The sequence below is a fragment of the Amblyomma mixtum genome, chromosome 1, assembly GCF_055824585.1.
Source record: "Amblyomma mixtum isolate Tamu chromosome 1, ASM5582458v1, whole genome shotgun sequence".
Taxonomy (NCBI): Eukaryota; Metazoa; Arthropoda; class Arachnida; order Ixodida; family Ixodidae; genus Amblyomma; species Amblyomma mixtum.
In genome coordinates, this window is record NC_143012.1 from 85,267,123 (window position 1) to 86,331,808 (window position 1,064,686).

Consider the following 1,064,686-nt stretch of genomic DNA (forward strand, 5'->3'; position numbering starts at 1 on the left):
AATTAGTGAACAGTAACAACATATATCTTTTTTTACTGTACTAACTCAGCCTGCTGTTATGCCTTCCCTCTTGACGTGATATGTTTGATGGTTATGTGTTTTTTGATGCCCTGAACGTGTTTATTTTCGATGCAATGTGCTTTTGTTTTAAATATGTCACAGGCATACATATACTGTACCGTTGTGTGATTGTGGGTTTTTGTGCACAATGTAGTTGCTGTAGGGGGCGGAGACCTCCGTCAAGCCTCTATAGGCTTTTTGTCCCCGCTCCTCAAATCCTTGATGTGAAAATAAACTTGATTGATTGATTGATTGATTGCTTGATTGATTGATTGATTGATTGATTGATTGATTGATTGATTGATTGATTGATTGATTGATTGATTGATTGATTGATTGATTGAAGTCGTGGCAGCCGAGCCTCCCGGGTTGCGGATGTGCGGATTAGCCGGGTTGGAGGGGCAGGCCCACACCATGTGATAGGTTTCAGAAGACACCACTCTAGAGTGCGGGCAGCTGCCGGTAAAGGAAGGGTCAAAATGTTTTAGTGCTGGCGGGCACAGCAATGCCTTGGTTAGAAGGTGGAGAAGGAGCCGCTCAAAGGAGCCCCTCATCCGCCTTCTCGAGGCCTTTACATGGGCGAGAATAAAGGAGCACTGGCGGCAGCGGAAGCCACTGGGGTCCCGTATAGATACTCCACCTAGTGTTTGTGAGGGGAAGAGCACTAAGCTTGACCACAGAGCAACCTCCACATAACCCTCTCTTTTCAGCGGAAATAAACGCTTTTACCACAACCACCACCAACGCCACGTGATAGCCTGTTCTCTGCTGAGCCAATCGTGCGGAGGAGGCAGACTCACTCGTCGCTCTCTGTAGTATTGCGTTATGGCCTGATACAAGTCCAGGACCTCACTTCAGGGCGCTCCCGTGTGGAAGCCTCCCCATCTGCTCGGCAGACAAAACCTCGAGCATATCGGTGAGCGGCTTCACTGCCCGGATCGCCCACGTGACCCGGGACCCAGACCAGGTCCACTTCGTTCCTGTCTTTAGGTATACGTGCTTAGAACACTGCAAATCGTTGTTGGGCCAAGGAAGCGGTGGCTCTGTACGCGACAATTATGACCTGCTCTATGTTTTCGATATTGGATTAAATTACACTAATCCTCTATTGATACTTCTGAACACACTGCAAACAGAAATGACTGAAAATTCGTTTTCTCACAGCGCAAACTACATACGAAGCGAATAGCGCTTGGATGCAGTTTAGATTTCAGCTGGATGATGCTAGGCTACGGTCACAGCGCAGAGAGATCGACATGTGGCTGAAAATACCGATCATGGTGTATTTTGTCTCTTGTCTCTTGCTATATTTGTTTAAGCACCGCCGGGCACAGTACAGTGTTAGTGAGAATTTTGATCGCGATCCAGACCCTTACAAGGGGCAGGGTATCGCCGGTGCTCCTCCTTGTAGTAATCGGTGATTTGTTTGAATGTAATGGCCAGATTGTCTGATTGGGAGTACCCTTCCAAGGACAGGGAGATAGCCCGAGGAGAGAGTGCGCGGGCGGCCTGATCGGCCTGTTCGTTTCCCTGGAGTCCCTGGTGACCGGGGACCCAAATCAGGTTGCGTGGAGTTGGATCTTCAGATCGACAGCTATATTCCAGTATGCGCCAGGCAAGCGGGGGAGCCCAGCCCAACCGGTAGTTCCGACAGGCCCCTCGCGAGTCGGTGATGATGTGTTTTGACTTGGGATTCGTGAGAGCCAGAGCAATGGTAATCTCCTCCGCGTGTGTTGCGTTGTAGGCTTTGAAAGTGAGCCCGTTAACTGTGTTTGTGTTGTGTACGACTGCGGCCGTATACCACCCCCCGTGGTGTGAGCCGGCAACGTCTACGTAATACACATGTTGTTGGTTACCATAGTATCGCGCCAACGCTTCCGCGCGCGCCTGGCGACGACCGCTATGGTCTTGTCTGGACATGTTGCGGGGAAGGGGTCGGACCCGGAGGGCGCGTCTCCAGGGTTCTGGCACTCTCTCCCTTTCCTCAACGGGGTAGTCGTGTTTGATGTGTAGCCGGTCCAAGAGGCGGCGACCGGACGTGGTCTGTGCAAGACGCGTGTATTGGTTGACTAAGTGGGCTTCTCGAACATCCTTTGATGGCGCGTGCCAGTTCTGTGGGGAGGTGGCTGACACCTTCCACATGGTTTGGGCGTGTCAATGTGCGGGGAAAGGGCCAATAGGGTCCTACCCCAATCACCTTTCTGTAAAAAAATTTAATTGCTCATAAATGTTTTTCACCACCACCACCACCTATTTGTCTCTTGTATTTGTATTTTGTCTCTTGTCAGCGCTTGTCTCTTGTCCCAGTGTTTTGCGCTGTTCCGTCACAAATGACCTTTCCCTCTGCCCGGCGGACCCTCCCCCGCGGGACCTAGAGAACCTCAAGACCTGGGAGGACTGGGAGACCCTGCTGCGCTCGGAGGACCCGGCCAGACCATCGCCACCGGCCGTGCTGCCAGTGTTATGGACCTTCGGAACATAAACACTTGAGTGCAGTGGGGTCGTGCGGGGACCCTGGGGCGTGCCCCGAATTCCTGTTAAATTAAAGTTTATCTCTCTCTCTCTCTCTCTCACAAATGAATAACCAACATGCCCAAGCTGCTGCCCTGGCGGGTGTCAAATTGGTTGGTCGGTTTTTGAGGAAAGGAATTGGCGCCTTATCTGTCTCATATCTCGGTGGACATCTGAACCGCGCCGTAAGGGAAGAGGGGAAGGTGGAGTGAAAGAAGGGAGAGATAAAGAGCTAGGTGCCGTAGTGGAGGTCTCCGGAATAATTTCGACCCCCGGGGATCTTTAACGTGCACTCAGACCGAACTGCACACGGGCGCATTTTGCGTTCCGCCTCCATCGAAACGCGACCGCCGCGGTCGGGTTCGAACCCGGGTACACCGGCTCTGTAGATGAGCGCCTTAACCACTGAGCCACCGCGGCAGGATTTTAAAAAATCGCACACTACTTTTCCAAGACGTCATAGAAATCCAGTTTCAGTGACGCAACAATTTCTCGTAGTGTTCCGGGTAGTGTCACACAATTTCTAGTCGCATACAGCTTACATGAGCTAGTCAAGATGGAGGCTATAGCTTGCGACAGGGATTTAAACCGACGACATATGCGCCTTCAATTGTATGCCTTCCCAGACACTATACCTCTTCCCTTAAAGCGAGTTTGAGGTGTTCACAGAGATGTGAGACAGTTACTGCGCCATTTCCTTTCCTCAAAAACCAATTTTCTTGTCAAAATTGTTTGGTTTGGTTTGGTTTATGGGGTTTAACGTCAGAAAGCGACTAAGGCTATGAGAGACGCCGTAGTGGAGGGCTCCGGAAATTTCGACCACCTGGGGTTCTTTAACGTGCACTGACATCGTACAGTACACGGGCCTCGAATTTCTCCTCCAAAGAAATTCAACCGCCGCGGCCGGGATCGAACCCGCGTCTTTCGGGCCAGCAGCCGAGCACCATAGCCACTGAGCCACCGCGGCGGGGGCTACCGAAACGCAAAAGGCACCCGTGTGCTGTGCGATGTCAGTGCAGGTTAAAGATCCCCAGGTAGTCGAAATTATTCCGGAACCCTCCACTACGGCACCTCTTTCTTCCTTTCTTCTTTCACACCCTCCTTTATCCCCTCACTTACGGCGCGGTTTGAGGGTCCACAGAGATTTGTGAGACGTTACAGCGTCATTTCCTTTCCTCAAAACTAATTTTCATTTTTCGGCCGCATGAGGTATAGTATGAGGTATAGGTATAGTATGAGGTATAGTATACCTCATGCGGCCGCATGAGGTATAGGCCGCATGAGGCGCGTCAGATGCTGGCCAGGATCACTTGTATCCCGGCGGCCTCTTCAGCCAGTCGGACGGCGGTGAGCTGGAGTTCAGGGTCCGAGCTCCGGAGCAAGGTCTCCCAGGCGTCTCTACTATTAATTTTGTTTGCCCTGCCTGGGGATTGGCTACACTCCCATATAATGTGGTCGAGGGACCCTCTCGCTTGCACTATCGTCCTCTATTTCTGGAATGATAAGCTAGAGAGACTCAGCATAACACATGCGGGAAGAGCCACACTAGCCAAAGTCGGACTCAAAACAGAGAGGGGAGCTAGACAGAGGGAGGATATCGACATGGAGATTAGGAGCAATCTCAGGATTATCCCCTTATCCAAGAACATGCACCCAGAAATAAACAAGGAAAGAAGACAAAAACGGGCAGAGGGGATAGAACGCATCTACGGTGACAAGCCTCAGGAGGAGGTCGCCTACGTAGACGCAGCGGGCGATAGACGTAGTCAGTACACGACCGTCGCGGTAGTGAACGGAGCGAGTAGCCCCATCACGGCCGCAACTATGTTGTTGGTGTTGCGACTGAGAGAAGGATGAAAAGGAAAGTGCACGGGCCTGCCGACTGGCTCCAGCCGAGCCACCACCGCTGCCACGTGCAGATAGAGGAGAGTTAAAAGATCAGAGGAAAGAGAAAACAAAGGAAAGAAAAGACGCGCGTCGCAGCAACAACCGCGTTCGCCGAAGCGGACGCTATCCTAGGGACAAACACTGAGACGGCAGAGGAGGTCGCAATAGCACTAGCTTGCGTCGGTTCCAAAGCTAAATACGTCATAAGCGACAGCAAAGCTGCAGCCCAAAATTTTAGTCGAGGGAGAGTCTCTCCCCTCGCCGCCAAAATTTTAAGACAAGAGACATTGAATAGAACAATCAATATAATCTGCCCGTGGCAACGAGGCGGCCCACGAGGTGGCTCGAGATCTCTACCACCGAGCTGCACAAGACGGGCCACCGCTCGCAGATCACGGGAGAGAAGGGCGACTAATGTCCTGTCAGGAAGTTACAGAACATTACAGACAGCATCGCAGGCACTTTCCCCTGCCTAGCATAACACTCAACAAGCAACAGGCGGTGGCGTGGAGGCGTCTACAAACAGATGTCTACACACGCCCAATTCTAAGCACGCAGGGACACTAATTATTCCGCATTTCGACACGTAAGCAGTCTATCTCTGCCGATTTTTTTTTTACCTTAAAAGCGCAAGATTTATCTGCAAAATTATTTTAAAGGCTTCAGCAAAGCGAGGGAAGACTTAACAGAATGAAACAAAAAAGAGAAAGCCGATGGCTGTTAAAACCAATTTTCTGTTTAAGGCGAACACAAAGCCAGTCAATGTTCTCGTCTTCAGGAGGGTAGGATGCAGGTTTTGAGACCAAGGAGTGGGTGAATTCGTATGCAGTGCCATTGTGCGGGTACTTCTGAATTGATGGATGTTGGTAAACTGCTATTTATGGTCTGAAAGGAACCGCCAAATGCGCTCCACCCCATTCTTATTCTTCTAGTTATTTCCCTGTCAGGATCAGGATCAGTGGTCACTACCTGCCCTGAATGTAGACAAATTGTATACGTCTGTATGCGTGCACATTCATAAATTCTGATCTGCCTAAGCACATTTTGCTTGTTGGCAGATCAGGCAGGTGGTCGAGAAATACCTCCATATGCATACATTTCTTGTCTAAACACACATGCTAACATGGAAAAAACAAAAACGAAAAAAATGAACACAAAGTTGCACATACGAAAGAACTTAAGCTATACATAAAATAGCACATACGAAAGAACTCAAGCTATACACAGGGCAATACATTTCCGCACCAATTTCTCATGTCAGTCATCATCCTACGTTCGTTACTTGCAATACATAGATCATCGGTAATTTCATTAAATACAGTCGGTACAGAATAACTGCGCATCTTTTTACCATAGTTTGCGTAAACCCATGGCTTAAAAAAACGTTCCGTTTTTCTCAAGGTGACATCTTTTTTTACGGGAGTCTTATATTCATTTGAATAATAATACCGTGTACGTATTCCCTTACCACTTCCAGCACCTCGCTGCCAATTGTGAACTGCTGTTCCCTTGCGAGACTGTTGGACATTACTTTGGTTTTATGCATGTTAATTTTAAGACCTAACGTTCCGCTCTGCTTGCCTGACTCCCAATGGATAAAGCTTGCATCGATGGCCCGTCTCCGGGCAGCCAACCAGGTTGTTCATAGCCCCATCTCAGCAAACTAGCTCGGGCCGTGGTTCGGGTAGACACTGGCCTTGAACAAGCCGATCACAGCGCTTGCCGACGCCGGGCCATGCTCAGCCGCCCTAGGACGGCCTAACGATAAATTACCTTTTATACTGGAGAGTACACTAGAATCCCAGCTGAACAAAATACATTAAAAACATTCGCAAAGATAAATTTGCGTTTTCTGTAATTTATGAAAAGAAAAGGTCTGCACCTTACACAATGGAGTAGTCGTTTGGCCCAGCATTCTCATATTTACTGGTGAAATATGAACAGTTACATTATCAAGCTGTAATGAAGACCGATGCCTAACGACAAGCAGATGTGACAAGATACAAACCAGAAAAGGTCATGTAGCACCAACATGCTGAGAATACATCCACAGAACGAAGAATATTCACGAGCTTTGTGGGGTTTTAAATTGCGGAGATAAATACGTTTTCCCCGTTTAACCGCGGCTGACACAGTTCAAAACCGCCGGACCCCACCCCGTGGTCGCGTACGTGCTACCGAGCCCACGCTGACCACAGCGGGCCTTGCTCCCAGGGAACAAAGGAACGACACTGGCTGACACAAACAAGGCATTTATTGCTACAACAAAAATAACGCCAGCTAGCAACAAATTACGCTGAGGAATCGAGGACGTCCGACTCACCAGAACGGTTACGAGCGAACGTTTGCCCACGCCAGGGCGAGGGGGAAACTCCGAGGCCGGACGGGACGAGCTGGCGGGAGCATGTTCCCACCACGAGGCCGACCCCAAAATTGATGGGCGCTGCCCTCACTGTGGGGAAGTATCCGATACCTTCCACATGGTTTGGGCCTGTCAAAAGAATCCTTCCCTTCCCCCCAATCCTTCCCCTTCCCGAGAGGCAGGGGAGGCAGCCCTGCTCAACTGCTCGGGGCTGGAGTCTCAAAGGGCTCTAGTCCAACGGGCGCGAGTAGCGGCCTCGTCCAGCGGGGTCCCGGACTAAGGACTCCACCTATGTAAAGGGCCATTTTTGGCCTGAAAACTCTCCTTTTGTTTATTAAAAAGTTTTCACCACCACCACCGCCGGCGTAGAGCGGAGCGCCGCGCGACACGTTCGAACGCGGCCAAATCCCGAGCCCAAGAGGGCCGTCTCGCCCCCGCGCGCGCGCAGCAAACACGCCATCCGTGGCGCTGCGACGCCGGCGTCCTCCCTTGTTAGTTACCGTAATTAACACGGCTAAAGAAAGAGAAGTTTATTGTGTGCAGTCAGAGCGCCCCCCTTGGAAGGGGTTGATACAACCACGCTGATAAAATTTCCAGACGCAGAAAGGAAGGTAAAAACGTTGCGCAAAGAGAAAAAGACAGACAACACACGGCGCGGTCTTTCTGGGTCCTTGTCTCTTTGCACAACGTTTTTACCTTTCAAATATGAAGCAACAAGCCCAAGCATATACCCTGCAGAAAGGAACTGCAGATACACAATTCTGGCCACTGAAGGCATTCATAAAAGGGTAGAACGCAAAGGCAAACAAAACAAGGCAAACCTGCTAAAACAAAAACAAAAAAAAGGGAATGCGGCGCTCAAAGGCGTAGTTCAAGCGGCCTTACACAAACTTCAAAATAAAAACACTTCAAAGGCACTCAAAGGAGGCTAATACTGCAAGGCCGGCACTCCCAGCCCGATGACTCAAACGAGAAATGCAGATGAACGTACTACATTGCAGTACCTTCTATCAAAAAAAAAAAACTTAATCCACTCTGCAATCTTTGTTGCGAACATTATGCAAACGTAATATGACGAGATTTTCTCAGGCAGCACCACTGCGTGACATGCGCTTGTCACGGTCATACTTTGGCGTATATTTGAAAAAATGGCTGAGGCTTAGCTAAGGTTAAGCCTAGTCAGATGCGAAGCATATTGATGGCTAGGCTTGGTAATACATGGCTTTCCTTGGTTGACGTTCATCCCGCTCTTCATCGGTCTCTGTGGCACGCTGAAGCTTTCGCTTCTCGTTCAAATCAGCCCTGCTTCTAGGCGGCATCCCAACACCTGGCCGCCTCGTTAAGTGCCCAGAGAGCGCGGCAAGCTCAGCTTTATACCGCTGCTGTAGCGTCATGTGGTCAGCTGCAGCGCCTCTGGTGTGGAGCCTCCACCACCGCGGCCGACCGCGCGAGCCGGCAGCCCATCTCTCCTCTGCTGTGACGTCATGTTCTCACGTGGTGTCACGTGGTCACGCTAAAGGTCAATGGTAGCTCCACCGCCGCGCTCGACGGGCTGTAGTGTAGTAATATGCTTCGCATAAAAAGCGGTGGGCTCGGCAGCATCACATCGAGCACAATGCTCGATCAGCAACCCATTTTGCTTCATTGCGCAGGTTTTGGACGTCTTGCTGCGCGTACAACCATTATGCCTCGGTTATGAATCCTTCCAACTGCCTTCATATCAAGCAGGTGACCTTTGCTTCGAGACTCCAGCACGTGTCGCCCTTTGCTTAACTACCTGAGCGTGCCTATCACCATCGTTTCTGCGACTGCGCCATCGCTGGGAACGTCACATCACGAGGACATCACCGCTTGCATCTAGTGGGCTCGGCAGCAGCACACCGAGCACAATGCTCAGGAACCCATTTTGCCTCATTGCGCAGGTTGGCAACTTATCTGCCTGTTGCTATCGTAGCGACAACCGCTTTCTGTTGCTGCTGCCCTGCCCACTGTTTATAAGAAATGCTTTGTCGTACGTTTATTCTTTCCAAGACGATCCTTTAAAATGTCGTGACGTAGAATCAAACCCAGGCCCAGATGTGACGGAAAAGGAAATACTACAGCAGCTACTCTTGTTCCAAAGCACCCTGGCGTCGTCTGTTAACGACATTCTGGTGAAACCGGGTTCTTTTGAAGGAAGGATAGATAGCTTGACAGATAGAATTAAAAGTCTTGAAAATGAGGCAACAACGATCAGTACTTCAAAAACGTAACTGCAGGATATGAAGTCAAGTGCCTTGAAAACAGGGGCCTGAGGAACAACCTACTCATTTATGGAATTAAAGAAGAGAATGAAGAATCAGAAGCAGAGCTTAGGGACAAAATAACAAAAAAATATTTGACGAGAAGTTAGAAGTGGCAATAAACAGCATAGAAAGGTGTCACAGAATACATATGAAATCAACAAAGAATCGCCCTGTCATCATAAAATTGAATGACTACCGAGAAAAGGCTTCAGTAATGAAGGCATGTCCAAAGTTGAAAGGCACAGATTTTCCGGTTAGTGAAGACTTCTCAAAAAGGACTGGCGACGTCAGAAAAAAGTTGTGGGAAGGCGCATTTCGGGGAAAGAGCATGCCAAGGTTAAGCTGGTGTATGACAAGCTTAACATTAACGGTAACATGTTCGGATGGGATAATGTAAGAAACACTCCGTATAAAATCACGACGACTCAAAAGTGACACCAGAAAGGGCAGAGTCCGGTTTTCGAAATTCTTAGCATAAATTAGAGAGTTTTAGGATTGCGCCGCCGCGGTGGCTCAGTGGTTATGGTTCTCGGCTGCTGACCCGAAAGACGCGGGTTCGATCTCGGCCGCGGCGGTTGAATTTCTTTGGAGGAGGAATTCTAGAGGCCCGTGTACTGTGCGATGTCATGCACGTTAAAGAACCCCAGGTGGTCGAAATTTCCGGAGCCCTTCACTACGACGTCTCTCATAGCCTGAAGTCGCTTTGGAACGTTAAATCCCCATAAACCAAACCAAACCAAAGGATTGCGGGCTTTGCGCAATTGCGTACATAGAGTAATAGCGGGTCCAGAGTGCGCATGCGCAAAACGCTAGCGGGGAAACATCGTTAGCGTACGCACGCAATTTTCAGGAGTTTGCGCCGCGGCAGTTGCGGCTTTTGCGCCCTTAATGTGAAAACATGGCGGCATGCCTCCAAGCGAGAGCCGCCCGTTGCAGCCGATCCAGCAGTCTTTATGATTCCGTTCGGCACGTTTACCGGCAACTGCTGGTGTTGTTGCTTTTCGCTATGGCTTACTTTGCTCCGACAATAAAGATTAAGCTGCAATTCAGCCCAATTTTTGAGATACGCTCTCGATTCTGGAGCGCTCAAGCCTAATGGGACCTCAAGCTGCACTGACCGTCTGCAATTACTCTTAATGTAACACAAACGTCTGGAAAGAAAAAAATAGATTTGGAGCTTGGTCGCAGTGCTTTATGTACTGAAATGATGTAACACAGGAGTTTATATCAAATTTACAAAAGTTTTTTTTAACATTAGACGTCATGTGATGGAAAATATTCTTATTCGACAGGTTTGTTGTTAACATTGCCTTGACTAGATGGCGCCATTGTTCTACGATTCTTATTTCATTTTATTTCAATTTCCAGGTCATTCTGCAGGCGAATATAAGCGCTGCTGTAATAATTGGCTTAAAAGACTCCGAAATGTTATACTTTGGCAAGTTAGCGGCAGTGACCATTTTAGAAGGACCTTTCACCTCCATGTCAAGCAGATCGCGTTTAACGTTTACAGAACACTAGCTATACTACTTTTAACACGTACACCGTCAGAACGGTGATAAAATGTAATGATCACCTGCGTACTTGTATGACCCAGAACTTCGCAGACTATTCCTTAAGCCATTCAAATATCATACGAACCATTTTTGCGAGTGGACGCGCGGTGCGCGCATGCGCTCTGCAGTTGCAATTGGGTACATGCAATAGACGATATGCGAAATGCGCAGCGCCATCTCTCGGTGCTCCGAGAACTAAGTCCTCCATGTTGGTACGGTACAGAAAACGAAACCGCTGCCCAGCGTTGGGTTAAAACAGCTGCGCTTCGTTTGAAAAGTAAAATGCCGATGCAGTGTTGCGCTACCCTCTCCACTGTGAAAAGACACTGCGATGCGTGCCACAACTAGGTGCGCTCCAGCTTTTCGCTTTTCTATTTTTTTACTCCGTCCCAACGTTTTAGTAACACAAAACGCCATGCGAGGTATCATGTGTCAGCACGCGGATTAGTGCGCAGCTTTCGCTTTCTGCGCTGATTTTTGACAAATCTCTCGAGGTGATTTGCGTTTAAATTAAGATACAGACCACAGCCTTTGTTGTCTCTGATCAAAATTATAAGCCGATTTCGTGCATTTATCAACTCTCCGGTCGGGCGTGAATATATATAGACGCATACTTGAACAACGTAATAGAGAAGGAAATTTTTTTGAGCGGGCCAATCGCTCCTGCCGTGGAGAAATAAGTTCACTCGAAGAACCATATGCCGATTACTGCTTAGTTTGCTACGTGTTCAGTTAAGTTTTTCCCGTGTTCAATTAGTTTTAGAAGGGCAAGCAAACTCTCTGGACCATACGCATATGTTATGCGCGTTAAGGAGTCCTTGTGAAGCAATACACCCTACGTATAAAAACTGAGGTGCGAATGCTTTATTTCTTGAGGATTCCTATACCTTCGATATCTGCAGCGACGAAAATCTAAAAAAAAAAGAAGCGAATAATATAGCTACTTTATTATGAAGGAGGGACGCATTTCTAAGCTAGAAAGTACATGCAACAGTGTTCTGAAAACGCTTCAGGCCATCAGATTTTATTATCGTTGGGGCAAGCTCCAACAGCTTGCTTCGCAACAAAGCCATTTGTCCAAGTTTGGGAGTAAGCTAATTACGTTTCGGAAGCAACCGAACATGCTAATTTCGTCCCTGCACACACAGCTTGACCAGCGTATCGAGTCCGTGCATGTACCTACAGCTGTAGCATCTTTCTCTAATCAAACCGCCGCGGTGGCTAAGTGCTTATCTGAAAAAAAAAAAAAATGCATCTTTGCTTACAATATTTTGAATTATATGTGCATGCCTACTTTCCTCTTGTTAATGTCGACTGACTGCGTCTTAAGCAGGACGCGGTTTCAACGAATTGTGGCGAAAATCAACCGACGCCAGGCTCTGAAACGGTGACGTTGAAAACCGCGGATGCGCATTGCACATTACAGTAAAGGAATCGAATTACGCAGCTGGTCGAGGGTCTTGTGTGATTATACTGCAATGCACGAAGCTCCTGGCGTCGGCGCGAACGAAAGTTCGCACTGTCACAAAAGTTTGTCAACACACGTGCGCACTCAGCGCAAAATAACCGCTCGCTACCCTACCAGATGAATTCGTGTCCACTTGGGAATAAAACAGCCATGATAATGCGTGATGCTTGAACTGGTGCTTTAATGCGAGCATTAAAACGACAACAGCACACGGTCACGGTTCGACTTTCCAACCCACTTTCGAGTGCCGATTATTGCGATCATCAGCGCCAGACTTCAAGCGAAGCTGAGGACGCGGTAGGAGTGAGCTGGCGCTTATTGAAAGCACCTACATTTGGTCAAAGATCAGCTGTGAAAACAACGCAGCAGCTGAAGCTTGCCTGTTGAAATTCCACTCGCAAGAAGAAAGTAGTACGCATAGCAAACGATGCACCAGCTCGACGAGCTCGACCGCGCCAAGATGGAAACCGGAAGTTGTGGGCGCGGTGTTGCCAGACTGCCAAGCAATTTCGCATATCGTCCATTGTAGCACCGGCAATTAGTAACACCGGCCCAGTGCTACCGGCTAGCATAACCACCCATCCCTGTTTGTGCCGTCACCAATATGAGTTTCAGCCGCCCACTCTGTGACCAGCATGCATCCAACAAGCCTAGCTCTGCCACCGTCGTCACCAACGTGAGTTTCCACCGCCTCCACCGCGTCTGGCATGTGCACAACAATCTCTCCGGTACCGCCGCCATGACTTCTAGTCACCACCACCGTACCCAAAATCCGTCCAGCAAGCCCGGTATTATTTCCAACGTAACCAACATGCTCCCAGCGCACCCATTGTGGTTTCCAATGTGTTCATCAAGAGTTCCAACAGAAATCATGTTGGAATTTTCAACAGGGCGTAAACTGCCGTTCCCTTCCCAGCATGGAGGAAAAAAAAATGAGGAAGCGTCTGGCGGAAAAATAGTAAATATGGTGCGGTAAAAGCGCTCGCGCATGCGCTGATTAGTGCGGCAAACTGACTAGATCAACCTCCTTGCTGTAGACGCCCCGCGACACAAGCCGCGCATACGCAAGGACCGGTGGCTTATCCGCTTGTGATTTATTATTTTTCACCAGAATCTCCACTGGTCCGCTGACGGCTGTCGATTCTTTTAACAGAAGGAACAAGGCTGCTGCAATGTAGCACATTTGAACTCTGAATGCGCATTAGAATGGCAGGGCAGCTGCAACCGCGGTACTCGTTGACCGAGAAGGTGCAAATGGTTGTAGGCTGTGTAAAAACGAATGGCAACGCTCGCCTCGCCTCATGACTCTACACCGCTTCTGAGAATCCTGGCTGCCTGGCTCCGTCACATATATGTTCTCTAAAATTCACAAATTGTTCTGGACCACAGGATCTGTGCTTCATTCAAGGAAGGCAAAGGGATCCAGTTATCCTTATTGAAGAATTCAAGATAAATGTTCTCACCTACGTTCATGCATACCCCAAAAATATCCGTGAAATCGTCGATGCCGTTGGATCCTTCCGCTATTCAGTCTGGAGAGTGCTCAAGAAGCGTAGTTTTTATCGTTGTCTCATATCGCTACATCAGGATCTCAGTAAAGACGATTATAAAACAGTATGAATTCAGCAACTGGTGGTCGATTAAATGTGACTAAGAAGGAAAGTTCTGTGGACGGACGAGGCCGACTTTTGCCGTAATGGGGAAGTCAGTGTACACGCCTACTACTGGTCTGATCAGAACCCGCGCACTGGCTCCGGGGACACCACCACCAAATCCGGTGGTCAGTGAATGTCTGGTGTGGCATTTACTCTAATCGAGTGGTGGGGCCGAATAAATCAAATCATGGGGCCGTACTTTCTGGAAGAAAATCTAACAGCGAAGTCATACACAGCGAGCGTTCTATGTGGTGCTGTCAGCGATTTCATGTCGGAGATCCCATGGCTCGTGGTTTCAGCACGACGGGGCGCCCGCGCACTTGTCGCCGCGTGCAAGGGATTGGCTCGACAGCAACTTCCCCGGTCAGTGGATAGGGCGCGGTGGAATCATGTTCTGATCACCTATGTCACTCTACCTAACCAGTGCTGCAGTCCATGAAGGAGAGATTCAAGGCAATCGTGGCGGTTGAAGGCATGCAAACACTGAACATTACTGATGCATAAAACCTAGCCACCGAGATACGATGGGGCAACAGTCATCAGTTCACGTTTTAGAGCGCAGCTCTTTGGCGTCCGTTCCTGGGTTTCGCGTCGTCGTCGGCGTTGTCGTCGGCCTCGTAACCAGCTCCGCCCCCCTTTCATCCCCCCAGCGCTAGCAGCGACCGACTGATACCGCTGGATGCCGCTGACGCCGCTAGAGAGTCAAGATAACGTGACTGCATAGAACACCGTCGCCGCCATGCAGAAAGAGGAGGAAAGGGTCCCCCCCCCCCGTTCTTGTGTGGCGGATAGGGTGCTCTTCAGTTGCCGACGCGCCGGTTATTTCACGTAGGCCCCGGCACGTCGACGAATACGTGACCACCTTCCCACGGCTAGACCTGGTTCTTAGCGCTGCGGAAGCGAGGGTATCATATTGTTTGTGTCGGCATCGGCGGCGTTGTCCCTGAAACCAACTCCGCAGCTGGGGTTGACTCACTATCGAAAAGGTGAAACAGCTTATTTGCTGCGCTCAAATTTCGCATTAGGAAGTAACGTAATCGTCGGTATTTTTAGAGCGCAGCTCTTTGGCGTCCGTTCCTGGGTTTCGCGTCGTCGTCGGCCTCGTAACCAGCTCCGCCCCCCTTTCATCCCCCCAGCGCTATCGGCGTCAGCGGCATCAGTCAGTCGCTGCTATCTCTTCCCTCCTCCCTTTATCGTGTTGTCCGCTTGCTGCGCGCGCTTCTGCCCCCATCGTTTGCCGCTGGGTGTACACGCCGCCCCCCTCCCCCATCTTCCTGCGAGTCTCTGGTTGTCAAAGCGCCGGCTCGAACTTAATTCCTTTCTTCGCTCCTCCTCCAATGCAACCCCTGTGCGGTGGCAATCAGAGAGCCAGATCGGTGGCGGCGGATCTATATATGTGCACCGCCCGAGCCGAAATTGCGAATACGTGTGAAAAATAAAAAAAAATTCTGTGATAGCGCATACATGTGTTGCTCGATTTCTTTGCCTCAATCTATCGAAAAGGTGAAACAGCTTATTTGCTGCGCTCAAATTTCGCATTAGGAAGTAACGTAATCGTCGGTAATTTTTTTTGAAATTACTTTGGATGAAAAAAAAATTGGCTGAAGGCTTAGCTTGGTTAAGCCTGGCGGCCCGCCTCACGCGGCCGAGGAGGCCGTCACGTGGTAGTCGCCGCGCCGAGCGAAGGAACGACTACGGCCGAAGAGACGAGTTGGGGCCCCTGCTCTCCTCTGGTCGTGACGTCACGCTGTCATGCGCCGCAGCTGCGCCGGAACGAAGGCACGACCTCCACCGACGGCAGATAAGTGCTAGCAATATTGCTTTCGCAATAATAACAAAGCGAAAGCAAACAACTTGCACGCCGTTCCTTTCTTGGCCGAGCCAGAGCGGAAAGGAAAATTTTGCACGTTATCACCGTGCTGCTTTTTCGAAGCCGCTGTCGGCTGGAAACGCGCCTCTAAGTTTAATGCCAATGACGAAAAAAGAGCGCTTGCTGCTCACAGAAGCAGTGACTATGCGCTCTTCTCGAGCGCCTGCCTGCCGCAGCTATAGCCTTGGTGCCGTCGGCTGTCATAATTTCGTCAGTCTCTTATGTAGTATCGTGGGCGCGATTTCCGGCGCAGTCTGAGCGTTCAGTTCCCGATTCGGTTCTGAGAAGGCTGAAAATTCAATCGTGAAAATCTCTATCTGTTGCACTTAGGGACATATGCTGCAAATTGTATTAGCTTTTAATCTTTAGTCTTCCATATTGCCATTGCAATATGCAGCGTAAAGTGAACAGGTAAAAAGATAACGAAATTTGACTAAATAATTCAATAAATTTGACCGCTATGTCCTTATCTTGTGTCCTTCGAGCCGAATATAAATTCCGTAAAGGCGTCCGCCGCCTTTACGGGGGTCCGCGCACCGCCGCTGAACACGCGCTGATTCGTCCCGATGGTGCAGGTGCGCGCCCAGCAGCCGGGTACGTGGCGCCATCTGGCGCCGTCAAGGCGATTTGCGCATGCGCATTGGCTGCGCGCGGGCTCCCGGTACTCCGGTACCGGTAACAGGTATGCTAAAGGAGTCTAGAGTGATCCGCGATTCACTACCGTGATCCGCATGCGCGGGGCACCACCGCTTACGCGGAGGCCGTTTTTAATCGCCGATATATCTGGTGCTAATATGCAAGATAAAAAATTCTGCGCGAAAAATGATAGGCGATGCAATATATATCCGTGTTACGGCTTTTTTTTTAGCCTAGGTGGACACCGTTTCAGTGCTCCTTGAAAGTACTCCAAAAAGCAAAATAGAAAAAAGGTATTTAACGCTAAGGACGAGGGTTCTCCTTGCCGTATACGATAGCGCTTGACGGAAGCCGTAAGTGCTCCACTGCAAGGCCGAGGAGCAAACCCTGCAGCCTAGTTACCAGGACCATTTTTTTTTTACCTACATTTGTTACACTAGTGTAGCTAATGTATCATGGTTTTATGATACGCTTGCTACACCAGTGTAGCCAGTGTAGGTAAAAAAAAAATGGCCCTTTTGGTAGGGTGTACTAGAAGAATACACGCTACTTTTAGCAAAGATGGTACATCAATATGGCGGCCACTCTCCGTAGGCACGGTGCAAACTGCGCTATGAATTAAAATACATGGCAGGAACCCATCTTTTATCACGTCCGATTCTCAAGACTGTGCCCACTCTATTTCGAATGCTGTCAAGAAAACGTACACAGGAAACTGCTGCGCCAGGGGGTAAACCGAACCAAACATCGTTGAAGAAGCAACGCGCTCCCTCCGTTGTGGTCAGACGAGAACAGCATTTGACTCATGCTCTTCTCGTAACAGAGAGCAGCGCTAAACGCGACTAGCCATGCGCGACTTCCGAGATGAAAGAAATAAAAAGCGGCCTTCGAGAAGGCGCAGTCGTTTAGACAGGTTTTTTAACTACCGTGCCCTCAAGGAAACAACCATGGCGCTGGGCAGCACCAGCCTCTGGCCCATACACAGTTTATATTACTCCACTTTGTGCCCTCTCCTCAATCTTTCCCCTCGCCTTTCTCTCTCGTCAATGGCGCCGCCCTCTCCCCAGCCATCCGGAGCGCGCCGCCGCTGGCCCCGCCTGCCTCCGCCAGCGCAGAGAGCGTCTGGAGCGTCTGCCTCCGTCTGGCGTCGGGACCATCTGTCGGCGCATCTGTGTTGTGTTTTGGTTGTGCTTGTCACTCGGCTGGCGAAGAGCGCGTTCCCACGTGTGCTTTCGCGCTGGTGCGGCGGCAGTTTTCACCCACGCTCCCGTGTCGTCCGGCTGTGGGCATGATGCGTGCGGCCGCGGGGTTCGGCTGGAGCGCGGCCGACGCCGAAGCGGCGACGACGACGTCGCTGCAGTGCTCCGGCGGCCGTCGCGGCGGTGGCGGCGGCGCTGGGTCGTCGGCGTCGACGGCCTCTTCGCAGCAGCAGCAGCGAGACGCCGACCAGCGGGCCAAGGCGATGCTTCGCGAGGCCGTCGACGCCGTGGTGGAGAGCTTCGCCCGGGGCCCCCAGGGCTGCAGCCGAGGTAGGCCAACGCGATCACGCCGCCGCCGCCCCTGACCCACTCGCCATAAAGGGGTCGTTCGTCTCGGCCGGCGGCCCAGGGTCGTCGGCCGTCGCGCGGGCCGAGACCGGTTATTCGGGTGGCGGCGCGCGCACGTGCTGAGACGCGTTCTTCAGCTGAGTTCGCCAACAAGAGCGACGGCCGACGATCCGTTTCTGTCCCATCCGCCGCCGCATCGCTGTGTGGAGAACACTGCCCGTGGGTTCCGATCGGCTCACGCAAAGAATTCGCTCCTCTCGAACCTGGCTGGTGTTGCACACGGTCGCGAGGCTGGAATCCCGTCGTCCGATCCATGACATTCCCGAAGCTGAATTTCTTGACAGAATAGCTTTGAAAAACAATGCACGCCATAGGTTTCGCTTTTCATCAGTGCAACTGGCAGCGTCGGGTGCGCGAGCGCGTGGATATATCGGTTACAGCCACACAATGTATTGCTGTGGTCAGTAGACCTTTAAATTCTCCACTTTTCCGCCCATGGCACTAGGGGATTAAAGGAATTTCACTTCTAAAGGGCTGAATTTTCTTTTTAAAAGCTCTCGGCATGCTGATGCGACAAGTGAGACGACATTTGTGCAATCTCTTCGTGCCTGCCTACACCGTGTCCTCAGTACATTACCTAGTCAGATGGCCGCATACCTTGTCTGCCAGGCCTAAAATAGTTGGACCGTCATGTACTTGCAAGCTATGTGCCCTGTGGCCCGAGCATGCTGAATAGAAACCAACCCATTTAAATCAAGTGTTACCCACACAGTGTAGCATCACGCTGCTAAGCACACCGTTTGTGCACTCGAGGGAACTGTGATCAACAGCGGTGATCCACAAATACGTTTCGCTTACAGTACTATCGGACAACACACCTGGTGGACACTGACCGCACAACCCTGTTGTGACTTCGTAATTGCTGTTTTATTTTGCCATGATAAATCTAGGTTATCTGTACAATGGCTTAAAAGAAATAATATAGGCTGTGATCCTGCCAGCCGTAGAGCGCATAGAAGGAAGCCTGTGTAGACATCACTGCAAATCGGGAGAACACATATGGCACAGCACCATAGAGCTGATGTGTGACCTATAGGCATTGGCATGAAATAAGCACGTTTGGCCAGTTTTGCATTCATATCTGTGCACATGTGTGAGTGTCTGACTAGTAGTAAATTGGTTTTTGAAGGAAGGAAGTGGCGCAGTATTTGTCTCACATATCTGGGTGGACACCTGAACAGCGCCACATATCTCAGTGGACACCTGAACCGTGCAGTAAGGGAAGGGAGGAAGGTGGGAGGGAAAAAAAGAAAGGTGCCATAGACGACCACCACTTACATCACACAGCATAGGGGTGCCTTTTGCATTCCGCCTGCATCGAAACATAGCCACCACGGTTGGGTTCGAACCCGGGTACTCTGGCTTGGTAGACGAGCCCCAGTTCATAGTTCAGACAGCAGCTAGATGATACCACTAGGAATGTAGCCCATGGCTTTTTTTTACTTCTGTTTTCCATTAGAGTGTGGGCAGAGAATGAGCTCCAGCAAGGTCAGAACTGGGGCTGATTAGTTAAATGTCCAAATTATTTACATGTTGCTCAAATGGAAAGACAACAAAAGTGGTGCGCGAACTAGTAAGTGATCTATAAAATGTGCAATGACAGATTTATCACGTGTGCAAAGTAATCGCACAGATGCAGTAAAGGCGAGAACTGCTTAGGATACGAGCTTACACTGAGTGAAAAGAGCGGTCTGGCTTCGCAACCTTTGTCACAAATTTGTGCAATTGGTTTGAAATGTGTGTAATTAATTTGTTCCTAAATCATATGCATTATTTGTGTTGTTTTTGTTAATCCTCATGAGCAGCAGGTGAAGAATTAAAATGGATTTTGGCTACGTGGATAGGCTTGGCAGTGACAGGATACAAATTTTGTTACTTGTTCCTTAACCCTTCCCTCTCTCATGCTTGGCTTTATGCATATTCGGGGTGTAAATGAAATGAAGTTTCGATGGAGGCGAAATTCTAGAGGCCCGTGTACTGTGCGATGTTGGTGCTCAGTAAGGAACCTCAGGCGGTCAAAATTTCTAGAGCCCATCACTACGGTGCCCCTCATGGCCTGAGTTGCTTTGTGACGCTAAAATCCCATAAATCATAATCTGGAGTTGTAGTTCTGGCTGCTAGACCTGTCTGTACGTGACATCCCACTTTAGGGCTGGTTGAAGATATATATGTTGTCTAAAGTTTTGGCTCATTTAAATGTTTCTTATTGTGGGGTATAAATGTCATGCCCTGTGTAATGCCCATATAGGCCTTTAGTGTAAATAAAAGTACTGTGTTATCTTGCATGTTATCTGGCACTAAGAATTTGACTGATACGGAGTTTGAACTAACAAGAGCCTTTTTAATGCATTTGATGATGGCGAGGCTAAATGACTTTTTGAATTGGCAGAAGCACTCTGCAAATTGATCTGCTGTCGTAAGGAATGTCCGCAAAACTGGCCACTTTCACGAGAATTTATGTGAGCCAAGGGAAAGTTAGTCGTTCGTGTTAGTAATTGCACGTGTGACTCGCGAGCTTGAAGATCCAACTCGGCAGTTTCAGAAAGGATGGACCAAATGCACGGCATTGTGATGAGTAACGGAGTGGATTCCAAGAGAAGGCAAGTGTAGCAGGGGGCGGCAGAAACTTAGGTGGGTGGATGAGATCAAGATGTTTGCGGGAATACGGTGGCCGCAGCAGCTCGCAAAGGACAGGGTTAATTGGAGAGACATGGGAGAGTCTTTTGCCGTGCAGTGGGTGTTGTCAGGCTGATGATGATAAGGAGGATTATATGAAACAGTGGACCTAAAACAAAATACTGTTGATTACTTTGGCTGCTTGCTGTGTTTGGAAAGGCACAATTTGTGTGTCCCCAGATGAGTGTTGTGGGAACAGTAAAGGCGTTTGGCAGTTGGTTCATTTCAAGCCTTCAGTTCAAGCTTCAGCAAGGTTCAGTTCAAGCAGTCTCCTTACACTGTAGTTGAGACAAGTTGAAGGCAAAGCTTTTGCAGGGCTCCTTTCCTTCTGCTAACCACATGGATTAAAGGGCACCGCTTGTAAGAGCAGAAGAAAAATTTTGTTATCGGTGTTCGAGCAGTACGGTGAACTTGACTTCCGCAGCTCTCATTTGTAATATAGTCAGACTGTAAGAGCTGTATTGCAAGGTGAATATGGCTGCATAATCACTGTACAGTGGTGAGCAGCCTTGTCTGGAGCGCTTGAGCAGTGCGCACTTGGTAACAAAAACCGAAATTAGAGAGCAGCCCCTCATTACAGGGCAAAGTTTTCGTGCCTGCTTTGTTTACGAGGCTATCTGGCGCTACTTCCGTGCAAGCGTTGCAGCTGGACCCTAGAGGCTGCCACAAAATCTGGATTTGTTTGCAAGGAAGTGCACCGCCCGAGCGCTCTAGACAAGGCTGCTCGCCACTGTACATACTATGTTAAGAAATCATGAACCCATTGTTTGAAAGAATGAAGTGATTTCTGGATTGGCACAGCACCCGTGAATAGGATGCATTGGTATAGTACAGCCAATTTCAAAAGTGTGTGTCTAGGTATTAGAGAAATGTGCATCAATGATGCGACACTGTCAGGCATTAAACAATGCAGAATTTGTGTACGAGTAGGCATTGTTTTCTGGCATAGGTCTGCAAAAAGGGATGGCATAGGGGTGTATTTATTCACTGTCACCAATGGTCCAATGAACGTGCTCAGCACTGTTCTGCTGTGCACTTGTAATGGGAGCAGAAACTGTAATGCGTGTGAACTAATTTTCTCAGGTTCACACACTGAGGCTGTTGTTGACCTCATGGCATAATGCCAGTTGCGATTACTTTAGCAGTTCAACCTTGGGCCTAGGACATTGCATGTCCCTGTGAACAGAACTGGACACTGGAGTATGGCAGTTAGTGTGGGAGAATTTATGTATTGTACCCTCAAGTGCCATCGCTTTACAGAGAGGAGTTGGTGATACGAACAAAAGTTAAATTAATGTGGCAAAAAGCCGGGCATCAAGATAACTACAGTCGTGTGCAATATAAGAGGGAACAAACTTTATGCACAAAATTGCAAGTTTTCTAGTTAGTTGTGCTCTAAATTTGAAAATGACTTTTGCGTATCATACGCCAAGAGGAAAACTAGGTAGGTTTGGTTTGGTTTTGTGGGGTTTAACGTCCCAAAGCAACTAAAGCTATGAGAGATGCCGTAGTGGAGGGCTCCGGAAATTTCGACCACCTGGGGTTCTTTAACATGCACTGACATCGCACAGCACACGGGCCTCTAGAATTTCTCCTCCAAAGAAATTCTAGCCGCTGCGGCTGGGATCGAACCCGCGTCTTTTGGGCCAGCAGCCGAGCACCATAGCCACTGAGCCACCGCGGCGGCAAAAAACTAGGTAGAAAACAGAAAAAACTATGCTTGTCACACATAATTACAGAGTAAACAATAAAGGAAGGAGTGTACGATGGGGGGCTAGTTGGTACACTTCTTCCCTGTGTATCGTCCTTTGCGTGGTTTTCGTTCTTAGTTCAATAAAGGAACACTCAAGCTTTGTTTCCTTACACATTACTCACAACTGTATGTACAGAAAAAAAAGTTAAACGGAATGCAGTAAGGCAGAATTGCTTTTCAGTGGATTCTCCTGATAAGTGACAGCAGTGACGAGGTTTAGAGCAGTTGTGTGGGGCCACCAAAAATTGACCCTCAAAATGCACCACATACAAAATGGCAATATTATATTGTGTCCACAAAGGTATTGCTTTCAGGCGGTAAACAAACATCTTTTGTCAGTGTTCTTCAGTAATTTCGTTTCTGAATGCCTATTTTTAGATTGCAACGAGCATTAGTTGGGTACATGTGCCTTAGGCAGAAAATAAATCTGTACAGAAAGCCAAGCAATACTCTGAAAGAATCTAAAGCCATTGGGTTACACTGTGAGAATTGGTACACCAAAGCCTTGCACCATGTCATGCACTACATTTGTGTCACTGTACTTGAACAGAAGTTAGACTAGTTTTGTGGACAGTTATCGGGTTATGTTTTCGGTTTTATGTGGCTAGAACGATAAATGTTCTTGCCTTAAAGGGGCCCAGAAACACAATCTTAGTTAACTGTTTTGGCTGTTGATTGCATACAGTGAGTTATAATGGTGCTATTAGCGTCGGTAATACCGCATACATTCCGTTTTTTAATATTTTAATGTCCTCCCAAAAACAACTTCATGGCTCTGATGGTGTCGCCACACAGTGGCGGGTTTTTAGCAGTGGATATGACATCACCTGGCGCGAGCTTGATGATTGGACAAACAGTAAATATACTGCAAATTGTGTGAATAAATAGAGACACATATTGTCACCTGTCTGCGTTTCATATTAGATCAACAAAAACAACTTGTTTGTCTTAGATAAAAGCCCTGCAAAGCAAGTAAAATAAAAATACACCATCAGGGGCGCTCTGGCATGGAAACAACGCTGCCAGTCTCAGCAAGAACGAGTTACAGAGAGCAGGCAACCATGGAGCACAAACTTCTGCGACGTGCTCTGGCTGGCTGTTTTGATTGGTTGCGCCAGGTGCCGTCATTGGGAGAGTGAAATAGGAGTGGGAAGCCCCGCCAAAATCGAGTTGAGGGCAGCGTTTTGTTTGCTTGTATTTTGAAATTTCTTCACTGAATAACTCCCGTTCCTGTGCATCGATTCCTGTAATTCTTTTTAAGTCAGCATCTGTGTGACATGAACCCACCTGAAGTATAGCCGGTATTCCTCCAGGCAGTGTTTCGCAGCCCCTTTAATACTCTCATTAAACGCCACTCCTTAGGCAGATGGAATCCATTTTTGTTTTCTGCCTTTCTTTGCTGTTTAGAATTTGTTCGAAAGGAAAGGGATCATCACGATTGATGTCTGGTTAATCGAAGTGTCAGAGCAGCAGTCGTTACAAAGGGTGGCCATATGGACAGGGCAGGTCCACTGAAATGATGTTGATTGTTGATTAAGCCCCTCAGCGAGTGAAATATTTTTGGTTTGCTGAGAATTGTCAAAACTGTGAGGCTTTCCAGTAGATTCTGGTCATTTGCTCCATACAAGGAATGACTCCGTTTCAGACAGGAGGTTTCCTGAAAGCAACTGACAGTAGAGGCTTTTGCCTATCTCATTTGACGCAAGCAGCTCTGGAAGATGGCACTCGGTGTGCTTGAAGTGAAGCAGCTCAATTTGATACTTCGAGCAACGTGGAGCAGTTTGCGCTATTAGGAAACGAGACACACAAAAAAAGGGCGTTGCCTCGGCCAAGCAGTGGCTGTCCAAATTGGAGAGTTTCTCTGTTTATGAAGTCCTGTCCCACTTTGTATTCGGAGCATGTATGTGATTGTTGACCGCTGACACTTGCTGGGGTGAGCCTACTGAATCTTGCAAGCCAAAATCCACCGCACGAGATTCCATCTTGAGCACTGAATAGTACCTGTCCATAACCAACGCTCTTATGAAATGTAAAACGGTGCAGTTGTCCCATGAGTATCTGTTCTCGCTTCGGCGAGCGCGGCTTCGGCCGCTTATCTGTTTTTGTGCAGCGTCCGCTCCGGCGGACGCAGTTGTTGCTGCGACGCGCGTCTTTTCTTTCCTTTTCTCTTTCCTCTGATCTTTGACTCTCCTCTATCTGCACGTGGCAGCGGTGGTGGCTCGCTGGAGCCAGTAGGCAGGCCCGTGCAATTTCCTTTTCATCCTTCTCTCAGTCACAACAACAACAACAACTGTTGTGCTCAATATGACTTGCAAGTCGACCAAAGCGAGCCAACTAAGGTTCGCGTTATAGTAAATCAATGCACTTTCACACAGAGCATCCCAGCTTGCACAGTCATTCAGTCTATCTTTTTCTTTGCATCGACGGCTAAATGCATCAATTTTCAGTGCCATACGGCTCGCAGTGCTTCGTGAGCTCAGCTCCTGCCACAGGTCGTGCGTTGCAGCTCATATTGGACGTGATAGCACATATCACGGAGGTGCCTTTGAGAAGCTGGCAACACAGTAAGCTAGGTGTTTCGAATTAGTTTAGTAGGAGGAGGCATTTGAAACGCATCCTGGGAGACATCAGGGTCAGGCTGTGACCTGTCTTTCTCATTTTTAAGGTACACTGTTGTCTCTGGTGCGACTTGTGTGGCACTCTGGTGTAACTTGTGTGACACTCCGGTGTAACTTGTGTGACACTCCGGTGTAACTTGTGTGACACTGGTGTGACTTGTGTGACACTCTGGTGTGACTTGTGTGACACTCCGGTGTGACTTTGGTGACTTTGGTCTCGTTGTGGCCTTCTTGTGGTTGCACTGTGCTCTGCTGCCTGGCCATGTTTTTTTGAACAGCCTATGTGCACACACCCCGTCCCCCCTTGCACTGCCCGCAGTGAATGTGGTGGAGGCCCTGCAGGAGTTCTGGCAGATGAAGCGCCCCGGTGAACCTGTGACGTACGAGCTGGTTCCTGCATGCAGCCCGCCCTACGTGTGCTACGTCACGCTGCCTGGTGGCAGCTGCTTCGGAAGCTTCCAGGTGAGTTTGCCCGGCAGATTACGGCCTTTTTCTGTGGTGGTTCATCACGTTTCACAGCTTCCAGTGTACTGCATACCTTGACTGGCGGCAGTGTGGGTGTGTTGCGTGCACAGTGTTGCGCCATAGAGGTGGTCCCGTAGTGCTTGCCACCTGTTTCGTGACTGAGCACTGCCAGCTTTCTTGGCGGTAGTGAAGACTCCGAGTCAGGCGTCGGTGAGATCAAAAGTACATTTTATACATTATGTACAAGGTAAAGTACAGAACAACATCGGCACGGGGGCCGAGAGCTAACACAACGCGACTGTTTTCGCACAGCGACGACCAGCGTGTTTCCCGGCATAACAACAGTGGTGTTCACTGATCAGTGTCTGTGAAAGGTGGTGAATACCAACACATATTCAAAAAAAAAAAAAAATGGAAATATACTTCGGCAGATTTCCCAATTTCTCAAAATGCATCTGGTATTAGATTAAATTCAATTCATCTGTCCTTTACAGTAAACTACCCAGATTAGTTGTTTCTGCGGAGGGATGCAAGTAAGCTAGTAATGATTGTATGGCTTCTTCCGGTTTTGTTAACATTTATTCGCCACCAAAAGACTCCGTTATTGCTGAGAAAATTGGATTTAAAAATGGAACAATCTTTTTCCTGTCACTCGGTTCAAACTTGCGACGTCAGGAGCGAGAAGGACTCTGCGATTTCCCGTTAGGATGTGAATGACGGTGTAGTCTAGCATTGGGGGGGGGGGGGGGGGGGGGGGGTTTGTGTGTGAGAAGCTGCCGCGACATCACCACAGTTTGCCCGTGAAAACAACCGGCGGTGGCAATACCTGTACATTTCACTTTTACCGTATTTTCCGGTGTATAAGACGTGGTTTTTTTCCAAAAATCTTGCTGGTGCGTCCTATACAAGGGTGCGTCTTATACGCGAATTTTCCGTTTTTTTTTTTTGCGAGTTCAGAAATTACTCAGGTTCATGTTCAAGCTTTTTTCACCGAAAAAATATTACTACCAATAACGCGGTTGTAACATGGTTAATACTTCAATACGGGGACCGCCGTGCGCTACTTTTTTAGGTGAACTTTATCATGAAACGGCGGGGTTGACCACTTCTGGGATCTTAAACACGCGGCCGTTTCGGAGAGCCCAAGCAAAGGTAATGTGAAATGCCAAAAGATGGCGACAGTCGCGCTTCTCGCCATTGTCAAGACAAGCCAAGAGAAGCCGATATTTTTTTTTTAGTCACCCTTTGCAAGTACGTGGTGCAAAGAGAATGCTTCAGCCGCGTTGCCTTTTCGATAGCGCATCCGAAGATGAAGACTTTGAAGGTTTTATGTAAAAATAAATTGTTGTGGACATAAAGAGAGTTCTTTTGCTTTTTTTTCTTTTGTGCTACAACGTGGGCGGGTATGGCGTGAGTGTTGCCTTTTTCGATCAATTAGCGTTGCTTAAGAACTTCTCACACGTACGGTGCATTTTACGATGGTCGCATAAGCATGCTTAATTAAGCCTCACTAGCCTAACTGGGTAAATTGGGGTGCGTCTTATACACGGGTGCATCTTATATACCAATTTTTTCAATGACACCCTGCATATATGGGGGGTGCGTCTTATACAAGGGTGGGTCTTGTACACCGGAAAATACGGTATGCTCTTTTCTGTCTTATAAAAGCTCCATTTTCATGGGAATTGGTCTTTATGTGATTAGAATGTGGTAATCTGTCGATACAGGCGCTCATCAGTATGCCCCAGTGTTGCTTTAAGGAGCTTGTCGCTGAAATAAGACTGTTTATATCTATCGCAGATATCTGCATCCATTTCTGCCCAGTAGAGATGCTGCCATTGGCAGTGTTGCTATCGGTGCAGTGTCTCTGTTGATTAGCGCCAGTGGCAGTGGCACCGTGAGCATGATGGCAGTCTGCCCATTCAGGATATTTGAGAGTAGGTGATAAAAAAAAAAAACAGTTAACCGCACAAGAAAAGGTGACCAACATCAAACAATGAAATGAAAAGGTGTCTAATGCTGCTTTCTGCTAGAGATAACTCTAATGTGCTCAGTCCTCTCTATAAAAATACAGTATGTTCACTCCTGATGATGCAGCCTACTTAGTAGAACAGCATCAGTTTGGACACTATGTCACCATTGTAGGGTCTGACCCTGCTGTCTCAATCAATTTACAACGTAAATTACTGGCAATGCCACCAGTTTAGCTCTTGTTTCTACCACCGTTGAACAGGACTTAGCAGAATATACCAATATTTTTTTACTCGTCTCTGATGATAGATTGTTAAGGCAGGCAGTGGGGAGCACATAGATAGCCTTAGAACATGTTATGCAGTGCTCAGTGTGATATGCATCACAGTATCGTTGCTAGTGCTAGGGCCAGTTTATAGAATGCAATGTGCAAGTACTACCAGGCAAGAAAGAACGAATCGCAGGTCATGCCATCTGTGACTGGGCATATGCAAAAGGAAAGTAACAGGTCAGCAGTTCAATTTCAGAAAAAAATTCGGCAGTGGCTTAGCTCTGGTTAAGCCTGGATATACAAGCGAAAAGCTTCAGTTATGCTTGGCTTGACGTCATGGCTGTCACAGTTCGCTCACAATGCACTGGGACCACCACGATAACGGTGGAGGCATTCGGCCGTCCACACACTGCCTGTACGGAGGCGGAGGAGGAGACGGAAATCGGCGCGGTTAAACCTGCCCGCAGGAATGCAGTGAGGAGGGTTGCCGGCTGCGATACGGGCAACACGCAGCTGCAAAGAAAGGTCGAACGGCAGGGAGGAGAGGAGCGCGTGCAGTAGTAGCGGCGGTTTTCATGTTTTCACACTAAGGGCGCAAAAGCCACAACTGCCGTGGCGCAAACTCCTGAAAATTGTGTGCGTACGCTAACGCTGTTTCCCCGCTAGCGTTTTGCGCATTCGCACTCTGGACCCGCTATTACTCTATGTACGCAATTGCGCAAAGCCCGCAATCCTTTGGTTTGGTTTGGTTTGTTTATGGGGTTTAACGTCCCAAAGCGACTAAGGCTATGAGAGACGCCGTAGTGGAGGGCTCCGGGAATTTCGACCACCTGGGGTTCTTTAACGTGCACTGACATCACACAGTACACAGGCCTCTAGAATTTCTCCTCCAAAGAAGTTCCAGTCGCTGCGGCCGGGATCGAACCCGCGTCTTTCGGGTCAGCAGCCGAGCACCATAACCGCTGAGCCACCGCGGCTCGGCTCCGACCCTCGTAGTGAAGCTTCAAAAGATTTGCATCTGTTGAATGCTGTTACTGTATGCATTTCTGGATGCAAAATTAAAATGAACCTTTGACCACATGCATGGTAGAAAGTGGTCCCTCTCTTTCTTGTGGGCGTCTGTTTCCTGCTCAGCCAACAGCTCCGAAGCTGTAGACAAGCACCTGTCACCCACAAACGTTTCGAAAGGTTTTCAGCATGTTTACACTGCTCATCGGTGTACAGCATACATATGGTGTTCAAGGGCACTGCACATAGGGGTGCAGGGTACACATTTGGGAAGGAGTACGTGGCTCCAAGTGGTTTCACATCCCGCTATCTTTTTTTCTTTCTTTCTGCAGAACTGCCCAACCAAGGCAGAGGCGCGTCGCAGTGCGGCCAAAATTGCCCTGGTCAACTCGGTCTTCAACGAACACCCGAGCCGGCGCATTTCGGACGAGTTTGTCGCCCAAGCAGTGCACGATGCCAAGGCCTCCTTTGGGGTGAGTACTGGCTCCCCGGTGTTAGTCGTGGCCATTGTAACTGTGTGAAAGTTTACACTCAGCATGACTGAGGGAGGGCATAGTGACATATATTAGAAAGGACGAGAAAAAGAAAGAAAAAAGTACCCTGCTCGCACCGCCGGTTGGCACAACGTGTTGGGCATGGTGACAGTAGCCACACCTTGAAATCGTTCTTATGGCTTACTATACACCAGTTTTTCGGTGCCTGTTGAAAGCATTTAGGTCGCTCTTACGGCAAGCTCAGTAAGTAGACAGTTTTAGCTGTGCGTCCGCAAAAGCTGTGCGTATGCTACGGGCGGACCTTACGCGCAGTGCCACCCGTCCTGGCAACGACAGTTTTAGTTGGGAGTGGCTAGCGTAGCGCCCGGGAAGCGTAGGATACAGTGGCGCCATCTAGCGACAGCAAGTCAAAGCTCCTAAACTGTGTGCTACGGAAACTTTTTCCTCTTTTATTAATGGCAGTGGTGGTTGCATTCAAAGGCTTTGTTTCTTTTTTAATGTAAATCAATTGAATCAAATGAAAATATAAATTCTAGCGCACAGTTGGTGAAGTACTTTACCGGAGGTCGTTGCTATGACGACAGTGTACGCCGTAGATAGGCTTAGCACCAAGAAATTCTTGGATTTATCTAAAAAACGATGACTATTTGTCACATATATCGTTATGGAGCGGTGAGAATGCACAAAATAAAAGTGAATACAACCGTTTAGACCGAGCTATCGTGTCGAAAAATGCAGCGGCGATGCGGTATTTGGTCCGAAGCGGGCGTGCAGGGCGCCGCCATGTTGCTAACGTTAACCACGCAAGCCACGCAAGCAACGCAACGCAAAGTCCGCTGGCTTGCGTACGTACGCAAGACACAGGGCTAGCGCTTGCGTTCTGCGCATGCGCACTACGGTCCCCGCAAGCTCCTTGCATACGCTAAGCCCTTGCGGACGCACAGCTAAAACTGTCTAGTGTGGTTCATGAGGTGCGGGACTGGTGAGTCCGTCACTCCGTGACAGGTGCTACAGAGAAGCTTTTCACCGAGTTTTGAACACATGCTTTTGTTTTGTTTAGGTGTGTTATTAGTGTTATGGTGATGTGGTGCATGTTAAAGCTGTTTTGACATGAACTCATATGAGCCAAATGTTTGGACACTGAACAATATGGGAACGTTTGGAAGGTTTTCCGCAGACTTAGTTTAAAATGGTCAGCTTAATGTGAACTGCATTGATTACGCTTGTGGGTTAATTCCTTTTCTTGCCGGGGAAAAACAGGAAATTTTATGATGGTGTACATAAAAAAAAATTTGTTTGCTAATAAATTTAATCTTTTCACTTTATTGCAGCGAATTATAGTGTAGCCAATAGAAACCTCTTTTTAATGACAGACAAAAAAAAGCAGATTTTACTGCTTATGAAGAAAAAAGTTTTTTATTGATAAAATTTGATAGACTCTAACGAAAATTCACAGAAATAATACATATATTCAGCCAGAAAATTGCAAAATAAAAAGTCTAGAATGTAGGTTTTATGTGCTATTATGTCAGAAACCAGAATACAGAATTACAGAACTCTTCATGGTAAATTTTTGGATCTGTAAAAAAAGAAATCTATTGCTCATGTGAAGAACCAGAACTTTTGGCTACTTCGCAGTGTAGTGCTTAGGTCTACCCCAGGTTTTCTTGGAGAAAACTCTATCCGCTACATTGCTAGTGTCCCGGAATCAGAACATGCGCGGTGCCTTCAGAGAGGCTTGGAATGCAGCGAATCTCTTGGCGATAGTCCAGGCTGGATGGAGCAGCCATCTCTTCCAAACTAAGATCAGACAAATGGACATCGTTTATTTGCACCGAAGTGTCGCTTGCATCTGGAATGTCAGTGTTGCGGAATCCTGAGAACACCGCAGTTGCTGAGCAGTATCAGTACAAGACGAGGACACCACATTGGATGCCATGCTCACCATGACCACACCGCATTGATAGGTTTCGAGGGAAATTTAAAAATACTCGTTTGTGCAAGTGACAAAGAAACACAACCTGAAACTGAAGTACATTTCTTTTGCAACACGCTAGATGACGTTACTTGTCCAGAAACGGTCCGGATCACACAGAATAGGCCATTTCATGCTTTTTTTCAAATTGAATGATTTCATAGGCGTGGTAAGAAAGCGTAAAGATAAACCTTAACAGTGAGCACCAGCCGTGGCAGCTCCACACCATGTACTTGGGGCGTTCACACTTTTCAAGCACGAAAGAGAGAAAAATTGGCGGGGGCTTAGCTTTGGTTAAGCCTGGTAGGTTGCGAAAGCGAGTGCAGCACCTCTAACGGAAGGAACGCGGCGTGCTGCGTCTAAAGAAGGAACGCAGTGTGCCGCGTCTACTGCCTACAGGACGAATCGGGTTGGGTAGCCTATCTTTTTCCTCGCTTATGACGTCACACCACCTGTTAGACTACAGCGCACCTAGTGGGAGAAGCGCGAAACGCCCGGCGTGGCTACGAGCCATGCTACGCTGAAGAGGCAAGTTGATAGCCCATCTTTCGCCTCGCTTATGACATCACACCACCTGTTCTATCACAGCGCACCTAGTGGTAGAAGCGTGAAACACCCGGCGTGGCTACGAGCCACGCAACGCTGAAGAGCCAACTTGGTAGCCCAGCTCTCGCGCTGGTATGACATCAGTAGTCACGTGATGTAAAGCGTAACTACCGGACCATGCTGCACTGAAGTCTCGAAACCTGGCGTAGTATTGCTTTCGCAATAAAAGCTTCTTGGCACAGTGGTGGCATCTAAGGGCCCAGCACTACAAGCACCTAAAACAAGCACCTACCTTCGCTTCTTGCCAATATCTCACCACTGTCCTAGCGTCACCTATAATGCGTTGCTTCTGGCAGACAAAAGTGCACCTAGGCTTGGGCTGCATTGAGGCTGCATGTGTATGCAAATGTGCGACTGAACAGAATAGCTTCGGCTCTGCTGTGAAAGGAGAGGAGGAAGATGGAAAGGCTACATTCTTATGATCTCAGAGCCTCTGCCATATAGCTAGCCAGCGGGACACCGTCATTGCACTGGGAGCACTAGGAACTGTAAGGAAGGCTGAAAATGGAAAGAAGGCGTTGAGCATTCTTTGCTATCAAAGAAAGGGAGGAGGAAGAAGAAATGGTAGGAAAAAAAAGCTGCCCCCCCCCCCCCCCCCCCCCCTTTCCCCCCGTCAGTTTGGCCTGGTTAAGCTAAATGTGACTTATGTGTGCTAGCATGTTTGCCCTTGTTTAGCTTTGTTTATCTTTGTTTTACATTTTTTTAAGCTTGACTATTCGAGTTGCACTGAAATGTCCTTGCAGTCGTTCCTCAGCTTTCCTCTTGTGATAAGCCTCCTGAGCTGCTTGTTGTAATTCGAGTCGCCGTTCCCTCTGTTCAGTGATCTCTGAAGCCACTTGTACACGCACCTCTTAACTGCACGCTCCTCTGGGAACTTCATCATTCGCCTTTTCTTTCTCACTCTTCACCTTCGACATCCCGTTTAGCAAGTTTACACTATCTTCGCCGCTCTGCTTTGGCTTGACACCTCACTTTATTCACTGGATTGGTTGGCTCATGTTTGTGCATTCTTTTTTTTTTTGTTGCTGTTCAGCTTTCTGTGCCCATCATTCGGCTTCATAATCTGTCGAAGGACCAGCTTCGTCCATAATTTACCGTTTGCTGCCCTGCGTGTTCCTCCGCTGACTTCATCCTTTCTGGCATCCGCATGTGCACACGACCGTGTTCCTCCCTCTTCACCATTGCACTCCTTGCCCACTCGCATGCAGCTAACGCAATGTTCCTCCGAGCTTACCTGAGTTACTCTGAGGCTTCAACATAATGAGTCACTGCTTTTTTTGCTATTGACTCATCTAGTGCGAGCACACTAAAAAAAAGGTCAGTGTCTTTTCCTATCGTGATCACATGAACTTACGTTGTCATGCCACTGCTCCTGACTTCTGACCATGCCTGTCAAGCCGTAATTCCGTCTTGGCCAGGAGGTTGTGTTGGTCGTGTATGGGATGCGTTCCTCGTGCTGCAATCCTGATGGTCAGCTGTGTGCACATAGAAAGCTAGAAGGCCTAGTTGTTATCCGAAGTAAGTAGTTGGCAATCTGTGAAATACGGAAATACCTTGGAAGTTCAGGGTCACAAAAAGAGTTTGGGCAGATATTATAAAAGATGAAGTATTGATTATATACATTTTTGAAAATGGCAATAATGCACAGACATGGAAGGAGATGCACACATCTTTGCGCGGAGAGCTGGAAGATATTCTCAGCTGGTTTCAGAGAGCGTGTGGGACTAATCTTATAGTCAGCAGAGTCATTTGGAAAGTCAAGCTGACGGAATTCTGCTTGAGGTTGAAGTCGAGTTTTATACAGTGGTCGGTGGCTGGGCTGTTACTGCAGAAGGCTTGAACTGGTCTTTCATTGTTTCTGATGAGACCGCTTCCATAAACAAAGTGGTCTGCAGCAGTTTGAAGGAGAAGAAGCTGAAGGATCTCATTAGGAAACATGAGCTGACTGACAAATTTGATGTTGGGACTGCGTGTTTTCTTTATCAGCTGCTTTCCCAGAAAATTCTCACATGTGCTGATGACAGCAGCATAGGAGGTAAGCGCAGCGAACTTTGGATCATGGGCATAAACATGACCAGAACATTGGAGAAATCTAGAAAGTCATGCTGCTTCAAAAACATGAAAACTCTGCTGGGTACTTGAATGGCCAATGCTCCAGCATGGGTTGAGCCAGTCAATTTTTATGCAGTGGCTATGGGACGTGTGTAGCTCCCCGCAGTCACTACACCCTCTGGCCTTGAGTCAGAATCATTTGAGATACTGGGAGTGGTAGTGATTTTGCTCCAAGAATTGGGCGTGGGTGTATATTTTCTGTCCTTGAGAGGAATGACTGCAAATGAAATGTATTGCTATACTTGAGTATGACAAGCAGTGATAGCATCATGAATGTGAAAAATTTGTGATTACGGGTGTGACAGATCAAACCCTGAGCATAATGTTCCATCCACTCAAAGGACATGACTCTTGAAGTGGAAGGAGGGTTAGAGGAAGTGCTGACTGATGAATCTTGAAGTGGAAGAAAGGGTTAAGAGGAAGCACTGACTGATGATTCTTAAAGTGGAAGAAAGGGTTAAGAGGAAGTGCTGACTGATGATTCTTGAAGTGGAAGAAAGGGTTAAGAGGAAGCGCTGACTTGATGATTCTTGAAGTGCAAGAAAGGGTTAAGAGGAAGTGCTGACTGATATCAGAGTCTCGAAGTGGAAGAAAGGGTTAAGAGGAAGCGCTGACTTGATGATTCTTGAAGTGCAAGAAAGGGTTAAGAGGAAGTGCTGACTGATGATTCTTGAAGTGCAAGAAAGGGTTAAGAGGAAGCGCTGACTGATGATTCTTGAAGTGGAAGAAAGGGTTAAGAGGAAGCACTGACTGATGATTCTTCAAGCGGAAGAAAGGGTTAAGAGGAAGCACTGACTGATGATTCTTGAAGTGGAAGAAAGGGTTAAGAGGAAGCACTGACTGATGATTCTTGAAGTGGAAGAAAGGGTTAAGAGGAAGCGCTGACTTGATGATTCTTGAAGTGCAAGAAAGGGTTAAGAGGAAGTGCTGACTGATATCAGAGTCTCGAAGTGGAAGAAAGGGTTAAGAGGAAGCGCTGACTTGATGATTCTTGAAGTGCAAGAAAGGGTTAAGAGGAAGTGCTGACTGATGATTCTTGAAGTGCAAGAAAGGGTTAAGAGGAAGCGCTGACTGATGATTCTTGAAGTGGAAGAAAGGGTTAAGAGGAAGCACTGACTGATGATTCTCGAAGTGGAAGAAAGGGTTAAGAGGAAGCGCTGACTGATGATTCTTCAAGCGGAAGAAAGGGTTAAGAGGAAGCACTGACTGATGATTCTTGAAGTGGAAGAAAGGGTTAAGAGGAAGCACTGACTGATGATTCTTGAAGTGGAAGAAAGGGTTAAGAGGAAGCGCTGACTGATGATTCTTCAAGCGGAAGAAAGGGTTAAGAGGAAGCACTGACTGATGATTCTTGAAGTGGAAGAAAGGGTTAAGAGGAAGTGCTGACTGATGATTCTTGAAGTGGAAGAAACGGTTAAGAGGAAGTGCTGACTGATGATTCTTGAAGTGGAAGAAAGGGTTAACAGGAAGCGCTGACTGACTACAGAAGAGATAGCTGTTGACGTTGGCATCTCTGTAAGATCTGTGCACATCGCTCTCCATGAAGTTGTGAAAATGTGCAAAGTTCCATCGAGATGACTTCCATAAATTTTGTCTGGTGAATGTTGGGCCTCAGGCCTTACAGTGTGTCGGGCAGTGCTAACACATGATGATGGTAGGATATCAGTTGCTGTAGCAGATGAAAGGTAGATTCTTTTTTCACTTCAGACACTGAGCAGTGATCAGATTAAAGGTGCACTGAAGAGGATTCTGAACTTGTCTTTTTGCCGCGGGAACTCGATCTACACGTTCCTAGCATTCTTAGAAACTGCAACTTATTGCCCTGTATGGCCGATTTCCCTAATTAAATCGAATTAACGTCCGGCTCCCGCCCTTTTTTTTAAATTCTGCCTCATACGATGGGCGGAGTCGACCAACGCGTGAAGTTCCTTTCAGCCAGCTCCGTGGAGGCTTTGCTTTCGCTTTATTTTGTTTTTTAGGTTTCCATGAATAAATAGTTTCATTCACAGATAATATAGCCGCAAAATAAGCCCGCAGAAATAAAAATACGCGCGGACTATTTGCTACTACGGACTACTACGTATTACTCCGCCGATGGCAGAGCGGCAAGCCGCCGCGGGACTGGGTGAAAGGCACTCCACGTGTTGGTCGACTCCGCCCACCGTACGAGGCAGAATTAAAAAAAAAGGGCGGGAGCCGGCCGTTAATTCCATTTAATTTGGGAAATCGGCCATACAGGGCAATAAGTCGCAGTTTCTAAGAATGCTAGGAACATGTAGATTGAGTTCCCGCGGCAAAAAGACAAGTTCAGATTCCTCTTCAGTGCACCTTTAATGATAGCGCACGAGCTCAGTACTGCTGAACAAATTCTGGGAATGAATTTACTCCCATGTTGAACAACCAACTAGCCCGAGCACAAACTGTATATTTAAAGGTGGAAGGGGGCCTTAAAAATAAATTTTTATAATGAAGTCACAACTATGAAATCTTCAGGGAAGATGCATTTTTGCATGCTGATTCCAAATATGTAATGTAATTTTATGCTCAGCAAGTCCTTGTGCACTTATGCAATATGTTAGGTAGCTTTTGCCAAGAGTTTGAAAGAAATTATGCTGCAGGGAACTTGTTAGACTGCACGCCATTGGTTTCTCTTGACATCAAGCTATGCAATAAGGGTAAAATTATCATCCTGCCTGTTATGGAAGGTGAGTTATAGGATTTTGAAATTATCAATTTCATCCTGTTTGCAAAGTGGCAAATTCAAAACCCTGTAACTCTACTTCTGTTGTAGGCAGGATAATAATTTTGCCCTTATTGCATAGTTTGATGTCGTGACAAGCCAATGGCATGCGTCCTAGCATGTTTCCTGCTGCAAAATTTATTGAAGGCTCTCGGCAAAAAGTTACATAACATATTATATAAATGCAGAAGGAGTTGTTTTACATAAAATTAAAGTACATATTTGGAATCAGCATGCAAAAATACATGTTTCTTGAAGATTGCATTATTGTGACTTAGCAAAAATTTCTTTTTCTAAGACCAGCTTCCCCCCTTAAATGCTAGAATATGGCCAGTGCTATGAAGATAATGGCAGCCATTTTTTGGCACATTGAAAATGGCACATTGAAAATGTTACACACACTCATTACAATGTGAAGGGGACAATAGCAGTGGCTGAAGTCTGTGAAGTTTCTGCATGCGTTTGCAGAGAAACAGCCAGTACCTGTAACAGCACTTGCAAGCTTCAGTGAATACAATGCTCTGGATTATTGGATAGCTTGTATTTAAAAGTTTCTTCGCAGTAGCATATTTGAAGGTGTTCTTTGCACTTTGTAGCCACTTGGCCTTGCTCGCACTTGGAAATTTTTAGTTTCTTCCAGTGCTCAAATGCCCTCCCTGCAGTGGCACATTTTCAAGCCATTGCACTCTTGTGTCAGCTGTTTTCCAGTAGGCAAAACAGGTTTTCAAAAAAGAAGTGTTTACAGTAGCCAAGCTATAATGTTGTAATTGCCGTGAAAAGTGTGCGACTGCAAGCAATTTATGTTGAAACATGAAGGCAGTTTAAGATTTATGGAGTCACGGGCTTATCTAGGGAATCACCACAATGCTCTGCTCTTTCTTCTTGGCTGTATACTGCACTCTTCTTTTAGCAGGCCGCTCTTCTTTCTGTTCCGGCGTTTCTTCCGCACGGCGTTTTCTTCTCTTGTGATTATATCGCTCCGCACTACTCATAGATTCTTCTTCGGCATTAAGTGAAATTAATTAAGCCAATTAATTGAACAGATTAATTAAACTGATTTAACTAATTAATTGAAATAATTGAACTAGTGAATTAATCGAATTAATTGATTAATTTAATTGGTTGATTGGTTAATTAATCCTTGGCCCGCCTCACGCGGCGGGCCGAGGAGGCCGTCACGTGGTAGCCGCCGCGCCAAGCGAAGGAACGACTACGGCCGAAGAGACGAGTTGGGGCCCCTGCTCTCCTCTGGTCGTGACGTCATGCTGTCACGTGGCACGACCACGTGACAGCGAAAGAACGACCTCCGCCGACGGCAGAAAAGTGCTAGCAATATTGCTTTCGCAATAAAAATGCACAAAACACTGGTAAATTGAGGTTTGTGAATCTCATGCTGTTGAAATCAGCTTGGTACCCTCCACTACAGTGGACTTCAAAACACAGGTGTAGCTCTTGCACATCAGTGGCTTGTTCACCTTTCTGTGAGCTGTCCTGCACATGTGAGAATCTAGGCTGAAAGTTCTCCCCGGCAGATATGGGTGAAAGGTGAGGAGATCAAGGCGGGTGGTTGATGACGTGTGCCACGAGAGTGATTCCCATGGCATATAGAGTACACGAGAGGCTGCAGCTTAGAAGACCGAGCTGAGGGCAGTTTTGTCTTACTTTTGGAACTTCAGGCTGTAGTACAGTCATACCTCTTTAACATATACACTTTGGTCTCTGAGTGAAACTGTCTATAAAGCAAGCCATCCGTAATAACGAATCATGAAGGAAAAACACAAAATGTGCTAAAAAATAACACGTTATGCTAAACATATGCTTGCATTTAAGGCAGAAAGCATCTAATGCTATTTATGGCAATCCACATGTCAAAACTACAGCAAGCTAAGCATCTCCCTTATAATCATCAGCTGTAGTTCTCACATGCCAAAGTCATTTATTTTTGCTTCATATTCATATTACAGAAGGTACAAGTGAGGCCATGCTAACATTCTCCTCATATGTGTGTGTGTTTTGGGAACTGCTGTTCCAGTTCCTGTGTGAAAAGCTATGTAAAATGCTTGTAGGATGTCTGCAAGTTAATGTAGTGATATTCTGCGGATGTCTACAGTGAGGTAAAAGCGATATGCACTATGTAGTCAATCTCTGCAAACAATCATGAGTGCCACTCACGTTTCCTCCACAATGAAAAAGTTACCTGAGCAAGAAGCTAATCGCAACACAAAATTAAAAGCTCAAAAATTTTGATGCCTCTGGTTTACCTGACAGAGTCATGCATTAAAAACTGATTTCGTTCACTGTTGAGATTGGTCATTGGAGTAATACAGGATGCTGTGGGCCATGGCTCATTGTTGCTGACTGCTGTTTTCTGAAGTTGTACCCTACTGTAGTCATTGAGTAGTCAAATTCTGGATGTGCATAGACATTGTCTCCAGGATGTGTGAGTGGCTATTTCAGTCGATAGCTCTATTAGATGATGGTTTGAGACTTTACTTGTAGAGGTGAAAGTTGGACTTGCGTGCTCTAATCTGCGGTAATCAAATGAGGCCTTAGCAGACATGCAATCTATGCGCCTAGATTGCTTTTCACGCATCCTGGAGACTGTTGTCCCAAAGTAGCATGGTTATCTCGGTTGAATGTCTGCTTTCCAAAGCATGCAGCATGCTTACTCTACATTGGGAGAGTAGCTGTAGGTGCTCATGTGGTCGACGTGGAATGGTATGCCTCCACTTGGTCTCTTTCGTATATTTAATGCATAAAATGCATTAAACGGTTTCATTCTGATTGTTATGTGTCTGTTCTTCCTTGTGCGCTTGTTTTTAGAGCGCTGCTCTTTGGCGTCCGTTCCTGGGTTTCGCGTCGTCGTCGGCGTCGGCCTCGTAACCAGCTCCGCCCCCCTTTCATCCCCCCAGCGCTATCGGCGTCAGCGGCATCAGTCAGTCGCTGCTATCTCTTCCCTCCTCCCTTTATCGTGTTGTCCGCTTGCTGCGCGCGCTTCTGCCCCCATCGTTTGCCGCTGGGTGTACACGCCGCCCCCCTCCCCCCTCTTCCTGCGAGTCTCCGGTTGTCAAAGCGCCGGCTCGAGCTTAATTCCTTTCTTCGCTCCTACTCCAATGCAACCCCTGTGTGGTGGCAATCAGAGAGCCAGATCGGTGGCGGCGGATCTGTATATGTGCACCGCCCGAGCCGAAATTGCGAATACGTGTGAAAAAAAAAATTCTGTGATAGCGCATACATGTGTTGCTCGATTTCTTTGCCTCAATCTATCGAAAAGGTGAAACAGCTTATTTGCTGCGCTCAAATTTCGCATTAGGAAGTAACGTAATCGTCGGTAATTTTTTTTTGTCAATCTGTTTGCACGTGTAGACCTGCACAAAGGTGGTACAGTCTACCCCTGCTCTGCACCTGTGCTTATTATCCTGTGCACAGACTGGAAAGCAAATGGCCTAATGCGAGAAGGCCAAAATTTAGCTGTAGAATGCATTTCATGCATTGAAAACATGGGAGAGAACAAGCACAGGAGCAATCGCCACAGTTGCACCTGTGTACATACTGAACTTTGTAAGATGGGCTAATGCCCCTTCCCTATATAGACCTTTCTGAAAGGCGCTCCATGGGCATTGGCATGTTGCTGGCTGGACTGTTGTGTGCACCCGGCTCAAACGCAGTGGAAGGGGCAGTTTCTGCGCCTGTTTGCCACGCTCCAAAAAGCTGGTGTTGTTACATCTGCATGTAGCCAATAGCAGTGTCTATAGTTGACGCTGTTATGCCAGGGAGCTCACCAATACTATACCTTGGAGCTCACCAGGTCAAATCTGCGCTTGTCTTCGTAGCATGTGAGCGTACTTTTGTTCACAAGTGTAAATGATGGCATAGAAGAATACATGCGCCTCTATGGGAGCTCCATTAAGTGAAATGTAACGAGAAGCTACCTGCTGCATAAAGCAATATTGTGCTTTTGCGAAATGTGGTGCCTGCTTTTGGGTAGTTAGCCTAATTTTATAGTGACGTGGTGAAGGCATGAGCAGTTCTTTTTCTATGTTCTGCCGCCACGATCAGGAGTCATGCATGCTTGCATGATCTACCACCAGGGAAACAACTGGCCATTAAGAATGGAAAAAGAGAGATATGCCTTGGGATAGTTAAGGGCGGTACTTCCGAAGCGCTCATTCCTCGAGGGCGTTCTTCAGAGTCTGCTCTTTAATACCTTGGCACAGGGCAGCCAAGGCGTCGAGGCGTTCCGCTTCATGCTGGAGGCGAACCGGGGCCGCACCATGCTTGAGTTCCAGGAGCTGATGAGCGTCTTCCAGCTGCTGCACTGGAACGGCTCGCTGAAGGCGATGCGCGAACGCCAGTGCTCGCGCCAGGAGGTGTTGGCGCACTACTCGCGCCGGCCGCTGGACGACGAGCTCCGCTCCCAAATGGCCCTGGACTGGGCGGCGCGCGAGCGCCAGCTGGGTCCAGGCCGGGTGGCCGCCGAGGCTGCGGCCGCCAGGGCCGAGCTCGAAGCGGCACGCCTCGCGGGCCGCGAGCTGCGTTTTCCCCTGGAGAAGCAGCGCATCCTGGCACTCGCTGCCCGCATGAGCGCTGACGGCCCGACCGCGAGTCCCTGACTGCTCCCTGGCCGCTTTCAGCAGTGTAGGCCAGCTGCCCGCTTCTGAACAGAGCGAGGGCTTCGCCAGGTCGACATAGCAGAAGCCTTTCTCCCGCTGCAGTGCCGTCCATGCATGCAGGCTGTTCAAATGCAGCCATCCAGGTCTTTCAAGTGCCTTTTCTGCTTGTATTGTGTGCACTGGCTGCTCTGCTGTCAACGCAGTGAGGTTGTGATGGGATTGCATTTGAGCACGAATGCTTCACTTGCACAGTAGACAGTTCAAGTACAACTGAAATGTCTATATTCAGAAAGCTGTTGGTGCTGCCAACATGCTGAAAAGGCAATAGTTTTGTCGTTGCCTATATGTATGTTCAACCTGTATGGGAGTCGGTGCTTAGACTGCGATACGTAGCAGTGCTTAGCCAGTCAAGTGCTTCGTCTTCTTTGAACTCTATTGGCAACAAACTGTACTGTTGCCCTGTCAGCTGGAGGCAATAGTTTTGTCGTTGCCTATATGTATGTTCAACCTGTATGGGAGTCAGTGCTTAGACTGCGATACGTAGCAGTGCTTAGCCAGTCAAGTGCTTCGTCTACTTTAAGCTTTGTTGGCAACTCACTGTAGTGTTGACCTGTCAGCTGGGCTTCCAGATTGGCGACTGCAGCCACTAAGTGGTTGTTCTTGTTTGTTGCTAGGGAAGCATATGTTTTTCGATTTTTGAGATGGCCACACTCAGACAGCTGTTGGCTACACATGGGACCAAAAGCGGGCTTCTCCTGCCTTTTTTATTTACTTGGTACAGTGGTTGTGTTGAACCACTCGGCTCTCCTGTGCTAAGCATGTGTTGGGGCTTGCTTCCCATGATTGAGACTTTTTAAAAAGCAGAGACAGACTTTTCATTTGGCAGCAGATTAAGCCGAGCCCAGCAGTATGGCAGTATTGAGTTGTTTAAAGACCAGCTTTGCAAATGCGCTGACACTGAAATCTCGTTGACATTTTGAGTATTTAGATAAATGAACCATTTAGCCAGCCTGTAAATGCTGGCTTGCTGCCTTGTGCCAAACTGTTTATTTGCCTGTTGCATCTGAGTGCCATGACAGTTGCAGTGGTCTTGCCAAGGAAAAGAATACTCATGTGAGACTCTTCTTTTTACCATACTATTTTTAGTGTGTTTAGGCCAGATAAACACTGAACTCATGCAGTAGTGTACAACTGCAACCAGTGTGTTATTCTAGCCTATTTAGGCTTTGATCCCAGTGTCGATTGATTAGCAAGCTGCTGTTTCTAGCAGACCTTAGAAATTACCACGTAGGCATAGGCACTTCATTGTAGAGCTTGCTTTGGGCTATATTTCTGTGTCAGCTTTTTATTGCTTTGGACCATTTTGCTACTGCTTTTGGATTTTGTGCGTTCATGTTCAGCTGTACGCATCTGGCGGTTGATTAACGCATCCATAAATGCCTGGCTTTGTGAAGCAAAATGCTCATTGAAACTGGCAAGGAGAAAAATTGCGCACATTACAAAAAGGTAATACTCACTTCTTAAGAAGAGGAAGATAGGCATGAAAGAGAGAATACTCGTAAGTGTTGGAGCTGGATCCTCATTTGCTGCATCTGTGCAGGCTGGCCACTCCCTGTGCGAGTTGGAATCCCACTGCCTATTGGATCTGTTTCACGCAGCACTTTGCTGCAGATTGGAAAGGGGTGTACCAGTGTTATTGCGGTCCGTGTCGTACTGTTTGGATTTGGCTGATTCATGTGTAGGACCTTTGGGCCTGTGCAACCTTAGAAGAGTACTGCCACAAAATGTTACGAACAGGATATCGGTGGGACCTGGTTACCAAGCATCTGTGAAGACTCTTTAATAAGGAAGCTAGCTTGGAACGTTTCTTAATATGTTTACTGCATCGTTGGTCACCGGTGGATGATCGCCAATGGATGCATGCTCTGCGGCACGAATACTAAGTGGCAAGATGAAGCTGCGGGACGGATAAGGTTTTTCAAAGAGCCTGCGAAAAACAAAAGTGCCAAGTTGCTTTTGCAGTCTGTTATCGGTTCCAATAAGTTGTCTTTGCTGGAGGCTCACTGGGGGGTCAAGCTGCACCCAAGAAAATATAAAGGTGCCCCATCAGTGAGTCACGACGCACAGAGATTAGGGCTCCAAAAATCGCAGCCGCAGTGAACATGTTAACTCAATATTGGAGTACTAGGCAATTGACTCAAAAGGGCTACACTCTAGGCTATTTGAGTTTACTGTATACCCGGTGTACGACCTTCTGTCACATTCAAGAACGATTAGTCGCATCTGATTTTGGTGGCTTTTGGTGGCGTATCCAAGGCACTGGTAGTTCAGTGGAGTGGCAAAGGTTTGTGAGCTTGTTTGATTACCAGCTGTGTTTTTTGTGGTGCTTGGTATTATGCTAAATGTGCATTGCACCTGAAGCTACAACTAGATGTAAACGATTCTACAGGGTCTTGAATATTTGGGGGCGGGGTTTTAAAAAATGCCTATGTAAAATCTACTACCCCATTCGAGCTGAAATAATGTTCACAAAGTAGCAAAATGTGGTCTACGTTATCTGATAAGTGATTCAACATTGGTAGTTGCCTAGATTTTTCGGAATGGACGGAAAACTGCTCTCGGCGGCGTGCAGAATTTTCGCAGAAGCGAGTCGAGAAGCTGTGTTGACATGGTGCGCCATCTGTCGAGCGGCGAGGCAACCGCCATCTCCGGCAAGGCCGTTGGCGCGCTTGCTTCGAAGGTGCAGATCGTCTGCTCGACAGATGGCGTACCATGTCAACACAGCTTCTCGACTCGCTTCTGCGAAAATTCTGCACGCCGCCGAGAGCAGTTTTCCGTCCATTCCAGAAAATCTAGACAAATACCGATGTTGAATCACTTATCAGATAGCGTAGACCACATTTTGCTACTTTGTGAACGTTATTTCAGTTCGAATGGGGTAGTAGATTTTGCATAGGAATTTTTTAAAACCCGGCCCCCAAATATTCAAGACCCTGTATATAATAGTCATGTGTAGGAGTGATTGCAGTTTTATACAGTTATTTGATGAATTGCTATGGGAGAAAAAGTGAGTTGAAAATTTTGTGTCTGTGCTCCTCTAAGGTACAGTGTCCGGTAGGTGATGTTCTGATGGAGACGGTTCAAGTGCAGAAATATTTATTGTGTTCACTTGTATTTAAGTTTTTGCTTGTCTTCAGCCATTCTTGAGCTATCATTTTGGCGTTGCTTATGACAGAACCTTGACGCTAAAACACTGTTTGCAGATTTAGCAGTTTCTGCATGGGCACAGATGTATTAGTTCTGCTTGCCGAAGGTGTTCTTGAAATGCTGGAACGAGACGCTTTGGCGAAACTGTACAAAATATCCGAAAGCTCAGAATGCTGGAAATGCTGCCTGCTTTTGAGACATTCCATCGACTCGAAGCCATTGAGAAAAGCCTGAAAGGTCCAACTTCTCGTTGGATGACTGGCTTCCCTGCTTACTTGGGATGAGTTGACAAAGTACCTACCTAATGTGAAGACCGAAGGCTGCTAATAATGCAGCAGCAGAACAATGGCATTGTGAAAAATGCTCATTTTATGCGAGATGGATTGCAGTGTGGGCTGAATGTCCACTTGCCAGTGAGACCTCATGTTGATGGACATTTGTGATGTGTAGAACACTGGTCATTGAATGGAAATAATTTTGTGTATATGGTGATGATGAAGTCTCAAAGTGTGTCTTGAGCTTCCCCTGAAGGGAAGCTGGCTGATATTTTTTACTTTTTTGTTCTTTACTGCTGTATTTGACTGCCATATTTATTTGTATTCTTTTTTTATGGTTGTTTGATAACTGGAGTCTGAATCGTGCTGTTACTTTTGTACAGACAGAGGAAAGTTGACCTGTAGCATTGAGGAAGTGCAAATGAATTTTGAAGAAATGTGTGGTTCTGTCACACCGGACACAGTTCTCTCTATGCCAGGCATGCTGAACAGTGTGGAAATTTTTGAGAAGAGAGGCTTATACTTCGTTGCATACATAGCAGGAAACGCTGCGGAGGTTGCTGAAGTAGTGCGTCTGCAAAACCATATTACTCCGCCACGTATCATTTGTTCTTCTCGAAACTCCGGTCATTGTTTGGACGAATACAAAGAGCGGTATAAAAAGATGTGGTAGCATGGAAACTCACGGTTGAAGCTGTGAGGCACTTAGTGTTCGGGCTCTCTGGCCATAATTTTCACATAGAGTGAACTACTTTTTGGGTGCGGATTTAGCAGAAGCGATTCACCCTGCCAACCGCGTATCATACTGCCGCGTGTACTTTTTGCTTCTCAAAATCTCGGCGAGTCGCAGGACGAAAATGTGGCAAGAGGTAAAACGAAGTCCAGGAGGTGGCAGTCACAACACTTAAGATGTGTCGCTATGAAATATTCTTGTGTTCGCTTTGGTTGTATGGTGAACTACTTTTTGCATGCGGACTTAGCCTGCGCGAACAGACGCGCTAGCTTTGGCAGTGTTGCCTGCTATGTATGAAACGGAGTATAAAGTGTTCATTTCAGATGACAGGAACCCAGTTGCAGCTATTAAGAGAGTTGCCTTTTTGAAATCTCTGCTCCTGTGCGATTTGCTAAACTGCAGTTGCTTTAGCATGCCTGGCTGTGTTCAAGCGTACCTGTGCTCCTTCCGAGTATAGCGTTGCTGTCCCATTTGTACGTCGGTTGTATTTGCTTGTTTGTGAAAGACACGTATGCTAATTTTATCAGCCATCTCATGCTAGCCAGGCATGTGGTTGTCATTTGAGAAACGAAGACTTTTATCTATGCTTGTAATTTTATCTTTGCACTCTAATGCAGCATTTGCTTTATATATATATATATATTATACACATATTTTTTTTTTTCTGTGGAGAGGGGACTTATTGAAAACCAGCTGGAATGCTGTTGGCTCAGCGCTGAGTGAGATGGATGTGTGCAGTTGTGGCCGTGCCTTCGGTGCCAGATTGCGCCTTCAATGCACGGCGTTCATGCTGTGGTAATCTAGTCTGTGATGCGATTCATGTGCTCATGAAGCGCTGGTCAAGTGGGTGGTGTGTGCCACAAAGAGGGCTGGGGAGGAGGGAATCGTCAAGCCACTTGTGATTGCTGCCACGTGCTTCTCTGTTCTTCCTAGTCTGTGATTCCTCTCTTCGTGCTGTCTTGATTTACACCGAAACAATATGTGGTCAGCACTCTTGGCATTTGGTCGCAATGCAATGCCACCTTTTGAGGCGCAGAAGCCGAGAGTTGTTTTGTGAAGTGAGGATGAGCCATGATAGCGAACTAATATACGGAGTGTAATTTTGTACCTTTTCCTAAGCTTTCTGGTGAAATATTTGTGCACTTCATAATGAAATAGAGAAGATGAGGAAAGTGCTGTAATTTATTCTCAGATCACGGTAAGTGTATGCAGTGTAAGGAACCAACAGTTGCATTCCTCTGCTTTGCTTACTGCGATACTAAAAGAATTAGCTTTAGTACCTGCTGCGTATTGGGCTTGCAGCACTAATGCCTTGGGTGAGGGTTAGATAGTGGGTGGTCCTCTGAACTTATCTTAATTAGCAACTCATTTCTTATGATGTGGCTCAGTGGCTATGGTGCTCGGCTGCTGGCCCGAAAGACGCGGGTTCGATCCCGGCCGCAGCGGCTGAATTTCTTTGGAGGAGAAATTCGAGGCCCGTGTACTGTGCGATGTCAGTGCACGTTAAAGAACCCCAAGTGGTCGAAATTTCCGGAGCCCTCCACTACGGCGTCTCTCATAGCCTTAGTCGCTTTGGGACGTTAAACCCCATAAACCAACCAAACCAACCATCTTATGATGTTGTCATCAAGGGAGGGATAAAGGAGGCAGTGAAAGAAGAAAGAGAGAGGTGCTGTAGTGGAATAATTTTGATCACCTGGAGATCTTAAACCTGCACTGTCATTGCACAGCATCTGGGCACCTTTTATGTTTCGCCTCCATCGAAACGCGGCCGCCATGGTCAGATTCAAACCCGGGTACTCCGGTTTGATAGACGAGTGCCTTAACCACTGAGCCACCGCGGCACGTAGAGAATTCATTCCTTGTCTTGTAAATTCTGTTGAAGTGCACAAGCACAGTGGTTATCTTAAGTGCCTTTCAAAGTTAAGCCTGAAAGGGCCTTGAAGTGTACAGGCTGCTCTTAAACATAGCCTCTATCACAGCCCGTGTACTGTGCGATGTCAGTGCACGTTAAAGAACCCCAGGTGGTCGAAATTTCCGGAGCCCTCCACTACGGCGTCTCTCATAGCCTTAGTCGCTTTGGGACGTTAAACCCCATAAACCAACCAAACCAACCATCTTATGATGTTGTCATCAAGGGAGGGATAAAGGAGGCAGTGAAAGAAGAAAGAGAGAGGTGCTGTAGTGGAATAATTTTGATCACCTGGAGATCTTAAACCTGCACTGTCATTGCACAGCATCTGGGCACCTTTTATATAAGTTTCGCCTCCATCGAAACGCGGCCGCCATGGTCAGATTCTAACCCGGGTACTCCGGTTTGATAGACGAGTGCCTTAACCACTGAGCCACCGCGGCACGTAGAGAATTCATTCCTTGTCTTGTAAATTCTGTTGAAGTGCGCAAGCACAGTGATTATCTTAAGTGCCTTTCAAAGTTAAGCCTGAAAGGGCCTTGAAGTGTACAGGCTGCTCTTAAACATAGCCTCTATCACAGCCCGTGTACTGTGCGATGTCAGTGCACGTTAAAGAACCCCAGGTGGTCGAAATTTCCGGAGCCCTCCACTACGGCGTCTCTCATAGCCTTAGTCGCTTTGGGACGTTAAACCCAATAAACCAACCAAACCAACCATCTTATGATGTTGTCATCATGGGTGAAATATGTAAAAAAGTGAAAATGAAAATTTTGTTTTGAGGAAAGGAAATTACATAGTAACTGTGTCACATATTCAGTGGACACCTGAACCACGCCCTAAAGGGAGGGATAAAGGAGGCAGTGAAAGAAGAAAGAGAGAGGTGCTGTAGTGGAATAATTTTGATCACCTGGAGATCTTAAACCTGCACTGTCATTGCACAGCATCTGGGCACCTTTTATGTTTCGCCTCCATCGAAACGCGGCCACCATGGTCAGATTCAAACCCGGGTACTCCGGTTTGATAGACGAGTGCCTTAACCACTGAGCCACCGCGGCACGTAGAGAATTCATTCCTTGTCTTGTAAATTCTGTTGAAGTGCACAAGCACAGTGATTATCTTAAGTGCCTTTCAAAGTTAAGCCTGAAAGGGCCTTGAAGTGTACAGGCTGCTCTTAAACATAGCCTCTATCACAGCCCGTGTACTGTGCGATGTCAGTGCACGTTAAAGAACCCCAGGTGGTCGAAATTTCCGGAGCCCTCCACTACGACGTCCCTTATAGCCTGAGTTGCTTTGGGACGTTAAACTCCATAAACCAAACCAACCAACCAGCATTAGGTGAAAAGCAAACATTGTCCATGGGCAGAAATGTACATGCGCCAGACTATTTAGCTAGTATTGGCTGAAATAACTCACACAAAGCTTTGCACAAACACTACCTGTACGTTAATTTGATACGTCATTGTGTAGAATTTAAATCCGGCTTGCATTACTAGCTGTTTCCTTCCACTGTTTTGAACTGTGCACTTTTGCTAATAACAGGCTGAAAGCTCAAGCTTCGTTCGACTCCGCTGAAGGGAGCTGTGGCTTACATAGATTCGCATGAAATGTGCGTGTGAATTAGAGGTGAAATGCAAGCTAATGACGCTCTAGCTGAAAGCAGAGAATAAAACGTATATTCTTTGTTGGAAGTGGTGGCCAGAGTGGGAGTGCTGGAGAGCCGCTGCGCTGTTATCGGCTTGCCGTAGTGTAGAATATGCTGGGTGAAGAGGCTTGCGAGTTCTCGCGAAGGCGATATCTTACTGTCAGCGAGGTAGCGAGAGGGACATGCCTTCTCTCCTGGCAACCCTCGGTACCAGCAAGCGCCGCCGGTAACAGCATCGCAGCTTGGCCATGATCGCGATGGGTTTCAAACTTTAGATAAGAACTCGGGCAGGAAGTGCAATGCAGAGAACAGATAATCAGTAGTTTGTTAGGGTAACATACTGAATACCATACGAAGAGAAACGAAGTTATTGGCAGGAAATAGAGTAAACGGGGAGATAAAACAAGGAAACCTGCTTGGACAGGGCAGCTGTGGCCGGTGCAAGGCACAAATAAATTAGATGTAATCGGGAGAGATCTGTGTGCTGCAGTAGGCCCAGCCTAATGTGTGATAATTGTTCACATAGCAAATGCTGCCAGCTGGCAAAAGGGCTGTTTGCATCATGGCTCCTCTGATCATTCACCAAGCCTGCACCCCCTGTCACTCTTTTGTAAAAAGCCAGCTTCTGCAGTTGGCGTGTAAGCTTTCTGTGCTCAATGTTCTGTCCTCTGGTAGTGGTGCACCAGTCCTATGTGTGTGGCAAGGCAGGCCTGTGTTTTTGTGGCTTTCCATTTATATAAGCAAGTGCACTGTGTAGCTTCCGCATGTACGCGCGTTTAGGAAGCTGCAAGAAATGGGCTGATAATTTTAGGCACAGTCATCATTGCAGAATAAAATGCTTTTATGGTATATACAAGCCTCATTGTCCAGTTTTGTTACAAACATCAATGGTACCTTTCTCTAAGCGGCATATATGCTTCTTTATGGAAGTCAGATAGAACGTTGCCTGTAGACTGCAAAGAGAAAAATACTTTAATGCAAATGGTTTGTCAGGCGTTGCAAAGCATCTGTGAGCTAGACTAGAGCTGTGCGTCTAAGCCGTTAGGTTTACCTAAACTTTAGAAAGTCGACACACGCTGCGTCTGGAGCATGGGTTCCACCTGAGTGCATGCCGAGGACAGACGTGTGAAACGAGCGGTTCGTCGCACTGCGAAACGCCATATTTCTCCGCCGGGCACTCTTTGGCCTGCTGCTTTCCACTACCCTCGAAAGCCGACGGTGTCGGCTGCCACCTGTGATGGGGCTACCGGCGCGGCCAACGCCGCGCATGTGATGGGCCTCCCGCCACCCAGAATGGAAACTGAGGTGTGCAACCCAAAGATGAGCCTTCGGCTTCCACCACCCGGACATGTCATGGAAGACCACTCAAAATTTCAAGCATGGCACTAAGCCTCGCACCATTGTCATCAGCCTGGGTACCAAAATTCACCTTGCTACGTACTACCCACATTTCTCAGTGGTCACTGCCATTTTACGTGCTGCCGACCTGTCCCCATCGGAAGAGGAAGACGTTTGCATCCGCGTCCGCGCACGCGTCGAAATCTTGTGGCTGCGTAAAGCAGACGTAAACCCGCCACCGAGAGGATATCAGTACTCCAGACAGTCCCGTATGCCGGCGAAAATCTTCAAGTGCGCGCTTGCGAGGTGCACGACGCAGGTGGGGGGTCCTTACTGGCATAACAGCCGACTTCACGGATGCCGTGCTGCCGGCCATGATCCAGCTACCGCCTGGATTCACGCTTCTCTCTGCTCATTGCATTGGGACTTCTGCCACCACCCTATTGATAGTACCTAATTCATGGCCCACCTTTTCTGCGAGATGCCTGTTTGGCCTCATCGCGCAGATCCAGCCACAACGTACACGAGCTGTTTGTTATGTGCGCCAACTGCCTGTAAAATCACCGGTCATTGCATGGACGGTGTCTCTATGCAAGCAATTTGCCTGTTGTGAGGACTGCGGACAGCAGTTTCCTACCGGAGAGAACCCTTTCGAAACCCTTCATGAATGCGAGCTTCGCTGCATCTACTGTGGTGACGCCCATAGAGCTTGTTACTTGACTTGCCCGGTCAATTACTATTGCAGCCAACAGACGACGCCGTGAAGCTTTCTGTTTCAAACAGCTATAGCCACTCGCCGCTTTACAGCTCACCCCCCCCCCCCCCCCCCCCATTTCGCCTGGACCCTGGAGAATCGGCCTGGCCTGTGCTCTCCTCCCTTCGGGACCATGCCTCTGCTAGACAACTATTGCCGATGGAAACACCTCACTTGCACAGTTCTGCATCGCCCGACCAACGCCCGCCGCCCGTCGAAGACATTGTAAACAAAAATAAACCTTAAATGGGAGTTCAAATGGTGTGTGTCCACCTTTAAACTCCATATGCAGAAACATTTACTCCATCAATATTGCTACGACGAAGAGAAAGTGGAAGTCGAAGTGGCCTCCCGCGTGAAAGGGTCGCACGAAGAAGAAGAGGTTGTTGGTGCTTCCTGCTGGCGTTGGTGCTTCCTGATGCTCGCCGCTAGGAACTATTATCCTACCGCTTGTAAATAAATGTGGAGGAGGTGCGGCAAGACGGTGGAGGTGCGGCAAGACGGAACTACTTGGTGGAGGTGCGGCAAGACGGAACTACGCAGCGGGCGCTACCTTCCACCCCCGACGTACCTTTCACGCCGCCGCTGCCTTCCACGGCTTACAATGACGGAACCCGCTCCACCGGATTCGGCAGCATCAGTGTCCTCGGTGGTCCTCACTCACCCTCGGGATCCTGGACCCTTCTCTGGGGACGACGACGCTGACGTTGAGACCTGGCTTCGCAAGTATGAACGGTGCAGCGCTAACAACCGGTGGGACCAAACTTTCATGCTTGCGAACGTGGTTTTTTACCTTAAGGGCACGGCGCTGAAGTGGTACGACAGTAACGAAGAGACATTAACCAGTTGGGATGACTGTAAGCAGAAACTTATTGACCTTTTCGGCAAACCACTCGGCCGGCAGCTTGCCGCTAAAAGAGATCTTGCCAGTCGCGCCCAGTCATCCACGGAGTCCTACGTGTCCTATATTCAGGATGTGTTGGCTTTGTGCTACCTTGACGATGTTGTTGTCTTCTCGCCCACATTTGCCTCGCACCTTGAACGTCTCAGGAGTATCCTGACTGTCTTTCGTACGGCTGGGCTCCAGCTCAACTCGTCCAAATGCCAATTCGGCCGCCGGCAACTCACCATTCTGGGACATCTCGTCGATGCCTCCGGTGTACGTCCTGATCCAGCTAAAATTGCAGCGGTGCAACAGTTCCCTCGCCCAAATTCTCAGAAAGACGTGCGCAGTTTTCTTGGGCTGTGCTCCTACTTTCGCCGTTTTATTCAAGATTTTGCCCTTATCGCTCGTCCCCTCACTGACCTCCTGAAGACGGACACAGACTTTACCTGGGGCTCTGATCAACAAAATGCGTTTTACACGCTTGTCCGCCTGCTGACATCATCCCCGATTCTGGCACATTTTGATCCCGCGGCCCCTACTGAACTCCGCACGGACGCCTGTGGCTACGGGATCGGAGCCGTGCTGGCTCAACGCTCCCGGGGCCCACACCACGTGGTTGCGTATGCTAGCCGCCTGCTTTCACCTGCCGAGCGAAATTACTCCATTACGGAACGTGAGTGCCTCGCTCTGGTTTGGGCTGTAGCTAAATTCCGGCCATACTTGTTCGGGCGTGTTTTTTCTGTTGTCACGGACCACCACGCCCTATGCTGGCTGTCCTCGCTGAAAGACCCTTCTGGGCGTCTTGGCCGCTGGGCGCTACGCCTTCAGGAATATTCGTACACTGTCATGTACAAGTGTGGACGTCTCCATCAAGACGCTGATTGCCTGTCTCGGTACCCTGTCGAGCCACCTGCTCTCAGTGACCCTGACGATATCCCTTCCCTGTTTGGCATTTCTGATCTACAACACATCGCCGAGGAGCAGCGCAAAGACCCATATTTGCAAACCATCATCGAGGGCCTCAGCTCTGGAAGCTTGAAGCGCTCCCTGCAGCTCTTCGTTACTAAAAATGACATTCTCTATCGCCGCAACTTCCGTCCTGACGGGCCCTCACTTCTCCTTGTCATTCCCCAGCAGCTGCGGTCTTCTATAATTGCAGAACTCCATGACCTGCCTGCAGCTGGCCACCTTGGTGTGGCACGAACTTACGACCGCATACGGCGCCGTTTCTTTTGGCCTGGATTATACCGTACAGTCCTGCATTACGTCACCAATTGCGACCTTTGTCAGCGCAGAAAGAAGCCTTCGGCACCACCTCCTGGTCTTCTGCATCCTATAGACGTGCCTGTGGAGCCGTTCCACCGTGTAGGGCTCGATCTCCTCGGACCATTCCCGACCTCGGATTCCGGAAATAGGTGGATCGCAGTAGCCACGGACTATGCCACTCGGTATGCGATCACCCGTGCGCTGCCTACGAGCTGCGCGACCGATGTCGCTGACTTTCTTTTGCACAGTCTTATTCTACAACATGGTGCCCCTCGTCAATTACTCACAGACCGCGGACGCTATTTCCTGTCCAGAGTTGTCAACGACATCCTGCGTTCGTGTTCTACCAAGCATAAGATTGCCACAGCATACCACCCACAGACAAACGGGCTAACCGAGCGTTTGAATCGAACATTAACAGACATGATGTCTATGTACGTCTCCCCCGACCACAAAGACTGGGATCTCGCCTTGCCCTATGTGACGTTCGCTTACAACACCTCCAGGCATGACACAACTGGTTACTCTCCGTTCTATCTCTTATACGGCAGACACGCCGTCCTGCCATTGGACACACTCGTGCCATCCGCTGACCGTCCCGTCACCGCCTTCGCCCGGGACGCCATTGCTCAAGCTGAAGACGCTCGCCAAATCGCCCGAACTCGGCTCCAAGCGTCCCAACAAGCGCAGAAGTCATTGTACGATAATCGCCATCGTCATGTCACCTACGAACCGGGGTCGCTCGTTCTTCTGTGGTCCCCTTCCCGTCGCGTCGGTCTCTCTGAAAAACTTTTGTCTCCCTACCATGGTCCTTATCGTGTTGTGCGTCAGGTCACCGATGTCACGTATGAAGTTGCTCCTCATACACCTGCCTCCTCTTCATGTACACCACCCACCGACATTGTTCACGTTATGCGCCTCAAGCCCTACCACGCCGCTCCTCTATCACCGGCCTAACGCCGGGACGGCGCTCATGCCGCCGGGGGTCATGCTACGACGAAGAGAAAGTGGAAGTCGAAGTGGCCTCCCGCGTGAAAGGGTCGCACGAAGAAGAAGAGGTTGTTGGTGCTTCCTGCTGGTGTTGGTGCTTCCTGATGCTCGCCGCTAGGAACTATTATCCTACCGCTTGTAAATAAATGTAAATAGTATTTCCCCGTAACAATATGGAGTAAAAATTTGATAAATGACCCTTTTGACTCTCTGCACTCAGTAATGAGGTATAAATGAGGTATGAGGTATGGCAGCCTCTGTCCTTGTCACAGAACTAACTACCCTTTTTTATATGGAGTTCCTTGGTCCTAATGCACCCAAAGTCCTCAATGGAGTAATAAAAAACCATTTTATGCAATCCGCCCCGCCACCTAGCGTCTCGTCTGCTTGTGGTCAGCCGTCTGATAATGGCGGTGAGTGATGACCGCTTGGTTACCGTCGTCGCTGGATCTCTGCTCACTTCTGCTCCTTCACGGGCGCCTGCCGCGGTGTAAGGTATCGGCTCGTCGCCATTTTTTACAACAGTAAGCTATATAAATGAACTGCTCCTGTGAAGCCTCCAGCGCTCTAACCATACCTGGCCTTCCTTTGTTAGTGTCGCCACCCCGTTACAGCCCCGCTAGGTCTAATTCTCACAGCTTTTTTCAGTGTGGTTCCTGTGGTGCAGCAGACATGTGTTGCGTTGCATGAACATGGAACTGTGGTAGAATATAGTTTCAACGCTGAGCTCTTGATTGAGTTGATGATGCTACATTTTTCCCAAGTCATATTGAGAAGCCAAGCCTTAAAGAAGTGAATATGAAAGCAAATACTGCCATACCGAACTACGCTCAGGGGTGTTTTCACTTTCAACTTATTCCCAACAAACACAAAACCTCCTCAAAATCTCCCAAAAATGACCCATCGGGACATTTGGAATCTCCCCAGGAGGTGCTCATTTTTCCTGAACACATCTAAAAAACGTCCCCACAACCAGCAATGTCCAAAAAGTTGTGCGTCCCATGGAAAGCCCCAAAAGGTTAATGCTCGATTTCTCGGCTCTAGGTTCAATAAAATTATTCCTCCTTTTTCGTGCAGCCTGCAGGCATCCAAGCGCACATATGTGCCAACTTTCAGGTGCATACTTAAGTTACAGGTGGTGTAATCCACCTTTCCACTCGTCTGAATGCGTGCTGGCTCGGCCTATCCGTTTACGTGAAATGTCCTAGCATTTTGCACACAAAGGAAATATGAACTCAAAAAGTCACCCGATTTGGCCCATATTAGAGCAAATAGCAGCGCCATACAGAAGTAATTTCAGTTTACTAGCTGTGCTCTTAATTAGCACGAATTGCATCCTGTCGTCCATGCCGGCGACCGCACCATACACCACGACAATCAAAATGCATTCATGTTTCAGTCAAAGAAAAACAATACAGACCCAATTGAAAGTCCGTGCCGAAAAAAACTTACGTTCAACGGCGCAAATCTGAATGAATACAAACAGCAGACGCAAACGTACCATTTAATACACAGTGTACACAACACTACGGCGCCATGCATATAATGATGGCCACTTTTATCTCCAGCCCTGAGAAATCTGCAATATGAAGCAAGTAAAACAGAATACAAGCTGAAAGTTGATGCACCTTAAAAGAGCATTCTAAGGGCTTCAAAAGCAGATATGCACACGCAAAAGCAAACGTATGTAAAGAGCAACTTGGGTGACAAAAGAAAAGACGAGATGGGCGTACGCTGCAGTAAGCAGTTTCAGGTCACGGATTTTCTTCAAGTTGAAACCCCTCTCACGCTTAGAGACTCGGAGCAAGCTTCAGCGACGTGTTATCAAAACAGAAAAAAAAAATATTAGTTCTACTAGGCGAAAATAAAAAAAGTGCGAAAAGGGCCTGCAGTATGCTTAAATAAATAAATAAATAATGAATTAAAATAAACCAACATACCTTGACGACGTTGCCTACGGAAACCCAGGGATGAAATACAAGGCTGCAACAGCTGAGACCATAAATTAAACGCAGGCTTCTGTCCAGCGCCTTCTCACAGCACAGTGAGCGCTCAAGCATACGCGTTACACCCTCGTAACGATCCTGGGAGTTTTATTTTCTTGTGATTAAGTGTGGGGATAAGACTGCTTGGAGCCAGGCGGGAAGGTGAACGTGCTCAGGTACGTGCGGTGGCGCGCTGCATCCATGGTGCGGCAGACCGCGCATGCGGCACAGTCCAGCGTGGGAGTCGAGATCAAGGCACGATTAATCCAGTGAGAGAGAGTCAATATAACCACGCGAACACTGCACAAACTATACCGCTGCGGCAGGATGGCTGCGCGGTGGCGAAGTATAGTAGAGCAGGCTAATCCATGGGCACTCGCAGAAAGAGAGTGGTGGGTCTCCGAAGGTCCTTCCCGCCTCAGACCGTAGTAGACGGCCACGCTGCCACCACCAACGTGCTGAAGTCGTTGGAGGCGCTGAGGAATGCAGGGTGCGTGCGAGGAGTCACCTATTGCCACGAACTCCGCTGCCGCGAACGCCGTCTCGAACAGCGGCATCAGTAGGGCCGTGGAGCTGCGCAAAGGACTTGCGATGCGCCGCCGCGGCGTCAGTTCCAAAAGGAATGGTGTGGGCACGCCGAGGTGCGCGGGAAAGCTTCCGTGAATCCGTAGCTACGAAGTCCACGACAGCCCAGTTGGCGCAGTGACGAGAGCAAGAACTGCCGTGCGCTGGGCCTTGCGCTTGAACGTCTGGGGCAGCGCGAATATGCGCGCGCAAAATGGCGTCCGTCCAGTGAGAAAGCCGGGCGAGCGACGGGAGGCCATTACCGCACTTCTGCTAGACAGCGGCGCAGCGAGGAGTGCCGATAGTCGGAGACGCCTGGAGGGACCACCACACAATGTTGAAGTTGGGCGCAAGCTGGGAAAACGCTAGAAGACGGGAAAGCTGGTGACCGCCGCTGCCGGCGGCGCGATGAAAATGCAGACCGCCGCCGCCTGCCTGCAGCATGCAGCCGACGGCCCACGTGCGAGAAACGCATGCGCCGAGAGAGATGCGGGGTTTACCGTTTCCTTCGGCTGTTCGAATGAAACTTCTGTTTCATCTCTCAAAACGGCGAGTGCAAGAGGAAAACTTTCTCTCACCGCAGCTTGTGGCGCGAGGGAGAGAGAAAAAGAGAGCGAGCTGTCAATTTTTATTTATTGTCTTGCCTGTACGGTCTGGAAACGTTTGAAAAATGCTGTACTGGGACTGGAACATTCCATCCTTTTTTGGAGTTTGTGAGGAGGTTTTGTGTTTGTTGGGTTCTTCTGTGGTTTTTAGTCAAATATAGCGTGTTGCATGACCATGAAAACTACCCCACAACTCTTTTTTCGGTTTTAAACTATTGATTCTAATGTTACATTTGTTTATCTGCGAACACAGCCAACCAAACGAGATCGTACAGCAAGTGCAGACGGCTCCTACCGCCTACGCCGTGGCTGTGCTTGCCGACGGCGAAAACGCGTGACGCGGGGTCACATTAGGGTGGTGCAGTTTCCCTAGTTGGGTTGCCGGCGGCCTCGAAGCTACTGCCCGTTTCCGCCGCTGGCACTGCTTTAAGAATGAACCCGAATGAGGATAAATAAACATGACGCCATTTTTGGGATCTGTTTGTAGTAAATATTTACTCCCTTGTATGAAGGAGTAAATGAAATACTCCATTATATGGAGTATATAAAGCACCTCTTTGGGTGTGCATTAGACGACCAGCCATTAACTTTTTCTTGGGTGTTTTTTTCTTAACAGTGTACGCAGCTGCCCTCCGTGCTGGCCTGCCTCGATTACACCCAGATGACTTGGTCTCTGCACCAACCACTATGCCCGCCCACAGACATTCGCATGTGTTGCCATAGACAGCACAAACATTCCACTTACGTCAGCCTCTGTCCTTGCCACAGAATTAACCTCCTCTGAAGCGATCGCCCTCGCCATGAAAAATGCAACAGCGCTCATATATTCACATACTCTCAAGCCACCTGCCGAGCGTATACAAGCGGCCGTGTCGCACGACAGGCGCTACGCATTCTGGGACACGCTCTCCATCAAAAACCACTTCATCACCTGTGTCCCCGGCCACGAGGGCCTTGATGGAAACGTCACGGCGGGCACCTTAGCTCGAGAATATACTCACCTATACCATTTACATCGCCCAGATCCAACACTTTACGAAGAGAAATGTCCATGGTGTGGCGACACCCCGACCTTAACACATATAGTATGAACATGTCCCCAAAAACCCCACCTTCTAAATCCGCGTAGTGCGGCCCTGGAGCTGTGGCAGATGAAGCTGACCAGCGCACGCCTCGACGACCAGGTAGCGCTCCTTCTCATCGCCATATCCTGGTCGAAATCAAGAGGAAGAAGTGGGCTTGGGCAGGGCATGTAATGCGAAGGCAAGATAACCGCTGGTCCTTAAGAGCAACGGAGTGGATTCCAAGAGAAGGCAAGGGTAGCAGGGTGCGGCAGAAAGTTAGGTGGGCGGATAAGATCAAGAAGTTTTCGAGCACACGGTGGCCGCAGCAGGCAAAGGACAGCGTTAATTGCAGAGGCATGGGAGAGGCCTTGCCCCGCAGCGGGCGTAGTCAGGCTGATGACTGATTTCGAACCATATTCCTGATTGAGAAAATTTAAAAACAAGTGTTCACCTTTCATATTGATGGCCTTCAATTGTGCCAGCTTCGTCGACAGCTCTCTAGACCTATTCTCTTGCTCAAATAAAATAAAAGGTTGAGGTGAACGGCCAAGTCTGAGTTCCCCGAGACTAGCTCATGCACTAAAGTCGCGATCGTTTAACAAAGGCAGCTAGCAACCTTCTGACACGTTCGCATTCGCATCTTCGTGGCAGTGCTCCCTATGCTTGATGTTCGCGATTGACAAACTGCAGAGCAACGTGTCACAGAAGGACACGATAGCTCGTCAGTCGTGCTGTTTCTTTTTATACAGATTGTGTAGTGCTTACAAAAGCGTACTGCGCACTAAGGGATGAGGACACAAGGAAGTGACACACATATGGGACACACGAGGGTGAAATGACCCGCTCTTACCTGCCGGTGCTCCCCAACGCTTCTGCTCCGCCTGTATACTAATACTTTGCTGTGCCCGGCAGCTCTGAAACACTTTGTTGTGTCCCCTTATTGCTTTTGTGTGTGTGCGCCCCCTCCTAACGACCACTCGCATTCTCCTCCTAACGACCACTCAATCCTCCTCCTAACGACACTTGCCCCTCGTCGCACGCTGTCACCAGATGCCCCCCCACGGTGCGCCCCCGCACCCTCCTCCTGTTCTGGGAAGCCACTCCCTCCCGTGGACGCTTCTTCGCTCCCTCCTTTCTTCGGGCGGCCAGTTCGGCTGCTGCCTCGGTCGACGCTGGTCGCACCCTCATCGGCTCTAAATAAACGAAGTCTAAAAGTACCGTGTGCGTCTTTCGCTGCATTCAACACAGCGACCGGACACGACAGTGGCGACGAGAAAGTGGATTCGACCCGCGCTACGCAACGCTATTGACAAGCCATGGCTACGCGAGGGTTTCCCAATCAGATACCAGAATTCAACGGCTCATCGTGGTCATCGTGGGTTGGACGCCTTCAGTTCTACTTTGAAGCTAATGAAGAGGGGTTTATTGGCAAGTTCGAAGGACTGGCAGCGAAACGATGGCACAGGCTGTTCGAGTAGCGGCGGCACCAGAACAGAACCAAGAGCGAGCTCGAGCTCTCCACGCGCGCGGCCGTCGGAATCGGAGGACGCACAAATCGCTTCGTCGTCGTTGGTGCTGGCGCTCTGCCTTCTTCATTGCACTAACAACATCACAGACCCAGCCTTGAAGAGGGCCAACCTGCTGACGCTGTGCGGGGAGCAGACCTACGATACTGTCTGCGCCCTTATTCAGCCAAGCACACCAGCGGCAGTGTCTTACGACGACATCGTAAAAGCGCTGCAAAAGCACTACGACCCAAGGCCATCCGAGGTCTACAGCCGGGCTCGCTTCCAACGACGAGATCAACTGGAAGGAGAAACAGTGAGCGCCTACGTAGCAGCGCTCAAGAAGCTCGCTGCCGACTGCAATTTTGGAACGCTGTCGACAACAGCTACCGGGCAGGAAATGGACGCAGCTTCTTCTGCTAACACCACCATGCTTCCCTTGGACGTGATGTTACGCGACAGATTTGTGTGCGGACTGAGTGACGAGTCACTGCAGCAGCGCCTGTTCGCTGAGAAGGACCTCACATTCAGCAAAGCTTACGACATCGCCGTTCGAGCGGAGAGCGCCGGTCACCAGCAGAGAGGGATTCGCCGGAACACCGAGCCGGTACACCAGACAAGCAACAAGGTGCGCAAGCCTTCTGTTGTTGTAAAATCGGTCAAAAAGGCACAACGCTGCTGGCGGTGTGACGACCAACACAACCCCCAGGGATGTCGATTCCAGTCAGCCACGTGTAATTTTTGCCACAAGCGAGGGCATATCGAAAGAGCATGCATTACGAAACGGAGACTTGCCAAGATAAAGTCACCTTCCCAGCCTAATCACAGCGTCAACGCCTCAGAGAATACGCCGCTATCTGATCTCCATTGAACAACATCAGCAACACCATCTGTGTTGTACGACCTGAACACCATGAATCTCGGCACGCGACCGAAGATTTTTACAGAAGTAAGCGTACATCACCAGCTGATTAAGTTCGAGGTGGACTCCGGCGCAGCCTGTACTCTGATCAGTGAGGACACGTTCCGAACTTCATGGCCATCTGACGCACCCGCCCTGCAACAAGACGACACGCACCTGCGAACGTGGTCAGGACAGAATCTGCCACTATTGGGCTCTGCCAACGTGCAGGTTAACTACAACGGCCAGACCCATACGCTACCTCTGCTTGTTGTGAAGGGCACAGGATCAAGCCTTCTAGGGAGAAACTGGTTTTCTCCACTAGGCGTGATGATATGCGGCATACACCAGACGCCGAGCCAGAACATGGTTGAGCAACTGCAAGAGAAATACGAGAGAGTATTCTCGGAAGAGATTCCAGGAAACGAAGGGCCCCCGGTCACACTGGAGTTGTTGGACAACGCGCAACCCAAATTTCTGAAGGCCAGGCCGGTGCCGTTTGCTCTCCGAGATTCAGTTGAAAAAGAGTTGGACAAACTGGAGCAGCAAGGTGTCATCGAGCCGACGCAGCATTCCATCAAACTCTCAGCGTACGACTACGCTCTGGTCTACCGCAATGGGAGTAAACATCAAAACGCCGATGCGCTAAGCCGTCTGCCACTAGACGCAACTGTTGACGAACCATTTCCACCAGGAGACGTTCTGATGTTCGAAGCACTGCCAGAACCTCCGCTTACAGCAGGCACAGTTGCAGCATCTACGCAGAAGTGCGCAGCTCTCCGGCTAGTTTACACAGCTGTTCAACAAGGCAACGTGCATAAACTCAAAGGGGACAACTTCGACGCTTACCGCAGGCGAGCTACAGAGTTGAGCACCCATCGCGGCTGCATCATATTTGGGTCCCGAGTTGTGATGCCGAGAGAACTACGCGCACAAGCTATGTCTCTCATCCACGCCGGACATCGGGGCATCGTTGCAATGAAAAAGTGTGCCAGAAGCTACATGTGGTGGCCTGGCATTGACAACGACATCGAAACAGTGGTGCGAGAATGCAAGCCTTGCCAGAGCAGCCGGAGCGCCCCGCCGAAAGCTCCTGTCCCAGAATGGGAAAAGCCAGACACACCATGGCACACACTGCACATTGATTTTGCAGGACCAATTGAGGGCTGCACTTTCCTTGTGGTCGTAGATGCCTACACAAAGTGGCTTGAGATAAGGCAAATGGGACAGACGACTTCGGCAGCAGTCATTGACAACCTCCGATCACTATTTGCAACGTTCGGCCTGCCGCGCAAGGTAGTGTCGGACAACGGAACACCGTTTGTGTCTGCGGAGATCCTCAAGTTTTATCGCGACAACGGGATCTCATCAGTTACATCGGCCCCCTACCACCCAGCGACAAACGGACAAGCCGAGCGCTACGTAGCCGAGCTAAAACGCGCCCTTGAAAGAGATCAGACAGGCTCGCTGCAGCGCCGCCTTGCGCGCTTTCTCTTCAAGCAGCACACGACGGTTCAGAGCACAACAGGCGAGACCCCCTCGAAAATGATGTTCGAGTGTGAAATGCGAACCCAGCTCACAGCCATCCTCCCCGAGCCAAAGGCAGAGACGTTCCGGGAAGAAAAAGCAATTCCGCGCTGCGGCACGCTTAATGAGGGGCAGCGCGTCCTCGCCCGACAGTTTCTGAAAAAGCCACGCTGGGAGGAAGCTACAATTGTCAGACGCATAGGCCTGCGCTCTTGGCTCGTCAACATACATGGCACAGTAGCACGCCGACATCTCAACCAGCTGCGTAGATTTACGACGCCGTCTGAGAGCTGTCCGCCAGCGGAGAGAACACGTGCACCATTTTCCCACATAGCCTGGCACCTCTTCCCGGAAGAAGAGACTTCGCCCAGGACAGACCCAGGAGACACAGCGAACAACAGCCAGCCTACAAGTGTTTCTCCCCCGAGCGCACAAAGCCAGCGCGCCTCCACGCGTGAGCGCCGACCCCCTGCACGATACCAGGCAACTTTCTAAGGGGGAAGGAAGTGTTGTGTCCCCTTATTGCTTTTGTGTGTGTGCGCCCCCTCCTAACGACCACTCGCATTCTCCTCCTAACGACCACTCAATCCTCCTCCTAACGACACTTGCCCCTCGTCGCACGCTGTCACCAGATGCCCCCCCACGGTGCGCCCCCGCACCCTCCTCCTGTTCTGGGAAGCCACTCCCTCCCGTGGACGCTTCTTCGCTCCCTCCTTTCTTCGGGCGGCCAGTTCGGCTGCTGCCTCGGTCGACGCTGGTCGCACCCTCATCGGCTCTAAATAAACGAAGTCTAAAAGTACCGTGTGCGTCTTTCGCTGCATTCAACACAGCGACCGGACACGACACACTTCGACCCTTCTTTCTCGGGCAGCTGTCCGCACTGTGCGGAGAAGTCTTCGGACATCTACCACATGGTGTGGGCCTGCCCCTCCAACCCTGCTATCCCCCCTCACCCCAACCCAACCCGGGAGGACTGGGAGGCGACCCTGCTCGGCTGCTCTGACCTGCAGGCCCAACGGGCCTTGGTCGCGCGAGCCTGGGCGGCGGCCGATGCCACTGGGGTCCCGAACTAGGGACCTCCACCTAGTATTTGTAAGGGCTGGCCCCCTCTGGGTCAGCTCATGCATAACCTCCTGTATTATACCTGTACATAAATGTTTTCCACCACCACCACCCCAACATCGGAGCTTTTGCACTCAGACCAACTGACCACACCTGCTGCCTATTGCGTCGTGCGACGGCCGGTATAACAGTCGGCTGGTCAAGGGCCACTTCCCCAGGAGATCGGTACTACGGTAGCGGAGACGACGGCCGTGCTATATCTTCCGCCCATATTTTGCAGCATCTCTTTCTACCGGACGTTTCTGCAGCTCCCGCGGCCAGACTTTGTTGCCGAGTGCAGCTCCACGTGGCTGCACCATCACTGTCATTCCGGAAAGGAGGCCATCAACCATTGGATGTCCCGGCGTGACGTCACATCGACTGAGGCTACATAATCTGCGAGAGCTTCATCAAGCATCACTTGGCAGCTGCGGTAGCGGAGACGACGGCCGTGCTATATCTTCCGCCCATATTTTGCAGCATCGCTTTCTACCGGACGTTTCTGCAGCTCCCGCGGCCAGACTTTGTTGCCGAGTGCAGCTCCACGTGGCTGCACCATCACTGTCATTCCGGAAAGGAGGCCATCAGCCATTGGATGTCCCGGCGTGACGTCACATCGACTGAGGCTACATAATCTGCGAGAGCTTCATCAAGCATCACTTGGCAGCTACGGGAGCGGAGACGACGGCCGTGCTATATCTTCCGCCCATATTTTGCAGGTTGGCTACCAAACATTTTCATTTATTGCATGTAAAACTATTCAGCGTGAATCCGCTGCCATATTGCTGCCAAGCACTTTGATGCGCGTCTCGTTTTAGAACTAGTGTGCCTTTTTGGGTTGTAAAACGTCTGAGAAATGACGAAAGAACTTCAGAAAATGTTTGAAGACTTGAAGCGTGAAATAAAACAAGAGTTTCGCGACATGAGAGAAAGTATCGAGCGAGACCTCAGGAAAGATATAAGAGAAATTAAGACTAGCATGGGCTTTATTAACCAAAGCTATGAAGAAATAAAAGATTCCGTGAAAAGAGTTGAAACAGAGAACAAGGATCTGAAAGAAACAATCAGAACGCTGCAGGAGGAACGTCAAACTCTGTGTGCACAAGTAAAGGAACAAGAGTCTAGACTCATGCAGAACGAACAGCACTCACGGTGCTTCAACATCGAAATCAAAGGAGTGCCACAGATAGACAACGAAAATTTACAAGAACTGTCCAAAAAACTGGCTCAAGAAATTGACATGCCTCTGGAGGACTGTGACATTGAGGCTTGTCATCGTGTTCAAACTGTTGGAAACACTGCCTCCCCTAACATAATTTTGCAGTTTACACGCAGAGCTCGGCGAAACTCTTTCCTGGAAAAAGCTAAAAAGTGCAGACTTACGGCAAATGACCTGGGGCTAGAACCAAACAACGAAATCTTTGTAAACGAACACCTGTGCCCAGCCATGAAGCGCCTGTTCGGTGCTGCAAATGCAGCGAAAAAAGCGCAGGGCTGGAAGTACGCGTGGGTCAAGAACGGAAAAATTTATGTTCGCAAATCAGATACCACACCTGTCATCCCTATCACCTGCGTGGATGACATGACCAAGATGGTGTAAATTTCTTGAACCTATATAACTTGTTGTCCAGCCAATATGGGCTTCCTACCACAGAAAATTCAGAAATTGGTTCTGACCAAAAAACCAGCCCTATCCTTTTTTCACCAAAACGTTCGCTCTTTAAGAAACAAAGAAAGTGAAATGAATGCCTTGTTAGATCTTTTCGGAGTGTCATTCACGGTGCTAATGCTTACAGAAACGTGGTATGAAGAAGAATCGGCTGTATTTCACTTACCAGGTTATCAGTGTTTCTTTCGCAATCGTCAGGACAAGAAAGGGAGTGGTGTTTCTATTCTTGTAAAAGCGAATATTATCTGTGATACCGAAGAACGATTCTGTGCTATCACACCTGACTTTGAAGTGCTCACCTTGCGCCATCTTGATAATCTGTTTTGCGTGGTGTACAGATCACCATCGGGTACATTTAGCAACTTTCTGACCTTTTTAGACGAAGTTTTTGAGTATGCTGTGGAACAGAAAGTGAATATATTTTTGGGTGGAGACCTGAACGTCAACATGCTCATACCTACGCCAAACCAGAATGAACTGAGCCTTACTATTTCAGCATATGGGCTATCAAATGTTATCACTCATCCAACACGGATCACAGAGCAAAGCTCTACTTTATTAGATGTGTTTATTACTAAAGTTGACACTGACACAATATTCGCTGGAACTATTTATACTAGCATGAGCGACCATCTGGGAATATTTCTATTAGTGAATAAGCCCTTTCCGATCAAATGGAATACAGAGCAAACTACTTATCGCCAAGTAATTAATCCTTCTCGCCTTGAGTCATTCCGCTGCGCAATCGAACACCAAACATGGGAGTCCGTCTACACACACAGTGATAGTAATACTGCATATTCAAAATTTATAAGCATATTTAAAGATATTTACCACCTACATTTTCCGTTAGTGCAAGTAAAGAAACCGAAGAAAGCGCGAAAACCTTGGTTAACGCGAGAATTACTGAATATGATTAAGCATAAACATGCGTTGTTTGCCAAATTTGTAAAAACAAAAGATTTAACAATACTTGAACAATTTAGGACCTATCGAAATAAAGTTACATCTAAACTGAAGCAGGCTAAAGATTCTTTCTTAATAAACATGTGCCGGGGTGAATGCGCACAACGTCCAGATGCTGTTTGGCGCAATTTGAACCTATTATTACATCCCGGCATCAATGCATCTACGCTTGACTCCCTTACACATGAGGGAAAGCTACTCACCGGCACTTTGTTGGCAGATGGTTTTAACCGCTTCTTTATTGAACAAACTAAACACTTTAACCAGGACGTGAGTATCTGCCGCAATTACGCTGAGTACGTGAAAGGTAACGACAGTACGCAATCTCTTTTTTTTGCCCCAACTGATTCAATTGAAGTTTTCGCCTGCATAAATAATATCAAAAATAGCAAATCACAGGACTCGAATGGTATGCAAATATTGCCTGTCAAGCATGTTCTTGACGTCATTTGCCCTGTTCTTACCTACATATATATAACCTAATTTTATCCACTGGCGTGTTCCCTAAAGAAATGCAGATTGCCCGAGTGGTACCAGTATTTAAGCATGGAGATAAAAAATTACTCAATAACTATCGACCGATTTCCATACTACCTGTGCTTTCTAAAGGTATTGAGAAAATAATCCACACCAGAATTACCTCATATTTTGATGACAATCGCTTATTACTCGACTTCCAGCATGGCTTTAGGAAGCACAGGTCTACTGAAACGGCGCTTCTAACACAGAAAGAAATTATAATAAAGTCTTTCACAGAAAATAAACTCGCCATTGGTATTTATATCGATTTTTCTAAGGCATTTGACCTCATTAATCATAATATTCTTCTTTTTAAATTAAATAGGTATGGTGTACGTGGCGTAGCGCTAAATTTATTAGAATCCTACTTATCATACAGAGCTCAGTACGTAGATGTAAACAGAGCAACTTCTTCTACCCTCTCTATAACATGCGGAGTGCCCCAAGGCAGCATACTTGGGCCATTACTGTTTTTAATTTACATAAATGATATTTTCCACTGCACAAGTAGCGCTCATATAGTATCATATGCTGATGACACATCTTTTTTTATCACAGGTACTTCCGAAACAGACATTGAAAAAAAAACAAACAGTGCACTTACTTAACTCGGCTTATGGGCAGAAGCAAATTATCTGCGAATAAATCCGATAAAGACAAAAATTATGTTATTCCGTCCTAAGGGAAAGAAAATATCACATCCTATCAAAGCCGTATTCGATAATCAGCCTATTGAACTCGTTGAGTCTGTAAAAACACTGGGAGTAACCTTTTCAAGCAATTTATCTGGGAATGCACACAAAGAATACATTCGTTCTAAAGTTGCCTCAGCCCTGGGTATACTTGCGCGTTTTAGACACATCTTTCCAACAAAGGTAAAAATCATGCTTTACAATGCGTTAGTACTTTCTCATCTTCAATATTGTAACGTAGTTTGGGGCACAACAGGCATAACTAATCTTCGAAAGATACATCTGCTTCAGAAAAAAGCAGTGCGATGTATTGCCAATGTACCATTATTTTCTTCTACCACTAGTCTTTTTGCAAAGTATGAAATTCTTCCCATATTCGCATTTTATACTTACAGACTACTATTAAATTATAAATCTCAATTAAAACACCCCAATAATCTCATCATTTTGCTTGCACAACTCAGAGAAACACCAGCTGCCGTGACACGAGACATGGAGAAACCTGGTTTGCCCCAACACCAGAGAGAGAGAGAGAGACTCTTTAATGAAATGCAGAGAATTTAGCCGGCGTTTAAAAATCGCTGGCATGCTACTCTGCGTAGGAAGGGGAATTTGGGAGAAAAAGACAGTAGGAGAGCAGCGTGGAAAAGGTAAAAGAAAAAAAAAACGAAGATAAAATGCGGCCATGAAATGGGTACTAAGGATGCAATGGCGAGTATTGATGTAACCTATGGAATGATGGAGCGCATAGTCCGACAAATGGGCTGACGAAGTTCACTGCATGAAGAATGCATGAAGGTAACGTGCAAGTGAATTTAGAGCTTATCTAGATGTCCAATGTCTTTTAAATATGAAAAAAGAAAGTTCATTGCAAGTCTCTGTTGCCTGAAGCAGGCTAAGGGACCTAAAACTTTGTCCATTGTTAGGGGCACTGGGCAGAGCTTCTGCATGCAATGTTCATAGTACGCACGCTCGTTAGCATACGCAGGGCACACAAGTAGGATATGTTTCACAGTTTCTACCGCGGCACAATTGTCACAATGCGGACTGTTCGTTTGTCCAAAACGGTATCGCAAGCGGTTTGTATATGCAGAATTCAGACGAAGTCGGTGATAAAGTGTTTCCAGTTGTCGAGGAAGTCTGGGTGAGAGTCTTGATCTAAGATGTGGGTCGATTGAGTGAAGAAATTGGTACTGATGTGTCGGCAAACTCCAAAGCCGATACGTTTCTTCGTAAGCAAAACTTTTAGCCATTTGGGACGCATCCGATTTCGTGAAAAAAGTTCGAATGTATCTCCGATGTTGATGGCCCTTACGGGCCGCTTCATCTGCTTTTTCATTAGCCAGAATGCCACAGTGAGCAGGTACCCACTGAAATGTTATGCAGTGGCCTGCGGCAACTGCATAACCCATAGCCCTGTAAGCAGCCAACAAGCTACGCATCATTCCGGCCCATTGCCCTACTGAGCTGCGTAGGTAAGCTCATGGAGCGCATGATCTCCAAGCGCATAATTTGGTTCCTAGAAAGCCGAAATGAGTTCCCCCAAGAAATGAACGGGTTCCGTCAAAACAGGTCGGCGACTGACAATATCATCGCCCTCGTCTCATCACTTGAGGAGTACCTTCATGCTGGGTACATCCCGACAGCCGTTTTCCTAGACATCAAGGCCGCCTTTGACTCTGTCTTTCACCATGCGATTCTCGCAGCCTTTGGCAGTCTTGGCCTTGGAGGAAGGCTATACAAGTGGATTGGGCATTATTTAAAAGAACGGCAAATTTTTATGACCACTCCAGACGGTCCAACTCGCTTTCACGCAGTGGAGAGGGGCGTACCACAGGGAGCGGTGCTCAGCCCTCTCTTGTTCAATATTGTCCTTATTCACATAACAAGAAACCTTCCGCGAGGGGTCCGCATAACAATTTATGCTGATGATATCTGCATCTGGACCGCATCACGTTCGCGCTATATTACCCAGCAACGTCTTCAGCGAACGCTATTGCACGTTTCGATGTACCTGGCTTCCAGAGGTCTCCGTCTATCGCCAGAAAAGAGTGTTGCAATGGCGTTTACAAGAAAAACGATGACCCGATATCCGCTGCTCCTAGGCGGACGATCGCTGCCATATGTACGATCTCAGCGATTCCTGGGTGTTGTAATCGACTACAATCTGTCATGGTCACCTCAGATAAAAAAACTCCGCCAGAGGATTACTGCAGCATCGCCAGTGTTCAGGTTCATGGCGGGAACAAGGTGGGGTAGCAACTGCCGATCAATGCTTCTGCTTGAAAAAGCCTACGTTGAAGGAACCTTGCGCTACTGTCTACCAGTGCTTCAAAGATTATCTACATCAAGCAATAAGACTCTCAATGCCGCACGGAACAACTGCCTGCGAATATGTCTTGGCCTACCAAAAGGTTCCTCTGCGTCAGGAACAGTAGCGGAGGCAGGATGTCTCCCACTAGAGGTGATTGCCGCCCAGGAAACTATGCGTACCCATCTCCGCCATGTCCTGCAAGGGAAGAAGCACTTCCTACACCGCGTCCATCTAACTCACAGCAACTCTAGCTTTGGCCAGGCAGTACAGCTCCTGCCCCTTCCTACTATTAATCAGCCGCAGAAGCTACTACCTCTGGCCTTTCCTCCATGGACACTCTCTCCTCTAAAGGTGAAGAAGTCTGTTCCAGGTGTGAATGCAAAGAGCCGCATGCCACAGGCAGCGCTTCTGCAAACTACTCTCGCCTACTTAACGGAGGAATATACGCAGCACATCCATATCTTCACCGATGGTTCAACTACTAAAGAAACCTCTTCTTGTGGCCTTTATGTGCCCTCAACAGACCATGCCCTTTCTTACCGGCTGCAGCGGAGGACATCCTCTACGACAGCTGAGCTTCACGGCATTAAGGAAGCTGTTTCTTACATCCTGCGCCGAGCCGCCGGCCGTTGGGTTATCTTCACCGATTCAAAAGCATCGCTGCAGATCCTCGCCAACCTGCTGAAGAAAACGAATCACCAGCCAGTTTCCCTCGACATCGGGTATATACATCATTTAGCCCCAACACCAAGAGCCCACTATGTGAATGAATCCGTATGTTATAACCTTCCAACTCTGCTGAAAAAATTAATCCAAGAAAATTTTGATATAACCAACAAATCAAAACTTGGAATTCTGGAATATTGCCGGACAAACTGTTTTCCTTGAATTTCAGGTGCCGTTTATTATTTTTATTTAATTTTATTTGCGGTGTTCTTTTGTGATGATTTATGACATTACCTTTTTTGTGTGTTCGTTAGTGCATGATGTGCATAAGTGGTCTGTAAAATGCTGATTTATTTATTTTTTTCAGCAGTGAGTGATGCATTCATCTTGCTGATATATTTTTTATGTATGTATGTACGTATGTATGAGTATAGCCATCGTCTTCCTCCTGTACTGTCGGGAATGTAAAGGAGCCGGGACCCTTTGTCAAGCTGTCACCACAGCTTTTAGTCCCAGCTCCTCCTTCGTAACAAAGGAAATAAACTTCAACTTCAACTTCAGTTTTAGAGGCCGGCTACAGGGAACCCTCCACGAGGTCTCGGTTTCCCTGTAGGCAGAAACCGCCGCGCCGCTAGCTGGACGGCACACCCTCATTTGCAGGAGGCAGATCGCAATCTACCTAAAAACATTTTGAATGTTTATACGGCGACTTCAGAGCAGGATTTCATGGATTCAACCTGAGTACGAACCCAGGCCTGCCTCAGCCAGGCATCGGGCTTCATGAGCGCAACTGGCCCTCAGAGTTGCATGAAAATCGCTGCTGCCTCTCATATGGGTCCCAGCCATATCCATCTCCACCACCCGCGTTGGAAATCTACTACGCCCGGCAGCCCAAACCCCCATTGGCACGTCCAGCTGCCGGGACGGACGTCATGCCTGTGCCAAATCGGATTTTCCCCCCATAGCAGTAAATAAACGCGCGCTAAAAAGAAAAAAGAAAGAGACAACAAAAAATCAGGATGCACGCGACATGAGCCATGATAGAAAGAAGTTGACCACGTCAGTTGAAGAAGAGGAGGAAGAAGGGCACGTTTAATCCTGTGAAAATTTTCTTATGTATACCACTACACCTTGGCCAATCCCCCCACGTGGGTATGTGCCATTATAAAGAGGTGAAGAAGAAGAAGATCTGAAGGGTCGAAAATAGGCCAGTGGGGCATTTTCGCACGTTTCCACGAACAACTGATCGCCGTCGAAGCTGCAGCTGGATCATCATCGCTAGAAGTAGGCGAGCGCAAAGAAGCGACAAACATCTCACAGAAGGCTGCCACCGGCATGTAGTCCAGTCAAGCCATTATGACGCCCGATTACTACATCGCTTCTACCTACGGCCGCGGCGCGCAGCTGCTGCTCGGCGCACCGTGGTTACGCTGGGACGACTGCGACGAGACAAGTTGGGGCTCTGTCTCTCTCCGTCTGGCGTGACGTCACAGCGGAGGTGATGCTAAAGGTCAAACGTGGTTACACCGCCCGGACGACGCTGAAGGGCTTAAACTGCGAGCAGTATTTTTTTTGCAATAAAAAATTGGCTGTGGCTTAGCTAAGGTTAAGCCTGGATATCTCGAAGCGAAAAGCTGCGGTGAGGCGGAGGAGGAGCCGCGGATGTAGTGAATACGGTGCAGTCTAGTACTGTGGTGTGCATTCCTTTCGGGTGTACCCCAAGATATGAGAGACAGCCATTTGCTTTCCTTAAAAGTAATTTTCATTTCATTTCATTTTCCTTGAGACCCTTACGGCGCGGTTCGGGTATCCACCGAGATATGAGAGAGTAAGGCGTCGTTTCCTTTCCTTAGAACCATTTTTTTTTCATTTTCCTTCCCTTACGGTGCGGTTCGGGTGTCCACCGTGATACGAGAGAGACAAGCGTCGTTTGCTTTTCCTAAAACCAATTTTCTTTTAATTTTTCTTCCCTTAAGGCGCGGTTCGTGTGTCCACCTGTTTCCTGGCGCAGTCTGTTGCTTCTTGTTCTCCTTCCATGGTTGGTTGGTTGGTAAATATTTATTAAAACAATCAAGAGGCCGAAGGCCCAGATCTGGGGGTCGGCCAAGACTCCTTGGAATCTGGCAGCCTCTAGAGCGAGACCGATGAGCGCTGGTTGGTCGTCGTAGACGAGCCTCCCAGGTATGTTGTGTGGGTGTTGGCATGTGTTGTCGTGGACAAGCCCAGACCATATGAAGGAGGTCTGCTGGGATATTGCAGTGTTTACACATCGGCATATACCGTTCAGGAAATATATTATGGAATCTTTTGGGATTGGGGAAAGTGTCCGTCTGGATTTGGCGCCATATGACAGCCTCTGTCTTTGTAAGTTCTTGGTGCGGACCTGAATAGAGTTGGAGAGAAAGACGATAGTGCTGGAGCAGGTCGCGTGAAGTGATTATGGTGTCCTTTCTGACCAAGGCGGGCATGTTGGGGGCGGGATGATAAGCTGCTCGAAAAGTGAGCCCTCGAGCTAGATCATGTGCTCCCTCATTACCTTGCAGACCCATGTGGGCTGGAGCCCATAACAGGAGGGTGAGGTGTTTAGGAGGATTTGATATGAGTACGCGAAACGCTTCGACTGAAATACGGCCATGAGTAAAATTAAGAATGGTGCGCTGTGAGTCAATTATGACTACTTTAGCTTTAGAAGCGGAGAGCGCGAGAGCAATAGCTACTTCCTCCGCTGTAGTGATATGTGAAGTGCGTACGGAGCAGGAGGCATGAAGAGTCATGTTCTCATCTGTGGCAACCCCTGTTGCAGCAGTCCGGGTAGGATGGTCTGCCGCGTCTGTGTAAAGCACGTCAAGTCGGCCAGCATGTCGCCGCTGGAGTGACGCGGCCCGAGCTTCCCTGCGATCTTGATGAGTTGGATGCATGTTGCGGGGGAGAAGGAGAGTCTTGATGTCGAGTGTCTGCGCCTGTTCTGTTGTTGTTGTTGTGACTGAGAGAAGAATGAAAAGGAAAGTGCACGGGCGTGCCAACTTGCTCCAGCCGAGAGGACGCCGCGTTTGAGCGCGGAGCGATCGGACGCGTGGTGCATCGGCTCCGTCGATTTCTCGGCTGGAACCGCGGCAACCTGATGTAACGCCTATCAAACCTGTGCGACTGCAACCGTGAAGTCAGCAGGATCATGAAGAACCCGATCAGACCCAGGTACGCCCAATTTTCGGCTATTTCGAGCAACCCTCCGCCTCACCACGTAGCGGTCGAGCTAAGCCTAACGGCTCCGGCTCCCCCGCCGCTGGCTGCGGAGACGCCTGCCGGCCAACCTCTCAACGTGGCTCTGCCTGAACAAAGCGGATACGACCCCACGACTCTGTCGTGGTCATCTATCTCTGTAAGCCAGCCAGAGGACGGCCCATCCCCCATTTGGGCGCAAGCTGCCCTTTTCCAAGTCGTTGAGAGCCGGCGCCGGCAGAACGCACGAGGAGCGGCAATGCCCAAGACTCCTGTCAACAATTCAACAACGGAGACGCTCGCGCTCCGTCTTCTAAACCTCCACAGAAGACTTCTTCACCAGTCTCGAAGTGGACTCCCAAGCCAACGGTCAGGATGAACCCTGACGACTACGTGGTCGTGCTGCATGCGGACACGCAGTACGGTCGCCCTCAAGACGGCCTTCCAGCAAGGTGAGCTCGGCGCTGCCATTTCGCAACTCATCGGTAGGCAGCACATGAACACCATCACCATTACACCAAATTGGGAACAAAACATCATCGTCTGTGGCACGCAGAACCCAGAGCTGGTTAAAAAGCTGCTCACGGACATTCAACTCAACACCAGCAGAGGATCGCTCGCATTTCACGGCCACCTTAAGCAAACCGGTGATGTGTGTCGCGGTGTGATTTCTGTACATAACCTTGAAACCAGCGAATCCTTGAAACATAGTGTGCAGTGGCGCGGTGGTGAATTAGTCCATGTGCGCAAGCTGGGAACATCGAATGTAGCTGTGCTGACTTTCGAGGGACGCAGCGTTCCGCGTTACGTCCACTACAATGCAGAACTGACTCCCGGCAAGGAGTATCAGAAAACGGTGCCAGCGTGCTACCGTTGCGGCACGTTTGCAATCCCATGTGCATAATATGCGGGGGCCCGCACCTCACCAGCTCCCGCGAATGCACCAGCAAATTCATCCGGCTTCCGCAGCCAGGGCCCAGGCCGCCATCCAAGGGAGCCAATTCCGGCGCTACAGGGTAGGGCGGCAGCAAAACAACCAGAAAACGCCACGGCGTGGCACGCGGTGATGCCTCCCCGTGGCAAGACAGCAACGGTAACGCCACCACCCGGAGCAGCGGAGTTCTCAGCTCTCAGCGCTCTATCTGGCGGCGCCGCCTGCAACCAACCCAAGGTAGGCAGCTGGGCGAGGGTCGCTTCCTCTCCTTCCCCTTCTCCGTCCTCCCCTACCAGTACCGTCGAGACACAGGAACTCAAGCGCGAGCTCGCCCTCTTGCGAGCTCAAAACGACAAACTAGCCAGCGAGCTTAACTCGCTCAAAGCCCAATTCCCTACTCCTCTCGCGTCGAGCGACGAGGCAGAAAACATAATCTGAACGAACAAACGTAGTGTTTAAACAGGACACAGAAAGATGAGGACAGGACGGGGCTACAACTTACAACTGAATGAAATCGATAAACAAAAGACACATCCCTTCTCGAGCAAAGACACGCATGCGCAAACTTGAAAGAATGGCAAAACTGTGATAATCTAGAAAAATCCGGTAAAAGAAAAAGAGACGAAAAGGGGAGGAAAAAAAGAAAACATAACAGACAGGGAGATCCCTCCTCCTCTGGAGAGTCGCGCCGCGGCCCTGGAGACCCGGGTGACCGCAATCGAAACACATTTGGCTGACCTCCCCAAAATTATCCACGATGCCATCGCGCGTCAGATGGAGAGTGTCATCGCACAGGTGACACAAGCCGTAACGCACATTATCCAAAAATGTATAAAAGACAATCCGCGCGTCCTTAAACGCATAGGACCCATCAGGGACGCTAACCGCCCTTCAAAATTCAGTAGAGCTATTCCCGATGAGTTTGACTTTTCGGAAGACTCCTCCACGTCTGCGCAGGGCACTAGCGGACTGGGGAGTCTTAACAACGTGACCCCACCCTCCGCCTCCGACCATGGTCCCCAACCCTAAGTCGCGAGCAAGAACAACTCAGCCGCTTACACTAACGCAGTGGAACTGCGGAGGTCTCAAGAACCACAAGAAGCGGACTCATCTCCGCCTCTATCTTGAGAACCTTGAGTTCCTCGTCGCCGTGGTTGCCCTTCAGGAACCCGGCGCCGGTGCCAAACTCACAAACTACACTACATTTCAACACAACCCGCAGACATGTATACTTGTTCACAAGCGATACACTGCGCAGGAGGTCACACTTCCCACAACACCGCCTTTCCCATACACGATGGTTTCAGTGCTTCCCCTAAAGCGGTCTGACCCACCTGTACACATTTTAAATATTTACTGCCCACCGAAACTTGAGAACGTCACGTTCAATTAAATTTTCACTCAAGCTATGCAGGTGGCGGGTAGGGATCGCCTCCTAATCGTCGGCGATTTCAACGCCCCGAGCAGGCTATGAGGATACCCCCGGGAGGACAGGTGTGGGAGAAAGCTTGCGGAACTTCTTTCCACACTTGGACTCACCCTGCACACTGACCCCGCCAACCCAACACGTGTCGGCAATTCCATTCAACGAGATACTTGCCCGGACCTCACATTTACACGCAACATACGCCATGCCGACTGGCTAAATGCAGAGGACACTCTGGGTAGTGATCACTGTATAATCAACACAACCATATACATGCGTCCCCTGAAACGCCCACTAACACAAGCTCGTATCCCTGACTGGACGACTTTCCGCACCTCTCTACCTATCGTAGTCCCCCTCCAGTCGGGATACGACGCCTGGTCCAGATCGCTCACGTCTACACTCACACAACACGAACAGCAGATACAGCTCACAGAAACACAAACAGACGTGGACAACCACCTTCTCCACCTTTGGGAGGCCCGTCGCAGCCTCACGAAGCGATGGAAGAAACAGAAACATAACAGACGCCTAAAGAACCGCATCCTCGAACTCACACAACAGGCAGCGGAATATGCTACTCAGCTAGCCGACACTAACTGGGTGGACCGGTGCAACGCGGTGCTCGCCAGATGTCTGGCCGCAACATGTGGCGCCTGTTCCGCGCTCTCATCGATCCAATACAAACACGCACGGAAACCCAACGCCAATCGCATAGGGCCTTGCACAACTTTACAGCATTAACACTTCTTTTTGGGCGAGTTGGTGCATACTTGATTTGAAGAAAATAGCGCCAGAGCATGCAAACCACGAAAAGACAAGGACGAGACACAAAGCGCTAACTCGCAACTAATTTTATTGAAACCAGGCAGCGCCTTTATATGGCAAAATTTCACTGAAAAAGAAGGAGGAGGGCAGGAAAGGTAAAGATATCGAAGCGACCATCACAGCGAGCGCACATGAGCAAGCGGTAACCAAAACAAAAACAAAAAAGTTAACAAAGATTATTTAAAGGCGGCATCTAAAAATTCGAACTCGGACGAAAAAAGTGAAATAGATGTGGTGCTGACACACCTATTTCCATGTTTCCTTATGTGAAAAGCCTCCAGACATTCACGTGCCTTCTTATCTGCGCTTTTGCCAAGAATCTTAGTCTGACTCAATCGTGCCTCGCATCCGTCGCAACCCATAATATGCGCTACCAGATGTGCACAATTTCGGGCATGTTCCCCCAAGCGCTCGTTGATGCAGCGTCCAGTCTGGCCAACATAGGTCTTCCCACACGTTAAGGGGATAGCATAGACCACTCCTGCGGAACTCATGATGAATGGAGAGTCGTGCCTTATCTGGCAACACCGCTTCTTGAGCTGCAAATAGGGCACAGCTTTTTTAGCTTGTTGGGGGCGGAAAAAACGACACTCACCTCATGCCTGTTGGCCACTTTCTTCAAGTTGTGAGCAGTTTTGTGCAAGTAAGGCACCACCAACGGCTTCTGTGACCTGCAACGATCCTCTCCGGGGTTTCTTCGTGTTCCTTGCTTAAGTTTTTTTAGAAGGGTCTCGCAGACAGCAGTCAACACTGAGCAGGGGAACCCAGCCGCCGAAAGCCGGCTCACCTGATTCTGGAAGCTAGCCTGCAACCGATGCGGGCACGATTTTTCAAAGAAGACTCCAAGCAATGCGACGCTATTGCTCTTTTCACCGTCTTTGAGTGCATAGAATCATAAGGCAAAAGATCTTTCTTCGCGCGCGGGTAATAGCCCCAACAAACATGTCTCTCAAGAAAGGTTAGTTTTAGATCTAAAAATTGTACGACGTTAGTGTCAGGAAGTTCATGGGTGAACGTGAGCCGAAGTCCATGTTTGTTAAAAGCATTTAGAGCTTCACCTACTGTAGAGGGGTAGGTGAAGGAAGTCTGCTTTTTTAAAAGCACTAAAAAATCGTCCACGTACCTAAAAACCTTTAACCCCCCCCCCCCCCCCCATTAAGACTGTCTAAAGACTGGTCAACTTTCCCTAAAAAAATATCGCAAAGGATGGGAGCCACACACGAACCTATGCACACACCCTAGCGCTGCAAAAAAAGGCAGGTTGTCAAAACTTATAAAAGTAGAACTAAGATAAAACTGCAATAATGCGATAAAGTTGTCAACCGACAAACCTGAAGAATTTTGAAAAGACACGTCACCGTTTGCTTCTATGCATTCCTTTACTGCCGCCAAGAGCTGGTCTTGAGGAATCGAGTAAAACAATCTTGTACATCTATGCAAAAACCAAAGCCAATATCCTCGGTACTCTGTAAGTACTCAACTACAGCTGTCGAATTTTTTGTGAAGAAGGGATCGTCCATATCCATAGTAATTTAAGTTGCTTTTGCAAGAAAGTACTGACGTTCTTTTGCCAAGATCCTTCTTCACTCTCGATAGTCCGGAAAGGTACATCAGGTTTGTGAGTCTTGGCTGTAAAGAAAACATTTAGGCTATTACCTCGGCAGTTTTTTATATCTTTAGCGAGAGAATCTAAATTTAAACCCTTTCAGAAGTTGCTGAATTTTGTTTTAACTCTGACAGCACTTTTTTTCACCTGTACAAAGTTCTTATTGATTGCCGCGTACGCCTTCTGATCGTACAGATCCTCTGGCAGAACAACAAAACCAGTCTCCTTGTCAGCTTGAACCAGCTTTAGGCGGTTCTGCCCAAAGAAGGTCACTACGCCGTTTAACATTCTGTCACCCTGTGCTCTAGCGCAGTCTGAAGCACTGTTTTTTAAGCAGTCCACACCCTCTAGGAGGCACCGGTCTTGGTGTTCAGTGACGTCTACTTTAAGGGCCATCTTCCTGTTCGCAGCGATCAGCTCGTGCGCCGAAACACCAGGCTCTAAACTATATTTTGGCCCTTTCTGAAGAAGCCGCTGGACTTTGTCGGGAAAAGAGACGTCCCCCAGGACTGTTACGTTACTCTTCTTTTCCGGTGTCGACTTCTTCCCCAGGCACAAAAGTAGCTGGTTCACCATGCCTCTCCAATGAACTTCTGTGAGTTGAGCTGCTGTTCTCCTCAAAACAGAGAGCTTCCTCGCGGCCAGCCACTCGGGGTGATCAAGGTAGCACTTCATGCGAAGCCAGTCTTGGTACAGACGAACTTGTCACCAAAGTTCTGACAGGAACAACTTTGCAGGAACGACAAAATAGCTAGCGCACACGCTCAGGGATCGATACCTGTGCACCACTAAGGACCCCCGGCAGGCGGCGTACTCGTATGCAGGCGAAGAGAACACGGAGCTGGACAAGCCTTTCCAACTCCACGACCTCCGGGCAGCCTTAAGAAAAATGAAGCGGGGCACTGCACCCGGGCACGACAAGGTTACGGTCAAGCTCTTGGCCAACCTTCCCGACGCAGCCTACGCCGCGCTCCTCAAATACATCAATAGCATTTGGGACGGAGAGACTCCTCTCCCTCTCGATTGGAAATCGGCTCTCGTGACCTTCATTCCGAAGGCCGGCAAACCTATTGATGTGGAGAACCTTCGCCCCATCTCCCTCACGTGGCAAGCTGATGGAGACGATGGTGCGCGACAGACACTCCGATTTTCTCGAAACAAAGCACACTTTCGCGGACACCATGTTCGGTTTTCGCCCTCACAAGTCAGTAGAGGATATACTTCTGCAGCTTCACCACGACATCTTAGACCCTGTCGAACGTCCCCACAACGACAAAGTGGTCCTGGCCTTGGATCTTAAAGGCGCATTCGACAACGTCAAACACGAAGTAATCCTGGACCACCTCAGTAACACCGACTGTGGCCACAAAACATTCAACTACATAAAACAATTTCTCACAGACCGTCAAGCCTACATACGCATACAAGATGCGGAACACGGGCCATACACCATCGGCTCGAGGGGAACACCACAAGGCGCGGTCCTACCTCCCCTCCTCTTCAATTTGGCAATGCTTCATCTTCCCTCCAAATTGTCTTCTTTGCCCGGGATACATCACGCTCTTTATGCGGATGACATTACGATCTGGGTCACTCAAGGTAACCTGGACCACATGGAATCCTGCTGCAAGCAGCGGCGACCCTAGTCGACGACTACGCGGCCTACTGCAGACTCCAGTTCGCCCCATCTAAACCAGAATTTGTGCACATACGTCCCTCCCCTCGGGTCACAACTCGGCTTTGCATCAGTCTCCCATCGGGACCGATCCGGGAGTCCAAGGAGATCCGCGTCCTTGGTCTCTTCATACACCATCAACGCAGGGTCGACACTACCCTAGCGAAACTTCGCACGGTGGGAGACCACGTGGGCCGCATGGTCCGCCGGGTCTCCAACAAGCGGGGCGGATTACGAAGCAAGGATGCACTGCGGCTTTCCCATGCTTTCGTAACGAGTAGAATCCTCTACTCAACCCCCTACTTGCACCTGCGCAAACATGATGATGACCAACTGGAGGTCATCCACCGGAAAGTCATCAAGCGGGCTCTCGACCTCCCGGTCACCACGTCCAACCAGCGACTTCTGGCCTTGGGCGTGGTAAACACATTCCGGGAGATTCGAGAAGCCCACTTAGTCAACAAATACACGCGTCTTGCACAGACCACATCCGGTCGCCGCCTCTCGGACCGGCTACACAACAAACATGACTACCATATTGAGGAAAGGGAGAGAGTGCCAGAACCCTGCAGACGCGCCCTCCGGGTCCGACCCCTTCCCCGCAACATGTCCAAAGAAGACCATAGCGGTCGTCGCCAGGCGCGCGCGGAAGCGTTGGCGCGATACTATAACCAACAACATGTGTATTACGTGGACGTTGCCGGCCCACACCACGGGGGGTGGTACACGGGCGCAGTCGTACACAACATAAACACAGTTAACGGGCTCACTTTGAAAGCCTACAGCGCAACACACGCGGAGGAGATTGCCATTGCTCTGGCTCTCACTACTCCCAAGTCGAAACACATCATCACCGACTCGCGAGGGGCCTGTCGGAACTATGAGTTGGGCTGGGCTCCCCCGCTTGCCTGGCGCATACTAGAATATAGCTGCCGATGCGAAGATCCAACTCCACGTAACCTTATTTGGGCCCCCGGTCATCAGGGACTCCAAGGAAACGATCAGGCCGCCCACGCACTCTCTCCCCGGGCTATCTCCCTGTCCTTGGAAGCCTACTCCCAATCAATCTGGCCCTTACATTCAAACACATCACCGATTACTACAAGGAGGAGCACCGGCGCTACGTGGCCTCTTGTAAGGGACTGGATTGCGCTGACAAGCGCCTCCTCATCAAAATTCTAACACTGTACTGTGCCCGGCGGTACTTAAACATTTCAACACATCCTTTGGTGGCACGTGCCAGTTCTGTGGGGCGGTGGCTGACACCTTTCACATGGTTTGGGCGTGTCAATCAAACCCATCTATCTCCCCCAACCTCAACCACACTAGAGAGGACTGGGAGGTGGCCCTGCTCGGCTGTCAGGACCTAAAGACCCAAAAGGCCTTGGTTCACCGGACGCGGGCGGCGTTGCTTGTCAATGGGGCCCCGGAATAGGGGCTCCACCAAGTATTGTTAGGGGAAAGGGCCAATAGGGCCTACCCCAATCACCTCTCTGTAAAAACTTATTGCACAATAAACGTTTTTCACCACCACCAGCACCCTTTGAACGCAACGCTTTTTGAGGACAGGAAATGTCGCAGTAATTATCTTTCATCTCGGCGGACACCCGAAACACACCATACAGGAAGGGAGGAAGTGGGAGTGAAAGAAGAAAGAGAAAGAGGGGTCGTATTGAAGAAACTGAAAATTGCATTTGAGGAAAGGAAATTACGCAGTAACTGTCGCACATATCTCGTTGGACCCCCAATCCGTTTGATGACGTCACCTTCTGGCAGATGCACTTGTCGATGAGTCACCCCAGGCGCTGGATGTAACGCCCGACGGACAGGATAATGAGCCTTTAATATACGTAGATGCAGCAGGCATCGTAAACTTGGTAGCCGCATTATAGATGACAGTTGAAGAGGATGAAGAAGGGATCAGAAGGGTCGAAAATAGCGCAGTGGGGCAATCCCGCACGGCTCCACGAACTGATCGCCTTCGAAGCGACAGCTGAACCATCATCGCTAGCAGTTGACAAGCGCAAAGAAGCGACAAACATCTTATAGAACACTGCAGTGTAAACAAAAATATACCCAAAAGGGAGTAAAAAGGGTGGCGGCCACCCTTTTTACGCCATTTGTGAAAACATTTACTCCATGAGTGGGGAGTAAAAAGGAGGACTGTCCTCCATTTCACTCCCATGAGGGAATAAGGGAGTAAAAATGAGGATTTACCAGAATTTACTCCAGTCTAGAAAGGGTGTTAATTGTGCCAAATACACCACCAGTGCCGAAATGGTGTAAAAAAAACACCAATTTGCGCAATCCGCCCCGCCACCTAGCGTCTCGTCTGCTTCTGGTCAGTCGTCTGATAACGGCGGTGAGTGAAGACCGCTTGGTTACCATCGTCGCCGGATCTCTGCTGACTTCTGCTCCTTCACGGGCGCCTGCCGCGGTACAAGATATCGGCTTGTCACCGTTTTCCGCTACAGTACAGTACATAACTGAATTGCTCCTGTGAAGCCTCCAGTGCTCTAACCATACCTAACTTTCCTTGGTTTGTGTCGCCACCCCGTTACAGCCCCCGTTTAGGCCTAATTCTCACAGGCTTTTTTCAGTGTGGTCCTCGCAATGTGTTGCATGACCATGGAACTGTGATAGAACATAGTGTCAACGCTGAGCTCTTGATTGAGCTCATGAGGCCACATTTTTCCTAAGCCATGTTTAAAATCCAAGCCTTAATGACGCGAATATGAAAGCAAGCACTGCCATTCCAAACTACCATCAGGTGTATTTTGATCTTTTCTGCTCTGGTTTTGGGTCAAATATAGCGTGGTGCATGACCGTGAAAACTACCCAGCGTCTCCTTTTCAGTTTTGAACTACTGATTATAAGGTTACATCCCTTTATCTACGAACATGGCCAACGAAACGAGCTCGTACAGCAAAAGGAGACGACAAGCAGACGACTCCTGCCGCGTACGCCGCCGCTGGGCTAGCAGACGGCGGAAAGAATGCGTGACGCGGGGTCTAGGGCAGCGCAGTTTCCCAAGTTGGGTTAGCGGCGGCCCGCAGAGCTACTGCCCGTTTCCGCCGCTGTCACTGCTGTAAGAGTGAGCCTGAATGAGGATAAATAAACATGACGCCATTTTTGGGCTTCAGTTCTGTGGGTAGCGAAAAATTTCCTCCTTTTTCACTCCAAAATAACTCCCTTTATACTCCACAATAACTCCCTTATTTAAGGGAGTAAATAAACACCATACGTATGGAGTAAAAAAAACCTCTTTTTGGGTGTGCGTTAGAGGACAAGCCATTTACTCCCTTTTGGGAGTTTTTTTGCTAACAGTGTGTCACCGGCATTTAGTCTAGACAAGTTATTACGACGCCCATGGACACTCAAGCCTCGGAGTAATCTTAGCCGGAGAATGTGGTTTCGTTTGAAGTTGACGTTGGCCACTGGTTGCCGTCTTGGTCGACGGAACAGAAAAAAGTTAGCGAAACAAGTGCATAAATGTATTTAATGTCAACAACATGCACACAAAAGACACATACACACGCACAACAAACAAGACCACAGTGGTCAATGTCCCTGCAATCGGTCATCAAACCACATCACTCAGTTTCAGGTACTGCGCTATGGAGCGCCAGCAGTCAACATTGAGTTCATCGAACTGCGTGCTGCCATCGCCGGCCTCGCAGAGAACCGTCGCGCGCACAACACCAGCATAGATCAGGTAGTTGTCGTGCAGATGGCACCTTGCCTTCTTCACGTCCAGGGACACCTGGAGCTCGGATTTTCCGGACAGCGTCACTAGGTGATCCAGCAACGATGCGGTGCCGCACAGTTCGTCGAAGGCAGTTGCCCAGGGATCTTTGGCCGAATCTGAAGGCCTTGCGTCAATGCTCATCACGAATTTCGCAGCCTTGTTGAGCAGGCCCCGGTTCTGCTCTTTAGCATCGTCGATGCGTGCACAATCCCACACTACGTCCTTGCAGGCAGAGTAACTTAAAGCAATCTTCGACAGGAATGCATTCTTGGTGATCATCTCTTGAAGTACACGAACCGCGTCAGACATGTTGCCGGAGCTCCCGATGCGCAGCTCAACCAGGCTTCTCCTTAATTGGCCAACCAGGACCGACAGCAGCTGAGCAGTTTTCAAGGTCAGTCGTGAGGTTACCAACGTAAATTTCCTTAGGCGTTGGTTGCATATAAGGGCATCAAAGATCTTGGCCATTTGTGGGGCCGTCTCCTCACTTCCATTGTAAGCCCCGTGCACGTCTAAATGAAAGCTCCGTAGGCAACCACATGCCTTGAGTGTCGCACAGAGCGGAGTGGTGAGAGCTCCTTCTGGTGTGCCAGTGCCGCCCTGGTAGTCGACGTGTAGTGAGCGCAGTGAGTGGTTCAAGGCCAGCGAGGCATACACGGAGCACAGGACGCTGCTGTCAAACCCCAGGGGGCATATCTTCACCTTTGCAGCGCATCCAAGGGCTTGTGCCAGGGTTTTAGACACCAACGTAGGCTGCTCTACAAGCAGGCAAAGTTGGACGCGGCCAGGACTCTCCATTCTGAGAAGCTCAAGAGTGGAATTTTTCTCCTCTAGAATTGGCGATGAGCAGCTGATCTCCGGCAGAACGAGGCTTCTTAAGTTAGTGTTGAAAGGAAGTGCCGCGCACAACTTGCTGACAGTTCCTGCTTCGACGGAACAGTGGCGCAAATTAATGTGCTCCAAAGCGCAGTTCGCAGATAATGCCTCCGCAATGCATGTAGCACCTATGCTGTCAAAGCTGCAATTTAGTAGCGACAGAGTTTGAAGTGAGTGATGGAAAATCAAGAACGTTGCCAATGCCTCTCCCACTGTGTCACTAATATATGTCTTTTCCAGAGCTAGGTGCTGAAGTGATGGAAGGCCTTCTAACGCACCAAAAAGACTTGTCAGGCAGTAGAAACAATCTCGCCCTCCACTTAAATGCTCGCAGCTCATTTCTGCTTCGCACAGACCCACCAAGGAAAGCTTCTGCAGAAACCTGCTGCTCCTGAAGACCCCAGCAATGGCGTCGCAGGCGGAAGACTCTGTGCTGTCCTGGAAGGCCAATTCCTCTAGCCGTTCACACGCGACTAGGGCGAGGAGCAGGGTGCTTGCAGATTCCCGAGACAGAAGGTTGCCGATCAGCTTGACGCTGCAGAGAGTCTGCCAGTTTCCCCTCAGCACATCAGCCACCTCGGGCGCCAGGGCGTCGCTGACGTGAATGTTGGTGAGGCCAAGCTCACGGAGGCACTTCGGAGGGCCAAAGGCTTGGAGAAATCCGCAATCAGGAAAAAGGCTACAGGTGGTATGAAGCTCAACGCTTTGCAGGTTATTCGCCGGTACAGCGATGGCAGACGAGATGAAGGAGAGCCGGTGAATATGTGCTTGGTCGTGCACACGGACCTTGCGGATGCAGGGGTGTTGTCTAGGAAGCCAGGCGATGAGGAAGGCGCCATCGTTTTCTTTGCCGGAACTATCATACCTCAGCCACTTGTCAAATCGGTCGTCGTAAGAGCGCAGGCAGAGCTTGCCCGGTTCAGACTCTGTCAACGCAAGCCTTGTCGGCCGCAACGCCTTGTTCCACGAGGCTATATCTTCAATTAACCAGCATCCTCTGGGGTCGTCGGCGCCGCAGGAACGCTCGCTACGAAGCCCGCGTAGCAAGTGTTGGATCCTCCAACGCCAAGGGTACTGGATACCTGCACCGTCCATGCTAGCAGCACCGCTTCAACAAAAGTTCCGTCAGTGCCGTAATTTCCAAATGAAGTAGGTGCAATTCTTCCACAGCGGCCTAAGCTGCGCTTGGACCAAGCGTTGGTACTCACTCTCCGATGCGCAAAGCGTGCCAGGTCATTTTCGGAACACGAGTTGTTGCTCTCTGCCAGGATCTCCGGATCTTCAGATGCGGCTGTGTGGTTTTCACCGGTAGCTCACTACGTGATCGATCCTGGGGGCGTGCTCCGAGGCCACAGTATTTGGGATTCAGCCAAGAGAACGAAGCCCAGCACGGCTTCGAACACGAGGGCGCACGAGAATCTCCAACTCCCACGCGCTACGGCTTCGTCTTGTTGATGATGATGATGATGTAGCAAAAATGCAAATGGCGCCATCTATTGTCACTCCTGATCCCGGATGCCACGCCTGGATGCCAGGGGGCTGCAGCTGCAATAATATTGAAAAATGCTCTTTGGCATTGTTGCGTGTGGGGGATCTCGACAAAGAGCTAACGAGCGTTAGCGTATAAGCTGGTTACGTGACATTTAGAGTTACCTCCTTAGTGGTGGCGGTGAAACTTTATTACCAGCGGATATGGAGGAGCGACCCGAAGTCGCCTCCCGCTTAAACGGCGGCCGCTATCCTTGGGCAGCGGCGGCGTCTTCAGCCAGCTGGAGGAGCTTGATCTGTGTGCCCGGGTCGGGGCTGAGTTTTAGAGTCTCCCAGTGATCGGAGTCGGTAATGAAGTGACTCGCGGGTAGGGACTGCGGGCAGTTCCAGATCATATGATTTAGATCGGGTTTCATATCACAATTTTTGCATTTGTCTGAGTAGAGTCTTCCCGAATAGAAGTTACATAAACTTTGATCCCACAGTGTATTTAGAGGTTTGTATAGCTCACTACCCTTAATTAATCATCTGAGAGACATGGTAGAGGTCTTTGCCTGGCATTGGGTGTAGTCAGGCTGGTAATAATGATGATAGCTCGCTGTCAGTCATAGCCATATCGTAGTCTAGATTTTCGAGGAGGTGATTCACGTAGGCGCTGCAACGCAACGAATTCTAGCACTCCAGAAGCGCCACGTAAAAATGGCGGGTCTGAGTAGCGCACGCAAGGCACCCTGCGTCCGCCAGGCGCCTCCACCGTCGGCGCTGCGTTCAGCGCCCCTAGTGGCGAGCTTTGCGTCTCGAGGGGGACAGTATCCCCTGTAGGAATATATTGTCAAAAAATTGGCTGTGGCTCAACTCAGTTGAGCTACAATATACGGAACGAAAGGTTAGACACGGCTTAGCTTTGGTTCACCTTTATTGCTTAAAGACCTCACCGAGAGTTGATTGTTTCAGCGAGAGCAATTCACGTGGTGCATCACGTGCCACAAGTGCAAGAGCGAGCGTCCAGAGTGTTGCAGCCGACTGGCAAGCGCGCAGTTATGGCGTCGATGAAGAAGAGTGTAGAGGCACCTGCCACGCGCGATTTTGCCACATGTGGCGTGCCTCCCGTTCAAGGTCAAATCTATAGATTTATATACTCAAGTGTACAGTGAAGCTGCGCCCACACTGAGCCTTCGCGCATGGAATTCCTGCTCGTAGAAAAAGTAGTCCGCCGCTTCAACATTTCTTGTTACCTAAGCAAGAACCTTATCACAAGAAATTATGAGCTCTAGAATATTGATACGCGGATTGCTTGATGTTGTCAAACATTAAACAGCTGATTTCGTTTACTGTTGCGATCCGCGGCGCGCCGCACCCACGGTGCAGCAGACCGCGCGTGCGGCACAGCCCGGCGTGGGAGGCGAGATCAACGCGCAAGTAATCCGTTGTGGGGGGGGGGGGGGGGGGGGAGCAGCCACTAGCGACGCGAACACAACACAGACTATACCGCTGCAACAGGATGGCCGGGCGAGTGCGAAATAGGTAGAGCACGCTAACCCATGGCCACTCGCAACAAGAGGGTCGTGGATCTCCGAAGGTCCATCCCGCCTCAGACTGCAGTGACGGCCACGCTCCAGTCGTCGGAGGTGCTGAGGGATCTCTGGCGACAGGGCAGAGTGGTCTTGGCCATCAGCTGCCCAGTTGCAGCCTCGCACCGATTCCGAAAAACGTGGTCGCGTCCACAATTCTAATGCAATGGCTCTCAAGAGAACGCCAACGTAGGAGGGGGTTGGAGAGAGTGAGGTAGGGCTACGAGAACAGGGAGTCTTCCGAGACACGTGGTCACATCTGGTACCGGACAGGAGTAATCGGAGAGAATTGGTAGTTGCCTTTCTCCTTCGTTCGGAAGATGATGCATTGTTCGCCTGTCATCATGTCCAGCGTGGCGGCAAACTTCCAGAGGTGGCTCCCGCGCTTATCGTTTACTCCATGAGGTGCGGCCACGTCTCTAAAAGGAACTGTTTTGACAACCGATGATGGAGCCGAGAAGAGTAGGTCTTTGCCAAAAGTAACCAGGCTGGCTGGTTTGCATCTCCGTCGTGTATTGAAGCTGTTATGCCAGCCGTCAAACTCTGAACGTCTGTATTGTAAGGAGAACCCCTGTCCTCACCTTCCAAAAACATTTTTACTTTTAGGGAAGCCGTAATGGCTCTACTATACGGATTAGAAGCAAACCATGCAGCCTGGTTACTTTTGACAAAGGCGTACGTACACTTTGCGAAAACCGCTACGCTCTTCTGCTCGTAAAAATGGTGGCGCAAGCCTCGTTTGCTTTTTTCACGCCGCTTTGTGGTCGCAGTCGATGTAGGTGTCACGCAGAGAGGGATGGCACCTTTGACATGGCGGAGGATGATTTTCGGTGTCACTTTAGGCCGATGAAGGCGCTGGCACGGAGGCTGCCCGCCAATCTTGAAAAGGAGGTCGGGATGGTCAATGGGGCTGCCAGACTGTTCCACGTGCATCGCTTCTTTGCGATCGGGAGCTTCCGAATTCCTGCCGGTGGCCATTCGGCTCCCGCAATCCTCGGCGGGCCGGAAAAGGAAAAAGGGAAGGCCTCCGCAGCAGCGTGGCGAAAGGCAGCGGGGTAGCGTGTGTACCCTTTCCTGGAAAACGTCCCTAACAGGGCGCGTTTCCGTCGCGTGATAATTACGCGCTGGCGTTTCAACAGGAAAAGGCGTACGCGTGTATTCGCAAAACATTTAGGGGAATCCTCCAGCGAAATTTGGCCAGGGTGTCTTATTCTTTTTTTCACTTTCGTTCTTTAAGCTGCACTTGTTCCAATATTCTAAAAAGTAGAAGAAAAGGACGTAAGGTCGTCATGCGCGCTTGTTGTTCTATTTCCCGCCTTTGTAGCTGCGCATTGCTGCTACTGTTATAAAGTTATGCCAACTAATCAACAGTGGCACCTTTTTTACGTTTTTTTTCAACGCGATGGTGATTGCCTCAGGGCATAAAACGGTATGTAATGATAGATGAGGATGCCTAAATAAATGAGTAAAGGTTCGCTGATCTAATGGAATCGAGCAGTGCACACATCCCGCAGCCAATCCGAATTGAGTGGGTCCCACGAGACCGCCTGAGTTCGCAAAGCCGTGCAGATTCTGCGACCCACCTTGTGACCCCAACTTCGTCTTCGCCTCGAGTCCTATCACTGGATGACAGAACCCTCCTTTTAACAAAAAAAGGAACACCTCTGGCGCCGCACACGTGCTATAATCCCCCCGTGTGCGGTAAACCTCCCCCATGGTCTTACCCGTGCGGAGGAGGTTGCGCTTCGGAGGATCCGGGTCGGGGTTGCCCTAACTCCGGCCGTTACATGAAAGTGGCCGTAATTCGACGGTTAATTTATATCCCCGCCGCGGGTGTCCAGTCTGCAAGAACCGAAATCTTGAGGCCGACATTCACCACCTGCTGTGGGCTTGCCCGGCGTTGAAGCCGACAATAATTCGGCACCTGGCGGCAGCGGGTCTTTCGCCCGACAATAGTGCTGCATACACCGCTGGGACCTTTGTACGTTTCTTCGCCGCAGTCGTCGTGATGTGGAGAAAGAATAGCGCGAGCAATATCTGAAAGGAAGAAGGAGAAGAAGACGACCCCACCAAGCGCTTCACCCGGGAGAGACCTCACTCAGCGATCTGCTTGGCAAGTACGGAACATGCAATTTTTTTGTTCCGTATTTAACTCCTGCGGTGTTTTCGAACAAGCCTTGTTCTCGGCGGCGTGCGCGGGGCTTGTGCAGAGCGCAGTTTTCAGGGGACACGCAGGGAGAAAACATTGAGGGACACTCAAGCTCAACCTTAAGGGTGTTACGCGAGTGCGTTAATGGATCCCTTCGGCCGCCCGGAATCCTCTTTGCGTATCACTTCGTAGGCATAGATACAATTCTTTCTTTCACCCCCCCTATCGCTTAACCTACCCGTAAGAGTACAATGCTTTAGCGCTATAGAGATTCCTCCCGAGCAAGCACCTTCACTGACGCCTAGATTCTGCCTACGTGCCCATATATGTGGAATTGGTCACTCTCTACTTTACATCCATAGATCGCGGGCAGTCCTCATACCCCTCCTGGCGCAGCGGTGTAGCGGTTAAGCGAAGCGTCACTGCCACGATAGGTCGCTGTTTCAAACATAGCCACCTTAAGGGACATCTTGTGAAAAACAGCGCTTGCAGAGAAAGGACCAGAACGAGAAGGAGACACAACTGCACTGACTCCCCTCCGAAATAAAGTTGTTAGTCAGCGCAGTTGTGTTTTCTTCTCGTTCTGGTGCTTTGTCTGCAAGCGCTGTTTTTCACAAGATGTACCTCAACCTAGTTGCCCAGCAACACTCCTCACCTGTAGGGCTTTGTCCGACCTAGGATGCTCTTCCCGAGGAACCTCTCGTGACTCTGTCTAAAAAACTTTATTACAGGTACATTACAGGGAGGAGGCCCCTCACGATCGCTAGGTTGGCCCTTCATTACAGGAGCCCATTGGCGACCGCTTGGGTTTTGGCGACCGCTGAGTTGGGGCTTGGCTTTTGGGGCGAGGTTCGGGGTAGACTGACATGCCCACATCCTGTGGGAAGTGTTCGAAGACTTCTCCGCACCTTGCGGACAGTTTCCCATACATGCAGATCCAAGTGCTTCAAAACTGCCAGGCACAGCAGTGTTTTCGTGTAAAGACGGAGGAGTGACTACATGTCCACCTCTCGCAACCGATCAATAATTTAACTGCTATCTCTCACGGTGGGCAGTTTGCTCGTGCACAGTCCGGTGGGTAGTTTGTGATTATGTCACAAGGTCACGTGACTATGCGGCAGGTGGTGCACTTTAATTCTCTGGGGATTTTTCACTCACGCCGCCGCCGCCAAACACGATGACGCCCCGTCTTGCGCTGAACGGGACTCTTAACGTACAATTAACGCACGCCTTGCTAAGAGGTCCGGCTTCCAGGATCTTCATGATCACTCTGCGTCCTAACATTTGCTTTTCTTTCGGTCGCTTCACTTAAGTCAGAATATTATCTGCGCTGCTAGGACCTCAGCTGCGATATTTATACTGGCTGAATGAGTGTCATTTTTTTTTAAATGGAGAGCGAAATGACACGATATAAAAATACACACAACCTGCTCTGAGTGTACAGAGCTCTTAAATTTTGGCCAATGTTGATCGATGAGCATTGCATAATCATTATCGAGGACAGTGGTTATTACAATGAAGGAGGCAGGCTACTGCGAAGAGATCAGTTTTTTAAGCCATAGTCAAGTAGAATGTGGAGGAGCGTTTGACGGGAACTAATCGGGTTATGCAGGCCGTGTAGTTTGGTTGTGGTGGTCGTCACGATTTTTGAGCACCTATATGTTGCAAGCGGAGCAGAGCATGCAACAGAAGCGTAACACTTTAGGAACGCACGCAACAGAGCGACAGCTTTACTCCTTGCTGATATCTACCCCAATCGTACAGAGTTACGAGTGATCGAATGAACGTTTATTTAGGAAACTCAGGACGAGTGATCGAATAAACGTTTATTTAGGAAACTCAGGACTTCTCTGGGTGGAGTCCAGGGCGGATTGGGCAGGCCGCCCTGTCGACCAGCCATTGTGGTGTGTAATGGCAAACTGGCCACCCACTCTTAGAGGCTTGGGTGGGGTGAGAGATGGGTGCGACAGTAAGAATGGCGTAGAATTGCTGCTCTGTATGTAAGAGGGAATTGCGATACCCACAGAAAGACAAGAATGAGGACTAAGGTATGAGTTTGCAGGATCCTCATGGAGAGACTACTGTGATATGAGTGAAAACAGCCCGAAAGAAGAAGCCCGAAGGCGAAATGAAGAAGGGACAGGAAAGAGCGCTCTTTCCGCGCTCAGCGCTCTTTCCTGTCCCTTCTTCATTTCGCCTTCGGGCTTCTTTCGCGCTGTTTTCACTCATATCACAATGAACCAAATAGCCCAGCAAAAAGTTCTGCTAGACTACTGTGAGGCAGTACAAACGCATATTCACCACAGAAAAGTGACTGGAACGCACCCATGGCTCAAAATACACGTTTTCCTCTCCTCGATGCCCGCCACGAAACACAGCCAACCTGCTCATTAACATGTCTTGTTTAATACATCCGGAACAGGGCGCAGCTTGTGTTCACCTAAGCTACAGCTGCGTCACCTCGATGAGCTGCCTCATCGGCTTCCTGGGCATCGCTTTATCTCTGGGTGCCTGCGATGGCTCCGCGACAGGGCTGATGACAACCCAGCCTCACCGGACCAAACGTGAGTGCCGTCGCATCCGGCATTAGATGTTCACACCAAGTCGCATTCTAGGGCACAGTGTGTGCCCATGCGGTTCATGTGGGCCTTGGTATCTTTGCATGAGGTACTGTTATTGTGGCCACCTACTATTCCACTATTGTGGCCACTTTTCGCCAGAAAAGGGCGAGAAATTATAGAAGTTTTTACACCGATAACTTTATTAGGAAACTGCGCATGTAAACGACGTCGGCGTCGGTGTCCCGTAGTGTGGCGTAGCCAGAAATTTGGAACGCCATCTGGCGTCCAGACAGGTGTCCAGTATGTGAGCCTGAAGCGCAATGGTGCCACAAAATTCTGCTCGCATTTAATAGGCCGTCGCGGGGCGAACGAAAACTCACTCATGCAGGCCGCTGAACATGCAAGGGCAGCGGAGAAAAATACACTGCTGAGCGACGCAGAGTGCCTAGACTGGCCTATACTGAGTCACGCCCTGAAGCCTTCGCTCGAAAGCGCCGGCGCCCAGCCGGAGAGGAAACGACTCGAACAGTCTGGGGAACACCTCGCTGCGTATCCAATGGTGACGCACGCCCAGGCGATAGAGCGCTTGTACCGTACATAACACGCGTGCGTGTGTGTGTGTGCGCGCGTGCGTGCGCGCGTGTGTGTGTGTGTGTGTGTGTGTGTGTGTGTGTGTGTGTGTGGTGTGTGCGTGCGTGTGTGTGTGTGTGCGTGCGCGCGCGCCTTTGGACGAAGTAACTAAAAGAGGCTGTACACTCTATAAACTTTATCGCCCGCGGCTAGCTCGCGCCGTGGTTTAACCTAAAGAAGCGCTACCGTATACAACTCCGTGGGATCTCTGCTGTCACCCAGCGTCGATTCTGCGAGGAAGCGCGTGCCAATTTTTAGCACGGCCGCATCGTGATACTCCGGTATAACGTGTGTCCCGGTAGTCGTGATACTCCGGTATACTGTCGCGGTTGCTGGTGAAAAATTTGTGCTTCTTTGATTAGGATACCAATGCTGCAAGCATTCTTTTCTGTATTGTAGCCTCGGTAAAGTATTGCTTTGCTTAGGTTGCCTTGTTCTGTAAAACACAATGAAACTATAAAACTCCTCTATGTTGCCAGATATATCCTGATTGATGAGGAATCCTACACCTAGTTCTCGTCTGTCTGCTAATCCACGATATCACAATGTACATGCCCGACCTTTAGTACTCACTAAGCCCTATACATCCCATTCAATAGCTGTTAGTTCCTCGAACAGCGCAGCTAAAGGCCGATTCACACGACGGACCGTTCGCCCGCGGCCCGCGCACTACGTGTGCACACGTCAGCACTTTGAGGGGCGCGCTGTCGGCCGCCATCCATCCATGCATCCAGCGCGCCTCTCAAAGTGCTGACGTATGCACACGTAGTGCGCGGGCCGCGGGCGAACGGTCCGTCGTGTGAATCGGCCTTAAGTAAGCCTCACTAGATAAGGTTCTAGCATTAAACGTTGCCAGGTTAGTTTCCAACGGCGGCCTGTCCCGGAGCCAGAGATTCTTAACACCCTCCGCTAGGTCTGACCACAGCCTTGGCCAGTTGCTTCGCAGCCGCTGAGGACTGAAGGCCTAGGGTTAATGGGTTTGTTCATAGAATGTAAAACGCTAGCATGTGGTCTTATGAGTTTCTTATTCAGTTAACATTTGACTCCGACCAATTCTTTGACCAGCGAAAGCTGAGCACCAAACAAACAATCCCTTTGTCACTTTGTTGTTGGATTCCGGCTGACCTTTTCCCACTAACTCGGGGGCATCTCCTGGTAGGAACAGCTATAGCCACACACTGTAAGCGTGTAGGTATATACACCACTAGTGCTTATATTACATATGGACCGAGGTCGTAGGTCGGGAAAGAGGTCTTGACAGTGTCCTGAACATGGCATTGCGGTTTACATAGGCCTCGCGACTGATGCATTCACGATAGCCGGTAGTTCTGCACTCTACAGCACTCTACGCCACTACGGTACTCTACATCAGGAGGACGAAGAGTCTGCTGGGATTTTTTTGCCGAAATATTATGCAGCAAGAGGCAAACCGTAGTTGGCACAGTGAACACGCAGTGCATTTTGTTAGAAATCACCAAAAGTACCTTCGAGGAAGTCCGCAGTGATGTTACCAGGCATGAACGCATCTGTTCCAGACGAAAGCGGCTGCGACGTGGTCCTCTTCACGCGCCAACGCCAGTTCTGCGACGCCGCTTTCAGACACGATGCTCTCAACGCCAGTGGGGACGCCAGGACTGCTTGCTCGTGAGTGACGGAAGGAGGTCTTAATCATCTGCGTTGGCTGAAAGCCCCATCATAATGATCATCATCATCAGTTCAACCAGGCCCACTGCAGGACAAACCTCCTTCCCATAGACTTCCAATTAACTCTGCCCTGGGCCAGTTTCAGTCAACCTGTCCCCGCAAACATGATTTAATCCGCAACACCTGAATCTCGTCGACGACTTCAATATAAGTGATAACACAGAGCTGAGATAAAAAGGAAATGGACATGGGCGTCACATGCGATGGGCATAACAGATGACCAGTGGAGGACGCAGAGATAACGGAGTGGATTCCAGGGGAAGGCGAACTCAGCTGGTGAGGTACAAAACCGGTTAGACAGGTAATATGAAGTGATCCCCTGAGACATCGTGGTCGTGGCTCACTTAGGCGAGTGTTAATCGTAGGTTAGTGGGAGGGGCCGTAGTCCTGCAGGAAAGGCAACAGGGCTTATGATGGTGATGATGATGATGATGAACCGTGCTTTGAGGAGTTCTGAAAGCCGCAAATGGCCCGAGAGTCAGCTAACCTCAGAGTCCTTAATTAAACTGGTCAGAGCGCCAAATTTAAAACGCGGGTATGAGGATGCTTCGCAAACCATGTAATCAAAGACCTACGTGTCACTGTTGCCAGCGAATGCTGATTAACAAGCTGGAGATAAGAGCGTCTGCACGTTCCTTCTTTGTACCAGATCACAATGTGAGGCGATTTTGCAGCGAAGAAAGTCGAAAACCGCACAAGAGCTAGGTGAAGAAATATCGCGATAACATTTGGAAGCTCTTACCTCTCACGAGTACCATTTACATATCTGTTATCCTGACGAAAACGCGAAACGATTTGGCTTTTCAAGTTACTCAGTTCACTGGTGCGAACGGCAACCAGCTATACTGCTGTCGGCACCGCTTAGCAACCAAATGACGAAAGCAAAAGTTTAGATCCTTTACGTGTATCACAAACTACAGGAACAAAACTTGTCGGCTCACGCGTCCAAGAGAAGGCAAACGTAGCAGGGGGCGGCAAAACGGTGGGCGGATGAGATTCAGAAGTTTGCGGGAATACAGTGGCCGCAACTGGCAAAGAACAGGGTTAATTGGAGAGACATGGGAGAGGCCTTTGTCCAGCGGTGGGCGCAGTCAGGGTGATGATGATGATGTTTTTAATTGCGAGCATGCGTCAACAACATGCAGTAGTAGTACTTATGAAACCGTCACTTCGGTGCCCAGAGTTTATTACCTGTGTTAAACTGACTTCATTTTTTCAGAGGGGCCCCGGCCCATTGACGCGCATTACATTCCCTCAACAACCATGCAGGATTATCCGCAAGTACCAAATGTGCCTGGAAAACCTGGCACAAGGAACTGCGTGCGGCAGGAAGGAGTTCCTCTCGGAACATTTGAAAGCGATGCAGCGTCACATCCGGGAGAGCCGCGTCCGATGCATTCAACAGCAGACAGGTATGCTGTGCTAACGCATTCGAACAACACGGCGCTTGCTGAGATAGAGCACCAAAATGCCCACTTCACGGGGACTTCATTTTGTAATGCTCAATATTCTTATTAATTTTTTCATCTCATATCAGTTCTGTGTTTAGTACTGGAGGCTAGATCGGCCCTTGCGTCACAAGCGTCACCTGCCAAGAGTAGAGGAGGAGTTTAGATGACTGTGTACAAGTGCAAAATGAAGCATGCGCAAAATCTCAGTAAAAAATTCTCGCGATCTAATTAACAAATAATAAGTTCGTGCCAATTTAGAGCACATTTGCATAATTTGCGCTTTCCAATGCATGTCTGAATCAAAATAAACACCCAGATATTTATAGCAGTAGCAGTGAGAATGGTCTAGTCTGGTACCACTTAGAAAAGTGTCCAATTCATCAAGATTTATTACTCGAGCCAAAGACGGTATATCTTATTCTAGTAAGGTTCAAAGTTAGTTGATTAGCAATGAACCATGTAGTAAAACTCGTAAGTTCTACATTAATGCTAGCCGTTATTTCTCTTATATAGAGTCCGACAAAGACTAGGACCGTGTCATCGGTATATATACATGAAACCATTAGAACGCTTTAGCAGAGAAGGAAAATAACTTGTGTAAAGGGTGAATAAGATTGGCCCGAGGACTCAGCCCCACGGTGCACCTGTTAAAAGCTATTTGTGAACTAGACAGAAAATCATTCAGCGTCGTCGGCTGCTTCCGGTCTGAAAGTAACTTTTGAGCAGCTTATATATTTGACCTCTGAAACCATATCTTTAGGAATTATCAAGTAGAAGTGCAAGGTTGACAATATTAAAGGCTTTTTTGATGTCTAAGTATAGCACTATGGCAATATAATTTTCATGAAGAGCTGTATTGTGGACTTGTGCGATAGGCTAAGAACTGCGGACGATGTTGATTTGTTATTTCTGAAACCATGTTGGTTAGGGCACAGAAGATTGTACCTAGATATAAATTTATTAATACGTGAAGAGAGGACTTTTTCAAAAATCGTGTTCAGTGCACTTAAAATACATATATAGGCCTGTAACTACTCGGACTGCAATGGTCACCTTCTCTGTATATAGGTACTATTGTAGCTTTTTTCAGTTCGTCAGGATGAGTTTCACATATTAATGAATGATTGAAAAGATGCAAAAGATGAACGCCGGCCAATTCGATGACCTTGGACTGAATGTCCTGGTCATCGCTGGAACTTAGCTTTTCTCAAACTTCTTTAGAGGGATCAGGCAGGAGTTCTGAGGGAGGATTACGGACTTTTCGCGCCCAGACGACATGGTCGAAGTTATCTTTCTCACCACAAAAGGGGCGGGAAAGATTGATATCATTATTTATGAATTTGGAGACAAAGTTTTGGAAAGGAGGAACCGCCGACGTAGGAACTCTTACACCCTCTCCTAATCACGTGGAATCACACCGGCGAAGCCGGTTAGCGCGCGTTGCTGCGCCTCTTCCACCCTGCCCTTTCCTAATCACGTGGTATCACAACGGCGAAGCCGGCAAGCGCGCGCAGGTGCGCCTCTGCTCGGCCAGTCACGTGGTTTTCCTACGCTCCGGGGCATCAAGGTCAAACGCGCATCAAGATTGACCTTGAGAGACATGCTGTAATAGAGCTTTCGCTCTAAAAACGACGTATCAGCGGTTATATTGCAGTTTTTTATTGGCCTCGCGTGACCTAAACAGTCGTTACGCGTCACTGATATCGTTCGGTTGATGAAACCAAGACCGAAAGAAATTGCTAGAAGGAATTTCGTTATAAACTATTTAGCAGTTGTAGCCAAATACCACGCGGTGGTCCATGTATTGTAATGTTTTATGCATAATTACAGAGAAGAAAACGACGAACTAAAAAAATTGCGAGGGCACTTTGACAACTAAAGAGCGGAGAGGTGAAAGTGGAGGACACTATGCCGTGACGACTTTCGGTGAATGTGACGTCACACCGTTCCCGTGGCTATATTGTTACCCATATTGTACATCTTTCGGGTACCTTAAGTGTTAAGTACGCTTAATTGCACATTTCTCCATCTAATTTGACACAAACCGGACGTTTTTCGACCACTCTGACAATTTTCACTATGCCGTGACGACTTCCGGTGAATGTGACGTCACATTGTTCCCGTGGCTATATCGACGTCTGCGCTATTTCGACGGAATTTCGACATTTTTGCCTATAATTATTTAACTAATTAATCAGCAGTCATCGAACTTGCCTTCTAGGTTCATTTTATCCTCCTCTATGTGAAGCGACCATTCGTTTCTTCTATCTTTTTTAGTTCCCGACTTAAACGCGTGTGACACGCTTTGTTAACAGACGACAGTATGAGCGATTAAAGGCTTTCGCCTTAAAGTGAGGTGGCTGCAGTCCTTTAACGCGACCGATCTTCCTGCCAGCTTCAGCAGAGCCGGACGCATCCAACAGATTTCGAGCGACGTTGGGAGCGGAGGCCTGGCAGGCGCAGTTCCTGTGTGCCAGGGAGCTGCTAACTCATCCCAAAATACAGCGCGACAACGGCGGCAGCGTAGCCGAGGCACGAAAGGCCTGCAGGTGAGGATGATGACGTAACTATTTGGCATCTGTTATTTTTATTTATTGATTCATTGAAGCCTAGAGGCCTCAAAGAGTATTGCGTAAGGGATGCTACAATCTCCGAGTGAATATAAATAAATAAAGGGCAAAACACTAGTCCATGAGTGATTTTAAAAAGAAACAACAGAATCCCTTAGAACTAAAACTATACATGGCCAGTACGGAATACAGCACATGCAGATGCATACAAAATACAAAAGAATGTGTAAAAAAGCAATGGTAACATAAATTAGTATAGCTAAGCTTACCGCTCGGCCGGTGCCATAGCAACCGGCGGCTCTCGTTCCCGGCTTGCGTTCTTTCGCGTCGACGGGAGGAGAGTGAACGCGATATGCGTTACACGGCTGGCGTCGTACAGTCTTTGCCAAAAGTAACCAGGCTGCACGGTTTGCTTCTCAGTGGTATGCGAGTCCTCAAGCTCTAAATCTCTGTACGGTAAGGAGAACCCCTGTCCTCACCTTCAAAGAACTTTTTGACCTTTAGGGAAGCCGTGAGGGCTCTACTGTACTAATGAGAAGCAACCCATGAGGCCCCGTTACTTTTGGCAAAGACCGCCAAATGGCTTATACAAAACTACTACAGCTCTTGCTGTGTAACAATATACAGGGCGTCCCAGCTAACTTGGACCAAGATTTTAAAAACACCGAACACAACAAGCGCAGACTCGCGCCCAACAACGTACAGTCTTTGTCAAAAGTAACCAGGCTGCACCCTTTTCTTCTCAGTCGTATGTTAAAGCTATTATCTCAGACCTCAAGCTCTAAATCTCTCTATGGTAAGAAGAACCCCTGTTCTCACCTTCAAAGAACTTTTTGTTCTTTGGGGAAGCCGTAAAGGCTCTGCAATGTGAATGAGAAGCAAACCATGGAGCCTGGTTACTTTTGACAAAGACTGTACGCTCTTAAACTTTTACCGTGTCATGCGACTTTGTGCTCCAAATGAATTAGTTGTTACCGTGATCCGCACATTCCGGGGCTGTGCTTAGCGTCGTGCCGCCGTTGTCTTATCGTTGCAGGCATCTTAGGAAATATGAAAGCTGCGCAAACACGGGACTTCGCCGCCAGGCCCGCAGAGAATCCGCAGAACTTGTCGGCCACGTGCAGTACTTTGCCAGAGTGCTGACGCGGAAGCACCGATCGAAGTGCTTCGCTGCGTTGGAGGCCCCTGCTGCCAAATCAGGCAAACGGCCGCAGAGTAAGTGGTCTTGCTTATTTGTCGGTGTAAGCGAACCGAACGTCTTACTATGCGCTGGCTGGTGGGAAGTTGGGTCATTTGGTTTCGATACATTATGTTATGTCATTTCTCCCCGGATCTTTATCAACACCATTTGCTAAACATCTTGTTAGGTGCACTGACTTAGTCAGGTCCAAGACACACACTGCGAATATAGGTTCCTCGGAGCCCCGATAGAGTGCGCTGTGAGTACACGAGTCCACGAGCTCCCTTGTTCCCGCTAACCATGTTCGAGATAGTGCGCTTTGAATTCCGGAATAGTTATCGCGCCAACGTTTGGACGCCTGCGAATCGTCCCTTCATCGGGGCCGGTGAAACGAACAAACCCCTCGCGGCAACTCAGCACTCATACGGTGACTTACGTGGCTTACGTGGTCTAGCTTCCGAGAATTCACAATAGTGTGAAGAGGGAATTTCAAAGTTTCATTTTAAAAAGACAGCGTTCTAAAGAACGATATTTAAAGTCAAGCTTGCCGTTGGAACATTTGGTTTAAAACTGATACGGAGATATCTGCACATAGAAGAAGAAACAGGTCACAGTTGTTAGCCAGCGCTTCGTCGTTCAGCCAGAGTTAGCGTTAAGGCAAGCCAGCTCTGGTTGACACCGAAGCAATACATTTCAGCGCGAAAGCCAACACAGTGCTTATCCGCTTGATTAACTGATAACTGGTCAAACAACAGCGATGCAACAGCGATGGCGTAGAGTTAGAGCATCCGTATCGCGTGTAAGAGGACCAAGGTTCGAATCTCGGTACCATGGAAATCTCCATCGTATTAAAAAAAACCTCCGCGTGTGGATGTAACTGCGTAACCAATGCTTGGGATGCGGCCTGACCTGAGTAACGGGAACCGACAACGCACTTCCTCATCAGAACACGATTTGGCCACCCTGGTGTAGTACTTCGCCGCAACCACCTGCAAACCAATCAACCCTCAGCCCACTGTCCCCAGTGGCTGCGGAGCAACTGACCAAGGCTACTGTCAGACCTGTGACTTAGCGGAGGGTACTAAGAATCTCTGGCTCCGGACAGGCCGCCATTTGAAACCGGAGTAATGGGTAGAGTTCGCATAGAGCAAAAATTTACGGATCATGAATTACTTCCGCAAAGAAGAAAGCAGGAAATGGACGTGGAAGAGCCCCAATGGTAAGATTAAAACGAAATAGACTTCATACTATGAGCTTACCCTGGCATCGTGCAGGATGTTGAGGTCCTGGGAAGGGTGCGTTGTAGCTACAACAGGATGGAAAGGTCTCGAATTAGCCTCGACTTAAAGAGGGAACGGAAGAGAACAGTCAAACGGAAGCCCATTGAATAGTTAGCTGTAAGAGGGAAAGTAGAGGGATTCAGGATATCGCTTCCGAACAGATATTCGGCTTCGCCTGAGGACTACAACCTTAGTACTCAAGCTATGAACGGTAATCAGCTATCATTACGGAGTACGCAGCAGCGGTAGGTGATAGGATGGTTCGGCAAGATACCGGAAAGCGCTTTCAGGTGACGAAAGATCTGATTAAGAAACGCCAAAGTTCGGATGTATGCCTTAAGAGACAGAGAGGGCAGTGTGATTAGCAAAAGGAATAAGATAGTTAAAATAGACAGAGTTCTACACAACTCTACACAGTAGCAAATGGAATTAGAGCGTTAACAATAGAGGCAGTAGCGTACAGCAATGGGACATCCCGCCAGTATTAAAAGAGGAAGTAAAGAAAGCCTTAGGAGCAATGCAAAGAGGGAAAGCAGCTGGTGAGGGTCAGGTAACAGCAGATTTGTTGAAGGACGGAGGAGATATTGTGCTAGAAAAACTAACCACCCTGTATACGCAACGCCTTGTGACCTCAAGCGAACTAGAAGCTTGGAAGAACGCTAGCATTATCTTAATTCATAATAAAGGAGACGTCAAGAACTTGAAAAATTGCGCAACTATCAGCTTACTGTCGTTGCCTACAAGGTATTTACTGAGGTAATCGCTAATAGAGTCCGGACAACCTTAGACTACAATCAACCAAATGATCAGGCAGGCTTTCGTAAAGGATACTCGACAATAGACCACATTCACACTATCAGTCAGGTGATAGAGAAATGCGGAGAATACAACCAGCCCCTATATACAGCCTTCATTGATTACGAGAAAGTATTCGACTCAGTGGAAACCTCAGCAGTCATGCAGACACTGTGGGATCAGGGTATGGAAGAGCCTTATGTGAAAATACTGGAAGATATTTATAAGGACTGCAGAGCTATCGTAGTCCTCCATAAAGTCAGCAATAAAATTCCAGTAAGAAAGGATGCCAGGCAGGGAGACACGATCTCGCCAATGCTATTCACCTCCTATTTACATGAGGTATTCAGATGTAGAGCAGAACGTTGGGCCAGTTGATGTAGCGACATATTCAAGAAAACTTTGCGCACATTAACACAAGACGGAAGGCAGAAACGCGCACACACACACGAGCGCAAAGTTGCAACTGTATTCTCAGAAACAAGGCCTGGGGCCCTTTTCAGAGGCCTTGTTTGGGACAGTTGCTTCGTCGCCCTCTCACACTCTGTCTTCTGTTCAGTTCAGTTTATTTTCCTTAAATACCTCATTGGTATTGCACTAGGGGTGGGGCTACGGATATCTGTGCATTCTTCATCGTTTGCAAAAGAAAGTTTTGCGCTACATTGGCAATCTCCCACGACTACATGCAACCGGCCAGTTATTTACAGATTTTGGCATTATCAATGTGATGACTGTCTTTGAATTCCGCTTAGTCTACTCGTTGTTCCTTTCAAGTGAAGATTTTAAAGCATTTTTAACCGCTTCCTCTTGCTTAACTAGTCAAAGAAGTGATCCCCGAACCCGTGCTTCAGACATGTGGTTTCTACCGCATCGTCGCACGGGATACTTACTGCAATCACTTACATACCAGGTTCCCTTTGTGCTGAATAAACATGAAAAACTGCGTGCTGATTTCACTACTTTTACTCGGAGACAAGTTCGCGAATATTTCGTGAAACGATGACACAATCCTTTTTATGCTTTGATTGTATTCCTCTGGTAATACCATGAGATTGCACTGTTATTTCGGTAACCACATATCTATTCTTTATACCTGTGTTTATACCTGTGTTTATACCTGTGTTTATACCTGTGTTTATACCTGCGTTTATACCGTGTGTTTATACCGTGTTTATATTGCGTTTCTACCTGTGTTTATCCCTGTGTTTATCCCTGTGTTTATGCCTGTGTTTATGCCTGTGTTTATGCCTGTGTTTATGCCTGTGTTTATGCCTGTGTTTATGCCTGTGTTTATGCCTGTAATATGTTCCATGTAAAGCAGCTTCCTGCTAAAACTGTCGCCTGCTGATGTATGCGAGGGCCCTCGGCCCTCTCAAGCAGTGAGAAACTGCTTTTTCGCTGAGGTGCCCCCCAACCTAAAGTTGGAAAATAAACATTGAATTGAATTGATATAACATAGGTTCAATCTAACATCAGCTGCGTTATTTCTTGGTAAAATCTTGAAGGACAGGTGATGGTTGTGACTTTGTGAGGAAGGCCGTTCCAGTCAGATGCTGCTCGACGTTTCTCTCTCTCCAAGAGGCTGGTTTGAGAGTAGGCTGCTCCCGTCGGACAAGTCGGATTCAGTGACGTCACCTCAGTCGGCGCTCTGTCCGCGGACGGAATTCGCGGTTTCGTCCTTCGTGTAATTGGGTCTTAAGTGATTGTGTCGACGTTTTTTCAGCAGCTAATACGTATTTACTGCTGACAAAATTCGATTTAAGGATGACGCATTTATTTTACTCCGCACTCGATTCAAACTTGCGTCACCGGGACTAAAAATGACTCCGTAATTACTGCTTAGAAGAGACACGATGACACAGCGGATCTTCGGGGTCCCACACAAAAAGAAACTGTCATGACGTCACCTCTGTTTGAGAAAACGGCTGGTGGGGGACGATGGATGTACCTGATCTATTTAACTATTTTAGCTAATAGACCATGGCTTTAGTGAAACTCAGGTGGCACATAGTATTAGAATAATGTCAAAAAGTTCTTACATAAATTGCATTAATGCCAGAAATTGTATTGAAATGTTACGTTAATGTTCAAAAGTAAAAATGTGTTATCATAACGTCAGTCTTACATTGAAAGTAAACATTGCGATAATGTCTATTTATAGAGGTCATAGTAATGTTAAAAATTCACAAATAACGTTATATTCGTATCATAACGTTAGTCTTACATTCAAAATAAACATTGTGATAATGTCTATTTATAAAGGTAATAGTAAGGCTAGAAATTCGCAATCAACGTTATATGCCTTGCCATAGACATTGTTTTAAAGTCCTAAATAAACTTCACTCAAAGATTGTGTTCGGAAGGTTCTTAACATGCCCAAATAATAACTATAAAAAATATTACAATATATATTTCGAGCACTCTGTTCTAAATCTTTCTGCATTGTTCTTACAGCAAAGATGTTTTTGAACTAGCAATACTTTGCAATGAATCTCTCAGAGTGTGCAAGCCATACATCTCGTGCGCAACCCTATTATGTTTGTTCGATGACTACATTCGCCACTGTTACTTGCGAGACACCTCTCAATTACGGGTATATAAGCTTGACTCCACGATATACGCTCGGAGGCGAGCGTACAAGTTCCATGCAGTTCTGTATTATCGAACTAAAGCGTCGCCCTCGTTGTTGATCCTTGGAAGGTGCCGATGAAGGATATCGAATTGTCCTCGGTTTAAAATCAAAGTAAGAATTTGAATGAAATTATTTGCGGAGTTGCAAAAGAAATTGTTGCATTCCTACTGAAAATGCTGAGCTAGGTTCGGGAACTGCCATGTTGTATCTATATCTCTTCCACTCGCCGGGCAAAGGTGCTTGTTGCATTAATTTTTCCAGTATCTCAAACATCTAATGGCAGGCCCACATGCTTTTTCAGGGTTACTTTACAATTTTCAAGAATCATAGTTCAAAATTTGTCTGTAATATTTTAGTAGACTTAGAAAGAAGGGACATTAAGAACAGTGAATTGATGATTGACCGAAACAAAAAGTATCATTGTTGTAATGTTTCGGTCCTATGTCAGAAGTATCCTCCTCTTTGACACTATAGAAGGAGTTAATTTGTCGGTGCAGGCCAGCTTGAGTTTTTCTTCCAGGTTTTTTAACGCCGCAGCCTTCCTATGGATCTCAGCGAATCTAATAGACACCTTTAACATAGCGTGTGCAGTGTTACCGCGTTAGCGTTACGGGACAACAAAAACATGCCTTGAAAAATCTGTCAATGATTACTTATTAAAACTTTCCAGGTGGCTACAAGCCAATCGCATTACTCTAAATACAACAAAATCTAAATACGTAATTTTTAAACCCACAAGCGTTAGGGACCAGAACCCTATTAGCATCAGATATGAAGGTAGCCTGTTGGAGGAGGTCACTGAGCAAAAATTCTTGGGTGTATGGTTCAGCAGTGATCTGTCCTGGAACGCCCATGTTAGTTGCCTTAAGTCCGATTTATCACGGGTCATTGGTTGTCACACTATATTATTCTCTATTCTATTCTAGAATAAGTTATGGTATTTTAGTTTGGGGTACGACAACTGATTCTAATTACAAAAAATTAATTACTTTACAGAAGAAGGTGTTACGCATATGCGAAAATTATCATGGCGAGAAAAGGGAACTAAGAACGCATCCACTTTTTTTAAAGTACAATTTGCTGAGGGCAGATAAGGTATACTACTTTAAGTTGCTACAATGGATACATAAAAATCGTTTGTACGTCACATCCACCGACAGAGTAAACTTGTACGCTATCAGAGACCCGAAAATAGAGATACCGAGGATAAGGACAAATTATGGTCGTCAAGCATTGTCTTTTCAGGTTATCGGAATTCTCAATAGAAGAGATATAAATATTAATTACAGTAAACCCTTCTCCACTTTCAAAAATGAATGCAAAGGAGCTCTTCTATGTAGCGATGTCACCTATAGCAATCGTTAAAATTTCTCATGCAAACATGTTGTAATCCAATCTTTTTTTCACAGTTACTGATTCTGTGTTCGCATCTATGTACTCTTGTTTGTGCTTATATGTCCATAATGCCTTGTTTTTCACTAGGCTAGAATAAGCCTTAAATAGAACTTTGTTATTTGATGTAGTGTTTCATGTATGTCTTGGACTTTGTTTCTGATCTATATACTCATCGTACATTTATGATGCAAATTTTTGTCAAGCGCTTTTGTCTTTTTTTGCTGAGTGTGTATGTATTTTCCTGTGTATGTTCTTCCGTATGTATTTTCCTCTGCATAACGCTTACTTTTGTGCCTACTTTTCTTTGTTTTTTTTTTCTCCATATCAACAATACTATTTTGTACCGGCCCGCCGGACTTTTGTAATTTTTATGTTCGTTTGTCATGTAGTAGGGGGCTGAGGCCCCGTCAGGCAACATTGTGCCTTTAGCCTCAGCCCCTTCTTAGGCAAATGTCTAAGCAACAAATAAAAAGAAAAAAAAAGAAAAAAAGAGTTCCAGTTGCCCGCCCACCACCAGAGCGGACGCGCTTTTTGGTCCCGATGCGGCAGGCGTACCCGCGGCTGCCTGGTACGTGGCGCCACCTGGTGTCCTCAAGATGATCTGCGCATGCGCACTGATGGCGCGCTGGCTCCTCTGGTAACGGTAATGATAACACGGTATGCTAAAGGTGTCTACTAAAGCGCAGAATAGCGCCATTCTGTCACTAGACGCGAAGTGCGTGAGTGTGGTCATTGACCTCTGGTCATTGACACGGTCGTGCCCTTTACAGTTCTCCGCGCAGTCATCTCCGGCTTCCAAGCCAACGGCAGCGCTGGCAACCAGGAGTGCGACGTGTACAACAGCACGGCCGAGTTCTTCGCCTGCGGCCTCCGGTTCACCGAAATCGTCAGCTACAACCCGCCCAAGGAGAAGATGTGCACGTGAGTGCCCCCCCAGCTCCCTTCGCTGCGTCTCTGTCCCTCACCGAGGAAGACGCCGTCACGTACAAAGGACGAAGAGGCGAACGTATTTATTTATTTATTTATTCAAATACCCTAAAGGCCCGAGCGGGCATTACATAGGGGGGAACAACAGTAAAACAAAGCAAGAAAAATTTCCGATGAGTACAAAATTCGTTGGCCGAGAACACAATGTTGAAAAGCCTCAAACACTCAAAATATAAAGGCACATGACAAAGAACACTCAGGTTTCCTTCAAAAGCAGTGCTTCAACAAGAATGCAAAAAGTATGAAGGTTACAGCTCGAAGTGACGCTTTAGAGCGGTTACAAACGCTTCGTAATCATTGGCAGACGCAATGGTGCCAGGGAGTAGATTCCATTGACGGATGGCGATGAGGAGAGGCGAATGAAAGAAGAGATTAGTTCTAGCAAAAATGGGTCCTACTTTCAGTTGGTGACCAATGCGTGGGAATATCCGATGAGCCGGCTTGATATGGTACGAAGCAAAGGAAGAATGACTGTGATATAATTTGTAGAAAAATGACAGTATGGAAACCATTCTCCGTTTTTCGAGAAGAGGTAAATTTAGAGCTTTTTTTTTATTTCAGTTACACTCGCTGATCGCGAGTAGTTCTTCGAAATGAACCGGGCGGCTTTATTTTGCAGGGACTCCAATTTTGTTACCAGGTATGCTTGATGGGGGTTCCAGATCAAAGAGGCGTAATCCAATTTCGAGCGAACTAATGTAGTGTATGCTAATAGCTTTGTGTCTGGATTAGCTAAACGCAGCTAAACGTAGCAGGAAGAACCGCACAATCTTCCCTCAACCGCACCTGTCACTCAACGCTGAACAGGCACACGATGTTCTGCAGAATCGGATAGCATGACACGGCTCTCTGTCTCAACCGTCCGAAGATGGGGGCAGATACAGAACACATTCTATATTCATGTAACGCTGCCATTACCTCCTCCTATTTCCCTTACCCTCCCCGTTCCTCCTATAGAATGTTTGGCTTCACACGGCCTCGGTGGATGGCCAACGAGGCTTAGCGAAACAAGCGCTCCTTTCCACTGGGCTTTAGTGCAGGCACCGAGTAAACTTTTTCCTCCTCCTCCTCTTCCCTCGGGGCACACTGAACTTGCATGTTTGTTTTGTCGGGAGCCGATTGGGCAGGCCGAACGTTTTACGTGTGGATGCAGCTACTGTTATGCGCCTTCTTCCATGTCGACAGCGTTTGTTTGAGGGCTAGTTGGTTCATGCTTTCAAGGCGGAATACTCTTTAGCTCAACACAAAAGGGACAGGACAGGCGTCTTTATGTGTTGCGCTTAAAAGTGTTCCGCCTTGACTGCATGTCGCCATGGTGCAAACTAAAACAAGCAGTTCAGATTGCATCAGAACGGTTTGGTTTGGTTTATGGGGTTTAACGTTGCAAAGCGACTCAGGCTATGAGAGACGCCGTTGTGAAGGGCTCCGGAAATTTCCACCACCTGGGGTTCTTTAACGTGCGCTGACATCGCACAGTACACGGGCCTCTAGAATTATGCCTCTATTGAAATTTGACAACCGCGGCCGGGATCAAACCCCCGTCTTTTGGGTCAGCAGCCGAGCACCATAACCACTAAGCCACCGCGGCGGCCCGCATAGGAACGATGGATGGCACACAGGCGTTGTAATAATTTCCTCTGCTTTTGTTGCCCTGGTGCTTATATTCTGCCACAACGGGCTATGTTCTGAACAAGTTTTTTGCTTGAGTGGGCTGCGTAACTTAAAGCAAACAATGTGCAAATACTTGATAGCAGGCAAATGTATAGTTCAGCAATAAATACCCAAACCAAACCAAACCTAATGAACAAAAAAACACGGTTAAAAAGTGTGCATTTACGTTTTACTTCATGACCAACCCGATAAACATGCTCTCTAAGAACTGGCTTGATGGCCCCCGTTCGCCATTACCACACCAAATCCGAAGGCTACTGAAGCCACTGCCTATTTACAATAGTGCAAACCTGGACCCAAATCATATTTTACGGGATGGCTAGATGGCATAGTATTGCGGGCTATTTGCGGGAGCCGGGGGTACAGGTCCCATCGGTTTCACGCAGTTGTGTTCTCTTCGGCTTTCTGCAGTGTTCTACTAGATAATATTAATACAATTCGATTGCGGAACAAATACGCACATCCAGTGATTACGCAACTAATTTCCCACTGCAACCAACATTACCATAAAAAATTTCAGCTATGGTTTGGTTTTGGTTTTATTGGGGTTTAACGTCCCAAAGCAACTCAGGCTATGAGGGACGCCGTAGTGAAGGGCTCCGGAAATTTAGACCACCAGGGGATCTTTAACGTGCACTGACATCGCACAGCACACGGGCCTCTAGAATTTCGCCTGCATCGAAATTCGACCGCCCCGGCCTTGATCGAACCCGCGTCTTTCGGGTCAGCAGTCTTGCGCCATAACCACTGAGCCACCGCGGCGGCTGTTCAAAAACAACAAAAGACGTACCAAAGATAAACCATGTTTAATCATGCTTATGTAACTTTCGCTACCTAAAAGTCGGTTCGACAGAGTTGAACCACTGCCTTTTTCATATCCGTTCTCTTGCTGCTTGGAGCCCACAATCCGCTACTCTTTGCCTCTGTCAAGACCTTTGTCAATACCCCGCCCACTACTTGGCGACGTCACACCGTGCGAAATTCCTAGCGTACTGCCTCTGCTAATGCTTTAAGTTGGGCTAGTTGGTGGTCGGTAACACGCATATTGACTAGCGAAATCTAAAAATACGCCAGAAGGAAACACAGGGCCCATTGTACGAGAAATAGTAACTGCTAATGCTTTAGCGTGTATTCTGTCGCGTTCTCTGTCCTGTGTGTGAATTTCGCTAGTCAATATGTGTGTTACGTACTGCCTCGTCGTGGACGATGACGTCGCTCACCCTCTTCGTCCTTTCCTTGCAGGGCGTACTTGAACTTCGAAGACTGCGCCACTGCAACGCAGTGCCGCGCGTCCCTGTCCGAGTTCAACACGCACTCAATGCACGTGCTGAGCGTGGTACTGAGCCCGTACGAGCCCTACTGCCGCGGATTCGTGCCACCCGAGGTGAACGAAAACATCGAGGTTATCACATTCGCGACCCGAGAACCAGGCACGGGGCCCCCTGGACCACCGCCACCCGTCACGGTGCCCCCCTGGACTCCGGTACCACCGGGGCCACCGGGGCCACCGGTACCACCAGGGCCAACGGTACCACCGGGGCCACCGGGGCCACCGGGGCCACCGGGGCCAACGATGCCACCGGGACCGACGGTGCCGCCAAGCTGCAACCAGGACATGTACCTGGAGAAGTACTTCGGATGCGGCGTCAAGTTCGTCATCAATGTGGACGCCGTCATGACGGAACGCAAAAAGAACCACGAGTGCAACCTGTGCAGGTGAGGGTGGTGAAATAGAGTTTGGGAGCCACAGAGTGGCCCCGCTACATTGTCGGCGTCCCTAGTCAGGGACACCGCATGACGAGGCCCCGTCTCTCGCCCGTTTCACCAGAGCCCTTTGGGACTCAAGCGAGGAGCAGTCGAGGAGGGCAGTCTCCCATGCCTCTCTGGAAGGGGTAGGGGAAGGGGGGAGGTGAGGATTTTGAGTATATGCCCACACCATGTGGAAGATATCACAGGTCTCCCCACAGTGCGGGCATCGCCTATCCGTGTTAGGATCGTAATGTTTTATGATTGCAGGACAGAGTAGAGTGAGGGCGCGTCACTGCGTGGCACCCACCCCTCCACCTCTACTACCGCCCCTTTAACGCGTCTATCTGCGGCCGCTAATATGGGATGACGTTGCTAACGAGTGGCACTTTCTCGTGCTGTGCTAATTATGCTCTTCAAGTAGGACGTAAAAGAGGAGGAGGAGGAAATGCCATTTGAAGCTAGCACTAAGGCACAATGAATAAGTGCGCTTGCTCCGCCAAGGCCCGCTGATGATCTCACAAGCCGATTGGAGCCAAGCACTCCAGAAAGAAGGGGGAGGGGGAGGGAAATAAACAGAGGTAATGGCAGTGTTACAAGAGTAGAGAATGTGTTCTGTGTATGCCCTGATCCGTGGAAAGTTGGGAGAGTGAGCTTTGTCACGCCATCCGAAGTTCTAGGGCATAAATGGAGTGAGGACAGTGTTAGTCTGAACTTTGCGAAGGATGCGTCTGTCCGTTCAGTGACGAGTGTTCAGTGTTCAGGGTGTTCTGTTGCTCCGTGTTCAGTGACGGGTGAGCTTAGGGTAAAATACATACTACTATCTTCCCTGGTTTTCTGGTAGTGTTCAGCTATGTGGTCTTTGTATATTGCGGCATCTTTAACTGGCGTTGGATTCGGCCAAGGGATCGAAGGTGCCCGGATGTTGATTTCGCTGGACCGTTGACGAACCAACTCACTTCCCTCGATCCCAGCATGACCAGGTATGCAACACAGGGCGATTTTAATGTTTGGATTGCTCGTATTGGGTTCTACTAGAATGTCATGTAGATAGCCTCTCTACATGATACATACCGTCCTTCCTGGCCCGAGTCGCTTTGGGACGTTAAACCCCATAAACCAAACCAAACCAGATAGGTTTCATGTACAAGAAACGCGCAATCTGACGAAACAGCGTGTGGGGCACTACAAATTCGGTTCCCTTCGGCTGCCTTGTTACACCTGCACATGCCTTGTGTTCATCATCATCAGCAGCAGCCGTTCTGCGGCCACTGCGTCGAAAAGGCCTCTCGCTGATTTCCAGTAATCCCTATCCTGCAGTAGCAGCGGCCACCCTATCCCCCGCAAATTTTCGTTCACATCGGCTTACCTCAGTCCCTGACGCCACGTTTAGCTTCTCATTGAAGCCACTTCGTTACCCTCCTCAGGTAACCTTTACCTTACCCCTCATAAAGGTGCCATGAACAAGTCCCCTTTCCCTGCTTCCTTTCAGCTTCTTCAACTCGGTGCGCTCTTTCCCTGTCCCTTACGAACGCGCTTTAATAACGGAATGGTGCTAACCATAACCAGCATTTGGCAACCCATAGGAACTATGCTTACCATAGGTCGCCGCCGTGCATACATATTTGAAAATTGAAAATTGTTTTTAGAGCGATAACTCTACTCTTATCGTGACCCCACTCCGGCGAGTTCCAGCGTATGACCTCCGACTCCACTGTTTTGGCTGCACAAGGTACGACCGAAGCTAGTGGGCAGTAATTGTGCTTTCACAGATAATTCCTTGGAGTATCTCAAACGTTGTGAGTGTGTTATGTTGCTGCACAACTTGTGATAGAAGATGGGATTTACCGTTGGACACCATCGTTCGAGCTGTGCTTCTACAACGGGCGCAGACTCAGGGGCACGGAGTAGCACAGCTGTTTCTGAGGTTTTTAGGGAATACTGAGCTTCAGTGGCAGTGGTAGTCAATGCAGTTCCTTTTTTTTCCCTGTGGAGCACAGGCGTAGCAATTTAAGACACATTAGAGGAAATCCCGCCCGCATCATCACATCGCCACCTATGACTTCCACGACTACCAGGGCACGGTATAGTGGTTACTTAAAAAGACGTAGTACAAACTGAAGTTGGTCTGTATCTACATATTGCCGCGTTAAAACGACGAAGAGGTCACTCGCACTCAAGACGCTGCTTTTGCGAACGAGAGAAAGCAAAATAAATAAATATATACAGGCGGCAGTACCAGAGAAAAAAAGAACTGGCCTGGTGTCGCCATTTTGTTTTTTGCCCGGATCCCGGAGGGTACGCTACACCTCCCCTCACTTCTAAACGGTAATCATTGATTCTTGCTCGGTCTTGAAGGCACAAGTTCAAATTCAGTGGCGGGATAAAGAAATGTTGCATTTACAAACCCAATTTTTTTCGTCAAATGCAAAGAACGAAAATTTGTCCTTGAAGTGCCTTTAAAGAGCCCTTCATCTGTGCCCGTCTCACAAGGCCTCAACGTCTTTTCCACCTTTATCAGTCTTCAGCAACTGCTTTCCTCATGTCGTCAGGATACGAGGGCTCTCGATGGGAGCATTGAATAAAGCGCACTACCACACCTTTCCCTACCCGTGCACGTCTGCGCGGTTCATGCTTTCTCCACGATTGTAAAAACTGGGAGGGGAGTTTCCCATATTTCTTCCATCCCTTGTGCACTGCTGCCTAGTTTTTATTTTTCTCTGTCTCAGGTTAATCTAGTACAGGAGCTATACAGGCGCCGGCTGTTAATCTGTATCGGCTAGGTGCGCCAAGTACGCGTACCTAAATCTCGCTGAGTAAGACGAGACATTCTTCAGTGATCACTGCGGATATTGTCTTGGTAATCTATCTGGCAGGCTGCTGTATTCCTATGAAGAATATAGAGGATGTTTCACCCAGGACTTTACACAATTTTTAAAAATAGGCTTTGTGAATTAGAAGAGCGCTTTTTTTCGACATATCATTGCCAGCGCAGTACTTCAGAGTGCAGCTGAGACATGCTAACTAGCAGCCTGGTTAACTAATATTTAAGTTAACTTTTACGTGCAGTGACCGAACGCTCCGCGTGTGCTACCTTGGACGATGAACAGCTGGACGCCCCACTCCGGCTGTTTTGTGCTTTGTGTCGTGCGCGTGTGTTTGTACTGTCCTCAACCTGATCTCCACTCGCGTGCGAACTGTACATATGTTACTGTGTTAATATGTGAATAGACTTATTGCCCAGTGTACCTCTCCCCCGTATCCTTTCTAACTGTCCCCTCACCCCATTCATTTCACTTCTACACACTGCCTGCTATCCCTCTGTTTGCGCTGCCCCAGCTCAGGCGCTTTCAGCAGCGATAGCAGATGCCGGGGCTAGCAACAATCTTTTCGTTCCATTTATCATGTTTTATTAAAATCACTTACTACTACTACTACTTAACTTTCAACTATCACTGCTATGCTCCTTAATTGCTGAGATCTCAGCGTAAGCAATATCTATATATTAGTTCTTAGAATTTCGGAAACACGGTTCCCCTCGGCGCTGTGGCCCGACTAATTCTGGCTACATCGCGCAAAAATGCATGCGCTTTAGAGAAGCTTGCGGGTAAAGCAACCTCTCCAGTGCACCTAACTCGTCAAAACATCCAAAGTTTGTTGGGCCACGACACCGAGGGTTACCGCGTTTCCGAAATTCTAAAAATCGATATATGGTTATTACTTGCGGTGGACTACACGCCTTTAAGTAATTAAGGAGCCTAACAGTGATAGTTAAAAAGTTAGCCCTCAATATTAGTTAAGGAGCTTGCTAGTTAACATGTCTTAGCTGTATTTTGAAGTATTACACTGCTGACAGTGTTACGCCGAAAAAAAGCGCTCTCCTAACTCAAAAAGCCTATGTTCAAAAATTGTGTAAAATCTTAGGTGAAACACCCTGTATAAATCTAGTATACCCATGATTTTCGCAGGACGCGTAAAAGAGCCTTGTCCCAGCTGAACGGCAACAGTGCTTTCGTTGCACGCAACACCGGAGCTGCGTCACACAAGGGCCCAAGCACAATCTCCAGGGAGCACTCATGCAGTAGCGCCATGGATGTGGTCAAGGGCGTAGCCAGTGGGAGGGGGTTCCGGTGTCAGAACACCCCCCTCCCCCCCCCCCCCCGAAATTTTATGAGCGCTGAATCCTCCCCTCCCTCTTCCCTTAGGTATTTTTTTCGCCCATGCTATTCACACACTTGTGTTTGGCGCATGATAGCCAAAGTTGCTTATGCGCCATAAAACTCCATATAACTAACTAAGCTATTCACACACCGCACCAATATATTAAAATGTGAAAAGAAAAATAAGAGGAGTGTCGGTTTTTTCACAAATATGGTTCCTGTTCTAAAAAAATCCAGTGGCTTAGCTCAGCTAGGCCAGGATATGCGTAGCGACAGCACGGTTAAACTTTATTACAGCTTGTCGTTTAGCTTGGTTTCTCTCCGGCTGCGTCCGATGTTCTGCTTCGGTTGTTATCCCCCCGTTGCGTCTAATTGCGGCTACATTAAATGCGGGACGTTTGTTATGCAGCAAAGTGTGAAGCATTTATTTTATTTCCTTTTCTTCGTCTTGTAGTTGAAGCCTGGCTTCTTTCAGTCTCTCCGATTCACTATCCATATCTACCGACGGCTCCACCGAGCCGCCTTCTAAATATATATACAGTGGCACCAACCCCCCCCCCCCCCTTCCTCCTACGGTGCATGCGCACAGCTGTTGCGACTCTGTTTCGCCGGCACGCCGCGGCACCGGCTCCTCATGTGACGTCACGCCAGATGGCGCGGCGAGCGGCGGCTGCCTAGAGTCACTGGAACGGCTGCCAGCTGCGGCGGTTTCTAGGCAACGGCTCAAGGTCACGGTGCGGCTACGGCGATATGGCGAGACTTGCGCGTAATGTAGCTCTCGCTACAAAACCAGATGGCGCCACTAAGCTCTTTATTTTTTTTTCTTACCGGTGGCGTACAACACCCCCTGAAAAATATATCTGGCTATGCCAGTGGATGTGATGGCATGCGGAGGCACAGTTCTTGTGCTCCTCATTGCTCTCTCTTTTCGCTCGCCACTTGCAGCGTCGTCGCCGACCACAAGGCTTGCGTGGGTGCGATCAGCAAGGACACACGCTGCTCGGACGAGGAAATCGGCATTAAGAAAGACCTCAACTACATCGACAACGAAACGTGGTCTGCTGTCGGAGTCACGTGCCCCAGGGACAACTGCCACAAGAGAGCAGGTAAAATCGATGCCACTGTATTCCCAAGAGAATGGCTTTGTTATTTATTTTATTTACAGAAGACTGCTGGCTTTACTGCAAAACCTTAAGCAGGAGTGGGTTTTAAAATACACTTCGTCAAAAAGAAAACCTCCTTGTAGTGCACGCAACTCAGCACACCATACCGAAGCAATGAGCAAGGAAAAGAAACAACATTATTCAATATTAGACGACACCTCGCGTCAAAATGAGCACTGGGGGACAGGAAGAGAAAAATAAAATGTTGAATGCTGCAAAATTGTTATGAATTCCTAAGCGACGCCGTAAACGACTCCACAGTAGAAGCCTTGCAATATTTGCTTTCAGGACATTCCATTCCCGCACAGTACGGGGGAAGAAAGAATTAACGCTGATTAGTCGGTGCCAATTCCCTTCTTGTACGAGGAGAAGCCTGGTGTCACAAACACGTCGTAAGAAAATTTCCCGAGGTTCAACCTAGATGAGCCTAGCAGACGAGCGAAAGCAGATCCGGCGGTATTTATAGCGAAGAATGTTATGACGTCAGTGCTGCGTCATCCCATGACGTCACGTCAGGCGATATGAATCACAGCTCGAAAAGTCGAGGTCAAAGATCAAATGCCACATGACCACTGGTCACGTTAGTTGGGCATTAGATATACCTCCGTGCCACACTTTGTATATCATGGCTATGCAGAATGACTGAGTCCTAGTTTGACCTTGCTAGGCTTTGAAGGTCAAAGCGACGAGATGTTGTCGTTGATTTTGATAGAAAGATAGATACTTATATAACAATATCTTACAATTTTGCAATTTTCGAAATTTTTGTCCGAGAAAGTTGGACATGGGACGGTCACTCCTGGCGTTACCATGTTCAGACCGCTGAGCGTGGCGCGACACCAGTCAGCGAGCTACATTGCTGTGACGTCGTTCGTGACGCCACTGTATACTGACCAATCAGCGTGGTGCGTTGTTAAGCCGGGAAACGAACTGGGAAGATGTGAAGAAGTCAGCGCGAAAACTAGACTATGGACAAAAGACATATAAGACAAACAGGAAACATGTCCTTAACAGCAGTCGGGTTTTTTATGACAGTTATCGCTGCAAAAGAAACCACATGTTGTCCGTCCGTGTGTCGGACAGCAGCATCGGAGAAATTAGAGGGACACTAGCCAAGGCGACAGCTTTAATGGTTATTTGCGAGTTTCTTTCTAATTAGTGCCTATTTCTAATTAAACACCCATTAGCATACAACAGTAGGCGTACTGGATCATATGTTACACCACAAGACACACAGTCTCCCTTTAACCAAACTGAATCAAGGTGCCTCAGTGGCCTAGGGTAGCGTTTCCGACTCGTTACCCGAGGGTCATGGGTTCGATTCCCAACTATCCAAATTTTCTTTTCATAGTCAATAATATCCTTTACATCCTTAGGCATGCTATAATGACATTTCAGCTATGCTACGAACTCATTATCAAGGTTTAACAAAAGGCTTAATCATATTCGTCACTCATCTCAACGAGTGAGGTCACAACTTTCGCGACCAGTCGGATTTCTCTCGATATGCTAACGTCATCATCCACTCAACGGCAGCCTAACGATGTCACGTAAAAATACAGCCTCAAAGAAGAATTTACATGTTTGGTACGGGCGTAAGGTTAATGGAATTCGAGGAATCGAACACTGACTGGTATCTATTGCATGACAAGGGTGTCTACCGCCAATGACACTTGTTTTGTTTACGTATTTATCTCAGTAGCGGTAGCTACAACCACAGCACCTGCATCCCACTTAACCGAGCATGCATTTGGAGCGCCACCTAACTGAGCGTAACGTTAAAGGCCCCCTGCCCACCCGCGGCCAGCAGACACTCTCTACCTCACTTTGAGCGAGCCTCCTCTCCTTCCATTCCCTCCTCGAAATTTTTCTCTCCCGCTCCTCGTCGAGTAGGCTCGGCAAGGCAAAATCACCCCTTCCTTCTCCGGTGTAAGCCGGAGGCGTGGTGTCTGTGGAGTGCGTCACAGGGCGACGTCATGGCCCCGCCTTCAATAGAATTCTTTTCTTGGTTTTTGCATTTTCTCCGCACACTGAACGATCGAGAGGCGCGATCGGCTCGACCACCTAGACTTGTTAGCGAGCGCATCCTTTCATACATCTGTTTGTCATTCCCAGTTAACGAGCCACCTTTTCTTTTTCTTTTAGGCCTCCCCACCGTTTCACGAGCGGAGGGGCGGAAGTCGGTTGTGTTCGAAACACACGGCGAAGCGCGGACCCGGCAACCGCCCGTTTGCTTTTCTCCATGCGTGTTTGTGTTCTGTGTGTTTGTGTCTTTTCTCCGCTCCAAAGCATATGTCATTCATTGGAGTCAAGGCGTACGCAAGATGCACGAAAGATAAGCGGTATGTGTGCGGAGCGGTAAAGTGGGCGAGCGAGGGAAAGGCTCTGCTGCACTACTAATTAAAACCTTGTTTTGGGGGGCTCGCATAGACGAAAAGAAACTGAGAAGGGAGCGCGCACGCAGAGCGTCTCGTGACGGGATCACGGCGGGGGGGGGGGGGGGGGGGGGGCGAGCCAACTCCCTCAGTTTTACTGTTTTTTTACTTTTTATGGCTAGGGTTCAAGGCTGTCGCCGCACGCTCCCTCCGCAGTTTTTTTTTTTTGTTCCTTCATGCGGGTTTGTAGGCATGAGCCAGAACAGAAGGCGCTGCGGAAAGCGTTGTGCAGACGACGCGACGCCAAGGCTACGCCCAACCTTCTCCCGTCAGTCAGAACGATGCACCAATGGAGTGCCTTTAGCGAAAGTAGCCCCCCCTTGACGTCAGCGGGGTGCAGAGTAGTGGGCCGGGCCCGTTTTTGAAGGAAGGAAAGAACGAACGGGCTTTGATTTGAATTTTCGCAGCTTTTCGGGGCGGGCATGGCTCTAGTATTTTGCAGAGGTTATCTTCGATGCCTCATCTATGCAGTGGGCTTGTTTTTCAAAAATGTCCGGACCCTGGTCAGTGGCCCTTTAAAAGTAGCCAATCCTGAATTAACGTAAGGTTGTTTCATGACGAAAAATGCAAGGCGTTGCCAATATGACAGCATATGTCTTAAATGAGGCATGTCTGATTTATCATATCACCCAATCGAACGACTGACCTAATCTCAAATGTGATTAATGCTAACCTAACGGTGATGGTGTGATATTGAGCAAAGAACCGGCACTGACCGATTAATTTCTTTCTCGTGCTTGTCTCGTTCACGCTGCTTCTGTGAGAAGTATCTCGCCGAAGCAAGTTTAGTTTAGTTTAGTTCATTGGGGTTTAACTTCCCAAAGCGACTCAGGCTATGAGGGACGCCGTAGTGAAGGGCTCCGGACATTTCGACCATCTGTGGTTCTTTAACGTGCACTGACATCGCACAGTACACGGGCCTCTAGAATTACGCCTCCATCGAAAGCTAGTGTCGTCGTCCCGTAACAGCGATGGACATGTTCTTTCTTTTTGCAGGGAGGATACGGTTCCACTCCGCGTCCGAACAGTGCCAGGTTCGCGAGTACGCCGGGATGTACTTCGAGTGCGGCACGATTTTTCTGAAGGGCACGTCTCACAGTCGCCTGTCCGATGAGGAACGTTGCAGGTGATGCACACTGGGTGTGGAACGATAAGAAAAAATTTGCAAACTCCTAGCCAACCTTTAAGAAGCAGAACGCGAGAGCTTTAGAAGTCTCTCAGCCCTCCTTCGAAACTCCATAAGCCCCATTACGGTACGCACTCACCCGTCTTGGAGAACTACTCTGGGTTTCTGCTCGTATTCCCCAACAAAGCGAATGGCGGAGGCAGTATTGTGTGCCCTAGAATGGCAGCCATGCTTTAGGATTTTCTCTGACACCTCAGAGCACATAGAGGGCATTCATCGGATCCTGCGGTTCTAGGCGCGTTTTTAGAACAAGAACTCTAGTCCTCGCGGTACATGTTCCGATTTCGATGTGAATGAGACAATGACCTTCAATGCCTCACAAGGTCAGTCCGAACTTAACTGGGTTGTGTCATGACCCAAGCTAGGTAGTATGACCGCGTGATTATATGACAATGTCCATTGGGTGCCTGACCTTGACCTTGCCATTTGATTGGAGAGATGGTCACCACATCGACAATGACCTTCAATGAATCACAAGGTCGAACCGAACTTGACTGCGTGGTGGTATGGCCCCATGCTATGATAGTATGACCACGTGGTCATATAACTGCGACCGTTGGGTACCTGACCTTTACATTTGATTTGAGACAGTGGGCACCACGTCGACAGTGGCCTTCAATGCGTCACAAGGTCGAACCAAACTTGACTACGTGGTGGTACGGCCCAAGCTATGGTACTGTGGCCGCGTGATCATATGACTACGGCCACTGGGTACCTGACCTTCACCTTTGACCTTGAAATTTGATTTGACACATTGGAGACCATGCTTAACAGAGCTTTCGCTCGTATAACTAGGTTCAAGTCACGTTAAATCCCAGCCAGTTTTATACACTCCAGTGAAGCAGAGTTCAGAGCTTCCTGCTAATATCTGCTGTACTGTCTTCGCGTGAAACTAGAGTTTGTTTTTTGGCTGTCGCAATATATCACAACCATCCATTCAATCCGTACAGCTGATGAAACAAAACCGTGGGCTTTGAACTGCTATAAATGACGAAAATTGATGCGTGCTGTCGGCGTGTGTTCTGACTGCGGTGTTGTCTTTGCCCACAGGCTATACAAGAATTTCCTAGCGTGCATCGACGTCCTGTGCAGTTCCCGGAGCGACATCGGAGCGAGCCTGAACCACTTCACGGTAGTACTCACGGAAGGGTACGAAGACACATGCAAGAACGGCCCCAACGTGACCGGTAAACGGCGCCACGTATTCGGCTACCGGGGAACGAGGTTGCAGAATTGAATGCCCTGCCGTGGCGGCCATGTTTCGATGGAGGCGGCATACTAGTCGCACCCGTATAGTGTCCTATGTCACCGTCGTCAGCCTAAATACGTCTACTGTAGGATAAATGCCTCCCATATATCCCTCCAATCAACCCCCTGCTATGCTAGCTGCAGCCATATTATCCCCATAAACCCCAAAGGCCAATCAGCAATCTTGCCTTCGCATTACATGCTCTGCCCACGCCCATTTCCTCTTCATGATTTCGACTAGGACATCATTAACCCATGTACCCATGTTAGTTCTTTGAGCCACTCTGCCGCCTTCCTGTCCATTAACGTTACACCTATCATTTTACTTTCCATAGCTCGCTGCGTGGTCCTAAAGTTAAATTCAGTCCTTTTCGTTAGCCATTCACTCTTCTGACCCATAGGTCAGTACCGGTAAGGTACAGCTGCTATATACTTAAAATAAATAAATTAACATGCAGAAAACCAAAGTAATGTTCAAAGGTCTTACAAGGGAACAGCAGTTCACAACTGGTAGCGAGGTGCTGGAAGTGGCAAGGGAATACGTCTACTTAGGGCAGGCCGCTGATCCGGATCATGAGAGGGAAATAACTAGAAGAACAAGAATGGGGTGGAGCGCACTTGGCAGGTTTTCTCATATCATGAATGGCAGTTTACCAGTATCCCTCAAGAGAAAAGTATACAACAGCTGTATCTTACCGGTACTCACCTATATGGGGCAGAAACGTGGAGGCTAACAAAGAGGGTTCAACTTAATTAAGGACAGCATAGTGAGTTATGGAAATAAAAATAATAGGAGTAACGTTAAGAGATCGGAAGCGGGCGGAGTGGGAGAGGTAACAAAGGCGGTTTAATGACATCCTAGTCGAAATCAAGAGGAAGAAATGGGCTTTGGCAGGGCATATAATGCGAAGGCGAGATAACCGCTGGTCCTTAAGGGTAACGGAGTGGATTCCAAGAGAAGGCAAGCGTAGCAGGGGGGCGGCAGAAAGTTAGGTGGCCGGATAAGATAAATAAATTTGCGGGAATACGGTGGCCGCAACTGGCGAACGACAGGGTTAATTGGAGAGACATGGGAGCGGCCTTTGCCCTGCAGTGGGCATAGTCAGGCTGATGATGATGATTATGATACTTCAACAGGATATGTTGTTGGTCAATCAGACCCCACGAAATCTAGAAACGTGATGAGTAGTTGCTGGCACAGATGGCACTGTGACCTCAGGGTGGTAGCAGACCCCACGAAATCTAGAAACGTGATGAGTAGTTGCGGCCCCAGATGGCGCTGTGATCTCAGGGTGGTAGCAGACCCCACGAAATCTAGAAACGTGATGAGTAGTTGCTGCCACAGATGACGCTTTGATATCAGGGTGGTAGCAGACCCCACGAAATCTAGAAACGTGATGAGTAGTTGCTGCCACAGATCGCGCTGTGATCTCAGGGTGGTAGCAGACCCCACGAAATATCGACACGTGATGAGTTAGAGCTAGCGCCCTTAAAACCTGTTTCGAGTCACCGTGGCGGCTACAGCGGCCAGAGCGACGAGGTCCTATTAAGTTTGAAAGTTTTCGCTGAGACGCGGCGCTCGATCTTTCAGTTCGCTGTGTCGCTTGCAAGTGAACCAGCCTTTAGTACATTAGTTTGGATAAGCTGTCACAAGGGGGATGGATGAGCAAAGATGTCAAAGAGCTGTTGTGCCCGAGGCTGACGGGATTTTTGTGGACGGAGGGAGGGAAACGGAGGACTTAAAAGTGCACGTTAAGAGCATTCCTGATTTTAAAAAAAAGCCAGCAAGAAAAAGCGAAGCACCGCTAATGTACTAATGGTACGGCAGTCGTACGAGGCAGGGAACATTAAGGAGAAAGTGAAATGAAAGGAAGTGAAAGGGCATTGACTTGGATACAGACTAAAGGTGGCGGCTCCCCAGTTAGAGCATGCTCCATGAAAAAAAAAATAGGCCGATCAATTGGACTGACCGAAAGGAACTGCGATAAAATTGTTCGTTCACTCGCCAATTTACCCCCATTTTGATTCGATTATCTTTCCCTCACTAAGCTACTCGAGTTCTGATTATATCCCAATTGTTATTTCACTATTATTTCACCTTCCTTTTTCGACGGCCACCATAACCGAACCTCAGTTATTAAAGAATGTCATAGCTAACATTGTGTAACTAGGATTCATTTTATACTGTGTTATAGTTTTTTTTTCCTTTTTTCTATTTCCTGAACGCCTTAGCTAATAATGTATGTGTAGATGTCATGTTTGTACCTTGTCTGTTTCATTAACTCCTGTTTGTTGATTACATTTTTTTGTTCTGTAACCACTCCCCTCTGTCCTGAGGGTATAATAATTAAATAAATGAATAAATTAATAAACAAATAAATTTGTATTCACAATAGATTCTTTTATTATCTTTGGCTTGGCCATTCTTAGAATAGTTGTTTTCAGTTCTGCTGTGTCATCCCTACTCCGACCTCCCCCTCCTCTCCCCTAAAATTTGAGAGGGGGATTTGCTTCTCTCCACCTGCCAGGGTTGGCAGCTGGCCCTCCTAATGAAATCGGAGCGGACACTTAAACTCCGCTTTAGGGTATGACGGGATAGCTTCAGTGGGTTAACGCCCATATACAGGGAGTTCCGTATTTATCTGTCCGGATTGTAAAAAATTCTCCTGCGCAAGCTGCTGGACTACTTGGGCTCAACCCCCGACCACAACGTAGCTTATGATAGTCTGTGTTTTTTTTTGTAGTAATTTAACATTCGAACTCGCCTGGACTGTCCGGAATCAGCGAATAACTGCAGTCGTCTGCGCGCAGAATTTTCGTCGAGGCGAGCAGAGCTGCAGATTTGACAGGCTACGCCATCTGGGGTACCGCAAGCCATGCCTAGTTCCACACATGTCCATTGATTGCCTCGCAGTTCGCCAGATGGCGCAGCCTCTCAAATCGGCTATTGCTCGCCTCGACGAAAATTCTCTGCGCAGACGACTGCAAGTTTCCGCCGATTCCTGTCAATCCAGGTAAGTTCCGATGTTAAATTGCTTATCTGCCAACGCAGACTATCATAAACCGCCCTTCGGTCTGTGCGCGAGACCAAGTAATACAGTAAGTAGCTTGCCTAGGATAAATTTTTACAACCAGGACAGATAAATACGAAACACTCTCTATGGTCATTCTCAACTTTACAGTCATTTGTCCGTGGGAGTCCTCAGACCACTCCTGGCGCCGTGGTGAAGCAGTTAAGGGATGCGCCCCTGCCCTGCGATGGCAGGTGCTGCCATCGGTGGGGCTTGTGAGACACAGGATGCTCTTCTAGAGCAATTAACCCCTCGTGACCAGTCAACTGCCACCTATCACTGTGGTCAGTTTGCTCACAATCCGGTGGGCAGGTTGTGATGACGCCACAAGGTCACGTGACCTAGGTGGCCCAACTAAGTTGCCTCACCGGGCATTTTTCGCTCACAACGCCGACTACGACGCCGGATTTTATGCAGAACGGAACTCTTAACGCTTTCGCGTTAAAACTGCTGGGAGGGTCCCGGCCAGGGGCACGAAACTTTCATATACACCACCGTCCAGCAAATACAGACGTCAGCACCAAGTCCTTCCATGGCGGCCGGAGGGAAGCCAACTAGAGCGTCGAATTGTTGTCATGACAACAGTATCCAGTACACAAAAAACGACATCCCCGAGCCGGATTCGAACCATCACCGTCGAAAAAAAAAAGGACCGCTTCGTATCCCGGTCACTCAGACAATTCGCCCACGAAGATGTGCGTGGGCAGTAATCATTCAGTTGTGAGGGTCAGTTCACCTTCCAGTCGCTAGGTGCGCTGAAGTAGTTGAAACCGAAACTAGCCCGAGAGTCCTACCCCTGGCCCGGCCTGCAAACTCTGCATGATACGAGGCAGGGTGGCACTAATATTGCTCTCCGGGCCAAATCTGCACCGTGTCCATCAGCGCCCTTTCTGTGATATAACAAAAGAAGAGTTGCTTTTCTTAGCTTCTGTCTGCACAGAAAATGGCACATAAGCTTCGATTTTGAAAATGGGTGTTTCGTTTACTTACGCCTAAAACTCGCGAAGTACTTATGACAGCGTTCACAGTAAGCCATCCTGTAAACTGAACTCGTAGTGCCGTTCTAAGCGCTTGTCCTTTCCCTACCCTCTTTCCAGGGCCCTGCACCAAGCTGCGTCTGCTCAGGGACTTCTTCTATTGCGGCATGCACTTCTACAAGTCGTACAGCCAGGTCAGCCTGTGGTTCCGCTTCGCACAGGCCGGCGCCTGCGAGTACGTATACTGCGCGCTGTGTTTCACTGCTCGAACGATGTCGGCACTGCTATTCTCCACAGCTCTGCATTCAATTCCACGGCACATTCTTGCTGCGATAGAAAAGTCCAACCTGGATGTAAAAGGGGTTGGATATACGATAGTTCGATATACCGAGAATTCGATGTTTCCTGCCAAGCGCGCAAAATAAAGTGCACTTACGAAGAGTGCCACTTTCTAATAGAGCACTCTAGCACAGCTAAACGGCGTAATGGAATTGCACTCGCCAAAGTGCGCACTCAGGTCGGAGTGCGTTCACAGAACACACTTTGAGGGCTGAGTGCGTTGCCCCGCCAGCAGAGACTTCGAAGGCACAATATGTGTAGCTCATAAAAAGTACTTGCAACTTTATTTTACATGCTATTAGTATGATTTTAGAAAAAAATTCCTTCGTTATAGCTACAAGCGAAGCAACAAAACAAAGGAACGTGATCATAGATGCAACATCGCTGTCCGCCGCCATCTTGTTTGTCGGCGCAATTCTGGATAGTCTTGGCTTGTCTTGTCTTGTCTTTTTTTCTATTTTTTCATCGTTAAACACAGTTGAACTTCGTTTTATTTGAGCTATTACATTAAGCAATCAATTACTATGAGTCCATTCTCCTTTTCATCGGCCTCTTCATAAATTCCGCTCATTTTCTGACGCCAAATTTTTTTTTTACTACGAGTGCACTTTGCTTCCCCGTTTAGCACCGCGTAGCCCAAAGTGTCACTCGGGATGCCGAAGCGCACTCCCCGTAAGTGCACTTAACTTGCGCGCTAGACAGGGACATCAGTCAAATGTTGCAAGAGGCGGCAGAAAGTCAGCTGTACGGATGAGATTAAGAAATGTGCGGGGATACGGTGGCCGCAGCTGGCACAGGACTTGGTTGATTGGAGGTACATGAGAGAGGCCTTTGCCCTGCAGTGGGCGTAGTCAGGCTGCTGATGATGATCTCAGAGGACCTTACGGCTTAGATGTTACACAAACAATATGCGACATTCAGGGCAATTTTTTGCTGTGTACAGTGAGCAGCAAACTTTTACAGGATGCGGGTGAGCGAAAAAAAATTCTGCGACTGCAGTCATGCCAGTTACTAGAGAATAGTATGACTAGAATGCTGGCATGAATAGCATGACAGGACCTGTATTTTCTGCTTCTTGGTATCAATACCAGGAATATCGGTCTCGAGTGGCTCTACAAACACGTCCCGTTTACTTCTGCTGCCGACTACACGCACATAAACAACAGGTAGCTTACATCATTATTAAGACAATAATTAGGAAAACTAAAACTAGTGCGCTTAACAATGACGATTGGCATTTGTTTGTGTTAAGTTCCTTGCGTGCAGCCTAGCTTTCAACGCAGGAAGCTTTCATGAGGCGATGCCGCAGATGTCACTGACCACACGGTGTTGAGTCTATTCTCCAAGTTGAAAGACCGTACTTTGAGGGTATAGTAAACCATTCTTGCTGGGAGGAAACCGCAGTGAGCAAGCAGGGACGGTTCCCTGTTTGGCCACCAGGTGTCTGCAGCGTGCAAGTTGCTGTGAGCTGCCTGTGAGATGAACTTCTGGGCCGCGACAAAGCGCGTAGCTCTCATTCTTTGATAACGGAGTAATTACTTATTGACATCCATTCGAGTGCAGCTTTCTCCGAAACTTCGTAGTTAAAGAAAAATTCGGCCTGATCCGGGGTTCGAACTAGGGACCACCGCTTCACCGGAGCATTCGCTCTACCAACTGAGCTAACCGGGACGGCAAGCTTATGGTAGGGCGAGAGAGAATTGATCAAAAACTCGAAGTGAGAACTGTGTTGGTCAAATGTTTTGGGGAATCCCCAAGGTGGAGTAGATTTGTAATAAGGGAGTAATTACCCATTGACATCCACCCGAGCGCAGCCATACGGATAAAAAGGAAAGCTGTACAGCTTTCTCCCTACCATGAGCTTGGTGTAATCCTTTGCAAATTGTCTTATATGCAGTACTGGTTCCAGTAATGCGGGTGCAATGCTAGTGATGCAGCGCTGATTACTTTTGGTGATATGCTGGTATGTTCCAGCACAGTAGGGATTGTGGGTGGCGCTGCAGTCACCAAGTCCACAACGTCGCGTGGCGAGCTGTGAGACCTCGCTTAAGGCCTTTGGGGCTAAATTGTATTTCTTCGCCAGTGTTTGTCTTCATCTCTTACTGCAGGCTTATGGAGAACTTCCGCGGCTGCCTCAAGAACGCCAGCAACGGATGCGAGGAGTTTTCCCAGCTGATCGCTAAGATGGAAGTGGTTCAGAAGTACATGGCCACCAAGTACAGTTCCGCTTGTACCGCTTCACAAGGCCCAACAGGTGAAGTATCTCGTCGTCTTATACGTTAATTCTTAGGTGCGTCAGTTCCTTACGTCATGGGGAGAGATGGAGCAACACGTAGCAACCATTGTGTCTTGTCCATTGATTCTTTATGTCTTGTCCATCTTGTTGTCCAATACTCCAGCTCACCGCCGCTCCTTGAGGACGAAGTTTAAGCCCCCGGTGAACCAGAGCATCGCTCTCTCGCGCTGACGGGGTCCGTATCGCAATGCTCTTGGCGTCCTCATGTATGCAGATGAGGGTACTTGCATGAGTCACGTGCGGCAAAGAGTATACAGAATGACAAGCGGAATGCTACCTGAAGCAGATATCAGCAGTTGGGCCTGCTCTCAAAATATGTCCAGCCCGCTGGATGGATGCGCAAATGGTGTGGCTTATTGGTTTGTGGGGGTTTAATGTCCCAAAGCCACTCAGGCTATGAGAGATGCCGTAGTGGAGGGCTCCGGAAATTTCGACCACCTGGGGTTCTCTAACGTGCACTCACATCGCACAGTACACGGGCCTCTAGAATTTCGCATTCATCGAAATTCAGCCGCTGCGGCCGGGATTGAACCCGCGTCTTTCGGGTCAGCAGCCGAGAGCCATAACCAGATGGCCGGATTTTTCAATAGATTGAGTTCGTATACGGCCTCTGAATCACGAGTATTGAGATTACTAGGAGTAGGTCAAGCTGCACGGAAGTAACTTTCTTCTTTGCTATAGTACCTTTGGCTCACAGTTTGATGAATAATGTAAAAAAAAAACTCATACATTAGATTCAGGGAACTTAGTGACAAAAACCAGGGCAGGGCAAGTGGCACTGCCGTTCTAGAGCATAGCCTTTCTATTAGATATGGCAACGTGGTCCGGAATAGCGACCGTTACAAACTCAGTTCCATCGCTCATGCTCAACACCGTAGGCGCGAGCAATTTGCGCGGGTGTTGTTTTCGATTGTGCGCAATAGTTACCGCTTAGAAATCAGGTAACACGCCTGTCTTAACTGTCCTTTCTGGTGGTGGTGGTGGTGAAAACATTTATTCAGAACAGGAGGTGTTTGGATCGGCCCGTAAGGGACCGATCCTTACAAACACTAGGTGGAGGTCCCTAGTTTGGGACCCCAGTGGCGGTAGCCGCCGCCCGGGCGCGCCCGACTAAGGCTTGTTGGGCCTGTAAGTCGTGGCAGCCGAGCAGGGTCGCCTCCCAGTCCTCCCGGGTTGGGTTGGGGATAGGGGGAACGGCCGGGTTGGAGGGGCAGGCCCACACCATGTGATAGGTGTCCGAAGACACCGCACCACAGTGCGGGCAGTTGCCGCTAAAGGAGGGGTCAAAATGTTTTAGTGCTGCCGGGCACAGCAATGTATTGGTGAAGAGGCGGAGAAGAAGCCGCTCATCCGCCTTCTTGAGGCCTTTACATGGGCTAGGGTAAAGGCGATGGCTATCTTGAAAGTAGGTTGCGATATTTTTGAACGTATAAACCGGATTAAAATCGGGTTCCTGATCAGGTGGGGAGGAGAAAACAGCCCGGTGAGAGAGCGCGCGGGCGGCTGCGTCTGCTGCCTCGTTTCCTGCCAACCCCTGATGAGCAGGGGCCCATATGAGGTGACGGTGTGCGGGGTCCGTATCCCGTATGCAATTTTGGTATATTCGATAGGCTAGGAAGGGAGTGCTGCCTTGTTCGACGTTCCGACAGGCCCCTCGCGAGTCGGTAATTATGTATTTTGAATTGGAATGTGAGGCCGCGAGAGCAATCGCGACCTCTTCTGCTTGTGTTGCACTGCGGGCTCTGAAAGTGAGGCCGTTAACTGTGTTGCTGTTGTGAACTACCGCGGCCGTGTACCATCCCCCGTGGTGAGGGCCGGAGGCGTCCACGTAGTATACACCTGTTTTGTTGCCATAATATCGGGCTAGCGCTTCCGCTCGTGCCAGGCGCCGACCATTATGGTCTTCATGTGACATGTTTGCTGGAAGAGGCCGCACGTGGAGGGCACGTCTCCACAGTTCCGGGATGCGAAACCTGTCTTCCATTGGAGGGGTGTGTTGTATATGGAGTCGAGCAAGAAGGCGGCGATCCGACTCCGTTAGCGACAATCGCGTGTACTGGTTTGTAAGGTGCGCCTCCCGGAGCTCCCGGAAAGTATTCACCACCCCAAGGGCCATAAGCCGGCTGTTCGAAGTAGTGATGGGGAGGTCAAGGGCACGTTTAACAATTTTGCGAAGGATGACATCAAGGGCATCCTCCTCTTGTTTCCGTAGGTGGAGATAAGGAGTCGAATAGAGAATTCGACTAGTTACGAAGGCGTTTGCCAGCCGCAAGGCATCCTTACTTCGTAACCCTCCGCGTTTGTTGGAAACCCGGCGGACCATGCGGCCCACCTGGTCCCCCACCTTACGGAGTTTGGCCAATGTAGTGTCTGGCCGCCTGTGTTTGTGGATGTAGAGTCCGAGTACCCGTATCTCATCACTTTTGCGTATGGGACCACTCTCGAGAGAAAGATATATTTTAGTTGTGCACTTCTGTGAGGGGCGGAGGTGCACAAATTCCGATTTTTGAGGGGAACATTGAAGACCGCAGCGGCGGGCGTAGCGGTCTACTATCGTCGCCGCTGTTTGCAGGCTGGTTTCAATATCCCCTGTGCTGCCCTGCGTGGCCCACAGAGTGATGTCATCGGCGTACAGGGCGTGCTGCACGCCGGCGACACCACTCAGCTGGGCCGGCAGGTGCATCATGGCCGGATTGAAGAGCAGCGGGGAAAGTACCGCGCCTTGAGGGGTTCCCCGCGTGCCGAGTAGGTAAGGACCATGGTCTCTATCTTGAATTCGAATGTAGGATTGACGATCCATTAAAAATTGGCTTATGTATCGGAATGTGTTGAGGCCACAGTCGGTGTGACTTAGGTTAGTGAGTATGATCTCATGTGTTACATTGTCAAATGCCCCTTTAAGATCCAAGGCGAGTACGACCCGGTCATTATGGGGGCATTCGAGGGGGTCAAGGACTTCCCGATTGAGTTGCAGGAGGACATCCTGTGCGGATCTGTGTGGGCGGAATCCGAACATGGTGCTCGCAAAGACTTGTTTGTTTTCAAGATATGTAGATAACCGATCCCGCACCATCGTCTCCATTAGTTTGCCCACACATGAGGTGAGAGAGATGGGGCGGAGGTTATCTGTGTCAATTGGTTTGCCAGCTTTAGGAATAAAAGTGACCAAAGCCGTTTTCCATTCGATTGGCAGGGGGGTGTCCCCGCGCCAAATCGCATTGACGTATTCCAGGAGGGACTGGTATGCCAAGTCGGGCAGGTTCGTCAAAAGCTTGACGGTGACCTTATCCCGTCCTGGCGCAGTGCCCCGTTTCATTTTGGCGAGAGCCGCCCGCAGATCATGGAGCTGGAAAGGTTGATCCAGCTCCGTGTTCTCTCTGCCTGCATAAGAGTACGCAGATCCACGGGGGTCTTGGGCTGTACACAGATACTGGTCCCGAAGTTTCTGTGCCAGTTGAGTCGTGTTGCCAGGAAAAGCGTGCATGGCTCGCTGCAAATGTTTTTGTGTTTCGGTTCGTGTTTGGGTTGGGTCGATTAGGGCTCGAAAGAGACGCCACGTGTTTCGGCTGGACATTTGTCGCGCGGCCGTGTTGCATCTATCTACCCAGTTGGAGTCGGCGAGTTGGGCCGCGTACTCTGCCGCTTTCTGGGTAAGCTCGGCAATTCGAGCTTTAAGCTTTCTATTGTGTTTCTGGCGTCGCCAACGGCGGACGAGGCTGCGACGGGCTTCCCAGAGGTGTAGAAGGTGGTTATCCACGTCCGTGACCGCCTCTGAGAGCTGGATGTGTGTTTCGTGCGAGGAAAGGTGTGCCAGCAGCTGTTGGGACCATGCTGTGTAGCCTTGCGCGGAAATGGGTGTATTATCAAGTGAGTTAAAATTTTGCCTGAATTTCGTCCAATCTGGGATACGGGCTTGTGTTCTAGGACGCTTGAGAGGGCGTGTGCGTAGTGTAATGTTAATGATGCAGTGGTCGCTACCGAGGGTCTCCTCGGTGTTGAGCCAGTCTGCGTGTTGTATGTTGCGAGTGAAGGTTAAGTCCGGGCACGTATCCCGTGTCACGGAGTTTCCTAGCCGTGTTGGGTGGACGGGGTCCGTGTGGAGGGTGAGGCCCAACGTGGACGCAAGCTCCGCCAGCCTACGTCCGCGCGACTCCTCCTTGCGATACCCCCACAGCTGACTGGGAGCATTAAAGTCGCCCACAATCAGCAGGGGATCGCGGCCCGCTACTCTTAGCGCGCGGCTAAAGAGGTCCGCAAAAGTCACTCGCTTGAGTTTGGGAGCGCAGTACACGTTGAGTATATGCAACGGCGGGTCCCTGCGGCGGAGTGGTAGGATAGTCACCATTACATAGGAATACTCGAGCTTGAGGTCGAGATCCACTAGGTTGGCTGTGTAGTCTTTGTGAACGAGAAGACAAGACGCGGGGTCCTGTTGGAACGTCGTGTAATTTGAAATTGTGGCGCCCAGGCCTGGCTCTTGGAGGGCAACCACGGCTGGTAAGGACCCGAAAGTTTCAAGGTAGAGGCGGAAATTGGCCCGCTTAGTGCGGTCCTTAAAGCCTCTACAGTTCCACTGTGTTATTGAAGTTGACATGGCCGAATTGGAGATGGCGGAACTCCTTTGATTAAGGTGTCTCGCCATGATTTAAAATTCTTGGGGGGGAGGAGGAGGGATTGGCTGCCTCAGAGCCAGCTACTTGCGCCATCAAGGGGGTGATGATGGAAGGAGCGGGGCAGCTGTCCTCATTGTCCGAATCAATTATCAGACGGTTGAATTTTGAAGGACGGGATACGTCCCTAATGGGCCCCGTCCGACGGAGGAGGCGGGGGTTGTCCAAGATGTGTTTTGATACTACCGCGGGGACGGCAGATTTGACCTTGGTCAAGATTTGGTCCATGGCGGTCTCGATCATAGATCGTAATTTAGAGGTTAAGCGCTCCTCCATCGCGGAGATGGCTGTCACGAGGGCAGGCGAGATCTCCGCGTCGCTCTCCATTGCGTCCGAGTTCTGCGGGCTCGGAGCGGCGGACGCCAATTTTGATTCTAAATTTTGAATTTTGTTGAGCAAAAGCTCATTCTGTGCCCGGAGCACGTCGATCTGTTTTTTGTATTCCGCGTCGAGTGCGGAGACGGTAACTGGGGAGGCGGGGGAGTGGGAGGAGGAGGAGGCGATCTCAGCCCAGCTGCTCACCTGTTGTTTGCCGTGTTGAGACGCTGATGCCCGGGCGCCGGCAGCGCCATTTGTCTTGAGCGCAGGGAAGTGGCCAGCGTCCCTGCCGCTGGGCGGTGGCGGTGGGGGCGTAGTCTTGTTCCCGGGCGGTGACTTCACCGAGGATGATGATGATGACGTTTTGTTTTCGATGCCGTCAGCCCCACGCGGCGTTCCGCCACCGGCACCTGAATTGGGATGACTGGGCTGCCGGCCAGGTCGCTGTTTTCCAGGGAACTCGGAGCGCCTAGCCTTGCGGCCGGGCACCTTGAGCTGCCTGAATTTCCCCGTGCATTCCCGGGAGTTGGTGGCGTGGGCTTGCCCACAGACTGCACAGGACGGAGTGCACTCATGCGGTGTCTCCACCCCGTCGACGGTCGACACCGCACTGCCACAAAGACCACACTTTTGATCCGGGCAGGGGCATGTGTCCGCTCGGTGTCCCACGGTACCGCATCGCACGCAGGCCGGGACCGTTTTCTTATAGGCACGCACAAGGGTGACTTCTGAGTTGTAATGAACGTATCGCGGCACCACTTTGCCCACAAAGGTGAGCGCCGCGACGTCTGATTTTCCAAGCTTGCGGATATCGGCAAGCTCTCCAGCACGCCACTGGATCTTGTTTTGCAGAGACTCACTGGTCTCGTGCTTGGCCACGGTGATGACGCCGCGGCACACGTCACCAGTGAGCTTCAACTGGCCGTACATAGAGAGCTGGCCTTTCGGTGTTGTTAGTTCGAAGTCCCGCAATAGCTTGTCTGCGACGTGCGGCTCTCGGGTGCCTGCCACGATCAGGTTTTGCTCCCATGTGGGGAGCAGGCTGAGCGATGCTGCGGCCTTGGTGCCCAGGTAGGCCGCGAACGCTGCTCCCAGCTCACCATGTTGAAAGACATCCTTCAGAGCGACGGTCACCCGGGGCTTCAGGATGATAACGATGTCTTCGGGATGAAGCCGCGGAAGCCGCTTTGGTTTCCAAGCAGGTCCCTGGGGCCCACCGTGAAGCGCTGCAGCGCGCGCAGCAGCGCTGTGCCGTGTTGAGCGGCCTGGCGACGTGGCGTCCGCTTTCTTGGAGTTAGCGTTCCGCTTGCGGGAGCGGCGTTCCACTAGCTTGAATAACTTCAAGTTCTCGATGGGCGCAGAGTCCGGGCTATCAGGCGCTGGATTTTCTGGAACCTCGGACCAGGCCATGGCGTCCGGGTCGTAGCCACGTTGTAAGCTTGGCGAAGCCATCTTGCCGCGGGTGGGCGACTCCGTCCTTTCTGCGCTGGTGGACCTCGCAGTGAAAAATTGATTTCAAATATTTTGAATCGGTTCGACATGTTCTGAATTGATTGGAATACTGGGCCATTTTGCTTTACTCAAAAACCAATTTTAAATTATTTATTTACCGTTGGAAAGTTTATGTACACTGCGCTAGTTAGCGAGCCTAATTAATTAGCGTTGATCAGGTAATTGTAATGTAGTCAAGAGTTTGACGAAACATCGTCTGGTCAGGTAGAGGCATAATAAAAACATAGGGTCATTGACCAAGTCAAAATTTTAATGAAACGTATTGACGTTGAACAAGGAAGCCGTAAGGCTTCCGAAACGTCAATACGTTTCATTAAAATTTTGACTTGGTCAGTGACCCTATGTTTTTATTAGGTAATTCTAATTAATACGAAACCCAATCATAACCACAGAGCTAACGTCTACTAACTATGTTTAACAGTTCAACCGTTTTGTTTTTAAAGAAATAAACGTCAGTTGTCTGACTGCATTTTTCGACCTCCGTAGGGAAAGTTAACTTACTACGAACTTCGAATACAACCAACGCAATCCGCGTGACCGTCAGGATCGTTATCAAATGGTTCGGCTGTATTCAGATTAGTCAAGGATGTTGCATCTAGTTATCGCCTCTCTGGTAACCCACGATAGCGCAATACGTGCCGCATCCTTTTCATCACATATGGCTTCCAAGTTTTATAGCCTATAGCTGGGCTCTGTGGAATTCTATTGAATGCTCCGATAGCCCCTCGAACAGCGCAGCCTCACTACATCACCGATGAATGAGGTTCTTGCATTGAACGTTATCAGGTTCAGTCTTCTCGCCACTGCCTTTTGTAGCGATAGCTACACTACACCAGCCGCTTCGCCTCTTCAGCGTGGTCGCACTTTCGCCGCAGTTGCACCTCGGTGGACACCCGAACCGCACCGTACAGGAAGGGAGGAAGTCGGAGTGAAAGAAGAAAAAGAAAGAGGGGCCGTAATGAAGAAAATGAGAATTGTATTTGAGGAAAGGAAATCACGCAGTAACTGTCTCACATATCTCGGTGGACACCGTCGCACGTTTGTAGAGGAAGGGAGGAAGTGGGAGTGAAAGAGGAAAGGGAAAGAGGGGCCGTACTGAAGAAAATTGTATTTGAGGAAAGCAAATTACGCAGTAACTGTTTCACATATCTCGATGAACATCGTCGCACGTTTGTAGAGGAAGGGAGGAAGTGGGAGTGAAAGAAGAAAGAGGGGCCGTAATGAAGAAAATTGTATTTGAGGAAAGGAAATTACGCAGTAACTGTTGCACATATCTCGGTGGACACCCGTCATCAGTTTGATGATGTCAGATATTAGCCAAGTAAATCATCAGTAGCATTACATCACTTAACCGGAGCCTAAGCGTAGTCATTGCCTCCAGCTCTCGCTACCTACTAGGTTTAACCAGAGCTAAACCACAGCAATTTTTTCAGATGCTCCTCAACCGCTGGGCACTGAGGGCCACTGGTAATTGATAGATATTCATGTAGAGATTGCATTTCACGCCTCGTTCATGGTTTTGCTCATTAATCAAGCCAGGTGCTCGTTGATCTTTGGACTGATTTGTCGTCTGCTTTGCCTAGGAGTGAGGGACCAGCGCGGTTTCCTGCGTCTCGACTGGCAGACCCTGTGCGACCAGAAGCGGGCTGTGAAGGACCTTGTTCTCTGCGGCGCCGCCTTCGACCGAATGCTGCGCTTCGCCCAGAACGGCTCAGCGCATGCGCCGGCCAGAGGGCTTGACGCCGTGTGTCCGTAAGTTCTGCCGCCATCTCGCAGATTGGAGATTTGGCACAGTCTTCGGAGGTACGGTCCTGCGATGGCTGCGCCGTCGTTCGGGTGATGACACCCACTGTTCAGTCATGAGGTGTTAGTTTTGGTCAGAATTACTGAGGTCGACAAGAAGCTTCTAAGATAGATTTAGATGCTTGGCAGCAGTGTCTGAAGGCCTTGAGACCCAAAGAGCCGGAGATCCCTTACAAAAATGTCTATAGGCAGTCTACAGATTTCTTATTCATTCTGTTGACTTCCTATACATATTGATTTTTGTCTATTCATAGTCTATAGACAGTCTATAGACAAAAGTCTACTATAAGTGTATGACCATAAATCTATAGATCGTCTATAGACCGTCTATGGCATTTTTATTGCCTATAAACTGTTCTCTAGCATTTGTCTATAGACAATCTATAGACTTTGTAGACAGAAGTCTATAGACTCTCTATTGACTGTCTAAAACTTTTTTGTAAGGGACATTGCTGTCTTTCGGGATTATAATAAATGAATAAATAAATAATGTTTTGCGCAAAGTTCAGTCTTTCCTTCCGGTGGCGTCGATGGCACCACATTGAACAGGACATTGGACATCGTATTCAGCATCGTGGTTTCTAGATGCCAGCACCGCCATCTGCTTTCAAAATAGGACATCTGCGCCATTCCTGTGTCCAGGCGGTATTTGGCGCCTCCGCACTGTGTTAGCAAAAGGGATCATTTTGGGCTTCCTGAACAAGGACGACAAACCAGGGGCGTTCACCCCTGTCCAAGCGAGGAATTTCGCCCAGAAAGATATAAATAACTCGAAATAAACAACTCCCTTTTTGACCGCCATATCGGCGTATTCGTGTTTGGAGTCTACGCATCATAATGTGTTATCGCTTCTTCGTCTTCCTTTCTTCTTAGACTCGTGCAGGAAATGTCCCTGTGCATGAGTTCGTCTGCTCAACGCACAGGCTGCGCGGACTCCCCTTTCGTCAGCTCTCAGATATCGGTGCTGAAGAAGACTCTGCTCACGGAATTTCAAAGCCCGTGCAGCGCATCATCGAATAATACACAGTCTGGCTTGTATTCAAAAGGTATATGCATGCACGTTCGGATGCATAATAAGGTTCCCGGTGACGCAACGCTATCTCGCGATGCACGAATGGACATTGTAACCCTTGTGAACTGTTAATACCATCTGCTCTTGATACGTTACATTTACATTATGTAAGGGCGTACCAATGGTATTTTCACAGTGACAGCTAAGCCTTTTGCGGGCTAAAAGGTGTCAGGTAGCGCAACGCGTAGGCAAATTAAAGTAGCTTGCTGTATAGAAATTCTAAGTGAGGTCACTAAATACTATTACTAAGACGATGTCTTTGTGTTATGGATTATTGTGACTGAAACGTACGCTTGGCTGTACTATCTTCTCCTTCTTCTTCCTGTTTTGTGTTCGCGATGCTGATGCATATGGTTTTTTTTTTCTTGGTTATTGTGAAATGAGTTGGCTTTAAGCATTGCTTTATTTGCCAAAACTCACACCATTTTTGTGCAGAGCCCTTTGTTTTATCGAAGGTTGCATGACCATTTCTGTGAGATATTTTGCCACATAATCGTCGCAGTTTTTCTTTTGTGTCCTTGCAATCGTCTGCAGAAAAGCTTATTTTCAGTAGATGCTCCAGAGCGCATCAATAATATAGGTCAAGTATAGAACAGGACCCAAGACGCGTTCCTGTAATGCGCCTGATCTGACGGCTGCATGCCAGGCATGAAGTTGCTTGAATTTGCTCAAAATGTGGATTGTCAGTCAAGTCTGCTATGCATATCCGTTTCCTCGCATTTGACTCTTCATTAGGTTCTATCATAAGACTTAGTCAAAGTTCAGATACGTTTGAATAATTCCTGCGTAAACAATACAGTTATAACTCCTTTCTTTTCTACTGACTTTTCCAGCGTGCAAGCTTAGGGAATTCACCCAGGAATGGGAAAAGTGTGACGCGGAAATGAGCGACCACGCAGTTCCCTTCTACCGGGGTGGCTCTTTGCTTGCGACCACCGCGATCGAGAGGCCTGCGCAACACAAACTCTGTGTGTGAGTGCCATTCGCAAAGGAACCCAAACGCCTTTTCCCTATTATTATTATTGCACCAGTTAGGGGTTTTCCGATTTGAAAATGTTCTGCCCTTGTATATCGCCACCACAAACGCACGCGCTTAACGGCTGGGCAACGAGAATTTTATCCAGAGGGGTCTGTGCTTTTAGAGTCACGTGGGGTGGAGGGTTCGCGTTCTTGACAATGCTGCACCGCGTTCGTGTGATCCTGGTTATAATGAAGGCAGGTGAGCTTAGGGGGGTTATCGCTGACACTAATACCCGTGCCACACGGACAGACTTAATGCCATTAAGTGCTTACTGCCTTAAGTTTTAATGGCATTCGTGCGGTGCCACACGCATAAATTTAATGGCATTAGCCTTACTGCCATTCGCGACCTACTGAGCTCGCCACAACTCATTCGCCCGTGCAATGCGTACTCTCGTTCCCATTCCACACGCAGAAAAGCATGCAGCTTTGTCAGTTACAACTGCCTAGCCCACTATAAAATGGTTAATTCTTAACTTCCAGCCAGATGAGGCACGTAAACCGCATTTTCGATGCGAAGAGCGCCATTTTAACCAGCCTTATTGACTGGTACTCTCGACTTGTTTGCTGACATGCGAGTTTATGGCTACTTTTTCGACTTGTAAAGCAGGAACAGCCGTATTTTCTGGAAAATCGTTTTTACATTACATTTGAACATCATTCCCGATATATTCTGCTCATTAGGAATGTTTATATTAAGATGAAACTTTTGACTACCTTGCAAGCGTTATCGTCATCGTCACTTTCGATAATGGCATTAAAAGTGGACGTGTAGCACCAACTCCGAAAATAATGGCATTAACAAACTTAAGGCCTTAAGCATTTACTGCCATTTCTTGTGCGCGTGTGGCACGGGTATTAGTTGCAGCAGAGAGAAGCGCAAATTGTTTTATGTGTTGCGTTTACACTCACAAATATTGTTGTTTCTTTAGGTCCTTGTCATTACCACCGGAGGTGGTCTTTTCCCGAATACACACTGTAGAAGGGAAGCACGAATAGTACTTCTTCGAAACCGAATTGAAGACAGTTAGTGTAGCCTTGCTGCCGTATTGAATGTATATAGTGTTAAGAACCGAACGGAAGAGGTATCGAATATTTTTATGAATTATGAATATTCGACATCACTGGAGTCGGAAATGTCGGTTCACATGTAAGATACCTAAAGACCCGTATTCGTTTGCAAGATTTCGTGTGATGTTTATTCGGCAAATGTCGAAACTCTCAACCAGTTAAACGAAGAGTCGGCTAAGCAGTCTTCCAGTGGTACATGCACTAACTTGCATTTTCGGAGCAGAACCCCATCATACGCTACACCTCCGAATCACTGCAATAGTGCTCAGTTTCTGTGTCTGGTGAATTTGCTGCCCGCCCTTGCATTGTCTAACACCCCTATAAGCCAAAAAATTCAGGGGGCACTTTGGCTCTCTAAAGTGCTGCAAGGCGAAAGCCTCTTCTGGCGCACGGCTTGGAATTGACTGCGAGACTGTTTATGCTGTACTAGTGCTTTATTTAACTACGCATTACAACTCCACACTCTGACGGCTTCTTTAGCACGACACTCTATCTCTGCTTCGATGAGTTCGGTGGTATCCATGGCTCTGTTCGCAGTAATGAGGTATGTAATGTGGCCACCCACGGACGCCTTCCGCCCCCTGTCGGAGCGGACGGCTACTATTTTTAATTAGTTGTCGTCTGCTCCAAAAGGGGGCGTAGGCATCCGTGGGTGACCTCATTACTTCGAATCCGCGCACTCTGACGTCATGACCATTTCGACTAACCGATAAGTGTGACACCTCTGCTGGCAACCTTCTGTCGACAACGATGAGGCACTAAAGGCTTTCGTCTTAATAAGCCTAAGATAAACGGTGTCGTTTTCTGCAGTGAACTGGCCGATCACCGAAGGTGCCTCGCCGACTCGGCGGACAGGCGCCACTGTTCGCAGCTGGCGCCCCAAGCGGTGAAAATAAGCGGCGGCATTTTCGACCGCTTGCGGCTCGCCTACTGCTCGGGCTGCGGCCGCGGTGACCGTCGAAAGCTGCTCGTCGTCGTCCTGACTACAAGCGTACTGCTCATAAGGCAGTCCGCGGACCTATCCGTACCGAGCATCGGCGTGCCGTGCTAGGGAAGATATGAGCGAAGACAAGACGTTAGAACGCACTCTCGCGACAACGTTCTTCTTACGGGAGTGCGACGTATCGCGAAGTGCGCGTGTAGTAACGTTGCGCACTTTTATAACCACGCACATAAGAAATGAACACGTAATTCGTAAAAATTTGGCTAAAGTCATTACACTTCATGTTGATGAGAAGCGCGAGAGTGCGACGTATTGCAAAATTTGCACATAGTCTATAGACTTTTATTGACTCTATTGACTTCCTATGGATATTGCTTTTTGTCTATTCATGGTCTATAGACTGTCTATAGACAAAAGCCTACTAAACCTGTATGGCCATAAATCTATAGATTGTCTATGGCATTTGTATTGCCTATAGACTGTTCCCTAGGACTTGCCTATAGACAGTCTATAGACTTTATAGACAGAAGTCTATAGACACTCTATAGACCGTCTAAAACATTTTTGTAAGGGTAAAGTTGCGCGCTTTTCTAATCACGGACGTAAGAAACGAATACGTAATTCGTACACCTCTGGCTAAAGTCATTAGAGTTCACGTTAAGAAGCGCGTAAGCTAAAGCTTACGAACACCAAAAATTGCGTGGACATCGTATTCTAGTATTGTTTTCAAGCCGTCACTCTTAAGCTAAAATGCACAGTGACGTCACAGATAAACTCACCTACGTATTTGGAGATGTATTCCTTATTTTTTTTTATTGTACATACTTTGAAGTTCGTCATGACAACCCTCCCAGTTTTGAACACTGAAGAGGAATCTGAACTCGTATTTTTTACCGCTGGAACTCAATCTACACGTTCCGAGCGTGCTTTGAAATGTTGAATTATTGTCCTGTGCGGCCGATTTCCCTAATTTAAATCTAATTAAATGTCCGGCTCCCCCTTTTATTTTTATTTTTTGAATTCTCCGCAGAGGGTGGGAGGAATCGACCAACCTTTCAGCCAGTCCCGTGGCGGCTTGCCGCTCTGCCATCGGCAGAGTGATACGTAGTGATCGACGAAAGCAACGAGTCCACGCGTATTTTTGTTTCCGTGGGCCTAATTTGCAGCTTAGTCTCTGACTAGATCTATTTATTCACGGAAACCTAAAAAAAGGCAAAATAAAAGCGAAAGCAAAGCCGCCGCGCGACTGCCTGAAAGGCACTCCATGCGTTGGTCGACTCTTTCCATCGTCTGCGGGGAATTTTAAAAAGAAAGGCGGGAGCCGGACGTTAATTCGATTTAAATTGGGGAAATCTGCCGCACAGGGCAGTAATTCGAAGGTTAAGCTTAACTATAGTTAGGCTGCCCGTGTAAAGAGGATATAAGAATGCTCGGAACGCGTAGATCGAGCTCCCGCGGCAAAAAGACGAGTTCAGATTCCTCTTCAGTACACCTTTAGTGGTTGAAAATGATTATAGATCGAGATCTCTACAGCAAAATACTAAACTTCACTGCAGTACGAGCCAGCCATGGAAGCTGCATTAGCTAGGCCGATCACGGTGCTTCTGTCGACCTTGGTACGTTGACAAGAACACGCCTCCGTGAAGACGGCATTGCAACAAAACCACTTGTATAGCTTACAAATAGTAACAGCTGACGTCATCGGGGGAGCGAATCAGGAGGCGCTAAAAAAGTTTGCTATTTTTCAAATATCCTTCATTTGGAAGCTCTTGCAACACAGATTTTAACCGAATGTTTTTAGCCTATCAACGAACATCCTAGAGGTATTGTAAAGTTGTAGAGACGCGCGGTGGCCCGCGTGTTTGTCTTATTCAAGGATTGCATTGTCGGATGCCAGTTCGTGATTTCATGGCTCTGGTATGGGTCCTGTCTTACTGTGACACTTAGCTGGCGAGGACAAGGCAAGGGAATTTGTGTTACATGAACACTCGTGAGTAATATTAGACGGAACAAACTTTTTGCACAAATTTGTGCACTGTCTCGTTATTCATCCACTAAGGTTCTGGTTTGGTTTGGTTTATGGGGGCTCAACGTCCCAAAGCGACTCAGGCTATGATAGGACTGATGCCTGGGCGAATTGGTATGCCATTTTCAAGAGGAACAGCGCGAAGTAGAACAGCGCTGTTCAGGCTTTGAGGGACGCCGCAGGGAAGGGCTCCGGAAATTTCCACCACCTGGGGTTCTTTAACGTGCACAGACATCGCACAGTACACGGGCCTCTAGAATTTCGCCTCCATCGAAATTCAGCCGCCGCGGCCTGGATCGAACCCGCGTCTTTGGGGTCAGCAGCCGGGCACCTTAACCACTGAGCTACCATGGCGACACTAACCTTCTTAATGACGATTGGATAGCATACGACAATATGAAAAACTGTGCGATGTCAGTGCACGTTAAAGAACCCCAGGTGGTCGAAATTTCCGGAGCCCTCCACTACGGCATCTCATAGCCTGAGTCGCTTTGGGACGTTAAACCCCATAAACCAAACCAAACCTATAAAATTAAAAAAAATGTGCATGCAGCCATATTTACGGAGAAATAAATCTATGAATGCTCAAACTTGTTTCCTCTCATATTGCGCACGACTGTACCTTTAAGCATTGTTTCCATGGAAATATGACACCTTTCACCGTAGACGCCCGGAATTCAATTGATATGCTATAGCATTTCCTTGACGTACTACAATCTGCCTGCCTTGAAACTCGTTTGAAACGATGTGGTGGCTGATAAGGCGAAGAATGGTGTTTGGGCGCGCTAACGTTAACGTGGAGCTGCGCATGCCCAGACTGTACATGAGGGAGGCACCGGCGACATCCTTGTATTATATTAATGCGAAAGCTTGTGCTCATACTGCCGTCCGTTAGCAGAGGGTGTCACACCTTTGGCAGCGTGTTAGCTCGGGAACTAAAAAAGATAGGAGAAAACGAATGATGCTTCAGACAGAGGAAAAAAAATTAACCTAGAAGCCAAATTTGATGACTGCAACGTAATTAGTTAATTCATTACAGTCAAAAATGTAAAAATTGCGTCGAAATAGCGCGGACGTCGATATATGTACGGGAACGGTGTGACGTCACATCCACCGGAAGTGTCGTCACACCGAATGGTTGCTTCAAACAGAGGAGGAAAAGAATGAACCTAGAAGCCAAATTTGACGACTGTAAAGTAATTGATTAATTACAGTCAAAAATGTAAAAATTGCGTCGAAATATAGCAGACGTCGATATAGCCACGGGAACGGTATGACGTCACATCCACCGGAAGTCGTCCCGGCATAGTGAAAGTTGCCACAGAATGGTCGGAAAAACGATGAATTTGTGTCAAATGAGATGGAAAAATGTGTAATTAAGCGTGATTGACACTTAGGATCCCCGAAAGATGTATAATTTGGGTATCGATATAGCCTCGCGAACGATGTGACGTCACATCCACCGGAAGTGGTCACGGCATAGTGTCCGCGGCTTTCGCCTCTCAACACTTTAGTTGCCGAAGTGTCCTCGCAATTTTTTAAATTCTTGTTCAGTCGTTCCACCACAGTATTTATCACTTTCATGCTCCTGGAGTGGCCCATCGTCCGATAGTGCTGTAATAAGGCTGGTACATGGCGCACTGTTTTGATAGATTGATTGAAAAAATGCGTTTTAGTCACTTCAGTTCGAGAGCTTTATGTGCAGGAGATACATATTAGCCGGCTTTTTTTTTGTGATACTGGCATTACTAAGTTTCGCTGTCATATACACAAGATTTCATCAGGTTTACAATTTTTCTAGTGGAATAAAATTCCGCATTTACTCTTTTAATGCCTATCATTCAGGAGAACATTGGTGTTGGTAGATATGTGCTTGTATTTTCCAGTATTTTCCCGATCAAAATTTTTGGAGTAGAAATGGCTTTTGTGGCAGCTCCAAATACCAGCTGCTTTCTACGACCGAGGCAGCAAACACCTTTTTGTAGTGCGAGGTATTTGTTCGTCAAAGCATTGAAACTTTTAGGCACTTGATGCAATAAAAAAGGAAACGTTCTGAAACTTTAAAGTTCTGAAATATTTCAGAACTTTCAAGTTCTGAAATATTTTTCATTTTTTTCCGTTAGGAGCCTAAACTCAGAAAAATCTGTCTTGCTTCGCATAACCAGGAAAAAATACCCGCTTCAGTACACTTACTCTGTCCAGGACCGCGGTTTAACCGAAGTGAAGGAATATAAATATCTCGGCATTACACTAAGTAACCGCCTCAGCTGGAACACACATATTCTTAACATCTCCTCTTCAGCCTTTCGCAAACTATGCCTGCTCAGACAAAAGCTTAAAGATTCTCCCGCTCATGTTAAACTTCTCGCATACACAACTCTTATAAGGCCTAGGCTTGAATATGCTTGCACAGTGTGGGACCCCCATACGATGTGCTATATTAATGCTCTTGAAAAAAATTCAGAGACGGGCAGTGCGTTTTATTCATTCCAAATTCGGTCGCACCGATTCGGTATCTGATTTAATGGCAGAAAATGGTATTGTCACTCTCCAAGCAAGAAGAAAATTCCTCCGTCTTAAATTTTTATTTCTTTTACTTAATCACAAACTCGCACTTGATCCTAGCCCTTACGTTTGCCCTCTTACCACTAGGCAGACACGCCACTCTCATGCCCTCTCTTTAACGCCTCACTTTGCAAGGACAAATTCTCCTTTTTCCCTAATACTATTGCAGATTGGAATAGTTTGCCTGCTTCTTCCCTCTAATCTTTAGATATGCTGGAATTAAGTATTTAATAGCTATGAAATGTTGCCTCCTGTCAGTTCCTTGGTGTCGGTTTTGACTGTGTCAGTTTTTTTGTGCTTATTTTATGTGCAGCGTTTCAACTGAACTACGCAATGTGTTGATGTGTTTTGTAACTTGTGCTGTCATGCTTTTTTTATTTTATTTTTTATTATTTTTTAATTTTAATGTAAACATATGCCACTCCTGCTTGGGCGCTCAGCCTGCAGTATGTTCAAAAAATAAATAAATAAAACATTAAAAAATTTTACTGCCTCTGCTTGACTGCTCACAAAGGTCAAGTAGCTTGATCGGGGGTTGGGTCAGGGCCGGAGACCACATGGTGGCGGGCAGCTTCTGTGAGCGGCTTTCCTGTGCCGCTTAAACCCAGTGGGCACTGAAACTCTCTTAGAAGTCCTGTGGACGTCGAGGACGTCCATGGGACGTCCAAGGGACTTTCAGTGTCCATTGGGAAGATTCCATTCTGGTGCCGAGGTATCGACTGGCAGCGATGGTTTGGAAAGACCGTGGTCGCCCACTTGTGATCTTGTTTTCGCGTTCACACAAAATGACTTAGGAACGCAGGCCCACAATAAAAATTGCGAGGACACTTTGGCAACTAAAGTGTTGAGAGGCGAAAGCCGAGGACACTACGCCGTGGCGACTCCGGTGGATGTGACGTCACACTGTTCCTGTGGCTATAGCGATACCCAAATTATGCATCTTTCGGGGATTTCATGAGTTAATTATGCTTAATTACATATTTTCCATCTAATCTGACAGAAATCCGACGTTTTCCGGGCCATTCTGTGACAATTTTCACTATGCCGTGAAGACTTCCGGTGGTTGTGACGTCACACCATTCCCGTGGCTATATCGACGTGCGTGCTATTCCAACGCAATGTCAACCTTTTCGCCTATAATTAATTAACTAATTAACCTACTGTCATCAAACGTGGCTTCTAGGTTCATTTTCTCCTCCTCTATTTGAAGCAACCATTGGTTTTCTTCCATCTTTTTTAGTTCCCGAGTTAAACGCGTGTAACACGCTTTGTTAACGGACGACCGTATGAGCCATTAAAGGCTTTCACCTTAAAAAGCGCAGGGAGCTGGGTCAGGGCCGCGGAGACCACACGGTGGCTGGCAACTTCTGTCAGCGGCTCGCCTGCTGCCGCCGCTTAAAGATTCCATTCTGGTGCCGAGGTATCGACTGGCAGCGATGGTTTGGGAAGACCGTGGTCGCCAACTTGTGGTCATGTGGTTTTCGCGTTCACACAAAATGACTCAGGAACGCAGGCCTGCAAATAAAAAGGTTTATATTGACTTAGAAAGGTAGCGAGACGACAATAGCCGACATCGCCTGAATCGAACTCTGTCACCAGAACCGGCGTGCAGCAGGCAGTTGCTGAGCCACGACGGCGAGAAAGAGAGAAAAAAACGTTCAATGCGTAGAATAGTTGGGTCCAGGCGAAAATCGTAACTGGTCAAAGTGGTTTAAGGAACAATTTCTCAGTGGATTCCAGTTGTTTCCAGTTGGCTCCCAGCTGAATTCCAGTTGCATCCAACTGGTATCCAACTGGAATCGACTGGGAAATTGTTCCTTAAACCAGTTAGACCAGTTTACAGGAGCCCATTGGCTTTTGTTGCTGCTGTCCTCAAGGGAGAATTGGCCAAGATACAGGCGGCGGCTGACAGGTGCCCAAATTGTTTAAAAATGAAATAAAATGAAATGAGCAATTAAAAAGCCGCCGCTCTTGCCCAGTTTCACGACGCTTCGCCAACTTTTAGCTGCACGGGTGACGCTGGCGATTGTGCTGCTACAGACTCTTTTTCCCGGAAGCTAAGTTTTAGCTTTAGGTCCATATTAGAGTTCGCTTCGGTATTATAGAATCCATTCATAAAGAAAAACATATACAAGATAGAGAAGGTGCAAAGGAAAGCGGTTAGGTTTATTTATAACGAATACAGACTCACTTCTAACACTTGTCGCGCCGAACACACCATTCAGGAATTCATTTGCTCGAACCCATTCTGTTTCCAACTGGAACTTTCTTCCCGAGGCCATTTTGCAGTCCTCCAATTTCTGTAAAGCTCTTCAGAAGCATTTTCTTGAGTGAATGAGCGTTATTTCGTTATTCTGCTCATTGATTGCTACCCCATGTATATCATTTGGTATTTGTCATTTTAAATTCCTTGTATAGCCCCTCCTGCATGGGCCAACATATTTGCCTGCATTATTTTGAAATAAAAAATAAAAGTAAAATAAACAAGATGGCTATTTTATCCGATCTGAGTGAACGCGCGGAGAAAAAAAAATGCCTTAAAAACCCTGATGGCTTGAGACTTCTTTTCGACGAAAAAAAATTATAAATGCGACATGAAGCGTTGCCGTATTACAAGAAAAATTACCACGAAACGCTAGTGCTGGGCCTTGCAGGAAAGACCAGGTCGATATAACTGGCATGTTTTCTTCGCATGCTTTCGTCGGAATTAAAAAAAAAAGGTAGGCAGCGGTTCAACTCTGTCGAACCGGGTTTCTCTTAGCGAAAGTTCGAAGATGTAGCTCACTCTACGTACGCTCCTCGACAGCGTCTAAGCCAAGCGCACAGCTTGACGTCACAGCTGTCGTTTGAATCATGTGACACAACGTGATTACCACGTGGCCTTCTTACTACCTCTGCCGACAGCTTGCCAGGTCAAAATTCAATGTCGAAGTTCAAGATCAAATGTCAAGGTCAAAGGTCAACACTCCAAGTCAAGGTTCAAGGTCAAATTTCATTTTTTATTTCATTTATTTTCTCCTTAAAGGCCCGAGGGCATTACATAAGGGGAGGCGAATTGACATGATATATATTTCTTGAGCGTGGAAAAAGGTGAAGAGAAAGATATAAAAAACAACGAAGGCAAGCAAAAACAAAAACAAGAAAAGATACAGTAAAAAATGCAGAAATACATCTAAGTGAAATAACAGCAAGCAAGCAAAAGAAACATCAAGCAAGCAAGAGAAACAAAAATTACACTAAGGCGCAGAAATGCAACTAAACGTAGTAACAAAAGAATATTAAGCGGACAGTCTATTCAGGATGGCTGAAGTTTTAGCTTATTACGGAATTGATTTGTGTCTGTGCATTCGGCTATGGTTTCGGGTAAGGAATTCCATAAGACTACTGCATGATGATGAAATGAGCTACTCATTGCAAGGGTGCAGGTGGAAATTCGTGCTAGACACTGGCAGTGGCTTAAACGGGATGATGATCTTGGTCAAATGTTTAGGGGAATCCCCCAAGGTGGAGCAAATTTGTAATAAGGGAGTAATTACTCACTGGCATCCACCCAAGTTTCTGAGAAAGCTGTATAGCTTTCCTTTGTAGCCGGATGGCTGCGGTTGGGTGGATGCCAATGAGTAATTACTCCCTTATTACAAGATCTTCTTAGTGGTGTTGTTAGTAGCTCATGTCTGGACCGACGGTCCACTAATTCGATTGCACATGGTTGGGTTATATACCCATAGCAACGCTAGCCATGACTTATCTCAAGGTCATTTCAAGGTCATTTGGAGGCTCACGGCAAAATGCGTAGTCTAGCTGTCGCTACAAAAGAAGTGTGCGACTTCTGCTATTGGCTGGGAGTTCGCGGTGGCGCCAACACACCGACACCAACGGCGGCTAACCGAAGTGCTCCTGCGAGATGCCTTTCCACTCAACACCGAAACAGAACAAGTTCAGCTCGGATAACCACGGTGTCGCAACTCACCGTACAGCCGTGGCGTGCCACTCTGCTGCTCCTGTGGGTGCGCGCCCACAGCCTGAGCCCCGAGGGGCCCAGGGGCGGCGGCGCCCTGGCGGCCCAGGCACCGACGTATAGAATCGGGTACTGTTTCGCGAATGCCATGCCATCGCAGTCCGCGAAACACCCCTGGTTTGGCTGGATTCCCCCACGGTGGCGCCACTCACCGGCATCCGCTGCATACAGCTACCATGCTCCTGTAGGGTGGGCCCCCCGGGGCTCAGGCTGGAGACGCGCAGGCGCACGGGCCAAGTTTGCCGGGCCAACGAAGCTCAGGCGCCGCTTCGGAGTCCGCGGTGTCGCCACACACCGACACCCAAGGGCCTTCTAAGGTGCTCCTGCGGGATCCTGGTTCGACGTTTTGAAGTGGAGGGCATTCGGCTCGGAAACCCACAGTGTCGCCACTCACCGACACGTCGCATAAATGAGACGTGCTCCTGTGGGAGGATGAAGGGCAGGAAATCAGGTTCGGCCCACCTGGGCTACCTCTCTCTCCTGGCCGGCGTCAACCTCACAACTCCTCCAGTGTCTTCGCCACTGACGAGCCATGTCATCCGGACCATAGAAGGCTAGTTCCCTCTCTTATGTCTGAATGGTTCACACGTTCAGTGATGCCAAGGTGCGCAACCCATCGTGTCGCCCTGAGAGCCACACGCAATGGAATGCTCGAACTTCTGGCGTCAACATACCCAGCCATTGTGGACAAAATCGTTTTTGAGCGGAAAACCCTTTATGCACGCAATTTTTTCATATAAGGTATCCGCAGAACACCCGACCGCGGTTTTGTATTTTTTTTCTATTAACTTCCTTTATATCGTCAGAAGCGGTCAGGGTGTCGAACCGGCATTTTTTCGGGTTCGGTTCGGGTTCGGGTTCACGCCTTTCGGTTTCAGTTCCGGGTTCGGCTCCAGACGGCCATTCCGTTCCGGTTCGAACCGGTTCGGACCGTCTCGAACCGGTTCAAACGGGTTCAAACGGGTTCAGGACAAAAAAAAATTAGAACGGAGATGGGTTTCCGTCAACAGTGCTATGCGTTTTCTTTTTTCTGGCACATCGGTATACAAAATAAAAAAATGCAAAAATTTGTTTACTAGAACATAAAACTGGACTAGTTGGTAAGGGTTCATGCTTAAGCAGCGCAGTAAACAGGACAAAAGGAAGTCTGGAGACGACACAGACGCTGACGAACAACTGGTTATTACATTCTCGGAAAATTATATGAAGGCGCAGGCCACAGTGAACAATCCCAAAAACAGAAGAACGAAGAACTCTTTGGAGGAGCGCCGTTTACGAATAAAATTAAAATTCCTTTACCGCATTTATTTAAAAAAAACTGCTATTAACCCCGAAACTTATCTGCTGCCCCCTCATTTTTTATCCAGAAGGCGCGACCACGACTGAAAAATACGTGAAATAAAATGCCGTACTGTAAAGAGGAAGACGCTTAGTAGACGGAGCAACAGAACCGATGCGCGGCGCGAGGCGAGAAGAAGACGATCGGCAGCTGAAGCAGCAGAACCGACGCGCGGCAAAAGAATCAACTGTTCCGGGACCGGACCTGCCCTTGCCCGCTCTAACCGGCCTTAACAACCAGTCATCTCTTGCCAATAAAGGCCGCTACATCTTGGTGGAGGCTGCGGGATTCCGTCCTGGAGCTACGTAACCGTACCATCACTACCCCCATGCCTGCCAACGCCAACCAGCCAGCCAGCTCCTCGCCGGCACCCGTTGCTTGCCATGGTGCGCTCCGCCAGCGCGACCCTGCCGTCTTCAGCGGCACGGACGATCACGACGTGGAGGATTGGTTGTCCTCTTACGACAGGGTGAGCGCTCATAACCGTTGGGACGACACTATGAAACTCACCAACGTCATCTTCTACCTAACCGGCGTCGCCCACCTTTGGTTCCAAAACCACGAATCGGACTTCACCACCTGGACCGAATTTAAAACCAGCTTCGCCGACATCTTCGGCCGTCCGGCAGTACGCAAACTTCGCGCCGAGCAGCGTCTTCGCGTTCGCGCACAGCAGAGTGGTGAATCATACACCAGCTACATAGAAGATGTCATCAATCTCTGCAAGCGCGTCAATGCGTCCATGGCGGAGGCCGAAAAAGTTAAACACGTCCTGAAAGGAATCGAAGACGACGCTTTCAATATGCTTGTGGGCAAAAACGTCACATCTGTAACCGATATATTCGACCACTGCCAGAGCTACGACGAGCTCCGCCGACAGCGCGTTTTCACTCGGCAGCCTTCTGCACAGACAGACACAGTAACTAGCCTGAGCATGACGACTGAGGACAGCTCGCTACTGCTCCAGATCAAGCAGTTTGTCCGTGAGGAGGTTGCGCGGCAGCTTTCGCTTCTTCCTACCGTTCCGAGTCCATCTAACCTAACTCCGACACTCCAGCACGTGATCCGGGAGCAAGTGTCCGAGGCCCTGCCGCCGGTTTCCTCCCAGTCTCCCGTCGCTGCGCCACTAACCTACGCCGAAGCAGTCAGGCGTCCCCGCCCAGACACATTCGTGTCGTACCAACATCCACCGCAGTCGACCCCATTTCGTCCTGCCCGGCCACCTCTGCAACGTTTCCGTCCATGGCGCACACCAGACAACCTACCCATTTGTTATGCCTGCGGCATTCCTGGCCACGTGATGCGTCACTGCCGCCGCCAAGTTTCGTCCCCTGCTGCGGATACCGACCCTCGAGGTTACGCCTACGCCCCTCCCCAGCCTTTTCACCGCACTTCGCCTTCTGAGCCCACTGGTTCCTCCGATTACAGCCCCTCTATTCGCCGCCGTTCTCCATCTCCGCGTCGCCGCTCGGTTTCCCCGATGCGCCGTCGTCCCTCTTCCCCTTCGGAAAACTAGTGCCCGCAGTTCCGGAGGCAAGAACTGCGTGCTCGTCGCCAAGCTCAAGACCTCACTTTCTCCGGCCAATCTGATCACCGTTTCTGTGGAGGGCACCGATGCTTTCGCGCTTGTTGACACCGGTGCTGCTGTATCTGTACTCAGTGCAAAATGTAAAGAGGAAGACGCTTAGCAGACGGAGCAACAGAACCGATGCGCGGCGCGAGGCGAGAAGAAAATGATCGGCAGCTGAAGCAGCAGAACCGACGCGCGGCAAAAGCATCAACTGTTCCGGGACCGGACCTGCCCTTGCCCGCTCTAACCGGCCTTAACAACCAGTCATCTCTTGCCAATAAAGGCCGCTACAGTACTAACATCTTCAAACACTCTTTCTTTCCGCACGCCATAAATGAATGGAATAAGTTGCCTCATAGCATTGTTCAGTGCCAGTCCGAAGAAAAGTTCCGAGCACTGTTGTCGGAACTGTGATGTACACCCATGTTCATCTGCTGTTTTCCTGCTTTTCCTCTTCCTGTCCTTTCCCAACCAATTGACTGATGTGAATGCTCTGTTGACTATCTTTTTCATCCTCTGCCATCCATTCTTTCCTATCCTGTACAAAAAGTTGGCACATGCTGTACGATTGATTGTTTATGTATGTATCCCCCAGCAATTATGCCTTCATGGCGCTGCAGAAATGTAAATAAATAAATAAAAAACAAATAAGTAAATAAAACTACAAAACCATACTGCGCATGCACATCATAGTCGAGTCATGACATCTTTTTCAACAAATTTCGAAGACTATATTCCATAGTAGACGGCACTCCTCTATCTCCTGGACCTCACACAGATGCCAGGAAAGCCTGATTCCTTATCTACGAAATTGATGGATGGTAATGCAACACGCTCATCTCCTTCCTTCCTGATCATAAAAGCTTCCACCATCTCCCAAAAATTTCCATCAGGGTGATTAAGCAGGAGACTAGTCTTTCTAAGTGGGGAAGCAGTGGGCATTTGTTCGAGCATCACAGATGAGCGAAAAAAGTAGCGGTGTCGTCCAACTTGGCTTTGCATTGCCGCGAGTGCCACAATTGCTTCTATCAGTAAAGAAGACAAGTGTCCTGTTTAATAACCCTGTTTGCATTTGTAGGGAGTTGGTCGAGGCATTTATGATCAGGAAGGAAGCAGATGAGTGTGTTGCTTCATCATCTGTAAATTTTGTAGATAAGGAGTCAGGCTTTCTTGGCAATTGTGTGAGGTTCAGGAGATAGGAGAGTGCCGTCTATTATGGAAGACAGTCTTGGAATTTCGTTGTAAAAAGACATCATGACTCGACTGTAATGTGCATGCGCAGTATGGTTTTTGAATTTTAACCTTTGTTCTTTTGTTTTTTGGGGTTGTTTCCTGTGTCCTGCGCCTTTATATACTTTTCCCAGAAAAAAGAACCAGTTGTTAGTCAGCGCTCGTGTCGTCTCCCGTCTTCCTTTTGTCGTGTTTAGCGCGTTACTTAAGCATGAATAAATTGTTTAATGCGAGATGTTCTCAATTTACCCATTTTATTTTATTGTCCGCAGCAAAGGGATGAATTTACGGCAACAACCGCAAAATGAAATGAACTCGAAATTAATGAAAATCGGCTACGTATACGCTATAATCCACCTTATGAGGTGCAAGGCGAAAAGCCGGTGGATTTTGCATCTACAAAGCCCTCCTGCTTGAGCAGTTTGGGAGACCCCGTCGCGCGAGTAATAGGTTTCCCCTGAAGCTTGAGTCAGTTGGGACATTATTGTTCGCAGTGTACTTTCAGGGCCCCAAAATTGCCACCGCACGCGCCCTGTTTGTTCCCGCGCACTACTGAGAAACGAAACTGTCATGTAGAGGCACCTACATACAGACAGAGACCTTTCCGTCGCCCCGACACCGACTTGCCAGTCCCCCCCCCCCCCCCCTTCACTATAGCATAGTAAAAAAATGTGCGAGAGTCCCTCCACCGCCCATCCGCCGCACAACGAGAGCCTCATGGGAGCACTGGCTCTCCCTAACATCCAGAACTTAGGAAATATATTTTATTTAAATCACCTATTCGACATCACCTTTGTGACTCACGTTACATATCCCGAGCCCCTATGGCTCAGTATCTTCAAAAACACAGCTAATCGTGGCTTCTCACTGTATTCCAATAAGAAAATTACAACATTGGCTAAATATGGTGACGTCAACTTCTTTTTTTTTTTTTTGATGAAAAGAGTATGATAAAAAAACACATGCTTGGATGGGTAGAGAAAGCTTCGTTTTTGCACGGACACAAATTTCCCAACATCTTCATTTCGGCGTTGAGCTGCAACATTCTTGCAAGTGCAGCATTGTGCGAGGAAGTAGACATACTTGCACTACATAGAATGTTTGTGACTTTTCCTGGGCGCTACCAAAGGCAACCTTTGTGCCAACAGAATTTGTGGCGCCCTTAACGGAGTAATAAAGAGTGGTTAATCTGGCCTGCACCATATTTCCACCAACTTGTTTCAGCCATTTGTTTTCTAAGCTACAAACAACCCCTTTCTGGCAGCTGTGCTTAATAGGAGACTAAGTGCTCGCCTGTATTTTCTGGACATGCTCGCGAGAAAGCTTTGTGCTGATTCATTCGCTTTTCTCACTCTTCGCATTTACTTACCTGTACGGCGTCTCCACAAAGCAGATGGCAAATGTTGCGATCGGTCATTACTTCCTCTACCCTTAGATATACAGCCTTACCTAGACTTTCTTGATACTAGTGTATCATCAGCGGATGTACTGTGCAGCCCACTTTAATGGTCGCACATATAACGAACGCTCGCTTATTACGAGCGGGTGTGGTGCTCCTGTGAAAATATGCATAAGGGCAACGCAAATTCGTCGCAGATCCAGAGAACAACTCTGGCCACACCACTGGGTTACAGCGAACGAGGTGGCGCGGTGAATTACCACGAAGTTGTGAGGTGGTTCTTCCGCTAAGCACGCAGATGAAATAGCGCCTCTCAACCTTCACGACACTTCACCGGAAAAAACATGTCAACCCATAAATGGAATTAAAAGGCGGCACTGGCATGCGCAGCGCTAACCGTAAAGTCCGGCATCCGGTAACCCTGTAAATGGTGAAGTAAACACGGCAACGATATGCTATAACTCTCTATTGAAATAGTAAGTAACCGCCGGCCAAACCCGCGTCGATGGCCTACGAGGGCAATCATTGCCTACGCGTTCGCCGGCTGGGCAAAGCATCCCGAATGGTAGAAGCGCGGTGCGCGTGAGAAAGGGGCATCGTTGAAAGCGAAGCTACTGACCATGGTCGCGGATCAACTAACAGCAACGATTTCACAATTCTGAAATCCATGCTGGTCACGCCGGTCACGTGGTATGCATAGCCTGCCCAGTCGTCTCCATCTTTAGCGCCGCTACTATGTGCAGGCATTGTCATACAGCGGACAGTGCAACGGATGCATTCTGCGCCACAAGCGCTGCGCTACTTCGTCGCTGCATCAACCCAGGTACGATAGAAGAAGCTCGAAAACACGCGTGACCAGGAACATGCCGATTTGTGGCAACGCGCTTCGTGGATACATAGCCGACCAGATGTTTCCTCGGATAACTACGTTCCTGCGGACCACAAAATCGCAGAAGCTCCTGCTCTGACGGAGACGTTGAACACCAAGCGCGAGCTCTCCCTACTGCCAGGAATCTCAATTATGTGGCCGACCTGTCACCAGTTTCCATGCACACTTCATCCATGATTAGTGATACCCCGTCCCTGAATTTGATTGTTGGCAGCAAGGTCTCGACGAGGATTAAATGACCGCCCTAGAGAGCCTGGAAAGAGCTGCGACAGGCTCTGCTTTGCACAAGTAGGCCGCAGTTTTATAAAAAAATAAACGCCACTTTTAGCGGCCTTAGTGTTTTTGGCTGTTGTAAGAAGAATCCACTTGTTAAGAACATCAGATATAACGAACTGAACTTGCGTGACCGTCAGGTTCTTTAGAAGTGGGCTCGACTGTAGATTCAATCGGCCACAAAAACCTTTTTCACACTTCAGACATGGGCCTTACATGTTAGGACGTACCGTCTGTTGCAAAAGTTTGCAGCCCACCGCGCCGTTTATTTCAATCGTGTGGTGGGCTGTAAACTTTTGCAACAGACAGTACCTTCACGCCAAATGGACGTTTGTGCCGTGGTCAGTGCATTTCTACCTTTGCGAGCAACGAGAATCAATTTGAGCAATAAAATGATATTTTTGTCGCGATGCTGTGTTCTTTTGGGACATACTTAAGCAGTCGCTAAAAAAACCCATTGACATCATACATTTCATTATAACATTTATTGCTGCGATGAAAAAGTTCGGAATTCCGTGCGAACTCTTCGTGTTCATAGGACTGTTTAGCGTGTGGAAAACCCGCATGATGGATGAACACGCAGAACCGCCGCGTTCAACGAGGTCTCTGTTCAGATAACAGTGCACTCGAATGCAGGAGGAATATGCTGCGCAAGTTCAACCTCCTGATGGTTCCCCTTTCTTGACGTGTGCACCGTCTTGAATTTCCATATGCGGGCGGAGAAAGGGGGTTATGCTGGCATGAGGCTTTGAGCCGCGCGCTGGCGACTGGCAGATATTTTTTCTTAGAAGCAGAACGATTTCAGCAAATCGGCATAACGAAATCACTTCATCGCAGCATCTTTCTGGGCGTAATCACTATCGCATGCCAGCGAGCGCATGTATTTCCGCATTGCCCTTTTGTGCAATCGGTATTTAATTTTTTTCTTTTTAGTACATCTCCACCGTTGCCAAGGGCCCGCCTTTCGTTGCATATTTCCGTCGCGCACAAACAAGAATAAGCGGATTCTAAAAAAAAAAAGAAACTGCACCAATTTATACATTGTTCTTTTGTTAACACTAGTAGCAATATTTCGGGTTTAACGTGTCGAGTAGACATTGGGGCCATAGGATAGACGGTGTTATGGCGGGCTCCAGATTGACGACACCAGCTGGGCATTTGCAACGTGCGACAGAACACATTGGTTTTTGTATTTTTTGGAATCAGCAGCCGAGCTCCATAGCCATTGAGCCATTTTTTTCCCCTTTATTGCCCTACAGACCCATCGTGAGAGGTTTTATTTAGAACCTGCTGTCGGAGACAATGAGCGCCTACAAAAGTAAATGTTGCACTACCAACGGCGCTGGCTCAGTGGTTACTTATTCGGTGTACCCGGGTTCGAACCCGGACCCGGGGGCCACGTTTCGATGGAGGCGAAACGCAAAAGGTGCCGTGTGCTGTGCGATGTCAGTACACGTTAAGGATCCCCAGCTGTTAGAAATTATTGCTGAGCCCTCCTCTACTGCACCTGTTTCTATTTATTCTTTCACTCTCACCCATGGGTCAGCTGTCCATCAAGAAGTGAGACAGTTACTGCGCCATTTCCTTTCCTCAAAAACCACCATCACAACGTTGTTGGGTCCTCGCGCTAATATTTCATCTATTTGTGGGAAATGACGCAAAGAAAAGGAAAGCATTCTCACTCGGTGCTGAAATGACTATAGACACCCAGTTTTGTTGGGTGTTTTCTCCTTTCAAATGCGCCATAGTTTTTAGAGTACATGGTTCACCATGTGGTATTCCCCTACTGCCAATAAATAATTTAGAAATTAATTTTTTATCCCATGCTGTTTCGGTTTTATCAACCGAATGATGGCTGTGACGTGAGTTCAACATTAGGTCACGAGAGGCACGGGAAAACTAACACAAACGCTGATACGTTGTTTAGACTCACTATAGCACTTTAATCAGCCGGCGGCTCCAAGACCTATAATTGCAACGAACGACGTATCAGTAGTAATATGGCCGGTTTATTGTACCTCACACGACCTAATTTCCACTACACGTCATAGCCTCCGTTATGTTGGTGAAACCGAAACAGGGTCAAGAAGAAATTCAAATATAAATTATTTATTATGTTTTGGTGAATAAAACGGGGTGCTCCATGTACCCCAATGTGTAACGCATCGTTTGAAAGAAGAAATCACGCAAGCAAAAATTTGGTGTCTTTAGTATACTTTATTGAGTTCGAGCAGTTTTAACAATCTGATTAAATATTTACGCAAATATGTACAAGGGGAGGAGTAATAACTCAAGATTTCACATAAACCTGACATACAAGTCTTTAGAATTGGCGGCAGTACATTACAGAAACGTCAATTAGGCTTCTTCCCAGGCACCAGACTTCCTGTAAGTTTGCTGTCGCATATACTGGGTACCATTCTCGCACTTCCCAGTGCAGAGAGCTACGAATGGGTAAATCTATGCGCTAGATCATCTCGTTTTGTGTGTAAACATGAGGTATGCCGGGATGCAAAAAAGTGGGGCTGAACCGGCTCCCGAACCGGTTCGGAACGGTTCCTTTGAATCGTTCCGGTTCGGGTTCAGTTCCAAGATGGCGAAAAAAATATGGGTTCGGTTCGGTTCCGGTTCCGGGCGAAAATTCGGGTTCGGTTCCGGTTTCGGGTTCGGGTTCGGTTCCGGTTCGACACCCTGGAAGCGGTGACTAATTTTATAAGAGAGTCTTTACTGCTCGATGCGATCGGTGGAAACATTTTAAAAGAAAGATTTTGCTACATATGAGAATAATAAGTCATTACCTTCAATATTTCCATAACAGTATCTTACAATTTTCCATTTTTCAAAATTTTCCCCCAGAAAGCTGGACATGACTGTAGCAAATAGGAGACAGCACTGAAGGGAGACGAAGGAAGGCTCGTGAAGCGTACGAAAGGGCCTCCCAAGCCATAGAGACTGATGCGACAACACGACGCCTTGCCAGTTTAGGAGGCGATTACCGGCTAGGCTCTTTGGAACTCTCTCTCGGGATGCGCTTGCCACTTCTGTTTCCACTTTTCCTCTTTCATTTTATAAGTTTTCCTTTCCTCCTCATCAGACTCTTGTAAATAAACCAATCTACAAGCAGAATCGAGCAGTTACGTATACGAGCACTTCACTACGGAAACAATAGGGCTTCGAACGGTTTTCCCATACAGAAGTCCTGGCATGTGCGGAGGGGAGGAGGATCACAGCCGCCCTTCACACCTCTGAAAATCCCCCACTGCTGAGACGTTTAGAATGCAGCTCTTCACTGACAGCCAGCTAGGGAGATCAACTAATCGACTTGTTACTCAAGGCGATAATAAAAGCCTTCCAATAAAAGAAAAAAAATGTCACTGCGCGGTTTCCACCAACAAAAGAAACTGGTTAATAACGTTAGACTGGGAACTAGACGTTACGCGAAGTATGCATGGCACGCGGTCGAACCGAGACCGCAAGCGGAATAATGGCGAGTATATAGACGTGTTCGTGAAGGCAACCAACCGGACAATGGCCTGTGGAACGTCAAAACGGACCTGCCGCTCCAGACATCTCGGTCGCCTATGCCGGTCAGCTTTCTCTGATTAATGCGATGAGCCGGGAACCTTAGGTTCATATTTTTTTAAAGGCGAAAGCCTTTAATGGCTCCTGCTCGCGGTGTCCGTCCATGCGCTGGTGTTGACATCTCGAGTACCCTTAACTGGTCTATCCATATAACGCGGATAATTAACAATGCTCATAAAACTCTCGGCTACCTTCGTCGTAATTTACGTCTAGCTTCACGAGCAGTTAAATTACTAGCTTATAAAACATTAATTCGGCCAAAGTTAGAATACGCATCTGCCATCTGGGACCCCGCTCAACTTAACCTAACTAACTGTATTGAACTTGCCCAAAATCGCGCCGTTCGATTCATCTACTCAAACTACTCATACTCCACCAGTGTTACTTCCCTCAAAAATAATGCATGCTTACCTAACCTCAAGCAACGTCGCACAGGTGCAAGGCTGCGCTTGTACCACAAAATGTATCATAACTTTTCTTCCAACCGTCCTATTCAGCCTGCTCATCGTTCTTCAGCCCGCACAAGCCACCAAAATGCCGTTTACCCACCCCCTGCTCGCACCGTGACCAATCTCCATTCCTTCTTCATCCAAACAGCGCGTGACTGGAACAGTCTTCCCACAAGTACCATCCTTCGTACAAACCCGGACCATTTTAAGAAAGCCATCGAAAAAATGTTATTAACACCAGGTTGCTAGCCCACCCCTCATGTAAAGCCATCATACGAGGGCCCTTGAGGTATGTGTAATAAATAGATAAATAAATAAACTTTGGCCTCTCCTCCGCGCAGCGGCGCAACCTCCTTTCCTCCTTAGCAACCGGCGCGCCGGTGAGAGGCGCAGCTGCGCATAGCAACCATGACGTCACACAGTAGCGGTAGTATGGTGGCTAGACTATGGCGGTAGAACGAGCGCGCGCGCGTCGGCGGTGGCAGCTGCACTGCCGCTCCTTCGCCAGACGTCTCGTTGCAGTCGAGTGAGTGAGACGCATGGCTCCGGAGCGGCCCAGTGATTCCGCGCCAAGCGGTTCGGGGAAGCGACAGTGGGTTGACCACAGGGCTTTCGCCAAGCACACTTTAGAATTTCCAAAGTGTCTTCGGTAATTTTTTTTTTTTTCAAAGACGGTTAGTTCTGCGGGCATGTGCGCCACAGCTTCTCCGGTGCATCATTCAAGGTTATACCGCTCCTTGTTTTCGTCCACACACTCATCGAGGCTTCGAGATGAACGAATGATTTATTTATTTATTTATTTATTTATTTATTTATTTACATATACTGCAGCCCCGATGGGGCTATTGCAGGAGTGGGGGGAAGAGAAAAAAAAAGACAGAGAGGGACAACATATTCAGAAGTGAACACCATTAAAATACAGAACAGAAATGGAACAGACTAATCACAGATTTGCAACAACATTGAAAAATAGGTTTGGTTCCAGGGAGCGTATATCACCGGGTAAAGAATTCCATCGTTCAATAACACGAGGAAAAAAACTAAATTTGTACATATCAGTGCGCGCGTGAATGGGTGTTACATTCAAAGGGTGTAGCTCCTTGTAGATGAAGATGCTGAAAAATGCAAATACTCAGACAGTGAAGCAAAGCGGGATGAATTAACAATACCATGAAAATATTTTAAACACTCATTGTCGCGGCGGGTACAAAGGAGGGAAAGGCCTATGGCAGGAAGAGTGGATGAAGGTGAAAAATGTCTGTCATACCGTCGGCAAATAAACCGTACTGCTTTCCTTTGGACGGATTCCAGCTTACTGATATCGGACTGTTTATGAGGATTCCAGATTATTGACCCATACTCCAAAAGTGGACGGATTAAAGCTTTGTATGTTACCAGTTTAGTTTCTTGTGGGGCAACACTTAGTGTACGTTTTAGATAACCGAGCCTCCGCATTGTATTATTGGATATTGTGTTAATATGCTTTGACCAGGACAAGTTAGAAGAAAAAAGAAGACCTAAATATTTGTACTCGGACACTTGATTCAGAGAGTTATCTTTGAATGAGTAGGTGTAAGAAGATGGTATTGTGCGATTACAGAATGACATGTATACAGATTTACGAAAGTTTATTTGCATTTGCCATGTTTCACACCATGAGCAGAATGACACGAATGACTGATTTAGTTGCGCGTGATCCTCAGGGGTGTTAATTGAACTGTATATGACACAATCGTCTGCATACAACCGAATTTTAGAAATAATATTTTCTGGCAAATCATTAATGTATAATAAGAACAACAGTGGCCCGAGCACGGATCCTTGCGGTACACCGGATGATACATTAACAGTTTCAGATGAACAGGAGTTGAAAGAAACATACTGTGTACGATTAGAAAGAAAGCTTGATATCCAGTCTACCAGTAACGGGTTTTTGAGTATTGCATTAAGTTTACAAAGAAGTTTGCTGTGGAGAACGGTGTCGAAAGCTTTAGAAAGGTCGATAAATAAAGCGTCGATTTGTGAGCCGGTGTCGAGGGAATTAGCAATGTCGTGCGTGAATTCTACAAGTTGTGAAATGGTACTGAGCCCGCGCCGAAACCCATGCTGAAATTTGCACAAGATATTGTTAGCTTCAAGAAATTCTGTAATGTGCTTATGAATGATATGTTCTAGTAATTTGCATGAGTGTGAAGTTAACGAAATGGGGCGATAGTTGGACAAGATTTGGGTGCTGCCAGCTTTAAACAGGGGAATAACTTTTGCAAGCTTCCAGGCTACGGGGACGGTTGCGGATGATAGCGATTTCTGGAAGATGGTAGTCAAATAGCGGCTGGTCCAAAGAGAGTAACGATGCAGAAATACATTACGTATTTCATATAGAAATACATACGTGGCGGAGTAATACGGTTATGCGGGCGCATACTTCCGCAGCCTCTGCTGCGTTGCGATAGAAAGCTCGGAAAGTACCACGAAAGGGCCTGCCTTGAAGAAGCCGACGTGCATAAGTGCGCTGTTTTTAACGATATTAGTTTCACCTCTGTATGAATTTGTATTCGCTGCAGTAATATGGGTCGTCCACGCACAGGAAACGTAGGAAAACGACTGCAACCTGTGTGGCCATGAGGTTCGCTGAAATGGACCGGCTGTTGTCACGGACCAAATACTGCTTCAAACAAGCAGGCTTAGCAGAGGACGTATACCAGAAAGACTGAGCTAACTCAATGAAGATAAACTGCTGGAGTGGCGTGATCAGACCACGCAGGACGTTCGCGTATCGGCTATTTTATGCCGAATAAATCATGCATTCAGTATTTTATCCCACCAGTTCAGATGAACTATTCGTGTGCAAGCTTGTTTATATGCTTCATTAGTTGAGCGTGATAATTAAGAAGCTCATATTCCCTTAATATTCGTTTGCAACTCAGCGAGCTAGAATCTTTAAAGCACGCCTATTGTTTGTGATCGTGTAAATAAGCTGAATATTGTAAATGGCAACAGGTTCACACAGCGCGACAGTGAGAATTATATATTATTTAACTGTTGCTGTTTTTTATGTATACCAATGATATTTTTCATGATCTGTCATGCAAAATGCGTCTGCATGCAGATGATTGCGTCATTTATCACAGCGTCAAGTGTTCCTCTGACCATGATTATCTCCAGAGCAATTGGACTGTATAGAGCTCTGGTGTATTAAGTTCCAGATGTCTCTTAACCCCACTAAGTGCCAATTTGTCTCGTTTACATGTAAACGCAACCCACCCTTGTTCAATTATTCTTTAGACGCTGTACAGCTGTCGCGAGTGAGCGAATACGAATATCTAGGGGTTTATTTTTCACCTAAACTAACCTGGAATAAACATGTAGAATACACATCAGCAAGGGCTTGCAAGATGCTAAACTTCATCAAACGTAATTTCAGAAAAGCGCCTGCCAAAATTAGAGAAATACGTTACTTCAATAACGTAAGATCTATTTTGGAGTACGCCTGTACGTTTTGGGAACCCCACACTAAACTTCTTTCCGACATGCTTGAAAGGACACAAAACCGTGCAGCTCGATTTGTCTACAATAATTACAACTTCACGTATAGCGTTACATTACTTAGGGACGGGTTGGAATGGGAAATACTAAGCAGGCGCAGAAAAAACATGCGGTTAGTATGCTCTACAGAATGTATTCCGGAACAGTTAAAGTACACAGAGAAGCTTACTTTTTGCCTCCTCATTTTGTTTCTGAGATGTGCGATCACCAACTAAAAATAAAAGAATTTAATTGTCGGACCAATGTCTTTCGTTATTCATTTTTTCCACACCCCGCCAGCGAATGAATTCGACTTCCACAGAAAATTGCTGAACGTCACAGTAAAGCATTGTTTCGGGGCTTTGTTGTCAGATGTGTAGCTGCTTGCATGGGGTCTTCGTTTAATTTGCTCGTTCATTCCTTCCAATTTCTGTTGCGTTAGCAACACTACGCCAGGTTTTCGCCTCATCGCGTAGCCGGTGGCCGGTAGGCACAAATGGCCTTGAACAGCCGTTGCCTAGCAACCGTATCAGCCGAGCTCCGCCAGGTGGCGTCGCCGTCGTCGGCGCCGTAATGTAGTTCACATAATGTGAACTACACTACGTCATTTATAGCTTCGTCTTTTAGCAACGACATTAGGGTAATTTCCCTAAGTGAGGCGGCAACACGGGACAGCACAATAGAGAACAGCTTAGAACTGACTAGTCTTAACTGGAAAAAGGCGGAAGCAAACATTCCTAAAACCACATCCGCAGGGATAGACGAAATTCCAATTAAGCTGATTAATGAACTTGGCCCAAGAAGCAAGGAAGCGCTGATAAAAGCATTGGAGACAGTCATAACAAATAAGCAAATTCCGCACAGCTGTAGACAGAGTAAAATGAATTTGATTTATAAAGGGAAAGGAGATAAGATGAACATAAAATCCTTCCGTTCGATTACGATAACATCTGTTATGTACAAGCTGGCAATGCAGGCGGTAAAATTAAAAATGCAGTCATGGGTAGAAGGCAATCGGATACTCGGAGAACTTCAGAATGGGTTCAGAAGGGGTAAGCACTTAGATGATAGCCTCTTCGTGCTTACCCAATTCATAAAAATAGCTAAGGCGGAAAACAGACCTCTGTATTTAGCCTTTCTGAACATAAGCGGTGCATACGATAACGTGAACAGGGAACTCCTGAGGAGCATATTAAAAGATTTAGGTATCGGTTATGAGGTAATTATTTTCTACAAGAAATCTACCGAGATAATGAAGTTGAAATTACATGGGAAGGGAAAAAAGTACCACAACTGTGGAGGTGCAGAAAGGATTAAGGCAAGGGTGTCCTCTATCACCGCTGCTGTTCATGTTTTATGTTATAAACATGGAAAGAAGGCTAGAATAAAGTAATCTAGGTTATAATCTGTCGTACAGATTAGGCGGATATGTAGTTGAGCAGCGACTCCCGGGTTTAATGTATGCGGACGATATTGTACTGTTAGCACATAGCTAGGAAGATTTACAAACTTTGGTTAATTGTTGTGGAGACCAAGGAGACGCTCTAAGATTCAGTTTTAGCGCAACTAAATCAGGTGTGATGACTTTCAACGATACAACTGATCAGGTGCTTACAATACAAGGCCACGAAATACCCAAAGTGGCCGAATACAAATACCTCGGGATATGGCTAAACGAAGGGCAGATATACACGGAAAAGCACGAACAGGCTCTTAGGGCAAGAGGAAGAAAAGACGCCGGGATAATGAAACATAGGGCATTATGGGGTTACAACAAATATGAAGTACTAATAGGTATTTGGAAAGGAATAATGGTGCCGGGGCTTACTTTCCGCAATGCGGTTCTGTGCTTAAGAGCAGAAGGTCAGTCGAAATCGGAGAGCTGTTGGAAGATTAGCACTAGGTGCCCACGGCAAAACCACAAATGAGGCAATACAAGGGGATATGGGCTGGGCACCGTTCGAAGCACGCGAAGCTAAGAGTAAAATACTATATGAAGAACGCCTGAGGAAATTGGACGATAACAGGTGGGCAGCTAAGGTATTTAAAAATCTCTGCCTCTCCCGTAACCGAGAGTAGAGTAAGCATGAAAAGTTTACGGGCATAACACATTGGTTGTAGATGGTACTAGTCAAAATCTTGAAACGGGTCTAGTGTTCAACACACCACACCACTCTCTTCTTGTTGCGTCGAAGCGATCGCCTGCAGTAGGCAGCCGCGAACCGTGGCGGCCTTGTCGCTTTCGGGAGCGGCCGCATAATCATGGCGTTGTCGGCAGGGGCGAGCAGTCTTCTGCTGTGTCGTATCACTCGAAAAGCGATCGCTTTCCGCAAGACGTTTCCTACCTCTCCTTTCATCAGGCTCCATTGCTCCGCTTAAGCAAGCAGCTGTGACGGTGGTGGCATTGAAGTGCAGGACGATGCAGAAGCGTACGCGGACACGATGAGATGCAGGGCTGATAAGAATGTATATGCAGCGCGTCTGAAGGCCAAGCGGCCGGTCTTTTACATGCGTGAGTGTGGGACCGCAGCGCCATGCTTGGGGACGGCGCGGAAGCAGTTTTTCAGCCAAAAACCCTTCTCGCCCTGGAGCTCCCCTCTTGCTCTCGTCTTGTCTCGTTAAATCTCGTACGGTGCCCGGATGTTCGCGTTTCAGTGCCCGGATGAGTGAAATTCAGTGCCCGGATGTTGGCGTGACGTGACGTCACCACACTGCCGACAACGGGAGCTAAAAGCATTTCATGCTTAATACTTATTCAGAAAGAGCGTTGACTCCCAGGGGCGGAAAAGAACTATAAAACTAACCAGTAAGTATGCCGGTCATGAGGACGGAGAAAGAAAGAGCATTAAACGACAGGTTAAGAACTCTAAAGTTAAAAATTGGATTAATTCAATGGTAAAGAAACATAGTGTAGAAATATATCGAAACTGGAATATCGAAACTGGAAAAGGCAGACCAGGAAAGAATTCTTCTATGATAACTCAAGAAGCAGTGCCCTACTTTTTGAAGCTAGGTCACGGTGTCTTAGAACGCGCAGCTACAAAAAGAAATTTAACGAAGAAGATGACACATGTGTAGTGTGTGGTAGATCTGTGGAAACAATTGAGCACCTCATACTCAGATGTGATGGTATCCATCCGGATGTCGATGCAGGCCCAGTCACTCTTCCGGAGGCCCTTGGGTTTAAAGATAACAATGGTCATGTAAATAAATCTGCAGTGAAAGTTTGCAAAAAGCGATTGGAGGATTGGTGGCTGAAAAGCAGAGATGTGACATAAGGTTACAAGTGTAGGAAACCGTTGGTAAAGAAGATGGCGAATATTAATGAGAATTGACAACACAGTTGAAAAAAGAATAAAGAAAGAAAAGGTGAGCATGGTGGCAATTGCCACCATCCGTTTCAAAGAGGGCGCTCCTATCCATCCATCCAAGGGGCTTTATCCATCCATCCATCCATCCATCCATCCGCGCCGCTGCCGCGCGCGCAGTCGCTCGCTCCCGCCAGATGCGTGCTCTCCGCCGAGGTAGAGGGTGAGGAGGTGGTGCTTCGCCTCGGTGGAATCTTGTTATGGAGAGCACTAAAGAGAAGCAACGGCGACAGGACCAAGCTAGAAAGAGACAACACGCTCGAGAGACAGCAGAAGAACGCGCTGCACGCCTCGAAAAGCGTCGCAGCTAACGCAACTTACCAGGCTTAGCCAGAGCTAAACCACGCACAATTTTTTTTCTTTTCTCGTTGTTTTTTTTCACACAACGGCCTCTCACAAACAATATGTATTTCCCCCCTTCAATAATGTCTTCGGGCGCTGCAGGTGTTTTAAATAAATAAATAAAAACCACCTCCCACTCGCAATTCGCTTCACAAAATTATGACAGATACAGACTGATTTTATGCGAAGCATACTGGCCGCACAACCGAGCTCTTCCTTGCTGCGCCGCGCGCGGCCGCGTAGCTACCACTTGACCTACATCGGCGCACCACGTGATATGACGTCACAACAGCTGTGAAAGTTGGTGGTGGTGAAAAACTTTAATATGCAAAGAGAGTTTGAGGGTCAAAAAACCCCGCTACATGGTCGGTATCCTTAGTCCGGGACACCGCACGACGAGGCCCCGTCTCGCGCTCGCTTTACTAGAGCCCTTTGAAAAGACTCCAGTGTGGAGCAGTTGATGAGGGCAGTCTCCCATGCCTCTCGGGTGGGGGTGGGGGAAGGGGGAAGGTGAGGATTCTGAGTACATACCCACACCATGTGAAAGATATCGCAGATCTCTGCACAGTGCGGGCAGCGCCCATCTGTGTTCGGATCGAAGTGTTTTGCTATGGCAGGACAGAGAAGAGTTCCTGTCTGCAGGCGCCGCAGAGTTCGCTCCTCCGCCTTACTCAGCCCCTTGGCAGGTGCTGGGTAGAGACGGTGGCTGTCGCAATAATGAATTAGGATTTCGCGGAACCGCAGAAGCGGTTTATGAGCTTCTGAGCCAGGAAAGCTAGGATGAGGAGCCCGGTGTGTGAGCGCTCGGGCGGCCGCATCAGTGGCCTCATTGCCTCGTAGACCCTGGTGGCCAGGAGCCCAGGTCACTTTTGTGCGAGTTGGATCGGCGGGAGCGCGTCTGAAAATTTGGGAGGCAAGAGGGGATATTTCGCCTGCAAGATAATGTTCACAGGCCCGGCGAGAGCCTGTGATAACTGTTCTCGATTTTGGATCGGCGGCAGCGAGAGCTATTGCGACTTCCTCCGCTCGTGTTGAATTTGGGGCCCGAAAAGATAGCCCATCGACATTCATTCCCCGGTGGACTACGGCAGCCGTGAAGAATCCCGTGGGCGACGGCCCTATGATGTCCACGTAGTAGACGCCCTCTTTATATCCATACTGCCTCTCAAGCGTGCGAACCCGCGCTTGTCGTCTGCCTTCATGTGCAGCCATGTCCATGTTACGCAGGAGCGGAGCGACCAAGAGCATGTGGCGCCACAGCACCGGCATGTTCTCCGTCCCCTCTGGTATGCATGTGTGTTGGATGTGTAAGCGGTTTAGCAGGCGGCGCCCAGGAACCGTCTGCGATAGCCGCGTATATTGGTTCACGAGATGGGCCTCCCGCAACTCCTGATAGGAGTTTCCCACTCCCAGCGCCTTCAGTTTGGCGTTGGAGGTAGCCACCGGGAGGTCCAATGCTCGCTTTGTTGCCTTCCTGATGATGGCGTCAATGCGCTCGTCTTGTTGTTTGGTGGTGCGTAGGTACGGCACGGCGTAGAGGATCCGACTGGTCACGAAGGCATGGGCAAGCCGTAGCGCGTCCCTGCCCCGCAGACCACCCCGCTTGTTGGAAACACGGTGGATCATGCGCCCTACCTGTTCACCTATGCTCTTGAGTTTCGCTATAGTAGAGTCCGGCTTAAGTTTGTTATTGATGAACAGACCCAGGATCCGGAGCTCTGTGAAAGCTGGGGCTCAACTCGTGCGCTCGCTTGCGGACGCGCAGCCTCCGCCGGCGGCCTAACTCCCGCTCCTTCCGCTAGGGGCGCTAACGTCACAACAGCTGTGAAAGCTGGGGCTCAACTCGTGCGCGACGCGCAGCCTCCGCCGGCGGCCTAACTCCCGCTCCTTCCGCTAGGGGCGCTAACGTCACAACAGCTGTGAAAGCTGGGGCTCAGCTCGTGCGCTCGCTTGCGGACGCGCAGCCTCCGCCGGCGGCCTAACTCCCGCTCCTTCCGCTAGGGGCGCTAACGTCACAACAGCTGTGAAAGCTGGGGCTCAACTCGTGCGCTCGCTTGCGGACGCGCAGCCTCCACCGGCGGCCTAACTCCCGCTCCTTCCGCTAGGGGCGCTGACGTCACAACAGCTGTGAAAGCTGGGGCTCAACTCGTGCGCTCGTTTGCGGACGCACAGCCTCCGCCGGCGGTATGCTTCGCATCCTAGGCTTAACCATAAGCTAAGCCAGGCAATTTTTTTTCTCATAGAAGTCAAAATTTAAACATCGTCGTAGCCTGAGCATATTGTGGGTAAGACGAGGCAAATATTATAACACTACTTCATGCCTGACAGTGGCGATCACGAAACCAATTTCACTGAGCCTAATCATAATTTTTCCCGCACAGCAGAACATAGTCAATTAACGGCGCCCAAATTTTTTGGCATGAATATTTCATTTTCTAAGCAGAGTTTCATAGCCACATACAGCATCAGCTGCCGGCGGTCTCTACAGACATTTCCGGTCGACTAGCCTTTACATCTTGAAACTTGGAAAAAACCACCCAGGGAACAAATAATTTCACAAGGACAAAAAAAGTTGGAGGCTTATCAAGGTTAAGCCCAGTGGATGCGAAGCAGCCTTCGTTTTGCATTCTTATTATTAACGTCCTTAGCGTTTGGAGGCATCTTGACCGCATACACGCCCGGCGCAAAGACGCTGGCGCGGTTGCGGGCACAGAGACTGACGCGACGGCGGGCGCGCGCCGCTTCATCCCTGGCGTGACGTCACATATCACGTGATGCAGCGATGGTGGCGCCGCCGCCGCGTTGCGCGCGACGGCGCGAACCGAAGCGTGGAGGCCTCCGCCGGGCGACGTCCGACGGCGCGATATGAGGCACCATCTGCAGCCGGTGTGACGTCATCACGTGACGTCACATGATGTGATCTCACTTCAAGGTCAATGGTGGCCACCGCCGGGCGTCGCGCGAAGGCCCGAAACCTACGTTAATATGCTTCGCATAAAAGAGACGAGGAGGCAACGGACAGGCGCCAGGCATTTGGCAGGCACTTGGCGCCTGTCCGTTGTCTCCTCGTCTCTTTTTGTCCTTGTGAAATTATTTGCGCCTAGGTGGTTTTTTCCAAGTTTCAAGATGTAGAACCCACTAGCCCGTCAACATGCCACCGAATTAGCCTCTACAACTTCTGCACTTGAGGCGCCATGACTGCTTCTCTATTCAGCTTGACTCAACTAACTCTGTCTATCCTCCTTTTTGTGTAAATATACGCTTGTCAGACTGACATAAAGCTGTGTGCTTTCCTGAGTGAATTGTCGCAGAGATATTTCGCATTACAGCCTGGGGGCACAGAACCGAGCGGACGAAATGTGTGCATTCGAAAGGCTACATATCGTTTCAAATACGTCCAAAGAAAAAAAAATCCCACAGTTTATAAAGTCTCCTAAAGGCTGCAGTTACATTTAGTATTTTTAGCACGTTGCTAGCACTTTGGCCAGATCCTCTCCTAAGCCTTCCAGAAAAGCTTGCGAGGTATTCTGTTCTCCTGGCAAAAACGATCAAATTTGATCCATGTTATTTTTCCTAGGGGCCAAATGGAACTAATCTTGGTATTCAGATGATCACCACTTAATTCAGCGAATGTGACGCATGTAAGTATAAGCGGTCATTATCCCGCCGTCGTTAAAATTGTCAGTATGAGAATGGCCCTTTTTTGTGTTTTAGCTATTCACAAGGCTAGCAATAGCTGCATGAGTGCGACGACGCCGACCATAAGCTTGAGACAAATGCAGTATGCGCCATGAAAATGCGAAAAGAATACTGCTCTACAGTACTATTTTTGCTGCCTTGTATAACTTCAAGGGAGAGTAAAGAGAAAATGAACTCAAGCAAAGAGTTACGCTAGGCTGGTAATTTGGCTTTGGGAACACTACAAGTGTTTGTTTCCCAGCAGAAAGGCGACGGGTTTGCTGAAAACTGTGCTACGAAAACTCGCGCGTTCCTCCCCTATTGTTGCCCAACAGGGCGGGCATCGTTACGTTGCCTTTATGACGTGTACGAGGGGGTACCCAAAAGAAACCGGACTAAATTTTTTGGTCGGCAAGGCTTCTGTGGTACCGCGTTTTGCCACTAGGAGCGCATAGAACGAACATTCCAGAGTCAGTAAGCCGAGTGCCGTCGTTGAAGGAGGTCAGACTAGTCTAGGCAGAGTTTTAGAGTGACGAATGTTTTGTGTGAATGTCGTTTTTCCAATGGCTGATTTTCGTGAACAGCGTGCGCCGGTGAAATTCTGATTTTTGCTCGGAAAAAGTTGAATGGAAACTCTTGAAATATTAAGTAAGACGTACAAGGACGATGCTATGGGGACAACTCAAGTGTTCCTGAATCGAATCCTGAATCAAAGCAACAATCATGCCAATGGAAAACTTCAAATTCACCTCGCCTTAAGAAAGCTCGTCAGGTGAAACCAAACCTCAAAACAATGCTGATTTGTTTTTTCGACGTGAGAGGAGTCGTCCATTGAGAATTTGTTCCGCAGGGTCAGATAGTTAGCCAGGCTTTCTACTTGGATGTTTTGAAAAGATTGGGCAACAGTGTGCGCTGGAAGCGGCCAGATTTGTGGCGGTCGGGTAACTGGTTTTTCCATCATGGCAATGCCCCTGCTCACACAGCCCTGTCTCTACGACAATTTTGGACCAAAAATGGCACGACCCCTGTTCCTCAACCCTCATACTCTCCCGACCTTGCCCCGTGCTACTTTCTTTGTTTCCTAGAATGAAAAAATAGGTGAATGGAAAGCGTTTCGCTGATGTTGCTGAGGTGAAGAAAAAACGACGGAGGCACTGTCAAGCTACACAAAAGATGAATTTAAACAATGTTTTCAAAAATGGAATGAAAGATTTGACAAGCGTATCATTGCATGTGGGTAATACTTTGAAGGAGATTGAATGTCTGTGCTTAAAATGTGAACAAATAAGTTCAAACAAAAATAAGTCCGGTTTCTTTTGGGTACCCCCTCGTACGTCCTCGTGAAGTGAGAAAAATCGGCACGGAATGATATTCAAGGAGCTAAAGCAAAACAGGGTTTTCAGCCAACCCGATGGGGTTATACTTCATGTTTGCATGCTTCATGTTGCTTCATGTTTTCCCTCTATTTCCACTATTTCGCTTCCCTAATTACGTGCCATCCTGAAATTTACCCTCCTTCAAGCAAAAAATCTCAACAATTTAAAGGAATTGTGAACTTTCATCCATGAGCCACTTCTTTAAAGCCAGCAATCACTGAAAACTTTCTTGGTGTGCCTAGCACGAATCCATGGGCCTTCAATTTGTTATCGCTGAACTCAAGGGTCTCAGCGTTGCTTATTGCAACTGAAGCGACATCTGAACTATGCTGCTACATTTTACGAGAATATGCTGAACTGTTAGTGGATATTTTTTTTTTATTAATCTTAATTTCAGGTGGCCTAAAGCGCTTTAGTGCGTTGCATAAGTAGGAGTGAACAAAAAAAAAAACAACGTATTCGCGCTGAAGCACAAAATGCTATAAATAGGAGCAAGCAAACAAAGAAGCGAGCGACATTTTAATAAATATACAGCCGCATAAATCATCGGCTTATAAATATTTATTTTTATTGCTGTACGTTCCAATGTAGCCTTTTCGTGCTGGAAGCAATACGGCTCTGGTACTTAAAATATGAAAGACGATTCCTATATAATAAAAAACTAAAATAATAATAAAATTAAAAAAGACTAAATCAACAAAACACTTCCGATTTATACCTTTCTTATTCGCGTGGCACTCGTTTAAAGCTCTTGACAAAACGACTGACGGAGCTCCTGTCCTGATAAAATTAAAAAAAGTGATTAGAAAAACTGTTCATGTATTTCTATTGTCAAAGGCACCTGTAGATACTTATAAATTAGGAATATGAAGAAGAAAATTTGAGTATAATTTGTCATTTTTCAAAGACATTTACTGTTAGCGAACATTTCTTCAACAGGTTAACCAAGAACCATGGAACGAGGACGACAAAGATAACACACAAGACAGGTCAGCGCCCGTCTTGTGCTGTGTGATCTCTTTCGCGTATTCCCTTCTTCGCACTCGTTTAAAGCTCTTGACGAAATATACCAACGAGCCCACACCAAAATATCGTGCGTTATAATTTTGTTTGTACAGGTGCTGGTCCCGTTTGCGTATTCGCCAACTGCAGCCTGTACAGCCACAAGGATTGAAACCACGGTGGATCTGTATAAAAGTATGCAGAAAATCTTTTGAAAATCTTAAACAGCGTCATATGCCACTAAGCATCACGATTTGCGACCTAAAAGGTAAAAAATATAGAAATTAAATAAAAAAAACAATAAAATTACATAACACAGAGTGGAGTCGAACGGCCGACCTTCCATACAAAACACGTGCCTCTAATCTACAGCGCCATAGCGGCGATGTCAAGCCGTCGTTCTGAATGAATATTTATAACCAGCCTTAATGGTGGCTGCTACCTGCCGGTGGGCGGCGCTGTCATCGCTGGCTGTACCGGCTGCATTTGGCGAACAGGCGTCCCGTTTCCAGTAATGAAATCTCTCGTCATCCGCTACTACTTTTAGGTATTTACCGGTAGAACCAGCTGCGCAAAATGTACCGGTTCGTTTGTTCGAATATTTTATTCGCACTAATACAAACTTTTCATTTTTCTGCCCGTAAACCTCGCCCACGAGGAAACTAAAAATAAAGTGCTGTAGCAGACGCAGTGGGCTGGAATTCGTGAGGAAGTTTTTCACTAAGTATCATTCCACGCTTTACTCTTTGCTTCCATGGATTACTTCCGCTAATATTCTTGTTAGATTTCCTAACACATAGATAACAGAACCTCATACAGAGACGGAGTATGCTGCATTCTGTAGGTTCAAAATACTTATCGGTCTTTATTTTGCGTTGTTACCTTACTATATACAGTTACAATAAAGTATAGAATATATGCTCAAATTTCTTCACCATTTATTCTACAACGACCCTCGCTGCCTCCCTTCGAGGAAAGGGCATATCATTGTTGCACCGAGCAATTACATTTTTGTATTTTTTCTTTCTTTTGACATTCTCCAGTCTTCCTTCCGCACTGCCTTTTCGCTCAGATCTGTTGAAGCACGGAGCGGAGATTATGCTATAAAAACTACCCCCCCCCCCCCCCCCCCCCTGTATACGCAATGCCTTGTGACCTCGAACATACCAGCAGCCTGGAAGAACGTCAACATTATCGTAATTCACAAGAAAGGAGACGTCAGGGATTTGAAAAGTTACAGACCGATCAGCTTACTGTCCGTTGCCTGCAAGGAATTTACTAAGGCAATCGCAAATAGGGTCAGGACAACCTTACACTTCAACCAACCAAATGATCAGGCAAGCTTTCGTAAAGGATACTCGACAATGGACTATATTCACGCTATCAGTCAGGTGATAGAGAAATGCGCAGAATATAACCAGCCCCTACGATTACGATTACGATTGATTACGAGAAAGCATTTGACTCAGTGGAAACCTGAGCATACAAGCAGGCTTTGCGCAATCAGGGTGTAGAAGTGCCTTATATAAATATACTGGACGACACCTATAACGACTGCACAGCTACCATAGTCCTCCATAAAGTCAGGAATTAAATTCCAATAAAACAGGGTGTCAGGTAGGGAGGCACGATCTCGCCAACGCTGTTCACCGCAGCCTCTTTACAGGGGGTGTTCCGAGGCGCCGATTGGGTGCATTTGGGGATAAGAGTAAATCAAGAATCCCTAAATAATTTGTGAACCGTTGATGAGATTGCCTTGCTAAGTCACTCAGGAGATGAGCTTCAAAACATGGTCAATAAGTTAGGCAGAGCAGAATGGTGGGGTTAAAAATTAGCATGCAGAAAACCAAAGTAATATTCAACAGTCTAGCAAGAGAACAGCAGTTCGCAATTGGTAGCTAGGTGCTGGAAGTAGTAAGAGAATATATCTATTTAGGGCAGGTAGTGACAGCTGATCCGGATCATGAGAGGGAAATAACTAGAAGAATCAGAATGGGGTGGAGCGCATATGGCAGTAGTAAAATGGCAGTTTGGGCGAGTTGGTTAAGCATCTTGTAATAAAAACAGCGCAAGGACACAGGACGAGAACGGAGAGTAGACGCATATGGCAGATTCTCTCAGAATATGAGTGGCAGTTTGCCAATATCCCTCAAGAGAAAAGTATACAACAGCTGTGTCTTACCAGTACTCACCTATGGGGCAGAAACGTGGAGGCTAACAAAGAGAGTCCAGCTTGAGCTACGGACAACGCAGCGAGATATGGAAAGAAAAAAAAAATGATAGGTGTAACGTTGAGAGATCGGAAGCGGGCAGCGTGGGTGAGGGAACAAATGTGGGTTAATGACATCCTAGTCGAAATCAAGAGGAAGGAGTGGGCTTGGGCAGGGCATGTAATGCGAAGGCAAGATAACCGGCAAGGCAAGATAATCATAATCATAATCAGCTATGGCCTTTTTCTGTGGTGCTTCACCACGTTGCACAGCTTCCAGTGTACTGCGTGCCTTGACTGGCGGCAGTGTGGGTGTGTTTGTGTGCACAGTGGTTCTCACTAATCATTGTGTGTGATAGGCGATGAATGCCAGCACATCTGCTGAAAAAAAAAAAAAATGGAAATGTATTTTGGAAGATTTCCCAATTTCTCAAAATGCTTCCAACACTGGATTAAATTCATTGCTTCCGTCGTTTGCAGTAAACTACCCAGTCTGTTAGTTGTTTCTGCAGAGGGATGCAAGTAAGCTAGTAATGATTGTATGGCTTCTTCCGGTTTTGTTAACATTTATTCGCCACCAAAAGACTCCGTTATTGCTGAGAAAATTGGATTTAAAAATGGAACAATCTTTTTCCTGTCACTCGGTTCAAACTTGCGACGTCAGGAGCAAGAAGGACTCTGCGGTTTTCCGTTAGGATGTGAATGACGGTGTAGTCCAGCATTGGGGGGGGGGGGGGGGGGGGGGGGGGGTTTGTGTGTGAGAAGCTGCAGCGACGTCACCACAGTTTGCTCGTGAAAACAACCGGCGGTGGCAATACCTGTATGTTTCACTTTTATCTTCTTTTCTAGCTTAAAGCTCCATTTTCATGGGAATTTGTCTTTATGTGATTAGAATGTGGTAATCTATTGATACAGGCGCTCATCAGTATGCCCCCAGTGTTGCTTTAAGGAACTTGTATCTGAAATAAGACTGTTTATATCTATCGCAGATATCTGCATCCATTTCTGCCTAGTAGAGATGCTGCCATTGGCAGTGTTGCTATTGGTGAAATGTCTCTGCGGATTAGTGGATTAGGCAGCGGCACCGTGAGCATGGTGGCAGTCTGCCCATTCAGGATATTTGAGAGTAGGTGATAAAAAAAAAAACAACAGTTAACCGCACAAGAAAAGGTGACCAACATCAAAAGCAATGAAATGAAAAGGTGTCTAATGCTGCTTTCTGCTAGAGATAACTCTAATGTGCTCAGTCCTCTCTATAAAAATACAGTGTGTTCACTCCTGATGATGCAGCCTACTTAGTAGAACAGCATCAGTTTGGACACTACGTCACCATTGTAGGGTCTGACCTTGCTGTCTCAATCAATTTACAACGTAAATTACTGGCAATGCCACCAGTTTAGCTCTTGTTTCTACCACCGTTGAACAGGACTTAGCAGAATGTACCAATATTTTTTTACTCGTCTCCGATGATAGATTGTTAAGGCAGGCAGCGGGGAGCACATAGATAGCCTTAGAACATGTTATGCAGTGCTCAGTGTGATATGCATCACAGTATCGTTGCTAGTGCTAGGGCCAGTTTATAGAATGCAATGTGCAAGTACTACCAGGTAAGAAAGAACGAATCGCAGGTCATGCCATCTGTGACCGGGCATATGCAAAAGGAAAGTAACAGGTCAGCAGATCATTAGGCTATACAATGTGCCGAATATTTAAGAAAAAAAATTAGACAGTGGCTTAGCTCTGGTTAAGCCTGGATGTACAAGCGAAAAGCTTCAGTTATGCTTGGTTTGACGTCATGGCTGTCACAGTTTGCGCACAATGCACTGGGAGCACCACGATAACGGTGGAGGCGTTCGGCCATCCACACATTGCCTGTATGGAGGCGGAGAAGGAGACGGAAATCGGCGTGGTTAAAATTGCCCGCATGAATGCAGTGAGGAGGGTTGCCGGCTGCGACGCGGGCAACACGCGGCTGCAACAAAAGGTCAAGCGGCAGGGCGGAGAGGCGAGCGCACAGTAGTAGCGGCGGTGAGGAGGCGGCGCACATGCGCAGTAGCGCGCGGCTGCATTGCCACCTGCGCTGCACGGGATGTCACTCGGTCGCGGCATACGGCATACACGAAGCTCGGCTCCGACCCTCGTAGTGAAGCTTCAAAAGATTTGCATCTGTTGAATGCTGTTACTGTATGCATTTTTGGATGCAAAATTAAAATGAACCTTTGACCACATGCATGGTAGAAAGTTGTCCCACTCTTTCATGTGGGTGTATGTTTCCTGTTCAACCAACAGCTCCGAAGCTGCAGACAAGCACCTGTCACCCGCAAAAGTTTTCAAATGTTTTCATCTTGTTTACACTGCTTATCGCTGTACAGCATACATGTCTGTTCAAAGGTACTGCACATAAGTGTGCAGGGTACACATTTGGGAAGGGGTACGTGGCTCCAAGTGGTTTCACATCCCGCTATCTTTTTTTCTTTCTTCTGCAGAACTGCCCAACCAAGGCAGAGGCGCGTCGCAGTGCGGCCAAAATTGCCCTGGTCAACTCGGTCTTCAACGAACACCCGAGCCGGCGCATTTCGGACGAGTTTGTCGCCCAAGCAGTGCATGATGCCAAGGCCTCGTTTGGGGTGAATACTGGCTCCCCGCTATTAGTCGTGGCCATTGTAACTGTGTGAAAGTTTACACTCAGCATGACTGAGGGAGGGCATAGTGACATATATTAGAAAGGACGAGAAAAAGAAAGAAAAAAGTACCCTGCTCGTACCGCCGGTTGGCACGTGTTGGGCATAGTGACAGTAGCCACACCTTGAAATCGTTCTTGTGGCTTACTATACACCAGTTTTTCAGTGCCTGTTGAAAGCATTTAGGTCGCTCTTACGGCAAGCTCAGTAAGTAGACAGTTTTAGCTGTGCGTCCGCAAAAGTTGTGCGTACGCTACGGGCGGACCTTACGCGCAGTGCCACCCGTCCTGGCAACGATAGTTTTAGTTGGGAGTGGCTAGCGTAGCGGCCGGGAAGCGTAGGATACAGTGGCGCCATCTAGTGACAGCAAGTCAAAGCTCCTAAACTGTGTGCTACGGAAACTTTTTCCTCTTTTATTAATGGCAGTGGTGGTTGCATTCAAATGCTTTGTTTCTTTTTTAATGTAAATCAATTGAATCAAATGAAAATATAAATTCTAGCGCACAGTCTGTGAAGTACTTTACCGGAGGTCGTTGCTATGACGACAGTGTACGCCGTAGATAGGCTTAGCACCAAGAAATTCTTGGATTTATCTAAAAAACGATGACTATTTGTTACATATATCGTTATGGAGGGGTGAGAATGCACAAAATAAAAGTGAATACAACCGTTTAGACCGAGCTATCACGTCGAAAAATGCAGCGGCGATGCGGTATTTGGTCCGAAGCAGGCGTGCAGGGCGCCGCCATGTTGCCAACGTTAACCACGCAAGCAGCGCAACGCAAAGTCCGCTGGCTTGCGTACGTACGCAAGACGCAGGGCTAGCGCTTGCGTTCTGCGCATGCGCACTATGGTCCCCGCAAGCTCCTTGCGTACGCTAAGCCCTTGCGGACGCACAGCTAAAACTGTCTAGTGTGGTTCATGAGGTGCGGGACTGGTGAGTCCGTCACTCCATGACAGGTGCTACAGAGAAGCTCTGCACCGAGTTTCGAACGCATGCTTTTGTTTTGTTTAGGTGTGTTATTATGGTGATGTGGTGCATGTTAAAGCTGTTTTGACATGAACTCGTTTGAGCTAAATTTTTGGACACTGAACAATATGAGAACGTTTGGAAGGTTTTCCGCAGACTTAGTTTAAAATGGTCAGCTTAATGTGAACTGCGTTGATTACGTTTGTGGGTTAATTCTTTTTCTTGCCGGGGAAAAACAGAAAATTTTATGATGGTGACATGAAAAATTCATCTGCTAATAAATTTAAACTTTTCGCTTTATTGCAGCACATTATAGTGTAGCCAATAGAATCCTCTTTTTAATGACTAACAAAAAAGTAGATATTTATTGCTTATGAAGAAAAAAATTTTTGATTGGCAAAATTTCATAGACTCTTACGAAAATTCACGAAAGTAATACATATATTCACACAGAAAATCAGAGAAATAAATAGTCTAGAATGTACGTTTTATGTGCTACAATGTCAGAAACCAGAATTCAGAATTACAGAACTCTTCATGCTAAATTTTTAAATCATTAAAAAAAAAATCAATTGCTTATGCGAAGAGGTAGAAGTTTGTCTACCCCAGGTTGTCTTGGAGAAAACTCTATCCGCTACACTGCTAGTGTCCCGGAATCATTCAGAACATGCGCGGTGCCTTCAGAGAGGCTTGGAATGCAGCGAATCTCTTGGTGATTGTCTGGGCTGTGTGGAGCAGTCATCTCTAGAGGTCCATACTAAGATCAAATAAATGGGCGTCATTTTTTGCACCACAGTGTTACTTTCATCAGCAATGTCAAGTGTCGGCGCTGTGGAATCCCAAGTACACCGCATTTGCTGAGTAGTGTCAGTACAAGACGAGGACACCATATTGGATGCCATGCTTACTATGACCGCAGCGCATTGACAGGTTTCGTGGGGAGTTTAAAAATACTCTCTCATGGGACTGACGAGGAAACCTAGTCTGAAACCAAAGTACAGTTCTTTTGCAACTCACTGGGTGGTGTTGCTTGTCCAGAAGCAGCCCGGATGACATAGGATGGGCCAGTTCGTGCTTTTGTTCAAATTGAATGATTTGATAGGTGTGGTAAGGGAAGAGTAAAGATACACCTTAGCAGGGAGTGCCAGCTGTGGCGGCTCTGCATCGCCTACTTCGGGCGTCCGAGCCGAACCTTCGAAGCACGAAAGAGAGAAAAAGTTTCTCGGCACAGAGGTGGCAGCTAAGGATCAAGCACTGCGAGCAGCTGAAACATGCATCTACTTTTGCACCTTACTGATACCTCTCCACTGTCCTAGTGTCACCTGTCATGCACTGCTTCTGGCAGACAAAAATGCACCTAGGCCTGGACTGCATTCAGGCCGATGCAAATAAGCGACTGAACAGGACAGCTTTGGCTGTGCTCTGGAAGGAGAGAAGGAAGATGAAAAGGCTATGGTCATGTGATCTCGGAGCCTGTGCCATATAGCTAGCCAGCGGGACACCCTCAGTACACTGGGGAAGGAAGGCTGAGGATAGAAAGAAGGTGTGCAGCATTGTTTGCTGTCAAAGAAAGAGAAGAAAAAGAAAAAATGCTAGGAAAAAACAATTGCCCCCCCCCCCCCCCCCCCCCCTTCGCCCTCATGTTTAACCTGGTTAAGCTAAATGTGACTGATGTGCGCTAGCACATTTGCCCTTGTTTAGCTTTGTTTATATTTTTTTTATGAACTTTTTTAGCCTTGACAATTCAAGTTGCACTCAAGTGACCTTGCTGTCGTTCGTCGGCGTGATAAGCCGCCTGAGCTGCTTGTTGCGATTCGAGTCGCCGTTCCCTCTGTTCAGCTGTCTCTGAAGCCACTTGTACAGGGTCAGTCACATTTAGAGGGAACATGGCTCCGCGTGGCTGCCCACACACAGAGTGCTATTGCGAGCAAGCCGGTGGCAAACCCGTGCAAAGGGGCAGATGGCACAAAGCACCACGTCGAGGTCCCTCTTCTCGTGCGCCACTCTGCATTGAGTCACGAACGGATTAGATTCGATGGCACTCTGCAGGTGCGTGGCCACGCGGAGCTGTGTTCCCTCTAAATGTGATTAGCCTACATGCCTCCTGACTGCACGTTCTTCCGGCGACTTCATCATTCGCCTCTTTTTTTCTCTCTGTTCTTCGCATTTCTTGCTGTTCATCTGTTTCCGCATCTCGTTTAGCAAGGTTGCACTGTCTTCACCACTCTGGTCCAGCTTGCCACCTCGCTATATCCACTGGATCGGTTGGCTCATGTTGGCACTCTCTTTTTTTTCCGTTGCTGTTCAGCTCGCTGCGCACATCTTTCGGCTTCTGCCAAAGGACCGGCTTCATCCATGATTTGCCATTTGCTGCACTGCCTGTTTCTCCGGCAGCTTCATCCTTCGCCCCTTCTTTCTAGCATCTGCATGTGCATGCAACTGCGTTTCTCACTCTTGACCTTCACATCCTCTCTTCACTTGGCTGCAGCTGGCGCACCGCTCCTCCGAGCTTACCTGAGTTATTCTGGGGCTTCAACGGGACCAGTCGCAGCTTTTTCGCTACTGACCCACTTGGTGTTAGCACACAAAATAAAAAAAATTGAAGGACGCTTAAGCTTTGCCTTTAAGAGACGGGCGCGACAGCCTGTTGCAGCGATGCCAGGGAGTCCGTGGAACGGCATCGCCTGTTTGGTGCGACATCTTGCCCATGAGACAAGTTGTTCGGAGTCTCTAGGAGGCCTCTCAAAATATCTGCAGTTGCAACACAGTCGCTGCTCCACACTAGCACTCATAGACGGCTGTGGTTCCATCCATCATCAGACCTGTTCAGAAACGAACGACACTACTTCGACGCAGGAAGGTCGCCTACGTGCACGCCATCTGCTGGGCCATAGCGAAAGGGGGTTTCAATGGGTGCCACACGATGGCGGTACGACTGCACGCGAAGCACGGAGGAAATTTGCCGGAAACGTATGGAACTCGCTTAATTCCGACATCTGTACTTTGCATGCTGATAGTTACTGTGTACGCCTCAGTACAGATCTCGAAGATACATTTCTAAGAAACCCATGTATTCGCTAGATGCACCTTTATTCATGTTCAAGTGTTGAGCTGTCGTGGCAGAGTGGAAGCGTTCCCGTCTCGAACGCCTAAGGCCCTGCAGCTGGTTCGATTCCTGGCCTAGACCCCGGTTTTTTTATTCATTGAGTGTGCGTGCCCTCTGATTTTTACGCAGCTCCGGAATATTTCCGATGCGCGGTGCGCGCAACTACAACTACTACTTCTACGATGGCGATGGCTTTTTGACTGAACAAGCTATGTATGCTATCGCATGAAAGTTTAATATCGTTTCCAGTCGGGATCACATTAACTTACGTTGTCATTCTGCTGCTACTGTCCTCTGACCTTGCCCTGACCTTGCCATCATTCCTTTTCGTAAGGAGCTTGTGTTGGTTGTTTGTGCAATGAGTTCATTGTGTTGCCATCCTGACTAGTCAGCTGTGTGCACTGAGAAAGCTAGATCTAGTTATTGTTCAAAGTAAGTACAGTTGAGCATCGTTATAACAAAGTTGAAAGGGTCCAGCAATTACTTCGCTATAGCCCATGTTGACCGAGCTTCCAAGGGGAATGCTAGTTATTTCTTCGTTATGTCAATTATTTTGTTATAATGAGGTTCAACTGTAGTTGATAATCTGTGAAATACAGAAATAGCTCACAGAGTTAGTGTCGCAAAAAGAATTTTAACAGATATGTTATAAAAAATGACTTATTGATTGTGTGCATTTTTGAAAAATGGCTATAATACACGGACGTGGAAGGAGATGCAAACGTCTTTGTGCATAGGGCTGGAAGGTGTTCTGAGCTGGTTTCAGAGAGCGTGTGGAGCTACCGTATTTTCCGGTGTATAAGACGCACCCTTGTATAAGACGCACCTGCCATATATGCAGACTGTTATTGAAAAAGTTGGCGTATAAGACACATCCGTGTATAAGACGCACCCCAATTTACCCAGTTAGGCAAGTGATGCTTAATTAAACATGCTTGTGTGTGACCATCGTGAAATGCACCGTACCTGTGAGTTCTTAAGCAACGCTAAGTGATCAATAAGGCAACACTCGTGCCGTACCCGCCCACGTTTTAGCAAAAAAAAAAAAAAAAAAACGAAAGAACTCTCCTTATGTCCATAACAACATTTTATTTTCACTTAAAACCTTCGAAGTCTTCATCTTCGGATGCGCTATCAAAAAGTTTGCCCCTTTCTGGAGGCAGTGCAGCTGAAACATTCTCTTGGCACAATGCACGTACTACGTACACAGAGCAAATAAAGTTGCAAAGGGAGACTAAAAAAATGCCGGCTTGTCTTGACAATGGCGAAAAGCGCGATTGTCGCCATCTTTTTGGAATTTCACATTACTTTTGCTTGGGGCCTCCGAAACGGTCGTGTGTTTATGATCCTGGAAGTCATCATGCCTGCCGTTTCATTATAAAGTTAATTTAAAAAAGTTGCGCATGGCGGTCCCCGTATTATAGCCGTGTTACAACCGCGTTATTGGTAGCGATATTTTTCCGGTGAAAAAAGCTTGAACGTGAACCTGAGTAATTTCTGAACTCACAAAAAAAGCCGAAAAATTCACATATAAGACGCACCTTTGTATAGGACGCACCAGCAAGATTTTGGAAAAAAGGCCGCGTCTTATGCACCGGAAAATACGGTATTCTGATAGTCTGCAGAGTCATCTCGGAAGTCAAGCTGAAGAAATTGTGCTTTAGGTTTGAGGTTGCGTTTTTAGGCAGTGGTGGGTAGCTGGGCTCGACATTAGACCATATTCACACTATCAATCAGGTGATAGAGAAGTGCGCAGAATATAACCAGCCCCTATATATAGCCTTCATTGATTACGAGAAAGCATTTGACTCGCTGAAAACCTCAGAAGTCATGCAGGCATTGCGGAATTAGGGTGTAGAAGAGTGTTATGTGAAAATACTGGAAGATATTTATAACGATTGCACAGCTACCATAGTCCTCCATAAAGTCAGCAATAAAACCCCTGTAAGGAAAGGTGTCCGGCAGGGAGGCGCGATCTCGCCAATGCTCTTCACTGCCTGTTTACAGGAGGTATTCCGGGGCCTTAATGGGAACAGTTGGGGATAAAAGATAATAGAGAATACCGAAGTAATTTGCGATTCGCTGATGACATTGCCTTGCTAAGTCACTCAGGAGATGAACTGCAAGGCATGATCAATGAGTTAGACAGGCAGAGCAGAACGGTGATGCTAAAAATTAACATGCAGAAAACCAAAGTAATGTTCTACAGTCTAGCAAGAGAACAGCAGTTCCAAATTGATGGCGATGTGCTGGAACTAGTAAGAGATTGTTTATTTAGGGCAGGTAGTGACTGCTGATCCAAGTCATGAGGGGGAAATAACTAGAAGAACAAGAATGGGGTGGAGTCATAAGACAAGTTCTCTCAGATCATGAATGGCAGTTTACCAATATCCCTCACCAGAAGAGTATACAACAGCTGTATCTTACCTGTACTCACCTATGGGGCAGAAATCGTGGAGGCTGACAAAGAGGGTTCAGCTTGAGTTAAGGACAACGCAGTGAGCTATGGAAAGGAAAATAATAGGTGTAACGTTAAGAGATCGGAAGAGGGCGGAGTGGATGAGGGAACAAACATGAGTTAATGACATCCTAGTCGAAATCAAGAGGAAGAAATGGACTTGGGCAGGGCATGTAATGCGAAGGCAAGATAACTGCTGGTCTTTAAGGGTAAAGGAGTAGATTCCAAGGGAAGGCTAACGTAGCAGGGGGCGTCAGAAAGTTAGGTGGGTGGATGAGATTAAGAAGTTTGCGGGGATATGGTGGCCACAGCCGGCCAAAGGCAGGGTTTGGATGTGGGAGAGGCCTTTGCCCTGCAGTGGGCATAGTCGGGGTGATGATGATGATGATGGTGGTGGGGGCTGGGGTGTTAATGCAAAAGGCATGACCTGATCTTTTATTAATTTTATTGTGTTTCTGGTGGGACCACTGCCATAAACAAAGTGGTCTGCAGCAGTTTGAAGGAAAAGAAGCTAAAGGATTACACTAGGAAGCATTAGCTGACTGACAAGTATGACATTACTTTAACCAGCATAAGGTACCATCCAGTCAAGCGACATGATTCTTGAAGAGAAAGAAATGGAAAGAAAGAAAGGAATTGTAGTGTGGCTTTGTGCGCTTGTTGGCTCATAGTCTTTAAAAACACTGTACTTTTATTCTTCACGAGGAGCGTATTTATATGCCAGAAAAAAAAAATGCAATCATTTGTGCGAACAGTGTCGATTACTTAGAAATGCTAGTTCTTTGTCGCAGAGGAAAATGGAAGGTGTGCTTACACACGTGCAACCTGAACTATTTATCTTTACAGCTTTAGTGATTTCACACGTTATCCTTTCCCTGCTCTTTGCTGTAACAGCACATTTTTCAAAAAGGGGCTTGTATAATTTTTTACTCTCGCGAGATAACGTGGTCAACTAGTGTGCCTCCTCATTCGTTTCTGAAGTTGCGAGCATATTCCATGAGGCGCTCGTTTAAGCATCTTCCTGTGTGGCCAGTATACTTGTTCCTGCATGACAGGGGAGTCTGATAGATGGCACCTTCCTCACATGTGACCTACGGATTCTGATGTTTAGTTGTGCATCCGCGTGCTTTGCTGTTGCTAGTTTTTCCTCATTTGCACAACGTAGCAAGTTTTGTTGCAAAAGCAACACTCCGCGAGTCGCCGAGCCATTTCGCGGAGCTGACGAAAGGACATACTGCGCATGCACGAGGAGCAGTGACGTCGCACGGTGCACAGCTGGCGCGCCGTTGCTGCGCGGGTGACTCAGAGGTGCCGCCGCTGCGCTCGCCAGTTGTGCATGCGTAGTAGCGGCACATACCTAGTGTGCCGGGGCCGCCGCCGCTGCTGTGCACTCTCCACCACCTCTATTTCCTTGTTGCTTTCGCAGTCCTCCAGGTTTAGCCAGACCTAAACCACTGCCATTTTTTTCTTTGGGGCAGAGAACACGACACTTGTATTTGCCCCTTGACCAATTTTTCTTTAGATTTTGGGAAATCTTGCGTAGATACGGAAGTATAACAAAGTGCTTCCGTTCACAAGGAACCTGATGTGGGTGACATTGTTTTTCCGGTTTGAACTTCTTGAGCAGCTTTTCCGCAACAGACACAGATGCAACAGAGAGCAGATGCAGGGCATTATTTGTACCATAGCAACATGTGGTGTGCCCCCCGTTATGCCAGTTTTCTAAAGCCCCCACACTAGTGGTCACAAGGTGTTAGTGTAATACATGGAGTGACTCACAAGGAAATCTCCACCCAGTTAAGGGAGGTAGGTGGAGGATGGTTAATTCCTATCATGTGTGATATTCATTGAGCATAGCACATTATAGAACTACAGTGATGTGAAATATCTTAAATCGTATTGGAAGAAGAACATTTTGTTGGATGTTAGGGGTGTTATGAGCTGGACCGTATATCCAGAGACCTTGTTCCATAGTTCTTAGGCTTGGTGTATAGTTGCACTGACTGCTGCAGTTGACTAAAATTACCTGTGAAGAGTATGTCTATACGACAGATATATTTAAATGGCTGTCAGACATCTTCCCATGTTTTTAAGATGATTATTATGATTCAAATAGCACAGGTATATAATTCAGCTGTATGCAGCTTGTTTGTAAAGAGTGTGTGTGGCTATAAATGGGCCTCTGAAGAGGAATCTGAACTCGCCTTTTTGCCGCGGGAACTCAATCTACACGTTCCAAGCATTCTTAGAAACTTCGACTTATTGCCCTGTGTGGCCGATTTCTCTAATTAAATCGAATTAACGTCTGGCTCCCGCCTTTATTTTTTAATTCTCCCTCGTACGGTGGGCGGAGTCGACCAACGCGTGGAGTGCCTTTCAGCCAGCTCCGTGGAGGCTTTGCTTTCGCTTTCTGTTGTTTTTTAGCTCTCCGTGAATAAATAGTTTCATTCGCTGATAATATAGCCGCAAAATAAGCCCGCAGAAATAAAAATACGCGCGGACTATTTGCTTCTGCGGATTACTACGTATTACTCTGCCGATGGCAGAGCGGCAAGCCACCACGGGACTGGGTGAAAGGCACTCCGCGCGTTGGCCGACTCCGCCCACCGTACGAGGGAGAATTAAAAAAAAAGGCGGGAGCCGGACATTAATTCGATTTAATTAGGGAAATCGGCCACACAGGTTAATAAATCGAAGTTTCTAAGAATGCTCAGAGCGTGTAGATTGAGCTCCCGCGGCAAAAAGACGAGTTCAGATTCCTCTTCAGTGCACCTTTAAGCGCTTTAGTTGATGCCTAATACATTTGCATAATGTCCTTTACAAAGGAGGCATAGTTTGCTAATGTGGTTTTTCTACTAAAATATTACACCAGTGTGAAGCGCTCTCTTATGTCACTTCGCTTAATTTGCTCAAAGTACCACCGGTTCTACTTGGAGGGTCTCAGAATTGGAGTAGTATGTCAGATTGGGGAAGGTCTCTGTTCTGAGGGCATATACTGAGCATGTTGATGTTTGCTTGGCCCATTCCAATTCATTATGTTTCTGTGGCTTTGTACATTGCATATGATTGACCTTTAGCTTGATTGTCATGAAAGCATCTAATGCCATTTATGCCAATCCACATGTAAAACGACAGCAGGCTAATTTGCCTCATATTCATATTGCAGAAGATACAAATGAGGCCATGCAAACATTTCCCACATATATGTGTGTGATCTAGCTACTGCCATTCCAGTTCCTGTGTGAAAACCTCTGTAAAATGTCTGTAGGATGTCTACAAGCTAATGTAGTGATATTCTGCGGATGTCTATAGTGAGGCAGAAGGAACATGCACTATGTAGTGAAGCTCCACAAACAGTCATGACTGCCGCTCACTATTCCTCCACAATGGAAAAGTGCTCCATTGTTGAAGCGTTTCTTGTTACCTGAACAAGAAGCTAATCTCAAGACAAAATTAAAAGCTCAAAAATTTTGATACCTGTTTATTTATTTATTTATTCATTTTATTCAAATACCTCACGGGCTCCGACTGGAGTATTATGTGAGGGGGGTTACATAACTGGGGTGGGAAAAAGAAGCAAGTAGAACATGGTTATTTTAACATCGTTATACAAGTACCAAACAACCGACCAGAAAATAGAACTAATTTGAAAAACTAAATTGAAAAACACACTGCAGAACACACTTCAGGAAAAAGCACACTTCAGAACAAAATGCTACTTATTTTTTCTTTGAAGATAACATATAATCTGAGATGTGAACAATGTTGTCAGGAAGACTATTCCAATAAATGATTGCACGGCGCAGGGCTGATGAGTTGAATGCAGTGGTCCTTCCCGAAAGGCGTTTAAAACTGACGTGATTATGCAATCGGTGAGATGTGCGGGCCGGTTCTGAAAGGGGTAGTGTGAAGGTATGATGGCTGTAAACAATTTTATGGAAGAGGCAGATAAGTGCTATTGTTCTGCGAAATTCTAAGGATGGAAGGGATAACGAAGCCTTAATGTTAGTTATACTGGAATGTCGGCAATAGTTGCGAGAAATGAAGCGAGCGGTAACTTACTTGATCGAGTCATGCATTAAAAACTGATTTCGTTCACTGTTGATATTAGTAATTGGAGTAATACAGGATGCTGTGGACCATGGCCAATTGTTGCCGACTGCTGTTTTCTGAAGTATCCTACTACAGTCATTGGGTGGACATATTCTGGATGTGCATAGACATCCTCTCCAGGATGTGTGAGTGGCTGTTGCAGTCGATAGCTCTATTAGATGATAGTTTGAGACTTTACCTATAGAGGTGAAAGTTGTACTTGAATGCTCTAATCTGCAGTAATCAAATGAGGAATTAGCAGACGTGGCATCTACACGCCTAGATTGCTTTTCGCGCATCCTGGAGACTGTTGTCCCAAAGTAACATGGTTATCTTGGTTGGATGTCTGCTTTCCAAAGCATGTGGCATGCATACTCTCCATCGGGAGAGTAGCCCCAGGTGGTCAAGTGGTTGACGTGGGATAGTATGGTATGCCTTCACTTGGTCTCTTTCGTATATTTAATGCATAAAATGCGTTAAACGGTTTAATTCTGATTGTCGTGTGTCTGTTCTTCCTTGTGCGCTTGCTTTTGTCCATCTGTGTGCACATGTAGACATGTACAGCCTTTGTCAAAAGTTTAGATCCCAGGGGGTTTGCTTCTGGGCCACCCTGCTTTGCTCGTAATGCGTCCTCAGCGCCCGGAATCTCCTGAAGGTAAGCAGATTTTTGGTCCTGCTCCCTCCGATGCGTAGGACTTGCATGAGTGCTACAGGAGCGTCACAATAGTGCTCAGAAGCAAACCCCCTGGGCTCTATACTTTTGACAAAGACTGTACAATGGCGGTCATACAGTCTACCCCTGCTTTGCACTTGTGCTTATTATCCTGTGCACAGACTGGAAAGCTGAACGTGGGAAGGCAAAAGTTTAGCTGTAGAATGCATTTCATGCATTGAAAATATGGGAGAGAACAAGCACAGGTGGTGGTGGTGGTAAAAACATTTATTTCCTCTGAAAAGAGGGAGTTACATGGAGGTTGCTCTGGAGTCAGGCTTAGTGCCCTTCCGCTCACAAACACTAGGTGGAGTCCCTAGTACGGGACCCCAGTGGCTTCCGCTGCCGCCATAGCTCGTTCGACCATCGCCTTTTGGGCTTTGAGGTAGCAACAGGCGAGTAGGGTCGCCTCCCAGTCCTCCCGGGTGGGGTTTGGGTTGGGAGTAAAAGCAGGGTTGGAGGGGAACGCCCACACCATGTGGTAGAGGTCCGAGGACCTTTCCCCACAGTGCGGGCACTCCCCGTAGAAGGCAGGGTCAAAGTGTTTTAGCGAGGCCGGGCACATCATGGTGTTCGTGACAAGGCGGAGGAACAGGCGTTCTTCTGCTCTCGTTAATCCTTTACACGGGTGGGGGTACAGTTTAGCAATCCCCACGGTTGCACCTGTGTACATGCTGAACTTTGTCAGATGGGCTCATGTCCATTCCTTATATTGACCTTTCTGAAAGGTGCTCCGTGTGCTTTGCCGTGTTGCCGGCTCAGACAGGGGAAGCAGCAGCGTGATCTTTCCGCACCTTTTTGGCACACTTCAAAAAGCTGGTGTTTTGACATCACCATGTACCTGATAGCAATGTCCATAGCTAGCATGGTAATAGATGGGGGCCTCAGTGAAGCGTGCCTCACCAATACAGGTCTGAGCTTGTCTGGGTAACATGTGAGTGTTCTTATGTTCACAAGGGTAAATGATTGTGCGGATTGAGGTCGCTTGGGAGGCGACTGTGGTCACATATATTAAGACTCGCCGAAGTAGAGATCGGTGGAATGGTGGCGGCAGCTTCAGGCTGAAACTATGGTCTCAAGCGTTCTCTACTTTGTGAGCCTAGACACGGGCCCACCGCTCCGTATTCCTTGCGCGTGCTTCATTGGTGGCGTTAGAGTAGTATAGAAAAATACATGGGTCTCTATGGGAGCTCTGTTTAGAGAAGTGCTATAAGAAGCTACCGGCTCCATAAAGCAATATTGTGCCTTTGTGGAATAGGGTGTTTTCCTTTGAGCAGTGAGCCCAATTTCATGATGACGTGATGAAGGCATGGGCAGTCGTTTTTCTTTATTATGCTGCCAACGATCAAGCTTCATGCATGATTGCATACTCTGCTACTAGGGAAACAACTGGTCATTACGATTGCCATTACGAATGGAATTTCATGATGACGTGATGAAGGCATGGGCAGTCGTTTTTCTTTATTATGCTGCCAACGATCAAGCTTCATGCATGATTGCATACTCTGCTACTAGGGAAACAACTGGTCATTACGATTGCCATTACGAATGGAAAAAAAAAAGACTTGTGCCTTGGGATAGTTAAGGACGGTACTTGTGTAGTGTTCATTCCTGGAGGGCGTTCTTCAAAGTCTGCTTTCTAATACCGTGGCACAGGGCAGCCAAGGCGTCGAGGCGTTCCGCTTCATGCTGGAGGCGAACCGGGGCCGCACTATGCTTGAGTTCCAGGAGCTGATGAGCGTCTTCCAGCTGCTGCACTGGAACGGCTCGCTGAAGGCGATGCGCGAACGCCAGTGCTCGCGCCAGGAGGTGTTGGCGCACTACTCGCGCCGGCCGCTGGACGACGAGCTCCGCTCCCAAATGGCCCTGGACTGGGCGGCGCGCGAACGCCAGCTGGGTCCGGGCCGGGTGGCCGCCGAGGCTGCGGCCGCCAGGGCCGAGCTCGAAGCGGCACGCCTCGCGGGCCGCGAGTTGCGTTTTCCCCTGGAGAAGCAGCGCATCCTGGCACTCGCTGCCCGCATGAGCGCTGACAGCCCGACCGCGAGTCCCTGACTGCTCCCTGGCCGCTCTCAGCAGTGTAGGCCAGCTGCCCGCTTCTGAACAGAGCGAGGGCTTCGCCAGGTCGACATAGCAGAAGCCTTTCTCCCGCTGCAGTGCCGTCCATGCATGCAGGCTGTTCAAATGCAGCCATCCAGGTCTTTCAAGTGCCTTTTCTGCTTGTATTGCATGCACTGGCTGCTCTGCTGCCAATGCAGTGATGTTGTGATGGGATTGCATTTGAGCACGAATGCTTCGCTTGCGCAGTAGACAGTTCATGTACAACTGGAATGTCTATATTCAGAAAGCTGTTGGTGCTGCCAACATGCTGAAAAGGCAATAGTTTTGCCGTTGCCTATATGTATGTTCAACCTGTATGGGAGTCGGTGCTTAGACTGCGATACGTAGCAGTGCTTAGCCAGTCAAGTGCTTTGTCTTCTTTGAACTCTGTTGGCAACAAACTGTACTGTTGCCCTGTCAGCTGGAGGCAATAGTTTTGTCGTTGCCTATATGTATGTTCAACCTGTATGGGAGTCGGTGCTTAGACTGCGATACGTAGCAGTGCTTAGTCAAGTGCTTCGTCTTCTTTGAACTCTGTTGGCAACAAACTGTACTGTTGCCCTGTCAGCTGGAGGCAATAGTTTTGTCGCTGCCTATATGTATGTTCAACCTGTATGGGAGTCAGTGCTTAGACTGCGATACGTAGCAGTGCTTAGCCAGTCAAGTGCTTCGTCTACTTTAAGCTTTGTTGGCAACTCACTGTAGTGTTGACCTGTCAGCTGGGCTTCCAGATTGGCGACTGCAGCCACTAAGTGGTTGTCCTTGTTTGTTGCTAGGGCAGCATATGTTTTTCGATTTTTGAGATGGCCACACTCAGACAGCTGTTGGCTACACATGGGACCAAAAGCGGGCTTCTCCTGCCTTTTTTATTTATTTGGTACAGTGGTTGTGTTGAACCACTTGGCTCTCCTGTGCTAAGCATGTGTTGGGGCTTGCTTCCTATGGTTGAGACTTTTTAAAAAGCAGAGACAGACTTTTCATTTGGCAGCAGATTAAGCCGAGCCCAGCAGTATGGCAGTATTGAGTTGTTTAAAGACCAGCTTTGCAAATGCGCTGACACTGAAATCTCATTGACATTTTGAGTATTTAGATAAATGAACCATTTAGCCAGCCTGTAAATGCTGGCTTGCTGCCTTGTGCCAAATTGTTTATTTGCCTGTTGCATCTGAGTGCCATGACAGTTGCAGTGGTCTTGCCAATGAAAAGAATACTCATGTGAGACTCTTCTTTTTACTATAATATTTTTAGTGTGTTTAGGCCAGATAAACACTGAACTCATGCAGTAGTGTACAACTGCAGCCAGTGTGTTATTCTAGCCTATTTCGGCTTTGATCCCGGTGTCGATTGATTAGCAAGCTGCTGTCTCTACCAGACCTTAGAAATTACCACGTAGGCATAGGCACTTCATTGTAGAGCTTGCTTTGGGCTATATTTCTGTGTCAGCTTTTTATTGCTTTGGACCATTTTGCTACTGCTTTTGGATTTTGTGCGTTCATGTTCAGCTGTACGCATCTGGCGGTTGATTAATGCATCCATAAATGCCTGGCTTTGTGAAGCAAAATGCTCATTGAAACTGGCAAGCAGAAAAATTACAAAAAGGTAATACTCACTACTTAAGAAGAGGAAGATAGGCATGAAAGAGAGAATACTCGTTAGTGTTGGAGCTGGATCCACATTTGCTGCATCTGCGCAGGCTGGCCACTCCCTGTGCGAGTTAGAATTCTGCTGCCTATTGGATCTGTTTCAGGCAGCACTGTGCTGCAGATTGGAAAGGGGTGTGCTAGTGTTATTGCGGTCCATGTTGTACTGTTTGGATTTGGCTGATTCATGTGTAGGACCTTTGGGCCTGTGCAACCTTAGAAGAGTACTGCCACAAAATGTTGCGAACAGGATATCGGTGGGGCCTGGTTACCAAGCATCTGTGAAGACTCTTTAATAAGGAAGCTAGCTTGGAACGTTTCTTAAAGGGGCCCAGAAACACAATCTTAGTTAACTGTTTTGCCTGTTGATTGCATACAGTGAGTTATAATGGTGCTATTAGTGTCGGTTACACCACGTATATTCCGTTTTTTAATACTTTAATGTCCCCCAAAAAACAACTTCATGGCTCTGATGGTGTCGCCACACAGTGGCGGGTTTTTAGCAGCGGATATGACATCACCTGGCGCGAGCTTGATGATCGGACAAACAGTAAATATACTGCAAATTGTGTGAATAAATAGACACATTTTGTCACCTGTCTGCGTTTTATATTAGATCAACAAAAACAACTTGTTTGTCTTAGATAAAAGCCCTGCAAAGCAAGTAAAATAAAAATACACCACCAGGGGCGCTCTGGCATGGAAACGACGCTGCCAGTCTCAGCAAGAACGAGTTACAGCGAGCAGGCAACCATGGAGTACAAACTTCCGTGACGTGCTCTGGCTGGCTGTTCTGATTGGTTGCGCCAAGTGCCGTCACTGGGAGAGCGAAATAGGAGTGGGAAGCCCCGCCAAAATCGAGTTGAGGGCAGCGTTTTGTTTGCTTGTATTTTGAAATTTCTTCTCTGAATAACTTCCATTCCTGTGCATCGATTCATGTAATTCTTTTTAAGTCAGCATCTGTGTGACATAAAGAACCCACCTGAAGTATAGCCGGTATCCCCCCAGGCAGTGTTTCGCAGCCCCTTTAATATGTTTACTGCATCGTTGGTCCCCGGTGGATGATCACCAGTGGATGCATGCTCTGCGGCACGAATACTAAGTGGCAAGATGAAGCTGCGGGACGCATAAGGTTTTTTTCAAAGAGCCTGCGAAAAACAAAAGTGCCAAGTTGCTTTTGCAGTCTGTTGTCGGTACCGATAAGTTGTCTTTGCTGGAGGCTCACTGGGGGGTCACGCTGCACCCAAGAAAATATAAAGGTGCCCCATCAGTGAGTCACGACGCACAGAGATTAGGGCTCCAAAAATCGCAGCCGCAGTGAACATGTTAACTCAATATTGGAGTACTAGGCAATTGACTCAAAAGGGCTACACTCTAGGCTATTTGAGTTTACTGTATACCCGGTGTACGACCTTCTGTCACATTCAAGAACGATTAGTCGCATCTGATTTTGGCGGCTTTTGGTGGCGTATCCAAGGCACTGGTAGTTCAGTGGAGTGACAAAGGTTTGTGAGCTTGTTTGATTACCAGCTGTGTTTTTTGTGGTGCTTGCTAATATGCTAAACGTGCACTGCACCTGAAGCTACAACTAGATGTTGTAAACGATTCTATATAATAGTCATGTGTAGGAGTGATTGCAGTTTTATACAGTTATTTGATGAATTGCTATGGGAGAAAAGTGAGTTGAAAATTTTGTGTCTGTACTCCGCTAAGGTACAGTGTCCGGTAGGTGATGTTCTGATGGAGACGGTTCAAGTGCAGAAATATTTATGGTGTTCACTTGTATTTAAGTTTTTGTTTGTCTTCAGCCATTCTTGAGCTATCATTTTGGCGTTGCTTATGGCGGAACCTTGACGCTAAAACACCGTTTGCAGATTTAGCAGTTTCTGCATGGGCACAGATGTATTAGTTCTGCTTGCCGAAGGTGTTCTTGAAATGCTGGAACGAGACGCTTCGGCGAAACTGTACAAAATATCCGAAAGCTCAGAATGCTGGAAATGCTGCCTGCTTTTGAGACATTCCATCGACTCGAAGCCGTTGAGAAAAGCCTGAAAGGTCCAACTTCTCGTTGGATGACTGGCTTCCCTGCTTACTTGTGATGAGTTGACAAAGTACCTACCTAATGTGAAGACCGAAGGCTGCTAATAATGCAGCAGCAGAACAATGGCATTGTGAAAAATGCTCATTTTATGCGAGATGGATTGCAGTGTGGGCTGAATGTCCACTTGCCAGTGAGACCTCATGTTGATGGACATTTGTGATGTGTAGAACACTGGTCATTGAATGGAAATAATTTTGTGTATATGGTGATGATGAAGTCTCAAAGTGTGTCTTGAGCTTCCCCTGAAGGGAAGCTGGCTGCTATTTTTTTACTTTTTTGTTCTTGACTGCTGTATTTGACTGCCATATTTATTTGTATTCTTTTTTTATGGTTGTTTGATAACTGAAGTCTGAATCGTGCTGTTACTTTTGTACAGACAGAGGAAAGTTGACGAAGTGCAAAGGGTTTTGAAGAAATGTGTGGTTCTGTCACACCGGACACAGTTCTCTCTGTGCCAGGCATGCTGAACAGTGTGGAAATTTTTGAGAAGAGAGGCTTATACTTCGTTTCATACATAGCAGGAAACGCTGCGGAGGTTGCTAAAGTAGTGCGTCTGCAAAACCATATTACTCCGCCACGTATCATTTGTTCTTCTCGAAACTCCGGTCATTGTTTGGACGAATACAAAGAGCGGTATAAAAAGATGTGGTAACATGGAAACTCACGGTTGAAGCTGTGAGGCACTTAGTGTTCGGGCTCTCTGGCCATAATTTTCACATAGAGTGAACTACTTTTTGGGTGCGGATTTAGTAGAAGCGATTCACCCTGCCAACCGCGTATCATACTGCCGCGTGTACTTTTTGCTTCTCAAAATCTCGGCGAGTCGCAGGACGAAAATGTGGCAAGAGGTAAAACGAAGTCCAGGAGGTGGCAGTCACAACACTTAAGATGTGTCGCTATGAAATATGCTTGTGTTCGCTTTGGTTGTATGGTGAACTACTTTTTGCATGCGGACTTAGCCTGCGCGAACAGACGCGCTAGCTTTGGCAGTGTTGCCTGCTATGTATGAAACGGAGTATAAAGTGTTCATTTCAGATGACAGGAACCCAGTTGCAGCTATTAAGAGAGTTGCCTTTTTGAAATCTCTGCTCCTGTGCGATTTGCTAAACTGCAGTTGCTTTAGCATGCCTGGCTGTGTTCAAGCGTACCTGTGCTCCTTCCGAGTATAGCGTTGCTGTCCCATTTGTACGTCGGTTGTATTTGCTTGTTTGTGAAAGACACGTATGCTAATTTTATCAGCCATCTCATGCTAGCCAGGCATGTGGTTGTCATTTGAGAAACGAAGACTTTTATCTATGCTTGTAATTTTATCTTTGCACTCTAATGCAGCATTTGCTTTATATATATATATATATATTATACACATATTTTTTTTTTCTGTGGAGAGGGGACTTATTGAAAACCAGCTGGAATGCTGTTGGCTCAGCGCTGAGTGAGATGGATGTGTGCAGTTGTGGCCGTGCCTTCGGTGCCAGATTGCGCCTTCAATGCACGGCGTTCATGCTGTGGTAATCTAGTCTGTGATGCGATTCATGTGCTCATGAAGCGCTGGTCAAGTGGGTGGTGTGTGCCACAAAGAGGGCTGGGGAGGAGGGAATCGTCAAGCCACTTGTGATTGCTGCCACGTGCTTCTCTGTTCTTCCTAGTCTGTGATTCCTCTCTTCGTGCTGTCTTGATTTACACCGAAACAATATGTGGTCAGCACTCTTGGCATTTGGTCGCAATGCAATGCCACCTTTTGAGGCGCAGAAGCCGAGAGTTGTTTTGTGAAGTGAGGATGAGCCATGATAGCGAACTAATATACGGAGTGTAATTTTGTACCTTTTCCTAAGCTTTCTGGTGAAATATTTGTGCACTTCATAATGAAATAGAGAAGATGAGGAAAGTGCTGTAATTTATTCTCAGATCACGGTAAGTGTATGCAGTGTAAGGAACCAACAGTTGCATTCCTCTGCTTTGCTTACTGCGATACTAAAAGAATTAGCTTTAGTACCTGCTGCGTATTGGGCTTGCAGCACTAATGCCTTGGGTGAGGGTTAGATAGTGGGTGGTCCTTTGAACTTATCTTAATTAGCAACTCATTTCTTATGATGTGGCTCAGTGGCTATGGTGCTCGGCTGCTGGCCCGAAAGACGCGGGTTCGATCCCGGCCGCAGCGGCTGAATTTCTTTGGAGGAGAAATTCGAGGCCTGTGTACTGTGCGATGTCAGTGCACGTTAAAGAACCCCAAGTGGTCGAAATTTCCGGAGCCCTCTACTACGGCGCCTCTCATAGCCTTAGTCGCTTTGGGACATTAAACCCCATAAACCAACCAAACCAACCATCTTATGATGTTGTCATCATGGGTGAATTATGTAAAAAAGTGAAAATGAAAATTTTGTTTTGAGGAAAGGAAATTACATAGTAACTGTGTCACATATTCAGTGGACACCTGAACCACGCCCTAAAGGGAGGGATAAAGGAGGCAGTGAAAGAAGAAAGAGAGAGGTGCTGTAGTGGAATAATTTTGATCACCTGGAGATCTTAAACCTGCACTGTCATTGCACAGCATCTGGGCACCTTTTATGTTTCGCCTCCATCGAAACGCGGCCGCCATGGTCAGATTCAAACCCGGGTACTCCGGTTTGATAGACAAGTGCCTTAACCACTGAGCCACCGCGGCACGTAGAGAATTCATTCCTTGTCTTGTAAATTCTGTTGAAGTGCACAAGCACAGTGATTATCTTAAGTGCCTTTCAAAGTTAAGCCTGAAAGGGCCTTGAAGTGTACAGGCTGCTCTTAAACATAGCCTCTATCACAGCCCGTGTACTGTACGATGTCAGTGCACGTTAAAGAACCCCAGGTGGTCGAAATTTCCGGAGCCCTCCACTACGACATCCCTTATAGCCTGAGTTGCTTTGGGACGTTAAACTCCATAAACCAAACCAACCAACCAGCATGAGGTGAAAAGCAAACATTGTCCATGGGCAGAAATGTACATGCGCCAGACTATTTAGCTAGTATTGGCTGAAATAACTCACACAAAGCTTTGCACAAACACTACCTGTACGTTAATTTGATACGTCATTGTGTAGAATTTAAATCCGGCTTGCATTACTAGCTGTTTCCTTCCACTGTTTAGAACTGTGCACTTTTGCTAATAACAGGCTGAAAGCTCAAGCTTCGTTCGACTCCGCTGAAGGGAGCTGTGGCTTACATAGATTCGCATGAAATGTGCGTGTGAATTAGAGGTGAAATGCAAGCTAATGACGCTCTAGGTGAAAGCAGAGAATAAAACGTACATTCTTTGTTGGAAGTGGTGGCCAGAGTGGGAGTGCTGGAGAGCCGCTGCGCTGTTATCGGCTTGCCGTAGCGTAGAATATGCTGGGTGAAGAGGCTTGCGAGTTCTCGCGAAGGCGATACCTTACTGTCAGCGAGGTAGCGAGAGGGACATGCCTTCTCTCCTGGCAACCCTCGGTACCAGCAAGCGCCGCCGGTAACAGCATCGCAGCTTGGCCATGATCGCGATGGGTTTCAAACTTTAGATAAGAACTCGGGCAGGAAGTGCAATGCAGAGAACAGATAATCAGTAGTTTGTTAGGGTAACATACTGAATACCATACGAAGAGAAACGAAGTTATTGGCAGGAAATAGAGTAAACGGGGAGATAAAACAAGGAAACCTGCTTGGACAGGGCAGCTGTGGCCGGTGCAAGGCACAAATAAATTAGATGTAATCGGGAGAGATCTGTGTGCTGCAATAGGCCCAGCCTAATGTGTGATAATTGTTCACATAGCAAATGCTGCCAGCTAGCAAAAGGGCTGTTTGCATCATGGCTCCTCTGATCATTCACCAAGCCTGCACCCCCTGTCACTCTTTTGTAAAAAGCCAGCTTCTGCAGTTGGCGTGTAAGCTTTCTGTGCTCAATGTTCTGTCCTCTGGTAGTGGTGCACCAGTCCTATGTGTGTGGCAAGGCAGGCCTGTGTTTTTGTGGCTTTCCATTTATATAAGCAAGTGCACTGTGTAGCTTCCGCATGTACGCGCGTTTAGGAAGCTGCAAGAAATGGGCTGATAATTTTAGGCACAGTCATCATTGCAGAATAAAATGCTTTTATGGTATATACAAGCCTCATTGTCCAGTTTTGTTACAAACATCAATGGTACCTTTCTCTAAGCGGCATATATGCTTCTTTATGGAAGAGTCAGATAGAACGTTGCCTGTAGACTGCAAAGAGAAAAATACTTTAATGCAAATGGTTTGTCAGGCGTTGCAAAGCATCTGTGAGCTAGGCTAGAGCTGTGCGTCTAAGCCGTTAGGTTTACCTAAACTTTAGAAAGTCGACACACGCTGCGTCTGGAGCATGGGTTCCACCTGAGTGCATGCCGAGGACAGACGTGTGAAACGAGCGTTTCGTCGCACTGCGAAACACCACATTTCTTCGCCGGGCACTCTTTGGCCTGCTGCTTTCCACTACCCTCGAAAGCCGACGGTGTCTGCTGCCACCTGTGTTGGGCCTACCGGCGCGGCCAACGCCGCACATGTGATGGGCCTCCCACCTCGCAGAATGGAAACTGAGGTGTGCAACCCAAAGATGAGCCTTCGGCTTCCACCGCCCGGGACACGTCATGGAAGACCACTCAAAATTTCAAGCATGGCACCAAGCCTCGCACCATTGTCATCAGCCTGGGTACCAAAATTCACCTTGCTACATACTAGCCACATTTCTCAGTGGTCACCGCCATTTTACATGCCGCCGACCTGTCCCCATCGGAAGAGGATGACGTTTGCATCCGCGTCCGCGCCCGTCGAAATCTTGTGGCTGCGTAAAGCAGACGTAAACCCGCCACCGAGAGGATATCAGTACTCCAGACAGTCCCGTATGCCGGCGAAAATTTCCAAGTGCGCGCTTGCGAGGTGCACGACGCAGGTGGGGGGTCCTTACTGGCATAACAGCCGACTTCACGGATGCCGTGCTGCCGGCCATGATCCAGCTACCGCCAATTATTAGGCTTCAAGCAGTATCTTCATCAAATATCATGCTCGTACAATGTCAGTGTGAGTTGGCGTACACGCCTTGAGTTTTTCTTTGAAAACTGCAGAGATCTACAGGGTTCATTTCCCGCCATTTTTATAAACCAGCACAACATTTTCATCCATGTATTGGAATGCTTTGCCTGTTCGCGCCCATTTCCCGGAGGTTCGTTTACGCAGTATGCAAGCTCTTTGCAGGAATGGGTATTCCTACGAATGGCGCAGAAAAACAAGACTAAGAAAATAAAGATTTGCTTGGGTGACACCAACGGAAAAAAAAAGTCAGTCTTAAATATTTCCCCAATCCTTACCAGTTTTGAAAGAAATAGAAAACGTAACTGAAGCCCTACATTCCAGCCTTCTATGGCTAAAACACATACAGGGTATGCTTTGTAAAAAGAAATGTAACGCATTCGACTCGGCTCACATCGAGCTAAATAAAGCCAATGACTAACTCTGAATAATCTCACTAGACATCCTTATTTAAATTATGTGCTCTAAGTGAAATTCATGAGTTAAGCCCATTCCGAGCTACTTTGCGGCACAGAAACGGAGAAGATGGGGGAAATAGGTTTTTACGGCATCCAACGAGTTCTCCGAATTCGACTCTTTCAAAGAAATTCAGTGTATTCTAGCGTTTCATGTTGCGTGCAGTTCTTTTTCAACCTCGACCATATGACAAGGTTCCGTTTTGATGGAAGTATGTATCAGGCTGGAGTTGGTCCTCACACAGTTGTCTGTCTTTCTGACGTTTCTCCACGAATTCAGAGTTTAAGTTTTTGGTAAGAAAGAATGAAATGCGTATTCAACAAACGTCACTCTGCGAAATGACGTGCTTGTGAGCACCACTTTTCCGTTCACTTCTCTGCTGAGTGGTTTAACGAGGGCCTCGAATCTGGCCGCTTTGATGCCGTAGGTCGCATAAGTGGGTTCTTGCACAGCTTCCGCCCTCACCGTTCGACCATTTTCCTACGTGGCACTCGCTGTAATACAGGACGCACTACGTCCGCCGCTATGGACTAGGGGGGCGCTGGTGAACACTCTGAAACTTCGGTTACACTACACCTACAATATCCTCGCAAGCAGAAGACTGGATAGCCGCGCCGTCGCCGTAGCTCACTTGCTTGGTTGAGCACCCGAAACAAAATTCGGAGGTCGTGGGTTCGGATCCTATTGGTGCCTTGTGATTGTTATTCTTCTGCTTTTTATCAGGTCTATTTTAGCGATGAAATAATTACAGCATCCATCTACAATTAAAAACACAAATTGAAAGCAAGGAACATCCCTTATGCTCCTTGGTTTCGATAACTGCTGGCGTCCGTCACGTTGTCAAAACGAGCATCTCTTTTTCCTTTTCTTGTCTTCTTAATTGCTTACCGAAGGAGTTAACTTGGCCAGGGCGGTTGGCTATTTCAATAATATGCTAGGAACGCCACTACAACGAAGACTGTTACAACAAATTTGACTCTTCAGCAAGGGCGTCCGCAGAATTTTTTGCAGGGGGGGCCCCGTTGGTGCCCCGGGGGGGGGGGGGGGGGGGGTATGTTCGTAGCAAAAAGGCGCTATTTGCGGAGTAAATTTATTTATTTATATATAAATAAAAATTAAACAAAATGCACACATGAAAGAAAAATTACAAACAGCAAATTAAAGCGCGGCTAGGAGAGGTACATTGGAGTTTATCAACGAAGAAACAACTAAAATTAATAAAAAATGCAAAAAGATGCTATATCACTTCGTGGAGAAGAGTGCTCAGTCTTCCTGCATACGGGTTCTCGACTCACCCGGATTGATGACCAGCACACAGCACAATATGTTCGCAAACACGCAACTACAGTCACTCAGTCAGTCTTCCTTGAACAGCAACTGTAGGCGCCTCGGATTTTTCTGGGCGAATTGCGTAATTACACGTGTGATAAATTCACTTCTGTGCTTCATTACACGCTCTCGGTGCACACTCATCATACACATTGATTGGAAAAACTGTTGAACGCGTACGTTGAAAACAAAAGATGACTATATATACAACGAAAACTTATTTACAAGATAAATGCACGCTCGCAGCTTCATACACCTCGCTCCATCTTGCTTGCGCATCCGCACAGTCGAGCAACCCCACACACACTGCTCGCCGCTCGTCGTTTTCTCGTCCGCTGTCTTGGTTGTTCTCAGCTTCGCTGACAACCGGCCACTAAAAACACCCAAGCACAAACACAGAGGCGCGCACACGTGCGAGGGCTTACTTGCCGCAGTATCCCCGAATGCGCACTTTGGGGGTGAAAGGAACGCCGCTCAACTTCCGAGGGGAAGGGACACTCGCCACTCCGGTCGGAAAATTTGTTTTTGTGTTTTTATGGGGTTCAGAGCCCCAAAACGACTCAGGCTATGAGGGATGGAGTAGTACAGAGTTCCGGGTAATGTCGACCACCTGGGTCTCTTTACCATGCACTGACACGCACAGTACATGGGCGCTGTTGTGATTTGAGGCCCAGCCAGAGGTGACAGGCGAGCCAGGCAGGCGCCATCGGGCTGCGTTGACCAAAGGCGCTGGTTTTCACAGAAGACGCAAAGAACGCTGGTGTGGGGGCGCCTCGGGAGACTGCGTCGCCGTGAACAAAAGCAGCTAATCCCCTTTGCCGGAGATTCTGAAAGCGGCGCTTCTACCGAACTGCGCTACACGTGGATCGGAGGAGACAGCGAGCGACGGCGGCGCCAACTCATCGCCCGCTTGCCCCTGAGCAGCCCGACAAAGCGGGGGTGGACACGGCTGATTTGTCCTTCCCTCCTTAAGAATTCATCGGTGACCGGCGTAACGACATAGGCGAAAACAAGATGCCCCGTGCACTGTCTGCCTCCGTGTCGCTATCTCTCTAGAGATCAAAGAAACAGACACCCATCTCAAGGCGGCTCGAAACACATGCTCGCCGGTGCCGCTGTATGTCTGGAACAGGTCGCCCTTCAGTAGAGCTAACAATGGCGTGGTTTGAAAACGGCGGAACGACGCACGCCCGGACGCGGCATTTCGCAGATGTGACCATGCGGGGCTGCTTTTACCCTTTTGACTGAGCGCACCACCGCCCCTGGTGTGCGGCCATCACTCACGGTTCGAGTGAGTGATTTTCCAGGGGGGTGCAACCGCCCCCCCTTGCCCCCCCCCTCCGGACGCCCATGCTCTTCAGCAAAATGTTTACACATTCCAGACACCGTACTTGTCAGCTTATCACGGGCTTGCTTGGGAAGGCGTGGTGGTTCCTTTGGTAATGAGTTCACGCTAGCAATTCGCGGCTATTCAAGTGCCAGGATATCCGGCAGTGTCACAAAGTAAAAACAGTCCGCGCTGACACTAACCCCAAAAGCCTCGCTCTTCTCCATGTGCGAAGCGGAAACCACATCCTGCAATCAGGGTTGCGGTCAGTGACATCATGTGGCGCCGTGACGAGCAGGCTGTGTTCGAGCATGTTCGCGAGCATGCGCACAGCCAGTGAATCCTAATTTCAGTGCTTGCCAGAACATGCCTATCCGGTCTCGGCGATTCTGCTACCAATCAGCGCTGGTAATGGGCCCGATACTGTAAATGTATTAGCCAATGCCGGTCCTACAAAGGACCACAGTGAAACCATCCATTTCCATTATTGGGCCAATTACCTGTGATGCTTGGGTATAGCCCTCCTCACTGACCTCGCAAGCGGACAGTGAGGATGAGCCGGCCATAGATCCGAGATTGGTAACGGCCCGTAGAGTCACATATGCATACGATGCACTCTGCAATCGTTTCTTGCGTCACTCCCCGATCTTCCGCCACCGTACACGGTCCGGTTTGACAAGATTACGTCAGTGGTGTTTGCGTGTTCTGTGAGGCACACCTTTCAAAAAAATAATTGCCGGCTTCTTCAACTAATGATATGCGTTTGCCGCCCTGATTAAACCTTGATTTCTGTCAAACTGCTAAGCCCAGTTTATTGGAGGCCGTAGGGGCGCGCGGTCGTTACAATGAACCAACCTCTATAGCGAAGCGATTTCGCTGTCACTTCTATTTTGTTATAGAGGCGTTTTACTGTAAATACCGCAATGTTTGCGCATACAACAGTCGATTGTTTAAGTGATATTGTCGGAATAGGCAGCATCTCCCCAGTCGATACTAGCAGCGCGCGGCGAATGCCGCAGAAATACATTTTTCAAAGAATGAACGCGTGTCTGGCAGCAGTCTTCTTCTTGCGAATGACATGATTACATTTCATTTCCAGAAGCATGTTCCAGCATAAACGTTGTCGGACAGTTACGCGAGAGTAGCCTTGCACGGAAAGAAGTGCGATAAAATCAGTGCGTCTTTGAATCACGCATAGTAGCAGAAATATTTTCCTGTTTATCAATTATACCTCAGAAAGTTGTCATGCATAGAATAATTTGCTTACTCTGGTAAGGTGCAATCATTCATGCATATGAGGTTTATTCAAGAAATTGAGGTTGATGACACAATAAAGCAAAGCTTGGAGCAGTTGACCCTATGCGAAGTCAAACAGTTCGTGTCTCTCCCATTGCGTACATTATATATTAGAGTTCTTTAAAGGTGGCTTAGGATATTGATTACTCCTTTTATGAAATATTTTTCGATACCATTCACCATATCGTCTGTTCCCAACTACGTAGCAAAATTCAAACTACAAGATTTCTACTGCAGCCTTTCACTCCCTTATTTATCTCCTTCCTCACGACGTGGTTGAGGCAACCGATAATGAAACATTTACTTGCCCTTTCCTTTCCTCAAAACGATTTTACATTCTTTCCTGACACTACGACGCCGGTGTTCTGGCAGAATAGCACTGGCACTGCTCTTCCAGTAAAACCAAAGCAATAATATTCCACGGTTGAGGCAAGTGATACTCAGCGAGAACTTTTTCTGGCAATGTAGCAGAAGCTACGCAGCCTAAACACGCCCTCTCTTTCTATGCAGTGGGACATATTCCTCAATTGCAGTTGTTAATTTTTCTTTAAAAGCTCCGCCGCGGTGGCTCAGTGGTTACGGCGCTCGGCTGCTGACCCTAAAGACGCGGGTTCGATCCCGGCCGCGGCGGCTGAATTTCGATGAAGGTGAAATTCCAGAGGCCCGTGTACCCAGGTGGTCGAAATTTCCGGAGCCCCTCACATCGGCGTCCCTCATAGTCTGAGTTGCTTTGGGACGTTAAACCCCAATAAACCAATAAACCAATAAACCAAACCAAAGAATTGGATGGGTACAATTGTCATTGGATGCTAACACAGCCATGTGATATGTTTTCACAAGTTCACGGGTTTGCTGATAACGGTTGCGGAATAAGACAGTAGTGTTCTTAAAATAAGAAGTACGCTTATCACACAAGACAGTGAGCTGCTAAATGCGTTAACCGCCTTATGTTAAGAAAGTGCCAGTGCTCCCTTAATTGTGTGTTCATATCTACTTTTCCCCGTACGGCAGATATAACACATGCCCAAAGAAAACGGAATGCAATTCGCCGCTCCCACGGCGAACTAGAATTTATCCATGTTTAGCAGTGCGAGCGGGTTGAGCAGCTTTTTCGTGCCTTTCTATGCCCACTTCTGCTTTTCATCCAGCCCACGTACAAATGTCAGCGAGCTTATAGCAGGCACTGAAAATACAACTTTTACGCCAAATCGTGATCCTACGTTTTTCAGCACGTGAGCCATCTTATCAACTTATCGGAAGGCGGCGAAGTTGCGTCGGTCGCTTAGCGTTTGCTTGTCATGCTGCTCTCTTAGTTTTCTTTTTTTACACACTTAACCAATGCTTCGCATATGAACCAAAGCGCGGAGGTAGAAAAATTTGCTTCTTTTAGATAGGACATCTGAGAAAGGCAACTGCAAGAAAAGGTCCCAACTGGCATTGCCAGTTGGATCCAACGGTTCTCTTTTTTGACTTGCTAAACAGTGCCATATTGCAACCGAAAATCTGAAAATAAAAGAAAAACCAAGCAAGCTTACTTTGTTGTACTTTCATTCTTGTTTGTAGACCCACCCAAAGGCGAAGCAAAGACTGCTAGACGGCCTAAAGTCAATGAACAATTTTCAGTGACTCTTGGACGACCCAGCTGCAAACTCTGGTTGCGCCTAGGAAGTTCAAAAATACATTTTTCAGTCTGCCACAAAAAATTCTTCAGCGGGAGATGACCGAAACAGTGCGTTTCCTCAGGTTACTGGGGAAGAGGTACTATCGGCAACAAATGTTTACGCGTGTTCTCGGGAAAAAAAAAAAGATTATTTGCGTTGTCGCACTACCCAGCCTTCTGGAAACGTTACCCGCTGATGGAGTATGCTAGGTCCCGCACATCTGCAGGCACTTCGGGTGATTCGCTTGCGTAGCTGCTTCGAAAGAAATGCTTTTCCGGATCTCGCAAACTTTTCAGGCCGATAGTACACAGACGCCTGTGCCATAAACTACTGTGAGCGACAAAGATGTTCGCATTGTTCTGGCAGTACCCACGAGGCCCACAAGGCTATAACAGTTGTTTAGTTTCTGAAGTTTGCGCTACGCCGAGCACTGTGTTCGCGGGGCGCCGCTCCCACACATACAAGGAAACGGTGGATGACGTTTGATTCTTCGGAAAGAATAAACATGCAAAAGAAAATAAGATGCAAATAGTAGTAGAAGACCTTTATTCGGACAAAAATTACAGGCCGAGCATGTCGACCGCCTGGGCAACCAGAAGTCGCTGTTCTTCCTCCCCTTCAGCGCCAAGCCAGTCGAGCCAGGTGGTGATGGATAAAGAAGGTGGGGGAAGGAACCCGACTGCTGAGCAGCCGGGCAATAGAAGAGGCAATGGGCCAGATCCGCATAGATACAGGGGCAGTTGGGGCAGGAAGGGTCCGATCGATAGCGATAGAGAAAGAGGCGAGACGGGGTGATAACTACATTCATTTGAATGTGCCGAAAGATGCAAATATATACAAACGAAATGTATAAGTTTTTGATAAACTGGATAAAACAGCGCAAATGAAGACGAGACAAGAAAAGGACAACCACTTTTCCCTTGTCTCGTCTTCCGTTGCGCTGTTTTATCCAGTTCTTCAAAAATGTACGAACCTGCCCCCATTTGCCCTCTTCTGAAGTGCATACTGTAGTGCCGGCGCCCACATTTCGCTGGCTGGCCTCTCTGGAAACAAGCGCTGCGCGCCCGGCGTCGCTCAAAGCAGGCCCAGACTCTCTCGGGCATGTCGCGGCGTGCAGCGTGACTCATGCCGTCTCGCCGGCGCCGACGCGGACCCTTCCTCCTTCCCTCCTCTCCGTCGGTGCGAACTCTTCCGACGCTCGCCGGCTCTCGACCATTGGTCTAATTTGAACGGTGGCCAGTGCCGTGACCTGATTGGAGGATTTGAACTGCTGGTGGCCGCAACCGTCACCGGTGGCTTTAAAAGCGGAGCCGCGCTGAACCCGCGCAGCAGACGGGCAGCAGAAGAGCCATCACGCCGGAGCTACGCTCGCCGCCGGGGCCGCCCTTCATCTTTGTGCTAGCCCGTGATGCTCTTGGCCGTGTATCATGTAAAAGCCCTTGTACATACTGTACATAAAAGTCATTTTACTCACCGTCGCCTCGACCGTTTCCTGGCTCGGACTCCCAGTCCCAACAATACGTACGGAGAAGTGCATGCTTCTATGTCATACGGCAACGCTGACCGCGGATGCACGTGGCCTGGGAAGTTTGCTTCGAAGCGCGCTTTGCACGTGTTCTAATGAACAAAGAACTTGCGATAGAATTGCCCTGCTGGCACGGCCCTGCTGGCACCCTCGCGTGTTGTTTTGTTTCCCGCTTTTCATTCACGATGGCATTGCACCTTGGTCCATAAAGGTCATATAATTCTTGCGTCATCAGGTAAAATTTCTAAAGGCATGCGCCTCCAGCATTCCGCCTCATTCCACGGCGCAACCGCGCGCGCCTGTCACTTTTCCCCTAGCATGCGCAGCGAACAGTGTGGGTAGAAGGCACTGAGGTAGAAGGACCGTCATCTTCACCACCTTCAAGTTTTCGCTCAACAGTATCGTTGGCAGCATAGCCATGGCTGGTCCCGACCAGGACGTTTCAGACCCGTGCTTTATCGTGAGCGAAAAAGTTGATCCTTCCAACCGCGAGTACCCCAACTTCAGCGAGCCTCGGGAGATCGGCAACTTCTCATTAGGTGCAGAGCGTGAGTACATCGACGGACCCGAGAAGTTGAAGTTCCTGAGGAAACCGGACGCCGAGGACTACCTTGTTAGGAGAAGGTAAGTGACGCCAACCAAGTAAAATACAGGAAAAACACGACGTTTCGGGACCGGCTCGGCCCCTTCTTCACGGTGTGACTACGGGCGAGCGCAGCTTGGCTTTTTAAGCCCCTGTGTGGAGGACCTGCGGGTCAATGGCCGCAGCCCATGGACGTAGGATGAGGGGAGAGTCCCCAGGGAACGATTAACATTCTCTCGTGTTTGCTGTATGTGCCACGACTCGAGTAGAAGCCTCCTGCGTGGGTTAGCTTCCGTTTCCAATACAATGGTGCTGTCGAAGTCAATTGGGTGGTCACACCCTTCACAGTGTTCGGCCACGGCGCTGCGTTGACGATTCATGTGACGGACGTCCGCTTTGTGTTGGTTCATCCTTTCCGCGAAGTTCTTCGTTTCCCCTATGTACGACGCCGGGCAGACGGAACACGGAATTTTGTACACGACGCCCTGGGCCTTTTCTCTGGGCTGCCGGTTTTTTGGGCGGGGGAGAAGGCGACCGATAGTGCTGGTCGGTTTGTGCGTTGTCAGCACCCCTTCTTTTCCGAGAATGCGACCGAGCGTCTCGCTCACGCCTCTCACGTAGGGGATGCAAACACGTTTCCGCTTCTGGTCCGTCACATGAATCGTCAACGCAGCGCCGTGGCCGAACACTGTGAAGGGTGTGACCACCCAATTGACTTCGACAGCACCATTGTATTGGAAACGGAAGCTAACCCACGCAGGAGGCTTCTACTCGAGTCGTGGCACATACAGCAAACACGAGAGAATGTTAATCGTTCCCTGGGGACTCTCCCCTCATCCTACGTCCATGGGCTGCGGCCATTGACCCGCAGGTCCTCCACACAGGGGCTTAAAAAGCCAAGCTGCGCTTGCCCGTAGTCACACCGTGAAGAAGGGGCCGAGCCGGTCCCGAAACGTCGTGTTTTTCCTGTATTTTACTTGGTTGGCGTCACTTACCTTCTCCTAACATTAAATTTCCCAACCAGACAGACTTCTGTCGAATGTTTTCTTTTGAGGACTACCTTGGGTGGGACCTGAACCGCGGCTACGATGCGGCAGTTCGTCGGGATCGCTCGATACACGAGAAGCTGGACAACCTGCTTCACTGGATCGTCCGTAACATGGACAAGTTTCCTCAGGACCCGGCCGCGCAGCCCTCGAGCGAGCTTCCGCGCGCCGAACCTAAAAGGCAAGTATTAGCTTATGTCCTACGGTTGTCCTCGGCCTCTGCAGAGCTAGAAACTGTAGCGGACATTACTGGCGCGTTCGAGCAGCCCGAGTCGATTGGGTGTGCCAGCGTTTTTGCTACTGTTTTGTGGTACTAGCTGTTACGGCGAAGCTTCCCGGCAAACACGCAGTAGTGTGTGTTGCCAAAAGAACGATGCTTTAAGCTCGACTTCGCGCGGCTCGACAGAAGTCTCTCACAGCGTGGCACCTCGGTCGTGCAGTTCGGTCACGCCGTACCCTTGGTGACGGCTCAATTTTGAGCTTTATTATTTTGGTTGTTTTTCGTCCCACTTTGTTCTCTGCGCGAGCATGCAGCGTTTCTTCGAAGCTCCGCGTAACGTCGTAGAAAGGTGATGTTAATCTCTGTTTCGTTGCCTTTCCAGCTAGCGAGATTGAATGATATTGATGCGGGTAGACGACGACGACAAAGAGCGATGGCACGAGTGGGAAGAGTAGAAGACGACAACGAAGTTCGGACTGTGTTCTCGGTGCCGCTCGCAGCTGCCCACGAAACACAAAACGTCTTACGAACGTCTCGGAACAGCTTCAAATGACTACAAACGTCTTGCGCTGTGTTCAAACGTCTCATAGATGTCGACAAGAAGAAGTTTCCTCTGCGACGTCTCTTAAACATCTGCAGTCAGACGTTTGCTGTGAAACTTCTGTGAAACATCTGTAGTCAGATGTTTTCTAGACTTGATTCTAACACGTGGAACTTGGGACCACGTCAAGGAGATGCGCCAGCAATCAGCAGAGAGTTGCCACCGTGGATTAAACATGCTGTAAAATCACGGCACATAAATTAGATGGCTCTCCTGCTTGACGTTTCGAAGAGCAGGCGCGCCGGTGCAAATACCGCTCTTTGTATTCGAACACAGAAAGCGCGTTTTCTCCTACAGAGCCCGAATCACGTTCCACATCGAGTGCAGCTAACCCGCCACTCGTAAGACTGGATTTAGGTAACATATAATGGCCCTGAAAGCCGACGGTAGTTACGCGAGTGAAAAAATTTGCTGCATGTTGCGAACGCCTCTGTTACGCCTCGGCTAGCTGGCGGCAGCATGCGGATTGACAGGCGCAGCGCACGCTGCCTTCGCCGCCTTCCCGCCGCCTTCGCCGAGCTCGCTCGCGCGGTTTATCGCGCAGATCACCCGCGCGCTATCTTCTCGTGGCGGCGTATCTTGGAGGCAATCTTTCTTGAGTCACGCCGCAGCTTGCTGCTTGTGTCGCTCCGCACGGTGGCGATGCAGGATAGTTTGCGAAAGTGGTTTTAACCGTTTAAAGGAGAAAAAAATGGAAGCTTCAAGTGCTTAGTTTTACATGAAAGTATTAGATTCAATTTGTTTTTTTGGTTCTTTGATGATATGTTCATTTTTACGTTTAGAAATTTAGTACTTCATTTGGTCATTTGGCGTTGCAGAGGCTAGCGATAGCTACGCGCGCGAAGCGGATGCTGCGCACGTTGTAGTACGTTTCGCTGCGCACTTTTTTCCGCGCTGGTTGGCATGCCGCTGCAGTTCGCATTTTCCCCTTTTTCTGCGGTATCGTTTACTACCAGTGTTGCACTGAGATGTGAGCCTGGTTTTCCGCAAATGTAAGTAACCTTCCATTTCTCTTCTGTGGTGGAAGCGTCGGCTTTGCCGGCTAAGCCACTAACGCGCCTGATTTAACCTTTGGTTTACAAAACACAAAACAGTATCAGCCAGTGTTTTACATACCAAAGTGCAGCGTTGAATATATTAAAACAGGGCATTTGCATGTATTTGAGCTTTTGTTAAGTGGATACAGCTAGGCTGCTCTCGCATGCGAGTTGCTTTCTTTACCAAGGCGATGACAAGGCAAGGGCGTCCGCAGAATTTTTTGCAGGGGGGGGGGGGCCATTGGTTGTTGGCGCCAGAGGGGGGGGGGGGGGCATGTTCGTAGCAAAAAGGCACTATTTGCGGTATGAATTTATTTATTTATATATAAATAAAAAATAAGTGAAATACACACATGAAATAAAAATTACAAACAGCAAATTAAAGTGTGGCTAGGAGAGATACATTGCAGTTTATCAACGAAGAAACAATTAAAATTAATAAAAAATCCAAAAATATACTGTCACTTCGTGGAGAAGAGTGCTCAGTATTGCTGCATACGGGTTCTCGACTCACCCGGGTTGATGACCAGCACATAGCACAATATGGTCACAAACACGCAACTACAGTCACTCAGTCAGTCTTCCTTGAACAGCAACTGTAGACTCCACGGATTTTTCTGGGCGAATTGCGTGATTACACGGGTGATAAATTCATTTCTGTGCTTCATTACACGCTCTCGGTGCACACTCGTCACACACATTGATTGGAAAAACGGTTGAACGCGCACGTTGAAAACAAAAGATGTCTATACATACAACGAAAGCTTATTTACAAGATAAATGCACGCTCGCAGCTTCATACACCTCGCTCCATCTTGCTCGCGCATCCGCACAGTCGAGCAACCGCACGCACACTGCTCGCCGCTCGTAGTTTTCTCGTCCACTGTCTTGGTTGTTCTCAGCTTCGTTGACAAACGGCCACTAAAAACACCGAAGCACAAATACAGAGGCGCGCACACGTGCAAGGGCTTACTTCCGTGCGACTTCCAAGGGGAAGGAACACTCGCCACTCCGGTAGGAAAATTTGTTTTGTGTGTTTTTATGGGGTTCAGAGCCCCAAAACGACTCAGGTTATGAGGAACGGAGTAGTACAGAGCTCCGGATAATGTCGACCACCTGGGTCTCTTTTCCGGGCACTGACCTCGCACAGTACACGGGCGCTGTTGTCATTTGAGGCCCAGCCAGAGGTGACAGGCGAGCCAGGCAGGCGCCATCGGGCTGCGTTGACCAAAGGCGCTGGTTTTCGGAGAAGACGCAAGGGACGCTGGTGTGGGGGCGCCTCTGGAGACTGCGTCGCCGTGAACAAAAGATGCTAATCTCCTTTGCCGAAGATTCTGATAGCGGCGCTTCTACCGCACTGCGCTCTCCCGTGGATCGGAGGCACAGCGAGCGGCGGCGGCGCCAACTGATCGGCCGCTTGCCCATGAGCAGCCCGACAAAGCGGGGGTGGACACGGCTGATTTGTCTTTCCCTCCTGAAGAATTCATCGGTGGCCGGCATAACGAAGGCGAAAACAAGATGCACTGTGCACTGTCTGCCTCCGTGTCGCTATCTGTCTAGAGATCAAAGAAACAGGCACCCATTTCAAGACGGCTTGAAACACATGCTCGCCAGTGCCGCTGTATGTCTGCAACAGGTCGGCCTTCAACAGAGCTAACGATGGCGTGGTTTGAAAACGGCATAAAGACGCGTGCCCGGACGCGGCATTTCGCAGATGTGACCCAAAGCGTGGAAGCGGAGCTGCTTTTACCCTTTTGGCTGAGCCCACCACGGCCCCTGGCGTGCGGCCATCACTCACGGTTCGAGGGAGTGATTTTCCAGGGGGGTGCAGCCGCCCCCCCTTGCCCCCCCCTCCGGACGCCCATGTGACAAGGTGAACGTGACAAAGCTTCAAACCAACCAGCTTTGTTTAAGCGTACGTTGGTAAGGCGCGAATTTTTTCCTACACGGTTTTATTCTTGCCAAGGACTCTCATCTGGCCACCTGTGTGCTCCAATTCTCCTTGCTGTGATTGCCGTCAGTGAAACTCGCGTTAAAAAGGCGTTGGTTATCTTAACTGCGTCAAGCTTTTATTTCATTGCGATTGAGAGCCCCGGCACAAAGGTAGTTTACTCGGTGGTGCTGCTCTGTATGTGTGCAGGCTGTTTGACAGTGCAGTGAAGTACTACGGCTCTTTGCAGGCATGGCAGCTTTTATTTTTTGGAAAACCATTGCACCGTGCACAGCTGGCGTTGTCCCTACTTCACTGTGTACATTTCGTTTTGGGTACAGGCTGTTCAACAGTGGTTTTCAGGGGACCTCCTTGCCTGCTCAACTTCTCAAGTTTTGGTAAGCACACTTCGCAGCTGACACCCTTTCTTTCACTTCATGATTTCTTGTATAGGTCTAGGCTCTTTGCTAATGTTCATTCCACAAGCCCCATTATTTGTTTGTCCTTTAGAACTACGACTGTTGGCCGGAGGAGCAAGGACCTGGTCTAGTTTCACGCAAATTAATAGCAGCACCTTGTACTTGGTTGTTCAGACGACTTGGCCTGGAGATTGTTTCAGTTCTGAGGTGGGAACCTGGACTAATGCTTCTTGTGCAGTGGTGTAAGTAATCTCTTGCCCACTGTTTGAGCTTCATCGTACAGATTAGAAAGGGCTTCTTTGGCAATGCAGTGTTAGGAACCTTATACACATGCACTTTTATTTGTCTTATCTTTCAGATGTGCCCTGTGTGGCTGTCAAGTTAAGGTCCAAGATTTAACACATCTCTGGTGTATACTGAAGTGAAGCAGGCATTACCAGGACAGCAGCATCTCTGCTATGTTTTCATGCGACGGTACAAGATGTCAAACATCAACCACTTTTGATTCAGCCACATCTTGCAGGTAAGAGAAAGCCTGTTTGCAAGATGCAGCTTACGAGGTTCTATGGGTACAGTGTGCATCACAGTAAGGCAGTACACTTGCTATTGACTGCTTGGCTTTCAGTGTCCATGCACGCTGTTTGAATTTTGCTTCTGTTAAAGGCCTCCACAGTGATTGACTTCTTGAGTTTATGGTGAGCCGTAGCACTCTGCTGAACTGCCGCTTGCAGTGACATCATATGCATCTATGTTTTTAATTAGCTTATTTTATTGCCTGTGCTGTCACTCCTTGCCATTTCCTGGTCTTATTTGCTTCCGACTCCTCATTGGCCATTCTACATGCACCTGACTGACTGTGCTTTTGGTTACTCTAATATTTTTCACTTCTGCAGGCTGCTGAGCAGAGCTGGATTTGACTTCCCCTTGTTACCGTCTAGTTGGTATCCTCCTTGCAAGAAAAGCGATGTTTGGAACCCCTAGCGAGCTCTTCATTGCCATCCACATCACAGCAACTTGATCGTCAACGCATCAGTTGTGAACAAGGCCTGGGGCCAAATGAATTTTTGATTTAACAATTGGTTGCTGCTCGGCACTTTCCCGCCATCCAAGTGCTTACCATTGTAATGTCAGCCAAACCAGTGAAGCTACATTCTCCATGGCTTCTAACATTAATTTCCTGGTCTTTCTTTCTTTTATTGTGTGGTTGTATGCACTGGATTCAATAAAGAGTAACGCAGTGACTGAAAAGTGTGCTAGCACATGCATTTATGGCTCATTACTACAGCCATACATCCCTTGTAACGTGGGCTTATTGTTCGGGTCATTGCAAATCAGCTTTGAGTTCATTTTTGAGTGTATACCAGAAAAATGAACTGTAACATTTTTAAAGATTTAGAGGGTTTAAAGGCAGCACTAAAAATCAGTCTTGAAATGCGTAAGATATTAAAGGCACCCATTTCGGAAAAAAAAAGGAACGTCTAAAAAAATTCTAGAAAAGATCTACCTCAGAAGTTTTCTAGCCGTGTACAAGCGTAGCGTTAGCAGAGCTAATAGAGGGCTAGTAAACGTCTAAGTCTAAAACACTGCTTAGATGAAACTTCTTCTAGATGTCAAGCTTTTTTTTCCGAGACCTTTTTTAGACGTCTATTAGCGCTTTTTGTGTTTCGTGGGTGTTCTTGTCTATTTGTAAATATCTGTAAATATATTCTTTCCCGCAACATATTTGGTGGAGGTGCGGATTTCCCCTACGTCTACCGACGACGGAGCTCCGCAGCGGCCGCCAGTTGCCTGCACTCATCATGACCCAAGACGCCGCCCAGCAAACCTCAGCCCCGGCCATGACATCACTCGTTCTTTCTCCCCCTCGTGACCCTGGGACATTTTCTGGTACCGACAACACTGACGTCGACGACTGGATCAACATGTACGAGCGAGTGAGCACCTACAACCGCTGGGATCCGACCCTTATGCTCGCAAATGTAATATTCTATCTAAAACACACCGCCCGGGTCTGGTATGAGACGCACGAAGACCATCTGACCAGCTGGGACGTGTGCAAAGAGAAACTCCGCGAATTGTTTGGACGGCCGCTCGGCCGAACGCTTGCCGCTAAGAAGGACCTCGCCTCCCGAGCTCAAACATCTACGGAGTCCTATGTGCCGTATATTCAAGATGTGCTGGCCCTCTGTCACAAAGTTGACGCCAACATGCCCGAGTCTGACAAAGTCAGCCACGTGTTGAAGGGAATCGCCGACGATGCCTTCAACTTGCTCATATACAAGAACTGCACTACAGTCGACGGAATTATTAAGGAATGTCGACGCTTCGAGGAAGCCAAAAGCAGGCGTATTAGCCAGCCGTACACACGCCTCCCCAACACGGCTGCGACTTCTTCATGTGAAGACCTGCGACACCGGGAAACTCCAGCGCCCCCAGAAAATGTGACCCGCATCATCCGACGCGAGCTCGAAGCTGTGTCCCCTGACCCCCTGCATCTACATGATGGCGACAACCGCTTGCCTACCATCTCTCTGGTACAAGCTGTCGTCCGCCAAGAGCTTGCAAACCTTGGTTTCCAGCCCGTCAGCCCTGTACGGTCTTCACCACCACCCGAAATCACTGCGATTGCTCCTGGACGACCTTCGTACTTCTCTCCACGTCGCCGAAACCCTAACGATTGGCGGACAACCGACGACAGGCCCATTTGTTTCCATTGCCACCGCATTGGCCACATCTCCCGCCACTGTCGAAATTATTGGTCCCGTCGCAGCACATACCGTCCTCTCAGCTCCCACCGCGACGACGAACAGCCCAGCCACTACACGCCCCCTCCAGACCAGCACAGTCCTACAGTCGACGGCCAGATTCCCCGCTCCAGCCGCTCCCCGTCCCCCCTGCGTCGACAGTCTCGTTCATCCCAACGCCGTCGCTCCTCTCCTGGCCCCTACGGACGCTCGCAAGCGGAAAACTAGACGCTGCAGTGTCTGGAGGTGATACTGCAGTACAGCCCCAGTCCCAAAATCCTCGATTAGCCCTTCGCGCACACCATAATTTGCTCGCCCTTCATGTCGATGGAGTGCCTGTGCGAGCCCTGATCGATACAGGCGTGCACGTATCCGTCATGAGTTCAGCCCTACGACGCCGCCTCCGAAAAGTACTGACCCCTGCACCCAAAGCCGTTCTCCGCGTTGCCGACGGCGGAACGCCTCATGTTGTTGGACTATGCACAGCCCGTGTGACCATATCCGGCCGCCATACATCCGTTCTGTTCTCTGTTCTGGACCAGTGCCCTCATGAAGTCATTCTTGGCCTCGACTTCCTGTCTGAGCATTCAGCCCTCATTGACTGCGCCACTAATGTTGTTCAGCTTGACCTTCCTTTTTCTGCTGAGTCGCCGTCCCCAGTTATACACCCTCTTTGTGCTGTCGACTTTGTCCGTCTACCGCCTCAAGCTGCAACTTACATTTCTTTCTCATCTGTTCCCCCTGTACCTGATGGTCACTACGTAGTCACTCCGGAACTTGACGTCGCCCTGACGCGCAGCATTGCGCTTCTACACATTGTATTTACAATGTCGGCCAACCGAGCGTACCTTCCGGTCCTGAACTTTGGTTCATCCATCCAACCGCTCCCACAAGGCATCTCACTCGCCACGCTGTGCCCTGCTGCCGAATGTGTGATATCAGTGGTGGACAGCTGCTTACCTTCCACTCAGCAATGCCGGCTGCCTGCGGCCCCATCAACAGTGAACCCAACGGACGACCACGCCGACATGATCGCTTCTGACCTACCGCCGATGCAAGCTCGCGATCTTAGGTGCCTCTTATCATCTTTCCGCGACATCTTCGACTTTGATAGCCGTGTTTTGGCTCGGACCTCTGTGGTGACGCATCACGTAAACACCGGTGATTCCGCTCCTCTCCGCAGACGTCCGTACCGAGTGTCCAGCGCCGAACGCACCGTCATAAATCAAGAGGTGGACAAGATGCTCGCAAAAGACAAAGGTTGAAAGCTGAATGCCCTTCAACATTTGGCATAGTTGCGCAACGACAACGGCTCAACGACACGTGGTTACCGCTTTAGTGTGACGCAACCATTGCGTAGATATTGTTGCGGGAAAGAATATATTTACAGATATTTACAAATAGACAAGAACAGCTGCGAGCGGCACCGAGAACACAGTCCGAACTTCGTTGTCGTCTTCTACTCTTCCCACTCGTGCCATCGCTCTTTGTCGTCGTCGTCTACCCGCATCAGGACCCCCGGCTGCTGAAACGCCGTCTCGGCGTTAGGGCGGCGACGTATGAGCGTCATGATAAGGTTTAAGGCGACAGACGTGGACGATGTCGGTGGTGGCGCCAGAGGACGATGGCGAGGTTTCAAGGGGAGCAATTTCATAGTTCACGTCGGTAACACGGCGCACGACACGGTAAGGGCCACGGTAGTGCGAAAGGAGCTTCTCGAAGAGACCGACGCTGCGAGAGGGCGTCCAGAGAAGGACGAGTGATTCCGGGGTAAATTCGACGGCCTGGTGACGGCGGTCGTAGGCTGACTTCTGGGAAACTTGAGAGGCTTGGAGCCTACTACGTGCTATTTGGCGCGCCAGCGTGGCCTGGGAGATGGCGTCCCGAGCGTAAGCAGTGGTGGGGGCTGAAGAAGGCGGCAAGAGTGTGTCTAAAGGCAAGGTGGGATGCCTACCAAACAAAAGGTAGAAAGGAGAATAGCCTGTTCTGTCATGAAGGGAAGAGTTATATGCAAATGTCACATAAGGCAAGGCTGCGTCCCAATCTCGGTGGTCTGGCGATACGTACATGGCTAACATTTCGGTGAGCGTGCGGTTGAACCTTTCCGTAAGCCCATTGGTTTGTGGGTGGTAAGCTGTCGTGAGCTGGTGCTGCGTGTCACACGAACGAAGAATGTCGTGAACTACTCTGGATAGAAAATAACGGCCGCGGTCGGTGAGCAGTTGACGAGGGGTGCCGTGGTGAAGGATGACGTCTTGCAGAAGAAAATCGGCAACATCGGTAGCGCAGCTGGACGGCAAAGCACGCGTGATGGCGTACCGAGTCGTATAATAAGTTGCGCGACAGCGATCCACTTGTTGCCGGAGAGGGACGTCGGAAAAGAGCCAAGAAGGTCGAGGCCAACACGGTGAAAAGGTTCCGGAGGTATGTCGATGGGTTGCAGAAGACCGGCAGGCAAAGTGGAGGGCCTTTTCCGACGTTGACACAGGTTGCAAGCGGCCACGTAACGCTTGACGGAACGATAGAGACCAGGCCAAAAGAAGCGATGCCGCACCCGAGCGTACGTGCGGGACACGCCAAGGTGACCGGCTGTCGGCAGATCGTGCAGTTCTTCAAGGACAGAAGAGCGTAGACGTTGGGGTATCACGAGCAGGAGCGGAGGGCCATCGGAGCGTAGGTTTCGGCGACACAAAATGCCGTTCTGGAGCACACAAAGGTTCAGAGACGGAGATCGGTTTGCAGAACGGATGCCATCAAAGATAGGACGTAAAGATGAGTCGTGGCGCTGTTCGTTGGCAATATCGGCAAGATCGGAGATAGCTAAGAGGCAGGGCAGGGTCTCAGCGTCCTCTAGGTCAGGTGGTTCCACAGGGTATCGGGATAAACAGTCAGCGTCCTGGTGATGGCACCCTGACTTGTACACGACGGAGTATGAGTATTCTTGGAGGCGCAATGCCCAGCGACCAAGGCGACCGGTGGGATCTTTTAGTGAAGACAGCCAACAGAGAGCGTGGTGATCAGTGACAACAGCGAATGAACGGCCGAACAGGTAGGGTCTGAATTTAGCTACTGCCCAGACAAGGGCAAGACACTCGCGCTCAGTAATGGTGTAATTTTGCTCTGCGGCTGAAAGTAGGCGGCTGGCATAAGCGATGACTCGATCTTGACCCTGTTGACGTTGGGCTAGGAAGGCGCCGATGCCATATCCGGAGGCGTCCGTGCGAACCTCTGTAGGAGACGACGGGTCAAAATGTGCTAAGATGGGCGGAGTGGTCAGCAAATGGACGAGGGATGAAAATGAGTTCTCTTGAGCAGGGCCCCAGGTAAAGGGGGTGTCGTTCTTCAGAAGATCGGTGAGGGGACGAGCGATGCCGGCGAAATCTTTGATAAAACGGCGAAAATACGAGCACAAGCCGACAAAGCTGCGCACATCTTTCGACGACCTTGGAAGAGGAAAGTCCTTCACAGCTTGAATTTTGATGGGATCTGGGCGTACACCAGAAGCGTCAACGAGGTGTCCGAGAATAGTGAGTTGGCGACGACCGAACTTGCATTTCGATGAGTTCAGCTGAAGTCCGGCGTTACGAAACACTCTCAGAATATTGGAGAGGCGCTCGAGGTGCGTGGCAAAAGTAGGCGAGAAAATCACAACATCGTCTAGGTAACAGAGGCAAGTGGACCATTTAAAGCCACGAAGAAGGGAGTCCATCATTCGTTCGAAGGTAGCCGGGGCGTTACAGAGGCCGAACGGCATGACTTTAAACTGGTATAACTCATCAGGCGTCACGAAGGCGGTCTTCTCGCGGTCCTTTTCATCAACGGCAATTTGCCAGTACCCCGATCGAAGATCAATTGAAGAGAAATATTTGGCGCCGTGGAGGCAATCTAATGCATCATCGATCCTTGGGAGTGGATATACGTCTTCTTTTGTGATGCGGTTGAGGTGCCGATAATCAACGCAGAAGCCCCAGCTGCCGTCCTTCTTTTTCACCAGGAGGACTGGTGAAGCCCTCAAAAGATAACCATCTCGCCCACCAGTTCGCGCTGTGCGACCAGAAAAGTCATCTCAGGATGCAGCATGATAGTTCTGAACAAGGCAGAAATCATGAGTACTCACCCCCACAGCAAGGAGCACCTTCACTGTACAAATACTTCAATCGATCCTATATCGACATACTCTAGAAGAATTTCCGGTTAAAATTTTTTAGCCGGCGCACTAAGCTATATGTTGTGAGCTTGAGGTTGCAAATCTGGATGCTGGTAGTGTGGTCGCCCTGCCTCTTACACGGCACCCCTCAAAGTAACCATGCTTGCCTTCAAAAACACATTAAATCATTCCGCTTGCATAGGATTCTACAGCACGCTGGCCCGCAAACAATAAAAAATGAGGGGGGCAAGTTGTTTGTCCTGTCATTCTCGCGAGTTCTTAGAACTGTGGCACCCTCTAAGGCTTTAGGAGAGACGAGGGTAGTTTCAATGCTGTTCGTTTAAATGCAGCAAATTGCAAAACTAAGCGTTTCGCGCCGACAAAACCCACTGATTTTATTTGGAATCATGCTTATGGAGGACCGCCGGAAATTGTCTTCTAATCTTTTAGAATGATCCTCCTTCTGCAATGGTAGTCTCTGGATATCAGTTTGTTACATTTAACTGTTTTAATTAGGGCCGGAAAGGGTTAAACAAGCCCCTCTGCTGCAGAGTGACGTCGCTTCGTGAGGGGCAGGGTAGCCTTCCAGAAGAGCCCGTTGTGCGGACCTCCGGTGGTTGCCTAGCGACGGAGGCGCGTTGCCCTCTTTATGTTTCTGTGCTCGTGATGCTCTGGGCATTGCCAGCTCTGTCGTCTACGAAGTGCGTGCCTTGGCTGTGCGCGACGATGTGGTGTAAAAATCATAGCGCTACCTCGCTTCATCGTGATGGCACACGCAACACGATAACCTTCAATGGCCTTCCGTAAGTGTAGATGCGGAATTTCAATGTGGCCCGTATGGTTGCGAGACGCTCATTTCTGTTGTTTAATAGTGAATAGCCTGACAGCGAGTGACTTGCGCAGGCCATGGCTTGCTCTGTTCCGTTTTTCCTTTGAACGAGCACAGTGCCGAGGCTCAAGCTGCATGCCTCACAGTGCATCTCTGTTCGGGCTATTTTTTGGAAGTGGGCGAGGACCAGTTTCTGGAAAGCTTCGTTCTGTAACGTTTCCCATTTCTGACAGGTGTGTCAGGGGCTTCATCATTATCATCATCATCATCATCAGCCTGACTACACCCACTGCAGGGCAAAGGCCTCTCCCATGTCTCTCCAATTAACCCTGTCCTTTGCTAGTTGCCGCCACTGTATCCCCGCAAACTTCTTAATCTCATCCGCCCACCTAACTTTCTGCCGTCCCCTGCTACGTTTGCTTTCTCTTGGAATCCACTCCGTTACCCTTAAGGACCAGCGGTTATCTTGCCTTCGCATTACATGCCCTGCCCAAGCCCACTTCTTCCTCTTGATTTCAACTAGGATGTCATTAACCCGCGTTTGTTCCCTCACCCACTCCGCCCGCTTTCGATCTCTTAACGTTACACCTATCATTTTCCTTTCCATAGCTCGCTGCGTTGTTCTTAACTTAAGCTGAACCCTCTTTGTTAGCCTCCACGTTTCTGCCCCATAGGTGAGTACCGGTAGGATACAGCTGTTATATACTTTTCGCTTCATGGATATTGGTAAGCTACCATTCATGACCTGAGAGAACCTGCCATACGCGCTCCACCCCATTCTTATTCTTCTAGTTATTTCCCTCTCATGATCCGGATCTGCGGTCACTACCTGCCCTAAGTAGACATATTCTCTTACTACTTCTAGCACCTCGCTACCAATTGCGAACTGCTGTTCCCTTGCAAGGCTATTGAACATTACTTTGGTTTTATGCATGTTAATTCTTAGCCCCACCGTTCTACTCTGCCTGTCTAGCTGATTGATCATGCTTTGCAGTTCTTGTCCTGAGTGGCTTAGCAAGGCAATGTCATCAGCAAATCGCAAATTACTCAGGTATTCTCCATTAACTCTTATCCCCAACTCTTCCCATTCCAGTCCCCGGAATACCTCTTGTAAGCAGGCAGTGAAGAGCATTGGCGAGATCGTGTCTCCCTGCCTGACACCTTTCCGTATTGGAATTTTATTGCTGACTTTATGGAGAACTATAGTAGCTGTGCAATCGTTATAAATATCTTCCAATATTTTCACATAGCACTCTTCCACACCCTGATTCCGCAATGCCTGCATGACAGCTGAGGTTTCCACTGAGTCGAATGCTTTCTCGTAATCAATGAAGGCTATATATAGGGGTTGGTTATATTCTGCGCATTTCTCTATCACCTGATTGATAGTGTGAATGTGGTCTATTGTCGAGTATCCTTTACGAAAGCCTGCCTGATCATTTGGTTGACTAAAGTCCAAGGTTGTCCTGATTCTATTAGCGATTACCTTAGTAAATACCTTGTAGGCAACGGACAATAAGCTGATCGGTCTGTAATTCTTCAAGTCCTTGACGTCTCCTTTTTTATGAATTAAGATAATGTTAGCGTTCTTCCAAGCTTCTGGTACTCTCGAGGTCACAAGGCATTGCGTATACAGGGTGGCTAGTTTTTGTAGCACAATCTCTCCTCCGTCCTTCAGCAAATCTGCTGTTACCTGATCCCCACCAGCTGCTTTCCCTCTTTGCATTGCTCCTAAGGCTTTCTTTACTTCCTCCTTCGTTACTGGCGGGATGTCCCATTGCTGTGCTCGACTGCCTCCCTCAGTAACTTGATGATTACATTCGCTGCTGTATAGATTTGTGTAGAACTCTTCGGCTAATTCAACTATCTTATCCATATTGCTGATGACATTGCCCTGTTTGTCTTTTAGCGCATACATCTGGTTTTTACGTATGCCCAGTTTTCTCCTCACTGATTTTAGGCTACCTCCATTCCTTAGAGCATGCTCGATTTTCTCCATGTTAAACTTTCTTATGTCGGCTACCTTGCGCTTATTTATCAACTTAGATAGCTCTGCTAGTTCTATCCTGTCTGTGGAGTTAGACGTCCTCATGCTTTGACGTTTCTTAATCAGATCTTTAGTGTCAGGGGCTTCACAGTCCTTCAAATAGCGGGTAATAAATCATTGCGGCTGGTTCGTCCGCGGACTGCGGGATTTATACTATAGCGGCTCTTCTCAGTGGGTCTGTACTCACTCAGCACTTGCTAACATCGCCTACGTACTACAGCTCCTCGTAGGTGAAGCAGCAATATTTTTCCTTCACGGTGAGCCCAGAAGACTTTATTGAGTCAGGCATTTTCTTTAGCCTCTTTAGGTGTTGTCGAAGCTTGACGCGAAGACCACGATGTGATCAGGGAGGTTGATTTGTCGCTCGAAGCTTGCAAATCCCGTGACCATGGCACGCAGAAAAGTTGCAGGTGTGGAGGAAAGTCCACATGGCATCACCTTGACAAAGAAAAACAGCGCAAACTTCACACGGACACAGAGAGTGAAGGCGAGACACGGGCACTAACAACTTACGCCGTTTTCCTTTGTGATAAACAGCAAACTAGTTCAAGATGTGTTATTCAAGTTGATCACCCTGAACTGAAAGAGGCCGTCCGGCGTGATAAAGGCTCTCTTCTTTCGATCGCTTTCGTCGACTTCGATCTGCTAGTTGCCACTCTTGAGATCCATCGACAAAAAGTACTCGGCTTTGCTGAGTCGGTCCAGCGTGTCTTTGGTACGAGGGAACGATGGCACATCTTTCTTCTTTATCTTGTTCAAAGGACGGTAATCGTCACACAACCGGAGTGTACCATCTTTCTTCTTCACCACAACAGCTGACGCCCATATGCTGGCTGATGGCTGGCTGACGTCTACTCGCAATATTTCTTCGATTTAATTCCCAATGACATCACGTTCTTGTGCAGACACTTGATAGCAACTTTGAAGTACAAGTCATCCATCTGAGCTGACAGGGATTTCTGCGGAAATTTAAAAACATTATGGTCTAATCCATGCTACGCGTAGATTACCCCACAGAGGGAATGCATGCGTATGGTTCAATTGTTTCATCTTATCAAACTGAAGAGGCGCCCTCATGCTTTGCGATGCCATCGCACTGTAAAGAAATCCAGATGGTCAATATAGATCCGGAGCCCTCTACTGCGGCGTTCCTCATAGCTTATGTATCGCTTCGGGACGTCAAACCCTACATTCAACAGTTCGCATACAAAAGGAAAAACGTAAGGAATCTTGTCAGTGATGACAGTTTTCTGTATGCTGTTTTCGCTACGTCTGTAAGCACCGGAATGGCAGCAGCGACGGCGTAGCGTGTAGGACTTGTCTACTTAGGATCCTGGTCTGTTAACGGCTGGAGCATTTGTTTTCAATTTCACTTCCTTTTGAATAGTGTCACGCGTTCCAGGTTAGGTCGGTCTGGCGAACGCGAAGAATGATGACGCCAGAATTGGTACAAGCATGTTTACATATATTTCTGCACGTGACGAGCCAACAAGGCATAAAAAGCTAACACACACGCAGCGAACAAGCGTGGATCAAGATCATGCAAACGTGGACAAAACCGCAAGAAGGAAACAACGAATGCGTACTCGAAGGCAACAGAGAATGCATCACAAACAAAGCCAATGTGTGCGTTCCAAAAGGATAAAACGCTGAGACGTTTTCAAGTAGTCTCTTGGCCACTTCATCAGGATACGGCGCAATAATGGTGCAACCACAAGTTTTATTAGTGTTAGCTCGACTGGTCGCATTTCGAGTCTCCGAGTTATTCTGATTCCACGGGTAGAATCCAAGATGGCGGCCTCCGTAGCAACGACATTTATTAGAGTATTATGCGTAATAACTCAAGCACCATAACCACTGAGCCACCGCGGCGGCTTGCGTTATAACGCAAGCCGCCGCGGTGGCTCAGTGGTTATGGTGCTCGGCTGCTGGCCCAAAAGACGCGGGTTCGATCCCGGCCGCGGCGGCTATAATTTCTTTGGAGGAGAAATTCTAGAGGCCCGTATACTCTGCGATGTCAGTGCACGTTAAAGAACCCCAGGTGGTCGAAGTTACCGGAGCCCTTCACTACGGCGTCTCTCATAGCCTGAGTCGCTTTGGGACGTTAAACTCCATAAACCAAACCGTTATAACGCAAATTGTAACTCAGTGGTTGCCATAGAAACCAAGGTGGCTATGCAACAGAATTGAATAACAGGCGACTGCGTGATGTCCGAGCTCCCCGACTCGAAGCTAAGTTATGTTGATCCAGTATATATATCCCTGTTTAACAGGCGTCAAAGTCGGACCCATTATTGCCGATATTCGGGAAAAATTTGCGTGCCAACCATTTGCCGCGGAAGTTCCAGACGGTGTTATACGATTCAGCGTTTTGTACAGCATAAACTTACTACTTAAGTTAGAGCCTAGCTTTTGTCTATAGATAGTGTATAGAATATGAATAGAAAGAATTATCTATAGGAAGGTAATTATCTACAAGAACTCTATCAACTGTCTACAGACCATTTTTATAAGCTTGGTTTGGTTTATTCCGTAGCAACTCAGGCTGAGGGACGCCGTAGTGAAGGGCTCTGGAAATTTCGACCACCTGAGGTTTACTTTGTGTGGCATCTTCACGTGTGTTTCCGATGTGCGCGCACCTTTTATCGCCTTATCTGGCGATCCTTCATAGCTTCGAGCTATCACTATGTACACGTGCTCCTTCCTATCTTCCGGCCACTCGGCTGCTTATAAATACGTCCTACACTTTTGAATAAACGTTCATTTTTCTGGTTCTACTGGCTGTGCGGCTGCTTCCCTGGTTCGGCGTTCTGCGGGCATGCTATGGATATGCAACAGTGGCGACGAGGATGAACACTGCCCATGCAGTGAAAGTCGACATTGAACAGGAACCCACAGAGAACCGAGAAACCAAGGCCAGCATGGCTCACCACCTTCCGGACTTCGAAGAAGGCAAAGATAAGTGGCAACCGTACCTTGTTAAAGTGGAAGCATACTTCGAAGCGAATGTGATTGAAGACGGGTCTAAGAAAAGAGCATTGCTGGTTGCCGCGTTAAATACGCATACGATTCAAGTGCTGGCAGGAAAGGTTGCCCCGCGAAAACCAAATGCGTTGACGTATGCAGAAGTCGTCGAAGTACTAAGTGAGCACTACAGTCCGAAGAGACACGAAATCACCGAAAGCTTCAAGTTCTTCAGTCGTTATCAAGCGGAGGGAGAGCCGATTAATGAATTCCTGGTAGAGATTCGCCGAATAGCTGACAATTGCAATTTTGGCAGTGCTTTGGATCGCATGCTACGAGATCGCATTGTGTGTGGTATACGGTCAAGTGCCCTACAGAAGCAGCTACTGGCAAAGCAGGACTTAACGCTTCAAGACGCTGAGACGATGGTCCTTGCAGCTGAGGCTGCGGATAGTGGCGTGGAACGCATGTTTAGACCGACAACGACACCCGGTACAACGACACCTGTGTTAAAAGTACGGGCGTATCAGACGGGAATTCGGCCAGATGAGAGGAGGGCTGCTGAGCATCAAGAATGCGCAAGGTGTGGTAGTACAAAACATAATGACGCAGGTTTCTCCTGGTCTAACGCCCGTTGTTACCGCTGTGGACGACGTGGTCACCTCGCAAGGAAATGTCGAAGCCACGGCGCTCGGGGACAATGCACGGCAAGGACGGCGCAAACTAACGCCCTTTCAGGGACGGAAAACTCAGTAGACGAGGAACACGATGCCGCCCACATTTAAACTTTGGTATCTCAACGAAAAAACTGTCTGGAACCACCGATCCGCCGAACATTTGCCTGGGGAGGCGTGCAGCTTAGCATGGAAGTCGATACTGGGTCGCCCGTTTGTGTCATTCCGCGTCAGCTGTACGATAAGCATCGCGAGCAATGGCCGAAACTCAAACCGTCCAGCCTGAATTTATCGTCCTACACAGGACGCCTTCCAATAGTTGGGGAGCTTGCGCTCCAGGTTTCCCATAAAGGGGCGACAGTAAAGTGTGCGCTGACCGTGTTGGACTGTGCGGGACCAAGCCTCTGTGGTCGTGATTTAATCCAGCAGCAGAGCAGGCGTTCCGGTGGTTCGGTTTGTCGAGGACTCCGTGTCAACAAAAGAAGCAAGCGAAGCCAGCGTGAACAACATATTCCATGACTACCACGACGTGTTCTCCGAGGAACTGGGGCTAATCAAGGGTCCTCCAGCCAGCTTGCACCTGAAGGAAGGCGCCGTACCCAAGTTCTGTAAGGCCAGACCCATTCCATACGCGTTACGCGAGCGAGTGTCACTTGAACTAGACCGTTTAGTTTCTCTGGGCGTACTGTCCCCGGTGGCTCATTCTGAATGGGCAACGCCCATAGTCACAGTGCTTAAGAAAGACGGTGCAGTAAGAATCTGCGGAGATTTCAAGGCCACGGTAAATCCAGCGTGTGCAACAGAGCAATACCCATTGCCAATCATTGAGGATATGTTTGCCCAACTTCACGATGGGGACTATTTCAGCACTCTGGATTTACGGGATGCATACAGTCAAGTGGCTTTAGACGATAACGCGAAGAAAGTTTGCGTCATTAATACGCCAAAAGGGCTATTTTGCTACAATAGGCTTCCTTTCGGGATAGCCTCTGCACCCGCAATATTCCAAAGAAAAATGGATGAGGTTTTGGCTGGCCTTCCAGGAGCGCAGGCTTATCTTGATGATGTGCTCATTTCCGAGAGAGCGAGTGACAGCGGTGAGAGGCTCAAAAACGTCTTAGAGCGCTTCTGAGAGTGCGGTGTAAAGCTAAGGATCGATAAGTGCAAGTTGCGTAGCCCAGCGGTAACTTATCTTGGTCATCGCATCGATCGTGATGGGCTTCATCCGACAGAGAAAAACCTTGACGCTATCATGCAGGCGCCGAGCCCCTGTAATGTCAGCGAGCTACGTGCGTTTTTGGGTATGGTTACGTTTTACGCGAGGTTTCTGCCGAACATGTCAACCACACTTGGTCCATTGTATCAGCTGCTTGAAAAAAATGCACGTTGGCAATGGAAACAGCCTCAAGAGCTCGCGTTTGAATGTGCCAAGGAAAGCCTTAAAACAGCCAAGGTTCTCGTTCATTTCGACCCTTCGAAGGAACTTAAGCTTGAATGTGATGCATCTCCGTACGGTGTGGGAGCTGTCTTGTTTCACACGACTGGTAACATTCACAGGCCAATCGGGTTCCGCTCGCGAACATTGACCCAGGCGGAGCGCAAGTATTCACAGCTCGAGCGAGAGGCACTGGCTCTGGTATTCGGCGTCACGAAATTCCGTGACTACCTTCTAGGTCGGGAATTTACCTTGGTGACTGACCATCAGCCACTGCTCGGCCTGCTGAGATCAGACAAGCAAACGCCCACAATGGCCGCCGCACGGATACAACGGTGGGCGCTTCACCTGGGGGCCTACCGATACCGGTTACAGTACGCACCAGGACGACAGATGCTGAATGCGGACGCCCTGAGCCGACTTCCGCAGCGGTCTCCGGAATCTGGCGACGACGGTGAGCCGCCCGAATATGTGCTGTCGCTGAACCAGCTGAACAATGGCGCCGTAACAACGCGTGAGCTGAAGGCATTGACCTCTTCTGACCCTGTCCTGGTCGAGGTCAAACGGTACATACTACATGGGTGGCCCAGGAACACAAACGGAATGACCCGGGCTGTGCTGCCGTTTTTTGACCGTAAACTAGAACTATCCGTAGCACATGAACTGGTGTACTGGGGTAATAGGGTCATAATACCGACCGAAGCTAGGGAGCGTGTGCTGCATATCCTACACGAAACGCACCAGGGTTCACCGGCAATGAAATCCGTCGCACGTTCTCTGTTCTGGTGGCCAGGCCTCGACAGAAACATTGAAGAGGTGTCTGCTCAGTGCCAGCACTGTGTGCAAAATCTGCCGATGCCAGCCGCGGCCCCCGTCGTTAACTGGCCTGAAACAGGCGAAAGGTGGTCCCGTATTCACATTGACTACGCGGGTCCGATCTGCGGAAAAATGATACTCGTAGTAGTCGACGCACATACCAAGTGGCTCGAAGCACTGCCTTTGGCGCATGCTTCAACGCAGACTACAATTAACGGTCTGCGTGACATTTTCAGCAGGTTTGCAATACCTCGCACAGTCGTTTCTGACAACGGTACCCAGTTTACCAGTGAAGACTTCGCGTCGTTCATGGCAAACAACAACATTGTGCACCTTCGATGCGCTCCATACCATCCCCAGTCTAATGGTGCGGCGGAAAGGGCCGTGCGAACTGTGAAAAATGGCCTCCGAAAGATGAGTAAAGGGAACCTGGAAGAGAACCTAGCACGGTTGCTTTTTAACTACCGGAGGACTCCGCAAAAGTCGGGTAAATCCCCAGCAGAGCTGCTTTTGGGCTATCAAACACGCTCACGCTTGGACACATGTTTTCCTCCAGCCCTTGCGGGACCAAAGGAGAGCAACGATGACTGGCTGCCACTACCTGGAAGTGAGGTATATGCCCGCAATTACGGTGCGGGGAGCAAGTGGACACCCGGCCATGTGAAGGCGACGTCTGGATCGAGAATGGTGACAGTGGAAACATCGGACGGAGTCGTCCAGCGGCACGTAGACCAGGTCCGCCCGCGGCAAGAAGCACCAGGGGTTACCCCGGCAGTAACCACAACCACCACACATCCCAGTGAGCCAGACGAAGCAACACAACTACAGCATCCAGAGACTGTGAGCCCGGATGAAGACACCAATGCGCGGCGCATCCCAAATGGCAACGATTCTCCACATTTTCCAGCACCAGATATTCCGGTGGCCTCGTTGAATACGGGTTTCGCCCAGCAAGCGCTAAGACGCTCGACAAGAGAACGCAAGCCAGTGCAGCGCTTTCATTTCTGAGGAGGAAGGAATGTGGCATCTTCACGTGTGTTTCCGATGTGCGCGCACCTTTTATCGCCTTATCTGGCGATCCTTCATAGCTTCGAGCTATCACTATGTACACGTGCTCCTTCCTATCTTCCGGCCACTCGGCTGCTTATATATACGTCCTACACTTTTGAATAAACGTTCATTTTTCTGGTTCTACTGGCTGTGCGGCTGCTTCCCTGGTTCGGCGTTCTGCGGGCATGCTATGGATATGCAACACTTTGTATAGTGCACTTTCTTGTTAATTAACCAAGCAAACGTCATGCAGCCTATCCACCCGTGTGCCTACGAGACGAAGGATGAGAAACAGCAGCGCACCAGGGAGAAGGATGACAGGAAGAGCAACCTCATGCTCTTCGCGGGGTACAAGTTTCAGCAGCTCATGGTCAGCGGTGAGTGAAGCGCCCATGTCCTCCGAAAAGACTACGAAAAGATTTCGAGCTTAAAAAGGATGCCCAGGCTTAGCTTGGTTAAGCCAAGAATGCCTTGCATATTGCGCGGTCTTTTTGCGCGAGACGTATTGCTTGGCGGCACTCGATTTTCTCAGCACCTTTTCCTCCATGACGTATGGATGGATGGATGGATGGATGGATGGATGGATGGATAGGAGCGCCCCCTTTGAAACGGGGCGGTGGCAACCGCCACCATGCTCAGCCGTCTTTTTTTCTTTCTTTTTCTTTTTTTTGTTTTGGTTTTCTTTTTCTTTTTACTGTGTTTGCAATTCTCACCAAGAATCGCCATCATCTTTACCTACGGTTTTTCCTCCGGCTGTCGTGACGTCACGCCACGTGGTTTGGTGGCTGCCCGGCCGCGCCCAAGGGCTGAACTGAGTGATTGCAATATGCTACGCATAAAAGGCTCACGCATCTGCGCACTACAGACAGAAAGCCATAACAACCACGTGCCAAGGAACACCAGAAACATCTTAACATATGAAGCTTTTAAAATGAACCCTCACTTCATTCTCCATATCATTGTGAACAAGGCTCCCGTAGGGGAGCCAAAACGTCTCTTTTTGTTCTTGTTCGTGTTTAACTATTGGTCGGCGCTTGTTATTTCCCGCCATCTTAACATATAGCCACAAAAAGGTCGAATTCAGACGCGTACAAAAAAACGGAAGCATTACTGATGCAGCAATCTGCTCTTTTCTTTCCTGGAGGCCTTTCACAAAGAAAAGACCAGATTGCTGCATTAGTGATGCTTCCTTTTTTTTTTTGTACGCTTCGGAATTCAACCTTTTTGCGGCTATATGATAAGATGTTTCTGATGTTCCTTCGCACGTGGTTGTTATGGTTTTCTTTCTGTAGTGCGCAGATGCGTGAGCCTTTTTAAGCTCGAAATGTTTTCGTAGTAAACCAGTTGTGAGTGCAGCGTTTGTTCGTGTTTTTTGCGCGTTCCTTCTCTGTGTGTGTGTGTGTGTTTCTTCGCTGCAATATGAATCAAGAACGTTACCAACTTGCCCAAAAATGTGTTTTACCCCTTTTCTTGCCCCTCACCTTTGAGTTCAGGTGACGCTGGTGAGGCAGTGTCACCCAACACGATTTTATAAGTGCGTGCAATGTGTGATCTGCAGAGCGAAAGCTCTACTACGCGAAGTATAACTTCTTATTTAGCTCTGGTTCGTCGCTGTGACCTTCAAAGCCTAGCAAGGACAAACTAGGAGTCCTATATAAGTATTTCATGGGGTATTGTCATGGGGTATATCTAAAGACCAACTAGCATGACCACTGGCCAGTGGTAATGGGATCTTTGACCTTGATCTTTAATGCTGAGATTCGCATCGTAGCAATGACGTCATTCCATTCAGTATAAATACCGCCACCTTTGCTTTAGCTCGTCTACTAGGTTGAGCCGGATTGAACCTCGGCAATTTGTTAGCTATTGCACTGTTCCAGCAAGACTGGCGCCCATCTTCTCGCGTGTTCTCGTATTTTGTTTTCGTGCGCCGACGTTTTCCTTTAGATATATTGCACTGTGTTTAGTTGAAAGCTGGGGTAGGAGGGGGGACGGGGAGGAGGATATGTCTAGCCGCTCTGGCATATGTCTAGCCGCGCTGGCATATGTCTAGCTGCGGTGGCTCAGTGGTAATGGCGTTCGGCTGCTGACCCATAGGATGCGGGTTCGATCCCGGCCGCGGCGGTCTCATTTCGATGGAGGCGAAATTCTAGGGGTCCTTCTGATGCGCGATTTTAGTGCACATTAAAGAACCCAAAGTGGTCGAAATTTCTGGAGCCCTTCACTACGGCTTCTCTCATAGCCTGTGTAACTTTTGGACGCTAAACCCCCAAAAAAAGCCTAAACCAAAAACCAAACCAAACATAAGTCTCAACCTACGTTTGCAGCCTTAGCACATGCCATAGTTGACGGCTATTGACTAATTTATAAATTTAAACTGTAAATTATGGTATTTAGCCTTCTGAAGCAGGGCATGGACTGTGAGGGACGCCGTAGTGAAGGGCTCCGGATTAATTTAGACCACCTTAGGTTCTTCAACGCGCGCCGCATTGCACATCCCACGGGCATTTTTTCATTTCGCCTCTCTCAAAATACGGACGCCGTGGCCGGGATCAAACCCGTGACCTTGGGTTCTGCAGCCGAACGCCAAAGATACTGAGCCACTATATCAGGTAAATTAATTTTTCTGTCCTTGGATTCAGGTGTTTCTGCATTTTGCCTACATCCCAGTGCGGCAGCTGCAGCTACGGACCCACCCGTAAAGTCGGTCTGGGCAGCCCTACTGAAAGTGTCCATATGACTACTTCCATAATTCCATTCGTTTCCATGGAGTCAGTATGGAGCATATGGAGTCGGTATGGACTACATCAAAGCACAAATGGACACTTACAAACTGCATATATAAAGTCATGTCGACTGTGTGGAACTCGTATAGATGTTACGTGGAATGTTTGTGGACTCCGTAAAAGACAGGATATGGATCACCATACGTACTTCTCTATCTTATGGACTCCATATTGCCATAATTCCATACGAGCGGCTCATATAGAACGTTTCATTAGGGAGCCGAATGCCACGGTTATGAGCTAACGTTGTTGTGACTGTACTTCGGACCACGTGGGCCCGATCAAGCAGCTACTGTGAACATTCATCGAGGCCGACAACCCCGCGACGGCGGTGGGAAGTGGGATGCTTGGAATGCCCCTCCGAGCCTCAGCGCATTAGTGTAGCAGGAATTTCAAGGGCCATTGTCAGCAGTAACCACAGCGAAATTCCTTGAGCGGATTAGTGTAGCAGGAATGCCGGAGGTATTGTCCGAGCGACCACAGAGGAGGCGACGGGCCGGCGCCGGTCACGCTGGCGGATAATTGAAGAATTCTGTGTCTCCGACTCGCGTTCTGGGCAATCGGCGGGGAAGCAAGTTCATTCACCTGCTGGAAGACTTCGGGAGATTCCTTTCCCGCAGGGCTGGATGAGGCGGCAACTCCCCCTCTCATCGACCCAGCTGCGAGAGAGAGTGGAAAAGCTCGCACCTGCCCAGCCGTGGGCGGTAACAAGAAGGTCTCCTTCGGTCCATCCGATTGGACAGTGCTCGTCGACCATTATTTCCCCAGCCAGGGATCTGGGGAAACCGAACGATATTTAACTCGGCCGTGAGTGTGGCCGAGAGAAGCCTGCTAGCTCCAGTCGACTACGGTTGACGAAGACGTTCCGCTTCCACTGAGAGCCATTCTCAGTCCCGCTCTATGTAAATAATGTAAATAATCATGTAATAATGTAAATACAGTTTTTTCCCTTCACTTCCCCTACTCCCCGTCTCCGGCCCACGTTTCCTTCCTCCTGCGGCACAGCGGCGGTGCTCATGGACCCGATGCCTGGTGGGACACGCTTCTAGCATCGACAAATATATCAACTGGTGGCAGCGGTGGGATCTTCCACGCTTGGTCCTGGCTTCAGCAGTGGTGAGCGCTTGACTTTCTTTAAGAATCTGCCAGGCTTGATAACTCTGGAAATTTATCACTACCTGTAGATTGTTTTTCTGCACGTGCTCGCTTAAGCATTTCACGTAGCAGCTTATTTTATGAAAGTCCTCGTTCGGAAGTTGCCATGGATTTGGGCAAACTAAAGAAGCCAGAGTTGATGTTGCTGTGTGAAAGGCTGGGTATTGAGGCCAGGAAGAGTCACAGAAAGCCGCAGCTGATTGAGGCTATTAGGGAATGTGGTGCTAAGGAGGAGGGTGACAAAATTTGGGAGACCTGGGAAGTCATTCAGAAGGGAATCAGGAACGCTAAGGAGGAGGCCGACAGGGTTGAAAAAGAACGCAAGGAGGAGGCCGACAGGATTGAAAAAGAACGCCTTTACCGCAAGGAAGCCGCTAAAAAGGAGGCTGACAGGTTGGATAAAGAAATTGCTCTAAAGCGCTTGGAGTTGCAACAAATTTTAGAGGCGAAGCGCGCCGACAGGAATTCGACATTAAATCAGGAGGTTTCGGCGCGAAAAGAAATTAAAGTCGGCAATGAAAACTGCGTGTCTTTGCCCATTGCCCGCGTCGCGATCGAGAGCCCGCTCGGGGTGCGTCTGACCGAGGCAGCCATCTCCCAAAACCTGCCTAAGCAGTATCCCTCCATTTGCAATAATCGCTTGGATATGCTGCCCAAAGAAAAAGGCCTTTGTTTTGGAGATAACGCTGCGCAGGTCCTTACCATTTCGAAGGCTCGTGAGATCGCAGCGCCAGCAGAGCACACAGTTGAACAGGGCAAACCTGAACCTCTAAGCCTGATAAATTGTCACGGTGATGAGCTAGAGCAGGCTTTATTGCAAACTGTTGATGAGGCGAACGCCGGCGACTTAAGCCGTGACGGCTCCGCGTTACCAAATGACGAGCCAGCCCAGGACTTACTCACTGGTAGCACAGGGGTAAAGAGTACCGACAGTAGTGCAGGCTATAGTGAGTCTTCCGAATCAGGCGCAAGTGATGAGCTGGGGCTAGGTGAGGAATTGAATTCCAATCTTGTGTTAGCCCACTCGGATGGCTTTCTCGAACTCCTTCGTGTGGACAGAGAAACGTTCACCGCTGAGCAAGAGAAAGACCAATCTCTACGCAACTTGAGTCACCAAAGTGACATAGGTGTGTCACGGAAGAACATACCTTTCCAACTCCGTTCTGGCCTGCTGTACCGCCAGTATAAGGATAGGAAAGGTATCCAACACGACCAACTTACTGCCCGCGTCGCGAACGCGAGCCCGCTCGAGCTGCGTCTGACCAAGGCAGCCGTCTCCCAAAACCTGCCTATGCAGTATCCCTCGATTTTATCAAATCGCTTGGATATGCTGCCCAAAGAAAAGGGCCTTACTTTTGGAGATAACGCTGCGCAGGTCCTCACCAGTTCGAAGGCTCCAGGATTCGCAGCGCCAGCAGAGCACGCGGGTGAAGAGGGCAAACGTGGTCCTGTAAGCCTTATAAATTCTCACGGTGGTGAGCTAGAACAGGCAATTTTACAAACTGATGATGAGGCGAACGCCAGCGACTTTACCTGTGACGGTTCAGCGATTGCTAGTGACGCGCCACGCAAACCAACTGCGAGGGGTTCCACGGAGCGGCAGCGCACAGAGGTGGCCAAACGGGAAGAGTTAATTAAGGGGAAAGTGCGGCTCTTGTTGACTGCTCGACTGAGATCCGAACCGCGTGGCCGCCCCAATTTGGCACCTCGGTGCTCAAGAGTTCGCACCCGCCCCGTGGGAACACAAGCCAAGAGAACGCAACGCGCGAACCCGATCCGAGAGAGACGGATACGCTGGCACGGCATTCGCACTCGTCCGTTCCCTTCTCGCGTTCTGCTTTCTGAGCGTCAGTCAAACTTCAGAACCACGAGACTTGGACGAGGAACAGTTAAGGGTCCTAAGCTGAAATTCCTAGCCTTGTGTCCGGTTGCACCTGCTAGAGCAGCTATCGGACCGCGGCCGCGCAGGGGGCGGCTGAAGAATAGGAACCAGTAAATTCCTCTAATCGTAACGCTGTTTCTGGACGGTTTCGAGGAATAATCCTATTCAGTCTATTGCTTGTTTCTTTTTGTTCATTTAACTCTCCTGTACAGAAATGCAAGCTGAAATTCCTAGCATTATGTAATGTCTCATCTGCTAAAGCAGCTGTCGGACCACGGCCGCGCAAGGGGCGGATATGACGCATAATCTCATATTGAGTTTAATGCTTGTTTTTTGTCTTTTGTTCATCTTACTCTCCTATGCGAAATGAGAGCGAAATTTCGGAGCCTGGCATTGCGGGACTCAGTTCACATGCGTTGCCGAAAGGTGCGAGTAATGGCAACGCTGATGGCCTCAGCCGAAGCTTTCCCGTGTAATGCCCTTTCCTGACTCCCCGGACGATAATCCGCTATGCAAATTTGTATTTTGTTTTTTTGCTTTAGCGGGAATTATTTTTTTTGTATGTTTTGTATGTGTGTTCAGCAGCTCCACCTTCCCTTTGTGCTCTCACGGGCGGTGGCTTTCTGTGACATACACCGTGCTACGGCACCACCCCCCAAAATTTTAGGAATTTTTTCCCTTTTGGCTAAACAAGCTCTCTGTATTCTGGTTTGGTCAGGCTTGGAAACTTTCGGAGGAGGACGTAAATTTCACGCGACAGCTCATTTTCTCTAAACAGACTTTGTCGACCGAAAACAGCTTGGCAGTTCTTGAAGTCGGTTTGGCGCTTTCTGCTTGTTGGGCTGTGTACCTTGCTGGTTGAGACCGTTACAGTTGTCAACGAAGCAAGAAGAACCTTTGGGCCCAGCTGTGACCAAAAGCCGAACGGACACAACTCCAGGTCTCTGCGCGCAGCAGCGTTGGCTGCAACCACTACGAGACCTCTTCGGGCGGCGGACGTGCTGTTGTGACTGTACTTCGGACCACGTGGGCCCGATCAAGCAGCTACCGTGAACATTCATCGAGGCCGACAACCCCGCGACGGCGGTGGGAAGTGGGATGCTTAGAATGCCCCTCCGAGCCTCAGCGGATTAGTGTAGCAGTAATTTCAATGGCCATTGTCAGCAGTAGCCCCTGCTGTTGTGACTGTACTTCGGACCACGTGGGCCCGATCAAGCAGCTACCGTGAACATTCATCGAGGCCGACAACCCCGCGACGGCGGTGGGAAGTGGGATGCTTGGAATGCCCCTCCGAGCCTCAGCGGATTAGTGTAGCAGGAATTTCAAGGGCCATTGTCAGCAGTAACCACAGCGAAATTCCTTGAGCGGATTAGTGTAGCAGGAATGCCGGAGGTATTGTCCGAGCGACCACAGAGGAGGCGACGGGCCGGCGCCGGTCACGCTGGCGGATAATTGAAGAATTCTGTCTCCGACTCGCGTTCTGGGCAATCGGCAGGGAAGCAAGTTCTATTCATTCACCTGCTGGAAGACTTCGGGAGATTCCTTTCCCGCAGGGCTGGACCAGCGGCAACTCCCCCTCTCATCGACCCAGCTGCGAGAGAGAGTGGAAAAGCTCGCACCTGCCCAGCCGTGGGCGGTAACAAGAAGGTCCCCTTCGGTCCATCCGATTGGACAGTGCTCGTCGACCATTATTTCCCCAGCCAGGGATCTGGGGAAACCGAACGATATTTAACTCGGCCGTGAGTGTGGCCGAGAGAAGCCTGCTAGCTCCAGTCGACTACGGTTGACGAAGACGTTCCCCTTCCACTGAGAGCCATTCTCAGTCCCGCTCTATGTAAATAATGTAAATAATCATGTAATAATGTAAATACAGTTTTTTCCCTTCACTTCCCCTACTCCCCGTCTCCGGCCCACGTTTCCTTCCTCCTGCGGCACAGCGGCGGTGCTCATGGACCCGATGCCTGGTGGGACACGCTTCTAGCATCGACAAATATATCAACTTGTGCTACAAGTGAGTGAGTCCTGTGCTGACTCGTCATTAGGGCGTGAGTTCGAATCCCACCGCTGCCACCAGTTGTTGTATTTTGCCGTGCTAGTAGCGTGTCCCACCAGGCATCGGGTCCAGGAGCACCGCCGCAGTGCCGAAGGAGGAAGGAACGTGGGCCGGAGACGGGGAGTAAGGGAAGTGAAGGAAAAAACTGTATTTACATGGTTACATGATTAATTACATTATTTACAAGCGCGGGACTGAGAATGGATCTCAGTGGAAGGGGAACGTCTTCGTCAACCGTAGTCGACTGGAGCTAGCAGGCTTCTCTCGGCCACACTCACGGCCGAGTTAAATATCGTTCGGTTTGCCCAGATTCCTGGCTGGGGAAAAATGGTCGACGAGCACTGTCCAATCGGATGGACCGAAGGGGACCTTCTTGTTACCGCCCACGGCTGGGCAGGTGCGAGCTTTTCCACTCTCTCTCGCAGCTGGGTCGATGAGAGGGGGAGTTGCCGCCTCATCCAGCCCTGCGGGAAAGGAATCTCCCGAAGTCTTCCAGCAGGTGAATGAACTTGCTTCCCCGCCGATTGCCCAGAACGCGAGTCGGAGACACAGAATTCTTCAATTAACCGCCAGCGTGACCGGCGCCGGCCCGTCGCCTCCTCTGTGGTCGCTCGGACAATACCTCCGGCATTCCTGCTACACTAATCCGCTCAAGGAATTTCGCTGTGGTTACTGCTGACAATGGCCCTTGAAATTCCTGCTACACTAATCCGCTGAGGCTCGGAGGGGCATTCCAAGCATCCCACTTCCCACCGCCGTCGCGGGGTTGTCGGCCTCGATGAATGTTCACGGTAGCTGCTTGATCGGGCCCACGTGGTCCGAAGTACAGTCACAACAACGTCTTCATGGTTCCACGTGCGTGACGCAGAGGAGCCTGGCGTTGCGCCAAACGTGGAAGCCGTGGTGAACGAGCGTGAAGCGTTCTGCGTGGTGGTGCGGAGACAGCTGGAATCTCACTCGCTCGTCTTCGACTCCGAGGTGGACGCCATCGTCCCCGAAAAGCCTCATCCAGAGGGCTCCACGGCCTCCTACGTCCAGCTCAAAAGCGCCCGACAAAACTTCACCTGGAGCCAGAAGGAGAACTTTCGCAGGTCCGTGCTAGCTGAGTGTTCTCCACTGTTTTTCCGCTCATTATTGTGCCGGGCTAGTTTATATTTGTTCGCGGATATACTCTTCTGGCACTGCCACGTTTCTAGGGACTAGTTTGATGGACGGCGCAAAACTGCCCATAGGGTAAATCATGGCCTTGTTCTTCGGAGGCATCGCCATAAACTTTCTTCTTAAGGAAATGGTACCCGCTCCCTACTCAATCAACAAAATTTTCAAAGCTCCGTTAGGTCATTTGAGGCATGTTATAAAGGAAACAAACTGCCGCGGTAGCTGAGTGTTTTTGGCGCTCGGCTCCTGACTCAAAAGACGCGGGTTCGATCTCGGCCGTGGCGGTCGCATTTCGATAGAGGCGAAATGCTGGATGCCCGTGTACTGTGCGATGTCAGTGCATGTTAAAGAACCTCAGGTGGTCGAAATTTCTGAAGCCCTTGACTATACGGCGCCCCTCACAGCTTGAGTCGCTTTGGGACGTTAATCCCCCTTAAGCCATAAACTATAAACTGTCAACAATCTGAGTCTCCATTTCGCCCATTCAATGCAAGGGGGAGTGTTTTTATTATAATGTTTGCAATATCGTCGCTGCATCAAATGAGGCAGCACCGCTGGCAGCGCATACGAGTTTGTTTTGATTGTACCTTTGTAATCCGAACTATATAAACATGTGAAGAGCAAGAAGTTATACAAAACATTTCTGCGCTCAAAGTGAGGTAAAAAGCATCAACATCAGCTTGCTACGCATATGCTACTGACCTCCACAAATTAGTCCTATATAGCTTAATAACAGAATAATTCGTCTTAGATCTAAACATCCCATGCTGATATTGTTCTTCTTGTAGGTTTGAATTCCCCTCGATTTTTCATAGCAACCGAAGCGCACACAACGGGTACTTGCAAATCTATAGATTTCCTTGACGTTCGTGCATGCTTTCAACTACATGAATTAGAATCCGAACCAACACGTCTCATTCGTGGTGGTTCGAATGCTCTAGATTTGGTACTACCACTTATCCTGGAAGCCTACCCTCCGTATGCAATTTAATTCACATTTATAATCGCAAAGTTATTCAATTTTTTTGGTGTGTCCTCGAATTGCGGCACAGATTTATCAATGCTTCAGAACATCAGGGTGGGATGGATAAGGCTAATTTTCGACCAATAGCTGAACAAATGCTAGAAAACACGGACAACCCACTCTCAGCACCCGTTTCAAAAATAAAAAATTGACCAGGTGAGAGTCGGCGCTTGTGCTTACTGCACGTTGCATTGGTCTATCGTTCCGTTTATGCTCTTTATCGGAGCAAATATCAAAGCTATGCGCCTTCTGAGCGAAGCGACTGCGGTGCGGTTAGCACCTGTATGGGAGGTTTCCTGCCTGAGTTTTCACCGCCGTTCTGTTAATGGCAGTAGGCTATTTGCTAACAAGGTCACAGAGCTAGCTAATAGACCGAGCTAGCTATCCACCAAAAGCCGTGGTTCACGAACAGGCTGAACAAGATAGAAAGCATTCTTCGAATTTCGAAATTCACTCAAAGCCCTTGAGCGTGGAACGGTAATTTTGCTATAAAAAATCGCGAGTGCTGCGCGCTGCAAAGCCCACGTTAAAAAGACCCCAAGAACAATTATATTCGAAGTTTCTTTCTAAGTAAAAATCAATACTATACGCTTTGCTGGTATGGTGAGGTCTGTACGGCTGTCGAATACTCGGTTATCGCTGAGAAAACTGCATTTAAAAATTTCTCTCGCCCCTCATTTCAAATCTTGATTCTTACAACAATAAGGACTTGGTCACCACCATTTTGAAGTAAATTGTGACATAGCATAGCCTCAGGGATCCTCGTCGTAAGTTTTTTGTCTGCGAACGCGCTTTACTTGCGAAATTGGCCGTTGGTAGCGACACCTGTATTTTTGGTCTTTTCTGGCTTATAATAGGTGTTTTAGACTAGTCGTCTTTTTGACTGGATCACGGCGATTCATGCATAGGTTTGATTTGGTTTATGGGGTTTAACGTCCCAAAGCGACTGAGGCTATGAGAGACGCCGTAGTGGAGGGCTCCGGTAATTTCGACCACCTGGGGTTCTTTAACGTGCACTGACATCGCACAGTACACGGGCGTCTAGAATTTCTCCTCCAAAAAAGTTCTAGCCGCCGCGGCCGGGATCGAACCCGCGTCTTTTGGGTCAGCAGCCGAGCACCATAACCAGTGAGCCACCGCGGCGGCTGATTCATGCATAGACTCTAAACTTCAGTTTGTACTCAGTGTCACTTTAAAGAATGGCAGAGGTCTGAAGACCTCCTGACGTTCACACTAGCGGAAAAACGCGCGCAGACCGCTGGCGGCAAAACGAGCGGCACAAAAGGTGCGGCCATACTGGCGGCGAAGAGCACGCGAAAGCTCTGCATGCCAAACCCGTCGAGGTCTCTGCTTCTGGAGGAGTGTGCGCAGCTCTTCCGTCACCTTTGGAAAGTAGTTTTGATAGGAGCCAAGAGGTGGCGGCACTGACGCTCCCCACGTGACTAAGTCCGGCGCTCCTCATTGGTCTCCTCGCTTCGCGGCACCCGACAAGCCACCGAAAATGGCTCCTCCACCCCTTCGCTGCGCGGCCGAACAACCTGCCGACGGCTGCGGTCTTCGGGCCGTTTTCCGCCAGTGTATCCATATCTTTAACCCTGGGGCCTCTACTATGGCGCCCCTTATAGCGCATGTGTCGCATAATTCACAATCCGCAGGCATACGGCGCCCAGGTGGTGGGCACAGTCGTTCCTGGTCGGCATCCCGCGGGTGATTTGCGGTTTGCGCAATAACGATGGCTGCGTGATCAAACTGAAGGACTTCAACGTCAGCAAGATTCCACGCAAAGCCATGGTTAAGGTTGGTGGTGCGCCACTAGCTGGTGTGCCGCTTTTCATTGACCCTCTCAGAATCATGACCCTGTGTACTGCCTGCATTTCTCTCCCTGGTTCTTTTCTTCACTTATAACACCAAGAGCCAGGTAAGCTCCATTACGGGAAAGGCCTCACTTTCACTCTCTCACTAGATCCAAAAATCGCGTACACAACTAGGCTACGGCTTAGTCAATACATTCGGCGAGAGCCTTCATGTTCATTTCTCTCTCCAAGACATCGTCCTCTCATTTCCTTTCTTCCGTTCTTCTTTCCCTCGTCGTCTTTTCTTCTGTCTTCGCCCCTTGGATTTGGCTTGGAGCAGTGCGAAAAGCCACAACGGCTTTAACCACACGGAAGATCAATTTGGTATTTTTAAAACTGCTCTCGCCATAGAAGTTTGAACCACGGGGATAGAACTCATGCAGTTCGTGGAATTCACCAGGCACGCACACACCCGTTTAAGGGAACCTTCCAGCAAGCGCTGTCTCGGCGTCGCCATTGCCCTCGCTCGCCGCGTCGCGTTTATGGCGGTGAGGGAAGTGCGACAACCCAGAACTGATTTGCAACAGTCCAGAGAGGAGGATTTTTCGGCATCCGTGTGTACACGGTGGAGAGGTCTACAGTTTCCTGCAGCCTGTGCGAACGCCACATATTGGCACTGGAAGCTGTAAGGACAGACAAGCTCGACGAGTGTAGCTAGTGCAAGGCTGTTTAACTTGAACCAGAACCACCATCCAAAAGTAACGTGTAAAGTTCGGACGAAAAAAAAACTGCTTTGCCATGCAGAGGAAAATTTCAGTTCAGTACTTCAGACTTTGGGGCCAGTCATGAAGGGCCAATGGGGCTTGCAAATTATGGCTAATGTCAGTTATTCGCACGCCAGTGCGTTTAACAATCAGGCTTACATTCCATTTGTTATTTGTACTTTAGTACCCACTGTCTTTTCTCGTACTAACGCCCCTAGTTCGTGTTACTACTGGAAGCAATTACCCGTTGTTTAAAGCCTTTGTTGGGGCTTCAACCACAGCAGAACCTTGGTGATTCGAAGTGCTTCGAACCTTGCAAAACATTCAAATTGGGCAGACTTCTTTAATTAGCCGAAGCTGAAGCAAGACGAAAAGTAAGGTATGAAATGTTCAATCGCTTGTTCTACTTGAGTTGATACTATTGCACTCAACAAAGCGGCGTTTGACGTTTAGCAGCTAACTCCTCTTGTGATCTAAGCACGAATTAGCCACTCTAGCTGTAAAAAAAGGAATACGCCGTTTTCTAGCGCCTTACCTTTAAGGGGCAAGGTATGTTGCCCATGTCCCGAGGTAGACTTCGATCACTCAATATGCGGAATGCTTACCATTGGCAGCGGAGGCATATTATCGCCGCAAAACTTAGTAGTCTGATGCAGTTATCAATGGGAAGAGACTTCTAAACGCGTAACTCGTGGCCGTGAGGTTAGCAAATAGATGAGATTGAAACCTGGTTTAAAATATTCTTAACTGCTAGAACTTGGCATAATTTGAGGCGGGACTTTATTTGCGTCGTGAACCTCAAGTATTCTGTGCTTTTAGTGGTGGAACTCTACCTCGAGGTTTGGGCAGAATACCCTCCCTCAAAAAAGGAGCGTTCTAGAGGACAGCCGACTCTTTTTCAATTCATATAGGCTGATTCGTGTTTAAAGTGCACAGGAGGAGATCTCGTTGTGGTCGCCGCGTCAGTGTCGCTTGCTCAGAAACCAATCACCCCGTTTTTGACACCTGCAGAATATAGCTGCGCACTCGTTCAATGTAACTTAGTTACTAGGATAGCTTTTTGTTTTCGCTGGCATTTTTCTAGCGGCCCGTGTACTGTGCGATGTCAGTGCACGTTAAAAAACACCAGGTGGTCGAAATTTCCGGAGCCCTCCACTACCGCGTCCTGCATAGCCTGAGTTGATTTGGGACGTTAAACCTCATGAAACCAAGCCAAGTCAACTTTTTTTGTTCAGTGCACGCCACAGCCGGAGCTAAAACCAAATACGTTACGTTAGGGGTGTGATGTTCACGAGGAGTGATGACACGAATGTATTAGAGGACGTATGAGTTGGTTCAGCTGACAGTACACGTGCACTGCATCATATGGCCTGTCAGGGAAAGATAATCCCTGCCACGGAAATGTTTTGCTCTAAGCGATCATAGATGACGAAATATATAGAAGAAATAAAGTTTGATGCCGCAGACTTTTTTTGTCTTCTTAATAATTGGACATTAGGTCATGTAGAACATTTTTTCCTGTCCTGCGAAATCTGAACTGACAATTTTATTGCATCCCCCCCCCCCTCCCCCCCTGCAGGGAGCGTGGTTTGGATCAGTGTGCGTGAACACCTGTGACCAGTTGTTGTCCTTCATCAAGGAGAACGTCAAAGAGGACGACCCACGGTCAGTCCGCTCTTGCTGTTTTTCTCATTCTTGCTCACACTTGGCACTGTTGCAGCTTGCATGTGCATGCAATCTTCCGCAGCATTCCATACATAAAATTCCAGGGGTGCATTCTAGTCTTCTTAGGTGCAGTAATGCGCAAGCATTTCTCTTACTGTTGCCGATTATGTTGCTGCGTGTTCGCTTCTTTATGCCTTCGCCGTTTCTATGTCGTGTTTTCGCTCTAACTTCGGTCCCACCACATCCGAAGACGTGGGTCCCGTTGATAGAGCGTCTAGTAAGCACACCAAAGTATTAATTAATTGAGATAAGATTTAGCTCAACCTTGAATTAGTCAATTAGTTCACAAATTGATCGATAATTTAGCCGAATTGATGACTTTTTGGTTACTGAATCAGGTAAACAATTGAAGGTAAAATTATTAATCAATTCTATGTAAACTACTGTTGAATCTATGAAGTAATTTACTAATTTCATCACTCAATTTGGCTAAGTAGTTATTTGTCTAATTCGCCATTTTGGTCACTTAACTGAATATTCGATTAACTGCCGATGAATCAGAGAAGTAATTGACGAATTCCACTATTTTATTACTTCGTCCAATTAATTATTACTCATTTAAATAATCATTTCGTAACTTATCTGTTCATGCTAATTATATAATTATTTAATCAACTATTTTAACCATTACCCCCACAGTGGATTACTGACAATTCGTGAAGACGCGCTGTGCCGACAGGTCTCGTACATGCCACTCATAAGACAAGAAATGCTGTCACATCAAAATGCATCGCTGACACTCCGGCGGTGCAGGTTAGAGCGCTGAACCACGTATCACGTGTAGCTCTCAGCATGTGGTCGAGGCTGTACACTAATGGCAAGCATTAGCTTTCACATTCAAGGCGAGAGAAATGAGTGCAGTGACTCGCGTCGTTGCTGCGTAAAGAAAGAGGCAGAAACGGAGCATAGGAAGGAGATGCACCGACACAGCCTTTCATGACTAGATCTTCATGCTTCACCCTTTATGTTTCTGTATGTTGCTTTTTTTTAAAGGGCTCAGATCGTGGAGCCGCCTAAACTACTACTAACTTAGAGAGACATACTTCGACATTTAGCCGCCGCGCTGGCTCAATGGTTATGGTGCTCGGCTGCTTACTCAAAAGGCACGGGTTCGATACCGGCAGCGGAGGTCGAATTTCGATGGACGCAACATTCTAGAGGCCCGTGTACTACAAGATGTCAGTGCAAGTTAAACCACCAGTTGTCGAAATCATCAGGAGCCCTCCACTACGGCGCGCCTCATAACCTGAGTCGCTTTAAGACGTTGAACCCCCATAAACAAACCAACCGTGTTTATTAATGGTGTCGTTTTCATCATCATCAGCAGCAGCCGAACTACACCCACTGCTGGGCAAATTCCCCTCCTATATCTCGCCAGTTAATCCTGTCCTGTACCAGCTGTGGCCAACCTACCCCTGCAAATTCTTAATCACATCCCCTAACCTAACTTTAACTTTCACAGAATTTATCAGCCTCAGTTGACGCCTTCCTCAAGGGGTTATGACAGTTGCTGGCTGCCGAGTACCTTAAGGGAAGCTGAAGTGGTTTTTGAGAATTCGACGAAACTCAAATATTCGAATATATTAAGCCGGCAGGTCAACATGGTAAGTTATTTTTACGCTAGTGTTTAAAATTATGACGTAGTCACCTATTAAAATTTGGGCTTCCATTAGCCAGGCCGGTGAAGTGTGGACAAGCTCGGTGATGGCGTCAGGGAATGGGAGATTTCAATTTGCTACTGCCTTCGTTTGCACCCTGGTGAGCGTCGTGAGACGCCGCTAAACAACGCGTATGGGTTTTACCTTCGTGAGCTTTGGTTTCTTCGGTTCAAAGCTAGCGTTTCTGCGTTAGCAATTGACCACCGCTGTAGATGACGTCATCGTGCACCCAGCACCCCCCCCCCCCCCCCCCCCCCCTCGGCCAAGCCCCGTGCTCTGCGGAGAAATCTGAATGCAGTAGCGGCTTTATTCGGCCATTACGTCACCCTCAAATAAATGCACGAAAAAAACTTCCCGTGCTTTGCCTGCTAGTTTCACTCATTCTACCCTTTGACCCTTGTCGTATTCTAAAATCTGCAGTAGCGTTTTATTTTTACTTTGCCAAACCATCTTCAAAAGCCGCTTGTAACCTTGACATGGGCTTGTAACAGCCCACTGATAAGTAGCAGATAATAGAGCAAGATAGATTCCATGCAGAAACAGATGGTTAGAATTTTATGAGATCACGTTGTTGTGGACTGTGTTATTGTTTTGATGCAACATCAAGCTTCACTGTGTTTTGGGGGATATTTACATCGGCAGCAGATTGCTGCAAAGCAGTGGCACCATTAATGCTCGTACTCTTGCGGCAATGTGAGTTTAAGGTAAATGTGCATCTCTAAAAACGGAAAAGAAGATACTCCTGGACTGTGTTTCACCCTGGGGTCAAAAGAGACAGCAGCAGCTGAAAGCCCTCCCTAGCCGCATGTCTCGTGCAGTTTGGTGAAGGCAGCAGCACTAAAGCGGACGCAGGCTCAGCTGGTGCCAAGCCAGCGATCAGCTTTCAGAACACGGGAGTTTTAGTTTTTATGTACTACTAAGGGCCTGCTTCCTCAGAGAAAGTCGCTTATTTCGATTCTAGCTGTGAGAAGCGCCCACAAGACAGACTGCTCCGAGTGAGTGTCAGGTGCTATCGGAAGCTCTTCGTCTGCTCATACCAACTGACTGTCGTTGGTCACATCTGGCTCTTGCAATGTGGTCTACGTTTTCCAGTACGAAAACGATCCGGAGTGCAAGGTAGTCTGCAAGCGCCTCGCGAATCCCGGAAGGTTTAACGTGCTGCCCGAGTGGCACCTGCAGAATTTCGATTGCATGTGACAACACCTCTTAATGTGATACATGACACATGTGACGCATGTGACATTTCATGTGACACTCTTGCATACCTGCTTTTAAAGGGAGGAGGATTTTAAAACGAGCGCTCTTTTTTAGTTATGTCTTGGCAGTGGCGACGGCAACTACGAACATCGTGAAATCGTCTCTGCCTTTTGTGCAGTTCACCCACTGCGCAGGCGCACGGCTCGCCGATCACCGCTCGTGCCCATATGTCATATCATCGAGCCTCGGACCAGGAAGGAGTGGCCGTGGGTGACGCCCGGATATCCGACATCAGCCCCAGCGCCGCCATCAGCGTCAGCGGTTCTGTCGCGGGCTATAAAAGAAGATCCCTCGGCTGGATCGTCACTTGGCGGTGTCGACGGCAACTACGAACATCGTGAAACCGTCTCTGCCTTTTGTGCAGTTCACCCACTGCGCAGGCGCACGGCTCGCCGATCACCGCTCGTGCCACACATGTGATAGCATCGAGCCTCGGACCAGGAAGGAGTGGCCGTGGGTGACGCCCGGATATCCGACATCAGCCCCAGCGCCCCCATCAGCGTCAGCGGTTCCGTCGCGGGCTATAAAAGAAGATCCCTCGGCTGGATCGTCACTTGGCGGTGTCGACGGCAACTACGAACATCGTGAAATCGTCTCTGCCTTTTGTGCAGTTCACCCACTGCGCAGGCGCACGGCTCGCCGATCACCGCTCGTGCCACACATGTGATAGCATCGAGCCTCGGACCAGGAAGGAGTGGCCGTGGGTGACGCCCGGATATCCGACATCAGCCCCAGCGCCGCCATCAGCGTCAGCGGCTCCATCGCGGGCTATAAAAGAAGATCCCTCGGCTGGATCGTACCATGGCGGTGTCGACGGCAACTACGAACATCGTGAAATCGTCTCTGCCTTTTGTGCAGTTCATCCACTGCGCAGGCGCACGGCTCGCCGATCACCGCTCGTGCCACACATGTGATAGCATCGAGCCTCGGACCAGGAAGGAGTGGCCGTGGGTGACGCCCGGATATCCGACATCAGCCCCAGCGCCGCCATCAGCGTCAGCGGTTCCATCGCGGGCTATAACAGAAGATCCCTCGGCTGGATCGTCACTTGGCGGTGTCGACGGCAACTACGAACATCGTGAAATCGTCTCTGCCTTTTGTGCAGTTCATCCACTGCGCAGGCGCACGGCTCGCCGATCACCGCTCGTGCCACACATGTGATAGCATCGAGCCTCGGACCAGGAAGGAGTGGCCGTGGGTGACGCCCGGATATCCGACATCAGCCCCAGCGCCGCCATCAGCGGTTCCGTCGCGGGCTATAAAAGAAGATTCCTCGGCTGGATCGTCACTTGGCGGTGTCGACGGCAACTACAAACATCGTGAAATCGTCTCTGCCTTTTGTGCAGTTCACCCACTGCGCAGGCGCACGGCTCGCCGATCACCGCTCGTGCCACACATGTGATAGCATCGAGCCTCGGACCAGGAAGGAGTGGCCGTGGGTGACGCCCGGATATCCGACATCAGCCCCAGCGCCGCCGTCAGCGTCAGCGGTTCCATCGCGGGCTATAAAAGAAGATCCCTCGGCTGGATCGTCACTTGGCGGTGTCGACGGCAACTACGAACATCGTGAAATCGTCTCTGCCTTTTGTGCAGTTCACCCACTGGGCAGGCGCACGGCTCGCCGATCACCGCTCGTGCCACACATGTGATAGCATCGAGCCTCGGACCAGGAAGACGTGGCCGTGGGTGACGCCCGGATATCCGACATCAGCCCCAGTGCCGCCATCAGCGGTTCCGTCGCGGGCTATAAAAGAAGATTCCTCGGCTGGATCGTCACTTGGCGGTGTCGACGGCAACTACGAACATCGTGAAATCGTCTCTGCCTTTTGTGCAGTTCACCAACTGCGCAGGCGCACGGCTCGCCGATCACCGCTCGTGCCACACATGTGATAGCATCGAGCCTCGGACCAGGAAGGAGTGGCCGTGGGTGCCTCCCGGATATCCGACATCAGCCCCAGCGCCGCCATCAGCGTCAGCGGTTCCATCGCGGGCTATAAAAGAAGATCCCTCGGCTGGATCGTCACTTGGCGGTGTCGACGGCAACTACGAACATCGTGAAACCGTCTCTGCCTTTTGTGCAGTTCACCCACTGCGCAGGCGCACGGCTCGCCGATCACCGCTCGTGCCACACATTGTGGGGACGCCTTCGTCCCCTGCGTTCGCTTTCCCGCATTGCACACCCCACTGTTGTTAGCTCCTCCGAAACGCGCTCTTCTGTTTTGGTTACTTTAACTAACAGGGGAGGGCGCTCGCGTCGTAGCGACACCAGCGCCACGGATGGCGTTTTGCTGCGCGCGCGCGGGGGATAGCTGGCTCTCTTCTCCCTGGGACAGGGAAGCATGTTGGACGTTCACGCGCAAAGCTCCGCTCTGTGCCGCGGGCGTCCTCGTGTGGAAACTTGTTCCCCTCAGCTCGTCCCGTCTGGCCTCGGAGATATTCCCTCTGCCCTACCGTGGGCGAACATTCGCTCGTAGCCGTACTGGTGAGTCGGACATCTTCGATTCCTCAGTGTATTTTGTTGCTAGCTGGCGTTATTGTTGTTATAGCAATAAATGCCTTGTTTGTGTCAGCCAGTGTGTCGTTCCTTTGTTCCCGCAGAGCAAGGCCCGCCGTGGTCGGCGTGCGCTCGGTAGCGTACGCGACCACGGGGTGGGGTCCGCGCGGTTTTGAACTGAGTCAGCCGCGCTTAAAAGGGGAGAACGTGTTTATCTCCCCGATTTAAACCCCATAACACGTGATAGCATCGAGCCTCGGACCAGGAAGGAGTGGCCGTGGGTGAGCCCGGATATCCGACATCAGCCCCAGCGCTGCCATCAGCGTCAGCGGTTCCATGGCGGGCTATAAAAAAAGACCCCTCGGCTGGATCGTCACTTGGCGGTGTCGACGGCAACTACGAACATCGTGAGATCGTCTCTGCCTTTTGTGCAGTTCATCCACTGCGCAGGCGCACGGCTCGCCGATCACCGCTCGTGCCACACATATGATAGCATCGAGCCTCGGACCAGGAAGGAGTGGCCGTGGGTGAGCCCGGATATCAGACATCAGCCCCAGCGCCGCCATCAGCGTCAGCGGTTCCGTCGCGGGCTATAAAAGAAGATCCCTCGGCTGGATCGTCACTTGGCGGTGTCGACGGCAACTACGAACATCGTGAAATCGTCTCTGCCTTTTGTGCAGTTCACCCACTGCGCAGGCGCACGGCTCGCCGATCACCGCTCGTGCCACACATGTGATAGCATCGAGCCTCGGACCAGGAAGGAGTGGCCGTGGGTGACGCCCTGATATCCGACATCAGCCCCCGCGCCGCCATCAGCGTCAGCGGTTCCGTCGCGGGCTATAAAAGAAGATCCCTCGGCTGGATCGTCACTTGACGGTGTCGACGGCAACTACGAACATCGTGAGATCGTCTCTGCCTTTTGTGCAGTTCACCCACTGCACAGGCGCACGGCTCGCCGATCACCGCTCGTGCCACACATGTGATAGCATCGAGCCTCGGACCAGGAAGGAGTGGCCGTGGGTGACGCCCGGATATCCGACATCAGCCCCAGCGCCGCCATCAGCGTCAGCGGTTCCGTCGCGGGCTATAAAAGAAGATCCCTCGGCTGGATCGTCACTTGGCGGTGTCGACGGCAACTACGAACATCGTGAAATCGTCTCTGCCTTTTGTGCAGTTCATCCACTGCGCAGGCGCACGGCTCGCCGATCACCGCTCGTGCCACACATGTGACAGCATCGAGCCTCGGACCAGGAAGGAGTGGCCGTGGGTGACGCCCTGATATCCGACATCAGCCCCAGCGCCGCCATCAGCGTCAGCGGTTCCGTCGCGGGCTATAAAAGAAGATCCCTCGGCTGGATCGTCACTTGGCGGTGTCGACGGCAACTACGAACATCGTGAAATCGTCTCTCTGCCTTTTGTGCAGGTTAGTGTTCAAATATTTTGTGTGGAGGATGATTTTCTTTCTTTTTTTGTTTTTCCGTCGTCGCTGTTGCCAAGTTTCGTTTGAGTGCTTTGAAAGAAATCTGTAGTTGCTATGGCTCGGTGTTTGCCGCGTTCCAGTTGCGGATAGCCCCTCTATCACATGCTCAGAGTGCAGATTTATCTTTCATCTTGGCCAATGTGCGGGCATAACCGAGGAAACGTTCAGTTCAAAGCGCGAAAATCAAAAGAAAGCTTGGAAATGCGACACTTGTCGAAACGGCCCCAAAGAAACAGGCGCTACGGAAAATTTCAAGATTCCAGCCTTTTAGCCAGTATAGTGCAGATTGAAACCAAACTAGATGCTCTCCTGTCACTACCCGGAAAGATCGATTCCTTCGAGTCGCAAATGCAGCTGTTGTCTGATAAGTTCGATGATTTCCAAAACCGCGTCACGGCTCAAGAAAAAGCAACTAAACTGCTAACAAAGCGAGTTGAACGGTTGGAAGCCGCCAACGTGGACAATAATGTGGAGCAACTGAGACAGGACTTGACGATTTAGAATGGCGCAGTCGTCGTCTAAACTTAGAGCTGCACGGGTTGGCTGAAAGGCGGGGCGAAAATTTGATAAGCAAAGTGTATGAGATTGCTGAAAAACTGGAAGTTCGAGCTATCACAAATGACGACGTTACCGCCATACATAATTGCCTGCCAAGCAAGGGAAGATACGACCCGTGATCATTCGCTTCGTGCAGCAATCCTTCCGTGATGCATGGCTGCCAAAAAAGAAGGTTCTAAATGACAACAGTAACCAGTTCATCTGTGAAAGCATGACTCGACTCACACGGGGTCTGTTAACGGCTACAAAAGAATGGGCTAAGAAATCTGGTTACGCCTACGTGTGGCATGCAAACGGCAAGGTGCTCATTCGTAAGAAAACGGGAGACTCTGCTATCGTCGTTCGCCGGCAAGATGACCTCGCTCAACTAGTATAAAGGAAAGATGCCTTAGGTTTCATGAAAAAACAAAATGACCGCGCAATTTTTTCGTGATATCAAACGAGCGAAACGCCAACAGTTCTGTGTTTCATCTGAATGCCAGAAGCCTAAGAAATAAGTTTGATGAATTAACTTTGTTCCTGTCCGATTTAAACCACGATTTTGACTTGATCACTTTTAGCGAGACATGGTTTACATCACATGAGGAATGTCCCCTGCTCCCCGGGTATGACTGTCTGCCTGCTTTTCGAAAGGAAAAACGAGGCGGTGGCATCCTTATGTATGTACGCTCCAGTCATCAATATAAAACAATACCTGAATATAGTGTTATAAATGGAAACATTGAGTGCTTAACTCTGCAGTGTTATGGCACATTGTTTACTCTTGTATATCGGCCACCTTCGGGATCGGTGTTTGAGTTTTTTCATTTTACGGAACAGCTGCTTGATTTTAGTGTTCAAATTGTAATGCAAACCGTGCTTATTGGAGATTTCAATATGAATGCCTCACTGGACAATGCAATTTACATCAAGTTCCAAGAAATCTTCCAATCCTATGCATGCACGAACACTATACATTCACCCACAAGGATAACAGCTGAAACTGAAACCACCATTGACCTCTGCATTACAAGCTTTCCTCCAGAACAAGTTCAATCCGGGACGATAATGTGTGCCGTGGGTGACCATTTACCAATATTTTCCATACTTCCTTGTAAAGTGCCACATACCCCGCCACATGTTTTTCTATCGCGGAATGCAGAAAAATATAAGCGTTTTCATAGAGCAGCTTTCTGCCTGTGATTGGGATTTAGTGAAAAAAGAACTGGACCCAAACAAAGCATACAACATTTTTCTTTCCATTTTTATAACTGCGTATAACAATAGCTTTCCACTTAAAAGCCAGAAGGAAAATAGAAAGATCAGAAAGCCGTGGATAACTTATGATCTGTATGAAGGAATCAAAGAGAAAAACAAGCTCTTTCATGTATTTTTAAGTACAAGGGATCCAAATGACTTTACGATATTCAAAAAAAAGCGTAACAAACTAAATGCCGATATCAAGAAAGCTAGATGCGAATACTATGAAAACAAATTCTCAAGTATTGTTGGCAATACGCAGTTGATCTGGAAAACCATAAGGGAAATGATTTCACCAGCCAGTCCTGAAAGAAAAGTTTTGTTCCCCACAAAAGGATTAACTGACCAGAATGTTGCAAATCTTTTCAATGCCCACTTTCTAGAAGCTGGAGCCCCAAATGTTTCTCCTACTACAACTCCATGTGAACAATACATAACATTACAATGCCCTCAAACAATATTTCTCGCCCCAACTTCCCCAGAAGTTTTTAACATAATCATGTCCTTGAAGGAAAAGTGCGCAGCAGGCCCTGGCGATATGAAAGTTGCCCCCCTCAAAGCCGTAGCTACTCTGATAACTCCTGTTATCACGCATATATGCAATTGTATACTTCAAACAGGGATATTCCCCGACCAAATGAAGATCGCACGCGTTTCAGCTATTCACAAAGGTGGCTCTGTCGATGACTTGAACAACTATAGGCCAATTTCAGTTCTCTCGGTGTTTTCCAAAATCCCCGAGCACATAATAAACAAAAGATTAACCGCTTTCCTTTCCCTACATAACTTAATTACAAGCGAGCAGTTCGGTTTTAGGAAGAACAAAACAACAGAAACTGCATTACTCTACATCAAAGAAAGAATCCTTGAAAACATGGAAAAACGAAAGCTTACCTTGGGGGTATTTCTGGACTTCAAGAAAGCCTTCGATTCTGTCCAACATGACATACTACTAACAAAGCTCCCGTTTTACGGAATCCGAGGTACTTACACATGCTCATAAAAAGTTATTTATCTTGCAGGGAACAATGCACAAAAATGATACCAGATCTAACCAAGATGCTATCAAATACGGAGTTCCGCAGGGATCTATTCTAGGCCCAACATTATTTTTACTTTATATAAATGACATTGTAAACATCCCAGGCTGCTCTGAAATCGTATTCTATGCAGATGACACAAACGTATTTTTTTCAGGTTACGACGAAAGCTCAGTTTTTAAAACAGCAAATGAATAGCTTCGCCATTTAGAATAGTGGTTAAGTTCATGTAAGTTAGACCTAAACATAAATAAAACAAAATACCTGGTTTTCAAACCTAAAGGCAGCAAAAGAGAAAATGACTTCAATTTAAAATTCCGAAATAGTGCCATAAACCAAGCCGCGACAACTCGCTTTCTGGGTGTTACCTTTCATGAAAACCTACTCTGGGACAAGCACATAATGCTCTCAGAATTGAACTCTCTCGCGTTGTTGGAATATTAAATAGGTTACGATACTATTTGCCAATATCGGTAAAAAAAAAACAAATTTACCAAGCCCTCTTCCATTCGCGCTTTACATACTGCTTTCTTGTATGGTCAAGTACAACGCAAAGAAACTTGACTTATCTACAGTCTCTCCAAAACCGTTCAATACGTGCTATTGGAATTATTCCGAAAATGGAAAATTGCTCTCCACATTTGAATACTTACGGTATACCGGATATTAGTAAGCTAATGAAATATAAAATATCCCTCGAAATAATGCGCCAGTATAAGTTGGATAGGTCAACATTTGAAGCTAAATACTGTAACAAATCTACCCCCTATGAACTTAGACAGGATACAGTGCAAATACCCAGATCACGTACGAACTATGGAGACCACAGGTTGAGTACACAAAATTCCAAGACTTTTGAATCAATATCCTGCCATTTCTGAAATACTGCCTGCCAATCCATCACAACACAAAATAAAGAAAACAATGAAACTTATGTACCTTATGGAGGTATAGGTGAAATCAGGGTGTCGAACCGGAATTTTTTCGGGTTCGGTTCGGGTTCGGGTTCACGCCTTTCGGGTTCAGTTCCGGGTTCGGCTCCAGAGGGCCATTCCGTTCCGGTTCGAACCGGTTCGGACCGTCTCGAACCGGTTCTAACGGGTTCAAACGGGTTCAGGACAAAAAAAAATTAGAACTCAGATGGGTTTCAGTGAGCCTTGCTATGCGTTTTCTTTTTTCTTGCACATCGCTATACAAAACGAAAAAATGGAAATATTTGTTTATGAGAACATAAAACTGGGCCAATTGGCTAGGGTTCCCAAGCAGCAGCACGTGCAATTGGCCCAATATTGCAAATGGATGGTTTCACTCGAGTCCCTTGTAGGAACGACCTTTGCCAATACATTTCCAACATCGGGCCAATTAGCTGTGCTGCTGGGGTTCATGCTTAAGCAGCCCAGTAAACAGGACAAAAGGAAGTCTGTAGACGACACAGACGCTGACTAACAACTGGTTGTTACATTCTCGAAAAAGTGTATGAAGGCGCAGGACACAGGGAACAACCGCAAAAAAACAGAAGAACAAAGGTTAAAACTATAAAACCATACTGCGCATGCTCATCATACTGGAGTCATGACATCTTTTTCAACGAAATTCGAAGACTATATTCCATAGTAGATGGCACTCCCCTATCTCCTGGACCGCACACAGTTGCCAAGAAAGCCTAAATCCTTATCTACGGAATTTGAAGGATGGTGAAGCAACACGCTCATCTGCTTCCTTCCTGATCATAAAGGCCTCCACCATCTCCCTGCAAATTGGATCAGGGTGATTAAACGGAGACCTGTCTTTCAAAGTGGGGAAGCAATGAGCATTTGTTCGAACATCACAGATGGTTGAAATGTCGTATAACTTGGCTTTGTGTTGCAGCGAGTGCAACGATTGCTTCCCCCAGTAGATAAGACAAGTGTCCCGTTTAATAACCCTGTTTGCATTTGTAGGGAGTTGGTCGAGGCCACGGTGGTCGAGGCCAATGGGATCAGGAAGGAAGCAGATGAGTGTGTTGCTTCACCATCTATCAATTGGTAGAGAGAGGATGTGGTAGATGATCCTTTGCGATCACAAAAATGAACAAGGGAGGGGAAAACCTCAGGTTGCTTGAGCCAACGTTTCGACAAGGGGACTTGTCTTCGTCTGGGCAAAGCGTTCATCATTTGCAGGGATTAAATAGGGCCCTCGCTCGGAGGAGGAAGGCCCCGGGGGTGGGGAAGGAAAGTGGTGTGAGAGGGGATGCGTGTCAGGAAGGGGAGGGAGGTGAATCTTGATTCTATCAATTTGTCAGATAAGGAGTCAGGCTTTCTTGGCAACTGTGTGAGGTCCAGGAGATAGGGGAGTGCCGTCTACTACGGAAGATACTCTTCGAATTTCGTTGAAAAAGACGTCACGACTCGACTGTTATGTGCATGCTCAGTGTTATTTTTATATGTTTAAACCTTTGTTCTGTTTTTTGGGCTGTTCCCTGTGTCCTGCGCCTTTATATACTTTTCCCAGAATAAAATAACCAGTTGTTAGTTAGCGCTCGTGTCGTCTCCCGTCTTCCTTTTGTCGTGTTTACTGCGTTACTTGAGCATGAAAAAATTGTTTAAAGATGTTCTCACTTTACCCATTTTATTTATTGTCCGCAGCAAAACGACGAATTTACGCCAAGGGCCGCAAAATCAAATGATCTCGAAATTAATGAAAATCGGCTATGTATATACGCTATAATCCACCTTATGAGGTGTAAGATGAAAATCCGAAAGATTTTGCATCTACAAGACCCTCCTGCTTGAGCTGTTTGGGGACCCCGTAGCGCGAGTAATAGGTCTCCCTTGAAGCTTTAGTCAGTTGGGACTTTCTCGTACGCAGTGTACTTACGGGGCGCCAAAATTGCTGGTTTTTGTATTTTTGGAATCAGCAGCCGAGCTCCCCAGCCATTGAGCCATTTTTTTTCTTTATTGCCCTACAGGCCCATCGTGAGGGGTTTTATTTAGAACTTGCTGTCTAAGGCAATGAGCGCCTACAAAAGTAAATGTTGTACTACCCACTGCGGTTGCTCAGTGGTTAGGGCGCTCGGTTACTTATTCGGTGTACCCGGGTTCGAACTCGGCCCCGGCGGCCACGTTTCGATGGAGGCGGAATGCAAAATGCACCGTGTGCTGCGCGATGTCAGTGCACGTTAAAGGGCAACTGCGCCACTTTTTGAGAATTTCGCGATACTCAAGGATTCAAATCTATACAAGCTGCAGGTAAAGCATGCCAAGGGTTTTTGCAATACCATTTAAAATAGTAACGTAATCGACGATTCAATTTTTCACTTTTCAAGGCAACGAAGGAGTGCAGGGAAGTTTTGTGTGACGTCATGGAATGTATGATTTCAATTTACCGCTGTCGTCAGCCACGCCCTGTCGTGCCTCATTGAACGCTGCCAAACAACATTCGGCGGGCTTTACCTTCGGCGGCGTTGGCTTTTTTCTTCAAAGCAGGCGTTTATGCGTCGGAAAAGTACTGATACCTTCGATGACATCATCATGCGTCCCCCACATAGTGTTGTGCGCTGCGGAGAAGCTTGAAGGCCGTCGCAATTTTAATTGGTGATTACATCACCGTTTCCAATTATAGGCCCAAAGGACTTCGCATACTTTACCTGGAAGTTTCACACATTCGACCCTTTTAAGCTCGTCGATTTCTAAAACCTATGCAGTTGCCCTTTAAGGAACGCCAGCTGGTAGAAATTATTCCGGAGCCCACCCCTACTGCGCCTGTTTCTCTTTTTTCTTTCACTCCCACAGTAAAGTTTCGCTCTTGCTTCCTTCTGATAGCAAAAAGCGAATAGGTTCTTTTCTCTTCTTTCTTCTGCACCAGGGGTGCCCCGTCGGAGACGGCTTGTTATTACTTGAAGGCTGAAGGTCTATAGGAGATGATACTTGCAAACAACAGAGAACTTGCAGGGGATATAACTTGAAGCTTTATGTACAATAGTTTACATATATATACAAGTTGAGCAGTGAGAACAACAACAACATGGAACTGGCTAACATTTAGGGGAGGCCCCTACTCGGCATAGCCGAAGATGCGTTACATCTAACTCCGTAGCCCAGAACCCCTTTTCCGGGCTCCGGGACCCAGTTTTAAAGACACATGGGCCCGACCCACATTCATCAGCATCCAATCGCGTCAAACTCTTAACACGATTGGTTATTAGCCGTGTGGCCCGCCCTCCAACTTCCTTAAGGCACATAACTCTCTCCCAAATGTACATACTGTAAAAAGGGCATCTTTTTCACTTAAAACATAGTACATTCCGAGAATTCACACACATACGGATTGGCCCCCTGGGTTACGTGCCCCGCCCCACACTTCCACCGTATTAAACAAACTCTCTCCCCTATGGAAAGAACAGCAAAATACTTACAAACCACATAGAAAAACACTCCCACTATATCAGACCAACTCTCTCCCCTAAGGAGGAAGAAGCAAAACACACAAACCAACATAGCAAGACACTCCCACGTCTGTCTCCCCAGTACCCGTGACCTTGACGCTTCCCGGCACTAGGGCAATTGTCGGCCCCAACCCAGCTGCGACTGTCGCAAACATCGCCCGGGAGCGCAGATCCACTTTCCGATAAGAGTCGGATCACAATGGACTGCCGAAGCCACCAGTTGTACTCCGGGGTCGGGGCGGCGACATAAGTCAAGCGGCCGCCACTGTCCCCAATTAAGCAGGTGGCAGTGCCCGTCCTGTGCAGCGGCGTCTTCTGCGCGCGGCCCGTTTCTTGAGCCCGCGTTGTCGTCGAGCCTCGGGGCTATCCCGGACGCCAGCCAGCTGCACCGCCGCCCACAGCTCCCATTCATCCGGACGCACCGGACCCCGCTTCGTTCGGCAGTGTTCTCTTCTCAAAAGAAAAGCGGTCGAACCTCCGAACGAAGCGTCCGTAACTTAATTGGGCCGCAAGTGGTGTTTGTGACGCCGCGGTGAGCTGTCGGCGTAAGATGAAACGGCGGCTTGCCCTTTTTATGCTCTTGGTTCTTTGTGCACTGGCACAAAGCGGCCCCGGCGAGAAACATGCGTCCTTCCCCAAAAGGGGACAATGGGAGGCTTGGGTGAGCCCGCTTTGCTGCTCTCCTCGCAGCCCCCCCCCCCCCACCCCCCCCCCCCCCCCCCCCCGCCGGGGGCTCTCCGGGTTCTGCAGCGGCGACACCAAAGGCGACAGAAAGATGGGCGCTCCTAATGAGACCGCGCGCATCCCCATATCTCCCTGGGGCCCGCTCAACGACGAAGCCCCCCTTCCTCAGCCGCGAAGAAAGGAGGGGGGAGGGGGGGGGGGAATAAACACACATGGCGCATGCTAGCCCTCTACACCCACCTTCCTCCCTCTCTTACGGTGCGGTTCAGGTCTTCATCAAGAAGTGAGGCAGACTGCGCCATTTCCTTTCCACAAAAACCACCATCACTACACTGTTGGGTCCTCGCGCTAATATTTCTTCCATTTGCGCGAAATGACGCAAAGAAAAGGAAGGCATTCTCAATCGGTACTAAAATGACTACACACACCCAGTTTTAATGCGTGTTTTCTCCTTTCAAATGACGCCATGGTATTCGCTTATTGCCACTGAATAATTTAGAAAATAATTTTCTCCCATACTGTTTCGGTTTCATCAGCCGAATGTTGGCTGCGACGTGAGTTAAACATTAGGTCACGTGAGGCACGGGAAAACTAATACAAACGCTGAAACGTTGTTTTGACTCACTGTAGCACTTAAATCAGCCGACTTCAAGACGTATAATTACAACGAACGACGTATCAGCAGTTATATTGCCGTTCTATAGCACCTCACGCGACCTAATTTCCACTACACGTCACAGCCATCGTTATGTTGGTGAAACCGAAACAGGGTCAGGAAGAAATTCAAATATAAATTATTTATTACGTGTCGGTGAATACCATGCGGTGCTCCATGTATACCAACGTCTAAAGCCCGGGATACATGCGACGTTTTTTTCGACGGCATTCGCGCGGCAGGAAGCGTCGCGTCGACGCGACTCCCGGCTGGAGATACACGGAGCGTAGAAGCGGCGGCGCGCCGCCGCGTATCCTTCGACGCGAAAAAAAATGTGATCAACAAGTGGCTAATACCACTGAGCAAGGAGGTCTGTGAGAGCAGCGACGCTGACAAATCTGCGAATATCATGGAAGTGTTCACTTCGACGCCATTTTACGAATCTTAGCACGCGTGCATAAGTATCTATAAAGATTTGGATGCTCGAATGCATGCCGTCGCGTACCTTTGCACGCCCGCTCAGCCGCGTACACCAGCGGCTGCGGTTTTCTTGAACACATTCGCTTCAGGAAGGAAACGCAGGCATTCCGGTCCAAGATTCGGCCATGTTCTCCAAAAAAAAGCGACATTACATGTCTGATAAAGCGGCTATTTCAACTACAATAACATTTCCGTGCAAAAATCACAGCGTAGCTCGTCGGCCATGGCGGCCATGTTGGCGGCAGCCGGCAGATGCAACGATGTGCTCCAGCTGCTTTCGCAATCCGCTAGGCTTAACCAAGCTAAGCCTCTGCCAATTTTTCTCAATGCCGGTCGTCGAGTGCGCGCCGTAAGGTGATAATCGCCGACTTGCCGCGGTAAAAACGCTCCATGTATCCCGGCCTTAACGCATCGTTTGAAAGAAGAAAGCACGCAAGCAAAATCTTGGTCTATAGTACCTGATTGAGTAAGAGCAGTCCTAACATTTTGATTACAGATTTACGCAAATATGTAAAAGGGGAGGAGTAATAACTCAAGATTTCACATAAACCTGACGTACAAGTGTTTAGAATTGGCGGTAGTACAATACAGAAGCGTCAATTAGGCTTCTTCCTATGCACCAGACCTCCTGTAAGTTTGCTGTCGCATATACTGGGTACCATTTTCGCACTTCCCAGCGCAGACAGCTACGGGTGGGTAAATCTATGTGATAGATCATCTCATTTTGTCGGAAAACAAGACGCATGCCGGGATGCAAAAAAAGTGGGGCCGAACCGGGTCCCGAACCGGTTCGGAACGGCTCCTTTGAATCGTTCGGTTCGGGTTCAGTTCCAAGATGGCGAAAAAAATATGGGTTCGGTTCGGTTCCGGTTCCGGGCGAAAATTCGGTTTCCATTCCGGTTTTGGGTTCGGGTTCAGTTCCGGTTCGACACCCTGGGTGAAATTTCCATGCATTCATATGTATCCTGCTTTTTTTTTGTCGAAATGTATTATTTTTAAATGTGTAAATGTAATTACGCTATTTCCTATTTTGTCTGATTTATTTTATTTCTGATGTACATAAGCTGGCATTTTCTTTGTATTTCAACCTATTGTATCTTTTTTTGTCTCTTGCAAATATGTTGTGCATACATGGTTTAAAAGCATTGTCTATAATTACACTGTTCTAATCTGTTTGTATGTACTTTTTACTCGCGTCTTCAAACCCTGTAAATAGTTGCCTCTGCTGTCAAGGGTGGGATGGCCTCGTCAGGCGGGAAACCGCCTTTAGCCTACTCACCCAGGACAGAATGTTTTGTAAATTATGTCCCAAATAAGAAACTTACAACTAGGAATTTTTAGGGAGCATGTATTTTTGTGCGCTGATTGCCGACATGCCCTTTTAAATTTTTCAGTCACTCCATTCTTTATGTCAGCTTATAAACAATTCTGGTGGAGGGAACTTGCTAAAATGCATGCATAAGGGTTTCCTGATATCGTCACGTGGTGGTGCAAATGGGGTAGCATTATATTCCTGCTATCATAAAGCATGAGTTGAAGAGGAATGAAGTTCCCACTTCAGAAATGGTTCAAAAAGTTTGTTTCGTGTTTCCCAAATAGCAGCTTCAAGATCCTGCAACTCAAGTTCTGTTTTAAGCAGGTTCGTACTGCAACACACAAAGGCCATAGATAAATGGTGTATACCACAGCTAGTCACCCAGTCCGGGCTACTCCGCAGCTGGCAGTTTTACGCCAGGAGCACTTCAGGGCAGTCTTGCGCAGTGGTCAATAAAATGCCTAAAGATTGGTGCGAAATACGTGAGCCGTGATAGAATTTACTTGATACACGCCTCTAGATTCCAAATTGTTTGCATTCACATACGTGCTGGTGTCGCTACAGATCATTTGTATGCATGAAGTCACCTAGTTCTTCTCCTATTTACACCCCCTCAAAGAGTCGGTGTTGTGACGTCATTTTTGTGACGCCATAACTCCTGGCAAATTAACCAAATGGTGAATCTCTGGGGCGAAAATCTCTCGATCACAGAAAGCAATCGAAAATTGAAACGAAATGAAATGAAATTTTTTTCTACGATCACATGGACCGTTGGTTGAATATTTATCTGCAGTCAGCGGTGCCACTGAAAACTACTGCTGTACGAAGCTGAATGAAATAACCTCTTATTCAAGAACAACTTCGCACTCTGCAGCGCTCAATGTTTTATTCCATCTGTATTTGTGCTTTTTAACTGTAATAAATGCCGCATTAAAGCATAAAGTTGCCTGCTGTTTCATGTAGCGAAGAGCGCACCAGACTTGTCAAGGGCGTGCATTAGCAGATGTGGTGTGATCGGTGAATAGTGATAAGTCTTAGTCACGTTGACCAGTGTTCAACCATTTCACACTGCAATTGCTTTGGCAACTCACAGGGACTGCACAAAGGACACATTTAGTCTCTGGGGTGAATGCTCAAAGCCGCCATGGTGGCTGAGTGGTTAAGGTTCTCTGCTGCTAACCCGAAAGACGCGTGTTCGTTCAAGGCCATGGCGGTCGTATTTCGATGGAGGCGAAATGTTCGAGGCCCGTATACTGTGCGTTGTCAGGGCACGTTAATGAACCCCAGGTGGTCGAAATTATCCGGAGCCCTCCACTATGGCGTCCCTCATAGCCCGAGTCTCTCTAGGATCTTAAACCCCATAAACCAAATGCTAACTAAATTAAATGTGAACTCAGTATTGTCTTTTTTGCAGCAAGTAAGAGCCTCTTCAATGAGCAGTGGCCGGATAGTGAACAAGCTTGACTGTACAGTTGCATCTTCGCAACAGATGCCAGCTTAGACTGAGCACTATCTAGTCCACACCCCACCCCCTCACCCAAGTATATATTATAATTTCATTCGATTTGCATCTCGCTGTAGGAACAAGGCTTCCGAAAAAAATAGTGCTATGCCCATTTTGTTCCTGTCGTGTCCGGTCGCTGTGTTGAATGCAACGAAAGACGCACACGGTACTTTTAGACTTCGTTTATTTAAAGCCGATGAGGGTGCGACCAGCGTCGACCGAGGCAGGAGCCGAACTGGCCGCCCGAAGAAAGGAGGGAGTGGAGAAGCGTCCACGGCAGGGAGTGGCTTCCCAGAACAGGAGGAGGGTGCGGGGGCGCACCGTGGGGGGGCATCCGGCGACAGCGTGCGACGAGGGGCAAGCGGTCGTTAGGAGGGGATGCGAGTGGTCGTTAGGAGGAGGATTGAGTGGTCGTTAGGAGGAGGATCGAGTGGTCGTTAGGAGGGGAATGCGAGTGGTCGTTAGGAGGAGGATGCGAACTGTCGTTAGGAGGGGGCGCACACACACAAAAGCAATATGGGGACACAACACTTCCTTCCCCCTTAGAAAGTTGCCTGGTATCGTGCAGGGGGTCGGCGCTCACGCGTGGAGGCGCGCTGGCTTTGTGCGCTCGGGGGAGAAACACTTGTAGGCTGGCTGTTGTTCGCTGTGTCTCCTAGGTCTGTCCTGGGCGAAGTCTCTTCTTCCGGGAAGAGGTGCCAGGCTATGTGGGAAAATGGTGCACGTGTTCTCTCCGCTGGCGGACAGCTCTCAGACGGCGTCGTAAATCTACGCAGCTGGTTGAGATGTCGGCGTGCTACTGTGCCATGTATGTTGACGAGCCAAGAGCGCAGGCCTATGCGTCTGACAATTGTAGCTTCCTCCCAGCGTGGCTTTTTCAGAAACTGTCGGGCGAGGACGCGCTGCCCCTCATTAAGCGTGCCGCAGCGCGGAATTGCTTTTTCTTCCCGGAACGTCTCTGCTTTTGGCTCGGGGAGGATGGCTGTGAGCTGGGTTCGCATTTCACGCTCGAACATCATTTTCGAGGGGGTCTCGCCTGTTGTGCTCTGAACCGTCGTGTGCTGCTTGAAGAGAAAGCGCGCAAGGCGGCGCTGCAGCGAGCCTGTCTGATCTCTTTCAAGGGCGCGTTTTAGCTCGGCTACGTAGCGCTCGGCTTGTCCGTTTGTCGCTGGGTGGTAGGGGGCCGATGTAACTGATGAGATCCCGTTGTCGCGATAAAACTTGAGGATCTCCGCAGACACAAACGGTGTTCCGTTGTCCGACACTACCTTGCGCGGCAGGCCGAACGTTGCAAATAGTGATCGGAGGTTGTCAATGACTGCTGCCGAAGTCGTCTGTCCCATTTGCCTTATCTCAAGCCACTTTGTGTAGGCATCTACGACCACAAGGAAAGTGCAGCCCTCAATTGGTCCTGCAAAATCAATGTGCAGTGTGTGCCATGGTGCGTCTGGCTTTTCCCATTCTGGGACAGGAGCTTTCGGCGGGGCGCTCCGGCTGCTCTGGCAAGGCTTGCATTCTCGCACCACTGTTTCGATGTCGTTGTCAATGCCAGGCCACCACATGTAGCTTCTGGCACACTTTTTCATTGCAACGATGCCCCGATGTCCGGCGTGGATGAGAGACATAGCTTGTGCGCGTAGTTCTCTCGGCATCACAACTCGGGACCCAAATATGATGCAGCCGCGATGGGTGCTCAACTCTGTAGCTCGCCTGCGGTAAGCGTCGAAGTTGTCCCCTTTGAGTTTATGCACGTTGCCTTGTTGAACAGCTGTGTAAACTAGCCGGAGAGCTGCGCACTTCTGCGTAGATGCTGCAACTGTGCCTGCTGTAAGCGGAGGTTCTGGCAGTGCTTCGAACATCAGAACGTCTCCTGGTGGAAATGGTTCGTCAACAGTTGCGTCTAGTGGCAGACGGCTTAGCGAATCGGCGTTTTGATGTTTACTCCCATTGCGGTAGACCAGAGCGTAGTCGTACGCTGAGAGTTTGATGGAATGCTGCGTCGGCTCGATGACACCTTGCTGCTCCAGTTTGTCCAACTCTTTTTCAACTGAATCTCGGAGAGCAAACGGCACCGGCCTGGCCTTCAGAAATTTGGGTTGCGCGTTGTCCAACAACTCCAGTGTGACCGGGGGCCCTTCGTTTCCTGGAATCTCTTCCGAGAATACTCTTTCGTATTTCTCTTGGAGTTGCTCAACCATGTTCTGGCTCGGCGTCTGGTGTATGCCGCATATCATGACGCCTAGTGGAGAAAACCAATTTCTCCCTAGAAGGCTTGATCCTGTGCCCTTCACAACAAGCAGAGGTAGCGTATGGGTCTGGCCGTTGTAGTTAACCTGCACGTTGGCAGAGCCCAATAGTGGCAGATTCTGTCCTGACCACGTTCGCAGGTGCGTGTCGTCTTGTTGCAGGGCGGGTGCGTCAGATGGCCATGAAGTTCGGAACGTGTCCTCACTGATCAGAGTACAGGCTGCGCCGGAGTCCACCTCGAACTTAATCAGCTGGTGATGTACGCTTACTTCTGTAAAAATCTTCGGTCGCGTGCCGAGATTCATGGTGTTCAGGTCGTACAACACAGATGGTGTTGCTGATGTTGTTCCATGGAGATCAGATAGCGGCGTATTCTCTGAGGCGTTGACGCTGTGATTAGGCTGGGAAGGTGACTTTATCTTGGCAAGTCTCCGTTTCGTAATGCATGCTCTTTCGATATGCCCTCGCTTGTGGCAAAAATTACACGTGGCTGACTGGAATCGACATCCCTGGGGGTTGTGTTGGTCGTCACACCGCCAGCAGCGTTGTGCCTTTTTGACCGATTTTACAACAACAGAAGGCTTGCGCACCTGGTTGCTTGTCTGGTGTACCGGCTCGGTGTTCCGGCGAATCCCTCTCTGCTGGTGACCGGCGCTCTCCGCTCGAACGGCGATGTCGTAAGCTTTGCTGAATGTGAGGTCCTTCTCAGCGAACAGGCGCTGCTGCAGTGACTCGTCACTCAGTCCGCACACAAATCTGTCGCGTAACATCACGTCCAAGGGAAGCATGGTGGTGTTAGCAGAAGAAGCTGCGTCTCCCTCCTGCCCGGTAGCTGTTGTCGACAGCGTTCCAAAATTGCAGTCGGCAGCGAGCTTCTTGAGCGCGGCTACGTAGGCGCTCACAGTTTCTCCTCCCAGTTGATCTCGTCGTTGGAAGCGAGCCCGGCTGTAGACCTCGGATGGCCTTGGGTCGTAGTGCTTTTGCAGCGCTTTTACGATGTCGTCGTAAGACACTGCCGCTGGTGTGCTTGGCTGAATAAGGGCGCAGACAGTATCGTAGGTCTGCTCCCCGAACAGCGTCAGCAGGTTGGCCCTCTTCAAGGCTGGGTCTGTGATGTTGTTAGCTTCAAAGTAGAACTGAAGGCGTCCAACCCACGATGACCACGATGAGCCGTTGAACTCTGGTATCTGATTGGGAAACCCTCGCGTAGCCATGGCTTGTCAATAGCGTTGCGTAGCGCGGGTCGAATCCACTTTCTCGTCGGCACTGTCGTGTCCGGTCGCTGTGTTGAATGCAACGAAAGACGCACACGGTACTTTTAGACTTCGTTTATTTAAAGCCGATGAGGGTGCGACCAGCGTCGACCGAGGCAGGAGCCGAACTGGCCGCCCGAAGAAAGGAGGGAGTGGAGAAGCGTCCACGGCAGGGAGTGGCTTCCCAGAACAGGAGGAGGGTGCGGGGGCGCACCGTGGGGGGGGGCATCCGGCGACAGCGTGCGACGAGGGGCAAGCGGTCGTTAGGAGGGGATGCGAGTGGTCGTTAGGAGGAGGATTGAGTGGTCGTTAGGAGGAGGATCGAGTGGTCGTTAGGAGGGGAATGCGAGTGGTCGTTAGGAGGAGGATGCGAACTGTCGTTAGGAGGGGGCGCACACACACAAAAGCAATATGGGGACACAACAGTTCCCTTACTGAACCATTGATGCATCATATGGAATAAATGCTATGGGCAGCCGACGAGAAACCGGCACCTGGCGGATGCGGATCTTTCGCCGAGCAATACATCGTGATGTGGGTAGATAAAAGCATTGAGACCTAAAAAATCGCAGCTGCAGCTAACTGCCCTTGCAAGCCTTCTCTTAATAAGGCGTCCGCGTTTCGACTCCAGAAGCCTCCATCCATTTCATGTGCTGAGCTGACTACTGTTCACGAGGCGCTTTGCTCTGTGGCCGCCATTCCTATGCTCCGTATACGGCCTGGATAGTCAACCGCACCTTGGCCCTTCACGTAACGGGCCTACTCCGACGCGCCAGTCGTAGTCCGCAAATGGGCAAAAAAATCCATAGTCTGGAAACACGAATCCCACTGCCAATTCGTATCGAATGAATCCTATGTGATCTCCTGAGCTTCCAAAGCAGTGCATGTTCTGTGACACGCCAATCGACACCAGCCACGTCATTCCCTCGCGTTGGAAGCGTAGTGTCACTGTTCCACATAGTCCCTACTAAGCACAAGTCACGTTGATAAAAGTCCACGAGCAAGAAATCTCTTAGGCGCTCCAGGTCGAGGAGAAAGGGTGGCAGCTCTAGGGAGGTCTCACCTTCCAGAGTGGCGCCTGTTGTCGCGGATGCTTGACTTAACTGCTATTTGGGGGCCATGGTGAACGTCCAGCAGTTGATCGTCATAACACTCAACATCTGTGGGCTCTTTTCTTGGCAGAAACAGGTACAGTTGCACCGATTGTCTTTCAGCAGTCGGCTAGATATTGGGGCTGTTCAAGAGACTACGATAGAAAGCGAATTCGATACAGAGGCACCTTACGGCCCTTTTTAACGGATTACAATGTATGTGTGTCGCACTCAGTGGGCCTTTGGGGGATTGCTTTCTGTACTTCAAAAAGACCATCTCTCTTTCTGACGTTATGTAACAAGTTGGTACAGAAGGGCGTCTGATATGTTGTGAATTTTGGCTGCATAGCGAATCGTGGAGGTTCATCAAAGTATATGCGTCCAGTAATCTAGTACAACGAGCAGATTTCTTTCAAGGTGTGACAACTCTTCTAGACTGTGGTCGGTATGTAGTACTCATGGCCGACTTTAACTGCTTGTGCGCCCACGCGACCGTACGGGGCCTAGCGAAAACGCTGATAAAAGCTCAGGTATTCGATCAGCTATCACTGTAAGCGCGGGCTTAACTCACGCTGGACTGCCATCCACGTTCACATATATTAGAGGAGCCTCACATTCGCGTCTGGATCGGATTTACGTTTCCGCAGACCTCCTTAAACGGCGAATTTCAAGTGATGTCCTGCCTATTTCTTTCTCCGATCATGCCATGGTCACTGCGCGGATTGGAGACTGTGGCCGTCCCAAGCTTCAGCCGCAGTGGGCACTGTGGAAGCTCAATTCTTTGTTGCTAAACGAGGAGGACTTCATGCAGACGAGTCAGGACAGCTTTGGAGTCATACTTTACCATGAGAGTCCCATTATTTGCAGCATGGGAGACGTGCGTAAAATTCCCCTCTTGCCGTGCACCTAGACATTTCTTTGTAAGATACGTAGCGAGACATTGCACGTTAAAACACGTTTAGAAAAAAAGGAACCGCCGCGGTGGATCAGTGGTTACGGCGCTCGGCTGCTGACCCGAAAGACGCGGGTTCGATCCCGGCCGCGGTGGTCGAATTTCGATGGAGGCGAAATTCTAGAGGCCTGTGTACTGATTTCAGTGCACGTTAAAGAACCCCTGGTGGTCGACATTTCCGGAGCCATTAACTACGGCACCCCTTATAGCCTGAGTCGTTTTGGGATGTTAAACCCCCATAAACCATAAACCGACCAGAAAAAAGGTTCCAAGGGTGGAAGAGCGGGCTAGTTAGTAGTTCATCTTGAGAAAAAACACAGCGCACTCCTAAGACACGGACAAAGAAAGGCATGACGATACAGCGCTGAACTAGAAATGTAGCTTGCAAGGGTGGAAGAGCGGGCTAGTTGGTAGTTCATCTTGAGGAAAAACACAGCGCACTCCTAAGACACGGACAAAGAAAGGCAAGACGATACAGCGCTGACTTCAACTGATTATTTTATTGTGGAGAAGCATATATATACGTTCGAAAAGTTGGCGGGAAGACATGGGTAACAGCTGTTGTGTTTGCACGCAGCTGTTACCCATGGGGCAAACTGTTACGTGGGGCAAACCGGACGTTGCCTCAATGAGCGTCTTATGGAGCACTCAAATAACGTTTCTAACACCGTCAAGAAAAACCTGGGTGTTCACTTTTTAAAGTGTCCCTCCGGTTCCTGCGAGCCTTTCCTTCATGACTGCTCGGTCATCGCGAGAAACGCGCATCAAACCCCACGCTAAATTATAGAAGCCGTCCACATTTTAAAGCTAGGGGAAGATTGTGTTAGCACACCCTCGCTAGCGCTAACGAAACGTGAGTTAATTTATTTGAGCCAGGCATAGAGCAACTTTAATGTGTAGGATTCCGAAATACGTCTTTTAGCCTTTTTTACCTTTTGGACAAGGTTGTTTTCTGTCTTCTGCTTTTAACGCCCCTTTTGGTTCTTTTATGGGTTTTAAAATTTTTTTTAATGGTATTTTTGGCCTTTTAGTGCATTTTGTTCACTTGTTGTCATCTCCGAGTGTTTTTTTGTCTCTTGTACTGCCTTCTCGCGTCATCCTTTTAAGCGTGATTCGTTTAATCACCCCTCCACTTGTCTGTTTATCTTGTCCAGTTTTCATTTTTTGTTGCCTCCAAGGGTCACCCTTGCCCTCATGTTGTTTTCAATTTTAGTATGTGATCTTTCGGTCGCGTGCTAACACAGCAGCTGTTACCCATGTCTTCCCGCCCACTTTTCGAACGTATATATATGCTTCTCTACAATAAAATAATCGGTTGAAGTCAGCGCTGTATCGTCTTGCCTTTCTTTGTCCGTGTCTTAGGAGTGCGCTGTATTTTTCCTCAAAACAGAAAAAAGGGGCATTTTTGTGTCCACGGTAAATTGCCGCCTTTGTCATGCTCCAGAAACGATAGGGTACTGTTTCATCGATTGCAAAAACGCAGAGACTTGAGATATTTTGCAACGGCCATTGAAGAAAAGACTTAATTTGACAACGCATTCTATGCGGTATTTCACTGCACTGCAATTTTTTGGTGAACCTTTGGACAAGTTCTTTTTGATTGGACTACACAGCCTCGGGAAAACGCCCACGATGGGCCAACATTGTGGATTTATTGTTTCTAGAAAGAACCACTTCGGCAGAATGATTGTTCATCCATAGGAATTGTATGCCCAGACTGAATCTGAACCAGATTGACAAGCACTCCAAGTTCTGCGCTCTTCATTGCCCTTTTTCTATTGCGTTGTTGCTTAAGTGTGTCGTATTATGATGTAGTAGGGATGTGCTCTGCCTTACGTTTTTTCTCATGCTTGGTTTGGACCTGTCGTATTATGCATTGCGTTGATTTACTATTTTTTCTTCATGGCTTGTACATACTTCGTGTACACAGAACATTGCTTCACTGTAATAGATACCATGTAAAAAAAAAGCGGCGACAGCGTAGTGCTCTGGTGTTCGCGCCGCCGCGGGTGCAAAACCCAGTCACGGCAACATTTGTTTTATTTGCCCAGGTTGGCCAAGGGCACCCTTAAGATCACCCTCCCATTGCCTACAGCTGGCGCGACGCTCTTCCGAATTTACCCGAGATCCCTCTCATTGGCTACAGCTTGCGCGGCGCCCTTCCGTACAAACCCGAGCTTACCTGAGTTACTCCTAGGCTTCACACAATTTTTTTATGAAACGGCGTGAAGTGTTTTTGCACTAAAATTGCTTGTTCATTCTTCAGCTAACAGCCGCCGTGGTGGCTCAGTGGTTACGGTGCTCGTATGATGACTCGAAAGACGAGTTTGATTCTGACCACGCGGTTGCATTTCGACGGAGGGTAAATGCTGGAGGCCCGTCTACTTTGCGATCCCAATGATCGCTGAAGAACCCCAGGTGATCGTAATTTTCCGAAGCCTTCCACTACAGCGTCGCTAATAGCCTCAGTCGCATCGGGAAGTTGAACCCCATTAATCAAACCATTTTTTTCAGCAAAGGAGCAACAAGCAGCACAAGAAATATTTTTCAGCGAACTGCATTACTCACCTTGTTTCATCGAGACGTAGTCTTCTGATTTGCTTCACTTATAAATGTTTTCGGCATAACACTACAGGTTTTTAATAGACAAGCATGTTTCTTCTGCCTTACGACGGCAAAAACAAGACAGTTGTTCAACTCCGTTACACCAATGGCCGAGCAATAGCTTTGTCTTGCTATACTATGATTTCGCTGTTTCTTGTTTCTTGGCTTGACTTCTTTGCGGTTGTTACAATTACTCGGAATAAGTACTCAACTGCAAGTTTTAGCCATTTAGCTCGGGTCAAATTTGGAGGACACCATCGTGTTGGCCATAGTCAAATTAGCCTGCATATCGATTTTCGTAGAAATACATCAAATTTAGGGGGTGAGGTGGACCAAATTTGAAATTGGCCAAGGCCAAATTGGAGGACACTATCACATTGCCCGTATTCAAATTAGCCTGCACATCGATTTCGATCAAAATCGATAAAGGGCAAATTTCGTGTGGTGGGACGGGCCAAATTTGGAAATGGCGGAGGCCAAATTGGAAGGTCAGCATCGTGTTGGCCATAAGGCCTGTTTACATGAACTCGATAGAGTCGAGTCGAGTTTGCTTGTCGGGTAAAAAACCAGTTGTCGGTTCATGTAAACGCTGTCGGGTCGAGTAAAATAAGCGGCAGAGCGAGTCGAGTTAACTGCCTACAGGGGGTAGGTTAAATTGCTTGACCCGCCTTTCTAAAAGCATCGAGACGGGTTAGCGGGAGGCGTGAGTGTACATGCGAATGTGTTTTCGCTTGCGCACTCGCGCCTGCGAGTCAGCGGTGCGGTGCCCCAGTCTTGAAGGCTGTCACTGCTTTTCCTCGTTGCGCTGCACGACACTTCGTGTCGCTTCAGTTGAACCGGTCTCTATTCGCTAAAATCGAAGTCACGACTCGCTAAAATCGAATTCATGTAAACATGCAGTCGTCGAGTTAGGCTGACCTTGCTCAACTCAATCCCCTGACTCGACCCGCCGCTGTCGGGTTCATGTAAACGAGGCTATAGTCGAATTAGGCTGAACATTAATTTTGGTTCAAATCCGACAGCAGATATGGGGGTGGTCCAAATTTGGAGGTCTCCATCGGGTGTTGGTACAAATAAATCCAGGTTAAACTTTCCGGGGTTGGGGTCGGCCAGATTTTGTGAGTAGGATGGGCCATTGTTGGTAATGACCAGACCGAAATTTGGGGGCACCATCGCGTTGGCGATACTGAAAGTATGCTTAAGGCTGTTGCTATGAAATCGCCAAGTCAGAAGGTCATTTTAATGTCAGATCAACTACCGAACTGGAACTGGAGTTTCGCAATTATTAGAGCTATGGCTCTAAAAAGGTCGCGCATGGTGCCAGCAGGACGGGATGTTTCAAATGAACTCAGAGCTACGTTTCCTAGAGAAGAGAAGGGTTAGGCTGTATGAAGCGCAAGTTGTAAGCAAAAATTAATAGGAGGTTGCTAGTTTACCTATCATGCTCACATTTATTTTTCCGTCGACATGCACGAGTCCTTTCTTACTGTTTTGCTCTACAACTGTGAAGCAGCCAGGCAGACAAATTATTTCTTGGTTATTAGAAGAACGGGAGAAAGCAAGCAGCATTGTCATGCTTTCTTGGAATGCAGAGCAGAGTATCATGTCGCGACAGTTTATAAAAGATTTATCAAACTTGTTTGAAGCTGCCGGGACGCGCCTTATCATTTTGTTTCCACCGCAGAGGTGACTAGATAATCCTGGAATGACTGTAGCTGTGCGGAACTACTTTTTCGGTGCTCAGATGTCTTTATTGTACAAGCTTTTCTTCAAAGATCACCCAGCGACAAGCTTCCAACACTACCGCCGAGTTCACTTCATTAAAGGGTACAGGTTCGGCACAATGAACTTTTTTTTCAAGCTCACACACGTCTGCCTTTTCGCATCAGGACTCCCTGTCGTCACCCACTACGTGACAGTATTTCGCCTACATCACTTTTGTAATAAAGATTATAAGCCAAATAATAAGTCGATATAAGAAATCAACCCTGAGTGCTCTTTTCTTTATAGTGCGACGGCCGGGACGAGGATATATGTCAAAAGGAAGTGTGTCTCCAACAGAGATGACAGTTGTATGACCCCTTCGCACAATAGCTTTGAAAGAAGCGTGGAGGAATCACTTGAATAAACAGTAGCTGTTAGAGATCTACACAAACCAGGGAGAAGCATGTAATGGATGCAATAAAACAGCGTTGAGTATTTCAAACGGAAATAGAGGATAATTCTGCATCCCGAATTGCAATATGTGATTTTAAAAAAAACAAACCACGATGGATGTAGCGCCATTTTTGTGAACGGCCCTCAAGTGCAGTAAGGAGGGACCGGTAATAATACACAGATTAGGAAAGTCAACAGTCACTAAAACTAAGATAGCCATAGACGATGCTTTCTTTTCAATTTATTTAGCGACGATCAAATTACGAGTTTATTAGCGCAGAGGATGCAAAATATGCATCTACTGCATCTTTTAGTACCCTTTTAGCTGACGTTACGCGCTTACATCTTTCGATGACAGATAATTTACTAAATCATCGGAAAAGACGACGTGCCGCCCTTAGAATCCGATGCCATGACACCTCCATGTCGCGTATGGTTCTCTACGTACTAAGGTACGGCTACTGTCGAACACTCTACTATCGGCGCTACAAGTGTTGCTCATAACCTAACTTGCAGTGTTCACAAACACCGTCTCTAACTATATGGTGAACTTAGAACAACCTACTGTACCGCTGAGGGTGACAGCTGTGCGTGAACCCATTTGTGCTAACTAGCCTCAACACTGGCGGGACAAAGACACTTGTTATGCTATTTAGCAGACAATATGGTAAAGAAACGAGGGGCTCGTTATGATGCGCACATAAAAGACTTAATGGTGTAGGCAGCATAAGAGAGCTCTCGTGCAGCTTCCACCAACCTGCCTTCGTTTATTTCATTTAATATTTCCTTTTTTTTACCTTAAAGGCCCCAAGGAAGGGGGGTCACTTAGAGGGTGGAAAGTATTGGGTTAAATTTTTATAACAGTACATATTTTTTTTTACACTTTCGATGAAATTGATGAGCAGGTGATTACAGCTATATCGCTTGGAAGGCAGTCCCAGTCTGCAGTTGTTCGGGGAAATAACAAACTGGAAAAAGTGACAGTGCGTGAGAGCAGGAGGGCAACATGTAGCTTATGACTGGCGCGGAGTGGCATGCGTTTTGGAGAAGAATATAAGGTGGGGCGCACATTGGGCTGTTAAAAAAATTTGATGGAATAAAGATACGCTGGAAGTGCGAGGACGGAGTGATAGGAGTGATAGATCGGAAGCTGTTTTTAAGGCAAACGCTGACGTGGTAAGAATATGATGCATGAATGAACCCGGCAGCACGATTTTGAATAGATTCGAAAGCATTAATAAGATAAGCCTGAGGAGGACTCCAAATGGGTGATGTGAATTCTAATTCTGACCTTATGATTGACTTATAGGCTAATAACGTGTTGATGCGCTTGGTATAGATGACGTTTTAAGAATCTAATGATCTGTTGGCTGATGATGTCTTGTTAGTGGCATGCAAGCTCCAGGAAAGATCACTAGAAAGTGCTACTCCTAAGTACTTATATGACTGAACTGGTTATATGGGAACGTCAGAGATTACATAGGAAAAGGTACTAGGATTACGACAACAATGGAAGGATACGAGCTTACATTTATTTCGGTTGTTTCATTAGCCACTTGTTACACCAGTTCTGGACAGCATTAATATCGCTTAGAAGTGACGTTTGCTAGGTGGGGCAGTAATGACGCGATAAATAACTCAATCGTCAGGAAACATGCGCATGTTAGCGGTTACATTTGTCGGCAAGTTATTAATCTACATTAAAATAAGTAGCGGGCCGAGTATAGATCCTTGAGAAACGCCTGAAGTTTTTGGAGGGGATTCGAGCTTTTGTCGTTAACAGAAACTTACTGGAAGCGGTTAGTTAGGACCTCTTCAATTCACTTCAAGATGTTGAGATTCAAATTTAATCGTGAAAGATAAATGAGTAAGCATTTATGGGGTACCTTGTCGAAGGCTTTAGAGAAATTTAAAAATATGACGTCGGTCTGGCGATTATCATCAAAGCTCATGTGAAGATTCTTTAAGAAAGTAGCCAGTGTTCATTCACGTTCGTTAATGTTCAAGCGGTATTTGGTGTAAAATAGGACATTCCCAAGTCCGTCATTAAAACTGGAGTTGCGCTGGTGAACGCTATGAAGTTTAGGTTACGCAGTACACAAACACCCCCCAAAGTAGGAAGTCAGAAATCCGTCATAGCATGCGGACATTTGGAGGTTGTGTATTCAAACCCCACCTGTGGAATGTGTTGCGAATAATTACGCTGATAGCCAGCACGACCAATAATAAAAAATAATTCATGAGTGCATTCCAATTATTCAGTGACTGTTGCTCTGGCTTCAGGCTATTCTTGCGAAAAGTGCTAAAAGAATTGAAGTTATGTCACGTGACAGGACGGGAATTACAGGCTCAAACAACATATCTTGAACTAGTTAAGCGTAGTATAAAACCAGCCAGTTCTGATCGCAATATTTTGTAGTCTAGAGTGTAGTCATAATTATGACTACACTCTAATTAATTATTAGTGCACTCATAAGAGTATAGTCATAATTGGAGTGTAAGAATGATAAGAAAACTTCGCGAATGGCGTCATGAAACTTGATGAGAATATAGGTTAGGTTGACACAATCTGGAGCATATTACGTTGTATAAACACATATGAGATCCTGTCTGAAGGATGTCAGAGTTAGTCACGATGTGCTAGTCATGAAATTCCGCCTGTGAGTGCGTCATGTACGATGAGTAAGATCGCAGGGTGAGAGTTTATATTGTAGTTCTCTACTGTTGGATAGTATATGTCATGCAGGAATATAATTCTTTACGCTCGATTGGATAGACGGACACGATTAAGAGCTCATTTGATGGATATTGTCATCTTGCTGGAGGCAATGAGAATACGGTTGTGAAGCCACCAATGAGGAGATACTTGTCCCTTTACTACATTTGTGTTCACTATAAGATTAACTGAACACCTAAGATGAAACTGAAACCATAATGCCATGCAGGATATTTCGCTCCCCCGTCCGTGGGATACCCGATGCTCTGTTGTATGTAAATGGCACAGAAGTCCTTAGAGAAAGTTTTTTCTGAGGTGACACTGCTCTCCTCCAATGTCGATGTCGCAACCATACGCCGCCTTAAAGGACTCCTTGAGTTAAATATGAAATAATGCGCGTTGGGATGCGGTACTGCAGCGACATAAGAGTCATTTGAGTTAGTGATTAATGAGGTGACGGTTGAAGTCACAAATCATAGGAAAGCTGAGATTACACTGTCTTCTGCTATGCAAATTATGCATAACGAAGCTGCGGATCAGGCATAAATGTAAAATAGTGCCTATAGGGAGTAGAAAGTAAGCACAGTTTTCCTCAAAGTAACAATGAAATCCATATAATTACGGTAATCAGGGAAGCTGACCCTGTGTACTGCTATTCATCCTGGGACCAGAAGAAGTATTGGGCAAGTTGAATAGGAAAGACCTGGGAAATACAGTCAACACGAAACATCTTAGTAACCTTTGAATAGGTTAGGGGACAAACACGAGAGAATGATCTGACACATAAAATCGAGAGGAGGAAATGAACATCAGTGGTGAACACCATTTCATTTAAAGGTGTCATTCAAAGAGGAAATAAACATGTGGCCCATCCGAGGGTTAGCTCTGTAAATGAGAATATGGAGTTTATGAGTAGAAAGATTAGAATCGGAAGCTTTTTTTTAGATTCCGTAGTTGTTCACAATGATTTCACTCGGAGTTTGCGGCTAACCTAGAACACTCAGGTGCAACCGGTTTGATATCCATGAGAAAGAGAATTGATTGCAGCTGTGATGTAGAGCGAGGACATCCGGTTGTGTGCAAAACGCTCCTGGTAGAAATTTTTATTTCACCGTAATTCCCCACTGAAAAAAAAAATAAACCCCGGGTATTCACGGAGTCGAACAACTAGGTCTAGGGTGCTGCCTTATCGGGAAACAGAGGCAAGCACAACACTACAAGGTCTCACAGAGGGAAGACTAAAAATTTGACTGGTCGTATACCCTTGCGGTAATGCCAATTTCAGCGACACCTGGAATGGTGTGAAATGTCGGTGTCAGTAATCTCTTGCTAAGGGCGCCTTTTACCGGTTCGACGTGTTTTAACCAGTCAATAATATTCTAATGTTAGGAGAAGGTAAATGACGCCAACCAAGTAAAATACAGGAAAAACACGACGTTTGCGGACCGTTGGCGTCACTTACCTTCTCCTAACATTAAACTTCCCAACCAGACAGACTTCTGTCGAATGTTTTCTTTTGAATAATATTCTAGCCAGTCAGCGCGGAGCAAGACGCCTTGCACCTGGTGTGTTAAGTCGATACCATATAAATGGGAGACGTGGAGATAACAACTGTCGCTGTAAAACGCGCCTTGCCACCGGAACATATTTTCTCACTCCGATGCATAACTTGGCCAAGGCCTACTGCATTCACCAATAGACTCCCACTTGTAAGTCACTAGTGAGTGCACAATAACTGACCAAGGTGGTGGTCAGACCGTAGTTGCCGCGTAGATGTCTCAGGCTCCCGAGGACTGTCATTGGGAATTGATAGCCTACAGGGCTGCTCATGGTGATATCAAGTAATAAATAGCAGGTGATAATGATGTTTACGAGGAGAAAAGAGGCACGTCCAGTGTAAAAGGGTGGACACATATTGTGCTGTCTCGGTTTACTGCAAAGGCGAGAACAAGGCAGAGGTTTTCTAATGCGATAACACTTAGGTTGCTGTCTTGCAAAAACCACCCAATTTCTCGGTAACAAAATTTCCTGACTCGTGAGCTGTGTGATGACGTCACAGAGTGAGGTGAACTGAACCCACACGGACAAATCACATAGCATCTTCAAAAAATAAAATTCCGAAGGACCCACAAAATTTGCCTCTTGCACTACCCCAAAAAATTAGCAGATCACCCACCCCTAGAAGTTGGCGGTTGGCCCACCGCTCAAATTTCGCAGTTGGATTTTCCAAAAAATTTTGCACTTTGCCCAAGCCCGATATGTGGAAGCTGCCCACCTCCAGAACATTTCTCACTTGGCCCGGCCCCGAAGTTTGGCACTTGGCCCATCCCAAGATTCAGTTGTTTGCTCACCTCCAAATAAAGAAGAGAGGAGAGTGGGCCAGGGCACAAACGTGGGCTAATGTTATCAGAGCAGAAACCAAGACCAAGAAACCGATATCAGCACGACCTGATAAGCATATATGTGAAGGAAAAAGGGGCGCTTGTTAGGGCATACATGCCAGAAGTCAACAGCCACCGAAACCAGGGAGAATAGGAGGTGTCTTTTATAATTTTACTTTCTTATCAATGGGATATTGTTACGTCGCGGCCAGCCGAAGAATGAGGCGTGGTGAACGATGGATAAGAGATGATTTAATGGCCGCTCGCCTAGCGCGAGCGCTCCGTCCCGCGCCACTGCCAGCTTCGTCTTCTTCATAACAATATTAATAAAAGCAGAAGAAAAAAAACAACCACATACCCCCGGTGCCGTCCAAACAAAACACATCCGAATTTCGCGCCGGTTTTCTACCAAATGAGCTACGGCGACGGCTATCCAATCTGCTGCTTTCGGGGATATTTATGAGTAGTGTAAGCGAACCTTGAGAGTAGCGTGCCTTGATGCCTGCTCGCCTCCGCGTTCAGGGTGAGGACACCCACCCTTTGTACCACCTTGAGCCGCTGTTTCCCCCTCGCAACGGCATATTCGGTCCCATGCGCAGGTCGTGTACAGTGCGCTATGCGTGTGGCGTGGTTTGTATGCTGTTTTGTGGCGGCTGTAATAACGCGAGTGAACTGTAAATAGGCAGTGCATAGTTTTCTCTCTCGTGGCAGCAACATTCTGGCACTTCTGAGAGTGCTTATGCACGGTGGAATCGCTCAGACTACACGGCCATCGAAAAGTTATGATGGACTGCTGTGTTCCGCATCCGCTATCTGCACTGAAACAAGACAGCGGTTATTTGGTCATCCTTGATAGTGATAACATAGGCTATGTCAGCCTCGCCGAATTCCACAGAATTATGCTACTTTTGTTGTTTTGAACGTAAGGACTGTTCACAAGGCCCAAAGTTTTTTGGGCATGCAAGCAGCGCGCAGGATGACCTGCCAAAGATATTTTTTGCGTGATTAGCACCCACTTCTTCAAGATTCTCTGAGGTGCCTTTGCCTTATTACTGCACCCTATGTGAAAATGTGCATGTAGTAATGGCAATTTTTTTTCCGAAGTGGTCCGTTGTCTAACTGCTCTGGAGTGAAAAGCTCACGACACGACTGAAACCAAATGGTCATATTTTCTGAACTGTTTCCCTTAGTGGATTGTACCACACCAAAATAATGCAGATGGTTGCCTTTCCCTCTGGATGGTGTTGACTGCACGTAGATTGATGACGCGATGCGACGACGTCTTGCTAATTCGAAGTGGCAAAGTAGCTTTATTCGAGGGCAGATTTAACGAAATAATTTATTTTTTTCTTTTAGAAACATGAAAAAATATTAAAAGTGAATGATTCACGAAGAGACCTCACAAAATGAGCCCCTGATAAATACTTCTTTTGAAGCGCATTGTCCCCTCCAGGCTAAATTAACAAAGAGGTGTCGGGGCAACTCAGGCCGCCTTACTCGCTTCCGCGGAACCATCTGGTCCAGTTGCCAAGAGACGCTGGCTTGCTGCCTCGCAGGATTGTCGTCGGGCAGGGCAATTATTATCTCATTAAGGTATGGGTCTGGGCTAGTTGGAGGATCACATTCGAGGTAAAGCGCGCCGAAAGACGCAGACTAGTGAACATGACAGACAAGCACTCATCCCCGTTGCTGTCATCAAAAGAGGCAAAAAAAAAGTAATCTCTAGGGCATGGTTGCCCGGAAACACGCGTGACGAATTTTACTGATGTGGCTCCGTGACGGAAACGAAAAGAGCCTTTTCCCCCTAGAGGTGGTTTCATTAAAAGCAACACGAAAACAAAGGAAAATTAACCATTACTGGTGAAAAAGGCCGCCTTTCGTTGGTGTCACGCAGCCACGACCTCTGTGCTTACAGATGAACAGCAGATAGGTTTCGCGCCCGGATATTCGTAGTGAGCTGCGCAAACAAGTAGAGATGGGAGGAGTTATAATGTCTTCGTGGCATTAAGGTAAAGCAAATAATAAACATGCTGTGACGTGAGCTTCACGAGCTCGCTTACCCGCAAGAGCGCTTAAATTATACGGCTGCCTTACTGGGAAATGCCTTTGTCATCAGGCTGTGAAGAAGGCGCTCGGCACATTTTGATGTGGCCCAGCAGGTTTTAACACTGGCCTTTCAGCTTTCCTGGCGTGCGTCATCGGCGCGCAAATGCTTCTGGACTGGTGGACAAAACATGCGACTCCTGACAGCGTGGAGCAGAAGGTGCGATGTGTACCGAGGCTCCTTAAATCGGGAGAAGAAAGGCATCGGAGAAAGCTCGAAACACGCAAAACTGAAAATAAAACAGGCAGTTCCCCCATCGGGCCGCGTTCCTTTGCTTGAAGTGATCCCGTGTTGTTTGTGTGATTCAGTAGTCAGAGATCAAGCTACGAGGGCTGTTGTGCTCCCGGGTGTTCTGTACACATTAGAAAAGGGCGCCGGCTATTTTGCTTTGCTTGCGACAGCGCACGCAGAAAAAAAAAAGTAGCAATCGGAGGTCTAGCGAGACGACTAGACCAAAAGTAATCTTCTAAGTATGCTGGGTAAGGCATGCGAAACGCTTGCTTTCCAGAACAATTTCTGCTGGGGATGGAGGAAAAACTTGAAAAAGACATTTAATCTTCGCCTCAAGGGTATTACGCGATAGCGTAGAGGGTTAGGCTTTCGATTCTTAGCAGTTTGACACCTTTTAACGCAGTTTTCATTTTTTTCAATCGTTTAAATTTAATTCATCAATTACACACTCTAAATTTTCTTAATTAGCATAATCAAGCATTGGCTTTTCAGTTTGAGCATTCTGACCCCCTTTGAACATCTTTTACATTTTTTATTTCTTGAATTACTGAAATAATTACAATGGTTTCATTAGCTTGTCATCACTTATCACACAACAATCAATCATCAATGACTGAAACCACAAATTATCATGATACGATTTTTTTTACGCAGCCTCCGATTATTTCCGACACGCAGTGCCAACTGCGCTGACGGCTTTTCGGATGAACAAGCTGTATTCGCTATCGCGTAAAAATGCACAACTTAACTTTGCATCCCCATAATTACTGAAAATAGCAGTAATAAAAGGCGCCTTTTCGCACTTGATTTCAAGGCGAACTAGGCGCTGTTTAATGGCTGTCTTTGGCGTATATACAACTGCAGCTGGAAATAAGTAATCCTGATTGTTGGAAAGTAATCGAAAAGTAGGGTATCTGGGTCAGAAGATTGCACTGGAATATACTGCGCACGTTATATGAATGGTATTGTGAAGGAACGCAGCGCAAAAGAAACAGGACAGAAGAGAACCAGCACACATGAGCGCTCCGACTGTTCACAAGACGCCGACTTTCTCGGCAGATTAGCTGCGAAAGGTTGTATACTTTAGCGTAACTAACTACTATTCACTGTTTAAACAATCTCTGGTACCACCCGGTCGTGGTAGAGCACCAAATTTTCTGAATTCGACGTAGCAGCTGCGCTTTTCTCTTCGAAACAGCCCGCCGCCGCATTGCGCTGAACGGGAGAGTGGGACCCAACAGGTCCGCGCGAGAGAGGCGTCCTCACCCTGAAAGCGGCGCTGGGCATCGGAGCACCCTACTTTAGAGTGTTCACCAGCGCCATCCACGCCCATAGCGGTGGATGGGGTACGTCCTGTATTAGCGCGAGTGCCACGTAGGAACGTGGTCGAATGGTGAGGGTGGAAGCTGTGGAAGAACCCTCTTATGCTACCTATGGCATCCAGGCTGCCAGTTTTGAGGCGCTCTTTAAACTATTAAGCATGCAAGTTAAAGGAAAAGAGGTACTCGTTATACCGTACACGACGGCAGACAACTACCTCCGAAACCAGGAGCATAGAGAATTGTTTTTTTTTTAGTTCGTAGATTTTCGTCAACGGGAGATTAAAGCAGAAAAAACAACCACATGCCGCCAGTAGGATCCGAACCTCCAAATTTCACGTCCGGTGCTGACCTGCATAGTAACGGAAAGATAACCGGTGCTGCCTCGGGGTAACGCAATATATTCCAAGAGAAAGGAAAAACATGAGTGGGTGGCGCATAAAGTTGTGTAGGCGAGTTCGGTTAGGAAGTATATGCAGGGAACAAGACAGCAGCTGGCGCCGAAAACGATTATTTGACGTCATCTGGCGGCTCATTTCTTCAAGTGACGCAGTTAGGCTGCTTTTGCTTATGACGAGGACCTCACTTGCGCGACGCAATGGTAACGGGAAGGTTCAGGATAAGCTCAAGAGGGAAGTAAATGAAGATTCAGAAAACCCTCGTACTGGTCAGCACCCAAAGGTTAATAGTATTTTATACTGGCGTGCTCTCTTCTTGTGATGGGGTGAAACGTAAATCTTTAGTTCTTCGCTCTTTGTAGAATGTGTATAAAAAGTATGTTTTGTGCTCCACGAGCTTATATACGAATGCTGATACGAGAATATCAGAAACACATCATTCGAAGTTTCCGTGGAGATATATACCATCTGTTGTCATAGGCACTGAGATAAAACGTTACTGGAAAGTTGGCGGTAGCCCTCATGTTCTGACTTTCGTTTGCATCCGCACCTCACATCACAGGTTGTGTCCAGGTATGAAGAAAACAAGCTGTAAATCAAACTGACCAACTGGTAATATTTAAGTTTATGACGCGATAGTGTAGTAGGCTAATTCCCACATATGCAGAAGGTTATTCTCTACTTTACATTCATAGATCTCTGGGAGTCCTCATACCCCTCCTGGCGCAGTTGTGCAGTGGTTTGGCGATGCTCCACTGCCCTAAGATGGCAGGTGCTCCCAGCGGTGGGCCTTGTGCGACGTGGGTTGCTCTTCCCGAGCGACCAATTATTAATTTAACTGCCACGTAACACGATGGGCAGTTTGCTTACAATCCGTTGGGCATGTTGTGATGACACCGCAAAGTCACAAAACCTATAGTAGCCCGCCTGTTTCCTCGTATGCGCCAAAGCCAGGCCCTTGATTTCGCGCTCACAGCGCGGACAGCGACAAAGCAGACACCGGATTTTCTGGAGGACGAGGCCTTTAACGCTGTCACGTTAAAATATAGAGGTTGTGTGCTGCGCTCATATTTTCATTAATGACTTTGTAGGTTTTTCCCCAGGCTCATCAAAGATGCCGCTGTTCATACTGACATTATAAGAAACATAAATAACTGCGTAGAAAGGACGGGACAAGAGAAAAGAAGCACACTGGACGAGCGCATACTCTCTCTCTTGTTCCATCTTTTTGGCGCAGTTATTTATTGCTCTTACAATGCCGTACCGACTAGCCCCTCACCGAACTCATCTAGATTGCATATTGACTCCCTCTTGTAAAAGCTCCGTTTGGTATGGCGTGGCTTATTGGAAGAAAGGATACTCCACATTGCCCTGAAAACGACTCTCAAAGTGCTCCCTTGTTCATTTATTGTTTCAACACCTTCAGCCGAGGTAGGATAAGAACCATGGCTAACTGTTAGCTGACATTGCCTCTATCCTAAATCGCACGTGGTTAACCGAACCTTCGTTTCTTAGCGGCGTCTATAACAAGGATACTGTTAACATGTTTCCTTCATTCGATAGTTGTAGCACGACGGCTCAACTTTTTCCTACACAAAGCAGCAGAAAACGAACTGATACTGGCAATTTTAATTAGAGATTGGCGAAATGCAGTGTATCAAGCATTTGTTTCAAAGTAACTGGATTTTTGTTTCGGTCACGTGGTTGCGACGACAGGCACGGATGATGTCGTAGAGAGGGCGCGGCACTGAAATGAAATCTTTATTCGACGAATTTTTGTCAAAGAAAGACAGAGCAACTCTGTCGGAGATGGCAGCAAGTGCACTCAGAGGTCATCGAAGTTCAAAATCTCGATTGCTTAGGTCGCGTTCAGTTTCCGGGGGACGACAAACTGAAATAAAGATCCTGAAACGTGGAAAACAATCAAAAAGGGCGCAAAACTATCACTCAGCTGCAAAGCTACCTAGGTTAGGAATGCAGCCATCAGTCACAAAGGAACATCTTGCCGACGCAGCTGCTTTCTCCAAACTATCGCAAACGACTGAATCCCTCAAGGACGCACGAACCCAGTGATACCGGAATTTAGAAATGAGATACCCATGACTACGTGCAAAAAAAAACTTTCAATTAATCCACTGTAGAGAATCTAGTTGTGCGATCTTTAAAGATATGATGACCAATTAATAAAATTTCGTTGATGTTTTTTGTAATAACTTCACCAAATTGACTAATGTAGGAAACAGCTTGTGTTGGCATATCCAAACAGCGCTTTCTATCCCAAATAAAGAATTAAAAAAAGCAGGTGCACTTCACCACAATGCAATAGCTGCCAAGACAGTGTCTGGATTCACTGGGCAGATCACTGCAAACGAATAGCACTCAAAAGAATGCAGAAACGGAGCTAATTTTTCATATTTCTTTGTTTCTCTGTGCCTTCGCACTCTTTACGTAATAATTCATCAATTTTTCTACTATTGCAGAGCTGCTAAAATGTTGTGCTTTTGTTGGTTCATTGCCTTCACTGTATTTGCTTCCGCGCATAGCTGTTGGGTGGAATCACCTTCCCACATCAACCGCTACAATTCTTTATAACCAATATTTCAAGACGGCATTAGATAACATTGTATAAGTAGGAGCATCAATTTCTTTTTTTGTGCTACCAATTTTTCCACTGTATCACTGCACTCTATACACTGTAATACATTATATTAACCAAGAAGCCGCCGCGGTGGCTCAGTGGTTATGGTGCTCGGCTGCTGACCCGAAAGACGCGGGTTCGATCCCGGCCGCAGCTGTTGAATTTCTTTGGAGGAGAAATTCTAGAGGCCCGTGTACCGTGCGATGTCAGTGCACGTTAAAGAACCCCAGGTGGTCGGAATTTCCGGAGCCATCCACTACGGCGTCTCTCATAGCCTTAGTCGCTTTGAGACGTTGAACCCCATAAACCAAACCAAACCTATATTAACCAGAGCATCGAGAACCCATCATATAATATCGTATAACTAGAACCCACCATTTCTGTATTACTTTGCTGCACTGTATGTGCAGCACTTTGCTGCACTGTATGTTGTTCTTTTTTTAAGTTAAGTAAACACTCCCCTCTATAATGCCACTGGCCCTGAGGGTACACGCTATAAGTAAATAAATAAATAACGACGTGGGCCGGTCAACTCCATCTGACATCGCCTTTTTTGTGCCCATGTACGAGAAGGAAGAGGTCACAATGTTTTTGACCCCAAGCACTGGTTTATTTTACTCTGGCTGAGGAGAGATATTAATCTCATCTGTCAGTCTATATTCTCTTAACTTGTTCTCTTAACCAAGAACTTGATAAGTTCTTGACCCCACATCAGCGGGTGTCAACGGACAGCTTATGTCGAGGAGCGGTCTACGAGTGGTGTTGACTCAGACATACGCCAACATGTCAAATTTCAAAGCAATGAAAAGCGTATATATTGTCCCAGAACCTATGAGAGAAAGGCGCATATTTCACTTGTGCCAGCGCTGCGGCTGACACAATGGCAAACACGGACTCCTTCAGAGCCTTTTTCATCGTTATGACATTCTTGAGCACCGCTACTATGCTGAGCCATGCGATTTCGTGCAAAAATGAAGCGGGAAAAGATGTTGATTGGTGAGTACATTAACCGCTCATTTGGTTCGAACATTACTTGTAGGGTTTGCATCCAGAGTGTTGTTTTCAAGTAATGTTTGCAACCATAGTTTTGTCTATCATGAGTTCGGCTTTCAGCGCTAAAGGGAGACAGCTGGGCGAGTTGGTGGTTTGTAAATCTATGACTCATATTTCCAGCACACATAAAACACATGGGACAGAGGGAGAGTAGATATCACGGCCGCTGCTCTCAGCGCCCTAAGTGCTTGCTTATAAAACGCTTTGATAAACCGCAGAGGACGCGCTTCAGGGCACTTTTCCGGTTCTGTTCCACTACCGTAGAGTTTCATGTTGATGCCGTTCCCAGGATTATCACTTTCCTTACAAACGGCACCCAATCCACTTTACTTGGACAATGTGTTGGAGTTCTGAAATTGCAGCTTCTACCTATTTGAATTCCGTAACTGGAGATTTCACTCTGGGAAAAGGTATTAACCTGTGTGCAGCGATCGCTGACAGCAAGAGCAACCTCATCACATGCAAGAGTTTCGTGGTTCAAATCACGATGAGGCAGCAGATTTTCACCGGATACCAAAAATAAAGGTTTGATAGAATTCAATACGAGTGCTGCGGTGCGGCATCATGCTCTAGAACAGAGCCGACAACGCACTCCGCTCACCAGAACAGCCTTTGCTGAATACTTGGCCACAGCCTCTTATGTCGCCATCATCATCAGCTTGACTATTTCCTCAGTGAGACATGGGGCATTACCATAGCGCTCAACTACTCATTCCTCTTATTCGCCTTGTTATTTCATTCTCCTAGTCCGGGCCAGCGATTACCACCAGTCCTAAGAAGATATGGCTCATGGCAACTTTCACTGCTTCGCTGCCTACCACAAACTTTTGTGAACATCTGAGAAGGAGCATTAGTTCAGATTTCTTCGCATCAATTTTAAGGCAACTGTTCTCCAAAACCTGGCTAGGTCCTCCACGGATCTTCACTAGCTGGTTTCCCTCTTTGCCTTTCTTGTGAGGCCGTTCGTAATCTATTTCGTTACAGGAGGCATATCGTATTCTTTCATCTAACTGCCTTCGTCATTAGCGTCGTGAGGTCTGTGCAGAATTCCTCGGTAGCTTTACCAACCTTATCCACAACGGAAAAAATTTTTTCCCTCCTTGTCTCTCATTGAGTTTCTGCTTGACCGGTTTCACGGTACTTCAGTTCTTTTTTCAAAACATCCTGAGTTCTCCGCATATTGCACTTACTTACCTCGGTTACTTTAAGGTTAATGATTAGCATGACCTTTTTGCCACTTTTAACAATAAGCTTAGATGCAGTCGTGATTTGGCGTATTTTAATCATACAGTCTACTGAGAGAACTTTCCAAGATCCTATGTAGCTACCGTACCCCTACTCCTGTTGCCGGCATGGTGGAGTGGATAGCGTGCTCGTCTCGCACTCCGGAGACCTTGGTTCGATTTCCCAACTCGACCAATTTCTTACTCGATTTTATTTATGTTTCTGCTCTGACTAAATAGGTTAATTAGGCTAATTGGTTAATTAACTAATTAACTAAACTAAGTTCCACTTGATTGGAGCATCACTATACCATCCCGTTAAATCGTTGCATGGTTACCAGCCAAAGTACAATTTGCCCCGTTTGAGATTCGCGCACTGTGACGTCACGACCGTTTCGACCAATTGAAAAGCGTGACATTTCTGTCGACAACTCTGCATACAATGATTAGGCATTAAAGGCTTCCGCCTTAATAATTTCTTCATGCAGTGGAGATTGTATGGCACCGGAATCCGAAGTGAGGCCCTCGGCCACGAGAGGCAAGCGCTGTACCTATGTGTCAGTGCTGCCTCAATTAATACTTCTTACATTAATACACTAGTTACTCCCCGGCCCAGGATTTAAGATTCTAAGATTCTAAAAGGAGTTATAAGATTAACTGAGGCCGGTGTGTATGCCGTTATAAACTGCAGAGTGCAAAGCTAAGGAAAAAAATGGCTGAGGCTTAGCTAAGGTTAAGCCTTGTCAGATGCGAAGCATATTGATGGCTAGGCTTGGTAATACATGGCTTTCGACCCGGTGTATATTATGTAGACGTAGCAGGGCCATCGCCCACGGGATTTTACTCGGCCGCTGTCGTTCACCAGGAAATGCACGTTGATGGACTCTCCTTTCGAGCCCCGAATTCAATGCGGGCCGAGGAAGTAGCGATAGCGCTTGCTGCCGCCCACGCCAATTCGAGAATAATCATCACGGACTCCCGAAAAGCATGTGAACATTACTTGGCAGGGGAGATCTCCCCCTTAGCTGCTTGTATTCTACGACGGACTGCCACTGATCCAACACCCAAACGAATCATTTGGGCTCCTGGCCACCAGGGCTTACGAGGTAATGAGGCCGCTGACGCGGCTGCCCGAGCGCTTACTCACCGGGCTCCTCATCCCAGCTCTTCTGGCTCGGAGACTAACCAGCCGCTGCTGCGATTCAGGGAAATATTAACACATTATAGCGACAACCACCGCCTTTTCCCGGCCCCTGCAAAAGGGCTGAGTAAGACGGAGGAGCGAACTTTAAGGCGCCTGCAGACAGGTACTCTACTCTGTCCTGCAATAATAAAACATTACGATCCTAACACGGATGGGCGATGCCCACACTGTGGGGAGACCTGTGATATCTTCCACATGGTGTGGGCATGTACTCAAAATCCCCACCTCCCCCCTTCCCCTACCCCTTCCAGAGAGGCATGGGAGACTGCCCTCCTCAACTGCTCCTCGCTTGAGTCCCAAAGGGCTCTGGTGAAACGGGCGAGAGACGGGGCCTCGTCGTGCGGTGTCCCGGACTAGGGACGCCGACCATGTAGCGGGGCCACTCTGTGGCTCCCAAACTCTTTTTTTTTTTACAATATAAAAGTTTTCACCACCACCTTGGTTGAATACTTGGTCATCGCGTCCGCCTGCCCGGTGGAGCGAGCGTTTCACCTACACCGAGTGTGAACGCGCGTTCGAAATGCGCGGGAATGCCGCTCGAGGACATTCCGGCGTCTGTGCAATGGCATCGTTCTCCCTCTCCCAGCGCGTGACGGCGATCTGTCGTGATGTCATCGTGTCACGTGGTTGGTCGCGTACAGCTCCGAGCGACGGCGCGAGGTGGGGGACCTGTTTCTCATCTCTCATGACGTCACCGTGTCACGTGGTGTGACGTCATCGTGTCACGTGGTTGGTCGCGTACAGCTCCGAGCGACGGCGCGAGGTGGGGGACCTGTTTCTCATCTGTCATGACGTCATCGTGTCACGTGGTTGGACGCGTACAGCCACGGTGACGGCGTGAGGCATAGCTCTAGCAATATGCTTCGCATAAAAAGGTTGACGGCCACTGCTTTTCGAGGAACTACATGAATAGTAAAGGAGATATCAAAGGGTTAGTGAGGTTAGGGGGAGAACAAGGCATCCGAGACGCCTGAAGAGCGCGATGAACGGCTAGCCAAGCGGAGACGCCAAACTGCGGACCGCAAGAAGCGCCTAGCAACTGTGCCGGAGCCTGCGATGTTCGATAACAGCAGCCAAACGCAGGAAAAAGTGAAGGCCCATTTAGTTGTTGAGTTCAGTCGTTGTATTCTACTGGTGGGATTAGCCTGATTGGATTGGATTGGAGCAAACTTTATTTGTGCCTGCAGTTGGGCGCTCGCGCGCCCCGACGAGGCAGGGACCCGCTCGCCGTTGCCGGCTCGCTGGGTCCCTGCCTTTCGAGCGCCCCGAGGACCTGCTGGACGGCCCATAGCTGTTGGTCATGGTCGTTGCTCTTAGCGGCTGCCTCCAGCCGCGGCGGGATTGTTCCTGATCTTGCTTCCTTTGGATTTCTGATGCAGTCCCACAAGATGTGCGTGTGATCTGCCGGCTCCCTCCGGCAGACTCTACACGTATCGGTCGGGTAGGTCTCGGGGTACATGCGATGCATCAGTACCGGGCTCGGTAGCGATCCGGTCTGGAGCTGTCTCAGTAGTACCGTCTCCGCTCGACTCAGCCTCGGGTGCGGAGGTGGGAGAGTCCTGCGAGCCAGGCGGTAGGCCTTCGTGATTTCGCTGTAGTCGGTCATGCGGTCCTTGGCTTCGAACCACGTCGGACGGTGTGTTGCCGGGGCGCGGTTGGTTAACGCTCGCGTCGCTGCGTTGCCGTCTCATTGTGGTTCGCACTGCGTTCCGACGCGTCGCCCGCGTGCGCCGGAAACCACTTACTCTTCTGTCTTGCAGTTTAGTCGCTCGTAGTACGCGCTCGGCCTCCCTGCAGACTTGGCCTTTGGCGAAGTTTCGCACCGCCTGTCTCGAGTCACTCAGCACCGTGTAGCAGTCTGCGTCGGCGATGGCCAGGGCGATGGCCACCTCCTCCGCTTGTTCCACTCCGGCGATTCTCACGCTCGCTGCCGTCCTCGTGGCGCCGGTCGACGCCTCTATGACGACCGTTGCGAAGGCGTTCCGTTGGTATTCGGCCGCGTCCACGTACCGCGCGTGCTCGTCGTTGGCGTGCAGGTCGATGAGAGCCTTGGCCCTCGCCGCTCTTCTTACCTTGTTATACTCGGGGTTCATGTTCTTGGGTATGGGGTCAATTTTGGTCTGGCGTCGGACCTCTTCGGGGACGGGGAGCTTCGTCTCCGCCTCGTTCGAGTGTCCTGTTCCCAGGTCGTCCAGTATCTTCCTCCCGGCTTTGGTCGTGGACAGCCGCTCCAGTTGAGAGGTCCGTTGCGCTTCGGCTATTTCTTCTAGCGTGTTGTGCATCCCGAGTTCTAAGAGGCGGGTCGTGCTCGTGGACTCGAACAGGCCCAGCGCCGCCTTGTACGCTCTCCTGATTATTACATTAATTTTGTTGCGTTCGTGTTGTTGCAGCCATCTGTGGTAGGCTGCAACGTACGCGACGTGGCTGATGATGAAGGATTGGACGAGCCTGATTAGGCTCTCCTCTCTCATGCCAGCCTTCCGGGAAGTGACTCTTTTGAGGAGTCGCATAGCGTTGGCCGTTTTTGCCGTGAGACGGGCGATGGTTTCGCCGTTTCTTCCATGATTTTCGATGACCATGCCTAGGATCCTGATTTTGCTGACCTCGGGGATCACGTTGCCGGATTTGGTTACGATTCTGATTTTTTCGCATTCGCGTTGTCTGGTCTTGCATCTGCCATTGTTGGTAGGTGGGAGTATGAGGAGCTCCGATTTGTTCGGCGAACATCTCAAGCCGGTGCCTTCCAGGTGGTCTTCTATCGCGTCGACGGCGGCTTGCAGAGCGCCCTCGATGTGGGCGTCGCTGCCGCCGGTCACCCACAGTGTGATATCGTCCGCGTAGATGGTGTGCCTGACGTCTTCGATGTCCGCGAGCTTCTCGGCCACTCCGATCATTACCAGGTTGAACAGCATCGGCGAAATGACCGATCCCTGCGGTGTGCCGGTGCTCCCGAGCTTCTTCTCTTGCGTTTGTAGGTCGCCTGCTCGTAGCTCGGTGGTCCTGTCCGTGAGGAAGTCCTTGATGTAGTTGTAGGATCTTTCGCCCATGTTGAGCTCCGAGACTTGGGACAGAATCGCCGAGTGTTTCACATTATCAAAGGCGCTCTTTAGGTCGAGACCCAGGATTGCCTTGTTGTCGCGGGCGCTGCCGCCATTGTCTATGATTTGGTATTTGAGCTGCAGCATCGCGTCCTGCGTGCTGAGGTGCTGTCTGAAGCCGATCACCGTGGCCGGATAGAGCCCTTCTCGTTCCAGGTAGTCTTGCCACCTGTTGAGCAGGACGTGCTCCAGCACCTTGCCCAGGTAGTCTTGCCACCTGTTGAGCAGGACGTGCTCCAGCACCTTGCCCACGCAGGACGTGAGCGAGATGGGCCGAAGGTTGTCCGTGTCCGGTGGCTTCCCCGGCTTGGGTATCAGGATAGTCTTGGCTGTCTTCCACTGCTTTGGAAGCGCGGCCGCTCTCCAGCACTTGTTGAAGTATTTTGCGAGGTGTTCAATCGAGCCGTCGTCGAGGTTCTTGAGCGCCTTGTTCGTGACGAGGTCCGGGCCAGCTGCCGACCGGCTGTTGAGGGCGTGCAGGGCCGCGCGGACCTCCTCGACGTCGATGTCACGATCGAGCTTCGCGTTGGGTAGGCCGCCGTACGGCGCGTGTTGTTCGGTGGGTGTAGTGGGCAGGTATTTGTCATTGATGCGCCTGGTGATTTCATCGGCGCCGTGTACCGAGACCACCCGATGTATGAGCTTGGCGAGTCTGTCCCTTTGGTGCGACTTGGTCTTGGTTTCGTCGAGCAGGTGCCGCAGCAGGTTCCACGTCTTCCCGCTATGCATCTGCCCGTCTGCCGCGTTGCAGATCTCGATCCACTGTTGCGTGCATAGAGCGCGGCAGTGCTCCTCGATCGCTCGGTTGACCTTCGCCACCTTCTTTCTGAGTCTGCGGTTGAGCCGTTGGTTCTTCCAGCGACTTAGTATTGACTGCTTGGCTTCGATGAGATGCGCTAGCCGGCTGTCTACTTTATCAATCGCAGCGTCCGTTTCAATTTCTTTGGTCGCGTCGCGTACGCTCTTGGTGATTTCAGCCGTCCACGTCTCTATGTCTTCGATCTCGCCGTCAGCGTCTGTCTTCTGGCTTCTGGCGTCTCGGAAGGCATCCCAGTCTACCTATCTGTGTGTTTTGATGCTGTGTCGTTGTGTTCTGGTATGCTGATTTCCACGATGGTGTGGTCGCTGCCGAGGTCGGTTCCCGTGTTTCGCCAGGAGATCGCGCCCCGGACGTCGTTCTTGACGAACGTGAGGTCCGGAGTGGTGTCCCGGGACACAGAGTTACCGATTCTCGTCGGATGCGCCGGCTCCGTGATGAGGGTGAAGTCGAGTTCCATGGCGTCTTGGTACAGGTCGCGGCCCTTTGCTGTGTACTTGTTGTAGCCCCAGGCTGGGTTCATCGCGTTGAAGTCGCCGCAGACGATTAGCGTGTTGCGGCCTGCCGCGGTGCTGGCTCTGTGTAGTATCGTTTTGAATCTCTGTTTTCTCTGTGATGGGTTGCTGTATATGTTGAGCAGAAAAATGCTTCCTTTTCTCTTCTTGCCCGGGATGATTTCGGTGAGTGTGTGCTCGATCTTGATATTGCTTTGCAGCTCGTGCTCAACGAACGTGAGTCCTTTCCTGACCAGGGTGCACAGGCCTCTCCCGTCGGGCTGGCCCTTGTGCACTCTGTAGCCGGGCAGGGACGGTGCGTCGGTGAGTGTTTCTTGTAATAGGATCACGTCTGGTTTGCGCGCGGCATGTGCGATGTGCTGTTGGATGACTGCCTTCTTCCTTGCGAGGCCGCGATAGTTCCACTGCCACGCTGTTACGGCTGCTGCTGTTGTTGCGTTGGCAGCCATGGTTGCGTTGGTGTGTACGCGGTTCCCTGGTTGGGTGGATGTTGCGCGAAGAGGGGCGCAAACGTCGGGTGGCTCACTATCGGCTGTAGGGTCCTTTCGATGTAGGCGAATCTGTTCGTGTTCTCGGCTTGGTAGGTCTCCATTGTTTGTTTCATTGCTGTCACTGCTGCGATGTTCTCCGTGATTAATTGTTCGAGTTTGGTGAACGTCGCTTCGAATTTGGCCTCGGGGTTGTCGATTCGATTGTTCTCTGTTTGCTTGCGCGTGGCCTCGACGGCTCGCTTCTTAGGTGCCGGTTCCTCTACAGCTGTCTCCTGGGTGTTCATGGTTGTTTCGTCGGTCGTGCTTGTGCTTGGCGTGAGTCTCTGTGGAGGCTCGTTGTTGCATAGCAGCAACTTACGGATATCGGCGATCTCTCTCGTGAGGCTGTTGATGGTCGTGCGCAGCGCCGCGTTCTCTTGTCTTAATGTCTCGTTGGCTTCTCGCATCTTGTTTATATCGTCTTTCCTCGTGGCTTCGGTGTTTTTATGCGCGTTCCTTATATTGTTCCCTTTAGCTGCGTCAGCCCAGCTGACTCGCTCACGTGATGGTGACCTTTTCCTACTGAGGCTTCTCTTGCAGCTGCTGTCTCTGGAATTTGGCGCGCGGTTGTCTGATGGAGTCCTTGACTTTCCCGCAGCTGGCGGCTTGTCGAGTGGCGGGAAATCGCTCTCCGACAGCAGCTGGCGTTCGGCCTGTCGGCGCTCCCATTGTCGCTTGCGCACTACGTAGGGGATCTTGTATTTCGCCTTGCACGTTCGGTCTCCGGTCGGGTGTTCGTCCCCGCACAGCTTACATTTAGGGGTACAGGGATGGTCTTCTTTGGGGTTGGCGAGTCCGCAGGCCAGGCACGTCTGGATTTTCGGGGTCGGGCACACGTCCTTTCGGTGTCCCACTCAGCCGTACTGCTTGCAAACGTCGATCTGTTTCCTGTAGAGGCGGCACGGTATCAGGGTGACTCCGTATCGGACGAAGTTCGGTACCTTGGGTCCCTGGAACACCACGATCGCGGTGGTCGTGCTGCCGATCCTCTTTGCGCCCACTGCTAGCGGGTTTCTCTCGTTGACGATGTTCCTATCTATCTCGTCGGCGCTCGCATCGATGGGGATGCCTCTGATGACGCCCTTTACGGTGTCGTGAGGAGCCGTGCGATATGCGCTGACTTCGTAGGAGTTGTCTTGAATATAGATTTCCTGGATTTTAGCGTACCTAGCCGCGTTGTCTTCGTTCGGTGTACTGACGACCATGATGTTCTGTTGCGTGTTGGGGCAGATGGTGTCCGCGGCGCTTTCCTCGCTCGTGATCTTGGCCGCGGCGAGTATGGCCGCAGCGACGGTGGTGGTGCCGGTCTTGACGTTGTCCAGTCCCCCTCTGGGTCTGACGACTATCTTGCTCTCTTCCAGTGGCATGGCTGGCATGCGTGCTGCCTTGATGGCCGAGGCTCTGACGTTCTTGTGGAATTTCGTTTTCGGGCTTGTTTGACTCCCGCCGGGTCCGTCAGGCTTGCCGCCGTCGGGGGTCCGCTGGCGCAGCCTCGACATGTGTTCCCCCGCGAGCGTCCATCCGGCGTCGTTGTGGTATTCCTCTGGTGATATCTCTTTTCCTTGAACTTGAACGCACATTTGGTTGTCCACGATCATTGTAGACGTAGCGGACGTCTCCCTCGTAACGGACGCCTCCATCTCGGCCGCCGCCGAGGAGTACGGCAGGCGGCGACCGGTGCGACGGTGCCGGGCCTAGCGTCCGCGGGACAAGCTTAGGCCTAGCACTCCTTCACACGGCGGCGGTAGAAAAAGTCACAAAATTTGGCAAAGAAAAACGCACCTCTAGGGTCAGCTGGTATCGGTCGATGCCGCTCGCCTTCACGGACACATTGGTGCAAGGAAAACTTTGTTTCGAGGTAATTAGCACTGCGTAATTGGTTAGCAGTGACAGAGCCGATGTGAACACGTCTGCTCCGGCGGCATCGATTAGCCTGAAGGCCTATCGGCTGACCGTTGTTCGCTACATATATATATCCTAGCAAAGCCGAGGTAAGCCACGACCAATTTATGAAACTTGTGTTTCCTGCATGTAAGGATGTCATAGATGCCATGTAGATTAAAAAAAAGTTGGAGGCTTATCAAGGTTAAGCCCAGTGGATGCGAAGCAGCCTTCGTTTTGCATTCTTATTATTAACGTCCTTAGCGTTTGGAGGCATCTTGACCGCATACACGCCCGGCGCAAAGACGCTGGCGCGGTTGCGGGCACAGAGACTGACGCGACGGCGGGCACGCGCCGCCTCATCCTTGGCGTGACGTCCCATATCACGTGATGCAGCGATGGTGGCGCCGCCGCCGCGTCGCGCGCGACGGCGCGAACCGAAGCGTGGAGGCCTCCGCCGGGCGACGTCCGACGGCGCGATATGAGGCCCCATCTGCAGCCGGTGTGACGTTATCACGTGACGTCACATCATGTGATCTCACTTGAAGGTCAATGGTGGCCACCGCCGGGCGTCGCGCGAAGGCCCGAAACCTACGTTAATATGCTTCGCATAAAAAAAATCAGCCGTCTGCCGGCGCAGTCATACCATATCGAAGTTTGAAATAAAACAACAGAATTGGCCATGAACGGAATTCAAACTCGCAGCGGCGCGAATAGATCCACTTCTCTCGCTGCTGCAATGGACCACTACGCAATCGCCGCATCCGTTTTTTCTTGATTTCTCATTTCGACAGATTACAACAAAAGGGCACAAAACAGATTAGGTTACTTCATCGCCGCACCCTAACATCTGGCGTGTCACAGTTTCAAACTCTAGCGGTGTGTTCTGGATGTCGTCGTTTCTGTGAACTTCCATGTTGTTGTTGTGAGCCTTTGAAAAGATGGCACATGCCCACAGGGGAATCGGCCAAGAATCGGAAGGAAAAGGTCGCTATTCACCTGTACACACTAAAGGCGAAAGAAAAGCACACGGGAGAGCCACAATTCTATCCGTGCCTTTTGCGCTATGCTTGGGATACCGTCCTCTTCATCAACTTTCATTCGCTTCCAAACGCAATGTGCAAGAAAGGTCCAATAAAGAGCCACGTGACATGCATGGAGCGCAACGGAACGGCCGAAGATTTAAACCACCGCAACAGAGTCGCCTGAATCAAGGAACGCTCTTGCCACAAAGTGCATGCTATAACATTTTCTCGCATCAGCTATATTGTAATCTTCCTTTTTCGTTCTTTCTTTCGTTCCAGGTTTGTCGTCTACAAGGTTCCATACATAAAGAACCAATGCACCGGATATGAAATGTTGTACTATGACAGTGATTCAAAGGACGATACCTGGACAATGTTGGGTGCAAGTATCGATAAAGCGCACAAGAATAACCCGGTTTACACTACGACGGCCCCCATATACGCTGGTACTCGTGATCAGGTCAGCATCTGTAATGCACAACTTTGTACAGACGAAGAATAAGCATTATTTAATGAAGGCAAAGAAATTATTCATGTTATCTGAGGCGTGAAACGATAGAAACTATATTGACGATGGATGTGCTCTATTCACAACGAGGGTATTTGAGTATAAGTGTCGAACACAAGGAAAATTAATACTTTACCGTACAGAAAACGAAAAACGTTGTCTAAATACAGCAATATAAAGCTCTAAACAGTACAGAACTTGTTGCCCTACACCATCTAAAGCGCCAATTTCAGCATTCGACAGTGATAAAGGAAAGCTGGCACGGGAACTGCCAGACTGTAGTGTCGAACATTTCAGACAAATATCATGAGGACTTTTCATAGTTTCTAGGAAAAGTGCATGTGCGGTGAACACATAGGGGGGGGGGGGGGGGGCATTGTAAGTCACTTAATGCGCTTAGAGGTAAAAGACGGGTCACAGCAATGAACATTTTAGGCTCTCATAGGCTCGCACTTACTGTCTTCCGGTCTGCAAGAATATTTTAATAATTAGGACCCTTCATTTTATACGCCCAACCCGATTGTCCCCGAAATTTTCTCACCAAAGACCGCCCAGGGATTCAAATTAACCAGTTGAGGCGCCGCTCGCCATTTCCGCGAGAAAAAAAAATGGCTTCGATAATTAGGGCCGCCTTACGGATATGACGTAACAGCACAGTAAGGTAATTTCCATATATATTTACATTCATAGGCCCCCGGGAGTCCTCACACCCCTCCTTGCGTCGGGGCGCAGTGGTTAAGAGGTGCCTCACTGCCTTATGTTAGCCGGTGCTCCAAGCGGTGGGCCTTGTGAAGCCAAGGTTGCTCTTCCCGAGCGACCAATCATTGATTTAACTGCCACCTGCCCCACTGGGCAGTTTCGTCACTCTCCGGAGGGCAGGTTGTGATGACGCCACAAGGTCACGTGACCTAGGTGTCCCACCTGCCTCCTGTACGTTGCTCTCTGGGCACCGCCTTCCAGAGTCATGCCCGTGATTTTTCGTTCACAACGCCGACTGCGACAACGCAGACGTCGGATTTTCTGCGTAGCGGGGCCTTTAAGGCTATCGCGGTACAAACGTTATTGGAGATCTAAATAGAGCAAACTGACTTGTTTTGTCGAGAGAAGCATTTTCTTTTGAGCAGGAATCAGCACAATTGCGTACAACGCGTCATGGTGATCTCGTAGCAAATCATGTACAAATCTTTGCATTCAACTCTACCTTATTATTGTCACATAGTGGTGACTGCCGTCAGGAGAGCAGGAAGACGGGGAAAATGGCTTGTAAGCAAAACACTTTATTTGGGCTGACTTGCGTCCGTAAAGAAGTGAATGACGTGGCGGCGGCGTAGTAACAAGCGTGCTCGGCGGTCGTCGTACCGAATGCCCGCCGCTCTCGGCCGTGCTCAATTTAAAGCTGATAGCGAACTTTCGAGATAAAGCGTGCAAAGTTACTGGAACATTCTGGAAAAACGTAGAAGCGGCTCCGCCTGGATGCGATCAGCCGAGATAAATCTGGGGCGCGATTACGAGTCGCTCAAAATCGTCTCAATCGGAAAGTGTCTCAAAAAGTGTCTCATTTGCCCCGTTCCTATTGGTCGGTCGTGACCAGCGGCCATATTGGTTTTTTGCGTCACCGGCCGACGTCATAAGTGTGCCAAAAGTGTTGACGTTGCTCACCTAATTATGCGAGCCGATTGAGACGATTTCTTGCGACTAGAACGAGTGGTCTCAAACCGCTCGAGACAGAAAATGGCGGTTGTTTACATGGCCGGTGGCCGCGCGAGCAGCGGTGTAAGAGGGTGCATGAAGACGGTTTTGACGTGCCGGACGAGTTGTTTCGACGTTTTGACATAGGAAGGAGCATAATGGTTGTGCGACGAACTCGCCGTTGAACTTGGAGGTGTGCGGGTGAGTGCGCGGTCAGTGGAGCGGCAAGTGCCTGTGCGCGCCTTCGCCGCCGGTGGGTTTCAAGACACCGTAGAAAATGAAGTAAACGTCGGCGTAGCCCAACCGACTGTGCAAGTGTTTGCGGTGAGTTGCGGAGAGCACTGTCAAAGTTAAGTCGCAGAAGGTGCGCGCTTTTCGGCGAGACCCCTCAAGACAATGCGGCGGCGAAGGTGGACTTCCTTCGCATAAACTTTCGCCACCGCAGTATCCCCGGCGGCGTCATCCGAGCATCATCCGAACGGAACGGCACCACCAACACGAATATCAAGTGCTTAACCCGAAGCGGGCGGCATGAGTTGGTTACGAGGCGGAAGAGTGATTGTTGCCGCAGTGACCGGGCGTGCCGGCTCTTAATTCCCGCAGTGAGATTGCAAGCTCCCATCAGCAGCTGCACCGGTCTGCTTCCGTATGTCGGCAGTTGCTGCAGTGTGATTATTCATGGTCGCCGGGTATTTTCTGAACAAAAATAAATATAATCACGCATCGCCCTTGGAGCACATTTGCCATCGATAGCAGCAAGGTGAGTTCACACTGGCGAGTCGCGGAGGTCGCGCGACAGGCTTAAATCGATTTATTACGCTCCCTCCCCGCTTTACATGTGCTTCGCAAACCGTAACTAGTTGACCGAAATCGGTCGCCTAGAATACTAGCGCGACGATTGCAACTCGCCAGTGTGAACTTGCCTTGAAGCTGCCTTCGCCGGTTTTCGAGCCAAGCGCTCCTTCCAAATTGATCTCGGCAGACTCGTAGCAATCACTGCCTTTAAACAGATTTTTCCGCGCACTTAAGACGTCTGCGCAGTACTTTGATTCTGCGTAATGTGTAAAAAAAAGAGGACAGCCGTCGAATCAGCAGATTTTTTTTCTGGCTGCCATGTTTACGATGGCTGAATATGTGCGTGGAGGGATAAGGCTGAATCGGTTGATTGGTTGGTTGGTTTATGGGGTTTAACGTCCCAAAGCGACTAAGGCTATGAGAGACGCCGTAGTGGAGGGCTCCGGAAATTTCGACCAGCTGGGGTTCTTTAACGTGCACTGACATCGCACAGTACACGGGCCTCGAATTTCTCCTCCAAAGAAATTCAACCGCCGCGGCCGGGATCGAACCCGCGTCTTTCGGGCCAGCAGCCGAGCACCATAGCCACTGAGCCACCGCGGCGGCTCAGCGGAATCGGTTGAATCAGGCGGCAGCTCACGCCGCCTAGCCGCCGCTACCGACGCTTTTCCAGCGTCAGCGCACCCTCGCGGCAGCAAAAGTGACTGAAGAGCAAATTTAGTTGCAAAATTGAGGACGCTTCTTCTTTTGCTTCATGTCGTTGAGTTTGAAACATAGTTTGTTAGCGAAATAAAACATTCTTCAAATTATTAACGGCGTGTTTACAGAAAAACTTTAGCATACGGTCCCTTATTGCGCAACTAAATGCTTCCTGGGTGGAACCCTACTATTAGACACCACAAACTCGCTGCTAATTGGTTGATTCCGCAGTCAACAACTCGCGGTGTCGTCATTTTGACGTCAGAGTCTCAAAATTGAGACAAAAACTCGTAATCGCGCCCCTGGACACGTCTTGCATCGCAGACAAAGCAATAAAGCGGCGTGTCGGCAGCTTTGAAGAATGAACAAACACTACTAAGATTCGCGGCAAAGAAGCATCCTCCCCATGCTTTAAAACATAAGGCGACAAGGAACAAAAAAAAAAAAGAACGGACTGGACGGAAACGGAAAAGTCGAGTGCGGAAACACAGTGTCCTTTAGCGCGCATATAGGGCTTTAGACGGACAGCATGGACAACTTCTGGTGATACGCGGCGTCGCTGGGATGCAGTCATTTGGTCAGGGACGACTTCATAGTCCAATTCACGTACCAAGCAGCAGAGCTGCTCGGCTCAATACTGGAAATATATTGCAAAGGCTGGTCTTACAAAGGACCACAGTGAAACCATCCACATGCAATATTGGGCAGATTAACTGTGCTGCTTGGCGTAGCTTCCCTTCTGGGTGGAGTGTAGAGCAGTGACACTGTAATCGTAAACAGAGGTGCGGGTGTCTTTCGCACGCATCCCGTCATTAAGGCACTCTTGTTGGTCTGCTGCATAATCGCATCATCTGTTACCTCTGCTTTGATATCGGCGAAGGTCTTTAGAATCTTTGGATATAGTATCGCGATAACAGCGAAGAAAACGGCGAGTGTTTATGGTATTGGTGACCGCTACTATACGCCAAAGGATATCTATATTTACGCAGGACAGGAGCTAGGCTATGGGTCAAAGCCAGCCTACTGTATCCAATAGCTTAGAACTTGGGTCTTTTAAAGCGTGAAAGGCTTTCAAATTTCATTCTCGCAAAACTCACGCGGATATCGTCCTAAATTATTTTAAAAGGTTCAGCCACAAAGGTTCAGATAAAACAGGTGGATTTTATTATTTGTTTCCACAGTACGGGAAAATGCGGTGCCTTAGTTTCCAAAGAGACCATCGAAAGCGTAATTTTTTAATTTTAATATTGTTACGTGACGGCCAGCCGAGGAATGATGCGCGATGAACGATGGACGAGACAAAGCGCGAGCGTTCCGTCCCGCGCCACTGCCAGCTTCGTCGTCTTCATCACAATATGCTTAAATGTTTGTTATCCTTTTAATATTTCAAATGGTGTGTGAACGTAGTCAACTTTCGGCAGGGTACATTAAGTGACAACAAGATTTGGCGCTGGTTTTTCGATTGGCTGGGAGTCCATTATGGTGTCTCGTAGTGTCGTAAGCTTTTCAGATGGAGAAAAAACGAAAGCAGCAGTGAAAGCAAGCAAAACTAATTAGAATAACGCAAGGACCGGCAGTTTTCATTTCGCTTTAAATTGTCGTGGAGCCTAGTGGTGTTGTTCAAGCTGCCGACACCGAAGAATCAACCACAACAAGAAATAAAAACCGCCAGCACACCATGCTGAAAATGTTAAAAGAAAATCCGAGCAGAATCCGGGGCTTGGGGGAGAAGCCGGTGCTGACGTTCCAATGCTGCCAGCGACAAAGTGATTACATCAAACTTCAAGGAGCTCTTTTTGTTGTGTTAGCCACCCCTACTATGTCCGTGACGTAGACACGGAACAAAGACACCATCGAAATTTGTGGCTGGGGCTGCTCTGACAAGGCAAGAATCCCATGGAATTTTCCGCTACCTATGAGCAAGGCACAGACCTGGTTTGTGCTGTCCAATCTAGGTACCGCATGTATCAAATAAGTTTTCTCCTTACTGAGTAGAGTATCTTCGGTTCGCGTGCGCCGACTACAATAATTCTCTTTGTGCTGGTGTCTGGAATTCATGACAGATCCCTTTACCCAAAATGATGAAAAAAAAAAAAACCATAGCACCTTAATAAAGACTAAAACTTTCTGTAAGGCCGTTGAAGGTAAAAAAACATTTAATATAGCTTCAAACCCAGCAAGATACGAATCAAGACATGCGCAAAAAAAGTAGCTTCGCTTTCCGATTCCTCAGATCTCTCGGCCCCCGCCGCAGCTTTACGCACTGTGCTCTAGCTGGTCTCCTGCCGAGCTGCGCGTTACATGCTGTTGTCTTCGTCATCTACGATCTGTTCTATCAGCGCACCAAACTGCTCTTTGCTATAGTGCAGCCGTGGCCGTGGTACTGAGAAGGTTGAGGCATTAGACAGAAAGGTCGCTTTCGCCAAGAACAATGAAGCGACTGGGAGTGCTACGCCGCTTCAAACAGCTGAAGCAACGAGAGACGCTCAGAACTTTGTACAGATCGCACAGCATAAGCGCCTCAAAGGGACGGCAGGTAAAGCAGCAAACGCGGCAGAGGAAAACAAGCCCTGGAAACCTTCACTCAGCGGTGCACGGACGCACAAACATCGTTGTCTACAGAGGCGCTGTGAATCCCTCTAACACCTGCGCTAGCCACGCTGGCCGTTCGAGCTATGCGGTCTACATTCCCTGAGCACCGCCGACACGCTTCCCCTCTTCGACGAGCAGCAGAGGGAACCGAAAGACGCCAAGCCACATCAGGACGCCAATCTCCGGTTGCCTCGGCCCCGCTCAACATCCGGTCGCAGAGAAACAGACATTGCCGTTTGAACTCTTGAGGTGTTCATGCTTCAATTGGAGGGGACACTTCAGCTCCACCTTAAGTGTATGACGAGGCAATTTAAGTGGGTTCATGCCCATATATCCAGAATTGGTCATTCTCTATTTAACATTATTTGCGATACTGTAAAAGAGATCGCGGCGAATCCTCCTACGACTGCCAGCGCCACTGCACTGGCAGGGGACTGTTTTAATCACAGGCACCTTTAGAGATTGTGCTACTCATGTTGCTCTTCCCGAGCAACCTCTCGCGACCAATAATGTAACTGCCACCTGCCAGGGCAGGTTGTGATGATGTCAACAGGCTACATGACATAGGTGGCACGACGTCCTCCTCCCACTGGCTCAGCTGGCGCGGCGCTTCTATGAACTTACCCGAGCTTTCTTCTATTGGCTGCAGCTTGCGCGACTGTCCTCCGAACTTACCCGAGCTTACCCGAGTTCGGCTTAGGAGCACAAGAGAACAAGATTCTTGCTCGGGGTTCGTACGTCTGGAGTGCTGCTTTCGCTCTAAAACTGGGCACTCCTGCACGATGCACAAAAGGAAAATTGGTGTTTTGGAAAGGGAATGGCGCAGTACCTGTCTCACATATCTCGGTGGAAACCTGAACCGCGCCGTAAGGGAAGGGATATAAGAGGGACTGAGAGAAGAAAGGAAGGAAGGGTGCCGTAGTGGAGGGCTCCGGAATAATTTCGACCATTATTATCGCAGCTAGGCGTCAAGCACACATTCTACCAAGGCCAACTGGCCCATCAGCTCGTCAGAAACGAGCCTGGCTAGCTAAAGATGAATGTGCACCAGTGAGGAGATCGACAGAAGAGTTGCATCAGACAGTAGAGAATAGAGGGACAGAAGCCGATGGTGGAAAGAAAAGGCGATGTTTGAGAAAAGTGGGAAGGTTGGGGTCATATGGATATGCAGAAGTGGGCGAAGAAAGAGTGATAAGGAATGAGTCGATGTGAGGACCTCTTTGAGGTTCACGAAAGGGCTGGTAGCAGCCGCTCAGGCAAGGAATCGTTGCTGACTGCTTGTCTGTCGCTCGAAATATCGTTGGAAGGGCACAGTATGAAAGATTCTCTGCAGATCGCAACACGTGCCAGCCATTTCGTTTATGGAGGCGTGTACTCCGAAGATTACGGCAAGTGTTTTCGGCGTCTGCGCTAGGCAAAGTGTTGACCCCACGAAGCATTAGCGTCTCAAGCAATGCCTCCAAATGATTCTTTTTTGTCGGATAATGTGGGGGAATACAAGCTGCACAGAACTATATCAGCAACTAGTTCTGACTGATCCTGAAGGAGTGTTATAAAGCCTGCAAAGGTTAGAACTCGCATGTCTCTAAGTTGCGCCGGCAAGCGGTGCCATTTTAAAAATCTGACTATGTTGCGCCTTAAGTGATGTCTTAGGTATTGCCTACATTTTTAGCTTAACGCCCACTGTCCTTTAGTTTCATATTGCCCTTAGCGCCTCTATGTGGCCTTCAGAAAGCTTTTATCTCTGCTGATAAATGAAATGCTTATCACGCTACAATGCCTTGCGAGAGCTCGGTGCTTATCTTAGCCCCTTTTACTTCAGAGCAGCTGTTTCAATGTGATTCACCAGAAAACAATGTGTAGTGGTCGGTCCGTCGACACCCATTACTTCGGTCACGTTTCAGATTGGTTGACAGAGAAAACCAGCTTCGGGAAGCTTTGCCGCAAAGGTGCCAGCTCCTCTGTCCTTGCTTATTGTTGAAACCCTAAAAATAACCCCTGGTGTTGCCATGAATGCCTCAACTCCTCACATAGCGCTGTTTTTTGTCAATGGCTCATTTACTCGAGGCTTTGCACTACTGAGCAATATGTTTAGGCAGATTCGATCACACTTCATAAGTCTTTTAGAGCGCGGTGGTAGAAGACTGTACTTTTCCTCACTAATCCCAGATTCTGCGTTTGTGTTGCATTTGCCTAGGCTGTCAGTTACGCTGTTTACAACGATCAGCAGCCAAACGTAAATAAAAATGGTGGTGGACATGCAAAAGGTAAGTGGGGTTTTAGACTCAGAGTATATGAAAAACATTTTGCATTTTGATTCCTCCTTGCACAAATATTTTCAAAGAGCAAAATTCATTGCGATGGTGTCACAGGTTAGTGGTTCGCCGAGTAAAGTACAAAGCAAAATTAAATAAAAAAGCGCAGGAACTTTCATGCCCATGAATAAATGCCGCTGCTTTGGAAAAAACAACGTGTTTGAATGAAATGCAGCTTATGTATATCTCAGGTATCGCAACGGTTCGCACATGCACAGACAGCAGTCATGCCTGACAGTATTCGCCATAGTACGCTTTATTATAATGATATGGAGGCGTTTTTTAGAAACACACATTGAAACAGGTTCCGGGAACGCATGACACTTTTTACACCAAAAAAAAAACAAATTCAGGGGGGCACTTTGTTGACCTAAAGTGCGGTGAGGCGAAAGCCTTTTGCGCGGTGTTACTGCTTGTGTCACTGATGTGTGGTTACGATGTTAATTAAGTACACAATTGTTTGTGAATTTTTAATGCTGGATAAACTGTAGGGTGTTTATGAGGCATCCGTCGGATTCGGCGCCTTTCTGCAAACACTCTCCAGCGTCCTAGACAAGGAGAACTACATATGCGTAGGCAGGAAATATCGCAGCCATTAGCTTGCTCGGCTGCGGAACGGAAGGGTGGTGGTTCGAATCCCATCGTACACAAATATTTTTTTCCTGGTCTTACTAGAAAAAGCGTGACACCTCTGCTGCCAACCTTCTGTCGACAACGATGAGGCATTAAAGGCTTTCGCCTTAGAAGTTTTACAGGGAACTCAGCGACAATGGCATCCAGTAAGCTGTCAGCACAAATGCGTTGTACCTCCTCTATGAGCCTCGCGCTATCTTCGTCGTCTTTGGCAGCGGCGTCTGCGCGTCTCACGCTACCCAATTCGTCTTCGGGCTTGGTGCGCTCTTACACGCGATCACTAAAGGGTCCTTCGAGTGCCTCGGTAGCCAATGACGAACCGTCGCAGCCTCTACCTTCTGTTAATTGTAGACGGGCGCACGTCGAATAGGTACGAATTACCGCCGAAACCTCCCCACTTGCGGCTATTGATCAGCGTGAGTGAACGCCGCGGTGGCTCAGTGGTTATGGCGCTCAGCTGCTGACCCCAAAGACGCGGGTTCGATCCCAGCCGCGGCGGCCGAATGTCGATGGAGGTGAAATTAAATAGGCCCGTGTAATGTGCGATGTCAGTGCACGTTAAAGAACACCACGTGGTCGAAGCTTCTGGAGCCCGTCATTACGGCGTCTCTCATAGCCTGAGATGCTTTGGGACGTTAAACCCCTATAAAACTAAATTGACCTAAAAGTAAGCTTCGTTGCCACTAGACTGCCATTTCTACAGGTTTACTTCTTGGTGGACACTTGGTGGACATAGGAATAAAGCTATGTGGGAGGGAAAGAAAAAGAGAGAAATAGGTGCCGTAGTAGAGGCCTCTGGGATAATTTCGACCACCTGGGAATCTTCACCGTGCACTGATATCGCACAGCACACGGGTGCCTTTTTCGCTTCGCCTCCATCGAAACGTGGCTGCCGCGGCCGGGTCCGGACCCGGGTACTCCGACTCGGCAGCCGAGCGTCCTAACCACTGAGTCACCGCAGCGGGTGCCGTTTTTGCAGATGCGTCGAATGGTTCACCGCAGCTTTAATTATGGCATCCTTTGACATGCTACGTTTTACGTGTCGCGAGCAGCTGCAGACGAAAAGCGCGAACGCACCGACCATCAAACGAGAGCGTTAGTGTGGATCGCAGGTCCTCTGCGCCCTTCGAGCACAACATATCGCAGATGTAGGCCGCGGATGGTGAATTTACATATTTATTTCGTCGCCTAAATCTCAGCGTGTTCTGATTAAGCTACTGAAATAAGTGCACTGAACTGGTACTATGCATCGCAACGTTTCACAAGTTTAACGAGGCCACGTCATTTCATAATTCATGGCTGGCAAATTTTCCGAAATATATCATATTTTTTTAAATGCTTACCATTAAGTGCGTTCAAACCCAGTGTTATTGGACTCTCCATCTTTTTCAAAATAAAAAATTGGCAGTGACTTAGCTCAGCTATGCCAAGGTATACGTAGCGAGAGGTGCGGTATATCCCTGGTTACGTCTAGTTGTCTTGCTTATGGTCGTGGTCCGGCGGCTCCAGTTTCTCCCGTCTCCTACGCCGCACAGCGTCGGCCTCGCTCTCCTTGGCCGCCATGACAGTGTTTTGGTTGTTGTTGTATATCTGTCACAGCGGCGCGGTTGTTGAATCGGGCCACGGAGCGAGGGATTACGGAGGCGGAAATTGTCTGGGTACCTGCACACTCTGGGAACCCTGGGAACGAGACGGCTCACATGAATGCTCGAGGTTTCGTCAGCCGAGTAGGTGAGCCGGACGTCCCGGGAAGGTCCACGAGAGATGGGCTGGTATCCTTTCATGACATTACTACTCATTTCAGACTTAACCGGAGGATTTACCCACCCCCGGACAAGCAATTGGTGAAGGCGCAGGAATGCGTCTGGCGCCGATTGCAGACCAGATGTTTCTTCAACCCATACGTGTTGAGCAAAATCTACCCGGACATTCAGCCGGAGTGCAAATGGTGTCACGAATTGGCAACCTATGACCACGTATTATGGAGCTGTAGCATAGCACCGCCACCGGCGGACATTATGCGTGATCCTTCCCTCGAGCAGTGGGAGGCCGTGCTGGCCAGCTCAGACCCGGTCGTCCAGACCAGGGCCGTGGAGTGGGCCACCCAGGTCGCCGTCAGCCACGGGTTGATGGCCATCTAACACGGAATCGTCCACACATGCTCTCTGACGAAAATAAAGTTTTTCCATCCATCCATGTTGTGACTGAGAGAAGGATGAAAAGGAAAGTGCACGGGCCGGCCCACTGGCTCCAGCCGAGCCACCACCGCTGCCACGTGCAGATCCGAGGAAAGAGTGATAGAGAAGACGCGCGTCGCAACAACGGCGTCCGCCGAAGCGAAGACGCTGGCTGCAACATCAGATACCCCAAGATCCCTCTATCCCCGTGTATTTTTGTTGTTGCGACTGAGGGGAGGATGAAAAGGAAAGTGCACGGGCCTGCCGACTGGCTCGAGCCGAGTCACAATTGCTGCCACGTGCAGATAGAGGACAGCGAAAAGATAAGAGGAAAGAGTGAAAGAAACGCTGTTTTTTTTTCACCGCCTCATCACCATCATTTATACACCGCGACCCTCCTCCTCCCCTTATATATCATCGCTAGACATGCCAACCCACCAAAGCAAGACAATGAGCCAACGAGGCTATGATTAACGCTTATATAGGATGATATGATAGGATGATTATCGCTTGCAATAAGGTTAGCTTTTAATTCACATGACTAAAAGAAACTGATTTCTTCTCACATCATTCAAATTTTCAGGTGTGCTGATGGCGAACATGAACGACCGGACTGCAGTGTGGCTTCAACACAGTGTTCCGAAATTCCTGATGGACGTGAAGAAGACATACATGTACCCCACATCAACTCAGGAACATTACTTGAAAGGACAAATCTTTTTGTGCCTGTCGCTTAGCACGCAAGCGGTTGAAACTATCGGTACGTCGCCGCTTGGCGCTCACTACTCCAGGAAAGAAAGGTTGTTTAGTGCTACCAGTAGAACATATGGAGAAGCATAGGCATGAATTAGAATAGTTGCATTGCTTTTTGGGTCAGTTATCAGGTTCGAAGCTGTTTCGTCTTGATAAGATACCTTCTTTTCAAAACATACTGCGGTCTCGTGGAAGATCTTAATTAGCATATTTTCTTAAAGCGAAATAATGTGTCATACGGCGTGAGATACTCAAAGCCTGCCGTGCTTTCAGCGTCGTAAGTCTTTGAAGTACGCTTTTGTTTAAAACACGTTGTTATTGGAGAGAGGCAGCTTATGCACAAAATGCAAGACACAAGCTTACCTTGTGCGAAACTCTGTATATTAAACGGGCGGCCGTTGGAGCTAGCAGTCAGTGATTTTTTTTTTTTCGGCTGCGATGAAATGGTGGCCCAGCTTTTCCTTCGGTGCGTCCCCTTATTCTGATGTTTTAACACGGCAGCGCACCAACTGCGAGTTGAAGACGTCCATGTGTACCAGAGTGAAAGAGGATAAGCGATCTTACCTAGGACACATCTTGCTGAACTTTTGGACCGAAATAGAAATACCTTCAAGAACAGCGATCAATTGCTCAAGAATTCTGTACAGACTATAAAGGGGGCGAAGATTCTTACCGTAGCCAAGGGCCCAAACAAGAACATTGGTAAGTAGCACTCCCTCAACAATTTTGTTCAAGAATGCTTGTAGTTCAGAGGTAGCTTCCACCAGTGTGTTCTAAGTGGTGCTCCTTTCGTGCGACACGGAACACCACAGAAATGATTCACAGGACGGTTACGAATTTGTAACGCGAATGATCCAATGTTAATTGGCTTGTGATTGCGAAGTACTGGAGACACTCTAGAATTGATTATTCGAGTCGGGATTATAATAAAACATCACAGCAGTGCCTGGTGGTTAGTGGATTCGCATGGTACTCTCGAAATGCAGAGAGGATTGGGAGATTTTAGGTCGGAAGTACTGGGCCCGTATGTATGAGTTTCGTTTTTGAATTTTTCTGATGGCTGCTCGAAGGAGCAGTACTACTTGTGGGTTCTGGGCTCGCATGTAGGAGATGCATATTCAGCGGTGAATGCCGAGTGGTTATTCCCACTGATGGGACTATCGACGACGCCCAGCCTGGCCATGAGATTTCAGCGGAAATCACAGGAACTCTTCTTCATTGTTTTCATATGATGAGAGGTGCTTTTCATCGTTTTCGTCGGAGCGATCTTGAAGTAATGGGTACATACGGCCACGAAGACTTTGAAGCAACATACGTGCGTACGAAAGAGAAAGACGATCCTAGCCCTCTCGCGCTGGACTCTTTTTCCTCTCCTGCCGGTGGTTCGCTGCTCTCTGTAGAATTTACTTGGAGATCCCCCTCGCTCGAATCGGACTTCCTCTATCTATTCCGATTCTCCTATACTTCGGTAAATCAGCTAAGTCCAATTTTTGCTGCGTATAGTATTCGTCGACAGTGTGTCTGTAAGCCCTGACCGCCAGCTCCGTCGGTGGGCTCGTCCATGGGATCCCCGGCGCCCGGTGTATAGTATCGCAGGCAAGCTGGTGAGCCAGCTCATTGCCGGGGATGCGCATGTGACCAGGGATCCACCGAAGGGCCACCGGTCGTGGGCTTAATGCTAAGAGGGCGGCATCTAAGGCCGATAGGGTAGGGAAAGGGAGGGCTCTTTCATGGAAGGCACGCAGAGCTGCCTGCTAGTCTGTATAGACAACGTATTGGGGGGCGGGGGGTAGGGCGGCAAAGTGTGTGATGGCATCGGCGATCCCGTGTATTTGTAGGGCGAGCGTGGGGGGTGGGGAGGTGTATGTACCGATTGTGTCCTTCCAGTCCCCCGCCTATCCTTTCCCCCCACCCCCACCGTGGCCCATCTGGCTCACCTCCGTTGATCTGAGGCTGCAACGTGCCCTCGTCGCCTTGGCCCAGGACGTACTGAACGCCTAATAGAAAGGATGTTCTAATAAAAGTGTCACACCACCACCACCTATCCTTCGGGGCAAGCGCCAAGGGATATGCCCTGAAATCAGTGTGCGATTACATTCACGATTATATAATTTCATCTGGTAGATTCCACTGCTAGAGTGTGAATTCACAACTTTTCCTTCTCCGTATTTTTTGTTTTGTACAAATTCTAGCTCTGCCTCAGAAAATTATCAAAATACTCCATTCCTTGTACATGACTGCGTTTGTATCCGCTATGCACCCTGGTCAATCCCCCGCAATGGGTATGTGCCATTAAACCTGATGACATCATCATCATCATCATCTTAGGCGACTCGCAGCTACTACAGGGCCCTTGTCTGGACCCCGTCGATCGTGGAAGCTTGTGCTCGTAACAACTTGGTGTAGGTGCCGGGTACGACCTAACCAACGAAGGCCTTTCAGATCGAACCTCACCGGAGTCGACGTCTTGATGGTCTGCAACCTCCCGTTCCGGAGACATCCTTGGACGAAGACAACACTCCTACGTCTGCGTCGAGCAGCTTATGGCCGCATTACCGTGAGCCTAGCCCGTGCACAGGCGCAGTCGGTCAGGATGTGGACGTGTGGCTCACCCATTCCCCACGGGTCAGTCGATACAACAAGTAGGAAACGAATGCCGAGGTCCCCAGTGTGGTGTCCTCGTTTATAGGCATTGCAATTACATGGTACAAGAACCATGAAGGTGCCTTCATGTCCTGGGCGCGCTTTGTGGATGAACTGCCAAAGTGCTTCGGTAATCAAGCAGGACTTTTTGCTGGGCTATAGTCGGTGCATGATATGGACCCAAGAAGTGCCAGCACAGGTGAACAGAAGAAAGTGACACAAACAAGCGCTTGCTGACAACTTGTTCCTTATGTAAGGAAACACAGCAATATTGTTATGGGGATGGGTTTATTTACAAGATGAGCGGAAAATTGGTGAAAACAGGGAACTGCCAGTGTCAGGCTAACCTCAGCCCGAGTCATCGCGCTTCAACATCGTTCTCTTCTACCCTGCACGCAGCGCCTAGCCATGCAGCGTAATCGGCGTAACAGTATATAGGCGCAGCCTGGCAGGTGTAGTTAGAGGCAGTAAATGTAAAATGGTGTAGAGGGCCATAAGAGCGGTAAAAGACATGTATGCTGAGGTGAATCAATTGAAAACGATAACTTGGGAAAAAAAAAATATGATCTTCACAACAAACTGGTGAGGTTCGGTTAATCAGGCATGCGCGATTCACAGCATCACATTCGTGCTCGAAATTCAACAGTGGCTTTCTAAAAAAGATCGTTCACTGTCGTACAGCTCTTTAGACGGATCACTGACGCCATCTAAGCCTTTACGTCTGATGTGGAAGGCTTCTTTCAATTCACGAGCTACGCTGTCTCGACTTCAGTCCAGGGTGATAGTTTCATTTAATAGAGGCTTGCATTCAGACGTTTTGCAATGGACCGGGAGTTCTTAAGTGATCGTTCATGCTACTTCAGATGCTCGTTTAAACACCTCGTCGTTTGTCCAATATATACCTTACCTCATGCGAGCGGAATCTGATAAACCACACCTTTCTTGTACCTGACAAATTTTTTGGCATAGTTAGCTCCAGTTTTTCTTTTTTCGTTTTCAATCCGACGGAACAAGGAAGCCAGCTAGGAAGGAATTGAAAGAACCACGGGAACATTGAACTTATTTGCGACCACTTTCTTCAGGTTATGTGCAACACGGTGGAAGTACGGAACAACGGCAGGTTTCACCCTCCAGTAATCTTCTTGAGTGCTTCTATTCTTTTTTTTGTGATCTTTTTACCTTCTATATTTTGAAGCAAGGACTCGGTTACTGCTGATAAAACACACTGTGGAAAGCCTGCCTTTTTTTGCCGTGCGATATGGAGTTGAATGCTACGTTTGATGTAATGTTCACATGACTTCTTAATACACGATTCTAACCCTGCTGTGGATATATGGCTCACTTTGCTGTCTTGGAGTGTGCTGACTCGTAGAAGAGAGCTTCAAATCAGCCTCAAATGTCATCGAGCACTGGCGCACAGTTTACATTTTAAACATAAGGCGAATGGGCTGAGGCTGACGCAATCAGGGTACCCGCAATCTCTTCTTTCGTCTGTAGCAAAAAAAGTCCTCATAGGTATGAAGCATGATAGTGAAGCCCCGGATGATACGCGACAGCGGAGCAAAAGGGTTGCCGTTCTGCCGTACATGCACCAAATATCACATAATGTGAAGAAAATTGGTAGAAAAGCAGGCGTAGACGTAGTCCTTTTAGCCCCTCTGCGCCTGTCAAGCCTATGCAACAAAGTTAACAAAAAGAAAAAGAACAGTAGATGTACAACCAGGCACCGAGACCCTATTGTGTCGTGTGTGGAGGGCGTTGTATATTCCATCTCTTTAACTTGCGGTAAGGCTTACATAGGCCAAACAGGAAGATGCTTGAATGAAAGGTTAATGGAACATGAGAACGATTTAACTAGGGCGCCATTGAGGAACCTGCCCGCCCACTACCGGGTATGTGACAGGAAAAAGAAATGCATTCCCCATTTTAAGAAAGCAACCGTCTTGAAAAAACATAAAAACCAACTAACTCGCGAAATCATTGAAGCCGCCTACATCTTAGGTCTAAAGAAGGTTGCGTAAGCGCCCCATCTATCTCTTTATCTGAAAAAGAAATCACCTTTCCCTCTGGTTTTATCTGATTTTACCTGGTTTTTAGAGGAACACTTCACATCTTGCATTTTCGTTCTAGCCGGGTTAATTGTTGGCGTTCATCCTTCGTATCGCTAATCTTTTTACCGTCTTTTCGCCTTTTCATGTTTTTTTAGCAAAATTCGCGCCCTCAACCCTGTTTTTCCACTTTTTCTATCTTTTTTTTTCATTCGCGCGCACTCAACCCTGTTTTCTCATTTTCTTTTTTTCCGCATGTCATTCGTGCTTCATTTCATGGAGCTCATCGTATAGTGTGATTCTTATCTTTTCATACCCTGGACACCGTGTGGGACCCAGTTCGATCGCGCGCCTTGATTCTTTACCTGGTGTGCGTATATAAGTGCGGGTTAAGTTTTGTTCAAAGAAAAGTTGTAAGTTCAGCGCTCTGTACTATCTTCTGCTTCTTCTTCCTGTGTTGTGTTCGCGCTGCCTATACATATGGATCGCAACCAACTAGCCCGGCAGATGGTGTTATTGAACGGTAAGAGATCGAAAACGGGTGTAGTGGGTGAGGAAAGAAACGAGGGTTAATGACATCCAATCGAAATGAAAAGAAAGAAATGGTCTTGTGCAGGGCACGTAATGTGAAGGCAAGATAACCGTTGGCCTTTAAGGGTAATGTAATGGATTCCAAGAGAAGGCAAGCGTAGCAGGGGGCAGCAGAAAGTTAGGTGGGCGGATGGGCTTAAGAAGTTTGCGGAGATACGGTGGCCGCATCTGGCAAAGGACAAGGTTAATTTGATTTATTGGAGTTTAACGTCCCAAAGTGACTCAGGCTATGAGGGACTCCGTAGTGAAGGGCTCCGGAAATTTCGACCACCTGGGGTTCTTTAACGTGCACTGACATCGGACAGCACACGGGCCTCCAGAATTTCGCCTCCATCGAAATTCAGCCTCCGCGGCCGGAATCGAACCCGCGTCTTTCGGGCCAGCAGCCGAGCGCCGTAATCACTGAGCCACCGCGGCGGATAGGGTTAGTTGGAGAGACATGGGAGAGGCCTTTGCCTTACAGTGGGCGTAGTCTGGCTGGCGACTATGATGATGAAGATCATGATCACTAACTACTACTGGAACACAAAAATACAATCGAAAAATGTGTAAACGCTTTCCGAACAAGAGAAGACAAATTGTTTCAAAAGCACATACACCGTAACAGATCTTGAGCGTTCAGAGTTTTCAAGAAAAGGTGATTTATAAAATATTATGAAAACTTCACGCGGAACTCAAAACTGCCTTGCTCCTTTCAAAAGCAGTTCAAAAGCAACATCCAAATGGCGCCGCAGTCGGCTCGCTCGTGGAGTGTTTCTGCTTTCGGTCACCTTATCCGTAATGTGCTTACGTCAGTAATTAAATAACGCAGAGAAATAGGCATAGACGTGAGCCGTTTTCAAGCCCTTTTCATTCGCAGATATCTACTCGGAAGCGCTCGTCGGCTATTTGGAGGACAATATCATCGCGCAATCTTGGCGAAATGGCCGCGTGAGGAGCCTTACCCCGTCAACGCATGTCACGGATATCGCTGATATTAACCTACCTGTCAAACCAACTGGGAAGAGTTTGACATTTGGTTGCACCAAAGACCATAGCAAGTGGTGCGTTGCCAAGGAAAAGCCATATTTCTGCTTCTCATCACTGAACCAAGTGGTAAGTCAGTTTTTGTAAAAGTGCACAATATATGTTTGCACACTTTGAATTAAAATAGCCTTTTATAGAAACAAAGCGGCACAGTATTGATAACGACGTGACCTAGAAGGTCGCCCTCCCTTAAAGCAGACGAAGGAGTGAAAATAACTGTAATTCGCTCGTGTGACAATCTAATCAAAACCGCTGCCTCATACCACTAGCCTACACACGGCACACTCGGGAATGCTCGCTTGGACCTGCATTCTGCTCTGACACCGCCGGTATACCAAGCTGCCCTGGGTATGCTCTGTTGAGTTAATTCGCCAGCCGTCCGAAGCTGCTGTATGTGTCCTCATGTCCCCCCGTTCTTGACGCTGTCTACGTTGATTGCCCACTCACAGGCGTTGTGCTTCAGCGTAGCGTCATCCTTCGTCACACCGTTGTTACCGTCATCGGCAACCGCGTCTACGGCAACTTTAGCCTCTCGGCTTAAGTTTTACGACATGGCATGACACTCGCTGAACGAGTTCCATTGACCGAATCTGCAATATCTCCTCTTGCACCGGAGCGTCGGTCTGGTCTACTTCAATGAACACTACTTCCGAAATGATCACGGCGGATCTGCCACCTGACCATGCATGCGCCGCCTTCACCTTTTTTTTTATTATACAAAGACATGTTTGATTTCGGAAGTCGTACTCTGAGCCAAAATTCTGTTGCGACCCATCGCATCGATCCGGGCGATGCCAGCCCCGTAGACGCAATGATTTATCGCCTCCCTCTTTCTGAGCGCAACGTCGTCCAGAAAGTGGTGGACAAAATGCGGCGAACAACATAATTGAGCCTTCCAGGAGTCCATGAGCGTTCCTTGGGTGTGCCCTGTGTCATGGCTGTTCTGTGTTGATTATTGCTTCCTTAAACAAATAACAAGGAAGGATGTCTACTCACTACCCACCTGGTTTCCTGGTCCTCCTCTATCTTCCAGCCCGCCTTGTGGGCCTGTATAGGGAATGGGTGTCTCGTTATGTGAGTACCTGGATATTAAGGCGAAAGCCTATAATGCCTCATACTGCCGTGACCAAGGAATGTTAGCAAGTGTGTCCGCGTTTCGGCGTCACTACTTAAAAAAAAAAAAGCCGTGTCGAGACTGGGAATCAAACCAGGGACTTTGGCATTTGAAATGGAGACGCTAACACTCCGACACGAAGGCTCATGGTTTCAGCATGAATAAAGGCTCATCTAGTGAATGCATGGGTTCCATAAATAAAATAAAAGATAATGAATAAAATGATACAAAAGAGTACAAACTAGAAAGGGAACAAAAATAAAAAATAAAATAAATAATAAACTATGAAAAACATAAAAAAACGCAAACAGTGAGCCAGCAAACGCTTTCGCCTTAGCAGCACTTAAGAGAGCCAAAGTGTCCCCTGATTTTGTTACAAACGCATATATTAAAATGCAAGAAAAGCAAAATACTATTGATTGGTGATTTGAATCTACCAGGCATTGACTGGAAGAGCCTTGAAAAATGTATGTACAGGATCAAACAAACAGGTGAATTCTTTCTACAATATTATGTTCACTCATGATTTGGATCAATGCTAGTTTCATTTTAGATTTGGCATTTATACCAAGAGCTTTTTTTATTACTATGTATCGGTTGAGCATGGGCTTTCTGACCCCTACCTTGTAAGCATTTCAATACCCTTTAATAAATCTGTCGCACCGAAACAGCGGCAAATACGTAAATTCAAAAACTACACATGCGCTGATGACGCCCACATAGTACACCACTTGGAAACATGTCTTATCGATTATGACAGAAAGTACGCATGTGCACTCTGGAATAAGTTTAAAGAAATATGTCACTATTGCCTAGATAATCTGCCCACGAAAAGAAACAGATGAATAAAGGAACACTGTGAATGAATCGACAAATTGTTCATCTCAAGCGAAAAAACGACTAAAGGAGAATCGGCTGCAACCGAACCTCATCCCTGAGCTCAAAAATGCGCTCGCAAGAGCAGTGCACAAATGAAAAGACTTTCACTACAAAACAATTCTGCCAAACTTCATAAAAACTTATCCGAGCAAGTTCTGGGGATATATTAGCAATACAAAGCAACCCGCATCTCAAGTATAGTATTCGCGGATAAAATAATCAGTGATCAAAGGGACATCGCTCACCACTTAAAAAATTAATTCCGCAGCGTTTTTTCTGTCTTGGAGCCACCCACGCTGTGCGTCACGTGCGCATATCTGTCTGAGTGATTTTCATAACTTATAAGGTGTGGTTTCATGCTTTTGAGCCAGAAAACTAGAACTTCCTCTGGACCCAAAGATATTCCAAACATGTTTATTCTTAGATATGCCGAATCAGTTGTGAAGTTCCTCGTCATTATCTTTCGTACATCTTTGGTGACAGGGACAGTACCAGGTGAATGGAAGACAACACCAGTCATCCCATTTTTAAGCAAGGCGATCGCCTGGTATTAAGAAACTATCGTCCCATTTCATTACTCTAATCTTGCTGCAAACATATGGAACATGTTATCGCCACTCGCATTCACGGTTCTTTAGAGCATAATTAATTTCTCTCAAACTGCCAACATGTTCCGGAATGGGCACTCGGAAGTGATGCAACATGTATCTGTAGTCGAATCCTTCGCCTCAGTCCTCGACAATCACGGCCAGATTGACGCACTCTTCTTAGACTTTAGCAAAGTTTTTGATATAGTTTCTCATTATAGGCTAAGACCAAAATAACAATTAACTGATGTCCCCAGATTTTTATTTCTTCGATAAGTGACTGTCTAAGCAACCGGCAAGCAATACGTCGCTCTTGGCGGGAGCAATCCAGCTTCCCTCCCGTCACGTCTGGCGTACCCTAGGGGAGCGTCCTGAGGCCAATGCTATTCTGTTATATATTAATGACATTGTAGATGAAGCTTATCTTGGTGGTCAGATCCGATCGTACGCCGATGATTGCATATTATTTCTCGAAATTAGAAATAATCAACATCAATGTGACCTCAATCCGACCCTTGTCAACATTGCAAACTGGTGCAGCCGTTTGGGTATGACTTAATCCGGAGACAACTCTTTCAATTTGCGTTACACGAAAAAGAATCCCTCAAAATACAGTTATAACCTCGGGTGTTCGGCGCTAAAGGAATCAATTGCTGTCAAATACTTAGATGTGGCAATTACAAGTGATCTATCTTGGAAGGAAGGGAAAACTTTATTTACACTAATGGTTTTTCCTGCGGTTTGGGGGCATCTTCAGAGACGTCTTGGTTCTACCCCCAGGAGCCTTCTCTGTCGAAGTCGTCCGCGTCTAATCAGTGGTCGGTTGCCCTCAGTCCAGGGCTCTGCTGGCCACTGCCGCCCGTTGAGCTCGCTGCACCAGACCTTGTTGGTCTTCACAGCGGTCGCTGGACAGCAGAGTCTCCCACTGCTCCGCACTCGGGTTTTGTATTTTGGGGACCACGTGTATGTTTTGGCAGGCCCATGTGATGTGGTATAGAGTAGGTTTTTCGTCGCACCAGGGACATTTGTCCGTGTATATCGTACGGTGCATTTTGTTTAGTATATGTAGGTTTGGGAAAGAGCCTGTTTGTAATTGTCTCCAAGTGACAGCTTCCTCTCTGCTGAGAGATTTGTGCGGTGGGGGATATCGCATTCTTCTGCCTCTATAGTTTTGTAGTATGGCCGAATATTCCCTGGGTGCTGGCGCGAGTTCGGCGGTCTCGTCGGATGCTCGGAAAGTAATGTATCCTCGAGCTATCCTGTCGGCCTCTTCGTTCCCTGCCACCCCCGTGTGCCCCGGTACCCACACAATTTTGTGTGGGATCTTGTCGTTTTGTTCTTCCTGGTTTTTAATTCTGTCGCTCGCCGCGAGGAGTATACGGAGCGCGTGACGACCTATCCTGCCATTCATGTAATTTCGGCAGGCTGTTTGAGAGTCCGTGAGTATTGTTAGTGACCACCCGGTTCTATAGCCCTCCGCCACCGCTAGAGCAACGGCTACTTCCTCGGACTCTGCGGCTGTGCAGCCTCGGAGAGACGCGCTGGTCATTTCGCGTAAAGACGAATCGACCACCGCCGCTACAGCGATTTTGGTATCTCCTCCTCTCCAAGACGCGTCTGTATACACGGTCGTGGCTTGAGGAGCGTATGTTTTCTCAATGAATTCAGCCCTCGCTTCTCTTTTGCCTCGATGGAGGTTGGGATCCATGTTTTTTGGTATTGGAGCTAGCTTGAGGGTCTTGCGAATCTCGTCGGGGATCGTTGCCGTCCTCGACATTTCTCGCATCTGCTCGCGGTATCCGAGCCTCTGCAGGAGCGCTCTTCCTGTCGTTGTTTGCAACAGCCTGAGTTTTTGCGACTCAAGCTGCGCCTCTCGTAGCTCCTCAAAGGTGTTGTGTAATCCCAGGGCCATGAGTTTTTCTGTAGACGTGTTGCGTGGTAGTCGGAGCGCTGTCTTATACGCTTTGCGTAGCAGGGCATCCGCTTGTTGTATTTCATTTTTGTTGACGCACTGGTAGGGTAGGCTGTACGTGATTCGACTAACTACTAGGCTTCTGACTAGTTTTAGTGTGTCTTCTTCACGCATGCCATGTCGCCTGTTGGCGATGCGGGTAATCATGCGTGCGACTTGTAGCGTTGTTGCTTTCAGTAGGGTAAAAGTGTGAGTACTGCGCTGGTTGGATTGAACCCACATGCCCAAAATTCTTATTGTTGTCTTTTCGGGTATGGGCGTCCCTTCTAGGTAGACGTTGAGTTTTAGGTCCTCGTTGGTTGGGACGGTCCGGTTTTGCTTGCCTCTCCAGACTCTCAGCAGTTCCGATTTCTCGGTCGAGCATGCGAGTCCTCTTTCTGCGAGGTATTGCTTTACACAAGAGGCCGCTTGCTGTAGCCTTTCTTCCTTCTCTCCGAGACAGCCCGTGTTTGTCCAGATTGTTATATCGTCAGCATACATTGCATGCCTGATACCTTCGATGTTCTCTAGTTTTCGAGCTAGGCCTATCATAGCTATGTTGAAGAGTAGGGGTGAGATAACTGACCCTTGGGGTGTTCCCTTGTTTGGAGTGCGAATTTTGTCCGATCGAAGGTCTCCTATGCCGATGGTGGCAGTTCTATCGGACAGGAAGGCTTTGACGAAGCCGTGGATTCTGCGTCCGCAATCCAGGTTGTCTAGGCCCGTAAGGATCGCTTCGTGGCTGACGTTATCGAATGCCCCCTTGATGTCCAGGGCCATTATGACATTTTCTCCCGTCCGAGGTACGTTTCGCAGGACATCTTCTTGTATTTGGAGGAGAACGTCCTGCGTCGAGAGCTTCGCTCTGAAGCCGAACATGGTATGTGGTACACAGTCGTTATCTTCCATGTAATTTTGAAGTCTTAAAGTTACAACCCGTTCGTAAAGCTTGCCAAGGCACGACGTGAGTGATATGGGCCTGAGGTTTTCAATTTGTAGCTTTTTACCAGGTTTAGGTATCATTATTACTTCGGCGTGTTTCCAATCTTCGGGGACCGTCTCCGCCTCCCAATGTTTGTTAAGAAAGCTGACGAGCTCTTGTATGAGGTCGTCGCTCAGGTTGCGGATTAGGGCGTTGTCGATTCTGTCCGCTCCGGCTGCCGTGTTTCTGGTGGTGTTTCTTATGGCCGCGTAAACCTCTTCCACAGTTATGGGGCGGTCGAGTTTCTCGTTTTCGGCTCCTCGATACGTTCCTTGGTATCGCGGGGGATTGTGATCGCCAAAACATTTTTCTCGTGCCTTCTCCAGTAGGGCGATGTCTGATCCCTCGAAGGAGTGGATGAATCTGTGGATGGCTTTATTGTTTTCTGATTTTATTTTGGTCGGATCCATTAGTGCTCTTAAGAGATTCCAGGTTCTGGCTGTGCCTAGAGTTCCCCTAAGCGAGTCGCTGAGTTGTTCCCAATTTTGTTTCGCGAGTTGCATCGCGTATTCTTCCGCCTTTGCCGTAATTACTGCTATCTTTAGTTGTAGTTTCCTGCTGTGTTTTTGCTTGCGCCATCTTTTGGTGAGACTGCGTCTCGCTACCCATAGCCTGAGGAGATGGGCGTCTACTTCGGGCGTTGCTGTCGTTCTCCTTAGACTTTTTGTGCATCGTTGTCGCGTTTCTCTCAGCATGCCGCTCCATTCCTCCAGTGATTGGATACCGCCTTCAGATTTGTTGCAAGCCCCGCGAAACGCGTTCCAGTCAGTGACTTTCGCCTGTCCAATCTGGCGTCTTATGGTGTCGGATGCTATTCGTGTCCGGAGGATAAAGTGATCGCTGCCTAGATTTTCCATCATGTTTTCCCAATGTGACTCCCTGCTCTTCCTTACGAAGGTGAGGTCCGGGCATGTGTCCGTGCTCACGCTATTCCCGATTCTCGTGGGGGTCGCAGTATCTGTGATTAGACTGCAGCCAAAGTATTCCGCTACTTCCACTAATGTTCTTCCCTTGATGTCTTGTTTCTGGTATCCCCAACTCGTGTCCATGGCGTTGAAATCTCCTACGATGATGAGCGCATTTTCTTTGGCCAGCTTGTGCGCTCCATAAAACAGTTCGAAGAGTTTGGCTTTTCTTTGTCTCGGCGGGCTGTACACATTCAGTAAGAACGTGCTGCGTCCCTTTCGCTTCTTCGGAATGAGTTCAACAAGCGCGTGTTCAATTTCGGTGTCGGCGATGGTATCGTGCCTGATGGCGGTAATGGTTTTGCTGACTAGGACGGCCGCTTTACCTTCGTTTTGACTCTCGTAAACCTCGTACCCTTGTAAGGTCGGCTTGATTCCAGTCTCTTGGAGCGCAATTACATCAGGAGGTGTGAGTTGTGTGTTTATATATTGTTTTAAAAGGGCCTGCTTTTTGCGGTAGCCTCTGCAGTTCCATTGCCAAATATCTAAGTGTTCTTGTTCTTGCCGATACGTACTGATCATGTTTACGCGTTGCTGCTGTTGCCTTGTTCGTTTGCGAAAGCTGTTAGCGCTGGACGGTTGTACGCCCTTTCCCTAATGTTTTCGGTATGTTTTTGTTTTCTAAAAGCGCTTCTCATCTCTGAGATTTGCCCTTGGAATTGTACTTGCATCTGTTGCATTTGCGACTGGATTTGCTGCATCATATCCTGCATCATCTGCTGCATCATCTGTTCATTCGTGTTTCAAGGTCTCCTTCGTTCGATGCTTGTGGTTGTCGTTTTGGAAGGGCTCTAGTCGTGTCGAGTTCCCGCTGTTGTTCCTTTAGTGTTTTTGTGAGTTCCTCAACTTTGCGTTCGAGCTCGTTTTGTTTGATTCGAGCGAGTTCTAGCTCGCGTCTGAGCGCATCGCTGTTCGCGTCCTTCGGTTCTGTGACGCGACTGTCTTTGTTGTTTGTGTTGTTTATGTCACTACCCTTTCCTACCGAGTGCGAAGCAGTGGTAGAAGCCCAGCTCACCTTGCTGTCGCTTGTCTGGGAAGGCTTCTTCTTTTTCTTTTTCTCTTGCTTCTCCCCCTCCTGTGGGCCGGCTGGTGGTAGAGGCGGGAAGGAGTTGGACCTCGATCGGCTCCTCGATGTCTCTCCCTCTGAGCTGAGCCATCGCTTGGGTGGTCGCCCGCGTTGGTCGCTCTGTCCTCTTCCTCCTGTGGGTTTTGGCCTCGCTTTTTTCAATCTCTCTCGGCACTCCTTGGATCCGGTCCGGTGTGCCTCGCCACAGATTATGCACTTGGGCGCACACTCGTGGTCGTCGGGCGGGTTCGAAACTCCGCACAGTCCGCACACAATAATGTTCGGTGTGGGGCACACGTCGGAGCGGTGTCCTTGCTTGAAGCAGACGTAACACACTTGCCTAGTGGGGCGGTACTGGTAGCATGGTACTTCTCCTCCGTAATAAATGACAAATTTCGGCAAGACTGGGCCGTCGAACGTGAGCACTGCCGTCTTGGATTTTCCGAGCATCCTTGCCTGAAGTATGGTGACTCCTTGAGTTCTGACTCGTAAGTGTGCTTTGAGTTCTTCAGGAGGGGTACCTGGGTCTACACCGTGGATCACGGCGCGCAGGACGTCTTCCGGTGCCGCCACGTAAGCGTTTACATCATAAGTCTTTCCGTCGAATTTGAGACGGGTAATGTGCCGCACTAGCTGAGCCGTTTGCTCGTGCGGGGTGCTAACGATAATGATATTGGATCCGGTGCGAAGCCTTACAAGTAGGTCCTCGTCCTTGCATTGCTGGCCGCACGCCATGACAATGGCGCGCGCTACTTGGTGGGTGGTGAGGGACTTCACCATGAGTCCTTTCTTAGGTCGAATAATGATCTTGTAGTCGCTTCTGGGGAGTGGCGGCATTCTTCGCCTAGGCCTGCTCTGCTCCCTTGATCCATTCTTGTTGCAGCCGGTCGCATCACCCGGTAATTTTCCATCGTGAGGTTTGGCGGCTGGGTCGGTTCCCGTGCCTTTGCGTTCTTTTCGCCTTTGAAGTTTTCTCTTGCGCTTGGATTGTGCAAGCTCCCAGCTGGCATCGTTGTTGTACCCGGCTGGCTTCGACGAGGAGTCGGACGGGATCTCGTCCTCACTTCCCAAGTCGGCGTCTCCGAAGTCGTCTTCATCCATCTCTTGGAATTCGTTGAGAAGGACGTTTGGTGATTGTAATGGCACATCGTTGTCTTGGCTGGGCCCCGCCATATGGTCCGTCGTTGAAACGGCGTCGATGCTAGGCGTCGGCGTCGTCGACAAGGTTAGCGGCCCATGCTCTCACGATGTCGAGCTGGGTGGCCCGTTAGGGTTAGCGGGCCGGCGTCCGCTTTATAACTTTCAAGTCTGGTAGAAAGCCGGAAACTGGTCCTACCGCTTGAAATTTCTATCCTGGGGATCCAGCACTTGATATCTTTCCGTTCCGAAGAAAATCCGGTGGCGAGAATGATTTGGTCCGGTCGAATTTGGTCAAAATCTGCGGAACCGATGCGACGCGCGTCCGCTTGCTTCAACCGCCATGTAGCGTCCCTCTATCTTGGAATACACATATTGACAATATCTGTACAGCAGCATCCAGAAAACTGTGTTTCCTGAGGAATAAGCTCCGTAATTCTCCATCCAATATAAAACTCTTCACACCTACCTTTCTTTAATCGCGCCAAAGCTAGAATACGCGTGTAAAGTCTGGGATCCGGACACTACATCGAAAATAAAGAAGCTTGAAAAAGTGCAAAGGAAAGCAGTCAGGTTGGTATTCTCTAGGCTTTAGAAATCCGATTCTCCTTCCGAATTTATGCAAACTCACGACATACCGCGCCTAGAAATGCGGTGAAAAAACTTTAATTTGTAGTTCCTTTCCTTGTTATTAAACAACAAACATGGACATGATCCCTCCAATATTTAATTCCACAGCCTGCTTGAAGCACTCGTCACTACCATACTAGCTTATTATCGCCTTATTTTGCCCGAACAGACTTGTATAAGTTATATCGCTCACACCGTCACTGACTGGAACTGTTTTCCCAGATATAATTACACCTCCACGGACTAGAGCATGCATTCTTGAACTGTGCTACGCCTTGTAGCTCCTTGTCAATCGCAATTTCATTTTTCGAGCTGGAGGCTCTTCGATTGTTTCACGTGCCTTATATGCTGACAGGTTCCTTGCAAATTTTGCGTATCTTTTGTATTACACCTCAGCTGCCCCTACGTCTTAAGGTTTTATTACTTACATATTCTCTATGTTATAAGTGCAATTTATGTTGTGAATCGCCATCTGAATTGCTCTAAAGTTTGTATAAGTTCACTTGATTTTCAATTGCTGTGTAAAGTGGCCTTTCTGCTTGGACCTAACCATGGTCCACAGTATATCTGTAAATAATTAAAAACTAAAATCTTGAGGCAACTTAGCAACGTTAGCTGCGAAATCACGCCCCTACATCCCAAGTCTCTTTCCGCTGCACCACCCACAAAGGTCGCCCCGTCGTCCTTCTTAATCGCTACTGTTCGAGCTTCCCAATTTAGTACGCGCAGGGATTGTGCTTATCCCACGGGTAAGTGGGGGGGAGGGGACCCGTTACGGTACAGTCTCTAGACAGCGAGCATCTTCTGCTTTCGGGGACATTTATGTTTACGTGTGCCCTCTCCCCCCACCCCCCTCTCTCTCTGTATATATATATATATATATATATCGCCTTTTTCGTTTTCGAGTGCCCTCCAGCCGAAACGTCGTGAATTAAATCCTGTCATGTTTTTCAATTTCTGCTGACTTTATCTGATATTGATCAATCAGATGCCAAGAAATTAGTTTATATATATATATATATATATATATATATATATATATATATATATATATATATATATACATATATATATATATCGCATAGATTTAATCATGTTAATCTGCTCCTCCTCGAAGCGCATTTCAAGAACAGGCCACATGGTTTCATGCAAGACTGCTCAAGAATCTCTTCCTATCTAGCAACGAACAAAAAATGAATTATAGGAAAAAACTGCGCAAAAAAAAAAGTCGATCGCTGTTGTCTGAGTGGAAAGAATCACGTGTGTGCAGCTAACGACGCTTTTCATTGAGCAGATAATTGTACCAGGACATAATCTCTGGCTTCAGCAGGCGGAATGAAGTGCGTATTTCTTTGGGCTCGCGGTAACCGTGTTGTTTTGACAATCAACGGGCATGAATTTGCAACGGGCCACAACGGTGTAAGGGACGCGGCTGGTGAACATTTCTGTTTTAGAACGTTATTATGTTAGAGGGCGCAGTAGCCTTTGACACGCATTGAACTAGATCTATGCGGGGCCTTGACTTGCTGCCACCAACCCGCATTCCGTGAGAGAAAAGAAGTAGTAGGGAAGGCAAGAAAAAAACAAAATTGTAATTTCCGTATTCCAAGTGAACCCTAACTGTGTACGACGAGAGAAAAGGGAAGAAACTGATAAAGAAGGGAAAGTAATAGGAAAGCAAGAGGGCTAAAAAAATCAGCAAAATTCCATCATGTATGCTCCTAAAAGAGGGCCGCTTAAAATAAGGAAGCTAATGATAGGATTTTAGTCCCTTTTGTTGCGCAGTCTTTTTGATCTCCTGTAACTGCCAATATCTCAGCCATCGAGAAATGCTTAACTTTAAGAAGAGTAAAATTGCTTGTTAAGTAAGACTGACTTTCATTCTATTTCAGACGTCTCAATTATGGCGGGGAGGTGGAGCGACATGCCTCAAAAACGAACGGCTCGCCAAACTCTTCCGGAGAACGCTGGTGAGAGCTCCAACACCTGGTAGCAAGAGGGAGAGAGAAATTCAAGGAAAAGAATTGTGTCAGATGCGTGGGAACTCGCTTGCGCCGCAAACTAGCAACAAAAGGGAAAAGAAGGAAATGAACGGATAAAAGAGCTTCACACACAACCTGCTCATGAATGAAGAAGTAGAACTGTTCTTGGGGAGTTGGAAACTAGAACATTTTAATTAAAATGCTCCGCATCATTGGTATCTGTGAATGATTTCATCTGGTCACACGTGTTTCGGCGAAAAAGTTGCGTAAAAAAGGGGGTACCAAAAAAAATTGTATTCTTACGCTGCCTTCAATTATTTGTCTTTGGATACGCGCGTACTTGAAACACTCAGCGCGAGCTGCCTTCCTGGCCCAACAGAGCTGCATTTGTTAAAACATGGAGAAACCGCTGACTCCGGTGGTGTAAAGAAGTAGGTGTGAGTATTCCTATGGCGTTAGTCAAATTTAAACAGCAACACACTTTCAGCAACCAAATCTCATACAAGGGAATGCAACCATACTGTCATACAACCGAAAACTTGACGTTAACAGAAATTTGGGACAGCTGCTAGCAAACGCCGCAAAGCATTTAAGCCCATGGGGCTGCATTGGGAGATGAAGGAGCTCCTTCATGTCTCACCAACTGGCCTACACATCTACCCTCCTAAGTTATGCATTGGGAGAAAACGCATTTTTGGTATGACTACTAGTGTAGATAACTAACTCGGTTTTTCTACCGTAGCCATGTGTTAAGTGACATCCCGCACTCGTCCAATTCAAGCAGCATCTAAATCCCTCGGGTAACGCTTGCTCGAAAACCATTCAACACTTGAAGAATGCATGTCAGTCGATACGACGAAACTTTATAGAGCTTTCGAGTCATAAACACACGATGTTAGGTGACAACCCGCTCTCGTCCAATTCCAGCGGCATCTAGATCCCTCGGGAAACGCTTGCACGAAAACCATTCAACGCTTGAACAATGGGTGCCAGTCGATACGCCAAAACTTTATAGAGCTTTCGGGTGATAAACACACGATGCTAGGTGACAACCTGCACTCGTCGAATTCTAGAGGCATTTAGATTCCTCGGGTAACGCTTGCACGAAAACCATTCAACACTTGACAATGGGTGTCAGTCGATACGACGAAACTTTATAGAGCTTTCGGGTGATAAACACACGATGCTAGGTGACAACCTGCACTCGTCGAATTCCAGCGGCATCTAGGTTTATGGTTTATGGTTTATGGGGTTTAACGTCCCAAAGCGACTAAGGCTATGAGAGACGCCGTAGTGGAGGGCTCCGGAAATTTCGGCCACCTGGGGTTCTTTAACGTGCACTGACATCGCACAGTACACGGGCCTCTAGAATTTCTCCTCCAAAGAAATTCAACCGCCGCGGCCGGGATCGAACCCGCGGCATCTATATCCCTCGGGTAACGCTTGCACGAAAACCATTCAAAACTTGAGCAATGGGTGTCAGTCGATACGACGAAACTTTATATACGCTTTCGGGTGATAAGCACACGATATTGAAGAAGCGTAGCTTGTTGGGCCAGTTGGTGCATGGTATGTAGAAAACCAGCGAAAAGGACGCATTCACAAGTAGGAGAAGTACACAGGACAACGCTGGAAGCACACGATGTTAGGTGACAATCCGCCCTCGTCCAATTCCAGCGGCATCTAGGTTTATGGTTTATGGTTTATGGTTTATGGGGTTTAACGTCCCAAAGCGACTAAGGCTATGAGAGACGCCGTAGTGGAGGGCTCCGGAAATTCCGACCACCTGGGGTTCTTTAACGTGCACTGACATCGCACAGTACACGGGCCTCTAGAATTTCTCCTCCAAAGAAATTCAACCGCCGCGGCCGGGATCGAACCCGCGGCATCTATATCCCTCGGGTAACGCTTGCACGAAAACCATTCAAAACTTGAGCAATGGGTGTCAGTCGATACGACGAAACTTTATATACGCTTTCGGGTGATAAGCACACGATATTGAAGAAGCGTAGCTTGTTGGGCCAGTTGGTGCATGGTATGTAGAAAACCAGCGAAAAGGACGCATTCACAAGGAGGAGAAGTACACAGGACAACGCTGGAAGCACACGATGTTAGGTGACAATCCGCCCTCGTCCAATTCCAGCGGCATCTAGGTTTATGGTTTATGGTTTATGGGGTTTAACGTCCCAAAGCGACTAAGGCTATGAGAGACGTCGTAGTGGAGGGCTCCGGAAATTCCGACCACCTGGGGTTCTTTAACGTGCACTGACATCGCACAGTACACGGGCCTCTAGAATTTCTCCTCCAAAGAAATTCAACCGCCGCGGCCGGGATCGAACCCGCGGCATCTATATCCCTCGGGTAACGCTTGCACGAAAACCATTCAAAACTTGAGCAATGGGTGTCAGTCGATACGACGAAACTTTATATACGCTTTCGGGTGATAAGCACACGATATTGAAGAAGCGTAGCTTGTTGGGCCAGTTGGTGCATGGTATGTAGAAAACCAGCGAAAAGGACGCATTCACAAGGAGGAGAAGTACACAGGACAACGCTGGAAGCACACGATGTTAGGTGACAATCCGCCCTCGTCCAATTCCAGCGGCATCTAGGTTTATGGTTTATGGTTTATGGGGTTTAACGTCCCAAAGCGACTAAGGCTATGAGAGACGCCGTAGTGGAGGGCTCCGGAAATTCCGACCACCTGGGGTTCTTTAACGTGCACTGACATCGCACAGTACACGGGCCTCTAGAATTTCTCCTCCAAAGAAATTCAACCGCCGCGGCCGGGATCGAACCCGCGGCATCTATATCCCTCGGGTAACGCTTGCACGAAAACCATTCAAAACTTGAGCAATGGGTGTCAGTCGATACGACGAAACTTTATATACGCTTTCGGGTGATAAGCACACGATATTGAAGAAGCGTAGCTTGTTGGGCCAGTTGGTGCATGGTATGTAGAAAACCAGCGAAAAGGACGCATTCACAAGGAGGAGAAGTACACAGGACAACGCTGGAAGCACACGATGTTAGGTGACAATCCGCCCTCGTCCAATTCCAGCGGCATCTAGGTTTATGGTTTATGGTTTATGGTTTATGGGGTTTAACGTCCCAAAGCGACTAAGGCTATGAGAGACGCCGTAGTGGAGGGCTCCGGAAATTCCGACCACCTGGGGTTCTTTAACGTGCACTGACATCGCACAGTACACGGGCCTCTAGAATTTCTCCTCCAAAGAAATTCAACCGCCGCGGCCGGGATCAAACCCGCGGCATCTAGATCCTTCGGGTAACGCTTGCACGAAAACCAATCAAAACTTGAACAATGGGTGTCAGTCGATAGCACGAAATTTAATATAAGCTTTCGGGTGATAAGCACACGACTTTTGAAGAGTCTAGAGCTTCAATCACGCTGCTGTAGAGGAGTCAAAATAAAACAGTGACAGTGCTTTCTGTTGCTTAATTCTCTCTTTGCAAAAATGACATTTTTTCAAAGCGATCATGAAATCAAACACTGCAGGATTACAAAGCCAATGCATCCACGTCCAATGCGGTCACTCCATGAACTTCATGGACGTGTAGTGCAGTGCGGTCGTGCGGGGACCGAGGGACCTGAGTACGCCAAATCTTTTGGTCAAATGAAGTTCTTTCTCTCTTTCTCTCTCTACACACACACGTTCACGCAACGGCTTAGCCGAGTGGTCTAATGCTACACAGCACGAATAATGAGGTTCTGTGATCGCATCTTCGCTAGCACCACGTATTTGTTTCACAAAATGCAATGCAGCCATTAGTAATTTGACATACAAAACGTATGACAAACGAACTACAGACAGCTATCCCGATTTCTTGGTAACGAGCATGCATCCGAAGAACTGATGGGCGAATGCCCCATAATTGAGGCCGTTCAGGATATGGCGTTGATCTTTTGTAAGAACATCAGATTCAACCCCACTGCACCTGCAGTCGTGCACCTGCCAGGGCCATGGCAGATGCCAGGCGGTTTACAGCTGCAGCTGAGGTTTCCACTGAGTCAAATGCTTTCTCGTAATCAATGAAGGCTATATATAAGGGTCGGTTAATGACATCCTAGTCGAAGTCAAGAAGCATAAATGGGCTTGGGCAGGGCATGTAATGCGAATGCAAGATAACCGCTGGTCCTGAAGGGTAACGGAGTGGATTCCAAGAGAAGGCAAACGTAGCAGGGGGCGGCAGAAAGTTAGGTGGGCGGAGGAGATTATGAAATTTGCGGGGATACAGCGGCCGTGACTGGCGAAGGACAGGGTTAATTGGAGAGACATGGGAGAGACCTTTGCCCTGAAGTGGGCGTAGTCAGGCTGATGATGATGATTGCACCTACGTCATCGGTAATAGGTTGCTGCCATTGCTCCAAGGATTGTTTATCAAGGAAATTTCCTTCTTAGTTCCGAATTGCAATAGAAGACGTCACACTAATCGTCGCTACAACACACCCACGATGCCATCTGCTTCAGCGCGTCCCGAGCCATGTCACACCAGCCGACCGGCGTCGACGTTGGTGAATCACAGCGCATCACGATGTGTTTGACGCGCCTTAAATATCGGTATAAATTCCGTCTCGGTGAAACAAAACCTGGGCATCATTTGTGCGACGAATCGGTGCAGCCTGTTCCTTGTGGCTCGGCGGGACTGGATGCGGCAGGAAGAGAATGGATAGCTACGGCGCAACACCAGACTGACTGGGTTTGCTTGACTTCGTCTTGTTGTTTTCGTGGGGATTGGCGTGAGGACCAAAAGAAATGTAAACTGGAATGAGTCGTTTGAAAATGCTGCCCGTGGTGTCCGATGTGCGTCAAATAATGAGTAACGGAAGCCAGAGACATAATTGATTCAAAACATTGTCATAACAGGTGCAAACAGCAGAGGAGACCTAGCGACAGCGGTCCTCAGGCGTGTTGTTTCAGCAAGTGAGCCGTGATAGCCGGGGTTTTTGTAGACGAGCAAAGTGAACTTATGTGGTGGTCTCTGCTTGCTTGTACTTTGTTTGCAAGGCTTACGCAGATTATCTGTATTTTGAGCCAAAGGCTTATTTCATCAAAAAGACTTGAAGCGGCTTTGAACCTTGATCAGACCCGGTTTTGACGGCGCGCGGTCATGACCTAGGGGAGTCAAGCGGGCTGTAAAGAAAAGAGGGCGATGGCAGCTAACGAACTTATCTCGACAGCTGCCATTGGCATGTTGCTTCCATCGGCGGCGAAAACGAGTCTTCCATTAGGACGGGCCATTTAGTGCCTTCGTGAACAGTCTCTGGATTTACTACCAGCGGGCAAAGATGGCGGATTCGTACTTTTAACGAAATAAATGTTTGGAGCAAAGGTTTTGGATGCCGTTAGTGAAGTTAACGAAAATCTTCCCGATGACTCCTTGCTCAAGCTGAAAGCAGAAGGGAAGACGCTTTGCAAGAAATTGGAATTGACAAGTCTCGTTTCAAGTACAGAAAAAAGTGAGAGCAGCAATCTAAAAATGATATTCACAGTTAGGACCCACAAAACAAGATGCCCACTAAGGGTTATAGTATCAGAGTCGAGAACTTGGCAAAAATCAATTGCAAATTTTCTTAAAGGCAAACTTAAGCTCCTTACTAACATGACCCCTTTCCAGTCAAATATTTCTTTCCAGGTTTTTACTTTTCTGAAGGGGCACACAGAGGGAAGTTTGCAAGCGTATTCTTTTGACATGAGAGTTGTTTTATCCCCTACCGCATCATCAAATGATTCAGTGCATGGGGAAAGCCATCGATCAGTTTGGAAATGCACCGTTTGAAAGCGCAGCAGGAATGTCTAAGTGTTTGTGGATAGTTTTCTTGAATTGCTCACTGTTCATCTTGCTCTAAGTGTGCCACTTGGAATGGCGTAGTTTACAGTAAAAAAAAAAAAACAGCGAGTCTGCATCGCGTAATGTATCGCGCCAGTTTAAAGTGATATTGTCCTTACTCATTGAGACCGTTTATTAGCTGGCCGATTGCAGAAGCAATGCCTGATAGCGGCATTCGCTTCTTCTCTCTGAATATCATGCATGTTGGATGTACCAGCCTTTAGGCGACACAAACGTGCACACTTTTCGTCCGGCGCATTCGAAGCTGGTAATGAGGGCGATTGTGAAATTATTTTGTAGTAATGCCCTTGCAAAATCAAGCCCACCTATTGCTGATTAAAGTTTTAGGCAGCGAGCAAAGAGACTGAAAGGTGTGGGGTATATATCCTTCCTATGCATTGATCTCGGTGGCAGATGGTGTACTTAAGAATCTTCATCGTAGGCAAACAACAATCAAATATTCAGCTAGAGTAAGGTAAGAGATACTGGCGATCTCATATATCTATAAAATATCCCAGAACGGGAAAAGAATTGCCTCTCGGGTAAAAACAAAGGTGGTTTTTTCGGCACCTGAGAAGTTGTAAAAAATTACTAAAATAACAAAGCTTCCGGAGAAGAGACCAAAGGCTGTAAAAAAGAAACACCGAGTACCCATGGACGCATGCGCAGAAGAAGTTCTCCCACATGTCAACCGCATTGCGTTGAGATTGCGTTGCGCCCCTATCCCTGCGAAGCGAAGGAAGGGGAATTTTTTTATGGGCAGTTGAAGGTTTGGTTTGGTTTGGTTTATAGGGTTTAACGTCCCAAAGCGACTCAGGCTATGAGAGACGCCGTAGCGGAGGGCTCCGGAAATTTCGGCCACCTGGGGTTCTTTAACGTGCACTGACATCGCACAGCACACGGGCCTCTAGAATTTTTCCTCGAAAGAAATTCAGCCGCCGCGGCCGGGATCGAACCCGCGTCTTTCGGGCCAGCAGCTGAGCACCATAGCCACTGAGCCACCGCGGCGGCGGCAGTTGAAGGGTACGAAGGAACATGTGACGGGACTGATTGTTGATTGTTTTATCTGCACTGTAGTAGGGAGCAATGCTTCACGAATTATTCTTTTGTTATTTCAGAGCAGGTGTGTGTGTGCGTCTCACCTTGCTATGCGTGTCTTCAAGCGCTGATTTGGATTAACCACTAAAGGTGCTGGGGGTGAGTGAGTGAGTGAGTGAGTGAGCGAGGGGGTGAGTGAGTGAGTGAGTGGGTGAGTGAGTGAGTGAGTGAGTGAGTGAGTGGGTGAGTGAGTGAGTGAGTGAGTGAGTGAGTGAGTGAGTGAGTGAGTGAGTGAGTGAGTGAGTGAGTGAGTGCACCAACACCGATATGAGTGCACCAACAAACTCTCGTGAACTTGCTCTCTATACCTCTCTGGTGTACCCCAAGGCACTGTACTCGAAACCTTGCCCTTTCTAATCTAAATTGATTACCTGCACGATAATAACGCTTCTCACATGCTCCTATTTGCAGACATCTGCGTAAACTACCCTCACATTCATAGCAGCTCTGAGTCTCGGATACTTCAAGATGACTTAAACGCGTCGAAACCAAGTGCCATAAATGTTTAATAGCCTTAGTACTAATAAGACGTTATTGCCTGTTTTAATCACCTCCCGCTCTGTCAACCATTAGTATGCCCGATGTGGCTTGGAAATATCACCTGCTGAGTGATACAAAATTCCGCCAAAAATTTTTCTAACACACTCGGTCTGCGCATGCAACGAACATTACTAACGAAGCCGATCGCACTCTGTTGCCTACGTAGAAATTTGTTACTCACCTCTGCCTCGGTTAAAATGTCAACTTAGCACACATTTGCCAGGATTAAATTAGACTACGCGTGCTCAGACTGGGATCATCATGACTCTAACCTTTCCAACGTCCTCGTATCAGTTCAAAATCGCACACCCAGGTTTATTTTTGTGCAATACACTTATCCCTCCAGCGTCACTGCACTTAAATCACAAGTTCATTTTGCTACTCGTGAATTGATTGAGGCGTTTCATATTTAGACTTTGCCTCATTCACAAATTAATCATACACTACTTCATGTTTCAATCTCCTGGAGTAGCATGCTAGGTTGACAGCCAGGCTTACCTCTCCTGTAATCATTAGAGTATCTTTGCTCACCTTGCCAGCCCATTGCTTATCAAGCCGTACACACTACTCCAGCACACACTATCTCATCTTCGCTCATTCTTCGTAAAAACTGCTCCTGAATGGAACTATCTGCCAATACTCTGCGCTCCACTCTTATCCGCAACAGTTGAAGGCTGTAATCGATTTTTTTTTTCATTTAAACTCTTAGCCCATCTCTCATAGAATGCCGAATACAATTATTCATGGGGCATTTGATCTAATAATAAATAAACAAATCAAGAAAGCCGAGCACTTGTGTGTTGATCTCCTTGCCTTCGAGGTCGCCGCGGTGGCTACAGCGCTCGGCTGCTGACGAGAAAGACGCGGGTTCGATCTCGGCTGTGGATGTCGAACTTCGCTGGAGGCGAAATTCTACAGCCCCGTGTACTGCGCGATGTCAATGCTCGTTAAAGAACCCCAGGTGGTCGAAATTTCCGGAGCCCTCCACTACGGCGTCCCTCATAGCCTGAGCCGTTTTTGGATGTTAAACTCCCTCAGAAAAACCTTACCTTCGGCCGCGGACAACCGATAAACAATTCCAGATAGGTGGAGTGGTAAAGGTGTCAATCTGAGGTTGCATGCGAGAAACTTGCAGCGAAGGAAGAGTGGACAGCTGAGTGAGATTCGACTACTGTATGCTCCGAGAGAACAGTGTAATGCAAGTCGCTCGGAGGACAGAACCGATTTATAAATCATGCAGTTGATATTGGCGGTAAGTTAGTGGCTGTACTGGCGTACTCGCATTTAGTGACAGGACGGATAGTAAGAGTGTCATAGCCACTAAATCGATCGAGTTTCAGCCCGGACAGAACCAAAGAAGTTCGGTCGAGTCACTCACTGTCTATTCATTTTCGGGACTGTCAGGCGCAGCAGCAATGCGCTACGGAGATAGAGCATTATTCTGCCCGGCGTTATGCATTCCTGGTTCAAGGTGCAATGGCACAAGCCGGCGCGCATGTGGAAAGAGACAGCAGAAGGTTAAATTGCCGCCTTGGTTGGTAGGAGCATATCCTGCATACTACACTAAATGTGCGGCAGCACTACTGATGCTCTATGTCAACGTAGTACGGCCCGATGGACCTTCCTGCGCTACTCCCAGGTGAAGTGCGGACTAATTTGCACAAAAGTTTTCAATATAGGCAGCGTTCCATAAGATTCGTACATTTCTGTTGTTCCCATGTAACGGCTTGATTTTTGCACGAAAGAGCGAAGGATTAGGAGATTTTACTGAACAGTGCATTTCAAGAGCCTAATAAATATTGCGCCTGGCTGAAAAAGATGAATCAGTCTTTAAGAAGCACCGACGACAGCTATGCGAGGTTGAAGGGCATAGGGTGAAGGTGCACTGGACAACAGAACAGCAAAGAAGGCAGTGTTGAAGATTTCAGTCAGGATCAGCGCAGTTGTAGCGCAGGGGGTCAGGACGGAGCTGTAGTTCAGAGTCGGGCTCGTGTAATGAGGCCGTTCTGGTTTGGCTAACGTTTCTCGGATTAAATTAATTTGTAGTGCTTCCTTGAGCTGTTTCTAGTGTTAGAGATATTAGACATACGGAACTGATCGCATCCACACAAGACCGTAGAAACAGAGCATCAGTTCGCTCGAAGAGTCTGCATTACGATGTCGGTAATCTTTGTTCAGGCATCACCATGCGGGTGTATTTCGACCGCTTTGCATTACGTGCTTGAGCGTCAATCACGAGTCTTTTAGGTATTCTGCCCTAAACATAACCCACGGGGCGAACCGAACCGATGAAAAGCGACGGAAGTAGAGACCGTTCAAATGGTATTCCCCGGGAAGCTGGAACTAGCTGAGGTATTACTGCGCGCCGCGTACGCCTACTTTTCGTGTGGAAAAGCCCCTGGGTGGACTAAACACAAGCAAGGGGAGCTGCGTGAGAACGGTCTCCTTTGTTCAGGAGAAGTACAGCGCTGAGGCTGCAGCTACGCTGGCAACCTCGTGGTCGATATGCGGTCTCAGCATCGGAAACACGCTGCGCCACATCGTGCCCAGGTCCTGGTGCGAGTCCAGATAGATTGCGGCGGCGAGGGCCTCGAACACGTCGGCCAGGGGCTTGGGCGGCACGTGGTTGCGGTTGCCCGGGTAGTCCTGGGCAGGGAGAGCCCAATGTGAAAGTGTAGCAGCGATATTTATTTATTAAGCATGAAATGCTTTTAGCCCCCGTTGTCGGCAGTGTGGTGACGTCACGCCGAGACCGAGAGCCATCATCCGGGCACTGAAATCCATTCATCCGGGCACTGAAATCCACTCATCCGGGCTCTGAAACGAGAACATCCGGGCACCGTGCGAGACTTAACGAGATTTAACGAGACTCTCTAAGCCCTCCTACGCGACCGGCATGCAAGCGCCGGTTGGTCTCCAAACGAGACAAAAAATAACTGCTGCCAGTGCCTTCTCAATGTTTATCAAGATATCAGTGGAGCTGTGGGTTTGATAATGCACGGAATTATAATTTCCGATTTCTAATAACGCGTGCAAAAAGCACATAAATGCCACGATACACTTCGTTGTCATACGTGATCTCTTAGGGGTTTCGCGCATCGAAGCAAAGCCGCGCAGGCGCACAGGGGCCCGGGGGAGAAGCGCTGCGTTCAAAGGGCAAGACATCGCGCCGAACGGGTGGCGGCGTTCCTCCCTTCCATTACGGTGTGGTTCGGGTGTCCACCGAGATGGCAGGGAATTACTGCGCCATTTCCTTTCATCAAAAAACCTTGCGTTCAAATGGCAAGGCATCGCGCTGAACGGGTGGTGGCGTTCCTCCCTTCCTGTACGGTGCGGTTCGGGTGTCCACCGAGATGACATTAGGCCCGTAAACATTTCATGCTTACTCTACTCTCGGTTACGGGAGAGGCAGAGATGTTTTATTATGCGAAGCATATTGCTAGAGCTATGCCCCACGCCGTCACCGTGGCTGTACGCGTCCAACCACGTGACACGATGACGTCACACCACGTGACACGATGACGTCATGACAGATGAGAAACAGTCCCCCACCTCGCGCCGTCGCTCGGAGCTGTACGCGACCAACACGTGACACGATGACGTCACGACAGATCGCCGTCACGCGCTGGGAGAGGGAGAACGATGCCATCGCACAGAGGCCGGAATGTCCTCGAGCGGCATTCCCGCGCATTTCGAACGCGCGTTCACACTCGGTGTAGGTGAAACGCTCGCTCCACCGGGCAGGCGGACGCGGCTTCCGTGGCAATCCAGGCGCCCACCCAACGCGCGTCTCGGGGTTAGTCGGCGTTCCGCTGTAGCCATGCCGTTGTCTTCCCCCACGACGTAGGCTTCTAGTGGTTGTATTAAAATGACCAAGTATTCAATCAAGGAAAGCCATGTATTACCAAGCCTAGCCATCAATATGCTTCGCATCTGACAAGGCTTAACCTTAGCTAAGCCTCAGCCATTTTTTACCCTAAGGGCCCTTTCGGGCATTACATAGGGGGGAATACAACTGTTGAACATTGGTTATATATGCACATAAGCAAAAACGCATTTATAAGGCAACCATGGAATATATAAATGGAAAAAATGTAAGAAGAAAGGAACTAATTTGGAACCTGTGTATTTATACAATAGATATATAGATTTGACAAGGCAATAACAGAATTAGCTAAATGCAAAGGCAATAGCAGGCAGGAAGCGCAATACAACAATGAATACAGCCCTGTACATGAAGAGGAAGTTGAGGCATTGTTGCGCAGTGTGACAGAGAACCTGGGCCGCTACAGCGCTTAGGAAGATACCAAGGATATTTTAATGCAATTGCATTACAGATGCTGTCACACAAAACCCCGCTGATGCCAGAGACCAAATTCACTGATTAGTCGAGAGAGGACACGTTAACTTTTGACGTCATTACAACCAGCCCACCGGGTTGTAAGCAACTTCGTTTTTAGACAGCAACCTAGACAGAAAATCGAAATCAAAACTCAGAAAAAACAGATGCTATATGCAAATTGTTTTTTATTTTTTTTTTGGTGTAACGTCCCGAAGCGACTCGGGCTATGAGGGACACCGTAGTGAAGGGCTCCGGAAATTTCGACCACCTGGGGTTCTTTAACGTGCACTGACATCGCAAAGTAGACGGGCGTCTATAGAATTTCGCTTCCATCCAAATGCGACCGCCGCGGCCCGGATCGAACCCGCGTCTTTCGGGTCAGCAGCCGAACGCCATAACCACTGAGCCACCGCGGCAGTGCTATATGGAAATGTTCGCACCATAATAGCACAGCGGGTACCTGTTACTGCAGCTAGCAATCCGAATATGGCGGTTAGTACACCCACAATTGGAAACAAACTGACGCAAACAGGTGCAGATGTAGGCCCCGTCGCGGTTCAGTGCTAACTCGCTTGGCTGCTGACCCGAAAGATGCGGGGTCGATCCCGGCCGCAGCGACTGAATTTCGATCGAGGCGAAATTCTAGTGCCTCGTGTACTGTGCGATGTCAGTGCACGTTGAAGATCCTGTTGCGCCATAGAGGTGGTCCCGTAGCGCTCGCCACCCGTTTCGTGGCTGTGCGCTGCCAGCTCTCCTGGCGGTAGCGAAGACTCCGAGTCCGGCGTCGGTGAGATCAAGAAAAACGCTTTATACACTATGTACAGGGCATAACATAGTACAACATCGGCACGGGGGCCGAGAGCTACACGACGCGACTGTTCTCGCACAGCGATGCGACGATCAGCGAGACACCACCGCGTCACACCATCCGACTCCACCCGTGAGCAGCACTCGTCTCACGGTGGGTCTGTCACTTCCTGAGCTGTAGCTGCCATCCAAGCGGCAGCGGTGGGGCTTATAAAGCCTGAGGAACGGTGGTCACTCAAAACTGTCCAATCCGAAGGCAGCACTCGACGGCAGTCCGCGAGGTCCAACCAGCGACCGAGCCGGCCACCCGCTTCAAATGTTGCCGCGCGCGGTGGCACCCTGGGGAAAGGGAAACCAGCGCCTCGCTGGATTCACGCTTCTCTCTGCTCATTGCATTGGGACTTCTGCCACCACCCTGTTGATAGTACCTAATTCATGGCCCACCTTTTCCGCGAGATGCCTGTTTGGCCTCGTCGCGCAGATCCAGCCACAACGTACACGAGCTGTTTGTTATGTGCACCAACTGCCTGTAAAATCACCGGTCATCGCATGGACGGTGTCTCTATGCAAGCACCTTTGCCTGTTGTGAGGACTGCGGGCAGCAGTTTCCTACCGGAGAGAACCCTTTCGAAACCCTTCATGAATGCGAGCTTCGCTGCATCTACTGTGGTGACGCCCATAGAGCTTGTCACTTGACTTGCCCGGTCAATTAATATTGCAGCCAACAGACGACGCCGTGAAGCTTTCTGTTTCAAACAAAGCTATAGCCACTCGCCGCTTTACAGCTCACCCCCCCCCCCCCCCCCCCCCTTATTTCGCCTGGACCCTGGAGAATCGGCCTAGCCTGTGCTCTCCTCCCTTCGGGACCATGCCTCTGCTAGACAACTATTGCCGATGGAAACACCTCACTTGCACAGTTCTGCATCGCCTGACCAACGCGCGCCGCCTGCCGAAGACATTGTAAACAAAAATAAACCAAAATGGGAGTTCAAATGGTGTGTGTCCACCTTTAAACTCCATATGCAGAAACATTTACTCCATCAATACGGAGTAAAAATGTGATAAATGACCCTTTTGACTCTGCACTCAGTAATGAGGTATAAAGACATGAGGTATGAGGTATGGCAGCCTCTGACCTTGCCACAGAACTAACTACCCTTTTTTATATGGAGTTTCTTGGTCCTAATGCACCCAAAGTCCTCAATGGAGTAATAAAAAACCATTTTATGCAATCCGCCCCGCCACCTAGCGTCTCGTCTGCTTGTGGTCAGCCGTCTGATAATGGCGGTGAGTGATGACCGCTTGGTTACCATCGTCCCTGGATCTCTGCTCACTTCTGCTCCTTCACGGGCGCCTGCCGCGGTGTAAGATATCGGCTCGTCGCCATTTTTTACAACAGTAAGCTATATAAATGAACTGCTCCTGTGAAGCCTCCAGCGCTCTAACCACACCTGGCCTTCCTTTGTTAGTGTCGCCACCCCGTTACAGCCCCGCTTAGGCCTAATTCTTACAGCTTTTTTAGTGTGGTTCCTGTGGTGCAGCAGATTGTGTTGCGTTGCATGAACATAGAACTGTGGTAGAATATAGTTTCAACGCTGAGCTCTTGATTGAGTTGATGATGTTAATTTTTCCTCAGTCATATTGAGAAGCCAAGCCTTGAAGTAAATAATGAAAGCAAATACTGCCATATACCAAACCACCCTCAGGGGTGTTTTCACTTTAGACTTATTCTTCTGTGGTTTTTAGTCAAATATAGCGTGTTGCATGGCCATGAAAACTACCCTACAACTCTTTTTCGGTTTTAAACTGTTGATTCTAATGTTACATTTGTTTATATGCGAACACAGCCAACCAAACGAGATCGTACAGCAAGTGCAGACGGCTCCGCCTACGCCGTGGCTGTGCTTGCCGACGGCGAAAACGCGAGACGCGGGGTCACATTAGGGTGGTGCAGTTTCCCTAGTTGGGTTGCCGGCGGCCCTCGAAGCTACTGCCCGTTTCCGCCGCTAGCACTGCTTTAAGAATGAGCCTGAATGAGGATAAATAAACATGACGCCATTTTTGGGATCTATTTGTAGTAAATATTTACTCCCTTGTACACCTAAATACCTCCCTTGTATAAAGGAGTAAGTGAAATACTCCATTTATATGGAGTATATAAAACACCCCTATGCCCGCCCACAGACATTCGCCTGTGTTGCCATAGACAGTACAAACATTCCACTTACGTCAGCCTCTGTCCTTGCCACAGAATTAACCTCCGCTGAAGCGATCGCCCTCGCGGGTGGACGTCAATGAGTAATTACTCCCTTATTACAAATCTACTCCACCTTGGGGGAATCCCCTAAACATTTGGTCAACACTGTTCCCACTTCGAGTTATTGATCAATTCGCTCTCGCCCTACCATAAGCTTGCTGTCCCGGTTAGCTCAATTGGTAGAGCGACTGCTCCGGTGAAGCAGTGGTCCCGGGTTCAATCCCCGGACCAGGACGAATTTTTCTTTAACTACGAAGTTTCTGAGAAAGCTGTATAGCTTTCCTTTGTAGCCGTATGGCTGCGCTCGGGTGGACGTCAATGAGTATAATTACTCCCTTATTATAAGTAAGTGTTTTCACGGATGCAGAGGCTAGGCGCAAATTTCGACGGAGGCAACCAAGAGTGCGATTGGCTTCGTTCCATCACCACTCGCAGCAAGAGGGTGGGGGATCTTTGACGGTCCTTCCCGCCTACGACCGCAGTGGACGGCCACGCTCCAGTCGTCGGAGGCGCTGAGGGATGCAGGGTGCGTGCTCGGAGTCGCCCATTGCCACGAACTCCGCCGCCGCGTACGCCGCCTCGAACAGCGGCGTCTGTATAGGCAACCTGCAATAGCCAGGCGGCGCCGCTGTCGCGCTGCTTACAGCGCCGCCACCATATGTTTTTTTGGTACTGGGTAGGCGGTCATTCTTTTCGGCGTGCATGCCCAGTACGAATTTGAAAATGTCGGTTGTTTTATATTGCGGATTCAAGCCTCTTGATGCCATCGGTGTGTATTTTCGGCGACCGGAGCTCTAAAAAGGATGTCGCCTTTACGAGAGCAACCATGTGCACTCAGTGAAGGAAACGGATGGCGCTGAAATTTCGGCGAAGTGTCAGTCTCAGCGGGGCAAACACGTGTACGACGTTCAACTTGTGCATGTACAGTGCATGTGTAAGCAACCGTCTCGTCGCTTTGCATTGGTAACTGATATGGAAAATAGATTTTGAAAAACAAAGGGACAAAGTTTAGATGCACGGGACCCGTGAATACGTGAATTTTTCCCGTAGCGTGTAATCGAAAGCACAGTAAACAGTGGTGGGTGTACAGAAAGAATTGCATCTATCGAGCCCAGACTGAACGTCCAAGCAACCACACAGTGAGCCTCTTTATGACTACCGTGGTATCCAGGTGTTTACAGCTGAATTCAGGTTGTTAATAATGTTAGGGCAGTTTCATGCATGACCTTGCTTGTCGGGAGATAACCGGTATGCGTTTCAATGGTACTCTTTTCACCACGGACAAAGTGCTTTGAACATATTTTTGTGTTGTCATTTGGGCTGCAGTTGAAGAAGTCTTCACCACTCAAATATAATGCAACCAAATTTGTATGACACACAGCACTGCAAAATCAATTCACCCCTTAGGCAAAGCATGTAAATCTGCGCGAGACGGGCAAACACATAAGGGAACGACATACGGGAGTGGGACCTGAATTAATCACCTGCGACTCACCCCGCGAGGCGTGCTGCCTTTAATTCATGGTACCTCGATCGACACGTACGCGCTAACGTTGAGCGCACGTACTTCAGTACCAGTATAGGACAAAACCGCGACCAAGAGCCCTGCTTTCGAACGCGACGAATCCTGATTTGAAGACCGTTGTTCTGACAGAACCAGAAAAACGGCTTCTTAACGCGAGAGCGCGACCGCAATTCGACGATACCAAGCAAGAGTACTACTAGCGGAGAATTTAATGAACGCTCAATATTATAGCTTCATTCAGCCGCTCCACATTTATACTTTTTTTCTCCTCTTAGCTTCGCGTGAATTATAACACCAGTGCAAACTTCCTTGACACGACGCACTGCGACGATCCACTTCAGTCGCCGGGTTGACCCGTACGGCCTTGCAGGGAAACGAAACAGCTTCACGTCTCCGTTCCCTTCTCGGGTATGACAGTCCTTCACGCAACAGTATCTCCGGTTGGTTTTTTTTTCCGAGTGCGACAGTGAAGTTCGCGGTGCCGTAGTTTCTTAGGCCCTCCGCACAACCGCACAGAAAGGGGTCAGTGAACCCAGCGGGAGAAGGGAGGCGCTGAATGGCGGGGGATTACAGGAGACGTCAAACTCCCCTCATGGACGGAGTCGTTAGGCGGCATCCTGTGTGCACGTGTGTACGGCGAGGCTGACCCGCGCCACAGTGCGTGGCTCTTTGTACCATGTCTGCAGCGGCATGCTTTGACATATTGTCACGCTAGCTGCAGGCATGAGGAGCGACGACGAGAAACAGATGAGTTGAAATGGCGTTCCTCGAACTTGGCGGCAACCGGACCTTGGGAAAGCGAGTGTTCGCGAAGCTCGCAGCGGGAAAGCATAATTATCCGAAATCGTGATGGTGGAAAGTGTGCATATGTGTACAGTGTCGCGATGAGTTACCTTCTTTCCCCAATCATTCATTGGTTGTGTTATTCTTTCCCCAACTGCTGATTTGTGGTATTTTCCTTTCCCCAATAAGTTATTGGGTGGATGTTTGTATAGTACTTGATTGGTTATTCTCCCACCGAGGGCGGGGACATTGGTTTTAAAACCAGCTGCTTCGGCAGGACCGAGGGCTGGTTTCGTCACCTAGAACTGCGAGCCAGTCAATTGTAAATATGTTTTCTCCTTGCTTGTATCCTCCGTTGTGCTTTTAATTGTTATAAAAGTTAACCTCTCCTAAAGTGTCCTCTTGCAATGTGATTGAGCAAAAACGAATCTTCAAGACGTCAAGAATCCTACAACAATCATCATTAACTAAATTTCCCTCTACGAGATCAAGAGAGGGAATCCAACTGGCGCAGCCGACAGGATTTGCTACGTCTTCCTGCTCGAGGTATCTGACGGAGGGGCGGAGGATCAAGTCGGTGGACAAGCTGCAGAGCGGTACGTCCTAAAGGAGGAACGTCAGCGTCATAGAGCGACGTTGAAAGCTTCATGAGACTGCTGGTCATTGTCAACGGGACGTGGGAGGCTCAAGTCGGCGAGGAGCTGAAGGAGCCAGGCGACCGACGTGTCGTGGAGGTGCCTAGTCCGTGAGCTGCGGAAGGAACCAGGCGTCCCCGTTGAGGTTCAAGAGAAGAACCAGGAGACCAGCAAGTCAAACGAGGCAGGACAAGTCAGCGAGCTGCTGTGAGAGCCGGGGCTCAACTCAACTCATCCGCATCAAGGAGCCCGCTGTCGTCACTCAGGGCGACGTGACTACCGTGGCAGAGGAAAGCAACCTGCGAGGTAGGAGACCTTTCTGCTTCCTCCGAATTCACCATGTCGGTGTAGTGTTTTCGTGCTATAAATGATAGCACGGAAAAGGGAGATGGCTGCCGTACGGTGTAATTGGGAGGGCAAGATGCGATGTTTGGAGATTGAGGAGGCAGAAAAGCTGCTTGAAATTGAGAATTTGAAACTCATAATTGAGCGAGAAAAGATAAAGCTCGCACAGATGCAGTTGAAAGTAGGACAGGGAACGAAAGCTGGTAGCGAGATGTTATTCGCTGCAGTTCAATGTTTTCACTGCATGGAATTTGGGCATCTAATGATTGACTGTCCGAAATCGAAGCGAGAACAGCATGTTCCCGTATTGAGAATGACCTGTGTGCCAGTGGCTATAGGTGTGAAAGCTGCAGCGGTTAGGCAGCAGGGCCCAACCGTGTGTGCCGTGCCAGGAGAGATGGCTGAGGGCATAGGGGCGTTAGTCGCGCCTTTGAAGCGCTGCTTGTCAGAGCAAGCTGAGACAGAGGAGACCCAGGAGGCACACGAGTGTTTTGTTTGTGAACAGGAGTTCAGCATTGAGCCAGAACAGGTTGGCGCAAACTCTGGGGCAGCTGTAACGAAAGGCGAAGGTAAGCTGGCTGTCAAAGATGAATTGGTAAGCCAGCCGGAGCGGACACTTTGCGCAGTGACAGCAGACGCTATAGCTGAAGGTGTAGGGAAGTTGGAAACACCTGAGACACACTTGCTGCGAGAGCAGCCAGACAGGGAGCAGCTATATGTAGCAAATGAGAGAGCATGTTTTGAAGACGATTTCAAAACTGCGCATGAGTCTGTTCAAGACAAACCTGAGGCTCCAGTGGAGCTTGAGGCCAATTCGGTAGCTGCAAAAGTTTCTGCAGCAGATTGTGAGCTATCAACGAGCGATGAGGCTGCATTTGATGCCGAGAAAGGAAGGAATGCGCGTTTGTTCGCTGCAATGGTTTTCGAAGCTGATAAGGAACTGCAGGATTGGGATAATGCATCTGTCCCTGTGGGTATCAGCGTGGAGGAGACACAGTATGTTTCATTGCCAGAAGTGCGGCATCAAGCTGGTGAAGGCAGTTGTCAGAAAAGGCGTGACGACACGATTTTCTTTGAAGCGAACGTCTCTGGGCAGTTGTACGAAGAGCTAGGGCTGCTTGAATCTCGTTGCAAAACTGCATGCGAAGTAGCCGATGAGAGGCCTGAGCGAACTGTAAAATTGAAAGAAGTGGAGAATGCAGACGCGAGGGCAGCAGCAATCTTCGTAGCCCGCGGGGAGCAGGTGAGCTCTATTGCTCCGACGGTGGCGGCAGCCTTTAGAACCGGTGTTTTGCCGGATAATCCGGAATTTTTGTCCAAACTTCTGGACAAAGCTCTAGAGAAACATTTGTTGTTTCGAGATGTAGGTGGCTAGAATTTATTTCTGCCAGTTTGGGGCACCGATCTGACATGGTGGATTCTGGAATGTGCAGATTGGTTTCCGGCCTTGTGTCTGCGGGTTGAAATATCCGCTGTGTGCGCGCATGTGTGCGTGCTGGTGTACTGACCGGACAGCCGGCGCATGTGTGCGTGTTGGTGGACTGACCGGACAGCCGACGCACGTGTGTGTGCGTGCGTATGTACTTTTGTTGTTGGACACCGTGGCTGAACTTTAATGTCCCACTGACAACAAGTGTCTGTGTGACATTCTTGGTTGGGAGGAGTGAAGTTCGCGGTGCCGTAGTTTCTTAGGCCCTCCGCACAACCGCACAGAAAGGGGTCAGTGAACCCAGCGGGAGAAGGGAGGCGCCGAATGGCGGGGGATTACAGGAGACGTCAAACTCCCCTCATGGACGGAGTCGTTAGGCGGCATCCTGTGTGCACGTGTGTACGGCGAGGCTGACCCGCGCCACAGTGCGTGGCTCTTTGTACCATGTCTGCAGCGGCATGCTTTGACATATTGTCACGCTAGCTGCAGGCATGAGGAGCGACGACGAGAAACAGATGAGTTGAAATGGCGTTCCTCGAACTTGGCGGCAACCGGACCTTGGGAAAGCGAGTGTTCGCGAAGCTCGCAGCGGGAAAGCATAATTATCCGAAATCGTGATGGTGGAAAGTGTGCATATGTGTACAGTGTCGCGATGAGTTACCTTATTTCCCCAATCATTCATTGGTTGTGTTATTCTTTCCCCAACTGCTGATTTGTGGTATTTTCCTTTCCCCAATAAGTTATTGGGTGGATGTTTGTATAGTACTTGATTGGTTATTCTCCCACCGAGGGCGGGGACATTGGTTTTAAAACCAGCTGCTTCGGCAGGACCGAGGGCTGGTTTCGTCACCTAGAACTGCGAGCCAGTCAATTGTAAATATGTTTTCTCCTTGCTTGTATCCTCCGTTGTGCTTTTAATTGTTATAAAAGTTAACCTCTCCTAAAGTGTCCTCTTGCAATGTGATTAAGCAAAACGAATCTGCAAGACGTCAAGAATCCTTCAATCAACATCATTAACTAAATTTCCCTCTACGAGATCTCAAGAGGGAATCCAACTGCGACTGACATCCATGGCGTAATATGGCCGAGGTAAAGCTTCCAGAAAATCCGCAAAGCTGCACAACCTCGCTGTTTGCGCCTTCCTCGGGAAGCGGAGCCGGTCGGGCCGCGCCGAGCTGCCTACTCAGTGCTTGTCTCTTCGGCCGCGAGACGGCGCCACATGTACCTGCAACGGGCGAACGTAACTCCGGCGCCGACGGAGGCGCCTCTCGCGGCGAGCCGCGCAGCGGAGACAGGATACGCTCGCCGTCGCACGCATTGGCAGTCAGGTCCGCATGCCATCTAATCGCCGCGGCTGGGCTGCGTACTCTTATTGCGAAGAATGCCGGGGTCAAATACGAATTGTTGCGTGGTCGGCTGCAACAGCACATATGGAAATTCGCCCGGGACCCGCTTTTACAGTTTCCCAAGCAAGCCATACGAACTGCGCCGACGTGATCGCTGGATCGCGCTTGTTCGCCGACAAAAGTAAGTTGCATCCTGCAGTTATATTCGTTGCTAACTTCAGAATGAAGCCTAATAAAATAATCACTATACGCAGCAACAATGGAACAGATTGGATGCCAGCACGTCACACGAGAATATGCAGTAAACACTTCGTCGGCAACGTGAAAGCGAATGAGGAGGGGCACCCATCTTACTACCCTTCCATATTTCCGGCCGTGTACAAGTCTGCAACGGGTCCTCTCTCTGACGATCGCTATGCCAGGTAGGTGTTGATGCGTTGTTTGCTGGATGTGTTTTATTGGTAGAAAAACAACACTTGTTTTTTGTTGATTCTATGCGTGCGGCAATGCGTACGCTGAGTGCTGCTGCAGAGGTTTTGTGATGAAGGAAGATGAAGCAAAATAGATCGAAATTTCAGTACACGCGCGGAAAAAAAGTACGAGAGCTATAAAGAGACGTACGCTTGAAGCTGGTGCATATGATTTTGAGAGTTTTAAAGTTTGAGTGGTCTGCACTTGCCTTTAAGTTTATTTCACGCTCGACTAGGAAGCGGAAGAGGTGGGAGCGCCAAAAGGAGCAAGAAAAGCTTGACGACACTGGGGAACATGCAGAGCCAGCAGAAGCAGACATGCCTGCAGAGCCCTTACATGATGACAGCCAGCCGGACACTGAAGAGGCAGGAGATTGTGACACCATGGCAACAGAAGAGGAAGTTGGTCTTCGTCGTGTTGATGTATGTAGAATCTTTTGGTGGGGAAGGATGTTAAATGTGAACGTTTTAGTGATTTATGTGTACTTTTGCATTTCAGGTGTCAACAATGACCGAAGAAACAGGTGTTTGCTACAGCACAAACTTCACTTTTATTTCTGAAGTGAGCAATGGAAATGCATCCTCATACATCAGCCACAGGGAAGTGTGCACCACAGATCTTGGCAGCTCTTGTCATCCAGATTTTTGCGAAAAAAGCACTGGGCCAGTGTGCAAGCAGCCTTTTTTCGCAGGGTACAGTGCACTTTGCAATGATGAAGATGCATTTTATGACTTGACAGCAGTGACATTTCAAATTTTTGCCTTGTTGCTCAGCTTACTGCCAGCAGTGCCTAGAAAGATGAATGAATTGTCAATTGAAGACAAGCTTCTGCTATTTCTAGTTAAGCTGAAGCACGCACTGCCATTTTCAGTGCTTGGTGTCTTGTTCGGCGTGCACAGAAGAACTGCAGCTCGCATCTTTAAAGGGCTACTTGTGGATATCTTTTCAGCAAGCAAAGACTGGATTTACTGGCCATCACGTAAAGCTATCTTCAGCACGTTGCCACCAAGCTTCAGGCAGCACTACCCCAACTGCAGGGTTATTATAGACTGCACGGAGTTGGAAACTGAAGTGCCACCTGGTGTTGCAAAGCAGAACCTGTGGTATTCCCACTACAAAGGGAGGCACACGGTAAAATACCTAATTGGCATTGCCCCTAATGGTCTTGTGACTTTCTTGTCAAAGGGTTTTGGAGGGCGAACAACGGATGCCACAATTACCATTGAATCTGGGTTCATAAATTTGCTCGAGCCAGGAGACTTAGTCCTGGCAGATAAGGGCTTTCCTGGAATTCAGACAGGGGTTGGTGCTCAGAATGCTACCCTCATCATGCCTCCTTTTGCTACCAGTGCCCAATTCACTGAATCAGAAGTGAATGTAACCTATTTAACTGCTTCTGTGAGGATTCATGTAGAAAGGGTTATTCAGCGGCTAAAAATATTTACCATCATTTCACATAAGATCCCACAAGAGTTGACATCATATGCAGATGAAATCCTTCATGTGCTATCAGTCATCACCAATATGAAGAGTTCAATATTTTCAAAGGAATGAAGGACAGTCTCAGTAATTCAGGAGACGAATTGCAAAGGATGATTAATGACAGACAGGCAAAGCAGAATTGGTCTGAAAATCAATAGGCACAGGACTAATGTGCAACAGCCCCAGAAAAGAACAGAAGCTTGCAGTGAGTAGTGAGGCAGTGTAAGTAGGAAATGTACCTGCTTGGGACAGGTAGTGGCTGCAGATCCAGATCCCAAAAGGGAAATAACTAGAACTGGTTTGGGTTGAAGTGCATTCAGTAAATACTTTCAGGTCATGAATGGCAGGTTAACATCATTCCTCAAGAAGAAAGCATATAACAGCTGTATCTTACTGGTCCTCACCTTTGGTAAGAAATATGGAGGCTAAGAGTTCAACTTAAATTGAGAACCTTGCAGAGAGCTATGGAACGAAAACCTGCAGGTGTAACATTAAGAGATGGGAAGCATGCTGAATGGGCCGTGGAACAAATGCGAGTTAATAACATGCTAGTCAAAATCAAGAAGAAATGATCAGGTCAATTAATCTGAATGCAAGATAACATGGTCCATAAGGGTGACAGAGTGGATTCCAAGGGAAGGCAAGTGTAGCAGTGGGCAGACGACATTAGGAAGATTTCAAAGATCAAATGGATGAAGCTGGCATAGGACTGGGTTAATGGGAGTAATATGGGAGAGTCCTTTGCCCTGCAGTGGGGTAGTCAGGCTGGTGATTGTGATGTTGAAAAGATGTGAAGTGATAATCACATGCAAGCTGTATTGTGCCGCTGACGGTTGGGAGTGCATTGGTCCAACAATTATTCCTTGTAAAATACTTTATTGCATGCTTGAACTATCTTTCATACATTGTCATTGTCCAACATTTGTGCACTCGTGTAGTGCTTTTAGATAATGTTCAAAATAAAAGCTTCTGAGTTTCGGCACTGCTGCTGCCAAGAACTCATCATTCCTTGCAACAGGAATTGTCACTGAGTCTACATTGGAATACACAAAAAAATGACACATTTCAAGGCCTAAGACATGCAGACACACTTGAATCTGTGTGTAGTACTGATGGTGTTTCTTCAGCTGCAGCTCTCTCTCGCCAACTAAATACTTAAGCAAAGGCTTCTCTGTTACTTTCTTCTGACGTCGACTAAATGGGCACTTTATTTCTAGAAGAATGACTTCCGCTTCATTATTTCTGGAAGGTAAATTTGTTTTGTTATATAAGGGCAAATGTCTTCAGGCCATTCACCTGAATCCTGAATGTGGCATCAGGACTATATGCAGTCATGCCTCTTCAGGCCACTTACCTGAATATGCCATCAGGGCTACACGCCAGCCATGGCTCTTCAGGCTTTACAACAAGCCCGAACTGGGTAACCTTTACATTGTATTGACACTCAAACGCCACACGCGCTCTTGGCTCCTTTGCCAGCCCATAGAGCACAGCAGGGCCCATGAAGGGAGTCTCTGTTACAATTTTTTTTGCTCGTTCATAGAGCTGTGCATCGCAACATGTAAGAATCCTGTGTGCCTGGAAAAGCAAGCATATGCACAAAAATCATCAGCTGCGGCTGAACACAGTTGATCCCCCAATTAAATCAAACGTGAACCCGAAGCACTTTTTACGTACTTTGTTAATCAGTTGTTTTTGTTCTTGATCCAAAAGATTTTTGTGAGCTCTCATTTCCTTACGTAATAAATTATTAGTTACTTTAAATAGACAAGCTTACAGTTTTACAGAAGCATTGCTCACATTCATACAGGTGTATCTGGAAAAATAAATTTTAGTAATGAATAAAATTGTGGACAAAGCACAAAACAAATAATGAGGGATGTGACTCATCAATTTGCTTGCCAGTGTTTCGACAAGGGGAGATAAGTCCTGTTGCCAAAACATGGCAAGCAAGCTCAAGTTCTCCTCCATAGTTCACTAGGTTTCGGTCTGTGTCGAATTCCGTACTCCTTTCTTCTCGTCTGCAATGATATAGATAACGGCGAATTACCTTTGTTGCAGTGATTCTCGGGAATCTCTCATTTTTCCATTCGCTTCTGTCGTGTAATGTCCGAGTCGACAAAGCAGCAACATCATCAGGTTGCAGAGATGCGTACAGGTCTCTCTCCCAGTCTGAGAGCCTAGGTAGGTTGAAGTACAGAGAAAGTGGGAAAGCACCCCAAATTATTGCAGCTCTCTCAACATCAATGCTACATGCTCTTAGAAGCGTTACCAAAGGGACGGATGCAGCGCTGCATGTGTAAAAAGACAAATGGGGAGGGGGGCAGAGGTAGCAGTGTTATGTTAAAAGCTGAGGTATTGCATGGGGGGGGGGGGGGGGGGGGGTCGTTGTCACGCCGCTGCACCGAGTGCAGCTGGCCGTAGTGACGCCTTTGGCAGCTGTTTTCTCTTGGATAACTAAAATGTACAGCTGAGGTAACGAAAATTACAAAAGAACGAAGCACAAACCTGTTCGGGAAGCAAACTGCTTCAAGAACTAATTTGCTGTCAGTGCGAGTTTTGACAACATAACTGTGGAACTTCCTCCGGTCCCTGTCCCACTGAAAAAGCTCTAGAGGCTGATCTGAGCAAAATGCGATAGGTGTGAAAGCCGATTCTTCAATAGTGCCAGCTTCTGCACGAAGCATATCTGTTAGCGGGCATTCGATGCCACCAAAAAACTGCAGCACATGTGTGACTGGAAAGCTTTGGGCACGCACTGAAAAATTATAAAAAAAGAACAGCATCAGGAGCGTTTGCAGAGGATTATGTTGTTTCTTGACGCCTCTGGTAAAGGTTCAGCGTTTGATTACAGGGATAAACAAAGCTCCAAAAACCCACCTCTCTCCTTTTTGGGAGCGCCAACTGTCGAATGCTTGGGGTACACTTTTTTTGCCGATGGAACGCGCCAGGATCTCGCCGCGCTGGTCCTCGATTCTCCAGTAGTGTTTTGTACGAACAGCGCGACAGCCGCCGCATGCTTACACTTCCCCGCGACACCGGCACGACAGTCGCAACGTGCTGCGATGATTCTCCTGCTGTTGTCAATCTGAAATAACAATGAGAGATGCGAGCCAGAAAAATACAAGCGATGAACAGACGTAGCTTACCTCGATCTCCACGCTCTTCGGCGGCGCGTTGATTTTAGTCTGCGCCATGCATTTCCCCCTTATTTCGGAGCCGCTTGAAAGCACGAGCTCTTTCACGTTGTGCACGTGACCGGCTTCAAGCAAAAGCTTGCCCTTTTTCAAGTTCGCTCCTCGGAAGAAGGAATTTAAATCGTCCAAATCGCGAAATGCCGCCGATATAACTATCGGCACGCTTTCCACCGCCATTCTACCAGCCTCGCGCAAGGCTGCCATGCCGTCTGCTACAGCGGAGCAATCCTGCGATATGTTCCCCGCCTGCCCGCCAGATGGCGCTGGTTGTTCAGCGATCGTGGCGGCTCCTGACGATTGCCCGTTGCCTATACACCATTTTACGAGGAGCGGGCAGGAGAGGGAGAAATACTCTCAAACACGTGCGCTGCGCGACACCCCACTGTTGCCGTCCTCCCCTGGGCTGATAATCCGGCGCGCGGAGCAACGTCCGCGGCTGCGTAGCTACCGGTCACGCGCGTGTTTGCGTCTGTACAACAAAAACAGCTATGTTGTACGAAACACCAACGTCTTCTAGACATCATAGTTTTATTGTCGGTTGCGGAAATAGTCGACGAAAGTAGAAAAAAACAAACGCCGCCAGTATGTACGCGCACCATGTTATGTGAAGGTCTCAGCACGTCTGCGGTGTCCATTTCTTCACCGCTTTTCCGCCGGTCCCAAATTACATTGGCAGGGGGCGTAGTTGTGGAACAAAAAATACTTGCGCCAGCAAAAAGCTTAAACGTTAGCGCACTTTGTGAACGAAATGCCGACAGAAACAAGCCCACTACCTGTGCCCAATATCGGGCGCGGAACGAAGCGCAGCGCCTGGGTTACCAAACTATAATCTGCGCATAATTTTAAGAGATCAAGTATTTGGACGGCCTTGGCAGTGTTCTTTTAATTCAGCAGTACTCTAGGTGAGGACTTCACAAATTTGGCCACAACTTCATTTCGCCGCCCCACATGATCGTCAATATCGGGAGGGTGTGGGGACCGCCACCTGAAAAAAATAAACATGTCGTTAGTCCAAAAATACTAATTTAATTTGCACAGCATGGCATGAATAGAAGCGGCGACACGACCTTTTACCCAACTGCAAAGTGAGAAAAAATGCATCCATGGCAACGTAAGATGAAAAAATACACAGCACAGCATGCACAGGACGATAAACTCTGCCATGCATTGTAATAAATTATTCGACTGAAATCGCATCGAATGCACTGTAAAAAATAAATCCACACTATGCGTAACCGTGCCAGAGATACAACAAACGCAGCGACTTGAGCAGTGCCCCGACCCGATTGAGATTGGAATTCTCAACACAGGTGCGGCGATTCTGCCTGTCAGTAAGTGGTAATAGCGTTCCATTAGCGTACCAACCTATTAGATCGTGTAATTGCACAATTTCTGGTATTTGTGCACCAGTAAGTGCTGGCGGGAGCGGAGAAGGCAAGAATGCGAATTGCATTCCAATTGCGAATTGAATTCAGTCAACTGGCTTGTATCGCTCGTAGTACGAACAGCCCGACGCAAGCGGCAGGAGGGGCCGAATTTCAATTTCATAGCGCGTATCTCCGCAAACAAGCATTCTAATCATCAGAAGTGGATTCGTTTCACTCATGTACTCGCTGTTTCCAAAATGTTCAGTTTGTAAACGGGATACTCTGTCGCAAGCATAGCATCTAAACTGTCACACTCGCCATGTCCAAGCAGGCAGCGAAAGCGTTCATGAAAAACTTCGCTCCACGAGAACCTAAATAATCATTTCTCTCCGCGATCTTGCGTTTCAACACATTTTGCTTTCGTTTTTCTAACATGCAACACTGTGACGCATTTGCCCTACAGGCAACCAGCGACAAAAAAGCACGCGTGAACTGCGAACATGGCACTCACCGATGCTGATCGTTCGCTGCGTCGAGGAATGGTCGCTTGCTCCCAGTTGGTTATTGCAGGAGCTAATGGCATAGCACACACGTAGATGGACACAAGGCGAACGCCCACCCAAAATTTCTAGGCTTGGCAGGAATAAAACGGGCAAATGACACTTTCAGAGCTCGCACGCTGCTTCGGCTGCAGCCCACGGGCTACAAATTATCAGTCCAAGATGGCGTCGGCGGTAGGCGGCGCTCGAGTAAAACAAACATGGCGGCGCCCAGGTATCGAAACTAAAATCATGTATAGGGCCATGAAGCTGAGCAAAAGATTTGCGATGCGCCGCCGCTGCATCAGTTCCAAAAGAATGGTGTAGGCACGCCGAGGCGCGCGGGAAAGCTGCTGCCTTGAATCCGTAGCTATATACTATAAGTCCACGACAGCACAGTGATGAGAGCAAATGCTGCCGTGCGGTGGGGCTTGCGCGCGCAACGACTGGAGCTGCGCGATAAAGGTTGCCCAAGATGACTTGCATCCAGCGAGGCGAGCAACGGGAGGTCATTAGTGCACCTCTGCTAGACAGCGGCCGCAGCAAGGACTGCCGACAGTCGTCTCATGCCATCAGGGTCTCCCGCACCTTGTTGACGTTGGGCGGCAGCAGAGGAGAAGACGGGCTCGACTCCGCTTCCGGCAGCGTGGTGAAAAGGCAGACCGCCGTCGTCCGCCTGAGGCTGGGAGCTCACGGCCCACGCACTCTGTGGCCTACGTACGAGAAACGCATGCGCCGAGAGATATGAGGGGGTAACCGCTTCCTTCGGCTGTTCGAACGAAACTGCTGCTTCATCTCTCAAAAGGACGAGTAGAAGAGCAATACCTTCTCTCCCCTCAGCCTAATTGTGGCGCGAGGGAGTGAGAAAAGTGTGCTAGCAGGCGATTTTTATTTCTTGTTGAAAATCATCCGTGCCTAAACGTTATAACCAGTTACCTCTCTGGTACCAAAATGATGGGATTAATTTTTGTTGGTGCTTAACACACCCCACAAAGCGTTTCTAGAACCTCAGTGGGAGCCATGCTTTTTGCTTGTGTTTCTATGTCCTGCCCATACGCTCTAGAAACGTTTGATACATGTTGCATTGGGAGTGGGATATTCCATCCATTTTGGGCGCACATAGGGAGGTACGGTGCTTGCCGGACCGTTGGCGGTGGTGAGCCAAGGAAGTTTCTCGCGTCTGATGCTGCGGGAGCAAGTGATGCGCAGACCAGGCAGGAGAGAAGCAAGAGCGAAGTACCTACCCAAAAGCTGGGATAATATATGCAGCACACAAAAAATTCAGGGGGAACTTTTTCTAAAGTGCGTAGAGGCAAAAGCGTTTTCTACACCACTTTGGCTGCCTCTTTGGCACTGGTGAAGGCAACACTGGATGATGTCGCATATAATGATGACTGATTACTAATGAATAGATAATTACTGATTAATGAATTAATTCGAAATAACTGCTAATTAATGACGCTTAAGCTTCGCCTTTAGGAGTGGAACGTGACAGCGTGTTGTAGCGCTGTCACGGAGTGCACGGAGTTCAGCGCTCCTGTCCGTAGTGTTCCGCCTTTTTCTTGTTGTGTTTTTTGCGCTGGTTCGTTCAGAAGCATGTCCTACCAACTAGCCCAACAACAAATGTTGTCCACGGAACGCCACCACCCGTTTGGCGCGATGCCTTCCGATTTTCTCGAAACACAGCACACTTTCGCGGACACCATATTCGGTTTTCGGCCTCACAAGTCAGCACAGGATATACTTCTGCATCTTCACCACGACATCTTAGATCCTGTCGAATGTCCCCACAACGACAAGGTGGTCCTGGCCTTGGATCTTAAAGGTTATGGGGGTTATTCCTGTAGTAACGCTCAAAGGGCTAGAAGCAGTTGTCGCTCTCTAGCACCAGCGTGCCAGCCCTAGCAGTCAGAGCTGTAACCCCCAACCCGCGGTGCGGTGAGTCGCAACCACGGCGGGTTCGGGCCAGAGGGGACAAACACGAGTATGCTACTCGGAGGAGCGTTTATTGCTCCCGAGCAATACAGTGCGGCAGCAACAATACAACCGCCGTAACGAGGGAGAGGGTTCCGCTCGCGTACGGGGGTGAATAACACAAAGAAAAGAACGCACGCAAAAATGTGGGGGAAGAATGTTCCGCTCACCTCGCGTGGTTCCTCGCTCACGGCCCGCGGCGGTCAAGTCACACACGGTGGCCGGGCGAAAAGGGCAGCGGTCTCCGTGGCAGATCTCTGATCCATGCGTGTGCACGGCTCCCGCCAGAAGACCAGCGAGCCTCGGGAGAAACGCGTCTCCTCCCGGGCTGTGGAGAGGTCTCTCCGTTGTAAGAGGGGAAAGAGGGAATGTCTCCGCGGCGGCGTCGCGGCGGGGAGCGAAAGGAAGCGGGGGTGGCGTGAGTGCCCTCCCTCGCAAAACCTCCCGAACGGCGCGCGCATAGCATCGCGTGATAATTACGCGCGGCCGTTACAATGGGGCAGGGGATTCATGTGTATCCCCACATCCCCCCCTCCTTAAAACTGCCCTACGGCCGAAAAGAGACCGCGTTCACCGAAGGGTGTACCGAGTGGGGCCGGCGAAACACCGTTTAACTTTAAAAACCAATAAAGAAAAGATTCAGCTCACAGCCAGCAGTGCCGTCGTCGAAGGCCGTGGACGCCAGGGCAGGAAGGCAGTGTAGACGACCGCCATGGACGACCGGGGAGCCCAGGGTTGAAGGGGGTCGATGACCGTAGGTCCCGTGCCTCGGCCAGGGCAGCTTTGCCGGGACGCGCGGGCGGCAGGCAGGCTCCGGGCAATTACGCACCGTGTCGTCCCGTTGCACAGCGTACGGCAGGCCTCCACTCAGCTGGTTGAACCGCTCGCTTTCGGCGTGCCCTTTTTTCCTCTCGGTGGGGGTGGCAATGACACGCCGACCCATTTTCCCTCTGCCGCGGAGGACTGCGAGGCGGGCCCAGCGGGACACCAAGCTTCTCTCGTGGGCGAAGCCGCTGCCGCGGTGACACGGGGAACTCCAAGGCGGCTTCTCTGCTGCAGTTTTCGCCATGGTAGACACAGGCCCCGGTTTCTCCGAATTCTCGCTCGCTCGTCCCGCGGCCGACCGGAAGCTGTTTTTCGGCACGGTTGCTCGGTGGTGACAGAGGGCTCTTGGTTTTGGAATGCGGCCGCCCTCCAAACGGCCTGGCTCTCGGTGTTCGAAGAAGCAACGGTCGTTGCGGCGTCGGCTGGCTCTCCTCCGGGCACGCTGTGAAGGCTGGCCTGCGGCTGCAAGGCTGTCTTTTCTTTCTAGTTACTTTCCAGATTTACACTTTCTTTTTTTTTTTGAGCTAGTCTAACCCCTCTCGGTCTTTTCCGACGAGAAGCGTGTGCTTGCTCCGGAAGCCGTGGCGCGAAATATGAAAGGGGTGTTCCGTCCATATTAAGCAGGAGAAATTACTCCCTGCGCGTTGGTCAGAGTTGGTTCTGCCGTGGGCGCAAGTTGTAACAAGGCGCCGGGCTCTGTTGTCGAGCCTTGCGTCTCGGTGCGGCTGCGTGCTGGCGGGGGAGGGTCCTGGGGTAAGGTCCCATGACGTCACAAGCCGCAATTTGCCAAGAAACCTGGCTATTGATCGGCTGCATGAGCCCAGGTGGGCGTCCACCACGTGGCTTGACCCTTTGGCACACGTCGCACGAGCGGGCGTAGCGTATCGCATCCCGCTTCATGCCAGGCCAGGTAGCGAGGCGGCACAACTTGAGGTAAGTCTTAGGGCCACTCGCATGCCCAGCGATGCACGTGTCATGAAAGTAGCGTAAAAGTGCTCCTCTCAACGTGCGTGTGTATCCATCGCGCTCACAGCATTACCAGCTGTGTTCGAGCGCCCCGCACGGACAACAATACCAGTTGCCTCCATGTGCGCCGCGGCCGCGCCGCCCGGCTCCCTGAGCCCGTCGAACACTTTTCGACAAAATGGATCCTCTCGCTGTGCCTCCAATAGCTCCCTTCTGCTGAAAACGCTCACCACGAAACTGACGCCTTCAAAGTGGTTCACGCTTTCGCCCTGGGAAGGCGTGGTGTCCCTTCCCTCGGGGCGTTGTGTGAGCTGCGCGGCAGTCGCGCTGCTCTGGCTGTCGGGCGCGGCGGAGTGGGCAGTGTTGTTACTTCCCAAGCCGTCAACGGGCGCGCGCGAAAGTGCGTCCGCCACCACGTTGTTCTTTCTCCTCCTGTAGCGCACGGTAAAGTCGTAACGCTGGAGGAGTAGCGCCCATCGCGCTAGGCGTCCGGACGGCTCGCCTAGGCGTCTCAGCCAAGTGAGTGCCGTGACCAGGATGTTGCTGCTGAGAAGCCGTATTGGACAACCACAGCAGGGACCACAGCACACAGACACTCGGTTTGTCCCACCTCTGGCCCCATGTTGGGCGCCAAGAATATGGGGGTTATTCCTGTAGCAACGCTCAAAGGGCTAGAAGCAGTTGTCGTTCTCTAGCACCAGCGTGCCAGCCCTAGCAGTCAGAGCTGTGACCCCCAACCCGCGGTGCGGTGAGTCGCAACCACGGCGGGTTCGGGCCAGAGGGGACAAACACGAGTATGCTACTCGGAGGAGCGTTTATTGCTCCCGAGCAATACAGTGCGGCAGCAACAATACAACCGCCGTAACGAGGGAGAGGGTTCCGCTCGCGTACGGGGGTGAATAACACAAAGAAAAGAACGCACGCAAAAATGTGGGGGAAGAATGTTCCGCTCACCTCGCGTGGTTCCTCGCTCACGGCCCGCGGCGGTCAAGTCACACACGGTGGCCGGGCGATAAGGGCAGCGGTCTCCGTGGCAGATCTCTGATCCATGCGTGTGCACGGCTCCCGCCAGAAGACCAGCGAGCCTCGGGAGAAACGTGTCTCCTCCCGGGCTGTGGAGAGGAGGTCTCTCCGTTGTAAGAGGGGAAAGAAGGAAAGTCTCCGCGGCGGCGTCGCGGCGGGGAGCGAAAGGAAGCGGGGGTGGCGTGAGTGCCCTCCCTCGCAAAACCTCCCGAACGGCGCGCGCATAGCATCGCGTGATAATTACGCGCGGCCGTTACAATGGGGCAGGGGATTCATGTGTATCCCCACAAGGTGCATTCGACGACGTCAAACACGAAGTAATCCTGGACCACCTCAGTAACACCGACTGTGGCCACAAAACATTCAACTACATAAAACAATTTCTTACAGACCGTCAAGCCTACATACGCATACAAGATGCGGAACACGGGCCATACACCATCGGCTCGAGGGGAACACTAAAAGGTGCGGTCCTATCTCCCCTCCTCTTCAATTTGGCAATGCTTCATCTTCCCTCCAAATTGTCTTCTTTGCCCGGGATACATCACGCTCTTTATGCGGATGACATTACAATCTGGGACGCAAGGTCACCTGGGCCACATGGAATCCTGCCTGCAAGCAGCGGCGACCCTAGTCGACGACTACGCGGCCTACTGCGGACTCCAGTGCGCCCCATCTAAATCAGAATTTGTGCACATATATACGTCCCTCCCCTCGGGACACAACCCCGCTTTGCATCAGTCTCCCCCCGGGACCGATCCGGGAGTCCAAGGAGACCCGCGTCCTTGGCCTCTTCATACACCATCAACGCAGGGTCGACACTACCCTAGCCAAACTTCGCAAGGTGGGAGACCAGGTGGGTCGCATGGTCCGCCGGGTCTCCAACAAGCGGGGCGGATTACGAAGCAAGGATGCACTGCGGCTTGCCCATGCTTTCGTAACTACTCAACCCCCTACTTGCACCTGCGCAAACATGATGATGACCAACTGGAGGTCATCCACCGGAAAGTCATCAAGCGCGCTCTCGACCTCCCGGTCACCACGTCCAACCAGCGACTTCTGGCCTTGGGCGTGGTAAACACATTCCGGGAGCTTCGAGAAGCCCACTTAGTCAACCAATACACGCGTCTTGCACAGACCGTGTCTGGTCGCCGCCTCTTGGACCGGCTACACATCAAACATGACTACCATATTGAGGAAAGAGAGAGAGTGCCAGAACCCTGGAGACGCGCCCTCCGGGTCCAACCCCTTCCCCGCAACATGTCTAGACAAGACCATAACGGTCGTCGCCAGGCGCGCGCGGAAGCGTTGGCGCGATACCATGGTAACCAACATGTTTATTACGTGGACGTTGCCGGCCCACAGCACGGGGGGTGGTACACGGTCGCAGTCGTACACAACACAAACACAGTTAACGGGCTCACTTTCAAAGCCTACAGCGCAACACACGCGGAGGAGACTGCCATTGTTCTGGCTCTCACGAATCCCAAGTCAAAACATATCATCACCGACTCGCGAGGGGCCTGTCGGAACAATGAGTTGGGCTGCGCTCCCCCACTTGCCTGGCGCATACTAGAATATAGCTGCCGATGCGAAGATCCAACTCCACGTAACCTGATTTGGGCCCCCGGTCACCAGGGACTCCAAGGAAACGATCAGGCCGATCAGGCCGCCCGCGCACTCTCTCCCCGGGCTATCTCCCTGTCCTTGGAAGCCTACTCCCAATCAGACAATCTGGCCCTTACTTTCCAACACATCACCGATTACTACAAGGAGCACCGGCGCTACCGGCCCCTTGTAAAGGACTGGATCGCGCTGACGAGCGCCTCCTCATCAAAATTCATACTAACACTGTACTGTGCCCGGCGGTACTTAAACATTTCAACACATCCTTTGATGGCACGTGCCAGTTCTGTGGGGAGGTGGCTGACACCTTCCACATGGTTTGGGCGTGTCAATCAAACCCATCTATGCCCCCCCACCCCAACCCCAACCCCACCAGAGAGGACCGGGAGGCGGCCCTGCTCGGCTGTCAGGACCTAAAGACCCAAAAGGCATTGGTTCACCGGACGCGGGCGGCGTTGCTTGCCAATGGGGCCCCGGAATAGGGGCTCCACCTAGTATTGTTAGGGGAAAGGGCCAATAGGGCCTACTCCAATCACCTCTCTGTAAAAAATTTATTCCACAATAAACGTTTTTCACCACCACCACCACCCTTTGCCCCCCGCCGCGGTGGCTCAGTGGTTACGGCGCTCGATCCCGGCTGCGGCGGCTGAATTTCGATGAAGGTGAAATTCTAGAGGCCCGTGTACTGTGCGATGTCAGTGCACGTTAAAGAACCCCAGGTGGTCGAAATTTCCGGAGCCCTTCACTACGGCGTCCCTCATAGCCTCAGTCGCTTTGGGACGTTAAACCCCAATAAACCAAACCAAACCACCCTTTGAACGCAACGCTTTTTGAGGACAGGAAATGGCGCAGTAATTCTATTTCATCTCGGTGGACACCCGAACCGCACCGTACAGGAAGGGAGGAAGTGGGAGTGAAAGAAGAAAGAGGGGCCGTATTGAAGAAACTGAAAATTGCATTTGAGGAAAGGAAATTACGCAGTAACTGTCGCACATATCTCGTTGGACCCCCAATCCGTTTGATGACGTCACCTTATGGCAGATGCACTTGTCGATGAGTCACCCCAGGCGCTGGATGTAACGCCCGACGGACAGGATAATGAGCCTTTAATATACATAGATGCAGCACGCCTCGTAAACTTGGTAGCCGCAATATAGATGACATTTGAAGGGGAGGAAGAAGGGATCAGAAGGGTCGAAAATAGGTCAGTGGGGCAATCCCGCACGGCTCCACGAACTGATCGCCTTCGAAGCGACAGCTGAACCATCATCGCTAGCAGTTGACAAGCGCAAAGAAGCGACGAACATCTTATAGAACACTGTCACCGGCATTTAGTCTAGACAAGTTATTGCGACGCCCATGGACACTCAAGCCTCGGAGTAATCTTAGCCGGAGAATGTGGTTTCGTTTGAAGTTGACGTTGGCCACTGGTTGCCGTCTTGGTCGACGGAACAGAAAAAAGTTAGCGAAACAAGTGCATAAATGTATTTAATGTCAACAACATGCACACAAAAGACACATACACACGCACAACAAACAAGACAACAGTGGTCAATGTCCCTGCAATCGGTCATCAAACCACATCACTCAGTTTCAGGTACTGCGCTATGGAGCGCCAGCAGTCAACATTGAGTTCATCGAACTGCGTGCTGCCATCGCCAGCCTCGCAGAGAACCGCCGCGCGCACAACACCAGCATAGATCATGTAGTTGTCGTGCAGATGGCACCTTGCCTTCTTCACGTCCAGCGACACCTGGAGCTCGGACTTTCCAGACAGCGTCACTAGGTGTTCCAGCAACGATGCGGTGCCGCACAGTTCGTCGAAGGCAGTTGCCCAGGGATCTTTGGCCGAATCTGCAGGCCTTGCGTCAATGCTCATCACGAATTTCGCAGCCTTGTTGAGCAGGCCCCGGTTCTGCTCTTTAGCATCGTCGATGCGTGCACAATCCCACACTACGTCCTTGCAGGCAGAGTAACTTAAAGAAACCTTCGACAGGAATGCATTCTTGGTGATCATCTCTTGAAGCACAGGAACCGCGTCAGGCATGCTGCCGGAGCTCCCGATGCGCAGCTCAACCAGGCTTCTCCTTAATTGGCCAACCAGGACCGACAGCAGCTCAGCAGTTTTCAAGGTCAGTCGTGAGGTTACCAACGTAAATTTCCTTAGGCGTTGGTTGCATATAAGGGCATCAAAGATCTTGGCCATTTGTGGGGCCGTCTCCTCACTCCCATTGTAAGCCCCGTGCACGTCTAAATGAAAGCTCCGTAGGCAACCACATGCCTTGAGTGTCGCACAGAGCGGAGTGGTGAGAGCTCCTTCTGGTGTGCCAGTGCCGCCCTGGTAGTCGACGTGTAGTGAGCGCAGTGAATGATTCAAGTCCAGCGAGGCATATACGGAGCACAGGACGCTGCTGTCAAACCCCAGGGGGCATATCTTCACCTTTGCAGCGCATCCAAGGGCTTGTGCCAGGGTTTTAGACACCAACGTAGGCTGCTCTACAAGCAGGCAAAGTTGGACGCGGCCAGGACTCTCCATTCTGAGAAGTTCAAGAGTGGAATTTTTCTCCTGTAGAATTGGCGATGAGCAGCTGATCTCCGGCAGAACGAGGCTTCTCAAGCTAGTGTTGAAAGGAAGTGCCGCGCACAACTTGCTGACAGTTCCTGCTTCAAAGGAACAGTTGCGCAAATTAAGGTGCTCCAAAGCGCAGTTCGCAGATAATGCCTCCGCAATGCATGTAGCACCTCTGCTGTCAAAGCTGCAATTTAGTAGCGACAGAGTTTGAAGTGAGTGATGGAAAATCAAGAACGTTGCCAATGCCTCTCCCACTGTGTCACTAATATATGTCTTTTCCAGAGCTAGGTGCTGAAGTGATGGAATTCCTTCTAACGCACCAAAAAGACTTGTCACACAGTAAAAACAATCTCGCCCTCCACTTAAATGCTCGCAGCTCATTTCTGCTTCGCAGAGACCCACCAAGGAAAGCTTCTGCAGAAACCTGCTGCTCCTGAAGACCCCAGCAATGGCGTCGCAGGCGGAAGACTCTGTGCTGTCCTGGAAGGCCCATTCCTCTAGCCGTTCACACGCGACTAGGGCGAGGAGCAGGGTGCTTGCAGATTCCCGAGACAGAAGGTTGCCGATCAGCTTGACGCTGCAGAGAGTCTGCCAGTTTCCCCTCAGCACATCGGCCACCTCGGGCGCCAGGGCGTCGCTGACGTGAATGTTGGTGAGGCCAAGCTCACGGAGGCACTTCGGAGGGCCAAAGGCTTGGAGAAATCCGCAATCAGGAAAAAGGCTACAGGTGGTATGAAGCTCAACGCTTTGCAGGTTATTCGCCGGTCCAGCGATGGCAGACGAGATGAAGGAGAGCCGGTGAATGTGAGCTTGGTCGTGCACACGGACCTTGCGGATGCAGGGGTGTTGTCTAGGAAGCCAGGCGATGAGGAAGGCGCCATCGTTTTCTTTGCCGAAACTATCGTACCTCAGCCACTTGTCAAATCGGTCGTCGTAAGAGCGCAGGCAGAGCTTGCCCGGTTCAAGCTCTGTCAACGCAAGCCTCGTCGGCCGCAACGCCTTGTTCCACGAGGCTATATCTTCAATTAACCAGCATCCTCTGGGGTCGTCGGCGCCGCAGGAACGCTCGCTCCGAAGCCCGCGTAGCAAGTGTTGGATCCTCCAACGCCAAGGGTAGCGGGTACCTGCACCGTCCATGCTAGCAGCACCGCTTCAACAAAAGTTCCGTCAGTGCCGTAATTTCCAAATGAAGTAGGCGTAATTCTTCCACAGCGGCCTAAGCTGCGCTTGGACCAAGCGTTGGTATTCACTCTCCGATGCGCAAAGCGTGCCAGGTCATTCTCGGAACACGAGTTGTTGCTCTCTGCCAGGATCTCCGGATCTTCAGATGCAGCTGTGTGGTTTTCACCGGTAGCTCACTACGTGATCGATCCTGGGGGCGTGCTCCGAAGCCACAGTATTTGGGATTCAGCCAAGAGAACGAAGCCCAGCACGGCTTCGAACACGAGGGCGCACGAGAATCTCCAACTCCCACGCGCTACGGCTTCGTCTTGTTGATGATGATGATGATGATGATGATGATGTAGCAAAAATGCAAATGGCGCCATCTATTGTCACTCCTGATCCCGGATGCCACGCCTGGATGCCATGGGGGCTGCAGCTGCAATAATATTGAAAAATGCTCTTTGGCATTGTTGCGTGTGGGGGATCTCGACAAAGAGCTAAGGAGCGTTAGCGTATAAGCTGGTTACGTGACATTTAGAGTTACCTCCTTAGTGGTGGCGGTGAAACTTTATTACCAGCGGATATAGAGGAGCGACCCGAAGTCGCCTCCCGCTTAAACGGCGGCCGCTATCCTTGGGCAGCGGCGGCGTCTTCAGCCAGCTGGAGGAGCTTGATCTGTGTGCCCGGGTCGGGGCTGAGCTTTAGAGTCTCCCAGTGATCGGAGTCGGTAATGAAGTGACTCGCGGGTAGGGACTGCGGGCAGTTCCAGATCATATGATTTAGATCGGGTTTCATATCACAATTTTTGCATTTGTCTGAGTAGAGTCTTCCCGAATAGAAGTTACATAAACTTTGATCCCACAGTGTATTTAGAGGTTTGTATAGCTCACTACCCTTAATTAATCATCTGAGAGACATGGTAGAGGTCTTTGCCTGGCATTGGGTGTAGTAAGGCTGGTAATAATGATGATAGCTCGCTGTCAGTCATTTCCATATCGTAGTCTAGATTTTCGAGGAGGTGATTCACGTAGGCGCTGCAACGCAACGAATTCTAGCACTCCAGAAGCGCCACGTAAAAATGGCGGGTCTGAGTAGCGCACGCAAGGCACCCTGCGTCCGCCAGGCGCCTCCACCGTCGGCGCTGCGTTCAGCGCCCCTAGTGGCGAGCTTTGCGTCTCGAGGGGGTCAGTATCCCCTGTAGGAATATATTGTCAAAAAATTGGCTGTGGCTCAACTCAGTTGAGCTACAATATACGGAACGAAAGGTTAGACACGGCTTAGCTTTGGTTCACCTTTATTGCTTAAAGACCTCACCGAGAGTTGATTGTTTCAGCGAGAGCAATTCACGTGGTGCATCACGTGCCACAAGTGCAAGAGCGAGCGTCCAGAGTGTTGCAGCCGACTGGCAAGCGCGCAGTTATGGCGTCGATGAAGAAGAGTGTAGAGGCACCTGCCACGCGCGATTTTGCCACATGTGGCGTGCCTCCCGTTCAAGGTCAAATCTATAGATTTATATACTCAAGTGTACAGTGAAGCTGCGCCCACACTGAGCCTTCGCGCATGGAATTCCTGCGCGTAGAAAAAGTAGTCCGCCGCTTCAACATTTCTTGTTACCTAAGCAAGAACCTTATCACAAGAAATTATGAGCTCTAGAATATTGATACGCGGATTGCTTGATGATGTCAAACATTAAAAAGCTGAGTTCGTTTACTGTTGCGATCCGCGGCGCGCCGCACCCACGGTGCAGCAGACCGCGCGTGCGGCACAGCCCGGCGTGGGAGGCGAGATCAACGCGCAAGTAATCCGTGGGGGGGGGGGGGGGTGGGAGCAGCCACTAGCGACGCGAACACAACACAGACTATACCGCTGCAACAGGATGGCCGGGCGAGTGCGAAATAGGTAGAGCACGCTAACCCATGGCCACTCGCAACAAGAGGGTGGTGGATCTCCGAAGGTCCATCCCGCCTCAGACTGCAGTGACGGCCACGCTCCAGTCGTCGGAGGTGCTGAGGGATCTCTGGCGACAGGGCAGAGTGGTCTTGGCCATCAGCTGCCCAGTTCCAGCCTCGCACCGATTCTGAAAAACGTGGTCGCGTCCACAATTCTAATGCAATGGCTCTCAAGAGAACGCCAACGTAGGAGGGGGTTGGAGAGAGTGAGGTAGGGCTACGAGAACAGGGAGTCTTCCGAGACACGTGGTCACATCTGGTACCGGACAGGAGTAATCGGAGAGAATTGGTAGTTGGCTTTGTCCTTCGTTCGGAAGATGATGCATTGTTCGCCTGTCATCATGTCCAGCGTGGCGGCAAACTTCGAGAGGTGGCTCCCGCGCTTATCGTTTATTCCATGAGGTGCGGCCACGTCTCTAAAAGGAACTGTTTTGACAACCGATGATGGAGCCAAGAAGAGTAGGTCTTTGCCAAAAGTAACCAGGCTGGCTGGTTTGCATCTCCGTCGTGTATTGAAGCTGTTATGCCAGCCGTCAAACTCTGAACGTCTGTATTGTAAGGAGAACCCCTGTCCTCACCTTCCAAAAACATTTTTACTTTTAGGGAAGCCGTAATGGCTCTACTATACGGATTAGAAGCAAACCATGCAGCCTGGTTACTTTTGACAAAGGCGTACGTACACTTTGCGAAAACCGCTACGCTCTTCTGCTCGTAAAAATGGTGGCGCAAGCCTCGTTTGCTTTTTTCACGCCGCTTTGTGATCGCAGTCGATGTAGGAGTCACGCAGAGAGGGATGGCACCTTTGACATGGCGGAGGATGATTTTCGGTGTCACTTTAGGCCGATGAAGGCGCTGGCACGGAGGCTGTCCGCCAATCTTGAAAAGGAGGTGGGGAAGGTCAATGGGGCTGCCAGACTGTTCCACGTGCATCGCTTCTTTGCGATCGGGAGCTTCCGAATTCCTGCCGGTGGCCATTCGGCTCCCGCAATCCTCGGCGGGCCGGAAAAGGAAAAAGGGAAGGCCTCCGCAGCAGCCTGGAGAAAGGCAGCGGGATAGCTTGTGAACCCTTTCCTGGAAAACGTCCCTAACAGGGCGCGTTTTCCGTCGCGTGATAATTACGCGCTGGCGTTTCAACAGGAAAAGGCGTACGCGTGTATTCGCAAAAAATTTAGGGGAATCCTCCAGCGAAATTTGGCCAGGGTGTCTTATTCTTTTTTTCACGTTCGTTCTTTAAGCTGCACTTGTTCCAATATTCTAAAAAGTAGAAGAAAAGGACGTAAGGTCGTCATGCGCGCTTGTTGTTCTATTTCCCGCCTTTGTAGCTGCGCATTGCTGCTACTGTTATAAAGTTATACCAACTAATCAACAGTGGTACCTTTTTTACGTTTTTTTTCAACGCGATGGTGATTGCCTCAGGGCATAAAACGGTATGTAATGATAGATGAGGATGCCTAAATAAATGAGTAAAGGTTCGCTGATCTAATGGAATCGAGCAGTGCACACATCCCGCAGCCAATCCGAATTGAGTGGGTCCCACGAGACCGCCTGAGTTCGCAAAGCCGTGCAGATTCTGCGACCCACCTTGTGACCCCAACTTCGTCTTCGCCTCGAGTCCTAACACTGGATGACAGAACCCTCCTTTTAACAAAAAAAGGAACACCTCTGGCGCCGCACACGTTCTCTAATCCCCCCGTGTGCGGTAAACCTCCCCCATGGTCTTACCCGTGCGGAGGAGGTTGCGCTTCGGAGGATCCGGGTCGGGGATGCCCTAACTCCGGCCGTTACATGAAAGTGGCCGTAATTCGACGGTTAATTTATATCCCCGCCGCGGGTGTCCAGTCTGCAAGAACAGAAATCTTGAGGCTAACATTCACCACCTGCTGTGGGCTTGCCCGGCGTTGAAGCCGACAAGAATTCGGCACCTGGCGGCAGCGGGTCTTTCGCCCGACAATAGTGCTGCATACACCGCTGTTACCTTTGTACGTTTCTTCGCCGCAGTCGTCGTGATGTGGAGAAAGAATAGCGCGAGCAATATCTGAAAGGAAGAAGGAGAAGAAGACGACCCCACCAAGCGCTTCACCCGGGAGAGACCTCACTCAGCGATCTGCTTGGCAAGTACGGAACATGCAATTTTTTTGTTCCGGATTTAACTCCTGCGGTGTTTTCGAACAAGCCTTGTTCTTGGCGGCGTGCGCGGCGCTATTGCAGAGCGCAGTTTACAGAGGACACGCAGGGAGAAAACATTTAGGGGCACTTCGCTGGCACAGATACAATTATTTCTTTCACCCCCCCTATCGCTTAACTTACCCGTAAGAGTACAATGTTTTAGCGCTCTAGAGATTCCTCCCGAGCAAGTACTTTCACTGATGCCAAGATTCTGCCTACGTGCCCATATATGTGGAATTGGTCACTCTCTACTTTACATTCATAGATCGCGGGCAATCCTCATACCCCTCCTGGCGCAGCGGTGTAGCGGTTAAGCGAAGCGTCACTGCCACGATAGGTCGCTGTTTCAAACATAGCCACCTTAAGGGACATCTTGTGAAAAACAGCGCTTGCAGACAAAGGACCAGAACGAGAAGGAGACACAGCTGCACTGACTCCCCTCCGAAATAAAGTTGTTAGTCAGCGCTGTTGTGTTTTCTTCTCGTTCTGGTGCTTTGTCTGCAAGCGCTGTTTTTCACAAGATGTACCTTAACCAACTCGCCCAGCAACACACCTCACCTGTAGGGCTTTGTCAGACCTAGGTTGCTCTTCCCGAGGAACCTCTCGTGACTCTGTCTAAAAAACTTTATTACAGGTACAGTCTTTGAAAAAAATTTACAGCCCAGGGGGTTTGCTTCTAAGCCTCGCAGCGGGACTCCTGTAACATTCGTGGTAGTCCTACCCATTGGAGGAAGCAGGACCAGAAATCTTCTTACCTTCAGCAAATTTGGAGCGCTGCAGATGCATTACGAACCAGACAGTGTGCTTCAGAAGCAATCCCCCTGGGCTCCAAACTTTTGACCAAGGCTGTACATTACAGGGGGGAGGCCCCTCACAATCACTAGGATGGCTCTTCATTACAGGAGCCCATTGGCGACCGCTTGGGTTTGGGCGACCGCTGAGTTAGGACTTCGGTTTTGGGGCGAGGTTCGGGGTTGACTGACATGCCCACACCATGTGGGAGGTGTTCGAAGACTTCTCCGCACCTTGCGGACAGTTTCCCATACATGCAGATCCAAGTGCTTCAAAACTGCCGGGCACAGCAGTGTTTTGGTGTAAAGACGGAGGAGTGACTATATGTCCACCTCTCGCAACCAATCAATAATTTAACTGCTATCTCTCACGGTGGGCAGTTTGCTCGTGCACAGTCCGGTGGGTAGTTTGTGATTATGTCACAAGGTCACGTGACTATGCGGCAGGTGGTGCACTTTAATTCTCTGGGGATTTTTCACTCACGCCGCCGCCGCCAAACACGATGACACCCCGTCTTGCGCTGAACGGGACTCTTAACGTACAATTAACGCACGCCTTGGTAAGAGGTCCGGCTTCCAGGATCTTAATGATCACTCTGCGTCCTAACATTTGCTTTTCTTTCGGTCGCTTCACTTAAGTGAGAAAAAGTACATAAAAAAAACAGAAAGGATGAATTGTCTATCCCGCCACTCGATCACAACGGAAGTATCGTTCATGATAATCTGGAGAAAGCCAAGTGCTTTAACACGTTTTTCAGCTCAGTTTTTTCTGATGAGGACAGCAATAGCCCTGCCGATTTTCGCCTTGCCTTGAACTGTACGGAACCCATGGAGAACATTGAATTTGATCAGCGAGGAATTGTGTCGCTCTTAGAACGCTTAAAAGATAACAGTGCCACCGGTCCGGACGGCTTACCCACGATCCTGCTCTCTTCTTGCGCTTTTGCGTTGTCAAGGTACCTTCAAATTCTTTTCACAAAGTCATTACAGGAAGGCTCCTTGCCTGATGAATGGAGGCTTGCTAATGTTGTACCTATACATAAATCGGGACCTAGGAATGTTGTTTCAAATTATCGACCAGTGTCCTTGACCAGTGTATTATGCAAAGTTTTAGAGCATGTGTTTTATTCTAGTATTATGAATCATCTTAGTATACATTCATTATTAAATACTAATCAACATGGCTTTCGCAGTGGTTACTCGTGTGTCACCCAGCTTACCGAATTTGTACATGACCTGTCAAGTGCTTTAGATAAGGGATATTCTGTTGACTGTATTTTTCTAGATTTTAAGAAGGCCTTTGACGTTGTATCACATTCCTTATTAATACAAAAATTATACTGGTACAACATAAATGAGAACGTTATTAGGTGGATAAAAGAATATTTGAGCGTTAGGCGTCAATGTGTTGTTGTCAACGGGAAACAATCGCATGAGGTGGCTGTAACATCAGGGGTGCCTCAGGGATCCGTCTTGGGCCCATTACTGTTCATAATTTACATGAATGACATCTTTTCAGGTATTTCTTCATACATGCGTCTTTTTGCGGACGATTGTGTATTGTATAGAATTATTAACGATCAAAGTGACTGCGATGCATTACAACAGGATTTGTGTAAAGTGGCCCAGTGGTGTGAGAACTGGAGAATGCATATTAACTTACAAAAATCTGTACATATGTGTTTCACTAAAAAGAAGGTTCCCCATATTTTCACTTATAACATAAATAATAGCAGACTGCTTTCAGTGTTGGAATTTAAATATCTTGGTGTATATTTAACAAATTCAATGTCTTGGCATCGTCACGTGCATTTCGTTACTGCCAAAGCCTGTCGTGTTTTAGGTTTCCTGCGACGTAACGCTAAACTTTTCCCTTTAAAGACTAAAGAACTGCTGTATAATACAAACGTTAGAAGCATACTTGAGTATGCTTGCACTGTCTGGGATCCGAAAACCTTGCTTGACGTTCAAAAGCTAGAAAGAGTTCAGAATTTGGCCGTTCGTTTTGTTTTCAATAACTATGGGCGATATTTTAGTGTAACGAGCGCGAAAAAATCTTTGGGTTGGGACTCACTTCAAAAACGTAGGAAAGTACTGCGTTTAAAATTATTTCATAATATATTTCATTCTAGAACTGGAATAGACAGAACCAAATATATAGCCAACCCTGATTACGTGTCTTTACGTAGAGATAATTCACTTAAAGTTAAAGAATACAGGTGCCGGACTGACCTTTTTAAAATGTCTTTTTTCCCCAAAACGGTTTCGGAATGGAACAAGCTGCCTGAGGAAGTAGTGTCCTTATTATCAAATGATTCATTTTCTTCCATGCTGTGACATTTTTTTGTGTATAATAATTCCGTGTTCTTTCTATCTCATTGTTATCTTTTTTTTTGTAACCACCTGCACGCGGTGGCATTTGTGTACTTTTTCTTCTACCCCCCCACTGTAATGCCAGCCAATGGCGCTGTGGGTATGATGATAAATAAATAAATAAATAAATTATCTGCGCTGCTAGGACCTCAGCTGCGATATTTATACTGGCTGAATGAGTGTCATTTCTTTTAAATGGAAAGCGAGACGACACGATATAAAAATACCCACAACCTGCTCTGAGTGTAGAGAGCTCTTAAATTTTGGCCAATGTTGATCGATGAGGATTGCATAATCATTATCGAGGACCGTGGTTAATACAATGAGGGAGGCAGGTTACTAAAGAGATCAGTTTTTTAAGGCATAGGCAAGTTGAATGTAAAAGAGCGTTTCGAGGGAACTAATCGAGTTATGCAAGGCCGAGTAGTTTGGTTGTGGCTATCGTAGCAATTTTTGAGCACCTGTAAGCTGTAAGTGGAGCAGAGCGTGCAGCAGAAGCGTAACACTTTAGGAACGCACGCAACAGAGCAACAGCTATACTCCTTGCTGATATCTACCCCAATCGTACAGAGTTTCGAGTGATTGATTAAACGTTTATTTAGGAAACTGAGGACTTCTCTGGGTGGGGTCCAGGGCAGATGGCGCAGGCCGCCCTGTCGACCAGCCATTGTGTTGTGTAAGGGCGAACTGACCGCCCACTCTTAGAGTCTTGGGTGGGGTGAGGGATGGGTGCGACAGTAAGAATGGCGTAGAATTGCTGCTCTGTATGTAAGAGGGAAGGGAGGTACCCACAGAAAGACAAGAAGGAGGACTAAGGTATGAGTTTGCAGGATCCTCATGGAGAGACTACTGTGATATGAGTGAAAACAGCCCGAAAGAAGAAGCCCGAAGGCGAAATGAAGAAGGGACAGGAAAGAGCGCTCTTTCCGCGCTCAGCGTTCTTTCCTGTCCCTTCTTCATTTCGCCTTCGGGCTTCTTTAGCGCTGTTTTCACTCATGTCAAAATGAACCAACTAGCCCAGCAAAAAGTTCTGCTAGACTACTGTGAGGCAGTACAAACGCATATTCACCACAGAAAAGTGACTGGAACGCACCCATGGCTCAAAATACACGTTTTCCTCTCCTCGATGCCCGCCACGAAACACAGCCAACCTGCTCATTAACATGTCTTGTTTAATACATCCGGAACAGGGCGCAGCTTGTGTTCACCTAAGCTACAGCTGCGTCACCTCGATGAACTGCCTCATCGGCTTCCTGGGCATCGCTTTATCTCTGGGTGCCGGCGATGGCTCCGCGACAGGGCTGATGGCAACCCAGCCTCACCGGACCAAACGTGAGTGCCGTCGCATCCGGCATTAGATGTTCACACCAAGTCGCATTCTAGGGCACAGTGTGTGCCCATGCGGTTCATGTGGGCCTTGGTATCTTTGCATGAGGTACTGTTATTGTGGCCACCTACTATTCCACTACTGTGGCCACTTTTCGCCAGAAAAGGGCGAGAAATTATAGAAGTTTTTACCGATAACTTTATTAGGAAACTGCGCATGTAAGCGACGTCGGCGTCGGTGTCCCGTAGTTTGGCGTAGCCAGAAATTTGGAACGCCATCTGGCGTCCAGACAGGTGTCCAGTATGTGAGCCTGAAGCGCAATGGTGCCACAAAATTCTGCTCGCATTTAATAGGCCGTCGCGGGGCGAACGAAAACTCACTCATGCAGGCCGCTGAACATGCAAGGGCAGCGGAGAAAAATACACTGCTGAGCGACGCAGAGTGCCTAGACTGGCCTATATTGAGTCACGCCCTGAAGCCTTCGCTCGAAAGCGCCGGCGCCCAGCCGGAGAGGAAACGACTCGAACAGTCTGGGGAACACCTCGCTGCGTATCCAATGGTGACGCACGCCCAGGCGATAGAGCGCTTGTACCGTACATAACACGCGCGTGCGTGTATGTGTGTGTGTGTGTGTGTGTGCGTGCGTGCGTGTGTGTGTGCGTGCGTGCGTGCGTGCGTGTGTGTGTGTGCGTGTGTGTGTGTGTGCGTGCGTGCGTGTGTGTGTGCGTGCGTGCGTGCGTGTGTGTGTGTGCGTGCGTGCGTGCGTGTGTGTGTGTGTGTGTGTGTGCGTGCGTGCGTGTGCGTGCGCGCCTTTGGACGAAGTAACTAAAAGAGGCTGTACACTATAAACTTTATCGCCCGCGGCTAGCTCGAGCCGTGGTTTAACCTAAAGAAGCTCTACCCTACAACTCCGTGGATCTCTGCTGTCACCCAGCGTCGGTTCTGCGAGGAAGCGCGTGCCAATATTTAGCACGGCCGCATCGTGATACTCCGGTATAACCTGTGTCCCGGTAGTCGTGATACTCCGGTATACTGTCGCGGTTGCTGGTGAAAAATTTGTGCTTCTTTGATTAGGATACCAATGCTGCAAGCATTCTTTTCTGTATTGTAGCCTCGGTAAAGTATTGCTTTGCTTAGGTTGCCTTGTTCTGTAAAACACTATGAAACTATAAAACTCCTCTATGTTGCCAGATATATCCTGATTGATGAGGAATCCTACACCTAGTTCTCGTCTGTCTGCTAATCCACGATATCACAATGTACATGCCCGACCTTTAGTACTCACTAAGCCCTATACATCCCATTCAATAGCTGTTAGTTCCTCGAACAGCGCAGCTAAGTAAGCCTCACTAGATAAGGTTCTAGCATTAAACGTTGCCGGGTTAGTTTCCAACGGCGGCCTGTCCCGGAGCCAGAGATTCTTAACACCCTCCGCTAGGTCTGACCACAGCCTTGGCCAGTTGCTTCGCAGCCGCTGAGGACTGAAGGCCTAGGGTTAATGGGTTTGTTCATAGAAGGTAAAACGCTAGCATGTGGTCTTATGAGTTTCTTATTCAGTTAACATTTGACTCCGACCAATTCTTTGACCAGCGAAAGCTGAGCACCAAACAAACAATCCCTTTGCCACTTTGTTGTTGGATTCCGGCTGACCTTTTCCCACTAACTCGGGGGCATCTCCTGGTAGGAACAGCTATAGCCACACACTGTAAGCGTGTCTAGGACTCTAGGTATATACACCACTAGTGCTTATGTTACATATGGACCAAGGTCGTAGGTCGGGAAAGAGGTCTTGACAGTGTCCTGAACATGGCATTGCGGTTTACATAGGCCTCGCGACTGATGCATTCACGATAGCCGGTAGTTCTGCACTCTACAGCACTCTACGCCACTACGGTACTCTACATCAGGAGGACGAAGAGTCTGCTGGGATTTTTTTGCCGAAATATTATGCAGCAAGAGGCAAACCGTAGTTGGCACAGTGAACACGCAGTGCATTTTGTTAGAAATCACCAAAAGTACCTTCGAGGAAGTCCGCAGTGATGTTACCAGGCATGAACGCATCTGTTCCAGACGAAAGCGGCTGCGACGTGGTCCTCTTCACGCGCCAACGCCAGTTCTGCGACGCCGCTTTCAGACACGATGCTCTCAACGCCAGTGGGGACGCCAGGACTGCTTGCTCGTGAGTGACGGAAGGAGGTCTTAGTCATCTGCGTTGGCTGAAAGCCCCATCATAATGATCATCATCATCAGTTCAACCAGGCTCACTGCAGGACAAACCTCCTTCCCATAGACTTCCAATTAACTCTGCCCTGGGCCAGTTTCAGTCAACCTGTCCCCGCAAACATGATTTAATCCGCAACACCTGAATCTCGTCGACGACTTCAATATAAGTGATAACACAGAGCTGAGATAAAAAGGAAATGGACATGGGCGTCACATGCGATGGGCATAACAGATGACCAGTGGAGGACGCAGAGATAACGGAGTGGATTCCAGGGGAAGGCGAACTCAGCTGGTGAGGTACAAGACCGGTTAGACAGGTAATATGAATTGATCCCCTGAGACATCGTGGTCGTGGCTCACTTAGGCGAGTGTTAATCGTAGGTTAGTGGGAGGGGCCGTAGTCCTGCAGGAAAGGCAACAGGGCTTATGATGGTGATGATGATGATGATGAACCGTGCTTTGAGGAGTTCTGAAAGCCGCAAATGGCCCGAGAGTCAGCTAACCTCAGAGTCTTTAATTAAACTGGTCAGAGCGCCAAATTTAAAACGCGGGCATGAGGATGCTTCGCAAACCATGTAATCAAAGACCTACGTGTCACTGTTGCCAGCGAATGCTGATTAACAAGCTGGAGATAAGAGCGTCTGCACGTTCCTTCTTTGTACCAGATCACAATGTGAGGCGATTTTGCAGCGAAGAAAGTCGAAAACCGCACAAAAGCTAGGTGAAGAAATATCGCGATAACATTTGGAAGCTCTTACCTCTCACGAGTACCATTTACATATCTGTTATCCTGACGAAAACGCGAAACGATTTGGCTTTTCAAGTTACTCAGTTCACTGGTGCGAACGGCAACCAGCTATACTGCTGTCGGCACCGCTTAGCAACCAAATGACGAAAGCAAGAGTTTAGATCCTTTACGTGTATCACAAACTACAGGAACAAAACTTGTCGGCTCACGCGTCCAAGAGAAGGCAAACGTAGCAGGGGACGGCAGAAAGTTAGGTGGGCGGATGAGATTAAGAAGTTTGCGGGGATACAGTGGCCGCAACTGGCAAAGAACAGGGTTAATTGGAGAGACATGGGAGAGGCCTTTGCTCTGCAGTGGGCGCAGTCAGGGTGATGATGATGATGTTTTTAATTGCGAGCATGCGTCAACAACATGCAGTAGTAGTACTTATGAAACCGTCACTTCGGTGCCCAGAGTTTATTACCTGTGTTAAACTGACTTCATTTTTTCAGTGGGCCCCGGCCCATTGACGCGCATTACATTCCCTCAACAACCATGCAGGATTATCCGCAAGTACCAAATGTGCCTGGAAAACCTGGCACAAGGAACAGCGTGCGGCAGGAAGGAGTTCCTCTCGGAACATTTGAAAGCGATGCAGCGTCACATCCGGGAGAGCCGCGTCCGATGCATTCAACAGCAGACAGGTATGCTGTGCTAACGCATTCGAACAACACGGCGCTTGCTGAGATAGAGCACCAAAATGCCAACTTCACGGGGACTTCATTTTGTAATGCTCAATATTCTTATTAATTTTTTCATCTCATATCAGTTCTGTGTTTAGTACTGGAGGCTAGATCGGCCCTTGCGTCACAAGCGTCACCTGCCAAGAGTAGAGGAGGAGTTTAGATGACTGTGTACAAGTGCAAAATGAAGCATGCGCAAAATCTCAGCAAAAAATTCTCGCGATCTAATTAACAAATAATAAGTTCGTGCCAATTTAGAGCACATTTGCATAATTTGCGCTTTCCAATGCATGTCTCAATTAAAATAAACACCCAGATATTTATAGCAGTGAGAATGGTCTAGTCTGGTACCACTTAGAAAAGTGTCCAATTCATCAAGATTTATTACCTTATTCCTCGAGCCAAAGACGGTATATCTTATTCTAGTAAGGTTCAAAGTTAGTTGATTAGCAATGAACCATGTAGTAAAACTCGTAAGTTCTTCATTAATGCTAGCCGTTATTTCTCTTATATAGAGTCCGACAAAGACTAGGACCGTGTCATCGGTATATATACATGAAACCATTAGAACGCTTTAGCAGAGAAGGAAAATAACTTATGTAAAGGGTGAATAAGATTGGCCCGAGGACTCAGCCCCACGGTACACCTGTTAAAAGCTATTTGTGAACTAGACAGAAAATCATTCAGCGTCGTCGGCTGCTTCCGGTCTGAAAGTAACTTTTGAGCAGCTTATATATTTGACCTCTGAAACCATATCTTTAGTAATTATCAAGTAGCAGTGCATGACTGACAGCATGAAAGGCTTTTTTGATGTCTAAGTATAGCACTATGGCAATATAATTTTCATGAAGAGCTGTATTGTGGACTTGCGCGATAGGCTAAGAACTGCGGACGATGTTGATCGGTTATTTCTGAAACCATGTTGGTTAGGGCACAGAAGATTGTACCTAGATATAAATTTATTAATACGTGAAGAGAGGACGTTTTCAAAAATCGTGTTCAGTGCACTTAGAATAGATATATGCCTGTAACTACTCGGACTGAATGGGTCACCTTTCTTGTATGTACTATTTTAGCTTTTTTTCAGTTCGTCAGGATAAGTTTCACATATTAATGAATTATTGAAAAGATGCAAAAGATGAACGCCGGCCCATTCGATGGCCTTGGACTGAATGTCGGGGTCATTGCTGGACCTTATCTTATCCCAAGCTTTTTCAGAAGTATCAGGCAACATCTTGAGCGAGGCTTACGGACTTTGCACGCCCGGATTACATGGTCGAGGTTATCTTTCTCACCACAAGATCAGCAGGAGGGATTGATAGCCTTATTTATGAATTTAGATACATGGTTTGGGAAAGGAGAAACCGCCGACGTAGCAACTGTTACACCCTCTCCTGGTCACGTGGTATCACAGCGGCGGAGCCGGCGAGCGCGCGCAGGTGCGCCTGTGCTCGGCCAGTCACGTGGTTTTCCTACGCTCCGGGCCGCGTATTCGCCAACTGCAGCCTGTACAGCCACAAGGGTTGAAACCACGGTGAATTGATCACGGTGACTGAACATTGTCACAACGGCTTACCTAAAAGGGATAATAAATCCTCTTAAACGGCGTTATATGCCACTAAGCATCACGATTTGCGACCTAAAAGGGAAAAAATGAAAAAAAAAATGAAATAAAAAAAAACAATAAAATTATAGTACAGAGAGCGGAGTCGAACGGCCGACCTTCCATACGCAACACGTGCCTCTAATCCACTGCGCCATAGCGGCGATGTCAGGCCGTCGTTCTGAATGAATATTTATAACCAGCCATAATGTGGCTGCTACCTGCCGGTGGGCGGCGCTGTCATCGCTGGCTGTACCGGCTGCATTTGGCGAACACGCCTCCGGGCCCTCAAGGTCAAACGCGCATCAAGATTGACCTTGAGAGACGTGCTGTAATAGAGCTTTCGCTCTAAAACGACTTATCAGCGGTTATATTGGAGTTTTTGTTAGCATCGCGTATCCTAAACAGTCGTTACGCGTCACGGATATCGTTTGGTTGATGAAACCAAGACTGAAAGAGCTTGCGAGAAGAAATTTCGTTATAAACTATTTATCAGCCGTAGGTAAATACCACGCGGTGGTCCATGTATTCTTATGTTTGATGCATAATTACAGAGAAGAAAACAATGAACTAAAAAAAATTGCGAGGACACTTTGGCAACTAAAGTGTTGAGAGGCGAAAGCCGGGGACACTATGCCGTGGCGACTTCCAGTGGATGTGACCCTCGTACCGTTCCCGTGGCTATATTAATACCCAAATTGTACATCTTTCGGGAATCTTAAGTGTTAATTACGCATAATTACACATTTCTTCACCTAATTTGACACAAATCCGACGTTTTTCCGACGATTCTGTGACAATTTTCACTATGCCGTGACGACTTCCGGTGGATGTGACGTCACATTGTTCCCGTGGTTATATCTACGTCCGCGCTATTTCGACGCAATTTCGACATTTTTGCCTATAATTATTTAACTAATTAATCTGCAGTCATCAAACTTGCCTTCTAAGTTCATTTTTTCCTCCTCTTTCTGAAGCAATCATTGATTTTCTTCTCTCTTTTTTAGTTCCCGAGTGAAACGCGTGTGACACGTTTTGTTAACGGACGACAGTGTGAGCCATTAAAGTCCTTAAAATGAGGTGGCTGCAGTCCTTTAACGCAACCGATCTTCCTGCCCGCTTCAGCAGAGCCGGACGCATCCAACAGATTTCGAGCAACGTTGGGAGCGGAGGCCTGGCAGGCGCAGTTCCTGTGTGCCAAGGAACTACTAACTCATCCCAAAATACGGCAGAATAGCGACGGCAGCGTCGCCGAGGCACGACAGGCCTGCAGGTGAGGATGATGACGTAACTCTGGGGCATCTGTTATTTTTATTTATTGACTCATTGAAGCCTAGAGGCCCCAAAGAGTATTGCGTAAGGGATGCTACAACCTCCGAGTGAATATAAATAAACAAAGGGCAAAACCCTAGTTCATGCGTGATTTAAAAAAAGAACAATCCCTACGAACTAAAACTGTGTGGTGAAAACCTCAGAGATAGAAAACCTCCAGAGTCATCTAAATTCAGTTGAACCGGCCATACAATTTACTGTTGAACATGAACAGCAGGGCAGCCTGCCTTTTCTGGATGTCCTACTTACAAGGCACGACAAAGGCCTGCAGTCCTCGGTGCACAGGAAGCCAACCCACACAGGACGGTACCTACATTTCGATTCGAACCATCCCATCCCGCACAAAGCATCTGTCGTGACGTCATTACTGAAGAGAGCCGACTCCATATGTTCCTCAAGTGAAGATAAAAGGAAGGAGAAGAACCGAGTCATTTCTGACCTCCAAAAGAACGGCTACCCAAGCTCATTCATCCGGCGCATTATCAGGAAACAAGAAAGGCAAAACAAAATCCGGTCTATTATTTCCTCAGACGCATGCCAGAAGCGGAAACGTGTTTGCATCCCCTACGTGAGAGGCGTGAGCGAGACGCTCGGTCGCATTCTCGGAAAAGAAGGGGTGCTGACAACGCACAAACCGACCAGCATTATCGGTCGCCTTCTCCCCCGCCCAAAAAACCGGCAGCCCAGAGAAAAGGCCCAGGGCGTCGTGTACAAAATTCCGTGTTCCGTCTGCCCGGCGTCGTACTAGGGGAAACGAAGAACTTCGCGGAAAGGATGAACCAACACAAAGCGGACGTCCGTCACATGAATCGTCAACGCAGCGCCGTGGCCGAACACTGTGAAGGGTGTGACCACCCAATTGACTTCGACAGCACCATTGTATTGGAAACGGAAGCTAACCCACGCAGGAGGCTTCTACTCGAGTCGTGGCACATACAGCAAACACGAGAGAATGTTAATCGTTCCCTGGGGACTCTCCCCTCATCCTACGTCCATGGGCTGCGGCCATTGACCCGCAGGTCCTCCACGCAGTGGCTTAAAAAGCCAAGCTGCGCTCGCCCGTAGTCACACCGTGAAGAAGGGGCCGAGCCGGTCCCGAAACGTCGTGTTTTTCCTGTATTTTACTTGGTTGGCGTCACTTACCTTCTCCTAACACTATACATAGCCATTACGGAATAGAGCACATGCAGGTGCATACAAAATACAAAAGAAGCCGCAAAAAAAGAAATGGTAACAAAAATTAGTATAGCTAAGCTTACCACTCGGCCGGTGTCGTCGCAACCAGCGGCTGTGGTTCCCGGCTTGTGTCCAACCCAGAAACTTCCGACGAGATACACTTCGTGCGGCCGTTTTGTTGCGAATGCAACACTATGCGAGTCGCCGAGCCATTTCGCGGAGCTGACGAAAGGCCGAACTGCGCATGCGCGAGGAGCAGTGACGTCACACGGCGCACTGCTGGCGCGCGGCCGCCAGTTGCGCATACGCAGTAGCGGCGCATAGCTAGCGTGCCGCCGCCGCTGCCGCGCGCTCTCCATCGCCTCTCTCTCTCTCCTCGTTGCTTTCGCAATCCTCCAGGTTTAACCAGAGCTAAACCACTGCCAATTTTTTATTCGGGAAAATCGAAAGGCCGCAGAGCTTACAAAAAGCTACGTGACAGCGCGCTTCGCGCGCCCGAATGTTACGCGATTACAGCGCTCTCATCCGTGCTTGGTAAAAAACATCGCTCACTTCACACTTGTCGTACTAAGACAGAGCTTCGCATTGTGCTTGGTTCCAAAATAAGCGCCAGTGCGTTCGGGTGGCAGTTGAAAGAAAGCGCGGCCCCCGTTTTTCAGCGTAATTCACACGACGTTATCAAGCTTGTTATATGCGTCTTTGCTTGTTGGGATCTTGCTTTCAAATTCGAACTCATGAGATTGTCATTGTTCCTCCGCATGCATTGTGCTAACGTGGGAGCGCAATTATCGCCGCAGAAACGGGAGCCGTGCTTTCTTTCATCTGCCGCCCCATTGTGAACTGATTATTCCAATTTTCTTTGGTGTAATTAATTTATTTGCATCATTATATATCACAACGACGTCTCAGTCATGCTACAATCTCAGAGTTGCAATTTAACTCGAGTTTTAATCGTCTTCATTCCCCAGCTAAACGTGTGATATCACAGCCGTCTCGACCAATTCTGAATTACTGTAGCAACGCGCACGGCTTTTCCTAAGAACGTCCGCTCTAATACTGTCGTGTTAATATTATCGAACGTTTGCATAATAATGTTTTCCTTTCCCGAGCCGAAAGAAGTCATCGTTGCGTTAATAACATGGTCGCGCTACATTTGGGTGAATACATACAGGGTGTTTCGTATAAAACTTGACACTATTTTTAAAAAGGTTTTGAGTTAGAAGAGCGATTTTTTTAACAATTTACCTTTTTAACTATTATGAATAGACTTCTTAATTAGAGGCGTGTAGCCCACCGTAAGTAATATTCATATCAGTTTTTAGTATTTTCGAAACCGCATTTACCCTCGGAGCTGTGGCCCAACAAATTTTGGCTATATTGATAAGTTAGACGCACTGGAGAAGTTGCTTTGCCTGCAAGCTTCTTGAAAGAGCCTGATGCATTTTGGCGCGATGTAGGCAGAATTTTTTGGGCAACTGCGCCGAGGGTAACCGCGTTTTCGAAATTCCAAAAACTGATATGGGTATTACATACGGTGGGCTACACACCCCTCAATAATTAAAGAACCCGACGGCAATAATTATAAAGTTAACTACAAAAAAACGCCTCTCCCGTAACCGAGAGTAGAGTAAGCATGAAATGTGTACGGGCATAATGCGAAGCGTACACGGACACGACGAGACGCAGGCCTGACAAGAGTGTATGTGCAGCGCGTTCGAAACTGTGTAAAGTGCGTGGAGGCGAAAGCGTTTTCCGCACCACTTTGCCTATGTGACACTGGTGACATCACCACTGCATTACGTCACACATAATTGATGACGAAATAATGACAGATTACTAATTTGTGACTAATTACTGATTAATGACTAAATACTAATCAACTGCTAATTAATGACGTTTAAGCTTCGCCTTTAGGAGTGGAACGCGACAGCGTGTTGTAGCGCTGCCAGGCAGTCCACGGAACGCCACCACCCGTTCGGCGCGATGCCCTTCGAACGCGACGCTTTTTGAGGAAAGGAAATGGCGCAGTAATTCTTTGTCATCTCGGTGGACACCCGAACCGCACCGTAAAGGAAGGGATGAACGCCACCACCTGTTCGGCGCGATGCCTTGCGCTTTGAACGCAACGCTTTTTGAGGAAAGGAAACGGCGCAGTAATTCTCTATCATCTCAGTGGACACCCGGACCGCACCGTACAGGAAGGGAGGAACGCCACCACCCGTTCGGAGCGATGCCCTTCGAACGCGACGCTTTTTGAGGAAAGGAAATGGCGCAGTAATTCTCTGTCATCTCGGTGAACACCCGAACCCCACCGTAAAGGAAGGGAGGAACGCCACCACCCGAGGTGCGCGCAGCGCTGTAGCAGACGACACGAAGCTCCTGCCCCGGGCCCCTGTGCTCCTGCGCGGCTTTGCTTCGATGCGCGAAGCCCCTAAGAGATCACGTATGACAACGAAGTGTATCGTGGCGTTTATGTGCTTTTCGCACGCGTTATTAGAAATCGGAAATTATAATTCCGTGCATTATCAAATTTTCAGCTCGAGTGATATCTTGATGAACATTGAGAAGACACTTGCAGCAGTTATTTTTTGTGACTCGTTTGGAGAGCAACCGGCGCTTGTATGCCGGTCCCGTAGGAGGGCTTAGAGAGTCTCGTTGAAACTCGTTAAATCTCGTACGGGGCCCGGATGTTCTCGTTTCAGAGCCCGGATGTTGGCTCTCGGTCTCGGCGTGACGTCACCACACTGCCGACAACGGGAGCTAAAAGCATTTCATGCTTAAAATTAGTTAACCATCCAGCTAATTAGCATGCCTTAGCTGTATTACGATGTACAGGGTCAATCACACTTAGAGGGAACACGGCTCCGCGTCGCTGCGCACACACGGAGCGCCATTGCGACCAAGCCGCTAGCAAACCCGTGCAAAGAAGCAGATGACACGAAGCACCACGTTGAGGTCCCTCTTCTCATGGGCCACTCTGCACTGTTTCATCAACGAGTTAGATACAATGGCAATCTGCAGGTACGTGGCCACGCGGTGCCCTGTTCCCTCTAAGTGGGAGTGACCCTGTACTTCATTGCTGACAATGCTGGGCTGAAAAAAAAAGAGCTCTTTTAACTCAAAAAGCCTATTTTTAAAAATTGCGTAAAGCCTTAGGCGAAACACCCTGCATACTGGCGCTACCTCCTGCATTCTGGACAACGAATTCTTTTACCGTTTGTAAAAATAAAAGGGGGGTACTGCGCACAAAAAAGACACGGACAAGTAGGTAACACAACAAGCGCAGACTCGCGCCCAACAACGTACAGTCTTTGTCAAAAGTAACCAGGCTGCACGTTTTTCTTCTCAGTCGTATATTAAAGCTGTTATGCCACTCCTCAAGCTCTAAATATCTGTATGGCAAGGGGAACCCTTGTTCTCACCTTCAAAGAACTTTTTGTTCTTTAGGTGCGATGTCAGTGCACGTTAAAGATCCCCAGGTGGTCGAAATTATTCCGGAGACCTCCACTGCGGCACCTCTTTCTCTCTTTCTTCTTTCACTCCCACCATCCTCCCTTCCCTTACGGCGCGGTTCAGGTGTCCGCGTAGATATGTGAGACAGTTACTGCGCCATTTCCTTTCCTCAAAAACCAATTTACCAATTTACCAATTTAAGCCGTGAGGGCTCTGTTATACAAATGAGAAGCAAACCATGGAGCCTGGTTACTTTTGACAAAGACTGTACGCTCTTAAACTTTTACCGTGTCATGCGACTTTGTGTGTGAGGCTCCAAATGAATTAGTTGTTACCGTGATCCGCACGTTCCGGGGCTGTGCTTAGCGTCGTGCCGCCGTTGTCTTATCGTTGTAGGCATCTTAGGAAATATGAAAGCTGCGCAAACACGGGACTTCGCCGCCAGGCCCGCAGAGAATCCGCAGAACTTGTCGGCCACGTGGAGTACTTTGCCAGAGTGCTGACGCGGAAGCACCGATCGAAGTGCTTCGCTGCGTTGGAGGCCCCTGCTGCCAAATTAGGCAAACGGCCGCAGAGTAAGTGGTCTTGCTGATTTGTCGGTGTAAGCGAACCGAACGTCTTACTATGCGCTGGCTGGTGGGAAGTTGGGTCATTTGGTTTCGATACATCATGTTATGTCATTTCTCCCCGGATCTTTATCAACACCATTTGCTAAACGTCTAGTTAGGTGCACTGACTTAGTCAGGTCCAAGACGCGCACTGCGAATATAGGTTCCTCGGAGTCCCGTTAGAATGCGCTGTGAGTACACGAGTCCACGAGCTCCCTTGTTCCCGCTAACCATGCTCAAGATAGTACGTTTTGAATTCCGGAATAGATATTGTGGTATAGTTTGGACACCTGCGAATCATCCCTTCGTCGGGGCCCGTGAAACGAACAAACCCCTCGCGGCAACTCAACACTCATACGGTGACGTCACAAGCTTAAGCTCTGGCTTACGTGGTCTACCATCAGAGGATTCACAATAGTATGAAGAGGGAATTTCAAAGTGTCATTTTGAAAAGACAGCGTTCTAAAGAACGATATTTAAAGTCAAGCTTGCTCCTGGGACAATTGGTTTAAAACTGATACGGAGATACATGCACATAGAAGAAGACAAATGTCACAGTTGTTAGCCAGCGCTTCGTCCTTCAGCCAGCGTTAGTTAGCGTTAAGGCAAGCCAGCTCTGGTTGACACCGAAGCAATGCATTTCAGCACGAAAGCGCAACATAGCGCTTATCCGCTTGATAAACTGATAACTGATAAGATAACAGCGATGCAACAGCGATGGCGTTGAGTTAGAGCATCCGTCTCGCGTGTAAGAGGACCAAGGTTCGAATCTCGGTACAATGGAAATATCCATCGTATTAAAAAAAACCTCCGCGTGTGGATGTAATTGGGTAACCAATGCTTGGGATGCGGCCTGGCCTGAGTGACGGGAACCGATAACGCACTTCCTCACCAGAACACGATTTGGCCACCCTGGTGTAGTACTTCGCCGCAACCACCTGCAAACCAATTAACCCTCAGCCCGCAGCCCCCAGTGGCTGCGGGGCAACTGACCAAGGCTACTGTCAGACCTGTGACTTAGCGGAGGGTACTAAGAATCTCTGGCTCCGGACAGGCCGCCATTTGAAACCGGAGTAATGGGTAGAGTTCGCATAGAGCAAAAATTTACGGATCATGAATTACTTCCGCAAAGAAGAAAGCAGGAAATGGACGTGGAAGAGCCCCAAGGATAAGATTAAAACGAAATAAATTTCATACTATGAGCTTGCCCTGGCATCGTGCAGGATGTTGAGGTCCTGGGAAAGGTGCGTTGTAGCTACCACAGGATGGAAAGGTCTCGAATTAGCCTCGACTTAAAGAGGGAACGGAATAGAATAGTCAAGCGGAAGCCCATTGAAGAGTTGGCTGTAAGAGGGAAGGTAGAGGAGTTCGGGATATCGCTTCCGAAAAGATATTCGGCTTCACCTGAGGAAGACAACCTTAATATTCAAGCTATGAACGGTAACCAGCTATCTTTACGTACTGTGCAGCAGCGGTAGGCGATAGGACGGTTCGGCAAGATACCGGAAAGCGCTTTCAGGAGACGAAAGATCTGGTTAAGGAACGCCAAAGTACGGATGTATGCCTTAAGAGACAGAGAGGGCAGTGCCATTAGCAAAACGAATAACATAGTTAAAATAGCCGAAGAGTTCTGCACAACTCTATACAGTAGCCAATAGAATCAGAACGTTAACAATAGAGACAGTAGCGCACAGCAATGGGACATCCCGCCAGTAACGAAAGGAAAGTAAAGAAAGCCTTAGGAGCAATGCAAAGGGGGAAAGCAGCTGGTGAGGGTCAGGTAACAGCAGATTTGTTGAAGGACGGAGGAGAGATTGTGCTAGAAAAAACTAGCCACCCGGTATCCGCAAAGCCTTGTGACCTCGAGCGAACCAGAAGCTTGGAAGAACGCTAGCATTATCTTAATTCATAATAAAGGAGACGTCAGGAACTTGAAAAATTGCGCAACTATCAGCTTACAGTCGGTTGCCTACAAGGTATTTACTGAGGTAATCGTTAATAGAGTCCGGACAACCTTAGACTACAATCAACCAAATGATCAGGCAGGCTTTCGTAAAAGATACTCGACAATACCCTTATATATAGCCCTTATATATAACCCTTATATATAGCCTTCATTGATTACGAGAAAGCATTTGACTCAGTGGAAACCTCAGCTGTCATGCAGGCATTGCGGAATCAGGGTGTAGAAGAGTGTTATGTGAAAATATTGGAAGATATTTATAACGATTGCACAGCTACTATAGTTCTCCATAAAGTCAGCAATAAAATTCCAATACGGAAAGGGGTCAGGCAGGGAGACACGATCTCGCCAATGCTCTTCACTGCCTGCTTACAGGAGGTATTCCGGGGACTGGAATGGGAACAGTTGGGGATAAGAGTTAATGGAGAATACCTGAGTAATTTGCGATTCGCTGATGACATTGCATTGCTAAGCCACTCAGGACAAGAACTGCAAAGCATGATCAATCAGTTAGACAGGCAGAGCAGAACGGTGGGTCTAAGAATTAACATACAGAAAACCAAAGTAATGTTCAACATCCTAGCAAGGGAACATCAGTTCGCAATTGGTAGCGAGGTGCTGGAAGTAGTAAGAGAATATGTCTACTTAGGGCAGGTAGTGACCGCAGATCCGGATCATGAGAGGGAAATAACTAGAAGAATACGAATGGGGTGGAGCGCATATGGTAGGTTCTCTCAGATCATGAATGGTAGCTTACCAATATCCCTGAAGAGAAAAGTATACAACAGCTGTATCCTACCGGTACTCACCTATGGGGCAGAAACGTGGAGGCTAACAAAGAGGGTTCAGCTTAAGTTAAGGACAACGCAGCGAGCTATTTAAAGGAAAATGATAGGTGTAACGTTAAGAGATCGGAAGAGGGCGGAGTGGGTGAGGGAACAAACGCGGGTTAATGACATCTTAGTTGAAATCAAGAGGAAGAAATGGGCTTGGGCAGGGCATGTAATGCGAAGGCAAGATAACCGCTGGTCCTTAAGGGTAACGGAGTGGATTCCAAGAGAAAGAAAACGTAGCAGGGGACGGCAGAAAGTTAGGTGGGCGGATGAGATTAAGACGTTTGCGGGGATACGGTGGCGGCAACTGACAAAGGACAGGGTTAATTGGAGAGACATGGGAGAGGCCTTTGCCCTGCAGTGGGTGTAGTCAGGCTGATGATGATGATGATGATGACTCGACAATAGACCACACTCACGCTAACAGTCATGTGATAGAGGAATGCGCAGAATATAGCCGACCCCTATATATAGCCTTCATAGATTACAAGGAGGCATTTGACTCAGTGAAAACCTCAGCTGTCATGGAGGCATTGCGGAATCAGGGTGTGGAAGAGCCTTGTGTGAAAATACTGGAAGCTATCTATAACAACTGCACAGCTATCGTAGTCCTTCACAAAGTCAGCAATAAAATTCCAGTAAGTAAATGATGCCAGGCTGGGAGACACGATCTCGCCAATGGTATTCACCTCCTATTTACATGAGGTATTCAGATGTAGAGCAGAACATTGGACCAGTTGATGTAGCGACATATTCAGGAAAACTTTGCGCACATTAACACAAGACGGAAGGCAGAAACGTGCACACACACACGAGCGCAAAGTTGCAACTGTATTCTCAGAAACAAGGCCTGGGGCCCTTTTTAGAGGCCTTGTTTGGGACAGTTGCTTCGTCGCCCTCTCACACTCTGTCTTCTGTTCAGTTCAGTTTATTTTCCTTAAAGACCTCATTGGTATTGCACAAGGGGTGGGGCTACGGATATCTGTGCATTCTTCATCGTTTGCGAAAGAAAGCTTTGCGCTACATTGGCAATCTCCCACGACTACATGCAACCGGCCAGTTATTTACAGATTTTGGCATTATATATGTGATGACTGTCTTTGAATTCCGCTTAGTCTACTCGTTGTTCCTTTCAAGTGAAGATTTTAAAGCATTTTTAACCGCTTCCTCTTGCTTAACTAGTCAAAGAAGTGATCCCCGAACCCGTGCTTCAGACATGTGGTTTCTACCGCATCGTCGCACGGGATACTTACTGCAATCACTTACATACCAGGTTCCCTTTGTGCTGAATAAACATGAAAAACTGCGTGCTGATTTCACTACTTTTACTCGGAGACAAGTTCGCGAATACTTCGTGAAACGATGACACAATCCTTTTTATGCTTTGATTGTATCCCTCTGGTAATACCATGAGATTGCACTGTTATTTCGGTAACCACATATCTATTCTTTATACCTGTGTTTATACCTGTGTTTATACCTGTGTTTATACCTGTGTTTATACCTGCGTTTATACCGTGTGTTTATACCGTGTTTATATTGCGTTTCTACCTGTGTTTATCCCTGTGTTTATCCCTGTGTTTATGCCTGTGTTTATGCCTGTGTTTATGCCTGTGTTTATGCCTGTGTTTATGCCTGTGTTTATGCCTGTAATATGTTCCATGTAAAGCAGCTTCCTGCTAAAACTGTCGCCTGCTGATGTATGCGAGGGCCCTCGGCCCTCTCAAGCAGTGAGAAACTGCTTTTTCGCTGAGGTGCCCCCCAACCTAAAGTTGGAAAATAAACATTGAATTGAATTTATATAACATAGGTTCAATCTAACATCAGCTGCATTATTTCTTGGTAAAATCTTGAAGGACAGGTGATGGTTGTGACTTTGTGAGAAAGGCCGTTCCAGTCAGATGCTGCTCGACGTTTCTCTCTCTCCAAGAGGCTGGTTTGAGAGTAGGCTGCTCCCGTCGGACAAGTCGGATTCAGTGACGTCAGCTCAGTCGGCGCTCTGTCCGCGGACGGAATTCGCGGTTTCGTCCTTCGTGTAATTGGGTCTCAAGTGATTGTATCGACGTTTTTTCAGCAGCTAATACGTATTTACTGCTGACAAAATTCGATTTAAGGATGGCGCATTTATTTTACTCCGCACTCGATTCAAACTTGTGTCATCGGGACTAAAAATGACTCCGTAATTACTGCTTAGAAGAGACACGATGGCACAGCGGATCCACGGGGTCCCACACAAAAAGAAACTGTCATGACGTCACCTCTGTTTGAGAAAGCGGCTGGTGGCGGGCGATGGATGTACCTAATCTATTTAACTATTTTAGCTAATAGAACATGGCTTTAGTGCAACTCAGGTGGCACATAGTACTAGAATAATGTCATAAAGTTCTTACATAAATTGCATTAATGGTAGAAATTGTATTGAAATGTTTCGTTAACGTTCAAAAGTAAAAAAAAATAACGTTATATGTGTTACCATAACGTCAGTCTTACATTCAAAGTAAACATTGCTATAATGCCTATTTATAGAGGTCATAGTAAGGTTAAAAATTCACAAATAACGTTATATTTGTATCATAACGTAAGCCTTACATTGAAAATAAACATTGTGATAATGTCTATCTATAAAGGTCATATGACAAGCCAACAGCCACAGAAACCAAGGGGCACAGGGGATTTTTTTTTAATTTATTTATTTAATTTGTGGAGTTGATCAATTTAGAATATTACTGAATATGTTATCGCTTAATGCTAATTGATTAGAAAAGCAGAAGAAAAACCGAAGAAAAGAAGAAGAAAGAAGAGTGGGGTGGGATCCGAACCCACGACCTCCGAATTACGCGTCCGGTGCTCTACCTCTGAGCTACGGCGACGGCTGTCAAATCTTCTGCTTTCGGGGGTATTTATGTTTACAAGTAACCTAACCTTGAGAGTGTTCATCAGCGCCACCCACGTTCATAAGCGGCGGACGTGGAACGTCCTGAGTTACCGCAGGTGTGACGTAGAACGTCATCCAACGAAGAGGGTGGAAGCTGCGTGAGAGCCCTCTTATGCTTCCTATGGCGTCAAGGCTGCCAGAACCGAGGCCCTCGCTAAGCAATTAAGCAAACAAGGGAAGGGGAATGAGGGGCTCGTTATAAATATGACAGAAGCCAACAGCCACAGAAACCAAGGGGCACAGGGGATTTTTTTTAAAATTTATTTATTTAATTTGTGGTGTTGATCAATTTAGGTCATAGTAAGGCTAGAAATTCACAATCAACGTTATCTGCCTTGCCATAGACATTGTTTTAAAGTCCTAAATGAACTTCATTCAAAGATTGTGTTCGAAATGTTCTTAACATGCCTAAATCATAACTATAAAAATATTACAATATATATTTCGAGCACTCTGTTCTAAATCTTTCTGCATTGTTCTTACAGCAAAGATGTTTTTGAACTAGCAATACTTTGCAATGAATCTCTCAGAGTGTGCAAGCCATACATCTCGTGCGCAACCCTATTATGTTTGTTCGATGACTACATTCGCCACTGCTACTTGCGAGACACCCCTCAATTATGGCTATATAAGCTTGACTCCGTGATATCCGCTCGGAGGCGAGCGTACAAGTTCCATGTAGTTCTGTATTATCGAACTAATGCGTCGCCCTCGTTGTTGTTCCTTGAAATGTGCCGATGAAGGATGTCGAATTGTCCTCGGTTTAAAATCAAAGTAAGAATTTGAATGAAATTATTTGCGGAGTTGCAAAAGAAATTGTTGCATTCCTACTGAAAAGGCTGAGCGGAGTTCGGGAACCGCCATGTTGTATCCATGTCTCTTCCGCGTGCCGGGCAAAGGTGCTTGTTGCATTAATTTGTCCAGTGCCTCACACATCTGATGGCAGGCCTACATGCTCTTGTAGGGCTACTTTACAATTTTCAAGACTCATAGCTCAAAGTATGTCTGTAAAATTTCAGAAGAGTTAGGTTGGTTGGTTTATGCGGTTTAACGTCCCAAAGCGACTAAGGCTATGAGAGACGCCGTAGTGGAGGGCTCCGGAAACTTCGACCACCTGGGGTTCTTTAACGTGCACTGACATCGCACAGTACACGGGCCTCTGGGATTTCTCCTCCAAAGAAATTCAACCGCCGCGGCCGGGATCGAACCCGCGTCTTTCGGGTCAGCAGCCGAGCGCCATAACCACTGAGCCACCGCGGCGGCTCTGAAGAGTTAGAAAAAGGACATTGAGACCACTGAATTACTTTTTTACCAAAACAAAAAGTAACATTGTAGTAATGTTTCGGTCCTATGTTAGAAGTAGCCTTCTCTTTGACACTCTATAACGAATTAATCTGTCGGTGCAGGCCAGCTTGAGTTTTTCTTCCAGGTTTTTTAACGCCGCAGCCTTCCTATGGATCTCAGCGAATCTACTAGACGCCTTTAACATAGCGTGTGCAGTGTTACCGCGTTAGCGTTACGGGAGTACCAGTTGCCCGCCCACCACCAGAGCGGACGCGCTTATTGGCCCCGATGCGGCTGGCGTACGCGCGGCTGCCTGTTACGTGGCGCCACCTGGTGTCCTCAAGATGATCTGCGCATGCGCTCTGATGGCGCGCCGGCTCCTCTGGTAACGGTAATGATAACACGGTATGCTAAAGGTGTCTACTAAAGCGCAGAAATGCGCCATTTTGTCCCTAGACGCGACGTCCGTGAGCGTGCTGCCCTCTACCGCTGGTCACTGACGGTCGTGCCCTTTACAGTTCTCCGCGCAGTCATCTCCGGCTTCCAAGCCAACGGCAGCGCTGGCAACCAGGAGTGCGACGTGTACAACAGCACGGCCGAGTTCTTCGCCTGCGGCCTACGGTTCACCGAGATCGTCAGCTACAACCCGCCCAAGGAGAAGATGTGCACGTGAGTGCCCCCCCAGCTCCCTTCGCTGCGTCTCTGTCCTCTCATCGAGGAAGACGCCGTCACATACAAAGGACAAAGAGGCGAACGTAGCAGGAAGAACCGCACAATCTTCCCTCAACCGCACCTGTCACTCAACGCTGAACAGGCACACGATGTTCTGCAGAATCGGAGAGCGTGACACGGCTCTCTGTCCCAACCATCCGAAGATGGGGGCAGATACAGAACACATTCTATATTCATGTAACGCTGCCATTACCTCCTCCTATTTCCCTTACCCTCCCCGTTACTCCTATAGAATGTTTGGCTTCACACGGCCTCGGTGGATGGCCAACGAGGCTTAGCGAAACAAGCGCTCCTTTCCACTGGGCTTTAGTGCAGGCACCGACTAAAGTTTTTCCTCCTCCTCCTCTTCCCTCGGGGCACACTGAACTTGCATGTTTGTTTTGTCGGGAGCCGATTGGGCAGGCCGAACGTTTTACGTGTGGATGCAGCTACTGTTATGCGTCTTCCATGTCGACAGCGTTTGTTTGAGGGCTAGTTGGTTCATGCTTTCAAGGCGGAATACTCTTTAGCTCAACACAAAGGGGACAGGACAGGCGTCTTTATGTGTTGCGCTTAAAAGTGTTCCGCCTTGACTGCATGTCGCCATGGTGCAAACTAAAACAAGCAGTTGAGATTGCATTCGAACGGTTTGGTTTCGTTTATAGGGTTTAACGTTGCAAAGCGACTCAGGCTATGGCGACGCCGTTGTGAAGGGCTCCGGAAATTTCCACCACCTGGGGTTCTTTAACGTGCACTGACATCGCACAGTACACGGGCCTCTAGAATTATGCCTCTATTGAAATTCGACAACCGCGGCCGGGATCAAACCCGCGTCTTTTGGGTCAGCAGCCGAGCACCATAACCACTGAGCCACCGCGGCGGCCCGCATAGGAACGATGGATGGCACACAGGCGTTGTAATAATTTCCTCTGCTTTTGTTGCCCTGGTGCTTATATTCTGCCACAACGGGCTATGTTCTGAACAAGAACAAGTATTGTGCTTGAGTGGGCTGTGTAACTTAAAGCAAACAATGTGCAAATACTTGATAGCAGGCAAATGTATATTTCAGCAATAAATACGCTAATGAACAAAAAACACGGTTAAAAGTGTGCATTTACGTTTTACTGCATGACCAACCCGATAAACATGCTCTCTAGGAACTGGCTTGATGGCCCCCTTTCGCCATTACCACACCAAATCCGAAGACTACTGGAGCCACTGCCTATTTACAATAGTGCAAACCTAGACCCAAATCATATTACGGCGAAAGCCTTTAATGCCTCATCGTTCTAAGCAGCAGTTGTCGACAGAGAATGTCACGCTTTTCAGTTGGTCGAAACGGTCGTGACGTCACAGTGCGCTAATTTCAAACGGGGCCAATTGTACTTAGTCTACTAATCATGCAACCAATTGAAGGGACCATATAGTGATGCTCCAAGTAAGTGGGACTGAGGTTAGTTAATTGCTTAATTACCCAATTAGCCTAATTAACTTATCTAGTCAGGCCATATAAATAAATAAAACCTAGTAAGAAATTGGTCGAGCTCGGGAATCGAACCGCGGTCTTCGGAGTGCGAGACGAGCATGCTATCCACTCCGCCATGCCAGCTCGATGGTTTGGAATGAACAAAGGCACGTCTAGTGAATACGGTGTCTTCGCTCACTGCCATCCTCCTCCCTTCCGGCGAGGTTTAGGTGTCCATCGAGATATGAGAGAGAAATACATTTCCTTTCCTCAAAAACCAATTTACCGACGAGCGAGGCGTAGAACCGAATGGGCGATGGCGATCTATGGACTCCCTGGCAGCGTTGCAAGACGCTCTCGCGTTCCACTCTTAGAGGCGAAGCTTAACATCTTAACCACACATCAGTGACCACTCTTTAGGTCAAAAAAGTGCACCCCCCCCCCCCCCTGAATTTTGACGGGTGTCCACCGAGATATGTGAGACAGTTACTGCGTAATTTTCTTTCCTTAAATACAATTTTCATTTTCTTCATTACGGGCCATCTTCGTCTTTCTTCTTTCACTCCCACTTCCTCCGTTCCTCTACGATGCGGTTCAGGTGTCCACCGAAATGACAGAGATTTACTGCGCCATTTCCTTTCCTCAAAAACCGTTGCGTTGAAACGGCAAGGCATCGCGCCGAACGGGTGGTGGCGTTCCGTGGACTCCCTGGCAGCGCTACAACACGCTGTCGCGTTCCACTCCTAAAGGCGAAGCTTAAGCTTAAGCTTAATTAGCAGTTAATTAGTATTCAGGCATTAACCAGTAATTAACCATTAATTAGTGATTTGTCATCACTTAGTAATTAGTACTCCATTACATGTGACGCCACCAGTGCCACAGAGGCACTGAAAGTGGTGCGGAAAATGCTTTCGCCTCTACGCACTTTAGACAGTCAAAGTGCGCCCTGAATTTTTTTACGGGATGGCTAGATGGCATAGTATTGCGGGCTATTTACGGGAGCCGGGGGTACAGGTCCCATCGGTTTCACGCAGTTGTGTTCTCTTCGGCTTTCTGCAGTGTTCTACTATATAATATGAATACAGTTCAATTACGGAACAAATACGCACATCCTGTGATTACGCAACTAATTTCCCACTGCAACCAACATTACCATAAAAAATTTCAGCTATGGTTTGGTTTTGGTTTTATTGGGGTTTAACGTCCCAAAGCAACTCAGGCTATGAGGGACGCCGTAGTGAAGGGCTCCGGAAATTTCGACCACCAGGGGTTCTTTAACGTGCACTGACATCGCACAGTACACGGGCCTCTAGAATTTCACCTGCATCGAAATTCGACCGCCGCGGCCGGGATCGAACCCGCGTCTTTCGGGTCAGCAGTCGAGCGCCATAACCGCTGAGCCACCGCAGCGGCTGTTCAGAAATAATAAAAGACGTACCAAAAAATGAACCATGTTTAATCATGCTCATGTAAATTCCGCTACCTAAAAGTCGGTTTGGCAGAGTTGAACCGCTGCCTAACTTTTGTCTTCATATCCTTCTCTCGTTCTTGGAGCCCACAATCCGTTACTTTTTGATTCTGTCAGGACCTTTATCAATGCCGCGCCCACCACGTGGCTACGTCACACCGCGCGAAATTCCTAGCGTACTGCCTCGTCGTAGACGACGGCGTCGTTCACCCTCTTCGTCCTTTCCTTGCAGGGCGTACTTGAACTTCGAAGCCTGCGCCACTGCCACGCAGTGCCGCGCGTCCCTTTCCGAGTTCAACACGCACTCAATGCACGTGCTGAGCGTGGTACTGAGCCCGTACGAGCCCTACTGCCGCGGATTCGTGCCATCCGAGGTGAACGAGAACATCGAGGTCATCACATTCGGGACCCGAGAACCAGGCACGGGGCCCCCTGGACCACCGCCACCCGTCACGGTGTCCCCCTGGACCCCGGTACCACCAGGGCCACCGGGGCCACCGGGGCCACCGGGGCCGCCGGCACCACCGGGGCCAACGGTACCACCGGGGCCACCGGGGCCACCGGGGCCAACGATGCCACCGGGACCGACGGTGCCGCCAAGCTGCAACCAGGACATGTACCTGGAGAAGTACTTCGGGTGCGGCGTCAAGTTCGTCATCAATGTGGACGCCGTCATGACGGAACGCAAAAAGAACCACGAGTGCAACCTGTGCAGGTGAGGGTGGTGAAATAGAGTATGGGGGCCACAGAGTGGCCCCGCTACATGGTCGGCGTCCCTAGTCCGGGACACCGCATGACGAGGCCCCGTCTCCCGCCCGTTTCACCAGAGCCCTTTGGGACTCAAGCGAGGGGCAGTTGAGGAGGGCAGTCTCCCCTGCCTCTCTAGATGGGGTAGGGGAAGGGGGGAAGTGGGGATTTTGAGTACATGCCCGCACCATGTGGAAGATACCACAGGTCTCCCCACAGTGCGGGACTCGGCCATCCGTGTTAGGGTCGTAATGTTTAATGTTTGCAGGACAGAGTAGAGTGAGGGCGCGTCACTGCGTGGCACCCACCCCTCCATCTCTACTACCGCCCCTTTAATGCGTCTATCTGCGGCCGCTAATATGGGATGACGTTCCTAACGAGTGGCACTTTCTCGTGCTGTGCTACTTATGCTCTTCAAATAGGACGTAAAACAGGAGGAGAACGAAATCCCCCTTTGAAGCCAGCACTAAGGCCCAGTGAATAAGAGTGCTTGCTCCACCAAGGCCCGCTAATGATCTGCCGAGCCGATTGGAGCCAAGCCCTCCAGAAAGGGGGGGGGGGGGGGGTAAGGGAAGTAAGGAGAGGTAATGGCAGTGTTACACGAGTAGAGAATGTGTTCTGTGTATGCCCTGATCTTTGCAAAGTTGGGACAGTGAGCTCTGTCACGCCATCTGAAGTTGTAGAGCATTCGTGGAGTGTGGAGAGTGTTAGAACTTTTCGAAGGATGTGTCCGTCTGTTCAGTGACGAGTGTTCAGTGTTCAGGGTGTTCAGTTGCTCCGTGTTCAGTGACGGGTGAGCGTAGGGTAAAATTCTACGATCTTCCCTGGTTCTCTGGTAGTGTTCAGCTGTGTGGTCTTAGTATATTGCGGCATCTTTAACTGGTGTTGGATTCGGCCAAGGGATCGAAGGTGCCCGGATGTTGATTTCGCGGGGCCGTTGACGAACCCAGCATGACCAGGTATGCAACACACGGTGATTTTAATGTTCGGATTGCTCTTGTAGGGTTTTGCTAGAATGTCGTGAAGGTGGGTTTCATGTACACGAAACGCGCAGTCTGACAAAACAGCGTGTGGGGCACCACGAATTAGGTTCCTTTTGGCGGCCTTGTACTACACCTGCACATGCCTTGTGTCCACCATCATCAGGAGCAGCCAGTCTGCGGCCACTGCATCGAAAAGGCCTCTCTCGCTGATTTCCAGTAAACCCTGTCCTGCAGTAGGAGTGGCCACCCTATCCCCCACAAATTTCCGTTCACATCGGCTTACCTCAGAGCCTGACGCCACATTCTACGTTTAGCTTCTCATTGAAGCCATTTCGTTACCCTCCTCAGGTAACCTTTACCTTTCCCCTCATAACAGTGCCATGCACATGTCCACTTTCCTTGCTATATCGACGTCCGCACTATTCCGACGCAATTTCGACATTTTTGCCTATAATAAATTAATTTTTCTGCAGTCATCAAACTTGGCTTGTAGACTCATTTTTTCCTCATCTATCTGAAGCAGTCATTGGTTTCCTACCTTTTTTAGTTCCCGAGTTAAACGCGTGTGACACGCTTTGTTAACGGACGGACGACGGTATGAGCCATTAAAGGCTTTCGCTTTAAAATCTTAGGTGAAACAACCTGTATTTGTGGAGCGAGGCACACTCACGCAACTCTGGCGATTAATACACACATGCACAGGATTTTCGAAGAACACGAAAAAAGAGCCATGTCCCAGCGGTACGGCAACAGTACTTTCGTTGAGTTACAACACCGGAGCTGTGTCACACAAGGGCCCAAGCACAATCTCTAGGGAGCACTCATGCAGTAGCGCCATGGATGGGGTCAAGGGCGTAGCCAGTGGGAGGGGGTTCCGATGTCAGAACACCCCCCCCCCCCCCCCCGCCCCGAAAATTTATGAGCGCTGAATCCTCCCCTCCCCCTTCGTTTAGGTCTTTTTTTCGCCCATGCTATTCACACATCGCATCAATATACTAAAATGTGAAAACAAAAATAAGAAGAGTGTCGGTTTGTTGACAAATATGGCTCCTATTCTAAAGAAACGGCAGTGGCTTAGCTCAGCTAGGCCAGGATATACGTAGCGAGAGTACGATTAAACTTGATTACGCCTTGTCGTTTAGCTTCGTTTCTCTCCGGCTACGTCGAACGTCTAGCTTCGGTTGTTATCTCCCCGTTGCGTCTAACTGCGGATGCTACATTAAAGACGGGACATTTGTTATGCAGCAAAGTGTGACACATTTATTTTATTTCCAGTTCGTCTTGTAGCTGAAGCCTGACTTCTTTCAGTCTCTCCGACTCACTATCCATATCTACCCACGGCTCTACCGAGCCGCCTTCTAAATATACACAGCTGCACCAACCCCCTCCTCCTACGGCGCATGCGCAAAGCTGTTGCAACTTCGTTTTGCCGGCACGCCGCAGCACCGGCTCCTCCTGTGACGTCACGCCAGATGGCGCGGCGGCCGCCAGCTGCGGAGGTTGCTAGGCAACGGCTCAAGGTCACGGTGCGGCCACGGCGAAACTTGAGCGTAATGTAGCTCTCGCTACAAAACCAGATGGCGCCCCTAAGCTCTTCATTTTTTTCTTATCGGTGGTGTACAACACCCCCAGAGAAATATTTCTGGCCACGCCACTGGATGTGGTGGTATGCGGAGGCACAGTTCTTGTGCGCATTGCTCTCTCTTTTCGCCCGCCACTTGCAGCGTCGTCGCCGACCACAAGGCTTGCGTCGGTGCGATCAGCAAGGACACACGCTGCTCGGACGAGGAAATCGGCATCAAGAAAGACCTCAACTACATCGACAACGAAACGTGGTCTGCTGTCGGAGTCACGTGCCCCAGGGACAACTGCCACCGGAGAGCAGGTAAAATCGATGCCACTGTATTCCCAAGAGAATGGCTTTTTTATATATTTTATTTACAGAAGACTGCTGGCTTTACAGCAAAACCTTAAGCAGGAGTGGTTTTTAAAATACGCTTTGGCAAAAAGAAAACCTCCTTGTAGTACACGCAACTCAGCACACCATACCGAAGAAATGAACCAGGAAAAGAAACAACATTATACAATATTAGACGACACCTCGCGTCAAAATGAGTACTGGGGGAAAGGAAGAGAAAAAGAAAATGTTGAATGCTGCAAAATTGTTATGAATTCCTAAGCGACGCCGTAAACGACTCCATAGTAGAAGCCCCTGCAATATTTGCTTCCAGGACATTCCATTCCCGCACAGTACGGGGGAAGAAAGAATTAGCGCTGATTAGTCGGTGCCAATTCCCTTCTTGTACGAGGAGAAGCGTGCTGTCACAACCACGTCGTAAGAAAATTTACCGAGGTTCAACCTAGCTGAGCCTAGCAGAGGAGCGAAAGCGGATCCGGCGGTATTTATAGCGAATAATGTTATGACGTCAGTGCTGCGTCATCCCATGACGTCGCGTCAGGCGACTGAATTACAGCTAAAAAAGTCAAGGTCAAAGATCAAAGGCCACATGACCACTGGTCACGTTAGTTGGGCATTAGATATACCTCCGTGCCACACTTTGTATATCATGGCTATGCAGAATGGCTGAGTCCTAGTTTGACCTTGCTAGGCTTTGAAGGTCAAAGCGACGAGACGTTGTCGTTGATAGAAAGACAGATACTTATATAACAATATCTTACAATTTTGCAATTTTCGAAATTTTTGTCCGAGGATGTTGGACATGGGACGGTCACTCCTGGCGCTACCATGTTCAGACCGCTGAGCGTGGCATCGTGCGCGACACCAGTCAGCGAGCCACATTGCTTTGACGTCGTCCGCGACGCCACTGCATACTGACCAATCAGCGTGGTGCATTGTTATTAAGCCGGGAAACAAACTGGGAAGATATGAAGTCAGCGCGAAAACTAGACACTAGGGTCAGAAGACATATAAGACAAACGGGAAACATGTCCTCAGCAGCCGTCGGGTTCTTTGACAGTTATCGCTGTAAAAGAAACCACATGTTGTCGGTCCGAGCGTCGGGAGAATTGCGCTTAATGGGCCGAGTATGCTTTTGCAACTTTTGGCTTATGCAGCATCGGGAAAATAGGGGGACACTTAAGCCCAGGTGACAACTTTAATAGTTACTTACTAATTTCTTTCTAATTAGTACTGATTTTTAATTAAAACCTCATTAGCATACATCAGTAGGCGTACTGGATCATATGCGTGGCTTTTTGGGCTTGTTGGTACATAGTCCCCAATGCACTGTAGCGCAGCAAAAGAAGAGGACACAGGAGACGAGAGACGAACACCACGAGCGCTATACCTTATGTGTCTTGTGGTGTATCATATGATACACCACAAGACACATAAGGTATCTTTCTAACCAAACTGAATCAAAGTGTCCCAACTAACTATCCGAATTTTCTTTTCATGCCGTCGACAAGCAATAATAACATTTCAGCTATGCTACGACCACATCATCAAAATTTAACAAAAGACTTAATCATATTCATCACTCGCATCAACGTGCGAGGTCCCGACCCTCTCGACCAATCGGATTTCTCTCGACATGCTAACGCCATCATCCGCTGAACCGCAGCCTAACGATGTCGCGTAAAAATACAGCCTCAAAGAAGAAATTACATGTTTGGTTCGGGCGTAAGGTTGATGGAATTCGAGGAATCGAACACTGACTAGTATCTATTGCATGACAAGGGTGTCTGGTGCCAATGACACTTGTTTTGTTTGCGTATTTATCTCCGTAGCGGTAGCTGCAGCCACAGCACCTGCATCCCACTTAACCGAGCATGCATTTGGAGCGCCACCTAACTGAACGTAACGTTAAAAGTAGCCAATCCTGAATTAACGTAAGGTTGTTGCATGACGAAAAATGCAAGGCGTTGCCAATATGCCAGCACATGTCTTAAATGAGGCATGTCTGATTTATCATATCACTCAATCGAACGACTGACCTAATCTGAAATGTGATTAATGCTAACCTAACGGTGATGGAGTGATATTAAGCAAAGCACCGGCACTGACAGATTAATTTCTTTCTCGTGCTTGTCTCGTTCGCGCTGCTTCTGTGAGACGCATCTCACCTAAGCAAATTTAGTTTAGTTCATTGTGGCTTAACTTCCCAAAGCGACTCAGGCTATGAGGGACGCCGTAGTGAAGGGCTCCGGACATTTCGACCATCTGTGGTTCTTTAACGTGCACTGACATCGCACAGTACACGGGCCTCTAGAATTACGCCTCCATCGAAAGCAAGTGTCGTCGTCCCGTAACAGCGATGGACATGTTCTTTCTTTTTGCAGGGAGGATACGGTTCCACTCCGCGTCCGAACAGTGCCAGGTTCGCGAGTACGCCGGGATGTACTTCGAGTGCGGCACGATTTTTCTGAAGGGCACGTCTCACAGTCACCTGTCCGATGAGGAACGTTGCAGGTGATGCACATTGGGTGTGAAACGATAAGAAAACACTTGCAAACTCCTAACCAACCTTTAAGAAGCAGAACGCGAGAGCTTTAGAAGTCTCTTAGCCCTCCTCCGAAACTCCGCAAGCACCATTACGGTACGCACCCACCCGTCTTGGAGCCGCTCTCTGGGTTTCTGCTCGTACTCCGTAACAAAGCGAACGGCAGTATTGTGTGCCCTAGAATGGTAGCCATGCTTTAGGATTTTTTTCTGACACCTCAGAGCACTTAGAGGGCATTCATCGGATCCTGCGATTCTAGGCGTGTTTTTAGAACAAGAACTCTACTCCTCGAAGGGTACAGGTTCCGATTTCAATGTGAATGCCACAATGCCCTTCAGTGCCTCACATGGTCATTCCGAACTTAACTGCGTTGTGTCATGACAAAAGCTAGGTATATGACCGCGTGATTATATGACAATGTCCACTGGGTGCCTGACCTTGACCTTGACATTTGATTTGAGAGAGTGGGCACCACATTGACAATGACCTTCAATGCGTCACAATGTCGAACCGAACTTGACTGCGTGGTGGTATGACCGCATGCTATGATAGTATGACCACGTGGGCATATCACTGTGACCGTTGGGTACCTGACCTTTACATTTGGTTTGAGACAGTGGGCACCACGTCGACAGTGGCCTTCAATGCGTCACAAGGTCGAACCAAACTTGACTACGTGGTGGTACGGCCCAAGCTATGGTACTGTGGCCGCGCGATCATATGACTACGACCACTGGGTACCTGACCTTCACCTATGACCTTGAAATTTGATTTTACACATTGGAGACCATGCTTAACAGAGCTTTCGCTCGTATAACTAGGTTCCAGCCACGTTAAATCCCAGCCAGTTTTATACACTCCAGTGAAGCAGAGTTCAGAGCTTCCTGCTAATATCTGCTGTACTGTCTTCGCGTGAAACTAGAGTTTGTTTTGTGGCTGTCGCAATATATCACAACCATCCATTCAATCCGTACAGCTGATGAAACAAAACCCTGGGCTTTGAACTGCTATAAATGACGAAAATTGATGCGTGCTCTCGGCGTGTGTTCTGACTGCGGTGTTGTCTTTGCCCACAGGCTATACAAGAATTTCCTAGCGTGCATCGACGTCCTGTGCAGTTCCCGGAGCGATATCGGAGCGAGCCTGAACCACTTCACGGTAGTACTCACGGAAGGGTACGAAGACACATGCAAGAACGGCCCCAACGTGACCGGTAAACGGCGCCACGTATTCGGCTACCGGGAACGAGGTTGCAGAATTGAATGCCCTGCCGTGACGGCCATGTTTCGATGGAGGCGGCATACCAGTCACACCCGTATAGTGTCCTATGTCACCGTCGTCAGCCTAAATACGTCTACTGTAGGATAAATGCCTCTCTCATATCCCTCCAATCAACCCCCTGCTATGCTAGCTGCAGCCATATTATCCCCATAAACCCCAAAGGCCAATCAGCAATCTTGCCTTCGCATTACATGCTCTGGCCACGCCCATTTCCTCTTCTTCATTTCGACTAGGATATCATTAACCCATGTACCCATGTTAGTCCTTTGAGCCACTCTGCCGCCTTCCTGTCCATTAACGTTACACCTATCATTTTACTTTCCATAGCTCGCTGCGTGGTCCTAAAGTTAAATTCAGTCCTTTTCGTTAGCCATTCACTCCTCTGACCCATAGGTCAGTATCGGTCAGGTACAGCTGCTACATACTTAAAATAAATAAATTAACATGCAGAAAACCAAAGTAATGTTCAACGGTCTCCCAAGGGAACAGCAGTTCACAATTGGTAGCGAGGTGCTGGAAGTGGCAAGGGAATACGTCTACTTAGGGCAGGCCACTGATCCGGATCATGAGAGGGAAATAACTAGGAGAATAAGAATGGGCTGGAGCGCATATGGCAGGTTCTCTCAGATCATGAATGGCAGTTTACCAATATCCCTCAAGAGAATTGTATACAACAGCTGTATCTTACCGGCACTCACCACTGGGGCAGAAACGTGGAGGCTAACAAAGAAGGTTCAGCTTGAGTTAACGACAACGCAGCCAGCTATGGAAAGAAAAATGATAGGTGTGACGTTAAGAGACCAGAAGCGGGTGGAGTGGGTGGGGAACAAATGCGGGCTAATGACATCTAGTCAAAATCAAGAGGATGAAATGAGCTTGGGCAGGGTATGCACTGCGAAGGAAGATAACCGCTGGTCCTTAAGGGTAATGGAGTGGGTTCCAAGAGAAGGCAAGCGTAGTAGGGGGCGGCAGAAAGCTAGGTGGGCGGATGAAATAAATAAATTTGCGGGAATACGGTGGCCGCAACTGGCGAACGACAGGGTTAATTGGAGAGATATGGGAGCGGCCTTTGCCCTGCAGTGGGCATAGTCAGGCTGATGATGATGATTATGATACTTCAACAGGATATGTTGCTGGTCAAGTTGGTTCATGACGATGGAAAGACAGAGTGCGCAGAAAAAAGGCATTCATACGTGAGGACTAGATGGAACGAGCGCGAGTTTACAATTCATCGTTATTAGGAGAACAAACGAGTTTATACAGTTTTGCCAGCACAGCACAGGGTTTTAGTAGAGGCTTGCAGTTATGTGCCAAGCAATGTTCCGGTAGGTGACTTTGCTCCTGGTCTTGAATTGACCTCTCATGTTCCCCAGTGCGAACAAATACAGCGGCCTTTCTGCACTACGTAGATTTTGCCACATGTCAGAGAAATCTGACAAACTAAGCCCACTTGGCAGTCCACATAGGGGTGCCCCATCAGGGAAAGAACTAAAGGTTTTATTAGTGGCACATTGATCAGACTTTATAATAGCGAAGTGCGTTTCTTCGAAGGCACGGGGTCGGGAATCCCTCTTTTCTCAAATCTGCTTTTGCTACCGCTCTGATCCTGTGCTGGCAAAAACTACGTAAACTTGTTCCGCGAATAAACCTCAGTTGAAATCTGGCGCTTGACCCGTCTAGTGCTCATAAAATGTAACACGGTCTATTGAAATTAAAAATTTAATTTAAAAAGTTAAAGCTTGTTAAGGGTTATTTCAGTGCATATTAAAAAGGTTGGAATATTTGCTGTCTTATTGCCGAACAAAATCATGCTGCCGGAAGCTGCCGGACCCGGTTACATGCAACGCGTAAACCTGTTTCACATACAAGCGAAAACGCTATCAATTCCTGCAGCCGCGGCGTAAAAAAAAGGCTGCCACCGTCTGAAAGACATTGAAGTAACGCGCGTTAGCTGTTTTGTTTGCTAGAATTGATATGAATGAGATGCGAGATGTGCTGTTTTCAAATTGCTGCCGCAGATGGCGCTGTGATCTCGGGGTGGTAGCAGACCCCACGAAATCTCGAAACGTGATGAGTAGTTGCTGCCACAGATGGCGCTGTGACCTCAGGGTAGTAGCAGACCCCACGAAATCTAGAAACGTGATGAGTAGTTGCTGCCACAGATGGCGCTTTGATCTCAGGGTGGTAGCAGGCCCCACGAAATCTCGACACGTGATGAGTTAGAGCTAGCGCCTTTAAAACCTGTTTCGAGTCGCCGTGGCGGCTAGAGCGGCCAGAGCGACGAGGTCCTAACAAGTTTGAAAGTTTTCGCTGAGACGCTGCGCTCAATCTTTCAGTTCGCTGTGTCGCTTGCAAGTGAACCAGCCTTTAGTACATTGGTTTGGATAAGCTGTCACAAGGGGCATGGATGAGCAAAGATGTCAAAGAGCTGTTGTGCCCGATGCTGACGGGATTTTTGTGGATGGACGGATGTAGGGAAACGGAGGACTTACAAAGTACACGTAAGAGCATTCTTCATTAAAAAAAAAAGCCAGCAAGAAAAAGCGAAGCACCACTAATGTACTAATGGTACGGCAGCCGTACGAGGGAGGGAACATTAAGGAGAAAGTGAAATGAAAGGAAGTGAAAGGGCATTGACTTGGATATAGACTAAAGGTGGCGGCTCCCCAGTTAGAGCATGCTCCATGAAAAAAAAAAAAATAGGCCGATCAATTGGACTAACGCAAAGGAACTGCGATAAAATTGTTCGTTCACTCGCCAATTTACCCCCATTTTGATTCGATTAACTTTCCCTCACTAAGCTATTCCAGTTCTGATTATATCCCAATTGTGATTTCACTATTATTTAACCTTCCTTTTTCGACGGCCAGCATCACCGATCATCAGTTATTAAAGAATGTCATAGCTAACATTGTCTAAGTAGGATTCATTTTATACTGTTATAGTTTTTTCCTTTTTTCTATTTCCTGAATGCCTTAGCTAATAATATATGTGTAGAGGTCATGTTTGTACCTTGTCTATTTCATTAACTCCTGTTTGTTGATTACATTTTTTGTTTTGTAACCACTCCCCTCTGTAATGCCGTAATGGTCCTGAGGGTATAATAAATAAATAAATGAATAAATTAATAAACAACTAAATTTGTATTCATGATAGATTTTTTATTAACTTTGGCCTGGTCATTCTTAGTAATAGTTGTTTTCAGTTCTGCTGTGTCATCCCTACTCCAGCCTCTCCCTCCTCTCCCCTAAAAGTTGAGACGGTGATTTCCTTCTCTCCACCTGCCAGGGTTGGCAGCTGGCCCTCCTAATGAAATTGGAGCGGACACTTAAGCTCCGCTGTAGGATATGACGCGATTGCTTTAGTGGGTTAACGCTCAAGAATTTAACTACCACCCGCCATTGCGGTCAGTTTGCTCACTTTCTGGGGGCAAGTTGTGATGACGCCACAAGGTCATGTGACCTAGGTGGCCCACCAGGGTTGCTTCTCCGGGGATTTCTCGTTCACAACGCCGACTATGACGTCACATTTTCTGCAGAACGGGACTCCTAACGCTATCGCGTTAGAACTGCTGGGAGGGTCACGGCCAAGGGTAGGAAACTTCCATATACACCACTGTCCAGTAAATACCGACGTCAGCGCCAATTACTTCCATGGCGGCCGGAGGGAAGCGACGTATCGTCGTCATGACAACAGTATCCAGTAGACAAAAAACTCCATCCCCGAGCCGGATTCGAACCATCGCCGTCGAAAAAAAGAGCATCTTCGTATCCCGGTCACTTAAACAATTCGCTCACGACAATGTGCGTGGACAGGAATCATTCAATTGTAAGGGTCAGTTCACCTTCCAGTCGCTAGGTGCGCTGAAGTAGTTGAAACCGAAACTAGCCCGAGAGTCGTACCCCTGGCTCGGCCTGCAAGCTCTGCATGATACGAGGCAGGGTGGCACTAATACTGCTCTCCGGGCCAAATCTGCACCGAGTCCATCCGCGCCCTTTCTGTAATACAGCCACAGAGAAGTTGCTTTTCTTAGCTTCAGTCTGCACTGAAATAGCACATCAGCTTCGATTTTGAAACTGGGTAGTTCGTTTACTTACGCTGAAAACTCGCGACGTACTTATGACAGCATTTGCAGTAAGCCATCTTGCACACTGAACTCGCGGCGTCGTTGTATGCGCATCATTTCCCTGCCCTCTTTCCAGGGCCCTGCACCAAGCTGCGTCTGCTCAGGGACTTCTTCTACTGCGGCATGCACTTCTACAAGTCGTACAGCCAGGTCAGCCTATGGTTCCGCTTCGCACAGGCCGGCGCCTGCGAGTACGTATACTGCTCGCTGCGTTTCACTGCTCGAACGATGTCGGCACTGTTATTCTCTACAGTTGTGCATTTAATTCCGCGGCGTATTCCTTCTCCGATAGAACAGTCCAACCCGGATATATCAAACTCTAAAGTTTGGTTTGGCTTATGAGGTTTAACGTCCCAAAGCGACTCAGGCTATGAGGGACGCCGTAGTGGAGGGCTCCGGAAATTTCGACCACCTGCGGTTCTTTAACGTGCACTGACATCGCACAGTACACGGGCCTCTGGAATTTCGCCTCTATCGAAATTCGGCCGCCGCGGCCGGGATCGAACCCGCGCCTTTCGCGCCGGCAGCCGAACGGCGTAACCACTGCGCCACCTCGGCGGGGCCGAGCTCTAAGAAATTGGATATATAGATAGTTCGATATACCGAGAATTCGATGTATAAAAATGGGAACAGTTAAGCTTACCTGTAACCTAAAAGGAAGCATAAAATGCACCCACGCCGGTGCCTTGCTTCTTTCAGCGACCTGCCTTCCACTGGCGTGACGGCAGCGCACAGCTCGCTAGGCGTTACTAGGCCTAAGCTTCCTGGCACTGGAGCCGCAGCGGAAGTGCTTTGGAATATCGACTGCCTGTCAGAAGATGACTTTGTTACCAGTACGCCGTAATCAGAATATTCTCATTAAAATTAAGGTACAGTTGGTTTCCGCAACGTCATCGGCAACAAAGCACGCCAGGCAAAGGCACACCGCTAGGGTTTAGTTAGGTTGGTGTTATGACGTTGTTTTTTAATTGAGCAAGGGCTGCTTTGGCCGAACAGGGCAACGGCACAAGGTATTTTTATTTACACAAGACGACGCCAAGGACTCGTTTTCCAATGATTTTATCCCAGCGCATCCGAGCACTAGGCCTGGGGAATGCTTGTACTCATTCTAACACCAATAGATAGTCGGCGGCGTTGGGTATCGAACCCCGCGGATGTCGAAGGCACGGACAACAAATTTGTCGGGGATATTCGTTTAGTTTAGTTTATTGGGGTTTAACGTCTCAAAGTGACTCAGGCTATGAGGGGCGCCGTAGTGAAGGGCTCCGGAAATTTCGACCACCTGGGGTTCTTTAACGTGCACTGACATCGCACAGTACACGGGCCTCGAGAATTTCGCCTCCATCGAAATTCAACCGCCGCGGCCGGGATCGAACCCACGTCTTTCGAGCCAGCAGCCGAGCGCCGTAACCACTCAGCCACCGCGGCGGGTCGTCGGGGATATTCGAGCCGCACCTAGGGAAAGGCTTAGCTACCAATACTATTAGCCTGATGTGGCTTCGTCGTTTCGTGTGCGTACGCTCTCTTATTCAGGGCTTTTTTAATTACGGGAAACTTTGTCCCCCGAAACTGCTCTCAAGTGAATCTTTATGGGCCACATGTTTGGATATATTTCGGTGCACTTCCTCACAGGAAGCGATGAAGTGATTAGGCTTTAGGCCTATTTCACGCCGAGAGAAGACAGCGGTGGGTTGTGCTCCAGTTTGTGGGTTAGTGCATGCTGTAAAGCAGGACTGATAGATCCTGTGCTGGTCCCGTAAAACCTTCCTCCTTCTCTTTGAATGGCGTCATAGGTCTGATAGTTCATAGCCTTTGATGTAAGCGTTGTTATTTCTGTCAGTAATGTGCCATGTCACTGGATTGTTGTCTTTATTAAGTTCCGAGTTTCTAGTAAGGGGCTCTGATAGGCAGAGTTCTTGAGCGCAGATGATTGGACGGGTCGGTACGAGGGAAATTCATAACACAGACGACGCACACAGTTAAGTGGGTGGTTGCGTTAACAAGCGGCACAAATACTTACTACAGCTGTTTGGTGAGAGCAGTAGCTTGGTATTACTGGAAACGTTCGCTGTAAAAACTACAGAGCCTTCCATTAGTCTCTTCTTATGTTTTATTGTATTACACCCCTGTCTAGCACGCAAGTTAAGCGCACTTACCGGGAGTGCGCTTCGAAATCTCGAGTGGCACTTTAGGCTACGCGGTGCTTGAAGGGACGGCAAAGTGCGCTCGCAGTGAAAAAAAAAATGGAGACAGAAAACGCGCGAAATTACCGAAGAGATCAATGGAAAACAAAAAAGGACTCATATAACTAATTGCTTAACGTGACAGCGCAAATAAAACGAGGTTCAACAGTTCTTAACGATGAGAAAAAAAAAACAGAAACAGAAGAAAAGCCAAGACTATCCAGAATTGCGACAACAAACAAGATGGCGGCGGGCAGCGATGTTGCATCTTATCTCGTTCCTTTGACAGGGGTACCCCTGCCAAGCGCGCAAAATAAAGTGCTCTTACGAAGAGTGCCACTTTCTAAAAGAGCACTCTAGCACAGCTAAACGGCGTAATGAAAGTGCACTCGCCAAAGTGCGCACTCAGGTCGGAGTGCGTTCACAGAACACACTTTGAGGGCTGAGTGCGTAGCCCCGCCACCAGCGACTTCGAAGGCACAATATGTATAGCTCATCAAAAGTACTCGCAACTTTATTTTACATGCTATTAGACTGATTTTAGAAAAAAATTCCTTCGTTACAGCTACAAGCGAAGCAACAAAACAAAGGAACGGGCTCAGATGCAACATCGCTGCCCGCCGCCATTTTGTTCGCTGTCGCAATTCTGGATAGCCTTGGCTTTACTTCTATTTCTATTTTTTACATCGTTAAGAACTGTTGAACCTCGTATTATTCGCGCTATCATGTTAAGCAATCAATTATTATAAGTTCTTTTTCTTTTCCATCGACCGCTTCAGAAATTCCGCGCATTTTCTGTCGCCATTTTTTTTTCACTGTGAGGGCACTTTGCCGTCCCGTTTGGCACCGCGTAGACCTACAGTGTCACTCGAGATTCCGAAGCGCACTCCCGGTAAGTGCACTTAACTTGCGTGCTAGACAGGGGCATAAGTCAAATGCAGCAAGAGGCGGCAGAAAGTCAGCTGTACGGATGGGATTAAGAAGTTTGCGTAGACAGGGTGGCCGCAGCTATCAAAGGACAGGGTTAATTGGAGAGACATGGGAGACGCCTTTGCCCTGCAGTGGGCGCAGTCTGGCTGATGATGATGATCGCAGAGGACTTTGCGGCTTAGATGTTACATAAATGTGCGACATACAGGGCAATTTTTGTGTACAGTCGGCAGCATAAGTTTGCAGGATGGAGATGAGTGAAAGAAATTCTGCGGCTGCAGTCACGCCAGTTAATAGAGAATAGTGTGACTAGAATACTGGCATGAATAGCATGACAGGACCTGTATTTTCTGCTTTTTGGTATCAATACCAGGAATATCGGTCTCGAGTGGCTCTACAAACACGTCCCGTTTACTTGTGCTGCCGACTACACGCACGTATAGAACAGGTAGCTTATATCATTATTAAGATAATATTTCGGAAAACTACAACTAGTGCGCTTAACAATGACGACTGACATTTCTTTATGTCAGGTTCCTTGCGTGCAGCCTAGCTTTCAACGCAGGAAGCTTTCATGAGGCGATGCCGCAGATGTCACTGACCACACGGTGTTGAGTATATTCTCCAAGTTGAAAGACCGTACTTTGAGGGTATAGTAAACCATTCTTGCTGGGAGGAAACCGCAGTGAGCGAGCAGGAACGGTTGCCTGTTTGGCCACCAGGTGTCTGCAGCGTGCAAGTTGCTGTGAGCTGCCTGTGAGATGAACTTCTGGGCCGCGACAAAGCGCGTAGTTCTCATTCTTTAATAACAGAGTAATTACTTATTGACACCCATTCGAGCGCAGCTTTCTCCGAAACTTCGTAGTTAAAGAAAAATTCGGCCTGATCCGAAGTTCGAACCAGGGACCACCGCTTCACCGTAGCAGTCGCTCTACCAATTGAGCTAACCGGGACGGCAAGCTTATGGTAGGACGAGAGTGAACTGATCAAAAACTCGAAGTGAGAACAGTGTTGTTCAAATGTTTAGGGGAATCCCCAAGGTGGAGTAGATTTGTAATAAGGGAGTAATTACTCATTGGCATCCACCCAAGCGCAGCCATACGGCTACAAAGGAAAGCTATACAGCTTTCTCCGAAACTTCGTAGTTAAAGAAAAATTCGGCCTGATCCGAAGTTCGAACCAGGGACCACCGCTTCACCGTAGCAGTCGCTCTACCAACTGAGCTAACCGGGACGGCAAGCTTATGGTAGGACGAGAGTGAACTGATCAAAAACTCGAAGTGAGAACAGTGTTGGTCAAATGTTTAGGGGAATCCCCAAGGTGGAGTAGATTTGTAATAAGGGAGTAATTACTCATTGGCATCCACCCAAGCGCAGCCATACGGCTACAAAGGAAAGCTATACAGCTTTCTCCGAAACTTCGTAGTTAAAGAAAAATTCGGCCTGATCCGAAGTTCGAACCAGGGACCACCGCTTCACCGTAGCAGTCGCTCTACCAACTGAGCTAACCGGGACGGCAAGCTTATGGTAGGACGAGAGTGAACTGATCAAAAACTCGAAGTGAGAACAGTGTTGGTCAAATGTTTAGGGGAATCCCCAAGGTGGAGTAGATTTGTAATAAGGGAGTAATTACTCATTGGCATCCACCCAAGCGCAGCCATACGGCTACAAAGGAAAGCTATACAGCTTTCTCAGAAACTTCGTAGTTAAAGAAAAATTCGGCCTGATCCGAAGTTCGAACCAGGGACCACCGCTTCACCGTAGCAGTCGCTCTACCAACTGAGCTAACCGGGACGGCAAGCTTATGGTAGGGCGAGAGTGAACTGATCAAAAACTCGAAGTGAGAACAGTGTTGGTCAAATGTTTAGGGGAATCCCCAAGGTGGAGTAGATTTGTAATAAGGGAGTAATTACTCATTGGCATCCACCCAAGCGCAGCCATACGGCTACAAAGGAAAGCTATACAGCTTTCTCCGAAACTTCGTAGTTAAAGAAAAATTCGGCCTGATCCGAAGTTCGAACCAGGGACCACCGCTTCACCGTAGCAGTCGCTCTACCAACTGAGCTAACCGGGACGGCAAGCTTATGGTAGGACGAGAGTGAACTGATCAAAAACTCGAAGTGAGAACAGTGTTGGTCAAATGTTTAGGGGAATCCCCAAGGTGGAGTAGATTTGTAATAAGGGAGTAATTACTCATTGGCATCCACCCAAGCGCAGCCATACGGCTACAAAGGAAAGCTATACAGCTTTCTCCGAAACTTCGTAGTTAAAGAAAAATTCGGCCTGATCCGAAGTTCGAACCAGGGACCACCGCTTCACCGTAGCAGTCGCTCTACCAACTGAGCTAACCGGGACGGCAAGCTTATGGTAGGACGAGAGTGAACTGATCAAAAACTCGAAGTGAGAACAGTGTTGGTCAAATGTTTAGGGGAATCCCCAAGGTGGAGTAGATTTGTAATAAGGGAGTAATTACTCATTGGCATCCACCCAAGCGCAGCCATACGGCTACAAAGGAAAGCTATACAGCTTTCTCCGAAACTTCGTAGTTAAAGAAAAATTCGGCCTGATCCGAAGTTCGAACCAGGGACCACCGCTTCACCGTAGCAGTCGCTCTACCAACTGAGCTAACCGGGACGGCAAGCTTATGGTAGGACGAGAGTGAACTGATCAAAAACTCGAAGTGAGAACAGTGTTGGTCAAATGTTTAGGGGAATCCCCAAGGTGGAGTAGATTTGTAATAAGGGAGTAAATTCTCTTCCTTCTTCAGGTTCGTTTGCTTTTCTTCGGGGGAGTTCAGCCTCCTCCAAACGTGAGTTGTTCGGTGGTGTTTTGAAGCACAGGAGTCCAGAAGCAGAAGGTACGAAAGGGAAATTATATTTACAGAGTATATACAAGGCAAACTCAGTTGCAGAAGCGTGAAGTCACACAGACGTTCAAGTACTGTAACTTAGAAGGCACTTATCTCACACAGAGATACTATCTCACACAGAGATACAACTTCGGGAAAATCTTACTCATCGACCGGCGGTCTCGGTTAGAGCCTAGAAGTTTTCCTTACGTGCTAAGCACGGAGCCTGGTTGGGACTTATCTCACACAGAGATACGACTTCGGAAAATCTTACTCATCGACCGGCGGTCTCGGTTAGAGCCTAGAAGTTTTCCGTACGTGCGAAGCACGGAGCCTGTTTAGGACTGCCATTACTGGCTTTTCCTTCCGTTTTTATTACATACATAAACAAAGGCACTGGGGCGGTCATTTCTCTTGACCCGCCCCAGTCTTTGATCAACCAATCGCTACTTAATTTCGCAGTAGCCACGATCCTGTGGGTTGTGCATAGCCTCGAAACCAGGGCTCGAATAAATAAAACAAACAAATCAATAAAACATTTGTAAAACGCTCTCCACGCAACACCCTCGCCTTCCCCCAAGAACGCACTTTTCATCTTAAGTGCATGCACGTGCGTAACTGCCTCAAGGCGGCCACCCTCTCGTGCTGCGTCCAACCGGAAGACCTTTGTTTACCTCCCCGCATGGCTACAACGCTATCAGTCAGCGGATCAGTCCTTTGATCAGTCGCGGTGGGAGGGAGACCACCCCTTTCGGGACGGCAAGGCCACGCCGCACGCGCGCCCTCTGCCCGAGGCGTCACGGCTGCGTTCCAAAGTGGCGTCCTCCCCATGCCGGTAATTGCTTCCGCATTTGTTGCTGCACTGCGCGAGCCACGCGGGAAGTACAAAGGGGAGAGCCAGCGAGGTCGTGTACGAGGCGCGATCTTACACGTCCCCCCTGAGAGGATAAACGAGCTTGGGAGTCCGCTCGTTTAGACAAGATCAACAAAAGATCGCGGCTGTCTACAAACACAATATGCATAGAAAGAAATTGGCATGCTGAAAAACGGCTCTCGGGTCACAAAGATACAACTCGCCGATACCGCACAAAAACACTCATGGACTATACACAGAGCATACACGATATCCGTCACAGTACGAGAGTCAGGAGCATGCAAGCATCCTTGCACAGAGTTCTGGCCACAGATCACCGATCACATCACAAATTGCAGCGGGTGAACGGGAACATTCACGTAGCCCGAGGGGCCATGGCTCATTGCTCCTTACCCCAGCTCGTGCTAGGGACGCGAGACAACGCGTCGGCGTTGCCGTTACAGGTGCCCTTCCTGTGTGTCACAACGACATTGTAGCGCTGCAAGGCCAGCGCCCACCTTGCCAGTTTTGCCCCATGAGGCGTGCTCGTCGTTAGATAGGATAAGGGATTGTGGTCGGAGACCACGTTAACCTGTGCTCCGAACAACCAATGGTCGAATTTCCTGAGCGCCCAAATGATAGCAAATGCCTCGCGCTCGATTGTTGACCAGCGGGTTTGGGTTATAGTGAACCGGTGGCTGACGAAGGCGACCGGCTCCTCTCTCCCCGAGTCTCCGATCTGGGCCAGGCAAGCTCCGGCCGCGATCGCGGACGCATCCGTGAACAACCAGTATGGCTTGAGCATATTAGGGGTATTTAGCACTGCAGCTTCGCAAAGCGACGTCTTAAGCTTAGTAAAAGCTTCCTGCGCTTCCCGAGTCGAAGGAATCGCGTTTGGCACGCCTCGCTTCGTCAAGGATGTGAGCGGTGCAGCGACCTCAGCGTAGTTCTCTACGTATTCGCGGTAGTACCCGCATAGCCCGAGCAGGCTTCGCAGCTGCTTTTTCGTAGTAGGCGGCGCAAGGTCGCGAACAGCGGCTAGCTTATCGGGGTCCGGTCCGTGTGTACCGCCACCCACGACGTGACCCAAGTACTTGATCTGAGCTTGTGCGATCTGGCACTTCTCGGGGCTTACCTTCAGTTTGGCTTCGCGTAGTAAGCCGAGCACGACGCTTAAATGCTTCACGTGCTGCTGCCACGAAGCAGAGAAAATGGCGATATCATCGAGATATGCCGCCGCGTAGCTCTGGTGTCTCGACAGCAGCGTATTCATCATTCGCTGGAATGTGGCAGCGGCATTTTTTAACCCAAATGGCATGACGCGCCAAGCGTACTGCCCTTCGTGGGTTACGAAGGCAGTGAAATGCTGACTCTCGAGGGCCACTGGTACCTGCCAATAACCGCGTCTCAAATCTACGAGAGTAATGAACTTCGCGCTGCCGACCCTCATAATTAACTCCTGCGGGGGTGTCATCGGGAAGGCGTCAGTACGTGTAGCCGCGTTCAGCGCACGGTAGTCGATACACATACGTACTGAGCCGTCCTTTTTGCCAACGCACACCACGGGATGAGCATGCTCACTTTCTACTATTTTTGCATCAGCCCGAGCTTTCTTAAAGTTTTCATCTGACAGCTGGGCCGAACAGAAGCTCTCGCGCTGCTCTGGGGCCTCGTCTTCATTGTCACGCGTTGAGCGCCCGACTTCGCCGGGGCACCCGTCGCTACCTTCTTCATGTTGCTCGCCTGATGTCACGGCCAACTCTTTGTTCTCCGGTTCGCCTGCCTGCGAATCGTTCACGTGAGCCGCGCCTGTCGTTGAGACCGGCTCTAAAGTCTCCCTGACAACGGTGAAAGATGCTGTAGTAGGGCCAGCTGTAACGTGTGCGTCGCCCCGGGCGACCGCTTCGTTGCTGTGTTCGCACTGTGCTAGCAGCTCCCAGTCTTCTCGCGAGAGCAAGCAGTCCACTCCCTCCGCGAGCTTGCCCGTAATTGCGCACACGACACGTACTGCCTCTGGTCGAGATACAAGCGTGGGGCGCCGCCTCATACTGATCGCGAGCGTAACTAGCTTCGCTTCTATTGTTTCACCGAAAGCTGAGACAAGCTTTATCTTGCCGGAAGGCTCATGAGACGCGTCTGGCATTAAGCTTTCTCGGACTACCGTTATTTCGCTACCGGTGTCTATAATCGCCGTTGTCGGTACTCCGCCGCATTCGATTTCTACCCGCTGCAGCTTTGATTTGCGCACTTCATCTGACGATCTCGGGGATCTCATTTCTGCAACCAGCGTCCTGTGTGGGTAGGCCGACTCAGCGGTTTCGGCAGCGTCCTCGCTGGCGACGGCTACTTTCTGAACCCGGGCGCGTTTATCGTTTGTCTGCGCGTTCTGCGCAGCGCGGGGGCAGTGTTTAGCGACGTGACCCTCTGCGCGGCACACATAACACTGTGTCTGCCGTTTGATGTCACTACTTGAAGGTGGGCATGGGGACCTTTCTTTCTCCGCGTGTGCGGTCGTTGGTCGCACCGCTCTCCCCTTTCCTTTAGCTTGCTCGAAAGTCTGAAGCATCTGCGATAACTCATCCGGTTTCGCCCACTTTTCCCCCTCGCGGATGCGCACATACTCCAGACCCTCGGCGCTCAGGCTAGCTTTCATGCGATCGGCTACGATGAGAGCCACCACATCTTCCTTAGTGTCTGCCTCCCTCGACCGAAGGTAATAGTGAAAGTATGTCTTCACGCGAGAGGCGAATTGGGCCCAAGTTTCCTCCTTACGCTTTGCGGCGCGTTCGAACCGATCCAAGTAGTCAACGGGGGTCAGCTTTAGCTCGCTTAATACGGCCGCCTTCACTGACTCGTAGTCGCTGCACTCGTCGTCCTGAAGACCGCGAAGCAAATACCGCACACGCTCGGTCAGCGTCGGCATGATCAAGTGTACGCGACTGTTTTCCGGCACATCGTACGTCGTGAAAACTCTTTCCACCTCATCAAACCAAAGCGGTACGTCCGCGTCGCCCGGCAACTTGAGTCCCTTTAGGACTTTGGCGCATTGGGAGATTGGGTCGAGGCCCGTTCGCCGTTGTTCCCCTGATTCCGATATCAAGGGGGTCTGCCGGCCACCTGTCATCGCTATCCCAAGCTTCTGCAATTCGATGCGTTCTCGAGATTCGACTTCGAGCTTATGCTTTGCGAGCTCAAGCTCGAAATCCAGTTCCATGCGGCGGATTGCCAATGCATCGGAACCCGGCGTTGCAGCTACCTTTCGTAGCTCTCCCGCTATCGGCTCTGATGTCGCTGCGTCCTGCTGCGACGTTTCGCCTAACTGATCATCGCCCTCTGACGTTTCGCCTGGCTGATCATAGCCCTCTGTAGCCATCCCTTTTAATGCACTCGCATTTTCCTGTCTGCGGTCTGAGCTCGCCATCATGCTCCTTGTCAACACCATACGCCCGTTTACACATGAGCCATAACCACCTCAGAGGTACGCAAGGAATCCCGCTCACCCGTGCTGGTGTCGCTAGTAGGATCCGTTGCCTCTCTGTTGCCGCTGCCTCGTCCAGAGATGCAGGATGAAGGACGCCTCAGGGTCGGCGCTCTGGACTACCTTGTTCCCTTGACTGGACCTGAAGATCGGCTCCTTCCCGGGTTCCCGGACGCTCGTTGCCTGACGCTGCTGGATTGATGGTGGTGTCGGCTCACGGTCGACGATTGCCGAATCCTGTCGACTGCGCCAGTAAATTCTCTTCCTTCTTCAGGTTCGTTTGCTTTTCTTCGGGGGAGTTCAGCCTCCTCCAAACGTGAGTTGTTCGGTGGTGTTTTGAAGCACAGGAGTCCAGAAGCAGAAGGTACGAAAGGGAAATTATATTTACAGAGTATATACAAGGCAAACTCAGTTGCAGAAGCGTGAAGTCACACAGACGTTCAAGTACTGTAACTTAGAAGGCACTTATCTCACACAGAGATACTATCTCACACAGAGATACAACTTCGGGAAAATCTTACTCATCGACCGGCGGTCTCGGTTAGAGCCTAGAAGTTTTCCGTACGTGCGAAGCACGGAGCCTGTTTAGGACTGCCATTACTGGCTTTTCCTTCCGTTTTTATTACATACATAAACAAAGGCACTGGGGCGGTCATTTCTCTTGACCCGCCCCAGTCTTTGATCAACCAATCGCTACTTAATTTCGCAGTAGCCACGATCCTGTGGGTTGTGCATAGCCTCGAAACCAGGGCTCGAATAAATAAAACAAACAAATCAATAAAACATTTGTAAAACGCTCTCCACGCAACACCCTCGCCTTCCCCCAAGAACGCACTTTTCATCTTAAGTGCATGCACGTGCATAACTGCCTCAAGGCGGCCACCCTCTCGTGCTGCGTCCAACCGGAAGACCTTTGTTTACCTCCCCGCATGGCTACAACGCTATCAGTCAGCGGATCAGTCCTTTGATCAGTCGCGGTGGGAGGGAGACCACCCCTTTCGGGACGGCAAGGCCACGCCGCACGCGCGCCCTCTGCCCGAGGCGTCACGGCTGCGTTCCAAAGTGGCGTCCTCCCCATGCCGGTAATTGCTTCCGCATTTGTTGCTGCACTGCGCGAGCCACGCGGGAAGTACAAAGGGGAGAGCCAGCGAGGTCGTGTACGAGGCGCGATCTTACAAAGGGAGTAATTACTCATTGGCATCCACCCAAGCGCAGCCATACGACTACAAAGGAAAGCTATACAGCTTTCTCAGAAACTTCGTAGTTAAAGAAAAATTCGGCCTGATCCGAAGTTCGAACCAGGGACCACCGCTTCACCGTAGCAGTCGCTCTACCAACTGAGCTAACCGGGACGGCAAGCTTATGGTAGGGCGAGAGTGAACTGATCAAAAACTCGAAGTGAGAACAGTGTTGGTCAAATGTTTAGGGGAATCCCCAAGGTGGAGTAGATTTGTAATAAGGGAGTAATTACTCATTGGCATCCACCCAAGCGCAGCCATACGGCTACAAAGGAAAGCTATACAGCTTTCTCCGAAACTTCGTAGTTGAAGAAAAATTCGGCCTGATCCGAAGTTCGAACCAGGGACCACCGCTTCACCGTAGCAGTCGCTCTACCAACTGAGCTAACCGGGACGGCAAGCTTATGGTAGGACGAGAGTGAACTGATCAAAAACTCGAAGTGAGAACAGTGTTGGTCAAATGTTTAGGGGAATCCCCAAGGTGGAGTAGATTTGTAATAAGGGAGTAATTACTCATTGGCATCCACCCAAGCGCAGCCATACGGCTACAAAGGAAAGCTATACAGCTTTCTCCGAAACTTCGTAGTTAAAGAAAAATTCGGCCTGATCCGAAGTTCGAACCAGGGACCACCGCTTCACCGTAGCAGTCGCTCTACCAACTGAGCTAACCGGGACGGCAAGCTTATGGTAGGACGAGAGTGAACTGATCAAAAACTCGAAGTGAGAACAGTGTTGGTCAAATGTTTAGGGGAATCCCCAAGGTGGAGTAGATTTGTAATAAGGGAGTAATTACTCATTGGCATCCACCCAAGCGCAGCCATACGGCTACAAAGGAAAGCTATACAGCTTTCTCCGAAACTTCGTAGTTAAAGAAAAATTCGGCCTGATCCGAAGTTCGAACCAGGGACCACCGCTTCACCGTAGCAGTCGCTCTACCAACTGAGCTAACCGGGACGGCAAGCTTATGGTAGGACGAGAGTGAACTGATCAAAAACTCGAAGTGAGAACAGTGTTGGTCAAATGTTTAGGGGAATCCCCAAGGTGGAGTAGATTTGTAATAAGGGAGTAATTACTCATTGGCATCCACCCAAGCGCAGCCATACGGCTACAAAGGAAAGCTATACAGCTTTCTCAGAAACTTCGTAGTTAAAGAAAAATTCGGCCTGATCCGAAGTTCGAACCAGGGACCACCGCTTCACCGTAGCAGTCGCTCTACCAACTGAGCTAACCGGGACGGCAAGCTTATGGTAGGGCGAGAGTGAACTGATCAAAAACTCGAAGTGAGAACAGTGTTGGTCAAATGTTTAGGGGAATCCCCAAGGTGGAGTAGATTTGTAATAAGGGAGTAATTACTCATTGGCATCCACCCAAGCGCAGCCATACGGCTACAAAGGAAAGCTATACAGCTTTCTCCGAAACTTCGTAGTTAAAGAAAAATTCGGCCTGATCCGAAGTTCGAACCAGGGACCACCGCTTCACCGTAGCAGTCGCTCTACCAACTGAGATAACCGGGACGGCAAGCTTATGGTAGGACGAGAGTGAACTGATCAAAAACTCGAAGTGAGAACAGTGTTGGTCAAATGTTTAGGGGAATCCCCAAGGTGGAGTAGATTTGTAATAAGGGAGTAATTACTCATTGGCATCCACCCAAGCGCAGCCATACGGCTACAAAGGAAAGCTATACAGCTTTCTCCGAAACTTCGTAGTTAAAGAAAAATTCGGCCTGATCCGAAGTTCGAACCAGGGACCACCGCTTCACCGTAGCAGTCGCTCTACCAACTGAGCTAACCGGGACGGCAAGCTTATGGTAGGACGAGAGTGAACTGATCAAAAACTCGAAGTGAGAACAGTGTTGGTCAAATGTTTAGGGGAATCCCCAAGGTGGAGTAGATTTGTAATAAGGGAGTAATTACTCATTGGCATCCACCCAAGCGCAGCCATACGGCTACAAAGGAAAGCTATACAGCTTTCTCCGAAACTTCGTAGTTAAAGAAAAATTCGGCCTGATCCGAAGTTCGAACCAGGGACCACCGCTTCACCGTAGCAGTCGCTCTACCAACTGAGCTAACCGGGACGGCAAGCTTATGGTAGGACGAGAGTGAACTGATCAAAAACTCGAAGTGAGAACAGTGTTGGTCAAATGTTTAGGGGAATCCCCAAGGTGGAGTAGATTTGTAATAAGGGAGTAATTACTCATTGGCATCCACCCAAGCGCAGCTATACGGCTACAAAGGAAAGCTATACAGCTTTCTCCGAAACTTCGTAGTTAAAGAAAAATTCGGCCTGATCCGAAGTTCGAACCAGGGACCACCGCTTCACCGTAGCAGTCGCTCTACCAACTGAGCTAACCGGGACGGCAAGCTTATGGTAGGACGAGAGTGAACTGATCAAAAACTCGAAGTGAGAACAGTGTTGGTCAAATGTTTAGGGGAATCCCCAAGGTGGAGTAGATTTGTAATAAGGGAGTAATTACTCATTGGCATCCACCCAAGCGCAGCCATACGGCTACAAAGGAAAGCTATACAGCTTTCTCCGAAACTTCGTAGTTAAAGAAAAATTCGGCCTGATCCGAAGTTCGAACCAGGGACCACCGCTTCACCGTAGCAGTCGCTCTACCAACTGAGCTAACCGGGACGGCAAGCTTATGGTAGGACGAGAGTGAACTGATCAAAAACTCGAAGTGAGAACAGTGTTGGTCAAATGTTTAGGGGAATCCCCAAGGTGGAGTAGATTTGTAATAAGGGAGTAATTACTCATTGGCATCCACCCAAGCGCAGCCATACGGCTACAAAGGAAAGCTATACAGCTTTCTCAGAAACTTCGTAGTTAAAGAAAAATTCGGCCTGATCCGAAGTTCGAACCAGGGACCACCGCTTCACCGTAGCAGTCGCTCTACCAACTGAGCTAACCGGGACGGCAAGCTTATGGTAGGGCGAGAGTGAACTGATCAAAAACTCGAAGTGAGAACAGTGTTGGTCAAATGTTTAGGGGAATCCCCAAGGTGGAGTAGATTTGTAATAAGGGAGTAATTACTCATTGGCATCCACCCAAGCGCAGCCATACGGCTACAAAGGAAAGCTATACAGCTTTCTCCGAAACTTCGTAGTTGAAGAAAAATTCGGCCTGATCCGAAGTTCGAACCAGGGACCACCGCTTCACCGTAGCAGTCGCTCTACCAACTGAGCTAACCGGGACGGCAAGCTTATGGTAGGACGAGAGTGAACTGATCAAAAACTCGAAGTGAGAACAGTGTTGGTCAAATGTTTAGGGGAATCCCCAAGGTGGAGTAGATTTGTAATAAGGGAGTAATTACTCATTGGCATCCACCCAAGCGCAGCCATACGGCTACAAAGGAAAGCTATAAAGCTTTCTCCGAAACTTCGTAGTTAAAGAAAAATTCGGCCTGATCCGAAGTTCGAACCAGGGACCACCGCTTCACCGTAGCAGTCGCTCTACCAACTGAGCTAACCGGGACGGAAAGCTTATGGTAGGACGAGAGTGAACTGATCAAAAACTCGAAGTGAGAACAGTGTTGGTCAAATGTTTAGGGGAATCCCCAAGGTGGAGTAGATTTGTAATAAGGGAGTAATTACTCATTGGCATCCACCCAAGCGCAGCCATACGGCTACAAAGGAAAGCTATACAGCTTTCTCAGAAACTTCGTAGTTAAAGAAAAATTCGGCCTGATCCGAAGTTCGAACCAGGACCACCGCTTCACCGTAGCAGTCGCTCTACCAACTGAGCTAACCGGGACGGCAAGCTTATGGTAGGGCGAGAGTGAACTGATCAAAAACTCGAAGTGAGAACAGTGTTGGTCAAATGTTTAGGGGAATCCCCAAGGTGGAGTAGATTTGTAATAAGGGAGTAATTACTCATTGGCATCCACCCAAGCGCAGCCATACGGCTACAAAGGAAAGCTATACAGCTTTCTCCGAAACTTCGTAGTTAAAGAAAAATTCGGCCTGATCCGAAGTTCGAACCAGGGACCACCGCTTCACCGTAGCAGTCGCTCTACCAACTGAGCTAACCGGGACGGCAAGCTTATGGTAGGACGAGAGTGAACTGATCAAAAACTCGAAGTGAGAACAGTGTTGGTCAAATGTTTAGGGGAATCCCCAAGGTGGAGTAGATTTGTAATAAGGGAGTAATTACTCATTGGCATCCACCCAAGCGCAGCCATACGGCTACAAAGGAAAGCTATACAGCTTTCTCCGAAACTTCGTAGTTAAAGAAAAATTCGGCCTGATCCGAAGTTCGAACCAGGGACCACCGCTTCACCGTAGCAGTCGCTCTACCAACTGAGCTAACCGGGACGGCAAGCTTATGGTAGGACGAGAGTGAACTGATCAAAAACTCGAAGTGAGAACAGTGTTGGTCAAATGTTTAGGGGAATCCCCAAGGTGGAGTAGATTTGTAATAAGGGAGTAATTACTCATTGGCATCCACCCAAGCGCAGCCATACGGCTACAAAGGAAAGCTATACAGCTTTCTCAGAAACTTCGTAGTTAAAGAAAAATTCGGCCTGATCCGAAGTTCGAACCAGGGACCACCGCTTCACCGTAGCAGTCGCTCTACCAACTGAGCTAACCGGGACGGCAAGCTTATGGTAGGGCGAGAGTGAACTGATCAAAAACTCGAAGTGAGAACAGTGTTGGTCAAATGTTTAGGGGAATCCCCAAGGTGGAGTAGATTTGTAATAAGGGAGTAATTACTCATTGGCATCCACCCAAGCGCAGCCATACGGCTACAAAGGAAAGCTATACAGCTTTCTCCGAAACTTCGTAGTTGAAGAAAAATTCGGCCTGATCCGAAGTTCGAACCAGGGACCACCGCTTCACCGTAGCAGTCGCTCTACCAACTGAGCTAACCGGGACGGCAAGCTTATGGTAGGACGAGAGTGAACTGATCAAAAACTCGAAGTGAGAACAGTGTTGGTCAAATGTTTAGGGGAATCCCCAAGGTGGAGTAGATTTGTAATAAGGGAGTAATTACTCATTGGCATCCACCCAAGCGCAGCCATACGGCTACAAAGGAAAGCTATACAGCTTTCTCCGAAACTTCGTAGTTAAAGAAAAATTCGGCCTGATCCGAAGTTCGAACCAGGGACCACCGCTTCACCGTAGCAGTCGCTCTACCAACTGAGCTAACCGGGACGGCAAGCTTATGGTAGGACGAGAGTGAACTGATCAAAAACTCGAAGTGAGAACAGTGTTGGTCAAATGTTTAGGGGAATCCCCAAGGTGGAGTAGATTTGTAATAAGGGAGTAATTACTCATTGGCATCCACCCAAGCGCAGCCATACGGCTACAAAGGAAAGCTATACAGCTTTCTCCGAAACTTCGTAGTTAAAGAAAAATTCGGCCTGATCCGAAGTTCGAACCAGGGACCACCGCTTCACCGTAGCAGTCGCTCTACCAACTGAGCTAACCGGGACGGCAAGCTTATGGTAGGACGAGAGTGAACTGATCAAAAACTCGAAGTGAGAACAGTGTTGGTCAAATGTTTAGGGGAATCCCCAAGGTGGAGTAGATTTGTAATAAGGGAGTAATTACTCATTGGCATCCACCCAAGCGCAGCCATACGGCTACAAAGGAAAGCTATACAGCTTTCTCAGAAACTTCGTAGTTAAAGAAAAATTCGGCCTGATCCGAAGTTCGAACCAGGGACCACCGCTTCACCGTAGCAGTCGCTCTACCAACTGAGCTAACCGGGACGGCAAGCTTATGGTAGGGCGAGAGTGAACTGATCAAAAACTCGAAGTGAGAACAGTGTTGGTCAAATGTTTAGGGGAATCCCCAAGGTGGAGTAGATTTGTAATAAGGGAGTAATTACTCATTGGCATCCACCCAAGCGCAGCCATACGGCTACAAAGGAAAGCTATACAGCTTTCTCCGAAACTTCGTAGTTAAAGAAAAATTCGGCCTGATCCGAAGTTCGAACCAGGGACCACCGCTTCACCGTAGCAGTCGCTCTACCAACTGAGCTAACCGGGACGGCAAGCTTATGGTAGGACGAGAGTGAACTGATCAAAAACTCGAAGTGAGAACAGTGTTGGTCAAATGTTTAGGGGAATCCCCAAGGTGGAGTAGATTTGTAATAAGGGAGTAATTACTCATTGGCATCCACCCAAGCGCAGCCATACGGCTACAAAGGAAAGCTATACAGCTTTCTCCGAAACTTCGTAGTTAAAGAAAAATTCGGCCTGATCCGAAGTTCGAACCAGGGACCACCGCTTCACCGTAGCAGTCGCTCTACCAACTGAGCTAACCGGGACGGCAAGCTTATGGTAGGACGAGAGTGAACTGATCAAAAACTCGAAGTGAGAACAGTGTTGGTCAAATGTTTAGGGGAATCCCCAAGGTGGAGTAGATTTGTAATAAGGGAGTAATTACTCATTGGCATCCACCCAAGCGCAGCCATACGGCTACAAAGGAAAGCTATACAGCTTTCTCCGAAACTTCGTAGTTAGAGAAAAATTCGGCCTGATCCGAAGTTCGAACCAGGGACCACCGCTTCACCGTAGCAGTCGCTCTACCAACTGAGCTAACCGGGACGGCAAGCTTATGGTAGGACGAGAGTGAACTGATCAAAAACTCGAAGTGAGAACAGTGTTGGTCAAATGTTTAGGGGAATCCCCAAGGTGGAGTAGATTTGTAATAAGGGAGTAATTACTCATTGGCATCCACCCAAGCGCAGCCATACGGCTACAAAGGAAAGCTATACAGCTTTCTCCGAAACTTCGTAGTTAAAGAAAAATTCGGCCTGATCCGAAGTTCGAACCAGGGACCACCGCTTCACCGTAGCAGTCGCTCTACCAACTGAGCTAACCGGGACGGCAAGCTTATGGTAGGACGAGAGTGAACTGATCAAAAACTCGAAGTGAGAACAGTGTTGGTCAAATGTTTAGGGGAATCCCCAAGGTGGAGTAGATTTGTAATAAGGGAGTAATTACTCATTGGCATCCACCCAAGCGCAGCCATACGGCTACAAAGGAAAGCTATACAGCTTTCTCCGAAACTTCGTAGTTAAAGAAAAATTCGGCCTGATCCGAAGTTCGAACCAGGGACCACCGCTTCACCGTAGCAGTCGCTCTACCAACTGAGCTAACCGGGACGGCAAGCTTATGGTAGGACGAGAGTGAACTGATCAAAAACTCGAAGTGAGAACAGTGTTGGTCAAATGTTTAGGGGAATCCCCAAGGTGGAGTAGATTTGTAATAAGGGAGTAATTACTCATTGGCATCCACCCAAGCGCAGCCATACGGCTACAAAGGAAAGCTATACAGCTTTCTCAGAAACTTCGTAGTTAAAGAAAAATTCGGCCTGATCCGAAGTTCGAACCAGGGACCACCGCTTCACCGTAGCAGTCGCTCTACCAACTGAGCTAACCGGGACGGCAAGCTTATGGTAGGGCGAGAGTGAACTGATCAAAAACTCGAAGTGAGAACAGTGTTGGTCAAATGTTTAGGGGAATCCCCAAGGTGGAGTAGATTTGTAATAAGGGAGTAATTACTCATTGGCATCCACCCAAGCGCAGCCATACGGCTACAAAGGAAAGCTATACAGCTTTCTCCGAAACTTCGTAGTTGAAGAAAAATTCGGCCTGATCCGAAGTTCGAACCAGGGACCACCGCTTCACCGTAGCAGTCGCTCTACCAACTGAGCTAACCGGGACGGCAAGCTTATGGTAGGACGAGAGTGAACTGATCAAAAACTCGAAGTGAGAACAGTGTTGGTCAAATGTTTAGGGGAATCCCCAAGGTGGAGTAGATTTGTAATAAGGGAGTAATTACTCATTGGCATCCACCCAAGCGCAGCCATACGGCTACAAAGGAAAGCTATACAGCTTTCTCCGAAACTTCGTAGTTAAAGAAAAATTCGGCCTGATCCGAAGTTCGAACCAGGGACCACCGCTTCACCGTAGCAGTCGCTCTACCAACTGAGCTAACCGGGACGGCAAGCTTATGGTAGGACGAGAGTGAACTGATCAAAAACTCGAAGTGAGAACAGTGTTGGTCAAATGTTTAGGGGAATCCCCAAGGTGGAGTAGATTTGTAATAAGGGAGTAATTACTCATTGGCATCCACCCAAGCGCAGCCATACGGCTACAAAGGAAAGCTATACAGCTTTCTCAGAAACTTCGTAGTTAAAGAAAAATTCGGCCTGATCCGAAGTTCGAACCAGGACCACCGCTTCACCGTAGCAGTCGCTCTACCAACTGAGCTAACCGGGACGGCAAGCTTATGGTAGGGCGAGAGTGAACTGATCAAAAACTCGAAGTGAGAACAGTGTTGGTCAAATGTTTAGGGGAATCCCCAAGGTGGAGTAGATTTGTAATAAGGGAGTAATTACTCATTGGCATCCACCCAAGCGCAGCCATACGGCTACAAAGGAAAGCTATACAGCTTTCTCCGAAACTTCGTAGTTAAAGAAAAATTCGGCCTGATCCGAAGTTCGAACCAGGGACCACCGCTTCACCGTAGCAGTCGCTCTACCAACTGAGCTAACCGGGACGGCAAGCTTATGGTAGGACGAGAGTGAACTGATCAAAAACTCGAAGTGAGAACAGTGTTGGTCAAATGTTTAGGGGAATCCCCAAGGTGGAGTAGATTTGTAATAAGGGAGTAATTACTCATTGGCATCCACCCAAGCGCAGCCATACGGCTACAAAGGAAAGCTATACAGCTTTCTCCGAAACTTCGTAGTTAAAGAAAAATTCGGCCTGATCCGAAGTTCGAACCAGGGACCACCGCTTCACCGTAGCAGTCGCTCTACCAACTGAGCTAACCGGGACGGCAAGCTTATGGTAGGACGAGAGTGAACTGATCAAAAACTCGAAGTGAGAACAGTGTTGGTCAAATGTTTAGGGGAATCCCCAAGGTGGAGTAGATTTGTAATAAGGGAGTAATTACTCATTGGCATCCACCCAAGCGCAGCCATACGGCTACAAAGGAAAGCTATACAGCTTTCTCAGAAACTTCGTAGTTAAAGAAAAATTCGGCCTGATCCGAAGTTCGAACCAGGGACCACCGCTTCACCGTAGCAGTCGCTCTACCAACTGAGCTAACCGGGACGGCAAGCTTATGGTAGGGCGAGAGTGAACTGATCAAAAACTCGAAGTGAGAACAGTGTTGGTCAAATGTTTAGGGGAATCCCCAAGGTGGAGTAGATTTGTAATAAGGGAGTAATTACTCATTGGCATCCACCCAAGCGCAGCCATACGGCTACAAAGGAAAGCTATACAGCTTTCTCCGAAACTTCGTAGTTGAAGAAAAATTCGGCCTGATCCGAAGTTCGAACCAGGGACCACCGCTTCACCGTAGCAGTCGCTCTACCAACTGAGCTAACCGGGACGGCAAGCTTATGGTAGGACGAGAGTGAACTGATCAAAAACTCGAAGTGAGAACAGTGTTGGTCAAATGTTTAGGGGAATCCCCAAGGTGGAGTAGATTTGTAATAAGGGAGTAATTACTCATTGGCATCCACCCAAGCGCAGCCATACGGCTACAAAGGAAAGCTATACAGCTTTCTCCGAAACTTCGTAGTTAAAGAAAAATTCGGCCTGATCCGAAGTTCGAACCAGGGACCACCGCTTCACCGTAGCAGTCGCTCTACCAACTGAGCTAACCGGGACGGCAAGCTTATGGTAGGACGAGAGTGAACTGATCAAAAACTCGAAGTGAGAACAGTGTTGGTCAAATGTTTAGGGGAATCCCCAAGGTGGAGTAGATTTGTAATAAGGGAGTAATTACTCATTGGCATCCACCCAAGCGCAGCCATACGGCTACAAAGGAAAGCTATACAGCTTTCTCCGAAACTTCGTAGTTAAAGAAAAATTCGGCCTGATCCGAAGTTCGAACCAGGGACCACCGCTTCACCGTAGCAGTCGCTCTACCAACTGAGCTAACCGGGACGGCAAGCTTATGGTAGGACGAGAGTGAACTGATCAAAAACTCGAAGTGAGAACAGTGTTGGTCAAATGTTTAGGGGAATCCCCAAGGTGGAGTAGATTTGTAATAAGGGAGTAATTACTCATTGGCATCCACCCAAGCGCAGCCATACGGCTACAAAGGAAAGCTATACAGCTTTCTCAGAAACTTCGTAGTTAAAGAAAAATTCGGCCTGATCCGAAGTTCGAACCAGGGACCACCGCTTCACCGTAGCAGTCGCTCTACCAACTGAGCTAACCGGGACGGCAAGCTTATGGTAGGGCGAGAGTGAACTGATCAAAAACTCGAAGTGAGAACAGTGTTGGTCAAATGTTTAGGGGAATCCCCAAGGTGGAGTAGATTTGTAATAAGGGAGTAATTACTCATTGGCATCCACCCAAGCGCAGCCATACGGCTACAAAGGAAAGCTATACAGCTTTCTCCGAAACTTCGTAGTTAAAGAAAAATTCGGCCTGATCCGAAGTTCGAACCAGGGACCACCGCTTCACCGTAGCAGTCGCTCTACCAACTGAGCTAACCGGGACGGCAAGCTTATGGTAGGACGAGAGTGAACTGATCAAAAACTCGAAGTGAGAACAGTGTTGGTCAAATGTTTAGGGGAATCCCCAAGGTGGAGTAGATTTGTAATAAGGGAGTAATTACTCATTGGCATCCACCCAAGCGCAGCCATACGGCTACAAAGGAAAGCTATACAGCTTTCTCCGAAACTTCGTAGTTAAAGAAAAATTCGGCCTGATCCGAAGTTCGAACCAGGGACCACCGCTTCACCGTAGCAGTCGCTCTACCAACTGAGCTAACCGGGACGGCAAGCTTATGGTAGGGCGAGAGTGAACTGATCAAAAACTCGAAGTGAGAACAGTGTTGGTCAAATGTTTAGGGGAATCCCCAAGGTGGAGTAGATTTGTAATAAGGGAGTAATTACTCATTGGCATCCACCCAAGCGCAGCCATACGGCTACAAAGGAAAGCTATACAGCTTTCTCCGAAACTTCGTAGTTGAAGAAAAATTCGGCCTGATCCGAAGTTCGAACCAGGGACCACCGCTTCACCGTAGCAGTCGCTCTACCAACTGAGCTAACCGGGACGGCAAGCTTATGGTAGGACGAGAGTGAACTGATCAAAAACTCGAAGTGAGAACAGTGTTGGTCAAATGTTTAGGGGAATCCCCAAGGTGGAGTAGATTTGTAATAAGGGAGTAATTACTCATTGGCATCCACCCAAGCGCAGCCATACGGCTACAAAGGAAAGCTATACAGCTTTCTCCGAAACTTCGTAGTTAAAGAAAAATTCGGCCTGATCCGAAGTTCGAACCAGGGACCACCGCTTCACCGTAGCAGTCGCTCTACCAACTGAGCTAACCGGGACGGCAAGCTTATGGTAGGACGAGAGTGAACTGATCAAAAACTCGAAGTGAGAACAGTGTTGGTCAAATGTTTAGGGGAATCCCCAAGGTGGAGTAGATTTGTAATAAGGGAGTAATTACTCATTGGCATCCACCCAAGCGCAGCCATACGGCTACAAAGGAAAGCTATACAGCTTTCTCCGAAACTTCGTAGTTAAAGAAAAATTCGGCCTGATCCGAAGTTCGAACCAGGGACCACCGCTTCACCGTAGCAGTCGCTCTACCAACTGAGCTAACCGGGACGGCAAGCTTATGGTAGGACGAGAGTGAACTGATCAAAAACTCGAAGTGAGAACAGTGTTGGTCAAATGTTTAGGGGAATCCCCAAGGTGGAGTAGATTTGTAATAAGGGAGTAATTACTCATTGGCATCCACCCAAGCGCAGCCATACGGCTACAAAGGAAAGCTATACAGCTTTCTCAGAAACTTCGTAGTTAAAGAAAAATTCGGCCTGATCCGAAGTTCGAACCAGGGACCACCGCTTCACCGTAGCAGTCGCTCTACCAACTGAGCTAACCGGGACGGCAAGCTTATGGTAGGGCGAGAGTGAACTGATCAAAAACTCGAAGTGAGAACAGTGTTGGTCAAATGTTTAGGGGAATCCCCAAGGTGGAGTAGATTTGTAATAAGGGAGTAATTACTCATTGGCATCCACCCAAGCGCAGCCATACGGCTACAAAGGAAAGCTATACAGCTTTCTCCGAAACTTCGTAGTTAAAGAAAAATTCGGCCTGATCCGAAGTTCGAACCAGGGACCACCGCTTCACCGTAGCAGTCGCTCTACCAACTGACATAACCGGGACGGCAAGCTTATGGTAGGACGAGAGTGAACTGATCAAAAACTCGAAGTGAGAACAGTGTTGGTCAAATGTTTAGGGGAATCCCCAAGGTGGAGTAGATTTGTAATAAGGGAGTAATTACTCATTGGCATCCACCCAAGCGCAGCCATACGGCTACAAAGGAAAGCTATACAGCTTTCTCCGAAACTTCGTAGTTAAAGAAAAATTCGGCCTGATCCGAAGTTCGAACCAGGGACCACCGCTTCACCGTAGCAGTCGCTCTACCAACTGAGCTAACCGGGACGGCAAGCTTATGGTAGGACGAGAGTGAACTGATCAAAAACTCGAAGTGAGAACAGTGTTGGTCAAATGTTTAGGGGAATCCCCAAGGTGGAGTAGATTTGTAATAAGGGAGTAATTACTCATTGGCATCCACCCAAGCGCAGCCATACGGCTACAAAGGAAAGCTATACAGCTTTCTCCGAAACTTCGTAGTTAAAGAAAAATTCGGCCTGATCCGAAGTTCGAACCAGGGACCACCGCTTCACCGTAGCAGTCGCTCTACCAACTGAGCTAACCGGGACGGCAAGCTTATGGTAGGACGAGAGTGAACTGATCAAAAACTCGAAGTGAGAACAGTGTTGGTCAAATGTTTAGGGGAATCCCCAAGGTGGAGTAGATTTGTAATAAGGGAGTAATTACTCATTGGCATCCACCCAAGCGCAGCTATACGGCTACAAAGGAAAGCTATACAGCTTTCTCCGAAACTTCGTAGTTAAAGAAAAATTCGGCCTGATCCGAAGTTCGAACCAGGGACCACCGCTTCACCGTAGCAGTCGCTCTACCAACTGAGCTAACCGGGACGGCAAGCTTATGGTAGGACGAGAGTGAACTGATCAAAAACTCGAAGTGAGAACAGTGTTGGTCAAATGTTTAGGGGAATCCCCAAGGTGGAGTAGATTTGTAATAAGGGAGTAATTACTCATTGGCATCCACCCAAGCGCAGCCATACGGCTACAAAGGAAAGCTATACAGCTTTCTCCGAAACTTCGTAGTTAAAGAAAAATTCGGCCTGATCCGAAGTTCGAACCAGGGACCACCGCTTCACCGTAGCAGTCGCTCTACCAACTGAGCTAACCGGGACGGCAAGCTTATGGTAGGACGAGAGTGAACTGATCAAAAACTCGAAGTGAGAACAGTGTTGGTCAAATGTTTAGGGGAATCCCCAAGGTGGAGTAGATTTGTAATAAGGGAGTAATTACTCATTGGCATCCACCCAAGCGCAGCCATACGGCTACAAAGGAAAGCTATACAGCTTTCTCAGAAACTTCGTAGTTAAAGAAAAATTCGGCCTGATCCGAAGTTCGAACCAGGGACCACCGCTTCACCGTAGCAGTCGCTCTACCAACTGAGCTAACCGGGACGGCAAGCTTATGGTAGGGCGAGAGTGAACTGATCAAAAACTCGAAGTGAGAACAGTGTTGGTCAAATGTTTAGGGGAATCCCCAAGGTGGAGTAGATTTGTAATAAGGGAGTAATTACTCATTGGCATCCACCCAAGCGCAGCCATACGGCTACAAAGGAAAGCTATACAGCTTTCTCCGAAACTTCGTAGTTGAAGAAAAATTCGGCCTGATCCGAAGTTCGAACCAGGGACCACCGCTTCACCGTAGCAGTCGCTCTACCAACTGAGCTAACCGGGACGGCAAGCTTATGGTAGGACGAGAGTGAACTGATCAAAAACTCGAAGTGAGAACAGTGTTGGTCAAATGTTTAGGGGAATCCCCAAGGTGGAGTAGATTTGTAATAAGGGAGTAATTACTCATTGGCATCCACCCAAGCGCAGCCATACGGCTACAAAGGAAAGCTATACAGCTTTCTCCGAAACTTCGTAGTTAAAGAAAAATTCGGCCTGATCCGAAGTTCGAACCAGGGACCACCGCTTCACCGTAGCAGTCGCTCTACCAACTGAGCTAACCGGGACGGCAAGCTTATGGTAGGACGAGAGTGAACTGATCAAAAACTCGAAGTGAGAACAGTGTTGGTCAAATGTTTAGGGGAATCCCCAAGGTGGAGTAGATTTGTAATAAGGGAGTAATTACTCATTGGCATCCACCCAAGCGCAGCCATACGGCTACAAAGGAAAGCTATACAGCTTTCTCAGAAACTTCGTAGTTAAAGAAAAATTCGGCCTGATCCGAAGTTCGAACCAGGACCACCGCTTCACCGTAGCAGTCGCTCTACCAACTGAGCTAACCGGGACGGCAAGCTTATGGTAGGGCGAGAGTGAACTGATCAAAAACTCGAAGTGAGAACAGTGTTGGTCAAATGTTTAGGGGAATCCCCAAGGTGGAGTAGATTTGTAATAAGGGAGTAATTACTCATTGGCATCCACCCAAGCGCAGCCATACGGCTACAAAGGAAAGCTATACAGCTTTCTCCGAAACTTCGTAGTTAAAGAAAAATTCGGCCTGATCCGAAGTTCGAACCAGGGACCACCGCTTCACCGTAGCAGTCGCTCTACCAACTGAGCTAACCGGGACGGCAAGCTTATGGTAGGACGAGAGTGAACTGATCAAAAACTCGAAGTGAGAACAGTGTTGGTCAAATGTTTAGGGGAATCCCCAAGGTGGAGTAGATTTGTAATAAGGGAGTAATTACTCATTGGCATCCACCCAAGCGCAGCCATACGGCTACAAAGGAAAGCTATACAGCTTTCTCCGAAACTTCGTAGTTAAAGAAAAATTCGGCCTGATCCGAAGTTCGAACCAGGGACCACCGCTTCACCGTAGCAGTCGCTCTACCAACTGAGCTAACCGGGACGGCAAGCTTATGGTAGGACGAGAGTGAACTGATCAAAAACTCGAAGTGAGAACAGTGTAGGTCAAATGTTTAGGGGAATCCCCAAGGTGGAGTAGATTTGTAATAAGGGAGTAATTACTCATTGGCATCCACCCAAGCGCAGCCATACGGCTACAAAGGAAAGCTATACAGCTTTCTCCGAAACTTCGTAGTTAAAGAAAAATTCGGCCTGATCCGAAGTTCGAACCAGGGACCACCGCTTCACCGTAGCAGTCGCTCTACCAACTGAGCTAACCGGGACGGCAAGCTTATGGTAGGACGAGAGTGAACTGATCAAAAACTCGAAGTGAGAACAGTGTTGGTCAAATGTTTAGGGGAATCCCCAAGGTGGAGTAGATTTGTAATAAGGGAGTAATTACTCATTGGCATCCACCCAAGCGCAGCCATACGGCTACAAAGGAAAGCTATACAGCTTTCTCCGAAACTTCGTAGTTAAAGAAAAATTCGGCCTGATCCGAAGTTCGAACCAGGGACCACCGCTTCACCGTAGCAGTCGCTCTACCAACTGAGCTAACCGGGACGGCAAGCTTATGGTAGGACGAGAGTGAACTGATCAAAAACTCGAAGTGAGAACAGTGTTGGTCAAATGTTTAGGGGAATCCCCAAGGTGGAGTAGATTTGTAATAAGGGAGTAATTACTCATTGGCATCCACCCAAGCGCAGCCATACGGCTACAAAGGAAAGCTATACAGCTTTCTCAGAAACTTCGTAGTTAAAGAAAAATTCGGCCTGATCCGAAGTTCGAACCAGGGACCACCGCTTCACCGTAGCAGTCGCTCTACCAACTGAGCTAACCGGGACGGCAAGCTTATGGTAGGGCGAGAGTGAACTGATCAAAAACTCGAAGTGAGAACAGTGTTGGTCAAATGTTTAGGGGAATCCCCAAGGTGGAGTAGATTTGTAATAAGGGAGTAATTACTCATTGGCATCCACCCAAGCGCAGCCATACGGCTACAAAGGAAAGCTATACAGCTTTCTCCGAAACTTCGTAGTTAAAGAAAAATTCGGCCTGATCCGAAGTTCGAACCAGGGACCACCGCTTCACCGTAGCAGTCGCTCTACCAACTGAGATAACCGGGACGGCAAGCTTATGGTAGGACGAGAGTGAACTGATCAAAAACTCGAAGTGAGAACAGTGTTGGTCAAATGTTTAGGGGAATCCCCAAGGTGGAGTAGATTTGTAATAAGGGAGTAATTACTCATTGGCATCCACCCAAGCGCAGCCATACGGCTACAAAGGAAAGCTATACAGCTTTCTCCGAAACTTCGTAGTTAAAGAAAAATTCGGCCTGATCCGAAGTTCGAACCAGGGACCACCGCTTCACCGTAGCAGTCGCTCTACCAACTGAGCTAACCGGGACGGCAAGCTTATGGTAGGACGAGAGTGAACTGATCAAAAACTCGAAGTGAGAACAGTGTTGGTCAAATGTTTAGGGGAATCCCCAAGGTGGAGTAGATTTGTAATAAGGGAGTAATTACTCATTGGCATCCACCCAAGCGCAGCCATACGGCTACAAAGGAAAGCTATACAGCTTTCTCCGAAACTTCGTAGTTAAAGAAAAATTCGGCCTGATCCGAAGTTCGAACCAGGGACCACCGCTTCACCGTAGCAGTCGCTCTACCAACTGAGCTAACCGGGACGGCAAGCTTATGGTAGGACGAGAGTGAACTGATCAAAAACTCGAAGTGAGAACAGTGTTGGTCAAATGTTTAGGGGAATCCCCAAGGTGGAGTAGATTTGTAATAAGGGAGTAATTACTCATTGGCATCCACCCAAGCGCAGCCATACGGCTACAAAGGAAAGCTATACAGCTTTCTCCGAAACTTCGTAGTTAAAGAAAAATTCGGCCTGATCCGAAGTTCGAACCAGGGACCACCGCTTCACCGTAGCAGTCGCTCTACCAACTGAGCTAACCGGGACGGCAAGCTTATGGTAGGACGAGAGTGAACTGATCAAAAACTCGAAGTGAGAACAGTGTTGGTCAAATGTTTAGGGGAATCCCCAAGGTGGAGTAGATTTGTAATAAGGGAGTAATTACTCATTGGCATCCACCCAAGCGCAGCCATACGGCTACAAAGGAAAGCTATACAGCTTTCTCAGAAACTTCGTAGTTAAAGAAAAATTCGGCCTGATCCGAAGTTCGAACCAGGGACCACCGCTTCACCGTAGCAGTCGCTCTACCAACTGAGCTAACCGGGACGGCAAGCTTATGGTAGGGCGAGAGTGAACTGATCAAAAACTCGAAGTGAGAACAGTGTTGGTCAAATGTTTAGGGGAATCCCCAAGGTGGAGTAGATTTGTAATAAGGGAGTAATTACTCATTGGCATCCACCCAAGCGCAGCCATACGGCTACAAAGGAAAGCTATACAGCTTTCTCCGAAACTTCGTAGTTGAAGAAAAATTCGGCCTGATCCGAAGTTCGAACCAGGGACCACCGCTTCACCGTAGCAGTCGCTCTACCAACTGAGCTAACCGGGACGGCAAGCTTATGGTAGGACGAGAGTGAACTGATCAAAAACTCGAAGTGAGAACAGTGTTGGTCAAATGTTTAGGGGAATCCCCAAGGTGGAGTAGATTTGTAATAAGGGAGTAATTACTCATTGGCATCCACCCAAGCGCAGCCATACGGCTACAAAGGAAAGCTATACAGCTTTCTCCGAAACTTCGTAGTTAAAGAAAAATTCGGCCTGATCCGAAGTTCGAACCAGGGACCACCGCTTCACCGTAGCAGTCGCTCTACCAACTGAGCTAACCGGGACGGCAAGCTTATGGTAGGACGAGAGTGAACTGATCAAAAACTCGAAGTGAGAACAGTGTTGGTCAAATGTTTAGGGGAATCCCCAAGGTGGAGTAGATTTGTAATAAGGGAGTAATTACTCATTGGCATCCACCCAAGTGCAGCCATACGGCTACAAAGGAAATCTATACAGCTTTCTCCGAAACTTCGTAGTTAAAGAAAAATTCGGCCTGATCCGAAGTTCGAACCAGGGACCACCGCTTCACCGTAGCAGTCGCTCTACCAACTGAGCTAACCGGGACGGCAAGCTTATGGTAGGACGAGAGTGAACTGATCAAAAACTCGAAGTGAGAACAGTGTTGGTCAAATGTTTAGGGGAATCCCCAAGGTGGAGTAGATTTGTAATAAGGGAGTAATTACTCATTGGCATCCACCCAAGCGCAGCCATACGGCTACAAAGGAAAGCTATACAGCTTTCTTCGAAACTTCGTGCTTAAAGAAAAATTCGGCCTGATCCGAAGTTCGAACCAGGGACCACCGCTTCACCGTAGCAGTCGCTCTACCAACTGAGCTAACCGGGACGGCAAGCTTATGGTAGGGCGAGAGTGAACTGATCAAAAACTCGAAGTGAGAACAGTGTTGGTCAAATGTTTAGGGGAATCCCCAAGGTGGAGTAGATTTGTAATAAGGGAGTAATTACTCATTGGCATCCACCCAAGCGCAGCCATACGGCTACAAAGGAAAGCTATACAGCTTTCTCAGAAACTTCGTAGTTAAAGAAAAATTCGGCCTGATCCGAAGTTCGAACCAGGGACCACCGCTTCACCGTAGCAGTCGCTCTACCAACTGAGCTAACCGGGACGGCAAGCTTATGGTAGGACGAGAGTGAACTGATCAAAAACTCGAAGTGAGAACAGTGTTGGTCAAATGTTTAGGGGAATCCCCAAGGTGGAGTAGATTTGTAATAAGGGAGTAATTACTCATTGGCATCCACCCAAGCGCAGCCATACGGCTACAAAGGAAAGCTATACAGCTTTCTCAGAAACTTCGTAGTTAAAGAAAAATTCGGCCTGATCCGAAGTTCGAACCAGGGACCACCGCTTCACCGTAGCAGTCGCTCTACCAACTGAGCTAACCGGGACGGCAAGCTTATGGTAGGACGAGAGTGAACTGATCAAAAACTCGAAGTGAGAACAGTGTTGGTCAAATGTTTAGGGGAATCCCCAAGGTGGAGTAGATTTGTAATAAGGGAGTAATTACTCATTGGCACCCACTCAAGCGCAGCCATACGGCTACAAAGGAAAGCTATACAGCTTTCTCAGAAACTTCGTAGTTAAAGAAAAATTCGGCCTGATCCGAAGTTCGAACCAGGGACCACCGCTTCACCGTAGCAGTCGCTCTACCAACTGAGCTAACCGGGACGGCAAGCTTATGGTAGGACGAGAGTGAACTGATCAAAAACTCGAAGTGAGAACAGTGTTGGTCAAATGTTTAGGGGAATCCCCAAGGTGGAGTAGATTTGTAATAAGGGAGTAATTACTCATTGGCATCCACCCAAGCGCAGCCATACGGCTACAAAGGAAAGCTATACAGCTTTCTCAGAAACTTCGTAGTTAAAGAAAAATTCGGCCTGATCCGAAGTTCGAACCAGGGACCACCGCTTCACCGTAGCAGTCGCTCTACCAACTGAGCTAACCGGGACGGCAAGCTTATGGTAGGACGAGAGTGAACTGATCAAAAACTCGAAGTGAGAACAGTGTTGGTCAAATGTTTAGGGGAATCCCCAAGGTGGAGTAGATTTGTAATAAGGGAGTAATTACTCATTGGCATCCACCCAAGCGCAGCCATACGGCTACAAAGGAAAGCTATACAGCTTTCTCAGAAACTTCGTAGTTAAAGAAAAATTCGGCCTGATCCGAAGTTCGAACCAGGGACCACCGCTTCACCGTAGCAGTCGCTCTACCAACTGAGCTAACCGGGACGGCAAGCTTATGGTAGGACGAGAGTGAACTGATCAAAAACTCGAAGTGAGAACAGTGTTGGTCAAATGTTTAGGGGAATCCCCAAGGTGGAGTAGATTTGTAATAAGGGAGTAATTACCCATTGACATCCACCCGAGCGCAGCCATACGGATTCAAAGGAAAGCTGTACAGCTTTCTCCCTACCATGAGATTGGTGTAATCCTTTGCAAATTGTCTTATATGCAGTACTGGTTCCAGTAATGCGGGTGCAATGATAGTGATGCAGCGCTGATTAGTTTTGGTGATATGCTGGTATGTTCCAGCACAGTAGGGATTGTGGGTGGCGCTGCAGTCACCAAGTCCACAACGTCGCGTGGCGAGCTGTGAGAGCTCGCTTAAGGCCTTTGGGGCTAAATTATATTTCGTCGCCAGTGTTTCTCTTCATCTCTTACTGCAGGCTTATGGAGAACTTCCGCGGCTGCCTCAAGAACGCCACCAACGGATGCGAGGAGTTTTCCCAGCTGATCGCTAAGATGGAAGTGGTTCAGAAGTACATGGCCACCAAGTACAGCTCCGCTTGTACCGCTTCACAAGGCCCAACAGGTGAAATATCTCGTCGTCTTAAACTTTAATTCTGAGCTACGTCAGTTCCTTACGTCATGGGGAGAGATGAAGCAACACGTAGCAACCATTGTGTCTTGTTCATTGATTCTATATGTTTTGTCCATCATGTTTTCCAATACTCCAGCTCACCGCCGCTTCTTGAGGACAGAGTTTAAGCCCCCGGTGAACCAGAGCATCGCTCTCTCGCGCTGACGGGGTCTGTATTGCAATGCTCTGGCGTCCTCATGTATGCAGATGAGGTCACTTGCATGAGTCACGTGCGGCAAAGAGTATACAGAATGACAAACGGAATGCTACCTGAAGCAGATATCAGCAGTTGGGACTGCCCGCAAAATATGTCCAGCCCGTTGGATGGATGCGCAGATGGTTTCGTTTATTGGTGTGTGGGGGTTTAATGTCCCAAAGCCACTCATGCTATGAGAGACGCCGCAGTGAAGGGCTCGGGAAATTTCTACCACCTGGGGTTCTTTACTTCCGTGCACTGACACCGCACAGGACGCCAGCCTCTAGAATTCCGCCTCCATCGAAATTCGGCCGCCGCGGCCGGGATTGAACCCGCGTCTTTCGGGTCAGCAACCGAGCGCCATAACCAGATGGCCGGATTTTTCAATAGATTGAGTTCGTATACGGCCTCTGAATCACGAGTATTGAAATTACTAGGAGTAGGTCAAGCTGCACGGAAGTAACTTTCTTCTTTGCTATAGTACCTTTTTCTCACAGTTTGATGAATAATGTAAAAAAAATCATACATTAGATTCAGGGAACTTAGTGAAAAAAGCCAGGACAGGGCAAGTGGCACTGCCGTTCTAGGGCATAGCCTTTCTATTAGATATCGGAGCGTGGTCCAGAATAGCGACCGTTACAAACTCAGCTCCATCGCTCATGCTCAACACCGCAGGCGCGAGCAATTTGCGCGGGTGTTGTTTTCGATTGTGCGCAATAGTTACCGCTTAGAAATCAGGTAACACGCGTGTCTTAACTGTCCTGTCCGCGCTGGTGGACCCCGCAGTGAAAAATTGGTTTGAAATATTTTTGAATTGGTTTGACATGTTTTGAATTGGTTTGAATACTGTGCCATTTTGCCTTCCTCAAAAGCCAATTTAAAGTTATTTATATACCATTAGAATGTTTAGGTGAAAAGTGCGAAATCACTGTGCTAGTTAACGACCAGGATTAATTAGTGTTAATTAGTTAATTGTAATTAAAACCAGAACCAATAAAAACTACGCAGCTAATGCTCTACTAACTATGTTTAACAGTTTAACCGCTTTCTTTTTTAAAGAAATAAGCGATAGTTCTGTCTGACTGCTTTTTCGGCTTCCGTAGAGAAAGTTAACTTACTACGAACTTCGAAAACAACGAATGCAATCCGTGTGATCGCCAGATTCGTTATACGTGGGTTCAACTGTATTCGGATTAGTCAAGAGCATCTGTAGTTCTGGCCTCTCTGGTAACCCACTATAGCGCAATACGTGCCGCATCCTTTTCATCACATATTGCTTCCAAGTTTTCTAGCCTATAGCTGGGCTCTGTGAAATTCTATTGAATGCTCCGATAGCTCCTCGAACAGCGCAGCCTGACTACATCACCGATGAGGCTCTTGCATTGAACGTTATCAGGTTCGGTCTCCTCGCCACTGCCTTTTGTAGCGAGAGCTACACTACGCCAGCCGCTTCGCCTCTTCAGCGTGGTCGCACTTTCGCCGCGGTTGCACCTCGGTGGACACCCGAACCGCACCGTGCAGGAAGGGAGGAAGTGGGAGTGAAAGAAGAAAAAGAAAGAGGGGCCGTAATGAAGAAAATGAGAATTGTATTTGAGGAAAGGATATCACGCAGTAACTGTCTCACATATCTCGGTGGACACCGTCGCACGTTTGTAGAGGAAGGGAGGAAGTGGGAGCGAAAGAGGAAAGGGAAAGAGGGGCCGTACTGAAGAAAATTGTATTTGAGGAAAGCAAGTTACGCAGTAACTGTTTCACATATCTCGATGAACATCGTCGCACGTTTGTAGAGGAAGGGAGGAAGTGGGAGTGAAAGAAAGAAAGAGAAAGAGGGTCCGTACTGAAGAAAATTGTATTTGAGGAAAGGAAATTACGCAGTAACTGTTTCACATATCTCGGTGGACGCCCGTCATCAGTTTGATAGCGTCAGAAATTAGCCAAGTAAATAATCAGTAGCATTACATCACTTAACCGGAGCCTAAGCGTAGTCATGGCCTCCAGCTCTCGCTACCTACTAGGTTTAACCAGAGCTAAACCACAGCAATTTTTTCAGATGCTCCTCAGCCGCTGGGCACTGAGGGCCACTGGTAATTGATAGATATTCATGTAGAGATTGCATTTCACGCCTCGTTAATGGTTTTGCTCATTAATCAAGCCAGGTGCTCGTTGATCTTTGGACTTTGATTTGTCGTCTGCTTTGCCTAGGAGTGAGGGATCAGCACGGTTTCCTGCGGCTCGACTGGCAGACCCTGTGCGACCAGAAGCGGGCCGTGAAGAACCTTGTTCTCTGCGGTGCCGCCTTCGACCGAATGCTGCGCTTCGCCCAGAACGGCTCAGCGCATGCGCCGGCCAGCAGGCTTGAAGCCGTGTGTCCGTAAGTTCTGCCGCCATCTCGCAGCTTGGAGATCTGGTGCAGTCTTCGGAGGTACGGTCCTGCGATGGCTGCGCCACCGTTCAGGGTCGTGACACCCGTTGTTCAATCATGAGGTGTTAGTTTTAGTCAGAATTACTGAGGTCGACAAGCAGCTTCTAAGATAGATTTAGAGGCTTGGCAGCAGTGTCTGAAGGTCTTGAGACCCAAAGAGCCGAAGATCCCTTATAAAAATTGTATATAGACAGTCTATTTATTTTTATTATTTTTATTTAAATATACTGTCAATCCCCAGTGGGATTGTAACAGGGGTGGGTACATGAAATTTTTTTTACAGTAGTATTAACAAAGAATTATACCAGAGAAGAGCGGCACAATCGAATGGTCACATTATTACAGGACGTGTCAAAGGATATGTACAAGGAATTCAAAAGGCAACACAGAAAACTTACTGTCTCAAAATACATATGTACCAATGGTAAGTACGCAATTTCTAAAATTAGGGTCATAAAATACATGCAAGAAATGCAGCACCAAACAATGAAAGCAAAATGATCAATGTAATAACGACACAGGTATCATACAATAGTTTTACTCTGCGTTTGGCCACAATAGCGCTTCTTCTACAAGCTGGGTCTGTAGACAAAAGTCAACTAAAAGTCTATGACCATAAATCTATAGTTTGTCTACAGACTTTCTATGGCATTTCTATTGCCTATAGACTGTTCTCTGGGATTTGTCTATAGACAGTCTATAGCCTTTATAGACAGAAGTTTATAGACACTCTATAGGCTGTCTAAAACTTTTTTTTTAATGGTGTCTTTCGGGATGATAATATGGTGCGCAAAGTTCAGTCTTTCCTTCCAGTGGCGTTGGTGGCGCCACATTGAACAGCATCAGGACATTGGACACCTTATTCAGCATCGTGGTTTTTAGATGCCAGCGCCGCCATTTGCATTAACAATAGGACACCTGCACCATTTATGTGTTCAGGCGGCATTTGGCGCCTCCACGTTGTGTTTGCAAAAGGGAGCATTTTTGAATCCCTGAACAAGGACGACAAACCAGGGGCGGTCACCCCTGTCCAAGCGAGGAATTTTGCCCAGGAAAGCTTGCCGAACCCCAATTTTTGGCCAGATGACTCGAAGTAATACAGAGTGTTTCACCTAAGGCTTTACACAGTTTTTAAAAATAGGCTTTTTCAGTTATCGCTTTTTTCGACATAGCATTGCCAGCGGTGAAGTACATCAGAATACAGGTAAGGCGTGTTAACTAGAACGCTTGTTTAACTAATATTGAATAGTTAACTTTTCAACTATTACTGTTAGGCGCCTTAATTTCAAACACGCGGTTACCCTCGGCGCTGTGGCCCAACAAATTTTGCCTATATCGCGCCAAAATACATGCGCTTTCGAGAAGCTTGCAGGAAAGCAGCTTCTCCGGTGCACGTTTCTCTTGGAAATAGCCAAAGTTTGTTGGGGTGCGGCGTCAAGAGTAATCGCGTTTTGGAAATTCTAAAATTGATATAGATATTACGCCCGGTGGTCTACATGACTTTGAATAATTAAGGAGCCCAACAACAATGGTTAAAAAGTTAACTATTCGATATTAGTTCACCAGCGTGCTAGTCAGCACGCCTTAGCCGTATTGTGGTGTACTTCACCGCTGACAATGCTATGCAGAAAAAAGCTCCATCTGACAAAGCCTATTTTTAAAAATTGTGTAAAGTCTTCGGTGAAACACCCTGTATATGCCCCGGGTAGGACTGGCCCTCCCTACCCCGACCACCCCCTCTAGACACTTTTAGTTGCTGCGTACGTAGCGACAATGCGTACGCAACGCTCACTACGCTCCGTACGCTGTAAAGGACACCCCCGTCACACTTATAGTTGGCCGTACCGCCGCAGAGCAGTGCGTAGCGCGTTGTGTTGTGTCGCCATCTAGTGACAAACACTGAAAGCGCTGTAGCGCTCGGCTCAACATTTTTCAGTTTCTGACAATATGAATAGTATATTACTGTTTTTAATGGAGGACAAAATGTATAATGTTTAATGAAGTGCAAAAGTAGGCACATGGCTGAAAAAAATTATTCGACAGGTGCGGTTGCTATGACGATAAACGTACACAACGTTAGTTAGGCTTAAAAGGTCAAAAATCGGCTCATTATCTGAAAAACAAGTGGCATTTGTCCCCAATATTTTGGCGTGTGGGTGAGAGTAGTCAAAATAAAAGCTAACAGCACAGTTTAGAGCGAGCCATCGCATTGGAGAAAGCAGCGGCGAAGTGAAATCGGTCCGAAGCGGGCGAGATGGTCGCCGCCATGTTCTCTACGCAGCACGTAGCGTCCCGCGTTGCGTACGCTACGCTATGCTTTACAGCGGGCGGGCGTCCGCAACGCGCGGCTAGATACGTTGCGTTCTGCGCATGCGCATTCGTTACCCGCGGTGTCGTTGCGTACGCAAGCTCACTGCGTACGTCCAACTAAAGTGTCCTCATCAATTCGGCGCTGCGCTGAACCGCATGACGCGAGAGAGCTGGCTTTTCGTACACTGCTGCGCAAGTTTTGCTTCCCTTGGGCTACACTCCAAATAGAAAGGAGTAAAAAAGGAGTAATGTTGTCCCCTAGTGCCATCCGTTTTGTAGCGTGGCTGGGCGTGGATGAGCAGTTTCGCGTGAGAGTGGGTGAGCCAAGCTGCGCATGCGCGAGGATCGAGTGACGTCACAGTTGCGCAGCTGGTGTGCCCGAGCCGTCGCTGCCGCTGTGCGGGGGAGACCCGCCAGCTGCGCATTCCACAACCGTGACGTCATAGACCTGGCACACGCGCCAGCGCAAGCGCGCGTTCCACAGGGTAGCAAGCGCGCCGCGCCGTGGACCTGCGCTCACGCTACGCATAACGCATAAGTTTACATGTAGCCGAATACTAATACTTTTATTTATATATAGATTTATACATTTCCGTCTATTGTAAAAAAAGCTTTGTAATTAAAAAGTGTGCACCGAACTCGGTTTATCCTCTTCTCGTGTGTTGTACCCTTGTGATGCTTTGAAAAGACTTACTAGCTATTTTCCCCTAGATTTTTGTGATGCCTTAATTGTTGTGTAAGTTCTACGCGTTTTGTTTGATCTGTAAGTTTTTAGTTTGTATAATCTGCAAAGTATGTTTCTCTTTTGTTGATGCTCTTACAAGTGTTGAGAGTGATGTATAGCTTTCTGTACACTAACTTACTCTGTCTTTATTTTGGTATATTGTTGTCTGCATGCTTGTTTACCTTTTTCTATTGGACCCATTACTAGCCGTTGGCTATGGTTCCGTGCAGTGTTTGCGTATGTTTGTATATCAACAAAGAGCAATAAATAATTGAATGAAATTGTAACCTGGCATAGCCGAGCTAAGTCGCTGCCTAATTTTTTAAAAGGGAGTGCGCTAGAGGACAGCCTACTGCCTTTTTACTCCCATATAGGTGTACTCGTGCTTGGAGTCTAAGCATCATAATCTGTTATCGCTTCTTCGTCTTCCTTTCTTCTTAGACTCGTGCAGGAAATGTCCCTGTGCATGCGTTCGTCTGCTCAAGGCACGGGCTGCGCGGACTCCCCTTTCGTCAGCTCTCAGATATCGGTGCTGAAGAAGACTCTGCTCACGGAATTTCAAAGCCCGTGCAGCGCATCATCGAATAATACACAGTCTGGCTTGTATTCAAAAGGTATATGCATGCACGTTCGGATGCATAATAAGGTTCCCGGTGACGCAACGCTATCTTGCGATGCAGCACTGGAAACAGTAACCCTTGTAAACTAATACCGTCTGCTCTTGGTAAATTACATTTACATTTCGTAAGAGCGTATCGACGGTATTTTCGCAGCAACAGCTAAGCCTTTTGCGGGTGTCAGGTAGCGCAAGGCGTAAGCAAAGTAAATTAGCGTGAAAGGGGCTGATGTTATGGAATATGTATAGAAATTCTACGTGAGGTCACTAAATACTATTACTAAGACGATGTGTTTGTGTTATGGATTATTGTGACTGAAATCGTACCCTTGGTTTTTTTCGTGAATATTGTCAAATGAGTTGGCTTTAAGCGCTCCAATATTGGGCAAATCTCACACCGTTTATGAGCACAGCCCACCTGTTTGTCGAAGGTTGCGTGACCATTTCTGTGAGATATTTAGTCACATAATCGTCGCAGTTTTTTTTTTTTGCGTCCTTGTAATCTCCTTCCAAAAAAAGCTTATTTTCTGTAAATGCTCCAGAGTGCACCAATAATATATGTCAAGTATAGAACAGGAGCCAGGACTCCTTCCTGTAATGCGCCTGATCTGATGGCTGCCGATCATGAAGTTGCTCGAAGTTGTACGAATTGTGGACTGCCGCCGCGGTGGCTCAGTGGTTATGGTGCTCGGCTGCTGACCCGAAAGACGCGGGTTCGATCCCGGCCGCGGCGGCTAGAATTTCTTTCGAGGAGAAATTCTAGAGGCCCGTGTACTGTGCGATGTCAGCGCACGTTAAAGAACCCCAGGTGGTCGAAATTTCCGGAGCCCTCCACTACGGCGTCTCTCATAGCCTTAGTCGCTTTGGCACGTTAAACCCCATAAACCAACCAACCAACCAACCAACCGAATTGTGGACTGTCAGTTAAATAAGCTAAGCAGATCTGTTTTCTAGCATTTTACTCTCTATTAGCTTCTTTCATAAGACATAGTCAAAGGTTCAGAAATGTTTGAATAATTCCTGCGCAAACAATACAGTTAGAACTCCTTTCTGGTCCACTCTTTTCCAGCGTGCAAGCTTAGGGAATTCACCCAGGAATGGGAAAAGTGTGACGCGGAAATGAGCGACCACGCAGTTCCCTTCTACCGGGGTGGCTCCTTGCTTGCGACCAGCGCGATCGAGAGGCCTGCGCAGCACAAACTATGTGTGTGAGTACCATTCGCAAAGGAACCCAAACGCCTTTTCCCTATTATTATTATTGCACCAGTTGGGGGTTTTCCGATTTGAAAATGTTTTGCCATTGTATATCGCCACCACAAACGCACGCGCTTAACGGCTGGGCAACGAGAATTTTATCCAGAGGGGTCTGTGCTTTTAGAGTCACGTGGGGTGGAGGGTTCGCGTTTTTGACAATGCTGCACCGCGTTCGTGTGATCCTGGTTAAAATGAAGGCAGGTGAGCTTAGGGGGGTTATCGCTGACACTAATACCCGTGCCACACGGACAGACTTAATGCCATTAAGTGCTTACTGCCTTAAGTTTTAATGGCATTCGTGCGGTGCCACACGCACAAATTTAATGGCATTAGCCTTACTGCCATTCGCGACCTACTGAGTTCGCCACAACTCATTCGCCCGTGCAACGTGTACTCTCGTTCCCATTCCACACACAGAAAAGCATGCAGCTTTGTCAGTTACAACTGCCTAGCCCACTATAAAATGGTTAATTCTTAACTTCCAGCCAGATGAGGCACGTAAACCGCATTTTCGATGCGAAGAGCGCCATTTTAACCAGCCTTATTGACTGGTACTCTCGACTTATGTGCTGACATGCGAGTTTATGGCTACTTTTTCGACTTGTAAAGCAGGAACAGCCGTATTTTCTGGAAAATCGTTTTTACATTACATTTGAACATCATTCCCGATATATTCTGCTCATTAGGAATGTTTATGTTAAGATGAAACTTTTGACTACCTTGCAAGCGTTATCGTCATCGTCATTTTCGATAATGGCATTAAATGTGGACGTGTAGCACCAACTCCGAAAATAATGGCATTAACAAACTTAAGGCCTTAAGCATTTACTGCCATTTCTTGTGCGCGTGTGGCACGGGTATTAGTGGCAGCAGAGAGAAGCGCAAATTGTTTTGTGTGTTGCGTTTACACTCACAAATATTGTTGTTTCTTTAGGTCCTTGTCATTACCGCCGAAGGTGGTCTTTGAGGAGAATAAAGTGGTCTTTCCCCGAATACACACTGTAGAAGGGAAGCACGAATAGTACTTCTTCGAAACCGAATTGAAGACAGATAGTGTAGCCTTGCTGCCGTATTGAATGTAAATAGTGTTAAGAACCGAACGGAATAGGTATCGAATATTTTTATGAATTACGAATATTCGACCTCACTGGAGTCGGAGATGTCGGTTCACATGTAAGATACCTAAAGACCCGTATTCGTTTGCAAGATTTCGTGCGATGTTTATTCGGCAAATGTCGAAACTCTCAACCAGTTAAACGAAGAGTCGGCTAAGCAGTCTTCCAGTAGTACATGCACTAACTCGCATTTTCAGAGCAGAGCCCCATCATACGCTACACCTCCGAATCACTGCAATAGTGCTCAGTTTCTGTGTCTGGTGAATTTGCTGTCCGCCCTTGCATTGTCTAATACCCCCATATGCAAAAAAAATCAGGGGGCACTTTGGCTCTCTAAAGTGCTGCAAGGCGAAAGCCTTTCCTGACGCACCGTTTGGCATTGACTGCGAGACCGTTTGCGCTGAATTAGTGCTTTATTTGACTACACATTACAACTACACACTTTGACTGCCGACTTTTACTGCTTCTTTAGCACGACTCTCTCTCTGCTTCGATGAGTTCGGTTGTATCCATGCTCTGCTCGCAGTAATGAGGTATGTATTGTGGTCACCCACGGACGCCTTACGCCCCCTGTCGGAGCGGACGACAACTATTTTATTAGTCGTCGTCTGCTCCAAAAGGGGGCGTCAGGCATCCATGGCTGACCTCATTACTGCGAATCCGCGCACTCTGACGTCATAACCAATTCGACCAACCGAAAAGCGTGACACCTCTGCTGGCAACCTTCTGTCGACAACGATGAGGCACTGAATGCTTTCGTCTTAATAAGCCTAAGATAATCGTTGTCGTTTCCTGCAGCGAACTGGCCGATCACCGCAAGTGCCTCGCCGACTCGGCGGACAGGCGCCACTGTTCGCAGCTGGCGCCCCAAGCGGTGAAAATAAGCGGTGGCATTTTCGACCGGTTGCGGCTCGCCTACTGCTCGGGCTGTGGCCGTGGTGACCGTCGAAAGCTGCTCGTCGTCGTCCTGGCGGCCAGCGTACTGCTCATAAGGCAGTCCGCGGACCTATCCGTCCTGAGAATCGGCGTGCCGTGCTAAGGAAGATAGGAGCCAAGAGGGGACGTTAGCAGCACTCTCGCGACAACGTTCTTCTTACGAGAGTGCGACGTATCGCAAAGTGCGCGTGTAGTAACGTTGCGCACTTTTATAATCACGCACATAAGAAATGAACACGTAATTCGTAAAACTTTGGCTAAAGTCATTACACTTCATGTTGATGAGAAGCGCGAGAGTGCGACGTATTGCGAAATTTGCGCATAGTCTATAGACTTCTTATTGACTCTATTGACTTCCTATGGATATTGCTTTTTGTCTATTCATGGTCTATAGACTGTCTATAGACAAAAGTCTACTAAACCTGTATGGCCATAAATCTATAGATTGTCTATGGCATTTGTATTGCCTATAGACTGTTCCCTAGGACTTGCCTATAGACAGTCTATAGACTTTATAGACAGAAGTCTATAGACACTCTATAGACCGTCTAAAACATTTTTGTAAGGGTAAAGTTGCGCGCTTTTATAATCACGCACGTAAGAAATGAATACGTAATTCGTACACCTCTGGCTAAAGTCATTAGAGTTCACGTTAAGAAGCGCGTAAGCTAAAGCTTACGAACACCAAAAATTGCGTGGGCATCGTATTCTAGTATTGTTTTCAAGCCGTCACTCTTAAGCTAAAATGCACAGTGACGTCACAGATAAACTCACCTACGTATTTGGAGATGTATTCCTTATTTTTTTTTTATTGTACATACTTTGAAGTTCGTCATGACAACCCTCCCAGTTTTGAACACTGAAGAGGAATCTGAACTCGTATTTTTACCGCTGGAACTCGATCTACACGTTCCGAGCGTGCTTTGAAATGTTGAATTATTGTCCTGTGCGGCCGATTTCCCTAATTTAAATCTAATTAAACGTCCGGCTCCCCCTTTTATTTTTATTTTTTGAATTCTCCGCAGAGGGTGGGAGGAATCGACCAACCTTTCAGCCAGTCCCGTGGCGGCTTGCCGCTCTGCCATCGGCAGAGTGATACGTAGTGATCGACGAAAGCAACGAGTCCACGCGTATTTTTGTTTCCGTGGGCCTAATTTGCAGCTTAGTCTCTGACTAGATCTATTTATTCACGGAAACCTAAAAAAAGGCAAAATAAAAGCGAAAGCAAAGCCGCCGCGCGACTGCCTGAAAGGCACTCCATGCGTTGGTCGACTCTTTCCATCGTCTGCGGGGAATTTTAAAAAGAAAGGCGGGAGCCGGACGTTAATTCGATTTAAATTGGGGAAATCTGCCGCACAGGGCAGTAATTCGAAGGTTAAGCTTAACTATAGTTAGGCTGCCCGTGTAAAGAGGATATAAGAATGCTCGGAACGCGTAGATCGAGCTCCCGCGGCAAAAAGACGAGTTCAGATTCCTCTTCAGTACACCTTTAGTGGTTGAAAATGATTATAGATCGAGATCTCTACAGCAAAATACTAAACTTCACTGCAGTACGAGCCAGCCATGGAAGCTGCATTAGCTAGGCCGATCACGGTGCTTCTGTCGACCTTGGTACGTTGACAAGAACACGCCTCCGTGAAGACGGCATTGCAACAAAACCACTTGTATAGCTTACAAATAGTAACAGCTGACGTCATCGGGGGAGCGAATCAGGAGGCGCTAAAAAAGTTTGCTATTTTTCAAATATCCTTCATTTGGAAGCTCTTGCAACACAGATTTTAACCGAATGTTTTTAGCCTATCAACGGACATCCTAGAGGTATTGTAAAGTTGTAGAGACGCGCGGTGGCCCGCGTGTTTGTCTTATTCAACACTCTTAGAAAAAAGGGTGTGAGAAAGGGGTAAAAAGGGCATAGCATGGACTTTTACACCCTTTAGAGGGCCCTAGGAATAACTTTACACCCGTTAAAAACACGCTCCCGATCACTTACCCCCTTTTAGAAAACTTGCACCCTACTTACACTCTCTACCAGTGTTGATAACTACGCGTCCGTTCATGCCCCTAAAACAGCGGGAAGGCTATAGTTTGCTCGTGTGCCACGACGGGGCGCTCGTGCAGCATTTTGTGCGGAGTGCGTCTTCATAGAGTTGTCGTTTGTGTTCCTCGTTCTCCTGTCTTGTCCCATTCGTGCTTTTCTGCAATGAACCAACTAGGCCACAAGAACGTTCTACTTCATAGAGGGACGGCGAAGAACGTATATAATGGTCGATTTTTATCGTGTGGCAAATACATGAAGTAAAAAGATTAAGCTGAGCAGTCTATGCTGAAAACGGAATGCAAATCCTTAGAGCTCTTTTTCTTATAGGCTATTTCTAGTACGACAAAAAATATTCGATGCTTTAATATGACATGATGCGACGATAAACTCCTACGTTCACGTTCTATGCGCATTTAATCTGTGTCCATTATCAAGAAAATGCAATATTTACACCTCGCGCTCAGCTGCACGTAACAACAAGATCGGCGGGTCTTGATTTAGTGTGATAATTACACTTACATAATAAGCTCACGTTTGTCTTTAGGACATTCGTGGTTTACGTATTGCATCAGTCGATGTTGCGAGTGCTTAAATAACCTAAACGCAGTTTGCACTTGACAACTTTGCTGTTAGGAGGACGGGGGCGGGGGTGAGCCTACGGTAATATTTTACATAGGAACAGAAGAAAAACTAATGATTTTTGGGAAGCAAGTTGAGTCCTCGGCCACTTTATCCTCCTCCCTAGCAGTGCAAGTTTTTTGTTTATTTCTCCACTAAATCTGAAAAGTTCTTGTGAATACTATGTGCCAGGAGAAAGACAGAGAGCAGAAATACTGCTTGTCATTAATTATTGTGTGATCAATGAATGAATGCTCAAACTTTGTTACATGTCATATTTCTCATGGCACACTCGCAAACAAATTTCCGTAGAAAGGGCTGTGTACGAAAGAGGGAAAGGAAGGCGCCTTCGGCCACGTATGACTGCAGCAAGTAGTCCGAATAGTTTTTTGTCGCGAGTCCACTACTCCGCATTTATAAACGACCAAAGGGGGCAAGAGCGCTTCGCTCGAAAACCGATGAAGCTCGCGGAAGGGCGCGCATTCGTCACTTAACCTGGTTTCCGTGTCTGCTGAATACATCATTATAAGAGCCTTCTGCATGGGCGTGGCTCGCTGTCCAGTGCAATAGTTCCCTCGAAGTCAATGTTGTGGTCACAAGCCTCACTCACAGTGTCCGCCACTGCGCTTCGTTCCCTGTTCATTTGTTTGACATCCTTTTGTTCAGCGAAGTTTTTGGTCTCGCCATGACTGTAATCTCGCCGATGTACGATGCCGATCGCGCCGCCGCAGAAGGCTCTTACTTGAGTCATCAGCCACACGCGGCGCAATGTAAACCACTTCCAAGAAACTCTTCCCCCCCTATTACATCCACGGTTTACGTTCAGTGACCCGGCGGATGACTAGCAGAATGCTTAAAAATGCAAGCTACAACTCGCCCACAGTCGCACGTGGTGAAAAAACCGAGTAGGTTCCGAAACGTGTTTTTTTTTTTTTTTTTGGTTGGCGTTCTCTCCAACTTAATTACGAACAAAGGGTCTAGACCACAAGCTCTTTTAAGATCACTTCGTCCATCTCCCATTGCCTAAATCACTATCGAAGAGGCTGCTTGCTTCTTTGGTCTCGTTTTTTTTTTTTTTTACTCATTGAGTGTCCTGGAGGTTTGAAATGCTGCATCCTGTCCACCCTCGCCCCCTACTCTTCCTCCCCTCTCCAAGCCCTCTAGATATTCCCGTGAGGGTTCTCTTGCGTTCCCCGACGCGGAAGCACTTGCACAAAAGATCAGTCAGGCGCGGCCAGGTGTCGACCAGCGCTGCCGGCACCATGGCGTCCGCCACGCTTCCAAAGAAATGTGTCGGGAATAGAAAAAAAAAGCACGAAATGAAGCGGGAAGTGAAAAGAAAAAAAAAGACCCCAGCAACGAAGGATATCTACCCTGAGCCGACGGCGTAGCTTTCTGCTGCCCCGGCCGAAAACTGCGACATCTTAATGACCTCAACTATCAAACATAGGATGAGCTCTCCCCAAAAAAATGGAAACGAAGGCTTAGCGGCGCCCCTCCAGAGAAGACCGACCTTCCAATTTTCTGTGTACAGTTTTATTGTAATTTTTCTGTGACCCCAATGAGGAACGAACGAATATTTCAAAGCACGCTGTCGTTAGAGAATAGTACAGGAGCGAAAGAGACGCGGACGCTCAGCTTTCTAGAGCTTTTTAGTTTCGCAGCCCTGATAACGCCGTGCTCTCCAGTCTCCGTGCGATTGCCTTGCTGTCTGTGCAAAATGCTGACTCCCTGTTCGCACGAGTACAGTCAACGGTTTGAAGTTATCCCGCATTACGAGCTTTCCGACTGACTTGATACTGCAAGCGCAAGTGGGTGCGAATGCTAGCTACATGTGTAAAAGCTGCAATAAATAAACGTTGTAAAACTTATCTTTATTAAGTATGTTCTTAATAAAAAATTTCAATACGTTCAGATAAGCGCACATATCCATGTTTGTCCCGTAACCTGTGGATCATCCTTTGTACCATCTCTTCATGCACCTTTTTTCGATTATGTATGTATGTTTACAAAAAGCTTCATAAACTAGTACCTACATGTTTAAAACAGATTGGCTTGATTTGCTCTCCTGCGATAATTACAATGTGACATTTGCATTGTTTTGGTAACTGGGACACCCTCTTGGCCGTTATTTATTTGGAGGAAGTACACCAATGAACATCTGAAATTCATGAAATTTCAAATTTCATGAATTTCAGATGCTTTATGAAATTTGAAACCATGAAATTTCCCCAGGAGTGCGCCGATGAGGACGACTGCACTTATACTCTTGTTTACATCGCTGCGTACGAACAGCTACTGCTCGTTTACATGAAATAAAACGCAACCTGCGCTTTAGTTCTATTAAACAATCTCTTCTCTTTTGTACTAGTTGTACCCGTGCTTGTTTAGGGAGTGCGAGAATCTTTGGGGAGCGCCGATGTGATCGCTCGCCTGAAAAACACATGACAGCCGGGTTGTTGCCATCGCGTAGGATCGGCACTTCTCGCTAATTGTCCCTGCTTCTTCCGAAGTGAGCAGTCCTCTGTTTTAAACTACTTTATCCAGAAGGATGTTTGGTGATCGTTCGCGTTAACTGAAATGGCCTAACTAGGTATCCACAAGCTAGCGTCGGCGACGACTGCTCCTGCTCGGCCGTCTGGGTCACATCGGCGCTTCCCGTTCATGATATGTGCGCCCTGCGATGTAAACAATGGTGGCCTTCAGGTCACTGCTGTCGTAGCTACACTCGCGGACCATTTGCATTTGGTTGTGAATTCGCTATTCACAACCGCCGCAGTCACAGACCGAACCCTGCGGACTACCCAATCAACCACTGTACGTCCAGCGGACGTACGATGTACGTCCCTTAACGGATGTTCGGATATCCGTGGGAGATCCGCCGATCTCCGACGGATCTCCGAGGGACGTCCGACGGAGGTACATTTATAACTGAAAAGATCTCCCACGGACATCCGATACGGATATCCGCGGATATCCGAAGCGGATATAAAGAGGACGTTGGCATATTGCAGGCCTTGGTGACTGCAGCCACTAATATAACTGTCGTATACTAAATGAGTTTATATACAAGCCCGCAAAGTGTTCTATATCAGGCACAGGCCTCATCGTACGTCAAATGCATATGCCTATAGGAAGCAACGAAACACAAAGCAAGTTGTCTTAAAATAAAAATTTTATTAAAGGCATTAATGCATGCTTTCAACCTTCAAGAGGCATTCTTCACGCTTGACGCTGGAGAGGTCCCATGCAATAGGATGGGCTACTGTATGCAGGTTGTATTCTCATGTTGACTCTGTTGTAAAAAAGAAGTTTTTCCCAAGAAAACAAACAAAAATGCAAAAATACTGTCACTGAAAGGGTACATGATTTTTGCAATTCAAGATACTGCCACTGAAGATCATAATAAAAAATACTATAGCTAGAACATACCTGCTGACTATGTCACACATTCACAACCATCAATTGCACGAACCATCCACATACGTGCTGCAAAGCAAAAGATGAAGAGTGTATGAGGGAAGCTGATAATTTCAACACACTTCGAACTTACATGTAGACCAATGCTCTGTAGTGCAAACTACAACACGGTTGCTCTGAATGGGCTGGTCACGTCCGTGCAGCAATCCTGAGGGAACAAGTGGACAGGCTGTGAGAGTGGGCAACATGCACTTGCACTGCAACTAATACATACCTGTTGACACTACGACGTGGCACATTTGCAACAATCAATTGCACGAGCTGTCCACATACACGCTGTAAAGAAAAAGAAAAATTAATTTCAACATACTTTGAACATACATGGAGACTGCTGCTTTGTAGTGCAAGCTATTACATGGTTGCTCTGAATGGGCTGGTCACGTCCGTGCAGCAATCCTGAGGGAACAAGTGGACAGGCTGTGAGAGTGGGCAACATGCACTTACACTGCAATTAATACATACCTGTTGACACTACGACGTGGCACATTTGCAACAATCAATTGCACGAGCTGTCCACATACACGCTGTAAAGAAAAAGAAAAATTAATTTCAACACACTTCGAACTTACATGTGGACTGCTGCTTTGTAGTGCAAGCTATTACATGGTTGCTCTGAATGGGCTGGTCACGTCCGTGCAGCAATCCTGAGGGAACAAGTGGACAGGCTGTGAGAGTGGGCAACATGCACTTACACTGCAACTAATACATACCTGTTGACACTACGACGTGGCACATTTGCAACAATCAATTGCACGAGCTGTCCACATACACGCTGTAAAGAAAAAGAAAAATTTATTTCAACATACTTCGAACTTACATGTGGACTGCTGCTTTGTAGTGCAAGCTATTACATGGTTGCTCTGAATGGGCTGGTCACGTCCGTGCAGCAATCCTGAGGGAACAAGTGGACAGGCTGTGAGAGTGGGCAACATGCACTTACACTGCAACTAATACATACCTGTTGACACTACGACGTGGCACATTTGCAACAATCAATTGCACGAGCTGTCCACATACACGCTGTAAAGAAAAAGATGAAAAATTAATTTCAACATACTTCGAACTTACATGTGGACTGCTGCTTTGTAGTGCAAACTATTACATGGTTGCTCTGAATGGGCTGGTCACGTCCGTGCGGTAATCCTGAGGGAACAAGTGGACAGGCTGTGAGAGTGAGCAACATGCACTTACACTGCAACTAATACATACCTGTTGACACTACGATGTGGCACATTTGCAACAATCAATTGCACGAGCCATCCACAGGCACACTGCAAAGGAAAAAGTGAAAAATGCATTTGGGGAGTTGGAAATTTTAACACTACGAACTTACATGTAGACTGCTGCTCCGTATTGCAACCTGCTATACCAGAACAGTAGCACAACAGGCTACTCACGTCTATGCAGCATCCCTGAGGAAACAATTCCACAGACTGAGAGAGTAGGCAACATTTGCCATGCAACTGCAACCTACCATTGAACACAGAGGTGAAGTAAAAGATAATGCATCCCACGAATGTTGGTGTAGTCCGCAGTGCTACGGGCTAGAAAAATTCTGTATGAGATTAGAAAACATAAAAGGGAGACAGGTGTACTTACTTTTGTGTTTTCAGAGATGTGCAAGATTTAGCAGCATCTGTAAGAGCCGCAACCGTAGCTGAGACAGGGTTACAGCAGGAATGACTTGTCTTGGCAATGGTGGATTATCGAAATCTGTCAGATGCTGTCACTCGGTAGTACTTCCCCAATAAAAGCAAGCTCTGCCACAGTGACTCTGTGGCTAGGGTACTTTACTGTTGAGCCCGAGAACATGGATTCAATTAATCTTGAAATCTTGACTGCATTTTGATGGAGGCAAAATGCTAGAGGCCCGTGTACTGCGTGTTGTCAGTGCATGTTACAAAATCCCAGGAGGTCGAAATGATCTGCAGCCCTCCACTTCACTGAAAGCTCTTCACTGAAACATGGAAGATTTGGCCTTGAAAGTTAAGCCCGCACGAAATAAGCTGCCCTAGTTCAGTGACAAATGCAGACAAGAACTCACTGGCAGAGTCTGGCTTTGACATTCCAGCAAATACACCTACAACAAAAAGTGCAGCTCTGCTACATTCAAGAACCTGACATTGAATTATCCATAACTGCATTCTAGAACTTTTAGGAATTGGGAGCAAATGAATATTAAAGGAAAGTGTAACAGAACTGACTTCAGGAGCTCTATGAGACAGCATGTTTCTGAGCTGGTGCTCAAGACCATAATGACAGTATTCCCCGGGTGGCATAGAGGTCAGCGCTGAAATATTCATAGTCTCTCGCGGTGGAAGACAAGCTGTATCAGAAGGATGTGCCTTCAGAACCTTGAGCAGGGATGATAATGCCGAGTGCGAAATGTTTTCTTTCAGGGCCCACGCCCGCAGTGCTGTCGCCAGATAGCCAGACACGGCGGCTGGCTTTCGGTTGGGGCAATCAGCAGGGTGCTCAGAAGCTGTATCACAACTTGAAGCCGATGAACACGGGGAACCTAAAGACACGGCTGGCGCCACTTCTGGGAGGTCTAGTGTTGCTGCTATGTCGCTCACGGCAGTCACTTGTTCACTCTGGAGTGCACGGCTGTCAAAGAATGAGTCTGATAGTGGAGTGGCACTGTCACTGGAAGCGGCAGATGACACAGTAGAAGGGGCAGGCGCGGGTACCGTCCTTTGGCGACTGCATCGCCCAAAGTTCTCGAAAACCGCCTTTGTTTCACGCGAGGCTTTTGCCCGTGTGTAAGGCTTCTCCTCGATTTTGGTTTTAGGCATTTCGGAAAGCGCGTTGAGACGTCAAGCAACTTGCATCGAAAAACAAGACGAAATGGGCGGCTCGGTTCACCTTGGCACAATGAAATCACGAAACAACACACTACCGCACAGGCTGTTCCTGGGTCCGATGCACGGTCGCGAGCATCGGTCGTGCGGTTGGCGCGATGGTGGGGTTATGTGCGGAGTTGCTATACACTACCATGTGCCTTAAAATGTAATTGCAAAAAAAAAGCAATGAAAAACATACCAATATTTCAAATTTTTACAATAGTTTTAACAATAAAACATTTTATTTTAAAACTGCTATCTAAATCACTAGTATCTGGCTACATAATGAAATTGACTGTTTTCATAACTTTTCTATCGCAAGACACCACCAGAGGCTGCACTAGTCTGCACCTCATCCGCCTAAGGCCAAGTCTGGCCAAGCCAAGCGCATATCTAGCGCGCATTTTGTATTTGTGCTCGCCGTGGTACACTGCACTGCGTTCGTCGGAATTCCGCATTATTGTGTGACGCTGTCAACATCGCCGCATCGGTGCGACAAGCTGCAGGTAAGTCACCTTGCGATCAAATCTGAGATGTCATGTAGTAAATTATTGCTTTCTAGGTGAACTCTTTATATATTTCAGGCATGTACGCAATCGTGGAATTCAATGACACACGCGAAGTGGAATTAGTTCCATGCACGTGGGTGAACGGCGACAAATGCCTGTGGCCTAACGTCACTGCGGACAAAGCAGTAAGGCTGGTGCGGCGTGGCGATCCCCCCACATCCGACTTCGTAACGTACGCTGCAAACGTGAAAGGAGTATTCCGTAAGAATAAACCGCTGGTTTTGAAATGACAGCAGTGGTCAAGCTTTTTTTTTTTTTAGGCACATATGAAGAAGGTCGGAAGAAGCTCGAGCTCGCTCGCTACACTTCCGACCTTTCCACTGAGGAGAGCACGCCGAAGCGGAGGCGAATCGTGCGGCCTAAGCGTTTTAGCGACAGCGACTCCGAACTGGAAGATTATCCTACCGCCCCACGTGGACTGCTGGAGCCAAGGAGCACTCGTACGTTGTTTTATTAAGACGAAAACATTTAATGCCTCATACTGTCGTGACGAAATTGTGTCAGCAAGTGTGTCTGCGTTTCGGCGTCACTATAGTATACTTGAAAAAAAAAAAATTGTGTCGAGGCTTGGAACCGAACCAGGGCCTCCGGTATTCGAAGCGAAACGGTACCGCTCCGCCACAAAGGTTCGGGGTTTGATGTTGAATAAAGGCGCATCTAATGAATGCATGGGTTTCATAAATAAAATAAGAAAAGAAACACAAAATAAAAAATGAAATAAACAGTGCGCCAGGAAACGCTTTCGCCTTACAGCATTTTAGAGAGCCAAAGTGCCCCTGAATTTTTATTCTATAGGTTCGTTTGTTTGCGGACGCGCGAGTTTCAAAATGAGTCCGTTTCCCTACGCGCGCGTTATCGTCTTGTGTTGAGTATGCACGCACGTGCTATGGCATTAGTCATTTCTTTAAAAAGTCATGCCGGAGGCTTATTAGCATGCCATACTTATATATGTTAAAGTAACTGATTGTAAAGCGACCAGCTGTAGAACTTTATTTTATTCTTTTTTCCTCACCATAAAGTGCTGAAAATAAAAACTATTCTGCATTTATCTTTTCCTTGCAAATATCTGAACGTTTCAAACATAGCATGGTAGCATATATATGTTCCTAACCAGCACATTCTAGTTGGCCAAAATGCCGCAATGTTCAGTGTTTTCTAAGTTTGCAATTTGGGGTTGTTATTTTCTCAGCCTGCAGCAAGAAAGGGAGTGTGGCAGCACTGAGCTGTAGTGATGAGGAAGGCACTGCTACTGGTAATCACCTTTAATTTACATTTTGAGTTTCTATTTCGTATTGCAAATATTAATTTGTTTCATGTGCATTCATACACAGGTGATGTGGCCCCTCATGCTGAAGTGCCAGCCAACTGTGGAGAGCAAGGTAAGTAAATTTTATTTCCGTTTTGTACAGCTGGCACGTGCTATAGCATTTAAGGCATTTCATTACAAGACTGCTCATTAAGGCATATCAGGCAGGCATGTCAACGTGCCTGAGCTGCAGAGCTGAATTGTTTTTATTTTACGTCTTTATAAATTGTGCTGGATGTAAGGACTCTGTTGCATTTATCTCTGCCCTCTGAGCACCTGAATGTTGAAATCAAAGCATGGTAGTATGCGCTACTAACATTCTTGATCAGGTTCTATGCAGCCAGATACCACAATTGCATTCTTATTTTGCAAATTCGATTTATTCTTTTGCTTAGCCCATCACTTCAATGGAAGACCAGTGGTGGCACAGAGTGGTACGCCAAGGGAAGCCACAGGTAGATAGATACCTTTAATTTACAGTTTGAGTTTCTAGTTTTCTATTGTGAATATTAATTTAAATTCCTTGTTCATGAATACACAGCTGACTTGTCCGTTGGGAGCGAAGTGCCAGCAAGCCCTTCTCAGCAAGGTAAGCAATGTCTGTAGGGCAGTTGTGTTATTGCTTCTTTGTATCCCAATGCCGTTGTTTTATAATACCCAACAGTTGAAATTTCTCTTCGCATTCTGCAATTTTATTAGCTGTTACCTGTTTTCACATCAATACATGGCAGCAGTTAGTGGTGTTCAGCTTTAAGGGGCTCTGAGGACATATGTCAACTTTACCTGCATGAATCATCCTCTTAGTGAATACCATGCTTGCGTAAGTCAGAGAAGACCTTAAAATGAGGTACAAGTATTGCCACTGTTAACAGTTTTTTGCAAGCTAACTGTGAATGAGTGTGATTGTTGCATGCAAATCCTTTGTGCCAGCCTACACCGTCATCCAGAAAGTTATCACGAGTCCCTTCTGGTCTTTACATCACCAATTATTATCTAATGGTGGTGGTAAAGGTTCCCATTTTTGGTATCCGATTTTATGAGCCAAAAATGTCTTAATTGCTGTTGAACAAATTGAATATAGCATAGTGTAACAAAAGGAAAATTCAAAAACTACTAGCAGATGCAAGGTTGTTTATCCACTGTCTACCTTTTAGCTGCAGCTAAAAGGTAGCTTGCAGTTGAAAAGGTTGCCTTTCCAACTGCAATGTATCATGGGTAATGAACAGAATTGTTTTTTCTCTTGATTCTTTAGAACCTCAACGTAAGGAAACAGTTATGAGCAATGGTGAAAGCTACTTAATTTTTTTTTTGCTTAATAACTGCACTTGTTGGAGTTCTCAGAGCTGTTAGGCTAATGTCATCCTTTTTTGTCTTTCAGGTGGTGCGCATAATTGTTATAGGTGCCTTGGTTTTGCTGGTGAGTTCTGGGTTTCTTGCTGTTAGGATTTTTGACAGAATTGTAACCAGTTTCTTTATGCCTGCAGATTTCCAGAGACGAGTAATTACAAACTTCGCCATTATAAGGCATACGCAAGCAGAAATATTGGAGCTGCTTTCTGCCAACACAGTGCCACGCAATCAAGTGGCAGATAATGACGACCCTGTTGTCAGCGAGCCTTTTGGCTCAGTAGAGGAATTAAAGGCATTTGATTCCAACCTTACTCCTGAACGGAGAAATGCCCTGGTGAGTGACTGCCGTTAGCATATCTGTTCGTGTTGCAAGTGTGAGGAGTTAAGGTTGTTTTCAGATGCGTTCGGTACACTTTTATGTATGAAACAGCTAAACCATTACTACTATGGTTTTTGTTTTTGCTGATGGCAGCTTAATTGTCTTGCACAGCTCAGAAACCAGTTCCCTTTGTTTTTTTGCGGTAGGTGGTGATGTGATGGTAATGTTGGTTTCTTGTAGCTTAGCAGTCACACTAAGCCCTTTGCCAAGTGAAAGCAGTTGCTGAGGTTGGCAACTCCGCAACTGCACTATCATATTCGATGAGTCTAGGGAGTACTAATTACTGGTGGAGATATGCTGATGCCTTTATTTCTTCTTGCATTAAGAACCAGTTAGGAAAGATCGAGGACCCACCGCAGTGGCTCAGTGGTAAAGGCGCTCATCTACTGAGCCGGATTACCCAGGTTCGAACCCGACCGCGGCAGCCGCGTTTCAATGGAGATGAAACGCAAAAGGCACCCATGTGCTGTACGATGTCGGTGCATGTTAAAGATCCCCAGGTGTTCGAAATTATTCCATGGACCTCCACTACGGCACCTCTTTCTTTCACTCCCACCTTCGTTCATTCTCTTACAGTGTGGTTCAGGTGTCCATTGAGATATGTGAGACAGATACTGTGCCATTTCCTTTCCTCAAAAACCAATTTATTAAGATCATGGAACAATATTGGTTCTTTTTTTTGCTTTGTTTTTCAAGCTGATCACAATTCATGCTGGTTTCATTGCTTTGTTAATGTTTTCATATTACTGTTTGTCCATTTGTTTGCACAGCTCTTTTAATTACAGCTTGCAAAGGCACTTAAGACCACCTGCCAATGCACTTTGTGAACCATGCTGTTGTGCTAGCTATGAACTCGAGGTGCTCTGTTCTAGATCGCACAGCTGCAGTGCTTTGGCACAAAATCAGTGCCCGTCACTGTACGGGCAATGATGGCGCAGCTAATGACTGACAAGGTTGCCGAGAACTTCTCGATGCACGGCAGGAAAGGAAAGGAGCGATTTGACGCTCTTAAACTTCGCACAGTCATCTTTGGTGAGTAAACATTTTCCAGGCAGATATTTTTGTTTCAACAGTGTGCATGCTAAAGTTGTAGCTCATGGTAAAAAACTGCACCACTAAGGCGGTCAGCAAGCATGACAATCACTTGTGATGCTGGCTCTTGGTGCTTGTCGGACACCCTCTGGGTGACAAATTTTCACAAGCCATTGTTTTCATGCAATCTATACTTTCAGACTCAGTCAAGAGGACAAAACTCCTTAAAGAAGTTACGCATGAAGATGTCGACACAGCAGTCAAGGAGTGGCTGCGCCGAGCCAAGGAGCGCTGCAATCAGAAATTATCACAAAATTCTGTACAATAAATGTTTGAAGTTTTGAATTTAATTCATTCTTTTGATGCTCAAAGGGCACCACAATCAGTGCCTCGCTCATGTTTTGCTGCCAGTATTAGTGAAATATCTGAGCTAACTTGTAGTTAGAGGAGACAAGTATTGACCAAAATTTTTAGTTGCATGTACTTGTGCCCAAAAAAGTTTTTTGGAATACAAATTACGAAAAAGCTGAACTGCTTGACAGACAAAATATGTAGCCACTGACTGAATGATGCGCTTAAATTTGAACTGCCTTGCCCAGCCTCCACAATGCAACCATAAATGCCTGGCTGCGCTTCTAGATACAGCCAGTGAATTGGATTTTCCTGCCTTTGGTATTCTGAAAGCTTTTGTCGGCCCTGTGTTTGCTACTGAATAATATTTATTAAATGCTTGAATTTCTCCAGTGGTTATGATTGCTTTTAATTTGAATATAATGCTTCCATAACAGATTCCTGCTGAGTGGAATGGTCTGTTGTTAAAAGTGCAGCTATGTTGTGAAGATATTTCAGATTGCATGTCAGAAAATGCGTGGACATGCCACAGTTAAAAAAAATTGTACTGCACACAAACTGACCTAAAGAAATGCAGCCAAAGGAAACACAAGTGGCTTTAGTTTATTGTTATTGCATGCAGCTACAAAGCCACTGTAAGGTTTAAGCAATTTTTTATATATTAAGCACTCCACTGTAGAAATTAAAATCAGCTTGTTGAAATTTACAATGCTCAGAAAAGCTACACATCAAAATATCCGTGAAAGGATATAAGCGGACATACCATGGACGTCCGGAATCGGATATCCCTCAGGCATCCGATAACGGATGTACCTCGGACATACACCGAATCTCCGATTCGTATATCCGGATATGGACGTCCGTAGGCATGCCCTACGGACATCCCCACCTGGCATTGGAGATTCGGATCTTAATCGTACGTACCACGGATATCCGTGGTTGACTGGGTAGCTAGGCCTAGTTGTCGCTAAAGGGAAGAGAGTCGTCGACTGAATTTTCGCCAGCGCTTATCGTTGGTGAGTGTTCACTTGTGCAAATTTGAAATATAGCCGTTCATTTCGCTCATTTCTAACACGGATAATGTAGAAGCGCGAATATATTTCACACCGTCGCCTCATCAGGGTGTTTTCGCTCAGCCGCCGACCTGCCGAGAACACGAAGGCTGACTGTCCGCCGATCGAATTCGTCGGTGTCATTGGCCTAAGGAACTTTTCCCACCACAATCGTATTATAGTGCATTAGATAGTTCACTATAATCACACGCTGCTGTTGACCATGACAGTGTCGTTGTCCGACTAGTGTGACTGCCGCCGTCGTCTTCGTTGTGCTTTTAAAACAAGCTGAGGCTTATTCGAATGCGTTTGGAAAGTGTCATACAGCACCGTGGGGGTCCGTCGAGTCCGAATGCCATTCCAAATCACGAATGCCATTCGACTAGGATCTCATTCTAATGTATCCGTGTAGCACAGGTAAAATTCACCACGATAATCAATTATATTTCAGTTGGAACCATTTTAATTGTAATCGGTTTGCTATTTTCTGTAAGGTGTACAAGACTGATTTATAACCGAGCTGTGTCAGCTGTGTCCTCGTTTTCTGAGTAAGGAATGCGGTTTGTATCACTGTTCACAGTTTTCCTATGTACGAAAGAGGTGGGGGAAAAGGGTAAAAAAAAATATTTTTTGTATTCGTCTGTCTTTCCTCGGCTGTTCTGGGGGGAAACGGAAACGGTAGAGGTGAAATACCAAGAAAGCAGACACGAGGGACACGCGCAAACCGGTTCAGGGAAGGAAAAGAAGAGAAGAAGCAAGAATCTGCCTGCAGGAGGAGGAAATAGTGAAGGGCATGAAGAAAGGTTGCAAGGGACACGTGGGTTCGCTCATTTGTCCTTCCGCGAATAGAGCGCAACCCGTCATTGTACTGCGTGTTACTGGCAGCTGCTGCCGGATGTGGTTTGCACTTGGCGCCTCTGGACCGTGCTTCTCATGTTGTCTGCTATGCGAACTCTGTGGTGTGCAGTCGCCGAGGGAATAACGCGTTTCGATAGCCTGCCAACAGGCTTACTTCGCGACGACGTCATCAATCCTGGTAAGTACTGTCGAACGTTTATCTGCTTGTATTCTGTAGAAGGGTCAGGAATTACTTATGCTCATGTACACTTTCACTAAAATAATTCAATTTCGTCACCGTCTTTCCATGCATCTTAGAATAAATATATGCAGACTAATCGTAATGGTGAAAATTGCACAGTGCACCCTTATATCTCCAGCAATAAGTTTTGGACGCTCAGCTTTTACATGTTTTCGACGCAGTCGCCTTTCATGAGCTCTTGACGGCGGATGTATGTTGTAAAATGCATGCAACTTCCAGCATGACTGAAGCTATTAGGCCATTTAAGCTTCAGAGGTTGAGTCCTACTTTCATTTATGAACCTTGATGATTTCTCTGAATGGTTGAAATTAAAAAGAAAATAATTGAACTGGAGACGAACACGTTTTTATTATGCGGCCCAGAGCCATTTGGCAATCTTTGTTCCAGACGCACGCGGTTCGGGTGGTCACCGAGATATGTGAGACACTTACTGCGTCATTCATTTCCTTTCCTCAAAACCAATTTTCAGTTCTTTCTCCAATTCGCTATAGCCGTGCTATTTCTCCAAGGGGAAATGCGTCAGTTGATCCCGAAATAGATTAGGGGCTTCTCCCACCTTCCTTTTCTAGAAAGAATGCGAGACTGTTCTCTGTGAACGAGTGCTTTTGGTCGGAAACCATCCTTCTTGAGGAGCTGACTTATATAATTTTGCAAGTTGTTGCAGAAAGAAACGCAAGATCTCAGTGCGCATGCGCGTTTGTGGAGGCTCTGTGGAGGCTTTGCTTTTGCTTTATTTTGTTTTTTTAGGTTTCCGTGAATAAATAGTTTCATTCGCAGATGATACATCCGCAAAATAAGCCCGCAGAAATAAATATACGGGCGGACTGTTTGCTTCTACGGATTACTACGTTACTCCGCCGATGGCAGAGCGGCAAGCCGCCACGGGACTGGGTGAAAGGCACTCCACGCGTTGGTCGACTCCGCCCACCGTACGGGGGAGAATTTAAAAAAAAAGCGGGAGCCGGACGTTAATTCGATTTAATTAGGGAAATCGGCCACAAAGGGCAATAGATCGAAGTTTCTAAGAATGCTCGGAACGTCGTTCCCGTGGCAAAAAGACGAGTTCAGATTCCTCTTCACTGCAACTTTAAATATGTGTACTTACCGGCATATTTCAATGATCTTTTTTTTTCTCACACAGGTTCGCTTGGAGAATGGATGCCATCACGACGTTGACAGAAGACTGCTGAGAATTATTTTGTTATTTTAAACTCAATACGAAATAAACCCTGTCGTGCGTACTGGTGTACTGTCACTGGAGTGCAAAACTGCCCTGTGATGTGCTGCATGGCACGCCACAAACTTATCGCACTAACACAAACGTAACCAGGATTGTGGAAGAGAAAAACGTCTGTGAACTGCGCGTAAATGAGGTAGTTATCATGTCTTTTCAGCAAGCAGCTTTGCTCTGTAGGTGTATGATAACATACACACTTGCAGGGCAATGATATGCCCACTGATACGATGCAAAGTTGCGCTTCGGGAGCGTCGTTATGAACTCATTAGGTAGGTTTAACTATAACCCTTGTGAGGGTAAGTTTACACTCTAAGAAAAAAACCAGCCCAGAGGGGAGTAAACACAATTTTAGTCCTCAAAAGGGCCCGCTAGTCCCTAAATTTGCACACGACACTCTTCTTGCCACAAATGCGCGCCGTGCGCAAACTTAACAGACTAACTGCCGAGAAAGAGACTAACGGGGGGCGAACCGCAGCATAGCAACACGCGAAAATTGCGCGAGAAGACTCCGACTGCAATAGTACTCGATTTTTGAAGCGCAGGGCGTGGTCTAAGGCCAGTGAGAGCACAGCTGTTGCCTCTGACGAAGCGGATAGCCTTTCGCGTGAGAAAAAGGTTTTGTGCAACCGGAACGGCTGGCAGCTGTGCAAGTGCATAAACAAATACTACGAGCTTCAATACGTGTCGAATGTGAGTAGTAAAGGTTAGGGTTGGGCTAGTACACGTAGTTTCATATCGTTGCCGTTTGTTTACGAGCTTGTGTGATACTGTGCAAGTATCGGCGACACTCAGCGAACCGGAGAGTGGCAAGCAGTCAATTCCCTGTTACCGCTGTCCGCCGGTAATAAAAAACGAGGTGAACCATCGCCTTCTATATTTGTTTTCAACAGGCTGTAATGTGCAGCTGCCAATTGCTAGAAGTAAGACCACCTTATAAGCAAAAAAGAAACAAAAAGAAAACAACTGTTGTGGTTGTGAAGTACCGGCCGTAATGTACACACAGTTCAGCACCTCTGCTTTGGCCAAAACACGATTTAGACAGTTGTGCGTGCGCATTAAAGCTTACCGCAGGTTGTTCCAAAAGCATATGACACAAAAATCACCATACTGTGCTCTAAACAGCAATATGTTTGATAACAGTTTGAGCGGTAGACAGACAATGTGTGTGTTTCGCATATAAGGCTTTTATTTTCTGCCTCAGACCGTCTGTTGTCGTGGTGTAGTCGTATCCGCGCTCGGCTCGTAATCCAAAGGTTGTCGGTTCGAATCCTGGTGTTTTCATGTATGTTTATTTCTGTTTCCTTTATCGTTGTTATGTGTGTTAAGCTCTGTCGGAAACTCTCCCCCTCTTAATTACGCTGGAAATCACGTGTAGTTTGCTTTCATTAAACGTCTGCTCCCGGGAACTAACTGTTGCACCGTTTCCAGGGGACCAACAGTTACACCCTTTGCCCCCTTTTAGTCCTTTCTTTACCCTTTCTAACACGGTGTAAATGTGCACCTGAAAAGATCAAAACCATATGCTCTTGCAGAGCAATGTTACGCCCATTGATAAGGTGTAAAGTTGCACTTCAGGAGCGTTATAGTAAGCTCATTTGATAGGCTTAATTGTAGCCCTTGCGAGGATAAGTTTACGCTTACGGATAGAGCATAAGCTTATTCCGAGTGGGTGCTAACATGCACCAGAAAGTAAAGCATATGTTTGCACTTTCATGGCCTAAGCGTTAGTCTTTCTTAGGAAGGGTAACGTTAGTCATCAAGGGCTTATACTTACACTTGTCCAAACGGAATAACATTAGTCCTATTGCAGCCTAAACATTACACCGTACGCACTTAGTCCCCCGACGAGGGTGCAAATTTGCACCAAAAGGGGCTCGCCACAGCGTCAGTGGATTTACCCCCTTAAAGGACTAAGATCACACCTTTTTTTCTTAGAGTGAAGGATTGCATTGTCGGATGCCAGTTCGTGATTTCATGGCTCTGGTATGGGTCCTGTCTTACTGTGACACTTAGCTGGCGAGGACAAGGCAAGGGAATTTGTGTTACATGAACACTCGTGAGTAATATTAGACGGAACAAACTTTTTGCACAAATTTGTGCACTGTCTCGTTATTCATCCACTAAGGTTCTGGTTTGGTTTGGTTTATGGGGGCTCAACGTCCCAAAGCGACTCAGGCTATGATAGGACTGATGCCTGGGCGAATTGGTATGCCATTTTCAAGAGGAACAGCGCGAAGTAGAAGAGCGCTGTTCAGGCTTTGAGGGACGCCGCAGGGAAGGGCTCCGGAAATTTCCACCACCTGGGGTTCTTTAACGTGCACAGACATCGCACAGTACACGGGCCTCTAGAATTTCGCCTCCATCGAAATTCAGCCGCCGCGGCCTGGATCGAACCCGCGTCTTTGGGGTCAGCAGCCGGGCACCTTAACCACTGAGCTACCATGGCGACACTAACCTTCTTAATGACGATTGGATAGCATACGACAATATGAAAAACTGTGCGATGTCAGTGCACGTTAAAGAACCCCAGGTGGTCGAAATTTCCGGAGCCCTCCACTACGGCATCTCATAGCCTGAGTCGCTTTGGGACGTTAAACCCCATAAACCAAACCAAACCTATAAAATTAAAAAAAATGTGCATGCAGCCATATTTACGGAGAAATAAATCTATGAATGCTCAAACTTGTTTCCTCTCATATTGCGCACGACTGTACCTTTAAGCATTGTTTCCATGGAAATATGACACCTTTCACCGTAGACGCCCGGAATTCAATTGATATGCTATAGCATTTCCTTGACGTACTACAATCTGCCTGCCTTGAAACTCGTTTGAAACGATGTGGTGGCTGATAAGGCGAAGAATGGTGTTTGGGCGCGCTAACGTTAACGTGGAGCTGCGCATGCCCAGACTGTACATGAGGGAGGCACCGGCGACATCCTTGTATTATATTAATGCGAAAGCTTGTGCTCATACTGCCGTCCGTTAGCAGAGGGTGTCACACCTTTGGCAGCGTGTTAGCTCGGGAACTAAAAAAGATAGGAGAAAACGAATGATGCTTCAGACAGAGGAAAAAAAATTAACCTAGAAGCCAAATTTGATGACTGCAAAGTAATTAGTTAATTCATTACAGTCAAAAATGTAAAAATTGCGTCGAAATAGCGCGGACGTCGATATATGTACGGGAACGGTGTGACGTCACATCCACCGGAAGTGTCGTCACACCGAATGGTTGCTTCAAACAGAGGAGGAAAAGAATGAACCTAGAAGCCAAATTTGACGACTGTAAAGTAATTGATTAATTACAGTCAAAAATGTAAAAATTGCGTCGAAATATAGCAGACGTCGATATAGCCACGGGAACGGTATGACGTCACATCCACCGGAAGTCGTCCCGGCATAGTGAAAGTTGCCACAGAATGGTCGGAAAAACGATGAATTTGTGTCAAATGAGATGGAAAAATGTGTAATTAAGCGTGATTGACACTTAGGATCCCCGAAAGATGTATAATTTGGGTATCGATATAGCCTCGCGAACGATGTGACGTCACATCCACCGGAAGTGGTCACGGCATAGTGTCCGCGGCTTTCGCCTCTCAACACTTTAGTTGCCGAAGTGTCCTCGCAATTTTTTAAATTCTTGTTCAGTCGTTCCACCACAGTATTTATCACTTTCATGCTCCTGGAGTGGCCCATCGTCCGATAGTGCTGTAATAAGGCTGGTACATGGCGCACTGTTTTGATAGATTGATTGAAAAAATGTGTTTTAGTCACTTCAGTTCGAGAGCTTTATGTGCAGGAGATACATATTAGCCGGCTTTTTTTTTGTGATACTGGCATTACTAAGTTTCGCTGTCATATACACAAGATTTCATCAGGTTTACAATTTTTCTAGTGGAATAAAATTCCGCATTTACTCTTTTAATGCCTATCATTCAGGAGAACATTGGTGTTGGTAGATATGTGCTTGTATTTTCCAGTATTTTCCCGATCAAAATTTTTGGAGTAGAAATGGCTTTTGTGGCAGCTCCAAATACTAGCTGCTTTCTACGACCGAGGCAGCAAACACCTTTTTGTAGTGCGAGGTATTTGTTCGTCAAAGCATTGAAACTTTTAGGCACTTGATGCAATAAAAAAGGAAACGTTCTGAAACTTTAAAGTTCTGAAATATTTCAGAACTTTCAAGTTCTGAAATATTTTTCATTTTTTTCCGTTAGGAGCCTAAACTCAGAAAAATCTGTCTTGCTTCGCATAACCAGGAAAAAATACCCGCTTCAGTACACTTACTCTGTCCAGGACCGCGGTTTAACCGAAGTGAAGGAATATAAATATCTCGGCATTACACTAAGTAACCGCCTGAGCTGGAACACACATATTCTTAACATCTCCTCTTCAGCCTTTCGCAAACTATGCCTGCTCAGACAAAAGCTTAAAGATTCTCCCGCTCATGTTAAACTTCTCGCATACACAACTCTTATAAGGCCTAGGCTTGAATATTCTTGCACAGTGTGGGACCCCCATACGATGTGCTATATTAATGCTCTTGAAAAAAATTCAGAGACGGGCAGTGCGTTTTATTCATTCCAAATTCGGTCGCACCGATTCGGTATCTGATTTAATGGCAGAAAATGGTATTGTCACTCTCCAAGCAAGAAGAAAATTCCTCCGTCTTAAATTTTTATTTCTTTTACTTAATCACAAACTCGCACTTGATCCTAGCCCTTACGTTTGCCCTCTTACCACTAGGCAGACACGCCACTCTCATGCCCTCTCTTTAACGCCTCACTTTGCAAGGACAAATTCTCCTTTTTCCCTAATACTATTGCAGATTGGAATAGTTTGCCTGCTTCTTCCCTCTAATCTTTAGATATGCTGGAATTAAGTATTTAATAGCTATGAAATGTTGCCTCCTGTCAGTTCCTTGGTGTCGGTTTTGACTGTGTCAGTTTTTTTGTGCTTATTTTATGTGCAGCGTTTCAACTGAACTACGCAATGTGTTGATGTGTTTTGTAACTTGTGCTGTCATTCTTTTTTATTTTATTTTTTATTATTTTTTAATTTTAATGTAAACATATGCCACTCCTGCTTGGGCGCTCAGCCTGCAGTATGTTCAAAAAATAAATAAATAAAACATTAAAAAATTTTACTGCCTCTGCTTGACTGCTCACAAAGGTCAAGTAGCTTGATCGGGGGTTGGGTCAGGGCCGGAGACCACATGGTGGCGGGCAGCTTCTGTGAGCGGCTTTCCTGTGCCGCTTAAACCCAGTGGGCACTGAAACTCTCTTAGAAGTCCTGTGGACGTCGAGGACGTCCATGGGACGTCCAAGGGACTTTCAGTGTCCATTGGGAAGATTCCATTCTGGTGCCGAGGTATCGACTGGCAGCGATGGTTTGGAAAGACCGTGGTCGCCCACTTGTGATCTTGTTTTCGCGTTCACACAAAATGACTTAGGAACGCAGGCCCACAATAAAAATTGCGAGGACACTTTGGCAACTGAAGTGTTGAGAGGCGAAAGCCGAGGACACTACGCCGTGGCGACTCCGGTGGATGTGACGTCACACTGTTCCTGTGGCTATAGCGATACCCAAATTATGCATCTTTCGGGGATTTCATGAGTTAATTATGCTTAATTACATATTTTCCATCTAATCTGACAGAAATCCGACGTTTTCCGGGCCATTCTGTGACAATTTTCACTATGCCGTGAAGACTTCCGGTGGTTGTGACGTCACACCATTCCCGTGGCTATATCGACGTGCGTGCTATTCCAACGCAATGTCAACCTTTTTGCCTATAATTAATTAACTAATTAACCTACTGTCATCAAACGTGGCTTCTAGGTTCATTTTCTCCTCCTCTATTTGAAGCAACCATTGGTTTTCTTCCATCTTTTTTTAGTTCCCGAGTTAAACGCGTGTAACACGCTTTGTTAACGGACGACCGTATGAGCCATTAAAGGCTTTCACCTTAAAAAGCGCAGGGAGCTGGGTCAGGGCCGCGGAGACCACACGGTGGCTGGCAACTTCTGTCAGCGGCTCGCCTGCTGCCGCCGCTTAAAGATTCCATTCTGGTGCCGAGGTATCGACTGGCAGCGATGGTTTGGGAAGACCGTGGTCGCCAACTTGTGGTCACGTGGTTTTCGCGTTCACACAAAATGACTCAGGAACGCAGGCCTGCAAATAAAAAGGTTTATATTGACTTAGAAAGGTAGCGAGACGACAATAGCCGACATCGCCTGAATCGAACTCTGTCACCAGAACCGGCGTGCAGCAGGCAGTTGCTGAGCCACGACGGCGAGAAAGAGAGAAAAAAACGTTCAATGCGTAGAATAGTTGGGTCCAGGCGAAAATCGTAACTGGTCAAAGTGGTTTAAGGAACAATTTCTCAGTGGATTCCAAATGTTTCCAGTTGGCTCCCAGCTGAATTCCAGTTGCATCCAACTGGTATCCAACTGGAATCGACTGGGAAATTGTTCCTTAAACCAGTTAGACCAGTTTACAGGAGCCCATTGGCTTTTGTTGCTGCTGTCCTCAAGGGAGAATTGGCCAAGATACAGGCGGCGGCTGACAGGTGCCCAAATTGTTTAAAAATGAAATAAAATGAAATGAGCAATTAAAAAGCCGCCGCTCTTGCCCAGTTTCACGACGCTTCGCCAACTTTTAGCTGCACGGGTGACGCTGGCGATTGTGCTGCTACAGACTCTTTTTCCCGGAAGCTAAGTTTTAGCTTTAGGTCCATATTAGAGTTCGCTTCGGTATTATAGAATCCATTCATAAAGAAAAACATATACAAGATAGAGAAGGTGCAAAGGAAAGCGGTTAGGTTTATTTATAACGAATACAGACTCACTTCTAACACTTGTCGCGCCGAACACACCATTCAGGAATTCATTTGCTCGAACCCATTCTGTTTCCAACTGGAACTTTCTTCCCGAGGCCATTTTGCAGTCCTCCAATTTCTGTAAAGCTCTTCAGAAGCATTTTCTTGAGTGAATGAGCGTTATTTCGTTATTCTGCTCATTGATTGCTACCCCATGTATATCCTTTGGTATTTGTCATTTTAAATTCCTTGTATAGCCCCTCCTGCATGGGTCAACATATTTGCCTGCATTATTTTGAAATAAAAAATAAAAATAAAATAAACAAGATGGCTATTTTATCCGATCTGAGTGAACGCGCGGTGAAAAAAAAATGCCTTAAAAACCCTGATGGCTTGAGACTTCTTTTCAAGATTGCGAGCGGGACGAAAAAAAAATTATAAATGCGGCATGAAGCGTTGCCGCATTACAAGAAAAATTACCACGAAACGCTAGCGTTGGGCCTGCAGGAAAGACCAGGTCGATATAACTGGCATGTTTTATTCGCGTGCTTTCGTCGAAATTAAAAAAAAAAAAAAGGTAGGCAGCGGTTCAACTCTGTCGAACCGGGTTTCTCTTAGCGAAAGCTAGAAGCGGCTTGCCGCATTGTTCGAAGATGTAGCTGACTCTACGTACGCTCCTCAGCGCTCTCTCATTCCTCGACAGCGTCTAAGCCAAGCGCACAGCTCCCATACCTGACGTCACAGCTGTCGTTTGAATCATGTTACACAACGTGATTACCACGTGGCCTTCTTACTACCTCTGCCGACAGCTTGCCAGGTCAAAATTCAATGTCGAAGTTCAAGATCAAATGTCAAGGTCAAAGGTCAACACTCCAAGTCAAGGTTCAAGGTCAAATTTCATTTTTTATTTCATTTATTTTCTCCTTAAAGGCCCGAGGGCATTACAAAGGGGAGGCGAATTAACATGATATATATTTCTTGAGCGTGGAAAAAGGTGAAGAGAAAGATATAAAAAACAACGAAGGCAAGCAAAAACAAAAGCAAGAAAGAAAAGATACAGTAAAAAATGCAGAAATACATCTAAGTGAAATAACAGCAAGCAAGCAAAAGAAACAGCAAGCAAGCAAGAGAAACAAAAATTACACTAAGGCGCAGAAGTGCAACTAAACGTAGTAACAAAAGAATATTAAGCGGACAGTCTATTCAGGATGGCTGAAGTTTTAGCTTATTACGGAATTGATTTGTGTCTGTGCATTCGGCTATGGTTTCGGGTAAGGAATTCCATAAGACTATTGCATGATGATGAAATGAGCTACTCATTGCAAGGGTGCGGGTGGAAATTCGTGCTAGACACTGGCTGTGGCTTAAACGGGATGATCTTCATGGTCAAATGTTTTAGGGGAATCCCCCAAGGTGGAGTAAATTTGTAATAAGGGAGTAATTACTCACTGGCATCCACCCAAATTTCTGAGAAAGCTGTATAGCTTTCCTTTGTAGCCGTATGGCTGCGCTTGGGTGGATGCCAATGAGTAATTACTCCCTTATTACAAGAACAGGGTGAGCTCACGGGCTAGTTGGTTATTCATAATAATTTTTTCAACAGCGCATGCTACACGAGGACACAAGACGAGGAAACACACACACGAGCGCTGAACTGCAACTTTATTTGAGAAAAGGCGCCAACCTCCACATATATACCCTCAAGGAACCGCCCACTAGGGTAAAAACTAAAATCACTGCACGTGTCAAGCCACAAGCAAGAAAAAATATTCAAGAGTTAAGCATACAATACAAGGGTGACCAAGACCGGCCCCCCAGCGCCTTTCCAGACTGTGCCGGAGAATCAATGCAAAGACAAAAATTAACTCCGGTTGTACCACGCGGCACAGAGATCCCTTGGTCACGTGCGCTGAGGGTGTAGTCTACTCGATCCCTCTTTCTTGTGGGAAGGCGTACATCGGCCAAACAGGCCGATGTATTAATGAAAGATTAATGGAGCATCGTAGGGATCTATCTGGTTCATCACTCAGGAACTTGCCAGTGCACTGCAAGAATTGCAAACTTAAACTAGGTTCTAATGAACAATGCACCCCTATGTTCAAAAGAACAACCATTCTGAAGAAATGCCCCTACCAGCTGACTCGCGAAATAATAGAAGCAGCCAAGATTTGTAACCTCAAGAGTGAATGCGTTAGTACGCCTTCTGTTTCTCTGTCAAACAAAGAGATAGCGTTCCTGTCTGGTTTTATGTGATTTTGACCTGGTTTTTTCCGGTAGTTCTTCCTTCGTTTTTACTTTTGCTTTTACCCTCCTTTTTGTAGCTCTGTTTTATCTCTTTTAGTCTTCGTGTTAGCACTTTTTACATCTCATTTGTCACCACTTTTTTAGCAGTGTTAGTTGTTGGCCCTCATGCACTTCAGATGTTTTTTCGCCTCGGTCATCATCATGCTTAGTTACCGCGATTTGTGCTTTTACCACTTTTAAAAACGATTTCTGCCCACTGTTTGTTACGCAAAAAAAGGGCAAGTGAAATAATTTCTTCTCGCTGCTTCTTGTAATCTTTCTTCCTTTTTTGCGGTCTTGGTCACCCTTGTATTGTATGCTTAACTCTTGAATATTTTTTCTTGCTTGTGGCTTGACACGTGCAGTGATTTTAGTTTTTACCCTAGTGGGCGGTTCCTTGAGGGTATATATGTAGAGGTTGGCGCCTTTTTTCAAATAAAGTTGCAGTTCAGCGCTCGTGTGTGTGTTTCCTCGTCTTGTGTCCTCGTGTAGCATGCGCTGTTGAAAAAATTATTATTACAAGATCTTCTTAGTGGTGTTGTTAGTAGCTCATGTGTGGGCCGAGGGTCCACTAAGTCGATCGCGCATGGTTGGGTATATACCCATAGCAACACTAGCCATGACTTATCTCAAGGTCATTTCAAGGCTCATGGCAAAATGCGTAGTGTAGCTGTCGCTACAAAATAAGTGTGCGACTTCTGCTATTGGCTGGGAGTTCGCGGTGGCGCCAACACACCGACACCAACGGCGGCTAACCGAAGTGCTCCTGCGAGATGCCTTTCCACTCAACACCGAAACAGAACAAATTCAGCTCGGATAACCACGGTGTCGCAACTCACCGTACAGCCGTGGCGTGCCACTCTGCTGCTCCTGTGGGTGCGCGCCCACAGCCTGAGCCCCGAGGGGCCCAGGGGCGGCGGCGCCCTGGCGGCCCAGGCACCGACGTATAGAAGCGGGTACTGTTTCGCGAATGCCATGCCATCGCAGTCCACGAAACACCCCTGGTTTGGCTGGATTCCCCCACGGTGGCGCCACTCACCGGCATCCGCTGCATACAGCTACCATGCTCCTGTAGGGTGGGCCCCCCGGGGCTCAGGCTGGAGACGCGCAGGCGCACGGGCCAAGTTTGCCGGGCCAACGAAGCTCAGGCGCCGCTTCGGAGTCCGCGGTGTCGCCACACACCGACACCCAAGGGCCTTCTAAGGTGCTCCTGCGGGATCCTGGTTCGACGTTTTGAAGTGGAGGGCATTCGGCTCGGAAACCCACAGTGTCGCCACTCACCGACACGCCGCATAAATGAGACGTGCTCCTGTGGGAGGATGAAAGGCAGGAAATCAGGTTCGGCCCACCTGGGCTACCTCTCTCTCCTGGCCGGCGTCAACCTCACAACTCCTCCAGTGTCTTCACCACTGACGAGCCATGTCATCCGGGCCATAGAAGGCTAGTTCCCTCTCTTATGTCTGAATGGTCCACACGTTCAGTGATGCCAAGGTGCGCAACCCATCGTGTCGCCCTGAGAGCCACACGCAATGGAATGCTGGAACTTCTGGCGTCAACATACCCAGCCATTGTGGACAAAATCGTTTTTGAGCGGAAAACCCTTTATGTACGCAATTTTTTCATATAAGGTATCCGCAGATCACCCGACCGCAGTTTTGTATTTTTTTCTATTAACTTCCTTGCTATCGTCAAAAGCGGTGACTGATTTTATAAGAGAGTCTTTACTGCTTGATGCGATCGGTGGAAACATTTTAAAAGAAATATTTTGCTACATATGAGAATAATAAGTCATTACCTTCAATATTTCCATAACAGTATCTTACAATTTTCCATTTTTCAAAATTTTTCCCCAGAAAGCTGCACATGACTGTAGCAAATAGGAGACAGCCCTGAAGGGAGACGAAGGAAGGCTGGTGAAGCGTACGAAAGGGCCTCCCAAGCCATAGAGACTGATGCGACAACACGACGCCTTGCCAGTTTAGGAGGCGATTACCAGCTAGGCTCTTTGGAACTCTCTCTCGGGATGCGCTTGCCACTTCTGTTTCCACTTTTCCTCTTTCATTTTATAAGTTTTCCTTTCCTCCTCATCAGACTCTTGTAAATAAACCAATCTACAAGCAGAATCGAGCAGTTACGAGCACTTCACTACAGAAACAATAGGGCTTCGAACGGTTTTCCCATACAGAAGTCCTGGCATGTGCGGAGGGGAGGAGGATCACAGCCGCCCTTCACACCTCTGAAAATCCCCCACTGCTGAGACTTTTAGAATGAAGCTCTTCACTGACAGCCAGCTAGGAAGATCAACTAATCGACTTGTTACTCAAGGCGATAATAAAAGCCTTTCAATAAAAGAAAAATATGTCACTGCGCGGTTTCCACCAACAAAATGAACTTGAACCAAACTTTTGGAGCTGCTCTTTTGCATGTAAACAAGAGCTTGACTGCTAAAATTGATCAATATGACAAGCATTTTAGCGAAAAAGGCGGATAACACGCTTTTTTTCGCGATTTATTGCCGTATCGTTGCACCTGGTGGCCGCCTGTGGAAGCTGTGACTAGACGTCATAACACCCGCGCGCCCACCGTTCCCGCAGAAGCACGATTGCCATCGCTACTCGCGGCTTTTCCATGTCTGTCGTCTGCTCACGGCGTACACAGATATGTCAAAATGTTAATCGATGCTGTCTACATACCATAACCGTATGCACGCTTACGTCCGCTAAATACAGCTACTTTTTCCGATCCTTGTGCCATTTCTAGCATTCTCGCTTTTAAAACAGAAGCGCGACGATGTTCAGACTAGTGGCGCCATCTGGTGGTTAGGAGGGGAAGCATTGTTGTCAACAAACCGACACCCCTCTTAGCCCAAAGGGGGCAGAATCGTCACTCTAAATAAAAAATAAAGCAAATTTATTACTCGTAAGTTTTCTTATGTGCAACAGGAGATGAAGCGAAAGACACGGGGCCCATTTATGGCCTGTGAACGCGCTGAAGAAGCCAGTAATAACGACGCAACCAGTCCGAAGCGAGGTTTCATGCATCGAAGGGCGCCGCCATATTTGTCGCCGCGGGAGGGTGTCATGACGTCACGCTTTCCACCTCGCGCTGACCGGGAGGGCTTGGCGCGCGCTCATAAAACATCGAAAATAAAACCATCCGTTGAAAAATATGCGCAGTGACGACTAGATTTCGGTGTAATCACATTCCGAGAATCTATATTCAGCCTTTTTGTTCAATTTTCAGATTTTGCTTCAGTATCCCTTTAACTCAAATCCAGAGGAGGGTTTCGACTGTTAATAACGTTAGACTGGGAACTAGACGTTACGCGAAGTATGCATGGCACGCGGTCGAACCAAGACCGCAAGCGGAATAATGGCGAGTATGGACGTGTTCGTAAAGACACCCAACCGGTCAATGGCCTGTGAAACGTCAAAACGGACCTGCCGCTCCAGAAATCTCGGTCGCCTATGCCGGTCAGCTTTCTCTGATTAATTCGATGAGCCAGGAACCTTAGGTTCATATTTTTTTAAAGGCGAAGCCCTTTAATGGCTCCTGCTCGCGGAGTCCGTCCGTGCGCTGGTGTTGACATCTCGAGTATCTTGGTATTGACATCTCGAGTACCCTTAACTGGTCTATCCATATAACGCGGATAATTAACAATGCTCATAAAACTCTCGCCTACCTTCGTCGTAATTTACGTCTAGCTTCACCAGCAGTTAAATTATTAGCTTATAAAACATTAATTCGGCCAAAGTTAGAATACGCATCTGCCATCTGGGACCCCGCTCAACTTAACCTAACTAACTGTATTGAACTTGCCCAAAATCGCGCCGTTCGATTCATCTACTAAAACTACTCATACTCCACCAGTGTTACTTCCCTCAAAAATAATGCATGCTTACCTAACCTCAAGCAACGTCGCACAGGTGCAAGGCTGCGCTTGTACCACAAAATGTATCATAACTTTTCTTCCAACTGTCCTATTCAGCCTGCTCATCATTCTTCAGCCCGCACAAGCCACCAAAATGCCGTTTACCCACCCCCTGCTCGCACCGTGACCCATCTCCATTCCTTCTTCATCCAAACAGCGCGTGACTGGAACAGTCTTCCCACAAGTACCATCCTTCATACAAACCCGGACCATTTTAAGAAAGCCATCGAAAAAATGTTATTAACACCTGGTTGCTAGCCCACCCCTCATGTAAAGCCCTCATCCGAGGGCCCTTGAGGTATGTGTAATAAATAGATAAATAAATAAACTTTGCCCTCTCCTCCGCGCAGCGGCGCAACCTCCTTTCCTCCTTAGCAACCGGCGCGCCCGTGAGAGGCGCAGCTGCGCATAGCAACCATGACGTCACGCAGTAGCGGTAGTATGGTGGCTAGACTATGGCGGTAGAACGAGCGCGCGCGCGTCGGCGGTGGCAGCTGCACTGCCGCTCCTTCGCCAGACGTCTCGTTGCAGTCGAGTGAGTGGGACGCATGGCTCCGAAGCGGCCCAGTGATTCCGCGCCAAGCGGTTCGGGGAAGCGACAGTGTGATGACCACAGGGCTTTAGCCAAGCACACTTCAGGATTTCCAAAGTGCCTTCGGTAATTTTTTTTTTTCAAAGACGGTTAGTTCTGCGGGCATGTGCGCCACAGCTTCTCCGGTGCATCATTCAAGGTTATACCGCTCCTTGTTTTCGTCCACACACTCACCGAGGTTTCGAGATGAACGAATGATACGTGGCGGAGTAATACGGTTATGCGGGCGCATACATCCGCAGCCTCTGCTGCGTTGCGATAGAAAGCTCGGAAAGTATCACGAAAAGGCCTGCCTTGAAGAAGCCGACGTGCATAAGTGCGCTGTTTTTAACGATATTAGTTCCACCTCTGTATGAATTTGTATTCGCTGCAGTAATATGGGTCGTCCACGCACAGGAAACGTAGGAAAACGACTGCAACCTGTGTGGCCATGAGGTTCGCTGAAATGGACCGGATGTTGTAACGGACCAAATACTGCTTCAAGCAAGCAGGCTTAGCAGACGACGTACATACCAGAAAGACTGAGCTAACTCAATGAAGAGAAACTGCTGGAGTGGCGTCATCAGACCACGCAGGATGTTCGCATATCGGCTATTTTATGCCGAATAAATCATGCATTCAGTATTTTATCCCACCCGGTTCACATGAACTATTCGTGTGCAAGCTTGTTTATATGCTTCATTAGTTGAGCGTGATAATTAAGAAGCTCATATTCCCTTAATATTCGTTATCAACTCAGCGAGCTAGAATCTTTAAAGCACGCCTATTGTTTGTGATCGTGTAAATAAGCTGAATATTGTAAGTGGCAACAGGTTCACACAGCGCGACTGTGAGAATTATATATTATTTAACTGTTGCTGTTTTTTATGTATACCAATGATATTTTTCATGATCTGTCATGCAAAATGCGTCTGTATGCAGATGATTGCGTCATTTATCACAGCGTCAAGTGTTCCTCTGACCATGATTATCTCCAGAGCAATTGGACTGTATAGAGCTCTGGTGTATTAAGTGGCAGATGTCTCTTAACCCCACTAAGTGCCAATTTGTCTCGTTTACATGTAAACGCAACCCACCCCTGTTCAATTATTCTTTAGACGCTGTACAGCTGTCGCGAGTGAGCGAATACGAATATCGGGGGGTTTATTTTTCACCTAAACTAACCTGGAATAAACATGTCGAATACACATCAGCAAGGGCTTGCAAGATGCTAAACTTCATTAAACGTAATTTCAGAAAAGCGCCTGCCAAAATTAGAGAAATGCGTTACTTTAATAACGTAAGATCTATTTTGGAGTACGCCGGTACGTTTTGGGAACCCCACACTAAACTTCTTTCCGACATGCTTGAAAGGACACAAAACCGTGCAGCTCGATTTGTCTACAATAATTACAACTTCACGTATAGCGTTACATTACTTGGGGACGGTTTGGAATGGGAACTATTAAGCAGGCGCAGAAAAAACATGCGGTTAGTATGCTCTACAGAATGTATTTCGGAACAGTTAAAGTACACAGAGAAGCTTACTTTTTGCCTCCTCATTTTGTTTGTGAGAGGTGCGATCACCAACTAAAAATAAAAAAATTTAATTGTCGGACCAATTCGTTATTCATTTTTTCCACACCCCGTCAGCGATTGGAATCGACTTCCACAGAAAATTGCTGAACGTCACAGTGAAGCATTGTTTCGGGGCTTTGTTGTCAGATGTGTAGCTGCTTGCATGGGGTCTTCGTTTAATTTGCTCGTTCATGCCTTCCAATTTTTGTTGCGTTAGCAACACTACGCCAGGTTTTCGCCTCATCGCGTAGCCGGTGGCCGGTAGGCACAAATGGCCTTGAACAGCCGTTGCCTAGCAACCGTATCAGCCGAGCTCCGCCAGGTGGCGTCGCCGACGTCGGCGACGTAGAGTAGTTCCCGTAATGTGAACTACACTACGTCATTTATAGCTTCGTCTTTTAGCAACGACAATGGGGTAATCTCCCCAAGTGAGGCGGCAACACAGGACAGCACAATAGAGAACAGCTTACAACTGACTAGTCTTAACTGGGAAAAGGCGGAAGCGAATATTCCTAAAACCACATCCGCAGGGATAGACGAAATTCCAATTAAGCTGATTAATGAACTTGGCCCAATAAGCAAGGCAGCGCTGATAAAAGCATTGGAGACAGTCATAACAAATCAGCAAATTCCGCACAGCTGGAGACAGAGTAAAATGAATTTGATTTATAAAGGGAAAGAAGATAAGATGAACATAAAATCCTTCCGTCCGATTACGATAACATCTGTTATGTACAAGCTGGCAATGCAGTCGGTAAAATTAAAAATGCAGTCATGGGTAGAAGGCAGTCGGATACTCGGAGAACTTCAGAATGGGTTCAGAAGGGGTAGGCGCTTAGATGATAACCTCTTCGTGCTTACCCAATGCATAAAAATAGCTAAGGCGGAAAACAGACCTCTGTATTTAGCCTTTCTGGATATAAGCGGTGCATACGATAACGTGAACAGGGAACTCCTGTGCAGCATATTAAAAGATTTAGGTATCGGTTATGAGGTAATTATTTTCTACAAGAAATCTACCGAGATAATGAAGTTGAAATTACATGGGAAGGGAAAAAAAGTACAACTGTGGGGGTACAGAAAGGATTAAGGCAAGGGTGTCCTCTATCACCGCTGCTGTTCATGCTGTACGTGATAAATATGGAAAGAAGGCTAGAAGAAAGTAATCTAGGTTATAATCTGTCGTACAGATTAGGCGGTAATGTAGTTGGGCAGCGACTCCCGGGTTTAATGTATGCGGACGATATTGTACTGTTAGCAGATAGCCAGGAAGATTTACAAACTTTGGTTAATTGCTGTGGAGACGAAGGAGACGCTCTAGGATTCAGTTTTAGCGCAACTAAATCAGGTGTGATGACTTTCAACGATACAACTGATCACGTGCTTACAGTACAAGGCCACGAAATACCCAAAGTGGCCGAATACAAATACCTCGGGATATGGCTAAGCGAAGGGCAGATATACACGGAAAAGCATGAACAGGCTCTTAGGGCAAAAGGACGAAGAGACGCCGGGATAATGAAACATAGGGCATTATGGGGGTACAACAAATATCAAGTACTAAGAGGTATTTGGAAAGGAATAATGGTGCCGGGGTTTACTTTCCGCAATGCGGTTCTGTGCTTAAGGGCAGAAGTTCAGTCGAAACTAGACGTAAATCAGAGAGCTGTTGGAAGATTAGCACTTGGTGCCCACGGCAAAACCACAAACGAGGCAATACAAGGGGATATGGGCTGGGCACCGTTCGAAGCACGGGAAGCTATGAGTAAAATACTATTGTACAAAAATCAGCGCTTACGAACACGGACAGAGGACAAGGAAAACAGACTGACGGCGCTGTTTCCCTTGTCCTCTGTCCGTGTTCGTAAGCGCTGGTTTTTGTACAATGGATCACCACCAACTCGCCCAATCCTCAGTTATTCTGCAGTAAAATACTATATGAAGAACGCCTGAGGAAATTGGATGATAACAGGTGGGCAGCTAAGGTATTTAAAAATCTCTGCCTCTCCCGTAACCGAGAGTAGAGTAAGCATTAAACGTTTACGGGCATAACACATTGGTTGTAGATGGTACTAGTCAAAATCTTGAAACGGGTCTAGTGTTCAACACACCACACCACTCTCTTCTTGTTGCATCGAAGCGATTGCCTGCAGTAGGCAGCCGCGAACCGTGGCGGTCTTGTCGCTTTCGGGAGCGGCCGCATAATCATGGCGTTGTCGGCAGGGGCGAGCAGTCTTCTGCTGTGGCGTATCACTCGCAAAGCGATCCCTTTCCGCAAGACGTTTCCTACCTCTCCTTTCATCAGGCTCCATTGCTCGGCTTAAGCAAGCAGCTGTGACGGTGGTGGCATTGAAATAGAGGATGATGCAGAAGCGTACGCGGACACTATGAGACGCAGGCCTGACAAGAATGTATATGCAGCGCGTCTGAAGGCCAAGCGGCCGGTCTTTTACATGCGTGAGTGTGGGACCACAGCGCAATCCTTGGGGACGGCGCGGAAGCAGTTTTTCAGCCAAAAGCCCTTCTCGCCCTGGAGCTCCCCTCTTGCTCTCGTCTTGTCTCGTTAAATCTCGTACGGTGCCCGGATGTTCGCGTTTCAGTGCCCAGATGAGTGGAATTCAGTGCCCGGATGAGTGAAATTCAGTGCCCGGATGTTGGCTCTCGTTCTCGGCGTGACGTTACCACACTGCCGACAACGGGAGCTAAAAGCATTTCATGCTTAATACTTATACAGGAAGAGCCTTGACTCCCAGGGGCGGAAAAGAACTATAAAACTAACCAGTAAGTATGCCGGTCATGAGGACGGAGAAAGAAAGAGCATTAAACGACAGGTTAAGAAGTCGGAAGTTAAAAATTGGATTAATTCAATGAAAAAGAAACATAGTGTAGAACTATATCGAAACTGGAAAAGGCAGATCAGGAAAGAATTCTTCTATGATAACTCAAGAAGCAGTGCCCTACTTTTTGAAGCTAGGTCAGGGTGTCTTACCCAAGCAACCACAGATATCCGTCGGACGTACGAGCTAGATCCAAACGTCCTTTGCCGAAATCGGACGTCCATCGGACGTACGAACACAATCCGATTTCGGATATCCGTATTCGTACGTCCGCCGGACGTACGGACAGTGTCCACTTTTGTATATCCGCATGGGAGACGAGGTGTACGTCCGAAGGATGTAAGGCCGAGTATTTTCCCAGACCATGAGTATGGACGTTTTTTTATTTCACAGAAAATTTGCGTCTTTCGTGTATGTATACTGTTTTATTTGCATCAGTTGGAGGGTTTGACGCGAAGATGTTTGTAAATTGGTGCGATTCCACTCCTACCTGCAGTGCAAGAGCCGCCAACGAGCTGAACTTATCTATAGTCGGATACAACTGAAGTCTGCAGTGAAGCTCCGCCCACATTCGGCCTCCGCGCACAGAATTCCTACACGACAAAAAAGTAGTACACTGCTTAAACATTTCTTGTTACCTAAACAAGAAGCTTATCCCAATAAAAAAATTGCGAGCTCTAGTATTCTGACACGTGGATTGTTTGATATAGTCAGACATTAAAAGCCTGACTTCGTTTACTGTTGCGATTAGCCAGCGGAGTAATACAGGACGCCGTGGACCGCGGCCCAGTGTCAGCAACTGAGGAGAAGCAGGTGTTGCAGAATTTTGCAAGAACTCAATGACTAGTTTTATATTTATAAAACTTCTCCAAATTAGTGGAGTTCTGCGACATGTCCACCGTTTTGGTAGCTAAACTTACCATTGAAAGCATTCGTAAGTATCAAAACTCCCGTGCATTCTGCTATCACCATCATCATAGATGTCAGTTCGCGGTCAGTCCAATCCAATCCATCAGTATGGCTCCGTAGAGCGGTTTATTTGTCGCGTAGTGTTGTCGCGCAGAGCTTTATAGCTCTGGTATTATAATGTGTGGCTTTGTTCGGTCTGTGGACGAAAGTAGTATGTAACTTAAGCAATTCGAAAGATACGAGGAGCGCCTGAAGGTCTTCTGGAGCACCGGAATCCCGTACTGCGTCGACCTTGGTTTAAAGAAGGCTTAGTGCACATGTGATTGCCTACGAAGGTATGTATCCAGTACACTTCTTGGAACTTGCTTCTAGGACAATGCAGCATGCTCATATAACATTCGTTCACAGGACAGTGGGAGCAGTAAGCGCGAGGAGATGGCTTTAAAAAATGTGTGTGCTGTTCTCACACTTTCGGGAGCCTACATCACATAGCTGCGGGAGCCCTCAACTCGCGCGGCTAATTCCCACTCCTCTTCAAAGTTGCGGGACGGAGTATTATCGCATCTTGTTAATTTTTAAGGCATCGCTTGTTTCACAGTGCCTGTATAAAGAGTGACAACGCGCGAAAGGCAGACCATAGGAAGCACGTGTAGTTCGCAGTGGTTCGCAGCGGAAGCTTTGCGGCTTTCTGTGCGCAGTCGCGTACACTGCTGCGCAGGTTAGTGCCGTAAGGCCCATGAGAATAAATAAAGAGCAGATACATTGTCAAATGTGGTGTGGAAATGTGAGAGCTGTTATTGCCTTATACTTATTGAGGTGTTTGTTGAAGTGCATTCTTGCAGCACTTCTATTGGTTCCAATGTTTTTAACTTGGGCTGCTGCATTGTGCCATTTGTTTCACATGACTGATGTTTGCCGCGTTCTTTTTTATTTCAGAAATCCTGTGGGTGGGAAGATTACGGATGTTTGTCCCAAGCTTGCCACATTTGAAGAGTCACATTTAAGAAATTTTCCGAATATAACCCATTGCTCTGCTGATGAATCATCAACCACGATAAAATATGCGTGCTATGCATCAAATTGTTTTTGGTTTTATTGCATTGCGCGGAGTGAAAAAAGCACGCATGCACCATACATGCGAATATTCGAGAAAGATCCGCCAATGGACGTACTCAACTGGACGTCCGTCGTCGGGCGAACCGTATACCTTTGACCACCTTTCGGACGGCCGACGGACGTCTACCGGCTGTTTGCGGATGTTCAGCGGACGTACAGAACATCCGAAACAGACCTCTGTCGGCCGTCCGAAGGATATCGGTGGTTGCTTGGGATGCCCGTTTCCACCTCTGGCACTGCTTTAAGAATGAGCCTGAATGAGGATAAATAAACATGATGCCATGTTTGGGATCTGTTTTTAGTAAATATTTACTCCCTTGTAAAGGAGTAAATGTGAATACTCCATTTATATGGAGTATATGAAACACCCCTTTGGGTGTGCATTAGACAACCAGCCATTAACTTCCTCTTGGGTGTTTTTTTGTTAACAGTGTACGCAGCTGCCCTCCGTGCTGGCCTGCCTCGATTACACCCAGATGACTTGGTCTCTGCACCAACCACTATGCCCGCCCATAGACATTCGCCTGTGTTGCCATAGACAGCACAAACATTCCACTTACGTCAGCCTCTGTCCTTGCCACAGAATTAACCTCCGCTGAAGCGATCGCCCTTGCCATAAAAAATGCAACAGCGCTCATATATTCACAGACTCTCAAGCCACCTGCCGAGCGTATACAAGCGGCCGTGTCGCACGACAGGCGCTACGCATTCTGGGACACGCTCTCCATCCAAAACCACTTCATCACCTGTGTCCCCGGCCACGAGGGCCTTGATGGAAACGCCACGGCGGGCACCTTAGCTCGAGAATATACTCACCTATACCATTTACATCGCCCAAATCCAACACTTTACGAAGAGAAATGTCCATGGTGTGGCGACACCCCGACCTTAACACATATAGTATGAACATGTCCCCAAAAACCCCACCTTCTAAGTCCGCGTAATGCGGCCTTGGAGCTGTGTGAGATGAAGCTGACCAGCGCACGCCTCGACGACCAGGTAGCGCTCCTTCTCATCGCCGTATCCTGGTCGAAATCAAGAGGAAGAAATAGGCTGGGCAGGGCATGTAATGCGAAGGCAAGATAACCGCTGGTCCTTAAGGGTAACGGAGTGGATTCCAAGAGAAGGCAAGCGTAGCAGGGTGCGGCAGAAGGTTAGGTGGGCGGATGAGATTAAGAAGTTTGCAAGCACATGGTGGCCGCAGCAGGCAAAGGACAGCGTTAATTGCAGAGGCATGGGAGAGGCCTTTGCCCTGCAGTGGGCGTAGTCAGGCTGATGATGATGATGATTTCGATCCATATTGCTGATTGAGAAAATTTAAAAACAAGGGTTCACCTTTCATATTGACGGCCTTCAATTATGCCAGCTTCGTCGACAGCTGTATAGACCTGTTCTCTTGCTCACAACAATAAAATAAAACGTTGAGGTGAACGGCCAAGTCTGAGTCCGTCAAGACTAGCTCATGCACTAAAGTCGCGATCGTTTAACAAAGGCCGCAAGCAACCCTCTGACACGTTCGCATTCGCATCTTCGTGGCAGTGCTCCCTATGCTTGATGTTCGCGATTGACAAACTGCGGAGCAACGTGTCACAGAAGGACACGATAGCTCGATCGTCAGTCGTGCTGTTTCTTTTTCTACAGATTGTGTAGTGCTCACAAAAACGTACTGCGCACTAAGAGACGAGGACACAAGGAAGTGAGACACATATGGGACACACGAGGATGAAATGACCCGCTCTTACTTGCCGTTAGTCCACAAAATCGGAGCTTTCGCACTCGGACCTACTCACCACACCTGCCTATAGTGTCGTGCGACGGCCGGTATCACAGTCGGCTGGTCAAGGGCCATTTCCCCAGGAGATCGTTTAAGTTTCAGAGGCCGGCTACGGGGAACCCACCACGAGGTCTCGGTTTCCCTGCCGCTGCGTCGCTAGCTGGACGGCACACCCTCATTTGCAGGAGGCAGATCGCAATCTACCTAAAAACATTTTGAATGTTTATACGGCGACTTCAGAGCAGGATTTCATGGATTCAACCTGAGTACGAACCCAGGCCCACGGTGGAAGAAACATATATTCTTCCACCGTGCCCAGGCCTGCCTCAGCCAGGCATCGGACATCATGAGCGCAACTGGCCCTCAGAGTTGCATGAAAAATCGCTGCTGCCTCTCATATGGGTCCCAGCCATATCCATCCCCACCACCTGCGTCGGACGCCCGGCAGCCCAAACCCTCCATTAGCCCGTCCAGCTGCCGGGGCGGACGTCATGCCTGTGCCAAATCGGATTCTCCCCCCATAGCAGTAAAGAAACGCGCGCTAAATAGAAAAAAGAAAGAGACAACAAAAAATCAGGATGAACGCGACATGAGCCACGATAGAAAGAAGTTGACCACGTCAGTTGAAGAACAGGAGGAAGAATGGATCTGAAGGGTCGAAAATAGGCCAGTGGGGCATTTTCGCACGTTTCCACCATGCTTGCCAATGGGGCCCCGGAATAGGGGCTCCACTTAGTATTGTTAGGGGAAAGGGCTAATATGGCCTACCCCAGTCACCTCTCTGTAGAAATTTATTGCACGATAAATGTTTTTCACCACCACTCCAGCCGAGCCACCACCGCTGCCACGTGCAGATAGAGAAGAGTTAAATGATCAGAGGAAAAAGTTGGCTGAGGCTTAGCTAAGGTTAAAGGGCCACTGACCAGGGTCCGGACATTTTTGAAAAACAAGCCCACTGCATAGATGAGACATCGAAGATAACCTCTGCAAAATACTAGAGCCATGCGCGCCCCGAAAAGCTGCGAAAATTCAAATCAAAGCCCGCTCGTTCTTTCCTTCAACAAAAACGGCCCGCCCCACTACTCTGAACCCCGTTGACGCCATGGAGGGTTACTTTTGCTAAAGGCACTCCATTGGTGCATCGTTCTGACTGACGGGAGAAGGTTGGGCGTAGCCTTGGCGTCGCGTCGTCTGCACAACGCTTTCCGCAGCGCCTTCTGTTCTGGTTCATGCCTACAAACCCGCATGAAGGAACAAAAAAAAAACTGCGGAGGGAGCGTGCGGCGACAGCCTTGAACCCTAGTCATAAAAAGTAAAAAATAGTAAAACTGAGGGAGTTGGTTGGAGGAGCGAGAGTCAGGTGGTGGCTGCGGCCACGCGCGACCGCGCGAGTTGGGGCCCAGCTTTTCCTCCATGACGTCACGCGCCGGCGCAGCGCCCCTAGCGGGAGGAGCGGGAGTCAGGTGGTGGCTGCGGCCGCGCGCGACCGCGCGAGTTGGGGCCCAGCTTTTCCTCCGGCTGTCGTGACGTCACGTGACGTGGTGCACTCAAGGTCAATGGTGGCTGCCCGGTCGCACCCAAGGGCTGAACTGAGTGATTGCAATATGCAACGCATAAAAACAGATAAGCGGCCGAAGCCGCGATCTCCGCGCCTGTTCTATGGGAAAGCGCACCTTATATACCCCTCCTTTCAAATGCGCAGTGCGCACGGCTGCGGCGAAAGGTAAAACGGTGGCGAGGAGGAGAAGCGGCGGCGCACATGCGCAGTAGCCTGCGCCGTGCGTGACGTCAGTCCGGGGGATACGGCTGACGCGAAGCGTAGTGTTGACGAGCCTAGTGAAGCATTTCGCTTGAAAACAAATGTGCCTAAACCAACGTACCTCGACGACGTTGCCAACGGAAACGCAGGAATGAAATAGAAGGCTGCGAAAGCTGCAACCATGAATTCAACGCAGCCTCCTTTGCTGCGCCTTAACACAGCACAGCGAACGCTCAGACACACGCATTACATCCTCGTAACGATGCTGTGATTTGTATTTTGTTGTGACTAAGTGTGCGGATAGGACTTCTTGGAACTAGACCTGCCCGGGGGGGACGTCTCGAGGTAGGAGCCGCGGCACGACGCACCCACGGTGCAGCAGACTGTGGTTGCGGCACAGTCCGGCGTGGGAGGCGAGATCGACGCGCAAATAATCCGTTGAGGGGAGGAGTCACAAGCGACGCGAACACAACACAGAACCGCTGCGACAGGAAGGCTAGGCGACGGCGAAGTAGGTAGAGCAGGCTAAGTTTATTTATTTATTTATTTATTATTAGTGCCTCAAGTGCCCCTTGGTGTGGAGGATTACATGAGGGATGGGCATAATGTTCAAGTGAAGAGTGTGGTTCAATGCCAGTCTTGAAGGAATGTGGGTCGGAGTGGTGCACAGCGTCGACAGGCAGTTTGTTCCAGTCCCGAGCGGTCTGAACAAAAAACGAACGAAGATGGGCTATGGTCTGTGCTGGGGGCGGATAGACGGCTTTAGGATGGCTGCTGCGACTTGATTGTCGATGAACTGGTAAGATTGCTGAAACATTGAGTGGTGTATGGTAGAACTTGTGAAAAAGGCACAGCCTGAAGATGCACGTCGCTTTTCAAGATTAGTAAGATTAGCCCGTGATTTGAGTGCAGTGACACTGGAATGATAGGAGTAGTCTGAGAAAAAAAAATGGCTGAGGCTTAGCTTAGGTTAAGCCTAGTCAGATGCGAAGCATATTGTCGCCGAGTTGCATATCGAGCACGCCGCTTGGCTAGGCGTTCTTCACGCTCTTCATCAGTCTCTGTAGCACGCCGCAACTTTTGCTTCTCATTCCAACGAGCAGCCCTGTCTCCAGGAGGCATCTCTATCCCGTGTACGCCTAGCAGAGGCAGGCGCTCCTGCATCACGTGTTCACTACAGCGCACCTAGCGGATAAAGCATGAAACACATTGGTCGCGACGCCTCGCGCGACGGCGCGAGCTGGGGCCCCGTTTCTCATCTGCTGTGACGTCACGCACCACGTGGTCATCCTTGGTCACGACGCCTCGCACGACGGCGCGAGTTGGGCCCCCGTTTTTCATCTGCTGTGACGTCACGCATCACGTGGTATGACATGGAGGTCACGAAAGGTCAATGGTAACGACACCGCCGCGCTCGAGGAGCTGGGTTGGGCTATTTTAGTATGCTTCGCATAATAAACCTGGCAGCGCGATTTTGTGGAGCTTTGAGGGTGTTAGATTAGCTTGATGGGGATCCCAGACTGAGCATGCGTATTCTATTTTAGGTCTGATAAATGCAAGATAAGTAAGTGTTTTCACGGATGCAGCGTCTAGGCGCAAATTTCGACGGAGGCAACCAAGAGTGCGATTGGCTTCGTTCCATCACCACTCGCAGCAAGAGGGTGGGGGATCTCCGACGGTCCTTCCCGCCTACGACCGCAGTGGACGGCCACGCTCCAGTCGTCGGAGGCGCTGAGGGATGCAGGGTGCGTGCTCGGAGTCGCCCATTGCCACGAACTCCGCCGCCGCGTACACCGCCTCGAACAGCGGCATCTGTATAGGGCCGTGAAGCTGAGCAAAAGATTTGCGATGCGCCGCCGCTGCATCAGTTCCAAAAGGAATGGTGTAGGCACGCCGAGGCGCGCGGGAAAGCTGCTGCCTTGAATCCGTAGCTACTATAAGTCCACGACAGCACAGTGATGAGAGCAAATGCTGCCGTTCGGTGGGGCTTGCGCCCGCAACGACTGGAGCTGCGCGATAAAGGTTGCCCAAGATGACTTGCATCCAGCGAGGCGAGCAACGGGAGGTCATTAGTGCACCTCTGCTAGACAGCGGCCGCAGCAAGGACTGCCGACAGTCGTCTCATGCCATCAGGGTCTCCCGCACCATGTTGACGTTGGGCGGCAGCAGAGGAACCAACGGAAGACGGGCTCGACTCCGCTTCCGGCGGCGTGGTGAAAAGGCAGACCGCCGTCGTCCGCCTGCGGCTGGGAGCTGACGGACCACGCACTCTGTGGCCTACGTACGAGAAACGCATGCGCCGAGAGAGATGCGGGGTTCACCGTTTCCTTCGGCTGTTCGAACGAAACTGCTGCTTCATCTCTCAAAAGGACGAGTGGAAGAGCAAAACCTTCTCTCCCCTCAGCCTAATTGTGGCGCGAGGGAGTGAGAAAAGTGTGCGAGCAGGCGATTTTTATTTCTTGTTGAAAATCATCCGTGCCTAAACGTTATAACCAGTTACCTCTCTGGGACCAAAATGATGGGATTAATTTTTGTTGGTGCTTAACACACCCCACAAAGCGTTTCTAGAACCTCAGTGGGAGCCATGCTTTTTGCTTGTGTTTCTATGTCCTGCCCATACGCTCTAGAAACGTTTGATACATGTTGCATTGGGAGTGGGATATTCCATCCATTTTGGGCGCACATAGGGAGGTACGGTGCTTGCCGGAACGTTGGCGGTGGTGAGCCAAGGAAGTTTCTCGCGTCTGATGCTGCGGGAGCAAGTGATGCGCAGACCAGGCAGAAGAGAAGCAAGAGCCAAGTACCTACCCAAACGCTGGGATAATATATGCAGCACACAAAAAATTCAGGGGGAACTTTTTCTAAAGTGCGTAGAGGCGAAAGCGTTTTCTACACCACTTTGGCTGCCTCTTTGGCACTGGTGAAGGCAACACTGGATGATGTCGCATATAATGATGACTGATTACTAATGAATAGATAATTACTGATTAATGACTTAATTCGAAATAACTGCTAATTAATGACGCTTAAGCTTCGCCTTTAGGAGTGGAACGTGACAGCGTGTTGTAGCGCTGTCACGGAGTGCACGGAGTTCAGCGCTCCTGTCCGTAGTGTTCCGCCTTTTTCTTGTCCGTTGTGTTTTTTGCGCTGGTTCGTTCAGAAGCATGTCCTACCAACTAGCCCAACAACAAATGTTGTCCACGGAACGCCACCACCCGTTTGGCGCGATGCCTTCCGATTTTCTCGAAACACAGCACACTTTCGCGGACACCATATTCGGTTTTCGGCCTCACAAGTCAGCACAGCATATACTTTTGCATCTTCACCACGACATCTTAGATCCTGTCGAATGTCCCCACAACGACAAGGTGGTCCTGGCCTTGGATCTTAAAGGTTATGGGGGTTATTCCTGTAGTAACGCTCAAAGGGCTAGAAGCAGTTGTCGCTCTCTAGCACCAGCGTGCCAGCCCTAGCAGTCAGAGCTGTGACCCCCAACCCGCGGTGCGGTGAGTCGCAACCACGGCGGGTTCGGGCCAGAGCGGACAAACACGAGTATGCTACTCGGAGGAGCGTTTATTGCTCCCGAGCAATACAGTGCGGCAGCAACAATACAACCGCCGTAACGAGGGAGAGGGTTCCGCTCGCGTACGGGGGTGAATAACACAAAGGAAAGAACGCACGCAAAAATGTGGGGGAAGAATGTTCCGCTCACCTCGCGTGGTTCCTCGCTCACGGCCCGCGGCGGTCAAGTCACACACGGTGGCCGGGCGATAAGGGCAGCGGTCTCCGTGGCAGATCTCTGATCTATACGTGTGCACGGCTCCCGCCAGAAGACCAGCGAGCCTCGGGAGAAACGCGTCTCCTCCCGGGGTGTGGAGAGGAGGTCTCTCCGTTGTAAGAGGGGAAAGAGGGAAAGTCTCCGCGGCGGCGTCGCGGCGGGGAGCGAAAGGAAGCGGGGGTGGCGTGAGTGCCCTCCCTCGCAAAACCTCCCGAACGGCGCGCGCATAGCATCGCGTGATAATTACGCGCGGCCGTTACAATGGGGCAGGGGAGTCATGTGTATCCCCACAAAGTGCATTCGACGACGTCAAACACGAAGTAATCCTGGACCACCTCAGTAACACCGACTGTGGCCACAAAACATTCAACTACATAAAACAATTTCTTACAGACCGTCAAGCCTACATACGCATACAAGATGCGGAACACGGGCCATACACCATCGGCTCGAGGGGAACACTAAAAGGTGCGGTCCTATCTCCCCTCCTCTTCAATTTGGCAATGCTTCATCTTCCCTCCAAATTGTCTTCTTTGCCCGGGATACATCACGCTCTTTATGCGGATGACATTACAATCTGGGACGCAAGGTCACCTGGGCCACATGGAATCCTGCCTGCAAGCAGCGGCGACCCTAGTCGACGACTACGCGGCCTACTGCGGACTCCAGTGCGCCCCATCTAAATCAGAATTTGTGCACATATATACGTCCCTCCCCTCGGGACACAACCCCGCTTTGCATCAGTCTCCCCCCGGGACCGATCCGGGAGTCCAAGGAGACCCGCGTCCTTGGCCTCTTCATACACCATCAACGCAGGGTCGACACTACCCTAGCCAAACTTCGCAAGGTGGGAGACCAGGTGGGTCGCATGGTCCGCCGGGTCTCCAACAAGCGGGGCGGATTACGAAGCAAGGATGCACTGCGGCTTGCCCATGCTTTCGTAACTACTCAACCCCCTACTTGCACCTGCGCAAACATGATGATGACCAACTGGAGGTCATCCACCGGAAAGTCATCAAGCGCGCTCTCGACCTCCCGGTCACCACGTCCAACCAGCGACTTCTGGCCTTGGGCGTGGTAAACACATTCCGGGAGCTTCGAGAAGCCCACTTAGTCAACCAATACACGCGTCTTGCACAGACCGTGTCTGGTCGCCGCCTCTTGGACCGGCTACACATCAAACATGACTACCATATTGAGGAAAGAGAGAGAGTGCCAGAACCCTGGAGACGCGCCCTCCGGGTCCGACCCCTTCCCCGCAACATGTCTAGACAAGACCATAACGGTCGTCGCCAGGCGCGCGCGGAAGCGTTGGCGCGATACCATGGTAACCAACATGTTTATTACGTGACGTTGCCGGCCCACAGCACGGGGGGTGGTACACGGTCGCAGTCGTACACAACACAAACACAGTTAACGGGCTCACTTTCAAAGCCTACAGCGCAACACACGCGGAGGAGACTGCCATTGTTCTGGCTCTCACGAATCCCAAGTCAAAACATATCATCACCGACTCGCGAGGGGCCTGTCGGAACAATGAGTTGGGCTGGGCTCCCCCGCTTGCCTGGCGCATACTAGAATATAGCTGCCGATGCGAAGATCCAACTCCACGTAACCTGATTTGGGCCCCCCGGTCACCAGGGACTCCAAGGAAACGATCAGGCCGATCAGGCCGCCCGCGCACTCTCTCCCCGGGCTATCTCCCTGTCCTTGGAAGCCTACACCCAATCAGACAATCTGGCCCTTACTTTCAAACACATCACCGATTACTACAGGGAGCACCGGCGCTACCGGCCCCTTGTAAGGGACTGGATCGCGCTGACGAGCGCCTCCTCATCAAAATTCATACTAACACTGTACTGTGCCCGGCGGTACTTAAACATTTCAACACATCCTTTGATGGCACGTGCCAGTTCTGTGGGGAGGTGGCTGACACCTTCCACATGGTTTGGGCGTGTCAATCAAACCCATCTATGCCCCCCCCACCCCAACCCCAACCCCACCAGAGAGGACCGGGAGGCGGCCCTGCTCGGCTGTCAGGACCTAAAGACCCAAAAGGCATTGGTTCACCGGACGCGGGCGGCGTTGCTTGCCAATGGGGCCCCGGAATAGGGGCTCCACCTAGTATTGTTAGGGGAAAGGGCCAATAGGGCCTACTCCAATCACCTCTCTGTAAAAAATTTATTCCACAATAAACGTTTTTCACCACCACCACCACCCGTTGCCCCCCGCCGCGGTGGCTCAGTGGTTACGGCGCTCGATCCCTGCTGCGGCGGCTGAATTTCGATGAAGGTGAAATTCTAGAGGCCCGTGTACTGTGCGATGTCAGTGCACGTTAAAGAACCCCAGGTGGTCGAAATTTCCGGAGCCCTTCACTACGGCGTCCCTCATAGCCTCAGTCGCTTTGGGACGTTAAACCCCAATAAACCAAACCAAACCACCCTTTGAACGCAACGCTTTTTGAGGACAGGAAATGGCGCAGTAATTCTATTTCATCTCGGTGGACACCCGAACCGCACCGTACAGGAAGGGAGGAAGTGGGAGTGAAAGAAGAAAGAGAAAGAGGGGCCGTATTGAAGAAACTGAAAATTGCATTTGAGGAAAGGAAATTACGCAGTAACTGTCGCTCATATCTCGTTGGACCCCCAATCCGTTTGATGACGTCACCTTCTGGCAGATGCACTTGTCGATGAGTCACCCCAGGCGCTGGATGTAACGCCCGACGGACAGGATAATGAGCCTTTAATATACATAGATGCAGCACGCCTCGTAAACTTGGTAGCCGCAATATAGATGACATTTGAAGGGGAGGAAGAAGGGATCAGAAGGGTCGAAAATAGGTCAGTGGGGCAATCCCGCACGGCTCCACGAACTGATCGCCTTCGAAGCGACAGCTGAACCATCATCGCTAGCAGTTGACAAGCGCAAAGAAGCGACAAACATCTTATAGAACACTGTCACCGGCATTTAGTCTAGACAAGTTATTGCGACGCCCATGGACACTCAAGCCTCGGAGTAATCTTAGCCGGAGAATGTGGTTTCGTTTGAAGTTGACGTTGGCCACTGGTTGCCGTCTTGGTCGACGGAACAGAAAAATTACCGACGATTACGTTACTTCCTAATGCGAAATTTGAGCGCAGCAAAAAGCTGTTTCACCTTTTCGATAGATTGAGGCAAAGAAATCGAGCAACACATGTATGCGCTATCACAGAGTTTTTTTTTTATTTTTCACACGTATTCCTTTAACAAAGATTCCACTAACAGTTTTTGACAGTCATGAAGGAAGCTTTGTGGTCGGAGAAATAGACTGATATATGTTCGACTTGGTACACCAATGCTTGATTCTCAAAGACGAGATCTATACAAGTGCCTCGCGAGGTTGTCACAGCCGTGGGACGCGTTACGAGCGAGAGGAACGGGATGTTCTCCCGCATAAGTGTTAGGAAATTGCTGTTTGTCTTTATGTCAACATTAAAGTCCCCCACTACTAACATCGGTGTGGATCGATGGACGGTTAATGCGAGTTGCAGGAAGTGCACGACGTCTTTCGTGAGTGCGGTAGGGGCGAAGTAGGCAGCTACTACCAGCAAGCCGTTGGGCAACTTTGCGGCGCACAGTTTGCCAACTTCATGTGACGTGCCAAACATTTCGACTGGTATTGCAGAGAGACCTGTGCGCAAGTAGATAGCGACTCCCGCCGCTCTGTTGTGGTTTCTGCGAGCACCACAGCAGTATAGGAAATCTATGATTTCGAGAGGCTCTTCGGGATCCATCCAGGTTTCAGCAAAGCAAAGTACAGAGGAATGGCGCAGAATGTGATCGTGGTGTACGTCCTTGGCATGTGCGGCAAGGGAGCGTACGTTAAGAATGTGGTTGTGAATGATGAATCAAGTGCTGCCAGCGAATGACGCGTCCATTGGCTGTCTGCGTGTGTTACTGATGTGTGGTTAACATGTTAAGCTTCGCCTGTAAGAGTGGAACGCGACAGCGTCTTGCAACGCTGCCAGGGAGTCCACAGAACGCCATCGCCAATTCGGCTGTACGCCTTGCTGGACGGTAAATTTATTTTTTGAGGAAAGGAAATGTATCTCTCTCGCATATCTGGGTGGACACCTGCACCTCGCCGTAAGGGAAAGGGGGAAGATGGGAGTGAACGAAGACGCCGTATTAGCTAGACGCGCCTTTGTTCATTCCAAACCATTCAGCTGGCATTACGGAGTGGCTAGCGTGCTCGTATCGCACTCCGGAGACCCTGGTTCGATTCCCCAACTCGACCAATTTCGTTCTCGGTTTTATAGATTTATGCGGTCTAACTAGAAAGGTTAATTAGGCTATTTCATATTTACATTATTGCAATTCTATCCATCGTGTTCTGTCATTAACCTGTCCATTGTTGGAACTGTCTAGGATGTTCGACACAACGTATATGAAACGAGCAACGTCTTACTGAGTGGGAAAGTGCGTGGTGGTGGAGGGAACGCGGCTTCGTACTTATCTGTTTTTTTTTTCAGCAGCGTCTCCTTCCGCGGACGCTGTTGTCGCTGCGGCGCGCGTCTTTCTTTCTTTTCTTTTCTTCTGACCTCTTCATTCTCCTCTATATTAATTAGGCTAATTGATTAATTAAGCAATTAACTAAACCCAGTCCAACTTAGTTGCAGCATCACTATACGATCCCTTTGATTGGTTGCATGGTTACTAGCCAAAGTACAATTGGCCCCATTTGAAATTCGCGCACTGTGACGTCACGAGCATTTCGACCAATTGAAAAGCGTGACATTGGGGGCGGAGCTGGTTACGAGGCCGACGCCGACGCCGACGCCGACGCCGACGACGACGCGAAACCCAGGAACGGACGCCAAAGAGCTGCGCTCTAAAAAAAGTTAGCGAAACAAGTGCATAAATGTATTTAATGTCAACAACATGCACACAAAAGACACATACACACGCACAACAAACAAGACAACAGTGGTCAATGTCCCTGCAATCGGTCATCAAACCACATCACTCAGTTTCAGGTACTGCGCTATGGAGCGCCAGCAGTCAACATTGAGTTCATCGAACTGCGTGCTGCCATCGCCAGCCTCGCAGAGAACCGCCGCGCGCACAACACCAGCATAGATCATGTAGTTGTCGTGCAGATGGCACCTTGCCTTCTTCACGTACAGCGACACCTGGAGCTCGGATTTTCCAGACAGCGTCACTAGGTGTTCCAGCAACGATGCGGTGCCGCACAGTTCGTCGAAGGCAGTTGCCCAGGGATCTTTGGCCGAATCTGCAGGCCTTGCGTCAATGCTCATCACGAATTTCGCAGCCTTGTTGAGCAGGCCCCGGTTCTGCTCTTTAGCATCGTCGATGCGTGCACAATCCCACACTACGTCCTTGCAGGCAGAGTAACTTAAAGAAACCTTCGACAGGAATGCATTCTTGGTGATCATCTCTTGAAGCACAGGAACCGCGTCAGACATGCTGCCGGAGCTCCCGATGCGCAGCTCAACCAGGCTTCTCCTTAATTGGCCAACCAGGACCGACAGCAGCTCAGCAGTTTTCAAGGTCAGTCGTGAGGTTACCAACGTAAATTTCCTTAGGCGTTGGTTGCATATAAGGGCATCAAAGATCTTGGCCATTTGTGGGGCCGTCTCCTCACTCCCATTGTAAGCCCCGTGCACGTCTAAATGAAAGCTCCGTAGGCAACCACATGCCTTGAGTGTCGCACAGAGCGGAGTGGTGAGAGCTCCTTCTGGTGTGCCAGTGCCGCCCTGGTAGTCGACGTGTAGTGAGCGCAGTGAATGATTCAAGGCCAGCGAGGCATACACGGAGCACAGGACGCTGCTGTCAAACCCCAGGGGGCATATCTTCACCTTTGCAGCGCATCCAAGGGCTTGTGCCAGGGTTTTAGACACCAACGTAGGCTGCTCTACAAGCAGGCAAAGTTGGACGCGGCCAGGACTCGCCATTCTGAGAAGTTCAAGAGTGGAATTTTTCTCCTGTAGAATTGGCGATGAGCAGCTGATCTCCGGCAGAACGAGGCTTCTCAAGTTAGTGTTGAAAGGAAGTGCCGCGCACAACTTGCTGACAGTTCCTGCTTCAAAGGAACAGTTGCGCAAATTAAGGTGCTCCAAAGCGCAGTTCGCAGATAATGCCTCCGCAATGCATGTAGCACCTCTGCTGTCAAAGCTGCAATTTAGTAGCGACAGAGTTTGAAGTGAGTGATGGAAAATCAAGAACGTTGCCAATGCCTCTCCCACTGTGTCACTAATATATGTCTTTTCCAGAGCTAGGTGCTGAAGTGATGGAATTCCTTCTAACGCACCAAAAAGACTTGTCACACAGTAAAAACAATCTCGCCCTCCACTTAAATGCTCGCAGCTCATTTCTGCTTCGCAGAGACCCACCAAGGAAAGCTTCTGCAGAAACCTGCTGCTCCTGAAGACCCCAGCAATGGCGTCGCAGGCGGAAGACTCTGTGCTGTCCTGGAAGGCCAATTCCTCTAGCCGTTCACACGCGACTAGGGCGAGGAGCAGGGTGCTTGCAGATTCCCGAGACAGAAGGTTGCCGATCAGCTTGACGCTGCAGAGAGTCTGCCAGTTTCCCCTCAGCACATCAGCCACCTCGGGCGCCAGGGCGTCGCTGACGTGAATGTTGGTGAGGCCAAGCTCACGGAGGCACTTCGGAGGGCCAAAGGCTTGGAGAAATCCGCAATCAGGAAAAAGGCTACAGGTGGTATGAAGCTCAACGCTTTGCAGGTTATTCGCCGGTCCAGCGATGGCAGACGAGATGAAGGAGAGCCGGTGAATGTGAGCTTGGTCGTGCACACGGACCTTGCGGATGCAGGGGTGTTGTCTAGGAAGCCAGGCGATGAGGAAGGCGCCATCGTTTTCTTTGCCGGAACTATCGTACCTCAGCCACTTGTCAAATCGGTCGTCGTAAGAGCGCAGGCAGAGCTTGCCCGGTTCAAGCTCTGTCAACGCAAGCCTCGTCGGCCGCAACGCCTTGTTCCACGAGGCTATATCTTCAATTAACCAGCATCCTCTGGGGTCGTCGGCGCCGCAGGAACGCTCGCTCCGAAGCCCGCGTAGCAAGTGTTGGATCCTCCAACGCCAAGGGTAGCGGGTACCTGCACCGTCCATGCTAGCAGCACCGCTTCAACAAAAGTTCCGTCAGTGCCGTAATTTCCAAATGAAGTAGGCGTAATTCTTCCACAGCGGCCTAAGCTGCGCTTGGACCAAGCGTTGGTATTCACTCTCCGATGCGCAAAGCGTGCCAGGTCATTTTCGGAACACGAGTTGTTGCTCGCTGCCAGGATCTCCGGATCTTCAGATGCAGCTGTGTGGTTTTCACCGGTAGCTCACTACGTGATCGATCCTGGGGGCGTGCTCCGAGGCCACAGTATTTGGGATTCAGCCAAGAGAACGAAGCCGAGCACGGCTTCGAACACGAGGGCGCACGAGAATCTCCAACTCCCACGCGCTACGGCTTCGTCTTGTTGATGATGATGATGATGATGATGTAGCAAAAATGCAAATGGCGCCATCTATTGTCACTCCTGATCCCGGATGCCACGCTTGGATGCCATGGGGGCTGCAGCTGCAATAAGATTGAAAAATGCTCTTTGGCATTGTTGCGTGTGGGGGATCTCGACAAAGAGCTAAGGAGCGTTAGCGTATAAGCTGGTTACGTGACATTTAGAGTTACCTCCTTAGTGGTGGCGGTGAAACATTATTACCAGCGGATATAGAGGAGCGACCCGAAGTCGCCTCCCGCTTAAACGGCGGCCGCTATCCTTGGGCAGCGGCGGCGTCTTCAGCCAGCTGAAGGAGCTTGATCTGTGTGCCCGGGCCGGGGCTGAGCTTTAGAGTCTCCCAGTGATCGGAGTCGGTAATGAAGTGACTCGCGGGTAGGGACTGCGGGCAGTTCCAGATCATATTGTCACGTTGTAGTGACGGCAGTCCAGTGGTCAGGAAGACACCAGCCAGTCTTGGAAACGAAGCTCTTTATTTGGGCTGACTTGCGCCCGCAAAATAACTGAATCACTCGGCGGCGGCGTAAGCAACAAACGTGCTCGTCGGTCGTCGAACTACGAATGCCCGCTGCTCGTGGCATCGTTCAATTTAAAGCCGGCTAGGAAACTTCGAGATAACAGGTCGAGATCATCTAGAGTAATCTAGAAACACGTAGGCGAAGCTGTTCATGGCTGTGAACAATCGAGATTAGTCCGGTCGCTTCTCGCGTCAGGAACAAAAATGATAACAGCCCTTTCCTGCAGCCTTGAGCGTGAACGAACAAACACTACAATGATACGTGGCAATATGATTTAGATCGGGTTTCATATCACAATTTTTGCATTTGTCTGAGTAGAGTCTTCCCGAATAGAAGTTACATAAACTTTGATCCCACAGTGTATTTAGAGGTTTGTATAGCTCACTACCCTTAATTAATCATCTGAGAGACATGGTAGAGGTCTTTGCCTGGCATTGGGTGTAGTCAGGCTGGTAATAATGACGATAGCTCGCTGTCAGTCATAGCCATATCGTAGTCTAGATTTTCGAGGAGGTGATTCACGTAGGCGCTGCAACGCAACGAATTCTAGCACTCCAGAAGCGCCACGTAAAAATGGCGGGTCTGAGTAGCGCACGCAAGGCACCCTGCGTCCGCCAGGCGCCTCCACCGTCGGCGCTGCGTTCAGCGCCCCTAGTGGCGAGCTTTGCGTCTCGAGGGGGTCAGTATCCCCTGTAGGAATATATTGTCAAAAAATTGGCTGTGGCTCAACTCAGTTGAGCTACAATATACGGAACGAAAGGTTAGACACGGCTTAGCTTTGGTTCACCTTTATTGCTTAAAGACCTCACCGAGAGTTGATTGTTTCAGCGAGAGCAATTCACGTGGTGCATCACGTGCCACAAGTGCAAGAGCGAGCGTCCAGAGTGTTGCAGCCGACTGGCAAGCGCGCAGTTATGGCGTCGATGAAGAAGAGTGTAGAGGCACCTGCCACGCGCGATTTTGCCACATGTGGCGTGCCTCCCGTTCAAGGTCAAATTTATAGATTTATATACTCAAGTGTACAGTGAAGCTGCGCCCACACTGAGCCTTCGCGCATGGAATTCCTGCGCGTAGAAAAAGTAGTCCGCCGCTTCAACATTTCTTGTTACCTAAGCAAGAACCTTATCACAAGAAATTATGAGCTCTAGAATATTGATACGCGGATTGCTTGATGTTGTCAAACATTAAACAGCTGATTTCGTTTACTGTTGCGATCCGCGGCGCGCCGCACCCACGGTGCAGCAGACCGCGCGTGCGGCACAGCCCGGCGTGGGAGGCGAGATCAACGCGCAAGTAATCCGTTGGGGGGGAGCAGCCACTAGCGACGCGAACACAACACAGACTATACCGCTGCAACAGGATGGCCGGGCGAGTGCGAAATAGGTAGAGCACGCTAACCCATGGCCACTCGCAACAAGAGGGTGGTGGATCTCCGAAGGTCCATCCCGCCTCAGACTGCAGTGACGGCCACGCTCCAGTCGTCGGAGGTGCTGAGGGATCTCTGGCGACAGGGCAGAGTGGTCTTGGCCATCAGCTGCCCAGTTCCAGCCTCGCACCGATTCTGAAAAACGTGGTCGCGTCCACAATTCTAATGCAATGGCTCTCAAGAGAGCGTCAACGTAGGAGGGGGTTGGAGAGAGTGAGGTAGGGCTACGAGAACAGGGAGTCTTCCGAGACACGTGGTCACATCTGGTACCGGACAGGAGTAATCGGAGAGAATTGGTAGTTGCCTTTGTCCTTCGTTCGGAAGATGATGCATTGTTCGCCTGTCATCATGTCCAGCGTGGCGGCAAACTTCCAGAGGTGGCTCCCGCGCTTATCGTTTACTCCATGAGGTGCGGCCACGTCTCTAAAAGGAACTGTTTTGACAACCGATGATGGAGCCGAGAAGAGTAGGTCTTTGCCAAAAGTAACCAGGCTGGCTGGTTTGCATCTCCGTCGTGTATTGAAGCTGTTATGCCAGCCGTCAAACTCTGAACGTCTGTATTGTAAGGAGAACCCCTGTCCTCACCTTCCAAAAACATTTTTACTTTTAGGGAAGCCGTAATGGCTCTACTATACGGATTAGAAGCAAACCATGCAGCCTGGTTACTTTTGACAAAGGCGTACGTACACTTTGCGAAAACCGCTACGCTCTTCTGCTCGTAAAAATGGTGGCGCAAGCCTCGTTTGCTTTTTTCACGCCGCTTTGTGATCGCAGTCGATGTAGGAGTCACGCAGAGAGGGATGGCACCTTTGACATGGCGGAGGATGACTTTCGGTGTCACTTTAGGTCGATGAAGGCGCTGGCACGGAGGCTGTCCGCCAATCTTGAAAAGGAGGTCGGGACGGTCAATGGGGCTGCCAGACTGTTCCACGTGCATCGCTTCTTTGCGATCGGGAGCTTCCGAATTCCTGCCGGTGGCCATTCGGCTCCCGCAATCCTCGGCGGGCCGGAAAAGGAAAAAGGGAAGGCCTCCGCAGCAGCGTGGCGAAAGGCAGCGGGTAGCGTGTGAACCCTTTCCTGGAAAACGTCCCTAACAGGGCGCGTTTTCCGTCGCATGATAATTACGCGCTGGCGTTTCAACAGGAAAAGGCGTACGCGTGTATTCGCAAAACATTTAAGGGAATCCTCTAGCGAAATTTGGCCAGGGTGTCTTATTCTTTTTTTCACTTTCGTTCTTTAAGCTGCACTTGTTCCAATATTCTAAAAAGTAGAAGAAAAAGACGTAAGGTCGTCATGCGCGCTTGTTGTTCTATTTCCCGCCTTTGTAGCTGCGCATTGCTGTTACTGTTCTAATGTTATACCAACTAACCAACAGTGGCATACCTTTGTACGTTTCTTCGCCGCAGTCGTAGGGATGTGGAGAAAGAATAGCGCGAGCAAAATCTGAAAGGAAGAAGGAGAAGAAGACGACCCCACCAAGCGCTTCACCCGGGAGGGATCTCGCTCAGCGATCTGCTTGGCAAGTACGGAGCGTGCAATTTTCGTTCTAGATTTAACTCCTGCGGTGTTTTCGAACACGCCTTGTTCTCGGCGGCGTGCGCGGCGCTAGTGCAGAGCGCAGTTTTCAGAGGATACGCAGGGAGAAAACATTGAGGGGCACTTCGCTGGCACAGATACAATTATTTTTCACCCCCCATATCGCTCAACCTACTCGTAAGAGTACAATGTGTTAGCACTCTAGAGATTCCTCCCGAGCAAGTACTTTCACTGATGCCAAGATTCTGCCTACGTGCCCATATATGTGGAATTGGTCTCTCTCTACTTTACATCCATAGATCGCGGGCAGTCCTCATACCCCTCCTGGCGCACTGGTGTAGCGGTTAAGCGATGCGCCACTGCCCCGGTTGGTCGCTGTTTCTAACATAGCCACCTTAAGGTACATCTTGTGAAAAACAGCGCTTGCAGACAAAGCACCAGAACGAGAAGGAAACACAACTGCGCTGACTCCCTTCCGAAATAAAGTTGTTAGTCAGCGCTGTTGTGTTTCCTTCTCGTTCTGGTGCTTTGTCTGCAAGCGCTGTTTTTCACAAGATGTACCTTAACCAACTCGCCCAGCAACACACCTCACCTGTAGGGCTTTGTCAGACCTAGGTTGCTCTTGCCGAGCAACCTCTAGTGACTCTGTCTAAAAACCTTTATTACAGGTACAGTCTTTGAAAAAAGATTACAGCCCAGGGGGTTTGCTTCTAAGCCTCGGAGCGGGACTCCTTTAACATTCGTGGTAGTCCTATCCATTGGAGGAAGCAGGACCAGAAATCTTCTTACCTTCAGCAAATTTGGAGCGCTGCAGATGCATTACGAACCAGACAGTGTGCTTCAGAAGCAATCCCCCTGGGCTCCAAACTTTTGACCAAGGCTGTACATTACAGGGGGGAGGCCCCTCACAATCACTAGGATGGCTCTTCATTACAGGAGCCCATTGGCGACCGCTTGGGTTTGGGCGACCGCTGAGTTAGGACTTCGGTTTTGGGGCGAGGTTCGGGGTTGACTGACATGCCCACACCATGTGGGAGGTGTTCGAAGACTTCTCCGCACCTTGCGGACAGTTTCCCATACATGCAGATCCAAGTGCTTCAAAACTGCCGGGCACAGCAGTGTTTTGGTGTAAAGACGGAGGAGTGACTATATGTCCACCTCTCGCAACCAATCAATAATTTAACTGCTATCTCTCACGGTGGGCAGTTTGCTCGTGCACAGTCCGGTGGGTAGTTTGTGATTATGTCACAAGGTCACGTGACTATGCGGCAGGTGGTGCACTTTAATTCTCTGGGGATTTTTCACTCACGCCGCCGCCGCCAAACACGATGACACCCCGTCTTGCGCTGAACGGGACTCTTAACGTACAATTAACGCACGCCTTGGTAAGAGGTCCGGCTTCCAGGATCTTAATGATCACTCTGCGTCCTAACATTTGCTTTTCTTTCGGTCGCTTCACTTAAGTGAGAATATTATCTGCGCTGCTAGGACCTCTGCTGCGATATTTATACTGGCTGAATGAGTGTCATTTCTTTTAAATGGAAAGCGAGACGACACGATATAAAAATACACACAACCTGCTCTGAGTGTAGAGAGCTCTTAAATTTTGGCCAATGTTGATCGATGAGGATTGCATAATCATTATCGAGGACCGTGGTTAATACAATGAGGGAGGCAGGTTACTAAAGAGATCAGTTTTTTAAGGCATAGGCAAGTTGAATGTAAAAGAGCGTTTCGAGGGAACTAATCGAGTTATGCAAGGCCGAGTAGTTTGGTTGTGGCTGTCGTAGCAATTTTTGAGCACCTGTAAGCTGTAAGTGGAGCAGAGCGTGCAGCAGAAGCGTAACACTTTAGGAACGCACGCAACAGAGCAACAGCTATACTCCTTGCTGATATCTACCCCAATCGTACAGAGTTTCGAGTGATTGATTAAACGTTTATTTAGGAAACTGAGGACTTCTCTGGGTGGGATCCAGGGCAGATGGCGCAGGCCGCCCTGTCGACCAGCCATTGTGTTGTGTAAGGGCGAACTGACCGCCCACTCTTAGAGTCTTGGGTGGGGTGAGGGATGGGTGCGACAGTAAGAATGGCGTAGAATTGCTGCTCTGTATGTAAGAGGGAAGGGAGGTACCCACAGAAAGACAAGAAGGAGGACTAAGGTATGAGTTTGCAGGATCCTCATGGAGAGACTACTGTGATATGAGTGAAAACAGCCCGAAAGAAGAAGCCCGAAGGCGAAATGAAGAAGGGACAGGAAAGAGCGCTCTTTCCGCGCTCAGCGTTCTTTCCTGTCCCTTCTTCATTTCGCCTTCGGGCTTCTTTCGCGCTGTTTTCACTCATGTCAAAATGAACCAACTAGCCCAGCAAAAAGTTCTGCTAGACTACTGTGAGGCAGTACAAACGCATATTCACCACAGAAAAGTGACTGGAACGCACCCATGGCTCAAAATACACGTTTTCCTCTCCTCGATGCCCGCCACGAAACACAGCCAACCTGCTCATTAACATGTCTTGTTTAATACATCCGGAACAGGGCGCAGCTTGTGTTCACCTAAGCTACAGCTGCGTCACCTCGATGAGCTGCCTCATCGGCTTCCTGGGCATCGCTTTATCTCTGGGTGCCTGCGATGGCTCCGCGACAGGGCTGATGGCAACCCAGCCTCACCGGACCAAACGTGAGTGCCGTCGCATCCGGCATTAGATGTTCACACCAAGTCGCATTCTAGGGCACAGTGTGTGCCCATGCGGTTCATGTGGGCCTTGGTATCTTTGCATGAGGTACTGTTATTGTGGCCACCTACTATTCCACTATTGTGGCCACTTTTCGCCAGAAAAGGGCGAGAAATTATAGAAGTTTTTACACCGATAACTTTATTAGGAAACTGCGCATGTAAACGACGTCGGCGTCGGTGTCCCGTAGTGTGGCGTAGCCAGAAATTTGGAACGCCATCTGGCGTCCAGACAGGTGTCCAGTATGTGAGCCTGAAGCGCAATGGTGCCACAAAATTCTGCTCGCATTTAATAGGCCGTCGCGGGGCGAACGAAAACTCACTGATGCAGGCCGCTGAACATGCAAGGGCAGCGGAGAAAAATACACTGCTGAGCGACGCAGAGTGCCTAGACTGGCCTATATTGAGTCACGCCCTGAAGCCTTCGCTCGAAAGCGCCGGCGCCCAGCCGGAGAGGAAACGACTCGAACAGTCTGGGCAACACCTCGCTGCGTATCCAATGGTGACGCACGCCCAGGCGATAGAGCGCTTGTACCGTACATAACACGCGCGCGCGCGCGCGCGTGTGTGATGTGGTGTGTGTGTGTTTGTGGTGTGTGTGTGTGTGTGTGTGTTTGCGGTGTGTGTGTGTGTGTGTTTGTGGTGTGGTGTGTGTGTTTGTGGTGTGGTGGTGTGTGTGTGTGTGTGTGTGTGTGTGTGTGTGTGTGTGTGTGTGTGTGTGTGTGTGTGTGTGTGTGTGTGTGTGTGTGCGCGCGCGCGTGTGCGTGCGCGCGCGCCTTTGGACGAAGTAACTAAAAGAGGCTGTACACTATAAACTTTATCGCCCGCGGCTAGCTCGCGCCGTGGTTTAACCTAAAGAAGCGCTGCCCTACAACTCCGTGGGATCTCTGCTGTCACCCAGCGTCGGTTCTGCGAGGAAGCGCGTGCCAATTTTTAGCACGGCCGCATCGTGATACTCCGGTATAACGTGTGTCCCGGTAGTCGTGATACTCCGGTATACTGTTGCGGTTGCTGGTGAAAAATTTGTGCTTCTTTGATTAGGATACCAATGCTGCAAGCATTCTTTTCTGTATTGTAGCCTCGGTAAAGTATTGCTTTGCTTAGGTTGCCTTGTTCTGTAAAACACTATGAAACTATAAAACTCCTCTATGTTGCCAGATATATCCTGATTGATGAGGAATCCTACACCTAGTTCTCGTCTGTCTGCTAATCCACGATATCACAATGTACATGCCCGACCTTTAGTACTCACTAAGCCCTATACATCCCATTCAATAGCTGTTAGTTCCTCGAACAGCGCAGCTAAGTAAGCCTCACTAGATAAGGTTCTAGCATTAAACGTTGCACGGTTAGTTTCCAACGGAGGCCTGTCCCGGAGCCAGAGATTCTTAACACCCTCCGCTAGGTCTGACCACAGCCTTGGCCAGTTGCTTCGCAGCCGCTGAGGACTGAAGGCCTAGGGTTAATGGGTTTGTTCATAGAAGGTAAAACGCTAGCATGTGGTCTTATGAGTTTCTTATTCAGTTAACATTTGACTCCGACCAATTCTTTGACCAGCGAAAGCTGAGCACCAAACAACCAATCCCTTTGTCACTTTGTTGTTGGATTCCGGCTGACCTTTTCCCACTAACTCGGGGGCATCTCCTGGTAGGAACAGCTATAGCCACACACTGTAAGCGTGTCTAGGAGGTATATACACCACTAGTGCTTATGTTAAATATGGACCGAGGTCGTAGGTCGGGAAAGAGAGGTCTTGACAGTGTCCTGAACATGGCATTGCGGTTTACATAGGCCTCGCGACTGATGCATTCACGATAGCCGGTAGTTCTGCACTCTACAGCACTCTACGCCACTACGGTACTCTACATCATTGTTCGCCCCGAAGGAGGACGAAGAGTCTGCTGGGATTTTTTTGCCGAAATATTATGCAGCAAGAGGCAAACCGTAGTTGGCACAGTGAACACGCAGTGCATTTTGTTAGAAATCACCAAAAGTACCTTCGAGGAAGTCCGCAGTGATGTTACCAGGCATGAACGCATCTGTTCCAGACGAAAGCGGCTGCGACGTGGTCCTCTTCACGCGCCAACGACAGTTCTGCGACGCCGCTTTCAGATACGATGCTCTCAACGCCAGTGGGGACGCCAGGACTGCTTGCTCGTGAGTGACGGAAGGAGGTCTTAGTCATCTGCGTTGGCTGAAAGCCCCATCATAATGATCATCATCATCAGTTCAACCAGGCTCACTGCAGGACAAACCTCCTTCCCATAGACTTCCAATTAACTCTGCCCTGGGCCAGTTTCAGTCAACCTGTCCCCGCAAACATGATTTAATCCGCAACACCTGAATCTCGTCGACGACTTCAATATAAGTGATAACACAGAGCTGAGATAAAAAGGAAATGGACATGGGCGTCACATGCGATGGGCATAACAGATGACCAGTGGAGGACGCAGAGATAACGGAGTGGATTCCAGGGGAAGGCGAACTCAGCTGGTGAGGTACAAGACCGGTTAGACAGGTAATATGAATTGATCCCCTGAGACATCGTGGTCGTGGCTCACTTAGGCGAGTGTTAATCGTAGGTTAGTGGGAGGGGCCGTAGTCCTGCAGGAAAGGCAACAGGGCTTATGATGGTAATGATGATGAACCGTGCTTTGAGGAGTTCTGAAAGCCGCAAATGGCCCGAGAGTCAGCTAACCTCAGAGTCTTTAATTAAACTGGTCAGAGCGCCAAATTTAAAACGCGGGCATGAGGATGCTTCGCAAACCATGTAATCAAAGACCTACGTGTCACTGTTGCCAGCGAATGCTGATTAACAAGCTGGAGATAAGAGCGTCTGCACGTTCCTTCTTTGTACCAGATCACAATGTGAGGCGATTTTGCAGCGAAGAAAGTCGAAAACCGCACAAAAGCTAGGTGAAGAAATATCGCGATAACATTTGGAAGCTCTTACCTCTCACGAGTACCATTTACATATCTGTTATCCTGACGAAAACGCGAAACGATTTGGCTTTTCAAGTTACTCAGTTCACTGGTGCGAACGGCAACCAGCTATACTGCTGTCGGCACCGCTTAGCAACCAAATGACGAAAGCAAGAGTTTAGATCCTTTACGTGTATCACAAACTACAGGAACAAAACTTGTCGGCTCACGCGTCCAAGAGAAGGCAAACGTAGCAGGGGACGGCAGAAAGTTAGGTGGGCGGATGAGATTAAGAAGTTTGCGGGGATACAGTGGCCGCAACTGGCAAAGAACAGGGTTAATTGGAGAGACATGGGAGAGGCCTTTGCTCTGCAGTGGGCGCAGTCAGGGTGATGATGATGATGTTTTTAATTGCGAGCATGCGTCAACAACATGCAGTAGTAGTACTTATGAAACCGTCACTTCGGTGCCCAGAGTTTATTACCTGTGTTAAACTGACTTCATTTTTTCAGTGGGCCCCGGCCCATTGACGCGCATTACATTCCCTCAACAACCATGCAGGATTATCCGCAAGTACCAAATGTGCCTGGAAAACCTGGCACAAGGAACAGCGTGCGGCAGGAAGGAGTTCCTCTCGGAACATTTGAAAGCGATGCAGCGTCACATCCGGGAGAGCCGCGTCCGATGCATTCAACAGCAGACAGGTATGCTGTGCTAACGCATTCGAACAACACGGCGCTTGCTGAGATAGAGCACCAAAATGCCAACTTCACGGGGACTTCATTTTGTAATGCTCAATATTCTTATTAATTTTTTCATCTCATATCAGTTCTGTGTTTAGTACTGGAGGCTAGATCGGCCCTTGCGTCACAAGCGTCACCTGCCAAGAGTAGAGGAGGAGTTTAGATGACTGTGTACAAGTGCAAAATGAAGCATGCGCAAAATCTCAGCAAAAAATTCTCGCGATCTAATTAACAAATAATAAGTTCGTGCCAATTTAGAGCACATTTGCATAATTTGCGCTTTCCAATGCATGTCTCAATTAAAATAAACACCCAGATATTTATAGCAGTGAGAATGGTCTAGTCTGGTACCACTTAGAAAAGTGTCCAATTCATCAAGATTTATTACCTTATTCCTCGAGCCAAAGACGGTATATCTTATTCTAGTAAGGTTCAAAGTTAGTTGATTAGCAATGAACCATGTAGTAAAACTCGTAAGTTCTTCATTAATGCTAGCCGTTATTTCTCTTATATAGAGTCCGACAAAGACTAGGACCGTGTCATCGGTATATATACATGAAACCATTAGAACGCTTTAGCAGAGAAGGAAAATAACTTATGTAAAGGGTGAATAAGATTGGCCCGAGGACTCAGCCCCACGGTACACCTGTTAAAAGCTATTTGTGAACTAGACAGAAAATCATTCAGCGTCGTCGGCTGCTTCCGGTCTGAAAGTAACTTTTGAGCAGCTTATACCGGGTGTCCCAGCTAACTTGAACCAAGGGTTTAAAAATGAAATATTGGGGTCAGGAGAGTGAAACTACCTGCATATTGGTGACAGGCATTTGGCGCACCACAGGAAATTTTTTGTATTGCAATTACTTAACTAGTAATTAAAATAATTTTTTTTAAATTTTTAATATTGACTTTAGACACTAAGTGTGATTCGCAAAGTTGGAGAGCACTTTCAGAAACCCCCATTCCATTATTCGCCATAAAGAAAACCTTACGTGTACCTCTTTTTTCGAGCTCGAAAGAAAGCCCGCGAAATACAAAAAAAACCACGTGACGAGCGCATTCGCGCGCCGCGATCGTGCTGCTCTCAACCGTGCTTTCAGTGAACGAAATCAGCTCCGGTATTCATTCGGCGGCCCCGTTTCAGAGGCAGGCCGATATCTTGGTGGTGGTTTCTTCGGCCGTGTCAGCCAGTTCGCGCGTGACGGTGTAAATTGCAGCGAGTGCGCTGCGCTTTGCAGTCGCGATAAAGACTGCCAAGCTCGAAGTTTTCAAATGAGAGGAGTTTTATTTGCCAGTTGCAAAGAAAATAAAAGTGGCGGTTTATGGCTTGGCTGTGCGGCGATGACAGCCGTGGCATGCGGTTGTCCTGACTCCATTTCATTTCGGTTTCTTACCAATTATAAAAAGTGCTCAAATAGGTCACCTTGTGCGACGATACAGCTATGGCATCTTGTAACCAAATCAGCCGTTGCATTTCGTATGACAGCCTCAGGCATGTTTAAACAGACTTCCGTTATTTTGTCTTTAAGGTCTTGCGGTGTGGAAGTTGGTGTGCCGTACACCTTGTCCTTGATATGACCCCACAAAAAGTAGTCCAGAGGTGTCATATCAGGAGACCTGGCTGGCCAGTTCACGGGACCTAGTCGTCCTATCCATTTCTGCGGGAACGCTGCGTCGAGCCAGGTCCGAGCCTTGGCGCTGCTGTGCGCGGGGGCGCCATCGTGTTGAAACCACACATTTGTGGCCCTGGCGAGCGGTAGATCCGAAAGGAAGTCGTCAACGGGTCCTCTGAGGATATCATTGGTGTAGCGATCTGCTGTCAGCGTCTGGTCGAAAAACACAGGCCCGATCAAACTACCGTCGAAAAGTCCACACCAAACACTAAATGACCACTGGTACTGGTGCTGCGTCTGTAAAACCCAGTAGGGATTTGAATCGCTCCAGTAATGAGCATTGTGCAGGTTCACCTGTGAATTGCGCGAAAAACTAGCTTCGTCACTCCATATCACTTTGTTCAAAAAATCCGGGTCGTCCTGCATCTTTATCAGAATCCAATTAGCAAAATCGGTCCTGTTTTGGAAGTCCCGTGGCAACAGATTTTGATGAAGCTGTACGTGGTACGGATGCAGGCGGTGTTTGCGCAGTATTCGCCAAACTGATGACCTGGAGACTCCGGTATCCTCGCTCACGCTGCGCACGCTTGCTTGGGGTTCCAGAGCGAACAGCGATAAAATATGCGTCTCGAAGTCCTCGTCAAAAACAGGTGCTCTGTGTCGTGTGGACGTAAAACTGCCCATCCGTCGCAGCGTCTCGAAGGCACGCAGGATCGTTACTGAACTTGGCCGCCTGCCTGGGTGCCATTGTTGCATAAGGTCTGCAGCGCGCCTTCTGTTCCCATGACATGCACCTAGAGCCAGAACCATGTCTGCTTTCTCTTCATTTGTAAACGGCATGTCTGCAGTGCTAGTAATCACTACACCAAAGATTCAGTCTCGCATGAGAGTGGCATAAGAAGAGCACACGACAAACTGTGCTTCACCGCTGCTTCCAGCTTTCAAAATCCTCATTAGGAAACTGCAACACACAGCCGCCAACACCTCGCGGCGAAACATTATTCCCTGTATTTCTCTTTTGCTTCTGAGTGACAAAGCAGACTCGCCATCTCAGTATCTTATCAGATTGGGACTAAGTCGTCGTCGCCGGGTGCCAACTAGCTGACGCGGACGAAAAACCCCCGCCAAGATATCGGCCTGCCGCTGCAACGGGGCCGTCGAATAAAGGCCGGAGCTGATTTCGTTCACTGAAAGCACGGTTGAGAGCAGCACGATCGCGACGCGCAAATGTGCTCGTCACGTGATTTTTTTTGTATTTCGCGGGCTTTCTTTCGAGCTCGGAAAAAGAGGTACACGTAAGGTTTTCTTTATGGCGAATAATGGAATGCGGGTTTCTGAAAGTGCTCTCCAACTTTGCGAATCACATTTAGTGTCTAAAGTCAATATTAAAAAATTTAAAAAAATTATCTTAATTACTAGTTAAGTAATTGCGATACAAAAAATTTCCCGTGGTGCGCCAAATGCCTATCACCAATATGCAGGTAGTTTCACTCTCCTGACTCCAATATTTCATTTTTAAACCCTTGGTTCAAGTTAGCTGGGACACCCGGTATATTTGACCTCTGAAACCATATCTTTAGTAATTATCAAGTAGCAGTGCATGACTGACAGCATGAAAGGCTTTTTTGATGTCTAAGTATAGCACTATGGCAATATAATTTTCATGAAGAGCTGTATTGTGGACTTGCGCGATAGGCTAAGAACTGCGGACGATGTTGATCGGTTATTTCTGAAACCATGTTGGTTAGGGCACAGAAGATTGTACCTAGATATAAATTTATTAATACGTGAAGAGAGGACGTTTTCAAAAATCGTGTTCAGTGCACTTAGAATAGATATATGCTTGTAACTACTCGGACTGAATGGGTCACCTTTCTTGTATGTACTATTTTAGCTTTTTTTCAGTTCGTCAGGATAAGTTTCACATATTAATGAATTATTGAAAAGATGCAAAAGATGAACGCCGGCCCATTCGATGGCCTTGGACTGAATGTCGGGGTCATTGCTGGACCTTATCTTATCCCAAGCTTTTTCAGAAGTATCAGGCAACATCTTGAGCGAGGCTTACGGACTTTGCACGCCCGGATTACATGGTCGAGGTTATCTTTCTCACCACAAGATCAGCAGGAGGGATTGATAGCCTTATTTATGAATTTAGATACATGGTTTGGGAAAGGAGAAACCGCCGACGTAGCAACTGTTACACCCTCTCCTGGTCACGTGGTATCACAGCGGCGGAGCCGGCGAGCGCGCGCAGGTGCGCCTGTGCTCGGCCAGTCACGTGGTTTTCCTACGCTCCGGACCCTCAAGGTCAAACGCGCATCAAGATTGACCTTGAGAGACGTGCTGTAATAGAGCTTTCGCTCTAAAACGACTTATCAGCGGTTATATTGGAGTTTTTGTTAGCATCGCGTATCCTAAACAGTCGTTACGCGTCACGGATATCGTTTGGTTGATGAAACCAAGACTGAAAGAGCTTGCGAGAAGAAATTTCGTTATAAACTATTTATCAGCCGTAGGCAAATACCACGCGGTGGTCCATGTATTCTTATGTTTGATGCATAATTACAGAGAAGAAAACAATGAACTAAAAAAAATTGCGAGGACACTTTGGCAACTAAAGTGTTGAGAGGCGAAAGCCGGGGACACTATGCCGTGGCGACTTCCAGTGGATGTGACCCTCGTACCGTTCCCGTGGCTATATCAATACCCAAATTGTACATCTTTCGGGAATCTTAAGTGTTAATTACGCATAATTACACATTTCTTCACCTAATTTGACACAAATCCGACGTTTTTCCGACGATTCTGTGACAATTTTCACTATGCCGCGACGACTTCCGGTGGATGTGACGTCACATTGTTCCCGTGGTTATATCTACGTCCGCGCTATTTCGACGCAATTTCGACATTTTTGCCTATAATTATTTAACTAATTAATCTGCAGTCATCAAACTTGCCTTCTAAGTTCATTTTTTCCTCCTCTTTCTGAAGCAATCATTGGTTTTCCTCCATCTTTTTTAGTTCCCTAGTGAAACGCGTGTGACACGTTTTGTTAACGGACGACAGTGTGAGCCATTAAAGGCCTTAAAATGAGGTGGCTGCAGTCCTTTAACGCAACCGATCTTCCTGCCCGCTTCAGCAGAGCCGGACGCATCCAACAGATTTCGAGCAACGTTGGGAGCGGAGGCCTGGCAGGCGCAGTTCCTGTGTGCCAAGGAACTACTAACTCATCCCAAAATACGGCAGAATAGCGACGGCAGCGTCGCCGAGGCACGACAGGCCTGCAGGTGAGGATGATGACGTAACTCTGGGGCATCTGTTATTTTTATTTATTGACTCATTGAAGCCTAGAGGCCCCAAAGAGTATTGCGTAAGGGATGCTACAACCTCCGAGTGAATATAAATAAACAAAGGGCAAAACCCTAGTTCATGCGTGATTTAAAAAAAGAACAATCCCTACGAACTAAAACTATACATAGCCATTACGGAATAGAGCACATGCAGGTGCATACAAAATACAAAAGAAGCCGCAAAAAAAGAAATGGTAACAAAAATTAGTATAGCTAGCTAAGCTTACCACTCGGCCGGTGTCGTCGCAACCAGCGGCTGTGGTTCCCGGCTTGTGTCCAACCCAGAAACTTCCGACGAGATACACTTCGTGCGGCCGTTTTGTTGCGAATGCAACACTATGCGAGTCGCCGAGCCATTTCGCGGAGCTGACGAAAGGCCGAACTGCGCATGCGCGAGGAGCAGTGACGTCACACGGCGCACTGCTGGCGCGCGGCCGCCAGTTGCGCATACGCAGTAGCGGCGCATAGCTAGCGTGCCGCCGCCGCTGCCGCGCGCTCTCCATCGCCTCTCTCTCTCTCCTCGTTGCTTTCGCAATCCTCCAGGTTTAACCAGAGCTAAACCACTGCCAATTTTTTATTCGGGAAAATCGAAAGGCCGCAGAGCTTACAAAAAGCTACGTGACAGCGCGCTTCGCGCGCCCGAATGTTACGCGATTACAGCGCTCTCATCCGTGCTTGGTAAAAAACATCGCTCACTTCACACTTGTCGTACTAAGACAGAGCTTCGCATTGTGCTTGGTTCCAAAATAAGCGCCAGTGCGTTCGGGTGGCAGTTGAAAGAAAGCGCGGCCCCCGTTTTTCAGCGTAATTCACACGACGTTATCAAGCTTGTTATATGCGTCTTTGCTTGTTGGGATCTTGCTTTCAAATTCGAACTCATGAGATTGTCATTGTTCCTCCGCATGCATTGTGCTAACGTGGGAGCGCAATTATCGCCGCAGAAACGGGAGCCGTGCTTTCTTTCATCTGCCGCCCCATTGTGAACTGATTATTCCAATTTTCTTTGGTGTAATTAATTTATTTGCATCATTATATACCACAACGACGTCTCAGTCATGCTACAATCTCAGAGTTGCAATTTAACTCGAGTTTTAATCGTCTTCATTCCCCAGCTAAACGTGTGATATCACAGCCGTCTCGACCAATTCTGAATTACAGCAGCAACGCGCACGGCTTTTCCTACGAACGTCCGCTCTAATACTGTCGTGTTAATATTATCGAACATTTGCATAATAATGTTTTCCTTTCCCGAGCCGAAAGTAGTCATCGTTGCGTTAATAACATGGTCGCGCTACATTTGGGTGAATACATACAGGGTGTTTCGTATAAAACTTGACACTATTTTTAAAAAGGTTTTGAGTTAGAAGAGCGATTTTTTTTAACAATTTACCTTTTTAACTATTATGAATAGACTTCTTAATTATTAGAGGCGTGTAGCCCACCGTAAGTAATATTCATATCAGTTTTTAGTATTTTCGAAACCGCATTTACCCTCGGAGCTGTGGCCCAACAAATTATGGCTATATTGATAAGTTAGACGCACTGGAGAGGTTGCTTTGCATGCAAGCTTCTTGGAAGGGCATGATACATTTTGGCGCGATGTAGGCAGAATTTAGTGGGCAACTGCGCCGAGGGTAACCGCGTTTTCGAAATTCCAAAAACTGATATGGATATTACATACGGTGGGCTACACACCCCTCAATAATTAAAGAACCTGACGGCAATAATTATAAAGTTAACTGCAAAAAATTAGTTAACCATCCAGCTAATTAGCATGCCTTAGCTGTATTACGATGTACAGGGTCAATCACACTTAGAGGGAACACGGCTCCGCGTCGCTGCGCACACACGGAGCACCATTGCGACCAAGCCGCTAGCAAACCCGTGCAAAGAAGCAGATGACACGAAGCACCATGTTGAGGTCCCTCTTCTCATGGGCCGCTCTGCACTGATTCATCAACGAGTTAGACACAATGGCAATCTGCAGGTACGTGGCCACGCGGTGCCCTGTTCCCTCTAAGTGGGATCGGCCCTGTACTTCACTGCTGACAATGCTGTGCTGAAAAATTGCTCTTCTAACTCAAAAAGCCTTTCTTTTAAAATTGCGTAAAGTCTCAGGTGAAACACTGCGTATACTGGCGCTGCCTTCTGCATTCTGGACAACGAATTCTTTTACCGTTTATAAAAATAAAAGGGGGGTACTGCTCACAAAAAAGACACGGACAAGAAGGTAACACAACAAGCGCAGACTCGCGCCCAACAACGTACAGTCTTTGTCAAAAGTAACCAGGCTGCACGTTTTTCTTCTCAGTCGTATATTAAAGCTGTTATGCCAGCCCTCAAGCTCTAAATCTCTGTATGGTAGGAAGAACCCCTGTTCTCACTTTCAAAGTACTTTTTGTTCTTTAAATAAAGCCGTGAGGGCTCTGTTATACGAATGAGAAGCAAGCCATGGAGCCTGGTTACTTTTGACAAAGACTGTACGCTCTTAAACATTTTCCGTGTCATGCGACTTTGTGTGTGAGGCTCCAAATCAATTAGTTGTTACCGTGATCTTCACGCTCCGGGGATGTGCTTAGCGTCGTGCCGCCGTTGTCTTATCGTTGCAGGCATCTTAGGAAATATGAAAGCTGCGCAAACACGGGACTTCGCCGCCAGGCCCGCAGAGAATCCGCAGAACTTGTCGGCCACGTGGAGTACTTTGCCAGAGTGCTGACGCGGAAGCACCGATCGAAGTGCTTCGCTGCGTTGGAGGCCCCTGCTGCCAAATTAGGCAAACGGCCGCAGAGTAAGTGGTCTTGCTGATTTGTCGGTGTAAGCGAACCGAACGTCTTACTATGCGCTGGCTGGTGGGAAGTTGGGTCATTTGGTTTCGATACATCATGTTATGTCATTTCTCCCCGGATCTTTATCAACACCATTTGCTAAACGTCTAGTTAGGTGCACTGACTTAGTCAGGTCCAAGACGAGCACTGCGAATATAGGTTCCTCGGAGCCCCGATAGAGTGCGCTGTGAGTACACGAGTCCACGAGCTTCCTTGTTCCCGCTAACCATGTTCGAGATAGTGCGCTTTGAATTCCGGAATAGTTATCGCGCCAAAGTTTGGACGCCTGCGAATCGTCCCTTCATCGGGGCCGGTGAAACGAACAAACCCCTCGCGGCAACTCAGCACTCATACGGTGACTTACGTGGCTTACGTGGTCTAGCTTCCGAGAATTCACAATAGTGTGAAGAGGGAATTTCAAAGTTTCATTTTAAAAAGACAGCGTTCTAAAGAACGATATTTAAAGTCAAGCTTGCCGTTGGAACATTTGGTTTAAAACTGATACGGAGATACCTGCACATAGAAGAAGAAACAGGTCACAGTTGTTAGCCAGCGCTTCGTCGTTCAGCCAGAGTTAGCGTTAAGGCAAGCCAGCTCTGGTTGACACCGAAGCAATACATTTCAGCGCGAAAGCCAACACAGTGCTTATCCGCTTGATTAACTGATAACTGGTCAAACAACAGCGATGCAACAGCGATGGCGTAGAGTTAGAGCATCCGTATCGCGTGTAAGAGGACCAAGGTTCGAATCTCGGTACCATGGAAATCTCCATCGTATTAAAAAAAACCTCCGCGTGTGGATGTAATTGGGTAACCAATGCTTGGGATGCGGCCTGACCTGAGTGACGGGAACCGACAACGCACTTCCTCACCAGAACACGATTTGGCCACCCTGGTGTAGTACTTCGCCGCAACCACATGCAAACCAATTAACCCTCAGCCCGCAGCCACCAGTGGCTGCGGGGCAACTGACCAAGGCTACTGTCAGACCGGTGACTTAGCGGAGGGTACTAAGAATCTCTGGCTCCGGACAGGCCGCCATTTTAAACTAGAGTAATGAGTAGAGTTCGCATAGAGGAAAAATTTGCGGACCATGAATTACTTCCGCAAAGAAGAAAGCAGGAAATGACGTGGAAGAGCCCCAATGGTAAGATTAAAACGAAATATACTTCATGCTATGAGCTCACCCTGGCACCGTGCAGGATGTGGAGGTCCTCGGAAAGGTGCGTTGTAGCTACCACAGGATGGAAAGGTTTCGAATTAGCCTCGACTTAAAGAGGGAACGGAAGAGAACAGTCAAACGGAAGCCCATTGAATAGTTAGCTGTAAGCGGGAAACTAGAGGAATTCAGGATATCGCTTCCGAACAGATATTTGGCTTCACCCGAGGACTACAACATTAGTACTCAATCAGCTATCATTACGGAGTACGCAGCAGCGGTAGGTGATAGGATGGTTCGGCAAGATACCGGAAAGCGCTCTCAGGAGACGAAAGATCTGATTAAGAAACGCCAAAGTTCGGATGTATGCCTTAAGAGACAACGAGGGCAGTGTGATTAGCAAAACGAATAAGATAGTTAAAATAGACAAAGAGTTCTACACAACCCTACACCGTAGCCAATGAAATCATAACGTTAACAATAGAGACAGTAGCGTACAGCAATGGGACATCCCGCCAGTAACGAAGGAGGAAGTAAAGAAAGCCTTAGGAGCAATGCAAAGGGGGAAAGCAGCTGGTGAGGGTCAGGTAACAGCAGATTTGTTGAAGGACGGAGGAGAGATTGTGCTAGAAAAACTAGCCACCCTGTATTCGCAAAGCCTTGTGACGAGTGCTAGCATTATCTTAATTCATAATAAAGGAGACGTCAAGAACTTGAAAAATTGCGCAACTATCAGCTTACAGTCCGTTGCCTACAAGGTATTTACTGAGGTAATCGCTAATAGAGTCCGGACAACCTTAGACTACAATCAACCAAATGATCTGGCAAGCTTTCGTAAAGGATACTCGACAATAGACCACATTCACACTATCAGTCAGGTGATAGAGAAATGCGGAAAATATAACCAGCCCTTATATACAGCCTTCATTGATTACGAGAAAGTATTCGACTCAGTGGAAACCTCAGCAGTCATGCAGACACTGCGGAATCAGGGTATGGAAGAGCCTTATGTGAAAATACTGGAAGATATTTATAACGACTGCACAGCTATCGTAGTCCTTCACAAAGTCAGCAATAAAATTCCAGTAAGAAAGGATGACAGGCAGGGAGACACGATCTCGCCAATGCTATTCACCTCCTATTTACATGAGGTATTCAGATGTAGAGCAGAACGTTGGGCCAGTTGATGTAGCGACGTATTCAGGAAAACTTTGCGCAGAATAACACAAGACGGAAGGGAGAAACACGCACACACACACGAGCGCAAAGTTGCAACTGTATTCTCAGAAACAAGGCCTGGGGCCCTTTTTAGAGGCCTTGTTTGGGACAGTTGCTTCGTCGCCCTCTCACACTCTGTCTTCTGTTCAGTTCAGTTTATTTTCCTTAAAGACCTCATTGGTATTGCACAAGGGGTGGGGCTACGGATATCTGTGCATTCTTCATCGTTTGCAAAAGAAAGCTTTGCGCTACATTGGCAATCTCCCACGACTACATGCAACCGGCCAGTTATTTACAGATTTTGGCATTATCAATGTGATGACTGTCTTTGAATTCCGCTTAGTCTACTCGTTGTTCCTTTCAAGTGAAGATTTTAAAGCATTTTTAACCGCTTCTTCTTGCTTAACGAGTCAAAGAAGTGATCCCCGAACCCGTGCTTCAGACATGTGGTTTCTACCGCATCGTCGCACGGGATACTTACTGCAATCACTTACATACCAGGTTCCCTTTGTGCTGAATAAACATGAAAAACTGCGTGCTGATTTCACTACTTTTACTCGGAGACAAGTTCGCGAATATTTCGTGAAACGATGACACAATCCTTTTTATGCTTTGATTGTATCCCTCTGGTAATACCATGAGATTGCACTGTTATTTCGGTAACCACATATCTATTCTTTATACCTGTGTTTATACCTGTGTTTATACCGTGTTTATATTGCGTTTCTACCTGTGTTTATCCCTGTGTTTATCCCTGTGTTTATGCCTGTGTTTATGCCTGTAATATGTTCCATGTAAAGCAGCTTCCTGCTAAAACTGTCGCCTGGTGATGTATGCGAGGGCCCTCGGCCCTCTCAAGCAGTGAGAAACTGCTTTTTCGCTGAGGTGCCCCCCAACCTAAAGTTGGAAAATAAACATTGAATTGAATTTATATAACATAGGTTCAATCTAACATCAGCTGCATTATTTCTTGGTAAAATCTTGATGGACAGGTGATGGTTGTGACTTTGTGAGGAAGGCCGTTCCAGTCAGATGCTGCTCGACGTTTCTCTCTCTCCAAGAGGCTGGTTTGAGAGTAGGCTGCTCCCGTCGGACAAGGCGGATTCAGTGACGTCACCTCAGTCGGCGCTCTGTCCGCGGACGGAATTCGCGGTTTCGTCCTTCGTGTAATTGGGTCTTAAGTGATTGTATCGACGTTTTTTCAGCAGCTAATACGTATTTACTGCTGACAAAATTCGATTTAAGGGTGGCGCATTTATTTTACTCCGCACTCGATTCAAACTTGTGTCATCGGGACTAAAAAGGACTCCGTAATTACTGCTTAGAAGAGACACGATGACACAGCGGATCCTCGGGGTCCCACACAAAGAAAAAACTGTCATGACATCACCTCTGTTTGAGAAAACGGCTGGTGGGGGGCGATGGATGTACCTAATCTATTTAACTATTTTAGCTAATAGAACATGGCTTTAGTGGAACTCAGGTGGCACAAAGTATTGGAATAATGTCATAAAGTTCTTACATAAATTGAATTAATGCTAGAAATTGTATTGAAATGTTACGTTAATGTTCAAAAGTAAAAAAAAACGTTATATGTGTTATCATAACGTCAGTCTTACATTCAAAGTAAACATTGCGATAATGCTTATTTATAGAGGTCATAGTGAGGTTAAAAATTCACAAATAACATTATATTTGTATCATAACGTTATTTATTTAATTTATTATTTAATTTAGTCTTACATTCAAAATATACATTGTGATAATGTCTATTTATAAAGGTCATAGTAAGGCTAGAAATTCACAATCAACGTTAGGTGCCTTGCCATAGACATTGTTTTAAAGTCCTAAATGAACTTCATTCAATGATTGTGTTCGAAATGTTCTTAACATGCCTAAATCATAACTATAAAAATATTAGAATATATATTTCGAGCACTCTGTTCTAAATCTTTCTGCATTGTTCTTACAGCAAAGATTTTTTTTGAACTAACAATACTTTGCAATGAATCTCTCAGAGTGTGCAAGCCATACATCTCGTGCGCAACTCTATTATGTTTGTTCGATGACTACATTCGGCACTGTTACTTGCGACACACCCCTCAATTATGGCTATATAAGCTTGACTCCGCGATATCCGCTCGGAGGCGAGCGTACAAGTTCCATGTAGTTCTGTATTATCGAACTAAAGCGTCGCCCTCGTTGTTGATCCTTGGAAGGTGCCGATGAAGGATGTCGAATTGTCCTTGGTTTAAAATCAAAGTACGAATTTGATTGAAAATATTTGCGGAGTTGCAAAAGAAATTGTTGCATTCCTACTGAAAACGCTGAGCTAGGTTCGGGAACTGCCATGTTGTATCCATATCTCTTCCACTAGCCGAGCAAAGGTGCTTGTTGCATTAATTTTTCCAGTATCTCAAACATCTAATGGCAGGCCCACATGCTTTTTCAGGGTTACTTTACAATTTTCAAGAATCATAGTTCAAAATTTGTCTGTAATATTTTAGTAGACTTAGAAAGAAGGGACATTAAGAACAGTGAATTAATGATTGACCGAAACAAAAAGTATCATTGTTGTAATGTTTCGGTCCTATGTTAGAAGTAGCCTTCTCTTTGACACTCTATAACGAATGAATCTGTCGGTGCAGGCCAGCTTGAGTTTTTCTTCCAGGTTTTTTAACGCCGCAGCCGTCTTGTGGATCTAAGCGAATCTAATAGACACCTTTAGCATCACGTGTACAGTATTACCGCGTTAGCGTTACGGGAGTACCAGTTGCCCGCCCACCACCAGAGCGGACGCGCTTATTGGCCCCGATGCGGCTGGCGTACGCGCGGCTGCCTGGTACGTGGCGCCACCTGGTGCCCTGAAAATGATCTTCGCATGCGCACTGATGGCACGCCGGCTCCTCTGGTAACGACAATGGTAACACGGTATGCTAAAGGTGTCTACTAAAGCGCAGAAATGCGCCATTCTGTCCCTAGACGCGACGTCCGTGAGCGTGCTGCCCTCTACCGGTGGTCATTGACATGGCTGTGCCCTTCACAGTTCTCCGCGCAGTCATCTCCGGCTTCCAAGCCAACGGCAGCGCTGGGAACCAGGAGTGTGACGTGTACAACAGCACGGCCGAGTTCTTCGCCTGCGGCCTACGGTTCACCGAAATCGTCAGCTACAACCCGCCCAAGGAGAAGATGTGCACGTGAGTGCCCCCCCAGCTCCCTTCGCTGCGTCTCTGTCCCTCACCGAGGAAGACGCCGTCACATACAAAGGACAAAGAGGCGAACGTATTTATTTATTTATTTATTCAAATACCCTAAAGACCCGAGCAGGCATTACATAGGGGGGAACAACAGTAAAACAAAGCAAGAAAAATTTCCGATGAGTACAAAATTCGTTGGCCGGGAACACATTGTTGAAAAGCCTCAAACACTCAAAATATAAAGGCACATGACAAAGAACACTCAGGTTTCCTTCAAAAGCAGTGCTTCAACAAGAATGCAAAAAGTATGGAGGTTACAGCTCGAAGTGACGCTTTAGAGCGGTTACAAACGCTTCGTAATCATTGGCAGACGCAATGGTGCCAGGGAGTAGATTCCATTGACGGATGGCGATGAGGAGAGGCGAATGAAAGAAGAGATTAGTTCTAGCAAAAATGGGTCCTACTTTCAGTTGGTGATCAATGCGTGGGAATATCCGATGAGCCGGCTTGATAGGGTACGAAGCAAAGGAAGAATGACTGTGATATAATTTGTAGAAAAATGACAGTATGGAAACCATTCTCCGTTTTTCGAGAAGAGGTAAATATACAGCTTTTTTTTTATTTCAGTTACACTCGCTGATCGCGAGTAGTTCTTCGATATGAACAGGGCGGCTTTATTTTGCAGGGACTCCAATTTTCTATGCTTGATGGGGGTTCCAGATCAAAGAGGCGTAATCCAATTTCGAGCGAACTAATGTAGTGTATGCTAATAGCTTTGTGTCTGGATTAGCTAAACGCAGCTAAACGTAGCAGGAAGAACCGCACAATCTTCCCTCAACCGCACCTGTCACTCAACGCTGAACAGGCACACGATGTTCTGCAGAATCGGATAGCATGACACGGCTCTCTGTCCCAACCGTCCGAAGATGGGGGCAGATACAGAACACATTCTATATTCATGTAACGCTGCCATTACCTCCTCCTATTTCCCTTACCCTCCCCGTTCCTCCTATAGAATGTTTGGCTTCACACGGCCTCGGTGGATGGCCAACGAGGCTTAGCGAAACAAGCGCTCCTTTCCACTGGGCTTTAGTGCAGGCACCGACTAAAGTTTTTCCTCCTCCTCCTCTTCCCTCGGGGCACACTGAACTTTGCATGTTTGTTTTGTCGGGAGCCGATTGGGCAGGCCGAACGTTTTACGTGTGGATGCAGCTACTGTTATGCGTCCTCTTCCATGTCGACAGCGTTTGTTTGAGGGCTAGTTGGTTCACGCTTTCAAGGCGGAATACTCTTTAGCTCAACACAAAGGGGACAGGACAGGCGTCTTTATGTGTTGCGCTTAAAAGTGTTCCGCCTTGACTGCATGTCGACATGGTGCAAACTAAAACAAGCATTTGAGATTGCATCAGAACGGTTAGGTTTGGTTTATGGGGTTTAACGTTGCAAAGCGACTCAGGCTATGAGAGACGCCGTTGTGAAGGGCTCCGGAAATTTCCACCACCTGGGGTTCTTTAACGTGCGCTGACACCGCACAGTACACGGGCCTCTAGAATTATGCCTCTATTGAAATTCGACAACCGCGGCCGGGATCAAACCCGCGTCTTTTGGGTCAGCAGCCGAGCACCATAACCACTGAGCCACCGCGGCGGCCCGCATAGGAACGATGGATGACACACAGGCGTTGTAATAATTTCCTCTGCTTTTGTTGCCCTGGTGCTTATATTCTGCCACAACGGGCTATGTTCTGAACAAGAACAAGTTTTGTGCTTGAGTGGGCTGTGTAACTTAAAGCACTGACCCTGACGGGTAAGGGAAAGCCGGGCAAGCTGCGAGTCGCGATGGAGACTGAGAAGAGAACGAAGAGAATGGAAGAGGCCTGTGGCAAAGAGCTTAGTGGTAGAGGTAGTGATAGGGAGGTTGAGAGCTGCCTTGTAGAGGCCCACAAGGGCAGTCTCGAGAGCGTTAAGTTGAGTCTGAGTGAAGGAACGTAGGGTGCAAAGTACAAGACCTTGTTGAGGGCCAGCGCGTGGGCAACTCGGCACGCGTGAGCCTCGTGGAGACCTAAGCGTCGAGTGAGCACGCGCCGCAGGAGGTGAGTTACAGAGTGGCAGGTGGTGACAGCGCGGTGAAGGGATTGCACATTCTTAGCCGCATGCAAAGGGAAGCCAAGAACTTTGCACTGTGTGACGACAGGAATGGGAGAGCCAGAAAGGTGGAGAGAGACGAAGTGGTTGTGTGAGCGCTGGTAGGAGGAATGGTTGAGAAGGAGAAGCTCGGATTTCTCAGGAGCAGGAGAGAGGCCAGCGGTGGTGAGAAAGGAGTCGATGAGATCTAGGCCATGTTGCAGGGTGTCCTGTACGTGACCGGGAGAGCCAGATGAACACCAGAGAGTGATGTCATCGGCGTAAAATATATGATGCAGGTCGGGAATTTCAGCTAGCTGGGAGGCGAGAGGGGCCATAGCGAGATTGAAAAGGGTAGGAGAGAGAACAGCACCTTGAGGAGTGCCACGGGTGAGGTGGTGTGGGTTAGACAAGTGGGTATCTACTCGAAAGCGAGCCACACGTTTAGAGAGGAATGAGCGGATATAGGAGTACATGCGGGAGCCACAATCCAAAGAGGCGAGTTGAGAAAGGATGTGATCCATCACTCACGGTGCCGGAGTCTCGCCTTCTTCGGCACATTCAGATGAATGCAGTTATCACCCCGTCCCGCCTCTTCCTCTATCGCTATCGATCGGACCCTTCCTGTCCCAACTGCCCCTGTATCTATGCGGACCTGGCCCATTGCCTCTTCTATTGCCCGGCTGCTCAGCAGTCGGGCTCCTTCCCCCCACCCTCTCTATCCATCACCACCTCGCTCGACTGGCTTGGCGCTGAAGGGGAAGAAGAACAGCGGCTTCTGGTCGCCCAGGCGGTCGAAATGCTAGGCCTGTAAATTATGGTCGATTAAAAGTCTTTTACTACTACTACTTAAAGCAAACAATGTGCAAATACTTGATAGCAGGCAAATGTATATTTCAACAATAAATACCCTAATGAACAAAAAAACACGGTTAAAAAGTGTGCATTTACGTTTTACTGCATGACCAACCCGATAAACATGCTCTCTAGAAACTGGCTTGATGGCCCCCTTTCGCCATTACCACACCAAATCCGAAGACTACTGAAGCCACTGCCTATTTACAATAGTGCAAACCTGGACCCAAATCATATTTTACGGGATGGCTAGATGGCATAGTATTGCGGGCTATTTACGGGAGCCGGGGGTACAGGTCCCATCGGTTTCACGCAGTTGTGTTCTCTTCGGCTTTCTGCAGTGTTCTACTAGATAATATTAATACAATTCGATTACGGAACAAATACGCACATCCTGTGATTACGCAACTAATTTCCCACTGCAACCAACATTACCATAAAAAATTTCAGCTACGGTTTGGTTTTGGTTTTATTGGGGTTTAACGTCCCAAAGCAACTCAGGCTATGAGGGATGCCGTAGTGAAGGGCTCCGGAAATTTCGTCCACCAGGGGTTCTTTAACGTGCACTGACATCGCACAGTGCACGGGCCTCTAGAATTTCACCTGCATCGAAATTCGACCGCCGCGGCCGGGATCGAACCCGCGTCTTTCGGGTCAGCAGTCGAGCGCCATAACCGCTGAGCCACCGCAGCGGCTGTTCAGAAATAATAAAAGACGTACCAAAAAATGAACCATGTTCAATCATGCTCATGTAAATTCCGCTACCTAAAAGTCGGTTTGGCAGAGTTGAACCGCTGCCTAACTTTTGTCTTCATATCCTTCTCTCGTTCTTGGAGCCCACAATCCGTTACTTTTTGCCTCTGTCAGGACCTTTATCAATGCCCCGCCCACCACGTGGCTACGTCACACCGCGCGAAATTCCTAGCGTACTGCCTCGTCGTAGACGACGGCGTCGTTCACCCTCTTCGTCCTTTCCTTGCAGGGCGTACTTGAACTTCGAAGCCTGCGCCACTGCCACGCAGTGCCGCGCGTCCCTTTCCGAGTTCAACACGCACTCAATGCACGTGCTGAGCGTGGTACTGAGCCCGTACGAGCCCTACTGCCGCGGATTCGTGCCATCCGAGGTGAACGAAAACATCGAGGTCATCACATTCGGGACCCGAGAACCAGGCACGGGGCCCCCTGGACCACCGCCACCCGTCACGGTGCCCCCCTGGACCCCGGTACCACCAGGGCCACCGGGGCCACCGGGGCCACCGGTACCACCAGGGCCAACGGTACCACCGGGGCCACCGGGGCCAACGATGCCACCGGGACCGACGGTGCCGCCAAGCTGCAACCAGGACATGTACCTGGAGAAGTACTTCGGGTGCGGCGTCAAGTTCGTCATCAATGTGGACGCCGTCATGACGGAACGCAAAAAGAACAACGAGTGCAACCTTTGCAGGTGAGGGTAGTGAAAACTTTTATTTGGTGAAATACACTGCAGTTTGGGAGCCACAGAGTGGCCCCGCTACATGGTCGGCGTCCCTAGTCCGGGACACCGCATGACGAGGCCCCGTCTCTCGCCCGTTTCCACAGAGCCTTTTGGGACTCAAGCGAGGAGCAATCGAGGAGGGCAGTCTCCCATGCCTTTCTGGAAGGGGTAGGGGAAGGGGGGAGGTGGGGGTTTTGAGTACATGCCCACACCATGTGGAAGATACCACAGGTCTCCCCACAGTGCGGGACTCGCCCATCCGTGTTAGGATCGTAACGTTTGATGATTGCAGGACAGAGTAGAGTGAGGGCGCGTCACTGCGTGGCACCCACCCCTCCACCTCTACTACCGCCCCTTTAACGCGTCTATCTGCGGCCGCTAATAGGGGATGACGTTGCTAACGAGTGCCACTTTCTCGTGCTGTGCTCATTATGCTCTTCAAATAGGACGTAAAAGAGGAGGAGGGCGAAATACCATTTGAAGCCAGCACTAAGGCCCAGTGAATAAGAGTGCTTGCTCCGCCAAGGCCCGCTGATGATCTGCCGAGCCGATTGGAGCCAAGCCCTCCAGAAAGGGGGGGGGGGGGGGGTAAGGGAAATAAGGAGAGGTAATGGCAGTGTTACACGAGTAGAGAATGTGTTCTGTGTATGCCTTGATCTTTGGAAAGTTGGGACAGTGAGCTCTGTCACGCCATCTGAAGTTGTAGAGCATTCGTGGAGTGTGGAGAGTGTTAGTCTGAACTTTTCGAAGGATGTGTCCGTCTGTTCAGTGACGAGTGTTCAGTGTTCAGGGTGTTCAGTTGCTCCGTGTTCAGTGACGGGTGAGCTTAGGGTAAAATTCTACGATCTTCCCTGGTTTTCTGGTAGTGTTCAGTTATGTGGTCTTAGTATATTGCGGCATCTTTAACTGGCGTTGGATTCGGCCAAGGGATCGAAGGTGCACGGATGTTGATTTCGCGGGGTCGTTGACGAACCCAGCATGACCAGGTATGCAACACACGGTGATTTTAATGTTCGGATTGCTCTTGTAGGGTTTTGCTAGAATGTCGTGAAGGTGGGTTTCAGGTACACGAAACGCGCAGTCTGACAAAACAGCGTGTGGGGCACCACGAATCAGGTTCCTTTCGGCGGCCTTGTACTACACCTGCACATGCCTTGTGTCCACCATCATCAGGAGCAGCCAGTCTGCGGCCAGTGCGTCGAAAAGGCCTCTCGCTGATATCCAGTAATCCCTGTCCTGCAGTAGCAGCGGCCACCCTATCCCCCACAAATTTCCGTTCACATCGGCTTACTTCAGAGCCTGACGCCCCATTCTACGTTTAGCTTCTCATTGAAGCCACTTAATTACCATCCTCAGGTAACCTTTACCTTTCCCCTCATAACGGTGCCATGCACATGTCCACTTTCCTTGCTATATCGACGTCCGCACTATTCCGACGCAATTTCGACATTTTTGCCTAATTTATTTTTCTGCAGTCATCAAACTTGGCTTGTAGACTCATTTTTTCCTCATCTACCTGAAGCAACCATTGGTTTCCTACCTTTTTTAGTTCCCGAGTTAAGCGCGTGTGACACGCTTTGTTAACGGACGGACGACGGTATGAGCCATTAAAGGCTTTCGCCTTTTAATCTTAGGTGAAACACCCTGTATTTGTGGAGCGAGGCACACTCACTCAGCTTTGGCGATTAACACACACATACACTGGATTTTCGCAGGACGCCTAAAAGAGCCATGTCCCAGCGGAACGGCAACAGTACTTTCGTTGCACGCAACACTGGAGCTGTGTCACACAAGGGCCCAAGCACAATCTCCAGGGAGCACTCATGCAGTAGCGCCATGGATGTGGTCAAGGGCGTAGCCAGTGGGAGCGGGTTCCGGTGTCAGAACACAGAACCCCCCCCCCCCCCCCCCCCCCCCCCGAAATTTTATGAGCGCTCAATCCTCCCTTCCTTTAGGTCTTTTTTTCGCCCAAGCTATTCACACATCGCATCAATATATTAAAATGTGAAAACAAAAGCAAGAAGTGTTGGTTTGTTGACAAATATGGTTCCTGTTCTAATAAAATGGCAGTGGTTTAGCTCAGCTAGGCCAGGATATACGTAGCGAGAGTACGGTTTAACTCGATTACACCTTGTCGCTTTGCTTGGTTTCTCTCCGGCTACGTCTAATGTTTAGCTTTGGTTGTCATCTCCCCGTTGCGTCTAACTGCGGCTGCTACATTAAAGGGATACTGAGGCGGTTTTCGAATCAGCAAATTTTTTAGGGTTTTGAAGTAGTGTCATTGCTGATCACGTCTGTGAAATTATTTTTTCGATTTTGGCTAAAACAGTGGCGCAATCACTAATTAAAAACGCGATGTTCAAATCTCCCGCGCCCCGCGCGAGCGTAGGAGAGGAGAACAGTGGAGAGGGAAACCTCGTCCATGTCGGCCAATGTGACGTCACGTTGAGGAGCCGGGGATACTTCGGCGCACCCGAGCGAGCACTCAGCGCGCGTTGTTTCTCGTGCTGCGTGCGTTGTGACGTACAAAGCGTGTCAGCCGACCTTGAGAATGAGATTCAACACGAGGTACTACTCTTCGTTCGTGTCCATGAACAAATACGGCCGGGACTGTGTCGTCTTCCACTGTTTTTAGCAAGATCAAAAGCTCGCAGCGCAAGCGCTCGCTGTTGTGACGAAGAATTCAAGCTGACCAAAGCAAGCCTACTCTGCTCGAAGCACTTTCGTAAGAGCGGCTACATGCCGAGCTTGTCCCTAATGTGACCTCTGGAGATTTCTGTCGAAAAGGCGCGGCTGAACCATGACACAGGTCCTTCGATTTTCTCGCGCATGAGAGGCGTGTCACCATTCCGAAGAAGCTCCTCTTTTAAAAGTAGAAACATGCTCACTTAGCCCCTGAAGAAACCTTATAGAGGCTTAAGCACGTGTCGCTCTCCTCAGCTTAGGTCCGGCCAGACCACCTGAGACGTGCTCAGCAAGGCTCGGTTAGTGATTTTATACTCGGTTCGACGTGTCCAAGCAAGCAAGCAAGCAAGCAAGCAAGCAAGCAAGCAAGCAGAGCAAAACACAATAAAGCAAAGGAAGCAAGCATCGAAGCTCTTCATATGCGGCATTTCGTTTAATCGTAGCTAAGCGATTAAAATGAAAGCGTTCGACGTTGATTTCGGATGCAAATTTATGAGAGAAATTAATGCCAACCGAGTTTTTGCAAAAAAACACAGCAACCTTACTCGGTTTCTTCATCAAGTTGTTGCAGTGGGCGAGTTGCAGCTAGCTTGGCTTTTAAACACACATACAGTTGGCAACTACTTCACTGAACCTAAACTGCAAAACTAGGAAGGGTGAACGTTTCCGAGGTAGCGATTAATATTTTCTGGCATCTGCTAAACGCGCCACGAGTGAAGCAGCAGCCTTGTGCGCGTATTTGGCTTGGTTTCCAGCGCACAATGATTGCATCACTATCTTGTGGTCACATGCCTCGCAGTGCTTGGCCACTGCCTTCGCTAATTTTGACATCAACTTTGTGCTCCTTCATCGTTTCCTTGAAATACTTTCTTGCCCCAACCTGCAACGCCGGGTACTGAGAACAGGATTTTTTGTACACAGTGCTTTGGGCCTTTTCTTTAGGATGACGCTCTTCCGGGCGAGCCAGGAGGCGTCCGGTGGTGGTAATTGACTTTAGTATTGTTCGCACCCCTTCCTTTCCGAGAATACGAGCCGAGGTTGTGCTGGCACCTTTTACGCTGCATCGTGTCTTTGACGCTGCCGTATGCTTGTGCTAGGCATAGAATTTTTTGCTTGTGTCTTTTTTGGTTTCAGGCCACCGTGTTTCAGGCGATACGTGGAATGAGCAAACTGTAGTATCCTTTTCTTCGGAGGTCAGTAAAAAAAAAAACAGTCGCCGTATTCGCTTTTACAACGACACGGAAAGCTGCGATCTGCACTCAACGCAGCGCCGGATCCGCATCGGCAGCTTCTCAAGTGACGTCACGACCTCTCTTGACCAATCACGGGCGGCGGCGCGCCGCGCGGCGTGCTCCGCGGCACAGGCCGCATATTTCGGCTAAAAAAGGCAATTCGCGCTTGTTTTTGCCTAATTTGGATGCGATATTCCAGTATCCAGCATCAAAAACTATAGGATGCCGCTGCCAGCCCGATTTTCAAAAAAAGTGCTTCAGTCTCCCTTTAAAGACGGGACATTTGTTATGCAGCAAAGTGTGACGCATTTATTTTATTTCCGGTTCTTCGTCTTGTAGTTGAAACCTGGCTTCTTTCAGACCTCCCGAATCACTATCCCTATCTACCGACAGCTCCACCGAGCAGCCTTCTATATATATATACAGCTGCACCAACCCCCCTTCTTCTCCTACGGCGCATACGCGCAGCTGTTGCAACTCGGTTTCGCCGGCACGCCGCGGCATCGGCTCCTCCTGTGACGTCACGCCAGGTGGCGCGGCGAACGACGGTTGCTAGACAACGGCTCAAGGGGACGGTGCGGCCACGGCGAAACTTGAGCGTAATGTAGCTCTCGCTACAAAACCAGATGGCGCCACTAAGCTCTTTATTTGAGCGTAATGTAGCTCTCGCTACAAAACCAGACGGCGCCACTAAGCTCTTTATTTTTGTCTTACCGGTGGCGCACAACACCCCCTGAAGGAAGGAAGGAAGGAAGGAAAAACTTTATTTTACTCTAGTCCTTTTTCCTGCGGTTTGGGAGCATCTTCAGAGATGTTTTCTCCTTGATTTTACCCCCAGGAGTCTTCTCTGTCGAAGTCGTCCGCCTCTAATCAGTGGTCGGTTGCCCTCAGTCCAGGGCTCCGCTGGCCACTGCCGCCCGTTGAGCTCGCTGTACCAGACCTTCTTGGTCTTCACAGCGGTCGCTGGACAGCAGAGTCTCCCACTGCTCCGCACTCGGGTTTTGTATTTTGGGGACCACGTCTATCTTTTGGCAGGCCCATGTGATGTGATAGAGAGTAGGTGTTCCGTCGCACCAGGGACATTTGTCCGCGTATATGGTAGGGTGCATTTTGTTTAGTATATGTAGGTTTGGGAAAGAGCCTGTTTGTAATTGTCTCCAAGTGACAGCTTCCTCTCTGCTGAGAGATTTGTGCGGTGGGGGATACCGCAATCTTCTGCCTCTGTAGTTTTGTAGTATGGCCGAGTAATCCCTGGGTGCTGGCGCGAGTTCCGCGGGCTCATCGGATGCTCGGAAAGTAATGTATCCTCGAGCTATCCTGTCGGCCTCTTGGTTCCCTGCCACCCCCGTGTGCCCCGGTACCCACACAATTTTGTGTGGGATCTTGTCGCTTTGTTCTTCCTGGTTTTTAATTCTGTCGCTCGCTGCGAGGAGTATACGGAGCGCGTGACGACCTATCCTGCCATTCATGTAATTTCGGCAGGCTGTTTGAGAGTCGGTGAGTATTGTTAGCGACCGCCCGGTTCTATAGCCCTCCGCCACCGCTAGAGCAACGGCTACTTCCTCGGACTCTGCAGCTGTGCAGCCTCGGAGAGAGGCGCTGGTCATTTCGCGTAAAGACGAATCGACCACCGCCGCCACAGCGATTTTGGTGTCTCCTCCTCTCCAAGACGCGTCTGCATACACGGTCGTGGCTTGAGGAGCGTATGTTCTTTCGATGAAGTCGGCCCTCGCTTCTCTTCTGCCTCGATGGAGGTTGGGATCCATGTTTTTTGGTATTGGCGCTACCTTGAGGGTCTTGCGAAGCTCGTCGGGGATCGTTGCCGTCCTCGTCATTTCTCGCATCTGCTCGCGGTATCCGAGCCTCTGCAGGAGCGCTCTTCCAGTCGTTGTCTGCAACAGCCTGAGTTTTTGCGACTCAAGCTGCGCCTCTCGTAGCTCCTCAAAGGTGTTATGTAATCCCAGGGCCATGAGTTTTTCGGTTGACGTGTTGCGCGGAAGTCGGAGCGCTGTCTTATACGCTTTGCTTAGCAGGGCATCCGCTTGTTGTATTTCGTTTTTAATGAGGCACTGGTAGGGTAGGCTGTACGTGATTCTACTAACTACAAGGCTTCTGACTAGTTTGAGTGTGTCCTCTTCACGCATGCCATGTCGCCTGTTGGTGATGCGGGTGATCATGCGTGAGACTTGTAGTGTTGTTGCTTTGAGCAGGGTAAAAGTGTGAGTACTGCGCTGGTTGGATTGAACCCACATGCCTAAAATTCTTATTGTTGTCTTTTCGGGTATGGGTGTCCCGTCAAGGTAGACGTTGAGTTTTAGGTCCTCGTTGGTTGGGACGGTCCGGTTTTGCTTGCCTCTCCAGACTCTTAGCAGTTCCGATTTCTCGGTCGAGCATGCGAGTCCTCTTTCTGCGAGGTATTGCTCTACACAAGAGGCCGCTTGCTGTAGCCTTTCTTCCTTCTCTCCGAGACAACCCGTGTTTGTCCAGACTGTTATATCGTCAGCATACATTGCATGCCTGATGCCTTCGATGTTCTCTAGTTTTCGAGCTAGGCCTATCATAGCTATGTTGAAAAGTAAGGGGGAGATAACTCCTGAAAAATATTTCTGGCTACGCCACTGGACGTGGTGGCATCCGGAGGCACAGTTCTTGTGCGCATTGCTCTCTTTTCGCCCGCCACTTGCAGCGTCGTCGCCGACCACAAGGCTTGCGTAGGTGCGATCAGCAAGGACACACGCTGCTCGGACGAGGAAATCGGCATCAAGAAAGACCTCAACTACATCGACAACGAAACGTGGTCTGCTGTCGGAGTCAAGTGCCCCAGGGACAACTGCCACCGGCGAGCAGGTAAAATCGATGCCACTGTATTCCCAAGAGAATGGCTTTGTTATTTATTTTATTTACAGAAGACTGCTGGCTTTACTGCAAAACCTTAAGCAGGAGTGGGTTTTAAAAATTCAGGGGGCACTTTGACTGTCTAAAGTGCGTAGAGGCGAAAGCGTTTTCCGCACCACTTTCAGTGCTTCTGTGGCACTGGTGGCGTCACATGTAATTGAGTACTAATTACTAAGTGATGACAAATCACTAATCAATGGTTAATTACTGATTAATGCCTGAATACTAATTAACTGCTAATTAAGCTTAAGATTAAGCTTCGCCTTTAGGAGTGGAACGCGACAGCGTGTTGTAGCGCTGCCAGGGAGTCCACGGAACGCCACCACCCGTTCGGCGCGATGCCTTGCCGTTTCAACGCAACGGTTTTTGAGGAAAGGAAATGGCGCAGTAAATCTCTGTCATCTCGGTGGACACCTGAACCGCACCGTAGAGGAACGGAGGAAGTGGGAGTGAAAGAAGAAAGACGAAGATGGCCCATAATGAAGAAAATGAAAATTGTATTTGAGGAAAGAAAATTACGCAGTAACTGTCTCACATATCTCGGTGGACACCCGTCAAAATTCAGGGGGGGGGGGTGAACTTTTTTGACCTAAAGTGTGGTCACTGATGTGTGGTTAAGATGTTAAGCTTCGCCTCTAAGAGTGGAATGCGAGAGCGTCTTGCAACGCTGCCAGGGAGTCCATAGAACGCCATCGCCCATTCGGTTCTACGCCTCGCTCGTCGGTAAATTGGTTTTTGAGGAAAGGAAATGTATTTCTCTCTCATATCTCGGTGGACACCTAAACCTCGCGGGAAGGGAAGGGAGGAGGATGGCAGTGAGCGAAGACACCGTATTCACTAGACGTGCCTTTGTTCATTCCAAACCATCAAGCTGGCATGGCGGAGTGGATAGCATGTTCGTCTCGCACTCCGAAGACCGGGGTTCGATTCCCTAGCTCGACCAATTTCTTACTAGGTTTTATTTATTTATATCGCCTGTCTAGAGAAGTTAATTAGGCTAATTGGGTAATTAAGCAATTAACTAAGCTCAGTCCCACTTACTTGGAGCATCACTATATGGTCCCTTCAATTGGTTGCATGGTTACTAGCCAAAGTACAATTGGCCCCGTTTGAAATTGGCGCACTGTGACGTCACGACCGTTTCGACCAACTGAAAAGCGTGACATTCTCTGTCGACAACTGCTGCTTACAACGATGAGACATTAAAGGCTTTCGCCTTAAAATACACTTCGTCAAAAAGAAAACCTCCTTGTAGTGCACGCAACTCAGCACACCATACCGAAGCAATGAGCAAGGAAAAGAAACATTATTCAATATTAGACGACACCTCGCGTCAAACTGAGCACTGGGGGAAAGGAAGAGAAAAAGAAAATGTTGAATGCTCCAAATTGTTATGAATTCCTAAGTGACGCCGTAAACGACTCCACAGTAGAGGAGGAGGAGGAGAAAAGCATTTATTTTGTAATGTACAGAGAGGTGCTCGGGGAGAGGCCCCTAATGGGTCTCACCCCTTACAATACTAGTCGGAGTCCCTCATTCCGGGATCCCGTTGGTCGAGACCGCTACACAAGTCCGCCGAACCAGGGCCTGTTGGGCCGATAGTTCCTGGCAGCTGAGCAGGGCCGCCTCCCAGTCCTCTCGGGTAGGGGAAGGGGTGATTGGGGGGAGAGAAGGATTTCTTCTGCATGCCCAAACCATGTGGAAGGTGTCGGCCACCTCCCCACAGAATGAGCAGCGGCCGTCAAAAGAAGGATTAAAGTGCTTGAGAACCGCCGGGCACAGCAGGGTGTTTGTAAAGAGCCTGAGGAGAATTCGTTCGCCAGCTTTACCCAGTCCTTTCATAGGAATTGGGTATCGCCGGTGTTCGGCACGATAGTGCTCAGTAATTTCTTTAAAAGAAAGGAGAGGACTGTGGTCTGGGTTAAGCTCCTCCCAAGGGACGCCTGGTGCCCGGTGAGTGAGTGCGCGGGCCGCCTCATGGGCGGCTTCGTTACCTGGCATGCCTTGGTGGCCGGGGACCCATATGATTGAGCGATGAGTTGGATCGCCGTCGCGAGTACTGCGGTATAAAATTTGGTGAGCGAGTGGAGTGATCCAACCGAACTCAAAGTTACGACAGGCTCCGCGAGAGTCTGTGAGGATAAATTTAGAGTCGGGATGGGAGGCTGCGAGGGCGATCGCCACCTCCTCCGCATGCGTTGAGTTGGGCGCTCTGAACGAGAGGCCGTCCACCTGTTTTCCCTCGTGTATGACTGCAGCCGTGTACCATTCCCCCCTGGAGCGGTAGGGGCCCGCAATGTCGACGTAGAAGACGTGTTTCTTTGAGGCATAGTGGCGGTGCAGGGCATTCGCCCGCGCCTGGCGCCGGCCATTATGGTCCTCCTTGTTCATCTTAGTCGGAAGGGGTCGAACGTAGAGGGCGCTTCTCCACAGTTCTGGCACTCGAACCCGTTCCATGGTATGGTGATCATGTCTGATATGTAACCGATCCAAGAGGCGGCGACCGGACACGGTCTGGGCGAGACGCGTGTATTGGTTAACGAGATGCGCCTCGCGGAGTTCTCGATAGGTGTTCACCACCCCCAACAAGAGGAGTCGCGCGTTGGAAGTGGATATCGGGAGGTCGAGGGCTCTCTTGAAAATTTTGCGGAGTACTATCTCCAAGTTATCTTCGTCATGTTTCCGTAAGCGGAGGTAAGGAGTCGAGTACAGTACTCGACTTGTTACGAAGGCATGCGCGAGCCGCATCGCATCCTTACTTCGCAACCCTCCTCGCTTGTTGGAAACGCGGCGAACCATTCGGCCCACCTGGTCGCCGACTTTGCGGAGTTTGGCAAGAGTTGTGTCTGCCTTACGATGTTGATTAACGAAGAGACCGAGTATTCGTAGCTCCTTCGCTTCACGGATGGGGCCGCTTGCGAGAGAAAGCTGAACGGAGATTTTGCATTTCGGAGAAGATCGAATATGCACAAATTCGGACTTGGACGGGGAGCACTGGAGGCCGCAGTACGTGGCATAGTGGTCAACTATGCTCGCCGCTGCTTGCAGGCATTCCTCCATCTCTCCTATATTTCCCGTAGTGGCCCAGATGGAGATGTCATCGGCGTACAGCGCATGCTGAACACCGCCGACAGCCGCCAGCTGTGCCGGGAGACACATCATAGCAATGTTAAAGAGAAGCGGGGACAACACAGCGCCTTGTGGTGTGCCCCGCGTTCCCATCTCAAACGGGCCGTACTCGGTCTCTTGTATACGTATATAGGCCAAGCGGTCTGTTAAGAAATCTTTGATGTAATTGAATGTACGAGGACCACAGTTGATCTCGCTAAGGTGCTTTAGTATGACGCCGTGTTTTACATTGTCAAACGCACCCTTGAGATCGAGTGCTAGGACTATTTTGTCGTTGTGTGGGTGTTCTATGGGTTCGAGAACCTCGTGATGAAGCTGTAAAAGGATGTCTTGTGCGGACTTACTGGCTCGGAAACCGAACATGGTGTCAGCAAAGGAGTTCTTTCTCTCGAGATATTCTGAGAGGCGGTCACGGACCATCGTTTCCATCAGTTTTCCTACGCATGAAGTGAGGGAGATGGGCCGGAGGTTGTCTGTGTTTACCGGTTTCCCCGCCTTTGGGATAAAGGTTACCAATGATGTCTTCCAATCCGGTGGCAACGAAGTGTCCCCGGTCCAAATGGCGTTAATATATTCGAGTAGGGTTTCGTATGCCCGATCAGGAAGGTTCGCCAATAACTTGACTGTGACCTTATCCCTCCCGGGCGCCGTCCCCCTGCGCATTTTGGCAAGAGCCGCGCGAAGGTCGTGAAGCTGGAAAAGTTGATCCAGTTCCGGATTATCGCAGCCTGCATACGAATAATCCTGCCCGCGCGGGTCTTGATCCTGATTGAGGTATTGTGAGCGCAAGGTGTTCGCTAGCTGCTTCGTGTTTCCTTGAAAGTTGTGTATCGCGCGATTGATGTGTTTCTGTGTTTCCGAGCGTGTTTGTGTGGGGTCTATGAGAGTCCTGAAGAGCCGCCAAGTGTTGCGGCTGGACATATGTCTTGCTGCGCTGTTACATCGATCTACCCAGTTAGTGTCTGCGAGCTGGGCAGCATACTCGGCAGCTTGCTGGGTGAGGTCAGAGATGCGAGCGCGGAGTTTACGGTTGTGTTTCTGCCGCCGCCATCGCTTAGTGAGGCTGCGGCGAGCTTCCCAAAGGTGCATCAGGTGGTTATCCACGTCAGGTGCACGCTCCGTAAGCTGGATATGCTTTTCGTGCGAACGGAGTGTTTGCATGAGTCCGTGTGCCCAAGTGGAGTAGTCCTGCTCCATGAGAGAAGTTACTGGGAGGGCTTGGCGGAAAGCGTTCCAGTCGGGAAGTTTGGCTTGCGCAAGGGGGCGACGTAAGGGCCGAGTGTAAATGACAGTGTTCAGTATGCAGTGGTCGCTACCGAGAGTCTCCTCGGTGTTGATCCACTCTGCGTGTTGGATGTGTTTCACGAGGGTAAGGTCGGGGCAAGTGTCCCGAGTGACGGAGTTCCCTACACGTGTTGGGTGGACCGGGTCGGTTAGAAGAGTGATGCCCAGCGTAGATATAAGTTCCGCCAACTTACGACCACGCGTCTCTTCCTTGCAATAACCCCACATGAGACAGGGCGCGTTAAAATCGCCCACTATCATGAGGGGGTCGCGACCCGCGATCCTTAGCGCTGCGCTAAAGATGTTAGAAAAAGTGATGTTTTTGAGTTTCGGGGGGCAGTAGATATTAAGTATGTGTGCGGGGCTATCTGTTCGCCGCAGGGGGAGGAGAGAGACCATCACGTACGAATATTCCAAATTTAGGTCGAGATCAACCTCCTGCGCTGTGTAACCCTTATGGACTAGGATACAGGTGAACGGGTCTCGTTGAAAAGTGTTATAGCCCGTGAGCTTAACCGCATCTCCGGTTTCTTGCAACGCAAGGACTGCGGCGGGGTGTTCGAGGTTGTCAATGTACGCCCTTAAGTGGGCGCGTTTGGTCCTGTTTTTGAAACCCCGACAATTCCATTGCACAAGGGAAAAAACTTGCTGTCTTTGCGGGGGGCGGCGCCCTTTAGGGTGTTGGTTGGGAGGGGACGCAGCCATGTTGATTTGAAGGGAGATTGCCTTGGAGAGCCGGCACAGGTTCCGTCACCTGCGGCTGGATCGGTTCCGGCTCTTCCTTGAGTTCGGTTAGATCGATGGGGCGGTTGAATATTGATGGGCGGTTTGCGTCTTTGAGGGGCCCCATTCGGCGTAGAAGCCTGGGGTTTGACTCCAGCCACGTCTTAATATTGGCCGTCACGGTGGCCGTAACCGTGGCCGTGACTGACTTGAACAGGTTTTCTTGAATTTGGCCGAAATTTGACATCTGAGTCGCTAATGCGGCAAGGGCGTTTTCGAGGGCGGTGAAACGCGCGTCAGAGCTAGATGATGTCGTGTCCACCGGCACTTGTTGCATCGGTTCCGGAGCTACCTGGGCAATAGGCGGGGAGGACCGAACCGTTTCTAGCGCATGAATTTTGGCCTGGAGTTGAGCATTTTGAGCTCGGAGAGTCTCGAGCTCACGGCGGAGGTCCGCAACCTCAGAGTTAAGGGGGGGTGGGAGGAGGAGGAAGGGTTGGTGGGGAAGAAGGCAGGGGAGTGCGGGGGGACGGAGGTGGCCCCTCTCGGCTGCCTACCTTTGGCTGTGATGTCTTCTTTGGTGTGCCAAGCTGACGGCCCTCGAGAGGCGGAAAATCTCCGTTCTGGAATACGGGTGCGCCTGGATCACGTGACGACTTTTGGCTTGTTGATGGAGGGGACTTGGAGACACGCCCGGGCAACGCGCCCGCCGGTGGCGCTGGTCCGGATGTGCCTTGCACCATCTTGTTGCCAGGCACTTTTGGAGTGGTGTCAGCTCCCGGCGGCACTGCACACTGACGTTGCTTTCGTTGACCGGTTGGGTTTCCCGGTCGTTGCAGCCGCCGGAATTTTGCTTTGCAGTCTTGTGAGCCCGTAAGGTGGCCGCCACCGCAGACGATGCAGGAAGGGGTGCACTCGTGGGTCTCCAAGTTGCCGTCTTCGAGGACTGCGACCGTTTGGCCGCAGTGTCCGCAGCGATTGCGTTGAGGATCCGGGCATAAGTCCACACGGTGGCCGATGGTGCCGCATCGGAAACACGCGGGAATAGTCCGCTTGTATTCGCGTACCAAGGTCACCACACTGTTATAGTGCACGTAACGTGGCACTTTATGCCCCACGAAGGTGAGCAGGGCAATCGTCGACTTCCCCAGCTTGCGGATGAAGGCTATCTCTCCTCCGCGCCACTGGACTTTCGATTTCAGGGTGGTAGAAGTTTCCTGGTCATGGACGGTAATGATCCCCCTGCAGACTTCACCGTTGACTTTGGCGTGACCGACCATCGGGATGGAGCCTTTGGAAGCTTTCAGAGTAAATTCACGAGCGAGCGCGTTCGCCGCATTCACGTCTTGAGTGGTGGCGATAACGATATTCTGGTCCCAGATGGGCCAGATACTAAGAGTATCCACCGAGGAGGCATTAACATAGGCGGAGAGCAAAGCACCAAGCTCACCGTTCTGCAGAACCGTCTTCAGGGAGACCGTCATTCTGGGCTTGATGACGATCGTGAAGTCTTCTTTGCGGAGTCGAGGCATAGCGGCAGGCCGCCATTTCGTCGATCCCGCTGTTTGCGAGAGCTGATGGTTTGAACTTGAAGTATTTGGATGCACAGAAGCAGGGGCACTCACGGAGGGTCCGTTCACTGCCGAGGTGTTCAGGCGCTGCTGGCGTTTGCGAAGTGCCACCAACGAGAAGAGGCCTTCATCCACGATCTCCTGCGTCGGAGTGGAGGTTTCAGGAGAAGACGGTGCTTCTGCGACGACTTCAGTCCATGTCATCGTCTCGGGATCGTACCCGCGGCGAGCGGAGGCCGCCATGGCGTGCGCGGAGAACGCTGGAGACCGGCTGCTTGGCTTTAGGCCTGGCTAGGGCTCCCACGGGATGAAGACATAAATGGGCCTAAAAGGCCCAAAAATTGGCCCACCCGGTCGAGAGTGATGTCTTCGGGTGCCGGGTGATGTTAACCGTCGAGTACAAGCAAAATTTTCGCGGTCGTAGGGAATTTTTCTGTAATCCGGACGAAAATTGTCAGAGCCGAAATGAGGCGCGTCCGCTCGAGACGCGGCCGGCGGGCGGATCCCTCCACAGTAGAAGCCCCTGCAATATTTGCTTTCAGGACATTCCATTCCCGCACAGTACGGGGGAAGAAAGAATTAGCGCTGATTAGTCGGTGCCAATTCCCTTCTTGTACGAGGAGAAGCGTGCTGTCACAACCACGTCGTAAGAAAATTTCCCGAGGTTCAACCTAGCTGAGCCTAGCAGAGGAGCGAAAGCAGATCCGGCGGTATTTATAGCCAATAATGTTATGACGTCAGTGCTGCGTCATCCCATGACGTCGCGTCAGGCGATTGAATCACAGCTAAAAAAGTCAAGGTCAAAGATCAAAGGCCACATGACCACTGGTCACGTTAGTTGGGCATTAGATATACCTCCGTGCCACACTTTGTATATCATGGCTATGCAGTATGACTGAGTCCTAGTTTGACCTTGCTAGGTTTTGAAGGTCAAAGCGACGAGACGTTATCGTTGATTTTGATAGAAAGATAGATACTTATATAACAATATCTTACAATTTTGCAATTTTCGAAATTTTTGTCCGAGGATGTTGGACATGGGACGGTCACTCCTGGCGTTACCATGTTCAGACCGCTGAGCGTGGCGTCGTGCGCGACACCAGTCAGCGAGCTACATTGCTGTGACGTCGTTCGTGATGCCACTGCATACTGACCAATCAGCGTGGTGCGTTGTTAAGCCGGGAAACTAACTGGGAAGATGTGAAGAAAATTGTGCAATTTTCGAAATTTTTGTCCGAGAATGTTGGACATGGGACGGTCACTCTTGGCGTTACAATGTTCAGACCGCTGAGCGTGGCGTCGTGCGCGACACCGGTCAGCGAGCCGCATTGCTTTGACGTCGTCCGCGACGCCACTGCATACTGACCAATCAGCGTGGTGCATTGTTATTAAGCCGGGAAACAAACTGGGAAGATATGAAGTCAGCGCGAAAACTAGACACTAGGGTCAGAAGACATATAAGACAAACGGGAAACATGTCCTCAACAGCCGTCGGGTTCTTTGACAGTTATCGCTGTAAAAGAAACCACATGTTGTCGGTCCGAGCGTCGGGAGAATTGCGCTTAATGGGCCGAGTATGCCTTTGCAACTTTTGGCTACAGCAGCATCGGGAAAATAGGGGGACACTTAAGCCCTGGTGACAACTTTAATAATTACTTACTAATTTCTTTGTAGTTAGTACTGATTTCTAATTAAACACTCATTAGCATACATCAGTAGGCGTACTGGATCATATGCGTGGCTTTTTGGGCTTGTTGGTACATAGTTTCAATGCACTGTAGCGCGCCAAAAGACGGCACAAGAGACGAGAGACGAACACCACGAGCGCTATACCTTATGTGTGTTGTGGTGTATCATATGATACACCACAAGACATATAAGGTATCTTTCTAACCAAACTCAATCAAAGTGTCCCAACTAACTATCCGAATTTTCTTTTCATGCCGTCGACAAGCAATAATGACATTTCAGCTATGCTACGACCTCATCATCAAAATTTAACAAAAGACTTAATCATATTCATCACTCACATCAACGTGCGAGGTCCCGACCCTCTCGACCAATCGGATTTCTCTCGACATGCTAACGCCATCATCCGCTGAACAGCAGCCTAACGATGTCGCGTAAAAATACAGCCTCAAAGAAGAAATTACATGTTTGGTACGGGCGTAAGGTTAATGGAATTCGAGGAATCGAACACTGACTGGTATCTATTGCATGACAAGGGTGTCTGGTGCCAATGACACTTGTTTTGTTTGCGTATTTATCTCCGTAGCGGTAGCTGCAACCACAGCACCTACATCCCACTTAACCGAGCATGCATTTGGAGCGCCACCTAACTGAACGTAACGTTAAAAGTAGCCAATCCTGAATTAACGTAAGGTTGTTGCATGACGAAAAATGCAAGGCGTTGCCAATATGCCAGCACATGTCTTAAATGAGGCATGTCTGATTTATCATATCACTCAATCGAACGACTGACCTAATCTGAAATGTGATTAATGCTAACCTAACGGTGATGGTGTGATATTAAGCAAAGCACCGGCACTGACAGATTAATTTCTTTCTCGTGCTTGTCTCGTTCGCGCTGCTTCTGTGAGACGCATCTCACCTAAGCAAATTTAGTTTAGTTCATTGTGGCTTAACTTCCAAAAGCGACTCAGGCTATGAGGGACGCCGTAGTGAAGGGCTCAGGACATTTCGACCATCTGTGGTTCTTTAACGTGCACTGACATCGCACAGTACACGGGCCTCTAGAATTACGCCTCCATCGAAAGCAAGTGTCGTCGTCCCGTAACAGCGATGGACATGTTCTTTCTTTTTGCAGGGAGGATACGGTTCCACTCCGCGTCCGAACAGTGCCAGGTTCGCGAGTACGCCGGGATGTACTTCGAGTGCGGGACGATTTTTCTGAAGGGCACGTCTCACAGTCACCTGTCCGATGAGGAACGTTGCAGGTGATGCACACTGGGTGTGAAACGATAAGAAAAAACTTGCAAACTCCTAACCAACCTTTAAGAAGCAGAACGCGAGAGCTTTAGAAGTCTCTTAGCCCTCCTTCGAAATTCCATGAGCCCCATTACGGTACGCACCCACCCGTCTTGGAGCCGTTCTCTGGGTTTCTGCTCGTACTCCCTAACAAAGCGAATGGCGGAGGCAGTATTGTGTGCCCTAGAATGGCAGCCATACGTTAGGATTTTCTCTGAAACCTGAGAGCACATAGAGGGCATTCATCGGATCCTGCGGTTCTAGGCGTGTTTTTAGAACAAGAACTCTAGTCCTCGCGGTACATGTTCCGATTTCGATGTGAATGAGACAATGACCTTCAATGCCTCACAAGGTCAGTCCGAACTTGAGTGGGTTGTGTCATGACCCAAGCTAGGTAGTATGACCGCGTGATTATATGACAATGTCCATTGGGTGCCTGACCTTTACCGTGACATTTGATTTGAGAGAGTGGGCACCACATTGACAATGACCTTCAATGCGTCACAATGTCGAACCGAACTTGACTGCGTGGTGGTACGGCCCAAGCTACGGTACTGTGGCCGCGTGATCATATGACTACCGTCACTGGGTACCTGACCTTCACCTTTGACCTTGAAATTTGATTTGACACATTGGAGATCATGCTTAACAGAGCTTTCGCTCGTATAACTAGGTTCAAGCCACGTTAAATCCCAGCCAGTTTTATACACTCCAGTGAAGCAGAGTTCGGAGCTTCCTGCTAATATCGGCTGTACTGCCTTCGCGTGAAACTAGAGTTTGTTTTGTGGCTGTCGCAATATATCACAACCATCCATTCAATCCGTTCAACTGATGAAACAAAACCCTGGGCTTTGAACTGCTATAAATGACGAAAATTGATGCGTGCTCTCGGCGTGTGTTCTCACGGCGGTGTTGTCTTTGCCCACAGGCTATACAAGAATTTCCTAGCGTGCATCGACGTCCTGTGCAGTTCCCGGAGCGACATCGGAGCGAGCCTGAACCACTTCACGGTAGTACTCACGGAAGGGTACGAAGACACATGCAAGAACGGCCCCAACGTGACCGGTAAACGGCGCCACGTATTCGGCTACCGGGAACGAGGTTGCAGAATTGAATGCCCTGCCGTGGCGGCCATGTTTCGATGGAGGCGGCATACCAGTCACACCCGTATAGTGTCCTATGTCACCGTCGTCAGCCTAAATACGTCTACTGTAGGATAAATGCCTCCCTTATATCCCTCCAATCAACCCCCTGCTATGCTAGCTGCAGCCATATTATCCCCATAAACCCCAAAGGCCAATCAGCAATCTTGCCTTCGCATTACATGCTCTGGCCACGCCCATTTCCTCTTCATGATTTCGACTAGGATATCATTAACCCTTGTACCCATGTTAGTTCTTTGAGCCACTCTGCCGCCTTCCTGTCCATTAACGTTACACCTATCATTTTACTTTCCATAGCTCGCTGCGTGGTCTTAAAGTTAACTTCAGTCCTTTTCGTTAGCCATTCACTCTTCTGACCCATAGGTCAGTACCGGTAAGGTACAGCTGCTATATAATTAAAATAAATAAATTAACATGCAGAAAACCAAAGTAATGTTCAACGGTCTCGCAAGGGAACAGCAGTTCACAATTGGTAGCGAGGTGCTGGAAGTGGCAAGGGAATACGTCTACTTAGAGCAGGCCGCTGATCCGGATCATGAGAGGGAAATAACTAGAAGAATGAGAATGGGGTCGAGCGCACTTGGCAGGTTCTCTCAGATCATGAATGGCAGTTTACCAGTATCCCTCAAGAGAAAAGTATACAACAGCTGTATCTTACTGGTGCTCACCTATGGGGGCCGAAACGTGGAGGCTAACAAAGAGGGTTCAGCTTAATTAAGGACAGCATAGTGAGCTATGGAAATAAAAATGACAGGAGTAACGTTAAGAGATCGGAAGCGGGCGGAGTGAGAGAGGGAACAAAGGCGGGTTAATGACATCTTAGTTGAAATCAAGAGAAAGAAATGGGCTTGGGCAGGGCATGTAATGCGAACGCAAGATAACCGCTAGTCCTTAAGGGTAACGGAGTGGATTCCAAGAGAAGGCAAGCGTAGCAGGGGGCGGCAGAAAGTTAGGTGGACGGATGAGATAAAAAAAAAAATTACCGACGATTACGTTACTTCCTGATGCGAAATTTGAGCGCAGCAAATAAGCTGTTTCACCTTTTCGATAGTGAGTCAACCCCAGCTGCGGAGTTGGTTTCAGGGACAACGCCGCCGATGCCGACACAAACAATATGATACCCTCGCTTCCGCAGCGCTAAGAACCAGGTCTAGCCGTGGGAAGGTGGTCACGTATTCGTCGACGTGCCGGGGCCTACGTGAAATAACCGGCGCGTCGGCAACTGAAGAGCACCCTATCCGCCACACAAGAACAGGGGGGGGGGACCCTTTCCTCCTCTTTCTGCATGGCGGCGACGGTGTTCTATGCAGTCACGTTATCTTAACCCTCTAGCGGCGTCAGCGGCATCCAGCGGTATCAGTCGGTCGCTGCTAGCGCTGGGGGGATGAAAGGGGGGCGGAGCTGGTTACGAGGCCGACGACAACGCCGACGACGACGCGAAACCCAGGAACGGACGCCAAAGAGCTGCGCTCTAATAAATTTGCGGGAATACGGTGGCCGCAACTGGCGAACGACAGGGTTAATTGGAGAGACATGGGAGCGGCCTTTGCCCTGCAGTGGGCATAGTCAGGCTGATGATGATGATTATGATACTTCAACGGGATATGTTGTTGGTCAAGTTGGTTCATGACGATGGAAAGACAGAGTGCGCAGAAAAAAGGCATTCATACGTGAGGACTAGATGGAACGAGCGCGAGTTTACAATTCATCGTTATTCGGAGAACAAACGAGTTTACACAGTTTTGCCAGCACAGCACAGGGTTTTAGTAGAGGCTTGCAGTTGTGTGCAAAGCAATGTTCCGGTAGGTGACTTTGCTCCTGGTCTTCAATTGACCTCTCATGTTCCTCAGTGCGAAAAAATACAGCGGCCTGTCTGCACTACGTAGATTTTGCCACATGTCAGAGAAGTCTGACAAACTAAGCCCACTTGGCAGTCCACATAGGGGTGCCCCATCAAGGATAGAACTAAAGGTTTTATTAGTGGCACATTGATCAGACTTTATAATAGCGAAGGCGTTTCTTCGAAGGCACGGGGTCGGGAATCGCTCTTTTTCTCAAATCTGCTTTTGCTACCGCTCTGATCCTGTGCTGGCAAAAACTACGTAAACTTGTTCCGCGAATAAACCTCAGTTGAAATCTGGCGCTTGACCCGTCTAGTGCTCATAAAATGTAACACGGTCTATTGAAATTAAAAATTTAATTTAAAAAGTTAAAGCTTGTTAAGGGTTATTTCAGTGCATATTAAAAAGGTTGGAATATTTGCTGTCTTATTGCCGAACAAAATCATGCTGCCGGAAGCTGCCGGACCCGGTTACATGCAACGCGTAAACCTGTTTCACATACAAGCGAAAACGCTATCAATTCCTGCCGCCGCGGCGTAAAAAAGGCTGCCACCTTCTGGAAGATATTGAAGTAACGCCCGTTAGATGTTTGGTTTGCTAGAATTCATATGAATGAGATGCAAGATGTGTTGTTTTCAAATTGCTGCCACAGATGGCGCTTTGATATCAGGGTGGTAGCAGACCCCACGAAATCTTGAAACGTGATGAGTAGTTGCTGCCACAGATGGCGCTGTGACCTCAGGGTGGTAGCAGAGCCCACGAAATCTAGAAACGTGATGAGTAGTTGCTGCCACAGATGGCGCTGTGATCTCAGGGTGGTAGCAGACCCCACGAAATCTAGAAACGGGATGAGTAGTTGTTGCCACAGATGGCGCTTTGATATCAGGGTGGTAGCAGACCCCACGAAATCTCGACACGTGATGAGTTAGAGCTAACACGCTTAAAACCTGCTTCAAGTCGCCGCGCGGCTAGAGCGGCCAGAGCGACGAGGTTCTGACAAGTTTGAAAGTTTTCGCTGGGACGCACCGCTCAATCGCTCAACTAGCTTGGTCGCCTGCATGTGAACCAGCCTTTATGTACTGCACTGGTTTGGATAAACTGTCACTACGGGTGATGGATGAGCAAATGCGTGAAACAGCTCTTGTTCTAAAGGATTACGGGATTTTGGAAGACGGAATGACGTTGCCAAACGGAGGGCTTACAACCTACATGTTAAGTGCATTCTTGATTTTAAAAAAAACCATCAAGAAAAATGCGAAGGACCACCAATGTACCAATGTTACGGCAGTTGTACGAGGGAGGGTATATTAGGGAGCAAGTGGAATGAAGAGAAGTGAAAGGGCATTGACCTGGATACAGTTTAAAGGAGGCGGCTCCGTAGTTGGAGCAGCTGCATGAAAAAAAAAATAGGGCGATCAATTGGACTGACGCAGAGGAACTGCGATAGAATTTTTCTTTCCCTCGCCAGTTTAATTATTCCCATTCTGATTCGGTTATCTTTCCCTCACTAAGCTATTTCACTTTTTATTATATCCAAATTGTGATTTCACTATTATTCCATTTGTATTCGTAATAGCGCCTTTTATGAGCTTTGGCTTGGCCATTCTTAGAATAGTTGTTTTCACTTTTGCTGAGTCATCCCTACTCCGGCCTCTCCCTCCTCTCCCCTAAAAGTTGAGAGGGGGATTTGCTTCTCTCCACCTGCCAGGGTTGGCAGCTGGCCCTCCTAATGAAATTGGATCGGACACTTAAACTCCGCTGTAGGATATGACGCAATAGCTTTAGTGGGTTAACGCTCAAGAATTTAACTGCCATCTGCCATTGCGGTCAGTTTTCTCACTTTCCGGTGGCAGGTTGTGATGCAGCCACAAGATCACGTGACCTAGGTGGCCTAACTTGGTTGCTTCTCCGGGGATTTTTTGTTCACAACGCCGACTACGACGCCGGATTTTCTGCAGAACGGGACTCCTAACGCTTTCGCGTTACAACTGCTGGGAGGGTCACGGCCAAGGGTAGGAAACTTCCATATGCACCACCGTCCAGCAAATAGCGACGTCAGCTCCAATTCCTTCCATGGCGGCCGGAGGGAAGCCAACTAGAGCGTCGTATCGTCGTCATGGAAACAGTACCCAGCAGGCAAAAAAACCCATCCCCGAACCGGATTCGAACCACCGCCGTCGAAAAAAAAAGGACAGCTTCGTATCCCGGTCATCAGACAATTCGTGTCACGAAGATGTGCGTGGGAAGGAATCATTCAGTTGTGAGGGTCAGTTCATCTTCCAGTCGCTAGGTGCGCTGAAGTAGTTGACACCGAAACGGTGTTGTGTTGGGTTTAATGGCGCATAAGCGGCTAAGGCTGTCATGCGCCAAGCTCAAGGTGGAGGAAAATTGGTGTATATAGTGTGTTATACAAAAATGTAAATAAACGGTGGTGAAAAGGGCCTAAAAAGTTCATTCGTGCAACGTAGTAAAAAAATAAGACAAAATTTTAGAACTCACTCACGGTAAAAGCTTTCAAAAGGGTCAGGTAACCTCAGCAGCCATCCTTGGCTGGGAAAGGATCTCGAGGTTCCCACCCCATGAAATAGGGACCTCAGCCGTCTTCTCAGGAATGAGAGAGTGGATGAGGTATTTCAAAAACAGGTGGGGCAATGGGTTAAAATTTATAGTTTATCGAGAAAACCAGCTTCTCTTAAAAAGCTAAAAACAGAACCTATCTCAACAATTGTATTATCACCCAAGAGTACTCCGAGTTTCCTACCACTGGCTCGGCCTGCTAGCTCTGCATGATACGAGGCAGGGTGGCACAAATATTGCTGTCCGTGCCAAATCGGCACTGAGTCCATCAGCGCCCTTTCTGTGATATGGCCACAGCGGAGTTGCTTTTCTTAGCTTCAGTCAGCTCTAAAATATCACATCAGCTTCGATATTGAAACTGGGTGGTTCGTTTACTTAAGCTGGACATTCGCGAAGTACATATGACAGCATTTGCAGTAAGCCATCTTTCACACTGAAGTCGCAGCGCCGTTGTATGCGCACCCCTCTTTCCAGGGCCCTGCACCAAGCTGCGTCTGCTCAGGGACTTCTTCTATTGCGGCATGCACTTCTACAAGTCGTACAGCCAGGTCAGCCTGTGGTTCCGCTTCGCACAGGCCGGCGCCTGCGAGTACGTATACTGCGCGCTGTGTTTCACTGCTCGAACCATGTCGTCACTGCTGTTCTCTACAGTTGTGCATTCAGTTCCGCGGCGTATTCTTGCTCCGATAGAACAGTCCAACCTGGATATATCGAACTCTGAGGTTTGGCTTGGTTTGTGGGGGTTTAGCGTCCCAAAGCGACTCAGGCTATGAGGGACGCCGTAGTGAAGGGCTCCGGAAATTTCGACCACGTGCACTGACATTCTCTCACGTGCACTGACATCGCACAGTGCACGGGCTTCTAGCATTTGGCCTCCATCGAAATTCAGCCGCCGCGGCCGGGTTCGAACCCGCGTCTTTCGGACCAGCAGCCGAGCGCCGTAACCACTGAGCCACAGCGGCGGGTCGTCGGGGATATTCGAGCCGCACCTAGGGAAAGGCTTAGCTACCAATACTACTATTAGCCTGATGTGGCTTCGTCGTTTCGTGTGCGTACGCTCTCTTATTCAGTGCTTTTTTTTAATTACGGGAAAGGTTGTCCCCCGAAACTGCTCTCAAGTGAATTTTTATGGGCCACATGTTTGGATATATTTGGGTGCACTTCCTCAGAGGAAGCGATGAAGTGATTAGGCTTTAGGCCTATTTCACGCGAGAGAAGACAGCGGTGGGTTGTGCTCCAGTTTGTGGGTTAGTGCATGCTGTAAAGCAGGACTGATAGATCCTGTGCTGGTCCCTTAAAACCTTCCTCCTTCTCTTTGAATGCCGTCATAGGTCTGATAGTTCATAGCCTGTGATGTAAGCGTTGTTATTTCTGTCAGTAATGTGCCATGTCCCTGGATTGTTGTCTTTATTAAGTTCCGAGTTTCTAGTAAGGGGCTCTGATAGGCAGAGTTCTTGAGCGCAGATGATTGGACGGGTCGGCACGAGGGAAATTCATAACACAGACGACGCACACAGTTAAGTGGGTGGTTGCGTTAACAAGCGGCACGAATACCTACTACAGCTGTTTGGTGAGAGCAGTAGCTTGGTATTACTGGAAACGTTCGCTGTAAAAACTACAGAGCCTTCCATTAGTGTCTTCTTATGTTTTATTGTATTACACCCCTGTCTAGCACGCAAGTTAAGCGCACTTACCGGGAGTGCGCTTCGGAATCTCGAGTGGCACTTTAGGCTACGCGGTGCTTAAAAGGACGGCAAAGTGCGCTCGCAGTGAAAAAAAAAATGGAGACAGAAAACGCGCGAAATTTCTGAAGAGATCAATGGAAAACAAAAAGGACTCATATAACTAATTGCTTAACGTGATAGCGCAAATAAAACGAGGTTCAACAGTTCTTAAGGATGAAAAAAATAGAAATAGAAGAAAAGCCAAGACTATCCAGAATTGCGACAACAAACAAGATGGCGGCGAGCAGCGATGGATGTTGCATCTGATCTCGTTCCTTTGACAGGGGTACCCCTGCCAAGCGCGCAAAATAAAGTGCACTTACGAAGAGTGCCACTTTCTAAAAGAGCACTCCAGCACAGCTAAACGGCGTAATGAAAGTGCACTCGCCATAGTGCGCACTCAGGTCGGAGTGCGTTCACAGAACACACTTTGAGGGCTGAGTGCGTAGCCCCGCCAGCGGCGACTTCGAAGGCACATTATCTATAACTCATAAAGAGTACTTGCAACTTTTTTTTTACATGCTATTAGACTGATTTTAGAAAAAAATTCCTTCGTTACAGCTACAAGCGAAGCAACAAATATGCAACATCGCTGCCCGCCTCCATCTTGTTTGTTGTCGCAATTCTGGATAGCCTTGGCTTTTCTTCTATTTCTATTTTTGGTCATCGTTAAGAACTGTTGAACGTCGTATTATTTGCGCTATCATGTTAAGCAATCAATTATTATAAGTCCTTTTTCTTATCCATCGACCGCTTCAGAAATTTCGCGCATTTTCTGTCGCCATTTTTTTTTTCACTGTGAGGGCACTTTGCCGTCCTTTTAGCAACGCGCAGACTAAAGTGTCTCTCGACATTCCGAAGCGCACTCCCGGTAAGTGCGCTTAACTTGCGTGCTAGACAGGGGCATAAGTCAAATGTAGCAAGAGGTGGCAGAAAGTCAGCTGTACGGATGGGATTAAGAAGTTTGCGGGGATACAGTGGCTGCAGCTGCCAAAGGACAGGGTCAATTGGAGAGACATGGGAGAGGCCTTCGCCCAGCAGTGGACGTAGTCAGGCTGATGATGATGATCGTAGAGGACTTTGCGGTTTAGATGTTACATAAATATGCGACATTCAGGGAAATTTTTGTGTACAGTGGGCAGCGTAAGTTTGCAGGATGCAGGTAAGCGAAAGAAATTCTGCGGCCGCAGTCACGCCAGTTAATAGAGAATAGTATGACTAGAATGCTGGCATGAATAGCATGACAGGACCTGTATTTTCTGCTTTTTGGTATCAATACCAGGAATATCGGTCTCGAGTGGCTCTACAAACACGTCCCGTTTACTTCTGCTGCCGACTACACGCACGTAAACATCAGGTAGCTTATATCATTATTAAGAGTATAATTAGGAAAACTACAACTAGTGCGCTTAACAATGACGATTGGCATTTGTTTATGGTAAGTTCCTTGCGTGCAGCCTTGCTTTCAACGCAGGAAGCTTTCATGAGGCGAAGCCGCAGATGTCATTGACCACACGGTGTTGAGTACATTCTCCAAGTTGAAAGACCGTACTTTGAGGGTATAGTACTCGTAAACCATTCTTGCTGGGAGGAAACCGCAGTGAGCGAGCAGGGACGGTTCCCTGTTTGGCCACCATGTGTCTGCAGCGTGCAAGTTGCTGTGAGCTGCCGGTGAGATGAACTTCTGGGCCGCGACAAAGCGCGTAGCTCTCATTCTTTAAAAACGGAGTAATTACTTATTGACATCCATTCGAGCGCAGCTTTCTCCGAAACTTCGTAGTTAAAGAAAAATTCGGCCTGATCCGGGGTTCGGACCCGGGACCACCGCTTCACCGGAGCATTCGCTCTACCAACTGAGCTAACCGGGACGGCAAGGGCGAGAGCGAATTGATCAAAAACTCGAAGTGAGAACTGTGTTGGTCAAATGTTTTGGGGAATCCCCAAGGTGGAGTAGATTTGTAATAAGGGAGTAATTACTCATTAACATCCACCCGAGCGCAGCCATACGGATACAAAGGAAAGCTGTACAGCTTTCTCCCTACCATGAGCTTGGTGTAATCCTTCACAAATTGTCTGATATGCAGTACTGGTTCCAGTAATGCGGGTGCAATGCTAGTGATGCAGCGCTGATTACTTTTGGTGATATGCTGGTATGTTTCAGCACAGTAGGGATTGTGGGTGGCGCTGCAGTCACCAAGTCCACAACGTCGCGTGGCGAGCTGTGAGACCTCGCTTAAGGCCTTTGGGGCTAAATTATATTTCGTCGCCAGTGTTTGTCTTCATCTCTTACTGCAGGCTTATGGAGAACTTCCGCGGCTGCCTCAAGAACGCCACCAACGGATGCGAGGAGTTTTCCCAGCTGATCGCTAAGATGGAAGTGGTTCAGAAGTACATGGCCACCAAGTACAGTTCCGCTTGTACCTCCTCACAAGGCCCAACAGGTGAAACATCTCGCCGTCTTATACGTTAATTCTAAGCTGCGTCAGTTCTTTACGTAATGTTAGTAGGTGAAGCAACACGTAGCAACCATTATGTCTTGTCAGAACCTGAATCAGAATCAGTCTTTATTTGCTGATACATTTTGAGAGTACAGCATATTGTGCAGAAGGAGTTCCCAAAGTCAGAGACTGTAATGGGACCTCCTGATTAAATACATCTAGTAAAACATTTAACAGCATACGACAGATCAGATAAATATAAAAAACTGAATATGCACTTATGGGATACAGTTAAAGCAGACACATGGGAGAGAAATAAAAGCTATTAAAAAGGACCACCGAAACATATACAGTTGTACATAACTATACAAGCTGATGTCATACTGAATTATAACGAAGATCATGAGGCAATGCAAAATGCATGTAGGAAGAAATGGGAACAAATTAATCACAATTAGGGCTCTTTGCTAAGAATTGATCGTTTAAAGTGTTGTTTAAAGTTGAAAATTGAATGAGCATTTTTTTTTATTTCTATCGGTTTAGTGTTCCAGACAGCAACTGATGAGAAATTAATCACCTGTTTCCCGATCGACCTTTGTCTTGTCGATCGTGTTGTTCAATACTCCAGCTAACCGCCGCTCCTTGAGGGCAACGTTCAAGCCCCCGGTGAGGCAGATCACCGCTCTCTCGCGCTGACGGGGTCCGTATTGTAATGCTCTTGGCGTCCTCATGTCTGCAGATGAGGGTACTTGGATTAGTCATGTGCTCCAAGAGTATTCAAAATGACAAACGGAATGCTACCTAAGCAGAATTCAGCACTTAGGATTGCTCGCAAAAAATGTCCAGCACGTTGGATGGATGATATGGATGCGCAGATGGTTTGGTTTATTGGTTTATTCGTGTTTAACGTCCCAAAGCGACTCGGCCTATGAGGGACGCCGTAGTGAAGGGCTCCGGAAATTTCGACCACCTGGGGTTCGTGCACTGACACCGCACAGTACACGGGCCTCTAGAATTTCGCCTCCAAAGAAATTCAGCCACCGCGGCCGGGATTGAACCCACGTCTTTCGGGTCAGCAGCCGAGCGGCGTAACCAGATGGGCGGATTTTTGAATGGATTGAGTTCGTATACGGCCTCTGTAGTGAGATTATTAGTAGTAGTTCAAGCTGCACGGAAGTGACTTTTTTCTTTGCTATAATACCTTTGGCTCACAATTGGATGAACAACGTAAAAAAAAAACTCATCCATTTGTTTCAGTGAACGTAGTGACAAAAGCGAGGGCAGGGCGAGTGGCACTGCCGTTCCAGGGCATAGCTTTTCTACGAGAGCTGGGAGCGTGGTCCGGAATAGCGACCGTTACAAACACAGCTCCATCGCCCATGCTCAGTCCTGTAGGCGCAAGCATTTTTCAAGGGTGTTGCTTTCGTCTGTGCGCAATAGGTACCGCTTAGAAATCAGGTAACACGCCTGTCTTAACTGTACTTTCTGCGCTGGTGGACCTCGCAGTGAAAAATTGATTTGAAATATTTTGAACAGGTTCGACATGTTCTGAATTGATTGGAATACTGGGCCATTTTGTTTTAAATTAAGCAGTAACTGTCTCACATATCTCGGGTGACACCGTCGCACTTTTGTAGAGGAAGGGAGGAAGTGGGAGTGCAAGAAGAAAGAGAAAGAGGGGCCGTACTGAAGAAAATTGTATTTGAGGAAAGGAAATTACGCAGTAACTGTTTCACATATCTCGGTGGACACCCGTCATCAGTTTGATGACGTCAGAAATTAGCCGAGTAAATCATCAGTAGCATTACATCACTTCACTGGAGCCTAAGCGTAGTCATGGCCTCCAGCTCTCGCTACCTACTAGGTTTAACCAGAGCTAAACCACAGCAATTTTTTCAGATGCTCCTCAGCCGCTGGGCACTGAGGGCCACTGGTAATTGATAGATATTCATGTAGAGATTGCATTTCACGCCTCGTTAATGGTTTTGCTCATTAATCAAGCCAGGTGCTCGTTGATCTTTGGACTGATTTGTCGTCTGCTTTGCCTAGGAGTGAAGGACCAGCGCGGTTTCCTGCGGCTCGACTGGCAGACCCTGTGCGACCAGAAGCGGGCTGTGAAGGACCTTGTTCTCTGCGGTGCCGCCTTCGACCGAATGCTGCGCTTCGCCCAGAACGGCTCAGCGCATGCGCCGGCCAGCAGGCTTGAAGCCGTGTGTCCGTAAGTTCAGCCGCCATCTCGCAGCTTGGAGATCTGGTGCAGTCTTCGGAGGTACGGTCCTGCGATGGCTGTGCCATCGTTCGGATGATGACACCCACTGTTCAATCATGAGGTGTTAGTTTTGGTCAGAATTACTGAGGTCGACAAGAAGCTTCTAAGATAGATTTAGATGCTTGGCAGCAGTGGCTGAAGGCCTTGAGACCCAAAGAACCGGAGATCGCTTATAAAAATAAGGAATAATAAGGGATAAATAAGTCAATACACAGTCTATAGACTTCTTATTGACTCTATTGACTTCCTATAGATATTGCTTTTGATCTATCCATAGTCTACAGACTGTCTATACACAAAAGTCTACTATAAGCGTATGACCATAAATCTGTACATCGTCTATAGACTGTCTATGGCATTTTTATTGCCTATAGACTGTTCTCTAGCATTTGTCTATAGACAATCTATAGGCTTTGTAGACAGAAGTCTATAGACACTCTATAGACTTTCTAGAACTTTTTTTAAGGGACATTGCTGTCTTTCGGGATTATAATGTGGTACGTAAAGTTCAGTCTTTCCCTACAGTGGCGTTGGGGGCACTACATTGAACAGCATCAGGACATTGGACACCTTATTCAGCATCGTGGTTTCTAGATGCCAGCACCGCCATCTCCATTAAAAATAGGACATCTGCGCCATTCCTGTGTTCAGGCGGTATTTGGCGCCTCCGCGTTGTGTTTGCAAAATGGATCAATTTGGGCTTCCTGAACAAGGACGACAAACCAGGGGCGGTCACCCCTGTCCAAGCGAGGAATTTCGCCCAGAAAGATATAAATAACTCGAAGGAATACCGGGTTGTAAACTTTAAAAATAGGCTTTTTGAGTTAGAAGATCGCTTTTTTCGACATAGCATTGCCAGCGGTGAAGTACCGTCTTGGTGCAGCTGCAGCGAAATGAATGTCCCTAGAATGCTCCGTGTAGTGGATCATTCAACACACAAGTCAAGCAGGGACCTTCTTCTAGTACTTCAGGGTCATTCGGTCTTTAATAATGCCATAATAGCTCCATTATGCGGCTTAAGCGAACAGCCTTTGGTCTTGAGACTTGTGACCAAGACAGCACGTCAGAATACAGCTAAGGCGTGCTAACTATAAGGCTGATTTAACTAATATTGAATAGTTAACTGTTTAACTATTACCGTTAGGCTCCCTAATTACTGAGAGGCGTGTAGCCCACCGTAAGTAATGTTCATATGAGTTTTTGGAATTTCAAACACTCGGTTACCATCAGCGCTGTAGCCCAACAAATTTTGGCTATACGAGGTCTGTTAGAAAAGTATCCGACCTTTGGCCGAAGAAAAAAAACTGGCATAACTGGAGCGTTAGAAACCTAATCACGTTCAAAGTAGTCTCCTTGGGACTCCATATACATCTCCCAGCGGTGCTGCTATTGTTGGAAGTATTCCGAAAAGGCCCTTTTCGGAATGGAATTTAGCTCTGCTGTCGTTGCAGCCATAATGTCCTTTCTTTTCTGAAATCGCGCTCCTTTCAATGGCCTCTTGATTTTAGGAAACAGCCAGAAGTCTTAAAGGGACATATCAGGAGAGTAAGGAGCCTGTTCAACTACAGTAGTCTGGTTTTTCGCCAGAAAAGTCTGAATCAAATGCGAGGAATGTGCAGGAGCAGTGCCGCGAAGGATGCGCCAATTTCTTGTTGACCTCAATTCCGGTCTCTTGCGCCGCACAGCACCACGTAGGCGATGGAGGACATCCCTGTAGTACTCTTTAGTCATTCTTTGATCCTGTGGGGTGCGTACTCGCGGTGTGCCACACAGAGGGAGTCAAAAAAGCAGTCAGCATCACTTTGACATTGCTGCGCACTTGGCGGGCCTTCTTTGGTCTTGGTGACGTGGAATGCGTCCTCTGTGACGACTGGGATTTGGTTTCCGGGTCGTACCCGTACACCCAAGACTAGTCACTAGTGATTATGATGTTGATGAAGTCGGGGTCACTGTTTGCGGAATCCAGCATGTCCTGTGAGACTTCAACACGAAGCTGCTTTTGCTCCACCGTGAGCAGCTTCGGCACGAATTTCGCCGCAACTCTCTCCATGGCCAAATCTTCGGTGATAATGGAATGTGCAGAAAAATTGCTGATGTCCACCTCTTCCGCAATTTCTCGGATAGTCACACAGCAGTCCCGCATCACCACAGCGTTCACTTCGGCAATTACCTGGTCATTTCGGCATGTTGATGGCCGACCGGAGCGTGGCTCTCTCTCCACAGATGTGCGGCCGTCTTTAAACCAGTTGCACCACTGCTTAATCTGTGTGCTGCTCACAGTATCATCACCGAAAGCCGTGTGAACATTTCGAATGGTTTCCACTTGGCTATCGCCAAGTTTCTGGCAAAATTTGAGGTAGTAACGCTGCTCCTCTCGCTCCGCCATTTTTCTTGCAATAAAAAACCGACGAGAGCACTGCACACTGCCTCACTCAAACGCTGCTTCCCAGCGACTGACGCTATCGGCAGGCGGGAAAAAATTCGTGCATGCGCACGAGGGTTCAAGGTCTGCTGCTGTAAGCGCGCTTGTTTCATATCCAACAGGTGTTCGCAAAAAAAAAAAATAAAGTCGGATACTTTTCTAACAGACCTCGTATCGCGCCAAAATGCAAGTGCTTTCGAGAAGCTTGCAAGCAAAGGAATTTCTTCAGAGCATGTAACTCGTAAAAAGAGCCAAAATTTGTTGGGCTGCAGCGCCACGTGTAATTGCGTTTTCGAAATTCTAAAACTGGTATAGATATTACTCACGGTGGTCAGCACGCCTCTCAATAATTAAGCAGCCTATAACAGTAATCGTTAAAGAGTTAACTATTCAATATTAGTTAACCAGCGTGTTAGTTAGCACGTCTTAGCCGTATTCTGATGTAATACACCGCTGACAATGCTATGCAGAAAAAAAACGCTCTCCTAACTCACAAAGCCTATTTTTAAAAATTGTGTAAAGTCTTCGGTGAAACACCCTGTATATGCCTCAGATATGACTGGTCCTGCCTCTTCCCGAACGCCCCCTCTAAGAGTGACTCATAAATTCGGCGCTGCGCTGAACCGCATGATGCGAGACAGATGGCTTTTCGTCCACTGCTGGGCAAGTTTTGTTTCCCTTGTGCTACACTCTAAACAGAAAAGAGTAAAACAGGAGCTTCGTCTAGCGCACATTACTTTTATAACAAGAGTGCGCTGGAGGACAACTTGCTCCTTTTTGTTGCGAAAGCAACACTACGCAAGCCAGCTCGGCTCGTCGCGTGGTCGCACTACAGCCGTATGCCGTGGCCCACGAACGACCTTGAGCCGCCGTTGCCTAGCAACGCCGCAGCCGCGCTCCAGCAGATGGCGCCGCCGTCGACGCCGCTACCGTCGCCACTCGCTCCACTAGATGTGCTCCGCACAGCTAGATGAGCCTGTGCTGGATTCTAGCCGTTATGCAGAGCGCGAAAGAGAGGCAAGAACGAAGGAAAGAAGCGAGGAACAGGAGGCAACGCGCTCAATTACTTTCGCCGTTCAACTAGGGTTAACCAGCTAAACCGTAACCAATTTTTTCGACTCCCATACAGGCGCATTCGTGTTTGGAGTCTACGTATCATAATCTGTTATCGCTTCTTCGTCTTCCTTTCTTCTTAGACTCGTGCAGGAAATGTCCCTGTGCATGCGTTCGTCTGCTCAAGGCACGGGCTGCGCGGACTCCCCTTTCATCAGCTCCCAAATATCGGTGCTGAAGAAGACTCTGCTCACGGAATTTCAAAGTCCGTGCAGCGCATCATCGAATAATACACAGTCTGGCTTGTATTCAAAAGGTGTGCATGCACGTTCGGATGCATAATAAGGTTCCCGGTAAAGCAATGCTATCTTGTGCTGCAGGAGTGTACATAGTAACCTTTGTGAACTGTTATGTTACCGTCTGCTCTTGATACATTACATCTGCCCCGCCGCGGTGGCTCAGTGGTTACGGCACTCGGCTGCTGGCCCGAAATACGCGGGTTCGATCCCGGCCACGGCGGTCGAATTTCGATGGAGGTGAAATTCTAGAGGCCCGTGTACTGAGCGATGTCAGTGCACGTTAAAGAACCCCAGGTGGTCGGAATTTCCGAAGCCCTTCACTACGGCGTCCCTCATAGCCTGAGTCGCTTTGGGACGTTAAACCCTAATAAACTAAAATTGATACATTACATTTTGTAAGGGCGTATCAACGGTATTTTCGCAGCGACAGCTGAGCCTTTTTCGGGCTAAGAGGTGTCAGGTAGAGCAAGGCGTAGGCAAAGTGAATTATCGTGAAAGTGACTGGTGTTATGGAATATGTATAGAAATTCTACATGAGGTCACTATAAACTATATATTAATAACACGATTTGTTTATGTTATAGATTGTTGTGACTGATCGTACGTTTGGTTTTATTGAGGTTATTGTCAAATGGGTTTACTTTAAGCGCTGTTTTATTTGCCAAAACTCACACCATTTTTGTGCGGACTCGCGTGGTTAATTGAAGGTTGCATGACCATTTTTTAAAAGATATTTCATCGCATAATTGTCGCAGCTTTATCGCGTCATTGCGATCGCCTGCAAAAAGGCTTTTATTTTCTGTAGATGCTCCAGAGCGCATCAATAATATAAGTCAAGTATTGAACAGAAGCCAGGATGCCTTCCTGTAATGCGCCTGATCTGATGGCTGCCGACCATGAAGTTTCTTAAAGTAAGAATTGTGGATTGTCAGTTAAATGTGCTGAGCATATCTGTTCGTTTGCATCGGACTGTTTATTATAGCTTCTTTCATAAGACATATAGTCAAAGGTTCAGAAATGTTTAAATATTTCCTGCGTATAAACAATACAGTTAGAACTCCTTTCTGGTCCACTCTTTTCCAGCGTGCAAGCTTAGGGAATTCACCCAGGAATGGGAAAAGTGTGACGCGGAAATGAGCGACCACGCAGTTCCCTTCTACCGGGGTGGCTCCTTGCTTGCGACCAGCACGATCGAGAGGCCTGCGCAGCACAAACTATGTGTGTGAGTACCATTCGCAAAGGAACCCAAACGCCTTTTCCCTATTATTATTATTGCACCAGTTAGGGGCTTTTTGCTTTGAAAATGTTCTGCCATTGTATATCGCCACCACAAACGCACGCGCTTAACGGCTGGGCAACGAGAATTTTATCCAGAGGGGTCTGTGCCTTTAGAGTCACGTGTTGTGGACGGTTCGCGTTTTTGACAATGCTGCACCGCGTTCGCGTGATCCTGGTTATAATGAAGGCAGGTGAGCTTAGGGCGGTTATCGCTGACACTTAGTTGCAGCAGAGAGAAGCGCAAATTGTTTTGTGTGTTGCGTTTACACTCACAAATATTGTTGTTTCTTTAGGTTCCTTTCATTACCGGCAAAAGTGGTCTTTGAGGAGAACCAAGTGGTCTTTCCCCGAATACACACTGTAGAAGGGAAGCACGAATAGTACTTCTTCGAAACCGAATTGAAGACAGTTAGTGTAGCCTTGCTACCGAATCGAATGCAAGTAGTGTTGTCAAGAATCGCAAGAAATAGGTATCGAATATTTTTAGGAATTACTAATATTCGACATCACTGGAGTCGGAGATGTCGGTTCACATGACAGATACCTAAAAACCCGTATTCGTTAGCAAGATTTCGTGCGAAGTTTATTTGGGAAACGTCGAAACTCTCAACCATTTACACGAGGAGTCGGCTAAGCGGTCTTCCAGTAATGCTTGCAGTAACCTGCATTCACGGAGCAGAACCCCATCATACGCTACACCTCCGAATCGCTGCAATAGTGCTTAGTTTCTGTGTCCGGTGAATTTGCTGCCCGCCCTTGCATTGTCTAATACCCCCATATGCCAAAAAATTCAGGGGGCACTTTGGCTCTATAAAGTGCTGCAAGGCGAAAGCCTTTCCTGGCGCACCGTTTGGCATTGACTGCGAGAGTGTTTGTGCTGTACTAGTGCTTTATTTGACTACACATTACAACTCCACACTCTTTGACTGCTTCTTTAGCACGACTCTCTCTCTGCTTCGATGAGTTCGGTTGTATCCATGGCTCTGTTCGCGGTAATAAGGTATGTAATGGGGCCACCCACGGACGCCTTGCGTCCCCTGTCGTAGTGGATGACAACTATTTTTTTATTAGTTGTCGTCTGCTCCAAAAGGGGGCGTCAGGCATCCGTGGGTGGCCTCAGTACTGCGAATCCGTGCACTCGGACGTCATAACCATTTCGACCAACCGAAAAGCGTGACACCTCTGCTGGCAACCTTCTGTCGACAATGGTGAGGCACTAAAGGCTTTCGTCTTAATAAGCCTAAGGTAATCGTTGTCGTTTTCTGCAGTGAACTGGCCGATCACCGAAGGTGCCTCAACGACTCGGCGGACAGGCGCCACTGTTCGCAGCTGGCGCCCCAAGCGGTGAAAATAAGCGGCGGCATTTTCGACCGGCTGCGGCTCGCCTACTGCTCGGGCTGTGGCCGTGGCCGTCGAAATCTGCTCGTCGTCGTCCTGGCGGCCAGCGTACTGCTCATAAGGCAGTCCGCGGACCTATCCGTCCTGAGAATCGGCGCGCAGTGCTAAGGAAGATAGGAGCCAAGAGGGGACGTTAGCAGCACTCTCGCGACAACGTTCTTCTTACGAGAGTGCGACGTATCGCAAAGTGCGCGTGTAGTAACGTTGCGCACTTCTATAATCACGCACATAAGAAATGAACACGTAATTCGTAAAACTTTTGCCAAAGTCATTACACTTCATGTTGATGAGAATCGCGAGAGTGCGACGTATTGCAGAATTTGCGCATAGTCTATAGACTTCTGATTGACTCTATTGACTTCCTATGGATATTGCTTTTTGTCTATTAATGGTCTATAGACAAAAGTCTACTAAACCTGTATGGCCATAAATCTATAGATTGTCTATGGAATTTGTATTGCCTATAGACTGTTCCCTAGGACTTGCCTATAGACAGTCTATAGACTTTATAGACAGAAGTCTATAGACACTCTATATACCGTCTAAAACATTTTTGTAAGGGTAAAGTTGCGCGCTTTTATAATCACGCACATAAGAAATGAATACGTAATTCGTACACCTCTGGCTAAAGTTATTAGAGTTCACGCTAAGAAGCACGTAAGCTAAAGCTTACGAACACCAAAAATTGCGTGGACATCGTATTCTATAGTATTGTTTTCAAGCCGTCACTCTTAAGCTAAAATGCACAGTGACGTCACAGATAAACTCACCTACGTATTTGGAGATGTATTCCTTTTTTTTTTTTTATTGTCACATACTTTGAAGTTCGTCATGACAACCCTCCCAGTTTTTAACGCTGAAGAGGAATCTGAACTCGTATTTTTACCGCTGGAACTCGATCTACACGTTCCGAGCGTGCTTTGAAATGCTGAATTATTGCCCTGTGCGGCCGATTTCCCTAATTTAAATCTAATTAAACGTCCGGCTCCCCCTTTTATTTTTATTTTTTGAATTCTCCGCAGAGGGTGGGAGGAATCGACCAGCCTTTCTCCAGTCCCGTGGCGGCTTGCCGCTCTGCCATCGGCAGAGTGATACGTAGTGATCGACGAAAGCAACGAGTCCACGCATATTTTTATTTCCGTGGGCCTAATTTGCAGCTTAGTCTCTGACTAGATCTATTTATTCACGGAAACCTAAAAAAAGGCAAAATAAACGCGAAAGCAAAGCCGCCGCGCGACTGCCTGAAAGGCACTCCATGCGTTGGTCGACTCTTTCCATCGTCTGCGGGGAATTTAAAAAAAAAAAAAAGGCGGGAGCCGGACGTTGATTCGATTTAAATTGGGGAAATCTGCCGCACAGGGCAGTAATTCGAAGTTTCTAAGAATGCTCGGAACGTGTAGATCGAGCTCCCGCGGCAAAAAGACGAGTTCAGATTCCTCTTCAGTGTACCTTTAGTGGTTGAAAATGATTATAGATGAAGATCTCTACAGCAAAATACTAAACTTCAATGGAGTACGAGCCAGCCATGGAAGCTGCATTAGCTAGGCCGATCACGGTGCTTCTGTCAACCTTAGTACGTTGACAAGAACACGCCCCGTGAAGACGGCATTGCAACAAAACCACTTATATAGCTTACAAATAGTAACAGCTGACGTCATCGGGGAAGCGAATCAGGAGGCGCTAAAAAAGTTTGCTATTTTTCAAATATCCTTCATTTGGAAGCTCTTGCAACACAAATTTTAACCGAATGTTTTTAGTCTATCAATGGACATCCTAGAGGTATTGTAAAGTTGTAGAGACGCGCGGTGGCCCGCGTGTTTGTCTTATTCAAGGTTTGCATTGTCGGATGCCAGTTCGTGATTTCATGGCTCTGGTATGGGTCCTGTCTTACTGTACCACTTAGCTGGCGAGGACAAGGCAAGGGAATTTGTGTTACATGAACACTCGTGAGTAATATTAGACGGAACAAACTTTTTGCATAAATTTGCGCACTGTCTCGTTATTCATCCACTAAGCTTCCGGTTTGGTTTGGTTTATGGGGGCTCAACGTCCCAAAGCGACTCAGGCTATGATAGGACTGATGCTTGGGCGAATTGGTATGCCATTTTCAAGAGGAACAGCGCGAAGTAGAACAGCGCTGTTCAGGCTATGAGGGACGCCGTAGGGAAGGGCTCCGGAAATTTTTACCACCTGGGGTTCTTTAACATGCACAGACATCGCACAGCACACGGGCCTCTAGAATTTCGCCTCCATCGAAATTCAGCCGCCGCGGCCTGGATCGAACCCGCGTCTTTGGGGTCAGCAGCCGGGCACCCTAACCACTGAGCCACCATGGCGACACTAAGCTTCTGAATGACTATTGGATAGCATACGACAATATGAAAAACTGTGCGATGTCAGTGCACGTTAAAGAACCCCAGATGGTCGAAATTTCCGGAGCCCTCCACTACGGCGTCTCTCATAGCCTGAGTCGCTTTGGGACGTTAAACCCCATAAACCAAACCGAACCTATAAAAGTAAGAAAAATGTGCTTGTAGCCATATTTACGGAGAAATAAATCTATGAATGCTCAAACTTGTTTCCTCTCATACTGCGCACGACTGTACCTTTAAGCATTGTTTTCATGGGAATATGACACCTTTCACCGTAGACGCCCGGAATTCAATTGATATGCTATAGCATTTCCTTGACGTACAATCTGCCTGCCTTGAAACTCGTTTGAAACGATGTGGTGGCTGATAAGGCGAAGAATGGTGTTTGGGCGCGCTAACGTTAACGTGGAGCTGCGCATGCCCAGACTGTACATGAGGGAGGCACCGGCGACATCCTTGTATTATATTAATGCGAAAGCTTGTGCTCATACTGTCGTCCGTTAGCAGAGGGTGTCACACCTTTGGCAGCGTGTTAGCTCGGGAACTAAAAAAGATAGGAGAAAACGAATGGTTGCTTCAGACAGAGCAGGAAAAGATGAACCTAGAAGCCAAGTTTGATGACTGCAAAGTAATTAGTTAATTCATTACAGTCAAAAATGTAAAAATTGCGTCGAAATAGCGCGGACGTCGATATATCTACGGGAAGCGTATTCGCCAACTGCAGCCTGTACAGCCACAAGGCTTGAAACCACGGTGAATTGATCACGGTGACTGAAGATTGTCACAACGGCTTACCTAAAAGGGATAATTATTCCCTTAATAATGCTTAAACGGCGTTATATGCCACTAAGCATCACGATTTGCGACCTAAAAGGGAAAAAATTTAGAAATGAAATTAAACAATAAAATTACAGTACAGAGAGCGGAGTCGAACGGCCGACCTTCCATACGCAACACGTGCCTCTAATCCACTGCGCCATAGCGGCGATGTCAAGCCGTCGTTCTGAATGAATATTTATAACGAGCCTTAATGGTGGCTGCTACCTGCCGGTGGGCGGCGCTGCCATCGCTGGCTGTACCGGCTGCATTTGGCGAACACGCCTACGGGAACGGTGTGACGTCACATCCACCGGAAGTGACGTCACACCGAATGGTTGCTTCAAACTAAAGTCCCTAGATCAGCTTTGCTAAGTAGCGACAAGTCCCTCCTCTCCTACCGCCCTTTCCCCTGCGGCTCGCGTCGTCCGCCATGTTCTACCTGACGCGCTCCGATGGCGCGGTTGTATGCACTGGAACGGCGGACCTTGCAGAGTCGCGGCTTTGCTGTAAGGGGCAGTGAAAAATGTAGTAAATGAGCTTGGTATGAGAAGAAGGGAAACGTGCCAGTAATGCGCTCCGAATGTGATTTGCGTTCAGTTTTGTCGGAGACAGCGAGTGCGGCAAAACTGCAGTTGTGGTGCGGCGGCCAGTTCGCGAGAGAACACGGACACGCGTGCAACTTTATATATAGCATATTATTGCAAAGACTACCAACGGCGGTTTGTGGCGGTTTGCGGGGCAGTTTTGCTGGCCGGTGAGAGAATATTGACGGGACAGCAGTGCATTTGTTTCTTTATGCTAAGCTTCCTCAGAATTATGGGCTCGAATTGATCTTCAGTAAAATGGAGCTTTAAAGAAGGGTAGTCGTATTAGGAATATATATGAAGATGAAAAATACAAAAACCTAGCTGTGCAGGTGAACACACTGAAGTCCCTTCATGAATTTCTAGGACAGACGGAAGCCGATGTCTGCGGGGTGCCGGTATGCACGAAATAATTACGGTGCTGCCTCGCGGATTACTTGTATGGTGGGAATAGAATGAAAGGAATATTATGGGCACTGGATGCTGAGACTGACCGTTGGTTTCGCACAGCAATAAAATTCCTTTGCGCCCGCGTCACAAACTTTTGGCACGTAGAGCACTTGTGCAGCAGACACTCCAATAAATCAGACATGCTATGCGCGAGTGTGAACACATGTAAATTCATCTAATTGGAGCGCGAGTTATGTACACACCGCCAATCTTTAATAGTACCGCGCGAGCGTCGACTGGACACCGCCTTATCATGGCGCGGAGCGCGAATCAAGCGAGAATAAGCGCATTTGTTTCAGATGCACTGGTTCTCGCTCGTTTTGCCGCTCAGCGCTGTCATCAGGCGCTGACAAGCCGGCTGGTCGACGGTCGCGCGGTACTATTAAAGAATTGGCAGGGCGTACCGCAGAACACTTCGCAAGAGGTTACGGTTTCAGGGCGCATTACTGAGCGAAAAGGTTTTGGCTACTTGATCTCAATGGACCAGCTGCAGTAGGTGCCGGAGTGGGGCCGTAGGCTGAAATACGCGCGCATACTTGCACTGACATGCATGTTTACGAAATGACAAAGGCGGACAGCAGCGCGTAATCAAACAATCGTCAAGCATAGTGCGAGCTGGTAGCTTTAGCAATTCTGACTCGCCAGCCAAAGTTTGCTACTAGAGCATCGAATCTCAACGATGGAAAACAGGAATTGAGCTTACATCGTATACGATGTAAGCTTGAAATTTTTTCTCCCAATCCTGTGGAGCCACGCTTTCTGTCGCACAATATCGTTCTTCGCCAGCGGCACTGAAAACAACGCCAGACCTTTTCCTGACTGGGTTGAGTACCCGAAGGTGCAACAGCCCGGAATTTCGGCTGCTGCTGCGGACACAAAAAAAGAGCCCGATAAACTAAAGTGACTTCCAGCAAACAGCGACAAATATAAAGTCACCTCCACTGAATGTCCGTGGCCCGCACAACTATACTGTCACGTTGTAGTGACGGCAGTCCAGCGGTCAGGAAGACAGCAACAAAACTTGCAAACGAAGCTCTTTATTTGTGCTGACTTGGGCCCGCACAACAACTGAATCACTCGGCGGCGCCGTAAGCAACAGACGTGCTCGTCAGTAGCCGAACTACGAAATGCCGGCCGCTCGCGGCATCGCTCAATTTAAAGCCGGCAAGGAAACTTCGAGACAACCAGGTCAGGATCATCTACAGTGATCTGGAAAAACGTAGATGCAGCTCTGCACGACTGCGATCAGTGGAGGTTAGTCCGGGCGCTTCTCGCGTCACGAAGAAACGTAGCGTGCCAGCGCCGTCAAACTATGCAGCCGGACGACTTAGGAAGAACATGGCGGAACGGAACTAGTTCCCAACCGGAAGTGGGCGCTGTCCAATAGTGTGCGTCGGCGGCGCCGCAAACGTTTTCGGTACTTAGCTTTTTTTAGAAAAGCTCATAAAGGGACTTTACTTCAAACAGAGGAGGAAAAGAATGAACCTAGAAGCCAAATTTGACGACTGTAAAGTAATTGATTAATTACAGTCAAAAATGTAAAAATTGCGTCGAAATAGCGCGGACGTCGATATATCTACGGGACCGGTGTGACGTCACTTCCAGTGGATGTGACGTCACACCGAATGGTTGCTTCAAACAGAGGAGGAAAAGAATGAACCTAGAAGCCAAATTTGACGACTGTAAAGTAATTGATTAATTGCAGTCAAAAATGTAAAAATTGCGTCGAAATACCGCAGACGTCGATATATCTACGGGAACGGTATGACGTCACATCCACCGGAAGTCGTCCCGGCATAGTGAAAGTTGCCACAGAATGGTCGGAAAAACGATGAATTTGTGTCAAATTAGATGGAAAAATGTGTAATTAAGCGTAATTGACACTTAGGATCCCCGAAAGGTGTATAATTTGGGTATCGATATAGCCTCGCGAACGATGTGACGTCACATCCACCGGAAGTGGTCACGGCATAGTGTCCGCGGCTTTCGCCTCTCAACACTTTAGTTGCCGAAGTGTCCTCGCAATTTTTTAAATTCTTGTTCAGTCGTTCCACCACAGTATTTATCACTTTCATGCACCTGGAGTGGCCCATCGTCCGATAAGGCTGGTACATGGCGCACTGTTTTGATAGATTGATTGAAAAAATGTGTTGTAGTCACTTCAGTTCGAAAGCTTTATGTGCAGGAGATACATATTAGCCGGCTTTTTTTTTGTGATACTGGCATTACTAAGTTTCGTTGTCATATACACAAGATTTCATCAGGTTTACAATTTTTCTAGTGGAATAAAATTCCGCATTTACTCTTTTAATGCCTATCATTCAGGAGAACATTGGTGTTGGTAGATGTGCTTGTATTTTCCAGTATTTTCCCGATCAAAATTTTTTGGAGTAGAAATGGCTTGTGTGGCAGCTCCACATACTAGCTGCTTTCTACGACCGAGGCAGCAAACACCTTTTTGTAGTGCGAGGTATTTGTTCGTCAAAGCATTGAAACTTTCAGGCACTTTATGCAATAAAAAAGAAAACGTTTTGTATACTTTAAAGTTCTGAAATATTTTTAATTTTTTCCGTTAGGAGCCTAACATTAAAAATTTTTACTGTCTCTGCTTGACTGCTCACAAAGGTCAAGTAGCTTGATCGGGGGTTGGGTCAGGGCCGGAGACCACATGGTGGCGGGCAGCTTCTGTGAGCGACTTTCCTGTGCCGCTTAAACCCAGTGGGCACTGAAACTCTCTTAGAAGTCCTGTGGACGTCCAGGACGTCCATGGGACGTCCAAGGGACTTTCAGTGTCCATTGGGAAGATTCCATTCTGGTGCCGAGGTATCGACTGGTAGCGATGGTTTGGAAAGACCGTGGTCGCCCACTTGTGACCATGAGGTTTTCGCGTTCACACAAAATGACTTAGGAACGCAGGCCCGCAATAAAAATTGCGAGGACACTTTGGCAACTAAAGTGTTGAGAGGCGAAAGACGAGGACACTATGCCGTGGCGACTTCCGGTGGATGTGACGTCACACCGTTCGCGTGGCTATAGCGATACCCAAATTATACATCTTTCGGGGATTTTAAGAGTTAATTGCGCTTAATTACATATGTTCCATCTAATCTGACAGAAATCCGACGTTTTACCGGCCATTCTGTGACAATTTTCACTCTGCCGTGAAGACTTCCGGTGATTGTGACGTCACACCATTCCCGTGGCTATATCAACGTGCGTGCTATTCCGACGCAATTTCGACCTTTTTGCCTATAATTAATTGACTAATTAACCTACTGTCATCAAACGTGGCTTCTAGGTTCATTTTGTCCTCCTCTATGTGAAGCAACCATTGGTTTTCTTCCATCTTTTTTCAGTTCCCGAGTTAAACGCGTGTAATACGCTTTGTTAACGGACGACCGTATGAGCTATTAAAGACTTTCACCTTAAAAAGCACAGGGAGCTGGGTCAGGGCCGCGGAGACCACACGGTGGCTGGCAACTTCCGTTAGCGGCTCGCCTGCTGCCGCCGCTTAAAGATTCCATTCTGGTGCCGAGGTATCGACTGGCAGCCGTGGTTCGGATGGACCGTGGTCGCCAACTTGTGGTCATGAGGTTTTCGCGTTCACGCAAAATGACTCAGGAACGCAGGCCCGCAAATAAAAAGGTTTATATTGACTGAGAAAGGTAGCGAGACGACAATAGCCGACATCGCCTGAATCGAACTCTGTCACCAGAACCGGATTGCAGCAGGCAGTTGCTGAGCCACGACGGCGAGAAAGAGAGAGAAAAAAACGTTCAATGCGTAGAATAGTTGGGTGGGCCCTCATTACAGGAGCCCATTGGCTTTTGTTGTTGTTGCTGTCCTTAAGGGAGAATTGGCCAAGATACAGGCGGCGGCTGACAGGTGCCCAAATTGTTTAAAAATGAAATAAAATGAAATGAGCAATTAAAAAGCCGCCGCTCCTGCCCAGTTTCACGACGCTTCGCCAACTTTTAGCTGCGCGGGTGACGCTGGCGATTGTGCTGCTACAGACTCTTTTTCACGGAAGCTAAGTTTTAGCTTTAGGTCCATATTAGCGTTCGCTTCGGTATTATAGAATCCATTCATAAAGAAAAACATATACAAGATAGAGATGGTGCAAAGGAAAGCGGTTAGGTTTATTTATATCGAATACAGGAGGTTAGACTCACTTCTAACACTTGTCGCGCCGAACACACCATTCACGAATTCATTTGCTCGAACCCATTTTTGCAAAGACTGACTCTCAAGAACAGTCTGTTTCCAACTGGAACTTTCTTCCCGAGGCCATTTTGCAGTCCTCCAATTTCTGTAAAGCTCTTCAGAAACATTTTCTTGAGTTAATGAGCGTTGTATTTCGTTATTCTGCTCATTGATTGCTACCCCATGTAAATCCTTTGGTATTTGTCATTTTAAATTCCTTGTATAGCCCCTCCTGCATGGCCAACATATTTGCCTGCATTATTTTGAAATAAAAAATAAAAATAAAATAAACAAGATGGCTATTTTACCCGATCTGAGTGAACGCGCGGAGAAAAAAAATGCCTTAAAAACCCTGATGGCTTGAGACTTCTTTTCAAGGTTGCGAGCGGGACGAAAAAAAATTATAAATGCGACATGAAGCGTTGCCGTATTACAAGGAAAATTACCACGAAACGCTAGCGTTGGGCCTTGCGGGAAAGACCAGGTCGATATAACTGGCATGTTTTCTTCGCGTGCTTTCGTCGAAATTAAAAAAAGAAGGTAGGCAGCGGTTCAACTCTGTCGAACTGGGTTTCTCTTGGCGAAAGCTAGAAGCGGCTTGCCGCAATGTTCGAAGATGTAACTCTCTACGTACGCTCCTCAGCGCTCTCTCATTCCTCGACAGCGTCTAAGCCAAGCGCACAGCTCCCATACCTGACGTCACAGCTGTCGTTTGAATCACGTTACACAACGTGATTACCACGTGGCCTTCTTACTACCTCTGCCGACAGCTTGCCAGGTCAAAATTCAATGTCGAAGTTCAAGATCAAATGTCAAGGTCAAAGGTCAGCACTCCAAGTCAAGGTTCAAGGTCAAATTTCATTTCTTATTTCATTTATTTTCTCCTTAAAGGCCCGAGGGCATTACATAAGGGGAGGCGAATTAACATGATATATATTTCTTGAGCGTGGAAAAAGGTGAAGAGAAATATATAAAAAACAACGAAGGCAAGCAAAAACAAAAGCAAGAAAGAAAAGATACAATAAAAAATGCAGAAATACATCTAAGTGAAATAACAGCAAGCAAGCAAAAGAAACAAAAATTACACTAAGGCGCAGAAATGCAACTAAACGTAGTAACAAAAGAATATTAAGCGGACAGTCTATTCAGGATGGCTGAAGTTTTAGCTTACTACGGAATTGATTTGCGGCATTCGGCTATGGTTTCGGGTAAGGAATTCCATAAGACTATTGCATGATGATGAAATGAGCTACTCATTGCAAGGGTGCGGGTGGAAATTCGTGCTAGACACTGGCTGTGGCTTAAACGGGATGATCTTCTTGGTCAAATGTTTAGGGGAATCCCCCAAGGTGGAGTAAATTTGTAATAAGGGAGTAATTACTCACTGGCATCCACCCATGTTTCTGAGAAAGCTGTATAGCTTTCCTTTCTAGCCGTATGGCTGCGCTTGGGTGGATGCCAATGAGTAATTACTCCCTTATTACAAGATCTTCTTAGTGGTGTTGTTAGTAGCTCATGTCTGGACCGAGGGTCCACTAAGTCGATCGCACATGGTTGGGTATATACCCATAGCAACACTAGCCATGACTTATCTCAAGGTCATTTCAAGGTCATTTGGAGGCTCATGGCAAAATGCATAGTGTAGCTGTCGCTACAAAATAAGTGTGCGACTTCTGCTATTGGCTGGGAGTTCGCGGTGGCGCCAACACACCGACACCAACGGCGGCTAACCGAAGTGCTCCTGCGAGATGCCTTTCCACTCAACACCGAAACGGACCGAATTCAGCTCGGATAACCACGGTGTCGCAACTCACCGTACAGCCGTGGCGTGCCACTCTGCTGCTCCTGTGGGTGCGCGCCCACAGCCTGAGCCCCGAGGGGCCCAGGGGCGGCGGCGCCCTGGCGGCCCAGGCACCGACGTATAGAAGCGGGTACTGTTTCGCGAATGCCATGCCATCGCAGTCCGCGAAACACCCCTGGTTTGGCTGGATTCCCCCACGGTGGCGCCACTCACCGGCATCCGCTGCATACAGCTACCATGCTCCTGTAGGGTGGGCCCCCCGGGGCTCAGGCTGGAGACGCGCAGGCGCACGGGCCAAGTTTGCCGGGCCAACGAAGCTCAGGCGCCGCTTCGGAGTCCGCGGTGTCGCCACACACCGACACCCAAGGGCCATCTAAGGTGCTCCTGCGGGATCCTGGTTCGACGTTCGAAACGGAGGGCATTCGGCTCGGAAACCCACAGTGTCGCCACTCACCGACACGCCGCATAAAGAGGCGTGCTCCTGTGGGAGGATGAAAGGCAGGAAATCAGGTTCGGCCCACCTGGGCTACCTCTCTCTCCTGGCCGGCGTCAACCTCACAACTCCTCCAGTGTCTTCGCCACTGACGAGCCATGTCATCCGGACCATAGAAGGCTAGTTCCCTCTCTTATGTCTGAATGGTTCACACGTTCAGTGATGCCAAGGTGCGCAACCCACCGTGTCGCCCTGAGAGCCACACGTAATGGAATGCTGGAACTTCTGGCGTCAACATACCCAGCCATTCTGGACAAAATCGCTTTTGAGCGGAAAACCCTTTATGCACGCAATTTTTTCATATAAGGTATCCGCAGATCACCCGACCGCAGTTCTGTATTTTTTTTCTATTAACTTTCTTGCTATCGTCAAAAGCGGTGATTGATTTTTTATCGCACCCTTAACTGTTCGATGCGATCGATGGAAACAATTTGAAAGAACGATTTTGCTACATCTGAGAATAATGTACCTATATCTTCTATATTTCTATAACAATGTCTTACAATTTTCCAATTACAAAATTTTTTTCCCGAGAAAACTGCACATGGCTGTGGCAAATAGGAGATGGCCCTGAGGGCGGGTGAAGTGCTCTAAAGGGTGGTGGTGGTGGAAAACGTTTATTTGATCTATTTCACAGTATTTTTTTTGCGGCTTCAGGTGGAGTCTTCCATCTTCTTTTCACGGTCGGTTTCCCTAGTCCAGGGCTCCGCTGAGGGTAGCTGCCCTGCGTGCACGCCTTACTAGTCCTTGTTGGACTTTCAGGATGTCGCTGGATAGCATCCTCTCCAACTGTTCCGCACTCGGGTTTTCTATTATGGCTAGCTGGTCTATTTTCTGGCAAGCCATGTGGTATTGTATAGGGTTGGTTTGTCTCCGCACCACGGGCACTCGCTCTTGTACTGCGTGGGGTAGATTTTACTTAGCATGCTTAGGCACGGGAATGTTCCCGTTTGTAACTGTCGCCATGCTGCGGCGTCTTCTCTATTGAGTTCTTTGTGTGGGGGCCCGTATTTTCGTCTGATCCCTCTGTAGTAGTTAAGAATCTCTGTATAGCTTTGGGCTACCGGCTCGGGTTCCTCAGCGGGGTCGGGATTGTTGGATGCTCGGTTTGTTGCGTACCCTCGAGCTATCCTATCCGCCTCCTGATTTCCCGTAATGACGGTATGTCCCGGCACCCAAACTGTCACGTGTTTGGCCTGGTTGTTTTCGGTTTTGCCACTTGAGCGGAAAATGCGGAGCGCGCTGTGGCTGATTCTGCCGCTTAGGTAGTTGCGGCATGCAGCTTGTCAGTCTGTGAGTATGGTTAAGTACCTGTTGGATCGGTAGCCCTCCGCTGCCGCTAGAGCCACGGCTGCCTCTTCAGCCTCGACTAGCATACAGTTCCGGATTGATGCGCTGGCGATTTCTTTTAGGACCGAGTTGATCACCGTTGCCACTTTGCTTTTATTGTGGTTTCTGTCCTCAGTGTATGTAGCGGCGTCTACACTGTGTCGTTTCAAGTTGCCAGTGTTCTTTGTACATACTCTGCTCTTGCTTCTCTTCGCACCATGTGTAGGTTCGGGTCCATATTCCTTGGTATCGGAGCTACTTTGATGGTGTTTCAGTATTCGTCTGGTATCGTCTCCGTGCTTTGTGTCTCCTTTATCGTAGCTTCAGCGCCGTAGCTGCTCAGGAGGCTTCTGCCCATTGCCCATAGTTTTAGTCTTTCAATTTGTGCCATTATTTGCGCTTCTTGAAGTTCTTCGAGACTGTTGTGTAGCCTCAGAGCCAGTAGTTTCTCGGTTGATGTTGTTTGTGGTAGGTGAAGCGCCGTCTTGAGGACTTTCCTCAGGATTGCGTCCGCTTGTTGCATTTCGTATTTTGTGCAGTGGTAGTTGGTAGGCTGTATATTACTCTGCTTACCACCAGGCTTCTGACCAGTTTTAGCGTGTCTTCCTCTTTCATGCCGTGTCTTTTCCTCAAGATCCTTGTTATCATGCGGGATACTTGGTTGGTTGCTGTTTTAAGTATTGTTAGGGTGTGGGTGCACCTTTGGTTTGATTGTATCCACATTCCTAATATCCTGACGAGTGTTTTTTCCGTGATTAGTTGTCCCTCGAGTCGGATGTTTAGCCTCAGGTTTTTTTTCCTCGGGGACAGTGCGGTTCTTCTTGCCTCGCCATACTCTTAGGAGCTCGGACTTCTCTGTCGAGCAGGCTATTCCTTGCCTTGACATAGTCTTCTACGCATGTCGCGGCCTCTTGTAGTCTTCTTCCTTTTCCCCGGTGAGCCTTTGGTTACCCATACGGTGATGTCGTTGGCGTACATGGCGTGTCGTACGTTTTCGATTTGCTGTAGTTGTTGGGCTAGCCCGATCATGGTAACGTTGAAAAGGATGGGTGAAATAACCGATCCTTGTGGCGTGCCTTTGTTCGGGGTGTTGAATTTTTCTGATCTTAGCTCTCCCAGGCCGATTGTTGCTGTAATGTTCGACAAAAATGCCTTGACGTAGCTGTGTATTTTCGCGCCGCACTTCAAGTTGTCTAGTCCTGCCATGATGCTATCGTGGCTTACTTTATCAAAGGCGCCTTTGATGTCCAGTGCCATGATGATGTGTTCTCCGTTGAGCGGGGTGTTGCTCAGTACTTCTTCTCTGATTTGTAGGAGCACGTCTTGGGTTGAAAGCCTGGTTCTAAAGCCGAACATACTGTGGGGGTAAAGCTCGTTTTCTTCCATATATTTTTGTAGCCTTCTCGTGACCACTCTCTCGTAGATTTTGCCTAGGCACGATGTAAGGGAGATTGGTTTTCTACTTGAAGTTTCTTGCCTGGTTTCGGGATCATGATGACTTCCGCGTGTTTCCATTCTTCTGGTACGGTTCCCGCTTGCCAGTGCCCATTGAGGTATTCGGTTAGCTTTTCGATTTGTTCGTCGCTGAGGTTGCGAATGAGCGCGTTGTTGATCTTGTCCGCGCCCGCGGCTGTGTTCTTTGTTGCGCTTCTTATTGCTGCGTACACCTCTTCCCGGGTAATGGGTCTGTTTAGCTTCTCGTTTTCTTCTCCTTTGTAGCGCTCCGCGTAGGCTGCTGGGTTGCCTTCGCCGTAGCACTTTTTGCGGACTGCCTCCCAGGCCGTAGATATTGTTACGCCGCGCTGCGACGCTGCCGCACTGCAGTGCAGTGGAAAGAAGATGAACTCGATGTGCGGGAGACTGTGGTATCACCAACTCCTCTCTGTAATTCTTCGGCCCTGAGAGTAAATAAATAAAATAAATAAATCAATAAAAACAAGGTTTTACTCCATTATTCAGTCTTTCGGTGCTCTTTTCTTGAAGATACAGCAACAAAGGCGGCCACTACGCCTGTCTTAACGAAGCGGTGAGATATAACTTACGTCATTAAAGTAATGTAATAATGTTCGCCAGCTGCAGAAAGCCCGTTGTCTCTTGAACTTTGAGAGTGACGTACATTATTCAGGAGACGCACGTTACTCTTGAGACTGTTCTTATACGCACACTCATGCCATTGCCAAGTTTATAATTTATATTCAAATACTCACGTCCTATTTTGCATAGTTTAGGAATTCATTAGCCTTAAATGAGCAGGAACTGCAAAGTAATTTTTTCAGGAACGAAATCCCAGTCGTGCATTATGGTGATGAACTGACAATGAATTCGAGACCATAGAGACGCGGCCGTAAGGTTCTGACATTTAGACAGTTGCTTTTGCCCACGCGAACCTCTCGTTTGCTAATGTAATTTAGCAGCTGTCACAAGAGTCGCTATGACGGAGCTCTGTGCACTCGCGGGGTATATATGATTGAGTGGATCTTTGCTGAGCGCATCCTGACAAGCATATACAAGAGCTCAATTAAATGGCGTTTTGTATTTCATACAGAACAGCCATTTTTTTCTCAAGTGATAGTGTATAGGCAGGTTTAAACAGTGCCACGAACGCTGATACTGATGCACAGACACATCAAAATAACTGTAGTATTATTGGGGAAGCGCGAAACGACGCTGCCACCAGATATTCATAAAATATGATAACAAATAACTAGGGGTGTGCGAATATCAAATTTCTCGAATACGAATCGAATACGAATACTTGGTTCCGAATATCGAATCGAATATCGAATAATCCAGGACAGACGCATTTAGCCACTACAAAACATTTATTTGAGCTCCCAAGAACAACACAGTTCAACTGTCAGTGATGAAATGAGCACAAAAGGTGATTGTGGCTGCATAAAAAGTATCAAAGTCTCGAACATTGTTTTTAGAAGACTGGAAATATCAGAGAAGATGGCTAGTTTACAGCATTGATCAAGGCTAGCTTGCCATAAGCACAAAAGCGCGTTGCTGGGATGAACATAAAAGATTGTCGTGAAGGAAAACCGGCTGCTCCACATGGTCAGGCAGAAGTAGTTCCCTTCTAGCTGAAACGACTTCTCCAGCCACAGAAAATGCCCTCTCATTTGGCACTGAACTGGCTCGTATTGCGAGGTATTTCGTGCACAGCTCTGACTATACCAGCTTCGCAGGTATAGCCACAAAGAAGCTCACCAGTGCAGTCAGCTACTGCATGGCCCAACGTTACGCATTGCTCTGGGCGCCATGTTGTTATGTCTCTGGCGATAGGACTGCGGACCGAAATGAACGCCTGTGCTCGCAATAGAATATTCGGCTAGATGCGAATATTCGCGTCGTGTCGAATATTCGAAACAACACGAATACTTGGACTTCGAATCGAATACAAACACCAAAAATATATTATTCGAATTATATTCGAAAATTTCGAATATTCGCACACCCCTACAAATAACCAAATAAGCATATGGAGCGTAAGTCATTTTGAAGCAGACATTCTAGGGACAAGAGAAAAACAAACCAGAAACAACGCAATAAATCGCATGATTAACCCTACTAAACCTTGCAAGTTTCATTGAAATTTTCTTTACTGATGGTTGGCAGGTGGCGGCTTTACACAGACTCCAAAGCCGACTCCGGACAGCTTTCGCCTCCATAGCCCTCCTAATGCTCTGCATTAAAAAAGCCCATCGCTAATCGAACGCATATATGAAGTGTTTTTCTTCTGAGAATTCCCCATTCACGGCTCCATGCTTTCATGTCGTTTCTTCATGGTCGCTGAAAAAGCGCAGCAATCCAGCTCTCACTGCATAGTAGAATAACAGTGCTGAAATGGCCGAGAGCGTTTTGCCACTCACGGTGGCGCGACGCAACACAAGCCGCAATCCTTAACCCCAAGTTTCTGTTGGGGGTCTAGAATGTTATGGCGATGACCCCAGGTGCGCTACTTGATTTCTTGTTAGCCCTAAATGGCTCCGTTCAGTGTACATAATGATGAATTATCTCTAAATAACGAGCTGCTGAGGTAGGAAAAGCAGGCAAGCCGTTGCCAAATGTTGCCACTCGAGAAAATATCAAACCCGTGTGTGTCCTTAGGTAAACATTTATGACCACTGCCTGTAAATATTATAGATATGCATTCCTTGCAACATTGTGTCAATGACAGCGGTAATTTGGAGGTAAAGTTAATTTCATTGCATGTTAGCGAGGTGCAGGTTGCTTAATACTCGTGTACAAAAGGAGGTGCCAAAGCCGAGGACAGGGGGGGGGGGGGAACCTCCTGTAAAATCTATGCTAGAAATATTCAGCCAGCCGTTCCGAGCAATTATTCAATAAATAAAAGAAGTAGGATGCGGTGAGTGTTACGTGTAAGAAAACCAGAGAGAGTGGGCTTTGTCAACCGAGTCGGTGGGTCATCCGTATCCATGGATTACTCCGAGGACGGGCTGGCATCTTTACACGATATCACAAGCCATTACAAATTGGAAACGAAACGAACAAATTTGCACCACCTGACAAAACGTTGGATAAGGCTCAAGAGACCACCTGGAGGAGACTCCAAACGAGGCCCGCTCTTAGCCCCTATCTATTGGCAAATTTGTACCCGGATGACTTTAACCTCGAGTGCAGGTTCTGTGGCGAGACAACCACGTATGATCACATATTATGGGAATGTAAAGAACCTCCACCGTAGGATCTAGTACAAATTCCTTCTCATGAGCAATGGGAGGCAGTTCTGGTCAGCTCAGACACGGGCATTGAAGCCTTGGCCATCGAGTGGGCCGCTAAGGTCGCCGCTAGCCGTGGGCTGGAGGCCATCTAATGCGGACAGCCTGCATCTGCATCTTGACGAGATAAACGATTTCCAATCCAATCTGCACGTTCCAAGCAGTGCGAAAGCAGAGATTTTTGCTACGTAGAAAACGACAAGTGGGAAGTGCCGGGAAACGGAGCGCTCGCGTTAGGCTAGCTACGGACACGCAAGAGAGAATTTTGCTCGGGCCATAACCACCGGATTAGTGCCACGAAGAAGACGACGAAGAGCAGGCAGTGGCGCGGAACGGTGCGCTCGCGCCATGTGATCAGGCAACGGACGATTTTTCTCGGGGTTGGTTCCCATCGAATTTGTGCTCACGCAAAAGTATACAAGCTTTTAATTTGATATAAAACACTGAAACACATCTACTCCCAGAATCACCAATATATAAATATTAAGGATATATTTAATAATACTGAACGAATTTAACCTGCAAATGAATGATTACGGTAATTGTAAAAATGTAAAAAAGTGATAGAGCGCGGAATTAAAGCTGTTACTGTTTAGTGATTATTCGTAACTGGTAATAAACTTTAATGAGTAGTAGCAGAGAAATCCAGTGCTTCTTTGCCGTAATTTGGGTTTTGTTTAGGCAGTAAAAATTTTTATTAATAGCAAAGTGGGCGCTGTTTTGGTGAGTTATTTGGTCACTGATGGCAAGCGAGAATGGTAGTTCCTGAACAGATTTAAATATATGGGTACAAAGAGCGTACTGAATTAATTTGGCAACGGGTTGCATATTGAGTGACCGGGGCAGAAAGAAGGCATTTTATGAACATGGACTATGGGTTATTATGCCAGGCACTTGGTATTGAATGATTTCCATGAATTGAAAATACGAAGGAAATGTATTTATCGAATATAAAATACAGTACTGAACGTGGCTGCAAATAAACACGTAAAATAGAGAAATGAGAGCCGGAACATTAAAATACTGGTGAATTTTAATTAATAATCTAATACCATAAGCCACGTTTTGGGAAATAAAAGCGGTATTATAGCGAAGTTTTATGTGTCTGTAAAGTTCCACACCAAGAAATGATGATCAGAATCAATGAGCCTGCGTTCCGTAATTAGTACATGGTCTTTCTGCAAGCAGCAATACTCTACGTAAAGATTAGCTAGAAACAGTGAAAATCTTTCTTCTGGTTACCTGTCAACAATCTTGAAGACCTTACAATGACAAATAAGGCACTGAAACCGACAAAAAAAACTCATGTTTATGCTCTATACACACTGAGTCTACATGGTTTTGCGAAATAGAAAAAATGAAAAAGGAATTGATGGAGCTGCAACTATTATCCAAACGAGAGATCAGCGGATAAACCGGGAAGCGTAGAATCCTTTCTTTGAAAGAAAATACTACAGAACGAAATTTTTTGGTCCTACAATCTATAAATGATGGTGGCTTCTGAAAGCTACAGACATGACGTCACAACACCCTCGCTGCTCCCGCGCCAGTCAAGTTGGTACACTCAGATGATCGACAAGATAGGACGGGAGCTGGTGTGGCGCTCTTCCGTACTCACGCAGAACCAAGTAGGAACAGGTAGTCTGCGCATGGGCTTTGAATAACGCTTATTAGAGTAAATAAATACGATTAGTTGTGGCCAAATTTCACTCTATGCACTTAGGGGAGTTATTAGCAGCATCATGTAAATTTTCTGCCATTCATACCCTCCTATCCGCCTCACATATCAAGGCTACTAAGCTTGACGAATAAACATAGTTGCCCGAAAGCGAGGATAGGTTATTCGTATCTAGGCTTATTTATCATTAGCGCCGGAAACCGTATTGCTTATGTGAAGCAATGTTCACTTGAATGCAACGTTAAGACATGTACTTTCCCGCTCTAATTTGCGTGAAGTGCGTAGTTAAGCATACTGCAGTGATGTGAACATTCACCGGTCTGCTCGAGTTTTCGTGCGTTCACGTTTGTCTGCCGAATGCGTTTCAAGTATTGACAATCACGAAGCTGCAGTTTTTTTGGTGTAACGTATGTAGCGAGCGAGTGAAAACAAAAAAAAATAACCTTGAATCGCGTGCGATGAGACGAACGAACGCACCATTTACGAATACTTTAACAGAACTGAAAATGACTAGTTCTCTGTCTCAGTTATGCACCTGAAGGCGCCTCTGTTACGCCCGAAGTAACTGTTGCTGCCATTCCACTTTGAGCAAGCGAGATAAAATTTCAAGCCTTACTTACCCTCGACTGCTTGGCCGGTACGCCAGCTTCTTTGAAAAAAAATTAGAGAATGTCCACTACCTTCTAATTAGTGCGAAAGCACGGATTTTTGGTTGGTTGGTAGGCCCCAAATAAAATGGCACATACCCACTATGGGGGAGTGGCCAAGACTCAGGCAGTGAACTGCTGGAAAGAGGAGCGTTTATAGGGGAAAAGGAGCAGTAATAGGGTGTAGGATTTTTGCTACGTAGGAGACGACGAAGAGTGGGCAGTGCTGTGGGGCAGAGCGCTAGCGCTAAGTGAAGAGACACCGCGAACAGGCCACGGATGGTTTTGCTCGGGGCTTGTGCTCATCGAATTAATGCTTGCGCTGAAATACAAACTTTGATAACACACGCTTTACCTGCAACATATCATGTACACACCCCATGCATTAATTAAGGTCTTATGTCTATGAAGTGCACGTTACCATTGTTACTAGATAATTAAAGCACAACAGCCCTTTGTGATCTGTATTATCGTTTTATGCTTTATTCATTCAATTTGTTATCCACTCTGTGAGCCCTCTATCTGCCAGATCGCACTCACTACCATCTCAAACCAACATCCGCACCAGAAGTTGTCTCTTAGTTTACATTGTGTGTACCAGCTTTGTACGACCTTACAATGTGACGTGTGTTAACGTGGCAACTGTTTGTGTAGTTGGCACTTGCTGACGGCTCTGCAAACTTGGAGCTCGGACCTGGTCACACGCACCTTTAGTCACCCATCTCATTTTTCGTAAAGAAACTAAATGCCACTCAGTTCCCCGTTAGGATTTGTGGAGTGTATCACATGGAGCGTATGTTTCAAATTCAGCAATTAACTCCGCTTTTAACTACGGCGCAGCGACGTTTTCTTATTTTTTAAATATTCATAGCTTTGACATGGAAGGCTTTTTTAAGCCAAAGAAGAAATTAATTTGGAGCATAACCTACGCCACTGCGCTCCATATACTAAGATCAGTGTTAGACAACCGTATTTATTTGTTGTCTGTTAACTTCTGACTCATGCAGGAGCTATTGTGACCTGTAAGAGTATTAAAAAGAAGGTTTGGTTTAGTTTGGTTTATTGGGGTTTAACGTCCCAAAGCGACTCAGGCCATGGGGGACGCCGTAGTGGAGGGCTCCGGAAATTTCGACCACCTGGGGCTCTTTAAGAAGGACCTCAACTTTTGCGCTCCTCGATAGAAATATGCTTGATAATATTTTTCAGATGATTCTGTCGTGCAGAGCTGCTGGGCCTTGTTGAACTTAAGGCGCTGAGTATCTTTTGCTCTAGAATAAAGCGTAAAGTACACTATCTTCCAGGAATTGCTATGCTTGTGGTATTTGTATTATCATTCTGAGCAAGTGTAAGGGTCGTCTTGTTTCAAATTCGGTGGACATCTTGTCAACGAAGGGGCGTAAGCAGACGCGATGTGTAGCAGTCGTTTCAGTAAGATGGTAACTATACGGCAGTAGAAGCCTATTCTTGAAAACCTCTGATGAGTTGGCACATATATCGTCCACGCTGAAACTGCGCGCTAAAAATGCTGGCTGCTCTTTTCATCGCCAACAATAAATCATGTGCGATGGTTTCGTTGTGTCAGCTGAAATCACAGATTATGGGTGGAGGATATTCATGAAGCGGCGTGTTTTAACATCCCAGGCATACCGAAACTTTATTGAGATTCCCTGTCATAGCCCGCGTAAAAGATTGAAAAGATTGAGCATTGTACCAGATATCACCCACACGTGAAGCTGGTTTTATCAAAGAACTAATGTTTGGTTTATTAGGGTTTAACGTGCCAAAGCAACTCAGGCTATGAGGGACGCCGTAGTGGAGGGCTCCAGAAGTTTCGACCACCTGGGGTTCTTTAACGTGCACTGACATCGCACAGTACACGGGCCTCTAGAATTTCGCCTCAATCGAAATTCGGCAGCCGCAGCCGGGATCGAACCCGCGTCTTTCGGGTCAGCAGCCGAGCGCCGTAACCGCTGAGCCACCACGGCGGCCAAAGAACTGAAGTGCTATTTTAAAAAAAATTGACTTGTGCAACTTTTGCTTTCCGGCTAGTTTTACTGGATGATGCTCTTTGCCGTTCATGAAGCTGGCCGGCTACAATCGTACCGGTGGAGAAGGGTTGGCCTTACTCCTAGCCATATTTTATGTGCTTGTCCTATTGTTGAACATGGAACGCCATAGAAATGTGAAAAAGCGCAAATGACTGAGTGAAGGGCCATTTATGCCGTTCTTTCATGCTTTGTGGTGCAAAGTTGCCCAGTCGACGCACCTAACCGTTTTCCGAATTGCATAAATTCCGGTGAAGAAACTCTCCGCAGCTTATTCCATGTAGAACGCCGCATTCACTAGCTGTCAACCGGCGAGTGCTTATTTGTAGAAGTGGTTAGTGGAACATGACCAGTCGTAGTAGAAGTCAGGTTATTTAACCATGGGATGCCATCAAGCGCATCATAAACCACTAGGCTCGTCAAGCTGCACCACATTATTTCAATAATAATAGTGGCCAGGACATAGGGCTTGTAAAACCCAAAATTATGTGTATTTAAGCTATATTAGCCGCCGCTACTCAAAGAAGCAGATGCTAATCATAAAATTCTGTATTTCTGAACCTGTTTTTCCTTCGCGATTGGTTACTACGGACGACTCGCTGTATGGAGAATTTTTGCTCGGGAACCAAAGCGTCCATATCAATGAGGTACAACTCTACACCCTTTTTCGAAAGTTTGTTTTCGTATACTCTATGATGATTGTGGAATGCATTACAATAATAATATTTATTATCCACTAATTTTAACAGTTTGAAATATCACTGGTAAACGGACATAATTCGTGCCTTATCACAGCCAATGTTTTTTTTTCTTTTTCTACCCTGAAGGCCCATGTGGGTATTATATAGGGGCGGAACATCACGTAATGAATGCAATAAACAAAATGCATTAGTAATATAACGGCACTTAAAGAGCATGTAGGAACACATCATAACAAAGGTTTAAGCGGTCAACAATAAGAAATACAATATGCCTGAATTAAAGCATGAAAGCATGGAATACAACTTAATGACTTGAAGAAAAAAACACAAAAGCTCCAAGAATGTAAAACAAGCCGCTCAAAAGATAAATCTTGCACACCTATTCATCCAGATATTTTTTATTAGCGAGAGAAACTGATAACAATCATTAGTGATAGCTGCAGAATGAGGGAGCGCACTCCACTCTCTTATCGCCAGGTGAAAAAACGAAAATCTGGCTGCGTCTGTTCGCGCAAATAGAGGTTGTTTTTTTTTTATTGGGGACCAATCGATTAAATGTGCGCATGACAGGCCTAATATTCGAGCTTCTGTCTGACCAACGTGCATCTTTGTTAGCTTAACAAAGTGACCGGAGAATAAAGCCTAAAGTTTTATGTGTTAGTCAGAACGTGACTGATAGAATGTAAACTTGGGTCACTGATCACGTCAAAAAGGGGGTTAGTTGACGTTTCGATACCGCTATGGGTTCCTTGTTCACAATCTTGTGATTGGGAACAAGGAACCCATAGCGGTTCCGAAACGTCAACTAACCCCCTTTTTGACGTGGTCAGTGACCAAAGTTTTACATTCTCCTATGCCACTACCTGACCAGACGGGATTCCGTCAAACCCTGGATTACAACGTGACTGATATGAGTGATCCACGACATATTAGGAGTTAAATGCACTCCTAAGTATTTGAATGATTCAACAGACTCTATTTAAGTACTGCTGATGGTGTAGGTGTTTGACAAAATGTGACAGCGGGTACTGAAACGTATTAACTTAACTTTTTTAGTTTGAATGGTCATTTTCCATTCAGAATACCATCTAATTGAGTCAGATCGCTCTCTAATAAAACACAGTCAGTGAGATTAGAGAATTTACGGTAAATTACACAATTATCGACAAATAATCTGATTGATGATGTAATGATGGAAGCAATACCATTTATGTATGTTAAAATAATGTTTGTTCAAGCATAGATCCTTTGGGGACACGAGATATTACAGTCTGAGGAGAGGATTTAACGTCGTTAGCAATGGCTGGTTGAAATCTGCTGTGGAGGTACTCTTGTACCCATCTAATAACGTTATTATTTATGTTAACGCTGTTCATTTTATATACCAGGTGATATTAAACGCCTTTGCAAAATCGATGAAAATGGCATCAGTTTGCATCCTGTTCTAAATAGCGGTGAAAGTATGTAGTCAGTTCGAACGCTGGCATTCAAAAGAACGCGCGCGCTGAAATTTATGCTGGTTCGGAAAAAGGATATGATTCGCAGTGATATATTTCATTATACAGTTCAGAAGAGCGTGTTGTAGGGCTAGTTGGTTCTGCATACTATATAAGTGAATTGCGCAACAACTTAGACAGGACACAGAAAGAAAGAAACACGAGCGCAACTACCAAGTGTTTATTTTGGTGAAACAACAACAGCTTATATAAGAAAAGCAGAGCATGCGTGAAGGTAGAGCAGGCACACACATCACAAAGACCGCAATTTTATACAAACGAATCAAGATATGAACTTCAGCATCATAGATCGAAGCGTAAGTGATGCTTCGTTGCAGATCTATGATGCTGAAGTTTCATGTCTTCATTCGTTTGTATAAAATTGCGGTCTTTGTGATGTGTGTGCCTGCTCTACCTTTACGCATGATCTGCTTTTCTTATATATGCTGTGGTTGTTTCACCCCATTAAACAGTTGGTAGTTGCGCTCGTGAACTGTTGTATGTGTTTCTTTCTGTGTCCTGTCTAAGTTGTTGCGCAATTCACTTATATACTATATATTTCATTATGTGCGATTATATATGACTTAATAATTTACAGACAACTGACGTCAAAGATGTGGGCCAACAGCTACGTTGTCTATATCCGTTCCTAATGGCATAAGCAATGGAAAATAGTTATTGATTTAGCGAATTAAGAAATCTAGCCATTGTGTGTTTCACTGCCAGTAAATTTAGTACAAAACTACCTGTTCTGGAACATTGGATTAGGCAGTAGAAAAATTCGAAGTCAGTTCGTATTTCGAATCCTACAGCTTATAGTCCTGCGCATTTGGCAGCTGGCGTAAACGCTGTCGCAATATGTCCATCATATATGTGGGCACAGATTTGCGGATTTTATCGGGCAGCTCGTTTGTGAGCAGCGTCCTGTGCTCGTGCTCCGTATGTTGGACCCGTCGTATGTCTTTGGTCTCACCTCCCGGCTGCGCAAGTAGTGGAGAGGCGTTTCCAAGCGTTTAGGGCGTCTGACGACCCCGAGTCCCGCAAGATGACGACAATGTGTGTACGAATAAACGAGAGGCAGGGTACATGCAGGTTGTAATCACGCATTATTCCTCCAACCCCAAGCCCACACCCCTCCGTATACGAGCGTGAGGCACGAGCAGAGGGTTTTCAGCTGATCACGGAATGAAGCCACCCGTCGGCAGTAGTGGGACGTGATTACCTTAGCTATGCTCTAAATCAGTTGCCAAGGGTTTATTTTCTGCCCACACGGCTCTGAAGCGATTAATGCAATACAGCTCGCACGGTGAAAGTAAACATTAATCAAGCAGAGTTGTTTTCTCTTAATCTGCTCTCTATAACTTGCGAAGACATTGTAGGAAGCTATATCCTTGTCTCCAGATGGAAAGAAGAAAAAATTTGCAATGTACGGCCCCTACAAGCTATTTCAGACGACATTAGCATTTTGTATATGCGTAAGGCCAATGTCCTAACAGTATAACATGGAAAAGAAAAACATGCTTAGTTATTGTTGGTTGGTTCGTTTATTGGGGTTTAACGTCCCAAAGCAACTCAGGCTATGAGGGACGCCGCGTAGTGAAGGGCTCCGGAAATTTCGACCACCTGGGGTTCTTTAACGTGCACTGACATCGCACAGTACACGGGCCTCTGGAATTTCGCCTCCATCGAAATTCAGTTATTGTATATCGGGCTCAATTCTTGCATGGTTATTTTAGAAAGCATATGTGAATTTTGAAGTGTAATGCTCGCTTTTGAAATATTATTTCATCGGGCGGAGTTTAGAAGGACAATAAAATGCAAGTTCGTTTGGTGGGAATTTGCTGAGCAACTATGTTCTGCCCTTTTTGCTGAGCGGAATCAATTAGCGGTTTGAGCGGTTTTAATGTTTCTCATCATGCAATGAAGACGATGCTTAAGCAGTGCCGATGTCTATAGAAATTTTGTTCTGGGAAATGGGCTTTTCAAAATTTTCTCTATTGCAAGTATTGGTTTGGTTTGGTTTATGGGGTTTAACGTCCCAAAGCGACTAAGGCTATGAGAGACGCCGTAGTGGAGGGCTCCGGAAATTTCGACCACCTGGGGTTCTTTAACGTGCACTGACATCGCACAGTACACGGGCCTCTAGAATTTCTCCTCCAAAGAAATTCCAGCCGCCGCGGCCGGGATCGAACCCGCGTCCTTTGGGTCAGCAGCCGAGCACCATAGCCACTGAGCCACCGCGGCGGCTATTGCAAGTATTAGTGAAGCCAGTTTGATGCATTTATTTAGAGCATTCGTGGCGCTCCAGTTACGACCCGAGAAAGTCGTGTCAAAATTATCATATTCATCCGTTTAATAAGCAGTCGGCGAGTCAATTATTAAGCTGCAGCGGACATCGCAAGTATGTGATTAGCGTCGCATTGTCGTGTAAATCTGCCGCAGTGCCTCCCGCCAATTTGATTTGCTAATAAGCGGTTCAGATTCATATAAAGCTGCAGCTTGATACAGCCTCGTACATGTCTTCGTGAGCTACAAGATACTGCAGGTATCTTACTTCGGAAGCCATGAAACCTCGTCCATTTCAAACGATTCAACTGGCACTTTTCAGCGTCGCTTTCTTGTAAGTATATGGCCGACAGACGGACATGAATGCTTCTTTTCTGAATGAATTCTCCTAGTGATATTTATATGTCGAGCTTGGCGACATGCAGAAACAGCAACCTATGGCTTCAGCGCCGCGTTTCTGGCAGAATGTCGTCAATGCCTGCAGCCCACATCCCTCTCTCATCACCCCCCGTACCTATAAGCGAAGCGCGATTCAGGCGTCCGCTGATCCAGGGAGCCATTATGCGCACTTCCTTTCATTAAAATGACACAACGTTGTCAATGCCAACTCATGCAGCGCACACCTAGCTGTCACTACCGCCACTTAGCTTAAAGCGCGACTGAGGTGTCCACTGTTCCAAGAGAGAAATTGAGCGCCTTTCCTTTGGTTTCCAAGCTCCCGGTCCATTGGCTTCACAGCTTAAAGCGCCACTAAGGTGCCCACTGCTGGTTACAACGGATAACGGCGACGGCGACGGCAACGTCGACGCCGCGAAACGCAGAAACAGGCGCAAAATGAACTGCGCTCTAAAATAAAACAAAAATGCAGTGGCATTTTAGATGCTGACAATTTGGGAAATACTGTACGCACGTTTAAAGTCCCTGGTTCAAAACTTCCTTCGTACCGACTCGGAGACCGCACAATACTGTAATTTCTTGATAAGGCGGGAAAATCGGAACCAGCTGCATTTTCATTGATATCAAAATGCACGACCTGAAGGATGAAGCAGTCGTAGCCCACTTTAACTGAGCTGATATTTGTTAACATAGTCGGTTTAACGTTCAATGTATAAGCGCTGACACGCTAAGAACGGTGCGCCCACATGCAGTGAGGCATGGTTCGGAAATTGGAGTTGGGGAGGGGGGGGGGGGTTCTACCTGTCAGGTATGTGAGCAGAATCCATAGCAGTCCCCGAAAACCAAAAGTGACCTGCCGCCAACCTTGGTGAAGGAGGGTTTTGCATCATACAGGCCAAAAGAGATTCGATATGCAAGAAACCAAATTTGAAATTACTTGTGCCAGATTGCAGCGTCTTTTCTGAATGAGCGACAAATGAAAGGAAATGCGACCGTTTCGCAGAGCAGCTCCTTACTCCATCTAAATTTTCTAGCAAGTCAAAAGCTGTCTTCAGTAGACAACAGTACTTCCTGCGACACAAGGTGCAGAGAGTAAGGAAGTTGGGGGTGCTGCTAGGTTCTTTTCTTTAAACGATGATTGCCTCAGTGCACAAAACGGTACGTAATAATAGATGAGGATGCCTAAATAAATGAAAAAAGTTTCGCTTATCTAATGAAATCGAGAAGTGAACGATGATGAGGTCCTTGTGTCCAAGCGGTGTATGAAGCACTGTTGTCGGGCGAAAAGACCCGCTGCCGCCAGGTGGCGAATTCTTGCCGGCTTCAGCGCCGCGGGAAAACCCACAGCAGGTGGTGAATGTCGGCCTCAAGATTTCGGTTCTTGCAGACTGGACACGGGGCGGGGCAGCAGATCTGCACGCAGTCACCTAAAACCATTACCACCCTTAAAGGTGCAGTGAAGAGGAATCTGAACTCGTCTTTTTGCCGCGGGAACTCGATCTACACGTTCCCAGCATTCTTAGAAACTTCGATTTATTGCCCTGTGTGGCCGATTTACCTAATTAAATTGAATTAACGTCCGGCTCCCGCCTATTTTTTTTTTGAATTCTCCCCGTACGGTGGGCGGAGTCGACCAACGCGTGGAGTGCCTTTCACCCAGTCCCGTGGCGGCTTACCGCTCTGCCATCGGCGGAGTAATACGTAGTAATCCGTAGCAGCAAATAGTCCGCGCGTATTTTTAGTTCTGCGGGCTTATTCTGCAGCTATATTATCTGCGAATGAAACTATTTATTCACGGAAACCTAAAAAACAAAATAAATCGAAAGCAAGGCCTCCGTGTAGCTGGCTGAAAGTCACTCCACGCGTTGGTCGACTCCGCCCACCGTACGGGGAGAATTCAAAAAAAAAAAGGCGGTAGCCGGACGTTAATTCGATTTAATTAGGGAAATCGGCCACACAAGGCAATAAGTCGACGTTTCTGCTCGGAATGTGTAGATCGAGTTCCCGCGGCAAAAAGGGAAATTCAGATTCCTCTTCACTGCACCTTTAAAATACTCCCGTCGCTGATTACGCTCAGTGCAAATGACGAGATTGCTTTCTAAGAGCCATTGAACAGACTGATCAAACTCAGCAAAAGCTTTCAGTAAGTACCATTCAGGGAAGGCACGCTCTTCATTGCATACGACTGAACATAGAGTCTCTCAACTGGCAGTTTTTGCGTAATAGTAAAGCTCCAGCGCCCAGCGTCCAGCGCACGGACGGACACCGCGAGCATGAGCCATCAAAGGCTTTCGCCCTCTCTGAGGCGTTTTAAAAAGGCATCGTCTTTGAAATGACGTTCCATACTTTCAAGTTCAACTCCAGGATATACGTACCTGTCTTTTCTTCACAGAGAGATGACATCATACGTGCAGTGTGATAGAAAAAATTCTCCGCCAACACTGCCTCGGTGTTCGACTTAAGAGCGTTAGCTACGGGATCTTCAAGTGTTTACATTGGTGTGCTTCAGCAAACGTGGAGAAGACCAAATCCAAATATCCGCGGAAGCTTCCTTTCCGAAAACATGCCTTCTAAGACACAAGAAGCACTATCTACATCATGGATTTTGCACTACTATTGCGATCTACAGCTACATTCGCTATATCCGGTATAACCGGTATATCAGTTGATAGATTTTTAAAAGTGTGCATCACAACACGATGAATCGATAGTTTTACACCATCAGGAACCCCCTGCGAGGAACGGTTAGGCAGTAATGGCTGTTTGAAGGTCCTCGGAGTGCACGCTTTGGGAGCAGAAAGGTCGTGGTTGCGAACCCCACAAATAATTTGGGCTTCATCGCAATTAGTCACTTTATCCTCAGGAACATGCCAAATCATCTGACACCATTTGGAACATGCTGCGTGAAACGGGTGGCCACCATACGTTATGCAAATGGTGGTCCCGGAGAGGTCAAACTTCGATGGTCGCTATATTGGCACTTGTACTGTAATGGATTGAAATTACAGGTATTAATTAAGACCCGGATTCGAACCCGACCGCGACAGCCACGTTTCGATGGAGGCGAAACGCAGAAGGCGCCCGTATGCTGTGCGATCTCACTGCACGTTAAATATCCCCAGGTGGACCAAATTATTTTGGATGCCTCCACTATGGCATCTATTTCTTCCTTTCTTCTCTCATTCCCTCCTTCATCCCTTCCCTTACGGTGCGGTTCAGGTGTCCACCAAGATATGTGAGACAGAACCTGCGCCATTTCCTTTCCCCCTCTCCTCTTCCTCCCCTCCCCCTTAAAAAAAACAACCAGAAATGAATTTAGGCGTTAGTTTTATAGCCAGTGTCAGGACTGCAACAGAAGAAGACCAGCAAATAGAAGCACATCTTGCTCGCTGGCAGCTGCCGTTTTATTCAGCAAGCGCGTCCCGTTCCCATCCACTCACTCACTCATGGGTAAGCGGGCAGCGCATGCTCAGTGGTGTTCCCGCTGGTCGGCTCAGCGAGCGGGGTCGCGGATCCCGTCAACTAAATCTGCCTAATGCTGCTATGATGAATGAAGAGAAAGTAAGGCTCTCAACACCCTATGTAGTTGCACGCACGAGCAATCGTCAGTGTGCCGCGTAAGTGCCGAGTGAACTTTGATTGCGAAAGCAATACTACTCGCGCTTTCAAGCCTTCGCGTGACCCGGCCGCAGTTACGTTTGACCTTTAGCGGAGTGAATATGGGCGACCAACTCGCTCCTTCAGATCGCCCGGCAGCAGTTACGCCGCGCCGCGCACCTGTGGCGCTACTGCCGCTGTGACGTCATACCAGCTGTAGATATATGTTTTCTTTCTCTCAGTCGCAACAACATCATAAACAAAACATAAAAAAATTTCCGACGACGCTTTGAGTCGTCGCGCAGCGGTGGCCGGTAGCCACGCGTGACCTGTGGACGCGGCGCACTGCATTCCTTCAGTTGGAGGCGCTGCGCTTTTGCTTTCGCAACCTACCAGGCTTAACCAAAGCTAAGCCCCCGCCAATTTTTTGCCTGCCACTCCAAGGCGAGTGCAAGGTGAAGAACGTCGTCTATTGCAGCCGCGCTGAACGGCCATGCAGCTGACGATAGCTGTCGGACAAGTAACGCAATTTCAAGCAGTCGGTCCAAGGGCTAGCCAATCACTGCTTGAAATTGCGTTACTTGTCCGACAGCTATCGTCAGCTGCATGGCCGTGACCATCCCGTCTGCTCCCTGGCGTGGTCGCAGACGTCGGTCCAAGGGCTAGCCACTGTGGTTTGATGGGAGAAAAGGGTTGGTTACAAGTAAGAAAAATCATGTAGAGTACCTTTAGACCAGCCTTCACTTTCGGACGCCTGGAGAGTGAAAATTTCACGTTCAGTGCTATTTCAGAAAATCGAGTAAATGATGTCTCTTACTGAAGGCCGGCTGGAAATCCTCCAATAAAGTTTTAACTCGAGCCGTTAAATATAAACTTGCCCATTTTCATTCACCTACGCGATAACATGTTGCATTCATTTTCCTAGATCCGGCTGTAAGATCCACTCAAAAAGACAAGCAGCAGTGCCTTGCGTAGCTGTAATCTCTTGACAGTTTAGGTTATTCACAAAAAAGTCTTCAAGCTGCATTTTCCCTTTGGTAGTCGCGGTAACATAGTCCGTGTTTTTTTTTTTACTTGCAGAGCAACCTGGACCGAACTTGCTTCCGCAGGATGGGCAGGCTTGCCAAGTGAAGGTGAATATGTTTGGTTTGATTTATTGGGGTTTAACGTCCCAAAGCGACTCAGGCTATGAGGGACGCCGTAGTGGAGGGCTCCGGAAATTTCGACCACCTGGGGTTCTTTAACATGCACTGACATCGCACGGTATACATATGTAATGTCATATGTTAATATATATAAGTTTACATATGTTAATGTCTCTTGCACCTAATCTGTTTTGAATGAGATGGTTCGTTTGTCTTTTCAACAGCTTCCATTATCCACAGTCAGCATCTCAAGCTACACGCAGAAATTCATTCTTTTCGCGCGGCTCTACTCTGAAGTCGATGCGCAAAAATTCTTTCCCGACACCATGTTCGGGCTGAGATATAATTTATCCACGCAAGAAGTCATGCTATAGATAAAGGAAGAAGTCATGATCATCCCAGTACTGTTCAAACAAGAGAAAGCATCGCCCTTGACCTCAGGGCGCCTTTGACAACTTCGCACACGTTGTCCTCTGCAATCTAGCCTCGAACGGTGCACATACAAGTACAGTCTTTGTCAAAAGTAACCAGGCTGCATGGTTTGCTTCTCATTCGTATAACAGAGCCCTCACGGCTTCCCTAAAGATCAATAAGTTCTTTGAAGGTAAGAACAGGGGTTCTGCTTACCATACAGGGATTCAGAGCTTGAGGGCTGGCATAATAGCTTTAATATAGGACTGAGAAGAAAAACGTGCAGCCTGGTTACTTTTGACAAAGACTGTACATATGAGCTTTCCTGGTGGGCCACGCGGCCACTATAGACCTCAATGAGCACCGCTCGGAAATGATGAAACGCACGGGCGGCACACAGCAAAGGTTGGTGCTCTCCCCGACGATTTCCAATGTGCCGATGGAGAGACTGCCCTCACCCCTCGAGCACATCCCTAGGATCCGACGCGCCCTAACGCTCACGATGTGACTATATGGGTCATGCAAAGATTGGACGGGAACCTGCAGGATGCGCTTCAAGAAGCGGTCGACGTGTTTCAAACCTATGCAACGACCGACGAACTAGCCTATGCGGCTGAGAAGGCAGAACTGTTAATCGCAAAAAAAGGGAGATTACAGAAAGCCGAATCGCCGCCTAATCTCTGCCTACACCTAGAAAGGACGCCAATACTGCAAGTTCATAGGCTGAGTCTTTGGTCTCCACTTGCTGATAGGGTGCAACGCCTCTAGAAGCAAAGGAGTAAAATCACGCACATCATTAAGCGTGTCTTCAACCGTTTCAGTGGTCTCCAAGAAAATGATACACTACGCATTGTCCAAGCGCTCATCATGTGTCGCACCGTATATCATGCTCCGTGCCACAGCTTTAACTGGTTTGGTTTGGTTTATGGGGTTTAACGTCCCAAAGCGACTGAACAGAGCTAAGACTGCTGAACATCCTGCTACGCGCGACCGTCAAGACGGAGCTGGGACTCCCTCAGCATGCGTCCACGAAACGCCTTCTTCAGCTAGACGTTCACAACACTGTGGAAGAATTAAAGTCCAACGTGCAGGTCAACTAATCAGGCTCCAAAACTCCAATAGGCAGTGCCCTCCCTGAAAAACTGGGGAACCAACCAACAACCTCTTACCATCAGAACTAGTAGCCATGGACCCTTCAATCCGAGCGAAAATCCAGGTGTCGCCAACACCAGGACGCGTGCACTCCCAACGCCCAACACAATGCGGGAAGAGAAAACCCCCAACTGAGATTGTTGAGTGAAATTTTAGGGATTCGCATGTCCTTATACGCACGCCGCAAGCTATGACAACCCGGCAGACATGAGCGTACCGAACTGGACCATGAGTCTACCATGAGCCACGAACCGGACCGCGGACAGACAAATATTAGGCGCAGGGCAGCAGAAGAGGCAGCAATTGCTATTTCCATCCACTACATCTCTGTCGAAAGGGTGAATGAGAATCTGAAAATACGGACTGTCATAACCGACTCATAAGCGATATGTCAGGCGCATGCTTTTGGCCTAATACCAAAACAAGTGTGACGCATCCTCCATCCGCATTCCATGGACACACTTCCCCTCATTCGAATCTTCTTGACACAAGGCCACGCTTTCTTTCGTGACCACGAGCGCGCCCGAGACCTGACCCTCCGGGCACCAGGAGGAGAGGCAAGGACATCTGGCCGTCCATTTACATACGAAGAGAACAACTAAATAACGCCATCACACACAGAGCCTATAATGCACAATTTCATTCTTGAACACTACCGACACCATAGCAGTACACTCCCCCCCCTCCCCCCCCCCTCACGCACGAACACCTCAACAGAGCGGACACCACAGCCTGCTGCCAGCTTCAGACACACTTTCCCAACCGTCTACCACGACCACCGCTTCTTCCCCGCACATTATCCTTTATGCTGCCTATCATATAGCACCCTTGCACCCACACTCTTTCACTCCTCGTGGAATGCCCAGACTCACCGGGGCACCGAAAACCCATCCTACACCCCAGTTTCTCCTCTTCGGATCCTGCTCTTTAAACCACAGACCCACAACATCAGCAACGGCTAACTGAGCGGCCGTGCAGGCGTTACAGCCAATGAGTCCTGTGACCGTATTCTATAAGCTGTTCATTTTCCGTTGTCCATTCCGCGTCTAATAGGCCCTAGGTCATTGGTCACTCAGATATACCCACGGCTTTCAAGCGTCTGGGACAAGCGACCCGATCACTCGGCGGTTGGTGTCCGGACCGCGCCATGGTCTTCATATGGCAGCCAATGGCAGCCAGAGGTCAGGTTCGGTCGCCTGCTGTTGACACTGCGCTGCGAGGCACCTCACCGTCGGCTGCATATTGCATCCAATTTCAGCCGATGGTGAGGCCCTGTCGCCAACCACCCAATGGTTGGGTCGCTTGTCCCAGACGCTTGAATGCCGTGGGTAGATCTGAGTGACCAATGACCGAGGGCCAACTGGACGCGTAATGGACAATGGAAAATGGACAGCTTGTGTAGAATACGGCCGTGGGCTAAGGACACAACCCGAAGACAATGCCAACCAATTGCATTCGGTTAAGTAAAAGGTTTTTCTCCTCCTCCTCCTCCTTTTCAATTTTTGGAACACAAACTCTCCGTAGACGTTTTTATAGCGCCGAGAAGGAAAGTTACCACTCTCACCCAAGAAGACGGACTCCGATACTCTATGAATATGCGCAGCGTGACCTTGTTGCCTCTTCGTGCCCGCCATGGCACCAACGGGGTCATAGCTTGCTGCTGCTGAGCGCGAGGACGCAAGGCATAGAGCGCAGCTCTTTGGCGCCCGTTCCTGCGTTTCGCGGCGTCGCCGTCGCAGTTGTCCGTTGTAATCAGCAGTGGACACCTTAGTCGCTCTTTAAGCTGCGAAACCAATGGAGCGGGAGCTTGGAAACCAGAGGGAAGGCGCATAACTGCCCTCTTGGAACAGTGGGCACTTCAATCGTGCTTCAAGCTAAGTGGCGGTAGTGACAGATGTGCGCTGTATCCCTTAGCGAAAAGAGGATGTGCTAAAAATGCATTTCAAACGTATTGTATTAATTTCATATTTATTTCGCATTTTTTTGTCCCTATGCTTAAACTGCAATACGAATGCTTTCTAAGTATACTAGGAATAATATTTTAAACGTTCTTAAAAATACGTGAAAAGTACATTTTTGCCGCTTAGCATATTTATAATGCATTAAAAATATAATAAAAATATACATTAGAAATATACTAAAAATATACATTTAATACATTAAAAATGTGTTTACTCGGGCTTAAAAAAAAGTCTACTGGGCGGCTCCATGGAATGACACGGGTTAATTCATCAACTGGAGAACAAATCGTACACGGGTATTTATCATTAATCAACAGGAGTCTGATATTATAAGGTCACGTGATTGAATGGGAACGGCAGATACCTACATACAGCATACCAAGACGACAGCGACACAGCAAACAACAAATCCTACGACAAGCGCTATACTTGGCTTGCCGTATATATACCCAGCGAAAGCGACGCACTATTTTGCACGGTGATACCTTTTTTTCCGCAAATACTGTGGGCTTCCAAATTATCGCAGAAGTACCCTACTGGTCGCGTTCGAATCTGGGATTAATTGAGAACGGAATTGCTAGTTGAAACTTGCGTCAGGCACAGGTCAGGAGTCGAACTGTCAACCAACAGATACATGGGCGTGTAAGGGAGCCGGTCTGCCCTGCCACACGGGGTCCTTTCCGCTGGCTTATTCGGACCCAGAAGTACCCAAGGCGCTTTTGCTGGTATAATGCTATCACGTTCTCACACGGAAATGTTCGAATGACATTGAGTGTAATGGCATTCGAGAATAGGAAAGACATTCGGACTCGATGGACTGCCGCGGTGCTGCACGACACTTTCGAAACGCATTCGAAAGCCTCAGCTCGTTTTCAGTGTACAGCGACGACGACGACGGCGGTCACACTAGTCCGACAACGACAGTATATATCACGCTGAACAACAGCATGTAATTATAGTGAAATATCTAGTTTACTATAATATGATTCTAGAGGGACACGTTTTTCAGGCCAACGACACCGACGAATCCGGTCGGCGGACGGTCAGCCTTGTCGGCGGCTGAGCGAGAGCACGGTGATGAGGCGGCGGTGTGTGCATGCTCGCGCTTCTAAATGAGCGAAACGAACGGCTATATTTCACGTGTGCATACCTGAACACTCACCAGCGATAAGCGCTTGCCAAATCAGTTTCAATCGACGACGGCTCTGTTCCCTTCCGCGACGACTAGGCCCAGCGAGTTCGCAGGGTTGGATCTGTGATTTCGGCGGTTGTGAAGAGCGAATCACAAGCTTTAGCGACTGCAAATGGTCACCAGGTGTAGTTTTGGCAACAGTGACCTGAAATCAACTATTGCTTACATCGCAGGGCACGCGTACGATGAACGGGAATCGCCGGTGTGACCCAGACTGCCGAGCCGTGCTTTACGGCCAGCAGCAGTCGTCGCCGTCGCTAGCTTGTGGATAACAAGTTAGGCCGTTTCAGTTAAAGCGAACAGTCGCCATACATACTTCCGGATAAAGTAGTTTAAAAAAAAGTACTGGTCACGTCGGAGAAAGCCGGGACAAGAAGCGAGAAGCGCCAGTCCTGCGCGATGCCAACAACCCGGCTTTCTCAGGCGTGCGATCGCATCATCGCTTCCCACACGTTGTAGCACTGCGTAAACAATCACGAGTACAACCAGTAAAAAATAAAACAGATTGTTTATTAGAACCAAAGCGCAGATTGCGTTTTATGTTATGTAAACAAACGATGTAAACAACAGTATGAGTGCAGTCGTCCTCATCGGCGCACTCCCGGGGAAATTTCATGCTGACGCGGTTAATATTCATTGGCGTAATATTATCTTCAAGCACTCCCTTAGACAGAACACATGTAGCATCGTTAGATGACATTCGGCTGGAAGGCATTCGAAGCGCCCGTGTAGCAGGGGTATAAGTGGTGATCACCTTCCTGCTAGAAGTTACCATAAACGAAAGGATGACAAGAAAGGGAAAGTTTTCACTCTTCGCTGAAACGTCATTTCGAGCCCTAGATTGTTCCACGGTAGCTTGAAGTGTAATGCAAATATGTTTACGCGGACAACCCATTTGTTAGAATTTAAATATACTTCAGACGGATTAATTGCGTATTTACGAAAGTACACTTTAAATAGATGGCCAGCACCAAAATGCGATGTCCCGAAACTCGATTTTCAGCATTAGATTGTTCAACGACAGCTTGTAGTGCGCTGCAAATATGCTAATGCGGACTGCCAATTTGCTAGAATTTCAGTGTTCTTTGGACGAATTAATTACGTATTTACGGAAGTACACTTCAAATATATTGACGACACGCAAATGCCATTTCCCGAAACACGATTTCGAGCACTCGACTGTTCATGGCAGCTAGAAGTGTGCAAAGACGTTTAAAAGGACTGCCCGTTTGTTAGGATTGAAATATATTTCGGATGAATTAATTTCATATTTACGAAAGTTTACTTTTAATACATTGACAAGATGCTAAAACTGCATACATATACGTTTACAAGGGCTGCCCGTTTTCTAGAATTGAAGTATACTTTCGATGAATTAATTTCATATTTCCGAAAATACACTTTTAATACACTGACAAGATGCTAAAACTGCATGCATATTTTTTCATGTATTTGAAAAGTGCTCGAAGTATGCTTTAAGTGAGGTATTTTTGGCACATTTTAAAAATATATTTCGAATACCAAGCATGAAATTTCAGAAACGTATTTCCTACATATTTTTAGTGCATTCATGAATACAAAATATGTTTAAAATACATTTTAAATAGACCTCCGTATATTCCAAACGTATTAGTTTTTGCTAAGGGATGCTCTGTCATTGACAACGTTGTGCCAGAAACGCTGCCACCTGCCAGGGTGGGTGGGGACTTTAATGTGGATATAAAGACAAGAGGGAATTCCTTACCACTTAGACGGGAGAGCATCCCGTTCTTCTCGCTCGTAACGCTTCCCACGGTTGGGACAACCTCGCGAAATGCTTGCGCAGGCCTCGTATTTGAGAACCAGGCATTGGTGCTGCAAGTCGAGCATATATCCATCTATTTCTTCGACCCCAAAACTTCCTTCATGGCAGTCGAGAACTGTTAGAGGAGTGTTTCTTGAAGAAGGACTATGTGTGAAAAATATCAAGTTGTCTGTAATTGTACGTACATATTTTGCTCGAATTCGTTGTCTCAATCTATGATGAGCTGATGAGCTGCGCTCAAATTTCGCATTAGGACGTAACCTAATCGTCGGAAAGTCGGAAATTTTTTCGAGCTCCGGGGCTCCATTTCGGTTGAAGAACTTGCGAAAGGCTACCGTTTACTGTACGCTGCCAATATATGTTATGCAATCGCGCTTTCCAGTCCTTCTTCCACTGCTCTCTTTCATCACTTGCCGCATGGCTCAGTTCGGCTATGGTGTTTTGGGATCTTTTTTTCATCAACACCAACCACTGACATCATCAATATTGTGAGCAGTGTAGGCGGAATCGTCATTTTCGACTTATTTCTTCTCACATGTGTATACTGATCATCATCGCTTGGGCATTCTCTCGGGGCGCGTCCTTGGCTGGGGACTGGAATGAAAATGATCGGTGGAGTCATGTCTTACAATATGTTTGTATTTGTGATTTTTTAAGGCGAAAGCCTTTAATGTCTCATCGTTGTAAGCACCAGGTGTCGACAGAAATGTCACGCTTTTCAATTGGTCGAAACGGTCGTGACGTCAAAGTGCGCGAATTTCAAACGGGGCCAATTGTACTTTGGCTACTAACCATGCAACCAATTGAAGGGATCGTATAGTGATGCTCCAAGCAAGTGGGACTGAGCTTAGTTAATTGCCTAATTACCCAATTATCCTAATGAACTTTCCTAGTCAGGCCATATAAATAAATAAAACCGAGTAGGAAATTCGTCGAGCTCGGGAATCGAACCCCGGTCTTCGGCGTGCGAGACAAGCATGCTATCCACTCCGCCATGCCAGCTCGAAGGTTTTGAATGAACAAAGGGGCGTCTAGTGAATACGGTGTCTTCGCTCACTCCCATCCTCCTCTCTTCCCTTCCGGCGAGGTTTAGGTGTCCACCGAGATATGAGAGACAGATACATTCCTTTCCTCAAAAACCAATTTACCGACGAGCGAGGCGTAGAACCGAATGGGCGATGGCGTTCTATGGACTCCGTGGCGGCGCCGCAAGACGCTGTCGCGTTCCACTCTTAGAGGCAAAGCTTAACATCTTAACCACACATCAGTGACCACACTTTAGGTCAAAAAAGTGCCCCCCTGAATTTTGACGGGTGTCCACCGAGATATGTGAGACAGTTACTGCGTAATTTCCTTTCCTCAAATACAATTTTCATTTTCTTCATTACGGGCCCTCTTTGTCTTCTTTCACTCCCACTTCCTCCCTTCCTCTACGGTGCGGTTCAGGTGTCCACCGAGATGACAGAGGATTACTGCGCCATTTCCTTTCCTCAAAAAGCGTTGCGTTCAAAGGGAAAGGCATCGCGCCGAACGGGTGGTGGCGTTCCGTGGACTCCCTGGCAGCGCTACAACACGCTGTCGCGTTCCACTCCTGAAGGCGAAGCTTAAGCGTCATTAATTAGCAGTTAATTAGTGTTCAGGCGTTAATCAGTAATTAACCATTAATTAGTGATTTGTCATCACTTAGGAATTAGTGCTCAATTATATGTGACGCCACCAGTGCCACAGAAGCAGCGAAAGTGGTGCGGAGAACGCTTTCGCCTTTACGCACTTTAGACAGTCAAAGTGCCCCCTGAATTTTTTTTGCCGTGTATTGATCAATTCCATGATTATTGGTATAGCTTACCAACCCTAGGCAACGAATGTAGTTTGTTCACCAATGCTATGGCTTCACAAATTTTATAGTAGTTGCTGTGAGTGGTTGTAGTCCCGGCTTATGTCCACTGCGTTGGATACACCCGCACTTCGCGACCGGAATGAGGTGACCCCTAGCGTAAACGTATACACTGCACGCGGACGCGACGATCTCCGAAAGATCGAAGGCCAATAGGAAGATAGCCTGCCCTTGGAGACACCTCTAAAACAAGTGCGCCAGCTAGTAGAGCGGATGAGCCTACCATGGTCTGCTGCAGACTAGGCCGGAATGTAGAATTCTGAGAACGTTACCGTGAGCGTGCTTGCGATCACACGCGCACAAAGCGCGAAGAGCGTAGGGTATGCACCAGTGAAGAAGATCAGAAGTTGTCGTAAAGAAAACGTACATTAAATGCGATTCCTTTCAAAGAGCCAGAACAGACAACAGCGACAACGCCCTCATGACGTGCCCGTAAGAATGAAGCTCCAAATGAAGCTCCAGTTTTTCTGTTGCGCTAGCCACGCGACACCAGCGACGCCCTCGTGCTTCATCTCTGTGCGTAAGCATAGACGAGATCGTGCGCGCTTTTCCCGCGTCTTCTCGCTGTTCTCCCGTCGCCACGGCCGGGGGCAGGTCAGTGACCTAATGCGACTGTCGTCTCCCATTCACTGATCTTTTCTGCAGAACAGGAAAGATAGCTCCTGGACCAATCTTTCTGCGGAATGGCAAACCGGCCTGTGGGAGAAAAACCGGTTTGCGGCTGAAGTAGCGCACGGATTGCGCTCTACATTGCGCTCTCTCCCGTTAATGTGAGCGGGCTTTAAGAGAGACACTGCGCAGAGTTCGACGGCGTCTTACGATCTCGTGTATCATTTGACTTCGACCAAGGTTGCACAACGTGCTAGCGCCACGGGTGCGAATGGAGTGGACACATGAGCGATCATGAGCGCTTGCCCACTCCGAACACGACCAACATAAACGCGAGGCATGTGAGAGTGGCGTGGTACTCCTTCCTTACCAGTACTTCCCCCTGTCCGATGTTACCCCTAACCTAACATCCTACCTATGCACCTCGCCACATCCCTTGCTAACCTTAGCGGACGTTGTCCTGTGTTCTTCTCCTAGCGTCTCGTACTTCCGCTGGTGAAGTTATGTCTAACGTAACTCTCCCTTCCTAACTCGCAGTGTTTGCCCTTCCTCGCCCACGTGCGACACACGCCATTTGAATAAGGTGTCACCTGCCTCCATGCATTTTATGCGAGGGTCCCGGATAGAGCTACGCCTGTAATAATTACTGGTTTGGTTTCATCATCATCATCATCGTCGTCGTCAGCCAGACTACACCCACTGCAGGGCAAAGGCCTCTCCCATGTCTCTCCAATTAACCCTGTCCTTTGTCAGTTGCCGCCACTGTATCCCCGCAAACTTCTTAATCTCATCCGCCCACCTAACTTTCTGCCGTCCCCTGCTACGTTTGCTTTCTCTTGGAATCCACTCTGTTACCCTTAAGGACCAGCGGTTGTCTTGCCTTCGCATTACATGTCCTGCCCAAGCCCACTTGTTCCTCTTGATTTCAACTAGGATGTCATTAACCCGCGTTTGTTCCCTCACCCACTCCGCCCTCTTCCGATCTCTTAACGTTACACCTATCATTTTCCTTTCCATAGCTCGCGGCGTTGTTCTTAAGCTGAACCCTCTTTGTTAGCCTCCACGTTTCTGCCCCACGTTTCTGGTTTGGTTTATGGTTTAGTTTATCGGGTGTAGCGTCCCAAAGCGACTCAGGCTATGAGAGACGGCGTAGTGGAAGGCTCAGGAAATTTCGACCACCTGGGGTTCTTCAACGTGCACTGACATCGCACACTACACGGGCCTCTAGAATTTCGCCTCCTTCGAAATGCGACCGCCGCGGCCGGGATCAAACCCGCGTCTTTTGGGTCAGCAGCCGAGCACATAACCACTGAGCCACCGCGGTGGCTTGTAAGAATTACTGCAGCTGCAATAGCGACAGGTGCACTCAGAATTCGTCGTGTTCATGAACACCCGAGGCCGCGGCGCCAGGAGCGAGCGCTTCTGGGCGTGCGACGTGTCGAGGAGCGCATCGCGAATGGTCAAGCCAGCACAAATTTAATATCCACAAGGACTGGGGAAACAGAAGACACGGATGCACACTCTTCCACCCTCAACAAGGAAGCATCCGGATATATGTAGCTCACTGTTCGCCACGCCTGGTCGACCCTTTTGTAAATATATCTAATGAATACACAGGCGGGTACTGTCTATGGCATGAGCAAGGCGAGTACGCTCGTACCTAGAATTGAGAAATGTGAAGCAGAGAGGGCGCGGTTATACCGTACTTACACAAGATTTCCCATAACCTTAAGAAAGTAGGTCCACAAGCTAATGCGAGTGTTGTTTTTTCAGCGCAGCTAACCTCTCGATGCTTTGTCGCATTGTAAACGCAAGCAACAATAGCAAGGTGTGCTGGGCAAAAGAAGCACCAAAAGAGATTCGTTCCGTGTACTGGCGATGTTGTCTACAGGTTTCCGCTAACATGTGGCAAGCACCACACGGGACAGGCCTGCGGATGCCCCAATGACCGGCTACGTGAACACAACAACAATGTGAGCAACACTACGTCCGGTCATCTGGGCACTCACTGCAGAGACTGCACTGAAAGAAGGAAAAGAAAAAAAAGACATGTCAGTCCATGTTCAGCTAGTGCGAAATCGTGACTGGCAGTCGCATCAAAATCATCAGGGGAATCATTGAAGCGCACGAGATCCACGAACACCAAAGCCACTGCGTGAGCACCGCTTCAATAGCGCAGTCCAATAAGGAACTTGGGTTTTTAAGAGACAGGTAAAAAAGAAAGTTGCTCAGCCGGTCATGTGCTCTGTTGCCATGCGAAGGGTTGTTGTTTTCATATGCCGTTCGTGTGTTTTTTAGACTTGTTTCTTTCTTTTAGAAATCATTTGCTACGTTATTGCAGCCGTGGCACACCCTCAATAAACCGTCAGTTGTAATTTCCGTGTGCTCGCCTTGTCCTCGTGTTTCGTGCTGCGTCCGTAAAACCCAAAACACAACGTAAAATTTAATAGCCACTGCCATTTTTGTCCAGGCCACGGTAACCCTAGGAAACAAAGGAGGCATAGCGTCGATTATCCAGCACTTCCAGGAAAGAGTTACGTACCTGTCTGTGACCTTCGGAGCATCAATCATGGCTAACATCGCGTGCACTTCCGCTAGTATGCACACTTGCAGTCGTATGCAACGCCGCCGGGGATTACGGTGTATGCGCCAGGTTCTGAGCCATATTGAACGAGGCATTTACGTACTGGGTGTTCATTAGTACCTGAAAAAACACCAAATTCACACCTTGTGCCCTCGTCCTCTGCAGGATCAACGGTTGTGGTCTCAGCTCGAGGAATCTCTCCGCCTAGTTCACCAGGGCGTCCACCGAGGGCATCATCTCCTCATCACCCACACCCTCAAGGGGCCCCGCCTCCGTTGCCATCACGGGAAACCAAGTACTTTCCTGTGTTTTCGCCTCCTCCATCGCCAACTGCATCTCAACCGCGTCTAAATTTGCCGCGTCAGCCTGGAAGCCCTACTGCTCCGGCCCCTCCGCCTGCAATGGAGCGGCGTCCACAGCGACATCGGCTTCTAAGCTCCCGTCCTGGAAGTCCGGCTGGCTCGGTCCAGCATCCTACAAATCAGGGGTTTCCTAGCCAACCAAGTATTCCGGCCGAGCTGGTTCAAAAGCCATATCAATACAGGAACGCGAAATAAAACCACTCTGACTTCGATTGGGCCGCTCAGGATTGGCTTTTTTGACTTTCATAAAGGATACTCGACAATGGACCATATTCACGCAATCAATCAGGTGATAGAGAAATGCACAGAATATAACCAGCCCTTACATATAGCGTTCATTGATTACGAGAAAGCATTCGACTCAGTAGAAACCTCAGCAGTCATGCAGGCATTGCGGAATCATGGTGTGGAAGAGTGCTATGTGAAAATATTGGAAGATATTTATAACGATTGCACAGCTCCCATAGTTCTCCATAAAGTCAGCAATAAAATTACAATAAGGAAAGGTCACAAAAATGAACAAGGGAGGGGAAAACGTCAGGTTGCTAGAGCCAACGTTTCGACAAGGGGACTTGTCTTCGTCTGGGCAAAGCGTTCATCATTGGCAGGGATTAAATAGGGCCTTCGCTCCGAGGAGGAAGGCCCCGGGGGTGGGGAGGGAAAGTGGTGTGAGAGGGGATGCATGTCAGGAAGGGGAGGGAGGTGAATCTTGATTCGTTAAGCTGCAATAGAGGAAAAACTTATATCCAGGGGGTGTGTAATGAACAAAGGCTTTGAAGGGGCTGCGACGGGGGGTTGGCACTGGATGGACCTGAAAAACTCAGATAAGAGGATTAGTCAGCGTGGTACAGGGAAATGAGAACAAGGCAAACAAAATAGGCTGACCCTGGAAGGAGAAAGAAATGGGGGGGGGGGGGGGGGGGGCATTTCCAAGGAAGGAAAAGGCAGGAAGGGGGGGGGGGGGAATGGCCCGAGTTCAGAGAAAGCCAAAAGGTGGGGGCGGAGGGGGTAACAGGAATGTCATGGTTTCCGAGAACTGGTAGTAGGGGATTAGGAGAAAGAAAAAAAAAGTGAACAAAGGGAGAGGGTGAGAAGGCCGGAAATGTGGTGGAAGATATGACGTGGGAAGGGTGCAAAGAGCGATAGTATACTCAGAAGTACTTGTATTTGGGCGTGTTGGTTCATAACTTTTCAGGAGGAAACGGGGGCGCAACAAAAGACCCGGACATAGAAGCAGACAGGGACAAGCCCTTGTCCCTGTCTACTTCCACGCCCGTGCCCCCCATCCCGCCCCTGTGTCCTCCTGAAAATATAATATACTTATGCGAGGTTCTAGGAAATGGTCTGAGCACGTGCAAGACATTTGTTAATTTAAAATTATGCTAACCCTGGAATGTACCTGAGAGATTCCAGGTTTCCTCTGGACATGTTAATCCCTGTTGGTTGCAGTGTTTTAAATTTGTGGATTAGGAATGCTTCTCTGTATTTTCTGTCCCTAGTCGATTTGAAGCCTGACTGAAGAATGAACAATTTGAGTTCGTCGAATTTGTGATGGCGTTGATTAAAATGGGTCGACACTGCCTTCTGTTCATTCCGTGTTGTGTCAGCCCGGTGCCCGTTTAATCTGGCACTCATTGTTTGCCCGGTTTCCCCGATATATTGTTTCTGGCAGAAGGAGCACTGGAGCATGTAGATAATATTGGACGATGTGCAGTCAAAACTAGTCTTTATATCGAAACTGAAATCGTTTGCCGTACTTTTAACCGCAGTGTCCCTTTGTAAATGTTTGCATGTCTTGCATCTAGGTCGAGAGCATGAAGTTACTGTCGGTGGTGGTTTCTTACCGAGCCTAGCATGCACCAGGATGTCCTTCAGGTTTGTGTTTCTTCTGTATGTTACCCTTGGTGCGTCGGGAAATATTTTCCTGAGACGGTCGTTACCAGTTAAAATGGGGTGGTATTTCCGCAGGATATTTTCACGTTGTAGTGACGGCAGTCCAGCGGTCAGGAAGACACCAGAAAGACTTGTAAACGAAGCTCTTTATTTGGGCTGACTTGCGCCCTCAAAAGAACTGAATCGCTCGGCGGCGTAAGCAACAGGCGTGCTCGGCGGTCGTCGAACTACGAATGCCCACTGCTCGCGGCATCGTTCAATTTAAAGCCGGCAAGGAAACTTCGAGATAACAGGCCGAGATCATCTAGAGTAATCTAGAAACACGTAGATGCAGCTGTTCATGGCTGTGAACAATCGAGATTAGTCCGGTCGCTTCTCGCGTCACGAACAAAAATGATAACAGCCCTTTCCTGCAGCCTTGAGCGTGAACCAACAAACACTACAATGATACGTGGCATTACCCCCCTTCCAAAGAAGCATCGTCTCGATGCTTTAAAATGAAAATAAACACGGAGAATGAAAACTTCGAGTCCTTTAGCGTTCATAATATGGCTTCAGGCGTACGACATGTACGACTTCCGGGCGTGGGTGGCGTCGCTGAGATGCTGTCATGCCGTCGGGGATGACTTCATAGTCGAGGTCACCGATGCGGCGGAGAACCCTGTACGGGCCGCATCGCAGCGTCGCAGCAACTTTTCGCTCAATCCACGGCGGCGAACTGGCGTCCATATCCAAACCCGATCACCTGGCTTGTAATGCGTGTCTCGTCGGCGCAGATTGTAGCGTCGGGCGTCGGTGTGCTGCTGGTCTTGAATGCGAAGCCTCGCAAGTCTTCGGGCTTCCTCGGCGCGATGAAGGTAGGCAGCGACGTCGAGGTTGTCTTCGTCGGAAACGTGCGGGAGCATTGCGTCGAGTGTTGTCGTGGGCTTCCTGCCGTATACCAGCTGGAATGGAGTAAACCTGGTTGTCTCCTGGGCGGCAGTATTATAGGCGAAGATCACGTAGGGCAGAATAGAGTCCCACGTCTTGTGTTCGGCGTCGATGTACATGGAGAGCATGTCTGCGATGGTCTTGTTCAGACGCTCTGTCAGTCCGTTGGTTTGCGGATGATAGGCAGTTGTCCTCCGATGGCTTGTCTGGCTGTACTTTAAAATGGCTTGCGTCAGCTCTGCTGTAAATGCCGTCCCTATGTCTGTGATGAGCACTTCGGGGGCGCCGTGTCGCAGGAGAATTTGTTCGACAAAAAATTTTGCGACTTCCGTTGCGGTACCATTAGGCAACGCTTTTGCTTCGGCGTATCGGGTCATGTAGTCGGTGGCCACGATGATCCATTTGTTACCTGATGATGAAGTCGGAAAGGGGCCGAGGAGGTCCATTCCTATTTGCTGAAAGGGCTTAGTTGGAGGTGGTATGGGGTTCAGGAGTCCGGCTGGTCTAATCGGAGGCGTTTTGCGTCGCTGACACTCACGGCACGTTTTCACATAATGGGAAACGTCGGTAGCTAGCCGCGGCCAATAGTACTTCTCCTGGATGCGGTGCAACGTGCGAGCAATCCCGAGATGCCCCGCAGTCGGCTCATCATGACATGCCTGCATAATTTCTTGCCTAAGATTCTTGGGCACGACAAGAAGATGTACTGTCCTGTTGGACGCGAAGTTCTTCTTCAGGAGGACATTATTGTGAACGACGAAGCACGACAGTTGGCGCTTGAACCCTCGGGGAGGCGATGCGGTCTTGCCTTTCAGGTAATCAACTAGGCTTTGCAGTTCAGGATCCGAGCGCTGCTGCTCCGCGAAACTGCTGGCGCTTACCGGTCCTAAGAAAGCGTCGTCGTCTTCTTCTTCGCTTGCTGCGTCGACGGGGGCTCGCGACAAGCTGTCTGCGTCGGAATGCTTGCGGCCAGATTTGTAGACTACAGTTATGTCGAATTCTTGAAGACGCAGGCTCCAACGGGCAAGAACGCCGGAGGGATCTTTCAAATTGGCTAGCCAGCACAGAGCATGGTGATCGCTCACAACCTTGAATGGTCGTCCGTACAGGTAGGGGCGAAATTTCGACGTGGCCCAAATAATGGCGAGACATTCTTTCTCGGTCGTCGAATAGTTGGCTTCGGCTTTCGACAGTGAACGGCTAGCGTACGCAATAACTTTTTCCTCTCCACCATTTTTCTGAACGAGCACCGCTCCTAAGCCCACACTGCTTGCATCGGTATGGATTTCGGTTTCGGCGTTTTCATCAAAGTGCCCGAGCACAGGAGGGGACTGTAATCGGCACTTTAGCTCTTTGAAAGCCTCCTCTTGCGGCGTTTCCCATTTAAAAGGCACGTCCGCCTTGGTAAGTTGGGTCAAAGGCTCAGCGAAGCGCGAAAAGTTCTTGACGAATCGCCGGTAATAAGCGCACAATCCAAGAAATCTGCGTATAGCTTTCTTGGCATTAGGCTGTGGAAACTGTGCGATCGCAGCCGTCTTCTGAGGGTCTGGGCGAACTCCATCCTTGCTTACGACGTGACCAAGGAACAGCAGCTCCTCGTAGGCGAAGTGGCACTTCTCTGGTTTCAGTGTTAGGCCCGAAGACTTGATTGTTTCCAGCACTGTCCGAAGCCTTCTGAGGTGGTCTTCAAAGCTTGTGGAGAAGACAACAACGTCATCTAAGTAGACTAGACAAATTTGCCACTTCAAGCCTGCGAGCACTGTATCCATTACTCGCTGGAACGTCGCTGGGGCAGAGCAGAGGCCGAATGGCATCACCTTGAACTCGAAGAGTCCGTCTGGCGTGAGGAACGCAGTCTTCCCGCGATCTCTTTCGTCGACTTCAATTTGCCAGTAGCCGCTCTTCAGGTCCATCGATAAGAAGTACTTAGCGTTGCATAGCCGATCCAGTGTGTCGTCGATGCGGGGGAAGGGGTAGACATCCTTCTTCGTAATGCTGTTCAGGCGGCGGTAATCGACGCAGAAGCGAAGGGTGCCGTCTTTCTTTTTCACTAGGACAACTGGTGCTGCCCAGGGGCTCCTTGATGGCTGGATGACGTCGTCACGTAGGATTTCCTCTACTTGCTTGCGGATAGCTTGGCGTTCTATCGGCGATACGCGGTAGGGGCTCTGCCACAGTGGTCGGGCGTGTTCGTCTGTGACAATGCGGTGCTTGGCAAGCCGGGTTCGTCGCACATTCGATGCTGATGAGAAACAATCGCTGTACCTTTGAAGAAGACTGCGTATTTGGTCTTGTCTGCTCCGGGGTAATGCCGGGTTGATGTCGAACGTGGGTTGACGGCCTTGGTCTGATGGTTCTGCGGGTTGGTCGGGTAGGGCAAATACGTCTCTGATGTCTGCCAGCTCGTCGAGGAAAGCGATCGTCGTGCCTTTGTTTAGATGCCGGTATTCTTCGGTGAAGTTGGTTAGCAACACCTGGCCTTGGCCATTTCGGATTTGGGCGACTCCCCTTGCGACGGCCAGTCCTCGATCCAGGAGTAGCTGGGTGTTCCCCTCGATGACGCCTTCGGCAGTTTCGACGTCTCCAGTACCTATGCATGCGAGGACACTCGATCGGGGCGGCACGCTCAATGCTTCGTCGAGGACGTTTAAGGCAACGTGATGAGTTGCGTTCGTCGCAGCAGGTATGGCATTCTCCGTGGAAAGCTTGATCGACTTAGATCGAAGGTCGATGATCGCCCGATGTTCATTCAGGAAGTCCATTCCCAAAATCACGTCTCGCGAGCATTGCTGTAGGACCAGGAAGGTTGTAGCATAGGTTTTCCCATTTACAGTAACTCTCGCGGTGCAGCGTCCTGACGGCGTAATCAGGTTACCACCTGCGGTGCGGATCAACGGGCCATCCCTAATTGTTGTCACTTTCCTGAGTCGAACAGCGAATGGCCCGCTCATGACTGAGTAGTCAGCTCCCGTGTCGACCAAGGCAGTAACCGCGTGACCGTCGACCGTAACTTCAAGGTCACTTGTTCGCGTTTTCGTGCTACACGTGGTCTTCGGTGTACGATCTCGGCTTCGTCGGGTAGTGAGGCTGCGGTGGGCGTACTCCGACGTTACTTCTATGGGCAGCGGTAAAGGCGTCAAGTCTGGTCGCGTCGTCGTCGTCGTCGGTGTTGTCATCGAAGTTGTCGTCGAAGTTGTCGTCGAAGTTGTCGTCGGAGGTGTCGTCGGAGGCGTGGTCGGAGGTGTCGTCGGAGGCGTGGTCGGAGGTGTCGTCGGAGGTGTCGTCGGAGGTGTCGTAGGAGGTGTCGTCGGTGGAGGATAACTTATCGTCGGTGGAGGATCTTTGTCCTTGCGCTTAGAAGCAACCTCACCTCCAGAGGCTGCTTTATTCAGTTTAACCTTCGGGGGCTGGGGGAGCGTCCACGCACAGCGTAGCCTCGGCTCGGAGATACGAAGCGCGGAGACGAAGGCGACGGGGAACGTGATAGGTGGCTGGGTGGTGAGCATTCTTCCCGACGCAAAAATTCCTCAATTTCGGCTGGTCGCTGGCCGGGTCGGGGTCGTGGAGCGTCGTAAGAGAACCCTCGGATGCCCAGTCTTCTGTACGGGCAGTGCCGGAGGACGTGACCGGCTTCGCCACAGTGGAAGCATAGTGGGCGGCGCTGGTCGGGAGTTCTCCACTTGTCGCATTTCCTCGGCTGCGCGCGTCGCTCGTAGGACGGGCGGGTTGGGGCGAGTGGGCGGCGGTCCACCGCAGCTGGCTGAGGGCGATAGGGGCTTGGGTCCCGTCGTCGAGGGGCAGGACGGCGCACAGCTGCGGCGTAAGTCATGGCTGGGGGCTGCAGAGGCTGCGTGGGTGTCGGCGTCACACCCAAGGCCTGTTGAACCTCGTCCCGGATGACGTCAGTGAGCGATGAAATTTGCGGCTGCGTTCCCGTTGGCAGCAATCGTCGGAGCTCCTCTCGCACAACTTGAGGTATAACATCCCGCAGGTCATTGCTGTTAGCGGTGTCCAGGCAGCTTGCTGAGAAAATGCGCTGCTGGCGGTCATACTGGCGGGCTCGGGCATCCAGAGTTTTTTCCATCGTGGATGCCTCTTCTACAAATTCCGCGACAGTTTTCGGTTGGTTCCGGACGAGGCCGGCAAAGAGTTGCTCTTTAACTCCTCGCATGAGCAACCTTACTTTTTCTTCTTCCTTCATGTTTGCGTCGGCACGCCGGAGGAGACGCTTCATTTCCTCAGTGTACACATCAACGGTCTCGTTTGGGTGTTGTATGCGAGACTGTAGCAGCTGCTGGGCTCTCTCCTTTCGCACAACGTTCGTGAAGGTCTTTAGAAGCTGCTCCTTGAAGGTTTCCCAGTTCGTGAGGTTAGCTTCCTCATTCTCAAACCAGACTTTTGCTGGTCCCTCCAAGGCAAAGAAGACGTACCTAAGCTTCGTAGCATCATCCCAGTTGTTGAAGGCAGCCACACGGTCGAACTGTTCCAGCCATTCTTCGGGGTCGGCGCCAGGCGAAGCGTCGAAGGTTGGTGGCACCCGGGGCTGGTGAAGAATGATTGGAGCCGTCGGCTGGGGCAAGCTCATGGTGGACGTTCCTGCTGGCTTTCGTTTCCGGGTAGGGTCAGGCAGAATCCCGAACTCAGGTGCGTCTCCTAGCAGACGTCGGCTTGCGCGGTGGACTGGACTCAGGTCCTGCGGTGAATGACTCGAAGGGCTGGCGTCGCGACTTGCTGGGGGTGTCCGGTACATGGAAGGCTACCCAGCACCTCCACCAGATGTCACGTTGTAGTGACGGCAGTCCAGCGGTCAGGAAGACACCAGAAAGACTTGTAAACGAAGCTCTTTATTTGGGCTGACTTGCGCCCTCAAAAGAACTGAATCACTCGGCGGCGTAAGCAACAGGCGTGCTCGGCGGTCGTCGAACTACGAATGCCCACTGCTCGCGGCATCGTTCAATTTAAAGCCGGCAAGGAAACTTCGAGATAACAGGCCGAGATCATCTAGAGTAATCTAGAAACACGTAGATGCAGCTGTTCATGGCTGTGAACAATCGAGATTAGTCCGGTCGCTTCTCGCGTCACGAACAAAAATGATAATAGCCCTTTCCTGCAGCCTTGAGCGTGAACGAACAAACACTACAATGATACGTGGCAATATTGTTTATGTTTGGAAGCGCGTTTGAGTATTTCGTTATAAGTGCAGGAGGTCGTTGACTGTTAGCTTTTGTTCGTTTTTTAAGAACTACATCTCGTTTCAAAGTGGTTGCTCGTTGGAACGCATTATTGAGGGTTGTCTGGGGATGGTTTCTGGGGATTAGTGTGTTTTTTAGCGAGTGTAGGTGTTTCAGGTAGTCGTCGTCGTCGCTACATATTCTTCTTAGTAGGAAAGGTGTTAGGCAGGGAGACGCGATCTCGCCTATGCTATTCACTGCCTGTTTACAGGAGGTATTCCGGGGCCTGAAATGGGAACACATGGGGGTAAGAGTTAATGGAGAATACCTAAGTAATTTGCGATTCGCTGATGACGTTGCCTTGCGAAGTCACTCAGGATATGAACTGCAAAGCATGATCAATGAATTAGACAGGCAGAGCAGAACGGTGGGACTAAAAATTAACATGCGAAAAACCAAAGTAATGTTCAACAGCCTAGCAAGGGAACTGCAGTTCGCAATTGGTAGCCAGGTGCTGGAAGTAGTAAGAGAATATGTCTATTTAGGGCAGGTAGTGACAGCTGATCCAGATCATGAGAGGGAAATAACTAGAAGAATAAAAATGGGGTGGAGCGCATATGGCAGGTTATCTCAGATCACGAATGCCAGTTTGCCAAAATCTCTCAAGAGAAAAGTAGACAACAGCTGTATCCTACCGGTACTCACCTATGGCGCAGAAACGTGGAGGCTAACAACGAGAGTTCAGCTTAAGTTAAGGAGAACGCAGCGAGCTATGGAAAGTAAAATGATTGGCGTAACTTTAATAAACACACGAAAAACAAAGGCGATATTTTTTAGAGCTAAAAATGTCAAATGAGCTGTACATACAGATTTAGTATTGGGTGGTAATATAATAGAAATAACTAATGTTGTAAAAACACTTGGCGTTCACTTCAATGAATTTATGTTATGGGACTACCACATCGAGCAAATGGAGAGTAAACTAGCTCGCGTTGTCGGCATACTCAGAAGGTTAAAGTGCATGATACCTACTAGGACAAAACTTGTTATTTACCATGCCCTCTTTGACTCTCATGTTAAATATTGTCATTTGGTTTGGGGTACAACGACGCAAACTAATATTCACAAGGTTTTGACATTACAAAAAAATGCAGTCAGAGCAATTGCGGGTGCCACATACTTAGCACATACGAGTGCTCTATTTGCAAAATACCGCATTATGGATGCAAGGGTTATTCATCAGTACCGTGTAATTCAGCAGTACAAATCTCAGGTACATAGTGACACCACATTTTTTGCTGACCTTGCGAATCTACGGGAAAATACCACTGTTCACAACACAAGACACTACGAATATTGGTATGTACCTTGTCCACGCACAAATTACGGTTTTCAAACTCTCAGGTATGTGTTGTCATCTTTCCTTAATAGAAATGCTTTCACTAATCAATCCATTCTTTCCGTTTCATATAACGCTGTCAGAAATATGTTCTTACAAAACAATGAATCATATCCAACTGTAAAATAAACTAAGTATCTATGTGCTGTGATTAAACTATCATTTGCGTGTGTGTAACAGTACCGAGACTATTCTGGTGATCTGTTATGAAGATATTGTACATATTTGTTATTTCATGCATTCTCTTGTTATTGTTTTACTGCTGCCTGTCATCGCCGTGCTAAGCCGCTACGGGAGATGGGAGCTTTGTCAAGCCGCGTGCGCGGCTTTTTTTCCTTTCTCCTCAGCCATTGTACATGACTGAAATAAATGCACTGAACTGAACTGAACTGAGATCGGAAGCGGGCGGAGTGGGTGAGAGAACAAACGCGCGTTAATGATATCCTAGTTGAAATCAAGAGGAAGAAGTGGGCTTGGGCAGGGCAAGATAACCGCTGGTCCTTAAGGGTAAAGGAGTGGATTTCAAGAGAAGGCAAGCTGAACAGGGGGCGGCAGAAAGTTAGGTGGGCGGATGAGATTAAGAAATTTGCGGGAATATGGTGGCCGCGGCTGGCGAAGGACAGGGTTAATTGGAGAGACATGGGAGAGGCCTTTCCCCTGCAGTGGGCGTAGTCAGGCTGATGATGATGATGATAAGAAAAATTTAACTGGTAAGATATACGAGGCTCATTGAGTATATCCATCAGGATACTCTGTGGCTTTCCGCGGACACTGCGGAAAAAAAGTGCAAATAATAACCCAGCTGCAGCCTTTCACACAGGAATAAAGGGACCAAGCTGAATTATATCACTACAGTGGGATTTACACTCGATGTGCTTATTGTCGACGTTCATATTGGGTAGGCAAGCAATAGAAAACGCCGAGGGAGCGTTGGCCTTTTTCGACAGAAGGAAAGTAGCCAGTGTCTACGTATAAAACTAGTAACGGCTTAAAATAAAGGATTAAACACGACGGGGTGGTATCCAGAAGCTGGAATGGTATGAGTTCCTTGGTAAGGCAGCATGTTTGATACAGACTTACTCGCAATACCACTGCCAGATGGTTGGAACGGACGGCAACATCTCAGAATTGCAGCAGGTTAGCTGTTGCACAAACGTTGCACATTGGGGCCGTTAATGTTCTGCGCATAAATCATTGCCATGATCATTTCGCCTTCAACCTAAATTATTTATTACTCATATGATGCAGTTCCCGGAAATGTTCTGAGGAAGTATATGGCATTGTAAATTACACGTTCGATGCGGTCCTGGAATGTACCAACAATAGGTATCTTTAGAATTAGTTCACCGCAAACTGTACTGAGGTTTAACCCTCTAGTGCTACACATTACCTAATAAGGAAGCAACATTGGTTAACTCGTCTGCTAATTTACATGCATTATGATTTGTTAGTTCGTGAGAATAGTGGCATGGAAGCTCGCAGACAGTGTAGCAACACCTTGATGGGATCTTAGCACACATTACCTCTGATTTCTGTGTACAAGCTTCAAGCGGTTATTTGTTTGCTTATTTATTTATTTTCGGTACCCTCAAGCGCCGTGGGGTTACAAGAAAAAGTGGAGAATTAAACAACAAAAACAGATAAAAATCGGCAAAACTACATAGTTAAAAGCACAGTGTTAGAAATTCAAAATAATTGCAACATGTATAAGGGAAGACAATAATCCCAAGAGAGAAAAAATAATGCAACTGAAATAAGTAAAAAATTGAAATGCAACACAGGAAACTACAATAGCACCATATAGAAAACGAATAAAATAACGAAACAAAAATACCTAACTCGTGGTTTCGCATAAAATTATTGCGGGTGGTACAAAGCAAAACAGACGAAAGACGAAGTAGAAGACCTCACAGACGAGAACACATGAACACGGACTTATTACACTCTGACTTCATCAATTATTCTTTTTTTTTTCTCTCTCGCTCTCTTTTCTATCCAAACTCATCTTTTTTCAGTCCCTTTTCAGTCTTTTTTCAATCCACCGGTATTGCTCTCCCGCGTGATTTTTTTTTTGCCTTTAGTATGTACAGGTGAAGAGCAACCTCTGCCTCTCGATGCTTGGCTGATCCCTCAGTGTGGGTATGTGCTATCTCTTGAAAGGCTAACAACAACAACAATGACCCAATTCCAGAGTGTGCTTTCAAAGCACGGGTAGCATATTTGCATGCTAGACCCGCAGTTTGTACGGTCGAGGTTCAGGTGTTGCGCAAGGGCCTGCTTCCGTCGAAAGCCCACAATCGCAGGATGTGCCGGATATTTCATCGTGGTGTCGACAGCACAGTTTCAACAAGGACTGCCTGTGGGTAGCATGCGGTAAGTACAGGCAGCACGTGTGGTGCTTTAGTTAGTTCCTGTGGCATTCCTCACACCCTTGGTTACCTGCAAAAAGGAAGTCTCCATGTTCTCAAGCGAAGCTACTGGTTTTGAGCGACCAGCTTGTGCCGGAAAGGCTCCCGAAGGTTTTCAAGCTAGGTCCGAAATTCTGTATCCAGCCAACCCTGCAAAAAGAAGAGAAGCGGTCTCTTGGAAGGATCATTCCCGTCAAGCCCGAAATGAAGAGCAACGTAGATGCGTTGTGGAATGTGTTGATGCCCTGACTGAGGGTGGGTCTGCTAAACGGTGGGGTTTTGAACCTTTAATTAACTTCTTGACTTCAGAGAAACATGGTGTGGTTGTTACAGATAGAGAAGGGTGTTTTTGCCACTTTGCCGAGAAAACTCTTCCTCGAAAAGGCTAGGAATGCGATCGCAAAAAAACTTTGAGCTTGCGGACACCAGTGTGACTGGTCAAAAGCGCGAAGCGTTGCGAGGGAATTGAATTTGGAACTCCTTCATGCATTTGTTAAGAGAGCGGAGAAAAACTCTCTGGAAGTATTTTTTTTTTCGCCAAAACCAATAACCCGATATTCCTTTCCGTTGTATCGTCACTCAACGTGCCACATAGCAACATGTAGTTTAAACTTCTCTGCAAAGAAACTTATGTGGCTGTGCACCAAGGAACAAAGCTGATTCCTATTCCCGCAACTTTAGGGCGTTATCTCTGGCACTTTCTGATGAGTTTATAGCTTTTTTTCCGCTGCTGGTCTGGCTGCGCATTGAAAAGTACGCAGTCTTCCATCTCCATCTCAAAGCATGCTATCGGTGCTTGAGTCAGCATTTATGCCACCTTGCACTCATGACGACCTACGTTGCATTCTTTCTGGCTTTAGCAGGCGAAAGTCTCTAGGGTGGGATGGTATCTCAGTTGATACACTTATTAGAAACTTTGAACGAATAAGGCATGTTCTGTTCGCGATTATCAATGGCATCATTTCCACTAAATAGTACCTGAGGGCTTGAAGAAGACGACGGTTATGAATATTTATAAGAATAGAGTAAAAAATAAAGTTGAAAATTATCGTGGTATTTCGATCCTGTCATGCATTGCGCTTGTTTTAGAAAAACACATGACGGTGATGATAAGTTTTCTTGAAGCTTATGACGTGTTCTCTGGTAATCAGTTCGGGTTTATTAAGGGTCGCGGTACGCAGAACGCGCTTGATAAACTATGTGATCTTCTAAACAGCTGTACTGAAGAGAATGAATTTGTGCTTTATTTTTAAAGTGTCCAAGGTGTTTTGACTCTGTTAATCATGACGTGTTGTCAGATAAACTCCAAAATTATGGATTTAGAGGTCCTTTTCTGTCTCAAGGATCTATACTTGCACCTATTTTGTTTAATTTATATTTCAATGATTTGGGCTCTGTCTGCAAACTGTGCCGTGTTTTTCAATACGCTGATAATGCGCTCTTAGTTTCCAGACACGAGCACTATAAGATAGCATTATCTTTTATTCAACACGACAGCGAGTTAGTTACGGAATGGTTCAGGAATAACTTAATGTTAACAATAAAAAGACAAAATTAGTATTTTGTAACAATTATTTAAAGAAAATTCCTAATGATATGTCAATTCGTTTGCACAGACCAAATTGTGCTCATTGCAAATGTCCATCAATCATGCCTGTGTCAACGGTCAAATACTTGGGAGTATTCTTCGATTCCGACATGTCTTGAAATACCGATTTGTCTTTTGTCAGTTCTCAGCTCCGGAAAGTTGCGTGTTTGCTGCACTCTGTTAAGACCTGTTGTCCTATGTATGTACGCAAGCAAATAGTATAAGCCTTAGCCTACAGTATGTTACGCTATGGTATTTGCTGCTTTTATTTCTGCTCTGCCTTTTGGCGAAAGAAGGTCAACAGCACACTGAAATCCACCCTTAGACCAGTATTACATGGTAGGTCACGAGATGAAGATAGCAGGGTTTTTGAACTTTTACATATGCCTGACTTTTCTCATCTATTTTCTCAAACAGTAGTTTTTAAACACATCTGGACAAAGATTTTTGTACACCATATGTTCCTGTTAAAGATCTGCGAAGTCGCGATCGTTTTCTCGTGCCTAGAGTGTGAACCCGCTATGGCGAACGTCTTCTAAAACATTGTTCCTTCTGCTCTTTACCGGTTACCCAAAGAAATATTTTATGTTAATTCCAAAAAGATAGTGAAAGCTTGTCTTGTGAAATTACGTTGTCAGTTCCAGCATTTTGTTTTGGTGCTATGTTTTCATATGTTTTTGTTTTCTTTCCTTTTGTGTGTATTTTTACGTTCGCTCTCTTCGAATCCATTTTTTCTTCTCACATCCTTTCTTTTTCTTTTCCTCCCACCTTTTTTTTCCAACTTGTCTGCTCAGTGCATGACATATATGCTGTCTGCTGCCGGGCACTGCCACTCAAGCCTTCTGAGGGAACTTTCTCAGAATCTAAAAACGTTGTTCTGAGGCTTTGGCATGCCCGCATTTGTACTGAAAAGAAGGCATAAAAATTTGATATTATTATTGTAACAAGGGGGTTTACTTGGAGGACCTGGTGAACGTGGTCACTGAGCGCAGCCGTCCAGACGCTGCTCCGCTGACTCTGCCTCGACCTCCTCGTCTTCAACTAGTCGCAGAGGTCTGCTGCGGGTCATCTTCTTCATCACAATCACCCCTCGAGCAAAGAGGGAGCCATCCTGGCGACTTAAGGGGCAGACAAGATGGCCGGATTGTAGTACGGCTTCAGTCGCTGCGCGTGAACATTCTCACGCCCACGGCAGCGGAGGTCGGCAGGAGGTGTGAAGGCTCGACGACATAGTTCACTGGAGATGTCTGTTTAATTACACGGTAAGGGCCTTGGTACTTTGCGAGCAGCTTTTGGGACAGGTGCGGAGCAGTGGGAGGAACCCACAGCCAAACAAGAGAGCCAGGTGGAAGGTGTTGACCGGCTGGAGGCTTTCGCTGCGAGATTGTTGACAGAACTGGTGTTCCGACGTAAGCGATCGCGCAAGGCGCCTGCAGTCTTCAGCGTGCTTCGCTGCTTGCGACACGGTAGTAGATTCGGAGGGATCAGGGATGTACGGGAGGATAGTGTCAGTCGTTGAAGAGGGCTCACGTCCATGGAGAAGAGAGAACGGCGAGAATCCGGTGGAGGTCTGCGTGGCCGTATTGTAGGCGAAGGTAACGAAAAGGAGGACGTCGTCCCAATTAGAGTGGTCTGAAGCAATATACATTGATATCATGTATCCAAGAGTGCGGTTGAAGCGCTCAGTGAGACCGTTAGTTTGCGGATGGTAGGCACTGGTGGTACGGTGTACAGTCCGACAGTGTCGTAGGAGCGCTTCGACAACTTCGGACAGGAAAACGCGGCCCCGGTCGCACAAAAACTCGCGGGGCGCACCGTGACGTAAGACCAGGTGATGCAGAATAAAAGTGGCTACATCACCGGCAGTAGCGGTTGGCAACGCTGCTGTTTCTGCATAGCGGGTCAGGTGGTCGACGGCCACAATTATCCAACGACTGCCGGTGGCGGTATAAGGAAGTGGTCCGTAGAAATCGATGCCCACGCGGTCAAAAGGTCGGCTTGGACATGGTATTGGCTGCAGCGGAGAAGATGAACGGCTGGGAGGCGGATTTGCGGCGTTGGCATTCGTAACAGGAGTGGACGTATTTCTGAACGTAGGAATACATGCCTCGCCAGTAGAAACGGAGGCGAAGTCGTTCGTACGTCTTGAATACACCGGCATGAGTGCAGTGAGGGCTGGAGTGATAGAATGCACAGACTTCAGATTGCACATTGGCGTGGAACCACAAGCAACCACTTTCGCCCGTCGGGGAGGTAGTTGCGACGATATAGCAGTTGATCTCGAACGGCAAAGTGGGGCGCTTGGCGACGGAGAGCTCGAGGCGCTGAATGCCGCGAAGGTTGAGACAAATAAGCCTGAAGAGAGCTGATCCAGGGATATTTTTGTTGCTCAGAGATCATGTCGCTGAAGCATAGAGAAGACAACAGAGCCTCGGATGATGAAGGCGTTGAAGAGAGGTTGGGTAGCGGGATAGGAGAGCGGGACAAAGCATCCGCGTCAGCATGTTTCCGGCCAGACCGGTAGACAACACGGATGTCAAATTCGAGGAGCCGTAGAGCCCATCGAGCAAGGCGGCCTGTGGGATCCTTGAGTGATGATAACCAACACAGCGCATGGTGGTCCGTGACGACGTTGAATGGGTGGCCATACAAGTAAGGGCGAAATTTGTGTAGTGCCCAGACAACGGCTAGACACTTTTTCCGTGACTGTGTAGTTGACCTCCGCCTTCGTTAAAGTCCGGCTGGCATACGCGACAACGTATTCATCGAATCCGTCTTTGCGTTGAGCGAGCACAGCACCGAGACCAGCACCGCTGGCATCAGTGTGCACCTCAGTGGGTGCGGCGGGGTCAACATGTCGCAGTATGGGCGGAGAGGGGAGAAGAGCCCGCAGTGTGTGGAAGGCTTGGTCGCAGTCCGATGACCAGTGAGACATCTCAGACTTAGTGGTCAGAAGGCGGGTTAAGGGCGCGGCGATTGAAGCGAAGTTGCGTATAAAGCGGCGGGAATAAGAACAGAGGCCAATGCAACTGCGGAGTTGTTTCGCAGTCGTCGGCTTCGGGAAATCGGCAACAGCACGCAATTTCGACGGGTCAGGAAGCACGCCATCTTTGCAGACTAAGTGACCCAAAATAGTCAATTGGCGATCGGCAAAGCAGCACTTCTTCAAGTAAAGTTGAAGTCCAGCGTCAGAGAGGCACCGCAAAATTGTTTCGAGGCGGGTAAGAGGTGTTTCGAAGTCAGGCGAGAAGACAACAATGTCATCCAGGTAACAGAGGCAGGTTTTCCATTTCAAGTCGCGCAAAATGGTGTCCACCATGTGTTCAAATGTCGCTGGGGCGTTGCACAACCCGAACGGCATGACATTGAATTCATATAATCCGTCGGGAGTCACAAAGACCGTCTTGAAAGAATGTCGTACGCCAAAAAAGGACGAAACAGGAAGGAAAAACACAGAACAGGAAAGAGGCGCCTCTTTCCTGTTCTGTGTTTTTCCTTCCTGTTTCGTCCTTTTTTGGCGTACGACATTCTTTCAAGACAATGTACCAACTAGCCCGTCAAAAAGTTCTACCAAAGACCGTCTTCGGGCGGTCACATGCAGCCATGGGAACCTGCCAGTATCCTGAACGTAAATCGAAAGAAGAAAAGAATGCGGCGCCGTGGAGACAGTCGAGTGCATCGTCAATCCTAGGGAGGGAGTAAACATAATTTCGGGCGATCTTGTTTAACCTTCGGTAATCGACACAGAAGCGAATAGAGCCGTCTTTTTTCTTAACGAGGACGACAGGTGAAGCCCGAGGGCTGGTGGACGGCTGAATGACGTGGCGCTGCAGTATGTCGTTGGCTTGTTCTTGTATGACTCGGCGCTCGGTGGGAGAGACGCGGTAAGGGCGTTGCCGCAACGGTGCGTTAGCACCAGTGTAGATTTCATGGGCAACAGTATCGGTGCGGCCTGGACGTCGAAGGAGCGACGAAACCGGTTCAGCAGCGCCAGAAGTTGGTCACGTTGAGCAGGCTGCAGGCGAGCATCGATAGCAGTGGCGAAGACGGATGAAGGAAAAGAATCTGGGGCCGAGCAAGGAGGGCTGAGGGCATTCAGCTGTAGTTCATTTGACGGAGACGGGACAGGTGTTATATGAGCAGAGTCGAGTGGTTCAGCGTGTCCTAGGCAGGTACCAGGAAGCAAAGTCAAACTAAAGGGAGGCGGATTTGAAATAGGCAGACAGTTTCACGGTGAGCACAGCAAAGGGCAGCAGATGGGAATGGCGGGAAGCAAAAACGTCGGATGGGGTGAACAGGACGCCAGAATCCGGCAGCGAGCCACAAGAGACGGTGGCGACGACGGGGCGCAAAGGACTTGCGATGCGCCGCCGTTGCATCAGTTCCAAAAGAAATGGTGTAGGCACGACGAGGTGCGCGGGAAAGCTGCTGCCTTGAATCCGTAGCTACGAAGTCCACGACAGCACAGTAATGAGAGCTAGAGCTGCCGTGCGGTGGGGCTTGCGCGCGCAACAACTGGAGCTGCCTGAAAAAGGGGTCGACGTCCAGCGAGGCGAGCGACGGGAGGCCATTATTAAGGCGGAAGCCTTTAATGTCTCATCGTTGTAAGCAGCAGTTGTCGACAGAAAATGTCACGCTTTTCAATTGGTGGAACCGGTCGTGACGTCACAGTGCGCGAATTTCAAACGGGGCCAATTGCACTTTGGCTAGTAACCATACAACCAATTGAAGGGATCGTATAGTGGATGCTCCAAGTAAGTGGGACTGAGCTTAGTTAATTGCTTAATCACCCAATTAGCCTAACTAGCTTTACTAGTCAGGCCATATAAATAAATAAAAGCGATTAAGAAATTCGTCGAGCTCAGGAATCGAACCCCGGTCTTCGGCGTGAGAGACGAGCACGCTATCCACTCCGCCATGCCACCTTTTTTTTTTTTTCTTTATTGCCTGGCTTTTGCACAGAAAATTAAACAAGACAAACAATCAACAAAACACTACATACGCTATGTACATACGATTCGTGCTCAGCCAGTATGAACCTGGCTTCGTCAACTTAAAATTCAGGCAGAGTACAGAGCGGCTCTAGTCTTGAGAGCCACTCCGGAGGCTCCGCAGCGGCTTTCTGAATGGCCAGAAACATGTCCATACATTCACGGAAGTAGATTCTGGCAGGTCTTGCGTCTCTGTCGCAATGACAGCCTGCCGTTCGAGAGCGCCATATACAGTGGAGGCCTGTAAGCATTATTAAGTCAAAAGGCACCCCATCCTCATTTTCAACACATAAGTACCGGATGCCGTACGGGTCAAGTGGAAATTCTTTCTTTAGCGTTCGCTGCAATACATCCCAAAAATAAACCCCTTCCCAACAGTGTAAAAATACATGGTCTATTGTTTCAGGCTTCCTGCAAATCAAACAATGGGATCCCCAGGGTAAAAATAATTCCTTTCCCTCTAAAAATTTTTTAACCGGTAAGGTTCCGGTGTGCAGCTTAAAAAAGAAGGTTTTTGTGCCTGGGGGAACCTGCATTTTTTTCACACTCTTTAAAACATCTCTGCCTGGGTCTCCACTGTACAAGGCCCTGTACAAGGGCACCGGGAAAACTACATCACACAAAGCACGGTACAGTTTCTTTCGTTTCACAGTGGACAGAAAGTCATTTGAAAACCGCGCGGAAAGAAACCTTACACTGGCAACGATTTCCCAGTAAAAACCAGTGACCCTACTATACACCTCAGCAGTTCCGACTATGTACTCTGGAAGTAGATGCCGCAGCCTAACTTGGCATACGGTACGCAAAAACGGGTCTCTTGTGTCCCGAAAAAACAAAAAACGATTGACCAGCTGTCTCAAAAACAAATGGCCCAGTCCCAGTCCGCCGTCTTGTACCCGTCGGAACAGGTTGGTCCGGCTGCAGCGCTCCCATTCAGACGACCAGATGAAGACGGCGAAAATTCTGTGTAGCTTTTGAATACTTAACCCTGAACAGTGCAACACCTGCATTACGTACCAGAGCCTGCTGATAAAGAACAAGTTGCAAACAGTGGCTCTGGCGAAAATCGACAAGGTCGTTCCTTTCCACTTATCCGCTCTCTCCCGTATCTCCTTGACCTGTCCTGTCCAATACTTTGCACTGTCACGGTAGGCATCCAGCGGAACGCCCAAGTATTTAACTGGTGTCGTCGTCCAAGGCACGCTGGCAAACCGTTCAGGCGTAAATGCCCACCGACCATGCCAAAGCCCGAGGCACTTCGACCAGTTAACCCCGCTGCCTGTAGCTTGGCTGAAATCGCGTACACATTGAACAGCCTCGCTTATGCCTCTCTTGTCAACAGCAAACACAGCAATGTCATCAGCGTACGCCAAAAGCTTTACTTCGGCTGCTTGTAATCTGAATCCGGTAATACTCATGTTTTTCAGTATCTTTAAACAAAGGGTCTCCACATAAATACAAAATAAAAGGGGGCTGAGGGGACAGCCCTGGCGCACCGAACGCTGCACGCTAATGGGGGCCCCCAGACTCTTATTAACGATCAATCTCGTCGTGCAGTTCCGGTACGCCAGGGCCACACCCTCGCGAATAACAGAACCAACGTTAACATGTCCTAATACTGCAAACAAAAGTTCATGGGCAACGCAGTCAAAAGCCTTTTCTAAATCGATCTGGAGAATAGCCACCTGTCCATTAGTGTCATCACATGTTTCTAAGACACTGCGCGCAACGTGAATATTTGTAAAAATAGACCGCCCTTTAATGCCGCAGGTCTGATGCGGACCAACTAATAAATGAATCACGGTCTGCAGCCTTCGTGCCAGAACCTTCATGTAAATTTTGTACTCGACGTTAGTGAGTGCTATGGGTCGGTATGCTGTTACCAGTCGTAACCTGTCTATGTCGTCCGTTTTCGGAATCAGCACAGTATGGGACGAGCCATAGGACGGAGGCAGTGCTTTTACTTTATAGGCTTCATTAAAGATTACCTGCAAGACCGGGGAAATTACGTTTTTAAATGCTTTGTAGAATGCCGCGCTGAACCCGTCCGGTCCAGGCGATTTACCTGGGTTTAAACTGTCTATTGCTTGCTCAACTTCTCCTTGACTGATCTCCTGCTCTAATCTGTGTTTAGTTTCGTCGTCCAGACGCGGCATCTCGGCTAGAAACGCCTCCTTAAATGTGATACCATCTACCGGATGCGCTGCGAAGAGCGCCTGGTAATGCTCGAAAAAGGCTGCTTTGATGTGGTCGATGTCAGTGCTTGAAACACCTTCCCATTCTATTTCATGAATGTGATTTCTTTCGGCGTGGGCTTTTTCCAAACCAAGCGCACGTTTCGTTGGCGCTTCCCCTGCTGCCACGTCTTCTGCCCTTGCCCTCACCAGCGCTCCCCGATAACGTTCTTCTTCGATAAGCTCTAGCTTTTGTTTGGTTTTTCTTATGTCCTCTATCCATTTACCAGGCGCCGCCGCGGTGGCTCAGCGGTTATAGTGCTCGGCTGCTGTCCCGAAAGACGCGGGTTCGATCCCGGCCGCGGCGGCTAGAATTTCTTTGGAGGAGAAATTCTAGAGGCCCGTGTGTTGTGCGATGTCAGTGCACGTTAAAGAACCCCAGGTGGTCGAAATTTCCGGAGCCCTCCACTACGGCGTCTCTCATAGCCTCAGTCGCTTTGGGACGTTAAACCCCATAAACCAAACCAAACCATTTACCAGGCGCTCGGCATTCCTGTTTTATCATCTTCTGAAGCAGTGCCTTTAGCTCCATTTCCTGTTTTTTTTTTCCTCATGACGTATACAGGTGGCTCTTTCTATGGCTTTTAGTTTTAAAGTTTCTTTGGTGAGCTCCCACTGCTGCCAAATCCTCATGTTGCTACTTGGTTCTATTTTTGCTATTTCTTCAATTACAGCTCGGTTATAAAATTCGTCCTGAAGTAGCTTGTCGTTTAACTTCCACATTTCCCACGTAAAACCATTCCCCTTCTTAATGATTCCTATGCAGCACTGAACCAAACAGTGGTCAGAAAATGAAACCGGCAGAACTACATAACTATTGCATTTAGATACTGTATCTGCGGATGCATAAATGCGGTCGAGCCTTGCGTGACTAGAGCCCTCGAATCGTGTGTACCTTACCGCACGCGCTCCTTCAACACACTCTGCCACATCCTCGAGGTTGCAGTTCACAATCATTCGCAACAACACTTCAGTGCTTTTATCCCTGAAACCTCGGACGCTTGTCTTGTCGCGCGCACTAAGGACGCAGTTGTAATCGCCCATAACAATCAGCTGTCTGTCCGTGCGAAGCCGTTATTCGACGCTTTCAAAAAACGCGGCTCGGCCATCAACAACATTAGGTGCATACAGACAAACAATGCGCCAGTCGATGTTACAGAGTGAAAAATCGATGGACACGTATCGACCCGACAGGCACGAATGATGACCGTGTACTTCTATCCCGGGCAACTTCTTAACAAAAAGAATACAGCCAGCCGATGTGCCTAATGCATGGCTAACGACGGCAAAATACCTAGACGTGAAACGTCGCACCATGCTCCCGGTCTCCTCCTCCCCGTCGACTTTGGTCTCCTGCACTGCCAGTATATCAATATCTTGCTCCGTTATAAGTCGGTACAGCTGGCTTTGTTTTCTTTTACCTGCCAGGCCTCTGACATTTAGGGTGGCGACTTTAAACGTAGTTGCAGAAGCCATTTTAACTTAGGAAGAAGAGACCGAAAGCATGGTGCTTACCTCCCGCGTCCAGCATGTCGCTAGACGATGCCGTCCCCGCCGGTGTCATCCGGCGCGAGCACGTGCTCCTGGTCAGGCGGCGCCTTGTCGCCGCCACGCTTGTCAGCCGGAACCTTTGGGCGCGGTCGCAGACTGGGCCGTCGTGCTTGCGGGGTCTTTGCCGGCGGTTCCTCCACGCTGTGCTCGGCTGTCTTCTCCCCGTCGGCCTTGGTCTCGGCGTGCGGACGCTTTGCAGGGGTGGTCACGCCGGTGTTCATGCGGGCGTCGGCCTTGTCGTCGCGGTTCTCGCTGGCCGCCTTTGTTTCCGCTTCCACGTGCTCTGGGAGGCTCGGGTTATCTTTGGGCGTCTCCAGAGGCGTCAAAAGTTGGCCACAGATCGGCGACCCGCTTTCCTTTGCGCCAGCCGCGTCGGTGTTGCTGGTCGAACCAGTAGGCTCAACCCCCTCCGATTTGCCCGTGTCGTCGATGCCGCTCGCTGCTTCCTCCGCTTCGACGACGTCCATAAGCTCTGCGGAGTCACTCGCCGCTACACGCCCGGTAGCCGACGCGTAGGTGCGCACGCAGTCAGCCTCGGAGTGTCCGTAGCGTCGGCACTTCGAGCACCTGGGCACCTTGCAATCACGGCGCACGTGCCCTGCGCCGCCGCAGCGCAGACACTGCATCGGCCGCCCGGGCACCACCACGAGAGCCAACTCGCCCGCAACTCGAACCTGGTGGGGCAGGTCGTCCACCTTAATGCCTGGCTTCATCTTTAGGAGCACGGTCCTCGTGGTGGACCCCTTCTCCTTCATGCCAGCGACGCGCCAACGCTCCCGGGTGACCTCGGTCACGATGAAGGAGCTCGAGGTTAAGGGACGACGCTGCATCGTCTTCGACCCAGAAGACCACCAGGTGAAGCTGCGCCTCCACTGGATGCTTCACGGCGTCGCCGACGAGGACATCCGGACTGCATTCGCGGCGTTCCGCCATGCCACCTCGATGGTTTGGAATGAACAAAGGCGCGTCTAGTGAATACGGTGTCTTCACTCACTCTCATCCTCCTCCATTCTCTTCCGGCGAGGTTTAGGTGTCCACCGACAAATGAGAGACAGATACATTTCCTGTCCTCAAAAACCAATGTACCGACGAGCGAGGCGTAGAACCGAATGGGCGAAGGCGTTCTATGGACTCCTTGGCAGCGTTGCAAGACGCTGTCGCGTTCCACTCTTAGGGGCGAAGCTTAACATCTTAACCACACATCAGTGACCACACTTTAGGTCAAAAAAGTGCCCCCCTGAATTTTGACGGGTGTCCACCGAGATATGTGAGACAGTTACTGCGTAATTTCCTTTCCTCAAATACAATTTTCATTTTCTTCATTACGGCTCCTCTTTATCTATCTTCTTTCACTCCCACCTCCCTTCCTCTACGGTGCGGTTCAGGTGTCCACCGAGATGACAGAGAATTACTGCGCCATTTCCTTTCCTCAAAAAGCGTTGCGTTCAAAGGGCAAGGCATCGCGCCGAACGGGTGGTGGCGTTCCCTGGCAGCGCTACAACGCGCTGTCGCGTTCCACTCCTAAAGGCGAAGCTTAAGCGTCATTAATTAGCAGTTAATTAGCATGCATGCATTAACCAGTAATTAACAATTAATTAGTGATTTGCCATCACTTAGTAATTAGTACTCAAATATATGTGACGCCACCAGTGCCACAGAAACAGCGAAGGTGGTGCGGAAAACGCTTCCGCCTCTACCCACTTTAGACAGTCAAAGTGCCCCCTAATTTTTTACACCTTTGCTAGACAGCGGCACAGCAAGGACTGCCGATAGTCGGCTCATGCCATCAGGGACCGCAGAACCATGTTAACGTTGGGGGCAGCAGGGGAACCGCTGGAAGACGGGCTCGACTCCGCTTCCGGCGGCGCGATAAAAAAGGCACACCGCCGTCATCTGCCTGTGGCTGGAAGCTGACGGCCCACGCACTCTATGGCCCACGTGCGCGAAACGCATGCGCCGAGAGAGATGAGGGGGTAACCGCTTCCTTTGGCTGTTCGAACGAAACTGCTGCTTCACCTCTCAAAAGGACGAGTAGAAGAGCAAAACCTTCTCTCCCCTCAGCCTAATTGTGGCGCGAAAGAGTGAGAAAAGAGAGCGAGCAGTCGATTTTTATTTTTATGACTGATTACTAATGAATAGATAATTACTGATTAATGACTTAATTCGAAATAACTGCTAATTAAGGACGCTTAAGCTTCGCCTTTAGGAGTGGAACGTGACAGCGTGTTGTAGTGCTGTCACGGAGTGCACGGAGTTCAGCGCTCCTGTCCGTCGTGTTCCGCCTTTTTCTTGTCCGTTGTGTTTTTTGCGCTGGTTCGTTCAGAAGCATGTCCTACCAACTAGCCCAACAACAAATGTTGTCCACGGAACGCCACCACCCGTTCGGCGTGATGCCTTCCAATTTTCTCGAAACACAGCACACTTTCGCGGACACCATGTTCGGTTTTCGCCCTCACAAGTCAGCACAGGATATACTTCTGCAGCTTCACCACGACATCTTAGATTCTGTCGAATGTCCCCACAACGACAAGGTGGTCCTGGCCTTGGATCTTAAAGGTGCATTCGACAACGTCAAACACGAAGTAATCCTGGACCACCTCAGTAACACCAACTGTGGCCACAAAACATTAAACTACATAAAACAATTTCTTACAGACCGTCAAGCCTACATACGCGAACAAGATGAGGAGGAGGAGGAGGATAAACTTTATTTTCGTCGACAGATGTATCTGACGGTGTGGGGTTATAGCCCCATCAAGTGGCCATGAGCCCGTGGCGTTCGGCGACTTCTAGGGCTCTTGCCACAACCCGGATCTGTGTGTCCGAGTCGGAGCTGAGCAATGCGGCCTCCCACTGGTCTGGATTCGAGAGCTGCAAGCCTCTAGGGGGGGAGTCCCGAGGGCAAGGCCAGAGGATGTGGGATAGAGTGGCATGTTGGCCACACATTTGACAGGAAGGGGAGTAGACCCCAGGGTATATGCGGGCATATATCGCGGGGTTGGGGAAGGTGTTCGTTTGGAGTTGCCTCCACGCAACTTTTTGGGCTTTGGTGAGAGAACTATGTGCGGGGGGATATAGAAGCCTACCTAAGCGGTAGTGCATGGTTATGTCATGAAATGTAATCATACGATCTCTCGCCGTCCGCAGGACGGGCGACACCACAGCCCGGTCGACGAATCCTCGGGCATAATTGTGGGCCGCCTCGTTGCCTGGATGCGACGAGTGCGCAGGGACCCAGATCAATTGGATCGGGCGGAGTTGAAGTTTGGTGGAGTGGAGGAGAGAGAGGGTGACAGGGGAGACCCGGCCTTTGGCGAAACTACGAATCGCCGATTTAGAGTCGCTGAAGATGGTTTCTGCAGAGGTGGAGACCATCGCCAAGGCTATGGCCGCCTCCTGGGCCTCTTCAGGCGATCTGACGGGAATGGAGCACGCAACTAGCGGCCGTCCACAGTAGTTTACAACCGCGAGCGAAAAAGCTTCGCGGTCGGGGTATTCAGCGGCGTCGACATAGACTGCTGTCTGATCTGTTAAATATTTTTAGAGCGCAGCTCTTTGGCGTCCGTTCCTGGGTTTCGCGTCGTCGTCGGCGTTGTCGTCGGCGTCGGCCTCGTAACCAGCTCCGCCCCCCTTTCATCCGCAGCTGGGGTTGACTCACTATCGGCGTCAGCGGCATCAGTCAGTCGCTGCTATCTCTTCCCTCCTCCCTTTATCGTGTTGTCCGCTTGCTGCGCGCGCTTCTGCCCCCATCGTTTGCCGCTGGGTGTACACGCCGCCCCCCTCCCCCCTCTTCCTGCGAGTCTCCGGTTGTCAAAGCGCCGGCTCGAACTTAATTCCTTTCTTCGCTCCTCCTCCAATGCAACCCCTGTGCGGTGGCAATCAGAGAGCCAGATCGGTGGCGGCGGATCTGTATATGTGCACCGCCCGAGCCGAAATTGCCGCTGCCGTTCGCCCTGTGCGGTGGCAATCAGAGAGCCAGATCGGTGGCGGCGGATGTGTATGTGTGCACCGCCCGAGCCGAAATTGCCGCTGCCGTTCGCCACTGCGAAATTATCTGCCATTTCTTTCTGAGCCATGAGCGAGACGACCGATGGAAGTCCTCCGTCTGCTAAAAAAAAAATTCTGTGATAGCGCATACATGTGTTGCTCGATTTCTTTGCCTCAATCTATCGAAAAGGTGAAACCGCTTATTTGCTGCGCTCAAATTTCGCATTAGGAAGTAACGTAATCGTCGGTAATTTTTTTGTGCAGAGACTTAGCCCTGTGCTTGCGGCGAGCGACATGATACTCTGGGTGCATATTTTTAGGAAGAGGGGTAACGATAAGGTTACTGTGGATATGGTGTGGAAGCTGGACCCTGTCGGGTGCGGTTGTTTCGAAGCGTATTCCAAGCTTGTCGAGTATGTGACGTCCCGTGGAGGTGCGAGTGAGACGCTCGTACTGAGAAGTGAGATGAGCTTCCGAGAGCTCTGTCACAGTGTTGTAGACCCCTAATGCCAGTAGTTTATACGTGGGGGTCCGGTGGGGGAGATGAAGAGCCGCCTTGTAAGCCTGTCGAATAAGGCAGTCAACGCGGTCCTGTTCCTGGCAGCTAAGGTAGAGGTAAGGGAGGGTATATGTGAGGCGACTGATAACAAACGCCTGAACAAGACGTCGGAGGTCAGCCTCTCGCATGTCTCTATGTTTATTAGCAATGCGACGAATTAGACGAATGGTCTGCGATACAGAGACTGTAAGTTTAGCTAGAGTGTCGGTGTTTTTCCGATTGCTCTGGATGAGGAGCCCCAATACCCTAATGGTGGATACTTCGCGTATGGGCTGGCCACTAGCAGTAATGCAGATGGGAGGATGGCCGTGGAGGCCGGGTTGACCTCGGATGAGCAGCAGCTCGGATTTCTGAGGGGAGCACGAGAGGTTGGCTGCGGCTACATGGCGCTCAATGACATCGACCGCTTGTTGAAGTGCGGATTCGACCTCAGCATCGTTGCCTGTTGAAACCCAGAGGGTAATGTCGTCTGCTTATAAGGTATGGGATAGCTGGGGGATAGCGTCTAATTTAGAAGGTAGCGTGAGCAAGGCGACATTGAAAAGAAATGGGGAGAGAACGGATCCCTGGGGGGTGCCATTGCTACCGAGGTTTATAGGGTCTGAGAGGAGAGAGCCAAAGCTAAGTTCAGCTGTACGACCAGAGAGGAAAGTACGTATATACTCGTAGGTACGGTGACCAGGATTTAACAGGGAGAGGTTAGTGAGAATAGCTCGTTGCGAGACGCTGTCAAATGCTTTAGTTAAATCAAGCCCTAGAATAGCCTTTGTGCCCGCTCTGGTAGAGGGGCACAGTATCTCTCGTGAGAGTTGGATCATAATGTCTTGCGTAGAGAGATTTGAGCGGAAGCCAAACATGGTGCGAGGTAGGAGATGGTTATCTTCAACGTAATTATTGAGACGGTTGAGAATGACGTGCTCCATCAGTTTCCCAGCACAGGAAGTGAGGGAGATGGGGCGGAGGTTTTCGAGAGCTAGTTGTTTGCCTGGCTTCGGTATGAAAGTCACGCGTGCATGTTTCCATGCTGCGGGGATTTTACCCTCTCTCCAGCAATCATTCATAAAGGCAGTGAGGGCCTCAATGGACGGGTCATCTAAATTACGGAGAGTTTTGTTGGAAATGCCGTCCGGTCCCGGGGCAGAGTTAGGACGGAGCTGAGTGAGAGCGAATCTTACCTCAGCTTCCGAAATCTCCTGATCGAGGGCAGGGCTGGCACCGCCCATGTAGGGGGGGAGAGGGTCCGGGGAAGTAGTATTTAGATACTCCCAGTCCTACTCCCAATCAGACAATCTGGCCCTTACTTTCAAACACATCACCGATTACTACAAGGATGAGCACCGGCGCTACCCGGCCCCTTGTAAGAGACTGAATCGCGCTGACGAGCGCCTCCTCATTAAAATTCTTACTAACACTGTACTGTGCCCGGCGGTACTTAAACATTTCAACACATCCTTTGATGGCACGTGCCAGTTCTGTGGGGAGGTGGCTGACTCCTTCCACATGGTTTGGGCGTGTCAATCAAACCCATCTATCCCCCCCCCCAACCCCAACCCCACTAGAGAGGACTCGGAGGCGGCCCTGCTCGGCTGTCAGGACCTAAAGACCCAAAAGCCCTTGATTCACCGGACGCGGGCGGCGTTGCTTGCCAATAGGGCCCCGGAATAGGGGCTCCACCTAGTATTGTTAGGGGAAAGGGCCGATAGGGCCTACCCCAATCGCCTCTCCGTAAAAAAATTATTGCGCAATAAACGTTTTTCACCACCACCACCACCATTAGAACACAACGCTTTTTGAGGACAGGAAATGACGCAGTAATTCTCTTTCATCTCGGTGGACACTCGAACCGCACCGTACAGCTAGGAAGGGAGGAAGTGGGATGGAAAGAAGAAAGAGAAAGAGGGGCCGTAATGAAGAAACTGAAAATTGCATTTGAGGAAAGTAAATTACGCAGTAACTGTCTCACATGTCTCGTTGGACCCCCAATCCGTTTGATGACGTCACCTTCTGGCAGATGCACTTGTCGATGAGTCACCCCTGGCGCTGGATGTAACGCCCGACGGACAGGATAAGAAGCCTTTAATATACATAGATGCAGCAGGCCTCGTAAACTTGGTAGCCGCAATATAAATGACAGTTGAAGAGGAGGAAGAAGGGATCAGAAGGGTCGAAAATAGGCCTGGATTCCACAAAATTGAAAAACAGCAAAAATTATTTTACTGCTGAAAGAGCAGGGGAAGGGTTTTGATCTCGACAATATTCGGCCGATTGCTCTCACATCAAATTTGGTTAAGCTTGTAGAGCGGGTAGTCTTCAGCCGCCTCACGAGTCATATTCTGAGTCTTCAAGGTTTTAGCGAGGCTCAGATTGGCTTTCGCAGGGGGTGTTCGATTTGGACCGCGCACATAGACTTGGAGAGCCGTATTAAGGTTGCTATGAGGCAAAATGAGGTATCAGCTCTGGTTACTTTAGATATTGCAAAGGCTTACGACAGCGTTGAACACAGCATTTTGCTTCATAAACTGGCTAATGTACAACCTCCTTTGTACCTATTTGCGTGGATAGGAGAGTTCTTAAAGAATAGAGCGTTCTTTTGTTCTAAGGGTACGTTAACTTCTACAACATACGCCCAGTCTAGAGGTGTCCCACAAGGCTCCGTTCTTTCACCGTTATTGTTTAACATACTAATGAGTGATATCCCTATTCACCCTGCCGTCAAAGTTTATGTGTATGCGGATGATATTGCTTTTTTCGCTTCTGCCAAAGACATTCATATCCTGTACCAATTACTGCAAGAGTATTTAAATGCTCTGGAAGTTTGGCTAGACAGCATAAAGTTAACTTTAAATGTGAACAAGTGTGCCGTCCTTGTTTTCCCACAAGCAACCCCTCTTTACATCTCTCTGTCGTATCACTCTATCCTCATCCCGCAAGTTGATTCAACAAAATACTTGGGTATAATATATGACCCGCATTTAGACTGGCGGCCACACATTAGAAGCATTGCGCTTAAGGGTGAGCGTGCCCTCGGCCGGTTGGTGAGGATCAGCAACAAAAAATTCGGTATGCAACGAGACACTCTACTACTTCTTTATAAGACCTATGTACGGCCAATCCTTGAATTCGGCTCCGTTCTCTTTTCTGGGTGCCCAAAGTACAAGCGTGAACCCCTGTTTGTTATGGAGCGACGCGCTCTGCGCCTTTGCTTAGGTCTGCCTAAATCAGTAGCTAATGCTGTGTTGTACTTGGAGGCGCGGATACCTGATCTCAATTCCCGGTTTGAGCTTATCACTGTGCGGACATTTTTAAGGTCTTTGGAGCCTGTTCCTGGATTGGCTAACCCTATATTTACAACGAACCCAACTCTCTTCTTTGGTACTCCCTGGCCTCGGTATAAGCTCCCTCAGGTGGTGTTCACTAACTCCCTGCTGTCAAATATTTCTGTATCAGTGAGATCTTTAGTACTGGTCAACCACAGGCGGGCTGACACGGCGGTCTTCTTTGACAACACCCTCCCAAGGAATGCTAAGAACCTGCCCGCCAATATGTTAAATGGGCTCATAGAGGAGTACCTAGACAATTTTCCTAACCATATTGCCGTCTATACAGATGCCTCCCAGCAAAATGAAAAGGCCGCTATTGGTATTTACTCAAGGGCTCTTGATTGGAGCTACTCATTTCGGGCCCCTGACTATACCCCTATTTTTGTAGCTGAGTTTCTGGCCATTGAGTTGGCCTTAATAAGGATTCCCTGCAGTATCACTCGGGTTATTATACTCTCAGACAACCTTTCTGTTTTGGCAGCGCTCGAAACCTCGAGTGATACTCCTATGAGCCGTTCCCTTCAATTTTTTATTCCTCCACATGTTTCAGAAGTTCGCTTTCACTGGGTCCCTGGGCACTGTGGCATTGTTTCTAATGAGAGGGCTGATTTTTTAGCAAAGTCTGCCCTTGATGGTCCTATTGTCCCTTTCGTCCCAAATACTATTTACTTAACTCTAGCACGCTTTCAGCGATTCCAGCGTTTCCACACCTTGATCCATGAGCCTCTCCTCGCTGCAGCGGATTTTCAACACCTGGCATTTCCTTGGAGTGTGCGGATGTGCAGTTCGAGGCAATGTGAGGTGTCCATGACCCTTTTGCGCTGCAGGATACCGCGGCTAAATCTTTATTTATGCCGATCGGGGCTTTCGATATCCAACCTTTGTGAGTCTTGTGGCGAAATTGAGTCTATAGAACATTTTTTCCTCTCCTGCCGGCGGCTCGCTGCTCTCCGTAGAATTTGCTTGGAGATCCCCCTCACTCGGCTTGGGCTTCCTCTATCTATTCCGATTCTCTTATCCTTCGGGGCAAGCGCCAAGGAATATGCCCTGAAACCAGTGTTCGATTCTATTCACAATTATATAATTTCATCTGGTAGATTCCTCTGCTAGAATGTAAATTCACAACTTTTCTTTCTCCGTATTTTTTGTATTGTACAAATTCTAGCTCTGTGTCCCAAATTTTAGATTTAATTATACTCCATTCCCTGTACATGAGTGCGTTTGTATCCGCCATGCACCCTGGCCAATCCCCCGCCGTGGGTATGTGCCATTCAGCCCGAGGACATCATCATCATCATCAAATAGGTCAGTGGGGCAATCCCGCACGGCTCCACGAACTGATCGTCTTCGAAGCGACAGCTGAACCATCATCGCTAGCAGTTGACAAGCGCAAAGAAGCGACAAACATCTTATAGAACACTGTCACCGGCATGTAGTCTAGACAAGTTATTACGACGCCCATGGACACTCAAGCCTCGGAGTAATCTTAGCCGCAGAATGTGGTTTCGTTTGAAGTTGACGGAACAGAAAAAAGTTAGCGAAATGCATAAATGTATTTAATGTCAACAACATGCACGCAAAAGACACATACACACGCACAACAAACAAGACCACAGTGGTCCTCCAATGTCCTTGCAATCGGTCATCAAACCACATCACTCAGTTTCAGGTACTGCGCTATGGAGCGCCAGCAGTCAACATTGAGTGCATCAAACTGCGTGCTGCCATCGCCAGCCTCGCAGAGAACCGTCGCGCGCACAACTCCAGCATAGATCATGTAGTTGTCGCGCAGATGGCACCTTGCCTTCTTCACGTCCAGCGACACCTGGAGCTCGGATTTTCCAGACAGCGTCAATAGGTGTTCCAGCAGCGATGCGGTGCCGCACAGTTCGTCGAAGGCAGTTGCCCAGGGATCTTTGGCCGAATCTGCAGGCCTTGCGTCAATGCTCATCACGAATTTCGCAGCCTTGTTGAGCAGGCCCCGGTTCTGCTCTTTAGCATCGTCGATGCGTGCACAATCCCACACTACGTCATTGCAGGCAGAGTAACTTAAAGTGACCTCCGACAGGAATGCATTCTTGGTGATCATCTCTTGAAGCACAGGAACCGCGTCAGACATGTTGCCAGAGCTCCCGATGCGCAGCTCAACCAGGCTTCTCCTTAATTGGCCAACCAGGACCGACAGCAACTGAGCAGTCTTCAAAGTCAGTCGTGAGGTTACCAACGTAAATTTCCTTAGGCGTTGGTTGCATATAAGGGCATCAAAGATCTTGGCCATTTGTGGGGCCGTCTCCTCACTCCCATTGTAAGCCCCGTGCACGTCTAATTGAAAGCTCCGTAGGCAACCACATGCCTTGAGTGTCGCACTGAGCGGAGTGGTGAGAGCTCCTTCTGGTGTGCCAGTGCCGCCCTGGTAGTCGACGTGTAGTGAGCGCAGTGAGTGATTCAAGGCCAACGAGGCATACACGGAGCACAGGACGCTGCTGTCAAACCCCAGGGGGCATATCTTCACCTTTGCGGCGCATCCAAGGGCCTGTGCTAGAGTTTTAGACACCAACGAAGGCTGCTCTACAAGCAGGCAAAGTTGGACGCGGCCAGGACTCTGCATTCTGAGAAGCTCAAGAGTGGAATTTTTCTCCTGTAAAATTGGCGATGATCAGCTGATCTCCGGCAGAACGAGGCTTCTTGTTCCACAAGGGCTTGCCCGGTTCAAACACTGTCAACGCAAGCCTCGTCGGCCGTAACGCCTTGTTCCACAAGGCTATATCTTCAATTAACCAGCATCCTATGGGGTCTTCAGCGCCGCAGGAGCGTTCGCTGCGAAGCCCGTACAGCAAGTGTTGGATCCTCCAACGCCAAGGGCACTGGCTACCTGCACCGTCCATGCTAGTAGCACCGCTTCAACAAAAAATCCGTCAGTGCCGTAATGCGAAGTAAAGCGGGTGTAATTCTTCCACAGTGGCCTAAGCTGCGCATGGACGAAGCGTTGATACTCACGCTGCCATGCGCAAAGCGTGCGAGGTCGTTCTTGGAACACGAGTTCTTGCTCTCTGAGAGGATCTCTGGATCTTCAGACGCTGCTGTGGGGATTTCACCGGTAGCACACTACGTGACCAATCCTGGGGGCGTGCTCCGAGGCCACAGCATTTGGGATTCAGCCGAGAGAACGAAGCCAAGCACGTATTCGAACACGAGAGCGCACGAGAATCTCCAACGCCCACGCGCTACGGCTTCGTCTTCTTCTGAGCAAATGGCGCCATCTATTGTCACTCCTGACACCGGATGCCACGCCTGGATGCCATGGGGGCTGCAGCAGCTACAATATTGAAAAATGCTCTTTGGCATTATTGCGTGTGGGGGATATCGACAAAGAGCTAAGGAGCGTTAGCGTGTAAACTGGGTACGTGACATTTAGAGTTACCTCCTGAATGGTGATGGTGAAACTTTATTACCAGCGGATGTAGAGAGTGTGGGGTTTATATGGGGGAGATAAATGCGTATTCCCCGTTTAAGCGCGGCTGACACAGTTCAAAGCCGCGCGGACCCCACCCCGTGGTCGCGTACGCTACTGAGCGCACGCCGACCACGGCGGGCCATGCTCTGCGGGAACAAAGGAACGACACACTGGCTGGCACAAACAAGGCATTTATTGCTATAGCAACAATAACGCCAGCTAGCAACAAAATACACTGAGGAATCTAGGATGTCCGACTCACCAGCACGGCTACGAGCGAACGTCCGCCCACGGTAGGGCAAAGGGATAAACTCCGAGGTCGAGCGGAACGGGCTCGGCGGGAGTAAGTTCCGGCCGAGAGGCGCCCGTCGACGAAGAGCGAAGCTGCGAGCGAAACGTCCGTTCGCTTCCCGTTGCCGAGGGAGAAGAGGCCCCGTAGCTCCCCGCGAGCGCGCAGCAAAACGCCATCCGTGGCGCTGGTGTCGCTGCGACGCGAGCGCCCTCCCCTGTTAGTGGAAAGTCACCGAACCGAGAGGAGTGCTTTGCGGAGGAGCTAACCACAGGGAACTAGCGCGTTGAGGGAAAGCGAACGCAGGGGACGAAAGCGTCCCCACATCCCCCCAACCTTAAATAGACCCACGCGCCTGCAAGTTACATGCTATGGAGGAGTCTCCTGGTCTTCATGCACTTGAGGCAGGTCGTGCAGCGGAGGTCACGCCGACAGGGTGCACGCAGTCTTCCGCGGTATTCCGAAGGCGGCGTGAAGGTCTCCGCTGGGGCGACTCGCATGGCCCGCGGGCTATGTGCCCGCAGGCCCGCGAAGAGGAGGGCCGGTTGACCACTGCAGTCCAAGATTCCGCAGTAGTCGCCAGGGCAACAGCAGCCAGACGTGGCTGCTGTCTGGTCTCGCCACGGCTGCCCCGGATGGATGCGGCGAACAGGATACAGGCCGCTCCGTCGCAGCAGGCGGCAGCGAGACGATGTGCACAGGACAGCAAGCCGCAGTGGCTCCAGATCTGTAAAATTTACGAAACACACTCCGCATGCCTTTAACGTAGGTCACGGGAGGGGAAACGGTGTACACAAGGGCCTGGTGGCTCAATGCTCAACTCGCTAGCAAAATGTGTCGGGCGGCTGTGCAACGCAAAGTTCGAGTGAACAAAGCCCTTTCTTGAGTTGAACGAGAATGCTCGGTTCATGCGAGGTTAAAAAAAACAGGCGGCCAGCAAAGTGCGCCCCCTCTCAACACCACGGTCCGGTGGTCGTGTCACTTTTGACATGGCGCAGGCAGCTATGAATAGCCTTAGGCCTCACTACCATAGTGGCGGTCGATGACCCCCAACAAAAGAAAGACCCGAAACGGGTTTCGTGCGCGCAGCCGCGAGGAGACATCAGCGTTGTGGGGTGGTCCTCCCCGCTCACTGCACAAAGCAGCTTGAGCGATCGGCGCCCACCGTATCGGACGGTGTCGGAACGCCCGGTGCCGAGCTGCAATACCAGCGAGCTCGTTACGGCACCCGTGGCCCCAGGCCACCCGGCTCCCAGAGTCGAAAAAGAGACAGCGAGAAAATATATACAGAAAACTCGGACCACCCACGCGGCTTCCGTACTCACTCGCTTCGGGCTCGGCAACTCCGCGGGCGCTAGGCCTCGCGCTCCCTCGATGCGGACCAAGTGGTTCTTGAAGAAACTCCAGGAAGAAAACTTCACAAAAAAAACATGCTGAGCATGTCGAAAAGTTCAAACATGCTGCAGCGCAATACACCTCGCACTCAAGAAAGCATGCCGCAGGTCCTAGCGATCAAAATTCACTTTAGGCCTAGCACTTGTCAAGTCCGAACAAAGAGCGTTCCTCGAACCGAACAGACTGTCGTCCAATGTTCCAAGAGCAGGCCCCACGTTGGGCGCCAGATGTGGGGTTTATATGGGGGAGATAAATGCGTATTCCCCGTTTAAGCGCGGCTGACACAGTTCAAAGCCGCGCGGACCCCACCCCGTGGTCGCGTACGCTACTGAGCGCACGCCGACCACGGCGGGCCATGCTCTGCGGGAACAAAGGAACGACACACTGGCTGACACAAACAAGGCATTTATTGCTATAGCAACAATAACGCCAGCTAGCAACAAAATACACTGAGGAATCTAGGATGTCCGACTCACCAGCACGGCTACGAGCGAACGTCCGCCCACGGTAGGGCAAAGGGATAAACTCCGAGGTCGAGCGGAACGGGCTCGGCGGGAGTAAGTTCCGGCCGAGAGGCGCCCGTCGACGAAGAGCGAAGCTGCGAGCGAAACGTCCGTTCGCTTCCCGTTGCCGAGGGAGAAGAGGCCCCGTAGCTCCCCGCGAGCGCGCAGCAAAACGCCATCCGTGGCGCTGGTGTCGCTGCGACGCGAGCGCCCTCCCCTGTTAGTGGAAAGTCACCGAACCGAGAGGAGTGCTTTGCGGAGGAGCTAACCACAGGGAACTAGCGCGTTGAGGGAAAGCGAACGCAGGGGACGAAAGCGTCCCCACATCGCCCCACGTTGGGCGCCAGATGTGGGGTTTATATGGGGGAGATAAATGCGTATTCCCCGTTTAAGCGCGGCTGACACAGTTCAAAGCCGCGCGGACCCCACCCCGTGGTCGCGTACGCTACTGAGCGCACGCCGACCACGGCGGGCCATGCTCTGCGGGAACAAAGGAACGACACACTGGCTGACACAAACAAGGCATTTATTGCTATAGCAACAATAACGCCAGCTAGCAACAAAATACACTGAGGAATCTAGGATGTCCGACTCACCAGCACGGCTACGAGCGAACGTCCGCCCACGGTAGGGCAAAGGGATAAACTCCGAGGTCGAGCGGAACGGGCTCGGCGGGAGTAAGTTCCGGCCGAGAGGCGCCCGTCGACGAAGAGCGAAGCTGCGAGCGAAACGTCCGTTCGCTTCCCGTTGCCGAGGGAGAAGAGGCCCCGTAGCTCCCCGCGAGCGCGCAGCAAAACGCCATCCGTGGCGCTGGTGTCGCTGCGACGCGAGCGCCCTCCCCTGTTAGTGGAAAGTCACCGAACCGAGAGGAGTGCTTTGCGGAGGAGCTAACCACAGGGAACTAGCGCGTTGAGGGAAAGCGAACGCAGGGGACGAAAGCGTCCCCACAAGAGAGAAAGGAATTTTAATGAGGAAAAGGTGGAGAGGTCGGCCGGTGGTAACATGGCCCTGGCCTGCTACTCCACACAGGGGAAAGGGAAGGGGAGGAAAAGGAAAGTGCGAATGAAGGTTGATGATGGCATAATACAATGAGTTTCATGGGTGATGTCTACACACACACACACACACACACACACACACACACACACACACACACACACACACACACACACACGCGCGCATGCACACGCACACGCACACACACACACAACACTGGCTGGCACTCGCATCGCGTTGAGTAGATTCATATAAAACTGGTGTCTGCAACACAAACACCGACAATGTCATTAACCATGTAGGTAGTGCACAGGCGGTCACAGACGAGTATCCAGGCCTGTTTCACACAAAAAGTTGAGCACGGCCTTTATCACACGCCACCAATCAGAACGTGTCGTCCTGGCGCCCAGAAGAGTTTCCTCAGATAGAGGGCGAGAGTCCAGTTGTTTCACGGTCGCCTCGAATGTTCTTCTTTCAGCAGTATAGTTCGGGCACTCGCAAAGAAGGTGTTCAATAGTCTCTGGAGTGTGGCACTGTACGCAATTTGGGTTACTTTCGATGCCGATCTTGTGAAGATAGTGTTTGGTGTAGGCAACGCCAAGCCGTAACCGGTGGCAGCGAATGTAGAGGAGCGACACGAAGTTGCCCCCTGCTTAATTAAACGGCGGCTGCTATCCCTTGGGCAGCGGTGGCGTCTTCAGCCAGCTGGAGGAGCTTGATCTGTGTCCCCGGGTCGGGGCTGAGCATTAGAGTCTCCCAATGCTCAGAGTCGGTAATAAAGTGACTCGCAGGTAGGGACTGCGGGCAGTTCCAGATCATATGATTTAGATCGAGTTTAATATCACAATTTTTGCATCTGTCTGAGCAGAGTCTTTCCGAATAGAAGTTACATAAACTTTGATCCCACAGTGTATTTAGAGGTTTGTATAGCTCACTACCCTTAATTAATCATCTGAGAGACATGGTAGAGGACTTTGCCCGGCATTGGGTGCAGTCAGGCTGGTAATAATGATGATAGCGCGCTGTCAGTCATAGCCATATCGTAGTCTAGATTTTCGAGGAGGTGATTCACGTAGGCGCTGCAACGCAACGAATTCTAGCACTCCAGAAGCGCCACGTAAAAATGGCGGGTCTGAGTAGCGCACGCAAGGCACCCTGCATCCGCCAGGCGCCTCCACCGTCGGCGCTGCGTTCGGCGCCCCTAGTGGCGAGCTTTGCATCTCGAGGGGGTCAGCATCCCCTGTAAAAATAAATTGTCAAAAAATTGGGTGTGGCTCAACTCAGCTGGGCTACAATATACGAAACGAAAGCTCCGTTGAGCATGGTTAGACACGCCTTAGCTTTGGTTCATCTTTATTACTTAAAGACCTCAGCGAGAGCAAATCACGTGGTGCATCACGTGCGGCAAGTGCAAGAGCGAGCGTCCAGAGTAGTGCAGCCGACTGCAAGCGCGCAGTTATGGCGTCGATGAAGAAGATTATAGAGGCACCTGCCACGCGCGATTTTGCCACATGCGGCTTGCCTCCCGTTCAAGGCCAAATCTATAGTTGGATGCAGCTTAAGTGTGCAGTGAAGCTGCGCCCACATTGTGCCTTCGCGCATAGAATTCTTCCTCGATGAAAAAGTAGTCCCCGCCTTAAACGTTTCTTCTTACCTAAATAAGAAGTTTATCACAAGAAAGAAATTATGAGCTCTAGAATTTTGATACTTGGATTGTTTGATAAAGTCAAACATTAAACAGCTGATTTCGTTTACTGTTGCGATTGGCCAGCGGAGTAATACAGGACGCCGCGGACCGCGCCCAGTGTTAGCAACTGCTGTGTTTTTAAGTTGTATCCTACTTATTAAAGGAGCCGTTTGACCTTCAGGCTCAGCGTGGTAGAAGTAGAGCTTCTCGCACCACAATCATTTTAGTTCTACTAAGTGTAAACAAAAAAGGAATGTGCCTAAACCGACATACCTTGACGACATTGCCAACGGAAACCCAGGGATAGAAGGCTCCGAAAGCTGCAACCATGAATTCAACGCAGCCTTCTTTGCTGTGCCTTAGCAAAGCCCAGCGAATTCTCAAACATACGCGTTACATCCTCGTAATGATCCTGTGATTTTTGTTTTATTGTGACTAAGTGTGCGGATAAGACTGCATGGAGCCAAACGGGCTCGGGGGGGGGGGGGGGGGGGGTCTCGAGGTAGGAGCCGCGGCACGACGCACCCACGGGGAAGCAGACCACGGTTTCGGCACAGTCCGGCGTGGGAGGCGAGATTAAGGCACGATTAATTCGGTGGGGGGAGGTGCCACTAGCGACGCGAACACAACACAGACTATACCGCTGCGACAGGATGGCTGGGCGACGGCGAAGTAGGTAGAGCAGGCTAATTCACGGCCACTTGCAGCAAGAGGGTAGTGGATCTCCGAAGGTCCCTCTAGCCTACGACAGCAGACCACGCTCCAGTCGTCGGAGGCGCTGAGGAATCTTTGGCTACAGGGTGGAGTGGTCTTGGCCATCAGCTGCCCAGTTCCAGCCCCGCACCGATTCCGAAAAACGAGGTCGCGGCCACAGTTATATTGCAGTGGCTCTCAAGAGAACGCAAAAGTAGGAGGGGGTGGCAGAGAGAGGTGGACCGATGAGAACCGTAAGTCTGCGGAGATAAGGTAGCCGCAGCTGGTACTGCTGGACAGGAGTAATAGGAGAGATATGGCAGATGTCTTTGTCCTTCGTTGGGAAGATGATAATGTGTTGGCCGACTGTCATCATGTCCAGCGTGGCGGTAAACTTCCAGATGGGGCTCCGCGCTTATCGTTTACACCATGGGGTGTGGCGACGTCTCTAAAAGGAACTGTTTTGACGACCGATGATGGAACCGAGAAGAGTTTTGCCAAAAGTAACCAGGCTTGCATCTCCGTCGTGTATTGAAGCTGTTATGCTAACCCTCAAACTCTGAACCTCCGTATGGTAAGGAGAACCCCTGTCCTCACCTTCCAAAAACAGTTTTACTTTTAGGGAAGCGGTAAGGGCTCTACTATACGAATGAGAAGCAAACCATGCAGCCTGGTTACTTTTGGCAAAGGCGTACACTTTGCGAAAACAGCTACGCTCTTCTGTTCGTAAAAATGGTGGCGCAAGCCTCGTTTGCTTTTTTTCGCGCCGCTTTGTGGTCGCAGTCGATGTAGGTGTCACGCAGAGAGGGATGACGCCTTTTACATGGCGGAGGATGATTTTCGGTATCACTTTAGGCCGGTGAAGGCGCTGGCATGCAGGCTGTCCGCCAATCTTGAAAAGGAGGTCGGGACGGTCAATGGGGCTGCCAGACTCTTCCACGCGCATCGCTTCTTTGCGAACGGGAGCTTCCGAATCCCTGCCGGTGGCCATTAGGCTCCCGCAATCCTCGGCGGGCCGGAAAAGGAAAAAGGGAAGGCCTCCGCGGCAGCGTGGCGAAAGGAAACGGGCAGGCCTGTGAAGCCTTTCCTGTGGAACGTCCCTAATAGGGCACGTTTTCCGTCGCGTGATAATTACGCGCTGCCGTTTCTACGGGAAAAGGCATACGCCTGTATTCTTATATAAAATTTAGGGGAACACTCCACCGAAAATTGGTCAGAGTGCCTTATTCATTTTTCCACCTTCGTTCTTTAAGCTGCACTTGTTCCAATATTCGAAAAAGCAGAAAAAAAAAGACGTAAAGTCGTCATGCGCGCTTGTGGTTCTATTCCCCCGCCTTTGTAGCTGCGCATTGCTGCTACTGTTCTAAAGTTATACCAACTAACCAACGGTGGCACACCTCTGTACGTTTCTTCGCCGCAGTCGTCGTGGTGTGGAGAAAGAATAGCGCGAGCAAAATCTGAAAGCAAGGAAGATGGAGAAGAAGACGACCCCACCAGTGCGAAATTTTCAGTACACTACCGGTAAAAGCATTCATTCCCGAGCAGCTTGCATGCGTCAAGGGCATTGTACGCGGTGTGGACCCAGCATCTTCCCCGCAAGAAATTCTAGAAGAATTTCAGGATGCAGGTGTTGGAGTCCTTTCGGTATATAGGTGCAGTAGAGAAGTAAACGGCTCGCGTGTTGCTACTGAATCGGTAATAACAACTTTTGCTGGCTCTTCCTGCCCTACTGAACTAAAAATCTGGCTAATTGTATACCGTGTAGACACTCTGCAACCGCGCCCACTTCAATGCACCAACTGGTGGCGGTTTGGGCATAGCGGCAAAGCATGCAAGTCAGAGACCCGCTGCCGTTTGTGTGGTGAAGGCCATGCTGCGGATAACTGCACCTCAGAGCAGCCTCATTGTTGCCTCTGCAACAATAACCACCCAGCAGATGATGCCGACTGCGCAAAACGCAGTGAGGAGCGCAGCTTGTTAGACATTATCGAAGAGAAGCGGTGCTCCAGAGCCGATGCTTACGCTCTTCTTAACAGGAAAAAGGATTCATACGCTAGTCGTGTGCGCGCTTCTGTTCGGGATATTGAGTCCAACTTGACTGTCTCCATTGTCTCCACTGTAGAAAAAGCCCTTAACAATGTTGTTGAGCGAATGCTAAACACATTTTCTGAGGCGTTGGCTCAGTTTATTGCAGTTCAATCTGTGTCACCATCTCCATCCGTTCTGGCAGCGAAGCCTGCATCTGTTTCAGCTTGTGCCGCTACTGCTAGCAGCTCAGCATCACCTCCTGATGCTTCCCAGGTCCCACCTAACATCTCTCTTCCTAGCAATGCATGTTGTTCCGATATCTGCACAACAGATGTTGAAATGTCGTGTCCTACGCAGAAGCGTCGTGCTTCCTCGTCACCATCTAAATCTAGTTCTCATCAGATGAAAGCTAGAAAAGGACCACCAAAACTTCTTCCCAATGTTGATATCCTCAAAGAGGCGGTGTCTGCCTCTTCAATTGGCCAGTAATCATGGCAGGTATCAAAGTGTTACAATGGAATTGCCGCTCGGTATTCTCTTCTCTTCCAGATCTAGAACTACTTATTCGGAAACACAACCCTGATATCGTGCTTTTACAAGAAACGTGGTTATCACCTTATAAATCATTTTCAATGAAAAACTTTCGAATTTTCAGATTAGATCGAAATGCTGGTAGGGGAGGCGGATTGGTAATCATGCTTTCTAAACACATATGTCATCAGGCATCTATCTCTAAGAAAATTCTTCTCCCTGACTGTGAGCTTTTAGCGCTCAAAATTTCATTTCCGCACTGTGATGATATTACAATTGCTAATACCTACTTTCCTTTAGCTGTACAGAGGACAGACTGCTTAGACAGCTTGGTGGCTGGCGCAAGCACTGTAGTTATTGCGGGAGATTTTAATTCCCACCACAGTGAATGGGGAAGTCGCACTGATTCCTGCGGCCAGCTTCTCTGGTCGTGAATGTCTGCAAATGCTGTACGCTGCTGTAATTCAAGAGATATAACATTTATGCGAGGCGGTGCTCGCTCAGCCATTGACTTAACATTATCAGCAGGTAGGCTAGAGGGGACTGATTGGTTGACAGAAGATTCGGGTACATCTAGTGACCACTTTCCTATAACTTTCACTATCCGGGTATCTCCGCACAAAAATAGTTGTGTAAAACATAAATTTGTCAACCACAATATTTATAAAAGTTTGATGTCCGCCTCACTTGCCTCTATAGTCAGTACTAGCCGGGCTGACAGAGCTCAGCAGGCGGTTTCATTTTTGCAAAGTGCAGTAGACCATGCAATATTCTCTGTGCCCGCAGCAGTCTCTAATAAACAGCCGTCTCCCTGGTGGACACAAGAATGTGAGAAGGCCTATCGTTGCAGAAAAGCGGCCTGGAAGAGGCTATCCTGCAACCAGAGTCCAGCAAATTGGTTAAATTACAAATTTTTCTCTGCATCTTTCAAAAGAACAATTGCAAAAGCCAAGGAGGACTATAACCAAAATTTGAACACTTATCTTTCAAATCCTCGTAATCGGAAGGCCCTGTATAGATTTATGGAACGTAACAAGAGTTCTCCAGTCCCTCACATTACTTTTTCAACAGTGTTATCACCACAACAGGCTCAGGAAACCCTGGATAGTATTGCTCAGGGACTAGCGGTACGTTTCCAGACTCAAAGAAATGTCCCTCTGCGCGCAATCACACCCTCTTCAGATTATACCGAGGTTGATGCGTCAGAGCTCCTCACAGTCCTGGCAATGATGCACCCTGCAGCTCCCGGACAAGATGGTGTCACTGTTGGTATGATTACAATTTTAGCCCAGGATTTCACAAGCAACCTCTTAGATATTGTCAATACTTCATTGAACAATGCATGATTTCCAAGCATTTGGAAGATAGCGAAAATTATTTTATTGAGGAAAGATGCAGGTAAAGGGTACGTTTTAGATAATATTCGGCAATTGCGCTAACTTCAAATTTAGTCAAATTAATTGAAAGGGTAGTGCCCCGTCGTCTCACAAAACATGTTCAGGATGTTAATGGCCTTAGCCCAGCACATATTGGCTTTCGTCGCGGATGCTCTATATGGACCGCGCATGTGGATCTAGAGCAGGGGTTCTCAAACTTTTTTGCTTGGAGGAACCCCAAAAGCCTTCAATAAGTTCCAAGGAACCCCCCCCCCCCCCCCCCCCCCGCTTCACTTACCAGCAATGTTGTCGAGTGCATTTTTGCAAAGAGAGAGTTGCAAAAGTTAAATGTTTATTGCACCGATTAATACAAATACTAATGTGATGGGTGGTACTGCTTCCCTTTTGAGAGAAAATCAAAGCGTGGCTCAGCAGCACTCAGAGCCAGTCTCATATCAGCTGCCGGGTCAGGGCCAGTGAGGGTTCTCGCGGAACACAAGAAGACAGCCCGCGGAACCCCTGTGTTCCGCGGAACCCAGTTTGAGAACCCCTGATCTAGAGAGTAGAATCCGGCTCTCGATACGCAGAAGAGAAGTTTCAGCTTTGGTGACTCTTGATGTAGCAAAGGCCTATGATAGTGTAGAACACACTATTTTACTTGACAGACTTGCGCAGTTACATCCTCCAACCTACATTTATGCATGGATATCTGAATTTCTAAAGGACAGATACTTTTACTGCGCAGAGGGTACCCTATGTTCTAATACCTACCATCAATCAAGAGGAGTGCCGCAAGGTTCGGTACTATCACCGCTGCTTTTTAATATTTTGGTCAGTGACATCCCCATCCGTCCTGATGTAACAGTTTTTGTGTATGCAGATGACATAGCTTTTTTCGCCTCGGCCACGGATATCCATTCCCTTTACCAGATTCTGCAGGGCTATTTGGATGCTCTTGGAGTTTGGTTGCTCCGTATTAATTTATCCCTGAATGTTACCAAATGTGGCACTCTGGTATTTCCTCCAGACACGCCTTTGTACATTTCATTAGCCCATCACTCTAATCTGATTCCACAAGTGGAATCTGTTACATATCTAGGTGTTACTTACCATCCAACCTTAGATTGGAGCCTTCATATCAAGAACAACGTGCGTAAAGGAGAACGCGCTCTAGGCCGGCTGACACGAATCGCCAATAAAAGGTTTGGGATGCGCCGCGACACATTATTGTTACTATATAAAGCTTATGTAAGACCTATACTTGATTTTGGTTGCATTTTGTTCTCTGGTAGCGCAGACTACAAGGTTCAACCTGTGGGTTTCTAAGTGGACACAGGCCACCACCCACCGCGGGTTCGAGCTTCGCGCGAGCCAAGGGCCCCGATCAGCCGTCACCACACACACACACTGGGACACCGATGCGGTGCACTCAACCTCCGCTGGGAGGAGAGCGATTCGCCACAAAGAAATAGGCCTCCAAGTTCACCAAGGAGACGTTTATTCACGTCGTCCTTCAGCAGGTACACACGCACTCAATAGTCACCCCGTCCCGGGGGCGCGCGAGGAGCAAGGCTCCGCTGCGCGCACGAAGCGACTCGAGCAATGCGCGCCGCTAGCACGCCGCTGCAGGAGAATGTCCCCGCGGCAGTGCTGTGATCTCTCTCTCGTGTCGACCGTTGGGCCGGTTGCGAGAGAGAGTGGGCAATAAACGCAAGGTACGCCTGTCGTAGGTCGCTGGACCCCGCTGGACAGGCTCGAGCCGCTGCAGGTCAGAGGACACGTGCGGGCGAGCTCGAGTATATGCACTGGTCCGAGCGGCAAAGGCCGGCAGGGACAAACAGTAACGTACGCACCTTTCGCTGTCTCGGAGGGATCTCTCTCTCTGGGCCCCGCTCGAACGGTCGCGCGGTACGCGGCCGCCCAAAGCGGGTCCCGAATTCCCGCCAAAAGGCGCCAATGGCAAAGGCCCTTGGGGAGCCGGGGCGGAGCTGTGGCTAAATGACAGTGATTAGTCACCCAGCCGCCTCTCCACCGCCTGAGGCGGGAGCAAGGGAAAGAGGAGAAACAACGCGGGAGGCCGGCACAGCCGCGCAAAGGCGACGGCGGAAAGCCAGGATTCCCACATCCCCCTCTCCTTAAATGCCCTCCTACCCATCGGCAAAGCACGCGGCCAAAATAAAGAAATCAATACACAAAAAATAAGCTACACTTCAGTTCCAAAATAAAGAAATGAATACAAAAAAAAAACTAGCTACACTTCAGTTCCAGCCAGAACAACGTAAGAAAACAAAGGAAAAACAAGGTAAACAAACAAACACTGGCATACGCTTGTAAATAAAAACAGCTTGAAGATTATATACATGGTATACCAGTCGATGTGAATAAACTGTACAGCTATGTGACAGGTGGATGTCAGCCTCAAAGTTCGATGGCACGGCCCAGTGGGCTGGTCGGCGACTCACCGCTCGCAGACTTCAAGTTGATCGGGTTGGGAGGGCCGACGACTGATGGCGGTCTTCTTTCCGTTGATGACGACGGGGCCGCGGCAGAGCACTGACCTCGCGCCCTTGGGCACGACATCACGTTCGGGCACAAGACAGTTAGTGCACCCCTTTCACGCCGGCTGAAACGGGCGAGGACGTTCGGCGGCGACTTATGTGTAACCTTGGCCACAGCGAGGGGTCCTTCTCATCCTCGCGCTCACGCAGAAGCACAACGGCACAGCTCACAGGCGTCGCCTTGGCTCATGGTTGCGCGCGCACACAGTCACAGCCACAAACACGCATACACCGGCACGTGCGCGGACGCTGGTCGGCGACAACGCTCCCCTCATCAGAAGCGTCCAGACGCGCCGCGGCGAGGGTCAAAGGGTGCACTTTCCGCCCCCCATCGCCCCAAACGCCCCGCCAACTTCCCCTCCATGCGGGCCGCACAAAACTCGCACCGCGACACACGGCTCCTTAACGAGCCCACCACCCACAGTCGGGCCGGAAATGAGAAAAGGCTCGCTGTACAAACGACACCTAATCCAATCTATTCCTTCTAGAAGATAAGAGCAAGCACGAGCGGGCTGAAGTTTGCCTATGTACATCTTGGTACGTTATAACGAAAACAGACGAACAAGCGGGAAACTAAAGTGGCTAGAAACTGACTAAAACAAAAGAAATAAATAAATATATAAACACGCAAGGCTGGAACTGAGCATGATGCAAAAACAAAAAAAAAAATAACACACCGTGCTTCGCCTGGGTAGGGCCTGACGAGAAAGCTCGCCAGCTAGCTGAGGCTGCGTGCCTTCGGTTGCGGAAAAGTCCGCCGTCCGGCATCAATCACACCGGTGACCGTCGCCTCAGATTGTACCGGTGCTCCGTACGCTTGCGTTCCGCAGCACCAGTTGTGCCTTTGCGCTTGCCTTTGATACCAATGGGTACCGGCGCAAGCTCGCCAGACCGTGACGCGTAGGCCTTCAGGTCTATGAACCCCTGCTTGCTCCTGGGGAAAGGCCCCATCAAATCGCAGGTGGCCATCTGCCACGGACGCACACTGTCAATCGGTTTCATCATTCCAGGCGGCTTGCCGCCCCGTGACTTCACCGCTTTACAGACATGGCAGGAACGGCAATAGCGGAAAATGTCACGCTTCATGCCGGGCCACGTCACCGAATTACTCAGTTTTGCAAAAACTTTGGAGCCACTCAGATGACCGGCCAGTGGTTCGTCATGAGAGAATCGCAAAAGTGCGCCTCTCAGACTTTTGGGGATAACCACCTTAAACGGGTCGATGGACTCGTTATCGGTGGCTATGTACTTCAGCACGAGCCCGTCATTGTCCAGCAAATATGAATCCCCGGGGTTCGCCGCGACACACGCTGGCTTCTGCCCCCCTGCGGCTGCTACAATACCAGTAGCGTCACGGCGCTCCGTCTCCCTGAGACCGTCGCTCACCTCGCGACAAAAGGGGTCATTTTGCTGGGCTTTCAGTAGCTCTTTACGGCTGAAAACGATTCCAGTCATCCCAGAGGGGAGCGTGGTCTCGTCCCCACTCAGGTTTGCAGTCAAAATTCCGTTCGCGTCGGCAACTCCGAGGCGCTCACGAAGAGCTTTGCCTCTCGTCCGCTTTGCGAAGCGCTGCTTGCCTGGTTAGCGGAATGGGTTAACCCGTTTGCGGGTTCCCCCTCCTTGCCGCCCGGCGGCTCGTCCGCTGTTTCGCCCCCTCCGCCTACAGGCGTCAAGGCGCCGCTGGCGAGTGGGGCACGGGATAGCGCGTCAGCTACCACGTTTGTGCTCCCCTTTCGATACTGCACCGAAGAGTCGTAATGCTGTATCAGGAGAGCCCAGCGCGCCAGCCGACCCGCAGGCTCGCGGAGCCGCATCAGCCAGCTGAGCGCACTGTGGTCTGTCTGCACCACGAATTGCGTTCCATCAAGGTAGACGTCAAATTTGCGCAGTGCAAACACGATGGCGAGGCACTCCTTTTCGGTCACGGAATAATTCCTCTCCGAGGGCAGCAAGGAGCGGCTGGCAAAGGCCAGCGGTTGCAGCACGCCATCGAATTCCTGTAGGAGAACTGCTCCTAAACCCAGATCGCTCGCGTCAGTCTGGACTACGAACTGTCTGGTCAGGTCGGGTAGCCTGAGCTGCGCTGTCTCGGCAATGGCACTAGACAGGAGGCGAAAGGATCGCTCTTGCTCGGGCTCCCATCGCCACGCGGCAGTCTTTCCCAAGAGCTAGGTCAAGGGTGCCTGCACGCGGGCACAGGACGATAAAAGTTGGCCATTCCCACACAACGGCGCAGGCCGCGTACGTCCTTGGGCGCGGGAAATTCGAGTATGACTCGAAGTTTCTCCGCATCTGGCTCAATGGAGCCCCGGCCTCAGCGACTGCACCCCTGCCTCAGTGGAGGCTTGGGCGGGCTGCACGAACGAGGGAGGCAAGGCTCCTAGTTCAATTCAATTTCAATTCAATTCAATTCTTTTTATTATCATTTCTTCAGCACAGTACATAACATCACTGTCTGGATCCTTAGCCAAAGGCTAGTTATGGATCCATGCAATAAAAGCAAAGATATTAGTGAGGACAAATGCTTTCTACATGCATGCCAAAATAATACACATAAGAATGGTGGAAAAATGAAAAGCGTACAAGCAAGAGGGTTCAAATTACAGAAATACAAGAGGGCTCACTACAAAAAAATAGAAGAGTGTGCAAAAAAACACGAAGGCAGGAACAGCATTCTTTATACAAAATAAACGCAGTTGCCTTAGAAGTGATTATTCAATGACATATAAATGGCAAACCCAACATAGACACTACAGAGAATAATAAGAAACAATCGCAAAGCGATTTGCATTGTAAATCAGGTAATTATTTGTGACAGAAAAAAAGTCTTCAGTGAAATATAAGGATTAGACGTTGCAAAGACTGCACAGGGGATTTTATTCCAAGTTTTTACCCCTTGATACTCGAAGCGGCGCTGGCCATAGTCATTGCGAGATGTAGGAACCAGAAATCTTCCCTGTGCTGCTGAACGGCTGTTAGTTGGGGCTCTATGGAATGTGTTCAAAGGAAAGGGGGAGGTGCCGGAGAGGACTCTTAGTACGAGTAGTGCAACGCGAAAATCTCGAAGCTGCAATGCCGGCATTATTTGGAGTCTAAAAAACAAAGGGAAAGAAGGCGTATACGGTGTTGTGCAAGTCATTATTCTCAGTGCCCGCTTCTGCAGGCGTAAAACAGGTTCAATGTAAGTGATGTAAGTGAACCCCCATGATTCTATACAGTAAGTTAATTGGGACTGGAAAAAGCTAAAGTATATTGTTTTTAGTGTGTGTATTTCGAAATGTCGCCGAGCTTTGGCCAGAACGAAACATGCATAAGATAGTTTGCTGCGCAATTTTTCGATATGCGGTTTCCAGTTTAATGCAGCGTCTAAGGTTACACCCAAGTACTGAATAGTTTTAACTTCTTCAATTTCTTTATCTCCTATCGATATTGCGGAGCAGGTATTCTGGTATTTTTTATAAAGGGATGCAAATATAACATATTTAGTCTTGCCTATGTTCAAAGTGAGTCTATTTGTTAAAAACCATTTATTGACTCTCTGAAGTTCTGAGTTTAAAATATGCTTGGCTGTTTCAACGGAGTTAGCGGTCACCAACAATGAGGTATCGTCGGCGTACATAATGGCACGGGTATTTATTAGGCAATCGGGTAAGTTGTTTATGTAGAGTGTAAAAAGTATAGGCCCCAGTACTGAGCCCTGCGGAACACCTACGGAAATAGAACGCGAACTTGACGCGTGTTCGTCAATAATAACACACTGCCGTCGCCCAGTTAAATAGCTTCTAAAGAAATCGAGTGATACACCTCTGAACCCATATCGTTCTAGTTTCTTGCATAAAATATCGAGATCCACAGTGTCGAATGCCTTCTTAATATCCAGGAATACACCAACAGAAATATTGTTATTATTGAGTGCTTCATTGATTGAGTCAGTTATAGAAAGCACAGCCGTGGTGGTCGATCTAAATTTCTGAAAACCATGTTGGGACGTTGACAGAATTGCATTTTTAGTCAGGAATTGCGTAATTCTTTTAGCCAATAGTTTTTCGAAGAGAGTGTTGATACAGCTAAGGATTGAGATCGGCCTATAGTTTCCGAGTTCATTAGGATTCCCACTTTTGTAGATAGGGACTACCTTGGCGAGCTTCAAAATATCAGGATAGATGCCGGACAGAAACGCTTTATTAAATAAAGAGGCTAAGGTGGCAGCTAAGACGCCACTGTTGTTTTTAATTATGGAAACCGGAATACCATCGAGACCCGTGGCCTTAGTGGCATCCATTGAATTAAGTGCACTCATTACTTCGTCACTGCTTATTTCTATAAAACCGAAGTTCTTTTCAAGATACTCAGGCAGAGAAGGTTCGTCTGTGAGACCCATACTTAAACGTAAATCAGCACCCACTGAGCAGAAATGATCGTTAAACTGATCTGATAGCAGGTGTTTATCTGCGGAAAGGGCCAGGTCAGGAAGTATTCGGTTTGATGAAGTAGGCTCAATTATCGAGTTCACTGTAGCCCAGAGTTTCTTAGAATTGCCGGCGCATGCGTTTATTTGGTTACTAAAATATATCTTCTTCTGTATACGCATGGTAGCAACAGCTTTATTTCTATGAATCTTATACTGAGCACTATAATATGCGTTCCCTCTGTTTTGTTTCATTCTGGTGTGCCAGTGATCGCGCGTTTTTATCATGTTTAGCACAGCTGCTGTCATCCAAGGGCACACTGGATGTGTATAGTACGTTTTTTTCTGCGTAAAACTACAATCATTTATCACAGCTTTAATTCTATCGACAAGGCTGCAGCAGTGTTCATTGGCATTCATATCGGCGAGGTCTGCAAAGCTCATTTCAGAGAGCCTGAGTGCGCATTTTTGATAGTCAATTTTCTTCCTATGTTCGCACGTGCTGTCAGAAGTTCTACGGCTATCTCTATCGTCTACGCGGTATAAGAAGGCAATCGCGAAGTGATCTGCCACTGCCGTATCATATGCCCCAGCCAAATAATTAGGTGGCACGAAATTGCATAGAACATGGTCGAGGCATGTCGAGCTGGAACCTGCGATTCGGGTCGGAGTAGAGATAAGATTCGTAAATCCATATGAAAATAACAGGTCAGTGTATTCACTGTGGTTGGCACCTAAAGTATCAATATTAGTATCGCCGACGATGATTGCTTTTTTGTTCATATCGGTTACGTGTATAAAAACAGATTCAAGATCATTCACAAACTTACTGCGATCTGCGTGGGGGGCTCTATAAACAACACCAACCATGACACCTTCAAGTTCAACAAATAGAAATTCCGAACTGCTACTGACGGATGCGTTAAGAAACGGACATTCGCAGTGTACAAGGGTCTTTTTAATGTACAAACCTACCCCGCCTCCTCGATTGTTCGAAATGCGGGGACGGGATAGAAATACATAATTGGGAATGTTATAGCTTTCACCGGGCATCAGCCAGGTTTCTGTAATGGCTATAACATCGTAAAGAAAGCTGTGCTCTGCTAGAAACGTACAAAGGCCGTCAAAATTTCTAGCTATGCTCCTTACATTGCAATGCAGTATGGTGCGTGATTCATTTGACGTGAAAAATTTATGAGTGGTTCGTACAGTCAGCATTTTGAGTTAACTAGACTATAAGGCCGAGGTCGGCCTCTGTAGAAATTCGGATCACGTCCGAGTTGTCTGCTTTTCGCGCCAAGATCCGGCCACGAGATACCCATGCATACTTCCAGTTGTGAAGTTTCTTCGCCGCTATAGCCCTAGCAAGCAACACTTTATACTCTGGGCAAAGATGTTCGTTTACGAACACGGATGTTGATCCAGAAATGCCAAGGTCCGATGTGATTAAGCGAGTTTTTTTTTTGCCGACTCGAGCAGTTTATCACGGGCATCACTTGACCTGAACTTAACGATGATATTCGATTTGTTCCTGTCTTTTGTTGGCACTCGATGCACGAGGTCAATATCGTTCACCGTTATTTCTGCTCCAACTTTCGTGGCAAGAGCGGAGACAATGCCTGTCAGTGACTCGCTGTCAGTAGTAGGGATGCCTTTTAACTCAAGGTTATTTCTGCGACTGTACTGCTGAAGTTCAGTTAGCTCTGCTCTAGTACGCTGCAGCTGTTTCGAAAGTTCACTGTTTTCATGCTTTAGATAATTCTGCTCTTCCTTAAGCTCGCTTATCTCCCGACGAGACTCGGCCAGTTCTTTCTTAAATTCTTCAAAACTTTCATTCATAAATTCGACTGATCCCCGCAGGGTGCCAAGCTCATGGTTCAGGTTCTTTCCCAAGGCTTCCAACTTGCTATTAAGCTTCACAAGAAAACTTCCAACTTCTTTCACAGTAGTTGGAGCCTTGTCGAATAGCTTTTCACTCTTTTCTTTCGTGTTAGACGGGGTACCGGACCCTTCATCATCACTCATTGCTTTAGGACGACCCAGGCACAAACTACAAAATGTGTGTACAAGTAAAGAGTATTACAGACCTGTAATACGAAAAGTAGGATGAGCGTCGGGCCGATGCGTTCGTGCCTGAATCGTCCTCAGCAATGGTTCGTCCAGGGCCAGGAGTTCAGCTTTTATACGCCCCGCTGCATCAGTGCGCCACAGTCGGAGAGCTGGAGTATGCGCACATGCGCCGACGCAGTAACCACTGGGCCCGGTGTGACGAAGTTAGTAGAAGCCAGCAAGTTGCGTTGGCAATCGTTGGCACGTGTTGGCGAACCGGGAAGCCGCGACGGTGATCCAGACAGCCGGGCCAACTGTAATACGAAAAGTAGGATGAGCGTCGGGCCGATGCGTTCGTGCCTGAATCGTCCTCAGCATCGATGAGCGTTCGATGAGCGGCGCGGTTTCCGCAGGGAACCGGGCCAGCGCCTCGCCGTTCCCAGAGCAGAATTGACTGCTCGCGGGGCACGGCTGCTGCTGTTCGAAACTGCCGGTTGCGGCAGAGTGACACGAACTGCTCTCGCACTGGGCGGAAAGCTTGCACAGCTGAGGCATGCGACCAGCGGATGCACCGCAGGGTGCTCCCGGTACAGCTCCAATGGGAGCCGCGTGGTCGACATTTTGGGTTGTGTCGCCGTAAACCCCAATGGGGGCCGCGGCCAACCACGGTGTCTAGCTATTCGTAGGAACAGCAGCCAGCGGATAAAACGACGCTACAACTCCGTAGGGAGCCGACATGTAGCTGCCGAGTGCCCCGCTGGGGGTGTTAGACATGGTGCGCAAGCGTGATCGTCAAGGCGACCTGCTCGGCTAATGTGCCATCAAAGTCGTAAGCGCCAATGGCTTAGCACGTTGGACGCCAGTTGTGGGTTTCTAAGTGGACACAGGCCACCACCCACCGCGGGTTCGAGCTTCGCGCGAGCCAAGGGCCCCGATCAGCCGTCACCACACACACACACTGGGACACCGATGCGGTGCACTCAACCTCCACTGGGAGGAGAGCGATTCGCCGCAAAGAAATAGGCCTCCAAGTTCACCAAGGAGACGTTTATTCACGTCGTCCTTCAGCAGGTACACACGCACTCAATAGTCACCCCGTCCCGGGGGCGCGCGAGGAGCAAGGCTCCGCTGCGCGCACGAAGCGACTCGAGCAATGCGCGCCGCTAGCACGCCGCTGCAGGAGAATGTCCCCGCGGCAGTGCTGTGATCTCTCTCTCGTGTCGACCGTTGGGCCGGTTGCGAGAGAGAGTGGGCAATAAACGCAAGATACGCCTGTCGGAGGTCGCTGGACCCCGCTGGACAGGCTCGAGCCGCTGCAGGTCAGAGGACACATGCGGGCGTGATCGAGTATATGCACTGGTCCGAGCGGCAAAGGCCGGCAGGGACAAACAGTAACGTACGCACCTTTCGCTGTCTCGGAGGGATCTCTCTCTCTGGGCCCCGCTCGGACGGTCGCGCGGTACGCGGCCGCCCAAAGCGGGTCCCGAATTCCCGCCAAAAGGCGCCAATGGCAAAGGCCCTTGGGGAGCCGGGGCGGAGCTGTGGCTAAATGACAGTGATTAGTCACCCAGCCGCCTCTCCACCGCCTGAGGCGGGAGCAAGGGAAAGAGGAGAAACAACGCGGGAGGCCGGCAGAGCCGCGCAAAGGCGACGGCGGAAAGCCAGGATTCCCACAAACCCTTAATCTTACTGGAAAGGCGTGCTCTACATCTCTGCCTTGGTCTCCCAAAATCAGTTTCAAACGCTCTGCTTTATCTCGAAGCCAGTATGCCCGATTTAATTTCCCGCTTTCAAATACTCACAGTGCGAACTTTCCTCAGGTCGTTGGACCCGATGACTAATGTCAGTACTCCTATTTTTGTTTCTCAGCAGGCCTTATTTTTTTACCATCATTGGCCACGATATCAAATGCCACAAATTTCCTTAACGCAGAAACTTTTAACACCGATTGGTGTTGATCTCAGTTCTTTGCAGTGGGTTGACGACACGCCGGCAGCAGTGGAATTCCATTTTGACCACATCTTCCCATCTCATGCGAAACACATGCCCACAAACATTTTAAACGGCATTCTTTCTGGTCATATAGCGGAATTCCCCCATCATGTGGTGCTTTCTACTGACGCCTCCGTCAGCGGCCAAAAAGCTGCAGTTGGCATCTTTTCGCAGGATTTGGCATGGAGCTATTCTGTCCGCATCCCAGATTATATCCCCCTATTCTTTGCGGAATTTTTGGCTCTTGGAATGGCCCTGCACGAAATTCCGTATCATGTATCTCACGTTATCATCCTGGCTGATTGTTTGTCAGTTTTAGTCTCCCTTGAAACTTCCCAAAAAGATTTTTTTGCCGCTTTCTGCGAATTTTTGTCCCGTCCACTTTAAAGGAGGTCCGTTTTGTCTGGGTTCCTGGTCATGCAGGCATTCATTCCAACGAGGTGGCTGATTATTTAGCAAGGTCAGCTCTTGACGGGCCAGTAACGCATCCCGTCCCGAATTTCAGTCTGCTGGCGATCTCCAGGTTTCAGCGGTTCCAACAATAATCAGCCAGGTTACGCGATCCCTTACTAAATACTACTGATTATCAGCACTTAGCGTATAAATGGAACGTCCGTTCGTGTAAAACCAGGCAGTGTGAGGTATCAATGACGCGACTGCGGTGCAGGATTCCTAGTTTAAATTTATACCTATGCAGATGTGGGTGGTCTCCGACAGACCTATGTGACTCATGCGGGGACGTGGATTCTGTGGATCATTTCCTTCTCTACTTTCCAAAGTTCGCACTTCAGAGAAAGATTTACCTGGAGGTCCCTCTCTCCAGGTTAGGGCTCCCGTTATCTCTGCCAGTGTTATTATCGTTCGGTGCGAGCGCCAAAGGATTTGCATTGGGTTCAATTTGTGGGAATCTCCATGATTACATAACTGCAACTGGTAGGTTGATTTGCTAACTCCTTTAAAAGTCTTGGAGTTTTCTTTTTTTTTTTCAGCAAAATGTTATTCGTTATTTCACTTCAAATATTCTTCTGTCGTTTTTCATGAATACATTTTTCAAAATTCACGTTTGGCTCCGATATTTTCTCGTAATCCTATGAAAATTTCCTTATGTATACCACTATACCTTGGCCAATCCCCCCTCGTGGATATGTGCCATTATAAAGAGGTGAAGAAGAAGAAGAAGAAGCGTTCACCCTTGAGGGACCTCGCTATGCACCCTGGCCAATCCCCCGCCGTGGGTATGTGCCATTCAGCCCGAGGACATCATCATCATCATCACCTCGCTCAACAATCTGCTTGGCAAGTACGGAGCGTGCAATTTTCGTTCTAGATTTTACTCCTGCCGTGTTTTTGTGCTCCCCTAATGTATATGGAGGTGCTTCTGGGAGGCGTGCGCGAGTTTAGTCCGGCGCACATATTGCAGAGGACACGCAGGAAAACAATATTGAGGGGACAGTGCAGCTCTGCCTTAAGGGTGTGACGTGACAGTTTAATGGGTCCATTCAGGCACCCGGGCTCTTCTTTGAAAAAATACTTCACAGACACGAATACTGTTATTTATTTCATCATCACATAACGTTTAACCTAACCTTGAGAGTACAATGCGATAACATTAGAGAGCCCTCCCGAGACAGTACTGTTTCCCTGTCGCTTAGGTTCTGGTTACACGCCCATTTATGTGGAATCGGTGATTCTTTAATCTAGTTTCACAGATCGCGGACAGTCCTCATACCACTCCTGGCGCAGTGGTGCAGCGGTGGGGTTTGTGGGAGGGGGGGGGGGGGGGGGGGAAGCGAAAAACATGTATCATCCATTAAATATTTACAGCGCAGTGATTGGAGTAGGGCCCTATTGGCCCCTTCCCCTCACAATACTAGACGGAGTCCCTATTCCGGGGCCCCATTTGCAAGGAACGCCACCCCGCGTCGGTTGAACCAAGGCCTTTTCGGCCTTGAGGTCTCAATAGCCGAGCAGGGCCGCCTCCCAGACCTCTTTGGTGAGGTTCGGGTTTGGGAGGGATATATGGGTTTTATTGGCACGCCCAAACCATGCCACCGCCACCGGCGATGACGACTCCGGGTCCGCTGAACGCTTTCGCATTGAAATTAGCGCACGTCTGACAAATAGGCCCGGGTTCCAAGGTCTGTATGATGACAGAATTGGGGTGCATGATCAGTATCTCTCCTTGTCCTTACCCCTGCTCTGCTTTCGGCCGCATCACTTACGCCAGAACAATAAATGCCAGACCCTAGCACTCTGCAGTGGTATGTTGATTAGCTGAATAAGTGTCATTTTTTTTTTAACGGCGAGGGAAAAAACACATATAGAACGACACAGGACCAGCTCTGTGTAAAGAGTTAAATTTTGGCCAGTTTTGATCGGTGAGGATGGGCGAATCATTATCGAGGTCAGTGTTTATTTTGGATGAGGGAAGCAGTCTACTGAAGAGATCACTTTTTAACGCATAGGCAAGGAGACTAGAAGAGCGCGTCGAGGGCACTAGCCAAGTTATTCAAGCCAAGCAGTTTGGTTGTCGTGGTGATAGCGATTTTTGAGCAACTATAGTGTACTGAGCTGAGCCGACAGCATATAAAAGTGTTTTAGAGGAGACAGCTCTACTCCGTGCTGGTTTCTACCCCAGTCGTAGTCAGTTTCAAGTGATTATTCAGGAATAAACATTTATTTAGGAAACTGAGGACTTCTTTGGGTGGAGTCCAGTGCCGATGACGGAGGCCGCCCGGTCGACCGGGTGTTGCTGGTGTGAAAGGGTAAACTGTCCACCCATTCTTACAGGCTTGGGTGGAGTGAGAGATGGGTAGCATAGTTGGAATGGCCTCGCATTGGGGCTCCATATGTAAGAGGGAAGGGCGGTACGCAAAGAAAGACAAGAAGGAGGAATAAGGGATGAGTGTTGCAGGAGCCTCATGAAGAGACTGGGGTGGAGAACAACGGGGTGGAGCGCATATGGCAGGTTCTCTCAGATCATGCATGTCAGTTTGCCAATATCCCTCAGGAGAAAAATCTACAACAGCTGTATCTTACCGGTACTCACCTATGGGGAAGAAACGTGGAGGCTAACAAAGGGGTTCAGCTTAAGCTAAGGACAACGCAGCGAGCTATGGAGAGAAAAATGATAGGTGTATCCTTAAGAGATCGGAAGCAGGCGGAGCGGGTGAGGGAACAAACGCGGGTTAATGACATCTAGTCGAATCAAGAGGAAGAAGTGGGCCTAGGCAGGGTATGTAATGCGAAGGCAAGATAACCGTTTGTCCTTAATGGCAATGGAGTGGATTCCAAGAGAGGGCAAACGTAGCAGGGGGTGGCAGAAAGTTAGGTGGGCGGATGAGATTAAGAAGTTCGAGAGAAGTTGGCCGCAACTGGCAAAGGACAGGGTTCATTCGAGAGACATGGGAGAGGCCTCTGGCCTGCAGTGGGAGTGGTCAGGCTGGTGATGGTGATGATGGAGAGACTACTGTGAGGCAGTATAAACGCATATTCACCCCATGAAAGTGACTGGAACGCATCCATGGCTCAAAATGCACCTACCTCTCCACGATGCCCGCCACGAACCACAGCCAACCTGCTCATCAGCATGTATTGTTTAATATATCCGGAACAGGACGAAACCTGTGCTCGCCTAAGCTACAGCCGCGTCACCTCGATGAGCGGCCTCATCGGATTCCTGGGCTTCGCTTTATCTCTGGGTGCCTGTGATGGCTCCGCGACAGCGCTGATGGCAACCCAACCTCACCGGACCAAACGTGAGTGCCGTCGTATCCGACATTAGATGTTCACCCCAAGTCGCATTCTTGCACGCAGTGTGTGCCCATGTCGTCCATCGGTTCAAGTGGGCCTTGGTGTCTTTGAATGGGGTACTGTTACTGTGGCCACCGGCTATTCCACAATTGCGGCCACTTTTCGCCAGAAAACGGCGAGAAAGTATGGAAGTTTTTACGCCAATAACTTTATTAGGAACCTTCGTGCGTAAATGACGTCGACGTCGGTTTCCTGTAGTATGGCGTAGCCAGAAATCTGGAACTCCATCTGGCGTCCAGACAAATGTCCGGTATGTGGGCCTGAGGTACAATGGTGCGACAAAATTCGGCTCGCATCTAATAGGCCAGCGTGGACCGAACGAAAACTCACTCATGCATGTCGTTGAACAAGCAAGGGCAGCGGAGAAAAATGCACTACTGAGCTAGCACAGTGCCTAGACTGGCCTATATTGTGTCACGCTCTGTAGCCTTCGTTTGAAAGCGCTGGCGCCCAGCCGTAGAGAAAACGATTCTAACAGTCCGGGGAACACCTCGCTGCGTAACCAATGGCGACGCGCCCAGGCGATAGAGCGCTTGTACTGTAGGTAATGCGCGCGCTTGTGCGTGTGTGCGTGTGTGTGTGTGCGTGTGTGTGTTGTTGTGTATGTTGTGTTGTGTTGTGTGTGTGTTGTTGTGTTGTGTCCGATGGCGCGATATGAGGCCCCATCCGCCCCATCTGCAGCCGGTGTGACGTCATCACGTGACGTCACATCATGTGATCTCACTTCAAGGTCAATGGTGGCCACCGCCGGGAGGCGACCGACGGCGCGATATGAGGCCCCATCTGCAGCCGGTGTGACGTCATCACGTGGCGTCATGTCACGTGACCTACTTGAAGGTCACTTGAAGGTCAATGGTGGCCACCGCCGGGCGTCGCGCGAAGGCCCGAAACCTACATTAATATGCTTCGCATAATAAATAAATCTTTCGGGGATCTTAAGTGTTAGTTACGCTTAATTACACATTTTTGCATCTAATTTCACACAAATTCGACGTTTTTCCGACCATTCTGTGACAATTTTCACGATGCCGTGACGACTTCCAGTGGACGTGACGTCATACCGTTCCCGTGGCTATATCGCCTTCCGCGCTATTTCGACGCAATTTCGACATTTTTGCCTACAATTAATTCACTAATTGATCTGCAGTCTTTAGACTTGGCTTCTATGTTCATTTTTTCCTCCTCTATCTGAAGCAACCATTGGTTTTCTTTTATGTTTTTTAGTTCCCGAGTTAAGACACGCTTTCTTAACGGACGGCAGTATGAGCCATAGGCTTTCTCCTTAAAAGGTTTATATTGACTGGGAAAGGTTGCGAGGCGACAACAGCCGACATTGCTTGAATCAAACTCTGTCAGTACGACCGGCGCAGAAGAGGTAGTAGCTGAGCCACGACGGAGAGAAAGAGGGGTAAAAACGTTCAGTGCGTAGAATAGCTGGATGCGGGCCCTGACTCCAGGAGCTAATTGGCTTTTGCCGCCGCACTTGATGTTCTTATCCTCGTACAATGGCACATGCCCACCCAGGGGGTTATCGACCAAGAATTGGGGTGCACAGAGAGTTCTTAAGATGAATTTTTTCCTGGCTAAATTAATAAAAAATGTAAAATGATTGTTGGGGAAGAGAAAAGTAAACAAAAAGTAGAAACACTGAAATAAAACTGTAAATACAGAACGCCCGCCGCAAATGGGCACTGTGGGATTTGCCCGGTTTCACGACGCTTTTAGCTGCGCGGGTGACGGTGGCGATTGTGCTGCTACAGAGTCCTTTTTCCGAAAGCTAAGTTTTAAACAGGGTTAGACGGCTATTTTATCCGATCTGAGTGAACGCAAGGAGGAGAAAAAATGCCATGAGAACCCTGAGGGCTTGAGACTTGTTTTCAAGGTTGCGCGCGGGACGAAAAAAATTGGCTGAAGGCTTACCTTGGTTAAGCCTGGCTGATTGCGAAAGCAATAACACCTGGCTGCGCTTGGTTCTGCTGGTAGTTTCGTTTCTCGAATTCACGCGTAGCAGACTCGAACTCGCCACCTCTTATCTCTTGTTCTTCACGTCGCTGCGCCACGATGCATGTCACCGTCTCGAATCACCACAATGCTCAGCTCTTTCTTCTTGGCTGTATACTGCACTCTTCTTTTAGCAAGCCGCTCTTCTTTCTGTTCCGGCGTTTCTTCCACACGGCGTTTTCTTCTCTTGTGATTATATCGCTCCGCACTACTCCTAGATTCTTCTTCGGCATTAAGAGCGTCCATGAAACTACCCTCGTTTAAACTTCACTCTGAACTTGTAGATGTACCCGCAGCAAGCCGGCGTGCTCGCCATTCTGCAGCATATGCCCGTTGCTTCGCCAACCGTTGTTCCCTTTCTTCGTCTGTTTCTTCGGCACGGCGCCGTCGCTTGGCCGCGACACACCGTTCCAGCCTCGCCTTGTACGCATCCTCCGACATGTTACGTCCTTTATTGCTGGTGGCAGGGTACAGACTGGCGGGGAAGCCGCCAACACGTGACACATGGTAGCTCAGGGTTGCTTGGCCCTAAAGATTGTCCCGCTATAACACTCCTCCCCCCTACGTCACGAAGTCCTTCAGATACGCAGGGCGGCTGCGTTGGCGCTGTGGTCGCTGGACTTGAAGGGAAGCACTCGCTTCACGGTCCTCACCACAGGAAGCAGATTCGGTACTGGGCGCTGCAGCCTCCTCCAGTCTTTCTCCTTGGTCCCGTCTTCCAGGGTCCTCTAGGCTTGAAGGAATGCCAAGCCCGGAACACCCTGCCGGGGAAGCAACCAGCGGTTCCTCCTCTTCACACATCCCAGAAGCGAAACTGTCCAATGCGTAGCTGGCAGAACGACTTCTGAGTTGGTCAACATGACGTCTCCATCGACGACCGTCCTTGGTGACGACCAAGTACGACACTGGTCCTGTGACAGCATCCACAATGCCCGGCAACCACTTGGGCCCATAGAGATAGTTGCGCACAAACACTCGATCCCCCACATCAAACAGTCGCACTGCCTGGCTACGGCGCTGCATCACCTGCTCTTGTTTCTGCTGCACACTGGACTGCAGGTCAGGATGCAGACGCTCTAACACAGTTGAAAGTTTCCTGCCCATTAGCAATTCGGCCGGGCTCTTGCCTGTTGTAGCATGAGGCAGGATATTCTGGGTCATTAAAAACCTAGCCAGACGTGTGTCGATATCGCCTCCAACCATTCGCTTGAGTACTCCCTTGGTTTCGCGCACCATGCGTTCTGCTTGACCATTCGAAGAAGGGTGATATGGGGCAACGGTCACATGTCGGATTTGATTCCGGCACATGAAGTCTCTGAACTCCTCCGAACAAAAGGCAGTGCCATTATCAGAAACAACAGTTTCTGGAATGCCATGGGTAGCAAAAAGGAAACGAAGCTTCGCACAAACTGTAGCTGTCGACATGGAATTCATCCGGCACACTTCCAACCACTTTGAGTGAGAGTCCACCACAATGAGGAAAACTTTGCCTTGGAAGGGCCCAGCAAAATCGATGTGTAGTCTTGTCCAAGGACGCTTGGTGAATTCCCAAGGGTGAATCTTTGCAGCTGCTGGCGCAGACCTGGATTCCTGACAACGTGCACAGTCTCTCGCCTTCTGCTCAACATCTCTGTCGATTCCTGGCCACCACACGGCTCCTCTGGCAAGCCCCTTCATCTTGACAATTCCTGGATGAGCTGTGTGAAGAATGTCCATGACATACGGTCGAGCTGGCTCTGGAATGACCACACGACTGCCCCACAGCAAACAACCTTGGTACACCGACAGTTCATGCTTGCGGCTCACAAACGCTGCAAACTCTTCTGGCAGCTTACCCTCTGGCCACCCATGCTGCACCCAATTGCAGACTCTAGCCAACAGCTTATCCCTTGACGTGAATCTTGCCACCTTCCTAGAGTTCCATGCTACTTCCGGCGCCATTTCCAGCATCCCTACTTCCCAAAGACGCTGCTCCTCTTCCTCTGCCCTACTGGCTCTCAGTGGTAAACGACTGAATGCATCAGCATTGGAAAGCTTCTCCGCTGGTCGATACTCAATTTCATAGTCATAAGCCGATAACATGAGGGTCCAACGCAGCATCCGTGGTGATAGCACCTGGGGAATGGGCTTGGCATGGTGCAACAGTCCTAAGAGGGGTTTGTGGTCTGTCACAATTTTGAAATGTCTCCCATATAGAAACTGATGATACTTCTTTATGCCAAAGCCGATGGCGAGCGCTTCTCGGTCTGTCTGGGCATAATTCCGTTCTGCCGCACTCATAGTTCTCGACGCATATGCAACCGGTCTCTCGCTGCCATCTTCGCACACATGACTCAACACAGCACCCAGTCCGTACGGGGATGCGTCACAGGCCAGCACTAGGGGTTTGTTGACATCATAGTGCACCAGAACATGTGATGACTGCAGCAGATCTTTCGCCTGGCGAAATGCTTCTGCCTCAGCTTCCATCCAACGCCACTCGCGACCCTTGTCCAACAGCCGGTACAGTGGCTCCAAGGCATGAGCTGCTCCTTTAAGAAACTTGTTGTAAAAGTTCAGAGCTCCTAAAAAGGCTTGAAGTTCCTTTTTGCATGTCGGCTCTGGGGCCTTGTGAATAGCACGCACCTTGTCTTCTGTCGGCTGCACACCTGCAGAGTTCACACGGAATCCCAAGTAACACACTTCCTCAACACCAAATTGACATTTGTCAAACTTTAGTCGCAGACCGTCTTCATGAATTCTTTTGAGCACTTCTTGTAAACGAGCATTGTGCTGCACCTCATCCTTTCCACCGATCAAGATGTCATCCAAGAACACAAGAACACCATCAATTCCATGCAACAGTTCTTCCATGTACCTCTGAAAGATAGCCACTGCCACTGCCACGCCAAATTGAAGACGGGTTACGCGGAACAGTCCCCGATGTGTTGTAACCGTCAACAAGTCAGCTGTTTCTTCATCAACGGTCTTCTGTTGATACGCCTGTCCGAGGTCTAGCCTTGAAAACTCCGAGCAACCTGCCAGCCTGGCAAACAGCTGCTCCGGTGTCGGCAGGGGATACGTCTCCCACTGCACTACACGATTGACTGTGCTCTTGTAGTCCCCACAGATCCTTATCGATCCATCTTTTTTGACAACTGGAACGACAGGTGTTGCCCACTTCGAGTGCCGCACAGGCTGGAAAATGCCTTGGCTCACCAACTTGTCCAGTGCTTCGTCCACCTTCGGTCTCAATGCAAACGGTACTTGTCGTGGCTTCAGAAATCGCGGCGGAGCTGCCGGGTTCACCTCTATGCGTACAGGAGGCCCTTTACTTGTCCCAAGTCCAGGCTCAAAGACTGAAGAATACTTCTTGAGCAAGGCTGTTGTTCCCCTACTGCCAGTTCGACTCGGCTCGTACACACTGTGAACACCACTCAGACTTATTCCCAAAGACTTGAACCAGTCCCGACCGAGAAGTCCGATACTAGCACCCTTAACCACCACCAATCGCAGGCGATGTTCCTGCCCCTTGAATTCCACCTTCACGGTCAGTTCACCCAACACTCGTAGTTCCTTGTTATTGTAAGCTCGGAGATGAAGAGTACTTGGGCGCAACGCCCTTTTCGATATTCGCAGCTTCTGCATAGTCCGGTCGTTGATGACTGAACACACTGCACCAGAGTCCACCTCCATCTCTAGGGGACTTCCGTTGACGCGCACTTCCACTCTCACGGCTGGCTCTTCACCAGACAGCACGAACACGTCGTAAACGTCCGACGCAGCATTCTTGTGACGGCCTCCACTGGCCCGTTTTTTGTTCTGAGAGTTGGGTTCAGCCGAAGCGCGAGCTGCCGCCTTCCTCCTGCATGCTCTCACTATGTGCCCTCGTTGCTTGCAGAAGTGGCACTGCATATTCATGAATGGGCAACTGCTTGGCGAATGCGCACCCTTGCAGCGGAAACATACGCTTGTGCTCCCAGGCGAACCAGCCTGCTTATGGGTACCCTCCTTGGCTGTCACTGGCGCAGAGACCTTCGCAACACACGGGTCGAAACGCTGCCCGCTCACGCTGCCAACTTCACACGATGCGGCACTGCCGCGAATTTGCTCGGTCTGTCGCTGCGCAGATTCCATTGCAATGGCTTTCTCCCGAGCTGTAGCAAACGTAAGCTCCGGCTCCGCCAGCAACCGACGCTGAAGGGTCTCGCTTCGCACCCCGCACACTAGCCGGTCGCGCAACATGTCATCGAGCGACGCACCGAAATCGCAGTGTTCCGAGAGACGTCGCAATTCTGCGATGTAGTCGGCAATTGACTCACCGGGCTGCTGTTGACGTGTGCCAAACTTGAAACGCTGTACTGTCACCGACGGTCGCGGCGAGAAGTGGTTTGAGAGACGCCTGACGATCTCATCGTAGGCCACGGCCGACGGCGCATCCGGAGAACAAAGGGAGCGAACGATGGCATACGTTGCTGGGCCGCAAACGCTGCAGAGCGTTGCTCGCTTCTTCTCGTTACCGTCGATGTCGTTTGCTTGAAAGAAAAATTCGAGGCGCTCCAAATACAAGGGCCAAGACGTCGCCTCTGTTGGAACGAATTCCCCAATCGTGCCCAGCGCAGTTGCCATTTTTACCTCGTCGCCAATTATATGTTACGTCCTTTATTGCTGGTGGCAGGGTACAGACTGGCGGGGAAGCCGCCAACACGTGACACATGGTAGCTCAGGGTTGCTTGGCCCTAAAGATTGTCCCGCTATAACACGACAGCACTTCGAGGAGCACAGCCGCAGCCCCGTTTTATCCCAGTCTAGCGAGCGCCCTCACTCGGCAGCTGCGCCGGAGCGAAGGATGAGCCTCCATCGATGAGACGAGTTGGGCCCCAGCTCTCCTCTTGTCGTGACGTCACGCGGTCACGTGGTAGCGCGCCGCAGCTCCGCCGGAGCGAAGGATGAGCCTCCATCGATGGCAGAAAAGTGCAAGCAGTATTGCTTTCGCAATAAAAATTACAAATGCGACATAGAACGTTGCATTATTGCAAGAAGAATTACAACGAAACGCTAGCGTTGGGCCTTGCAGGAAAGATCAGGTCATATAGGTCATGTTTTCTCAGGTCATGTTTCAAGGTCAAGATCAGGTCATGTTTTCTTCATATACTTTCGTCGAAATTGAAAAAAAGGCAGCGGTTCAGCTCTGCCGAACCGAGCTTCATGTAGCGAAAGCTAGAAGCGGCTCGTCGCAATGTTCGAAGGCCCTCCTCAGCGCTCTCTCCTTCCTCCATGTCGTCTAAGTCAAACGCCCAGCCCTGGTTATATAAACCCCATACCTGACGTCACAACTCTGAACTGAATCACGTGACACAACGGGATTGCCACGTGGCTTTCTTACTGCTTCTGCTCACAGCTTGCAAGGTCAAAATTCAGTGCCAAAATTCAAGGTCAGATTTGAAGGTCAAAGGTCAAAACTCCAGGTCAAGATTCAAGGTGAAATGTAGTCCACTAAGTCGATCGCACATGGTTGGATATTTGCCCATAGCAACTCTAGCCATGACTTATCTCAAGGTCGTTTCAAGGTCATTCGGAGGCTCACGGCAAAATGCGTAGTGTAGCTCTCGCTACAAAAGAAGCACCCGACTTCTGCTATTGGCTGGGAGTTCGCGGTGGCGCCAACACACCGACACCAACGGTGGCTAACCGAAGTGCTCCTGCGAGATGCCTTTCCACTCAACACCGAAACGGACCGAATTCAGCTCGGATAACCACGGTGTCGCAACTCACCGTACAGCCGTGGCGTGCCACTCTGCTGCTCCTGTGGGTGCGCGTCCACAGCCTGAGCCCCGAGGGGCCCAGGGGCGGCGGCGCCCTGGCGGCCCAGGCACCGACGTATAGAAGCGGGTACTGTTTCGCGAATGCCATGCCATCGCAGTCCACGAAACACCCCTGGTTTGGCTGGATTCCCCCACGGTGGCGCCACTCACCGGCATCCGCTGCATACAGCTACCATGCTCCTGTAGGGTGGGCCCCCCGGGGCTCAGGCTGGAGACGCGCAAGCGCACGGGCCAAGTTTGCCGGGCCAACGAAGCTCAGGCGCCGCTTCGGAGTCCGCGGTGTCGCCACACACCGACACCCAAGGGCCTTCTAAGGTGCTCCTGCGGTATCCTGGTTCGACGTTTGAAATGGAGGGCATTCGGCTCGGAAACCCACAGTGTCGCCACTCACCGACACGCCGCATAAAGAGGCGTGCTCCTGTGGGAGGATGAAGGGCAGGAAATCAGGTTCGGCCCACCTGGGCTACCTCTCTCTCCTGGCCGGCGTCAACCTCACAACTCCTCCAGTGTCTTCGCCACTGACGAGCCATGTCATCCGGACCACAGAAGGCTAGTTCCATCTCTTATGTCTGAAGGGTCCACACGTTGCGTGGTGCCGAGGTGCTCACCCCACCGTGTCGCCCTGACAGCCACACGCAATGCAAGGCTGGAACTTCCGACGTTAAAACTGTAGCAAATAGGAGAGGCCCTGAGGGGAGACAGAGGAAGACGGCTGAAGCGTACGAAACAGCCTCCGAAGTCGTAAAGACGGATGCGACAACAACGCCTTGTCGGTCTAGGATGTTCTCAACCGGCCGGGCTAAGGTCAAGGTGGAAATTTGGACAAGTCGGTACTGATCCATAACATAACATAAAGGTCAAGGGTTGCGCTGTTTGCAACTCTATCTCTCTCTCTCTCTCAGGACGCACTCCCCGCTTCCCTTCCTCTTTAACCCCATTCCTTGTTTGTGTTTATCATTCCTCTTCTTCGAAGCTTTGTAAAGAAACTAGTCTTCAAGCAGAATCGGACGTGTACGCATAGCTCCTTCGTATCTCGCAGTCCAGTTGTCAATACGAGTGCCTCGGCCGTTGCATGCCCTAGCCGCCTTAAAGAAAAGACGAGCAGTTACGAGCATTTCACTACAACGACAATGGGGTTTCGCATGGATTTCTCTCATCTGTGCAGGTAGGGGGATTATAGCCGTCCTTCGTCCCTCTAGAAATCCCTCACTGCACCTTTAGTGCAGATCTCAGGCGCCCGTTCTGCGTCGTCGTCGGCGCCGTCGGCGTAACAGCCCTTTTGACAGAGTTAAACTTTCAAGCGTCGGATGGCCCGTTTGGGCTGGTCGGATGCTCTTAGATTGCTTTCTACGAAAGATTGCTTTCGTTTCTTACATTGGTTGGTTGGTATAGCGGGGTGTAACGTCCCAAAGCGACTCAGGCTTTGAGGGACGCCGTAGTGGAGGGCTCCGGAAATTTCGACCACCTGGGGTTCTTTAACGTGCACTGCTTTTCGTGAAGCCTAATTCTCCAAAGGTTGCGCGGCGGACGCATATCAATTCACCGTTTTCTGGCCCTACATAACTGCCGAGGAAGTGCAAGCAGAGGTCGCGTGTAAAAAAAAAAGCCATTTGTGCTTTAATAGGGTTCATCTTTGTTGTCTTACCGCTGAGCTCTTCCTCGCAACTGTCTTCCAAGAGAAGCAGAGCATAGCCGAGGGCGGCAGAACATCAGTTCGATGACTTCGATAAGAAAATTTTTGGGAATAGCGTGGCCGCAACAGGCACAGGACAGGGTTCACTGCAGGGATTTAGGAGAGTTGCTTGTTCCGCACTGAACTTCATTGCTCCGTGATTGTGATGACGATTTCTTTTGTTTTTGTTTGCTTTCGTTTCACGCGAGATCAAAATAATAAAAAAAGAGGAAAACCTTTGGAGTCTCTGCTTGTTTGGGAGGTCAGTGCTTAGAAAAGGACTTTCTGTGTGAAATTATACACTAAGCGAAACGCTAGATGTGCGGATGCTAGTGCAAAAAAAAAAAAACAGTTTGAGACCCGGTATTTAACGGCCCTTTTAACCCACGGCATGGAATTTTACATCATGTCACTTTCGAACAGTAGCATGATTCTACATATTCACAGAGATCAGCTGGCTGGAGATGTAATGAAAGCATCCCCGATTGCGCTTATTGAGGTGAAAGCCTTTAATGGCTCATACTGTCGTCAGTTCGCAAAGCTTGTCACACGTGTTTAACTCGGGAACTAAAAAGATAGAAGAAAACCAATGATTGCTTCAGATAGAGGAGCAAAAAATGAACCTAGAAGCCTAGTTTGATGACTGTGGAGTAATTAGTTAAGTAATTAGTTAATTAATTATAGGCAACAATGTCGAAATTGCGTCGAAATAGCGCGGACATCGATATAGCCACGGGAAAGTGTGACGTCGCATCCACCGGAAGTCGTCACGGTATAGTGAAAATTGTCACAGAATGGTCGGAGAAACGTTGGATTTGTGGAAAAATGTGTAACTAAGCGTAATTAACACTTTAGCTCCCCGAAAGATGTATAATTTGGGTATCGATATAGCCACGGGAACGGTGTGACGTCACATCCAGCGGAAGTCGCCCCGGCATAGTGTCCTCGGCTTTCGCCTCTCAACACTTCAGTTGCCTAAGCGTCCTCGCATTTTTTTTCTTTTATGCGCACCTCTGCGTGGTTTGACATATGCATTGTCTCGTGCTATTTTGCGGTGTTTGCTCACCTTCCTTTCGATGGGGATCTCTTATAAGCATATATACGCGTCCTGTCTTGAAACAGGTGCGCATTCGAAGTGCGCATTCGTCCGGTGTCCACTGGTATTTACGGACCTTAATTTTATTGCGCGTTTTATTTTCTTTCTATCTCGGATCACCACGTCGTTCAGTCTTTTTTGAATTATATGAATATGACTTCTTGTTCATAGAACGACAACTGGCTACTTTAGCTCAGTAAAGATGCAGAATGAGGTTCTACTTCATTATTCAGTCTTTAAGTGCTCTCTTGCGGGTAGAGACAGCAGCAAAGGCGGCCATGACGCCTTCGTCAAAGAAGTGTTGAAACGACACATATGTCATAAGTAGAGACCGGATTTTAGGCAAACGCGTATTTTTTTCAACGCTTCGTAGGCGCACCATTTTTACATATGAGGACGAATTAGGTGTTGACAATATGTTTAATACTCGTTTTATAGTGCCTATAAATGCCTATTTTGGGTGTCAGTGCCTATAAATGCCTATTTCCGACGTCGGTGCCTAAAAATGTCCCATTTTACAGAAAAGGGGCCAGAAATACGCTGTGGTTTTGCTTTCAGATTCTGTTTGCTTTCGAATCCATTTCGGTTCTGAGTAGAACACATCGTGGCATCATTAGATGACCTAGTCAGTTGGCTGTGGTGAACACTGCTCCTACGCCGGCTGTGTACACAATACCAACCACGTCAGCCGAAAATATCGAAGCAACCTTTTTCCTATTTTCTGCCACTTCATCGTGGCAGTTTGTTGATGAGTTTGGTTGTTAAAATGGTAGTTGACCAGATGGCACCACATTTGGGAAAGTATACGGAGTAAGTTATAGGTTCGTCCAAATAATTTCCAGTTGGGTGCAATTGACACCAACTGTAAAATGTTACATAAACCTGCTGGAAACAGTTTAACTGATTAAAATTTCCACCTGGGTAACCTGCCTTATTTTCGTTCCTTGTGCCCCAGCCGCATGCCATCTTCATCAAATGGCATTTGGGGGTAATCTTGTTTCTGACCTGAAGACCGTCATAAACAGTTACTCAGGTGATGAGGGTGATCTAGTCAGGAGGGCTCAAGCTGCCCTCTCTCAGGACAACCTCCAAGGAGACCTCGCGTACTTGTGCGCTAACTTCGCTTTTCTTCCGAGCATTATAAAAAAAATGGAATGTGGTGGTGTAATATGCTCACTACCAACACTGGACTAATTGAGAATGGGCAGGAACGAATCGCTGCTCTTCCTCACGGAGAAGTTGCCAAATGTTGCTGTCCGTCTTGGACAAAAACGAGGGGTTCTCAGTCCTCAAGCAAATTTCAGGAATACTTACCGGGGAACATTCTATGATATCGAACAGTGTAAAGCCATCAAATGTTCCTAAGTAGAAGCACGCTCCTGTAACATCCGTTGATGCTGAGCGTTCCTTTTCAGCATACAAGCTTGTTCTTACTGATAAGAGGCATAAATTTGAGTCCATCAACCTGGAGATGGCGCTTGTCGGCTACTGCTTCCATAGCTTTAACAGTGATTTCTAGATGGATGATGTTTATTTTACCATGGATCTTCGTGGATATACGTAGGCCCGTGCAGAACTATGATTCTTTTCAGCATATTCCGCATCAAGCAGCACTATGTGTAAAATTTTCTAGCATCCCGTATTTATGGTTGCCAGACCCCTTCTAATGGCAAGCACCATTTGATAGTCGCGTGGCTCCAGACACGTGAAGCCACAAACTATAAAACACTGTTTACACAAATGACAACAGATTTATTAATGTTGAAGCATCGTGTATGCCTGCAATAAATAAGTTCAATTCCTGTGTGAGCGAAGACTGAACTCATTTGTCAGATGCTTTGAATTGAAAATGTTTATATCAATTTCTAAATACATGGCCTGCTGTTAAAGGGACACTGAGGAGAGCACTATTAATATTTTTTTATAGTAAAATCCGATAGTTCGGCATGTCATGGCTTTGTTGCCACTTGGCCGGCAGCGAAAGATGCATTTATTTCTTAGAAATTTGGATTCGAAGTTGAAAAACTTTTTCCCGCCGCTCTGATTCAAACTTGGGATTCTCCTATGACGACACAGGACTAAGAGACGTGAAACATGACGTGCGCATGACGTAGCGCAGACTCCGTGATTTCTGGCGGCCAGCAGTGCGGCCTAGCAGCAGCCGAAAAGAAAGCTACCGCCGGCCGCACGTTGAAGGCATCTATCGGCTATTGCGGCCGTCGCTACAGTCGCTTCGATTACGTTTGCACTGGCGTTTTGCCAGCGTTACGATGGATCTCGTTCTCGAAGTCGTCAACGAAGTTCTCGCAAATAGACACCTTTAGCATACCGTGTACCTTGTTACCGCTAGCGGAATACCGGGAGCCCGCCTACCGCCGGAAAACAGGCGCTGATTTGTTCCGATGCTTCAGGAGCGCGCGTAGCTACCGGGCACGTGGCGCCATCTGGCGACGGCAAGGAGATTTGCGCATGCATTGGCTGCGCCTCAGTGATTCATGGCTTCTTGGTTCCTGGTGTTGCTAGAACCATTCATTCTAGCAAGACTGTTTGGCCTATGATCTCATCACGCTTGTACTTACAAGTTTGGCCTGTGGCGGCGGTACCTGTATTTTGGTTCTTGCTCTTTTCTACGTTACAAGAGCTTTGTTGTCAGCATGAGTGGTGTTTTTGTAATCAGGAGCTGGTATTCTGTCAATACAAGCCAACTTCAATTTCTACTCAGTGTCCCTTTAAGGTGTTCATTGTTTCTACTTTTGTACACGACAAGCGAATTGTTTGTTTCGAGGTATACCACAGTGTTTTAAAGGGGTTGGTAACCGTCCCTTTTGCTCTGCTGAAGCATGTGTATTGTACGAAAAGTTGCGCGACAGCCTTAAAAAAAATGGCTTCTAATGTTCGCCCCTTGCTTAAGGTCCCAAATTATTCCTGCTGTGTTTTTGTTTTGTTTTACGGCAGATATCGCGCGCTGAAGTTCGGAACTGTACGTGGGCACTTTTGATAGTTTATAGTGCCTATTCTTCTCAGTTAGGTGCCTAAAATGCGATTTTAGCCGCCTATTTATGGCGCCTAAAACGTGCTTTTTAGGGCCTACAAATCCGGCCTCTAGTCATAAGATAATCTCCTAATGGCCGCTAGCTGCAGAAAGCCTGTTGGGTCTTCAACATGGGATGCAACGTACATTATTCAGCAGATGTACGCTATCTTTGAGACTTCTTTTATATACATATGCATTCTATTGCCAAGTTTATAACTGAAATTCAAATGTTCATGTCCTATTTCGCATAGTTTAGGAACGCAGTGGCCTTAAGCAAGCAGGAACTGCAAACAATTTTTTTTTTAGAAACAAACTCTCAGCATTGCATTATGGGGATGAACTACGACATTAACTCGAGACCGTAAGACACGGTCGTAATGCTCTGACATTTAGAGTTCCTCTAGCCCAGGCTGGTTTTTAACACGCTTAAAGCAGCTGTCACAAGAGTCGCTTTTGCGAAGTTCTGTGCACCCGATGATATATACGCTGAGCCGAGTGACCTCTAAACATTTACACGAGTATCTACAGGAACGCAGTTAAAGGGGCCGGGTGTTATATATCATACAGGACAGCCATTTTTTTTTTTCAGAAGACAGTGTACGCATGTTTAAGCAGTGCCTTCAAAGCTTAGACTAAGGGACAAAGAAATTAAAATAACTCCGATAATATTAGGGAAGCGCGAAGAGACGCTGCCACCAAATATTCGCCATCATCATTATCATCACCACGCCGCGGTGGCTCAGTGGTTACGGCGCTCCGCTGCTGACCCAAAAGACTCGGGTTCGATCCCGGCCGCGGCGGCCAAATTTCGATGGAGGCGAAATTCTAGAGGCCCGTGTGCTGTGCGATGTCAGTGCACGTGAAAGAACCCCAGGTGGTCGAAATTTCCGGAGCCCTGCACTACGGCCTCCCTCATAGCCTGAGTTGCTTCGGGACGTTAAACCTTAGAAAACCAATATAAATGTTTTTACATCTTGATCCCCCTAAAACGCCAGGTCCAACGTGATTTCAACTTTATTTCTCAAAACCTACACTGAAGCTTTATCACCTTTTTTAGTAATAATATTCGAGTGGTTCTTAGAGTCTGGCGTAATACCCCTAGACTGAAAAATTTCACAGGTCGTAATAAACCTACACCTATTGCAAGACAAAAGGCCTTCCCGTTGCCTCGCCAATTAACCCTCTCCTGTGGCAGCTACTACAGTTTTATCCTCGCCATCTACAGAACCTATCCAACCCACCACACTTCCTGGCGTCCTTGCTCCGCTTCCCTGATATTGGAACCCAGTCCGTTACACCAAACGACAATTGGTCATCTTGGCTTCGCATTATACGCCCTGCCTATTTCTACTTGACTGAATAACAAGGACTGGGTTGCAGCCTGATCCCAGTGGCAAGAGCTAACAACGCACCCTCGCACCTAGTGCCCTACTTGGCTAGAACTTCCAATATGAATACACCAGATAAGCAAATAATCATATGGAGCGCAAATCATTTAAAGTAGGCATTCCAGAGACAAGAGAAAAACAAACCAGCAAAAATGCAATAAATTTCATGAATAACCCTGCAATAAACCTTGTAGTTGTCATTAATTTTTTCTTTTGCAACTCAGCGTTGATGAAAAGAAGCCGAGTAACCTCGAAGGTGCACGAAAGAGGAATATAAACTCGTCTTTTTACCGCGGGAACTCGATCTACAAGTTCCGAGCATTCTTATAAACTGCGAGTTTTTGTCTTGTGCAGCGGATTTCCATAATTTAAATCGGATTAAACGTCCTGGCTTTCGTACATTTTTGAACTCGCCGCAGATGGTAGGAGGAGTCAACCAACCTTTCAGCCAGTCCCGTGGCGGCTTGCCGCTCGCCGTCGGCGGAGTGGTACGTAGCGATCGGCGGAAGCAAAGAGTCCATGCGTATTTTTCTTTCCGTGGGCCTAATTTGCAGCTACGTAGTCTCTCACTAGATCTATTTATTCACGTAAACCTAAAAAACAAAATAAAAGCGAAGGCGAAGCCGTCACGCAACTGCCTGACAGGCACTCCACGTGTTCGTTGACCCCTCCTGCCGTCAGTGGTGAGTTCAAGAGAAGGTCGGAGCCGGGACATTTAATCGGATTGAAATTAGGGAATTCGGCCGCACAGGGCAATAAAGCGAAGTTTCTGAGAATGCTCGGAACGTGTAGATCGAGTTCCCGCGGAAGAAAGACGAGTTCAGATTCCTATTTAGTGCACCTTTAAAAGACGAGATGTAGTAGTGTAAGTAGTAGTGTGAGTGATGTCATGGGATGCCGCCACCGTCCGCACTGATGGGACAAACCCATAAACTCGTGAACATCGCAAGATCTTGCTCGGGATTTACAAATCGGAATGGTTATTTCACTCTAAGAATGAATCGCTGAAGAAGGAACAACAGGGAAGCCGTTGGAAGGAGCTGCCAGTCGAGAAAATATGGACTAGAGCAACAGATATGCGTGTCATTTAAGAGGCTATTATGACCACTGCCTGTGTATATTTTACATGTGCATTCCTCGCAACATCGTGCCAAGGACAGCGGTAGTTTAAACTAGAAGTTAGATTAACTGAATGTTAGCGAAATACAGGTTACATAATGTACCTATACAGAAGAAGGTCCCAAAGTCAAGGACTGTGGGGCGGATCTCCTACAGAGACTATGCTAAAGAAATAAACATTTAGCAGTCGCGAAAAATTATACGTTAATTAGCATCAATATAGGGTGCGGTGAGTATTACATGTCGAAAAGATACACACACTTTAATTCCAATTTGTACAATCAAACCGACCTCAATTTGAAGCTATAAATGTATGATGCTTGTTTTATAGTAACTGGCGAAACATTCCAATGAATGGTAGGAGAGGAATGAACTGCTTGTTTGCCTGAAGTTGTGTTTTGCTTAGGCAGTAAGAATTTATTAATGTGAGCAAAGCGAGTTATCAGAGAAAATTGGTGGAGTTTTTGAACAGTTTATACATATAGGTACAAAAAACGTATTCAGTTATTTGGGGAAACGGTAGTATATTGAGTATTCGGAGCAGAGAAAATGATTTCGAGGAAATGTAAACGCGAAGGTTATGTATTTCTTCACCACATTTTGCATGCCATGGTAACCACTCCGCTATCAGTGATGTATCCATATCAGAACAAGGCGTCTTATCGCTTTTACTGAACATCGATACAAAAAAGGCACACGGAACTGACGGGATCCCAAACGCCTTCCTGTACAGGTACGCAGAGTGGTGCTCCAAATACTTATCTGTTATTTTTATAATATCCCTATCTCAAGCAGCGCTTCCAGTTGACTGGAAGTATGCGAAAATTACGCCCATACCGAAAGCGGAAAACAAATCACTTCTAGCATCCCACAGACCAAGTTCTCTATTGAGCACAAGCGCCAAAATAATGGAACATATTATTTTCAAACACATATCTTCTTTCCTGGAGGAGCACAACTTAATCGATTCCCGACAGCACGGCTTCCGCAGGGGCGTATCTACGGTCACGCAACTTATAGAGGCAGTGCATGATTTTGCAGCATCACTCGATAAACAAAGGCAGATCGATATTGTTTTTTTAGATTTTGAAAAAGCTTTCGACTGCGTGTCCCACCCAAAGCTGCTATTAAAATTGCGAACCATACTCAAGAACGACACATTGCTTGCATGGAGCAGCTTATCTCTCCTGTAGAGGCCAACGTGTGGGAATTGATGGAGTGTGCTCGAGCTATATGTCTTTCTAGTCGGGTGTTCCACAGGGATCTGTTCTTGGGCCCCTTTTCTTCCTAGTTTTTATTAATGATATTGTTAGTGTAGTACCCGTGAAAATAAAACTTTTTGCTGATGATTGTATCATATATCAAGAAATCAAAAACTCGAATGACCAATCTCAACTAATATGAAAGAAGCCAACAGCCACAGAAACCAAGGGGCACAGGGGATTTTTAATTTATTTATTTATTTTCTGGTGTTGATCAATTTAGAATATTACTGAACATGTTATCGCTTAAAGGTAATTGATTAGAAAAGCAGAAGAAAAAACAACCACTGCCGCCGGTGGGATCCGAACCCACGACCTCCGAATTACGCGTCCGGTGCTCTACCTCTGAGCTACGGCGACGGCTGTCAAATCTTCTGCTTTCGGGGGTATTTATGTTTTACAAGTAACCTAACTTTGAGAGAGTTCATCAGCGCCACCCACGTTCATAAGCGGCGGACGTAGAACGTCCTGAGTTACCGCAGGTGTGACGTAGAACGTCATCGAACGGTGAGGGTGGAAGCTGCGTGAGAACCCTCTTATGCTTCCTATGGCGTCAAGGCTGCCAGAACCGAGGCCCTCGCTAAGCAATTAAGCAAACAAGCGAAGGGGAATGAGGGGCTCGTTATAAATATGAAAGAAGCCAACAGCCACAGAAACCAAGGGGCACAGGGGATTTTTAATTTATTTATTTATTTTGTGGTGTTGATCAATTTAGAATATTACTGAACATGTTATCGCTTAAAGGTAATTGATTAGAAAAGCAGAAGAAAAAACAACCACTGCCGCCGGTGGGATCCGAACCCACGACCTCCGAATTACGCGTCCGGTGCTCTACCTCTGAGCTACGGCGACGGCTGTCAAATCTTCTGCTTTCAGGGGTATTTATGTTGTTTTTCTTCTGCTTTTCTAATCAATTACCTTTAAGCGATAACATGTTCAGTAATATTCTAAATTGATCAACACCACAAAATAAATAAATAAATTAAAAATCCCCTGTGCCCCTTGGTTTCTGTGGCTGTTGGCTTCTTTCATATTTATAACGAGCCCCTCATTCCCCTTCGCTTGTTTGCTTAATTGCTTAGCGAGGGCCTCGATTCTGGCAGCCTTGACGCCTTAGGAAGCATAAGAGGGTTCTCACGCAGCTTCCACCCTCACCGTTCGATGACGTTCTACGTCACACCTGCGGTAACTCAGGACGTTCTACGTCCGCTTATGAACGTGGGTGGCGCTGATGAACACTCTCAAAGTTAGGTTACTTGTAAAACATAAATACCCCCGAAAACAGAAGATTTGACAGCCGTCGCCGTAGCTCAGAGGTAGAGCACCGGACGCGTAATTCGGAGGTCGTGGGTTCGGATCCCACCGGCGGCAGTGGTTGTTTTTTCTTCTGACTTTCTAATCAATTACCTTTAAGCGATAACATGTTCAGTAATATTCTAAATTGATCAACACCACAAAATAAATAAATAAATTAAAAATCCCCTGTGCCCCTTGGTTTCTGTGGCTGTTGGCTTCTTTCATATTTATAACGAGCCCCTCATACCCCTTCGCTTGTTTGCTCAATCTCAACTAAATTCTTCGCTAGCTCAAATAGAAAACTGGTGCTCAACGTGGCAAATGAAAATAAACAGGAGGAAAACGGTAGCAATGACAGTAACACGCAAAAGAAAACCCCTCCTATTTCCCTATTCCGTCAATGGACACCCATTATCTTCCGTTAAAAGCTGTAAATACTTAGGTGTAATCCTCACCTCAGATCTCAGATGGAATGAACATGTTTCATACATTACAAAAAAGGCTATGCAGAAACTAGGTTACTTGAGAAGAACCCTGCGCAATTCTCCACAAGAGATAAAACTCCTTGCCTTCAAAATTTTTATCAGACCCGTTCTTGAGTACACTTCTGTAGTCTGGGATCCGTGCACTCAATTAAACATTGCCAAACTCGAAAGCATCCAAAAAAAGGCAGCTCGATTCATCTATAGCTCATATAGTTGGCGTACCTCAGCAACTGCACTTGTGGAAAAAGCTAATTTAGAACCATCACAATTGCGACGCTATTATGAACGAATGAAATGCATGCATCTACTCTACAATAGTAAGCTAGGTATAGATAGTAGCATTTATATCGAACCTGTTATACGGCGATGTACACTATCAAACCATTCCAAAAAATTAAAAGAATATACGTGCCGAACAGATACCTTTCAAAATTCCTTTTTTCCGAGAACCGTCCGTCAGTGGAACGCTTTGCCTTCTGACGCTGTGGAATACCCGACTGTCGAATCTTTCTTATCAAAATTGAAGTGCATAAGTTAACTCAACCTAAGCGTTTTTGGTTCCAGCTATTGATATTGCTTTGTGGTTGTCGTTATTGTGATTGCTGACGGATCAGCGTATGTCTACCGTTAGTGTTTATTTCCTAAAGCGTGCTATTGATGCCAGTGTTCTTGTGTTATGTGTCAGTGTTGTTTCTATATGCCTAAACAGCCCGAGCTTGTACAAAGCATTTTTCTTTCTTATTTCTTCTTTTCTTCTCGGTGTTAATCTGCTCAAACAGGCGGATGACACCACTGTTATCATTATCATGTCTTGTAGCGCTTTTTTGTACTTTCTTCACCATGTATGCTCACTCCTGCCAAAGGCCTTCTGCGAAGGCTGGCAGTATCTCTGAAATAAAGCAAATAAGATTAAATGCAATTTTCAATATGGCTGTGAATGGAGGCGACAAAAATTGCTTTCGTAAAGCATGCTTTATGGGCAAAAAACAACTGAAGTCTTTCATCACATCCACGTGATCACATCCACATCCACGTGATTAAGCACATGTGGATTTGTGGGGATAGGGTGACCGCAACTGGCGAAGGACAGGGTTAATGGGAGAGACATGGGAGAGGCCTTTGCCCTGCAGTGGGCGTAGTCAGGCTGATGATGATGATGATGATGATGATGAACCACAGAGCACCCCTGCTTTGGTCATACTTAGGGGATGGAGTGTTCGGTTTAAATTAAATAAAATACGACAAACATAGGCCAGATTAATATTTCAAATTTTGCAATAACTGAAGAAGGTTAGCTTGCTGTTCGGTACGTGTTACAGGCCGTCACAAACTTAGGAAGGCAAGAGCACGGTGAGAAAACGGGATGGTTGAATTAAAGTAAAGCAGTTGTAGGTATTGATGCGTTGCTCAGTTACTTTAGACAAACGCCGGGTCCTGACCAAGAGGCCCGCAAAGCTTCGTTAACTAGCGCTGCGCCTTTTGCTCGATGTCTATTGTCACCGTATCAATGCCGTTGCTTTATCAAGGAGCATAAAGGCATGTAAGGAGATACGAGGAACGTCTGGAAAGTTAGAATACACCACGCGCCAACCCGGTGAATTACAAAGCTAGTCGAAAGGTGGGAGCACCGACATATACCCTGAACTTTCAACCTCAATCTTCCCCCGGTTCACAGTGCTCCACCACCGCATGTCCGAGTAGCACACCTTTCTGCCCCGAAAGACGCGGGTTCGATCCCGGCCGCGGCGGCTAGAATTTCTTTGGAGGAGAAATTCTAGAGGCCCGTGTACTGTGCGATGTCAGTGGACGTTAAAGTACCCCGGATGGCACCGGAGCCTTCCACTACGGCGTCCCTCATAGCCCGAGTCGCTTTGGGACGCTAAACCCGACAAAATCAAAACAAATCAAACACTTCCCAAATAGCTGCGCTGATACAGACTCTCGCCAAGTGCGGGCTGCATTCCGAGGGGCCGACGGTCGGCGGAACTTCACAGTCTTGCCTATGTTGTTTCTGATGGCGTTAAGAATCGGCCGAATGAGGTAAAGGGGTTTCGTAAACTTTCTGAAGGCAGAGCCGATGTTCACGAAAAAAAAAAAATCAGCGGGAGACTGTTTATTGTCCTTGATGAACCTTTTCGAAAAACGGTAGATGCAATTTCTTAGAAAAGGCGGGTGACAATGAGGCATATTTAACTCCAATTCCATGCTTCCAGTCCCAATAATTGACTCTGCTGCACATTGAGGAGCAAACGAAAGGGACTGCTGGGAAGTGGCGTATGCCTGCTTCATGACAGCGCCGGGGTTCGTACCGCGCACGCCACCGCCTCGCTTCTGCCATGATTCAAGCGTAAGATTTTAGTTCATGTCCAGCATGGCCAATAACTGGTGCCCCGTTCTTTTCAAGCATTTGTTCATCTGAAGGAACATCTCCCTGGAAAATCATTCGCCGATAACGAGTTAACAAGAAGAGCGTCACGCGCCGATAACGAGTTCACAAGAAGAGCCATGAAGCAGTTTACGCCGTAGGCGGGAGGCTTCTATGGCCACGGCATCAAAAAGCTGATTCTCAGTTTAAACCGCTGCTTCGCTAGTAGCCGAAAACGTCTGTAAAAATGAAGGAACGTTAAAATAATACTTCTAAGGTAAATTTTTTGCAGTATTTTTTTTTGTTTCTGCACACGCCTGGTACGTTAAAGCGGGCAGAACAACCAAATAAAAACATGCACGGCCCGCACCGGCTGTTGGTACAACGTGCGGACTAGTAAGGACACTCAGATCGTTTGTGCCCCTAACAACCACCGACAACTCTAAACTATGCCCAAGCGTCGCGAAGAAGTGTCATCCTCTGGCTTCCACGGTGGTTCAGCGGCATTTCCATCGCTGTCGTCATCATATATACGAACTACGTTATAGGCGGCTCTCAGGCTGGTACTGGATTTCAGCCCCAGTCACATCTGATTTCTTCGCAAACCGAAATTTTGTTCTTGGGAAGCATTTTATGCTTTCACATATCGTTCTTGAACCCAAGGATTCTCATTCTGTGGCGTGCAACACGTTCCTCACCCCCCCCCCCCCCCCCAAAAAAAAAAAACAATTTAAAGGATATACCTGCAACTCTAATGCTTTTAAAGAACCATTCTTTCCAAGAACGGCTCGTCAGTGGAATGCCTCATCTGCTGATGTTGCGCAATGTACTATCAGCAACGAATGAAACGCGAACAAGAAAACTGAGGTGGCAGCGCAAAAGCGCCAATGTATTAGCTCCTGTATTGGAAATACAAGTGCGGTTGAATAGCTCTGCTAAAGAAGAGTCTTCGTGCCTTCTAAATTAAAAAATCAGGAACTAGTATTCAGCTTACCCTGGCTACGAGCTGCTTATTTTGCAGTCTGTGGTTCAGTTGTCTTGTTCGCGTTTCATTTCTTGCTAATAGTACAAATGTAGCTTTACTCTCGCGCGCTGTGCTGAATATCGAAGTGTGCTCACTGTATTGTTACTTGATTTTTTTCCCTGCTTCAGACTTGGTGTCAAGTTGCATTGCCTTTAATCTAATTAGTCATTTGTTTTTTTTTCTTCTCCTGCAGTATGTCTTTTGCTTTACAATTAACTTACAGCTCACTAGTGTCAGCTGTAACCACTAAACTATAAACACCAGTGTCAGTGTTTGTCTCCAGCCATATGTTTATGATCTTATGCCTGAAATGTTCATGATGCTATCTATGTCATGTACGCCTGCTCCTGCTCAACGACTGGGACTCAGACTGGCAGCATTCTTCTAAATGAAAAATAAAAAAGTAACAAATACACCAGACAAAGCAGTTCAGGCATTAAGGCGACTAGACCGAACGTCCTGCTTCTAATCGCCCAAAACGAAAGTGAAGATGCGTGTTGCTTCTTTGTTACTTTCACTTGCATTTTTTTCTCGTTTTAATGCGTATTTGCGGAACCCAGCTCATAAAAATAGCGTTCTAGGTACAGTGGTGAGCAGCCTTGTCTAGAGCGCTTGAGCAGTGCGCACTCGGTAACAAAAACCGAAATTAGAGAGCAGCCCCTCATTACAGGGCAAAGTTTTCGTGACTGCTTTGTTTACGAGGCTATCTGGTGCTACCTCCGTGCAAGCGTTGCAGCTGGACCCTAGAGGCTGCCACAAAATCTGGATTTGTTTGCAAGAAAGTGCACCGCCCGAGCGCTCTAGACAAGGCTGCTCACCACTGTACACTCTTGTCTTACGGCTCGATTAGCTTCCACGCTATTATATTTCTTTTATGGTGATACTATTTCATAATGCAACCACTACACTTAGCACGACAATTTTTGCGTTATTCAACTATACATAAACCATCCTTCCTAACCAACTCGATAAACCATACGTATATTTCGAGCACTCAGAGATGCCACAAATATAATCGAAACAAAGAAAGGTCATGCTTTCACGGCAAATACAATTCATCGGAAAAAAAAGCGCATAATGAGTTCTGAGAAAAACACCGAGGAAACTGTACCAATTTTTGAAGAAAATAGGAACCGAAAAATCCACCCCGTTATACGCATGGTGTGACGCGCTTACAGATCAATCGATCTTCTCCGATGTCTCGGGTCACATATGTCTTTGTATCCGTTTCCTTCCACCAGAAGTGTATGACGATGCAATGGTGTTCCTGAAGTCTAGATTTAAACATTACCATATTTATGACCTCAATAACGGGACGAAACGGCAATAATTAGCATAATATGATGCTTCAAGCAATGTCTAAAAAAACACTTGCACACAGGCCTGATCATAGATTAATTAATCGCTTCGAAAGAGTACGCTTAAGATTGGTATTTCGGTTTCCTTGTATCGAGGAGATTTTATTTGCTAATAAAAGATTCAGAATCATATAAAACATCATCTCTGGGCGGCCTCAGAAATGACTTCGAGGTTCACCAGATACAACGGATATCTGCACGTCGGACGCCATGAAAGCTCCAAGCTTCTACTTTTTTGAAATGGCACTCTATATCATCGTATTTCTGTAAGTATGCTTCACCGAGACGGACATTATATCACAATTTTTTTAAGCGAATTTTACTAAGAATAGTTCCTAGTGTAACTTTGCAGCAGACAGCTGCTCAAGAAGGTCGCTTGATAAAAATGAAGCATGTGCAGGTGCACATGCTTGCATGCCGAGATTCCTGAGTGGCCACTTGAAAGACGTCTCAAATGTTCTCACTTTCTCGTAAAGGAGACAAATAGTGAAAAGAAGGCATTTTTCAGGGCTAAAAACTGAGCAGCTCGGGCCGCCAAAGGATCATTGCACTCTTCAGCCAAGCTGGTACCTGGCCACGTAGTCGGTCTGTTTCCCAGCGTTTTCGAGATTGCAATCGGAGAATGGCGTTTGCATCTGGTTGCTAGCGCTCCCGAAGGTCAGCGGTAGCTAAAGCAGTTGCACAACACCAAACACAAGCATCAGCCAAACAATGTATTGGCTCAGCCCATCTGCCCATGTATGAAGAAAAAAAACAGATCACTGCGGCGACTCGCATTGGAGCAATGCGAAAGCAAAACGTCCGCATACTGTATCGACGTTCGTGGCTGTTCAGACGTACACACGTACTGCATCGACATCCATGGCTATTTTGACGTCTAAGGGTATTTTTTCTGTTTAATTAATTAACTAATTCTATTTCATCAACTGATTTTTTTCCCATGGCAACAATTATTACACACTATCACAATCACACTTTCACTCATTTATCTTCAGAGAACGACGTAATCGTGTGTGCAAATTTGTGGACACTTTTTGTTGACGCGACAGCGCAATATAATGCTCGCGCATTAATAACAGTAGGAAACACAAACCGGTAAATTGTCTTTTTTGAGCAAAGAAAATTTCGCAGTACCTGTCTCGCATATCTCGGCGGACACCTGAACCGCGCCGTAAGGGAAGGGAGGAAGGTGGGAGTGAAAGAGAGAAAGAGGTGCCGTAGTGGAGGTCTCCGGAATAATTTAGACCCCCTGGGGATCTTTAACGTGCACTGACATCGCACAGCACAGGGGCGCCTCTTGCGTTCCGCCTCCATCGAAACGCGGCCGCCGCGGTCGGGTTCGAACCCGGGTACTCCGGCTCGAATCACTGAGCCACCGCGGAGAGTCAAATGCCGTATACTGAAAGCAGTGCTCTGTACTCAAAAGCCGGGATATGTTACTGAAGGAGGTGCAAGCATGCCGAGGCTGTTTCTGAGAGCACTGTTGTTGGTTGGTTGGTTTATGGGGTTTAACGTCCCAAAGCGACTAAGGCTATGAGAGACGCCGTAGTTTACGGCTTCGGAAATTTCGACCACCTGGGGTTCTTTAACGTGCACTGACATCGCACAGTACACGGGCCTCGAATTTCTCCTCCAGAGAAATTCAACCACCGCAGCCGGGATCGAACCCGCGTCTTTCGGGCCAGCAGCCGAGCACCATAGCCACTGAGCCACCGCGGCGGCAAGAGAGCAGAGAGCACTGTTGTGAAAACGTCAAAGCTTTTACGCCGCGCTGTAAAATGCGCTAAACTCGGCGCCGGATATGAAAGCGCCTGGCATGACGTGGCAGAGGAAGACAGAGCAGAGAAGAACGTGGCAGCATCGAAGGTGAAGCTTCCGTGTTCCATCCGGTGTTCGGAACATTCGACGGTACCAGGTCAGGAATGCCTCGGTTGAGAGGGCGCATTGCCGGCTGCCGCTTAGGTTTCGGGTCTCGTTTGTTCCACGGCGCCGCTCCGTAGGCATCAGCTGTGCCTGTCCTTGGGTTACAGTGGCTTCCACGACTACCTGCAGCAACGCCTAGAGTTTCCTACGGCGCTGACTCGAGAGTTCACCCGTTACGGCCATAGGTTCCCCCCGACGCCGACTCCAGCGCTTTGCGACGCTGAGTGGTTTCAGTAACGCCGACGCCTTCAACCTTTGCGACACTATAAGAGGATCAGGCAACGCCCACAGCGAGCAGCACACCCACTAGACAATGAACGACTTGAGAAAAAACTTAGACCGTTGTTTGCGCTTGTTGTATTTTGGGGTTTTGTTTGACTGGAAGCTTGTTAAGTTGAGTGTATGTTAGTATTTCGTCGAATGTTAGATTAATGCAGCGTCTGTGTTTGCTCTGTTCATGGGTTTTGTGTCGCAGTGTCTGTTCTTTTCTAGCTTGTAATAAATGTGTATTTGTGTAGTTACCACCCTTGGCATGTCCCTTCAGTTTGCCTGAGTGTACTGTTTTGATATTCGTGACAACATACCATATCTGATCAACGTGCTGCGTATTTTGGGAGGGATTGGTTGGTTTATTTGGGTTTAACGTCACAAAGCAACTCAGGCTATGAGGGACGCCGTAGAGAAGGGCTCCGGAAATTTCGACCACCTGGAGTTCTTTAACGTGCACTGGCATCGCACAGCACACGGGCCTCTAGAATTTCGCCTCCATCAAAATTCAGCCGCCGCGGCCGGGATCGAACCCGCGTCTTTCGAGTCAGCAGCCGAGCGCCGTAACCACTGAGCCACCGCGGCTGGGTTTTTTGGGAGGGATTGCAAAGAAAGCCAACTCAGACCTAAAGTTCCCGATCACTTTGGAAATTGCTGGAGAGGGGGGTTCTACAACTGAATGAGCCACCACTGTTATTGGCAGCTTCATCGGCACTAACCCATACATCAGGCAGAATGCCGGGCACGAGCCTTGTTCATAACGGCATAGAGCATCGATTGGCAAACTTGCATCAGCCTGTGGTTCAGCTCTGGGCGTTTATGCCACGCAGCTTGCGAAATTAGGAAAGCATATGATTTATGCAGCGCATGTCAACAAATCGCTAGAATTTTGTGGAACATATAATCACTCTGGCAGGCTTCAAAAGACTGGTGCTGACAGCAAGGGAAATGAAACACTGCATTATCATCCAACAATTCCACCGTTTCTATCGCCCGGCGGCTCGAAACCTTTTGTGTTTTTTATTTAAACATAAGTTTCTTCGTTGCTAAGCTGTTCCACTACATCACAGTGCACAAAAAACGAAAACTGAGTGACGGAAAGCCACCACAAAGTCCCGATTCTAACGGTGTTATTCCAGAGCACTGCGACTACATATAGAGAAATCAGCGTGTAAATGGACGCAAGGTAAAGAAACGCAAATATAGAAGTGATATGCCATGCCATTCCATGATGGCGGTGACAAACCTCGCAGCTAACAAACGCACGTCAAAATCAAAACAACACATCTGCACATCAAAAGGACTCCGCAGACTATGAACACGGGAAGCGGCAGCCGCGAAAGAGCCGTGACTAGGTCACAACTCTTGATAAATGTTGCTCTTTATCGCTTAACAAAACAGATGTCATGCTCACGCATTACTCACGAAGCGCTGCAATATGAAGCTTTGACTACATCCCTCGTGGACTTAGCACACCTGCAATTAATGGTGGTTTGCTGCAAATAAAGGATCACAATCCATACACTGTTCACAGTCTCTGCAATACGCACCCAGGTGTCTAAAGACAACCCCAGTGACGTTACTGTTGTGTTCCCTGAGCCTCTCATTTAAACTTTTGCCAGGTTGGCCGATGCAGTGTCGGCCACAGAACAACTCAATAGACCACCTCATCTGCGCACGTTGTGAACCATCGCTGCTACCCAGTGGAACAGTTTACATTCGTAGTGGAGGTTGAATTGGTATTCTTGCAGAGTTTAGACACTTTTTCGGGTGCTGAAAAAATCATTCCGACGAGACCACTCTCTAGGGCATAGGAAAACTTATCTGAACTATGCAAGACGGCCAATTCTCACGTCATGGCGACGGAATGAGTTCCTCTAGGAAACATCGGTTATTTGTAGCGTGTGCAGAAAAGGTGTTTTATTCAATTTTTTTTCACGGCGACCGTCCCTACAACGAGAAAACTGAAAGATGTTTAAATCAGAGGCTCGAAGAACTCAGCAATAACGGAACTGGGATTGTCTGTGGGCAAATAGAAGTGGACTGCTACGACTGCAGGCACACTAAAGAGCATTATCCCTTTTTGAGCAAACCACAATTTGGGCAGGTATGCTGAAAAACCACAAGAAATTTGAAGCTGGCGAAATTGCAAGGCTACAAGATAGAAGCCTGAACACGCCATCTGTTTTCTTAAGCAATAAAAAGCCCCATTTCTTTGTATTCTGACTTGTAACTGCTGTTCGAAGGTTGCGGTTTCAAATGTTGATATATGCCGACTCATTTTCATGTGCGGATGTTTCGTTATTTTGATTGTGACGTGGTGTGTGATATGTCAGGTTTGTCACCGCCGTCACGGAGGGTGGCAGATCGCTTCTATGTTTTGATTTATAAACATATGGGCGCAAAGCGCGGCAATAAAATCTTTGACTTCTGAATTTTATGGTGTATACTTGTCGGTCTGTGTTTGTTTACTGCGCACTCCCTAGTGAAAAAAAGCTGTATAAATCAATATCTTGATTCAGGTTTGTCGTAGAAATGTCAGACATTTATCACAGTAATGTCATACAAACGCCATATATGATAAAATCGTAAATTTGTCAAACAATATTATAAAAATTGTATGATATGAGTATGACAAAGCCACCGTGAGCTTACTCAATTGTTTACAGCTTTTTTCAGTAGGACTGTTACGAAGTGAGGAATGCGAACTCAACTAGCCCAGCCAGTACCACCGCGGTGGCTCAGTGGTTACGGCGCTCGGCTGCTGACACGAAAGACGCGGGTTCTATCCCAAGTGTGGCGCCTGAATTTCTATGGAGGCGAAATTCTAGAGGCCCGCGTGCTGTGCGACGTCAGTGCATGTAAAAGAACCCCAGGTGGTCGAAATTTCCGGAGCCCTTCACTGCGGCGTCCCTCATAGCCTTAGTCGCTGTGGGACGTTAAAACTCAATAAACCAAACTATCAACTAGCCCAGCAGTCTTTGAGAAAAGTGTTTCCATCATTTTTAACATCACGGCAGAAAAAACCCTCGCTAAAGTTGCGCAGCACTTCCAGGAAACCAGAAATAGGAAAGCCAGGCCTTCTGAAGATGATCATAAAAAGGCGTGAGAAATAAGGTAAAGAAAGAAAGCATACTGAATTATGTGGGCAGAACAAACATTGATAGAATAAAGCAACCTCAAGCAACCCTCAAGCCATGCTCGTACTTATGTTTATTTTCGGTGCAAAGCTCCTGCGGTCGTAACTGTCATCACAGACACGTTTTGTTGCGAAAGCAACACTACGCCTGCCAGCTCGGCTCATCGCGTGATCGCACTTGAGCCGTATGCCGTGGCCCACGAACGACCTTGAGCCGCTGTTGCCCAGCAACGCCGCAGCCGCGCTCCAACACATGGCGCCACCGTCGCCGCTCGCTCCACCAGATGTGCTCCGCTGGGGTAGAAGAAAAGGTGTCGCCTCGCGGGGATATATATATATATATATATATATATATATATATATATATATATATATATATATATATATATATATATATATACGCTTTGCCTTAGTGGATTCTAGTCGTTATGGAGAGCGCGAAAGAGGGGCAACTACGAAAGAATGAAGCGAGGAAGAGAAAACGCGCTCAATTGCTTTCGCAATTCAACTAGGGTCCAGAGCTAAACCACAGCCAATTTTTAAAATTCTGCCAGATTTTATTAAGGTTAGCTAGAAATTTACAGTAAAATAAGGCGCATAGCACTGGTTGGTAGATGCCGAAAGATAACGTATTACCTACCAGCCTACTTAATCCCTTAACAGACCTTTTTTTTCCCTCACAATTGTACAAAAACGGTCTTTTTCATTTCAGGGAATGGCAAAATCCGTTTTCGATAGTAAAAAGAAACGTAAATTTTCTTCAGTGGGACAATACTTGTAGATAAATTTGTCTATACCGTGAAACGCGTGCATTGAAAGTAAAGAAAGAACAAAAGGACGGAAGACAGTCCGCTAGAAGGTAAATTACACGTCTCATAGATTTCGTCACAACTGCCCCTCTTGAAAATACCATGTTCAAAAACAGCGGTAAGGTTCTTGCGCAGCCCTCCCAAGCGCCAGTTCCTCTCAAGCTTATCCTTCAGAGCGATGAAATGTGCTTCCCACCCTTTGTAATAAATGGCCTGCGTTTGTCAATACAGCCTTTCTTTGTTTTTTTTTTTACTTTGCAGAACAACCTCAAGCAACCTTGCTCATGCTGAACAGGAAATCTCTTCACACGAAGGTAAATACGCATGATAGCGTCTGTTCACTACCCTTGTTTGCAGGTCACCGAAAAGTGTCATTTCCTGAGTACATTATTCGCATATAGCATCGCTTCTCTGCAAACGAAGCTATTGGCTTTCATTTTCGAAAATAAACACAACAGATTTTTTTTCGGTGCATAGAGTAGAAAAGTTCGTTAGTTTTCTTTAAGGAAAGGCTTTGCAAATAATCCAGTAATATGCACAAAACCGAATACCATGCTCCTTATTCCTTCTGTCTTTTTTTTACCCTTTTAACGCCGTGTGTCGCAAATTAACCCGTTGGTAAATTCAACTCTTTACGGATGTACAAATAGAGCTCTGGTGGAAGATTTTCGTGTCAGTATAATCCCTGCAGGTAGCGTTTCCAAATGAAAACGCAAAGCTCTGCTGAGTGAACTGTGCGGAGAAAAGAAGAAACAATTGCAGGGATGAAGAAAGAAGGGCGCATGTAGAACTTCTAGCCACCGTTTCATTACTCGTCGTTGCCCGCTTTTAAGGCGAAAGGCTCATACTGCCGTCCGTTAGCAGAGCGTGTCACACGCGTTTAACTCGGGAACTAAAAAAGATAGAAGAAAACCAATGGTTGCTTCAGATAGAGGAGGAAAAAATGAACCTGGAAGCTAAGTTTGATGACTGTAGATTGATTAGCCAATTAATTATAGACAAACATGTCGAAATTTCCGTCGAAATAGCCGTCGATATAGCCATGGTGCGACGTCATATCCACCGGAAGTCGTCACGGCATAGTATTCTTGGCTTTCGCCTCTCAACACTTTAGTTGTCAAAGTGCCCTCGCAATTTTTTGTGCAAAACTGTGACAAGATGGCGAGGCATAATGAATTGCTGGCAGTTCCTTCGGGCATGCAGAATGCCGAATACGGTGTTCAAAACCTTCGTTTCGCATCAATGCTCCTCCACTTATGGTCTCTCATGAATTTGCAAAAGGGACATTTGAGACCTCAAGTTTCTCTTTGGAACGATATACAGCAACGTACGGCTCTGGAGGTTTGTGCAGAATCGGTAAATGCAGTTTTGCTGTTGGGACAGGCGACCTGCGAATCAAGCCACCATTAAAGCACTTCAACTCGACAGCTGCTTCGTCAGCAGTGTAATATCATCGGATCATTTAGATTTGCCGGCGCTGTGCATAGAGACATGACATTGTTTGACAAACACACAACGCCCAAATGCAGGAACAGCCACGTGCTAACGCGCTAAAAAAAGCAACCGGGTTATGCAGACATTTGATTTAATCATTTCAAATTCTTCGCTCTCTGCAGGTTCCCTGCCCGTTATCTCCGCTCGAGGACTCACGCCGCCTGGTTCACCACCTGGTTCACCGCCACCGTCTCCATCGCGTTTTCCCCCAGTCCCAACTGGAGGTCCCCCGCCTCCACCCCCGTCGCGACAAGATAAGTACCCTGACGTGTTCTCGCCTCCAGGCTCTCCAACTGGGCCTCTGCCAAGCCCATTTCCACATCATCCCCCCGTGGCCCCGCCACGTCCAGCAAGGCCCCCTCAACTACCGCTAGCAAGACCGCCTGGAAGTGGGAGCTCCGGGAGTCCGGGATATGCAAATCTGCTAACTGGATCCCCATCGCATCCTGGATTTCCCTCCCGGCCTGGATCTCCTTCACGGCCCGGATCCCCATCACGGCCTGTATCCCCATTTCGGCCTGGATCTCCATCGCGGCCTGGATCCCCATCGCGACCTACATCGCCCCAGCGTCCTGTCCAGCGGCCTCCCGGCCAACCAAGTATCCCGCCGAGCCAGGTTCACCCACCATATGTATACAGACCACTGAGATAAAATCGCCTCGAACTCCCGTTTCCCCACGAAATCTTGACATTTCACGGTTACGTTAACATTCTAATAAAAGCACCTGAGAGGGTCTGAATGGCTGTTTTGGGGTGTATTTATTCCTTCACCGCACATTCAAAATTTGTCGTTACAAGCGGAGTACTGTCCCAGCAGTCTTCAGCTGCACGCTAAGCCTAAAAGAGGCTAATCCCTGATCCAATTGCACTACATTACTACGCTCAGACATTTTGCAGATTTCCTTCTCATCGACGCTAAGGGGGACGTGCGCACCAATTATATTCATTCTCAGTGATTACGTTATAACAAAGGGGATTCTGGTTAAGATAGGCTACTACGCGGACGCGTTTTCTCGCAAAACATTTCCATACTATAACTTTGTCTAGAATATTCAATTCCGCCGATCATTGCAACTTGCTGAAGGTTGCTTGATTACGCAACAGGAATGAAGTGCTTTTCGCTGGCGTTTTTGGCAAGCTGAGTGCAACAAAGTCCCAAAATCTTGGCGAATTGCATGCCGAAACTAACGCCTATAAGAGTGCGTAAAAAGTAACACAAAATAAAAATTTCAGGGATGTAAGAACAGCCTCAGTCAGCTAGCCAGCGTTTCAGATATCCAGCGTTTCAGCTAGCCAACGTTTTGAGAAGAGGACTTCTCTTCGTAGTAATGTACATAATGAATATCCACATAGCTATGAGACGCAGCCGAACCCAGCAAACCAAAAACCTAGACGTCTCTGAGAGACGTTTTTGGTTTGCTGGGAACTTACACCGGCGTGAACGCATTAGATTATTCCACTGACATCTTAAACCACTAGGTCGTGGCCGCTAAGGCGAAGAAATGTTAAGGATCAGCGGGCAATACCAAAGCCGGACGTAAATAAAGTCGCTCAGAAAATGGTACAAAATCTCAGAACATGTCTGAACAAAACGATCACTGACATGCTCGCCATGTACGTGGACGCCAAACACAAGACCTGGGATGTCATCCCCCCTTACGTCGTCTTTGCGTACACCACTGCTGTGCAGAAGATTGCCCAGATGACACCATTTAGGCTCGTCCACGACAGGAAGACGACACCAACGCTCGACGCCACGCTTTCCAAAGCCACCGATGAAGATAACATCAATGTCGCCGCCTACCTTCAGCTCGCATAAGAAACCCGATGGCTTGCCCAGCTACGGATCAAGGGCCAACAGCACACCGACGCCAGATGCTACAATCTACACCGACGCCCCGCTGAATATAAGCTCGGTGAGCGTGTGTGGATGTGGACGCCCATGCGACGCCGTGGGCTCCGTGAAAAGCTCTTGTCCCGTACAAGGTTCTTCGTTGACTAGGTGAACTGGATTGGTGGACGAACTGGATGAAGTCGTCCATGATGGAATGACAGCATCCCAGCGACGCCACACACAAGCAGAAGCTAGCTGTCCATCTCGTCCGTCTAAAGCCGTATTATGAACGGCCAACAACGCTCGTGTCCAGTATTTTGTAGTGTTCATGTTTTTGTAGTGAAAGCTACATTGGCCACGAACTTGCGATTTGGCTGTGGCGGTGCTCCGAGGAGGCACAGAGACCGACCTTGAGCCGTTGCCTAGCAACCACCACAGCTGGCGGACACCGCGCGCTCGCCGCGCCATCTGGCATGACGTCACACCGCGCGCCTCGCCGCGGAGCCGCCGTCTGGTATGACGTCACACCGCTTGCCTCGTCGTTGCGCTCGCCTCCGCTCGCTTCGCCAGCTCTGTCGCATGCCTGCTTTCGCTACGTATACCCTGGCATAGTCGAGCTAAGCCACTGCCATTTTTTTTGTTTGCTCTAAGACGTTCTACAGTCAGCAATGTTCAAAAATTTGTGCGTCCAGAGAATGCTCCAAAAGGTAACTTCGTAATTTTTCGGCTTTGGCTTGCCGCACTACGTTGTGCAGCATGACGTCATCGTATCTCATATGTACAGTCTTTGTCAAAAGTAACCAGGCTGCACGTTTTTTTTTTCTTCTCAGTCCTATATTAAAGCTATTATGCCAACCCTCAAGCTCTAAATCTCTCTATGGTAAGGAGAACCCCTCTTCTCACCTTCAAAGAACTTTTCGTTCTTTATGGAAGCAGTGAGAGCTCTGTTATACGAATGAGAAGCAAACGATGGAGCCTGGTTACTTTTGACAAAGACTGTATCCTATCTTGCACTCCGCGCGAAACTGCACAGCTAGTTTTCTAGCTGTTTTTACTGTTACGCACTCTGCCGAAATGAAGACGAGCAGCAGGTGTATGTAAGCAACATTTATACGCAATGTAGTGCAGGCACGAAATTTATGAGCGTGAACACGGGAGCGCGTGGCAGACAGCCTCGAGCACTACTTGTGGCGATACGGCAGCTGCTTTCAGCAACGTGGCGGAAAGGGTTATGCCGCCTTGCCAGCTCCCGGCAAGCCGAAGGATACATCTCCCTTTCCACTTTGTTTGCAAAGGCGGCCGCCGCGTAACGCCACGAGTAGGGTTCGAGGCTTATCTGCCACGCGCTCCCGTGTTCACGCTCCTAAATTTCATGACTGTACGTAGCACGACTCTCGTTCGGAGAAATCTGAAAAATGAAGCAAGGAAAACAGAACGCAAGCTTGAAGCTCAGGCACGTTGAGCAATCATAAGGACTACAAAAGCCTACATGCAAAAAAGCAAAACCCTGTAAAGAGCAACATGGGAGACCAAAAGAAAAGGCAAGACCGGGCATACACTGCAAATAAGCGGTTTCACGTCAGGGATTTTCTACACGCTGAAACCTCCCTCTCGTGACTCGCCTCTCGGAGGAAGCATCGGGATGCGTTATCAAAGACGTAATTAATAAAAAGAAAACTTATTTTAATTCTGCTAGGCCAAAATAAAAAAAAGATGCGCCTAAAATAACATACATTGAAGACATTGCCAACGGAATATCCAGGAATGAAATAGAAGGCTTCAACAGCTGCAACCATGAATTCCACGCAGCTTCCGACCCTACGCCTTCTCGAAGCACAGCGAACGCTCAAACCTTCGCGCCACACCCCCGTAGTCATCCTGTGAGTTTTCTGTTCTTGTGACTAAGTGAAGGTGGGGACAAAAGGCAGGGGAAGGCGGGGGAGGGGGATGGGAGGAGAACGGCCGGGAGAGCGGACGTCTCGAGGTTTGAAGCCGTGGCGCGCAACCAGACCACGGGCGCGCGGCAGAATCCGGTGTTGAAGGCGAGGTGAATCCACAACTATTCCTGGATATCGGAAGTAATCCGGTGGGCCATGTTAGGGCACATGTAGGGGGCGGCGGTCTCGAACGACGAGGACACAACGCAACCTACACTGCTATGGCAGGATAGCTAGGGCACGGCGAAGCAGGTAAAGCTGACTAATCCATGAGCACCTGCAGCAAGAAGGTAGTGGGTCTCCGAGGGTCTCTCCCGCCGATGACCACGCACTCTACGGCACTGGCCACTGCTTCCCGGCTGCGAGTCCAAGCTGGCTGACGTAAGCCTGCGCCCTCGCTCAGAATAACAGCACTCAAAAAGCGCGAAACTGCTCGCCGCACATGCTGCCTGCTTACTTCTTATCATCCAAGGAAAGAGGGCGAGAGCGCGGGCTTCACTCACCCAGTTCACACTCGCAGCCGTGGTTCAGCGGTCAGCGCCAGTGGCCGCCGCCCGGCTCAGAGCGCTCACTTTGGACGACGGTATACGTTGCTTGCTGGGTTGTGCGTGTGATGCAGCAGTGTTACCGGGTGGCCTGCCGACACTAGGAAACGGCAGCAGCTGTTTCGCTTTCCTCGGGACAGCACGCACGGAAAGGAATGTGTAACCGCAGGCCGAGCGAGACGGCTGCAAGCCAACAGACAAATCCGAATTATGCGAGGTAAGACATGCGAAACGCTTGCATTCCAGAACAACTTTTGCTGGGGACGGAGATATAATGTACACTTGGTTTGGTTTATGGGGTTTAACGTCCCAAAGCGACTAAGGCTATGAGATACGTTGTAGTGAAGGACTCCGGAAATTTCGACCACCTGGGGTTCTTCATACTTCAACGCAATTGCAGCCGCAGCCGTCAAACGCGACTTCTCGTCTTTACTTCACGGCGAAAACAAACTGTCTGATTTGCGGTCTTTGGCGAATATGCAAATGCAGCTTCAAATAAGCAACCCTAACTGCTGGAAAAGTGAGACAAATGTCTAGTATATGGGTCACCACACTGCGTGCGCTGGAATACGCTACGCCCACTGTGAGAATGTAAAGATTGCTCACAAGGCACCGAGTTTCTCGGCAGATGAGCTCAGGAAGATGATATACTTCAGCGTAACTAACTCCGATTCCCTATTTAAACAATCTCTGGCACCACCCTGCTCTGGTGTAACGCCAGCGGCCGTTTTCACTTTGAAACGGGCCGCTGGCGCACTGCGCTTATTGCAAACTAACGGGGTCCAAAGGGACCCAACACGCCGCCGTCGAAAGCGATGTCCTCACCCTGACCTGAAAGCGGTACTGACCATTCAGGCACCCTAGCTGCTGCATAGACCAATGGGAAGCGATGACTAGAACGCGTGGGGCTGAAGTAACGACACAGATATATGGGTAAAAAAACGGCGTGAGACATCGCATAATTCACGGGGGAGGGGCGTCTCTTTTTTTAAACGAGAAGCTTCACTAGGCTAGTCAACACCGGGTCTGGCGTGCGCTGTGATAAATTTTAGCCACAGCTGCGCATGCGCGAGTTCACCGCGTGACCTCACTGGAGAGGCGCAGATGGTCGGCGGAGCCGCGCCGTCGTTTGCGCGCTCTGCGCGCGTTTACCGAGTGTGCATCAGCGCGCGCTCGGCTTCCTCGTAGACGCTACTTCCTGCCGCGTGTTTACTACACTTACTACGCATGCGGAAGGAGGGTTATAACGCGCTTGCCTACACCGTTATCGTGGTGCTCCCAGTGCATTGCGCGCGAACTGCGACAGCCATGACGTCAAAAAAAAAGCATAACTGCTGCTTTTCGCTTGTATATCCAGGCTTAACCAGAGCTAAGCCACTGCCAATTTTTTCCACTCTCCTCTTATCTTTTAACTCTCGTCTATCTGCACGTGGCAGCGGTGGTGGCTCGCTCGAGCCAGTCGGCAGTCCCTTCTCTCAGTCATAATACTCAACAGACATCGCATAATTCACACGAGGATGGAGGGATTGGGGCACTGGGGTATCTGTTACAGCCGTCGTCTTCGCTTCGGCGGACGCGATTGTTGCGACGCGCGTCTGTTCTTTCACTCTTTCCCCTCATATCTTTGAATTCTCATCTATCTGCACGTGGCAGCGGTGGTGGCTCGGCTTGAGCCAGTGGGCAGGCCCATGCAATTTCATTTTCACCCTTCTTTCAGTCGCGACGACAGCACAATTCACATGCCGCTAACGGGACACTACATGCTTGCGCTGTGTGTAACAATAAAACTGCACAGGTACCATTCTATGACAATTTTAACCAACGTCACTAGATTACCAGGTAATCTAGTAACGTTGGTCATCCTGACGTCAGACGTATGTCATCCATTTACCTGTTGGTTCGTTTTATCGCTCCCCCGCGTGTACAGATCCTGGCGTTTTTAAACTTGTGTCGAATTTTCTATCTTCACTAAACCAAGATTTTATCATAGGTGGCGCTTTTAATACGCCCAATGTCCAGTGGGACCGTAATAAATGGTTTGGTTTAGTTTATGGGGTTTAACGTCCCAAAGCGTCTAAGGCTATGAGAGACGCCGTAGTGGAGGGCTCCGGAAATTTTGACCACCTGGGGTTCTTTGACGTGCACTGACATCGCACAGTACACGGGCCTCTAGATATTCTCCTCCAAAGAAATTCAACCGCCGCAGCCGGGATCGAACCCGCGTCTTTCGGGTCAGCAGCCGAGCACCATAACCACTGAGCCACCGCGGCGGCCCGTCAAATATAATAAATGCATTTTGGCTGATTCCAGTGCCTTGTCGGCAGGCTTTTCTGAATTTGTACTAGCTAATGACCTGTAACAATTTGTTACGGAGCCAGAAGACAGGGAAGTAAGAATGCTTCTGTCCTCGACTTAATTTTTGCTAACAGACCATCCATCATTACGGACGTTGTACTCACTCCCGGTCAGGGACACCGGAAGTACATTTTCAGAATGGGGACTCGAACAAGATTCTTTTTACGTTTTTTGTTTATGTACTTGTAGTTTTTTCACATATTACAATCCAAGTTTGACTTGATTGAGAACAATTAACTGCCTGAAAAAAAATTTCTTACGCAGTGCTTCTTTGATCGCTAAATGGCGCATATTTATACCAGCATTAACAAGAAAAAATTACAAAATGAATTTTCAGTGCGCATATATTTATTGGCATTTGACAAGTTTACATATTTAGGCATTCGCGCATGAACAAAACCATAACATAAAAGAACAGTTTAAGTACCACAATACAAGCAACCGTGCTACAGTGGATGTATACAGTTACCATAATGCGCGCAAGCAGCAGACATTTCGGACAGTGCTGCTCTTTTCGGTGCTTACGCGGGACCAAAGGTTGCCACTCGCTCCGCTGTTGTGCTCACAAACTCACTGATGACGTCGTCTATACTTAGGAGCGCCGTTCTTTCTTTGTGTATATGCAAAATAAAAAGATGCGATAACCTATTTTGAGTCGTTCGGTTGCGCAAATACGCTTTTATTATGCGCAGAGCACTAAATAGCGCTCCCCGGAAGCGACAGACGCTGGTATGGAAAACAGAAGCTGAACATACCTCACGACCTGAGCCATCAACTCGCGCATGTTTTGCGATTCCTTTTGTAGGATCACCGCAATGCCCAGAGTTGTGGTAGAATGAGCACCGTTTAGAATAGTTGGTAATAGCATAAACTGCGCCGAGAGTCTGCACAAGTCAAAATCAACTGCATGCACTCCCAAAGCCGCCTCTAGTTCATCTGCTGTATACTGACTACCTCCAGCGGCGCTTGTTAAGATGTCTTCTACTTCTACGAGCTCTTCCATGCGCGGCTGCTCAAAACGCTGATTGTTTCACTTATGAATCGGTCGGCAGCATCGAAATACTCCTTGCGCAGCGCACCCTTAACGTCAAGTGCAACTGGCTGGATAGGTCTATCAGTCGTCTCATACCTCGCAGTAGGTTTTGTCGGCCTTGACATACGAGGTTCCTTCAGGCCTAGGCGTGCTGCTGTTGTGCTCGTGTGCTGCCACAGCTTCTCAAACGCAGTTTCAGAGCGCAACTGGGAGATCGCCTCGCAGAGAGCCTCTGCTGCCTTTTTTGCGCCTACGGCGCAATATGTCGAGCTCTGGAGAGCCCTTGTTAGTTCTTCACAAGTCCCAAAGAAGGCTACGGAAATGTGGATACCTACCAAGGTTCACATTTCTGCAAATCCCGATCATAACCTCTAAAAATAGCCTTGCTGCTTTCGGTAACTGAACCTGGTGTCTGCAAGGGCTCTTTGAGTGTCTCTTGAACTCTGGCGCAATTCTCAACGAATTTTTGCATCGACTTGAGTCTAACGGTCCTTCGCGTCGGACCTGCTCCCTGCTTCTGCATGCTACCGAAAATTCTAGTCACTCCTGAAGAAGGGACCAAGTTGGTGCCAGAATCTTGGATTGAAAATAAAGGGTTTTCAACATGAAGGCCATGAGATACGCTTGCTTCGGCCATACTTTATTCACATTTCAGCGCAGAATGAAACCAGCGAGCAAGTGGCGCTCGGCGTAGTACCTGCGCCAGAATTTTTTTATTGTTAAAATTGCCGTTCTATGAAAAACAAAATGAGGGCTAGCACTCTAATTCATGTCTGTCCCGGAGAATTGGGAGTGTCTTAACGTGTAGTTTCCTGCTGGGTCGTCACGGGAACGCGGAGGCTGTAAGTTAGGTTACAGCGAAAAAAATGTAAACAAGGCAGGAATTCAGGTGAGGGAGGGGCTGAGCCCCCTCGTGCGAATACTTGGGGGGCTCTGGACCCCTTCCCCCCCCCCCCACCCCCCTGTTCCGGCGTCCCTGCTCCCGGCATAAGTAGCCACGACTGCGTTGTTACACAGCTTGCGCCTGGTAATTCTAGGGTAGCTCATGCGGGATCCAGAAGGCTTTATTTCTATGAAAAGAGCGACTACATTTCCATCTGCACTGAGCTTGAATCCTTCCTGCCAGAATTCGCTGCGGCCAGCCAAAGTTTAGGCTGCAATGGGCTGCGGATAATATTTAGGAACATACTTAAAAAATTAATTGACCGGCACATTCCTAGTAAATGCATGTCTCGTAAACGTCGAGCTGACAAGCCATGGGTAACTCGAGACACCAGATTACTTATCAGCAAAAGACACCGCCTCCTAAGCAGATGGAAAAGAAAAAAATTCAGGGGGCACTTTGGCTGTCTAAAGTGCGCAGAGGCGAAAGCGTTTTCCGCACCACTTTGACTGCTTCAGTAGAACTGGTGGCGTCACATATAATTGAGTACTAATTACTGTGATGACAAATCACTCATTTATGGTTAATTACTGATTAATGCCTGAATACTAATTCACTGCTAATTAATGACGCTTAAGCTTCGCCTTTAGGTGTGGAACGCGACAGCGTGTTGTAGCGCTGGCAGGGAGTCCACGGAACGCCACCACCTGTTCGGCACGATGCCTTGCCGTTTGAACGCAACGCTTTTTGAGGAAAGGAAATGGCGCAGAAATTGTGTCATCTCGGTGGACACCTGAACAGCACCGTAGAGGAAGGGAGGAAGTGGGAGTGAAAGAAGACAGAGGGCCCGTAATGAAGGAAATGAAAATTGTATTTGAGGAAAGAACTGTCTCACATACCTCGGTGGACACCCGGCAAAATTCAAGGGGGCACTTTTTTTACATATAAAGTGTGGTCACTGATGTGTGGTTAAGATGTTAAGCTTCGCCTCTAAGAGTGGAACGCGACAGCGTCTTGCAACGCTGCCAGGGAGCCCACAGAACGCCATCGCGCATTCGGTTCTACGCCTCGGTCGTCGGTAAATTGGTTTTTGAGGAAAGGAAATGTATCTCTCTCATATCTCGGTGTACACCTAAACCTCGCCGGAAGGGAAGGGAGTAAGATGGCAGGGAACGAAGACACCGTATTCACTAGACGCGCCTTAGTTCATTCCAAACCATCGAGCTGGCATGGCGGAGTGGATAGCATGCTCGTCTCGCACGCCGAAGACCGTGGTTCGATTCCCGAGCTCGACCAATTTCCTACTCGTTTTTGTTTGTTTATCTGGTCTGACTGGAAAGGCTAATTAGGCTAATTGGTTAAGTAAGCAATTAACTAAGCTCAGTCCCACTTACTTGGAGCATCACTATACGATCCCTTCAATTGGTTGCATGGTTACCAGGCAAAGTACAATTGGCCCCGTTTGAAATTCGCGCACTGTGACGTCACGGCCGTTTCGACGAATTGAAAAGCGTGACATTTTCTGTCGACAACTGCTGCTTACAACGATGAGGCATTAAAGGCTTTCGCCTTAAAAAGGATCGTAATGTTTATGACTCGATCGTTAAAGCGTCTTGGTAAAGAAATAAAAATTAAGAACAAGATCGCCAACAATAACTGTTTTTATGCCTTGGGAGCTAAGCTGCAAACAAATTCTAAGGAAATGTGGAAATTCTTGAAATCTCACGGAAGAGAATCTGTAGGAATCCCGAACTTAGTAGACGATAACGGTGTTGTGGTAGATAACGATCACAAAAAGGCTTGCTCATTCAACGCTTATTTTCAATCTGTTTTACTCAGCTTTTTTCAGGTCACCTTCTCATGTTTCCGAGGACTTAACCACTCTTATGCCTGACCTGGTTGTTACATACAGCGCAGGTACTCCGGAACCGCGGGGATCTTTCCCGATAGCTGATGCGGTTCGCCCGATCGGCGGTGATCGCCGCTTCGGTCTAAGCACATAGATGTAAGTACCAAACGTAGACTTATACCGCTTGTTGCATGGGGCTCGTCTGCGACATCCCACCGCTGTCGCACGCTAGCCCCAAGGGTAGGCGTTGAGCTGGCGGTCCGGTGTCCCGCGGAGAGCATCGGCAGGTTCCGGCATAGGACGATGGCATCGTCTAACAAGAACAAGGTTTAATACTGCATCTCGTACGAAAGGCAAGGGAAGCTGGTCCCAGAGAGAAATCTAACACGCCCACACAGCAGGTGTCGCGACGGTGACCTAGCGGCGGGAGCATCCTTTAGAGGGAAAGGAGGAAGGTTCCGAAGACGCGCACGTGTCGAACCAGCGGTCATGTTCATGGCAAGCCCGCGAACATGAACTGTGAAGACCATAATGGCCGGCGCCTGGCGCGGGCGGAAGCCCTGGCCCGCCACTATGGATCGAAACCCGGCGTATTCTACGTGGATGCCTCCGGCCCCCACCATGGGGGATGGTACACGGCCGCAGTCGTCCACCAATCCAAAACAGTGAACGGCCTTACTTTCCGAGCCCGTGACATAACACACGCGGAGGAGGTCGCCATTGCGTTGGCTGCATCTGATTCTAATTCAAAAACAATTATTTCCGACTCGCGATGGGCATGTCGGAACGTCGAGCAGGGCTGGGTACCATACCTAGCCTACCGCATTCTCCAAAACAGCGTCTACACCGGGGACCCCGCGCACCGGCATATCGTTTGGGCTCCTGCTCACATGGGCCTTGAGGGAAATGAGGCAGCTGACGCCGCCGCCCGCGCGCTCTCTCACCGGACGTTCCCCTCCGACCCCGACGATCAGGACCTCGAATTCACTCCCGCTTACTCCTTTAAAGACATTGTTTTACTATATCAATCTGGCCACGGTCTTTATCCCCGCCCGTGTAAAGGTCTCTCAAACGCGGAGGAGCGGCTTCTGCTTCGCCTGTATACCAATACTTTGCTGTGCCCGGCAGCTCTCAAACACTTCGACCCTTCTTTCTCGGGCAGCTGTCCGCACTGTGCGGAGAAGTCTTCGGACATTTACCACATGGTGTGGGCCTGCCCCTCCAACCCTGTTATCCCCCCTCACCCCAACCCAACCCGGGAGGACTAGGAGGCGACCCTGCTCGGCTGCTCTGACCTGCAGGCCCAACGGGCCTTGGTCGCGCGAGCCCGGGCGGCGGCCGACGCCACTGGGGTCCCGAACTAGGGACCTCCACCTAGTACTTGTAAGGGCTGGCCCCCTCTGGGTCAGCTCATGCAATACCTCCAGTAGTGCATGTGTAAATAAATGTTTTCCACCACCACCCACTCAGACCCGGCGGCGCCGTGCTCTCACAAGCGTTTGCACGCACGCACACGACGACACGTGGCAAGTGGATCTGCCTGGACACGATTGCCAAGACGGCTCTGGGCGGTAGTCGGCCAAGCGAATTGTCCGTTGCTCGGAATGATACTCCTGCGTCCATTGCAGCCGCGTTGATCTCGCACGGCGGTGGCGAAACGTAACGCGGTCTACTTGCACGTCTCTCATCCCTTTAGTGTATTTTTTAATAATTACAGATTTACAATGTCCTTGCCTTGGAAGATATGTGGGTCTCAAAAGAAGATCAACAACTTCTTTGTGCCTGGGACGAAACGTTTAGGCCATGGAAGCAAGGTTGCACAAGGTATATTAATGCGTCACATTTCTTGTCACCACTTTGATGTGTTTGTAATGCCCCTTCGTATTTGTATTTTGGCTGGCAGCGGGAATCACCTCTCATGAAATTCAACCAGATGAGCGTGCGATAGGAGCAGCAAATATTGACGGTACGTTTTTGCAATGTTTTATTTTCACCGTGCTCTTCATGTGCCTTTCGTGAACTTTTTTGCGTGTCATGCATGCTTTGCATATCTTGCTATATTTCTTTTTATGAAAGAATACCGCATATACTCGTGTAAAGGCCGCCCCGTGTAAGGGCCGCACCCACAACTTGGCCGCCGGCAATTCGAAAAAAAAAAAGTGAGCCAAAAACTGTTTCATGCGCGCGTAATTTTGGCCGCGTAAAAATCGCTACAACCACGAACGCGTAGTCCCGCGCACCGTGCTCGGCCTGGAACCCCGCACACGCGGTCCGTCATCGACGCTAGCTCGCTCGGCGTTCGCACCAGAAAGGATTGACAAAACGTTATGCTGTGCAAAAGCCAGGATGGGGTGCAGGCGTGTTGGGTGTGCCTCACCGTGCAAGAAAACGCGAGTGGCGCGTTTTTGGGCGATGACGCGCCGCTCCAAGCCGTCACAAGCGCCGCACCTTAGGTGCATGGATCTTAACTTAGGATCACGTGAAATTTGCCAGTAAAGTAATACAGTGATCAAGCAACCGCTAGCAACCTGTCTTACTGCGGGTGGCAATCGCGCAGATCGCGCGGGCACAATCCACACTTTTGAAGCGTTGTGTATTCGAAGGATTCGTCGCACCTGCACTAATTGGTCATAAAAATGGGTATCGCTGCGAAAAAAACGGACGCGTAATTGAGGCTGCGCTGTAGCGGAAATTTTTAGCGGAAAAACGCCGCTTCTTTGTAAGGGCCGCACCCCGTGAGAACCGCGGAAAAAAAGTGCGGCCCTTACACGAGTATAGTAATAAAAAAAGGATTCATACAGTGTTGATCGGCTAATAATTCCTTTTATCTCACTTATTACGGACATCTCAGCAACCGTAGCACAAGGTGGAGAGCCCCTCTTGGCAACAGACTGTGCTCCGATGGAAATCGCAAGACATGACGACACGCCCCCGGATGTTCGATCACTGCCGCCAAAGAGCTACAAATTTCCAACGAACCAGACAGGAGGGTCCTGTAAACATGCATTCTTTGAGAAATTCACGTGGCTGTCGTACGACTGCGAACGCGACGTCGTGTTTTGCAATTTCGGTCAAAATTTGTGGCAATTTCTGTCAAAAAAAATTCTGCAGGGGAAGTTGTGTTCCCTACCATAATTTCCCTCAGACTGCCGGCACATAGAAGGAACTTCCCAGACAAGCGTCAGGTAAAATATAAAGGTTTAATTACATGAAGAAAGTAAGACAAGAAGCTAAAGTAGGGAGACAAGGTTACAAGGTTGAAGAAAAAGCCTCTTTCCATGCCGAACAGCGGCTTAAATAGGGTGTCCTGTCCCCAGGTCCCTAGTTGGGGAATTTGGTTAATCAAAAATGCGTCCAATCACTCTGAACTGGGTCACGTGTCCATTCGTAGTGGTCCGCCCACAAGGACGTCCCCCAGTTCACCCTCGCCACTTCCTCGAAGATGCTGTCCGGCCGATCCCTCGCAGCAACGATGACAAGCCGTTAAGTTCGAGCCATTCGTCAGCCGAAACACAAGTCTGACACCTGCACTTCACAGCGAGCTGCGGGGACGGAGGGCCGGCGTCGCACTTGCGCCGAAAGGCTCCAGGAAGACCGGAAGTCGTTACCGAAGCGTGAGCACGCCAGCACCCGCGCTGGCCACAAACAACACAGAACAGCCGCCGCCACACCATGCCGTTGCGTTTCGTTTGGGTTTGGCACCGCTAATGGGAGTTGAGCCGAGGACCGTTCCCGCGCAGCGGATGTCCACCCCATAAACCACCAGGGGGCACACTTGTTGGCGCCGCCCCCCTGCTTTTGGAGTGCCGGGGCCGCGACGCCGATGCCTCTTTGAAGTCGTGTCTCTTGACAGTTTCCAGATGTCGGGAGATTCTTTGCAGGCTGGCGTTACCCGCTTTTAACACATACAGCACCAAGGAGCCGTCCCGATGCTTCGGCGCTTTAGCGGAAGAAGTCGAGCGTAACACCTCCGCACCAACTGTGTTGCATGGCTTTCCTAGCGTGCAACACAACACGCCAAAATAGCTCGACAAGCCCGAGCCCCGGCGGCCGGGAGCTCCCGATGGCCTCCCGCGCCGCCTGCAAAGTCAAAGCCTTCTACCACTTATCTCCCAATACCGCAAAAGAAAAGAGAGAGAGACAGAGAGAGAGGGAAAAAAACCACTCCACCCATGGAGGAAGGAAAAAGTTTTCCTTCCTCCATGACTCCACCCCTCCCCCGTACACACAGGGATCTCGCTGGAGATTAGCCGGCACCCACAAGTCTCGACATGGCGTCGGCGTTGGCATTTTGGACCCCTTTTTTGTGTTCTATTGTGAGGTTGTACTTTTGCAGAGTCAACGACCATCGAGTGAGCTTAGCACTATGTGGACTGCAAAGGGTGCGGTAGCGAAGAGGGTTATGGTCGGTGATCACTCGCACCTTAGTGCCGAACACCCACTCCTCGAGTTTCTCTAGTGCCCAAATGATGGCATAAGCCTCCTTTTCAATGGTGGCCCAACGGGCCTGGGCCGGACTCAGTTTCCTGCTCAGGAAGGCTACGGGGCACTCCCTACCCTCCTCGTCGAGTTGCGCTAGACACGCGCCGACGGCGAAGTCGGAGGCGTCTGTGGCGAGGACGTATTCTCGCGTGGGATCTGGTGCGCGTAGCGCTGTCGCAGACTTTAGCCTAGCCTTGACCTCGTCGAATGCCCTTTGGGCCTCGTCTCCCCAGGGGAGTTGTTGCGGCGTCCGCCTCGTAGTGAGGTTCGTTAGTGCAAGCACCACCTGCGCGTAGTGAGGCACATACTGGCGGTAGTAGTTGGCAAGCCCTAAGAAACTTCTCAATTGCCTCTTCGTCTGGGGCACGGGAATTTCATCGATTGCCTTCACCTTGTCTGGGTCGACGCGGTGGCTATTCGATCCCACAATGTGCCCCAAGAACCGCACCTCTTTCTTTGCGAAGCGGCACTTACTCTCATTGACGGTGAACCCCGCTGCTCCGATCGCAGCCAATACCTTTTCTAAGTGCTTGAGATGATCTTCCCACGTGTCGGAAAATATTGCGAGGTCGTCAATGTATGCACAGGCATACTCGCGGTGGGGAGCTAGCACTTCGTTAATTATGCGCTGAAAAGTCGAGCCGGCGTTTATGAGACCGAACGGCATAACCCGCCACGCGTACTGGCCGTGCGGCGTCACGAATGCGGTGAGAGCCTGTGCCTCCTCGTCCAGCCGTATCTGCCAGTATCCCTTCAGCATATCTATCAAGGTGATGTACTCCGCCTTCGCCACTCTCAGCAGGAGCTCGTCAGGTACACTCATGGGGTAAGCGTCCGGCTCGGTGATGCTATTGAGTTTGCGGTAGTCGCAGCATAGTCTCACTCCTCCGTCCCGCTTTGCCACGCAGACCATCGGATGGGCGTATTGGCTTTCCTCGGGATAAACCAGGCCCCATTCCCTAAGCTCGGAAACTTGCCTCTCCACCTCCTTTCTAAAGGCCATCGGCACCTTGTACGGATAGACCGGTTGCCTCTCCGCGCCTGCCTTGAGCTTGATTCGGTGCACTCCTACGTTGCAAGTACCTGGCCTGTCTCCGAAAACGTGACTGTTTCTGGCCACCAACGCGTCGACCTCCGAGCGTTGTGACGCGTTCAGATGACTCAATGCGTCGGGCTGCAGCTCATTGATTGGGTCCGCAGGGGTAGGAAACGTCGGCACGTGGCCGAACTCCTCATCGCCCTCAAATAATAACCCGACCGCACTTACGCGCGCGTGGTACGGCCGCAGCTTATTTGCGTGCACCGAACGGTGCGACTCGTCTTCAAGCTCAATGACGTAAGTGTAGGGCCGCAGCTGCCTAACGACCCTGACCGGCCCCACCCACTTCTCCGTTAACTTGTTCCCGCCTTGCTTCTCGAGCCACAATACCTGTTCGTCCTCCATGAACCCCTTGTCTGTTGCTCTGAGATTGTAGCGGCTGGTATAAGTGCGCTGAGCTGCTTCTAAGTTTTCGTCGGCTGCTGCACTGGCCTCAGCCATCGTTTCCCGTAGTCTTTGCATGTACTGCGCCGCGGGGACTCCTAATGAGTCTGGAACTGCCCATTCCCCTGTCCAAGATTTTTGTAGGATGGTGAGTGGCCCCACCGGCAGCCTTCCGTACATCAGCTCGAACTGCGACCTCCCGGTGCTAGCGTTGGGCACCTCGCGGTAGGCCCACAGGAGGAACGGAACGAATTTGTCCCACTCTCTCCCGTGTTCGTTTATGGTGTGGTGCAGGTTATGGTGTGGTGTGGTGGGACTTGAATGTCCCATTCCACCTCTCGACTAACCCGTTGCTCTGCGGGTGGTCCGGCGTAGAGAAATGGGGACATGCGCCTAGTTTTGCAAGGAGCTCTTGAGACAACTTAGCCGTGAAATTTGTGCCCTGATCGCAGCAGATTGTCTCTGGGACACCTAGTCGCGCAAACATCTGCAGTAACCCGTCGCAAGTAGCCCTCGCAGTCAAGGCCTTCAAACATATTACTTCTGGCCACCTTGAATGGACGTCCACTACACATAGAGCATAACGGTGTCCTCTAGCGGAAGGCGGCTCGAGCGGGCCTACACAGTCCATGTTTACCACTTGGAATGCGACGCCCGGTCTAGCTAAAGGTGAGATCGGCACGCGGTCCTGTGTTCGCATAGGGGCTGTCATATGACAATCATGGCACGTGCGGCAGTGCTGCTTCACCTCGCGGGCTACCCCTGGCCAGTAGAATGACGCCTTAGTGCGCTGTAGAGTTTTCCGCTCGCCAAGGTGTCCTGCCCATGCGGAATCATGGGCCATTTCTAGGACTTCCTTGCGGCGTTCTGATGGCAGAACGAGCTGGCGGCACTCGTGCCCGGCGACGTGCTCTCGGTGATAAAGCAGCTCGTCGCGCACGAGCATGCCATGCGTGCCTTCCTTCGCAGGCCTGTGCCCATGCTTCTCTCAGCGTTTCGTCCATCCGTTGCGCCTCGCGGAATGTCTGCCGCGTCGTTTGCGCTTCCTCTTGCGAGGTGCTCTCGACGGTCGCCTCGCATGCGCGCACTACTTCCTCGCTCTCGTTCTCGCACGATTCCTGCCCTGGGTCTAAGTTCTCATCCTCGCCTTCAGGCTCGCCGATAGGTGGTGCTGCCACTCTGTCCTCCAAGAGCTGCTCGTAATCATTAGGGGTTATCAGCGCGTCTATGCCCTTTGCCAACTTGTCGGTGATTGCACACAGTATGCCCTTCTCCGAGGGGTAAAATGAGACACCTGGAGCGCCCTCCGTAGTCGACATCGGCACGTATGCCAGCTCGGCAACTACTTGCTCCCCAAACGCGCCTGTCAGTTTGATAGTCGACCCTGCGCTGTCGTACCTCGGGATAGTGATTTGCGAATGACGGTCACGTCCACCCCAGAGTCTATTCGCGCGTCGAATGTTTGACCTGCACTGTTTAGCGTAACTGTGCTGGCCCCGCCGACTTCTGTTACTCGCACTGGCGCGTCCCCCGCCTCAAGTGGTGCGGCTACCCGAGCAACGACCTCTCTGTTCTCGCTACGATTTTTCTTTGTCGCCTCCCTCGCTGATAATGCACCCTGCGGGCATTCCTTTGCTACGTGCCCGTAGCTGTGGCAATGGAAACAGTTTCCTGCGCCGCGAATGTGGGCTAGTGTTTTCTGAAGGCCGCGCTGTCGGTGTCCCTTCAGCTTTCTGCTTTTCGTTCGCACTTGATGTCCTTCCCGCTGTTACTCTGCACCTGACACTCTCCTCGAATGCCTTTGCTATCGCAGCAACATCTTCGGGCTTAAGGAATCCTCGCTTTTGGCTTTGATTTAGCACAATGTGTGCTCTTGCGTCTGCGCTGAGACAATCCTTCGACGGTCTGAGACTACCAGCTGTTTAATTTTCTCCAACGAGTTTGCTTCACTGCTTTCGACATAGTACTCCCAATAATTCTCTAATCTGACCGCGAATTGCTCCCACTACTCTTCCGGTATCCTGCTGGATGATTGGAAAAGGCGTTTGTACTCCGCAGCTGATAATCTGAGTCCCTGCAAAATTTTGCTTTTTAGAATGGCGTACTCTCGCCTTTCATCTGAAGACAGACGTGTAAGGAGTCCCCGCGCCCTCTCACTGAGTCGCGGCAACACAAGTCCGGCCCACCACTCTGTTGGTACATCGTAGGATTCCAAGGTTGTCTCGATGTCTTCAAACCAACCCGGCACTAGTGCTTCTTGAGTAGGCATTGTCGCGAGTATCCCCTTCAACAGGCTAGCAAATTTTAGTTTCCACTCCTCCTCCGACCGCGTATCCGCACCTGAGCAGCTGCTCCCCTCGACGGACGCGACTCCACTTTGCGATTGCAAACGTACTGTTTCTAGGATCCTTTCAGCAATTTTCAATTGTAACTCCAGCAGCCTTTCTTGCTGCTCCGACGCCGTCTGTGGCGAGGCGTTACTACGGCCTTCTACCATTTCGCTTGTTAGCGCCGGCACCTCTCCCCCTTCCCCATCTACAGCCGGGTTCGCCATTATGGCTTCTTTAGCGATGTCACTCCTCAAAACCCAAGGCTTTGACATTGCACGCAAACACAAGAAACCAAACGGGTACTCGCTTAGCTACCGAAGCGTTGCTGTCGGTGCCCCGGCTGGGTCAGATGAGCCTGGAGGTCTGGTGGGTCTCCTTGGTAGCCCGGTCGCTCCCTCCGCCACTCTCGTCGTCGTTGTCGCTTGTCCCCGCTGAAGTTCTTCCGCTCAGCCTAAGCAGATCCTGTCGGCTGCGCCAGTTGTGTTCCCAACCACAATTTCCCTCAGACTGCCGGCACATAGAAGGAACTTCCCAGACAAGCGTCAGGTAAAATATGAAGGTTTAATTACATGAAGAAAGTAAGACAAGAAGGTAAAGTAGGGAGAAAAGGTTACAAGGTTGAAGAAAAAGCCTCTTTCCATGCCGAACAGCGGCTTAAATAGGGTGCCCTGTCCCTAGGTCCCTAGCTGGGGAATTTGGTTAATCAAAAATGCGTCCAATCACTGTGAACTGAGTCACGTGTCCATTCGTAGTGGTCCGCCCACGAGGACGTCCCCCAGTTCACCCTCGCCACTTCCTCGAAGATGCTGTCCGGCCGTTCCCTCGCAGCAACGATGACAAGCCGTTAAGTTCGAGCCATTCGTCAGCCGAAACATAAGTCTGACACCTGCACTTTACAGCGAGCTGCGGGGACGGAGGGCCGGCGTCGCACTTGCGCCGAAAGGCTCCAGGAAGACCGGAAGTCGTTACCGAAGCGTGAGCACGCCAGCACCCGCGCTGGCCACAAACAACACAGAACAGCCGCCGACACACCATGCCGTTGCGTTTCGTTTGGGTTTGGCACCGCTAATGGGAGTTGAGCCGAGGACCGTTCCCGCGCAGCGGATGTCCACCCCATAAACCACCAGGGGGCACACTTGTTGATGCCGCCCACCTGCTTTTGGAGTGCCGGGGCCTCGACGCCGATGCCTCTTTGAAGTCGTGTCTCTTGACAGTTTCCAGATGTCGGGAGATTCTTTGCAGGCTGGCGTTACCCGTCTTTAACACATACACTGGGCGTTTACATGAGCCCGACAAAAGTCGGGTTAAGCAGGCTGTCGGGCCGAGAACCGGTTGTCGGGCTCATGTATACGCTAGGGGGTCGAGCAAAGGGACCGTCGAGTCGAGCTGGGCCAGCCCGACTGCAGGGGGTGGGTTGGCTCTGCCCGACCCGGCTGGAAGGAGCATGTATACGCTGCCGCATCGGCTTAGCGCCTCCTCTCCTGCCTCCTCTCCGGTCTGGCTGGCGCTGTGCAGGAACTCGGAGCACTCGGCGCGCGCGCTCTTTCTTAACGGCCTGTGCATGAGGGGCAGTTGCTATCTACCGCCGCAACTCTCCGGGGGCTGGTTCGGTTACTTTGCACATATTGCTGAACGGCTGCTCCGAGTACTGAAGAAGAACTTGACGACCATTTCTTATGCAGCCACTGCTATCGGCACGCAAAGCAGGGAACTAGTAGATGGATCTCAAAACATTGAAGTCGGCATGCAATGATGGCGCATAGTATTAGCGAATAGGGCTGTATCATTTGCGTCTAGCAGGAATAAAAGTGAGGCAAGATATTACAGGGCGAAGCCACGGTTAGGGAAACATTTATTTTCATCTTCAGGGCTGGCACAATCTCTGTTGATACTTGAAAATGTATGATTGAAGATGAGCTGGAAAGGGAATCACATTGCGTTACCACTGGGTGAAGAAATAAAAACTCGATAGGTGGTTTAAAGGCGGTCTGAAGGCCTGAGGGTGGAGGAATTAGGGATGAGGTTAGTTAAATAAAATCGGATCGGAATTGGCCGGTTGATCCGATCGTACGTTGGTCAGCGGTACTTCGTCCGCTCGTCCGGCAAGTATCTCTGTTGATACTTGCCGTTTGAAAACATTCGAAGTATTTGTGCCATCTGTTCTCACTGCGTGAAACACACCAGATCAGAAAGATCCTTTGCTCTTTGGAACTCCGATATCGTTTCACATACTTAGAAGGACTGAAAACAATAACAGGCGGTGCTGTAATGACCTATACAACATTGTTGTGCGGCTCGCAGTTCAAGGGATGTCAGTTACAGCCTTAAATGCTTTCGCGTTGGCTTGTGGATGAAACCAGACGGCTTGTCATTTTGGTTTGTCAATTTCTTTGTGTAGTTGACGAGAAGAATTCGGAGAAACTTCTCAGAAATGAGGTGTGTTAAGCATTTGGTGTGGCTTCTGTCAACCCATTCCGGGCAGCATAGGACGGGTGAATCTTCTAGATGTGGTTCAATGATTAGTTACAAGACTTCGAGAATTTCGATCGTGGGAGATACTTGACCGCCTTTTCAAAAAAAAAAAAAAGCCGGAATCACTAGGAACCCCGGCTTTGGATAGTGGTTTTCACCATGATTTGTTTTCTCGGCACCTGCTCAGGCCGTAAGAAGAGAGCGAGAAAGCGCGCGCGTCGAGACCGGCCGTGCTGGGAGATTTTTTTTTCCGGCAGCGGAGACACCCATTAGAAATCAAAGCGAGCCGCTGCCGGCCTCGAAGACAGCGCGCACGTGAACGGGCGAACCAACCGGCCGGAAAGAGAAGCAGCGGGAAAGGGAACTTTTCGTCTGGGCGTCTTTCCTCCTCTAGCATGCGTGTAGTTTGCGTGCTCGACGCTAGGGGTAGCGACGGTCTCTGCCCGACAGAAAACCGGTTCATGTATACGCGGTAGGGTCGGGCTGGTCAGCCCGACATCTGGCGCACCCCGACCCGACCCGCAACGTCGGGCTCCATGTATACGAGGCTACAGCACCAAGGAGCCGTCCCGATGCTTCAGCGCTTTAGCGGAAGGAGTCGAGCGTAACAGGGAAGTCTGCAGACATGCGTAATATGATGGACCAGGTTGTCCGGTATCTGCAACTCGTATTTTCTGTGCCTGCGTCAGCTGCTTCAGGAGAGCGATCTTTCAGTGTTGGGAGGAGAGTAAAAACATTTCTGCGCAATCGAATGACGCAGAGGAGGCTGACACACCTTCTCCTCCTCCACTTGCACAAGGAGAGATTGCGGAACTGCATTTGGATGCTGTTATGAAAGAGTTCTTATCTAGAACAGCAGAACGAACAGCAAACTTCGGCCTCCTTTGAAAACCTCCCCTGCCCAACGTCCTTGTCGTGCTAGCCTTGAAGCTCGTCAGTCTGTGATACTATAGGTTTGTACCTAGTGCCTACTTTCATGTCTACTTGCATGAATATATCAGTTCAGGTTTGCTTCAGTGCGAGCGCGAATTCAGAAATATTAAAAATGTTTTTTTTTCGCAGCTTTCGAATCCGTTTACTCACTTGCGCGGTCTGCGCAGGTTTCAGTAAATATGAAATTGCCGACCATTCTTAAAGTGTATATACCGATGTACAATAAGCGAGGATGCAATTATGTGAAATTGAAACGGCTACAATGAATTAAAACATTAATAATTAAGAATACGAAGTTTGCAGCAGTCAAGTGGATGCAGCTAGCACTGGACCGGGTTCATTGGAGGAATATAGGAGCAGCCTTTGCCCTGCAGTGGCTCTACTCCGGCTCATGATGATGATGAAGCAAAGACAATACTTGCCCCCCCCCACTCTCCCCCCTCCCAAAAACGTTCGGAGTCCCTGTTAGGCGCCACCATTTTTACGAACACAAGAGTGCTGGTGGCACTTTTTTTATCCTTCGCGGTGGCTCAGTGGTTATGGTGTTCGGCTGCTGACCCGACACGCTGGTTCGGTCCCGGCCGCGGCGATTGAATTTCTTTGGAGGTGAAATTCTGGAGGCCCGTGTACTGTGCGATGTCAGTGCACGTTAAAGAACTGTAACAAGGTACCCATGTGGGCTAGTTGGTGTACATCAGACATAACTTCACCAGCGAAAGAACGAGACGCGAGGAGAACAACACAGGACAACGCTGGCGTTGTCCAGGGTTGTCCTGTGTTCTTCTTCTCCTCGTGTCTCGTTCTTTCGCTGGTGAAGTTATGTCTGACGTTAAAGAACCCCAGGTGGTCGAAATTTCCGGAGCCCTCCACTACGGCGTCTCTCATAGCCTTAGTTGCTTTGGGACGCTAAACCCCATAAACCAAACCAAACCAAACAGAAGACCGTAGCAGTTCTCGCAAACGTATACTCCTCCCGGTTCCATCCTCGGTCGTCAAAACAGTTGCTTTTAGAGACGTGGCCACACCCCATGGCATAACCGATGAGCGCGGAGCCGCCTCTGGAAGTTTGCCGCCACGCTGGACATGTTGACACATCATCATCTGCCTAACGAAGTACAGACACCTCCCATATCTCTCCAATTACTCCTGTCCGGTACAAGTTGCGGCCACTTCGCAGACTTCATGTTCTCATCGGCCCACCTCGCTCTCTACCACCCCCTCCTACGTTTGCGTTCTCTTGATAGCCACTGCAATATAATTGCGGCCACGACCACGTTTTTCGGAATCGGTGCGAGGCTGGAACTGGGCAGCTGCTGGCCAAGACCACTCCACCCTGTAGCCAGAGATTCCTCAGCGCCTCCGACGACTGGAGCGTGGCCGTCCACTGCCGACGTAGGCGGGAGGGACCTTCGGAGATCCCCCATCCTCTTTCTGCGAGTGGCCGTGGATTAGCCTGCTCTACCGACTCGCGTCGCTAGAGACTCCCCCCCCCCCCCCCCCGGATTACTTGTGCGTTGATCTCGCCTCCCACGCTGGAGTGTGCCGCACGCGCGGTCGGCTGCACCGTGGAAGCGGTGCGCTGCGGCTACTATCTGTCCCTCGAGCCCGTTTGGCTCCCAACAGTCTTATCCGCACACTTAGTTACAACAATGTAATAATCACAAGATCGTTACGAGGATGCAGTGCGTGTGTTTGAGAATTCGCTGGGCTTTGTGAAGGCGCAGCAAAGAGGGCTGCGTTGAATTCATGGTTGCAGCTTTCGCAGCCTTCTATCCCTGGGTTTCCGTTGGCGACGTCGTCAAGGTGTGTTGGTTTAGGCACATTTTTTTTTATTGTCGCTTCTTAGAACTAAACTAGTTTTGGAGCGAAAAGCTATAGTCCTACCATGCTGAGCCTGACGGTCATCTGGCTCCTATAAAAAGTAGGATACAACTCAAAAACACTGCAGTTGCTAACCCCGGGCGCGGTCTGCGGCCAATCGCAACAGTAAACAAAATCAGCTGTTTGATGTTTGACAACATCAAGCTATCCACGTATCAAAATTCTAGAGCTCATAATTTCTTTCTTGAGATAAGCTTCTTGTTTAGGTAACCAGAAACGCTTAAGTGGCAGTAAAGGGTGGTTCTTTTTACTCTTCTCTTGATGTACGGAGAGGTTGTTCCTCCGTTCTTCTTTTTTCCAACGAAGTACTGAGCCAGTACGAAGACACGGGACTCATGCCGAGCACTGATATAGGTTTTATGTACACAGACGACTATTTACAAGGAGTATGTACATGACAGCATGATGTCTGACCAGCCGCCCCGTGGACCCACTCCACGGCTACTCGAGAGCACGGTCTGCGTGCCTGGCTCCGGTCGAGACCAAAATCTCTGTGTCGCGATGGCGGCAGAGCATCGCGTGCCCCCGCGCTCTCTCCCCACGCGAAAATAAAAAAAAAGCAAGAAGTTGATATATTCTTAAGCCGCGAGCAGGAGGAGCCTCGTCACTACATGTGTTTTTGCTTTCTCCCTAAAAGCCCCGGCGTCGGCGCCATACACAGCTTGCAAACGCGGCGACGAACGCCCTCCCGCAACAGGGAGGGCAGGTAAGATGCCGCTAAACGTTCCCCGATGAGGCTAGCAAATGGGCGCGCAGACACCGGGCATTGTCCGTACCGCGCCACGCCGTGTGGCATCGGCCCTGTCAGAGAAGGGATGCCTTCGACAACCGCAAGCGCGCCCTCCGCGAGCCTAACCCTTTGAAGAAAGCCGCGAGGCGCGCATGCTGCCCTTCCCTCTACCCACAACAGACCAGTGGGCGATCCGCACTCGGCCACGGAGGATGCTTTCTTCCCGCAGGCCGCGACCGGGCGGACACGCGACCTTCAACTGATAGGGGAGACCTCTCGTTTACTTTGGTAAAAAAAGAACACGGAAACGAGCTTCTAGTGAAACAGCGAACGCCGTCCAGGCTAACTACCGTGATGCTGTCGCCGCGCCGCTCGTAGAGCGGCTTTTTCAGTCGTTATTACGGCGCCGGTTAAAATGGAAAGAGGCGATTAATGGCCCCTACCTTACAGTGGCGGACTACTTTTTCGGCGAGGAGTGATTCTATGCGCGAAGGCTCAATGTGGGCGCAGCTTCACTGCACACTTAAAGGGGTCGTGAAATGTTTTCCGAAAATTATGAACGGCGTGTGTATTTGGAATTCTGACCCTTCATTCTATAGTCTACCTTGGTTCCTTTCATCGTCTGGGTTGATTGAATAGCGAAAAAAACTAAATTTCGGTTTCCCAGCGCGCGTCCCCGTCAACTCACAGCAAACGTCATATTAAGAAGCCAATCAGAGGCTTCTGTCGTCAACACAACATGGCGGCTTAGTGAAGCCTGTTTAGCCATAGTTGACCGAGGTTACAGCACGCATATTGACTTGAGTGTGACACCGTCGTCTGCTCAGAATGGAGTCTGCTAGCTGTCAAGCTGACACGTTGTGGGAAAACTTGGCCGGCGCGCCGCACCAGTCGCCGCTTGCGAACTGCCGCCTACTGCAAGCAGGGACACGGAGCGGCAAGCATCTTGCGCCGCTAGACTCATGCCCGGCCCACATCCGGTGTAGCACTTTGCCACCGCACACCAGCGCCTGCGCGCTGCTTGGCTACTGAAGTTCGCACCAGAAAAGACAAAATAGCGATGTTATCAGAAAGACTGCCGGCTGTACTCGGGCGGCGACAAAGCATGCCTGCCCACGTAGCGCGCTTTCGGCAACGGCGCTGGACGTGGGCGCGCCGGGCGACGAACTGCACTGATCTCTGGCTGCCCTGGACGCCGCTAGGCCTGTTTCGCATCGAAGTTGCGGTGTACAGCGCTTCGGAAGTAGCCTTGGTTGTAAAATGCCTGCTTTTGGCATCGCTTTACTGTCAACAGCATCGTCTCACAACAAAAAATATGGTCATTGTTGAGGTGCGCTCGGCAGCGGAGCTATATAGCGGACGTCAGGCGCGCAAGCCGGACCGCAACGGCCGGGCAGCGGCAGCTGCAGAGCGGCGGTTGTGGCAAGGAATTTGCTCGTATTACAGTTGCTGCTTCTACCAGCAACTCGGCATTGTTCAACGATCCTCAAAAATGATCTATTTTCCACACTTCTTGCTCCCACAGTTTATTATTTACGTGAATCTTTAGCTCATTTTTATGGATCCAGGTTCCGGGATCCAGGTTTTCCGGCTGGCCTGCCGGCTGGCCTGCAGACTCGCTGTATTTCACATTCGCACCAGAAAAGACAAAACAGCCATGCTATCAGAAAGGCTGCCTGTTATATTCGAGCAGTGGCAGCATGCCGAGCTATCGGCAACGGCGCCGTCTGCGGACGCGCCGGGCGATGAACTGCGAGGCTTGCCGGCGGCCCTGGTCGTCGCTAAGCATACCTGGTTTTGCATCGATACTATCGATACCGCAGCTGAGGGAACTTCGGAACTGGTCACCGCTGTAAAAGGTACTACTCTCGCCACCCCTTTAACTGCGAGCCTGTCCCATAATAAAATAAAGATATGCTCGATTTCCGCGACGCCAGCGGAGCTAGCAAATGCCAGCTATATGCGAGCGGCGACCAGGCAGTGAATAAAGCGGTCATGGGATGAAATTTGCTTGTATCGCTGAATTAAATACTGCCAGCAACTCGGCCCCACTGAGCACCGAATATCTTGTAGACGTCTTGAAATGTCTATATTGGTCATATATATCTTGAGCTACCAAAGACATCTCCAAGACGACGCTTTATGCTTGGCTAGAAGACATCTTAGCCAAGACATCTGGAAGCTGTCTTATGAAGGATTTTCACATGCTCGGCTACACAAGATGGCTGCAAGACGGCTTAAGCAAGTTGTCGTCTAGACGTCCTGCTTCAGAAGTCTGCTGGACTTCCTCACAAGACGTTTCATGGATATATGCACCTACATTGCACTATACGTTTACACTTAAACAGGAGGTAACCAGAGTCGCGTCACTTACAGATAACTAAATGAAAAACCCCAGTTCGCAATGCACGGCAGTGCCGCGGGAATATTCTATTGCCAAAGGCGTGCTTTCCCGTTGGCTCCACTGCAAGACAGAAAGCCGGAGGGAGCCGAAACGACTCCCGGCCGGCGTTCGACGAAGCGCGCGCATGCGATGCCCAAGACCGGCAGGGCAAATAGAGAGGCGGGAAGGAGGGAGCGTATATGAGAGGTGGCGAGACCGGGCCGAAAGCATGCAGGAAAAAAAAAAAAAAAAACTGAGGAGGGAGCGCGACGCCAAGACCACGTGGCCAAGACTGAGCAGGATTAGGACTGCACTCTTTAATAATGTTATGCGTTAAAGCGTAGCTGGTGAATTTAAAATTTACTATTTAATGGAAACAATACATACACATGTGTATTTTTTATTAAATATTTTTTTAATGCCCAATTAAAATTTATGTTTTCTTCTGCGGTCCGATTTGGCGCGAAAAGTCACGCCAGCTCTAGAAGCGCGGTAGTACCCAGCGGGCCAGGTGCTGCAGCGTGAGAGGTTTCGGAGTTCTTGCTTTTGCTTCATCACCATCAAGGTATGAATCATAATTTTCAGTTGGTCCGAAGCTAATTGTTCAGCATGCAACGACGCAAGAAAACGTTTGATGAGTTATCGCGATGGCAGAAATTGCGCCGACTGAACGATGAGGTTTCTGGTCTAATTGCTGGAGAGCGCGGTTCCAACGATAGTGGCGCTGTCATGTCCGTTTGTGCAATTGAAAGTGTAAACGAACGCAACGCGAACTTCGCAGGTGGAAGCGCTTTTCAAGTGGATCTTTTAGATGAAGGGGTGATCATTTCATCTGAACAGGTAACACTTGACAGGCACTCCGTTGTACGCGATATTCGTCCTGACGCGCGCGGCATGGCCGATGCCGGGAGCGTTGACAGCACGCAAAAAGCTGGTGTAAATGCTCAAGCTGGTAATGACCGTGATGTAAATGGAACAGTGCGCGCTGCTTCCATTTCAGACAGTGAGTCCAGTAGGCGGTCTGATGAGCTAATTGATGCTCCAGGAAGCGACACTACCATCTCCTCAGACGAAGGCGAGCTTCAGTGTGAGGAGGTATGTGTTAATGAGAGTTCCTCTGCAGAGCATGCAGAATACCATGAGGATAATGATTCAGAATGCCGTATGAGGCATTTCTTGAGGCAGTGGGCTAGCACCCATAAGGTAACTCACGCCGCGCTTTCTTCGCTGTTGAAAGAAATGAGGCAGCATCCATGCTATTCCGGCTTACCAAGCGACGCAAGGGCATTATTGTCTACACCTCGTACAGTGAACGTCAGAAGCGTGCCACCAGGATCTTACTGTCACTTTGGCATTGTAGAATGTCTACGTGCTGTGCTGTCACATGTCGACGTGTCATCAGTACCGTCTCAAATTGGCATTTTATTTTATGTTGATGGGCTGCCACTTACAAAGAGCTCACACAGCCAGTTTTGGCCAGTCCTTGGAAGAACGCCTGATATACCTGGTAGTAGCGTTTTCCTAATTGGCTGTTACCATGGGAACTCAAAGCCGGGTTCAGTTGACGACTACCTTGCAGATTTCATTGCTGAACTTCAAACTGTTTTGTCAGGTGGACTGACCTTTGCTGGGAAGCTGTTCACTGTGCATGTGAGAGGATTTATTTGCGATGCCCCTGCAAAGGCTTTCTTGTTGGGTGTCAAATCTCACACAGGCTATTTTGGTTGTTGCAAATGCATACAGGAAGGAGAGTTTGTAGACGGTTCAGTAGTTTTTCCAGAAACAGATGCACTTCTGCGAACTGATGAAAGTTTTATGCAAAAGACTCAGGAAGAGCATCACGTCAGCGACACTCCGCTTAGGTCACTGCCCATAGGACTGGTGTCCCAGTTTCCACTAGATTACATGCATTTAGTCTGTATTGGAGTCACCAAAAAGTTGCTGGTTCTCTGGATGAAGGGCAGTAAATCGTACCGCCTACCATGTGCAAGTGTACATGAGATTTCGCAGCGCTTAGTTGACCTTAAGAATTTCTGCTGCACTGAGTTTGCACGTTTGCCGCGGCCATTGAAAGACCTAGCCTTCTGGAAGGCAACTGAACTTCGTTCTTTTCTCCTGTACCTGGGTCCTGCAGTGCTGAAAGGCATCCTGGACCGAGAGAGATATGAGCATTTTCTTGTGTTGCATGTTGCAATCAGAATTCTTGCAAGCCCAAGTATGTGCAGCGCATACAATGATTATGCTAAGGAGCTCCTTATCTTTTTTGTGCGTACCTTCAAATCATTGTATGGTCTTGCCAAGGTTTCGTACAATGTGCATAATCTTGTTCATCTAGCAGATGATGTAGCAAACCATGGGGCACTTGATAGCTTTAGTGCGTTTGCAGCTGAAAGCTTTATGTTTCAGCTCAAACGTCTCGTCAGAAGCTCAACACGGCCCCTTGAGCAGCTGCACAACCGAATACATGAGCTCAGTGCTAGCGGAGAGCTGTATGCCATTCAGAAAACATTGGAGCATTCAGTGACATATACGCAGATGCACACTGGAGGACAGCTGCCACGCTCATGTAATGGGCCACAGTTTAAAGCTGCTGTTTTTCCGCAGTTCAACTTGAAGTCCACTACTGGGGATAACTGCTGCCTCCTTAGTGACTCCAGCATTGTGCTTGTGTCTGATTTTTGCTATGATCAAGCCGGATCAAAAGTGCTTGTTGGGAGGCAGTTCACAGCATTGCGTGACTTCTACAGTGTACCCTGCAGGTCCAGTGACTTGAATATTTTCATTGCATCCCAACCATCATCAGACAAGGTGTGGCCCTTGTCTAGTGTCCAGTGCAAGTGTGTATTGCTACCATATTTGGGGTCATGCAGTGAATATTTGGTCTTTCCACTGCTTCATTCCGCTTAGTTTTACTTCAGAAGTTTCCATTTGTTGCGTACAAGTGCTGTCAAAAGTAACTGGAAGTGAGCTCCATGGAAAAAATTTTATTTCTTTGAATAGAAACAATAAGAGTCAAAATTTATTGGTGCTTTATGTAATCACACGATTACCACTAGTGTGCATATATCTATTCAAGGATGCATGCAATTAGTGCATTGACTTTAATTTTGTTTGCTAATATCGCCTTCCACTTACTTTTAACAGCATATTGATACGTGGCGGCTAGAAGCAGCAATAGAAACAGCAGAGGTAATCTGCTACGCAAGGGACCGACGGCTTGAAGTAGACTCACAGCACACAAGCTCGCACCTCAGCGTCGTCTTCGTAACAAAACCACTTCGTCGTCCTCCCAGCGTCCGTAGCATGACCCCCCTCGCGGCAAAAGCACCGTCCCGGTGCGCACTACACAGGCCAGCTAGACGGCGAGTTGTAAGGTTTGAGGCGGGACACATGGACGATGTCGGTGCGGGGTGCAGCGGCCGGGGATGGCGGATGTAGCGGGGTGATCTCGTAAGTCACCGCGGTCACCGGACGTACGACCCGATAAGGGCCTGTATATCGGGGAAGCAGTTTTTCACAAAGGCCCACACGGCGGGAAGGGACCCAGAGTAAAACAAGAGAACCAGGAGAGTAGGTGACTTCACGACGGCGACAGTCATGACGTCGTTTCTGATTGACTTGGGAGGCTGACAGCCGCTGGCGGGCGACAAGACGGGCAGCGTCGGCGCGAGCGATGGCGTCCCGAGCGTAAGGACTCGTGGAGGCGGTGGCGGGCAGCACACTGTCGAAGGGCAGCAAAGGATCGCGGCCAAAGAGAAGATAAAAAGGCGAGAAACCGGCTGTATCGTGACGCGTAGAATTGTAGGCGAATGTAACAAATGGGAGGCTAATATCCCAGTCGCGGTGATGGTCGGAGACGTACATGGAAATCATGTTGGTGAGGGTACGGTTCAGACGTTCAGTGAGCCCGTTCGTCTGCGGATGGTAGGCCGTGGCGAATTGGTGACGGACGGAGCAGAAGCGGAGCAGTTCGGCGACCACTTTGGAAAGAAAGCAGCGGCCGCGATCGGTGAGCAGGTGACGGGGAGCACCGTGGTGGAGTATGACGTCGTGCAGGAGAAAGTCAGCGACATCAGTTGCGCAGCTGGTTGGGATCGCTCGCGTAATAGCGTAGCGCGTGGAGTAGTCCGTTGCGACCGCGATCCATTTGTTTCCCATAGCAGACACCGGAAAAGGGCCGAGCAGGTCGAGGCCGACACGGGAAAACGGGTCTTCGGGGATGGGAATCGGCTGAAGGTGTCCGGGAGGGAGAACCGAGGGCGTCTTCCGTCGTTGGCACAGCTCGCAAGCGGCCACATAACGGCGGACAGAACGGTATAGACCGGGCCAAAAGAAGCGGCGGCGCACGCTGTCGTAGGTGCGGGAGACTCCAAGATGACCGGCCGTGGGAACGTCATGAAGCTGCTCAAGGACGCTGCGGCGCAGGTGTTGCGGGACCACGAGCAAGAGGTCAGCGCCGTCAGGCCGCATATTGCGCCGGTAGAGGGCGTTCTCATGGAGCACAAACGGGGCGAGGGACGCATCACAGCGGTTGGCAGTGAGGCGGTCGATGAGGGAACGTAGCGAAGAATCCAAGCGCTGTTCGTGCGCAATGTTGCGGAAGGCCGAGATGGATAAGACGCAGGCGTCAGCCTCGCATTCGTTGGAGGAAGGCGCATCGACAGGGTAACGGGACAAGCAATCCGCGTCCTGGTGCAAGCGGCCGGACTTGTGGACGACACAAAATGTGTACTCTTGAAGGCGAAGAGCCCAGCGCCCCAGCCGGCCTGTAGGGTCTTTGAGCGAAGAAAGCCAGCATAAGGCGTGGTGATCCGTGATAACAGAGAAAGGGTGCCCAAACAAGTAAGGGCGGAATTTTGCAATAGCCCAAACCAGGGCCAGGCATTCCCGCTCGGTGATAGAATAGTTGCGCTCTGACACAGAAAGGAGACGGCTGGCGTACGCAATAACGCGAAGCTTGTTGCGTTGCCGCTGAGCAAGTAGGGCACCAATGCCATGGCCGCTCGCATCGGTCCGAAGTTCCGTAGGGGCTGAAGGATCAAAGTGAGCCAACACAGGTGGAGCAGTGAGGGCATTGATAAGGGCTCTGAAGGCGTCAGCTTGGGGGGGTCCCCAAGAGAACGGGATGTCCTTCTTGAGGAGCGTGGTAAGAGGTCGGGCTATTTCCGCAAAGTTCTGGATGAACCGGCGGAAATAGGAACATAGGCCGAGAAAGCTGCGCACATCACCGGAGGAGCGCGGCGTAGGAAATGAACGCACGGCACGGACCTTGTCGGGGTCGGGTTGGATCCCAGCAGAATCGACCAAGTGGCCAAGGACCTTGAGCTGTCGGCGGCCGAAGGTACATTTCTTCGAGTTCAGTTGAAGACCAGCGCGGCGGAAGACGGCAAGGATGGCTGAAAGGCGATGAAGATGGCTTTGGAATGTGGACGAAAAAACAATCACGTCATCTAAGTAGCAGAGGCATGTCGTCCACTTAAAACCGCGCAGGAGGGAGTCCATCATGCGCTCGAAGGTGGCAGGGGCATTGCACAGGCCAAAAGGCATGACTTTAAACTGGTACAGGCCGTCCGGGGTGACAAAGGCGGTTTTCTCCCGATCCCGTTCATCGACAGCGATCTGCCAGTACCCTGAGCGAAGATCGATGGAGGAAAAGTAACTGGCGCCGTGCAAGCAGTCGAGAGCGTCGTCAATTCGGGGCAAAGGGTAGACGTCTTTCTTTGTGACGGCATTCAGATGGCGGTAATCGACGCAGAATCGCCAAGTTTGATCTTTCTTTTTAACAAGCACGACAGGGGACGCCCAAGGACTACTCGAAGGCTCGATGATGTTGCGGGCCAGCATCTTGTCCACTTCTGCCTGAATAACACGGCGCTCTGCGAGGGAGACCCTATAGGGCCGTCTGTGAATAGGGCGGGCCTCGCCGGTGTCAATGTGGTGGGCGACAACAGAGGTTTGACCCAAGGGACGGTCCCCAAAGTCAAAAATATCACTGTAGGAGGACAAGAGACTGTGAAGAGCTGTAGAATCAGCAGAGGGTAGATCGGCCGCTATCATCCGGGAAATAGAATCCTCACTGGAGGGCTGCGATGTAGGGACATTAGATGCGGCAGTCGTTGGGTCAGGAGCCAGGACAGAGACTGTGCAATCGGTCAATGGGGACAGATCAGCAAGTGAAATGCCGGTCGGAAGTACCTGAGGGGACAGGCTGAAGTTGAGGACAGGGAGGCAGGTGCAGTTGTTGGTGATGTGGACAATGGTGTGGGGAAAGAGGACGTTACGGTTCAGAATCACAGCGGTGATAGGGCAGGCGACGTAGTCTCCATCAGGGACGGGAGGAGAAGGCGACATAGGGATGTAGACAGCAGCTTGTGGCGGGAGACGAGCAAACTCGGTGGATTGAAGGCGAGGTGAGCTGGTGGAGTCGTCATTGCACAGGGGCAGATCCAATCGGAGAAGGCCTGAGGAACAGTCAATAAGAGCTGAATGGGCGGTTAAAAAGTCAAGGCCAAGGATTATGTCCTGAGGGCACCTGGTCAGGACGGTGAACATAACGGGTATATGACGTCCGGCAATGCTGACTCTCGCAGTGCACATTCCAATCACGGCAGCGGGGCTGCCATCGGCGACGCGAACCGTGGACATGGCGGCAGGCGTTAAAACTTTCTTCAGACGGCGGCGCAAAGAAGAGCTTAGGACTGACACTTGGGCGCCAGTATCAATGAGGGCAAGGACCGGGACACCATCCACGAGAACATTCAAGAGATTACGTTGGGCAGCGGAGGTCAAGAGAGGATTTTCAGGCCGGGTCAATGATGCAGCGTCACCTCCGGGGGCTGCATCGGCTAGTTTTCCGAGAAGTGGCGGGAGGTCGAAGGAGAAGGGCTGCGGCGTGTGGTAGGAGAACGGGAGCGGCGGCCTAATGGGGAAGGTGAGCGGCTGGACCCACGAGCGTGCGGAGCGGGCTCGTCACGGAGCGGATCGGGACGGGGGGTGAAGCGGCGCGGGCCGTAGTCGTTGCGGCGGTCGACGAAGGAGTAGGGGCGAGGTGGCGGGGACCAACGGCTGCGGCAGTGACGGGAGATGTGTCCGACGCGAGAGCAGGTAAAACAGATCGGCCTGTCATCAGAGGTACGCCATTCGGCAGGATTGCGATATCGGTACCGAGGCGAGAAGCTGCGACTGTAAGTGGCAGCTGCGATCACTGGAGGGTCCGGGCTGGCATGAGCGGTGTCCACGACGCGAGAAGGGACGGCCATGTTCGCAACCTCCTGTCGAACGACGGCTTGGATGAGGGCCAAGGTGTTGTCCGGCAGTGGCAAGGAAGAAACAGCGGGCGTCATCGCCTCCAGTTCGCGGCGCACGATACCCCGCACCTCCACCAAATGATACGTGGCGGCTAGAAGCAGCAATAGAAACAGCAGAGGTAATCTGCTACGCAAGGGACCGACGGCTTGAAGTAGACTCACAGCACACAAGCTCGCACCTCAGCGTCGTCTTCGTAACAAAACCACTTCGTCGTCCTCCCAGCGTCCGTAGCAATATGTACAGTGTGAGCTGTGATATTTTTGTTGTTTTAAAGCTTTCCCTTCTGCAGAGAATGTTTGCTGTTGTGCGATTTTGTGAAGACAACAGCGTTGACGTGGTGCCATCACATTGGCTTGAAGATGACCAGTGCTTTTGGCCAGCAAACTTCAAGGCTTCCAGGACAATGAAAGCCGTGAAACACAGGGAAGTGCCCGACTCGACATACACAAAGCATGACGTCATCGTCTTGAGCATGGAAGGTAAGGTACATCAACACTTCCTACACCTCCTTTCCGCTATTGTGGTTGGTTGCACATATTTTTTCCACACAAGTTTTTCTTTCTTATTCGTACATACTTCCACACTCTTTCATGGTCTTCCATTGGACAACTGGCAGTATATGTTCTTGACATCTGAGAGCAGGGATCTGGTCTGTTAAGGAATGTAATGTGTGAGGATGTGTAATGAACTGAACAATGCATCAAAGGCAGGGACCAAAGGAACAAAACATGCAGTGGTAAATGTTGAGGCAATGCCATTGTGACATTGTTCTTCAGTCATCGTCATCATCAGCCTGACTACGGCCACTGCAGGGCAAAGGCCTATCCTACGTCTCCCCAATTGACCCTGTCCTTCGCCAGCTGCTGCCATTGTATTCCCGCAAATTTCTCATTCTCATCCGCCCACCTAACTTTCTGCCCAATTGACCCTGTCCTTCGCCATCTGCTGCCATTGTATTCCCGCAAATTTCTCATTCTCATCCGCCCACCTAACTTTCTGCCGCCTCCTGCTACGCTTGCTTTCTCTTGGAATCAACTCCACTATGTTGCCTTCGCATTAGATGCCCTGCCCAAGCCCACTTCTTCCCCTTGATTTCGACTAGGATGTCATTAACCCACGTTTTGTCCTCTCACCCATTCTGCCTGCTTCCGACCTCTTAACGTTACACCTGTCATTTTTCTTTCCATAGCTCACTGCGTTGTCCTTAACTTAAGGTGAACCCTTTTTTTTTAGACAGAAAAAAAGCAAGCATTGCAAATGAGTGTTATAAAGAAGTGTCTGCTGTGCTGTTGCCCACACCCTGCCTGAGCTTTCTATTCTGCGTCACCAGCTTTCTTAGACTACAACATTTTCAGTAGGCGTGCCATCTTATAATGGTATGCTGGCAACTTGCTGGTCTCAAAAGAAAAGCTTCAGTTTTGAAATAATTTGTTGGATCACTCAACTAGCTTGCTGGCTCTCATGATACAATCTTTGTTTTTATTTTCTTAGAAACCTATGAAAAAGCAAGGATGAAACTGAGGAAGGCAGAAGACACTGATGATATTGCTACGTCAACAGATCAAGGTACTATATATATTTCTCATCTCGCCTGCTGTGACCTGTAGCGTTTATTAAACAACAATTACAAGTTGAAATGTTTCCTTCTTGTGGCATACAAAAGTTCATTTCAAAATGTGAAATGAGCTAAAAGTCTTCTTTTTCTATTTTTCTCTTTGATCAATTAAATTTATTGTGTGTGCATGCACCAAGAACAGTATTTTTGCTTTTAGTGGCATTTTTCTATGTGTTCTGTTGAATGCATTTTCTTAACATGCTTCTCAGCTCTTGATGGCTGAAAGTGAATATCTGAAACAAAGTTTAGTTTGCAGAAGCTAGCAATTTCCAAATGGCTACGCTGCAGTGTAATCATTAAACCATACTCATGTAGCACAAAGCACCATTTTATGATCCTTAATAATGTTTTCGGTCCATTTCTTTCAATCCCTTTCATGACGGTTTCCTAGAAAAAGGCCGTGGAAAACGAAAGAGGCAAATGGTGTGTTTGTCATCTGATGAGTTTGATGGACATGATGATGAAGAAGGGTTAAAAAATGTGCCTCCATCACCCTTCAGTCGCCAAATGTAAGGGAATTTTGCTTCTTTTAGGGGCGAAACTAAGGAAGAATTTGGAACTATATACATTGCACTCATAGAAAGCATGATCCCACTGAGGCTCAAGTTGTTTTCTGTATGCATATCTAATAAGAGGATTTTGTTTGATTTAAAAAATATGTAAAAAAATTTTTCAGGTAAGCCTGTTATTGATGTTACAAAGGTTGAGGATTTTAGTACATTCTTCACCTTAATGCCAGTTTGGCCTAAACTGAAATGCAACCACATTGAAAAACTGAATGGCTATGAAAACATTGCATTTGTGTAACAAGGCTCTAATGCATTTTATTTCTAACGTCTCAATCAGCGATTGCAGTGCAGCTGTCACTCAGGAGAAGAGTCGTCCTGACATTCCGTCTTGCTCTCGTAATGGTAAGTAGATTTATCACAGTTTGGCCCCATGTGCTAGAATTTTTGCTGGGACTGGCTGATTGTATGTTCATTCAAGCTCCTTAAATATCTTGTTGCTGTGGATAGCTACCACAAAAAATAATGCAAGCTCTGCTTGGTGTTTTATGGTGGTAAAAAATTTCAAGAATACTGGGTGCAGTTATCCTGTAGCTTTCTAATTAATGATGTAGGTGCATGGGGTAAGCTCTGCATTTTGCACCTATAAGCTATTAATCTATGTTCAAATAACTTAGGGGTTGTGTCTGCACATATATTACCTTGTCAAGTACCATTCCTGCAGGCTTGGCAGTTCTGCACAAGCTAGAAAAGTGACAAAGTTATAGTGGTGTGCATATCTTCCAAGTAACAGTTTTTTGTCTTTCAATGCAGTGCCTGAGCAGCGTCCTCCAGTGAATCAGCAGGAGGCATTTTCAGCGACTGTTGGTAACCAAAACTTCATTGTATTTTTTCAGTTGTGCTGCATGAAAACAGTAAATAATGTAGCCTTTCGTAAAGACGACAGTTGCAAACAGAATTGCGCTATGCATGAAGTGAGCTGAGGAGAAAAGCTCACATTATAGTGCTCGAAAATGGCTTTGGTTCGGTTTTCTTTTTGTCTTTTCTCCCCCTTGCTGCATCCCACACCAGCTGCTGTCTTTTTCTCTGGATTTTTGCATTCTGTCCTGCTCGAAGCACGCCAAAGGTGCCCAGCAGGGTAGCTGTGAGCATCTGTTCTATCTTCCTTCTCCTGTGGCACAGCTGTTACCATTTTCACACATGCCAGACAACGCGCGGTGATGCTATCTGGTCATCTGCACTGGGATAGTACACTGCAACTCCGTGTAACTTGAAAATGATGTGTGTCGGGTACTCAAGTCCCAGGTCAATGAGCTGGTGCACACTGTGTACACGAGCCTTTAATCTGTGTGGCGGTGATGTGCAGCATGTGACATTCTTGCAATGCCAAGATCTTTTTGTTAGAGAGGTTTTGTCATGAGATGGACTATGCATATTTGCATTTCATTTGACTATTCCTGGATAACTGCTTTCGGGCTTAATAAGGACGAGGCAAAATGTTTTAAATTTTTTGTATTACTTCATCTTGGGGAATAATTACATTGAAGGATCTATGAATAACTACTTTTTTAAGTTGTCTATACTTTGATCAGGCAATTGTCCCTAAGTGACTCTCTGAACAGGTGGGAAGTATTCAGATATCTAAGCATTTACCCTTGCCTTCTGCCACCTTTGCAGCTGGCTAGTGATGATGCCAAAAATTTTTGTCATTCTGTTTCTTGACTGGTTCTTCAGGAATACTTAAAAAATGTACAGTACATTGCAATTTACGTAAAACAGTGGGTCTTCCCTGGCTGCATTCACACACCGATGGGCAGCAACAATGATACAAAAGAGCTCATTCAGCAACAGGCAGAATTGCAAGGTCTTTTTTCTTTATTTGCTATTGTGTGGAGAGTTGTGGTACCTTAATTGCCTGGTTCATGCTCGTTTTTTTTTTCCATGTTTTCAGAAAACTCTGTTCTCCTGCTGAGAGAAATTTGCTTCGTAAAAAAGCAGCTGGCAACAATCATAAAGCTTTTGTCAGAAAAAGAAAATTCAGAAAGCATTGCCGATGAATGCGTCTCATGGCCTCTGAAAACTGATGAGGAACTTCAAGAAGTGGAAAAAAAGTTGCAAGAAAGCAGGCAGTTCCAAGCACAAGTGGTAAGGTTATTTGGAAGTTGCGAAATTAAATTCTAGGTTCAAATCTACTCGTGTACAAGCAAATACAAGCAACCCAGCTGCTAAACCACGTTATAGAATTAATTGCCTAGCTCTGGTTCTTACTTATTCCAGATGCTGCATTGATGTAACTTGACACAGCCAGAGTTTTAGCTTGTGAATGAGTCATGTTCAGCTTTACCTGCAGCTTGTGCCTATTTCCTGAAGGGCATTGGTTAGATTGCGCTGATGCCTCTACACAAGAGGTAGTTTGTAGAGTTAGTGAAGATCAAACTAGCCTTTTTTAAATTTTATTGCACTATGTACTAGTTGCAATTCATGCCAGAATGGCCAGCTTGCACTACTGCTTTCATGTTTTTGCTTTGTCCACGCCCCGTGCTCTTGACGCCTTTATGTAAGAAAGGTTTCATTGAAGTACCTAATATATGAAGATGTGTTACGCACAATCTTGTTTCAATGCTGGAAAGCAGTTTTGTGGTTAGGCGAGTCACATAGTTCATGTGGCATCATTTTACCACAGGCTCAACAGCTGGCTGGCATCGGGGGGAGCACGCCCCAATCTGCAACCGCTCGCATCCTCGCAAGAATGCTGCACGACTCTCTGGGGCAAAAATACAGCCTCTATGGCAAAAAGGGAAAGCGTCCTTTTTCAGAGCTTCAGCTCTTCCTTGTGTTGCAAAGTGAGTCTCAGTTCTTCAGAACGGTTAATTAGAACTGCAGAAGATTGACCAAAAAATTACGTAGAATAACATAGTGATAGAAGGGTTGAAATGGCAAATCAGGGTTGTTGGCAGCACACATAATTCTTCAAAGTGAACGTTGCTTCTTTGTACAATTGTCAGAGATTACGGAAAACAGAATATTTTTGTTCTTGGTCATAAAAGTCGAAGAAATTTTTTTATTTTGCACTTACACTTTACGTAATTATGTTGTTTCTCTGGCAAGCATATGAAATGCTGGAACATCATCAGCTATCTCTGTGGCAAATGGCTGAAGATACTCTGAACAAAATTAGGCTGTCAGCCCTCTGCTGTGATTTTATTGTTTTTTTTTCTATTTTAATCAACAGAGGCTGTCCGACTGATAAAAGGGCTTTCGAATGCCACCCTAGAACAAATTCAGCAGGCCACGAAGGGTTGGCTGAAAAACTGTCCGGCACGGCTGCAGAATGCTGCTAAAAGGTATGGGGACAAGTGGAATGCAGTCCTTTCCTTTGGCATTTCTAATCTCTTGCAATTGAGGGGCTTACAGGAAATAGTAATTTTAACATTGAAATTAAGGGCTGACAGGGAGGGACACAAGGCGTTTCAGCAAAGGTGATCACTAATTTTTAGATATATGGTTTTTGGGGTAAAGAGAATCTTATTGCGGCAGAGTAATACCAGTGTTGGCGGATGTCAAAAAACAGGCAAATCATGTTAACTAATAACATGAATAACTAATACCTAACAGTTAACTTTTTAAATATTAATGATAGGCACCTGATTACAACTAGATTTGTAGCTGGTCATTATTAATAGCCATATATAATAGAAAGGCAGTCTAGTTGATGATTGGTATTAGAATTCATCTTACAACTGCGCAAAAGGACAAGGGACACAAGGAAGAAACCAACAGGACAGAGTGCGGAACTTCAAATTCAAGTTCTGCACTGTGCCCTCTTGGTTTCATTTTTGTCCCTTGTTCTTTTGTGGGGTTGTAAGATATCAGTTTTCGAATCTCAATAACAAGATTGCCCTCGCCTCTGTGGCTCAACAAAATCTTACTTATAGAGACACACACATTCAAATAATGGGTTGTGTTTGCTTTTGTGGGAGATAGTAAAAAAAGGCAAGCATTTCTCAGATTTATTCTGAACATTTCGACCGGAGCTGAGCCTTTTTCGTGTGTGTGTGCGTGTGCGAGTTTGTAAAGCAGCACTTGCAAGTAAAAAAGTAAAATGAATAATTAAATCTTAGGCAGCTTGCCTTTTTGACCCTAGCACTGGTTGTAATATTCTGGCTTTGATGCCTTGTTCATTTTAGGTTATGCAGAAATGTGTGGCTTCTGCCTGGTGAGTTAATCCTCGAAAGTCTGTTGTTGTCCCTCCTCCTAGAAAGCTTGTGTGTGTCTGTTTTTAATGGGCTGACTTTGACTTGTATAGCTGATAGAATACACTGGTTAAGAAAATGCCTTTCCAATAAATTTTTCGATGGCTGTTGGGCTCTGAAAAAAATTCCTTCATATCTTATGGTTTGTACTAACTGCAGAAAATAACTCTTTTTTTGCAGAAACGAGAAGACAACTCAACAGGACGAGGAAAGGCCACAGGAGAGCCCGTGAACCTTCACCTTTTCATATTTTCATACTGATGAGTACCCTCAGGCAGTCCTCTCCTCAGGCATTGAATTGTTCTGTGCGAATTTGTTGCGTTTTTTAGCTCACTGAATTGTATTTTGCATTTGAATTTCTTGGGTTCTTGGTTTTGCATTGCCTCTGGATGCTCCCTTAGTGAATTGCAGTCTGTATTTCAATTTCTGCATTCTGTTGTCTGTATGCTATATTTTTTTCTATTACAAGTTGGATGCTTTATTTTATTTTGTACGGACTGTGTGCAAATTGTTTGTTTCACCACTCCAACTCACCCAGTTCAATACCCCTGTGCATACCTATTCCCGTTTATTATTAGTCATTTCGCGTTGTTGATTTTGCTATTTTTTGTGTTTTACAGTTTTATACTTTGGCAGAACAGGATTATTATTTTGTAATTGTCATGTGGAGTGCTTCCTTTCCCTTTTGTATTCTTTGTTTTAATGCATTTCTGCAGTTTTAGTCCTTTAAGTCGAGCATTTTAACTTTGCGTGGATGAGGGTCTTAAAAAGCTTTTATTTTATTTGTTAACATATCTTTCTGAAACTTAGCACCTGGGTATATCATTGAATGCTGATTTTGAATATGCATCTAAATTTCAAATGTCTCAGCTGGAAGGAAATATATGGCAAAATAAAACATCCTAATTAGGTCATTTCTTACAGGCCTTTATAATAATTTAACAGTTAAAGAAAGACTTTTTAACAATAAGCAGACATTTGCAAAGGTCCAAAGCACATCCTAAAGCTAGCAAAATGTCTATAAACTCATTTTGTTGGTCATAAATAACAGAGTTGGACAGAAAAATTGATGTGGCAGTAATTAGCCCACACTTGGCCTAATTGCTAATCTATCTTGTTTAAAGAAAAAAAGAAAGCTTTAGGATATGTGGCATACCTTTGGAAATGCTTGCATATTTTTAAAAAAGCGTTTTTTAATTGATAAATTACTATAAAGGCCCTTAAAAAATGGCCTAATTTGAATGTTATTTTGCAATAAATTTTCTTCCAAGTGAGATATTTGAAATCTAAGTGCATATTTGAAATCAACGTTCTATGAATCACCTGCGTGTCAAGTTTCAACAAGTTATGTCAACAAATAAAGAACAAGTTTTTAAGACCCTCATCCTCTCTTAAGTCTAGCATTTTAAATTTGCAGTGTATGTTGTTGAGAAAATTTAAATGATCTGTAGTTTACGCATTTTGCTTCCTAGCATCATGTATAATTAATTCCCAACCTCCCAAACAGCACCTAACTGATGGCTTTTCACTGCAATGTGCTGTGCTTTGTAACAAAAAGAAAGTTGATACAGTTCTCACCAACTAGTTGGTGGCTTTAATACCTGTGAGACTGACTGACAGTGGTGCACCATTCCCATTTATTTCTAGTCATTTCGTACTCTTGAGTTGGGCATTTTTCGTATTTTTTCATCATCATTATAGAGGGACAATATTAAGCTTGGGCAGAAAAGCATTAATTATTATTTTGTTATTTTCATGCTGTTGCTATGGTGGCTTCCTTTGATTTTTGTATTTGCTTTTAATACATGTGTGCAATTTTTAGTTCTGCAAGTCAAGAATTTTAACTTTGCAATGTATGTTGTTGAGAAAATTTAAATGATCTGTAGTTTACGCATTTTGCTTCCTAGCATCATGTATAATTAATTCCCAACCTCCCAAACAGCACCTAACTGATGGCTTTTCACTGCAATGTGCTGTGCTTTGTAACAAAAAGAAAGCTGATACAGTTCTCACCAACTAGTTGGTGGCTTTAATACCTGTGAGACTGACTGACAGTGGTGCACCATTCCCATTTATTTCTAGTCATTTCGTACTCTTGAGTTGGGCATTTTTCGTATTTTTTCATCATCATTATAGAGGGACAATATTAAGCTTGGGCAGAAAAGCATTAATTATTATTTTGTTATTTTCATGCTGTTGCTATGGTGGCTTCCTTTGATTTTTGTATTTGCTTTTAATACATGTGTGCAATTTTTAGTTCTGCAAGTCAAGAATTTTAACTTTGCAATGTATGTTGTTGAGAAAATTTAAATGATCTGTAGTTTACGCATTTTGCTTCCTAGCATCATGTATAATTAATTCCCAACCTCCCAAACAGCACCTAACTGATGGCTTTTCACTGCAATGTGCTGTGCTTTGTAACAAAAAGAAAGCTGATACAGTTCTCACCAACTAGTTGGTGGCTTTAATACCTGTGAGACTGACTGACAGTGGTGCACCATTCCCATTTATTTCTAGTCATTTCATGCTCTTGAGTTGGGCATTTTTCGTATTTTTTCATCATCATTATAGAGGGACAATATTAATCTTGGGCAGAAAAGCATTATTATTTTGTTATTTTCATGCTGTTGCTATAGTGGCTTCATTTGCTTTTAATACATGTGTGCAATTTTTAGTTCTGCAAGTCAAGCATTTTAACTTTGCAATGTACGTTGTTGAGAAAAATTAAATGATCTGTAGTTTACACATTTTGTTTCCTAACATCGTGTATTGTCATTGCCAAACCTGATGAAGAGCAGCTAGTTGATGGCTGTTCATTTTGCAGTGTGGCATGCTTTGTAATAAAAAAGAACTACAGTTCTTGCCAGCTAGGCGACAATTCCTGACAGAATAATTGATCGACAATGGTACATCATTTCGGTTTCCACCATAACACAGCAGCCACCAAACACTGCTGCGCTCCCAACTTATTTTATCAGCTTTAAGGCTGTAAAGAATTCCACACTTAAAAGGCCACTGTGGATGTGTGAGGGCAGTGCAGCTAATTGTAGGCACATTTGATGTGATTTTTTTATTTTGATGTCTGATATTGGTGTTTAATAAGATGTCTACAAGTACACAAGCATTTCATACAATTCTGCTGAACATAGCAGCAAGCAAATCAATAATTTTGAAGAGATTCCAGAGCCTATTTTAGACATATAATCCTTCTTTGAGATATCTACCAGATGTCTTGCAAGGCACTGTGTACCTTAAAGTGGCTGCGTTAGCTGAACCAGAATATAGCTACAAGATGTATTGATACATTTAGAAATGTCTTTCATATCTTGCCAAGACATCCTGTAAATGCCTAGTGACTGTCAGGGGGTGGGGGCAGTTTAGATGTCTATAACACAACTTGTTTCTCTTGGGCAAGATGTCTTATATACGTCTAATATACTGGCTGATGTTCAATAAAAAAGACCTTTGAAAGTAACTAAGATTTGTCTTCTTGACTACTACAAGATGTCTTGCAAGACATCTTATAGCTTAAAAAAGTGGGTGCATTAGCCGAGCTACAAGATAGCTACAAGATATATCAAGACGTCTGAAAATGTCTTGCACCTCTTGTCAAGACATCTTGTAGACATTTCACAACTGTCTCAGAGGCCAGTTGAGATGTCTATAAGATGGCTTGCTTATCTTGGCAAGACAGCTTATAGCTGTACAGTAGATGGGTTGGTGTTCACTGGGCGGCATCAGCCAACGATGCTCAAAAATGATTCATTTTTGGCATTCATCTATTCCAGTGCTTGTTATGAGCGTGAAAAAATAATACTAGCGTGTTTTTCTGACGCCGGCATCCAGGCTAACAGGCCGGCCCCGAGAAACGCGCCCCCACGTCATTATGACGCATCCTGCCCCTTGTCAGTGCGACGCGTCGCGTGCGGCCTGTCATTGACATCGGTTGAGCGCAGGCGGCGAGCGGCGAGTCAGTCGTTGTTACGCCGCTCGCAACGGCACGTCGCGCGCCCGGCAAGTAGCAGTCATGCCGAGAGCCCGCGACACCTCTGCCTGCGGGAGTCCCGACCGTGAACCTCCGAACCCGGCCGTGGATTCGAGTCTTCATCTCTATCGCAAGGGGTGTGTTGACTCGCAGCCCCATCTGCAAATTATGCCTGACCCTCTTCACGCTTCTGGAATATATTTTTCTGCAGCAAAGAACAGACGCGCGGAGCCGATGCGCGCCGCGATAGCTGACTCGCTCGTATCGAGTTCATGTAAACAGAGAGTCGTCGAGATGGGCTGGCCTTGCTGAGCTCGATTCTCTGACTCAAACCACCGCTGTCAAGGAACACCACCTAGATAGGTTCACGTAAGCAAGGCTATGTCGAGCCGCTGATACTGAAGCCAAAGAGGATGGAGAAGCAGAACCGAAACCGAAACTGGTCCCAGGTCAGTGATTGATGTATGACCACGCACTGCAGTTTAACAGAGTGCAATTACGCATGCAAATAATTGGAAAACCTTGTTTCACTTTCTGAATTTCTCATAAAGCTATTATTTCAGGGCAAACGAAAGTTGAAGATGTCTGTACGTTTCTGAAGATCGTAAAATGACGTAGTCGAGTAGTGTGTGTGCCAGCCGACGGCGGCGCGTCTTTCCGTTCGCCCGAAAGTGCAGCAGCGGAAGTTCCGGTAACGTCACTTCAAACATAAATAGTAAGAAAACAAAAGTTACATCCTATATGTTTGTTAAAACGTATTGGAATTATATGTAAACCAAAAAAACTTTGTTCAGAAAATGTTTTTGCTGCAATAAAACTTGCTCCCAGCAATCGACTTTCTACATCGGCTGCGTTTGTCGCGCCGCCTTTACTGCGTTGAAAAATAAAAGAAAAGCAGCAAGGAACTCGCGTGCGTTGTGGTGTGATTCACAAGGTTGGACTTTCTGTTGACAAAAAAGGTACTTTTACTATTCCTAGGGCATTTTCAGAATAAAGGTGGAAACAGCAGGCAGTGTTTGCAAACATCATAGGGGGCGTTCTAGAGTTGCCTACGGAACAGCGTGGTCTACTCTGTTGTCTGCTGCGGTACGCGTTTCGCTTTCGACCGCGCCATTTGTGAACTTTTCGTGTAAAGCTGTGTAGGTTGTCTAATTTGAATGATCGCATTAGCGAGTAAATCTGGCATACGCGGCAGCACTGGCAGCACGTCGGACTTTGAGAAGTTTGTGCAACACCCTGCAGGCGGAGGCGCCTGTTGGGAGCATGCCCGCATTCGCCACATTCATCGTGACGTTTTAAAAAAAAGATAGCTTCTAAATGACGTTACATACTCTGTAAAACTTTTCTCCAAAGCACTCGCCAACTGCTAACGAACGAGCGCCGTGATAGGTAGGGTGTGAAATGATAAAAATATACCTGCAAGTTTTGTTTAAATGCGTCGCACTCCCGCCCGGTACCTCCTGCCTAAGCTGACTGCCGGGTACCGCTGTTTTAAAAATACATGCCAATGAAAATGAAGTTTCATATTTTCACGTTCATGTGCTCTCGGGAGCGCTGTAAACATTTCTGAAAGCAGTACGTACCTTGTAGCATGTCTTCGATGCACTCGTGCAGGCAGGGCTCATGCATCACCCATAACATTATTTTTCTGTGTCAATATAGTCACATAATCGCTCAGGTATAGCCCACCTGACAAATAATTTCCAACCATACTAGAAATTTAGCACAAGTAACCGCTGTGTTTTGCGTTGCAATAAGTCAGCCACTGTGTTCCTATACATATGCACAAAACGAAATTTTTTTTTAGGCAGAGGAGGAGGATTTATTGACGGGAAAGGCAGAGAGGTTGGCCGGAAAAATGAATATCTGTCCTGCTACTCAAAATGAATGAATGAATGAATGAATGCTCCTCCCGATGAAGACCTTAGCTTCGGTTGGCAATGCCTCCGGGATGTTTCTGCTTCGACAACGGGCACTGTCGTTTTGCGAAGCGACATTCCCAGCGGAGAAAGGGCCTCGGAGTGGGTGAAATGTTACAGTGCTGCTGCGAACACATCATGCATCATCTGCAGCGCCCAAAAGGAGGGAAAATGTCAAAAGTAGGTCTGCATTGTTTACTCCGCGCTTTCTGCAGTTTGGCAACACATTAAAAAAAAATCTCTTTAGTAGTTCATGAAAATCCTCTAAGATAACAAACTGCCAGGCAATTTAATTATTGCTCTCTGCAAATTATTTTAGTCAACGTTAAGTGTCCAATCCAAACCTGAACAGTTAGCTAGAATCTAAATGTGCTACCTAGAAAATTGAAGAAAGTGGTGTGTTATAGAATGAGCATGTGTCCTTTGCAGAATGGTGTGTCACAAAGTTTGGAGGTGCCACCTTCATCACCTCAACAAGAACAAAAAATCCTCCAAGTGAACAACAAACTGCAAGGCAATGATCGACATAAAGATAAAAAAAGTCAACTATAACACGCAGGAGAATGACGCATATCTGCGAAGAGACCCCCCGCTGTGTGCAGTGATCAAGTTGCACACTCTGCACAATCATGCAACAGCAAGTGCAGCTGCTCTTCGCCTTCTGCGATGCAGTGAAGGCACAAAACAACTTTTCCATCAGTACTTTGCCGATGGACTTACCCCGGCTGATGCGATACGCCTTCACGAAGCATCTCTGTGTGTTGAAGGTGACACTGGAAGCCTGCTGAAACTTACCAGTGGTGCACTTAACCCAAACAAAAGGGCTGCTTACCATATGTACAAGAGCTGGCGACAGGAGCATTACGGCACAGTTTCCGAACCACTGGGGAGGCTGCAGGAGAAGGATTCCTGAGTATGCTGAACAAGGTAAGCGAAAACAGGAGGAGGTCCTGATAATAGATATCTCAGTGTGAGTGATACAAACTTTTGTACAACATGTTAAAGGAAACCCCCTTTTTTTTTTCCTTGGATGCCACTTGCCAGTGGGAATAAAATGCTGCTGCTTCGGGAAGTTTACTTCTGACCCTCCACAAGGGTTCCTTTCTGTATATCACCCTGTGGCTAACAAGCAGCCATGTCAGTATGAAGGCTAAACCAATTTTGTAAGAGTTTCCAGTCCAGTTGCTTTGCTCAGTGACCACACCACAGCACGGGAGCATCCATGCATATTGCTGCTAAACTAGCAATACAGCAGGACCTCTTGTCTCTCATCACTAAAAGCAGGCTGAGTTGTGATGTCCTCCAGCAGTCTCTTATTCTGTGCCACTTCAACACAAACTGGCGCACTCAGCACAAGTGCAGAGCTGAATTGAGAATTAATAATTATGGACACAACATTAGACCATATGAGACCAGGAGAGAATGTCGTCACTTTTGCCAGGTTGTGTTATTGCAAGCAGACACATACTTAAAGCTAAATGCATTATTACTGCCCTGGAAGAAGTGAAACAAGTTCAAATATGTGTCTCATTAGCCTACTGAATGTACTGATGAGGGTGGACAATAAACAGCAACAATGTAGTAAGCATGATCGCTTTCTCGATTGCGACACATAGATACTGCATAGCAATACCCCAGCTGGGAATTAAAAGCACCTATTAATAAATAGGAGAAAAATTTTCCAGCTCTCACCTTGTTTACACAAAGATGCCAAAAATGTTGCCTACCATAGTGCACCTTTAGCAATCTATTTAATGCCAAAAATTTATTCAGGCCTATAATGTCAGGAGATAGCTTTCTTTAACACAACAAGTTAGTGACAAATATTTGTTCTGTGCCCTACAAAAGCAATATGCCCTAAACTTTTTCAGCCAATTATTAGAAAACTACAATGTAGCACATCCACCTAGCAGGCAGTGAGCATAAATATGTGAACAAGCATATCTGGCTTGCATGGCTGAAGGCCCAACTGAAAACAAGTCCTTTCATAAAATGCTAGGATGACCTAATACAGCATGAAAATTTTGTCAGTGAAGTGGCCAGAAAGTTTTAATGCATGAGGAATGTTTTTGATGCCAAAAATGCAGTCTTGATTATAGGTGATACAGCCATCACCTGAACAGAGGCCACGGAAATGGTAACTTTAAAAAATATTTGCGCTGGAAAGGAATATTGCATGGCCACCAAACTTAGAGAACATACAATACAAGCATGTTTTTGGTAAAAAAAAAAAAAAATTAGGAGTTAACAGTGCAGTATTTTTGGAGCACTTTGATAAAAACTTGCAATGGTGCTGATGACAATGTGTTGAGAGTTCTTTTAGTTTTATTTTGCACATTTAGCTGTCTTATTTTCCTGGTGAGATGAAAGTGGACAGCTAGTAGCGGTACAAAAAGTTAGATTATTCAGGCACCTAACCCTCTGTTCTATAGAACAAAAAATCTCACCTGACAACACCCATCTCTCATTTTATTGTCCTTCCTACCACACAAAAATATTTTGTTTTCATTGAAAATATGCTCTTTGTCCACATGACAGTAATCCATTGATGCAGGAAAACTTCAATTTTCTCTCTGTCTCAAAAAGGTGATAATTTGTTTTGCAACACAAACTATGCTTTCATGTTATGCCATACTAAACCATCAAAACCCGCTTTTTATGCAGGAGTTGATGTGAAGGTGCACTCAGAGGGAGGGGCAGGAAGCTGGGCAGTTCTCCTGGTAACTCCAATCACGAGGCGTGCCCAGCTGCTTGAATAATCCTCTGAAGTTATCTTCGTTGATTCCACGGCGTCATGTGACTCAACAAGAAGCAGCGTGACAGTTATGCTGACAGAGACATCAGCTGGTGCTGTACCCATAGCAGTCATTGTGCACAGCAGCCAGACTACTGAGGGCTACTCAGCTGGCTTCGAGCTCCCGAAGCACAACTTCCCCTTTTGCTTTGGAGGCTGCGAGGTGGGCACAGGAAAATTGCAAATCATACTTACTGCATGTTGTTTGAAAGAATGCCAGGTAATTGCAGATTACATGAGTTAGGCAACATTGGTTCAGAATATGGGTCTGCTCCAGCCTGTACTTTCTGCAAGCTCCAAGAGGCACTTCTTAACAATATCAGCATTGGCTACAAGCCACGCCTACAACTTTTAAGCTTCAACTGTTTGCTGCAAGAGGAGGTGTGACACTCTGCAAACCTCAAAATCTTGGACTTTTCATCTTGTTTGATAAAAAAAAAAATCTGAGTTAATGCAAGCCCATACCAATGCTGCCTAAACTCCTGCTTGCCCAACCTGTCAGGTCAGTAGCAGTCCATTTCATTTAAAATTTGAGACACAAATGAACAAGCTATAGAGCTGAAGTGTCTGACATGTGAACTACACTGTGTAAATGTCACCTCTACATTTAAATATCAAGCTGGATATAGATTATGCATGCACAGAGTTAGGACCCTTTCAGTAATGCCATCAAAACCGAAGTGAAAAATATCATCATAGCAACACAGGGTAATGTAGCAAGGTTATCTGGTTATCAACTTATCCGGCACCCGCATATATCTGTCATGGGAATGACTTAGCTGTTGCACAGCTGTCAGTATGTGGCTATTTCTTGTCTGCAGGCACCAGAGACTTTCATGACTGACAACAGTGCTGCTGAGAAAGCAGCAATTCTTGACAACTGGCCAGAAGCCAGGCAGCTCCTATGCCACTTTCATGTGGCACAGGCTGAGTGGCGGTGGCTGACGCTTGCCAAGCATGGTGTCAGCCCAAGTGAAACGAAGTCATTGATGGCCATTTTTCAAATGGTATGGAATTTATTCATAATCAGTGATCTAAAATTTGAATGCATACAGAAACAGCAGTGAGTGAATGATTCAGAAGAAAAAGTTTTATGGTTTTATGGGGGTTTAATGTCCCAAAGTGACTCAGACTATAAGGGACGCCACAGTGAAAGGCTCTGAAAATTTCGGCCACCTGGGGTTCTTTAACATGCACTGACATTGTACAGTACACAGGCCTCTGGAATTTCGCCTCCATCTAAATTCGGCCACCGCGGCCGGGATCGAACCCACATCTGATGGTTGGGTCAGCAGCCAAGCACCGTAACCGGCGAGCCACTGCGGTGGCAAGGCCAGGTACTGTGCCACTGATACTACGTCACAGGACGATGTCTCACAAGTCGCATAGTGCATGCATGCTGTGCAGGCCTATGGTATTTGGTTGAAGAATGGGTGCTATAGCATGTCCAGTGCATGACGACACAGCCAATGCATTGACCACTTGTGTTTCAGTTTGTAGGCATCATACACACACTAAGTAATTGCAAAAAGTACAGCCAAACACAGCAGAGCTTTTGCCTCTCAATTCAGCATATGAAAGATGCAATAAAAAAATTGTGGGGCTACTTATGCAGCACAGTAGCGGCAGCATAAGTATCAGCGACAAGCAAGCATAATAAAGACCATTTGCAACTGTGGCGAGAGACAATAATACTGTTCAGGTAAGGAGCTGTACTACATAACCTCATGATCGTAGATAGCGGTATACAGTCGAGCCCACTTATAATGAACTTGACGGTCATGTGGATTGGGTTCGTTAAATCCAAAGTTTGTAGTCAGTGGACTTGCCCCATTACAGCTCAAAAATACAGCCAGAGAAAAGTGAAAGTTATTTCTTTAAAAGGTCTGCTGTGCATGCCTGTTTCTTCGAAGCAGACCCTATCAAACCGCTTTCTAAGCTCTCCAGAACGGTCATGTGCTCGTGGCCAAGCCCTAAGCAGCAGACGAGCTGTTTCAATGACGTGGTAATACCGTTAGTAAATGAGGCACTCACGGCAACTGGTGAAAGCCCTCGTCTTCAATCCTCAAAAACGTTGTCAGGGTGCAGCGACAAAGCTACTGCAGCGCATGAGCACTCATAATGTACAGTATACATGACCCTTCTGTAAAGCTCTCAAGTAACGCATAGAGCTCCAAATAAAGCTATAGCTTGCCGTGACTACTAGGGTCTTGAAGCAATCTTTCCACCAGAATACAGTCGAATAGGCCTATAAACTAGATGGAAAATAGCACCTTACCAAAAAACAATGGCTGCTACTTTCAATCATACGGTGCACACTGTTCGAGAGCTCTAAACAAGGGTGACACAAGCTATATGCTGTCTACGAATTGCCTGGACGCGGCAGCCGCGCAGAGAGCAGAGACCCGATTGGACAAGTGATGAATCACGTGACTGGGTGGGCCGGAAAGGCATACCTCGTGACTGGTATTCAAGCTTCTCAAATCGCTGTCATTGACTAGGCACCGGCCATGTGCAGCAGTTTGCTTCCAACACTGCCCCTGTCTAGAGCTTACCATGCTTCTGTTTCCACTTTAAATGCTTTACCCAACAGGTGTGCACGCAAGCACTGACCCAACACCCTGTAGCCTGTTGGAGCACACCTGGCCGGTAGTTTAAGTTTCAAATCCACTTTTTTTTTATTTATTTATTTCGGGGGAGGAAGGGGGAGGGAGAGACAGCTACATTTTCTTTGGGCGATCACAGTAGCGGGGAGGCTGTGGGAGTGAGCTTACAGCGCCTCCTTGTTAGTTATAACAGAGTTATATAGCCAAGGTCGTTCGTTTTATCGAAGATGCAATGTCATAGCCCTAATAGATTTTTTGACGGTAGCTCTACCTCATTTGTAATAACTGTTAGTTATAACTGCAGTCGTTATAAGTGGGCTAGATTGTATTCATGATTTGGGAATTAATGGAAAACTTGAACAGATGGCTGGCATCAAATTATCCATAAAAACCAGCAAATCTGGAAAAGGGAGCCTTGAAGTGATTCAGCAGGCCTGTTAGGGTTATGTCTCCGGGTGCTGCAAAATGGCACAGTAGCAGGTGGAACTGATTCTTCGACCTTCTGGTGTCAGCTTTTTTATTTACACAATCCCACCGATGCCAAGGAAAGTCCTGAACATGCACTTGACTTTACACCTGTCTCACCATTCACGGCAAGTATGGACTCTGCCCAGAGAAGATGGCTGCTTTCTCTCAGGGTCATAAGTGTAACACCAGGTAGCCCCAGCAGTGACCTGGAACAAAAAGTTTGTACATTTATGACAATCCTGTGTAGCTCCATGCAGATGTCAATGCACTCCCTCCCAGTTCTGAAGAGTGGTCAGAATCTGGATCACAAATATGGCAATAAAATGACCCATAACAAGAGTTAAAATCTGCTGCCGTGCTTGTAACCAATTCAAGAAGTTGAATTTTGGTAACAGCGTTTCATAGAGGTCTTGCAATCCTGCATGAATGCTTGCTCAATCATTGCCAAGGCCTTCATGAAACTTTTCCTAATGTGTGCCCAAAATTAACGCACCTGCTCATTCTTCCTGGGATCTGTAGCCCAAATTGACAAACTCAACGTACGTTTGAATAATTGTAGCAATTTTGTTCTTGTTCATAATTGAGTGAAGTTTTTACTATTCCGTTGAAGCTATACTAGTGTTTCCTCCTGCTGCTGGACTGCAATACAGCAACCGCTCTTGAGATGGCAGCACCAGTGATGAAAATTTTGGACAGTGACTAATAATAAAGCTAAGCTCTTAGACTGCATGTAAATGTTTGGAATGCACTTCTTATAACTTGGCTCATAACTGAAATATGAAGTTTTTTATGTACTACGCTAGTGTTTAAGTGCTTTTGATCGGCGCTATTCCTTTTTTTTTCTTCTTGCAACCCTGCAGATCATGCACGCTGATAGTAGAGGCATTGGAGGCCACCAAGCAAGGCCTTCGCTCTCAAAAGCACGAGGGCTTCATCACCCTCACTGAAGCGCTACTGGAGAAGGAAGAAGAATGGGTGCTGCTCTTCCGACTGTCAGCAAAGACACGAGGCCACAACACCAACAACTATTCAGAGGCCTCGATTAGGGTCCTAAAAGACATCATCCTGCATAAAGCATCTAATGTTGTGGCCCTAGCCGAGTTCCTCTCTGTTGTGTGGGAGAAGTATTTCTTGCACAGAATACTTGACCATGCCCACTCACTGGGCACATGCTGCAATATGAGAGGCTTCTGAAGAAACTGCCAGAAGGTACCGAAAACAACATCAGGTGTGACGGAGATGGGCATTATGTCGTCCCAAGTGGCAGTCCAGAGAGCAAGTTTTACACGGTGTACTCTGACATCGGCCTGCGCACCTGCAGCTCTGGACAGCAGGGTGCATTTTGTAAACACTCGTGCACAAAGTGTTTGGTGGGATCTTCCCAAATGTACCTCTGCTGACTTGAGAAGGTCGCTACAACCTTGGAAAGCTTGCGCTCGGAGACAACTGCCCCGGCATTGATTTCTTCGAAGGCCTCCATGAGAAGACACAAGCGCTCCAAAATTCTGAGTGCGGCGAGGCTCCCACCGATGTTCTTGGAACACTCCCTCTACCTCAATAGCTGCAACTACCCAGTACAGCCCTCCAGAAAGTAGGGAAACCTCCAGTGCTCAACCACTGAACCAGGTTTGCTATGGCGCTATACATTTGCAAGACAAATTACGGCAACTCTATGTTAGCCGGAGTCATTATAAACCATAGTCATTGATGACAAGTGACTACCATATTTTCTGGTGTATAAGACGCACCCGCCATATACGCAAGCTGTCATTGAAAAAGTTCGTATATAAGATGCACCAGTGTATAAGGCGCACCCCAGTTTACCCAGTTAGGCTAGTGAGGCTTAATAAACCCGCTTGCGTGACCATCGCAATATGCACCGTACCTGTGAGAAATTCTTAAGCAACGCTAAGTGATTGAAAAAGGCAACACTCACGCCATACCCGCCCACGTTTTAGCAAAAAAGAAAGAAAAAACGAATGAGCTCCCCATGAGTACATCTTGTCTTGGCTTGTCTTGACAATGGCGAGAAGTGCGATTGTCGCCATCTTTTGGCATTTCTCATTACTTTTGCTTGGGGCCTCCGAAACAGCCGCACGTTTGTGCTCCCGAAGACGTCATCCCTGCTGTTTCATGATAAAGTTCACCTAAAAAAAGTTGCGCAAGGCAGTTCCGGTATTAAAGCATTAACCGTGTTACAACCGCGTTACTGGTAGTGATATTTTTTCGGTGAAAAAAGCTTGAGCATGAACCCGAGTAATCTCTGAACTCGGAAGAAAAAAACGAGAAATTCGCATATAAGACGCACCCTTGTATAGGACGCACCAGCAAGATTTTTGAAAAAAAAGCCGCATCTTATATACCGGAAAATACGGTACATTTTTTGTGGTGGAGAATTTAAAATTCTGTGAAATCATAAAGAAAAATGTGCAACATTTTGCAGGAAACATAACACACAAAATAAATACATGTTTATTTCTAAAAAAACCCTTGTACTTCAAATGTACCTTCAGTAAAATAGCATGTGCTGGTTGTAGTTCACCATCAGGTAATACTTGGTATTCCTTCCACTTGAAGAATGGTGCTTGTTTGACAAAATGTCTCCCAGTGACTACTGATTTATCTCTCTAAGTCTGCCATGGTGCACAATCTTACACATGCTGTTGTGGCCATGCATGCAAGCCAGGCACAGCCATGCATTAGTCTGGCCTCGGACTTCCCTCACTCATTAATGTAAAGCCTGGTACCATAGAAGATAAAAACCCAAGAATGGATGTTGAGCATTGTTCGAAACTAGAAACTTTTTGTCACTACCATTAATGCTTCTTTCGAAAGATGATAGTATCATGACTTTTCCTATACAGGACTGTGAACACGTTGCCACTACAGCCGCCACGCTCGACACGTTCACTTGCTTATGTATATGCAGAGGTCTAGCATGTCACAGCATCACCAAAACTGTGTAACAATAGGCTGGCTTTCATGGGAATTAAAAAAAAAACAATCACATTTTTATCATTCTCTCGCTCCGATTGGTGTCTGCAATAACAAAAAACTAAATTGTGGTTACTAACAAGAATTCTGCGGAAATTCTTAATTACGAAATTTTCCCCCCAAAGCAAGCGGACCTAACAACAGTTCATGCATATTTTAGCCCATGGAGGAAGTAAATTTAAATTTAGTGGAGAGGCCCAGATGCCACTGTTTGTGAAGCCACCCCATGATCAGACGATGTGCTTGCACCACCTGCATGGCTCATCATCCTCCTCTCACATGCCTCTCTGTTGCCCACAGCAGCAACAGCCTACACACACCGAATGGCACGCTGCCTCTTAGCAACCATGATTCTGTTGCTACTGGCACCATAAAGAAGGTTTATGAATAATATTGTTACGAATATTGTTGTCGAAATGTGCCAAGACCGGTGCAGTGGTAAGCTTCCTTATAAGGTGGGCAAAGGCGTGGTGTTGGGAGGACCCCCAGGAAAAACTGACATCCTTTTTAAGAAGATCGGTGAGCGGCTGAGCAATGTCGGCAAAATCTTGAATGAATCTACGAAAGTAAGAACAAAGACCCAAAAACTTCGGACGTCGTTGCTCGTACGGGGTACTGGAAAGTCCTTTACTGCTCGGATCTTGTCTGGATCGGGACGAACCCCCGTAGCATCGACGACATGGCCTAGTATATTGAGCTGACGACGCGCGAAACGGCATTTTGAAGAGTTGAGCTGCAGCCCGGCATGACGGAAGAGGGAAAGAACTTGTGAGAGGTGGTCCATGTGGGACGAAAACGAGGGAGAAAACACAATTACATCGTCTAAATAGCAGAGGCAAGTGGACCACTTAAATCCTTGCAGCAAGGAGTCCATCATGCGCTCGAAAGTAGCTGGGGCGTTACATAAGCCGAAAGGCATAACCTTAAACTGATATAAGCCATCAGGAGTAACAAACGCAGTCTTCTCCCGGTCCTGGTCATCCACAGCAATTTGCCAATAGCCAGATCGGAGGTCTATGGAGGAGAAGAATTTGGCTCCGTAGAGGCAGTCTAAGGCATCGTCGATTCGAGGAAGCGGATAGACATCTTTTTTAGTGATCTTATTCAAGTGACGGTAATCCACACAAAAGCGCCACGAGCCATCTTTCTTCTTGACCAAGACGACGGGCGAAGCCCAAGGACTGTGAGAGGGCTCAATGATGTTCTTCTCCAGCATTTTTGCCACTTCCGCCTGGATGACCTGTCGTTCTGCATGGGAGACCCGGTATGGTCGGCGGCGGATAGGAGGAGCATCGCCGGTGTCGATGCGGTGCGTAACGGTAAGAGCTTGGCCGAGGGCGCTGTTATGGAGGTCGAAGATGTCGGAATAGGACTCGAGAAGCGCACGCAGCTGACAAGATTGGGCAGGGAGCAAATCGGAGGGCATCATTGCCGTGATCGCGTCAGTCGAAGTAGGTTCGTGAGCAGGGGCTGCAGGAGCTGATGCATGGGCAGTGTCCAATGGGGCAACTTGGCAGGAGCCAATTGGTGAGAACGTTGCCACGCATATGCCAGGTGGAAGGACTTGGGCTGAATAGCTGAAATTGATTAACGGAAGTGACACACTGTTTCCCCTGATTGTAGCGACAGTATGGGGCAGTGCAACGTTGCGGTGCAGCAAGACATCTGAAATAGGGGCGACTAAGTAGTCACCATCGGCGACTGATGAGGTAGGACGTAGGGTAACGAATAAGGCGGCTAGGGAGGGCAGAGAAACTTGGTCGGGCGAATACAGTCTGGGAGAAGGCAAGGGTTCAGGATCGATGGCTGGGAGATCGAGGTGTAGGATGCCGTGCGAGCAGTCTATCAGGGCGGAGTGTTCTGATAGGAAATCGAGGCCGAGGATGAGGTCATGAGAACAAGGGGTCAAAACATTGAACTGCACCGGAAGGTCATGGCCAGCAACACTAACGCGTGCAGTGCAGAGTCCGTCAACACTAACTGTTCCGCCGTCCGCGACACGCACTCGAGACCGAGCTGGCGTGAGAACTTTACGTAAACGACGACGAAGTTGTGCACTCATGACAGAAATATGCGCTCCAGTGTCGACAAGCGCATGCACGGGAACACCATCAACACAAACGTCTAGTTGGTTCAAGTGGGAGGTCTGTAGAGGATTTGTGGGCCTGGTCGTGGATGCAGCGTCACCTCCGGGAGCTGCATCAGCTAGTTTTCCAAGTCAGAGCGGTCGTATGAGGCTGCAGCCGATGATCGAAGGGACTGCGGGGATCGGAAGCGGCGGCCTCGTGGAGATGGAGAGCGGGAAGAACGACGGGGTCGGGAGCTGGTGAGATCGTTGGCCGAATCTGATTGGTCATGAGGTGGTCGGGGCGGAAAACGGCGGGGAATATCTGAACGGTTGTCGTAGGAGAGCTTGGTGCGAGGAGTCGGAAACCATCTATTGCGGCAGTGCCGGGAAATGTGACCGACACAGGAACAGTTGAAACATATGGGGCGATCATCAGGCGTGCGCCACTCTGCTGGATTTCGGTAGCGACGAAAGTTCGGAGCCCTGGGACGGTAAGCATTCCTGGTTGGTGGCCGGACGCTAGAGTTCCCGATGGAACAGATGGCAGGTGAGAGATTCAAATTTGCGAGTTCCTCTCGTACGACGGCTTGAATAAGGGACACATCGGGCAAGGGGTGACTGGGGATGGTAGGTTGGAGGGCCGCAGGTGCACAGGCCTCCATTTCGCGGCGAACGATCCGGGTGACTGTGTCGTTGATGTTGAGAGGCGAAGTGGGAGGTGGGCTAGTTGGCGGCTGCTGCAAAACACACGAAGATGTGGCGGCCGTATGGGGAAGTCTTTGAAATTGTGGAAAGATGTGCCGGCTCTTTACTTGCTCGAAGAGACGGCACTCCTTAATAAGGGCATCCACGGTATCACTGCCTTTGCAGAGAAGTAAATGAAAAGCGTCGTCCGCGATCCCCTTTAGGATGTGGCCCACCTTTTTCGATTCCGACATGGAGTTGTTAACCTGGTGACATAAGGCAAGGACGTCTTGAATATACGTGATGTAACTTTCACAGGTGGACTGAGCACGCGAGTCGAGATGTTTTTGGGCTGCGAGCTTCGAAGCATCTGGAGGTCCGAAGAGAGCGCGAAGCTTTTCTTTAAAGGTGTCCCAACTCGTTAATTCGTCTTCATGGGTTTCGTACCATTGCCTCGCTGTGCCAGACAAATAGAAAATGACGTTGGCCAGCATGACGGTGGGGTCCCACCTGTTATGGGCGCTGACGCGTTCATACATCGAGATCCATCTGTCGACGTTTTCAGTTGAGGCACCGGAGAAAATGTCGGGGTCACGGGGATGAGCCATGACCATGAATGTAGTGGCAGTGGGACTTGGCGAGTCACCGGGCTGCGTCATTGTAGCGGTCCCGGTGTAGCGACCGCTGCGAAGCTCCGTGATGGAATAGGCCAGAACGAGAGGAAGGGGAAAGTCCTCACCTCCACCAAGATGTTACGTGGCAGGAGGCGTTCACACCCCGCAGAACACTGGTGCAGTCACACTGAACACAACACAAGCACAGGGCGCACCGGACGCCAAGACACAAGCCACCGCGCAGGATTCAGAGCCCGAGCACGCGCCAAGCGCCCTCTCACTTCGTCTGCCTCATCGTCTCTGAGTCGACCCGTAGCAATATGTTACTTCTACCACATATGCATCACAAAACTTCGCTCATTTTTCGATGGAAGAAAGCTTAACGAACCGTGTCATGCCAGTATCTTTGACAAGTATCAGAATCACACAGCTCAGCTTCCTCTTTGCATGCAACAGATTATAACAATCAGCCCATGGGTAGGCAAACAGCAGCCTTTAAGCAAAAAACTGTTAGTTTAGTTTGTGTGTGTTTCAGGAACTGGAGGAAGACCCTTTTGAAGCCCTCATAGACGCCTTTCGGCACCTAAAGGCTGAAGTTAACAACAACCAGACATGCATGAAGCACACAGCCAGACTTGCGAAAAAACTGAAAAGCCTTCCAAACAAGCAGAGCTTTGTCACAGCACTAATAAACATGTCAGCTGCAGTCTGCAGGGTTTCAAGGTGCCGAGGCAAGATAAGTGTGCAGCCAACAAGCATCGCAAGGAGACGACCTGGCCTGCACAAAGGCTCGAAACGTGTCCCACCAGGCAGGCCATCAAAGAAGGCCAAGCGCAGTTATTCGCTGTGTCGCAGTGTGGCAGACAATGTCCCAGCTGCAAAGTGACTGTCGACTGCTACGTCTACGTCAGTCTGAGTGTGCCTGTGCGTGTGTCACATATATTAGGAAATTGGAAATAGAAGTATGAACTAAAATCTGGAGAAGAAGAATGGGATGACGATAAGCATGACGTGTATTAATCCAAGAATAAAGAAGATGAAGAAGAGGTACTCGGTGAGGTGGAAAGAGTTGATTGGTGGAGAAGATTTGATTTGATTTATTGGGGTTTAAGCGACTCAAGCTACGCCGTAGTGAAGGGCTGCGGAAATTTCGACCACCTGGGGTTCTTGAACGTGCACTGACATCGCACAGCACACGGGCCTCTATAATTTTGCCTCCATTGAGATTCGACCGCCGCAGCCGTGATCGAAACCGCGTCTTTCAGGTCAGCAGCCGAGCGCCATAACCACTGAGACACCGCGACGGGTATTGGTGGAGAAGAGAGCACGATGACGACAAAGGCAAGGATGACGTGTACCAACGACGAGGCTATAAAAGCGCGAGGGATAACGTGGCACAGGAGGGAAGAACAGAGAAGTGGAGGCTCCGGCGGGTCAGGAACACCTTAGCTGGAAGAGAGCAACACCGTCTACTGCTCCGGTGATCTCGACTTCTATGGCATCGCACCGTAGACTACCTGCCATTCCTAAGCTCGATCCGGGGGTCAACGGCTGATGGAACCACTTGCTACGGCCAGGGGTGCCTCCAGCACTGTTGCCACCCATCCGGGTGGTGCCCTCCATGCCAACATCTCTAGCAACGCCTCCACGAGCACTTGGACCAGGAGCTCGTACGACGCCGCTAACGCCGCCACCAGCGACGCCAGCCTGAGCACTTCGAACGCCGCCTCGACGCCAGCTAACTAGATGCCACTTACTGGACCCATGCAACGCATCAGCAGCACCGAACCGTGAGCACATACGCCAAACACTAGTAGACTGGCTGTTCCAGGGTCATGTATAGTGGTAGTCTTTATGTTTTGTGTTAGCTTTGTTAGTTAGTTTTGTGTGTTAGGGTTTGTGTCGCGTAGTGTGTATTAAATGTGCGTCTGTGTAGGTACACCTGTCGCCTAGTCCATTCTTTCGGCCTGAGCGTTCTCGGGGAGATCCGTGATAGTGTGCCCATGGCAGAATCGTGTATACTGAAACTATACGACACAATATATATACGAGCGGGAAACAACAAAAACAACCTGCAGCGCGAGCTATATCTGGATCACGGATTAATCAACTCATCAAGCACATCCACAGTACCAAGCAACAGTGCCCTTCCGTACGCTTGTGCCCAGAGACGAAGGTACTGGTACGCCCCACTGTGAACGAAGCTCCCAACATCCAACTTTTAGATTAGCTTATTTAAGGCCAGTGCTTGCACTCCTTCGTCTCCATCCTATCCGCGACTAAATGACTGCCACAGCTAGTGCTTCAACATCGTATTTGTGGCGTGCAAGTTCTGACTGTCGCACTTAGTTGGCACCCATTGTTGAAGAGGCACCGTATATTTTAAGTGTTTAACATCATAAGGGACGCTGCCCAGTTTGCAGGAAATATAATGCTTTAGATTTTCACACGGCTGTGTTGGGTTTTCTGACAGGTTACCTTTTCGCTGGTTGGTTATCGCCGCAGCCTTGTCGCCAGACGCGTACACTTGAGTTGGACATGAACTGTGGTTTGAGGAAGCTGTCGTGGCGTCCCGGCGATGACGCTCACATGTCGTTCGAAGCGAAAAACTACGCTTCGTTCCGGGCATCTCTTGTGGCGGGGCTCTTCGCTGCATGGAGGATGGAGTCCGCTGTGTGGGGCACATCGAGCCTACGTAGCTCGACTCGCTGATCGCAGTCACCGAGGGTCAAACCGTGGTAAGCGTAAGTGTTTCATTAACTTACATAGAGTAACTTTGAAACAATAAAGACGGAAATAAATTAATTTTGCAGCGAACTTAAACCGGCACTGCAGAGGCTGCAGAGCGCCAATACGATTATACGATCGGATCGGATTGGATTGAATACAACGTCTGACTTGATGGCAATCACGATGCTGCTGCCGCGCCAATTTCGTGATCGATGGAAAACTGGCACTAATCGTAACCTATTTGTTCTACAATTTTGCGAACTATTTTATTTTATACTTATTTTACAATATGCACTACTTTGCGTGCATTTTTTGAAAAAATTGTTCCAAAACTGCTTGTGTTATTACTCCGCCAAATTGGGCAGACCTTGCTTTGTTGGTTGGCCTGTTGGTGGAAGATGGCTGCCTCCAGGGTGCAAGATGCATTTCTTAAAAATTTTTATGCGCATTGCTCAATGGCACATTGCTTGGCTGCATCTTCGCAGTCTTTCAGCAGCGATTTCTAGCAGTTCCCTTTGTAATATGACGAGGCATTTCTTCTTAATGTCTGAAGTAAGCCCCCGCAAATGCTTTCAGGCGCTTCATCGCATAGATTTTGTGTATTTCTGGAGGCATTGCGATTTCAGCGATACAGTCCGCCGCTGCTGGTCTGTATTTTTTACCCTCCAGTAGCAAACCTGTTGTGTGCTCTACTTCTGGTATTTGGTGACTTCTCATCACGACCTACTCTTCTCTGTATCCCTCATTAGATATCCACCGCAAAACACTACCGTCGTGATGTGGTGGCACGTAGTGGAAGCTGTGACGCCAAATAAGGTTTAGTGGACCATTGTAGAGGTGGATTAAATTTTGTTGTTGTTACATTGTCAGGACATGCTCAAGTGCCTAGCACGTGCATTGTGGTGAGATATTGGTACCGACTTCAAATTGGAGAACCGCAAAATGCTTTGGTCACCTTGTGCTGAAGAACGTGCTATACATAGCTTGCACCGACGTCACATCCGGTGGCAGTCGGTTGCGAGTCGGCCATGCTGCCGAACCACTGTCAGGCCGCCTCTAGCTTCCCGCTGCCTGTGTTAGCTCGCAACGTGTCGGTTCTCGTCCATCCGTAGATTCGGTATGGTTTTGTGTGCCACCCTTGGCTGCTACGACTGTAGCGGCAGCTCCAGGCGAAACAAGAAGCCGATTAACACGAACTTCATCTGCATTCGCAAGATAATCGCAGGCATGCAAGTGCGAGCGCTCCATGACACAGTAGGAATCTGCGCGAGCTGTGGCTGGCTCGCATTAAGCGCGATGATTTGGACCCCGACAACCCAAATTTAATTGTGTTTGGAGTGCACTTTGTGACAGGTAAGAGGCTTGTGTCGTCAACTTAATGTTTACGATGTAGCGAACCACGACGGGCGCGCCTGATACCGCCTAGGCCGATCGCTGCCGTAGCGCCAACGACGACGAAGCGTCGCTGAAAGACGAAGTGCCGCCGCTCTGCACGAGAACGCTTGGGTTGGACTGGCCGTCTTCTGCGCTGCTCGCCGTTTTGTGTCGCCCGCTGTGAACACCACGCCTTGCACCATTTCTGCAGAAACCCCCTTTCAACGAAAACGTGGGAAGCAGTGGCTACACTCTTGAATGTTGTTGTTTTGATTGACGCCATCTAATTTGTCTGGAAACACAAACCCAGACTGGGTCCCGTGTCGCTGCATCCTAGATACAGGAATAGGCAATCCTTTTCGGATCGCTGCGACCGCAGCGAGCAATGACGGCAGAGAAAGCGGCGTGCCGAGGTCGAGCTTTTCGTCTCGTTGCTTGCGCATCGCAGACAGGCTTCTCACCCACCTGCTGTAGAAATCATTGTGTGGTCCCATTGATTCGAAGGCTTTCATTTTTTCCAACTTCACAAAGCTGGAAGGAGTACACGATATCCCCCGTGGGCCACTTCGATGAACACATCAACGCCCATCGTCGCGTCGACTCCCGGTCGCAGCGTGTACGGATCTGTATCGTCAATAATTTTCACTTCGTCTGCGTAGCTACACGCGCCGATCAAATAAATTCAGACCAGTAGCCTTCACTGAACGGTTCATTCCTCTGTGGAGTAGGCATCGCATTCGAAAGGTAAGAAAATAATCCAAAGCGTCCGATGAGTGGTCCGGCATCGCAGGGCGGACGGGCGGGTACGGCCGAATGGTTCGGCAGCATGGCCGCAAGCGCTTGTTGGGGGCGGAAGTGACGACACGTGCAACCTATGTATTTGGCTGGGTCGGATTTTTGCTGTGCTGTGGGCACGCAGTATGCAATACAAACCTCTTCTGGTTGTTTATCGCCAATTTATAAGCGTGTATGCTTTGACATCTTTGCCACTCAGTAAACAAGTTGAAATGAGTTACCTGTCTGTGTTGCATATGTGCCTTCCCACTGTAGTTTTTCCTAACACTGGCACACTATGCATTCGACCAAATAAATGTTAGTGTACCAACCTCAAGAATGCGCACTTAACGAGAATCAAGTGTGTGTTAACTAAACACACACTTGATTCTCGTGAAGTGCACATTCTTCATGAACAGTATTATTATTTCGTGACTAAACTATGAACACTACAGATAGCAAAAACTTTCCTTGTTAAAGGGCATATGGGGTACTCATGCAAGCTGTCATCCAAAAAGCTGTGGCTATCCCATCTTTCAGCACAAGTTATAGGAAACACACAAAACTGCAATATTTCATCATTGCGAGCTCAAAATAAAATTTTGGCTCATAACAGCACGAACAGCTCATGACAAATGCAATAACAGGAGGACTGACATGTCCAGATGTGAGTTGCAGGTAGTGTAAGGTCTGCTGAGGGGTGTGTTCAGAGTTCACTTTGAAGCTAAGTAGTTGCATTATATTTCAATTCCTAACAGGCAACCTGTGATGAAGCCTACTGCGTTGATTGCAGTGCCGCAACACAGCCTAGCGAGGGGGGCAAGCATTTTGTAGCTGCACCTGTGGTGCTTTTCCATGCCACCTGCTCGCTTTTATAGGCATGAGCATGTGTGCTCTGTTGAAGCCACATGTAATGTATGCCAGCTGACTGCGCTAAGATGAGAGCATCTAGGCAAGGGATGTTTTCAGCCAAACATACATATCTAATCATTCATAATGTGGTTGCTGCCAAAGCAGCTGACAGCAGCAGGCTTTAGATGCACATTTAAACAATCTTCCTTTTTCATGAGATGTGTCACCTTACAGGGAGGGCGTCAAAACTCGTCTGCCACCCATAAAAATTTGTTGAAAACAAATGCACGTTGGTGACACAGGTGCGGTCTGATTCCACAAGGTGCCAACTATGCCTGCAAAGTGGCAAGAACCACTATCTGTTGCCTGCGCCTGTCTTTAACATGAACTGCACTAGCACCGCTGAAGGTTTGTTTCCAACCTGTGAAGCAGCTCAAGGAGGCGAGATGCACGTGCGCAGAGCGGCCATGTGAAACAGCTGGATTGCAGTGCTGCCTGGGCACTGCAGGTTGCCCATGAACACAACGATGACGAGTGTTAAATCCTGAATGCACCCATTTCACCGAAGCGGTGGCCTTGTGGTAAAGCATCCGCATCACATTCGGGAGTTGCGGGGTTCGATCCCCAGTGCCGCCGGGTACCCACCGGTTTCTTTGATGGGTACAAGATTTCCCCTGGCCTGGTGCTCAGCGCATGTGGGCTGAGATGCGTGGAAAAAGGGTCTAGGCCACAGCTGCCTTGACGGATCAGAGATATGTTCCCCCGTCAAGCAACCCTAAATCCGCCTCATGTGGTAGAAGCCCGACTTGTGGCCCTTTTCTCATGAATGTGACGAAGTTCTCTGCCTTTGACAAAGTTTGCTTTGTACCTGTCTTCAAGCCCACAGTGATGGGATCTGAAGGCGCAGGCTCCTTTCCCAAGCAATGCAACCCTAGGAAGCCGAGCACCAGGCCGGGGCATGACTTGCACCCATTTTGAGAAAACTGGTGGGTACCCAGCCGGCAGCAGGGGTTGAACCTACCACCTCCCAAAGCCGAGGCGGGTGCTCTGCCATGAGGCCACGGCCGCATCAACCACAAAATAATGCTAGCTAAACTCAAGCACTGGGGTTTCTGCGGGCAGTTTCTTGGCATAATTCAGTCTTACTTGAGTTCGAGATTGCAACAAGTAAAAATAAACAATGACTTATCTGATACTAGGCACATCGTTTCAGATGTACTGCAAGGTAGTATCTTGGGGCCATTGCTGTTTATTCTCTATGTTAACGACATTGTCTGTATTAGTAGACTTCCAATTTTCGTCATTTATGCTGACGACACCACTTTATTCTTTAGAGCTGCACAGTTGCCATATCTCGAAAAACAAGGCACAAAATGTTTGCAGTTGCTCCTAGAATGGTCTGAAAATAATTTATTAAATATAAACACTGCCAAAACGAAGGCTGTGCTTTTCAGGCCTTGTAATAAGTTGACAAATATGCCACCACTCTATTTAAGGATCGGTTAGTCACTTTATAGAAACAGTCCCGGCGGTAAAAAGCTTTGGTGCTATTTTTAATGAAAGCTTGAACTGGAATGATCACATTGATGTGGTGGTGAACAAGCTTTCAAATGTTGTCAGTATTTTGTGTCGACTGAAATCTTTCATGCCGAAGATTAAGAAAATGTTGTACAGTGCGTTGTTTTCTTCTGTTGTAAATTATTGCTTTTTGGTATGGGGTGCCACATCTTTTACGAATATTAACCGCTTGTATCTCCTTCAAAAGAAAGCTTTTCGAAATGTAATGAATGCTCCTCGGCTAGAACACTCCGAACCGATTTTCAATGAACTTAGACTTATACGTTTGCCACAGCTGTTTGAAACTTTACTTCTACGGCAGTATAAAGCCCGTGTTGATAAAACTAATTGTCCAACGCTAAAGCTGTCAGCCTTGCAATGCGGAGAACAAAAATACCCTACGTGAGCGACATTAAAATGGTATGTACCAAGGATACCAACAAATTATGGTTGTCAAATGTTGAGCTGCACTCTCCCATGGCATTTAAGTAAGGAGTCCAAAATGATTAACACCTAATACCAGATTTGTTATTTCTGTTTCTTTTGTTTTCCAAAAGTGCCATGTTATGTACGACTGCAATGCCTCTGTAGGGTGTGTCGGTTTCATCAAGCTTTTCCATTGGTTTTTTGTCGGCACACCCAACATCGTCATGATGTTAAATAAAATAATTCTGATTTCAAGTGTTTGTCAATGCAACTTTCAAGTCACCTCCAAAAGTAAATTATTGAGGTCGCTTAATTATTTTCATAAAGCAGTTAAAAGTATAAGAATAATTGCAGTATAGGTATTTGGAAGAAATTCCTCACCAATATTAATTACGATGATTTTTATGCATCAACGCAGCATCATGAAGAGTGCTTCACTGTTTCACGCTTTGTGCTCAGCGTTAGTATGCAATGACACACTACTTCATAGTGGTGCAAGTAGCTTCTTTATACAGTCATTGCTATATGGACATCAAATGCTCTCCTCGCTACTTTTGCTCTTCTGTGTTCACCTTCTCTGTCATTGGTCTCCTTGCCATGTCCGCTTCGTTTAACTAATTGAATGAAACCTTAAACGTGAATGGCCCTGTGTGGTAATGCAGCGGCAAAACCATTCTGTTGCACGAACCAGGATATAGGTTTGATTCCTGGTCTCACGTACATATTTGCATACATTTTTGCCCCCATCCTTTTTTGATATCTCTGTTCTCTGTGTTTCAGCAAATATTCCCTATCCCTTTTATTTCCGCTGGTCACAGCCCAGCCATAGCTTAAGATAGCACATGTAGCAATTGCTGCTGCAGGCATACATATTTTCCTACACTTTAACAACAACAGACTTGACTCCATTTTAGGGTGTTACATTAGGGACTGGGATTGACAAGATATAGGACATTGCGGCAGGCACAAAAGTGTGATGGGCAGAATATGGCGGCAATATGGTATGGCTATGATAGTGGTACGGATTTCTCTTGCACACTAAGTATGAAAATCCCAGTCTGCACATAATTTTAAAGCACACCGAACAACTCCAGGTGAGAACATTGAGAGCAGCATAAACTGCACTGACTCTCTAAGCTTGCTGAAAGCACTCCACTCCAAAAAATTCAGTAAAATTGTTATTAGAAGATACCAAGCACCATACAGCAACAGCCACAACACATGGAAAACAATAAAATTATGCTGGGTCCCGAGCCAAGTCAGCATATGCAGTAGCAAAAGAGCTGAAGGGAGTGCTGCATGAGCATATGACGAGAAACTAGAAAAAGTAAATATTCCGCATAGATTGCTTGAAGCTGATGGATAGTAAGCTACAAAAGAAATAGCGGACCACTTCAGATAATGCAATCAACAATAAGGTACACCTGGTAAAGCAGAATCTCGGGCAAATCAAAGTCATGTCGAAACCAAAGAATGCTTTATTGAACTTATGCCACCTCACATCAGACGTATGCGTCTTACACATAACTTCAGGCCACCGTGGTGGCTCAGTGGCTATGGTGCTCGGCTGCTGACCCGAAAGACGCAGTTTCCATACTGGTCGCAGCGGTCGCATTTCGATGGAGGCTAAATTCTAGAGGCCCGTGTACTGTGCTATGTCAGTGCACGTTAAAGAACCCCAGGTGGTCCAAATTATTCCCGAGACCTCCACTACGGCGTCCCTCATAGCGTGAGTCGCTTTGGGATGTTAAACCCCACGAACCACAACCCACATAACTTCATGCTAATAAAACAAGGAAAACCTGTTTGTGAATTAAATGCAAAATTGGTTACGGTAAGACATTTTTTATGCAGAAAGCCCAAAGAAGTAAAAAAAAAAGCATTTTACAATTTCTACATAAAAATATCTGTTTGAATCTTAATTTACTGTTAGCAAAGATTGCCACAGCAGATTTACAGTGAGTAAAGTTCCTAAAAGAAGGAAATATCATAAACAAACTGCAGCACATTAAAAGCTAATGGTCTCTGACTGCAGCAACCACTTTTCAACCCTGTGCTTGGCACATGGATAGCCTTAGTTTCTAATGCTCCATAAATCCAAAAACACACATGCTTAACACGAATCCAAGGTGCTGCGCTGCACCATGCCTCATTGCCTGCTCTGCACTGGCATGTTTCACCCTATAATTTCAATATATGCCAGTCAGGCTCTGCATACATTTAGAGTGTATGTGTCTGTTAAGACATTTTTAATTAAAAAAACACATACTCTGTGTGTGTGTGTGTGTGTGTGTGTGTGTGTGTGTGTGTGTACGTGAATAAACAGCTCTTGTCAGAGCTGCCTGTCAATGAGAGGGCACCGGGGTGAAAGCAGTTCGCTTTTGAACTGCGCGTTGAATATTAGGGAAGTTCTTCTTGCAGTTTTTTCAGTACACCGACAATGGTGCTGCAGAGTTTCGTTGCCATACATTGCAGATGTATGCGGTATTATTTGGTGGGTTTACAAGACTGTTAGGGAGTCACCACGAGCGTGTAGTATGCTTTTCAATAGAGAGTCTGCTATCATCTGTGTATGCAGGCTTCATGAGGTGGAAAACTGAGTGTAGTACTCCCAGAACAGTGCCTTCACTTCACTGCTGTGTGCAGCTAGGGCATCAGCACTTTAAACTGGGCAATTGTGCTCGTGCTCGGTGCCTCAGCTCTTGACAGCATAAAGAGAATGAAGCTAAGCAAACGAAAGTGTCATTCTTTTTTGGTGCTTTTGTTCATCTTCTTGGCCTCAACTTGCACTTACGGCGTCTCTCATAGCCTTAGTCGCTTTGGGACGTTAAACCCCATCAACAAACAAACAAACAAACTTTAGTGTTGCGTCAGCTCGCCACCTTGTTCGAGTCAGCAAGGTGACATCGCTTTCACGGCACAGCAACCTGCCAGAGAGAAGCAAAACAAAAATTTAAGATCTCACTTACATTTTGTACCACCTCTATAAGAAAACTGTAGCTGTGCTCACCGTTGACGCCGGTTTTGTGGCCGCGATACTCGGCCGAAGAAATCTCGAGCCTTCGGGTACTCCGGACGTGCGCGCCGGGTTTCGACAAGCGCGCCCAGCCAAGGAGCGCCGGCGGCTGGCGTAGAGATGGCGCTACGCACGCAGGCGATTTATATAGTGCATTGCTCGGAGTAAGCGTTCATGAAGAAAAATATTTTAATAGCGAAGCGTTTTAGTTTATACACTACACTACATACTCGAAGAAACATAAGCGCGTAGTGCGTTTTGTTTTCTTACTATTTTTGTTTAGAGTGACGTAACCGGAACTTCCGCTGCTGCACTTTCGGGTGTTCGGATGGTCGTTTCATGAGCACAAAAAGGCAGTCGAACGGGCTTTATTAAATGCAGACTCAATATTGAGTCGAAATATTTCGGAATCAGCATGTCTAATGTTTATGGAAGGAGTAAAAATTAAAACCGGGCAGCTTCATTTTCTTTTCACAACCCCTTTAAAGGCTTTAGCTTTAATAGATGATGCCATTTGCTAAGAAGACGACGAAGCCGTAGCGCGTGGGCGCTGGAGGCTCTCGTGCGCTCTCGTGTTCGAAGCCGTGCTGGGCTTCGTTCTCTCGACGGAATCCCATATGCTGTGGCTTCGGAGCACGCCCCCGGGATTGATCACGTAGTGTGCTTCCAGTGAAATCCCCACGGCCGCATCTGAAGATCCGGAGATCCTGGCAGAGAGCAAGAACTCTTGTTTCGAGAACGACCTCGCACGCTTTGTGCACGGGAGCGTGAGTACCAATGCTTCGTCCAAGCGCAGCTTAGGCCACTGTGGAAGAATTATATCTGCTTCATTTGGCATTACGGCAGCAAAAGATTTTTTGGGAGGCAAGCTGAAAGGGCGCTACTAGCATGGACGGTGCAGGTACCCACTACCCTTGGCGTTGGAGACTCGAACACTTGCTACGCGGGCTTCGCAGCGAACGCTCCTGCGCCGCGGATGAGCTCAAAGGATGCTGGCTAATTGAAGATATAGCCTCGTGGAACAAGGCGTTGCGGGCAACGAGGCTTGCGTTGACAGAATTCGAACCGGGCAAGCTCTCCCTGCGCTCTTACGACGACCGAATTGACCTGTGGGCGAGGTACCATGGCTCCGGCAATGACGACGATGGCGCTTTCCTCATCGCCTGGCTTCCTAGACAACATCCCTGCATCCGCGAGGTCCGTGTGCATGACCGACCACAAATTTACCGGCTCTCCTTCATCTCGTCTGTCATCGCTGGACCGGCGAATAACCTGCAAAGCGTTGTTATTCATACAAGCTATAGCTTTCTACCTGATTGCAGATTTCTTCAAGCCTTTGGCCCTCCGAAGTGCCTGCATCAGCTTGACCTCACCAACATTCTCGTCAGCGACGCCCTGGCGCCCGAGGTGGCTGATGTGCTGAGGGGAAACTGGCAGACTCTCTGCAGCGTCACACTGATCGGCAACCTTCTGTCTCGGGAGTCTGCAAGCACCCTGCTCCTCGCCCTAGTCGCGTGTGAACGGCTAGAGGAATTGGCCTTCCAGGACAGCACAGGGTCTTCCGCCTGCGACGCCATTGCTGGGGTCTTCAGGAGCAGCAGGCTTCTGCAGAAGCTTTCCTTGGTGGCTCTATGCGAGGCAGGTTGTCTATACTCTTTGACAAGTCTGTTTGGAGCGTTAGAAGGCATTCTATCATTTCAGCACCTGTCTTTGGAAAAGACATCAATTAGTGACACAATGGGAGAGGCATTGGCAACGTTCTTGATTGGCCATCATTCACTTCAAACTCTGTCGCTACTAGATTGCAGCCTTGATATCAGAGGTGCTACATGCATTGCGGAGGCATTATCTGCGAACTGCTCTTTGGAGCACCTCAATCTGCGCAACTGTTTCTTTGAAGCAGGAAATTTCAGCAAGTTGTGCGCGGCACTTCCTTTCAACACTAACTTGAGAAGCCTCGTTCTGCCGCCTATCAGCAGCATATTGCGAATTCTAGAAGACAAAAATTCTTCTCATGAGCTTCTCAGACCGGAGTGTCCTGGACGCGTCCAACTTTGCCTGCTTATAGTGCAGCCTTCGTTGGTGTCCGAAACCCTGGCACAGGCCCTCGGGTGCGCTGAAAAGGTGAGGATCTGGCACTGGGGGTTTCCTGGCAACCTCCTGTGCTCCGTGTATGCCTCGTTATCCTTGAATCACTCACTGCGCTCACTACACGTCAACTACCAGGCTGGCCCTGGCAATGATGACGCAACACAAGGAGCTCTCACCAGTGCGCTCTGTGCGGCACTCAAGGCATGTGGATGCCTACGGAGCTTTCGCTTAGACGTGCGCGGGGCTTACGATGGGAGCGAGGAGGAAGCGCCACTAATGACTAAGATCTTTAATGCCCTTATATGCAACCCACGCCTAAGGAAATTTACGTTGGTAACCTCTCGACTGACTTTGAAGACTGCTCAGTTGCTGTCGGGCCTGGTTGGCCAATTAAGGAGAAGCCTGGTTGAGCTGCGCATCGGGAGCACAGACAACATGTCTGACGCGGTTCTTGTCGCACTTCAAGAGATGATCATGAAGAATGTCTTCCTGTCGAGGGTTACTTTAAGGTACTCTGCCAGCAAAGACGTGGTGTCGGATTGTGCAGACATCGACGATGCTAAAGAGCAGAACTGGGGCCTGCTCAACAAGGCAGCGACATTCGTGATGTGCCCTGACGCAAGGCCTGCACCTTCGGCCAAAGATCCCTGGGCAACTGCCTTCGACGAACTGTGCGGCACCGCATCGCTGCTGGAACACCTGGTGTCGCTGTCTGGAAAATCCGAGCCCCAGGTGTCCATGGACTTGAAGAAGGCAAGGTGCTATCTGCATGAAAACTACATGATCTATGTTGGTGTTGTGCACGCGATGGTTCTCTGCGAGACTGGCGATGGCAGCACGCAGTTTGATGCACTAAATGTTGACTGCTGGCGCTCCATAGCACAGTACCTGAAACTGAGTGATGTGGTTTGATAACAGATTGCAAGGACATTGGAAGACCAGTGTGGTCTTGTTTGCTGTACGTGTGTGTGTGTGCCTTGTGTGCATATGCGTTCTTGACATTAAACGCATTGATGCACTTTCCGTGCCGTCGACCAAGACGGCAACCAGTGGACACCGTCAACTTCAAACGAAACCTCATTCTCTGGCTAAGCTTACTCCGAGGCTTTAGTGTCCAAGGGCGTCATAATGGCTTGACTGGACTACATGCCGGTGACAAGCATTGCATAAGATATTTGTCGTCGCTTTGAGCTCGCCAACTGCTAACGAAGATGATTCAGCTGTCGCTTCGAAGGCGATCAGTTGTTCGATATCGAGCCGGTCGAAATTGCCTCATTGGCCTATTTTCGACCCTTCAGATCCCTTCTTCCTCAACTGACGTGGTCAATTTTTTTCTATCGTGGCTCATTTCGCGTGCATCCTGATTTTTGTCTCTTTCTTTTTTCTCTTTAACGCGCGTTTCTTTCCTACTATGTGAGAAAATCCGATTTGGCACGCGCACGACGACGGCCCCGGCAGCTTGACGGGCCAATGGGGGGTTTCGGCTGCCCGGCTTAGTAGATTTCCAGCGCGGGTGATGGGGATGGATGTCGCTGGAACCCATATGAGAGGCAGCAGCGATTTTCATGCAACTCTGAGGGCCAGTTGCGCTCATGAAGTCTGATGCCTGGCGGATGCAGGCCTGGGTTCGTACTCGGGTTGAATCCATGAAATCCTGCTCTGAAGGCGGCGTAGAAACATTCAAAAGGTCTTCAGGTACATTGCGATGTGCCTACTGCAAATGAGGGTGTGTCATCCGGCTAGCAATGCGGCGGTTTCTGTTTACAGGGAAACCAGGACCTCGTGATGGGTTCCCCGTAGCCGGCCTCTGAAACTTAAACGATCTCCTGGGGAAGTGGCCCTTGACCAGCCGACTGTTATACCAGCTGTCGCAGGACGCTATAGGTAGGTGTGTTTAGTAGCTGCGAGTGCTAAAGCTCCAATGTTGGGGAATATCGACAAGTAAGCCGGGGTCATCTCTATCGCGTTACCGAGGGAATGACGACCCTTGTTAACAGCACACACACATTTATTGCACTGCCATAGCTCCAACCATGGTGCCGGCCACCAGGCAACTGCCCGCGCTCGTTCCCCGCCACCCCGTGCATTCACTCCAGTTCCCACACGGGGTGGTGACGCCATCTCTCGCGCCGGCACTCAACCACTATACACGACACACGGCCACCTGGATCGAGCGCGCGGCCGCGCGCGCGTGATCGAAGCGGTCATGCGCGACACCTCCCCTTCTTGAGAAGCTCACAGGCTAAGGCGTCGTGGTGGCCTTACAGTCCTTCCGTAGCGAGTTGTCTGCCTGGCCTCTTCGTAGTTCGTTGGGCGAGTTGAGCAAGAAGCAGGGTCAGGGTTCCCTTGGGGTGCTGCTTGCAAATGCGCTTCGGCGCGGCGTACATTTCCTACAGCTGTCTGCACAATAAAATATCTGGGTGCATCTACTGGTCTGACAATGGTTCCTTGACGCTGGGCTCCGTGCCTGATGAAAACCATTGTGCCTGGCTGCAAAAATGCTTTTTCCCTTGTCCTGTGCCGTGAGTTATAATTTGCTGCCTTTCTTTTCTTGATGACTTTGTTTCGTTGATGGTACTCCGTCCTGCACTGCCACTCTGGTACAAGTGCTTGGGGCAGTGTAGGAACAGTTGTTTTCAGTTTGCGGCCCATGAGGAGTTCAGCTGGTGAGTATCCCTCCGGTCCTGGTGTTGCTCTATGAGCAAGAAGGCCTTCAGCGATACTTTCTGACTTACAAAGTATGTTCTTTGCAGTCTGTACAGCTCTTTCAGCTTCCCCATTACTTTGAGCATAGTGAGGGCTGGAAGTTATGTGTTTCACACCCCACCTGCTCAGAAATTGTGCAAACTCTAGTGAAGTGAACTGTGGGCCATTATCTGACCGCAACACATCTGGGATGCCATAACGAGCAAATTGTTGGCTGAAGAAATTAGCAACCCGCTTGCTTTGCGTTCCATGTAGCTCTTCCAATTCGAAGAACTTTGAGTAGTAGTCAACTGCGGTGATGTAGTTTCTACCATCCAGGTGGAACAAGTCGGTGCCAACTGTTTGCCATGAGCGCTCTGGGAGGTCAGTCTGAAGGAGATGCTCGGTTGGTACTCGGCGGTGCTTGGTACAGGTTGGGCATCTGCTCACGAACACTTCAATGTCATGACTGATCCCTGGCCACCATGCAGCCTCACGTGCTCTGGATCGGCATCTAACTATGTCCTGATGTCCAGTATGCAGTCGTTCCAGAACTTCTTGGCGTAGACTTGGTGGAAAGACGAGCCTTGTTCCCCTAAGCAGCAGTCCATGCACGACAGACAACTCGTCAGCCACACTTGCATATTTCCGTACTTCCGGAGTCAATCCTTCTGTTTTAGGCCATTTGGTTTTACAGTAGTGCATAACCAATGAGACTGCAGCATCCTTTAAGAGCTCATCTCTGGTTCTCTCCAACATCTCAGCTGAGGCTGGCAGTTGTTCGACTGTCAGGAGCTCGTAGTCTTGAACAGCTGAGGCAAGGTCTCCACTTGAACAGTGTAGTGGCTTGCGTGATAGCACGTCTGTTGTGTGCATGTCTTTCCCGGTGTGTGTGAGATGGTGAAATCGTACTCGAGCACGCATGCGGAAACGTTGAAGTCTTGGAGTCATTTCATCAATACGCTTCGTTGTGAACAGAGACACTAATGGCTTGTGGTCGGTTTTGATGTGAAAGCGCAGTCCCAGAACATACATTCTGAAGCATTCACACACCCATGTTGTCGCAAGTGCTTCTTTTTCCACTTGTGCATACCTTTGCTCTGTCGATGTCATCGCTCGTGAGGCATATGCTACAGGCTGCCGCCTGCCTTCACTGTCTGTCTGGAGGAGTACGGCTCCTATGCCATAAGACGATGCGTCCGCTGATATGATCAAAGGCTTCTGTGGATCATAGTATGATAATACTGGAGTTGACATCAAGTCTTCCTTGATTGCTTCGAATGCTCTCTGTTGAACCTGGGACCAGTACCAACTCGCTTCACTGTGTAGCAGTTCTCGCAGTGGCTGGGTCTTCTCAGCCAGCTTTGGGAGAAATTTTGCCAGTTGATTAACCAGGAACGACCTTAGTTTGGCCGTGTTCTCTGGTGGTGGCATCCTCCTAATGGCTTCTGTCTTTTCTGGGTCAGCAATGATGCCATCACTGTTGAGAATGTGCCCAAGAAACATCACTCTTGATTTCCGGAATTCACTTGTCCGGATTCAATGTCATTCCAGCCTCCTTGAGGCGTCAGAGCACATCTGCGAGCTTGGCATCGTGGTCCCCCCTGTCTTTGCCGTACACGACTATGTCATCTTGGTGGCAAGCCTGCCCTGGTAGCCCTTCTAGAATGCGGAGCATTTCCCTCTGAAAAAATTCCGGCGCTGTGGCTATGCCAGAGGGTAGTCGTAAGAACTGAAATCTTCCAAATGGCATGACGAATGTGATTAGTTCTTGCGATTCTAGTGCAAGCGGTGTTTGCCAATAGCCGGCATTTGCATCCAGCTTGCTGAACATTTTGCATTCGCCAGTTTTGCCAGGTTCTCTTCGGCTGTGGGCATGATGACTCTCACTTATCACCTGCTGGTTTAGCTGCGTGTAATCTATGCAGATTCATATCTCGTTCTTCTTCTTAGCGATCACCATCGGTGCACACCATGCCGTTGCGTGATCAACTGGCACTCGTCGAGGCACGGCTATAGCATAAGGTGTAGCATTTGGCTGGAGTGTCACTTTGTATGCCGTCTTCATTTCACCTAGCCCAGTGAACAACGAGCGGAACTCTACTCTAGCCTCGGGTAGCTCACCATTTTGAGCAGGCCTTTGTTGAATGTTTGCATCCACAGCATCCAGGTGTGCTAGACATCTAAAGCACGTATGGCGGGTCGTCCCAGCAACGCCATTTGCAGACCTTCCACTACGAAAACTCTTTGACGAGTTGATTTGTTTCGCCAAGCAATGGTAGCATTGAGCATTTCCTCTTGACTTGATCAGCGTTCTGCCTGGTCCGAATAGTCTCTTGTCTGGCAGTTTAAGCTTCTCCATGCGGCTGTCCACATACTCTGAGGATGGGATGACAGTAACATCTGTGCTCCAGTATCGACCTTAAACTGGACGGGACTTCCATCAACAAATGCTCTGATGAACCCAAGGTTCCTGACCATCGATATTGTTGATCTCCCCAAGGAATACTTCCTCTGTATTAGCGGTGCCTCTCTTTGCAGTAGTATCTCCTCGTGCAGGCCGTCTCGATGACTGCTGGCGTGCAGACAAACACACTGTGGCAAAGTGACCGGTTTTTCCACAGTTATTGCACACTTTCCCCGATGCCGGGCACTGTTTCTTGAAGTGCTGTTGCGCACTGCCGCACTATTTGCACACTTTTTGGCCGGTTTCCTGTCCGCCTGAAGGCTTGGCTGCTTTCCGTGGCGCGTATTTGTACTTTGGTCATCCTTTCGGGCGTCGCAGCTCCTCAACTGCAGCGTTTTGTTCAGGCGTCTCGTTGTGAGCGCACCCACCCTTCCACCCTAGCAAGTGGCAGTTAATGGTTGATCGCGAGAGTTTGCTCACCCAATGAACGCTGCGGCCTATTGCAGCAGTTGTTGTGATTGTAGGAAGGATGAAAGGGAAAGTGCACAGGTCCATTGGCTCGGGCTGAGTCACAATCGCTGCCACATAAAGACAGAGGAGAGTTGAAAGATGTGAGAGGAAAGACTGAAAGAACAGACGCGCATCACAACAACCACGTCCGCCGAAGCGATGACGCCTGCTGTAACAATATACCCCCCCCCCCCCCCCGTTCCCCCCCGCCGCCCAAAAACCAGTTGCAGCTTCTGCGTGTCTACCACAGTGTTGTCAGTGCTAACGCATGCAGCCCACATCTCTCATCACCGCACGTACCTCAAAGCTCGATTCAGGCATCCACTGACCCAGGGAGCCAGTTATGCGCACTTCCTTAAAATCATCGGAAAAACGTTAATACCAACGCCAATGAACACAATGAATGCCGACGGCCTATGGCTTAATTAATAATAACAATAATTGATTATTGAGGAAATGAAGTGGCGCAGATCTGTCTCACATCTCCGTGGACACCTAATATTGCACAGCCCACGGGCGCCTTAAGCGTTTCGCCTCCATCGAAAAGTGGCCGCCGCGGTCGGGTTCGAACCCGGGTACTCCGGCTCGGTAGACGAGCGCCTTCTCCGCACTCAGCTATACGGAGCGTCTCCGTCCGGCACAGTACCCTACCAGTCGGGTTCCAGCGTTGTACACCAGGTGGCAGCACGAAAGTGAAAAAGGCGGTCTGAATTGGCTTCATAGCGACGCCAGATCATCACTGATAACGATATGAGCCCAGAGGTCTTGAAACAACATTTAATTAACGCAATTCCACAGCCTCTAAGCAGTGCAGCATCGCAGGGGTTAATACTCAGGTCGTGCCGTTGGTCCAAGAGCCCTCGCCCCAGGACGTGCTTGGCACGGCTCCATCAGCACTGCTCTCAGCAGCGGCCGCGTCGCCATTTCCCTCTCCCTGCCCTCCTTCTTGGGACTCGTTGCAAGACATGGCCGCTGCTGCTTCTGCAGCTTCCCGCCTGCGCTCTGCCCATTTCGCCTTTACCCACGGCTTCCTCAGTTTCTTCCGGACTGTGCGAGGCTTGGGATTTTTCGGACGAGTGCTTGGAGGAAGTACAACAGTGTCAATAACATTCTGTTCGTCCACCAACATTGGCCAAAGAAAGTACGACATGAAGCGACCGCATAACACATCGTAGTTTCTTCGCACGTCTCGCAGCTTTTCGCACTGACGGCAGTCCTGGTGGTCCAAGTGTGGTGCCAACTCTCGCTTGACAAGAGAGCAGAGCTTATCCTCCAAATCAGTCCTCGACTGGCAATCAGTGCAACGAATGCTCTCAATGTCCACTGCGTCGAGTATGTCGGACAGTTTCGGAAAGGAGGTATAGTCCTGCAGATAAAACCAGGAGCTTCCGAGCTCTCCATCCACAAAGCGATCCACGAGTCGCCCCAAACTTGCCATGGTTGTCTGAAAAAAACAAGAGTGGCCTCAAATTTTCCACTTTCACATAAAGCTCATCAGATGTATCGCAGCTTACCAACTTAATGACAAAGAGGTTAAAATCAAACAAGACAACAGAACAACGCGAAGAAAAAGAAAACCATGCAGTGCCTACTTGCTGTTGATAGAAGGGACATTCCACTGACTTTAAAATAGAAGTAAAACTTGCGAAAAAGTAAATCAATGCGCATTTTTTTTTTTTATGGTAGGCCAATGTTACCTTTGAAAAATGCACTCTTGTATTTAGTGAACAGTACCTGCAGACAGAACAACCATACATTTTCCTTTCCTGCTATTAACAAGGTTTTCACTTCAATATTAGGTACTCTTCTGACACCACGTGCTGACATACACAGTGGCAGAGTGCGCTGCTAAACTTTGTCAGTTTTAACCAGCATATATCAAACCACAATATCCTCGTGGTAAGCAACAAGGCACATTTGCATCCAAATACACAGAAGTAGCCTCTTATATTTTGGGTGTTTCAATAAACACTTTCAGAAATTTACAATTACGGCGCTCGGACAAACATCTTTTCAGGAAAAATCTAAGCTGTGATGAACATGAGTGACATCGAAAATCATGCTGAACTGCAAGCTAATCAGGTAAATTTTACCAACGTTTTAATTAGTACAGCTTTGAGGTTAGTTTATCGTCTTTGCAGCCGTGGAACCAATGAGCCGCATCACTTTTTAAAACAAAGACACTGTCACTCTGAAACCCTCTACCCTGCGGAGACCTTATGCTTCTTTCTGCACAAAACCGAAAAACAACGCAAAAAGGTGCGCATAAAGTTCACTATAAACATAACATCCACTGGAGACATGTTTCAATGCAAACTGCACCCAATTCAAACCACCTGCGTCATTAGGTATACAGCGGCGTGCACTTTCTTTTCTTTACACGCATGGTGCAGGAGAATGGATTCATCATCGCAGCCTCTATAGTGGTCACTTTCAAGAGCATTACATTTATGCAACCATGATGCCACACTAAAGCACTATGCAAAAAAGTATTTGCCGACACAATACACCACTTCCTTTGTTATGAATTTGCAGAGGCCTACAATCCGCAACAACTACCCTTGGCAACAGAGCAAAGCGCCCAGAGCCGAAACTCGCCCTCTCTTCCTGCACAGTGAAATACATTTTCAGGCTGCAACTAATACTTTGCGCTTAAAATAGAGTATATGCTGGTGATACCGGTGATTTGAGGCATATTTCTGACGTAGTAACTGCAGTTTCAGCGTTAGAGAGTCGCAACACAAAAATTTTTCTGATCCCAGCAAATTTTTTTAGGCACCTGCGGTAAAGAGATGCTTCCATCGATGACGCGATTTTTATCAGCAACGAAACAAAGCAACCACGCAGTGAGAAATGGGCCATGTGGCTACACAACAGCTGAATGGCTGGTAGACTGACACAGCTGCAGATGCTTCGGCCCTGCAGCATTATCTTCATTGCCAAGAAAAGTTGTCACGGAGTACAAACAGACAGAATGCTGGGGGGGAGATGCGGTGTGGAGAGACAAACAACCTTCACAAAGCGAATAGCCATGATGCACTTCCAAGCCGGCTCTGTTTGTCTCCACTTGCTTCTCCTCACTTCCGCAATAGCTGAGTTACTGAAACACCCTACGGCTGCGCTTGACTTCATGTTGCTATGCATGTTGTCAAACCAAAACAAGCTCATGCGCTGCACAAGTAGCCAACTGCATTCACGCATCGTTTTTTTATCACAGCTTCCATTTGCTGCAGTGGAGGATAGCAAACTGGATGGCAAACAACCTCCTTGCCTTTCGTCTTCCACTCTCTCTCTCACCACCAATACCGTTATTAAGCTGAAAGCCCTTAAAGGCTCATACTGTCATCCGTTAACAAAGCGTGTCACACGCGTGTAACTTGAGAACTAAAAAAGATAAAAGAAAACCAATGGTTGCTTCAGATAAAGGAGGAAAAAATAAACCTAGAAGCCAAGATTAATGACTGTAGATTAATTAATTAATTATAGGCAAAAGTGTTGAAAATGCGTCGAATTAGCGCAGACGTCAATATAGCTACGGGAACAGTGTGACGTCACACCCACTGGAAGTCGTCACGGCATAGTGAAAATTGTCACAAAATGGTTGGAACAATGCCGTATTTGTGTCAAATTAGATGAAAAAATGTGTAATTAAGTGTAATTAACACTTACAATCCCCAAAAGATGTACAATTTGGGTGTCGGTATAGCCACGAGGACGGTGTGACGTCACATCCACCGGAAGTCGTCACGGCACAGTGTCCTCGGCTTTCGCCTCTCAACACTTTAGTTGCCAAAGTGTCCTCGCAGTTTTTAACGTCCTCACTGCCCCGCGTAAGGCAGCAGGCTGAGGTGTGTTCAGGCAAAGCGTTAGTGCCCACCTCATTTGGCGGCAGCATGGGAGGCAGGCGGCTACTCTCCGCCTGGAAATCTGCGGGCACACCCAACACGCCCACGCTGAAGAACACCTCAAACGTAGGAAGGGTGCCCACTTCTTCAACCTCAGGGTCTCCCGGTGGTCTCTCCAGGCCATGAATGTCGTGCAGAACTGAAAGGGAGAGAGGGGTAAATTTTGAACCAGATACACCCATGTATGGCGCGTATATCCGTAAACGAGCACTCATTTTTAGTACAACCATATTATTAACCCTATGATGGGCACTGAGCTCCCTTGGACGTCTTGCGGACGTCCTAAACGTCCAAAGGACATCCATGGTAGTTTTAATGTCCATTGGGAAGCAGTCAAGTGAGCAAGCTGCTCGGCGCGAGGCCGCACGCACCGTTCGTCACGGCCTGCCACTCCTGGCGCTCGTAGGCGTCCAGGTTGGGCATGATGGTCCGCTGCAATGGCTGGGCGTACTGGGCAATGGCCTTGTTCAGGGCCTTGCCCTGGGCAGGTGCGTAGCTGGAGTTGGAGGAGCGGCCGTTCAGGAACAGGTGGCGCATCCGCTGGTACAGCCGCAGGCAGTTCTCTCGGTCCAACTTCTGGCCCTCGCCCTGCAGTGCATTTTCGCAATTCAATGCCCGGCGCCACTCCTGGCATCGGTGTACTTTGTGTTTCAGGCAATTTTGCACGGTACAATGGCCCCTGTACATTACAGATACAGTTATACTGAAGATGAACTGAAGTTTGACTGTATGAATATATGCATTACTTAACTCTAATGAGCAAGAGGCCGTTTTCACACAAAACAGAATGTTCTTCGGCTAGAAAAGAACAACACTACCGAAGGCACTTAAGGAACTTGCATGCAAGTAATGCGAAAGCATTCCAGTGCATCTGTACTGGTCAACATTTCATATTTTCCCACCTTTGATAACATCACACCATTTTGACCGACTGCGAGTTTTACTACGCCACTTTTTGGGGGATGCCGGATTGTCGTGTTGATGAACCATCTAATGCTGTCGTACTGAAATACGATGTACAGGTGTTGCCACCACAGATTTTTTTGAAGAGCAGTTTGTGGTGATATCAAGGTACCTTTTGTTGGCGTATATCAGTAAGGCAAGGGTACACCATCAGTCACTATTAAAAAGCTTACTTCTCAAGTCCTTTTCGGTGCTCACATTGCCAGCTTTTATCGAGCAGCACAAAAATAAAAATTTCCATTATGCAATGCAATTTTCACAGCAATAAATCCATACTTTGCTGCCAAACAAACCTGACAGTCGCAATGAACAAACGTCTCTATTTTTTCAAAATGAAAATATGCTCTCATATGTCAAAAAGCCATCCTTGGAATTCTTTTAAACCGGGATTTATTGAAGTTTGCAAAAACAAGCATTTTACCACTGCATGCAGTTTTTCATTACACGCAGTCTTTGCATCAAGTCACGAGGGTATTAACATTACACCTGCTGTAATGCGATGAGCACTAGCTGTTCTTTCTTGTGCTGCATCTGCCATGCATAACTGCTGCATCTAACTGCTGTATCTGCCATGCATAAATTTGTGAAGATTGCATTTCCCTTTTGGGAGCCCTCACGTGAGGTGCTAGGCACGAGCTGTGCGCAGAGGCTGGACATGTGATAGTGGCTCTGTGCCCAATGGGCCATAAAACTCTCTTGGATGTCCTGTGGACATTTAGGACGTCCATGAGACGTCCAAGAGAGTTCCAGTGCCCATTGGGCAGAGTGGCACCCCACACCTGCCTTCTGGTTGCGCTCGGATGCACAGACGCTGGATAATCTCGGCAACTACTATGTTTGAGCCGGGAAAATTTATAACAGCTAGCACTGTAAAAATCGGGCATGAACCGTATAGAAGATATATTTGTCTTCAACGCTCTTTCTCGATACTTTTTGTGTATTGGTAGTTGGTATTGCTTGCTAAAAATGAAAGTATTGCAGTATTAGCACCAAAAATATATTTTTAGTGTATCATATTTTAATGATACTAGATACTAAAAAAAATAAAATGTGCCGCACATTTTGAAGCCACTAAGTAAGACACTGGGCCAGCGGTGCTCGCTCGGATGGTAGCATACTCAGAAAAGGAATGAAGTGCAATTAGAAAGCGACAATGTGCCAATGCTGTTAACCCGGCCAGTCTTCTTTCATCCTACATTTGCTGTTTGGCAGGTAGATGACGTATACCGTGCGCTTCGGCACACTCGGTCATAGAAGGGACTAGGAGACGGGCTCTGCGTTGTGGCAGAAACAGCACCCCTATTTCTTATTTCAGGTTGCGGTGGGTGCAAACAGAAATGGACAACTTTTGCCGACATGCTCAGGAGTTCGTAGCACATTTGTGGTTAACTTTTTCAGCCCAATAAAGTTCACAGATGGGTCAGTGGGGTCATGGGCACTGGCAGCATCATATGCATCAGCTGGAGCATCCCCTTCTCTCGAAGAAACCATAGTTCTCAAGAGGCACAAGTGAAATTTCAGTTTCTTAACTGTAATGCCACGATCCTCGATTCGACCTGGCTATATCCATTTATTACGACTGCACTAAAAACTTCTCACAATCTTTCATCTTCCCCACAGAGTGACAAACCACAAACAATTCAATCGGATACAGAGCGACGTTTTTCTTGTTACTCACATCTGCCATCTCCACTTCATTTACAAATGCCGCTATTCTCTCAAGGGGGGCGAGGGTCTTAAAACTAACTCTTTTATTTATGGCTACAATCTCATGAAATTTTACACACAGATGCTTTTTGCTTATGGTTTGGTTTGGTTTATTGGAGTTTAACGTCCCAAAGCAACTCAGGCTATGAGATACGCCGTAGTGAAGGGCTCCGGAAATTTCGACCACCTGGGGTTCTTTACCGCGCACTGACATCGCACAGCACACGGGCCTCTAGAATTTCGCCTTCATCAAAATTCGGCTGCCACGGCCGGGATCGAACCCTCGTATTTCAGGTCAGCAGCCAAGCGCCGTAACGACTGAGCAACTGCGGCGGGGCTGATTTCAAATATGTAATCATATTTGAGCTGGTGGTCTTAAATCCTACAAAGTGTAGAATGTAACTAGGTAATTTCTTGCGCAGCTTTAGTGAACTTTCTCATTGCATTTTGTTGCTTTTATTTACATGAATTGATAGCCAGAGAGTTCCCATACCCAGTGACATTCTTCGTTTTTCTCTAAAGGCATGTCATCCTGGCATACTATGTCGAGAGTAAAAGGTCGCAATATTTTACACTGCAACTCGTTAAGCTAACTGTAAACTGCTATTAATATGTGGCCTCAACAAAAAAGTAAGAATGTCATCGGGTATGAGAATTCGCTGGCTATCAATTCACGTAATTAAAAGCAAAAAAATGCAATGAGAAAGTTCATTAAAGCCGTGTAAGAAATTACCTAATTACTCTAGAATTTAAGATAACTTTTTATCTAAGACCACCAGCTCAATTATGGCTACTTTTTTGGAATCAGAAGAGAAAAACACATCTGTGTGCAATATTTCATGAGATTCTAGCCACAAATAAAAAGGTCAGTTTTAACCCTTTCAGGCGCCATTTTTTGTTTTCACTGAAATCATTTTTTTTTTCACCTAAGTAGTATATTCAGGCCTCAAGAAAGGCAATTTGTTAGTTTTCGAACGTGAAATACCAGCAGGTCAGTTCTTACAACAATGTGGAGAATTCTGTACAAAGTGTCAGATTTGTTAGAAATAATAACATCGAAATGTTCTCGTGTGTCAGGTAAACACCCTAGGGATCGTGGAATCGCTTTGTGTTTCGAAGATGCACATTACTTTCGAAATTTTGCAAAAACAATCGATGTTTTCACTCGCGGCAAAATCTGTCTGAACAAAAACGGCGGACAAAGTGCTACCTAGCTCACTCTTATGTGAAATATTATCTACTGCATTCGCTACATGGTACAAAAACGCGACTTATTTGCAACAAGAAGGGTGCTCCGTTTGACTGAAATAATGAAATCACTGTTAAGTGCTCCAGTCTCTCAGAAAAAGCTGTAAGTTTGCCGCTTACACAATTGTGTACAAAGCGCCTGAAAGGGTTAAGACCCTCGTCCCCCCTTAAAGCCATGGCAGAACACTTTGTGCGAAACAAGCACACAGCTCCGTGCAAGGAACAAACAGGACCAACCTTGCACAGCTTCAGCGCAGCCTCCCTCTGCGTTGACGTGGTGATCAAGCGGCAGACGCGCCGGTACACATCCAACCGCCGGTCCATCGCCGACGTCTGACAGCGGCGGTCCCTGGCCACTTTGGCGCCGGGCGACGCGTCATACTTTTTCAAGTCGGCCACCGTCACTTCGTCCTTCTCTACCAGCTGCTTGAGCCGCTTGTAGCGCGCTGACACCGAGCTGGGTGTCCGCCAGGGCATATCTCTGGCGACCTGCAGATATACGCATCACACTAAACCGCCCGAAGCAGCAGTGAAGCATGATAACAATGCACAGATTTTAACGACACAAGGCCGGCAGGGCAAGATAACAGGCCATCCGTCACCTTAAGGCCTCCCTTTCAATGTCAACACCATCATCAGCCTAACTACGCCCACTTCAGAGCAAAGGTCTCTCCCATGTCTCTCCAGTTAACCCTGTCCTCTGCCAGTTGCCGCCACTGTATCCCCACAAACTTCTTAATCTCATCTGCCCACCTCACTTTCTGCCGCCCCCTGCTACACTTGCCTTCTCTTGGAATCCACTCCATTAACCCTTCAGGACCTGCGGTTATCTTGCCTTCGCTTTACATGCCCTGCCCAAGCCCACTTCTTCCTCTTGATTTCAACTAGGATGTCCTTAACTCACGAAATAAACGTGGGTTAAGGCCTCATTTTGGTAGTTAGTAATCAAAAAGTGATTATTCTAGCTTATGGAAGAAAAAACTTGACCACGTGTAGGCAAGCCCAATTCTAACAGCCTTGTTTACAACAAATGCTTGCTTAGTACAACCAAAACAAATTTATGTGACCATCACAATCGGCATTTATGTGATTATCACAATCCACATTTGGACATATTCCGCGTTCCATCACTCTTATATGCTTACTACATAAATATCGTCATAGCACCAGGCCATCTCCCTTGCCCCTCGAAGAGCCTTCACGCATTTCACGCCGCCTACATAATCAGTACAGTATTAAACGCATTTACGGAAGAACCCTAGCCTTCAATTCGTCTGCACTTCCACGTGCCATTATTCTTTGGAATGATCTTCCCAACTGTATCGCATCTATCGGCAACCACCAATCATTTCAAGACCAGCTGCGCAAACATTTTCTTTAACGACATTGTGTCTTGTTTCAGGTTGTTCTGTGTCCTTGGTTCCCTTTTCTTCTCGTTGGTATTGTATTAAGTTTTGGTTTCTTGTGCAATTTCAACCATTAGTATATTTTTTATGGCTACTGCTTTTTCTTTCGATGTGTACTGGGCACATGCGATGCATTCTTGCTACTATTTTAATTTTTGTTGCTCGCGGTGATGTATGTCTTGTAGTTACGTTTTGCCCTGTATATTTATAATTGTGTTTACTTTTTGCCTTGTATCACGCGTTGTTTTTAACTCACTGTTCCTATTTGCTTAATCTATTGTTTTTGCCCCCCTTACTCAATGCCCTTCTGGGCCCTGTAAGGTATTTTGAATAAATAAATAAATAAATGAGTGTCAATTATAACGAACATCTGTGGGTATGGGACTTGGTTCCTGCAAGCAGACAACAACCACAAACTTGTGGAAGACGGAGGTACGAGCATTGAAAGCTCAACCAGAGAATCAGAACTGCATCAGGGCACAACCTGATGAACATATGTGAAAAATGTGGGTAGCGAAACAGAAAGACGCCAACAAGCCCTGCCACTTGTGTGCATCGCCACCATAGACTGCTTCGATGGCAGCGTATGGCTTGCCTGCATATGGAAGAAACCTGCAAGGAATGAGCACAATGTTTACACATGGAATACGCTAGCTGCGTTTCGTCTGCCCAAACACAGGCCTGCATTTTTATGGCAGGCAGCAACAGAAGAGACCGTACCGCACCACAACCAAACAATGAGAAACCATGAGAACGTCTCTTTCTTTTTCGCAAAAAGGCCCAGAAATGCACTGCGCAAGCGAGACTGCTAATCCAAGAGTCACCCATAACTCCACTCCCGTAGGCAGAACAAGGTGGGAGATGTTCTCTTAAATAGCTGCCACCTGAACTGCCTTGTGCATTCTCTAGAGTTGCTATCACAACGGACATGTTAGACACTCTCAGCTCTCCTGCTGGAGGCAGAATCACTAGGGAAGCCCTCATTACCGGCTTCGGGAAAGGTGATGTAAGAGCCCCTCCTAAACTGTTCCCTTGCTTCACTGACTCATTAGTTCTTAAAAACCATTTCTTGATTGCAGTGACACTGGCACAGTTCTTACAGATGGCTCCTTCTCATAAAAGGTTCTGTATAACATATATGCACCTTACCATTGAATAATTGCAATACTTCTGGGGAGGCCGCCGTGGTGACTCAATGGTTTTCCTGCTCGACTGCTGGCATGAAAGGTGCAGTTTCAATCCCGGCACCCAAAGGGCGCTAAACCATGGGACGTCCAAGGGATGTTCAGTGCCCATTGGGTCGTGGTAGTCACATTTCGATTGAGGCAGGCTGCTAGAGGCCCGTGTTCTGTGCAATGTCAGTGCACATTAGAGAATCCCAAGTGCTCAAAATTATGCTATGATGTCCCTACGATGTCCCTCACTACGATGTCCCTCAAAGCCTGAGTCGCTTCGGGACGTTACTCCCCATAAACCAAACACGATATTTTACGCCAGCTGAGCATAAGACCCCCATCTTAGCCCAACACACGGAGTAAGATAGGCAGGAGTGCCGACTACGCAGATGAGAGGGGATCAGTTTTGCTACATCCGAGAAAACTTGATGGACAACGGAGAGATGGTGCTGGTACTTAGGCTTGGCAGTCACTGGAAAAATTTTTAGAGTAGCACGATCTCCCTCTCCCTGCCATAAGATTTGAAAGGCATATGCCCAGACAACCACTGATATCCATATGATGTCCACAAATAATCACAATGTCCGATATCACTTGCGGATATCCCAGCAACATCCAGACATTTTTTGACGGTCAAACGTCAGTAAAAGGATATTCACAAGATATCGTTGTGAAGACATTTTTTTTTTCCGCAGTGCTTGCATTTACTTGCAGCTTTATCCAAGATTCTGCTGTCTTTTGTTCTAAATCTGAAGGGTCACATCTGCTGCACATGACAAAAGCGCGCCACTTGAGAACGTATATTCCCGGGTCTAAGTCTGAACGAACCTCAGCCGGGTTGAGAATTGATAGAAATGTTTAAGAGAATAAAATTATTTACAAAACTCTAAGTCCGGGGCAACTCAAAGTGCAAGAAAGTTTTCCCTGCACCGGGACGTCGAGCTGTCGCGCGATTGTCCTGCATCACGGAGATTTCAGATTGAGGCGCCAGCTATGGGCAGAAAGTAAATACTTTCTGTTCGTTATTCCCTTGTTATTTCCGGACCGCTGAAATGTGATGGTTGTTTCAGCTTTTTCTGAAACAGTCATGTCAGCATTTTTGTTATTGCATATATTTTACTCAATTTGTAATTTGTACGCAGCCAAACTAGCCACCGCAGCCGAACTCTCCAAAAACGCTGTCCCAAATGCCGCCGTCGTCGCCATCGTAATTTTTCAAGCATGACGAATTTAATGCCGCGCTCAAAGCTGTTGCGTAGAAAATACAAACAAAATGGTAAGGTATTTGTGCGAACTTAAGACGGATAATTATTTTTAATTTTTACACTTTCAGTTATTAAACTCAGAAACTGAATTCAGTACGCAATCTAGGGGCATGTGCTGTAAATGCGGGACCACCGTGGCCTGTACAGCACCTGGCTTGCCTGGCCTGTATGCCTGTAGTTCGTCCATTGCTTCCCGAAGCCAGCGGCAGCACCTGTTAGAGGCAACTGCTTGTTTCCTGATTTTGGTCTTTGTACGCATTTCTCGCCATGCCGAAAATGAAACACAAATCGTGGCGAGTTCGTGCTGGTATCAGAATAGCTCAGAAATCATTTTCACTGCTGGAAGATAGCGGGAATGTGACGGAGCGGCGCGAGCCGTCAACGAGAGTTCTGCTTGAAAATGCGTGTGATCATGGCGCATCACCCAGTTGCGAATCTGCTTTTGTTGGACATTGAGAGCAGCAGTCTAGTGCACCCAGTGCTGATCTAAGCCTTCCATCTAGTTCTGTAGTGACGGTGCACACGAAACACAAGAGGCCTGTGTTGTTGTTGTGTTGTGTTTCCACTGATTCATCTAAGTTAGTGACTGAGCGTTGCAACAATTAGAACAGTGAAGACAGTACTGTGGATACAAAGTATTGAAATATCTGACATTGCAGCGACTAGAAAAGTAACAAATCTTGTGTATACAGCGTGTCGGCATTGTGTGTGACTGAACATGGAAGTTACCTGAACAGTGGCAAATTTTGTATATTCTTCACAGTGTGTGACATAAGTTATGTAACCCTGTAATCCCAACAGTCTTCTTTATAAAGTGCTGCTTCTACCTGGTTTGCCGCCGCGGTGGCTCAGTGGCTATGGTGCTCGGCTGCTGGCCCGAAAGACGCGGGTTCGATCACAGCCGCGGCGGTTGAATTTCTTTGGAGGAGAAATTCTAGAGGCCCGTGTACTGTGCGATGTCAGTGCATGTTAAAGAACCCCAGGTGGTCGAAATTTCTGGCGCCCTCCAGTACGGCGTCTCTCATAGCCTTAGTCGCTTTGGGACGTTAAACCCCATAAACCAACCATCTACCTGGTTTATCTTTCTTGGGCATGTCAGCACTTGTTCAGTCATTTCCTTCGCTGGCTTGATGAAGATGTCTTTGTTGTGTTTTGCTTTTATGTAGTCACATATACTACTTTCCCTCACTTAATGTTGCCATATTGCTCCCATTTTGCCTTGTAGTAATGTTGCTCAGCTGGATTCTGTGTAGCGACAGGCTACTTCCTTTCCAATTTTTTTGCTTTTAATGCTGCACGAACATGATTACCAAATGCTGCCAAGTTTTTCTGCCTACCCAGGGTTTCTCTGACATTCTCCCAAGGCAGCTATTACAAGCACTTTTGTCTGTCTTTGACTTCTGCAAGTACTTTCCTCGTCATTGTTTCATTACATTGGTGTTTCAGTTCAAAGTCCTTCGGCTTGAACCACTTGATCCTCCTCAGTGCCCTCGTTTTTTTCTCTTTAACATCTTTCCTATTTGAACTAACATACATAATAAGTGGCCTGTGTTAGTGGACAGGATGCAGTCACCTTGTGCACACAGCAGTCTAGCTTTCCAGGTGAGGACCTGCTCTTTTCACTTGGTCAAAGGTTTATAATAAGGGAGCAATTACTCATTGGCATCCACCTATGTGCAGCCATACGGCTACAAAGGAAAGCTATACAGCTTTCTCAGAAACTTCGTAGTTAAAGAAAAATTCGTCCTGGTCCGGGGTTCGAACCCGGGACCACCGCTACACCGGAGCAGTCACTCTACCAACTGAGCTAACCGGGACGGCAAGCTTATGGTAGGGCGAGAGCGAATTGATCAATAACTCAAAGTGGGAACAGTGTTGGTCAAATGTTTTAGGGGAATCCCCCAAGGTGGAGTAAATTTGTAATAAGGGAGTAATTACTCATTGGCATCCACCCAAGCACTGCCATACGGCTACAAAGGAAAGCTATTTTTCTTTAACTACGAAGTTTCTGAGAAAGCTGTATAGCTTTCCTTTGTAGCCGTATGGCAGCGCTTGGGTGGGTGCCAATGAGTAATTACTCCCTTATTACAAATTTACTCCACCTTGGGGGATTCCCCTAAAACATTTGACCAACACGGTCAAAGGTTTAACTGTGAAATCAAGGCAAAAACTGTGAAATTAATATTCTTTTTGCCACCATTGTTTTTTTTTCTAATTTAATCATCTTCTTCAAGCACTTTTTGATGCCTTGTTGCCTCCAATGTGTTCTATTAAGGTGGCCCCTGATAACAGGTGCTCTCATCATCCCAGAAGGGTTCTTTTCTGCTGTTCCTTGTTCATATTTGTGGCATTAACTCTGACCACGTGTGTAACTTCTCTAATATCCAACCTTACCATGATTAACCCAGCAGTCTTGTGCAGTACTTAAGTCTTTTGCTCCCTTATATGGGCATGATGACTCCCACTCCAGAAGATATTGTGGGGAAGGACAAAAAGAATTGATAAGCACAATTGACAGTAACATCAAAACACTCACTCATGATTCTGCCTTATGATTAGTTTTCTGTTGTGGAGGAATGGGCCATGGGCTGTTGCCACTTGTATAAGTTGCATCCTACAATGCTATTTTTATGTTTCAGATGTCATTCGCAATAGTTGAATTTACTGAAAGTATAGAGGAAAGTCGGAGTTGTCCCCTCAACTTGGACCGATCGTGACATGTGCGTTTGGCCAGGCGGCAAAGCCGATAAGATAAACAAGCTTGTCAGATTGTCGGCAGAGCCACAAGAGAATTGGGCACAACATCCAGTGCAAGTGAAAGGAGTCTTTTGTAAGTTCTTGAATGATTCATTACTGGTGGTCTCAAGTTATTAAAGTTTAATGCTACTTCAGACAAACCACTGCAAATGCATGTAATAACCTGTGCGAGTGGGATTAATCATGGAACCGAGGAAAAAAAATATGCACAAACTGGTGTGTGCAATACTATTCTGCAACTACTCATTACTAACCGACCATAATAAGCTTACAGTCGTGCTCACCAGTACTATCATTTCAGCAATGTGTCTAGACAGTAAATTAGCTGCATTTGGCTCCTGTGTTGAGAAATTTCTCTAACAGTGTTCCTTTCTTTTAAGTCTCACACGAGAATGCAAGAAAGAATGGGCCTTGAAAAATCACACTTCACGCTTGACCTTGCTACAAGTGATGACGAGCTGCCAAGAAGGCCCGTACAGAAACCAAGGCGCCTCTTGGATTCAGACTCTGATGAGTCACCACCGTGGGCAAAAAAGTCCAAGAAGCAGGCACCATCCGCACGGCCACATTATCCTATCCCACCATTGCAGCACATCAGGTGAGTGTAGATCACTTAAGGGGGGACGACGGTCTTAAAACTGACCTTTGTATTTATGGCTCGAATCTCATGCAATTTTGCACACAGATGTGTTTTTCTCTTCCGATTCCAAATATGTAGTCATAATTGAGCTGGTGGTCTTAGATCAAAAGTTATCTTGAATTCTAGAGTAACTAGGTAATTTCTTACACGGCTTTAATGAACTTTCTCACTGCATTTTGTTGCTTTTAATTACATGAATTGACAGCCAGTGAATTCTCATACCCGATGACATTCTTACTTTTTTTGTTTAGGCCACGTATAAATAGCAATTTACAATTAGGTTAGCGAGTTGCAGTGTCAAATACTGGGACCTTTTACTCTCGACATAGTACATCAGGATGACATGCCTTTAGAGAAAAACGAAGAATGTCACCGGGTATGGGAACTCTCTATCAATTCATGCAATTAAAAGCAACAAAATGCAATGAGAAAGTTCATTAAAGCTGCGTAAGAAATTGCCTAATCACATTCTAGACTTTGTAAGATCTAAGACCACCAGCTCAATTATGACTACATTTTTGGAATCAGAAGAGAAAAATGCATCCGTTAGCAAAAATTCATGAGATTCTAGCCATAAATAAAAAGGTTAGTTTTAGGACCCTCGTCCCCCCTTAATATATCTGGTGCACAAACAGTTCTAATCAAGGTAACAGCAGAGTTACGTGTAAAATCAAGACTAGAACAAATACTGCTCATGGCAGAAATACTGCTTTTTGACTTCTTTCAACCAGTTGCAGCTGCGACCAATCTGGGACGTGGAATAGATGAAACAGCTGCAGCCCAAAGACCTGGTATGTTTGTGGCTAGAAACATTATTGCCTTAAAAACTTACACAACGTAATCATTTCAGGTGATAATGTAAAACCCTGCGTAGTCGTCACGGCTCTAGCTGGTGATATCATGCACTGACATTTACAAGGAACCGGAAACGAGAGCAGCAGCAACTGGTGCACTTATGCAGGCTCTAGAGGACAGTCAAGCTGCTGGAAGGGTGCCGCTCTATGCGACTGACCTGCTATGGCTCGTTTCACCTGTCCTCGCAACACCAGGCTGTGGTAGCCTTGCAAGCCTCGTGGCACGGGGAAAACGAATGCGGCACTCTGATAACTTTAGGAGTGACTCTAGCTATTTCTACAGAGACAATAGCGAGAAGAGGAAAACATCCACAAAGCCATGTCGACGAGCAAAGGGGAGCAGACAGAGATTACAGTTCAAGGTAGAGCACCTGCGGTCATGCGCTGGGCTTTAGTGTAGCAAAATCGTGCCTGCCAACTGCACTGCCGCATTCAGGGTCGGCGGTCCTGCCCACGTTACTCAGCAGTACAGCCAGAGCACGAAGCACAAATGAACGAAATTTGCATTCGAGATAAGCGTTTTTCACCAGATTTAGGCACACTGTTGTCGAGAGGGCAGAGCATTCCCGACTTGCAGTCAGGATTCACGCGCAAGGTTAGAATAATCTTTGCTGCTTCAGCTGCTTTTTTGGTGGCTCTACTGGATATCTGCAGTATCCTCACCCCTGCCCCAGCATCCCAAAGGTCATCGAAACTCCCCTGGACGTCCCATGGACATCCAAAACGTCCACAGGACATCCGAGGGAGTTTATTGCCCACTGGGATCACTTACATCGGACCAGCATCCAGAGCCATGTTTCTCCACCAGCTTCACCAGGGTCTGGTCCTCCCAGGGAGTGTACGGCCCCATGATCACTTCGTATGAAAAGAAGTTGAGGTAGTGCTCCCGGCACTGATTGTTTGTCCGGCCCGGCAGGAGGCTGGCCACCTGGGACAGAATTACAACGCCTAGATGACACAGACAGCTCTGTCCACTGCGATGGTAGAACAGCCATCCTCCTCCTCATCAGCCTGTGGTCACGTCATCATCATCATCATCAGCTTGACTACGCCCACTGCAGGGCAAAGGCCTCCCCCATGTCTCTCCAATTAACCCTGTCCATTGCCAGCTGCGGCCACCATATCTAAGCAAACTTCTTAATCTCATCCGCCCACCTAACTTTCTGCCGTCCCCTGCTACGCTTGCCTTCTCGTGGAATCCACTCCGTTACCCTTAAGGACCAGCTGTTGTCCTCCCTTCGCATTACATGCCCTGCCCAAGCCCACTTCTTCCTCTTGATTTCGACTAGTATGTCATTAACCTGCGTTTGTTCCCTCACCTACTATGCCCTCTTCCGATCTCTTACTGTTACAGCTGTCATTTTTCTTTCCCATAGCTCGCTGCGTTGTCCTTAACTTAAGCTGAACCCTCTTTGTTAGCCTCTACGTTTCTGCCTTATAGGTGAGTACCGGTTAATATGCAGCTATTGTATACTTTTCTCTTAAGGGATATTGGTATGTAGCCTAGCAATTTTTCCAACTCCAACACAAGGGGAGCAAGGCGAGGAAAGGAGAGGGGAAGGGGTCCAAAGTACTGTAAAAACACAGTAGACTCCCATTAAAACAAACTCAGTTAAGACCAATTCCCGGATATAATGAACCTGAGAACATTTGGTTCGTTTCTCATAGACTCAGTGTGAAAGAAAAAATTTCACTCACGGCTACGTGCTTTGCATGCCATCCGGTTAAGACGAACTTACGCAGTGACTACGAATGAAACAGCAGTTGCAGAATGTCCGCGTGTCACTCTCAAAGCAAACATTGATAAAAAAATGAAACAGCTTGCCCACGCAAGCCTTCAAAGGTGCGGGGAAGCTCTCTTGCAGTGATGTGCTCATATAGCGGGGACATGTTCTTCTGGGGTGAGGGGAAGGGTAGCCACACGCAAGATCTTGGCTTGGCGCGCATTGAGAGCCGTGTGTTGCCTCCGGCATATGAAGAGACGTTTACGTGTAGAGTGTACCTGCTAGCTGACTTTAGGCTTATCGGGACCCAAAGCTGACCAAAACGTGCCACGAGATTACGATAGAAATGAGAAGATCTAGCCTCATATCTTGCCAGTGGAATGCGAAACCATTTATTTCACATCTGTCGCAGCTTTTGTTGCGCCTTGTGTGTGCTTTTGTGTCAGTTTCTTCGCAATTGTCGGTCCATCAGTGGCCATACTCGGTCTGCGAGCTACAGCAGCAGATATCTACTATGCTATGATGGTGCCGACATTTGCGTAGATCGTACTCTTTTCCAGTTCTTGATTTCAATTCTCTATCTAGGTTACCGTCTAGAAGCTAGATTTCTCACAACCCGATGGTGAATTTGTGATGTCACAAGATCGAATGACCTCTCTCGACCAACCATAAATTTAATTTCCACCTGCCACAGCGGGAAGGTTGCGATGACATCACAAGCTTACGTGGCATCTCCTGACCAATCAGGGCAGGTTGCGATGGCGTCGCAAGGGCCCATCACATCTCTCGACCGATCAGCGAATTTTGTGACACCGGACTTTGGCGGAGTTTTTGTTTGACGACAACTCTAATGCTCTCGCATTAAAGGGCAACAGCATAGGTTTTAGAAAACGATGAGCTTAAAATGGTTGCATGTGTGATACTTCCAGGTCAAGCACGCAAAGTCCTTTTGGGCCAGCATTTGAAATGGTGACGTAATCGCTGATTAAAATCGCGACGGCCTTCAAGCTTCTCCGCAGCGCACAACGCCAAGTGGGGGACGCATGATGACGTCATCGAAGGTATCGGTACACTTCCAACACATAAACGCCTTCTTTGAAAGAAAAAAACCACCACCTTCGAAGGCAAAGCACGCCAAACGTTGTTTGGCAGCATCCAACAACGCACTGAGTATGGCTGACGGCAGCGGTTATTTCAAATCATATCTTCCGTGACGTCACACTGAACTTCTCCTCATGCCTCCGGTGCTTTGAGGAGAAGCGCAAAATTCTGTCGTCGATTACGTGACTATTTTAAATGCTAGTACAAAAAAACTTGGCATGCTTTACCTACAGCCTATATAGATTTGAGTTCTTAAATATTGCAAGATTCTCAAAAAGTGGTGCAGCTGCCTTTTAAAAAAAAAAGGGCAACAAGTCTTGCCTTGCTCCAGTTTTCACATCCATACACCTTGACGGCCACCAGGAGCATCATGTCCTCTTCCGCCGCCCAGCGGCCGCGCAGCAGGTGTGGGTCGAGGGACCGCTGGTAGCGATTCATCAGCTGCCTCTTGGACCGGCCACGCATGATTTCCGCCACCTGCGGACAGTCAATGGCACGGATCAAATGGAGTGCAGAAAGAGTATCTCCATGGCCAAGGTTCACCGACTACACATGACAGTTCAGGGTCAGACATTTAAATGCGGTGCAGGTGACAACTACATAGTACAACATATTCAAGAAAACTTTGCGCAGAATAACACAAGACGGAGGGAGAGACACGTACACACACACGAGCGCAAACTTGCAACTGTATTCTCAGAAACGATACATCGCCTTAAGAAGGAGAAAGGGCGCAAGCGTACAATATCCAGTATTGTACAATATATTGTACAATATACATGGTCTGTTCTGAAAGTAGTAGGACTGATTTTTTTAAACAAAGTGTATTCAAGTGAATAGTACAACCGATTACAATTTTTCAAGGTAGCACCCTTCCGCACCTACACGCTGCTGCCAATGAGTTTTACAGTTTTCGTACGCCTCCAGGAACGCCTGGACCGGAATGCTGTTTAGCTCCCTCGTCACGGCCTGTCGAACCACCTCTACCGATCCGTGGTGTTTCCCCTCGAGCGTCGATTTTATTCTCGGGAATAGAAAAAAGGCTGCCGGGACCAAGTCGAGGCTGTAGGGGGGCTGAGGCAGCGTTGCCGCCTTGTGCTGGGCAAAAAATCGGGGTCCTCATTCACACGACGAAGAAGATCCTACCGGTTGGCCGTTTCCTCCTCTGACAACACTCCCGGCACCAACTTGGCGCACCCTTTCCTCATTGATAAGTTTTCTGTCATGATCTCAAAAACTTGGGTTTGAGGAATGCTCAAGTCATCAGCAATCATTCTGATACTCATTATACGATCACTGTTAAGTAAATGTTTCACTCACTACACATTTTCGTTGGTCTTGCTGGTCGAAGGGCGTCTGGAGCGGTCGTCTTCCTCCACTCTTTCCTTACCTTCTCGGAACAGCTTGTGCCACTCAGAAAACACCTGATCTACCCATGGAAGCGTCACTGTAGGCCTCCTTAATCATGTTGTGAGTCTCTTTGCCCGTTTTACCGAGATTTACTCAAAATTTTATCGCGTATCGCTGACCCAGTAAACGCTCGATGATTCTGCGTGACGAGACGTTTAGACAGGAGTTCACAGTAAAAGCGACCTCCTCTCATCAACGGCCGAGAGCTGACTGCCGATTTTCCCCAGCATTCCCAATATCCTCCTTCAATGATCCTGCACGCCCATACCACCTCTCGTCCGCCCGTTCGCCCAGGAAAAAACCAGTCCTACTACTTTCAGAACAGACCCTGTATATATATATTGTACTCTCGCGCCCTTTCTGCTTCCTAACGCGATGTATCATTTCCAAGAATACAGTTGCAAGTTTGCGCTCGTGTGTGTGCCAGTGTTTCTCCCTCCGTCTTGTGTTATTCTGCACAAAGTTTTCTTGAATATGTTGCTACACCAACTGGCCCAACGTTCTGCTCTACTAACTACATACAAAGCCAGAAAAAGCTGCCACAAACCAATAAATTCAACAAACAGGCCACACTTTTGAGAAATAGAAATAATTTATTACATGGATCTGACTTCGAATCGCATAACAATTCACTCAATGGTTCGATCCGCCTTTGGAACGGCTATGCAGTTTTTGCATTCACCGACAATCTGAGCTCCCGATCGTGAGCTGCACCAACGCAACTTCCAGGATTAATGTGAGTCGTTCTTTCTGCCACCTCAAGTCTCAAGATGGCATCGCCAATAGGGGATATTCAAAATTCCGCAAGTGCGCTTTCCCGCATAACAAAGTTGTCCCAAACAAGATGGCTGACCATGCGTTTCCAGCTGAAACAAAGCAAGAAAGACTAGTTTTTTTTGTTCGATTCTTCCAAAATACGTTTCTTACATTCTATCCACACCTTTAGCGCCTGTCCTGTAGCCCCCGTAGTTTCATTATAGCGAAGTCGGCCATCTTGTTTGGGGCAGCACAGTTATGTGGGAAAGCGCACTTGCGGAATTTTTGAATATCCCCTATTGTTGATTGCAAGCCCCTGCTGTCTGAACAATGAAAAACGGTGGTTATATTTGCGTGCCGTCAGCCAATTGCTGTAATACTGAAAGGCACGCGCAGTAGACATTGCCAAATGAGTTCAGAGGAAGGCTCCTAAAAGAGTTCACAGAAAGTGCAGTTCCAAGAAAATTTGCCGAAGTTTCACTCCCTCATTACATGACAAAAAAGTAGTCCATTTTTAACTTTTGTTACCTAAACAAGAAGTTACAAGACAAAAAATTATAAGCTCAAGAATTTTGATATCTGGCTTGTTTAATAAAGTTAAACACTAAACAGCTGATTTATGACTGACTGACTGATTGATTGATTCGTTCAGTCGTTTCATTTCATTTCATTCATTCATTCCCATGGATGGAGGAAGCTGAGCTAAAAGCTGCATGGAAGCAGCTTGAGGAACCCGCGGCTCCCTTACAAGCAACAGCAGCGGAAGGCATACACGCACTTAATGGAGCACTCTCACAGGGTGACAGATCATAATGGGTATAATACAATAAAAAAAATGCATATAATGCAAGGAAAGGAGCTGATTTTCATAAGCAGTCAAACTTCTAGTTTGCGTTTTAATTTTACTGACTGATTTAACATTCTCCTCATAAAAGTAAACGAAATGAGCCCAATATTCACGCAAGCTCCATTTTTATGTTGAACTCTTTCTCTGCTGTTCAGGTACAGCTTCCATTTATCCAGTTTATTATGACAGTGTCTGCAGGAAGATACAACTTAAAATGCAGCAGTTGTTAGCATTGGGCCGTGGTCCGCGACGTCCTGTATATTACTTCGCTAGCCAATCACAACGGTAAATCACCTGTTTAATGTTTAAATTTATTAAACAAGCCAGGAATCAAAATTCTTGAGCTTTTATTTTTTTTTTCTTGTGAATAACATCGTTTAGGTAACAAAAGAGGTTTTAAGGATGAGCTAATTTTTTTGTAGCGGAGAAATTCTGCGCGGCATTCGTAAATGTGGACGGAGATTCACTGCAGGCTTAAGCTGCAACTGACTATAGAGCATTTTCTGAAGGCGTTCCTACTGAAAGTCAACTGCACCGTCCAACTCTAGCCATGGCCCACTCTCCAGGACTATCTGACACCGCTCAGCAGTCTAGTGCGACGAACAACTCGCATGCCACAATACAGCCATGAGAAAACTTGTGTTAAGCCTTACATTAAAGTTGGGAGCAGCTGTTCACGTGTTATATGCCTCCCAAAGGTGCGAAACAATTCGTCAGCGGAGAACAGTACCATGTAGCAGAGCTCAGCTCTTCACCTCTAGTGAATCTTCAGAAAGCAAAAACTAGAAGAGACATTGAAGTTCTGCCTTAATTAAGGGTGCGATGCTTTAATGCTTTAATAGTTTTAATGGTTTCATGCCCATGTATGCGGTATTGGTCATTTTCTACTTTACATTCATAGATCCGAAGAAGTAGTGATGCCACTCTTGGGGCTGTGGTTCAGCGGTTAAGCAATGCACCACTGTAGGCCTTGCGATGATAAGTGCTGCCACCAGTGGGGCTCGTGCGGCCCAGTTTGCTCTTCCTGAGTAAGCTCTCGCGACCAATCTATAACTGCACACTCACCACGGTGGCAGGTTGTGATGACGGCACCAGGTCACATGCCTTAGGTAGCCCACCTCGTTTGCTTCTCTAGAGATTTTTCATGCATTTTTCGCTCATGATCAATAATGCTGACACCGACAACAAATGCCGACGCCAATGCCTGCTTTTCTGCGACACAGCCTCCTTAACACTATCACCACAATGGGCACTGAAACGTCACTGGACGTCCGCACGACGTCCCAAGGACGTTCAAGGGAGTTTCAGTGCCCATTGGGACGTTATTTTGCTGGTGTTTTGCCTCAAATGTCTGTACTGACTGCCGTTGCTGTATGTACACCGGAGCATTATCCTTCCTGGGCTTTTTTAACGCTATCACCACAATGGGCACTGAAACATCACTGGACGTCCGCAGGACATCCCAAACATCCCTAGGACGTTCAAGGAAGTTTCAGTGCCCATTGGGACGTTAGTTTGCTAGTGTTTTGCCTGAAATGTCTGTACTGACTGCCGTTGCTGAGTGTACACTGGAGCATTATCCTTCCTGGCACAAATATTTCCGACATATCGGCTAAACACCCGTTTCTTCAAAAGTTAGAATAGCGATAGCTCATCAGGCTGTTTTTGTGAGTGAAAAAATGCTCAGAACAGAATGCCATGCAACAAATGAGAAAGAGGTGCAACACTAGCACAGAATGCATGCAAGCTACGCTACAGGTATTACACGAAAAGACTGAAAAACATCACCTCGAACAGCACTCAAGGAACTGGGTCTGTAGAGCAACTCGAAAGTGCTGCAGAACAGTGATTTTGGGGCATTGTGACAGACACTGCCTTGCTAAGTCACTCAGAAGATGAGCTGCAAACCATGATCAATGAGTTATACAGGGAGAGCAGAACAGTAGGTCTTAATATTAACATGCAGAAAACCAAAGTACTATTCAACAGTCTCCCAAGGGAACAGCAGTTCGCAATGGGTAGCGAGGCGCATAAAAGTGGTAAGGGAATATGTCTACTTAGGGCAGGCCTCTGATCCGGATCATGAGACTGAAATAACTAAAAGAATAAGAATGGGGTGGAGCGCATATGGCAGGTTCTCTCAGATCATGAATGGCAACTTACCAATGTCCCTCCAGACAAAAGTATACAACAGCTGTATCTTACTGGCACTCACCTATGGGGCAGAAACATGGAGGCTAATGAAAAGGGTTCAGCTTAAGTTAGTTAACAACACAGCGAGCTAGGGAAAGAAAAATGATAGGTGTAACATTAAGAGACCGGAAGCAGGCAGAGTGGGTGAGGGAACAAACATGGGTTAGTGACATCTAGTCGAAATCAAAAGGAAGAAATGGGCTTAGGCAGGGCATGTAATGCAAAGGCAAGATAACCCCTGATCTTTAAGAGTAACGGAGTGGATTCCAAGAGAAGGCAAGCGTAGCAGGAGGCGGCAAAGTTAAGTGGGTGGATGAGATTAAGAAGTATGCGGGGATATGATAGCCGCAGTTGCCAAAGGACAGGGTTAATGGAGAGGCCTTTGCCCTGCAGTGGGCGTAGTCAGGTTGATGATGATAAGTATATTCTCGGAAGGCTGAAGATCCTGCACTCAAATGGAATGCATGCTGGGAGTTTGTGCCATGCTACCACCTAGTCTAGCCAACATCTCCTCTGTTTCAATGCCAGCCACATTTTTATAGCATTGCAGTGGGACCCTTTGTAGACCTTCGCTCGTTTACTCCTAGCAATGTGGCGCCACTAACGCAGAGAACTGATACGTTGTAGCGCAGTTTGCTCGCATGACTGCCGAATGCTCCATCAATAATTACTCCAGTGCTCCTTGAATTTACTTCTCTAATCGAGTGTTATCTCCCTCTCATCGCAAGTGCAACACAGGCATGAAGGCTAGTGAATACCCGCTGCAATGGCTCTATGGTTAGGGTGCTCAGCTAGCAAATGAGCCAGAGTACGGTTTGAACCCAGCCGCAGCAGCTGCATTTTGATGGAGACGAAACTCAAAAGGCGCCCGTGTGCAGTGCAGTGCACATCAAAAACCTCAAGTAATCTAGAGTCCTTCACTACAGCACCTCTTTCTTCTTTTACTCCCTCCTTCTTCCCTTCTCTCACAGTGCAGTTGAGGTGTCCACAAAGTGAGACAGTTACTACGCCTTTCATTTCCAAAAAAAAGGCTAGCGAATGGGGGTGCCTAAGGAAAGATAACAGGAGAGGGTATGATTTGGCAGAACCAGCTTCTCCGATGGCCCCCCCTAATTAGAGGAGGCATTGGCTTAGGCATCAAGTGACCCTGAACTGTGAAACATCAAGAGTTGCCACACTGGTTGTGTAGTTGCACCACGCCAGCAACAGAAATGAGTACATGCCTGGAACCAGCTAACGCCTTCCTCATTGCTGTAGCGGTTGACAAGCGTCTTCAGCAGCTCGTCCTCCTCAGCGGAGAAGGGGCCGGCGTTGAGGCGCGCTGCGTGGTGCCTGCAGTAGTGCAGCGCGCACTGGAATGCACTGCGCCCAGTATTCAACTCCTCTGCCACCTGCGAGACACACACACACACACAATTGGCTTTCACAGTTCACTCATCTGTGAGAAAACTCTACACCACAGCCCAGTGCAATGGGGTACAGCAGTGCAATAACTGAGAGCCAAATCAGTTGCTACATGCAAAAAGAACGAACAACACTCTGCTGAACTTTTCATGAGGTCATCACCCCTGCTGCGCAGCGCAAGAAAAAAAGAAATACTGAGAGTGTGCACTTTAGCATATGATGCAGTTCGCCGAAACTGACTAGAATTTAGCTGGAATTTTTAAACGGCTGAGGATACACATATTCTTCCTATATACAGCTGTGAAAAGTTAGTAATCAGCATCCACAACTTGCATTCAGTATACATTATTAGCTGGCCACAGGCACATAGCACAGTAGAGGGTCTGCCTTCACCAAAGTCTCACCCCACAGGGCATTTTTATGAATCACCCATATGGTAACGAAGCGAGCACAAGAAATCGAACCTGTGAAGCTCATGCTGCCAGAATCCAAAACACCACATTCTCTAAACTACCATGTTGCAAGCAGTAACTCCAACAGCTGCTCCTAACAAATTTTCGAAGAGAGCTGGCAACCTCGTGGGAACTCATTCCCCCCCCCCCCCGCCCCCTGCCCTCGCAAGCGGCAGATGCACACCTGTACGTACCTGGCCTGGGGTGCGGCCTGATCTCGGTGACTAGAACCGACAACGCACTTCCTCACCAGAGCAGGATTTGGCCACCCTGGTGTAGTACTTGCCCGCAACCTTTATTTATTTATTTATTTATTTACATACCTACAGTGCCCTTGCGGGCATTAGTGTAGGGGGGAAAGAAAAAAACAATATAAGTGCACAGATGATATAATTCAGTAGCAAATTGAAAAGCATGAAACATCACTATTTGCATCCCTTAATCACACTGTATTGTGGTAATGGAAACACAGGTATGAGGAGTTAAAAGAAATGCTAAAACCCATTAAAAAGAATATTTTTGAGATCCTGGATAAAAGACGAAGGGGTCCCGGAAACAATTTCGGCAGGCAAACCATTCCACTCGTGTACTGTTTTAGGGAAGAAGCTGTTCTTAAATAAGTTTATTCTACAAGCATATTCACGCACTTTTCGGGAATGGTCCGTTCGTGCAGATACATAAGTTGGTTTTTTTAGATATTTATCTTTATCAATACCTGTTCTAGTGTTAAGAATATTGTAAAATAGCGACAAGCGCAGGTATTTTCTTCTCGTTGCTAGCAGCGGCCACCCTAGGTTTCTGGAAATATCGCAAGATCTTTTTGAAAAGTCGTAATTACCTGATACAAAGCGAGCAGCACGTGCCTGTACGCGTTCAAGTTTTGCGATGTTACACTGGGTTGACGGATCCCAAGTACTGCAAGCGTACTCAAGAATAGGACGCACATTTGACATAAATAATGTTTCCTTAAGCTTTGTTGGTGCCTGATTAAAGTTTCGTTTGAGGAAATTTAACATTCGACTAGCCTTCATAGTTACGTTATAGTTACAACCAAATTAACCCTCGGCCCTCTGTCCCTAGTGGCTGCAGAGCAACTGACCACGGCGGCGGTCAGACCTGTGACGCAGTGGAGGGTGCTAAGAATCCAAAGAGGGTCCAGCTTCAGTTAAGGACAACGCAGCGAGCTATGGAAAGAAAAATGATAGGTGTAACGTCAAGAGATCGGAAGCGGGCGGAGTGGGTGGGGGAACAAACGCGGGTTATTGACATCCTAGTCAAAATCAAGAGGAAGAAATGGGCTTGGTCAGGGCATGTAATGCGAAGGCAAGACAACCGCTGGTCCTTAAGGGTAACGGAGTGGATTCCAAGAGAAAGCAAATGTAGCAGGGGACGGCAGAAAGTTAGGTGGGCGGATGAGATTAAGAAGTTTGCGGGGATGTGGTGGCCACAACTGGCAAGGGACAGGATTAATTGGAGGGACGTGGGAGAGGCCTCTGCCCTGCAGTGGGCGTAGTCAGGCTGATGATGATGATGACGTACCTGATCCCAGCAGTGCTCATTCCACTTCAAGGCCAGTTCGCACAGCCTTTCCTCCTCATACGGAGTCCAGGAGCCCTGGTTGAGGCGTACGTCCCCAAGGTGGCGCCACCGCATCTCGCAGCTAAACGCAGTTCGGTTCGAGCGCATGTCCACGGCCGCAATGCGCAGCCAGTCTACGGGCCATGTCGACGTCGCCAGCAGCTCCACCAGGCTCAGGCCGCGCAGCTCATGCGCCTGCACGCACCGTGTCGCACACAAATACGCTCGTGCTTGGCTCTGAGGCAGGAGCAGGTACATCACTTTCATGCGCTTTGTACACAATCGTGTATACAGCAATTTCGCAGCTTTTTCTGAGAGACTGGTGCATGTAGCAGTGATTTCATTGCTTCAGTCGAATTGAGCACCCTTCTTGTCGCAAATATGCTGGTTTTTTGTGCCATGTAGCGAACGCAGCAAATAACATTTCACTCAACAGTGAGCTAGGTAGCACTTTGTCCACCATTTTTGTTCTCACGGATTTTGTCGCAAGTGAAGACATGGATTGTTTTTGCTCAATTTCGAGCGTAATGTGCATCTCTGAAATGCAAAGTGATTCCACGATCCCTAGGGTGCTTACCTGACACATGAGAACATTTCGATGTTACTATTTCTAACAAATCTGACACTTTGTATTGAATTCTGCACATCGTTGTAAAAACTTGCCCGCTGGTCTTTCACGCTCAAAAACTAACAAATTCCCTTTCTTGAGGCCTGAATAAACTACTTAGGTGAAAAAGATAACTGATTTCAGTAAAACTAAAAATGGCACCTGAAAGGGATATGATTGAAGCAAGGGGTATATGGTCGAGCAAATTAAAAGCGGTTTCCTGTGGTCTAATACAGTCTAGGATATACCGTATTTACTCGCGTAATCCTCGCACTTTTTTTCCCTGACAATCAACGCGAAGTTTGGGGGTGCGATAATTATGGGGGGGGAATTTTCAAGCAAATGTTTCGAAGTGTTAAATGAAAAGATGAATGGGTGCGAGATCCGGATTGTCAGGTCCGCTATTGTAAATATAACGAAAAAATTACTTTCAATCGGAACTTACCTTCGTTATGAAAGTACAAGGTGAACGTAAGCTCAAGCTGCTAAAGCACTTTATTTGCCGCGCACAACCTCCCATCACTACTCGCGTTGCGTACGTCTATCAGGCAATTCTACTCTTGATCAGAGTCCGTGTCGACACTGGAATCGTTGGCTTCTGTGGCATCGGTTTCTTCAGTGGTCCTCAGTCGCATCCAAGGCGTTGGAAATTCCTGTTTTCTTGAAGCTTCTGGCCACCATGTCTACATCAATCATCCCCCATGCCTCTGATACCCAGCTGCACAGCAGCTCCAAGGACGGTCTTTTGATCTTCCCGCCCGGCGTCAGAGCATGCTGGCCTTCGGCCATCCATTCTGCGTACAGCCTCCGGACGTTATCTTTCAATGGCTTGTTCAAAGATACGTCAAGAGGCTGTAGCATTGATGTGAGGCCGCCGGGTATGACAGCCAGGTCCGTGTGCAGTTCCCTCAATTTCGCTTGAACGGACTCTTGAAGATGGCCCCGAAAGCTATCTACCACGAGGAGCGACGGAAAAAGAAGCGCTCCCGGTCGCCGCCCCCACACAGTCTTCACCCAGTCCACCATAAGGTCCGCGGTCATCCACCCCTTTTCTTGGATGTGCACGTGTATACCAGGGGGGAGCCTTCCTTTCGGGAGGGTCTTCCGCTTAAAAAGGATGTACGGTGGGAGCTTCCGCCCGTCCGCTGTCACGCCTAGCATAACCGTGCACCTCTGTTTTTCGGCACCTGTTGTCCTGACGTGCACAGTCCGAGCGCCTGTCTCTTCAACTGTCCTGCTGCTGGGCATATCGAAATTCAGCGGAGTTTGGTCCGCGTTCCCTATCTGGGAGAGCAAGAAGTTTTTCTCCTGCCGGATCCTGATAACGAACCGATGGAAGTCCAGGATTTTCTCTTCATAGGCTGCGGGCAGGCGCTGGCAAAGCGTCGGTCGCCTCCTGAGCGAGAGTCCATCGCGCCGCATAAAACGTGTGGCCCACCCGTTACTAGTACGGAAGTCTTGCCCTGGGATGCCCTCCTTTCTTGCGATTACGAGCGCCTGGTTCCGTATTAATTCAATTGACACAGCACACCCATCCGCTCGTCAAGCCTTGATATATTCCAGCAAAGATGTTTCGACGGCAGGAAATTTCCCTGTCTTCAGTCCATGGAAGGCCCGGCGCGTCTTACCGGTCGTTTTGAGTTCGTCGTGCTGCCGTCTCCAATACCGGACGCAAAACTCGTTGACGCCGAAGTGTCTGCTGGTGGCGCGGTTGCCATGTTCCAATGCATACTCAATAGCTTTTAGCTTAAAAGCAGCTGTGTAGCTTCCGTAGCGTCCCATGGCGAAGCGGCACAAAGAGCACGGTGCCACACGCAAACAAGGCAAACGAGGCCTACGAGACACAGGAGAGCTGGAGACACCTTCGCAAAACGGCGTAGCGGTGCTGAGTGGATAAGTGGCAGCGGCGGTGGCAGCGGATGATAGCACAGTACTGCCGCCTAGTAGCACGCGCGCCCAACCATGGTAGTTAGTCGTAGCCACGGTCAATATATGGCGACTGCTACGACAAGCAGACGGCTCGCGGCAGTAATTTTGGGGGTGCGATGATTATGCGGGGAAGAAATTTTTCCCAATTTTTTATAGCCAATGTGGGGGGTGCGAGCATTATGCGAGTAAATACGGTATAGACCAGTGGTGCGGACCCAGGATCTCGAGATGCGAATGACCCATCGAGGCCAGGGTTGGGTTTCATTTGGGCACTGAAACTCCCTTAAACGTCCTAGGGATGTCCTACGGACGTCCAGTGACGTTTCAGTGCCCATTGGAGTGATAGCGTTAAGGAGCCTGTGTCGCAGAAAAGCAGGCATTGGTGTCGGCATTTGTTGTCGGTGTCAGCATCTTTGATTGAGTGAAAAATGCATGAAAAATCTTTAGAGAAGCAAATGAGGTGGGCTACCTAAGGCACACGACCTGGTGGCGTCATGACAACCTGCCCACCGTGGAAAAAAAAAAGATAGATTATGCGCTTGTTCTGTCCTGCATAAGTGGTAAAAGTCAGCAAGGCCAAGCGCAAACGTTGCCTGCAGTTCAAATACATTCGAACCCACTTATAACGGCCGCAGTTATAAAGAACACTTGCTTGCTATGAACAAGGGTGGTGCTGCCGTCGAACCATTAGGGCAGTGGCAATGCATGTCAGATAAAACGAACAGCTGCGGCCACACCACACAGTTTGAGCGAACGCGAGAAGCACCATTAACTTGCTCGTCCCCCTCTCGCAGTCGTATAACTCGCACTCCCCACAAGCACAGAAGGCAAAGAGCGTCCACCTCCCACAAAAAGACTCTGTGATCCCCATAGGGAAGTGAATGGCGATGTAACTTAGCCTCAGAGATGCGCAGCATGCCCTGATGTCACCGCAGCTCAGTGGCGAAAACGACCAGCAGGTTGTCTGATCGTTGGTGATTTCCTATCTTACAAAAGCTCCGTTTTTAGTAAAAGTAACCTCTTTGTCATTAAAACGGTGGACCTTAACGATAGGGAGAAAATTAATCTTGCTGCCAGCGTTCTTTTAGAGCTGCAGGGGGGACCGGGAAGGGAGGACGCGGTGCACTGCCATCACGACAAACTACTACTGGAAATATACTCCCGACCAGTGGCGAAAATAAATGGCTTTGAGAAGCGCAGCTCCAATTTGATTGTGGCAATGTCTGATTTCCTTGACGCGTTGGAAAGAACGAGCGACTGTTCCATAAGCGGTACACCTCCAAGTTGCTGCAGACATGTCCGCAGAGCCAGAGGCCACAAAGTTAGAAATAGAAGTGCCAAATTGAGTGCCTCAAATTGGCTCTGTGTACCACAACAGATCGCAGAGGGGAAGTATTCCCAAGGATCAGTTGCCCACATGACAGAGATAGAGGTAAGGGCCCTTTGCGCTCTAGCTACTTATGCCTGGCACCAGCTGATACCACAGCTGGTCGACCTCAGCAAAAATTGCCCGCTGCACTGCTTCGACAGATTCTATGCACCTGTGCTCGTCAACATTTTCCATTCGATTCATCTCCGTCCCCTCACTAATGAAACCACTAGTTATCCGTTTTACATAACCACACGTGCTGCTGAAGTCTGCTTAGAGTGAATTCAGGACAGCATGGCAAATCATGAAAACGATAAGGATAGGTGTAACGTTAAAAAACAGGAAGAGAGCCGAGCGGCTCAGGGAACAAGTGCAAGTTAGTGGTATTCTAGATGAAATCAAGAAGAGAAAAGGGCATGGGCAGGGCATGCAATGCGGAGAGCATATATTTGTTTGTTCCTTAGAGTGACAAAGTAGATGCCATAGAAGGCAAGCGAAGCAGGGGTGATAGAGAGTCCAGTGTGCAGATGTGATTAGGAAGTAGAGCCACTTAACTGAAGAGATATGATTTAGGTTTTATAGGGGTTTAACTTCCCAAAGCAACTCAGGCTACGAGGGACGCCGCAGTGAAGGGCTCCGGAAATTTCGACAACCTGGGGTTCTTTAACGTGCACTGAGATCGCACAGTACACGGGGCCTCTAGAATGTCACCCTCCATCAAAATTCGACCACCGTGGCCGGGATCAAACCCGAGCCTTTTGGGTCAGCACGTGAGCGCCATAACCACTGGGCCACCACAGTAGCCTAATATTTTCGTCATTAAAGGTGCACTGAAGAGGATTCTGAACTTGTCTTCTTGCCGCGGGAACTCGATCTACACGTTCCTAGCATTCTTAGAAACTGCAACTTATTGCCCTGTATGGCTGATTTCCCTAATTAAATCGAATTAACGTCCGGCTCCCGCCTTTTTTTTTTAATTCTGCCTCGTACGGTGGGCGGAGTCGACCAACGCGTGGAGCGCCTTTCACCCAGTCCCGTGGAGGCTTTGCTTTCGCTTTATTTTGTTTTTTAGGTTCCCATGAATAAATAGTTTCATTCGCAGATAATATAGCCGCAAAGTAAGCCCTCAGAAATAAAAATACGTGCGGACTATTTGCTACTACGGACTACTACGTATTACTCCGCCGATGGCAGAGCGGCAAGCCGACACGGGACTGGGTGAAAGGCGCTCCACGCGTTGGTCGACTCCGCCCATCGTACGAGGGAGAATTAAAAAAAAAGGGCGGGAGCCGGACGTTAATTCGATTTAATTTGGGAAATCGGCCATACAGGGCAATAAGTCGCAGTTTCTAAGAATGCTAGGAACGTGTAGATCGAGTTCCCGCAGCAAAAAGACAACTTCAGATGCACCTCTTCAGTGCACCTATAAGGCACCATGTCCACGTTCATGGACGCACCACTCTGAACGCCCACCGCAGCACTTTTTCTTCATCTGTGAGAATGAAAATTGGCATACAGTTTATACGTTAACCTACTGACACATACCAAATTGCAAACTGCATCATTCACAACCATTTGAAATGTCAGCATGCCATTTGAAAGCGATTTACTCGCGCCGCCGAAGAACATCGTGCTGTCCATTTTTGCTCATTATTATACAAACACAATTTGCGTTAGCTGCAAGAGTTGGCGCTACAAACTTGACAGGGGGGGTCAAAATGGTAACGGCGCAGAATTCAAAGGTGGAAATTTGCCTTGTATATGAAAATACAAGCAGGCTTACTTAGGTAGCGTCCAGATATGTGGACACAGCGCCTGAAGATATACATACTATAAAGATGCTCTATGAGGCACTTGCTGTTGCCAAAACACCTTCAAGAATAAATCGGCTATGCATCTCAAAAGAGGCCCTCTAGGCAATGGCACCGATTGATTTTCATGACCTGCTGGTTAATTGATAGTTATACCCCCTGCCGTGCTAGCATGGCAGGGGATAAAATGATGTATTTTGGAACCGACCACAAGTTAACCATGACATTGTGAGAATCAGTCAACGTCACTGCCTGGAGGGCCTCCTTGGGGCATTTACCGCATGCTCTTGAATTATATCCAGTTATAGCTAGTAAGCACCTATTGCTTTCAAGAGAACACTGAGGCAGGCCAAATGGCCATCTGGTCTTCGTGAGTCCGCGTCTGCCTTCCTTCATGGAACCGCTTTCTCGTCAAAGAGCTTCAGTCAATACCACACCATAGGCTTTCCCACTTTCCTCACGTGAATAAGTATGCTTTTCGGATCGCCATGGCCGACAGCCCTTCTTGTGTCAACTGTACCTGTGATGAGACAATCACTCATCTTTTGTGTGAGTGCCCTGTGTTTGTGACCGAAAGACATAAGCTGCAGTGTGCTCTGGACAGCCTTGATCCTCGCCCTTTCACAGAGGCGAAGATCCTCGGTCCATGGCCACAACACTCGACTGCCATCAAGGTTTATAAGGCACTGTTCTGTTTTTTGATGGTTGGTTGGTTTATGGGGTTTAACGTCCCAAAGCGACTAAGGCTATGAGGGACGCCGTAGTGGAGGGCTCCGGAAATTTCGACCACCTGGGGTTCTTTAACATGCACTGACATCGCACAGTACACGGGCCTCTAGAATTTCTCCTGCAAAGAAATTCAACCGCCGCGGCTGGGATCGAACCCGCGTCTTTTGGGTCAGCAGCCGAGCACCATAACCGCTAAGCCATCGCGGCGGCTCTGTTTTTTGAGAGAGACCGCCTTGATTGACCGATTGTGACTGTTTCCCGTTCCTTCTCTCTTCCCTCTTTAATCCCCTCATTCCCTTCCCCTGTGCAGAGTAGCCAACCGGAATCCTTTCCGGTTAACATCCCTGCCTTTCCCCTCTCTACCTATCTATCTATCTATCCCACGTGTGGCCCAAGTGGTTGGAGACTTCCCTCCCACCGGCAAACAGCACGCAAGCATGGACGGACGTACCTTTGCATTTGTCTGGCGCATGCGCTCCTTGAGCACAGCCGTCTGCTCGGGGTCTTCAGTCTTCAGGAGTCGCTCGGCGAGCGCCACCTCACGACTCTGCAGGGCGTCCAGGTTTTGCTGGAGCAGGTTGCTGTGCACTGCTTTCACCTGGGCACAAACGCAAGAAAAACAGCGGCAACTGCACTGTAACCGTAAGCGAGGCGAGACTATGCAGGAGCTGAACTCTGCACTTTTGATCAGCATGACAGCGCAAATGCCCTCCGGTTTTTTTGACAGCAGAGCAAGCAGTCTACTTTTCCCTTCCGAAGCAAACAGGTTCACCAGGCCAGAGGAGTGGAACTTATGACAGTTCCAGTTTTGCAGCTATGACAACGACACGCACTTATCTGCAGTTTTTGTAGCTCGTAACATTGCTTCAAGTGACCGATGTATAAAATTTAGAGTATGGCAACCAATTGCACAAATGGTTCTTTTGGAGCGAGAGCTCCGCTTCTCGCATGCAAAGCTGAAGGTCATGTCGAGTTGAGAAAATGACCTTCGATGGAACGCAGCTGGTTGCTATGCACTGTACAAAGTGATTTTCCGTGCTTCGATACCACGGCTGTGATGTAGAGAGCGGGCAGCACTTGCTCACTCGGCAGGTGCACCTAATCGCGTGAATCATCAGTGGGTCGCTGCCGCGCGCGCGCTTTGCCTCACAGCTGAGCCTAACCACCTGACTCCCATTCGCCTAAATATAAGCGCGGGCACTGCTTGGTGTTTCACAGAGTCATGGCAGAGCCACAGATGGGTCCCAGCCATGCGACTGTAACAATGACGACAAGTCGAGTCGGACCACCCTGCAGACTCTGGGGGCCGAGAACTGTGTCTAACCATGCTTAACCGAGCTTTCGCCTCGTATAACCAGATTCAACCGAGTTGAACCTCAGCCACTTTTTAAATAACTTTAAAGTGTAGTGTTTGTAATCGGCATCCAGCCGAATGTTACCGCTCTGTCGGCCACTATGAGAAGAATAAAACATGGCGGCTCAACTAACAGGCTCGCTTCATCAGTGTCTCGCCCAATCCAATCAATCGGGCCCCATCACAGTCTCCGGGAACACTAATATGGTGTCAGAAGTGCTCTTTCATCTCATGTGAGTACCACTACATCAAGAGTCAGTCCGTCCAATCACCGATCGGCAACAAGCGGCTACCGGCAATCGTAGCCATGGCACATGAGTGAGCTCCCTGCCTTCCCGAGTTTTGACCTTCGCGCTACCGACGACAACAATATTGGTCACGAATGGACAAAGTGGATAGAAAGGTTCGAAAACTTTCTTTTAGCTTGCGATACCTCGGCAGATGCACGCGAGAAGGCGCTCCTCCTGCACTACGTCGGTGAAGAAGTCTACGAAATATATCGCTCGCTCCTTGACAGTGCTGTGCAAGATGCAACGGCTACAAGCATGACCCAAACCACGCAGAGTACATCGACGCCGGAATACGATGCCGCTCGAGCGAAACTGAATGCATATTTCAACATTTGCCATCTACAAATATCGTCAAGCTCAGCAAAATGTTGGTGAGTCATGGACGCCTTCTAAGCACGCCTCCGGCAGCTTTCTCGCCACTGTAACTTCGAAAACGTCGACTCTGAGTCAAGAACCAAATCATTCTCGCCACAACATCGTCTCGCCTCCGAAAGTATGCCATACTTCATTCCCTCACGTTACCAGACTTACTTAAGCAAGGAAGAATGCTCGAGGATGTCGAACGGGATGTGTCCGAAATCGAAAAGCACGTCGATAACAACGCAGCGGTGTTCACAGTGCACAAGGAAGGACAACACCATGGCCAACACCAAAGAAATGAACGACAGATGCCACGGCAGGCCTACACACCGCAACGACCTCGTGTCTCGTCAGCAGATTGTCGCAACTGTGGCGGCAAGTGGCCTCACCAAGGCAGTCGATCCAGTTGTGCTGCATGGGGCAAGACTTGCAAGGCATGTAACAGAGTTGGTCATTTTGCACGGTTCTGTCGCTCAACCAGGAGAACAGTACATGCAGTGGACTATGACAGTGACTCAAACACACAGCCTGCAGTAAGAAGAGTTCAAGTACTAGAGAGCCTGCAGCCACCTGTGACACCAGTCCAAGCAGCGACGAGTACGTTTTTGTTGCCATGACTTCCCCTCAAGCAAGTTCGTCTCCAAAGGCTATTGTCACTGTCAACAATGTGCTAGTCACTTTTGTGATTGACACAGGTGCTACAGTGTCAAATGTTGGCAAAAATGACTTGAAGAGCTGTCGCCTAAATGTGAATCTCCAAGAAAAATCCATCAGAGTGTTCCCATACAAATCAACGTCTCCACTTCAACTTTTGGGCAAAGTCTCTGTTACAATGAGATACAAAGATAAGTGCATTGATGAAGACATTTTTGTCATTCCAGGAAACTGTGCACCACTCTTAAGCTTCACAGCAGCAACCAACCTGGGGCTTGTCCAGATCACGTACCGAGTTTCTGACAATCCAGGTGACAAGTCAATCGTGGAAGCATTCCCCAAATTGTTTAGTGGAGTTGGAAAACTCAAAAATCAGCCCATCCACCTTTTTGTGAACGACACAGTCCCACCTGTTGCACAACCACACAGGCGTATTCCGTTTGCCTTACGTGATGCCACAGAAAAAGAACTTGAACGCCTCCTGTCAGAAGACATCATAGAGCCAGCCATCGGACCTACACCGTGGGTGTCCCCTGTGGTTATTGTGCCTAAACCACATCAGCCTGATGAAATTCGAATCTGCACTGACATGCGTGTTGTGAAGAGTGTCGTTCAACGTGAACGACATTTGTGTCCGACAGTGGATGACATCATTGTTGCCTTGAATGGAGCAACCGTATTCTCCAACCTTGACCTGAAGAATGGATATCATCAGTTGGAACTTGACACTTCTTCAAGGCAGCTCACAACTTTCTCAACACATGTCGGCTTGTTTCGCTACAAACGTCTCAACTTTGGCATCAGCAGTGCGGCTGAAATCTTTCAAAACACCATCCGCCAAGTGCTCAATGAATGTTAGTGACGACATCCTTGTTTTTGGACAAACAAAACCAGAGCATGACGCCTCATTGAAAGCAGTTCAGCAGCGACTCCAAGAAGCTGGACTGACACGCAACGAAAAAAAGTGTCACTTTCATCAACGAGAACTGAACTTCTTTGGACTTATTTTCTCAGCTGACGGCGTTCGTCCTAATCCCAAGAAAATACCAACCTTCCTACAAATCAAAACACCAGAGTCACCGCAAGAAGTGAAGAGCCTGCTAGGCATAATCAACTATTCAGGCAGATTCCTGAGAAATCTAGCCGATCTCACAGCCATTACGTGAACTGACATTGAAGAACGTTGCATGGGAGTGGACAGAACGACCACTTTTGAGAGCTTAAAGCAAGCCATGTCTGATGCATCCACCCTTGCTTACTTTGACCCATCCAAGCCGACAGAACAGGTAGTAGATGCAAGTCCACATGGACTGGGTGCTATCCTCACACAACGTGTCGGTGAACACATTGCAGTGATAGCCTATGCAAGTAGAGCGCTCACACCTGTTGAAAGCCGCTACTCCCAAATAGAATGTGAAATGCTTGAAGCTGTATGGGCAATGGAACACTTTCGCCTTTATCTTTGTGGAATTCACTTTCTTTTGCTGACTGGTCACAAGCCTTTAGTGAGCATACTGGGAAACCCAAGATCATCACCATCTGCCCGCACTGAGCGCCTCGCTCTACGCATTCAACAGTACAAGTTCGATGTGCAGCACACCGCAGGAAGTAGCAACCCTTCCGATTAGCTTTCCAGGCACCCGGTTCCCGAGATGAAAGTACATGCCCGCATCGACAAAGTACCCAATGAGTACGTTAACTTCATCCAGTGCCACAGCATCCCAAATGCCTTCTCAGTTCAAGATGTTGCTGAAGAAACTAAAGCAGACCAGCAGCTACAATTACTTGTCAGTGCTATCCAGCACCCGACACCTAGCAGCTGGGTCTCAGTTGAACTGAAGCCATTTGCATCCATAAAGTGGGAACTAACAACAACACCTGAGGGCATCGTCCTTCGAGGAACGCGCCTAGTTCTTCCCACTAGCCTGCAGAAGCAAGCAGTGCTGCTCGCCCAAAAGGGTCATCAAGGGATCGTCAAAACAAAGCAAATGCTGAGAGAAAAAGTTTGGTTTCCAGGCATGGATAAACTAGTGCACACTTTGATTAAAAGCTGCCTACCATGTCAAGCAGTCGTTCCCCAAGCAAAGCAAGAACCACTTGCCATCACTGAACCACCCAATGATCCCTGGGAGGAAGTTTCGGTTGACTTTTGTGGTCCGTTCCCAGATGGAAAGTACGCTATGGTGGTTATAGATGACTTCTCGTGATACCCAGTAGTACAAGTCACACATTCCACAAGTGCGAACAATGTGCTCCCCTTGCTGTGACGAGTGTTTTGCCAGTTCGGAATCCCTGCACAGGTAAAAACTGACAATGGACCACCATTTCAAGGCAAGAGAGTTTGCTGCACTCTCGAAAGAGTTAGGATTTCGACACAATCGGATCACACCTTTGTAGCCTCAAGCTAATTGTGAATCTGAACGGTTCATGAGAACATTGAAAAAGCATGTTCACACAAGCCAGCTTGAACACAGATTGGAAAGTAGAGGTTGACACTTTCCTGATGTCATATAGATCTTCCAAACACCTTACAACAGGAAGATCGCCATATGAACTGCTGTTTGGCAGACCAATGAGGAATCTTCTGCCGTGCTACAGTGAAGCTCCTCCGCACAATGAAGACTTAACAAGGTTGAAAACAACCGTGCTCGAAAAAAAGGCATACAACAAACATCATGCTGACGCACAAAGACATACTCAACCACATCGCTTCTGTATCGGTCAACGAGTCTTGTGCAAGCAAGAGAGACGCGACAAGTTCACTCCATACTATGATCCAGACCCTTATACCATTGTAAGCATTCATGAATCACAAATCAAGGCATCGAGAGAAAACAGAGTAATAACGCGCAACTCAAGTTTTTTCAAAGATGTCTCCGGCCTCAAACAAGCATCAGCCACAACACCGCTCGACCGTGATGACATCATATATCCACCACCTGTAGTGAACCAGCCTGCACCTCCTACATAGTTCCCGCCTACACCACCTGCATTGCACCAGAGTTCTCCAACACGGCGCTATCCACAGAGAAACAGAAAACCTCCACGTCATCTCTCTGACTTTGAGACCTGACTTTGTGACTGTTTGCTAGTGAGAGACCTTTCTACAGTGAACTGTGACAATGTGTGCACATCCATTTAACTTTCTCCAAGGAGGGTAGTGTAGTGTTTGTAATCGGCATCTAGCCGAATGTTACCACTCTGTTGGCCACTATGAGAAGAATAAAACATGGCGGCTCAACTAGCAGGCTCGCTTCATCAGTGTCTCGCCCAATCTAATCAATCTGGCCCCATCACAGTCTCCGGGAACACTAAGCTAAGTATGAACAAGAACCGGGATGCTTAGCCAGTGGTTCGACAAGAGGAGTTGTTTTCATGTGGTTGAAGACAAGACCTCTTGCCTAAACGCCGCCAAAGCCCCCCTCAGGCTCCTCTCGCTAGTTCACTTCGTGTTGTGCAGAAATCCATCTACCTGCCCTCTCTCTACTATCGACGTTTAAGTCTGGAGATCATCGGCACTGATTCTGAGAGAATTCCACATCAGTTCAGGCTGCATGCAAGGCGTCTTCTCAAGCAGCCTCTTCAATACAGCAATGTAAGCATTTAATGCCCCTAATAACTGACCCCGATGTCTGTCACGTCCACAGTTTGAGCCAAAAAGTTTCCCAGATCTAGGCGTGCCCAGAAGGAGGACGCTAATGGAAGTTTAAAATGGCTGATGTTGCCATTTAAACTCCACATGCTGAATCCTGTACTGAATCATTATTGAGTAAAAATAAGCAACATTCACCACTCTGCTTCTTTCACCCAATGATGAAATAAACTGGAGAATTGTCCTCTCTAGAAATACCATTCTGAAGCCAAGTTGCTTTGAGTCATCCCTCCCCCCAATGCAAAAAAGGGGGGGAAAGCAGTTGGTGAGGATCAGGTAACACCAGATCTGTTGAAGGATGGTGGGGAGATGGCGCTAGAAAAACTAGCCACTCTGTACACGCTGTGCCTCATGGCCTCGAGCGTGCCAGACGCCTAAAAGAATGCTAACCATAATCTTAATCCATAAGAAAGTGGGCGTCAAGGACTTCTGTTGCTTCCTGTCCATTTGTTTTACAGCCATGGTGGTGAGAATGAATCTGGAATGAGGACGCACAAACATGGCGCAGAGAGTAAAACCTTTCCTCTCCACAGAAATGGATCACAAACATGGTGTCTATACCCTTTCATCCGAGGCGGGTTCGATCCCGGCCAAGGCGGCCGAATTTCGATGAAGGCGAAATTCCAGACGCCCCTGTACTGTGCGATGTCAGTGCACATTAAAAAACCCCAGGTGGTCAAAGTTTCCGCAGCCTTTCACTACGACGTCCCTCAAAGCCCAAGTTTCTTTTGGATGCTAAACCCCCATAATTCAAACCAAACCTAAAGAACTCCATTCATAAAAAGAGTAAATGGGATACTCCATTAAAATGTATATAAAAACCCCTATGGGCATGTGCTAGATGACAAGTAATTTAGTTCCATTTGCGCTCAATTTTGCTAATAGTGTAGACAAAGAGGATATTATTAATGGAATACATCGGCTTCTATAAGATATCCCATTCACATACAACTTTAATAACAAAGAAATGCATTTATTGTCTACATTCACAGAGTTTATGCAAAGAGGAAAAGGCACCTGTACCATTAGAAGGAGGGGGACATTATGCAAGAAAGGTTACGGGTGACCATTCAAACTAGTACGACAAACCCCCAACAGTAGTCGCCTCAGTAACTATAGCTTAGCGCACCGAGTGCCCCCAGGCTTCCATGGGGTTAAAGCGGGACTGGACATCACACGTCTCAACTTCCATTGCCCACAAAGAGCTACAGTCTAGTGCACGGCATCGGTGATTTTGCCGAGCGTGCGTGACTATTTCTTTGTCAGTGGAGTAATCCATCTGACCAGCCTTCAACGGTAGACGATGAAACTTCTATGGTAGAAGCTGACACAGCTGGTGTTAAGCCGATAAGATACGCATGCAGCATCTTCCAGAAATGGCAAGTGCGGCAGTACCATCAAATCAGCCAAACGAGCACTGTGAGCTGGTACAAGCTCTGATCAGGAGCCTTACAGGCATATTTGTTGCTATTTCCGTCAGCAACCTCCACAGTCATGACATGTGAGTAAGAACTTCAAAACAAGAGCGGCGATAGCACTGCGGCTCATTCACCTCAGCATTAGCGATACTAAAAGATTCCCCCGATTTTTCGGACTGTCCTCCTGGGTAAAGCAGCTGATGCAAAAGCTGAGCCACATGCTGAACCGTAACACCCGCTGCTGGGGCTAACCAGATAACATGTGACCACCACAGGTGTGGTGTTCGCACGTTATTTGGTGATAACACTTCATGGCTTACACCAGTGCAAAGGCCCAAGCTCACCTCAACAGTGTCCTCGTTACCCAGCCCAAGAATGCGACAGTTTTCAGCAACGACGTACGAAAATAACGCTACTGGCTCGAGAGGAGATCCCACATATAGCTGTCCCAGAAGACAGTACGGACGGATACAAGTTAAGAAAAAAGCAGCTCTTCACTGTCCTTCCCCCCCTTCCCCCTTCCAGCCAGTGGCATTGGCCGATTCTCATGAACCTGTATCACATGCCCTACGGAGATGAGGTTGCTGAAGTAAAGCTGAGGTTGTCAGGATCGGGAACAGGACCCCTAACGAGGGAGGTGCAAACGAGCCAATGCCTGATAAAAAGTGCCTGCTATGCTCGGCCAATGGTAGCTTTCATTTCGTCTGCTGATAGACTGCCCCACTCACTGTCAACAATCACGGAGTCTACTTTTAGGTTGTTTTTCAGTGATTACGTCACCAGAGAGCCCCAAATTTTGACTCTGAGTGGCAGGAGAAACTTTTTAAACCTTGAACCCAAACCTCACAGCAATAAATTTGTCTTTCACTGCCAGACAAGTGACAACCAAGCCATGAAATGCCGAACTATTGGATTTCGCTGGCAACAGAAATTTGACACGGTTTTCCCAAGCATCTCTCTAAATCTGACAACATTCCAAAGGCCGATCTACATCACCTTACAATGTACAGATCAATTTTCTTGCCATGCATAAGTATGGTACGGCCGTTCAGGTCTCGTTCCAATCTGACTATGCCATATACTTACGGAGGATCAAATGCACAAGAACCACCCCATCTTGGATGAGAAAGCCCCATGAATGCACAGAGCTCACATTCCTTCACTCTTACTCTTCACTGTAACCAAAAAGCTGCACCGAATCACAGAAAAATCCAGTGACTCTTAAGCCAACTGGCACCTCCCATGCAAAGCCAAGAGCACTGAAAGCTGGCACGGGTGTTATACCAGGGCACTGTGCTCGTCGGCAGTCCACGGCATGGCTGGCGATATGTATGGGTCCAGCTCCTTGTTGGCCCGCTTGGTGAGCACGTCCACGTTGGGGGGCGCCGGCATGCCGTTCACATCCCGAAAATACGGGTGGTGGAAGACCATGGAATGATACCAGTTCTTGCGCACCTTGGGCTTGTTACGGCGCTGTGTCTGACCCGTCAGCAGTGCGGGCAGCTCCTTCTGCTGCTGCCTGCGCAGAGTGCCACCACACGTCGCCACGCGCTCACAACAGTCTCAACATTTCATTTATTTCATCCTTAAAGGCCCGAGGGCATTACATAAGGAGGGGCTAAAATTCATATAAAAGAAGCATAAAAAATACACGCACAATGAACACACACAACAAACTTCAAAAGCTAAAGACAAAAAAATAAGGAAAAAGGATAAAGGGTTTACATGCGCAGTGAAAGCATACAAAGAAAAAAATTCGCTTGCGGCAGCAAGCACACATGAAAGTCGGTGTTCCATACGTGGTAAATGTGACAAGGAATTCACTTATTCTGAAGATGACGGGCGAGTTCTGTACAAAAGTACTTTGAATGGTTGCATAAAACTATGTCGTTAGGTAGGGCATTCCAGAGTGTTACTGCATTGGGGAAAAATGAACTATTCATTGCTAATGTACGGGTCTTGATACCGGCTATGGGGTGGCTATGGCTGAGGCGACTTGAAGTTCTCATCGGGGATTTTAGAAGTGGGTGTCTTGAAGCTGGATGGTGGAAGAAGTGATGAAGCAGGCAAAGACGTGAGATTATGCGGCGTGATTCAAGTGATGGGAACTGGTACAGTTCCCATCACTTGGGAACTGAGAGCTTGGGAACTGGGAACAAACTGGGAACTGGTACAGTACATATGCTGTCTAATGCAGCAAACTACAATCGTTCCCAGCCCTAGTTGTTGATCAGTACGATCTTGCACCGACGCTTGCCATCCTGGTTAGCCTAGTTAGTGGAGCATGTACTCCAGGCTGGTCCTGGGCTCTAGTCATAGATCAAGGCACATTTTCGTTTAACGGCGAAGTTTTTAAAAAAGTTCCAAACTTTTCATTTTTAGCACAAAGGCTGCACTCCGGTAGACGCTATTGAGTAATTACTTCCAGAAATGATAACACGGAACTGCAACCGCAACCTCCTCGGAAGAGAAAGTGCAGATCTCACCATTCTATCACGCTGGACAGAATCTGGGCACTGAAAACATATTCCCAATAGGCATTGAAACTCCCTTGGACATCCTGCAGATGTTCAGGATGTCTGCAGGATGTCCATGGGTGGTTCACTGCCCATTGGTTTGAAGGAAGAGAAAGTACAGATCTCACTATTCGATCAAGCTGGACAGAATCGGGACACTGAAAGCATATTGAAGGAGGAGAAAGTACAGATCTCACCATTCTATCAAGCTGGACAGAATCTGGGCACTGAAAGCATATTGGAAGAAGAGAAAGTAGAGGTCTCACCATTTGATCATGCTGGACAGAATCTGAACACAAAAAGCATACTGAAGGAGCAGAAAGTACAGATCTCACCATTCTATCAAGCTGGACAGAATCGGGACACTGAAAGCATAATGAAGGAAGAGAAAGTAGAGTTGGACAGAATCGGGACACTGAAAGCTTATTGAAGGTAGAGAAAGTAGAGATCTCACCATTCTATCAAGTTGGACAGAATCGGGACACTGACAGCATACTGAAAGAAGAGAAAGTACAGATCTCACCATTCTATCAAGCTGGACAGAATCGGGACACTGAAAGCATACTGAAGGAAGAGAAAGTAGAGGTCTCACTATTCTGTCACGCTGGACAGAATCTGGACACTGAAAGCATAATGAGGGAAGAGAAAGTAGAGTTGGACAGAATCGGGACACCGAAAGCTTATTGAAGGTAGAGAAAGTAGAGATCTCACCATTCTATCAAGTTGGACAGAATCGGGACACTGACAGCATAGTGAAAGAAGAGAAAGTACAGATCTCACCATTCTATCAAGCTGGACAGAATCGGGACACTGAAAGCGTATTGAAGGAAGAGAAAGTAGAGATCTGACCATTCTATCAAGCTGGACAGAATCGGGACACTGAAAGCATACTGAAAGAAGAGAAAGAACAGATCTCACCATTCTATCAAGCTGGACAGAATCGGGACACTGAAAGCATAATGAAGGAAGAGAAAGTACAGATCTCACCATTCTATCAAGCTGGACAGAATCGGGACACTGAAAGCGTATTGAAGGAAGAGAAAGTAGAGATCTGACCATTCTATCAAGCTGGACAGAATCGGGACACTGAAAGCATACTGAAAGAGAAAGAACAGATCTCACCATTCTATCAAGCTGGACAGAATCGGAACACTGAAAGCATACTGAAGGAAGAGAAAGTAGAGATCTCACTATTCTGTCAAGCTGGACAGAATCTGGACACTGAAAGCATAATGAAGGAAGAGAAAGTAGAGATCTCACTATTCTGTCAAGCTGGACAGAATCTGGACACTGAAAGCATACTGAAGGAAGAGAAAGTAGAGATCTCACTATTCTGTCAAGCTGGACAGAATCTGGACACTGAAAGCATAATGAAGGAAGAGAAAGTAGAGTTGGACAGAATCGGAACACTGAAAGCTTATTGAAGGTAGAGAAAGTAGAGATCTCACCATTCTATCAAGTTGGACAGAATCGGGACACTGAAAGCGTATTGAAGGAAGAGAAAGTAGAGATCTGACCATTCTATCAAGCTGGACAGAATCGGGACACTGAAAGCATACTGAAGGAAGAGAAAGTAGAGGTCTCACTATTCTGTCACGCTGGAAAGAATCAGGACACTGAAAGCATAATGAAGGAAGAGAAAGTAGAGTTGGACAGAATCGGGACACCGAAAGCTTATTGAAGGTAGAGAAAGTAGAGATCTCACCATTCTATCAAGTTGGACAGAATCGGGACACTGACAGCATAGTGAAAGAAGAGAAAGTACAGATCTCACCATTCTATCAAGCTGGACAGAATCGGGACACTGAAAGCGTATTGAAGGAAGAGAAAGTAGAGATCTGACCATTCTATCAAGCTGGACAGAATCGGGACACTGAAAGCATACTGAAAGAAGAGAAAGAACAGATCTCACCATTCTATCAAGCTGGACAGAATCGGGACACTGAAAGCATATTGAAGTTGGCTTGCACCAACAGATTACCGCAGTTTAACGACAAAGGTGAAATTTTAACTGAAAACGCAGCTTCCAAAAGCAATGAAAAGTCACTAAGTGAAGTGTAAATGTCCCCACAGACCGTTTCCGCTAGGGAACTGCAAAGACGTTTTTTTTTTTCAACGATTAGATACCTGGTGTTAGGCTACGCCACCATTCACTTCCGAACTGCGATCACGAGTTCCTAAATGTGTTCCATTTTTAAATCCAATTTTCTTATCCCTAAATTTGTGTTCTGTTGTTGGACAAACATCAACATAGCTCAGGAGAGCAAGCTGCCGGGCTAGTTGGTGAAGCTTGTTAAATAGAATTCAGCGCAAATAAACAAAGAAGGGACGAAGTAAGGGACACAGAGACGTACACGAGCGCTAACTACCAACTGTTTATTCACGCTGAAGTACAGGGGATATATATGAAGGGAATGGAGAGCATGCGCGTAGAGGTACAGATAATGCACATCCATCAAGCAAACAAGTTAATCAAAAAACGAAACTGAAAAAGCACATTCAGCTGAGTATATGTGTACAGACGTGCCACTGACGCAAAGTTCGGACAGCTTTTTGATATAATAAGATTCTAAAACGAGCCTTGCCTTATAATTGCCACTCTTGCCAAGAACCGTGGTCTTCTCTAATCCTGCCCCACATTTACACGAAGCAAGGTGCCGCACAAGATTCACATTCGTGTCGTTATTTTCTATGTTTTTGGCGTGCTCCCGTAGCCGGTCAATAATACAGCGGCCAGTTTGGCCAACATATGAAAGCCCCACATGAGAGGGGGATGCAGTACACCACACCTATTGCACATTTGGCGTGGCGATCCCATGTTTTTTATTGCAGCCCCTGCCGGCACAACCAGTGATGCGAGGGCATAGCTTGGACAGCTTGTTGGGCGCTGAGAACACCAAGGGCGCTTCAGCATGGATAAACAGTTGGTAGATAGCGCTCGTGTGCGTCTCTGTGTCCCTTACTTCGTCCCTTGTCCGTTTATTTGCGCTGAATTCTATTTAACATCAACACAGCCACAGGGCAAAAGACTATTTTTACTCGGAATAAAAAATGGATGGGTGGTTCTTGGCGTCCCTTTAAAGCTAAGACCACCAGTTTGGGACAGGAAAATTCCATATGCCAAGGTATAAACATATGTGAAATGGTTCGCTCTGCAGCATGCAATTGTGTCCACTGCATAAACACTGTCGGCATGACTACATGTGACGAACCAAATCCCTACCAAATGAACAGCTTTGCAAAGCACCAGCAGTGGTTGCCAATATCTTTTAGTCTTGGGAAAGACATTCGATAGCACAAGACCCACAAAATCAGGATTGTGTTCAGCTCTGAATATCCCCAGCGCTTGAGAGATTTCAACGATTGCTGTTTTGTCATGCCACTGGGTGGCACCCAAGACATTTATAATGCCGAAAGTATGCGCACAATGACATTTTTCGACCACCAATGATAGCGGTTAGTTAAGTCACTCATTAGACTCATAGAGACTAGCAGAATGTTCTTGGCACCAGTACCGTATTTATTTGAATCTAGGCTGATATCTTTTTTAAAACATGAGATACGAAACTCTTAGGTCAGCTTAGATTCGAGGATTTTGTTGCTGTGTTCATAATATAAGACAATAACGCATGAAACAAAAAAAAAAGTAGCACACAAGTGGTGGCCCCATGAAATGCCAACAGAAGACAGCACTGCAGCCGTCACTATCCCTAGCCAATCCCGACAAAAGCACACGCACGCAATGGTTGCCATTTATACCTCGTTTCGCTTCATGCGGTGGCATGGGCACATTCCGCAGTAGTGCAAGTTTTTCACATGAGGTTTTTCGCCGACCTCATGGCACCAAGCAGACAGTGTCATTATAGTGCCACCTTCAGGCGAAAAGTTAATTGTGCTCGCTGCAGAGCAGTCTCGAAACCTGCAAGCCGGTCAGGCGCTCGGCGTGGATGAAAAGACTGTTCCCCATTGGAAGGGACAGCGTGATGAACTTTTTGCATGCACCGCAATCAGGAGGACCTTCACAGGCCTGAAGAAAGGCCACCATCCCAAAGTGGAATCAGCACTGGCAGCGTTCATGAAATCACAGAAGTCAGAGGCACTTCCAGTGACCACAGTAGTGCTAGAAGCCAAAGCGAGAGGGCTGGCAGGAGAGCAGTGCAAGAAAGCAGTGCAAGAGAGCAATGCAAGAGAGCAATGCAAGAGAGCAATACAAGAGAGCAAAGCACGAGAGCGAGGCCAGACAGCGAGGCATTCCGTGGGACCAGCGAAACGTGCGAGCTAACTCAACAGGCTGCATCAAGTGCATGTCACTAGAAGTTGCAGCTAGCTGGGTTGTGCAGCCTGGGATGACATATACCAAAAAGCTTGGTTGCATGCTTGTTCTGAAAGTGCAGCATTTCCAATGCACTTGATGATTCCAGTGTACCTGTACGAAGAGGGAAGTTAAAGGAGGTCAGCGATGACGAGGACGAATAAACGGGACCAGGTTCGTGGAAATAAATGCCATTTGCATGCTGTCCCTGCTGTCATTCTCAACTGTTTTATTGGCAGGCTTATAATCATGGAAAGATTTTTTTTTTTTTTTCATTCGGTCTTCAGCTTTCGAGTGCCAGCTAGATGATATGGTATTCATTAGCCTGAAAATGCACATCCAGTCTTACGCTGCCAAAATTTGAGATAGGCACCTACCAACCGGTGAGCATATTCAATGCAAAACTCCTGTAGACAGCCAAGTGCAAAATAACGCCTTACCTGATCCCCTCCAGGATTTCCATGAGAAGCGCAATCCCAGCTTGTATAAGTTCTTGATAGCAACGGTTCTCTTCCAAGCACTGCTGCAGGTCAGAGGGAGCTTGTGCACTGCTCGAGCCTGAGCAAAGGAGAAGCATCCCTCTTTTTTAGCCCCACAAACACAAAATGAAACATATGTAGAAACCCTCATCCACAACTCTTCTCAATCGCAGTCAGGTAACACAAGGGAACCAAACGCAATCCTCCTGCGCCAGGCTCAAGGCAAATATTGCACTTAGCATCATCGCCTTCGATCGGAAAGCGATGCAACGCAGTCTACCACCGATATAAACCTTTTGCATAGTTATTACAGCAGTATCAGTCCTGTAGTAGGCTACAACTTTAAAAATCAATAGTTGATAACACTGGCGACCATTCATGGCATCCCGTGTTACTCGATGAGTGAACAAAATCGTTTTTTTTTGGCAAGCACCCTGAGGTTTTCCCCTTCCCTGTTAAGAAACCATCTGCCTACCCTCTCTCTGCCATAGCTTTTTGTAATTTTAATTTGTAATTGTAAGACAAGCCTTTGGCCCCCGAACCATCATGTAGCTGGTGCTTAAGGAAGAAGACGACCAGAAGTGAAAACCGCTCCGATGCTCGTACGTACTCTGGACTGACCGCTGCCTCTTGTCTGTACCTAGACTGTTCCGCTAGTCGTTCGGGACGCAGCGCCTTTGAAGACGTCCTGCACAACACGTGGTGGAGGTGCCAGCAATCCCACCCTGGATCTTCGCAGCCTTGCATTGCCTCCCATTTCCGCGATGCCTGAGACCGCAACCCAACATGCATCACCGCTCCCCTCGGCTGTCATCTGTTCCGGTGCAGTGCGGCAGCGTGACCCAGCCTTTTTCAGCGGCACGGATGACCCGGATGTGGAGGATTAGTTGGCCTCCTATGAACGCGTTTAACACACATATTAGGATGACAGCGTCAAGCTTACTAATGTTTTTTTTTATTTGAGTGACGTTGCCAATCTGTGGCTCCGAAACCATGAGGCTGACATCTCCAGCTGGGTGGATCTTAAAACCAGCCTCACAGAGGTCTTTGGCCGTCCCGCTGTGCGTAAGCTTCGTGACGAGCAACGCTTGCACAGTTTGGCACAAAAACTTTTACAAGCTGCACAGAAAATGTCTCCGACCTTTTCAAGCTCATCAACGCTTCCATGAGCGAAGCCAACAAGATCAGAAATATTCTAAAAGGCATTCATGATGCCTTCCAGATGTTCGTCGCCAAAAATCCTCAATCTGTGTCAGATGTCATAAGCTACTGCTATAAAAAGCTGATTTCATGACCCGTTGCGATTGGTCAGAGGAGTAATACAGAACGCCGCGGACCGCGGCCCAGTGTGTTAGCAACTGCTGTTTCTTTTAGTTGTATTCTACTATAGAGCCTAGCTCGCGGCAGGGATTCGAACCGGCGACCTATAATCGAGGGCTGCGTAAAAAAATCGTATCATGCCCGGTTTGGGTGTCCACCAAGCCAAGCAAGACTGTTGCTGCGTCATTTCCTAGCTTTCCTCAAAAAAAAAAAAAATCGGTTTGTACAACGCAGGCAAGGCGTCGCGCCGAACGGGCAGTGGCGTTCCGTCCCTGGCTGCTGCAAGATGCTGTAGCGTCCACCACAAAGCGTAAGCATATCCTACGAATTTTTTAAGTCGTAATTTTCAGAAAACTAAAGAGTACCCAGAGATTCAGGAGGAGCATTCTTCCTCCTTGCTGCAAAATATGACCTATTAAATGCTTCCTTAGTTCACGCGTGGTTCACGCCAACTATTGTGGAGGGCCACTGAAAATCGGTGGGGTGTAGTGTATACATTTCACATTCAAGCGGCGATTCTGTGCGTTCAACACATGGTGGCGCTTTCGGGACGCTGCCTTCAAACTTCTCGCGCGACACAATCCTCAATTCCACGCCCACACATTTCTCACAGCATAAAGAGCCTATTGTAATCCCTGCATTACATACACAGTCGTAGTGCAGTCACGGCGCCGTCATTGCACCCTGACCATTTCACGAACCGTCTGGACCTGATCACTTGACTCATCGGATAAACTGCTGTATTCAACCTTTATTTCAAAGCCAGTCCCTATGGCCACGTTAACTGCAGCCCAAATCGTGTTGATACTCCGCATCCTTTAAGACCGCTCCTCAACACAGTCGCAGTGGAAAGCGGCGAATGAGACGCCCGCGCGTCGCATTATTTGGTACAATTAATGTACAAAAAGACGTCCCGTTACGCCATTACTCAACGGCGCTAGCACCGAAGGCCAACCCCCGAGAGATACATCTTATGAAATGGCCCTGCAGCTCACATGCGCACAGTGCTCAGCGGTCGGAGACGACAGTACGTGTACACTGCATACGCACCGAGAAGAGGTTTCTCAACGGCTTTTTCCTCAAAGTCACCGTAGAAGTCCGCTGGCGTCCCATAGTCGGCAAATTCCGGGAACAAAATTGTCTCGGGCTCGTCGACGTCGTTTAAGTAGTCGTACTCGTCGCTGTCAAATTCTTCCGTTTCAAAGTCTTCAATGCAAAACGCTAGCGGACGCAAGTCGAGCGGCAGCGCATTGCTCGGACCCGGCTCGCTAAAGTCCACGTCCATGGAAAAGTCGTCCATCGCGCTCTCGAAACGTTTAGACACTTCCACCTGAAGTCAGACGCCGAAGTGGCATTCCGCTGCTGGCAAGCGTCGCGCCGCTGCGCCGTCGGACACGGCCGCCTCGATCAAGCGCGCGCGGCCAACCGCGCGGCGGGGCTTGTTGAACGTTCAGCCACCAGGTGCCGCCACCGAAACAGATTACAGAAAGAGGCACGGTGGTGAAGGGCCCCGGAGAAAAAAAATGGCTGCTTAGAGAGCGAAAGTGGTGTACGGGGCAATTATAGACGCGGCTTGGCGTTGTGCGTTCTGGACACTGGATAGGCAGCCCGCCGCGGTGGCTCAGTGGTCAAGGCGTTCGTCTACCGAGCTGTAGTACCCGGGTTGGAACGCTACCGCGGCGGCCGCGTTTCGATGCAGGCGAAACGCAAAAGGCGCCCGTGTGCTGTGCGATGTCAGTGCACGTTAAAGATCCCCAGGTGGTTGAAATCATTTCGGAGACCTGCATTACTGCACCTCTTTCTCTCTTTCGTCTTTCGCGCCCGAGCGCTGTGCCATCCAGGTCCAGGTGGTCGAAATTATTCCGGAGAACCGCACCTCTTTCTTCTTTCACTCCCACATTCCTCCTTTCACGAGATATGTGAAACAGATAGTCCTTTCCTCAAAAACCAATTTACCAATTTCGGTACCCGGGTTTGAACCCGACAGCGGCGGCTGTGTTTCGATGGAGGGGGAACATGGCAGCATTTGTGGTTTCTGCAAGCTCTGCTAAACCTTTGAACTGCTTCACAGTTTTGCTGGTATCTAGCGACTTGCTTCTGGAATTGACTGTCCCTCATCTACACCTGCGCAACCATACCATCAAGTGCATCACTGCATCAATGATATGCCCCCTGCTCCAACGGAAAGCCCAGCTCTATAAGGACCCGTCTCCAGCTTTTCATCATTTTCTGGCTGCATTTGCGGTTGCTGCAAGCTTTGCTAACTCTGAACTGCTTTGCAGGTTTGCTGGTATCTAGTGACTTGCTTTGCTGTTGGCCCTGAAGATGCAACGTTCAATATCAAACTGTTTTCTGGAATTGACTGTCCCTCATTTATGCCTCGATGAATATGCCCTCTGCTCCAACGGAAAGCCCAGCTATACAAGGACCCGTCTCCAGCTCTTCATCACTTTCTGGCAGCATTTGCGGTTTCTGCAAGCTTCGCTAAATCTTCGAACTGCTTTGCAGGTTATCTGAATTTAATTTTCTCTGTTTTTCGCCTCTTTATTAATTCTTGCCGCAAGTGCTGCCAGCGGCTGTTGTACTTTTTGTTGTTCGTCAAACTCATTTGCGACGCCGACGAATGTCAAACTCACAAAGGGTTGCAGAATTATAATTGTTTCTTAAAGGAAAACTTGAGGAAGTGGTGACCAAGATCACTGCAAAAGTTCTTTCGAAACTCACAACTCCTGATGGAGACGACAATGCTTCTTTGCTCAGCAGTGTTGAATTTATAAATAAGGAATTTGAGACAATGAAAGCAAAGCAGTCTGAGCTTATTGCTGCCAACAAGCTGCTGGCAGATGAAAATGAAAAGCTTCACAAAAGGGTTGCAGAACTCGAACGGTACTCAAGGATCAACTATGTGGAAAAAAAAGGGTGTTCCTGTGACTAAAGGCGAGGATGTTAAAAAAGTGCTGGAGAGCACTGGTAATGCCATTGAGTATCCTATCGAATATGCTGACTTTGACATAGTCCATCGTGAAGCCACCAAAAACAAAAGTGAAAAAACAATCATCGCTTGCTTTGTGTGTCAGGAAAAGAAAAACGAATTCATGCACAAGGCACGTCGAGCTCACTCCACAACAGACCTAATTGGCTTCCTCGTTACTTCGTCTGCCTCAATATTTGTAAATGAGCACCTCACATTTCACAACAAGAAACTGTTTGCCAGGGCTAAGCTGCTCAAGAAGGAGATGAATTGGAAGCACCTTTGGACTGACAACTGTCACATTCTTGTGCGGATGACTGCACGAAAGCATGGTCTTCCGCATAAGCTCGGAAACAGACATTCATGTCTTCCGCAGCAGCTCGGAAACAAACACTTGGGTCTCTACCTAGTTTTGCCGCTGCATGGCTTCTGACCCAGCTGAATCCCCCTTGAGCATTCCACTATCTCCTGATAAGCTTCAACATATCTTTGCAAGCAATACTCATTCTCTTATCTATTTCAACGCCTCAGGAAAAACCATGAATCAATCGATAACTTTATTACTTCACTTCAGCACTCGTTTTTTTTATTTGCATTTCTGAAACTTGGCTCTCCAATTCTGACGGCAACCTATTTGGTTTTATATCTTATATACCAGAATACTGCAATCACCCATCCAGCAGCCATGGGGGTGCTGCAATTTTTATTTCCCCAGAAATTTCATACCAGCGTCGATCACATCTCACTCTGAATGTAACACAATGCGAAGCAGTTTGGATTGAAGCCAGTCCTTCACTCTTTTCCGCTGACTGTCGTAAGTTGGTGCTCGGCTGCATCTCTCGTTCCCCTTCATCATCAATCCCTGAGTTTCTGTTAGCACTAGATACCACATTAAATAAACTATCTTTCGAAAACAAGAATGTTATAATTCTTGCAGACACTAACATTAACCTTTTAGATATGGAAAACTCTTATGTTGTTTCCTGTATTGACTGTTTAAGTGGTTTCAGGTATGAATGTATCATAAATGCTGCAACCAGATGTACCCTCCATAGATCTTCCTCGTTAATCGACCATGTTCTGACCAATATTTCGCCCTCACCCTACTCAGGGGTCATCGAACTCAACATAAAGGATCGTTTTCCTATTTTCATTATGCACGGTGAAGTTTTTCCGTCTCTCGTGTTCAGTTTTCTACACTTCCGGGTTTAATAGCGACGTATTCGTTAGTGCTATCAGTAATACAGACTGGTTTCCGTGCTTTGCATCAAGTGATTCAGAGCGAGCAATGGAATTTTTTTGCCGCCTTTTTTTCCATCTGTGTATCTGAGAGTAAAACATCAGTAAAGTGTAGAAAGAATTAAAAATTTCCCCACAATCCATGGCTGACAGACGGTTTATTAAGGTGTATGCGACGCAAAGAAAATTTATGCAAAAAACAAGAAGCAGCCTGTTAATGTTTCTTTAGCTGCTTGCTACAAAAACTCTACCCTAAATAACCTACTGAAACATGCGAGAAAATCTTACTATGAGCAAGAAGTACATAAAAATGATAGTAACACTAAAAAGTAGCGGAAAATTTTGAGTGACTTCCTCAAAAACCCAGTGCAAACAGCCCCCTTACTGGAATTAATTTCAATTGTGCAGTCTACCCTCAGCCATACGACATTGTGAATGCCTTTAGTGAATTCCTTTCTGCGCCTCATAATAGTCACCCACTTAGTTCAGAAATAAACATAAAGCACTCTAAAAAAACTTTTTTCTTTTTCCTGTTTCCCCTCGTGAAATCGAACTGTTGATTCCTGGCCTCAAGGGCACTAGCCCTGGATTAGATAAGATATCCTCTGGGCGCCTTAAACTTGTAGCCAATCTGATTTCTAAACCACTTTGTCATGTTATTAATCTCATCCTAAAGACAGGTGTTTTTCCTGCTTGTCTCAAAACATCTAAGGTAATCGCAATGCTCACGAAAGGAGACAGATGATTAATTTCTAACTATCGACCCATATCTCTTTTATCTTCTCTAAGTAAGATCATCGAGAAATTGATTGTTAAATGCTTAAACAATCACCTAGATAGATTTAACATAATTTCCCCCATCAGTTTGGTATTCAGTCTGGCCACTCAACTAAATTAGCTCTGATCTCTCTAATTTTATCAAGTAAGGTATTGATAAAGGTGAATTTGATGGCTCTGTCTTTTTAGATTTCACAAAAGCTTTTGATATGATTAATCACTCCATATTGCTTAAAAAACTCGAATTTTATGGAATGACAGGTCCTGTACGTGTCGAGACTGCTGAAAAGCTATTTGCAAGATCGTCAACAAATAATATTGGTGGAAGATTCTCCCAAGCTATAACTATTAACCAAGGCATTCCTTAGGGCTCGATTTTAGGACCCTTACTATTCATACTATATATTAAAGTCCTTCCTAATTCTATTAGTCCAACTCGCTGTGTCTTATAAGCTGGTGACACTATCATGCCATTATCTAATACGTCCGTAGATGATCTGACTTTTGAATTGAATGCCGTTCTAAGTAATGTAGCCAAATTCTGTACTGGTAATCATTTAGTGATTAATCCCGCTAAAACGAAATTTATAGTATTCAAAAGTAGCCAGAAAATTTTTTCGTGTCCTCCTACATTAATCCTTTGCTCTTGTAATGTTCTGGCTTCAGATAACACCAACTTTCTCAGCGTTCTTCTTGATTCAGCTCCTAAATTTTCCGTTCCATATCGCTCATCAAAAAAAAAAAAGGTCTATGTTTGGCATCAGAGCACTAATTAAGGTGTATCCATATTTCCCATGCAACCTACCCCTATCTTTGTATTATGCCTTCATACATAGTCACACCACTTATGGATTATTGCATGGGCAAATACTTATCATTGCCATTTATCGTCTCTGCAACACTTACAAGACTAGGCCATCCACATTATTACCCACAGCCTTTCTCTACTAATGCTCATTCTTTGTTGCATGAGCAAAATATTTTACCAGTTCATCAGCTTTTCCAGTATCACCTTGGAATCATGTTCATTAGATTACTACATGGCACCCTACAATTTCAGTTTGTAGACCCCATCCTGTTGATCAATCACAACCCTACCAGATTTGCAACTAGAAACAATTTTCTGCTCCCCAAAGTCCATACCAAATATGGTAAATCGACGTCGTCTTTTCAAGCAATTCCATTTTGGAATACTTGCCGCCCTCTCAATAAGCTCAAGGCATTTTTGCTGGAATGCTGACGTTTTATTCTCTTTTATGTATATTACCTGCGTTATTGTGCTTTTAGACTGCTTTTGTGGTGAAGTATTGATTTGTTATTTTCTAGATTTTATAATTATCCGCTAACCATGCTGTATTTATTTCTTGTATTATTGATCTATCGAGGGTCCCGATACAGTCTTTGACTATGGGACTCTCGTCGTCTCTAGACTTAGGATCTTTTGTATATATCTTGGGAGCAATAAACAGTCATTTTACCAGAAAAATGCCCCGTTCAGGTGTCCACCAGATATTTGAGACAGATACTCCTTTCTTTTCCTCAAAAACCAATTTACCAATTTTTACAGCTTCGAAAGCAAAGAAAAGGTATATGACTGGCCCCCTCGGACAGTGTACACCTTAGTCCCACTTTAAGCTTTGGGGCATTACATAAATGAAACCAATCCCAGTGCTCACCGGTGACAGAGGTAAAGCCCGACTATCCGCTGCCCGAAACTGTACACGGGAGCTGAGACAACAAACAAGTCTCCACCGAAGAAGCATAAGACCGACTGCATCAGTCAAGCTCTGCACGGGCTCAGGCCTACACCGAAAGCTCAAACCAAACCTCGATATAACGAACACGGATATTACAAACTATTGGCTATATCGAAATCTTCCTAAATATTTTGAACAAATCCATGCAGTTTTTACTTTATACAACGAACGCAGTTAATTGGACGTAAAACAGGTGCATCCAACTCTCCTGTGCCATGCAAGCCCACTCAGATAGCAGGCGGCAGACTTCGCCACACTACAAATGTGACTGGTGGTGGTGCAGCAAGCGTTCGCGCTTTTGTCTTGCAATAGTTTGTCTTGCACTCGCAAAGTGCTACAGATGATGCTGTGGCGTGGACGTTTGTCAGCCGCACAGTTGGTTGACACGCTTTCACGCCTCTCGCACCCAAAGACAGCACCCCGTTAGCTGTAGCATGAACAGCTGCATCCATGCCTAGCTATGTTCATGTCGGCTGTCTCAGAGGCGGTGGAAACGGTCATAGCTTTCGTTCTGATGTACCAATTTGCAAGTGACACTAGTGATGCGGAAAAGCCACCGTAGCTGGGGCTTGGCCTGCCACCATTGCGTGTTGGCGGTGGTATGCGGGGAAGCGCATACCACGGGCGCTCGGGTTTCATGACCCCTGGAATCGCCATGTGCCCTTTCGAAACGGCGTTAAAATATCTAAAAGGTCTCCTATTTTTCTCTATTAAGGGTCACCCGAGCAGTCTTGTACACATTTCGCAAAATAAGCAACAGATTACAATTAATCCATCTATAATGCAACTGATTACAGTGATTAATTACAGGCCTAGAAAAAACTGAAAAATAGGGAAAAGTAATTGATTACCATTGCACTGTTTTCCTTGCAACTTTTATTGCTATAATAAAAATTCATCCAGACTACGTATGAACTACTGTGGCTTTGGTTGATATCTTGTTAGATGGTAGTTTTAAAAAGCCGTTTCTAGAAGTTTTATTCAATAATTTTCCCACATTTCTTCGTGAAGAGAACAGCAGCTACACTGAACACACTCTCAATGTATTCGCCGGTGCAAAGGGCGGTAATATAACGATGCACCGTGTACACCAGCTCGGTTTTGATACTAAACTCCGTTTCATACATAGCAGGCAATGCTGCGGAGGTTGTTGAAGTAGTGCGTCCGCGAAACCATATTACTCCGCCATGTATCATTCATTCTTCTCGAAACTCCGGTCATTGTTTGGACGAATACAAAGAGCGGTATAAAGAGGTTTGGTTTCATTGGTTTGGTTTCATGGGGTTTAACGTCCCAAAGCGACTAAGGCTATGAGAGACGCCGTAGTGGAGGGCTCCGGAAATTTCGACCACCTGGGGTTCTTTAACGTGCACTGACATCGCACAGTACACGGGCCTCTAAATTTCTTTTCCAAAGAAATTCAACCGCCACGGCCGGGATTGAACCCGCGTCTTTCGGGTCAGCAGCCGAGCACCATAACCTCTGAGCCACCGGTGTGGTAGCATTGAAAATGACGGTCGAAGCTGTGAGGCGCTCAGTGTTCAGGCTCTCTGGCCATATTTTTCACGGAAAGTGAACTACTTTTTGGGTGCGGATTTAGTAGGAGTGATCCGCCCTACCAATCGCGTATCATACCGCCACGTGTACTTTTTGCTTCTTGAAATCTCGACGAGTCGCAGGATGAAAGTGTGGCTGAGGTAAAACGAAGTCCAGGAGGTGCCAGTCACGTCACTTAAGATTTGTCGGTATGAAATATGTTTGTGTTCGCTTTGGTTGTATGGCGAACTACTTTTTGCGTGCGGACTTAGCCAGCGGAAACAGGTGCGCTAGCTTTGGCAGCGTTGCGTGCTATGTATGAAACGGAGTATAGTGTCCAAGTCTTCTATGAAGCATCACGTTTTATTCTTGCTTTGTGTGGAAGCCTGCGAGTTCAGTGTAGTCGGAAGCAAGTTTGCGGCACCATTTGACAAGAAGTGTCCCTACCTACAGCAGTCACGTGATGTTTCTCAGGGCGCGAACTGCAGTAGAGGACAACGATGATTTGATTGTGGTCTGGACATGATCGCGTGCGATGCTTCTCGGCAGCCGGTCCGGTATCGCTCTGCCATGAAGGAAACGTACCCACTAGCACCAGTGATTGTCATCAGGTTGAGATTCTCAATGCTGTACTGTCGGTTACAGCTTGTTTTTGTAAAAAGAAAGTAACTGATTACCAGTAATCAATTGTAGAAAAAAGTAAATCAATTACCCGGAAGGTTATAATTTGAAATGCAACTAATTGCAAAATAACAAGAGAATGTAATTGATTACATGGAAACAATACTTCTAACGCCTTACATACAACTCTGCGCCCGAGTTTCTGTCCCTTCACCGATTAAACTGTCTTGCTCAAGTGTACATTTTCAACAAAATTTTATATAACGAATTTCGGCTATATCGAGACATTTTACGATTTTTCACTTGTTCTCAACAATGAGTTTGAATTGTATACTCATCGAGCAGAGCTTATTTGAGACATTTTCTTGCATCACATTAGTAACTTGTGAGCCTGCAACCTTTTTTATTTTTTCTAAACGATTGCTAATAAGCCTTTTCTTTTAACTTGACCCTTACTTCTAAAAACACAATGTTTAAATGCGGCTTGACATTTCCAATAACCATTTAAGAGCAGTGCCATATCATTTCTCAAAGCACACGGGATATTTAACTGGATAAATTTTCAGTCGTGCATTAGCTTTGAAGGTTGTGAGGGTAGGCACCTGAATACCTCTTTTCTGTTTGTGCTATTTAAGGTCTGTAGGTAAACTATTATATGCACATCTGTCGATTTATTCAATTCTAAATACTTTAACTGACTAGCCACAACACAGCTCATTGGGATCGCCTGGTTGACACAGGCAGGGTTGAGCCTAGGTCAGACAAGACTAAAAATCAGCATGCCTTGGTTTATCCGGGCCTCCAGAAATAAACCAGAGCAGTATTCCAGCTCCGACTACAAAAACAAGGACTGCTTTCAGACAAAAACCGATCCCGGTCATCTTCAACTGTCTGTTGCAACAAAGTGCCTGTGTATCCTGCTGCTGCCTATTAATTTTCGATCCTTTGGTATCCAAATCAAGTATTATGCATTTTGTGCATTACATTTCCCTTCCACATAAGCCTCTGGGTTTGTTTGGTTTCCCGTTATCTCTCAATGCATTCCACTGTTAAATGCCAGAGAATATCCCTGGGTCGCAAAGATGTGATAGAATGACATTTGTCAGATGCCAGCAAGAGAGCCAGAGCTAAGGAGCTCATCTTGACGGAAGGCAACATACATCTACAGCCTGTACCCACCCATTTGTGGCATAACAACTCTGCAGACTGTCACAGGCAGATCATAGACTGCATGCATTCACAAGACAAGGGCAGTAGCCAACACTGTAGTCCAGCACCAAGACACTACAGTCCAGGACCAAGCCATGTCATGCTGCTGACACCAGTGCCATCATCACTCCATTGACTTGGACGTACGAAGCATCTTCGTTAACATTTCGTGGATCAGCCAAAACATCCTACACATCTAAAAAGTAAAGACATAAGCATTTCAAAACTTCACATGGCCACATGTGACCCCAGGGGGTTGAGTCCGAAGATAGGAGCACCAAAAACGCAGAACAGCTACTGCCTTGCCATAAATGACAGCGTGACACCAACGTCAAACGAGAAACATGTACAGTTTATTCTTTTCTCAGTCAACTCACAGCAGCCACTCATTTCTTGGTCCAGTGCACACCACAAGCAGGACAGCGTCATTTTCTCCTCTGCTTGTTCTTCATGTTCTGCCGCCTTGCCTTGCCAGGACGTTTCTGCAAGACAACACGAAATGAAAAAAAAATATACTCAAACCTCGATATAACGAATATGGATAATAAGAATTATCAGTTACTTTGCTGTTTGTAATTATTTTTACTCTATATATCGAATGTGGTATGCCATAAAACAGAAATGACGAATTGCCAAGCGCCAAGCTGTGCCGTTCGGATGGCAGGCAGCAGGCTTTGTCTTACTACATGAGCGACTATACTTGGTTTCATACATCAGCTGCAGTGCTGACAAAGCCAGTGCTCCTGTTCACGCTGCCTACATCCGCGATCAAAAAGTAGCGCGTTCCCTGTGACAAAGCGAAAAATAGTAAATGTTTTGCCTGCAGACATATTAAATGATACGCTTGTCGTGAGCTTGATAAAATGCGCTCTTATCACCAACAACATGCTGCCCCTTTCTCGTGTCTCAAACCACTCGACCACAAAACAAGCATGGAGTAACATGTCTCTCTTCATAGAGCAGAACGTTGGGCCAGTTGATGCAGCGACATATTCAAGAAAACTCTGCGCACAATAACACAAGATGGAGGGAGAAACACACACACACGAGCGCTCGTGTGTGTGTGTGTGCGTGTTTCTCCCTCCGTCTTGTGTTACAGTGAAAGCTCGTTAATTCGACCCCGTTGATTCGGAAAATCGGATAATTCGACGCGCATGCGAGGTCCCTACAATTATACATAGGAGTCTATGGGGCGAAACTCTCAGTATTTCGAACAAATTTTGCCGTGCGTCAGTTAATTCGACTTCACTCCGCAGCCCACCAAGCCGGTGCGCCGAGAGCAAAAAAAAAAAAAACACTGCCACGAGCGGCGCTACTGTATGGCTGATAGGCCATCCGTATGGTCATCATCATCAGCAGCGTGAGAGAGGGCGAGGGAAGCGAGGTTAGCGGCAGCCGAAGCGGCTGGCGTCTTTTCTTTGTGCTTTGTTGTGTCGCAGGAGTCGTGTTGGTGTCGCGGTTATTTAACCATAAGGCAGTGCCTTTTTTGGTAATTGCGCGCTTTGTCAGCGTGTTTACTGCGCTGCTTGTTGTTGTCGTTGTGACTGAGAGAAGGATGAAAAGGAAAGTGCAGGGGCCTGCCAACTGGCTACAGCCGAGCCACCACCGCTGCCACGTGCAGATAGAGGAGAGTTAAAAGACCAAAGGAAAAAGTGGAAGAAGAGAAAAGACGCGCGTCGCAGCGACAACCGCGTCCGCTGAAGCGGACACTAGCTGAAAAAACAGATAAGCGGCCGAAGCCGCGCTCGTTTTACCTCTTCCCCGCACTGCTTTCGAGTGGGTAGCGCGCAGTGCCTGCGCGCCTCGCCTTTGTGTCCTGTCAGCTGACCGAGGATGAAATAATTGAAGTGACAGGTGCTGACAACGACGATTCGTCGGAAGGTGACGATTGTGAGCAGTTGTCCCAAATGCCAAAGCGCACGGTGAAAGAAGCCGCAGAAGCCTTGTCCGTGCGGGAGGACTTCTGTGAACAAATCCCTGACGGTGCGTGTGCCGCAGAGCACCTGGCAGCTGTTAGAGATATCGTAGTCGCTCAGATTCGCTCGACAAAGCAGACGACGATAACAGATTTCTTTGCCAAATAAAGGTACGTCCTGTTGCGACAAACATTGTTTTTCGTTGTTCATTCGATAAGGCGACATTCGGATAATTCAACAATTTTTCGCGGTCCCGTCAGTGTCGAATTAACGACCTTTTACTGTATTCTGCGCAAAGTTTTCTTCACTTTTTCAAGCCGACTACTTTCATACCTTTCACAGCGTTGCACATGATGTATGAAATAAGAGTATAGTGATGGTGTGGCAAGCATTTGTGCCACGGAAGATATAGTGGTGTGAACATATGAGAGCCAGGCAATCGGCACCCTTCTGCGCCTCTCAGCCGTAAACAGTGGTGCCCCGGAGCCAGTGACATGGTTGGTTGTAGCCTTCTGGTGGCTATCCTTACCTCACATTGACTGGAGAGGAGCATTTCACTCTCTCCAATCTGCCACTTGCCAACCAAGGTTTAAGAAAGATGGATGGACAGATAGATTTTCTGGCACAAGGGTTACAATGCTTGCATCAAAAAGACAACTAAGAAAAGAACCGATGCAAAGTTTGAACTAAATATATAAGACACAGAGCAGCACAAGATGCATGTAACATTAACAAGAAAATAAAACAAAAAGAAGAGTATTGATAAAAGTACCTTATATGGCCACGTATAACCACTTCGAATGTAAGTTGGGCCCCCAACATACAGATATTGCTGGCCAAAAAAAATACAAGTCAATGCATACACCACCATACACCACGTCCGCATCCGTAGTGCTTCGCGTCGTCACATTTCGGGAACATTTTCCGAAATAGTGGTCCTGCGTGATCACTCAATCTTAGCGGCAGGTTGTGTTCCACAAGAAATCCCGTGAAAAGGCACTCCCCACGGATCACACTGTCTTTGCCGTTGTTTTGAAAGAAATTGCCAATGGTGCCCTGCACTTCTGCAGCACGAACATAGTTCTTATGCTTTTGTGAAGCGATGTGTACCTTGATGTCATTCTTGCCGCCGTGCGAAACGCTCACATCACAGGCGCACGTGGTACAGAATCCATACTTGTCACCTTTTCGCGAACTGACAAAGCACGGAAACTCTGTTGTGTACGATTTCAGAAATACTTGCAAGCACTTCTTGGCTTTCGAAAGCGCCATCGATCATTCCAATTCGGGGAAACACAGAGAGCAGTTTGGGGTTCCGCACTTCACTCGACGACCTGAGAAAGCGCGGCTAGCGCATCCATGATCATACATCCTCCATGCGGTCATATAACGACTGGATTGCTAAATCCGCGAGCCAGCCTGAGACGATCTAATCAGGAAGATCAAATATGGCAGTGCCTGTCGGTTGCTCGCGTTCGTGGTGGTGCCGGCGGCCGCTACCTCGATTCAATGAGTATGCTGGTGACTGAGTGCTCCTGCGCTGCTTTCCGGCATGATTATAGTATAGGACGTTATAGGATTATGGCTATAACGTGCAAAGAAAAAAAGAATAAGAAAAATGAGAAAAAAAAAACGCTACGCTGTGGCGGCCACTTCTCGGGAGATTTGAGGTCACGTCCGTACAATCGGGAGATGTAATCAAAATTCGGGAGACTCCCGGACAATTCGGGAGTGTTGGCAGGTATGCACCACACTCCGTTACGCCGCCGCGGTGGCTCAGCGGTTATGGTGCTCGGCTGCTGACCCGAAAGACGCGGGTTCGACCCCGGCCGCGGCGGCTGGAATTTCTTTGGAGGAGAAATTCTAGAGGCCCGTGTACTGTGCGATGTCAGTGCACGTTAAAGAACCCCAGGTGGCCGAAATTTCCGGAGCCCTCCACTACGGCGTCTCTCATAGCCTCAGTCGCTTTGGGAAGTTAAACCCCATAAACCAAACCAAACCACACTCCGTTACGTAGTTTCCTCCGGGATCACATCATAGTGCGCACACAACTCAAGACAATGGCAAGGCAAACAGCCGGAGGTAAACACCGACCAAAGGCAATGAAACGTCACCCTGTCCTGCTTTCCCTACCTGCATGCGGCATGGCTGAAAACAGTAGACCGAATCGCCAAAGGTGCTGTGGATTCAGATATTTGAGCAATACACAGTCCGAAGCTTCCACCACGCCGCAAAGATTACTGGAAGTTTGCTTTTTGTCTGCTACAGGTCCAGGAACAACGATCAGTGCAAGCGAGCTGGGTAACGGCTCGCAATCTGAATTTTTGTTAGCGGAACCGATTCGCATTGAATAAACTATTTTTTTTTTTTTACTCGTAAAGGTCCATGCAACCTGCTGAGAACTGGCATGGGCACGAGGTGTATGCTCCCAGTGGCTTGGCTGAAACTGCCTTAGACCCCATAAATACGAGGTGTCTGGTTTGGTTTGGTTTATGGGGTTTAACGTCCCAAAGCGACTGAGGCTATGAGAGACGCCGTAGTGAAGGGCTCCGGAAATTTCGACCACCTGGGGTTCTTTAACGTGCACTGACATCGCACAGCACACGGGCCTCTAGAATTTCTCCTCCAAAGAAATTCCAGCCGCCGCGGCCGGGATCGAACCCGCGTCTTTCGGGTCAGCAGCCGAGCACCATAACCGCTGAGCCACCGCGGCGGCTACGAGGTGTCTCAGGGAAGACTCTAAGTAGTTTTCAAAAATAGGCTTTTTGGGATAAAAACATGGCTTTTGCGGCATAGTATTTCCAATGTTGGCGGACACCGGACAGCTGGTGAATTGTCTTATGTAGTAAGCTGGTTAACTAATTTCTGATAATTAGCTTTTTAACTGTCATAGTTAGGCAAATGGTTGCAATTAGAGATTTATAGCTGGTGATTAATAAATAGCCATCTTTGTTTTTAGAGCTTCGAAACGAGACTTTCCTCGGCTCTGTGGCTCGACAAAATTTGGCTACATCGTGCCAAAAAACATGCGCGTTCGAAAAGCATGGAGGCAAAGCAACCTTTCCAGGGCATGTAACTAGTCAAAAAGCCAAATTTTGCCAAGCCACAGCACCAAGGGTAAGCACGTTTTCTAAATTCTAAAAATTAATATGGCTACTACTAACGACCAGCTACAAATCTCTAACTGCAACTAGGCACCTAAGAGTAATAGCTGAAAAGTTCATTATTAAAAATTAGTAAATCAGCTTACTACTTAAAACGATTCATCAGTTTTCTCGCATCTGCAACACTGGTAATATTATGCTGCAAAAGTCATATTTTTACCGCAAAAGACCTTTTTTTTGAGAATTAAAGTCTTCCCTGAGACACCTGTTATCGGTCAGCTCTGCATACAGGTCGACCCCTCAATTTTGAATGATGTTGTTGATCTTTTGTTGCAAAAAAAAAAAAATAGACTCACAAGCAGCCATATATACGTATGTGCACACAATCTATGCATACAGTATGTGTACACTGCAGCTAGTACGCACACATGAGGCCACATTTAATTTAGGTCAGCAAAAAAAACTCAATGGCGCTCGCCTGGGCAATACGATAGATATGCGTGAGTGGTCATCATTACCAACTACACTTGATGATCACACACTGACTTCTTTTTAATTTCTTTCATTTTTTGTCCTTGGCCTCTTCAGTCTCGTAATCTTCTAATGCCGCAACATCGGTCATTCTCTACTTTGCATTCACAGATCCCTGGGAGTCCTCATACTCCTCCAGGCGCAGTGGTGCAGCGGTTAAGCGATGCGCCCCTGCACTGCGATGGCAAGTGCTGCCACCGGTGGGGATTATGACACCCAGGTTGCTCTTCCCGAGCAAACTCTTGCGATCAATCATTAAATTAACTGCCACCTGCCAGGGTGGGCAGTTCCCTCACAATCCGATGGGCAGGGCTTCACGTAGGGTTCCACTTTCTCTCCGCCATGTCCCCCCTAATGCTCACGCATTAAAAAGCATAAAGCATCGTCACGAGAGGCAACGCTGATCCCGACTCTCTGACGGGCGTTAACGCTGTCCTAACAGGAGGGCAGGAAAGTGGGCCAAACCTTGCCGGCCCCGGGTGCCGTGTTGTGCTTCTTCCGACTGAAGCCCTCCACGTCGGCCGAGCTGCTCGCCGTGTTGAACTTGGAGCGCTTGCGCTGCCCGCCGTAGCCATACTTCTTGTCCTTGTACTGCCGCTTCAGCTGCGACCTGGCACGGTGCACAAAGTGTGCGAGAGAGGAGGAGAAGGGTGAGAAAAGCGACCAGAGGTTTGCCACCACGGCGATATTGAACAACAGCCGCGGTGGCCCAAAATGCCGGCGTCAGTCTAGGCGTTCAGTAACACCCAGTGTGGGATGAGGGACGTCCACTGCATTAATGCCAGTACACTTGCATTAGTGCCGCGGGTAAGCGTTCGTGAACTCCTCGTGACGTCACAAGTCGTGTTGTATTTTGACCAATCAGTGTGAATTATCGTTGCACCTGGTGCATTACGCCGATGACACCACATCAACAGAAAATGTGACTTTAACAGCTGGTGCTGTAAAAAGTGGTTCGCAAGTCTGCACTGCTGCTCTGTTAGGCTTAGCACCAATCCACCGATTCCCTGAACATGTCTAATTCCCTGAACGTGGCGTAGTCAGGCTGATGATGATGATGATGAATAAGATAGCAACCTACAGCCTTTTCATGTTTTGGATAGATGGGCACCGAATGTGAGAAAAGAGGCACCAATGCCATGCAACGAGATGTATTATTTCATGAAAAGCAAGTTTACAATTGCTGAGGGCAATTAAAACCCACTGAAGTGAACAAAGCTAGAAAATATCCCTGTAAAGTTTGGACATGTCTGTTTATTTTATTGTTTACTGCCACAAGCATGCACCTTTAGAGCTTTAAAGCAATAAGGAAATATTCACATGCTCGCTAGAAACAATCCAATCATTCTGAAAAGATAACGTCATGTGCGCGAGTTTTTACGATGCTAAGTACTGTTCCTGGTGTCGCAACTGCACCATCTAGAAAGTTGCTGGCCGTATTTTAACAGAGCCCGGTATAGAAGCGTCTTGCTAACACAGCTTTCAAGCCCTGCTACTTTTGAGGGTACAAGTTTGCACAAATAAACAGTCTGCGTTGAGCGCTCCCATGTGCCTCCTTGATTAAGTAGCAAGACCACGCATCACTAAGTTGAATGCCACACTGCTACAACCTTCAGTGCAAACAACAAACAGCTTTGCAACACGGACCTCACTCCATTAAAATGATGTCATGTCTTAACTTTTCAGACATGTTAAATTTTTTTGGGACTTTTCTGCCACACACCCCATAGACTCCCAACTGGTAGCTCAATTCTTCAGACCTCATGTGCACTCAGTGAAGCTCTGGTGCCAACCGGTGGAACCTCCTAAATTCAAACTCAGAAGATCTATATTAATTTAATAAAGTGTCATCTGAACTGAAGAGAGCCACATCAAATGGGAGTGCTCACAATTCATGTAAGGTGACTGCACTCTACATATGACCCTGTGCTTGTACTAGGTCACTGTAGCACATCCTCCGCAATACTAATGTCGTATAAATGCGTGTAAGGGCCGCACCCGTGCATGGGCCACAGTTTACCAAACTGGAAGAAGAGCTGCTCTGCTATGCGATGGAAGTGCGGAACAATGGCTACGCATTGACAGCGGACATGCTGCGCGGCTTCTTTTGGGATGAGCGTGCACCAGAGCACAGGACCAGCTCCGAATCGAAATACTCCGCGAGTGACAACTAAACGTAGAATAAATGCCGCTCATTCCCCGATTGGTGTTTAAAGAAATTTTGTGTACACGTGTGTATCTCGCTTGTTTGGCCGCTCAGCGCCGTTTATAAGGCGCTGACAAGCACGCGGGTTGATGGTCACGCGATAGTGTTAAAGAATTGGCCGAGTGTACATACGAGCAGCATCTAAATGAAAATAAATACTGTCACCATTGTGCAACCGCTTGAGTCGCATTTGTTTCAAGGTAAGGGTGTCTTTCGGTACTTTTGCCGTTGAAAAAGATTTTTTTTTCATTTTTAGAATTGGTTAGTTGGGGGGTCAACCTATATTCCAGTCCAGCCTATATTCCGGTTTTTACGGTACATACAGGCAGCTCTGATACAAAGGGGAACACATTATATAATTCAGCAAACAATTACTGTCTAAGTATGAGTGAGAGGCACTTTTTTCTTTTTTTTTCAAAATACAGTCAAGCCCACTTATAACAATATTCAAGTGCCATGGAAATACCATTGTTATAACCAATAATTGTTATAACAGGGTTGTGCCGAAAAAAAAAGAAAGGATGACAAACTTCAGAGCATTTATTGACAGTAAATACCCAGAGGGGCTTGATTGTTCTAATGCCTGTAAAAGCTCATTAAATCGAACTTCAGGGAACCGGAACAATGTTCATTGTTCACCGATGACCAAAGCACCGCCATCACTGCGCCACCGGGAGCTTTGCGCACCTCCACGTCACAGGAATCAAGCCGGCTTTTTGGAAGCTATTCTTATCGGAAATTCAAGAAGCATGCAGAACCAAGGGTGCGGACACAGCTGACAAGAGAAAAACCGCGCTGGCTGCATGCACGCGCGCTGCACTGACTGATTAGGGGTACGCATGGCGTGCGTAGCCAATGCAGCAATGCAGCAGCTCTCCTGACGCGATGACGCCTGCCTCTTTTGCTTTCGTGGCGTTGCTGCGCCAGCTTAGTCCATTGGTCGGCCTTACGCATGCACGCTTTTGTGTTGTAAGCATGGTTTTGCTGGTGTGGTTGTAGCATTTCTTTTCTTTTCCTTGGTTGACACTCAATTACCAGATTTAATTGTTATAACCAATAATGTGCCTTGACAGCATTGCTATAAGCAGTTTATTTTACCATAGAACACATGGCAAAGCTGAGGGTGCCATCACCGACCATTGTTATATCCGATATATTGTTATAAACAGTATTGTTATAAGTGGACTTGACTGTATTAGTTTCTTACCAGACGGCACCAATAGAACATTTTTCTACTTTGCTGTAAGAATAACAACATAATTCATTCTTGAGTGCAAACTGAGTGTTCCCTTTCATGCTGCAGCTACTCGTACGCTCTCCACTGCATGCAAATGACTCACTTTGAGAGGCGTTTGCCCTTTCCTGGCTGGTTGCCAGCTGCTGCTGGTTTTGGGCCTCTCTGCTTTCCGGTGTTCTCCAAGAAGTCTAGCGATCCCTGGCCTGCACAGGAAGAAGGAACAAAATTTCAACCGTTTACTCACTGGGTACGATGAGTGATCAGCACCATACTCCGCGACAACTTTTTCTGGCAACAGAGAAGCAGTTATGGAGCCCGAACACATCCTCCCTTGAAGGTGCACTAAAGAGGATTCCAAGCTCGTCTTTTTACCACTGGAACTCGATTTACACGCTCCGGGCGTTCTTAGAAACATCGAATTATTGTCCTGTGCAGCCGATTTCCCTATTAAAGGTGCACTGAAGAGGAATCTGAACTTGTCTTTTTGCCACGGGAACTCGATCTACACGTTCCTAGCATTCTTAGAAACTGCGACTTATTGCCCTGTATGGCCGATTTCCCAAATTAAATCGAATTAACAGCCGGCTCCCGCCCTTTTTTTTTAATTCTGCCTCGTACGGTGGGCGGAGTCGACCAACGCGTGGAGTGCCTTTCACCCAGTCCCGTGGCGGCTTGCCGCTCTGCCATCGGCGGAGTAATACGTAGTAGTCCGTAGTAGCAAATAGTCCGCGCGTATTTTTATTTCTGCGGGCTTATTTGGCTTATTTTGTGGCTATATTATCTGCGAATGAAACTATTTACTCATGGAAACCTAAAAAACAAAATAAAGCGAAAGCAAAGCCTCCACGGAGCTGGCTGAAGGGAACTTCACGCGTTGGTCGACTCCGCCCATCGTACGAGGCAGAATTAAAAAAAAAAGGGCGGGAGCCGGACGTTAATTCGATTTAATTAGGGAAATCGGCCATACAGGGCAATAAGTTGCAGTTTCTAAGAATGCTAGGAACGTGTAGATCGAGTTTCCGCGGCAAAAAGACAAGTTCAGAATCCTCTTCAGTGCACCTTTAAACTGAATTAGACATCCCAGCTTCCGCCTTTTTGTGTTTAACTCCCCTCCAAAAGCAGGAGGAGTCAACCAACGCGTGAAGTGCCTTTCAGCCAGTCGCGTGACGACTTCGCTTTTGCTTTTATTTTGTTTTTTTTTTAGGTTTCCACGAATAAATAGTTTCAGTCGCAGAAAACATAGCCGAAAATTAAGCCCAGGGAAATAAAAATACGCTGGACTCTGAGTTACGTATCATTCCACCGATGGCAGAGCAGCAAGCCACCACACGTTGGCTGACTCCTCTACTTTTCGGAAGTGGGTACAAAAAAGAAAGGGTGGAGCTGGGACGTTTAATTCGATTCAATAGAGAAATCAGCCGCGCAGGACAACAATTCAAAGTTTCTTAGAATGCTTGGAGCGTGCAGGTCGAGTTCCAAGCAGTAAAAAGACGAGCTCAGAATCCACTTTAGCGCATTTTGGAGGGGGGAAGAGAGTCTTTGAAAAAATTATTTATTAATGAAGTGACAATTGCGAAATCTTCAGGGATTATGTATTTTTGCAAGCAGATTACCAATATGTAATTTAATTTTGTTTATAACAAGTCCTTGTGCACTTATGTAAGACGTTTAACTTTTTGCCAAGAGCTTTCAGGAAATTCTGCTGTAGGGAAGTTGATGAAATGCATGCCATAGGTTTCTCTTTACATCAAGAAATGGAGCAAGGGTGAAATTATCATCCGGCCTATTATAGAACATGAGTTAATAAGGTCCAGAAGTAGCGACTTCAGAAACAGGTAGAAAAATTTGCATTCCTGTTTCTGGAGTTTCCAGGAAACACACTTGAAGCTACCAAGGTACTTCAGCACTTGATTCTATAAACACCAGCTCATGTCAACACTCGAAACTCAGGAATGCAGGCATTTCTCAGAGCAGAGCTGTGTTTTTTGCAGGCATTCAAATGTTTTGCTTGAGCACGCTTGTCATCTTGCAAAGAGTTAAGAGAAGGAGCCAACCAAGGTCCGGTACCTTTGTGGAAAGTGTCCACGCATGACTGAGAAGTACAAAGCATGAAGTGGAAGAGACAATGCCTTAATAAAAGGGAAAGCCCTTGCCTTTCTTGAACTTCTTGAGGTTCTCCATCATCTCTCGCTTTTCTTTCTGCCGCTGCTGCATCACTTCCACTTGCACCTGCAGAATAACGAGACAACATTCACTCCAACAGACAACAAACCTCCATGGCGAGAACTACTGAGCACAAAACAGTGGACCAATGAAGAGCTTATTGCGATATAACTATGCAAGAGGCCAACTCTTAAAAAAAACATCATCACCATCATCATTAACCTGACTACGCCCACTGTAGGGCAAAGGCCTATCCAATTTCTCTCCAATTAAGCCTGTCCTGTTCCAGCTATGGCCATCCTACCCCCAGAAAACATATGAGAATTTTTTCTTTAACGCAGTGGCATCAATTAAACTGGCAAAATGAAGAGTGTAATTACCCTTTAGGTGAAAGACAAATTAACAGGAAGAAGAAAAAAAGACAATCATAAGTCATCAATGAGATCCGAATCCATGATTTTCACCATGTTCCGTATGGTGCGTCACCAAATGAGTGATAGCACCAGCAGCCTAACCTTCTACTTTTGAGCGTGCTTCAGTTGTGTGTGGCCTCCCTGTGAGAGTGTTCATCAGCACCACAAAATACGTTGCCTTCCTTCATATGTATGTCATAAGAAGCCCTCCGTTTCACTACCCTTGTCTACCCAACAGCCTGACCCTTTATAAAGTGCGAGCCGTGTACATGTCACACATGCATACAAATGGCAAAATTTCGCTCAAAACGGGTCTAGGAATTCAATGACATCACTTTCAAGGCATTTTGACCCCTGGTTTTGTGGGGGGGAAAAAAAAAAGAAGTACTTCATAAAAAGACCTCAATGTGGTATGACACATAAGCAAATGCAACATATAGACACGCAAGGAGCCACAGTTTGGCCACCCCTTGTACAGACACTGTAGAGCAGCTGTACGCGTTGCCAGACAGGCCACACCAGCCCCAATGGCACTGCCGACGAGCTCATTAAGCTGTCACTAGAGGACGCCACCGTGCTTACTAAATTTAGCGGCAGAGCTCTAGGGCAGCCAAATCAAACATTACCGAGCACATCAACTTGCGGAAGCCGACGAGCTCCTTAAGCTATCGCTTAAAAAGTGCACTGCAAGAAGGTGCCCAAGTCCTGAACTCAATGCTAATGCTAAGCAGTTAAACTTTCAGTTCATTCAAGACCCTCAGCCAAACCAAGCATTACATCTCACATCAACTTGTGGAAGCCGACGAGCTCCTTAAGCTATTGCTTAAAATGCACTGCAAGGGGTCCAACTCCTGAACTCAAGGAAAGGAATCAAATGCTAAGGAGTCAACCTTTCAGTTCATTCAAGACCCTATAGCAGCTGCATCCAGCGACCAAAGACCAAATCAGGAGACAGGGCAAAAGAGAGAGGACACTCGCCTTCTTGCCGAACTTCTTGAGCTCGCGCAGCTTGCGGGCCTTCTCGGAGCGCTCCAGGGCCACCTTCTTGGTGAGCAGCTTCTCGCGCACCTTGGTCATGTGCGTGTCCGACTTGGCCATCTGGGCAAAGTAGTCGTCGGGGCGCCGGGTCACCACGCCCAGCTGGTGGAGCCGGGGGACGCCCTCCAGCACGGCTGCCTGGGCCTGCCGGTAGCTGAGCGAGGAGGAGAACGGGCGCCATCACCCACGGGAACAGGACAAAGATCTCGCAGTGATAGCATTACATCACAGCTATCACTGCAGCATTCGGAGGGAGCCAAAGCTTAGAGGCCCAACAGCCAGAAAGCAAAAAATGAACAAGCAAGTTCTCTTGCATGTTACAGCCATAATCCAACTGTTGAAATCAAAAAAACATGAAAGAAATGTTACACTAAAAATCAGTAAGAGGACACACGTGAATTCCACATGGGGAAGGAATACAGACACCAAAGATTCAGTGTCCTTATTCTTTAACCCTTGCATGCCCACAGCACGAGTGTTACGTATCTGAAATCGCTTTCAGGCATACAGCCACTCGAGCTGCGCCGCCGCATAGCCAGTCTTTTATTATTTCACAAGTTATTTTACAGCGATCTACGAACTGCACGCTACATGGTCCCTCCGGCACGCATATCTCACCGCATTCTCCACCAACTCCAAATCAGCCAACCACGTGCACGCACAGTCACCTTCGCAGCTTCATTTTTTTCTCGTACTGCCGCGGACTGGAATGGCCTTCCTGCTGACATTGCAACAATAACCTGTCCCGCGAACTTCGCACGTAGAGCTAACAGTTTTTTGTCATCATCATAACACGATTACTTTGTCTCACCAAACGTTGTACCCACCCCTTATGTAATGCCCCTGAAAAGGGGTCTTTAAGGAAATAAAATTGATTGATTGATTGATTGATTGATTGATTGATTGATTGATTGATTGATTGATTGATTGATAGCATAAAAAGTCCAAAGCTAAAAAAAAAGTATAAAAAACACTCACAAGGCCATCTCGCGTTTGAAGTCGTGGTGAACGGGGTCTTCGTTGGATCCCATGACCACAGTGCCTTTGCGGTTCTTTTGCAGCTCCATGTCACCAAACTGCTCCGAGAGCTCCGGCGTCAGAGGTGCCAGCCCATTCACCATGGTCAGGGTCTCGACCCAATCCAAGTCGAGCTCCATTTCTGCCAGCTTCTGTTTCAGCGCTGCCTGCAATGATAGAGCGAATGGTCAACAGCTCTGGTGAGCAAATATGCCTCGTGCATGTCGTCAACAAAGTTTCGAGCCGACAAAAACCTCAAAAAACTTCGAGGACACCCTAATTACCATGGCAGCCATATTCCAGTCCCTCCCCCCCCCCCCCCCCCCTCCTAGAGGAGAGGGGGATTTCCCTCTCTCCAGTTCGCCACCTGCCAACCATAGCATGTTGCAGCTGGCTATTCCGTGGCAAAGTGTGACAACGCCAATGGGTTGGGTGCGGGGACATGGAGCTCTTATGCTGTTCAATAGCATTGTTTCTTTCTTCATCAACAGAATTTAAGCTAAAATTATCCACAGAGCTAAAAAGTAATCAGTACTGGCAACATGAGCAGGGTATGTGACCAGCGCCACATACTCTCTGGCAACAATGGCTCAGACGGTAATGAGTCACAGATGTTTAACAGGTAGGTACAGCGCGGCCACCTCCCCAACAGATGTTGGGTAATCAACACGGGGACCACCAAGATATGAAAGGAAAATGAAAATGGATGAATGGGCGAAGACGTCGTAGAAGCATAGACATGGTTAAGGTGAAGCGCGGAGAGGAAGATGAACTCAGACTGAATGACAGAGAGAAAAACGACAATAACACACAGCTAAAAACCTGGGCTTCTGATGCACTTCACGCTGCCCACACTGCACAAACCTAAAATTCACCTTTACTCCATCTCACAAGTTGTCTGCAGCACTGTGGAAGCTATAGCTGTCTCGGCCGATCAGGGCTGCAGGAGCACAACAAATAGGCCCTCAAATATTTGAACAGTGGAGAACTATTTTTAAAACATTCATTGCTGCGACTGGATAGGTACTTCAGGCTTTCTTGGAGGAGAAAACCTGCGTTTCATTCACTAGTTAAATTAGGAGAGAAAGTCTAAGCGAACACAGCATTGTGGAAGCCTGCTGCAAGGTGCCGCCATTCACAAACATGCCGTACCCCTAGTCGACTGAGTTTTCTGCATGTAGGAGACACAGCCGACTGGCACACGTTCTTTCCAAGTGATGGAGCCACCTGATGAGGAACGATCGGCAGAGGAAAATATTTGTGCAGTGTGCACCCTTCTAATAGGCTGAGATTGCCATAGCATCCACAGTGCTGCAAATGAATTGTGAGATGAAGCATATGCTCATGACTTCATAACTTGAATAATTTTTATCAATCCTACTGATCTTTACAAGCTGAGTGCCGAAAGCTAAAAGCAAACAAATTGTGAGCGGCTCCCTATATCAAAATGGCACAAGTGCCTCGAGACGGGCATTAGAACTTGAGGCCTTTGGCACTGATGTACATGAATTCTGCCCGTGCAGCATGAAACTGGGTAGTACTATTTACAGCTGCACAAGACATGCATTAATTGTGCAGCCAAAACAGGGCATAGACTATGAGGTGGTCCCCAGCCAAAGCGAGAAAGCCAAAAGCCCCCCTCAAGACTGCAAATGTGTGTTGTTACTGGGACACGAGAAGGCACACAACACTTTGTTCCAAACTGTACAGTCAGCGCCTCACTTTGCACGTAAGGCACTATCTACTTTCGCACTGCTATCCGAAAACCGCAGGTACCTTTTCGTAAGGTGTGAAATGGGCTGGTCTTCTTTACAACAAGCAGTAAATTTAATGAACATTCACATCTAAGATTAACACATCGATACAAAGTAACGCTTCACAATGCCAGGTTAGATGGACGCTATTGCGACTATTTCGTCGTCAAATGGCCCGGCCTTTTCGACACGAGATCGAAATTTTGGTGTGGCCCTGCAAATCTTTCGAGATAAAGAAATTATCATTACTCTACACTGTACGATTCCTTTCATGGCATACTAAATGAGTAATATTCGACGCTCACGCAAGGTGTGCTTACAGGGAATCGCGCGGTCAAACCGATTGAAGGTGCCCTGAAAGAACTGGCTCGTCCCGTAATAAAACGAACTTTGAAAGTTGATGATCATGTATCGGGCGTCGCTTACCGTGTTGTTGATGAACTCCTTCTTGACATGAGGCGCAACGGCGTAGAGTCCAGGCTTTAGTTCGCCTTTGGCCAGGCTCTCTTGCAGCTGAAACCGAAAAGTGATCAAACGATCACGCTCAAATCGTTGCCCATCAACCCCCGATCTCGGCACCCCCTAGGAGGCAGGGGTTCGCTCCAAACAAACATCACACCCTAACGAAATCACACGCTAACCGCGCTACATGTGGCTACCAGTGTGCTTCCAAACTCCTCACAAGATACCATGCGACTGCTTTCGGCACGAAACTTAAACATCGCATGCAAATGCCGGTGACCAAGAATACTGCCAGACAGTACTTGCGAGCAGTGGCGCCTCTGGTATAAAAACGTTTTGCCAAACAGTAGCCACGACAAACCAAAAACATGTAAAAGATTCACCAACGGCGTTTTCACCAAAGAGTTAAAATCACTTGGGCACGTGTTGACTATCATACGCAAGCATCGTACAAATGATGGCCAAGTATACCTCTTCATCCGTATCCAGTGATTCTGAGTCAGACATTTCCTCTTCTGGTGGGCACTAGCGATAGAAAAACACAAATGATGGCACTGAAACACACGTAACTCCGGAATCCCACGCTGCACACGAATGATCCGCACGTCAAGCGCACGCGGCCATCCACGGCCACTTCATATACATCAAACATAAGCCTGTTCTCGAGCAGCGCCGCAATACTTTAGAAAAGTTCCCAGCGCAGCCACACTAGCGCTGTCTACCTAACAAACGACAATAGAGCGCCCTCATATCTACTTGCCTTCAACTTATTTTAAAAAGGCATAATTCAAAAGCAAATTTATTTGCGTGCATGCAATTACTGGTCTTAATGATAGTAAAGAGATGAGAAAATTAGGAAAAAATTTTTGATAGTAGAACGCGATCCCGTTCGCATCGCCTTCTCATTTACTCAATTCCTAATTTGCATAATCACAATTATTCGTGTTCGCAGCCAGTATATTAACTCTACGTGCGCAGCAGTCTCGCTTAAACCGCTCGCTTATTCTCTTTGGAATTTCACGCAGGGATGTCATACTATGACGTAGTACGGTGCCGCCGCGGTGGCTCAGTGGTTATGGCACTCAGCCACAGTCGGCTGCTGACCCGAAAAACGCGGGTTCGATCACGGCCGCGGCGGTCGAATTTCGATGGAGGCGAAATTCTAGAGGCCCGTGTCCCCGTGTGTTGTGCAATATGTCAGTGCGCGTACGCTGAAGAGCCGCAAGTTGTCGAAATTAGTCGCTTCGGGACGTTAATCCATAAAACCGAAATAAACCAAACCAACCTCGCCTTTTGATTGCGTCCTTTCCTGATTTGGTCAGAGTTAATAATAATTTAGCGTCTTCTGCAGCATTCGCGACCCCCACAACAAGCAGTGCGCGTTTAGCGTGTTGCAACTGTCTGATGAGGCCTCTCCCAACGAGCTTTCGTTAGAGCACTATGCCTTCGTCCTAAGACACGGGGTTCGGTTCCCAACCAACCAAACCCAACTGAACCCAATTTTCTGTTCATTTTAATTTTATTAATTCTTTGCTTCCATCGGGTCGAAATGATCGGACCTGATCGCGGATGGACGGGAAACAGTTATTCTCAGTATTACCTGCAGTAGTACCCTCTACCTGGAGTTATAAAAGAAAACAAACTTCAGTTATTCTCAGTATTATCTGCAGTTCAAAACCCAGTTGTTGTTTTTTTTTTTAAGCCCGCTCACCGTCGAGGCACTCTTATGCCTGGAGTAGTCACCTGGCGCCGTCACCTGGCGCCACCGCACTACTAAAACAGCACTGCAGGGAACAGAGAATGCCGGGAAGACGAGATCACGAGGTTTCGTGTTTCGGTCTTTCCATGACATGTTGCGTGGTTTTTGGGTTGGACTTCGCAGAAAACGTGGGCACGTGGGTTCTGCTTTCGAATCAGTTGTACGCGATGGACGAGTGCGGGAGTTTCGGTGTGTGGCAAGTCACAGCCTGGGCAAGTTCGCGGCGCCGTGGTAGGCCACCAAGCCAACGTGTGTCGCGCGCTAACCAAGGTGCCTACGGGCGGGAACTTCAGGCTGCATCAATGCTGCGTAAACGCCAAGGCGGTGCAGAGCTACGAAAGAGAGAGGCCGAACGAAAGCGGCGTAAGCGTCTAGAGGACCCGGAGTTTGGAAATAGGAAGGCTAAAGCGGATCATCTTCAGCGTCGGGCGCAAGCTGAAGAGCGAGCTCGTGAGCATGCAGTCGAAAGAAGACCTTTGCTGCGACAAATCTCTCTGAGAAGCGGCTCACGCAGAACCCGTTTGGCTTCTCGTGCTGTGAGTGCAACCGTTTGTCGCGTAAGGAGGATTTGCGTCCCATCCGAGCAGCTCATTGTGCACTGGTGGCGGAGGCGCTTGAAGAAACGGATGTGTCGGCCTTCTTGCTGCGTCGGACATGTCTGGAAGCCGTGAGAAAGTGCAAGAGCCCTGATTGCTTTACTACAAACGGGTACGTCTACGCACCCAAAGCTAGATCTTGTGGCTGAACGGTTGTTCTCACCTCGCGTACCTTTCTTGAAAGTGTTTCGATTTCTTTACAGCGACAGTGGTCAATGTGTAGTTAAGGGGCCGAGCGTTAGAGTTTCGGTTGAGATGGACAGCACCCTTCACTTCCCTCTGGACTCGTACAACATGCCGCTGTTAAGGTGAAGGTTGCGCAACACGGGACGAACCACAACAAAGAGACACAGAGACACACAGGCGCTACTAACTGGTTTATTCTTATGAACGCAGACTTATACATCTGACCACGCATGCTCAAACAATGTTGTCATCGAACCATCCTACCTGAAACCTAATGCAATTGCCGAGCATATACACCCCCCGTGCTGCCCAGAACATGGCGGGAAAGTTGGCGCGTAGCTGGTATGCCCACTTGTCTAATAATTTGATCAAATAATACAGGCGAGCGTCAAGTCGGAGTGTGCAACTGCAAGTTTACAAGCCAACAGCTGTGGAAGCTTGGCGCCAGATTCCGCAAGTGCTGGTGTGTATTTGCCGAGAGCGTTTGTGCACTGGAGAATTTTCTTCGTGTGTCTAGATGCCTTGTTCGTCCTCCCCGAGAACATGTGCCTTGTGCAAGCCGTGCACTCAGTGGGGTCGGCCCACTAGCAGCTACGAAGCCTATCATGTGCTAAACAGTGGCGTTATAAAAGAGAAAAAAAAAATGTGAGGAGTTGCGTACGCAAGTACGACTGCTAGTGTCAGGACGGCCTTTAGGGCTTGCCATGTGTGGAAGTAGCATCCCGAGATTCTTCTTTCATGACCTGAGCCAAACGCTTTCTAATCTTCAATTCAGGGGGCTCACACTAAAGCTGCACGTTTTTTCACATCAGTTCATATCTCCTCACCCTGCAGATGGAACTGCACCAAGCTTAAATGGGTCTGTGTCCAGGAAAGATAAAGGGACTCTAGTTTACATTCATGTTGAAACGAAGTCAACACAGGTAACTGTGGAACCAAGAACAAGATCTATTGGAACACAAATCATGAAAAAAAAAACAGGTGTGTATTGATGTCGACCACTTCTGTTGACCGCACTGCCATTCAGTGTGTAGTGACATATTGGTGCAGATGGATCTCAGGGTAATTTATTATAAGACATGTATCAGAAGAATATATTTGTAATAAGGAAGTTGATGGTTTATGGGTGTGTAACGTTCCAAAGCGACTCAGGCTACCAGGGACGCCGTAGTGAAGGGCTCCGGAAATTTCGGCAACCCGATGACACAGTACACAAGCCTCTAGAATTTCGCCTCCATCAAAATTTGACAGCTGTGAACCAGTGTCTTTTGGGTCAGCAGCCAAGCACCATAACTACTGAGCCATCGCGGCGGCCGGATAAGTTGAACTTGGGCCACCTGGGCTTTTAGCACCTACTGATATCAAGCCTTTTTTTTTTTTATTCTGCCAGCATATAAAAAAAAATTTACCACTAAGACTACTCACGTCCTTTGAATGCGAAAGCGTTGTCTCATCGTGAGCTCTGTTGGGAAGTTCATTAAAGATTCCTTCTTTTCTAATCACATGACTATGCATTAGCATATAGTCGCAATGAAATGCATACTCCAGGTTCACCTTCATTCGCCAAGAGGCAATGTGATTCTGTGACCTATGGGTTGCGTTCTCACCATGCTGTCTGGAGGTCCTTGGTTCAAATCCCTGCACATTCGGAAGAAATTTCGCATTCGGCAATACTACGCCAGGTCTAACCGTTCATCCTGTGGCCCGTGGACCCCCTGCTCCTTGTGGAGCTGCCGCCGCATCTAACAGATGGTGTGACGTCAGCCTCTCCATTTCTATGGCGACGCGCGACACCAGTTTGCTCTCTCCACCGCAGCCAGGAGGAGCCAGTCATGCAGCGCTTCTCAAGGAGTCTCGCCATGGAAGTCACCGACGAAGAGTCTATATCTGAATCTAGTTGTTCTACTGCTTCTGAACAGTTTAACTCTAAGGCGACAGCCAAGCAAGCTAGGAAGAATGCAAGAGAGAGGTTACAACGTGCCCAAGAAATGGAAAAACAACGAGAAGAACGACTGCGGAAACGACGAGAAGCCGAAGCACCTAAATGAGCTGTATCGAGTTCAGAAGCTGGGGTTAGGCAAACTAAACGGAATGAAGCCAAGCGGATGTGACCAAGCATAACATTGTATTGCTTTCGCAACCAACCAGGCTTAACCAGAGCTAAACCACACCAATTTTTTTCTTTATTGTAGACATCACTATCTTATGGTCTACTGCTGATGTCATGCAAGACGATGGTGATTTTAGTAGGGGGTTTTCGGACCAGTGCTGCTGGTCAATGCCACTGGGTTTCCTTGCCAATGAACCATATAATGCCTTCGCATTAAAAAAAAAGTTTGAAAAAAAATTTGCTTTTGTAACATCTTTAAAAAATATCTGCTTTCTATGAGGAGCACAAAGACGTTTTTGTAGCTCGTAGTGTTTGTGAGTCAGAGCTTTCGAACTTTTCAGGCGCTTTATGCAACTGTTTTAATTTCATATTTCAGAATTTTTTTTTTCATGCTATAAGCTTAGCATTAGAAATATAGAATTTTGATCAAAGCTAAGCATATAAAATTTTACATTAATGCCTATTATCTGTGTGGCTTCATTTTGATGAGCTACATGTGTAGTATGACTAAAAAAATTATTTTCAGTAAAAGGTAGCAAAGTGAACATATAAAAACTGCTCATTTTTCCCATGGTAAGAAAAGAGAGTCAAGTTCTGAAATGCGTGTCATCTCCCTGCCGGAACTACAATGAAGGCGTACAAGTAATGGTTTGTCAGTTTTCTGTACTGAGAACTAAAATGTTAATAAACTCAACTCATGTGCAGGTGAGCTTTCTTTCCATGTGACTTTTTTTTTTACAGCTACGTGTTGCAAAAGTGCTTAGAATGTGGTGTGCAAAAATGTCTACATAGGCAGAGATCTATGCTAAATTCATATTGCCACAACGTTTTGTGAAGGCTGCCACCATTGCAGAAAAGGCCTTTTTTTTCTGTGGATTTGCATTTGAAATCACTGCTTATTGCTTGTAAAAATGTTGTACCATGTCGGTAGTGCTAATTTGAACCACAAGCTAACCACAAGCTAATTTGAAGTGCTTGCACGCATGGAAAACAGTGTTATTGAAAGCATTTAAAAAATTTTAGATGTGCTGACTGTCCATTGTCACCTCCATATGCCAGGATGGCCACTTGCATGCACGGTTCAGCCAGCCCAAGCATAACGGCTTAGGTTGCAGCAACACTGACCTAGCTGTGACAGTATTCTTTGCTGGCTGTAGACAGCCCTTTTAGATTTGTCAAAATGCTGGGATTGCCTGCTTCTTCAAGAGGACTTATGACTGGCCACATTGCTGCTGCTTGTTTCTGGCAGCCCACAAGGTAGTTATATTTTGTATTGTGCCTGCAGTAAATCATTGCAAGTATTTCTCAGCATAATTTACTTGTAACAACAAAGAAGTTGCACATTAGGATTGAATATTGATGTTTGTGCCACAAACCCTATTTCGCAGAGCACATAGTTTTTGTTGTTTAAGGCTTGGCAAGAGGAGCGGGGATTTTGCTTGACAGGCTTCAGCAGACGGCACTGGTCCAAGCTTGCTGGGGACAACAACTCATCAGGGTACAGTGCCAAAAACGCCACATACTTATCTTTAAACACCAATGAATAAGATGGTTTATGTCAAACGTGTCGCTGAGACTCAGTTCATGTAAGCACCTGCAAGCAGTAAGGTATTCCATTCTCGCTGATATGCCTATCACAATGCAAACATAATAAGCGTCGAAAAAATTTACGAGTTCCGTCTACTGTACTCATACTTATTTTCCAATGAAAAGTTGAAGATCCTCATAGAATTCCTTTCGCAGTTGCAGAAACAGAAAAGTGATTGTCGCACCCGTGGATCTGAGACATGGCTGATACCACGCAGGCGTACAAATTATATGCTACAGTCGCTCACGCACAACTTGCCGTGCTTGCTTAACAAATTACCATCTGAAAATTTTGACTTAAGCGCATGTGATAGAAAACAGACACGTCAAATTTTTTTCTCATTCCAGTTTTTGTGCAGCTAATGGTATTCACTGTATTTTAATTGCCTTTGTTTTTCGTGCTGTATACCTTCTTGTGCTGTGTTTTGATGTGTTTTGAATGTGTTTCGATGAGTCAATTTATGTGAAAGTGTAACTGCACATGTGTTCAGACATTTGTGTTGGCTATATGCTGCTGCCTTGTACGGGCATCAGGCACCCTCAAGCTGCCAATGGCAGCTTTTTTGCCTCATGACCCCCAACGAGTCGTTGGAAATAAAGTTTGAACTGTGCAAAATGAATTGTAATGTTCCTGTTAAATGCCTGTGGCAGGGAGGGTGCGCTGCCTATCCAGTGTCCGGAACGCACTCAACGTTACAGACACCACGCCCCGTATAGTTGCCTGGATACTCCATAACTTTCGCTCTCTAGCCAGGTTCAAGAGTAGTTGAACTGCACCTAACTTTTCATTTTTTGTCAAGAGCAGAGTGGGAAACACAGCCTTTTTACGAAAGTTTTTTGGGGAAATTTTACGGCGGTGCTTAATTATCTTTATGCGATGACAATGCGTTAGCATAAGGTCTTATCCTTGCTTTTAATTGCTGCTCTTACATACTGGCAGGCGGCGAGTGGGCACAACACTACGCCACCGGACGGCGGACATTTTTTCACCTTCTGGCCTCTTCCACTTCTGCCCTTCAGGTGGAGAGGGAACTTCCTTCCCTCCACTTTGCCACCTGCTAGCTGTGGCAGGTGGTCGAAGGTAGCAAGTGCACACAACACTACGGCGTTGCCGGACACTTTCTCTGCAAGGGGAGGTGATGAAAACTTCATTTGGAACAGGGGAGTTTGGGACACATAGGTCCTTGGGCTCCCACATGACCCCACTGCACTCATTCATGTCCCGGAGGCTCAGACGCTGGAAGCCCAGGGAAAGAGCGTTGTAATGCTAACGCATAAAAAAGTTTTTGTCAGCTTTTCCGCAATTTTGTAAAAAAGAAATGATTTAACTAAGCCACAGCAGAGTTTATCTTTTACCACTTAACACACCTATTATGCTGGGCAGGTGACCATGTGGAGAGGGGAGGATGCATTCACTGATCACTAAGAGATAACCTAAGAGATCAGCGGGTGTGAATTCCGAGGGCTAAAATGACCAGAAAAAAATTGAAGCGGTAAAATAAACTGAAAAAAGGGTTGGTGGAATAAAGTTTACTCGGGAGTGTCAAAATCATCACATCAGCCTGTCTGTGCCCATTGTAGGGCAAAGGCCTCTCCCATATCTGTTCAAACGTTGTCCTTTGCCAGTTGCGGCCACTGTATCCCCGCAAACTTCTTAATCTCATCCGCCCACCTAACAGGGCGATCCTTGCCATTCCCTATATGGGGCTTTATAGTATTACGTAGTTTACAGTGTGTGAAAACTGAGCACACCAAGGGAAAAGGAAGCGTTCATTATGCGAGGGAGAAAAATTGCCCATTTTTACAGCCAAAGTAGAGGGGGGAGGGGGCTAATTATGCAAGTGAATACGGTATGTCTGTAATAGACGCTGGAGAAGCCTTGTGTAAGATCATCATCCAGAGTTCACAATCGGGAGCACACAAGGAGTGAATGTATTTTTTTCTGTTTTCAGTGCTTTTATTTCTGCTAGTAGGTGCGGCGAGGCGTCTCGATGACGCGCGAGGGCAGTCTGCTCAGGCCTCCACTGAGGTAGTTGTGCGGCCGCACGCCTGTGATGAGGATCTGGCGGCGCGCGAGGCCCACGAAGATGTGCTCGAGCGTGATGTCGCAGACCGAGAACTCCGGCAGCTCCTGGTTGCTCTTGAAAGCCACCATCTTGGTGAACAGCTCGCTCCAGCTCGTGTACGTCTTGCCCACGCGGAAGCTCATCATCCCCTGGGCGAAGAGTTCGCCAGACGTTCATCATCATCATCAGCCTGACTACGCCCACTGCAGGCCAAAGGCCTCTCCCATGTCTCTCCAATTAGCCCTGTCCTTTGCTAACTGCGGCCATTGTATCCCCACAGACTTCTTAATCTCATCCGCCCACCTAACTTTCTGCCGCCCCCTGCTACGCTTGCCTTCTCTTGCAATCCACTCCGCTAACCTTAAGGACCAGCGGTTATCTTGCCTTTGCATTACGTGCCTTGCCCTAGCCCATTTCTTCCTCTTTATTTCGACTAGGATGTTCTCCCCTCAGGTAATGCAAATTCATTGGAGTGCTGAGGTTGTGCGGCACGCTGAGGACAATCGAAGTGCTCATTAACTCTGGGCACAAACACACTTTTGCTTATTCATCCATACATATCCACGGGTCCATCTATATTAAACAGATTTGTCATCAGTAACATCATGGTGTTTGGACCAATCAGTGGCTGGAATTATAGCTTATGAGTGTGGCGCGTTGTCACAATGTCACGCATTATGTCACTCCATTGTTACCAATATCCTGACGCTTTCTCATGAAGCCATGCGTGACTTAAATCGCGTGTGGCCAGTCAGCCACGGTTCACCAAGATGACATGGCTGACTTTACATGCTCCGACGAATCGGCATGACGCTTTGCACTTGGTGCATTACACTGACACCGACGTCGCATGAAATGCACCCGACGATTACGGTAGTCGCTAATATGTTAGTAAAGTGGAGCAGTTGTGTGTGAAATGAAATCACTATTTCATGCATTGCTGTACATTCCGGTGTCATCATCTTTAAGCTGTTATTGTGAGTGCTGATGTTCTTGCTTTTTTCAGATATCAATGTTTAAATCACTCACGAGTGACAGAGGGACTATGGTGCCTTATATGGTGATGACGTAACCAAATCGGAGAACCAATCAGAGGTGCCTGCGAGATCACTTGAGCACTAACGCCATGTTCTTCATAACAGTGAGAAGCGTCGAAGAAGTCACCGAGTGATGTCGTGTTTTTCAGAACCAATCGGAAGCATCTAAGATGTTAGTGAGCGATGACATCGTGATTGTGAAAACAAATCTTAAATTTATAATCACGTGATTGGCACGCGGTTACATGCAATACAGCAGTCACGTGCTGTGCTGCGCCAACGACACCGCTTACGTCTGGAATGAGCCATCAACAGCTGTGTTGCGAAACGAGAAACATGGTGCCAACAGCAGCTGCAGTAAAATTTGGCGGATCTTTACCCTTGAGTTAAAGCGAGTTTTAGTGATATCTGGGGTTTTGCAGAAGGCATGATGTTAGCCGAAGCGTCTAGTAACACTGGGTGTGGATGTGCAATGCCTGCTTGGCTTATGTCACTATGTACAGGTAGAAGTAATATGATAGGAAATGCGGCAGCCCTTGGCGATGCGGACCGATCGAGCGCCTGTGGCTGTTCTAAAATCTGAGGGCACGCCCCTCTGCAGACACGACGTTGTGTGCGTGCAGTTCTTACAACAGTTACAATTGTTAGAACAGTGCATGAACACTGTGGCGTGCACAGCTGTCGCATCACATTCACGGGTGTGGGGCGTGTCAGCGTTCAGAAATGCCACAAGCGTGCCACCGGCTCGCATCCCCATGGGCTGGGGTGTTAACTTTCATATTGCTTTTACCTGCGTCTGTGCACTGCTGTTAGCGCCATGGTAAACTGTAATGAATTCATTTCGCTGACTGATGGAGTTGCCAGATGCAGTAATCAGCCATGGGTTGGGGGTAGTCATGGCTGTCACGAATAAGGGCAGTAGTGGAAAGGGAGGGGGCGCTTACAGAGACGACGATTTCGCTGAATTAGCCATGGACAGCTATTGCTGTAAGAGTTTCCACCAGATCACTGCGCACGCTGCCCAGGTCAGTCTTCCTTTCGCACACCTAGGCTCTTTGTTTTCGGGTAGAGGCGAATTTTCTCAACCAGAGCTTATTTCATAGAAGTGAAATTGGGCCCGATTTTTATTCAAGAAGCCCACCTTCCCAAACACATATTTTCCGCATGCATTCAGCTGAACCTGCATTATAGGAAATTGCATATAACCTGTGTAGAATTCAGTGTACTTGCCTCAATAAACTGCCGGCATTTATGAACGTGTACTCTTGTTACTGCTTTTGGAAAACCCTATCCGTACCTGAATTTCATGTTGGAGAGAGACCAAAACTGCACTTTTGAATCACGAAAAAAAAGCTAGAAAGCAAAGGGCTCCGAGTACTATGCTTTCCCTTTTAAAAGTTACGACCAGGAGATTTTGTGCGAGGCTACATAGTGGAGTGCTACTGCCTTCCTTGGGGAGGAAAGCTTTAATATAGTTAAAGTGCGTGGATGAAGATCCTTGTGACCCAGATGTTTGGAGAGTAGGGTTGCTCTACGACCAAAATTTAACAGCGTTATCAGAAACAGGCTGCCATTATGCTGCCCTCGACCAACCTGAAAACTATTCCTCGCCACCAGAAGGCATACAAGGTGTACGAAGCGCAGGCAGGGCCTATCAACACACCCCTTGTCCTGGAAACTTTGAAAAAATACAACATGCTCATTAAGATATACCACTAAGAAGGATATGATAGCCTGCATATGCTTGCAAAAGGCAAATAATATAGTAGTTGGAGGCCCATGTGCGTTTGATGGGGCACCATTTCGGACCATTATGCAAGCTTGAGAAGGCACACAGGTCCTTTAACGCTCGCAGGCGGCGTGGTACAGAGAGAAAGCTGTAGGTATTTACAAGACATTCGGGTGAATTGGTTTAAGCAGTGGCGTGAGCGTGCAGGAGCTTCGCACCTCAACTCTTTGCCGTTTTAACAGCAGGTATTGAATAGTGCTTCGCGCAGCCGGGTATTGAATATGGTGGTTCCCTTCGACCTCTTTGCGGAATAAAATTTTTCTTGGTTCGAAGTTTTAGCTACGAAAGCCTGGATGTAAAATGTTAATTCGAAGAAAGGATTAGTGGAGGCGAAGCCTGCCAGAGATCTGAAGCCAAGCCACACACGTGTTCTGAAAATTCTCGAAGGCAAAGCACAGTCAGATAAGTTCTGAAGTGCGTCAAAGGCAATGGAAGGTAGTGCAGCAGTCGACAGGTCCACTATCACGTATCCTGTCAAGTCAAGACTGGGTGAATGGTAAACCTAGCATGTTTTAGTCAACTCATTGATATGAGTCAAATTCACTGTATTTCACAAGCTGCATGGCAAGAGCACGTAAACAACAAACTACATTATGTGAAGCCAATTTTAGGGGAATGGCAATCATGTAGGGATCAAGAACGTTTTACCGAAGTTATTTTATGTCGGCTCCGCATTGGACACACCCACCTCACGCACAGCTTTCTGCTAACCAAACAAAACAAACCTCTCTGTGAAATGTGCGGTGCCGAACTCACAGTGAACCACATTTTAATTTCACGTGTCAAACTAGAAGAACTAAGAAAGAAATATTTTACAACATTTTATAGGAAAGACTTCCATTACACCCCATGTTACTTTTAGGCGATCATGCACTGGTTGAAATCTCATGTATTTTTAGGTTTCTCAAGGAAGCCAGTGTTTTAAACAAACTCTAAGTATAAAAAGCTTCACCTTTAACAAAAACTCCAACCTTGTGTTTGGCGCATCATAGCCTCAGTTGCTTTTGCGCCATTAAAATCAATATAACTAACTAACAAATACACTGTATTGAATAAAACGAATCACTCAGTATAGTTATGCAAATGTATCTTAGCATATATTCGGTATAGTTAGAGGTTAATCACAGCTGACGTGCAGACGTCAAATGGTTTTGCCATACAATACTGCAAAGTTGTATATGACTCCCATTTCTTTCGTTCATATTAGGATTGCCCATTGCGTTTTTGATATACTGTGCCGACCATTTCTTCGTTGCCATTTTTCGCACATTGTTTGTATATTACCCAGTAGTATATGATACACTTGTCTATTTTTTCAGTATATATTACTGGCCGCCGTCTTACTGTTTTCTCTATATGGAAGTGTTCTGGACTTCGTCAAGCTGTTTCAAGCCAGTCCCGAACTCCTGCTTTAAACAGGAAATAACACTGCTTGATTAGCATAGGCGCATTTAGCGACAATATTATATCTGTTGTTCTGAAGCTTGAAGGAAAGAAGGTGGGTGATTATATATTATATTGGGCAGAGGTTTCGGGGGCGCACCTTGTAATTGTAGCCGAAACTGCATTGGTGGAACTCCTCCTGCATCATTTCGACGAGGACGCGCTGGAATTGGTAGTCGAAGCGCCTCTCCGGCGGCAGGCGCAGAGTGACGATGTAGCTGCGGCCGTACTTCTGGTTCATCTGGAGCGCATCGCCCAGTGCCTCGATCTTTCCGGCTTCCATGACGGCCACGCGATCGCACAGAACCTCGCAGTGCGACATGCTGCACACATAAAGCAACGCGACAGCTCACCACGAGTTCTAATATGCTGGTTTTTGGGGAAAGGAAATGGCACAGGATTTGTCTCGCATATCTCAGTGGACACCTGAACCGCACTGTAAGGAAAGACAGGAAAGTGGGGGTCAAAGAAGAGAGAGGTACTGTAGTGGGGGTTTTGGACCACCTGGGGAGGATCTCTGCATTTCAGTTCCATTGCATTGACCAAAGATTGGTTTCTTGTCTTGGGGGCTGAGTGATTCATTAAGGATGTGAACACAGTGAAGCAAAGCATTTTCCGGCTCACAGTGCACAAGCACTGTAGCTTTCTACATATAGGTGACTGCTGAGAGATTTGGAGCCAGTTCCGTGCATTATCTTAATTGGCACAACCTTATTATTTCCTTGTTTACATATATTCTTGTAGCTAGAGGCTTGCATTCAGACATAGCATGCACCTGTCATATTGATCTTTGTTGCGATCCATGAAGTTTTTTGTACTTTTTATACTTTTCTCTTATACACATTTGTCTCCTTACCAGTATGCTCTGTGCATCACAAACCAGAAAATTCACTAACAAAAATCACAGCTTGTGCAGAAAAGCTCCTTTTTAGTTTTCTGTTTGAAATGGATGCAGCAAATATGCATGCAGCTTTGGCTGTTTGATGTAGAGACTTCATGGTTGGTTTCGACTACTTCGTTACTTTTAGTGCCTGAAAGACTATTACGTATTGGCTGGATTAGAAGCAAGTGAGCAGGCACTGGGAAAAGCTAGTAGGTCGCTTTAGGCAGCATTCCAACTTGCACAAAAGATGCTAACCTCTCACCTCTCAGTAACAATTCTGAGTTTAGTTCGAACACCATGGGTGTTGGCCGAGGTCACGCGTCTCTGTCTGAAAAACTTTATTATTGTTGCAAAATAGGGAGGGAGTTTGAGGTATTCCGGAAAGGGCCACCTCTCACAAGCACTAGGTGCGCCCCTCAGTACAGGAGCCCATTGGCGACCGCTGCGGCTCGGGCGCGCTCGACCAGGGCCTTCTGGCTCACCAGGTCGGAGCAGCCGAGCAGGGCTGCCTCCCAGTCCTCCCGGGTGGGTTGGGTTTTGGGGCGAGGTTCGGGGTTGAGAGGTCACGCGTCAGCAACAGGCAAAGAGCCGTTGCCTTCACACAGTGCTTCACCGTAACTTGCGCCCTTTGAACATCGCGTCGGTGGTTCAGTGGTAGAATACTCGCCTGCCACGCGGGTGGCCCGGGTTCGATTCCCGGCCGACGCACTTTTTTTTTTTCCATTCCGGTACTGAAATAAGTATAATTTTCGCTTTGTACGGTTTTTCACGTGTTGCGCTTATAACTACTTTTTATTGACCGTATGCTGTACGGCGCCAGAACCCGCTGTGTTCCTCAAAGTGAGCTATAGTAGCACGGACGAATATTTTTGGAGAGGGCACGGTGTCTGTCAGTGCCACTTGCTTATGCTACTGCACGAGCTCATTTTGTCAGACTGCTGAAATGTTTTACAACGAATTTTGCGGAAAGAAAAATACTTGTCATGCTTGCACCGTTGATGAGCGTGTGTAATGTGCATGAAGCCAACGAGGTTTGGTTTTTGGTGTACGAAGTATGCAGACGACACTAGAGTGCTCTTGCTCTTTGAGCGGTGGTCGCGCCTCTAGCGGTGGAGCGAAAATGCCACCGAGATGATCAACGGCCGCGGTGATTGCGATTAGTTCTCGGGATCTACTGGTGTACAACCTCGAATTAGTGATAGTCTGAATTAACAGCATTTTGAGAGGTCAGATTTTCCTGAATCCCTCGAACTGAATTCGCGGTTTGTTGCTGTGTTGTAACAGTTGTGAGTTTTTTCCTAACCGAGAAACCTGCGCTAGATAGCTGCCTACGCGCGGTGGGTACCCATGGCGTGACGTTTCTTCAGCATAGAGTTTCTTACTACTACCTAGAGGGAAAGCTGGCGGCGCTGCACTTCAGCCAACATGGACGCTCAAAGCATCATGGGGCGGTGAGCTACTTGTTGCGGCACAGTCGTAGTTTTTCGGGAACACAGAGTGGCAGTACTAAGGCGTTTCATTCCGAAAACGTAGTTCGTGTGTGCGCAGACGACTTTCGCGCGAACGCAGTGTGCAAAAGCCATAGTAGTGAAGACGCGACGACACACGACGCCAATAAAAGGTTTTACTCTTCCGAAATGCCATTAAAAAACCTCTTAAAGTATCTAAACAACAACATTTTTTTTGAAAACATATTTACTTTTAAAAGTGCGCCTGTTAATTACGAAATATTAGTTTTTTTAGTGTTCATCACTTGGCCAATAGGAGAGCGAGTCGTCTCTAATTTTGGGCAAACTTTGCACTTAAATGCTTTTCTGCTCGTTTGTTGCAATCATTAGACAAGATATTGAATGTTAGGACGTTTGTAGCTATCAAACAGCTTTATTTTTTTATTATTTTTTGGCCAAAAGTTACAGTTCCGCAACAAGTAGCTCACCGCCCCATGATGCTTTGAGCGCCCATGGTGGCTGAGGTGGTCACGTGGGGTCTCCATGCAAACTCCCATAGACGGCTTGCCAGCTTTCCCTCTAGGTAATAGTAAGAAACTCTATGCACCGCCCCATGATGCTTTGAGCGTCCATGTTGGCTGAAGTGCAGCGCCGCCAGCTTTCCCTCTAGGTAGTAGTAAGAAACTCTATGGCTCAGACCAGGGTTGCCAGATTGGGCTATTAATAGCCAAATTGGGCTGCTTTTTGTCCGAGTTGGCGTCAGAAATTTCGTTTTGGCTATGTGGCTACTTTTGGGCTACATCTTTTTCATGCGTGAAAAAAAAAAGTTAAAGTAGTTATAATGTGCTCTATTACAATTATACAGTGACAGAAATAAAAGGCATGCTGGAATCAAAATGCAGGCTAAAAGGAATTGAGCGCGTCTGCTACAAAATGACAATATGTAAACGCTGTGTTCGAGAAAGCTTATGTGTTTCATGTGGTCAAGGGTCATGGCCTTTCGATTTATTTTATAAAGAGTGGACACTACGTGAAAGTTGCCCCCCGGAAACACTTCACGGCGTATAGATTCCACTTAATCCGCGAACTAACGCCACCCGCGCGCGCGTGCCACCGAACATAGACTGTTGCCATCTGCACATGTAACCGTTCTCCCATTGACGGTGCACCACGGGTGACCATGGTACCAGAATAGAGGGAAAACATTAAGAGAACTTAAGTCTCCCTTCGTGGTGCGAATGCGTAAGCATTAACTAATAACGAAAACCACGCAAAGGACGATACACAGGGAATAAGTAAGCATTAAATGCGTAAGCATTAAATGCTACTGTTTCGCTTCTGTTGCCTGGTTTCGTGATCCTCACATGTTAACCGTTAACCATAGACGTGGCCTAGTGGTTTGGGCGCCCGCGTCGGCTGCAGTAGGTGGCTGGTTGGAAACCCACCGTCAGACATGTCCTTTTCTTGCATTTGTTATCCTGGCTCTGCGGACACATTCTGCTCAAGATACGCATGAGGCAAGTAATGCTTACACATTAATAAATTCTTTTTCTGTTTCTTCCTATTCTCGTAGTGGACACAGCAAGCGCGCCACTCGCAAGAGCCTACGCTTTTTCTGCAGCCTCAAGCGGCACACGTGCAGCCCTCGAGATTCATTGCGAGCGACGCGAGAGCGCCGTGTCCGTTGCGTAATCTGCGTGCACTCATGCGGAGCCATGGAGCCATCCTTCGGCGCGGCGCGGAACCCACTGTAACTAACGAAGGCGGAATGTAGCTTCAAGAAGGCGCATGCTAGATGCTTTAATTGAGGTGACGCTCTCAGTGAGAACCTTTCTCTTCAAGCATATAAAATTGAAATGTGAGGCTGCGTAAGTATACAGTAAGGTATTTTCACTGTCGATGTGCCTAATCTGCGCGCGAACATTTAAAAGCTGAAATATTCCTAAACTAGAGCTGCGATTGCGTTATATAGCGCCGCCGTTCTTTTCCGCGTGCAGACTGGCTGTCGTCACCTGCCTCAGGTGATATGGCCTACTGCCGCGCCTGCAAAGTGGAACTGGGGCCCCATCTTTAGGACCTGATTAGCGCACCTGGTTAGCCGCACTGGTTAGCGCACATGATGGATGCGAAACATAACAACGGAAAGAACACGCCGTGCGCACCCCTTCAGACATCATGTGCGGGAAAGAAATCTAATATGTAAATATTCCTGCCGAAAATTAATTCAATATGCTTAAGAAATGTCGTCACAAAAACAAATATTTTTGGCTACTTTTGGGCTACGCAAAAATTTCGCTTTTGGCTACATTTGGGCTACTACGGAGGCCAATTTGGCTACCTGAGGTCGGAGCCATCTGGCAACCCTGGCTCAGACCCATCCGAGTGGCAGACAACGGAACATCGTGGGGGCTGTTTTGTGCGCGTGAAAGCGTGCGGCGTATTTGCTCGTGCGGGCAGACCGCAATTTTTTTCGTCTCTCTTGCCCTTCGACGCAGAACTCCTCCTGTTTATGGCGGCGGCAAGGTGAGAAACGTTTATTTGTGGAAGTACGCTGTATTGCATGCAATTTAGGCGGCCGCGCCGGCCGCCGTTGCCTGTCTGCAGTTCGTGAAGCGGCGCGCTCGCTCTGTGGCCAGCCGGCTGTTGTTCACGGCATTCTTGCAGTTTGTGACAACGTCAAGGAAGGAATGTTTTGTTTTTGCAAAAGTACGCTACATTTCAAGCACTTTATGCAAAATTACGCTGCATTTCGAGCACTCTAGCTTAGTACGCCGGCGCAGTTGTGAAGGGCGCGCGCACGCTGTGTCATGCTGCGCCGTGGCGGGAGCGGCGGGAGGAATGATGCTGCATGATGCAGCTTCGCCGGTCGGTGCGTAGAAACAAAAAAAAAAAAAACCTGCCCACGGCCTGTGGCCCGACGCGCTGTGCCTAGCGGTTAGTTTTGCTTGGTTTCGCGCTTTCTCGGGACGTCACGTTTTTGTATGGCCCCCGACAATATGTAACTTCTTATGGGTGACATTTGTCGGTGTAAGGTTAAAATGTACTTTTTTGAAAGTGGGCGAACGGCGAAAACGACCGTTCCCGCGCAGCAAGTACGGGACCGTAGTTTTCAAGACTGGTGGAAAAAAAAAAGATGACGCACGAAAAGCTCAAAAACCTTACTCTTGTAGTACGTATGTATGTATATAGTATGTGTGAAAGAGTCCGTTATCTGCGCTCGTGGAAACGCACATTTCGCCCGTGCATTGACAACACAGGGATGCGCTTTTGAAAACCGGAAAAAAAAGGCAACGCGTCGGGCTTTCTAAACTCTTAAGAGCTTGAAAACCAAGAACTGTTGCGCCGATAGTTTAATTTTTCTATGCTTCTTAAAACATACGTGGCACCCGTGTATTTCTCAGTGCTCCTAACACATTGTGTACTACTTCTGGTTCGTAGTCCGTGTTGTGGCCGTCTTTGTACGAAATATTCTCGAAGAAACCGCGTACTCTGCTGTCCACCTAGGTTTTAGAAGGTAGACAATAACGTCAGGGAATGTAGAAATGCTTGCAAAAAGCTGATTGGTATCTGCCGTGTAGTACGGTATGTGTATTGTACTTTGCGCAACGACGTTCAGCACGCGAGTTTCGCAAAAACATGTTTACTCCGCTCGTAATTTCGTTCCCTCGCCGCTTTCGCACCTTTTCACTGTTTACAGAGTTACAATATAAGGAGACTGAGAATGACCATACTTGCGAATTTTTCAGCTGATGCCACCCGTCGGCAACACCTGCTGTGTGCCGTGGTGCCGCAACAGGATCACCTTGAGCAGGAGGTCAGGAACCATCTTCCGCATCCCACGGCTTTGTTTATGTTGTACAAAATAAATGTTCTCATTTCACTCAGAACCTGGTGTCTTTTGTGGAGTGCTAATATTTGGCAAAGGCTGTGATGCAGCTGCGTTCATGGCTGGTCAAAAGCACTCGAAATCTTTAATTATACGCTGCCAACGGCGCAGCGGGGCGCGGCGTATGCTAACATTCAAACCGCGCGCCCCTGAAACCGGAACCGGAAGTCGTCTCAGGCAGCGAGGCGCAGCGCATGCAGACATTCAAACTGCGCGCGTTGAAACCGAAACCGGATGTTATGAGACTCCGCCCGCTTGGTGCGCTGCAGTCAAATGGGCCGCTGGGCCCTATGGGAGTGTCCGCTCTTTACCAATATCTTTCTCTATGTTGTGACCCTTGCAGCTAGGCATACCTCGGCACCAATAGAGGTGGCTCAATCACACTCACACTCACGGCCACTCGCACTCACATCCACTCATTCACACTCACACTCATGTCCACTCACACTCGCAACCACTCATGTCCACTCGCACTCACAACCACTCACTCGCATTCACACTCATGACTACTCGCACTCACAACCACTCACTCACACTCATGACCACTCGCACCCACAACCACTCACTCACACTTGCACTCATGTCCACTCACACTCACAACCACTCACTCACACTCGCACTCATGTCCACTCACACTCACAACTACTCACTCACACTCGCACTCATGACCACTCGCACTCACAACCACTCACTCACACTCATGACCACTCGCACTCCCAACCACTCACACTCACAACTACTCACACTCATACCGCTCACTCTCATTCACGTTCACTCACTCTTTCCTTGTTTGCTAACAACGGAGGGGTTGCGAGATTTACTGCCGCAGCCGACTGCCCTCATGGCTCCCCTAGCATAGCCTGTGTCGCAAAGATACCCCAGCTGAGCGGCCCAGGCTTTGTCGGGCTATTCGGCCAATTTTCACAGCTTCACTGCTCGATGAAACTGGTCACTGATCACGCATATTCCATGAACTGAATGGTACGCACGTGCGCTTCCAGGCTTGCTGCTGACACGATGAGTGCCTGTTCAGCATCAGCTAAGATCCTTAGAGAAGTTTTTGAATGGTGTCCATAGGCGTGCGCAGGGTTCTCCATGAAAATGAGCCATGTTTCAGCGTAGTGTCCACCACTCCCAACCTTCTCTCCTAGGCCCTTACGGCCAGAACGGAGCGCAAAGGTGAGGAATGATTATAGAACATTTTTTTCATGCGATGTAATTTCAAAATATACAAGACATTATTCAGCAGTCGTTTCTATTTTAATCTCTAACATCGGCAGAGGAATATATGCTATAGAGAGGATAAGCCGCTGGTTCCTTCACACCCAAAATGTGAACGAAGGGAGGGGAAAGGCTCAGGGTGCTTGCCAGAGTTTCCACAAGAGGTCTTGTCTTCATCCTGACTAAGACAGCCCTCTTGTTGAAACACACTGAGGCTTTCGGCTCCCTTGTTCACCACGTGAGTACTGGCAGAGGAAGGCATGTCACTGCGTCGCTGAAGTATCAATGTAACATCCCGCTTCCAGAGTAATTTCCATTCTCTCTAAACCCCAGCAAATGTGACAGATTTGTTTTTATTTTTTTTTTTCACTGTCACAGCAAGAAAGAACATGAAAAGCTTGCCTCAAAATGATCCGGGCAGTAAACAGTTCTTGAACGCAACATCATGGGTCTTCGGCCACTAAAAAACCTGATTGGACATAGCACTGCACTGTAAAGTGTGACGGAACAGGTCCGACAAGTAATTGTATGAGGCAGACTTGGCGATTAAGGGGCTTAGACGATTGAGGGGAGGGGGGGGGCACCTCCCTCCCTTGTGCGCACGCCTATGCCGGTGTCTAAGTAAAAAAATAATGAATTTGTCTTGGCAATAGTATTGGATGGTGTCTAATTACCAATATTTCGTCTTGCTTGACAATGACGTTCCGTGACTCTTCATGGACACATTGGAGTCAAATGGCAACTATGAATACTTTTCGCGGCATGGAAAATGGAGCCTGTTTTTCAAACGATCGAGTGATTTCCTCACGCAAAGGAAAATGGCTGGAATGGGCCGCAAGTAGAGGATTTCCCCGCGTAATAACTATGCTAGGAGTAGTTTCCATTATCAGTCCATTTCCAAACCTCCTAAGCTACTAAGTGTGACCGATCTGTGGACATGTCTGCAGTGCAGAACGTTTTCTTCATTGCACATAATCCCTGTCTGAAAAAGGTTTTACAAACCAGCGCAATGTTTTTGAGGCTAGCGCGTGCGGTGACCACGTGCGCATCCGCGTGGTGATAGGGGGAGCTTACATTTCACCGGATTATTCTTCAACGTCGTTCGCGGAAGAATGCGTATGCAGGTAACCTGTGAGCCATTTTGTAGCGCGCGCCTTACTTCACTGAAAACACGAAAAATAAACAAAAACGCATTTCACAAGCTTCTTTCGATTTCACTCCCCCAGTGACAAAGCTTAGGCGCCAAGTAGGTCAGGTTTTCGCGTGGGTCCGGCCCATTCAAAAAATTACAGCCAGAGCAGAGCTCTGCAATGCGCACACCTGGGCGCACAAAAAAACCTAAGAGTCCACTGCAGCCTTCGAGATCCCATCTTACGGTAGTTATTGCCAAGAAGCGGACAGTTGTTGTTTCAGCAGTAAGCATCGTAACTCTTGTGTATATGAGATCGAGCCGTGCGTGGAGCGTGGCAAGATACACCTGTCTATATTTTCAGGACTGGCCAAATGTTTTAGGGGAATCCCCCAAGGTGGAGTAGATTTGTAATAAGGGAGTAATTACTCATTGACATCCACCCGAGCGCAGCCATACGGCTACAAAGGAAAGCTATACAGCTTTCTCAGAAACTTCGTAGTTAAAGAAAAATTCGTCCTGGTCCGGGGACTGGACTGGCAATGTGAAATTCGATAAAGGATCTCACAAAACTCTTAGCGGCACATTGCATCCGCGAAGGGTCTGCGCCCGTGCCAATGGTGAACTACAAATGCAACGAAATATTGCCGTTCCTGTGCCAGCGGAATCCTCTGCTTCGGCTGTCCAAAGACACGAACATGATGCCTTATGCTGCCTCGAGCGCCCTCAGTAGTCAATATTTGCTTCCCTCAGCTGTCAAAAACATGAAAATAGCTAAGCGGGTATCGTCGTCGGGAAACATACGCGACAGACTTCGCTGTCGCATCCACCCACCACTCACATCCATTCATTGCCACTCACCTCCACTCACAACCACTCATTGCCACTCATGTCCACTCGAATTGCCACTCACGTCCACTCACAACCACTCATTGCCACCCACTACCACTCTCAACCACTCATTGCCACTCACGTCCACTCACATCTACTCATCAAACATGTCCACTCACCCCTCACCTCTACTCACGCTCACATCCACTCACTCGCACTCACACACATCTCCACTCACACTCACATCCACTCACTCACACTCACACTCATGGCCACCATGCTGACATCCACTCACTCGCACTCACACTCATGACCACCGGCACTCATATCCACTCACTCGCACTCACACTCGGGTCTACTCAAACTCACAACCACTCATTCGCACTCACACTCACGTCCACTCACAATCACGACCACTTACTCACACTCACACTCACAGACGTGAGTGTGAGTGTGAGTGAGGCGATATGAGTGCACTCATGAGTGAGTGTGCCGACCTATGCAGCTAGGTCAAGGTAGATGTACTATGGTAGCGTAGGCTCCATAGAAGCCCATACGTTCAAAACATGGCGGCTTGTGGTGCGCAGCCAGCGCCGTCTTCGAAATGCGTGGACAACTAAAAAGTGACGTCACAATTAAAACGCGACGTCGAAGTCACGTGTTTTAGTGACGTCAGCGTCACGTGCTGCTTGGCGGGAAAAATAAACTGCTGAACGCCGCGGCTTCAGCGCGACACCCGACACGAGAACGAAGAAAGAAGACACGACGAGTGCCGACCACCAACGCTATTTTTAGGTAGTCAGTTCTCGTTGTACCTTTTTCCTTCGTCCTCGCCTCAGGTGTCGCGCTCACATCCTTGGGAAAGCGATGAAATGTGACGCCGCCAGACAGGTTTTCGCTCGCACATCGTGCAACCGCACACCTCTTTTTTGCGTACGGGGCCCCATGGCCACAGACGATGCCCTTTTGGGGCAAACGCGACAGAACCGCACCTAACCGAACAAAACTACAAAGAAGCGCTGGCAAAAGGGAAAAGCGGAAACTGTACACGAACGATGCACACCAAGAACTCGAGCAACAAGCAACGAGGAAAAAGTAGGGCTAGCAGAATCGAGTTTCAAACAAAAGCAAGCAGAATGGTCAAAAGATATGACAAGGGTATGACATCAGAGCACCGTCAACCTTGCATGGAGGAAAAAAAATTGAGGAGGGAGCGTCCGGCGACAACCTTGCAGCCTCGTCTTAACAAGTAAAGATATAGCAAAAAAAAAAGAGTGTGTCCCCCCGTGATCGCCCCACGTGATAGCGTGCGGTAAAGTCTAGCCCCGCCGCGCGCGCGCATGCGCCGATTAGCGCGGCCATAGAGTTTCTTCTCACCGCCCCATGATGCTTTGAGCGTCCATGTTGGCTGAAGTGCAGCGCCGCCAGCTTTCCCTCTAGGTAGTAGTAAGAAACTCTATGCTGTAGACGCCCGCGCCGCGGGTCGCGCATACGCGCGCACTAAAACATACCGGAATCAAAACATAAAGGACCGGCTCGGAGAGCGAAAAACTGAGGGAGAAAACGACTTCAAAACACTCGGCTTGCGAACGCTGGCCGCGTGACGTCATGCTCCCTCCTTAGTTTTTTTTCCTCCATGGAGCGAACGCTGTCATAAAATTTTTACAAAGCAAGCGCTATACTTTCTAATAAAATGCACACAACTAAAACATTTTAAAAAGGAATCACTGCAATTGTTTTTGAATGCTTTTGAAACACAAAATATGTCCTAATTATTTTCCTCTTCTAGTCGTGTTTGTCCACTCATTTCATTTTGGCGCTTTAGTTCCACCCATGGAGGTAAAAAAACTATGAGAGAGCAAGGGCGTCCGCAGAATTTTTTGCAGGGGGGGGCCCCGTTGGTGCCCCGGGGGGGGGGGGGGTATGTTCGTAGCAAAAAGGCGCTATTTGCGGAGTAAATTTATTTATTTATATATAAATAAAAATTAAACAAAATGCACACATGAAAGAAAAATTACAAACAGCAAATTAAAGCGCGGCTAGGAGAGGTACATTGGAGTTTATGAACGAAGAAACAACTAAAATTAATAAAAAATGCAAAAAGATGCTATATCACTTCGTGAAGAAGAGTGCTCAGTCTTCCTGCATACGGGTTCTCGACTCACCCGGATTGATGACCAGCACACAGCGCAATATGTTCGCAAACACGCAACTACAGTCACTCAGTCAGTCTTCCTTGAACAGCAACTGTAGGCACCTCGGATTTTTCTGGGCGAATTGCGTAATTACACGTGTGATAAATTCACTTCTGTGCTTCATTACACGCTCTCGGTGCACACTCATCATACACATTGATTGGAAAAACTGTTGAACGCGTACGTTGAAAACAAAAGATGACTATATATACAACGAAAACTTATTTACAAGATAAATGCACGCTCGCAGCTTCATACACCTCGCTCCATCTTGCTTGCGCATCCGCACAGTCGAGCAACCCCACACACACTGCTCGCCGCTCGTCGTTTTCTCGTCCGCTGTCTTGGTTGTTCTCAGCTTCGCTGACAACCGGCCACTAAAAACACCCAAGCACAAACACAGAGGCGCGCACACGTGCGAGGGCTTACTTGCCGCAGTATCCCCGAATGCGCACTTTGGGGGTGAAAGGAACGCCGCGCAACTTCCGAGGGGAAGGGACACTCGCCACTCCGGTCGGAAAATTTGTTTTTGTGTTTTTATGGGGTTCAGAGCCCCAAAACGACTCAGGCTATGAGGGATGGAGTAGTACAGAGTTCCGGGTAATGTCGACCACCTGGGTCTCTTTACCATGCACTGACACGCACAGTACATGGGCGCTGTTGTGATTTGAGGCCCAGCCAGAGGTGACAGGCGAGCCAGGCAGGCGCCATCGGGCTGCGTTGACCAAAGGCGCTGGTTTTCACAGAAGACGCAAAGAACGCTGGTGTGGGGGCGCCTCGGGAGACTGCGTCGCCGTGAACAAAAGCAGCTAATCCCCTTTGCCGGAGATTCTGAAAGCGGCGCTTCTACCGAACTGCGCTACACGTGGATCGGAGGAGACAGCGAGCGGCGGCGGCGCCAACTCATCGCCCGCTTGCCCCTGAGCAGCCCGACAAAGCGGGGGTGGACACGGCTGATTTGTCCTTCCCTCCTTAAGAATTCATCGGTGACCGGCGTAACGACATAGGCGAAAACAAGATGCCCCGTGCACTGTCTGCCTCCGTGTCGCTATCTCTCTAGAGATCAAAGAAACAGACACCCATCTCAAGGCGGCTCGAAACACATGCTCGCCGGTGCCGCTGTATGTCTGGAACAGGTCGCCCTTCAGTAGAGCTAACGATGGCTTGGTTTGAAAACGGCGGAACGACGCACGCCCGGACGCGGCATTTCGCAGATGTGACCATGCGGGGCTGCTTTTACCCTTTTGACTGAGCGCACCACCGCCCTTGGTGTGCGGCCATCACTCACGGTTCGAGTGAGTGATTTTCCAGGGGGGTGCAACCGCCCCCCCTTGCCCCCCCCCCTCCGGACGCCCATGTGAGAGAGTGCGCTCAGCCTCTGCAAGCCATCCTCCTCTGACGCCGCTGCCGAGGGCCCTTTTGCGCACTGACTCATGGGAAATAGGCCCTCCTCCACAGTTACCAGACTGCCAGCCAGCGGTGCTTTTTAGTGAACGTCCGTGCTCCGAAGTATAGCGCAGCGCAGCGCTTTGGCGGAATGCGTACCGAGCTCGAGGTTGTCTGCAGGCTCCGCGTCTCTGCTGATTACACTCTTGAGTTTTTGGGTGCACTGTAGAGAACTGCGGGTAAACTTTTCATCAAAGGGGGCGGCCGCGACCTCGTCACTGTTCAACTGTGGTTCATAAAGAGAATGGAGAGGAATATTCCTTTCGTCGTTATACACGCATACGGAGCGTTTATTTCAGCGCATGCTATGAGCGGAGAACTCGAGAGTAGGCGAAGAAACGAGCCTCTAAAAAAGGGCGCATCGGCTTCCAGAGCGCTCACGGCGGACGGACGTGTTGAACGAGCGCTCCGGCGCGCTGCGCAAGATTCTATTTCTCGGGCAGGCGGACTTCGGCCCGCCCATGGGCCCTCCGTTCTCCGCTATTCTCAAGGCACTAGTCGTGCCGAATACGCGCGCGCACATAGGCGGTTCCGACGTGAAATTCAGCAGTGAAGTATTTCTCTCTCTCTCGCTGTCGAGAGAGAGTGCCGGCGGCTTTACGTCTGCCCCTGCGCGGGGTCTCCCGGCCACTGCGCGCAATCACTTACAAAAAGAAGTAAACTGTATGTATACATAGCCGCGCGCTCGTAGCGTCCTGTCTCGGACTAATCGCGCGCGCGGCATACTGCACTAGCGGCCGGGGTGGGGCGCCCGGCCGCGTATACCGTCGGAGGTAGCACCCACGGAGCGTTCGTGTCACGCGTGCACTACCTGGCGAAGAGCGAGCGGGAAGTCAAGCCCGCCTGTTCGATGAACGCACAGAGGCTCACCACTGTTCTGTCACGGGTATAGAGGCTAGAATATCACGGGTGCGCGCAGTGCCGCGCGGCCACAGGAGCGCTTCGAGACTGTCCGGGATGATTCCCAGCGCCCAGCAGGCCGCGAGAATCTCGCGACGCGGCACTGCAGAAGCGGCACAGCGAAGGAGCATGTGCTCCAAGTGTCTCCACTGCGCCGCAGTCAGCGCACGCGTCGCTCGGGGATGGTGGCCGCTGCGGCGAGCGAGCAGTTTGCGCTCACCACGGAGCCGTCAGTGAACGCAAGCAGATGGTCGCCTAGTTGCTCGTACAGCGAGAGAGCGAAACCGAAACCGAAATTCAGCTAAGAACTACCACTGCCTTGTCACGTGAGGGCCTATTTCCCATGATGCTTTCCATTATATTTTTTATGACTAGGCTTCAAGATTGTGACGTCATGGTCCCTCCTAGTTTTTCTTCCTCCATGGTTCCACCCATGGAGGAAGAAAAAACTAGGAGGGAGCATGACGTCACAATCGTGAAGCCTAGTCATAAAAAATATAATGGAAAGCATCATGGGAAATAGGCCCTCACGTGACAAGGCAGCGGTAGCTCTTAGCCGGATTTCGGTTTCGGTTTCGCTCTCTCGCTCTACGAGCAACTGCACGACCATGTGCCTGTGTTCACCGACGGCTCCGTGGTGAGCGCAAACTGCTCGCTCGCCGCAGCGGCCACCATCCCCGAGCGACGCGTACGCTGACTGCGGCGCAGTGGAGACATCGGAGCACATGCTCCTTCGCTGTGCCGCTTCTTCAGTGCGGCGTCGCGAGATGCTCGCGGCCTACAGGGCGCTGGGAATCATCCCGGGCAGTCTCGAAGCGCTCCTGTGGCCGCGCGGCAGTGCGCGCACCCGTGACAGGAGCCTCTGTGCGTTCATCGAGCAGACGGGCTTGACTTCCCGCTCGCTCTTCGCCAGGTAGTGCACGCGTGACACGAACACTCCGTGGGTGCTACATCGGACGGTATACGCGGCCGGGCGCCCCACCCCGGCCGCTAGTGCAATGTACCGCGCGCGCGAATAGTCCGAGACAGGACGCTACGTGCGCGCGGCTACGTAGTACATACAGTTTACTTCTTTTTGTAAGTGATTGTGCGCAGTGGCCGGGAGACCCCGCGCAGGGGCAGACGTAAAGCCGCCGGCACTCTCTCTCGCTGTAATACTTCACTGCTGCATTTCATGTCGGAACCGCGTATGTGCGCAAGCGTATTCGGCGCGACTTGTGCCTCGAGAATAGCAGAGAACGGCGGGCCCATGGGCGGGCCGAGGCTCGTTTAGAGGCTCGTTTTCTTCGCCTACTCTCGAGTTCTCCGAAATAAACGCTCCATATGTGTGTATAATGACGAAAGGAATTCCTCTCCATTCTCTTTATGAACCACAGTTGAACAGTGACGAGGTCGCGGCCGCACCCTTTGATGAAAAGTTTACCTGCAGTTTTCTACAGTGCACCCAAAAACTCGAGTGTAATCCACAGAAGTGTTGAGACGCGGAGCCTTCAGACAACCTCGAGCTCGGTGCGCATTCCGGCCCAAAGCTGCAACACTGGCGCTGCGCTTCTGCGCTACATCGGAGCACGGACGTTCACTAAAAAGCACCGCTGGTTGGCAGTCTGGTAATTGTGGAGGAGGGCCTATTTCCCAAGAGTCAGTGCGCAAAAGGGCCCTCGGCAGCGGCGTCAGAGGAGAGAGCTTGCAGAGGCTGAGCGCGCTCTCTCCTAGTTTTCTTTCCTCCATGGTTCCACCCCTAATTTGATGTCGCTAGCACTTGGTTCTGGACCGCATTCGAGCTCCGGCTTCGCGACCTATTTCAATTGACCTTGGCTAAGTCCAGTCTTATTGGTGTGCTCGTACATGATTTGCGTAGGATTTAGCGCTGTTTTTACTTTCTTGAACACAATAATAGGTTCCCAAAGCATTGCCGAGTGGCGCCGCTGCGCCTGATGTGCAGTGCCATCTATGAAAGAAAAGTAAAAACTGGGAAGTTAATCTACGGCCGGGCTCGACGCGCGCGTCGAGATAGGCCGTGGTTCATCGCTGCTCGCGCTGTTACGACGTATCGCCTGTATTGCCGCTTCAAGAAGATCGTTCAGTCTGTCGAGCAGTTTGGGAATCCAAACTTAATTAAAGGGGAGGATCAGACGATCGACGACGAAGAGGCCCATTTGAATGTAAATTGCGTTTCTTGAGTGAGTAATAACGTCGTACTGTACGACGTGTAACTAGAGGTAAGTCCACTTAGTTCGAAATACGCGCAGTACTATCAGCTCTGTAAAATAAAGCGAGACACTCGATGATCGTAGTTGTCGGTTGTTGCATGCGATGCACAGGGTGAACCACTCACTTGCGAGTCGAAAGGACATGCGACCAGGCAACATCTCGGCAACACCACGGTTCACACTTGCAAGCGCGACCAGCGGGTCGCCTTCTCGCGAAAACTCTCAGGAATGATGTTCGCGCGCTTTCGAGAGTTTCGTCTGCTTTGGCCGCGTCTCCTGAACTCGCGCTCGGTGCTATTCTCAATGCACTACGACGACCAGGAGGATGTCGCGACGGTTTTGATGTGCACCGCAGCCGTACAAGCGTCATGATGACAGCGGCGCTCTTCTCAGGGCCAGCCTGCCGGCCTGTATGTCTGCCGCCGGCTTCAGAAAAATGCGCTGATAATGTTTGTTCACGTTCATACCAAGCCCTGGAGTGGAGGAATGTCAAAAATGAATCATTTTTGAGGATCGCTGGCCAATACCAAGTTGCTGGTAGAAATGATAACTGCGATACAAGCAAAATTTCTTCCCAAACCGCTTTGCTGATGCCCAGTGCATGCGACTGTCGTGTTGTCTGCTAGCTCCGCCGCTGAAGGCGTCACGGAAATCGATCATCGCTTTATTTTATTATGAGACGAGGTGAGTTGTTACAACCCATGTTGTAACAGACAACCTGTTACAACCAGAAATAAAGAAATGTGGCTAGTTCCTACGCCTAGAGCATATTACTCAGAACAATCTATCTCTTATACGCTGCCAGTGCTATGAAATAAATTAAACAAAGAAATGTTTGACCCTTTCCAGCATTAAAATACTGCTATTGAGAATTTTTTTTCTGGTCAAGTTTGCGTGATGACGCTGCATGTATTTTTGTGTTGGTACTTTTTGCTTTTTTTTTCAAGGTGTTTTATCTTCTTTTGTGCTATAATGTATAGCGCAGAATTTATTCTCCCTTTTCTGATGCAATGCCAACGTGAAAAATGGGGGCAGCACCTCTGTCAAGCTTCCGAGCTTTTAGTCCTTTTTTCTTTAATATGGAGAAAATAAATGGCTGATTGATTGATTGATTGAGAAAATAAATGGCTGATTGATTGATTGATGTCGACTTTTGGGGCAATAATGGCACACTAAACATAAAGGAGTAGAAACGGAGTAATCTGTCCTCTAGCACACCCCCTTTTATTAAAGGGAGTGTTCCAGACGACACCTTACACCTTTTTTTTTACTCCATTATAGGTGTATTAGTGTTTCGAGTCTACATACTGTATCATACCATGCAAGAAAAAGGTTCACGCGCTGAAGATCTCCCGTAAGCGAAACTTCGCAGCGGTAACCATGCGAGCCTTACCGGTGCGAGGTCATGATGATGGACATGGCCTGTGCTCCTTTAAGCACCTGCACCATGCGGATGATCTCGTTGCGGTAGAGCGGCTCCACGTCCGAGTACGGCTCGTCCAGCAGGACAACGGGTGGTACGCCGATCACCGCCGCCACAATCAGCAGCATCTTCATTTCGCCGTGGCTGCAGTGTCATAGTTTACAAGCGCTGAAGCCTTTGATGCCAAGCTTATGACACGTAAGAATACAGAATCCTTATCTCGGCTTGTACATAATCCATACTACTTGCCGCGTAGTTAACCCTTTTATTCACATGGTCAGCAGTTCCGGGCACGTCGCAACGCCTTTCATTGCGAAAGCAATGCTACGCTCATGAACGGCCTTTGACCTTTGAGCCACGTTTGACCTTTAGAATGACCTCTGACGTCATACCAGGGTGAGAGATGGGCTACCAAGTCGAGTCGTCACGCAGGGGCGGCCGGTAGCCACGCGTGACATTTAGAATGACCTCTGACGTCATATCATGCCCAGTGACGTCATAGCATGACGTCATACCAGGGTGAGAGATGGGCTACCAAGTCGAGTCTTCGCGCAGTGGCGGCCGGTAGCCACGCGTGACCTGTAGACGCGGCGCACTCGTTCTTTCTTTAGACGCGACGCGTCGAGTTCCTTCCGTTAGAGGCGCTGCGCTCGCTTTCGCAACCTACCAGGCTTAACCAAGGCTAAGCCCCCGCAAAATTTTTCTTCTGAGTCTAGCATGTGAATTCTACCTGGAGAGATTCGCCTCGTTTCATCCTATTCTGTTCACTTCACCGTATTGTCCCTTAAACAACGGAGGGCTCCAGTGTCGCAGCGACACGAGCGCCACGAACGGCGTGACTGCTGCGCGCGCGCGGGATATAGCTCTTTCTCTTCGGGTCGGGAACTCAACGCGCACTGACGTTCCGGCGTGCCCTTCCGCTCTTCGCCAGCGGGGCGAGGCCTCGTGGCGAGGAGATTTTCCCCTCGAACTTGTCCCGTCCCGCCTCGAAGTTTCTCCTCTGCCCTAGCGTGTGCGAACATTCGCTCGCAACCTTGCCGGTGAATCGGACGGCCTTGATTTGTTAGCGTATTTTGTTGCTAGGTGGCGTTATTGTTGTTGTAACAATAAATGCCCTTTTTTCTCTCAGCCAAAGTGTCTTTCCTTTGTTCCCTAAGAAAAAGACCCGCCTTGGTTGGCGTGCGCGGGATCACGGGGCGGAGTCCGGCGGTTTTGAACTATGTAAGCCGCGGTTAAGCGTGGAGAACTTATCTATCCCCCTCCCCATTACAACCCCGCATATCTTAAGTTATTTGCGAAAAGACAGTCACAAACGTGGTTATATTTTCTTACATGAGCTAGCCTGGCAGCAGAGAAAGAAGCGAGTGGAATGTGCAGCAAGCTTTGTAGCCGTGCAGATACATGCAACCTACTGACACCACAGAAAGCCCTCCATAAACTCGCAGAGAAAAAAAAACAGGCACCAAGGATAGACAGGAAACGGTGAAAAGATCTCAAATCCTAAACTTCTAGATTAATTTATCTAGGAAAACAGAGTTTTATTGAGTTGCCACATCGCGGGCATAAGCAATATGATAGCACAGCTGAGAAGATCGAAGTTTCAAGCGACAGAACTGCAGTCCTATTTCCTAGAACCTCCTAGAACCATTTCCTAGAACCTCGCATAAGTATATTATCGCTCTTTGCACCCTTCCCACGTCATATCTTCCACCACATTTCCGGCCTTCTCACCCTCTCCCTTTGTTCACCTTTTTTTTTCTTCTTTTCTCCTAATCCCCTACTATCAGTTCTCGGAAACCATGACATTCCTGTTACCCCCTCTGCCCCCACCTTCTGGCTTTCTCTGAACTCGAGCCATCCCCCCCCCCCCCCCCTGCCCTGTCCTTCCTTAGAAATGCCCCCCCCCCCCCCCCTTTTCTTTCTCCTTCCAGTGCCAGCCTATTTTGTTTGCCTTGTTCTCATTTCCCTGTGCCACGCTGACTAATCCTCTTATCTGAGTTTTACAGGTCCACCCAGCGCCTCCCCCCTGTCGCAGCCCCTTCAAAGCCTTTGTTCATTACACACCCCCCGGATATAAGTTTTTCCACTATAGCAGCTTAACGAATCAAGATTCACCTCCCTCCCCTTCCTGACACGCATCCCCTCTCACACCACTTTCCTTCCCCACCCCCGGGGCCTTCCTCCGCGGAGCGAAGGCCCTATTTAATCCCTGCCAAAGATTAACGCTTTGCCCAGACGAAGACAAGTACTCTTGTCGAAACGTCGGCTCAAGCAACCTGAGGTTTTCCCCTCCCTTGTTCATTTTGTGATCGCCAAGGACCATCTACCACACCCTCTTTCTACCAAGAACTGCATTCAGAAAGGCTAGAAAAAGTATGATAGAATCATATGAATAAGTAATCTTAGTAACCACCCAAGGCCCACTGTACAGTCCTCGGACTACCATGAGGAATTGCAGGCAGTATTGCGATTACCGATGGGAAGCATATTCCTCGGCCATACTTTCAATGCCCTGTCCCCTAATACTGTAGCAACTGACAAAGTCGTGGAAACTTGCCACTGCCCAACGTTCACTGCCTGCATCTTGAGCCCGTGCTTGTGATCACTAGATGCAAGGTCGAACTATGATAAAGACATGGTAGGGTTGCAGAAACAGCCTATTGGTCGTGATTATCACCATCATTCATCATTTTCTTTCTGGAACAGCTTGCCAGTGTAATTTAAAAACACAAGTCCCCTATATATAAATACAAAATCGACCTGAAAAGCCTAATTATTGATAATTATTAAGCTCGTTTCCAAATCATACAATCAAATTATTCAACTAACTGCACAGGATGCGAACAGCACATTTGTGAACTGCGTATTATATGTTCCAATCACAGCATTACCGATAACTTTTTGCTCTCCTAGTTGTTTCTTGGTTTGTATTGTATAACTTCAACTATGTTCTGCTTGTACTGCTGGCATACACGTTTTCGTTGTAACCTGTACCGCCGCCGATAGCGAAAATGCAATACTGTTCACTGAGTTTTTATGCCGTGTTCATGGGCGTCCGGAGGGGGGGGGCAAGGGGGGGCGGCTGCACCCCCCTGGAAAATCACTCACTCGAACCGTGAGTGATGGCCGCACGCCAGGGGCGGTGGTGCGCTCAGTCAAAAGGGTAAAAGCAGCCCCGCATGGTCACATCTGCGAAATGCCGCGTCCGGGCGTGCGTCGTTCCGCCGTTTTCAAACCACGCCATCGTTAGCTCTACTGAAGGGCGACCTGTTCCAGACATACAGCGGCACCGGCGAGCATGTGTTTCGAGCCGCCCTGAGATGGGTGTCTGTTTCTTTGATCTCTAGAGAGATAGCGACACGGAGGCAGACAGTGCACGGGGCATCTTGTTTTCGCCTATCGTTACGCCGGTCACCGATGAATTCTTAAGGAGGGAAGGTAAAATCAGCCGTGTCCACCCCCGCTTTGTCGGGCTGCTCAGGGGCAAGCGGGCGATGAGTTGGCGCCGCCGCCGCTCGCTGTCTCCTCCGATCCACGGGTAGCGCAGTTCGGTAGAAGCGCCGCTTTCAGAATCTCCGGCAAAGGGGATTAGCTGCTTTTGTTCACGGCGACGCAGTCTCCCGAGGCGCCCCCACACCAGCGTCCTTTGCGTCTTCTGCGAAAACCAGCGCCTTTGGTCAACGCAGCCCGATGGCGCCTGCCTGGCTCGCCTGTCACCTCTGGCTGGGCCTCAAATCACAACAGCGCCCATGTACTGTGCGTGTCAGTGCATGGTAAAGAGACCCAGGTGGTCGACATTACCCGGAACTCTGTACTACTCCATCCCTCATAGCCTGAGTCGTTTTGGGGCTCTGAACCCCATAAAAACACAAAAACAAATTTTCCGACTGGAGTGGCGAGTGTCCCTTCCCCTCGGAAGTTGCGCGGCGTTCCTTTCACCCCCAAAGTGCGCATTCGGGGATACTGCGGCAAGTAAGCCCTTGCACGTGTGCGCGCCTCTGTGTTTGTGCTTGGGTGTTTTTAGTGGCCGGTTGTCAGCGAAGCTGAGAACAACCAAGACAGCGGACGAGAAAACGACGAGCGGAGAGCAGTGTGTGTGCGGTTGCTCGACTGTGCGGATGCGCAAGCAAGATGGAGCGAGGTGTATGAAGCTGCGAGCGTGCATTTATCTTGTAAATAAGTTTTCGTTGTATATATAGTCATCTTTTGTTTTCAACGTACGCGTTCAACAGTTTTTCCAATCAATGTGTATGATGAGTGTGCACCGAGAGCGTGTAATGAAGCACAGAAGTGAATTTATCACACGTGTAATTACGCAATTCGCCCAGAAAAATCCGAGGCGCCTACAGTTGCTGTTCAAGGAAGACTGACTGAGTGACTGTAGTTGCGTGTTTGTGAACATATTGTGCTGTGTGCTGGTCATCAATCCGGGTGAGTCGAGACCCCGTATGCAGCAAGACTGAGCACTCTTCTCCACGAAGTGATATAGCATCTTTTTGCATTTTTATTAATTTTAGTTGTTTCTTCGTTGATAAACTCCAATGTACCTCTCCTAGCCGCGCTTTAATTTGCTGTTTGTAATTTTTCTTTCATGTGTGCATTTTGTTTAATTTTTATTTATATATAAATAAATAAATTTACTCCGCAAATAGCGCCTTTCTGCTACGAACATACCCCCCCCCCCCCCCCCCCCCGGGGCACCAACGGGGCCCCCCCCTGCAAAAAATTCTGCGGACGCCCTTGGCCGTGTTTCATTACTTATTACTGTTTTACTTAATGATATAGGAGGTCCAGTACGGTCACTGACTACGGGACCTCCTTCTGTATAAAATTTTCCATGTTATATTTTCTTTTCTATACTAATGAACTGATTCTGATTGCCAAGACGACAGAAGGGGGCACTTTTGTGGCGTTGCCCGAAGCCAACAAAGGGACCGTTGTCACTGTAGGACCACTATTCTTTTGCATATCTTGCAACTGTGTGGACAAGGCAGCAAAAACACGAGTGACTCACCCTACCGAGTGACAGCGTTTCTTCAAGACCAAGAACGAGAGGGATGTGTCACATACAGGGCTTGGCGTTCAGACTGTACAGGGCATCTACCAGACAGATAGATATGTTTAGATATATAGATATATATATTTGAGTGTGCCTCAACAGCCAAGTGGCCTCAACGAGCGCACACTAGGTCAGATACATCAGATACACTGGAACATCAGAATGACCACTTAAAAACATTTAAAACCAGGCATGAAAACAACAATTAGGCAAATATGTCCGTGTCAATAAACGTTTTGTTACACAGGATTTGTAAACGAGTCATTGGACAGATGGCGTGCCAATCGGGATAAAATGTGTCAAAACATTTTGCGCCTTTTGCATGCGGCACACGAAAATTCAGGGACATCAGTAAGGCTCCACAGTTAATGAAACCGCGCACGACTTTCATGTATGCGTCACTTGTCGGCAAGGGTACACATATTGAGGTCTGCCAAGAGAGAATCAGAGTCGTAGAAACGACGGTGACCAATATACCGGGCGTCCCAGCTAAATGTAACCAAACTTTTAAAGAAGGCGAAGTGTTCTAGTCCAGTGAAACCAACTCAGGGTTGTTCATAGTCGCGTGGCCTAGTCTTGAGTATGTTTCGCTCTTCAAAGCTAATTAATTAGTTAAGTATAATTAGCTAACTTTTTAATCACTTCAGGAAGAAAGTGTCGATGCAAAAGTTTTAGATCACCTCGAAAAACCGCTAGTAGTGCTGTTTCCGTCAAGTTGAGATTTACGTAGCTTCATTTATTGGCCTTAAAAGAAAGTTGTCACGTGACCAGCTGCTCTCTCACTTCTCTGCCCCAATGTGCACCCAAAGTCTCATCGAGGAGAGGACTTCAGAAAAAATGGATTTTATTCTTTAAGGCGCGTCTTGGGACGTTGAAGTGGCAGAGTTGTTATGTGGAAGCTTTTTCTTATTTTGCGGGTTATGGTTAAAGGCCGGTAAAGAAACTACTTTACGTAAATATTACCTTGCTGCAAATGTCTCAGTAAGCTGTTTCTCAAAGCGATCTACAACTTTTCTATTGACAATTTGCTCCTCAAGGCAATAATTAAAAAGTTAGTTGATTAAGCTTAACTAATTAGTCAACCATGAAGAACGAAAAAACTGCAGACTAGGCCACGCGACTCTAAACAACCCTCATTTGTTTTCAGACGGCTAGGACACCCCGTGTTTCTTAAAATTTTGGTTACATTTAGCTGGGGCACCTGGTATGTATAATAGATGCGTGTGAACTTACGCTGGACATTTTCACGGGAGAGTTTGCGGAGCTCACCTGCATTTATTAATCATCTGGTCTTCCTTGAGCCTCCCTACGAGGGACAGCGCGCCCAGCACCGCCTGGCGTCTCCACAAGACACCACGCAGTCTGGCCATCAGATCCAGCAGTTCGCCCACTGTGAGTGCCGGCATGCTGGCCACGCTGATGCCGTCCGGCGCGTAGCCGATGCACTGCTGCCAGGCGCGCACGTCCACGCCCAGGGACAGCGCGGCCGTGTAGGCTCCGCCCCCCGTGGGCACCTGGAGCCCCACCAGTACCTCCAGGAGGGTGCTCTTGCCCGAGTTGTTGATGCCCACCAGGCCGAGGCACTCGCCGCGATTGAGCAGGATGCTCACGCCGTCCAGGACCTTGGCCTAACAGCGCAGCGAACGGGCGTTGTCAGAACTGACGCGGATTACTGTGGAGCGCTGGATGCAATGACGATCACGAGAACCAGTAGTTTGCTTTATTGCTTTATTGGGGTTTAACGTCCCAAAGCGACTCAGGCTATGAGGGACGCCTTAGTGGAGGGCTCCGGAAATTTCGACCACCTGCGGTTCTTTAACGCGAACTGACATCGCACAGCACACGGACCTCTAGAATTTCGCCTCCATCGATATTCAGCCGCCGCAGCCGGGCTCGAACCCACGTCTTTCGGGCCAGCCGCCGAGCGCCGTAACCACTGAGCCACCGCGGCGGGTCCGAGTAGCAGTAGCAAAATTGAAAAGTGCAAGAATTCTTATCTTATAATGGTTGATACAGAGACCAAGAAAGTTGCCTTAACAGCATAGCCGGTGCCGTCTACTGCACGGAACGCATCGTGAGAGAACCCAGTAATCCAGAAACGCATGCTGACATCGTTAACACGTGCCCCATGGGAACAAAAAAGCACCGAAAATGCCGTGGCAATTTTTGTTTTGTGTGAGTTTGTTCCGTACATATTTAGACCTGATGTCCTGTCTTAATCCGAAGTTTTCTCCGTCTCTTTTATTTTTGTAGCGAAAGCTACACTATGCTAGTCAGGGGCGCATTTCGGCCGGTCGTCGCAGGCCAGTACTGCGCATGCGCCGTAACCATGGGAACCATGGCAACCGGTTAATTAATTAATTCATTCATTCATTATTTATTTATTTATTTATTTATTTATTGCACATCTTGCGATACCTTTCGCTATGTATATTCTAGCCTAGCTGAGCTACGCCACAGCAATTTTTTTTCCTACCCCTCATATTAACAAGTAGGTGCTAGAGAACTATCGTTAACAGCGTTGTCCGCTTACCGGGGTAAGGAAGCCTACTGCTTTCTGCATGTTGCGGATAACCATGGCGACGTCTTTGAAGGCCTTGGTTCTGCAGACCTGGTTCACTAGGTTCCCTTCCCTCTCAACTTCGGGATCCATGCTGACGGCGACGAGTCGGGGGCCCCTCTGCTGCTCAGGTGCCTCGTCGGACTCCTCGCCACCATAAAAGCGGCGGGCCAAGTACCTGCCAGCCGAACGACACATTGGTTATCCATCGAATTCACGTATTATGCGACAGCACAAGAACTTCACGTCCTCGCATTCACCGCCGGTGTCACTTTTCCACCTGCAAGGTTGAAAGTGACACCTTGCAGATGCAGGTGCCACCTTGCAGCCGACTTTCTAGCTGGAACACGGAAGAACTAGACAGGGACGGTTCTGCCGATTCTAGTCCTGAGAAGAGCCCTTACAAAAATTTTTTTAGAAAGTCTATAGACTGTCCATAGACTTCTGTCTATAAAGTCTATAAACTTTCTATAGACAAATCCTAGAAAACAGTTTATAGACTGTTCTACTCCGTACCACACGCGGAATTGTTCGCATCAGTAAGGGCATGTGTGGAAGAACACGGAGAAGTGTCGTTCCAGAATTCTGCAGGCATGTCCCTAGATGATTTTATGACACTTCCGGAGTTTTACCTTATGTTAGGGTAAAAGAACAATTCAAAAGACGTTCATTCGTCTTTCCGTTACAAAGGAGCACTGGGTTAACAAGAGGCCGTGTTGCTTCTTTCGTGTCCAACACCTGAGTCATTTGTCTTCACGCGCCGTGCGAGCGCTCGTCCTCCTCATCCTCTCCTCACATCACTCTCTCCTCACACGGGCGGCTCCGGTTGCTCTCACTCAAAGTTCGGGTTGCTCGCCCTCCGGCGAAGGATCTCCGTCGGCGGGGATGAGCTGGCGCTCACACTTAGTACTACTTTTATTTCATTTGACAAAGATCATTATCTGCAACGCCGTGGCATATGCATTTGTTCATGTGTAGCACCTGTACTAACCAACATATTTTTATCATGTATTGACCAATCACTGACAACTGCCGTAGATGGCAGTAAGGTTTTAAAAGTTTTTAGGTACGTGGATGATTTTTTGGTTCTTTTGAACAACAACCACGCTATGACGACCCACGATATGGTGAATGAAGTTTTATTTCAGTTCAGGCAACATGATAAAGGTATAACTTTTGCGCATGAAATGCCTTCGGGGGGCTGCCTGCAATTTTTAGATATCCACACGATCTTTTCGAACGATGGTGTGTGCTGGTTGTGACCACCCCAGAGCCCAAAAAGGTCTGTTACCGTGTAGTTCTGAGCACTAGAAAACTGTTAAGAGGGGGATTGCTGCTATTTGTCTGGAGTCTGCCCTCATGAATCGTGTCCTCACAGAACGCAGGATAGTTTTAATGATCAGGTCGGCAGGCTTTGCTCTGCCGGGTTCCCCTGTACGATCGTGGCGGCTGTGGCTGAGACGCTACTGCAAAAGATGAAAGGGAAAGCGCGGCAAAGGAAAGCAAAGCACGACCAGTAGTCATGCCGTACGTGCACAAAGTGTCACACAACCTGAAGAAGGTGGCGGGAAAGTACAATGTGCCAATGGTGTTTTTACAGCACCGACCAAACTGGCAAAGCTATGCCCCCGCGTCACCAATCAAGGAACAAAGAAAAGTAGCTGTGGCAAGAAGCATGCTAGGCCCTTTGCAGGATGCACCGTCGGAGTTGTCTACGAAATACCTCTGACTTGTGGAAAAACGTACGTAGGCCAGACTGGACGCTGCTTGAACGATCGTGCACGGGAACATGGGTTATTGCCAACAACGGAGGGTGGATCTAATTTGGCAAAGCATTGCCTGTCCTGCAGTCACTGTCGGCCGCGGCTTAACGAGATTAGAGTTCTCGGCAAGAGTCGCGATTCAATCGCACTTAAAGTTATGGAAGCTTACTTCATAAAGAAAAGAGGAGATGCATGTATATGTGATTCTTCGATTGTACTATTCAATAGTGAGGTAGCCTTTCTCGATAAGACGATCCAAGTTTAGGCCTTGGTCTGTTACTGACCGCCACATGATGTATCCTTGCGCTGCGCATGCTCAAAGTACATTCTTTTTTCCTTTTTTGCCTTAAATACGTGCTATGTCCTTTGAATAAAATCAGTTGTAAGTTTGAGCTCGTCCCGTACCCTGTCTTGTGTGTGTGTGTTTCGCGCAACTACCATGTCTGAAGATACAACTAGCCCGACAACACGTTCTACTCAGTCTATAGGCAATACAAATGATACAGACAGTTTATATACAATCTATAGGTTTATGACCATGCACCTTTAGGACACTTTTGTCTGAAGACAGTCTATATACTATAAATAGCCCGACAACACGTTCTACTCAGTCCATAGGCAATACAAATGATACAGACAGTTTATATACAATCTATAGGTTTATGACCATGCACCTTTAGGACACTTTTGTCTGAAGACAGTCTATATACTATAAATAGCCCGACAACACGTTCTACTCAGTCTATAGGCAATACAAATGATACAGACAGTTTATATACAATCTATAGGTTTATGACCATGCACCTTTAGGACACTTTTGTCTGAAGACAGTCTATATACTATAAATAGAAAAAAGAAATATCTATGGGAAAGCAATAGAGTTTAGCCTATAGGCCGAATTTCGATGGAGGCGAAATTCTAGAGGCCCGTGTACTGTGCGATGTCAGTGCACGTTAAAGAACCCCAGGTGGTCGAAGTCTCCGGAGCCCTTCACTAGGGCGTCCCTCATAGCCTGAGTCCCTTTCGGACGTTAAACCCCAGTAAGCCAAACCAGACAGTCTATAGGCAATTTTTTAAGGGAACGTCGGTTTGTTGACAAAAATGGTCCCCATTCTAACAACCAGATGGCACCACTGCGCTGAGCTTATGCTTTTGGGGTTTAACGTCCCAAAGCGACTCAGGCTGTGAGGGACGCTGTAGTGAAAGGCTCCGGAAATTTCAACCACCTGGGGTTCTTTAACGTGCACTGACATCGCACAGTACACAGACCTGTAGAATTTCGCCTCCATCGAAATTCGACCGCCGCGGCCGGGATCGAACCCACGTCTTTCGGGTCGTTGCGTCTCAGTTTGCATATGTTGAACTAAAATAGGATTGTGACAAATGGGTAACATCTCGCGTTCAGTTAAACCGAGAAAAGTCTTCTTATGTTTTGTTTTCTAATGGAGTCCCGGCATTACACAAACGTAAGCCGACTATTCGACCAGACGCTTACAGTCTCAAGTCTAAATCCCCTCACTTAAACTTAACCATTTGCAAACGAAAATTTCTGCATATACCACCAAGCTCCTCAATTGGTTCCATTTCCATTTTCGTGTTTCTTCTTCTCATATGCGCCAGATTTATCATCAGGTTATTCTTCCTACAATTACCTATGCCGCCCGAGCTTGGTGTTTCATTGCCACCTTTCCCGACTACGAGATCACGTTTTATCACTTCAACGAATTCCCCTTCTGGCTCTTACTGGTGCCGTGTTTTTTTCTGGCTCTTACCGGTCCCATATTTCCAAATGTACTATGCTAAGTAAAATTAGACCGATGCACTCCGCGTCCAGCGCAGTTCGTAGCAAGGCTGTAGTAGTTATAAGCCTCGTTTACATGAACCCGACGGTGGCGTGTCGAGTCAGGGGATCGAGGTGATCAAGGTCAGCCCAACTCGACGTCTATGTGTTTACATGAATTCGGTTTTAGCGAGTCGAGACCGGTTCAACTGAAGCGACACCAAGCGTCGAGCAGCGCAAGCGGGAGAGGGAAGTGGCAGCCTCCAAGATGGCTGCACGGAACCGCTGTCTCGGAGGCACGACGGCGCAAGCGAAAAACAGGTTCCCATTTATCCTGTCCTATCCCGCAAACCCGACTCTTCGACTCCCTGCAGGCGAGAGCGTTTACATGGACTCGATAACTGGCTTTTCACCCGACAAGCAAGCTCGACTCGACTCTATCGAGTTCATGTAAGCAGGCCTATAGATGAGTTTAACAATGCATTAAGCTCAGTTGTCAGCTTCCTGCGCCTTGTGCAGCGTTAGTGCCTGCGAGCTCAAATGCGTGTAGTAAAAACACTATGAAACCGTCGCCTAATCTGATTCATATCCGTATACTACGACTTTGTTTTAATGCGCTATCATTAGATCGAGGGACCTGTATAAGCGGATAGGGCGAGCGCCGAGTGACAGGTGGTCCACCTACCACGGCGGGCAGCCAGGAACCTGCCCAACAGGCTACGAAAGAGATTAGTTACTGCTTATACGAACTTAACAGTACACCATCTCGGATATAACGAACTTTAGAGAGTTAACCTCGGATATACAAAACTTTCGTGTCTGGACCTATAGGGTGTAACGAACTTAGTGTTTACCTCGGTACAGCGAACCTAAGCTGCCATCTCGGATATGACGAACTTCATTGTGTCAACCTCGTATATAACGAAACATTTGGCCGCTAACGCATTGAAAGAATCCACCAAGGATGGCCCATATGTGTGCATCGCGTAAGGATACTTTATTTCTGCACGAAAGTGCGACGTCGAAATTTCCGGAGCCCTTCACTACGGCGTCCCTCGTAGCCTAAGTCGCTTTGTGACGTTAAACCCCAATAAACGAATAAACCAAACCGAAAGTGCCGACGTGATCCTGCCATATAATTTGTAATCTTTCCATTTCGACACCACAATACGGGACCATCTACATGAAGTTTCCATGCTTTATGTCTGAGACCTATTTTTATATGCCTAGCAGTCTCCAAATCACACTTCCTGTGCAGACTGTACAGGTGAGCCTATTTTGCCAGGTTTCGTTCAATGAAGGATCCATAAAAGGAATCAAATCTAACGACTTCCGGTGGATGTGACGTCACACCGTTCCCGTGGCTATATCGATACCCAGATTATACATCTTTCGTGGTTCTTAATTGTTAATTACACTTAGTTACACATTTTCCCATCTAATTTGACACAAATCCGACGTTTTTCAGACCGTTCTGAGAGAACTTTCACTATGCCGTGACGACTTCCGGTGGATGTGACGTCACGCCGTTCCCGTGGCTATATCGACGTCCGTGCTATTTCGACGCAACTTCGACATTTTTGCCTCTAACTAATTAGCTAAATCTTTAGTCATCAAACTTGGCTTCTAGGTTCCTTTTTTCCTCCTCTATCTGAAGCAACCATTAGTTTTCTTTTTTAGTTCCGGAGTTAAACGAGTGTGACACGCTTTGTTAACGGACGACAGTATGAGCCATTAAAGGTTTTCGCCTTAAAACCTTAAAAGCTATCTTGTTTGCAAGGGTCGGCCATTCAGTCTGGGGGCTCCTTGCTTGCGGCAAAAGCTCGTCTCGGCTATGCGACGCCCGGTGCTCACCAACGCAAGTTGTAGAAGGCCTGCGCATCCGCCAGCGAGAGTAGGGCCAGGTAGAGCATGCCCTGGATGACCATGCTCACTGCCTCGTAGAAGCCGGTCTCGTGGAACGGCTCCAGCGGGTACAGAAGGCGGGCCGTCTTGTTTCCAGCTTTCGCTGCGATGTACACGTGCAAGCTTAGGTTAAGGACAATGCAGCGAGCTATGGAAAGAAAAATGATAGGTGTAACGTTATAAGAGATCGGAAGAAGGCGGAGTGGGCGAGAGAACAAACGCGGGTTAATGATATCCTAGTCGAAATCAAGAGGAAGAAGTGGGCTTGGGCAGGGCATGTAATGCGAAGGCAAGATAACCGATGGTCCCTAAGGGTAACGGAGTGGATTCCAATAGAAGGCAGGCGTAGCAGGGGGCGGCATGAAGTTAGGTGGGCGGGTGAGGCTAAGAAGTTTTCGAGGGTACGGTGGCCGCAACTGGCAAAGGACAGGGTTAATTGGAGAGTCATGGGAGAGGCCTTTGCCCTGCAGTGGGCGTAGTCAGGCTGATGATGATGATGATGACAAGTTAGGTAAAACACGCTGTAAGTACACCACATAAGAGCTCTCCAGAGAAAATTCATTGGAGCTATAGCTTCGAAAAGCTCCAGGATATTCGTAAAAAGTGCGCTACATTGATTGTTAGCCTTGAGCGTTGGTTCCGGTTGGTTTTCGCTCCGTTGGGCAACACGTGGCAGGATGACCATTCAGGTATTTCTCACCTTCGCAGCAGCGCGAAATCCGCTCGTCGAGAGCGAAATGGGGCTCCTGGCACGCCTCTTCGAGCAGTTCCCCTCCGGTGAGACAGATGGCGTTCCACCGGAACAGCAGGATCACCTTGATGACGCCTCGCACGAGGGAGTACGTGGGGAACCAGCGGAACACGAAGCCCCAGAGGACGAGTCCGGGTGACGTCGTTGTCGATGGGTCCTCCTGCACAAGCACCCGAAGGATCTCCACGCCAATCGATCCCACCATGCCTGCGGGAGAGAACAGATTATGCGACCGCGTGGAGAAGAACTGTCAGCATCACACGTACCTGACATCCCACATTGTCAAAAGAAATTTCGAGGACACTTTGCAACTAAAGTGTTGAGAGGCGAATGCCTTTTTGACATGCTGCATTTGCGAATGATTGCGATTAATTACACTTAATTCATGATTACTCCACTCGAGGACACTTTGGCAACTAAAGTGTTGAGAGGCGATAGCCTTTTTGGCATGCTGCTTTTGCGAATGATTACCATTCATTACACTTAATTCATGATTACTCCACCCGAACTACCTCGCTCCATCTACACTCTCTTCTAAACATTCAATTTTGCACCACACGTCGACTGCGCCTACACTTCCGGTCACATGGTACTGCACTTCCTGTGATTCAAAATTCGCGCCACTCCCGCCACGACCACGGCCACTATTGGTCGGTTTTTTTACCTGTAAATTAACTAATTATTCTACAGTCATCAAACATAGCTTCTAGGTTCATTTTTCCGCCTCTATTTGAAGCAGTCATTGGTTTTCTTCTATCCTTTCTAGTTCCCGAGTTAAACGCGTGTGACACGCTTTGTTAACCGACGGACGGCAGTATGCTTTCGCCTTAATATACAAACGGTTCAGCAAAATCAACATCTATTTGCGTATGCGGACCGGACTACATCAAGGAGACATTGAGGGCCACTCCATATAAGTCGATTACTCCAGTTTTTCTGACGGTTGAAGTTCGTTCGGCAGCGAAGGGCGACCTAATTGCTGATAAGATTGGGGTTGAAAATCCCACTGGATCCTAATTCGTGACGTCAACGATGAAAAGGCCTCCGTGATCACAGTGTAGCCTCAAAGATCGCCAGCTTTTAAAAAAGAATGGGTATAGGCAACCACAGTTCACGAAAACGACGTGTGGTGGCGACACGTGTATTTAATTTTCGGGCATTTTCATAGCCCATTGCAGCGTTGTTTTAAGTAATAGTAACTTTCGTCAATAGAACACGGCATTCACTCGGTATCAGACATGTTCGTTTTGTCTTGTGTCACTTAAATGAAACCAATTCTTTTGCACACACCACACTGAACTAACATGCGTACATTTACTCCTCCATTCTGATGCTAGGTCACTCACTAGCCGACGCACTGCCCAGTGTTATCCACTGTTAATCATTGCTTGTAGTTGGTAAACATTCGTTCGTCGCTGTCACCTAGTGGTAATTGCGATAAACAGTGTAAACTGGGTCTAGGATCGCACATGTATGTAATGTTCATACATTTTACTCAACACTGCAGGTGCCACGATTCCTGTTATCACTCCACACGTATAATCTCATTGTGCACGACGGTTTTAAAGCAGAAAAGGTTTAAAAATACACGATTATAAATACAAACCGTAAATATAGTCAATATCCGTTTTCTTCACGCCGCATTCATTTACTCAGCATATTCAGGAATTTTCTATATTCGGTGCATATATATCGAGCGCTTTGTTGCCCCTACTCGCCACTGGAGCTACGGTCGTCGGTATCCTCAAAATTAGTGGTATTGCGTGAGCACGGGAGCGCCAAACACTCGCAAATTCCATATTAAAGAGATCTTATCAATGGTGTCTTTCTTACAGTCTACATGGCTTCGATGGCGCCATGTTTTCAGTCAAATGATAACTGATAACTGATAACCACTTGCCATGATTTTTTTTATTGCAGTTAATAACAAACAACAAATAGACGCTGTTTTTCTTGACTTCGCCAAAGCCTTTGATAAGGTTCCGCACACTAAACTCATTCAAAAGCTTTACACTGCCGGAATCAATCCTAATATTATTGACCTTATTAGAGCCTACTTAGAAGATAGATTTCAATATGTTCGTGTTAACGATGAGTACTCTGATGAACTTCCGGTTTCATCTGGTGTTCCGCAAGGATCAGTTCTGGGGCCTATCCTATTTTTAGTTTACGTAAATGACATAATTAACGTGGTTGATTCCGAAGTTAAAGTTAAACTATTTGCAGATGACTGCGTTTTATATTCCTTAGTTAACTCCACACCGGACCAAATTAAGCTTAACAGTAACCTGCAGAAGATCTCAAACTGGTGTAACCAATGGGGTATGTTTCTTAACGTTAATAAATGTTCCGTACTTAGAATTTGTAAAAAGAAAACTGTTCTGATACATCCATATTGTATAGCTGGCGTACCACTTCCAGAAACCTCATCTGTGAAATACCTTGGAGTTCAGATAACTAATTGCCTAAACTGGGATGCTCACATCAATATTACATGCGGGAAAGCTCTGAAGACTCTGTGGTGTTTGAGGCGTAAACTGTCAAAGGCCCCAAAACATGTCAAACTGGCAGCGTATAAGGCTTTGGTGCGGCCTCGTCTGGAATATGCTTGTTGCTTATGGGACCCATTTACGGCCAAGAATATCTCCAAATTAGAAAGAGTGCAGAGGACAGCGGCCCGTTTCATTTGCAATCGATACAAACGAACAGATAGTGTATCAGCTATGATCAATTCTATTGGCCTAGAATCTCTTCAGACAAGGCGCACTGAAGCAAGATTGAAATTTTTGTTCCTAATATATAATAATCTGATTAGAATAAACACCCATGATTATATTACTCCTGTTTCACGAGCAAGTACGCGTTATAACCATGGAAAAATGCTGCAAGAATTTCGTGCATACTCTAACACAGTAAAACACTCATTTTTTTTCAAATCAATAGCAGAGTGGAATGAATTGCCGAAGTGTGTAGTGAACAGCCCAAATGTGGAAACCTTTGTCGATAATTTCAGAGCCTTTTCTATGTGAAACCCATGTCTTTTTGGTTTCTTTTTTTCGCATTATCGTTTGCTCTTGCATGAAGTTTGTGCATATCTTGTGTTTTTTTATTTGTATCTGTGCCCATGCCCGTGCTCATGCCTGCTTGGAGTCGAGCGACTCTGCAGTATGAAATAAATAAATAAATAAATAAAATGAAACGCGCCAGTGACTCACACGAATGGGAAAAAAATTCTTAATCGAAATCTCTGGATCGGGAATTTCGTGAGGAGCGACAGATTAATTCAGACCCCAAATGACCTGACTTGTGGGTACGCGCTTTACTCGTCACCTGTTCGCATCCCCGCAATGCAGCCTCAACTCGTCCCCTGTGGTTCGCTTCCCCGAAATGCACCCTCCTTAGCCGTGTTAGTTACTTTAACTAACAAGAGAGGGCGCCGGCGTCGCAGCGACAGGAGCGCCACGGATGGCGTGTTTGCTGCGCGCGGGTAGACCGCCCGTCCAGCCTCGGAGTTTCCCTCTGCCCTAGCGTGGGCGAACGTTCGCTCGTAACGTTGCTGATGAATCGGACATCCTCGATTCCTTAGGGTATTTTGTTGCTAGCTGGCGTTGTTGTTGTAGCGATAAATGCCTTCTTTGTGTCAGCCAGAGTCTCATTCCTTTGTTCTCTCAGAGCAAGGCCCGCCGTGGTCGGCGTGCTCTCGGTACCGTAAGCGACTACGGGGTGGGGTCGAGCGGTTTGAACTGTGTCAGCCGCGATTGAAGGATATCACCCCCCCCCCTCCCCCATTAAAACTCCACAAACTGCAGAACGCATAACATAAAAGCCATTGTATTACAGAATAGCGAGCACGGGACTTCCTCGATATTCTACGCACAACATCACGCTTACGTTCGTCGAAGCTTGGCATACCTATATACAGCAGCTTCTCAATGCCTAGTTCTTCGAGAAAACTCACCTGCGAGAAACAGGCCGAGGGCCAAGAAGGAGAAAGCCCAGGTAGGGTTCCGGAAGAGTCCCGAGAACAGGTACGTCAGCGGCATACTCGAAAACGCGTTGGCCACGAACAGAGCCAGGATGGCCACTGCGTATACGGTCGACGCATTTAGCTCTCCTCCTACAGTTACCTTTCGCCGGGCTTATACAACAGTTAAACGTTAAAGGGCACGAACAATATTTCGTTGCCGCCCGAATTATATACGGCAATTACCTCGCTGGCGTCCCAGAACCCTCCTCGCAGCGTCGCCCCTCCTCCTCCTGTTTTTCTATCTTCTCCTCTTTTTTTCTTTCACGGCTGTTGCGCTCTTCGGTCTATTCCTCCGGCGAGTCTGCCTCCGCGCACCGCCGCCGCGAATCTGCGCGTCTTCTGGACCGCGGCCTGGTCAGCGCGCCTCTCAATGTGCTGACGCATGAACACGTAGGTGGTGGTGGAAACGTTCACAATTGCCAATGATGTAAATCGTAGGGGCGCCTGGTTTGCCGCAAAAGTTTGCATGATGACGAGAATTGGTCTGGGTATCGGGCATGCAGCAGTATTGGGTATTGAGCAGTCCGGGTTTGTAGTTGTCGCCAATGTGCAGCCTGCGCTATGGTGAGGGACGGAGCGGGGGGTGCGTATTCCCTTCGTTTGTCTCGGTAATACGAGAGAATATCACGGAAGGAGACCACGTAGTGCGTGGGCCGCGGGCGAACGGACTGTCGTGTGAATCGCCCTTTAGCGCCATTTTAAGTACGTGCGCAGTCGCCTTCTTTGCGCGAGGAACGTGCCGGCCACACGAATGGCTCGAAGGGCAACGCGAAAATCGCGAGCCGGCCGCCCTAGAAGCTCGCCAGGAGCAGAACAGCTGTGAAATAAAATACGAGCAGAATCGCTTTATTAAGGCGAAAGCCTTTAATGCCTCATACTGTCGTGAGCAGGGAATGCTAGCAAGTGTGTTCGAGTTCCGGCGAAGAAAAAATAAACTTTATTGAGACTGGGAATCGAACCAGGGCGTTTGGCACTTCAAGGGTAGTCGCTGCCATTCCGCCACGAACACGGTTTGAGCAAGAATAAAGGCAGATCTAGTGAACGCGCGGGTTTCGTGAGTGAAATAAAACGAATGGAAAAATTGCGAGTATGAAAAGAAAGAAAAATAGAAGAAATTAGATCATAAAACACGAAAAATATTAGAGAAAAGGCACATCTAGTGAACGCACGGGTTTCGTGAGTGAAATAAAAAAAATAAAAAAAATGCGAATATGAAAAGAAACAAAATAACAAAGAAATTAAACTATAAAGCATGAAAAATATTAAAGAACACAGACCGCGTGGTCCAGAAGACGCTGTTGGGTTTGGGATTGGGTTTGGGATAAAAAGCCTGCTATGGGATTCCTCTGTACGGAAGATCACTCACAGCCAGGTGTTGGACACAGAAAACGTTTAAAAAATATTCGGTTCCAAAGATTACCTAAATGCTAACTCTCACGATCTAGACCCATCGCTAGCGCAATGAACGCTTACGTCACAACGCTGGTAGAGTAACCAACGTTTTAGTGACGTCATACCAAAATACAGTGACATACGATGAGCGGGGCACAGCCGCAGCCATGAGGCACGAGTGACGAACCACGTGAGCGCAGTTGACGCAGCAGCGAACTTCTTTGCGGCGAACTGCCTCTCGCTCGGTTAGTTTTTGTGAGCGTATTGCCGAACTAGCCATGCTTACTGGAATTTCGCAAAGTGCTTCGCATCCTCAAGCGAACCCACGCGGGCCCGCAACGTTTTGGGCCCACGTGACCTTAAGTAGTTGAGCATCCTAGAAAGTGACGTCACTATGCAACTCGGCGTTCTGCAACCGAAACCGAAAATTGTTCACCTAAAAATACGATATTAAATTATTCACTGTGAATATCTGAATCTTCGAGTGTGGATCATGCGTCCTAGAGCAATAAGAGACGTTTGAAACAAATAACGCGCCTACCACAAATTTGGTGTCTCCACCCCTTTGAAGCAGAAGTACACTCGCCCAAAAAAAAGGGATATACGTAAGTATGCAGTTCCGGAGCTCTTATGGACTCACGGACTGACACTCGTTCCCTGCGGACCATGTACCGGGTGTGGACTGTATACCGAAAGTCATGGTAAATCCAGCAAAGAGGCCACCCATGGAGTGGAGGTATACGTACAGTGGTAGCCGTACGTGATCTGCATGTGGCTGAGGAAGATTATGAACGTGAGCAGGACGCTGTTGCACAGCGCCATGATCATGTCGAAGAGGAAGTGGCCCATCCAGTAGACGAAGCCCGACATGCCGGTCATGAGCTGCAGGTGCTTCAACCCGCTGCTCCACTCCACCATGGGGGCGAACACGTGGCTCGCCGCGTACGAGCTCAACGCCAGGGACACGAAGAACGAGTAGAGCAGGCGCGTGATCAGGTTGCGCGTCGTGAACAGCTCCATCTCGTGGCCGAGGCGTTTGTGACCTGCACACACCACGGTCACTGAAACCGTCTTACCATAGTACCATCGTCTCACCATAGAAATCGTCTCACCATAGAAATCGTCTCACCATAGTGTACTGTGGGTGGGCCAGGGGTTGGCAGTATGTTAAGCCCCCTAACGGGCATTTTTTGTCAGAAATGGTGCCAAAATGTTCATTAAGTACCCGCGCTGCCCTCTGTCGGCAAAAAATGCTTTAGACGAGCCCTACTCGCCTTCAGCTGGATACAGTGACAGAAAGCACATGACAAGCTGGACTCGTCATAAGCCAGAAATGACCATTGGCTTAAGGCGAGTATGTCTCGTCCATGTTTTCTAGTGGTTGAATGCAACCAATGTGGTTGTCAATCGGCTTATGACGAGCGTGGCTCGTCCAAGTACTCTAGTGGTTGAATGCGACCATTGTGGAAGATGCAACCAATGTTTTTATTCTGCTGAGTTTTATGCTTTGCCGTGGCACCAGTGCTTGTGTACAAAAGCATCTGTTCAGTGCAGTTGTAGTGGGTCCACAGCAGCCTCCTCTATCTTTCTTCGACCTATAGGGCTATATTAACCTACGGCCACGCTACAAGCAGCACAGGAAAAACGCTGCCACGAGCACTTATGTTGGTGCGACAAAAATTAGAGCAAATTTAATGCCAAATGAATTGCTGTTCTGCGGAGACTAGGACGTCTTGCTGGACTACAAGTGAAAAGCACATGGCTAAAGCAAGTTCTCAATATCACTACGAAATACTTTGCTGAAAAACGCCATTCGAATTCGTGTTCACAAGCAAACGGTGTGCGTTCACTTACCATGTTCAAGCGTGAGCTTTCCATAAAGCCTCTCGAACTCCATTTTATGTATGCGGTTCTTGTCGACGAAAGGGGAGTTCACCAGAGTCATGGCGGACCCCTTCTGGCCCGTGATGTTCCTCAACAGCGCCGTGTGAAGCATGTTCAAAGATAGCAGGGCGCTGTACGGGCACTGGCCGTTGAACCAGGCGTAAGCTCTGCGCCAACACGGAGATCGTGCGTTATTGTTCGAATCGGAGAACGCTCGGGAAAATGCTATAAGCACTGTGACTTTGCCAACACTTATATGTCACGTGGCATAATAAAGCTGGATTTGAAATCCCCAGCGCCATCGCTGAAATCCCGCGAGAACGTTTTTTTAGTCGACTCATTAACAAATTTGCTTAAGCCGAAAAGGAAGCAGCTTGTCTGAAATACGGGCAGCGGTCGACTGCAGCGAAAAGATGGCAGCAAAGGGCGCAGAGGGAGACCGTATACACCGCTGAACTCTCTGCTGTTTGATATATATTTACGTTGTTTTATTTCTTTTTACTTTACCTCACCTCTTCGAAGTACTGCGAAATATTTGTCGCGGTGCTGTCACGCGTTTGTAGTTCTTGCTCAGCGCGTACGGCGCCGCGGGTCGGCTGTCGGGTGCTGCAGCGGGACTATGGATTCTACAGAGGCTTGAATATCTGTGCAGGGTTCTGTAATGCAGCTTACTCTGCGATAAACGCTTGTGCTCTCAAATAACTGCGCCTTCCTCCCATCGGAGCGAGAGTGTCTGCGCGCGGTGAACGCTGGCTGTGCCCTCAGATTTGTCTAGGCCGAACCCGCGTTATGTGCGCGAAGTGCTACCCAACACATCATCATTAGTAACACCGCAAGCTGGACAGTGCCAACATGTATACCTATAAACCAAAGTGTTCTGCAGTGGCCCTAAGTTGGTTTATGCTACCGATGATGGTAGTATAGGTCACAGTTCACAACCGTCCTATAACCAGAGCTAAGATTCCTTTTATTATGGCAGCCGCCCACACTGGGGCAGATGCGACCGAGAGCCCCATTGTCTACGACAGAGTCGACTGCTTGACTTCTCGTACAAAAAAGGGCAGTGGTTTAGCTCTGGTTAAACCTGGTTGTGTTGCGAAAGCATTCGTTCCATCGTTTGCGCCTGTCTTCACCCAACTCCGTGCTCTCCATAACGACCCTCGAAACGAATCCTCCTCCCCCTCTACTATGCACAATTGGCGAAGCGAGCACCGGCGACGGCGGCGCCATCTGGCGAAGCGCGGCGGCGGCGGTAGCTGCTGCGGTTGCTAGGCGACGTCTCAAGGTCATTCGTGGAGTCGCCGCCTCGGCGAAAGCGCGGCCACGATAAAGAGGCGAAACGGTGGGCATATTGTTGCTTTCGCAACAAAAGAGGAAAAAGAATCATCAATATGGAGATACTACTGTGCTTGATGGCATTAACAGCGGTAAGGTATACATTGTCAACACGAAGTGGCGCCGCACCTCTGGTCTCCGAAGACGCTCACGCCGTACTGGTACTCGAAGACGTAGGTGCGGATGTTCTGCTGGGCCCAGAAGAGCAGCTCGCGCTCCACGAATGCGCTCGTAGGCGAGAAGACCTTCACCGAGCGCTCGGACATCACCGGCAGGAGCACGGTGTTGGCGAACTTCTTGCTGCAGAGGTACGTCCCACATTATGCGCAGACACGGGTCTTGGCCCTCTCCGATGCACGCAAAATTATGCTGTCCAGTTCAAATGGAGCGCACTGTATATTTAAGGTGTGCAAAATAAATAACTTCCTAAAGGGCACTGAAGCTACCTTGGATGTCCTGGGGACGTGTGAGATGTCCTGAGGACGTGTGGGACGTCCTGTGGACGTCCATGAACGTCCAATTGAGTTTCATTGTCCATTGGGTTGGAATCATTAGTGATCCGCCGGAATGAGAGACGTTTAGAGAACTGTTAAATATGCAATGAGCTTACTGAGAATTGTCACATACCGATGGCCATATGGGGACGACTGCGGAAAGTGTTTTTTAAGATACGTACACAAGCGCAGCGTTCTTGTTCGTTGATGAAACCAATCTGCATAGCATACGTAACCGAAGAGCACGGCCGAATTAGAAACTGGTGGCCTGAGACTCTCGTATAGTAGGGTAAGTCAAGAACGAAACGGCAGATGGTCTTGAAAGGAGAACTTCAAGCCGATGGCGTCGACCAATGTTCATGACGCTGCGGTTAATTGGATTAGGCCGTGGTTGATCCCTTTTCATCTACCTGCCCCTGAGATGTCACTCCTACATGTGTAAGAGAACTAACCACTACGGCATGAAGTCCGGTCGACGCCATTGGGTGAAGGGCCTCCTTTGAGGCTCTTCCGCCACTTCGTTCTTGAGTTGTATCAAACCATAGTAGAGGTGGAAGCTAGATTTACGTACAGTAAAATGCGGTGATCACCGGCAGGCACGGCACTTTGCTCGTAATGCATACTTTTATTTGAGTGTGTATGTTCAGTTCATACAAGGAGAAGTCTCCTAAGAACTTTCCATAGGCGAAGAAACTCCCTCAAGAATGCTATGCCCCGGGTGTCCATCGAGACATGTGAGGCAGTTACTGCGTATTTCCTTTCCTCAAAACTAATTTTCATTTTCGTTTTTTTTTCTGGAAATGAATGACAATTACAGCTGCATCACAATCCCCTCATCCATGAAGACGGCCGCTACAAGCTCCATTTGTGTCCCACGACTGCAAAAGATACCTTTCTAGAAGTAAGCACACAGACGACAACCGAAATCACGTAATCCCGGCTGCCAATATGATGGTCAATTCCACATACGTGCCACGCTCGCCACGCGCCATATTCGTCCTTTACCTCAAGCGTATGGCGCCAGTCTTCAACAACATAACGATTATGCCCGGTTTCCATCAAGCGTGCTCCTACAGTGTGAACAACAACAGCGTGTTCTTTTTCGAGCAGCAGCTAAGCCCAGCAGTTTTATGTGACGAAGTACTGCGCAGGCGTCGACCCGTTTATCTCATAAAGAGTACACCATAGAGTTAGCGTTGCTAAGACAAAAGCTGCCAGACTTTCTGCCAATCCCCAGAGCACACAAATGAGAGCAAAACCTGCAGAGCACGTGATCATAGCAGCTGCCCGACTCCCTTTCTCACTACAATCACAAAATCACCGTCGGCACAGTCTCGGGACTGCCTACACCTCTGTCCACGTGTCCCTGGTGGTTGAGGTCCGCATCGGTACCCTTATCGATGCCCACAAAGAAGCTGTAGTTCTAGGATGCGACGGACTAGGCTTACGATGGCGCCATTTGCCTTTGAGAAACTTTTTTTATCAATCTATGGCTGCAGGCTGTCCCGAGGTGCCTACTTCGCTGATCCCGAGGCGTCTACCGTCTGCATGGTACTGGTATAGTCAGGCACAACTCAAGAACAATGCAGCAGACGCCCCAAGAGGCCCTCCAGCCAATAGCAACGACTGACTTTCATGTCGCTGCGGTTAATCCTATTACCGTATATTCCGGTGTATAAGACGCGGGTTTTTTTCAAAAATCTTGCTGGTGCGTCCTATACAAGGGTGCGTCTTATATGCGAATTTTCCGGGTTTTTTTTGTGAGTTCAGAAATTACTCAGGTTCATGTTCAAGCTTTCTTCACCGAAAAAATATTACTACCAATAACGCGGTTGTAACATGGTTAATAGTTCAATACGGGGACCGCCGTGCGCAACTTTTTTAGGTGAACTTTATCATGAAACGGCGGGGTTGACCACTTCCGGGATCTTAAACACGCGGCCGTTTCGGAGAGCCCAAGCAAAGGTAATGTGAAATGCCAAAAGATGGCGACAGTCGCGCTTCTCGCCATTGTCAAGAGAAGCCGATTGTAAGGGTTCGGTAGCGGTCGCGGGGGTCATCGGAACGCGGCTGGGGGTGCTCAAAGCGAAGCGTCTCCTTTCTTGGAACGCGGCCGCTCGCGAACGCGCCGGGAAGTACGGGTGTCCACCCACCCGCGGTACCGATTCGCACACGTGCTGGCACGGATGTGTATTTGTGTTTGTTCTATTTTAATTTTAGGGTGGAGGGAATGTTCTCTGCACGTACTGGCACGACCGTGCGTTTGTATTTGTGGAAAGGGCGTTTTGCCCTACGGAAGCTGGAGGGCTGGCCAGGCTCTCGATAAGCCAATCATGTGAACATCGCAACATGATTGGAAGACACGAAATGTGGGCCGGGCCTTTAGGGCTTTAAAACCGGGCCCCGGAGCTGGAAGCGAGGGTTCTGCGCTAAGGTCAGATGCAACGCATCTTCGGCAACGCCGAGTTAGGGGCCTCCCCTAAGTATTAGCCAGTTCCGCCCTTTTTGTTGTTTGTCTTTGTGCCGTTTAATTTGTCTCGAGTGCCTGAACTTGTGTATCTACTGTAAATACTGTACATAAACCTCAGTTATTGCCTTTCTTTATCCCTGCGTCTGTACTCATCGAGAGACCGTCTCTGACGGGCACCCCTGGTGCAATGACATAAGCTTCAGTCTTCGAGTTAAAACCGCCTCTGGCGGGGGCACCCCTGGTGCAAGGGAAGATAAAGAACCTGTGGAACTTTACTGGCGCAGTCGACAGGATCCTGCGGCCTTCGGAAGACGGCGCAGGAAGAAGACAAGGCAGGGAGAAAGGCGAGGACAAGGCGATAGGTCAGCGTTCGTGAACGGACCTACGGAGACACGGCGGCAAGGACGCAAGGACCACGGCAGTAGTCCAGCGACGCGGGACTGCGTCCGGTCAAGGAAGCAGCGCGTCGGGAACTTGACGGTCACCGGCGGCGGACCAGCGGCGTGCGACAGCTCATCGCAGCGTCCGGGGAAAGTGGCGGTGGACTCCGACGCCAAGGAGCTGGCAATGCGGATCGACGCATCGAAACCGTGAGTTTCCTTGGTCGCATTGTTCACGTCCCTGTGTTCGAGCCGGTAGGACAGCTGAGGGGTACGGAAGGCGGGATGGAGAGTTATCCAAGCCGGCCCTCACTTGATGTGAAGTACCGAGTTGAATTAGCATAGGCGCGTTTAGCTTATTATCAGGCTGAGCTTGCGAAAGTGAATGGAGGAAAGGCGCCGCTATGCGAGGAAAAACCTCCGGATTTGCAGGCGTTGGAAGCAAGGCGCCAGCAGCTAGAGCTCGAGCTGGCTAAGCTCAAAGAATCTAGAAGAGCCAGTGAATCAGCCAGGGAGAACTGCTCCGATTCCCGAGTGGTGAGGCCGCCTGTGCTGGAAGACAAAGAATTATGCTTGTCATGCACAGATCAGGGAAACAGCAGTCAGGACGCTGAAAGCAATCAGCCGGTTTGCGGGAATGCATCTTTGTTGGGAAATGCCGCAGAGAGCGAAAACGAGATTTCTGAAGGGATCACAGCTTCGCCACTGCGGGCGGCTAGCAAAGAAAAAGAGCAGCCCAATTCTGATGGTCTAGGGCCAATCGAGACCAAATTGTCCGAAACCAAGCAGGACAGTGATCTAATTCCTGCAGGCTCTATGGATGAGATTGCGATCTGTGACATGGAGCTAGTGACAGGAGAAAGGCTAACGTTGCTGGAACGGCACACTGTGTCGGTCATGGGGCATGAAGGGCCTCGTAGCGTTGCTGATGGCAAGAGCCTTTCATCTGAGGCAGAGAACGGAGGTGGGCCTGTTGCGCCTACCGGGCAGAGCGCCACGGAATTGTCGAACGCACCCGATGGGCGTCCGACCAGGTCCTTCGAGGAGAAGGAAATGTGTGACGACTTGCCACAAGGCAAGCTTGGGTCAAGCGACGGCGAGTCAGCTCGTGCTGCAGATGATGCCACGCAGCCGGCCAGCGCCTATCAAGCAGGGAGCGGCGATTTAAATGTTTGTCCGTGCAAGAACGGTGCAAATAGCTCCAAACGCTCCAAAGTACCAGGGGACAGGCGCATAGCCTTCACAGTGAATATCGGCGCGTGGAACAGTACGTTCCGTGCTGCGGTACGCCAAATTATGTTCAGCAAAGCCTGCCGCACTGTTACAGCTGAACTCGGCAAGAGAGTTGTTCCTTACGCAGCACGCGGTTCGTACCGGCGCGCCAGAGAGAGCGGGCCCTCAGGTGCGTCGTGTAGTGAGGGGTTTGGACCCATCAAAACCCGGGACGTTTTTGATCCTGGAGGGCACCATCTTTTCAGTTCGCGCCCCGTTGTGGCGCCAGCCTAATGAGTGAGTTACCGTTTAGGCGTTAATTGTGTTACTGACAACACGTGGTGGCTCGAATGTACACAGGGACGCTCGGTGCGACTAAGGAGGCTCACGTGGGCATTGTGCGAGTGCTGTGAACGCTCCAGTCGCGAGTGTCTGTGTCTGTGTGCTCATTCGCGAGCAGGACGACGGCGTGCATGCCGGCGAACTGGGTGCAACGCACCAACTTGGACGCTGTGTTACGGCGCACGGCAGGCATGCCACTGTGTGTATTTAAGTGTGCATTTTGCGTGATGTTGTGTTGGTGCCCGTGTGCATTTTGTTGTTTTTGGTTTTGTTCGTGCCAGTGTTTGTGTAGCTGCGGTATGTCACCCACAGGGTGGTTTTGTGACCCGTACCGATCCCTTTGTTAGAATTCTAAAAGTGGCATTTGAGCCCTTTGTAGAATCTTGGGAAGGGCGTGTAAGGGTTCGGTAGCGGTCGCGGGGGTCATCGGAACGCGGCTGGGGGTGCTCAAAGCGAAGCGTCTCCTTTCTTGGAACGCGGCCGCTCGCGAACGCGCCGGGAAGTACGGGTGTCCACCCACCCGCGGTACCGATTCGCACACGTGCTGGCACGGATGTGTATTTGTGTTTGTTCTATTTTAATTTTAGGGTGGAGGGAATGTTCTCTGCACGTACTGGCACGACCGTGCGTTTGTATTTGTGGAAAGGGCGTTTTGCCCTACGGAAGCTGGAGGGCTGGCCAGGCTCTCGATAAGCCAATCATGTGAACATCGCAACATGATTGGAAGACACGAAATGTGGGCCGGGCCTTTAGGGCTTTAAAACCGGGCCCCGGAGCTGGAAGCGAGGGTTCTGCGCTAAGGTCAGATGCAACGCATCTTCGGCAACGCCGAGTTAGGGGCCTCCCCTAAGTATTAGCCAGTTCCGCCCTTTTTGTTGTTTGTCTTTGTGCCGTTTAATTTGTCTCGAGTGCCTGAACTTGTGTATCTACTGTAAATACTGTACATAAACCTCAGTTATTGCCTTTCTTTATCCCTGCGTCTGTACTCATCGAGAGACCGTCTCTGACGGGCACCCCTGGTGCAATGACATAAGCTTCAGTCTTCGAGTTAAAACCGCCTCTGGCGGGGGCACCCCTGGTGCAAGGGAAGATAAAGAACCTGTGGAACTTTACTCCGATGTTTTTTTTTTAGTCACCCTTTGCAAGTATGAGTGCAAAGAGAATGCTTCAGCCGCGTTGCCTTTTCGATAGCGCATCCGAAGATGAAGACTTTGAAGGTTTTATGTAAAAATAAATTGTTGTGGATATAAAGATAGTTCTTTCGCTTTTTTTTTCTTTTGTGCTAAAACGTGGGCGGGTATGGCGTGAGTGTTGCCTTTTTCGATGACTTAGCGTTGCTGAAGAACTTCTCCCACGTACGGTGCATTTTGCGATGGTCGCATAAGCATGCTTAATTAAGCCTCACTAGCCTAACTGGGTAAGCTGGGGTGCGTCTTATACACGGGTGCGTCTTATATACCAATTTTTTCAATGACAGCCTGCATATATGGCGGGTGCGTCTTATACAAGGGTGCGTGTTGTACACCGGAAAATACGGTAAGTCATGGTTAACCCCATTTCATCTGCCTCCCACTACGGTTTGATGCAAGCAGGTGTAAAGCAAGACCTACTGAACTACAGACCTGCACATTTGACGGGGTCCTATGGAGCAGCGTGCGCCAACTTTCGTTAGCTTATTGGTCGTTGAGGGCGCTCGGTTGACCTGTTCGTCTGCTGTCATCATCATCATCGTTTGCCAATTTGCGCAAGATATTTAATACTTTTGTTTCGTCTTCTTCTGCTATCTTAACATCAACAATAAAAATATCCACAATAACGAGTTTTTTCGCTCTGGATGAGTACAAAAAACGTCTTTCTTTTTATCCGCTTTCTTTTCGTCAGCACCACCGTGCCTAGCATAGATAAATGGATGTTAATGATTACGTGGACAAACGACGAAACTGCCTTCTTTGAAATAAAATGATGGAGGAGGCCATCTTGTTCAACAGGTATAATGTAGCGCCACGCTTCCCGTAGGTGTCTTTCCCTAGCGGCAAAAGGCATGAACTAGAACATGCGCGCTGGAGCAGTGCCAAATGTGCAGGTCTGTATTTCAGTAGGTCTTGGTGTAAAGAAACTAACCAAGACGCCATGAGAACCGGTCGACACCATTGGCTGGCGGGACTTCTATGAGGGGCATTCGCTCCTCCTTCTTGAGTCGTATCCGACTGCAGCCTGCTCCGAGCCGTCGTGGTAACACGTACTCGGTCAGGACTGCGTTCGTTTGTGGTTTGCAACGCAGTGCAATACGTGCAGGGTTGCCGTTGGGAATTTTTCAAGAAGAGCCATAACTGAAGCTAAAAGTAGCCAAAAGTAGCCACGCCACCTGATCTTGGCGCCAAATTTGTAGCCAAGTAGAAAAGAACCATTATTATAAGCAACTTTTATTAGTGAACAATAAATATTATCATTTTGAATCAACACAAAAACACAGAGTAAATAAAGAGCACGGAATTTTGGGCCTCTTGCTGGGCCTTCAAGTATCAGGTACGTTGCAAATAAATAAAAGTTCAGTCCGCGTAGTTCATCAAGAGTAGATAGTGTTCTTGCCGGAGTAATTTTGGCACATTCTATTCAATCCCTCAGCAGGAACGTTAAACGATGATGCTGTTTTTTCTTGGAGTCGTAGCCCAAATTTGATTCGCAGAATCGCCATAAGCAAGTCCAGCTTCATTTTGGTACGGATCTCTATTTTCGTCAAGTTCACGCAAGAGAACACACGCTCTGGATCAGCATTAGAAATTGGAAGGGTCAAAATTTTCAGTGCTCCTTGCGCCAAGTGTTGAAAAGGGCATTCGCCGCAAGTGTCCTTGTACGATGCCGCTGCGTGCCCGAAAGTCAAACATGATGCGCGATCAAGTGCACCGCTAATTCTCTGCTGCTGGCGTATTTCAGACTCCAGTTCGTTGGAGGAATATATGCGTCGAGGACGCGCGCGCGCATCAAGGCGACCAGGACAACAATGAGGACAGCAAAACTTGGAAATAATTGTTCTTTTCTGTTCTTGCTTGCTATTGTATATGCAATTGCAAAAAAAAAATGGCTAGTAAATGCGCCAAAATAGAAGTTCAAAGTAGCCAGAAAGTAGCCAAGGAGCCAGCGTGAAATTTTCATCGCCAGACGGGGTTGAAAAGTAGCCAATTTGGCGCAAAGTAGCCACCAACGGCAACCCTGAATACGTGGAACGTCCACGAAGGCCCGCGAGTGCTGCACGCGCGTATAATCAAAGCCCCGTACTGTGCGGGAATGGAATGTCCTGAAAGCAAATATTGTGGAGGCTTCTACTGTGGAGTCGTTTACGGCGTCGCTTAGGAATTCATAACAATTTTGCAGCATTCAACATTTTCTTTTTCTCTTTATTTCCCCCAGTGCACGTTTTGACGCGAGGTGTCGTCTAATGTCGGAAAATTTCAGCGCACACAGGACAGGGACAAAGAAGAGAAGGAAACACCACTCTTCTTCTTCTTCTTCACCTCTTTATAATGGCACATACCCACGTGGGGGGATTGGCCAAGGTATAGTGGTATACATAAGGAAAATTGCATAGGATTACGAGAAAATATCGGAGCCAAACGTGAATTTTGAAAAATGTATTCACTCTTTTTCTTGTTTCCTTCTTTCTCTACTCTTCTTCGCTTTCTTCTCTTCTTTGTCCCTGTCCTGTGTGCGCTGAAATTTTCCGACATGCTGTACCAACTCGCTCGAATGTCAGTGTCGTCTAATGTTGTATAATGTTTCCTCGTTCATTTCTTCGGTATTGTGTGCTGAGTTGCGTGCACTACAAGGAGGTTTTCATTTTGTCAAAGTGTATTTTAAAACCCACTCCTGCTTAAGGCTTTGCAATAAAGCCAGCTGTCTTCTGTATATAAATAAATAAATAGCTGACCTCGCGTTGTCCGCCTCAATGAATCCGTAGGAGACGTCGAAGAGTTCCTTCGGGGTGTACGTGAAGCTCGAGGCAGCCGGCGAGGCGCTGGGCAGCAGGTGTAGCTCGCACAGCACCAGCAGCACCATGGAGGCCACGATGATGCCCACGGACAGCGGCTTGGTCCACCAGACGCGGATCCAGATCAAGAGGCGCTTGTGCAGGAGCGCCAGCAGCACGGAAAACACGCCGGCGTTCGCAGACCGGGCCGTGCAGAGCTGCTTCACGGCTTCCAGCTCTGCGAAACGCGAAACTTGCGTTAGGGGGAAAGTTCAGCGTCTATGAGTTTGGTTGGTTTATTGGTTTATTGGGGTTTAACGTCCCAAAGCTACTGAGGCTATGAGAGACGCCGTAGTGGAGGGCTCCGGAAATTTCGACCACCTGGGGTTCTGACATCGCACAGCACACGGGCCTCTCGAATTTCGCCTCCATCGAAATTCGACTGCCGCGGCCGGGACCGAACCCGCGTCTTTCGGGTCAGCAGCCGAGCACCATAACCACTGAACCACCGCGGCGTTGTGTCATCATTTTGTGTTTTCTGTGTTTGTCATATACTGGGTCCAAGAGAACTACAGCCAATAAATAGAGGGAACAATACGCGTATTCACGAGGCTGCAGACTTATAAAATGGGGGTGACGGAGCAAGGATCATGAAGTCAGGCACAGTTGCTGTAGGATAATTTGTTTCTAAGCTTGTTGGTACATGATCGAAGAGAACTGCAGCTAACAAATAGACGCCACACAGGGAAGAACACACGCAGCCTACGTATCGCAGACTGACTTTATCAACCCTGGCAGGACCGTCAAGCCTCGAGTACATGCCCAATCAGGTGAAAGGTTTCGCATTCGTGTATTGTTGCTTCGGCCTCGGCACCAAGCTTGTTGTTTATATCTTCCGTGCTATCAAGAGCATAGTGCGGTTGTGAAGTACAAATCTTGCGTACATAGCGACAGTGTACAACCAGGGTATCCTTAGAAATGATTCTTGGACCCCACCTTGTGTAAACGAAAATACCTCGTGCCATGGCGCTGTTTGGCCGAAACTGCCCTCGCATCATTAAAAATTCCAAATCTTCATCATCATGGCAATGCTATATACATAGAGCAAGCTGTAATGACTATGTAAACTGATTCCCGGCGACCCTTCGCTGAGGACTTCCATGTGAAAGCAATAAAACAGACAAATGATTGCTGTGAGCCAAGCATGCGTCCTTCACGGTGGATGCTTATCTGTTGGCACCACGATAAGAAATATCTTCAGAGCGAAAGCTCTACTTCTCCCTTACAAAGGTGAAGGTCATGTGGCTACGAAATTTGACCTTCAAACGAGGAGGAGCGCAGGTTTGGCTCTGACGTCATGCCACGTGACTCGCTGCGCCTCGCCAAAGCTGCGTATGCGGAGCCGACGGCACTCTCGCCACTGACGGAAATCGCGGGACTTGTCGTTCTCTACTTAAAAGCGTATGGCGTGTGCATACCTTCACACAAAGCCCCGAATGAACTACGTGCCGGAACTAACGGTTTATGGTTTATGGGGGTTTAACGTGCTTCGGCGATGTATCGTTGCCGTCAAGCGGAATCTGAAGATCTTTATACGATATGGAAAGGCGTCAGATTGGATAACCATGCTTAATAGAGCTTTCGCTCGTCCTACCATATTCAGCCGGACTGAACCATGGCTAATTTTTTTAAGGCGAAACCTTTAATGGCTCATACTGCCATCCGTCAACAAGACGTGTCACACGCGTGTAACTCGGGAACTAAAAGAGATAGAAGAAAACGAATGCTTGCCTCAGATATAGGAAGAAAGAATGAACCTATAAGCCAACTTGCCTGACTAGATTAATTAGTTAATTTTAGGCAAAAATGTCGAAAAATCGTCGAAATAGCGCGGACGTCGATATAGCCACGGGAACAATGTGACGTCACATCCACCGGAAGTCGTCACGGCATAGTGAAAATTATCACAGAATGGTCGATAAAACGTCGAATTTGTGTCAAATTATAATAAAAATTTGTAATTAGCTTAATGAACACTTAAGCTCCCCGAAAGATGTATAATTTGGGTGTCGATGTAGCCACGGGAACGGTGTGACGTCACATCCACCGGAAGTTGCCACGGCATAGTGTCCTCGGCTTTCGCCTCTCTGCCAAAGTGCCCCCGCAATTTTAAATGATTGAACACAATCAACCAAGTCTAATGGAGAGAGGGACAGGCTTTTTTTGAAGAAAGTCCCTCTTCGCCGCAGAGAAATTACCCTGCTGCAGTTATCTTCCTCTTTGTCAGGGGGGGGGGGGGGATTCCGAAAGCATCTGCAAGCATTACGCACCCCCAACTAAATGAGTTATAAGCGTGGGCGAATATTTGAAAAGACATGCAATAAGCGAAAAAAGAAATAAAGAAATAATTGACTCCGATGTTACGGAAATGTAACGCGAAATCCAGCGGACACCTTGTGCACAACTGGAAGGCAGTGAGGTTGGAAACCTGATATGCCTCTTGCAGCGTAGACGATGATAATGCCATGAAATAATTGCTACACAAACTGTGACAATGGCTAGCCGGAATACCGGGTGTCTGTGGTTGCAAAATACAAAAATTGGTTGTGGTTTAGTTCTGGTTAAACCCAGTAGGTAGCAAGAGCTACAGGCCATGGCGCTTCGTCATTACGACGCTTATCGAGACGTTTGACACGCTCTTCTTCGGTCTCTTCGGCACGCTGTCTTCTTCTCGTTTCGTTCCGATGCCGAAGTCCGGTTCTTTCAGCGTAGCCGACTCATCGCTCTCTATAACGGCTCGCCTCCCGCTACACACTGCGACACCCCCTCTCCCTCTACTACGCATGCGCACAACTGGCGAGGCGAGCTGCGCCTTCTCCACGACGAGCGCAACGGTGGAGTGACGTGCGGCGGTTGCTAGGCAACGGCTCACGGTCGGTGCGACCACGGCGACAGTGCGACCATGCTGAAGAGGCGAAGCGGCTGGCGTAGTGTAGCTCTCGCTACAAAAACACTGGCGGCTAGTGTGTTCATCAAAAAGGATGCCTCACGTATATAATTTAGCCGTATTAAGTGGCTGCACGCACGAATCACGGTGTCGTATCGTCATTTAGTACGCCGCGCACCTTGCTTCTCTTTGGCCGAGTCCACGTCCGGGGGTGCCGGGCTTGCAGCGCGAGTGTCACCGGCCCCGACCTTGGGCTTCGGCTCGTTGCCACTGACCATACTGGAAGGAGGCGAAACAATTTAAAGTCCTTACCTTAGGGCATGATGAGTGATCAGCGCTATACTCAGTGATAAGTTTTTTTTTGCAATGAAGTAGAAGCTTTGGGGCTGAACTACGCCCTCTTCCTGCTTGCTGTTATTCGTTCTCGCTTAAAACATACTATGCAGTAAATATCCGTAACACAGCTGCGCGAACTTAAAATTCAGGAAAATACTTTTTTATTATTGCAATTTGCTTGGCACGCTTAGCTACAAATGGTTTTCATAGAGGGCGCCAGCTGTATAAGCGATAGAGCTAATGTGCTATTTGGTGGAATGACACAGTTAAGGATGTTTTGCCCTTGTAGCCTTCCCTTCATTGCCAAGAACAACTGCCGCCGAGTAAATCTGGTTCGCGAAATTATTAGCACAATGATGACGCCACCCATGACTGCCGCTGCCACTGAACAAACAAAATTAGCCCAGTAATTAACTTATTAATGACTGACCGGATTCATGACTGGGGTAAGCACACACCGTATCACGGTCCAGGGTTATATGACTCCCGGTTGGAATTCAGTTGCCGGAGCTCGCTCGTAGATGGCGTTGCGCCGTAGCGCACCGCCGTACATCACCACTTCATCAGCAGAGGTCGGGTATGGAAGATCTGTCTCCGGCAGCAAGCATCATGTTTGTTCACAAAGATGTCGCTGCGGTCGCCAGCGACACGGGGTGTAGGCAACAACGCAGCATGCCTACACTACGCCAAGCAACGCCAAGCGATGCTGCCTTCGAAACTAACTCGCATATGTGAATGTTTCAAAGCGTGCATGTCGCTTGTGGTTATATATTTTTGTTGTGTTCGGAGATTAGCGCGCAACACTTTTCTATCTGTTCGCGCCGCCGCGGTGGCTCAGTGGTTATGGCGCTCGGCTGCTGACCCGAAAGACGCGGGATCGATATCCTGGCCCTGGTGGTCGTATTTTGATGGAGGCGAAATGCCAGAGGCCCGTGTACCGTGCAATGTCAGTGCACATTAAAGAACCTCAGGAGGTCGAAATTATTCGAAGCCCTCCACTATGCCATCCCATAGCCTGAGTCACTTTGGGATGTTAAACCCAACGTTACTAGAACAAACTCAGCTTCACAGCTCCGCCCGGAGAGCTGTCCCAAGTGGCGGTCGCGCGAACTAGTGGCGCTGCGATCGAGTCTTGCTCCCTCGCCGCCGCTCGGTGCGGCTCGCTGGCCCTGTTGCGCCCTTTTTAAAGAGAGCGCTCGCGACAGCCGTTTTGTGTCGTCTGCTTCTCGGTTAATTTTAAGGCGAAAGCCTTTAATGCCCCATACTGTCGTTAGCAGCCGTGTCGGCAGAGGTGTCCTCGTTTCGGCGTCACTATTTAAAAAAAATTCAGGGGGCAATTTGGCTCTCTAAAGTGTTGCAAGGCGAAAGCGTTTCCTGGCCACTGTTTGTTTTTATTTACTTTTTTATTTTTCATATTTTGTTTCTTATTTATTTTTTGCTACTTTCCTTAATTTCATTGTTTTTACTTTTATTTTCACATCTTATTTTTATTTTGTTTTTATTTTTGTTTATTTTCTTATTTCTATTTTTATTTTTATTTTCCTGACTTTACTCCTTTTATTTTATTTATGAAGCCCATGCATTCACTAGATGCGCCTTTATTCATGCTGGAACCTTGAACCTTTTAAGCAGTGACGCCGAAAGGCGGACGAATCTGCTGACGCGTCTGTCGACACGGCAGCCGACGCGTCTGTCGACACTCCTGCCGACGCGTCTGCTAACCACATATGAGGCATTAAAGGCTTTCGCCTTAAAAACTGTCGAGGCTGAGAATCGAACCAGGGCCTTTGGCATTTGAAGTCACTACTCATTTGGCATTTCAACTAGCCATTAACTCATGACTAGTTAGTCATGATTGGTTAATGACTAACTATCCAGTCATGACTGGTCAGTCATTAATCACTCATGTCCTGTTAGTCATGATTGACTAGTTATTCATTAACCAGCCATTACTAGTCATGACTGGTTAGTCATTAGTCATGACTGGTTAGCCATGACTAACCATGACTAATGACGCATTGGTCATGACTGGTTAGTCATTAAGCAGTCGACTAGTTATGACTGGTTATAACTAGTCATGATTGATTAATTACGAACTAGTCATGTCCAGTTAATGACTGGCTAGTCATGACAAACCAGTCATGACTAACCAGTCAACTACTAATGACTGGTTAATGACTAACTTGTCATGACTGCTTAATAACTAACCAGTCATGACAATTAGTAATTGGCCATGGTTAGTCATGATTAATCTGCCATGACTAACCATGACTAATGGCTAACCAGTCATGACTAGCCATGACTGGTTAATTACTAACTAGTCATGACTAACCCTTAATGACTATTTGGGTCATGACTTGACCCATGACTTACTAGTCATGATTGGTTATTGACTAACTAGTCATGATTGCTTATTGACTAACTAGTCATGTCTGGTTAATGACTAGCTATTCATGACTAACCAGCGATGACAAACCAGTCATGACTGGTTAATGACTCGTTAGTCATGACTGTTTTGTCATGACCAACGTTACGTTGGTCATGACTAGCGAGTCATTAGCCAGACATGACTAGTTCGTCATTAACCAATCATGATTAGTTGGTCATGACAAGCTAGTCATTAACCAGACATGACTAGTTAGTCAATAACCAATCATGACTAGTAAGTCATGGGTCAAGTCATGCCCCAATTAGTCATTAATGGTTAGTCATGACTAGTTAGTAATTAACCAGTCATGGTTAGTCATGACTGGTTAGCCATTAGTCATGACGGATTAATCATGACTAACCATGACCAATTACTAATTGTCATTACTGGTTAGTTATTAAGCAGTCATGACAAGTTAGTCATTAACCAGCCATTAGTAGTTGACTGGTTAGTCATGACTAGTCATGACTGGTTTGTCATGACTAGCCAGTCATTAACCGGACATAACTAGTTCGTAATTAATCAATCATGACTGGTTATTCATGGTTCATGACTAGTTATTTATGGGTCATGACTAATTAGTCTCGACCCAATTTGTATGGCTAGCCAAACCAAGTCGCCCCATAGGCTTTGTGCCAACGGCCGAGCGGCCAAAGTTGCGTGGAAAGGCTTTCGCCTCGCGCACTTTAGATCGTCAAAGTGGCCCCTGAATTTTTTTTTAGTATTTTGTGACATCGGGCCTCTTCATGCTGACCTGCTTTGCACCGGGATGCAATAGGCCTCTTGCGCTGGAGTTTCGGGTAACGTGGCGGCGCCTGGTGGCGGCAAGGAGAAGTTGGCTGGGTAGTACCAGGTTGGGTCAGTAGTGAGCCCTGGCTGTGGCGGCGCACCTTTCTAGCCTGCGTTTTGCGTCGATTCGCACGTTTTTCTGCAGTGTTGTGAGTGCGATAAGGATCGTCACTTGTGACCAACCACCCCGCGGCCTGGCCGTGGCTTAGTATTTATAAAACCGACGCTCCGTGTGCCTCCCCAAGCAACCACCGATATCCTTCGGACGGCCGACAGAGGTCCGTTTCGGATGTTCTGTACGTCCGCTGAACATCCACAAACAGCCGGTAGACGTCCGTCGGCCGTCCGAAAGGTGGCCAAAGGTATACGGTTCGCCCACCGACAGACGTCCAGTTGAGTACGTCCATTGGCGGATCTTTCTCGAATATTCGCATATATGGTGCATGCGTGCTTTTTTCACTCCGCGCGATGCAATAAAACCAAAAACAATTGGATGCATAGCACACATATTTTATTGTGGTTGATGATACATCAGCAGAGCAATGGGTTATATTCGGAAAATTTATTAAATGTGACTTCAAATGTGGCAAGCTTGGGACACACATCCGTAATCTTCTCACCCACAGGATTTCTGAAATAAAAACAACGCGGGAAACATCAGTCATGTGAAACAAATGGCGCAATGCAGCAGCCCAAGTAAATACATTGGAACCAATTAATAGAAGTGTTTAATGCTGCAAGTATAACAGACAATGCACTTAAACAAACACCTCAATAAGTATAAGGCAATAACAGCTGTCACTTTTCCACACCATATTTGACAATGTATCTGTTCTTAATTTATTCTCATGGGCCTTAGGGCACTAACCTGCGCAGCACTGTACGCAACTGTGCACAGAAAGCCGCAAAGCTTCCGTTGCGAACCACTGCGAACTACACGTTCTTCCTATGGTCTGCCTTTCGCGCGCGAGTTGAGGGCTCCCGAAAGTGTGAGAACAGCACACACTTGTGGGAGCCATCTCCTCGCGCTTACTGCTCCCACTGTCCTGTGAACGAATGTTATATGAGCATGCTGCATTGTCCTAGAAGCAAGTTCCAAGAAGTGTACTGGATACATACCTTCGTAGGTAATCACATGTGCACTAAGCCTTCTTTAAACCAAGGTCGACGCAGTACGGGATTCCGGTGTTCCAGAAGAGCTTCAGGCGCTTCCCGTATCATTCGAATTGCTTAAGTTACATACTACTTTCGTCCACAGACCGAACAATGCCACACATTATAATCACAGAGCTATAAAGCTCTGCGCGACAACACTACGCGACAAATCAACAACAGCGCTACGGAGCCGTACTGATGGATTGGATTGGACTGACCGCGAACTGACATCTATGATGATGGTGATAGCAGAATGCACGGGAATTTTGATACGAATGGTTTCAATGGCAAGTTTAGCTAGCAAAACGGTGGACATGTCGCACAACTCCACTTATTTGGAGAAGTTTTATAAATATAAAACTAGTCATTGAGTTCTTGCAAAATTCTGCAACATCTGCTTCTCCTCTTAGATGAATTTAGCTCGTTGGCGGCTCTTGCACTGCAGGTAGGAGTGGAATCGCACCAATTTACAAACATCTTCGCGTCAAACCCTCCAACTGATGCAAATAAAATAGTATACATACACGAAAGACGCGAATTTTCTCTGAAATAAAAAACGTCCATACTCATGGCCTGGGAAAATACTCGGCCTTACATCCTTCGGACGTACACCTCGTCTCTCATGCGGATATACAAAAGAGGACACTGCCCGTACGTCCGGCGGATGTACGAATACGGATATCCGAAATCGGATTGTGTTCGTACGTCCGATGGACGTCCGATCTAGGCAAAGGACGTTCGGATCTAGCTCGTACGTCCGACGGATCTCTGTGGTTGCTTGGGTCAGCACGAAACGCAGGCAGCAGAAGGAATCGGCGACGCCGATCCGCCCGAGAGACCTCGTTTAGTCTCGAAAAAGCGTCACCGTTGTTACTGCTGCGTCGTGGGCTGCCACGAGCAAGGTCTGAATCCCAGTATCAAATTCCACCGTTTTCCTTCAAGGTCTCACGAAGCGGAGCGCCGGACGCGCTGGATAGCTGCAGTTCGACGCACTGAGTAAGCGAACCTTCGCGTTGTGCTGGCTGCTTCGCCTGCCTTGATGTTTGTTTGGTTAACCGCGTTGCTGAAATTCGTTCTTTTTGCACATGCAGTCCGGACGGCAAACCGTGGGATGCAGTGCCGACCATCAGGATATGGAGTCGCCACTTTGTGGGTAACGAGAAAAACAATTCGGCCAGTCATCCCGCATATGTACCTACAATCTTCCCCGCAGTCTACAGCCGGCCTCATCCTCCTTGTGTTCGTGTTCTTTTGGCGCTTACCTCTCTCAAAAAATGTATATGTAGCGAACAGCCGCATATGCAGGCGTAGAGAATTTATGCATTCTACAACACAACTTGTCTAGTAGATCCCTACATAGGCAGTTGGACCAAGCAAGCAGCAAAGCAGCAAAAAGTGTACGATGACAATCACCAAACAGTAGGGAATGCACAACAGAGCAAGCAGCAAAAAGTGAGAAACGAACGGCATAATTCAGAGATCATATCAAGGGAATGCACAACACAGCAAAGAGCGCAAAAAATACATGGTATAATTCATATGTCATGTCAACATCTCACTTCAGATAATCCCTATTAATTCAAATCGACAAATCAGCAGGCATGGCTGGTGATTCACGACTAGAGACGCGGCCACTGCGACAATTGAGACAATTCTACTGGTGTAACGTGGTGAGGTGGCCAGGTGCGTGCAAATGACCACAAATGGGCGGGTTGATTAGGTGCGAATTCGCTACGCACTACGAGCAGCCCAGCGTCGAGAGTGAAATGTGCACATTATCGACCTCAAACCAGCACGTATGTGGCAGCGCGGCATCACTGATAACAGCGAACGTGTTCGAGCGATGTCGTTTTAAGGATGAAAAGCTACATCAAGAAAACGACATCAAGCGCGCAGCGCATGAGCTCGCTCTGCAGCGTTATTCGGCTGCGAGCTCATATATGCATTGCATCATGTTAGCATTTGCTGAAGGAACAGATGGCGGCTACTACAACGCAGGCATGACTACTTGTATAGCGAGCTGCAGTCAAGAAAGACTACAGGGGGCCCACCGTTTCGTGGAATATGCTGAAAGACCGCTGCTGGCGCGGCGTGTACCGTCGTGCGCTCGAGCAGTCCCGTATACATGTCTGTTTAGAACTGCTGCGAATTCATATATTGCAAGTATTTCATCGCGTTGGTCCGCTTGAATCTCGAAGCGTGCAGACCTTATCTGAAGTTCAACTTCGTACGCGACTCTCTTCACTTGCGAATGACACCGCGTTGAAACTTCGCCGCTTATTTCTTGAACAGAGTGCACGTGCTTGGCGCTGCATAATTTCTTCCCTTTACACAGCTAGCGTGCCAGCCCTGAAAAAATCTTCGGCGCCCGATATTTGCTGTAGGCCATGGCACAGCACAAGCGAAAGTCGCGGGTCCATACTGCCAACGTGCTTTCCGAAGCAGACGCCAGAGCCCGGTACTACCCAGCCGAGGGCAGAGGGCGCTCTTTAGCACCATTTTCGCAGCGCCCCCTGGGCAATGCAAGAGGTCTATAGCGGGTATCCCAACGATGACTCCACAGACAGTCATTTCAGCGTTTTTGCAATTTTTTCACAATATTAACAGCCTAATTTCGCATCACACAAACGTGTTCTCCAAGATAACACGCAGCTTCGAAGCGAAAGCTGCCATAATGGAAGTATATTGGCACTATAATGGAAGTATTATTTTACTGCAGCCATGTAGAGCCCGAATGCAGCTCGCCAAAACCTCATATGTGCCGGCCGCTCAACGCTTCCGCGCTGCGTGTAGCAGACGACGCGCCCGGCAGGGAGCAAGACTAGGGTGCCTCGATATCGAGGCACCCTAAGCAAGACTCGACTGCAGCGCCATTAGTTCTCGTGACCGCCGCTTGGGACACTCTCCTCCGCTGGGCGGTATGGGGAGCTGCGAAACTGAGTAGGTTCTAGTAACGTTGGTTAAACCCCATGAAACCAAAACCAAATCAACCTCTTCGCCAGAAGGGTCTGTGGTCCTGGCGCTTCCTTCTCGGCTCCTAGTTCACAGAAATAGCGCGGCTACGGCGGGCAACTACGCGGGATCGAACCCGCGCCTTTCGGGTCAGCAGCCGAGCATCCTAACTGAGCCACCTTGGCAGCATGTCCATGGAATGGTCACCCGTTAAATTTTTTTTCTAATTTCTTTAGACATATTTTAAGGCGGAAGCCTTTAATGCCTCATCGTTGTAAGCAGCAGTTGTCGACAGAAATGTCACGCTTTTCAGTTGGTCGAAACGGTCGTGACGTCACAGTGCGCGAATTTCAAACGGGGCCAATTGTACTTTGGCTAGTAACCATGCAGCCAATTAAAGAGATCGTATAGTGATGCTCCAAGTAAGTTTGACTGAGTTTAATTAATTGCTTAGTTAACCAATTAGACCAATTAACCTTTCTAGTCAGACCAGATAAATAAATAAAACCGAGTAAGAAATTGGCTTAGTTAACCAATTAGACCAATTAACCTTCCTAGTCAGACCAGATAAATAAATAAAACCGAGTAAGAAATTGGCCTAGCTTGGGAATCGAACCCCGGTCTCCGGAGTGCGAGTCGAGCGCGCTACCACCACGCCATGCCAGCTCGATGGCTTGGAATGAACAAAGGTGCGTCTAGTGAATACGGTGTCTTCGTTCACTCCCATCTTCCTCCCTTCCCGTTACGGCGAGGTTTAGGTGTCCACCGAGATATGAGAGACAGATACATTTCCTTTCCTCAAAAACCAATTTACCGACGAGTAAGGCGTATTTGTCCGCGTTTCAGATTGGTCCAAATTGTCGTGACGTCACCACGCGCGAATTTTGACGGGTGTCCACCGAAATATGTGAGACAGTTACTGCGCAACTTCCTTTCCTCAAATACAATTTTCAACTAGTGTCTACTGAGACATGTGAGACAGTTACTGCGTAATTTCCTTTCCTCAAATACAATTTTCATTTTCTTCACTACGGCCCCTCTTTCTACCCGCCGCGGTGGCTCAGTGGTAAGGCGCTCGTCTACCGAGCCGGAGTACCCGGGTTCGAACCCGACCGCGGCGGCCGCGTTTCGATGGAGGCGAAACGCAAGAGGCGCCCGTGTGCTGTGCGATGTCAGTGCACGATAAAGATCCCTAGGTGGTCGAAATTATTCCGGAGACCTCCACTACGGCACCTCTTTCTCTCTTTCTTCTTTCACTCCCACCTTCCTCCCTTCCCTTACGGTGCGGTTCAGGTGTCCGCCGAGATATGTGAGACAGTTACTGCGCCATTTCCTTTCCTCAAAAACCAATTTACCAATTTTAATTTTGCCCCTCTTTCTTCTTTCACTCACACTTCCTCCCTTCCTGTACCGTGCGGCTCAGGTGTCCACCGAGACGACAGAGAATTACAGCCCCATTTCCTTTCCTCAAAAAGCGTTGCGTTCAAAGGGCAAGGCATCGCGCCGAACGGGTGGTGGCGTTCCGTGGACTCCCTGGAAGCGCTACAACACGCTGTCGCGTTCCACTCCTAAAGGCGAAGCTTAAGCGTCATTAATTGGCAGTTAATTAATGCACCAACAAAATGTGAAGTGAACAATCGCGTAGCAGAATGCAGCACTCAGGCTTTCGCCTTTCACCACTTTAGCCGCTAAAGTTGCTCGTAATTTTTTTGCAGACTAGTCCGTACACAATGCAAATCCTATGGACAGTCTAGGAAATCTATAAATACCTGGCCATACACTTAAAGTAGACTTGTGTATACAGAGAGTCATAGACTAAGAATAGAGAAAAGGAAATGTCTATGAGAAACGAGTAGAGGATTCCATAAGAAGTGTACAGAAAGTTCATAGACCGTTTTTGTAAGAGAGGACTTCCAGCGACTACGACAAGGAGGACGGAACAACGGCTTTAACAGCTAGAGCTGTAATAGGTGTAGGTTTTTGGGCTTTAATGTCTCAAAGAGACTCAAGGACGCCGTAGTGGAGAGCTCCAGAAGTTTTCACCACCTAGGGTTCTTTAATGTGCACTGACATCGCACAGTGCACGGCCCGCTAGCATTTCGCCTCCATCGAAAACGACCGCCACGGCCGGGATCGAACCCGCATCCTTCGAGTCTGCATTCAAGCAACATAACCACAGAGCCACCACTTCGGACCTAGCGCTAGCGCTGTAACAGACGGAATCCCACACGCACCTTATGTACACGTCCTCCATCGTGCACGAGGTGAGGCTCATGAATGCGATGCCGAGCACGATGCGCCTCTTCTCCAGGTAGTGCAGCATCCTGGCCATGCGGGGCGCGTACTGCACGGTTCACAACGCACCGATTACCCCACACAAACATGGTCATTTTCCTTACCTTACGACATACCGACAAAAAAAGTTCGCGGCTGATCTGTGAGATTAAAGCATAAGAAATGCGTTAGCATAGTAGCTTATGTTTCGTGAGCGCTTCTTGCTCACTAACTGAATTCATTTTATTCACATAACTGACGTTTTAAGTTTTGTTGGCCCTGCTGCTGTAGTTCAAATCTCCCGCCGTTTCATTTTGGAACCGGATGAATATTGATGAAGACGGTTGGCAAAGCACAGCGCGACGGGCTAGCAGTATCACACGGGTCAGAAGGTTCCGCAGATGGCTAACTGGTCTAAAGCTGCAGCTAGCGAAGCTGATCTGTTCATGCCGCCATGGGTTCGAACCCCACTCGTGGTCATAAGTATACAAGTCATTTCTGCGTTCTCGGAGGCTTCTCACAGACAACCAGCTAGCGCCGGGTACTCTTTCACATAAGCGTAGTAATAACTTATCAATAAGCGATCACGTCGCTTCAAGCTGTGAACCCCGAATTACGTCGATTCTTTTCGTACATGCTGAGCGCTTGATGCCGAGTTGCTTGTCTCCAGTGTCAGCTTTCTGTAAGTAACTCGCTAATGCAATTAACGGCGTACTTGACTTAGTAGGACTCTGACGAGAATGTGGCCAAAGTAATGGAACGAAGTCGAGCCTTACCTGGAGAGAGTCGCTCAGGTTGAATACCATCTCCAGTTTGGTCACACGCTTGGGCTCAACTGCTCCCATGTGGTACTGGACGACTTTTTTGACGTCGCGCTCCCTGCGATAGCAAAGTGCGAAAAACATTATCGACCGATTAAGGACTCATATTTTGCACATTTCTAATGATTCACTAGCAGGTGGAGTTTATACTGATGAACTTAAAGTAAATGTTGTACCTGTCGTTAGAGACGGTGAGCGATCCCCACTATCCGACCACAAGCCGATATCGGTAGTAAATGAAATGAATAAAGCGCTTGAAAAAGTACTTTCCAAGAGGATACAGAAAGTTAAGAACGACAATTTCTGTCCCCGTCAGCATGGCTGCAGACCTTAAAGATCTATGTATGCATCACTTCTTTTTCTAATGGAACTAGTAAATGGTGTTTTACGTAACTAACTAGGCTTAGCAGTACGCAAACATATCAGAAGCTTTTAGCATCCCAGCAAACCACAGACCTCTCAAAGACGTCCAGCTAGACGTCTCTGAGAGGTTTGTGGTTTGCTGGGATGGGTGACCACATAATACTACTAGAGAAAGTAGAAACTTCATCTTTTAAAAGCAAACTTTATGATGCAATCAAGAATTACATTTCAGGGCGGAGACAACGCGGTATTAAGAGCTGTGTTTCAATGCCACAAATTGCCACACTCGGCATGCCGCAAGGTTCCATGCTTGGGCCACTCCATTTTTCGTCGTATATCAATAATTTGCCGTTAATGCTGAGCTATTCTGAACCTAAACGCGCCCATGACACTGAGCAATATTTCATGGGGGATACCATAGAGGAACTGCACACTGAAAAAAAAACAATCTCGGGGTTGTTTCGCAGTGGTTTGGGCAAAATCGCCGGACTCTTAACACCGCGAAAGCGAAGTGCACCATGTTTCGGTCAAGATGATAGAACTTATGTTGTGACCACTTAGCATTAACCCTGAATGGCAAAGCAGCGACAACGCAGCAAGCTATGGAAAGAAAAATGACAGGTGTAACGTTAAGAGATCGGAAGAGGGCGGAGTGGGTGAGGGAACAAACACGGTTTAATGACATCCTAGTCGAAATCAAGAGGAAGAAATGGGCTTGGTCAGGGCATGTAATGCGAAGGCAAGATAACCGCTGGTCCTTAAGGGTAACGGAGTGGATTCCAAGAGAAGGCAAACGTAGCAGGGGACGGCAGGAAGTTAGGTGGGCGGATGAGATTAAGAAGTCTGCTGGGATACGGTGGCCGCAACTGGCAAAAAAGGGTTAATTGTATAGTGAACTAGATTGGAGAGACATGGGATGAGCCTTTGCCCTACAGTGGACTTAGTCGGGCTGATGATGATGATGATGGCGGCCGCAACTGGCAAAGGACAGGGTTAATGGGAGAAACATGGGAGAGGCTTTAGCACTGCAGTGGGCGTAGTCGGGCTGATGATGATGATGAATGGCCCGTTTTCATACTGTCTCCCAGTGCAAGTATCTTTACTCGAACCGGATGTGCAGAGGGAAAAAAAGAAATTGATAATATTTACTCTAATGTAACTTATGGCAACGATGCTTTAGAACGGGCACCGAATGATTTGGTCCTTAGATCTTGCGCATACTATATTTCGCACTTCTTCACAGTCCGTTGCGCTATTGCCTAGAGACATGAGGCAGTATTGGTAAAACGTATTTGGAGCCTTTAAGCGCCCAACTGAACGAGCCGTTCGTATTACAACTTTCTCAAAGACTACACAGCTTTGTGGATCACTTTTCCAACTAGTCCGCATATTAACTATATCACGGGCATACGAACAGAAGACAGTTAAAGCAGAAAACGTATCAATACTAAATAACTATCCTATCCCCGTAAAAATGATTAGATTACCGAAGAAAAACAAAAGCTGTCATTAATAATCAATTTAACCAACCACTATGTTGTAACACTTAGGTTCAAACGCTTGTGGAACATAGCAGCGACCGTAAACAGAATAAGTACCAGTATGACGTAAAGCATAAGCGTAATTTCCTGGCATCTTTAAACATGCTTGCCTTGACTCCGTAGAAATGTGAAGTGGACACATTTGGGCGATTTGGTTTTTGAAATTTTTCTTAGACCATTTAACTCTACGTATAATAAGAAACTATAATCAATTGTGTGCATTTCTTGCTCTTTTATTGTGTTTAGTTCTTGTTTGCTCTTTTTTGTACTAGTTTTTTATCTTTGAGGATCCTCTCTGATGTCTAACTTTGTGTAAAGGGACTATGCAATAAATTAATTGAAATTACGTAAACCAGACGAGACATAGCCATTCCATAACTCGTCACCCCAGAGCAAGAATTTTTGCGCTAGCATCAATAAAAACGAAGATATAAACGATTCAAAATTACGCTCCTCCTCTCCCCCCTCAACTCGTACACGGGGCACCATAAAAAAATAAAGAAAACAGCTCCGGGACTGGGCTCCGCCCATGATTACGTCATTCGCTGACGTTCGGTTTGCGACTTCCGGTTGTCGCACCCAGCCGCCCAGTAGCAGCAGTACAGTGAACTCAGCGTCGGCAGCGTCTCTCCGGTCTCTCGTCGCCTCGGGCGGACGAAAAATACACTGCGGAGTGGCTCCGGTACTCTCGACAGAAAGAGGCGGCAGAGGTAAATTGAAACCATATGCGCTTGCTTGCCCGAGGGGTTCGCGCGGCGGCACGAGCAGACGATTTTCGCGCCTATCGGAAGTGTGCCCGTGGCGTCGTGGCTGCCGTGGCTGGAGCGAATGACAGCGTGTGGTGGCCTGCCGACGTCACGGGACTAGTGACGTCTAATTTCACGGTTTTAGTTTCAAAATCGGTCACTACGAGGACACCAATCGGCCCGCAAATTTAAAAAAACACGGTTTTTGAAAATTCATAATAAATTGCCGGCTCAGTTGCGAAGACTCATACTTGGTATGAATGCTTCTTAGCATTATTTCTAAGCACTGAAAACATTTACAAGTGACTTTTAATTCGTTGCATAGTCCCTTTAAGGAGCCCTCACGAAGTGCTATGTTGAGTTCTGGGGTCCTTCCTTCATAAAAAAAATTCAATGCAAACCCTTGAGGTAACAATAAAACATTTGGTATTCTGATTTTTTATTTTGTTGAAGTATACCATACGCCAGGTATTTGAAGTACTAAGAATAAAGTATTTGTGTCTGCTTTATGTCCCATTGTTCGCTTTGCGATTCTTCACTAACCACAAAGTCTATGTACCCAACCAACGTCTGCCGCCGCGGTGGCTCAGTGGTTATGGTGCTCGGCTGCTGACCCAAAAGACGCGGGTTCGATCCCGGCCGCGGCGGCTGAATTTCTTTCGAGGAAAAATTTTAGAGGCCCGTGTACTGTGTGATGTCAGTGCACGTTAAAGAACCCCAGGTGGTCGAAATTTCCGGAGCCCTCCACTACGGCGTCTCATAGCCTCAGTCGCTTTGGGACGTTAAACCCCATAAACCAAACCAAACCAACCAACGTCTGTCAGTGTTGCAAAATAAAAAATAAAAAGTTAGGAAAGTATAAGTTCTCTGCTCAGGATACTAGCGGTTTAGTGGCCTAGCTAGCCCAAGCCAGACAGAGCGGGCGGGACGTATACTGTTTGTCGAGTGACTTATTCAGAGGCCGATCACTGGGTCGTCATTCAGCCGGCGTGCGGATGGACGCCTGGGTGTCTAGGTGAACCGACTGGTGGATATGAGCGTAGACGGACGAATAATCTGTCCCTTCCTTCCTCCATCAACGTATTACGAATTCAGTCACTTGATCAGTCAGGTGTTACAGGGTGTTTCACTGAACACTTTACACTATTTAAAAAAAAAAACACGCGTTCTGAGTTAGAAGATCGTTTTTTTGGCATAGCATTGAGAGGGGTGAGGTACATCATAACAGAGCTAAGACGTGCTAATTAGCTGGCTGGTTAAGCAATATTTAATAGTTATCTTTTTAACTATTACTTTTAGGTTCCTCAATTATTGAGAGGCGTGTAGCTCACCGTAAGCAATATCCATATTAGTTTTTAGAATTTCGAAAACGCGGCTACCCTCAGCGCTGTGGCCCAACAAATTTAGGCTACATCGCGCCATAATGCATGCGCTTTCGAGAAGCTTGCAGACAAAGCGACCTCTCCAGTGCACGTAACTGGTACAATACCCTGAAATATGCTGAAATATCCTGAAAATTGTGTAAAATCTTGGGTGAAACACCCTGTATATGCTTGTATGGTATAGCCATTCACCACGAAGCTATATCAGGCGACCAATGAAGTGCCCCCCCACACCTGAAGTTGGCCAGCTTGGTGAAGCGGAGGAAGAATCCCGAGTCGAACTTGGTCTTGAGCCAGGTGGGCGACCCGGCGCACACCAGGCGCCCGTCCCGCATGATGATGAGCCGGTCGGCGAGCACCTCGGCCTCCTCGATGCTCTGCGTGGTGACCAGCACGCTGCTGCGGCGGCTCACCCGCGCCAGCACCTCCCACACCTCGTGGCGGCACTTGGGGTCCATCAGCCTCGTCGGCTCGTCGAATATCAGCAGGGCAGTCTGCGATGGACACACAGGAGTCAGCAGTCGTGCGTCGCAATTGCTTCCGCAGTTTGCGATGCTCGGCACGGACAGCGATCCCAGTGTATACCCAGGGGTATACGAAACTTTAGGTAGTTTCGGTTTGAAATACTTGAGACACGGTGGTAACCGAAGGAGAACTGATCGCAAAAAATTAATAATTCTTGTGCATGCAAGACCGCTGAGCTGCTCGAATTATCTGAGGCACCGGAAAACGCAGGTGCTCTCTTTTTGCAGGTAGTGGTTAGAATCCAATATCCCTCCAATATCCAACCAATATCCTTCAAGAGAAAAGTATGCAACAGCTCTATCTTACCGGTACTCACCTATGGGGCAGAAACGTGGAGGCTAACAAATAGGGTTCAGCTGAAGTTAAGGACAACGCAGCGAGCTATGGAAAGGAAAATGATAGGTGTAACGTTAAGATATCGGAAGCAGGCGGAGTGGGCGAGGGAACAAACGCGGGTTAATGACATCCGAGTTGAAATCAAGAAGAAAGGGGCTTGGGCAGGGCATGTAATGCGAAGGCAATGTAATCGCGGTTTCATTCCAAGAGAAGGCAAATGTAGCAAGGGGCGGCAGAAAGTTAGGTGGGCGGATGAGATTAAGAAGTTTGCGGGGATACGGTGGCCGCCACTGGCAATGGACAGGGTTAATTGGAGAGACGTGGGAGAGGCCTTTGCCCTGCAGTGGGCATAGTCAAGCTGATGATGATGATGGTTCGAATACCACACAGGCATGTTCTTTTTCTGCTGGATACCGTTGCCATGACAACGATACGACGCGCTAGTTGGCTTTCCTCCGGCCTCTATGGGGAAGAATTGGCGCTGACGTCTAGAATAGCAGGACAACGGTGTCTATGGAAGCTTCCTACTCCCGGCGTAGCGCGGATGCCAGCATGGATAACCGGGCACGTACACGTACAGGGTGTGGCCCTCTGACTATACCTGGCGCCGCTGGGACTAGTTCTTAAGAAACGCTACTTACTATATGTTGCGAACTGCTACACTATCACACCCTTAATAAGAGAACTAGTGGAAACATTCGGCATTCAATTTAATGCGGAATGCAACGGAAACCTTCCTTCTACTCTTGATGATAAAGTAATTTGGTAGGCGAATTGCAGCGACTGACAGAGGTCCTCATAAAGCAAGGTGCAAGTCATACTGCTGGACGACAACACTAAATTAGCATTAATCAGCCCAACCACGTTGCCACAGTTGACAGCACATGGTAACGGCGTTATGGTAAACATTAATGGCAGGTCCCCTCTATCAGCAAGACAGTAGCAACACGATAAGAACGCGCTAAAGTGAAATTGGCAGCCGCTCAAAGGTACAAACCGCAGCCTGTACCGTTGTCCTAAATGTCACACACACACACACACACACACACACACACACACACACACACACACACACACACACACACACACACACACACACACACACACACACACACACACACACACACACACACACACACACACACACACACACACTCTCTCTCTCTCTCTCTCTCTCTCTCTCGTCTCGGAGTCATAGAGGAGAGTGGTCATGACGTGAAGGAGTCATAACAGCGCAATCGCCTATAATTTTTGTTGCGACCAACTGCAGCTGAAACCTCTGTTTTTTTATAGACCTTGTGTTGATGTTAGTTCATGCTTCGACTGCAGCAAAGGGTTTCGAGTGTCTAAACTGACCACTAAGCTATCCTCATTTCGTTTATGTGCTTTGCATCCTCTTTTCAGCGCAGGTGGCACTTGACCTGTATTTCAGGTGACCTGTATTTCACGCTGTCTCTGCTGACGTCAGTCATTTAACAAATTCCAGCCCAACCTAACTGTCCCTGAAAAGCAAAGGCACTTCGCTCGAGATTGCGCGGCGCAGAAGAAACACGCACCTGCTGCGCCCCGCACGTGGCGATGGCCACACACAGGACACGCTGCAGGCGATGCGACAGCTGAGACACCAGGGTGTCCTTGTGCTGTTCCATATTCATTGTCCGGAGCATCACGCTGGCCAGCTGCTCAGCGTCGCTCCAAGCCGCTTGGCGAAGCTGCGTGTGCCCAGGGAGAAAACAGCTGATGCACAGATTAAACCGAGAAATAATTTATACGTTAACTTTATTCGTGACTTTCAAGCCTTTCTGTTCTTTTCTGCACTAGGACCCAATCAGCACAAGCAATTGGCCCAATATTGGGAATATGCGTTTCACTGTGGACTTTTGTAGGACCGACATTTGCCACTCATCATCATCATCAGTCTGACTACACCTACTGCAGCGCAAAGGCCTCTCCCATATCTCTCCAATTAACCCTGTCCTTCGCCAGTTGCGGCCACCGTATTCCCGTAAACTTCCTAATCTCATCCCCTCACCTAACTTTCTGCCGCCCCCTGCTACGCTTGCCTTCCCTTGGAACCCACTCCGTTACCCTTAAGGACCAGCGGTTATCTTGCCCTCGCATCACATGCCCTGCCCAAGCCCACTTCTTCCTCTTGATTTCGACTCGGATGTCATTAACCCGCGTTTGTTCCCTCACACACTCCGCCCGCTTCCGATGTCTTAACACTGCACCTATCATTTTTCTTTCCGTAGCTCGCTGCGTTGTCCTTAAGCTGAACCCTCTTTGTAGTTTCCAATGGCGGCCTGTCCGGAGCCAGAGATTCTTAGTACCCTCCGCTGCGTCACAGATCTGACCGCCGCCTTGGTCAGTTGCTCCGCAGCCGCTGGGGACTGAGGGCCGACGGTTAATTGAGTTTTTCATTACCGATTACCTGTGCTGATTGGGAAAGAAGCTCTTCAAGCCTTTTTTTCAGCCTGTAAGCCAGACTGCGACATCATTTTTCCTCTCCTATGTACTTGAGCAAAGAATACACTTAACTTGAACTTGAACTGAGCTCATACCCCAAATTTAAGGCAATATGACCTGCCGTAGGGCAACAACAGGACTACTCACGGCGGAAAAGAAGAGCAGGTGTTCCTCGACGGTGAGGTCATCGAAGAGCTCGCTCTCGTCCGGACAGACGCTGAAGTAGTCCCACGTTCGGCCCGACATGCCGGTGGCGTCGTAGTTGCAGACGTACGCTTCGCCGCTTGTCGGCAGCTGCATACCTGTGTCCGGATGAACGCGGGGCAAATACGAGAGTAATAACGGTTGAAGGCAGTGTGGTGAGTTACAAGGAGCCTGGTGTTTAAGCACATCACAAATTAGACCAGGATGCCTGGAGAGCGGGCTTTCTAAGCCACGCGATACACGTTTATACCTTATAAAAATGGTCTATGGATTTTCTATAGACTTCTATAGACGCTCTTACATTTCGTACAGATATTTACTTTCGCCTATTCATAGTCTATAGACTTTCTATAGACAAAAGGCTATTAAAAGTGTATGGCCATAACTATAGATTTTCTATAAACTATCTATAGGATTTGTGTTCTCTATAGACTAGTCTATAGAATCTGTCTATAGAATGTCTACAGACTTTATAGACAAACGTCTATGGACAGTCTATAGTCTGAAAATTTTTGTAATGAATATTGATTTTTGTCGCCAATATTATGCCCTTTTTTGTTTGTGTTCGGTGAAATGAAAGATGAATTTTGGAGTTCTGTGGTGCCAGGGTGAAAGATAGCACTAAGATAGCACTTGTTTTGCCTAGTCTCCCTCTTGTTCGTGTTTGCTGCGCTGTTGTGAATAATGAACATATATGATTGGTTTGGTTTATGGGGTTTAACGTCCCAAAGCGACCAAGGCTATGAGAGACGCCGTAGTGGAGGGCTCCGGAAATTTCGACCACCTGGGGTTCTTTAACGTGCACTGACATCGCACAGTACACGGGCCTCTAGAATTTCTCCTCCAAAGAAATTCCAGCCGCCGCGGCCAGGATCGAACCCGCGTCTTTCGGGTCAGCAGCCGAGCACCATAACCGCTGAGCCACCGCGGCGGCTGAACATATATGAAGTCACCCAAATTTCTTCAGTCACTATATATTGCCACGTAGTGTTGACGGCAGTTTAGGCAGTGAAGACAGCGAAAGAAGTCTTCCAAAAAAAAACTGTTTATTGAGCTGACCTATGCCCACAGTGAACTGAATGACTGCGGCGGCGAAAGCAACAAGCGTGCTCGGCGGTCGTCGAACAGAATGCCCTCCGCTCTGGGCCGTGCTCACATTAAAGCTGATACGAACTTTCGATATAAAGCGCGTAAAGTTAATCGAACATTCTGGAACAACGTAGAATCGGCTCCGCCCGGATGCCATCAATCGAGATAAACCTGGTCGCGTCTTTCATCACAAACAAAGCGATAAAGCCGTGTGCGGGCAGCTTTGAAGGAAGAACAAACAGTACAAAGATCCGCGGCAGTATTCACGGATATGAAGGGTTAATTGGCCCACCGTCACATTACGAGCAGAATTGATCTTAAGCGCACAGAAGTTTAGAAAACGATTAAATGGTGAATCCTCTTTGAAATGGCCAGGATATTAAATGCCTTTTATCGCAAACACTCCCAATGGTAGTTCAGGAGGTAATTTCCGCGAGTAGTGCGTGGTAAGGCCACCAAGAGTTATAGCAATGTCGCTGACTGCTGGCTCTTGACGACTGTAGGCCAACATAGCCTCATACTTATAGCGACAAAATCACAGAAATACCATCCGAAGTTATAGCAAGAGTTAAACTAATATCTCAAGTAGATGGTTGCGTTGGCTATAGTCACGTTCACGTCGCAAGGATTATGAAGGTCTAAAGAAAATACAGCATTGCAATTCTTTGATAGCCAACTCACCGCAACTGCCATCATCGCACGGATATTTATTCGCGCAACTACGAATATCATGTGATTGAGCAGGAACAGTAATGTGGGCAGGATCATTCCGCCTCTAAAATTCAACAAAAGTTTGTCGCTGTCAGTCTGTGCAAATCTAGCTATATGGCGTTAACGTAAAATTTATGCATTGTTTTTTAATGAGCGCCTTAGAAATATTGGAGGGTGCTCGGAATCAAAGGGCATTTATGCGTTCATTTTTACGCATTTAAATAAAAAAAGAAACTCATTACCAGAGTTAACATGCATAAAATCGTACAGGGAATGATTTCGCGTTAATGCGGTGATTTAAACGGAGTCCTAGCTCTGTGGCATCTCTGAGACGTTCCGAGATGAATTCGAACGGAAGACAGCGTGGGACGTACCAGTTATTATATCGAGGATGGTAGAGTGTCCGCAGCCTTGCGGCCCCAGGATCACCGTGATCTGCTTGTTGTAGATGGTCAGGCTGACATTCTTGACATCGCCCCCACCTTTCCCGCTCTGCACAGAGGATCGCTTGGCGTAAGCAACTCGCAACGAGAGGCGTCAAATTTTTCAGAGAGCGCTACTTCCCGATGGCCACTGAACCTCCCTCGGACGTCCTGCATACATCCTGAACCTCCAGTGGACGTCCTGCAGACATCCTGAACATCCGCAGGATGTCCAAGAGAGTTTCAATGCCTATTGTGCTCGTAAAAAGACACTATAATCATCATCATCAGGCAAAATACTACCTCTCCATGACAAATGTGTCTCCCACTTACATCCAGTTAATGGTCAAATGAGTGTCATCTCGCTTATCGTTGGCTGCGCTTGGGCGGGCGTCAATGAGTAATTACTCCCTTATTACATCCAGTTACTTAACCCGCCCAGCACCAGCTGGGTCCACTGTACGCGCACAGAACTTTAAAATCTAATCCTCCCACCTACATCCGTTAGTTTCCTCTTCGTCATCTCAGCCGCGATATGAATGTCTCGTGGCAACTTTGGTCCACACGGTGTGGACATGTCCGACTACGTACGATAGGTCACGCACTCTAGAATGCTGGGAGGCTTTGCTCTGCAGCCCAGACCCTAACTTCCAGCAGGACATCATCGGTCAGGCCCTTGCTGCTGCTGTGCCGTAAGGGATTCCGGCCAACGGTTACGAGGAGACGGACTTCTCTCCTACCGTTCACTGACTGGTGTTTCAATAAAGTTGTTTCTCTCCTTCATAATGCTCTGTGTTGTAAAATTGAAAATTGGTTGTTGAGGAAAGGAAATGGCGCAGTAACTGGGACAACCGAACAGTGCCTCAAGGGAAGGGAGGAAGGTGGGAGTCAAAGAAGAAAGAGAGAAAGAGGTGCCGTAGTGGAGGTCTCCGGAATAATTTCGACCGCCTGGGGATCTTTAACGTGCACTGACATCGCACAGCACACGGGCGCCTCTTGCGTTTCGCCTCCATCGAAACGCGGCCGCCGTGGTCTGGTTGAAACCCGCAATTCCATTTTCTAGCCTTTTCTTTGGCCACCCGTCTTGGTTGGAGGATTCTGTTGCTTTAATGCACATACCTTTGCAACAAACAAGTCGAGGTTTCTTGGACATCACTTGTTTTTTTTTATTTGATACCTCAAAGGCCCCTGGTATGGGGCATTACATGAGGGAACTGAAAAGGCTCTCATGTTGGCAGGGTTTCTTTCGCTTTGTCTACACGACTCTCTGCCCACTGCTTGTATTTTTAAGGCAACTGTGGGACAATGTAAGATACTGTTACGAACATATCGATGTGATTGGTGCAACCTTTGGATGCATAGCGAAATCTCTGGATTAATTTTTTGCCATGCGCTCGCATGGAGTAGTTAAAACTTCAACGGGTGCATTTTCACAATAGCTGGCAGAAAATTACAAACGTCCCGAGGGGGGATATGAAGATGTATTGATGTTACCGTGCAATCCTACCGTATGCGAAAAAAAAATGCGTTCATAAACAACTCCACGCTGAAAACTTGCTCTCGTCCACGACTCCTGGTTATGGACTATAAATAACCCGACTATTCCAGACGGCCGCCCTGTGCCCTCCTCAGAACTCACCGCGCACACGTCCAACAGGTGGATGACCGGCTCGTTTTTCCTAGGGTCTGGTTCAAAATACCTCGGGTCCTGGATGTAGGGCACATTTCGGATGTTCCACTTCCTGTACGGCGACCAGTACTCGCCCTGCGGGAACAAGGTTGACGTCACAGTCAAGGGCAGTGTGGGCTTATCACGTTATTCATTCAGCTACACTGGCACACACACTGCAGTACTCTTAACTCAGCTCGAAGGCAAAGAATGATACAAAAACTGCCGGTACAAAATACAGATGTCGTTCGACACATGAAATAAACCATCAGCTGGAACAAACGAAAAGGGAAATAACAAAAGCCACATGAAACCAAGAAAAAAAGCAGAGAGAAGAACAAAACGGAAAAGCACAAATCCTCACTGCCATATTCAAGTCCAGTGCCAGTCGGCAGCAAAAGTTAATGGGCGCTGCACGCTGGCACAGTGGGTCACCATGGTGGCATTTCGAAATTCTCACGCGCGTACCGAGAAGATGAAGTAGAACGGCTTCGGGACGCCGTATCCCCATGGAACCACGTTGTCCAGGTACCAGATGAGGCCGACCATGACGAGAGCGGCGCAGAGGCTGAGCAGGCTCAGCTCACCCACGCTCACGTTGTCCAACGTGGTGGCGCTGTCGAAGGCGTTCCTCCACGTCAGGCTCACCTCTGCAGTGTAGTTATTTTCATATAAAAGCCGACTAGTGACTCACACGGACCTTCTGTTTGCCATGATTAGTAGAAAGCTTTGAACTTGGGAGCGAACAGTCATTTGAGAAGGGTTCCTGAAGCGTAGGAACAAGCACAGCGAAAGTCACAGGATCCTTTAAGCACACGCCTTAGTTTTTTTTTTCTACATCTTCGTCGGCTAACAACTCAGCTATCCCATCTAAACCCTATTTCATCAATTACGTTACCTTACCTGCTTGCTACAACTGGCCCTTCACCCATGCCAACCCCGAATAGTATACCAATTCCCTTTCATTGTGGTGCCTACCTCGCTTATTTTTCCTCCTCTCCCTCCAGCTGGCTGACAGAGTGGTGAATCAAGAACAGGAATTACTGACTCACAACTTCACCAGCGCTGCGACGAGGAACAAAGCCAGAGAAGGAAGGACAGGGACTGTCTTTGTTCCTCGTCGCAGCGCTGGTGAAGTTGTGAAGATGTACCAACTAGCTCAGATCACGATTTTGCTAAAGGAGTTACTGAGCACGCAAGCACTGTGCTTCGTAAACTACTTTTTGTAACTTCAAAATGAGGGGATTAGTGAAAGTTCAGTCGCGTGCAGCCGCCATGTCATGTACGCCTTTTTGGAGAGTGTGCTGTTTAGTCGAGCATTACTAATGGCGCCAAGGGTATGACGGAGGCCTCCCAGGCGAAAACCCTAAGTATTCAAGCTTGTTTAAGGCACAATTTCCATTTGAGTCCAGTTGGTTCCCATTTAGCTCCCCGTTGGCTCCCAGTTGACTCCAACTGGAACTCGGCTGGAAACCAACGGGAGTCAACTGGAAATTGTTGCTTAAACCAGTTCGCCAGTTAGGATTTTCTGTCTCGAGTCGATTCACCTATATACGAAACGCTTCCCAAATTTGGCCCGGTACTACGTTCCATTAATCTATGTCGTATGTCCAACGATGCATCGCGTACGTTAGCCAGAAGAAACATTCTGGTACGCCTGTCCGGTTCAAAGGGGTCTACAATATGACAAATTTCACTGGCTTTTGCAATGAGCGTGGTTACATTTCCTACTTCCAGTGCTCGGAATCCCTGAAGGCAGCCTGAGATATTTCCCATCACACATGCTCTCTACAATCCCTCTCAAAGAACCTTCCTTCGACAGATCGTTTTCTTTATCTGTACTAAGAAAAGTCTACACGACAAGGGGGAAACCAACACTACTCCGAACAGCTACGGAGAGCTCACCTTGTTTTGGAAGTTAGGACGCCGTAAATACCCGCTTCCCCACAAGACACTCACAAGACATCAGGCAACTACATGGAGACGGCTACAAACTCATACCCAAGTCGCTACATATACAGTAAGATTTGACCTACGCAATACACTCCAGAATGCGTGTGGTGCGGAGAGATAGCCACCCTCTACACTCCACATGGGGCTGTCGGGCGAGCCCGATAGAGCCCAGAATTACAAACCCGTCAGTCGAGCAGTGGGAGGAGCTTCTGTCCAGCTCCGACCCGCAACATCAGCTTGCGCTGGTTGAGCGGGCCGAGGAGGCAGCAAGAACCAATGGGATCCTGTACCTAGGAACACCACCTGCTGCTCAAGACCCAAACCCCGAAACCCCGTCCCATTTTGCGGAATAAAGTTTTATACTGCTATACTACTCTAACTAGCAGGGATCGTGACTGAGCTCTGCATTGATAGTTTAAATGCATGTTCCAGACCACATAGGGGCGAAGTCTAGAGTGGCAGGAAGCAATATAACTTAAAATGTTTACCTTACGCTCGAACATATCAGGATGTTTGCTCTGGCCAGTAAATTTAGACGGCTAACATGGCGACGCTACTGAACCTGTCTCAAATGCTAGAGAAGTGCACATGAGCCATGAAGAAAGTTTTCTCATCATTTGGATTAATGAGCTTATAGTACTAAGTCTCTCGAACAGCGTCATACATCTACTGCTTTCGTGTTAAGTGTCGAGGTATATTCGTCCCCATCATTCAAGTTCAATTACGCCATATTTTACATAGAAAGTTTCATTCATGTCTTCGTACTTTCGTATCATGGCAATCGGTGGTAATATTTAGCCTTTTGTCGCAGAATAGTACTTTACTTTTTTTATCTGCATTTGCCCTCTCTTTTCACCCACCGAGCCCAGTCACGTACAATGTTTACTGTATTAAATACATGAATAAAGACACTAATACTTCATCACGTGAAGTGAAGGCTGAATCATACAGTTCCGTTCTATTCCCATTTCAGCACTCCTGATTGGGCCTACATCGATTCACCAGGCATGCTCCTACGGGAGACACTGCAGAAACCACCGGAAACGATCTCCAGCAACGACGATGTTGACCATACTGTACTCCAGGACAACTTTTTCTGGCAATGGAGCGGAAGCTGCAGAGCCGAAACACGCCCTCACTTCCCACGCAGCGGAATATCATCTCCGCTGCAATATTCGTTTTCTCTTAAAACATAGCGTATTGCCAGTACTCGTTATTTTGGGCATATTTAGAACACAACTACGAACTTTCAATACTGAAAGTCAAGGGAAAAAACAGCTTTCTTGATTACAACAAATTTGCTAGGCACGTATGGTTATACAAATAACCTATAGATGGCGCCAGCTCCTTAGTGACGGAGTAAAGGTGCCGTGCAGAGTCACTGGAGACTAATCCAGAGACTCCAGTTCCGCGAAGAGAGAGGCGGCCAGGCGCACCATCATGCGGCCAAAAAGTCAGGCGAAATAACACAGTTACAGCAGCTCCACCCCTTCCCTACATTGCCAAGAAAAGTCGCCGAGTATAATGCTATGACATTTGCGAGGGTACTGTTAAGTTAGGGTAAACACTCAATAAACACCTTTATTTAGCATATCGTTTACCGTGTTACCGCTACCGTTACCGGGGTACGGGTAGCCCACCCACCGGCGGTGAGCACGCGCTGATTGGTCCCGATGTTGCAGGCGCGCGCGCAACTGCCGGGTACCTGGCGCCATCTGGCGACGTCAAGGCGATTTGCGTACGTGCAATGGCCGCGCGCGGGCTCCCAGTACTCCGGTGCCGGTAACGGACGAAAGTCGTTCACTAGCACGCAACGGCGCTGAGTCGTGTGCAGAGGCTCTGCTTGCTGCCCCTCACCGTACTTCTCGAAGCGCTCAATGGCACGAAGGCACCAGTGCAGGTACATGATGGGGCTCAGCGCCGAGACCAGCTTGGAGGGCCTCGGGATCAGGTAGTAGCCGAGGCCGAACAGATTTTGTTGCAGCCCGTACGGGAACAGGCCTAGCGCGAACCAGTAGAAGACGGCTGCCGCAAACGCCACGCCGGCTGTTCCAGAATGGAAAGGAGGAAAGGGAACGGCGCGGCCGGCGAGTTTTCAGAGATTAGAGACATTTAGAATAGGGTGACCTTTTCGGTTATGGAATTGCTCCATAACCGACAAGGCACGGCAATTAACCCTGGCGAAGGACAGAGTTAATTGGAGAGGCCTTCGCCCTGCAGTGGGCGTAGTCGGGCTGATGATGATGGCATACTGGAATATCAGGGCGCCCTGCGCAGCACGGAAGATAGCGGAATAGCGGGGTGGAAGTGCGTATGCTCACGACAGTAACCTGAGGGGTGTTATTGTTCTGCGCATGCGTAATGACGCCCTGCTATCCCATATAATCGTTACTGTTCCCCTATTCTATAACTCCCTAATGTCTTTCGCCTCTGCACTGGCGCTCCACAATTCCCCTATGCCCCTAACCGACAGGGTCACCCCATTCTGAAAGTCCGCATTGCACGTTTAACGTTCTGCGTTTATTTCCGGCTGCACGCGCGCGACAGACGCGTCAAGTAAGGATGCATATGGAGCCAACATTCGAGCAGCCTGTTGCAGACCATGTGCGCCGGACGGTGTATATACTTCCGAGAATGCGCCCTTAGAGGATGTGTGACAAAGAAATAGACGAGGGCTGATCTTACAACTGCTTACAACACCGTTAACTATCATTGGAAACGTATTGGAAACGTATTGGCAAAGGCCGGTTCAACAAACGCCCAGAGTGAAACTATTCATTTGCCTATCTTTGCGGCAACACAGGTTCTATTCCATCACCCTGAACAAAGAACCAGGGAGGCGATGGAAGCTTTCTACATTGCCTTGTACGGTAATTGCTTGAGTAAGCCGTCAGTATCGCTTACGCAGAAGGAAATAGGTTATCTGCGTAAATTATGAAATCTTAACTGCTTTTATCTGTACCTACCTGTGATATCTTTTCATATTTAAGTGTTTGTTGCCTTCCCATTAAACAAGTTGTGAAAAAGGCGCCTGTCCTGTGGTTCTTCTCAGTGTTTTGTTTGTTCGCGCCCACAAATTCCATCATGAACAACCTACAACTAGCCCAGCTTTCCATTGTGTTGAGCCGATAAAATGTGCTGCTTGGGATCATAGCTTCAACGAGACATCTGTGTCATCGCACAACATGAGGACAGCCGGTGCGCTTACGTCCCCAGAGGAACACGGAGAGTAGCATGGCGTGCAGGATGGTGAGCACGCCAAAGAGGAGGAGTACGACCATGAAGAGGGTCGGGTCGATGTGCTCGAGGAAGGCGGTGCCACTTTCGTTGCGGTACACGAAGAGAGGCACGTACATGAGCAGGATGGCGCAGCCGATGACGAAGCCCGCCTCGAAGAAGTGACCCAGCCAGTAGGCCACGTCGCTGAGACCAGCCCGACGCAGCATCTCCTGTAACGGATGCACGCACGTAGTTCGATTCAGCCAAGAGCGGGAGCAATTAAGGAGTCGCACCATTCCAGAGGCGCAGCTGTATTAGTTTCGAAGGAGTTGATCATCCTTCCTTCCTTCAAATGTATAACAGTTTTCTCCTGATGTTTCCACTAATTTCCCCTGTGGTTTAAATGGCGTGATTGAAATTGATGTATTGTTGCTTTGTGAAATACTTGAGCAAAGATTGCTACGAACACTGTTAGTAACTTAATAATCTTTTTCACAAATGATTTTGTTCCAATGTCTTCATATGTGTTCATTCTTGTGCGCATACCTGTGTAGTTAGGTTTGTAATTCTCATAGTGTCCAACATACTTTTAGTGATTCTGTGCCAGCTGTCAGATGTGTACGTCCGGGTGAAGGCCTCGTCAGGAGACACAGGAGTCTCATTTTGCCTTACCTCGTGGACATATTTCACATCGTGTATTTATGTCCGAAATAAATTGAAATTGAAAATCCAGCAACCATACCCTGTCTCGTTTATTGTAAGCATTAAAGTGGAGGCTGCATGCGACGACAGAAAACTACAGGCGAATTTTTACAGCGTTCGGGATGCAAGAATGGTTTACAATTGGCTCCTGCTGGCTACTCTGGAATTAGTAATAGCTCAGCTTATGACAGGCCAGGCAGCGGACAATCGCGCACCCTTCTCGCTCGAAAATGTCTTGGTAATTCGTCTCCCAAGTGGTACCTTCCACTTCTGTCGAAGCTACAGTTGTTATGACGTATGCTTTCTATGAACGTGGGTGGCCCGGCATGAATTAATTGCACCAGGAAATAGTTAGACATCAAAAACAGCACTCTTTTGTATGCCATACTTAGAGATATATGGCCTCTTCGTCTGAAAGAGACGTGTCCCTATGCCTCGATATTCCCCATAGGCACGCTGTAGGCCGGTGAGAACGGTAGAAAAGTCATTAAATTGCATTGTACACCTCATTTAACATTTAAAAACCGAAAAGAGCATTCACCGTTTACCTGCAGAGCAGCCTTTTTTTCTTGTGTAACAGTGTTTACATCTTTTTTAAGCAAAACACGGTGCAAATGCGATCCGTTATCGACAGAGTTCTTGGAACTGCAAGGCACTGATGTAGTGTCCTAGAATTCATTTTTTTTAGCGGTAAACGTTTCTCTCTGCTGTTTTACCAAGATGCGCCATTTTGAAGATTTGCTTTCGTACATTGGTACCATAGACCGGCAATGTTGGCGTAAAACGTTGCTCTATATATGTCGTTCAAGATGGTTTAGAAAAAAAAAGTTGGCTGAACACCTATTTTAAGGCTCTTGTAAAAATTTATGTTGTGTCCAGTAGAGCAAAAAATGACACAAGGGAGGCAGACTGGACAGGCGCTTACCAGCTATGAAGGGGTTTTATTTTAATCCTTTGTTTAGGTAGTTGCCAAGAGAGACAATGGAAGAAAATAAATAAGAAACAATAACGAACAAACCGATAGTTGGGGATCAGTATCGAAAGGGACTTTTCTGTCTTCTAAAGGGTGATGGCTGGTTGGCCGAAGAGTCCCCTCCTACCTTGACAGCACAAAACAAGTGAGCAGGGTTGAGGGGGTAGCCTCAGTTTCCGTAGCCAACGTTTCGACAGGAGGACTTGTTTTCATCTGGGTAAGGTAAACCTCCGCCACTTCTTTGCTGGCTAAGCAAATCGAGGCTTCTCCCTCAAGCCTTGTTCACTTTGTTTTGAGCTGTTAAGAACCACATCTGCCCGAAAAATTTCTACGATGACCTCTTGTCATCGTTATATGTAATGCTTCTACTGTTTCTCGAGTCCTCATTACAGAGTTTGCTCTAAGGTGTGTGCGCAAATTTAGCTTTCTTTGTTGGTGTTCACGCACATGACAAGCAAGGTGCGAGCCTGCTCCATTCCACAAAGGGGCACTGCGGACAGCTCCACCAAATTATTCTTTATAATAAAATTTCATTCTTTGGCTCTTTCTGGGTATAAAGTCGGGCCCACTTATAACAATACTGGTTATAACAATATATTGGATATAACAATGGGCCAGTCGTGGCACCATCAGCTTTACCATGTGTTCTATGGTAAAATAAACTGCGTATAGCAATGCTGTCAAGGCACATTATTGGTTATAACAATTAAATCTGGTAATTGAGTGTCAACCATTACAGAAAAAAAACAAGGAAATGCTACAACCTCACCAGCAAAACCATGCTTGCAACACAAAAGTGCGCGCGTGTGGGGCCAACCAATGGACTAAGCTGGTGCAGCAACGCCACGAAAGCAAAAGAGCCCGTGAATGCGTTCTCTGAGCAAAAGGCCCGTGCAGAGAAGAAAGTAGGAAGCACGGTAGGAAGCCTAGGTGGAGCAATCTATTAATTATATTAACGTTTCTGAGGGGTGCGCCGCTCGCAGAAAAAAATGCGCCGACGCATTTTTCTTTGTTTTTACACTCTGAGGTACGGCTGGCACCGGCAGCACGTACGTTGTCCCATCTTCCCCTGTTCTTCGCTAACTTCCCCACGGTCCCTGCTTCACAAATTTCTTGTGTCCCAGGGGCAGGAGTCATCGCGTCAGGCGAGCTGCTGCATTGCTGCATTGGCTACGCGCGCCATGCGTATCCCCAATCAGTCGGTGCAGCGCGCGTGCATGCAGCCAGCGCGGTTGTTCTCTTGTCAGCTGTCACCGCACCCTTAGTTCTGCATGCTTCTTGAATTTCCAGTAAGAATCACTTCCGGAAAGCCGGCTTGATTCCTGTGACATGGAGGTTTGCGATGCTCCCTCTGGTGCAGTGATGGCGGTGCTTTGGTCATTGGTGAACGGTGTAATTTTTCCGGTCCCTTGAAGTTCGAATTAACGAGCTTTTACAGGTATTAGAACAATCAAACCCCTCTGGGTATTAACTGTCAATAAATGCTCTCAAGTTTGTCATCCTTTCTTTTTTTTCGGCACAACCCTGTTATAACAATTATTGGTTATAACAATGGTATTTCCATGGCACTTGAATATTGTTATAAGTGGGCTTGACTGTAGTAACCTATTTTCCGGCAGAAAAAAAACAGTGAAAGTGAAGAAAATTAATTAAAAAAATTTCTCGCCACTTAACCCGGAAGCTATGGCCTGCTATACGATTGCAGTTTTTGTTTCCTGGTGTGCGTTGCTCAAGCTCTCTACGCGAGGTTGACGCAGACTGAACATCGGTCAAACGAGGCACTGCATCGTCCCAAGCCCCTCAGAGCAGTGCATAGCGTTAAGAAATGGCATATCTTGCTTTCTCATGTCCGTGGACGCTGCTTGCAAAATATATCCCGCGCAGCCCACCCGGAGCAAACTCTGAAATCTATACTCATCACAATCAGAGGACTGCAGAAAGTGTAGCAACATAACATACCTATATAGCCAAGACAAGATTTTCAGCCAACTATCAATTAGAAATTTTTTAGGTATTTAAACCTACACATCGGCGAGTTTGTTGTTCCTTTGTTTCTCTTGATAAGTTTTACACCGAGAAACACAAATATTGCAGGATTGCACTTAAGTCTGCTTAAGAGCGAAATGCGAAATTTTTTTGCACACTGTTTCTTTTCGTTGTTATTTGATTGTTTTTTTCATTTTATATCTTCTTTTTTGCCTTTTTCTTTTTGCTTAGTTTTTATTTTTGTTGTTTTATTTTTGTTTTTCGATCACTACGGCGGCCCGCGTTGGAGCAATGCGAAAGCGAAACGTCCCCACATACTATATCGACGTTCGTGGCTATTCTGACGTCCATGTGCTATATCGACGCCCATGACTATTTTGATTTCGAGGTTCATTTTTTTGCGCTTTTTCGCGTTTAATTAATTAAACCTCATCAACCAAATCTTTCCCACGGCAACATCTTATCACACACTATCTGTCACAATCACACTTTCACGCATTTATCTTCAGAGAACGACGTAATCATGCGTACGAGATTGCAGGCACTTTTTGCTGACGCGACAAAGCCATACAATGCTCTCGCATTAAAAACACTTGGGAGACACTTAAGTTGACTTCAGAGTGTGGCGTGTTGGCTTAAAGTGTCCCACGGTCGCTTGCAGGTCCCCTGGCGTTCCCTTTAGCAGACGTCGACACGCTTTTTGCCATCACCCACTGCCTTATTATACGTCATCGCCCATATTAAATGACGACGTTAATTTGTGACCTTACATATGTGCTCTCGTAATGTAATTCGCCTACTGAGGGGCGTGAGGTGCCCACGTAAGACCCCATGTATTCCACTGTACTAACGTTAGTGAGTGGTCTAAGTTCGTGCCGGCCGCCTCATTCAAAGGACAGTGGTTCGATTCCGCTTGGTCACCTTTTTATTTCAGTGGAATTGCTTTTCTACATCATTACTCCTGGACCAATCAGGATTTTTCAGTCACGCCGACGCCGGGTTTTCCACTGAACGGAAACACCTAGCTGCCTGCTTTCTGCACGAGTGCCGTACTTTTTTTGTTTGCACTACTATACCCGCAGGAACTGTTGCCAACATGCCTAATTTCTCACCCTGCCTTTTGTAAAGCTCCTCACTGTGCTGTATATGACCTGTCCATGTTGGACTACCAAGGTCGAAAGGGCGTGGAGCCACATTTTCTTCGCGTGGTGAAATGTTATCATCAGCCTGATTACGCCCACTGCAGGGCAAATGCCTCTCCCGTGTCTCTCCCCTGCTAATTAACCCTGTCCTTCGCCAGCTGCGGCCACCGTATTCCTGCAAATTTTTTAATTATCCGCCGCGGTGGCTCAGTGGTAAGGCGCTCGTCTACCGAGCCGGAGTACCCGGGTTCGAACCCGACCGCGGCGGCCGCATTTCTGTGGAGGCGATACGCAAGAGACGCCCGTGTGCTGTGCGATGTCAGTGCAGACCTCCACTACGGCACCTCTTTCTGTCTCTCTTCTTTCACTCCCACCTTCCTCCCTTCCCTTACGGCGGGGTTCAGGTGTCCGCCGAGATATGTGAGACAGATACTGCGCCATTTCCTTTCCTCAAAAACCAATTTACCAATTTTATTCTTAATCTGATCATCCGCCCACCTAATTTTCTGCCGCCCCCTGCTACGCTTGCCCTCTCTTGGAATCCAATCCGCCGCCCTTAAGAACTAGCGGTTACCTTGCCTTCGCATTACGTGCCCTGCCCAAGCCCATTTCTTCCGCTTGATTTTGACTAAGATGTCATTAGTCCGCGTTTGTTCCATCACCAACTCCTCCCGCTTCCTGTCTCTTAACGTTGCACCTATCATTCATCTTTCCATAGCTCGCCGCGCCGTCCGTAAGTTGAATCGTCTTCGTTAGACTAAGTTTCTGCCAAACCAAACATCCCTATTACAATCACACTGCGTTTCACAGCAGGCACTGCTAGCCACGGTTCCAGGAAGTGAATACGGGCAGACAGAGGCCATAAACCGAAAGTGTCCAATGGATTTGTAGTGTTGAATCATTCGCTCTCTATCACCTATTGCTGTCCTTTCGTATCGACAGGAACAAGTTCCGTAAATCCAGTATCCTATATTTTACCAGTCCACCAACTTTTTCAGTATCACCTTCCAATCATGTTCTTTAGATTACTACATGGCACCCTACATTTTCAGTTTGTAGACCCCATTCAGATCATCAATCACAAGCCTACTAGATTTGCAGCAAGAAACAATTTTCTGCTCCCCAAAGTCCATACCAATTATGGTAAATCGACGTCGTCTTTTCAAGCAATTTCATTTTGGAACACATTGCCACCCAATCTAAAAAAATCAATTTCCTTGCCTGAATTCAAAAACAAGCTCAAAGTATTTTTATTGGAATGCTGATGTGTTATTCTCTTTTTGTGTATATACCTGCGTTATTGTGTTTTTTACTTTGTTTTTGTGAAGTATTGATTTGATATTGTCTACATTTTGTATTTATCCGCTAACTATGCTGTAATCATTTCTTGTATTATTGATTTATCGAGGGTCCTGGTGCAGTCTGACTTTGGGAACCTCGTCTGTACATTTATGATGTTTTGTATATTTTTTAGGGACCAATAAAACCGTTCTTCTAGACTAGCAAAGAAACTTACCTCGAGTGCATGCATAGACAGCATTAAATTGGCGATGGCATTAGCAGGCAGCCGATAATTACTTTCATAGTTTGAGTGAGAGAGACGTTTTTTTTTCTGAGCATTTTTCTTTTGGGGAATCATCTCCACATATTTTTCATTTCAGTGGGGTAAAAGAAAAGTTGTGTTGTAGACTGCAGCTAATGTTCGCTTTAATATAACCTCCTCATGAATACTTACTTCCCCAGCGAACAGACACTGATCCGCTCATGCTTCGATATCAAGTCCAGGTTCTTTATTGTAAAATTTCGAAGCATTTATTATGCCTGTACGCTTTACGAATCTCACATAGACAGCGAAGTATCCTGAGGTCGACTAGACTGCACGAAGTGCGCACATACCCAACAGTTCTGGACAAAACATTTTTCAACGGGGAAAGTTTATAAACAAATTTTTAAAAAATATATTATTTGACTATAACAATCAATATATACGCAGATCTCCCGTCGGCAGGCTGGCGTGTTTTTTTTGCTCCTGACGTGTTTTGCTATCATCAGAAAGTTTCCCCTTTTGTTTTCTCCGGCTGCCCTAAATGCTTGATGCGATCGATGGAAACACCTTAAAAGAAATATTTTGCTACGCATCGGAAGAATGGGCCATTACCTTCAATATTTACATAACAGTTCCTTACATTATTTAATATTTTTGTCCAAGAATGCTGGACATGGCTACAAGAAGTACGCAGTGATGCTAGAGTAGGCATATACAACGCACTACAAGAACCACATAAAAAGGAGAATCAACTTTGTCTGTATGCCGTGATTCGGCGAGGTACACCCGGCTTTACGCACTAAAGATGAGTACGTCTTTACGGGAGTGAAAAGTGAGTTAGCAGTCCTCTAGCGGTAGAGAAGGAGAGCAGTTCACAGCTGGTAGCGAGGCGATGGAAGTGGTAGGGGAGATGCCTCAAGGGAAAAGTATACAGCAGCTGTATCTTACCGGTATTCATCTATGGGGCAGAAACGTGGAGGCGAACAAAGAGGGTTCAGCTTAAGTTAAGGACAACGCAGCGGGCTGTGGAAAGAAAAATGATAGGACGTAACGTTAAGAGATCGGAAGAGGGCGGAGTGGGTGAGGGAACAAACGCGGGTTAATGACATCCTAGTCGAAATCAAGAGGAAGAAATGGGCTTGGGCAGGGCATGTAATGCGAAGGCAAGATAACCGATATGGACCCTAAGGGTAACGGAGTAGATACCAAGAGATGGCAAGCGTAGCAGGGGACGGCAGAAAGTTAGGAGGGCGGATGAGATTAATAAGTTTGAAGGGAGACGGTGGCCGCAACTGGCAAAGGACAGGGTTAATTAGAGATGCATGGGAGAGGCCTTTGCCGTGCAGTGGGTGCAGCCAGGCTGATGATGATGATGGGCTAGAGGACAGGTTTTTCCAGCAACGCACCTTGGTGCCGGCGCGCTTCTCCTGCACCAGCGTGACGACGAGCACGCAGAAGGGGACGAAGAAGCCGATGCCGAAGCGCAGCACCACGCGACTGAGCGTGCGGTCCTCGGAGCCGTAGAAGAGCCTCGGGTACGGGTACCGCATCAGTTCCACCTGCACGGGAGCCCGTTGAGGGAAAATTACAACACGACCAGACATCTGGTGAGACATTTCTGCTAGAGCACTTTTCTGGAAGGTAAGGTTTGGCGGAGGTGGGTAGAGGGTGACGGTGGGTAGGTGGTGGTATGGTACCTGGAGGGTGGGGCTTCTTCGAGGACAGCAGTCTCTCGCTCTGTGTCTTTGAACAAGATTTTGGGCTTCTATACGTGGGTGAGAACTTTTCTTGACAATGCTGCAGAGGATAGGCAGGAAAGGGAAGGACCGGGGCTTTTGCAACGTCACCTGGACAGTGGCGTTGGCTTTTGTACCCATGCCGTGTGGGGTGGATTGTTCACTGTTCGAGCTTGGGGTGTAGAGAGGGGTAAAAGGGGAAGATATGGAGCCCCCCCCCCCCCCGGTATGGGGGCAAAAGCCCATTCCTTTCTTTCTTTTACCTTCTACATGGTAAATAGATTGATGCATGGCTCATTGAAATTGATGATGATGTTGGATTTTAATGGTAGAAGGCTAGCTCTGGCCAAAAAGCGTCATAATACATGGTATTCTTTCGCAACCGCAAGGAGAGATCAAAGACCCATAACAGTATGGCGGGGTCAAAGACCCGTTTTGCAAGCATTTCACCCCAAAGAATCCGAGCATGAGGTGAGCAAAACCTGTACCCATTTTATGACTAGTGAGTACCCCGTGGCCCAGGGAATCGAACCATACACTTCTCGCATGCATGCCCAAATCACTATGGTCAAGAAAACAAAGTACAGTTGGTTTTCCAAACGCCTTCTGCAGCGAAGCATATCTGGCGAGGGCCACCGCTGTAGTCTTTACTTAGGTTGCCTTCACTGCATCACAGCGATGTGGCGTAGAAAATGAGTGCAGAAGACCGAAGTCCATCCCCTACGTTCAACTTTTCACGCGGTTTCACAGCGCTAGCGCTTCTGTCACGTGCCCAAGGACACTCAGCCGACCCGGAGAAGTGAAATAAAAGCGCCATTATGGGAAGCGCCACTTGCAGGGTACACCTTTCGATGTATCGAGTGACCGGTGTAGCTGTAGTTCGATATACTGCGTGACTCTCGTATACTTTTATACAAAATTTTGCAGCGGGTAATTTGTGTGTTCGATATAGCCAATAATTCGAAGTATCCGGGCTCGATATATCCGGGCTCATATATATCATAGGCCATGTTTGGTTTTGGTCTGGTTTGGTTTGGTTTATGGGGTTTAACGTCCCAAAGGGACTAAGGCTATGAGAGACGCTGTAGTGGAGGGCTCCAGAAATTTCGACTACCTGTGGTCCTTTAACGTGTGCTGAATGTCACAGACCATTAACCAAATTCGTCTCTAAATAGACCATATCAGGAAATGAACGGCTGGTTTTGGTGCAGTTCTTAGATAAGACATCCAATGTTCTCTGCCCCGGGCCGTAAGGCTCATATAGTGTACCTAACTTTGACCGTTACAAATCACAGTAAAGAACTGTATCTGTCTAGTCCAAGAGGCTCACCTTAATATTGACCTCCTTGTTCAGGGATTCAGCCGTCATATTTATGAATGTCGACTCGATGAAAAACTGCAGCGGAAGCAACAGCCCTGTAACGATAGACGGAGATCGCATCAGATGCTTTAAAATTTAAGCATGTTACCTATCTGAATTCAGTCGAATGAATAATTTATCAAGCTGAACCCTATGACAGTCATTTTGACAAACGACGAATGCTTCTCTAAATCTTCGAATTCGAAAAAAAAAAATTGGTCCTGGCTTACGGCTCGACCTCGGGACGTTAGCCTGTCCGCACACTAATTGAAATTACTCCACTGTGGGGTTTCTAAATACGCTGGACGAACGAAAGCAATCGCAGTGTTTTAAAGCGAAAGCCTGTCGTCTTTTGACAAAGCGTGTCACACTTGTTTTATTCGGGAACTAAAAGCGATAAAAGAAAACCAATGGTTGCTTCAGATAGAGGAGGAAAAAAGTAACCTAGAAGCAAAGTTCGATGACTGTGATTAGTTCATTAATTATAGGCAAAAATGTCGAAATTTCGGCGAAATAGCGCGGACCTTGATATAGCCACGGAAACGATGTGACGTCACATCCACCAGAAGTCGTCACGGCATAGTGAAAATTGTCACAGAATGGCCAGAAAAATGTCAGATTTGTTTCATATTAGATGAAAAAATGTGTAAGTAAGCGTAATTAGCACTTAAGATCCCCGAAAGATGTATAATTTGGGTATCGAAATAGCCACAGGAATGGTGTGACATCACATCCACAGGAAGTCATCACGGCATAGTGTTCTCGGCTTTCGCCTCTCAAAACTTTAGTTGCCAAAGTGTCCTTGCAATTGTTTCCAACTGGAGACAGAGGAACGTTTCCCCATTGGCCATGCATCTTCCCGCCGCAAGCTCATTTACTCATTTCGTCGAATCTGTCCGTGTCTGCGTATCCGGGCACGAGCAGGCTTCGCACATAGTCGCCGTGCAGGTCGAACGCGGCGTCGGGGATGCGCACGTGGTACGTCAGGCTGTGCGCCGCCGGACGCTCGAACCACACTGCTACGCGTCGGTGCACGGGGACCAGACTCCGCCGCTGGTCCGTGCTAACGCTGTCTGCCGCCGTCGCCTTTTCAGCGGGGCCGACGTCGGCGAACTGGGCCGCAGCGGCAGCGTCCTTCTGTGGCACCGGTGCTGCGACATGTCGGACAGTCTGGTGAAGAATACACCTATATAAGAGTAAAAAGGGCCTAAGTTGTCCTTTAGCACGCACCCCCTTTCATAAAATGGAGCCCAATGGGCCCTGAAACTCCCTTAGACGTCCTGTGGACGTTTAGGACGTCTGTGGGACGTTTAGGATGTCCTGTGGACGTTTAGGACGTCCATGGGATGTCCAAGAGAGTTCCAGTGCCCATGGGGAGGGCGCTCCCTTACAAAAATTTCTCTAGATAGCCAATAGATTGTCCACAGACTTTTCTATAACGTTTATAGACTATCCATAGACAAATCCTAGTAAATAGTCTATAGGCAATACAAATCGTATGGACAGTCTGTAGACAATCTATAGATGTTCACAGACTTTATTTCTATAAATTTTATAGAATGTCCATAGATAAATCCTAGTGAATAGTCTATAGGCAATAAAAATCGTACAGACAGTCTGTAGACAATCTATAGATGTTCATAGACTATTTCTATAAAGTTTATAGACTGTCCATAGACAACTCGTAGTGAATAGTCTATAAGCAATACAAATCGTACAGACAGTCTGTAGACAATCTATAGATTTATGGCCATACACTTTTAGTAGTCTTTTTTCTATAGGCAGTCTATAGACTATGAACCGACGAAATGAGGTATTTATAGGAAGGAAATAGAGTATACTGTCTATAGAACACTTATAGGAAATAGAGTATACTGTCTATAGAACACATATAGACTGTCTATAGAACACTTTATAAGGGTAGAAGACAGCTTAATCCCTTTTTATTCCTTTCCGCTTTGAGTGCAGAGCTGAAGCACCGCTGTTGAAGCAAACATGATTTCAAGGTTCTTAGCGCTAATTAAGGACACGCCTTAAATCTTCGGGTATGGATGTCCGGTGTTGGCTGTAAACTTGGGAGGCAGGCCCGTCAGGTTTATGACATTAAAATTAACAACAATTAAATGAACTCACAAAGAACACCAGACGGATTCATCACCATATACTCTGAGACTGTGTTCGAGGAAGATGACTATAATGTAACGTACTTGTTACATAATGTACTTGTTGTTGGCAATAATGATGAATTTTCTTAAGGTGTCCCAAAGCAACCTAGGCTATGAAGGACGCCGTAGTGAAGGGCTCCGGAAATTTCGACCACCTGGGGTTCTTTAACGTGCACTGATATCGCACATTACACGGGCCTCTAGGGTTTCGCCTCCATCGAAATTCGGCCGCCGCGGCCGCGATCGAACCCGCGTCTTTCGGGTCAGCAGCCGAGCGCCGTAACCACCGCGGCGGGGCCGCGAGTTGGTAATCCATCTAGCCCAAACCTACACATTACTAAGCTTCATTTCTAGTACATCGGGCCCTTTTGTGAGTGTTGACCTTCATCCTTCCAACCTCATCGCCTTAATAGCATCGCCGTCAGCGTTTGTCTGTGTCTTTTCTCGTCTTCGACGTTGTCGTTTTGTACGCGCGTTGATATGAATTTTTATGGGGGAAGTGCATCTGTGACAAAAAGGTGCCATGGCACAAGTTGTTTTTTTCTGGGGGGGGGGGGATGCTTCAGGGGAGTGGGGGAGGTCAAAAGACCCCTTTCCTAAACCTTTAACCCCAAAAAAGCCAATCACCAGGCCAGGGGAAATCTTATACCCATTGTACCACCGGTGAGTGTCCCTAAGGCACCGGGGATCGAACCCTGCACCTTCCGCTTCTGAAGTGAATGGTTTAACTACTAGGCCATCGCTGCGGTGAGAGAGACTATCTTTCAGTGTTGATACCTCTGACACGCAGTAATTACTCCGTGTCAGACTTAGCTACTCCTATCTGGACGTGATTTGAGAAACGCAAGACATATCCCCCTCCTTGTTATGGTTCATCCTGTCGGAAACTCACTCCAGTTGTCCCCGAGCATCTTGCACACCCTGGCGACCAGGTCTTCGAAGAAGGGCTCGCTGGGCGCGTAGGCGAGCAAGCCGTGCGACCAGGACTCGTGGGGCCGTCCCCAGAAGTCGATCGCGTCGGCGCTGTCAAAGAAGTGGTCCTTGTTGGGCCGCGCCCGGTACGGCGCCACCGACTCCTCCCACACCGAGCTCAGCACGAGCAGCATGCACGCCAGCTCGAGCAGCGTGCCCAGGTAGTGACGACGAACGCGCATGAGCCACACCTGGCGCCAAGCCACCAGGCCCAACTGGCTCCAGCAACCAGCGCTCTCCATGGGTGCTTCGCTCTCGGTGCTGGTTCAGACTGGCCCGGATGTACTGCGAGACAAAGAACTAAAGAGTGAACGAGGACAGGGCTGCATGGAGGCACTGGGTTCTCCTTGTCTAGAGCAAGGCTACAACTTAAACTTGGCAGATAGGATTCAAGGACAAGTTCTCAGGTTTACCCAAGAGAACAAAAGTTGGAGGGAACACTTTTAAAGGGGCGCCTTACAAAGTTGCGATATACCTAGGATGTTAAAGGACGCCGCTTCACAAATATCCTCCAGCAAGAATTTTCGTAATTCGTTTTGTGGAAGCTGAGTTATCTCCCGTCAAAATTTGAATTTACGCGTCTTCGCGCCTTTCTCTCCTCTCGTCACTTTTTGCACGCTGATATGTCGGCGCCTCCGCCGGCTGCCATCGCGCTCGGCAGGAAGGGGGGAGGGAGAGGAGCTTTCGGCCGCGGCCACGGGAGCTGCTGACGTCAGAAAGAGACGTCGCGGCGAACCAATGGCAGCCCTTCGCTGGTGACGTAAAGAGCGTGGCATGACGCTTTGTGCGTGTATTCGGGCGAAAGCTCGGCACTGCAGGTCACCGAGAGGCGCGGAAGCACGAATTTTTAAAATTGTATCGTAAATGATCGGTTTGCTTTTGAGGTCCAGTACGCGACAGGAAGACTCGGTGTCCTGTACTCTTCATTATGAACGCATATTATAGGCAACCTCGAACACCCTTTTCAGGGACTGTTTAAGCTACACCTTAAAGGCTAACTGCTAAGGTTTTAGAAATCGACGAGTTTAAAAGGGTAGACTGTGTGAAACGTGTAGGTAAAGCATGCGAAGTCCTTTTCGATTTCAGCAGCGCGACCACGGTTAGGAAAAGACAAAAGGCAGACAGGACAGAGCGCTGTTCGCGCTGCTGAAATCGTATGGATTCCCACCAACTAGCCCGCCAGATTGTGAAGTCCTTTTGGGCTAGCATTTGAGATGGTGACGTAATCGCCGATTAAAATTGAGATGGCCTTCAAACTTCTCCGCAGCACACAACGCCAAGTAGGTGTACACATGATGACGTCATCGAAGGTATCGGTACACGAGTGTACAAAAGTACTCTCAGGCAAGGTTGCTGTTGGTTGTATGGGGTTTAACGTACCAAAGCGACCTAGGCTGAGGGGCGCCGTAGTGGAGGGCTCTGGAAATTTCGACCACCTGGGTTTCTTTAATGTGAACTGACATCACACAGTACACGGGGCCACTAGAATTTCGCCTCCATCGCAATTCGACCGCCGCGGCCGGGATCGAACCCGCGTCCTTCGGATCAGCAGCCGAGTGCCATAACCCCTGAGCCACCGCGGCGGCCAGTCTTAGATATGTGCAAGGTGGAGAAGTAGACAAAATCACTTCGAGCACACAAAGACAATACGCAGGCAAAAAAAAAAAATCGGAAAAAATCAGCAACCACCAGGACGGTTCAGGGCGTGTGGCGTTCAGCCATTAACGCTTTGTAGCGCCTCGATCGATAACGGTCCCAACAGCCACATTTTCAAGAGGATTAAAAAAGTCACAGGACTGTTACGAGGGACAACGCGAAGATTCAGCGTTGGTTGTGGTGGGAGAGCAAAGAATATTTAGCGAACATGGTATCTTTCTTATCTAGCAAAGTCAGAGAGCCGGAAGTGAATGCGGGCTTGCCCAGGACTGCATTGATACTATATGCAGTTGGTCCCGGCGTGTTTCCAACCAACCACCTTCCGCATCCGAGGAGAACGCCCAAGCCACTAGGCTATCCTTCGCATTGTTGGGACTGGGTGTCCGAGCCAGGAAACGGTCGAGGCGACGGTGAGTAAAGGACGTTTATCTACAGTATGTACAAGGGCTTTTACATGATACAAGGGCCAAGAGCACCACGGGCTAGCACAAAGAAGAAGTGCGGCCCCGGCGGCGAGCGTAGCTCCGGCGTGATGGCTCTTCTGCTGCCCGCCTGCTGCTCGGGTTGTTGTTGTTGTTGGTTTGGTTTGGTTTATGGGGTTTAACGTCCCAAAGCGACTAAGGCTATGAGAGACGCCGTAGTGGAGGGCTCCGGAAATTTCGACCACCTGGGGTTCTTTAACGTGCACTGACATCGCACAGTACACGGGCCTCTAGAATTTCTCCTCCAAAGAAATTCTAGCCGCCGCGGCCGGGATCGAACCCGCGTCTTTTGGGCCAGCAGCCGAGCACCATAGCCACTGAGCCACCGCGGCGGCTTGTTGTTGTTGTTGTGACTGAGAGAAGGATGAAGAGGAAATTGCACGGGCCTGCTACTGGCTCGAGCCAAGCCACCACCGCTGCCACGTGCAGATAGAGGAGAGTTAAAAGATCATAGGAAAGAGAAAAAGGAAAGAAAAGACGCGCGTCGCAGCAACAACTGCGTCCGCCGGAGCGGACGCTGCTCATAAAGAAGCGGCCGAAACCGCGCTCGCCGAAGCGAGAACAGATACTCCTCTACTCTGCTCGGGTTCAGCGCGGCTCCGTTTTTATAGCCGCTGGTAACGGTTACGGCAGCCAGCCGTTCAAATCCTCCAATCACTGGCCACCGTTCAAATTAGACCAATGGTCGAGAGCCGGCGAGCTTCGGAGGAGTTCGCACCGACGGAGAGGAGGAGAGGAGGAAGGGTCCGTGTCGGCGCCGCGGCGGCGGGATGAGTCACGCTGCATGTCGCGACTTGTCCGAGAAAGTCTGGGCCTGCTTTGAGCGCCGGCGGGCGCGCAGCGCTGGTTTAGACAGGCCAACCAGCGAAATGTGGGCTCTGGCACTACAGCATCCCAGCCCTTTCCCTCTCCCTCTTTTCTCCCTCCGCTCTCTTAAAAATGAAAAGGGAGATTTCTATTTCCACTTTGCCAACCGAGGCAGGTGGCAAGTGGCGCGGCGGACGGCGACGACAACGACGGCGCGAAACTGAGGAACAAGCTGAAGAGCTAACGCTCTAATACGCAGATGTGACGCCCGAGTTGGGTTAGTTGGTGCTGGTTTCCTGAATTGGTGAATACCAGCGGATTAAAAGATGCAATCGTGACACAGCGACAAGACAAATGATATTCGAACTAAAGGCTTAACATCAGCCTCGGGTTCGTTAAAAAAATGTGACAACTGATTACGTTACCAGCTGGTAGTGTCTTCGAACCAGGAACGTCTCGCGGATGTCGGGCGCGAGCAGGTAGGCTTCGTTGAAGCGATTCTACGCGTCAGGTAGGCTCACCAGAGTCTGTCGACCCGGCGACGATGGCGTCCTCAGCAAGCTACGGGACTGCGGTGAACAGAGACGGCGTCCACTGTGCCGCCGAACTAACCGTTGAGAAGAAAAGCCTGGTAGCGTAGAACTGTGCCTGCGGCCTTGCCCGTGCTGTGCAAGCCACGCGACGCTAGGATGCTGCTTCGTCCTTCCGGTGGGCGCACGAGGGTGCGTGCGAATTATCAGGACTTTATCTTCTTCTTTCCTAAATACAATTATGGGCCCATTATTTAGAGGACAACAACAACAACAATTATGGGCCCTTCGTTTCCAGGTAGAACCCGATTTCTCACCAGTGGTAGTAGAAACATTTATTTAGTTATTTTTACATACTGCAGCCCCTATTGGGGCTGTTGTAGGAGTGGGGCTAACAATTTGTAAAAATGGCAATGTAGAACACACACACACAAGAAGATTACATCTAACATGGTTGAATATATAGTGCGAACACTGTGATAGGCAGTTACTAATAAACTGAAGCAATGCACAATGAACACAAAACACAAAGAAAACATCATGTGGCGCCGATAGCTGTTACAAATAAGTTTAATGGAAGAGAGCACGTTATGCCAGGAATTAAGTTCCAATGTTCGATAGTACGAGGAAAAAAGCTGTGTTTGAAATTATTAGTATGGGCGAAGTATGGCTTAACATTAAGGCTGTGATGGCTCCTGGTTGATCGGAGAATATCAAGGGTAAGATAGACATTAGGTGTTACATGATAAAGTGAATTGGCGATGCAGTGCAAGAACTTCAGTGAACCCACCTCACGGCGCACGGACAAGTGGGTTAGATTCAAAGCGGACAAGGCACAAGAAGGTGAAAAATAGCGATCATATCGACGATGTATGAACCTGATGGCTTTCTTTTGGATGCTCTCGAGTTGATCAATTTCACATTGTTTATGAGGGTTCCAGACGGGAGACGCGTATTCAGTTGCGGGACGAATTAAGGATTTGTACATTAATAGCTTAGTTTCTTTTGGTGCATTAGTTATTCAAAGTCTTCTGCTGCGAGTGGTGTCCTTATTAAGGAATCCAATGGGCACGGTTGTTTCTCCAGCCTCGCACACCAGATTAGGTCAGGATAGTCAGGTCATAGCTGGACAGAGCTGCCTCCCACTGCTCCTTCGTGTAGTTGTAGGCTGTCTGGTTTATTCGTCTCTGCAGCCCCATGTCACGTGGTATGCTGTGGGTGTCTCGTCGCCCCACGCACATGCGTCCTTGTAGTGTTCAGAGAATATTAGGCTGTATTATGTAAATTAGGGAAGTTGTTGGTTTGGAGTAGCTTCCAGACCCAAGCCTCCTGTGCTCTCAGCACCTCGTGTAGTGGGGGGAGGAGTTGACGCATTGACCGAAAGTATTGTAATCAGGTGGTGGAGGCCGTAGGTATTGGTGTCACTAGAAAATGAAACTCACAGGATCGTTACGAGTGTGTAACGCGTTCGCTATGCTGTGAGAAGGTGCAGGACAGAAGGCTGCGTTGACTTCAGGGTTTCAGCTGTTGCTGCCTTCTATTTCATCCCTTGGTTTCCTTTGGCAACGTCGTCAAGGTATGTTGGTTTAGGCACTTTTTTATTGCGAAAGCAATATTACTCCCAATGACGGCCTTTAGCATAGTGGCGGCCACTTGGCACGTTTGACCTTTAGGATGACCCCCCTGACGTCATACCATGCCTAGTGGCTCCACAGTGGGACGTCATACCAGGGGCGAGAGACGGGCTACCAGCTTGGCTCGTCAGGTAACGGCGGCCGCTTGGCACGGCGCCGCGCTCTTCCCACTAGAGGCGCTGCATATGTAGTATAAAACACCAGCGTCAGTCCCGGCGGACGCGGTTGTTGCGACGCGCGTCTTTACTCTCTCTTTTACTCTGTCCTCTTATCTCCCAACTCGTCTTCTATCTGCACGTGGCAGCGGTGGTGGCTCGGCTTGTTGTTGTTGTTGTCCTCTAGATAATGGCGCGTACCCACTGCAGGGGATTGGCCAAGACACAGGCGGCAACTGATAGGTACACAAAATGTTAAACAAGAAAATAATGATGGGGAAAAATAAAATAATTATGATAATAATAGCAATTAGGAAATAAATGAAAGAAACTCAGATGTGTAATTGAAATAGGCTAAACAAATGCTGTGAGATCGGTGACTGAAATAGAGAACGGGGCTAAATATTCCATGTTTCAGAAAGCTTTCGTTCCAGAGAGCCAGTTGGCAGGCCCGTGCACTTTCCTTTTCATTCTTCTCTGTCACAACCAACCTACCAGGCTTAACCAAAGCTAAGCTCCCGCCAATTTTTTTAATTTTCGCTTAGTAGAACTAAAATTATTTTTGTTTTCTGTTTTCGTAACACGTCGCTGAAGCTTGCTCCGAGGCTCATGCGAGGTTCACACTAGGCCGACGATCGGCCGATTTCGGTCTGGCGATGGTCGGCGGCAGCGATTTTCGTGCCGTCGGCGCGCCTGTCACACTGCGCAGACGCCGACCGAGCGCCGATCGTCGCCCGACGAGCGCATCGCGTCGGCGACATAGCAGCCGTCGGCCGACCCGCGTGTCACACACTGCCGACCTCACGCCGACGTTGTCCTATCCCGACAGCTCGACGCTGCTGCTTCGTGCGCGCGGCCCGTCTGCTAGCTCCGTTGCTGAAGGCGTCGTGGAAATCGAACATATCTTTTATTATGGGACAAGTTGGCAGTAAAGCGACGTGAATAGTAGGCCTTTTATTACAGCACAGGCGACTTCCGAAGCGCCGTCAGCTGCTGAGTCGATACGAAACCACCTAGGCCTGGCGACGACTAGGGCAGCCTGGGACAAGCGCACAGTTCGTCGCCCGGCGTTGCCACAGGCGGTGTCGTTGCCGAAAGATCCACTTTTGCACAGGCACATTATCGTTGCTCTAATCTAGGAAGCATCCTTTCTGGTTCACGGCTGTTTCGTATTTTCTTGTGCGGACGTGAAGTACATGTTTACGCCGAGCATGCCGGCCGGCCCAACGTTTTTAGATCCCTTGGGCCGGCCGGCCAGCCTGGATCCCGTCTGCCGGCGTCATAAAAACGAGCTGAAGAGTGTTCTTGACGTAAATATTAAACCCTGTGATAAGAAATGTGAAAAATGTTTCATTTCTGAGGATCGCTGACCAATACTGAGCTGTTGGCAAAGGTAACGACTGCGATACGAGCAAACTTCTTCCCACAACCGCCTCGCAGCTGCCGCTGGCCTGACGTTGGGGTCCGGCTCGCCTTGCGCCCGCTCGCTTCGTTGCTGAAGACGTCGCGGAAATATACCATACCATTATTTTATTGTGAGATGATGCTGTTGACAGTAAAGCGATGTGTAGAGTATGCCTTTTTATTATAGCTCAGGCGACTTCCGAAGCGCCGGCCGCTGCGACTCCGATGCGAAAGAGGCTATAGGCCTAGCGACGACCACGGCAGCCAGGCAGCAGCAGAGCTCGCCGCCCGGAGCGCCCGCGAGCGGTGCCGTTGCCGAAAGCTCGAAACATAAGCAGGCATGCTTTATCGCTGCTCGAGCAGTCTTTCTGACGACAAGGCGATCTTGTCTTTTCTTGTGTCATTTGTGCACCATCCCAAGCAGCGCACAGGCACTGCTGCACGGCGGCGAAGTGCGACACCGATTGTGGGCGGAGCTTGGGTACAGCGGCGCAGCGATGTTCACCGCTCCGTGTGTCCCTGCTTGCAGTGGGGCGGCAGTTCGCAAGCGACGATCGGTGCTGCGCGTCGGCCAAGTAGTCATATGGCGTGATGAATGTTGCTGCGCGTGCATTATTTGTCTACATAATGATTGCACTTCGCGCTGTGAGCTCGGTACTCGCTTTTGGTCGGCGAATGTTTTCGCTCGGCCACCGATCTGCCCAAGACATGTCGGCCGACGGGTCTCGTCGGCATCTTTGGTCGGCGACGTTGTCACATTAGGAAGACGCTTGGACGTTGGGGGCGTCGTCGTCGGTGCAGTGTGACTGGCTAGTCGGGGAACGACCAGGTTGGCGGCGTCGCGTCGGCATCGGGGTCTCGTCGGCCTAGTGTGAACGCACTTGCAGAAAATCCGTGACCTGAAACCGCGTGTCTGTAGCGTACGCCCATCTGGTCTTTTCTACTGGTCACCCAAGTGTCTCTTTACCTGCGTTTGAGGCTAGGACTCTGAGAACAAATTTGAAGAGGTGGATATTGTGCGCCCTGCTTGTAAAACGGAAACGGAGACCATTGAGCACTTGGTTCTGAGGTGTGCAAAACTCCGCTCAGCGCTGGGATTTGCTGGAGACTTGGAGGATGGAAAGGACGGGTAAGTTTAAAAGGTGGATGGGAAAGGGGTGACCTTGACGAAGGGGAGCTTGGAAGATTGGTGTAGGAAATCAAGGGAGGGGTGAATTTGGAGGGAAAAAGATATCCAAACTAGACAATGTAAGAGCGAAATTGAAATAAAGGGAAAAGAAAAATCAATTAACAATGGGGGAAGTACAGGCTAGGTGGCGCAAGCTGCCACCAAATACAAAGAATAAAGTCAATATCATCCATCCACTTGTTTGATGTCGATGGCGATATTTTTGTTAGTTTCTCCGAGTTCCTCCCTCTGATTGATAAGTGATTGAGCAGGCTGGAGCTACAGCCACCACCCGAACGCCTGAACTTGAGTTTACAATTTCTTTGGTGTGGTGGGTGTGCCCGTTGCGGGCTCTGCCTTCCAGTGGTCGCCTGTTGGTCGATCGACCGCCTTCCCGATTACGTTGCGAGCGCTGGCGCGCCGCGCTGACTGCCGGCAGCATCATGACGCTCATGGAGTTTGTCGGGTGCGCCTTGATCGGCTTCGGACCGGCGCTGTCCATGTTCGCCATAACCATCGCCAGGGACCCGATCCGCATAATCATTCTGATCACTGCGTGAGTCAATGCGCTGCTCACGTGACGCAGCCCGCGTGTGCTACAGAGTGAATGTGCGGCACACTACAGAAGCGGTACCTGTGACCATTGCTTGCCTGTCATTGTCGTAGGAGCTCACTTTAGATCTGCTTAGACGACACCTTTACTTGCGGCACCGGAGCGCCCATTTCGACAGAGTTCGCTCATTTCGTTACGGTGCGAGCGGATTTTGGTGGAGAAATTAGTAGCCTAACATCCTGTCAGTAAACGTCAGGTCGGAGTCATGTCAACTAACTTAGGTTACAGCACAAATTAGTATTTGCAAGAGGAAATCCTTCCGAGGAAGGCGTTTCCAAGTATTCCTTAATTAAGCAAGGAAAACTGGTCTCGAAAGTTATTCACTACAGTGAAATCTCAAGCGGAAGGGGTATAAAAACCTGAAAGCATAGTATATGTGAAAAGGGAGGTGTGCGTAATTGAACCGAGATGCCATTGGGCTCAGAGTAGGGATGCACAAATCACAGTCTTTAAATAGGAAACTGTTATGAAGCAACTTTTTATTCCATGTGAGTGTTTAATGATCATAGAGACTTTGTAAACACAAGCTTTGTAGTGAACGAGCCTGCAGAGCATTCTCTGGTGTGCTGGTCATCCGTCCCTTCTCTGCGCAGAGGAAATGAGAAGCACGCATGTACTATCAGCAATGAATGAAACGCGAACAAGAAAAGCGAGGTGACGACAAGAAAACACGAGCATATTAGCTCCTAAAAATAATATACAAGAGAGGTTGATTAGCACTTCTGAAGGATATTCCTCGCACCTTCGAAGTGAAATTACCATCCACTAGTATTGGGCTTACCATTGTTAGGAGCTTCGTATTTTGCTGTCCATTGCTCAGTTGTCTTGTTCGCGTTTCATTTCTTGCTTATAGTACCTTTTCAAAGAGTGCATCCTGTGTGTTGCTATGTTCCTCACTGGACTGTTGCTACTTCTGTCGCAAGCCAAGAGGAAATGGTGGCTCAGTCTGTCTGCACACATTGGCAGCAGTACCAAAGAGCAGTTGTTGTGACTTGTGTGTTTTCACAATGCAACATGTCCGTATATAGGGTACCTTTACGTGTTTTTGCCCCAAGTTTACTGACACTGATAACCTGCCGAAATGCTTTGTTATGGTCTCAGTACAGATTGGGTCTTGTGCAGTGCTGAAACCTCATAAGTATTGTTTCTCTTCACCTTGGCTGCAGGAACTTGAGGACGTGTTAAAATAGAAGGCTTATTAAATCGGACACACTGTGGTTGAGAGTTCCATAATCGACTGCTTAGCAGAGCCTCTGCCATCTTTACATTGCAGCCTGAGGAAACTCCGGAAATGTGTGTCAGCATTGAGGGAAGGTGTTGTAGGGCTTGAAAATAGCCTTTCTTACTGCTTTGATTGCTTGGTTTCAAGGCATGCCGTCTGTGTGCTTCAAAGTACACTTTGGTTAGCGGAAATTCTTTATGCTGCACTGCTGCGATAAGTGCCTGTCTCAGACAACAACAAAAGTGTGAAAGCTCTTGTAGAAGCACGAGAACATGACCAGTTCTCTATAGGTACACTGCACTTAAAGAACATGTTTTCTTGGTCTCTCAGAAACGTGCCTGGGTGTGGACAGAGCAGTTTGAGAATGTGCAGGGCCAGAAAACATGTTATTACTAAGCTGTGCATGAATTGCGTCTGATAAGTGCTGAAAAATGAAGGTTGTTGCTAAAGTTCCGTGTAATGGCGTCCAAAGTGATGCGCCCGTTCATATTTCTGACGTCATCAGGCAGTTCAGAAAGCCTGTAATTTCACCGAAACAGAAGTGTTTGTAACCGGATCTAAAGTGCTGTTGTCAAAATCAGAAGCAGGCTTTAGAATGAGCCATGTTGTCAGGGTGAACATTGGCCTGCTACTGAGAAAAGCCCTTGGCTGGCACAACAGGAAAGGCTGCCGTGCCTATCTTTGGATGTAAAGAATCAACAAAAAATACTGTTAATGTTGGAGTGACTGCTTGAGCGTATTTCTGCATGTAGCATCGGCGCTCACAGGTTTCCATCTGTTCATTCTCAAAGCGTTGCAGACATCTGTATTTGCTTTGTTGATCGTTTCACGAGGAAGTGGCAGGAGTACGTGTTGGTCACTCTCAATTTATTCTACTATCAGCGGTTTTAAATAGCATAAGTGCCAGTCAATTTAAACCTGTGCTTTGTGGTGCTTAATCGAAGTGCAAAAATTTTTAAAATTGAGCGCTAGGGTAGTTAATCAGAGCACCAAGCAGATTCAACGCACCTGCCTCGGTGGCTGAGTGGTTATGTCACTCGGCTGCTGACCCGAAAGACGTGGGTTCCATCCCAGCCGCTGCGGTCGAATTTTGATGGAGGCGAAATCCTAGAGGCCCGTGTACTGTGCGATATCAGTGCACGTTAGAGAACCCCAAGTGGTCAGAATTTCCGGAGACCTCCACTACGGCGTCCCTCATAGCCTGAGTTGCTTTTGGATGTTAGAACCCTATAAACCAGCAGATTTACCACATGTAGAGAACTTACACTAGAAGGTACTCATGCTTCTGCAGTCTAAGTCCCATGTTTACTGTAGCAGTTCAGCTGCAGAATCGTTTTTGAATCTGTAAGCAGCAGTAGTAACAGTTGTCTAATCTGTCTGGCAAACCTGCTTACGGAAAGTGAGATATATCGTCGTGCAGGGCATATAATTTCGTGTAGGATACATTATTTCATGCAGCCATGAAATAATCATCAATATACTAGCTATCAACATATTAGAGGCAATGCATGGTTATATACATTAGCTTTGTGGTATTTATGACTGCCTGCTAAAAAGCCACCTCCAATGTTTGTCTTCTACGCATGGATTGAATTTGCTTGTGCTTGCAAAAATTAGTTGGCAGTCATATATACTTTTGCTGATATGTAAATTAAATATGCTGATGTTTGCAGTTCTGCACTTCGCTTTATTAGTGGAGTGCATAAATTGCATTTGCTGGCAGCTAGATTATTTCAGTTGGAGTTTGAATGCAGCCGATTGCAAAAAGCATTATGCATTGTACTGATTTCATCGTTATCTTTTTCTGCTGCACGTTTTCTCCCGAGCTCTCTTCTGATTTATATTGTTTCTTTCTTGATAATTTCGCAGTTATCTTTTTGCCTTGTATTGAATACTTTGTTTACTGCTATCACCTTTTTGTATTCAGTTCACTGATAAGTGACAGTTTCACCTTGGTGTAACTGCCGCCGCAGTGGCTCAGTGGTTATGGCGTTCGATGCTTGACCCGAAAGATAAAGATTCGACCCCGGCCACAGCAGTCGCATTTCGATAGAGCTGCAATGCTAGATGCCTGTGTGATGTCAGTGTACGTTAAAGAACCCCAGGTGGTCGAAATTCCCGGAGTCCTCTATTACAGTGTCCCTCGCAGCCTGAGTTGCGTTGGGACGCTAAATTCCATAAAACCACAATAACCACCTTGGTGTAATTGCACCTTAATACATGTCCTTATGTTTACATCACGTGACTTTTCACTGCCTTCAGTGTACTTTTGAACATTTTTGGATCCTACACTAGCCGTTGGCTGTGGATCAAAACAGTGGTTTGAAACTTGGTACATTTCCACCACAACGAAAACTGCGCAAACCGCACGAAGGACGCAGAAAGGGCAGACGAGACACAGGCGTTGTGTCTCGTCTCCCTTTTCTGCGTCCTTCGTGAAGTTTGCGCTGTTTTCATTGTGATGGAAAACCAACTAGCTCGTGATGTGTTCTTCAAGCACATTTTCTTCGATGAATGCCAAAACTGCGAGTACAGTAAAGAGGGGTTGTCGACGTTGCGCAGGGCGTTCTTCTGGCTGCTGTCGCTGCTGCTGTCGTCCATCGTGTGGTTCGCGGTGGTGCCCCTGCGTAAGCAGCTGGCCTTTGGGGTGGTCTGCTCGGTCATCTTCCAGGAAGCCGGCCGCTTCCTCTTCTACCGGCTGCTGAGGTGGGCATGCCACGAGCTCATGTTGCTGTTGTGCTGAGTTGAGCTACACGTTGATTAGTTCTGTATTGACTGGTGCACCTGTAGATGTAGGAACGATGGCGGTGCAAAGAAAAACCACTCCATGAGGGGATGCGGGGCGGAAGGGCCAACTTGTGAACCACCGCGGCGATTCTGATGACATTTTAAGGCGTGGTATACCCGTATGCAATTAGAACATAAACCAAAATATCAGGGTTGTATCTTGAGTGTGTAAAAAAGCTGTTCACATCACAATGAACTATTGAGTGCGTCAGTGTAGGATAACTATCATTTTAAAGAAAACTTGTAACTTGACTTTTTCAGTGAAGATTACCCTGGAAAAACTCCACATACAAGATAAGGGCAAGCGATTGTTCTTCTAAGACCGTGTTTTTTCATGCTAATTTAAAGCAACTTTGCATTTTTTTTTGTGTGTGCTGTCATTGCCATTTCAAAATTTGACTCTTTTTGCCATAAAGACATAACAACTGAGCATGGTAAGTGCTTTGCCTTGTTCCTGAGGAAATTTTGGTCCGGAAAGCACCTTCAAAATAAATTTTGACTGACCAGTATAAAAACGATAGTTTTCCTAAATGTTGAATTTGGCTCCAAATGCGTACTAAGAAAAATGACTTCAAAGATTTGAGCAGCTGTAATTTTGGTTTTAGGATATTTTTTTCTTAAATGACGCTTTTTTTTTCATTTGCTGCGTTGCTACTGCATTTGCATTGCGACACTGTTGCAATGCTGTGTTTGCATTGCCCCTATTTTGCCGTTTTTGAGCTGTGCAATGACTTTGTGTGCAGAGGCTCACGGAAATAGAAGGCTGAACAGTTAATGTAAGTGTGGCAGAGGCAGGGATAAACCAAGTCACAGTCACGGAGTTCTGAAACTCCAAAAGTGCCTGTTACTTTATCTAATGCTGTTGTCATTAATTCTGAATGGCACCTTGTTTTAACATAACAGAGACCCCGTTACGCAGAAAATATGGCGTCAGTGTTTCGTGTCGGCGTTGTCGGCATTGTGAGCGATAAGTAGGGTGGCATAGGCAGCCATCCACGGAGAAGCAATCTAGTTGGGCAACCTATGTCACATGTCCTTGTGGGGTCATCACAACCTAACTAGCGGATTGTGAGGGAACTGACCACCTTGGCAGGTGGCAGTTAAATTTATATTTGATCGCGAGAGGTTGCTCGGGAAGAGCCACTTGGGTCGCACAAGACCCATCAGTGGCAACACCTGCAATCGCATGGCAGTGGCATATCCTTTAACCTCTGCACCACTGTGCCAGGAGTGGTATGAGGACTCCCAGGGATCTATGAATCTTAAGTAGAGAACGACCAATTCTACATACTACATGGGCATTAACTCAATGACACTATGGTGTCATATCCTTAAGGCAGAGCTTAAAGGTGCACTGAAGAGGAATCCAAACTTGTCTTTTTGCCGCGGGAACTCCATCTACACGCTCCTGGCATTCTTAGAAACTTCGATTTATTGCCCGGTGCGGCCGATTTCCCTAATTTAAATTGGATTAACGTCCAGCTCCTGCCTTTTTTTTTTTTAATTCCCCGCATATGGTGGTAGTCGACCAACGCATGGAATGCCTTTCAGGCAGTGGCGTGGCAGCTTTTCTTTCACTTTTATTTGTTTTTTTTTAGGTTTCCATGAATAAATAGATCTAGTCAGAGACTACACAGCTGCAAATTAGGCCCACGGAAATAAAAACAGGCGTGGATCTCTTTGCTTTCGCTGGGTTTGATCCCAGCTGCGGCGGTTGAATTTCGATGGAGGCGAAATTCTAGATGCCCGTGTACTGTGCGATGCCAGTGCACGTTAAAGAGCCCCAGGTGGTCGAAACTTCCGGAGCCCTTCACTACGGCGTCCCTCATAGCCAGAGTCGCTTTGGGACGTTAAACCCCAATAAACCAATAAACCAATCTTTGCTTTTGCCGATCACTATGCATCACTCCGCCAATGGCAGAGTGGCAAGCCACCATGGGACTGGATGAAAGGTTGGTAGACTCCTCCCACCATTTACAGGGAATTAAAAAAAAAGACGGGAGCTGGACGTTTAATTAGATTTAAATTAGGGAAATCGGCCGCACAGGGCAATAATTCAACATTTCTAAGAACGCTCGGAACGTGTAGATCGAGTTCCCGTGGCAAAAAGACGAGTTCAGATTCCTCTTCAGTGCACCTTTAAGTGTCCCCTCGAGTTTTTTTTTGGTCATGTGGCAGCATGCAAGCCGTTGTTGTGCATCATCAGACAAAGTGAGGCTGTGTGACTGGCGCTGTGCAGGAAAGCTGAGCTGGGTCTGAAGAAGGTCACCGAAGTGGGCGCAGATGGCGCTGTCGTCTCCAGTTCTCGGACGACGCTCTCGTATGGTGAGTGGCACCTGGAATACTTCCGCCTGCATCTCTGCATGGAGGGTGCATGAGCCCACTTACTTGGTCAGGGCCGTGCAAGACAGAGGGCCCTGGTAGGCCTCTGGCTTCGATGCATTAAGAAGCAACCATTACAGGCTAATGTTTAAATGTTATAGAGAATACCTAACTGATCAGGATTCTGGAACCTGGCAAGATGTGGTTATTGTGAAAAATTTTTTTGGGGGGGGACTGGTTGGTGTTCATTCATTGTGGACATCCGCACTGCTTGAAGGCACAAGAAGACTGTGAGCACACTTAAGTTGTGAGGAGACTGATACATACAAAATTGTGAAGTGTTAACTGACAGCTGTTTTTATTCGTGGTTCGGTAGGCACTTAATTGACGAATTAAAAGCGAGGTCAGAAGCAGGGAACATTTGGGTTCGTGTTTGATAGCGAGATCTTTACTTCTGACGAATTATGAAGCAGGGGGGGGGGGGATTCTCCTGAGACAAACTTCACCAAAGCCGTTGAAGCATGCGTGGCAGCTGGCATGCTGATAGGGGACTTATTGAGCATCTGTAGCTCTTGGTAAAATGAAAACAATGGGACTTCTGGTCAGTAGCCTTGTTTTGAGCCCTTGTTTCTGAAGCGTACCTTTTGAACTTGTCCTCAAATCTGACCGCATCATGAATAACAAGCATTAGTAAAAGGTTTCAAACTGTTTGTTAATTGAAAACATAAGCTGGAATGAGTGTAAGATATTCACTAATTGTTGTTCAGTGTCTTCAGCTTTGCACAGTGCATTCTCTAGAGGGTGCATGTTCAATTTGAAGTCAGTTTTAGCCTGATTTTTAAGAAATCTGTTTGGGATGCGAGAATCGGGTAAAGCCTGGTTTTACTCAACAGCAAAGGGCCCTAATTATAAGCATTTGTGTCCTGTTTGCAAGGCCTCAGATCCAGCATCTCTGACTACTGATGTGTTGCTCTCAGGATTAGAAACATGTTTTACTTATTTAACTGTGATTTTCGAAATGCAGTCGATCAGGAGGTGGGGACAGGTGAAGACTTGAAGAGGCTATGAGGACAGATTCAATTTGGCCTGTATTGCTAGGTTACTACATTCTATCGGTGAAGAGACCACTTTTATCAAAAAAAAGAAGCTTTTGTATAAAATACAAAAAAACGAGGTACAGGCAATGCCACCATCAGCCTTCTTCAACATGTGTCAGTCCTCAGCTTTTCTTCGTGTTGTTGTTCTAGCATAAATGAGTGTTCTAGCCTGCTGTACCACCTAGTTCAACTGCTGTCACTTGAGACCACTGCTTGTACCACACTGTGCTCATGGTACTTTTTTTTTCTTTAAGTAGTACAGGCACTGTCTTTGTTAAGCGTGTTCTCTTTTCTTGTAATGGTGTTGAACATGGTAGTATGAAGATAAATTGCTGCATGAAATTTGCTTGTCTAGTCATTTTGGTTTGAGCAGTTGAATGATAGCTGTGATTTTGCAAGTTTCATTCAGATCACATGAAACACACAAATCAAATCTTTATTTGCAACATCGTTCCCTTAGAGGCGCAGACTGAACGCTCATAACAAAGCTTGATTGCACAATTTGTTGTCATTTTGGACACTTGGGACAGGCTGGTATAAGAGCAGTATTGAATTAAAACTACAAAGCAGCAAATGTAGGACAATTTTCTGTGCCTCGTATGACCTGACCTACACGTTGTCGTAGCCACTGTTCGGCTGTTGAAACCAAAATATTGTCACGTAGTTGCGACTGCAGTCCGGCGAACAGGAAAGCAACGAGAATCGCTTCAAAATGAAACTGTTTATTTTGGTTGACTTGCACCCACAAAGAACTTAATCACTCGGCGGTGGCGTAGCAACAAGCGTGCTCGGCGGTCGTTGAACAGAATCCCCACCACTGTCGGCCGTGCTCTTTTTAAAGCTGATAGCGAACATTCGAGATAAAGCTTGGAAAGTTACTTGAACATTCAGGAACAACGTAGAGTCGGCTCTGCCTGGATGCGATCAGTCGAGATAAATCTAGGCGCATCTTGCATCATAAACAAAGCGATAAGGCAGTGGGCCGGCAGCTTTGAAGAATGAACAAACATTCGCGGCAATAATATGAAGCAAAAAAATCAGTTTAACTTCTGTCCTCCGCAGTGTCTGGCCTGGGCTTTGGCGTGATGAGCGGTGTCTTCTCGCTGCTCAACGTGCTGGCAGATGCCGTGGGTCCCGGCACGGTTGGGCTGAATGGCGGCTCGTCATCCTTCTTCCTCACATCAGGTACCAAAGTTTGTCTCTGTTCTTCACACTCACTGTGTAGGCTACAGTCCAGCTTGGCAGGGAATGCTGGGATAGCACTCGAGAGCTAATTTTGCTGAATGGCTGCCATGCGGTGTGGGCTTTTTGACTGGAAAAAAAAAAAAAAAGAAGACGTGGTAGATGTCACCACAACACGGGCCAGTTTTTTTTTTTTTTTCGTGTAGGGTCTTGTGGTTCATGAATGGCAGTTTACCAATATCCCTCAAGAGAAAAGTACACAACAGCTGTACCTTACTGGTACTCAACTATGGGGCAGAAACGTGGAGGCTAACAAAGAGGGTTCAGCTTAAGTTGAGGACAACGCAGCGAGCTATGGAAAGCAAGATGATAGGTGTAACGTTAAGAGATCGGAAGTGGGCGTAGTGGGTGAGGGAACAAACATGGCTTAATGACATGCCAGTCGAAATCAAGAGGATGAAGTGGGCTTGGGCAGGGCATATAATGCGAAGGCAAGATAACCGCTGGTCTTTAAGGGTAACGGAGTGGATTCCTAAAGAAAGCAAACGTAGCAGGGGACGGCAGAAAGTTAGGTGGGCGGATGAGATTAAGAAGTTTGCGGGGATAGGGTGACCGCAACTTGCAAAGGACAGGGTTAATCGGAGAGACATGGGAGGCGCCTTTGCCCTGCAGTGGGCGTAGTCAGGCTGATGATGATGATGATGAGGGTCATGTTGTGCAGCTCTCTGCAAAAATTTATTGATCCTGCAGGCTGTGAAGAAGATTCGTACCCCTTGTTGGGAGGAGACACAGCAGCTGCAATGATTGTGCTGAGATGTAGATTGCACCCCTAAACCATATCCTTGCCTGCATACATGCATCTGTAGGCAGGAGTGTGATGTGTGGAAATTTAGGCTTCTTTCCTTGGCTGTGATATCCCGAAAATTTTTGACTACAGACCAAATTTTGGGTGGCGTCTGCTATATTTAGGGGTCTTCTGCCGGAGTCTGAACCACATTTTCAGGACCAGCGGCTGAGAAATCCTCTTTCTAGTGGTGTGGTGCTGGCATTATTCAAACCTACAAATCCCACTACTGAGCTGCTTCGGTGTAGTGTGTGGTGAGGAACACGCAAAGCCATTCCTCTTTCGAGAAATTACGGTCACTGAGTATGCATAACGAGGCATGCTGCAAGCCTCACAAGCAAACCCCTTGGACCGAATACTTATGATGGGGGTGTACTTCACATTGTTTGGCTTTTGTTTATGTTAAAGGAACACAGACACCAAATTTTTGCTGGCATGTCTTCTTTGTAACGATGCATTAGATAATAATAATAATAATCTTTATTCAGTGTAATCCGAACATACATAAAACGGAAGCGCCGAAGCCACAAGTGGACTTGTGCGGCGACAACCGGCAGCCACGGCAATCTTCGCGTTACATCAGAGCTCCATCAGAGGCAAGAGAAAATTAAAAGACGTAAACATGAAGAACACAAAAATTTTGGCATGGAAAGAATGAAAAAGCACTGATAAGATTTTAGTACATGTTAAAGATTCTCTAACGCTTGAACAGCAACACGCAGTTTTTTGCGGGTGGTTAAAGTAAATGAATCATCCGGTAATTCGTTAAAGATAGCTGGCACGTAATATTTTCTAGTTGCTTTGCCGTAGTGAGTGCGCACTCTCGGTTTATGATAGCGAGGAACATGTCTCAACGGTACCGGTTTCGTATTTATGTGTCTGTATGCGCTATTCCAAAAATATTTCAGTACTACAATGTGTTTAAAAAGATTGTCAAAAGAAGGCAAACTGGCTGCGGTAAAGACACTGTTGGGAAGATTTTCCTGCGGCAAGTAGAGAACGCTTGTAGCAATGTTTTTCAAAATCCTATTGACACATTTCCATGTGAAAGAGCAGTTAAAAAAACAACACATACACATAGATGATATTAGCTTGCGTGAATTTCCCCGTGGTGTTCCCCTACGGCTGCTGAATGATGATTTGCGGTTCACTTGTTCCGTCTCTCCAGCGCTGACGACCAGTGCCTTTGTGCTGCTGCACACCTTCTGGGGGGTGGTCTCCTTCCACGCCCTGGACCACGGCCGCTGGCCCCTGGTGGCTTTTGTGGTCATCACCCACCTGGTCGCCTCCTGCCTGGTGAGTGGTGGCTTCGTCGTGTGTTCCCCAGGTCACTCTTCAACGACAGCTGCATCATACTGCTTCTGTGAAAGATCAATAAGGTTGCATTGCAGATTATCAAAAGCCAGAACTACATCACATCGCAATGACTTTTCAAATCTTACTTTAGCCCCGCCGCGGTGGCTCAGTGGCTACGGTGCTCGGCTGCTGGCCCGAAAGACGCGGGTTTGATCCCGGCCGCGGTGGCTGAATTTCGATGAAGGCGAAATTCTAGAGGCCCGTGTGCTGTGCGATGTCAGTGCACGTTAAAGAACCCCAGGAGGTCGAAATTTCCGGAGCCCTCCACTACGGCGTCCCTCATAGCCTCAATCACTTTGGGACGTTAAACCCCATAAACCAAACCAAATCTTACTTTACATTTGCCAGTTTTTGAGGTAATTGGTCTGATGGTTTTTTTTTTTTGGTCGTATAAGCAGAGACATGTGCCATTGTTCCAGTTGAGAATTAACTGTGACTCAAAGTAGTTCAAATGTGGTGGATAACGTTTATGTGAAGCTACTACAAGGAAAATGGTGGTGGTGGGGGGGGGATTTCATTACTCATTACGTTACAAAATCAGCTGGTCCAGAAAGCTAATAATTCAGTTATCCATTGCTATGACGAATAATTTCTTATGTTACCTGATCTTGCTGCGGCCATGTTTGCTGGACTCTCTTGTATTTGTACTGAATAGATTTACTGAATAGAACCAACAGACTCTCTTGTATTTGTACTGAATAGATTTACTGAGTGGAACCAACAGACATGAAGTCTGTTGGTTCGTTGCCTACAGGTTTGCAGTTCTTATTTTTCCTATCATTCTTGCATTCTTGGCCACAGCTTGCGCTGTACCACTTTTGCATTTCTATCAGGCGCTATTGCGTGCCAAGCCAAGCTGGGCCATGCGCTTTCTCCCCTGACTGTGGTTGTCACCACCAAGAAGGATAAAAAGGGATTTCTGGCTGTGTTGTTGGCTTGGTATTGAACAAAATGTGGCTTGATGAAATTAGGCAGCCGAGGGGTATGCAGAGCGAGCAGTGTCGTGTGTGTCGTCTCTTGTCCTGTTTCTATGCTCTGGTTTTTGCAGTGTTTTTTATACAGTCAAGCCCACTTATAACAATATTCAAGTGCCATGGAAATACCATTGTTACAACCAATCATTATTATAACAGGGTTGTGCCGAAAAAAAGAAAAGACGACAAACTTCAGAGCATTTATTGACAGTAAATGCCCAGAGGGGTTTGATTGTTCTAATGCCTGTAAAAGCTCGTTAATTCAAACTTCAGGGAACCGGAACAATGTTCACCGATGACCAAAGCACCGCCATTACTGCGCCACCGGGAGCTTCGCATGCCTCCACGTCACAGGAATCAAGCCGGCTTTTTGGAAGCTATTCTTATGGGAAATTCAAGAAGCATGCAGAACCAAGGGTGCGGTGACAGCTGACAAGAGAAAGACCGCGCTGGCTGCATGCATGTGCACTGCACCGACTGATTGGGGGTACGCATGGCATGCGTAGCCAATGCAGCAGCTCTCCTGACGCAATGACGCCTGCCTCTTTTGCTATCGTGGCGTTGCTGCGCCAGCTTAGTCCATTGGTCGGCCCCACACGTGCGCACTTTTGTGTTGTAAGCATGGTTTTGATGGTGTGGTTGTAGCATTTCCTTCTTTCTTTTTCTATAATGGCTGACACTCAAGTACCAGATTTAATTGTTATAACCAATAATGTGCCTTGACAGCATTGCTATAAGCAGTTTATTTTACCATAGAACACATGGCAAAGCTGATGGTGCCATGACTGACCATTGTTATATCCGATATATTGTGATAACCAGTATTGTTATAAGTGGGCTTGACTGTATCAACAACTGTGGTCCAACCACAGATTCTGTTTTGCACTTCCTCTTTGTGATGAGACTGCAGGTGGCAGAGATAGTGTGCTTAGTGCTGTCAAACCATGCTGTGTCTCTGTGCATGTTTGCAAACTGCAACGTTTTGCAAACACTGCATACTGACACTTTGCACCTCCTTGGAAGCGTGGGGATGAGATGCACGTCTGGGCTAGTCCAGCTGTTTGATGCCTTAAGCACAGCACGTGCCTTAGAGCCACATATAGTAGTAACATCATCGCAACTGGAATAATATATATTGATTATATGTCAGTCCCACAGTTTGCCATTTGACAAATTGAGACCTCATCCCACTTTCACTCTTTGTTAGCGGCTTAAACCACGCAATTGCAATGGTGCAACATTGCTTGATCCAGCGAGAAAAATTGGGAGAAATAAAAATGGCATGCAGTTGGTATAGCATTTTTCTGGAAGAGCATTGTCCCCACACTCTTATTGTGCCTCTCGTAGTGGTGCCCAGTAACATCAGCCAGCATTTTCCTCATTGTTTCCAAGCTCATGAAGGTGCATCTTAAAGGTGCACTAAAGTGGACTCGGAGCTCGTCTTTTTACTGTGTGAACTGAACCTACATGCTCTGAGCATTCTTAGAAACTTCAAATTATTGTCCTGCGTTTCCGATTCCCCTATTAAATCCATTTAAACTTCCCGGCTCTCATCCTTTTTTTTTTCTTTGAACTCACCTCCGAAAGTAGGAGGAGTAAACCAATGCATGGAGTGCCTTTCAGCCAGTCGCGGGGCGTCTTGCCACTCTGCCGTCGACAGAATGATACATAAAGCATACATAAAGCAAAGAGTTCACGCATATTTTTATTTCCGTGGGCCTAATTTGAGGCTGTGTTGACTGCAAATGAAACTATTCATTTACGGAAACCTAAAAACAAAATAAAAGCAAAATAGGGGATATTCAAAATTCCGCAAGTGCGCTTTCCCACATAGCAATGTTGCCCCAAACAAGATGGCCGACTTCGCTATAAAGGAACTACGTGGGCTTCAGGACAGGCGCTAAAGATGTGGATAGAATGTGAGAAACGTATTTTGGAAGAATCGAACAAAAAACCAGTCTTTCTTGCTTTGTTTCAGCTGGAAACGCATGGTCAGCCATCTTGTTTTGGGCAACATTGTTATGTGGGAAAGCGCACTTGCGGAATTTTGAATATCCCCTATTGAACCCGCCACTCGACTGGCTGAAAGGCACTCCGCGTGTTGGTTGACTCCTTTCGGAGGTGAGTTCAAAAAAAGAAAGGCAGGAGCCAGGACGTTTAATTTGATTTAGTAGGGGAATCAAACGCACAGGAGAATAATTTGACAACGTTGAAATTCGGGCTTGTTGGTTCATACTTCGGAGCAATAGCGCGAACAGGACAAGGGACCAAGAACGAGTAGACACACACAGCGCGCTATTGCTCCGAAATAATTTGACTAAGAACGCCCAGAGCGTGAAGAGCTTCTTCCCATGGTAAAAAGACAAGCTCAGAATTCTCTTTAGTGCACCTTTAGGCTTTGTTTCTAGGCCGTGTTTCAAGGTGCAAGCACTGTGTGTGCTTTTATGAACAGCCCATTCTTGCACATGTTATCACGTTAAATTAACAGCTCACAATCATGCTCATGGAGGCTTTTTCTTTTTTGTCTACTCTTACTGCATGCTTGAACCTTTGTAACAACTTGTTAGAACAGGCGGTAATGTCCAATATTTCGGCGTCTTGTGAAAGAAGTCTGCAGAATCCAAATATTGTTACCTTACAACAAACTTTCGGCGAATCTGTTCCGCCGCCGATATTTAAAACTGTGCGCTGTTGTAGACGCTTGCCCAACATATTGCACTGGCGGTCGCTTTGTCAGACGAGCAAGAGTTGGTGCATGTGCAAACCTCATCACCTTTGACAATATATGTAGCGCGCTTATAATTTTTCCTTCCACCATGGCCGCAGTGAACTAGACTAGCATGGTGTACAGTGGTGAGCAGCATTGATTGCATGCGTTGCCCCAGAATCCAAAACCAGGGAACCATTGGCAGCGTTTGGCAGTTCCTTGGTTGATAAGGGTTGTCCAGAGCGGTTTGTATTTTTGTTTGGGACATCTGCAGATTATTTGGCAAAAAAGAAAAGGAAGTAATGGGACTCAAATATGCGGTTTCACTTCTGAGGCCAGTGCCTGCAAGGCCATTTGTTTGAACTAGATTTCACAGGTGATAGTGCCACCCCTGTGATAGTGCCACCCCTGTTATTTTGTCTAGGCCAGCAGCCTTGTAGCTCATACTGTGTTCAGAACTAATGGTGGCTTCTTTCTTTCAACCCCATAGTACACCATAGTGCATTGCACGGGCTCGGGCCAGCCCAAAAGCCCGGGCCGCGGGCCGGGCCGGTCCTGGGCCTGAAGTTGCGGGCCCGGGCCAGGTTCGGGTTTAAAGCTGCGGGCCTGCGCCGGGCTTGGGCCCGTACAGAAACGGCTGGTGTCCGACTTTTCATTCACTATTGCAGAGTGAAGTACACAGCTGCGGCATTGAAGCAGCGGCACGGATGAGCTATGACTTATAGTACGCGCTGAGAAAAAAACTAAGCTTTATTCATTGACTTATTTATTTCCTTATTTCCACGCCGCGGCGCAGTAACAGTAAAATTCAACCGGCCTTAATTGGCCATTGATCGTTCGTCATCCCGAAACATACCTATACACTATTAGAAATGCATTCGGGAAGAACATATTAGTTTAGGACGCTTATAGTCTTCAAGCACACACCGTGAAATACTTAATCAAGTCTTTTAGCTTTTCGTTTCTGCTGAAAGGCGACAAGTTCTGCTATGAGTTCTACCTGTGAGATCGTGTTCACTAAAAAAATATCATCCCACTGCTTGCTAGGCAGCTTTATTTAATGTTTATACTTTGCGGGTGGCAAAATATAATTGTTTAAATCATGGGGGAATGCAAAGCAGCCTATTACGCATGTATGCAGCCCTTTTTGTTTGGCTCTCGGAAGTTCCGAGTTTATCTTTGCGCACCTACACGAGATCACTGTCCAAAAGACGGGCCTGGCGAGCACTACTCTTAATCACTTCCTTCTGGATTAAAGAGAACCAACTTTCTGCAAGCCAAACTGTGGTTTCAGAACCTTTGTCTGCCAGTTTCTTATCGGTCTAGTATCAGTCTACTTGCTCAGAGTGAGCAGTATACCTCATGCGTTACTGTGAAACGGGCCGGGCTGGGCCCGGGCTGGACTTCACTTCGGGATTCACGGGCCGGGCTGGGCTCGCTAGTGCGATAATTTAGCGGGCTCGGGCCGGGCCCGGGCTTGAAGCCGCGGGCCTGGGCCGGGCTCGGGCTTCAGTGCTCGGGCCCGGTCCGTGCTCGGGCCTCAGATTAAGGCCCGTGCAGTGCTCTAGTACACCATTGTCTGATGAGGCACCGAATTTTTGTGTCCTCAGTTTGTAAAACTCCATACCAGTGGTTCTTTCTTTTGGAGGCATGCAAGGCTGTTTTCTTTTTTTTTATGCTTTGCTGAAGCTAAAAGTAGACGTGCACATCTCCTGACATGGAAAGTGCTATGCAAAGATACTCCCTTATCTTTGTTTTGTTGAAATATTAATACTAAATTTTATGCTTTTACGGCATATCTGTGCAAACCCATCGAAATTGCAAGCATGTCAGTGGTGCTACCTCCAATAGTATCTTTAAAGGCAAAACTGTCACTAAAGTCTGTAAAGTTATTATTAGCTAGCAGTTTTGCTGATTATTTTCTTGGTTTCGTGCCCTCGACACCATGCTCTTTTTGAGGAAGCTTTGCAGACAATGTGAGTACTAACATGAGCACAAATACGAGTAGCGCCATTGTTTCTGTTTCCCAAAGATGCACGCGCCATTCTTGTTTGTTGATGTTTATGTTGTCAGTCAAGGCACAGGACAGTTGGCCATAGCCCATGCCATTGTGTCACTGTCTCATCGTATACTGTACAGTCGAACCTCAATGTAACGAAATTCGCGATGTAACGCATTTTTTGCATTTCCCAATCACTTCCCCATTGAAAACCATGTATTTTTTTTTCGCGATTTAACGAAGTAATTTTGCTCCGCACTTTCGATGTAACGAAGTCCTTGCGCATCGCATGCATGTGCCAGGAGCTACCTTGACAATCGAATGAGAGCTAAAAGGTTAGCCGAGTCGAAACGCAGTTTGTATTTGCCCTTTTACGCGCCAATTTTGCCGGCAGTGTGGGAATCTGCGAGAACGTACCGCCGCGCCATCTGTCGTGCGCATACAAAGCCCGCGGCATGGAAGTTTCAAGACGCGCCGCGCCATGACGCCACTGGCGAGCTGTAGACTCTGAACGTGAAAGCGCAAACCGGAATTTTCTTGCAGCGTCCGTTCGTTTTTTGTTTTTTTTGCGTGCGATGTCCTCGTAGACAACAACAAAAAAAAGTCTTCAGTGTTGACAAACTCGTGGAGCTAGTGTGGTCGTACCTATAGTGAACTAGAATACTATCCTAGTGGCGCGAACGGAAGGGCGCGGGCGTGCTCTTTGGCGTAGAAGCCACCAGGTGGCGCCACTGCAACTTTTTGCAGCGGCGTCGTCGCGGCTCCGTTTGGAGCTTGTGTATGCTTCTCCACGTCGTTGTGTCGGTGTCGTGCTCTAATACGCCGGTAGTTAATAAACATGCATGCCATTTGCTTCAACTAGCTTCAGAGTAACCTGATAGGCACTTTTTTTTCCCAGCCGTGCCCCTTTGAGCAGTTCGGCGATGATGAAAAATCGCGTTGTTGCATGCCGTATGCTACCGAGAACGGGCAATGAGAGAGGCTCACGGTTTTGCCGGTGGGTGTTAGTTGTCTAGATGCATCTCTTACCAGGCTCATTTTGTTTACCTGTGATTATAGTTTGGTACTATGGGGTTTAATGTCTTTTTTTTAATTCGACTTGTGTTTATTTGAAAATTCTTTTTCCTGTATTGAGCTTTGCTGCCCTAACCTCTCGCCGACATGTGTGGTGCTTGTGGCCTAAAGGCATTTTTTACCTGCACCGTTCTAACTATTGCATTCTTTGCTTCTCTTTATGTTCCTATATTGCATTGTTATATTTTTGTGACCTTTGTTTTTCCACATCAACCTTGTATACGCTCCCCCCTTATGTAATACCCCGACAGGGGCCTTTAAGGGACAATAAATGATGATGAAATGAATGTCCCAAAGCAACTCAGGCTATTGGGACACCGTAGTCGAGGGCTTCGGATAATTTCGACCACCTGGAGTTCTTTAAAGTTTTCTGACATCGCACAGCACACGGGCCTCTAGCATATCGCCTCCGACGAAATTCGATCGGCGCGGCCGGGATCGAACCGGCGTCTTTCGGGCCAGCAGCCGAGCACCATAACCACTGAGCCACCGTGGCGGCTTACAGTCATAGAAAACTGCCTTCCTCATTCATCTGTACGCGCGCCTACGTGTCATCCAGTTTACGGAAACCAGTTTTTTTCTGAGGCGCTTAAGCGGCCTCAGAAACATATTTTGTTCACTGAATGTTATTCACTATTGAAAATATTTCCACCCCAATTTTCGGCAAGTCTTGCAATGTATGCATGACATATGCCAAGTTGAGAAGACACGGGAGGCGAGCATTATACTTTTATTGGCAAGTGCAGACATGTGAAAGAAAAATTGAAGCGAATATTGGTTTGATGGGAGGCACATTATTGGCGTAATCAGCCGAAATTAGGTTACATAGCAATGCCATCTGCGGAATCAAGGCTATAGCTTTCCTAAGAAGGTGCTTCGGAGATCTAAGTGCAACGACTCATTTTCAGGTACTTAGAAGCTTGGCGCTTCCGGTTGTTGCTGCTATTGAAGCTTTTTTCATAAAACAGTTGGTTGGTTTGGTTGGTTTATGGGGTTTAACGTCTCAAAGCGACTAAGGCTATGAGAGACGCCGTAGTAGTGGAGGGCTTCGGAAATTGAAGGCGGGTTGTTATATAAAAAGCAGTGAGCTCTGCTGCCACATTCTCACAGTGGTCAGGACAGCCAAGCCGAAGCTCTGTTTTTGTCTTAACCACCTGTACAATATCAACGATACTGTCTGCATGTAGTTCTAGGAGGCTAAAACATGTCGTGAAGGCATTTTTTAGGTCAGCTACAAATTTGTAGAGGGGAGCAGCGGGATACAGAAGACCACCGTTGTCTTTCATGCGAGTGAACGGGGCTAAGTTTTAGTTCCCAGCCGCCTCTTTGGTCCGCAAAAGCAAATTCAGGCAGCTTTCACAGCTCGTCTTCAGGACACATTTTCTGGCGACATAACCAGCTATATAAAATATTAGCCGGCTGTCACTTGATGCCACGGTGCAGGTGACACCCTCTGAACCTCAAAACTGTTTGGGTTGGTGTGGCTAGATGTGATCCCGTACAGGGCTTGTAATGCAACATTTTTGCCATGTAGAGCAATGGTTTGGTTTGGTTTATGGGGTTTAACGTCCCAAAACGACTCAGGCTATGAGAGACGCCGTAGTGGAGGGCTCCGGAAATTCCGACCACCTGGGGTTCTTTGACGTGCATTGACATCGCACAGTACACGGGTCTCTAGAATTTCTCCTCCAAAGAATGGCTCTACGGACATTTTCCAGTTACACCTGAAAAGTAGAAAATGTATTACACAGATGTTGTCTTCCTGGTAAAAATACTGTGCGGCGAACAAAGACGCCTTAGGAGCTCCCGGATAACCGCTCCGACAGCCCGGAGCAAAGCAATGGGAGTCCGTCTTCATTTTCGGCATTGTGCCTCTCTGTAGTATATAGCACCAACTTCACACACGCAATACGATTTTCTCCGGATCACTCACATCTCGAGGAGTCACGCCGAAACGTAGAACGCACACAAAACACTTCGGTTCAGCGCCCGGAGAGTCGTTCTGAACGTGAGAAGCAGCACGGCAGCGGCAGCGCAGGCTAGCGCAGGGCTAGTAAAAGGCGCAGTGGCGCCCCTTGCGGCGAGGAGCGGCGTTTTGCTTCAGCCGCTCCGCTGCCGCGCGCCTCCGTTCGCGCCACTAGATGAGTATTCTAGTTCACTATAGTCGTACCTTTAAAACGGGTGAGCAGCGAAAAAAAAAAAAAACGTGCCCTGGCAGAGGAGGCGAGTGGCGAAGGGGGTAGAGGGGAGGCGTGGCGTGGGAGGCGCGCGCGGTGCATTCTGGGTGGGCGGCTTCGGCGCGCTCTCGGCGCGGCCCGCGCGAAATGCAGCCGGCTGCATTCCGCGCCGGCGTGGAGGAAGGCGCGCCGGGCGCCGTCAGAGCGCGCCGGTAGCTGCCGAACACGCTGGCGATCGGGCGCCGCTGTTTCGCGGACGTGACGTCGCCGTGCCGCGCGCGCACGCGCGCTCGCGCTACGTCGGAGTATAACTATAGTGTACTAGAATTAGGAGTAGTGGGTCGAGGGAAGGCGGCGGGCTGAAGCTGTTTGCGCCGACGCCGACAGATGGCGCTGCCGCTCCCTTCACCTGGCAAGTGCGCGCTCGCTCGCAGCAGCTCGGCGAGTAGCTGGTGATCAGGCAGGTATGCTCCTCAAGTTATTCGGGCTCTACGAGGTTTAATTTTACAACAGACATTTATGGAAGAAAGGCAGATAGTCCTCTCTTGTAAAGTCATAAACGTTCCGTGTGACTTATGGCTGGCGAGCGTTCACTGTAGCTCACATAGGCATGTGAAAAGTCTGATTGCATCGAAAATATATACAAAATGGCTTTATTTGCAATAATTCGCAAATATTTCCGAGAAAACGCAAAGCTGCACTAGTGGAATTGAGGGAGCCGTGGACGAAAGCAACACCATCGTAGTTCCAAAACTTGTGCAGTGCCCAGAGCTCAGATGGTTTAGGGACTTCGCTTAGCTGAAACGCATAATTCTCGCGAGGCTGACATAACTCCGCTGCTTCGTCATTCTGGGACATGGGTGATCTATCCCCTTGTGTGCATTGCCTCTTGGCCAACAGGTCGCTGGGCACTTGCGAAGACATTCTTTTTCTCGCTGGCCTCTCGCGCGAGGGCTTTTCGGACAGATACGCGGGAAGGTTGAGCAGAATTTTTGGTTCTGCATCTGGTGAAAGAAATGGCTTTCCACGTGGTATGCGCACCTCCTTGCCGTTGATGATATTGTTACAATATCATCAACAATATGCACATAGTTTCTTAATATGTACTTCTCTTCAAAATGCAGCTCACACACGGCATCCGTCATTTCTAGGGGCTTGTCCGCACGATGCAAGTTGCGCTGCCATGTGCTGCGGCTTGCTTCGTCTTCAGGAACCCCGAATAATGATAACTTCGGAGCATCCTTCACTCCACTGCAGCTGGTCCTACACCCAGGAGCAAAACAATAGTTCCTCCGCCGAGGTTTGCTCTTCTCGTAGTATCATGGGCTGCACAGCGCAGCAGAGGTGAAATCAAGACGCACATGAGTTAACGTACGGAGGAAAAACGCTTGCCCACGACGATCTTGTTGAAACCAGCGCGCGTACCCTACGTATATGCGTGCACGTGCTAAGATTGCCGCGCAATGTGTTCCGTTTCTCGTACGGTCAGTGGATGGCCCCTACCTGTTTCCTAGATAAAGTCACGGGGCAGACTGAATTGTCTTCTGACAATGGAATTTGGGGAATTACACCTATGTTAAACAGCATAACAGAGCATGACACACTGAAAATGCACTCCAAGGCAGAGCGCACTACCCGTGTAACAAGCCGGCGCCTATCGCAGCGAGCTCCGGAGTATGAGGGGGCTGCCAAGTGAAAGGCGCAGCAGCGCCGCCGCGCGGCGACCCGAGATTTCGGCGCTGCCTGCTTCACGCGCTCCGCTGGCACGGAGCTTCACTCGCCCCACTACTCCTATTTCTAGTACACTATAGTATAACCGCGCCGCGAGCACAATCCCACCGCGCCGGCGTGAGTGATGCGAACATTTTTCTTTATTTTTCTCTGATGCGTCCCCGGCTGCAAATGTTCAATGCTGATGATGATGATACCAGTAGCGACATCTTGTGGCGGCTTTCAGTACTAGGCGCTGCGCTCGTTCTTTTGCTATGCGCACACGGAGAAAAATGATGCCGTCGCGGTGTTTGCTATCACTCATTATGCTCCTGATGTAGAAAAAAACATCCGGTGCCCTTGTTAGCGATACTATTACTCGATTTTCTTGCGTATTTCCTCAATAAGTGATTTACAAGTTCCCATCAACAAGCAGTGTTCCTGAACCAGTTATACTTTATTTTGACAGCTGAAACATGGGAACCTTGACGTAACGAAATTCGCGATGTAACGAAATTTTCGGCTGCAAGTAGGACTTCGTTATATCGAGGTTCAACTTATTTACTTTCATGACAATCGCTTGTGTTTTGCAAAAGGAATTGAAAAAATTTGGGGTGTTCCTGTACTGGAGATGTTTTCATTGTGCACATCTGTAATTTCAACAGACAAGGTAATGGGTGTGGTTGTTATCAGGTTGTATCCGTCATGAAAGCAAAATGTGGTAGTCTCTCTCGATGTTGTGCCTTTCGTGACTTGCTGCTTTGGCTAAGTGACTGTGAGGTCCCACCACAGAGCACATGGGCCGCCGCGGTGGCTCAGCGGTTATGGTGCTCGGCTGCTGACCCGAAAGACGCGGGTTCGATCCCGGCCGCGGCGGCTGGAATTTCTTTGGAGGAGAAATTCTAGAGGCCCGTGTACTGTGCGATGTCAGTGCACGTTAAAGAACCCCAGGTGGTCGAAATTTCCGGAGCCCTCCACTACGGCGTCTCTCATAGCCTTAGTCGCTTTGGGACGTTAAACCCCATAAACCAAACCAAACCCACAGAGCACATGGCCGTCGATTCATTACTCAGCATTTCAATTAATGCAAACTGGTAAAGTGCACCCATTTTCGGAGATTTCTGTGTGTGTAAAAGAACCGCAGGTGAGCAGGATGAATATGGAGTCCTCCACGTAACATCCCCGAGACGTCCACATAACATCCCTGGGATGTCCACGTGAGATATTTCGATTAGTACAAGCTGTTAACTTCCGCCCATTTTCAGATATTTCTGTCGGTGCAAAAAAAACTGCAGGTGGGCGGGATGCATGTGGAGTCCTCCACGTAACATCCCCGGGACGTCCACGTGAGACAATGCTCTTGCTTTGACAATGCAGACGCTGCTGAATCCATCCGGCCTGCACATTGCCTCCCTGGTGCCCATATACTTGCTCCTGCTGGTGTCGGCGGTGCTGGCCTTCCACGCAGCCGGTGGACGGCTGCACGCGTTGCTGCGCTTCAAGGGACTCAGCCTTCCACAGCAGCAGCAACAGGCTCAGCCGTCTCCGCACTGACCTCCGACATTCGCGACAGGCCGGCTCACTGGACTGCACGATCGATGTGTCCCCCTCCTTAGTTCACAGCCTGTTGTGTTTTTTATAGACATGCGTGTTTACTTATCATGCGTCTGTGAGACACACAAGACGCACGTCTCATAGACCTGTGCTATGAAAGGAGTGATGTGCGAAGGCGATAAGACTGTAGTCAGACGGTATACACAGGGAGAAGCTGTGTGTTGTGTTCCTTCCCAACTGAAAAAAGTTCTATGATGCAATAACCTCATAGAGGATTCGTCATAGAATATCATGCAATTTGTATGATGTTCTATGGCATCTCTATGATGACCGTATGATTTTGCAAAAATGTATGACATTTGTATGATAATTTTCGATTACTTCGATGAGTTTATTGCATCATACAACTTTTTTCAGCAGGGTTGTGAGCACGTTTTTGTCAGGGATTTGGAAGAAGGATTGGAAGCTAACTGGAGTGACGACGAAGACCAAGACATCTTTCGCTGCGAGCGTGCCTTGGGCAAATCCAGCGCACTGCATAGATGCATAGCTGCATTGTGAAGGATACACCTTCAATTTTTTTACTTTTTGCAAGCTCAGCCACCTTCTTCGTTAAAGCCACTGTTCTGTTTCGCTCTGACAAGAAAAATCGACTGCCTGATAGGGACTATTTATGCGTTTTGCTCAGATCATGGAACTTGACGTTGTTTTCATTGATAAATAATTAATTATTGTGTCTTTGTATTTAGGTCTGTTACTCCATGTTAAGAATAAAATGGTTGTGTCAGGCCTTTACATCGACGGTTGTTCAAGGCTCTTGATGTGTCGAAGAAAACGCTGGTGGGTCAGCAGCCCATTTTTCATTTTGGTTCTTGGTATTGGAGGAAGATGTGTGGAAGGTCTTTGTAAGAAACAAAAAATTATGAAAGAGCTGAAGAGGGTCTTTAGGACAAGGTCACTTGAGAGGGACAGTTACTTCTGGCTTTGCTGTCTCGAATATGTAACATTTATCATTACTTCTTTTTTGGAACGATAATGAACAACTGCAGTTCTCAAAGAGAAATATCCTGCTGCTACATGCAGTAGAATCTGGATGATAATGTACATGATTGATATGGATTTTGGGGTGATACAAATTCATAAAATTCCCCAGCTGGAGTGCATTGTGTACAGTGGGCAGAATTTTGAATGGTACGAACACTCTTCCGCACCACTGCGGATGATGTGAACTCTTGAGTCAGGACTACACCCTCGAGCACTAAGCATTGCGTGTACATCGTCGGCGTCATCAGCAGTTCCGCTATATGCACCATGAATACTGAGCTGTAGCCATGCGGTTGTACGTAAATCTCTGTCTGTCATAAACAAATCAATGTGAATGCATTTCTCACGCTTCTGCATCTCGATTTTGTTGTTTTGGGTGGTACAAAATTTTGGATATGAATATTTATCGCAGTCTATGAGATTCGTATCGTTGGGATTCTACTGTAGGTGCGTCAAGCGAATGGACCTCTTATTTTTCAATGAAGTAAAAAAAGTATTTTCATTTTTAATGATACGCATATCACAAGGGCAATTTCTATTGGCAGTTGAGACGAGGACAGCTAAGATCCTCAGACTCATTTCAGGCACAAAAAATGTTGCTAGTCACTGTGATCTGTTAAATGAAAATGAAGGACAAATTTTGGTAGCTTGTATCAATTTACCACGTTTTAATGGAAAATCGGTTAGTTTCTCTCAAAATTGAGCTTTTAAGAGCTAGGAGATGCCTGAAAATTAAATGCGAGTATTGCCACCTTTGTCACAAGCAAACTGCGATGTCACCAGTCCTTTTTAAAAAAGTGTGTGGGTCTCGGAGGCTATTCACTTCATTCACTTCAACCAATGATCACAGAGTCAGTAAATTCTCGGCGTCATTATCGTTGTCATGTCTTCAAGTCAAAGTGCTGGGAAATGGTATTCCATTTCGAACGCTCTATTCGGCAGCAATAAAAACACCTTTAGCGGCCAAGTGAACACCGACTCAGCTACAAAAGGCCAAGCAATCAGATTTTGCTACTAGTGATAATTAGATGAAGTTGTTCCATTAAGGTTCATGTCCCAGACATCATCTCGAGGGCCGTGCAAAATATGAGTGAACAAACCCAAATATCTGTTTCGCTCAAGGTCTGTGACTGATGAGAATTTCAGACTGAGCACTAGGTACCACGCCACAGCTGAGGATTCTGCGCATACAAAAGCAGTCTGCCCACAAAATTAAGCGACAAAGAGGAAAATCGCATATTCACACCTCAATAGCTTCCCGTCTAACTGACACAACACGTGCGTATTTATCAATGTAGCACATGCAAATTTCGTTAAGTGTGCAAAATTTCTTTGAGCTGCACTGAGTACTTCTTTAGTTTTCTCTCTTCAAAGTTAACAGTCATCACCAAAACTCGACCTACAGCAGTCGGGTACTGGGTCACCACACCTCACCACGTCTGATTTAGCCCTTTCAGGCGCCATTTTTTGTTTTGACTGGAATCAATTATTTTGTCACTTAAGTAGCATATTCAGGCCTCAAGAAAGGGAATTTGTTAGTTTTCGAGCATGAAAGACCAGCAGGTGAGGTTTTACAATGATGAGGAGAATTCCGCACAGTGTGTCAGATTTGTTAGAAATAGTAACATTGAAATGTTCTCGTGTATCAGGTAAACACCCTAGGGATCGTGGAATCACTTTGTGTTTCGAAGATACGCATTACGCTTGAAATTGAGTAAAAACAATCCATGTTTTCACTCGCGGCAAAATCTGTCTGCACAAAAACGGTGGACAAAGTGCTACCTAGCTCACTCTTACGTGCGATATTATTTACTACATTCGCTACATGGTACAAAAATCATCTTATTTGCAACAAGAAGGGTGCTCAATATGACTGAAATAATGAAATCACTGCTAGGTGCTCCAGTTTTGCAGAAAAAGCAGTAAGTTTGCCGCTTAAACAATTGTGTACAAAGCGCCTGAAAAGGGTTAGTTATGGGGTTTGATCCCCAGTGCCACGAAAAGCCCACCGGTTGTCCAGTGGGTACAATTTTAACCCCATAAACCGAACATATTGACTAGAGCCCTCTGTCACCAGGCTGCTCTTGCGCCATTAATATCAAAGCACCACATTGTAGAGTTACTGTCAAATTTTCCATAGCGCAATAAACAACTTCCTAGTTTTCTTTGCCTCCACGACAGCGTTGATTTATTGCAAAAGGAGGCTTACGGTCACCTCTGCATAGGATTCTTTAGTTATTAACCATTTGCTGTGTAGTGTCGGGTATTAGTGCATCTGCTTTTGGTGCTCAAAGATACAAATAGAACAAGACGATGAGAGAAAAGGGCGTGTCATAGTGCAAAAGTAACCAGAGGTGAAATAAACTGATTCATTAGGTGGCTTCTCGGTAGTTGAGGGTTAATTAGTTGGGGATAGTTCAGTGCAGCGCTAGGGAAAAACTGTACAGGTCACCTGCAGTTCAATACAAGTAAACAATGCAGTGCTGCCTCTCATAGCAAGCGCTCCAGCTAATGGAATCAGCCGATTGGTGTGACGTTGTTAGACTTCGTGCTCCTGCTCATGTGCGATTTCACGCTAGCAGGTGCACGGAGATTAACTGCGATGTTAGGACAAGCATTTGATGCCATTGGGTGGAGGGTCTCCGTGGTGGGTCATTTGCTGGTGCATTTTTTTTGCTTGTATCCAACTATATGTGCCTGTGTCGGCTTATTAATTTCAAAATGACTGTAGCTTCAGCTTGATAGCTGTTCGTGTCAAACAGATGTGAAAACAGATCAAAAATGCATGAACAGTTCAGGCAACACTGTTCAAGAGTTGAGGTGAGATTGTTGCAAGCTACTGGTGGGTTTAGGCTTGCAGTTACCTGCTGGAAGTTGCTCCACCAAGATTGTTCTCAACATCATAGGAGCTAGCAAGTTTCAGCTCCTGTAATGCTTTCAATGTTTTTTCCTGTCATCCATCTATTTTTATCATTATTGCTTCAGCATGAATAACAATCTAGTCTGACCACTGTCCTTCTGGAACGAAACCTTTCCGCACACTGTTTCCCATCAAATGCGGTGACTGTGGTTTGTTAGGTGTTGTTTTGTGTCGGGTTCGTCGATTTCACTCGCTGTGTTTACTTCGTGTTCTTTGTTTGTGGCATGGAGCTACAGTAGCATAGGGATGCTCTCCCAACAGTCCAATATGGCTGCCCAGCTGGGTGTGGCCCCTCATTCATCCGTCTACGGCTGTTAGCACATGGACCATACCAGCTTGGAAACTCCGCTTCAGAAAGTGACGACTACTCCCAGCTCTGTACAGTTCCTTGGCTGGCAACACACAAACTTGGATTCCACATCTCTACAGTGGGAAACAACTAAAGCCTTCAGTGAAGCTCCGGCCACATTCATTCATCATCATCAGCCTGACCACACCCACTGCAGGGCAAAGGCCTCTTCCATGTCTCTACAATTAACCCTGTCCTTCGCCACTTGCGGCCACTGTATTCCCACAAATTTCTTAATCTCATCCACCCGCCTAACTTTCCGCTGCCCCCTGCTATGCTTGCCTTCTCTTGAAATCCCCTCCGTTACCCTTAAGGACCAGCAGTTATCTTGCCTTCACATTACATGCCCTGCCCAAGGCCACTTCTTCCTCTTGATTTCAACTAGGATGTCATTAACCCACGTTTGTTCTCTCACCAACTCCGCCCGCTTCCGCTCTCTTAATGTCACACCTATAATTTTCCTTTCCATAGCTCGCTGCGTTGTCCTTAACTTAAGCTGAACACCCTTTGTTAGCCTCCACGTTTCTGCCCATAGGAGAGTACCGGTAAGATACAGCTATTGTAGACTTTTCTCTTGAGGGATATTGGTAAACTGCCATTCATGATCTGAGAGGACCTGCCATATGCGCTCCACTCCGTTAAAGCTTTTCTTGTTACCTAAACAGGATGCTAACTACGGGAAGAAATTATAAGCTCAAGGATTTTGATGCCTCTGGCTTGTTTGAGACATAAAGCTGATTTTATTCGCTGTTGTGATTGGTCAGAGCAGTAATATAAGATGCTACTCACCATGGCCCAGTTGTTGCCAAACTTCGTTTCTTTTTTTTTTAACTTGTGTCCTACTATAGCCCATGCTCTTCTATGTGTTCAAAGGGGTGCTGTGGAAGTATTAAAGTTGGCCTGTATTGATGGATTGGTGTGGTATAATAAAAAGACGTTGCTTGCACTAAAAATGTGGATTTTGTTAGCTAGAAAGGGTTGATGGAATGTTTAGGGGAATCCCCCAAGGTGGAGTAGATTTGTAATAAGGGAGTAATTACTCATTGACATCCACCTGAGCGCAGTCATACGGCTACAAAGGAAAGCTTTCCCCTGTAGCCGTATGGCTGCGCTTGGGTGGATGCCAATGAGTAATTAGTCCATTATTACTAGAAAAGGTTAAAAAAGTCACCATCGTTGGCTGTTTTTGCAACCAAAGTGCAGTGCATCAATGCCTTTTCCCACGAATCCCTTAGGCTAGGCTTTACTGCCATTCACTCCATTCAAATGACGATCACGGAGTCCTTTTTGATCTTGGCGTCATGAGTTTGAACCGAAAGGGGGGGGGGGGGGGATTTTAGGATCCAGTTTACTTCATAATAAATACATCTTTTGCGTCTTTTTCCGGTTTTCTTCGGATCCGGTTTTCTTCATAATAAATTTGTCTTTTTGACGTAAAAATGTCAGTGCGGCCCGAATGAGCCCCAGAATCGATATTTCCTAAGAACAAAAGACTGCATGGAGTTTTCCTTAGTGTTGAACACCACGACAGAAATTCCTACAATACGCAGTGAAACTGTTTGAAATGTTTTCTGCCAAATGCTTCGACAGGCCCTTAACACCAGCAAGTAATGCGGATAAAAAAAAAAATACTATAAAAGTACAGACGCTCAGTTGTGCTCACTTCCACCTCAGAGCACTTGTGATTGCTTTTGCCATCTAAATCACGTCCAACCGATTAGCCCAGACCTCACCTCTTCTGTTTAGGAAGTTATCTTGTTTCTGCAATGTGAAAATTGTGCTCTATGCTCCTGGCTCATATGACTTTCGTAGCGAATGGCAGACCAATTGCTTCAGTAGGCCAATCTGCGAGTGAATAAGTGTTGATTCAGACCGCTTCGAAAGAAAACCTCGAAAGGGCAGTACCGTTGATGGGGAAATACAGACTTGCACCTTTTGCCCTTATCTGTGCAGCAGTTTTTGCTTCTCATTACATGAGTCATGCAAAGTGATAATCCTTTTGAAGTTAAATGTGTGACCTGTCATTTGTATCTATATGTGAACTCATTCCTTCCTTGCACTATCATTGGATGGAACAGTTTGCAGCCAGACATCGCTTCAGAAGTCGACATCCAAAATTTTTTAAAGCTCATTCGCCACGACGGAGACTTGTTGTGGCTTTTTTTCACACTCTCTGCCATATTTTGTACATGTAGTCTTGCTTGCTTTGTTCACCTTTAAATTCTTTCTTTTTCTCACTAATATATGTTCTCTTTATTGAAGGCTATTGCATTGACTTGTTAATAATCAGAGGGTATCCCCCCCCCCGCCTTCCCCCTGCATATATAATACCCTCCCTGTTAGAGCCTTTGAGAGTAACGTAATTTTTTTAGTATTTATTCATGTTCTGAAGGTACAGTTGCCTACACACTTGTCTCAAGCGCTCGAACCGCGTACTTTGTTGTGAATTTATTACAATCGCCATTGCCTGGCGGGCTCGATACAGCTTTGAAAGACATGAGGAGCTAAACATGATCCACAAAACTGGTAATGCACGATGACATCAGGTTTAGAGCCCTAGGCCACCCGTAATGTATGGAAGTGTACTTTACGGTGCGCTGTCTGAGTACTCTGGGCAGATGTGTGGACAACTGTGCCAACGGGGAGCACATTTTCAATAATAAAACTTCAAGGACATCAGTCTTTCAATACTCATTTATAGAATCACCGGTGGAATTGGTACATCAGTTCAGCGGGCCTAAGGCCGGCCCATGGTGACATGCAGATCACAATTACAGGAACTCTGAGCGAGGCAGAATCTGCTTGCATGGCTTGGTGTGTTACAACCATTTCTTCAAGCACAAAGCACCCCACACTTCTGGTGTGGAATGCTCAAGAATGGGTCTCGGGAACTGCGTTTTTTTTATTATTATTAGCCACTCCTGTTTATTCCCACTTTTTGATATGCATCCTGTGACAAAAATACTTTTTTAAACAGTATATAAAACAAGTATATAAGCATTACAGTTGTGCTTCGTTAATATGGACACCTTGGTTCATGAGCAAAGCTGTATGTAAAGCAAGTTGTCCGTATTAACAAATTCTATACAAGAAAAAATGATAAGAGAAATTTTTTGATTAAGGTATTCTTCTGTCCATACTTGACAGCAGTGAGGTGGAAATTAGACAAGTTCTGGTAAGCTGTAAGTCCATTAACCTAGTATCTTTCATATAATGTGGTTCAATATGGGGCACCTAGTACAACATCATCAGCTCATGACCATCAGCTCATGGCATGATGGTGGATCTCCAGTACTATTTTTCCACTCCCTACGCACCGCCAGTACATATTTGCACTCAGTTGGCCCTCAACGTAGCAGATGCTGCAGAAAATGTATTCTTGGCAACCATTCATGCATTATGACAGATGGTAATACGCTTCAACCGGTCACATTGGCAGTATAAAGCACGAAACCACACAAAAAAGAAAAAAGCTATTTACTCAGATATTTGCGCTTTCGCTTGTGTCCTGCAATCAAAATATACGAAAATAAATATTTGCTTGAGGCAGTTGCCATTTGTTCCCATTGCTGTCCGTACTAATTAAGGGACAAAAATACGTGGGCCAATAAAAGCTGCGTACATTTTTGCCCTGCCCGTTGTACGGGCAGCGAGTTTACATATTAGGCATGAATGCATTGAAAAAGCTTGGTACCAAGAATAATTGACCATATTACCAGGGGCCATATTAATGGGGCATGACTATATGCATAGCAAAGCCTAAGACTAGACTTTGTGTTGCAAGTGGACCTCAAAGGTTTACCTAAATGCTTAGGTGAATTACAGGCCATAAAATTTCACATTTTGTAAGCTCGTTTTTTTTTTTATTTTTCTACAAATATCCAGAAATGAGGGCTACGTCTAAGAACGTCTAAGAATATTGTTTGAAAATTTCGTCTAATTTTTCTCAACTGTATGTTTGCAACAAACTCATATTGTTTTGCACACGAGGCTGTCGGTTCCAAGAACTAAATTCAAGAGATTCAAGAATTCTCTTGTTGCTTCTCCCCCGACCAATCTGGTATTTTTGCCCAGAAAAAAAAAAAGAGAAATAACAGCAAGTCGGAGTTTCCGCTCAACAAGGAAGATCTCGACAGCGCAGCGTACTTCAAGCGGGCAGCTTGATCGTCGGTTGTCGACGGCAGCTCACAAAGCGCACGTCGGAAGATCGGAAGGCGTGATACCAGACGGCTAGCGATGAACCCAGCGACATTTGTATTTTCAACACGAATTTATTGTCTTACGGTGGTTGGTTAATTTGGCATTGCTGAGCGCAAATGCAGGCCACTTTGAGACCTAACGTTTCCAATGGTTCCCATCGCACGGATACAGGCGTTGTTGCTACTTGCGCGTTCTAAAATTAGCGTCCCGCAGCGGCCACATGAAGCCCTACTGATATTAAAACCCCCCTTGTCGGCATCCCTTTGGTCTCGTGTTGTTTACTTACGCAAGCATGGAGGAAGCCCTGCGCGCTGTGCAACCGACACGCGTATATTTTTCGACGCGCACTTTTTGTTTCTTTTCTTTTACCTGGCACCCAGCGCTGGACCGTCGTCCTAGCCGCTTGTTTCGCGAGGCGTCAACTTGGCTGGCTGCCCCAGCCTAGGGGGTAACGCGCTCGAGATTTGTGTATGGTTTTTTTACTTCCCCTCAAGGGCCACAAAGCAACCAATTCTAGGCGTGCTGACAACAGTGCAACTGCCGGGATGCTCGGATCAATTTTGGGCTCCTTTCAACTTTTTAATGAATGCTCCAGCAGAAAAACGCCCCTTTCAAGGAAGGCTCTCCAAGAAGCGTAATCGTAGGCGTGGCTGCAAAACTTGCGCGGAGTGTCAAGGAGCAGCGTTGTAAGCCGCACACCGGAGAGGATCCAGCATAAACACCGCGGGGCGTATGACGCGATCGCTAATTTCGAACCGGAAAAAGCCGCTCGTCCTGCACCTACCACCAAGCGACCCCCATCCCACGCGAGGAGCATGAAATTTAAGGTCTAAACCTAGTAGAGATGGCTCTGTTACCTCTAAAAAACAAGTTGCCTAAAGTGGCCGCTCCAAAAACAATCGCGCTGCAGTTGCTTGCGAAAAAAATTTAAAATATGTTTAGTTTACAATTTTTTACTGCCAATTATTTCAACACAAACTAAAACATGACTTTTAAAACACACATTTTATTATAAATTAGAGTTTAGCGTATATCGCAATAGATATTTTATTTATTGTCGTAAGCGACTACAGCGCTCTACGAGGCCAGCTTGCTCTACACGTACACTGGAGTGTCCATACTAAGATTCCACGAAAACAACTCCCGTTCCTCATTTCCGCTTTTCTTGGAAACAACCTAAACAGTGACGAAATATCACGTGAACGCCATGACATCACTTTCAGCAAATCACGTTGCCTCTTTGTGATGTCAGACGGAAATGACGTTCTTTATCGTCGGTGGGTGAGTCACCAGTTTATAAAGGCGAGCTGGGGGGTATTTGCGCGTGACTCACAACCGCGTTGGTCGCTTTCGCCCCGCAGTGCGTGGTTTGCGTCCACCCTGTTTGCGGTGTGCTTCGTCGTGCGGCCCGCTGGGTTTTCGCGTAGCACTGGAAGAAGGGCGCGGCAGGCGCGCGCCGCCGATGGAGACCACTTTCTACGAGGACAGCAGCGGAGGCAGCAGCGCACGGCCGACGACCATGCATCAGCCAACGCAGCAACAGCAGCTGTCGCGACGCGACGATCTGAGCTCGCGCAAGCGGAGCATGACCCTGGACTTGAACAGCGCGGGCCGACCCGAGCGTAGTGCCAAGCAGGCTCGGTGTTCGAGCCTGCTCACCTCACCCGACCTCAAGATGCTGCAGCTGGCGTCGCCCGAACTCGAGCGACTCATCATCGCGCACAACGGACTGGTGACTACGACGCCGACGCCGACCACCCTGTTCTCGCGAACCGCGACCGAGGAACAGGAGAACTACGCGCGCGGATTTGTGGACGCTCTCGCTCAACTCCACCAGCAACAGCAGCCGCAACAACCGCAGCCACAACACCAGCCTGTCGTGCAACCGATTCAGCTGATGGGCCCGGACGTGTCGGACTCGGGCGCCTCGACCTCCAACGACAGCTTCATCCTGCCTTCGTCGTCCGAGCACTCGGCGGCGGGCGACTCGACGAACGGCGTGAAGGACGAGCCCCAGACGGTGCCTCGGCTCGGAGCCACGCCGCCGCTGTCGCCCATCGACATGCGCGACCAAGAGAGGATTAAGCTGGAACGCAAGAGGCTGAGGAACCGCATCGCCGCCTCCAAGTGCCGCAAGCGAAAGCTCGAACGCATCTCGCGCCTCGAGCAGAAAGTGCACGAGCTGAAGACGGAGAACTCGCAACTGGCAGCCGAGGTGAGCACAATGCGGGACCATGTGTGCCGGCTCAAGCAGGAGGTTATGCTTCACGTCAAACAGGGCTGCCAGATCATGGTTGCCCCGTCCGTACCTTAGCTGCTGACTCTGTAATTTTACACTCGCCTCACACAGTGCTGTACATAGGACTGCCGAATCTCGCATTCATCGTCACCACAGAAAACACGCCGCTGCCAACGCGGAGATCGGACTCTCGAGCGGTGGGACTTCCCCTTTGGGCGTGTCCAATAAACGCCTTTTGTGTTGTAGAAACGTGTGTGTGTGTAAGCGCGCTCGCCGTCCGTTCGCTTTTGGAGGCCGTGCACATGCGACGCGCTGTGGCTGTGTGTGTGCGCACGGCCTGCCTGGCTTCAAGGTCGGCGAGCGCTTTGTTCTTTGTTTTCGCACCCACTGTGTGCGTGTGCTCGAACTCGCGCGCGCACGGCGGTCTGCTAGCCGCCGCTCTTTATGCTATTGAGAAAGTGCCCTCAACCGCGTGAGATAAAAAAGATCGGCGCGATCGGTTCGCCTTTCCCGGCTTGTTTTCCGACACCCGAGCCCTCAATCTCTCTTTACGCGCTATCGTTCAATCGCCGCGAGCGGTAGTTGCGAAACCCTTGAGCCCTAATTACGGGTTTTTCTGCGATTCCACGGTGCACTAACGGGATGCGAGTGTTGCTACGGGACTTCCGGCTTCACATCTGGCAGAACGGGTGGTGGTATGCGTACGGGATGCTTGCGCCATGCGTCATACCAGTTCTGCGGACATGTGTTCTCCGTTTGCCCCGTGTGATGCAATTGACTCTGGGGATTGAGCGCTAATTAAACGCTCGCCCGCCTGACTTGAGTACTCCACAGCGCCAGTTTTGGATAACGACTTTGCGGACCTAAGATTCGCTAGTTGTGATTAGAACGTATCGTCAGGGTTGTACGGTTAGCTTTTTCTTCGGCTCTTTGGATCATGTGAACGCGTATAGAACAATTTTGTTGTTACGTTCGCGGACCTCGCAGCCACCAGTGGTAGTGTTCATAGGAAATACATGGGAACTTTCAGAAGCTACACCATGTCTAAACATGGCTCGATTTTCATGAGGCTTGTGGCAGCGTTTTCATCTTTAGTGAATCGAGGAAATGTTGCGGGCAGATTTTATTGTTTAAGTTTCATTTTTTTTTTTCCAATTAGAGACAAGTTCCAGAAAAACGGTGTTTTTAGATATGTCGAACTTTCGTGTCATCTCGGGAAAAAACTAAGCCAAATATCAAAATTTTGTCCGCAAGATATCCTCCCTTTTTCTTTCTTGATTGTTAAGCCGCAATTTTTATCCATATCGAACCTAGTGTTTGCGTTTGACAGGCTCTGAAAGTTGTGTATTTTCTGCGGGGATTTGAATCGCTACTACACTCTACGACCAACTTCTTGCTTGTCTGTGTTTGTGCGCACATTTTTCTCTTAGAACGTGGACGAACTTGATTTCTTTCTTTCCTTTTTTCCTTGCTTGGGCCTGGGCTGTATTTCGAAAGGATTTCTGCTTTTCTTTTTTTTTTCTCGAGCTTGTGGTGGGAAAAGGAACCCAGGTAGCACCGAAACATTGCGATAATGTTACATTTTTGTTACGCTCAAATGTTTTTGTTACGCTCAAAGGCGATTGCTCTCGGTCGATTGGGGAAGGTTAGCACGCTGCGTTTGTTGACTCCCGGCTTGAACGCGTTGGATTCTGCCTGTCATGCGCGACTGGTCCTGCGTGTACAGGTAGAAGCAATATGAAAGGGAACACGAGAGCACGTTGCCTCCGTGCTTCGCTTCGACGAGAACAGGCGGCACCAGGGCCATGCCCCTGGGGCTGCCCATTCTGGCGTCCACTCGCTCCCGTACGTGTTCCCGCTTATACTGCTTCTACCTGTACATGGGGATCTCATCATCGCTGGACATATCTATGACGGCACTTCGATCGGAGTCACCATTCAAGCTAGGGTCACAGCTGTGTCGTCTTCGAAAATGTCTTGCTTCTAGTCTCCGTAAGTATTGAAGATCGGTGAATACTTTCTTAAGTAACCGTGGTGTGTTGTCCGGAGTTGTCGCTTGTGCACAAACAAGACGGACGAACCTAGGCCCTTTTTTTTTTCTTGCACCGTTGCTTTGCATCCAGCGTCTCGCGTCCTCTCCTGTTCTGTAAAACACGTATTCTGCCCACGCCTTGCAACACCCTCACCACGGGGGATGGTACACGGCCGCGGTAGTTCACAACAGCAACACAGTTAACGACCTAACTTTCAGAGCCCGCAGTGCAACACAAGCAGAAGAGGTCGCGATTGCTCTCGCGGCCTCACATTCCAATTCAAAATACATAATCACCGACTCGCGAGGGGCCTGTCGGAACGTCGAACAAGGCTGCACTCCCTTCCTAGCCTATCGAATATACCAAAATGGCATACGGGATACGGACCCCGCACACCGTTACCTCATATGGGCCCCTGCTCATCAGGGGTTGGCAGGAAACGAGGCAGCAGACGCAGCCGCCCGCGCGCTCTCTCACCGGGCTGTTTTCTCCTCCCCATCCGATCAGGAACCCGATTTTATTCCGATCTATACATTCAAAGATATTACAACATATTATCAAAATTGTCATCGCCTTTACCCTAACCCATGTAAAGGCCTGAAGAAGGCGGATGAGCGGCTCCTTCTCCGCCTTCTCACCAATACATTGCTGTGCCCGGCAGCGCTAAAACATTTTGACCCCTCCTTTAGCGGCAGCTGCCCACACTGTAGTGCGGTGTCTTCTGACACCTATCACATGGTGTGGGCCTGCCCCTCCAACCCCGCTATTCCCCCCATCCCCAACCCAACCCGGGAGGACTGGGAGGCGACCCTGCTCGGCTGCCAACAAGCCTTAGTCGGGCGCGCCCGGGCGGCGGCAACCGCCACTGGGGTCCCATACTAGGGACCTCCACCTTGTGTTTGTAAGGATCGGTCCCTTACGGGCTGATCCAAACATACCTCCTGTTCATTCGTAATAAATGTTTTCACCACCACCACCACCACGCCTTGCTGTGTACGTGTGGCAGGCAGGTGATGAACACTGGGATGAAGGAGAGATATCAGTCGGTGGAGGTTTGGAGAACGGGGGAGGGGGACCAGTGAGAATCCAAATTTCTTCAGTTTAGCCACTGAGAGTCTGTTTTTAGGAAAGCTTGTATCTCAGTGAAGAAGAGCCCTTTCTTGTCATTCTATCAGGCGGCTTTTTTTTAACCCTTTCAAACAGTCCAGTAACGCTATTATGTATGATATTTTTGTTATTTTGCTATTCTTCAAATAGACAAGGATAATTGTTGGACGTCACAAAAAACAATGCCTCTCACCTCTGCAATCGACTAAACGGTCTTTGCTTTCTTCGGATAGCTTTGACCAAATGCTTGCCACTGCTTTGACTTGACTTGTATGAGAATTGAATAGTCATGGAACCGAATCGAATACGAATAATATTATGTCATATTATCACTATCTGCATAAACAGCGAATGTTCGTACAAAATCATTAATCGTGCGAAACAGCGAAGAGCTATAGCAGCGTCTCTGAGGTAGGGTTCTATAATTTATGGAGTTAAAGCTAGCTGTCAACAGACGCGTCATTGATGTCCACTAGGGGATACTCAACGGGTCATCAGTATTATGTTTGAGTCCGTCATGTTATACGTATAGGTAAGATCGATTTTTGCGACTGATGACGATAGCTACCAAACAGTGCAACACATTAGTAAATGAGACGGGTGAGAGTGGCGGATGAGGCATGGAGGTCGGGTATGACGGCAAGGTATGCTCTACCTGCCGCGTCGCCCGATCTTAGAGGCCCTGTACTAGCATTACGAGCTCCCCCAAACTAATGGATCGGCCGCCGCGGTGGCTCAGTGGTTATGGCACTCGGCTGCTGACCCGAAAGACGCGGGTTCGATCCCGGCAGCAGAGGTCACATTTTGAAGGAGGTGAAATGCTAGAGGCCCATGTACTGTGCGATGCCGGTGCACGTTAAAGAACCCCAGGTGGTCGAAATATCCGGAGCCCTTCACCACTGCGTCCCTAATAGCCTGAGTCGCTTTGGGACGTTGAACCCCATAAACGAAACTAATGGGTCGCAATGCTGAACCTTCCGTCCGCTGTTAAGATCGGCGTCATCAAGAAGCCACCAGCACCCACGTTTCTCCTCAAGCCACGACCGTGTATGCAGACGCATCTTGGAGAGGAGGAGACACCAAAATCGCTGTGGCGGCGGTAGTCGATTCTTCTTTACGCGAAATGACCAGCGCGTCTCTCTGAGGCTGCACAGCTGCAGAGTCCGAGGAAGTAGCTGTTGCTCTAGCGGTGGCATTTCATCTAGGGCGCCGCCATTTTGGGGAGGTGGCGCCGTCTATGTTCTGTTCTTGTCCCTAGCGCCATGCTGGTATGCGCGCGCGCATTTGTGCTGCGCCCACGGTGCAGTACGGCGGCGTCGCAAATTGGCGTTTCGGAGCTTCTGATTTTTTGTGTGTGTGTGTGCGTGTATGCTAGAAAAGCGCCTGGGTGACGGGAAAAGCTTTTCGAGCAAGACTGCCGCCGTTTGGTTTAGTGATGGCCGGAACTTCATCGAATTATGGGACAGGAGGCACTTCCACTGTCGTTCCGATGATTGACCTAGGCAAACGAAATTTGTTTACTAGTTGTTTGTTTGCTCTAGTGCATAGCAACGGTCGCACCGCTATCTACGACGGCGGTCAAAGAAGCGACACAGGCAGCCGCCAAGCTTCTTTTATGCTATCTGACTGAGTTCGATAGACTACGATTACAGCCAGCATAACAAAGTCACTTCATGAATGTTTACGTTAGCCGCACTTCAAGTGTGGGGCGTTGCACGTAACCCAGGGAGCTAATCTGTTTGTGGGTCCATTCGCGGAATATACGATTTTGAGGTGACAATGTTGTCGTTTTTACACTGTGCATATTTGAGAGAGGGCTATGTGCCTTAAGAAAATTGGAGGACGGGCCACACGGCTATTAACCACTCGTATTAAGAGTTTGACACGATTGAATGCTGATGAATGTGGGTCGGGCCCATGTGTCTTTAAAACTGGGTCTCGGAGCCCGGAAAAAGGGTTCTGGGCTACGGTGAGATGTAACGCATCTTCGGCTATGCCGAGTAGGGGCCTCCCCTGAATGTTAGCCAGTTTATATCCCCTGCAAGTTCTCTGTTGTTGCCAAGTATTGTCTAGCTAGACCTTGTGCCTTCAAGACAACAAAATCCGCCTCTGACGGGGCACCCCTGGTGCAGAGTAAACACGGAAGAATCAAAAGAACCTTTCGCTTTGTGCGAAACATTTACTGGAATCAAAGCACAGATCAAAGTTACGTTAAGTTACAGGGGAGTTAAGCTTTGTTATGAAGGGGAGCCGGAAAAAATGTCCCCAGAAAAAATGTCCCCGGAACATACATCCCCGAAAAAAAACGTCCCGGTTTGCGAAGTAGGAAAAAATGTCCCCAAACGGGTGACATCAAACGTATCGTAAGCCGCCGTAATTTTAGCATCCGGCCGCCACGTGTACATGCATGCAACTCGCATGCATGTACGGCTGGCATGAGGCGGATACAAGTTGTTTGCCTGTGAAACGAGTCACTGACCCGTAAACGCAACGGCATGGTCAGAGCAACACAAGTGTGGCAATGGTTTATCGCTCAACGCTTGGAAGGTTTGCAACAAAACACATGATGAGGACATCTCAATACACAAACTAAATACAGGCTAAATTGTATTGGTTTTCACCCAGGAACTCATTTCCTTTTACTGTCGTCGCACTTCACTGATTTTTTGTTGCATCATAATTTGTAGATTTAACTTCCATGTATTTTGTCTTTGGTGTATTTCTTTGCTTCCAGCTGCATTTCTTCTCCGCGATATCAAGGCTTGGACTGCGTTTCTTCTTAGCAAGCTGTAACATTACAAGCTACAACGATTACAGATGTCGGCACGGAAGCGACTAAACAACGAACAGATACTTAGCGTCCTTGAAGAACAATGATGGCGGTAAAAGGGAAGTGGACCAGAGCAAGTGCGTCTCTGGATCGTTCTACGCTACTGCGAAGTAACCTGCAGAAGTGCTTTTCCTTTGCCTGACCAGGACTGCATGACCGTGGCGCGGTCTAGTATTACAAAATACTTCATGCTTACTTCTATTCTCAAATCCAAAGAAGAGTCTAATAAAGAGGGCACTTTTCTGTCAAGTGGGTTCCGGAAGAAATTTTTTTCTTCACCTGGGGACATTTTTTCCTAGACGGTGCTTCCTCAGGGGACCTTTTTTCCGGGGATGTATGTTCCGGGGACGTTTCTTCTACACCCGTTATGAAGTAATGCAAATCAATTTTCTTCACAAGGAAAAAAATTAACATCAGACTGCTCGCAGCGTGCTAGGCACCCTGAATGTCATCCGGGAAGTCTTTAGGTTTTCGCCCTGTTGACGAAGCAGTAAGAGGTGCCCTTTTTGGTGTTTTTCCACACGAAGAAGACAGATTTCCTAAGCCCTCACAAGCGTGTGAGGGCTCGGCTGGAACACGCTTACACTTTTGCCTTGAGGTACAAAATACGCTTTCTTGGGCACCTACACATTTTCGTGGGCAGGGCCGGAAGCGGTTAAAAAACCCCATGTTGCCAACATTAATGCGGATCCCACTTCAATTTCTGGGAAATTGAATCTAGCACACCAATACTAATCCTCCAGTCAACATGCAGTATTGGAAGTCTCCCGCACTTTCATTCGGTGTTCCTGCATAACAGTGTCACGGATTTACACGGTGTCCTCACAGTGGTGACCTCAACTATGCGTACGCACACAGTTTCATCATGAGCGCATGCTCGTCCACGTTTCAATCAAATCAAATAAAATCGTGTTGTTACAACTTCGCAGGCTGAATAATAAAAAGAAACGCTTTTACAGGTAAGCCATTGCTAAGTCTTCCAAGCGTGTGGGTCAAATATACTGTGTGTGATAAACTAGAGGCCAGTTTTTCAACAAAGACGTCATCTATGCTAGCAAATAATCCTCGCCGATTATGGAAAGTGATAAACCGAAATAGTAATCTCGACATCATACTTACAGACAGCGATGGGGTTCCAGTTTCAGAAACCCATTGTGCTGAGCTACGAGGCTTTCTCTTCCATACTCTCGAACGACGATATCTCGTCAGCTCCTCGCATAAATAATCTTTCGAACATATCAGTGTCTCAAAACAGTTATTAGTCAAACTGGTATTTTATCCTTACTAAATAGCCTTAATATTTCTACCAGATGCATGAGCATGGCTTCAATAACCAGATAACCAAAAACACATCACACTTGTGGGTTTCTACGTGGACACAGGCCACCACCCACCGCGGGTTCGAGCTTCGCGCGAGCCAAGGGCCCCGATCAGCCGTCACCACACACACACTGGGACACCGATGCGGTGCACTCAACCTCCGCTGGGAGGAGAGCGATTCGCCGCAAAGAAATAGGCCTCCAAGTTCACAAAGGAGACGTTTATTCACATCGTCCTCTAGCTGATACACACACACTCAATAGTCACCCCGTCCCGGGGGCGCGCGAGGAGCAAAGCTCCGCTGCGCGCACGAAGCGACTCGAGTAATGCGCACCGCTAGCACGCCGCTGCAGGAGAATGTCCCCGCGGCAGTGCTGTGATCTCTCTCTCGTGTCGACCGTTGGGCCGGTTGCGAGAGAGAGTGGGCATTCAACGCAAGGTACGCCTGTCAGAGGTCGCTGGACCCCGCTGGACAGGCTCGAGCCGCTGCAGGTCAGAGGACACGTGCGGGCGAGCTCGAGTAAGCACTGGTCCGAACGGCAAGGCCGGCACGGACAAACAGTAACGTACGCACCTTACGCTGTCTCGGAGGGATCTCTCTCTCTCTGGGCCCCGCTCGGACGGTCGCGCGGCGCGCGGCCGCCCAAAGCGGGGTCCCGAATTCCCACCAAAAGGCGCCAATGGCAAAGGCCCTTGGGGAGCCGGGGCGGAGCTGTGGCTAAATGACAGTGATTAGTCACCCAGCCGCCTCTCCACCGCCTGAGGCGGGAGCAAGGGAAAGAGGAGAAACAACGCGGGAGGCCGGCTAGCCGCGCAAAGGCGACGGCGGAAAGCCAGATTCCCACATCCCCCTCTCCTTAAATGCCCTCCTACCCATCGGCAAAGCACGCGGCCAAATAAAGAAAAATCAATACACAAAAAAAATAAGCTACACTTCAGCTCCAAAATAAAGAAATGAATACACAAAAAAACTATATACACTTCAGTTCCAAAATAAAGAAATGAATACACAAAAAAAACTAGCCACACTTCAGTTTCAGCCAGAACAACGAAAAAAACAACGCACAGACAAAGAAAAACAAGGCAAACAACACTTGCATACGCTTCAGTAAATCAAAACAGCTTGCAGATTATATACACGGTACACAAGAAGATGTGATAACTGTACAACTATGTGACAGGTGGGTGACAGTCCCAAAGTTCGGTGGCGCGGCCCAATGGGCCTGTCGGCGACTCACCGCTCGCAGACTTCAAGTTGAACGGGTTGGGAGGGCCGACGACTGATGCGGTCTTCTTTCCGTTGATGTACGGTGCGTTGATGACGACGGGGCCGCGGCAGGGCACTGACCTCGCGCCCTTGGACACGACATCACGTTCGGGCACAAGAGAGTTAGTGCACCCCCTTCACGCCGGCTGAAACGGGCGAGGACGTTCGGTGGCGTCCAGATGTGTAACCTTGTCCACAGCGAGGGGTCCTTCTCATCCTCGCGCTCACGCAGAAGGACACAACGGCACAACTCACAGGCGTCGCCTTGGCTCATGGTTACGCGCGCACACAGCCACAGCCACAAACACGCATACACCGGCACGTGCGCGGACGCTGGTCGGCGACAACGACCCCCCCATTTGAAGCGTCCAGAGGCGCCGCGGCGAGGGTCAAAGGGTGCACTTTCCGCCCCCATCGCCCCAAACGCCCCGCCAACTTCCCCTCCATACGGGCCGCACAAAACTCGCACCGCGGCACACGGCTCCTTAACGAGCCAACCACCCACAGTCGGGCCGGAAAGGAGAAAAGGCGCGCCGTACAAACGACACCCATCATTTGCTTCTAGAAGATAAGAGCAAGCACGAGCGGGCTGTAGTTTGCCTATGTACAAGTGTGGTAAAAAAAACTGAACGCCAACGCAGACGCATGTTACCTATGTACATCTCGGTACGTTAGAACAAAAACAGACGAACCAGCAGGAAACGAAAGTGGCTAGAAACTGACTCAAGCAAAAACAAATAAATAAATAGATAAACACACAAGGCTGGAACTGAGCATGCTGCCAAAACAACAACAGAAAAAAACACCGTGCTTCACCTGGGTAGGGCCTGACAAGAAAGCTCGCCAGCTAGCTGAGGCTGCGTGCCTTCGGTTGCGGAAAAGGCCGCCGTCCGGCATCAATCACACAGGTGACCGTCGCCTCAGATTGTACCGGTGCTCCGTACGCTTGCGTTCCGCAGCACCAGTTGTGCCTTTACACTTGCCTTTGATACCAATGGGTACCGGCGCAAGCTCATCAGACCGTGACGCGTAGGCCTTCAGGTCAATGAACCCCTGCTTGCTCCTGGGGAAAGGCCCCATCAAATCGCAGGTGGCCATCTGCCACGGACGCACACTGTCACTCGGTTTCATCATTCCAGGCGGCTTGCCACCCCGTGACTTCACCGCTTGACAGACATGGCAGGAACGGCAATAGCGGATAATGTCACGCTTCATGCCGGGCCACGTCACCGATTGACTCAGTTTTGCAAAAACTTTGGAGTCACTCAGATGACCGGCCAGTGGTTCGTCATGAGAGAATCGCAAAAGTGCGCCTCTTAGACTTTTGGGGATAACCACCTAGAACGGGTCGATGGACTCGTCATCGGTGGCTATGTACTTCAGCACGAGCCCGTCATGGTCCAGCAAATATGACTCCCCGGGGTTCGCCGCGACACACGCTGGCTTCTGCCCCCCTGCGCCCGCTACAATACAAGTAGCGTCACGGCGCTCCGTCTCCCTGAGACCGTCGCTCACCTCGCGACAAAAGGGGTCATTTTGCTGGGCTTTCAGTAGCTCTTACGGCTGAAAACGATTCCAGTCATCCCAGAGGGGAGCATGGTCTCGTCCCCACTCAGGTTTGCAGCCAAAATTTCCGTTCGCGTCGGCACCTCCGAGGCGCTCACGAAGAGCTTTGCCTCTCGTCCGCTTTGCGAAGCGCTGCTCGCCTGGTTAGCGGAATGGGTTTACCCGTTTGCGGGTTCCCCCTCCTTGCCGCCCGGCGGCTCGTCCGCTGTTTCGCCCCCTCCGCCTACAGGCGTCAAGGCGCCGCTGGCGAGTGGGGCACGGGATAGCGCGTCAGCTACCACGTTTGTGCTCCCCTTTCGACACTGCACGGAAAAGTCGTAATGCTGTATCAGGAGAGCCCAGCGCGCCAGCCGACCCGCAGGCTCGCGGAGCCGCATCAGCCAACTGAGCGCACTGCACCCCTGCCTCAGTGGAGGCTTGGGCGGGCTGCACGAACGAGGGAGGCAAGGCTCCTAGTTCGATGAGCGGCGTGGTTTCCACAGGGAACCGGGCCGGCGCCTCGCCGTTCCCAGAGCAGAATTGACTGCTCGCGGGGCACGGCTGCTGCTGTTCGAAACTGCCGGTTGCGGCAGCGTGACACGAACTGCTTTCGCACTGGACGGAAAGCTTGCACAGCTGAGGCATGTGACCAGCGGATGCACCGCAGGGTGCTCCCGGTACAGCTCCAATGGGAGCCGCGTGGTCGACATTTTGGGTTGTGCCGCAGTAAACCCCGATGGGGGCCGCGGCCAACCACGGTGTCTAGCTATTCGAAGGAACAGCAGCCAGCGGATCAAACGACGCTACAACTCCGTAGGGAGCCGACATGTAGCTGCCGAGTGCCCCGCTGGGGGTGGTAGACATGGTGCGCAAGCGTGATCGGCAAGGCGACCTGCTCGGCTAATGTGCCATCAAAGGCGTAAGCGCCAATGACTTAGCACGTTGGGCGCCAGTTGTGGGTTTCTACGTGGACACAGGCCACCACCCACCGCGGGTTCGAGCTTCGCGCGAGCCAAGGGCCCCGATCAGCCGTCACCACACACACACTGGGACACCGATGCGGTGCACTCAACCTCCGCTGGGAGGAGAGCGATTCGCCGCAAAGAAATAGGCCTCCAAGTTCACAAAGGAGACGTTTATTCACATCGTCCTCTAGCTGATACACACACACTCAATAGTCACCCCGTCCCGGGGGCGCGCGAGGAGCAAAGCTCCGCTGCGCGCACGAAGCGACTCGAGTAATGCGCACCGCTAGCACGCCGCTGCAGGAGAATGTCCCCGCGGCAGTGCTGTGATCTCTCTCTCGTGTCGACCGTTGGGCCGGTTGCGAGAGAGAGTGGGCATTCAACGCAAGGTACGCCTGTCAGAGGTCGCTGGACCCCGCTGGACAGGCTCGAGCCGCTGCAGGTCAGAGGACACGTGCGGGCGAGCTCGAGTAAGCACTGGTCCGAACGGCAAGGCCGGCACGGACAAACAGTAACGTACGCACCTTACGCTGTCTCGGAGGGATCTCTCTCTCTCTGGGCCCCGCTCGGACGGTCGCGCGGCGCGCGGCCGCCCAAAGCGGGGTCCCGAATTCCCGCCAAAAGGCGCCAATGGCAAAGGCCCTTGGGGAGCCGGGGCGGAGCTGTGGCTAAATGACAGTGATTAGTCACCCAGCCGCCTCTCCACCGCCTGAGGCGGGAGCAAGGGAAAGAGGAGAAACAACGCGGGAGGCCGGCTAGCCGCGCAAAGGCGACGGCGGAAAGCCAGATTCCCACACACTCCATTAGTACAATCACAGCCGCCCTTTTTTCTCAATCATCAACTGATCTAGGTATACCTCATGACTGGCGTGTCACCAAAGGGACACCCATTTTCAAATCAGGTGATCGATCTTCTCCGCTTAATTATCACCCCATCTCGCCAATGAACACATTCTGCAATCTTCTTGAGCACGACATTCATATCAAGTTTTTAACTACCTAGATACCAACAATGTTATTTTCAAGTACCAGCACGGTTTTTGCTAGGCCTTTTCCTGCGACACTCAACTCGCCGGATCCCTTCAGGATTTACATTCATCTATCTATTCCGGCTATCAGGTTGACGCCATTTTTCTCAATTTTTCCAAACCATTTCATCGTGCGCTCATTACAGGTTTATACTCAAACTTACTCAGTTCAACATTGAACTGAGGTGAACTGAAGTCACCTCTGAGATACCGCAAGGAAGCGTTCTTGGCTGTCTCCTTTTTTAAATGCATATTAATTATTTACCTAACCCTGTGTCGTCTCGAGTTAGGCCGTTTGCCGATGACTGCGTAATATATATCGTGGCATTAATTCCATCACTGATCAGCAATGTTTGCAATCCGACTTGGATGGTGTTCATCTTGGCTTATTCCACTTAATACTTCTAAGCAGTTCTTCTCGCATGCCAACAAATTACTTCCTAAACAACGATTCTGTCGAACACGCCGCTAATAAATACCTCGGGAATCACGTACAATCAGGCTTAACGTGGCGCTATCACATTAATTTGACTTTAGGATCCGCTAACCACTCTCTTGGCCTTATAAAGCACGACCTCCAACAGGCTGCACCGCATCTAAAGAAACTTGCCTGCATCACACTCATTCGCCTGAAGATCGGATATGCATCAGCCACTTGGGACCCTGACCAAACATATCACATAGCTAATACTGACTCCTTGAAAACTGTGCTGCGTGTTTTATTTTCGCCCTCCCTTTCCCTACCCGATCGGCCTTAGATGCCGCCCTCTTGGCATTGAGCCCACGACCGGTGACCCTTCGGTGGATCCCCGGTTACATGGGCATCCCCGGCAATGAGCTGGCTTAAGCTTCCCTGCCAAACTGTACACCCGGCGCCGGGGATCCCATGGACGAGCCCACCGACGGAGCAGGCGGTCAGGGCTTACACACACACTGTCGACGAATACTACACGCAGCAAAAATTGGACTTACTAGTTGATTTACCATCGCCACACCCATCCTTATCGAAGCTCGCATTCTTCGCCGAATACAGTTTAATCTCCTACGTACACCAGCCAAACTTTATCTGTACCGGCACACTTCCACACCTCAGAGCCCAAACTGTCCACACACAGATGCAGACATAGAACACTGCCTTACACAGTGCCACGCAGCCTTCCAGTCCCCCGCCTATCCTTTTCCCCTACCCCCACCGTGGCCCATCTGGCTCGCCTCCCTGGATCTAATACGGCAACGCGCCCTCGTCAACTTGGCCCAGGACCTCTTGAACGCCTAACATAAAGGCTGTTTTAATAAAAGTGTCACACCACCACCAGGATGTTAACGTACTTCCAGTGCCGCTGCTTTAAAAAACCGTGCCTAATTAAAAGCCTTATCTTACCGTCGGAAACTCACGACTAGCGCTCTTTCATGAACTTCATCATCATCCATCTCTTCACCACGATTTCTTCTACTCACCGTCAGCCTTCTTTCCGTCAAAGTTAAACGCATCCCATGCCGTTTATCTGCATTTGCAAAGTCTTTTACAGCACGCACTATTATCGAGTGGAATAACCTACCGGCAAACGTAGCCATCGAACCTAACGCAACTAAATTTTCTGACCTAATAAGCTGTGACATTTGCATTGAACAACAAAATTTCTTGCTTCTTTTTTTTTAGCCTTATACTGTTCCGATTGTTTCTTGCTTTTTTGCGTGCCAAAAACGTACATCGTTACTTTTCCCATTGGTTGTCGTGTCCTAATATTGTGTCGCATATACGTAGGATTTGTATTGTAATGTTCATTAGCGTTTTTTTTGTCTCGTTTTGTTTGTATTCCTGTTCTTAAGGTATGTAAATTTCACTACCATGTTATCACTAGCCTATAAGCTGTACCCTTTTCATGTTATTGTTGTTTGTTATATGGCAATATACACTAAACCCGCATTCCATATATGTAATGCCCTCAATGAGGACTTTTAGGAGTATATTAAAACAAATATGCTGGTAGGCGCACCTGTGCAAAAGCTGCTAGACACAGCTTGATCTGGCCTAGGCGAACATTACAGAGCAGGGCGGCCGCGTTTCGACGGAGGCGAAACGCGAGAGGCGCCCCTGTGCTGTGCGATGTCAGTGCATGTTAAAGATCCCCAGGTGGTCGAAATTATTCCGGAGACCTCCGCTACGGCACCTCTTTCTCCCTTTCTTCTTTCATTCTCTCCCTTATCTCTTCCCTTACGGCGCAGTTCGGGTGACCACCGAGATATTGAGAACAAACAGCGCTTACAGACAAAGGACCAGAACAAGAAGGACACACAACTGCGCTGACTAACAACTTTTATTTGGGAAGGGAGCCGATCCGCACCTTTTATACAGAACTGGAGGGAGTGAAGCGCATGCGCAAAGATCAGGAAAGTGGGAGCACGGAAAGTGCCAACACATAGACCAAGTATTCTTATCGTCACTGATAACCAATAACGCAGCAAAAAAAAAAACAAGCGAGAAAAGCAGGGGAGACAAAGGCAGGGAGCGTTAAGAAACAATTCTAAAAAATCTAAAAGATCCTGAAGAAGCCAACAACCAACACGGCTAAACGAATGACGATGAAAGGTGACAAAGAGAAAGCACTAAAAACTGAACAGACTGAAGCATAAAAGGTGCAGGAAAAGCCTGCGGAAGATGTAAAAAATCGGCACGGCTGAAAGACGGAATTAAAAGCGTTAAAACAGATAAAAGCAAAAACCTGAGAAGCCGATGAGAAAAAAAACAAGCAGGAAAGGTGGTCACTAAAAAAATGAAATTGAACAGACAACAGATCTCTAAAGACAAGCAATGAATCGTAAAAACGTGTGGGCGATAAAACCTAAGGTGAGATAACAGAAAACTTTTTACAGAAATGTTTAGGATAAAAAACATCGTAATAAAAAAAAACACGGGATAAAACCAAAATGATGCGCTGAATCAAATCGAAGCAGAGAGGAAAGAACACTCTTTGTCTAACAGGGCAACTGACGGCGTGCTAACGCACTCATCTTTTAGCTTGATAATAGTGGCTGCTTCAATGATTTCTCGGGTCAGTTGATTTACGTTTTTCGCCAGAATATCTGTTTCCTTAAAAGTGGGGGAGATGCGACGGCAAGGACTGCAATCACGGCAGTGGATGGCCAAATTACCGGACCTTTGTTTGTTCTCAAGATGTTCCCCAACCAACTCGCCCAGCAACACACCTTGCACCGAGATATGTGAGACAATCACAGCGCCATTTCAGTTGCTCAAAAATCAATTTTCAATTTTTTAGTGAACATACAAACACTGATGAATAAATAAAGCAACAAAACCGATGTGTTCTCTCACGCGTATACACAATCGTTCACACCTGACGGTATGTAATATAAAACATTTTATCTGGGTAAAACGCTGGTTCTGGAACAGTGCAGTCGAGAGTTATCAAACCACGAGACGTACAGTCTTTGTCAAAGGTAACCAGGCTCCATCGTTTGCTTCTCATTCGTATAACAGAGCCCTCACTGCTTCCCTAAATATCAAAAAGTTATTTGAAGGTGAGACCAGGGGTTCTTCTTACCATACCGAGATTTAGAGCTTGAGGACTGGCATAATAGCTGCAGTAGGCGTAGTCACGCTGATGATGATGATAGCTTTAATATACGACTAAGAAGAAAAACGTGCAATCTGGTTACTTTAGACAAAGACTGTACAGTAACATATTACAGATGCGGAACAGCAAGTACTAATTGAAAGGTCAGTCAATAGTCAGTTGTACAGTTTCTAAAAGCAGTACCCATATACATGCGTTAGCGTAAAACAGCAATTCAGATATGTTTATTTGTCTTTCCGTTACAAGGGCGGATAGTTAACAGAAGGCGGTTCTGCTTGCTTCGTGTCTAGCACCTGAGTCCTTTGTCTTCACCCACCATCCTCTCCTCACATCATTCTCTCTCTCCTCAAGCGGATGGCTCGGGTTGCTCTGACTCGAAGCTCGGGTTGCTCTAACTCGAAGCTCGGGTTGCTCTAACTCGCCATCTGGCGAAGGATCTCCGTCGGCAGGGAAGAGCTGGCGTTCACACATGTAAGCAGAGGGCATGTGTAAGTAAGAAAGAGCAAGTAAGACGAGGGTAGCTCCGTTTTATCACAATGCCCTCACGTAGCACCGCTCGCTTATGCTTGAGCGTTGTGCAGAAATCAGTTCCTGGCAGTTTGCCCACATGCTGCGCTGAATGTGCGATGACTGTCGGGGGTCGAGGGCGTCGGCGGGGTTTTCCGCCCTCTTTCCTTTGACAGGGGCTGATTTGGATGCATGGCAGAGTGTGGCCGATGGTGGCATATCGACCATAGTGCGCCGGCCTTGACTGCTTAACAGGACGCACTGTACTATGATTGTACAAAACCTGCATTCTTAATCTCGGTTCCACATAGACTTATTTCAGTTATGTGCAAATTCCAGGTAACTTTGTTGGACTTAAAGGTGCACTGAAGAGGGATATGAACTCGTCTTTTTGCCGCGGGAACTCGATTTACGCGGTCCGAGCATTCTTAGAAAGTTCGAATTATTGCCCTGTGCGGCCGATTTCCGTAATTTAAAACGGATTAACGTCCGATTGCAGCCTTTTTTTTTTAATTCCCCGCAAACGGTGGGAGGAGTCAACCAACGCATGTAGTGCCTTTCAGGCAGTCGCGTGGCGGCTTTGCTTTCGCTTTCATTTAGTTTTTTTTTAGGTTTCCGTGAATAAATAGATCTAGACAGAAACTACATAGCTGCAAATTAGGCCCAAGGAAATAAAAATACGCGTGGACTCTGCTTTCGCCGATCACTAAGTATTACTACGCCGATGGCAGAGCGGCAAGCAGCCACGGGACTGGTTGAAAGGTTGGTTGACTCCTCCCACCGTCTGCGGGGAATTAAAAAAAAAAGGCAGGAGCCGGGACGTTTAATCGAATTTAAATTAGGGAAATAGCCCTTACAGGGCAACAATTCCAAGTTCCCAAGAACGCTCGCAACGTGTAGATCGAGTTCCCGCGGCAAAAATACGTGTTCATATTCCTCTTCGGTGCACCTTTAAACAGAAAACTTTCCAGCGTCTTTTTTTCCCCTGTTAAGCGGAAGTTAAATTGGACGCGTGTACATTAGCAGCGGCAGCTGTGTCATTTCGTCACGTCACATTTCGCAGAATAAAGCAGACGACAAGGGCTTCGACCGCAGAAACATGTGAACAAGCCTCTTCTCGTGGTATTTGCTGTGGGAGGAGGTTCGGGTATTCCTGACAGCGACATCCCCTCCACAGATCGACCTCACAATTCCAACATATCCTGCCGTTTTGTTGTCTTTCTCTTTTTGTCTGAGCACATTTTATGGTTTTGATCGGCTATCCTGGAGTCTTACGCAGCAGCATAAAAGGGCGGACGCCCGGCGTATGGTTTCCTGGAAAGGACCTACCTGTACGTCGACCTCGAAACACATGACAGGCTGCATGTGTCATAGAGTTAATATACTGACTCAGAAAGCTGCGGCTGCACTCCGGAATTATGGTTTTCTTCTTGATAGCCTACCGCTGTTATGAGGACTGAATTCATGGCTTGCTCATCTTTCTACATAAATATTTCAGATCACACTATCCTGACGAATGCTACGCTGGTTTCTATACATCTGGTCTGCGCCGACGTCATAGTGGCTGCCATGTTTGAGACCAAAAGCTATGCGGAAAGCTGCTCGTTCTCCTACTCCGTTTGTCACCATGCACATGCTCCGATCTGGCCTGTGGAAGCTATGTTTGGGATTCCATCATGGCGCCCGTGACAAGAAGTGAAGCCCATGTATGTCCTAGAGGAAACTTGCAAACTTGCAGCGGGGGGGGGGGGGGGGGGGGGGCAGGAAGTAAGCTTTATCAAGCGTGCACCGCCCGGGCTTTGAAGTGCCTACCCTACGAGACTGTGAATGCGACATTTATTTTTGGCTCGGTTATCATGAGCAAAGATGGCTTCATTTTATTTCTGTTTTTTTATGTCCGCGATGGTTTGTCAAAAGGAACTCGCGAGAACAATGGATGATAGCGCTGCTTTTAGCCAGTAATTTTGCTGGTCCGTGGCAGTCCGCTGAACCCCCCTAATACCGTAGAATGGGGACGGCCCGGCACTCTCGTTATCAGCCTCTTCGCCACCCGCAGCGCCACGCGTTGTCATTCTGGCGGTCTGGTGTTCCGTCATGTGTGCTAATCTTTTTTACCCGTGACTGTACTTCCACGCACTCTGAAGACCACCCTTCGAATTTAACAAAAAGTTACAATAAAATTGATAAGCTGCTATCTAGTCAGTAAGAAAGTTTTCGATTTCGTAGATGAGCTTGGGATGAGACACGCGATCAGACGCTGTTGAAAGATCAAGAAACACAATACCAATTTGTCCGCGCATGTCAGCTAGTCGTCTATGCCAAGTCATGTATGGTTTCCACCAACTGTGTTGTGGACACGCCCTTTCTCAAGCCATGCAGATTTTGATAAAATTGTTTAATCTCTTCAGCATAAGTGATTATGTGTTTAAGTACAATGTGCTTCAGCATCTTGCATACTCGCATAAGGTCTGCATATGGTAGGTGGTGCTATTGGTGTCTTCAGATTTATCTATAGCTGTTGTAACAAAGGGCGAAACACATTCCTAGAACGACAACTGTGGGTTCCGTAGCTCCCAAAGCCGCTGCGACCAGGAAGGCAGAAAATGACGATGAAATCTTACGAGTTTAACTGCACACGCTTACATCCACGCCATTTTTGGCCAAATGTTATCGCTAGATATCGCGTGTTCAGACAAGCGTTTTGCCCTCTGTGCGTCACCGGTAGCCAGGGATTATTTGTAAAGAAGGAGGAGATTTTTATACATCCACTAAGTGTGCCTTTTAAGAAATAGACTGGGGATACTGTCGCGGCCACTTGATTTCTTTGTATCAGTGTTCAGTAGCAAAGCCAGTAAGCCTGGTTATGTTAAAATCATTCACCTATAACCGACCATTGATTCTTTGCCGGTATGTTAATGGAGGCCTGATGTCTTTATGAACCGTAAAAACGGATTTAAAATAATTAGATAACCTGCTTGTTTTCTGAGAGGATTCTATTTCCGGTGAGTTGCTCTTTTTGGGCTTGCATGAGGTACAGTAAAGCCAGAACTTGTTAGGGACGGACCGTGCGAAATGCTTGAATGTGACTTGCATATTTATGCTTAGCAGTTTTAACAGCATGTTTTAGTGCGCATGATATATTCATTTTGTTCTGGCAGCGCATGGAATGAACGCTTGTTTTTAGATTTGCTCAGACGTGATATTTTACGCTTCATGTGAATGATCTCTCTGTATCTATGTATGATGTTTATCTATGATTTCGCTGAACCGGAAACTAAATATCAAGTCAAACAATGCTGCAGCCCTATCCCTATCTGTAGGTCCACTATGTAGCGTTTCCCATAACATACCAGGAAGATTACAGTCGCCAGTTAGGATAGTCTTTTTAGATACGGGCACAGACGAAAGCAAGTTTTGGGGTGTCTGAGCCTTCGTCGGGTGAACGATACAAAACATCAACAAAGAAGACACATCGATGAAACGTTATCTTGTACCACAGTGCCTCTACACTCTGAACATCAGTAGTGGTGCACAGAATATATTATGGTCATCGGGCAACTGAAGAGGTCTTTTTTTGTCAGTGTTAGTGCCGAACTATTTTATTAGATATATGTGCGCATAGCGACTGGGAGACTGTGATTCTGGGGGAAAGAAAACAAAACAATCAGTTAGGAATTTCAGTTCACAGCTGACAACTAAAATAATCAGTCTGAAAAGCGACAGGGTGCCAGATATCATGTTGGCATGCACGCCGCTGGTATGTGCGCCTTTCTCACAGTCTCCCATTATTTTGAGCCCCAATTCAGCAGCGATAACTCTATCGCGATTATTAAAAAGAGCACGTCTGTCTCTACAGAGCCCCGCTTGAGATAAGCGTGACCCCTTCCTATCAGTTTCGAGCTCTACGTTCGCGGATAACATCACAGTGGACGGGTTGAAATCAGTGTCCCGTATCGGGCGACCCCATTCCAGAGCTTATCGTTGTCCTTATTGCTTTGGATGACCGCAGCGGTCACGGCGCAATTCACTGCCGACGCCTGGGCTCTCACGTGCAGAGCTAACGCCGCATTTCAGAGCCATGGAGTTGGGAGCGTATCCGCAAAGCATATCGCGCTCGGCTGTGACCGTCTGCGTTATCGGCTTCGCTTGACTCAGCAAACAGGCTAGTTTTGTCAGCATTGTGCATCTTGAGAGATAATTTAACCTCTCATATGTATGATTATCGGTTTTGTTGCAGCACCGTGTGCATGTTAAGCCTAGTCTGTGTGTAACATAGTAACACGACAGTTTGGGCGAGTTGGTTAAGCATCTTGTAATGAAACAGCGCATGGACACAGGACGAGAACTAAGAGAAGACATACACGGCGCCGTGTGTGTCATCTCTCTGTTCTTGTCCTGTTTGGTTTGGTTTTATCGGGTTTAACGTCCCAAAGCGACTAAGGCTATGAGAGACGCCGTAGTGGAGGGCTCCGGAAATTTCGACCACCTGGGGTTCCTTAACGTGCACTGACATCGCACAGTACACGGGCCTCTGGAATTTCTCCTCCAAAGAAATTCTAGCCGCCGCGGCCGGGATCGAACCCGCGTCTTTCGGGACAGCAACCGAGCACCATAGCCACTGAGCCACCGCGGCGGCGTTCTTGTCCTGTGTCCTTCCGCTGTTTCATTACAAGATTTCTATAACATCTCGATATCTTTTTATACATTTACTTCACCTCTTATTTTTGTAAATTTACGATAAAATGTGACTTTTTTTGTATAGCAATATATATCTTGTAAGGAATTTTTTTTGTACAGCTGTCACTGTTTCCTGCCGCCGGCTTCCAGGCCTTTTCAAGCTGCTGCTACAGCTTTTTGCTTGGGAGACCATCAAGATTGTGAAATGCTGAAAATAAGGGTGAATTGAATTGAATTTATCGTCAAGACTTTTAAAAATTTTCTCGCCTCAACCGCTGGCTCGTTTTACGCTGAAACTGTGCACAGAACTTGGGTATTGCGGTAGTTTTTGTCTCGCAGTAAGTTTACAAAAAGCACTAACCTGGTTCACCGGCGCATGATAAACCCGTAATCGTTTGCCTCGAAATCGACGAACCAAAATTCGCCAACTCCGCCGTTTTTTCGCTAAAGGGCATTAGTAGCGCCATATTTTGTTTGCATAGAAAAACACCACAACGCGAAGGGCGCCGAAGGCAGCTTTAAAAGCTGCACCGGTCCTTCGATGGCGCCACTGTCGACCTTTGCGTCAATCCGGCGCTGGCGGTTTTCAGTTCGTCGATCTCGGCGCAAACGACTACACAGTTACATCATTCGCGGCTGAATCAAGTAAGTATCGTTGTAAAACTTGCTACGAGGCAAAAGTTATCATAATACGCAAGCCCTGTGCTCAGTTTTACCGCAAACGAGCAAGCCGTTGAGGCGAGAAAATTTTTTGGTCCTTACGATAAAGATGCGTCACACTGTGTTCCGAGAACACGTCCCCGCAGGTTCTTGTGACCCTCGTCCGCACGGGTTTGCGTGAGAAAATTTCTATTTTTCCTTGCCTTAGTGTTGTAAACATTTTTTTATTGCGCTGAAATATATTAACCGAAACAAAAAAGAATGAAGGGAATTAACCTCAAGCCTTTTGCGCTGCTTCATCAGGCCTCCGGTATAGGAAACAGTCGTGACGAATAGGCTGGATGAAACAGGGATAAATTCTGAAATGTAAGATGGTGAGACTGCTTTTCCAGTGCCGGCGCTGGTGAAGTGTGGGTGGAAATCACATGGAGGCGGAGGTTAAAAGTTAGTAAAGTTTATATACTTCAGAAATTTGGGATGTGCAGAGAACCCGACATACACCAGCAGCTGGGGTATCACCGGGGCTTATCGGCATCCTCACATGCATCGAGAAACACCTGCAGCAAATGGACATTCACAAAATTTCGATCAGCTGAAAACACAAGGCCTTGCTGCTGAGGGTTATACATATCATTAATCGCTATACATAGTGGTATTTTAGGCTCTGGATTGTTTGGTTGGTTTATGGGGTTTAACGTCCCAAAGCGACTAAGGCTACGAGAGACGCCGTAGTGGAGGGCTCCGGAAATTTCGACCACCTGGGGTTCTTTAACGTGCACTGACATCGCACAGTACACGGGCCTCTAGAATTTCTCCTCCAAAGAAATTCTAGCCGCCGCGGCCGGGATCGAACCCGCGTCTTTTGGGTCAGCAGCCGAGCGCCGTAACCACTGAGCCACCACGGCGGCACTTTTAGGCTCTGGGGAAGAGCCCTATATCTAGCGATTGCCAAACACGGCACGGGATCTAGTTAATGTGGCCATGTTCTTAGCGTTATGAAAAAATTATTATTTAAACAGTCTACGCCATGTCCAATATTCTCGGTCGAAAATTCCGAAAATTTTAAAATTGTACGACACTGCTATGGGAATATTGAAAGTAATGGTCCATTTTTCGGATATGTAGCAAAATCTTTCTTTTAATGCGTTTCCATCGATTGCATTGAACAGTTAAGTCTGCCATAGAAAATCAATGGGTCACTCTTTTGACGATAGTAAAAACGCTAATAGAAAAAAATACAAGACTGCGGTTAGGTGATCTGCGAATATATTGATGGTTATAGCGAAATCTTACATTATATTAAAACATTGCGTTCATAAAAGGCTTCACCCTCAAAAAATGCGTTTGTCCAAAATTGTTGGGTATGGGGAACAGCTCTGAGGTTTGAATGGGTGAACAGAGAGGCCAAATAAAAGTAAAAAAAAACGAAGGACATAAGAGCGCATAGAGACGCAGGACATGAAACAAGCGACTAATTATAACATCATAATAACAAAACCTCATACCAACGGTGAGTAGTTGAATAAAGAACTCCACCGCATGGTACAACGAGCAATCCACTAAACATCAGTAGCGCGCAGAACCGAAGTGCACAATAGAACCTCTTCTTTAAGAACTGCAGGCAAGAAAAAAAATAGAACAGAAGAAGCTACTATAGTCGCATACAACTTAAGTCTGCAGTGAAGGACCGCCGCACAGAATTCCTTCACGACAAAAAGTAGCGCCTAAAATTTTTCTTGATGCCTAAACAAGAAACCAACCGCCAGACGAAATTATAATCATGAAGAATTTTTATGCTTACGGCTTGTTTGACATAGTCAAACATCAAAAAAGTGATTTCGTTTGCTATTACGATAGGACGCCGCGGACCATCGCCCATTGTTGCCAACATCTGTTTTTCTTAGGTTGTATCCTACTATAATAGTTTTCAAGAATGAGGCTAGGTTACGTTTTTCATCTCTTCCCAGACGCGGGTTCAATCCTGGCCGCGGCGGAAGCATTTCGAAGGAGGCGAAATGCTAGAGGCCCGTGTACTGTGCGGTGCCACTGCACGTTGAAGAATTCGAAATGGTCAAAATTATCCGGAGCCCTTCTGGAGTCGTTTTGGGACGTTCAACCCCATAAAACCAAACCTTTCATCTTTTCCCACTGTAACGATAAGGAACTTTCAAAGGTATTGAGGTTCGAAGAGTGACTTTTGGATACTGCCTATATTGGTAGGGCACGACACTTAAAAAAATAAAGTATTTTCGATTTCGGTACTTTATATCCCCGTGAATTGGATTTTCGATACCAATACAAGGCACAAAATAGAGATGATGGTTTATGGCGGTTTAACGTCCCAAAGCGACTCAGGCCATGCGGGACGCCGTAGTGAAGGGCTCCGGAAATTTCGACCACCTGGGGTTCTTTAACGTGCACTGACATCGCACAGTACACGGGCCTCTAGAATTTCGCCTCCATCGAAAATAGAGATGAGGGAATACAAGGTTACGGTAGAGATGATAGTGTACCGTCCATACTCCGATACCCCACTGAAATCGCCAATGTTAATAAAGATGGTGATCACCCTATGGTGATGTAGTGCAAGTCATGAAAGAAAAAGTGACACCACAAAGCACTTCCGCCGGTAACTGCGCTAAAGCGCCGAACTATTCAGAGACGCACCTTACCCTCGACCGTTCCCTTTCAGGTGCCATTGTTTTTTTTAAGGACTCCCCACGGTGGGGATGGGGAAGGAGGGGGGGGGGGTGAATGTAGAGTCGAGTTTAGACTTTTAGATAGATATTCTTTATTTCAGACAACAAGGTCTCGGATACAAGGGCAAAAGGCAGATGTATACTCTGCCTGACGGGGCCCAAGCACCCGACACAATGCGCAGTACAAGCAGCAAAAGAAGCAAGAACTTCATACGTTCTCATTTTACAAAAATACACATATTTACACAAGGTAGAAAATAGGAGTAAGGTGCATACTTTTGCAATCACTAAATTATACACTAGATATCTACAAGGTATATTAGAATGAGAAATACAAGAGAATTAACCGATTTAACGGAACAACAGGAACATCAAGCCGCCGCGGTGGCTCAGCGGTTATGGTGCTCGGCTGCTGACCCGAAAGACGCGTGTTCGATCCCGGCCGCGGCGGCTAGAATTTCTTTGGAGGAGAAATTCTAGAGGCCCGTGTACTGTGCGATGTCAGTGCACGTTAAGGAACCCCAGGTGGTCGAAATTTCCGGAGCCCTCCACTACGGCGTCCCTCATAGCCTGAGTCGCTTTGGGACGTTAAACCCCATAAACCAAACCACACCAGGAACATCAAGAATTTCTGTGTGTACAACCTTTCAGTCATTCGAATAAGAAAGGAGGTAAGTTATAACATTTCTTTTGAAGGAGTTCTGTGCAGCAGATTTCTTATTAATTTCCAGGGCCTGTTTGTGTTTATTTAGAAGATTGGGTATGAAATATGAAAGCATTTCGGTTCCATAGTTAGTCCTTGCAAGTGGCACGAGTGGCACTTGAAGTGGCCTGTCGGCAATGCTGCGCCTGATTCACTGATTTAAATGATTGTGGCTCTAGCACACTTCCATAAGGCCAGCGTCCTCTAAAATGAAGAGTGATTGTAACACCGACTGTGTACAATTGTGTATTTTACATACACTGACATTGTGTATGTCTTGTGGCAAAATATTTCGCTCAGTCCGGAAGCTCCTTCAAAGAAAGGCTTCGTAAACAAAAACAAAACATGAAAATATACACTGGCAGTAATCTATAGCTTTGCACGGTAGGAAGTCAGACTTTGTGCCCTTTCTGGACAAATGCTCAATCGTTGCCAAAAGAAGAGATAAGTTAATTAGCGAAATATTAGAAGCTGCGCATATCGCTCTTCGGAAGATAAATGTGTTAGCACGCCTTCTATCTCTCTGTCCGAGAGAGAGGTGGCCTTCGTAAGCTCCGAAAACCAGTGGTTCAGCATTTTATTCCCTTAACGTTTTTTCTCATGTTTTTTTTTTCTGGCGTATGCGCCCGTTAGATCTCTAATGTGGAATCTTTCAGTCGGAAGTTAGCGCGTGTGGTGATGTATTAGTTCTTTGTCCGTCGCCTTGGTTTCCGTTAGCCCTCATGATATGGATCACGCGGCTTGAACTTGCAGAAGGAAGGAAGGAAGGGAGGAAGGAAAAGAGGAAGGGAGGAAGGAAAAGAGGAAGGGATGAAGGAAGGAAGGAAGGAAGGAAAAGAGGAAGGGAGGAAGGAAGGAAGGAAGGAAGGAAGGAAAAGAGGAAGGAAGGGAGGAAGGAAGGAAAAGAGGAAGGGAGGAAGGAAGGAAGGAAGGAAAAGAGGAAGGGAGGAAAGAAGGAAGGAAAAGAGGAAGGGATGAAGGAAAAGAGGAAGGAAGGAAGGAAGGAAGGAAGGAAGGAAAGAAGGAAGGATAGGAGCGTCTCCTTTGAAACGGGGTGGCGGCAGTTGCCACCATGCTCAGCTTTATTTTTATTTACCTGTGTTTTAAGTTGGTCTCAAAACTCGTCATTTTCTTTCCAGTATCGATATAGTTTTACACTATGCTTCTTTGCCATTAAATTAATCCAATTTTTAACTTCCGCGTTTTTAACCTGTCGTTTAATGCTCTTCTTTCTGCGACCGGCATACTTTCTGGTTAGTTTTCTAGTTCTTTTTCGCCACTGTGAGTCAACGCTCTTTCTGTATAAGTATTTAAATATCTTAGCTGCCCACCTGTTATCGTCCAATTTCCTCAGGCGTTCTTCATATAGTATTTTACTCTCAGCTTCCCGTGCTTCGAACGGTGCCCAGCCCATATCCCCTTGTACTGCCTCGTTTGTGGTTTTGCCGTGGGGATCTAGTGCTAATCTTCCAACAGCTCTCTGATTTACTTGTAATCTCGACTGAACTTCTGTCCTTAAGCACAGAACCGCATTCCCGAAAGTAAGCCCCGGCTCCATTGTTCTTTTCCCAATACCACTCAGGGTTTCATATTTGTTGTTCTCCCACAATGCCCTATGTTCCATTATCCCGGCATCTCTTCACCCTTTCGACCTAAGAGACCGTTCGAGCTTTTCCGTGTGTGTATGCCCTTCGTTTATCCATACCCCAAGATATTTGTATTCGGAGACTTTGGGTTTTTCATGGCCTTGTATTGTAAGCACCTGATCAGTTGTATCGTTGAAAATCTTCACACCTGACTTAGTTGCGCTAAAAGTGAAACCTAGACCGCCTCCTTCGTCCCCACAACAATTAAATCAATCAATCAATCAATCAATCAATCAATCAATCAATCAATCAATCAATCAATCAATCAATCAATCAATCAACCAGTCAATCAAAATTAATCGATCACCTTTATTTCCTTTGAGAAGGAGGATCACGGGACTAAAAGCTCGGAGAGCCACGAGGTCCCGATCCCTTACTAGTCAGCAAACAGCAAGATGAAGGCCAGTCATACATCAAAGTTAAAAAATAGACATCTATCAAAGAGTATACACACTGAAAGTGGCAAACACAAAAGACACGCAAACAAAAATGCCGGTCAAATAATTAACAGGAACACCAGAGTTTGCGATCCTTCTTGGCTATATGCTAACAGTACAATATCGTCCGCATACATTAAACCCGGGAGCCTTTCTTTGCTCAACGACCTTTCCGCCTAATCTGTACAGCAGATTATAACCTAGATAACTTTCTTTTGGGCAGCAGCGCCACGGGAAGCAGGTGACGAGCTCAAGAACGAAGGGGCAGATGCCCCTCAAAGTAGGCCTTCCAGCCAATGGCGTCGACCAGTTTTCATGATGCCTCGATTAATACGACTAAGCCGTGGCTACTCCCCTTTCATCTGCCACACCCTGCGAGTTCACACTACAGCCTGATGCAACTCAACACCACAGGGGCTCTTCCCCTTCAAAGGAATCCCCTTCCAGCCAATGGCGTCAGCTGATTCTCATCACCCTGCTAGGGAGACAATGCAGGGAGCGGCGTCACAATTGAGAGAGGGGTCTATACCACACCATACAGAGAAGGGATTATCCCCTTTAGTGTACCACTCCCTGCTTTGTCACACTAGCAGGCTCATGAGAAGCGACCTATGCCATCAGCTGGAAGGAGGTCCTTTGACAGAGCGGCTGCGTTATTAAGTTGTATCCGACTAAAGCAGGTCCAAAGGAATAGAGCAAGGGAGAGAAGGGGATAATAAGCCAATAAATTAATTTTTCTGTAGGGCGTGGGCGGGTGGAGGTCGGTCGAAGCTGGTGGTTGCTCGGCTGGCAAATCGTTGGCAGCGCTATGAAGGCTGTGGCGATCTGAGGTAATCAGAACGGCGTGCGCTGCAAAACGTTTTCCTCCGCGCCCCTCACCCCCTCGACTGGTGGCTCCATCCCTGGGAAGGAAAGAGCACCAGTGTCCAGCTGCTGCGCGCAGGAGGCGGCCAACTCGACGGACACCCTGGCGGCGCACCGTTCCGCAGCAGACCTACGCAGTGCTATGTTCGAGCGGACTTTGCTAAGTGAATGAAACGCTCGCCGTACTTTCAAAAAACCGTCCCGAACTACCTTTTAAATTACTGCCTTAGTTGTTTAAGGCATAGTCACAACACTGATCAAATATTTGAGGAACTATTTGTTCTCTTCCTTTGCCCTGATTGGACGAGAGAGCTCTACCTTTCACAGTGCTGCAAACAACTTGTGAGGCGAAATATGGGTACAGGTTTGGGTAGGGTAATGATAATAAGTGAGGGGCCTTCAGTGTAATGGTGGCAGCCAGGCTGCCATGGGCGACGTAACGGGCGGTTCTGTTGGTAACCGCAGGAAAACTCGCCGCGATGTCAATGCAAGTCCAGAGGAAACGGAGGGGACAACTTGACGAAAAGAGCAAAGGATAAATATTGTAAACTGGTAAATTGGTTTTTGACGAAATAAAATGGCGTAGTATGTATCTCACATATCTCGGCGGACACCTGAAAGAAGAAAGAGAGAAAGAGGTGCCGTAGTGGAGGTCTCGGGAATAATTTCGACCACCTGGGGATCTTTAACGTGCACTCACATCGCACAGCACACAAGCACCTCTTGCGTTTCGCCTCCATCTAAACGCGGCCGCTGCGGTCGGGTTCGAACCCGGGTACTCCGGCTCGGTAGACGAGCGCCTTACCACTGAGCCACCGCGGCGGGTAAAAATAAATATTGTCGTTTCTATTTTCCAGCACATGCTGTAAGCTTGGAAAAAACTCCCTCAGGGCGACATAGCTGGCAGGCCAGCTCACAGTGTCTAAGGCGTTTCTCGCGGTCAACAAAGAGCAAGGTTAGGTTTTTCTTAAAGGTCAAGAGTGCGTTGGCTTGGTTCTTTCGATATTTTCATCATGTCGCCGATCCCCTGGACGGAGGTAGTGGTCAACATCACTACCAGAGAGCAGAGGTTAGGTCTGCCAGATGAGTTGGCACGGGCTAGAATTCGGCTGGCTTCAATTCCACTCTAGTTGTCTCGCCGGTGTGGTTTAGAAGCAGCCCTCTGAGGCCGCAACTCAGGCTCAGTAATTAAAAGCTGTCAGGATTGCATCGCAACGCTTGCAACCGCAGGCCTTTAAAGTCTTCCTTCTCCTCCATCCGGTTTTATTTTTCACATATTTTGGTGGATTATCAGTGCGTTTCCGGAGTAATAAGAGGAAGCGATTTGGGCTGAACATGCAATATGTAGAACAGATAACGGATGGCGTGATGTGATAACAGAGGTGATTCCAACGGCAGGCCAACATGCAGTCAGGGCCGGCAATGTAAGGTGTGGAGATGAAATTAGGCAATTTCCTCGTGGATAGGATGACCGCAGGCAGCGCAGTACGGAGATAACAACAGATAAACAGAACAGGCCTTTGTCCTGTTGTGAATACAATCGGTTGATGACTAAGACGGCGAAGCTTAGTGCACGTGTGCAATGAACATTCACTGGGTCTACGTATTCATAAAAGACCGATTACAGGGGCTAGTTGGTGGTTCATCGTGTTGGAACCGCGCTGGACTTCGACAGGAGACACTACAAGGTCGGCGACAGACGAAGGGCGAAAAGACTCATGGACACAGGAGTAATGGAACATGCCAACAAGAGCGAACAGATCACTCACCCGGGCAACCTGGTTTCCCATAGTCACCATTGTAAAGACTGCAAAAAATGCATGCGACGTTTTTGATGACACAACAGCATTACGCCACGCAAGAACAAAAAGAGAAATAATCGAGGCGTTCAACATTAGGACCGCCGGTACAGAAAATTGTGTCAGTGCTATTTCATTAATCCTCGAAGACCGCCGCGGTGGCACAGTGGTTATAGTGCTCGGCTGCTGACCCGAGCTAAAGACTCGGGTTCGATCCCGGCCGCGGCGGTTGAATTTCTTTGGAGGAGAAATTCTGGAGGCCCGTGTACTGTGCGATGTCAGTGCACGTTAAAGAACCCCAGGTGGTGGAAATTTCCGGAGCCCTCCACTACGGCGTCTCTCATAGACTAAGTCGCTTTGGGACGTTAAACCCCATAAACCACACCATTAATCCTCGAAGATAGCGAACTTTTGTGGTTGAGTTCTTCGCGCTGAGCAACGGGCATGGTACCGGTTGTTCTTTTGTAGCGATAGCTACACTACTGTAGCTACGCCAGCCGCTTCGCCTCTTCAGCATGGTCGCACTTTCGCCACGGTCGCACCCACCTTGAGCCGTTGCCTAGCAACCGCCGTGGTGGACACCCGAACCGCACTTTACAGGAAGGGAGGAAGTGGGAGTGAAAGAGAAAGAGGGGTCGTAATGAGGAAAATGAAAATTGTATTTGAGGAAAGGAAATTACTGTCTCACATATCTCGGTGGACACCCGTCATCCGTTTTCCTAAAGACAAACGAAAAATTGTGGCCCTCCCTTACATCCACAACATCTCCCACCGTCTGAAAAATATTGGCCGAAGAGCTGGTGTTAATGTCGTGCTCACAGCCCCGAGAAAACTAAAAAGCCTTTGCCGGCGCGTGAACGCCGAAGAGCCGGAAAAACTGCGCGGGTGCACCACAAACCACCAGACCCGCTTCGTGGATTGCGCGGAAGGCGTTGTTTATTCCCTTCCGGTGAAATGTGGGAAGAAGTACACAGGCCAGACAGGGAGATGCACCAACGATAGGCTGAAAGAACACAAAATTAACGTCGAACAAGCACGCAGGCATATTGGAATTAATGTAAGGGATTGCACATCAAAAACTTGCTCGGCTGAGTATGCACAGTGCAATGTGATAGAAAAGCACACCGACCAGCTCGTTCGCGAGATAATTGAGGAAGCCGAGATAATGAAGCTTGGAGACGACTGTATCAGCATGCCATCTGTACTTTTGACAACAAAAGAACTGGAGCTGTTGTACGCGCGATGACTCTGGGGGGAAGTGATGACACGGGCGGCAGAAGTCACGTATCTGTGTCACGTGCTGTGCGTAGGCAGTATATCAGGCAATGTCAGCAATATCAGCAACCACTTTGAAACGAGATGTAGTTCTTAAAAAACGAACAAAAGCTAACAGTCAACGACCTCCTGCACTTATAACGAAATACTCAAACGCGCTTCCAAACATAAACAATATCCTGCGGAAATACCACCCCATTTTAACTGGTAACGACCGTCTCAAGAAAATATTTCCCGACGCACCAAGGGTAACATACAGACGCAACACAAACCTGAGGGACATCCTGGTGCATGCTAGGCTCGGTAAGAAACCACCACCGACAGTAACTTCATGCTCTCGACCCAGATGCAAGACATGCAAACATTTACAAAGGGACACTACGGTTAAAAGTACGGCAAGCGATTTCAGTTTCGATATAAAGACCAGTTTTGACTGCACATCGTCCAATATTATCTACATGCTCCAGTGCTCCTACTGCCAGAAACAATATATCGGAGAAACCGGACAAACAATGAGTGCCAGATTAAACGGGCACCGGGCTGACACAACACGGAATGAACAGAAGGCAGTGTCGACCCATTTTAATCAACGCCATCACAAATTCGACGAACTCAAATTGTTCATTCTTCAGTCAGGCTTCAAATCGACTAGGGACAGAAAATACAGAGAAGCATTCCTAATCCACAAATTTAAAACACTGCAACCAACAGGGATCAACATGTCCAGAGGAAACCTGGAATCTCTCAGGTACATTCCAGGGTCAGCATAATTTTAAATTAACAAATGTCTTGCACGTGGTCAGACTATTTCCTAGAACCTCACATAAGTATATTGTCGCTCCTTGCACCCTTCCCAAGTCATATCTTCCACCCCATTTCCGGCCTTGTCACCCTCTTCCTTTGTTCACCTTTTTTTTTTTCCTTTTTTCCTTTTTTTTCCCTTTTTTTCCTTTTTTTTCTCCTAATCCCCTGCTACCAGTTCTCGGAAACCATGACACTCCTGTTACCTCCGCCCCCACTTTTTGGCTTTCTCTGAACACGAGCCATTTCCCCCCCCCCTGCCTTGTCCTTCCTTGGAAATGCCCCCCTTCCTTTCTCCTTCCAGTGCCAGCTCCCCCCCCCCCCCCCTTTTTTTTTCCCTTGTACTCATTTCCCTGTACCACGCTGACTAATCCTTTTATCTGAGTTTTGCAGGTTCACCCAGCGCCTCCCCCGTCGCAGCCCCTTCAAAGCCTTTTGTTCATTGCATACCCCCCGGATATAGGTTGTTGCACTATTGCAGCCTAGCGAATGATGATTCACCTCCCTCCCCTTCCTGACACGCATCCCCTCCCACACCACTTTCCTTCCCCACCCCCGGGGCCTTCCTCCTCGGAGCGAAGGCCCTATATAACCCCTGCCGATGATGAACGCTTTGCCCAGACGAAGACAAGTCCCCTTGTCGAAACGTTGGCTCTAGCAACCTGAGGTTTTCCCCTCCCTTGTTCATTTTGTGATCGCCAAGGACCATCTACCGCACCCTCTCTCTACAATGTTTACCTCAGTATATCAGGCAATGTTTACCTCGAAATAAACTTGGTTGCTGCGACGCGCGTCTTTCTTTCCTTTTATGCGAAGCATACTACTTTAGCTACCACTTCAGCCCTTCACCGTGGTTATGCGCCTCCAAATCACGTGATACATGACGCCACACCACGTGACACGATGACGTCACGGCAGTGGAGAAACGGGGGCCCACCTCGCGCCGTCGCTGTGGTTGTGCGCCTCCAAATCACGTGATATATGACGTCACACCACGTGAGACGATGACGTCACGACAGTGGAGAAACGGGGGCCCACCTCGCGCCGTCGCTGTGGTTGTGCGCCTCCAAATTACGCGACACGATGATGCTTCGCATTCTCCAGGCTTAACCAAGTTAAGCCTCAGCCATTTTTTTTCTCTTTCCTCTGATCTTTTAACTCTCCTCTATCTGCACGTGGCAGCGGTGGTAGCTCGGCTGGAGCCAGTTGTCAGGTCCGTGCACTTTCCTTTTCATTCTTCTCTCAGTCACAACAACAACAACAATAAACTTGTTGTAAGTCAGCGCTCGTGGTGTCTTCTTATTCTATGTGTCCTGTCTACGTTTTTGCGCTGTTACTTTGAGATGGATCACCAACAAGCCCAAGCTGCAGTTCCGGCTGTTCACGTCATCCGTTTTTAGAGGAAGGGAGGAAGTGGGAGTGAAAGAAGAAACAGAAAGAAGGGCCTTAATGAAAAAAAAGAATTTCAGGAAAGGAAATTGCGCAGTAACTGTCTCACATATCTCGGTGGACACCCGTCATGCGTTTGATGACGTCAGACATTATCCAAGTAAATCATCGGTAGCATTTGTCACGATATGGTGGGCGGCTAGATGTTTGATTGGCGCCGAAGTTATAATTAACCGGGCCAACCTGCCCACCACTGCACTCTCCGTAAGTTAGGAGGGGGTGGAGCGACAAACTTCTCCACCCCGCGTGCGGAAGATGAGGTTAGACTGCTGACCGGCGATAGGGGCCACGCCTGATTAGCCGTTGACCGGAGGCATGAGGCGTAGACAAGTTTCTTTAGAAAGCCCTTTACTCGAGCAGACAACCGCAACCAAAAGGGTACAAAACAAACCCAGCAAAACAGCGGCAATACAGAGACGCGACACGAATTACAAGCACAAAATCAGAAGCACACAAACAAACTATTAACAATAAGAAGGAAAACAACAGGGCGAGACTATACAACAAAGTTACACGATTAAAGCAATATACAAAAGAATAGGACGAGAACAGCGAGAGAACAAAGAGTGGAGCGAGTGGTGAGAATCGGTGACTTAGCTGCGTAGTGGCAAGGTCCGGTCGCAGGGAGCGTCGGGCTGCGGAAGCGCGCGGTGCTGATGGGGGGATGCGGATACGGGCGCACTTGGGCCCCGGGTTACGCGTCTTCCACGCGTCTTTCGGGGCCGCCGTCGCCGCGCTCTACGCGTCAGACACCGCCTAGGCTCGCTTCCCGACCACTGCCCTGGCTGACCCCACACACGTCGGCACGCACCGAAATCTCTAAGCCAACTGACTCGGTCGTGATTTTCCCGCCACCGCGTTCCCGTGACAAACAACAAAAAAAAAACAAACAAAAGCAAACGAATCCTCTCGGCCCCGTGCACCAACGATATACAGATGTTGAGAAGGGGGGAGAAGAAGCATGAAGAAACTGAAGGGGACGCGAAGGAAAGGTATGGTCCTAACGAGGAGGGATGTTAACTTCTCAAGGTTGGGACGGGTGCTAGGGCATTCACCGGCCGCTTCCCGTCCCCCCCTCGTGTAAGCAATCGCTTCCCGGCGATAATCCTGAGGAGGGGGGCGGCGTAGTCTTGACCCCCCCAGCGTCGCGAGGAGTCAACGCCCACGCGGGGGGAGGCAAAGTCATCGCCGCTGCGTCGCGACATGCCCGCATACTACCGGCGCCGTGGCCAGCCGTGGCCACTTTGGTCGGAGAAGAAAGAAGAAAAATAAAGCATGCGCGCACTTTGTGACAGCATTACATCGCTTAACCATAGCGAAGCCTAAGCGTAGTCATGGCCTGTATTGCCCCACATCTCTCGGAGATTTTAAGTGTTAATTACGCTTAATTACACATTTTCCCGTCTAACTTGACAGAAATCCGGCGTTTTCCCGACCATTCTGTGACAATTTTCATTATGCCGTGACAACTTCCGGTGGATGTGACGTCGCACCGTTCCCGTGGCTATATCGACGTCCGCGCTATTTTCGCCATTTCGACATTTTTGCCTGTAATTAATTAACTAATTAACCTACAGCCATCAAACTTGGCTTCTAGGTTCATTTTTTCCTCCTCTATCCGAAGCAATTATTGATTTTCTTCTCTCTTTTTTAGTTCCAGAGTGAAACACGTGTGACACGCTTTGTTAAAAAACGACAGTATGAGCAATGAAAGGCTTTCGCCTTAATATGCTAGCCTGCTCCCCGCGCAGCTCCGCCGACCTTTTCCACAGAAAAGCGCAGTCGCCATCGTTCGCGTGGTGTCTCCACATGCGGTGTCTCCGCCAGAGTAGACTCGTTACGGACAACGAAATGGCTGCCGGTATTCATAGCCAGCGCTTAGGAGTTATTCATGTTGCGAGGAGTGGAGGGCTGTACAGCGTGAAGGACCGGGGTGTCGAGCGAAGCTGTCTTCAGGGTAACCTGTCGGCGGCTTTTCCTGTTGGCAACAGAAGTGCTTCGCGGGCACAAGCGTCTTGCGCCTTGTCGACAGGTCTACTTTGGGTACAGCGCCCAGTCCACCGCCCCCTCGGTGTCGTCTGCGGGGTGACAGAATCCAGCGAAAACACGAAAAACTTGACCCAACGCAGGGGGAAGGGACGACGTGATTATTTTTTCGCGGGGGGGGGGGGGGGGGGGGGGAGAAGGAGTAGCAGTCGGTAGAGTCGTTTGATGAGTCTAGTAAAAATGCTAGTTTAACGAGGTTTTCTCTAAAGTCAAATGACTATCAAGATATTTTAAGGCGAAAGCCTTTAATGGCTCATACAGTCGTCTGTTAGCAGAGGGTGTCACACCTTTGGCAGCGTGTTATCTCGGGAACTAAAAAAGATAGGAGAAAACAAATGGTTGCTTTAGATAGAGGAGGGAAAAATCAACCTAGAAGCCACGTTTGATGACTGTAGAGTAATTAGTTATTAATTATAGTCAAAAATGTCAAAATTGCGTCGAAATAACGCAGACGTCGATATAGCCACGGGAGCGGCGTGACGTCACATCCACCGAAAGTCGTAACGACATAGCGAAAATTGTCACAGAATGGTCGGAAAAACGCCGGATTTGTGTCAAATTAGATGAAAAAATGTGTAAGTAAGCGTAATTAACACTTAAGATCCCCGAAAGATGTATAATTTGGGTATCGATGCAGCGACGGGAACGGTGTGACTTCACATCCACCGGAGGTCGTCACGGCATAGTGTCCTCGGCTTTCGCCTCCGAACACTTTAGCTGCCATAGTGTCCTCGCAGTTTTTCTTTGACGACACAGTACTTTGTTCCATCGCCGAGTTTCTCTTAGTTACAGCGCGAAAGACAGGACAAGAAAGGACGACAGAACACTCGTCACCAGCTCGCCCAGCAGTCTGCTTTGTCGCCGAGTTTGAATTTTTTTTTCTTCACGCCTTCAGGGGAGCAGATGCTGTCAGAGACGGATATATATGCACTGACAGCTTCCACGGCATTTTCACTGGACGGGAATTTTCTTTCCACCCATCCACATTTTCAAGTTTGCGAACAAAGGGAGATCATTTATGCGGGGCCAAATCCAGTTATATGGAGGTGGTCAGCGGTGCCGGAATGAAAAAGACTCCGAGAACTATGTTCAGTTTTTCTAATTAGTGAAAGTAAGTTCGAATTTCTTGTGTATATTGATGTTTGTTCGGTAGCACAATACGAGCAATATCCTCTCCCGGCCCCTCGGGCGCCGCTCCGGTACAAAAGATATTAGGGAACAATTGCCGCGGCCAGCAACATTCCTTCATTACTTTCGTTGTTTTTTTATTTAACCATTAGTGCTATACTCTATAGGACAATATCCCGAGAAATCACTTATTTCTCTCCTGTCTGCTCGGAACGGCAACATATTTTCGAAAGCAAATGTAGAGTGAACGGTAACCGACAGCAAAAACAGATTGTGCATGGCTCCGCTTGCGTTAGGGGGAAACAGTGGTTATGGTGCTCGGCTGCTGACCCGAAAGACGCGGGTTCGATCCCGGCCGCGGCGGTTAAATTCCTTTGGAGGAGAAATTCTAGAGGCCCGTGTACTGTGCAATGTCAGTGCACGTTAATGATCCCCAGGTGGTCGAAATTTCCGGAGCCCTCCACCACGGCGTCTTTCATAGCCTGAGTCGCTTTGGGACGTTAAACCCCATAAACCAACCAAAAAAAAAAAATCGAGAGACGTCCAGGTCACGGGACGCGACGCCGTAGGTTAGGTCAGCAAACTGTACCTAACCAGGTATTTTAAACAGAACAACGAGACAAGCCCAGTGCTTAAAGGGGTTGTGAAAAGAAAATGAAGCTGCCCGATTTTAATTTTTACTGCTTCCATAAACATTAGACATGCTAATTCCGAAATATTTCGACTCAATATTGAGTCTTCATTTAATAAAGCCCGTTCGAAATCGCTGCCTTTTTGAGCTCATGAAACGACCATGCGCCGCCGTCGGCTGGCACACGCACTACTCGACTACGTCATTTTAAGAACTTCAGAAACGTAGAGATATCTTCAACTTTCGTTTGCCCTAAAATAATAGCTTTATGGGAAATTCAGAAAGTGAAACAAGGTTTTACAATTATTTGCACGCGTAATTGCACTCTGTTAAACTGCAGCGCGTGGTCATACATCAATCACTGACCTGGGACCAGTTTCGGTTTCGGTTCTGCTTCTCCATCCTCCTTGGCTTCAGTATCAGCGGCTCGACATAGCCTTGCGTACGTGAACCCATCTAGGTGGTGTTCCTTGACAGCGGTGGTTTGAGTCAGAGAATCGAGCTGAGCAAGGCCAGCCCATCTCGACGACTCTCTGTTTACATGAACTCGATACGAACGAGTCAGCTATCGCGGCGCGCATCGGCTCCGCGCTTCTGTTCTTTGCTGCGGAAAAATATATTCCAGAAGCGTGAAGAGGGTTAGGCATAAATTGCAGATGGGGCTGCGAGTCAACCCACCCCTTGCGATAGAGATGAAGACTCGAGTCCACGACCGGGTTCGGAGGTTCACGGTCGGGGCTCCCGCAGGCAGAGGTGTCGCGGTCTCTCGGCATGACTGCTACTTGCCGGGCGCGCGACGTGCCGTTGCGAGCGGCGTAACAACGACTGACAGCAGCTCGCCGCCTGCGCCCAACCGATGTCAATGACAGGCCGCACGCGGCGCGTCGCACTGACAAGGGGTAGAATGCGAGGGCGCAGAGCGCCAGCGTCATAATGACGTGGGGGCGCGTTTCTCAGAGCCGGCCTGTCAGCCTGGATGCCGGCCGCCGGCGTCAGAAAAACACGCTAGTATTATTTGTTCACGCTCATAACAAGCACTGGAATAGATGAATGCCAAAAATGAGTCATTTTTGAGGATCGCTGGCTGATGCCGAGTTGCTGGCAGTATTTAATTCGGCGATACAAGCAAATTTCATCCAATGACCGCTTTATTTACTGCCTGGTCGCCGCTCGCATAGCTGGCATTTGCTAGCTCCGCTGGCGTCGCGGAAATCGAGCATATCTTTATTTTATTATGGGACAGGCTCACAGTTAAAGTGGTGACGAGAGTAGTACCTTTTACAGCGCTGACCAGTTCCGAAGCTCCCTCAGCTGCGGTATCGATAGTATCGATGCAAAACCAGGTAGGCTTAGCGACGACCAGGGCCGCCGGCAAGCCTCGATCGCAGCTTCATCGCCCGGCGCGTCCGCAGGCGGCGTCGTTGCCGAAAGCTCGGCATGCTGCCACTGCTCGAATATAACAGGCAGCCTTTCTGATAGCATGGCGCTGTTTTGTCTTTTCTGGTGCGAATGTGAAATACAGCGAGTCTGCAGGCCGGCCGGCAAACCTGGATCCCGTCCGCTGGCGTCATAAAAATGAGCTAAATATTTTTCTTCACGTAAATAATAAACTTTGGGAGCAAGAAGTGTGGAAAATAGATCATTTTTGAGGATCGTTGTACAATGCCGAGTTGCTGGTAGAAGCAGCAACTGTAGTACGAGCAAATTTCTTGCCACAACCGCCGCTCAGCTGCCGCTGCCCGCGGCCGTTGCGGTCCGGCTTGCGCGCCTGGCGCTGCCGAGCGCACCGCAACAATGACCATATGTTTTGTTGTGAGACGATGCTGTTGACAGTAAAGCGATGCCAAAAGCAGGCATTTTATTATAACCCAGGCTACTTCCGAAGCGCTGTCCACCGCGGCTTCAATGCGAAACAGGCCTAGCGACGACCAGGGCAGCCAGAGAGCAGTGCAGTTCGTCGCCCGGCGCGCCCGCGTCCAGCGCCGTTGCCGAAAGCGCGCTACGTGGGCAGGCATGCTTTGTGGTCGCCCGAGTACAGCCGGCAGTCTTTCTGATAACATCGCTATTTTGTCTTTTCTGGTGCGAACTTCAGTAGCAGCGCGCAGGCGCTGGTGTGCGGTGGCAAAGTGTTACACCGGATGTGGGCCGGGCATGAGTCTAGTGACGCAAAGATGCTTGCCGCTCCGTGTCCCTGCTTGCTGTAGGCGGCAGTTCGCAAGCGGCAACTGGTGCGGCGCGCCGTCCAAGTTTTCGCACATGTGTAAGCTTGACACCTCCATGGCTTGACAGCTAGCAGACTCCATTCTGAGCAGACGACGCTGCCACATTCGAGTCAATATGCGTGCTGTAACCTCGGTCAACTATGGCTAAACAGGCCTCGCTAAGCCGCCATGTTGTGTTGACGACAGAAGCCTCTGATTGGCTTCTTAAAATGACGTTTGCTGTGAGTTGAGGGGGACGCGCGCTGGGAAACCGAAATTTAGTTTTTTTCGCTATTCAATCAACCCAGACGATGAAACGAACCAAAGTATACTATAGAATGAAGGGTCAGAATTCCAAATACACACGTCGTTCAAAATTTTCGGAAAACGTTTCACGACCCCTTTAAAGGGGTCGTGAAACGTTTTCCGAAAATTTTGAACGACGTGTGTATTTGGAATTCTGACCCTTCATTCTATAGTATACTTTGGTTCGTTTCATCGTCTGGGTTGATTGAATAGCGAAAAAAACTAAATTTCGGTTTCCCAGCGCGCGTCCCCCTCAACTCACAGCAAACGTCATTTTAAGAAGCCAATCAGAGGCTTCTGTCGTCAACACAACATGGCGGCTTAGCGAGGCCTGTTTAGCCATAGTTGACCGAGGTTACAGCACGCATATTGACTCGAATGTGGCAGCGTCGTCTGCTCAGAATGGAGTCTGCTAGCTGTCAAGCCATGGAGGTGTCAAGCTTACACATGTGCGAAAACTTGGACGGCGCGCCGCACCAGTTGCCGCTTGCGAACTGCCGCCTACAGCAAGCAGGGACACGGAGCGGCAAGCATCTTTGCGTCACTAGACTCATGCCCGGCCCACATCCGGTGTAACACTTTGCCACCGCACACCAGCGCCTGCGCGCTGCTACTGAAGTTCGCACCAGAAAAGACAAAATAGCGATGTTATCAGAAAGACTGCCGGCTGTACTCGGGCGACCACAAAGCATGCCTGCCCACGTAGCGCGCTTTCGGCAACGGCGCTGGACGCGGGCGCGCCGGGCGACGAACTGCACTGCTCTCTGGCTGCCCTGGTCGTCGCTAGGCCTGTTTCGCATTGAAGCCGCGGTGGACAGCGCTTCGGAAGTAGCCTGGGTTATAATAAAATGCCTGCTTTTGGCATCGCTTTACTGTCAACAGCATCGTCTCACAACAAAACATATGGTCATTGTTGCGGTGCGCTCGGCAGCGCCAGGCGCGCAAGCCGGACCGCAACGGCCGCGGGCAGCGGCAGCTGAGCGGCGGTTGTGGCAAGAAATTTGCTCGTACTACAGTTGCTGCTTCTACCAGCAACTCGGCATTGTACAACGATCCTCAAAAATGATCTATTTTCCACACTTCTTGCTCCCAAAGTTTATTATTTACGTGAAGAAAAATATTTAGCTCATTTTTATGACGCCAGCGGACGGGATCCAGGTTTGCCGGCCGGCCTGCAGACTCGCTGTATTTCACATTCGCACCAGAAAAGACAAAACAGCGCCATGCTATCAGAAAGGCTGCCTGTTATATTCGAGCAGTGGCAGCATGCCGAGCTTTCGGCAACGACGCCGCCTGCGGACGCGCCGGGCGATGAAGCTGCGATCGAGGCTTGCCGGCGGCCCTGGTCGTCGCTAAGCCTACCTGGTTTTGCATCGATACTATCGATACCGCAGCTGAGGGAGCTTCGGAACTGGTCAGCGCTGTAAAAGGTACTACTCTCGTCACCACTTTAACTGTGAGCCTGTCCCATAATAAAATAAAGATATGCTCGATTTCCGCGACGCCAGCGGAGCTAGCAAATGCCAGCTATGCGAGCGGCGACCAGGCAGTAAATAAAGCGGTCATTGGATGAAATTTGCTTGTATCGCCGAATTAAATACTGCCAGCAACTCGGCATCAGCCAGCGATCCTCAAAAATGACTCATTTTTGGCATTCATCTATTCCAGTGCTTGTTATGAGCGTGAACAAATAATACTAGCGTGTTTTTCTGACGCCGGCGGCCGGCATCCAGGCTGACAGGCCGGCTCTGAGAAACGCGCCCCCACGTCATTATGACGCTGGCGCTCTGCGCCCTCGCATTCTACCCCTTGTCAGTGCGACGCGCCGCGTGCGGCCTGTCATTGACATCGGTTGGGCGCAGGCGGCGAGCTGCTGTCAGTCGTTGTTACGCCGCTCGCAACGGCACGTCGCGCGCCCGGCAAGTAGCAGTCATGCCGAGAGACCGCGACACCTCTGCCTGCGGGAGCCCCGACCGTGAACCTCCGAACCCGGTCGTGGACTCGAGTCTTCATCTCTATCGCAAGGGGTGGGTTGACTCGCAGCCCCATCTGCAATTTATGCCTAACCCTCTTCACGCTTCTGGAATATATTTTTCCGCAGCAAAGAACAGAAGCGCGGAGCCGATGCGCGCCGCGATAGCTGACTCGTTCGTATCGAGTTCATGTAAACAGAGAGTCGTCGAGATGGGCTGGCCTTGCTCAGCTCGATTCTCTGACTCAAACCACCGCTGTCAAGGAACACCACCTAGATGGGTTCACGTACGCAAGGCTATGTCGAGCCGCTGATACTGAAGCCAAGGAGGATGGAGAAGCAGAACCGAAACCGAAACTGGTCCCAGGTCAGTGATTGATGTATGACCACGCGCTGCAGTTTAACAGAGTGCAATTACGCGTGCAAATAATTGTAAAACCTTGTTTCACTTTCTGAATTTCCCATAAAGCTATTATTTTAGGGCAAACGAAAGTTGAAGATATCTCTACGTTTCTGAAGTTCTTAAAATGACGTAGTCGAGTAGTGCGTGTGCCAGCCGACGGCGGCGCATGGTCGTTTCATGAGCTCAAAAAGGCAGCGATTTCGAACGGGCTTTATTAAATGAAGACTCAATATTGAGTCGAAATATTTCGGAATTAGCATGTCTAATGTTTATGGAAGCAGTAAAAATTAAAATCGGGCAGCTTCATTTTCTTTTCACAACCCCTTTAAGAAGGCGTTCACGAGATGTGGTAAGCGCTGAAAATGGATTTCTGGGACGAAAGAGGCATATTAGCCTTAATATAGAGTTAAAATTATTAGGCATTATTAGGTCCACGTGTTGGCATGCAGCGAAGAAATTTATGCGCAATGGTGACCTCCAAAGTCATTAAATTCTATAGCAAAATCAATTTGTAGTTGACCAGCACTACATGTATGGTAACGTTTCCTTGAACACGATTTCTGTATTCGTACTTTTTTTCAAGCAAATATTTTTCATCTCACAAAGTACTAAGTGCCAACAGTGAAAATAAGAAGAAGTATAGTCGCCCCCCCCCCCTCCCGCCAGCCCCGCCCGTCCAGCCAATGGCGTCGGCCGATTCTCAGGAGCCTGCTATGCTAGTGTGTCAATGCAGGTGGCGGCAAATGAAAGGACATATAGTTCCCTATGCATGCTCGGAGATATATTCTCACGGAGCAGGTTCATGAGGTTCCGCTGAAGCCATTGACTGGAAGGTGGTCCTTTAAGTGGGAAAAACCGCTTCAGTCTTGAGTTGTATCCGACTACAGGAAAGTTTCAAGTGGTCTCTTAATGGGACGAGTGCAGCGCTGTGTTTATCTCCAGTACTAACAGGGTGTTCTGCAGTGTTTACACTTTCCCACAGGTTTTTCTGCTTATCGCTATCGCAACGGGCCGACGCCCTTCTGATTTCATGTTTCCCATGCGGGCTCAATCATCAATTGTGCTTGCCCTCCCGGACGTGGCTAATGTTTTTGTTGGAGAAAGATTGCGATAAGGCGTGGACAGTTCTGTGGAGTTCAGCACTGTACTGCACGCGTTATCTGTCGAATTCAGAGTCGTGTTTAGAGAGAGCGGCCGACAACCGCCAGCGTTTTGGCCCTGGCCACTGGCGGGTGCACGTGTCGTTGACTTGTGATATACAGTCTAAACGCGGAAGGAGTCAAAAAGGGGTCCGATGTTCTTTAGCACTCTCCCTTTAAGGGGATAGGATAGGATAGGATATGATGGGATAAACTTTATTTGCTCTATTTTACAAGTTATTACGGTCGACAGAGGTCGGCGCCCCTATTCCAGGGCACCGCTGAGCTTGGCTGCTCGCTGGGCATGGATGAGCAGTTCCCTCTGTAGAACCGGGTTGCCGCTGGAGAGCAAACTCTCCCACTGTTCCGCACTCGGATTTTGTATTCTATGGAAAGCCTCGTTTCTTTTGCATTCCCACGTGATATGATATAGGGCGGGTTTGAGGGGACTTTCTTTCCTTCTTTCTTTCTTTCTTTCTTTCTTTCTTTCTTTCTTTCTTTCTTTCTTTCTTTCTTTCTTTCTTTCTTTCTTTCTTTCTTTCTTTCTTTCTTTCTTTCTTTCTTTCTTTCTTTCCTTCTTTCTTTCTTTCTTTCTTCCTTCCTTTCTTTCTTTCTCTCTTTCTTTCTTTCTCTCTTTATTTCTTCCTTCCTTTCTTTCTTCCTTTCTTTCTTTCTTTCTTTCTTTCTTTCTTTCTTTCTTTCTTTCTTTCTTTCTTTCTTTTTTCTTTCCTTCATTCTTTCGTTTTTCATTTCAAAGTGAATATTTATTAGCACTGCTTCCATAAAATAAAAGATTACATTGCAAGAAATGTGATTGTGTAGATGAAGATGAACTTTGTATTTCTGTATAATTGCAAGTGAACAAGTAACTCCTCAAGTGTCGCGCCCCATCACTGTAGCGGCCCCGCGGCCAACAGTATTCGCAAATTAATTAACTAGATTCATTAATCGCACATACAGTGTCGGTATTCATTGCAAATATTTGCAGAGGTCGCTGGCGCGCAGTATTAGTTCCAGCTGCGCCTGGACACTAGCGCACCAGCGGCGCGAACTTGCTTACTTTTTCTACTTTGGGAACAGTGCTGCATGGCTCCTTCCCCGCTATCACTCCTACTTCACCCCGCTATCATCTGCCTGCCTCTTTCATATCCGCCCGCACGATTGCCGCTGCCGCGGCGACGTCGTTCCCTTTTGATTTGGTATATTTTGTTTGTATAATAAAACTTTTCTCCACTTGCCGGGCGAAGGGTTGAGTGCTTTGGCATTCCGCAGCTAAGCATGAGGTCGCGGGATCGAATCCCGGTAGCAGCAGCCGCGTTTCGACGGAGGCGAAGCACAGAAGTTGCTCGTATTCTAGCTGTGCGATGTCAGTGCCTGTCGAAGGACCCCGGACAAACGGAGGAAATTAATACGGAGCCTTCCACTACCACGAAACTTTCTCTGCTTCCTTCCAATGATTCATTCATCCCTCCTACCCTGAGGTGCGGTGGAAGCGTCCAAGGAAATAACTTGAGAAGTTTATTTGGACTCTCGATCAAAAAGGGACATCTGTCCCTCTACAAAAACAAAGATACATTGCGGCAACTTATGTCGCCCTACGGACACACACTCACAGGGAACGTAAGTGTCTAAAAACAAAAAGTGTCCAAGAAAGTTCTAGTGGGTCCATACGCGGGGGAAGCACGCCGGGTTGAAAACCGCGCACGAAAGATCGCGCACGAACAACGCGCGCCACACACGAGCGCCACACTTAATATGGCAGGGGCCGCACCGTAACACGGCCCCTGCCTACGACGATGAAGCGGGTAGACAAGCGCCGAAGGAACTGGTGCTCCTTCAGCGACACGAGGTCCACGCACGCCTGGGCGAACATGCGCGCACGCACCCGCCGCAACATGGGGTACATGGCCCTCTGCGGCCGTCCTTGTAGAGCCGCTGCACCTCTCTGGCGTCACAGTACGAACGCCCCGACACAAAGAAGCATACGTCCAAAAGGGTCGCGGAACCTTGAATTGGGGCCAAGGGTCGCCCCGAACATTCGCGACATGAGGACCCAAAATGTCCTAGCTACCGAACACTCAAAAATCGCGTGTGGCAAGGTGGCAAAGGAAATACTGCACCCTGCATCGCAAAGGAAAAGGGTCGCGGAACCTTGAATTGGGGCCAAGGGTCGCCCCGAACATTCGCGACATAATGACCCAAAATGTCCTAGCTACCGAACACTCAAAGATCGCGTGTGGCAAGGTGGCAAAGGAAATACTGCACCCTGCATCGCAAAGGAAAAGGGTCGCGGAACCTTGAATTGGGGCCAAAAGTCGCCCCGAACATTCGCGACATAATGACCCAAAATGTCCTAGCTACCGAACACTCAAAGATCGCGTGTGGAGAGGTGGCAAAGGAAATACTGCACCCTGCATCGCAAAGGAAAAGGGTCGCGGAACCTTGAATTGGGGCCAAGAGTCGCCCCGAACATTCGCGACATAATGACCCAAAATGTCCTAGCTACCGAACACTCAAAGATCGCGTGTGGCAAGGTGGCAAAGGAAATACTGCACCCTGCATCGCAAAGGAAAAGGGTCGCGGAACCTTGAATTGGGGCCAAGGGTCGCCCGGAAAATTCGCGACGTAAGGACCCAAAATGTCCTAGCTACCGAACACTCAAAGATCGCGTGTGGCAAGGTGGCAAAGGAAATACTGCACCCTGCATCGCAAAGGAAAAGGGTCGCGGAACCTTGAATTGGGGCCAAGGGTCGCCCGGAAAATTCGCGACGTAAGGACCCAAAATGTCCTAGCTACCGAACACTCAAAGATCGCGTGTGGCAAGGTGGCGAAGGAAATACTGCACCCTGCATCGCAAAGGAAAAGGGTCGCGGAACCTTGAATTGGGGCCAAGGGTCGCCCGGAAAATTCGCGACATAAGGACCCAAAATGTCCTAGCTACCGAACACTCAAAGATCGCGTGTGGCAAGGTGGCGAAGGAAATACTGCACCCTGCATCGCAAAGGAAAAGGGTCGCGGAACCTTGAATTGGGGCCAAGGGTCGCCCGGAAAATTCGCGACATAAGGACCCAAAATGTCCTAGCTACCGAACACTCAAAGATCGCGTGTGGCAAGGTGGCGAAGGAAATACTGCACCCTGCATCGCAAAGGAAAAGGGTCGCGGAACCTTGAATTGGGGCCAAGGGTCGCCCGGAAAATTCGCGACGTAAGGACCCAAAATGTCCTAGCTACCGAACACTCAAAGATCGCGTGTGGCAAGGTGGCGAAGGAAATACTGCACCCTGCATCGCAAAGGAAAAGGGTCGCGGAACCTTGAATTGGGGCCAAGGGTCGCCCGGAAAATTCGCGACATAAGGACCCAAAATGTCCTAGCTACCGAACACTCAAAGATCGCGTGTGGCAAGGTGGCGAAGGAAATACTGCACCCTGCATCGCAAAGGAAAAGGGTCGCGGAACCTTGAATTGGGGCCAAGGGTCGCCCGGAAAATTCGCGACATAATGACCCAAAATGTCCTAGCTACCGAACACTCAAAGATCGCGTGTGGCAAGGTGGCAAAGGAAATACTGCACCCTGCATCGCAAAGGAAAAGGGTCGCGGAACCTTGAATTGGGGCCAAGGGTCGCCCGGAAAATTCGCGACGTAAGGACCCAAAATGTCCTAGCTACCGAACACTCAAAGATCGCGTGTGGCAAGGTGGCAAAGGAAATACTGCACCCTGCATCGCAAAGGAAAAGGGTCGCGGAACCTTGAATTGGGGCCAAGGGTCGCCCGGAAAATTCGCGACGTAAGGACCCAAAATGTCCTAGCTACCGAACACTCAAAGATCGCGTGTGGCAAGGTGGCGAAGGAAATACTGCACCCTGCATCGCAAAGGAAAAGGGTCGCGGAACCTTGAATTGGGGCCAAGGGTCGCCCGGAAAATTCGCGACATAAGGACCCAAAATGTCCTAGCTACCGAACACTCAAAGATCGCGTGTGGCAAGGTGGCGAAGGAAATACTGCACCCTGCATCGCAAAGGAAAAGGGTCGCGGAACCTTGAATTGGGGCCAAGGGTCGCCCGGAAAATTCGCGACATAAGGACCCAAAATGTCCTAGCTACCGAACACTCAAAGATCGCGTGTGGCAAGGTGGCGAAGGAAATACTGCACCCTGCATCGCAAAGGAAAAGGGTCGCGGAACCTTGAATTGGGGCCAAGGGTCGCCCGGAACATTCGCGACATAAGGACCCAAAATGTCCTAGCTACCGAACACTCAAAGATCGCGTGTGGCAAGGTGGCAAAGGAAATACTGCACCCTGCATCGCAAAGGAAAAGGGTCGCGGAACCTTGAATTGGGGCCAAGGGTCACCCGGAACATTCGCGACATAAGGACCCAAAATATCCTAGCTACCGAACACTCAAAGACAGCGTGTGGCAAGGTGGCAAAGGAAATACTGCACCCTGCATCGTTCTTTAAGAGCGGCATTTGGTTACACCTGTATTACTCAAGGTCGCGTTAGTATGCAACCCAAGGTCATCCAAGTGGGACCAGTGGGTGGTACCATTGGTACACAGATTGTGGACCACCTAATTGGCGTAGGATGTTCAGTGTTGTATCAAACGATTCAGCACGTTACGGAGCATGCAATTACTAGTCGAAACAAAGCGTAGCTTATCGTAGGGATTTGCACCAACGACTTTTGTTTCCCAAAACCATGACTTCTTGAAAATTCAAACATCCATTATGGTCAAGCTAACTGACGTAGGACATTCGAAGTGGTGTCAAACGATTTGTCTTCTTGCGCTGTGTACGTTGGCATCACAATGTCAAAGCCTTTCTGACGGAACGAACGGCTACGATAGGCATTGGAAAAACAAGATCCGAGAGCTTCACGGTGCCAAAAAAGGGTACCCCGCAAGGCTCAGTAATATCACCGCTATTATTCAACATAGCGATGATAGGACACACGAAAGTACTCGACGAAATAGAAAAGATCAGCTACGCAATGTATGCAGATGACTAGAGACCGGATTTTAGGCAAATGCCTATTTTTTTCAACGCTTCGTAGGCGCATCATTTTTACGTATGAGCACGAATTAGGTGTTGACAACATGTTTAATACTGTTTTTATAGAGCCTATTAATGCCTATTCTGGGTGTCAGTGCCTATAAATGCCTATTTCCGACGTCGGTGCCTAAAAATGCCCTATTTTACAGAAAAGGGGCCTTAAATACGCTGTGGTTTTGCTTTCAGATTCTGTTTGCTTTCGAATCCATTTCGGTTTTAAGTAGAACACGCACGTGGCAACATTAGATGACCTCGTCAGTTGGCTGTGGTGAACACTGCACCTACGCCGGCTGCGTACACAATACCAACCACGTCAGCCGAAAATATTGAAGCAACCTTTTTCCTATTTTCTGCCATTTTATCGTAGCAGCATGCTGATGACTTTGGCTGTTAAAGTGGTAGTTGACCAGATGGCACCACAATTTGGAAAGTATACAGAGTAAGTTATATGTTCGTCCAAATAGTTCCCTGTTGGTTCCAATTGAAACCAACTGTAAAATGTTCCATAAACCTGCTGGAAACAGTTTAACTGGTTAAAATTTCCACCTGGGTAACCTGCCTTATTTTCATTTCTTGTGCCCCAGCCGCATGCCATCTTCATCAAATGGCGTTTGGCGGTAATCTTGTTGCAGCAGGCCACACTATACAGCTGGCAGTCGTGCATGCATATGAAAACGCATTCGTGCACTCAAACCATAGAGCAAATGACTCAATGACTGCTTCCATTGCTTTAACAGTGATTTCTAGATGGATGATGTTTATTTTACCATGGATCCTCGTGGATGTACAGAGGGCAAAACACATGCCTAGAACAACCAAACTCTGTGTTCCGGAGCTCCCAAAGCCGCTGCGACCAAGGAGGCAAAAAATGACGATGAAATTCTATGAGTTTAACAGCACATGTTTACATCGAGACCATTTTTAACCAAATCTTATCGGTAGTTATCGCGTGGTACGCCCGAAACACGCTCAGAGCGTGTTCTAGACATGCGTTTTGCCCTCTGTACGTAGGCCCGTGCAAAACTATGATCTTTTCGGCATATTCCGCATCAAGCAGCACTGTGTATAACATTTTCTAGCATCTCGTATTTATGGTTTCCAGACCCTTCTAATGGCAAACACCATTTGATAGTCGCGTGGCTCCAGACACGTGAAGCCACAAACTATAAAACACTGTTTACACAAATGACAACATATTTATTAATGTTGAAGCATCGTGTATGCCTGCAATGAATAAGTTCAATTCCTGTGTGAGCGAAGACTGAACTCATTTGTCAGATGCTTTGAATTGACAATGTTTCTATCAATTTCTAAATACATGGCCTCATGTTAAGGTGTTCATTGTTTCTACTTTGGTACACGACAAGCGAATTGTTTGTTTCGAGGTATACCAAAGTGTTTGAAAAGGATTGGTAACCATCCCTTTTGCTCTGCTGAAGCATGTGTATTGTACAAAAAGTTGCGCGACAGCCTTAAAAAAACGGCTTCTAATGTTCGCGCCTTGCTTAAGGTCCCAAATCATTCCTTCTGTGTTTTTCTTTTATTTTACGGCCGATATTGCGCGCTGAAGTTCGGAACTGTGTGCACTTTCGATAAAGTTTTTAGTTAACACGTTTTGGCGGGCTAGTTGGTTAAGCATCTTGAATAAACAGCGCGAACGAAGACGAGCACAAAAGACAAGAAAATGGACGACACAAGAAAATGGACGACACAGCGCTGTGTCGTCCATTTTCTTGTCTTTTGTGCTCGTCTTCGTTCGCGCTGTTTATTCAAGAAGTTTTTAGTGCCTATTTTTCTCCGTTAGGTGCCTAAAATGCAATTTTAGCCGCTTATTTATGGCGCCTAAAACGTGCTTTTTAGTGCCTAAAAATCCGGCCTCTACAGATGACATAACAATATGGACAACCACAGGCTCCCTAGCAGCTAAACAAGAGCGGCTACAAAGAGCGATCGACCATACTGAACAATACGCCAGGGCCAGAGGATTATCGTGCTCAGCAGAGAAATCAGAATACGTAAGAATCAAAAAAGGTAGACGAAAATACGACTCCCAAATTACACTGAAACTCGGAAACGAGACAATACCTAAGAAAACGGAAGTCAGGGTGCTTGGAATGTGGCTACAAAACACAGGACGATGCAGCAAAACCATCGCCTCTGTTAAGAGTACAACAGAGCAAGTCGCCAAAATCGTGCGAAGAGTCAGCAGCAAAAAGAAGGGGATGAGAGAACAGGACACCCTAAGACTCATAGACAGCCTCGTCACGAGCAGGGTAACGTACAGCATCCCCTACCACGAACTAAACAAGCAAGAGACTCTACAAATCGACACCATACTACGCAAAGCGGAGAAAACGGCGCTCAAACTTCCAATGTCCACACCAACCGAAAAACTAATGGCCCTGGGAGTATCGAACACCTTCGACGAACTACAAGAAGCGCAACGTAGTGCACAATTAGACAGACTCACTCAAACCAGAACGGGAAGACACCCACTGGGGAAATTACGGCTACCTCTAGGCACACAAAGAGACAAGGAACAGATTAATAATGAACACAGAAACAACATCCGGGTAAGACCAATACCCTGACACATGGATCCCAATATACGTCATGAAAGACGACAAGCCAGAGTCCGAGCACTCACCAGGGAACTCAGCGACAATCCCAACGTAGTCTACACGGACGCAGCAAAGTACCGATACGCACGAAAAACGATCGCCGTTGTAACAGCCGAAGGAGGGCAAGAAATAATCAGAATAACGATAAAGAGCCCAAACATAGAAGCAGCTGAAGAAGCCGCCATTGCTCTGGCAATATCGCACGGCAATGCAACAGGACACAACCTCACAATAGTGACGGGCTCCAAACAAGCATGCAGAAACTACACAAGAAGCAGGATCGACAGCCTCGCCAATCATATTCTACACATGACGAGAAGACACAAAAACACTAAACATAGTATAGTGTGGGTTCCCGGACATGAGGGGATGAGGGGCAACGTGGCAGCAGACGAGTTATCTCGAGGATACGTCAACCGAGCAGACTCAGCACTGTGCACCACAGGCACCTTTGATCCAGTTACCCCCACGTACTCAGATATACTCGATCATTACAGGGGTCAGCGGAAACACTACCCAGCCCCACACAAAAGGCTCACCAAAGAAGAAGCGGTAGACTGGCGCAGACTACAAACAGGTACCTACCCAGACCTGCACAAACTACACAAGATTTTCCCTACACAATATGCAGACGAATGTCCGTGGTGTCAGGTTAAACCTACACTAGAGCATGTCACATGGACCTGCCCTTACAAACAAATAAAAAATTCAGGGGGCACTTTGTCTAAAGTGCGCCGAGGCGAAAGCGTTTTCCGCACCACTTTGCCTATGTGACACTGGTGACGTCCCCACTGGATTACTTCACATATAATTGATGACGAAGTAATGACAAATTACTAATGAGTGACTAATTACTGATTAATGACTAAATACTAATTAACTGCTAATTATAACGCTTAAGCTTCGCCTTTAGGAGTGGAACGCGACAGCGTGTTGTAGCGCTGCCAGGCAGTCCAGGGAACGCGACCATCCATTCGGCGCGATGCCTTGCCGTTTGAACGCGAAGCTTTTTGAGGAAAGGAAATGGCGCAGTAATTCTGTCATCTCGGTGGACACCCGAACCGCACCGTAAAGGGAGAGGAACGCCACCACCCGTTCGGCGCGATTTCTTGTCCTTTGAACGCAACGCTTTTTAAGGAAATGAATTGGCGCAGTAATTCTCTGTCATCTTGGTGGACACCCGAACCGCACCGTACAGGAAGGGAGGAGGATGATGACGATGAAAACTTTATTTGCAACAAGGGAGTTTTGAATACGTCGGTCCTTGGGCCCCCGCACAGGCCCACTGCACTCAAACGTTCATGTCCCGGAGGCTCATGACTCTGGCAGCCCGGCATGTGGCGATGGTTTGCGTGGCCGGGTCCTCGGAGCGCAGTTAGGTCTCCCAAGCCTCACAAGTGTTAAGGTGCTCCAGGCCCCGCGGGGGAGGATCCGCCGGGCAGAGTAAGAGAATATGGCCGAGAGTGGCTTTGGGGTGGTGGCAGAGGGTACAGGAAGGGTTTGTGTGGACTTGGTGATATCGCGAGCGTATATAAGGGGAGGGCTAAGTGCGTGTTTGGAGGGGAGGGTTTGCAGCCTTCGGGCTGCGGCCGTGTATCTGTTTTTTCAGCCAGCGTCCGTTCCGGCGGACGCGGTTGTTGCGACGCGCGTCTTTACTCTCTCTTTTACTCTGTCCTCTTATCTTTCAACTCTCTTCTATCTGCACGTGGCAGCGGTGGTGGCTCGGCTTGAGCCAGTTGGCAGGCCCCTGCACTTTTCCCTTTCATTCTTCTCTCAGTCGCAACCGACCGACCGACCGACCGACCGACCGACCGCGTGTTTGGAGGCGCCTCCAGTGTCTGATGGTAATTGTCGAGGGAGGGATGAGGTGGGGGGGTAGAGCCGACGCTCGGCTTTGCAGGCCTGCGTCATTTCACTGAATGAGTGCATGCGCGCCCGGGAGAACCCCAGGTCGGAGGCCGCCGGTTCCCGGTTGAGAGAAACTCGGGTTAAAGCGTTGGCGGCCTCGTTTCCGGGATTCCCGGAGTGAGCAGGCACCCATATCAGCTCCACACGGCGGGGCGGGTGCGCGGCGAGGGAGTCCAGTATGCGAAATGCAGGGACGTGAACTCTCCCGCGAGCAAAATTTACTATGGCAGTTTTAGAATCTGACAGTACATATCGAGCCTCCGTGCGTGTGATGGCCAGGGCAATGGCGGCCTCTTGGGCCTCTTCGGAAGTGGCAGCAGGGGATATGTGAATGGTGGCAATGGGTTAGAGGGAGGGGTTCGTGATGGCTACAACCGCGTCTTCGCCTGTGCATGCAGCATCCACTCAAACGGCAAACGGTTCCGTGCCATAGTGTTTGTGGATCGCCCGAGCGCGAGCTCTCCGTCGGGTGGGGGTACAGTTTGTCTATCTTGCTATAGTTGCGTTATCTCCCTGTAGGTGTAGGCAGGCGTGGCTTCCGCTACTTCTTCAGAGGAGGCGGGGGACGAGGTTGTCCGGTTAGAGAGCGCGCGGGCGGCTGCATCTGCTGCCTCGTTTCCTCCTAGCCCCGAGTGGGCCGGAGCCCAGACTATGAAGCGGTGGGATGGACCTCCTGCGTACGAGCTGTTTTGCAGTAGCCTGTAGGCCAGGTACGGGACCCAGCCCTGTTGGACGTTCCGACACGCCCCTCGCGAGTCGGTTATGATTGTCTTGGAATCGCAGTGCGTTGCCCCAACGCGATGGCGACTTCTTCTGCTTGAGTTACGTTTCGGGCTTTGAAGGTGAGGCCGTTCACCGTTTTGGACTCGTGGATTACCGCCGCCGTGTACCACCCGCCTTGGTGCGGGCCGGACGCGTCCACTTAGTATACCCCGGGGTTTCCTTCCGTAGTGGTGAGCTAAGGCATCTGCCCTGGCCTTGCGTCTACCCTCGTGGTCGTCCCTGGGAGTGGTCTTACGTGCAGGGCGTAACGCCACTCCTGAGAGAGTCTTACTCTCTCCTCGGTTAGAGTCGTGTGTTCTATGTGCAGACGGGCTAAAAGGCGGCGTCCCGACAGCGTCTGCGATAATCGCGTGTAGTGCCTGTTCCTCCGCCTTGTCACGAACACCATGATGTGCCCGGCCTCGCTAAAGCACTTTGACCCTGCCTTCTCCGGGGAGTGCCCGCACTGTGGGGAGAGGTATTCGGACCTCTACCATATGGTGTGGGCGTGCCCCTCCAACCCTCCTTTTACTCCCAACCCAATCCCCATCCGGGAGGACTGGGAGGCGACCCTACTGGCCTGTTGCGACTTGAAAGCCCAAAAGGCGATGGTCGAACGAGCAATGGCGGCAGCGGAAGCCACTGGGGTCCCGTACTAGGGACTCCACCTAGTGTTTGTGAGCGGAAGGGCACTAAGCCTGACTCCAGAGCAACCTCCATATAACTCCCTCTGTGCAGAGGAAATAAACGTTTTTACCACCACCACCTCTGCTTCGGGGTTCGTGGTAGGAAGGGAGGAACCCCACCACCCGTTCGGCGCGATGCCTTGCCCTTTGAAGGCAACGCTTTTTGAAGAAAGGAAATCGCAGTAATTCTCTGTCATCTCGGTGGACACCCGAACGGAGGAAGAAGGAGTGAAAGAAGAAAAAGAAAGAGGGGCCGTAATGAAGAAACTGAAAATTGTATTTGAGGAAAGGAAATAACGCAGTAACTGTCTCGCATATTCAAATTCAAATTCTTTATTTCTGCCTTGTAAAGATACAGACAGCGGAGGCGCAGAAAAAGCTGTGAGAGGCAGCTTGACTAAGCCGCAGCCCCCTTTCGCTTGGCAGCAGCTTGACAGCAAGGCTTTTAATACAAAAGGCAGTTGCAAAGCGTGATAACAAGTATACAATAATGAGCAGGTACAAGAGAAAGCGAAAGAACATTATACAATACTGACACAATATTCACATTGGGTAGACTCAGGCAATGGCAGCAAAGAAAAAAACACACAAAACAAAAATTCTACATGCTAGAATACAAAGCACGCAAAGACCTGTTTGACGAACTGAAAAGGTCAAAATTATTATATATATACGCGTTTAGCAGGGACGGAAGAGTGAACTGCAGGCGTTCTCTACCCGAGTTTAACCGTGGGGTCGGGACTATCCATGTCTCCGCATACATTGTTGTGTAGCTTGCATCTCGGGTATGTAGTTCGGCAAGTTTACGTATGTGGTTTACATTTCTACGTGTTTCGAGTTTAAACCGGACACTCAAGCGATATTTATACAAGTTGTGTATTTTTAGCACACCACTTTGTAGAAAGAGATCTTTGCTTGGCGAGTCCCAGGGGACATTGTAAACATGACGAAGAAACTTTTTCTGAAAAATGTAGATACGCTGAAGACAGCTAACCGTAGCTGTGCCCCACACTAGATGGCAGTAGTTTAAATAGGAGTAGAAAAGTGAATTATAGAGGAGTAACTTTACTGTTCTTGGAATGACGTATCTGAGCCGACTTATGACTCCGGTTATTTGAGCCAGTTTCGTGACAATATGGTCCGTGTGGTGTTCCCAAGACATGCTGGAAGAGAAAACTACTACAAGGCATTTAAATTGTTCAACTATCTCTATACGTCGTGAGTTTAGTTTAATCTCGATGGGGGAAGGAAGTACTTTGTTTTTAGGACGAAATATGACAGCTTTTGTTTTCTTCTCATTTATCGCATGTATCTGGATTCGGACCACTTTTGTAATTCACTCAAGGTGTCATTGCATTCCCGAACAAGGAGATCAAGATCATTTCCAGTAAAAAAGATGCTAGTGTCGTCAGCGTAGATAATAAATTTAGCGGCGGTGGACGCCCGTCAAATCTCGGTGGACACCCGTCAAAACGAGGACACATCTGGCGACACGGCTGTCGACACGGCTGCCGACAAGGCTGCTAACGACGGTATGAGGCATTAAAGGCTTTCGCCTTAAAGGTGCCCTGCGACGTAGATAAAGCATGGGGTCTTTATTCTTTGTATGCAGAGTAAGGGACATTGTGAGTCCCGAACGCGCAATGAGATCACCGAAATCATAATATTTGATATTTTAATCTTCGCTAGAAATGCTTGTTTCGAGCCGATGGTGTCGCAACGCGGCGGCCATTTGCGGCAGCGGAAATGAAGCGGCATCCAGATAGGGCGCTGCCTTTCTCATTGGTTGGGCGTCCAGTTTGCATATTGTTCCTTTATACTTGCGAAATGAATCCAAAATATTATGTCTCTGAGTACTGAAAGCTTTTCGCATGCCACAAAAACTGGAAAGAAGCAGGGAAAGCGAATGAAAACTAACAAGAATACAGCTAGGGGCGACACTTTCCATTCCGCTTCAAACCTTCGTGGCAGCCAGCGCTGTTCAAAATACCTTGGCTCAAACCAGAAAGCGCGCGCGTCGAGATCGGCCGTGACCATACCAAGACGGCAGCGAAAAAAAAAAGCCAATCGACAAGAAAGGCCGGACAAGAGAGCGGAGTCGAGTTTGGGGGGGGAGGAGGGCTACTGCCCACCGCCTTCCAGTCCGACTAAAAAAGAAACTTCGGGGAGCTTCCTTTGTTGTTAGTCACCCCTGCCCTGAGTACGGCGTCGCGTACACGGGGGGAAGACGCCGTCAAAATGAGCGGATGTCTACAGCCCCGACAAAGCAACAACTGCATGCACGCTTCCGCTGCGTGTGCGCCAGGCGCGGTTCTGATTGGTAGCGCCCAATCTCGGTACTGGGTGAGTGAAATGGGCGAGTGAAGTGCGTTTTCGTCTGAGCTTTTCATTTCGAATTTTCAGAGTGCAATAACTTTCGTTTGCATGCTCCGATTTCAATAATTCTTTTTGCTCTGGTCTCTGGAAAGCATGATGCATCTATTTAATGATATTAACTGGTACCGAGGAAATCATCGCGGTGCCCCTTTAAAAATGAAACTCCTCTTACTCATAGGCACTGAACCCGGTGTGGGTGGTGATCTCTGTTATTACTCCCAAAAACAGGGGACCAGTCCAAGGACCGGTTGCGCTGGCTTAGAGGAGGTCGGCGGGGATCCCTTGGGGATCCCTTGGGAGCGACTCGTGTGCTGGAGCCCAAAGAAGTCACCGCAGCAGAGGAGGTTGCCATTGCACTGAACCCGCTGCGGTGGCTCAGTGGTTACGGCGCTCGGCTGCTGACCTGAAGGACGCAGGTCCGCTCTAGGCCGCGGCGGCCGAATTTCGATGGAGGCGAAATTCTAGAGGCCCGTGTACTGTGCGATGTCAGTGCACGTTAAAGAACCCCAGGTGGTCGATATTTCCGGAGCCCGTCACAACGGCGTCCCTCATAGCCTGAGTCGCTTTGGGACGCTAAACCCTAATAAACCAAAGCCAAACCAATAGGCACTGAAACTTCGTTGGACGTCCGCAGGACGTCTCGAACGTCCAAAGGGAGTTTCAGTGCCCATTGGATTAATAGAAGTTCGAGATATAGCTGCTTTTCGGGCGACGCTTCCAGCGTTGCGCACAGGCGAATGAAGTAGTCAATGAAATAATAAACTTATAAACATCACTATACCTTCGTTTCCAGATAAATACCCCAGTCTGCAAAGCGCCAAACTGGACCACGAAGTGGTACCATTGGTACACACATCGTGAACCACCTAATTGGCATAGAATATTCGGAGTTGCATCAAACAATTCAGCGTGTCATGAAGCATAAAATTACTAGTCGAAACAAAGCTTAGAGTAATATAGGGATTCATACCGACGACGTTTGGTATACAAAACCATAATTTCTTGGATCGTCAGACCTCCATAACGACCAAACTAAATGAAGTAGGAGATTGGAAGTGGTGTCAACGGATTTGTAGTCTTATGCTGTATAGATTGCATCGAAATTGGTCATGCAAAACAAAAAAAGAAACAGCTAACGCTAGATCATACGCTGCGTCAGCGTCTGGTAATTGTTAATGGGGATGGGGAGATGTCACATTTAGCATAGAATTAAGATTGAAATAGATTGGTCGGTTTGGTTTATGGGGTTTAACGTCCAAAAGCAACTCAGGCTATGAGAGACGCCTTAGGGAGAGAGAGAGAGAGAGAAAACATTATTTCAACAGGAATTCAGGGCGCGCCCCAGGGTCTCCGCACGACCCCACTGCACTCAGGTGTTGTTTTTCCTGAGGTCCATAACACTGGCAGCACGGCTGGTGGCGATGGTCTGCACGGCCGGGTCCTCCGAGCGCAGCAGGGTCTCCCAGTCCTCCCAGGTCTTGAGGTTCTCTAGGTCCCGCGGGGGAGGGTCCGCCGGGCAGAGGGAAAGGATGTGGAGGGAAGAAGCGAAGGGTTCTGGGCATAGGGCACATGCGGGAGTGGGAAAGGGTGGATGATAGTGGGCTAGGTTAAGGGATGAGGGGAGAGTGTGTGTCTGTAGTCAGCGCCAGAGTGTTGCGTGTTTGTTATCTAGGGAGGGGTGGGGCGGGGGGTAGAGCTGGCGTGAGGGTCTGTATGCCTGGGGCAGCTCACTGAATGTGTGCATGCGCTCCTTCGTGAATCCCCGATCCGAGGCCACCTGAGCCCGGTTTAAAGAACCTCGGGGTAAAAGGTTGGCAGCCTCGTTTCCGGGATTCCCGGAGTGCGCAGGCACCCATATCAGCTCCACATGGCGGGGCGGGGGTGCAACGGGCGAGTTCAGTATGCCAAAAGCAGGGACATGAACTCGGCCTCGAGCAAAATTTAAAATCGCAGTTTTATAGAGTCACTTAAAATATACCGGCCTTCCGTGCGAGTGATAGCAAGTGCAATGGCGGCTTCCTCTGCAGCCTCTGGGGGCGTGTCTGGAGGGAGAGGTAGTGTGAGGTGGGTGGATGAAGAGTCCACCACAGCTGCTATCGCTTCATCACCCGTGCAGGCAGCGTCCACCCATACGGCGTCCGGTTCGGGGCCGTACGCTCGATGGAGTGCCTTCGCACGGGCTCTGCGGCGCTGCTCATGGTGAGACGGGTGCATATTCCTCGGGAGCGGCCTAATGAGAAGCTCCCGGTGAAGGGGTCGTGGGATGGCGAGGAGGGTTGGGTCGTTGGCCGGTATTCTGATGCCGAGGGAGTCCAGGATATACCGACCTGTGGAAGTTTGTGTGAGCCTGATGTATTGGACCTGTCGGTGGGCCTCTACCAGTTCCCCGATCGTGTTGTGGAGGCCCAGGCCTAGTAATCTTTCTGTGGGTGTGTTGAGGGGAAGATGAAGTGCTACTTTGAATGCCTTGCGAATCAAAGCATCCAAAGCGTTTATGTCATGTTTGGATAGTTGTAAGTATGGGGTAGTGTACAGCACACGGCTGAGGACAAAGGCATGAATGAGGCGACATAGGTCGCGCTCCTTCGTGCCTCTATGACGTCCCGAAACCCTGCAGATGAGGTGCGATGTCACGCCTACAACCTGCTTGAGTTTCTTGAGGGTAGTGGTGTTTTTGCCATCGTTCTAGATGTGCAGGCCCAATACACGGAGGGTGCCAACCTTAGGTACCGGGTCACCATTCAGTTCAATGGCAATGGGGGAGCGGGGACAGCGGTGGTTCTTGGGACGGATGAGGAGCAGTTCGGACTTCTCTGAGGAGCAAGACAGTCCGATGGTCCGTGCGTAACCAGGGTGATATCGTCGGCATAAAGAGTGTGCTTCAGGTGGTGTAGTGCCGGAGCCCACATTTCGCTGGCTGGCCTCTCTGGAAACAAGCGCTGCGCGCCCGCCGTCGCTCAAAGCAGGCCCAGACTCTCGGACATGTCGCGGCTTGCAGCGTGAGTCATCCGCCACGCTGGCGCCGACGCGGACCCTTCCTCCTTCCCTCCTCTCCAACGATGCCAGCTCCTACGACGCTACGCGGGCCGTCGCCTCTCGGCCATTCGTCCAATTTGAACGGTAGCCAGTGCCGTGACCTGATTGGAGGATTTGAACTGCTGGCGGCCGCAACCGACACCGGTGGCTTTAAAAACGGAGCCGCGCTGAGCCTGCGCAACAGACGGGCAGCAGAAGAGCCATCACGCCGGAGCTACGCTCGCTGCCGGGGCCGCCCTTCTTCTTTGTGCTTGCCCGTGGTGCTCTTGACCCTTGTATCATGTAAAAGCCCTTGTACATAGTGTATATAAAAGTCATTTGACTCACCGTCGCCTCGACCGTTTCCTGGCTCGGACACCCAGTCCCAACAGTGGGGAATAGTCGCCAATTTTCGGGCAAGGGGGATGAGGGTAATGTTAAAGAGAAAGGTGGAAAGGACGTACCCTTGAGGGGTGCCGATGCTCTGAAGCGTGTAGGAGGGGGAAGACAGAGGGCCGAAGTGTATCTCAGCCGTGCGGTAAGTGAGGAATGCTTGGATGTAGGCATACGTGCGCGCACCCGCATTCAATGGGGATACAGCAGTCATGATCGCCTGGTGTTCAATGCGATCAAAAGCTTTGGAGAGATCCAAAGATAAGACTGCCTTGGTGTGACCTGGAAGAAGCGGGTCGAAAATGTAGTGTGTGAGTTGCAGCATGGCGTCCTGTGCGGATAGATGGGGGCGCAATCCCACCATGGTATGCGGGTAAAGATTGTTGCCCTCATGCCTCGGGAAGCTCCTCGAGCATGTTGTGTTAGCGAGACTCACAAGTCACATGGCGGACAACAATCTTTACCTGCCGTAGTGGAGGGCTCCGGAAATTTCGACCACCTGGGGTTCTTTAACGTCCACTGACATCGCACAGTACACGGGCCTCTAGAATTTCGCCTCCATAGAAATTCAACCGCAGCACCCAGGATAGAACCGGCGTCTTCCGGGTCAGCAGCCGAGCACCATAACCAATGAGCCATCGCGGCGGCTGGATTAGATCGGTGAGTGGAAGAAGAATGCTACAGAATTTCCTCCGCATCATTGCACTCCCTCGCCCCTCAATGTTTTGAAGCGTGAGCTACACTGGCCGAGGTTGAGCAGTTTCGCGTGGCTCCTGGAGAGCTGTGCTGCGCATGCGCGAGGAGCGAGTGACGTCACTACGCAAAGCTGGCGTGCCTCGCCACGCGCGCTCGCCTTCCTTTCCTTAAAATGATCGGAGTGTAAAACGTTGACAACGCCAACGCCAGGGAACACAATGAACGCCGACGGCCTATGGCTTCAGCGCCGCGTTTCTGGCACATCCTTGTCAATTCCTGCAGCCCGCATCTCTCTCTCTCTCTCTCACCAACCCACGTACCTATATGCACGATTCAGGCGTCCGCTCACCCAGGGAGTTATTATGCGCACTTCCTTTCCTTAAAATGATCGGAGTGTAAAACGTTGACAACGCCAACGCCAGGGAACACAATGAACGCCGACGGCCTATGGCTTCAGCGCCGCGTTTCTGGCACAACCTTGTCAATTCCTGCCCGCATCTCTCTCTCTCTCTCATCACCCCACGTATCTATAAGCACGATTCAGGCGTCCGCTCACCCAGGGAGTTATTATGCGCACTTCCTTTCCTTAAAATGATCGGAGTGTAAAACGTTGACAACGCCAATGAACGCCGACGGCCTATGGCTTCAGCGCCGCGTTTCTGGCACAACCTTGTCAATTCCTGCCCGCATCTCTCTCTCTCTCTCATCACCCCACGTATCTATAAGCACGATTCAGGCGTCCGCTCACCCAGGGAGTTATTATGCGCACTTCCTTTCCTTAAAATGATCGGAGTGTAAAACGTTGACAACGCCAATGAACGCCGACGGCCTATGGCTTCAGCGCCGCGTTTCTGGCACAACCTTGTCAATTCCTGCCCGCATCTCTCTCTCTCTCTCATCACCCCACGTATCTATAAGCACGATTCAGGCGTCCGCTCACCCAGGGAGTTATTATGCGCACTTCCTTTCCTTAAAATGATCGGAGTGTAAAACGTTGACAACGCCAATGAACGCCGACGGCCTATGGCTTCAGCGCCGCGTTTCTGGCACAACCTTGTCAATTCCTGCCCGCATCTCTCTCTCTCTCTCATCACCCCACGTATCTATAAGCACGATTCAGGCGTCCGCTCACCCAGGGAGTTATTATGCGCACTTCCTTTCCTTAAAATGATCGGAGTGTAAAACGTTGACAACGCCAATGAACGCCGACGGCCTATGGCTTCAGCGCCGCGTTTCTGGCACAACCTTGTCAATTCCTGCCCGCATCTCTCTCTCTCTCTCATCACCCCACGTATCTATAAGCACGATTCAGGCGTCCGCTCACCCAGGGAGTTATTATGCGCACTTCCTTTCCTTAAAATGATCGGAGTGTAAAACGTTGTCATCGCCAATGAACGCCGACGGCCTATGGCTTCAGCGCCGCGTTTCTGGCACAACCTTGTCAATTCCTGCCCGCATCTCTCTCTCTCTCTCATCACCCCACGTATCTATAAGCACGATTCAGGCGTCCGCTCACCCAGGGAGTTATTATGCGCACTTCCTTTCCTTAAAATGATCGGAGTGTAAAACGTTGTCATCGCCAATGAACGCCGACGGCCTATGGCTTCAGCGCCGCGTTTCTGGCACAACCTTGTCAATTCCTGCCCGCATCTCTCTCTCTCTCTCATCACCCCACGTATCTATAAGCACGATTCAGGCGTCCGCTCACCCAGGGAGTTATTATGCGCACTTCCTTTCCTTAAAATGATCGGAGTGTAAAACGTTGTCATCGCCAATGAACGCCGACGGCCTATGGCTTCAGCGCCGCGTTTCTGGCACAACCTTGTCAATTCCTGCCCGCATCTCTCTCTCTCTCTCATCACCCCACGTATCTATAAGCACGATTCAGGCGTCCGCTCACCCAGGGAGTTATTATGCGCACTTCCTTTCCTTAAAATGATCGGAGTGTAAAACGTTGTCATCGCCAATGAACGCCGACGGCCTATGGCTTCAGCGCCGCGTTTCTGGCACAACCTTGTCAATTCCTGCCCGCATCTCTCTCTCTCTCTCATCACCCCACGTATCTATAAGCACGATTCAGGCGTCCGCTCACCCAGGGAGTTATTATGCGCACTTCCTTTCCTTAAAATGATCGGAGTGTAAAACGTTGACAACGCCAATGAACGCCGACGGCCTATGGCTTCAGCGCCGCGTTTCTGGCACAACCTTGTCAATTCCTGCCCGCATCTCTCTCTCTCTCTCATCACCCCACGTATCTATAAGCACGATTCAGGCGTCCGCTCACCCAGGGAGTTATTATGCGCACTTCCTTTCCTTAAAATGATCGGAGTGTAAAACGTTGACAACGCCAATGAACGCCGACGGCCTATGGCTTCAGCGCCGCGTTTCTGGCACAACCTTGTCAATTCCTGCCCGCATCTCTCTCTCTCTCTCATCACCCCACGTATCTATAAGCACGATTCAGGCGTCCGCTCACCCAGGGAGTTATTATGCGCACTTCCTTTCCTTAAAATGATCGGAGTGTAAAACGTTGTCATCGCCAATGAACGCCGACGGCCTATGGCTTCAGCGCCGCGTTTCTGGCACAACCTTGTCAATTCCTGCCCGCATCTCTCTCTCTCTCTCATCACCCCACGTATCTATAAGCACGATTCAGGCGTCCGCTCACCCAGGGAGTTATTATGCGCACTTCCTTTCCTTAAAATGATCGGAGTGTAAAACGTTGACAACGCCAATGAACGCCGACGGCCTATGGCTTCAGCGCCGCGTTTCTGGCACAACCTTGTCAATTCCTGCCCGCATCTCTCTCTCTCTCTCATCACCCCACGTATCTATAAGCACGATTCAGGCGTCCGCTCACCCAGGGAGTTATTATGCGCACTTCCTTTCCTTAAAATGATCGGAGTGTAAAACGTTGTCATCGCCAATGAACGCCGACGGCCTATGGCTTCAGCGCCGCGTTTCTGGCACAACCTTGTCAATTCCTGCCCGCATCTCTCTCTCTCTCTCATCACCCCACGTATCTATAAGCACGATTCAGGCGTCCGCTCACCCAGGGAGTTATTATGCGCACTTCCTTTCCTTAAAATGATCGGAGTGTAAAACGTTGACAACGCCAATGAACGCCGACGGCCTATGGCTTCAGCGCCGCGTTTCTGGCACAACCTTGTCAATTCCTGCCCGCATCTCTCTCTCTCTCTCATCACCCCACGTATCTATAAGCACGATTCAGGCGTCCGCTCACCCAGGGAGTTATTATGCGCACTTCCTTTCCTTAAAATGATCGGAGTGTAAAACGTTGTCATCGCCAATGAACGCCGACGGCCTATGGCTTCAGCGCCGCGTTTCTGGCACAACCTTGTCAATTCCTGCCCGCATCTCTCTCTCTCTCTCATCACCCCACGTATCTATAAGCACGATTCAGGCGTCCGCTCACCCAGGGAGTTATTATGCGCACTTCCTTTCCTTAAAATGATCGGAGTGTAAAACGTTGACAACGCCAATGAACGCCGACGGCCTATGGCTTCAGCGCCGCGTTTCTGGCACAACCTTGTCAATTCCTGCCCGCATCTCTCTCTCTCTCTCATCACCCCACGTATCTATAAGCACGATTCAGGCGTCCGCTCACCCAGGGAGTTATTATGCGCACTTCCTTTCCTTAAAATGATCGGAGTGTAAAACGTTGACAACGCCAATGAACGCCGACGGCCTATGGCTTCAGCGCCGCGTTTCTGGCACAACCTTGTCAATTCCTGCCCGCATCTCTCTCTCTCTCTCATCACCCCACGTATCTATAAGCACGATTCAGGCGTCCGCTCACCCAGGGAGTTATTATGCGCACTTCCTTTCCTTAAAATGATCGGAGTGTAAAACGTTGACAACGCCAATGAACGCCGACGGCCTATGGCTTCAGCGCCGCGTTTCTGGCACAACCTTGTCAATTCCTGCCCGCATCTCTCTCTCTCTCTCATCACCCCACGTATCTATAAGCACGATTCAGGCGTCCGCTCACCCAGGGAGTTATTATGCGCACTTCCTTTCCTTAAAATGATCGGAGTGTAAAACGTTGTCATCGCCAATGAACGCCGACGGCCTATGGCTTCAGCGCCGCGTTTCTGGCACAACCTTGTCAATTCCTGCCCGCATCTCTCTCTCTCTCTCATCACCCCACGTATCTATAAGCACGATTCAGGCGTCCGCTCACCCAGGGAGTTATTATGCGCACTTCCTTTCCTTAAAATGATCGGAGTGTAAAACGTTGTCATCGCCAATGAACGCCGACGGCCTATGGCTTCAGCGCCGCGTTTCTGGCACAACCTTGTCAATTCCTGCCCGCATCTCTCTCTCTCTCTCATCACCCCACGTATCTATAAGCACGATTCAGGCGTCCGCTCACCCAGGGAGTTATTATGCGCACTTCCTTTCCTTAAAATGATCGGAGTGTAAAACGTTGACAACGCCAATGAACGCCGACGGCCTATGGCTTCAGCGCCGCGTTTCTGGCACAACCTTGTCAATTCCTGCCCGCATCTCTCTCTCTCTCTCATCACCCCACGTATCTATAAGCACGATTCAGGCGTCCGCTCACCCAGGGAGTTATTATGCGCACTTCCTTTCCTTAAAATGATCGGAGTGTAAAACGTTGACAACGCCAATGAACGCCGACGGCCTATGGCTTCAGCGCCGCGTTTCTGGCACAACCTTGTCAATTCCTGCCCGCATCTCTCTCTCTCTCTCATCACCCCACGTATCTATAAGCACGATTCAGGCGTCCGCTCACCCAGGGAGTTATTATGCGCACTTCCTTTCCTTAAAATGATCGGAGTGTAAAACGTTGACAACGCCAATGAACGCCGACGGCCTATGGCTTCAGCGCCGCGTTTCTGGCACAACCTTGTCAATTCCTGCCCGCATCTCTCTCTCTCTCTCATCACCCCACGTATCTATAAGCACGATTCAGGCGTCCGCTCACCCAGGGAGTTATTATGCGCACTTCCTTTCCTTAAAATGATCGGAGTGTAAAACGTTGACAACGCCAATGAACGCCGACGGCCTATGGCTTCAGCGCCGCGTTTCTGGCACAACCTTGTCAATTCCTGCCCGCATCTCTCTCTCTCTCTCATCACCCCACGTATCTATAAGCACGATTCAGGCGTCCGCTCACCCAGGGAGTTATTATGCGCACTTCCTTTCCTTAAAATGATCGGAGTGTAAAACGTTGACAACGCCAATGAACGCCGACGGCCTATGGCTTCAGCGCCGCGTTTCTGGCACAACCTTGTCAATTCCTGCCCGCATCTCTCTCTCTCTCTCATCACCCCACGTATCTATAAGCACGATTCAGGCGTCCGCTCACCCAGGGAGTTATTATGCGCACTTCCTTTCCTTAAAATGATCGGAGTGTAAAACGTTGACAACGCCAATGAACGCCGACGGCCTATGGCTTCAGCGCCGCGTTTCTGGCACAACCTTGTCAATTCCTGCCCGCATCTCTCTCTCTCTCTCATCACCCCACGTATCTATAAGCACGATTCAGGCGTCCGCTCACCCAGGGAGTTATTATGCGCACTTCCTTTCCTTAAAATGATCGGAGTGTAAAACGTTGTCATCGCCAATGAACGCCGACGGCCTATGGCTTCAGCGCCGCGTTTCTGGCACAACCTTGTCAATTCCTGCCCGCATCTCTCTCTCTCTCTCATCACCCCACGTATCTATAAGCACGATTCAGGCGTCCGCTCACCCAGGGAGTTATTATGCGCACTTCCTTTCCTTAAAATGATCGGAGTGTAAAACGTTGACAACGCCAATGAACGCCGACGGCCTATGGCTTCAGCGCCGCGTTTCTGGCACAACCTTGTCAATTCCTGCCCGCATCTCTCTCTCTCTCTCATCACCCCACGTATCTATAAGCACGATTCAGGCGTCCGCTCACCCAGGGAGTTATTATGCGCACTTCCTTTCCTTAAAATGATCGGAGTGTAAAACGTTGTCATCGCCAATGAACGCCGACGGCCTATGGCTTCAGCGCCGCGTTTCTGGCACAACCTTGTCAATTCCTGCCCGCATCTCTCTCTCTCTCTCATCACCCCACGTATCTATAAGCACGATTCAGGCGTCCGCTCACCCAGGGAGTTATTATGCGCACTTCCTTTCCTTAAAATGATCGGAGTGTAAAACGTTGACAACGCCAATGAACGCCGACGGCCTATGGCTTCAGCGCCGCGTTTCTGGCACAACCTTGTCAATTCCTGCCCGCATCTCTCTCTCTCTCTCATCACCCCACGTATCTATAAGCACGATTCAGGCGTCCGCTCACCCAGGGAGTTATTATGCGCACTTCCTTTCCTTAAAATGATCGGAGTGTAAAACGTTGACAACGCCAATGAACGCCGACGGCCTATGGCTTCAGCGCCGCGTTTCTGGCACAACCTTGTCAATTCCTGCCCGCATCTCTCTCTCTCTCTCTCATCACCCCACGTATCTATAAGCACGATTCAGGCGTCCACTGACCCAGGGAGCCATTATGCGCACTTCCTTTGCTTAAAATGATCGGAGTGTAAAACGTTGACAACGCCAATGAACGCCGACGGCCTATGGCTTCAGCGCCGCGTTTCTGGCACAACCTTGTCAATTCCTGCCCGCATCTCTCTCTCTCTCTCATCACCCCACGTATCTATAAGCACGATTCAGGCGTCCGCTCACCCAGGGAGTTATTATGCGCACTTCCTTTCCTTAAAATGATCGGAGTGTAAAACGTTGACAACGCCAATGAACGCCGACGGCCTATGGCTTCAGCGCCGCGTTTCTGGCACAACCTTGTCAATTCCTGCCCGCATCTCTCTCTCTCTCTCTCATCACCCCACGTATCTATAAGCACGATTCAGGCGTCCACTGACCCAGGGAGCCATTATGCGCACTTCCTTTGCTTAAAATGATCGGAGTGTAAAACGTTGTCATCGCCAATGAACGCCGACGGCCTATGGCTTCAGCGCCGCGTTTCTGGCACAACCTTGTCAATTCCTGCCCGCATCTCTCTCTCTCTCTCATCACCCCACGTATCTATAAGCACGATTCAGGCGTCCGCTCACCCAGGGAGTTATTATGCGCACTTCCTTTCCTTAAAATGATCGGAGTGTAAAACGTTGACAACGCCAATGAACGCCGACGGCCTATGGCTTCAGCGCCGCGTTTCTGGCACAACCTTGTCAATTCCTGCCCGCATCTCTCTCTCTCTCTCTCATCACCCCACGTATCTATAAGCACGATTCAGGCGTCCGCTCACCCAGGGAGTTATTATGCGCACTTCCTTTCCTTAAAATGATCGGAGTGTAAAACGTGGTCAACGCCAACGCCAATGAACACAATGAACGCCGACGGCCTATGGCTTCAGCGCCGCGTTTCTGGCACAACGTTGTCAATGACAACGAATGCAACGCACACCTGTCACTACCGCCACTTAGCTTAAAGCATGGTTGAGGTGTCCACCGTTCCAAGAGGGCAGTTATGCGCCTTCCCTCTAGTTCAGGTGTCCACCGAGATGTGGACACCTCGCCCTCACCTCACGCTACCTATATCCTGGCATAGCAGAGGGAAGCCACAGCCAATTTTAATGCGAAAGCATACTACTCGCACTTTCAAGCCTATGCGTGACCCGGCCGTTTGACCTTTAGCGGAATGAATATGGGCGACCAACTAGTTACTTCAGATAGCCCGGCTGCAGTTACTCCGCGCCGAGCACCTGTGCTGCTACTGCCGCTGTGAAGTCATACCAGTAGATTATGGCCGACGAACTGGCTCCTTCAGAGAGCTCGGCTGCATTTACGGTGTGTATTTGCCGCGCTGCGCACCTGTGGCGCTACTGCCGCTGTGACGTCATACCAGCTGTAGGTTGTTTTCTTTCTCTCATTCGCAACATCATCAAAAACAAAATATAAAAAAATTACCGAAGACGCTTTGAGTCGTCGCGCAGCGGCATCCGGTAGCCACACGTGACCTGTAGACGCGTCGCACTGCGTTCCAAGACGCTTTGAGTCGTCGCGCAGCGGCGGCCGGTAGCCACGCTTGGCCTGTAGACACGGCGCACTGCGTTCCAAGACGCTTTGAGTCGTCGGGCAGCGGCGGCCGGTAGCCACGCGTGACCTGTAGACGCGGCGCACTGCGTTCCAAGACGCTTTGAGTCGTCGGGCAGCGGCGGCCGGTAGCCACGCGTGACCTGTAGACGCGGCGCACTGCGTTCCAAGACGCTTTGAGTCGTCGCGCAGCGGCGGCCGGTAGCCACGCTTGGCCTGTAGACACGGCGCACTGCGTTCCAAGACGCTTTGAGTCGTCGGGCAGCGGCGGCCGGTAGCCACGCTTGGCCTGTAGACACGGCGCACTGCGTTCCAAGACGCTTTGATTCGTCGGGCAGCGGCGGCCGGTAGCCACGCGTGACCTGTAGACGCGGCGCACTGCGTTCCAAGACGCTTTGAGTCGTCGGGCAGCGGCGGCCGGTAGCCACGCGTGACCTGTAGACGCGGCGCACTGCGTTCCAAGACGCTTTGAGTCGTCGCGCAGCGGCGGCCGGTAGCCACGCTTGGCCTGTAGACACGGCGCACTGCGTTCCAAGACGCTTTGAGTCGTCGGGCAGCGGCGGCCGGTAGCCACGCGTGACCTGTAGACGCGGCGCACTGCGTTCCAAGACGCTTTGAGTCGTCGGGCAGCGGCGGCCGGTAGCCACGCGTGACCTGTAGACGCGGCGCACTGCGTTACAAGACGCTTTGAGTCGTCGGGCAGCGGCGGCCGGTAGCCACGCGTGACCTGTAGACGCGGCGCACTGCGTTCCAAGACGCTTTGAGTCGTCGCGCAGCGGCGGCCGGTAGC

The 1,064,686-nt window shown here is 48.3% G+C and overlaps 15 protein-coding genes, 5 long non-coding RNA genes, 1 other non-coding gene and 5 pseudogenes across 24 annotated transcripts; 13 read left to right on the forward strand and 13 right to left on the reverse strand.

The window, feature by feature from the left end:
- Window positions 1–17,410: 17,410 nt before the first annotated feature.
- LOC149367088 (protein limb expression 1 homolog) lies at window positions 17,411–43,673 on the forward strand. The gene is made up of 4 exons (XM_089554132.1): window positions 17,411–17,819; window positions 25,264–25,406; window positions 28,992–29,132; window positions 40,804–43,673. The coding sequence occupies exons 1-4, from the start codon at window positions 17,579–17,581 to the stop codon at window positions 41,197–41,199; spliced, it is 921 nt and encodes a 306-aa protein (XP_089410258.1). The 5' UTR covers window positions 17,411–17,578; the 3' UTR covers window positions 41,200–43,673.
- A 39,878-nt stretch (window positions 43,674–83,551) lies between these two features.
- On the reverse strand, window positions 83,552–85,687 carry LOC149367089 (uncharacterized). Its single transcript, XM_089566471.1, has one exon. It carries the CDS (start codon window positions 85,685–85,687, stop codon window positions 83,552–83,554), a length of 2,136 nt encoding a protein of 711 aa, XP_089422597.1.
- Window positions 85,688–176,402: 90,715 nt separating this feature from the next.
- On the forward strand, window positions 176,403–198,488 carry LOC149367090 (protein limb expression 1 homolog pseudogene; annotated as a pseudogene). The gene is made up of 3 exons (XR_016288926.1): window positions 176,403–176,531; window positions 176,956–177,153; window positions 190,202–198,488. The product of XR_016288926.1 is annotated as a protein limb expression 1 homolog pseudogene (transcript).
- Window positions 198,489–292,800: 94,312 nt separating this feature from the next.
- On the reverse strand, window positions 292,801–294,861 carry LOC149367091 (uncharacterized; annotated as a pseudogene).
- Window positions 294,862–347,824: 52,963 nt separating this feature from the next.
- Window positions 347,825–348,923, forward strand: LOC149367092 (uncharacterized). The gene has a single exon (XM_089566485.1). It carries the CDS (start codon window positions 347,825–347,827, stop codon window positions 348,869–348,871), a length of 1,047 nt encoding a protein of 348 aa, XP_089422611.1. The 3' UTR covers window positions 348,872–348,923.
- A 1,932-nt stretch (window positions 348,924–350,855) lies between these two features.
- Window positions 350,856–352,394, reverse strand: LOC149367093 (uncharacterized). Its single transcript, XR_016286957.1, has 3 exons — window positions 351,949–352,394; window positions 351,680–351,887; window positions 350,856–350,979 (listed from the first exon to the last, which is right to left on the reverse strand). It is a non-coding gene; the product is annotated as an uncharacterized LOC149367093 (long non-coding RNA).
- Window positions 352,395–361,877: 9,483 nt separating this feature from the next.
- On the reverse strand, window positions 361,878–364,025 carry LOC149367094 (uncharacterized). The gene has a single exon (XM_089566507.1). It carries the CDS (start codon window positions 364,023–364,025, stop codon window positions 361,890–361,892), a length of 2,136 nt encoding a protein of 711 aa, XP_089422633.1. The 3' UTR covers window positions 361,878–361,889.
- A 49,970-nt stretch (window positions 364,026–413,995) lies between these two features.
- Window positions 413,996–416,719, reverse strand: LOC149367095 (uncharacterized). The gene is made up of 2 exons (XM_089572648.1): window positions 415,130–416,719; window positions 413,996–414,094 (listed from the first exon to the last, which is right to left on the reverse strand). The coding sequence occupies exons 1-2, from the start codon at window positions 416,717–416,719 to the stop codon at window positions 413,996–413,998; spliced, it is 1,689 nt and encodes a 562-aa protein (XP_089428774.1).
- A 37,362-nt stretch (window positions 416,720–454,081) lies between these two features.
- On the reverse strand, window positions 454,082–457,157 carry LOC149367096 (uncharacterized; annotated as a pseudogene).
- On the reverse strand, window positions 455,393–456,216 carry LOC149367097 (uncharacterized). Its single transcript, XR_016286960.1, has 3 exons — window positions 455,837–456,216; window positions 455,696–455,774; window positions 455,393–455,633 (listed from the first exon to the last, which is right to left on the reverse strand). It is a non-coding gene; the product is annotated as an uncharacterized LOC149367097 (long non-coding RNA).
- A 346-nt stretch (window positions 457,158–457,503) lies between the features above and the next one.
- Window positions 457,504–462,169, forward strand: LOC149367098 (uncharacterized). Its single transcript, XM_089572651.1, has 9 exons — window positions 457,504–457,975; window positions 458,035–458,214; window positions 458,964–459,026; window positions 459,106–459,153; window positions 459,622–459,669; window positions 460,459–460,497; window positions 460,565–460,764; window positions 461,682–461,841; window positions 462,042–462,169. Exons 1-9 carry the CDS (start codon window positions 457,792–457,794, stop codon window positions 462,167–462,169), a joined length of 1,050 nt encoding a protein of 349 aa, XP_089428777.1. The 5' UTR covers window positions 457,504–457,791.
- A 22,526-nt stretch (window positions 462,170–484,695) lies between these two features.
- On the forward strand, window positions 484,696–919,133 carry LOC149367099 (uncharacterized). Its single transcript, XR_016284521.1, has 3 exons — window positions 484,696–484,842; window positions 918,770–918,823; window positions 918,919–919,133. It is a non-coding gene; the product is annotated as an uncharacterized LOC149367099 (long non-coding RNA).
- Window positions 497,926–500,061, reverse strand: LOC149367100 (uncharacterized). The gene has a single exon (XM_089566537.1). It carries the CDS (start codon window positions 500,059–500,061, stop codon window positions 497,926–497,928), a length of 2,136 nt encoding a protein of 711 aa, XP_089422663.1.
- LOC149367101 (uncharacterized) lies at window positions 687,786–695,859 on the forward strand. The gene is made up of 3 exons (XM_089566549.1): window positions 687,786–687,841; window positions 693,975–694,027; window positions 695,330–695,859. The coding sequence occupies exons 1-3, from the start codon at window positions 687,786–687,788 to the stop codon at window positions 695,857–695,859; spliced, it is 639 nt and encodes a 212-aa protein (XP_089422675.1).
- On the forward strand, window positions 729,889–733,451 carry LOC149367102 (uncharacterized). The gene is made up of 5 exons (XM_089571061.1): window positions 729,889–730,124; window positions 731,137–731,211; window positions 731,652–731,769; window positions 732,107–732,171; window positions 733,444–733,451. Exons 1-5 carry the CDS (start codon window positions 729,938–729,940, stop codon window positions 733,449–733,451), a joined length of 453 nt encoding a protein of 150 aa, XP_089427187.1. The 5' UTR covers window positions 729,889–729,937.
- LOC149367103 (uncharacterized) lies at window positions 742,420–755,178 on the forward strand (annotated as a pseudogene). Its single transcript, XR_016284517.1, has 6 exons — window positions 742,420–742,850; window positions 744,588–744,880; window positions 745,539–745,724; window positions 747,940–747,961; window positions 748,672–749,417; window positions 754,687–755,178. The product of XR_016284517.1 is annotated as an uncharacterized LOC149367103 (transcript).
- On the reverse strand, window positions 745,704–765,004 carry LOC149367104 (uncharacterized). 2 transcript variants are annotated; one of them, XR_016284519.1, is made up of 4 exons: window positions 764,875–765,004; window positions 764,723–764,791; window positions 756,630–756,801; window positions 745,704–747,997 (listed from the first exon to the last, which is right to left on the reverse strand). It is a non-coding gene; the product is annotated as an uncharacterized LOC149367104 (long non-coding RNA). The 2 variants fall into 2 exon arrangements; XR_016284518.1 differs by lacking the exons at window positions 764,723–764,791; window positions 764,875–765,004 and having other exon boundaries at window positions 756,630–757,019.
- LOC149367105 (uncharacterized) lies at window positions 765,188–779,788 on the forward strand. Its single transcript, XM_089554152.1, has one exon. The coding sequence runs from the start codon at window positions 765,769–765,771 to the stop codon at window positions 767,881–767,883; it is 2,115 nt and encodes a 704-aa protein (XP_089410278.1). The 5' UTR covers window positions 765,188–765,768; the 3' UTR covers window positions 767,884–779,788.
- LOC149367106 (uncharacterized) lies at window positions 773,336–824,298 on the reverse strand. Its single transcript, XM_089554143.1, has 12 exons — window positions 823,809–824,298; window positions 821,400–821,517; window positions 815,416–815,650; window positions 806,855–807,001; window positions 799,920–800,153; window positions 797,748–797,915; window positions 791,640–791,795; window positions 789,266–789,421; window positions 780,634–780,885; window positions 776,850–777,066; window positions 776,451–776,617; window positions 773,336–774,017 (listed from the first exon to the last, which is right to left on the reverse strand). Exons 1-12 carry the CDS (start codon window positions 824,056–824,058, stop codon window positions 773,406–773,408), a joined length of 2,712 nt encoding a protein of 903 aa, XP_089410269.1. The 5' UTR covers window positions 824,059–824,298; the 3' UTR covers window positions 773,336–773,405.
- Window positions 833,200–849,362, reverse strand: LOC149367107 (putative rRNA-processing protein EBP2). Its single transcript, XM_089554172.1, has 8 exons — window positions 849,181–849,362; window positions 848,674–848,760; window positions 846,455–846,660; window positions 845,417–845,630; window positions 844,016–844,091; window positions 841,966–842,065; window positions 838,885–839,029; window positions 833,200–833,350 (listed from the first exon to the last, which is right to left on the reverse strand). Exons 1-8 carry the CDS (start codon window positions 849,214–849,216, stop codon window positions 833,294–833,296), a joined length of 921 nt encoding a protein of 306 aa, XP_089410298.1. The 5' UTR covers window positions 849,217–849,362; the 3' UTR covers window positions 833,200–833,293.
- On the reverse strand, window positions 856,899–953,363 carry LOC149367108 (phospholipid-transporting ATPase ABCA3-like). Its single transcript, XM_089554179.1, has 27 exons — window positions 953,003–953,363; window positions 950,824–951,096; window positions 949,916–950,001; window positions 948,256–948,408; window positions 940,490–940,730; window positions 939,139–939,327; window positions 935,797–935,978; window positions 935,299–935,424; window positions 933,612–933,729; window positions 931,381–931,535; window positions 930,324–930,479; window positions 928,141–928,400; window positions 923,830–923,932; window positions 923,014–923,123; window positions 913,298–913,398; window positions 910,134–910,410; window positions 901,440–901,610; window positions 899,946–900,142; window positions 898,838–899,134; window positions 896,631–896,756; window positions 892,622–892,879; window positions 891,871–892,024; window positions 886,447–886,651; window positions 885,183–885,541; window positions 878,825–878,998; window positions 861,383–861,605; window positions 856,899–857,162 (listed from the first exon to the last, which is right to left on the reverse strand). Exons 1-27 carry the CDS (start codon window positions 953,322–953,324, stop codon window positions 856,914–856,916), a joined length of 5,265 nt encoding a protein of 1,754 aa, XP_089410305.1. The 5' UTR covers window positions 953,325–953,363; the 3' UTR covers window positions 856,899–856,913.
- TRNAG-GCC (transfer RNA glycine (anticodon GCC)) lies at window positions 862,803–862,873 on the forward strand. The gene has a single exon. It is a non-coding gene; the product is annotated as a tRNA-Gly (tRNA).
- LOC149367110 (uncharacterized) lies at window positions 866,008–867,500 on the forward strand. The gene is made up of 2 exons (XR_016286962.1): window positions 866,008–866,136; window positions 867,360–867,500. It is a non-coding gene; the product is annotated as an uncharacterized LOC149367110 (long non-coding RNA).
- A 7,781-nt stretch (window positions 953,364–961,144) lies between the features above and the next one.
- On the forward strand, window positions 961,145–985,333 carry LOC149367111 (gamma-secretase subunit Aph-1-like). The gene is made up of 6 exons (XM_089554191.1): window positions 961,145–961,474; window positions 965,316–965,459; window positions 967,780–967,865; window positions 970,022–970,144; window positions 972,154–972,281; window positions 984,360–985,333. Exons 1-6 carry the CDS (start codon window positions 961,362–961,364, stop codon window positions 984,534–984,536), a joined length of 771 nt encoding a protein of 256 aa, XP_089410317.1. The 5' UTR covers window positions 961,145–961,361; the 3' UTR covers window positions 984,537–985,333.
- Window positions 981,872–984,091, reverse strand: LOC149367112 (uncharacterized; annotated as a pseudogene).
- A 9,020-nt stretch (window positions 985,334–994,353) lies between the features above and the next one.
- LOC149367113 (transcription factor Jun-like) lies at window positions 994,354–995,537 on the forward strand. Its single transcript, XM_089554196.1, has one exon. The coding sequence runs from the start codon at window positions 994,512–994,514 to the stop codon at window positions 995,361–995,363; it is 852 nt and encodes a 283-aa protein (XP_089410322.1). The 5' UTR covers window positions 994,354–994,511; the 3' UTR covers window positions 995,364–995,537.
- The last annotated feature ends 69,149 nt before the right edge of the window (window positions 995,538–1,064,686 follow it).

Coding starts and splice junctions, on each gene's coding strand:
- LOC149367105 (XM_089554152.1), top strand. CDS start 765,769: ATGGACGGTGCAGGTACCCACTACCCTTGGCGTTGGAGACTCGAACAC.
- LOC149367094 (XM_089566507.1), bottom strand. CDS start 364,025: ATGGACGGTGCAGGTACCCGCTACCCTTGGCGTTGGAGGATCCAACAC.
- LOC149367098 (XM_089572651.1), top strand. CDS start 457,792: ATGTACGCAATCGTGGAATTCAATGACACACGCGAAGTGGAATTAGTT. Junction 460,765..461,681: donor CTGAACGGAGAAATGCCCTG/GTGAGTGACTGC, acceptor GCTCTGTTCTAG/ATCGCACAGCTGCAGTGCTT. Junction 461,842..462,041: donor ACTTCGCACAGTCATCTTTG/GTGAGTAAACAT, acceptor CTATACTTTCAG/ACTCAGTCAAGAGGACAAAA.
- LOC149367102 (XM_089571061.1), top strand. CDS start 729,938: ATGTTTGCTGTTGTGCGATTTTGTGAAGACAACAGCGTTGACGTGGTG. Junction 730,125..731,136: donor CATCGTCTTGAGCATGGAAG/GTAAGGTACATC, acceptor TTATTTTCTTAG/AAACCTATGAAAAAGCAAGG. Junction 731,212..731,651: donor TGCTACGTCAACAGATCAAG/GTACTATATATA, acceptor ACGGTTTCCTAG/AAAAAGGCCGTGGAAAACGA.
- LOC149367108 (XM_089554179.1), bottom strand. CDS start 953,324: ATGGAGAGCGCTGGTTGCTGGAGCCAGTTGGGCCTGGTGGCTTGGCGC. Junction 950,002..950,823: donor GGACAGATTCGACGAAATGA/GTAAATGAGCTT, acceptor CTATCGTTACAG/GGCTGTTGCTTCCGCTGCAG. Junction 928,401..930,323: donor CCACGTGCGGGGCGCAGCAG/GTGCGTGTTTCT, acceptor TGTCCATCGCAG/ACTGCCCTGCTGATATTCGA.
- LOC149367101 (XM_089566549.1), top strand. CDS start 687,786: ATGAAAGCTCCAAGCTTCTACTTTTTTGAAATGGCACTCTATATCATC. Junction 687,842..693,974: donor CTCTATATCATCGTATTTCT/GTAAGTATGCTT, acceptor TTTACTTTGCAG/AACAACCTCAAGCAACCTTG. Junction 694,028..695,329: donor GGAAATCTCTTCACACGAAG/GTAAATACGCAT, acceptor CGCTCTCTGCAG/GTTCCCTGCCCGTTATCTCC.
- LOC149367106 (XM_089554143.1), bottom strand. CDS start 824,058: ATGGACGACTTTTCCATGGACGTGGACTTTAGCGAGCCGGGTCCGAGC. Junction 789,422..791,639: donor GATGTGAAAACTGGAGCAAG/GCAAGACTTGTT, acceptor ATTCTGTCCCAG/GTGGCCAGCCTCCTGCCGGG. Junction 776,618..776,849: donor GTGGCAGGCCGTGACGAACG/GTGCGTGCGGCC, acceptor TCTCCCTTTCAG/TTCTGCACGACATTCATGGC.
- LOC149367088 (XM_089554132.1), top strand. CDS start 17,579: ATGATGCGTGCGGCCGCGGGGTTCGGCTGGAGCGCGGCCGACGCCGAA. Junction 25,407..28,991: donor GCTGCTTCGGAAGCTTCCAG/GTGAGTTTGCCC, acceptor TTCTTTCTGCAG/AACTGCCCAACCAAGGCAGA. Junction 29,133..40,803: donor ATGCCAAGGCCTCCTTTGGG/GTGAGTACTGGC, acceptor ACCTTGGCACAG/GGCAGCCAAGGCGTCGAGGC.
- LOC149367095 (XM_089572648.1), bottom strand. CDS start 416,719: ATGACAGGTGGCCGGCAGACCCCCTTGATATCGGAATCAGGGGAACAA. Junction 414,095..415,129: donor TTGGCAAAAAGGACGGCTCA/GTACGTATGTGT, acceptor CTGGCCTTGCAG/CGCTACAATGTCGTTGTGAC.
- LOC149367113 (XM_089554196.1), top strand. CDS start 994,512: ATGGAGACCACTTTCTACGAGGACAGCAGCGGAGGCAGCAGCGCACGG.
- LOC149367089 (XM_089566471.1), bottom strand. CDS start 85,687: ATGGACGGTGCAGGTATCCAGTACCCTTGGCGTTGGAGGATCCAACAC.
- LOC149367092 (XM_089566485.1), top strand. CDS start 347,825: ATGACCGAAGAAACAGGTGTTTGCTACAGCACAAACTTCACTTTTATT.
- LOC149367111 (XM_089554191.1), top strand. CDS start 961,362: ATGACGCTCATGGAGTTTGTCGGGTGCGCCTTGATCGGCTTCGGACCG. Junction 967,866..970,021: donor TCGGACGACGCTCTCGTATG/GTGAGTGGCACC, acceptor TGTCCTCCGCAG/TGTCTGGCCTGGGCTTTGGC. Junction 972,282..984,359: donor ACCTGGTCGCCTCCTGCCTG/GTGAGTGGTGGC, acceptor TTGACAATGCAG/ACGCTGCTGAATCCATCCGG.
- LOC149367100 (XM_089566537.1), bottom strand. CDS start 500,061: ATGGACGGTGCAGGTACCCGCTACCCTTGGCGTTGGAGGATCCAACAC.
- LOC149367107 (XM_089554172.1), bottom strand. CDS start 849,216: ATGTCTGACTCAGAATCACTGGATACGGATGAAGAG. Junction 839,030..841,965: donor AAGGGCAAACGCCTCTCAAA/GTGAGTCATTTG, acceptor GCACCGTGCCAG/GTCGCAGCTGAAGCGGCAGT. Junction 833,351..838,884: donor CGGCACCCGGGGCCGGCAAG/GTTTGGCCCACT, acceptor GTTGTCTTGCAG/AAACGTCCTGGCAAGGCAAG.